The 1147102-nt window shown below is 41.7% G+C and overlaps 10 protein-coding genes and 1 non-coding gene across 28 annotated transcripts; 6 read left to right on the top strand and 5 right to left on the bottom strand.

Moving 5' to 3' along the window:
• Window positions 1-6490: 6490 nt before the first annotated feature.
• RUNX2 (RUNX family transcription factor 2) lies at window positions 6491-288918 on the bottom strand. 6 transcript variants are annotated; one of them, XM_036869860.1, is made up of 10 exons: window positions 288781-288918; window positions 288457-288580; window positions 200612-200976; window positions 191793-191949; window positions 185923-186027; window positions 146925-147020; window positions 132047-132220; window positions 112378-112539; window positions 83244-83309; window positions 77359-81638 (listed from the first exon to the last, which is right to left on the bottom strand). In XM_036869860.1, exons 1-10 carry the CDS (start codon window positions 288916-288918, stop codon window positions 81160-81162), a joined length of 1866 nt encoding a protein of 621 aa, XP_036725755.1. In that variant the 3' UTR covers window positions 77359-81159. The 6 variants fall into 6 exon arrangements, with proteins under 6 accessions (XP_036725760.1, XP_036725755.1, XP_036725756.1 ...); XM_036869865.1 differs by lacking the exons at window positions 77359-81638; window positions 83244-83309 and adding an exon at window positions 6491-6560; XM_036869861.1 differs by lacking the exon at window positions 83244-83309.
• Window positions 238847-662619, top strand: SUPT3H (SPT3 homolog, SAGA and STAGA complex component). The gene is given in 13 exon segments (XM_036869866.1): window positions 238847-239066; window positions 248739-248839; window positions 459490-459574; window positions 514792-514831; window positions 514834-514877; window positions 517877-517967; window positions 522866-523005; window positions 556919-556994; window positions 562321-562433; window positions 563962-564069; window positions 567612-567779; window positions 577205-577315; window positions 661270-662619. Coding segments are annotated over 12 exon segments (1119 nt in total). The 5' UTR covers window positions 238847-239066; the 3' UTR covers window positions 661312-662619.
• A 305972-nt stretch (window positions 662620-968591) lies between these two features.
• Window positions 968592-1014573, bottom strand: CDC5L (cell division cycle 5 like). Its single transcript, XM_036868799.1, has 16 exons — window positions 1014410-1014573; window positions 1010995-1011098; window positions 1009419-1009580; window positions 1008481-1008608; window positions 1006987-1007086; window positions 1001233-1001451; window positions 999555-999699; window positions 998257-998445; window positions 995007-995155; window positions 992905-993067; window positions 992223-992387; window positions 990914-990994; window positions 989532-989774; window positions 986720-986917; window positions 973409-973621; window positions 968592-972636 (listed from the first exon to the last, which is right to left on the bottom strand). Exons 1-16 carry the CDS (start codon window positions 1014452-1014454, stop codon window positions 972532-972534), a joined length of 2409 nt encoding a protein of 802 aa, XP_036724694.1. The 5' UTR covers window positions 1014455-1014573; the 3' UTR covers window positions 968592-972531.
• A 5680-nt stretch (window positions 1014574-1020253) lies between these two features.
• Window positions 1020254-1044154, bottom strand: SPATS1 (spermatogenesis associated serine rich 1). Its single transcript, XM_036870118.1, has 9 exons — window positions 1044008-1044154; window positions 1036665-1036812; window positions 1032508-1032632; window positions 1030652-1030813; window positions 1025749-1025772; window positions 1025151-1025271; window positions 1023909-1023971; window positions 1020592-1020707; window positions 1020254-1020352 (listed from the first exon to the last, which is right to left on the bottom strand). The coding sequence occupies exons 1-9, from the start codon at window positions 1044147-1044149 to the stop codon at window positions 1020324-1020326; spliced, it is 930 nt and encodes a 309-aa protein (XP_036726013.1). The 5' UTR covers window positions 1044150-1044154; the 3' UTR covers window positions 1020254-1020323.
• Window positions 1044155-1062529: 18375 nt separating this feature from the next.
• LOC118904568 lies at window positions 1062530-1062634 on the top strand. Its single transcript, XR_005022022.1, has one exon. It is a non-coding gene; the product is annotated as a U6 spliceosomal RNA (small nuclear RNA).
• Window positions 1062635-1073646: 11012 nt separating this feature from the next.
• Window positions 1073647-1085640, top strand: AARS2 (alanyl-tRNA synthetase 2, mitochondrial). 10 transcript variants are annotated; one of them, XM_036870110.1, is made up of 22 exons: window positions 1073648-1073924; window positions 1074559-1074750; window positions 1075279-1075424; window positions 1075629-1075796; window positions 1076356-1076500; window positions 1078636-1078781; window positions 1078981-1079089; window positions 1079465-1079503; window positions 1079580-1079691; window positions 1080147-1080280; window positions 1080735-1080879; window positions 1081115-1081287; window positions 1081415-1081528; window positions 1081627-1081767; window positions 1082458-1082595; window positions 1082700-1082809; window positions 1082962-1083070; window positions 1083354-1083476; window positions 1083726-1083836; window positions 1084414-1084497; window positions 1084611-1084721; window positions 1085188-1085640. In XM_036870110.1, exons 1-22 carry the CDS (start codon window positions 1073682-1073684, stop codon window positions 1085350-1085352), a joined length of 2958 nt encoding a protein of 985 aa, XP_036726005.1. In that variant the 5' UTR covers window positions 1073648-1073681; the 3' UTR covers window positions 1085353-1085640. The 10 variants fall into 10 exon arrangements, 7 of the variants coding, with proteins under 7 accessions (XP_036726009.1, XP_036726010.1, XP_036726012.1 ...); XM_036870113.1 differs by lacking the exon at window positions 1085188-1085640 and adding an exon at window positions 1084992-1085179; XM_036870114.1 differs by lacking the exons at window positions 1084414-1084497; window positions 1085188-1085640 and adding an exon at window positions 1084992-1085179 and having other exon boundaries at window positions 1073647-1073924.
• A 1984-nt stretch (window positions 1085641-1087624) lies between these two features.
• TCTE1 (t-complex-associated-testis-expressed 1) lies at window positions 1087625-1104320 on the top strand. Its single transcript, XM_036870119.1, has 5 exons — window positions 1087625-1087638; window positions 1096524-1096918; window positions 1097924-1098492; window positions 1102056-1102505; window positions 1104111-1104320. Exons 2-5 carry the CDS (start codon window positions 1096618-1096620, stop codon window positions 1104318-1104320), a joined length of 1530 nt encoding a protein of 509 aa, XP_036726014.1. The 5' UTR covers window positions 1087625-1087638; window positions 1096524-1096617.
• A 338-nt stretch (window positions 1104321-1104658) lies between these two features.
• Window positions 1104659-1112958, bottom strand: TMEM151B (transmembrane protein 151B). Of its 2 annotated transcripts, XM_036870786.1 has the most exons (3): window positions 1112807-1112958; window positions 1110248-1110688; window positions 1104659-1109014 (listed from the first exon to the last, which is right to left on the bottom strand). In XM_036870786.1, the coding sequence occupies exons 1-3, from the start codon at window positions 1112927-1112929 to the stop codon at window positions 1107881-1107883; spliced, it is 1698 nt and encodes a 565-aa protein (XP_036726681.1). In that variant the 5' UTR covers window positions 1112930-1112958; the 3' UTR covers window positions 1104659-1107880. The 2 variants fall into 2 exon arrangements, with proteins under 2 accessions (XP_036726681.1, XP_036726680.1); XM_036870785.1 differs by lacking the exon at window positions 1112807-1112958 and having other exon boundaries at window positions 1110248-1112545.
• A 5277-nt stretch (window positions 1112959-1118235) lies between these two features.
• NFKBIE (NFKB inhibitor epsilon) lies at window positions 1118236-1125915 on the top strand. Of its 2 annotated transcripts, none has more exons than XM_036870689.1 (6): window positions 1118236-1118833; window positions 1121163-1121265; window positions 1121959-1122181; window positions 1123731-1123819; window positions 1123914-1124090; window positions 1124842-1125915. In XM_036870689.1, the coding sequence occupies exons 1-6, from the start codon at window positions 1118466-1118468 to the stop codon at window positions 1124905-1124907; spliced, it is 1026 nt and encodes a 341-aa protein (XP_036726584.1). In that variant the 5' UTR covers window positions 1118236-1118465; the 3' UTR covers window positions 1124908-1125915. The 2 variants fall into 2 exon arrangements, with proteins under 2 accessions (XP_036726584.1, XP_036726583.1); XM_036870688.1 differs by having other exon boundaries at window positions 1123914-1124153; window positions 1124842-1125412.
• A 580-nt stretch (window positions 1125916-1126495) lies between these two features.
• Window positions 1126496-1129944, top strand: SLC35B2 (solute carrier family 35 member B2). The gene is made up of 4 exons (XM_036868240.1): window positions 1126496-1126665; window positions 1127161-1127354; window positions 1127514-1127668; window positions 1128381-1129944. Exons 1-4 carry the CDS (start codon window positions 1126655-1126657, stop codon window positions 1129317-1129319), a joined length of 1299 nt encoding a protein of 432 aa, XP_036724135.1. The 5' UTR covers window positions 1126496-1126654; the 3' UTR covers window positions 1129320-1129944.
• A 1786-nt stretch (window positions 1129945-1131730) lies between these two features.
• On the bottom strand, window positions 1131731-1137715 carry HSP90AB1 (heat shock protein 90 alpha family class B member 1). 2 transcript variants are annotated; one of them, XM_036868237.1, is made up of 12 exons: window positions 1137480-1137715; window positions 1135974-1136120; window positions 1135451-1135657; window positions 1135190-1135349; window positions 1134909-1135042; window positions 1134495-1134803; window positions 1133911-1134076; window positions 1133505-1133695; window positions 1133246-1133393; window positions 1132845-1133113; window positions 1132226-1132559; window positions 1131731-1132110 (listed from the first exon to the last, which is right to left on the bottom strand). In XM_036868237.1, the coding sequence occupies exons 2-12, from the start codon at window positions 1136118-1136120 to the stop codon at window positions 1132001-1132003; spliced, it is 2175 nt and encodes a 724-aa protein (XP_036724132.1). In that variant the 5' UTR covers window positions 1137480-1137715; the 3' UTR covers window positions 1131731-1132000. The 2 variants fall into 2 exon arrangements, with proteins under 2 accessions (XP_036724132.1, XP_036724133.1); XM_036868238.1 differs by lacking the exons at window positions 1135974-1136120; window positions 1137480-1137715 and adding an exon at window positions 1137431-1137435 and having other exon boundaries at window positions 1135451-1135483.
• Window positions 1137716-1147102: the final 9387 nt, after the last annotated feature.

Raw genomic sequence — 1147102 nt, forward strand, 5'->3', positions numbered from 1 at the left:
GGACGTGGAGAGGCCACTCCACCGTTTTACTTCCAACGCTAACTTGAGTCAGAGTTTTATGCCAGTCAAGCCATCTCCCCTGTGGAAGATAACACCCAACACCGAGCCCTTAGAGGACCCTCAGTAAATACTTGTTGAACAGAATTTGCAGCCTCCCAGAGTGGTTTTCAATAAACAAATGCATTCTGCTTTCTAAAGTCGATTTGAATCCTTCCTTCAGAAGTCTGAGCCTCAACCCCAGCTTTGAGAGCAGGAAAACACAGGAAAATAAGTAATACCCGCCCATACAGTTTCTGGATTTTGCTTCAAGAACAAGGAAGAATATTTTCTCAGTGAAAAATCTTCCTTTTCTTGCAGCTCCCTGGGCTGTGTTACCACTTCTAGCCTCAGCTGGAACTAGCAACCCAAAAGCAGCCCCAGAAAAGAGAAGGAAAAAGAATTAACTCACACCACCCACAAGGGATCAGGAGTTTACAATATAGTTTCCCCGTGGTTGGCTGCGAACACCGTCTGGAGGTGGTCTCTCCCTCCATCGCTGGTCCCCGCGTCCTCCCTGCGCGCCAGGGGTATATATTACCTTTCCCTCTGTTAAATGCCAACATGCAAACTCCTGGAAATGGTCCATCAGCAATTCCAAGACAGGATCCCCCACATAAGGCAGGAGGATCCTGAGTTCCAGCTTCCTGTCTCCATTCATAATGTACCTTCCAAACGGAGAGAGAGACTGGGTCCTGAGGGGCCATAAAGCATAACAGTCAAGAACCAGGATTCCAGACCTGGGAATTCTGCCACTTCCTGGTTATATAATGCTGGCATTTTATCCAATCTCCATAAAACTCACTCTCTGCATTGCTCAAATTGGGAAATAAATGAGATAACCCATGTAAAAGTGCAAGCTTGCCACAGAGCAAGCCTCGAAAAAACTTCAGATATTTTTATCCAGGCTCAACCAGACCCACACTTACCTATTAAACCATGCTTCGGGAGTTGTTAAATGGCCTTCAAGATTTTTCTTCCCGATTGGCCAGTTCCCCCAGCCCTCTCTGGTCCTGCCTATGTTGCCTCTGAGAGCACCCGCCTCTCCTAGCCTCACTCTCTAAACGGGCTACTCCAGCTTGAGAGGTGCCTTTTACAGCCTTTGTGGAGCCTGGAAATGGCTATCTCGGTGAATACCTTAGTCACCCTGAATTTTGCTCTCCAGTTCTCTGCCAGGCAAGTTATCTCCCCTCAGCTTGTTTGCATCCTCTGAACATCAGGGGTAATAATTGCTCACTTGCAGGATTGGTATAAGGTAGAAAAATTAAATAATATTTGCAAAGTGCCAGGCACATCCTGGGCACTTAAATTGTACTTAATATTGCTAGTATTAATACGAATATCATCATCATCAATATTATTATTCAAGCTAATAATTCAACAATATTATTCAATAATAATATTGATATCATTGATATAATATTGATATCATTCATAACAATATTGATATTCAATGATAGTATTAATATTCAATAATATTATATGTTCATTATTATTATTCATATCATTATCATTATTAATATTGTTATTCAGGATTCAAGTTAGCATATGCCTGAGTTAACCAAAACGAACAAACAGACACACAAACAAACCAGAAGTAAGGGCAAAAAAAATTTTTTTTTTCTTAAAGCCGAGATGCAACTTGGCAGTCGGCTGGGGTCTGGAAAGGGAGCAGGCCAGCCACCCAGCGTGCTGCTGCTTCCTGGGAAGATACTGCTTTAAAACCGAAGCCCCATGGGCAGGGTCCAAAGATGCCTGGCCCATAATGGCACCACCACACAAACAAAGAAGAATGTGTGCTTGCAGATACCTGTACAGATTTGGATGAAATAAAGTCCCCAGATGGACCCCACCAAGCTTATATTTTAGAAGGATTTCTTTCTCTCTCTATCCCTCCATGTGTGTGTCTGTCTCTCTCTGGCAATATTCTGGACTCCTGAAAATAGAGGTTTATTATGGAAATGCTGACAGACCCTTAAATAGAGCACTGTATTTGCAACACTGTAATTATGCCTCCATTGAAAAGCTCCAAAGAAAACATGATTTCCTTGAGCAAATAAATCACGCATGGCTCTAAAGGCCCAGGTTTAAATCATTTGAACCATAAAGAACAGTCGTCTTCCATATATAAAGGGAATATAAATAATAATGACTGAAAAAAAAAAAAAAACAACTAGGCCTATACCAGGGAAACGTAGACAAAGTTTTACGGTCTTCATAAAATTGGACCCACGTCTCACTACCATCCTACTGCATAAGTAGGCACCAGATTAGCCTTAGGACAGTGCTGATTTGATTGGCCTAGAAACTGCCCCTGAATAAATAAGAGATCCATATCTTCTCCCATGCACACCCGGCACAGGACTCCCGTTTCTCTCTCTTTGTCTCCCTCCCTCTCTCCCCACTCTCTTATCCTGACCACACCCTACCTCTCCACCGCCCCCCCACCCCCCTCCCTCCCCATCCCACCACTAACATTTGCTCTGAGACATTCCTCAGCGATATGATCTAAGGTTAGACCCTGCAATTAACAGCCTCAAGGCGATGCAGTAGCTCAGATGTGTCCGGTCACTACAGACAGGCTCTCACTCCCCGTGGAAAATGACTTGTGCATTTCTCTGTGCTCTCAACACACATCTCATTGAAGAAATGAGGCCACCGATCCTTGAGACCAGCACCTTGACAAGCAGCGTGTGTTTGACATGTAACCTGTGTCTGCAGCCTGGGCAAAATTCGCTCCAGATTTCACAGTCACCATAGCAAGCACTGAAAAAGGGGCCCTTCTGTGACTCTGCAGCAGCTCCCAGCAGTAATCAGAGAAGCCCAACACGGTACTGGAGGACAGGCTTTTTTTTTTCTTTTCCAGCCAGATTGTGGTTTGCTTATTTTCAAACAGTTATTGATACTTCCAAATGGCAGTCACTAAATGACAGGTTTCATTTAGATGATTATCAAAAATGAAACTCGTAAAGTTTGAGGCTATAATTCCTTTTCTTAATAGCAAAAGAAAACCTGCGTTATAACTATATAGACCTCATGTGCTTATCCATACTTATTTATACCTACAAAAACCAAAAGTGTTCTATGGCTTAGTTTTTTTCAACAACATAACTATATCCAGATATTTTTCAGATGTAATTTTCATATTTGGGGGTGAATTCACTCCTACGAGGCCTTTCAAATTACAAATGAGAGATTCAATTATGTTCCTTCTGATTTTCTTATCAAGTTTGTTTTATTATATTCTGATCCTTTGAAAATTGGGTAACAGAGAGTAGCCTAAAGCTACATACAACCCCTATAAACTCAGGGCCCCTGTGACCCCCGGCTTGGTACAGGGCTATACTAAAAGCAATTCAATAGAAAACAAATATACTTGAAAGCAATTTAAATCACTTTTGCTTCTTTTTAGAAAAACTAAATTGGGGATGGTGGGGGGAGACACATGTTTAATATAATAAAACAACTTTAAAACCCTTGTATGGACTAAATTGTGTTCCCCCTAAAAATCATATGTTGAAGCCCTAACCCCCAATGTGACTGTATTTGGGGATGGGGCCTTTAAAGAGGTAATTAAGGTTAAATGAGGTAATAAGGGTGGGCTCTAATCCGATATGACTGGTGTCCTCATAAGAAGAGGAAGAGACACCAGGGATGCACGCACACAAAGAAAAGGCCGTGTGAGGACACAGCAAGGAGACGGCCACGTGCAAGCCAAGGAGAGAGGCCTCAAGAGAAACCAACCCTGCCAACACCTTGATCTTGGATGTCCAGCCTCCAGAGTTATGAGAAAGTAAATTTTGTTATGGCAACCATGGCAAACAAATACAAGGCTCTTTAGATGTCTTTCATGCTTATTCTCTCTCATACCTGTCATTGCTTCCCCAACAAAAAAAAATCCACTTCCTCTCTCTCTATGGCCCTCAAACTCTCCCAAATGCCCATTTCACACCTGCTTTCACTTCTCCCTTCCTGCTCCCCTCTGGGGCTCAGCTCTCTATTATCAACTAGGTCACCCCGGCCGTCTTAGCCTTAACCCATCTTATCCTGTCCAATATCAAAGATCCCAGAAAATTAAAAGCCTTCCTCCGAGAGATGGATGGGGAGAGAGGCTATGAATATGATCACAATCTGCTGTCCTTGTTACAGACTTTAAGATGATAACGTAGGAGCAACTAGGACAAGAAAGAAAGGGATGAAGGTCGAAAGGACAGAAGTACGAACAGGGCGGCAGCACTGCCTACACGATGTCAAACGTTCAGTAGAAAAGACCAATTATTTCTCACCATTAAAAAAAAAAGAATCCAAACGTTTGACTAATATGTTTGCCATCCTGACAAACTGGACTGAAAGCTTTGACATCCTAGCCACCTAGGTATGAAGGTAGCCTGCTTGAAAAGGGTGTGTTCAAGTCTTATCACCAGGCTGGCTCTCTCCAGGTGGAGGCGGAAATGAAGCCAGCCTCATCTGGCCACCCCTAACAGAAGAAAAACGCGGGAGAAAGAAGGGAGCCGTAAATGCTCAATGGAATAAGGACCATTTAAAAAGCACCAACAGAAAGTCTGATTTTTGTTTTGGGATGGGCTTGTTTACAATTGACAACCAAAATATTCAGAAATGTCGCGGGGAGAAAAGGTCACCACCAACTCTGACAAATTCTACTGTTAGCAGAGTGCCTGTAAATCTGGATTCAGGCATCTGGGTGCAATTAGGACAGCATTTCCGACACACCCTTCACCTTTAAAGCCCTTTCGCCAGCATTAACTAATGAATCCTCCCAACACCCTGGGAGGGGAGGTGTGATTATTTCTGTCTTGGAGAGAGAGGTAAGGTGGCCCAAAGAGGGCTCCACCTTCCCCAGGCCTGAGAGAGAGGTGACACCTCTGTTGTAGGAGCCACCCAGAGAGGAGGCCACCAGCTTACAGCTGCTGGTCCCCAAGGACAGACACAGTTCCCCTCTCTTTCGGGGTGAGGAAAGCTCATTTCTGCACCCACATGGGGACCTCTCCTCCAACCATTAGTTTGCAGAGTCTTCTTGCAACACGTGCCGGCTTTGTCTAGTGTCAACTCAGCTAAGCTGTGACTGGGATTCCCAGAATTCCCTTCCCTCTATGGTTCCAGATTAGGGTTGGGCCACCAAAGAACTTGGAGTGGGATTCGGGGGGTGGAAGGCAAGCAACCTCCATCACGTGGGGAAGGTGGTGTAGAGCACCAAGCACCTTGGTGGCCTGCACCTGTTGTCACTGGTCCGCTAGCCCACTCTGTTGGAGGAGAGCCTGCAAGATCACCTCCTTCAGCCTCTCTGGGTCCTGGGCCAGGCGTGCAAGCAGTTCCACGGAGAGGCGGGCACCTGCTTCTGTAGGGCATCCGTATGGTTAAGGTTAGAGGTGACGAGTGATGCACACGGGTCCCAGGATGTCTTCATGGGCTTCTTGAAGGTACGTTCCAGTTTGTCCTTGGCTCTCCCCCGCTTCAAATCCAAGCTTTTCTTCCCAACTGTCGACACTGACCTGCAGTGACTTCAGGCCACCATCAGACGGAGGCAACAGCCTTCCATAGATTTCTTCACCAGTGGCAGATGGGTAAGCTATAATCCTTACAGAAAATCTCTCATTGACCATATCGCTCATAGTGGTTTGGCTTCCTTGATCAAACCCTAACTGACACAGAGCATTTGACTAATTATGCGATCATAGAACCTCCAGACAAAGTGGGGGCCCCCACCAGGAATCTCATCCCCAGGGAGCCTACAAGGCATGTACGATGTGGTACACAGGCTGGATGGACTTCCCAGTTTCCTCCATTTCTCTCTCGTAGGTAGTCTGCTTGGCCTCCTCCCCTGTGAACCAGGATCAGAAGACCTGTGAATCGGAATTCTAACCCAAAAGCACATTCGCACTGCTCTCTTCTCCCTCATACTCCCTCCCAACACAGTGACCCCAGCCCGTACTCTTACAGGTCAAGTGTTTATTTAATGAGGTGCTGCCTAAAAGATACTCCACCCACGTACATTTCCAGTGTCAAGGGTGAAGCTAATTTGGGGTGCAGTGGATTCACTAAGCAGTTTACATATTTTCCAAGAAAGGCCAAATCGGGAAGAAAGAGAGAAAAGGTTCAGTACAATCCTCCCAAGGGGCCACCATTTATCTAAGATGAGTGCGGCCATATTGCCTCAAATCCACACCATAAGGAGCATTGGGGGCGTCTATGGATGAATGCTGGTCACTTGCCTATTTGCCCTCAGTCCCCACCATTTCCTTGTTCTCTGTATTCAAAGTGGGAGACCCCAGGAAGCTACCAAGGCTACCTCACCCACTGCCACCTGCTTGGTTTGGCCAAAGGGAAGCACAGGCAAGAGATTGGAGGGTGGATTGGAAAGAGAAGCCAGGTGTTCATTTTCACCCCATCCTGTACTTCAGGCTGAGTCTTCCCCATGCAGCACAACTGTTGAACTTCCCATGGAACCAGATTCCAACAGATAGCCCAGGCTCTTGAGCTCAGGTAATGCCTCTACTCCTCCAGCCCTAGAAAGGAAGAGTAAGCTGTAATTGCTAATATTGGGGTTGCCTTACCTTCCAAGCTTGCTCTTGCAATTCTTCTAAAAATTCTTTGTAACTAATTTCCCATATTAAATTTCTTCTATGATATTACTCTGCATGAGTTTTGTTTTTTCTTGAGAGACCCAGGCTGATGCATTTGCTTTCAACCCTGAGGAATAGAATTTGCCAAAGCTGACTTCATTCCAAGATTTCTAAGCTCCCTGGATAAGTATCATTTTGTAAAATTATTGTAGATAACAACACACAAAGTGTTGCAGAAGAGGAAAACTGAATGATAACTCTGCACCCAGCCTTTCTGGGTGGGGGTGTGCAGAGTTGACTCAAGTCTCCCATCTAACCCAACTAGAACAGACATGTACTAGAGGAGTTTCTCAAGGGATGGCAATGGGTTTCTACTCATGGTAAGTAATGGGTTTCCACACTGTCTTACCTGAAGTTCACAGCTTTCATATAATCACCAGCATATGACCTGCTAGGCCCTAGAGAGTTGTGATGGACAACAATGGCTACTGACCTCAAGAAACGTCCAGTCAAGTAGTCAAGCGTGATCATGTGTGTGCTGATTCTAGGATCAGCCCTTACCAGTAAAACAAAGGGAAGTCAACTGGCCCCGCTGGAAGGAGTCTGTGGTTGTGGCTTAGAATGACCTGCTCCAATCAAGCCAACCAGATCAGCTCATTGTAGACTAAAACCTTTGAAGTCACTTGGGTAGGGCTGCTCATAAACAGAAAGCTGGACTCTTCAAGTTCAACCTCACAGCAATGCCCATCGCTAAGGTCATTCAGATAGAAAGGGCAGCGACATGCACCCCCAGGGAGGAAACCATATTCTTCCTCTCAAAGTTCAGAGCCCAGTCTCTTCCAGGATTGGACATTCCGGCCCCTCCTTTCACTGCCCTGTGTGCTCTGATCATGCATCAGTCTAATCAACTAAACCTTCAAGGCTTGCCTTGTATTACATGTTCAAAAGAGCTTATCTTCCCTCTTTCTCCTTCCCTAAGCCAGATACTGACCCCGCCACTCTTCAAGTCCCTTAGGATCATGCCTCCATCTCTTCCTTCTCAATCAGCTCTGTGTCTTTCCTCAGCACCTGGTAGGCTCTGACACACTGAAGTCCTTTAATGAGTCTTTGCTTTTTGAATGAATGATTGCATGGGTGCACGGATGATTGGTTTGGAGTGGGAAGCAACCACGGATGGATTCCCTAGGAGTTGTCTGCAAAGCACTGGTCTAGAAATCCAGCTTTAAATATGGTAACACATCCACCCTTGATCACCATTAGAGCTGAACGGCGGAAATAAGACTTACAAGGAGGAATGCGGAGTAACGCTGAAACTCCATCCCTGGGCACAGACCAGAACCAGGGTGTGCAGAGGTGACCAGACCTGCAAAACTGTGACCAGACCTGCAAAACTAGTTTCGTCCTAAAATTCAGCCAATTCTAGAAAATCAAGATGTCTACGGAAAGGTCTGAAGCATTCATTTCGCAGAGTCCCCCCACGAAGCTGGTTCGGTGTGGATCCAATATTTTAAAATCTTCCACTGGCAGTTCCAGTTGTAGAAAATACAGATCACAACAGACTACAGGCAAATGGCTCCTCCATTTTCCTTTGCCAAAGTGGCCTGCAATTCCAACACCCACAGACAATGCCCTCTCTCTGCAGAGGATAAGGTAGACCCCAGGGAGGTGTCTGTTAGTAGCTGTAAGACTCTCCCTTTTCCCAGACTTTAAACTTTGGCCTCTAGCTTGTTAAAGATAGAAGGTAGACTCCCGTGGGGCCCAGACTTGTGCCCAGCCTACTAGAAATAATCAGGAAGCCAGAGATGACTCAGCGTCTACTTTAGACCCAGGATGACTTTTCTACCAGCCAGCGCTATTGTTCTGAGGTACCCAACCCTCGGGGTTCCTGACCTTGCTTGCCTTGACCTCCAAGACTTGTTTGCCCTGTCCTGCCATGACAAATCTACTAGTTGGGCCTCAGGCCTGACCGCTGAAGACATCAAGTTCATCATTCTTGGCCTGCAGCCCCCTAGTCTCGATTCCTGATCCATCTCTGCATGTCCGGCCCTGACAGGAACCACCCACACCTCAAACTGTGAGTACCTCTCCCTCAGGAGACAAACAAAACAAGACATAAACCAGCAAAAACCCTAGATAAAGATTAGATGGCAGATTTGCAGTGGCGTGGGCGCCATGCAGAATTAACACGGAACGCCTCGTGCCGTAAGATGAGACCACAGCCCCCAAACAAGCCACCTCCAAACGTCCCCCACTTTGCTGAGACAGGGTGGCAAAGGCCTGCCCTCTCTCTGCCTTCTAGGCAGGAAGTCTTATATGGCTCTTGCATTCCATCCAAAAGACAAAAGAGGGGGTGGATTTCTCTGAACCCTCGCCAGGTCGCATTGAGGTGGGTGTTGGGTCTTTTGAAACCGTCAGAATGAGTATGCTTCTGATTATGGGGTTCCCAAGACTCTGAGCCAGTTTTTTTTAAAAGCACATACATTTTCTTTCTGGACCACAGCCACGTTGCTCTGGCTATGTTAATCCCCCCAGTAGCCACGGTGCTTCCCAGGACATCCAGGGAGTTGCTTGTTTTAGGGAAATCCTGTTAGATTGAACTCTGTTCAAGAATGTGCCCAGTGTGCTTCAGCCCAGAAGCAAAGTGAATTTTGCCTGGAGAGTTCAAAGCACTTGGGTAATTGGGGGCCGGGCAGGGATGTGCATCTGAGGGGTCAGTTAGCTCAGCCCTGCAGCATCCTGACCTGCGATCTTGGGGATGAACTAGCTACTGGAAGATTCTCAAGATGACCCAATTAATGAAAGAGCCAGTTAGTACTGATGTGGTGTGGGCAGCTGTCAAGTGGGCCTTACTCCACCTTGTGTTCCAAGACCTTCCTCTCCCACCGGGTTCTCTGGGCCCTCTCTGCGCCCGGGAATTTTCAGTGCAATCACTTTGCTGATAGGGGAGTATGTTGACCTTTCCAAACGTTTACCAGAACTTGCCTGACCTGGGTCCCTACGCTGATAAGAGGGTATGATCATTAATCCCCATTAATGTACTTTTAAGGGTAACCTTAAAAATAACTGGAAAAGGACATTTCCTTTATGATGGGAATTTAACCACACCAGTTGTTTGCCTCCTTCATCCCAAGAACTCTCCACTTCTGATTCAAGACCACGTAGAGGTTCACCATGATGGATATGAAAAAGCAAATCGGAGAGGCCGTATGCTATAGTGGGGAGAACGACACCGCTAGGAATCAGGGACTTCTGTCTCCCGGCTCTGCCATTAGCGAGTTATGAGATCCTGGGCACCCACTTCATCTCTCTCGTCCCTTATGTACATGAAGTCCACGAAGGTCCCAGGAATAATGGCAATTTGGTGGTTCAATAAAGTCACACAGCCCCGAGGACTGCCTGTAAGCGGGCGCTCTCTAAATATTTGATGAACAGATGTGCACCGACCATAGACTAGCCTGCAAGAGAGTTAAGACCTTATGACCACTTACGTATACTTGTATGTTTATCAGATTCTTTCCCAAGATTGGGTTTTCTTTAGTTGAGGGAGGGAGAGGGAGAAAATATAAGAAAGGGGGAGAGACAGAGAAAAAAATGAGCTGGAACATAAAACAGGCCATCAAGAAAAGAGAAAGAAAGCAGAAAGGGAGAGCAAAGGTAGCAGCACTGAGGAAGAAATGAGCTTCCTTCATAACTTCATTCAACCCTGCTTCCCTTTCTCATCACCAGTTCAAATATACCACACAGCATGTGGCCCTGGAGTTAATCAAGCTGCGAGACAATGTTCTGAATTGGAATTAGACTCTGCCTCTCCTTTTAGAAGAGGTATTTAACCATGATTACTTTCAAGGAAGAGGTTCTGGGAATATTATGTTGTGCTCTTTAGAAAATACGATTTTATGAAATGTGAACACTGGGAAATTTTAGGCATGATCAGGTTTTACTGAATAAATTGCTGCATTTATAAAAGTTAATAAATTTAATAAAAACACACTACTGATATGCATGAGGCTCAAATTTGCCAATAGCCTTTTTTTGTTATTAAAAATCTATCCTCCATCTGTGACACTACGAGTGAATTATATATGTAATATAACATAACATAAAAATGAATTGTATATATAGGAAGTACATAAGCTATCTCTACATGGCACAGACAATATTACTTATTAAAATACTGGAGCATACTAAAAAAGACAAACAACAAACAAAAAAACAAAGGTATTTAGCTTTTCTATGCCCTGACTTCCTCCTTTATAAAAGGAGGTCAACATTAGTACCTAACTCCATGGGTCATTTGGAGGACTAAGAGGGTAATGCATGTTAATCTCTGCCCTGCTAATGGATGTTTAGTCTTCCTCACTGAAGACTCGCTATTTGTAAGTTCTTGTTAGTATTTGGGAGGAACACGATGCCCTGAACTCCAGAGAGGCATCGAGAGGAAGACGTATTCCTTAAACAGGAGAACAAGGGCGGTGAGCATTGCAAGGCCTCTTGGGTTGAACCCTGTGAAATGGGAAAATGAGCTGTACATGATGAGCTCCTTGAAGGACATGCATGAGGTCGATTGATAAACCCCAAGTAATCTGCAGGCGCCACGTTACCCTGTGTGCTAAGTGCATCCCCCTCTAAAGGTCAGGTCAGACTGATCAGACCTTGAGATTCACCCCTGCATTGAGGTGAGATCTCCAGGCTGCATTGTGAAATGTGATGGTTCTTGACCAGTGAGTTATTTTTAGCTGAGAATGAACAGATAGACTAAAGCTCTTCACAACTTAAAAGGTTATCTAGAGATCAGGTCAGCTGAGGCCTGGGGCCACCATCTTGCTCCAAGGGAGTGAGGATGGGATCCTGGGGGTGTTTTCTTCTCAAAGTACGACTTGGGATTTTTCTCACCGATGATAATGTTGTAGACTCACAGCTAGGACAACACACTGAGCTACCAGGGCCTAAAGAAGTTTGAGTGTAAAAGAAAAATTATCTAACAACGTGGTTTTTAAAAAAAAAAAAAAATTCTATAGAGTTCTTTTTTGAGGAACTAATTAAATAAAATCCATAGTCCTCACAATGGCTTCAGTCTTCTACATGACGCAGCCCCTTTTCTGATTCATTAGTGGTCATGAAATCAATGTAATAGATTGAAACAAAATTTTTATGCGACAAATGAGAAAAGGATAGAAAATATCAGTATTTTATAAAACTTGTACTTCCATTTTGTGGAGGTGTTTGTAATGTCACGATCTAAAATAAATTTTTCACTCTGGGTCACCGTTAAAAGGATTGAAAAGTACTGATTTAGAAGAATTTATTACAGTCCTGATTTGGGGTGATTAAGACCTGAATTGAAGTGGAAGCTATGAGAGAAAGAATAACAAAAACAATAATAACTATTATTATTATTTTATGTAATCCTCACAATAACCCTGCTGGGTAGGGTTTATTGTGTTATCCTGATTTTTCAGAGACGGAATAGTAGAGAGTAAGTCACAGCAAATAAGTGGAAGAGCCTGCCTGGAGCACAATTTGTGTTCTTGGTTTCTCTGTTTACTCCAGATCCTACGGTCCTACGACTAGGCTATCTGCTTCTTCTCAAAGGGGACTGAGGGAGGCAGAAAGCTAAGAAAATTCAGAGTCAGTATTGACACTAAGACTTCAGTCCTGAGTGGCTAAGAGAATGCTTGTACAAATGTCCAATATGGACACGTCAGCAGAGACGACTGGTTTGGGAGGAGAGTGGGATAAGCGTGATTTTAAAGTGATGGAGGGACATTCAAGTGTCTAAGTTTCAAGTCAAAAGCGAACTTCAAGCCCTTGGGAGAGATCACTGGGATTTGGGTTTGCACATCTCTGGGTCAGAGCCAGCACCTGTCCCCTCCGTGCAGAGGAACACCTCCTATACCCTAGAAGGGCTGGCTGGCCCTTGTGAACTATGTGCTGGCCTCATCACGGTGCCAGTATCCTACCGACACCTTCAAATTCTGAGGAACCATCAGTCTTTCCCTGTGAGCACACCTCCTCACCCCCTCTAAACTGCAGTCCTCCACTTAGAGGTCATAGAACATGCTAGAGTCGCTTCCTGTTCTGCAGCTTCAGTCTCTGAGGGCCTCTCAGACCTCCTCTAACTCCATCCCCCATCACAAGGAGAAGCATTCATCAAACCTCCCCCTGGCCTCCGTGATCAGCCGTCCTGCACAGCTCAGCCAGTCTCTCTTGCTGCCACGTGAACTGGTTGTTCTCAGAAGATGTGGGCACCAGACAGGCTGTAGCCTTCTGCAAAAAGCAATGACCCAGGGCAACCATATGCTAAGCTCACTGAAAGTCAACCTCACGCCAAAGGCAAAAACTAAGGCTCACATATGGACCAGGGGTCAACAACATAAAACAAACACAGTTTTAAAAATTCTTGCACCAACATCAGTGTGAAGCAAATTCAGCTGGTGGATGACTCCTCTCCCTCCTCAGCCCGAGGGGACCTCAGAGGTAAGGCATAGAACTAATGATTAAGGGGCTCTGGAGTTAGAAAAATAAACTACGACAACGAAATATATAAATGGCTAAGCTGTTCACCTAGGCCATTCCTAACATTTATGGTTAGGCTGTGCGGTCAGCCGAATAACGGTCCTCCTAGAGATATCTATGTCCTAGTTCCCAGGACCTGGGAATGTTACCTTATACGGCAAAATTGCCTTTGCAAATGTTAAAGATTCTTGAGATGAAGAAATTATCCTGAGTTACCCAAGTGGGTCCTAAATCTAATCACAAGTGTTCTTATAAAGAGAGAGGTTGAGAGAGATTTGACACGTGAAGAGAAGAAGGCAATGTGACCACAGAGCAGAGTTTGGAGGGATGTGGTTAAAGCCAAGGAATGTTGGCAGCCGGCAGCAGCTGAAGAGGCAAGAAACAGGTTCTCTCCTCGAGCCTCCAGAGAGAGTATGGCCCTGCTCACACCTTAATTTCAGCCCGGCAATATTGATTACAGACTCCTGGCCTCCAGAACTGTGACAGAATACATTTCTGTTGTTTAAGCCACTAAGTTTGTGATAATTCTTTACAGCAGCCATAGGAAACTAACACAGTCTGGAACACGAAGAGATGTGAAAATGCCTGGTGCAACAAATGGTACATAAAAGACACTCCATAAAGGTTTGTTTCTTATTTGCAAGTCTTTCTCCATCCCTTCCTTCCTTCATGTGATTTCTATGTTCTTATCCTCCTTTTAAAAAATATATCCAGTCTCTAGGACATATAAAAAGGAACACAGGGTTTGGAACCTTAGCTCAAATTCCACCACTACTCATTAGCTGAGCTTAGGCTAGTCATGTAACCTTCCTCAGTTCTCACATCTGCAAAATGGGGATAACCCCACTTGCTATGCAGGGTTCTTGTGAAAAGCAAGGGAGATAATACACATCAATCTTTATGCAGTTTGTTTGCATCATGTACCCATTTATTATATCTTGCTGTTTCAACTTTCCACATTTGGGGGAAAAAGAAAATGAGAGAAAGATCATAATAGCAGAAAATAACTATTTAAATTGTGTTAGTAATTAAGCCTGGTGTTTTTCTCTATAGTCGTTTTCTACAAAGAGCATATAAGATGAAGGATATGAATCTACTCTTCCTTCTGGGACATCCAACCTCAGGTGATTCTGCTGAGTGCATGTTCTGAGTACAAACTCAACATTTAAAGACATATTTTGTTATAGAACATGGTCCCTGAACACAGGTGCACTTCTTCATCTGGTGCCCAGCCCCAAAACAGCAGCATGATCCAACATAGAGGAAAAATCACCGGGATGCCTGACACTCTCCAGTGTGTGCCTTTCTATGGGATTTAAACCAACATTATTAAGCATGCATGGTATACACCTTATGGCTGACTTCAGAACGTGGACCCAGGGAAGATGTGATTCCACTGTACTGACTACTTAATAACCTCCCACACATATATGCACTTGGCTGGCCGGCCCTCTCCTTCCATCCCCCAAGTAAACCATCCCTCACTGAACTCCTATAGGCACCAAAGGCTATTAGCTTTCTGGTCTTCTGGCCACACTGTAATTCTGGAACAATTATCCTGCTTGTCTCTTATCTCCATCACATAATTTCAATGCAAAGTTGCAAAGAGGCATAAAGATTCCCAAAAGTTGGGGAAATGCAGAAAGCACTAAAAAGTCATGAAACTCATCAAACACCAAGTTACTGCTCCTTGCCCTCAGCAATTTCCTCAAAGAAGACAAACGTATTTATAGAACATTGGTCTTCCTACAGCATCTCCCACTTCAAACATGATTTCTTTTAATTACCGCAGAACTTATTGCTAAACAACCATGTCTGTATCCGATAGCTTTTTGGGAGGTTATAACACAGATAAGCAGCTCTACTGGAGCCATAGCATAGCAAAAACCTAGTCACACCACTGAAAAAAGAAAACCTGAAATGTGCCCTACCCGCCTTAAAATGGGAGTCTCTCAGGGGAAAAAAAAAATGTCTCTGGCTTCTTTAAATATCTCTCTGTATTTAATTTCACTGAAAACCACGCTTCTGGTCCCACGGTGCCGGCAGCCTTCTCATTACCTCCAGCAATTTACATTGCATCTTTTTTGAACTCTGAGTTCCCGGACAGAGTGTGGTGCAGCAAATTAGTGAATCATAAAAACTAGAGTCGGGAAAGGCCTCTGGGGTCATAGGGTTATCCTCTGCCAATTCTAGATGGTTCTCTGTGGTTTATTCCTGAGTGCTTTGTTCAAACTGGTTTGAAGTCAACAGTACATCCCACAGGGAGGGGAAAAAAGAACAACAATATATCTCTTGCCTATCCATTCCCTTAGCCAGCCCAACCCAGGAGAGGGAAGCCTGGGGCCACCAGGAAAGGAGGGATGAATCATGGGATGTGAGGGCTGGAAACGACTTTGGAGGGCATCTCATCCAACACCAAATTTCACAAATAAGGAAAATGAGGTTCAGGGAGTTTAATGCAGAAGCCTCAAGGATAACATGAGACCCATGACAAGGATAGCACATCAAAGGTACTCAACAAATATTGGTTCCATTTCCTTCATCAGTTCATCCTGTGCCTTCTATTTGAGTTGGTTGTATGCACACATTAGACTGCGGCTTGTGAACTCCTTGTGGGTGGAGCCCCTATTTTATTTATTTTTATATCTCCCAGAGTGCCTAAATCACTGCCTTGCACATAAAGGATGGCTTAGTGAGTGCTGGTCCTGTTGCATTAAGTTACTACAGAAATAGTTTTTCTTATACAGATCTCACTAGCTTGCATCCATGTGTGTCCCTGCCCCCATCTTGTAGACCTAGGAACAACAATCCTACATTATAGGATCAACGTGAGCCGAACTTTCTATGGATGCCACCCAAAATGGACTGCACTGTCGTGGGAGGTGTGTCAGGCAAAGAAGGGAACTGGACATAGACATAAAGAGGGGACTCAGGAACCCAATCTAGGTTTAGAGTATTGACCTCCGGGGTGCCATCCCACCTTCAAGCTTTTATGATATAAAAGAGCTTTATTTCCAACTGCACATAAGGTTTCAACTAGTTGAATCCCTTAAAAGTCAAAGCCCTCTCAAGACAGATCCCTCTAGCCTCTCACCCTTATAAATCAAAGACATCAGAATATGGCTCCAACCATGGGTATAGGGGGAAAGAGTTGTCCCCAAAGTTTTCTCCCAAATGCACCTCTTGATCTAGCTGAGAGACTTCAAAAGTTATCCTCTGATACACTTTTTAAAACCTCATTTAACATAGTCGAAAGTGGAATTCGTTCTGTGAGTTGGTTTGGCAGAGAGATGAAGTCACATCAAATCCATATTCATTATCGACATCCCATATGTCATCTGTGCAGATGAATGGGGGCTCTCGTGTGGGAGAAAGGGTACTTCAACGGAAACACTCCAGGGCTCACAGACACCTGTCTAGAGTCTTCCTGTTTGGCCTCCTTTTTTTTTTTTTTTTTAAGAATTTCTTTTTTTATATATATATTATTTAGTTAGTTAGTTAGTTAGTTGTGCGGGGTCTTAGTTGTGGCAGGTGGGGTCCTTACTTGCAGCTTGCAGGTTCCTTAGTTGTGGCATGAGAACTCTTAGTTGCGGCATGCATATGGGATCCAGTTCCCCGACCAGGGATTGAACCTGGGTCCCCTGCATTGGGAGCGTGGAGTCAACCACTGAGCCACCAGGGGAGTCCCTGGCCTCCTTTTAATTGATTTATCTCAAATACTGGCCAGCCAGGGAGACTCATCCAGTTCAGCTGAAACTCTCATGTTTAATACTTCTCTTCCCACTCTTAGCACCTAAATAGGCCTTTGAAGACATTTAAACCTTCTTATGTGTTGTTTTTAAAATCAACTTAGTTAAAACTGGGAATGTTATTGTAGAAAAATTAGAAAATGCAGGTAAACAAAAGAAAAACTCTCACCTCTTGGAGAAAATTGCTATGAATATCTAGTAGGTAGGCTTTCAAGCCTTCTTTCTCTGTCTTAGTCTTTTAGAGCGATGGGAATGAGGGTACTTAGAGAATAACTTTATTACCAAGGCTCCACTGAGAGTCAGCTGTAACTTCTAGGTCAACCTCACTCTTGGACACTTGGGAAAGCCAACAGTAGGCGTGTGTGGAAAAAACTTACAGAAATGATACAGGCTGTTTCAAACCAAACATCCTCTCCCTCTTGGAAATTATTCAGATTTCCAATCATTATCAATAGAGCTACTCCACATGTAGCTTACTGAACATGTATAATGTGCCAAGCATCCTTCATCTCATTGAGTTGACATCTTCTAGAGCTTTCCCAGGGGCGTGATGGTAAAGTTTTAACAACTGGCAAATTTGGGGGTAGAGCCCCGACTTGTAACATTTGTCATTTTCTGTGGTGTAAATACTCCTACGGATTTCAAGTTATGACTCAGAGTTGGAAAGAGGAGCACGGCATCCTATAGTGTTTCTGCCACTCAGATGTCATAGTCATAAGAGATGATAGCAAAGTAGAGTCACGTAATTAGGAAGTGGTGAGTGTTGCGTGTTGTATATTTATTACTTATGTTTTTAATATATTCAATGGAAAGTTTATATAGCTTAATTTTCATTAATGGCTGTGTTTAACAACTGGCTTGCAAAATTCCTGAAAAGTAATAGATTGGTTCTCGTGAGCCTGCACACCATGGAGGCTTCCTCACCAACTCTTCTTCACCAACTCATCAGGTGTAAATAAAACCTGATTCAAGAGCTTTTGTTTGACCTGGATTTAGGTTTTCTTTCTGTATTTTCCATCCTCAAGATATTCTTCTCCTCCCCCTCCTCTTCTGATCTTGTCTTTCGGCAACAGGAGATACTGGGATGGGAAATGGAAGCTAAACTCCAGAGGGAAGAGCTTTTTCTATGGAACAAAGATTTGAAGAAAGGGAGAGCGTTAAAGCCAGAAACGTAAGGCAAGTTCAAAAGCCATGCTGTCCAACATGGTAGCCACCGGCTGCACGTGGCTACTGAGCTTTGAAATGTGCATAGTTTGAATTGAGTTGTGCTATAATTGTAAAATACGCACCGGATTTTGAAGACTTAGTTCAAAACAATATAAAATATCTCATTGATGATTTCATATTGATTGTATGTCGGATGATGCTTTGTATCTGTTGAGTTAAATTATGTTATAAAATTGGTTTTACCTGTTTCTTTTCACTTTTTAAAAGACATCCACTAGAAAATGTTAAGTTACATCTGTGGCTTGCTTTATCTTTCTATTGGACACCACTGCTCTAGACAGTTACCAGGAATCAAGGATAACCTTTGCTGAAGGTTACTTTGGGTTATTCAGCCCTAAGTTTCACAAGCTGGGGGCATGGTCTCTGAAACCTGCTGGCTTGGTGAGAAGGCAAACCCCAACCCTAATCCGTAGCATCTTTCAGGAACTCAGGCCGACCCTGACTTATTTAGTGCCAACTCTTAGGGACAGTGTGAGCAGGAACCAGCACCAATAACACACTGCTGTTGTCATACCACCTGACTTCCTTACTGCGTTCCTCTCCCCAAGCCCAGCGACATTCACCTGGATCTAATGAGAAAGCCCTGAAAACACCTGCAATCAAGTTATAGCCCCCCCCCAGCAGTTATTAAACACCTATCATGTGCTAGCCCTGAGCAGGGGCTATGACAGAGTGGGGGTCAGGAGTATTAAAAGAAGTAGACCCACAGGTATACGGCCAATTGACTTCTGACATAGGCGCAAAGGCATTTCAGGAGAGAAAGGAAATTCTCTTCAATAAATGTTGCTGGAATACATAGATACTCATATGCCCAAAAAATGAACCTTGAGCCTTACTTCACACTCCATACAAAAACTAACTCAAAATGGATCCTAGCCCTAAAGCCTAAAACTATAAAACTTCTGAAGAAAACATGGGGGAAAATATTTGTAACCTTGAGTTAGGCAAGGTTAACTGTTGCTGCAGTTAATTCTTTGCTAAGAATCCTAGCAAGTAGACCAGATCGATTCCTTTTAAGATCTGGACCCATATGGCCCCGGTCCAGGGCCAGCAGCCAGCAGCCCTCCCACCTCTCTCTAGAACCTTCTCCCCTCTCCCACCTGTACTCCCTCCTGCCAGCTGTTCTGAGCGCCCTGTGGGGAGCACGGTTCTCAGTCACTCCCACCCACGGAGGAATTAGTGCCTGAAAAATGTTTGTGTTGTTTCTCTCAATGGGACCTGCATTTTTACAGATCTGTGGAGCAAAAAGACTCAAAAGGATTCATTTCTAGAGGGGACATTTCAGACTCTATTGGGACTTGGGGGACCTTTCCATCACCTGGGCAATGGGCACACAATCTCCTCTCATCTTCTGCAATCACAAGTCAAGAGACCCTTACTCGGGACTTCCCTGGTGGCGCAGTCATTAAGAATCCGCCTGCCAATGCAGGGGACACAGGTTCTATCCCTGGTCCGGGAAGATCCCACGTGCCGCGGAGCAACTAAGTCCGTGCGCCACAACTGCTGAGCCTGCACTCTAGAGCCCATGAGCTACAACTACTGAGCCCATGTGCCACAACTACTGAAGCCCGCACGCCTAGAGCCCGTGCTCCGCAACAAGAGAAGCCACCACATTGAGAAGCCCGCGCACCGCATGGAAGAGTAGCCCCCACTTGCCGCAGCTAGAGAAAGCCCGCACAGCAATGAAGACCCAACACAGCCAAAAATAAATAAATAAAAAAAATTAAAAAAAAAAAAAGAGACCCTCACTCTCCAGTTGTGGGAGGTGCTGGCAGAGGGAAGTCGAGCTCATCTCTTGCTTCCTTTCGAACTGACCGCTCAGGAAAGAGCAGGTGGAAGAGAAGCCCTGGGGCTTTGGCTGCCTGTTGGGAACGCAGTCATGCTGGCCACCACCTAAGTTCCACCTGAGACGGTGAGTTGCAGGCTGAGAAGTGGGGAACAAACCCAAAGTCCTACTGAGACAGGCTGGGACCTGGGACCCTTTGCTGCAGCGCCTGCACCTGGACAAATGTCTCCTCAAGTAACAAAATACACAGAAACTATAAGGGACTAAAAATAACTGCATGCATGCGCAGTTGGGGCGAAGTATGGACAACAAGATACAAAAACGAACAAACAAACAAAAACCAACTACCACTTCTGAAGAGCTGAGAGCAAAAACAGGGTGTCAGGAGCAAAAGCAGGGTGCTGTGCATGCACCCCGCACACAACAGCAGCAAAGGGGCTGGCAGACCACCTATGTCACCCTTCCGTCCTGACCCCCGAACACGCCGCTGCCCTCACCCCATGTAAGAAACCAGCTCACCACCCTTGCTGGGGAGCGAGCAGGGGTAACTGTTACCTGTTTTTGCTCCCACCCTGCTGCGGCAGGGGCCCCAATAAAGCCTTGACTGAATTTCTTATCTGGCCTCTTATCAGTTTCTATTGACTGGGGAAGGCCAAGAACCCTGATAGGTATCACTCTGGAGGACACTCCCCGGTGAGGCTATGCCTGCCAAAGAGTGGCTTGGAATCTACTGGAATGGAATCCTTCTTCCCTCTAGGTAATAATGACGGGCCAGGTTAGCTCCCGATGGGGCTAGATGATGAGCCAGGACCTTGACTCAGAACCTCCTGCGTTTTGACATGGCCCAGGTCAGCCCTGCAAGCCAGCCCTCTGGAGTCTGAACCACCCAGGGCTGGCTGAGCCCCAAGTCAGAGCGAGACAGAAAACAACAATGTTGTTTCTGGAGTTTTTTAAACTGCTCTTTAATCTTTGGACAACTTAACACAGGATCAGGCAATCTCAGTTGGAGGAACAGTAGAAGTATTCTAGCCTGACTACTTCGCTGACACATAATCTCAGCTCCATCATCCCTGTCTGTTCTTTGCCTGAATGCTCCCAGTGACAGAGTTCTATTTTCAAACAAGCCCTAATTGTTAGAAAGTTCTTCCTTATATGCAGCTGTGAAAAAGAATGAGGAAGTTCTCTTTGTACTGATGTGGAAAAATCTCCAAGATATACTATCAAGTGAAAGGAAAGAAAAAAAACACAACCCAAAAAAACTGGTGTTGAACAATGTGTACCACATACTAACTTTGGAATTTTTAAAAATGAGAAAAACGAGAAATGACATTCATATCTGCTTATATTATGTGCATTAAGAAATTCTGAAACAATATACAAGAAACTTGAAAAATAAAGGTTACTTGAGGGGGAATGGGGAGAATGAAGCCAAGGGTAATGAGAGGAATGAGAGCTAACATGTATTGTGCAATTTACTGCGAGCCAGGAGCTACTCTAAATGCTTCACATGTATGAACCCATTTAATCTTCTCTACAATCCCGCATCATTATTCCTATTTTTCAGATGAGGACGCTGAGGCTCAGAGAGGTTAAGTAACTTGCCTAAGGTCACACAGCTAGTAAGCAGCATGGATGGGATGCAAATCCACGCAGCATAGCTTCAGAGATCCAGCTCTAAGGACCCTGCCAAACTGTTCCTTCCAGAATACAAGGGTGAGAAGGAGGCTTTTCCCTGTGTCTGTATTTGTTTTTATACTTTTGTTAGTTTGGTTGTTTGGTTAGTTGGTTAGTTGGTTGGCTGGTTAGCTTTTTTAACCACATGACTATATTAACCACGTACTAAATAAAATTTTCTCTGGTTGCTATGAGGAAGCAATGTTACAAGCTGGGTGGTGGTGGTGGGGAGTTGGAAAAGAAAGGAAAAAAGAGAAAAAAGAAATGAAAGTTCTTCCTTGAGCTGAGAAAAACAAAAATAAAAACCTGAAGCTTTTTGCTTTTTTGTCCTGGGTTGGTTCTCTGGGCAACTACCAGCTCCTGCTAAATGGACCCTTTCCCAGAAATGGAAAAGGACATTCTCAGTTCTTTCTGCTGATTCCTAGATGCCCTAGACTTTCATACCCTTCACCATGCTGGTCCGTCTTCCCCAAATACACTCCAGGATATCACTGTCCTCTTAAGGGTGAGGTCCCAAACTTGAACCCAGGTCTCCAACACTGGTCTGGCCAATATGATACTCTCTTGTTTTGAGAACTATATTTCTACTAATGCAGCTTATGTTTACACTTGCCTTTTTGGACTCCTCATGTTTCCATTGCAATTAACTAAAATGTCCAACAACTATTCCCACGTGCTTCTGCTTATTCAGCTCTTCTCTGTTCCTGCCTGGCTGAGTTGTTTTCTGAGCCCGTGTCTAGGATGTTAAATCTCTTCCCATTAAACGTTCTCTTGTTAGTCTGTTTGACCCATTGGTCCAGCCTGCCTCAGTTGGCTCCTGAAATAGTCAAGATACTTCTCAGACAGACAGGTTTCCATTTGGCAGGTAAGGAGACTTAGTCCCAGAGAGGGGTCTTGCCTAAGATCTCACAAATTGTTGGTGCCAGTGGGGAGGAATGAATCAAGGGCCTTGACCTCCATTCAGTGCCCTTTCCAGGAAGCCCTGCTGTCACAGGCCGGTGTCTTCAGAAGACTCCGTCCTACAGGCATGACATAGGCCGCCTCTGACAGGAACCAGGAAAGAGCGCACCGAGGTAGCCCCGCCGGTTGAGTGTTGCAGTTAAGAAGGGAAGGCCGGCATGTGCGTGGCACATGTTCATAGTTGGCTGGTGATTATAGCAGCTTAAAACATCATGTTCTAGATTAGCTGCTTGGGGTTTTCTGAAGCTTGTGCCGAAATCAGAGATGCCGTGGGGATGAGATCTTCCTTATCTGTGAAGTGATGCGATGTGGAGTTATTCAACAAGCAATCCCCAGAGACCACAGACCAAGGAACCGGTCCAGGAATTCCACTCTCATCTGCCCGCCCGCCTGCCAGATGTGCAGGTTGAAGTGTGTTTCGATGTTCCGCCTGTCTTCTCTCCAAGAGATGGGATCAGACAGCTATTTCGAGGATGAGTCCAAAAAAGGAGGGGGTGCCTACCTAATCCTTATGCTGGTACAATATCCGATTTGGCAAAGTGGGTAGAAAAAGTGAAAACCGGAAAATTCCCTAAGATAAATGAATCCGTGGTCATGAAGACCCCAGGAGACAGGGTAAGGGAGACAGAGGAACCTCACTTGGGCTGATCCAAGTGCTCCAGGACAATCACCCATGGGAAAAGTCAGGAAAGTACAAGTAGCAATGAGTGAAAATGCCTTGCAGATGAGATGACTCCAATCAGACTCGGAGGCCAGCCCTCTGCAAAGGTCATGGAGGGTTTGTCTGAGATGTGAGACACACCTCAATGTCTCGAATTAAGTCTCAGATGCCATCAGGAAATTTAGCTTTACTGGATCAGGTGGAACTTAAAATGAAAACTTACTAACCTAGACCCCAAGATTGTAGTCTCCAATTCTGACCCTGCCTTACTGGAGGGGCTTTTGAACATTACGTAACCAATGAGCACCTCCATTTCCCCCCTTTGGTGGTGACTCTTGGGAAGGTAAGAGGCCGAATAAGAGAGATGATTAATCATCCCCAGTCTGCCTGCCTAACTGATGTCCTATAAATACAGAGACAATAACGTCAGGAAATTCTTCTGAACTACTTCAAGAATGACAGAGAATAAATAGGAGACTTTGTTACTGCCATTAACCACGAAACTCATAAAACTGCCTATGGGGGTATGTTTTCTGAAATCCCAAAACACAACTTTTTCTCAAGTAAGTAACCGACTTCACAATGTCAAAACAACTTAACAAAAAGTCCCCGGGACTCCATCATGGGAAATTAAATCTCTGGAAAAGTAGAAAGTCCTCGAAAATATGCCCTTCTGACCCCAAACCAGGAGCAGGTTAGTGCGAGAAGCTGTCTCAAGTATGTTCAGTTGTGAACTGGGTGCAGCTGGCATCTCTTAACGGATAAAACTGGTTCCAAGAATGAGTCATCCTGATTATACCCTTGGGACATCATTCATAAATATCATCTGTCCCCAAAGACTTCCAAAACACAGGAGTAACGGCAAAACACACACACATATATACATGTAAGCAAGGTTTCTAACAATCGGACCATTGTCCAGTACAGAGAAACCGTGCACACCCTTTACCTAAGATAAAAAGAAAATGCGAAAGCAATCAAATGAAATCTGTCTTGTCCAACCTGAAAAACGGCAGTTGGATTAGAACATTGTCTATGATCCATTTTCAGCGAGCCACCTTTCTGGGAGCATTTCAGCGAGTAGAACAACTTTTTGGGGGCCAGCCCTCCCCGCCTAATGAAGAAGCGTTCCTGTACCCAGGTTCCCTTCCATGACTGTCCTCCCCAAATCGGTCCCAGCCTCACTCAAGGAGCCCAACACCTGGTTAACTAAACTTTCTTCTTTCCTATAAAATGCGGTCTCAGAAAAATAGCTCTCTTTTTTTCATAGGGAATAAAACTTCAGAAATGTTCATTTCAGCCTTTCGGGCTCCTGTAAGCTCTTAGAGATGGGGCGAGGGAAGGCGAAGGGGATGTGTACACTATCCTCTCCATCTCCTCGAGGAAGAACCTGCGGTTCATCACCGTGAGGGAGTCTCTCCCACCTCCCCCTTCAATCCTGCACAAACAGAAAGTCGGCAGAGGACCAGCCCTACGCAATGGCCACTTGACCCCGCTGCAGCATCTTACCCAGAACAAAGCTCCCCAAGGATGCCTTTCCACAGAAAGACCTGAGAAGAGTCAGCAGGCCACACAGTACAAGGCCAGGTGTAGAATGTATTCATCCTTGCGGAGCCTGCAGCCCTGGGGTAGAGGCTGGGGGGCTTCAGACTCTCTCTACCCCCTTGGTGTCCCCGGTAGGGTTCAGGAGCCTTCTGTGTGGTCCCCATAGAGAGACGCACATAGAACTCTGTCTCCACAGCCTTTCCCTCTACTCCTCTCCCCACTGCATCTCAGGAGTTGGGAACTAACTGGAGTCCTACCCTCTCACGTGCAAACCCAAGTGTGGCCATGACCCCTATACCCACATGCTGCTAGAGCACCAATTTTAACATAGAAATGACGCCCCCACCGCCCCCCGCCATGCCTACCCTTTCGAGGGCATTAGACAACCAACTTCCCACTGGACACACATTTTCTAATTTGCCCCCCCAGGAGTTTTCGCCCCAAGTAGAAAGAATTCTAGCATTATTCTGCATATTCAAAACACTCAGGCAAAGAGAGAGGCAGAGAGAGGGAGGGAGAGTCTCACAGGCCACCAGGGCTGGGAGACACCTCCTTAGAATAAGCCAGACGCAGCCACTAATTTTTTTTTAATTTCTTCAATGGTTATAGATCTATTCATTTCTTAAAATTTATTCTGAGTCAGTTTTGGTAATTTAATAGGAAGTTATCCATTTAAATGTTCAAATTTATGGCATAAAATTATTCAAGATAGCCTTGTATGTACAGTTATGTCCCTTTTTTTCATGGTTTGCTCATGCTTTCTGTTCTTTCTTGCTTAATTTTGCCACAGACTTGTCTTTTCAAAGGACCAGCTTTTGGCTTTGTCAGTCCCCTCTTGAATCTTTGTTTCTGTTCCTTTAATCCCTGCTCATGCTAGTATTTTTCCCTTCCTTCCACCTCACCTTTATGCTTGCTTTTCTTCTAACTTCCTAAGTTGGACACTTAGCTCATTAATGTAAGGATTCTTCTGTTTTCTAGTTGTAATGCCCACTCTCACTCAGGTGGTAATTTGTGTCTTCTCTCCCTTCATTTCTTGGCCCGTCTAGCTACATGTTTGTCAATTTTACTGATCTTTTCAAAGAACCAACCTTTTGTTTCATTGAATTTCTTTATTGCTTTTCTGTTTTCTCTTTCATTCATTTCCACTCTATTCTTTATTATTTTCTTCCCTCTGTTTGTTTTGAGCTTAGTTTACTCTTAATTTTCTAGTTTCTTAAGGTATAAGCTAAGGTTATTAATTTGAGGTCTTTCCTGTTTTCAAATATAGACACTTAAAGGTATAAATTCCCTCTAGAAACATTTATGGAATGATGGAGTAAGAACCTCTGAAAATCAACTCCTCCATAAAAGCAACAAGAACATTGGCAAAAATGTTACAAGCAATTTTTTTTTTGAATTCATAACAATCCAAGGAGCATTATGACTTTTAAAATCAACTTTTCCATTTCTGCAAGAAAGGCAATTGGGATTTTGAAAGGGATTGCACTGAATCTGTAGATCAATTTGGGAAATATTACAGACATAACAATATTAAGTTTTCCAGTCCACAAACACAGGATATCTTTCCATTTATTTGAGTCTTCTTTAATTTCCTTCAACAATGTTTTGTAGTTTTCAATAGATAAGTCTTGCATTTCCTTGGTTAAATTTATTCCTAAGTACTTTCTTCTTTTTGATTCCATTATAAATGGAATTATCTTCTTGGACTGTTCATGGCTAGTGTTTAGAAATATAATTAATTTTTGCATATTGATATTTTTCCTACAACCTTGTTGGACTAGTTTATTAGCTCTAAAAGGTTTTCTGTGGATTCCTTAGGATTTTTTATATATAAGAGCATGTCATCTGCAAACAGAGTTTTATTTCTTCCTTTCCAACTTGGTTGCCTTTTATTTCTTTTTCTTGCCTAATTGTCCTGGCTAGAACTTCCAGTACAACAATGATTAGAAGCGGTGAGAGCAGACATCCGCGTCTCCTTCCTGACTTTAGGGGTAAAGCTTTCAGTCTTTCACCAATATGATTTATTTTAGCTCTGGGTTTTCCATAGATGCCCTTTATCACTGGTGGGAATATAAAATGGTAAAGCTGCTTTGGAATACTGTTTGATGACTCCTAAAAAATTTAAACATAGATCTACTGTATAACCCAACTTCCCACTTTGGTATATACCCAAAATAATGGAAAACACATGTCCACACTAAAAAACCTGTACATGAATTTTTGTAGCAGGGTTATTCATCATAGCCAAAAAGTGGAAACATCCCAATGTCCATTAAGCGATGAATGGATAAACTAAATGTGGTATATCCATACAATGCATTATTCATTCATAAAAAGGCATAAAATACTGATACAAGCTACAACATGGGTGAATCTTAAAAACATGCAAAGTGAAAAAAGGCAAACACAAAAGATCACATAGCATATAATTCTATTTATAAGAAACGTCCAAAATAGGCAGTCCATAGAGATAGAAATTGCATTAGTGTTTGCCAGGGAATGGGGGAAGGGAATAAAACCGATTGGTAATGGGTATGGGGTTTCTCTCTGGGATGATGAAATGTTCTGAAATTTGTGGTGAGGGTTGCAAATCTCTCAGAGTTATACTGAAAACCACTGAACTGTACACCTTAAAGGGGCAAGTTTTATGGTATATGAAGTTTATCTCAGTAAAGCTGTTATTTAAACAAATTTCCTTCTAAGCACATTAGCTGCTTCATATAAATTTGGATGATGTATTTTGGTTTTCATTCAGCTAAAAATATTTTCTAACTTCCCTTGTGATTTCTCATTTGACCCATGGGTTATCGAGACATGTGTCATTTAATTTTCAAATATTTGGAGGTTACCCATATTTATTTCTGTTGTTAACTTCTAATGTAACTCCATTGTGTCCAGAAAAATACTTTGTATCATTTAAATGCTTTTAAATTTATTGACAGTTTGCTTTATGACCTGGCATATAACCTGTCCTGGAGAATGTTCCATGTATGCTTGAAAAGAATGCATTCTGCTGATGTTGACTGGAATGTTCTATAGATCAGGTCAAGTTGGTTGGTAGTGTTGTTCAAGTCTTCTTATACCATTGCCAGTTTTCTGTCTAGTTACCTATCAATTATTGGGAGTGGAGTATTAAAGCCTCCAAATATTTTTGTTGAATTATCTATTTCTCCCTTCGATTTTGTCAGTTTTTATTCAAACATTTGGGACCTTGTTCTTAGGTGTGCATAAGTTTATAACTTTTATATCTTCTTGATAAATTGACCAGTTATCACTATGAAATGTCCCTCCATGTCCCTTAATAACATTTTTTGTCTTACAGTCTATTTTGTTCGACATTACAGCTCTCTTATGTTTACTTTTTATATGGTATATCTTTTTCCCATCCTTTTATTTTCAACCTATCTGTGTCTTTGAATCTAAACTGCATCTCTTTGTAGATAGCACATGGTTGGATCTTGTTTTTTATCGAATCTGACAAGCGGCCTTTTGATTGGAGTGTTTAATTCATTTACCCTTAATGCAATTATTGAAATCTTAGATTTATGTCTGCCATGTTCTTTTTCTTTTCTGTATGTCTCATGCTCTTTTTAGTTTATTTGTTCCTCCTTTACTACCTTATTTTGTGTCAAATAGATATTTTCTACTGTGCCATTTTAATTCCTTCGTTGGATTTTTAAATTATTTTCTTAGTGGTTAGTCTAGGGATTATAGTTTATATCTTAATGTATCACAGCCCACTTTGGATTAATACTAACTTAATTCCAGTACAATGTTGAGTTTACTTCAATATAACTCTGTTACGTAACTCCTTTTTGCTATTTTTGACGTATCTATTACATCTTTCTGTAAGCCCCAAAATACAGTTTTAGAAATTTTGTTTTATGCACTTTTAAACCTGACATGAGAAGAAAAGAGAAAAATATATAATACAGTCTTTTATATTTACCTATGTAATTACCTTTTCCAATGGTCTTTATTTCTTCATGTGGATTCAAGTTACTCTTCGATGTCATTTCTTGTAAGGTAGTTCTGCTAGCAATGAACATTCTCCGTATTTGTTTGTCTGGTAAAATGTTTCATCACCGTCACTTCTGAAGGACAGTTTTTTGGATATAGTATTCTTGGTTGATTTTTTTTTCTTTCAGTGCTTTGAATACGTCATCCATTGCTTTCTGACTTTCAGTGTTTCTAATAGAAATTCAACTTTAATCATGTTGTTCCTGAGTATGTATTGCATTATTTTCTCTTACTACTTTTAAGGTTTCTCTTTGTCTCTGTCTTTCAATAGTTGTACTATGATGTGTCTAGATGTCACTACAGTCTTGGTAGTTCAGGTAACTTCACCTATTTTGGTCTTGATCATACAAGATGCAGATACAAATTGTTTTTATTATGTTCAACCCATGGTCCAGGAGCCAAGCAATGTGCTATCATATTTCAAATTGAATCTTCATAGCAATGCTGGCAGGGAGGGAAGCCTAGTCATGCCCATTCTGAAGATGTGGAAGCTGAGGCTTAGAAACATCTCAGTTTTTAAGTGGTAGAGATAGGATTTAAACACTGACTTTAGACTCTACGGCTTAGTGTTGAACATAGTTCAATGTTCTCCTTCAATTGGGATGTCATCCAGCTGAAATAAAGTGGGGAACATGGGACGAGCCTTGAGAAAATCGATAAGAATAATGCAAGATTTAGGAAAAGAAAACTTAAATATTGGGGATTACTTGGTCTAGAAAGGAGCTGAAATAACAATATTTAATATCTGAAGTGATATCAAGGTTTGCTGGTAAGCACTAGATAATTATTTTCACTGAAGGGGAAAAAGCAAAACAAAACAATAGAAAGTGCATTTCTAGTGAATATTTCATCGGGAAAATTTTACTCCTTTCAAGAATTCATGAGATGTTAAACTTTGTTGCCTGAAAGTTTATGTGATCGCATTCTGCAGTAACTCATTGCTTTTCATGTCTCCTTCATATATAGCTTAGGTGAAGGCAAAAGTGGCTTCCCAAGACTCTTTCAGCCCTGCCTGCACTTCTCAAGTTAGAATGACAGGCTCCCCATCCAAGACCACCAGCGTCTGAGCTCCATATGCCGCTCACCTCTGGTCCTCCACATTGCTCTCTGGTTCACGGAACTAATTAAAGCAAGATTCCTGTATGAAACACCCCTCCAGGCAGGGCCAACCCTCTCTTGAAGAAATAGGCCACCATATGAGTTCTAATACAGAGACGTATAAAAGCCCCACTTGCTCCAGCTAATCTCTCTGACCGAAAATCCACTATTTGATTTAATACTTTGAGGTAAGGAATGTGCATCACCTTGGGCACATCTATTTAAGTACATGTGTACCTCCAACTGGCTAACCATCTCTTGGAAAGGAGTGATTCTCAGATAGTACCAGCTTAGATCAGGAGAAATTCAATTTGTGGACAAAAAAAGAAGATAGAGAGGCTGAGATTTTGCCTGGATGGAGAAATGAGTCAATGGGGGCTGAGAAAGGAAAAACCGATAAGAGAGGAGGGCTAGTTGACATTCAGAAAACACCACTGTAGACCAGGGATGTGATACTTGTCCTTCACAATTGTCCTTCAGCCCAGCATGGACTCAGATCACGCAACATCTATGCCTTGGGGCCAAGAGTCTGAAGCGAAGACCTAAATGCTGTGCAACTTTGATTGCACCTCAACCAACCAGCTGGAATCGTAAGCATATGTTTTTACATTCACTTTTCTATGAACTTCATTTTGCTAGAGATTTCATTAAAACCCACTTCCAGTCTTGATATGTGCAACATGAAATCCTCCAGATGAATTGGGTCTGTAGATGGTGACAACACTCTCGCCACACTCCATGGACCAAATTGCTCTGTATCCACTTAACTTGGCCGGAATGTAAAGGCAAACGCTGAGCAAATGCTATGAAATCAATAGCTACAGAGTGTTGGTTTCTGGGGTTTTTTTTTTTCCCCCCTAGACAGACCCCAGAGGAGACTGACACACAGATTAGACAAATCACTTTTCATAATCCTAAGGACTGCAGCATGACACATCCAGAGTATTAATCAAAGGCTAGGACCGAGCAAAATGTGAATTAAATTTCCTAATGGGGAGAGACGTGAACTTTCTATTCTCAGATCTCTGGCTGTGGACGTCTCTAAGGCAATGAAAAATTCAGCTACCCAGTTTATAATATTCTGAGAGATATATCACCAAAGTGACACAACTTATCATGGTTACATTTTCTGTTTAGAGAACTTGGTTTCCGATGTGCTCGAAAGGAGCTCGGGGGCTGTTGGCAGAGAAATTGAGGGTAACCCGTGAAACACAAGGTCTTATATATTTGGGGTCATTTAAAGATTCCTTTCACCAGTGTCTGGGGGCCTGTCCTGGGGTCTCAACCAGACTCCAGGGTCTTAATACTTTTTATTTAGTCCATGGAATTGCAAAGAAGTGAAATCTTTTGCTTTCTAAGCCAGCAGAGCGAAGATGAGCCTCAAAGAAATTAGACTGAAAGCAAATGAGATTTAATACTAAAATTGAAAATAAGCCTGCATCATGGCCTTTTTTAAAGGTCAAACTCACACCACCTAAAGTCCCTGCTAGGACCCTGGTTAAGTTAGGGATAAACAGCAAGAAAAAAAAAGTCAGTCATTGTGTTTGTGAAACAAAGGGCTTTTTCCTCAGCCCTCACAAAGATATATTTTGGGGTATGTGGCAGCGCAAAGTCTATCCAGGACAACTGTCTATCTTAGAAGGCGTGGGCACAGCAGCAGACACACCGGATTCCTCCTCATCCGGGACTGTCTCCTGCTCCTTGTGGATGGACGGGGCTACAAACACACATGGAATTTTTATAGGACGCAGTGTTTGTCGTGGACAACTTTCTCCTGGGGGGTTAAAAGCCTTTTATGGGCATTATCTGACTTATCCCCTGCAACCTCCTGGTAGATGGAGGGAGGAGAGTGGAAGCCAGCCGTATAGATTGGAACACCAATCAGAAATCCACAAAGCCTGTTTTAAGAAGTATCAGTGACTTGCCCAGGAAAAAGCAAGCTGGTGGAAAAAGAAATCAGAGGCATTCAGCTTTCCCAAGGAGACAGGGGCTGCAGGATTGCACACCTCACACACACACACACACACACACACACAAAATCTGGGCCTCCCTGGGACTCAAGATTACAGTGTACACCTTGCAGGATTTTGATGAAGACTCAGGGAGATGACCTAAGTAAAAAAATAAATAAATAAAATAAAAATAACTGATCCATAATAAAAGGCAATTCCCTCCTAAACCCTTCCCTTTCCCTCCTCACTGCCATATCCCTCTAGAAATGGGCCACAGAAGGGGGCAGAACATATGAGGCAGCCAGATTGGCAGCGGGAGGAGTGAAGCTTCTAACAACCCCTCAAACAAACTGATTATAGATTCTGTATATTCTGGGCTATACATTGCCCGTATCCATTAAAGCTCATCTCAAATGTATTTTTGCATTTTGTCAGCCTAAGCGTGCACTGAATCACCGGCTGAACCTTTGGCTTCTTCTGCCATGCCCGTCTGCTCCTCTTCGCCTGTGGTGGGTGGAGGTAGATTTCACCCCCTCCTCACCCTCCCCAGCTTGGAGACCCAGGGATTTTATCAGCATATGTGCAGTAAATCTTGAAGATCTATCCCCACTTGAACGCAGCGTGCTGTAGCACACCGGGTTACAAGATGCATAATTAGAACTCATTCGGCTGACAGATTGATGGGGATGTAGCGGAGGCCAGATGGCAGTAAATTAGGCAGCTAAACACAGCAAACTCTGGCATAACATCGGCACCAAGCTGCATGTCTTTTGCAAAGCTTCTTCAAAGTGTATCTGTTTTAGGAGGTGTTTTCAAGGTACCTCAGCATAAATACTTTTATGGGGAGTTTGTCCTCCTGGTGTTCACCATTCCACTGCCCCAACTACTTCAGAATCACCTACTTAATACATCTAATATATCACTACGGCCTATTATTGGATGAATGGTCACAGGTATACGTGACAACAGTGACTTCTTAGTAGGACTCAGAAATACTCTCCCTAATGAACTGAAAAAACCACCCTAACAAACTCATGATTTTTGTACACGTGTTCTGATGACCTCATTCTCTGAAAGTCAAATTGGTTAAGAAGAAAGTTAAATTCCAGAGTGTTCTGAGGGATAAATAAATAAACCTGAGTGCTACGGGTGTTCTCATTCTAGATAGGACAGCTCGCCAAGATCTCACATAAGACAGACAAATTCATGCCTAAGTACAGGCAGCAGGATCTTCTCCCCCAGGGTCTCCTAATCTTTTTCACCTTTTTTCCATCTCTGCTTAGCTTTCTGCAATTTTGAGAGCATTTTTCGAATCCCGGGTTCCTTTCTATTAATAAGTTTTCCTCCTTGCCTGTGTCTCTCAACTTTCTCTAAACCAGGGGTCTTCAGGAGATTTTGTGTGTGTGTACCCGCAAAAGAAATTTTTAAAACTACATTTTTCAGATAACATCTACATTTCATCATCGTACATGTAGTTATAAAGGATGTACCGTCTGGCAATTGGTGCTCTCTACTTACTTGTACTTTAGCTCTATTCCATCAAACCCTTATTGCGACAGATTCAGGTGATTCCATTTATGGGAAATGTCTGCCATAGCACTTAAATGACTAAGCAGTTCTCACTGCCAATCCAATTAGCCAAATCAGACTCACTTTCTCACAGAGAAAGTCGAACTTCATTTTTCATTTCAAATAAGTGTGTTAATATGTGTCCCCATGGCAACTAACTCATTTCTGAATTGTCATTCTAATAGACAGACGAGTGGGTAGATACTGATGGCAGATACAGACATACGTAAGTGGAGACATGCCATGAATTTGTTATGGGGTAGAATAAAGCTCTGTCCCCTTTCAGTATTTCTCCCCAAAGCTCTCTTTGCTTTGTTCTCCTGGGACTTTTCCTGGGGTGAAATGTCTTCACAAATTATCCCTTCATTTAGAGACCCAGAGGATATTTAGACCCTGGGGCAATGCTCTACAGTGACACTGGGATGGGTGAGAGGATGCCTTTTTTTGTAACATCACTGTAAAGGAATGATGTTCTCAGGCTGTTGAGCTATAGAAAAGATGGGAGTGAAGGATCTCAAAACCCATGCCTTGGGCTTCCCTGGTGGCGCAGTGGTTAAGAATCCGCCTGCCAATGCAGGGGACACGAGTTTGAGCCCTGGTCTGGGAAAATCCCACATGCCGTGGAGCAACTGAGCCTGCGCGCCACAACTACTGAGCCTGCGCTCTAGAGCCCGCGAGCCACAGCTACTGAGCCCGAGTGCCACAACTACTGAAGCCCGCGCGCCTAGAGCCCGTGCTCTGCAACAAGAGAAGCCACCCAATGAGAAGCCTGCGCACCGCAACAAAGACCCAACGCGGCCAAAAATAAAAATAAATAAATAAATTTACTTAAAAACAAAAACAAAAACCCATGCCTTTGGGCTTCCCTGATGGCGCAGTGGTTAAGAATCTGCCTGCCAATGCAGGGGACACGGGTTCGAGCCCTGGTCTGGGAAGATCCCACATGCCGCGGAGCAACTGGGCCCGTGAGCCACAACGACTGAGCCTGCGCGTCTGGAGCCTGTGCTCCGCAACAAGAGAGGCCACGACAGTGAGAGGCCCGCGCACCGTGATGAAGAGTGGCCCCGCTCGCCGCAACTAGAGAAAGCCCTCGCACAGAAATGAAGACCCAACACAGCCAAAAATAAAAATAAATACATAAATAAAATTAAAAAAAAAAAAAAACAAACCCATGCCTTTAAAGCCATGTGCATCTGCATAAGCCCTGGAGAATCCAGGTACCCCCAGAAGGATGCATACTGCACTGAAGATGCTGTTCTTGATCAAGCACACAAGATGGGGGTCATTCGGGGGCCAGCAGCGAGAAGCACCTGCTGTACCACCATCTGCCTCCGTTATTCCATCCGTCACGAGCAAGAGGTGTCCCCTCTTCACTCGCTCATTAATTCATTCAACAAACACCTGCTTTGTATGAACCACAGTGCTCTGTAGGCTCCCTTGACATTGTGTCCCAGGGATCCTCTTGAATGATCGTTGTCAACAAAATCTGGAGACTCCCCATCAGCCCTCATTAGTGATAACTTCAGATGGTAACAAAACCAGGGTGTGTGTAGAGACAGCCACTGGTTACTTGGGTAGAAAAACCTGCTTTCGGTATTTCCAGGCACTTGAGCCATCTAGAATTCCAGATCCCAAATAAAATAAAATATAAAATAAAATAAAAAGGGTGGAAGGGGTGCCTGAGGGAAAAAGTCATATCCTAAACTTATTGTTAAATTGCTAGGAAGTGTGAGTGATGAAAATGGCCAGAAAATATGATCCTTTAGTGAATTGGGATCTCACTCATGTTTAATTAGGTCTCCTGTGAGACATTTAAATCTATGGGCAGCTATCAAGGGTGAGAAGTCTGCTCCAGGGGTCCCCAAATGATTTCACCTTCACTTTCATTTTAGTGGTGGAGGAAAGCCAGGACGTTTGCTAAAATATCTGAACAGTGGGTGTGTGTTTTAAGGCCTGTATGCGTGTGGCATTCGCCATGGAGGAAATTCAGAGTCCCACGATCACTTTCAGCGTGTTGCTTACCAAAAGCCAGGGCAGCTATGCTGGAGGTACAATCACCTTGTACATGCCCTGGATTTCTCAGTTTCCCAAAACAAGGTTTTCGTAAGAAGTATGGCTTAGAAACGACTGTACTCAAAATTCCTTCAAGTACTTCCAAACCTCCTTCAGGCTGAAATCTAGGTGCTTCCAAATAAACAAAAATAGTTTGCAAAGCACTCCCTAGCTACTTCACCCCAAACCCGTTCAGAATAAACAATAAACGTTGTTTTTTTTTTGTTTTTTTTTTCCTTTTAAATTCTACCTCATCATCACAGGTTTGGGGACTAGAGACAGGGAGGAAAAGCAGTGGACCAGAAGGCAGAAGACTGAAGGTTTAGTCTCAGCTCTGTGCAGGGACTAAGGAGGCTCTGCACAGAGGTGGTGAATCTCCACCCTACACTTCCTCGCCAAGTGATCTTGGATAAGTTACTTAACTACTCTCTGCCTTGGTTTCCTTATCTGTAGAGTGAGAAGCTTCTGAGTGGGCTGTCAAGAACTAAAGGAGATACGGCATGGGAGTGCTTAGCCTGGTGCCAGCACGTACCACGAGCTCTGTCATGTTTGCCATTACTGTTGGTGGCATCGGGCAAGTCACTTAGTTTCTCTTCTCCTGCCAATGTGGGGAGGAAGAAAAGCACATTTTATGGTTTTACCACAATAAAGTTTTACTGCAAGGTAAATGGATCAAAAAGCAGTTCCTCCCTCCATTAAATTGCAAATGTCTTGAGATCTAAGACCAGAATCTTGCTTTTATATTCTACCCCAAGCTCCCCTGCCCCCTCCATTGCCCATCAGTACCTTGTACATGGTGGGCATCCATCAATACACGTTCGTGGACCTGAAGTATCTCTAAGTTTAACTTTGCCATAAGGGAGTGAATGAGTGAGGCCGATTTTTGGGGGGTGTTAAAGTGTGTCTGGGAGAGTCTGTCTGAGTGAGAGTGGGTGTGTTTATCTGTGATTGAGAGAGGGATGGGGGAGGGGTGGCCACACATGGGTATAAACATTAATGTAATTGCTGAGCCTGCTTTCACTGACCCAAAGACTGAATCCACAGTAACATAAATCTCCAGCCGGCTGATAGAGATGCTGTTATTAAAATTCTAAAATAATAATAATAATAAAGAGGCACATTTTAGATCTCAAATGAATCAGATTTTTGACATTGATCTTCCAAAGATAAGTCCGTGTGGGGAGAAAATGAGTTGCATGTTTTCCATCTTTGCCCTTCCTTGCCTTGTTTTATTGAAAAACTACCACCTAGGAGAGAGCTTTTTCACTTCAAAACACAACAAAAATCAACCCCTGCTTCTCCACAGGCCTCCCCCTCCACCTTCCCTGTGAATAATACCAAGTGCAGATGAAGCCCTTTGGAACAAGCCTGGGTATCTAAGACTATCTCAGAAACCTGAGGTTAAAAAACACCTCTAAACAGCGGATGTCCATTTCTATGCCTTTTTATTTTGAAATAAAGGAAAGATAAAACAAAACCACAACACCCAGTGTTTTACCTGGCATGTGTGTTTGTGCTGACTCACTTCAAGAACATCCGGTGAGGGGAGAAAAACCCACTTCACTTTTACCTCTAGAAAGTTCCCTTTTCATGGGAATGAAAATCCCGGCTCCCACGCGCTCAGATCTGGGGATGTGGGGACGTGGGTCGGTCTTCCTGCCCTGAAGCTACGAGCCCTGGGGCAAGGCAGTACTTTCTCTCTAACCAGATCATATTTTTCCATCTGAACGGTTTTATGATGGGGGCTTAAGCAACTTCCTACAGCCCCGTTGTTGTTCTTAATTTCTTCGACTTGGAGTGAAACCCCTACAGGGAAACTGTAAAGAAAATAAAAGAAAGAAAGGAGGAAGGGAATGTTCCTCTTCTCTTTCCTCCCTAGCCCCCCCTCATAAACATCCCACCCCATGTCGCAAAATGTATGGCGAGCGTTAAGCCTTGGCAGTATTTTGACACGATGCGCGGTCCCTCACTCCCCCTCTATTCCTTTGAGGTTCATCTTGCAGCCCAGGGCTCTGTTCCACTGCCAACTTGGTGGGAGTGTTTAGTGACTAGAAGGTTGTGGCTTGCTCTCCCCAGAACTTCACACTTCATTTTTCCATATCCCTGGGAGCAGCAGCAAATATTTCACCAGCCTGGTTTGCTGGCTACCAACATAAATCAGACTTAGGCCTCAAAAAAATATCCAGGCCTGTCAAGGCATTAAGCTTTTATTTTCTGACTCCATCCAGTGGTAAATGAGAGCTTGTATTTTCCTTGAAAACTGTAAAGGGATTTTTAAGGATTGTCGCTGGATGGCTGCCAGGTCTGAAAGATACAATACGTAGTGTAACTGCTTAGGAAAGATTTGAAAAAGTCTTAAGTATGAAAAATGGCTTTTCTGAAAGGTTTTTCAATGAAATGAGAAACGGGGCTTAAATTTCATATAGATTTTTTTTTTTTTTTTTCTGGAAAGACCTGAACTATTCATGAGAAAAGCATTAGGAAGAGACGCGTTCTCAGAGAACAGAGTTATATTAGTGAGGCGTGCTTCTCTCCCTTGCCCCCGTTCTTCCTCTCTTTCTCTGTGTACACAGACACTTGGGCCGCTTCATTAGGTCAGTTCCTGCCATCATTACTGATGATATGACAGCAAGAACAAACAGACTGGACAGTTTTATGTGCTGTGTATTAATTGTTTCATAATTGAGGCCAGCAAACCAAGTCCGCTTTGAAAACCCTGGCTTAAAATTCTAAGCAAGTTTGCAAGGTGCAGACCATGTCTCTGAGATCGCTTCTTCATACCTCCCCTGGGTGAGGAATCCAATCTCACACTCCGAATGTCGAGAGCTTTCTTGCACTGGGAAGGGCAATGGAGTTAAACAGGCAGGCATTTGCACCAAAACACCATGCAGGTCCAGGAAGTCTGGGAAAAGGTGCAAGGAACCGGGCTGAGATCACAGGACCTTGGGGTAGAAAAACAACCCCACTTAGATTTTGTGATGTGTCATGTTTCATCGAGGTACATGTTGAATTTCAGTGGAGTGGGATGAAATGAGAATAAACGTAATCTGCCCCCGGTTTCGTCCAGGTCATTGTACAGACTTGCCACCTGGGGTAGCAAGGAGGTGAGGGAAGGCAAGGAAGAAATAACTAAGGAAATAGTGAGCCTCTAGCTTGAAGGTTTCCATGTAGCATTTAAAGCAGGATGAGACCGATCAGGAAGGTAACAGGCCATGTGGACGATGCGATTTGATTTTTGAATCAGGGACCTGGGGATGAGGTGAGTGAGACTGATGGAAACACAGTAGCCATGGACCCAAGAGGAGGAAATGGCAGGTGTGTAGCAGAGTGTCATAAGGAGAAGAGCGGGGAAGACATACCCCGGGCTGACTTTGCAGGGACCCACAGCCCATCCGCCCTGCTTGTGCAGTGATTGAAGTACACGGCTCCCATCCAACCCCAAGTCATTAGTTGTATTAAATCTTGGGTGTTCCCAAGGTGGGACATTGTTTCCCCGGGTGCTTTGTCTTCTTGAGAGAGTACAGAAGAATCTGAAAGCAGACCTTCTGGACCAAAGCACTTTGAGCCATGGTTCAAACCTCAGTGCCAGCCCAGAATGAACCCACTTCCACGTTCCTTCCAGCTGATCTGGCTCCACACCTTCAACCCCTTTGGTGGCACCTGGTGCCAAGTTTCCAGCGGCTGAAGCCTCTGCAGCCACAGAACTCACCTCCGGCTCCCACTCAGTGGCCTGTGACCACCTTCCGTTAGTTCTTTCGATTTGCTGAGCTCTCACCTGCCTCTAGTATTTTCCCTCTGAAAACTGTGAAAAGTGTGTGAGATTCAGAATGGCTTCAGATGTATGGACATGGATGTCCATAAACCAAGTTTTACTGGGACACAGCCGTGTTCATCTGTTCATCTCACATACTGTCTCTGGCTGCTTTCACGGTAGAACAGCGCAGTTGGGTCGTTGTGACAGAGATCGCGTGACCCACCGATATTTACACCTGGCTTTTTACAGATCAAGCTTGCTGACCCCTGCACCACTTCCCTTCGTCAGCCATGCACACCCACGCTGAGTTTGGCCAGCCCCTTCCTCTTCCTTCAGAGCTGCCTGCAGACTAGCCCTCAGGCTGGTGGTTCCCGTCGCCTACACTCTGAGCTTAGCCTTGCAGAGCGAATATGTTGTAAATTGAATTCATTTCTAAATGCTTTGCCATTCAAACTACCAAATGGCAAAACTACTAGATGAAAAAATTTAAAAGTCATCCAGCGACCATAAAAAAAATACCCTACTTGAAAACTGGAATCACACACCCAAAATGTTCATATTGGTTATCCATAAACAGTGATGTTCTGGATGAGTTTAATACACTTTTGACTTACTGGCAATTTCTAAATTTTCATAATATGCATCTTCTAAATTTTCTCTGTAACGCACATGTTCTAAGTTTTTGAGAACGTATATTCTATAATGTTTAAATATGACTTTTAATGGGACTTTTACGAAAATATATACTGAGCACCTTTTATATGCAAGGCACTGCGTTAAGTGTCATGGAAATAATCCATGCCCTCAAGGAAGTCTAAAGTCTGGTAGTTTACAAAAAATGGACATGCATAGTGGTGCTGACAATATGCCGACTTTGCCTATTTTGTTTGAATATTCAAGAGAGCATCTATCATTTGCTGAGGAAATAGGTTTAAGTGTTATGAAACAATGTATATGTGTCTATGTCTGTCATCCCCTATTTTATCCACCCCCCTCCCCCCACCCCCCACCCCCGCTGCACCCCGCCCCCCCCCACCCCCCCACCCGCCTAGGGGCATCCACTTATTTACCAGAAGTCCTTGAGTATGTCTCTACCCTTTTTTAAAATGGAGTGTATGTGTTTTCTTTTACAGTAAAGATATTCTGCTATAATATCATGCTTTAATTTTTACATTCTTTAAAAGAGTTATTAAAATTTCCCAAAAAGGTTTTGAGCAGTCTTCTGTTAGGTTGATTCCCAGATTTGTGGTGGGTTTAGCTGCTACTGTGAATGGGATCTCATTTTCTCTCATCTTTTCTAGTCGGTTATTGCCGGTGGGCCATGAATCTTGAATATGGGCCACATTGCTGGGGAAGGGGAAAAGTCAGTAAAACACAGAGCAGCCTCCTACAGATCACCGAGCCACAAACTACGGAGTTGAGTCTGCACCTGAGGTCTAAGAGCCTGGGGTAGGGTGGGGCGGGGCAGGGGAGCTGTCTCTATCTGTGTCACCCATCAGACTCTTCACAGCTGAGACCCCTGTAGGCCTGCTGCGTGCACCTGGCATTTCTTGACACCACACCACGACCACTCTGACTATCCAACCTCACCACCTACACACGCCCACCAAGAAACCCATCCTTCCCTTAAAAAAATCCCCTGCAGTCTCACTGAGGCTCTAAGCCTGTCCTCTCTGCTATAACTCTGTGGGCAAGAAGCAGCACCGACAGAGCCCTTTTTCTCTTTATACCCTCCCAGCTATCCTGGTAGATCGAATGGCCTCTAGTATCCAGCAGACCCCACTGGATGGATCTCATGATTCTGAGGGCGCTCCTACCGGTTTAATACGATCTGGAGAACCCTGGAATGATCTGAGCACCCGAGGTTTCCGGTCTTGGCCGGTCCCTGTTACCACCACCACTACCTGGGCTGAATCTTTTCATGGGTATCATAATGTCCTAGTTCTCTCAGGGGTTTGCTGAGAACAAGCACCATTTTGGCAGGAGTCACACAAGCTGGACAAACAGATACTCTTTGTCCACATCCATGAAATGTTGGGAAGAAGCTTTTGAAAGGCTTGTCAAAGGGCTCTAGATTATCAGACCATCCTTAGCTGATATTTATGCAGGAATAAGCAATGCTACTTCTTACTAGGGCCAGGCCCAACTTTTCCCAGTGATTTGCCCTCTAAGTACAGTTAGTCATCCCAGTTCTTTCAATAACTAGACCAGAGGCTCTCAATCACCTGGGAGCTTTTAGCAAATACCAATACTTAGGCCCTACCCCAGAGAAACTGAATCAGAATTTCCCCATCTGCTGGGCCAACGGTACCATGTCGGGTCTCTGAGCCCAAGCAGGACACTTCTGTCTGTCTGGAGAGATGGAGGAGTGGGGTGGAGGGCCTGTCCTCTGACCCCACCTCTCTCTAACCACATCTAAGTTAAAAACCACAAAACCAAGTACACAGGCAAATGAGGGTGATGCCATGATTCGAAGGAAGGGGGCGTGGTGGGGTGGGGAGGATGGATAAGGAAGAGAGGCCGTGTGTGATGGAGAGAGTCCTCTTCAAGGTCAGAACAGACACTTCACGGCGGAAGTGATCTTTGAGGGTCAGGGGAAGGATGGTGCCACCAGTGCCCAGGCTGGAGAGGGCCGAATCTCAGCTAAGTCCAGGCCAACTCCAGGAGTTCCTGCCCCTTCCTCCCTGCAGACCCAGGCCACCCTTCGGCTCCTCCTCCGTGCCCCCTGCCTGGCTCACACTCACTTCATCTCCGCCTATATACTTCTTGGGTGTCCCACCCGCCTCTGGCTGCCGTGTGAGGGAATTCACTTCCTAAAATGCCACAGCAGCCTCGCGGGCGGGTTAGGGAACAGCCAGCAGGGTTGGCCACGTGGCTCAGGAGGCCATGTCTCCACCAACTAGAAGTGCCAGAGACTCATTCTGGGGGCCCTTGGGGCGCGACGGTTTGCTCACCAGAGGTGTTTACTAGAAAGGAGGAAATAGCTCTCCCAGGCCTCCTCTGATACTTTCACCAAAGTTACAAAGAAACAGAAAGAACTCTACTTCCATCTCTGTTTTCCTGCTCCAGCGACCTCTCGTTCCCGGCCAGGTCCTCTTTGCTTCCTGTCTGTAATAATAAATACCTTCGATTGCATGCTAGCTAGCATTGGTGGCAGCGCGCTGAGGGATTTCTGTGTGCACTCTTCTGTAACGTTCCACGCCTAGATGAAGAAATTGGGGCCCAGGGAAATTAGGCGGCTTGCCTCACATCACATGGCCAGTAGCTAGCAGAGGACGATTTGGACTCAGGCCCGTCTGAGACCAAAGCCAAAGCAACCACCACACCACGCCGAGAGCTTTGTAGGCCAGAAACCGGGGTCATCAGTAAAGTCAGAGCTGGTGCTCAAAGAGCCCGACTATCTTGCACCAAACTCACCAGAACTCAGAGCCACTTGGCGGCTCTGGAGGGTAACAGTATAAGCTAGAGTTGAAAGCACCCACAGGCTTTGGAGTCAAACACTTACTTGACTAGCCAAGCTTCAATTTCCTCATCTGTAAACTAGGACAATAGTACTTACTTCATAGAGTTGCTGCAGAAATAAAATAAGATAATCCAGGGGAAAGGTTTACTACAGTATCAGGCACAGTGTAAGAGCTCCATGATGTAGCCGTTTTATTATCAATGGTATTATCGTTAGAAATATAATAACCACCAAACATTTTCTCACTCGTTCGTTGAATATTTACAGAGGGTCCTGCACCAGTCACTGAGGTACACAGTGAAGCAAAGACAGAACAGTGCGGTCATTGGTCAGTTCATGCTCTCCCCAGTTGGAAAGTCCACTCTGCAAAGCAAGTTGCCATCAGAAGGCTTCCTGCAAGTTGTGGATCCTCAGAGAAAGACGGCAAGTGTCTTTTAAGTTGTGACAACTTGAAGTGGCCCCTTCCCTTCAAACATCTTTGGAGCTAGGGTTCAGGATGGCCTATTGCATGGAGGAGAATTGGGGAAAGAGGGAACTAAGCCTTACGGAGCGCTTCCTGGGTGTCAGGTGCAACGCTCCTTGCTTTCATGCAGGGCAATGTCTCCCTATAATTCATGATGCAGGAAATGCTTTTAGGCAGCACCTGACATGCTCTGGGCATCATGAAGTCAGAGCATTAAATAACATTGACCCCGCTGTGCACAAGAAGAAATAGACCCATGGTGACAACAGCTCTGGAGACAAATCACTTTGATTCTCTCTGTGTCTGTACCCCTAACTAGCTGTGTGCTTTGAGCAAGTGATTTATTCTCTCTCAGCCTTGGTGCCTTTAGCTGGAAAAGGGATAGAAATAACAGGAGTAGCTGTCTCATATGATGGTGGAGTACATGCAAAGAGGGGCTCAACAAACTTGATCCATTACTGTTGCCTTCTGTCAGTCTTCTTTACTACACCAAGGAGAGAGTCTCGGTTGGCTGTGCTGGTAAGTCTAACACTTGTTAATCTGACCTCTAACAAAAAGAAAGCAAGCCTCAGGCCCACAGAGTTCCACAGACAATAGTACCTAGCTAGGACTTAACAAGCTGACTTTTTTCATCATTGTGGGGTGTGTGTGTGTGTGTGTGTGTGTGTGTGTGTGAGAGAGAGAGAGAGAGAGAGAGAGAGGGAGGGAGAGAGAAAGATTAACTTCTAATTGTGGTAAGTGATACTGGTTTTTCATTTCTGCTAGTAACAGAACGCTTCCTTTTAAAATAAGCATCTTTTAATTAAAAGAAGAAATCAACTTAAATGCAAATATTGAGGAAATAAAAGGACAGGTAGCAGGTGGATATGACAAACATCTTGACTGTGACATTTGAATGATGGAAGTTTGGCAAACAAGGATAGGGCAGCCCCCATGTCACGCCTTCCAATCTTCCAATCTCGTTAGAGATGAGACCCCAAAAGCTTAAGAGCAGTGGAGCAAAATGAAGCTTGGAGGGAGGGGTTGTGCCTCTCTCTAGCACCTCTGCCCTTTCCCAGTATGTGCTAGCAACAGACCTATGTCTTTGCTTTCCAGCCACCCATTTTTCAGACCCCAAAGAGACCACTGCCCGTCAGCCATCCCCTTCTTCTAAGAGATCAACACCATGACTGTGGTTTCATCCCCTGGAGTTGCCTCCCAGGCTGAGGGATACGGCCCCATCCCCTTGGCAGGATCAAGCAGGTTTTCAAGTCTTCTTAGAAACACAACTACAAACCGTCTCTAGGTGTGGCCTACTTTTGCACGTGGCTCACCTCACCCACAGGCCATCGGGTCCAACTGCTTCCTTCCTTAGATGGCAATGGGGGCCCCTGGCTGGAGTTCCTCACGTTCCAACCACACATCTGAGATAAACGAGCATCTCATAAAATGGGACACACCAAAGCCCCATGAAGGATTCTGTGTCTATTGTGGCTCTGATTTCTGTCTCTCACGTTAGAGAAAGGGGAACTCTGGGTAGATATTGCTGGATAAACAGTGGTCTTTGGCAAAGCTGTGATGGTGGGTCTTAGAAGTCAGTGAACTAGGGGCCCCAGGGGGCGTGTGTTGGGAGAGATAAGAGTCATAGTATTTGAGATGTCAACATTCCCTAAAACTACAGCCCCACGATTCTGCTTCACACACAAGGGGAATGAGGCTGAGAGGTTACTCGACCTGCCCAAGGTCATAGGCATCCCAGTCAGAACACTGCCATGTTTCCCTTTGGGCCTCTGAACCCAGTTTGACCCTGGGCCTCATTAAAAATTCTTGCCATGTCTTCTTTCTTCAATGGATAATTTAAAATAGGAATAATAAATATAACACCTCGTTGTATATGTGTAGCACCTTTCTTCCAATAAATGGTGTTCTTTCAGCTTGCCCACCCATGCTGCACGGAGCGGAAGTGTTTCCACTGTGGACTCTGACACTGGTTATTGACTGAACCTCGCCTCAAGCCCACACACATACCCCTATCAAAGGTATAGCTCACGGGACAGGGCCCAAGTCCTACAGGGAGCTCTGTGATTCGCTACTTCAGGGTGGTGTTAAAAAAAAAAAAAAAAAAAACCCAGCTCTCACACATCATATACATGAGAGACATATTTAGAAAGCTAAAGTTTTAACTGTTTTTCTTCTATCTAATTCTTTGATTCTCCATGGAATAACAGGCCCTTTTGTGTTTTTAGTAGTTTTTGCTGTAGCACTTGTAGTAGAATAGTAGTGATAACCATCATTTATTAAATGTAATAGTGATTACCACCATTTATTAAACTTCGACATTGTAGACATTTATATCCAGTATCTTATTTAATCTTCACAAAAATCTTAATGATATAGGTATTATGCTGCCTTACGAATGAAACAAACTAAAGCTCAGAGAAGTAATTGCCTGATACAAAAAAGTAAAGTCTTCTATTTTTGACAATAGGGTCAACTAGATTTTCAAGGAATTCCTAAGAGCACTACATAAAATATAAAATCTTTTTTTTTAATGCATGACAGATTTGGCAAGAAAGTGAAGTAATTCTTTGTGTTGCAGAAATGACCAGAAAGCCCAAATCCAAAGGAGTCATTAGGTGCTGGGCTTAGCATTTCCCACACGTGAGGGACAAATCCTGAAGCCCAAGCTGAGTGAAAGGTCAGAGCAGAGACCAAGAATACTGAAGGGAACCGTCTCAGTAAGTGAACCGGCGAAACCCTGATCCCACAGAACAGGAAGGAGGAGATCTGTGACCACTTGTCCTCAGCTCTGTGTGGAGCAGAGAAAGAAAAAGAAAAAAATCCCCCCCCCCCCGCCACCTTATTTCTAATTACAGACCTGGACTTTCATGAGTTTGGGGCCTGAATATACACAACCACTGCGGCTGGAAGAAAACGTTGAAATGTTAGTTTAAACTGGTTTCAACTTGGTGATACCCCCAGGCACCTGACAGAAGCAAATTCCAATTTTCTGTGGAAGAAAATACTCTTAAATGGGGCCTCAATGAATTCCTACACGTTAAGTTACAAGGAAAATGACTTTTTTTTTTTTTTGGTCACTAAACACACAAGGAAAAAAGCCACACTGAGAGTCAGCTGGAAAAAGAAACTCTAGAATCAGACCTTCAGAGACCACAGATACTGGAACTAATCAAACACAGAATATAAAATTAGTATGATTAACATGTTCAAAAATATGAAAGGAGATTGAAAGTATAGCAAAGGAAAAAAGAGACTATCATAACTGGCCAGATTTGATAAAAGATCAGATAGAAATTCTAGAAATGAAAAATGTGATCACTAAAATTAGAATTTTAATGACTGGGCTAAAACAGAAACTAGATGAACTAAAATACTGAAGAGATTACACATACTCTAGTAGTAGAGGGGGAAAAAGCAATGGGAAATATGAAAATGTTTAAGAACCTTAGAGAGTAGTGTGAGGCTATTCTATAGGAAACAATAAAAAGAATGGGAAAAAGCAATATTAAAAGAGATAACGACTGAGAATTCTCCAGAATTAATGGAAAGGTGCCAGTGCATAGACTAAGAAAGCCCAGAGGATCCCAAGCAGGATAAATAAAAAGAAATCCATTCCTACACATATCACAATGAACACAACAATAAAAACAAACAGAAGATCTTACAGCAATCAGAGAGAAGAAGCAGATAATCTGGAAAAGAATGACAAGCTGACAGCTGAATTCTTAAGAACAGCAGGGAAAATTAGATGCATTAATATCAACCAATTAGTATCAAATAACCAACAATTTAGAATTCTAAACAAGGAAAGCTATTTCCCAAAGGTGGGGGGAGGAGCAAACATTTTCAAAGCATCACAAACTGAAAGAATTTACTACCAGAACACTCTCACTGTAGGAACTTCTAAAGGAAATGCATTTTAGAAAGAAGGAAATTGATCCTAGAGTGTAGGTCTAAAATGCATGCAATTCAGTTAGCAAAGTAAAAGGTTGAAATGTGGCTAAATCTTAATAAACATTGATGGTATAAAACAACAATAATGTCTAATTTATGAGTTTTTTAAAATTAAGAGAGAATTAAAATCCTGGACAACTGGGTATAAAATTGGAGGAGAGCAATTAGAATTCAAGGGTTCTTTGCTTCTTTTATCTTCTGGAAAGAGCTTAAGTATATTAATTTTCAACTTTATTATGTTAAATATCCATATTGAAATGTCTAGGGTAACCTCTGAAAGAACTGGAATATGGAGAAAAATGAAATTGGGGGGGTGAATGAAACCAATCAATTCAAAACAAGGAAGCAAAGGAGGAAAAAGAAAAAAATACAGAAAAAGCAGGAAAAAGATTACTAGAAAGTGCAACATAAGATGATAGAAATGAATACAAAGAGTTCAGTTACTACAAATGATTTAAATGGACTAAACTCTCTAGTTGAAAGACAAAGACTATCAGACTAGAGACTGACCTGGAAGGAGTAGTTGGTCCAAGTTGAGGAAGGGCAGAAATAAGTTTGAGAAGGTGATGCAAGCAGTACCATGTCACACAGGGATATAAAAGCTTAGCATTTGACTTTGATTTAACAGGGCTTGCTAGTGTGAAGCATGGGACAGAAGACTGTTGTTTTCCATTATAAGACTTTTTCTATTATTATTTGAATAAATTTTTGTTTAACATTTGCATGAATTATATGGATAAATATTTTAAAATTAAAAAAGACTAAAAGAAAGAATCTCAAAAGACCAATCCTTTGGTTTGATGATAGATAGAAAGATAGATGATGATGATGATAGATAGATAGATAGATAGATAGATAGATAGATAGATAGATAGATAGATAGATAGATAGGAGATATTTTCCTTTATACACTTCTGTTTGTATTATTTGAATTTGGGAAAGTAAGTGTTATTTTTGTGATTTAAAAAAAACTCAAAAATAGGCAATGGGGTACTGTAGAATTTTGAGTCAGGGGGACTTGAGAATGGGTTATTATTCGGGGAGTAGACTAGAAGATGGATTGAGAGATCAAGAGACAAAACCTAGAATCAGAGAAATAAGTTGGAACAACTAAAACGATTGTCTGGACCCGTGTGATCAATGTGGCATGGAAAGAAAGGAAAAATCTAAAAGGAAAGAAGTGATGGTCTTTGTTGACTGTTCTTGTTCCTGCAGGTCAGGGGTAGTGAGAGCAACTGAGTTCTTGAAGATGAAGGAAGAGGCAAAAATTACTTAATGAATGATGAGGACAATGCTTGTTCTAGTCTGCCCCTGCAGGAGTCACTCCTACCCTAAGCCAGCTTCAGACTCTCTGTTTGGAGAGCAAAAGATTTACTTATTGGACATTCTGGAGTGTTTGCAGTGACCCCCAGCTGTACTGTAAACCCCTCCTTGGTATCTTTCCTGGAAATAATTTGGCATAACAGAGGACCAAACACTACTGTAGCCTTCAGAGCCTCCAAAACACAAGCCAATTGGATGAGAATGGAAAAAAAAAAAATGCTCATTTGCTATTCTTCTGGAAGCTCCCCTAATCCCAGTCCACAACACTGGAGGATCTGGAAGGATCTTGGAATTCCGGATAAATTGTCGAAAATGAGAGGACAGTACCTCAACAATGCCACAGGCCCTGGCATAGGACGGGCAGGTCCGCTCTCCATGCCCTAGACCAGGTTCTTCCTGGAGCCACGTTATCCCGTGGTTGGATAGGAGACTCTAAGCCCCAAAAGGCAAGGAACCAATTACCTGAAAATGGAAGCACCTTTATCATCATTTCTGGTGCCTCCAGAATGGTATCCAAACTGGCCATTCCCCAGGCCTTCTAGAACTTCACTTGTGTGACCTGAGAAAGTCACTGAGTGTCTCTGAGCCCGAGTTTCCTCATCTGTAAATGAGGATGGCAGTAATAGACATCTAAAGGTTTGTTATAAGGGTTAAATGGGACAATGATATAGAAATCCGGTGGCAGAGGTTTGGGCAAGGTATTAACTTAACTCTTATTTTTTTAATTAGTGGTTTAAAAAGAGATGATAAAGAGAGCCCTTCTATTTCTGGAGAAATGCCAGGAGAAACATAAAGGGAAGAGGAGACAGGAAAAATAAAGGGTAGAATCAATAGGACTGAAATAGCGGGAATGAAAGAAACAGAATCTTCATGAATTCAGAAAATATACGCCTGGGCTATTATGTAAAGTGTGTTATCAGTGATCAAAATAAAGATGTCAGGAGGGGAAGTCTTGTCTCTGCAATGGGATCGTAAGATGTTTGAGGCAAGAAACTGTGATTCTTCACCACGGCATTGAGCACAGGTCAAACCTTATTTTAGTTCTAAAGAACTCAAAGTATCTGTTGAATAAATAATGAATAAGGGAAAGAGTGAATGAATGAGAGGGGAAAGGGGGTCGAGGGAGGGAAGGAAAGAGCACAAACTCTAACACAAGGCAGGTGCCCTCTCCTAGGGTTGGGATAGCAGCTCTCGCATGCCAAGGAGGGTGCCACCATGTTATCTATTCCAAAACAAGAAGGGATGCTGAACCTTGAGGCGATTTGGACATTATTAACCAGAATCCTTTCCGAGAGGCTAACGCTGTCCCTGAGCTTCGTCCCCTGCTCCTTCATAGCATGTCCAGAGGTCTGAGCCTTAAGAAATGACCCAAGGGCTAGCGATGCGCTCAGAGAAGCGTGGCCATCATTGGCCTCGCTGGTCACAGGTACAGAGGCACGAGCTAGGCTGAAGCTTTGGCGCCCGCACTGCTCCAGATCTGGCTCCCACCCCAAAGCCAGTGTCCCCCAGAGGCTGAAGCCCGCCCTGGCTCTCATCACTGGTAAGTAAAGTGGTTTCAGACAACCTTGTGCACGGAGTCAGGACGTGGAAGGAGTTATTTCTTTTCCCTGCAGAGAGTTGGTTCTTCTGATAAACTACAGTTTGATTTTATTTTATTAATGCCAATAGTGGAGTGTGATTTCTCATGATTAAGCTTCTTTTCCTCCCGCCTCTTTAGACTTTGGCTATAAATAGGAGCTTCTTTGTTCTGTCTCCTCTGGGCAATAATTGGAAACATAAAGTGGGGGAGACACCCTCGTGTCCTTCCGCATCTCTTGGTTGTTTCTCCACAAGTAGGCAGTCGCGCAAACAAACAGGCTGCTGTGTTTGTATTTTCTCTGAAGTCACCATTTCTTCCACTAAATGTTTACACATTCCAGCATTTCGGGGACTTGAGGACCAAGACTGATGGTATTTTAATATTTGTTTGAACACGCGCACTTAATGTGCTTGGTTAATTGGAGTAATTAGTAGTCTTTTCATTCCAAAGCCGTTGCTGAAATTAAATCAGGGTTGTTATTTCTTTTAACAGACTACCTGAAGAATTTTTACTTTGAAAATGAATCAGGACTGACAGACATGAAGTTCAGCTCTGCCTCAGAGGAGGAAGGGACAAGGATTCTAGGAACCTGGGGGTCTTTGGGGAGAGTTCCCAGCCTCATTTAGTCCCTCCAGATTTCCATTGTCAGTAATTACAATGCCCAGGGTGATAATGACTTATCACCCAAACCAAGACACTTCTGAGAATGAAATGCGGTCCCATTACTGATTTGAACAGGACCACAGTCCTAAACGGTCACAGGCAAGCCAGGACTGTGGTCTCCCTACCCCACAATGCATAGCTCTTTACACAGGACATTCACTATTTGATCTCATCATCCCACGAGGGAGGGATCATTCCCATTTAACAGATGAAGCAACTGAGGCTGCAAAGTTAATAACCCGCTTGCCCCAGGCCCACCAGGCAGTGGATAAAACCACGCTCAACCACAGCTCTTCTTCAGAGCCATATTCTTCGTCCACCATCCTGACCCACATTCCTTCTGGTCAGCCAGGAATGGCCACAGGGTTGAGTGGTAGCATGTAAACATCTGTGGCAGAACCGGAAGCTGGATGGGAAGGTGGCAGAAGGAAGAGCCGCATTAAGGAGCCGGCAGGAGGTCCCAGCCAGGAAGGCGGGGGGACAGCCAGGCTGGGTTTCTGAAAGAGGTTGACCTCCCTCAGGGGCCACGGAGATAGCTACTCTTGTGTTCTGGCCCCAGATGCCACCCCCCAGGCATGCATGCGGCTCAGCTCCAGGGCTCCTGTGTGGCCAAGGGAGCTCTAATTATAAAGGCAATGGCTGTCGTGACAGAATTTTCCAGGAGATAATTTTTTGGCAAACTCCCTGGACTGAGAGGGCCGGCCATACACAGCTGGGGGCTGTTGCGGTGACTCTCTGTGTGTCACCCTCCTCTGTGACTCATCGGCCAGACAGCACTGCTTCTCTCATGTCTACCTGTTTCTCTCCACCTCCCATCTCTCCTGCTCCCCTCATCCTTCCCACTTGGTGAAGGCAAATGTCCTCTGCTCAGTTTAACTAATTCCCTCTGATATCAGCGTTTCTATCTTTACAGTTTGGCGTCCCTGTGAAGTTTCCCTTTGTACATTTCCCCGTTCCTGTATTCCCATCATTCAGGTATCATCACTCAATAACCATTCGACAGCAGTAATGCTTTTCATATGGAAAGAATTGGTTTTTTATTGATGGCAAATGTTGTGATGAACGTTCACGCCCACTTGGAGCCAAAGGAGCTTTTTATTGGATGAACCGCACTAAGATGTGGTTCCAAGAAATGTCTTTGGAGTGTGGACTGAGATGTACTTTTGGGAACAGGTCTTGTGGCGGGGGGCGGGGGAAGGAGGGCAGCCTTTCCGTTTATCAAAATCTCATCCATCAAAATGTATAATAGCAACAGTATTAATAACCCCATAGTTGCATAGCACTTGGTATTTTTCCAAGCACTTCCCTGGAATATTATCATTTCCATGTTACAAGTTAAGCAACATTGTAACAGGATGGACTGCCCTCATGAGCAAGGAGTAAGCTGATAAGTGGGTCAGTGTCCCACGAGAAGGATAATTTTCAGCATGTGTGAAAACCCATCTTTGGGTGTCTCTGAAGATCAGAAGTCCTTCCCAAGCTAAACTCTTCTCAAGGTCCCCTTTGTCCGGTCAAAATATAAAACGATGGCCGCCATGTCCAGGCACAGGACTCATCTCAATGCCACCTCTGATGCAGTTAAGCATCCTGACACGTAACCCAGATGCAGTGGGAAACCAAGGTTTAATTAGCAACATATGCCATTGGCATAGGGTGTGGCCAACAGAATGTGAATGCCATGTACTGACTGTCCCAGACTAGAGCCCTTCTCCATTGGAACTAACAAGAGAATGGCAAGCATTGGATGATGGAGGTGGTGATGCTAGTGTAGCCCATCCACATTAGCCAATTGTCCAGTTTGGACTCCAACCCACCTCTGCATTCCTCAGAAGCTAGCCTTAGCACTGGCCTTGGTAAAACAGGGGAATTAGGGGACTAGATAGATAGGAACTTGGAAGTCATATGGGGCTACCACCATCACCATTTTATTAATATAGAAGCTAAAGCCTCAAGACTGTGGAGGGACTTGCCCTAGTTAGCAAGGCGAGCCAGGGCATAGCAGTACCAAGAACCCAGCACTCTGATGGAGGATGTGTCTCTCTTCACTCAGCCTCCCACATCGAACCAGAGAATTCCCTAACTCACCCTGCCTGGCTTTTCTTCTTCCTTCTTAACCCGTTGGCTTTCCCTTATTACTGGTCTGCAGCTGGGACTCAGGGACTCGCCAGTCTATCTGAGTTAAGAAGAGGGTATCGTTCTACACATTCGGTTTCCCCACGCTCCACCGCCCATCCCACACCACGTCCACATCCTTCATTATAAGGGAGCAAAGCTCCCGGAGCAGCAGGTTGTAGTAGAGGCACTTGGAGGCGATGTGAACCAGCAGGATGCTGAACTCAACAGGGTGCGTGGGTAGCATCCAGCTGCCACGCCTGGAGGGGTGACCTCGGGGATGTGTCCTGAGATCTGGTCCCAGACACACTAGATCACGCAGGGATGCACTGGGAGGAAAGGTGCTTTTGTTTCTGCACCTGCTTCCATTATTCATGGGTGTCCCTCACCAGCTCGGCAGCCTTGTTGCTTGTGTTACTAATTGGCTCCTAACAGAACATTCAGACTTTCTGGGGCTCAGATTTTCTGTCCTTTCAGACCTAACCCTCCCTGGCTCGTGTTTCAAGGGATGTTTTCCTGCCTACCCTTTTGGCTTTCTCTAGTTCTTCGTCTGCTCTTTCTGTTTTGCTTGGCTTACGAAATGTCATATTTCATTCTAAGCCAGCAAGCTGCTCCAATAGCAATTCCATTTCAGTCCCAGAGCATCGAAGAGGGGGCCTAGACCACGATTAGCTTCTCTAGACTCTAAGATCGTAGGAAATTCCATCCACTGCGTCCGCAGCTAATTACCCGTGCCATATGCAGGGCTCTTCATTTATATTTTGCTTGGCAAACAGAGCAACTTATGGGGATCTTCCTCCTCAATGTCCCCTCAGAAATCAACCATCTAATGCTACTACCACCACCACTGAGTTAAGGAGGAAGGCAAGGCCACCAGCTGGAGCAGTGGTGACTAATAAGGCCCTGGCTTCATGGCTGTTATGGTCTCTCTGCTCGGTTCCATCTAGTCCTCTGTCCTCCCAGCATCTGTCAGGCCGGGCCTTCCTCAATCCATCTTTTCCAGTCTGGTTCCTCTCAGGTTCCTGGTTGAGGACAACTTAGGGGTTGCTTCCTCATACATACGTGGCCATTGCTCCTTACATTGGGGGTATCAAGAATGAAGTACCTATTCTGGGCCAGAGACACTGTGCTAGGCACCTTGTATACATTATGTACCTTATCTCACGTGATCTGCACCATGATCTTACATGGGAGATGTGAGAACCGAACTCAAAGAGAGTCACGATTACCCAAGGTCCAGGAAAGATTTAAATCATAACTGCCTAATTTCAAAGCCTGTGCACGCTCCAATATTCCCCCAGGTTTTTTCAGGAAGATGATTTGTGCAAGTGGCCCTTCACCAAGAAGGAGAACTTTGACCATCATCCAGCTTTTCTCCTTCACCTTTGTATTTAGCTAATTCTCATCGTATTGCTGAAGCTGACAACCAGGGCTCTCCCTTCAGGAACGCAGACCCAGTAACCATTTACGATGGCGATCAGCACACACATTCCAATGAATAGATACAGCTGGAGGTGGGATCTCCAAATCGAAAACAGGAAGCCCTCCAACTTCAGCAACGTAGTCCCAAAGCACAAGCCATTCCCAGGTGTAGCCTAGAAGATTCATCTGTGGTTTCTATGTGTGCTCAAACATGATAAGAGGCTCCAGGATCTCCAGGGATGCCCTAAAGAAAAGGTTCCCAGGTACTTTGCAGAGGCAGAACGAAAAGGTGCGCTGGGCCAGTTCACACCAGCTGGTGAGAGTCAGCTGTGCCCATCACTTCTCAGTTCTGGTTGTAGTGACGTCGCATTGGTAGTTTGAACTTGGCCAAGGAGGGAGTATTTACACCACAGAAATTGGCAAACCACACATAAGGGCTTTTGTTTTTGTTTTTGTTCTGGCGAGCGAGTGATGAAACATTTACCAACTTTTGGAAGGACGGGTGGCATAATGAGAAACATCTGAGTAGCCAGTTTACATGGGGGGCTTTGAGGGGCTCCCACAAAGCCCCACCTGCTCAAGACCCATTAGCCGTGTTGTCCCTCCACCAACGAGGGCTATACTCCCAGCCTGGATCACTTCTCGGGACCGGACCACAGAGGCAGGGGCTCTCCTGGAAGTCCTGGTCACCGTGCCTACCTAGGACCCCACTTGTAGGCCAGGCTTTCTCTCCTGCCCTGCCCTCAAATGCAGTGGCTGCTCTCAAATGCAGTGGCCAGCACCCCTTGACCCCATAAGGAAACTGCTACTTGGAAGCACAGGCATGGCTGGCAAGGACCCAGGAGGACCACGGGTCCATGCTGAGGAGGACAGCATCTAAGTCTGAAGCTTTCTTGCTCTCTAGATCCCTGGTTGTGGGAAGGAGCTACAGGAACAGTTGGGGAAAGGAAGGAAGGACTTTGCAGAGGCAGGAAGCTGGGTTAAAACTGCAAACTCCTGTGTTTGGGATTTCCCTTTTCACCCTCCAAGTTCTGGGAAAGAACTGTTCTAATTTGAGGAAATCCAGGCCAGGTGTGCCCCTCCCCCATCGTACCATGAAGCCTCCTCCTTCCTGACAAGGACCCCAAGTGCCCCTGCACTCAGCTCCACAATTTAGGTGAAGCATCTGAAGGCAAGAGTGGCAGAGGGAAGTCAGAAAGGAGGACGGAAGAGGAAGAGAAACAGAGGATAGAGGTAAAGCCAGAAGGAGAGGAAGAGAGTCAGAGACAGCACCTTTGCTTTGGAAACCAGAGTAAGGAAGGAGGAGAGGGTGGCGCTAAGAGAGGACGAGGATGAGAGCAAATGCCACCATCTTGCTCGTTTCTACCATGAGGGCTTTCTCAGTGCAAATCCATTCTGCAGCCAGCAGCTGGATGAACCATCCTAAAATACTGCTTTCAGTAGGTCACTGCCACAAACTTTCAATGGCTCCCTTTGGCCCCAGATCACTAGCTTTGCGCCTCAAGTCTCCCTTATCTGGCCCCAATCTCCCTTCTCAAACACACCTCCCACTGAGCTGTTTACAGAGGACAATTCTAAATCAGAAGAGAAGCAGAGGCAGGGCTGCTAATGCAAGATGAAACCCTTGATTGAATCCTAGAATTTTTTTTTTAAGTAGCTGTAAAGAATATCATTGGGACAATTTGAGAAATTTAATATATTACTATTTGTGACATAGTAATATATTTAAATAATATATTTTAATATTTAAATACTCATACATAATATGATATAATATATCAACATTTCCTGGGTGGGATCATCGTATTTTGGAATATATGATGAAATATTTAGGTGTAAAGTGTCATGATGTCTGCAACTGACTTTAAAATGGTTGAGAGGGCTTCCCTGGTGGCGCAGTGGTTGAGAATCTGCCTGCCAATGCAGGGGACACGGGTTCGAGCCCTGGTCTGGGAAGATCCCACATGCCGCGGAGCAACTGGGCCCGTGAGCCACAACTACTGAGCCTGCGCGTCTGGAGCCTGTGCTCCACAACAAGAGAGGCCGCGATAGTGAGAGGCCCGCACACCGCGATGAAGAGTGGCCCCCGCTTGCCACAACTAGAGAAAGCCCTCGCACAGAAACGAAGACCCAACACAGCCATAAATAAATAAATTTTTTTTAAAAATGGTTGAGAAAAAAAAGAAAAAGGGAGTAAATGTGGTGAAATATTAATGAGTGAACAAGCTAGGTGAAGAGTATTTATTTTAAAAAGTCTTTCAACTTTTCTAAAGATGTGAAAATGTTCAAAATTAAAAGTTGGGTTAAAAATAAAATAACAAAGCCTAAAGTAGCTCATGCCCTCCATCCACCATCACCACCAGCTTCCCCAGTCATCTCAGAATAAAATCCAAAGTCCATCACAGCCTATGACTGGCAGTCCATGAACTGGTCCTGGCACCATCTCCTACCATCTCCCAGCTCTCTCACTACCCCCCAAGCTCATGAGCCTCCCCGCTGTTTCTAGAACCAAGCATGGGCATTGTAACTAGAGAAACAGACAATAACATATAATCTGATAAAGATCGATTATGTGTGAGTGAAAGAAGAAAAACAAAGCATATGCCTGCCTCAGGGCCTTTGCACTTAATAGCTCCTGTTGCTTGCAACAGTTTCCCCAGGGGTTATAGCTTACTGGCTCACTTTATTCAGGTTTCTATTCAAGTATGACCTCTTCAGAAAGATCATTCCTGGCAACCCTACCTGAAACAAAATCCCTGCCTACTCCATTATTCTCTATCCCCTTTCTTTGTTTTTTGTTTATGCAAAGCACTTAGCACAACTTGACCTTATGTTATTTGTTTTATTATAGGTTTACTGTTTATCTGCCCTTGTTATAATTTGCAGTGTCTAGAAAAGCAGATGGCATGTATTTTATATTATATAAATAAATGAGTGAAAAACTGAACTGCTCTTTATATATTAATTTGATACATATCATGCATGACTATGTATTGTTGTTACCTTGTCCATGTACCTTCCCTCACACCTAGTTCTGGAAAGCTACTTTTTTTGTTAATTGATTCTTTTTTATTTACCACTTGTCTAAGTGACAGTAAGCATAATCATTCTCATTATAAACTAATTTGAAAAGGTAATTTTCTAATTAATAAATATATACCAGTGTAAACTGCGTTCTTATAATAAAATAATTATAAAAGCTGCTGACAACTTTGGAAAGAAAACAAAGGTATTTGTTAGTGGCGAGACCTCATGAAAAATCTGATGGTCTAAATAAGAAAAATGCACAAGCACAATTCCCCCTACAAGGACACTGGTAAATTACTTTTGATTTAATAATTTTGCCTAAGGATCATTGCAGGCATCATATACCCAGATTCTCTCTGTGGAAAGTGCACAGTAAGAGAACTTCTGCTGACGGCCTAGGTCGACCATTTACTGTTTATAGAAACTTGGCCAAGTTGCTTAACCTCTCTGAACCTTTGTTACATTGCCTGTACAATCATTACCTACCATATTTTGCAGATCTATTGCATTAAATAAGATCAAGTATACACATGCTATTTGTAAACTTTAAAGCACTGTAAAAACATAGTCTATTATTTTATCTCTGAGAAAGATCTGGAGAAAATAAACACGTCGAGTACCATTAAACATATTAATAAAACTAACAATAGTGCTAGTTATAAAAATGTGAATCTTTCTACACTTATTCTCCAAAGAAGCACTGTCCAGTAGAACTTTCTACAATAATGCAAATATTCTATACCTGCACTATCTAATACAGTAGCTATTAGCCACATGTGGCTACTGAGCACTTGAAATGTGGCTGGCGTGACTGGGGAACTGCATGTAAAATTTTAAACTAACTGTATTAATTTTATTCAGACTTAAACAGTCATGTGGCTGGAGGCTCCTGTATCAGACAGCACGGCTCTAAAGCATCATTGCTTCAAATATGTTTTGCAGAAAACTCCTACTTGGCCCTAACCATAAAGGGATTAGGTTTTGCAAGCATCAAGACGCCTGGTGATGGAAATCTTGTGGTTTGGAGTAAAAGAAAAAGTGTGGAATGAAGTGAAGACGGGAAGAGAAGGAAAGGAGAGGATGGCTTCTCTGCCCTGTGGCCTTGCTGATTTTGAAAAAGCAAACAGAATCTACCCCTTTGGAATTCCAGCATCCCTTCTTATGTGCTGTGTGACCTTAGAAAAGATATTTAACCTCTCTGAGCTTCAGTCTTTTAACTATAAAATAGGAATCATGATGCCTACTTCAGAGGCATAAATAAGCTTCATAGGAGTAAGTGAAACAGATAAATGATACAAAGTGCCTAACACAGTGCCCTGTACAAAGCAAACTGTGAGCTCTCTAATCCTCCCTTCACTCCGGGAACACAGGAGATGGGGGGCAGCACATCAAGTCTCTTGCCCTGGACCACACGGCTGCTGGGCAGCCTGGCCATGAGTGGGCATCCCTCTAGCTGCATCCAGCCTCAAAGCAGCCCGGTTGGCACACACCCAGCCTCCCACCCTCCCTCCATTCACGCCTCCTGAATGCCCTGACCTCACCCAGCACTTTGCTCTGAAGATCTCTGAGGGCTTCAAAGACTCCTCTTTGGATTCAATACAAACGATGTTCCTTCTGGGTATGTACACAGGTTGGGGGAAGGCTAGCGGGTGAGGTCCAATCACCCCTCAAAATGAAGCCACAACTCTCTCTGTTCCCTGCGCTGCCGTTTCCTCTGCTGTCGGTGGAAAAAAAGCAAAGTCCGTTTCATCCCCGTGAGGGCCTGGGGGTCCACTGGGACAGTCTCACTCCCTAAAAAGCAGGTGGTGGTGGTGACCCCACTTTTCACAGGTGTGGCAAATGAATATTTCCAGCAAACTGCTTAAAAACCATACTTTCCTCCGGATTGCCCAAGGTAGTCCCATTTTCAATTATTGTCCCGTAAGCCTTCAAAATAGCCCAGAGTTCAAATGTCCAAGTCTCATCTCTTAGATTGCCTTTCTACCCTGGAAGCAGCACCAAAATCTTTGTTAGATGGTGGGCTTTCAGTGTTCAGAAAGCATAATCACCATATGTCCGTGACGGTTTAACCCCACGAGTGCCAGCTCTCTGACACTCCTCCCTTGAGAGACAGGGTCCCTTCTCCTTGAATCTGGGTGGGCTTGTGACCGCTTGGACCAATAGATATGGTAGGGCTTCCCCGGTGGCGCAGTGGTTGAGAATCTGCCTGCCAATGCAGGGGACACGGGTTCGAGCCCTGGTCTGGGAAGATCCCACATGCCGCGGAGCAACTAGGCCCGTGAGCCACAACTACTGAGCCTGCGCGTCTGGAGCCTGTGCTCCGCAACAAGAGAGGCCGCGATAGTGAGAGGCCCACGCACCGCGATGAAGAGTGGCCCCCGCTTGCCACAACTAGAGAAAGCCCTCGCACAGAAACGAAGACCCAACACAGCCAAAAATAAATAAATAAATTTATTTTTAAAAAAAATAATAACTTTGCTTTCCCTTCCCTCTCTTTAAAAAAAAAAAAACAAAAACTAGATATGGTGAAAGTGACACCATGTGATTCTGAGGCTCCGGCATTAAAGGCCATGCAGCTCCCCCGAGGACGGCTGGGACACTTGTTCTCAGAGCTCGAGCAAGTACAGGAGAAACCCAGCGACCCTGAGGCACCACACGGGGCAGGCCATGCAGAGGGCCCCCAGAAGGCAGTCCCAGCTCAGACTACCCTTTGTCCAGCGCAATCCAGGCACCCAACACACGCGTGAAGACGCCCCCAGCCTTTCAAGTCTTCCCAGCTGAGGCCACTTGTTTACAGTGGAGACAAGCCTGTTCCAATTCCTGACCCACAGAAGCTGTGAGAGTAATTAAATGTCGTCCTCCTGCACCACTATATTTTGGGGTGATTTATTGTTCAGTAACAGATGACGGGGCCCAAGTACCATGTCTCATAGAACCCAGGAGTCTGGAAAACTGAATTCCACAGACTGAATGCCCTGACTGTCAGGGGTAGGGTGGGATGGGGGACCTATGCAGTTCCCACTGGGACTTGTTGATTGAAGAAGAGGCAAAGCCGGACCTACATAAGACTTGTCTGGAGTAGAATTGGTTGGGGAGGGGAAGCAGGCAGAAGAAGACATTTTCTTTTTTGCTTTAGTAGAATTCTGGACCCTTTGATCCGTCAAATAATTTTCTTAAATAGAGAAATCGATAGCAGAACAAAGACTTACTAATGTGATTTCGGTGGATGGCTTTACTCAAAGATTTTCATGTTGAAATTTGCTGGTGGTGGAGACGGTTTTTTATCTTATGTTTCGTTAGCATTTTCTCTTCTGGTCACCCCCGTGTTTTTCGGGGTCCTATGGAGCACGCTACTCGAGAATGAAGGCCAAAAGTGGCCATTCTGAGTTGCAATGTGTCCTTGCAACTCAAATACTTTGTGTCCTTAGAGCGACTCAAACATCTATGGCACAGAAGGAAGAGCCCTGGGCTGAGAGGAGGAAGTCACCAATATGATGCTTAACCTTGGGCAGCTCATGTTAACAAGCCCAGGCCTCAGTTTGGTTGTTCACAAATTGGACTCAGTGATTTCCAAGGTCCGTTTTCTAACATGTTGGAGAGAAAGCAGTTAATATTTATTAAGTGCTTGCCCTGTGGCAAGCACCATGCTAGGCCCTCTATCTAGATTATTTTATTTACTCCTCAAAAAAAGAAAAAACAAAAGCCTAAGAACCAGTGTCCCCATTTTGCCTGTGAGGAAACCAAGGCCCAGTGGGATGGAGGTTTCAGCCGCTGGGAGGTGGAGGGATGGAATTCTAGAATCAACAGGGCCACCCTCAGGGGACGCTCCCTCCCCTCTCTGCCCCACAGTGGTTCCCACACCTTGTGCCCAGAGGCTTTGAGAGTCTGGCTCTTCAGTCAGTTCTAATCCTCCATAGTTAAGAGGGAAGGTTCTAACTACATTCCTTTGTACTATCATCAGCTACTTAAAGTGGCAAGAAACAATAGACTCTTTCTCTGCTTTCCTGGAAGGGTGGCTCTTGGACCCTTGCTGAGTCTCTGAGTGACAACCAGGGCAGCCGTTCCAGCCTGACTGCCCCCAGGTGCCCTGGGCAAGTCTAGAGGAATCCTGCCACCCAGCTCTTGCCTGCAGAACTGTTAAGTGGCGTGAGCTTCTATCTTCCCCTTAACAAGAGTCCCCCAACCCTAGGTTATTTGGCATATACTCGGTCCATCACAGGACTCACCAAAGCATATAATGACCGTTTGTCCAAAATACCGGGGACTCCTCTTTCCCTGACAAACACACACCTTCTCCATTGCCAGGATGTTACTTATCCTTGTGTTTTGCTGAAGAGGGTTCTAACTGTGCAGGTTGCCTCACACCCGAGATCTCTTCTCACACACCTGTTACTGATGTCTGAATCCTGAAAAAATCACCCAGTGCTGACCAAGTCCCACTGCAATGGGCACTGAGAGGGGTCATTGAGAACTGTGATATCTGAGGATGTGGCTGCAGAGTGGCTTTGCCTCTCCTCCCATGAAGATTTGTGGGTCTACTTCCCCTCCCCTTGACTCTGGGCTGGCCTCTGTGACTGCTTTTGACCGACAGAACACAGTGGAAGTGGCCTTGCCCATCTCCTCTTCCAAGGTGGACCTTAAAAGATGTGCAGCTTCCACTTCTGTGCCTCTTAGAAGCCTGGGCTGTGGAAGAATTCTGACTACCCTGGGACCGCCATGCCGTGAGGAAGCCCAAGGTAGCCCTACAGAACTGCCCGGCTGAGCCCTGCCTGCATTCCTGACCCACGGAATCATGAGCAATAAAAGAGCTGTTGTTCTAAAGCACTAAATTATGGTGTAGTTGGTTAAGCAGAAACACAGCTAACCGAAACAGAGTATAAGAGGATTAGAGCACCAAACTCACAGTACAGATGACATAATGGTGTCATTGAGCAATTGGGTCAATGAATGGTAAGGAAGAATGGTAAGGAAGTCTTCATAACGGAGGGGGACCTGAAGGTTTGTAGGAGGGGATGGAGTTGGATGAGTGCAAGGACAGGATGTGGGGAGAGGAAATTCCACAAGATCCAGCTCCTCCACAGGCCTCTGGGAAAATGCCCTGAACACCCACCGGACTCCTCGTTTATTTCTACTGCAGCCACCTGACTGCAGAGAGCAAACCCGTAACTCTGGGACATCAGCCTGAGTTTGGCCCAAAGTAACCCATTACAAATAGAAGATTTCTCCAGAGTCCTGTTTTATCTCTCCAACTCCCATGAATTCTATATTGCATTCCATACTTTATTCATCCATATCTTAATATAAAAAATGTTTGAAATCACTTACCAGTTAGACTACTTAACTTCACCCTACCCAAACCAGTTCAAGGAAAATAGATACTCCAGGAAGAGGGGTCAAAATGAGACGTGAGCCTGTGTAGCCCCAGAACACACGTGCACCCCGAGGCAGGCGTCATAATCACACATCTTCAGTAGACAAATCTAGCCTCTGGCCTCCCCCTTCCTGTCTCATTCCCAGCTTTAAACTACCCCTAGGTTCACAAGGGGCCCAAATCAGGAGACACCCGGAGGACTCCCTCCAGATGTGGATTAAAAATTAAAGTCACCTGATGCTTTAGCTCTTCTATCTCCGATCCACCCTCCAGGTCAGCCACCCGTAGAGTGTTTGGAAAGCAACCTAGGGTGATTCTCAGCCTTTCCAACACACTGGAATGCTCCCCAAACTTCTTTTTCTTAGACAGTTCACACACACACACACACACACACACACTCTCTCTCTCTCTCTCTCTCTCTCTCTCACATCTATAGCCTGTGTAGATACGTTGACACTTGGAAGCAAAAGAGAGGAAAGCTTTTATTATTGTTTGCCATTTGAAAATGATTATCTAGCAGGATGATGTGTATTGAAGGAGACGGCCTGCAGTTAGCGTCCCAGGGAGAGCTCCCTTCCTAGACCTGGGTGAGCCTGCACTACCTCCCGGCTTCTCGACTGGGGACTACCTGGTGCCAGACTTGGATGCCGACCAACACAAATTAAAGGAATATACTGCCTCCTAGACAGGACGGGGACGCGGGAGAGTGAGAATGCTGAGAATTTTAAAGGGATCATCACCTCAGCAGGAGACCAAAAATCAGCCTCAGAAAGAGCAGCTATCCCAACAGATGGTCACCTCTAGTTCAGAAAGTCTTTGGTTCTGGGTTACCGTGTGATTCCAGATGCTGTCTCTCTTGCACCCCACCACCCCCCCATCCCAGCCCAGGGCCTCCACCCCTCCCCCCAACAACTAGTCTCTCCTCTCAGTCCTTTCTGGAAATACAGCCGTGCCTTATTTAAAATCGCGAAGCCCTCGCACTGTTGGTGGGAATGTAAATTGTTACAGCCACTATGGAGAACACTATGGAGGTTCCCTAAAAAAACTAAAAATAGAACTACCATATGACCCAGCAATCCCACTGCTGGACATATATCCTGAGAAAACCATAATTCAAAAAGACACATGCACCCCATTGTTCACTGCAGCACTATTTACAGTAGCCAGGACATGGAAACAACCTAAACGTCCATCAACAGATGAATGCATAAAGAAAATGTGGTACATATATACAATGGAATATTACTCAGCCATAAAAACGAATGAAATTGGGTCATTTGTAGAGATGTGGATGGACCTAGAGTCTGTCATACAGAGTGAAATAAGTCAGAAAGAGAAAAACAAATATCGTATATTAACACATATATGCGGAACCTAGAAAAATGGTACAGATGAACCTATTTGCAGGGCAGGAACAGAGACTCAGATGTGGAGAACAGACATGTGGACGCAGCAGGGGAAGGGGAGGGTGGGAGGAATTGGGAGATTAGGATTGACATATATACACTACCATAGATAGCTAGTAAGAACCTGCTGTATAGCACAGGGAGCTCAGCTCGGTGCTCTGTGATGATCTAGACATGTAGGATGCGGGGGTGGGAGGGAGGTCCAAGAGGGAGGGTATATATGTGTACATAGAGCTGATTCACTTCGTTGTACAACAGAAACTAACACAACATTGTAAAGCAACTATACTCCAATTCAAAAAAAAATTTTTTTTTAAGGAAAATGAGAAAGGAAAGAAGAAAAGGAAGTAAGTAAGGCATGCAGGCAGGAAGGAAGAAAGGATTCCTTTCAAGAATTGGACCTCTTTTCCCTGGGTTCCATGTTGTCATTTATCTTCATATTTTCTCTCATTTTGCTAAAGCTCATTCTGCAGTAACTAATGTATATGTATATTAAATCATCACATTGCACACCTTAAAAAAATCACATTGTACAACCTAAATATGTATAACTTTTATTTGTCAATCATACCTCTATAAAGTTGGAGAAAAAATAAAATAAAATAAAATCGTGAAGCCCTAAAACGACACTCTGTGGGAAGGCAGTTAACCAACTTGTACTCAAAAATGAATCTAGAGGGACTTCCCTGGTGGCGCAGTGGTTAAGAATCCGCCTGCTAGTGCAGGGGACACGGGTTCAAGCCCTAGTCCGCTAAGATCCCACACGCCGCGGACCATTTAAGCCCGTGCGCCGCAACTACTGAGCCTGCGCTCTAGAGCCCGTGAGCCACAACTACTGAAGTCCGCACGCCTAGAGCCCGTGCTCCGCAGCAAGAGAAGCCACCACAATGACAAGCCCGCGCACTGCAACGAAGAGTAGCCCCCGCTCGCGGAAACTAGAGAAAGCCCGCGCGCAGCAGCAAAGACCCAACTCAGCCAAAAATAAATAAATAAATAAATAAAATTAAAAAAAAAAGAATCTAGAGGTGGGAACAGGGAGTCAGGGCTTAATGGGTGCAAGGTGTCTGTTTGGGAGTGACAAGAATGCAGTGGTCATACAACGTGGAGAGTGTAGTAAACGCTACTGGATTGTTCACTTTAAAAAATGGTTAATTTCATGCCATGTGAATTTCACCTCAATTTTTCTTTTAAAAAAAAGGATCTTCCAAGAAAGAGTAAATCCTTCTAGAATCCTATTAACCAGCCCACATTTGACTGGACCTCAGTCCCCTGAGGTGCTCATGGGAGGCTGTGGGGACGAAGCGGGACCCACATTATCCGATGGTTTCACGTCCTGGCAGGACAAGAGCTTCAGAGGCTCCCAGGACAGAGAGAAAATGAAATCAGCAAGCTAGCCCATAGGCTAAAATTAACTGACCCTATCTATGACCTGGACTTGGCAAGGGACTGAACTTCTCTCTTGTTCCTCCTCTGTGAGCCCAAACGTGTCTTATGAGACTACCAAGAGGGGCCCATAAAAGTGATGATAAACTCAGGCCAAATCTGGGGGGGGGCTATATATTTGGCTCCTATAACTTCATTTCTTTCTCTGCTACCAGCAAGCAGTCTCCAGGAAGTCCCCATGTCAGGCGATGCAGAATTTTTCTTAATATATGATGTTCATCTTCAACAGCCCTGGCCAGTTCAAAATAAAGAGAAGAGAGGATGCTGGGAGCATGTCCCCTACAAATTTTAAAAAGAAAATGAAAGAGGTCTTGTACTCCAACAAGCCGATGTGATACTTAGAAAAGAATCCTTTTGGCCGAAGAATATTTTTACTTCGTGTGTCTATATAAGTAGGCTTTTTTTTTTTTTTAATAGAAAGCACATCACTAGTGTCTAAAACCAAACGTGGTTTTGATTGAACCAGACTTACGTTTATATCTGAAGCTCATTGGCTAACAATAGAACTGGCTTTCCCATTTGCCAACATCAATGTTGACCTGTTTTCACCTAAATTTTATAGTTGTCAGAAAAAGAAACTGTGCGCTAGTCAGTGGCATACCCTGGCCTTTCTCAGCCACACTTGCTTGCATTTTTTGCAGCTCCTTTAAATTCCCCTTGTCACAAATACTAACAATAAGGTCAAGTATTTCAGTAAGAAATATTGAATTATTATCCAACTTTGTCAAACAGCCAAGAGCCTACGAAAGCTAACCACGAACTGTAGAAGGGCGGATTAACCTCAGGCCTCCCCACCCTGCCTCCATGGCTCGAGGAAGGATTTTTGGAACCAGGGGGGCACCGGGAGGGTTGGGGGGAATGGGAAAGGGATGGCTCACAATCACGTCCCAGCCCCCATCCCTCGGGAGTGTCTTGTTGCTCTCGTTTGCTGCTGCAAAGAGCCAGCTTTGATTTTTCTTGGAGAGGGTTCCAGGCACCCTAACATCTCAGTCACGCCAACAGCACGAGGCTGCCCAGCTCTCCTGATCCCCTGGCCGTATCCCTGTCCATCAAGGTTAATTTCTATGACAACATAAACTTCATTGCGTAGCCAATAAACTCAAACCTGATGGAACTTGATGTGGCCAGGACGGAGAATGACGAACGGGCAAGATGTCAGGGCTGGAAATAGAACTCGCTTCGCCAGCCAGTGGTTTGGGAGGCATAGAGATGGATTTATGTGTGTGTGCATGTGTTTTATTTGCTCTAATAACTGTAATAGATTTCCATTAATCAATAAACTGCCTCTTGCAGAGACAGGAATAAAATGCAAGGCCCCTGACATAAGCTTCAGGTAGAACCAGGACCCTCTCCCTCATTTTCACTCTAGCCCGTAGCAGCTAAGAGCACGGATCTCCTATCACCTCAAGGAATCTGGGCAGGGCAGGTTTCTTGGGCGAGAGAGAGAGAGAGAGAGAGAGAGAGAGAGAGAGAGAGAGAGAAGAATGAGGATTGGCTTTCAACTGGACAAGAAAGAGATTAGCCTGCAGGAAGGCAGCAGCCCCAGGACGAGATGTCAAAAAAATCATCCCAAGGAAATTTCCTGCTCTTTGAGCAGGGTGTGTGGCTTTGGAAGGAAGGTTGTAGTGGTTCCAAAAAACTTTCCTTGAAATGCAAATACACTGACTCCTCAAAGGTGAGGGTCGGGAAAGTTTTGTTTTATAAAAGAGGATGTCCACAGCGCAGGGGTAACTGGTGTGGGCTCGGAGAGAGATGCGGGGTCCATGGGAGGTCCTTCAGGGGCATGGCAGGCCTCCAAAAGAGGGGTCTGGAGGATTGGGTAGAGAAGACCCCAAAATACGGTTTTAAAGTTTTATGCAGGGTCGGTCATGAGCATAACTCTCGTGAAGTTCTTTGACTGTGTCTTATCCAGAGCGTCAACATCTCCCAACCATTTATACTTGTCACGCTACTGCATGCTGAAGGGTCCGACGTGCCAAATCATCCCTCCCTTTCTCATCAAGACTCCGGTCCACTTGGTAGTAGAGGTTGAACAAGCAATCGGATAAAATATATCTATACTTTGTCCTGAAAATTTGATATTTTGTGCTGTCATCCCTCGACATTTTTATAGTGGTACTTTCTTTTGTTAAACATTAAGATCGCACGTTTTTTTCTTCATGTTGTATATTTTGATAACATAGGTATTTCCTCTGGTTTTTGATGATCTGATATTGAATCTGGTTTCTGAAGTGGGACTCGTCTCCCACAGAGGTTCTGATACTGCTCATCCCACCCCCCTCACTCTAACACCTGTGAGAATCCCTCTTGCCCATCCTATCGGTGGAAGTGTGATTTGGAATGCTACCGAAGGCCACGAGCTGGGGGCAGCCGTCTCACCCTCTTTTTCTCTCTGGAGAGCTGTCCATGGGATCTCCATGGTGGGGATCCATCTGCTGCCAGGTACCACACTGCAGGGTGGACGTGGGGCTGACACGAGCTCAGCTGCAGACCCAGAATGGCGAGGAATTACTCAGCCTTCCAGATCCAGCTCAAGTGTCATCTTCCTGCTGTGCCCAGGAGCTGCTGCCTGAATGGGGCTCCTCTACCCTTGGTTCACATCACTGTTGTGGCACTGCTATGCCATGTTGTCACTTACAGCTTTATTTTTCTGTCTCTCTGAGCAGATGGTGAGTTTCTTGAGGGCATGGGGTATGTTTCATTCACTGCCATTCCCATCATTTCTAAGAAGTGTTTTTACATCAGTGTTTACTGAATGAATAAAAATGCAGCCCTTCCCTCAAGGTCAGATGAGAATTGGGGATTGTGAAGCAAACAATGACAGCTATTCTCTCAAGCAAGGGATAGGGTAAAGCTACAAATTCTTCCTCTTCTTAGCCCTCCACCTCCTTCCACCCTGTAAATGGCTTTGCACTTGTGTCTAATAATCAAGGGGAACAATAAGTCTGTGTCTATGATTAAACAGGCATCAGATGATTAATCACGTTCTAAGTTTTGTGTGATAGCACTACACCTAGTACCTGTGTCTTCCATCCTCGCCCCACTAGCACGGTTTTCTTCTTGCATCTTTAAAATTGAAGAGATCTTGGTGATAGGTAACTCAGTAAGTAGATAAAAGGTAAAATTGAGACGGAAAATCTTTTTTCAAGATTAGCTGTCATGTACCATTTGTTTAGATGGCTAGGATGTCGTGTTAATGAAGTCCAGAGTGTGGCCTCGTCTCTATAGCCAGAGCATGAAAGAGCGAATAGAAAGACCTTGGACCACGACAAGGTCATGACATCTACCCTTAGCACTGAGGACAAGGGGGCCTACGGACATCGGCTTGAACCATGTTGCCAACAGATAGATCATCTTTATCCAGGAAGGAATGACACTGATACTCTTAGACTGACGTTCTCACTAAGTCAGACCTGGGAGCTTTATCTATGATTTTAATGATGTCATACATAGCAGGTCTTTTTCAATAAGGTGAGCTGGAGTATGGTATGTTGGAAATTCGTATGTTGGAAATTAATTCACATGAGTAGAAGAAATTTTTAACAGAATCAGTATGAGTTTATAAAAAATGGAAATAGGTTCATAAAAAGTACAAAAGTAAATAAGTGCTTAATGAAAAGACAACACAGAAGAAGCTACTCTTATAAAGGAAGGAAATGTCTCTTCCAGTGAATGAGTATGAGAACGGCTTGGAAGTAGATTCCAACCCTTCACGTCCCCTCATCTGTCTACAGGGTGATCCTGCATAAGTGATTTGACCTCTCTGGGGTTTCATTTACTAATCCTCTACAAACTGGCCATTTTTGCCAATTCTGTGAGAAACAATGGACCTCGTTCTCTCTCTTAATGCTAGGCAGACTATACCTGCCTCTTAAAACTCCCCATAATTTCTCCATTCTAAAAGCTACTCCAAATCTATAGGTAAGAGTTGCTGCATGGAACCTTAGCATACCATCTAGAAGGTAATATATCACTGCCCACATTTAAGGAGAAGGTCAAGAGAGGTTAAGTGGCTTGTTCAAGGTCACACATTTAGTTGGTAGGGATCTGGAACCCAGATCACTTTGCCACTAACTGCTTTCCCCCTTTCTTTCTTCTTTTTTTTTTTTTTGAATTAATTAATTTATTTTTTGGCCATGACGCATGACATATGGGATCTTAGTTCCCCGACCAGGGATTGAACCCATGCCCCCTGCAGTGGAAGCGCGGAGTCCTAACCACTGGACCGCCAGGGAATTCCCTCTGCTTCCCTCTTTCAATATACCACTCAACCCCTTAATGCAGAGTTGGCTGCATGACTGTGACAACAAGAAAGAGAAAATAGAAGACCAGCTTTCCCCCTTTGATTATATGAAAATCATCCACTTTTTCAACACCAAGCCTCCCATATACTGTGGTAGAAATGAAAGGCTTGTATGACTAAATATAGATGCCAAGTATCTCACAAATACTTGAGTGTTTCAGGAAATGAAAAATAGAAAATGAAATTGGCTATAAGCAGAAATCAAAACTATCCAAATTGTCTCTAGAAACTAATCACTAACTTTTTAATCTCTGTTTTGGGCAACCTGAAACATTCATGAATTCGCTTAAATAAAGAATGGCATGACAAACACCTCTTATTGGGATGGATTAAGTTGAATAGAGACGCTTTCCAAGGTGCTTTGTAATGGTGCTTTTTTAAGCCTTCCACCATACTGCTCTGCCTAGAGTAGGTGTTCAATAAATATTTTCAGAAAGAAGAAAGAAAAGAAGGCAGAGAGAGTGAGAGGGAGAGAGGTCATTTCTGTTCTCTTGGGATTTCAGGAAAATGGGATATTAATTCCATATAAAGTAGATGTAAGGAAATAGTCCATAAAATGCTTTAAAACAGTTGGAGAGAAGCCTACTTGTTCAGTTAAAGAGATTTAAATGATTTAGGGCAGAGAACACCGGTGCCCCATTCCCAGGCTCCTCCAGGCCGCTGCACAAGTACACAAAGCCATGCACACACCAGGTATCCCATCTCAGGCCTGGGGCCTCCAGGATCAGCTCTCTCCAGTACACAGCACTGCCTCTTAGTGATGCATTTCAGAAATGCGGGATATGGGTGCAGCCCCTTCATCAGGTGGTAAGAAGGATCCCAGAGCCACTCTTGGAAACGAAAGAGCTGAAGTTGACAGGAATTTCTTGGCTTGGGCCTTTCTCTTCTAAGATGAGGTCAATGCTGCCAAATTAGGTTCATTAATACCTTTTGCAGTAACAAAATTAACATGAAACTCAACACACCTAAATGGAAAACCTTGGAAGAGATTACAGACTGGGGACTGAGGCTGGGGTAGGGTCAACATTTCTGTTCTGAATGTGCCTGTGTGTTTTAAGTTTATAGTTATGTGATGTGATGTCTCTGAGTTCCTACAGGGAAGAACCCATGGTAAACCAATTGCCAAACTTAGCCATGACGTTCGGTAGAAATTAGTTTATAAAATATGTAGAAAAATATTACTTTCAAAGAGCAACATTTTTTTAAATGTTAAAAGAATATTTTTTAAAAAGCATTCCACTTGGGGCTCCAGCTCTATTGTGATTCAAACTATTTGGAAACCTTATTGACTCATTTTAAGAGAATCATCTTAGTTATTATGAGTAACGATAATAGGTCCCATCAGTTTTATACTTACTATGCTGTAGACACTTTGCTAGGCTTCCTCATATCTCATTAACTCATTTACTTTCTCCATTATACAGATGATAAAGGAGATTGTGTCTAAAGTTTTAGCTTAGGAATATAGTCTCTGGAATCAGGCAGATCTAGGCTTGAGTCTTAATGGCTGTGTAACTTGGGCAAGTCTGAGCCTCAGTTTCTTCATCAGTAAAATGGGGATAAAACCAATACTACCTTCTTCATAGGTTGCTGAGAAGATTGAGATAAGTCACGTGAAACATTCAGCCAAGTGCCAAGGGCATAGTCCAGTGTGCCATGAAAATTAAATGTTGTTAAGTATTATTATTATTATTATTTGATCACATTACCAGTACCAAATACAACTTTTCCCCAAGAGGAAATTAAAACAATGGCCATCAGTGCCATCCCAAGAGGGGAAGGAGGTAAATCATCTTCTGTCTCCACTCCTTTCTCCCCGGGATGTTCGTATTAGCGAGATGAGGGCCAAGCAAACTTCAAGGACAGCTACAGAGGACGAGAATTGTGAGAAAATAGTTGCTGGGGTGTCCTTTGTGCATTGCAGGGGAGGGAGTGGCAAGCAGGAAAAGGAAGGACCAGGGTTTAGGAGGATGATGGGAAGAAGAAAGGCCATAAGGAGGACTTTTTGGACCTGATTACCGGTACGAGCCTCTCTACCTGCTCCTAACGTCCCTTCCTTCTCTCACTCCTGCAAGCCCCAAGGAGAGACAGTCAGGGAGTACCAGGCACCCCTGCTCTCTGGGAAGCAACTTCTGGGTGGCATGAGCCGGCAGCAGTGTGCAGCCTTGCCCCACAGAGCCCCACAGCGGCTCTGGCAGCTCCCTGGGAAAGAAGAAAGCAGCGTCTTACATGTGTGGCGTATTCTAAAACAAAATAAGAACTGCGAGATTTGATGGACTCTGACAGGGGGAAGAAGGGAGTGAAAAAGATGGAACAAAGATGCCATTTTAAAATTATTGGCTTGGGTTCAGGATTTCACTATTTTCTATGGCAAGGAGCAAGTAAAAAAATCCCTCCTATTGATGAGTATTTTTTTATAGTCGGTGAAAGCCAAAGGGCTCGGGGCTTCCGACTATTCCCTCCTGGGGCACCTGGGAGCCGGTCCTCTGGATAACTCAGAAAAGAGCTGGACGGACAGCAGGCAGGAGACTCAGAGGCCCCCAGCAAGCAGCATGAAGGAGGCACGGGTGCAGGAGGACAGACTGTGTTTTCAGCTAGGATTCTGTGATCTTCCTGCCAAACGGGGGTTTACAAAGCAAAAACCTCCAGAGAATTCTCATACTTTCTGGCTTATTCTCCTGGTGTTCATCTTAACAGGAATCAGCTGTTTGCCTTCTCACTTCTCCAGCATGTTGCCGAGGAGAATTTAGCATCTGGTCTGGCTATTATTAAAAACAAGAACATCCTGCTCCGTTGGGAGAACAGCACCACTGGCAAGAAAAGGACAGAGATATTTGCATTCAGGATTCCAAAGATGGGTTTCGGTTCAATATCTGCTCTCCCTCCTCCCCACCCCCCCTCCCCACCCAAGCTTTCATTTTAAATTTCCCAATACATCTGTCATTTGCATCGTGGTCTCCTCTTTCTGAAACAGAGAGATGGAGTGTACTTTTTCCTTTCACTGGGAGGCAGGAATCACTGGAGTTGTTCAAACACTGACCCGCTCCCGCTGTGTGATAAAGTTGAACTACCAGAGGAAATTTTTTTTTTTTTTTTTTTTTTATTTCGGAAATGAAAAAGTAAACAAGACTGGGGCTGCATCGGTATTCAGGCTCCAGCTTTTTTGTTGTTGTTTTTGTCTTTTGCTTTTTTTAAGCATTGGGCTAGGAGCCTGAAGGAACCGTATAATATGAAAAACCCTGAGAGGTTTTATTAGCCAATAAAAAAAAAAAACTGAGTTCCCATTAACCACTTAACTCCTTGCTGAAGTTCCGCCCTTTCTTCCCTCCTGGATCCTTCTCTCCCTCTGATGCCGGTGAAGAATAGAAATTTGGCCCATTGGTCTCTCCCCGCACAATCTGAGTTCCCAGTGTGTCCCAGAAGTTGTGGTGGAGAAGTACATTCAGTAATTATCTCTGCATTTCTCATCTGTAAAACCACTAATAAGATCTTGATAAGGAGTCAGATTTTCTATGCCCCCAAATCCACACCCAGAAAGACTCCCTGAGCACACTGCTAAAAGGAGAAAGGTCATCGTGATTTTCAAGATTTCAATACTAAATGACTGTTAGAGAAAAACAGAATCGGGCTAAGACATTGCTGGAATATGTCATGATTCTCACAAAAGGCTCCTCTCGTTTCAGGGCAGAAGAATAGAGAGAAACTCACAGAGAAACAGAAAGTGAAACTGGCCAGAGTTGTTACACTGTCAGAGATGGATGCAGTTATAAAAAAAATAAATGACCTAATTTAGGAAGGAAAGGATGTCCAAGGAGATTTAAATCATAAAACCGTTGTATTAAGGCTCCCGCGATTACGCATGTCATGCGGTTTTGTGTGTTTGCTTTTGCTGTTTTTAAATAAGACATTTGCACATTTACATCAATCCATCATCCGATTGCATTTTGGGAGTTCCTGGTACCCTCAGCTCTCAAAGACCCCCTTCAGCTCTGCCACTGTATCCTGTATCTCCTAACTCCACTGATCCCACTCTATCTTCCTTCCATCCCCGCATCTGGGCTACCTCTGGTACTTTGGGTTCTCCAGTAGAAATGTCCCAAGGCAGAAGGAGTACAGGGCCACATGAGACCTCGTTGCAATTTTGTGTTCTGGTCTCATTTAGTGTTGTGAAGACAAAACTAGTTCTTGAAGGGCTTATGTGGAAGAACTTTTGCTCATCCCCATCCCTCCCCACTCCTATTTTTTTAGCATTTTGCTAGATGGTCTTGGTTTCTCCATAAGGATGACAGGTTGGGGGGTGGGGGGCAGGGGTGGGATTCTTTCCATCCTATCGGCTGTGGAGTGGCACAGAAAGACCTGGGACAAAAAGACAGCAATCATGACGTGAGCTACCTTTGCAATGCTAAAACATAAAGCAGGTTTTCCAGAAAACCCCACTGAGCGGTCAGACATCATTGCAACAAGATAATAAGCAAATGAAATTAAAATAAATTTTAGTAAAAGTTCAGTGAGTTTCCAGAAACTTGATCCTTCTGCTTTCCAACTGGTTGAGCATGTCCGTCCAGGACAGCAGGGCCGGTTGAATCACAAAACGCTTGTGAATAAATGTGTTACAAAAATGAATAATAACCCTTCTTAGATGTTCATGTCACCGTGCTCCTGACATCTCAGGGAGGCGTCCAGTGTCCCCTGTCCCTTCTAAATAACCTATTTGAAGAAGAGTAATTGCTTGTGGGATGGTGTGTTTTTTTGCAGAATTTGAGGCAAATAAATGCTGTGTCAAGGGGTATCTGTGTGTGTGCTGAGCTTCGTCTTTCCCTGAAGGTTGCTCTGGCACCTCTTCCCATCCCTCCACCCTCCTCCCTCCCCGCCTCCCTCCCTTCAGGTGTGCGTGCACCCATCACACACACACACATACATACACACACACACACACACACACAAACGCCCCTTAGTATACTGCCCTTTACATCTTCAGTGGATCCTTTGCCAAATTTTGATGAATTACTTTTTAAAAAATGTCATTTCCAAGGCCTCCCGACTGAATGCTGTGAAGCCCCAGGGGAGCCACACAGAAGCTGGAGGAGGAGGGAGATGCCCTCGCCTTTGCTCAGAGCTCATAATTTAAATGAGAGCCATCCATGTATTGGTTACTAGCTGGCCTTACTTAAGCATCTTCTGCAGACCCAAGGAGAGAGCCCAGGAAGGAAGAGCAGAGGTGGTGGAGCAGGGATTGGAGTAGCCCGGTGCCCCCAGCACCAGTGAGCAACCAGCTGTCACCCACATGTCCTCTGCACCAACACCCGGACAGCTCAGGCATCCTTCGAAGGATCCTTCCCAAGCCCTTCGGACCCGATTCGAGGAGCAAATGCGTGTGTTTGCCTGGGGTCTCACAGGAGAGCTGGCCTGAGCTCACTGAAATGGAGGAAGTCAGTTGTCCCCAGAAAAACTTAGAGCCTGTAAGATAGCGATCTTATCATACCACCCGCCCCCCCCCTCCCCCCCCCCACCACCAAAAAAACCCTGTTTCCTAGGACAGGTCTCTAAAATGGCTTTAAGTGATTGGGTCAGAGATTGAAACTGGATTGCCCACTGTTAACCTGATCATCTAGGTAGGGTTGTTTGCTTACATCAGACCAGCCGGTACCTGCATTTGCACCCTGGCTCTTGGCTGGGTCAGTGCAATGAACCACCCGCTTCCAGAGGGGATGAAAAATCAACACGTGCAGATCTGTGGGCCCTGCCCTCCCTGTGAACAAGGGCTTCCTCTACCTCCTCCCTGGCCTTTTCAGACTGTTCTCAAATCCCATAAACATAAACATGTGGCTCTTCAACCGCATCTGTAGATAATAACTTCAGGGGGCTTCCTGTTTACACGGCAATACCCATTTCCCAGCCAAATAAACTCTGCGACAGAGAGCTGAGGTGTTTATGGGGCCAGTCTCGGCCGGGATCGAGTTAACAGGAAACACCCACTCTCCAAGAAATGTCTGATGATTAAATATTTGTGGGGCAGGGGGCACAAAGGGTCAAAAACACTGGAGAAATTGCTTTCTTCTTCCGCCTGTCGTTTCCAGTGAGAAACAGAAGCGGCCATGATAAATACAGCCCAGCCGGCCAGGCCTAGCAAAGCCCCACAGCCGTGCTGTTTGCTGGCTGCAGGGCCCGTGAAGCGGGGAAGATGGAGGAAGTGCAGACTGGAGAGTCAGGGGCCTCTGTCCCAACACATACAGCCCTCAGGGTGCCATCAGGTGGAGGGACGGGGCAGGCAGATGGGCATTCAGCCCCGGGAAGTCCCTCAGTCTCCTATCGGGCCGTCCTGTTTCAGTGAGCAACGTATTCTCGCACCAGCTCTGTCCAGAAAGCCCCTGGCAACGTCTGGAGACATTTTTCATTGTCGCGACTGGGCAGACGCTACAGGCATGTAGCAGGTAGAAGCCAGGCACGCTGCTAAACACCCTCCAATGCACAGGACAGTCCTCCCTGCACACACGCCGAAGAATTATCCAGCCTGAAACGTCAGTAGCGCCAAGGTCTAGCCCAGTGCCTTTCCGTAAACCAAGAAACTGAGACCCCGAGGAGGAGAGTGATTTGCTGCTGCGGGATAAAGCTGGAGAGGCCGAGAAGGCCACCATGCCCACCTCCCGTGTAGTGCCTTTTAAAGCCACACAGATGTTTAATTTAAAAGGATAAATAAATATACATCCTCAAAGAGTTGCAAACAAGTTCCCTGGCCTAAGTTCACCCAAGTGCTTTTAGGATGTCTCCCAGGCTTAGAAATGAGCTGTTTCCAAGATCTCTCAGAAAACAGTGCCAAAGGGGTAAGAATGAGCAGATCTAAAAGGCAGCCTCTAACTCCTAGCGTGATGTGGGCCCCCCCGCCAGTGACTGTGCTTGTCGGCACCGAGGTCTCCCCATCCCTCTCTAGAACTGTGATAAGCCAAGGCATACGGACAGCACGGGACGGGACGGAAAGAAAGCAACCGCTCTACCCCAGGCCCTCGACCTTCTCGCAGGGGAGGGACTTACCAAAAATAAACAGTGGCCCAGAAAAAACGTCTCCAAACTAGAGTTAACCTCACTAGTAGTAGAATTTTTCTGAGGCTAGAGCTCTCCAGGCCAAGGTCCGTTTTCACTCATCCTTGTCTTTGGTTGACTTTCTGCTTAAGAACCCAAAAGAGATGTCAGAAGGAAAACAGACTACCCCCTACGGCTGGGCTGCTTGAGCTCTTGTGACTACAGTCAAGGGTTCACTTGTCGGCCCCGTTCATGTGCCCAGAGATTCGCATCATGGAACCATCGAGGCTGCTGTCTTTCTACCCTGACTCGTCCCCTGGTTGGAATAAGGGGCTTTACCCAAGGATGGGGTGAGCACTCCTTCCTTCAGACAACAGGCTGATAAGGAAGTGAGCACACTGCTAGATTCTTCACCCACCCCTCTCTAGGGGTAGGACAAAACAAGAACCCAGCGCTTACCAAGACGGTTTTCCTCTCACCAGTAACATAGGATCTCTGCTCTCATCCAGCCCTGGCAAGTCCTACGACCAATAAGTGCCCAGGTGTAGGCAGGAGTAGGCGTCAGACTAGAGAAGAAACCGCGGATGAGAAAAGACCCAGTGTACACACATAACAAAACCAAAAAAGCCATTTTATTGAAAATTAAATTCAAACTTCAAATTAATATTACAATCATGAGAAAAATGCCAAATAATTCAATTTACAGTTGCAACATACAATACAAATAGTCCCTTTGAAGTTAAGAGTAAACTCATCCACAATCATGACCTGTGGCACAAAGCAGAATTTGTACAATATGTGCACGGAAAGCAAATCTTGGGCAACAGCGACTGGAAAAAAATAAAAATGAAAAGCTTGTATTTACACAAAATGCTACAAATATTTTTGTTCCACAGAAATCTAAGAATGGTAAAGCATATCCAAAAAAAATGGAATTTTATTCAAAATACCTAAGAAATTACTGTAAGTTATGGTTTTGGCTGATATACTCCAAAGTACTGCATGAAGAAGCAAACAGTTATTTGTAAACATGAAGTAAACAAACATCTAAAAAATTCTCACATAGAAAATATGTTTCAAATGTGTTATCTTTTTAAGAACAACAAATTCAAGGTTTGGAAGAGTCGTCTTTTATTTATTTTATTTATTATGGTTCTTTCGAATGTCATAGGTATAATTATTGTTTTTGCTAATGCTTTGTGTTTCCATGTATTCACCTAGACTCTGAGTCAGTCCCTTTCCTGGGAATGGAGGGAACTCTTTCAGCCAGCACACACATCTCTTCCCCTGTGAATCTGCAATGGACGGGCCCCAATGGTGTACAGTTCTCTGCTCACTTTTAAAAGGCCCTGGTGGGGGTAAGACGGCCTGAAGAGCGAACCACAGCTGATACTGTTGAGTCTTTCAGTTCCAACCTGGATGTCATTTCACACAAAAAAAACCTAAAGCTTCGGTACCTGTTCTGGAACTCTGACATAGGTTAGAACAGGTTAAAAAAGTGGCTGTATTGGTCACACTGTAAACCATGCCTTTTTAATCTGAAGGAAGTAGAGTGCTGGCTAGTTCATGGTTCCACAGTAGCAGTAAGGCTTTGCTTTGGTCTTGAAATCACAAATCATACACGTGACCCAGTGCAAATTAAGGATTTGGTTAAAAAAAAAAAAAAAAAAAAGATAGAAAAATTTAACCCCCCGGGCTAAAAAAGGGCTGAATTTGATCTAAGAAATGTAAATTACCCCATTGGAATGGTTTGAGTGAGGGGAGAAGGAAGAAGTGCTTGAATTTTTCCCAAGGAAAAAAAAGAAAACTTTTAAAGTGTTTCTGGGTTGCTGCCTGCAGCCACTATACTAACATTTCAACACAAAAGCATCCCTCAAGTCACTTAGTATGTGTACTGTAAACTTAAAAAAGCCCTTTCAACATTAAAAAAAAGAATGTACAGATATAGTACCTTTTTTATTAAATAGGGTACAGCTGGCACTGGCAGTGACATTTTTTCTGTCAATTAATTAAGATTGAAATGTGTAACCAGACACTGGCTTTTTTAAGTGCTACTGAAACAAACACACATATTTTACACTTACAAATAAATGGACAGTGGCTTGCTTCAAGCTACCACACACAAATAATAAATAGTATCAATTACTACTTCCATCTTCAGTAATAGAAAAGTGGCTTATTTATCTAAGCATACTTGGTATACAACCTTTAGAAGGCAAAGTGTTTTGTTTTGGTTGGGCTTGGTTTTCCCCTCGATCTTTATTAGGAGGAGTCAGGGTGAATTCCCAGGCGAGGAGCACAGGTCCAATGCCCCACGAGCCGTCCCAAGATGCTTGGTGCTCTATGAGGTGGGCTGGACGATGGATGACGGGGGAGCAAGGGGCCTCTGGGGCTGGAGGCAAATCTCTATAAGGTTCTGCCTGGGGGCGGGCACAAGCTTTAAATGAAAGGGCCCTGACCTGTGGGGGAGGTGGGTGGGGATCTGCCTGGTGGGGTCGTGAAGTGGTCCTGGCTTGGATCAAGGATCCACACTTGAGAATCTGCCACGTGGCCGCCAGGAGTGGTCAAAGTGCATCCGACAGGAGGGCTTCGGCTCAAATTCATACGCAGTAGTAGACACCAAATTCCACCTAGCTTTGCCTTCCCTTCGCCCCCCCATGGTGAGAAATATGAATATCAGAGGCTGTATTCTGGGTCCCCACTGCCTGTATGTTCTCAGATCAGCTGCCTGCTGGAACCTGCCTACTCCTTCAGACGACCCTGCTCCCGGAAGACAAGGACTTAACTCTGCTCCTTTAAATGCAAATTCTGTGGGAAGCTGCCAGTGGGCCCCGGGCTAAGGCAGATTTGGGTTCCCCTGACTTACTGTTTGGTAAGGCGTTTTGGGTAACGCTCCCTGGGGCAGTTTTGCTTTCCTGTACCGTGTGTATCACGACTGATCCTTCAGCCACATGTGTGGCTTTAAGCTGACTACGTCTTCACTGGTGATGTCGAGTTTTGCTTTAACTATGAAACCACAGAACATTGTTCTGCAGTTCAAGGATTCACTTGTGCTTGTCTTTTTAATATGACAAGAGTCATCATTATTTCAAAGAAATTAGGAAACCACATCACTCCAGCATTTCATGCCGACAAAGCGCAACGTAAGTGATAAAGGACTAAGGGTTGCTTTTTTTAAATCTCTGATTATTGCTTTTTAAAAGGCAAAGCTGTGTTAGAGGCAATCAAAGATCTGAAAAGAACTAAACATAACATTTCCTTCATACATCACAAAAACAAGCTACATCTAAAATATTTGGAGATGGAAGTATTTTTAAAAATCACATTGTGTCTGGATGAACTGAAATTGCTTAGCAATATTTCAGATATGGCTCTAGCCCACTGAAGAAATTTGTTATTTAATAAAGAGCACTTTTAGAGACCGAAGTCAACATATCAATACACTAAGAAATGTTTCAAGGGTCCAAATGTCATTAAATAATTATAAATATATCTTTAAAGTTATATGACCATTCACGTTAGCAAGTTACCTCAGATTTTACACATATTCATAATTTAAAAAAAAAAAAGAAGACAAATAACACACAGCCAAACGCAAACACTATCTCTACCATTATGGCTATAATAAGGTATTGCCATTTTCAGTTTTGCATAAAAGAAGAAGGGGTTAGGTGGGAAGGGGGCAGTCCGGGATCGGATTTCTTTTTGGTTAAATGGGAAAAGGAAAAAAAAAAAAAAAGTATAAAAAGCTAAAATAAAGTAATCTATCCTGATCGGTACTTTCTGAAGTCACTTTCTTAAAGTAGGAAAAAATTAAAATAAAAAACAACTGAACCAAACAGTTCAAATGAGTACTTGCAGCAAGTGTGAAAGCCAACGTTTGGAACAGTTACTCTGAATGGATGGCACGGGGATGGAAGCGTTCTTTCTGCCCCTCTTCCCTTCGTGGGCACCTGGCCCGGCTGTGTCAGCGGGTCTGCCGAGGGCACTGGTCCACACACAGCGGCACCGCGGGGGTGTGTGGTGTCAAAGCACAGGGGACAAGCGTCTCTGCTCTTCCTCCTGAACTTGGGAGTCCCCCTCTCTGAACTGGCATCTGAACAGGTTACTGAGGATAACAGACCAAATGACCACAGCAACAGAAGTACCTTTTCTCCTTTGTTTGCTCGCAAAGGCACATGTTTAAATAGAGAATGATCTGAAATCTGATTAGGATTGTCTCTCTCGGGCCTCTTGCTTCTCAAGAGCTACCCTCTGAGGGTTGCAAGATCATGACAGACTGAGTGAATGCAAAAAAAAAAAAACCTTCTAAAAAATAGGCACTTTGTAGATAGGCTAGTTGATATACATATATATGCACTCTCTATACATGTATATGTCGATACATTTGGGACGTGGCTCCCAGAGACCGCTGGGCCACTGCTGAGGAAGTTTCAATAGGGCCGCCAAACAGATTCATCCATTCTGCCACTAGAATTCAAAACGGTGGGGGAACTGCTGTGGCTTCCGTCGGCGTCAACGCCATCGCTCTGGTTAGGCAGGTTTGGGTTTAAGAGCGTGCTGCCGTTCGAGGTGGTGGTGCACGGCGGTAGCATTCTGGAAGGAGACCGGTCCCCCCCGGGCACCACGGGGAACTGATAGGATCCTGACGAGGTGCCATAGTAGAGATATGGAGTGCTGCTGGTCTGGAAGGGTCCGCTCTGGCTTTGGGAGGAGCCGGGGTAGGGTGGTGGCAGGTAGGTGTGGTAGTGAGTGGTGGCAGACATACCGAGGGACATGCCTGAGGTGACTGGCGGGGTATAAGTAAAGGTGGCTGGATAGTGCATTCGTGGGTTGGAGAAGCGGCTCTCAGTGAGGGATGAAATGCTTGAGAACTGCCTGGGGTCTGAAAAAGGGCCCAGTTCTGAAGCACCTAAAAATTACAACAGAAGATGGGGGGGGGGGGGAAACATCTGTAAATAGCAGTTAAAATCATGAAAGAATTTATTTTTTTACAAGGAAAAAAAAAAAGAAAACTTTAGCTTTCCCCCAAAGGAACAGCAAGCCACAAACAGACTTTCAAATGCACCGGTCACTACACAGACTTCTGGGGTTTTTCTGTTTGTTTGTTTTTTCACTTTACAGTCTTAGCGGCATTTAGCCTCAAGTTCTTCACCCCCAGAGAATCCCAAAGGGCTTTAAAAACCCAAATGTGTGCTAGGTCGTGTGTGTAAACCAACCCAACACTCTCATCAGACAGATTCACTCACCAGACTGTAAGACTGAATCCTCATTGATTTTTTTTCCCTGTCTTTTTGTTCCTTGTTGTACCTCAGATGTTTGAAAGTGACCTTTTTACTAAGTCGGACACGTTTCTTTTCCTCAACCCAATATAAAGAAAATTCCAAAGTGATCCGTTTTGTTATTGGTACTCTTAGCAGGGCCCCTTCGTCAATGAGGGAACGTCAAAAAGATACCCTAGCATGGGCCTATCACTTCAACTCTTAAAATAATGTGAAATCCTGTTTTATTCCTCATCTTGGTAACAGATTTCAAAAAAAATCAAACTAGATCTCAATGTTTTCTGGAACTATCTTACTTATCTGGGGGTGTATAGGGAGTGTCTGACCCTTAGAAATTCTCCCAAGGGTCATAAACTAGCAGGTTTTGAAAGTGAGTGGGGGGAAGGCTTGGTACCTGGGAATCACTGCATTTCAAATCTTGATGGGAGAAGTAGGACCTGATTAAGGCCATGTGCCAACAGCAGCTTTGGGGAAAGGCTCGCTGGTAGAGGAGATAAAACAGGAGGGCACCTCACCATCCACCTTCCGGACCCCTGTACCACATCCTACAGAGTTAGCTTCAGGCCAGTTTGAACTGGGAACCTGAAGCAAAGACAGTTTTCCTCTAAAATGTGAAGTCCTTTAACTTCTAAAGCTAACAGGATGCCTCCTTAATAGGTATTTCTCGCACTTAACTTATGAAACCACAGTTAGAAACTACTTCATGTGGAAATTAGTTTTCGGAAATGCCAAAAACTTATAGTTGTGATCTTTAAAGACAGGGTTATGAATTTCTAACACTGACAGAATTGTGACAAGCCGTTTTATAATACCAGTGTTCTTAAGATTTTGTTCACACCTAAAATCTTCCAATCCTTTGGATCTCATACATTTGCTTTTCCTACCGCTTTTATCTGTGAGGGAAAGCACTCAGTAATTCTTGAAGGCCTTAGTGAGCAGGTACTTCTTCAGCTTCAATTTTATCTAGTCACGTTCTTGGATACTACAATACTTATTAAACGAATCATCCCAATATTTTTCTTTCAAGGTGCTGATCGAGAGTTGTTCATATTTGTTAAAATGCACACTGCCTGTGTTCTTTATAAAATGCTCGGGGCAAGTGCCGTGGTGTGCACTGATAGCGAGAAGTGACTACTTCAAAGCAATATATCGTTAACAAGGTGTTTCTCACTCATCGGACAGTCCCAATCAGACAGCCCCACCCAGCCCAGCCCAGCAATTGTGAAAAGTCTCACCTGCCTGGCTCTTCTTACTGAGAGTGGAAGGCCAGAGGCAGAAGTCAGAGGTGGCAGTGTCATCATCTGTAAAACGAGGGGATGAGCTCTAAGTTCCCTTCCGGCTCTAACGTTCTATCACCGTGAATCCCAAGACAGGAGGAGAAGCAACTGCCTTGGTGGGGGGGGAGGGAGGGAGGGGGGGAGGCAGAGAAGGTCCCACCCCTCACAGTACCTTCCCAGAATCCACAGGCCCATAAGCAGAGAGTAAAAAGCTGGTGAGCAGCTTCTAAGACCAGAAGCAAACACTTTCAAGATGACAAACCAAAACTAGCACAGTCTGGGCAGTTACTCTCTGCTTTTTATAAATTCTTCCATCCTCCACTGGCCTCTCCCTAACGCCTCCCAAATATGAAATTCTGACAAGCTCAGGTGTGAAAAGGTACAAGAAGTGATTAGGACAGAATCGCCAACGGGGCCAGATGAGATTTGCCATCTCCCTGCCCTGTGCTTCTGTAGTGCCTGACACGAAACAGGCCCTGCACGGAGACCACAGATGTTCTCGGCCAGCCTGATTTTTCACTGCAGGGCATCTAGGTGAACTTGAGTTGGCAGAGTTAAAAGGGTATAGGCAGGCCACCTCTGTACGCTTTAAGTTCAACGCTCGGCCCGTGAGAGAAACCAGAGTAATGTGAGCCATTTCAAATGGAAAGATGTCACCCTTAAAGCATCAGCGTTTGCCCCCCACAGGAGCACAGAGCTTACACAGGTAGGCTCATCAATGTAAAAAATGCTTCTCGTGGGTATTTATACTTAAAATATACTGTCGTCATAATTAAAATTCCAGGTGGTTTCCCTGATGTTGATGCAGAAGCCTCATTAAAACCCTTTATGTGGGACCCTGCCAGTAAACTCCAGTGTGGTTTTGAATTTCTCTCTCCACCTCCCACCCCCAACTTCTCGATTTTACCTGATCCACTTGTCTGATGTTTTTATTATCCATCACATGCCAGGATCACTCTACCTTTTTGGTTTCTAAATGCCAGCTAATGCGAATTGACATTCATTTTTCAATTAATGAGCTCTGGCTGTGGTTTATAGGAAACAATGCAACACACTTCCGCTGGCTTTACAGAATTTTGACCAATGACTTCTAGTCATTTGAGACTGTCATGTCTTGAGGATTAACTCCTTCTGGGCAAAGAGAGCTCATGAGGACTTTAAAGGGATTATATGGTAATTTTTATGAGTTACAAAAAATAAAATTTTCTGGAACTTAGTTATTTCGTGTTACACTGCAATGTGTTCTGTAGGAAGAAATTTTAACAACTTGCTGCAGTATCATGTGAGATCTCTTATATAATAATCAATGATGGGGAGATGGAAGGAATTCTAAACTTAAAAAGAAAGAACTTAAACCCCTTCCTAACCTTCGATTATTTATAATAGTTATTACAGAAGCAAAGGATATAACTAAATTTTCTTTCATTGAATGGGGTTGTACCTGTACTTCTAATCTCCGTTCTGTACAAGAACTCAGTTTTTCTTTTAGACCATCTTCTCAGGTTATTTCGACCTTGTGTCCTAAACTATTCATACCCATGTCACCAGCCACATTACGTCCAGCTACCAACTATCTATAGACCTAGATATTATATCAACTAAAGTAAAGAAAATATAATATCTACTTATTAAGAGGATCAGGATGAAAGCCTGGAGAGTTCTAAAAGTACTCTTACCCCAATCTAATTTTAGAAATGTAAAGCCAAAGCTCAGTAACGGCCCCAGTGATCTGCCTTGTAGCCTCAGAGCCAGTTTAAAACTCCAGATTACAACCTACCGATTAAATAAAGCCAGCATTGCCAGGAGTTACTTGAAGCCCAAGATAAACATGGTGCATCTTCCTGATAGGCTTGTTTTTACCCAGCATGGAGACAAGGGTATGCTGTACAGTAAACACGTACATGATATGGAGTAGAATGCAACACTTGGGTGAATTTTCAGACAAACAAAAAATGACTGCAACAAACTTTTGCACTTGTGAAGCTTTAAACTATGCCCCCAGATTCCCTAAGGTACCCATTTATCCTCCTCTGCTAGTTTGGGGTACACTCTGGTGAAAAAAAAAAATCCAAACCCCTCGTTTACTGTTTAGATGATCCTAATCTAACCCGCTGACAAATAGGGAAGCTCGGTGGAGAAGGGAACCAAAAATGTGCTCTGCAAAAATCACAGAGCTCCAGAGAGGCAGAACCACAGCTAGACAAGACCTCTTCGACCTCTAACCACTCTGCAGTCTTAGTCACCCTTAAGGAATTCGGTGGACACAACCACAGATATATTATTTGCTGTCTTACAAGCCTATCTGCCGAAATAAATTTGCCTAGAAATATTTAAGTAGGTTCTTCTGGTGCCCATGTGTTGCCCAATGAGAGCGACTGTCCTTGGGACACTATTTAAAAACTCTTTCGGGACTTGTTGATCTAATCTGCTGAACAGTGAGCAACTAATTCAGTTGTTCGTGGCATAATGTGAAGGAGACCAAGGTCAAGGGCTTGATTCCCTTAGGACCTGCTGGTTCCCTACAGATGCATTTCATTCCACCACTGCTCACTGCACCCTTAGCCAGTCAGACAGCTGCAGATTTATGTAGTTATCATAAATAGAGCTGCAAGAACCTTGCTCATTGAAACGGCAGCAGCGGCAGTTTTTCACCACCTAGTGTACCTGGGGAAGAATATATTAATAAAATGCCCGTGAAGCTCAAATAAAAATAAAATCGATGTTAAAAGTAAAAATTTCTTGCTCCTCTCCGCCAAAGTCTATGGGGAAAAAGGAAATGGCCTCCCTTTACCCAACCAGGTCTCTTGGGTCTCCCAAGCAAGTGGAAAGTGTAGGGGAGAGGAGTGAAACCAAGATAAGGGAGAATAAAAGAGAAGCTCTGATCTTTTATTCTTGCAGCCTGCAAGCCTCCACTCAGCGCCTTCCACACTCCGATGGCTAAGGAGAGTTATCTTGGGTCATGCTTGACTCCTCACTAGAGTGAGCTTCGGAGGGCAGTGATAGTCTAATCCTTGTTCGTCTTCCCCTTTGGGGCTTAATAACAATGATACTTGATGTTTCTAGGCCTTTACAAGTACTTTCACATGCATTTTCTTATTCAGTAGACCGTCAAGACATAATGGTTGGTTGAAAATGGGCCAGGAGAGCTCTCAAAAGAATGGAAATAGGAGTTTGAAAAGAATAGCAGACTGGGGTACTTGCCATTCTGGGCTGTCAGCTAGGAAACATCGTACCCATGTATCACCCCCTCTCAGCGGTGGAATTTACACACCCCAGCCAAGGAGGGCAGGTCGGGGCGGAGAAAAGGACAAGGGGCCTTGAATCCAGGTGGAACACAGATGGGCAAATGCAGAGTGCTCTGCCCTTTTTTAATGCAAGGGCAAAAATATACAGAATGAAAAGCCATCATACTTCTCGGCAATGAGGCGTCAACTTCAAAGCTTCATCGAGGCCTTTTAAATGGTAGGAGTTGTTGCCACACCAAATCTCAAATAACGTCCGGGTACTTTTTATTAACCCCCTCGCAGCATCCTTTCTATTGGAACATATAATACACGAGATCTCCACAGAGCCGCTCTCCTCTAACAATCTTCTTCCCCTTCTACATTTTGGCTGCCACCTTCCCAACTGCTCTATTATATAATTTCCTATTTCACTCCTGTTCGAAATAGCATTTATTTTCCATGTCACTCTTTCGGGCCCTCAGCCACTACTTTACTGAATTATTAGCTGTTTCGTAGCCTGTGCTCTCCAACTACAAAGTAAGCTTTGGATGGTAAGGATGATTTATTTTCCTTTCATATCCCTCAGAACCGTCTACATTATAAGAGCTTAAATTTTTTTAAATGTAAGTGTATGAATGGATGGATAAATCAACAAATAAGTAAATTAGCTGGGGGATCAAGAACTCTGCACAACAGCTGGTACATTTTTGACACATCAAGAAAACAGATATTATAATAAACATTAAGCAATGCTGACATCCAACCTAAAATGTAACTCAAATATGATTCCATACCTATAAAACCTCGTAAAACTCTCTTTAAAGGGTGTTCAAAGCTCTCCCCAAGCATTGTTACATCCGTTGACCTCACGTTTCAGACAGGGGCCCGCAAATGGCAGTTGCCACTAGTGAAAGGATTCCTCTGTTTTGCCACCGTGCTGTTCCCAATATCCTGAGAGCCCGTATCTGTGTGTAAGTCTACACTGGGGAGCCACGGGGAGAAGAGAGGAAGGAGAAAGAGGGCCAGGCCAGAAATGTACAGCCTGCGGGAAGGCGAGTCAGCAAAATCCTCTCCCTCTGGACCCCAAGGTAACTGCTGCCACTAAGGTCACGGGGTTGATTTGTAGCGGGTTGGAAAGCTTGCTTCCTGTCTGAATTTCTAGATAGTACATAGAGCCAGTAAGTCAGCATCATCCAGAATTGCGGATGACCTTTATAGATGAAGAGATGGCAGCCTGGAGGCACGTGGATCCGCGTGACATCCCGAGATGAAAACGTGGTCCTCCTGTCTCAGGCCCGAGTGTGCTACTCCCTGTCTGCATCCCTGACAGTGCGTGCCGGCGGGGAAACGGAGAGCTTCGGCCTTGAGCTTCCTTAGATCTGCGTTCTACGAAAACACACACAGAAGGGGAAAATCTTCCACCTTTTCAGGCCACACAGGGGCAGAGCCTTGAAACCAGAGGGTGTCATCCCGACCCGGCACAGGTCACAGCCGCCCTTCACCAGGCGTGACTGAGCAGCTCTGCAAAGGGGGCGCGGAAAATAAGGGTGAGGCTCTTGGCATAGTCAGAGCCCTCTGTTCTACTCTTCCACGGTCACGTCCCACTACTGCTGGGTATGAACCTTCCTCTTTGTGGCGGGACAGGTACTCAGGACCCGCACTACAGCTTTGCTCATCCCCAGACTCACGGCCACCTCTCTTTTCTCTGCCAGACCCGGGTACGTAAGCACTGCCTTCAAAGCTCACCACTACACAAGGACTTCCCAGGTATACAAATCCCTATCACCTTTTCTTTACCCTATACATCTGGAACGTTTACAGATGTAAGTTTTACCACGCCATGCATTTTAAAGTATCATCACTGGTTTTAGAGAAGCATTTTCATTTTCCAGCTAAAGGGAAAGCAAATGAAGAAGAAGAACCATGTACCCTTTGAGATCCTACCTAGTAGGGGCTTCCCTGGCGGTCCAGTGGTTAAGACTCCTCGCTTTTACCGCAGGGGGCGCGGGTTCGATCCCTGGTCAGGGAACTAAGAACCCCGCATGCTGTGCAGCCAAAAAAAAAAAAAGCACCACCCCTACCTAGTTCACAGTATGGTACCGAAAAAAGACGAGTACTTCCAAAACATCTACTAAACGAATCAGTTACTAGCATAGACCCAAGCAAGCAACATGACAGAAGCAGAAATGCTATGTAAACATTACCTAAAAATCAACTTTCGACTCTACGCAGAACATTACTTTGCATTTTCCACATTGAGGTTTGGAGAGATTTTTACGTCAGTTTTCTTACTTTCCCTGAATTTGTCCCCTCACACTAAAATGATCAAGTATCAATCACTAAATTAGTTTTACTTTTAATTTCATTAGATAATAGGTGGAAAAATATACCCCACGTGGGAGAAATGTAATGGATCACATTGATGGAGAAGAAAGCAGCAAAATGAGAATTTGAAATCGATTTTTTGAAGATAATGAGAGGTCAGACTACCAAGCTCCATAGTTTTGCAAAAGAGAGGAAAAGTGCCTCGACTATCCAGTATAAATATTTATTTTCCGTGTTGTAATGAATTGTACTTTTCCACTGCACGCTCACAAATTCTGAAAGACCAGCTGATCCCAAGGCTAAGAAAGTATGCTATGCTGAAGGAAAGAGAGAGAAAAAGGAAGAATAAAAATAAAGCAAAAAACGCACAACCTGGCAATTTTCAGAAACTTCAACCATCCCTTAAACCCACCCAAATTTTGAGGATATGGTTGGAATAATACATTTCCTCTTGGTGAGAAGGAGGGAGGCCATAGATGTGCAGTGCGTGTGTGTGTGTGTGTGTGTGTGTGTGTGTGTGTTCGTGTGTGCATGGGGAGGGAGGGTAAGAGAGAAGGAAGAAACCAAAGGGTGAAGGGGGGAGAGAAACGGAGGAAAAACGAGAGAGATCTTCTTGCTGGGCCTTGATTAAGAACTTTTTAAAGGCTAGGAAGGGTGGATAGTCTTTGAAACCAGATCCGCCACAGGAAGGAGGCCAGCACCCAGGACACCGTGTCTTTCAGAAGGGGCCACCCACAGAGCCGCGGTGGTCATATGACTGCTCTGTCACATCCCGAAGCCATTTCCAGCCCATGCACACGTCTGTGCTCCCATTTAGAGAGGATGGGATATATTGGGAACACACATATGGAAACACTTTCAGAGAATCAGTTTCCATGAAATTCATAATGAGCCAAGTGGCTTCAGATGTGGTTGCGTTCCTCCGATTAGCCAGAAAAAAAAAGAAGGAAGAAAAGGAGGAAAAAGGGACAAATCCACCCTTTCAGACCTTATTTCAGTTTCAGAGAAATTAAAAACCACTAATGACTTATGGCTACCAAAACATAGAGCCACAATTAAGACAGGAGGAACTAGGAAAAAGAGGGACAGAGGTTTAGAAGCAATAGCCTTTCCCTCCTAAAAATAACAGCTTCAATATCAGTAATCTTGTCTTAAATCAGGGGGAGGCTTTCCTGTGATGGTATCTGCCTAGGGTGGCATAATTAATTTTCTGACATCCTGGCAACATGCAGTGCGCATGCGCACTGTGGGGTGGGACCACGCGGACAGAGGCAGAGGCTAGAAGACCGGCTTTTATTCGATAACATATGTGGCCAATTAAGATTATTTTAAAAATTGCAACTAAATGATAAATTGTTCCTAAGTAAATCTTTCCAAAAAGCCTGAATGCAGAAGGGACAGCCTGGTATTTTCCTGTGGCCTGTGCTAATGGTAACTCAGACTATATTAAAAGCAGAAATTTATGAACTGGTTGAGATGTTATATATTAGACAATCAAGCTTAGCTGATAGGAAGGCATGAAATACAAGAAGGGAACAACTGGGGGAGGGACTTTAAAAAGGGACATTGAACTGATATTAGTAAGTTAAGACGTTATTTTTATATTAAAACCAAAGCAGATATACCATGGAGGAAAATTCACATTTATTTTAAGGTATAACAGGAGACAAGAAAATGCTCTCCAGGCAAGAGTTGGGGTTGTTTTGGGTTACGTCAGCAGATCGGGGGGCGCAGAGTGGGGAAGGAGCCAAGTTCCCTCTGCCCTTTGGGGTGCTTCAGTGGGAAAGTCTTTCAAGCTTGGTACGTTGTTTAGGAATGCCCTGAGGATGGGCTGGGAACCATCACTGGCTGGTGCTTAACAGACCAGTCTTTGCTCCAAGCATAGGAATCCTCCAAGTGATTTTGTAGTCACAGCATCCCATGGTGTCACAGGTTTTACTAAGGGGAAAGAGATTCGAAGGTTCCCACCTGCAGAGGATCTGTACTCCATGGGAGATGTCTACTCACATTACGGTGAGTCTACTCACATTAAATCCTCACCCCAGCCCTGGGAGGGAGACAGTATCACTGACCCCACATTATGGATGACAAACTGAAGCCCAAAGAAGCAAAGTGATTTCCTCAAGGTTACAGACCAGTAAATGGTGGCCTGGGACCTGGCCCCAGACCTAGGGGGCTCAGCTGCCACAGTCCCATCCAGGGTTCAGGGATTCTGTGTCACTTTCATGCGAGTTCTAACATACTGGTGGCCATGCCTACCTGGAGGGCAATGATGGAAAGGGTTCTGATCAATTGTCAGTGACAGGCCTGGGGATGGAGGTGGGGATGGGATGTGGAACTGGTGGCGGGGCGGGTGGGGCTGATCCCTGCCACCTATTTTCCGTGCTCGACTCAGCCCCAGAATTCTCATACGGTCCTTACCGTTGATGTTCTGAGTGATCGTAAGCAAGTCACGTTTTATTATTCCCCAGGTTCCCTCATTGGGTAAGACTCTTGTAAGTGAGAACGGGCAAAAGTACACAGCAAATAATAAACATCTCCATCTCAAAAGGGTATTCCTTCATACGGTATTATTTGAATTAGTAGAGCCAGAGATGAAGGAAAATTTAAAAATTGGCTCCAAGCTAGGAAAGACGTGAGTTGAGAATTAGAATCCTGAAACTCCTGATTCACTCCACACACCCAGCTCCAGGCCCAACCAAACTCTTCTGTTAAAAAAAAAAAAAGCCTCTTGCAGTGGGAAAAGGAGGCTAGGAGAGCAAATAATCACCATAGCAACCACATTCCACCATCCCCTAAATGCGCAGACTGTTTTCAGATCCAGCTCGATTCTCCCCTTCTTAAAGTAGGTACGGATAGACTAAATCCAGCACCAATGCAGTTTCAGACTCTCCCTGTGACTGACTCTAGCGCTGACCCAGGAAGGCTCCAGGCAGCGGCTGCCTTGGAGGTAGCATCGCTCAAAATGTGACAAGCTCGGGGCACCGTTTTTTTCAAATAAAATTCCCTTCCAAGGGCTTAGCACCCTGGTGTGGTCCCACAGCCCTGAAGCCACCCTGAACCTTAATGCCTGTGTCTCGAACCACCCGATGTCCCAAGACCCAGAATGTGAACCAGATGACCAAAGGGCTCTGGTTCAGGCTCGAAGTCAGCTCCACAAGGTACAGCTCTCCCAAGCCTGATATGACCCTCGTTAATCTGGGATCAAAGCCGCAGGCTTCAGCCTCAAGCTGTGTCCTGCCGGGACCTGTCCTTACCCGTGCCCTCTTTCCCTCTCCAATCAGATGCACCCACTTACCGGCTCCCTCTGCCCATGCCCTGGGATGGGTTCCTGTCCCAGGGAGACCATGTAAGAGGCTTCCTGGTTGTGCCTTAGAACCAAGGTCCACTTGTGTGTGTGTGTTGTATCTGCTGCCCAGATGGCTTAGCAATCCTTGTCTCATCCAACTTGCTGGTTCCTCAAGCTTTCCTACCCGTTCCGTGACTTCATGTCACGCTTTTTACTCGGGTTTGTGTGTATGTTTCTAGATCTCTCTATTAGGCACACAGCAAACATTTTCTGGAGTGACAATCCTGTCCCAACTTACCTTTCCAGTCTCGTTTCTCACTCTCCTTCTTCGGGAGCTCTACAGTCCATTCAGACTGGACCCCTGTCCGTGTTCTGTCCTGTCCACCTTCCATTTTCCCTCCTTCAGGCGCCGGTTTTACGTTATTCCCCTCAGCCCTCAGTGTCCGCACCTCCACTCTCTCTCAATCCCTTGAAATTCTAAGCATCCTGTAAAATCTACCTCACAATCCACCTCCGCTTCCAAGAGTCTTCTCATGTTCTTGTTTTAGCCCAGAGCGACCCCTCCTTCCTCTGCACCTTGTTCTTCACTTATATTTCTCTTCTAGGCAGGCATGCACATGCAGAGGACCTACAATCGCCTCACCACTTCTACCAGCCTGTAAATTCCTTGAGAACGACAACTCTGTCCTATATATCTTCAAACGCACCGTAGCTCCTCTCAGAGTGACATTCGGAAAGTTTTTAAATGTGTGCGAGAGGAAAAAGAGATGGCGATGCCAGGTTTGACCTAAAGCCTTGTCTCTAACTGCATTTTGCCTGTGCCTTCTGATTTCTGCCTGTCTATCTATCTGCAGCCAACGGCTTTTCCTGACCTACTACACCTGTGGTTTACTTGCACCGAAAGGGCTCAGGTTAGTTCCAGACCCACGGCACTGCTCTGCCCACCGGTTTTGGGGTGCATCTCTCGTTCTAACCTGTCCCCTGGGTTTGCTCCCTTACACTAAGAGCAAAAATTTGTTCCGGCTTTTTCAGTCCCAAGCAAACTTTCCTGTCCCACGTCAACACTGACTCTCAACACTGACTCTCAAAAATAATAGTTCAATTAAAAAATCATGTCGCAAATGTGTACATTGCTTTTTAGGTTGTCACTGTTTTTACATACATCTGGTTTTACCTTCACAAAAAGCCCAACTGGCGTGGAAGCTGAGTCAAGGAAAGAAGGCACCAACTCAAGGACGCAGCCAATTAGTGGCAGAGCCAGGATGGAATTATTGGGTTTCCTAATTTGTCCCTTTTCCCCACTCAACTTGTCCCTTCAGCATCTACTACTTTTCATCCTAAGAGAAGTCCTGACAGGGAGAAAGATGGTATTTCTTTAACAACAGGGATCATCTCGATTGAATTTTTTTTTTTTAAGTGATGACCGGCATGCCTTCTCACATTGAAGGTTTATATCCAATAATATCAGAAACCAAACTACTACCTTTCATTTAACTGAAAAACTGACTCACTTTGAAAAGAATTTCTTTTTCTTTGTTGCTAGGATTCAGCCTAAAACCATGTACAAGTCTTCATACTGTCCTGAGACAATGCTCCTTATGTAACTTCCGAATCCAAACACAGTGTTGCAGTAACTCGTTCCTCTGACATTCTGAGTTTTTCCACTCAGGCCCTGCACACGGAATTAACTCAAAACTTCTGCAAGAAAAACGTCCCTTTTAGAGTTTGATTTGGCATCCATTTCAAAGAGCTGTTTGTATATTTTAGAATATGGAGAATTTTCCTTTGATTGAAACCTCTCTTTTCACAATGGACAAGAGATGATTTCTCTTCTGAGTGATTTAAACAAAAACAAACACATCTTAGTTACATAGAACCTTGTTCTCAAAGTGGGTTTTTTGACACAAATCAAACCCTACAGATTGTAAAGCATTTGGCAAAAGCCTTCAAACAGCCAAAGCCAAATAGTGAAATTTTCCTTGTTGTAGGAGATAAACAAATACTAAGGCAAATCGGAAAAAAAAAAGAAAAAGAGGACCTCCTTTCACTTTCTACTCTGCTCGATAACGTTGCCCTCTCAACACACACACCCACCCCTGCAGAGGGGTTTCATCCTCAATGTTTATTCCTGGTGCTATCGTAATAAACCTGCCGCAAATGGACAATTTCAACATCTGTTTGTGGCTGCTCCCAGACTCCTTGTACTCCTTTAGGACATGAAGACGGCTGTCTCCCAAGTGTAAACAGACACACCTAATTATGTATTAAGGTGTCTGAGAGGAGCTACTTGTTTCGATGACCAAAAAAAAAAAAAAGAGGGCCTGGTCAGCTCCATATCCTTGAGAGAAACACACAAAAACACAACAAATAGTCCAACAGTAGCTCCTCCAACAGTGGAAGTTCTCTGCCTGCCCAAAACCTGAGCCCTATTTTTCCCCAGCCTGGGAATACCGTCCACTGAGTGCACTCTAGATGTGGCCCAAAACAGCTGATGACCGGCCAGGAGAGATGGTGCTGTCACAGATGTGGAGCAGCGTCTACTCGGTCTATTCATAAGGATTTAATTCGAGGGTGAAAAGAGGAAAGGGGCAAAGGAGATAATTCAGGGATAGCTTCTTTTTTTCCTTCAGATCACAATGGCTGTGTGCAGCAATAGCAAAAAAATGTCAGTGGTCTATTAGATATGTAGCAGGAGAATAGGATTCTAGAGCCTTGGGCTAGCAGTCAGGGTGGGGGAGGGTTCTGGTCACAGCAGTGTCCCTAATGGGAAGGGTGATCATGGTGGAGCCCCCTCCCCCCACCATTCTTCGTCAGTAAAATGATGGAACTTGACTCAATCATCTTTATGGGTTTCCAACTCTAAAATTCTAATTCAGCTACATATTACAAAACCTTGAGGATTCCAAAAGTACCTTTAAAATTCTATTAGAAGTGCTGTTCCTCTAAACAAAGGTGCCCATTCATTAAAAAACAGTATTACAGTCTTTTTTAAAATGAAGTATATAAATCCACTGTGCGAAAAATACCAGGTTTCCCTCGATATACAAAATGCCGATTAGAAAATTAAGTTCTTCCACAAAATAAAAAAAGTATAATTGTTAACAACAGTTTGCAAGGAGGCCAAAGGAAAATGGGAACACTATTAGCTTTTTAAGAAAGTTTTTCGTCATTAAATTTAGCAGTAAAGGGGGTTAAAATTTGCTTTAGGCTCACACATTCAGTGAGAGATACGATGTGAGCTATTTCTCTTTCTTCTTTGTTCTAGACTTTTCCAGCAAATTGTTTTGATCTGACCTATCTGAAATTAAAATAAATATTTATATCCACCTTTCCAACTCTTGCAGGATAGGATATATTGTTATGCATAATTTAAGTAGCTTAAGTTTCCTTGCCCCACACATAAAAATATATACTTTCAGGTTGTAAGATTTCATTAATATGTACACTTTTCATCTAAGAATAATAAAATTCAGGTTTACAAAAATCAGAAGGTGGATTATTTCCACTGTTGTTTCTGGTAGGAATCTGGTGAATTTTACTTTATTTTGGGTTCTCTGACCTGTAAGCATGAACACTGGCTACTTAGGAAGTATTACTGGTGTTATGTCCCCCAAAGATAGCCTGAAAAGACCAATGCGATAAAAATCCCTCTTAGGATGACACCCAACAGGTTTTGTAGCAAAATCTGGCTCTGATGTGGAGACCCCATGACAACGCATGGTGGGGAAAGCACACTTGGAGCCCAAAGATGTGGGGTTGAGTCTTTCCCTCCCCCCTCTCCCCATGTGACCTAGAGGTCAAGTCTCTGAATGTCCCAGAGCCCAAACTCCTACTGGCAAAACAGGGACTATAATAACATCTATACCGATGAGCTTCTGTGAGGTTAAATGAGAATGTCTGTGCAAGTCTTTTCTACATATTTAAAACACTATCTAAATATTATCATCATTATTAATACTGAGTTTTGCTATGCACTTAATTTTACTATCACCTTTGGATATGGTTGCTATTGTATAATCCTTCCCGTTTTCCTCTGCACCTAATCTGTTGTAACACGGTGTTCTTCTTCTGTAGGCTTTAAGTAACTTCTGCCATCGGAAAAGCCACTGTTATCGATGACGTGAGCGTCCTGGGTCTTTCCAGTTTCCTCTTGGGAGTTGCTGAATTAGAGCAGCAGAAGAGCTCCAGCTTCCCCACCACGAGGACGATTCCGCCTCCCCGGTGGTGTCTTCAGTTTTTCTTCGCACGTTCAGGGGCGCCTGCCCGAATCTCCGCGTCTCCTGGCGAACCAGCCTTCAGACCAGCATCCTCTGAGCCTGACGTGCTGCTGGAGGCCCTTCGTCCTCAAACTGCACGGGGCCATGGTCCTCGTCACACCCAGTGTGATGCCACCGGAATCCACAGTCCCGAGCCGCAGGTTGTATTTGTACAAATCTCTTTATTCGTCCCCTGTTTCCCTTAAGGCGAACTTGCCTATTTGTTCTATTTGTTAGAGCTCACTTGCCACGTTTTTCAGTAACTGCAGAGTTTTACCTCAGTGTGAATGGCTCCAATTTGCCTTCTACATCATCTCAAGTGGTACTTGCTTATTCGATTTTTACAAACTTTCAGAAAGATTTTTTTTCCAACTTCCAAGCGGAAGTTCTGTTATTTACCATTTGAAATGTTACCTTTGTATTAAAATGTTAGCAGGAAGACCCTTGGGTGGGGTTCACTTTGGTGAAATAGTTTTTCTCTTAATTTAGGCACCAGGGAACATGGCAAAGAGCAGGGCAATGCCACGAAGACACCTGCAGGGACCCAGGGCGTAAGCTGTGGCTTCAAGCTGACACTTCAAATACTAGCTTGGAAGGTCTGCACAGGGGCTGAAACACAACCACGTCGCCAGTTTTCTAGTTCCAAGGTCCCTAAATAGAGGCCTGGTTATCCATCTCCTTGCCCACTTTTGTAGTGATTTCCACTATAATACTGCAAAGTTGTAGCAAAAAAGAACAGGATCAAAGCCTTAAAACTGGAGGGGACCATGAGTCTGATCAAGACCACCCCTCGTTTGAGGAAGAAGCAAGCCTGATCATCAGGATTCAGACCTGGCTCCTGGGGAGAAAATAGCCCTCCTTCTCAAGCTTGTTGTCTTTAAGTTTTATTCCTTTTAAAAAGTGACTATTTTTTTTCCCCAGTGGCCTGTTATTTGGTGTTTCTCAATCTGGTTTTGCATCCTCCTTACACTGAGTCTTTTGGTTTCAATCTTCCTTGACTGCTCTATTCTAAATGACAAAGCCAGAGAGAAAGGTTAAGAACGAGCTTCCACAGAAAAAGAAATGTCCCACCTGTTATCCGGAATTCCAATCCATCAAGTTTTCAGAGCCCCTGGAATTATTCCACGTGTCCCATCCTAGGAGATGCTGACGCCCTTTGAATCGTACCTTATTTCAGGTCCTTTGGGCTTCCAAAGCTCAATATAAATCCATCAAATAAAATTTAAGCGGATCAGGTCACCGAGAAATATGCTCCCCAGACTCTGATTTTACTGCTCTCCTTCTTTCCTTTAAAACAAGCTAACAAATGGTGGTAACGGTTTTCAGGACACACCTCCCTCTGCACCTTGGCACTGCAGCAAGAAGAGGATGCTGGTGTCCATGGAGAGCAGGACTTCTGTTACTTTTCAAACAGGAAATGTCAGAAGTGCTCATATCTTCGTAAGATCTGGAAGCTAATTACCAGAACCACAGATGGAAGGTTTGGGGATGGGGGGAGGGAAGACTCCCTCTTGAAGGCCCGGTTAAAGGATGTGAGAAGGGAGTGATCACTGACTACAACAGTGACTCTACACGAGAGTCTCAGCTGTTTGAAGATTCCTCCTTTAACCCTAGTTTGCGCTTATGAGATTCTGCTTAGAACAAGTCCCTCGTCCCTTATCAACTCAAGTTCTTCCCAATGTAAGCCATGTCCCCATTTCTCAGTCCTCTGGGAGGCAGCTGTCTGGGGTTGTCGACTCCACTCCCAGTGAAGACAAGTACTGGTGTCTCACCCAGCTTTCCTTGTCTCAAATGCAGGAGATGAGCTAGCAAGCCTGATGTAAGGAACCCCCAGCCCCTCGCCCGGGGGTCTCCTCCCTTCAGGGCTGTTGCCACACACGCTTCCCTTGTGATCATCTAATAGCCCCGGCACAGCATTTCACTCCATCTTAAAAGCAGTGTATAGCATATAGTATATAAAGGCCATGAAAGACATAAAAACACAATACCTACATTTTAAGAGGAGGACATACAATGCGGGTCAGTCCCCCTAACTAATCTCATCAGTGCACTTCACTTCACTGCACTGTAGTCGGGGTTTGCACGGTGCCAAGGAAGGGGAGCTACTGGAAATAATCAGATTAATGTGTCAATGAAAACAACCAAATCAAACATTTCAGCTCTCAAAATGGATTGCTGGCCTGAATTTTCCAGGTGGGTGGTTCTGTATTCACCTAATAAATCAAGCAATTCCTGAATTACCACTTCACTCTGGGGTGTATGAACAGCGTCTAAACATTAACTACGGTTTTATAAGATGCAGTGTTATTCCTTTTAAAGTAAACTAATGACTGGGGCGGAGGGAGCATTACTGAAGCATTTGGATGATACAGGGGTGTTTGCAAATACCCCCTCCGATCCGCAGTCTCTCCATCCCCATCCCTTCCAGGTAAGCACAAACCACCGTCCTGTCACCAGCATGACTGCCACAGCCTCCCAGCCACACCCTTGCTTCCTCCCTCATCCTCCTACACAATTCTCCCCCAAACAGCCAGAGTGACCTTTGGAAGATAGAAATCCGTTTTTATCGTGACCTTGCTTAAAATCTGCCAGTGGCTCATCACTGCAGGTACCTGCAAATCCGAACCTCTAATCCTGACCAGCGAGGCCCTGCATGACCTGGAGTCCATCCCTCTGACGGCATCTCACCTTCTACACACTCCAGCCACTGGGCATTCTTCTTGCCCACTGCCTGGGGTGATGGGGCAGGGCTACACCTCCTGGCTATTTGGATCTCAGCTTAAATGCTTCTTCCTCATCACATCACCCTGTTTTATTTTTTTCACAGCACATATCCCTAGATAATATTTTCTTATTTTCAATTGCCTACCCTCCCCCAGGAATAGCTAACATGTATGGAGTGCCAGGCATTATTCTAAGGGCTTTACATATATTAACTACCTCTGAGTCCTCATAACAACCTTTCAACATTGGTGATATTATTATTACTATTATTAGCCCATTTTACAGATAGAAAAATTGTGGTATGGACAAGCTAAGTAACAACCCCAAGATCACACAGCTAGTGAGTGAAGAGGCCTGTATTTAAACCCAGGGAGTCTGGCTCCAAAGACTGAATGTTTAATCACCACGTCATACGCCATTAGAAAAAGCTCCCTGAGCTTTTATTAATCACCGTATTAATAAAGATTTTTATCACGTGGACATAAAACACTATGATAGCAATGCATCACTAAAAGGAAATTTGTTATAATTCTCATCATATTTTCTCTAAATATATCTAATTTCTTTAATATAGAAAGTCTGGTCTCTGATCCCATTTACTCTGTTATTTACAAAATTCACCTGCCCTTTTGTTTTAATAACCTTTAGCTTACAAGATACTCACTTCTCCAGTGAGATAAAGTACACTTCATTATAACCATCCTCTGGTAAAGAGTGTGTAACACAGATAAGTTGCATAAAGCCATGCAAGGGTGTGTAAAATGTCAATGAAATTAAGTTCCTTAATTTTAAATTAAAGCTGGGGTTTCAAAATCTGTCTGCAGACCCTGACACACATGCACATATATGAGGCTTCACCATGTACAGAAGCTCAGCTGTGGTCAAGTGTCAAGTTCTTTGGCATTAATTAACCTGATCTTAGGTTGCGTCTCATCAGAATCAACTGAAGCACAAGACAAAGCTTTCCTTGACATCTGTAGTAGTTATTCCTATAAATTTAGTTCATAAATCAAATACTATACTAGGCTTTATTCTTATTATGGGTGGCAGTATCCAGTTTTCTGATGTGCTTTCAGGCCTTAATTTAGAATCACAGACATTCAAAGCTTTACGAATATCTAGCCCAACTAACTCATTTCACACCTGAGGAAACTAAGACCCATGGAAGTTAAGTGACTTGCTCAAGAACTCAGAGGCACATCCAAAATTAGATGCCAGGTTCCTCAATTCCTAGCCAAGTGCTGTTTCCAACACAAGTCCAATGATGTTATGAGAGTTTAATCACTGTGCCATATGCCTGGGCCTTAGAAGAAATGTTTTTCTGATAAACCAAGTCAATTCAGCACAATTTTATTGAACAACTGCTATTTTATCACTGTTGGGTTCTATTCTCTTTGGGGATGTGTGTCCCAAATTTAAATGCTTCAATCATTTGCTGGATTAAAAAGATTATTTAAGACTTTACTAACCCTTCAAAGAGATACTAATCCAATTATATCAATAATCACATTGAATGTCAATGGTCTAAATGCACCATTAAGACAGAGACTGTTAGAGTGGATCAAAAAAAAAGACCCAATTGTATGTTATCTACAAGAAAGGCACTTTAAATATAAAGGCACACAGAGATTATGTAGAGCAATGGAAAATCTCATTCATTGCTGGTGGGAATGCAAAATGTACAGCCACTTTGGGAGACAGTGTGGCCGTTCCTTACAAAACTAAGCATACATTTACCATGCGATGCGGCAACTGAACTCCTCGGCATTTACCCAAAGGAGTTGAAAACTTACATCCACACAAAACCTACACACAGATGTTTATATATTGTGAGGTACTCACAATACCCATGAAGTGGTATGGTGTTATTGAAAGACTTGGAGTAGTCATAAATGTACATTGCAAACTCTAGGGCAGCCACTAAAAAAAGGTTAAAAAAGAAGTAGAACTGATATGCTAAGAAAGGAGAGAAAAGAGGATCATATAAAACACTCAATTAAAACCACAAAAGGCAGAAAAGAGTGGAAGGCAAAAATCAGATAAAGAACAAGGGCAATAAAAAGAAAAGAGTAACAAATATGGTAGATGTTAATCCAACTCTACCAATAATCACTTTAAATGTCAATGGTCTAAATGCGCCAGTTAAAAGAGAGAGTGGATCGAAAACCAAGACCCAGCTAATGCTTCCAAGGTATGCTACTCTTGACAACCTATAAACTTCTAAGGTCAGAAAAAATGGAACTTGTTCTATTAACTGCCCAGGGAGTCAAACTCTTTCCTTTTTGGAATCTTTAAGGCCAATTCTCCACCACACCTTTAAGCAATACTGAGACTCACTGTTTTCCCAAGGTGTAGGTTGGGAGCTTACAGGTTTGTTATTTTTAATGATGAGTACCACAACAGTATTATCAGACTTTTCCAAGCCTGTTTTTATTTCCTCTGTAGTTGTTATTTAGAAAGGGTTCTTCTTAATTACATGTGGATTTATTGTAGCCACATCAATGGGTTCATTATTGATTTATTATGAATCACTGCTCTCCTTGGCATAGGGTGGAGCGTTTATAACCCTCCTTATACTTGTTATTATTATTCCATTAATGATAACATGATTATTAATTACAACAGGGAACTGGAATGGTGACCATTGGGGTTGGAGACAGCTGTAGCCAATGTTTGGATACAGAAACATTGGTCTTATCCCAGTCTACCATGCTTGGCTGTTTCTAAGCTGGTCACTTAAGGTGAAAGTCTCTCTGGAAAAGATAAGACACCTTCCTGCTGAAGAAATCCTTTGAGATATTCAGGGACAATGTTGCCTGAGCAGTATTTTAATTTACATGATGTTCACAGACTTGACATTCATGAATTTCTTGAGAGTCACATCAAAAAAATAATAATTTAAAAAAATAATAATAATAATAATTTAGACAGTTTAGTCAAATGCGATCCTAGATTTACCTCAGACCAAGTCACTTATATTCCGACCCAATTTAATAATATATGCCTTCCTATTTGTTTTCGGAAAATGAACTGTTTGAAATAAAATACTACTCAAAAATGACTTTGAACAATTCAAATTTAAGTGCTGTAATCTACATTTTATCATATAGAATTTAAATTATTGAAAAGCTTTTTACTTGTTTAGTCATATTTTTCTACGTTCTCCCTTATAACTATTTCTACATATTAACAAACCTAAAAACTAACTTAATATAATCATGCAGTTTCTCTTTCCCTTTTTCTACCAGCACTGATCAATTAATATTTCCTGAGAAAGCAGTGCGCAGTTAAGTAACAAAATAATACTAATAATGTATTTTTCCTGAAAAAAAGTAAGTAGTAGCTTGGTTGATATTTAGGAATATCCCAAGTAAGAGATCTGTCAAGAATATTCACATGTATATTCATTCTAAATGTAGTGAATAGGTAAATACATGCACATATGCATGTATATGTTAGAGCACGTATCTAACAGCGTTCCTTCACTTTAAAAGAGACAGTGGAAAATTCTATAACATAACCATGTGCTAGGACCATATCTGTGTATACGGAATATGAAATTAAGGTAAATGACAATTATCCTTAGTCTCCTATACAGCCCCACTTCTAGATCTATTAGCCAATTCCTAATGGTCAAAGCATAGTTAACCCTGAGGCATGCAGCCTGGACTATTGGGTAGACTTTTCTTCTTCAGGCACGGACTTCCCATGAGCATCTACATGCAGAGCAGAGAGAGAGTAACAGAGGTAGCAAAGGATTAGAAGGCCAGGTCCTTGGCCTAAGGGGAGCTTTCAATCTAGCTGGGAAAAGACAAGATCTTATATATTCTTGTCGTATCTTAAGAAACATTATGAAACCACACATGTCAATAAGTGTAATTTTTTTTTCAGCTGAAAATGTAATTGTTGAAGCAATTCAGAGTAAAAATATAATCTGAGCAGAATGGAATTGAATTTTAATTTCCTAAAGGAGAAGACTTTAAGTTTATGCAGGGGCAAAAGAGATTTCCTTTCACTAAAATCCTGAGCATTTTTTGCATATTCTGGCATCCATACGGGCTGGTATCATAATGTAACCATGTCATATTCCCATCATGTCTTCTGAATGAGACTGAAACCTTCCTGAAGCCAGAGATGATGTCTTCTATTTTGCTTTTATTCACTGCCTGCCTAAGCACATTTTAAGTCACATACCAAGTATTTGTTGAGCCGACTTGAAATGGCTGAAATGAATTGAGGAAAGACACCTGAGGTAGGAAAGAAAGCAAGAGACTACTAATATATTGGGTGACATTAATAAAAATCCAAAGTTCTTGACAGGTAGAAACTATTACCTGAATTAAATAAGATAAAACCTAACAGGAATAACTGTAAATTTCTATACTTGGATCTAAAAAAAAAAAAAAAAAAAACTGCAGAAGTTAGAAATGGGAGAATCGCAGCTTGACAGAAAGCGGCAAATATGAGAAAACAGTGTAACGTGGTCACCAAAGAACCAAGACCACTTTAGCTGGCACCAGCAGGGACCAAGAATAAAGAAGTTTGGTTCTGGATGCCAGGCATTAAGAGGACCACTGAGAAAGTGTAGTTTGCCCAGAGACCACTGACCAGGACAGTGAGGTGATGTGTCACAAAACCCCATCATACGGCAAGAGTTTAAAAAGGGGGGGAAGAATAGGTGAAAACAGGAAAAATTCAGAAGACTTTGTGAGAAATGATAGTTGTCCAAACCAGAACTCTTGCTTTGTTTTAGAGGAATAATTTTGCTTCACTTTATGGCTTAGTTAATATAATTTCTATCGTTTTCTCAGAAAAGATTTTGACACTTTATTACATGATGGCTATAATTAATGTCAGACTCTAAATTAGAAATCAAAAACTCTATTTGATCATTTGGTTTCAAGCTGGATCTAAAGTATGTTTTGGCATGATTACTAACTGTTAGCAGCAAGTACTGGAAACAGATGCAGTCTTGATATGTGTTCTAAATGTGAAACACATTGCAAAGAGACTTGGAAATAAAAATATACACTGCTCATGCACACTCTTACTGTGCTATTTCCTGTCCTTATCAGTCATAAAAGTTTCTCTTGTTTTGCCCTTTACTTGTTTTCCCAGGTGAATAAAATCTTCGTTCTCCTTTTTCCCTTTCTTCTTCCATTTTTCCCTAAATGCCAATCTTCCTTTTTTTTTCTATTGTCTTTTCCACTAACAGTTTTTCCATTAAACATTCACTGAGCACCTACTATGCACCAATATCCTGTGCAAGGATATGTAAGACACAGTCCTGTCCTTGGAGAAGCCTATCTCCTACGAAAGGGGAAAGGCACATAATGAAATTATTACTAAAGGAAAATACATACACATTAGAGGTGTGTCCAAAGTACAGAGACGAGAAATGGAGGAGAGAGTGATTCACTTGGAGGAAAGTGGTGGTTGGGAAAAGGATGCCTGAGTAGGATCAGTCGGGCCCTGTCCAGCTAATGCAGAGAAGTGGGCTGGCCCGGAAGTATGAAGCAGCACAGCATACTTGAGGAATGCCAGGCATTCTTAGGAGAAAAGGAGCATCCTTTACTTAGGAGAGTTGAGTATTTGCGGAGGCAGCTATCAATCCATAACATAAATGGATTGGTATTTTTTAGCTTGGGTCTGTGCTGTACTTGAATTGATGGGAACAACCACCTAAAGGTAAATGTTTCTATGGGCAAAAACCAAAGGAAAAAATTTTAATTAAAATACGGGCCAGGGACTTTCCTGGTGGTCCAGTGGTAAAGAATCCACCTTACAATGCAGGGCACGTGGGTTTGATCCCTGGTCGGGGAACTAAGATCCCACATGCCGCGGGGCAACTAAGCCCGCGCGCCTCAACTAGAGAGCTCACGTGCCCTGGAGCCCGTGTGCCACAACTAGAGAGAGAAAATACGCATGCCACAACTAGAGAGAAGCCCGCGTGCCACAACGAAGAGCCTGAGAAACATGCCGCAACTAAGACCCGATGCAGCCAAAAAAATAAATAAATAAAATGAATAAGTATTTTTTTAAAAAATGGGCCAAAGATAAGGAAAACCATAATCTGGACCATTTGGGGACAGTTGCTGAGACAGAGGACTTGTTCCCCCAGGCAGGAATGCATGAAATGCTTTCTAAAAAGAAATATCACTAAGTCAGTAACAAAAGGAAATGGGGTGGTAGTATTCAGAGGTGCAGGGAGAACAGTCTGGATGTTTTTTTAAAATTTAATAACATCCTTACAATGGAATATCATTCAGTGGTAAAAAGAAATGAGCTATCTAGCCATGAAAAGATACAGAGGAATCTTAAATGCACATTGCTAAGTGAAAGAATCCAGTCTGAAAAGGCTACATACTGAAAAGGCCAATTATATGATATTCTGGAAAAGGCAAAAATATAGAGAGAGGAGAAAGATCAGTGGTTGCCAGGGGTTGGGGGGCAGTTGGGGAAGGAGAAGTAGGTGGAGCACAGGAGATTTTTTCGGGCAATGAAACTATTCTCTGTGATTCTGTAATGGTGGCTACATGGCACTATGCATCTGGCAAAATCCACAGGAGTACACAACACTGAGAGTGAACCCTAATGTAAACTATGGACTTTAGTTAATAATAATATATCAATATTGGTTCATCAATTGTACCACACAAATGCAAGATGTTAATAATAAGAAAAAGTGGCCAGTGGGGATGGTGCGGGGGAGAGATAATAGGAACTCTGCACCTTATGCTCAATTTTTCTGTAAATCTAAAACTGCTCTAAAAAATAGAGCATTAATTTAAAAACAAATATATATGATAGTATGTTTCTACTCTTTTGAAGCTAATGACATAACTTAGTTCTTCCACTAGCATTTATCAGGTCAGGCAAGCGTTCTTTACCAAAAGTCCCAAGAACAACAAATCCCTGGACAGACATGATCGTACTCCCTGCACAACCTCTGAGACACGTAGATGGGCAACTGTGAGTAATTCACTTACACAGGACCATTGAGGCACAATAAATTAGCTGACATATCTGAGAACAGTGCAAAGAGTCTTTAGTGACAATGAAACTAAAACTCAGGTTTCCTTAGTTCAACTGTCTCCACCCTCTTCTTAGATCACAGTGAACCACAGAAAGCCACTGTGTCATTCAAAAATTAACTTTAATACTTCTGGTGAAGTTAGGTTCAAGCTCCCAAGCTTTCGTCTATGAAAAGAAAAGGATTAGAGCAAATCTTTCAGTAAAATGTGTAACCATGTCTTTGCCATCCCTGCATAAGTATGATTGCTTTCATTACTGAGTCTTTTCTCCATATGTGGGTGGTTGTACATGTATCAAAAATAAATCGTCACAGAAACAACTGACAAGAACCACGTATAAAGTCAGAGTCGAACCGTGTGCACAGGTTTCATTCTGTGCTTTGGTAGCTCAGTCTAGCTACAAGTAGCAGTAACTAGTCATACAACCAAATTTAGTCAACTTTGTGAGCTGGGCCAACTATCCCCAACTGATCTCGTAGGAACGGAAACCTCTTCTTGCGTCCTCAGCACCAGTAACTCAAAAGTTATGCTCAACTGAGGTCCAGGGATGCCCTGGAAAACTGGGCCTACAGCAGTAAGATAAAAATATCCTCTGCTCGCGTCAGAAAATAGCCCATTTCTAAAGAAAGCAAGATGAATTTCAACTTACGGAATGCAAAAATAACCCAACCAATCACAGTCAATATTATAGGGAAGAATATTGAATGTTCAATTGGTAACACAGGGCTTGCCTTTGTTTAGGGTCCATTAAATTTAATAACTTCCCCCTCTGTGGCTTTAAACAGAGAACTTCTTCAAAATAAAGAGTGGCTCCTATTAAACTTAATTACTTGCCCGTGGCTGCGACGGCAGAGGTGTGTCTACCAAATAGGTGGGTCTTAAGAAAGGAATGGTTCTGTAGTAAAAAAGTAGATGGTCTAGTGTTTTATTATAGTTGCTTTAACTTTCTGGTTTATTAGTATTAATTGCTGGAGTTTTCCTTTTTACCTCTCTTAAGGCACCACTCCCTCCTGTGAGTTGAGTGGCCCTGCTAAAATTAATGTCCACATATACTTGACACATTACTGAAGCTGCTGGTTCTAAACCCTCAACCAGGGGAACTGACAGAAACTCGGCTATAAGGGACATTTAAAAAATGAACTACATCAAACACCGCTGGCTTTGAAATGACATGAAACAATCCTCCCGATAGACTTTGAGTGATCAAATGGAGTTTTTCCACTGCAGTTTCTAGATTTTGTGGTAGTAATAAAATAATTTTTAGGAACTTTGTTTATTAGACTAATCTCTATTCTGCTGACCTTTGGAAATATTATAGTTTAGCGACTAAGAGTCATAAAAATGGAGACATCTTTAACAGTCCTGTACAGTTGATTAAGTGGAATTTGTCGATATTTAAATATCTTGAAAGAAGGAATTCAAGACTATTTGCTTAAACAGGAAAAAACAAATCTTCAAAAAGATTACAGTTCTTAACTCCGTCTCATGTAAAATAATCCTACAATTGCAGAGAAAAATCATCCACACAACCTGTATTGGCCTCTCCCAGGGTACCTGAGGCAGACAATGTGTATGACCTTGCATCTCTAATTCATGTATACTACCACTCTAAGAGAACTCCAGAAAGGATCAGAGAGGTCCATGGGCACAATGACCAAGACTGCAGAAAAATGCCTGTATAAACCCCTTCCACCTCGTGTATGCCGAAGAGTGGTACAGACTTAGGTTAATCTAAGATACTTCACTCAGATGGGTGGGACGGGGAGGAGTTATCTGCAGTGAATAACCCAAGGTACAGTCTCCGTTAGGAGGCTAACAATAGCTCATACTCTGACCCACCAGTCAAAGAATAAGACTCAATAAAGAGTTGTGCTTCTTTTCCTAAGAGTATAATTACATAAACTACATTTTGAAAGTCAGTAATTATTTATCTATGTACTATCTTTTAATGGGCTCCAGAAAAGTAATTATAATCTTTGTGTTAAGCCTCACAAGTGCTTTGAACATCAAAACTGCCATGGGTGATAACATTACAACGATGAAGCCGTGCAATGGTTTGGTTTGTTGTCAAGGTTCCTTGCTTGTCTTGCCACACACCTTGCTCTTTAAGAGAATCAGTGAGAAATAACTTTGGCTACTTCCGTGTAGTGAATATTCTTTTAGGATCATATAAGATGAAATGAGATAATGTATAAAATCTCTGGGGATTGGGGGGGGGGTACCACTTAAATACAGATTATTATGTGATAAGGCCATACTTATCATAGTAAGTATGGTGGGGAGGGGAACCAACCCCTAACAGGGCTTCTTCTGCACTAGGTATCTCTAGACTGGTTTCTGCTTGATTTTTATAATTCGGCTGGATATGGACTAAACTCAATACAATAAGGTAGACCCTATTAGTCAACTCCACGACAATAATTTACTGTTCAGCCATAACTTATAACTGCTGCTATTGTTCTTGTTATAATATTGAAGGCTTCTCAAGGTTAAGGAAAATATTTTCTGAATCTTTGTACTGCCCCTGTGAACTTCAAGATATCTGGGTTTGTATCTTTCTTTGCAATAAAGTAGGGAATGTTAGTAATATATCTTTATCATCTTATTTTATTTACTCCTTGCTTCCATAAAGAATTTGAGGGAGACTGCAGGAGCTTTGTGGTGTAAGATCATTGTCCTTATCGTAATTCATTAAGTTCGAGCATTTGTAGCCACACTTGAAAAATTACGCAGAAGAAAGGATAACAAAAAAAGAAGTTGTAAAATTGGATTCTCTGAAGGTCTTTAAACAGATTAAATCATGGTCTTTCTTTGCAATGGTCTTGTAGGATGAAATGGAATTTCTTTAGGAATATTTCTTTCTTAAAGATCTTTCTGGCCCCCTTTATTCCTATGATCCCTTGGAAAAGAACCTTAGCATGCTTAGTTACATGTAAGTGTAATTTAACATCTTCTATTTTCTGACACTATAACTGAATAGTTATTTTCTCTTAGTGCTTTACTGAGTTTTTGTGAATGGCTCCCAACTGCTTTTAGCTCTATAAAAATTTATAAGTCTATGGAATAATAATAATAATGACAAACATTTATTGAGTACTTCTATGTGTTAGGCACTGTGTTAAGTGCTTTATGAATGCCATATGAGTATTAACTTGTTTAAATATTTAAATATTTCATGGTGTTTTTTTGTTTTAAATATACTCTGTAGCCATCCATTTTAGAAAGCAAATAATCCCTTTAAAAGTTTCGATTTTTACCTACTGATTCATTTAAACCAGGGCTTGCCTGCAAATTATATACAGACATACAATTTTTACAAAACAATGTTAGCTTCATAATCTCAGCTACCATCTGTTTAGCACATATTGTGTGTCAGGCCTGCCCTAAGCACTTTACACTAAGCATCTCATTTAATCCTCACAGTAACCCCAAGAGATAAATATTATATCCCTGTTTGACAAATAATAAAACTAAGTTTCTGAGAAGTAAGAAACTTGCCTGATATATGTGTGAGTTAGAATTCAAACCTGGGTCTGAACCTCCAACCCTACTGTATAAGTGAGGAATTTTATTCTTTCTCACCCAAGATCACAGGAGAATGTTTTGGGTATCCCTTCATATAGCAAGATGAGAACTGATTTCTCTACACAGAAAAACAGGAACTGTTCTGGAAAGCATCTCAAAAAGTGAACACAGGACTGCTTGGAGATGGAGACAGAGGTTAATATTTTAGCTGTCCGTGTTGCAGAGACATAGCATCCTGGAACTTAGGGATACCTTTAGATATTGAGGGGAATAAGAAGAAGAAAGTATGCAACTTGGTACCTGAGAACTTATGAGATAGGCTCCTCTCCAACAAGTGTCCTAGGACCGGTCCCCAGGGAACTGAAAATGGGGCTCACTCCAGATGATTTGGTCCCCTAGTCCACCAGGCAGCGCTCTGGGGTGCAGACACAGCCCCACACCCAAGAGCAAGGTCAGAGAAAGCAAGGCTCCTCCAGTTCCCTTACAGTCCACTTCTAGTTCTTTCTTCCTGATTCCCTACTGCTGACAAGAGGGATTTTCTGTTCTCTTCGCTTTAATGTTTATACAGAACCTCCCACCCTGGCACCATGTTAGTTTGCCAGGAACAACTCATAGACATGTTTGGGGTGGGAGGAAAAAAACTGGACTAAACTCAGTCTCAAACTAGTTTAAAGCAGAGGCCCGTTCCCACCACTGGCCTCAGATCAATATACGGCTGGATAATTAACCAGTTTCTGTCTCCTCTGTGAAATGAGAAAAGCTGTGTTGTGTTCGTTTATGGAAATGTTTTAAGTAATTATCAGTAAATTGCCTCCAAATAATCTGGCTGTTCCGTATTACACATGTAAATGATAAAATGCCATTTTCAGTGTTATTTTCAATGGTTTTCTCATTGAATTCACATACGAATACACCTCAGCGAGAAAATGCTGGAGATAAGTGTCTCTAAGGCTGTGATCACTCCCTGAGGTTTTTTTTTTTTCCTCCAGGTACTGCCAGAGGACAAACAGCAAAATCTGCTTCAGCCACAGAGGGTTGGACAGGTGGAAGCCCCAGAGGACCCTAAACAGAAACAAGTTTGCACAAATCTGTCCCGGCAAAGTGTCACCTTGGCCCCATGTAAGACAAAACGGACTCAGTCTAAAATACAGAAGAAATGACCAGAACTAACTCAACACCACCCAACACTATACCTCCGATCCCGCGTCAGCCCTGGTTATCCCCCGTGCCTTCCTCATCCTTTCCTGTGTCGTTAACTGATGTTTGCCAGTAGAAGGGAGTCATTCCAGTCGAGGGAAATGATCACTAAAATTCTATACTCTGCACACTTCCCCAACAAATACCATGTGATTCATGACAATAAGAACAGCGGTCGTAATGAAAAGTGGTCACGTGGTTTTCCAAAAAATCTTGAGGTTTCCCTCCCCCACCCCTTCTTTCCCTACTCACCCCTATGGGAGTCCGTCTGTGGCAGAAAATGTGAAGGCATTAGGACCAGAGAGCCCTTTCCTGCTATTTGCTTGAGAAACAAAGCCTTCCCTCCTCCCAAGTTGAAAGAAATAAAGGAGTCTGAGCTAGTCACAACCTGCAAGCCTGCTGGCGGCCCGTCAGCTTGCCAGTGGCGCAACTCAGCGGAGTGAGTACCGGCTTCGAGCTTTGCAGAAAATGAGAGAGGGAGAGAAAACAGAGACAGAAACACAAAGAGAAAGAAAGAAAGGCATTAACCTGGCCAGGAGTCAAACAGGTGCTTGGAGCCCGAACGCGGAGAAGAGTGCCTGACAAATGGAGGATCCGACTGTGTGTGCCTCTAGGGGGCTGCTTCTGTACTGATGGGGCCAGGGCTGCAGTCTGGATGGCAAGGGGTGGATGACAGATTTCTTTTCGTATTCACAGGACTCATATGGTTGGCCAAGAGCCTTTAACTTTCCTCCACTTGTCAGTCTGACATCTTCGTGGATACTCTCTGGCTCCCTGGGATGAATTCCCCATGAGAGAGAGGGGCAGCAAGATGCTGATCACATACGCTGCCACCATGAGTCACAGAATTTCGTGGTGCCTTTGGAAGAGGGGATGTGTGAGCCCCGGGGGCTGCCACGTTGACAGCAACAGCAGTGAGCTGTGTGATTCGTGGAGCGGCTGCCTCGGTCTTGAGCTGTCCGCTCAGAGGCCATACGTGGCCTTTTAAGACTCTTACAGCCCCACTGCACTTGGAGTGACACGTGTCTGGCAAGGATCTGAAGTTTGCAGGCGCCCTCTCTCAGAACTGGCTACCTGGGACTCCTGGGATTTAAGAGCCTCTAGAAACGGAGGGCTGTGCCCTCAGGCTGTAATTGGGCTTTCAGGCAGATGTTAGGCACAGAAAGGAACGCAAGCAGAGGAAGGCCTGGTACAAGACCCTCAGGAGAAGGCCCCAGTTAGGAGACAGAGCCAACCAAAGGGCGTGCAATTCAGTGGGACTGAAACTGGGAGGGCACTGAGTGTCATCTTAGACAAGGATGCCATCTCTGGCGGACTTTCCGTCTCTTGACTTCAATTTAAGTTCAAGCACTCAATAGCCCCATAATTCAGAAGACCTGGTTTGCAGCTGTCAGACCCTTGTCCACATGCCTCTGATGGAGAGTTACTGTGAGTGTAGCTGAGACAGCTGGGCTCATCCCGCAGTCCCAACCCCACCCCTGCACCGGAGTGGGTTTTGAGTTCAAGTGTGGTCTTTACCTGAAATGCGCCTGGGCACGTCGGTGATGGCAGGCAGCCCGGTGCCCCGGGTGGAGGACAGCGGGGTGGTGGAGTGAATGGACGGGGGCGTCATCTGGCTCAGGTACGAGGGGTAGGACTGGTCGTAGGACCACGGCGGGGAAGACTGCGTCTGCCTGGGATCTGGGCAAAGAAGAAACATCTTTAGCACACCAGCCGCTGTGTACTTCGAACACACAACCCCAAACTCAGAAAGGAGAAAGCAGGGGAAAATCAGAATATACAAGGACGGTTTATTTCCCACAACTCCACCCTTGCAGGCCCCCTTGGGCACAGAGCTTCCTAGACTTCGAGTCTCTACGAAAGTAACAAAATGGATCGTGTGTAAGGACTATTTGTTTCTCTCACACGTAAATATTTCTGTTTGGAAAGCTTAACTGTCATTTAAGAAAACAATCTGCTTTGGTTATCGTCACAAAGTTGAATTCCATTTTATTTATTTTCTGTATTTCCTGTATGTTTTTTAATATTACTCCAATGAATATGTATTACTTATTTCTTTTTTAAAAAGTTAGAATATTCGGGAACAATTTATTTGTTTAAAGAGCAGGCAGACCGTGCCCTTTACTGCTACACATGCAGCCACTATCTTCCAGCCGTGCTTTTCGGTTTGCAAATACTTCCATGATTTTAGCATGGTTCGCTTTCTTTCCAGGCAGGTCAATGGGGTGGCCCCTTTCCAGCCTGGGGGTTAGGAGGCTGGGGTAGAGATGAGCACAGAAGGGGCAGCATGTAAGGAGAAGAGGAAAGAGGGGAGCCAGTTATGTTATTCTCATGCTAAAGCTATGCCAGAAAATAACCTTTAAGAAAAAAACAAAACTTAATTTCAAAGCCAACTAAGAACTGAAAAGCTTCATCACCATCCAGTTTCAATGTTAAGCACATGAGTTTCTGACAGTAAGAAAATGATCCAAAGCACAACAGGGAAATGTCTTCAGTCCTATTGGAATCTGTTTAAAAGATGTCACGTGTTTGGAATGTGGCCTAGTGTTACCTACAGTCACTATAACGATAAAAATAATGGGCTACCAACTGGTTAGAGTGAACTGCTGAGAATTAGCAATATCTTTTGATTTATCTCTATGGAGTTTCTTGGAGGTACAAACAGAATCATAAGCAAATTTCTCTTATCATTTTTTTTTTTCTAACTTCACATTTTTAAAATTTTAAACACTCTAACATACCAGGTTGTTCTCAAGACAGCTTTGTATATTAGAATAGCCATGGACTTTGGAATGTGCAGAATGAGGTTCAAGTTCTGAGACTTCTATTTTCTAGCTGTGCGATCTTGGGTTAATTACTCAGTGACTCTGAACCTCAGTTTCCTAATCTGTAAAAGGGGGTGGGGGAGTAATAATATATGAATCACAGGGATGTGGGAATTGCATGAGAAAACTATGTGGAGAGGGCTAGCATAGGAAGCACTCAGTAAGTATTAATTCTTGTCTTTTAGAAGAACTCTTGGTGACACGAGGATAGTTCCATGGTTAAAACACATCTGAACTGGAGTAAATACATTTGGAATAGGTCTAATTTTAAATTATTCCTCTATCACCTATCAGCCTCTGAAAACGAAAAGCTCAATTTTTAAAAACTATAAATATATTTAAGTCAATTCAGGTTTATTGCTACAAATAAAAGTGAGAGTAACAAAACATGGGTTTTCCTGAGATGATTCCTCTTTTAAAGCCTCTCAGTTTTTCTGTACAAAGCCATTTAGTTTCACCTATTTCTTGTTTATTTGTTCCATTCAGAAATATTTTATTTAAAGACTATCTAAATAGGACATACTTTTCTTGAGTCAAAATAATTAAATACATCTGGGTATTTATCTAATGTTACTGTATCAACAGATGTATAGGAAAATTTCATCCAACTCAATTTTAAGGACTATTTACCTGAGTTTGCAATTTGAATAAAAGCATAGTACTGTAAATGGTTAACAGAAAATTTTCCTTCAGAAATCTAAAGGATACTTGATCATTAAAGTAATGAACTTTTGTGCTTAAAAATGTTCAAGGCTGACAGTGTATAGATTGGCAACATTTCAAATCTGAGTGAGTGGTCCTTGTTATATATCTGATACAGCTATACTTCCTTGCTTTAACCATTAATGTAATTCACTATTCAGATAAACGGTAAATGATCTTCAGATGGAAAAAGATGCATTCCTTACAGCACCAGAAAGCAATCTCACAAAGGTAAGGCCTTCTCTCAAGCACTATTTTTAATAGACAAAAAGGACAGGAACCACACAGCAAAATGAGCAGGGCACATGGGACTCAAATTTGGATTTGAGTTCTAATCTAACATCACCAGATGACTCCCTGAGCAAGCAGTCTAACCTCTATCTCCATCCCTCTACTATAACATGTTACCAGCAGTATTGGGCTCTCTGCCTGCAAGTGGGGGAAAAATACAAAGAAATCTAAAGAATGACTAAAATCATTGACACTTAGACATATCACGAAGGAATTAGGGAACTTAGTTTGGATGTAAGATACAGCCTTTTATTTCTCCTTAAGCGGAGAGGCAGGCCAGTACAGGGGGAAAGAAAGGGGTTTTCTGATGAGAAGATCCGAGTTGGAGCCCCAGCTCTGCTATCTGTGAGCTGGATGACCTCAGCTGTATTAGCTAACTCTCTGAACCTCAAGTTTCCTCATCTGGAAAATGAAGCAGCATAACATGGTAAAGTGAACATAGCAAGGTGCTCACGTGTGCTGGCTGGACAGACAAGCCTAGGCTTGAATCACAGCTCCCCACTTTGCTGAGCAAGTCACTTAAACTTTGGGGGCCTCAATGGCTCATCTGTAAAATGGGAATCATGACACTTATTAGGGGTCTTGTGAGCATTGCACGAACTAGGCCTTCTTTAAGGCCTAGTTCTTCTAAGGCCTAACTTCTAAGTTATCTGACACTCTTGGCACATACTAAGTATATAATAAATAGATATGATTATTGCTATCGGTAAAGCGAGTATAATTATAACTACTATCATTTTTGTTTACAGAATTAGGTGAAATAATACAAGTAAAAGAATTTTGTAAAGTACTATATGAAAATGATTATTCTTCTCTCTAGGAGCTCATATCACGTGGCCAAGGCCCTACTGTGTTTCATGGGGTGTTTCTTAATGTTGCTGAGCTTTAATTTCCTCATCTGTAAAATGGGATACTATCTCAGAGCGTGTCGTAAGGATTAAATAACATACAGCCAGTGGCTAATTAGCATTATTCAAAAAAATTAAAAATCTGACTCTAAACTATCCAGGGTGGTTGGGTTGTCTAGTGTTAAGTCTTGACGATTTCCAAGATCAGACTCAGCACAATTCAGTATAATGCCTGGCACATAGTAGGTGCTCAATAAATAACCATTGCATGAGCCTCCCAGGGTGGCTGGAGTGAATAATAGAATTTTATAATGAAGTAGTAATTAGTCCTTCTCTAACTTCCCCTTAGGCTACAAAAGAACTTGTTACTGGTGACATTTTAGCTTTGACATAAATTTCCTGACTGCTGGAATATATACTAGAACAGTCTATCAAAGGATAGCTTTCCTTTGAGTGGAGGTCCTTCCTGAAGATATCTAAGATTAGCAAGAAGAACTTCTCACTAGCCCTAAACAAGTGAGAAGTTCTCGATCTCTCTCTCTCTCTCTTTTTTTTTTTTTTTTTCTTTCTCAGAGGACAGGCTGCAGGCCAGCCAATCTCTCTTCCAAGTTCACTGTCCTAAGATTCTATGATAATGACCTACTTAAGGAGAGAGAGTTACTAAAGAAAAATAAAACACAAGAACTGTCATATAGGGCTCACTAGATCTAGTCTAAGGAATTTTAAAAGGGAACAGTAATCTTTAAAACATAATAATAATAATGGTCTCCAAGCACCCCAGGGCTTCTCAAATACCCTGTGAATGAGGCCTCAACAATCCCAGCTCCCCAACATCTGGCCTGTGTGATCTTGGACAAATTACATAACCTATCTAACTTCAAGGTGCTTAATGTGTATAATGGGAATAAATAAGAAGAGCTCCCTCTTAAAGTTGTTTTAGCGATTAAATGAGGTAATGTAGGAAAGAGCTTAGCACGTGGAAGGAACCCAATAAATGTTCACCACTGTTAAAGCATCTACTTTACTGAGCCTTCATTCTGTATTTATGTTTCCAGCCCATAACCTCTTATTCTAGCAAAGGGCCATTTTTAGAAAGCTTCCTGTAGTTCTGAAGTCTGCCATTTGGAGACCATATCTGCACCGGTTGCTTTGATACACTTTACAATCATTTAACCTGAATCGTGTTCCTTCTTAGCCTTAGCTTCTCCCAGACCAAGAAATCCTAATCTGCTTAGTGTGTTTTCTAATACTGTATGCTTCAACTTTTTTCAAACTTTTAGTGGGGGAAAAAAAAAAAAAAAAGGCTATAAAATAGCCATAAAATGTCCAATCACTAAGAAAATGTAGTCCTATCATAAATATATGATTACATCATATTTGCTTTGTTGTGGACAATTATTAATGCTTACAATAGAGAAAAGTCACCTTAAACTGATCTCATAAACGATTTCTGAACTCAACTTCCTGAAGAAACCTGAGACTTCTGAGATTCACTCTGAACTTGGATGAGTCAGAGCAGGTGACAGATGTTTTTAGGCACCGCCGGTCAATCCTAAGGTTACTGATAGGGAAGAGTGAGTACAGGGCCTAGCTCTGAGACAAACCTACTGATTAACCATTAACAAACAAGAAACTGTCTTCATCAACCTCAGGCCCCACAGGGCTAGTAGAACGTATTCCTTTCCTATACCCCATGCAGAGTTGTACTGAATGTTTCGTCCTTTTGAGTCTGCAGAAACGTGGAGGGAAGTACCCTGTCCTTCCACTCCAACGTAAATAAGAATATCCTTGATTTTTTGGGTCTCAGAGACTAGAGGTGCCAATCATCGCCTTGATATTACATCCTGGGTGACCTGAGATTACCTACGAGCACCCACAAGTTTTCAGAAAATAACTGAACTCTATTTCACAGACGTTCCCAAAAGACAAGAAAACTGCTGTTGAACTTTAAATAGTTTTAGGGTGCTTTAAGAATGATAATTCATTATTTTCCTATGGCAATCTTCGGAAACAGCATCAGTATTATTTTTATTACTATATTCTAGAAATTCAAAGCATTGACAGAAGTTTTTATATAGATATGACAATTTAAAAACAAGACCCTGGGTGTTGGCTTTTTTATGGGCACATACTCTTTTGTGCTTGGGAAACCTGAAATACTAAATAGCACAGGAGCATTTTAATAGGACTCCACCCCTATTTCTCCCCAAACTTCTCTCCTATCACCTAACAAAGGGGAGGGGGGAGTTTAAAGGGAAGTCGTAATCAAGTATGACCTGTAACATAAACTTGAGAGAGAAGATCAGGTCTTCCCTATACAATGGGCTGCTGTGCTCACAGCAGGATGTGACTAATCACAATGACTAAATGGGAGAGAAGAGAAAGAAGCAGAAGACCTAGGGCAGGGCGGAGCTCCTGGAGGCACTGGGGACGACACCAAGGAGAAAACAGTCCCCAGTCTAACTGGGAACGCATGCTAGGAACCGCCACCAGGCTTCGGAGGTCAGGCTAGCGATTGGACACGTCAGACCTACAGCTGTACACTTCCACAAGAAACGGTAGACCAAATCTAGCTACTAAGAGCTCAGGTTAAATAAAGAGGAGCCAGTCACTTGACAAAAAGAATCCCTTCAGCATTTGTTCCAACTGAGGCAATGTCAGTTGGACGAATTTTAAAAAGACACCAGAGAGGCACAAACTATTGGGTGTAAGACAGGCTCAAGGATGTTTTGTACCACAAGGGGAATATAGCCAATATTCTGTAATAACCGGAAATGGAAAGTAACCTTTAAATATTGTATAAAAGCTTAAAAAAAATTTTTTTTAATTAAAAAAAAAAAAAAAAGACACCAGAAGTCCGGGGGCCCACATACACTTTGCACTTTCTCTCCCAACTCACTAAAGTTGAGGGCAAGGTTCTTATTTAGCTATCCCTTTTTCACCTACAAAGTACCAATCGTCATTACTGCCACCTTAACAGGGCTTTGGGGGGGGGCAGTTTTTACATGCTATTCTGGTGAGTCAGCCAACTATCCTTTTTTTTTTTTTTTTAATTTATTTATTTATTTATTTATAACTATCCATTTTTATTGTGACGAACAGCTTCTGTACGCCTACATGGCCGTGCGATGGTCTAAGGGATAGATAATCAACAAAAGACATTTCTTGCCACGCAAAAGCTTATACATGCAGGTGGGGAAAGTAAGACTAACAGACATAAAACAACAAGTAACTTAAAAATGTTCAAAGCATGTACCTGTGTTTTTCAAAAAGCTCCACAGGGCACCAATATCAGTGTGAATTTTATAAGATCTCCTTCTAGGGTGGTGTTCCTTCAGCTTAGGCTACTTGGAGATTGGGCCATCTGCTTTCCATTCTATAGACCCCAAAACATAAAAGTACAGGAGACAACATTCCCAGGAGATGCTCAAAAATTGGATGTTACTTGGGGGGAGAAGTGGTTCACACGTCTCAAGTGGCCTTTGCATCAGGCAAAAAATGGAGACAACCATTTATTTAAACGGTGATATGGAAAGCAAGCCCTCTCCTTTGAGTTGGACCACAAGCTCTGAAGTTCAATAACGGATATGGGGAAAAGGAAGCAGGGCCATGCATTTCCTAAAATGATTTGTTAAAGAGTCATGGCTCTAAGAGTATCCAGGCTTTCAAATGACTGAGAAGCTAAATTTCATGTCTGCTTACTTGAACTCTGAACACTTGGGGTCATAATAATAGAGGAATGAAGAGACAGATGTTAGAAAAAAGGCACCGTGGAAAAAGAACTGACTCCAGGAGAACAGGTAGAAGGTTTCTTAACGAAGAAGTTTTGAGTGGGGAGAGCAGAGTGGGCAGAGAGCTGTAGAAAAGCCCAGGGAAAGGTACACGTGGAAACTCAGCGGTTGCTATTAATGAGCCCCCTTTGGTAAACACTCTGGTTAGACACCTGTGGGTGTGAATGAAGGGCTGCTTTCCTAAGAACCGCTCGCAACGGGGCACACCTTGGACACAGTGCTGAACTTCACGCAGAGACGGGAGGAAACAAGTCAACAGGGGCCAAGCCTCAACCAGCGCACAAGCGGCTCCTTCCTGTGGGCGCTGCCGGTGGGCTGCTGTGTAACGTGGCAGGACAGTGGCCGGTGGTTTCTGCCATGTGCGCCCCAGTGAGCACCTGCTATATCTGGGGGCCCGGTCCATTCAGAGAGCAGCACATTCCCACCCCTTCTCCTCCACCCACTTCCCCCTCCCCAGCACTCAACTCGGGCTGTGCAAACCTCCAATATTTCGTGAGAAAACTGGGGGACTTAAAATGAACTGCACAGATAGTTCTCCTAGTTGAAGATTGTGCCTCTCCATTGAAACCAGGGTCAAAGTCAATCATCTCAATGGAGAGAGGCAGCTTTACAATTTCCTACCCTAGACGATTTCCGTCATATTACTGTCATTCATAAGACAAATATACTCACATTCTTACCTCCGTGAATTCCCATTTCCAAACATTTACGCTAAATGCTAAATCTTAAATTCTATGTCTTCTCTAATAACCCTGCTACCTAGACTGGAGTTTTAGAATGAGCTTTCCCACTCACTTCCCGTTCTCCTGACCAAGAGGGAACACCGTCTGAAAACAAACAGGCACTTCCAAGTGCAGGAGGAGCGCTGGATGGGGGGCTCTGGCACTAACTGTGCAGCTGAGCACCAATAATTCACCTTCTCTGAGTATCGCTGTCGTCAGCTGTAAGATGAGAATGGATGGGTTATCTCTAAGATGTTCTCCAGCAATGAAATGCTATGATTCTAACTATTCGGAAAATTGTGCTCCCAACCCTCAGTCCTTTCTGGAGTCGGTAGTTGCAACAGCAAGGACCGAAGCCGCCCTGAGCTGATCTGGGGTGGCTGGGAGAGGCAGCTGATGGGGGCTGACACTCGTGGCGTGTCCCATCACAGAGCGTTGTGGCCCACCTCGGCAGAGAAGGCACCGAGAGCAGAATTTTGACTCCCCTCCTGTCCCCAACCAGGCTGTCTCCAGCCGACTAAGGTGGCCACCAGAATCGCTCGGCAGAAGACCAGCCCAGCCGATTCCAGAGCTTAAGGCTGAAATCTGAGAAAAAAGCAGCAACCTGTTCGGATAGAACTGGATGCCACGCAGGGTGCACCAGGCATGACGAGTTATGTGTCAGTACAAACAATGGGAGGAGGGGCACTTAGTGAATCCTAGGGGAGCATGGTGGGGAAGAGAATGAGAAATGACAGGTACAGCCTGAGACGTCACAGCCCCTAACAAAATGCCAAAAGAAAAACCAGAAGGAAGTTTAGACAAGATAATGAGAAGTGCCTTTTTTCAGTACCACCAATTTGGGGCTGAATGGAACTCATCACTGTCTTACAGAAAATGAGGGAATTTTCTTATTTTCTTTTTAGTTAGGGCTTCTCGTTGACAGAGCAGAGTCTGCAGAGTTCTTCCTTATATTAAGGAAAACATGTCTCCCTGGAACTCCACTCACTCCTCATCACTGCTGCCTGGGATTCCTCGTGCACATGACAGTTATTACATTATTTGAAGATAATGCCTTTAAAGCTTACTACATGATAGACAGTACTTTTACATTCTCTTGCCCCATTTACCTAGAAAAACCTAATAGAAGAAACAAGAGGCTATACCATACGTCACACCTAACCTGGCCTCAGCCTCGGCACATCCGGGACCGCAGTGTAAAGGTAGCAGAGGGAAGGGAACTAGCTACAAATAGGTAGAACCAGAATTTGAGAAATAACTGGGACGTGGTGCTGGCCAGGGGAAGTGACCTTAGTTCAAAATCACAGTATTGAAGTGGATGCAGGAAATTCAAGTTCAAATCAGGCTATTAACATCTAGTGGGTGAGATTATAGCAGTCGGGGTGTTACAGAATGTCCCCAGACATGGTGAATCCTGTTGTTGGATGGATGATGGTATTGTCCATGGTTCCAAGAACTGGCTCCCCACTCCTTCATTCAAAAACTATCTATTGAGTACCTCCTCTGGTACTCTGCTAGGTTCTAGAGATATTAATGGTGAATAAAGAGTCTGCCTGCCCTCATAGAGTTTACAGTTTGGTGGGAGAGGCTGACATTAATCAACTAATCATATAACTGTGATAAGTGCTAAAAAGGAGATGTCCTTGGCATCATAAGAATGTACAGTGGGGGACTCCAGCCAAGCCTGGGGAAGGCTTCTCTAATGATGTGATGGTTAGAGAAGGGCAAGCAGAAGTCCAGTGGATACGTAGGTGGGGTTAAGAGGGCTTTAGGTAAAGCAAACAGCATATATCAAGTTCCTGGGACGGAGGCAGTATAGCTTTTTAGAAGAGCTGAGAAAGCCAGTGTGGTTGGACGACTGACAAAAGGTTCAAGACAGTGTGAGAAGAGACTGGAAAACAGGCAGGGAGGACCCAGGCTATGCAGAACCTGCTGGGCCACGCGAGAGGTTTTGGTCTTTATCCTAAGTGCAATGGAAGGTCACGGGGGTGTTTTTAAGTATGGGGTGACATCATCAGATTCACATTTTTAAAATCTCCCTCTGACAGCATCATAATAGAAACAGGGCACAAGTCCAGCCCAGGACACACACAGGGAAGGGTGTGTAGGGAAAACAGCAGCTGAAACAGATGCAAGGGTGGAGTCCAGGAGCTGCACTCAGGGAACCAGGAAGCAGCCTGAGGCACTCAGCTGCCTCTGCACATGGTCCAACCAGGGGGATGAGGTCATGAGATGCCTCAGCTGGATCAGATTGGCTCTGGGTGGGCAAGGGGAGCCCGCGATCAACAGCCTTGGGCCTGCAGCTGTGATCTGGGCAGGCTCCACCTCATACATTCTGGTTCAGGGGTAAAGCCTGGGCATCTGTACGTGTAACAAGCTCCCCAGGTGATGCTAATACACGCCAAAGTTTGAGAACAACGGGCATCATTTTTACTCATGTTTGTTAGAAAGGAAAATTACCCAACAGTACTCTGAATTAATCTTCCCTATCAGGAAGAATGATCTTCAAATAGAATGAGCAGAGCAAACATGCTTAAGAGGAAATTAAGGTCCAAGAGACGTGAGGAGATAAGAGAGAGCAACCTACTGCTTTAAATGAATTCAAGTTCCTGCTCCAAGATGAATTACGCCCCACAATATTGCAAGAATGTATGGAGACTGGCAGACAAAGGGCTTCTCTTGGACAGAGCAGGGTCTGCAAAGTCCTTCCTTGTATTAAGGAAAACGTGTCTCCCTGGAACTCCACGCACTCCTCATTGTAGCTTCGCTGCCTGGGATTCCTCGTCCACATGACAGTTATTATTTGAAGATAATGACTTTAAAGTTTACTACATGATAAGACAGTACTTTTACATTCTCTTTCCCCATTTACCTTTCCTGAGAATGGCATTGCCATGGGTAAAAATCTAAATTGCAACTAGTTTTTTGGAGCCATTGCTTGCAGACCACTAAAAACACTTGAGTCCCTTTTGAAAGCCTGTGTATAATCAACACTTCACACTTGATGCCCAAAGTGACTATCAGAAAGCAGAATGGGTTCACTAAAAACTTGTTCCCTAGGATTACGAGAGCAATAGGTTAAAAGAAAGCTCCTCTGTCTGTTGTGCATCTTGACCTCAGCAAGATACACACCTTACCTCTAAAGGGATGTACAGGTAGTTAAAAGGCCCACCAGAAAGTGGTTGTTGATACGGGTCACGGTCAGCTTCGAGAGAGGAACACAGTGGCATATTCAAGGGCATGATAATCCTACTTACGTCCTGCATCTTCAGCAAAGTCTTTAAGAATGAAAAGCAACCTTCCTAAGCTTCAAGATGAGACAAAATTGGGAGAAACAGTCAACATACTGGATGAGGAGCCAGAACTATAAAATAACCCTACAAGATGGAAGGGGGAGATGAAAGTGACACAATGAAATCGACAAAGAACAAGAGTACAGTGCTGCATTTGGTCAACTCCAAGACGGGACGGGGGAAGCCTGCCCTAAGAGCAGAGTTTTTCATGGACTGCAAGCCACAGTGTGATGGGATGACAAAAAGTCAGCACAATCTTGAGATGGATTAACAGAACACGAGTGGACCCCTACCCCACTGGTCAGTGCTGGAGGGTTGTGTTTTCTCGAGGTAGGGTCAGCCCAGAGCCCTGGAGAAGACAGAACAAGGCATGGGACCTCCATCTGTCACACGAGGAATGGTTAAGGAATGGCCAAGAGCTCCCATCTACCCTCAGCCTTTCCATGGGACACCTACTTCCCACCTGAACTGAAGCTTGGATTTCCCCAGATCCTTCCTCCTAACCTTTCCACTTGGCTGTTGCTCATTCTCCAAGGCCACAAGATGAGCCAACTCCTCTTCAGAAGTTCTTCTGTCTTTACCCTAACCTACCAACCTCCAGAACATTCTTCCACATTGGTAAGTGGCTCAACATCTTCCTCGTTTCCCTGACTTGCACCGAGTCCTACTGAGTCCTAGAGAAACTGTCATTCCCACTGACCATCAACCACTGCACAGCCCACTTCTGTTCACAAGCTGCAACCACTTCAGGAGACAATCACTGCTGACTGGCTCTTCCCAGCATCTCTGTCCTTACCTGGGTCCTCAGTGATGCTCAAAGTCATTTTCCTTTCCCCCCACTCACCTTGCTGACAGCCCCAAAGGTGTACTGTTCTTCTAACCCTTTCCCCTACACCCTCCCCACCTAAAACCACCTTGTCAGACTTCACCTTCCCGGGACACTGATTTCTAATTTCAGCCCTGAGAGTTCCAGAATCTCCTGGTGCCTAAGTTTTCTTATTCGCTAAACAGGGTTCACAATACTGACTCTTCTGTGAAATCTGTCCTCTTACTGACTCTTCTGTGAAATCTGTTACAACCAACTGTTTTTAAACAGTTAAAAAGCAAGTCCTTATCAAAATAAACAAAGCCCTGGAAAGAATCTGATGGTCTTAACTGGGAATAGTGCCATACAATTTTATTCCTGGAATACTTCTGCATATATTAAAATGAAAAAAAATGGAATGAAAATACTTTTCAAACTGATAACATCTGTAATATAATGTTGCTGCTATTAATACCACATAGTACAATAAACTCCAGCTCTCTGTTTGAAGGCCTGGGTGCCCATCCACAATTCAACATCAAAATACACCATTAGAGCATCCATTATATCAAACCGCATGCCTGACTCGCCCCTCTCCTGGAATAGCCCTGGAGGTTGAATATTTCATTCAAAGTTAGACTCCTATTCTGATCATTCTTCCCAGAATCCATAGCAAAAGATAAAAAGGGGCAAGAAGGGTCCCTAGGCAACTAGTAAAGACACGCATACATGTGTGTACACATATACACATATACATATATGTAAAGCTCAAACTAAATATAAAACTAAAAAGAGAAAGGTGATGCTTTGGAAAAGAATGAGAGAACGAAACCCAGACTTCCTCTGGGCAGAGTCCTGAAGTCAGGCTAGAAATGGAACAGTCTTGGGGAAGGACAAGGAAAGGCATCATGAAGGAGATCGATTCTCCTTATCATGATTCGACATTAACTGAGCATCTTGTATTCCAGACAGGAGAACATTACGATGACAAGATTTTGGAACTCAAGAAATTGATTTTTCTTGGAACATTACCCGTCTTGTGTTTTTCTAAAAGTACAGTAAAGTCAGAGCATCTTCAGTTAATAGGGAATTCCAACCGACAGAAGTCCAGAGACCTTTAAGGAGCTCATCTACGACTGATGCCAACAGTTTCAGTGACCACACAGCACATTGACAGCCAGCCCTTCACAGGGTCGTACTGAGCTTTATCCTTCAAAGCCAGCCCAGGCCGGACCTGAACTCCACTCTTCCTTAGTAGGCGGCTGCCAGAGTTGAAGAGATGCGAAATCGTGTTCACACACAGGATTTGTGCTATTTCTTCATAAGAACTGGAACCAGCAACCTCCTCTGAAGAGCTTTCCCGCTCACACGTGTGCGTGGCAGCAGCACATTTTCCTGACTATTCTGCCCAAAAGATCTCAAAGGAAGAAGGCAGGACAGGACTCTGCAGTAACTTCAGAAATGGAAACACAGCACCACCCAACTGAAACAACAGAACTTCCAATCACCTGCCTTGAGTGTGGTGATTTCAGTTCCTTAAGACACAAGATGCCTATAGGTGAGTAGGACCACAGTGATCGTAAGGCAGGGGACCTCATTTGACTCCCACTCCCCACATCCTACAATTCTTCTCACGCTGAAGGCACCCGCAGTCATCCTTCCTGCTCAGTAACAGTCACTGTGCCCCTCGTGGGTTCATCCTCTTCACGCTCACAGCCACTGCCACCCACCCTCGCCCGCTTCACCTCCCAACTTGTTTCACCCGAAAGAATCGCGGGGTCACTCGGCACTTGAATAGGACGGTAGTTTGGGACACGGCTGCTCAGCTGTGCTTTCCTATTTCTAAAAGGCTTTGCTAGTAAATGTTTCAGTGCAAGCACAGCGGCCTGAGGGCTAAAACAGCCAAACACATACACAGCTGAAGCCCAGCTGGCCAGGATCCTCTTAATGCTTAAAGGAGCATGTTTGCCAAGGGGACACAGCAGCGGACTGAAGTTGGGCGGAAACGAGTTCGCTTCAGGCAAGGTAACTGCTGTTAAGATCATCATCATCCTACATGATGCCTGGCAAGTTGATTTTCAAGATATCCCTAAAAAGGTTACCTTGAATATAGGCTCATATATAACTGTCCTTTAATTAGCAAAAGCAATTATATTGCATTTTAAAGCTTAATTCAGATACTCCTAATGCATCCCTTTTATGAACATTTCGTCTGTGAGGATCCTAAATAATATCTGATGGAGAAAGAAAAAGACATAGGTCCATGAGGACACGTGCCACTTAGACAGTCAGCAACATGGCCGACTCAATGGCCATGAGGCTGGTTGCCCGCTAAGAGTCTGGAACTCACAGTCAACTACAGTAGCTCAAGAGGCCTTTAGCAGCTCATTTCTCGAAGAGTCCATTTCCTCCACCTATAAAATATGTACTTTACAGAATTGTTTTAAGGCTTTAACAAGAACTTTATGTAAAACTAGTTTGTAAATGGTAAAGAGCTGCACAAATGAAAGTCTGAAATGGGAGGAAACTGGGCCAAGAGAGACGTACGCTTCAGCTTCCTGAGGGTGCCTGGTGGTTGAGTGCACAGGACCCTCCAGCTACATAAATCTGGCCTTAATTCCTGTATTTATGACTCACTGGTGTGTAAGTGGGACCTTGAGCAAGTTATTAGCCTCTCGGACCCTCAGTTTTCACAACAATGCTACCCATCTTATAGAACCGTTGTGAGAAATGCCTGCTATACGATACACAGTCAATAAATGGCAGCTAAGAGTAATCCAATCAAATAGGTACTAGAAAAATATTCAGGGTAGGATAATAATGGGTCACACTTCCTGAAGAAGTCAAACACCTGTTCATTCGTTCATCACCAAACCGAAAGTCACCAAGCAGTGGGCACCATAGAAGACAACGGGGACACAGAGGTCAGTAAAACATGGCCCTAGACTTTGAAAGTTCAAACTCTGACGGAGGAGACAGACGTGTACACAAATAATTGTCACCATGTGCAACGGTGGTGTGGGAGCCTTAGACTCAGCTTGGGTGGGTTGGAAGAGGCCTGACAGAGGTGCCAGCGTTTGACCTGAGTCCTGAATGCGACCATCCTTAATTCCCTCTGGGGCTAGTGCAGTCACTTCCTAAAGGAAGACCCTGCTCCTACCACTGCCCCCTTATGATCCATGCTTCACACAGCAGCCAAAGGAGTTCTTAAAAGCATGTGAATTAGATAATGTCATTCTCTTGCTTCACATCCTTCAATAGCGCCCCACTGCGGTCTGGACAAAACCCACACTCACCAGGGCCTTGAAGACTCTCCTTAATCAAGCCCCTGGCCGCTCCCCTTTTTCACTCCGCTCTACCTACCCTGACCTTCCTGTCCCCTGCACACACCGCATCACCGCTCCCTGAGAGCCTTTGCCTGAGTTTCCCCTCGGCCAGAAATGCTGTTCCTCAGAGATCTTCAAAGCTCTTCAAACTTTCCAATCAAAATTAGCTTCTTCCCTCCCTACACTGCTGTCTCTCCCATTACTCTATTTCATTTCCCCAAAGCTTCTATTATTATCTGAAATTATCTTGCATGTATGCTTATTGACCCAATCGCTGACTATATGTCACTAAAATGTGAGCCCCTGGTGAAGAGAAACTATACTATCTCGTTCTCTTACATTAATGCCTGGCAAAAAATAAGCACTCAATAAATATGTTTTTAGGAATGAATAACAGAATCGCAGAATGCCCACCCCCAAGGTTACATGAATTTCCCAATCCGCCAAGGGTCTGAGTCAGCTTTTTGTTCCTGTAGATGCGGCTCACCCATCCAGAGAGTACTGAGTTCAAAACAGTGCTTATCTTGAGCAACATCTCCTAACATAGTCTCCCTACTCCACTGCCACCACCATGTTCTGAATCAAAAGGTGGACATTTGTGACAAGCTAGGTGTTTCCTAGCACCCAGAGACAGGCAACTGATGTCTGAAAGATGAAAAAAAAAAAAAAAAAAAAAGAGGTGCAGAGGAAGCAACTTCCTCAGGAAGCCGTGGGGAGGCCCTGGGCCCTCAGGCAGAACGTCAGCCATTAAAGACCTCAACAGAGTGACAGGTCAGACCGGCACTGCAAAGAAGCCAGCCTACCACATGGCCAGGACCTTGAGCCCTAGGAACTGCAAGACACACTAATATGAAACACTAAAGGCTTAGGACTTCTTCACTTTACAACTCCTAATTTCATTTCACGCTTCTGGGAGTTCGATTTGCCTTTTATGCTGGCATGTGGGAGAACTCATAGTGACTATACAACCATGATCATTGTATGTAGTTTGGGGGTAAGAGCTTGAGATATCAAGAGAGCCAAGCCGATCGATGAGAGATAACTGGGCCCTTTCTGTTACAAATACCTTTATCCAAAGGATTACGTGAACTAAAATGCAGGAGTGGCATATTGCAAAGAAGTTACAAAATCCAGTCTCTTAAGGAGAATTTAAATTTAATCATGTGAAAATGTAGACCCTAAACTGAAATGATACCAAATGGTTTAACCATGTACGTGTTCAACTGAAATGTGATTTCTGCTGTTATTGTTCATCGGAAGGGAACAAAGGCACCCTGGGGTGGGAAATCAGAAAGAACGGTCAACACGAACCAGGCATGATAGTCCAACCCTTCTTGCAATGATTTCTTCTTATCTAAACTTTCATTCATTCAACATTTAATGAGACGCTAGCTACCACTGTGCTAGGCACAAAAGAAAATAAATGCCTGGAATAAATCCCTCAGAGAATTTCTAATCTAGAGGGGAGATACACAGAAGCCATAAAATAAGGCTATCTCAACTGAAGCTTAGAGGATGGAGAGGCAGCCTCTAGATGAAGGTTCCAAGACTTTCATGAAGAAGATAACAGTGACCTTGAAGGATGGGTGGATCTTGTCAACAGAAAGAGACCGCCATAGATAGAACAGTGTAAGTCAGGGGGTACAGAGGGAAGACGTGTACATTATAGCCTTGGGATAGAATGTGGCTGTGCATGGGCTGGGAAAGATAACTCTTCACTTAGATTTTAACTCAAGGACAGAACTTTTCTGCTCTCCCCCGTGTTCCCTAAGACCCAATTCTCTACATGTGGTTCACTCTAACTCACACTTATTAAATAAATAAGAAAATTAATCCAGGGAGAAAAAAATGATCTATTCAATTCACTTTGAAGTTGCTGCTGCTACGGATGTTTCTGGGTTGTCCTAATAATCCAGGTCATTGTAGAACTCCGCACATCCTTGGTTATGGGTAGATACTTGTCTCACTAATGACATGCGGGGGTTTAAAGGAAGGGCATGTGGCCAACAGTGGGTAGGGGCGGCATGAATATGTGTGTGTAAGTCCGCAAATTTGGAAAGTTCAAGGAAGTTTTAGGGCCCAATACCTTGTGGATGCTTAAAAAAATGAGGAGACTCATCTATGAATCAATTCTACTGATGCCATCATCCCAAAATGCAGAGCTAATACTCTTGTACTATAATTCCAGAAAGTGATATTTTCATTTTTAAGAATACATCCAGTGAATATTGAAATACTGTTTTTAAATGATCATGATGGAACTGCAGCATGATATTGTATAAGACCAAACATACTGCCTTAGGAGTCAAGAGACCGAATTCTGCTCTGTCACTAACGTGCTGTAAAACTGCCGACAAGGAGCTTAACCTCCGTGAGCCTCCCGACGGGGAGGAGGCTGATGCCCGGAGGTGAGCAGGGTCGGTGCAGGTGGCCAGGCTTTTGCTCGGCTCACACGCTCACCTGGCAGCAACGTGCCCTGGGCCTCCTCGGAGCCTCCCTCTCTGCACTCGTACGTGGGGTCAGGGGTGCTGCTAAAATGTAGATCCTCTTCACAACGTTTACCTAGCTTTTGGTTAATGATATCTAAGGGGGCCTTTGGATTCTAAAATGTCCTCTGGGTCCTCTTTTCTGGTGTCATCTTTAGGTTTGAGGACAAAGCCTTGAGAAAAGCATCTTCTTAAATGAATCTAGCAGCACCCAGGTTCCGAAGGCCATTTTAAAGGCTTTAGCCATCAGCAAAATATAATTAGTAAACAGTTAAGGATTAAAATATAGAAATCACACATTTAAAGAACCCAGGGGTTGCCAAATCATAGAACATATATTTTTCTTATATATATCTTATTAGCCATCATAAGTCCCTTACAAATCATATATAAACACTTTTATATATGTATACACATACTTCTACACACATTTACACACACACACACACACACAGAATCTAAGGATTACTATAAAGACAAAAGGACAGCTATTATGAACCTTAATCAATGATCTAAAATCCATCACTTTAACAAACTACTGTATGTAAAATAAATAAGCCATAAGGATGTATTGTATAACATGGCGAATACAGCCAATATTTTATAATAACTATAAACAGAGTATAATCAATAAAAATTTTGAATCACTACGTTGTACATCTGAAACTAATATAATATTGTAAAAACTATATGTCAATAAAAAAATAAAAAATAAAAATTTAAGTCCATTACTTTAAATGTAGTAGCACGCATAGCGACAAGCTTCAAATTCACAAGTTGGTGTGAATTTCACCCTGGCATTTTCATCGAGGACCCATGTCTAGTGAATACACTAACCTGACTCCTACATTTCAATAACTGGAGATTTATTTAAACCTAACACATGGCTATTCTTCACAGAGTTCTAAGTTTCTTCTCTCATGCAGGTATCTGGTTCTCTTCAGTTTTTAGATATTTTATTTTTATAGTTCTATATTATTTTAAAAATACATATTCAGGCGTATCCATATATTCAGACTAATATACATAGACCCACAGAAACCTAAGTAAATATCCAAAAAGACATAACACCTAATAAGGGCAGGACAGAAGGAGAGGTAGGTCATTTCGTTTATAAACAATTATGCTTATAAACTGTTAAAGGCACTCAAAACCTAACGGCTACAGACAAAAACCTAACCATTAGAAAAGATCCAAGTTGAGAGTTTATTGTACATTTTGAGTTATTTTCCTTCCCGTCTAGTCGCTCTGCCAACAATAGTAACTAGATGACATGTTGAGTTCCTTGCTGCTCTCAGTACTGTGATCTGCAAATTAAAGACCTATGACGATTAGCGCACTCTCTTGTCACCATGGCATAAAAGCAAGCAGACTAGTCCTACAGGAAGATCTGCTTTTGCCCAAGTGGGGCAGGAAAAAAAAAAAGGGTTGGGAGTCTTAACGCACCAAATGTGAATGATTAATCTGTAATGCGATGCTGATATTCATTTTTAAGAAGAAAGGTAAAGCAAGCAGCACACTGGAATGCATAAAGAGAAATGTCACATGAAGAACGGGAGCTCAATGTGAATCAGAGGGGACATCTGTCTGCCCGATGGGCCGCTCCTTGGTCTTGCCTTATAACCACCAATTAAGGCTACCTGTTAGCCCAGGGCAATTTTCCAGCCAACTTAATGAAACAGTTATACATGTAAGAAACATTAGCCCAGATCTGAGACGGTAATGCTAATTTTCTAATAGTGAGGGTGTGATGTTATCCCCTGTGCCACCTGGACACAATACAGAAACTGACAACAAACATTCTCCCAGACAGCATGGTATTACCGTCCCACCAGTGTGCAGACTGACATCGCCACAGAGGACAGCATCAGTAGAAACTTCCTCCAAAATTTATCCCAAAGTCAGTGAATACTGGTATTTGGTTTTTATTAAAAAGAAAAAAAAAAAGAAGGCCAGTGTCTTCAAGTGTTGATTTCTTTCATCATAAGCCATTTCCCAGCTCCAGAAGCTTTGAAGTGAACGCGTCTCATCTGTCAGGCAGCCCCTCACCCCCAGCCTGCCGGAGTCTGCGAAAGTGAGACCTATGAGTCTGTCTTACCTGTAATCTGACTCTGTCCTTGTGGATTAAAAGGACTTGGTGCAGAGTTCAGGGAGGGCCGTGGGTTCTGAGGCGGGACACCTACTCTCATACTGGGATGAGGGATGCGCCCTAAATCACTGAGGCGGTCAGAGAACAAACTAGGTTTAGAGTCATCAAGCTTCTGTCTGTGCCCTGGAAACAGCAAATCATAAAATAAAAGCATATTAATTAGCTGAACAATTGACCATGCTAAATAGATACGTGAACATACATACTAGGGGTTTAAGCCAAGGAATTGTCAATACTGATCTTTATAATGATGCGTCTATATAATGCCTTCCATTTCAAAGGGCTTTTTAATAAGCATCGTCCGGTGGCAAGCGTCCCTAGTTCTGTTCTAGGAATGGAGAGCGGAGGGGCCCAGAGGGTGACTCGGGGCCAAGCATCAGCGGTGAGGCCCAGACACCAGAGCCCAAGAGGGACTCTCTGGGCGCCCCCTCTGGCCTCTCGGGGAGGCTGGGAAAGGTGACTGTGTCCTGGGCTGTGTTTGCTCATTTCATGAAGGAGGAAACCTCCCCTGAAACTTCAGAATCTGTGCATGGGACACACAGTGGGCCATACTTGGGGCAGAAACAGAGACAAACACATCTGTTAAAGGGACATTTCCATGATGACCATAAGTGACTTTTTCTTTTTTATGTTACCACTGTACCTTATGGAGACTCCTTTCTGAAAAATTAAAACTCAAACCGAGAACCCCTTTAAGAGGAAAACAGAAATACAGGCAAGGAAACTCAAATCCTCTAGAGGAATGTGGATATTTTGTGATACGCCAAAGCCTGAAAGCGTATAATAAACTATGTTAAATCAGAGAGAATGCTTTTTTTATTTTAAATCTAGTACTGTGGTTCTGTAAGAGAAACTGAAAAATACCCTTTGGGTTACCATGTGAATGTGAGAATCCACTATTTAAAAAAAAAAAAAACCAAAAACCTCACTTTGTCTCTCTTCTAGTTTATTCAAGTGTAAAATCCACAGAAATTCTAGATATTAAAGAACTATGTAAGTTGAAATATAACCAAAGTACTAAGACTTTTTAAAAATCATCCAATCATTCTTAGCAAAGAGCATGGTATTGCCTTGGTGCAGGTATAACTGGAAAACACCTGAATCTTGATGCGACATTAGTTAAGTGTAAATCCGTAGAGTGGGACTGTGGTGAACAAGTACACTAATGCTTACTGCCTAAACAGAAATATATTCCATATTCTGTACCAGTGAAGCCCTGGTATGTTGCCCCAACAGTTTAGTAAAATGTTAAGTAACTGAAGCTGATTCAAAGAAGAGCCATTTAAGATGATGGCTAGAAGAAGAATTTGCAGGAAAAATTAAGGGCATTAGGAGTAGTATCTATAACAGAAGAAAACCTTGAAGGAGGATTAAGAGCCTTCGAGAAGGGGAAGGTAGATTCTACAAGTAGCAAGAACACCTGGTCTCCCACTTAGTACAGGACAAGAGGAATATATCAGGACAGGGTTAAGCTGAACATTAGAATTTCCCAACTATAAGCTGTCTTCCTAAGACAAATTCCTTATTTTACTTGCCCCCAAATGTATTTTCCTGTCTCCTTTTTCATTGCCTATCCAGCCCAAAGAAAACAGACAGGAAGCCAAGGCTTGGTAATAGGAGTGTAGCTGTCTCCCCAGCCAAACATGTTCCAACTAAGGCCCATTAACTGAAATGCACCCACCACCCTATTTCCCGCCAGTGTTAAGTCTGGGGCATGTGCTACAACTGAGGGGCTAAGATTGGGAGAAAAATGATCAGGAAAAACTAGGGAAACTCATTGCTTACTGATAGTTGTTTTCCCCACCATTTATGACTTTTTATCCAGATTACACATAGATATTCGAAATCTAAAGGACCTTCAGGGATTACCCAAAACAGCTCCCAGACCCCAGGAAGTGAGGTGTTCATAGATGAAGTGACCAAGGCCTGCAGAGATAAGACAACTAGCCCATGGGTCTTAGCTATTGACTAGCTCAGCCTGGACCAGGATGCAGTCCGGGTCCTAGTGGACTCAGCCTTCCACACATCATGTGGCTCCATCCATGCTGGATCCCAGCTTCTCCCTTCCTCTCCCAGCTGCTACGAAGGACTGAAAATATCCAGATCGCCAGAGTGAGGCACCTGAGGACTAAGCCCTGGGAGGTGTCAGGCTGGTTTTCAAGGCAGGCAGAAGCAGCAGCAAGGATTCAGTTACAAAGTTAATAGCTCACCCATTACCCTAAACAAACTTCCATCAGTACACCTCACTGTGTCTTACAAGGTTCACGATTAGAGAATCATACAGTACTTGTCACACTTAGATCCATGGATTCTGTTCCTCATACACATATCAAAAAAAAAAAAAAAGGATTGCTGTGGTGTTGATACAGCTGTAAACATTAACAAGAAAGCTTATGGAATTGTCCCTGGAAGTTATTTAATAGGCCATATTTTTGGAATGGCAGATTCCCTGAGGGCTGGGGGGGGAAGGGCTACACGATCTTGCATGGTTCCTTTATATACTGGGGCTTTATGTGGGCCATGGGTCACAAGAAAATTTAATAAGCTTTGCCTCTGCTTTCTACAGCCCTTTCGTTAGGTTTTCATGGAGACCGTATGAGATGTGAACTCAGTACACAAATGTGCGAGGACACGTTTATTTTCTCTTAGTCCGGTGCTTCGGGGCAGTAATAGGAGGTCGTAGGCAAGAATAAAGGACTTGGAGGAGCACGGATGTGTGTGAGAAATTTAAGGGCAGGTGAAATTTGAAAAGCCTCCATCACCTTTTGGAAATGATCTTCGAAGGCAAGCTACCGAGTATCTACACACACCCTAGAGTAATTCGGGGAACATCTATCTGCAGCTGCATCTATACAAAAAACATACCCATTTTTCTTCCTAGAACGTCTGCCCCTTCACAGCCACCACCACAACCACAACAAAATTCTTACAGGAGAATGAAGAGCAAAAGCCGAACGGGTTCTTCATCTTTCAACCATGACAAATAACTGCTACCGCTAAACCACATCAGGGTGACACAGGAATGACGGGCTGAAAGAAGAGGTACTTAAATCCTCAGCACCCAAGCCGTCCCTTCGGAAACTGGGGACTCGGAAGACAAAGGGCACACCGACTTAAATCAAGGACAGGGTACTCTGCCACGGTACAGGGAGAACCAAACCTCATCCAAAGGGCCAAAGAGTGGATCTTCCAAGCAGGAGGAAGCTATAAAGAATGGAGAACTGCTGTCTCCATGTTGCACAGTCTTGCATATCTAAGACTATGCAAAAGCTCGGTCCGGGATCTCCTTTTCTAGTTGCACTGCCTGCCTTGATCAGTGGCTCTCCCATCCAAGCTGAATAAAAATATCCTCTACGGAGCTTTGAAAAATATAGATGTCCATCAGCTCAATTAAATCGGGAGCTCTGGAAGAGGGTCCTGGGGAAAGTTATTCTTTAAAAGCTCACAACATAGTCCAACGTGCAGCTGAGGTAGAGAGCCACAGCCCAGGACGATCCCACAACCCCACTCGCTCAAGGCCACCGACTCACGTCCATGCCTCCCCCATCACTAGGGTGAGCCCTGACCTCTGTCCTGAGTTCCAGGTTTGTGTGTCCCTCGGCCTACTTGACTTTGACTCTCCCCTGGGACATCTCAAAGGTATCTTAAATTCAGCATATTTAAGACACAATTCTTGCTTCTCTCCAAGAAACCCCGTTCCTCCCTAAGAGTCCCCCATCTCAGTAAATGGCACCAGCCACTCAATCCCTTAAGCCAAAAACCTTAACACTTCCCTTGATTTCCCCTTACATTCAATCCATTAACAGATTTTGTCATTTCCATCTTGAAAGTCTATCTCAAATCTGTTCAGTTCCACCAGCACAACCCTCACCCAGGACCCCATCATGTCTCTCTGGGCCTCTGCCATTGTCTCCCTTAGTGTCCCATTCCAGGACTTTTCCATTTTCCTGAAATGCTCTCCCCGGGATTCTTTGTACAGCCCACTCCTTCTCATCCCTTAGACCTCAGGGTGAACACCACCTCCTATGAGAGGTGCCTGCCTACTAGACCCAGAGTAGGTGCCCTCCCCTCGAGCACACCCTGTTTATTTCCTTGATGGCTGTAACCACAATCTGTAATTATCTCATGCATTGATTTGTCTCCCCTGCAAGACTATGAGTCCAACAAGAACGACTGCTCTGGCATGTTTACAGCTCTAATTCTCACAACCCAGTTCAGTCCCTGCTGTACAGTAGGTGCTCAATAAATGTTTATACAATAAATGAATGAATGTTCTCCTCTTTTAGATAAATGTCTTGGTTGAGAGAAATTTTTCTGGCCCAGGATATCATATTATAGCGCTATCTTTCCCAGAAAAACTCTTTCCTTCTTATTTGGCAGTCTTGTGAATCCAGCAGGGAAACCCCTTTTTTAGAGACCAGCCTTTATTGATGTTTCCTGAGAAATTTCCCTGAAGAACATTCATTTAAGTGAAAGCTTGTTTGCTTGCTTGCTTTCTGAAAAAGCCACATTTGCTCTTACTATAATTCTTAAGCATTGCTGCAAGCCATTTAGAATCATAGTGCTGAAAAGGACAAGAGAAATCATTTTGACTCTCAGTTTTAGAGCAGGGTACTTCTTTAATGGAGAGGACTCTGAGTCCCTGAGAGGGGAAGTGACTTGCCCAAAGTCACATAGCTAGTGGCAGGACGAGAACTCAGGTCTTCTGACTGCTGGTCTGGGGCTCTTTTCCCTCCCATTTGGCAACCAGCTTGTTTTAGATTAAAACAGCACATCATCAGTCATTCAGAAAAAAATCACAGTCAAAAGTGAATTTCAAGTGGAAAAAGAAGTAGTTTTCAGAACAAATTTCATTCAAAAAGTTCAGTGTGTTTGGCTGAATATGACTTTTGTTGCAACAAATTCAGGGGCACAAGAAGAAAGTGTGATGGAAAAGGTCACAGCATTCACACATCCCTAGAGCAAAGACACATGAGGAACGGTTAAGTCACCAACCAATAGTCTAATGGTCCCATTCTTCCCCACCCGGCTTTCAGTCCAAGGGCAAGTCACCCATGGTGAAAGTTGGTAATGTTGCCTTTAGAACTTCTGCTTAAAAAATCACGCTTCTGAAACTGGTCCGTGAAGACTCTGAAACCGTGGTATGTGAACTACGAAAACAAACGTGCCACTCTGATGTAACCCATTTTGCCCATTTTTATAAAAGTCGATTGAGCACCGCTTCACAACTCTGGAGAGGCGGGTGGGCGCCCAGCCAGAACCTCACGCTCTGTGCCCTGTATTCAGTGCACAGAGTGATGCACTACGCCAATTAGTGAGCCCTCTTGAAGGATGCCCAAGTGCACTTACAGAAGAGTATGCCTTTCACAATGGGCAGGGCGTGTCACAGCCCCTCCGCTCTCACGTGGCACAGAAGGGTCATTTTGCTGGTCACTAGGGCATGACGTTTGACAGCTCTTCTCTTTACAGTAGTATTTTAAATCAGTTTTAAACACTCACTTGTTTTGTTAGGTATCTATCTACTTGTATCCTGGGTATCAGGAAGATACAACGTTTAAATAAAATAAAGTTAAAAGGCAGATCTGCAATAAAACATCAATCAGGAATCAGTATGGCATCCATATTCAGGTCAGTTAGTCTAGCTAGTGTGTGCTGGGCATCTACCATGTGAGCCTCACTAGGCATTGTAAGGAGGAGCGGGGAGAAAATATATAAGATAACGTCCTTGCCCTCAAGCAGTGCACAGTCTAGTAAGGAAGAAAGGCAAGCAGTTAAGTCTAACTGCAAAGGACTGTGTGAGACAATCACTGAAATGCTACAGTTTGGGGATCAATTGAAAAAATATAAATATGGACTATTTCAAAATATTAAGGAAGAGGTGCTTTTGGTGATTATGTAAGAGTATGCCCTTAGGTTTTAGAACGGGTAACTAGAGGTTAAATGTCCTGATGTCTGGTATTTGCTCTAAAATATTTCAGCAAAATAACAAATGAAGCAAATACAGCAAAATGCTATTAATTATAAAACAAGGCGATGGGTACCTGGGGTTTTATGAAATATAATCTCTTTGAATGTATGTTTGAAATTTTTCACAATAAAAAAAACTTTAAAAAGTAATAAAATGCCGTTGGAAGAACAGGGGAACAACTGATGCTGACTAAACGGGAAGAGGAAACCCTCACCGATGAGATCATTACGTCCTTGAGGGTGGAGGAGGATCCTGATAGCCAGAGAAGGAAGGAGAAAAGCTAGTTGGAGGACAAATGACAGAACCATGATAACAGACGTCCTGTGAGACAAGATGGTGCTGAACATATATGTGATATTAACCTAACCAGAGGCAAACCATCTTCAAATCACTTGACACTTCTCATTTGACAACATTAATTCTTTTCAACGATGCAATATATATGGAAGTCTGTCTTTTAAGACAGATCTTTTCATCCCCTGACCAATAAAACAACACTTTGGCAGCCCCTGAGCCTCCTGTGTCATGCCATCAGGCCTCCCTGGAGGAGAGGGGCGTCTGGGAAGAGATGAGCTAATTTTGCTGCCAGCAAGTCAAGTGATAGAATGAGATCTGGTCCAATACCCCAGGGCTCAAGCCACAGGGTAGAACCATCTAAGAATGTTGTGACAATGACTTAGAGAGTAAAAAGGAACAGGGGAGAGGACTTGAACCAGAATTACCATTTTTCAGAGTAAATTGGTTATATGCAACAGAGATGCTATTCCACAGCAGTTCTGGGGGGACAAAAATGATGCCTTCAATTCTAATCTCTCTACCTTGAAAGTGGCACATGAAAGAGTGTTTGCAGGGAGGGGTTAGGGAACAGGGTGACTAATTTTAAAGTCATAACTCAATTCCAAATGAAATTACTTGGAATTTTACCTCTAAGGATGAGCGTTACTACATTCCCGCAAAAATGGAAGATGACACAGACTCAAGTGAGTTCTTAGGGAAGCCATGCAAAGTTTGGATCCAAATACTTTATTGAGGCTCTAGGTTAAAAACCTTGATTTTCTGCATTCCTACATATGCGTGAAAATGAAAATACTATTGAGAAAAGTGAAACTCTTATCTGTTTACATTCAGATGACTACATTTCACTGGTGGTTTGTGAAAGTCTAAAAATCGAAGACCTGTACCCTGACACACCTCCCCACGCCACTACAAACAGTCCCAACCAGCTTCTCCTCTAATTTCCCTGTTTCCATTAATATAACTATTTTCTAGTCTCCCAGGCTCAAAATCCAGCCTAGGTCTTTTCCACCTCCCTTTCCTAGACCCCAGCATCTGGTCAAGCCCATGCCTGTAGTTTCTGCAGGTCTAGCCCATCTACAGGGATGAGCCCCTAGTTTCCATTCCCACTAGGACCACTCCTAACCTCTCACTTGTGGTGAAGATACCAGAGCAGCAGGCTGGCATATATGAAAGGGCACCAACCAGCTGTATGACCACAGGAAGGGTTTAATGGAACTCTCTGAGACCTAGCAAAAACGAAGAGTTCGTTTCCGTAATTTCTAAAGTCCTTTCAGTCCCTAAATCCTAACATTAACGTTATGTACCTGCTCCAACCCTTTCAGTCGTCTTACAGTGTCTATCAAATTAAACAGAGCCCCCTGAGCCCAGTAAACAAGGACCTGGAAAAGATGGTCTCAATGTACCTTATTACGCTTTCTTCCAATGGCTCCAACCATACTGCTCCCGGCCTAGGCTTCACTCACACTGGACACCCCACAGTTCTTCAGAGTCCCTGTGCCTTTGCCCAAGCTGCCTCCTCCACTAGAACTGCCTCTCCCCAGTACCTCCATTTGGCCGAATCCCTTCCCAGTCTCAACCTGGTCACCACATTTGTTCTGGTCTTTTCTGTCTGTAGGGCCTCTGGTTTCTATCACAGCAAACTGAGAGCAGCTACAACTGCTTTTCGTCCACTACATGTGGTTATACTTAAGTGTAGTAGGCATTCAGTAAGTATTAACTTTCTGTGAATTGATATAAAATATTTATATAAAATTTCAAACCCTAATATCTTAGCTTCTCCTGGACTTGGCTGTGAACTCCCTGAGGATGGGTGTCACGTCCTACATCTAACACGTAAATTTGAGTCTAGGTACAGAGAAGGCACACAACAAATACTTGTTAAATTAATAAATAAGAACATTGTTACATTTAGAATTATCTCTCCTTTTGTCCAGTAAAAGTCAGAGAGGAGGGGCGGGCGGGGGGGGGGGGGAAGGCTGGTTATTGGGCAACATTTCCCACAGTTAAATTGATGAGTCTCTAATCTTTGCTGGGAAAGGCTGCTGAGTCATCCTTTTTCCTAAGACTACGCTGTCTGGTTCAGGTCAAAAACTATTTCGGGACTAGAATAATGAAATGGACTAAGAAACTGTCTTCATGCTTAAGGAAGGCCTGGAGCCCCTCCGAGCCACTGGAAATTAGCAGCCGTGGAATATGATGTGTGCACGGGGCCCCAGAGCTCACACAGGACGGCCCGTGAGACAAGACAGCCCTAGACCACTGTTAGTGTGTGGCTTCAGACAGAGGACCACAGATCATAAACAAATCCCCTTCCAGGAGATTCTTCTCTGATGGCATTTCAAAAATGAACTAACAGATCTTCCCTCTAAGGGCCTTCTTAATATATAAACCAATTTCTAAAGGAAAAAAAAAATGATAATCACTACCACATATCTTCAAGAGCTCTCTTTCGAGCCCTTGAACAGAGTCAGGCATGTAGAATTCAGAGTTTATCAGGAAAGAAGAGAAGAAGAACAATTTCACCCAAGAGAGGTCTGAAGCCTTCCAAGTCTCTTGGGTAAAAACATAATTATGGGAAGAAAAACATAATCTACTCAAGAGACATAATTACATAGTTAAGCCATAGACTCCATAGAAATATTCTAGGAACTCCAGTTCATAGAAAAAAATGTTAAAAGCTTGAATTTGCTTTCTTTTAATAATAAGAGGCGCCAGTTTAGATCAGTGAGTAAAAAGTTCACTCTCCCAAACTCGTATGGAGTCATTTTTTAAATATAATTAGATGCATGAGAGAGATCATTGAAGGACAGCCTCTTTCAAAATGTAGGCTTGTAAAGGTTAAAGAATTCAAGATCTTTCGATAAATACACAAATGAAAGAATTGTGAGATATTAATTCGCATGTATATAAATGCAAGTTACTCTATAACTTTTAGATTTTAGGCTGTGGCAGAGCCCGACAATCAAAGAATAAGTATCTGGAAGAAAGGACAGTCGCTCACCAGGGAATAACCCCTGAAAAACATATGCTTTGAGTACAATCCTTTTTCTTGAAATAATGGAGTCAAGCAACCTGAAATATCTAAAGAAAGAGAAATTCATGGGAGGTAAGGAGAAAAAAGGATTTTAAAAATGTAAAGAAAGACCCGATGAAAGCGTAATGGAAATATACAGGAGGAGATGTAATATTTTTGCAGGCGGTGGAAAAAGAACTAAACCGGGAACCTGGCTGACTTCAGCTCAGCCCCTCTCCTCTGTCCTAATACGTCTCTAATCTACTCTGCCTCTTTACCTCTAAATTCTCTGGCACTTTCTTTCTAGTTCCAATCCTGCTACCCTTGACTTTGCCTGCCTGTTGTTTCCAAGGGATGCTTCTTTCCATCTTTACTCGCATTCAAAATAAGATTACATGAATTCGAATTTTTCAGAGCTGGAGGAGAATGTGGACTTCACCAGACCATGTTTTATTTTAGAAAAGGAATTGATGCCCAGAAAACCTCTGTGACTTGCTTGAAGTCACGGAAGTAGGCAGTGACACTGGACACTAGCCCCTGACCAGCCTCTGTCCTCTTTTTCATATGCCAGGCTGCCATACAAGGAAAGAAGGCTAAGGAAAAGAGACCTAAAAAGAACAAAATAAGAAAAAGCAGAGAAGCTTAATTCAGAGATTTTGTTACATTATACCCAGTCTTACCGACTCCGTTTTATCACAACACATCTTGTTCTACTAATTACAACCCAACATCCACAACTGTCCTGGGCCATCAGAATCCGCATCTCTCCCTTCAGTTTCTGGGAAATGAACAAAAGATCTCTTTCTCTATGTCTACACTTTACTCACAAAACTTAGTAAAACTCGAGTGTGTTAGTTCTGAAAACATTTCCTTTGCCTTCTTTGACTATAATATATTCCTACACACCACAGTTTTGTGTTACTGGCCTTTACAGAGACCCCACTGAGAGATGTAAAGATTTTTTTTTCTTAACGGTAACGTTTTAGGCAATGGAAATGGTAGTTTCCATAGTTGAACAAAAAGCATCACTGTTTATTTGCCAATAATCCAGCTAAACATGGATGGCATTATTCTTCAAAGAGTCTAGTGACAACTAGCCTACAGACTGTCACGCAATTCCTGGATCCTGGCTGAGTTTCCTTAGCATGCGATCTTCTCTGTTTCTCTTTCATTATTACGGTTTGGGGCATGTGCTGTGTGACTGTGTGTGTGTTTCGAGCAAAGAAAAAAAAGCACTACATCGAAGCAATTAAAAAGTGCAAAGGGCTCCTCTCTTGACATTTGCTGCTACAGCCGAGGAACATCATTTTCAATTTTCCCCTTTCTGTTAACAGGAAGAAAATGTTAAAAAGTAATAACCAAGGAAAAAGTCAGCCAGCTCCCGCAGCCTGGTCTTGCTGTGCTGAATGGCAGTGAAGATCATAGAAGAAGAAAAAAGAAAAAGACAGGGGAGAAAAAAGAGGGGGAGGGGGAGAATGTCTTGCTTAAACTGGACCTAGTCCAGCTGGCAAGAAGAGGTGGTTTTCTTAACGCTTGCAAAACCTGATTACTTTTTTTAAAGGAATGAAGAAGAAGGAGAGGTAAACACAGCCATTAAGACAGATTTAAGGTACTTAGTTTTAATCTGGTCTAAGGCCTCTCCAATTGTCTGCCGCTCTGCAATTCTCTGCTCGCTAGACAGGAATACGGGGTATGTCAGTGTCTTCCGAGCGGCCAATGCTGTCAGCTGAGCTCTGTGGTTACCCTCTCAGGTCAGGCATGGAAGGAACAGCGGCTTAAACAATAATGGATGGATGTCTGTTATGTGCTGTGTCTGTCAGAAGTCTGTTCTACTACATTAAAGGACTGTTGTGTTTATATCTACACAACAGGTCTCAAACAGATTGTTTAAACGTGCTTAAACAGGAGATGTCTTTGAAATAACCCCCCCTAATAAAAGTCAGATGGGTAAGGAACTGAAAAATGCCATCAACAACATTAAAAAAATAACAACCTCATTTCTCTCTAAACTGCAAGGGTAACATGATATAAATTCCAAAATAAAACAGTTTACAAGTTAAACTCAGAAAAATTCCCTCGTGCATCAGCAGCCTTTTCCAATGGAACAGCGCTTATCCACCCATCCATACACCCTTCCTAAACGCTGTTGCACAAGGTACTATAGTCTTGATAGACAGATAATTGCTTTGTTCAGCCATGTGTAATGAAGGTAGTCTATTGTGTTAATCCCGGTACTCTTATCTTCTGCGAACTCTGAATAAAGAACTGAAAACTCTACCCTCTTCATTCCAAAACAACCAGCATTTACTCACTTTCAGATCTGCTAAAGTGTTCTTACATTCCACTCTGTCACTAAAGGTGCCAAGTATTTTGAGTAGGATCAAGTTATTGTTATATAAAAGGGAATCTAAAGTAGTGTTAAATGGAGTTAGAAGATAGCAAGTTTTACTTTTTTTTTTTTTCTCGGCACAACAGACTAGAAAAGTGCATTCTTGTCAAACCCAAGGAAGTGGGTTGGTGGCCATTTTTTCAGAGCTCATCATCAGCGCCCCCTCAGTGAAAGAACATGATAGAGACACCAGCTCAATATTTTTTTAAATATTAAAAAAAAAGAACCTGCAGGTGTTTAAAATTAAACCTTTTTTTCCAAAAGCAGATGTAAAGTTTTAAAGATTTTTGTCTGCTGGCTTCGTGCTGAATTATCTAATCAGTAATGACAGTTGAAGATTTTTCTTTTGTCTGCGTAAAATGTATAAAGTATTGGCTTTTCCACATACACGTGTATATGGTTATAAATTTACATGATCTCTATTACATGCATACATATATATGTACAGAGAGGGAGAGCCCAGCGGCAGGGACAGAGATACCACCGATGTCAGTTCCATGTCTCTTTCCAGGTAACTGGGATGTTGTCCTCTTGAGGCCCAACATGCTATATACTCTACTTACAACAAGACACCACAATCCTTCTGACTACTGAACACACCATCAGCCTAATTAGATGCCTTGGTTTTATTTCAAAATGGCACATGCTCAAGAATCCAGGAAGCCCACTGGAAAAGAAGGAATATGGTCTGGAAAGTGGGGTAACCAACGAAACAACGTCATCATTTGATTCTTTCCCTTCTGGGCTCTATCACTTTCATGGACCTTAATGGTCACAGAAATGATATGCTTTCTGCTCCAAAGGTAGGCTCTTCCCAAGAATTCACTGGCCTAATGGCTCAACAAGTCCTGCTAACAACCCATGAGATTCAACCATAAAACTCTGTCCAATAGAACTGAGGATTGCCCAACATGTAGTAAGAAGGATAACACGTGACTAATCGTCAGGAGATTTGGGTTCTGCCACTAATAGTAGCTTGTGAACTTCTCGGGTACAGAATTTTCTCATCTGTAAGATAACAAACTGCCTAACTTACAATTCTAAGAATCAGTGACGCCATGGATGCCTCACCTGTCACCATGGGCTACACACACACACACACGCACACACACACACACGCACACACAATTAGTGAACTTAATGGAATAGTTAAAAGACCAAACCACCATCTGACTAAAAGCAGAATCCCATATCTAAATCTGGGCCTGATTTTACAAGGATCAGAAAATCTGGAGTCTGTTCCTGGCTTTGCCACCAACTTGGCTGTGGAGCTATAGGCAAATAATCTAACATCTCTATGACTCAATTTCCTCCTATGACTCAACTTCCTCATCTATCAAACGAGGATCAAAGTATTTGCATCACAGGGACACCATCAGGATGAAATGTAATAGAGGTGAAAATGTCCTACACGGGGGAAACCACGATGCAAATACAATATTCATTTCTCAATTAAAATTTCCTAAGCACTTATTATGTACCATGAACTATGCTACACCAGGGGGCCCAGCATATACTTGGGGAGGCATCGTATAAACAAATAATGACAGCAATGTGACAAATAGCATAACTGAGGTCTGAACAGGCAAAGGGGAACCGAAGAATAAATGCTTAACTTCCAAGAGCAGACAGGAAGGGCTCACAGAGGAGATGGCATTTGAGTAAACTTAAAGGATGAGTAGAATTCAGTCAAGCAAATGCAGAAGAAAAAGACATTCCAAGCAGAAGGAACAGCAGGTGCAAAGACAGAGAGGTTAAAAAAGCATAGAGGGAACAATTTGGCGTGGCTGGGGGTGTGGGAGGGAGGGGGTCGGGCAGGTCAGATGCTGAAAGGCCTTGTCCACAATGTCACAGCATCAGAACTTCACCTTGTAAATAACAGGGGATCACTGAGTTATTGTAGGCAAGGGTGTGCCATGGGCTGATTTATAGTTTCAGAGGACCACTTTGCTTAAAGGGGAAAACAGATCTAAAAAGCAGTGCAGTTTGAGGCATGAAACCAGTTAGGGGATTATTTTTTATATTACAGACCAAGAGACAAACACTGAGAGTGTGAACTCAGCTACAGCCAGGCTAATGGGTATGCAGGAAAGCATTTCAGACACAGAACGGAGACAGACAAGACAGTAGAACAAGAAGATATAAGAGGTAAGGTGAAGAGGATGTTTCTGGTTTGGTCAAATAGGTGACTGTGGGGCGTTCAAAACTGGTGAAACTAGAGGGGGTTCCTATTTGGGTGGAGAAGTTTGGTTAAAGTGAAGGTGGGGGGGGATCCCGAATACTGTAGGGGACATCAGTTGGAAGTACCTATGGGACATACTCAGGTGGAGATGCCCAGGAAGCAAACCAGAATTAAGAGTCTGAGATTCCGAAGAGGACGGAGGTGCATTTTCAGTGGTCACAGGAACGTGAAGCCATCGGTGTAAATGACTCGGTCCCTCGGGGAATGGATACAGAGAATGAGTGGAGGAGAGTATCTTAAAAGGAGTCTAAAAAGCACAAACACTTAAGGGGTCGGCAAGCAAGAGGAGCCAGAAAAGAGATGGAGGAAGAGGAGGAGGAGGGGCCAGTGGTGCCATGGAAACCAAGGAGCAGGAAGCTCTCCTCCTGAAAGGACACAAACCAGGAACCACCGCCCCACTGCTACTTCAGGGGCCCGAGGAAGCCTGGGAGAAAGCATCCTCTCCTTCTACTCCGGGACCAAGGGCAAAAAGTTAATTCAGCCACAATGGTAAAAAAGATAACTCAACTCCACTCCCTCTGTACCCATTCCCCAAGTGACCTCATCCACATCTATGGCTTCAAATGCATCTCCAGCCTCTCCTGAACTTGAGACTCACATTTCTAGTTGCCTCTGGGCATCTTTTTAATAAGAATACCTTCACCAGTGACTGCAAGTGTGCACAGGGTCTTCTGAGTTCAATCTTGGTCATGTGACTTTAAAGGAATATTTTAAAGCCTCCCAACTGCAAAGCTATCAGCCCTCTTTGGGCCAAGCCACAAGTCAGACTGTGACTCTGTACCTGTCACTGGCACAGGTCAGAGGGTAACCAAAATGTGTTCTGCTCTAAATATTACACTGGGAATACCTAAACCAGTGTCCAAGAGGAGGGGAAGCAAAAGAAAACATGAGGTGACAGCAAAAATCTCTAAAACTAACCATCTTTCGCAGTATCACTTCGGAAAAAAATCCTCCAGAATCCTGTGCAGCAGTATATTTGACCACTTCTTAGCCTGCCATTTGCACTCCAATAAGCTTAAGAGAAATACAGAAACAAAATCAAATAAACCCAATCCCTCTTCTGCACCCTCCCCCTTTCTGCAGTCTCACTCCCAGTGTCAATCAGAAAGTAACCAACCCTGAAGAATGTATATGGGGATGGAAGGAAAGAATCCATCTGCTATGGATGGAGACGTGGCAGGGGTCCAATGCAAATAGTAGGAGTGATAGCATTTAGAGAACTGCAAACTTAACTAATAAACACATATCAAAGGACTTTGAAAAGAAAGTCTGAGCCACCAAGTTGGCCTGAAGATCTTTAGACCTTTTCCTTTCCCCTCCATGAACGCTGAAGTCCAGAGGTTGCTAAAGTCCAGACCAATTTACAATTTCCCTTGAAAAAACATGATTATCACCTCTACTGATTCTGCAATGGGCTTTTTTTTTTTTTTTTTCCTGTTAATTCAAAATGAGGTCCTAGGCTGGTCAATAATTTTAGGTACCAGGTCACAGCATAAATTTGTATTCCTTAATACTAATCTGAAAAAACAAATTTCAGTGTGTGTTTTAAAAGTTAATTCAATTACCTGATCTACTTTGTTCCACTGAATTACCCTCAACTGAGTATCTACAAGGGGCAAAATGCTATTTGAACTTAGCCCTGAATGTCTAGGAGGCCCCAGATGAATAGAGAGGAACGCAGAAGAGAGTTAAATCCGAAAAATACCACCCCAGCCAAAGCACCAGGTCATAACTTCCATCAATGGTCTGCAAAGAGTCAAGATGGAGAGGTTTCTGCTTTTTGGGTTTTTAGGGGGTCTTTTTGGCAGGGGGTGGTAGGCGTTAATCATAAAAATAAAAGAGATTTAGTGTTAGTCTTCTGAAAGTCACCATCTATCTACCTAGAATTTCATATTCAAGAATTTCTGCCAGTAAGTTTAACTGCTGATATTCGAGATCCAGCTCACAGGCCTTCACATCCATAAAACCTTCCCTCCACCCCCCAAACTGAAGTAAAGCTGCTCCCAAACTTCCCTGTCACTTCCACTGCCACTATCTTATGCCCCTTCTCTTTTCCTATCACTTTATGTTACACAGGCACGGGCATTAATACCCGTGCTTTCTCCCCTTATCTGAGCTGCCTTCCGGGCAATCTATACGACTAAGTCATCTCTGCATCCCCACAGCCCTCTTTAAAGTACATATAGGTACCCAACAAGTGACTGTTGAATAAATAAATGGGCCAGTGACTGACAGAATCTATATACTAACAACATTCTCTCTAGTAAAAAACAGTTCTCATTACAAAAACACCGAACGCAACAGGAAAGCCTCGTAACCATACCTATCTTGCCTTCTTTTTCTAGGATAAGAAATGAAAAGTTGGACTTAATATCTATGAAGTGCTCCCTGGGAGTGTGACACTTAAGGAGACACTCTAACTTCCTAGTATTTTCAACAGCCAGACGAAGCTCTACAGATTCTGATCATATTTCAGGCTTATTAACAGAAATGAACAAATATCAACTTATATTCCTTCTACAGCAAACACTAGACAGGAAGACTATCCCCCCCAAAAAAATATGAAATGCACAATGATTCATCACAAGGTACACATTGTACTGTGTCCTTAAAGACTTAAATACATATACATGTATAATATGAAAATACTGTATCCTTTAATATATTTACCAAACCTAATTCTCCCTCAAACATTCCCTTAGCCATTATACAAACTGAACTCTTATTCACTTTACCCTTCCCTCTAAGATAGCTATATCTAGAGCACACCAGTACTGTGACAAGTAGTTCAGAGGAAAATATTACAGCCACTGATGCTGGACAAGGGGAAAAAATAGCAAAGCAACTGAATCTGCATTAAGGGTTTGGGCAGGCAGAATATAATTATCCTGACCTTAAAATGTGCTTTCGGTGTTGACAAATCACATGTTTCACTGGATTAAGGGCAATTTTTCTTTGCTTTTAAGAACAAAATCGCTTGGCCCAGATAATAATTCAAAGTGTGTATAGCTGAGATGGCTGGACCACTGCAGCTCCGCCAGCCCCGTCCCAAGACTTTATACGTGTTGCCCGAGGTGGCATTTGTGAAAAAGGCAAGAGAACGAACATCTGACTTTCACAACTAAGCAGGAGGCAGAAAATGTTCTCAGACATATGTGACTCCTTTCAAGAACTCCTGACTCAAAATTTTAGAGGGAAGTGGCCCTGTAATAACATCTCTTCTGAGAATAGTGCCATATGGTTTTAACAGAGGTTTATTTCCTGAACCCAAAGAGGGCTGCTGATTCTCAATCCAAGGAAAATAATTATGCAGACAATTTCACTCTATTACTCTCAGTGAAACCCATTCTGTGTGGTCCACACATGCCTGCTGACACCTTCAAAGAGACATGAAGCCATTTTTATGTACCGTACCCTTAATGGGTAGAAAGCAAGGGAAATTTCCCTTTAGATTAGCACCTGTCGCCACGCATAAGGGTCCCCCACTTTGACTCTCACATGTTAACGTTGTGAGGTCAGGAAAGAGGAGGGAGATGAACAGAGCTTGCAAGTAACAAGTAATTATCAGTCAGATAGTAGGGCAAACACACACACACACACACACACACACACACACACACACACACGCTGAAAACCTGAAATACTGCATCTCCCAAAGTCAACAGCACTGCTGCGAAATTACTTCAGACACAATTGGCAGGTAGGAGGGCTGGGGGAGGGCAGTGGGGGGGGGGGGATGGGGGAGGGTAATGGAGAACCACTCCCTTATGTAAATTTTAGCAACATTCAACTGCTAACCTTAAAAAAAAAATCAAGAGAATAGGAAAATAAAATCCCTCCAGTGCCAAAGCCGAACAACACAAATGCTGTAAAAATAAAGATTTCAACCAAAGAACACAACCATTAAATAGCGCTTTCAAAGAAGACCACCCTTTAAGCCTAAGAATATTCCCTTAAGAGCAGAATACGCTGAACCACGCCAGGTTGCCCCTGAATCTGAATTTTATTATAGTAGTTGGCTAGGAAATGAACTAGTTTCTCCCTTTCAGACGATTAAAGATCACCGAGTTTGAACATGAACCCAGGAAAACTAATTTTTATTTTGCTAGCGTTACTTGGCACCTTGCAGAAAGAGTCTCTTTTCCCCGCATGAGACCTTTGCCTTCCAATACCTACCCACCTCTCTTTGAATCAGCAGAGAAACAACCAAAAAAAAAAAAAAGTAAAGTTTCTGGAGATGTCCACAGGAATTTCACAAAATCGAACCAAAATCACAAATATTCCCTGAGAGAGAGAGACAGAGAGACAGACAGCCTTGTAGGGCAAGCAGTGTCCAGGCCCAGGGAGCAGGAACCAGATACAAGCGGTACAGTATTCACTACAAGGCAGGCCAGGACTGTTTTCTTTAGACTGCCTCAAAGTCTTGCCAAGAAACAGACGGATGCTGCTGAAAGAATATCTTCCACAGCTGGGCATCTGGGTTCTGTGACAGACAGCCCTGCTCCTGTGTGTGTGGCCTGTAGAACGTCTCAAAAGCTTGGGAGGGAGCTCTTAGCACAACAGGAGAAAACCCAAGGATGTTCTTTTTGGGGAGAGAGGGAATGAAATTCCAACATCATACACATCGGAGTGAAACTTTGCCTCTGTTGCCGACACCCCAGACTTAAACTTTGTTTCTCACTTGCGACCCTGTGTCTGCTGTCTGCTGACTGATCGGGCGGAGAAATCTCTCTGCTCACTTTCATTTCCAGTAAGACTTTTACATCTCGTTATTGTGCCAGCCAACACTAAGGCATTTTTGTTTGGAACAATCCAGGAGAATGTTTAAATAAAAAACAAACTGGAAATCTGGAAATTTCTTAAAAACAGAAACAACTGGAAACGGCCTAGCCATACCTGAGAACTATGCTGCCAAACAGGTTTCGGTTGAATTTTCTTAAATTAAAAAAAAATGCGACTTACCTTCCTTGATCAGATTTCTCAAAACACTTAGCAGTACCGAAGTTTTACTTTGACAGTATACTGGCTAAAACAGTAAAACAAAAACAGAGCCCTGACAAATAAAAAAAGTCAGCCTCTATTGTGTGTCCTTCAGAGTAAAAAGTCAGAGCTCAATAGAGAAAAGGAAGGCAAGCCTGGAAAATTAACTGTTAATAGAGGGTAGCAGGCAGCTTCCAATCTCAATGGAATAATAGGACACCACCTTCTTGCTTATTCCATTCAATTTAAATAGCTTTGAAGATGCCTGGGGTGAGGCATACAGGTATCGCTTGAGCTCCTCAGAGAAAAAAAACACGTGCACAGAACACAGACCCTGCTTTTTAGAAATTTTAAAATAGAACAATTCTCTGATTTATATCCATAAGCATCACCCAAACAGTAGCATTCTGTACGAAAGCCATACATCCTCCTTATAGTCAGGAATTCCTCTGGTCTGGACCTGCTTTTTGATATAACAAATCTGGTGAAGCCAATGACTGGGAACCACTCTACCCAATTTAAAAGTTGAGGCACTTTTGCTAAAAAGAACAGGAAGACACGCAGTAATCTGCCACCTCCACTCCCGACAGCCCAGCGTCGCCCCTTCTTAAGACGGCTCCTGGGTTGGTTTTCTATTTTCCATGGTTCTAACTGGCAAGACTGAACAGCTATACCGTTTTAATTACCGCAATACATTATGTAAGTTTTTGTTAAATCTCAAATTTGGGGACTTGAATCCACAAAACCTGCAAAAATTTCCCTGGGTGGTGGAGGGAGGAAAGTTAAAATGAATCCATTTCATTCCTATGGAAACTTTTTGCCTTCCCAGAAGCCACAGTACCTGCCAGAGTCCTGAGCTAACAAACGTAAGAACTACAGACAGTTTGGGGCATGTCTTCAAAGAGGTGTATTATGAAAAGGAACAGGCCTGGGAGTGACCGACCCATTTTTAATGCCCTACATCGGTGTTACAGAAGACACAGTGACTGAGCCCCAATGGAAGCTCACAGTCACCAAGAGAAGTATTCCAGGTATCAAAGGAGGACAATCTGATCTAAGAACCACTGTCGACTCAGAAAGAGGCCACGATGCTTTTTCTGAGTATCGGGGTCCACAATGATCTTGTCCCAGTAATCTGCAGAACTCTGGTCTGTATCACTCCTCTGACATGTATCATATACTTCTTTTCTTTGTAATCTCCCCTGGCGAGTATTTCTCAACTTCCCAGCTCTACATGAGGTCCCTGAAAACAGAGCCCATCTTTATTCTCCATTATATCTCCCAAACTACATGAAGAGCTGGTTTTTAATTGACTCATTTGGCCGGAGTCTGAGCTTTTTCTAACGAGATGGGGTCTGAACAAGGCTCAAATGCATATGAGTCAAGAGAAGGAAAGAAAATAATGAAAATTGATGATGTCATTTGGCTGTATCACTTTCTTAGATCACTTTACATGGCCTTTACATTCAAAGACAAATACCTCCTACTTCAAAAAAATTATGTAAACAAAGAGCTGTTAATTTTCTCGTCATCCTCAACAGTAACAATGCCTTTGTTGATGAGCACCTATGGCCTGACTCATTATTTAATACATGAAAACACAACCATCAAAACTACAATTTGCCAGAGTGCTGCAGTTGGATTGACAGAAAAAATAATATCTACTTTTCCAGTGGCAGTGGTGGTGTGCAGTAGCTTAAATGTGGTTTTCATTGTCGAAGGGGTCTGATTTCTTTCATACGGATATTGTTAGGAAGCTGAGGATTGGTGATGGAGTTAAGATGACAGAAAATGAAGCCGTGGCAGGAGAGACTGCACAAATGCTTCATGCGCCTCTAGTTAGAGATGAAAGGTGTGTGTGGAGTGAGCCCTGGGCTCATGTCCTTGGAGAGAGATGCTCAAAACTGGAGTACAAAGTGGAAAAGTTGAAAGCATTGAGTTCTTGGAAATCTTGCTTATGCCTTAGACCCTATGTGTTAGAAGTAGATCTTGAGGGAATTACCCATAGTGGTTTTGAGGTTTCTGAGTAAAGAGGGAAAACAAGGGAAATTGCACGGGCAGCCTGATTGACTTCAAAAGTTGATTTTATCTGTACATTTCAGAACTGAATGAAAAAGAAGCACTTTATCCACATTTTCCCTACAATGTTTGAATGCTGGTTTAATTCTGCTCCAAACTCTTGCTCTGGATAAAGAACTGCCTTATCTTTAATAATAATTCCAACAAACACATATCATAAAATATCATAAATATTTAGACAGACCAAACCTATAGACCCATAGACTTGTTATATGCTTTTCCGATATTAATTTGTACTATAAAAAATTTGTGACGTGAAGGTAAAATGTAAATATCACTTAAAAAGTAAGTTTTAAATGCTAAAATCAGAACCAATCTTTCCTTTTGTTTTTCTCTACAATATTCTTTACAAACTGTCCATTCATTTACCTAATAAACATTAATTGGGTATATACTATGTATAAGGTCCTTTGCTACAAACACTGAAGAAATAACCTCCCATAATAGATGGTCTATATCCTCAAGGATCTTATAAGCTGGTGAGATAATACCTATACATAAGTAACTAACACAAAGCAATATGTTTTAAGAATGGTAAAGTGTTGCAGTCAAGAATGCTGCCAAGATTTTAGATGCCAGGCATTCCTCCTAAAGGAAAGCTTAATGGATTATGTACCATTTGAGCTAGAGAGGTGGGTGAGGTTTCAAAAGATGGAAATGGAAGAAGCATATTCAAAGCAAAAGGCACAGCATGAAAAGAAACCTGTGACTGGGGAAGGGCAAGGCACATTCAGGGAGCAGTGAGAACAGTTTGGCTACAGCCGTGGTTCTCAACACGGAGAGTGCCAGCCCCTGGGGGAGCTTCAGAAATTCGTGGAGGTGGTTTTGATTGTCACATGGCTGAAGATGCACTACTGGATTTTGGTGGGCAGAGGCCAAAGATGCTAGTTGTCCTGCAACGCATGGGACAGTCCTACACAAAGTAGTTTTCCCACATCCCTCAGGACTTTTGGAAAACCCATCATGCATTCAAGTAGGTGGAAAAAATCTGGTTATAATTACCTGACCCTACAACCTAACTCTACTTAAATATAAAGGTTTTTTTTTCCCCTAAAGTTTTAACACACTGGATTTTCTGGGAATAAAACTACCTAGAAGTCAAAGGAAGAGCATACTTTTCGGTTAGGAATTTTACCTAGAGTTGTACAACATTTCAGAAAATCTTCACCAACAGTAATGTCATTCTGGGTGTCTGAGCCCCTAACACACACCTGGATCAATCTCAATTTGTAGCTGTCCCACGTGAGATGGTTCTACACACGTTCAAGCAGCTGGTTCGTTCATTATGTTTTCTAGCCTATTCTTCTCCAAGTATTTAGATACTAAAATATATAAATATAATTTTAGTTTAAATTAAGTTCCTTGATTTTTCCTTTATACTGCAATCCTGGTATTATGTTGCTCTTTTGGAAATTACTATCTAGATAGATATAGAAAACCTATGATTTCTTTTCAGGATAAGTAAAGGAAGACTATTGAGTTTTTGTTATAGAAAGAGGGCGCTGGCTCTAATACATTTGAGAACTACTGGACTAGAAAGTGTGTAGGAAAGTGATGGGAGATGTAAAGGTAAGACAGGGCCAGGTGATTGTGGCTTTGAGAAGCCTGTAGGTGACTGGGTAACAACTAGAGCCCCACGAGGGTGACACAATAGAAAGCCCTCACGTTGACATGCTCAAAGCTGAGCCTTAGGAGGACTGAGCTGCAACTCTGGGTAAAGAGAACTTTAAGAGGAAAGAGTCTGGTGGCGACAAGAACAGTTAGTGACCCTGGCTTGTCCCTACAGTTCTCCATGTTAAGGTAAGGAAGGGATAGTTTTCACAGGGATATATTATTTAAAGATCATAGGTCAAAAGGACTTAAAGATCAAAGATCAAAAGGATTTTGTGGCATTCGTTTTAGGGATGAGGGAAATGGAGCAATTGAAGATGGTTAGGATGAAAGATAAAGATTTGGAGGGGTGTTCATAAAATCAAGGTGATTGGGCTTCCCTGGTGGCGCAGCGGTTGAGAATCTGCCTGTCAATGCAGGGGACACGGGTTCGAGCCCTGGTCTGGGAGGATCCCACATGCCGCGGAGCAACTAGGCCCGTGAGCCACAACTACTGAGCCTGCGCGTCTGGAGCCTGTGCTCCGCAACGAGAGGCCGCGATAGTGAGAGGCCCGCGCGCCGCGATGAAGAGTGGCCCCCGCTTGCCGCAACTAGAGAAAGCCCTCGCACGGAAACGAAGACCCAACACAGCCAAAAATAAATAAATTAATTAATTAATTAAAAGAAAAAATCAAGGTGATTGTTCATGTGACAGTGCCTTAAATGAGCAGGCAAGGAAACAGAGAGAGGAGAGCCAAGTTCAGAACTCTGGGTGACGTCCACTTGTAGGAGGAGGTGGGAGTTTAAAAGCCATAGCAAAAAGAGACAGAGGAGAGCAGTCAGACAGGCAGGAGGAAAGCGGAGTCCGATCCAGCAGAAGCCAAGGACAGAGGCGGAGGACGTAATCGGCAGGGTTAGTGCGCAGAGAGGTCGAGGCTGGAGACCAGGAGGACGGCTGCCAGAGGCTCAGGCCTTCCTAGCAGCCGTCCGGACAGTCTCAGTGCAGCCCAGGGAGCGGAAGCCAGCCTGCAGGAGGTCAGGGGCGAGTGGGCGTGAGGAAGCGGAGGCGACAAGTCTAAGTGACTCTTTCCAGAAGTTTGGTGGTTAGAAAGAAGAGAAATAAGATATTAGCTCAAAGGAGGAGGAAAGACAAGGGACGTCTTAGGATGGTAAATCTGACCAGATAAACAACAAAATGTGGCAGGGACTGGTTTTCAGTTTCTTTATCTGTCAAGTAAATGAACTGAGCTCCAGGGGCCTTGGGTACAACCCTAAGATTCTCTGATGAGTGGCTCGGGATAAATCACATTGGTTAGGAAATAAAGCATCGTAACAAAAGTCTTGGGTCATGGAAACAGGGTTTATTTCTCCATGAGATTTAAAGAGGGAAAAACAAATGTCCCACTCCTATGAGGCTCCTTCTATAGATTACAAAGCATTATAATACTTGAAGGGCTCACCACGCCCACCATTGAAGAGGTGTCAAAAGCCAGACCACCTCCCTGCTTGGGGACCCGAGAGCCCACTGTGCGACCACATCCCAGCCTGGCAGGAGCTCAGGCCCTGACTTCGGTGCTGGATTCCAATTGTGGCTTTGCAACCCACTGGGTCTGAGGACTTGGACGTGTTCCTTAACTTCTCCAAGCCCCTTCCTTTCCTTTCACATTTAAAGTGAGATCCTACCAGCATCTAGTCGTAGGGCTGTCATGTATATTATATAATGTAAGGTATTATTATTGGTATTCTTAACATCTCAAGATTAGAGTTACTGCTGCAGTTTAACAGGTACGGAACTGAGGCATGGAAAGATGAAGTGGCTTTCCTAAGTTGCCACAGATGCAGAACGGAAGGCAAATTTCTAAGCTAGCATCACAGTGACCATACCAGCTAGCCCAGGCTCCTTCTTAATTGACTGAATAGTTTGTACCAGCTCAGATCAACAAAGTATTGATAGTGATCCACAAGGTAAGCGTGGTACCAAAATTAGAGTCCTTGAAAAATAAGACTCTTGTGACCAGCGATGTTTACCTCTTTCTAAATGCATCAGGCAAAACCCCCAAATGCTATATAATTAACCATGAGAGATGAATATTTCAAAAGAATGGATTCAAAGCTGTAATGTTTCGATTCCACCGCCCTCTTCTGATCTCGGAAGCCCGACCCACCTTACCCACAGGTCAGAGCAGGGTACGGGAGAGAAGGACATCTGGGATCCGGTGACCAGGGGAGCCCAACTGGCTGGTACTACGCCCACCTGAAGGTGTCCCGGACGTTTGGCTAGTGTGTTCTTCTCAGGACTAAGACCCCCTGGGATCACTATAGGAACCTGCAGTTTTCAGAGTATCTATGGAATGCCCACAAAGAGCGGCCTGGCCAAGGCTTGTAAATATGTCACAATACAGGTGACCTGATTTCAGAAACAGGCCCCAAAGCCACTGGGTGAATTACAAGAAACTACAGTCGAGACAAAAGAAAGAGGGTCACAGGTAAACTCTAAAACATTTCCCTTGGTTTATAAACATGATTTGCTATAAAAGATAGCAAATCATGTCCACGCAGGTATCAGTGAAGCTCTCCTTAGAGTTCCCTTGTGTTTGAAAGAAGTGATGCAGCCACATTACAGACAAATGTCCCAGATACATAAGACGCTGCCATGGTCTCACTGTGCAGTGAGAGAGATTGTGATCCACACCCAGCAGATGCCTTGTCCAGACAACTTAAAAATTGTAAATCCAACTGAGACACAGTCAGGTGCCTATAGCTATCAAAACGACAATGTCTGCTATAACTAATGATGAGAGGATATTCATTAGGGTAAAATGAGCAAAGTGAATGAACAGGCTATATAGATCTGCTCAATCCTATACAGATTCTAAAGGAGGAAACCCCTCCATTTCCTGTAAGAAAGCAAGTATTGGATAATGCCGTGACACGGGTCTCAGCTGGTTTTTCCAGCTCTGTAAAGAGCAAAGAAAAGGACACAGTAATCTGGTTTGAGGCAGCTCATGCCAACCAAGGACCACTGAAGATGCAGCTTCGGAAGGCTGACACTGCTCAAAATGAAATGAAGGATTTGCATTTCATTTTACATTATTCTCGTGTCATCATCTTAGTCCGCTAAAGAGACAAAAAAACATGCTTATATTTAGGGTGCTTTCTTGGGTTTAGCCATCACTTAACAGTTCATTTACTCATTCTAAACACTAGAGTTAACTAGTACCTGATGTACTGAGCCGGGTACCTGTACATTAGGATAAAAAGAGACATGGTCCCTGACAAAGAACCTATAAATGTTTGTTTAGGAGCTCAACTATCTCAGTTGTTGAGACATTTTTCTAATTTTCAACACAATCTACAGTGAGTCCAACTCATTGTCTAGTTGGTCTTATCCCACAAATTAATAAAGGTAAAAACATTTCCGTTAATTAATTTATTTCCAGGATAAAATAAAGACCTGGATGCAAATATTTCCCTGTATTCTTCTAGTTAAAGAAGAAAAACAAATAAACTGAGCTACCCTCTTCTTGCCAGGGAAAGCTAAACTGAAAGAAAAAAAAGGAACAAAAGTAAGAGAAGAATTAATGTTTTAATGAAAAGCACTTAAATATATGTGAGCATCATTGTATCAATTTCTTTGGTTTATGACTATGACACTTATGCTGAAGGAATCCATCAGTTTTAACTCTACTGGCAAGACAAAAGGAAAAAAAAATACCCAACATGTACCAAATGAAATGAAGACTAATGTGGGAAAGATTTTTCTTCTCCCCAGCTAAAAAGGAAATATCTCCATCCTTTTGGAATAATAAGGGAACTTAAAATGCCTTAATGTCAATCTGTTTAGCATATAACCCATCTTATAGTGTTTACTATTTACTTAGTCAATTCACTCAATTTTTAATATGCCTGAGGATGATATAAATGCTTCCTTGTATAGACTTTTCCTCTTGCTTCTGTATGGAAAGATTTTATTTCTATTGGAGAACAATGGCATGAGTTTTATTTCCATTAGAAGGTATCAGAATGTCTTGTTTCCTGTACTCATAAAACCAAAAGGGAAGACAAAGAAGTGACCAGGAACAAAACCTATTGGTAAAGACTCCTCCCCTTTAAAAAATCACTGATCAATATTTGCTGGAAAGAGAAACTGGCTGTGACACGCTCCTGTTTCAGCTCAGACACACAGTGGCTGCGGTTCTGAGAGGCTGCCTGCTTCAGTGCGTCATTCACGCAGGTCCAGATGGGGATAACTTCAGCCTCGGGTTCTGGCCTGTCTGTACAAGCCTGGGCTCAAGCAAGTAACTTGTCTTTCCTGACATGAGTACAGAGAGACAATATTACACTATGGCTCATAAAAAGCATGCGAATTGGTGATGCTTTCCGGACATCAGTGTCAAAATTAACTTGTAGTTGATGCCTACTTGCTTACGTTTCCTTCGTCTGAGTTCAAATTCTTTTGCTCCGAAAGGGAAATGTTTACTCTTGTACACACTTTGGTTTCAACCTCTGAAACCATTGCTAGCAATTAATCTGAACCACTGAACATCTGCTGTAAAACCCAAACCCAAATCCATCATTTTAATGACATCAATTACAAGTATACTGTTTATAAAATTCTACTGTGAATAGTTGTGCATTGTCACCACACAAGCCATTAAAGCCAGCACCTTAGTCCTGATGAATTACTCAAAACTGTAGTTCACAAATTAGTGAGTGCTCATTATCTCATGCTGGAAGCTAGCTTTTAGCCAGTAAAGAGTTCTCTTATTCATGTATATGTCCATTCTCACCTAAATCTCCAGGTGCATTGTCATGTGGTCTTCTTCTACATATATACACAGACCTATCAGCTCACCAATATCAAGGAAGAACAATGACAGAACTGCCACACCCCGTCAGCTTAACACTGAAGGAGGGACAGTGGATCAGCCCCCACCCCCCATTCCTATTCCCTTCGTAAGGATCAAACCAGCACTTCCCACCAGATTAGAAATAGAAAACAGCTTACTTCACTGATATAAATAACTCTGCAGTGCCCTTCATTGAGTCTAAAACCTTTCATATATTTAAACCAATTTCCTTAAGAGAGACTGTCAGAAATGGAAGCTTTTTTTTCCCCTTTATTCTGAATCAATGTTTCTCTGTATGTTTTCTGAATCTTAGTTAATATCTTCTATTTTTAGTGTTTACTTGTGTGAGTGTCAAATGAATGGTGACGGGGTGGGGGGGGCTTGAATTTGATAGTATTCTAGGTGGACAAGCCAACTGTGGTCATGCGTCCTAACCACAGCTGCCCTGGAACATTTTTAAGGCTAGTAATTAATGTCTACTGACAAATCATGTTTTTTAAAAAACTGCGGCAGCAGATTAACATGGCTAATTCATTTAACAGGTATTACATATTCATGTAGCAAACTGTGTGATAGGCACAGAAAAATATACAGAATCCCGGTAAGATGTAATCCCTCACAAAACAAAAAGACGAAAAGAAAAGGAAACTTAAGCTCATTTTTGTCACAGTTTGGCTTCCTCCCACACATTTCCTGCCATCAAGGGTATGTAGTCCATGCTCAGATGGCGCTGGGAAGAGGACCCAGAGGAGGGCCAAGAACTGCAATGGCACATAGTAGGTGCTCAATAAATACCTGTTGACTGTATGGAGACACACCTTCCTTCTGCACTGTCCTCTCCACGGTGTTAACACTGATTTCAATGGCACAGAAACTCCCAAACAATAAGGTTCAATCAACCCTGATTCTCACCACACTTGGGTCGTGGAAGAACCTTTCCAGCTGGCCTCCTTGCCGCCGTACGCTCCTTACCTCCTGTTTCCTCCTTGTTTTTGGTTCCTCCTGCTTCCCCCACCAAATTAAAACATTCCAGTCACAACCCACCGCTGGAGCTCTTCCACAGACGGAGGCCGAATTCGCTGCAGTTCCTGCAATTCCACATGATGTAGAAATCCAAAGCCTTCCACTCCCACCTCTCCTGCTGGCAAACCCACTGAGCCGCCCTCCGGCTGCCCCATCAACTCAGGCTCTTCTGTACAGCCTTGCAGCCCTGCATCCTTCGCCCAGTTCTACCATCAGCTGGACTTTCCTCTTCTCCCCTCCATGCATGCTCTGCCCCACTCTGGCCTTGCTGCTGACTCCCTCTTCACATCGCACGGTCCCTCCCTTCCCTGTGCCTTTAATGAGTGTCTTCAGCTCACCCAGTAATTCATACCCACTTTCTTCGGGACTCGGCTTCCTCCAAATGATCACATCTTTCTTTAGAATTTCTACCACACGTTAAAGATGCTAAGACTTTGACATTTATGTTGCAGTTTACAACTGACAAACTTATTACACATGATCCCCTATGATCACCATTAGAGGTAGGTTTCAACATTCCCATTTTTCCATTGACGATACCAAGGCCCCAAGAGACAGACAGAGCAGTTTGTCAAGGACACTCCCTCCTGAAGGATCGGCCCTGGGGCTCCAGGCGTGTAACAAAGTCCAAATGGTCCTCCTGTTGTGCCACTTCCCCCTCCAGGTCCTCTCCGCTTCCGTAATCCCCTTACAGTGAACACTCTCAAAGGCTGTAAACTTTCTAAATTTCTTTCCCACTTCCTGTCCTCCGTCTCCTCTTAAACTTTACCAAACCATCTTCTGAACCTGTCCTTCCATGGACATTTCCTGGCCAAGATCACCAATAGCTTTTGTATGGCCAAACCCAATCAGCTGAATCTGACACGGTTGGTGACCTTATTCTGGAACTGAGTCCCTGGCTTTCTGGCCACCACACTCCTTGGGGCCCCACCTACTCACTGACTGTACCCTCTCGGTTTCCCTCACTGGTCCCTTCTCCCAATTCCATTTTCAAATGTTGGGAACCACCCCAGGGCTTTGTCCTTGGCCCTCTTCCCTTCTCTATGTAAAAATATTTCGGGACTTCCCTGGTGGCACAGTGGTTAAGGATCCACCTGCCAATGCAGGGGACACGGGTTCGAGCCCTGGTCTAGGAAGATCCCACATGCCATGGAGCAACTAAAAGCGCATGTACCACAACTACTGAGCCTGCGCTCTGGAGCCCGCGAGCCACAACTACTGAGCCCGCGTGCCACAACTACTGAAGCCCACGTGCCTAGAGCCCGTGCTCCGCAACAAGAGAAGCCACCGCAATGAGAAGCCTGCGCACCGCAACAAAGAGTAGTCCCCGCTCGCCGCAACTAGAGAAAGTCCGCACACAGCAACCCAACGCAGCCAAAAATAAATAAATACATACATACATTAAAAGTAAGTAAATAAAAAATAAATAAAAATACTTTTCAGTCCCATGGTTCTAAACACCACTCCAGACCTGTTCTGTAGCCTGAACTCCAGCCCCACAGTCTAAATCTATTGGGTTGGCCAAAATGTTCGTTTGGGCTTTTCCGTAGTTAAACCAATGAACAAACATTTTGGCCAAACCGTATATGATCTAGCCTTCCAGCACCGGCCTCTGCCCCCGACTCACTCTGCGGCCTCCTCGCCTACCACTTCCCCCTTCACTCTGCTACACATGGGCCTCCTTGCCACTCCTTGAACATGTCAAGGAGCTTAGCCTCAACGCCTTTGCTCTTGACATTCCACTGCCTGTATCCTTCCCCAGATATGTAATTTAATTCAGGTCTCTGCTCAAATGCCACCCCATCAGCAAGGCATGCCTGACCTACATGAAAGAGCACCCACCTCCCGTCCGTGACCTCTATCCCTTTACCATACCTCCTTTTCCTTTAAACCACTTATCACCACCCTGCATATTTGCATATTATATATGTATGTGTTTGCTTATGCCTCTTCCAATAGAATGCAAGCTCCATGAGGGAAAGAAATTTGTCTCTTTTGTTAAAGACTATCTCCCTAACACCTAGAAAAGTGTCTGACATATTGTAGGACCCAATAAATACTAGTTGAAGGAATGAACATATGATAACATCACACAAATGAATAAGTATGTATCATCTAATTGTTTAGTAATTGTAAATGCTATCACCTGAACCATGTTTTAATTCCTTAAGGGGAGAACCTTGTGCCTTACATTCCAAATGTGTATGTAGTTGGCATAGTTGTGGGCACGCAGTAGGTGTTCAATAAAGACTGTGGCTGCCTGACTGATTTGAGCAACGCAGAGAAAAGCAGGACCAGAATTTCAAGGATATTCAGCAAGTCGTTATTTTTAGGTAATTCTATGTGTGCAGGTTTTTACAAAGAAAATGAACTGACAAGAGTCCCTGCCCTGTGGGAATATAGTTGTATGATATTGAAAATGGAAAATCATAACGTATGTGGAATTTTAAAAAGTATATAAATAACTAAAAATAGGTCAAACACTTACGGCAAGAACCCAAGCTGAAAGAAATTCAACTAAAAGATAGAATAGGGGTTAAGGCTAAAGGGGGAATATGGGATTTTAACTCAAGAAATCTAGATAAAAATAAGAACTGAAGAATGTTCCATACAAAGAGGAGAGGGGAATTAATCCGGAGAGAGGAAGGAAGAAGGTAGCAGTCCAAAGCTACAGGTGCCTGTCAGGGTTTAGGACCAAAGAACACAGCCCCACATCCCTGTGGACAAGTTTGTTCTGAGAGGAAGGAATGTGAGGTTTTGCATCAGTGGCACCACTGACTTGAGAATCAGAATCATTAATAAAAGAGCAGCAGCTCTGGAATTTCAGGGCGCTGGGAGGTTCTGTAATGTTTCCAGATCATGCTTCAAATCAGTCCCTCTGTCCTGCCACAGATCACTCCCAATCAGTTTTATTTACAAAATGAATAAGTGAAACTTGACAGGTTCGTTGAGCTAACTACTAGATGATTCCTTTAGCAGTCGGCTATTCACATACTTTTAATAGAATTTTTTATACCCGAGAGGAAAAATAATCAAGAAATTATTTTTGTTGACTTAGTTTTCACGGCAAAAAGGATTAGAAACTGAAGAAGGGCATACTGTATTTGCCATTGAACACATTGTTGGCACTGAATAAAGGTATAATTTGTGGAGGTTATCATAGCTGGTTCCCTAGTAACCCGGTATTTCTTTGTGATTTTTCAAGGTTACAGAAGTGAAATAAGAACTCTAGGTAGTTCCATCAAGAATTTAAGGTGCTTAACAAATACTCTGCATTGCCTCTGAGTTAGCACTGGCTTGTTTTTATTGTTTTTTGTTTGTTTTGTTTTGTTTTGTTTTGTTTTTGGTTGCCCACGCCACGTGGGACCCTAGTTCCCTGACCAGGGATCAAACCCGCACCCCGTGCCTTGGAAGTTCGGAGTCTTAACCACTGGACCTCCAGGGAAGTCCTTGGATTATTTTTAATTTCCTATCCCAGAACACATCATTGCCTCTGTCATAGGATCAGAGCACCTTTATTCGTCCTAGTCCAGGCCCATAAGCTTCCTTGTCTTATTAACAGGGAAAACGACTTTAGAACGACCTCTGCAAACTTTTCCCAGAGCTTTGGACCATGAAGGTTGACTGAGCCTCTCCTTTTTTCCCCTCAGTCACAGGCCCTCCTCAGCCAAGTCATCATCGTCCTGGCTTACTTCTTCCACCTGGTTCTGTGGGGCAGACTCCCCAACTCAGCCTCCCGACGTAAGAAGTCTGACACTAGAAGGGCTGGTTTCGTTTTCACAAGCTTTGAATAAAAAATAATAATAATTCAAATGACATTTCCAGGTAGATGAAGTAGCTTAACACAAAGCATCTGCCAAACAGGATGCTTCTTTCTTTTCCAGATATCTTTATGAACTGAGCAAGTTTTAGATTTTAGGGATTTCTAAGAAGTTTGAATATTCGTTGTATCATCTTTCACGCTTCTAGAACTTCAGAAATAGGTAAAGCCACTGTCTGACATTGGATCTTCCTTTCACTTGCCCTTCACCAGACACCCTCGCTCCCAAGGAGATAGGCCAGGAGAGAACGAACAACTGGTCCACCCACTGACTCTCCCTATAGCCTTCTGTTGGGAAAGATGAACCACTATCTTTCCCTTCCATTCCTGATAACGTGTGAGCTGCTACACTGAAGAGACCATCTCTTTTCCTATATCTATTTTCCTCCATGAATTGATTTAAATTGTTTTTTTTTTCACTTGTATTTGATCCCTACTTACTTTTGAAAAAAAACAGCATACAAAAAGGATTAATTTTTCTGGTTAGAATAACCTAAAGTCATTCTGACTGTAGTAATGTTTTCCGCACTTTGCTTTAAATTCTCAGCAGGAAACTTTTCTTGAATTTGTTTTGAGTCATACTAAACTGTTTTTAAACATTAAATGTTCAATCAAGATGTGTGACCCTGGGCAGGCCCCTTAACTTCTCAAGGCTTCTTCCTCACCTGCAAAACGACATCTTCTCTGCCTACTTCACAGGGTTATTGTGAAATCAAAAGAGTTAACATAAACTTTGGAAACTACACAAATATAGCATATGATATCCTAAGTGAAGGCACACAGGACCACTCCAAAAGAGGACGTATGGAGATGGAGCCTCTGAGAGGCTTGAGAAGAGACCCTCAAAGCATGATTATGGCACCCAGCATAGCATATTCTTGGTCATTTAGCATACCGGACATCACGTGAGCACCTATAAGACAGAATAAAGGTGAAAGGAAAAAGAGACAAGAAAAGCAAGGAGGAGAAAGTACAATTAATGTAAGTTATATTCTGAGACAGGCAACTATATCAGGAACTAAATAATCCCAGGAGCTATAATATTTTTAAAGGAACCAAAATAGGAAATTTTTTATGCCAATTTTTATAAGCTAATTTTCACAATGTTTATCTTTACCAAACAGAAGATTTACCATTTTGAGATTAAGAATCAGGATGCAGCCCAATTCCTTCCAATAAGTAAAAAATAAAATCAGCTTGGAAGATATGAGCAAAATTTTGTCAAATAAAATGTGTGAACATATATGCATACACACAAATATGCACTTAGGAAATATATACATATATGTATATACACAAATATGCATTAGGAAAAATATTAAAAGTAAATACATCAAAATACTAACTGGGGTTATATTCGGTGTTGAATTTCAAGTGACTTCTACTTTCTTCTTCATATTGCCTGCATTTTCTGAAATTTCACAGCAAATGTTTTTCTTATGTAGTAATTAAATTAAAACAAATGTTATTGTGAGTGGATAAATAAGCTGTGGTATATCCAGACAATGGAATTCAGTGTTATAAGAAATGAGCTATCAAGCCATGAAAATGCAGGGAGGAATCTTAAATGCATATTACTAAGTGAAAGAAGCCAATCTGAAAAGGTTACATACTGCATGATTCCAACTATATGACATTATGAAAAAGGCAAAACTATGGAGACGGTGAAAAGATCAGGGATTTTCCAGGGTTTGAAGTGGGGTGGGGAGGAATGAATAGGCAGAGCACAGATGATTTTTAGGGCAGTGAAACTACTCGGTATGATACTATAATGGTGGACACGTGTCATTATACATTTGTGAAAACCTACAGAATGAACAATACCAAGAGCGATCCCTAATGTAAAATAAGGATTTTGGGTGATAACGATGTGTTAATCAATGTAGGTTGATCAATTGTATCGAGTACCACTCTGGCGGGGGGTGTTGATGATGGGGGAGCTGTGCGTGTGTGGGGCAGGGGGTATACAGGAAGTCTCCGTATCTTCCTCTCAATTTCGCTGTGAACCTAAAACTGCTCTAAAAAATTAAACCTTAAAAATAAACATTATTTGAGTTGGGGGTTTTTGAGCACAAGCCACCTGTTCTCCTTGCTTGGCCCTGCAATAAACCTTTCCATAATTAAAAAAAAAAAAAAAAATTCTACTTAAAATATAAGAAGAAACAAGTGGGCAGCACTGAACGTCATATATGTTTTTGTTACTATTCCCACAAATGTTGTATTTTCACCAAAACAACATATTTTCCACATAATCTAAACTACCGAAAAATAAAAATACTATTACTTCTCTACCATGGCAGAGCATTTATCCACGATGGCATTAAAGACTAACAGGAAAAAACAAATCCTGTTTAGTAGGTGAGATTATTCGTCTCCTGTGACTAATAACAATTCTAATTTCGCTAAGAAGAAAAGATGGCTACATAAAGTTAAGCAAGGCTCAGAGGAGTCCAAAGTGGTATCGCTGGTTGTCACACGAGACTCTTTACCCTGGTCCCCCACCTTCCACCCTAGTCCTTTACAGTTCACACTGAACAAAGGACAAATCAAACGACTACAAAAAAATATGTGAGTCTAAGTTAGCTTTGTCTTAACCCCTGATAGAAATCTCTATAAAGTTTCCCCCTCAAAATACTCACAGATATTCAAAGTCTTTGTTATCAAACAGCAGAAAAGGGGAATTCCCTGGCGGTCCAGTGGTTAGGACTCGGTGCTTTCACTGCTGGGGCCTGGGTTCAGTCCCTGGTCAGGGAACTAAGATCCAGTAAGCCACATGGCTTGGCCAAAAAAAAAAAAAAAAAGCAAAGCAGCAGAAAAAGTACGGACCTGAAGTGAGAAAACGGAGTCGACTTTCTTAGTGTGAAGAACTAGGAGATGCAACCCCATGAGGTCTCAGTTTCCTCATTTGTAAAAGAGAAGTTAATAGACATAAGGCATCCAGCCCGGAGCCTCGTGAATGAATGAACATTAATTTTTGTCCTCCCCAAGCCACCCCCCAGCACAGACACACTTTAAATTGGATAAATTTTGTTACACTCCATTCAGCTTTGGAACCCTTTCTTAGAGTCAAAATGTACTTGGAAGGCCGTTTTGTAAGGCGGAACCCCGCTCCCGTGGAAGGGAGTGGTGAAGCTCAAAGGTGCCAGGAAGGAAGCGGGTCTGGTGAGGGACAAAGAAGTGAAGAGAATGGAGCGACAGGATAAACTGAGATAAAGTGGGAGGTGGTGGGACTGAGTTCTCAATGAGGGCACTGAAGGCTGTAAGGAAATGCGGATGTGGCCAAAGAGGGGACAGCTGACTATAAAGCATGACAGGTAAACCGTAAAGTTCTAAGTTACTAAAATAAAAGCTGGGACCCCGCTTGTTCTCCCTACAAATTTAGCGCTTTACATCCTGATGTGTTCAAAATAATACTGTGCACTACCCTTGGCTCTTTCAAGTTAGATTCTCAGTTATTCCATCAGCACCCAGCATTCAGAGGCTCTGACACAGAGCAGCCTTGCTAGAAATGTTTACCCAATTAATATAGATACAGGCTGACTTTTCTTCCTAAGGTTATTTTAACTACCAAAGTCATCATGACCTAAAGGGTCGAAGTATCAACATTGGGATTTCACTGCATTGCTACAGGTTCTTTGTAAGTGTGTAGAGGTCTTGGGATTTCAGATCCTAATGTACAAATAAGAATATTTTTTAAAGCAGTTATTTTTAATAATTTACAAACCATGAGTCACCCAATAGTCTGGCTAAATGTGGAAGAGACTAGTATGACTACATTTTCCTGAGGTGAAAACTATCAAAATCCATTCCCAGAACTGGCCAAATAGTACCAGGGATAGAACTAGGAACAGAGCTCAGCTATGGTTCGCCTTCAGAAGCTCTTTGTAGTAGCAAAAATTTTTTTTTAAAGTTGTCTTCCAATAGATTTTTTTAGTGCAATTTATTCCTGTTTTGAAAAGAATGAAAGGAGACATATATAAATGAGCCAGAAATGCCACCTACTCCTTCCAACACAAGGATCTCCCCATTCCCCCATAAAAGCCTTTATTTACAGCTGAATTTGGCTCATCCTGTTGAATGCCCAGCCTAGAGGCACACAACAAAAGTGGTAACAACCAGACGCATCTAACTAGATCATCAGATTTCCTTCCTCTGGTCAGTGTGTGCCACAAATCTCACGCTGCAAAAGCTACAACTCATCCTTCACTGTCAGATTTCTTCCAATTCAGTTGCAAATTTTTATTTACTTTTATTTCAGTTCCCCCAACAACGGAGAATGCAGAAGTGGTCGCCTCCACACCACATAAGGGCTTCTCCTGAGCCGATGGTGGAAGGTGGACCCGCAGAAAGAACAGGTGGCCGGTGCTGCTATATCTCGTCCCGTTCTATCAGTAACTTCAATTCGCATGCCACCACTGGGCCAGTATGTGACAGACAAACTACAATCAAACTGAATCCTCAGTACAACTCCTAGACAGCCTGGATGAAAGCAAAGGGAAAAGGCACGTGTCCGGCTTGGGTTATTCCAGCTACTTGGCTCCACCAAGGAGCTGTGGAATCGGAGCTTACAATATATAGAACCAACATAGAACAGATTAAAAAGGGGCCAAAATATTTCTGTAAATAATAAAATGGGTATATATCCTACATTTTGGTCCATCTATGCTTTCCTAATTATAGACTCCAAAAACTCCTATATCCCTGGCCCCAGCAAATTTCCTTGCTATGTCTGATCTGTGCCAGCAATGTAGAGTTCTAAAAATACCCACGGAGACCCCACGTGGGAACCCCCTGAGAGGTGATCAAAGCACAGGACCTTCCGCCAACACGCTATCCAAATCATCCACCTTTGCTCCCTTTGGACCTTTATAAAAACCTTCGTCCTTCGTGATTGTGCTTTAGACATTACCACGGCCATGTGTCCAACCTTCTGTGAAGTCCTGACCACTGAAAGCTCTCACTCTGTCTCTATCACAGTTTTCCTAAAGGAATGGGAGGTTGGTTCACAAGTCTTAAGTCCTCAGGGAAGAAAGGAGCTCAGAGAAGAACAGACAACCGGACAGTTTCTGTGGACACACCAGTGGGTTTTCTGTTGCTTCAGATAAACCAATACATGATCAGTTTCATGGCTCATTCCTCGGGGAAATATAGCCAGCCTCGGTTCACAGTATTTCAAAAGTATCACAGAAAATAAGGAATAAATTCCCTTCCACTGCCCACATATGTATAATGAAGAGACTTTTCCCATAACAAAGAAGGATTCAGAAGAGGGCTCCTTTTTATAATAGGAGTAAACCACATCTCTTGTCAGTTGTTCTTCCTTCCCACTATCAATCGCTTGGCCTCAAGAGCAGAAAAGAAGGGCCACTGATCCCCTTTAGGTCACCTTTTCCAGTGGAAAAGGCAGCTGTAGGTTTTAAGAATCCTTAGGATGGGGTTTTGAAAATAAATTATCTGGGGGTGAGGGATACCCAAATGTAGAAATCACAAAAATAACTCAATAAAGTGCCAAGGCCACTAAGAAAATACCACAGTCAAGGAAGAAAGGAGGCCCGTAAAAGGAAGCAGGTTGTGACTTCTGACCCAACCGCGGGCTGTGGGTGGCTCTCCAATGGTCAGCGATGCCTTGGAAAGGTCAAGTGTAGTGGCTCAAGGGTCTAAATGTGCTTAATGAACCAAGGAGCCCAAGCTATTTTGGGAGGAAAGAAAAATATGTTTTCTGAGTATTTTTCCTTTCCCCTAGCTTAGCACCACACCCACCTAGCCTTTCCAGTCGTGTCACCTGTTTCAAAGTCTGTTTCTTTGGTCTCTTTGATTATTTCTTTTCCTTTAGAGAAAATTATATCCACTTAGTTCAAAACAAAGAACCCATCTGAGAACACTGCATATGTGTGTGCTTTGTTTTTCACAGTGCTTCAAGCAAACCATCTGCAGGCGTGCTAATTTATGATTACAAAAGTTGCTCAGACAGGTATTTAATCAGTGAACGAGTGGATTAAGGCATAAATTTTAAAATAGAAACTCTGACACTTGGCTTCACGAGAAAGGTTAACCTAGGAAGCTGGGCTCTTTGCTTCCCTGCGGCGCCAGCTCCATGGTGGAAAGGAACAGTGTATAATGTCAGCCCTTCTCAGATTCGCTCTGCTCAACTTCTCCCCTGCTCTGCCAGCTTTTAAATGCATGAAGGTTTGTTTTCAGAAATAAATCCTGCCTATTTCCCCTCTCCTTCCTTCTCCATGCCGATAAATTCCTTGAGGGTGATTTTTGGATTGCGTCTCTCAAGCTCCAGGTTATATGAACTTTGGTGTCACCTGGAAATGTTTTTAATTTCTCCCAGTATGGAGGGAACAGAGAAAAATGAATCGACTTCCTAAAACTTTACCTTCTGAATATGGCATACCCAAATCAAATAAACCTGAGTTTTTCTAAGGATAAAACGGTCTCGCCCTCACTCGGCCCCAAATTCTTAATAATGCATCTCTTCTGATTATCAGTAACAATTTTTTTTGACCGTGTGGCAGATCCGTTTCTCTTGTTCGTCATATTTTTTCTCAATTAAAGATTCTAATGGCCATTGAAGCAAGACAAATTACCCTCATCATTTATGCCTACAAACCTCTGTGACTCTGAGCTTCAGAATTATAATGGGAAACAGAAATCGTGCCTTTGATTTTAAAAGCAGAAAGGTGGCACTTTGTTGCACTTCATAAACACACAGAGAATCGAGAAAACGAAAGAGATTCGAATGAAAAGCCCTCCAGTCAAAACCTCAGCCTTCAGCCACCCGTTCTATTTAACAATTCTTAGAGTCAAGAAGTTCTTCTTTAAATCTAACCTACATCTATCATGCTTCAGTGAAAACCTACTCTGTCTGTGCCAGAAACAAAACAGCTGGTCACCATACACAGCTTAATAACTCCTCATAATTTTGAAGTCTGTTATTAAGTCATTTTTTAGTCTCCTCTTCTTGAAGCTAAATAATCCCAAGTCTTTCAACTTATCCTTATAGGTTCAATTTTACAATCCTTTAATCATCATCAATGCTCTTTGCTAAACATTCTTAAGTTTTCCACATTGCTCTTATGTTTTGAAACCCAGCTCACCTTTGGAATTGCTTCTCGTCCTCTATAAAAACCCAGGACTTTAGTGCATTACACACAACCCACAGAATGTACTCGAATAGGAAACCTACTGCTTTGTTTGGGTTCTTTTTGGTACAAACCTACTCCGGTGGCTCCTTCTCTAAGGAAAACATGTTCTTTGGGAACCAGTGTTCTCACTCCCATGCGTTCTTCCCCACCAGAGCTCTTCACGGCCTTTCTCAACTCACTTCCCCCAAACGATCCTGTTATACAATGAGTATCTAGCTAATCTGATCCACTTATTTAAACCAAGTTGTTAACCAAAAAAAGTCTTAAAATATGCTATGCCTTGGGCTTCCCTGGTGGCGCAGTGGTTAAGAATCCGCCTGCCAATGCAGGGGACACGGGTTCGAGCCCTGGTCTGGGAAGATCCCACATGCCACGGAGCAACTAGGCCCGTGAGCCACAACTACTGAGCCTGCGTGTCTGGAGCCTGTGCTCCGCAACAAGAAAAAGCCCGCAATAGTGAGAGGCCCACGCACCATGATGAAGAGTGGCCCCCGCTCGCTGCAGCTAGAGAAAGCCCTCGCACGGAAACGAAGACCCAACACAGCCATAAATAAATAAATTAATTTAAAATATATATATATATATGCTATGCCTTGCAGATAACATCTATGAAGGTCCTGCCCTCAAAGCCTTAACTCAAAGAAGAATCTCCGGCACCTTCTCTGGTGAGAATCACAGGAGGGAGGTTGGGGCCAGTCGGGATGGACGTGGAGACCCCTCCTGTGCTGCTCAAACTGTACCACACCAGCCGTGGGTAGAACTGATTCTAGTCAACTCTCTCTGCAACCTTCTCCAACCACTTAGGCATTCCCTATGGCCTCTCTTCTATCTAATGAAATATTAGATGCTGACACTGACTGTGCCCTTCGCCTTGAAGCCTCTTCCCCACTCTTCCTAGAGCTGGCTCTGTCTCACCCTCAGGTCTCTGCTCTAATGGAATCTCCTTCCCTTCACACTCTAGAATAGGTTCCTAGCTGTCCCCCAATGCCCCATCCTTCTTTATTACTACATCAGTTTCCTTTACAACACTTGTCACAACTTGCAGTTAGATGCAATTATAGATAAAGGTTCGTTTGCCCACTTCTTGACTGTCTTGCCCACCGAATGGCTCCTCAAAGGTGGGGTCATGTCTGCTCTGCTTTGTATGACTGGCACTGGCTAACAGCACACACTCAATTTTTGAAGGAATAAATGTCTCCACTGCTGGAAATATTTACATTTTAAAACATATCTCGGGGGCCGGTGGGGAGGGGGAATGGGATGAAGGCCATCAAAAGGTAGAGACTTCCGGTTATAAGATAAATAAGTACTAGGGATGTCATATACAACATGAGTGATCTAATTAACACTGCTATCTATGATATATGAAAGCGGTTAAGAGTAAATCCTAAGAGTTCTCATCACAAGGAAAAAATATTTTTCCTATTTCTTTAATGTTGTACCTATAGGAGATGATGGATGTTGCCTAAACTTCCTGCGGTGATCATTTCATGATGTAGGGAAGCCAAACCATTATGCTGTACACCTTCAACGCATTCAGTGCTACGAGTCCATGATATCTCAATAAAACTGGAAGGAAAAAAACATCTCTAACTGTCTTTTAAAGGGCTCTGTCAGCTATTACAAACGGGGGTGGTATTTTGGGGGGGTGGTATTTTTAGCAGTGGGACAGGGGGGTGTGATCGGACAGGGTGGTGGGAGGGATCCCACTCAGATCCGTCTGGTTTAATCATTCAGACATGGCCAGGGCCACGTCCCGCCCTACCCACCCCCCATCACAGAGACAGCTGCTGCCTCTTCCAAAGCTTTAACTGGAAACTGTGGTCAGTCCCATCGTCTTGCTTCTGCTCCTTAAAACAATTAATCTCATGTCCAGTTATTCTCTCTCCTTTCAGCTTCAACATAGTCACCCCTCTTGTAGCATTCCCATCATCTTCCTGATGCTATGTCCTCATGGCTGAGCCCATCACAGAGAGCCGGCATTTAATTTCTATGATAATTTAATGAGTAATGAATATTATTTGTTAATATCCAGGATGTATCATTGGCAGTGGAAATCTTTGGAGATGCGATTATGGACCTTTTTAAAATTTTCTTCTTTTGATTAAATTTTATTCTCTAGTTTTTCCACCATGTACTTGGTCTGCATTTTCTACTTGAGTGATTTTTTTTTTAAGGTTAACTAGCTTTATTTCAATGGTATTCAAAGTGAGATTCTACTGAGGGTTAACTTACAAAACTTGTGTTCGTCACACAAAATTCAGTGTTTTCAGCTCTGTTCAACTTTCATCTTAATGAATTCAAGACTTCAACAAACAAGACTTCAATTCAACAAACATATAGATATTCACACACACACATACACACACACACACACACATATTTACCTATATATATATGTCTTCTGTGTGTGAGGCCTTATACCTTGGGACTTGTTTACTATACAGCAAGGCTACCACATCATCAGGCTTGCCTCTCAGGTAATACTACTTCATAACATCAACCAAGAATACCCCGGGCACGATACCAGGAGCTCCCACAACTTTAATGACGAAGCATCAGGGAGTCTGAGCAGTGAATAACTGAACAGAAAGAGACCTGGGCTCCTTGCCTACCTCCATAAATCATCTGCTGACTTGCAGACCAACATGCAGCAGATGAGTTTTCAAGTGCCCGTGCCTCAGTTTACCCGCCCATAAAATGCACAATGCATCCCTCAAAGGGATGTAAACAGAATCAGTGAGGTAACATCTAAGCCTTTGGAACTCCTTGGTAGGAAGGTGCTACATAATTACTATTTGGTATTTAAGTTGCCCTTCATGTGTGCCAAGTACTTTATGATCATTCCTTAGGAGTTACTCCCAGCTATTCTGAAGTTGTCTTCATGTCTATTTCCTCTAAAAGGATGAAGAAATTGAACTGGAGAGAAGTGTAGTGATTTGCTCAGGGTCACTAAGATGGCATTGAGGTCTCAGAAGAGGACTTTCCAGGTCCTCCAATTCCCTCAACCATATTGAACCCACATCTTCAACACAAACTACCAATATAGATGAAATCCTCGTTAAACTGCTCTGAAATAGCCCTCATGGTACAAAAAAAATTGTAACTTGTTTTTGTAGAATAGAGTGAATGGCAAGGAGGTGAAACAGAAACCAAAGCTCTAGAATTAGTAACCCAGACTTCACAATCAGCCTTTTTTTTTTTTTTAACACATCTATATTTCTCCTCACTTCCGGTATAACAGTGTTTCAGTACCTTCATAATCTCTCTGAAGGGCCCATATTTTTCTACAAATAATTTCCAAGACCAGCCCTAAGGAGGCATAGAGCCCAGGTTAAATCACCCTGAGTTTTGCCCAGCAAAATACGTACTGGCATTTTCACCCAAGTTGTAGCTCATGAAAATTAGTGTCAAGAAGGTAAAGAATGAGAAGATGCACGTCACACAGGGTGCATATACAGTCCGAGGAGCCATGAAAAGGTGGAAAGTACTAGCTTGCTTGAGTGTCAGCTGACCTGTTCCCACCAGCCACTTCCTGCATAACTCCAAGGAGGTGTGCACAGAGCCAACACTGGAGTCACCCCATCTACTTTGCTTCCAGACAGTCCTACCCAAGGTCATGGTTCTGGTTCTCCTGAACCATGCTCCTCTAGCCCACACACCTGTTTTTTCCCCCTGCTTCATTCAAGGACTCATTTACCTTCTTTTGCTAAATGAAGCATCTTTTGGCTCTGAATCCTGTACTCTCACCAAAATGACAGAAGACCTGTGGACACAACATCTAAGAAGTGCTGCTCTGGTTGTTCAATGAGCAGCAGCCAGATGACCTCAGAGAGTCAAGTGCAGTGACGGAGTTCTTTACCATAAATTTGGATAGAAAGTTCCAGAGCACCACGGGCCCTGCCCAAGGCAAAACAGTGAAGTTGGGGGTTGAATTTCCTCTCCCTAAATGTCCCTTCCTTTGACTCTGTCTGTGGGAACATTCCCTCCCACCACCTCTCCACCCACTGGCTCTGGACTTTTCAGAGCCCCTATTTCCCTTCATCCATCGTTCATGAAAGTATAGCTGTCCTGGATTCCATTCCCTTAACTACTACTCCACTAACCTGATCATAATGGCCTGAAAGTCTCAGCCTAGACAATGGCTAGGAGTGAGGCTCCTGGACTCCCCGTAGGGCGCCTCTCACACCATGTCACGCTGGCAGCCAGCAGCCACAACTGCTAACGTTTTCAGGAAAAAAAAACGGAGTTTACGACAAACAGGTTCTCGCTGAAGGAGCTACCAAAGGACCTACATCAAGAAAACTGAATCCAGAAGGAAGAACTGAGGTGCAAGAAGGAATGGTGAGCGAATAGATCGATAAACGTACAGGTAAATATGAAATAAACAATTTAAATCCTGATGATGACTAATTCGGGGAGTATAAAACAAAGATAAAAATATCAGACAGGGACTTCCCTGGTGGTCCAGTGGTTAAGACTCCACGCTTCCACTGCAGGGGGCACAGGTTCGATCTTTGGTTGGAGAACTAGGATCCCGCATGCCACGCCGCGTGGCCACAGGGAAAAAGAATCAGACAGCGACATTAGGAGAGACAGAGTCAAACTTACAGTTACCAAAGGGGAAAGGGGGGGATAAATTAGGAGTTTGGGATTAACTTATACACACTACTATATATAAAATAGATTACACAGCAAGGACCCACTGTATAGCACAGGGAACTATACTCAGTATCTTGTACCTGTAATGGAAAAGAATCTGAAAAAGAATATATATACACATAACTGAATCACTTTGCTGTACACCAGAAACACTGTAAATCAACTATACTTCAATGAAAAAGGGAGAAAAATAAAACAAGATCTCTCTAACTCCAAAAAAAAAAAAAAAAGAGAGAGAGTGACTGCAGTTAAAAGTATGCTAAGGTTCTTCTATTATCCAAGAGGTAGACAGAGATTATGATGAGTTTTATTAAGACAGATATACACTTTAGAATAGTAATGATAATTACTAAAAGAAAAGAAAGAAATTGAATGATAATTTGCAAACCAGGAGAGGAAAAAAGCCGGCACATATCTAGAACAAAACTAGATGAGAAATACTCTTATTAAAGGGAAATGTTTGCAAAAGGGGGAAATATGGAAATATAAAAACCCAAACTCACAGCTTGAAATTATAAAATCCTGCTCTCTTAGTAATACACCAGACCTGAAAAGCATCAGGAATCCACACTGCAACAGCTGACCTGCAGCAAAATTGCAACACTTGAACTTGGCAATGACTGCCTTCCAGGCTGGCCAAGGCCCTGCCTGCCCACTTGACTCTCTGTTTACTTCTAGTACCCAGGACTCGGCTGATTATTCGCCCTTTATCTCCCCAAGACCGCTCCCAATAAAGGATTCAAGATGACTTGTTTTTTATCTTAATATGAATTTAAGTCTGAGTTACCTTTCTCAGAGGTGTCTGGATATAAACCGTAATCCTGAATTTTAATGAAGTCCTTTTGTCTGCTAGCAAAGAGTCTCACCGCCAGTGCATAGCAGCAGGGAAATTTGGAAGGGAACGGGGAGCCCTTCCTTTGCTACTTAAGTACCACATCCCAAATACAGTCTCCTGCATATGACCTTGAATTAATAATTTCAATTTATGTGCTTTTTTATGAACTCCCTTAATTTCCAAGAGTTTCTCGAAAAACATGAGCAATTATTTTCAATGCCTGCCTAAATAAAAACTTCCGAGATTTTATGTGAAGACCAAAGATAGACTTTAGTTGACATCATAAAGGTACGCTATAACATGCGAGGTAGGGACAAGTATGAATATGAAGAGCAATATAACGAATCTTTTTTCTCTGTTATTTTTAAGTATTTCCTATTCTCCTCTGGTCCATCCCTTCCTGAAGCAAACGCTAGAGTACAAACAAAATAGAAGTAAAGTAGTTCAGTGATCTATTGGGAATTCTCTCTCTTGGGAAGAAAAATTTATTTTTTATAAAATAAATAAAGCCAAAAAATTTTTTCCTCTCTCTCAAGCCCCTAACACTGTTTTAAGAATGAATGATTTCTGACTTACAGTGAGATATAAACCGGTGACACACTTGGATCCAGTCTGTGTGTGTTTTGAGAGCATATATCGCTTGAAAACCTGCCACGCTATATTTAGTTAGAAGTAAATACATCAACTGGAACTGTGTCTGTGGACAAGGTGTTCTTACTGGGAAAGCCACACTCCTTGTGAACACATGTCCGATACACTGAGAAAGCACATTTGGAACTGGGAAGCCAGGGGAGAGTGCAAAGGAGGGACACAAGCGTGTTTTAACGGCTGCGACAATTTGCCATGAAAGGATGTGAAGGCCCGGCTCCTTGCTGCAGCATGCCATGTGCTGCTGAATTCAATTATTGCCATGCCGTCTGTGAGCAAAGGAATGTGTAAACAGGCCATATAGCCTTGCATCAGTTCCACAGAATGTTGCACAACCCAAAATGCCTCTCGATGTGTCATTTCCTTCTTGGCCATCTTCCCAGCTCCTGACAGTCAGTCAACAGAAAAAAATAGTACTGAAAGGGATTTAAAAATGCTCTTGTCAAGAGTACATTCCACCAACCACCAGACTTAACCTCCACCAGCGCTTCTGACTCTCCCTCACCATCCTCCTTAAGGAAAGGGGGAAAGGGAACAGTTTTTTAAAACTGTGATTATTCTCTTAAGTCAAAGATGTTCAACAAGACTTCCCTGGTGGCGCAGTGGTTAAGAATCCACCTGCCAATGCAGAGGACACGGGTTTGAGCCCTGATCCGGGAAGATCCCACATGCTGCAGAGCAACTAAGCCCGTGTGCCACAACTACTGAGCCTGTGCTCTAGAGCCCGCGAGCCACAACTACTGAACCTACGTGCCACAACTACTGAAGCCCACGCACCTAGAGCCCATGCTCCGCAACAAGAGAAGCCACTGCAGCAAGAAGCCCACGCACCCCAATGAAGAGTAGCCCCCGCTCGATGCAACCAGAGAAAGCCCGCGTGCAGCAACAAAGATCCAACACAGCCAAAAATAAATAAATAAATAAATAAATTTATTTTAAAAAAAATGTTCAGCGATGTTTTGTATACTAGTGACTAAAGGATGAATATTTATGACCATGAAACTGCTGCTTGTGTTGCTGACTTGTAAATATCAAAACATGACATGTGGGCTTCCCTGGTGGCGCAGTGGTTGAGAATCTGCCTGCCAATGCAGGGGACACGGGTTCGAGCCCTGGTCTGGGAAGATCCCACATGCCGCGGAGCAGCTAGGCCCGTGAGCCACAACTACTGAGCCTGTGCGTCTGGAGCCTGTGCTCCGCAACAAGAGAGGCCGCGACAGTGAGAGGCCCGCGCACCGCGATGAAGAGTGGCCCCCACTCACCGCAATTAGAGAAAGCCCTCGCACAGAAACGAAGACCCAACACAGCCAAAAATTAATTAATTAATTAATTAATTTTTTTAAAAAATTGGATGTATGGATGAATGGTCCAGGAGCCCATCCCTCTCATTTAAAAAAAAAAAAAACATGACATGTACCCATCACGTCCATTCCTTGGGCACTTCAGAGACAGGGAAGAACCACGGGAAGTCTGCAAGTCAAGAAGTGAAGGGCTTTTTTGCAGCAACATGGATGAACTCGGAGGGCATTATGCAAAGTGAAGTAAGTCAGACAGAGAAAGACAAATACTGTATGATATCACTTATATGTGGAATCTAAAAAATACAACAAACTAGTGAATAAAACAAAAAAGAAGCATACTCACAGATATACAAAACAAACCAGTGGTTACCGGTGGGAAGAGGGAAGTGGGGAGGGACAATATAGGGGTAGGGGAAAAAGAAAAGGGTTATTATGGGATTCTATGAAATCATGTGTGTGAAACTTTTGAAAACTGTGAAGCACTATAGAATTTAAAGAATCTTTCATTAAAAAAAAAATTTTCCCATTAAAAAAGAGTTAAAGGCTTTTCTACTAATACTTTCCGCCAAAGACTAAAATTCAGGTCTGTGGCCTCAGGAGTATGGTACGAGGCTTAGCAATAGCAAGGGTATCTCAAATTGTCTTCACAGACAGCAAGAATGTGAACGCAAGAACTGTGTCCAGATGTATCAAATAGCTTTAAAACTAATTCTGCTGTCCCTCCATCCAACACACTTTACATGTCCCCCATCTTCTTTCACAGGTGACCAAGCTTTATAACAGCATCCGCCATGGATAAATAAGGAAAGGTCATGGGCCAGCCATCATCAGAAGCCTATTCCTTCACCCAACTAGGATGAAGAGCAGTGAAGGATAAAAGCCAGCTGCTGCTGACACCATCGGCAATAAGGCAGAGAAAATGCCAAGCTCGCCATTCTCGCCACCCTTCACGGGACTGCAGGTGACCCAGTCTCAGAACTGGGTGGAACCGCATAGGAGAAAAATGAGACGATTCTGTGCCCAGACCACTCTGTTTTGATTAAATCTGTCACCTTCAGTTTATAAGGTAAAATGTCTGCAACTGGAAGTGCCCAAGAATATGGAAAAACAAAATGTTCTCTAAAGAATTAAAAATGTGCTGATGAACTGGACCACAGGTGAGAAGGAGCAAGCGGGAAAAGAAAACAGTTTGGCTGCAGGACACAAGCCTGACAAGCTGGGTGAAGCAGGGTGCTGAGGCAGCTCTAGAAACACACACGTACCCTGCACGTCCAGAGAAGCTGTCACTCACCTAAGCACCAGCCCTACTGAAGTCGCAAACGGAGCCAAGAAGAGCACTGCTGCAGCCATGCGCTCCAAGCCTACAGGAAAGGAGCCGGATGGCGGGACAGAAAAGGCGGGGCTTCCCCCTTCTCCCACCAGGTCAGGACAGGTAGCTGGCTGGCAGTGACCGGGAGTGTCCCAGCAGTAAGGACACAGGTGATGGCTCTGGTCTCTCCCTGAGAGTAACTATTAACTATGATTTACTTCCCTGGGGCACAATACACAAAAGCTATTAGAAACTCATCCATGTGTGTTAGGTATCAGGTTTGCAGGTGTGCTGGCGAGTGAGACTTTTCAGTGCTGGGTGATGTAGAATACAAAGCCTCCAGGCTTGCTCATTTGAAGAGTCATAAGATACTTTGGCTACAGACTTGCCATGTTGCCAAGCAAGGCTAATAACCTCTTTATGTTGAAAGATCTAATGTTCTTCTCAAATAAGAGTATTGATCTGGCTTGGCTTGCTGTTGACCTGTTAATACCAAGCACCACAAGGTAACACCCACCCTTAATTCATCTGGTAATTACCAAATTGGTCCAATTCAGAGTGAAGCTACTATCACCGAAACTGGGAGGCACCTTGTAGAACTTTAAATGTCTCCCAGATTAAAAAGTCAAGAGATCTTTTCAGGAGATGGTACCTCAAAAAATTATTTCTCCTGTTGCAACAATGACATTTCCCATCTAAGCACTGATGGAAGTTGGTGATATTGGTGGTCCAGTGAACCACTGCCCCCATCATTAATATCTTTGTGGGGTTCCCCCCACCCCCTTGAGGCTAGGCTGCACCTGTATCTTGCTTTAACCAACAGAGTATGGAAGAAGTAACTCCATACTAGTTCTGAGCCTTAAGAAGCCTTACAAAGACCTGAAAGCTCCCACTTTTGCACCTGAGGGAGACCTGAGCTGCCATATAGGAAGTCAGACTCTGCTGGAGAAGCCGCATGGAGAGGGGGAGGCTCTGGGACTACAGGAGAGAGAGAAAGGCCCAGCTGTCCCCTTATTCCACCGAGCCCAACCTTCCAGCCATCCCACCAAGGCACCAGACATAGCAATGAGGCCATCATGCATGTTCCAGCTCTAGCCACCGTGTTACTGCAGACACAAGAAAGACACCAAGCAAGACCACAGAAAACCCATCCAGATGAACCCCAGTCAACCCATAGAGTCGTGAGAAATAATAAACTGGTTGCTGTTTTAAGCCATTATGGGTACTTCCCTGGCGGTCCAGTGGTTAGGACTCCGTGCTTTCACTGCCGAGGGCCCAGGTTCAGTCCCTGATCGGGGAACTAAGACCCCACAAGCCGTACGGTGCAGCCAAAAAAAAAACATAAGAGCCATTATGTTTGGGGATGGTTTGTTATTTAGCAATAGATAACTGACAAAGCAGCAAGAGAATGAAAAGGCTTCTGACTGTGTAAAGTGATTTACTTTTTCCATCCTCTGCACAGCCAGTAATACCCTTCCCATCAGTCCTCTTCCCTAACTCGGAACCACTGCAATAGAACATGACACTGCTGAGCAAGATTTCACCTTCCTGGAGAAATTCTTTCAATCAGACTGCAGCTGGAACAAGTGCATACAAGGAACAAAGGATCCTAATAGAAACTGATGTTTAAAAGAGGTATCCAAACGCATTACTGTTGCTGCTGCCCCGCTGACTTCTGCTGGCGAACATACGGCAGTACCTCTTCAGAGCTAACTTGCCAACAGGAGGTCAAAACGCCTTGCCTAAACACAAGACTTACAAATTTGGGATCTTAAGTATGATGTCATGTCTTAAAATGATAAGCTGGCAAAGAAAATAAATGGCATTCTGTAAAGATGTGCACCTTCTCATGTTTACGCTACTTAAGATGAAGGTTCTAATAAGTCATCGGCTATGTTCCTTTAAAGGGAAGTTTTATAACTGAGATGAATCACAACTGCAAAAGATCAAAGTTAAAAAACATCAATGATGCCATGGGGTACTTTTTAATCTTGTAATGAGTGATGATCATGTGCTCTTATGAAGTTAGTCCAACTGCCAACGCCAGATGTGTATATTAAGAAAAGGAGTTGTTTGTGATGTGACAGCACCAGTTCAGCTGCCAGAGACAGAAAACATAGAAGGATGAAACCTTTCTGATTTTTGAGTGAAAAGCAAGTCTTGGCAGATGTGCTGATAAGCAGGGCCTCCAAGGAGGGGTACTAGTGCATCCAAGCACCCTCTCTTGGACTTTGCTGCAAATAAATTGTTTATCATCAGTTCTGTACAGCTGTCCCCAGGCAGCATGAATACCTGCTCAAGCACAATTTATAGCACTTATTAGTGTTATTTACTGATGAGCAGAAATTAGTAAAGCCATCTGCAAGAAAAAAAAATATTACCCTAGAGAACAGAATCTAGATGGTATCTATTTCCTGGAAGCGTACTCTAAGCAAAACTACAGCAAACTTCTGACACTGAAATTGATGTAATAATAGCTCACGCTTAATTAGCACTTACTACACGATAGTCACTGTGTTGTGCATTTTACATACATGACATCACTGAACATCTTTGCAGCAACTGATGAGAAAGATACTATTATTCTTCTTCTCACTAACTATTATTATTATTCTCACTTTAACAGAGGAAACTGAAGCAAAGAGAACTTAGGTAACTTGCCTACCACCACACAACTGGTAAACAGCGGAGCCGGGCTTTCAGTCCAGACAGCCTGACACAAAAGCCCACACCCTTAATCACTACGTTATTGCTGAGTAAAGACCCAACCAGTTAACGCAGAACTCGTCCTTGTTCAAATAGCTCATCTACCAGAAGTAGCCTGTTCAATATATACTATAGTCTTCCAAAGAAGGACTGAAATTCCATTAACAGAAATCAAGAGCACGAAACACTCAACCCCTTCAAATCACTGCAGCAATAAACAGGCGTACATTCTTTCGATGACAACCACTACTTAAAGAATTAAAATTCTGTGGGAGAAGATGCTCAAACAATTGCATTCATTGTCTTTTTTTCTCCCCTCAGGAAAGCCTTTTTCTGAAGTCCTTCTCTGTTAACGGTCGAGAAAATAAGCCACTTTGAAGTCTAGAGCAGTGATTGGCAAACCACAACTTGTGTGTCAAGTCTCACCCACCACCTGCTTTTGTAAATAAAGTTTTATTGAAACACAGCCATAACCATCCATTTATGTATTGGTGAAGGCTGCTTTTGAGTTACACTGGCAGAGCTGAGTACCTGTGACAGAGATCGTATGGCCCAAAGGGTTGAAATCATTTACTATCTGGCACTTTACAGAAAAAGTTTGCCAACCCATGTTCTAGAGGATTCTCCATTTACCATCACGTACACGAAAATCAGTCAAAATCCTGTCATACTCACAGTTGAAGGAAGTTGAAAATCCTGGGCATTTTCCACACCTGGGAGTCTCAAAATTAAAGAACAATATTGAGATGAGAGCTATACTTACAAACATTCAGTGCCCAGATGGCCAAGAGCAGGGCAGAAGGAAATAATCCAGTACAGAGAACCCAGGTTGTAGGATTAAAATGTTACCGATACCAGACCCTTCGTTACATCCGGACACTGAGTTTGACCAGTCACCTCGTGATGTCAGACAAATGTCATCACATTTCCACAGATATTTTTGGATCATGAGCAACGTTACTCAGGCTGATCTAGGGCGGTGGTCTGCCACTCGACTTCTGTATCTGCTTCCCCCTCCCACCCTCAGCAGCACCCAAAGCCTGAACTCAGGTCACACAAGTACCAGCCGCCCCCTCTACCCCTAACCCTCATTGCTTTCAGAGCACTTCTCTGCCTTCGCAGGGCAGTGAACCTAGCAACTATTAATTCTGCCAACAACCTCTTGGGAATGAGGTAATACTACCCTCGCTTGAAAGAGAAGTGACTTTCCCAAAGCTACTGTACCTCCTCCCTTTTGTCACCACTTTCAGAATGAGGCAGCACCCACCTTTCCCCGCTTCCTCTCCCAACCATCAACTCTGAGCATCAACCCGTGAACATCTGGAGACACACACACACACACACACACACACAAACATATACACACACACAATGATGGTTTTTCCAAGAACTGAGAAAAGCAGCTGAGATCAGCAGGAAACATCTTTACAAGACAAGTATTAGTCGTGTTAAATGTTAAAAGACTACCATCCTGCTTTATGCATTACTAAGAGGGACGTCCCTGCCTTTCCAGGAACGCAGGGGCTAATTAGATTAAATGCTAGAAGATGTCTTCCATCCTAAGGCATCGTCCCAGATGGATGGCAGTCCAGAAAAGTCAGACAAAACCCCAAACCAGGCCAGACGGCCCTGCGCTGATCGATTCACCTGCACTGCGTGACCACTAGCCCTGACAGCCGGAGACTTGGGGCGACCAGAGACGTGTGTGTGGCCACAGCCTAATAGGACATTCTCAAACTGAGCAGACAGGTCCAGCACTCCCAACGTTGGAAAACCTAGAAGAACGCCATACACATGAAAGGCGGAGAAAAGAAAAACCTCAAAGACTGGCCTTTGAGGCAGGAAACCTCCCTAGTTCAGACAAGCAGTCAGCCTTCGTGAGAAGAAACAGCGGCCAGAGGAGCGGAAGGCAACACGTGTTCCCACCGCTCAGGGACAGGCTGCCAGGGGTAGAGGCAAAACTTCACCAGCCCTTTGCTCTCGGTTTTAGGGGAAGAAGAGCTATGCCACTCTCACTGTCTAGGCAGGTGTACTGTTATATAACAAATATTTCTGCCAGCTGTCCCTCCACCACAAACCAAATTAAACTCTCCAAACACAATGAATGCCTAGGCCTCCAATGAATTCACTCATCAAAGGCAGAGTTCTGTATGATGTTTCCACTGGCACAGAATTTTTAATGTTGTATATATCAAATAATCTTTAATCCTTAAATATATTTAAATACTGCTCTGGTGAGTATGTTGAAATTAGTTTTGGGGGCGGGGCAGGGAAGGCAAACCTGTTTTAATTTAGGTTTAGGAGGAAAATGATATTAGCTCAAATGGATTATGTGCCCTGCCTTAAAATGATGCTGGTTCAACCTTCTAGATGTCTCAGGAGACAAATAAATCAAGGTGGATTTAAACCTGGCTTGACTCTGTTAAAGAAACTATCTATGGCAATTACTAGAACAAGACCAAACAACAGTGTTGTAACAATCAAGCAATTTATCGTTTGCAAATAAATTCTTTGTAATTAAGCAGTGTGCTCTTTATAAAGGGAACTGAGTGGGCGAGTTAAAAAGTTAAAACACATTCTTAGACCATGGGAAACACACACACAAATGCTTTTTGACTAAGCTCAGGATTTTTCAATTTATTGTTTTCTTCCTCAGCTCTCGTGGGTCTGTTCTGCCTTGTCTATTGTGCCCAGTGGATGAACAGAATTTTTAGGAAAAAGTTACAGCAACGGAAAGTCACAAAGTTGTGTAGGGCTTAGCAATTTTGCGGCAAAGGTGAAAAGTGTAATTTGATTTTCTACTAACTGTGAAGTTCTCCTAATTGTCCCTCATAAAAATATATGCAGATAGCAAACTTGGCAAAGAAACTATGTGAAAGTAGCACTAACTTATTTGGGATAAATTCCTCACAGGGTCTCTGCAAACTCTATTCCCATTTCCAGTAGGAAGGCAAGCACTTACTTCTGGGTTCCCGGGGTCCATCCACTGTAACTTTAATAGCTCTGTGATAGGTGGCGACTTGAGGAGGATTTGTGAAGACAGTTATGGTCAAGGTGAAACTCTTGCCTGCAGATAGAAAAGGGGAAAGAAAATCCACAGTGAATATAAAAAGACAGTATTGATGATAAAAATAGCAGTACAGATGTCCAAACTGCATTTAAGCATCGCTGAAGAGGGAACAAAACAGCAAGGGTCAGGACTCCTTATTCTAATGAGAAACCCTCTGACGGCCACCTTAGGGAGTTGCTAAGCTCACTGAGTGCTAAGATCATCATCTTCATGGCAGTTCTGTGCAAGGAGGCTCCAATTCCAAAAAAGAATTGCTCAGTAGCAAGAGCCGTAATGAAAACAAAAACTGGACCTCTTGAAGAGGGTTCTCTTTCCCTTCAGTTTTCTCCAACATCAGGAACACATCCAAGCAGAAAATTTTAGAAGTCTTTATTTAGGATTAGGTCATGACCCCGTGAGAGAACAATAGTAAATCACTGTTGATTATGCTATTGACTTCACATGGTTTTAGCATTTCATTTGCTTAACTGCACTACAGTGAGAAGATGAAAGAGGAAGGTTCTTATGGGAATCATTTTAACAGGAGCCAGTGTCTCCCGTCCTGGCCTTAATGTGCCTGTGGTATGATGATTTCATCATTACTGGAACAAAGTTTTTCTCCTCCCTGCCCACCCCGTCCCTAACATACATCCTCGCTCAGCAGCAATCTTGAAATGACTCCCTGACAGTGACTTATTTTTGGCTAAATGTACATGACATCTCCCAATGTAAACATGAATACTTGCTTTTAGCAGAGGGTGTACTTCATCGAAATATTACATCTGATGTTTCAAATTAATGAGCTAAAGGTGATGAACAGAGGTGGAGGGGAAGACGGGGGGCGGCGGGGGGGGGGAGTTTAGGAGCAGATTCGGACGTTTGCTTTCTCCAGAAGAAGATACCAGACTCTGTTACCCAGACTCACTGACAGTTGTAATCAGTTAGATTTGCGACGGTTAGTCATGTCAGATAGTCAAAACTGCAAACTGTTACAAGACAGGAAGAGGTGGGCGTGAAGCAGTGACTCAATAAAACATTCAGCAATCTCAGGCCAGAGCATTCATTTAGCCTGCTCCTGGGACAGATCTTTAAAAAGCTCATTTCATTTTGCTTTGTTTTTTGGTCAGAGACTGTTTTTCCCTTTACTGAAAGCAGAGGGTATGAAATCAAAACACAAATCTTAAACAATATGTAGCAATGCAAAGTTTAATGCAATCTTTTCAAAGCTTAATATGGAACAGGTTACATACAGGGCTTAATGTGGAACAGGTCTTTGGCTGTCAAGTCTAGTGAATGGGTTTTCTTTTCAACCCAGACCACGTAAGTTCCTAAAATATGTTTAAGACACATATCATTTGTTACTCTGTATATATAGTTTTAAGTCTCTTTGGCTATACTTTGGCCAAGAAAAAGAAAAAAATAGGAAAGAGGGAGATGCAGGGGGAGGGGGTACAGGGAAAATGAATATTGATTAGAAACCTATTAAGTGCCAGTCACTTCATACACATTATCTCATTTAATACTACCCAGTCAGGTTTATCACCCCCATGTCACAAATGAGGAAACCGAAGCCCAGAGAGTATTGGGAATTTAACCACACAACTAATAAGTGGAAAACATCAGGACCTGAATCCAGGTCTTCCAGACCCTAAAATTAATGCTCTTCCTTTTAACTTTATCAGAGAACATTTTTAGAAATTAATAGGTAATTTATTACTACATGTGTCCCAAACAGCTCTATCAGACCAAGAAGCAAATGTAAATCTACTAATGTAGTATGTCAGTCAGAATGATGAAATCATCTATTCTTAAAGTGTCACTGACATATCGTATTTCATCCATTATATATTGAATGTTACATGGATTTAAGTAATTTAATTGTCTGGTTGGGGAACAGAGGATTTATTATAAACATTAAGACTAACCAGAAGAATAAGGCAGCCAGGAGTCTAAACTAGTCACAGAAAACTGAAAGTCTACAGAAATGGAGATTAGAAAGTTGAATAGGAAGCCACTGGATCCAGATCAGGACCTTAAAACAATGGGAAGTTCTGGAGGAGTGAATGGGCTGAACCCCTAGATTGAAAGTTAATTTGCATTAAACCGTAAAAAGATCCATTCTGGGTTGGATCAATGGTCTGTGAGTCAGGATCGCATTTCTAACAGTGGCTTTGAGGGCAGTGCTTGGAAGACAGCTGTCATCTGTGGCACAAATCTTCATAAATCAAGGATGTACACATCTCAGTTGTCCTTAATGACTCTAAATAACCTGCTAGAGACACTGCCCATGAGTTTATATAAACCGGTTCTAAGAGTATTGCTGTTTGAGACTTTTACAACTCACTTAGGATATTAAAAGGCATCGATGCTTCTCCCAAATTCAGAGGAACACCTTAGGTAGAAACAAAAGCCAAATATAAAATTCACCCTCCAAGATAAAGCATCTAAATGTTCAAAACAGAACCAGTTTTCTACAAAGACCTCTTAAAAAGAGGTGGGTTTGGGGGAAAGGAAACAAGTATTTGAGTCCGACGGCGGTCTTCTAAAATCAAATCCTAAGGATCAAGATGTACTTTAACAACTAAAACAAAAACCAAGGAGGTTCCTTCCACTTCTCATTGCCCCTTCAGAAGGAACATGAACGTAATGTTCAAGAAACTTCCACCCAACTAGGTAATTTGTTCTTCCCCCTATAAATAGTGACACATTTCCTAAGTCAAATGTTTATATGCATATTCATGACTTCCTTAAATTTAAAAAAAAATTTCCAAATCCCATTGTTTATTACTTTCCATAATAAGCGATAAAAATGCAGGCTCTTAAGGAGCCAGCGTTCATTAGACAACTAATTGTAGCATCCTTGGCTTCATCTAGGAACTAGTTCTGCAATGTGTCCTCAAGTCATATATTTTCTGAGATACACATAGGAACTGTCATTGAAAGACAATTCCAACCTAGCCCGAGGGGCTGTCAGAAATTGTCGGGAAAGTTAAGACTATAAGCACGGATTGTATCCTAAATTGACAAAGTACCATGCTCTGTACACTGCAGGTGCTTAGAAGTGCTTGTAAATTAAAAGCAACATGCTTGATGTCAAAAGTGAGGAAACACACCAGAAAACTTAAGAACCAAAGTCACTTTAAATACTCCTGTTTCAAATATAAAGGAGAAAAAAGGAAAAGACAATTTAAAAATATAAGCCACTCCTCACTTAATGCAAGTTTCACCGATGCTCTACTTTTATTCCAAAGTACTTCATAAAAGTTGTGGTCACTGGATAACCCATAATGCCAGAGTAAATAGTGATGTGACTCCCTTATAAATCAAAAACTGTTTTGCAATTTCTGAGAGTTTATATTTCTACCAGTGAAAAAAACTGTACCGTTTGAGGAACTTGGTGTTTTTTATTTTTTAATGCTACTGAAATAGAAAATTTAAATAGCTGGGGAAAAAAATACAATGGTAGCAGCATGTTGACCCAGACTTAAAAACCTGAGAGAAATGTAGAAGTGTGAAAATCAAAGAGGAAGCTGGAAAGAGTCTGTTAGAAAGCAGGTCAGGTACACAGGCAGGTTAAAGGGTTTCCTGCCACTGAAGAACTGACCCATTTTTTTTTTTTTCAAAGAGTGGTATCTCTTGTCAGTATTCTCTGTCCTTTTTTCCTCTTCATTTCAGCTTGATATTACTGTTTCCTTTCATATAATGTTAATGTCATGATATAAAAATCTATTATTAGTGATAAATCAATTTTTCTTTCTCTCTCCACCCGCTCCCCCCACCCCCAATCTAAGTCTCGAAGACAAGTCTGGACCAATTTCTCCATCCTGCCTCTGGCAGCAAACTGTAGCATTTCAGATCCTCCACCAAGTCCCGGCTGCTTCAAAGGAAAAATCCTACTTTCTTCAGTTAAGATCATAAGAAATATAGGGGGAGGGGGTCAGCTCTGTTTGGACATAATTACACTTCATCAAAAGAAGCTTTCTTCATCTTCCATGCGTGAAAAGTCTGCAAGCAGTTAAGTCTGTCTTTTTTTTTTAAATATAAAAATTGCTATTTGGGAAACCAGCCAAAACTCAGAAAGCCAATATAGTAAAACAGTGCACACCCTTTGTTTCTCTTTGAAGTTTCTTAAATAAATATGTTGAGGGTTTACAAAGTACACTATCACTTTGCCATAGTTTCTACTCAAATTGATCAGAGAAAAGTTATGGAGCATCTATATAATACAAAAGCAAGATAAATGAAAACACTAGTTTGTATCTGTAAAGTAAAATGAAGTATAGCGCCCGGTCTTTTAAATACTAAAATTCATTACTCTAGTTCAAAACAAAGTAATATTACATAAGGAGAAAGATGCAACTCAGAGCATACAGGTAAATCATCGTGTTCAAATTTTTCTTGATTCTTACTAGAAAAAAGAAATTGTAATTGTACTGTGGACCTGCACCAGTAACTGAGAAAAAAAAAATGAATACACACACATACACACTTCACACCTAATCAGTCAACAGTGAGACAGAATGTGTCTTTTTTTTTTCTTTTAATGAAAGTGAACTAAACCTGATGCTGAGATAACCCCTTGAGTTTTGATTCTACCAGAGGCTCTGAGCCTCATTTTATTTCAAACCTTTCAGTAACAGTATCTCATTAGCATGCATCATTTTTTTTTAAGTTAAAAAGTACAACTTCTTGGCCGTGTTCCTAGAAAGTACACTAAAACTACTCATCGGAAACAGCCTTGCCTGAACTTCCCTTATCAAGTTTTTACAATGGTAATAATTTGACATCTGATCCAAACTAAAGGGCAATTATTGGACATGGTTTAAAAATTGATGCTTCTTATTTCCTAATTCAAACCTGGGTTGAAGTCACCCCATAGGTCTTTATAATTTAATTCACCCCAGTCCTAAAGTGGTCTATTTTCTCTCTTCTCATCGAAATACTTAACATGGAAATATTAGATTCAATCAATAAATAAATGAACATAATACTTCTAATGAATGATGATTAAAAGTCTCTCTATAGAATAAGTAAATAAAAGCCAAATATTGGTTTTCTTTGAGACTTTTTAAAAAACATTAACCCCATTTATGAAACAGCTATAAAAACCCTAAAGGGGATTATTTTCTGTTTTATGATCTTTTGATGGATTCCTAAGATTTGAATGGGGGTGTGGATGGTGGAAACTCTTTAATAATGTAGAAATATTTAGAGTTCTGATCATTCATCTACATAGTCATACTAACATAAGTAACATCTTATTCACTTATGCAAATGAAAAGCCTTCTGTAAAAAACCATGATTTTTAAATAGGTTCTTATAGAAGTAAATTAAATCCTATAGAGGTAACATATGTGACAAGTGAAGAGCGTTATACTTGCTGTCCTTGCTACAACTTAGAGCAAAATTGATATTACCAGGAAATTGATCCAATGCATTCCCTTTTCTTTGCCCTTTGCCACTGAATGCACTCAGTTACTTGGCTCCTCGTAACTCAGAACTTGAACCTCCAACTGTTCTTCCCTCCACCTTATATGCTCACACCCAGTGAAATTAGGAACTGATTCTTCGGAAAACACTGTTTGAATTTTCAATATCATAAAACAAATGAAAAAGGCCTGAGTACTCACTAAAACACTCAACCTCATCTGGACGTATTTAAAGAAAACCTTTAGTAATTCTATTCGGTAGAAGGTACTGATTTGAATACAGACAGGCCTACATTTCATCAGAGGATCCTAATGTGTTTATTCCATTATCCATATTAAAAATCAGAGACCTACCTCGTCCACTCCGGCCCACAAATCTCAGATCGTTGAACCTTGCTACTTGGTTTTTCATAACAGCAGAGGCATTTCGGAGCTCAGCAGAATAATTTTCATCATTACCCGCCATGACGGTAACCACAGTCCCATCTGGTACCTCTCCGAGGGCTACCACCTACATAAAACAGGAAACACAGCAACAATAATGGCACATCAGAAAAGCTTAAACACTGAGAATATAGTCTCATGGTAAATGATGCATCTTATCAGGACTTAGTGCTCTAGTCCAGTAATGGCAGACAGGAATGAGGCATCTGCATGTGGGTTCAGATGCCACTTCAAAGAGACCAGTGTTTCAGGGTCCACCCATTCCAAAGGCAGGCAAAAGTTTCCTTCATTTGTTGTTGGATTCTTCACAGAATGCATGTACATTTTTATTAAATCCCCATGTTAAGTTGTCCATAGGAATTATGCCACAGAAGGAAAGCTGATGCCCCATCTGCAGATTGCATCGTACATATTAAGGCACCGCCTGTCTGCAGCCTGGAGCGCCCTGAGGTGTGGTCTCATCCAGATCACAGGCCAAAAAAAAAAAAAAGGAAGTCTGGTCAGCTCTATGGGAGATGATATTTAGGGGAAACCTTACAGTTCCTGACTATAGGGAAGACTAAATATAGTGTGGTATCCAGAACTACATTTCATCTCCTTACTTTGAGCTAGATATCCAGCTTTCAATCACACTGCAAAGAACTACTGAATGCCCACTCTGCAGTGGGACCCATGGAATATACAAAGCCATCAAGAAGCCTAAAGTCTAGGTACAGGATAAAGATATATAAGAGGCTGAAAATGACCACCGACAAATGAGTGGTATAGGCAGAAAATACACCCTTAGCCAAACTTCTGTCTTGTCCCATCTGCCATCTTGGAATGACACACTTGCCTCCTTAATCTTCAGTAATTAACCTGCAGCCGATTAACTTGGGCAAGTCAGGATCCAGGATAATCAGTCTTTGAGTCTAATAAACATTTTCACTGCTGCAAGGCAAGGATCACACTCCAGGGTTGGCTAACTTGCAAATTGGTGCCTCTGATTAACATGGAGCCCGGAAGGGAATGTCGGTGCAGAGTCTTTGTTGTCATATATAAAACACACTATTCTTAATCCATGAATTAAGGCCTTGCCCCTTGATAACATCCTTTCTCTCAACTAACTTCCAGGATCCTATAATATTCAGATGAGTTCCATCTCTTGCTCGTTCGGCTTCCAGATGCCCATGTGGTGACTAAGCCACAGCTCTGGCTACAGTAGCCCCACTACCCTCCCATGACAATATCCACGTGTGCTTGCCTGTCTGGCAAATATTACCCTCATCCTTCTGCTACTCCCTCTTTTGTCAAGATGTCCATAAGGCAAACCAAAGCATTTAATTCCATGCTCCCAATACAATTTGTATGTAACTCTCATTAAAGCAGATTTCCTACAATGTGATGAAACAGACATTATCACTACACTTGAGAGCTGCATTTCCCTCACCCTTGAACCCTACCCCTAACACGCCTCCACTATACCCTCTGCTCAAGCCAGGGAAACAACCAAACAAACAAACTTGTCAGTATTTCTTTCACCCTTCCTGTTCTCTTAGGCTGTTCCATTCCTGCTTCAGCACTTTGTTATTCAGTTTAAAATCTTAAAGCTGTCCTTAAATTACAGAAACCACTTCCTGAGCATCCCACTGGACTCAAATGATCCTCATTTCAATGTACATATAGGAATGACCCATCTACTCCTTTTGATATGCTAGTCCAAAGCTATGAGACTCCCTCTTAGGAGCCCAGATTATATTCGACTAGAAATTACACAAGGCAAGGGCCTTCATCTGTCTTGTTCACCGCTATACACCCAGCTCCCAAAACAGTGCCTGGCACAGAGTAAGTGTTTGATAAATATTTTTGAAATAAATAAATGAAAGAGCTCCACAAAGAGCACCACTTCCCACTGCCAATAGTCTATGAGAGACCCAGTTAAAGGTTGAGTCAGCATCCCCAGCTAGCGGCAATATGCCCTTGCTCCAAACTAGTTTTCTGACAACTTTTTCCATCCCAGAAGAGAGGGAATCCTGCCCACTATCCTTTACCCGGAATGTACGGTTACTCTATTCAATCTGAGAAGTCTCCCAGGTCAAGGGTAAATCCCTTGAGAACATGGCTTCCTTCCTGCATACTTGACCTAGTGCCTCAAGCGGCTGCTGAACACAGGTAACGCTGTACCCCTGATGGGGGCAATGTACTTTTCAACTTCTTGAATTCACAATGCCAAAAATGTGCACATTTGAAAAATACTGAAATACTGAAAAAACTGACTGTTTGCCAGTATTCATCTGAATGCTTGACATTTTTTACACTCAGAATATTGTGTTTTAACACCTGCTGTGAGGCTTTCTATGTCAAAGTAAATATGGAACCAGTAAGTGCACTAATGAAGGTAGAAAAGTTGTACTGTTTAGAAGAGAATTAATGCACCAAAAATCAAGAGGCCCCACTTCTCCCCCACCTCTGTTACACATCTGCTATGATCTCAAGTAACTTCATCTCCTGAAACTACCGTTTTCCAATATAAATTGGAAATCGTTTTTTTAAAGTCTGTAAAATGTAGAAGAGACTATGTAAGTATAGAGTACAATTATAATCATGTACTTTTTGTAAGATGAGCAGGATAACTTCTGTTCCAAGTCAGCTGTGTGCTAAACACAGGCTTTCACTTATAAGCTTCCTTAAAGGGTTCAATTGAATATGTAATTTTTTACTTCATGTCCTGAGATATTTTTTGGTGTTGTTGAGAGATACAGGAGGACTGCTGATGGGTTTCACTCCAGGCTGGCTAAATTTCATTTAAAAAAAAGCGAAGAAATGTGCCCCAATATAAAGATTTTTAAGAGCTCTGGGACATTATTATTTTACTGCATATTTTTAACATAATGGATTTTTTTTTAGTTAGAAGAAAAGGAAAATTGATTCAATATGGGAAAATACAAAAGAAAAGATCCCTAAGCGTGAAATACATAAATCCATTTTTCTTTGCTTAAGCAGTATAATTAAATATTAAATATTGGTATGTTTTATGCATTACATTTAATAACAAAACAAATAGGTCACCACAAAGTGTGTGAGTCTTCTATGAGGCTTACAACTTGGCCCGGAAAAAAAAAATTGCTAACTAACAAGATATAGTGACAACTTTTCCTGTTATGGCTGAATTCTATTTTAATGGCTAAATATATTGGTTCTTTCTGCTATTCACTCTACCAAAGCAGACTGCCTAATGTTTTTCTGAGGAAAAAAGGGGGGATAAGAAGTAATGTATGTGCCTTTATATCAATCAGAAGTGTAATTATATGTTTGAGGGTTTAAACAAAAAGTAGATCTCTGAAGCTAAAAAGTTTCCCTTGGAGATTCTCGACTGTGTTTATCTAAAAGAAAACCAAAAGAATCAAGAAGTTTTTACACATTTCATCTGTACCAAACCCAAGCAATGGAAAACACTTTAAGGGGTAGAGAGCAGTCAAAAATCGCCCTTTAACTAGTTAGGAGTTAGCACGCATTAAAATTTGTTTCCACACTACCCAATACAAAAAGTTGTTCTGCAAAGAATAATTTGTGACGAAAACTTAACAGTTACTTTTCTAGGTGCTTTTAACATATAAAATCTACAAATTCAAGAAACTTCATGGGGAAGAGGGAAGTAATTTTGTGTCCTGACATTTTAGAATAGAGAAAGAAGTTCCTTTATTTAGCGCACCTCATTATAACTAGCATTTAAATCACATGATACGGAGCTTGTGCAAAATAAAGTAAAAGAATATTTAACTCTAGAAACGCTATTGAAAATTTTTATGAGACTCCCTACGACTAAATCTGTGAGTTACTCTGAAAGAGGAACAATGGAGAATTAACTCAGGCCCTTAAAATTGTTTCTGTGGTCTTATTATATGGAAATTTAAATTGCCTATGACATTTTCACGTACAGAAGTCTAGTCTTCGCTAATCAATTACTCTTACAGACCAATATCACTGGGCACATTGCACTTGCAGCAAAATTGAAATATAATTATTTTTCAAGATAGAATCTTATCAAATCTTTCTTTGGAATACACAGAGAGGTAAGGGAGTAATTGCAAAAAGGAAAAGTTTTATTTCTACGATAATTATTTAAAGATAACTTTAACTATCAAAAAGTTTCACAAATATTACAGTTATTTCTTAGAATCTAACTTAGAATTTAGAAAAACCTGGTTGAATTGTAGAGAAAAGAGTAAATACAATATAAAATATCATTTCATAATTTTTAAAATACATGTCAAAGAGAAATTTGATGGAAATTATTTCAATTTAAGCCAGAAATTTATGAGCCATGTATCAAGCTGGTTTAGATCATCTAACAATGGATATTCTGGAATTTTGAAAGGATACAAACAGCAATGCCAATGGGGAGAAAATAATGAATAATATTTTACCATGCCTGTTTTCAAATATAAGTTTTCTAAAATTTTTGAGTATTTATTTTCCATCTAAAATTATTTGTTTCCATTACCTTACCAGTAAGTTTTATATACTCAATCCTAAAATTTTTAACTTTAAATAATTTTTATTGCATTTAAAGGCATAACACAAAAATGTGTCTGTCTTTACATAACTTGAGATCTATTACGATTTACATAATTTTGCACAGCAACTCATAGTGGTTTTAGCAAAGTTTTAACAGGTTTAATAACCTGTTTTTCTTTGTTTAGGTATAATTACATTCAAAAAGACACAAACATAAAATCTGATCATTAAATATGTAAGGAAACTACAACTCATTATGTCAAATAGTTATTAGCTGCATACTTGCTTATGAAGAGAAAAATGGCCAATGATGTTGAAAAATTATTTTCAAATAGAAATTGCTCCATCATTTTGAAACCCTACTTATGACAAATACTGAAAGGTATCATTAAACATGCAGAATTAACTATGAGCAATAGATGATATATCTAAAACTGTGTTTTTTTTCTTTAACATTGCCAGAAAAACATATGATATTGGTAAATATATAGTCCAGCGTTTGCTAACTTAAAACAGTGCAATAGTCTTACACTACTTTTAGCTTTAAAATATACATCTGGACTTAAATTTTCTGCATAGTGTTTCAGCTTGAAGCTATTTAAAGCAGCTGAGTTATGAACCCTGAACACCAGGCTTCAGGGTGGAAATGCTGACAGACCCCTAACTTACAAGGGTGCTACTGGATACAGGGCTAACATGTTTTCTCCACTATTTCTACCTGACCATTAACTAATGAGCTGAATTTGCGTATTGCTTTTTCATCACTACAATTACCTAGGACAGAAAGGGCCTGGGATCTTCTAATAGTATGCCTTAACTATTTTAAGCTTTCAGTGAGATACACCTGAGAGAAAGGTTAAAAATATTTATTTCCATTTCCTTGACACCTGGGAGCACTGAACATTTCAAAACTGCAGAACTTTGTTAAAAATATAACGCTAATAAACAGCTTGGTGTATTTTAAAGTATACAGGTTGTTTTTGCACTTTTACATGTCAGAGTGTAAATGAATTAACTACTTTCGTATAATCCTAAAACAAGATCAGATGAACAACTCTAATACGTGACATGTCTTAATACAATACATCGCCAATATCATTCTGAAGTGCTGTTTTAAGTTAACGTATCGCAACACAGTCTACTGAATTCATTTCTGATTCTCTACCTTGCCGAGCTCAGTGTCACGGACATAAAATATGAGCTCAATAAATATTATATTGATTTGAATACCAGACTTCTCAACAATTAAGTTCTGTATTAAACATATTTACCTGTCTGCTATCTACCCAACAACACTATAATTTACTTTGTACATAGCTCTAAATATGACAGCCAAATTGCTGTCACCACTTTTAAAACTGAGACTTCTTCATATTACTTCTTCTTTGCACATGTATTTGATTATGTTGCAAGAGTCTAGAAAGTCTACAGCTCACAGGCTTTTATCTCGAAAGTAAGGTAAAAAGAGGTTGTTTTTACTAACATTCAGATGAAAACAAAAAAATTATTGTCAAAATCTGGATGTTCCAAATATCTACACATGTTTTCAACAGAGACAAAACTTCTATACTGAGTGGATCTCAGCTGTCGCCCGCTATTTGAATTTTGTTAAACACAGGTAGGGGGGTGGGAAAACATGAAAGTCAAGTTTTTGGTTAACTCAATTTAACTTTTAATTAATATGAATTAAAACATTCAATTTAATATGGCCATGTGTTATCTATGGTTTTGTTTACTGGTTAAAAGTAAACTTAATCTGTAATTAAAAATAAGTATGATGAATAGCAGGGAAGCAATTTATTTTTAAAATAATTTTAAAAGGGTGGTAGTGAGAAAACCTGAAGATAGCCAAATTATCTGAGAATAGCTTTAACTAAATTGTATTCTGTCTTTATGCCAAAAACATCCTTTCTATCCAAAATATTAATGCTCAGTATCAATTCAGCACCATATATGTAAGAATATAGTTCAAGACAGTTATACCTTAAACATGTTTAGCAGGACAAACGGAATGTAGAACATCAGACATCTAAATGACATCTTTTAAAAATGTGGGCACCCATCCTTAACTTTTTCATACCCTAACTTGTGGCATTTTATATATAAAATATCTGTTTATTTGTATTATTTGCTGTTTTCATCCAGTGTTGTTTTTTTGTTTGTGTCTTGAGGGGCTTGTGGGGGGGGGCGTGGAAACAAATTTCCGTTCTCACATAAGGCCAATTAGAAAATTCTGGGCCCTTGGAGGATGAACTGTAAAAGATATATCTTATGTGAAAATCCAAATTTCTACGATTCGCCTATACTCTGAGCTTTTCATATTTCAAGGAAGAAAAGCTTAACCTACAAAATGGGTGGTTTATAAAAGGAGAAATGGGACGGTTAAAACACACACACATTTCTTGAGCCAACTGCAAAATGAAACTTGCCCCAGAGTGCAACATCCCCTTTCCATAACAATTCATTCGATTTCTGTTCTGATACAAGACATAGCGAGATAACCAGCTCTAATTGACCTGGACTCCTCTTTCTTTCCACGCCACCCACGCACGGAATCTGAATTGGTGCGCGTGGGGAGGGGGTGGTCAACAACCGGGAACTGCCAGTGGCCCGTGGGAGTTTGGCCCCAGGGTCCACAAGGGAGGAACTGGCAGGATTCCTCCCTTCCCCCCCTCCCCCCAAGGCCTGGCTTACCCTGCTCTCCACAATCCCAGAACCCAGGGGACCCAGGCCCACCTTCGCGGGTTCAGAGGCTAAACAGGGCCGGAAGCATCTTCCTGGGAGCGCTCTCGTCCCTGTCTGGCTCACCGCCCCCTCCATCCCAGGCGCCTAGTCCCGAGAGGGAGCTCGGCCCGGGACCCCATCTCCCCAGCAACCTGGGACGCTCCCGGCCCTGCGGGCTCCGCGAGGGGACGAGGGCTGCCAGAGGGATCCCGATAGCCTTACGGAGAGACTCCGGACCCTACACCCTCAACCTGCGGAGCCGCTGCCCGCGACTCCGGCTGCTGAGACCCGCCCTCAAACTAACGGGCCGGGAGGGCGGAGGAGGCCGCGGGGCGCGCGCAAGGCGCTCTCCAGCCCGGGAGTCACTCCCTCGGCTCCCAGGCCACGGGCCCGAGCCTCCCACGACCTCTCAGAAGCGGGAGGGACCTCTGGGGTCTGAGTCCTTAAAAGTAAGAATAAGGCGAATCGCACAATGTCACCTCAGTTTTCAAGGCGGGCGAGCCGAAGGCATTTCACAGGTTTCCCTTCTCCCTCCCGGGCGCGGCGAGGCGGGGAGCGGGTCCGGGTGGAAGAGGCGGCCCGAGCCCCCGCCCCCTCCACTGGCCCGCGCCGCCTTGCACTTGAGGGTCCGGCGCCGGGGACTCCCGGACTCCCCCGCCTCCGGGCGCGCGGCGACCCCTGCAGCCCCGCCTTCCTCCCGGTAGCGGGAAGGGGCGCGGGTCTGCAGACGGAGAAAACGCCCCCGTCCTGTCTGCCCCTCACTCGCTCCCTGAGTCCCTAGGTTCGCCCGTGACCCTCTCGGATACTGATAATGCGGCCCACGCGCCGCAGCCAGCAGCCGGCACGCGGCGCCCCGCCCCGGGCGCAAACGCCCGGCGCCGGCACCCCACCAACACCGGCCCCCGAGTCCAGGAGGGGCCGGAGCCGCCGAGGCGCAAGCGGGTCAGAGAAGGGGGCGCCGAGACGGGCGGAGGGCGTTCGGTTGGGAAGGGAAGAGCGCGGAATCCCGGGGAGGGGCGGCGCGGCGGCCCGCGGTGCGGGCCCGGCCGGGATGCCGGGTAAGGGGACGCGGGAGTCTCGGGGGAGAACGCCGGGGATCCTCGCTTCTGGGGAGTGGGGGCGGGGTGGAGCACGTCCCGGCGGCGCCGCCGAGAGTGGGCACCTGGGGGCTCCTGGGGGAGGGGAGACCGCTCAGAGGAGTGGGTCGGGACGTTGGCCGGGAGGATCCAGGGGTGATGAACAGATAAAGGGGACAAGGGCTGAAGTGGTGGCTACGGGCACAGGTGGGAGAAGGAAGGATCTGTGCGGGGTCACTAAGCCCCGAGCCCGCTGTGGCATCCGGAGGAAGAGGGCCAGACGGGGGTCCCTCGGGTCAGAGCCACCGAGGTAGGAGCCATGGAGGCCGTCCGGGTCAGGGGCCCGGCCCCCGTGAGCTTGGAAACGCCGGCGGGCAGGTCCCGCGGCGCCCGGCCGGGGGCGGGGAGCGGGGGGCGGCCGCAGCTTCTTACCTTGAAGGCCACGGGCAGGGTCTTGTTGCAACGCCAGTGCGAGGGCAGCACGGAGCACAGGAAGTTGGGGCTGTCGGTGCGGACGAGTTCAGCCGGGTGGTCAGCGATGATCTCCACCATGGTGCGGTTGTCGTGCGGCGGCCGCAACCGGGGCACCGCAGCCGCCGCGGCCGCCGCCGCCGCCGCTGCCGCCGCCGCCGCCGCCTCCTGCTGCTGCTGCTGCTGCTGTTGCTGCTGCTGTTGCTGCTGCTGCTGTTGCTGCTGCTGCTGCTGCTGTTGCGCAGCCACCACCGGGCTCACGTCGCTCATCTTGCCGGGCTGCAGGCTGCTGGAGGGGGGGCTGAAGCGCCGGCTGGTGCTCGGATCTACGGGAATACGCATCACAACAGCCACAAGTTAGCGAAGTGGCCGGGGGAGGGGGAGGAGGGTGGAAATGAGGGGCGAGGAGGAGGAAATTGGGGGGGTGGAGGCGAGACGGGGGAAAGGGGCTGGAGGTGATGGGGCTGAGGAGGTGAGAAATCAAGTTCGATGAAGCCGACTGCCGGGCGGAGTCTGACGGGAGCCAGAGGTGGCGGTGCGGAGCAATCGGGTTGGCGGGTGGGGAGACCCGGGAGGCGCAGATCTTGCCGGAGCCTTTGGAACACCCGGGATGGCAGCTGCGAACGGGCACCGGGATGTGTTTGGCCCGGGGAGGCGGGAGGCTTCAGTTTGCAGCAGCTTGTAGTGGGGTTCCCGTGGGGCACCGCGTCCTGGGTGCGCTGGCGCCCCCTCCCAGTTCGAGTCCGGCGGTGGAGCCGAGTGGGTTCAGCAGTCCAGCCCCGAGGCCAGCATCGCCGCGCGCTGCCCGCCACCGCCGCTCCGCGCCGCGCGCTGCTGCCCAGCTGCAGGCGTCCGCGCCGCCGCCCGCCCGCCCGCGCCGCTGCCGCCGCCGCCGCCTCCTCCGCGGCGGCCGCCGCTCCCCCCGCGCCGGCTGCACACTCAGATTCCTCCCGCGGCGGCTGCCAGCCCGGCTCCCCGGCTCGGCTCCTTCCTTTCCCTTCTCCTCTTCTCGCCCTCTCACCGCCACCTCCTCGCATCCACTCTCTCCTGCTCTTTGCAAAGCTCTCTGACCCTCGTGCTTCGAGGTGCCAGGAGGTAAGTCGCGGGCAGCGGATCTCGGGGCAACGGATCTCGAGCCTGCGAATCGCAGCCGCTGCCGCCGCCCGCCGGCCGCGAGAAGGAGCCCCCGGGGCGCCGCGCGCAGCTTCGGAAGCCGAGAGAGGCGGCCCCGGTCTACGGGGATCTCGCCTGGTCGCGTCCTCTTGCTTCTCGCCTCCTCCCCCCAAGACAAGGAACCCCCTCTTGGTCGGAGGAGGTTGAAGTTGAGACGCCAGAGAGCCGCCGGCTGATCTGACTGTCGTTATTTTTCGTTGTAACTTCAGGAGAGGAGGAAGGAAAATTCTTGAGCGTCTGTGCTGACTTCTCAGCTCTCTTCACCCTTCCCCCACCCTACCCCCCCGCTCCACCTCTGCCGGAGCGGCTCCCGAGGGAAGAAAAGATTTTGCAGGGTTTGGGTGTGTTTTTTTTTGTTTTGTTTTGTTTTTGTTTTTTACTTAAGTGACAGAAAAACTTGGGATGGAGGGGACACTTGTCAAAATACTTCTTAGAAACTCAAGTGGGTGGCTAGACACTTTTTTCTTCTATATTCAAACTAGTCGTTCCTAGAGAACAAGGATGAGTTTTTTAAGGACTGGAAAACTGTCAGCTTGATGATTAAAATAAGTTGCAAAAACCCTCGCTGGGGGAAAACCCCAGCAGTTTTCCATGAATCTCAATCTTTTATTGTCTATTTTGCATCTAAAACTAGGTCTAATGTCTTAACTTTCTCCCCCACCACTCCCGGGGAAAAAAATAAAACTACAAAATAAAATATTCAAAATGCTTCAATGGCTATTTATTTATGTATTTATTTCCCAATGTGGGTTTAAAAAGCGACTTTGGATCCCCCAAAAAGTTGTGGTCGAGAGGATGAAGGAGCGCAGAAAAAAAACCCGGCAGTTTTACCTAAAATGTGGTTTTTGGAGGCTGGGATTTCTAATGATTAGGTTTTTGTGGTTTATATAGACACGACTCTGGCTAAGGCGATCATTACGCTGATGAGAGTCAGAAGCACGTGGGTGTCTCCGACCAGCCTCAAACTCTGAGCCTTCAAAACAAATAAAACAATGTGGGGCGCCCGCAGAAGCCGGGAAATCCGCTTGAGGCTATTGCACCCCTAAGAAGGGGACACTGGGCCGTTTCCCCTCCTCGTAGTGTACTGCTACGTTCCTTGCTGTCAATCTCCCTTAAACCTCGCAAAGCTTGAAAACTTGTCTGCAAAAAGAATCATCAGTTGCCAGAGTTTCAAAGATTCCTAACAGCGTAGCTGACACTACACAGTAATACGTGATTTTATAAAAGAAATGAAGTTATAGTGCCTCCTCTTCGGAGTATTCAGGAAGAAACATAGTTGAGTCATCACTCATCGGGCCCCCCCCCCATCTTACTTAAATCAATCCACGTACCCATTAATCGGCATTTTTATTGCTCAGCGCAAACGCCTCTCTCACCCTGGTAGCGACCTGCCACGACTCTCTCTCCCGCTTTTTAAAGCGTCGCTTCCACTAGCCCAGCGGGCGCTTGGGGGTCTGCGCCTTTGAAGGGGCCTGGAGAGCGTGGGGGGCGCGGCAGAAGGGACCTGGTGTCTGTCGAGGTCTCTGGAGCCTATTTCAAGCGCAAGATGAACTTGGAGAGCTGTAGTTGAGTGGCTTGGGGACCAGGATTGCTCTCTCGACTGAGGGGCCTCCAGCCGTGGGAGCGGAGGTGGGGCGGGGGTGGCTCGGCGAGCGCCCTCGCGGGGGTAAGGATGCGGCCCAGGGGACACTGCTCTTTCCTCTTTGGGGCTTTAGTTTTACCTTCCCTTTCCCCATCCACAACTCCACGCGTCCCTCGTCTGGCTTTCCCTTCCCCAGTTTTCTCCCCGACGTTCCTGCCTCTCCCTAAAAATCCCCCCGCAGACGCGAGCCTCCTCGCCGCGCCCCTCCCGCCTCCTCGGCCTTCCCACGGCCGCCTGCCACCCTGGGTGACTCATTCTGCATCACCCGCTGGGACACCCCCTGCCCAACCTACTCCTCGCCGCGGCCCACTGGCCTCGGAGCCCGGGCGCCCCCGGCATGCGAGGACCCACTCATCCCGACGGACTTGATGCGCAGCGAGGAACGGAGCTGTCTCCTGCGCCTGTGATTTTTAATTATCTTTTCGGTCACAGGGGAGAGCTCTAACCCCGGGCACTGCCGCGCTGCCGGCGCGCGCCAGGGTCGGGTCTTCCCAGCCTCACGCGGCCGACCAGCGAAGGGAAGCCAGGCTTACCCTTCCAAAAAAAAAAAAAAACAGAGAGACCAGACTGCCTGCGTTAGTTTCCTACCTTACACCCCCGCCCCACCACTTAGTCACATGCACCGGAGCACACACGCCTCACACATCCCCACACTGACACATAAATACACATACACAACTCACACACAAGACTTTTTTTTTTTTTTTTTGCCTTTTAGCGGGACAGTTTTATTTCGGGCGCGTTGCACCTCAGTCTATCAAAGATCTCTGACTTTTTTTGTTGCGTTTTTGAATGTGTAGGGGCTGCAAAGGAGGAAAGAAGTTACCGGAAGCTGATTATTTCTGTGGTCAAAGGGAGATAAAAATTCAGTAACTACCGTAGTCGGTGTTATGCCGCCTTCTTTGGAGTTGTCCTTCTCCCTGGAAATCCACAGGACCGGGAACTACCAGAAAATGTGGTGCTCAGTAACAGTCAATATTTCAAATATGGGCGACCAGACGGGCTTTTTTGAATAAGAACTTCTAGGGCAGTTGAACTTAAGTAATCGTCATGGGGGCTTTTCCTCCTCTTTCTTTCTCCATTGCTGTTTTGTCCGTTCTTTGTTTTACTTGGTGGATAGCAAAATATGCAGGCCTCAATGTTTGGGTGCTTTGACTGGGGATTTTAAGGGCTATTTAATCAATGGTGAATTATTTATTTTAATTAATCATATCCGGTAATTCAGCTTTATAGCCGTCCTTGGACATCCTCCCTCCATTTCACATTTCAGTGGAGCTAATATAAGCAACTCTTGGAAGTTACTAGTCTTGGATCCCTTAAAATATCCTACAGTTATTTATAATGGGGAAATGAAATTTTCCACCGAATACCCTAACAACGTTTCAGGTATCTGGCACAGCGGATTTTCAGTCTCCTTTCAAAAATATCCTCTTGCTGAACATTCACACTTTCAACTGGAGCTGACTGAGCCTGGAACAGATGATGTCTTGGCTCAGAGTGTTATACTTAAAGGAAGAAAACATTTTTACAGACCCCTAAACTGAACCTCTCCTGGTAATAGTAGGCACAGAGGGAAACTGTGAAATTTTACATGTGTGTATTTTGTGCTATAGTTGGTATGATCTCACTCTTGGGCTTAGATTTTTTTTTCTACCCTGAAATGTTCAGAACAAATCACCCAAAAGATTTCTCTTCAGAAGCATGCCTCTTTTCTGTTGTATGTTATGGCATAAAAACATGCACACGCACACACACATGTTTTTCTGAACATGTGCCTATTCCGGAAAATATAAGCATAATTTTTCCCTCCATCTCCTTTAACGTTTAATATAACTGTTTAGTAACAACACCTGGAAATTCTGACTTTCCAGACAAAGAAAATGAGATGTGAAACGGTCAAGTTATTTATCTAGTCAAAGAACTGAACTCCCAAACCAGGACAAGAATCCATGCTTCTTTCATTCAGGTTTCATCTTCTAACCACTAAATTATTTTATATATACTTTTTTCTTGATGAAAAGTGAAAAAGTCACTGTGAAATTGTAAAACAGTTTTCATTGGGCCAGCTAATAAAGTGGGACAAACTTTCAGATGTGCAGTAAAAAATAATGGACATATCGATGATTGCTAAAGTTTTGAATGGTTGTATGGGAAAACTTTATAAATAGAACCATCTTTAGAGAGTTTTCCTTTGAACCGTAATTGAGTGAAAGTCACCCAGCCCTTGTAGAAGTAGCACTGCCAGTAGACCAGGTGTTGTCACACTACAGCCCACAGGCCAAATCTCACCTGATGCCTATTTTTGTAAAACCCACAAGTTAAGGATGGTTTTTGCATTTGCAAATAGTTGGTAAAAAATTAAGAGAAGAATAATATTCATGACACATGAATCTGATGTAAATTCAAATGTCAGTGTCCACAAAGTTCTATTGGAACACGGCTTTATTCATTTAATTGTGTATTGTCTGTAGCTGCCTTTGCCTAAAACAGCAGAATTGTGTAGTTGTGAAAAGGACTGCATGGTCTGCAAAGCCAAAAATATTTAATATCTGTTTTTTTTTTAAACAGAAAAAGTTTGCCAATCCCTGCCCTGAAGAGAAAATGATGCAGGATTCTGGTGGAATGGGACAGCAGAAAGAAGTAGCTATTTCAGAAGATGGAAGGATGGAGTGTGTATAAGGTCCAAATTGGTTCTTGAAAAGTGAAAATGTTTTCATTTAACTTATTCTTTTCTGTATAAAATGTTAATCAGTTAGATTAATATTTTTCACTTAATCATTTTAGATGGGCCAAAGTGAAAATCAGAGAATGAGAAGTTAGTGCGTTTGCATGAGGTCTTTAAGCACCATTGTCTTACACATCTCTATATGTCAGCATCTTCCATTATCCTTCACAGTGAGAGCACATTAACTGCATAGAGAGACAAGAGTAAAGAAACTTCCATGTAGTCCGAACGTGAAAAAAAATATGTATGGCTTGTACAGGTTTATTCCATGTGTTCTACAAATGATTACACAAGAAACGTAAATGAGCTTACCAAGAATTTTCTGCTATACAAGATTTTCACAAGTCCTATATATACTTTTAAGATAGCTTAATAACTTAAGTGATCCCAAAACTTTCTGACATATTTTTTTTCATTTTAATTTTTTATACAGTTCAATACTGTATGATTTGTTGTATGCTCGCTCAATTTTTCCCTTTGTCAATGGACCTGTAATAATTTGCATGGCTGTAACAAGAGATGAATGTTTGTAGTTAAAGGGCTTAGCATCATAAACCTTTCCTTGTTGTTCCATTTAGCATTCCCATGGACCATTTTCAGGTATTTAAAAGAGAGTACAGCATTGTCATAAAAAGGCTGATGCTTGCCATATCATTACCACATTTATGGAGCACCTGTCTAATTGTACTTCAGGAACAACGCTGACTAGAGTGGCACATGTGTTTGACGATAGTATCAACTTACTAAATGACACCCTTTTTACCTCAGGCGACCAATATAATTTCTAAAAATCTCATTTATTACCCAGGAGTCAGAGAAATAAAACTCATCTTCTTAAATCAGCCCTTTGGTATTTTGGTGGTGGTAACTGTCCTACGTTGGTGGCAGTGATCTCCGAGAAGTAGTGGAATATTATATGTAAAAGTTGACAAATGTCTGTGATGAAGCATCTAAGAACACCCTAAAATGAAGTAATAATTTAACTTCCATAGTAATTTAACGTAGTAATTTAACCATTCTTTATTGATGTGCTTGCATTTTACTTTCAAGGCACCAAGGCAGGTTGCTATCCAATTCTAATCCCACTGCCCACGGTTCTACAGTTTCACTCTAGACTTTGGGATGGTGGCCTGAACCATTTGTCCCCTCTCTCCAACTTGCCTTCAGGGTGAGAAACATAAATCGTAGTAGTCTTAGTCCAAATAACAAAGTACAAAATCAGCATTTGCGCAGTCTGAGAAATTTGAATTACCAACTAGAAAGGTAGGAAAAATGGAAGAGGAAAAAAAGAAGAGAATAGCAATAATCCAACTTGGTTCTCTTAGCTGCAATCCTAGGGGATGCCAGTTCTGGGTCACCATCCTAAGTGTTTTATTCCTCTGTATTTCTTATTCAGAAACTCTTCCTCCAGTGTTTTCCCCCAGGATTTCCTGAACTAGACTTTTCTCAGAGAAAGCACTTTCTTTTTCCCATCTAGCCATAATCAAGTTCTATACGCAATGCTTCTTTTATCTTTTTTAACTTCAGATGAATTATTTTTTTTGTCGGGAGGGATCTGTTAATCACACTCCTATAAGTCACATTTTTTCCCCAGATCATTTTTCTTCCCTAGAGGAGCCAGTTATCAACTTATTACCTCTCAGGTCCAAATTCATCTTTTTACCTGCTCTGTGAAAATGGATCTGGGCCCTTTAAATATTTCTCCTTACCAGCTGGCATTGACATTTTGTCAGTAGGGGGCATTGGAGAAACATTACAGAGGGAAAAGGGTTTGCTTCCTGGTTCCCTTGTGCTCAACAGGGCAGGTTGCTACAGCCCTTCAAGTGTAGCTTCTCTAGCTCCTAGCTTTTCCAGCACACACTCCAGCAGTTTCCCCAGGGCCCAGCTGCTGCAGCAAAGTTGGTTTCTCCAGTGCCAGGCTCCTGCTGTGCACAACCAGCTGCCAGCAGCACCCAGCATTTTCCCCCAGCACCCTCCACCTTTGACTGTTTTGTAGCAATGTGTCTCTGGTAAGTCACCTACTTGGGAACAGCTTTCCCTAGCAGCCTAGAGGACAGATTGCCAGCAAGTTCCACCAGTGCGACTTCTCTGCCATCCAGGGAGTCAAGGCTGTGCTCTCCCAATAAGATCTGTATCTCAGCCCAGGGGGAGGAAAGAAGAGGACTCTTTCTTGGTTGCTCTGTTTCAGTCCTGAGGACAGTGGATGCTCTTATTCCTATAGTCTAGAGTTCTCTTGACTTCTTTCTAGCCAATTCTTTGTTACTCCAATCCATTTTTATAGTCCACAATTATATTAAACTTTCCTTGTTCAAATTACTGTGTGGTCTCTCTTTCCTCATTGTTCCCAGACTGATGTTACAAGGGTTTAAAATTTTCTGGCCCCCATGATGTACTTGCTCACAGTGTTTTCCATTTGCGGTCACACCTTTTGGGTCATTATAAGATGAGCATTTCCAATGTTACATCACATCTATTTGACTTATCTCCACCTGAGAAGTGTGATAAATATATACTTAGAAGACATTGGGAATTCCCCTGGCGGTCCAGTGGTTAGGACTCAAGGCACTTTCATTGCCGGGTCCTGGGTTCGATCCCTGGTCAGGAAACTAAGATCCCACAAGCCGCATGGCACAGCCAAAAAATAAAAAAAGAGGACAGAGAGTAGAGGTAAAATGGGTCAATATTCTCCCCCTCAGAGTCTCTTGACATCTGTCATGAAATCCCATAGTCCACACTTCAATTAAAATATACATAAATAAAATCACACACAAAAAATTCCAGAGCTGCTCCATGCCTAGATCCAATAAAAAGCCAGAATCAGGGAAGGTGGATAGATATCTTGCAGGATCTGGAGAGCAAAATGCTACTGCCCAGGAAAGACAGGGAGCCGGATTAAATGATGCTGCCTTATCGTACTTGAAGTCAGAGACTAGGCGATGCTATGTTTCTACAGTAAAATAAACCAGAGAAACACTGAATGAAACAAAATAAATAGACTTAGTACTGCCAATTTTCTCCCAGCTTTTAATATGCTATAGGTATCTTGAACCACCATGGAAGAAACTAGAATATAGCATTTCCCAAATTTACTTAATTATTTCTTCTGAGCAGATTTAAAGTTCTTTGAAGTGTTTTTAGAAAACCCATAGCTAAATCAAAGTGGAAAAAAATTGTTGAAACATTAAAGGGACTATCCTGTCTAAGGGAATATTGTAATGTAGTGGGGAAATAAAGTTGGCTAAGCTACTTATAGCTAGGTCACGGGGACCCTGGTACCATGATTCCTACCTTTGTACACATTTACAGGAGGGACAATGTTTAGGCTGCTTCTAGAAGCCTTGCTCTTGGTCCTCATCCCACTATCCCAACCCATTTACCCTTCTTGATCTGAACAGAAGAGTTGAATGGAAGCTTTTCTGGGCAGGGCCAGTAGGAGGGTGAGGCAGAAGAGCCTGCAAGGGCGGGGTCCCATCCTATCTTATTTTATTTTATTTTTTATTTTTTGGCCGCACTACCAGGGCATGTGGGATCTTAGTTCCCTGACCAGGGATCGAACCTGTGCCCCCTGCAGTGGGAGCATAGACTCTTAACCACTGGACCGCCAGGGAAGTCCCCATCCTATCTTTATTTAAAGTTTTGATACTTTGCTAATCGTGGATCTTTTGGTATTAAATTTGATTTTTAAGAATACTGCATGAAAATATTATCTTGAATAGTGGGTTTCTTGGAACGCCCTTAAATTTTGCACTCAAGGCCAATGCCTCAATTCATTTCATCCTAATCCTGGCCCAGCTCTGTGGGGATGCGGAACTTACAGAGCAATTCCTGACCTCCCTGCTTTGTCACCATCTTTCCTTTTTTAATATATTACTAAATGTAAATACAAATTGCAATAATTCCATATTCTCCCAAAAAAGAACATACCTTATAACTTTCAGTACCTAACTGAGGTTTCAATAGCAGATATAACAGAAGAGTTTGACCTTCAATAATACAAAAAATAATATGTAAGGGTAACTCTGTGTGTGTGTTTACCTGGTTATCACTCTTTGGCAACAAAAATACAAATTATCTGCTTTTAATTATGCAATTTTTTTGGCCACTTGGTTGTGGGATCTTAGTTCCCCGACCAGGGATTGAACCTGGGGCCTCGGCAGTGAAAGCGCAGAGTTCAACCACTGGACTGATAGGGAATTCCCTATTATGCAATTTACAAAAGGCGAAAATGTGTCTTCTTTGTAGTTTAACTCTGTTTTAGGAGAACTATCTTCAATTTTATTTAAATTAAATACATTGCAAACACGATACACTTAGAGCCTGTTATTTTTCATTTCTGTAAGTGCAGTATTGGTGTTAAATTCATTAGATTCTTTTAATAAGTTAAATGGATTCCATTATCAAATCTTTATAGGAGTTTTACAAGAGACAATTCCTACTGGTGTCAATGTGGTGGAAATAAACTTTCACCAGAATGGGGAAAAAAAAGTAAGATATTTAAAAAAAAAAAAAAGCTTACTTGGCCACTGTTCTTTCCTCTGTCAATACAGTTCTTTTTCTGTTAATTCACACCTTTGCCCAGAGAATATATTTATTTCTCTTTCCTAAGTAAAATCTCTAACTTTCTATAGTTTTTGATGACCAGGTTTGAGGCTTAACCGTGACGTGTTGATTCTTAGGCATTCTGAAATATGGATTTTTCACATGCCTTAAAATCAAACTTTTTACTTGACTCTTCCTAGCAGGTCTTAATTAGGATTTTGACTTCAACATTTAGGTCAGACTTATATGTATATGGCTAATGAACAAATCTAAAATCTTATTTGACGCTATTCTCATTATTGTCAAGTAAAAAAGAAACTGATGAAATGTTCCAGATCTTCTTCTGATTTACTTAGTTTAAAGCTTATTCTTCTCTAACATTGCTGAAAATGTGGGTTGCATCTAGTAGTTTCATTGAACATAGCTGTTTTTTCCTGTTTTTAACTTGCTTCACTATTTATCCTTATTGAAGGGTATTATTATGGTGTGCCCATAACTGTAAACATGGAAACTAGTTGAAGTGTTACAATTTATTACATATTGTCATTCAAGATTTAATCATGGCTTCTTTGATCCTGACAGTATTGTTGACACAAAAATAAATATCTTTTTTCAAAGGTATCTGTGATAAAACTTGAACTATGGAAAATATATTAATAAGCAGAGAATTACTAGAAGTATGATACATAGAGCCATAACTTAGAGTCAGCTTTGCAATTTGAAAGTTTTTCAATTCTCAACTTTGTTTTACAAACTTTTATAAACTCAACAATAAAATTTCCCTCTGGCAAGAATATATCCATTCAGAACTAAACTTTCTATAGAAGATTTCCTATTGTCAGTGTTACAAATTTAAAAACTGGAAGAAAAATAGTTGGAAAGTTGCTTTGCACTTGTCACTGAAAAAAGGGGGGGAGATGACTTATATCTAAATAAATTAAAGTCTAAACAGTCCATCAGAGATTTTTATTACACATGTATGAAAAGAAAAAGAAATTCGCTTTAATTCATTCACTTCACCCTTGAAATCATTGTATTATGTGAAAGTCTTATGTGGCCTTGATAATTTTAATACAAGTTGCTCAACTTTCTTTTCTTCTCTGTCAGAGAGCATGCAATTTGAAGCCACTGAAAGAAAAAAAAACTTTCAGAAGGTTTATATTGGAGTGGAGACTTGGTCTCTTCCCTCTGAACTCCCTTCCAGGAGCACAGCAACATGACCACATGTGAGCTATAGCTCTTCTCGGCACATTTTAGAAGAGAGGGTAGAGGTGCAAAATGGGAAGTGTACTGGCACATCTTTTTAACTAACTCCCCGTAAAACCTGGAACAAGGTCTCCAGACCAACATGTCCTATGACCTCACAGAAATTTCCATCTGAAGATTCATTCCATAAACCAATCAAGGTCAATATGTCCAATATACCTAGCTCATTGTTCCAAGCAGAAGGGGAAACAAGGGACAACATTTATACTGCAAAGGCCCACTGTACACAGTCCTTATTTCCCCCCATCTTTATTAATACTCCTACTGAACACAGGATTGTGAACTCTGTAATGGTAGGGACTATATTTGTTTGGCTCACAAATAATCTGGAACCATACCACTGAAGAAGTCCAGGGAATTCCATTCCTACTATGTTCCACATGTACACAATGTGAATAATGTTCCCTGGAGTGGTGTAACATGGTAGCCCTAGATAGCCCTGGCAGCTAGCGTAAGGCCTGGCTTATAGTATGTGACCAATATATATTAGTTGACTGAATGAATGAATATTCCCTGTTAGGCAGAAACTTGGGTATCAAGATAAACTAAGAAACTTGAGTATTAAGATAAACTAGTCTTCTCCATCATTTTCCACTTCTAGTCTATCACCTAATTCTATTAATGCTACTTCCTGAATATCATTCATATCTATTTTCTTTCCATCTCCATTACCACTGCATTAGTTCAAGCCTCTATCATCTTGAATCTCAACTGCAAGAGACTTCTAGCTTATCTCCCTGACACCATTCATGCCTGCCTCAATCCCAAATCATCCTCCATGTTACCATCAGGGGTCTCTTTATAACACAATTTCAACCATGTCATTGCATGGCTTGAAACTCTTCAGTGGTCTATATCATCTATCACATGGGACAGGGGATAAAACCCTTCACGATCCGGCCTTCTCAAGTTATCATCACAGAACCACAAGTACAGGGGTTAAAAGGTGAAACCCAAATTTGAAAACAAACATATCTTATGAAAAACCCCAACCTACACATCTCCTACTATCCCTTGCCCCCAAATCAGCCACATTTTCTCTCTCTCTTTCATCAATGCTATTGCAATTTGCATTTACTTCCATTATTGCACTCATCACCTGAATTCTCTGTTCACATACATGTCTCTCAAAGAGAGTGTAAATTCCTTGAGGGCAGGGATTGGTTTTATTCATTTTTCATCCTCAGCACTTAGCATAATGTCTAGACTACAATAAGTGCCTATAAATATTTGTTTAAATGAGTCAATGTATAAATAAACTTACTTAAAATTCTGTTTCGACCTGAATTTTCTGTCCTTTAAAATAGGAACTTTTCGTGTTGTTGAATCCTATGGTTCTGTCTGAAATGATCAAATACTGATGAGGATGTGGAGCAATGGGAAGTTTCTTACATTTTGTTGAGACTGTAAATTGCTGGGAAAGACTTGGGATCACAGCTTGGTAATATCTAGTAAAGGTGAAGCTGCACATATACTCTGTGACTTTGCAATTCCACACCTAAGTATCTACCCTGGATGGGGAACACATAGAAAATGACAATAGGTTACACGTTTTACTGGAGTAAAGAAATGAGAGGCTTGTGCTTGCAGGCAAGGAAGTGCGGCTTCCACTACTTCAGCCCACCCTGTGTCCTGAGTGCTCAGGGATCAATACTTTTTGCTGTATCAGTGGTCTTCAAACCCGGTGTAATGTGGTTTGCTGTATTATTTAAGAATACTCACTCTGCTTTAGAAAATCAGAGAAGCAAATGAGGATAAATGAAACTAAATACAGAAGCTAGTCGTTTGTAAGACACATTAGACATAAAGGAAATAGAGCGTATGTGTACTTAACGTCAATTGGAAGGGATAGAAGGACCAAGAGCATCAAATAATCACGACACACTAAGTAAATATGAGGCACTCAATATTCCCAGGGTCTTGAATGGGCATCCCATTGATGACATCCATTCTGGCCCATGTGTCCTCTGCCCAATAAACTCAATAGCTCCTCATCAATCTAATGGGTAAGCTACAACTATGACCAGGTGTACCATAAGCAAGTGTGTACTGGTTCTAGGTACCTTCCTTCTGCAGAACACTGTTGCATAAACCTCCACTCTGGCTTGTAACCACACCATCAGGAGAATGTTAAAGCATCAGAGAAAGAAATGAAATATACAAACTTTGCATAATTTGGAAATATGCACCCTATCCTAAGTGTATCAATCTATACCATCTCTATCCTCTTGCTTCTTCCTCTGATTTCAATTAATTCAATCAATTGCATGATTCAAGATTCTTAATGTGGTCTGTACGCCTTTAGTTCAGTGACAAATAGGTTGCCTTAGTGTTCTTAGAGGCTACCATTGATTGCATCAAGATAATTTCCCACATAATGCTGGGTTACATGTACCCCTACAGGACATGAGAACTTTCCAGGAACACAAATTGTTTTAAGAATTAATTTTAAAATCCTCAAAGTCATATATACTTAAAAGTGATCTTCCTGGGAACTTGCCTGTGCTTCACATTTTCTCTCTTTATATTTCCCTTTTCCCACTTCACAAAGAAAGGATACCTCCTGGCCACCTTCCCTTCCTATTGAGCATTGCCCCAGGGCAAATTAAAAATCTCCTGGCTGCCACACAGAATGTCCATTAATCAAGACACCAAAAGCACCATTTCACTCTACTCCTTAAGAGATGCATTTCCAAAACAAGTTTGACTTTCATGTTCAGTAATTATTTATAAAAGAATATAATGTATTTATGTTGTTTTCATCAATTGTATACTATGGGAACACTAATAATACAATAACTCAAACCAGAAGAAGTATTTTAACAATTAGAAACGTATGGACCTAGGAAGCTAACAATTTCTAATTTACGTACCTGTTAATTTATGTACCTATTTTTGCTGCTGAAAAATAGTCCAGCATTACTGGTTGAAGATTTTAAAGCATAAAAATATATTACATTAAGACACTTTCGTGCAGGATGTATGATAGAAGTGGGATGAAAGGAAACAATGTAAAACTTTTGACTGACAAGGATCTTGTTCATATATTTTTACATAATGGTCTCACATCACTATGATATTTATCTTGCACTGAATACTCCTGAAAGAATGATATATAGGTTTTATTTTTAAAGTAAAAATTTACAATACACTGGAAATAGCATCCTTGGCAGATATTTAAGCCTATAATGAAAAATGTTAGATGTTTTATCAGTCAAGTTCAATGAAGAAAACAGAAACATTCCCATGTATTTTTTTTAATAGAGGGTATTTAATAAAGGTATTTACAAGCCATGGAAGAGCCGAGAAGTCGACAGAGAATATGAAGCAGTCCAGAAGTTAGCACCAGTTGGAGTTCCTCCCAGGACTAGAGGAACAACGAGAGTAGGTTTTGTTACCAGAACTCACAAAGCAGGGCCACCTAGGAGCCAGAAGCATGGTGGGACCACACTGAGGATATGGGAACCACAAAGGGAAGAGTTATTTAGTGTACTACGGAGTCACAGAGGCAATACAGCAACTGCTAGAGATACTACCTGAGGCTGAATGAGAAGGAGAGAAATTCTCTGGCTTTCCCCCTCCTATCTGTTCTCTAATCTTCTACTAGTACCTCCAGTGGTTGACCTTACCTGGGAGCCAGCTGCTAAGGGAGGCTGGGAAAACTAATTCCCTGAAATACACAGCAGAACATGGGAAAGAAAGACAAGTTCCCAGCATAGGTGTGAACCTAAAACTGAGTAAGCAGTATGCAAAAGAATGAAGTTAGATCCCTACCTCACATTGTATACAAAAAGTAACTCAAAATTGATCAAAGGCTTAAGTGTCAAAGCTAAAACTGTAAATTTCTTAGAATAAAATGTAGGTATAAATCTTTGTGACTATGGATTACAGTGGTTTCTTAGGCAGTGGTTTGTTAGATATGACACCCAAAAGACAAATAACCAAAGAAAAACTAGATAAATTGGACTTGATCAAAATTAAAAACTTTTGTGCCTCAAAGAACACTATTAAGAAAATACTGTACAAAGATAACTAACAAAATGAGAGCAAATATTTGCAAATCATGTATCTGATAAGGGCCTAGAATCTAGAACATACAGAGAACTCTTATAACTCCACAACAAAGCAACAAAAAAGGCCAAACAACTCAATTTAAAAATAGGCAAAACATCTTGAAAGACATTTCTCCAAAGAAGAAATGCAAATGGCCAATAAGCACATGAAAAGATGCTTAACATCATTAATCATTAGAGAAATGCAAATCCAAACCACAATGAGATACTGCTTCATATCCACTAGGATGGCTATAACAAAAAAGATGAACAATAAGTGTTGGAGAAGATGTGGAGAGATTAGAACATTAATGGTGGGAGCGTAAAATAGTGTAGCCACTGTGGAAAATAGCTTGGCAGTTTCTTAAAAAGTTAAACATAAAATTACCATAAAACACAGCAATTATACCCAAGGGAAAAGAAAACATACATTCACACGAAAACTTGTACACAGGTATTCATAGCAGCATTGGTCATAATAGCCAAAATGTGGAAACTACTTAAATGTCTATTGACTGGTGAATGAATAAATAAATATGGTATATCCATTCAATGGAATATTATTCAGTCATAAAAAGGAATGAAGTACTGATCCATGCTCCAGCATGGATGAACATTGAAAACATTATGCTAAGTGAAAGAAGCCAAACACAAAAGACCACATATTGTGTGCTTCTGTTTATAGGAAACGTCCAGAATACAGAAAGTACATTAGTGGTTGCCAGGGGCTGGTGGGAAGGAGTAAAGGGAAGTGACTGTTAATGAGTATGACATTTCTTTATGGAGTGATAAAAATATTCCGGAATTAGATAGTAGTGATCATGGCACAACCTCGTAAATATATTTTAAAACTACTGAATTGTGTGCTTCAAAGGGTGAATTTTATATAATGGGAATGATATCTCAATTTTTAATTAAATTAAATTTTTAAAAAAATGAATGATTGGGACTAGAAATATATTGGGGGAAAGGAGCCATAGCACTTCAGCTGGGAAATTATTCCCGAAAGAAACCTGTACATATGTGCTCTAGGAGAATATATGAATATTCATAGCAGCACTAGAAACATCAACAGTAAAGGATAAACATACAGTGGAATACTTACGCCATAGAACTATCTACAGTGAAAATGAATAGACAACAGCTACACACAGTATCATAGATGAATCTCAGGAAACCAATATTGAACTAAAACAACAAATTGCTTCAGTATAAAGACATAGAGGAGAATGATCATAGCCATGCTCTTCATAATAACCAGAAAGGAAACTACCCAACCAACATCCACAGTAGAATGGATAAATTACGATATATTGACACAATGGAATACTATGAGCAATGAGAATGAATTAAGTTCAATCTACATGTAACAATAAGGATGAATCTCATAAAAATAATATTGAATGGGAAAACCAGAAGTGACAGAGTGCATACTGTATGTTTCTCTTTATAAAAAACTCAAAACCAGGCAAAACTAATCTACAAGGTTAAAAGTCAGGATACTGCATACCCCAGGCAGAAAGGAGGGTAGTGACTGTCAGGGGGCCAACAGGGGCTTCTGGGATGCTGATAATGCTGTTTCTCTATCTCAGTGAAGGTTAAATGGGTATATTCACTTGCAGAAATTCATCAAGCAGCACACATATGAGGTGTACACTTTTCTGTATGTATGTCATGTATCAAATGAAAGTTCAAAAAGAAAACAACAATCACTTGCTAAAGAATTATTAGTTAAATATGATACCATTTATGTGAAATTCAAAAACATATAAAATTAAATAATATATTGGAGAAACTGATATTTGGTAAAATTATAAAGATAAGAAAATAATAAACCCCAAACTCAAGCTTGTGGTTACCTCCAAAGTGGATCAGAGACCAGATCAGGGTTTCACAGATATAAGTAATATTTTATCTCATATGCGGGGTGGTAGGTACACAACTTTTCATTGTATTGCTATTCCTTACACTCAACAATATTTTATAAAATCCTCTTGATACTACTCAATATTTAATAAAAGCTGTTTTTAAAAACTCTATGGTTCTGAGAGCCAAAGTCTATAACTTAAAGCACATATGCTTCCCAGTTTGGGGTTGGGCTGGAGATTGGTTTGGAAAATCTGTCATTATTTTTCCTGTCTTTACATACTGTTAATTATTCTATTGGTTGATTCAAGATCTTAGGGAAGAAAAAGTTTTTAGTCAAATCCTGTGTGAATCAGTTAACCCAGAATAGTCAACCTATTCGTTAATTTCCAAGTATACAATTCAGAAGAACTGTATTGTTAAATTTTGTTTGCAAAAGGATTTTGGGGAGTTGGGAATACTTTTTCCCATAAAACTGTATTATAAATATTGGTCAAATTCCCATCTGGCCCAGGAAAGCCTATTTAATCTGCAGTATAACTAAATATAATACCAAGTCTTATATTCTTCCATTGATTCTGTGGAAAATGAGGCTTAACTTTTGCCTGTGAAGTCAGGATGCTAGAACATACCAGCTACTGCTATAGCCCCAGTCTCTCAGCCAGTGATCCTTCTCCTGTAAATATCTAGAGAGAGAGATTTTCATCCTGTGGTCAGCTTCCCTTATCGTAGGGGTAGGTGAAGAAGAATTCACTGAGGCAGCAGAGAATGTGTCCTACTCTATACAGCAGAGGCATTGTGGGAGATGATGTTGCAAAAATCAAGCATGGTTATATTGCGGACTTCCTTGAAAGCTTCACAGAGCAGCTGAGAATTTATGAGATAGGTAGATGGATGATCTAATAAAAATTAAGCTATCAGTTATTGAATATTTACTATGTACCATGGATTTTTTCCAAGTAGTGTACATGCACAAACTCATATACTCCTCACAACAACTTTATGAAATATGTAGATAATTCAATATCCTTATTTTCAGATGAAGAAACTGAGAGGCAGAGTAGTATCAGATGACTAAGAAGCAGAGTGATATTTCAACTGATGTCACACAACTAGTAAATGGTAAAGCCATATGCAAACCCAGGCCATTGATTTGTAGCATCTGCCAATTTCTATGGTGTAAATACTTCCATCACAATTGACCTTAAGCTACCAACATGATGTCACCAACACTGGGTTGGAAAGGGATATGCACAATTGGCTCTAGCAAAATGATATGAGCCAGCTCTAGTGCAAAATTGAACGATGATTTATCAGTGCTTATTGTATACAAGAAGTACTATGCTAAAGCAAAACAATTGTTCAGGCTCCAATTCCTGTCCTTCTGGTAGTGACAGGATGAATGGAGAGACAATATTTACATTAATGAAATATTGAATAAAACATACATATGTAACTTTATAAGAGGTATGAGAGTTCACATTTAATTGTCAAATAAATGTTGTAGTTTAGAGGTGGAAAAAAATAGCAGTGGCCTCTATGGACAAGTAAGGTTTTATGGAGAATTAATGTTATTAAATCATGGCAGAATTTGCGTGGGTGAAGAGGAAAGCATTCTAAACAGGGGTAAGAACATGAACAAAAAGCGCTATTTAAGTGAATTAATGTTTTTTGAAATCAGTTCAGTTCACTAAATCAGACTACAAAAGGAAATTGTAGAACCTCTCTTAATGGAAATTTTTTTCAGTGACCTAGATCAGCTTCAACATTGATTTGCCGAGAGGCAGGGGGATGAACCGGATGACATTTTGAAATCTTTTCCAAGTTTTCTAATTCTTATAGCTGTAACTCTTTAGCCTTTCTGATCTTAAAATACGTTAATGTAGAGAGCATTTAAATCTAATCTTTCAAAATGCGATGTTCTGGTTCTGGAATGCTGAGAATCTTCCTCTGGCTAAAATACGAATTTCACATCCTTTTTTTGGTTAAACTGTGAGTAATCAATCAAGTTGGTCTGTTATGTTGATGTCTAGTGTGTTGTTGACAGATATCCTAAGAATTGGAAATTCTATTCAATTGCATGAATATTTTAAAGAATGAATTAATAAATGTCAATTGACAACAACACTATCAAAAAGAATGAATGAGCGCTTATAGGGAGAGGAGCAGAAACCGGTTTCCACACAGGCTGTTTTTCTAAGCAGGGAGAAGGAGAAACACCACGGAAGGGAGCAGAGGGGGTAGAGAGGCAGGGATTGAGGATGGAGACCTCTCAGAGTAAGAGACCATCTCAAGAAGGTGGGTCCTTTGCACTTGCACTTCTTATGCCTGGAGCACTTTTCTCCAGGATATCTATATAGTTCACTCCCTCATCCTTTGTTTTGTTTTTTTTTTTTGGCCTTGCCAGGCAGCTTGCAGGATCTTCGTTCCCTGACCAGGGATTGAACCCACGCCCTTGGCAGTGAAAGTACAGAGTCCTAACCACTGGACAGCCAGGGAATTCCCTCCCTCATCCTTTAAATGTCACCTTCTCTGAGAGGCCTCCCTAGACTGTATATGTTAAATAGCGATTCTGGCCCCGCCCCACATCTCACCAGCTGGCTCCCTTATGTCCCTTCCCCTGTGTTGTTTTTATCCATGTCTCTAATAGTTCACCATTTGGTATACCTGTTTATTTCCTTATAATCTGTCTTCCCTCTTCTGCCAACTCACACATGTATTAGAACCTCAGCTCCATGACAGTGTCTCTGTTTTTGTTTACAGCTGAATCCACAACATCTGTTACAGTGCCTTAAGACACACGATACACAACACGTACCCAATAAATACTCATGTGAATACAAGTAAATGAAGATGGGGCGATCAAATGAGCCAGAGATATTCTGGTTCCTCAAATAGACTACATCTCTAACACTGGTCAGCTAGATTAAACACACCTCTATCGATTATAAGGAAAATCAAAATGATTAAGTATGGAAGAAGACAGCTTGAGCCCACTGCCAACCGCTGAAGATAAAACAAAAGAAATCCTTCAATCCTATTTTTGTGTTACACAGGTAGTACAGTGAACTTGGATCCTTACTACAAGGTTGTTGTGATTATATCCTTGTAAGTGTTTTATAATCCTAAGAAGAAAAATGTCCTGTGAGTGTGGGTTACTTTTTTAAATCACATAGTTCTGCCAAAATGTTTTGCAGACATCGTGGTAAAGGTACTTTAAAAAAACAATCTATGTTTCTGCTTTTCCAAAAAAACCTCTTGAATAGATACTTAAGTATTGATTTTTAGGTCCAAGATTTTTGAAACATGCTCTATATAACTGATTATTATCTTTTGGCATTTTATAAGAAGCTTTATAATTCCTAAAATATTCACTAAGAAATGTAGAAAATACTAATATGTATTTAACTAACTTGGGTGAAACCATTTCAGGGCCCTTTAAAATCTTTTGTATTCTTCTTTTTAAATGTTGGTTTCAGATGACTTTCTCTGGGAAGACATCCTGATATAGACTGGTCTTTCATAATTCCGCTTGTGATATATAATTTTGGCAACTCCAAGATCTGTAAGAGGCCATTTGCAAAATTTGCCAGTTGCTGAGGGAACAATTATTTTTAAATTCCCATTAATACAATCTTCAGCTAAGGAAGTAGACAAGTTAGAAGAGGATAAGGGATGCTTACACTGTTTTCACTTTAACCAGCACCTTGCATTATCTAATTTATTTCTCATAGTGTTTGAAAAGGTTGAATCGGACATTTTTTGATGCTGCAGAAATAACTATTAGAACCCAAGGCACTAGGACCTAAAGCTAAAAACAAAGAGAAGTTGGGTATCCCCATTACCACCTGTTTGGATTGACATGGATGCATGAGATTTGTTTGTGCCAAGTGGGCACTGCAGACAGTAACAGTACTAGAACCATCTGGGCAGTAGCTCATGGAAGAGGGCTGCCACTAGTCTTAGAAACGGGAAAGGGAGAAGGAATGCCACTGGAAGAGGCTGAGCTGCCACATGAGGAAAATGTACTGGCTTTTGAATTCCTGTTGTTCATTAGCCAGAAAGGCAGGGACACCCAACAGTCAGTCACATAAACAGGTTCTGCCCTCTTTTCATTATCCAATAGTTCAATTACTGGTTCTAGTTTTTAAAAGCCCACATTATCCAATTTAATTCTTAGGGCAATTCTGTGAGGTAGGCATTTTAAAAAAAATCATACCTCTTTTTCAGATTAGGAAACTTGGAAATGCACTCAGAGAAGTTATACAGCGAGTCCAAGGTCACACAGTTAGTGAGAGAGCCAGGACTTAAACCGACTTTTTTAGGCTTTGCCCTCATTTAATGTATTCAGTATCTCTTTTGGACAAGGCACCATTAAATGCATTAAAGATTATATAAATATCTAAGATGGTTCTTGCTCTTAAAGAATTCTTAAGGAATTGTTGAGGAGAAGATCTTAAGTAGCTTGGGTGAAAAGACAATAAAAGTACGATTAGTAGGAGATAAAGCAACAAAGAAAGCTGAACTGCTTTCCATTAAAAATGAACAGAAATTTTGGCAGGGTTTCCCCACTATAGAGACAATCCAGAATTGGAGAGAGAGAGAGTAGGATGAATGGCTGAATGACTTGGCAAAGAGACAGAAGGGATTTTTTTGGTTTTGTTTTTTGTTTTTTCCAATCTTTTATTATGAAAAAATTTTAAACAAACAGCAAAGTTGAAAGAATTTTTACAGCCAACACCCATTTGCTTACCCACCTATATTCTACATTAATATTTTATTACATGTGTTTTATCACACATCTGTACATCTATCATCCCTCTATCTCTCCAGCAATTCATCTTTCTAAAAAAAAAAAAGATTTCAAAGTAAATCGTGGACATTAGTACAGCTGCAGGCATTTTAAAAACAGGGATGTATTGTATTCCATTTAAAGTTATCTGTGTTGCTGCACTGTAATTCTTCATGTCTCCTTACCTTCAGTAAAGCTCACTCTACACAAAGAGGCCTTGTAAGAATGGTGTTTTTAAATAATAGAAGTCAAGGAAAGTGGCTGACTTTCAAGTGTAAGTAGATGTAGAATTTGAGATAAAAGAATATACAAGACAAAGGGGAGAAGCCAAATTTAGTGGAATCAGGAAGTCAGAACTAGAGGTGAACACAAGATTATCAACTCCCTGTACTGTGGAGGAGTCTTGGGGAGAGCATTCGACTTTGCACAAGGCGGAATTAGGGATCTGAGGCTGTCTTACACAGATCCTTGAAAGGCCAAGCAAATATCATTTGACAAGTAGACTACCACCTCTTTCTCAGTTACCGTTAACTAGAACTAGAGGTGTTCCATCACTGGAGGCAACAACACCTGTGATTAGAAGGAAGGGGCAAGGCAGAGACGAAAGAAAACCTTGACTTGAACCCTAAGACCCAGCCACTGCCCTGGGTCTCCCCTGTTTTCCCTACGCACCCCCTACACCTCCTAATTTTTCTTCCTTCCTTTCCTCCTTCCTTCCTTCCTCTCTCCCTGTCTCTCCTTGTCTCTCTCTCTCTCTCCTTCCCTCTCTACTTCTTTTACTCCTTCCTTTCTCTGGAGGGTGAAAGAAAGAGAGAAATAGGGGAAGAGAGAAGAAAGAAAAAATTAGGAAGAAGAGAAAGGGAAAAAGAAAAGAAAAGAAAAAAGGAAGTCACTTTGGAATCTGGGCCCTTCTTTCTGCCTCCAATCTGACCAGGCTCAATTTCTGCTCCTACTTTAGGCCATTGATTAGTGCAGATAAGACAAAGAGAGGAGGAAACAGACTACTCCTGGTGGGGGGATGAGGTGTGGAGCCAGCAGAAAAATGGGAGAGAAGAAGAGGAAAAACTTGTGTGAGAGAAATCACTAATTCTTCTAAGCATTATTCCTACCCACATAAACCCAAACTCAGTCCCAGAAAGTCAGTCTTACAGTCACAGGTACCTCAGTGACTTTTTATCCCTAGAAATTTCTTTACAGTTTGCTTTTGTTAGCAAAACTTCAAACACCTCAAGTCACATGAGAGTCACACAAACACTGGATTAAATACAAGCTCTTTATTTACTTATTATGTGCCTGAAGAAAATTATATCACTGCCTTGAGTCTCAATTTCCTTGCACCTAAAATAGGGCCAATAATACCTCCTTTCCTAGGTGGTTGTGAGAATTAGAGATAAAGGGGCATTAAAGTACATGCCACACAGCAAGCCCTCAATAAAAGACAGCTGTTACTGTTAAAAGGCGGTAAGCCCTAAATTGGAACTCTAGGTGACAAACTGGTGTTCAGGTTTGAGGAGCTCTTTTGAGGGACTGCCTGATTTCAAAATAAAGATTTAAGGTGAATTAGAAAAGAAAATGTTTTATATAAACCCGGGGAATGATGATAGACTGTGGTAAAGTAATATTTGCTAATATTTAAGGTTTAGTAATAAAGCTACCATATTGTATCTAGTTGCCAATCTCTTTGAAACTTTGCTGTTCACATGTCACCTTTTGAATATTGAGACTGTTGTTATGTGCTTTGGTTTCAAACGAAAGGATACACATATAAGTATATTTTAGGGGAAAATTGAGGGGGAAAAGCAGCTGACCTACCTCTCTGTTAATCAAACCTATAGCTGAAGTCTGGCTGTTCCGACTCTAACAACCAGTTAGAGTAATAACAGCTAGTCTTTATTGAGCACTTATTTTGACCAGGCATCGTGCTAAGAGCTTTACGTGGGTAGCCTCATCTCCTTCTCACTACAACTCTATTCAGCAAGTATAGTTAATAGGTGACGAGCCTGGGGACTGATAAAAGAGACTAAGTCACTTTCCCAAGTGTACACAGAAAGTCGCAACACCAGGCAATCTGACTCTATAGCTTGCACGCTTAACTACTGCATTATACTGCCATGTGTCCAAGAGCCAAGGAGGCAGCTCAGTGGAACCCCTGACAAAGTTCCACGGAGAAAAATAACTTCACACGTTCTGAATTTCCAAACCTAAGTGTAAACTATTTAATAACCATCCACTGAACCCACAGAATGTTTTAGGCACAGTGCTAGGTTCAATGTTAGATGCAGGAAATACTAAGATGAGACAGGATTCCTGCCTTTGAGGACTTCAGCAGGTCAATATTGATATTCTGTAGTGTTGTTCTTATTTAATGTTATAAGGTTAAAGATAATTAATTGTACTACAATTATATTTATGTATATGTGTAATTCCTGAATAAAAAAATCAAATTGAATCTAAATGGTGTATCTGTAATTCTTTAATTTGGGTTCCTTAGAATATTATGTAACTAGCAAAAGATTTGGATATACATTTCACTAGAGAAGGTATACAAATGGCCAATATGCCTTTCTTGGAATATTAAGAAGTATCACAAATCTGGCACCATTAGTCATTGGGGAGATGCAAATTAAATCTACTATGAGATACAATTTCACACCTACTAGAATGCCTATAATCAGAAAGACAGTAACAAATGGTGGCAAGGATGTGGAGAAATCAGAACCCTCAAACATTGCTTGTAGGAAAATGTTAAATGGTGCAGCCACTTTGGAAAATAGTTGGACTATCTCTTAAAAAGTTAAACATAAGAGTTACCATAAAACGCAACAACTCTTATCCTAGGTTTATCCCTACGAGTAGAATTGAGAAATGAAAATATACTCTACACAAAAAAATTGTACTCAAGTATGTATAAGTATTATTCATAGCATTATTTGTAATAGCCAAAAAATAGAAATGACCCAAATGGCCATCAACTGGTAGATGGATAAACAAAATACGGTACATCTATTCAATGATTTCTGTTATTCAGCAATAAAAAGGAATGAAATACTGATACATGTTACAAATGGATGAACCCTGAAAACATTATGCTAAATGAAAGAAGCCAGACACAAATGGTCACATATTATATGATTCTATTTTTATGAAATGTCCAGAAAAAGCAAATCTGTAGAGACAGAAAATATATTAGCTGCTGTCTAGGGCTGGGAATGAAAGCAAGGATTAACTGTAAATGCACGTAAAGGATTTTACTGGGGTGATGAAATGTTCTAAAATTGGATTATGGTGATAGTTGCAGAACTTGGTAAACTTACTTAAAACTATTGAATTATACAATAAACAAGTGTATTTTATGATATGCAAATTATGCCTCAATAAAGCTTATTTTTAAATCTTAGACAAAATAAAACAAAAAAACAAACAAAAATTTTTTTAAAACATTAAAGAAAATCCTAAGCAAGTATGGAATCGAAACTCTGCAGTATTTTAGTTATTAATAGGAACTATTTTTGTTTTATATAATATTTATTTTAACAAATATATTCAATAATATATATAATAATTATATATATTTAAAATATATAATATTATTATATATTATATATAATTACATAATAGAATAGAATATGGGGGTTTTCTGTACTAAAGCTTTATAATTGCCTGTCACTTGATCATGTATATTCAGGTTTAAACTCTATCTCAATTTTAAAGCAATTACTCAATTAAGAAATAGTTTCATAAAGCAAATAATCCTTTTATAATTAATATAGTGGTTTAAAAATGTCTTGGATTAAATAGTGCGTGACTTTTGAAATGTTTACTTTTACAGGCTATAGTATAAAGTAAAGAACCATAGAAATTGCCTCCTTTTTCATTGAATTTTTGTGACATTTCTTTCTTGTCCAAATGTTTTCTTATATAGTCTTAGTTTACCCTCCAGTAAGCCTATGATTTAGGAAGAAGAATGGATATTACCCCCATTTTACAGTTGAGTAAATATGGGCTCAAGTGGGTTGGGTGACTCAGCATCCAGGAGGGTTAACAATTATATCTGAGCAAAAAACAGTGTGTCCTTCAACGGCTGGATACTAGAGTGGCTTCGACTGATAGAAATTAGGATTCTAATATTCACAGATTATTTCTATATATGAAATTAGAGTGGACCTCCGGTCTCCAGTCCGACATAAAAAGAGCTTGGAAGTTGTCGCTCTCCCATCCTCACAACAACAGAAAAAAGCTGAACATATTGAAAATCAACCATTCTTCTTAGATCTATCAGAGAACTGAGGTTGCAGGGCAAACCACTGCCCCAAACACTGGAGAGACAGATGTCGTTGCTTGCCCTCAAGATAAACTATTTTATCAGAGTCTAACTGACCTGAGGGAAAGGAAATACCTAATTCCAGCCCCCTCTAGCCTTATACCTGGAGGAAGAGAAATACCAAATTCCAAACCCCTCTAGCCTTCCTCTCCTACTTAATAGCAGGGAGTTGGGGAGGAAAAGATGAGCTCTCAGGAAGGTCACAGCCCAGGGACACAGGCTGACTGAAAACCTGAAACGTAATCATAGGCTATAGAACACTCCTCCTGTCCCATACTTCACCACCATGTCACTCAGATTCCTGTATAAAAACAAACGATTACAGCTAAAAGAACTGCAAGCCTCAGACCCTACTAAAGAAGGACTCTCTCAGGGAGACAAAAATAAGGACATTAGAGGAATTTTAGCCTCTGACACTATGGCTGCAGCAACAGTAAACACAACCTAACTCCTCGCCAGATAAACACAAAACTTCACATTGAATGCCCTCACTTACTTTTACCCAATACATCATGTCCGGCTTTCAACAAAAAATTCCAAGGAGTGCTAAAAGTCTAAAAACTCAATCTGAAGAGGCAAAGCAAGGATCAGAACGAGACTAAGATATGGCAGAGTTTTTGGAATTATCAGACTGGGAATTTAAAATAACTATGATTAATATGTAAAGGGCCCTAATGGAAAACGTGGACTACAGTGCAAGAGCAGATGGGTAATGTAAGCAGGAAGATGGAAATGCTAAGAAAGAATCAAAAAGAAATGCTAGAGATTAAAAAAAAACACTGTTATCAAAATGAAAAATGCCTTTAATGGGCTCATCAGCAGAAATGATACAGACAAAGAACAATTTCAGTGAGCTTGAAAATATGTCAATAGAAACTTCCAAAACTGAAAAACAAAAAGAAAAAAGAGGGAAAAAATCAGGACAGAGTACTCAAGAACCGTGGGACAATGAGAAAAGGTGTAACATAACTGTAATGGGAATACCAGAAAAAGAGGGAAGAGACAATAGAACTATTTGAATAATGACTGAGCATTTTCCAAAATTAATGACAAACACCAAACCACAGACTGGGAATCCCAGAGGACACCAAGCAGAAGAAATACCAAAAAAAAATCTACACCTAGGCATGTGGTATTCAAACTGCAGAAAATCAAAGGGAAATTGGAGCATGGATCCAAAGTGTAAAGGGTTTTTTGTTTTGTTTTTTCCAATTAATATGACAACTAGGGCTTCCCTGGTGGCGCAGTGGTTAAGAATCCGCCTGCCAATGCAAGGGACATGGGTTCGAGCCCTGGCCCGGGAAGATCCCACATGCCGCGGAGCAACTAAGCCCTTGCACCACAACTACTGAGCCTGAGCTCTAGAGCCCGCGAGGCACAACTACTGAGCCCACGTGCTACAACTACTGAAGCCCACGCACCTAGAGCCCGTGCTCCGCAATAAGAGAAGTCACTGCAATGAGAAGCCCGCGCACCACAACAAAGAGTAGCCCCCGCTCACCGCAACTAGAGAAAGCCCACGCACAGCAACGAAGACCTAACGCAGACAAAAATAAATAAATAAATAAATTTATATAAAAAAAAAATGACAACTACTTGGTCTCCTTTCTTTTTCTTCTGACTTCCCCCCACCACCTAAAGTCTCTCTGTCTGGGGAATATGGTAGAATTGTTACGGGGGCTGTATAACTTAATTATTTCCCTCTTTAATAAGGAAAATATTTAAATATAAAGAACAAAAAATAGAATGTTCTATTAGCTTTATCTCTCCAAATGAACTGCAGATTTCTTGAAGGCAGGTATTATATACTGCATAATTCTGAATCCCTTAGAGTGTGTAGTGCCATCTATAGTGTTGAAGCAAATGACATCCTGTTGTTTTAACTGGTTGGAAGTAACTGTAAATGCCTAACTACACTGGGACCTGCAGGTTGGGCCTGGAGCCTGGTGAAGAGGAAAGCCACTAATCAAGCGGATTAAATAGTTTTGAAGTATTCTTTAAATATTTAAAAAGTAAAACTCATTCTCTCTATGGTCCCATAGTATGCTGTGCCTTTATAAGATCTGCAATGATTTGTTTACAAGTCCATTTAGCCTCTTAGAGTGTCAGCTCCTCTAGGATGGGGTCACATTTTTTTCCTCTTTTAGTTGTGAGAGGCACTTAATTCACATTTGGTAAATAAAAAGTTGAGAGATAACTGATGAGAGGAAAGAGAGTCTAAAGCCATTCTATAGTAATAAAGCTATGCATTTAAAAGAAGTACCTTCATGTTATATTTCAGAGGAATTTTGAAGGAGTTTTTCCCAGAGAAGCGATGTGACCCCTTTGCCCCAAAAACCCAGTCTTCTTAGGGAGCCTGGATTCCACTCAGCCCCTCTTCTTCTACCCAGTGACTTTCATATCTGTTTCTATTGGCTCCTTCTCTCTTTTTTCCTGATCTAATATCCTTTTCATGGGGGTGGGGGGAGAACCCAACAACAAAAGAACCAAACCTCTTTCCATTTGCACCATTACCCTTTCCACCTCCCACCTTGCTTCCTTCCTTTCTTTAACGGCTAAACCTCTCAAACGCGGGATCTTCAAGACATTCACATTTCCAACCCCACCACAGCATCAAGACTAGTTATGTTAAGGTTAAAGGATTTCTGACTGAACCCAGAAGTCGTTTCTCAGTTTCTCATCCACTTTTAAGTTCCCTGTGCTTCAAAATACTTCCATAAAGTAAATGATCCTTTTACGAAGTGAATAATCACATGCTCGTTTATCTGTTTCCTGGAGTTGTTCAGAAAGGAAGGCAGGTTTCCAGGTTGGGGTGTTGCCAAGGAGGGCTGTCTTAGTTGCTCCCAGTGGAGCTGGCGTTTGGGCTTTGGCTCCCCAGCCCTCAACAGGCAATATTATCCCTGTTTCAGAGCTGACTCACCCTGACTCATAAGAGACCCAGCATAAAAACCGAAATGCTGAGTTATTGATTGGTAATGAGGAAATATAACTGTTGGGTGGAACGAACCGTCCTATCAGCCTGGTCATCCTATTTCTTGGAAAGCTTCATGGAAGCCAAAATAGCTAAAGATTTCTGGTCACAACAGAATCCGGATAAGAAGAGTTAGCTACCTCATTTGAATTCTTGAATATTAGGACTCTGATAGCCTGACTCATTTATCATTTCCCACTGGTCTCCACCATACAGGAATGTGCTATGCCAATTTGTTCTAATTCTGCTTTTTCTGTGCTTTGTAACTAACTAACCTCTCTTCTTATTTACATACTATTTTAATCAGGTCATAATTAAGGCTCGTTGTGTTGATCTATATCCCTTCTGCGATCCATTTCTTGTTTATTGTACAAATTGACTTTCAGAGGTTGGTCTTATTGGTAATTAGAAAAATGTCTCACTGTCATCTGCACCTATAGATTGTAAATATGGATTTCCGCATATTATGTCATATTTCTTTTTTTTTTTTTTTTTTTTTAGAATTTCACTTTATTTATTTATTTATTGGCTGTGTTGGGTCTTCGTTTCTGTGCGAGGGCTTTCTCTAGTTGCGGCGAGCGGGGGCCACTCTTCATCGCGATGCGTGGGCCTCTCACTATCGCGGCCTCTCTTGTTGCGGGGCACAGGCTCCAGACGCGCAGGCTCAGTAGTTGTGGCTCACGGGCCCAGTTGCCCCGCGGCATGTGGGATCTTCCCAGACCAGGGCTCGAACCCGTGTCGCCTGCATTGGCAGGCGGATTCTCAACCACTGCGCCACCAGGGAAGCCCTATGTCATATTTCTTAAAGCAAGGTACACCAGGAAAAATCAGCCTGATCACCCACCTGCCTACTGGCTGTAAAATAAGTCTTTACGATTCTTCTAGATTTTGACTGTTGGCTTTTCCATTGTTTAAGGTATTCAAAAGAACATCCCCCCCCCCAGATCCTGAAAGTAGTTCTAAGTTAGGTTCCAAATATTTGAGCAAAGGCAACATTGTTGGAACAATGGTAGTAGAAACTGACTATATTTTTGGTATGTAGTATAAAAATCACAGTCACAAACATGTGTCCAATTATAGAGAAAATACTGAACTAAGTATGACTGGCTAACTTCAAGTTTCATTACTGTTCGTTCACTTATTTTGTAATCTATTAGCATTTTGTTGTGCAAGATAAGCAGTTACAAGGGCCTAAAGTTTAAGAAAAATTTATGGGAGAATAACTTAAAATTGAGAAAATTCAATTCATAAACTTTCTTCCCATGAATTGAGAAGTGATCACTATTATTTATTAGAATGGGATGATACTAATGCAGGAGCATAATTTGAGAACTGCTACTATATGGTGAGTTATTGAATACTTTTGATGGAGTAAATAACAATTTTATTATTTCTATTATAAATGTAGAAATTGAGTAGAGAGGCAAAAATGTTTTACAGTATTTGCTTGGTAGAACTTAGAAGAAAGGATTCTCTTGGTTCAGATTTTTAATCTTATATGACATCCATTTCCAGAGAGAAACCAGCAGAGTTTTTTAAATCCTTAAGGATGTTGTTCTGAATAAATATATTTTACTATGATATGAAAAATGTTACTAAAAAATAACTAGAATATGGTCGAGTAGCCTAGTTTGTGCTTTATTATTTGCTTGCTAGTTGGGGGAAGTCACAAGTTCTGTAGAAGTTATTTTCAAACATTAGGGAACCTCAAAATCCTTTGGAGGGCTTGTGAAAGCAGATTGTTGAGCTCTATCTCAGAGTTCCTGATTCTGTAGGTGTAGGGTGGGCCCCAAATTTGTATTTCCAACAAGATGTACCAGATTTTAGGACCACTGCTCTATATACCCTGCTCCATTTAACAAGCTCTTGTTTATCTTTCTCCCATTCCTCACAGTGGTTTAACCAAACTTTATCACCTCACACCCATTTTACTCTATCTTCCCCACTTTTTCAGCATCCCTACTTTCCTACATTTCAGGGAGAAATTGGGGTCATTGGGTATGAACTGCCTCAAGTTCTTATTCTTTTCTTCCAGTTAGTCCTTTTCCATTTTAAGGTTCATCCCACTTCCTGGACTCTTGATCAAAAACCTTCCCATTTCTTCCAGGATCTAATTCCATCTTTATGTCCTAAAGATTTTGCCATTGGCCCTCCTCTATATCAAGTGTTCAACCTCTTTACCAGCTTCTTCTCCAAAGCTCATGGACAAGCTCAAGGCCATGATCTTAAAAAATCTATCCTGTGACCTTGAATATTTCTCTAGCTACTCTCTTTCTTCTTCACAGACCAAGTTCTTGGAAAGAATAACACACTTGATTTCTCAACTTCCTTATCTACTCTTCCTTTTTCAAGTTACTACAACCAAGTTTCTAATCCTACCACTTTATGCTGCTTTGGAAAAGGTCATTTTGAACTGGCTAAATCCAATTAACTCTGATTCTTACTTTAGTACCTTTAATTTCTCTTTGAAACTCCTTGCTCTCCTGGTTTCCATGACAACACTGCTTCCTCAGTGTCCTTCATAGGCTCTTCCTCTCCCTCTCCTACTGAATGTGGGCATCTAGAATTCAATCTTTTACTCACTTCTCTTTGTTCTATGCGTGCTCTCTTGGCCATTTCATTGTCTCTCTTGGCTTCAGTTGTGCCCACAGATCCTCATGAGAATGTTTTCTGGCCAAAGCTGGGAACAGGGCTGAATTCTACATCCAAGTGATGTGTGTGGAATGCTGTACGCTACTGGTTCCCAAACCTAAATGTCCATCTACTCTCTTGAACTCCAGACTTTATTCTGTCTTCTATCACCACAATTCTGTCTGGATAGTCCAGTTGGCTACTGGTTTATAGCCACGTGCAATTTCGTTATGGTCAACTTAAACTTACCAAGACTAACTTGCCTCTCAGTAAGTTGAGAAAACTTGGAATCATCCTATTTCCTCTTTGCCTTACGTCCACCCTGATATCTTACCAGTTAGTTACTGGTCCTATAAATTCCACTCCCTTAGTATTTCTTCCATCTGTCATCTTCTATCATTTCCTAGTCCATTGATGTAGCTCAAGCCCATATCAGCTCTTTCCTGAATTGTTAACTTCTTCCAGTTTTTCACCCTTCCAGTATTTCTTGCACATTACTGCCAACTTACTAACAGGCAAATTTAATTATGTCATTAAAAAAACATATTTCCAAGTTTCCCCATTTTTTATTAGATAAAGTCCAAATTCCATAAAGTAATGCACAAGACTTTCTATGATCTGGCCCTTCCCAAGTTTCTGGCTTCCTTTCTTACACCCTGTGATCCCATCATACTGGACAGCTTGCAATGCCCTCTAACACACTGTGGCTTTGCTCATGTTACTCCCTCTGCCTAAATAATCCTTCCTCATTTTGTTCCACTATTACTCACTTTTCAAGACTGAGTTTTGAGTCATTTTCTCAATAGTAATAATGCTAATAAAAAACAAGATGTATTAAGTGCATGTTATGTACCAGACACTTTACATACATTCTCACTTTACATGCAATCCTCACAACAAAACTCTGAAGTTTATAATAGCCTTGTCATAAATTATGCTAAAAAGTGGCATGAAAGCCCATATTTTTGGGGTTAATGAAGTTGTTTTAAGTATATTCTGGAAAGAGAAAATATACCTTATGCTGCATCTATGAAATACTAAAAATAAAGTAACTTGGTCAAAATTTTTGGTATAAATCCCTGATCACTAGCAATTGATCTGAGCATTCCTTAGTCAATACAGGTTTATTGCATCCAACTTCAGAGTATAAACTAGGAATAGCAGGCTGCATTAGCTATACTCTGGTTTATTTCACTCACGGTACTGATTCATTTTGGGCCCTGTTTCCATGTATCATAGAAAAATAAATGTACATGCATAATATAAAATGGAGGCAGTTATTCAAATAATTCACTGAATTAGATCCAGCTTTACATCTAAATGTTTCATTGAAAGTACTTTTGGGAACTGAATGTTTCTGTATATTTGTCTCAACTGAACTCTCTACTTTATTTTCAGGTATTGATAGACCCCCCGCCAAAAAAAAACCAAAAACAGTTATTGTTTTCTTTTCTTTTCTTTCTTTTTTTCTTTTTTCTTTTTAAACAAGGGAATGTTTAGCTTTCCTCACCTCTTCTTAAAGCAAAAATAAAATATTCCTTGACATATGTTAAGTCTAGATGGACCTCTATTATGTGAGCAGGATTAGAAATTAAATTATTATTAAAAGAGTTACAAATACAAACTTTCCTTCATTTCCATAAGAACTTACTTATGATGGCAAAAACATTAAAGATAATACAAACACTGTACTTAATTACTTATTTATGCCTAAAACTGGATTCTTGATCTCTTACACTTGGATTTTTTTTTTTTTTTTGGCCGCGGCCACATGGCATACGGGATCTTAGTTCCCTGACCAGGGATGGTACCAGCGCTCCTTGCATTGGAAGTGCAGAGTCTTAACCACTGGACTGCCAGGGAAGTCTCTGGATTCTTGATCTCTTATACCCACCCAACATACTCCATCCCCAGTCCTTTCCATCTCAGTTCATGGCAAATTCATTTTTCCACTTTCTCAGAACCCTTGAGAGTCATCCTTAATTCCTCTTGTTCTCTAGAATCCCAAATCCAATCCGTCAGTAAATCACAATGAGTTTCAAACTATATCCAGAATCCAACCACGTCTCATGGCATCTACTGTAACAACCCTAATCCAAGCTACCGTCATCTCTTGCCTGGTTACTGTCTGTGCTTCCACAGACTATTTCCAGCCCAGCAGCCAGAGTAATCATTTTAAACCCTTAACCACATCATGTCAATTCTCTGCTAATAGCCTCCTAGTCCCAGGCACACAGACCTTCCACCATCTGGTCTCCTAGTTCTTCTGTGACCTCATATTACACTATCTTCTTTCTGGGTCACTATTCTTCAGCTAAAATGGCCCCTTGGCCACTCCTGCAACTTACCAGCCCCGTTCCCACCACAGGGCTTTGGCGCGGGTTGTTCTCACTGTCTGGAAGGCTCTTTCTTTAGATATCTACAACTACCTTCTTCACCTTCTTCCTCAAGTCATTATTCAAATGCCACTTCCTCAGTGAGCCCTACCCTGCTTGCCCAATACAAATACCGCAGTTCTCCTATTCCTCCTGTGCTTTTTCTCATTCCATAATCCCTTCCCTGTTGTATAAAATTGTCCCCCTCTAACACTCATAGCCTTTTAACATATCACACAATTTGGGTATTTATTTTATTGTCCAACTCCTCCTTCTAGAATGGGAGTTTGATGATGGCATGGAGTTTTGTTTTGTTCACTGCTATATCTGCAGCTCCTAGAATAGTGTCAGGCACATGGTAGGCCCATCATAATAATTGTTGAATGAATGAAATAATTAGCACCTATCACTAACACTCAGCAAATAGACCTTATTTTCAAGGGGAGAAATGTAAAAGTTGTTCGTTTCCAGTACAAGAGGTATTATATATTGGATTCTATGGGAATGGGAGCAACTAAGTTTCCATATGTCTAGAGAGTTCAGGGGCCCCATGAAACCCTGATGTTCTATGATTCCCTTCCCATCTAAGTCTCAAAAATGATCATTTTCTAGCAGCCAAGCACTAATTTTAAAAGATCCTGGAGTGTTAAACCTGCAATGAGAGATTCCTAAGAGGATGGTTCATGATTATAGTTCTACAAGCTGCTCAGTACTGCAATTCTTAGCATTTCTTCTCTCATCACTGCGTTGCTCTTCCTACTTCAAAACATATGAATATAATTGGAAGGTATGGGAAGCCAATTTGATTACACTCTGAACAGTTATGTGATGCACCCTCCCTCCAGTGTGTCAATAAATTTGATTAATATATATCTTTTCATGTTGGGCTTTCTTTTGAAATACATAACATCAGTTGATCCAAGTTGGCCTAAAGCAAGAGTCCTGCATAGTCACATAATCTTTGGTAGCATAAATATAAATGCTGAAATTATTCTGTACACCTTTAAGATTCATCTTTTGGTTATTCCTACTTTAAAGAAGCATAGAGTTTTAGGACTACAGGTTTTATGTCATTTGGTTAGATCACCTCATCTTACCGATATGAAAACTGAGGACCCATGATATAAAATGACTTGCCCAGGTACCACAGAGCTGAATAATTGTTTTGGTCAGAACTCCTCGTTCTAAAGATAAAACAAGGTACCTTTGAGATTGCAATTGAAAAAGAGTTCTTAATATCAGGAAATTAACTGAATATAGCAACAATTTCAACATGCAATTCTAAACAATATTCAGTTCTACCTGGTTTATTTCCATGGTGACTACATAAACATTAGAATAGCAAATATAGCAAAGGGTAAAATAATTGATAAATAGGAAAAGAAAAAGCCTCCACAAGCATCCTAATACATGACAGTCATGGGTCACAAAAGAGTAAGAATTTGCAGGTCACCTGGAGTAAACTGTCCACATGGCATCCACAGGAGAAGAAACCACTTTATTACAGAGATGGCACCATACTAGGCATGGCTTCTGCTATTATTTGGAGGATTAAGCCTTCTTTTATTATCTAATCTAGTCATCTTCTAAGATGCCAGGAGGCATTTTTGCTTAGATATGTAACCTTTCTGTTTTCATTAGTCAGTCTATATGAAGGTTATTATACCAGAGGAATGTAAAAATCTACAGTAACAAAGCTTCATTTTCCTTTAATGGCTTTGTTCAAGGGATGAAGACATTTTTGTGGTGTGATGAATTCACTTGGTCTCCTGATGTGTTTTTTCCACATGCTTTGGAAATCACGTGTTTTTCTGAGGGGTGGTAGTCATCAATGTCTTAATTTCAGCACCATTGTTTTAGCTTTGTTATAATGAAGATACCTTAGTAGCATTGATAATTTAGGATCTTTGATACTAATCGAATGGAGAATATTTTTGACCCATTGCGGGCAGGAGTGCTCTCAAACTACAAACAAAATTATGATTAAATTAAATTCTTAAAATAGATTTTAACAGATTCCAGGAGGTAGGAACACTAGGGTAACTCATGTGACTGCAAAGCTAAGATCTCCGCCAACAGCAAAAGTCACAATTTCCTAAGAGTGAAATTTTGAGCTCCCTCTACCAGGGCCTGTTTAACTCGGTTTCCCTTCTCCATGGCACACTTTCATTAACTCCTGTTGTGTGCGATTATATGTAGGTTAGACACCAGTGGCTTGAGAGTAAGGTCTGGGTTCTGTCCCGAAAAACTAGGTCAAATCTGGCCTCCATGTGATGCAGGTAAAACTCCCATGAAAATATCAGTACGGCAACACTGACTGAACATAATTTTACTTGAAAGGATCTCCTTCCGGTTATATTTCCCTAGATGTACTATTAATATTTTTCTTAATTTTCTTCTATTTTCTTGCTAATGTACTTGAAAGGGCTTTTCAACTATTGTATAAACCAGTCTTCCTTCATAAGAAATTATGACGATTCTCTCTCACTGTTACTTTCTTCCCCTATACACTTTGCCCATCAGTGGATTGAGCCCTGATTTACACATTATGGTGAGCTTTTACATCTTAAACAAATTTATTCTTTTGGAACTTTATTTAGCAAGTATTTATGTGTTGGGGAGATTAAAGGAGAGCTAAAAACAAAATTAACAAGAGACTCAACTACAATCCACAGACGAAATAACCAAATAAGTTGCTATTTTAAACAATGTAAGCGAATAGGAGGAAGGGATTATTTCAGAACACAAATATTCATAGGCAAGAAAATAACTGAAGTAGTAATGCTTAAAAAAGACTTGATGAGGGTTAGTAGTTGAATCTCTGAAATATAATATTTGACGTCATAGGCATGGACTTAAGTGGGTAATAGTTTTCTTTCCGGAGCAGCTGAAAAGAATGTTAAAAATATAAATAACAAGACCACGTAAAATAAAGCAACTGAAATCACTGTCTTATGACTGTATTATTTAAAGAAATACATCTGTATCAATCAATTCTGAGAGGACAGGATGTACAGCTCAAAAGTGGGAGTGCAAGATTTTAAAATAAGGAGAAGCAGGCTAAAATTCTAAGGAAAAATAAATATAGGATCATCCATTCAGAAGCCTTGAAATAGCAAATAGTTTTCAATAAAAACGTGGTCATTAAATGCTTGAGCTTGGTAACATGAATAGGAGGGAAAAAGTCGCTGCAGACTATCATCTCCCACTGCCTCTGGAATGACTTTGCGCAGGGGAAGGAAGGATGGGGAGCAGTGATGTGCGAAGGCCGGCGTAAGGGGGGAGGGGTTTCACGGTCCCAGAAAGGGTCGCATATCCACACCCCGGCACCGCGGTCCTTTGGGGGAGGAGGGCCTTTCTGATGTCTCCGTTTCCTTGCATCGTCCCGGTAAGATCCCGGTTCACCCCAACTGCGCACAAGACTGTTACAGAGGCCAATCTCCGCCCTGAAGCTGAAAACAAACTTCCAGCTTCGATCACTAAGTCCCTCGAAAACCCTAGTCCTCGCAGCTCATTCTTAAGGAGTCCAAGACTGGCCTTGAACACCCTCCGATTCTCAGCTCATCCCCACTCATCTCCCAGCAGCCCCCGCTCTAAGGGCCGCCGCGTGGCTCAGTGTCTCCCGCCCCCGGCCCCGCGCAGCCAGCTCCGCGCAGCCCGCACCGCCCGCACCAACGCAGCATGGAAAGCGGCGGCCGGCGCGCTCCGCGACGCCCCGCCCCCAGCGAGCGTGGCGGAAGTGGCTGCCTAGAGAAAGGAGACCGCGCGCCACCTGGCCGAGCGCGCATGCGCCAGCGCCCGCGTTGAGAGTGGAGGGGGTGTTTGTAGCCCTCCCTCCTCCACCTCCGCCACCCCCGCCCCACAGAGAGAGTCGGGCTCACGCCATCTTGCTGCCCCCCCCAGTCCGCGCCCAGCCACCCTTTCCCTTTAGACACTCTCAGCCCCCTACCCCGCCCCTTTCCAAGCGTGTCCCGGGCCGCCGCCGCAGAAACCGCACCATCTCTATCCCCACATTCTCCACGCGGGACGCGCAGCCGGGTCTACAAGTGTTCTTAGAACAGAGGTTGTAGGGGGACCGGGGGAGGCGCGGGGGCGGGTGGGGGAGAGGGCTGGGGGCCGGGAGAGGCGCCGAGCCCAGCGTGTCTGGGCCCCGCCCCCCTACCCCCGGGAGCTGCCGCGGGGGGTCCCGGTCGTTCGCGCGGGAGGCTGAGGGACGCACAGAAGCAGCGTCTCCCGAGGCGCTGGCCCCGCGAGTCGGCCGGGTTCTCCCGCGGCGTGTGGAGTTGGCCTTGACTCCTCCCCGTAGGCGGGTGGGCGTGGGGCCAGGGGAGCTGGGCGGGCGAGCGGTAGCGGGCGTCGCTGGGTGTGTTCAGAAGCACCTTCCGCGTGTCATCTAGGTCGTGTTTTGGGGGGAAGAATTCTTAAACAAGGAAATTGTAGCTTTATGGGCGAGGTGGAAGAAGAGTTAGGTAGCGTTAGTAGAAGTGTAGCATCCAGGAAAAGGAAAAGATCGACTCCCTTCTCTCTGGGGTGAGCCCACATCTGTGACCCCTGGGGAAATTATTTAGCGTGTCTTTGGCTGGGTGTTCTGGTCTGTAAAATGGGGATAGTAATAACCTAGCTTAGAATTGTGAGGATTAAATGAGGTAATACAGGTTAATGCTTATAACAAGCTCCAGGCACTGATCAATTACCTGTCATTTTTATCTCCCTGTTTAAGGAATTCAGAATGACTGTGACCTGGCTTTCTAAGTGGAAAAATCAAGAAACTGGTGTGGATTTTTATAGGGGCAGTGGAATGTAATATCTGACACTCAGAGGCGATCCTGGAAATGTGTTGTTAACGTACACGTGGATAAATGAGCTTAACTCCGTGAGGCTATAGAAACTTTAAACTCTTTCGTTCCAGAGAAATGAGGATGTATTTATCTGGGAGGAGAGGACGTAGGGTTTTAGTATATGTGAGGACAGAACTTTGGAAACAGAATTAAATTACCTCTGTAAAGATTTACTTGAAGACCAAATTGAGGATGGAACTTGTGGAATTTCTGGTGGATGTTTTAGAGAGGCTGGATTTCACTGAATGTTACGAATAATTTCCTGATAGTTACTACTTTGCAAAAATGAAGTGCACTTCATTGTGTTATTGCAAGTTTCTCATCTCTGGGAATATTCAAGAAAAGATCTAGAGCAGCCTAGGTCTAGAGCAGCCCTGTCCAATGGAACTTTCTATCGTTGTGGAAATATTCTGTAATCTGTGCTGTCCTAATATGGTATCCACTAGACACAAGTGGCTCTTGAGCCCTTGAAGTGTGGCTAGTAGTGCACTGAGGTATTTAATTTTTAATTTTATTTTAATTAACTTAAATATAAATAGCCACATGTGGCTAGTGGCTGCCTTATTGGACAGCATAGGTCTAGAATCTAGCCTTTGAGACCTTTTCCATTTCTTGATTTTGTTGAGTTTTAAGTCAGAGAAGCCAACTCTTAGAACATTTGTTGCTTTAGGGAATTATAATTATATTCAAATAATGCCTTTCATTCAAATACTGTAGTTCAAAGCTTGGGTCTGTTAATACTTACTTACAGCTTGAAAATTAAAGCAAAGCATTCTTTTGACTCCTAGGTTGTACGGCTAACGGCAGATTTGTTTGGAGAGTCATAATAATACTAAGTGGAGTTTCCTTTAATCATTGTACTGTTTCGTGACTGTGGGTTTCCACTATCTTTTATCACTTTAGTTAGTTTTCAGTGAAAACCTTTCAACTCTTTTACTCCTGAGTTTTTTCAGTTTGAAAGATGGTGCTTTTTCCTTAACTTTTTGTATAAAAAACAATTTGATAAATTATAGTAGTAAACTGAGCGTTGGGCCATTTCAGAAGTAGTTTTGTGGTTATTGGTATTCAAAACTTTTGAAGAGATAAGTCTGAAATTTGGCGATATTTTGCAAGATTGCTTTCTTTGAAATACATAGAGTGGTTTTTTTTCAAGCAAATGTTTATAAAGTTAAGTTTGAAAGAAAAACATAAAAAAAAAAACCCACTTTGTTTATAGATAACACACCCTTAACTCTGGCCTGATGTTTGTGAAGTGGTACCCTTGGTCTCAAGGCTGATGATAATCCTTGGATCTGCAACAAAAACTTAAAGCTCACGAATTAAGCATATACAAAGAGTAGTCCATAACACACAAATCAAAATGGGTTGCTCTTATGTATACCCTGCTTTTTCTGGGGCAGTCATGGTTTAGAGTCTGTTTGTCTCAGGATAATTATTAATAGAACTCCTTTCATTTTCAAAAATGTTCCAGTTGGGTCTACTTAATAATATGGTGACCCTCCTTTCAGGCTTGTTGAAATTTGGAATATATGATTTTAGGAGGATTAAGTGTACCGCAACCTCAGAAATGTACTTGCTTTAAAGTAGTGACAACTTTATTACTTATGTGCTTAAATAACAGATGAGCTATCTGGAATAAGGCCAGCAAGTGACCTGTCCATTTAAGCCACAGGTAATTAAAATTTTCTACTTTTCTCCATATAATTGGATAGAAATCTTGGGCAGCTTGATTTTTGGTTCTCTCTTGATTTTTGGTGTAGGAATCTGCAAAGAAAGTTAGGCCATGCCAGTTAAATCAGAACATTGAGTATTCTTGTTGAAAATAATACCTGTTTTACTTTATGGTGAGGTTGAATAGTGAAATTAGTTAGACATCTACTTATTATATTAAAGACTGGTTTTGCTGATGGCTCACCTAAATAGTAAAGAAAAATAATTCTACTTAATGTTTTATTGTATTAATTGAATTTATACTGTAGTGGATAAAATATTTTATTGAGAGTCAAACACATTTGGTTTGATTCCTTACTGCTGAGGGTTAAATGAAGTAACCCATGTGATGTGTGTTGGGTGCAGCGAAGCACATAAGAAGTGTATACTCAATATATATTGGCTGGCTGCTCTAGCCTTAAGTTTATTGAATAATGTATCGGGAGAGAGATTAATGTTCTGAGATGCATTGTGGATAGGTGCAAAGAGCACTTAAAACTAATTCCAGAATCTAGATGTAGCCCTTTTCTGCCCTCATTCTCTCTGTGTGATTTCAATTAAGGTATTTAACTTTTTTGAGTCTCAATTTCCTCATCAGTAAAACGGAATTAGTACCTAACCTTATCCCACCTCCTCCCAGGATCGCTGGAGGCTTCAGATGAGGATTACGTAAATTGTTGTATTGTTTTACAGACGTTTAACTATTTAACTGGTTTCCTCTCAGCTTGTCTACCGACTACCTCCAGTAAATCTGCAAAAACTGTTTACACATATTTTAATTTGTGAAACAGCATAGAGTGTAATAGACACTGTTACCTAAGATCATTCTCTTTGACAAATAATACTGTACGCCCCAGTAATGGTGCTATATTGATCTGGTTACAGTATATTCCCTGTACAGAACAACTCCATACTACTGCTAAGGGAGAACCAGCGTTTTCATGGGCACTTGATGTGTTCCAGACTAATGCTCCGTCTCATTTATTTATCCAAACATGTCATTCCCACTTAATAGGTGATACTGATGAGTCTCTTACTTTCTGGAACGGATCTGTAAGTTTTTTTTGCATTATACTACTGCCTCTGATAGAATCTGACTGATAGTGGATACTGAAGGTTAAATAAGGTTATGAATATTAAAATAACATGCTAACTGGCTTATAGTATATACTAGTTGCTGAAAAACTGTATTCATTGAATTCATAGAGCAGTAAATATAAAATATTATACAAATATAAACTATTTAAAAATCTTGAAGTGTACTTCTGCTATTTCAAATGCTATAGCAGTTTTATGACTGAATCCTTTATATTTTACTTTATTCATATTATTTGTTTCTGAATCTTTAAAAGACTATTCCTAATCATAATATTCTTCCCCTGAGAATATACGTGTTTAATAATACTTTGTGATATGTTTTCAAGAAGCTATACTTTTGCTTGGATTCTTCATCATCATCGTCATCATCATGAACTGAGTGCTTTCTAGGTACCAGGCCCTGTCCTAAGTGCTTTGTATACATTACTTGATGTCACCTGTGAGAGGAGTATTTTTAATCTCCTTTTTAAAGATGAGGGAACTGAGGCAGGGAGGTGATGTGACTTGCCCAAGGTCACCTGGTAAGTGTTAGAGCCTGTGTTTGAATTCCAGAGCCCAGCTCTTTACAGCTAAACTGTGAGTCGGCATAGACAGATACTTCACAACAAAGTTCACTATGACAGACACATTGTGGAGGTCTTGTGAGTTAATTATAATCAACTTTTATTTGTGTGTTCCTTGTGGGATAGTAGAAAGAACTCTGGACCAGGAGTCAGGGGACCTCAGTTTTAGTCCCAGCTGTATCACTAAATAGTGATGTGTCCTTGGGCAGTTCAAGAAACCCCTCTGGACTTCAGTATCCTCACCTGAAAAATGAGGGATTTGGATGAAATTAGTGATTTTCAAACTGTAGTTCTGAACGTCAGCTGTCTTTGGCCCCCCCTCCCGCCAATTTCCATAGTTATACTTTGCCTGTTATAGTTGTTTATCCATCTGCCTAAGATTTACTTTTAAGCAAAGAATTCCTGAACTTAACTTTTAAAGTCATCAGTCTCCAAGAAAACTTAATGACAAGTCCCCTGGCTACTATGTGTACAACTTCTCAGTAATTCCATATTATTTTAGTGTGTTAAAACTAAGGCACTAAAATGGTAGGGGATTGGTAAATTTTAAAAAAATATGTATGTAGATGGACTGAATATTTCAGGTTACCTGGGATCAAAGCCTGTTTTTTGTGTTAGATTTGTTACCTTCACCCAGTGTTTTTACTCTTAGCTTCTTCATGAAGAGGGGGGAGATACATGCCTAAGAGGGTGGTTGTGAAATATGTGAGCTAATACAGGCGAAAGACCCCTTATAAACTCCGAAATGCTTATACAAATTCACTTCTTTTTTACATGCCTCCTCCAGTAAATCTCCCACTCCTTTTTAGTCACATGAACTGTGTTTTTAACCACATGAGATCTTTTATTGAATTGTTTATATTTAATATGGACTTCTCATAAGGTTTAATATTTCTAAAATGTGAATCTGGACTGGAAGAGAATCTTGACATTTAAGAGAGCTCCTTTTTTGACATCCTTGTCAAATACACTTACTTCTTACTATTAGAAGTATAATTGATTCCAAATTTTTGCATATATCTGGAACGTTAACCATTGTCACTCAATTATATAATATTTTATGGAAAAACAACAGTGTTTTCAATATTGGAAAAATAAGCTTGCCATTTTTTCAGGGTTTGGATGTCACGTATTTTAGGATGATCTGATAGGCCCGTTGGCAGTGCACTTTAAGAACCATTTTTGCAAAGAATAAAATTTATTTTGAAACTCAGTATTTCTTTGAGAGTACTGGATATGAAAGCACATGGAGTAGAAACCTACATTAATATCAGACTAAAGAAGAAAAATATAATAATAGAACTTCACGTGTCTCTGAGCAGCGTGTCACGGCTTCTGTGTCTGTAGGTTTAAAAAAATTATCGCTCATGTAGCCAACTGAGATAAGTAAACTCAGTTTACAATCCGTCTGTCTATAGGGAATTTTCATAATTTACAGGTGTTTTGATGTTTTCAATTCACGTATATTTTTTGAGCGCCCATTATGTTGCAGCCACTCTTCTTTACAACACTCCTCTGAGACAGGTAGAAACTATTCTTGACGGATGGAGTAACTGAACTTGAGAGATTAGTTGATCGTTATTACCAGGTTCTACTGTGTTGATTAACTTGAATTGGGGCATATATAAATATATTGGAATTACCATTGTGTTATTCCAAAACTAGGTATAGAAGTTTTAAAATTTTGCACATTTTAATTTGTTTTTTTTATTTTTTGCATTCTCAGTCATTGAATGATCGTTTGGTGTTATTTTTGCACAGCAGGAGAAATTTAGATCATGATGTAACTTGAGTTTTTTTTTTAACAACAAAACTAAAATATAGTGTCTAATAGTGTTGGCTTAACCATAATCGCTGCCTGCCTTTGGAGTTCTATGAAAATGAAAATGTTCTGATTATAATAGTTTTCTATTAATTTATATTATGTGGGATGCTCAGATTATGAGTGACTGAAATTGAGACTGTAGATGCTCAGAATCAGTACATAGTTCTGCTGAATTAATATTTCTCAGGAGTGAAACAATTTAAAAATTCCACTGTCTTTTAGTAAATGGGTAGACTGATCGATTTCACAATCCAGATTTTTGACACTGTTTTGAGGGTGTTGTAACTAGTTGTAACTAGTAATAACGTTTTCAACTCTGAGGTATTTTAAGCTGAAGGTGTTTCATGGTATTTCTTCTTTGGTCATTTAGTCACTAAAAATATGAGCTATAAATAGAAATGCAGTAACATGTTCATTACATTTTTGTTTAATTCACATTTGTGATGTATAACTTTACTACAGTTAAAATTTTTTTGTCGTGGTATTTTCTGAGAAAAGGGGCATATCCTTAAATTCCATTATTGTTATTAAAAGATGTCAGTTTTTCTACTCTGGAACAGAATTTTACAGGTGTGACATAGTATTGGCTACTGGCTTAATAATCAGGTTTAAATATAAGTATTAATCAGAGATGAACTTATTCCTTGAGTTCACATTTAAACTGTGGCATGTTGAAATAATCTGGGTCTCCATCTGCACATCTGAATTCATTTTGTAAAATATGGCAAACAGCTGCATTTCAATTGAAAGCTAAAACAACTGCAGGACATTAACCCATTGAGAAGATTACAGTAGGTTTTCAGTTCCATGTTAACTGTATTTATTAGAGAAAATTGACTTGAGTGCTTCTGCTTTTAACCGACATTTTTTTTTTAAATGTCCGGGAGATGGGAAATAAAGCATTGGAATGATAGGACTTTGATGTGTAAAGAAGTTAATGTCTAAAGAAGTTAATTATCTAAAACATCAAACAAAATGTGTGCACAGGAAATAATTATTTTAAAGATTCTAATGCACTATCAGCTCATGATGTCAAGAAAAATGTTATTCACCTGTTTGATTTAAGAAGTAAATAACTTGACTATGAAAGGATGATCGTGGTTATAATAAACTAAGATTGGGATCTTTTCACTCTTACCAATACTCTTGATACGAAACATTTGCAGTAGGGGCACAACCTAAGAAAGCTGGGGTTTTAGTATGAATTTGCTTTCTGAAATGTCTCTTCTTCAGAGAGTGTTAAAGCGAGGTGACTGGATTTGCAGAATGAAAGGGGTCAGTAACTCCAGCAATGTCTCAGGATAATCCCAAGAATGGCATGCCTTCAAATCTGACATGAGTCAACTTAAATCATAGACGGGTTAATACATAATCTTTGAGTTTAACATCTTCTCCAGGATGTCATATCTCTGTCAGTCTTCTCTTGGGACAAGTGAACCATTTTCTAAGGTCACTGGAAAGTCAAGTTCCTTTTTGAACTTGCTTTCCTGTCTTATTATTCCCCAGTCTTGGACTGATGATGCGATTTTTTTTTTTTTTTAACCTGAGTTCCAAATGGTGTTGCTTCTTTTCCTCTATTATTTGTAGAAAAAAGTACTTATTCCAAAAAAGTCTTTGTGAACAAATAGGACAAATTTACGCTTAAAAAGACTGATGGTCTTTCATAGCACTAGCTTCTTTATGTGTTTTAGAACTTTGGTTTTCAGGTTCAGTTTGAGTGAAACTTTCTTCCTTCTCTTTCTCTGCTCTCGCAGTCTCTGTCTAGTGGTTTTCGCCTGGCTCCTAGGGACCTTAGGTTAGACCAGGGCTTACATTGGCAGAGAGTTGGTCCTGCCGCAGAATGATACTGGGACATTCCAGATCTAGCCACCCAGCTACTGTGCTGCTTGTCTTAGGTCTCTGTCCTTTTGCCTTCTCAAAAGCTTCATATGTGGCCCATCTCAGGCGGTGGTTTGTAGTAGTTAATTGTTTCAGCTTTCATTCATGGGACCCAGCCTTTCCATCTCAGCCATCAGTGAATGACCCTGGTTCAAGTTTCCTTTATCAATTTTAAGCCTCCGTTGCCCACAGAAGTGGTCAGATTAGAGGATGTATTAAGGAGATAGATTTGATAGCAGCGTGGGGAATGAACTGAGCTGCAAAGAGAGAAGCTATAAATAGAGCTCAACAAGAAAGGGAGGAGGTTAAAAACATAAAGTAGAATTTACTTGGCTTCTTACAAATTACAGGGTGCAGGAGAAGGAGTCAAAGATGATGACTGAGATTTTAAGCCAGGCTGACTAGTAGCAGTAGTGATGTCAGTGTGAAAACAGAACTTATTTTATAAGGAAACTTAATTAATATTTGTTGAATTGTATTGAGGTCTTTTAGTGAAAATATTCACGTTTCTTAAAGTTTGTGATTATGAAATAAGGATAATCTAAATTTGTCACAAAGAAGCTTTTAGCAGATCAAGAAAGGGAAAATTCTTGAGTTCTTTCTGTTTATAATAGTTAACATTGTGTACTGACTGTGTGCTAAGAACTATTCTGAATGCTTTGTTTATGTTCATTTAATCCTCACAACAACCCTAAGAGTGTGCGATTATCATTCCTGTTTTACAGATGAGGAAACTGAGGCACAGAGACGTTAAGGAACTTGCCCCGAGCCCTAGTAAAGTAGTAGAGCTGGGATTCTAACCTAGGCAGTCTGACTTCTGACTCCTAATTATTTTACTGTACTTAAAGTTCTCAGTACTGCTTTACTTTATTATATATTTTAAATCTGTTAATTCTTCTTTAATCAGCAAAGTATTTTTTAAAGAAAATCATAGTATTGCAAAATTTATATAAACATGAAATAATAACTAACATTTATTGAGCACTTACTGTGTCCTTGAGGTAAAAGCCTGAGGCTTTTATCTACTTCTACTACCTTAACGTTATTTTCACTAATTCTTGTTTGTGGGACTGCCACATGTAATAAATAAAATGACGTATATTAGGATTAGCATCTAGTTTTCCCATTATGCATCAGCTTAATTTTATTGGGAAAAAAGTCACATTTTATTTTATTTTATTTTTTATTTTTTTAAAAGTCACATTTTAAATTGATGAGTAATTTAACCATAAGATTATAAAATATCACAATGCTTACTTGTAATCTACTGATTGGCTTTATTTGTATTATTTGTATTTTAGGCTGTGGTTCAAATGGGAATTAGATTATGTTTTGGTTTTCTAATTTTGTATCTTACAGCTGTGCAACTCTTTCTTTAAATGAAATCTTACTTGGGACCCCAATATATGAAATAGAAAAATCAGAATTCTTGTGTTCTGGGTGGAACTGCTTGGGGGCCACTGGGAGCTCACTGAAATATTGCTGGGGAATCTTTGGGCTCCGTGGAATGGAGTTTGAAAACCACTGAACTTTATTAAAATATTTTAATGAGTATTTTTCTTCCAATACTTATTACAAAATATGTAATGAAAAGTTTATCACCCAAGTGAGTAATTTTTTTACATCATATTTGACTAAGCAGTTTTCTACCTTACTATTTCATTTTAATAAAGAACAAGTATGGACAAATCAGATTTACGTAAAACAAATCAGAATTTTAAAAATTTCTATACTTTTTGAAGTAACTTATAATTGCTTCCGTTTTCCATGCATTTACTTATAGCTAAATACATTTTGTAAGCTGAGTTCTCTTTTTTATTTAGATGAATAACACTGCAGCCAGCCCAATGTCTACTGCCACTTCAAGTAGTGGAAGAAGTACAGGGAAGTCTATAAGCTTTGCAGCAGAATTGCAGAGTATGATGTAAGTATGGCTCTGTATCTCAGTTATTACTATTTTAAGTTTATTCATGTTGATAAAAGACAATAGAAATAACGAGATTTATAAAAATTAACTTGGAAATTTGTACTTAAGTACAAATGAAACAGTCTGATAACATTTTAAATAGCCGTATATGGAAGGGACAAATTGGTTAAAAATGCTACAGTGATACTGTATTCAAAAAGTAAGTATTGGTTCATCTTCATAAAAGAATGAATACTCATGTAGACATTTGTGCTCTGATTATTATCTGCCCAAATCTGTGTTATGGATTGCTTATTGCTATTTTAGTTTTAGATTTAGAAAATTTTGACATTGATTATATTCTTGGATAGTTGGAAATATTTTCACAGAGTTCTCAGTTTTTCTCACGTGTCAGTCATAATCATTCTGTGAGCCTAATTTAGTTTTCAGTTTTGATAATATTTGAAATCACTGTGTTTCAGAACTTGAGAAAAAACTTAGGACATTTAAAAAACACATTTATTTAGTTTTTGAGAAATTGCATAGTCATTAACATTTCTTTCCTAAAGCTCTTTTCAGCTTGATTTCTGGCTTCTTTCATTGAGTGAGACTGCATATCTTGATTTGATGAGAGGTGGCGTATTTATCAGAAATGTCTGCTGGCGCATATTAGTTTATCTTTATTATTGGTCCAGGAGACAATTTTCTGCATAAGGGGGACAACACATTAGAGCTCTTCTTTTCCTATGGATACATTATTCATGACATACCCAGCAATTTTAAAAGAATGTTTCTGTTGAAGGTTTAAATGGGTGTATATTGATAGCCTTCATAGTGGATTAACTGCACTTTGTGATGATTATTGTTCAAAGGAAAAATGAGTTCGAGCATATATCTAATGGTTGCTTGGTAAACATACTTTAAACAGCATCAAAAATGTTCAGGTCACAGGTTCTCAAACTTTGGCCTCGGGATCCCTTTATACTCTTAATTATTGAAGACCTTAAACAGGGTTTGTTTATGTGAATTGTTTCTATTCATATTTATTGCTTAGAGTTTAAAACTGAGAAATAAAAATTATTTACTAATTTATTTGAAAAAATAATAAACCTATGATATGTTAAGTGATATATGCCCTATAAAATAGTTATATTCTAAAACCAAGAATTGGTAACACATTTTGTTAGCTAAGATGAGACTAATAAAATGTGTTAATTTAGGAGTTGTATGAGGTGAGGCTGTCTGTTAAATTATGGAAAATGTTAAGAGTTTATGCTTGTATATACTTTTGTATGTTTAAATTTTTTAGCTATGGTTTAGTAACTTTATGTTAAACTTTTATGTTGTACTATGTTGATTATATTTAAAAATACTAGACATGTTTTAGAATGTTTATAGTAAAGTGAGGAAATTAATTTTCCTGTAGAGCCAATTCATTGATCTGCTTTGTATTTTTAAAAACTTTTAATTTTGAAAATTTCAAACTCATAAAGTTATTGTAATAGTATAATGAACTCCATGCATCCATCATCAGACTAACGCTAATTGTGTTTTGCCAGTCTTCTTCTTTTTTTTTAAAATTAATTAATTTTATTTTATTTTATTTTTGGCTGCGTTGGGTCTTCGTTGCTGCTCGCGGGCTTTCTCTAGTTGCGTTGAGCAGGGGCTACTCTTCGTAGCAGTGTGTGGGCTTCTCATTGCGGTGGCTTCTCTTGTTGGGAGCACGGGCTCTAGGTGCACAGGCTTCAGTAGTTGTGGTGAGCGGGCTTCAGTAGTTGTGGCCCGCGGGCTCTAGAGCGCAGGCTCAGTAGTTGTGGTGCATGGGCTTAGTTGCTCCGCGGCATGTGGGATCTTCCTGGACCAGGGCTCGAACCTGTGTCCCCTGCATTGACTGTCCCACCAGGGAAGCCCCTTGCCAGTCTTCTTTAACCTTTCTCTCTACTCTTCACTTTTTTTTTAATGAGATATTTTAAAGCAAATCCCAGACATCATATTTCAAATTTGGTGTTATTTATTAAAACAATGTATTTGTTAGTAGGTAAAAAAACATGCTTTATAGTAGAGGTCAGCAAACTGTGGCCATAGACTGGCTGCTTGTTTCTGAAAATAAGATTTTATTGGACCACAGTCACACTCATTATTTATCTGTTATCTATTGCTGCTTTCATGCTACATGGCAGAATTGAGTATTTGTGACTGACACCATATGGCCTGTAAAGCTGAAAATATTTACTATATGGCCCTTTACAGAAAGTTTGATGACCCCTGATCTATAGAAGAAAGCCGGGTTTCCTTTTGTCATTTATACTTAGGAGAGGTTCTACTTAGCGCATTGGATAGACTGCAGGCCACTTAAGAAAACAGAAAAAAATAAAATAAAAGCTAAATTCAGCACTTTCTTATGAAATACTTTTGCAAACATCTTCCCAACTAATGTGCTTAAGCTAGATTCAGAATGCGAAAGTTATTGTTGGCCACAGCTTTGGAAGAAATGTACATTTTCCTTCTATTTCAGACCTCATAGAGAGGCCACTCCTAATAGTTATACATTCATCATTTATAGTCTGAAGTTATTTTTTCTTCTTATGAATTGCTTCATAGAACAGGAAAATAGGGCCAAGATTAGGGGAGTCCTTTTTTTATTTACCAATATTTTCTATTGGCATGAGGTTTTCAGGCTTTTGATTATGTAAAATTAGAATCAATATGCATTTGATCCTTGCTTATGTGATTTTAAATGAGAAAGTGCAGACTTAAGTCTCTGTGTTAATTTTGTGTTGTAGGAATTTCATTCTGTGGATCTCTACTTTTTTCCCCCTGCATTTTCACAGTTCTTCTAAGCCTGTTTGTGTTGAATATTGCTGTTTTTTAATCCTCTGGCTGCTGTCTTCCCTGCCCATTCACTGCTGATGAGCTGGTTTTTCTTGGCTCCATGCCCTCTAAATAAGTAACAGGATTGTAGTGTCATTTCCAGGGAATGGCTTCACTGAAAGGCATCTAGTTGTCAGGCACAAATGTGATTGTCAGGATCTGCTATTAAATATAGAACTGGCAGCCGGTTTGTTCTCCTATTAGAGCCTTGATGGGACTGACCACATTTTAAGTTGGGGTGAGAAATACTACGACTGCAGCATTCTCTAGGAAATGCTTCTACAGATTTTAAACTAGAGGATTGGTGGTCAGACAGTTGCTGGTGGGTTGTGGATGACAGCAGCTTTCCCTTACCTAGTGCATGTAACTGAGCACGTTTGCTATATGCTCCTTATCACAGCTCTTAGAATAACATGTGCTGGAAGGGTCCAGAGGCTTTTCATTTTTAAGTTATTGAACTCAAGTAGCCTGTAAATTAGAAAGTGAAATCTTTTCAATCTACATTGTAGGTATTTTGACAGACTTCTTAAGAATTTAAATTAATTTAAACTCACTTGAAGGAATCTTCATTGGACTTTCTTTTCCTTATTTTACTCATTTATAAATTTCTTTGCCTTGTTATATTGTACTTTTGCAGGTTTGTAGGCCTGGTAATAACGTCAGGTTTCACTGCTTGGTAGCGTTTAGTAATTCTCATGTGACCAAATTTAAAAAAAAAAAAAAAGGATTTTGTTTGTATGCTACTTACATTTTATAAGAATACTTCCAAATGAAAATTTCATCCTTATTTAAAATCCACAGATTGAAAAGAAAATTTCTAAATCAGAGTTTATTATAAACAATAAAATTCACTCTCTTAGTTGCATTATTCTGCAAGTTTTGCATTTTTTAAAAAAAAATCAACATTATTAAGCCCCTATATAGCAGGACGTAAATGCCTTCAAGATAGTCTAGCAGTAGAGAAGGGTTGTGGAGACTAAAAATTGTCATGTAATAGGATGTGAAAAAATCCAGGGTAATACAAAGGAGGGAATGATCAACTTCTGAGTGTAAGCTTCCTAACTTTAGGTCTGTACTTTTGACTGCTTCCTGAACGTCCATTAAGTATTCTGTTAGCACCTCAAACTTAGTATATCCAAAACTGAACTAATAATTTTTCTCAGTAAGATTCGCTTCTCTTGGGAATTTTTGAGATAAATAGCAACAACCATTTTTTCGTTGCTACACTAGAGTAGGACATAGTTGTATATGTGAAATGGTATCATTTGGCTGTTACTTAACATTATGAAGTTATGTGCTGTGAAAGAATGTATTCCCAGTTCTATCCTTACCTTAATCTGACTTTAAAGGGACCTAATATATAAATGAATCAATTAGTAATAGATGTTTATTAAACTGCCACAGGGTTCCTTCAAACATTGAGTTTCCCTTGTGCATTTAAGGTTTTCAGGAAACTGGAGGAAAGAAATTCTTAATGGTAAAAAGTGCCAACATTAATATATTATAGTTTCAGAGATGTTTTAATAATGCCAGTGATAATAGCGAATGCTCTTATGTGTACCAGGCATTCTCCTGAGTACTTCCACATACCATTTCATTTACTCCTCCCACAGCCCTATGAGGATACTGTTAGTCCCTTTTATAGATGGGGAAACTGAGACCCAGAGGTTCCTAACACCAAAAATTGCCATTACAGCAAGTGGTAAAACCTTGATTTGAACCAGGAAGCCTAACTCCAGAGTCCATGCTCTTGACAAATTACGCTAAACTACATTTCAACCAATAAAACTTATTTTGATTTATAAAATTTAGTTTACAAATGAACTTTTACCAACTTATGTATGACTAGTGTGGTGTAATGAGGTAATAATGGGAAAGATGAATAATTGTTCAGTTAATTACTGTTATTTGTGATGAGGTGTAATTTTTATAATAAATATTGGATTAAGTTGCTATTTTCATATTATCATAGCATTTATTTCAATTTCCTATTCCTAACCACCAAATCTTTTTAAGCAAGGCTATATCGGTAACCAAGAGAAAGTATAATTTTTCATAGAAATTGAATACTAATATACTCCTTATTGAATGCTTATATTTGTGATGGTTCATAATTTTGGATATAAACATGGCCATATTGTTGAATATTTAAATGTCTATCCTACTTTTATATTTTGTCACTATTAAATAATAATTTATCTTAATTCCTGACATTTAAATTCATTAAAATATGTGGATAAACTTATCCTTGTACTTTTTGTGAACTGTATCTATTTGGAATGTTTTAAGATATGCACTGGTTTATAAGCATAATAATAATGAAGATTTCCAAATTATAAAATTGGTCACAATCTTTCCTGAAAGTGAGAAAATGTGCAAAAGTTAATTGGGAACATAAAAGCACTGTGTAACTGAAGGTTGTTGATACTTTTTTCCCTTTCGGAAATGAAACAAGGTAACGTTTAAGTTGCTAGATCCAACTGAATTAAGTGCTTGCATTGAAAGAATGTATCATTTTATAAATGTGACAAAATACAATTTTGAATTTATATTAAATATCTCTATCAATTGTTTCATGAAAAGAAAATACCTAGGCCTTTTATTTTAGGATACATAATTACAAGAGGGAAGAACATTTTGTTCAGTCTTAGAAATGAATTCTTGAAATTCAGGGAGAGTCATTTTAATAATTCTGTGTTGAAAATCCTTAGTTATGTGGGGAAAAATAGGTAAAAATTCATGGATTTGTCATTCTAAAATTCTGGTATTGTATAAATGCAAGTTATTACACTGGTTAATGGGAATAACTGTTCTGAACTAGTTTGATGGCAGAACCAGGACCTAACTGATATGTGGTTATTTATTGACTTCACTTATCTTTGGTGTTAATATTCGTACATTCTTCTGTGTTCCTGAGTGCTTCCCTAGACCCTGCTAAGGGTGTTATGTAGCATATGGTTTTTGTGTAGTATTAACTTTCTTTTTTTTTTTTTATAAGTTTATTTATTTATTTATGGCTGTGTTGGGTCTTCGTTGCTGTGCACAGGCTTTCTCTAGTTGTGGTGAATGGGGGCTACTCTTCGCTGCAGTGCGTGGGCTTCTCATTGGGTGGCTTCTCTTGCTGTGGAGCACAGGCTCTAGGCACATGGGCTACAGTAGTTGTGGCACACAGGCTCAGTAGTTGTGGCACACGGGCTTAGTTGCTCCACGGCATGTGGGATCTTCCCGGACCACGGCTCGAACCCACGTCCCCAGCATTGGCAGGCAGATTCTTAACCACTGCGCCACCAGGGAAGTTCCTAGTATTAACTTTCTAAATCTGAAAACTTCCGAATTGTGAAATACACGTTTCAGATAAGGCATTGTGGACTTGTATCTACCTCATAGGGTTTATATGAAGATTAAGTGAGGTATTGAGTCAAAGCACATAGTATTGTTCCTGGCACATAGTAAACACTGTCCTGTTAGCATTTATCATTGTGTTTAAAAGAATAATTATAATCATCAACATACTGATTTAGGAAGTTATAAAAATATTTCAGGTGCAGGGGGAAATGTGTGCAGTTTTATGGGAAGAATTTTTATAATTATAGAGAAAAAATTGATTTGTCTATTACAGCATGCTGCCCGGTAGAACTTTCTATAGTGATGGAAATTTCTATTTCTGTGCTCTCCAGTGTGATAGCCACGAACCACATGTACCTTTTGAGTACATTAAATGAGCTCGGTAACTGAGCAACTGAATTTTGCATTTTATTTTAATCAATGTAAATAGCTGCATGTAGCAAATGGCTACCATATTGGACAGCACAGAAGAAATATGGAAAGTACACAGAATACTTCTTTTCTGGTACACTTCTATTTTTATTGAAATTGGGAAAATACATTTTACATGTTACATGATTTTAGTTTGTATTTACTCTTTTTTTTAAAAATAAATTTATTTATTTATTTATTTATTTTTGAGTGTGTTGGGTCTTCGTTTCTGTGCGAGGGCTTTCTCTAGTTGTGGCAAGCGGGGACCACTCTTCATCGCGGTGCGCAGGCCTCTCACTGTCGCAGCCTCTCTTGTTGCGGAGCACAGGCTCCAGACGCGCAGGCTCAGTAGTTGTGGCTCACGGGCCTAGTTGTTCCACGGCATGTGGGATCTTCCCAGACCAGGGCTCGAACCCGTGTCCCCTGCATTGGCAGGCAGATTCTCAACCACTGCGCCACCAGGAAAGCCCCCTGTATTTACTCTTAACACTGTCATCCATTTACTTTTTACTTCTTCCTCTTATTTTGGATTGTCATTGCCTCGCAGTTCTTTAGTGATTGGGGCTGTTAATTTTTGGTTACTTTGGCAGGTCAGATTTGATTGGTAGGTTTAATATTACATTCGTGTTCCATTTTGTAGGCAGTCTGGATAATATTGAAGTGTGTTTCTTAAAAATGTTCTTTTGTGAATTTACTTAATATATTTATACTTAGTCCTTCTGAAAATCCTTTGACTATAGCTCTGGGTATATTGTATTGCACTTGATTATCATGCCAGTTGTGTAACTGAATATGTAACAGCGTTGTAAGTTTTGGGCACTCGTTTTCATGTAGCTAGATTTGCAAAATTTACTGGTAGCTATAAGTTAGCAGTATGTTACATAGCATTTTGTCAATTCATTGTTTTTATTTTTATTTTTAATATGCTGAGATTTTGAAAACTTATTTTTAAATGTATATAGGTCAGAATTAATCTTTGAAAAAGTTACTCGATAAAAATGGATTCTTCAGGGCTTCCCTGGTGGCGCAGTGGTTGAGAGTCTGCCTGCCAATGCGGGGGACACGGGTTCCAGCCCTGGTCTGGGAAGATCCCACATGCCGCGAGCAAATAGGCCCGTGAGCCACAATTACTGAGCCTGCGCGTCTGGAGCCTGTGCTCCACAACAGGAGAGGCCGCGATAGTGAGAGGCCCGCGCACCGCGATGAAGAGTGGCCCCCACTTGCCGCAATTGGAGAAAGCCCTCGCACAGAAACGAAGACCCAACACAGCCATAAATAAATAAATAAAAAACATTAAAAAAAAAAAATTAAAAAAAAAAAAAAATGGATTCTTCAGTACTGAAAATATATCAGAAAGTGGTTAGTAATTTTGGGTAGGAAATTAAAATTCGTTATCTATGATTATGTGCTTTCCTCCTTACAATAAATTCTATTGATACAGAATGTAAACTCTTAAAATTAAAAAGGTGTGATTTTATAAAAGAATAATAGATTCTTAATATAGAGTAATGGATCTTTTTGATCTTGACTCTGCTGAGTCAGAGGATCCATGGCTGTTTTTAAGTTTACAGAGGCACAGTTCTGATTCTCTCTAGATGTGAGACGTGCAGTTTTATATTACCTCCAAAGAAATGGGAATTGACTTATTCTGTGGTGTGTTTTAATATGTCAACATACCTATGAATATGTGTGTGCATATTTTTAGCATATTTAAAATACATCACAAAAGTATATATTGGTATATATATTCGTATGAGTATGTCACCTTTTGCAAATGTTTCTTTTTTTTGTTTGACATCTCTGCATAGACATTTAAACAATCTCAAGTAAAACACCATACACCTTTTTAAAAATACTGTAGTAATTAGGTTTTCTAACTGGCATAACATTTTTTCCCAGGACAGAATAAATAGAGTTTACAAACCCCGGTTCTGGGGAAGAGTAGTGAGAACTAATCCTTAACCTGTTATCTTTGAATAACTGCTTTCTTCCTGTTTCTCTGTCTTGAAAGAACCAGGTTATGACCAGTTTTTGAGTGTTAGTAACCTTTTGTGGCTGTCTACCTATTCCTAGATTACGTGGGTTGGTAATGTGTGTTTAATAGGGATAACAATATACTAGTAATATGTTTCTGCCAATTGCGGGTTAAACTTTTTGGGCTGGCCTGGCAGTCAATTAATACTTATTTCTACAACAAAAATAACATTCTTTTTGTGTGGAATTACTTCCAAACAGTTGAACTTGGAGTACAACCCATTTCTAAGTCAAATACTGTTTGTATTTTAAAATTTTGCCTCTTCCAACCTAGAATTTGGGATTATCAGCATCCTTTGTGTCTCTAATCCTTTAGAAGGATGTGAGCAGAGATAACATTTGTTTTAAATATACAATAAAACTTCACTTATCTGGAATTTGTAATAAAATATAAATGTTTTAAAGGGTAAATTAACATTAAGGACAGTAATGCCACATATAAGTGAGTGATTAAGGTAACATGGTACAATGGAAAGGATTGTAGATTTGGAGCCAGAAGATTTGGTTCACTTTTGTATTGGTGGATTTCATAATGTTAAGAACAAAATATCAGGCTTCCCTGGTGGCACAGTGGTTAAGAATCCACCTGCCAATGCGGGGGACCTGGGTTCAAGCCCTGGTCTGGGAAGATCCCACATGCCACAGAGCAACTAAGCACATGCACCACAACTACTGAGCCCGCGTGTCACAACTACTGAAGCCTGCACCTAGAGCCCGTGCTCTGCAACAAGAGAAGCCACCACAGCGAGAAGCCTGCGCACTGCAACGAAGAGTAGCCCCCGCTCGCCGCAACTAGAGAAAGCCCGTGTGCAGCAACAAAGGCCCAATGCAGCCAAAAAAAAAAAACCACACAAACCATGCAAATGTTGTGGGTAGGGGAATTATTATATAAATATTTTTTTCAAAATGAAATATTTTTTTATATTTTAGAAGCAGTTCATGTTATTTTCTGAAAAGAAAATACAGAAAGATAATAAAGAACACTTAAAACTCACTGAATTAAAGCACTGTTAATGCTTTGCTATTGATCTTTCCACTTCCTTTCTAATGCACATAAAAAATAAATGCCAAAATCCCATATTATAGCTGCTGTTGTGTAACTTGGGTTTTTACTTATTATATAATATCATAGGCCCTTTCCATGTTGATAAATATATGGCATTATCTTCGTAGCTGCAATAGTTTGTATTCCATTATGATGTCTTTAAACAGTCTTGTTAAGTATTGATACATTAGGTTATTTCTAATTTTTCAGTTTTATAGATAGGATTGTAATGAACTTCCTTTACTTAACAGGTATAGATCTCTCTCCTTCCTTCCTTCCCCTTCTCTTTCCTTCCTGCCCTCCTCCCCGCCCCCCCTTTCTCTTCCTCTGTATCTATATCTTTGAGCATGTGACTGGATATTTCATTAGGAATAATTCCTTTAAGTTTCTTTTTTTTAAAAAATATTTATTTATTTATTTTATTTTTGGCTGCGTTGGGTCTTAGTCCCGGCACGTGGGATCTTTGTTGCGGCACATGGGATCCTCTGCAGCTGCTCGCGGGCTTAGTTGCCCCTCTGCATGTGGGATCTTAGTTCCCCGACCAGGGATCGAACCCAAGTCCCCTGCATGGGAAGGCGGATTTTTAACCACTGGACCACCAGGGAAGTCCCTCCTTTAAGGTTTTTGGTGACCTTCCATAAAGGCTTTAATGAATTATAATCCCACCAATAGTGTATGTATGCCTTGCCAATATTGAGTAATGTGACATGTATATGATATGTATTATTTATATATAAATAAATTTATATTTGTATATAATCTTTTAATTTATACATATTTAAAATATATATTATCATGAAAGAATTGTTTTAGTTTAGTTTTTAATTGGTAGTAATTTAAGAATAGTTATACAGTAAAAAGTTTTCCTATTCCTGTTGCCTGATTTCTTCCCTTTAAGTAACAACTTTTATTCTTTCTTGGGTATTCTTTCTGACTTTCTTTATCCACATTATAAGCATATAATGAATATACGCTTATTTTTTCCTTTTTTAAAAATTTTTTTTTATTTATTTATGACTGTGTTGGGTCTTCGTTTCTGTGCGAGGGCTTTCTCCAGCTGTGGCAAGCGGGGGCCACTCTTCATCGCGGTGCGCGGGCCTCTCACTATCGCGGCCTCTCTTGTTGCAGAGCACAGGCTCCAGACGCGCAGGCTCAGAAATTGTGGCTCACGGGCCCAGCTGCTCCGTGGCACGCGGGATCCTCCCAGACCAGGGCCCGAACCCATGTCCCCTGCACCGGCAGGCAGACTCCCAACCACTGCGCCACCAGGGAAGCCCCTTATTTTTTCCTTTTTACACATGGAGTACCATTCTGTAGACATTCTTTTATGTTTGGTGTAAAAAAAAAATGCACCAGGAGATCTCTGCATAGCAACATGGTGGGGGGGAGGGAAGGAGGAAGGGAGGGAGGATGTATTTAATTTAAAGTTTTTCTAGCATTTTTTTTTTTGGGGGGGGGGTTCACTTTTTTTTTTTTAATTTTTTTTTTTTTTATTTTGGTAAAAGTCACATAATATAAAGCATACTATTTTAAGCATATTTAACTGTATAGTTTGGTGGCACTAAGTACATTCGCATTGTTGTGCAACACTCACCATCATCCATCTCCCAAATTTTTCACCTTCCTAAACTGAAACTCTGTCCCCTTTAAACACTAACTCCACATTCCCCCCACTCCCCCGACCCCCGGCCCCTGGCATCTACCAGTGTACTTTCTGACTATGAATTTGACTATTCTAGGTACCTCGTACAAGTGGAATCAAACCGTATTTCTCTATACCCAAGAATATGAATGACTAGTTTTTTAAAGCCTTTATCAGGAATAGATATTTTATCAAGTGCCATTTTAGCATCAACTTTTTCTAGCATTTTGTAGATGAGTTACTGTTTGATGAACTCTGGAGCCTAAATAAACAAGGGAGACCTTTATTTTTCAAGGAAACTGAGGCAACTTCTAAATAAGTTACTTAAGTCAGAAGAGGTAATAAGGTCCTCACACAGATAAGCAAAAAGAAGAAAATAAAAGTTATCTGTAATCTTTTACCAAGAGATGCTTATATTTTGGGTGTGTGTGTATGTGACTTACTGAAGTCTGAAAGTCTAAAAGCTTTTTTGATAGTAACTTCCTAATTTTTCCTCCAAGAAAGTTGGATTTTTTACATTTCTATCAATAGTTATGAGAGTACCCCCATCCATCTCTCTCTGACATTTTAACAGTAGAAACATTCTGCTTTTCTCTAACTATTTTACATTACAGCTTTCCTTTGACTAATGAGTTTGAAAATATTTTGGCCATTTATATTTCTTCATATGTGGGTGTATGTTCGTATTCTTAGCACAATTTTACTGAGTTCTTGTTTTTTCCCGTTGTTTATTAAGGGCTTTTAATATATTAAAGACACTGAGCCTTTATTGATCATATATGGTAGTCTCCTCACAATCCCCCATACCCTTCATCATTTGGTTTCCTTAAGGTTTATTTCTTTTTAATATGTTTGTTTTCATTTTTAATGTAGCTAAATCAGCCTTGTACTTTATTACTTCCACTTTGACAAAGTCCTACCCTCAACTTTTGTACAAATTATCATGCACTTCTTATATTTCAGGCTTTTAGGCTTTTCAGGCTTCTTATATTTCTGGCACAGGGAGGGTTCTAAGTTAAAACAGTTTTACTTTAAGTTGGTTTGCCAGTGGTCTCACCACCACAAATTATATAAACCTCCCTTTTCTCTCAGAATTGAAATGCTACCTTTATCAGATAATAAATTATTATTTTTGAGTTTTCTGCTTTGTCCACTGAATTGTCTATTCCTTTGCCAGTACTACATTACTTTAGTTATTATAGCTTCTTAATATGTTTTAATATTTGGTATTACAGTTCAGGGTCACCTGCATAACTTTTCTTTTTAAAATATTTCTTGTCTCTTTTCCTATTTTTATTCTTCCAGATGAATTTTAAGGAATCATTTTATCAAGTTCCAAAGCAAATTCTAAGTGCAAATTTTAAGCAGTTTCATTTTTCTTTTCTTTTTATGCTTTCTGCTGTATACTCAAATTTCAGACATTGGTCTGTGTGATTCATTTTACTTTTAAAGTTGATTAATAAAATAATTTTACTTTTAGAAAGTTTATTTGAAACAACACTGGATAGAAACTGACTAATGAGTGACTTGGTTAACTAGTATGTGATTAGAGATGCTGAAGAACTTCTCAGTTTTCTTTAGTATTTGTTTTTCTTGCTTGAATGTAGAATTGTGCTGTGCCTGCAGTATGTAAAAATCAGCCAAACTATCTCCTCAGTTTTTAAATCGTGCAGTTATTGTCTTATTTTTGAATGGAGAGCATGACTAGAAACAAAAGACTAGCTTAATTTTTTTATAGGGATATAAATCTGTATTCTGACTAATAGAATTAAATACAAGGGCATCCATGCCATATGTATCATAGAGAATAAACATTTAATATATTTATTTTATAAATACATGAGTTAATCTAAGTGATGAAATGGATCTTATTTTGACCATTTTAATGAAAATATTTCTATAGTAAGTTTATTATAGCACATTTATGACTATGTATAAATGGAATACCAGGTACAGTTTAATTTTTTTTTAACTGAAATTTCATTGTAAATATCAGGTGTTGCAATCTACTTGTACTATAGTGACGCCCTAGGGTACCATAGAGGCATAAAGTGTAGTTTGCTCCTATGATAAATAGTCCTACTTTGCTGTGCTCTTTGAATTTATAATTTTTTGGGGTAGAGTTTTATGTTTTCTCTCTTGTTTGCATCTGCTAATTTTGTTGCTGTTCTTGTGCCATACTCTGGCAGTGTTTCACCTCCCCCACCTTTTGCATGCTGCTTCCAGCCTACTATAGACTAGAAATTAAATTTATTAGATTTGTATCTAAAATAAGAAGTCATACTCTAGGAAAGCCTGATACACTTTCTCTTCTGAGAAAAGTTACTTGATCTTTGGTGCATAAACTTAATATCAATTTTGAGAGTTGAGTTTACTTATTACTTTTGGTTTTTGGCTGTATTTTTAGTAGCTGAAATTGTCAGGTAGCAGGTCAGAGTTTATTTTTAAGTCCTTTGTTTGGGACTGAATCTGTTTTCACAGTGAAACCATCTTAAGCATGTTAGGTTTCTGGGTTAGTTCAGTACACACAAATTTTTTTTTTACCCATTAAAAAATAGTCTGAAGTAATATTTTCAGCTATGCGTAATTATCATTCATACCATTTTGAAGAAGCAGGCAAGGCCACTGGCTGGGGTTGGCAAGGATGGGAGGGAGGGAAGCTTGAGAGTGGTGAAGGTTTGTAATGGCAACAGTGGAGTTAGGGAGAGAAGGCTAATTAGCAATATGCTTAGTGTTACCTAATTTGTCAAGGGCTCTGCAGAGCTTATGAAAGGGCTCTAATAGCAAGGTTGTATAATTTTCTATAGCAGTGCTCAACGGCTGGGCATAGGTCTGGAAAACAAAGATGATTGGATTGATTTAGGGATTTGAAGGGCAGATGTAACAGAAGAATATTGAAATTCGAGGTGTTTGAGTCTCTGATCACTGAGCCTAGGCTGGTGGGGAGGGATGGAATAGAAAGGTATGAAGGAGTTGATCAATTTGTAGAAAAATGGGAGAAGGAGAAGGGTTTGGAGAGTTCAGTGAAATATGACATTAAGTAAAATAGAAGATTAATTAAGAGAACCGGAGGTATAGAAAATACAACAAAATGGAAAACATCAGCTTGGATGTTTCATCTTCCAAGAAGACGTCCTTGGCCTGTCCAATCTTGTTAATTCCTTTCTGTGTGCCGTGGCACCTTGTAGTATACTCTTAAAAAAGTCCTTATTTTACTGTATTCCAGGGATCTATTTACTTGTCTATTTCTATCCCCCACTGTAAGCTTCATGAGTATAGAGCTTGTTTTAATTTTCCTGTTTTACAGTACATGGTACCTGTTAGGTACCTAGTAGGTGTTGAATTTAATAGAATGAATAGGAAGTTGTGTTCAGAGTGGGATAGTATAATTTAGGAGGATAATCTCCATGGGAGTTGCTAAAGCTGAAAAGAGGTTAGAACATTTTTATGTCACTCATCACCTATCTATTTTGCTTTCTTTCTTTTTTAAAATTTATTTATTTATGGCTGCGTTGGGTCTTCGTTGCTGCGCGCGGGCTTTCTCTAGTTGCGGCGAGTGAGGGCTATTCTTTCGTTGCGGTGCACAGGCTTCTCATTGCAGTGGCTTCTCGTTGTGGAGCACGGGCTCTAGGATCGCGGGCTGCAGTAGTTGTGGCATACGGGCTCAGTAGTTGTGGCATACGGGCTCAGTAGTTGTGGCACACGGGCTTAGTTGCTCCGTGGCATGTGGGATCTTCCCGGACCAGGGCTCGAACCCGTGTCCCCTGCATTAGCAGGCGGATTCCTAACCCCTGCGCCACCAGGGAAGTCCCTAACATTCTATATTTTGAGTGTCTTTGATTTACTTGAAACCTCTACTGCTTCCTTAGAAAATTGTAGCTATATGTCATGTCTGGTTTGTAGAAAGAAGGATGGTCTTGTGGAGTCATACAAATCTGAGTGAGTGCCATTAGTTCTCTTTTTTATATTGCTGGGGATTCTATTTGTAAAATTCAGATAAACATATACATCTCTCAGATTTCTTATGTGGATTGAATCAGATTGTGTAAATCATTTATATAGAAAATAGAAAGGTGTTCATTGTACATCTCTATATAAATGTCTATACCTTTTAATTAGTTTGACTTTACAGGGTTATAGATAGAATTGAACCTCAGCATATTTTTGTAGGACCACCTATCTGCCTTTATTCAGAAACAAAGGAATCCGGGTAGTATCAATTACTTTGACTGAATAGAAAATCTGAGAGTCTTTTTATTAACTCCTGAGGAAACTGAAGAACAGTGAGATGAGGTGATTTGCCCTAGAATGTTAGTTTTGGGTTAGTTTTGGGTTCAGGGCTATATACCTGGTCTTCTGAATATCAGCCCAGTTTACTTTCACAGAGCCTGTCTGCTATAAATTACTGTTAATTTGACTATTCCTCACTTGTTCCTCATTTTTTAAACCGCCAGCACTGGCTCAGTTCTTTGTTTTACTTTTATATTTGAGATGACACTACGGTATTGGACTCACTTAAAAGTAAAGAATGAAGTATACACTTGAAGTGTTTATGTTAACTTAGAGCATAACTTCTTTACGTGCCTTAATTCCTGTGATCATCTATTATAAACTGCTCTGAAAGTATAAAGACTTCATTCATTTAGACACTACTGGGATGTCTGAATTTCCTGATTAGAACCTGCCATTGGGTTGACAAAAAGAATTTATCCTTAAATTTTTTGTTGCTTTCATGTTTCATAAGCTTCCTTTAAAAGACACAGTGACCTAATTATGACCACATTTCAGCAGCCAGACATTATTTTTACAAATTATTCCTTGTTTTGAAGTTAGTTTTTTTTTTCCTCTCATTTCAGCTCCCAACATTTAGTCTAAAGAGGTGCCACCCAGTGTAGCCAGTATGTGAACTGTTTCTCATTGTCTTTTGTGAGATAAGTAGCTTGAGCCGGATTGTAAAAGTCCTCTGCTTCCTTCGTTGAGATAGTTTTCCTGTGTTACAAGAGGAATTAAATGATGTGCACAGTGATGCACATTCTGGTGCAAACTCTTTAACTCATTGTGGACTTGTAATAGACAGTCCGAGACTGTCACTTGTCAGCAGACCACATTTGACATAAAGGATTATTAAATGCTAGTGCTTTTCATTTATTCATTCAACAAATGCCTGTTGAGTGCCTACTGTTTGCTAGGTGATATAGCAGTGAATAAAACAACACAAACCCCCCAGATCTCATGAAGTTTACATTCTAGTTCTGTTAGAAATACCATTATTATTTCTCTTTTCTTAGAAGTTCTGTTGTTTTTGTATTAAAGCTGTATTTTTGCAGTTTACAGTCTTATGCATTTGAAGCTGTGACTTAATTCTGTATATGTTTACATATAGTGGTAATACTACTATAAAAAATTAAATTTTAAAAATTTAATCGGCTTAATTTTTTAGTGGGTTCTCCTGAGCTTTCTAGGTAGAGAATTGTATTATCCACAAATAATGCTTCTCTTTTAAGTCAGAACTTCCAGAACATTAATAACTAGGAGTGAGGATAATGGATCTTTTTATTCCTGATTTTAATGGAAATGTTTTTCATATTCACTAGTAAGCATGATGTTGACTTTTGGTTTAAAATGGTTTAAATCACTTTGAGGAAGTAGTTTTATATTTCTGGATTTAAAAAAGAAAATGAAGGGGAGTTGAATTTTATCAAATGCCAAAAAGGGTATCTTTGAGACGATTGCTTTTTTCACACCTGACCTACTGATGTGTTATATTATGTTAATAAGTTTCCTATCATTAAACCACGTTTGCAATCTTGTTGTGGAAGTTTACTATCATTTATTAATGAATTATATCTCTGAAGTAGAGATTAACCTAGAACCCTTTTATGTCTCTAAATATTAATCTGGAACCCACTTGAATCTTTGACTTAATTGTGTATATCTTTACATGTAGTGGTAATACTTTTAATTACGTTTTTGGCTTAGATCATTTTCTCTTTCCTGTGACTTATAAAACCTTTGAAAACAGTATTTGTATTTTTGTCACCTTCTAGCTTTACTCGAAGTTAGTGGTTCTGAAGCAAGGACCTTTTTAGGAGGAGATGTAGAGGGAGTTAATTTATAATAAAAGGAAACAGTGACATCATGAATTGACTACACAGCATATCTGGATAGAACAGTGTATTAAACAGTCATTCTTTGGTTGTCTGTCTTATGTTTCTGACACATGTCCTGTTTCTGATTTTAGAGTATTTTAGAGATTATACTCCAATATTAGAAGTTTAATGATGAACTATAAAGCCTGGCAAATTGATGAAAACCGATGAAACAGCCTATTGCTTATAAAGACTAAATCCGCTAATGTGATGGTTCTCAAACTTCAATGTGCATTAGAATCACCCCAGAGCCTTGCTAAACCCTAAGACTGCTGGACTTCACCTCCAGGCTTTTGATTCAGTAAATCTAGGGTGAGCCCAATAATTTGCATTTCTAGTAAATGCTCAGATGATTCTGGTATTGATGGTCCAGGGACCACACTTTGAGAGCCAGCACACTAATGTTATCTACCAGCGCTCCCTGACTTATCAGTAAATAGCTGATTTAATCATAGTTCTAGCAGGTGGTGATTAAAAGAAAACTCAGTGGGTAAACTAAAAGCCAACAAAGAAACTTGAAATTTTTTTTAACCTTTATTTTTAGTAGACTCATTAATGGAAGATCAAAGGACAGAATGTAGTTACTGTGATTCTGTCATTGTGACTAAGTACGTAGAGGTAGACTGAAGTACCGGTGATGGGATGTTCTTTTCTTTCCCTCTTGCAGTTGCCCCCAGAAGTACTAAACTCAAATTTAGATAGCCCATTCATATCACAGTCAATAACATTTATAATCAAGAGCCCACTGATTATATGGAGACAAAATTTTAGTGATATCAGTGGGAAGATTACAAATTTAAACATCTTTATTCATAAATTAATTAATTTATAATTTACTAAGTATATATGGTATGCTATGCACTGTGGATGCATTTGTATAAATAAATAATTATAAATTCTGATGATTATTAAAGGAAATGTACAGGCCACTCTGAAATAGTGGAATATAGGAACTTAATTTAGGGAAAGCCTCTCTAAGGAAGTTCATTTAAGCTGCAGCCTGAAGGATAGGTAGGAATTTTGGCTCCACAGAGAGTTACAGGAAGAGAAAATACTACTACCATCACTAAATAGGCATTATGCACTAACATCTTTCCATGATTTCATTTGCTAGCCCTGTTAGTTGGATAATATTATTCCCAAATTTTAGATGACGAAACTGAAGATTAAAGAAGTTAAATAACTTTTCCAAAGTTACCCAGCTATTAAGTGGTGGAGCTGGGATTTCATTAGGTCTGCCTGACTCTACAGCCAAACTTTTAACTGCCATGTTACATTAGGGAGATTTGAGAATATTTTCTAAATTATCAAATTATATGAGCTAACTTCATATTTTACTTTTTCTCATTTTTACACCAGGGCCCTGCTGTTTCTATAAATTAGACTAGAGTAGGCCATTTACAAACATACATATTCAGATATACACATCTATACATACATACATACGTATTTATATTTCTGTAACGTTAACTTTTTCTCATTGTAAAGGTAACACTTTTGAGAGATTTTGAAATCTCTAGAAGAAAAAAGAAGGAAATAATTTCATCATTCAGAGATAATCATTTTGACATTTTGTTATGTTTGATTATTTCAGTATTTAGGCATTCGTTATTTTAAAAAAATTGTAATCATACCTTGTATACAAAATTATTTACTGATAAATAGACCTACAATGTTCACATGAGATATACATCTGGTTTTGGAATGCTAGTAATTTTGTAATAGTTTCATTTCATAATGTATTGACTTTAGCCTTCATGTAGTTAGTGAGAAGGGGAAGGGGTTTCACATATTTCATGAAGTCAGATTAAAAGCATTCTGTTATAGTCATCTTTAGGAGTCAAATTTGGTAAATCATTCTTTAACCTTGTTGCTCTGATGGAGTGAAGTTTTTAAAAGAGATATTTGTAATCTAGTTTCTGGGCTGTTTTTCTCATTTTTAAAGGAGTATAAATAACTTTAAGAATAAGATATAATCTTGACTTGTAGTTTACCATTCAAGAGTATTGTGCTAATAGTGTCACTGATTTTTTTATGCTGTTACTTTTCTTTTATTGATTTTTATCCATTGCATGAAGTTTTGTGTGTTTGTTTTGTGAGTACAGAAAAATCATTTAGATTTCAGCCTTCTATTTAAACCACAGTCCAATGGGATTATGTTTATTTGACTTTTTTTTTTTTGTCTCTAGCATGTATATACTCCTTTGCTTTTGTAGACAGACCCCCAAGGATGCCAGAAGAGTTTAAAAATCTGTGGACTGTACGCCTTGCCACATTTTATGTTTATTAACCAATTTTCAAAAATATTAAAGGTCAGATTTTGTTTTATCAAACTTAACATCTTGCCTTTAGTGATATATGCCTATTCCTTTTGGGTTCATTATATGTCTTAGTGATTTGTGTTGAGGTATTTCTTTTGTGTACATCTACCTCCAAAAGAGTTTAAATACAGTTGCAGAACTTTACATTTGTAACTTGAGAAACAAGGAAACACATTTTAAAAAGAAAATCAGAACACCATTCCATAACAGTCATACATAAATCAGTGAAATAAAATTCATTTAAAAAAGCATGCTGATCGTTCACTATAGTTTAATTTAGTATAACTCTTATTTTTAAGCTGTTGGATGTAAATTGAGTTTAGATATTAGCCAGATAATCATATTATTCACACATAAGCCTTAAAATGATGTGTGTAAATAATTCTTTCATGTTAGCTTCTTTCTTTTGTAGTAAATTTTTACTGAAAAGTCTCCAGTTTTTAAATATATAAAGTACCACTTTTTTTCTTTTCTAACCATAAAAGTTATGTGTAAGGTATTTTCCTTTTTTCTAATATAGTATTTCTCTAGCATGTCTTTTTTCTGTACTTGTTATCAAATCCCTTTTCTAAGTCTTTTTATGTTTTGTTTAGACAACTGTTCATTCAGCTGTTCATCCACTTATTAATTCATTCAAGAAATGATTATTAATTCCTATTATATGCTAGGCATTTGACTACATGATGTGGAAAGAAAGTACGGGGAGGAAAAAGGGAATGGGAATTCTTTTGTACTGATGCATGTCTTAGGTATGAAGTATGACTTTTATGTGTCTTATCTCATGTGGTCATCACATGAGATAGATTTAACATTTCCACTTTACAGATGAGGATTTAGGTTCAGAGAGATTAAGGGTTTGCATAGAGAACATAGTTTATAAACAGCAGAGCTATGATTTGACCCCAGGACTATCTGATTTTACACAATGTTGCCTTCCTACATGGGAGATAGGTGAATAAAGTGAGTATACTGCTTGTCTTCACAGAGCGTGTGGTTTGGTGTGCTGTATCTCTGTGCTTTGTGAAGATGTCTGCAGAGAGCGTGAAGTTCTAGCTATCTTCTCAGCCCTTCTCCCTTGCAACCAGAAAAGCTCCTTTAAAAGTCCATTTTCCTTATTGGGCTTTCTCATAGCATCTTATGTGAAAAATGGATTTTAAAAATAAAAAAAAAAAAAGGGCTTCAGAGTCACTGGTCTAGGAGAATTGTATATGTTTACACATATGTATAAGTAGAGAGATAAATAGTCTTATACACAGATAGAAACAGAAAGAGAATGATAGGAGATGAATATGTGAAAAATTAGATATACTGGTTTTGGAATACAGAGGTAGGTTAATGGGATTTTCAATTTGGAGTTTGAAAGCTTGTTAAAATAATGCCATTTGAGCTCTGTCTTCAAGGATGGCTAACATTTGGCATTGTAGAAATCTGGAGGTAGTGTGGCAGTGAGGATAGGTAGGGGACACTGCAAGTAAGGGAAACGGCATGATCCAAGACCCAGAGGCAGAGATGAGGCATATGCGACAGAAAGTTTAATGTATCCAGAGAGAAACTTGATTGTAGGAAAAAACAGGCAAAACTGTTGATTGGTATCAGAATGTGGCAAGCTTTGAATGCCAGACTAAGGAGTGTAGTCTTTTCTGTAGGTAGTGGGAAACCTTTAATAGGTGTTTGAGAAGATAAAGGTGTGATATGTGGTGATACTGATTAAGAAAGATTGATTGTAAGCAGCATGTAAAATGGATTGGCTGTGGGAAGACCTGTTGTACTATAATAGTCGAGGTGAGTGGTAATGGCAGTGGGAATGAAGAATAGGAAATGATTATAAGTGATAAAGCAGAGGCTAGATTGTTAGGTATTGGGGCCTCATGGAATTAGTGCATTAGTTACCAAAGCTAATTCCGACGTTTCCCTCCTGGAGGGAATGGGAAACTGATGGTGCCAAGTGGCAAGTTTGAGTTGTTGAGTTTTATCATTTGTATCTTAACTGATTCCAAAAAGACTTGAGGAGTTTGTCATAATTGTTTATAATAGAATAGGATAGAAAAAATGAGAATCAAAATTAAACCTAAAAGGAGTGGAGGTGCAAAATTAATACAGGTGGTAAAAATGCACTGAGATGCATGTAATGAAGTCCCTCTCTGATTGCTGAGTTGGGACAAAAGTTTTACTGTTAAGCTTCCTAGAATATAGGAAAGATAACATTGTATACAATACTGTCTCAAAAGAAACTAGATTCACAGTCCATAATATAACACATAGTTATTAGGAGTTTAACATTTATTGGTACTGAGGCCTGAGAAAATTTTCTTCCCTGGAAGCCTGCAGAGGGACACTTTATTATATAGTCAACAGTATCCTTAACTGTGTATCGGCAGTAAATATAGTCCTGAGTATTCAGCTGATTCTTATAACATCTTTGACTTCCAGCTAAGGAAACAGCACTATTGAGTAAAAGCACATTTATTTATTTATTTATTTTTTGTACGTTTTTAAAAAATTTTTGAACTTTATTTTATTTATTTTTTTATACAGCAGATTCTTATTAGTCATCCATTTTATACACATCAGTGTATACATGTCAATCCCAATCTCCCAATTCATCACCCCCCCCACCCCCCACCCCCGCCGCTTTCCCCCCTTGGTGTCCATACGTTTGTTCTCTGCATCTGTGTCTCTATTTCTGCCCTGCAAACCGGTTCATCTGTACCATTTTTCTAGGTTCCACATATATGCATTAATATATGATATTTGTTTTTCTCTTTCTGACCTACTTCACTCTGTATGACAGTCTCTAGATCCATCCACGTCTCCACACTTATTTATTTTTAAAGAGGTTAATGGAAAGTCTGATCTCAAGATTAGTTGTTTCAAATTGTGCTTTCTGGAACCATAGGTGTTTCATCACGGACCTCCAGGTTCTGGTTCCCTTATTCCCACTTTAATCAGAGCAGCTCTGCCTTTATTTGTTTTATAGATTTGGTTTGCATTTTAAAATTTGGTGTTGGAACAGAGAGTTCCATAGCTTAAAAAAGTTTAAACCACTGGCTTATAGCAGTGGTGTCAAAGTAGAGTTCAGGGAAAAAATATTAATACTTCTATTTATATATTTTTTCATGCCTTAAATTTTCTGTTTTCATGAATAATTTATAAGGTAAATAATGTGTTAGAAAGGTAATATATATATATATATATAATTTATAAACAAATGTACAGTGGTGGTCATTACATGTATATTTTATTGATGAGTTACATTATAAAAAAGAGGAGACCCACTGAGCTAGAGGAATGTATAGACAAAGTAACTCTGAGATAATTTTTAATGAATATTATATCACAAAGTTTAGTCTTCAAAACTGCTTGGTTTGCTGAAAATTTTAAAGTTTTATTCTTTGGTAAAAAACTGGCCGGCCCATATCCCCTATTGCCATTTAAAGGCACAAGCATTTTTTTTTGGCGTATTCAAGTTTGAACTTTTTTTTTTTTTTTTTAACAGCACTAAATTGTAATGACTTCATATGATATACATGAGATGTTTTTTTGAGCTTTGACGTATTTTATCTCATTTAAATCTCAAAACATCCATGCAAGGCAGGGCAGGTAGGTGGATTTTTCCTCCTATTTCACAGATGGGGAAACTAAGGCATGAGGAGGTGGTTATTTTTCTAGAAGCCATGCAGGAAAGTAAAAGGGCTCTAGAATGAAGTTCTTGCATCTATCTATCTTTTTCATTACCTTTCTGCTTCTAATCACTGCCCTGCTAATGCCTCCTTAAAACATGCATCTAGGGCTGCAGAAGCAAAAACTCAAAATAAAAGATTGATGTCAGGATTCAGTAGAAATGAGCATGGTTAGATGAAAGTCAGGAAGAAGAAACTGAATTTTAAATGGAAGGATAAACCCTCAGGCATGTAATGGTAAAAAACTTCTGCAAATTCCTATTGTTTATTAGTGGCTCCCTGAAGACCAGAATTGAGAAGGATTGTGGTTATGCAGGGTCTCAGTGGGAAAAAATGCCTTCTACCATGATATCTGCTATGGATGGCCTTCTGCTAGCCAGGAAGTACTATTAGAAATAATCTGTCCTTAATGTAATAAGTATGGCAGAGACAGAGAATTTGGAAAAGCCATAGAGAGTTTTATATAGTTCAATACTGGTAAGCGATGAAACTGAAGCTCAGAAAAACTGTTTTGTCTTATATCATTGTAACTCTGTAACTAGATCTTAATTCTCTGACTTGCAGCTTAGTCCTTTAAAAATCCTATCATACTAAAAAAGTTGGGATGAGGTGGGAAGCTTGGAAAAAAACAAGAAAACTAAACCATGTAAAGAAATCAAAAGGAATAATTTATTAAGACTATGTCCTGTGACTGTAATTAATCTTTCACTTTGACTTTCTGATATCCTGGCTGGCTATCATACTTTGTCTTTTTAAGTTTGTTTCCTTTGTAGGGCTACCTATTAGATATTCAGGTGTGCTGAGCAAGCAGATACTGGTCATGAGGAACATTTTAATATACAGCCCTTTTGTTAGCATAAATCAGTTTGTTTGATTTTGATTCAATTAGGTTCAATGGAGACATTTCTAGACTCATAAGAGTGAAGCCTGCTTTAGAGAATAGTATATAGCAACTACTAAACCACGCTGCTTATAAATAGTCCCTTACACATCAGATTTAAAAATTCTCAACTTCCACTTGTTTTATTGTCTCCCTTGTCTAACTCATCACATTCTTTATTTCTTAAATGAGCTTCCTTTCTCCATCCACTAAGTATATTCCTCTTGTTGTCTTTAAGGCCAATTCACCTTTCATATTCAGGTTTCTTTTTCTCTAAGTCTTCCTAGCCAAGAGTAAAATGCTGATTCATACACAACTTCCTTACCCAAAAAGTTGACATGCTTTTATCTGTTCTTAATTTTTAATGAATTTTAAATTTGTGGTAAGCCTTTCTGTGGGCTTTTAATCATTATAGGTGTGCCCATCCTAAATTTTACTATTCTAGGTAATTTTCAAAGGGAAACCTACACATATGGACCCTTCCCTGGAAGTTTGGAATCTAAGGCCATGCTCATGTGGACATGAATGAAAAGAAAGTTCAGGTAGGAGAACGGAAAGAAGAAGGCAGTACCTGAAGGGGCAACTAAGGGTATGTCCTTTATAAGGGTAGAGAGCAAGAATAAGTATATAGGTAAGGGGAAATTTAGGCTGAGTAAGTGAGGGAATTCTCAACTGTACAAGAAATAAAAGAAAGTTGAAAGTTCTGTTCAAAGCAGTCTAAGAAATAGAGGAGATCAACTTCTAGGAGCTCTGTAATAGTCTAAATCATATTAGTGTACTGCTGAATCTAGTAGATGTTCTTTTTCTTTGTGATACTACTTCATGCCACTTTTTATTACTCTAAGTTAGGAAATTTGAATTGCTGTTTTGTCTGACAATTTTTCATATACACAGTTGTCTTCTGTGTTTCCTGTTTCATTCAGTTAGTTGTCATGGAATGGAAAAAAGACAAGACTGGGCACCTGCAATTGTAAAATACTTAACAGTAAATAGTATAAAATATCAAAGAGAGGAATTAGTTTTCAGAATCAAAGTCTGAATACCTCTCAGCTTGAGGCCTCTGAGATTCTAGAATAGGTTCTTAAAGACATGATTTGTGAGCCACCTAGAAGGTGAGTACTAGAAGCCGAAAGGTTGTACTCAGCAGTAGCCATGCCTCACAAGCTCTGTGCTGTCAGGGGTACTGGGTAGCCATCTCAGGAACATGGGCCAGATAGAGTGTTTTTAACTTTCGGTAAGGAATTGAGAAGTTTGCGTTGAGACTTCGTGGACAACATGGGTAAATATAGCCTGGTACCTAGTTAATACGGTTGTGCAGCTTAATCATTTTTAAAGTGTAATTATCAAATTTTAAAAAAAATTTGAATTTATTGAATTCTTAAAGACATTGTTTCACAAGAGAGAGTTATGTACCACAGGACCTGCTCGGTGGATTAATTGAGGGGTGAACATGAGAGTTCTCTTTAGGTTTGAAAAGTATGTTTTGGAAGTGGAAGTAGATTAGACTTTCCATTGGTTTGTTGCAAGTCTCTCAGAATTAGGAATTAAGAGTAAACCACGAGGTACTCTTCACTCAGCATCAGAAAGAACTCGGGGACAGAGATGGAGTGGAAAAGTTCAGGGAGCTGGTAACTCCTTAATTGAGTGTTATTTGGAACAGGGCTTCTCAAATTTTGTTTTTCCCGGGGATCTTGTGAAAATACAGATTCTGATTCAGAAAGTTTGGGGTGGAGCCTGAGGTTGTACATTTTTATACAAACTTTCAGGTGATGCCGTTGCTGCTGGTCTGTGGACCACATTCTGCGAAGTCACATTTAGTCTTTTAAGAGGATTTAAGAATTGGAAAGTTGATTATGTGTAATAACTGCAGTGATTTTTTTCTGACTGGGTATGGGTGCTTTACATGTGTTATCTTACTTTTCACAGAAAACATTCAAGGTAGGTGGTAATATTTTTATGGATGAAGAAATTGAGACACAGGGAGCTTAAGTAGCTTGCTCACGGTTTGTAATTGGTGTGACTGGGTTTTCAACTTAAAAGACACCAAACCCCTTCCTAGGTCTGTCATATTTCCATGAGATTCTGTGGTTTTTGTGAAACTGATTTTCACACTTAAAAATAGTTTCTAATTGTGGGAATTTACTCTATTTCATGCATGGGGGGAAAAAAAACAACCCAACCTTGTTTCCAGTACCAAATTTGTTGTATGGGTTCAGGAAAAATAAGCTTTTTAAACATTAAAGCATACTGTCAACTAAATTTTAAAAATTGTAGAATTTATTCATTCTTTAGTGGAAAAACATTGGCAAGTATAAAAAAAGTTTTTCATAATTCTTCTGAATTATCTAAACATAATGATTGCCACTGTTTTGAGTTTTTCTGATACACATGCATACCCCTGTATAATTTTTTAAAAATTAAAATTGTGTTGTGTACACCTATTTTTTCCCAGTAAGCACAACTTTAATAATGACATAACAAAACTCTACTTTACCCTTTCCTGTTTTTCTCTTAATCATTGGCAACCTCACCATTCTCTGCTAGGCTGCAATCAAATTTTCCTTATTCTTCGTCTCTCCCAGTAATTGCTGCCAAATTCTGCTATTTCTTTGTATTATCTTTGTAGCTTGCTTGTGTTTTTCACATTCAGGCTAGATTTTTTTTCTACTAGTTAATGATGACTAAATCACCATATAATTCTTAAATTCATTCTCTGCTTCATTGGTTGACTATTTTGGCTGCACACAAAACCTTTAGTCTTTCTTTTCTCACATCTTTTTAGTGACTTTGATGAAATCAGTGTGAATACTTGTGGAGTTTAAAGCCAGTGAAGTATCTGACCCTATTAGCTTTTATTTCTATCCAAAAATTTTTTTTAACTTCTTGCCTCCATTACCAGATAGGGCACCGGTTTGCATGTTTCCTTTTCTAAAATGTAGTATCTGTGGTTTTATACTTGCATGTGTGTTTATTTAATTTTAATAAATAACTCTACCTTGTTTAGGCTTTCTCAGGTTGTTGGTTTGATCATTAAAACTTTACGTATCAAATTAAATATGGGTGCAGAATGACTGGAGAAGTCTGTTGATGTTTGTAGATGCTCAAACAGTTTTCTCTTCTCCTCAGTTCTTTATTCTTTGCAAAAATGTCTCATCTACTTATCATCACCTATGGCTTCCGGTCAGTGCATCTTCTCTCAGTGGATCCATGTAGATTGAGAAATGTAATCTCACAGCTTTAATCCTACCCTCTGCCAGAAAAAAAAAAGCATCTAGAGCTCTTTTGTGGCTTGTCTAAGATTTTTTTGTTTTGAATAATAATGGAGAAATGGTTGTGGATGAAATTAGGATGAACAGTGCATGTCAAAAGATATACTTCCTAAAATCATGTATATAATCTCTTCGGTAGGTAAAGAAATGTACCCTTATCCATGGATCTTTGAGAACATCAAAGATTTAAGTGAATAAGAATTTAGGAAAGTATACTTAGAAATTAATATTTAAAGTTGTCTCGGTTACTTAGCATAAGTGTGTGCATATAGGCTTTAAATTTTAGGTAGGACAGTGAGACCGTGGTAAAGGGAATATTGTGGGTAATTACAGGAACTAGGATTTGACTCCAGATCTGACTGATACCAAAGCCTGTGATTGAAATGATTATCGTTTTAATTTTATAAATAAGGAGGATTATAAATTCCTTATGTTCAATTTAAGAGCTTAATTTTTAACTCCTAAAATGGTATTTTCATCTCATGTTAAGTATATACTGTGTGGTGTGGACATTAAATAAGATTATTGATTATAATGATTGGTTAAGAATTATTTATTTCCTTGGAACTTTCATTTTCTGATTAAACCTGACCCAAATCTTATCCCTTGGTATCTTCTTGTTTCATTTTTTCTTAATCTTTTTGATTCTCACTGATCAGTATTACTAAAAGTTATACTTTGGGAGTCTTTGGAGATGCAAAGATTCTCTTTTTTTGTATTTTGTCAGTTTAATAAAACTAATTATGTTTCCGAGAACTAATACTTTTACAGATGAAATTGGGGATTAGGAAGTAACTTCTTTAAGGTTAGGTTTAGCACTATAAGGTAGTAATTAAGAGTGAGAAGGCTTGGGTTTGAATCCCAGCTCTTTAACTGTGTGACCTTGGGCAGATTTTATTACCTCATTTTCAGTTTCCTCATCTGTAAATAATTATAATGCCCATCTCATATAAGAGAGTTGTGAGAATTAAAGGAAATAATGTTTATAAAGGGTTTAGTGTAGTGCCTGGCACAATAAACAGTCAAGAAAGAAAAGCTAACATAAAAACAAAGTACAGTTTCAAGGTATTTTAGGCACATATATTTTCTTAAGATATGTTACTGTGAACTTAATTAAATGAATTTAAAGTTTAAAATACTAGGTTAGTAGAATAGATTGAGATGATATACTTAGAATAGCTACTTAAACCTAAAATAAAAATATTAATTTGGGCAGCTCTGTTCATCTCATTGAATTGTCTATGCTTCTGATTTTATTTTCCTTATTAATATTACTTGTTGGACACATCACCATTGACTAACCTCTACTTGAAGAAGGGGAAGTAAAGTAACAAACTGAAATTTTAATGGTTTCTATTTTGTGAACAAGCTTTATAAATGTTTAGGGAGGAGACAGTTTGGAAATTTATATAATTAATATGTATAACTTGTCTTAATAAGCTTATTATAAGTTGACTATGGGCTCTCAAACTTGGCTGATTTACCTGGAGAGCTTTGCTTAAAAAAATTCCGAAGACCGCCTCTTCTCCCTTCCCCTCCCCAAGACCTATTCCTCAAGTGAGTCTGTTGATCACTCAGATCTGGATGTCACTGGGCTACAACAACTCAAGTGTAGCTCTGTGAACCCTATAATGGAACATACTCAATACTTTTTTTTTTTAAAACAATAAGGCAACTTAGTTTACTTTGAAAGATATTTATGGCAAATATAAGTCTCCTTTAAAGAAAATTTGTGCAGTCTCAGAACTCTTAACTACTCATTATAATATACAATGATTATTTAAAAAATATTTACATTTAAGTTGGAGTGGTTCCTTTTTTCTTTTTTTAGAAAAATATAAATCATATAAAGATAGAAACTTACTTTTAAATTATCATGTTTCTGTTTATGATACCTTGCTTAGAATATGTCTCATGAAATGCTTTACGCTAATGTGCCTCCAGAGGAGAACCTGGGCCTAGAGTGAGGCAAGCAGAGTGTCCAGGGCACAGCGTTTAAGGAGGCACTCACTGTCAGGGCTGTGCCTGAGGCTCTCCTTAAATTTTGAACCATAGGCGCCTGCTTGCTTGCCTCACTCTTCTTCCAGCCTTGCTCCAGAGAAGTAGGCTGCATATAAATTATTTTAATTTTAGTTTAGCATAATCTTATGCATGCTTGTATGTTTCATAAAAAAGAATGACGATGAAAATAATGTAGCCGAACCCAAATTTATATTACCCAGAAAAAAATAGGTTAACTATTTGAAAAAGATAATATTATGATTTTATTCTTGCATGTTCAGTAATTGTCAGAGTGTCAGAAATTCCAGTTCAGTAGAATCTTGTCTCACACTGAAATGTGCTTGTTTTATCTACTGGCAGCTATATGAAATCATTAGTGCTCTATCATAAGTTTCTTAATTTGATAAATAGTACATTCAGCTCTTAAACTTATGGATGATCATTGAAGCAATAAGTGGTAACTCCAGTTTTACCATATTTTTATTAATAATTCTAGAATTCTTTGAGAATTTGCCTATGATTTTTCTTTTTTTTTGAGTGCCACATCTGGAAATGCTCAAAACTTGTTTGCCTTTTTAAGAGAACAGTTTGCAGTGAAAGTATAACTTCTTTAGAGGTGAGGTTCAAGTTAACGAATGATGAACCATAATGTGAGGAAGCATAATATTGTGAATTATTATTTGGCAAACATAACTAATGCAGGCATTAGCTGCCGAAGCCATTAATAAAGTACCACTTGCAGAAAGCTAGAGAGATAGGCAACACAGAACTTTCTCTGTAAACTCTCAGAATGTAAACTACAGTACAACCTAGTTTATTCAATAAGGACTAAATTCTTTAAGTTTGATATGTTTGTAGGTTCCATGATTAATGTGTAACTAGAGTATAAAAGGAGTATTTAGAATCTGTTAAAATTTGTAGATGTGACATCATTGTCAAGTCAGGCATTTTGTTTCTTAAAGTTAGAATTTATTTAAATGCACTTTTATTTTTCCAAAATAAATTTTTAATTTCTACTTCCAGTGGTGCCAAAGTAAGTTTTCCTAAATAAAATTATTTAATATTTAGGTCTGTTGATAGTGTTTAAAGTAAACAAAAGTAAACCCATAACAACCAAGAGTGGAGGAGTATCTAGATTTGTTTTTAGCTTTCTTTTTCATGGTTTCTCAGAAGTGTATCATATTATAAATACATTCAAAATGTTTTGCTCTGAGGATATGTAGCATTCCTATAAAGGTTAAATCAATAAAAATGATTTGGACACATTCCTAAGCATGGCTAGAACAGGTAGCCCGTTGTTTTAGGTACCCTTGAGTTTTTGGAGCAGATCATTATGGCGTAGCAAAAGAACTTACTAAAAGTTGCTTTCTATGTGTAGATGCGTCAGCTTAAAAAAAGCAAGATTTTCTGGCCTTCTAGAAATGAATATTTTTACAGTAGCCTGTGAATATTGGTTTAATGATATGTTTTAAACTTTGTTAAAGTTCGAAGCTTTTTTTTTCTCTTCTCCGAATGCTGAAGATACACCATAATTGATAAGGAAGAGGTACGTACAGGAAAAATGAAATGGGCAAGCCTTTGCAGCCAGTTTAGAATAAATGGTAGTCTTATGATTAAAGAAAGTATCAGACATTATAATTGCAAAATTAGGAATTAGATGTGATTCTTTTTAGTCTTGCCAGTTTAGAAGAAAATTCTGTAATCACTGGAATGTTATCTGTTCAAAATGTTCAAATGCAAGTTTGCATTTGAACGTTTATTTAAAAAAGCGTATGTGTTTCTCCTATGCTCAGGGTTGACTTCTTAGTGTGGTATTGTTGCTAGGTAGAGTTTTTATTTTATGCCATTTGTTTGCTGTTTTCTTGTTCATTTCATATGTTTGAGTATGTAAGTTTTAAGTTCATATGTAAGTTTTCAGATCACACACTTTTCACAGCTACTTTTCAAAAAATTCCTTTCTGTCAGCTTACAATAATAAGATAATTTTTCTTAAGGTTTCCTTTAAAACAGCATTCAGGGTATTAGATGTTTTTTGATCATGGAAACACAATGAATTGACCGTGTATTTGGCTGAATAAGGTTTAAATCAAAGTGGAGAATTTGAGTTACATATATTAGTTTCATTATAGAAAATCGCTTATCATTTTGTACATGTAATATATATTTACTTTGTACATAAATACTTTATCAAAAATACTATGTTATTTGTTGGAGCACATGATTTCATTTCATAGCCAAGAAAATAGTTTGAACATGTCTGAGTAAAAATGACTTTTACACATATAAACATATATAGAATGGTTTAACCATTTAATAATGAAATAATGTAGCAATTTAAGCCAAATATTTTGCTCTCTTAAAAAATAGTTATAGTATCTCTTGATATATTCCGATTTATCATTACATTGAAAAGTAAGAACATTTATAAAAATAAAAATAAGCTAAAAATCAGCATATGTCTCAATTTTCTTTCTAGATACTTGTGAATGATAATTAAAAATAAATCTCCGTATGTGTTTTCTTTGGTCCTGTTGGTGCACTAAAATATTCTGCAATTTGCCTATACATAGTATATGGGAAATATATTGTTAAATCTTTATTACTAAATCAAGAGTGATGTTCTGACAATACCGATTGTCTTGATCTAGCTTAGATAATAGTATTTTTAAAATAAATTGGATACTTGTGGTAGAAAGTTTTAAAAATGTTATATTTTCCTCCTAAAATAGAATATATTATGTGTGTTTAGTTTTAACAACTGAGGGAATGTAAAGAATTCTGTTTAACACTGGAGTTTTAATAATATGAAAAAGAGGAGTTTCTCCTATGAAGAGAAGGTTGGATTAATGATCAAAGGTTTGGATTACATTGACTTTCATGTTTATATTGCTTTACGAACATACTGTAGTACATTGTCTTTGTAACTAAGTATATCTGTTTTATGGATTATCTTCTTAAATATTTTAATTTTTGTTTTGAACTCTGTAAGAGCAGTAGCGGTTTTTTCTGCATTTTGTCAAAAGACGAATTACCTAAAAGCTTAACAAGTTTCATGAGAAGTAAAAATTAATCTTGCTAGATTACCTTTTGTAACCAGTTATCTTGCCTGATATTAGGATGGTACTGTCTTGATGGAAGCTTTCTCATAGATATCTTCTTATAGTGTCTTAATATTTTTGAATCGGGTGCTAAGGTCCTTAGTATGAAATGCTTGTATATTTTTACATTTATACATTTTATGGAAAACACAGTGATTGATAATAATGTAGACTATTAGCATAAAGAAGTTTTCTTTCTGTGGTAGTATAATATTGCAGATTTCTGTAATCTGACAGAAGTTTATAAAACAAAGTGAGAATTCACTTTTCTTCAAAAAATAGGTTTTCTTTAAGGTGTGTTTACAAAACTTATAATAAAGTTATTATTGATTAAAGGGAACACGTACCCTGTAACTTTTGCATACTCTTGTGTCTAATTCTGGCATCAAATTACACTACTACTGTGAAACCAATGAGATAAATATTAATTGTAAAATACAGCACTTTTTTCTTTTCAGGTTCATAGTGAATTCACTTTGTTTAGATCCATTTAAGTAATTCTTAATCATTTGGTAGAAATGATGATACCTTTCCACTTAAAGATTATCTGGCAATTTGAAGTTTAAATTGGGAACTTCAGTAGAAAACTTTAAAAATAAAATTAATTATAATTATTACTATCAAAATGAAATAACCGAATTAAAAATCACAATGCCTCATTTAACTTGTTTACCTAGGTTATATGGGCAATGAGTAAATATACAGAAAATACACCTGTTTAGCTTCAAGCCAGAGTTGTTCTTTGAGATAATGTATGTAAATAGGTATCTGTTAGCAGATTAATTACATTCGTATTTTCCCTTGTGAACTGTAATAATTTGTTTAACTGATACCAGTTTTTAATTTAAGTTTATAACTGGAAAATAATGTCCTTGTGTTTTACAAGTACAGTTTTTGATTATTTTAATCTTGTATACCCTAACAGATGCCTAATCTCTGTTGTTGGTTTTACAGATTAACAGTTCTCTGTTAGTATACATGCAAAAAGTAATTGATTATCTTTCCAATAGAACTGCAAACGATGCCTCAGTTAACTAATTTACAATTGTTTTCTTCCTGGTTTACAGTTATTATCCCAAGTTTCTCTAGTCACTTGTGTGTATGCATTCATATGCACAGGTAAATTCATATACTACATATTAAAATTTTCATAATTGAAAGAAATTGAAGTTGTATTTACGTGGCAAATATTTAGCTTCTGTATAAAAATATGTCCATGTCCATAGACAGTTCTGTGGAATACCGCAACTTCATTATTCGAATTTTTCCAAAGAAAGACTGCATATACATGCCTTAGAACCTTACTGATTGTTATTGTGATTTGGCTAGCATTTTTCCTTTATTTCCCTTTTTTTGGGGGGGGTTTTGCTTTTAACTGAACCACAAAACGGATTTAGTTGTAAGATACCTGACTACAAGGAATATCTAACAATAAGGAATGTATAAACAAAGTCTGGCACACTCATGGTTCATATGATTTTCGTGAACCTGAAAATGTGTATTTAAATGTTTGAGTTTTTAGCTAAGTCTTTTATGTAAATATATTTTTATAGTTGAGGGTATAATGATTTCAGTAGACACCATTGATATGAAGACTGAAAAGTATAAAATAAAATTAATTTTTTTGATTTTGTGGTAAAAATTATTGGCCTTGCACAGGGTACTTGGATGTACCTTGTTAGAGTCTCACTTCTCTAATGTAACTCTTATGTATAATTTCTTAAGGGATGGCAGTAGAAGTAGTGCAGATAACAGTCTTTAAACTAATTGCCACCATAATCTTAAATACATGTCTGAGAATAATGTAACTTGGTAAATTTTCTGACATCAATATAATAATTTTAAAATATCTTAAACATCATTAAAATTGCATTCACTTAATATATGTCTATATGGTGCAGAATTCCTTGTTTTGTGGGCAGTTGATTTAAAAATTGAAAATCACTTAATTAGAGGCAAAATCGCACTCGGTATGATTTTTAGTCCTGGACTACATATTGGATGTTGGATTTATGAGTATTAACAAGAATAAAGAGTACTTATAGGAGGTGTATCAATAATGAATTTCTTTTTCACTGCAAGTATTAAATGCTTATCTGGACTCAATTCTACAGCTCATTTTATTTGGGAATTATCTTAACATATAATGGTGAATGATGAGGTTTTTATTCGTATAAGACAGCATATTTATGAAAAAATATGCTTTAGAGTTAACATCCTGTTCAACAACAACGATAAACACCCGAAATGATTGATTTGGTATTGCTTACATTCAGCACTGTCCAAAGTTGAATCCTACATCCTTAGTAAATAATACAAAGGGGAGAAATTCCTAAGAATTCAACATAAGATGAAGATTTTGTATACAATGTAATAAAAGAGCATTTAATCTCAGCTGCTATACAGATCTTTAAAAAATTATGTGGGAATGTATGTGTGCTTGCTGTTAAATGGACAAAAGCTTGTGGTCAACTGTGGTTAAAATTGTAAGTAAACTCCCTTTGAATAAGGTATAGAATTTCCCCATTATTTTTTTGAATTGTAATACATTAATCAAAATACATATCCACTGAATTCCATAAACTTTGAAATGGCAATAGATGGTATCAAGGTGTATATTTTCATTATGTGAGACTTCCTTTCCTAAAGATTTGTTTTGAAACATTAAATATTTCCTATTTCATGAAGAATTTCCATATACTTTAGACAGCTTAGAATATTTTGCTCTTTAGAAAATACTGAATATGGAGTTTATTGTTATCCTTATTATGGGAAGCTAATGACAGGTTTTTTTTTTTTTTGGATGAAGTTTTATCTTCAGTGGAATTCATTGGTATAGGAGAAAAAGGTAGTGCATTTGGGTAACCTAGTGGGAAGACTGCTTAAATTAGCATTGGTTTTGTTAGCACCCATTTACTAATAAATCTTGCATGGCAGAGAACTAGAAAAAATAGTTACGCTTTGTCACATTTACAGGTTTATTGTTTGTAGGAAGGATTCTTTCATATTGAAGGTATTTGTCTGTTTGACCATATGTGTATTATTTTTACAGAGACACACTGTAGAGGTAGACTGTTCCAGTGAATCCCTTATGTAAAAATATCTCTGTAGACTTTTGTTAGGTAATTAATTGCATTTGCAATGAATGCTTTTGAGGAGATTTGCATGACCTCACTATTGACTTAGAGTTGTCACATTTTAGTATCTTGCAACAGGGGTTAGAACAGCATCGAAGGTTGGTATTTGTATGCTTTGGAGAGGAGTTTGAGATGTTACCCTGTTTTGCCATCAGTTTTCGAGTATGCATGGGTGCATCATTAATCATAGGAAATGCAAAAATAAATAATCCAGTCCCATTGGATTTTTTTATATGAATACTTACCTTTTCCCTTTTTCGTATATACAGTTGAGGTATTTAGGTAACCCCTAACCTTTTGCTTCAACAAAGAAGTACAGTATAAAAATATTACCACAGTTTTCATGTGAGCAGCTCTTGAGAGGAAAAAAAAAAGCCCTCTAGATGAATATTTGTTGAAAAAAAAAGTTGTGATACAGAATGTCTTAACTCAGCCCCAATACAGTACTTGAGGACCACCAGTGTATAAAATTGAAAGCACATGAGTTTTGAAGCACTAGAAAAGGTTTGTAATTGATTAGCGCTGCTTAAAAGTACTGAAGTACAGTGAGTTTTGATTTGTGAATGGTTCTATTCAATAAAGATTAATTCTGTGTGTTTGATAAAATCTTAGTGCCTTCAATGAGTTAGTTTTTTCCCCCCTCTGCAGTTTATTTAACCATCAAATATTTCAGTGTTCTTTTAACAAACTGGAACATTTCTATCTTACTGAATTTAACTTTAGCATGACTGATTTAAACAAGTCAAACTATCAGTGATTAGTTTGAAGGGTGTAATTGAAGAGATTAATTTTTTCTTCTTTTAAAATAACTAAAGTATATCATAATGTAACCATGTATATTTCATGCTTTCTTGTGATTTAGAGACTATCAAGAGATTTATATAGACTAACGATATTTTTCTGTGATTTGTTTTAAATCTTCTACATTCTAAAATATTTTTAATGTTTAAAAGTGAAATCTTTACCAGTTTTCATGTAAAATTATGATTATTTACTATAATGTTAAATAATACATAATAAGAGTCTTTGGAAATTGCATCGACATTGTTAGCTTTTAATGGGAGTGGTCTTCTATGTATGCTCTTTTTAAATCATCTCCCTGGATTTTGGAATTTAGCTCTCTTATTTTAGAAGCAAGTTGTGACACTTTGTCGCTGTTAAATCTTAAAACTATAAAATCACTATCATTGATATGGACCACAAGTATTGTTTTGGAAATCAGTCTTCACACATCACGTTCAGTCGGGCACTACGGTCAGTTACAAAGGTTTTATGTAGAAATTTAGTCTGTCAGCTGATATATTTTCGTAAATAAGTTCTTAATGGTAAGATACTCCATGAGTTACATCTATTCATTTTAACAGACTTCATTTATGATAAATAATGGACAGATTTTGAGTAGTGCATATTGAAAATTCACACACAGACACACACACACACACACACTCTTTTCACTCATTATTTTGAGGTGAGGCAGTTGGTCAGCGTGTGCTTTTGTCCCTTACCTAGAAGAGCCTGAACTTTTAAAACTATTTTACAAAATTGGAGCAAATACTTTTGACATTTCATTAGGTTGTTTTGATAATCAATTACTTAAGAATTTAAAGCCTGAAGTGAGGTTTCAGACTTCAGATAGATTCCAGAAGGGGGAAATGTGTGATGATAACCTATACATTATGTCCACCACCCACCTGTAATTAGTCCCATGTAGTGGGTTCATCTTATGTTCTCTATCCAGGCTCTCAAATACTATTTGGGAGTGGGAGAGGGTAAATTCCACTTTTCAGAAGAGGAAGACTTAGTTATGATGTATAAAAATATGTGATGTGATAGAAGATTATTTAATTCATTATCATGCCTCTTTGAAACTGGGTCAAGTTTTGAAAATTTTACTGTAGAAATAGTTACTAAGGATGTCACAGAAATGTAACACTCCCTCATATGACAGAATAAAGAACATTTTAACATATTCTTTGTGACTATATTAGTAACTTTACATCTAATGCTGAAATAGTCCTTGAAATTTGTGTTCCCAATCTGGTTTGAAAAATTATTATTCTTTTAAAAATAGAGTGACATTGTGAAGAGTAACTTAACTGCTTGAGATGCTGTTTCAAGTTATCCCTCCATATAACAATAGTTTTAAGCATTTTTTTCCCCTCTTCTCTTGGGTGGGAACAGCAAAAGTTTCCATGTATGAGCTATAATTATAATAGGGGTTGTTAATGCAGTCTAGTTGTGTATGTTCTGCTTCCTTAATGCAGAAATTTTTACAGTAATGCTTATTACCTTCCATTAAATTAAAAAAATAATCTGTGATTACTGTATTGTATGTGTTATAACTGAGGGGGCCCACTTAGAACTATTGAGGGAGTCACTACAGCAATTTTACATTTTTTTTTGTAAAATACATAGTATATTTCCTCACCCTTTTAAGAGAAACCTTTTTTCTCCTTCAGGTTTAATTATTTCTCTTTGACTGAAACTAAGACTGATCCTCTGGTAGCCAGTTAAAATGTGTGAAGTAGGAGGAGTAAAAGAAACTCCAATCGTTAGTTGTAAGTTATAAAGCAAAGTTAATACAGGTATACACAGCAAAAGGATTTATTTTAAAGGATAAAAGAAAATTTTATAAACTTGCCTTGTAGAACATGTTGGACAGCATAAAGAAAATCTTGTGAGTGTTAAGATATTTTACTATAATACCATCTTAGCTGATGAATGTTGAAGTAGTTTACTTTTGTGTATTAACACTAACTTGAAATTAAATATTAATACTATATTATGCCTTATTATGCCTGTTTTCTTTTAAAGTCCAGCATGACTTAATTGGTATGGCTCTTTTAAATCATGCAGAGTATCCTCACAGAGTTTTCTTTTTTATGAGACTAAACGATACTCATTTTGGTAGGTCAAAGAATATGATTAAAAGAATCCTAGACGTTTTAATGTTTGCTATGTTTATAACAATTTCTACTTATGGATAATAGTGTGTAGATGTAAACTAAAATTGTATAGAAAGTTATGATTGCATGTAAGTTTTTGACGACTTCTGTGAGCTTTATAATATCCTGGATATCCTGGGCAACTATAAAGATCTTTTAAAAATGGCTATTACATACTTATCATAATTTTATTTCAGTTGAATATATGCTTCAGTTATGTAAAGTTGTTTAGAAACAAACTTGTGCAGATATCTTATGATGCAGTCTAAAATTATAAGTAGATTTCTTGTAGTTGAGCTGGTTAAAATGTAAGTTATACTGCAGGTTTATTTCTCTGTTTTACATAGTAGAGTATAATGTCAAGATAATTCTGTGGTCTGTTATTTTGTAAAATTGCTTCCTTTTAAAAGTTTGCTCAAATATTGGGAGCTGCCGGAGTGAATACTTCACAATACTTTGATTAATTTAGTCTCTAATTTTATTGCAGTGAAGGTTAATGAGAATATTAAACTTTCCTTTACTGTTTCAACTACCTCATTTCTATAGCTCTAGAAAACATTTAGACTAATGTGAGATAATTTAATTTTTTCTATTTCAAGTCATTAGTCCGAGAAGTAGATAAGTTACAGATGCCAAAAGCAAATTTGTACAGCAATTTCATTTTTCAACTTTTAGTGCAACAAAATAGCATCATTATGATCTTTAATATAATGTTAGCTGGCAAAGCTAGCAAGTTTATCCGAGAAACATACCTTTATGTTTAACAGGTTCATCTCTTATAGGATTTTAAAATATGATAACACTTACCCCAAAAGAAGTTTTGCTGACATGGTGTCACTGTGCTGAAGAGGCTGTTTGATGCCATAGTCCCTCCTTTTATTTTCAGATAGAACTTGTACCCTCTGTTGTAAATTCTGCTTGCAGCCTTAAACTGAAAACACAAACCATACCCAAACCTTGTTTTAGTTTTACAGTATGCCTGCAGTACATAGACTTGATATTTATTTTTTTCTGTCAAGAAATTATGTAGCTGGTAACATGTGAAAAGCAAGGAAACAAAACAAAAAGAGAATGAGCAAATATTGGAAGGACCTACTATTACTGCATAGACTGTGGTTAGAGAGCACTCACTGACTCTGTTGGTCTCGGTGGCTGGTAGTGACCTGCGGAGATTAACCATTTAAAAACCAGAGACTTCTTGCTGTCCTCCTGGAGAAAGTTTGCACCGCACTTGTGGTTCTGTGGTTGTTTGTGAGGCGAATGAAGCATTCACACAATCCAAAAAAGCAAAAGCTTTCAAACTCCTTTTTTTTGCAAGCACTATTACTGGAGAGACAGAATCATGTGGTTTGTGACCTCATAGTACTCACAGTCAAGTGGGACTGCCTACCACTGTGGCTTTCCCCCCTTGCTCATGCTCTCTCTCTCTCTCTCTCTCTGACAAAAGGCTTGTGGTAAGGCCCTTCCTGGCATCCAGAAGGATATAGCTTTTTAATTTTTGTGACTCATGAGGATTTGGATAGAATACAAATGCTGAAGGAGCCCAAACTCCTGTAAGGTTAAGCGTTTGTAGAGCAGAACTCTGCTGTTGTGGGCTTTCCTTTCTATCCCCCCACCCCTACTTTTTGTGCCTCCTCCTTTTATTTAGTTCATTATTGTGTCTGTGGAAAAGTGAGCAAAATTGGCTCAAGAGGCTGTGTGTGAAATCCTGAACAACAGTGATGATTTACAATAATTTACATCTTTGGATTGTATCACATTCTGGGGTCTGCTTCATATTTGCTGGGTGATTGGAGTCCTTCTGTTTTTCTTTTTCTTGTCTTCTTAAACTCATGAATCTGTAACTCATTGTAAAAAAGTTTACCTTTCTTAAGGTCTGGTTGCAAACTGCTTGCTGGGCTTGACTGTAATTGGCTGTCATGAAAGTGTTAGTCTGGGGATTCCTTTACAAATATTAAATCATGTCTGTCTAGTTTATGTATGATCAATATTAGGTGCCGGCTCCTACAATAAAGATTAAATATAATTAGTATCTTTTGTGTTATGTTTACCTTTATCTCATGGCTAGTTTGAGTATCTTATAAAAATGAATAGCAAAAATTGTAGCATAGTTTATTGGATGAATCTTAGTTTTCTTTATGTTTGTAATAATTTTTATTTTTCAAGGAAATATACTCATTTTGTATACTCTTTGTATAGTTTACTTGGATATTAACTTTAACAGAGTCTTTGATAGCAAGTCTTATACAAATATAAAGTAAAATTCTTATGTTGTAACTTAGATTGTTCAGTGTTATTGATTTTTCTAAGCTCAGAATGGAGTGGGTTAACAGAAGCTGTATTTTTTGTTTATAATAGAAGCTTTTGAAATAAATTACAAAATGCTGTGTGTAGTAAGGAATAATGCACACAGAGTATGTTAGTCGTCTCGATTTGCTAATTCTGATTCAGAAGAAAATTGGAAACATCTTTGGGAAACTATCTCCTTTTTTGCCCCTTTGGACATGTATGTATAGAACTCATTTTCTTATTAGGATGATTATATATCATAGGCAGAGAATTTCATATTTATGAATAGAGCTTCCTGTTTTCATCAGTTGAGAGCGATGGGGTATTTTTCAGCAAAAATTATAAAGCTGAACAGACCAATTTTCTAGGCATTTTTTTGCCATTTATCCACGCCACTCTGAATTTGCATGTTAGACTTCTTCCTAGTGTGATAGTAACCAGGAGTGGCATGAAGTAAATGAGTGGGAGGGTGGGCGGAGACAGTGAATTACAAAACATTATTTGGGGTGTATAATGGGGTAAGGACTGGGAAATACTGAGGAGGATGTAAGAGCCAAAATACCCCTTCGTATGGTCATCCTAGCACAGTTCATTATCTGCTTTTGGTTTACATTCGATAAAGATAAATGTACTAATGTGTTCATAAGTTTCTTACAAAAAAATAATTTGCCCAAAATACACTGGGAGGACATGGGAATGACTTTAATCCTTTATTATTCAAATATCTAGAACTTTTCCATAATAAATTTTTAGTGATAAAAAACCAGAAATACGTTTTAGTGTTTTATTTAAAATACAGATTTATCGTGCCTCATTGTGTATGTAAACAGGTTTTACATTGAAAAGTAAAAGCTTTCATTTAACATGCAGTTATTCATGCAAAAGGGAAAATTTATTCATTGATTCTTTTTCATAAATAAGGCGTACAGTGGGATCTGTAGCTCTAATTAATATCTAAAAGTAAGTTAAAGGAGGGCTTTGTCTATATAATTTGTGGAATTTTCAAACATAGTTCCATATGCACATACAATAGCAGCAGAATCAGGCAATTGAAAAAATTTAGTAGTCTGCTAAGTAAATGCTTTTCTTTTTTCAGAGTGAGTTTTCAGTTTCTGCGTTTGGATTTGCTGACATCTTATAACTTTTTGCTAAATATTTTCTCCCTTAAAATTTTTTGTTTTTATTAAGTGTACTTTGGCCCTCCAAATTAACTGTATGTGTATTTGAATAAGTTTTAACATCTATGTGTCTCTTAACTGCTTGTTCTGTTTTTGCAGGTAACCCTCCTGCACATAATTTTTGGGTCAGGGTAATCACTCTTATTGCTTAAGAGTTTAATAGATATTGTTGAATATGCCCTTTCTGTTCTGTGTGAGGCCCATCGAATTCTGGCAGGAGAAAGTAGTGAAGTCATGCGCTTTAAAGTTTGTATATTCACTATCCACACACACACAAACACATGCATACGTACATACATACATATACTTCTTTTCTTTTTAAAAATTGAAAATCTATCCTCTTTGGAGCAAATATTACTTTGTGGTAAAAATTTAAAAACAACAGTGATAACTGGTACATATTTGATAATTGACAGTCTGTTTCATTAGAAATAGCTTACCACATGTGTTGAAGAGAGACTGACTCAGAAAAGTCACTGCAGATGAAGCTCTTAATTATGCTTAAAATCAGAAATGCAAACCACAGGGTTTTTTTGGTTTTTTAAAGACCCTCAAAACTTCATTCTTTTAGGGGATATATTAGTATTTGCTATGTTGAAGTAAGTATCGAGTTTAAGTCTGCTGTATAAATTATGTATTATAATGCCATGGAAATGAAATATAGCTTTGAACTTGCAAACAATTTCACAAAAAGTAAAGAAGTTAGTTATTTGCTTTCCCATTGCCTTGTATTTAATAAGTTTGTCAACATTGGTCGAATTTTTTATATTGTATATTGTTATATGGTATAAGACTATAATGTTTTAAATGCTACATATATATCTTCATTGTTACCTTTTGAATCATTTTTTAATTTTCTGAATTAATGATCCTATTATAATACAGTAGTTTTATCAATATCAGTCTTGTGCCCATTTCTATTTTTTTTTGATTGTTTTAAACTTATATTTGTTGCTGTTCTGTTTTTCTTTTAATTGAAAACAATAGAAGCAAAATAGGTTTGATGTAGGGATTTTATAAATTGTAGAAATCCTACTTTGGCTTAAAATGTTCTCATTGATTATGAGGTTTTAGCAAGGAATTTTCTTAATTTATTGTTTCAACTTGGTATGTGACAATTTTTTTTGGATTTGATGTATAGCTATTGAGACTTACGTAGCATTTATTGGGCCTTGTATTGATGCTTTGAAAAATTTTTACAATAGTAAAATATGTATAATTTTATTGCTATTTTAAATTAGGATGACTATGAGAGATTTAATTCCACTTCCTTATTTTAATGAGGTATATATCCATGTTCACAGCTGCGCACACGTGTGGTTGTATGTGTGTACAAGGTATTATTTTGTGGTACTTTAAAAAATTTACATATATATGTGTGTGTGTATGTATATATATACTAAAAAAAGTGGTATTTTTTGTAATCAGAGTATTCTTTGTTTTTCTCCTCAGTTTCTTTAAATTTTGTAAAAACCCAAAGCACTACCATATCCATGATTGTTTGAACAACTTCATTTGGTTATTATTAGCAGCTCTCTGTCTAATGTGAGATAATGTGGAAGTTGGATGCCAAAAGAGAAAGTAGTTAACTTTTGTGTCTCCCTCTCTCCCCTACTCTCTCCCCTTCCACTCCTCCCCCTTTCTTCCCTCTCTCCTCCAGGCTTTTTTGGTTTCTCTTTCTCTGTTTTGACATTTCTATAAAATCTCAAAGTAGATTCTTAAGGTTCTAGTAGGGGATATTGACATTAATCTTCACTAATGAATACGTAACAGGTTTGAAGCTTCTAACATTCAAGGCAAATCATTGTTATATCTTGTTATAGTACACCTCATTTGTTAGATGGTATTGGCATCTGATTACAGAGATTTTTTCTTTTAACATTTTTTAATTCCTTCCTCTGTGTTAATTTACTTTAACATTGTTTCACATGAATTTAGCCCTTTAATTATGAGGATTACTTTTTTCTCCCTTTGACTGTTTTTCAAAGTACACAGTGATCCATACTTGTTTAATGTAACTGTATAAATAATTCATGTTTCTTATAATTATTAGAACAATTCATCTTCTACTGCTGTCATTTTTCTAAGAAGAAAAAAAAGTCGAGAACTTGCAGAAAATATGGGAAACATGCTCATATGACAGCTGAGGATGTGGCTAGGGTAAAGCAGGAAACTACTACCCACAATGCAATGTTACATATACTGCCACTTAATAAAATTTATATCAGACATGCTACTGACAAAACCAAAGGAAAATAATATCCCAGCTATACTAGTTAACATACTAAATATATCTAGGGAAAAGTGAAACTAATCTTTTTGGAACCTTTGTACTTAGAGTATATAGTAAATGGAAGTGTGGGACATCATAGTACATTGGAGCCTTTGTGCTATGGGACTTGTTTGTAGGTGAAACTCTCTTATAATGAGAACTTTTTGGATATTCACTTTCCTGGAAAAGGCACAAAAGGGCACCCTTTTTCTTTTTTGATTGAATTGTTGCAGTATTATATAGGGTTCGAGGACATTGTCATCTAGTAGGAAAAATAAGTTAAATTATGGGATGTTTATCACGATTATTTAAACTTTTCACCCAGCCAGGTATATTTCTTTACATTTTGCTTTAAGTTGTTTTTTATTGCCAGGTTTGAGATGGGGCTTGAATTGTTCACTGAAGCATTTTTCTTTTCAAAGTAATTGTTTTTCTTGCTCTTTCTTTTTATTTATCTTAACCTACCTATAGCTTACCTGACCAGTTTATATGCTTTACTAAAAGGGGGGTTAATCTAAAGCAGAAAACTGCTTTTATAATGTGGTTGAAAAAGATACAAAGATATCTTCTAAAAAATAAATCAGGTTTTAATATATTTAGGTTTCTGTTTTTAAGTCTTAATCTTTTGTGCTCTTAACTGTCAGACTTTAGTAATTTTGATGAATTTAGTACCTTAGTAATTTAGATGAATTTTGAGGTTTTATAAGGGAGGTTTTTAAATATTTAAATAAGGGAAACAATAGTTTTTTGAATTGGTAAATAATGTATAGAAATTGTATTAGATAAAGGATAGAAAAGACTATTAAGTTAGTGTTACTTATGAAAGATTCCTTAGTATTCCAATATATAAGTTGTCACTGTTTCCGACCTGGCATGGTATTTGTCATCTCACCATTTAAACATTAATATATTGTCTATCTGTCTATATCTCTATTAAGGATGATTTGCTTAATTGTTTGAAGTATTTTCTCCTTAAGAGACTGCTTATCAATAACAGCTGTAGCACTGTGGCTTTTCTCCATGGACTCATGGTGGTCTTTGGAACAACGTTCTTCAACTTTGACAGGTGAGACAGAGGCTCTCCAGTGCCACTGCATTTGGATGAATCTAGCTGTGGTTGGAGAAAATGCATCTTGCCAAAATATATGGGTGAGACCACACACAGCCTTTAAAATAGTTATTGTAGGCTTATTTTTAGGGATACATGTCTTGACAGTTCTTTTATTTGCATGCCAATTTCATTGCTGTGTATAGATTTTTCATTGGTTTCTGTGAAGGCAATTGCAGATTTAGGTCACTATTTGTTAAGCCTTGTGTATAATTTACACTGGAAAATACTCTGAGTTCAGCCATAATTAACAATATAGAGAATATATTGGAAATGAATCACTAGAATACTGATCTTTTTGTTTTTATAAATTTGACAGTATTCCCATTGGAAATCTCAATTTCCCAGGCAGCTTAGTAGTCAAAAATTGCTCCAATTTGAACTTTAAGATTAAATAAATTATGAAAGAATTTGAAAATATTTATATACTTTAATTATATTAATAATAAAAAATTTGTGGTTCATGTTATTCAGAAGTACATATTTTTATAATGGTATAATAAAGCATTGTTCAAAATATAAGTTTTGCACTTTAGTAAAAGCCTGAAAATTTTGAAACAAATTGCCAAAGATGTCGGTTTCTTAGTGCATGGGCATAATATGCAAGCTATTCAGTCTTTTTATGGGATGATTAAAACTTTATTTAACTTAGTGAACTATAAAAATTGACTACAATTTTTTAAAAAAGTATGTTTTGTCTTCTAAAACTGGCTTTTTTCAGTGACCAGTAAAGAGCACGCTTTAGACTTTTAGAAAATATTGTTTCTTTTTATAAGATATAGTATTTGGATAGTTATTCATGATTCTTATTAAGTTATTAGTGATAACAGTATTAAAGCTTAATTTCTTAAGTCCTGGCATGTCTTAGTCACAAGACTTTTCACTTGATGATCAATGAATGTTGGCTAGGTATATATTTATAAAAAATGAAATCAGCTGTGATAAAATTGCAGTTTCATTCTAGATATTTTCATAGCGAAAACAGAATCTACTGAGATAATTGGAAATTCAGTTTCCTCCCCACCATCATCCCAATACCTTTCCATTGCTGAATGGTTCTGGCAGGAAAGTACTGGGGAAATTGTGTTCCTACAGCTTTTCCAGAGAACAAGTTTTCGGAAAGAAGAGAGAAGATAGTATACACAAAAAGACTGTTTAAAGAAAAATTTGGCCCTTGTCTCTCAGAAATTGGTCATGTATGTGAACCTTGACTGGATGCTGGATTTTTTAAAAAGCTTCATAAGTCATTTTTAGGATATTTGAGGAAACTTGAATATGGACTTGATATTGATGATACTATGGAATATTTATTAAGTGTGATAATGCTGTTCCACGTATATAGGAAAATATCCTTACTCTTAAAGGAGGTGCATGATGAATTATTTTCATGAAGTCAGTACTATACTTAAATTCATACATAAAACAGATGTGGCAAAATGTTAACTATTGGTGAGTCCAGGTGAAGGGACTTTTTTTTTTTTTTTTTTTTACTATTTATTTTAGGCATTTATTCTGCTATTTTTCATCTTAAACAATAACTTTTTTTTTTAACATCTTTATTGGAGTATAATTGCTTTACAATGGTGTGTTAGTTTCTGCTTTATAACAAAGTGAATCAGCTATACATATACATATAACAATAACTTCTTAAAGGTGAAACATGTTTTGGAAAAGGTGTATGGGGATTTGATTTCAAAATGAAATCAGATAGATGGGGAAAATTCATTTATTTTTATAAATAGTGAGTTTTTTTTTTTTAAAGAAGTGAATATGGATAGCCTGGGCTATACATAGCAATTTTAGGTTTTAGTTTATAGTTTTATTTTTTACATTGAAATTCCATTCACATTAAAACAACTAATTTTCACAAATTTATACGTGGCAAATATAAATTGAAAATGGTAAAATATTTTTGAAAATAGCAATATAAAAATTTTACCTTTTTATTATAGTAACTCAAGTCTAGACCAATAAGCTAGAGGTTTTTAGAGGATCAAAATAAGCATTTGTTATTACTATGTCCTTGTTTATTAATTGGATGCTTCTAAGATATGTAAAAATGCCTTTAAAAGTTCATTCACATTAAATAAATACTACTGAATTGTACTACTGCTACTAAATTGTTTATACTATTAAATTATACTCTTTGAAGAAGTATTTTAATGAGCAGAAGCCTATATTTCTGTATTTAAATTATTCTGAATTTGTGTTTTTTTAGTTAACACCCTACCAGAGATGTTTACATTTTTTCTGTAGAGGGCTAGATAGTAAAGATTTTTGGCTTTGTGTGCTGTAAGGTCGCTGTTTACTACTCAACTCTGCCATTGTAGTCTGAAAGAGAGACCGTAAGTAAATTAGACAATAGGTGAATGAATGGGCATGACTGTGTTTCAGTAAAACCATATATGCATGAATAGGCAGCTGGTGTGCCATAGTTTGCCCACTCCTGCTACCTCTATACTTTTATATATAGAACTTGTGGCCTGGTAGATAGCCTCTTTTATAGAAGAGGCGAGAACAGTTTGAAATAATGATCAAACTTTTAATTTACTTATTATAATGAAAATCTTTTCTTAAAGTATTTTAAAAATCTGGGTTTTTTTTTTTGGTTTTTGTTTTAATTGATTGTTATGTGAAAGATCATATCTGTGGGGCTTTATAACTGTCTTTTGAATTGAGTAGTGTGATTTCATCTTGATCATATAATTATATTGTGAATAGTTTTATAAGGCACCCTAAAATTCTTTTAGGAATAGGGTTGGAATCCAAATAAATAATCTTGATTATAATGTATCCCCAAATTATCATAAATCTCAGTATTTATATTAGTCGTTCATTATTACTAGTAAGAAGGATGGTAAGATTCCTATGCCTTTTATCCACAGAAATGTTTTCTTTTCAGAATTCACGGGATTTAATGCCCAAGCATAAAATATTTAACAGAAATCTTATCAGAGATTATGAGCTATTTTCTCTCTTTTTCATTTATATTTGAATTTAAATCTGAGTAAAGGAATTAATTATTCTTGGTATTACTTAATCTCTAAAACATTCATTGCACCCATCACTGTACATATTATCCAAAGTAAACTAGCTTTCTGAGGATTCACCTACATTAGCTAGACTGACTATTACTTATTGGGTGATGATGATGATTACAACAACTGAGCAGGAAAAGAACACATTTTTTTCAATTGGTAAAGAGCAAATGAACCCATATTTTGATCTGAATTTGAGACCTTTAGTGTATTATTACTACTATATAAATCTCATAAAATTTCATCATAAAGTCTTCCTCCCTTCTTTCTCTCCTGCAAGCTCTGGTCATTGCCTGCCTGCCCTCATTTATGATAAAGTTCTAACATGATTGTTTTTACGCCACACCCCTTTCCCCAATATTTAATTATAAAACAGACACATAAATCATTGCAAGTAATGAGAATAGCCTGTCTGGGGACTAAACACACAAAAGTACTAATAAACAAAACCTCAGAAAGCATCCTCCAAGGTCATTTAATGTGGATTCAGACTACCCTATCTACCTTAATAGATTTTTTTAAAAGGTGGCACTGTGCTGAAAGCAGTTTAACAAACAGGAAGAACATTTTATTAAACATACTTTGTTTAAAAAGTTAAGGAAATATTTAATATGTAGGCAAGATTTTTATAAATTAATTCAAAAGAGTTTTGGCATTTAAAGTTATAATGTTCATTTAGTAGGAAGATTAACCTTTGATGAATAAAACCTGGCCTAAAAATTAATGGTTAAATACAGATTTATTTATTATGTTTTGCCTTCTCTTTGTACAATTTTAAATTTCCAGGGTTCTTGTCCTTTTAGCTATCAGTTCAGTTTTTAAAAAATTAAGAATCCTAAAGTTTGCATATTTCTGGAAGAGCTTATGGATTATTCCATATAATTGATATATATGACAGCACTGCTCTGTAGTTATTTACTGTCTGAAATCTTTATAAAGCTTAATACTGGAAATGTAAAAAAGAACCATTTAAAAACTTAATAGGTTTTATTTTTTAGAGCCATTTTAATTTTACAGAAATTTGAGCAGGAAGTACTGACTTCTATATACTTCCCCCAGCCCTCAGTTTCCCCTACTATTAACATCTTCCATTGGGGCCTGTGTTTGCTACAATTGATGAACCAATATTGGTATGTTATCTCCTAAAGTCAGTAGTTTATATTAGGCATCATTCTTTGTTGTGCAGTTCTGTAGGCTTGATCAAATGCATAATGTTATTATATACCCATTATTATAGTATCATACAGAATATTTTTTTCTAGAAATCGCCATAAAATTTTGGTTCAATGCGCGTAACAAAATTCAGCGTCTTAACCATTTTAGCAACTGGTGTTTTTACTCTCTCTATAGTACTGTCTATTTCAGAATGTCATATAGCTGGAATCATACAAAATGTAGCCTTTTCAGACTGAATTCTTTCATTCAGCAGTGTTCATTTAAGGTTCTTCGTGTGTCTTTTTTGTGGCTTAAAAGCTGATTTCTTTTTACTGCTGAAAAATATTTCATTATATGGATGTACCACAGTTCGTTTATCCATTCACCTACTGAAGGAAATCTTGGTTGTTTCCAGTTTCTGGCAATTATGAATAAAGCTGCTATAAATATGAGTGCTGGTTTTAGTGTGGACATAAGTTTTCAACTCATTTGGGTAAATATCAGTACTTAGGAGTGCGATTTCTAGATTGTTTGTTAAGACCGTGTTTAACTTTGTAAGAAACTGCCAAACTGTCGTCCAAAGTAGCTTTTACCATTTTGTATTCAGAGCAGTAAAGAATGAGAGCTCCCATTGCTCCACCCTTGTCAGCTTTTGCTGTTCTCAGTGTTTTGGATTTTAGCTATTCTGATAGGTGTGTAATGATACCTCATCATTGTTTTAATTTGTAATTCCTTAATGGCAAATGGTGTTGAGCAACTTTTCATATGCTTATTTGCCATCTGTATATCTTAGGGAGGTATCTGTTCAGATCTATCCCCCGTTTTAAATTAAAATTTTTTAAATTGAGTTTTAAGAGTTCTTTGTACATACCACATTTGGTTTGTACATTCATTTGTTGATGGACACTTGAATTATTTCCACCTTTTGGTTATTGTGAATAACGCTGTAATTGAACATTGATGTTTAAGTATCTGTTCAAGTTCCTGTGTTCAGTTCTTTTGAGTGTATACCTAGGAGTGGAATTGCTGGGTCATACAGTACTTCTGTGTTTAGCTTTTTGAGGAGCTGCCAAATCAGATGTGTGTTTTGCAAATATTTTCTCCCAATCTGTGGCTTGTCTTTTCATTCTCTTTACGTTATCTTTCACACAGTGGAAGTTTTTCATTTTAATGAAGTCTAGCTTATCAGTTTTTTCTCTCATGAATCATACTTTTGATGTTTGTATCTAAAAAGTCTTTCCAAGTTCAAGTCATCTAGATTTTCTCCTATCTTCTCTTCTAGAAATTACATAGTTTTGAATTTTACATTTGGTTTGTGGACCATTTTGAGTTAATCTTTGTGAAAGATGTAGGGTCAGTGTCTAGGTTCATTTCTTTTACATTTGGATGTTTAGTTATTCCAGCACCATTTGCTGAAAAGAGTATCTGTTGGATTGCCCTGCTCATTTGTGTGCATCTGTTTCTGGGCTCCCTATTCTGTTCCATTGATTTAGATGTCTCTTCTTTTGCCAATACTGTGCTGTCTTGATTACTGTAGCTTTATTATGGTGCAGTGGCATATCAGTTTGTTGATATTCGCCAAGTAACTTGCTGGGATTTTCTTTGGGATTGCATTGAATCTATAGATCCAGTTGGAAAAAACTGATATCTTAACAGTTTTGAGCAGGAAAACTGTGTCAGTGAGCACAGAATGTCTTTCCATTTTATTTCAGTCTTCGTTGATCTCTTTAATTAGAGTTTTGTAGTTTACCTCATATAGATCTACATAGTTTATTAGATTAATATTATATATAAGTATTCATTTTTTTAATGTCAAGGTAAATGGTACATATTTTTAAAATTTCAAATTCCAATGATTGATTCCTGGTATGTAGGCAAGTAATTGGCTTTCATATATTTACCTTATATTTTACAACCTTGCTATTATTAATTGCCTATTGTTTCTAGGAGTTCTTTTATTGATTCTTTGTAATTTTATACATAGACAGTCACGTCATCTGTGAACAAAGATAGTTTTATTTCTTCATTTCCAATCTTTATACCTTTTATGTCCTTTCCTTAGCTTATTGCATTAGCTAGAACTTCTAGTATGATGTTAAATAGTAGTGGTGAAAAGGGAATATCCTTGCCTTGTTAACTGATCTTAGAGAGGAAAGCATCTAGTTTCTCACCATCAAGTATGACATTAGCTGTAGGGTTTTTGCGTATGTTCATTATCAAGTTGAAGAATTTTAATTTGCTGAGAATTTTTTATTATGAAGGGGTGTTGGATCTTGTCAAATTTCGTCTGTTGATAGGAGCATATGGTTTTTCTTTTTTAGCCTGTTGGTATGATGGATTAGATCAGTTGATTTTCAAATAAATCCCACTTGGTTGTGGTGAACACTTCTTTTTATACAATATTGGATTTTATTTGCTAATATTTTGTGGAGGATTTTTTTGCATCTGTGTTCATGGCAGATATTGTTCTGTATCTTTCCTTATTTACAGTGTCTTTGTCTGGTAATAGAGGAATGGTAACCTTATAGAATGAGTTAGGAAGTGTTCCCTCTGGATCAGATTGTAGAGAATTGCAGATAATTGCTTCCTTATATTTGCTAGGATTCACCAACGAAGCCATCTGGGCCTGGCGCTTTCTGTTTTAGAAGATTATTATCTATTGACTCAATTTTTAAAATAGATATAGGCCTATTCAGATGATCTATTTGTCATTGTGTGAGTTTTGGTAGCCTGTGTCTTTCAAGGAATTGGTCCATTTTATCTGAGTTATCAAATTTGTGGGCATAGAGTTGTTCACAGTATTCCTTTATTATCTTTTAAATGTCCATGGGATAAGTAGTAATATTCCCTCTGTCTCATATTAGTAATTTGTGTCTTTTTTTCTGAAACTGGCTAGAGGTTTATAAATTTCATTCTTTTTCAAAGAGTCAGCTTTTGGTTTCATCAGTTTTCTCTATAGATTTTGTTTTCAATATCTTTAATTTCAGCTCTAAATTTTATTATTTCTTTTGCCTACCTTGGTTTTAATTTGTCTCTTTTCTGTTTTCCTAAGGTGGAAGCTTAAATTACTGGTTTTAGAGCTTCTTTTCTAATATTAATATATGCATATAATGCTATAAATCTCTCTCTAAGCACTTCTTTTTCTGAATCCACAAGTTTTGGTGTGTTGTATATTTTACTTTTCATTTAGTTTGAAATATTTTGAAATATTTTCAAACTTATCTTGGGACTCTTTCTTTGACCCTTGTGTTTATTGATATAGTTGGTTTAATATCTACATATTTGTAACTCTTGTCTATCACTGTTCTTGTTGTTTGTTTCTCTCTCTCTCTCTCTTTCTCTTCTTGGCTTCCACTCTTTTTATGCCTTTCCTGGTTGGTGTTAATTGAGCATTTTATATGATTCCATTTTCTTTCCTCTCTTAATATATCAATTATACTTTCCTTTCTTTAAAAAGATTTTTGGGGTTATTCTGCAGTTTGAAATATATGCTTAAAACTATTCTGAGTCCACCGTGAAATAACGCTATATGGCTTTGTGGGTAGTGCAAGTACCATTTTTTTTTTTTTTAAATAAATAAATTTATTTATTTATCTATCTATCTATGTATCTATCTATCTATCTGTTTTTGGCTGCGTTGGGTTTTCGTTGCTGCACGCGGGCTTTCTCTAGTTGTGGCGAGCGGGGGCTACTCTTCGTTGTGGTGAGCGGGCTTCTCATTGTGGTGGCTTCTCTTGTTGTAGAGCACGAGCTGTAGGCGTGCGGGCTTCAGTAATTGTGGCATGCGGGCTCTAGAGCTTAGGCTCAGTAGTTATGGTGCACAGGCTTAGTTGCTCTGTGGCATGTGGGATCTTCTTGGACCAGGGCTCGAACCCGTGTCCCCTGCATTGACAGGCAGATTCTTAACTACTGTGCCACCAGGGAAATCCAGTGCAAGTACCTTATAAAAGAGTATTCCCTCCTTTATAGCATTGTTGTCATTCATTTCCCTTCTCTATAAGCTATAATCACGGAATACATTGTTGCTATTATTATTTTGAGCAAACTAATATTTGTTAGATCAATTAAGTATAAATAAAATTTAAAAAAGTTTTATTTTACCTTTTTTATTCCCTGTATAATGCTGTTTCTTTCTCTATATAGATTTATGTTTCTGACTTAATCATTTTCTTTCTCTTTGAAGGATGTCTTTTAGCATTTCTTGCAAGGCAGGTTTGCTGGTAATGAACTCCCTTAAGTTTTTCTTTGTGTGTGTGAGAAAATCTTTATTTCTTTTTCAGTTTTGAAGAATAATTTTGATGGACACAGAATTCTAAGTTGGTGGCTTCTTTCTTTCAGCATTTTAAATATTTCATTCACCTCTCTTCTTACTTGCATAGTTTCTGAAGAGAAGTCCAATATAATTATTATCCAGTATTATTCTTGACCTCTTTAGGTAAGGTCCCCCCCCCGACCCCTCTCCCCCAACCCCCCGTGAAATGGCTGCTTTCACCAAAATTTGCCATTGTTAGGCTTTGTTGCAAATCATGTTTATATACCAATTTAGAAAAATGGCAAAATGTTACATAATATAAAGAACAAAAAGCACTCATAATTCTTTTTCCTAGAGATAAAAATTTTAAATCAGTGTTTTTCCTTTTTGTATGTATTTGAGACATCTATATTTATACATATATATGTGACTTTTTAAACTTAATTTTTAAGTTAACATTATGGTATGTTTTCTAAATATATTAAGAATCTCTATAATACCATTTTAGTTACTGAATAGTATTCCTCCTTGTGGGTATTATAGCATTTTCACATGGTTGAACTTTTAGTTCTCTGTTTTTCCCTAATGTGCATGTGTATATTTAAAACCTGTTTTTGTATTTGGGATCTTCAATTATTTTAAGATTTCTTTTGTTTCAGAGGCTGCTTGTTTTAGAGCCTGTTACTGCTTTTGTTTTTAAATAGTCATCAGTTTAACATCATTGCTTCATGTAATTCTATTGAATACAAAACATTTTTACTTATTTTGATACTTTTTAAGCTTTCAACTTCTGTGGTTTTATGGCTTTGTGCCAGGGATAATCAAAAGCCACAAGATTAAAATGACCCATATTTTTGAAGCATCAATTTTAATTTCTGGTAAGTAATTTTTAAAATATAATTATAAACATGGATGTATTGTGAGATCAAGGTAAAGTTAACAGGAAATTTAAATATAAAACTGGAGATTTCAAAAAGTTTTGATAAATTCTAGTATTTTGGTGGAGAGTTTTGAGAAATAAATTGGTTTAATTTGCGACGTGATATTTTCAAATTTTATCACTTAGTTCATGGAATAGTGGTTATGTTGCTCATCATCAGTCATTTATTTTTCTCATTTGAGTAGACCTAGTAGCTATGTATGTTTTACAATGTACTGTTATGGACTTTTGAGTTATTTGTCATTAAGAATTAGGTAACATTTTAATAAATATTCTTTACGTTTGTTAGACATATCTTGTAAGATTTGTTCCTGGTTTTTGTAAATGATTGTTTTGATATGTTTCAGGTAGATCAAGACACAGATGTCTGGGAATTAACTGTGAAATATCTTTAATTCTCTTCTACAATCCCTTCTTTTCCCTTCATTTAAGCAATTAAATTAAAATTAAATGAAAAAGAATATTATCAGTAGTTTTTCCTGTTACGAAGTTTATACCTGTATTTTGTTGAAATGTAGAAAACAAAATTTCTTAATGGCACCATCATTCTTCCAGTCACTGGGTTTGCTATTTTGTTCTTTGACTCCTTTATTTTAGTTGATTCTTATCACTTGTTTCCTTATAGCCTTTCTTTCCCTTCTGTTTTTCCAACTTGGTTTATACTCTAAACTTCCTGACCCTTGCCTTATGAATTATGACCTCATTTCTCTGTCTCGAAATTTATCCACTCTAGTACTTTTTTGTTTTTACTTTTGTTACTACAAACCTCTTATATACTTATGTATAGTTAGGTAGGTTAAATGCTTGTTCTAGATAATGGTGCCAAACATCATTTTCCCAACTTGTTTCTTGCTGTCTTCACTTCTCTTTATTCCTGTGTTTGTAATGGCTTGCTTGTCTCCACTTTCTGAAGTCCTGGTCATCCTCCAAGTTATCACAAGCCCTGCCTTTCCTTAAAACTTTTTAGTGAACTTCAGAGTGAGAACAACATGAGGTTCTAGAAAGAAAACAGCTCCGGAGTTTGTCAAAACTGTGTTCCATCCCTGGCTCTGCAAATGATCGACTCTGTGATTCAACCTCTGGAATTTTCTGCTTCTTCATCTCTAAAGTGGGCGTAATCATTTTATGAATATTATGAAAATTAGATAATGTTTGTAAAGTGCCTAATACGAGGAGCTGATAAGCATATTATGTTGAATCATTCATTCAGTACATATGGGATGTCTACTCTGTGCTGGGTTTTCTCTAGGTGATGAGCTGCACAGGGAAGTAGATGTTGAAGTTTTAAAATTTTACCCACCATTAGTAATTTAGGGGAGGGGAATTATGAAGGTGAGAGAAAGTAAGATTGTCTTTTATGTTTTCAGTAACAAAAGCAAAAGTCCCTATGATTGAATGTCAGAAAGGCCTACTCCTACTGCAGCTTAAGAGACTATGTACAGAATGTTGATCAACATATCTTTAGGTCTTTTGGAACCAGGGCAGCTTTAGGATGGTGTGGTTTTGGGTAAACCTCAACCTCAGTGTTTTCATCTGTAAGATAGGGTTAAGAGTGTGCTCCCCCTGACCCTTGGACTTCTGTAAGGATGTGATTAGATAATGTATGTAAACAAATTAGCACAGGGCTACAGTGCTGTTGTAAGTCCTCACAGTAACACTATGAGAGATGAGGAAATGGAAGTACATGAATTCTAAGTGACTTATCCACAGTCTTGCAGTTAATAGTAATGGCAGCAAAGGCAGCTGCCATTGCCACCTACCTCTCTCACTGCCTTCTGTGAGTTTGTAGTTTCTGGTCTCACCAGTTTTGTCCATGTTGTTTTTAATGCAGATCTGTGTTACACAGGGGAATAGGCAAGGGGAGAGAATCACAGTGGCTTTTCCTTGGCAGTTTTGGTTGACAGGAAGTTGCATATCAGTGATATTTGCTGATGGTCAAGAGTCTAGAGAGTCTGGAGAAATACTGTATGTCCAGAATTACTTTTAGATTGCTGAAAGGTCATAAGATTGATAACCTCATTGTGGTTCAGATTAACTTCTAAGAGAACTCTTTGTTCTACTTGGTGATACCATTGATATAAGAGGAAAGCTGTGTTATCTTTGAATTTTGAAGGGTATAATTAAAATTTTTCTTCTGTCACTTAATAACTGTGACTTTGGATAAACCACATAACCTCTGAAATGCTATCCTAAATCATTAAAACTGATGATAATGCATCTTGAAAGATTATTGTAAGGCTAAAATGAGATAAAGTTTAACTCCCTCTGACATAATGCTTAGCTCATAGTAGATGTGGCATTCATGAGTTATTTCATTCCTTTGTCAGCTGTGAAGATTCTTTTTATCTCCGTTTTGCAAATGAGGAAGCAGAAGCTTAGAGAAAGGTTGTGTGAATTGACCAAGGTCACACAGCCAATAGGTAGTGGATCTAAGATTGGAACCCAGATCTGTCTGCCCCTGTTGCTAACTAGAATTCTGTATAGAAGAGTTATGTTTTAGGTGGGGTTTAGACCGGAAAATGTTTGTGAGATCTCTGTTAGATTTTATTTTCTCAAGGGCAGCCTTCGCAGTTTCTCTCTTTTGCTTGCAGTGTAGTGGTTGAGGCAGACTTCTTGGGGAGACTTGGCTTTCCCATTTATTTGCTGTGTGACTGGATGCGAGGTGCTTCACTTCCCTGACCTTCTGGTTCCTCATTTGTCAACTGGGAGTAGCAAGGTATCTCTCTCAATGGGATTTGTGATGTCATACTGTGGAATGCTTCAGTATATAGAATAAACCCTCAGTTGGTGTTAGCTGCTGTTATTATTTGACATTAGAATCAATAGTGTGGAAAGAGTTTGGAATTGGATAGACCTGGAATCTGGTATAACTCTTCACACTTTTTAGCTTTGAGTGAGTTAATTGTTTGGAAACTTAATTTTTTTCTTATCTTTAAAAAGAGATAATAAGACCTACCATACAGGATTTTTGTTGATGTTTAAAGGATAACATATTTAAAACAGTGCCCAGAAGAGTATATACAAAATAAATGTTAGCTTTTTCTCCCATTCTACTCCCCACTCCTGCCTTTTTTTGAAATCTTCAGCGTCCTGGTCCTTCTCCAGAAGGGATTCATTTGGTCCTAGGACAGCGCGGTTCAGAACTGACTGCAGCACTGCAGATGTAGTGCAGCCTGTGCCTGGCAGACAGTCTCAGTCTCAGGTCTTCTGGGATAATTATAGGCCACATTAGCTTAGTAGTTGTCTTCCTTTTTGTCTCCAAGTGAAAGCAAGAGACCTTTTTACTTCACAAATAATTTTAAAATTTAGACTGAGTTTGTCCAAAGAAAGATAATTGTATTTTAATATTTAAATAAGAAGTTGTTACTGTTAAAAAAAAATTCATACTTCAGTCTTCTCTGTACTGGTGTTAACAGCTGACTATTATGATTTTTCTTTAAAGTCTTTCAGCAAGCATATTTAGTAATTATCTCACCCTTAGCTGTCAGACTCACCACACATGACATAATGCAGGTATTACTGATGGATATTTTCTTATAGTTACCTCTTTTTTAGGAACTGAGGATAAGAAAGGTAATTATGCATAAATATTTTCTAAAAAGTCTATACATTAGTCTACCAGTTAATATATTATCTGACTTCTCAATAAATTATTATGATATCTTTTGAATATAATACCACTAATGATTAGATAGTATTTCACAGATTACTTTCTTAAAATATACATGGTCATTGTGAGAGTAAAATTTTACATTTGATGAGACCCTTGAGGCTCACCCCCTTTGACTAAGTGACTCAAGTCCCATTGTGTATGTAATTCCCAGAGCCAGGACCAGATCTCAGATTTTAGTTGATATTTTCATGAAAATGTCATTATTTATTTATAACCTTCCTTGTTCCAAAAAGAACTTAAAATGACTTTTAAAAGTGGGAACAGCATTGTAAGATAGAATACATTAAGAATGAGTTATAAAATGAGGCAAAAGGAATATAAAGTCGGAAAATAAGATGGTGTTCAGGAGTCAGGTTTGTATGTGAAATGCATACAGAACATAAAAGTTTAACTCTTGTTAAAGTTTGAAGCAGCAATAAACCTGAGAACCTCTCACATAGGACCGGAAACTGAGCACAAATAAATATGTATAAAGTATTCATTGCAGCATTGCTTGTAAAATCAAAAATAAAAACCAATCCAAATATCAAATAGGGGAATGGATTAGTAAGGAGAAACAAATACATAGCATGGTTGTTGCTGGACAGTTTAAATGAACTAAGTCAATAGGTACTAACATGAATGGATACATTTTAAAAGCAAAGGAGTGCGAAAAGTAGACTGTAGAGGGACATGTACAATAATGACATTACTGATGCAGATTTTTAAAACAACACCATACCATGTTTTATGCATAAGAATAGTATTCCAAAACATGGTGAGAAGGATACATACCAACTATAGAATGGTGGTTGTTTCTGAGAAGGGAAGGAGAGAGAGTGAGGAAAGATAGTATAAAATGGATATCAGTTATATCAAGCAATGTATTTAAAAAAACTGGTGGTGACTTCTTAGTATATTCTCAGTAATGTCCTATCTTTAAAGTAATTCATAATTTAAAAAATGTTAGCATGAGAAGTTTTAACAAAAAGCAGGTAGCAGTGTATCATTAGAATTTAATAACATGTTCTTATTTTTACAGTTGTCTTTACAGTAAATGATTCTGGATTTTTATTTATGGTAGTGAGTAAAAAGATTCCTGTTAAAATTGAAGTAAAAAAAAAAGGGTTGATATTTGAAGAAATTATTAAGTAAATAAGAATGTAATAGTATGTTGGTATGCAGAATTGTTGAAGATGGAATATGAAAAACACATTGGGAAACACCAAGTTTTAAGATTCAGTTTCTTACAAGGTTAAAAGAAGTATGTTACTCATTCTTTCCTGATGCTGAGACTAGAAATTTTCCTATGGCTCCTATAGGGAGGACAGTGTATAATTTAATGTGTGTGACTTGTATCCTAAATGCAGGACGCACTCGTAGGTACGCGTCTCCTACAGTGCCTTGCTATTGACTGACGTTATCACTCCAAAGTGCGGTTAAGTGGAGGAGAGGAATGTTAGTTAGGTGGGAAGATGGGTTGATGGACAGCGAATGGGCAAAAAGTTGTGTTCTTTCTAATGATTTGTCTTTATCAAGGGATGGGTTTTAAGAGTATCTTAAAGTAGCCCATAGCTCGATTATTGCAAGGAATAGTTGGATTTATAAATAGTACTCAGAGAGTATTGAATGTAGACTTTAATATGTTATGCCAAATATGCATGCTACTGTATCTCTGTTACATGTAAAATTTTTGTGACTAGTAAAGTACAAATACGTTTTAAAACATTACTGGATGTGTAGTAGCTTTTGTCATCCGTATTCTTCATCAGTGTGACATAGCTATTATGTTTGAACATGTGACTTTTTTAATGTTAAAAAAGCAATATGCTGACTTAAAATGGTTGGAAATCACTATTGTTGAATTGCCAAACTGCATATGCTTAAGTCTCTTTTTAAATATTGTTACTTTCAGTTCTCAGTGATGATTCTTGAAAGGTACATAGATTGCAGCCCTTCTTGGTTGCTGATCAAGTAGTGACTTATGCCTCGAGGTTAAGGTGGAACAGATTTGACATCATATTGTGAAAGTTAAGGAGCTGAAGTTAGATGTGCCAGATAAGGGAGGTGAGCTCAGGAATTACCTGATGGCAGCACTGGGGTTTTCTTTAGAAAATAGTATTAGGTAAATTTTAGTAGGAAGTGAGTACTTGAGGCCCCACAATTTCGTATAATAAAAGTATGACCATAGTAATGTTAACCTGGAAACTTTTTAAGGCAAATAGAACAATTAGCCTTTCTCAGCCATAAAAAGATGAAATTATAGGAAAGCAGTGTGCAGCATATCTAACTCTGAATAATGTATTATTTTAGTATACAAAATTAATGCTTAATATTTTTAAAAAGTTACAAGATACACAAGTAATAACTAAGTGTGGTGGTTTGCCACAAGTAATAGGGTAAATCAGTTAAAGTTGGGAAGATGCAGTTTAGTTTTGGAAATAGAAAAATTTGATTTAAATTTATTAATGTTCATACACATTTAAAAATTGTGGTAACAGACATCTATGTGTATATACATAAATTTTGCCATTTTTACCATTTAAAAATGTACAGTACAGTGGTCTTAAGTATATGGAATGGTTGTCTAACCATCACTACCATCTATCTCCAGAACTTTTTCATCTTCTCAAATTGAAACACAGTACCCATTAAACAATAACTTCTCATTCTTCCCTTCCCCGGCCCTGGCAACCACCGTTCTGTTTTCTCTCTCTATGAATTTGGCTGTTCTAGATACTTTATATAAGTATAATCATACAATATTTGCCCGTTTGTGACTGGCTTTTATTTCCCTTAGCATCATGTCTTCAAGATTCATTCATGTTGTAGTGTGTTTCAGAATTTCTCTTTTTTTTTTAAAGCTGAATTCTATTGTATGTATATACTACATTTTGTGTATCTATTCATCCTTTCTGTGAATTAGGATAGGTGTCCTTTCTGGGCAAATCAATTAGAGTTCCATTCTGGGCTAAAAACCCTTGACGATACAGACTGGTGAGAAGATGACACCTTTGGATTAAAAAGCAAAAACCAACAACCACTCCCTTCTTCTGGTGTGCTTTGCCTTGCACCAGGGTGCACCCCTGGATGGTTCAGCTTGTACCTACTCTCTCAGCCAGGTGCTTTTGTGCAGGGTGTAAATCCTCTAACCATGCTTGATAGTTCTGCTCGTTTATGTATTTCATATCTTTAAAACCATGTGCCTTATCCTTTACTACTTCATTTTTTTTTTCATTCATTCCTTGTTCTGGTTAAGTATATATAGTACGTGTGCTTAGTGCTGGAGATATAGAATGGATAAAGGACATTAGAGTGTATTAGGTGGTGAATGGATGAGCAAAACAACATTGTAAGGATGACAGAGGAGGGGTACATAACTTAGCCTCAGGGGATAACGGTTGGGCTGGATGTGATACTTAAACTGAATTTTAAGAGAGTAATTATAGCTAACACTTGAAGTGTATCTTGCATGGCTTATACTCGTTACGGCTTTATATGCATTAACTCATTTACATCTCAACCTTATATGATAGCTACCATTATTGTCAAGGTTTACATATAAAGAAGCTGTGACACAGAGAGATAAGGACTTTGCCAAGATGATACAGGATTTAGTTCAATTTGGAATAAGGATTCAAATTCAGGTAGTTAGCCCCAAAATCTGTGCTCTTAAACATTTTGCTGCACTGTATCTCAGGACTCGTGGAGTCCCAGGGTTGGGATAAGAGAGAGGGTTGTGACACAAGTGGTGGTCATTGTGGGGTCTTTAAAGGAGATAAGTTTGGGAATTCCAAAGAGATGGACTATCTAGATGGAACATCATATGCAATGTCATAGAGGCTTGAGAGAGCACAACCATTCTGAGGGAACTGCAGGTTCTATGCTTGGCCCTTGGCTGATATATGTGAAGGGTTGGTGGGCGATGAGACTGGGAAGTAGATGGATTTAGATAATGAAGGACTTTGTATACCATGTTGACAGTATCCTGAAATCCTCCACTGCTTTGAGGATGTTAGTCTGTATGTTAGTTCCCTCGGTCTATGTTTAAGTCAAAATTTATCCCCACGTCTACCTTCATTTATTAATACATCTCTCTGAGTGGAGGGAGTAGAGGTGGGGCAGGGCATGTCGTGGAAGATGAGATTACAGACATATTAGGGGCTCCATTATGACGGGCTTTTGAATAATATAAGTGAAGAACAGGATTCCACAGAATTTTAATTAGTGATAGTTTTCTCATTGTACTTGGCATCTGGAAGTTTTAAATTTCATGAATTATTTGAATATTTTTTTCCAGAAAGATTATTCAAATATTCATCTTGTTTTACTTGTGAAATAAGCTAGTTATCAAAAATTTATATCACAACTCCTCTGTCAGTTAAATTATTTTTATATTGCTTAAAGGTCAAAATAAGCGCTTTCTGTGTTTACTGTCTTATTCATGAATGATTTATAGTTCTCCTCAATATGTCTGCTTTTTGCCCAAGAATGCCACAGTCAAGTGTTTTTTAACTGATTGTTCTGTCATTCTTTATAATCATCTTTATTGAACAAGTCACAGACTTATCATTGTACTCTCCTCAGTGTAATTCTTGCTCATAAATTGTAGTGCTTTGAAGAAATCGTTCAGTTCTTTTGAAATGACATTTAAAATGAAATCAACTTTTAGTTGTTAGAAAAAGTAACAGCTGTGACTTTGTAAGCTACTGTTAGTGGCTTTGGAAGCTAGTTGGTTAGCTAGTTGTCATAATGAGGTCATTTTCCAAAAGAAGATGAAGTCATTTGCCATCTTGTTTTAGTCATACTGGGCTTTTTCTTTGACCAAATATTTTCAAATTACACACTCCCACCCACTTATTTTCATAGTTACTAATACCTTCATGGAATAAGATAATGATGGAACTTTTAAAAGGCAACAGTTTATACTTAACATGGTCAGTATGTGATTTGTGTTTTATATCAGAGTTAGAAAAAGACCTCTATAGACTTGAAATATTATTAATTTATATTTCCTAATGGGAGAGCCAAGTAGTGTGCGGTATTGTGTGCATAAATCTCAGCACACAGAATTTGAATTCTACCAAGAATTTTGTTCTCCCAAGTCCCTGTAAGTTGATGATCTAATCAGATCCATGTAATCTCTACCTGCTTGAATTCCTGGTTTTTTTTTAAATTAGCAATGGTAAACTTTTTAATTAATTAATTAATTGATTAATTTTATTTTTGGCTGCGTTGAGTCTTCGTTGCTGCACGCGGGCTTTCTCTAGTTGCGGCGAGTGGGGGCTACTCTTCATTGCGGTGCGCCGGCTTCTCTTTGCGGTGGCTTCTCCTGTTGTGGAGCATGGGCTCTAGGCGTGCAGTCTTCAGTAGTTGCAGCACGTGGGCTCAGTAGTTGTGGCTCGTGAGCTCTAGAGCGCAGACTCAGCAGTTGTGGCATACCAGCTTAGTTGCTCCGTGGCATGTGGGATCTTCCCGGACCAGGGATCGAACCCATGTCCCCTGCATTGGTAGGCGGATTCTCAACCACTGTGCCCCCAGGGAAGCCCTTGAATTCCTATTGCTTCACCATATGTCACTCTAAATTCTTTTCTGGTCTCTGGCCCTCCAGATCCACTTGTGATGGAAAATTAACAGGTAGTAGAGATAAGATGCAACTATCCCAGTTATTCCTATCTGTTTTTTACTGGTGCCTGAATTATCTTTTCTTCAGGGTTGTAGCCCATATAAACCTGTACGTTTATTTTAGCCTCATGATTCCAGATGTATCAGAAGGGCTGATTCTAGATACTTGATGATTGTCTGATCCAAGTGTCCTTTTCTTTGTGAAAGAAGAATAATTAGTATATGGTTGTTATTCAATAATATAAAAATAGTTATATATAATTTAGAAAGATACTTCTGTAGTGAAAACTCTGAGGTATTAGAATTTATCTTTAATAATAATTAATCTGTGATCTGGCATAAACGGAGAGCCCCAAACTAGATTCAGTTGCAATTAAAAATTTACTGTAAGAACCATAAAACAAGAATAAGTAATTATTAAATAATGTCACATTGGATTACAGAGTTTAATATAAAGATAATATAAGAAAAACTTATGGAAAACAGAAATGCATTCTGTCTTTAGAGGTATTGTAATGAAGAAGTAATTTCCTGACAACCGAAGTACTAATGTTAAAGTAGTAAATAGGTATCTTGTGTAAGTTATCTATTGTCACAATAATGCTGTACCGCAAACCACTCCAAACTCTGATTGTTGTCATACAACAACCATCAGTCTTTATTGCTCATGTGCCTAGGATGGTCAGTTAGGCAGCTCTGCTGAACTAGCGTGGCTTTGGCTGGAATAACTGGTTGATTCAGTTTTACTTTGTTTCATCATTCAACTGGCTGTCCTCGTATGTTCTCATGATGATGGCAGAAGTGTAATAAAGAGCAAAAAATGCAATGCGTTTTGAAGCCTGATGTTGTAGGGGGCGTACCAACACTTCCACTCTAATCTGTTGGCCAAAGTAAATCTCCAGGCCAGCTAATGTTCCAGGGATAGGAAATAGACACCATACCATCTCTTTAGTGAGAGGAACTGCAAAATCACGTGGAAAAAGGTCTAGCTATGGGGAAGAGTGAAGAATTGGGGCCCATTGCAGCCAACCTAAAACATAAAAAGACCAAAACAAATGAACAGTGATTATTTCAGTGCATAGCTTTCTTCTCTTTACATGTCATTTGATCTTCTTATATGTGGTTTTATAGCTGGGGTTCCTTTTTTTCTCTTTTTTAAACACTACGAATTTGTTTTCAGTCGTAGTAAATATGTCTCTATATTATAATTTTTAAAAGCTGGAATTTTTTAAATACTGATTTTTGCATGTTAAATGATCCTTGCGTTTCTGGAATAAACTTTACTTAGTTTTGCGTTATCACCCTGTGTATATGTCTGGATAGCATTTTGATGGATGTTTAGTCCAGTTTTTATTCACCTTTTAGTCTGTTTTTTTTTTTTTTTTTTTTTTTTTTAGTCTGTTTTATTTGTGTATGTTTGTTTGAACTTTTTGTATAGTAAACAGTGATGCTGCAAATATTCCTGCAGCAAAATCTTTAAGCTCACTCTTTGCATAAATTCTGTGACTGGAATTACTGTATGAAAAAGCTATTTCTGGGAGAAAATAAAATGCATACCTATCCATTTATGTATTTGCTTGCATATACATTAAAAAAATCTCTAGAAGGGTATACAAAAAACCAGATAATATTGGTTGCCCCTCAGTTAGGGAACTGGATAGATGGCAAATGATTGTAGGAGGGAGATTTTTCAGTCTGTGTAACTTTTAATTTTTTAACTCATTGAATATTGAGTCACGTAAATGCATTTAATCCCAAAATAAAATTTTAAACTTTTATTTTGAATTAATTTAAGCTTTTCAGAAAAGTCTCAAAAATAGTACAATGAATTCATGTATACTCTTAACCCATCGTCCCCTAATGTAGCAACTTATCTATCCATAGTACAATTATTAAAACCAGGGAATGAATTTTTATAAAGCTATTAACTAAATTACAGACTTTATTTAAATTTCACCAGTTTTCCCTTACTCGCCTTTTTCTGTTCCAGGAATCAGTCTAGCATCCCGCATTGCATTTAGACGTTCTGTCTTTCCTTTTGTCTTAGTTTCTCCCAGTCAGTGACAGTTCTTAATCTTTCTGTGTCTTTCATGACCATGATACTTTTGATGAGTACTAGCAACCATTCTGTAGACTGTCTAAGAGATAACTTTTTAAAAGGACTTTTTATAAGAACAAATTTAAAGATATGTCAGTGATTTTTCCCTTTTTCTAAAAAATTGATGACATAAAACACACATAGAAAAGAACACAAATCATAAGAGTACAGCTCAGTGAATTTTCTCAAACTGAACACACCCATGAAACCAGCATGCAGATCAAGAAATAGAAGATTGTCTTTGTCTCAGAAGTATCCCCCTTCATGCTCCCTTACAACCACTAAGCCCTTCACTACCTTGCTTCTCAGTTCAGTTTATGAAGCTAGTATTTTCTTGATAGCAAAACCAGAAATCACAAGGAAACCATAGACTATATATATTATCTCTTACAAATGTAGGCACAAAAATCCTCCAAATTGCTAGCAAACTAACATATAAAAAAGATTACAACCAAGACCAAGTTGGATTTATCCTAGGAGTGTAAGGTTGGTTCAACATCAAAAAAATCAGTTAATGTAATAATGCTATATCAATAAGGGACAAAACCACATGATCATCTCAGTAGACACGGAGATAGCATTTGACAAAATTCGACATATTTTTCCAAATAAAAACACAATAAAGTAGGAATAGAAGAGAACTTCCTCAACTTGATAAAGAACATCTACAGAAACCCACAGCCTACATCATACTTGATGGTGGAAAACTGAAAGCTTTCTGTTTAAGATCAGGAAAAAGAGAAGGATGTCTTCTCTCACCATTTTCTTTTTCTTTCTTTTTCTTTTTAAATTTATTTCACTTATTTATTTTTGGCTGCATTGGGTCTGCGTTGCTGCATGCAGGCTTTTCTCTAGTTGTGGCGAGTGGGGGCTACTCTTCGTTGCCGTGCGCAGGCTTCTCATTGCGGTGGCTTCTCTTGTTGCGGAGCACGGGCTCTAGGTGCGCGGGCTTCAGTAGTTGTGGCTCATGGGCTCTAGATTGCAGGCTCAGTAGTTGTGGCGCACGGGCTTAGTTGCTCCGCGGCATGTGGGATCTTCCTGGACCAGGGCTCGAACCCGTGTCCCCTGCATTGGCAGGCGGATTCTTAACCACTGCACCACCAGGGAAGCCCTTCTCTCACCATTTTTATCAAGCATTATACTGGAGGTTCTAGCCAGAACAATGAGGCAAGAAAGAAGGAGAAGAAAGAGAAAGACGTAAAACTCTTTCAGTTCTTTCAGGTGACATGACCTCCTAGAAAGAAGATCCTAAGACATCCACAAAACAACTGTTAAATCTAATAAATGAGCTCAGCAAGGTTGCAGGATACAAGATTAATATACAAAAATCAGTTGTATTTCTGTGCACTAGATTGAATAATCTGAAAATGAAATTAAGAAAATAATGCCATTTATGATAGCATCAAAAAGAGTAAAATACTCAGGAATAAATGTAACCAAAGACCTGTAAGACTTGTACCCTGAAAACTACAAAACACTGTTGAAAAAACCAAGACTCAAATAAATGGGAAGACATCCTGTGCTCCTAGTTTGGAAAACTCACTGAGGTGGCAGTATACTCCCCAACCTGATCTATAGATTCAATGCAGTTGCTATCAAAATTCTACCTGCTTTTTTTTAATAGAAATGGACAGGCTGATTCTGGAATTTTTATGTTAATGCTAGATTCTAGCATGGAAATGGCCCATATTCTGGGTCATATGGGGCACAGATTAGCCAAGACAGTCTTGACAATAAAAGAGTTGGAGAGCTCATGCTTATCGATTTGAAAACTTAGTATAAAGCTGTTAGTAATCAAGGCAGTGTGGTATTGGCATAAGGACAGACATTTAGTTTAGGCCAGTGGAATAGAATTGAGAATCCAGAAATAAAGCCCTCACATTTATGACCAATTGATTATTGACAAGAGTTCTGAAACAGTTCAGTAAGGAAAGAAGTGCCGTTTCAATGAATGATACTGAGACAATATGCAGGTGGAAGAATTTAGACCGCTTATTACACCATATACAAAAATTAATTGAAAATGGAGTATATAGATCTAAATGTAACAACTCAAGCTATAAACTTCTTAGAAATCAATATAAAAATAAATGTTTTTGACCTTGGGTTAGGCGAAGCTTTCTTAGATATGACACCAAAATCACAAGCAACCAAAAAAATAACTTAAAAAACCCCCAAACTCAGCCCAATTAAAAAATGGGCTAAGGATCTGAATACATGGCTCTCCAAAGAAGATTCACAAATCACCAATATACACATGAAAAGCTACCAGTCAGTATTGCTGGCTATCAGGAAAATGTAAATCAAAACCACAGTGATAGGCTACTCCACACCCAGTAAGTTGTCTGTGACTAAAAACACAACAACATTGATGATTTGGAGAAATTGGGAAATGGAACCATTTTGTGTTGTTGATGAGAATGTGAAATGGTGTAGCTGCTTTGGAAAACATTTTAGCATTTCCTCAAAAGGATAAACAATTTTACCATGTGACCCATCAGTTTACTCCCAGTGAAGGGGGGAATGAAGAGAAATGAAGACCATACAAAAATTTGTACACACATGTTCATAACAGCATTGTTCATAATTGTAAAAAACAACAAAAATGTCCATAAACTGATGAATTGATAGATAAATGTGGATTATTCATATAATGGAATGTTATTTGGCAATAAAAACAATGAATTACTGATATTTGCTAAAACACGGATGAACCTTGAAAGTGTTAAGCTAAGTTAAAGACGCTAATTACCAAAGACCACATATTGTATGATTCCCATATCGTCTAGATACTTCTATTCTGAAGTGTCTAGATTAGGTAAATCAATAGGAACAAAATACATTGGTGGTTGCCCAGGGCTGTAGGCAAGGATCAAAATAGGGTTGGGATGGGGGAGTAACTGCTAATGGGTACAGAGTTTATTTTGGGGTAATGAAAATGTTCTAGATTTAGATTGTGGTGATGGTCGCAAAATTATAAATTACTAAAAACCATTGAATGGTGCAATTTAAATATGTGAGGTGTATGGTTTATGAATTATATCTCTATAAAATTGTTAAAAATGATCAATAGCCTTTGCCCTTTAAACATCTGTCTTGTATGGGAAACAAATGTGTAAAGCAATTAAATTTATAATGTGATGAGTTAAATAAAGTGAAGGTATTGCGAAGCTTGAAGTTTGACTAGTTGCCTATCTGAGAGACCTGGGAAAGTGTTTCCTGTAGACAGAATTGTCTCTGCTAAGCATACAAGTGTGAGAGGAGACGATACTTTTAGGGATTGACAGATAGTCCTGTTTAAGTAGGAATAATGTATGTGAATAATATTCAGCACTTAGTGACTCTCAAATTGTAGCTGTCATGATAGTTATGATGAGACAACAATATTAGTGATGTTAATAATTTTTTTTAACATCTTTATTGTAGTATAATTGCTTTACAATGGTGTGTTAGTTTCTGCTTTATAACAAAGTGATGACGTTAATAATTAAAGTGGCATAGTCTGCAGAACTAGTCCTTCCTCAACATTAGCCTTTTCTTTAATGCCCTGAGTCGGGCATCCCTTTAGGTGCTTCTTGAAGAAAAGCTGCTAAGGTTAAATAAGTTTGAGGAAAGTGGTATTTTTGGTGCTTAACACTATATGTACTCTATTAAAGGCTCTGAGTAGTCCTGCAGTAAAGAAACTATTGTTTTAACTCTAGGTTTCCCAAACTTAGTTTATCCACCGTTCTTTTGTTTTCACCACACCTATTAACATGTTTCGCAGTTTGCGTTCCCTGAAACACATTTTAGTAAATGCTGCTCTGATTTCTTTATCTTTTTCCCAGTTATGTTGATGGTAGTATGACATACCCAGGCTTTACTTATTTGGGTCCTTAGATGAGTGACTTTACAGAACAATACCTTCAGTTACAACGCTCCCGTTTCTCTATCAAAAAGCCCTGCATGACACTGTCCTTTTGAAGATTTGAAAAAAAGTTATATTTTCCTGACAGACGCTTGTGCTTCATTTTATTAGGTAAAACAGTGGGAGCCATATAACCAATATGCTTTTCTTTTAACTTTAATTGGCATGATGTTCAAAACAAAGATCTGTGTTCAGTTTATTAACTCAGACTAGGCTGTCTGAAATAATTTTCCTTCCGAAACTATCACAACTATCTTCTTAGTTATCTAGCCTTTTAGTTTTTAATTTTATTTTATTTTTATTTATTTATGGCTGTGTTGGGTCTTCGTTTCTGTGCGGGGGCTTTCTCTAGTTGCGGCGAGCGGGGGCCACTCTTCATCGCGGTGCACGGGCCTCTCACTATTGCGGCCTCTCTAGCTGCGGAGCACAGGCTCCAGACGCGCAGGCTCAGTAATTGTGGCTCACGGGCCCAGTTGCTCCGCGGTATGTGGGATCTTCCCAGACCAGGGCTCGAACCCGTGTCCCCTGCATTGGCAGGCAGATTCTCAACCACTGCGCCACCAGGGAAGCCCCCTAGCCTTTTAGTTTTGTTGAATAGTGTCGGGTTTTGTTTATCTGTTCCTTTCTTATAGTTTACTTTAAATACTTTTTTGGAAGCAGGTGAACTATACATTTGTATAATAGCTCAGAATGAGAAAAAATTCATATGTTGATTTATACAAGAAAGTGTTGTGGGTATGTTTGGGAGATTATATTTTAAATGACCTCCAGTTTACCTTAATCATTCATTTAAAAATATTCTAAGGCATTTCAACTGTACTTTTACGTTGGATGAGGTGTCTTTTTCTTTATCGTGTTAGGAGGTATACAAACCATGTGTTTACTTAGATGCTAAGCAATGGAAAAACATTTATCATTAAAATTTGTTTGAATTTTCATAGTTTGGATGATTTACAGTTATTAATTGTAGTGTTCCTCACATGCCTCTGATTTTTTTTCTAAATGTGTTTGTTGGAGTTATAAGATATAAATTATTTGGGTTTCTGAGTCTGTCATTTGTCACAGCAGCAGGATTATGACTTCATACAATTATGGAGATAGTGAAAGGAAAGGTCTAATTTTTTTCAGTGGTGTGTTTACTTTAACAATTTTTTTCCCATTTGGTTGTATGTTTGGAAATCAAGGTATTTGATTCTATGGAAAGAGAATAATTTTATATTGTTGATGTTTCAGTTGGCGCCAAAGAGAATAGTCTACCTATAACTCATTTTGCTATTGCAACAATGTCCCAAAACACAGCCTATTTGTTTATCAGTTGACTGGGCTTACTCAGTCAGCTCTGCTTCTGACTGCACACGTGTGGGTAGGCGGGGGTGGCTCTACTCCCCTTGACTTTCCTCTTTATTTTATGGGGTACCTAGGGAATGTTCTTGTTTTGGTGATGGCAGAGTCTCAGGAGGGCCTCTTCAGGCCTTGGTTTATAACTGGCACATTTTGTCACTTCTGCCCATTTGTCATTCGCAAAAAAATTTCACATGGCCAATTTGAAGTCAAGAGGCAGAGAAGTACATTCCACCCGCAGTGAGGCCATGGCAGTGTTGTGGCTGGAGACATGGAGCCCATTATGTAAACTACCACAGTTTGAGAGTTCAAAGGAGATAAATTAATTAGACACTTAAGTGATTTGAATATTAACTAAATTCTCCTAATCACCATCCCCTAATATCTTTTTTTTAATTTATATTTTTTAAATTGAATAAATATCAATTAACTGCCCTGACATACTCTAATGTTAGGATCATTTTAAAGCTTAAAATAAAAACAGTACACTTAATGCATGTGCAAGAGTGTGTGCATATATGTATTTATGTATGAATGTGGTAGAGAGAGAATTAAATATTTTGTTTTCACTCTAGACCTATTTTGTAAATTAGAATCTGAGATATGTGTGGCATAGTCAGCCTTTTTAAAAAAAATTATTTATTTTTGGCTGCGTTGGGTCTTTGTTGCTGCACGTGGGCTTTCTCTAGTTGTGGCGAGCCGGGGCTACTCTTCGTTGCGGTGCGCGGGCTTCTCATTGCTGTGGCTTCTCTTGTTGCCAAGCACGGGCTCTAGGCACACGGGCTTCAGTAGTTGTGGCTCACGGGCTCTAGAGCGCAGGCTCGGTAGTTGTGGCACACGGGCTTAGTTGCTCTGTGGCATGTGGGATCTTCCCAGACCAGGTCTCGAACCCGTGTCCCCTGCATTGGCAGGCGAATTCTTAACCACTGAGCCACCAGGGAAGCCTTAGTCAGCCTTTTCATTAATACTATTGTATTAACTTTGTCAACAGTTTTAGTAAAGAAGAATTTCCATGATGGCTATCTCTGTTAATGTTTGAAAATATAGTTTTCATCTTATGCTTTTAAGTTGGTATATATACCTGAGTACAGTGTCCCTGAATGTAAGGCAAATTCCTTTGTACTGGATGAGAAGATTGAAGAGTTTTTACCAACTTGAGTGTGAAAACTATGAGGGATATAGATGTCCTAAAATTTCTGTGAGCGATAATTTCATTGTACACATTTAAATTATTATATAAATAAAAGTAATTTAGAAATGTGATTTTCCCGTTTAAATTTTATGAATCTTCAAATTGTTCACATGCACCTGACTTTAATATCTTCATCTGTGCTAGAGCTGTGTTTAAGATTCTTGATTGAGGTACAGCATAATTTAATGTAATAATTAGAAATTTTTACCAAGTCCTAAGTAACTATTTATTCTTTGTGGTATCTACATGATAAGTACTTTGGTCTATTTCTTTTTTAGCATTAAAAAATTTTTTTTACAGTAACATCTAGCATTTCTAATTTTAAAGTAATTCTCCCAGGAATAACAATTAAACTTGTATTGAATTCCCTTGTTGCTTCTCTCTCTCTCTCTCTCTCTCTCTCTCTCTCTCTATTTTTTAAATCTTAATTTTGTTAGGTGACTTTTATAAGCTTCCAGAACTAGTATTGAGTGAGGTTGATTCAGGCTCCTGTATGTTTCCCAAATTATACTTTTTGATTCTAAATAAAATATCGTGGTAGAGTGCCCTGTAACAGGAGAACCTTTGTTAGGATTCTAAGATGAGACAACTCTTTTCCTGAAAGATAATTTTGTGAAGAAAAGAAGTTTGATTTATATTTGGGCAAAAGGCATACAAAAGTTCATTTTTGATCACCTTAAGAAGACAAATTTTAACATATTGATATTTCTATCTTCACATATGCATTGTTTTTTTCCTTTAGTGTAGTCTTGTTTTTAACTGTTTTCAAGAGATTAATTGATCAAACGTAACATTCTTGCATGCATAATATATTCAGAACCTCCACTAAAAGAAATGGTGTCATTTTCATTGGATTGCTGCAAGGACCACACAAATTTTATGTGGTTTTTCATGGCCATGTGACATCGTTTGTACTTTTTCTGAAGAATTATTTCCAAAGACAGGCAGTAGAAACCCTAATTTGGTGTGCTTTGCATATTTAAGGATTTTAAAAAATTACTTGACTTTAACCTTAATATGTTTAAAGGTATTATCAGTGTTGCTCAATGTGTGCAGTCCTTTCTTGCTAACTTGAAAGCTGTGATTGCTAAGAAGACTTATATCCTAGGAGATATAAAGGTTAAAAAATTATTAAAAATATTTTAAGACCTCATCTACTGAAGTCATGCTAGATGTTACTAAATTAGCCACAACAATTGTTAGTTGCTTATATTCGACAGGACAAAGTTCAGTTTAAGCATTCTCTGTCCATCAACAATTTTAAAAAACTCTACGTAAACAATGGAATACACATGTTTATTTTTGTGACACCATAAAATGGAATTGAAATTTAATATGGAATGAAACAGATATAAAGTCTTAAGAAAATCTCTAAATATAATTAGTCATTTAGTATAGTTTTATTAAAATTTATGATCATTTACAATAAACTGATAATGTTAGGTGTCTATTGTGTGCTTTTTTATACTGTATGTATTCAATTCACTTTAAAAAATACTGCATTAATCAAAAGAATAAAAATTATCTTGAGGAAATATACTGGTCTTGAAATAATTGTATGTATGCCAAGGAGAACTTTAATTATAGCTATTGTCTTCTCAGCCAGACACTTCATAGGGGAAATTTCAATTCAAATTAATGTAATTAAGATGATTTTTTTTCTTTCAGTAAGTAAGTTTGCCCTATTTACATTTATTGTTCTGATATAAATGTATCAGGTCTTCTCTCACTTAAAAATACTTTTTCTTCTCTTTTTTTTAAAACTGGTTCCTGTATTTTCTAAGTTCCCCCCCTTTTTTCTTTTCTTCCTTTTTAAATTTTGCCTGGAGAACATTTCTTGCAGGGTAGTCTGCTGGTGATGAAATTTCTTAGTTTTTCTTTGTCTGTGAAAGTCTTTAGTATTCCTTCTTTACTTTTAAAGGATAATTTCTCCAGATATAGAATTCTAGGTTGGTTGGTTTTTTCCTTTCAACACTTTAAATATTTCACTTCTTTCTCTTCTTGCTTGCATGGTTTCTGATAAGAAAACTGTTAATTCCTATCCTTGTACCTCTATCGGTATGGTATTTTTTTCTTCTTGCTTTTTTCAAGATTTTCTCTTTGTTTTTTGTTGTTTTGATTTTTGTGTTGTTTTGGTGTGATACACACACACACACCCCCCTCTAGGTGTATTTTATTCTTCTAGATACCCTCTGAGCTTCCTGGATCTGTAGCTTGTCTGTTACTAGTTTGGGAAGATTTTGGCCATTATTATTTGAAATATTTCTCTATTCTCTCTCCACCTTCTGGTGTTCCAATAATGTGTGTGTTATACCTTTTGATTTTATTTCACATTTCTTGGATGAACTGTTTGTTTTTGTTTTGTTTTCATGCTTTTTTTTGCTCCTTGCATATCAATTTAGGAAATTTCCATAGACCAATCTTCAATTTCACTGATTCCTTTTTTGTCTCTGTTGAGTCTACTGATGAGAGCCCATCAGAGGATTCTTCATGTCCTTTACCGTGATTTCAGTTTCCTTCTTTATCATTTCATTTTGATTCTTTCTTAGAATTTACAGGTCTGCTTATATTACCCTTCTGTTCTTACAAGTTGTCTACTTTTTCCATTCGTCATAGTTATTTTAAATTCCCTTTTTGATAATTCCATTATCTATGTCATATACAAGTTTGTTTCTGATGATTGCTTTGTTTCCTCTGTGTTTGTTTTTACCTTTCGGCATAGCTTGTAATTTTTTCTTGACATCAAGACGTCATATTTGGTAACAGTTACTGAGATAAATACATCTTTATGGATTTGTACCAGTCTGGCTGAGAGTTTGCCTTTGTTTGCTTTATCAGTAGGTGCCAGAGACTTCAAATTCTTCTGCTGTTCATGATTTTGTCTCATCTTGAACTTGGGCCTCTCGTAGTGCTACCCCTGATAAAATGTCTGTTTCTTGGAGCTGTTTCACCTGTAATCCACTGTTGTGATACTGGTTAATGATTTGAGATCTTTCTTCCTTTTTAATGTAAGTATTTACAGCTGTGAATTTCTCTCTGAGCATTGCTTTTGCTTTATCTCATAAGTTTTAATATTGAGTTTTCAGTTTTATTCATATCGAGGTATTTTCTAATTTCTCTTGTAGTTTCTTCTTTGACCAAATGGCCGCTTAGGGGCGTGTTGATTAGTTTTGACATATTTGTAAATTTTCCAAATTTCCATCTTTTATTAATTTTATTGACTTCTAATTTTACTTCATTGTGGTTGTGTATGATGTCACCTGTTTAAAATTTATTTACACTTGTTTTGTGTGGTTGCTAGGATATTGTCTCTTTTGGAGAATGTTCTATGCAGTCTTGAGAAGAACAAAGTGCATTCTCTTGTTGGTTGGATTGGTCTATAGATGTCTGTAGGTCTAGTTGGTTTATAATGTTGTTAAAGTCTTATATTTTCTTCTTTCTAATTGTTCTATCCACTATTGTAAGAGGAATTTTTTAAGCCATTTTTTTAATTGAAGTATAGTTAATTTACAGTGTTGTGTTAGCTTCACGTGTACAGCAAAGTGATTCAGTTACATATATATATATTCTTTTTCAGATTCTTTTTCATTATAGATTATTACAAGACATTAAATATAGTTCCCTGTGTTATGCAGTAGGTCCTGGTTGTTTATCTATTTTATACATAGTAGGGTATATATGGAGAAAGTAAAAATGTCTTGGATCATTACAAGTTTGCAGCAGTTATATTGAATTTTCGCTGAAATTTAGACATTTCTAGGCCCCTGGTTTAGACTTAATAATGTCTTAATAATTTGAGCTTAATAATAAAATTTTAGTTATCAAATGTAATGTTAATATAGTGGGAAGCTTTTCCAGTAAAAGGATCGTGCAATGATTTTGAAGAAACTGTTTAGTCCCACTTATTACTATTCTTATGTCATTTATTGAGAAGGTAATTTGTTTTTCCTTCCTTAACATAGGCTTAATTTTCTTGAGAAAGTTAGCAAATGAAAGAAAAAATGTTGGCTGATGAACTTTTCCCCCTTTTCCTTCACCACAACAGTTTAAAAATGTGTATAAATACACTTTAAATAAAAGCCGGCTCACTTAGTGATGCAGGTAATATAATGGTGGATAATTTCATTTGTTTAGATGAGGAATTTATTGCAAAGAATTGGACTAGGACTGACATGGCTGGGTCAAGTCTTTCCCTCTAATTCTTATCTTGGTGACTTCCCTTGTAGCCCAGTTAAGCCTTTCACGTATTTCTTACTGGGAGAGCAGGTGTCTGATTGTGATGTTTTGTTTGGCTATTTAGTCAGCTTGGTAAGAAATTCTTCTGTTGTTCAGATGATCTTTTATATAGGTAATCGACGTAAGGATTTTCAGGGGTTTTCTGTTTTTCATAAAATAGTGAGGTTTCTATGAACATCTTTGTACCACTGCTCCCCAAGAAGTTGGCAAAAGCTATTACATATTCTTATGCAGTTAATGTTAATTCATTGTTTTATTGGTTCAATTAAAATGTAGGGATAAAAGACAAATGATCTGTATTATGAAAGACCTAAATAATAATAAAAATCGACTTATCGTTCAATATACTTACAGGTTTTATAATGATATATTGCCATTCAGTCAACAATACTACTAGAATGCTGTCACTTAGCTTAACTTTTTTCTAAATAGGTTAAGTTTTTTTTTTTTAATACATTTGTTTATTTATTTTATTTTTATTTTTGGCTGTGGTGGGTCTTCGTTTCTACGTGTGGGCTTTCCCCAGTTGCGGCGAGTGGGGGCCACCCTTTGTTGTGGTGGGCGGGCTTCTCACTGGTGGCTTCTCTTGTGGAGCACAGGCTCTAGGCACGTGGGCTCCGTAGTTGTGGCTTGCGGGCTCTAGAGCGCAGGCTCAGTATTTGTGGCCCACGGGCTTAGTTGCTCCGCGGCATGTGGGATCTTCCCCGACCAGGGATCAAACCCGTGTCCCTTGCATTGGCAGGCGGATTCTTAATCACTGTGCCACCAGGGAAGTCCCTAGGTTAAGTTTTTTTTTAAGACACATTGATTTCTGATAGGAATAAATTGAACGTGCAGTGACTGTGGTGGCTCTGGCCATAATTTTTTTAGGTAAACCACAACTAATTCATAAAGGGCTGTGGACCCTTTAATACCTACCAGAAGTGGGCAGGCTGTCAATTTGGAAGATTCCATCTAAAACGTATTCCTTTACTTGGCCCTTGAAAAACTCTCCTGCAGTACACTGCATAGAATGTAGTTTATTTATTGAGAAGGAGGAATGGTTGAGTCAACTCACAGGAGATAGATCTGTGGTAGGTGTTACAGGCTGATTTTTAAGCCACACACCATCTCCCTCTTTTAGTTTATTTTACTTGCTAATATGTAAATTTTATTAACGAAGCCAGGAGGGCTCATTCAGAGATATTTTAGACTTCTTTTCAGTGAAGGAAAACGGTGCTTTTGTTAGGCATGACAAATTAGTTTTGTCACTGAGTAAGTGCAGAGCTTTTAGGAGGGGATTAAGTTCTTTATATAATCTCTATTAAAACAGGAGAAAAGTAACTATCCAGTGTTAATTTATATTTTTAATAGTTAATTTACAGTGTCAAATGGTTATATCCAGTGTTACCTTCCTTTAGATTAACCAGTAGAAATGAACCTGTTATTTTCAATATCAGTTTTGAGCATCAGTATTAAGCTGCCTTCAATGGAGGGGATCATTGTGTATAACAACATCTAGGTTCCAGCCAAGGCCCAGACCAGGCACCAGAGTAACTAGTTTTTACATGGCTTGATTAAAAAAGAGGAGGCTCCTATGCACTGAAATCTTCTCTTTTAAAATGGGCACATTTCCCAGCATAAATATGATACTTCTATACTAATCAGGATGGAGTCTTATCCTGCAATGGGACTTACATTTTGGGCTTTTCACCACATCATTGCTGTTTTCTATGTGGTCAAAAATAGATATAGAGTAAACCAACCCCAAAAGTCAATTACAGGGTTTTATAGTGATGTACTGTGAAAAATTTGGTCGTGTTTTTCATTATACAGAATGTTCTTTCCAAAGACATAAACAGAAAAAGCACATATGTTTGATTTTAAAAATAACTCTGCTTAGCTCTTTAAAATGCTGGAGACATTTTGGATACTTTTAAATGATCAGCATTATAATTACATGATAAACCCTCTTTCTAAAGGCAGGCCTGGCTTGTAATTATTTATTCAATTTCTCCCCCAACCTTAATTTTTTTTTTTGTGAGGGATCAACATAGATGCTTCGAAAGTATTTCCAGTATATATTTGAATGATCTGGTAAACTCATCTTATTTTCTAATCTCTTCCCAAGAAGCAAATAAATGCTTATATGTATTATATCATTTTTGGAGCATATATGCTAATTTACAAGTAATATACTATAAAATGTATGCAAAATGAAAACCATTTGTTGATTATGAATTAGTACTTTATTTAAAATATGATTTATGAAATCTATTTGCTAATATAGTTGCTAAAGTAATATAAAATAGTACTTAAAGTTGTTTTAAGTTAAACTGTACATTCTTAAGGAAAGCTTATCTAAGCCTCACAGAACCTTAAAGTGAATGAAAAATTTTGTTATAATGGTATTTTATTGGAAGAGAGACTTTGAAGCCTTATAATTTAAAATGTTATTTTTTTATTAATGATTATTTGTCACTTTCCAGCTTTAAACTGCAGTTAATTTGTATTTCGGCTGTTTGAAAATGTACAAATAAATGTTTCATATTTAATGCTTTGGTTCTATAGTTAAGGCTTAATTTTCCATAGCCAGATTTCAGCCTAATGCAAGTCTTGGTTTCTTTGCTTTATTGAAATGGTTGCTTTCTTTGTTATCTAAGTCTTTTACTCACTGACTGCCATTATAATTATCCATTTACTCATACAAGTAACACTAACACAGTAGTAACTGAGTGGTAACTCTTTTTAAACCCGTTAAATTCACTCATTTCTGAGATGGTATAAACAAAGAAAATCAGAAGTTTTGTTTCTTTACATATATATCTGTAGTAGACATTTTTGATTTGACTGATAAAGAGCCATTCTTACCTTCTTTCTTTCTGGAAGAGTCCTGATTTTACAAAAAAAATCCTGAATAATCTAAACCAATAATGATGACCCTATTCTTATCAGTAATTGGTTTAGGAAGAGTCATGTGACCCAAACATGGTCTATGAGATATGAGAAGTCTGAATGGCTCCTTGGGAAGGTTCCCTCACTGTTAAAACAAATTACCTGGAAAAGGCTGCCCCTCTTCCCCTGGGTGGAAAACATTGGAACTGCTGCACCATTATAATGTAAGACATTGTGCTGTGAAACCACCCTGCCTGTGTTAGAACCATAGCTTTTCCCTTACTAGCTTTGTGACCGTGGGAGGTTTATTTAATCTCTCTGTATCTCAGTTTTTCTTATTGTAAAAATGGGGCTAATACAGTTGGAACATCAGTCATTAGAGAAAAATCATTATCATCACTAGTAATTAGAGAAATCAAAACCACAGTGAGATGCCACTTCATTACCCACTAGGATGGCTGGAGTCAGAAAGTCAGACAACAGCAAGTATTGGTGAAGATGTAGAGAAACCAGAACCCTCATACACTGCGGGTGGGAATGTAAAATGGGTCAGATGCTTTGGGAAACAGTATGGTAATTCCTTACATGATTAAACATAGAGTTAACCATATGACTTAGCATTTCCACTCCTAGGTATATACCCAAGAGTACTGAAAACATATGTCAACATAGAAACCTGTACACAAATGTTTATAGTAGCATTATTCATAATGGCAAAAAGGTAGAAACAACTTGAATGTCCTATCAGTGGATGAATGGATAAATGAAACACGGTGTATCAATACAATTTATTATTTGGCCACAAAAAGGACCTAAGTACCTTTGATACATGCTGCAACATAGATGAACCTTGAAAACATTATGGTAAGTGAAAGAAGCTAGTCACCGAAGACCACATACTGCATTATTCCACTCATATGAAGATCTGGAGTAGGGAAATTTACAGAGATGGGAAATAGATTAGTGGTTGCTTAGAGTTGTGGGTGGCAGTAGGACAGGGGATGGGAAGTGATAGCTAAAGGTTACAGGGTTTCTTTTTCAGGTGATAAAAATGTTCTAAAATTGACTATAATGATGGTTGCCATTGAATTGTACACATTAAATCAGTGAATTAAGTGATATGTGAGTTATATTTCAATAAAGCTGTTAAACATGGGGCTACCTTATAGGCTGTTGTAAGAAATAAGTTAATGAGCATAAAGTTCTTTGAATAGTGCTTGGCTCATAGCAATAACTCAAATAATGATAAGTATGCTAAAAATTAATTAAAGCCCCGAGAAGAGCTAGTCAGGAAACAGTATACAGAAGAGAGAAGGTCCTAGAGTTGGAAAGGACTCAGGCTGCCTTGCTTTGGGGCTACTTATGTGATAAAATAAGTTGTGTGATTCAGGTCTGTTTCTTGAAGCTGAAGGCATCTTACTGATATAACACCTTCATTTACTCTATCTCAGTGCATGTTAGCGGTCCCCTTCTCGTTATACTTAGAGGCTTTACCACCTTTGGCCTTTGTATATGCTAATATCTGTATTTTTATTTTGAGTTTGTATGTCATCAATGAATTAAAAATTCTTTGCTTATAGCATGGGCTATGTTTTAAATTTTAATGTCCTTTGCTGAGCACAAGACTGTGGTTGCTAATAGTTTGTGGTTAATCATTTGTTAGTAAGAGAGAAAAGGAAGTGACTTCTGGGTTTTCTTGGCATAATCTTAACTGACTTTTTATTTTTGTAGAGTAATATACTTTATTATGAAAGCCATCTTTCTCATTATATTTTTTAATTAGTGGAAAATAATCAGTTTCAGTTGCAACAGAATGACCCATATTTAAATTAAGCAGTAAATCAGCATCAAAAAACTGTATATAACAGCTTATAGACACCAAATCATGATTCTTCTCTAGGATGTATCTGTTTGTAGTCATGATTTTATGGTTAATATGCAACTACAATAACAGCCATAAAATTGACTTATTTTTGGATGCTCATTTCCTCTGCTTCTGTCTTGCTCTTGTCACCGCTTCATGATTGAAGCCTCTCTTTGCAGTTTTAATACAACCTGAGTTCCCATTTAGATTATGATTGAAGTAGAAAAATGTTTAAAATGCTAGTAGTTACCTGCCCCAGCCCTTTACCTCAGTTGCTATATAGAGAGGAAGTTGTTGTTGTTGGTTCCTGATTATAAAAGTAGTACATACTCATTTACAGAAAAAATGCAGGTGTAAAGTATTTTTTAAAGGTACAAAATACTAGTAAACTCAGCATTTCAAAATAATTTCTGTTGTTTGGTATATATTGCTCAAATATTGATATAGGTATAAGTATAAATGTGTGTGTGTGCATGTATGTGTGTGTGTGTGTGTGTATACAGAGAGAGAGAAAGGGAGAGAGAGTTTCAGTGCTTACATTTAGTTTTGATTGTGAGTTGGGGATGGCATGGGGGCAGATGAAGAAGTGGATTAACTAAAATTTAAAACTGGACTTCTCATTTGTGCTCTTTTCTAGGAGTTTACTTCAAACTGGCCAGTAGTGCTTGGTAATTAGGTAGTCAGCAAATTATCCCCGAGTACAAAATGTTTGTGACTTCTAGATCCCGACACTTGCTTCAAACAGACTAATTTCTTTGTGAATTATTTGTTATTTCTTACTCATTTAAAAAAGATATAGATGTTTATATTCCCTTATTGAGTTATAAGAACTCCATGTATTAAGGGAAGTTCTTTAAACCTTCATAGTTTGTAATTCAAAGCTTTATTAGTTTATTATTTGAAATAATAAATTTGCATGTTTATCGTATGATTTTCATTCAGAAGTTTTAAAATCTATATGTCAATATAACATTTTTTTTTTAATTAATTAATTTATTTTTGGCTGCACTGTGTCTTTGTTGCTGCATGTGCGGGCTTTCTCCAGTTTATGCGAGCGGGGGCCACTCTTTGTTGCGGTACGCAGGCTTCTCACTGCGGTGGCTTCTCTTGTTGTGGAGCACAGGCTCTAGGTGTGCGGGCTTCAGTAGTTGTGGCACGCGGGCTCTAGAGCGCAGGCTCAGTAGTTGTGGCGCACGGGCTTAGTTGCTCCGCGGCACGTGGGATCTTCCCGGACCAGGGCTCGAGCCCGTGTCCCCTGAATTAGCAGGCGGATTCTTAACCACTGTGCCACCAGGGAATCCCCACATATAACATTCTTATCTGTGGTTTTCTGACTTTGGTTCATGGTTGGTGAATACTCTCGATAGCATTAGTATTTAAAGTCACCTCATAGCTGATACGAATATCTCATTGAAGATGGTAGGCTTACATGTTGGCATTTTTGGTCTTTTTTAATGCTCACTATACCTTGAACCAGTTCTCCCGGGAGTAATCTGTAGGATTTAGAATATTTGGTTTCTTGGCTTGTTTTCCTGTGTTCTGATACATTATCCCTGATTTTCTTCTCTTCTTCATAACCCCAATCCTAGTTACTTACTAATGTCCATCTTGTTACTTGCCACTAAATATGACTGGCATATAATAGGATGGTAGGAAATATTTTTGAATGGAGAAATAAACTTCCTGAACTGGTTTAAGAGTCACCTCTTCTGGTATACCTTTTCTGAGAGCACCTCCCTTTTTTGGTGCCTATTTGTATTATACCTTAGAACTTTTAATTCTTTCTAATTTATATGTTTAAGTGTCTACTCTGCCATTTCCAGATCTGAAATTCCACTGGAGAGAACTTTGAGCACCAGAACAGTGCTTGCCATATAGTAGAAAATGACAAATATTGAACTGAACTGATAAGCAAATTGAGCAGAAAGACAGCATAGAGACAACTGGCAAATACCATTTTTCCTTGAATCTGTGTTATTTCATTATTTCAGTAGAAGTATTATGGGCTTCACAGCATCATAAACACATATTCAGATGAAAGTATAAAATTTCATTTTAAAATTGTGTGTAAATGAGTTTTGGACCAGAACAACATCAACTGTAGAATTAAATCAGAAGCTTCTTCTCCGTATTAACTGTGATCTTGGACAGGTTAATCTGTCTCATCATAATTTCCTGTCTAAAATAGAACTAACACCTGTTGATGAGGATTGAGCGAGATTTCTATAGTACAATATATGGCACACAGTTGAGAATAAGTAAATATTTGCATGTTGTTGTGATCCAGTTTCCTTTTGGACCTAGAGCTAAATTTGGGCATGTCCCTTCATCTTCCAGTCAGTTGGCGTTTTTTTATTTTCTTCATTTCCACTCCCTACCCCCCTCCCCCATATGATATTTCTTTATTTAAACATAATTTATTGAAATAGAATATTTGAGATAATGGTCTGATTATGTTCTCTTTTAGATAATCTTTATTACCTCAAAGCCCTGTCTTTTACACTTAAGAAAAGTTAATATCTAAACCTTTGCAGACCAATATAGCCTAGTGGAAGTAACACTATAGTTTATCATCATGGTAATTCATTCAATTAACCTGGCTTTTGTCAGTGGTAAAATGAAGTCTTCTGGCTTGACATACCTGTGTGAGGTATGTGGAAGTACTTTGAACTTCTTAGAGAAATAATTATTACGTTTTATGAATATCAGATGGTGATATTTTATTGAAGCATATCATTTTCTACTTGAAAAGTTCATCATTTCTATCAAATCTATCCATTTAAATTTCCCAATTTCAGTGTACTCTATTATAAAGAGGATTTTTTGGGACTTGAAAATTCTGTCACTGGCTTGCTGTTCTGATGGAAACTGACAGGCATAAATTTCTGTATAGTGAACTGTACATGGGGATTACCCACAGCAAATTTTTAATCTTACTCTGGCTTTCTGCTGGCATTGAGCACTTTTCTTGGCAGCTTTCCTTCATAGTCATTTAGTATCCACTTAAAGAAGAGACTAATTTCAGCATTCGTTTTAGAAAAACATAATTTAGATGTTAACTATTGTTGAAAGATAAACATGAATTCTAAAGCCAAGTGAGAATGGAATACATACCGTACATTTCAGATCATTTGTGTATACTTTTCAAATCATTTGACATAGGTTTTGAGTTGCAAATCATTCTCTCTTAAAAGTCTGAGGCCTTTCTCCCACTATTTTCTAGCTATTATTGTTGCTATTGACAAGTCTTATGTCATTCTGCTCTAGGAGCCTTTATATGTGACCATTTTCCCCCTTACTCTTGACACTTTTAGGATCTTTTCTTTATCTTTTGTATTCTGATATTTTATGATAATTTTGGTATGATATGGGTCTTTTTTCATCCACTTTGCTGAGTACTGTTATCTTTCAGGTTTTAGAAATTTTCTTGAATTATTTTGCTAATTTGTCTCTCTCTCCCTCTCCCTGTGTATTTCTGTCTCTGTCTCTCTGTGTCTCTGTATCCGTTTCTCTTTCTTCATTCCTTCCTTCCTTCTCTCCATCTGTCCGTCCATCTTTCTGTCTTTATTTCTCTCTCTCTCTCTTTCTCTCTTGAAGCTATTATTCAACTGTCAGATCTCTTAAACTGGTTCTTCAACTTTCTTACCTTTTCTATCCCATTTACATTTTTGGTCTCCTTTCTAGGAGATTATCCTTAACTTCATCTTCTAAATTTTTTATTATATTAGTATTTTTTCTAGTCATAATTTTAGTTTCCAAGAGTTCTTTTTTGATTCTCTGAATGTTTCTTTTACTTACTTATTTTAAAAAAAAGTCCTCCTTTGTCTTTTCATGAGTGTAATATTGTATCTCAAGAATATTTACGATTATATGAAGTTTTCTTTTAGAGCTTTTATTTTCTCTGCTTCATTTGATTTCCTTTTTATTCTCTTTGTTCTGGTTACCATCTTTTATGTTAGAGGCTTTTCTTATTTTTGAGTTTGGAGGGTTAGTTATATATTCTGGATACCAGTCCTTCAGAAGTCTTTTGCCCAATATGTGATTTGAAAATATTTTCTCTGAGTTTGAGCTTGTCTTTAATTCCTTCTACAGTAAGTTCTACAGAGCAAAAGTTTCTTATTTCGATTAAGTCCAATTTATCAATTTTTCCTTTTATGTATTATGCCTTTGGTATTGTATCCAAGAACTCTGCCTATCTGAAGATCACAAACATTTTTTCCTGTTTTGTTCTAAGAGTTTGATAGAGTTCTTGTGTTACGTTTAAGTGTATTTTGAATTAATTTTATATGAGTTGCGAAGTATGGGTTAAGATTGACTTTTCCTGCTTACGGACATTCAGTTGTTCTAACACTATTTGTTGACAAGTCTGTCATTTCTCTATCGGATTGCCTTTACACCTTTCTGAGTAATCAATTGACCATGCTTGTGTGGGTCTATTTCTGGACCCTTTTTTCTGTTTCATTGATATTTGAGCCTAGTAGCCTTTCTTCATTACTGTACCATCTTGATTACCACAGCTTTATAATAAGTTCAAAAATCGCTTAAGATGAATTCTCCAGTGTTCTTCTTTTACAAATTTTTTTTGGCTATTCTAGTTTCCTTACCTTTCTCTATGACATTTAAAAGTGGCTTGTCTATGTCTATAAAAATTCCTGCTGAGATTTTGATTGAGTTTGCCTTAAAGCTATAGATCAATTTGGTGATAATTGTTATCTTAACTGTAGTGAATCTTCCAACCCCAACTGATACTTAAATGTTGAACCAGCCTTGCATTCCTGGGATGAATCATACTTGGTTGTGATGTACTGTTGTTTTTATATATTGCTTGCTGGATTCAATTTGCTAATATGTTGTTGAGGATTTTTGATCTATGTTCATGAGGGATATTGATCTGTAATTTTCTTTTTTGTATTGCTCTTTTCTGGTTTTGGTATCAGGGTAATGCTGGCTCCATAAATGAATTGGGAAATGTTTCTCCTCTTTTGTTATTTGGGAGAAATTGTGTGGAGTCAATGTTATGTCTTCCTTACGTGTTGGGTAGAGTTCCCCATTGAAACTATGGCATGTGAGATCTTCCCGGACCAGGGCTCAAACCCGTGTCCCCTCCATTGGCAGGCGGATTCTTAACCACTGCGCCACCAGGAAAGCCCTAATATATGCATTTAATGCTATACATTTCTCTCTTAGTAGTGCTTTGTTGTGTCCCGCAAATTTTGTTTTATTTACATTTTCATTTAGGTAAAAGAATTTATTAATTTCCTTAAGACATCATTTTTGACCCATGAATTGTTTAGAAGTTTGTTTCATAATATCTGATTATTTGGGAAGATTTTCCAGTTATCTTTCTTTTATTGATTTCTAGTTTAGTTTACTTGTGGTCAGAGAATATATGTTGTAAGATTCAATTCTTTTATATCTGTTAATATTTGTTTTATGACCTTGAATATGGTCTGTATGGGTGAGTTTCCATGTGCATTTGAAAAAAAAATGTGTATTTTAGGTCATGTTGTTTGGTGGTGGTCTTCAGGTCATACATATCCTGCTAATTTTCTATCATCTTGTTTTATTGGCTACTTGAGAAGAGTGTGTTGAATTGCTCATCTGTATGAATGGATTTGTCTATTTCTCCTGTGAGTTTAATCAGTATTTGCTTTATGTGTTTTAATGCTCTGTTATTAGGTGCATACATATTTAGGATTGTTATGTCTTTATGATGAAGTACTGTTCTTATTTATTCCTTGTAATTTTTCTTGTTTTGAAGTCTATTTTGTATGATATTAATTCAGTCACTCATTTCTCTTGATTAGTGTTTACATTTTAGGTCTTTTTTCATCCTTTTACTTTAACCTATCCATGTCACTTTATTCAAGCTGGGTTAAGCCTTCCTTTTTTCTTTTTGATGGCTTTATCTGTTTAATGGATTAGGAAGAAACTTGTCTTTTTGTACCCATAAATGAAGTAAAAGAGATGTTTGGGGATTGACCAGGAATTGAGGTTATTACTGGATTTTTATTTTAGGATGTGGTTGTAATTAGATTGCACCACTGGACCACAGTCCAGTAAAGTAGTAAAAAGAATGAGAAAGTTCCTTCTAAGAGCAGTTACCAGGTTTTCTATTCTGAGGCTTTGTTACAGGCTTTTTAGCACTCTCCATCCCTAGGATCCCTAAGCACAATAAGCAGTGTCAGTTCTCACTGACAATTTGAAGTGCAGGCAGAGGGCTAAGAGCATTATGAGTAATATCTAGATATTTTGGGCATATGGTTTTGGTGTTAAATAAAGTTTGCAGGAAATCCATAACCTTTTCTTTCTCTCTTGGTGCTCTGTAATTTCTTTTACGTTAGCATTAAAATAATCACATTAGGTTCAGCTTAGAGCCTGTGTCTGCCTTTATATCTGTTCTCTTTCATCTGCACTCCCATATATTCTGTACAGCTTTGTGGAATTAATTTTTCTGGGAATATACACACAAATCACAAAAATATGTTATAATAAAATATTCCTCTGTGTTTTTGGAAGTGGAACTTTAGATTTTCAAATGCAAATCTCAGTACTTGTATACTAATTGTATAGGGAAATAATTTCCCTGGTCTTTACTTTGTCTAGAATCTTTATCAAGGGTATCTACAAAGTAAATTATCCATAATCTTTCTCTAGATTATTTCATCTTTTCAATGTAATTAATACCATTGATATTCTCATGACAAATTTATGTCTTTGCTGTATGCTTCTTTCCTGATTTACAGATTGTTATATCTAACTGCCTACTTGATATCTTCATTTGGATGTTTAATAGTTTAAAACAACATCCTTGATTCTTTCTACCAGACATTTTTCTTTTCTACTTTTTTCATCTCAGTTTGATGTCAAACTCCTTAGCATAATTCTTGATTGTTCTCTTTCCCTTATTCTCTAAATCTACTTAAAAACAAGTCCTCTCACCTGTATCTTCAAGATATGTTTAAATCAGGCTACTATTCCCTAACTCTAGAACTTTCTACATATAAATATTTCCACTTCTTTTAAGATTCAGCAGAGGATATTGGTTAAGATCATAGGCAAGGGAGTCAGACTACCTGCGGTTGCAGTTCTAGTTTTACAATATCCTAGTTGTGATCTTTGGCATGTTTTTTTAACCTCTGTGTGTCTCAGTTTCCTCACCTCAAAATAGAGATGCAGTACTTATCCCGTAGAGTTGCCATTAGAATTAAAGGATTAATATTTATAATCTTAGAACAGCACTACATATTTGTTAGTTAAAGTATATGCTTATCCCCCTCAATCTGTTTTTCTAACCAGTAGCCGTGTTTTCCTTAAAAAATGTAAATGATTCATTATTGTTCCTATGCTCAAAAACATTTTAGTGTTTTCCTATCCCAATCAGTGTAAAACTCAAACTTCTTACAGTATTTTTTAATATCCTACATGAATTAGTTCTAGTTATCTCTCAGATCTGTCTCCTGTGCATATACCATTCTAGTCACACTTTCTTACTATTTCTTAAACATAACAATCACATTTCTCCCTCACCATCTAAAACATTTTCCCTTCTCCTCACAACTCTTTATTCTCATACCCTTTTATTTTTCTTCACAGCAGCTATCATTATTTGGAATGATATTTAGTATCATTATATATTACATTATAATATATTACATATTTTTTTTGTTTGTTTATTTGTCCTTTTGTTTGTTTCATATCTTATCCACAAGGATGTAATCTCTCTGAAAACAGAGACTTTGTATGTCTTTGTCTGTAATCCTTAGTGCTTAGAACAGTGTTGGCACATAGTAGAAGTGAAATTAATTAAATATTTTTTGAACGATTGATTCAGTGAATGAAACAAAATAAAACAAATTCTGTACAGTCATTCTCTAGACAGTACAGGCTTGGAGTCTGGGAAGTTTTTACTCATTGTTTCCTTAAATATATTTATAATTGGAGGGGAAATGTGAGACTCTCACATTTTATTACTTTCTCTTAAAATTAAAGAGAATGAATGAAGGCAGAGTTAGGAAAAGAACTCACATCTATGACTGTTTGTTCTTTTCACTATTACACATTTCTTTCCTGAAGTATGTGGTGATGGTGGTGGTGGAGGCTGAGATCCCAGTACAGTGTTTTGGTTTCATACAACATAATAGCATCATGTTTTCCTATTTTATTTTATTTTTGGCCACACCGCACGGCTTGTGGGAGTTTAGTTCCCCGACCAGGGATCTAACGTGGGCCCTCGGCACTGAGAGTGTGGAATCCTAACCACTGGACCGCCAGGGGATTCCCATGTTTTCCTATTTTAAATTCACATTACTTTTTATTTTTACATCCTGGTAGGAGTTAAAGTAAATATTTTTTCTTTATTCTAAAGAGTAAATGCTTTTTATAATTTGGAGAAAATTAACCAGGGAACTGATAACTTTAACTTAGTTGCAGAGTTATGCTCTATTTTCTGTTTTGATCATATATATATATAACTTATTTAGATAATATTTTCATGTCAACTTAATCACTGTAAAACATTGCCCTTTCCTTCGTGATAAAATAGTTATCTTTTTGGAAAAGATTTTTGAATTTCTCAAACAGAAAAGTTTACATTTTTGCTGAATGTTATATATTGAAAATCTGTCTTACCCTATCTTAGTTGTCATACTTCATGATCAGGAGAAGTCACGATGCGAGTACCATGCTTTTGGACCTCCCATATAGGATGGTGCTTTGGAGTCATTGTACTATACAGATTGACGGTTGATGAGAAGCATAAATTTAGATTTTGTCATGACCTGTATTCTTGCCTGATCCTTATCCTTATTGTTTTCCGAAGGGTTAATATCTCCTTTTTCTAGCCTTGGCCTCACAATGAAATACTTTATGCTATAATAAAGTCTATTATAATGGGGTTCAGTGTAAATCACTGTATAGTTAAGGTTAACGTAAAAACTCTTCATTAGTTTGGAATTTAATGATAGTTTTCTACTTTTGAGTAGTTATATTTCAGAAGTTCACTTGTAATGATCAGGGACTTAAATGTAAGAGCTAAAACTATTAAGACTGTTAGAAGAAACCACAGGGGAGCACCCTCATGACACTGAATTTGGCAGTGATTTCTCGGATATGACACCAAAAGCAACAAAAGAAAAAATAGGCAAGGTGGGCTTCATCAAAATTAAAACCTTTTGTACACCAAGGGACACTATCAAGAGAGTGAAAAGGCAACCCACAGAGTGGAAGAAAATATTTGCAAGTCATATATTTGATAAGAAGTAAATATGCAGAATATATCAAGAATTCCTAGAACTCAACAACATAGAAACAACCCAATTAAAAAAGGGCAAAGGACTTGAATAGACATTTCTCTCAAGAAGATATACAGATGACCAACAAGAATATGAAAAAATGCTCAACATCACTAATCATCAGAGAAATGTAAATCAAAACCACAACGAGATACCACCTCACAGCCATTAGGACGGCTATTAACAACAACAACAGCAACCAGAAAAAGAGAGAGAGAGAAAAGAAAAGAAGCCTTGGCAAGGCTGTGAAGCATTTGGAATGCTTGTGCACTGCTGGTAGGAGTGTAAAATGGTACAGTTGCTGTGGAAAACAGCATGGTGGTTCCTCAAAAACTAAAAATAAATTACTGTTTCTAAGAAGTTACTTCTTTTCCCTAATAATATTTGGATTAGTATCTACAAACTTTTTTCTCAGAAGTGATGCTCCTTGAACCTTGCAGGTTTCAGAAGAGTTTATTCTGGATTTTGGTAATGTTGGGTGAAAAGACATATTTATATAGAGGATGTGATGTAGTTTGTCCTTTACCAGTAATTTAAACTTTTCAGACATTACTACTGTTGATAAGTATTTATAAGGAGAAATTTTTAGTTTTTAGCCATTTAGTTGATCTCTGTTATGGTTTTTTTCCTAGGGTCTTTCTTTCCTTTCTGTCTTGCTGATCTAATTTCTGTGTCCTTTTTTAAAATCTGAAAAAAATTCCCAAGGGAGATATTTTCCTGTTGGGGAGGTTAGGGCAGAATTTTGCAAGATGTCTGGTTTATTTGGCTGTTATATTTTATTGAGAAGGCCTTTGTATTATATTGAACTGTTTTTAGGGGTTTTAAGAACATGAAACTATTCAGTTTTATACAGATCTCTTGTAACCTAGAGAAGCCTCTGATCAGCAGAGATCTCCTTGGAAAACTTATCATTTAAATGAAGAATATTATAAATTGGCTAGAAAGGTAGTAACTTGATATCTAGCTATAGTTTGTTTATACTTTCAAAGTCTTTAAGTATAATAATTTTAAATTGTTATGCTGTAGGGGTAGTGATTAAGCTAGGTAAACAAAGAGAACAAAATATATAGTATTTCTACCAAAGATTAAGAAAGTCTCAGTAATTGTTTAATTTGAAAATAAGTATTCAGTCCAGTAAAAAAGTAAGAAACTTGAAGTAATATACCTGCACAACATCAACAACTTTGATGTGGCTTACCAAAAGATTAAAGTATTTTAAACAATTGAACAAAACATCACCATTTACTCAATAATGTATTTTATGCAAGAGTTGAGTATACATAGGTAACATTTTAAAAGAAAATGTTTGGAGTTTTTATTGGTTCACGAAGAGAATACTTGCTATAACTTCATAGCTTTTTTAGAATTTGGTACATATGTAGTGAATATCTTTCAAGGAGTGCCCTACCATTTTTTTAAACAATAAGAAATATTTGAGATTATGTTTTTTTTTTTTTTTTTAAATTGTCACTTTTTTTTTTTTTTAATTTTATAGCTACTTTATTTATTTATTATTTATTTTTGGCTGTGTTGGGTCCTCGGTTCGTGCGAGGGCCTTCTCCAGTCGCGGCAAGCGGGGGCCACTCCCCATCGCGGTGCGGGGACCGCTCCTCATCGCGGTGCGCGGGCCCCTCACCACCGCGGCCCCTCCCGCCGCGGGGCACAGGCTCCAGACGCGCAGGCTCAGCAGCTGTGGCCCATGGGCCCAGCCGCTCCGCGGCATGCGGGATCCTCCCAGACCAGGGCTCGAACCCGCGTCCCCCGCACCAGCAGGCAGACTCCCAACCACTGCGCCACCAGGGAAGCCCATGTCTCCTTTTTTTTTTTTTTTTTTTTTTTTTAAGTGATGTCTCTGAGTCTCAGAATAAAGGGCAACTATTTTGAATGTAACTTATGGTTTCAGCCATACTGTTCTAAAAGATTTACTGGAAAGTAACACATTTCTCCCTAGGGTAACTTGGTATAGTGTAGTGTGAAGAATGTGGGCTTAGAGTCAATCTGGAATTTGAATGACGTTTTAGCCAGTTACTAGTTGTGTATTTTTGGAATAGTTGAGGTGTTTGGCTTCAGTTTTTTCATATTCGAAGTGTGGCTGATGATGTTATCAAGGTTGGAGGCCATTTAGGAAGAATAAATGACATAATACGGATGAAGTATTTAGAACACCATCTATGTCTGGAACATAGTAAGTGCTCAGTACATGTCAAATATTGTTATTTTGTTGTAACCAAATACATGGCTCATATTTATATATTTCTCATTCTATGTATTATCTGATTAGGAGGCCATATCACCTCTCAGAATGAAAAATTCACCTAAGTCAGAAAACTGCTCGTTCAGTGTAAGTTGATTTATACTTCTCCTAGGAGAAATAATGATTTCTAAAGGCTTTTAGCCCGTCCTCTGATACATACAGAGTCCCAAGAAGTTCATTAAATAAGTAGTTACTTCAGTGAAAATACTTATTACAATAATAATAAATAAAAGTTAAAAAAAATAAACAAAATCAGTAATATTTTTTAAAACTTACTCTTTTTAAAATTCATGACTTTCATACAACAGGATGCTATAATTTTGATTTTACATATTGTTTAAAATGTTAGTATTCATCCTAATACATTTTAGAGTGTTTGTTAATTCACTGATTCAAATAAAATACTTTTGTGCAGGATTATTTCTTTTCAGTGTCATAAGCTTCAATAATCCTGTTGATAAATTGATTGTAAAGAATTTATTTTTGGAAGATGTATTAGTCAGGGTTCTCTAGAGAAATGGAACCAATAGGTTGTGTGTGTGTGTGTGTGTATGTATGAAGAGATTCATTGTAAGGAATTGGCTCATGCAATTATGGAGGCTGACAAGTAAGGCTGGAAGCTTCCGGACAGCTAGGAACAGCTGATGTTTCAGTTTGAAGGCTGTCTGGCATGAAGAGCCTATGTCCCAGTCGAAGGCCATCTGGTGGGAGAATTTTTTGTTATTTGTAGGAGGGTCAGCCATTTGTTCTGTTGAGACCTTCACCTGATTGCATGAAGCCCACCCGCATTATGGAGGACATTCTGCTTTTTATAGTCTACCGATTTAAATGTTAATCTCATCACAGTACCCTCATAGAAACACCCAGAATAATGTTTAATTAAATATCTGGGCACCCCCAGTACATTCAAATTGACACATAAAATTAACCATCATAGAAGATAAGCAGAAAATAATAAAAGCGAACTCCATTTACTTGACTTACTGATTTTACTTGAGGAACAGCTGGAAGGTGATTTAGTTGTAGAGGTCACTCCTTCATATGTGCTTTTGCCATGGCATTGCTCTTACTGTGTGTTTTCAAATTGTCAAAGGCTTAATATGCACTTTGAGTGTAGATATTTTGTTTTGCTGTAGCTTTTCTTCCCCATCCATCTTATTTTGATAAAAAAAAAATAGAAAAGATCTTTTATTTTTATTTTTTGGAATATATTCTTTACACCCACCAAGTCTCCACCATCTTGTCTGAAAACATTAGCCATTCTAAAGCGCTCTATAACTTCTGTGTGTTTTTAAAAAATTTATCCTGGCAGACAAAATGGTAAATTAAGGAATAGTTACTGTTGAGTTGCTTGGTGACTTACCCAGTACCTGTATCTTTGTCTTTCTTTTATTTCTTACCTTTGTCTCTCACTGTTCGTAGCATAAATCTACCAGGTGGCTCTTGGTATCTTATCTCTCTAGAAAACCAGTTGTGATCTGGGAATGCAACAGGTGTCTGGTCCATCTTTCCATTACTTAATGTTATATATAAGTCTCAAATCTGAAAGACAAAATGGAAACTGAAAGCAAAATATAAATATTCTTTTTCTTGGAATCAGTCTAAAACCAGCAGAAAAACCTAGTAACTGAAATTCCATAAATTTTATTTTTTTAATGAGTAATATCTTGTTTTCTGGTAATCATTTGTGTATTTTAAAGGCTGAGATCTAGAACTGAGTTAAATAACTTAAGCATAGTTCTGAAGGGATAAGCACATGAACTTCATAGGGTTAAGGAATTCATCAAATTAACATCTTACAAATACTGACTTTCTGAGAGGAAAGAGAATTTTTTTCCTAGGATATCTAATACAAGTAATTTTTTGTAACTATTTTCTAGAAATTCTTCTGCCATGAAGACATCATTGTAGTCTCCTTCAATCACTGAATTGCCTTTTAAATGTGACTAGAATATGAACCTATTTTTATGATGTAAGAATTTTGGCTTCTTGGAATAACTGTATGGATATAGAATGTGGAACTGTCCTTGGATTGCTTTACTTTGAATGGATATTTTCTTTCACTATTCCTTTTTCAGTTAATTAAATAGGCTTTATGATAGTGTAGGTGGAGAGAATTTTCAGTATTCTTTAATTTCATAGACTACAAATCATTAAAGAGATCAAAAATTTGAAGATGTATTAAGCCTCTTTTACCATCACATTGAATCATTATGCACACTTTCTTCTTTTTTCCTGTATATTAGTAAACAAAGTTTTATATATATATAAAACATATATATATAAGTCATAGTGTATCCTTGATGGCAGAAAACTAAAACAATTTAGCTGCCTTAAAACAGGAACATTTTCTGCAACAAAATTTACAGTTTTAATACACTCAACTCAAAGATGTCATTATTTCCTGGATTTGATATGTCTGTTGTGAAATTGTAGCAGTAGTGTGTAGGACTATTGAGAGGATAAGGTTAGTTAATACGTGTAAAAGGCATGGTTCTTGGTAGTTTTAAGTGCTCAGTAAATCTAGTACTTACTCTCACATATCTGAAGATTACTTTGATATATTGAAGTCTTATGAGGATGATAGTATTTAGGTTAGTTTTTTTTCCTGTAATGGATTTATGCTCCCTCTCCAATTGTGCTAAACAGTTTGCTTCTCGCTAGTCACCTATTTATGTAAAATAGGGAGTTTTTTAGTTGTGCATTTTAGTTTCACTAATAAACCACTATAGCCATGTGGAAAGGGGGAGGGAAAGCTGTATGTCTGTGTGTCTTTTGGGAATGTGTCTGATTTGTGGTATAGTAAGGTTTTCATACATATTTAAAAGTATGATGAGGATCAAATATATTAAAATTGTTGCAGTTTCTGTGAAAAAGTGGAGTTGTATTATGCATTCTTAATGAATGACCTGAGACAAACTTTCAAGATATTATCAGGGTTGGAAAAAAATATACTAGCTAACCACCTATTTAGTGATGAGGAAGAGGATGGTAGGGGAAAAAAGATAGTGGTAAATTCCAACCAGCTAATCTCTCTTCATATTTGAAATGGATACAAACATTTTTTTTTTTTTAAGAAATTCACGTTCATTCATTCATTCATTCATTCATTCATTCATTCATTTATTTATTTATTTATTTATTTATTTATTTATGAATGACTGTGTTGCGTCTTCGTTTCTGTGCGAGGGCTTTCTCCAGTTGCGGTGAGCGGGGGCCACTCTTCATCGCGGTGCGCGGGCCTCTCATTATCGCGGCCTCTCTTGTTGCGGAGCACAAGCTCCAGACACGCAGGCTCAGTAATTGCGGCTCACGGGCCCAGTTGCTCCGTGGCATGTGGGATCTTCCCAGACCAGGGCTCGAACCCGTGTCCCCTGCATTGGCAGGCAGATTCTCAACCACTGCGCCACCAGGGAAGCCGAATACAAACATTTTTACGTTTTAATTTTAATAAATGGTAAAACACTTAGTGACTGCAGCTGGGGTTGGTATTGACAATATGATTGAATAGGTCTTAGTGTGCATTGGTGTTGAACCTCAGCCTTGAAAATTAAGGAAATAAGAAATTCCATAATATGTAGATTAAATCAGTTTGCTATTTTTGCCTAAATGTCCTTTTGGCTTTGTAGTAAAGAACATAAAAATCCCTTTTCAGTTGATTATTAAAAAGTGTTTAAAAATAAACTAAACAGTTGGGAAGTTGTACATGTTCAAAAAGATACATAATTATGAATAACTTTTTGCTCTTTCCTCATTCAAAATTTATTGTAATGTTAATGATAGACATTATAGTAAGTAAATTTTGTTGCCTGTATTAATACTCTGTAGAATTTGGTATAGTTTTAATTAACTGTTATATCCCTATTTGTCCTTTCGTGAAATGATGATAACATATAGAGATTTAATTTTTTTGAGATTAATTGGCGCCAAGATGCTATATAGTGTGAAGTGTCAGTACTTTTTTCTTTTTTTGATAGTAAACTCTGTATGTGGGTGGTGGCAGAACCACACAGGGAGAAACATTTTTTTCACTGTGTCATAGTTGGTTCTGCTCAAACCATGAGGTACTGTAGATCCTTTAATAATCCCATTGAGAGAATTTCATGCTATTTAGGGGGAGTACTTACATATGGGTAATGACAACATTTTTAATTAGGCTATACAATGGGAACGGGAAAGCTTCAGAAATAGTGGATGATAAGAATGATGTTGATTAATTTTAAGAGGACGTATTTACATTTTATATGACTACTATGTTTGATTTTGAATCCTGTAATGAATTTTAACTGAAAAGATACTACCTTTGATTTTTTGTGGAATTTGGTTCAAGATATGTGTTTTTGGTGGATTATCAGTTATATGTCCTAAACTTAGTATATACATATTATATATTTTTCAACTCAGATATTTAGGCATATTTTATTATGATTTTTTCATGTAACTTAATCTTGATAAGTATATCATATTTATAAGATTGTAACTTGTAATTTAACATCATTAAATTAAAGTTATGGGGACTTCCCTGGCAGTCCAGTGTTTAAGACTCCGTGCTTCCAATGCAGGGGGCGCGGGTTCCATCCCTGGTCAGGAAAGTAAGATCCGACAAGCTGCACAGTGCAGCCAAAAAACTAAAAAAAAAAAAAAATATATATATATATATATATATGTGTGTGTGTGTGTGTGTTTGTGTGTGTGTGTGTATATATAAATTAAGTTACAGTAATGTTTTTGATTCAGAAATTTAAAATAAACTTGGAATTTTGAGCTTCACAGTAAGTTCTTAAATAGAATTCTAAATTTGATTTTATTAATGTTTGTGCAGTAAGTATAGTAAATGCATTCTTAAAGTTAAGCTTAAAATATTTGCTACTTTGAGACTTCATTGATTCAGAATTTCCTGGAATTTGATATAGCATACAGCTTAGCTTCAGTTTATTTGTTATAACAAGGTTCTTTTTCTTTTGTTTGTTTTTTAAATTATCTTTTAACCTTGAGATGATTGTAGATTCAAATTTAGTTGTAAAAAATAGTACAGAGAGATGCTGTTTATACTTTACCCAGTTTCTCTCAGTAGCTACATCTTGCAAAAGTGTAGTACACTGTCACAATCAGAATATTGACATTGATAAAATCCACTTATCTTATTCAGATTTCTGCAGTTTTACTTGTACTCATTTGTGTGTGTGTATTTTTATTGCATATAGTTCACTTGTGTATGCATTTTCATTACGCATAGTTCCGTATATCTAATACTACAGTCAAGATACAGAACAGTTCCATTACCACATGATTCCTTTTATTACCTTTCTATAGCTGCTTCCCATGTCTGCCATCACCACCCTTATCTCCTGGCAACCACGAATCTGTTCTTTATTTCTTTAATTTTACCATTTTAAGAAAGTTAAGTGGATTTCTACAGTATGTTATCTTTGGTATCAGGTTTTTCATGCAGCATAATTCCATGGACATTCATTCAAGTTGTCCCATGTATCAATAATTCATAGCTCTTTATTGCTGAGTAGTATTCCATGGTATGGCTGTACCACAGTTTAATATTCACCCATTGAAGGATATCTGGTTTTTTGGTTTTGTTTTTGTTTTTGTTTTTGTTTTGCAGTTTTTGGCTATTACAAATAAAGCTTCTGTGAACATTTTTTTTATAGGATTTTGTGTGAAAATTAGTTTTAAATTTCTCTGGAATAAATACCCAAAAGCATGATTGCTAGATCATATGGTAACTGCATATTTAGCTTTTTAAGAAACTGCTAAGCTATTTTCCAGAGTATCTGTACTATTTTACATTACCATCAACAGTGTGTGAGTGACCTATTTTCTCTGTATCCTTGCCAGCCTTTGGTATTGCCACTGTTTTTTATTTTAGTGATTCTGATAGGCACTTAGTGATAATTTGGGGGTTTTCATTTGTGTTTTCCTAATGGTTAATGTGTTGGACATCTTTTCGTGTGCTGATTTGCCATCTGTATATCCTCTGCTGTGGTTTTACTGTTGAGCTTTGAGAGTTCCTTTTAGATGTACGTACTAGTCCTTTGTCAGATATGTGGTTCACAAATATTTTCCTCCCATTTTTTTTTTTTTTGTTGCTTGTCTTTTCATCCTGTTAACAGGGTCTTTTATAGAGCAAAAGATCTAATTTTTATGAAGTCCAATTTATAATGTTTCCTTTTGTGGATCATACTTTTGGTATCAAGTCTAGCCTTTACATCCCAAAGATTTTCTCCTGTTTTTTTTTCCCTAAAATTTTGATGTTCTCCATTTAGTACTGTGATCCATTTTGAGTTAATTTTTGTATAAGGCATGAAGTTTAGGTTGAGGTATATATTTCTTTGCCTATCGTGTGCAAATGCTCCCTCACCATTTGTCGAACTGACTATAATTTCTCCATTGTACTGATTTGTATTTGTGAATTAGTAGACTATATTTGTGTCTATATCTGTGTTCTCTGTTTCATTCCATTCCACTGTTCTGTGTCTCTATCCATGCAGCAGTACCACAGTGTCTTGATTACTGTACCTAAATATAGTCCTTGATATCATGTAGAGTGAGTCTTCCTACAATTTGTTTCTTCTTCTTTTTTTCTTTAATAAATTTATTTATTTATGGCTGTGTTGGGTCTTTGTTGCTGTGCGCGGGCTTTCCCTAGTTGCGGCGAGCAGGGGTTACTCTTCGTTGCGGTGCACGGGCTTCTCACTGTGGTGGCTCCTCTTGTTGCAGAGCACGGGCTCTAGGCATGTGGGCTTCAGTAGTTGTGGCATGTGGGCTCAGTAGTTGTGGCTCGCGGGCTCTAGGGCGCAGGCTCAATAATTGTGGCACACAGGCTTAGTTGCTCCACGGCATATGGGATCTTCCTGGACCAGGGCTTGAACCTGTGTTCCCTGCACTGGCAGGCGGATTCCCAACCACTGCGCCACCAGGGAAGTCCTGTTTCTTCTTTTTAAAGATCATTTTATCTATTCTAGAGCTACAGTGTGGAATAAGATTCCTCATGTCTACAAACAGCCTTGCTTTGATTTCAATAGGTATTGCATTAAACCTGAAATTTTGGGATAGCTGGCATTTTTTATTATGTTTATTATCTTTCAGTCCATGAAAACAGTGTCTCTCCATTTATCTGGGTCTTCCTTGGTTTCATTCATCAACATTTTATACTTTTCAGTATATAGCTCCTGTTCATATTTTGTTAAATTTATATCTAAGTATTTCATTTTCTTTGGAATTATTATAATTTGGAGTATTTAAAATTATTTTCACATGTTCATTTTTAGTGGTTAGAAAGAACTTGATATTTGTGTGTTGATCTTGTATTTTGTAACCTTAGTGAACTCATTTATTAGTTCTAGGAGGTTTTTTGGTAGACGCTGTGGAATTTTCTTTGTAGAAAATAATATTTTCTAAAAACAGTTACATTTCTTCCTTTTCAATCAATTGACTGATTGATTTTCAGTCAATTCAATGCCGCTTGTTTCTTTTTCTTGCCTTATTGCAGTATGTAGAAGTTCTAGTAGTATGTTGAGTAAGAGTGATGAAATGGACATCTTTGCCTTGTTCCCAGTCTTTGGGAGAAAGAATTTAGTCTTTTACCATTAGGTCCAACGTTAGCTCTAAGTTTTGTGCAGATACTCTCTTATCATGTTGAGGAAGCTTCCCTGTATTCCTAACTTGCTGAGAGTTTTTAATCATGAAATGATGTTGGATTTTGTCAAATGTCTTTTTCTGCCTCAATTGATAGGATCATATTATTTTTCTTTTTTAGCCTGTTAGTATGATGGATTACATTAGTTTCTTAAAATGATGAACCATCCTTGCATACCTGGAATAAATCTCACTTGACCATGACGTATATGTAGTTAGGTTTGATTTACTAATATTTTGTTGTGTTGTTTTTTTTTAACATCTACATTCATGAGAGAAAATGAACTGTGGTTATCTTTTTCTGTTAATATTTTGTCTGGTTTTAGTATCAGGATAATATTAGTCTTACAAAATGAGAATCATTTTCTCTATTCTTTTTCTTGAACAGATTGTGAAAATTGATGTTATTTCTTTTCCATATGTTTGCTTGAATTCTCTACTGAAAACATTTAGGCCTGGTGATTTTGGGGATAGCTTTTAAATTATGAGTTACATTTTTTTAGTTATTATAAGACAATTCATATTATCTATTTCATCTTGGTTATGTTTTGGTAGTGTTTGATTTTTAAGGAATTAGTTTCTTTCTAAATTGTCAAATTTATAGCATAAAGTTGTCTGTAGTATTCCCTTATTATCCTTTTAATGGCTGCATTGTCCGTAGTGATGTCCTCCTTTTCATTCCAGATGTTTGTGATTTGTCTTTTATCTATTTTGTCAGTCTTCCTAGAAGTTTATCAATTTCATGCATTTTTTTCCCCTAAGAACCAGCTCTTTTATTGATTTTCTCTATTTTCTTACTTTCAATTTTTTGTCTTTATTTTTTCCTTTCTTTTGCCTGCTTTGGGTTTATTTCCTCTTCTTTTTTCTAGTTTTTTGAGATAAGAACTTAGATCATTCACTTTATACTTTTTTCTGATACTATTAGCATGTAATGTGCTCAGTTTCTTTCTCTACACTGCTTTAGTCACATCGAACAAAAATAGATGTGTTCTGTTTTTATGTTGTTTCAGTTTTATGTATTTTAAAATTTTTGTTGTGACTTCCTCTTTGACCCATGGATTATTTGGAAGTGTCCTATTTAATTTCTACATGTTTAGAGATTTTTTTTTTTCATTATCTTTCTGTTATTGAATACCAGTTTGATCCCATTATGTTTAGATGACATGATCTGTATGTTTAGATGACATGATCTGTATGACCTTTAAATATATTGAGATTTACTTTATAGCCTTGGGTATAGTCTGTTTTGGTGGATGTTCCACAGGCACCATTGTTGGGTGGAGAATTGTATATGTTTCAGTTTGATCCTGTTGGTTGTGCTGTTCAAATTTTCTATATCCTTTATAATTTTCTGATGAATACTTCTGTCATTTGCTGAGAAGGGGTTGTTGAGCCCCCAGTCATAATTGTGAATTTGTCTCTTTCTTTTTGCAGCTCTATTTTTCCCTTATGTATTTGGAGACTCTTGTTTATTGATGTGTGAACTTTTGTAGGATTGTTATGTCTTCCTTGCGGATTGGTCCTTTCATCATTATGTAGTATCTTCCTTTTCCTCTTGCAGTTTTCTTTGTTCTGGAATCTAGTTTATCTGATATTAATATAGTCACTCCTGCTTTTTATTAACTAATGTCTACTTGGTATGTCTTTCTTCAAGCTTTTGCTTTCAAAGAATTATTTTCATGTGTTTTTAGCCACTCTGCCAAACTGTGCTATTTTAATTGGTGAATTGTTACCATTTCCATTTAAGTTACTTATTAATATGTGCTAGCTTGTCTTTCATTTTATTTTTTGTTGTTTGTTATTTTCCTTCTTCTCATTTCTCTGTTTCTCTTTTCTGGCTTTCCTATGTGTACTTGAATATTTTTGGGGATTAAATCTTGGTTTTTTTATAGTGTTTTTGAGTGTATTTTCTATAATTCTGTATAATTTTTATAGTGGTTGGTTGCTTTGAGTATTATAATATACATATATGAGCTATCTTAATTTACTGGTATCAGCTTTTTTTTACTTCAAGTGACGTGTAGAAGCCTTATTTCTATTTAGGTCCCTTTACCTTCCTCCCTTTTACATATCATCTTTAGTATCAGATGGTGTTATAGATTTTGTTCTAATCATCAAATACGATTTATAAAACTTGGGGGAGTGATAGTCTACTGTACATACCCATAGTTCTGCTGTTTCCTTGCTTGCGCTCTGAGGTTCCTTCTTTTTCATTTCTTTTATTTTTGACAGACTTTTTTTAGCCAGTTATCAAGAACAAACTCTTTCATTTTGTTTTTAAATACAAGATTATGTTTTCAAAGTAAATGTAAATGTACTGTATACTAAAGACATTGTATGTTTTAGTGGTATGAGGAACATTAAAACATTTTCTTATACAAATGAGATATTTTGTACTTGGTGAGAATGAATAAAAATATTTTTGGACTGTAAGAAAATGCTGTAAGAACATGTCTGATTACACTGTCCTAGCTTTGAAATAATGATGATAAGAATGAGTAAGAGCTATTTTCCATACTTTTTTTTTTTTAACGTTAAGGGAAGATCAAAGTGTTGTAATTAGGCTGCAGATTAGCATGTTCATCTGTGCTGATTTCTACTCTACTAATAGTGTCCTATTAATAATACACACAGTTTGTACTTGGTCTCTAATGTTCCCCACCAATTCATATTATAAGTGAAAGAGAGTAAGATTTTCAAGTTGAGATGTCAAAAAATAGTGTGATTTTTAAAGGTCTTTCTTGTTTTGGGGTTTCTTAAATTAACTGGAGCTCTGTTTCTTTGACAGTATATCTATATAAGGTGATGGCTGTTAACTTTGTAAATAGTTACATGTGAATTTTGGTACCTTGTAGTAAGTTATGATTATAAAAATTGTTGATACTTATGTTTTATGTGAAAGCATTTGACTTCTGTTCAGTTGTATAAACAGATGCTATTGACTGTCCTTAATGTTTTCACAAATGTGTTTTTTCTGAATTTTCACAAATGTCTGGAATGGGATAACATTTATTCTCTATTTCAAAACAGTCTATACTTTATGATCAAAATTTATGTATTTTTAGTGTTTTAAATTAATAAATTCATCTCTAGACAAAAATTTCTGTATTTCTTTCAGATAATGATGATTTCCTTTTATTAGCTTTTTATTATTGTCCGTTTTTTGATTGCTGTCCATCAACTCACTCTCGCATTTGGCATAATTTATAGTTTTCTTCATTTTTATATCATTTTTCCTGTTATTTTTTTCCTCTTATTTTCGCTCCACTGTAACTACATGGATTGGGAATGTGTGTGGTCAGATATTTAAATTTTTTTTCATAACGTGTTGTAGAAAACCCATTTCTTTCTTCTGAGCTGTTATGTACTTGGGTGGTCACTGAATCGTTTGATACCATAGCTGTGAGCTGTGTTTGCTCATTTATACATTGCTTTATTGTTTAAAATCTCTTCCTGGAGTTAATTGCTTTCAGTCTGTTGACTTGTTTTTTTTTTTGTTTTTTTAAGTTTCCCAATTTCAAAAGTCTTTTGAATGCTATTGTGTTGGCATAGTTGTTCACATTATTGATGTGGATTTTTATCTTTGAGGGGTAAATTTTGTAAATTTACACAAATTTTAGAAACTTCGAAATAAATCCTGTTTAGTACCAACTTTCAAGATTCTCCATAGTATAGTAATTCCTGTATGAGAATTTAAGAGATCTTTAGGTTAAAATGATAGTGCTTTTGTGCTAAAGACTATTATCTTAATTCTCAATTTGGAGTAATTTTTTATGACTTAGACTAAAAATCTTCCTAGTGACGCAAGAAGATTATTTGCTAAACAAATTCAGGATGATTTTTTTCTTTTGATCTTTTCTGTATTACATACATATTCAATATGATTTCAAAATTATGTTTATAATCAGAAAGATGAATAAAACTTTTAATTTTGGAAGCAAAGACATACAACCTTTTTAAACCTTGTGATAGGTTGTAGACATCTTTCCTTGTCATTATTTACAAGTCTCCTTTGTTATTTTTATATCTGCATAGTTATCTATTCTTGGCAGTCTCTATTGGACATTTGGATTGTTTCCAGCTTTTAAATATTTTAGCCAACACTTAATGGACTTCTTTGTTCCTGATAATTTGTTCAACTTATTATTACAGGATATATACCTGGAAGTGAAACCACTGTTTCAACAAGATTGGTCATTTAAAGTTGTGATTAATTTTACCAAATTGCTTTATGAATGTATTGATTTATACTCTTATTAAAACAGTGGCTATGAAAACTTGTTTCTCCAACAGCTTTACCAACACTAGTGTTTATCTGTTTTATTATTACCAATATAGAATAATAGCGTATTTAATTTACAATCTTTTTTAGTAAACATAAACTTTTTTTCAAAGGTTTTGGCTATTTATAGTTGCTCTTCTGTGAGTTACAAACAGTTCATTCTTCTTTTGAGGCATTGATCTTTTTCATATTAAATTTAAATGGCTTTTTATGTGTTATAGATAGTAATCCACTTTGTAATATGAATTTGTCATATTCTTCATCCAGCAGTTTGCTTTAGATTCAGTTGAACACCAGAATGCTTGTGTTGAGGGGTCCTGTTGTTTCAAAATCATACTCAGTCTCTCTAGACACATTGTGTGGTGATGTGCTCAAGCTAAGTGAGACATGAGGGGACTGAATCTGAACATACACTGACAGGGCATATACATAGTTGAATTGTGTGGCAAACAATTGTTTTCTCTTTCTGACTCTTGTTTTGCAGTATTGAGGAGAATGGCACTTGTATGGCTAAACTGGTTTGTGTGTGTGTTTGTGTGTGTGTGTTTGTGTGTGTGTGTGTATTTTTTGAAAAATTTTTCTCCAGTTTTTTTATTGTGACAAAATACACATAGCATAAAATTTCATCATAATCATCTTTAAGTGTACAGTTCAGTGTTATTAAATACATTCATAATGTTTCTCAACTATCGCTACCATCTATCTTCCTAACTCTGTCTTGTAAAACTGAAACTCAATAGCCATTAAACAATAATTCCCAATCCCCTCCCTCCTTTAGCACGTGGCAGCCACCGTTCTATTTTCTGTCTCTATGATTTTGACTTCTTTAAGTACTTTATATAAGTGAAGTCATACAGCATTTGTCTTTTTGTGACTGAATTATTTAACTTAGCATAATGGACTGCAAGTTCATCTCTGTTGTAGCATGTGTCAAAATTTCTTTCCTTTTTAAGTTTGAATGATATTCCATTGTTATATTCCACACTTTGCTTATCCATTCATCCTTAGATGGATACTTGGGTTGCTTCCATGATTTATCTATTACAAACAATGCAGCTATGAACGTGGGTGTACAGATATCTCTTTGAGACTCTGCTTTCCGTCATTTTGCCTATATACCCAGAAGTGAATTGCTGGGTCATATGATAATTCTATTTTAAATTTTTAGGAACTGCCATACTGTTTTCCACAGCACTGTACCACAGGAAGCTTTAGAATCTGTAAAAGGCACCTCAAGCCTCTAGAAGGAATGCAGGCCTATTGACACTTTGTTTTTAGCCCACTGAAACCCATTTCCAACTTCTGATCTCTAGAGCTATAAGATAGTACATTTGTGTTGTTTTAAGCCTCCTAGTTTGTGTCATCAGCAGTAGGAAAATAATATAGCCATTAAGCCAATATCAGCAATCACCTACCTCTGGGCTTCTCATTATATGAAAACAAACCAACCAAAACCCTTATGTGTTTAAGTCTTCCTTATAAACAGCCATGAACAATTCTAGCAGAGAGGAGAAGTTTCCCCATTTAATGCCTCTTTAGAACCATTGATATCAGGTTAAGATTATGTGTTTGCAGACGGTTTTATTTAACTCAGCTATGAAACTGTCTAGGCCTGTTGTGTGTGTGTCTGTATGTTTGTGTGTTTTTAGAGGGGTAAGGGTTTGGTTTGCTTTTTTACCTGCAGATTGAGTTTCTTTAACAGCCATGGGTCATTTAGGTTTACTATTTCTTTTTTATTCATTTTATTAAATTACAATTTTCTAGGAAACTGTCCAGTTCATCTTGTTTTCAGATATATCTTACTAAAGGTATATATAGTATTTTCTCTGTGTATGGTAGTGTTGTCCTTTTCATTCCTAATATTGTGTCTTCCTTTTCCTTGATCAATCTTGTGTAAACTGTTTTCAAAGAAGTAACTTTTAGTTTTGATGATACTAATTTTTTTCATTGTTTTCTATTTCATTGTTTTTGCCCTCATAGCTGTTTCTTTTCTTTGCCTTTCTTTGGACTCACTCTCTACCTCTGCAGCATCTTGAGTTAAAACACAGAGCACATCGATATTTCATCTTCTAAAGTATGCTTTTTTGCCTTTTTTCTATAGTTTTAGTTGTAGCCCACATTTTGGTATGATTCTGACATCAATTCCAATGTGTGTGTTTTTTTCCACACCACGAAGCCATATCCCACAGGTTAATGGCTCAGTCCTACAAGACTCCCCACTCCCTCCACTTCACATGTCAGTCGCAAGTCCAGGTTGTTACCAGTGTTTCTGACTCACCAGCTACACATCGTGCCGTTAGTCCCCTCTCTTGAGTTCGATTAATTTGCTTGAGTGGCTCACAGAACTCAGAGAAACATTTTACTTACTAGATCACCAGTTTATTATAAAAGGATATAACTCAGGAACAGCCAGGTGCATAGGGCCCGGTATGTGGGAAGGGGCACAAGAACTCCATGTTCTCTGAGCGCACCACTCACCTGGAATCTCCATGTGTTCAGAGCTCTGAAGCTCTCTGAGTCCTCTTGGGTTTTTATGGAGGCATCAATACATAGGTATGATTGATTAAATCATTAGCCATTGGTGATAGAACTCAATTTCCGGGCCTCTCCCCTCCCCAGAGGAGGTAGGGAGATAGGAGTGCTGGACTGAAAGTTCTGACCTTGGCAACCAGCCTCATCTTTAGGTTACCTAGGGGCTTTCCAAGTCACCTCTTTAACACAACAAAAGAAACCTTTGTTACTCTAAACACTTAGGATGTTACAGAGTTTTAGGAGGTCTGCCAGGAACTGGGGTGAAGATCAAATACATATTTTTTATTATAAATCACAGTATCACATTTGGTACATGAGCTTTCATTGTCAGCCAATTCTAAATATTTTCTAATACCTATTATAATTTCTTTTTTGAGATATTTATTTGACATCATATTTTTAAATTTCTCAACATTTGAGAGTTTGGGTTACATTTTTATTTGTTTCAAATTTAATTGCATTTTAATGGGAGAATGAGATCATTATATTATCCTCTTACATCTGTGACCTTATCAAATTACCTAACTTCCCTGAACTTTACCTTCTCTACTCATAAGATAATAATTATTCCCTTTTGGGTTTTAAAGTCTTGTGAGGTTAAAATCTCTGTAGAGTTGATTAATATGTAAATGGCTATGTGTAGTAATGGATACTTTCTGGATCCAAACATCTTGTCTTTCACCTTACTTTAGTTACTAATTTCCCTGGTCCCATTTTTAATCTTGTTATTATCAATATTGGCAACGATTTTATAAATTCAGTTTCAAGACTTCTACTCTTTGATCACTTCTGTTTCTCTTTATAGCATACCTCTTTACTATTCCAATTTAACAAACCCATTGATTTGGCCACTTTTTTATTCTCTTGTCCTTCTTGAATTCTTACCTTCCTCCTTTACCTATCTATAGACTATAGTTTGTCATTATAATCATCACAGTGCAGATGCTCTCAACTCTTCAGTCTCTTTGGCTCTTTCTCCTTCCTCCCTCCTCAATTGTTTTGCTCCTCTCTCCCTCCTTCCTTGGATTAAATTCACTTTTCTGCCTTCTCTGTGCTTACATAGCGCAAGTCAATGTGTCTAAAGAAAACACACAATACTGATGTTCTGATTTAAATCATGACCACTAATCCAACTTGTACTTCTTTGCAAACTTTCATTCTCCTAGTCCATTCCCTATTCCATTTTTTTAAAATAACCATTTCATACATTCTCCTTTCTTCTTAAACCTTCAACACCTCTTCCCTTATCCTTACTCTCAGTTGCTAACTTTGCTCTCTATTTCATTGAGAGGATGAAACTATTTACTAGAAAATTTAAGTAAGTTCACAGCACCAAATATACATACCCATTTGTATCTGTCTATGCCCACTTCCTAGCTCTTACTGTGGATGAACTATCTGTACTCCTATCTAAGGCCAACCCCTGCACATATGCATTTGATTCTATTTTCTCTCACCTCCTCAAAGACATTACACCAGCATTTCTTTTTGTTTCTTATTTTACTGATCAACAGCATACGAAGTTGCATAAGTTTCCTCTTAAACAGTAAACAGCAGCAACAACCACAGCATACTGATCGTACATCACTCTTACCATCCCCATTACTCTGCTCCCTTTTTAACGGAACTCTTCAAAAGAGTTGTCTGTTCTCGCGGTCTCCAGTTACCTTCCCTTTCCCTTGAATCCACTTCATTCAGATTTTTGCTTCCATCACTCCACCAAAAGTGCACTGCTCAGGGTCACCAGTGACCTCTGTATTGCTAAATCTAGTGGTCATTTTTCAGTGCTTACCTTCCTTGACCTATTAATAGCATTTGACACAGTTGATCACCTTTCTTGTTGAAAGACATTATTCATTTGCATTTGAGAATCTCACTCTTCTGTTTACCTATTTAGTCACTTCTACTCATCTCTTGGATGTTGGTTGCTTCTCATCTCCTCCTGGTCCTCTGAACAATGGGGTGTACCCTTCCCTACCTTATTTCTCGCCTAATTTGTCTTATTTATCACTGTTTGACACTGTAAATATTTAACTTATTCATTCATTCATTCATTTATTCTTTCATATTTTATCACTTTCCCCTACTAAAGTGTTTTTTTCATGAAGGTGGATATTTTAGTCAGTTTTGTTCCCTGCTCTATCCCTGGCGCTCAGTAAATATTTGTTAAGTGAATGTTACCATTCTGCACAGGTAGGAAGACAAATAGCTAAAAATTACTGTAACCAGGTTTTTATTTTTCCAGTAAGCTTTATGACCTATATTCAAACTCCTGCAGTCTGAGTCTAGAGCCCTGTCATACGCCCTTTTACACTATAAGGTCTCCTCTGAAGGTAGTTGGAATAGAGCTGGACTAGAAGGAAAAGGGGTATGCTGAGCTGCTAGTGGTCTAGTTCCTGGCCTACCATTAACTTTGATGTGTGACCTTGAACAAGTTGCTTACTTTTTTGAGTTTCATTTCCTCATCTGTAAAATGCAGGTTGTAGGGTATATGTTATCTAATGTCTTTCATAACCTCAGTAATTTTATGTTGTGTAGTTGTGAGATTTTATGCCAAGATTTAATGTACCTAAGAAGTACAGAGAATGCGTCAGAGATAAAGATGGCTCCTATAGTTTACACTTGTCAAACTAAGAACACGAAGTTCTACTCTACTGTGTCTGATGTGCCTCGGGAACTGAGGCCATGCAGCTTTGGATCTCTGGTTTAGATAGGCAGAGAGGAGAGGTGTAGAGCATCCTGCTTGAAAGATGATGTACTTTTGAGAAAACTGATCAAAGAAGAAGGAAGTCAAGTAGGTTGAATAGGTGTTTTGGGCAGGTTGTAGAAGGAGGATTTTAAAAACCAGGGAGGGTAATTTGGTTTTGTTATGATATTAAACTGGAATCCATCAAAGATTTCTGTTACGGATACAACAAAAGTACTACGTGAAAGAGAGTTCAACGTGGGTGTTTTTAAGGAAGGGGAGATTGGAGTTAAGTAAGCTGCATAGGATTAATTACAGTAGTAGTAGTAATTACTACAGTACCTGCTGTAGTAATTCCAGGAACAAAAAGGATCTAGATCTGTTTTAGCCTGGCAGGAGTGGAAATGGGGATAAGGGAGGGAGGAATACCAGGATCTGGTGACTGATTAGATGTGGAGGAAAAAAGGAAGCAGAGAAATAAGATGATTTGAGGTTTTAGCCAGGGTTACCAGGGTGGTTTCTATTAGTATGTTAGGATGTTAGAAGTGATGGCTGGAGGAAGGGATCCAATATGAATGGATGGCCTACAGGTCAGAATTTGGAAATTATTTAGCACCTTGAGGCACCTTGTTGAATCTGAGGGCTCTGATGAGTATAGTCAGAAACTACTGAAGTAAATCACCTGTAAATGCTCCTCTAGATTGAATATTTGGTGACCTGAGAGTCTGTTATATCCTCTGAGTTTTCTGGGTGACAACATCTTCTTGTGTCTTCTTGCCTTAGCATTTAGCAAATATTTATTATTTCAGACTCTTGTCTAGGCCCTGGGGAATGGTAGAATACAAAAAAGATATAGTCCCTCCCCAATAGAACTTACAGTTTATTATTATAGAAAGCCACCACTTAAAAGATCATGAAAGGCCATCAAATAACTATAATCCGTAAAGTGCTGTGACAGTGAAGTAGCAGTTGATCTGAGCTTTTAAGAACACCTTGCTTAGTCTGAGGGATTGAGGAGAGGGATGATCAAGGAGGACTTCTTTGTGAGTGTTACAGTTGGGCTTGTTGGAGATAAGAGGTACAGAGAGCAGGTTGTATCTGCTGCTAGTGTATAAGACTTTATGAAGTTAGCTATTAAGAAAGGCTTATGGACAAAATTGTTCAAGCAGTCTTCCTAAACTGGACATTTGACTGCTTTATGCAAGAGATTATTGGTTAAAACCAATCCATTAATGTTGTAAATGCTTTTGAATTTACTGTTAGATAAATAGTAACCTTAAATTTTCATTATTGTAGATTTTTACTTTTTAAATATGTATCATCAAGAAGTGCATAAGGCCTTTACTCTTTTCCTTTCTTCTCTTTGTCCTCTCTTTATCCTTTCTCTTATAATAATTACTTTGATTTTAATACACCCTCAATCTGAAACTTCTTTGAACTCATTCATAATTATCTGAAATATAATTTTGTAGATATTCCATTGAGAGTATCATTGTTAATTCAGAGATTCCTACGTCATATTTTAATACTGCATATTTATTTTTAATTTATAATTCTTGAGTAGATCAAAATAAAAGTAAAATTTTGAAAATTGATAGGATTCATTTTAGCATCTGAATTTGCAAACTTTGTATTGGAGAAGATATATTCAAAGTGAAATTAAAAGTGAATTCACATTGATTCTAAAATATAATGTAGGGCTTCCCTGGTGGCGCAGTGGTTGAGAATCTGCCTGCTAATGCAGGGGACACGGGTTCGAGCCCTGGTCTGGGAAGATCCCACATGCCACGGAGCAGCTGGGCCCGTGAGCCACAACTACTGAGCCTGCGCGTCTGGAGCCTGTGCTCCGCAACAAGAGAGGCCGCGATAGTGAAAGGCCCGCGCACTGCGATGAAGAGCGGTCCCCGCACCGCGATGAAGAGTGGCCCCCACTTGCCGTAACTGGAGAAAGCCCTCGCACGAACCGAAGACCCAACACAGCCAAAAATAAATAAATAAATAAATAAAGTAGCTATTAAAAAAAATAAAAATAAAAAAAAAAATAAAATATAATGTATCCCATTTTAGGAAGTTGCCTGAAGGTCAGTTAAAATCAAGTGGAGTTTCAGAAACGTTGGAAATAACTGATGTAAAATGTTGATTAGGTATGCATATGATACTATTTTTTTACCATGTTAACATAATTTGAAAATTTGAACTATATTTTATGAGCTTAACTAGTTGTAAATTAAAACAAAATAAAACTACAATATTTTAAAAACTAAGCATAAGGCATTTTGGTAAAGTTTAAGAACATGAATGTTTTAGTTGGAACAGATGTGAAAGACATATTATTTTAAAGGAAAATGAGGTCCACAGCTATCTGTTTGGAAATGTCTTTCAATTACAGTGGCGTCCATGAATGTTGGATTTGAATGAAGATTTGGCTAGAACTTTTCTATATCCTATTCTGTATTTCCTTTTGAATAAGAAATAGCATGTGTGAAATACATTTACTATAATCCATTCCATACTGTGTAATAAAAATTTTGTGAAGAATGATTATGCACGGTATGAAATTATCCCGATTGTATGTTCTTTTCACTTTTAGCTAGGTAGTATTTTAAAGTTTATATAAATGTTATAGAGTGTGTTGATATATTAATTTATTTTTCAAAATGGGAATATGGAATAATGTACTCTCATTATAGATAATCACATTCCATTGGTGGTGTAACTTCCTATATTTAGCCAAACATGAAACATTGTTCACTGCAAAAGAATTAAGAGATTTACCTGAGTGAACAACAACCCAGCAATTAGAAATGAATTCTTGCTGAATGAGACATTCAGGGGAATTGCTGAACAATATTATTTGCATTTAACAATACTTGTATTAAATTCTAGAAACAATATTATTTGCATTTAACAATTCTTGTATTAAATTCTTATATTAAATGGCCTTCAGTTTTTTAAAATGCAGGATAATTGAGTCAGTTGAACAGGGTAACTTTTAGTTCACAGAAAAGTAAAGTGAATGATTGCTATATTATCTATATTATTATTCATTTAAACTTACATATTAAAATTTCAGTAAATAAAATGTGGTTTAATATATATTGAATTATTTTATTATTTAGGTTACTAATCATCAGGAAATATTTTTATGCTTGATTTTAATAAGTTTAGTTATATTGAAATCCTCATGTTGTTCCCATAAGGAAGTTGTATACATGTGCTTGTGTGTATATGTGCACATATGACTGTTTAATTTAGATCAAGTCTATTCAAACTTTAGAATAGGTAAACATTTGATTTTATTCCTTTGAATGTAGAAGATACATAATATATAGAATGGCCATTTGTTACAAGTACTGTACCATAATTTTATATAAGGCTTAAGATATGTATGTATGCTCATATAATAATCTTTTACATATTTGATCCAGGCATTATGTTAATGAATATCACATTTTTCTTCAAATTTTAAAAAGTCATGTTTTACTATGATGCTTACTTACAAGGACAGACCTCAAGAGCATGGACTTAGGAACCAAACAGTCTGCTGATTAATAACTGTGTGACCTTTAGTAAGTTACTCACTTCTAGTAAGTTACTTTCCATCATCTATAAAGTGAAGGGGTGCTTTGACTATTAAGTTCAAAAATATAAAGTCTTTAACATCTGTACTTGCATGTAATAAGTGCCATCAGCATAAAATATATGTGAGATTATTATACTAGCTGCACTTAAATATGTGATTTTGGAATCTTGAAAGTCTGCTAATTTTAAAAAATGTGAGTCAAAATTAGATCTGCTTTAGCTATTTTACTGGACATTTTGATTGTGGGCTCGTTTTTCATTAATATATTAATTTATACTTGTTTTCATTTAACATTGGGCAATTTAACTGTCATTTAATATTGGTAACTTTTTAGAAGTAGACAATAAAATATGCATGACAATTATATGGACAATATTTTCTACAGTAATCCAATTAGAGAACAAATTTCAAGATGCTTACTATGGAGACCCATAGCATTTGATCAAACATGGAACTCATTATGTTCACATATTAGAGTTTCATTAATATTTGCTGAGTTAAATAGAAAATGTTACATAAATGTATTATATAAATGTATAGGTGTGTTATTGCTAATTAATTTTTTAAATTATAAATACTTTATTTCCTCCATCAATTTGCTTTTCTTTTCTCTCTTATCTGTTGCATAGAGTAATGTTTGTTACAATCTATGATTTCATTGAAGGGGGATGCAGCATTTGATTGTCTTCCTTTGCACATATCTATATGGATTGAAGCTAGATGGTGTTTAAGATGCAAACTGACTGACTTTCCTTGGAACAGAAAAATTTTTGTCAGTTAAGCCACAGACTCACATAAATAAGGCTCTGGTCTTAAAGAAACATAATTTTTTTTTTTTTAATGTTTAACTGATCTTTGTGAAATCTTGAGTTTAAAGTCATGCATTGCAAAAAAGGAAAACATTTCTGAATTATGAATGCTTTTTGTACTGTAGACAGATAAAAGATATTCCTTTTAGAGTTTAAGATAGAAAAAAAGCACCCATAGCGAAACAGAAAATGTGTTATAGGTTTAACAGTGGTTTCAAGTAATGTGAAAAATTATGCTACTGTGAAACTACTGAAGAATCATCATCTAACTATTGAATTACCTACAAATGTCAATCTTCAATATTTGGTGGGGTTTGTTGCCTGACCATAATGTAGGAAAAATAGTCTATTGGATTACCAAGTATTTTGGGTATATACTTTGTTCCAAAACAAGTGACTTTTTTCACTATAAGCCCATGAAATGTTTTTCATGTGGTTAAAGAGTAAATGTGCAAATAATATTTTTTTTTGTAAAATTATTTAAAGTGCTGCTGAACTGTGAAGATTCATGCTTTAATTGGTAATTTCTCAGATGATCAGAGTAGGTCTCAGGTTACATTATTTGTACATGATTTAAGTTTGTAATGGTGTGATAAAATATTTTAAAATTAAGCTGAATTTTTTTCTGGCAAGGAAAAATAGACTTAACTCTGTATTAGAGGTATTCATTAACTATATACATACTTTACTCCAACATAACAACATTTAAAATAGTTTTTTAAAATAGATCCATCTTATTATCCTTGGGTAAATAAATTTTGAAATATAAAATTATTTGTATTTCTAATCTTAAGGAGACTCCATCCCTAAAGATGACAGCACTCTTAATAGGCACTTAATATTTCTTTTCTTACGATTTTAACGTGTTATAAAATAGCACAAATATTTGTAAAAGAAGTAACAGTACAGGAAATAAAGTGTTATAATCAGTCTGTTTGTTGTGCTTTTCTCACATTTTCTATGATTGAATTCCATATTTTTCAGAGCTTAGAATAAAAGATATGATTAGAAATTAATGTGTCTACTCAAAAAGAATAGGTAACTGTTTCAATAACTAAGACATTAGTGTTCCAAATGTTATAATTTCAGGTAGTGTGACTTAACTCGGAGTAACTCAAGGACTATGTATATAGAATTAACAAGTTATATCTCTTTACATGGTCAAAAACTATTCATGTAGGCTATTGTAATTAACTTAGGATCAAACGAATTTTCTTCAAAATCTAAGTTATTTTATAACTTAAGAATGAAAGTTCTTTTCAGTATATCACTGTTATTAGAGATGACACATTGATTCATTGTATGGTTATTCCCAAGTTCTGAAATTTGATTCACAAATGGAATATTCAGCAAATTATTGTAATGTATTAAAGACTGATTCTTTTTTTCTCTCCATTTACTTATGGTTAATTTTTTAAAGTGTATTTTAATCAAAAGCTGTTATATTAGGAGACTTTATACTTTTAAATTGCAAGGTTTGTATGTTCCAAAAGCTGCTAGTGTTTAATTCTTAACTTCTTTCCACCTCAGAACTTGTGATTATAGCAAATGAGGTAGACATTTATACTTTTACTCTCTTTTTTCTACTGTTGATGAATAAAAAATGACATTCGATTTTTGTGAAAGTGATCCTATTTCAAATCAGAAAACTGCATCACTAGAATATATATTGCTATTTTGAAAAGCTATTTTTAAAAATATTATTTTCTTTGTAGCTTTCATATTGATTCGACCATCTCTTACTTTAGGAAAATATGATTAAGTATCATTAATGGGCAATTCAAAGCAGCTAACCTTTCAAATGATATCTTGTTCAGCAGAAAAGATAAAAGGTAAGTTGAGAACTTTGAGAGGTTTCTAGATAATTCCTAGAAATGTAATGGTGCAGGATTATCAAGTTCGTATTAAACAGCATTCAAAGTAAGAAATTAAGTCTGTATGCTTTTAAAAGTTCACAATCTGAATAGATGCTGACTGTAGATGAGAAAAATATATTGTTTCTTAATTTGTGATGTAATTTGGGTGTTTTTTAGATTTTGGTTAACAGTTAGGTTCACTTTCCAGTGTGTAAATTCAAAGAAAAGCAATTGTCTCGCAAAAATCAGATGCCTCTTACAAGACATGGGGAAAGAGCAATGTTTACATAACATATAGGGACTTAAAAATACAAAGCATAATAGTCTTATAGTCTTGACTTTATTTTTTTTTCAGTAAACTAAAAATTATAACTAGTTTCTTTTTCTGCAAGTACCCCAGAACTTTTGTCTTTCTCATTCAGTGTGTAATTTTCTTACATTGCATATTTTAATCTGAATTTTTCCTTATATATATTTTTTACTTTATAAAACATATAAGGGAGATATAAAAGTTTTCATTGAATCTAATAAGCATGTACTTAGTGAATCTTTGAAAATATTTCATAGGTAAGTATTTTTGGTAAAAACGCATATAAAGAGGAACCACCATGAAAATTAGGAGCCGTTTAAAAATTCCTTGGTAGTTTTATTTTCCTTTCAAATCTTTTAAGTAATTAGAATGAAGTGTAGACTAATTGTTCATCAACTTCTGAATTATTCATTTAAAAAAATCTCATTAAAAGCAAAAATTATCTGAAATAACCAAGTGCCATTTTCTTCCCCATTTAATCATTTGTTCACTCAGTATTTATTCAGCTTTTTAAAAATTTTATCAAAAGATTAACAAATAATCCTTCAATATTCCTGGCACTGGTATTTGAAAACCAGTTTAAATATGTAGCGGCAGGAATTTTAATGCTGTGAGGAGAAATAAAGTATTGAAGAATTATTCCTAATAACAAAACTCTTTCTCCACTGTTAAGTTTAACAGTAAATATTATTTATTTCAATTTTGGTACCAGCTTGTTTTTCTTTTCTTTCTCTGTCTCAGAGGCTGAGGATATTTTATGTTAGATAAACCGTATCAGGGAAGAGACACTGAATCCATGTTGTTCTTTTTTTACATATTTTCTAAAACAGGCTTTTTTCTCTTGTGCTTTATAACATCACAGTAGATCAGTCCTCTCTATGTTTCCCTGAATCACTTTCATATTCTCATCGTTTAGCAGTAGTTTTCACAATATTTTTCTGGGACCAAATGCCTAATAATTGTAACACACACGTAATCTTATAAGAAGTTATGAAAATACAATTCTTCTGCTTAATGATATCCAGAAAGCATAATATTCTGAAAAAAGAAATCCCCTTTAGTCAATTTAAAATTAAACACCCTAATGCAAAAGGATATCTAAGGTGAAAGATGTTTGTGTAATGCTAAACATAACCAAAGAAACTGTGGTTTTAGCAAAGGTACTATTGCTCTATTTTATCAAGTGCCAGAAGTTGCATAATGAAAGTCTTTCAGTTAGTGAAAATATAAGTAAAAAAACATAAAAATACCACCCAGCTGGTAGAGATCTTCCTAATTTTTACCTGATTGTATTTCTGAAGAAATATGGCAGGGCTGTCATAAATTTTCAACATGAACTGCATTTTTGTTGCCAATTTCCATATCCTTTAAAAAGTGCTGAAGCGTGCATTTGCTATTTATGTTTGCAGTAGACTGAGTACACTTTTACTATTTGTGGTTTTAGAAATTGGAAACAACCAAACAGTGGTGCTATGGTCTAAAAAAATAAATTTTAAACAGCTGTGGGGACAGTATTTTTAGAATGGTAGGAGTCCTTCTAAAGCAGTATTACTGTCCCCCACCCCCTTTAAAGATGGAATATGGTCACATATATAAAGTCAGGGTTCCATTGTATTTTATCTAGGATAGATAAATGAAATGAAAAGTATGCTTTTGTTATATGTGAAACATACTTTTAGCATCCTAGAGTCAACTGTCTTTGCTAACCAGCAGATGTTTGTTAATATACCAGGCTAATCACTTTATAGACTTGAATCCTCACAAAACACCCTTCTGTGGATAAGAATTATTATCCCTATCTTACAAATGGGGAAACCAAAGCTTAAAGAGAAGGTAAGTAACTTGCCCAGAATCACAAAGTTTGTAAGTGGTAGACCTGAGCTTCAAGCGAGTACTTTTCAACTCCAGACGCACTAATCCAAGTGCTTTTCAACCTTGTGTTTTGTCCAGATCCCATTAAAAGGGGAAAAGAAATCCTCATCGACCCCAGTATTAACATAAAATATTTTTGTGCTAACATTACTAAAATATGTACAAACATAAAAATATAGATAGCATCTTCTTATTGCATTTAAATCTAATGAAACTATAAATTTAAAAGAAATTTAGAAATTAAAACTAAATTCATAATACCAATAACAATCAAATTAATGGTCTTAATTGAATGTGACAGACTTTTCACTTCTGGATAAATCCCCTTCCTCAGTGTGACTGCTGTGGAGTAAGAGTTATGTTTTATCAGTAGTTTACAGTGTTTTTTGCACATGATGGCACAAGTAAAAATGATAGTAGTGTTCATAAGGCCATGGAATGTAAAAGCACAAGGTTGCTCCTGACAGGAGACAGCAGGCCAGGGGAATCTTGGGTACCCCTGGCCCCAGCCAACCATTCCACAGGCTGAGGGGATTGAAATCTATGCACCTATACCCAGTTGCACAGGAGATGCAAAGGACCTGGGTTGGAAAGCTCTGATCATCGCTGTCTTTTCCCTTGTGATAACTCAATTTCCTGTGACTTTATTCTTGTTATTATGAAATCTGTCTGTAGTGTATCCTCACATTATTTCACCACTATTTGCATATTAAGGTAGCATCATTCCATGTTCTCTTTTCCCTGACTCCTCATTGTTGTGCCACAATTAAAGAGGCTTTGCCTGCCACTTCATTATTTTTTATTGACATAAAAATTTAATCATGCAGGAAAATTACTGGAAACTTGCAAATTCCCAAGAATTAGGTCCACAGTCTTCAATTAAGAGACACTATTCTTCTATTTACAGGTCTTTTCACAGTAGTTTAAACATTTTAATGTGTATCTTTTGTGACTTGGTATCATGGACACATAAATTTGCTAAATGAGTAGTCAACCTCTTTTGGAGTAAAAATTACTAAGCAGTGTGAGATTACATGAATACTACTTGGGATGAGATTGGGTTTAAATGGGATTGATTTAAGTCACTGTAATAAAAACATCACAGCAGATTCAGCTTAGCTTTCTACTGCAAAACTCATTAGTTTCGTTGCATACAGCCATAGTATATTTTCTCTAGAACCAAATATGTATTTATAGTAGCTTTGATGCCAATTTGGAGAGCTGATTTTGATTGTGTATATATGTGTGTATTTAACTAAAATGTTTTGCTGCATGTACCTATAAAGGCATTAGAAAATAAACCAATTTTACTGTAACAATTTAATTATAGAGATTTGAATAAAAATTTTATTCTTTTTTTGGTGATAAACAGTCATCACCAATACAATAAGCACTTGGATCATTTTCTTTAAACTTATGATTTTTAAATAAACAATTGGTTAAGTAAAATAAGTACATTTATATATATGGTTGAATACATAATAGAGGTGTGTTTTTTTCCTCCCTGCACCACTGACAAAACTTTTAGATACCATTCGGAGTGTTGATTTTTTTTCTTGTTAAGCAAGGCCATAAAGCATTGTTCTCCTGGAGAGAGGGGCATATGTGTATGTAGTTTGCAAAATATAGTTAATATCAGAAGGTGGTTTGTTTATTTGGGAGATGGAAAACTTGTATATATTATATTTGTAATACAAACTACAAAATATAAAGTTTGACAGTATATTTTTGATCATTAAGTCATGTCAGTTGTGAAACACTAACACAGACTATGTAAAGACTTACAAATGATCAGTAAGAATTTGTTCTTAATTTCTAATGCATGAATGAACTGGTAAAGGAAGGTGAAGACCCTGATGCATGACCTGGTATTTTAAGTTTCTGATGTGAAACAGATAGATGATCTGCTCAATGTCTGTATAAACAAAGACCTATCTTATATAACACAAAATAATTAAAATTTCAAAAGCCATGTATAATTAGTTCTTATAGAACTGAAGTTAATTTCTTTGTTGTTTGTCAAGGTCTTTTAGTCTGTATGAGGGCTCACTTTCTCGAAGAATTCTATATAATAATCTTTGGATTGAATTCCTGGTATAGATTATGACCTTCTGTAGCCATAGACCTTTTCTATGAAAGCTAATAGGAATACATTATCTTATTCAGTTTTGTTCAGCAATCAAATATTTATTGAATTCATACTCTTAGCTAGGCCCTGGATATAAGAAAATGAATTTGGTACAGTGTCTTAATATTTAACTTGATATTACAGGTCTTGTTTTTTATGATACAGTCTTGAAATATTAAAATATCTTTGATAAAAATACCCAAGATTCTTAATAAAAACAACCCATTTTAAAATTTGGAGCTGCGTGTTAAAGCATCATATTTTATTTAGGACTTCACACAATTTCTGATCATGGCCTATTTACAGACATTACATTTTTATATTAAGGACCAATGAGCATTTTTTTTTTTCAGGTCATGTGAATTCTAAGAATTTATTTGCCAAGTTAAAAAAGTTTGATTTCTGTTTGTTACAAAATGATGAGATTTTTATCTCATTTGGAAACCTTATAATTTACAATTTAGATTCTTTGTAAATAGTAGACTTTGTGTGTGTGCATGTGTGTAAATAGAGCAAGGAAGAGATAGGTGCAAGAGAAAAGAAAGAATCTGCGAAACCATGCTGTCATGGTTTCTTCTGACCTTCATAAAGTACGAGAGATACTTGCAAGTTCATTTGTACTCTAAACAGTGCCTGTTAATTTGGCTTTAGGAATGCTCCATAAAATGCTTTTTCTTAAATAAGAATTTCCCATTGTAATATTGTCATCAGTAGCTTATAAAAATTCACTTGAGTTTTGCTTGCATTATTTTTTATACCATATGTACATAAATGATCTCTCTACAGAGTAAATTACACTTTTATTGGGCAATAAGAATTTTGACCCCCCCCCCCCCCCGCCGCCCCGCAATTTTTCAGCTAAAGACCGTTTTATTGAATTTTTTGCTTAGGATTTTACTTATTTATCTTTGACTCTTTTCACCCATTCCTCTGACTCCCTCTTCCCACCTCTGGAAACCAGCAATCTGTTCTCTGTATTTATGAGCTTAGGTGGTGTTGTTGTTTTTTTTTTTTTTTTAAAGATTCCACATGTGAGAGAGATCATACGGTTTTTGTCTTTCTCTGTCAGACTTAATTTATTTAGCATAATGCCCTTGAGGTCCATCCATGTTGTTGCAAATGGCAACATTTCATTTTTTTGTAGGGCTGGATAATATTCCATTGTGTATATATGTACCACAATTTCTTTATCCATCTATCAATGGACACTTAGGTTGTTTTCATACCTTGGCTATTGTAAATAGTACTGCAGTGAACGTGGGGGTGTGGATGTCTTTTCCAGTCAGTGTTTTCATTTTCCTTGGATAAATACCTCTAAGTGGAATTGTTGGATCATATAGTAGTTCTCTTTTTGATTTTTGGAGGAACCTCCATACTGTGTACTGTAGTGGCTGCACCAATTTACATTCCCACCAGAGTTGCACTAGAGTTTCCTTTTCTTCACATCCTTGCTAACATTTGTTGTTTTTTGTCTTTTTGATAATAGTCATTCCAACAGGTATGAGGTGATACCATATTACAGTTTTGATTTTCATTCCCCTGGTAATTATTGATATTGAACATCTTTTCATGTACTTTTGTCCATCTGTATGTCTTTTTTGGAAAAATGTCTATTCAGGTCTACTGCCTATTTTTAAATCACAGGTTTTGTTGGTTTTGTTTTGCTATTAAGTTGTATGAGTTCTTTATATATTTTGGATACTAACCCCTTATCAGATATATGATTACATATATTTTCTCCCATTCAGTAGGTTGCCTTTTCATTTTGTTAATGGTTTCCTTTGTTGTGCAAAAACTTTTTAGTTTGATGTAGTCCCACTTTTTTATTTTTGCTCGTGTTGTTTTTACATTTGGCATCAGATTCAAAAAATATCTTCAAAACCTATGTCAGAGAGCTTATTGCCTTTGTTTTCTTCTAGGAGTTTTATGGTTTCAGGTCTTATGTTTAGGTTTTTAACCCATTTTGAGTTAATTTTCTTTTTTATGGTGTAGGATAGTGGTCCAGTTTCATTCTTTTGCATATGGCTATCCAGTTTTCCCAACAATTTTTATTAGATAGACTGTTCTTTTCCCATTGTACATTCTTGGCTCCTTTGTTGTAAATTAATTGACCATATAAGCATGGGTATGTTTCTAGGCTCTCTATTCTGTTACATTGATCTGTGTGTCTGTTTTAATGCCAGTACCATACTGATTAAATTACTACAGATTTGTAATATAGTTTGAAATCAGAGAGCGTGTTGCCTCCAGCTTTGTTCTTTCTCAAGATTGCTTTGGCTACTCAGGGTCTTTTGTGGTTCTATACAAAGTTTAGGATCATTTTTTCTATTTCTGTGAAAAATGCCATTGGAAATTTGATAGGGATTGCATTGAATCTGTAGATTTCTTTGGGTTGTATGGACATTTTAATTCTATTATCCTAATCCATTAACATAGACTCTTTCTCAATTTTTTTTTTGGTGTCTTCTTCAGTTTCTTTCCTTAAGGTCTTGTAGTTTTTAGTGTACAGTTTTTTCACCTCCCTTGTTGAATTTTTTCTTAGATATTTTATTTGTTGTGATGCAATTGTAAATGGGATTGTGTTCTGATAGTTGGTTATTAATGTATAGAAATACAATTGGTAAAAACAACCAACCCAATCCAAAGATGGGCAGAAGACCTAAATAAACATTTCTCCAAAGAAGATATACAGATTGCCAACAAACACGTGAAAGAATGCTCAACATCATTCATCATTAGAGAAATGCAAATCAAAACTACAGTGAGATATCATCTCACAGCAGTCAGAGTGGCCATCATCAAAAAATCTACAAACAATAAATGCTGGAGAGGGTGTGGAGAAAAGGGAACCCTCTTGCACTGTTGGTGGGAATGTAAATTGATACAGCCACTATGGAGAACAGTATGGAGGTTCCTTAAAAAATTAAAAATAGAACTACCATACGACCCAGCAGTCCCACTACTGGGCATATACCCTGAGAAAACCATAATTCACAAAGAGTCATGTACCACAATGTTCATTGCAGCTCTATTTACAAAAGCCAGGACATGGAAGCAACCTAAGTGTCCATCAACAGATGAATGGATAAAGAAGATGTGGCACATATATACAGTGGACTATTAGCCATAAAAAGAAACGAAATTGAGTTATTTGTAGTGAGGTGGATGGCCCTAGAATCTGTCATACAGAGTGAAGTAAGTCAGAAAGAGAAAAACAAATACCGTATGCTAACACATACATATGGAATCTAAAAAAAAAAAAAAAGGTCATGAAGAACCTAGGGGCAGGACGGGAATAAAGACACAGACCTACTATAGAATGGACTTGAGGACACGGGGAGGGGGAAGGGTAAGCTGGGACAAAGTGAGAGAGTGGCATGGACACATATACACTACCAAATGTAAAATAGCTAGCTAGTGGGAAGCAGCCGCATAGCACAGGGATATCAGCTCAGTGCTTTGTGACCACCTAGAGGGGTGGGATAGGGAGGGTGGGAGGGAGGGAGACACAAGAGGGAAGAGATATGGGGATATATATATGTTTAGCTGATTCACTTTGTTATAAAGCAGAAACTAACACACCGTTGTAAAACAATTATACTCCAATAAAGATGTTAAAAAAATGCAATTGTTTTTTTAATATTGATTTTCTATCCTGCAACATTACTGAATTTATTAGTTGTAACTGTGTTTTGTTGGATTCTTTAGGGTTTTCTATATATGATATCATTTCATCTGCAAATAATGACAGTTTTACTTCTACCATTCCAATTTCGATGCCTTTTACTTCTTTCTCTTGCCAGATTGCTCTTGCTAGGATTTCTAATACTATGTTGAATAAAAGTGATAAGAATGGTTATACTGTCTTGTTTTAATCTTAGATGAAAAGCTTTCAGCTTTTCACCTTAATGTTAGCTGTGGGCTTGTCATATATGGCCTTTATTATGTTGAGATAGATTTCCTCTATACGTGCTTTGTTGAGAGTTTCTATCATAAATGGATGCTAAATTTTTCGATTTTGAATTATTTCAAATTATTTTTCTGCATCTGTTGGGGTGACTATATTATTTTTATCCTAAATTTTGTTCATGTGATATCACATTGGCTGAATTGTGGCTGTTGAACCATCTGTGCATTCCTGTAATAAGTTCCAGTTGATCATGGTGTATGATTCTTCTAATATATTATTGAATTCAGTTTGCTAATATTTTGTTGAGGATTTTTTTTTCATCTCTGTTCATCTGGGATATTTGCCTGTAATTTTTTTTTTCTTGTGGCATCCTTGACTGTTTTTGGTATCATGGTAATGCTGACCTCATAAATTGAGTTTGGAAGAGTTCCCTCCTCTTGTATTTTTTGCAAAAGTTTGAGAAGGATTAGTATTAATTCTTCTTTGAATGTTTGGTAGAATTCACCAGTGAAACCATCTGGTCATGGACTTTTGTTTATTGTGAAGTTTTTGATTACTACTTCAATCTCCTTAATAATAATCAGTCTATTCAGATTTTCTGTTTCATGATTCAGTCTTGGTAGGTTGTTATGTTTCCAGGTATTTATCCATTTCACATAGGTTATCCAATTTGTGGGTGTTGTAATTGTACATAGTGGTCTCTTACTAATTGTACATAGTGGTCTCTTATGATCCTTTTTATTTTTGTGTTATCAGTTGTAATATCTCCTCTTTTATTTCTGATTTTATTTATTAGAGTCCTCTCTCTTTTTTTCTTGGTGAGTCAAGCTAAAGGTTTGTCAACTTCATTTATCCTTTCAAAGAACCAGGTCTTACTTTTCTTCTTCTTTTCTATTGTCTTTTTATTCGCTCTTTCACTTCTACGCTAATCTTTGTTGTTTTCTTCCTTCTATTGACTTTGGGCTTAGTTCTTCTTTTTCTAGTTCCTTCATGTGTAACGATATGTTGTTTGAGATGTTTCTTGTGTCTTGTTTCTTGAAGTAGACATCTGTTAACAATCAAATTCCCTCTTTGAACTGCTTTAGCTACATCCCATTAATTCTGGTAGTTTATGTTTCCATTTTCATTTGTCTTAAGGTTAATTTTTGATTTCTCTTTTGATTTTTGTTTTGATCCATTGGTTGTACAGTTTTATGTTGTTTTTAATCTCCACATTTTTAAATTTTCCAGTGTGCTTTGTGTAATTGATTTTTTGTTCCATGTTGTTTTGGTTAGAAAAGGTGCTTGATAAGATTTCAGTCCTCTTAAATTCATTAATATTTGTTTTGTGGCCTAATATATGATCTATCCTAAAGAATATTCCATGTGCACTTGAGAAGAATGTGTGTTCTGTTGCTTTTGGATTAAATGTTCTTTACATATCTTTTTAATCTATCTGGTCTAACATGTTGTTTAAGGCCAATGTTTCCTTATTGATTTTCTTCTCTGGATGATCTATCCATTGATGTAAGTGGGATATTATAGCTCCCTCCTATTATTGTATTGCTGTCTGTTTCTCCCTTTATGTCTGTTACTATTTGTTTTATATATTTAGGTGCTCCTATATTGGGTGCATAATATTTACAAATGTTATATCCTCTTGGTGGATTGATCCCTTTATCATTATATAACACTGTTCTTTGTCTCTTAATACATTCTTTTTTAAAGTTGATTTGTCTGGTATAAGTAGCACTGTCCCAGCTTTCTTTTGGTTTCCATTTGCATGGAATATCTTTTTCCATCCCTATACTTTCAGTGTGTGTGTGTCCTTGTATCTAAAATGAGTTCTCTTGTAGGCAGCATATAGATGAGTCTTGTTTTTTAATCCATTTAGTTTATTAGGGACCAGTGTTCATATATTTATACATAAATGTGTGTAGGTATCTTTCTGATGTGTTTTTGTGTGTGTGTGTTTATGAATTTGAATCAAAAGTTTCAAAGAGCAACACTTATTCTTAACTACGCATACATTGAACTTGATATTTCACTTTTGAAAAACTGATGATCATGATCCCCTAATGATTCATAACCTGCAGTGTTTGAGAAACACTGTCAAAGAGTATTCTTTGGAACCCTATCAGTATTATTTCTGTTTTTGTCCTGATTTGTACAGTAAATACCCTCATCAAATCTAGAATATTTGAACTGGTCACAACGTCTTTTTATATGGCTTAAAGAGTAAAAGAGTGGTATACATTTTCTCAGAATTTTACATTGCTCATGTTTGCCTATATTCTAGAATACTGGAAGTTAGAGTTTGTATTTTTTTGTCTGTTTTAAACTTTATGAAATTTTATATTTCAGAGTTAACATGTACATTTTAGCTAAAATTTCTCTAGTAGATATCTAACATAGTGTGAAGTGGTGAGTCATAATCAACAAGCTATTAAGTGCATTGTACCTTTTATTCTCAGGGATAGAAAACCATTTTGCTCTGATTAGAAATTATTAATTCAGAAACATTTTGAATTTTGCTTTCTTATGTGATCAATCTTATAAAATGTGTAAAATATTTCTTTCCTGAGACTCAGGATTAAGAACACTTATTTAAGCAGTTTTAACTTATTAATAGCTATCTATATGAGAAACAAAAATATTGCCTATTCACCATCGTTAGGCTGACTTATTTGAGATATAGTTAAATATACTCCTTTAAAATTAAAGATCAAATAAATTTAAACTTACTCTTTGAAGTAATTAAAACTGACTCAGTTTTAATTTTAAAATGATCTCAGTTCCCCATTCTTATTTCAAAGCACATACTTCTTACATTTAGTCAGAGTTTTGCTTTTCAAACCCTTTTGTATTAATAAAAATGCTATGTAAATGAGGAGGGTTTTTTCCCCCTAAAACCCTGATTTTTTTTCTCACAAAATTAATATTAGAACCAGGATTTATTATGCCATAATTAGAACATTGACTTTTCCTTTTATCAGAAAACTAAGAGAATTCAATTGACTAATTTAAATTGAGTAAGAGTTCAAATGTCTGCTGCAAAAGTTATTAGAAATGTCCTGGGAATAACATTTCTAAAAAATCTAAATAGAAGACATTTAGAGAATGGGAGTGCTGGACTAAGATAGGTGATGTTATTACTGTGTCGTAGCTTTCCTGTGAACTAATGTTACCCTTTTGGATGCAGTAGTCTCTCTGACATCAGTTTACTCCATAAATTAAGTGAATATGAGGGGACTGCGATAAAAAGTGTCAGACACATAGAGCAGGTGTAAAATTTGATGACATCAATTAAGACACTAGGTTTTAAAACATTTTTTTACTCTCATGACCTGAGTTGTTTTAAGCCTTGGACACTGGGAGTCCTGGGATAATATTCTTTCCTATTCTGCTAGAGTAGATAACAGAAATATTTAAAAATTAGCCTTATTGTGAAATTTGTGATTTATTAAAAATAATTATTTCATAAAATTTGAGTGTAGATAACGTTTTTCTTCCTTGAAATGCTTGCTTTTACTTTATTGTGTTATTTAAAATTTTAGTCTATTTTTTAAGAGCAGTTTTTGTTTTAGAGAAAAATTGAGCTGAAAGTACAGTTCGCATATACTCCTTCTGCCACCACTGCTTTCCCACATTTCAATTAAAATTGAATGGCCAATATTGATACATTATTTTTTTTATAGATGTATTTATTTTATTTATTTATTTTTGGCTGCGTTGGGTCTTTGTTTCTGCGTGCGGGCTTTCCCTAGTTGTGGCGAGCAGGGGCTACTCTTCATTGAGGTGTGTAGGCTTCTCACTGTGGTGGCTTCTCTTGTTGCAGATCACGAGCTCTAGGCGCGCAGACTTCAGTAGTTGTGGCACACAGGCTCAGTAGTTATGGCTCACGGGCTCTAGAGCACAGGCTCAGTAGTTGTGGTGCAAGGGCTTAGTTGCTCTGCAGCATGTGGGATCATCCCAGACCAGGGCTGGAACCTGTGTCCCCTGCCTTGGCAGGCGGATACTTAACATTGTGCCGCCTGGGAAGTCCCGATACATTATTTTTAACTAAAGTCCTTGACTTACATTAGCCGCTAATTCTTGGTGCTGTATATTCTATGGGTATTGACAAATGTATAATGACAGGTATCTACCATTGTAGTATCATGCAGAGTAGTTTCACTGCCCTAAAAATCTTCTGTGTTCTAACTGTTCATCCCTTCACTTCTCCTGAACCCCTGGAAACCACTGACCTTTTTGCTGTTTCCATAGTTTTAACCTTTTCCAAGATATCATATAGTTGGAATTATATAGTATATAGCCTTTCTGGTTGGCTTCCTTCACTTAGTAATATGCATTTAAGGTTCTTCCTTGTGTTTTTGTGGCTCCATAACTCATCCTTTTTATTTTGTTGAATAATATCCCATTCTCTGGATGTACCACAGTTTGTTTATCCAGTCACTTAACGAAGAACACTTTAGTTGCCTTGAAGTTTTGACAATTATGAATAAAGCTTCTATAAGCATTCATGTGTGGGTTTTTGTGTGGATATAAGTATTCAACTCATTGGTTAAATACTAAGAAACATGATTGCTAGAACATATGGTAGGAGTATTTTAGTTTCATGAGAAACTGTCAAATTGTCATCCAATGTGGCTGTGTCATTTTGCATTCCCACCAGCAACGAATGAGAATTCTCATTGCTCCTCATCCTCAACAGCATGTGGTGTTTGACAACACTAATGTGTTGGGATTTGGGCCATTCTAGTAGGTGTATAGTGGTATCTCGTTTTAATTTGCGTTTCCCTGATAACATATGCTAATTTGACATCTAGATGTCTTTTTTGTTGAGTTCTCTGTTTAGATCTTTTTGTTCATTTTTAAATTGAATTCTTTGTTTTCTTATTGTTGAGTTTTAAGAATTCTTTGTATAGTGTGTTTACCAGTCCTTTATCACATATGTGTTTTTTCAAAGATTTTCTCCCAGTGTGGCTTGTCTGTTTGTTGTCTTTAAACATTTATTTTAAAAATTTTCACTCATAGACTCTCCATATTTTTTAAATCTCTATTTTCTTTCTTACCTAAAGTATCTACTCTTAATTTATTGAAAGTCTACCAAGAAAGTCTACTACTTAACTAAATAGTGAAGTATATTTTCACAAAGTTTAGCACAAATAATTGGCCTGTTTACAGAGTTTATATATGTAAAAACATTCATAAAAGTTTAACATCTGATTTGAAAGCACAGGGCATTTGTTGTGTCTTGCTTTGGGAAGCTTTGCATTGAACCCAGTTATTTCTGTGGGCCAGTTAGAATTTTTCATCCATCTTAGTTTGCACTTCTAATAGCATTTCTCAAACTATATTCCATGGAATTTGAATATTTTTCAAGGTGTATATAGATTTTTACACACTAAGTTTTTATTCCTTAGTCATATATTTTGGGAAATATTCGTACTTTATCTCAGCAGTTGAAGATTTGCAATGCATATTAAATCTTTAAAAGCAAGTCTTTATAGTAAAGAATTGTATTTTATTTGTTTAATGCAATGGTCCCAGAAGTCTTTGATGATGGAACCTTTTTGGGGTGAACACTAACTGTAGCTTTCACAATGCTGTTCTGTAGAAAAGTAGTGAGGAAAATGATTCCCTGAAGTTGCATCCACTGGGAAATTCCCTTCACCTAGTGCCAAAGGGAAGATAAAAAGTTAAAATATGTAATTTTCAGTATGAGAATAAAGGGATTTTAAAAATTCTGTTCCTATTGATAGTGTCCAGTTGTGTTACACATAGCTTTTGATATCAAGGAACATGGAGTTACTACTTAATGGCTTTCCAATCAAAATAAAATCATTTTGCTCTTCTTGTGTAAAAAAGGGGTTTGAAACTTAAGGGTTTTGATTTGTCTCACAAATAAATTCTCCTTGAAGGAGTATTGTTTTCTTTGGTGGTGAGGACTTCCTCTTTGATTTTATTAGATTTGTCCAGTGAAAATGTCTTTGGGTGGTCTTTTAGGCTGGGGGGTTGATACAAAATATTAATTTACCTTTTCTGATAAGTAGTTACTGCAGTTCTCTTATTTAAACCCCATCTTATGGTTTCCTCTATAGATCTGGTGAAATGAGTAGAAATGACAGATGTGCTTTTCTGAGGGTTGCTTTTGAAAAAGGTAACCATGTTTCTCTGAAGTCTTGGATTGATGAGAACCTTAACATTTTTCATTAGTTGAACTGAAATGAACCTGAACTATAATTGCACTAAAATTTGTATTTGTCACTTTAGAGACTGATATTTCAAAGGTTTTCTTTCTGATTGAAGACTCTGAGCCTTTAATGCCAAGTTATGATTTATCAACATGGCATGGAAAAAATAGAACATCTTCCTTTTGGTTTTTCATTATTCCTTAAAGTGTTTTATGCTTTTGAAACTTACAGATTAAATTTATACCTAGTGTTCTTTGTGTTTCCTCGTATGCTTATTCTCTTTCTTTGAATATTTTGCTTTTGCTGCATCGTTAAATTTTTTCAGTACATACATTATGTGGTTAATTATTTTCATGTTGTAGGAGATAGTTGAGGATGGTTTGTAACTGATTGGCTTTTAAAAATGATTTCTTAAAAAAAGGAGGAAATGGGGAAAACTGTTTATTTCAACCTTTTATCAAATAATGGGTATTAGAATAACTAGGTAAGAGCCCTGAGTGATACAGTAATTATCTAAAGGATTTTATTTTTCTTCCCAGTGTTTTTAACATACAAACTTTGCTTTTGCTTAATATAATTTATTTTGTTTGGGAAATAAGGCAAATTAAATGACCTTTGACCTTTTTTTTTCAAGTTCTTTCTAAGAAAGTGCCAACGTTATTAGCCACTTTAAAGAGGATTTATTATACAATGAATGATTTTTTTCCACCCATAAAACAGAATAAAAAGACTGCTGTAAGGTGAATTCAAACTACTTGTAAGAATGAGTAACATGGTTTAATGGTGGTAAGCTCTGAGGTATATGCTGTGCTACAGTGGAAAAGGGATATGAACCAGAATGCAAGGAAACTGGTTTTTAGATCCTGAAATACATCTAGCGTACGCCCCCCAAAGACCTTTGTACTTGCTGCTTCCTTCTCCTGGAATTCTCTTCTTAGTTGACCCCTCCCAATGTATGCAGTATTTTACTCAGGTTTCTCCTAATGTTTCCCCTTCTGAGATTACTACACGAGCCACTACCTTATTTAATATAATACTCATCACTTTTTATTCTCATTTTAACTCTATTTTATTTTACTTCATTGCTCTTACTCCTGTCATTATATTATACATTTATTTGTTTTTCACTTTTTTTGTTATCTCTGTTAAAATGTAAGCTAAGAGTGCAGGGCCAGCGCTTTTGTTCTTTGCTTTATCTCTTAATCGTTTTTGTATCTACCATAGGTTTTTGCTTACAGATTAAAGACTTAAATATAAGACCTGAAACCATAAAACTCCTATAAGAATAGGTGGTAAGCTCCTTGACATCATTCTTGCCAGTCTGTTAAAAAGAACTCACAAGAGAAGATATTCTAGAGCATTTAATAGAACTTAGACACTAAGAATATATTCTAGGAAATACTTTAAGACATTGGTTCAACCATTTTAAAGATGTACCTTTAAAAGTATTTATTTCATACAAAAAATTTTTCCATTGGACTCTAGGAGTTAAGAGCCTTGGGTTCTAATTTCTAATTGATTTGTGATTGTGACTGGGCAGATTGCCTAACCTATTTGAGACTTGTGTTTCACATTTGACTAGAATAAAGAACACTATAATTTTTTTAAGCCCCACAATTACAGGATTCTGTGAAATATCATATGTCCTTGATTCTAAGATATGTGTTTTAACTTACTGAAGGTAGTATGCCTCTTAAATTGACAAGTATCTTTAAAGTGATATTTGTTCTTATTTTACATATGTAGCTTTTATTAATCAATGGTTTCATATTTATAATCAGCAGTGTCTCAGATTTAAGGAGAAATGCCAGTTATCTATTTTAGTGGTGTGTATTTAAAAGTAACATTTAATAATCTCAGATTAAAATTTAGTTGCAGAGTTCCACATTTTGCATGCACATATATTTTCTGTAATGTTTATAAATGTCTCTGCATAGAGAACATGATGGTAATACAAATCATACACTTTTTTTAAAATGAATTAACTATTAACAGAATATAAACTTGAAACTGTATTTTATGGAACCATACCATCCCTGAATTATGACTAAGAAATTGAGGTGGTAGAAAAAAATACTAGAAATAGACTTGTTTGTAAACTTTGAATCTAATTTTCCCTTTGCTACCAAATTGTTTTGTTATGTTGGCCAAGTTGCTTAACTTTTCTGTTAATTTTTTTGATTAGAATTAAATTATCTGCCCTCTAATTTTAAGACCCAAATGTTGTAATAAAGCTCTTCAAAGATTATATGTTTTCAAGACCTTTGAAAATTTTGAAGCCTTATACAAATGCATGATTTGGCCCTGTTTGTAGCTCTAAAGTTTTCTCTGTTTTTTCCCTCCTTCTCTTAGTGAAAAAGAAAAAAAAGAATAAGAATACTCTCTTACCTGAAATAACACTGAACTTCCCTTTTCATGAATATCTTCTAACAAAGCTAAGGAAAAAAATATTGGAACATTATATGTTAAGATCTTATGGCTTTAAAACTTATACTGGATTTTTAAAATTAAACTTTTACTTTTGAGATAATAGATTCACGTGCAGTTTTAAGAAATAATACAGAGAGATCCTTGGCACCCTTTGCTTATTTTCCCCACTGGTAAATCTTACAAAATTATACTTCAGCATCACAGTCAGCATATTGACATTAATAAAGTCAAGGTCCAGAACAATTTGTTTACTACAAAGAGCCCTCTAGTTACCCTTTCATAGGCATACCCACTGCCTCTGCCCCCAACCCCCATCTGCTCTTACACCCAGCAACCACTAGTCTCTTCCATTTCTACAGTTTTGTCAATTCAAGAATTTTATATAAAGGGAAACATACAATATGTGACCTTTGGGGATTTTTTTTTTCTCTCATGGTAATTTCCTAGTGTAGTTGCATGTATCAGTATTTGTTCATTTTAATTGCAGAGTAGTATTTCATTGTACTGTACCAGTTAATTTAATCACTCCTCTGATGAAAAACATCTGGGTTGCTTCCAGTTTGGGGCTGTTATATAAAGCTGCTATGAATATTTGTGTACAGATTTTTGTGTGTGAACATACGTTTTCATTTCTCTGAGGTAAATGCCTAAGAGTGCAGTTGCTGAGTCATATGATAATTGAATGATTAGTTTTATTAGGTACTGCCAAATTGTTTTCCGGAGTGGTTGTACCACTCTACACTCCAATCAGTAATATATGAGTGATCCAGACATTGATGAGTGATCTAGTTTCTCAGCCTCTTTTCCTGCATTTGGTGCTGCTATCGTTTTGTTTGTTTGTTTGAGGCATTCTAATAGGTGTGTAATGGCATCTCTTTATGACTTCCATTTGCATTTCACTAATGACTGATGATGCAGAACATTTTTCATGTGCTTGTTTTCCATGTATTTCCTCTTTGGTGAAATGGTTGTTCATGCCTTTGCCCATTTTATCATTAGATTATTTATTGTTTACTGTTGAATTTTAAGAGTTCTTTATAGATACTCATCCTTTATTAGATATGTGCTTCACAAATATTTTTCTCACAGTAGTGTAACTTGTCTTTTCATCCTTTCACTAGGGTCTTTTGCAGAAAAAAGTTTTAAATTTTGAACGAAGTCCAGTTTATCAAAATTTCCCTTTATGGATTGTGCTTTTGGTGTGAAGTTTAAGAACTCTTTGACTAGCCCTTTATTCTGAAGATTTTCTCCTATATTTATTTTTCTAAAAGTTTCATAGTTTTAGGTTTTACACTAAGGTCCATGGCCCATTTTGAGTTAAGTTTTGTGTAGGGTATGAGGTTTAGTTTGAAATTCTTTTTTTTGTTTTTTGCCAATGGATTCTCTATTGCTCCTGTACCATTTGTTGACAGTGCTGTTTGTCCTTCCTCCATTAGATTGTATTTGCAACATTTTCAGAAATTCGTTGGGCATTTTTTTGTGTGTATACTTCTGGGTTTAGATTCTGTTCCATTGCCCAATGTGTGTACTTCTTTGCCAATTCCAAACTGTTTTGTTCATGTAGTAGGCCTGAAGAGTAGAGAGATTGATTTTTTCCACTTTATTATTTTTTTAAGATTGTTTATTCTAGGGCCTGTTCCTTTCTATATAGATTTTAGAATTAGCTTATATGTCTACAGATAACATTGCTGGGATTTTGAAGGAAATTGCATTGAACTTAAAGATTGATTTGGGAATTGACATCTTTACTGCATTGTGCCTTATAATACATGAAAATGAGGTGTTTCTCCATTTCATTTAAGTATTCTTTGATTTCTTTCCTCAGCATTTTCTAATTTTCTGCATATAGATGCTGTACTTGTTTTGTTAACTTTATAGCTAAATAGTTCATTTTCTTTGTGTGATTATACATAATATTTTAATTTTGGTTTCCACATGTTCCTTTTTGGCATATAGAAATTTAATTTTGTGTGTTAGTCTTGTATCCTGTGACTTTGCTAAACTAACTGAAAAGTTTTAAGAGTTTTTTTGGCAAATCTGTTGGAATTTTCCATGTAGAGAAGCATTCATCTCCAAATAGAGATACTTTTATTTCTTTTTACTGTCCTATTGCAGTGGCTAGAACTTTCAGTGCTATGTTGAATAAGAGTAGTAAGAGCAGACAGCCTTGCCTTGTTCACATCTTAGGAGGAAAGCATTTGATGAGAATTTTTATCATGAAATGATGTTGGATTATGTCAGGTGATTTGTCTACATCAATTTACATGATCTTATGATTTCTCTTATTTAGTCTGTTGATATGGTAGATTACATTGATTGATTTATAAATATTGAACCAGCCTTGTGTACCTGGAATAAATTCCAGTGGTTATTGTATATAATTCTTTTTATATTGATATACTGCTGGATTTGATTTGCTAATATTTTGTTGAGAATTTTTACATCTAAATTTATGAGAGGTACTGGTCTATAGTTCCTCCCCCCTTTGTTATACTGTGTTGTGGTTTTGTTGTGCTTTGGACTCCTTTTGTTTTGGTATCAGAGTAATAGTCCTGAAATAAGTGGGCACATTTTTCCTCCTTTTTGATTTTCTGGAACAGATTGTGTAAAATCTATATTAATTCTGCTTTCAGTGTTTGATAGAATTCTCCTGTGAAACCATCTGGGCTTGAAGATTTTCTCTGTCATCTTAACTATAGCATTGAGTTCATCCAGTGAGTTTATTTCTTTTATAATATTTTTTCAGTTCTATGCTTTCTATTTGATTATTTTAAAAAACTTATTAATTTGTGTTAACAGAACTTTAATGGCTTGTTGAAGCATGTGTTGCAGCTGCTTTAAAATCCTTGTCATCTGATTCATCTGATTCACCTTGGCTTGACATTTGTTGGTTTTTTTCTCATTCATGTTGTGCTTTCCTGGTTCTTGGTATGGCAGTGATTTTTTCAATTATATCCTGATATTACGAGACTCTTGATCCCATTGAATTTCATATATATATATATTTAAATCAGCTAGGCCTCCTGTTGAAGTGTAACACGAGGGTTGGGTGTTTGTGTATGTTCAGAGTCTCACTAGGTTCCTCCCCAACCCATACTCCAGGACCCCTGTAGCAAAAGTAGGACACTGACTCCCACTGCCTTGTTGCAGATGGTAGGTTGGATATTCACCTTCCCCTCTTGGGGTTTTGGGTTACAGTGTCAGTTTCCTGCTGAGCCTGCCACCATCAGGGTCCGGATGGAAGGAGTGGAGTGCCAACTAGCTCTGCATCCCACTACCTCCTTTGGCCTTGTGAATTCAGAGTTGGGACTCTGCTTCCCGCTGAGCACTGCTGACACCAGGGGAGTGGGGAATAGGAGTGTTGACCAGCCCTGCTTGGCACTGCAGGGTGGGTATGGAGATTCAGCTCCCCACTGGGCCTCAGCGACACTAAGGGAAGAGGGAAAGTGAAGCAGGGGCTAGTCTCCCCTTGTGCAGTCTTGGTCAGTCTCATTGATTGTGAGGGAGGTGAGGCTCAGCTCCTTCGTGGACTGCACTGACAGTAGGAATCATGGTGACTCGCTCTGCCTTGGACTGCCTTCTTAGTACATCTCATTGCTGCTGGGTAGGGGAGGAGGCTCAGCTTTTTGCTCTGCCTTACAGATGCTGCTTCACTGGGGGCATTCTAGCGACTGAGGAGAATGAGCAACAGAGGGGAATCTAAGATCAGCTTCCCCTCAGCCCACTGACAGTTTCCCAGCGGGGAGTTAGTGCATCCCTTGGTTTTCCCTGGTGGAGGATGGAAGATCAGCCTGCCCGCCCAACTTCCTGATTGATTGCTGGTGGGTGAATGAGGCTGACTGCTTCTGTGTGTGAAGGATAGGGTGGGGAGGGGGTTGAGGCTGGAACTTTAACTTCTCATTTGGCCTGCTGAAAGTGGAGCATGGTTTTTCCATTAGTGATCGGCTGGAGGGAGATAAGTATTGCCAAAAATATTTTCTGTTGTTGGTCTACCCTTTTCCTGGTCCTTGGCTGGGGGCGGGCGGAGGCTTTTCTTGGAGGTCCTGCAATCAGTCTTCTGCAGAGTACCCTGCCTGGGACACATGGGGGGCAGTAGGAAACCCAGGGCACGCACTGCCATGTTATTCCTCCAGAGGTGAGGTCTCTAGGCAGCCAGCCTTCTTTTTCTGCCTTTCAGAAACTTCCTATGCTTCTTTGTTGTGTTACATCTAGGGTTTTTTAGTTGTGAGCAGAAAGACTTGGGAGGTATGGGGCTTTCCATCATGACAGAACCAGAAGTCCCTCAAGAAACTGCTTTTGTCAACATGGAGCACTTAAAAGTAAAATTAAATATTCTTATTATAGTGGAATAGTATCTCATGAAAATTTTTTCCATGAAGATTTTCACTGATTTCTACATTGGATTGTGATTCATTATTAGCATTTTTTCCCTAGAATCACAGAATTATTTTCTTATCAAACAAGGAGTGTCTCAGATCCTTTTTATTGTGGTAAAATATATGTAACATAAAATTTGCCATTTTAGCCATTTTTAAGTGTACAATTTGGTGGCATTAATTATATTCACAGTGTTGCACAACCATCACCATTATCTATTTCCAAAACTGTTTTTTCTTAATTAATAGACTTTTAAAAAACTGTTTTAGGTTTATAGGAACACGAGTGGAAAGTACAGAAAGTTCTCAAGTACCCTCTTCCTTCTCCCCTCTCCCCGACCTTTCCTCTATTATTAGCTTCTTGCGTTAGTGTGCTACATCTGTTACAACTAATGATGTGACATATACATTCTCTGGGTTTTGACAAATGTATAATAACATGTGTCCACCTTTACAGTGTCATACAGAATAGTTTCACTGTCCTAAATATGCCCCGGGCACTACTTATTCATCCTTCCTCCTTCCCTGCCCCACATTTCCTAGGAGCCACTTATCTTTTTACTGTACCTAATTCAGTACCCTAAAATATCCATATATATTTTTAAAGTTAGTTCATCAAAACATTTGGAGAATATAATTCAGTTTCAGAACATTAAGAAGGTGAAATATAATGTAAAAACCATTTTTATAAATGTTCATTTTAAACAGAGTCTGTTACTCCGAACTATTCATGTGTTGTTCTGTTAGTGTTTTGCAAAGGTGATATTTTGATTGATAGCTCATAAAAGTGAAAGCCCATTTAAGCAGTTAGCATTATGCACCATTATGGCAGTCGATGTTAATGTTTGCTCAGTTTTCCACTTACTCACCTCACTGTTTATGCCTGGTGATTCTTAAAATGCCTCATGGTCTGTATCTTCTTAGGTTTGGAGCATGTGTTATAGATTAGCAAGAAAGGGGTCAGACTCTGAGATAATATGATTAAAATATCCTTATGTTATAAAGGAGGACCCAAACTCCAAAGATGTAAAAGGTCAATTTTTTATTTTATTCATTTAGGGAAAAGCAAAACCTAACATATATTAGACACTTATTTTGTGACTGTAATATGTTTTCATGTATTTCGTGTATTGACAAACCTGAGGATTAGAAAAATGGGTAATCTTGCCCACGATGGTGCAGGGAATTCATGAGCAATTAAAACTGTGGGCTCTCAACGACTGTCTGATAATTCAGCCAGGAAGGTCTGATACAGATGTTCTATTTTCTAGTAAATTGTGAGGGTATGGGAGGCACAAAGATAAAAAGGCAGAAGGCAGTAGGTTGAGTAGAACAATAAAGTAGATAGTGACAGTACAATGCGATTAGCGCTGTGATAGAATTACTTTTGGGTATACAAGGTAGGACATCAGGGATATCGTCCCCTAAAAAAGAGACAGCCAAGCTGAATTTTGCTCTGGGCATCGTTAAAGACATGTTACTGTCTCTGAAGCATCTATCTGTAGGACTTTTGAAATGTATTTGTGGTCCTTTCTGGCTCTGTGCTGACAACAGTCCTCCCCAACCTGCTAAGATTCTAAGCCCCAATTGAGAAAGCAGGGTTTGCAGTTGTTGGTTTAGAACCATTAAAAAGAATCATACACTACAGGAGAAAGATGTTTGTGACAGTGCCATTTAATGAAAAATAGCTTGTTTTGTGGTAGTAAGAGTTCAGCTCTGGAGTTAAGTAGAGCTGATCTGATCGAATCTGGATCCTGCAATTATGTGACCATGGATAAAGTGGATAACCTTTGTAAAACAGGGACACTACTGTTTTGTAGATTAAATGAGATTATGCTTATAAAGCTCTTAGCACAGTGCTGGCGTATACTGAGTACTGCGTTAGCTGCTTTTATTAATAAATGAGCCTTACCTAACTGTGTTTGTAATTATAAAAATATAATATTAGTACATGTTACTTCGGTGCTAAATTTGTGCTTAAAATAGTTGGGAAAATGTTTTATTTAAGTTTATGTAGACTTATAATAATATTTCCAGTAGTAACCGTAAATATAAACACGTGTGAAGGAATGAGAATTAAGAGCAGTCCTATTTTGGTAAATAGATATTATACAGTGTTTTTCTAAGAAAACCACAAAGAATTTACCCGTAGAGTTCTTCAGTGTGTGGCATCAGGATGTTTAACACGTGATTGTTTACGTGTGCCCTCTCCAATAGTTGGAAGTCTGTATGCTTTGTGTACATTTTTATTTCATCACATCTTTGGACCCAGAAGTTTTTGATAAAGAAACTTATTCTTTCATTTCTTCTTTTATCAGGGTTGAAGGATTCCCAGTACAATTGCTCAACAACTAAATTTTTTAATGTCTTCAGACTTGTTTTTCTTTTTTTTTTTGAGTATATTGGGTCCATTGTTAATCATAAGAAAGTTTTGATTCCCGGCTTAAAAGAGTTTGAAATCTGAGATGAAGAAGATTGATACAAATATACACAGAGTAACTTAAGGATAATATTTTACAAATAATACGAATAAGAAAATAAATAAATGACCATATTCTACTGGAATCCCATCCCATCACTTTAAAAAAAAGCAAGTGGAATTTTTGTGAATGCCTTACTAGAAAAGGATAATTTCAAAGAGCTGTCTACACTTTAAAAGAGCAATGTGTTGGTCTTACCCTAGATTGTGATCTTACTTTTATCAATCTTGAAGTGACTCACTGTTCGAGTTGGGGGCACTGGTTTGAAAGGTCCTCTTCAGTTATAAGCCGTAAAAATGCCATGGTGGTTTGGGGTTTTGATTAAAAATAGAGTGTACTGATTTCTGTGTAGGCGTGCTTGCCATATTTGTTTACATTTATTCCGTGTTGGTATTGCTTTTATTTCTAGCAAATATTTCTGAAGTGTATTTTTGTCTTGTTTGTGTTAAAAACAGAAAAAGCAAAACTAAAGGTGTAAATTCATACACATTTTGTAACATGTTAAATAAAGTATTTGTTTTTGCAGATAACATCAGAGAAGTTGCCCTTTTTTTTTTTTTTGCCTCTTTTCGTACTTTTGATTAATAGAGCCCTGAGTTTAATTAAAATCTGTTGCAGTTTTGATGATTTTAAAGCTGATGCTTAAAACTAGTATAGGCACAAAAACTGACTGTTTTTTAGAAATTTAGTTATTATGCACATGAACTGTTCTGCTGGAGAGCACAATACTCAGGATTCATAATCAGTGAAATCAGATGTGACAGAAGTGGGCTTATTTGGGTGTCTTTGTGATTTGAAGCAAGTCTGTAAGAACCTTTTGTTGATAGTCTTCATTGGCCAGAGACAGAGACTTTTACAGATTCACTTCAAAGTGCAAATTAAGAAACACCAGCAGCTAACATGTATGTAATAGTTTACTATTTATAGAGCCTTGTATGTACAGGATGTCCTCTTGATCCTACCATCAATTTGATGAAGGGGTATTATTATCTCAGTTAAATTGATTTGCCCACGATCATAACACCTAGTAAGTGACACCACCAAGATGTTAGGCTAGAAATTCCATGTTCTTTTCTACATTCTCCAAGAATATGTCTTGATTTTAAAATTAATCTTACTGAATATTGGACTCATGATATCTCAGAATGATTTTGTTTGATCTTCCATTGCATTTTGGAAAAAAAAATTAACGAAAGGTACCCCGGCATTCTTCTGTTACTAGTCAGAAGTGACAACTATAGAGGTGCTGGGGAAGTGTTAGGCCCTATGGAAATCTAAGTAATTGTAGCATCCAAGTTAAGTAAAAGAAAATTATTTTTACATTCTCAACACAGAAGCAAGCGAGAATTTCAAATTCAGTATTTTAAAGGAAAATAAAATAAAAACAAAAAGAAAACTAACCAAAACACCAGTTTTCCGTGTAGTGATGCTGTACTAATATGCCTTTTAAAGGTAGTGATGATGTACTAATACATCTTTTAAAGATGATGATAAACTGCACAGATGTACTTTAATTCCCTTAAACAGGATTTCCTTGAACTCATTTCACCTACAAGGGAATTGTGGACTTAGTCAACAGTCAGTGAACATAAACATTTCATTTGGGTGGAGAGGTCAGAAAGGTTTTTCTGTAGGAGAGAGAGGAGAAATGCTCTACATATGGAGACTGAGGAGAATTTCATATGCTATGATTTTGTTTTAGTCAGAAAAAACTTTAAGGAAACACAGGTCCTACCTAAAGTCCTCCATTGGTATTCCATAAGGCTCACATCTGTGCCCAGTGTAGGACTACTCTTACAGAATTGTTCAAAAATGATTTTTTTCTTTTTCCACCAACCCACGAATAATAATTCCATCTCTGTAGCAAATATAAGTTATTGCCAGTATGCCCTTTAAAAGGGTAGATTTCTTCCCTAGAAGTCTACCAAGAGTTGTTTTCCAAATCATAGCCTTTCCTAAATCAAAGTGAGGCAACTTGGTAATACTTCCTGTGTTGAAAGATAGGAGTGGGAAGTATCAAAGCAAGCTGCAGGGGGCAGTTTCCTATTCCACCTCCTGGCACGGTGCCCTAGGGATCTATTTTGAGTTGCCAGACTCAAGGTAAATAATTTTATTTAGCATCTTCTTTATATAGTGGCTTGTAGCTTAGCTTTATAAATTAAAAATATATTACATTGCAGGGCGATTATCCTTCTTAAATGATTTTTGTCACTTTTCATATATTTTGACTGCAGTTCTTGAAATACTAGGATGAGAGATTTTAAATATATTATTGTTCTGGCTAGAAAATATTAAAACTACATTTCACAGACTGAGTCTTTTAGAGGTTAGAAAGAACCATAGATCACTGACCAGGGAGCCATAGAAGAAGAATCTGAAGAACTTTTCCACAGATTTCCCCAGGTCATTTGATTGAATGGTTTTGAGGTGGCTCCTGTACATGGCACATTTTTATAAAGCTTCTGAGGAGATGATTCTGATTAACATTCACAGTGAAGAGCTACTTCATTTTACTGTTTCAAGAGATGCCCAAAGACGTGAACTGGTTTGCCTGGAGACTGCTGATGGCGGAGCCCAGGACAGATTCTGGTCCTGCCTCAGGTCCCATGTGTTGTTTTTTTTTTTCCACTTTATAAAGTCACTTCCCAATTTGGATGTTTACACTAATACTGGAAAATCCTCTTTTCTTTTCTCACTTGTTTCAAACTTGTGAGATTGTGGTTATGTGAAACACATTTTTTTTTTTAATATAAATTTATTTATTTATTTTTATTTATTTATTTTTGGTTGAGTTGGGTTTTCGTTGCTGCACGTGGGCTTCCTCTAGTTGCAACGAGCAGGGGTTACTCTTCGTTGCGGTGCACAGGCTTCTCATTGCAGTGGCTTCTCTTGTTGCGGAGCACGGGCTCTAGGCGCGCAGGCTTCAGTAGTTGTGGTATGTGGGCTCAGTAGTTGTGGCTCGCGGGCTCCAGAGCACAGGCTCTGTGCTGTGCTGTGAGTAGCTGTGGCACACAGGCTTAGTTGCTCTGCGGCATGTGGGATCTTCCTGGACCAGGGCTTGAACCTGTGTCCCCTGCATTGGCAGGTCGATTCTTAACCACTGCACCACCAGGGAAGTCCCAAGATTCTAACTCTGATATCAAACTTTAAGTAACTTCAAGATAAGGGCTGAAGGTAGCAACTTCTTTTTTTTGACCTCTGACCAATGTTTTACATAGTTCTTATATTGTAAGCACTTGATAAGTGCCTATTCAATGAGTAGTGATTCCTTTAATTAATTATAAATGAGTAGTCTTTGGAATAATGTAACATCTAGTGCAATACACATTTGGTTCTTGGCCGGTGTTCAAGAATATTTATTGAATAAAAATCAGTCTTCAGGGAGTCTTGTACAATATTAGCTATAAATGTCCTTTTCCACATAATTTCTGCATAATTTAGAATACTTTTTATGATTTAGAATGATGTTTATCTTCCCAGAATAATTGCTTTGTTTTGCTTTTTGTGTAACAGTAGCATAGTTGTTGCTTCTGATAATAAGATCACATTTGAGTAGTTAAAAGAGTAATGGATTTAATGTTAGATCAAATTACATTACTATCTTGGGCTTAATTTTTCCCTATCTGTAAATGAATGAATTAGGCTAGATTTCAGGTCTAAAATTATGTAAATATATTTTGTTGGCTCTGTTTCTCTCTCTATATATGAAGACATATCCTGCTGTCTCTGTTTCTCCAGAGAACCCTGGCTAATATGATCTCTGTCTTTCTTTTTTGTAATATGTGTAATGTAAATGGTGGTAATCCTAAGCACTTTGAAGGACTAAAACAGGAGATAGGGGACCAGAGCGTGATGGGAAGTGCCATTTCAAATAGATAGTCAGAGAAGACCTTTCTGAACAGATGACATTAGAGCAGAGTCTTGAGAAAAAGTAAAGGAGTGAGACATAAGGATATCCTAGGGGTAGAGGGAAGTGTATGTTTGTAACAGCTTCATTCATAATTTGTCAAAACCGGAAACAGTTCAATGTTCATCAACTGGTAAATGAATAAACAACTTATGGTACCTCTATACAATGGAATCTAGCCAGCAATAAATAGCAACAAATTATGGATAACCACAGCATGAATAGATCTCAAAAAGTATTATACTACATGAAAAAATTAAGCCATAAAAGAATACATACTGTCTGATTTTATTATTACATACTGTCTGATTTTATTATTACAACATGCCTGAAAAGGCAAAACTATAGGAACAGAGAACAGATCAGTGGTTGGCAGAGATGGGGGCAAGAATTTTCTATAAAAGACACAAGACTTCTGGGAGTGATGGAAATATTTTATCTTGCTTGTGGTGGCAGTTACACATCTATATTCATTTGTCAAAACTTAAACTATACATTCAAAAAGGGTGAATTTTACTGCATGGAAATTATATCTCACTAAATCTGCCTTTAAAAAATCATTTGTAAATTACATAATATGAAGTAAACCTGATGCCCACTGAAGGCATGCCATTTGTGTTTTATGACTTTCTATTGTCCTTGGAGATGGAAATATACCTGGTTCCAGTTTGGGAAGCATGGGGCTAAGAAAATTCTCACAGATAGTTAATCATGCTACTTATGATAGCTAATTTATGAACAATTTCTGCTGTAATGAAGTACTTCTTAGCATAAATTGTGGAAGTCTCAGAAAGCAATACTTTCTTGAGGAACCCAGGTAAACAATGCTCTAATCACAAACTAAGACCAAAAGATATTGTTAACAGCATGATCAGGGATACGGTTTCACATGATTTGAGAAGGGAGCTTTAATTGCCAGTGTCAGAATCAAGACCTGAATCAGGCTATTGCCATGTTTCATCAAAAGTTCAGTAAATATTTCTCTCAGTGTTTTCATCATCTTCTAAATTTTCCTTATTCCAGGCAGAAAGGAAAAAAATCAGCCAAAATCACCAGTCTCTTCCTTCCTAGGGTTTTAAATTATATGCCAAAATCCTTAAAGTAATAAATGTTGAGTCTAACCAAAAGATGCAGATGATTAAGACTTGAGAAATATAAAGCAGCTAATTTAGCACTTGAGCAAAGGTAGAAAAGATTAGTAAAACAGAATTCATCAAGCCACCCCCCACTCCCCACCCCCCACTTTTGTTGGTCACACTAACAAAACTTACCCTTAAGAAGTTTCTTAACATGACCGCTTCCCAGTCACTCAGAGTTATGGATTCTAGCAGCTTTACAGGAAAGGCAAATGCTTAGTTATCACTTAGCAAGCCCGTTGAGAGCAATGGGGCCAGATGTAAAGGTCCAAGGGAAATTCCAAGAGAGCATCAGACTTTGATATACCTGAAATACACACTTTTTGTTGTCATCACTTCTTTCCCTCTTCCTTCTAGCCATAGCATTAGTTTAAATGTGGAAGGAAAATAATGACTTTGGCTAGGCTTCAGAGTGCCTATAATTTCTATTCATTCAAAGCATTTAACCCATTTGGGGAATCCTGCCCAGGAGCAGTCTTAGGCGACAGGGTTTTATCGTCTCAGAGATCCTAATATACTCCTGACAGTTCAAATTTAAGGCTATTTTTTTTTTTAACCATTTGGTTACCCTATTGGGTAAATAACCTAGGAGTGGAATGGCTTGGTCATATAGCATGTGTTCAGCTATATAAAAAAATCTGCCAACGTAGTTTCCAGAGGGGTCGTGCAATTTGACTTCCCCACCAGCAGTGCATGAGAGTTCTTGTTACTTCACATCCTTGCCAACGCTTGGTATTGTGTCTTTTAAATTTTAGCCATTCTAGTGGGTATGTAGTGGTATGTAAGTGTGGTTTTCATTTGCATTTCCCTAATGACTAATGATGATGTGCATTGTTTCATGTGCTTATTAGCCATTTGAATATCTTTTTTTGTGAAGTGTCTATTCAAATCCTTTGCTCAGTTTTTATTGGTTTTCTTTTTATTTGTGTGTGTGTGTTTGGGGAGGTGGTCTTTTTTATTATTGAGTTGCGAGATTTCTTTATATATTCCAGATACAAGTGTTTTATCATGTATCTGTTTTACAGCTATTTCCCCCCAGTATCAGACTTTCTTCTCCTTCTGACATTCTAATTTTATGTATGTTAGACCATTTAATATTATCCCACTGCTCTTGGATCCTCTGTTCTCTTTCTTTCGGGTTTTTTTTCCCTTTGTATTCCAGCTTGAATAATTTCTGTTCACCTTTTCAAGTTTACTGATTCTTCCCTTAGCTGTGTCCTTACTGCTGATGAGCCCATCTAAGGAATTAATCTGTGATATTCTATTTTTTATTTTTTAGCTCTTCCATTTGACATTTTTTGTAGGTTCCATCTCTCTGCTGCAATTCCCCATCTGTTCATGCATGTTGTGCCTTTTTCCACTAGACCTTTAATATATTGCTGATAGTTATTTTAAATTTCCTATATAGTATTTCCCACATCTGGATCATCTCTGATCCTGGATTTGTTGTCTGCTTTATCTTTTGACAATTGGTTGCTGTTTAATTGCTTTTATTGTGTATTTCATAACTGTGATTGAATGCTGTATGTTGCTTGTAGAAGAACAGTATGTATTTTGCTAAATAGTATTTACTCCTGGAAATGAGCACACCTCTTCTACTGTTAAGCATGGGTGATTGAGTCAACCAGCAGTTGAGCAGAGTTTGGATTTTTTTTGTTGCTGCAGTCACCTTTAGGGCACCAGACTTCGATTTTCTCCAGTGGGAGCTGATGTTACCTTGTGCTTATTGTGGGGTCTGTGGTGCTGGTGGGTTTTTCTTTCAGCACAGAGATGCCTGCATCACAGAGAGGGCATCTCTCTCTGTGCTCTTGCTTTTCTCCTGGCAGTACAATGCTGTTTCTTGTTACTGGATGTGGGGCTTGTGGTGAGGACAGGATGGAAGTTTCTCAGTTCTTCTTGTGCAGCCTTAATCTTCAGTGGCCCTGTGCACATGGGCCTTGGGATTGTGGCCTTCTCTGTGTACTGGTTCATCCTCCTGTGGAAGCAAACTTTGCCTTGTATCTGTGGGGTCTTGGGCTTTAGCAGACTTACACCAAATCTGGGCAAGAGGGTTTTCTGCTTCTCCCCTAGTAGCATAAGCTTTTGTTTAGTATAAGATAATGTTCTGAGGAGGTGGATGGGGTTTTATATATGTGCCACTGAGGCCCATGCTCACCCTTTAAAATTCATTAAAATTTTACCTGTTTTCTTCTTACCCACTTTTATAGGGGCCACCTCTTTCTCCATTGCTCCATCAGTGGTGAGATAGTTTGTGTATCCAGTCTCTCCTGAGAGGCTTTTGTTACTCTGGAATTTCTGTACTTGGTGCCTTGTAACCCCAGCTCTCTGATGGGCTCAAGAAAAGTTATGATTTTATAGGTTATCTGGAGTTTTCTCATTCTTCAGTTTGGAGCAACATTCTCTTGTGGTTTTCTACATCCTAAAGCAGAAGCAGAACTCCAAAATAATTTTTATATATTGGGATGAGTTTTTATGATAAAATATGAGTCTGTAAAGGAATAATCTGTTTATGGCACGCTGTTTTGTGGCACATTCCTCAAACTGTCTGGCACACATGTTCTTCTCCTCTGACATTGGGGGAACTTTTGTGGAAAGTTTGAGAAGCACTGAATCTTAGGCCAAGCAAACAAAGGCAGAAAAATTCACCTTAAAGCATTGGTGCGTCATCAGTGACGTAGACACTTGTAGGTTGGCCACTCATTTCCAAACCCCTTCCATGTCTACCTCTATAGAGAGATGCCTGGAAAAGGTAAATGTGGTTGATTCTTGTTATTGGCAAAAGGTAGGTTCTGTAAAGTTGCCAGGAATCCTGAACCATTGCTCCTATGGGAACTATGTGCGCGTGCGCACACCACCCCCCCCCCGCCCCCGCTCACACAGACTGTAAATCCTAAAAACAACTCATCTTAGTAGAGTCTAATTTCTTTATTTTATAAAAGAGAAAACGAGGCTCAGAGTGTTAACTCACTCACTGAGGCCTCCCCACTGACAGGTCCCAGACTTGAGATTCAAACCCCATCCAGCTGATCCTGGAGTAGGAGCTTCTTGCAGTACATTCCTCTGCCTCCTCCGTCCCCATCCTCTGGTCACCTCTGTATGAGAGCTGAAAAGAGAAGGCACACTGTCACCTTGTTAGACCTCAGCTGGGATTTCGTATATCAGCAACTCAGATTTTTCTGCACATGTCCGTGAATGATTGTGGAAACACTGCAAGTATTGATTTGGGGATTATAAACAGATTTTAGTGAGTAGATGAATTTGCAAATATGGAATCCGTGAAATAGGATTAATTGTATCTTTTCCAATCACCCTAATAGTTAGAGGTGGGTAAGCTGATGAGTAGTAAGTAAAAGACTGCTGTAGGGCTTTTGCTTTTTTTGATAACGGTTGCAGAGTGACTGGTACTGCATCACCCTTTTCCTTCTGAGATGACTGTTGATACAAGTTGCAGAGTGTGGCAGTAGTCCTCTGACATCTAGGGGACAAGCATGAGGATGAAGAGCAGAGTTGTAAGGTGGAAAGATCATGATCCTTGGTTGTATCTGGTGAGCAGCTAACGCCATTCTCACAATGGAGAGATTTCACTGGTGTCTGTGCTCTTAGAAACTTCTCTTATAGAAAAGTATCGCCCTGAATAGGAGTCAGGTCTCCCGAGGTGAGTGGAGTCAACCCAAAACTTAGAATGTGGCTATGAACTAGTGTTCCTTATTCTGTGGCCCAAGAGTCATGTTTATAACCAGGCCCAGGTAAAGCTTCCTTCTAAACACCATCATTTATCAGTTAAACAGGGTAATGTTTCAGAGGCAGGAAAATTTGTGGACTGCTTAAAAGATTTTGTAGAAGGAGTTTCTTATCAAGACCTAGAGTAGAATCTTTGGATATCTAGATTTTTCCTTGTATAACAAAAGCATTGTATCTCCTACAAAGTACACCTCCTTTGCTTCTATGAGTAGTCTTACTGTGTTCTTTTTTTTTTTCCTTTGTACTTACTTTAATTTCTTATTGTACTCTTCTCATTTAAACATACAAATTTTACAGAATTTTTTTTTTGTTTCAATTCAGTATTCATTTCAAGCAGTTAGGAAACTCACCATAATTCACTTACATGTAAAAAATGTTTTTACCAGCTAAAACAATATTTTTAGTTTCAGATTTTGCTATGCTTGCAGAATCTGTGTGTTGTGCTCATTCATTTTTATGGAAAATCTTTATATCTCTAGACTGTAGACATAGTACTTATATTTTTGGTCATCTAATTTTAGACTAATTTTCAAGAAAACATTTGGTCATGCATTTAAAATGTTTTCTCTTCTACTGCAAAGCCCTACTCTTGTGCTACTCCTCCAAATACTTGCAATAGATCTTTTTGTAAAGGCCCTTTTAACATTCCAGAAAGTTTTAACTGCCTTGTTTGGAGACCTACCTCATACTAACAATTTTTCAAAATAAACAATTAGTGAGTTTGTATCTTAATTGAGAAGAACATAAATGACTTACATCTCTGCCTGCCAAATGGCTGTTTAAGAGAAACACATTGGTATCTTCGTTAATGATCTTGGTTTTAACCATTTGAGAAGTACATGCCATGCTTTATAATAGCCGTTATGGTCCCTACATTTCAAATGATATTTTCAAGTTCTATTTCATTTCTCTGATGACTAGACCATAAAGGACCCAAATTTCTTTTGTTATTTATAACCTATAACTAATTTGGGGGATGTTGGGACCATCTTGTTGTTACTTTTGTGTTTTTAAATTGTGGCTTCTGTTTCTACTTCAGGAAACAGGCTTAGACTAATAATTGTTTTTGAAAAATTCCTGACATTACTGAACTGAGCTGAAATGTATTAATATTTCAATCTTACATTTCTGAAACCAACAGAAAATAAAATAGTTCAAGAGCAAGACCCACCAACCAACAAAACATGTAATAGGGAGAAGCTAACTAAATATGGATCTCAGTGTTAATAGCTAAACAAAGAAAATTATTAAAATACTTTAATTTAAAGATCATAAATTTATGAAAGAGTTGTGTAGAAACTAAAAATTTGTAATCTATTTAAACTAACATGGAATTGCTGACTGTTCAGAAACAGTGAAGTTGAATTGTGGGTTATGGGAGAATCTGCATGGTTCTAGCTAGTCTCCGTGACAACTGTCTCTGAAGAAAGGTTGATGTTTAGGTATTGAGTGAGGCTGTAGATGACAGTAGATCCAATGTTGGTAACTGCCTATCAGTAGATCCTTTCCCTGGGATGCCAATTTTGATCTGCACCTCAGATAATCTGAAAGGTCTCACTGACTGTGAACTTTTAGATGCCCCGCTGGCAGCCAGTTAAGTATTTGGGTTGTGATCTCATGAGAAGTAATCTGAGCAGGTACATTCAAACATGCCCAATAATCTTTCACCAGAAGGAAAGGTGGCTTTACCAAATTCAGTATTGCCATGCATCATAGGAAAATGGGCCTGTTGCATTGCCAAAAAGCTTGAGCAAATCTGGCATACTGTCGTATTTGATGGCAAACTGACCATGAATTGTAGAGGCTTGGCCACCTGCAAAGATGACTGGAGAACTGGATAGCTTGGCCATGCCCTTCAGTGGGAGTGGGAGGGTAGGGATGTGAGGCAGGACTTCAACACAGTTGCATAGATTTTTTGACGTACTCCATTATGGTTTGTGGAATGCAGCAATGAGATGGATACTCAGTCAAATCGAGAGCCATATTCGTTACCACTTGGATTTGAAGCCCTTTGCTGTCTGTTATTTCTTTGATATTGCAACCACTTTCCCCAGTGAGAGACCCCCAGTGCCTAGCAGGGACCATGTGCCTCAGGGTGCCTGGTAGTGGTGGGGTGTGTGTTGTTGTTTTCCCACTGTCTACATATTCTGGGTGCCAGGAGCTCTACCATGTGTTTCTATCACGGTATGCCTTCTGGCTTTGCCCCTTCATAGCATAAAATAGATGAGTCAATACAGTGGGAAATAGGACTATTTCTGGAAGCCATTCCTATATGCTGACAACTGGCAATAACCATACAAGGACTGTTAACCACTAAATATATCACACTAACCCCAAACAAAAGGTATCCCCATTTCATCCTTCCCTTAGCTGGATTCTAAAACTGCCCGTGACCACTTCAAAGTCACCTAGCAAGAGGAAACTGTGATGGATGGAAGTTAGTATGGAAAGAGCTTTCTTAACTGACTGTAGTGAAAATACTTTATTTTAGTTGATTTTTTAAATAAAATCATATGACCATGTATCTTAGATCTCACCAGGCCCAGGGAAAGAGTTGATAGAAACGAGGAGACCTGAAGCTTAATTTTGTTAACTTCATGGTAAATCTACTCATGTATGTTTGTTAAGTGTGTGTGTAAGATAAACTTGAAAATTATTACGGGATCAAGAAGACACAATGCAGATAGACAAAACAATATGAGTTTATTAATATGGTATTGTGAAGTAGTAAGAGCTTTTTTTCACTATTTACACATATATATGTATAGTTTGCTGAATAAGCTATGTTAAGACCTCTGACTTGATTTTTTAATTTAAATCAAGTATTTATTTTAGGTCTAGTCTTTACTCAGCCTTATGTTGGGGTTCTGTGGGATTACAAATGTAATTCTTGTCTTTAGGGAGTTTATAAGTCCTATTGGACTAATATACTCATGTGGAATAATTTAAGAGTAATTTACAACATTATGATAATTATACCTAATAACTGTGTGTGTTGTTTATGAGACTCATGTTATCCTCACAACTCTCTGAGCTACCCTGAGAAGAGAAAGTTGTATTATAGCTGCAGAAACAGAATCAACAAGTAAATCTTGGAGCTAGGATCAGGATCCATATTATTTGCCTCTTTGTCTTTTTTTCTTAATTAAAAAAAAATCTTTTCCCTTTTTTTGTAAATAATGAAACACATCTTATAGTAAGTACTCTGTTTCATAAAGTATAATTGTACTGTGTTCTTTCCTAGGGCTGCTGGCAACAAAGTATCACAAACTGGGTGGTTTAAAAGAAGATACATTTATTGTGTCATAGTTCTGGAGGCTAGAAGTCTTAAATCAAGGTGTCAGTAGGCTTGGTTTTTTTCTGAAAGCTCTGAGGGAGAATCTGTCCCATGCTTCTCTTCTGGATTCTGGTGATTCTAGCTGGCGACCGTTGGGACTGGTAGGTTTTAGATGAATCACATCATCTCTGCCTCCATCTTCACATGGTGTTCTCTCCATGTCTCTGTGTCTTCACGTGGTCATTGTTTTATTAGGACAATAGTCATATTGGATTTGGGGCCCACCCTACTGCAGTATGACCTCATCTTCACTAATAACATGGATAATGACCCTATTTCCAAATAAGGTCACATTACACGGTACAGGGGATTAGGACTTCAGCTTATCTTTGCACAATGCAATATACCTGGACAGATTATTTTTGTTTGAAAAATCTCATTTCCCTGTTTGAAATTCTGTCGATAGAAAATTAAAACAATTCTGAATTTGGCCACAGAAGCCACATTACTTTAAGTGAACCCTTAACCTCTTGCTGTACAGGGATAAAACCCTGTTGTGTCTGACTTACAGTGTGCCTTTGAGAATCAAGTGAGATGATACTTTAAAAGTGATACTTGGGCTTCCCTGGTGGCGCAGTGGTTGAGAATCTGCCTGCCAATGCAGGGGACACGGGTTCGAGCCCTGGTCTGGGAAGATCCCACATGCCGCGGAGCAACTGGGCCCGTGAGCCACAGCTACTGAGCCTGCGCGTCTGGAGCCTGTGCTCTGCAACAAGAGAGGCCGCGATAGTGAGAGGCCCGCGCACCGTGATGAAGAGTGGCCCCCACTTGCCACAACTGGAGAAAGCCCTCGCACAGAAATGAAGACCCAACACAGCTAAAATAAATAAATAAATAAATTTAAAAAAAAAAAAAAAAAAAAAGAATAGCTGATAAAAAAAAAAAAAAAAAAAAGTGATACTACTTGAGGGCTTCCCTGGTGGCGCAGTGGTTAAGAATCCACCTGCCAATGCAGGAGACACAGGTTCCAGCCCTGGTCCGGAAAGATCCCACATGCCGTGGAGCAGCTAAGCCCGTGTGCCACATCTACTGAGCCTGCGCTCTAGAGCCCGCGAGCCACAACTACTGAGCCTGCGTGCCACAACTACTGAAGCCTGCGGGCCTAGAGTCTGTGCTTCGCAACCAGAGAAGCCACCACAGTGAGAAACCGGCACCACAACGAAGAGTAGCCCCAGCTCGCCACAACTAGAGAAAGCCCGTGCGCAGCAATAAACATCCAACACAGCCAAAAATAAATAAATAAATAAATTTATTTTTAAAAAATGATACTACTTGATTTTTCCAAGGAAATATTAAGCACCTTTTATTTTATTGAGGCTTTAGCTTTAAACATTGATCCGTAGTTAGCAAAAAGCTAATTTCTACATAAAGCCCTTTTCAAAGTGTTCCTTGTAGGTTAGGATTAGAATTATTAATGAGGAACATTGGGGTGCATGTATCTTTTTGAATTAGTTTTCATCTTTTCTGGATGTATGCCTAGGAGTGGGATTGCTGGATAATATGGTAGTTCTATTTTTAGTTTTTTAAGGAACCTCCATACTCTTCTCCATAGTGGCTGCACCAATTTACATTCCCACCAACAGTGCAAGAGGGTTCCCTTTTCTCCACACCCTCTCCAGCATTTATTGTTTGTAGACTTTTTAATGATGGCCATTCTTACTGGTGTGAAGTGATACCTCATTGTGGTCTTGATTTGCATTTCTCTAATAATTAGTGATGCTGAGCATCTTTTCATGTGCCTTTTGGCCATCTGTGTGTCTCCTTTGGAAAAATATCTATTTAGGTCTTTTGCCACTATTTATAATAGCCAAGACATGGAAACAATGGAAGTCCAACAACAGACAATTGGTTTAAGAAGTTGTGAGATACACACACACACACACACACAATGGACTGTTATTCAGCCATAAAAAAGAATGAAATATTGCCATTTGCAGGAACATGGATGGACTTAGAAAATATCATACTAAGTAAGAAAATATCATACTAAGTAAGTCAGACAGAGAAATACAAATGTTATAGTTCTTACAGGTGGAATCTAAAAAATAATACAAATGAATTTACATACAAAACAGAAATAGTCTCACAGATATAGAAAACACACTTATTGTTACCAAAGGGGAAGGGAGGGGGGAGAGCTAAATTAGGAGTATGGGATTAACAAACTACTATACATAAAATAGATAAGCAACAAGGATTTACTGTATAGCACAGGGAAATATATTCAACATCTTATAATTACCTATAATGGAAAATAATCTGAAAATAAATATATTTATAACTGAATCGCTTTGCTGTACACCTGAGACTAAGTCAACTATACTTCAATTTTAAAAGGAAGACTTACTAATGAAGAAAGTTTTAGTGGTATTATGACTTGACAGTTTTTGAAAGAATTTTGCATGACAGTTGTGGAACCACTTTAGATACATAAATGTGTACACTGTATAAAGTAATCAAAAAAGTATGTTTGGAGGATTCCTTATTAAATAATCCATTTTATTTTATTTGATAAAGAAGAATGCAGAGGTTAGAAAATTAATGTAGATCAGAGTTTTGGAAAAGTGACTGTGTTAGGGCTTGAAATTATAAAATAATTATATTAAATAGTTCTCAAAAGTTATAATTTTAGATATCTAAGTTGTAGAATGCTGGTCTTGACCTAGAACAGTGATTCTCATCCTTGGCTAAATATTAGATTCACCTAAAAAGCTTTTTAAAAATATCGATGCCTGGGCTCTACCCAGACCAACTGAATCAGAACATCCTGGGGGTGGAGTTCTGGTATTGGTATGTTTTTCAGATCTTTAGGTGATTCTAATGTGCAGCCAGGTTTGAGAATGACTAATCTGGAATGAGGGAATTTCACTTATAATACATTATAAGTAAAATGTTAAATTGTATATTTATTTTTGGAAACTGATTTTAATTACTGCATTTTAAAATAATATGACATTTTAAAATATAAAAATTGACATTACTTTTTCTGAGTCATATGTTGTTAAGCCTTTTAAATTATTACGACATGACTAAAACTCCTTTCTGAAAACAATGTTATATATAAACAAAATAGAATTGAATAATAATCCTTTGAAGGTGAAAGAAGGAAAAATGAAGGTTTCATCATTGTTTATAGCAGAAAAAATTTTTTACTTTTGCCAGCTAATTTCATTTTCATTGAAAATTATTAGAAGTGGAATTCCATTTACTTATTAGTGTTCTCTGATGAAATCAGCAGAGATCAAGGATATATGGTGATGGCTGTTAAATTCTTTGCACTTGTATCTTGATTTTAACATATTTTTCAGAATCCTGTGTTCTTTTTTCACTAGTACTGTAGAAATTATGGTATTAAAAAGTCACAGAGGGGCGTTCCCTGGCAGTCCAGTGGTTAGGACTCGGTGCTTTCACTGCCGTGGGCCAGGGTTCAGTCCCTGACATCTTGCAAGCTGTGTGGAACGGTCAAAACAAAGTCACAGAATTACTCATTACATTTTTTAATCAAAAAAATTACAAATTTTTCTTTCAAGTTAGTTATTCCAAAAATCTTTCTGATCAAAAGTCAAAAAATTCATTGATCTAATATATATAGTAGAGAAGTCCTAGATACTTTTTTATGATATGTATTTTTTTTTTCCTCACACTTGTTTATAATCCTGTCATGGAATTGGAGCAGTAAAAAAAAAAAAATTGGCTTCTTGTCATGCTCATAAAATTGTTAATATTTTATTTGGATTGATGAATGGATACTGCAAAGCTGCATTGATTTAAACATTTTTAAAAGCAGACATCCCAGAAACTTTTTTTTTTTTTAATAAATTTATTTATTTTATTTACTTTATTTTTGGCTGCGTTGGGTCTTCGTTGCTGCACGCGGGCTTTCTCTAGTTGTGGTGAGCGGGGGCTGCTGTTTGTTGTGCTGTGCGGGCTTCTCATTGCAGTGGCTTCTCTTGTTGTGGAGCACAGGCTCTAGCCACGCAGGCTCAGTAGTTGTGGCTCGCGGGCTTCAGTAGTTGTGGCTCACGGGCTCTAGAGCGCAGGCTCAGTAGTTGTGGCATACGGGCTTAGTTGCTCCGTGGCATTGTGGGATCTTCCCGGACCAGGGCTCGAACCCGTGTCCCCTGCATTGGCAGGCGGATTCCTAACCACTGCACCGCCAGGGAAGCCCCCAGAAACTTTTTGAAATCAATCTTTATCACGTGAGTAGCAGAACAGAAAAGGGAAAAGAAAGGGAGATAGCGTTTTGAAATGTGTGTCAGTCATTGAACCTGTGCCTTTAAATGTAATAAAGGTTGTCCAGAGAAGTGTTTGCATTGAGCCTTTTGACCATTCTTGAACTCAGGAAGGATGCAACAGTTTTGTTAGTTAAAAAACACTATACAAATGTTGAGGATGTCTGCATGACATTAGGGGATTGAAATCATTTTGTCATCCTGTGATAAGAACAAGACCAGGTGGCTCTATTCTGTGGCTTAGGATGTGGGTTTCTTTGGCTGTGCTAGTCTCAGACACTGAGGGAAACAAGTTACATATGCAAAAGGAGCTGTTTTTTTATGGTCCATGTAGCTTGGTAATATAATTATTGGCTATGGGATCTGTTTTATTGACCATTTCGTGACAAGCTATGTTCTATTTTGCTCTTTTGGCTACAGTGTAGATAGGTCATGCTGAGGAATTACGAATATATTGTTTAAGATAGAAGAACTGAGTTTGGCTTTATTCTTACTGTATTTGAAAGTCAGATGAATTATTTGCTGTAATGTATATTTTGAAAATGAAAATTGCCCAGTTGAGGGTAGAATGGCCTCTGATGTTTAAGGCAACTTTTTTTGAAGCTCTTCAGCAGAATGCCTCATACTGGCCTCTAGCTGACTTCATTGCCCCAATTCATAGTGACCCTAGGAGCTCAGTCTTGTCCCTTAGTCTTTCTTTTGTTTTAATTTGCTTTTATTCATTGAAAAACAACATTCTCAATCACTCATTTGTAATGCAAAATCTCCTTACTATTTATGAGAAATTTATGGTTCTACCTATATATTAACTCCTGCAGTCATCTTTGAACCTCCATTTCCTTATCTTACTATAAACTAGCACGTGGACTGAAAGAGGCATTTTCCCCTTTGGAGTAAGTGAGATGGATATTGAATCCGAGGGGAATAAACAGTCAAGCTTTCAAAGTCCCTCTTCTTTCCAGACTCATCCTTTTCCCTCCATCCCCGTGCCTAAAATATATCCATTTAAATTTTACCTATTGGGCTTTGATGTAAGATTTCAGTTAAGGACAAGATTCCAGCTGCTTAAAAAAGAAAAGTAGTTTTAAGTCACTGGGCTTGGTCTTTTCTTTTCCTCCCTTCTTCACTATTTCCTCAAAATAAGTCTGTTTTTCTAAGATTATTCTAAATATGAGGACGAAATCAAATTGAATTTTCTAGAAATTTAAATTATGTGATAGATACACTCTTCCATATCGTGTTAACAACAAGTAGATGAATTATATAAAGGATTTTTATGTTTACGAGTCATTGTCTGAGTACATTTTGTATGGTGAAGGATGATTCATGGAAATACATGGTTAGACAGGGTGGGGTTATAGAAAAATCCCCATCTCATGTTAGTACGAAAAAACTAAACCTAATGGAGTGAGTGAACTTTTAAAACCTATTTTAATTATGGAACTATGGACTTGGCAAGTCAAACAATATAGTACTTCGTGAATGTTTAGCAATAATTTTTGACCTGTCTCTGGTGACACAAATATACACAGTCATTTTCCATTTAATACTGAATAATGTATTACAGTTCCTACGAAGGTTTAGTCATCAGTTTTCTCTTTATTATTCCATTACTTATTATACTTTATTATCTAAAGTTGTTTAATGAACAACTTTAATGAGAAATATAGTCTAGTGTCTATCTCTTGTCCTTATTAAAGTGACTAATTCTTTTGTCCCGATTAATGTCCTTATTAAGAGGTAATTCATTCAACAAATTTTATTGTATACCTACCATGCCTGAGACAGTGTTCTAGCCACTGGGGCTGCAGTTGTGAACAAGATGAAGTTTCTGTTTTCATGAAGCTCACATTCTAGTTGCAGAGATAGACAGCAAGTAAGTAGATATATGATATATCTGATACTGATAACTCCTAGGAAGAATAATTAAAGCAGGCTAAGGGAATACAATATAATAGAAGTGAATATTTTCAATATGATGGCCAAGAAAGGCCAATCTAAAAGATGATATTTGAGCAGAGATATATATGAATGGAGTTATGCCAATATTTGGGGAAGGAGCAATTCCCATCTTAGGGAATAGTGAAGGGAAAAGCTTTTAAGTGGGAACATATTTTGACTCTTCAAGGAACAGTGAGAGGGCTGTTTGGTAAGGGAAGAAGGAATTTGGTGGATAAGGGCAAAGAAGCCAGACCTTGCAGGCCATAGCCAGGAGTAATGATTTTATTTAAATATATGTTTTTTAATTGGAGGACTTTGATTAGGGGAGGGATGTGTTTGTTTTTAAAAGGCTCACTCTAGCTGTGGAGGAAGGACATTAGGTGGGAAAAGGTGTAAACAGAAAAGCCAGGTAGGAGGCTATTGTAGTAGCCCAGGCTGGAGATGATGGTAGCTTGGAATAGGGCAGTAGCATTTGGAGATGTGAAAAGTGGTCAATTTCTAGAAATATTTTGAAGGTAGTTGGCAAGATATACTAATAGATCAGATGTGGGACGTAAGAAAAAAAAGAGTTGATTCTAAGGCTGAAGAATTGGGTGAATGAATATCTATAGTCACAGTAGTACCTGTGAAAGAGAATTGGAAGTTTAAGATGTTCAGAAAGCACATCGTGTGCTAACAGTTTGGGGTGAGTACATAAATAAAGGTGGGAGATCCCTTTAACTTAAGAGCATTGACTCTGATATGGGCAAACTCAGATATCACTCCAAAAGAGTTAGTTCTGCTATAATGCAACATAACATATATGTTGCTAAAAAAATCATCATGCTATGCAAAATCACACAGCGAAAGCCACAGGACTTATGAGAAAATGAGATTATGGCACAATATTCAAAACCTTGTCAGTGATATATTTAAAAAATTTTAAATGTTAAATGGTTAACAACTAACTAGTGCAATACATTTGACACTTTACATTGCAAAACATGTTATTCCCTCGTGGGAGTGGCTGTGGAAAGGGTTGCAAGATGGTGAGTTTCTTGGAGTGATGGAAGGAAGCTTACTGAAATCTAAAGGGAAGTTGTGACACCAGATGTGAACGGATGTGATTCACACCTCACATGGTGAACTGGTAGCTGGTAGATAAATGTTTGAGGCATGTGCTTTTGGCGTATTCCTAGGTGGCCTTGTGTAATGGGGTGCAGTTTTCTGCATTTACCTTATGTTTCTTGTGGATGAACTTGCTCATAAGCAAACACGAAATGTGAGTTATATTCATACTGTTCCCTACTATATCAATTGCATTGGAATCAATTTACATTTTCAAAATTAAGTGTTAACAGCAGAACTAACTGTACCATCTAGTGACCTTTGACACTTTGCATAACCTCTCAGAGCCTTGATTTCCTCATATGTAAAACAGGGATAATAGTATTGAACTTTTGTAGGGTTTGGGAGAGGGTTAAATGAACGTAGACATGTAAGTTTAGAATAGAATATGGTATATATTTGTTAAAAATGAAGCACTTTCCTATAACCTCTGTGTAGAAATTGCACTATCTGAGGAAACTAAAAATGTAAAAAGATATGTTTTTGTGATTTTTATTTCTCTAGTTAGGCATAGATGTAGGAGTATAGATTTAGCTATTTATAGGTGGTTTAAGCCTATGCCAGTAATTCAGTTGCTATCAATAATAATGCCATGCTTTACTATGGGACTACATGGTAGAAAGTTAGTGTGTGATCATTGCTTAATTTTCTCTATACTGATAAATTTCTTCATTAAAATAGCGTATTTGTTTAACTGCTAACTAATTGACACGATTTCTTTCATCTTCTTTTCTTTTTCCCTTTACTTCCAGTGTCTCAGTTGAGGCCTTAATCTTTCATCTTTAGTGTTACCATAGTGGAATTGGATTCTTCTGTCTTCTGCCTCTTTCCCTGTCCCTGGTACTAAGATGTACTTTCTTCCTCCATTGCCCCAATTCATCCATCCTCCATACTGCTGACAAAGTGACAAAATGATAAGGCCACTGCCTTGCTCAGAATTCTCTCCTCACCTTCAAGCCATCTCTTCCTATGACACCGTACACTGCAGCCATCCTGGATGATCTAGTTCTTGGCCTGTGTTGCTGGAGATGTCTGGAGTGTATCTGTCTGTTCCAGTCCCATCCACCCTTATGTACATCCCTCATACAACAATTACACTATATAATAATTCTTTTCCAATTTATGGCCTCATAGAAGTCTAAGCCTTTTGTTTTCAGAGATTTTGATTTCTTGTTATTTCTTGTGTCTAGCACATAGTATATGTTTGATAAATATTAGGGAATTAAGTGAAGGAAAGAAGGAACAAACATGTAGCCAAATGTAAATTAAGATTTTAATAGTTGAACACCTGGGTTCAATGTTAGTAAGTTATTCACTTCAGCTTCTATTGTTCATTGTCTAACTTAACTTCAGATTCCTTTATTTTCTACAACCACGACAAAGTATTTTAAATATCTTAGCAGTATAATGTCGTGGTTAAGAACACAGTCTCTGGCCAGACTGCCTTGGGTAGATTCCTAGCTCAGCCACTTATTAGCTTGATGACCTTAGGCAATTTACCAAACTTCTCGGTGCCATAGTTTCTTGATCTGTAAAATGAGAATAATAATAGCATTTACCTCATAGCTTATTGTGATGGTTAAATGAACTGCGAGTTGAAAAGCGTTTAGAATTGTAGCTGTTTAGAATGTAAGTCATTCCTACTGTTCTCAGTTATTATGAACTGTCCTGAGAACAGATGCTCCTTTGCCTTTCCTCTTTAGGTACTAGGTTCCTCAAGACATGTGATTTTCTGGCTTTTCCAAGGCTTCAAGGCAAGCTCTGGCAGGCTTTTCACCAGCTCTTGTCTCAGCCAAGGGTTCCAGATGGTATAATTTGCTGTTAAGATTCAAGGACTTTTTCCCTTCTTTCACTGGAGAGCATCTTTCCTCCTGCCCTTCTTTTGATTTGATACATTTATATGTTGGAATTTGATCATCACTGTAGTGTTGGCTAACACCTCTATCTCCTTGAATAATTATTATTATTTTGTGTGTGTGGTGAGAACAGTTAAGGCCTAATTTCTTAGCAAGTTTGAGGTCTGTAATACAGTATTGTTGCCTGTAATCACTACGCTGTGCATTTGATGCTATCTACTAATTGGCAAGTTTGTACCCTTAAACAGTATCTCCCCAGTTCCCCTACCCTATAGTCAAAGTACAGCTCCCCAGTTCCCCCACCCGAAGCCCCTGGGAATCACCTTCTATTTTTACAAGTATAGCTTTTTTATATTCCACATATTGATAATATTATGTAATATTTGTCTCTGTGTCAGACTTACTTTACTTAGCCTAATACCCTCAAGGTCCATCCAGAACCACCAACGACAGGAATTCTTTCTTTCTCACAGCTGGATAATATTCCACTGTAATATATGCACCACATCTTCTTTATTCATTCATCCATTGAAAGACACTTGGTTTGTTTCCATATCTTGGCTATTGTGAATAATACTGCAGTAAACACAGGAGAGCAGATACCTCTTCAAGATCCTGTTTTTGTTTTCTTTAGATACATATCTAAAAATGGGATTACTGGATCATATGGTTCTATTTTTAATTTTTGGAGGAACCTCTATACTATATTCCATAGTGGCTCCACCAGTTTACATTCTCACCCAGCAGTGTACTAGGATTCCCTTTACTCTACACCCTTGCCAACACTTTTTATGTCTTCTCGATGATGCCATTCTAACAGGTGTGAGGTGCTATCTCATTTTGGTTTTGATTTGCATTTCTATGATGATTACTAATGTGGAGCATCTTTGCATGTACCTGTTGGCCATTTGCATGTCTTCTTTGGGACTAAATGTTTATTAAGTTTCTTTGTTCTTTTAAAAATCAGATTGTTTTTATTTGTTATTGGATTGTACACATTCTTTGTATATTTGGATATTAACCCCTTATCTGATATGTGATTTGTAAATATTTTCTCCCATTCTGTAGGTTGCCTTTTCATTTTCTTGCTTTTAGTATTTCTTATAAGGCAGATCTGCTAGCAACACATTCTCTCAGTCTTTGTTTATCTGGAGACGTCTTTATGAAAAATAGTTTTACTGGCTATAGAGTTCATGGTTGATGATTTTTTTTCTTTTAGCACTTTGAACATGGCATTCCATTGCTTCTTGGCTTCATTGTTTTTTTATGAGAAGTCAGCTGTTAATATTGTATGGAACTACTCATTTCTCTTTTGGTACTTCTAAGATTTTCTCTGTCTTTGGCATATAAAATGTATAGCTATGAATCTCTCTGAGTTTATTCTGTGTGGAGTTTGTTGAGATTGGATGTATTGGTTAATGTTTTTTATCAAATTTGGTTTTCAGGCATTATTATTTTAAATGTTTTTGTCTTCTGCGTTTTCTCTAACAACTTATGGTACTCTTTTTATAGTTATATTGGTATACTTAATGTTCTCTGAGGTTCTGTTAATTTTTTTTTTCAATCATTTGTTCCTGTGTTTTTCAGAATGGATAGTTTCTGTAGGTCTAATTCAGATTCACTGAATCTTTCTTTTGAGAGCTCAGATCTGCTGTTGAATCCCTCTGGTGAATTATTCATTTCAATTATTGTACTTATCAACACCAGAATTTCCACTGTTTATTAAGTAATATTGCCTTATAATATTTTATTTAGTAGATCATTGTTGTCATACTTTTCTTTAGTTCTTTAAACATGGTGAAGCATGGTTAGTTCTTTGAATGTATTTATAATAGGTGTCTTGACGTCTTTATCTGTTAAATCCAACATTCAGAGGTAGCTTCACCTGATTACTTTTTTCCTGAGTCAGTAGGTTACACTTCCTTGTTTCTTTGTATGTCTCATAATTTCTTTTTGTTGAATACTGGACATTTTAGATAATATTTCATAGCAATTTTAGATTCTGAGTTTTTTCCCCTGAGGTTTGTTGTTATTGTTGTTCTCTTTGTTTCTGTGTTTGGTAATTATCTAGACTAAATCTTCACCCAAACTGTGTGGCCATGATCTCTCTGTTTAACTTTTTTTTTTTTTTAACTCTCTTTATTTTCAAACCTGGCTCCCTAGGTGTTTTCCTCTGTTTCTACTTAGCTTCATCATCTTCAGTCAGCTATTGGTCAGAGATTGTGATCAAATAGTTTGAGCTAGTAAGGCTTCCTCTATCTAGTTATTGATCTTTTTGTGGTTTAGGGGGTACAAATTTCATGCTGTTTTAAAGTTTCTCCTGGCTCTTACTTTCTGTTGGGCTCTCTTGTGTCTCCTCTGTGTGTTAGCTCAGGTTCTGTCTTCTAAGGATGTATGAGTGGCTTGCACCACTCCATTTTCTGCTGTGCATATATCACCCTCATTCAGTGTAACATACTTGTTGATCTCATCTAGCCCCATGGCTGTCTCACCTTCCAGAATTACCTATTAAATTCCTTGTTTGCCTGACAGTCTGTTGCTTGCCTGAAAAAGAACAATACTTCAAACTAGTGGAGGCAGTGGCCTTCCCTCTTCATGTACCACTAAAATCACCATTTTCACTGACAACATTTTAAATCAAGTGAGCTCCACTTCAACAGCAGCACGTGAACTTCCAGTTATTCATCTTGTCTTGCCCTAATTGAACTACTGCGTATACAGAGCTGAGAGCTTGTCAGAACCCTCAGGAAAATCACCACAGGCTTGTGCTTTTCTTACTCATAGTTCAGTGATTTTTATGAACAACCACTTCTCAGTTTGTTGTAAGCCTATGGTCAATGTTCTGCGTGCTGAAATGGTTGTTTTTGACACTTCTGTTAAGCTGTATGGTTTTTTGGGAATGGCAGAAGACTTGTCCTCCCATCATGCAGGAGTGAATCTGCATTAGCTTTTTAACCAAGTATGTGGTGCAATTTATTTTCAGACCTAAAATGATTCAAATATGATAGATAATCAGAAATTCAGGTTTGTGTGTCTGTCCTCTCCTGCTCTCTGAATATTCTATATTGGAAAGAAAATTTCCACTAGGGAAGAAAAGAGTCTATTAATTCACATTTCAAAACACTTTTTGAAGTTAGGACTGCAAGAGACTAAATATCTGGGTTGAAGATCTGAACAAGTTGTATGGAGTATTAGCAAGAAGAAAAGATGTTTGTGTCAAATCATTTGTTCCTCAAATTTAGAACGTTTATACTGCCTCCTCAATATAAGTGAGTCCTGTAGGCTGAGCAGTTAAGTACACTTGGGCTGAAAGTAAACAGATGAAGATTATAACTACTAATTGGGTATGTGTGTTTACTTTTTATTTTAACATCTTTATTGGAGTATAATTGCTTTACAATGGTGTGTTAGTTTCTAATATATAACAAAGTGAATCAGCTATACATAAACATATATCCCCATTTCCTCTCCCTCTTTCGTCTCCCTCCCACCCTCTCTATCCCACCCCTCGAGGTGGTCACAAAGCACTGAGCTGATCTCCCTGTGCTATGCGGCTGCTTCCCACTAGCTATCTATTTTACATTTGGTAGTGTATATATATATATCCATGCCACTCTCTCACTTCATCCCAGCTTACCCTTCCCCCTCCCCGTGTCCTCAAGTCCATTCTCTACATCTGTGTCTTTATTCCTGTCCTGCCCCTAGGTTCTTCAGAACCTTTTTTTTTTTTTTTTTAGATTCCATATATATGTGTTAGCCTGCAGTATTTGTTTTTCTCTTTCTGACTTACTTCACTCTGTATGACAGTTTCTAGGTCCATCCACTTCACTACAAATAACTCAATTTCGTTTCTTTTTATGGCTGAGTAATATTCCATTGTATATATGTGCCACATCTTCTTTATCCATTCATTTGTTGATGGACACTTAGGTCGCTTCTGTGTCCTGGCTGTTGTAAATAGAGCTGCAGTGAACGTTGTGGTACATGACTCGTTCTGAATTATGGTTTTCTCAGGGTATATGCCCAGTACTGGGATTGCTGGGTTGTATGGTAGTCCTATTTTTAGTTTTTTAAGGAACCTCCATACTGTTCTCCATAGTGGCTGTATCAATTTACATTCCCAACAACAGTGCAAGAGAGTTCCCTTTTCTCCACACCCTCTCCAGCATTTATTGTTTGTAGATTTTTTGATGATGGCCATTCTGACCTGTGTGAGGTGATACCTCACTGTAGTTTTTTTGTTTTTTTGTTTTTAACATCTTTATTGGAGTATAATTGCTTTACAATGGCGTGTTAGTTTCTGCTTTATAACAAAGTGAATCAGTTATACATATACATATGTTCCCATATCTCTTCCCTCTTGCATCTCCCTCCCTATCCCACCCCTCTAGGTGGTCACAAAGCACCGAGGTGATCTCCCTGTGCTATGTAGCTGCTTCCCACTAGCTATCTATTTTACATTTGGTAGTGTATATATGTCCATGACACTCTCTCACCCTGTCACATCTTACCCCTCCCCCTCCCCATATCCTCAAGTCCATTCTCTAGTATGTCTGCATCTTTATTCCCGTCTTGCCACTAGGTTCTTCATGTCCTTTTTTTTTTTTCCTTAGATTCCATATATATGTGTTAGCATACTGTATTTGTTTTTCTCTTTCTGACTTACTTCACTCTGTATGACAGACTCTAACTCCATCCACCTCACTACAAATACCTCCATTTCATTTCTTTTTATGGCTGAGTAATATTCCATTGTATATATGTGCCACATCTTCTTTATCCATTCATCCGATGATGGACACTTAGGTTGCTTCCATGTCCTGGCTATTGTAAATAGAGCTGTAATGAATATTTTGGTACATGACTCTTTTTGAATTATGGTTTTCTCAGGGTATATGCCCAGTAGTGGGATTGCTGGGTCGTATGGTAGTTCTATTTTTAGTTTTTTAAGGAACCTCCATGCTGTTCTTCATAGTGGCTGTATCAATTTACATTCCCACCAACAGTGCAAGAGGGTTCCCTTTTCTCCACACCCTCTCCAGCATTTATTGTTTCTAGATTTTTTGATGATGGCCATTCTGACCGGTGTGAGATGATATCTCATTGTAGTTTTGATTTGCATTTCTCTAATGATTAATGATGTTGAGCATTCTTTCATGTGTCTGTTGGCAATCTGTATATCTTCTTTGGAGAAATGTCTATTTAGGTCTTCTGCCCATTTTTGGATTGGGTTGTTTGTTTTTTTGTTATTGAGCTGCTTGTAAATCTTGGAGATTAATCCTTCGTCAGTTGCTTCATTTGCAAATATTTTCTCCCATTCTGAGGGTTGTCTTTTGGTTTTGTTTATAGTTTCATTTGCTGTGCAAAAGCTTTCAAGTTTCATTAGGTCCCATTTGTTTATTTGTGTTTTTATTTCCATTTCTCTAGGAGGTGGGTCAAAAAGGATCTTGCTGCGATTTATGTCATAGAGTGTTCTGCCTATGTTTTCCTCTAAGAGTTTGATAGTGTCTGGCCTTACATTTAGGTCTTTAATCCATTTTGAGTTTATTTTTGTGTATGGTGTTAGGGAGTGTTCTAATTTCATACTTTTACATGTACCTGTCCAGTTTTCCCAGCACCACTTATTGAAGAGGCTGTCTTTTCTCCACTGTATATGCTTGCCTCCTTTATCAAAGATAAGGTGACCACATGTGCGTGGGTTTATCTCTGGGCTTTCTATCCTGTTCCATTGATCTATGTTTCTGTTTTTGTGCCAGCACCAAACTGTCTTGATTACTGTAGCTTTGTAATATAGTCTTAAGTCAGGGAGCCTGATTCCTCCAGCTCCATTTTTTGTTCTCAAGATTGCTTTGGCTATTCGGGGTCTTTTGTGCTTCCATACAAATTGTGAAATTTTTTGTTCTAGTTCTGTGAAAAATGCCAGTGGTAGTTTGATAGGGATTGCATTGAATCTATAGATTGCTTTGGGTAGTAGAGTCATTTTCACAATGTTGATTCTTCCAACCCAAGAACATGGTATATGTCTCCATCTATTTGTATCATCTTTAATTTCTTTCATCAGTGCCTTATAATTTTCTGCATACAGGTCTTTTGTCTCCTTAGGTAGGTTTATTCCTAGATATTTTATTCTTTTTGTTGCAATGGTAAACGGGAGTGTTTTCTTAATTTCACTTTCAGATTTTTCATCATTAGTGTATAGGAATGCAAGAGATTTCTGTGCATTAATTTTGTATCCTGCTACTTTACCAAATTCATTGATTAGTTCTAGTAGTTTTCTGGTAGCATCTTTAGGATTCTCTATGTATAGTATCATGTCATCTGCAAACAGTGACAGCTTTACTTCTTCTTTTCCGATTTGGATTCCTTTTATTTCTTTGTCTTCTCTGATTGCTGTGGCTAACACTTCCAAAACTATGTTGAATAATAGTGGTGAGAGTGGGCAACCTTGTCTTGTTCCTGATCTTAGTGGAAATGGTTTCAGGTTTTCACCATTGAGGACAATGTTGGCTGTGGGTTTGTCATATATGGCCTTTATTATGTTGAGGAAAGTTCCCTCTGTGCCTACTTTCTGCAGGGCTTTTATCATAAATGGGTGTTGAATTTTGTCGAAAGCTTTCTCTGCATCTATTGAGATGATCATATGGTTTTTCTCCTTCAGTTTGTTAATATGATGTATCACGTTGATTGATTTGCGTATACTGAAGAATCCTTGCATTCCTGGAATAAACCCCACTTGATCGTGGTGTATGATCCTTTTAGTGTGCTGTTGGATTCTGTTTGCTAGTATTTTGTTGAGGATTTTTGCATCTATGTTCATCAGTGATATTGGCCTGTAATTTTCTTTCTTTGTGACATCTTTGTCTGGTTTTGGTATCAGGGTGATGGTGGCCTCGTAGAATGAGTTGGGGAGTGTTCCTCCCTCTGCTATATTTTGGAAGAGTTTGAGAAGGATAGGTGTTAGCTCTTCTCTAAATGTTTGATAGAATTCGCCTGTGAAGCCATCAGGTCCTGGGGTTTTGTTTGTTGGAAGATTTTTAATCACAGTTTCAATTTCTGTGCTTGTGATTGGTCTGTTCTTATTTTCTATTTCTTCCTGGTTCAGTCTCGGCAGGTTGTGCATTTCTAAGAATCTGTCCATTTCTTCCAGGTTGTCCATTTTATTGGCATAGAGTTGCTTGTAGTAATCTCTCATGATCATTTGTATTTCTGCAGTGTCAGTTGTTACTTCTATTTCATTTCTAATTCTATTGATTTGAGTCTTCTCCCTTTTTCTCTTGATGAGTCTGGCTAACGGTTTATCAATTTTGTTTATCTTCTCAAAGAACCAGCTTTTAGTTTTATTGATCTTTGCTCTTGTCTCCTTCATTTCTTTTTCATTTATTTCTGATCTGATCTTTATGATTTCTTTCCTTCTGCTTGCTTTGGGGTTTTTTTGTTCTTCTTTCTCTAATTGCTTTAAGTGCAAGGTTAGGTTGTTTATTCAAGATGTTTCCTGTTTCTTGATGTAGGCTTGTATTGCTATAAACTTCCCTCTTAGAACTGCTTTTGCTGCATCCCATAGGTTTTGGGTCGTTGTGTTTCCATTGTCATTTGTTTCTAGGTATTTTTTGATTTCCCGTTTGATTTCTTCAGTGATCACTTCGTTATTAAGTAGTGTATTGTGTAGCCTTCATGTGTTTGTATTTTTTACAGATCTTTTCCTGTAATTGATATCTAGTCTCATAGCGGTGTGGTCGGAAAAGATACTTGATACGATTTCAATTTTCTTAAATTTACCAAGGCTTGATTTGTGACCCAAGATATGATCTATCCTGGAGAATGTTCCATGAGCAAAATGTGTATTCTGTTGTTTTTGGATGGAATGTTCTATAAATATCAATTAAGTCCATCTTGTTTAATGTATCATTTAAAGCTTGTGTTTCCTTATTTATTTTCATTTTGGATGATCTGTCCATTGGTGAAAGTGGGGTGTTAAAGTACCCTACTATGATTGTGTTACTGTCGATTTCCCCTTTAATGGCTGTTAGTATTTGCCTTATGTATTGAGGTGCTCCTATGTTGGGTGCATAAATATTTACAATTGTTATATCTTCTTCTTGGATTGATCCCTTGATCATTATGTAGTGTCCTTCTTTGTCTCTTGTAATAGTCTTTATTTTAAAGTCTATTTTGTCTGATATGAGAATTGCTACTCCAGCTTTCTTTTGATTTCCATTTGCATGGAATATCTTTTTTCATCCCCTCACTTTCAGTCCCTATGTGTCCCTAGGTCTGAAATGGGTCTGTTGTAGACAGCCTGTATACGCGTCTTGTTTTTGTATCCATTCAGCCAGTCTATGTCTTTTGGTTGGAGCATTTAATCCATTTACATTTATGGTAGTTATCAATATACGTGTTCCTATTACCATTTTCTTAATTGTTTTGGGTTTGTTATTGTAGGTTTTTTCCTTCTATTGTGTTTCCTGCCTAGAGAAATTCTTTTAGGATTTGTTGTAAAGCTGGTTTGGTGGTGCTGAATTTTCTTAGCTTTTAATTTCTCTGTCGAATCTGAATGAGATCCTTGCTGGGTAGAGTAATCTTGGTTGTAGGGGTTTCTCTTCCATCACTTTAAGTATGTCCTGCCACTCCCTTCTGGCTTGCAGAGTTTCTGCTGAAAGATCAGCTGTTAACCTTATGGGGATTCCCTTGTACATTATTCGTTGCTTTTCCCTTGCTGCTTTTAATATTTTTTCTTTTTATTTAATTTTTTATAGTTTGATTACTATGTGTCTCAGCGTGTTTCTCCTTGGATTTATCCTGTATGGGACTCTCTATGCTTTCTGGACTTGATTGACTCTTTCCTTTCCCATATTAGGGGAGTTTTCAACTATAATCTCTTCAAATATTTTTCAGTCCCTTTCTGTTTCTCTTCTTCTTCTGGGACCCCTAATTCGAATGTTGGTGCGTTTAATGTTTTCCCAGAGGTCTCTGAGACTGTCGTCAGTTCTTTTCATTCTTTTTTCTTTATTCTTTTCTGCAGTAGTTATTTCCACTATTTTATCTTCCAGGTCACTTATCCATTCTTCTGCCTCAGTTATTCTGCTGTTAATTCCTTCTAGAGAATTTTTAATTTCATTTATTGTGTTGTTCATCATTGTTTGTTTGCTCTTTAGTTCTTCTAGGTCCTTGTTAAATGTTTCTTGTATTTTCTCCATTGTATTCCCAATATTTTGTATCATCTTACTATCATTACTCTGAGTTCTGTTTCAGGTAGACTGCCTATTTCCTCTTCATTTGTTTGGTCTGGTGGGTTTTTACCTTGCTCCTTCATCTGCTGTGTTTTTTTCTGTCTTCTCATTTTGCTTAACTTACTGTGTTTGTGGTCTCCTTTCTGCAGGCTCTACGTTCATAGTTCCCATTGTTTTTGGTGTCTGTCCCCAGTGATTAAGGTTGGTTCAGTGCGTTGTGTGGGCTTCCTGGTGGAGGGGACTGGTGCCTGTGTTCTGGTGGGTGAGGCTGGATCTTGTCATTCTGGTGGGCAGGACCGCGTCCGGTGTTGTGTTTTGGGGTGTCTGTGAACTTATTATGATTTTAGGCAGCCTCTCTGCTAATGGATGGGGCTGTGTTCCTGTCTTGCTAGTTGTCTGGCATAGGGTGTCCAACACTGTAGCTTGTTGGTTGTTGAGTGAAGCTGGGTCTTAGCGTTGACATGTAGATCTCTGAGAGAGCTTTTGCCATTTGATATTACGTGGGGCCAGGAGGTCTCTGGTGGACCAGTGTCCTGAACTCGGCTCTCCCACCTCAGAGGCTCAGGCCTGACACACGGCTGGAGCACCAGGACTATGATTGTGGAGGCTTGGTGAATCCAAAATCTGATGTAGTAGACCAGCAGGCCGGAGACTCTGGGAAGAGTTGCAGCCCAAACGAAGGCTGCTGGCAGAATCCCCTGTGTATTTACTTTTAAGAGACTACTCTCCCTCACCCCTTTATTATCCATGAGACTTTTAAGTCTCATTTTCTTTTTTGTAAAGGGATGATAATAGTAATATCATTTTCATATTCTCTGAGGATTGAAGTACATTGTTTCTAATATTGTTATAGTTTTATCAATTTCTAGGCTGACACTTCTCTAGGCAAAGTGTTGAATAATTTTGAAAAGCAAAGAAAATTTCTGTAAGAAAATAATTACTTCCTAAATTTACTTTTATCAATTCAGGTGCCTTGTTTTACATTCTATCTGAAAATTTATTTTTGTGAATTCAGATGGGTCATTCTCCATTAGGTTGTTCCAAAGCATAGTGTGCTAGTATATTTGGATTTGGGTTTTTTTCCCTATGAACAATCACCAATGAAAAATGAAATGCTAATCTGATAAATCTTTTGTAGAATTATAACAATTCAGTCAATGTTTAACACACTTTATTTCAGATAATTTAATATGTAAAATGCATTGGTCTCAGGAGAGGTCCAAAGGTCAAAGAGAAATGTAAGAAAGTGAAAAAAAAAAAAAAAAGGAGGATTCTTTTTCTATTCTGTTCTGTCCTTTATTTCCTTGGCTGGACTTTGGAGTAGGCTATCAGGTATACGTTTAAAGTAGGTGAAATCCGTGGCTTTATTTTCTGCTTTTGTTATTGGTTTAATATGGAGACAGACATGGAGCCGTTTGAAGTCATCTTTTGCAGCAATTTTGAATGGGAAAATAGGATTGAAAAAGGCCTTACTATTATCTGACAGCCTGTTTGTATATCAAAGTTAATGAGAGGTTTGCAAATAGTCTGAAGAGGCAAAACTTCCTACCTCTCAGTTTGGACTGCTTCCACAGAATACAGTGATCCAATTTTAGAGGAGATTTGGAATTGCCAGTACTTAGGACTGGAAAATAAATCCAACATTGGTCCAACCAGCCTGAAATGTCTGGTCACTATAATTACACTGAAATAATACTTAACTAAAGGTGTAATTTACTTGTTCTTCTCTATTTCACATTGCTTCTTGGGAATAATATTTATTCTGTATGCTTAGCTAAATTACAATTGTTAAAAAGTAATGAGTTAAGAATGGTATTTGATTTTGTTCTTTGCCCATATTTTTACATTGATATTTAGATCTTCCAGCAATCTGATAATATTTTTATAAATGATGTAAGGTTATAGGCTAAGTTTTTTTTCTCCCAGATTGCTAGTCAGTTTATTAGTAACACTAACTGAATAATCCATTCTTTCCTCATTGACTTGAGAATACATGTATTGTTCTTACATATAAATGGTGATATTACTGCATTCTGTTTTGTTTCATTTATTTATTCATTCATTAAGCGAATAGGTCTTGAGTACCTACTGTGTATCAGGTGATATGTTACAGAGTAGGAATACATTAGTAGTTGAGATAGCCATTCAGTAAATGTTTTATATATAATGTAAAATCGCTAAAAAGTGCCACAAAGGAGAAAGGTGTTTAATGCTATGAGAGCTTACTACAAAACATTTATCTATTTCTGAATATTACACTGTTTTAAGTATACTGTATTTTGATATAAGATAGTACCTTCCTCATTAATCTATTTCAAAGTCTTTTAGGTAGTTTTATGTATTTTACTTAGATTAGTTTTAAAGTTTATATTAATTCCGTTTGAAATTGTATTGAATTTATGGACTAACTTTGTGAAAACCAACATCTTTATAATAGTGAGCCTTTATATCCAAAAGTATATGTTTTCCATTTCTTCTATTTTCCTATATATGTATCTTTAAAATAATTTTTTACTGTGGTAAAATACATATAACATAAAGTTTACCATCTTAACCATTTTTAAGTATACAGTTCAGTGGTATTAAATACATTCACATTATTGTGTAACTGTCTCCACCATCTACCCGCATAACTCTTTTCATCTTGTAAAACTGAAATTCTGTACCCATGAAGTGATGTCTCCATTCTCCCCTCCCCTAGCCCTGCCATCCACCATTATACTTTGTGTCTTTATGATGATTTTGACTACTCTAAGTTCCTCATATAAGTGGAATCATACAGTATTTGTCTTTTTATAACTGGCTTATTTCATTTAGCGTAATATCCTCAAAGTTCATTCATGTTAGCATCTTGTAGAATTTCCTGTCTCTTTAAAGTTGAATAACATTCCATTGTATCTATATACCATATTTCGCTTACCCATTGATCATATAGTAATTTTATGTTTAATTTTTTGAGGAACATGATACTGTTTTCCGTAGTGGCTGTACCATTTTACATTTCCACCAGTGGAGCACAGGGTTCAGTTTTTCTACATCTTCACCAGCACTTGGTGTGTGTGTGTATGTTTGATTTTTGGATAGTAGCCATCCTAATTGGTATGAAGTAGTGTCTTTTCATACTTTTGATTTGCATTTTCCTAATAATTAGTGATATTGAGCATCCTTTCATGTGCTTACTACTCATTTGTATGTCTTTTTTGGAGAAATGTCAATTTAAGTCTTCTGCACATTTCTTAATTGGTTCATTTCCTTTTTGTTGTTAAGCGTTAGGAGTTTTCTGTATACTCTGGATGTTAATCTTTTATCAGATATATGACTTACAAATATTTGGTCTTATACTGTGGGTTGCCTTTTTATTCTGTTGGTAGTGTCCTTGAATGCACAGCATTTAAAAATTTTTATGAAATCCTATTTTTCTGTGTTTCCTTTTTGTTATTTGCACATTTCCTGTCATATCCAAGAAATCATTGCCAAATCCAATTTTGTGAATCTTATGGCCTGTTTCTTCTTGTAAGTGTATAATTGTTTTAGATCTTATATTTAGGTTCTTAATCCATTTTTGACTTAATTTTTGTATATGGTTTCAGGTAATGATCCACCTTCATGCTTTTGCATGTGACTATCTAGCTTTTCCAGTATCATTTGTTGAAAAGACTGCTTTTCTCCCGTGGAGTGGCCTTGGTACCCTTGCTGAATTGACCGTATATGTAAGGGTTTATTTCTGGGCTCTGTAGTCTATTCCATTGGTCTAATGAGTTTTTTTCTCATGCCCATACCACACAGTTTTGATTACTGTAGCTTTGTAATAAGTTTTGAAATCAGGAGTCCTCCACTTTTGTTCTTTTTCAAGATTGTTTTGGCTGTTCAGGGTCCCTTGAGATTCCATATGATTTTTAGAATGGGTTTTTCTGTTTCTACATGAAACAATATTAGAATTTTGATAGGGATTGCATTTGAAGTAGATCACTTTAGGTAGTATTGACATTTTAATAATGTTAAGTCTTCCTATCCATGAACATGGGATATGAGTCCGTTTATTTGTATCTTTTAAAATTTCTTTCAGTAACGTTTTGTAGTTCTCATTGTGTAAGTCTTTAACTTGTTTGGTTGAGATAATTCCTAAGTATTTTATTCTTTTTGATGCTTTTATAAATGGAAATGATTTTATAATTTCCTTTTCAGATTATTTTTCTGTGTGTATAGAAATGCACCTGATTTTTGTACATTGACTTCATGTCTTGCTACTTCACTGAATTCATTTATTAGTTCTAACAGGTTCTTTTTGGAATCTTTAGTGTTTTCTACACATTTGATCGTATCATTTGCAAAAAAGATAATTTTACTTCTTCTTTTCCAGTTTGGATGCCTTTTGTGTCTTTTTCTTGCATAGTAGCTCTGGCTAGAACTTTTAGTACTATGTTGAATAAAAATGATGAAAGTGGGCATCCTTGCCTTGTTCTTGATCTTTGATTAAATGTTTTCAGTCTTTCACCATTGAGTATGATGCTCGCTGTCTGTTTTTTGTATTGGATTTTATTATGTTGAGGTGTTTTCTTTCTATTCCTGTTAAGTGTTTTTATCATGTAAGCGTGTTGAATTTGTCAAATGCTTTTTTTCTTGTTTGCATCAATTGAGATAGTGATGTGGTTTGATTTTTTTTTCTTTCATGCTGTTGATGTGGCATATACACTGATTGATTTTTCTTTGTTGAACTTTCTTGCATTCCAGGAATAAATCCCACTTGGTCATGATGCATAATCCTGTATATGCTGCTGAAATCTGTTTGCTACTATTTTTTTTTTTTGAGGATTTTTGTAACAATGTTCATAAGGAATATTGGTCTGTAGTTTCCTTTTTTTATAGTATCTTTGTATGGCTTTGGTATCAGGGTAATGCTGGCCTCATAAAACAAGTTAGGAAGTATTTCTTTCTCTTTAAAGTTTTGGAAAAGTTTACTAAGGTTTGGTATTAGGTCTTCTTTGTATGTTTAGTAGAATTCATCAGGGCTTTTCTTTGTTGGGAGATTTTTGATTAGTTATTCAATGTCCTTACTAGTTATAGGTCTATTCATATTTTCTTTTTCACTATGATTTACTCTTGATATGTTTTATGTTTTTAGAAATTTTTCCATTTCATCTACGTTATCTAATTTATTGGCATACTATTCTTTTAGTACTTTCTTGTAATCCTTTTTACTTCCTTTGAATTTGTAGCAATGTCCCCCCTTTTCTTTCTGATGGTAGTAATTTCAGTCTTCTCTCTCTCTCTCTCTCTCTCTCTTTTCTGAGTCTGTGTAGCTACAGGGCTTTGAATTTTCTTGATTTTATTTTAAGAAACAACTTTTGGTTTTATTGACTTTTTAAAATTGCTTTTATATTGTCTTTTTTGTTTATCTCTGCTTTAATTTTTATGGTTTCCCTCTTTCAGGTAGTTTTAGGTTTAGTTTGGTCTTCTTTTTCTAGTTACTTAAGTTGTAAAGGGAGGTTGTTGATTTGAGATCTTTCTTATTTTTAGTATAAGCATTTATAGCTATAAGTTACCCTCTCAGTATTGTTTTTGTTGCATACCCCATTATTCTGATACTAAAACCAAAATATTTTAGGAAAACAACAAATCATTGTCTCTCGTGAACATAATATGCAAAAATTCTTAGGTAAATCTCAGCAGATCTAATCCAGCAATATATATAAAGACTATGAAGAATTTATCCCAGCAATGCAGATTTGTTGCAACATTAAGAAAATCCATCAGTATGTTTCTCCACTTTAACAGTATCTAGGGTAAAAACCATAATCATCTTAATAGATATACAAAAGATACTATACATGGAAATATGCTTAACTGATTAGGATCATGTATGAAAACCTGCGTATAATATCATAATTAATATATTAGATAGAACATTTTCCCTGTAAGATCAAGAACAAGGCGTGATGTTTGCTCTTACCACTTCTATTTGATATAATACTGAAAGTCTTAGTGCAGGAAGGCAACTGAAGAGAAAAGAAACATTCTAATTGAGAAGGAAGTAGAATTGTCTTTATTCACAAATTATATAATCTTGTATACAGAAAATGCTAAAAAATGATTGAAACAATAATAGTTTAAAGACTACCGGACCTGGGACTTCCCTGGCAGTCCAGTGGTTAAGGCTCCACGTTTCCATTGCAGGGGGCACATGTCTGATCCCTGGTCAGGGAACTAAGATCTCACATGCTGCATGGTGCGGCCAAGAAAAATAAAGACTACTGGACCTAATAAAAGAATGTACTAAGATCACAGGATATAAAGTTAATAAACAAAAATTCATGTATTTCTATAACTAAGCAGTGAAGAATTAGTAAATGAAATTTATTATTCACAGTAGGCAAAACATGGAAGCAACCTGAATGACCATCGATGGGTGAATGGATAAAGAAAATGAGGTACATACATACGGTGATACTATTATTCAGTCTTAAAATAAAGGAAATCCTGCCATTTGTGACAATAAGGATGAACCTGGAGGACATTATGCTAAGTGAAATAATTCAGGCACAGAAGGACAAATACTACATGATACTACTTACATGAAGAATCTAAAACAGTCAAACTCGTAGACGTAGAAAGTAGAATGGTGATTGCCAGGGACTGGCAGGAGGGAAAAACAGGGAGGTATTATCAGAGGGTACAAAATTTCAGTTATAAATCATTTCTAGAGATGTATATAGCATAGCACCTATGGTTAATAATACTGCATTGTATACTTTAAATTTTTCTAAGAGGGTAGTTTTTTAAAAATGTTTTTTAGGGAGTATGATTTTATTTCCTTCTCGTTTATATTCAGATGCTTTTAACAGAAGTTTGAAATTGTCTTTCTCTGATTTCATCTCAATAGTTTCTAGTGATCTTAGTGCCACTGTAAATACATATACACATGCATATATATGTATGTTTCTAATAAACATACCTCATAATTATTTCTCTATACATGCATTTGTACATTTTTGATTGTACTAGATGGTCATATGAAAATGAAAAATTCTTTCAAAAACTACCAAATTCAAGCATCTGCTTGGATTGTTCAATATTAAAATTTGGGACTTAACCCGTGGCCTAGAGCTCTGTATTTAGTACCTTTGACTCAGTCAACTGAACAAGTTCTTGCTGCACATTTTGTGGCTTTTTTCTTAGGCCAGCTGCAAGTGCCTGTTTGCTTTGATATTGGTCTTTTACAGTTGGTGCCTTCTAAATATCACAAAATTGGCTGGTATGGATAAGGATAAAATAGCCCAATCATTTAAAATAAACATACATGAGATCCATTATGATGCTCATTTGGGAATTTTGTCTGCACTTTAGTTAAAGTTAATAGATCTGAGGCTTCCTTATTCATGGTTCCTAAAGTAAATCTGCAAGTCAGATCCGCAAATCATTAAATGTAATTTAAGTGGGCTTTATTTTAAATTATATTTGTTTTTTAAACCACTTTATTGAGGTATGACTGATATAAAAAAATCTATATGTATTTAATGCATACAACTTGATGAATTTGGAGATGAGTATATATCCATTTCAGTGAAACCATCCCCACAATCTTTGCCATAAACATACACATCATCTTCAAAAGTTTCCTCCTGTCCTCTTTATTTACTTCTTTTGTGTGTGATAGGAACACTTAAAATAAGATCTAGCCACTATGGGTTTAAAAAACAAGTGTAATTAAAATAATAACAAGGGGCTTCCCTGGTGGCACTGTGGTTAAGAATCTGCCTGCCAATGCAGGGGACACGGGTTCGAGCCCTGGTCTGGGAAGATCCCACATGCCGAGGAGCAACTAAGCCCGTGTGCCACAACTACTGAAGCCCGCGTGCCTAGAGCCCGTGCTCCGCAACAAGAGAAGCCACCGCAATGAGAAGCCCGCACACCACAACGAAGAGTAACCCCCACTCACCACAACTAGAGAAAGCCCGTGCGCAGCAACGAAGACCTAATGCAGCCAAAAATAAAATAAATAAAATAAATAAATTTATTAAAAAAATAATAACAATTATAATTAAATGATAACAAGTATAATAAATAATAAGTATAATTAAAATAAAAACAAGTATAATTTAAAATAAAGCCCATTTATAATAGCATTAAAAATCATACAGTAGGAATAAACTTAAAATATGACAGATCTATACAGTTAAAATTACAAAATATTTCTGAGAAAAAACAAAAATAAATGGAGACTTATACCACTTGAATTTATGTCAGTTCTCTCCAAATTGATTTACAGTTGAATGTTATCCCAATCAAAATCACAGTAGGCTTTGTTAAAAATAGACATTGACATGGCTATTCTAAAATTTATATGTATGCAGAAAATAGCCAGAATAATTTTTAAAAAGAATAATGTTGGAGGCTTTACACTATCCAATTTCAAGACTCATTAAAAAGTAAAATGCTACAGTAATCCAGACATTGTGTAGTGGCAGAAAGATAGACATATATATCAGTGGAACAGAATGGAGAGTCCAGAGATAGAGGCACATAGACGGCCAATTGATTTTCTACAAAGATACCAGGGTAATTCAACCGTGAAAGGATACCCTTTTAACAAATTGTGCTGGATCTACTGAAAACTCATATTGAAGAAAATGAATAGGTAGGCCACAGACTGGGAGAAAGTGTTTGCAGTACCTGTGTCTGACAAACAAATTGTATCCAGAGAATCTATGTAACTCACACTTCAGTAAAAAGTTAAGCAAACCAATAAAAAAATTGGAGAAAGACTTGGCATTTTACAATGGAAGGCATACGAAATGCAAATTAGCACATGAAAACTACTGAACATCATTAGTCTTCAGGAAAATGTAAATTAAAACTATAATGTGATACCATTACATACACCCTGTAGCAGTTTACTATTCTTGAGATTCTTATCTCTCTGGTTCTCTATGTACTTGTTGTGGCTTCTTTCTCTTTTGCTGTATTCCTCTCTTTACTGTCCACTTTTCTGTCTTGCAGTTTTTGATTACTTGGGCTGCTTTCCTTCTTGTGTTTCCTTAGTTTGCCTATTCTACTTCCTGTTGACTTGTCAGTTTTCCAAGAGAATAAATATAATCGGGTAATACTTTATTGTATGGCACAACTAATATGTTTGTCCACCTCATTATCCGCTGGCTTGTCGGTAGATACGTGCCTTTAAGGTTAAGCATTCGTCCCAATTAGGTACAACCTGAGTACTCTTGAGATTATCAGTGTAAGTGCCTATTTCATTCCTTGCTTTATGCCCAGTGCCCAGACCAATAGTTGTCCCTAATAGGATGTTCAATAAATAATTTGTTGAATGAATGAGCTACCTCTGAGGATGAGGTTGAATGTGGCTCCTTCCCTTGTAAGGGGACATGATATGTCATGTTCAGAATATAATTCTTCCAAAATGATACTTTCAAGGAACTATGCAACTTCTTGTTCTTTTTGAAGATCTGGAATAGCCTAATACTTAGGAGCACTGACCCTGGAACCCGAGTCTCAGTTTGAATCATAACAGGCAGTTTTACTATGTTTGTGACTTTGAGCAAATTACTTAATCTCTTCGTGTTTCACTTCCCTTATGTGTCAATGGAGATAACAGTATCAACCTCATAGCATGTATTGTTGTAGGGGTCAAATAATTTAATGATATCAGGTGCCTAGGAAGAGTACTTGGCGCTTAGTATGATGGGAGGGTTCATAGTTATTATTATTACCATTATTATTATTATTATTGATTTGGAGGGGAAAAGCATTACTAAAAACAGGTACAGAATGTAAGTCAGAGTCTTCAGAGCCCACAACTTCTTTTATCAATGTAATTTTTTTTCAGGCAAGCCTTTTCTCTTTTTCTCCTCTCACTCCCCCTTTTAAGAGAAGAAGTTAAATTACAGAGGTATTTAAACATTAGAAATCACTGTGGAATCTTACAAAAACACTTTGAAGTCAGTAGAGAAAAGATACACAATAAAGCTTTGCTCCATGTCTATTTCATCCTAATTTCCCTTTGTGGCAACTACTGTGTATTTTTTTATTCTAAATTCCAGGCCCCTCCCTTAGAGGACAGGCATGCTCAGTGCCTTAACCCTCACATCTCTGATGCTGTCATTCATATCTTTTTCGGGGAACCTTTAATTATCAACCCTAGAACATCCTATAAATCTTCATTAGGAAATTCCTTCTGAACTTTTGCTGAAAAGTAGTTACTGTGCGCTGTATGTGTAGCAGCTGTTTGCCTAAGTTAAAAAAAAGTTGACCGTTTTAATTTGCTTTAAAAATATCCACTGGCACTGGTTCTCATTACAGATGTGTGGTTGTAACATTTCATTTTTAAAATGTGTATCCATCTTTTTTCAGTTCTAAAGGAGTCCAAAGAAACCATCTAAAACCTTAAAAATAACCACTAAACCTACAGTGTTTTTGGTTTTTAAAAATTCTCAAGGGAGGACATTTTTTATCTTGGACTTAAGCTTCATACAGGGTGGCCCATTTAAAAGAGGCCCCTGTACACAGCCACATTATTAAATAGGAACTGTTTTAAATGGGCCACCCTGTAAATCAGGATTTTTTTTCCAATGGATATTTACTTCTTTGCACACTTGTGAGTTCAGTTCGAGTTTTCAGTTACTCTGCTTGATAAGCATCCCTGAAATTTAAATTTGGGCACCTAAGTGACATTGAAATGCACAAATCTGAGTTCAGAGACATTAAGAAACTTGTAAATTCATGTTTTGAGAGATCATGTTTGGATCTCTTTGAAAATTTGGCCAACATTCTATGCGAATCTCCTTTTTCAAAACATTTTTTTAAATGGATGAAACACAAATAAACTGAAAATGGAAACTTTAACATAAACAGTAATACAGCTTTGGACTTTCTTTTACTGGAAATCTTTAAAAACAGGAAAGATGTCCACTTTTTTTGGAATAGGTTAGGGTCAGTAGTTCTTAATATTTTTAATCCAGAATTTCTCAACATACTCTATTCTTTTTACTTACGAAAAGTTAAATCTGTGCTAGAAATGAGATAGAAATAATACCTTATTTGAACCATAATGTATCTGATTCGGGTTTTGCTCAAACCTGCTCCCCAGAATGTGTAGGGCAAAGAGTAAGAATTTAAATGAAGGCACACGTACCATGTGTCATCATAAATATACCTGAAATCACAAATCAGAACAGGAAGAGAGGCAAGAAAATGAATCCTTGGCACTATTTGAAAATGGTGCTTTGTAATGCAAGAATCTTTTGCATTCATGCTATCGCAGAGAAAGATTTGAGAACTTCAGCATTTCTACCACTTAATCCTCTCAACTCCCCAGAGCAGTGTGCATTTCCCATGTCAGTAGTAACACAACCCACAAACTTTCGTGGCATTCTGATGCAGTAGACTTTTGTTTTGAGAAATGTGGAGAAATTTTTCCCTAGGGGCTGAACGGTGTCATTCATGAGAATGGATGATTTTGGTTATGTGCCAGTGATGAGTATTGATGTAGTTGTGTTTGTGACATTCAGTCTCAGGTAGAGTTCTCACTTATCACATCTTAAGGTAATACTGTTAAACTCAAGTATGAGTTTTATTGATTGATTGTAGAAAGCTTAACTTTTACTTTAAATATAAATAGAATCTGTGTCTCCAAATTTGTATGCCTCTACTAATTTACTACCACAAGGGTCTTTCTGTATATTTCCCCGACTCTAATATTTGCCCAAAGAAGTTTTTCTTATCTTAGTACATTATAGGTCATTATCATCTTGGGACCATGGTTAATGGCTTGGATGGAACCTACCACCTTGTTTTAATTCTACACATTATAGAAAATAGTACATTGGGAAAACAGATTAGAAAAAATTCCAGATAAGGTGTTTGTATAAAGTGGAAACCTGAGAAGGAAAAACAAAATGAGTTATAACAGCTAAATCTGGCCTAGATCCATCAGCTTTCTCTTTAACATTCCTAGTAAACTCACATTTTCAGAGATGTTCTGTTAAAACATAGGACGAAGATAACAAGTGGTATCTTATAATTTGAGTTCTTCTTAACTCTTAAAATATTCTACATTGTACAAGCCAAAGTTAAATGATTGATGTATACTCTTAAAATAACAAAAAGGCAATCTGACAACTCTGTGGTAGCCTTGATGTTGCTGACTGACTTTATTTTTACTGAGTGGCCTCAATCCAAGACAATGTCCTGATTATTATTTTTTTTCCTAAAGAAGTATGGCTTGTGCTCAGATTTAAAGCATTAACAGACCATTTAAAGAAAATGTTATAGCATAACTACTGCAAGAAAGAGCTCCTGGGCAAGGTAGCTATGCTTTTATTTGCTTGAGGAAAAGGTTTCTTTTATTCTTTAATGTGAAGCTCCATCTTGAAAAAAAAGTATTGACGTGGATCCAAATGAATTTCCTGGTTGCTCATGTTACCCCCATTGGGAAAGAAGGTGGTCTTGGTGGTCATTTCTTGGATTACTCAGGAGCACACTATGCCTGATGAGCAGAAATGTGCCATTTGGACATTGAGGACACCTGGGCCCCTAATTGCAGCAACTTAATTACTCAGCTGCTTCCTTCAGGAAGCTTTCACCTGACATCAAGAGGCAACAAGATAAATAAGTATGACTCTGATTTTCTGTCTGCTTGTTAGATGTCCAGCTTAGCCAAAGAACATCTGGTTTGAGGTATTGCGGAAAAAAACAAAAACAAAAAAACAAGGAATGACTTGTTTGGTAGCCGTATCATGCAAAGAAAGTCCATTTAATTTTCACAGGACAATTTTAATGCACAGTTTATTTTACTTCAGACTTAATATTTTATTTGTTCATTAAATGATGATGTGTTACTTGAGTACTGTAATGATAGTCTTACAAAGTGAAAAATGGCCTTAATACTTTGTTATGTTTGTGTATTAGTTTCCTAGAGCTTCTATAACAAAGTTTCAAAAACTGGGTGGCCGAAAACCACAGAAACTCATTGTTTCACGGTTCTGGAGGCTAAAATTCCAAAATGAAGGTGTCAACCGGACCATGCTCTCTCTCTGAAGGTTCTAAGGGAGAATCCTTCCTTGTCCCTTCTAGCTTCTGCTGTTTGCCAGCAGTCCTTGACACTCCTTAGGATGTAGGTGCATCACTCCGGTCACATTGCTGTCTTTTCCCTTTGTGTCTGCACCTGGTCCTCCCTCTGTGTGTCTGTCTCTGTGTCCAAACACCTCTTTTTTATAAGCATATTGAATTAGGGCCCACCCTATTGAACTTGCTTTAACTTCATTACCTCTGTAAAGACCCTATTTCCAAATAAGGTCATATTCTGAGGTACTGGGATTCAGGACTTACACATATCTTTTTTATTTTTTATTTTTGTTTATTTTCTTTTTTTCCACATATCTTTTTTGATAATCCATGACCGTTTGTTTTTTATTATTTTAAATGTGACTATACAATATTTCAAAAATTGGTAAGCTGTACATACAGCTTAAACAACAGTATGATGCTTAATCGCTTGTTGTTTACTACATGTTTTGACAAAATAATGATTTTTTTCCACAGAGTGGAACAACTTTCTCGCGTAGACTAACTAGATAGAAGCTGCAATAAATGAGTTCTCATTGTCCTTAGATCAACCTAGGCTCTAGCTCAAGTTCTTCTTACTCAAAGAAGTATTTCTTGATTGTTTGATCTTATTCCTTTCTCCTCTCTGAACACCAGTAGCAGTTATGGTCAGTACCTTCTAGAATCACTGTAAATTCATGTATTATTTGGTATTGGTGCTTGATCACACCAAGAGTTGGCAAACTATGGCCCAAGGGCCAAATCTTGACAGCTGCTTGTTTTTGTACATCATGTGTAACTAAGAATGCTTTCTACCTTTTTAAATGGTTGGAAAAAAATCAGAGGAATAATAATATTTTGTGACATGTAACAATTAAGTGAAATTCAAATTTTACCGATCATTAATAAAGTTTTACTGGAATATAGCCATGCTCCTTCATTCATTAATGGATTGTCAGTGGCTGCTTTGTTGCTACAGTGGCAGTTGTGTAATTGCGAGACAGACCTCATGGCTCACAAAGGTGAAAATATTTACAGTCTGGCCTTCTATAGAAAAAGTTTGCTGGCCCTGGATTTACCAATAATTTATTCCCAACCTGTTAGTCTACCTCACATATGAAAAAAAAAAAAAAGTAGGTAATCAATATAATTTTATGTTCGACTATAAAAAGGACAGTTGTACTGGTTTATTTGTATGCTTGTTTACCAGTTGCTACATATTATTTTTAGAGTTCACAAGGACTTGGTGTTATTCATGTTTGTGTTTCTCAGCCTTTAGTGGAGAACTGGTTATGGTTCAATGGATATTGTTAAACAATTACATTTATATGTAAATTAAGATGCATATGTGTGTTGGACAACTAAGTAGCATACCTAGAATATTTAGCTGATGTAAAGAAATTTACCCCAGGTCCTCCAACATATTGATGATAAAGCTGAAAGTAGAGCACATATAGACTCTTAAATTTCCACCTTTTATCTATAATATACAATCCAAAATGAAAGAATTTAGTGAGTTGCAGATGATTATTATTCTTGTTAACTGGATCTGGGAGTTTAGTATTCAATGTGATTTAATCTTAGAAAGAAAATACACACAAAGCGCTCTTCCTTGTTTAATTTGAAAAACACCTCCTCTGATGTGACTCCTCTCCAACAGTACTCCCATTTTGTTTCCTTTTCACAAAAATTTAAAAAAAAACTCTTTTATGGGGATAAGAGCAACCCTCTCTTCTATCTTTGCTCTTTTAATTATCTGTGTGGTGATTTAGCCTTAAGACATTAGGATGAAGTTAGTTGCCAGAATAAAATTAATGATGGTTGGTTTAGTACCCTTTCAAAATCTACTGTTTTGTTTTCTTAGCAAATAGATTAAAAAGAGACATTTTAAATATCGATATTTTATACATTTAAAAATATAAATATTTTTATAAATATAAATATTATTTTCATTCCAGAGGTGCCGCCAAATTGTTCTTAAATTAAGTTTTTTAGAGAGAAAATGTATAAGGGCTTTAACTATAAAGCGTATGTGAGTTTAAGAAAATTGAGGTAGTTATACTAAATTGAACCATGGTTTTTCTGTTATGTGTTATTCCTATAACATTTACTAAAAGTGCTACAGACAACCTTGTTAGTTTTCTACTTCCTCACCAATCCCCTTCTCTCACCCCAATCTGGAATAGATTGTTGTAGACTATTGCATTTTAACAGCATAATAAAGCTGTGAAATATAGCAAATATACCATGTGAAAATATAATAAGGGGTAAACAGATTAATTTGGCACTTTCTTTTTTAAAGTTAAAGCTTATGTATATAGAAAATTCGTGTTTCCTCACTCTGGCACTCTTTATTTTCCTCTTTCGTTTTTAAAAAATGAAACATCTCTTTCACTTAACTTTTTTCACTTAGGGTTTTAAGAACACATCTATAGTAGAAACAAACTCTCTGAACTTAATGAGGAATTGAATAGTACAATATGAACAATATAATTTGAAATGTTAAATGTTATTTCGATTCATCCACATGTGAAAGATATATTTTGACAATCACCTGAACATAATTTCTTAGCCTTGTGAATCTTTCAAATGAGGAGGAGCTCCCTGAAGCTGAGAGAACTCGGATTGTGTTATCTCATATTCTGCTTCCTTATTAATACTGAGGGAGACAAAATTGTTACACTTGTTTGAATCTTGGGAACCTCTGGGCTCCAGGGCATGGAGCATTACACTTTCCCCTTTTCCCTCTCAGAGTGGCCTAAGGATTCTGTCTATAAAGGCTAAGCAGAAATTCGTGAAGGGGTTTGAGATACGAAATTTGTTCACGACAAAAGAAGGTCGAATTCTTCTGTGGGAACGTGGAGTTATTTGGGGAAGTCAAATTCTTACGGGCTGAGCTTTTTCTGGGATTTTTCTCTGCTTATCAAACACTCTGTGTTTGTTATATGAATGGTATTGGTATCTTTAAGCTACAAGGAAAATTTCACTATGAATATAATAATAATCACATACCTAATTAATCAACCTGTCTCTAAGTATCAATTTTAATCTCTGTGTAATCTTTATTATAACACATCTAGTATGATGAAATTAACCCTACACTTACTGTTTTAGTATTTCTGCATTAAATCATAATTTTTACCAAGTTTTAGTTTGGGAAAATTTTATATTAATTAGTAGAGTGATTTCTGAACTTTGTTCCAGAACCCCAGTGATTTATGCATATGCATCTGTGATTTATGCATAAGGGTGCCATGGATTTTCCCAGTTATGCATTTTTAATATTTACAATAATTCTTGAGACTTAAAAGATGAATTTCATGTCATAAGCGATTTGAATAAATAGAGAGGAAGCCATTGATTTGCATTTGACTTGGAAGATTTTTTTGTTTAACCTTCCAGTAGATTTCTTTTTCTGGGTCCTGATATGAAAAGCATTTGATGTTCCAATTCTCCATGTTTTTTCCTCTTAATCCTATAAACTTAACTATTGTAGCCTGTTACACATTTGTTTATTTTTCCATGTGTTCCACACTTAATTGTCAAAAAGTCATTCATAATTTATCTAAGTGTCATCCAACAACCTAGTGCAAGCACCCTAATTGGATATATGCTTACATCATTTTAAATTTTTTATTTTATTTTTTATTGTTTCAGAAGCGGAAATAAATGACGTATGAGGTCCCTTCAGTTCCTATGAAAGACAGTATTACAGAGTAGTCAGGGGGTTGATTTTTAAAGTTTGCGGTTAGACTGGTGAGAGTTGGAATCCTATTTCTGCCACTCATTAAATGTGTGACCTTGGATAATCTAGTTAAATTCTTCAAGCCTAGAAATGGAAATAATAGTACCTACCTTATGGGCTGTTTTGACATTTATATCAGTTCAATAGTGTCTAGCAAATAGTAAATTCTCAATATGTATTATAAATATCATTTGCTGTTACTTTCCTCATTGCTGTTATTATGGTGACTATAAATCTTATGTCCTTTCAGATTCATTGATTTTTTTTCTTTTCTTTTTTTATATACGCTGCTGTGAAAAAATTATATCATAATCTGACACTTTTTTGAATAATTTTTACCTGTTCCCCAAAACATACCAACTATAATAAAATTTTTAACATTTTTTTCCTTGTGCTGTTGTTTTATTCAGTAAACATTTATTGAGTTTCCACTATGTGCTGTTTCATTTCATGATGAAAAAGATCAAGTCTCTACCATCATGCAATTAGCACTAATGTAGTATTCTTATGCCATAAATATGTGTGTACAGATTTCAAAGGGTATAATTAGTTCTTCTTTGGATAGGTGTTAGAGATGATTTCATAGAAGGGGAAACATTTGATCAAGACCTTAAAAGATATAATGGTATTAAACAGGTGATAAAAGGTGGTGGCATGTTGAGGGAGTACAGTAAGGCCTTCTAGGTAGAGGCAAAGTTGTAGAAACAGTGGTATATGTGTATGGGTTTACAGGGGCTCTTTTCCTTTGGCATCTTTGCAGTTCTGCTTGCTACCTCTACATGTGAAAATGTTAAGATTTTGAACATACACCCTTTGATTCTCTGCCCTGGTATCTTCTACTGCATAATGTAATGCCATCCCATGCTGTTGGCCAGAGTACTACAGTTACTGGCTCTTTCCTGCTAACACCGTATTCACAAGTCACATGAATTGTAGGTATTTTTTCTAATCTAAGAGGCAGCTATCTATGTGCTTTAAGGTTTTGATCTACTCTACCAGTATTTAGTGTGTGTGCCCCATAGGGCAGAAGACTCCTTGGAACCTGAGATCCCAGTGAAATCAGATGGGAGGTAAATCCCATCGAAATAGCTGTCCTTCATCACCTGTATGTTTTTCCGTAAGAATGTTTTCTTCTTCAACACAACAGTCCTTTTGATTCTTTCTTTCTCGTTCTCACCTCTTTCCCTCCCTCTTTCCTTCTTTACTTCCTTCCCTCCCTCCACCTTTCCCCCCTTATTTTCACAAACATATATTTCATGCCTACGTGCAACTGGCATTGTGTTAGATGCTGAGAATACAAATTTAAATAAGACATGCTCTCTCCTCTACAGTCTAGGGGAGAAGAGATAAATGAGTCACTATAAACATGTGATGTAATATGTGCTATAAGTGCTGTGGAAGCATCTAGGAGGGTGGATCTGTTATTTACTACCACAATAGTGCTGCATAACAAAAAGCCATAAAACGTCAGTGGTAAAACCTCAGCATTTGTGTTTATGTGTCTGGGATAGTAGATTAGGCAGCTCTACCAGTCTTGACTGGGTTCTGTCATCTGACTGATCTAGGGTGTCTCGACTGAGAGAACTGGAGGCTCATCTCTACTTCGTGTGTCTTTAGTCGGCCAGTATACTAGCCTGGGCACATTTTCATGGCAGTGGCAGAGTGCAGGATCATAACTTGAAATGCTTCAGTGCTTCTTAGCCTCTCCTCTGCTTGCTAACATCCTATTGGCCAAAGCATGCAACATGATTGAGTTCAGAGTTATAGCTTGAAAACACTTGAAGTTACTTAGCAATGGGAATGGATATAGTGTGTGGTAAAGAGTTAGGGCTATCAATGCAATATACCACAGAGAAGCATCTAAATTAAACTGGGGATTAGGGAAAACTTTGCAAGGGTGGTACCCCTTGAACTAAATTTTGGAGGAATTAGTTGAATGAAAGAAGAAACAAAGGCCAGAGAGAACATCACATACAAAGGCCAGAAGATGTGAAGCTCATTGTATCGTCAGCTATCTTCAGGTAGTTTTTGATATGTCAAATGGGAACAAAGGATGCATGGCTGGAAATAAGGCCAGAACTGAAGGCAGAAGCCAGATTTCAAAGGTTTTTATATACAGAGCAAAGGAGTTTGAAAGTTGTAGGATTCTATGATGGTTCTAAGCCTAGGTGTTAACTTCTATTTTATTGATATTAATTATTATTACTATTTTTATTTGCTACTATGGAGCTAGTCCTTATGAAGATAATATATAGACTGGTAGTTGGTACATGACATATGTTTTAATATTTTTAACACGTTTAGAAGACTGCACGTTATTCATTGTAAGCAACTAGAAATACAGACTAAGAATTTCATAATGTTATTAATTTAAAGATTAACTCATGACTTTCACTGATAATGTGTATAAATATCTATGAAAGAGTCTTATTTATACATGCCAAAATTTTAAAGTAAAACCAAGAGATCATTTATTATATCCTATATGTTTATTCTCAGTAGAATTGTTATATATAATTGTCCAAACTTCTTTCTCTTTTATCACTTTTTTATCCATGTTCTTGAGAAAGACTTAAAATGCATTTTTTCTGGGCATACTAAATTTTATTTTGATTTGAGGAAAATTGTGGAAACTAGAGATAAACTTTTTCATAGTTTTCTCAGATGGAAGTGACCGATAATTGTCCAGTTTACATATTCTAGAAAGATAATTGTCTTGTACACCTCCTGATTGAAACTGAAGCCCTTTGTGAAGGAGCAAATGGGATGTATTATGTACTGCAACTGGAATATATTATGTATTTTCCTGTTGGCAGTCATGAATATTTGTACAATTAATTTCTGAGTTGCTTAATTGGTAATATAACAGTTTTGTACTGTTTTCCATATATTTTAATTTACAGATTTATTTAGTCAGTATTATAGTATATGAGACTGAAACCATTGTTTTGGGTGATAAATTAAATCCTGGAAATAAAAGTACATTAGGAGAGAGATTATTTACAACAGTGGTATTAATTATTACCAGGTGGTTTTTCTAGAATGCTATTTAAGGAAGTGTAATTAAGTTATAATTTTGGCACAAGTTTGCTTCAATTAAAAAAATGACAGGGGAGAGGAGGTTTCTAGTCATTACACCCTTGTGAATTTGACATCAATCTCAATAAAAATTCTGGGATCTGTAATGAATGAGTAGGAACCTACATGAATTCACAGTTCATACTTGAGTAAAATAATTTCCCTTCCTGATAAGAGTATGGCAGTAGAGTACAAAATTTCAACAAGATCTTCTTATAGATGAGATGGAGAATTATAGTCCAGACAAAGGCAGCTTGATAGTTGGTTCAACTCTTCCCGGCCCACAAAGCGTTGATTAGTGAATCTTTTGTCTAAAGGATATCTCTTAGCTTACAGGATTTTATATTTGGCTTATGACTTGTTAAACACTTAAATTATAGGTTTTCATTTCTTTTGTTTATTTAAAAATTTTGGAACTTTTTTTTATCAAATGAAATCTTGGGCAGGACCCCAATATCTAGGCCAAGTAAATGCCGAACTGCTCTGATTCAAGCGAGGATTGGAAATGGTGGTAATTGGAAAAGGATACGCCCCTTTAGAGAGAGGGTGCATGGTTTCTTCAAGTAGATTAATGGTTGCCTGGGGATAGGGGTGAGAATGGGAATTAACTGGAAATGGGCATGAGGCATCTTTTTAGAACGATGGAAGTGTTTCTAAAACTGGATTATGGTGATGGTGGTACAATTCTTTAAATTTACTAAAAATCATTGCATTGTACACTTTAAACCTGAATTTTATGGTATATAAATATCTCAAACTGTTTAAAAAAGATCCTATTTACCCGAAAAAAAATTTAAGAAAACTTTTTTCATATTTTTGAAGACCCATCATGTAAAAGATAGATTTGATATTTTATCTAGTTCTAGGCGGCAAAACTAAGCCCAGTGTATGGAAGTTAGCAAACAGAACTTCACTTACTGTAAGGAATGTCTCTCCAAGAGGGGGAGGGATAGGCATAGTGATAATGGGTTATGGGGTCTTTAAGAGGTTTAAATGACATAATTCATGTCAGGCACATGTAAAGAACTCAATAGACATTTACTGTTCAAAGAAAAATAGAGATGAAGATCCAAGTATATATGTATGTAGTGTGTAATATGTTTTTGTATGCATTTATATAAATATGTGTGAGAAAGCAAACGTGCTAAAATGTTAACAGTTGGTGATATTAGCTGAAGGATATATAGGTGTTCATTGTGCCATAATTTCAATTTTTCTGTTGATTTGAAATCTTTCAAAATAAAAAGTGGGAGAAAAGAGAGGAGGAGGGGTTAGGCTGACAGGGTTGTGAAAGCGGTCTTTCTCAAACACTGTGTGAAAGTGTAATAAGACCATCATTCAACATTCAATATCTGAAATAGAGAAAACTAGGTTTATTTTTTATTACCATAAAGGAAAGGTATATGCTGGTCAAGCACGATCTCGCAGCAGGGAAGACTGCTGATCTTACATAGAGTTTTCGGGAAGCATGGAGTTCAGGGATTGATTGGTGTTTTCTGGAGGCTGACGTCATCTGTAGATGAGAGGTTACTCAGATGAGACTGACGTGTATTGGTTGATACTCAGAGGCAAGTTGAGTCCGTTCCTAACTGGCTTTCAGAAGTGAGGAGCTGCCACTGTTAGGTGATCCAGATGAGCTTTAGGCAGGTTCTGGCGGCTGCTGACCGGAGCTACAGAAAAATCCTTAGTTTGTAATAACATTAAAAATTCTCAGCTGGTGTAAATTTCTTTTAAATAAATTTATTTATTTTATTTATTTATTCTTGGCTGTGTTCCGTCTTCGTTGCTGTGCAGGGGCTTTCTCTAGTTGCATCAAGCAGGGGCTACTCTCCGTTGCGGTGCGCAGTCTTCTCATTGCAGTGGCTTCTCTTGTTGCAGAGCACGGACTCTAGGCGCGTGGGCTTCAGTAGTTGTGGCACGCGGGCTCAGTAGTTGTGGCACACGGGCTTAGTTGCTCTGCGGCATGTGGGATCTTCCCGGAGCAGGGCTCAAATCCGTGTCCCCTGCATTGTCAGGCGGATTCTCAACCACTGCGCCACCAGGGAAGCCCCAGCTGGTGTACATTTCAGTGCCTAATGTATAGAACCACAATGAGTATCTATAGAATGAGTAAGGAAGAAATCAGGCAAACCAACTGCTTGTTATTATCACCACCATCATCTCATTGTTTAAAACTGAAGAACCTTGGGGGGGCTTCCCTGGTGGCGCAGTGGTTGAGAATCTGCCTGCCAATGCAGGGGACGCAGGTTCGAGCCCTGGTCTGGGAGGATCCCACATGCCACGGAGCAACTAAGCCCGTGCGCCACAACTACTGAGCCTGCGCGTCTGGAGCTTGTGCTCCGCAACAAGAGAGGCCGCGACAGTGAGAGGCCCGCGCACCGTGATGAAGAGTGGCCCCCGCTTGCCGCAACTAGAGAAAGCCCTCGCACAGAAACGAAGACCCAACACAGCCATAAATAAAATAAATAAATAAAATTTAAAAAGAAACAAACAAAAAATCCTGAAGAACCTTGGGACTTCTCTGGCAGTCCAGTGGTTAAGACTCCGTACTTCCACTGCAGGGGGCATAGGTTTGATCCCTGGTCGGGGAATTAAGATCCCACATGCCACGTGGTGTGGCCAAAATAAATCAAAAACAAAAAACTGAAGAACCTTGACCTTCTAGCACCTTAGGCTGCAGTGTATTTGGAATCCTATTACTAAAGTTTTTAAGTCATATTGGACTCTTTATGCTTATGTCAGTGTTGCCTAAATTGATTTTCAGTGCTTCATAACTAAGTGGGCTTAGAAAAATGATTATATACACAGTAAATACCTTGAAAACCAGAAGTTTCTTTCCTCTAGAACTTTTCAGAGTGTCTAAAATAGTAACATGCATTGCAAATCTAGAGAATAAAATATATTTCCTAAATTTATTTAACTACGGAGTAGTATTTTTCTGGGTAACAGTTTGGGAAGTGCTGGTATAGTATGCTCACAGTTATCCATTTTGCTAATTTTCTAAATATCTGTATAGTGCAAAATTCTCCTATCTCTAAGTGACCATCTCACAGCATGTAATTCTGAAGTTTACTATGGCTAACGCCATGGGCAAATCTCTTTAACTTTCTTGAATCTCTGATTCCCAGTCCATGAAATGTGCTTGAAAATTTGGGTTAAATTTGTGATTATACTGTGTCTATATCCAATGTTATAGAAAGTTAATTTTTGACTGTTAAATTTCAGCAATAATAAGATAGTTAAATCCTTGTGTTATTTAATGTTTTGAGGGCCTAAGGGACTAAAAATAACTTTCTTGAAGTTATTATGTATCTCTCTACAAGCTTTAAAAGATTATTTAGTTATACAAATTGAACCGAGTTTCCTTTATATTATTTTGTTAATCGTAATCATAGATAAATGAGCATTTAAGGTTAATTTGTCTAATTTGTTACAGTTTTTGCACATTTAACATGGTATTGCAGAAAAAGAATTCTGGACGAAATAACTTCTGATTTGTGACCCTGAGATGGTTATTTAACCTCTCCGACCTTTATTTTCATTCTCTTTAAAGCAAGATGGACTAAATCTTTTAGGTCCTTCCCTGACCTAACAAGCAGTGATTGGTATACTTCTCATTCATTCTTTTTTCTGTCCTCAAATAAGGAGTGCTTATAACCATTTGCTTTATGCTGCTGTTCATTAGAGTTTGAATATGGGGCTATTTGCTTCTTAGGAATAGCCCCATATTCTGAGGAATGTAGGATATGTGAGAAAAATTGCCCTAGAATTGTTAGAAGAAATTCATATACATATTAGACTAATTTTGTAAACTTCCTCAGATGCATATTTCCATGCCTTGTGCTCTGTTAATTCTCAATGAGCTTTCCTAGGTGAGTATTTGGTTTTTACCAAGTTTTCTGATTTTTTTCTCTTTCCTATTTGTTAAACGCCATTTCTTTCACACATAAAAATTAATAAATGTCCATTTTAATATTCACACTGCCTCCCTTCCCCTATCCCACACTTCCCATTTCCTGATCCTGTTCTATGTTTTCTTTTTTCCTCTGTCATCTTTTTTATCATATAAATCATTTATTTAGTAATTTATCATGTATATTGTTTGTTTTATCCTTTCCTCATTGGAATGCAAACTCCACTCATTTTTTTTAACCTGTTTTGTTCATTGATGTATCCTAAGCAACTAGAGCAGCACCTGTTGCATACAAGGTACTCAGTAAATATTTGTTGACTGAGTATTAATACCTATAGTAATGAATACTTATAGGTTATATAAATGCTTACTTTTTCAAAGTGTTAACTTTTGTTTTACTTTAAACAAGTGTATTTATTAATATATCTCTTTTTTCCCCATCAGTATTGTAAATTTTGCATTGTGATGATAATTTCATAATCTTGCTTTTCTTTTTTTTTAACCTTTTTTTTTAACATCTCTTTGGAGTATAATTGCTTTACAATGATGTGTTAGTTTCTGCTTTATAACAAAGTGAATCAGTTATACATATGTCCCCATATCTCTTCCCTCTTGCATGTCCCTCCCTCCCACCCTCCCTATCCCGCCCCTCTAGGTGGTCACAAAGCACCGAGCTGATCTCCCTGTGCTATGTGGCTGCTTCCCACTAGCTATCTATTTTACGTTTCGTAGTGTATATATGTCCATGCCACTGTCTCACTTTGTCCCAGCTTACCCTTTCCCCTCCCCGTATCCTCAAGTCCATTCTCTAGTAGGTCTGCATCTTTATTCCTGTCTTGCCCCTAGGTTCTTCCGATCATTTCTTTTTCTTTTTCTTTTTTTTTTTTTAGATTCCATATATATGTGTTAGCATACAGTATTTGTTTTTCTCTTTCTGACTTACTTCACTCTGTATGACAGTCTCTAGGTCCATCCACCTCACTACAAATAACTCAGTTTCGTTCCTTTTTATTGCTGAGTAATATTCCATTGTATATCTGTGCCACATCTTCTTTATCCATTCATCTGTTGATGGACACTTAGGTTGCTTCCATGTCCTGGCTATTGTAAAAAGAGCTGCAGTGAACATTTTGGTACATGACTCTTATTGAATTATGGTTTTCTCAGGGTATATGCCCAGTAGTGGGATTGCTGGGTCGTATGGTAGTCCTATTTTTAGTTTTTTAAGGAACCTCCATACTGTTCTCCATAGTGGCTGTATCAATTTACATTCCCACCAACAGTGCAAGAGAGTTCCCTTTTCTCCACACCCTCTCCAGCATTTACTGTTTCTAGATTTTTTGATGATGGCCATTCTGACCGGTGTGAGATGATATCTCATTGTAGTTTTGATTTGCACTTCTCTAATGATTAACAATATTGAGCATTCTTTCATGTGTCTGTTGGCAATCTGTATATCTTCTTTGGAGAAATGTCTATTTAGGTCTTCTGCCCATTTTTGGATTGGGCTGTTTGTTTTTTTGATATTGAGCTTCATGAGTTGTTTGTATGTTTTGGAGATTAATCCTTTGTCAGTTGCTTCATTTGCAAATATTTTCTCCCATTCTGAGGGTTGTCTTTTCGTCTTGTTTCTGGTTTCCTTTGCTGTGCAAAAGCCTTTAAGTTTCATTAGGTCCCATTTGTTTATTTTTGTTTTTATTTCCATTTCTCTAGGAGGTGGGTCAAAAAGGATCTTGCTGTGATTCATGTCATAGAAAGTTCTGCCTATGTTTTCCTCTAAGAGTTTTAGAGTGTCCGGTCTTACATTTAGGTCCTTAATCCATTTTGAGTTTATTTTTGTGTATGGTGTTAGGAAGTGTTCTAATTTCATTCTTTTACATGTAGCTGGCCAGTTTTCCCAGCACCACTTTTTTTTTTTTTTTAACATCTTTGTTGGAGTATAATTGTTTTACAATGGTGTGTTAGTTTCTGCTTTATAATAAAGTGAATCAGTTATACATATACATATGTTCCCATATCTCTTCCCTCTTGCATCTCCCTCCCTCCCATCCTCCCTACCCCACCTCTCTAGGTGGTCACAAAGCACCGAGCTGATCTCCCTGTGCTATGTGGCTGCTTCCCACTAGCTATCTATTTTACGTTTGGTAGTGTATATATGTCCATGCCACCCTCTCACTTTGTCACAGCTTACCCTTCCCCCTCCCCATATCCTCAAGTTCATTCTCTAGTAGGTCTGTGTCTTTATTCCCGTCTTACCACTAGGTTCTTCATGACCTTTTTTTTTTTCCCCTTAGATTCCATATATATGTGTTAGCATACTGTATTTGTTTTTCTCTTTCTGACTTACTTCACTCTGTGTGACAGACTCTAGGTCCATCCACCTCACTACAAATAACTCAATTTTGTTTCTTTTTATGGCTGAGTAATATACCATTGTATATATGTGCCACATCTTCTTTATCCATTCATCCGATGATGGACACTTAGGTTGCTTCCATGTCCTGGCTATTGTAAATAGACACAGCATCACTTATTGAAGAGGCTGTCTTTTCTCCACTGTATATTCTTGCCTCCTTTATCAAAGATAAGGTGACCAAATGTGCATGGGTTTATCTCTGGGCTTTCTGTCCTGTTCCATTGACCTATATTTCTGTTTTTGTGCCAGTACCATACTGTCTTGATTACTGTAGCTTTGTAGTATAGTCTGAAGTCCAGGAGCCTGATTCCTCCAGCTCCGTTTTTCTTTCTCAAGATTGCTTTGGATTTGCGGAATCTTTTGTGTTTCCATACAAATTGTGAATTTTTTTGTTCTATTTCTGTGAAAAATGCCAGTGGTAGTTTGATAGGGATTGCATTGAATCTGTAGACTGCTTTGGGTAGTAGAGTCATTTTCACAATGTTGATTCTTCCAATCCAAGAACATGGTATATCTCTCCATCTATTTGTATCATCTTTAATTTCTTTCATCAGTGTCTTATAATTTTCTGCATACAGGTCTTTTGTCTCCTTAGGTAGGTTTATTCCTAGGTATTTTATTCTTTTTGTTGCAATGGTAAATGGGAGTGTTTTCTTAATTTCACTTTCAGATTTTTCATCATTAGTGTATAGGAATCATAATCTTGCTTTTCTTATGTCTTAAGATATTTATACTTATTTCATGAAGAGTTATAAAATTCTAAAAATATTGTCAAATTTCATTTTAATAAGATATGAATATATACTAAAGTAAAGGATGGGGATGGATGTTGAAAAATCAAGCAAGCAATGAGATAAATGATCATATCTAGAAAAACTGTTGGCTTAGGTATTTTTTAAACATCTTTATTGGAGTATAATTGCTTTACAATGTTGTGTTAGTTTCTGCTGTATAACAAAGTGAATCAGCTATATGCATACGTATATCCCCATATCCCCTCCCTCTTTCATCTCCCTCCCACCCTCCCTATCCCACCCCTCTAGGTGGTCACAAAGCAGCAAGCTGATCTCCCTGTGCTATGCAGCTGCTTCCCACTTGCTATCTATTTTACATTTGGTAGTGTATATATGTCAGTGCTACTCTCTCACTTCGTCCCAGCTTACTCTTCCCCTTCCCTATGTCCTCAAGTCCATTCTCTACGTCTGTGTCTTTATTCCTGTCCTGCCCCTAGGTTCATCAGAACCATTTTTTTTTAGATACCATATATATGTTAGCATATGGTATTTGTTTTTCTCTTTTTGACTTACTTCACTCTGTATGACAGACTCTAGATCCATCCACCTCACTATAAATAACTCAATTTCGGTTTTTTTTTATGGCTGAGCAATATTCCATTGTATATATGTGCCACATCTTCTTTATCCATTCATCTGTCGATGGACACTTAGGTTGTTTCCATGTCCTGGCTATTGTCTTAGGTATTTATTTAATTATTTTAAGTTACTTGTCACTTTGGCTTTCTCAGAGCCATTGCTAATTGAATTCATTTCTTCCTTTGGTAAACAGGTAGATAAAATCATAGAGTTACAAAGGTTAGTGGTATTAAAAATTGAAGAGTAAGGAGAATTTGCATGTGTTTATGACTGTCTGATTGCCTTAAATGACTGCTCATGGTCAAACTTCTGTACTTTTTTTCCCCTTTGGACAGAGGGTAAATCAGTCTCAACAAATATTGGGTAAGAATGACATAAACAGTATGATGTCTGTGTTTGCGTGTGCTGTCTAGTACCAGGTTAGCTGACTGGAGTGTATGCTAGGGCTCCAGCCTGCTATTCACTCTAATTCCAGTTAGGAGAAATTCCTGGGTATTATAGTAATACCTAGCCTATAAAAGTATAATCAAATAAGTGGTTTTAAGAGAAAAAGGAAACTTTCTTTTGGGGACAGAAAGTCACCCAGGGCCTTCTTACATCAAGCAGTAGTCACAGTGTCCATTCCAAAGTAATATCAATTACCTGAGGTAGAAAATGTTCAAAAAACCAGAAGTAAAAAGAAAAAAAAAAAAGCAGTTACTAGCTCCCAAGACCACAGCAATTACTTAACCACAGTATCCAGAATAATTTAACCACATTAGAGTTTATAGCCAGTGGTAAGTACTGAAAGCAACTCAGCATCCAAGAAGACGCACACAAGGTAGTAAAGAAATGTCTCTTTGTCCTTTTATGTTTAGTTCCTGGATCTTTATGAGCAGATCTGCTTGTGGGCCTTGTGTTCTTCAGGACTGTTCTAGCAGGCTCTCTGTCATGGATTTTTACTAAACTGACATCCTTGGCTTCTTTTTCAGACTCTCTCCCCACACCCCAGCTTTAGTGAAGTATTATTGACAAATTGTAAGTTATTTAAAGTGTACAATGTGATGCCTTGATATACATATACATTGTGAAAGGATCTCTTTAATTGAAAAATCTCTTTAATTAAAACGTATTCAGTCCTTCCACTCTGTTCTTAATCAGGGCTTGAAAATTTGAAAACAAGTATTTTAGACTCAAAAGCTGACCCTGTCAGATATACTAAAGAAGAATAATATAGAATTCCGCAATACTTTCCCCAAGTACAGGCACTATCTTGTTTTGTTTTGTTTTGTTTTTAATGTCTTTTAGGGGGCAATGGAATGTTTCTTGGAAATTATTTCCACATATAGGACAGGAATAAATTTAGCTTTATTGCTCTTCCTCTAATTGTTTTTATTTGTTTATTTCATTCTGTGTTACCTGTTAAAATTTTTTTTTCTTAATTTCATGATTGTTGCCCAATTTACTCAGTTTAGTAAGATTTAATTTTCTTACAAGAGTTATAAAAGTGATTTTCTTAAAATATAATTTTCTTATAATTCTTGAAGACAAAAGTTTTTGGGATTTAAGGATTATAGCTGCTTGCGTACCCAGAATAAATATCTGAAAACACATCTTTAAAATCATTGAATCCAGTCCCCTCCTTTCATTGTGGAGGAACTGAGGTACCCAGAAATGCTACTTGCCCGAGGTTACAGTACTACTTAGTCACAGAGTAGGAACCAGAACCAGGTCATCTAACTTTCAGTCTAATTTCTTTTCATCATAACTGATTGCCTCTTCTTTGTAGCTGATGGCCAGGATGCAGTGAGACTTTGAGCTGCATTATTGTAATCTTCCTAATTGGATACTGGCCATATGAATTGTATCTGTTTATTCTCAGCTCACATCCCTTATTCAGCTGGTGCTGTTTCTTCTTTGAGTAGAGGAGGCAGTGACTACAACAAGACTCAGCTGGGTTGCTACTCCTGCACGGAGTACCCTGCCTTAGTCCTCAACTGAACAGCGTGGAAAGGCATTATCTCCAAATGAAGGGACAAACTCCCCAGGTGCTTTTTTGGGACTCTAGAACAAAAATAATAGGGTAATTGTTTGAAAGTAAATAGTATACACATTTTATGTATTATTCATTCATTCCCTTAAAAAAAGAAAATTTTCTGGCTTTTTTTTTTTTTTGATAAAAAATATGTCATGACCTTTTAGTATTAATTAGGCTGATTTCTTTGGTAGAAAATAATTTGGAAAATCCCTTTCTCAGGCAAACTGGGAGTGTCGGTAATGCTAATCATTTATATATATGTAATTAATCAGAGCAAAAAAGTTTTCTCATTTCAATAAAGAAAATAATGCTTATTTAAAAATATTGTTTGATACATTTTTACCTCCTTTGAAATTTCTCTTTTGTTTTATACTGTGTTTTTGTACTAATATCACATGTATGTCTGTATGGCTTAAAAAGAGATAAATATACACGTATTGTATATGCTTACTGGAAAAGTTTGTTTTTCTTACAGTTACAGCCATTAAAAGAATTTGGGGTTGACGCTCAACATCATACATCGTTAAGGAGTTAATTGCAACTTAAAACAACAATGAAATACCACTACACAGCCATTAGAATGACTAAAATCCCAAACACCCAGTGTTGGAGAGGATGTGGAGCAACAGCAACTCTCCTTCATTGCTGATGGGAATGCAGAATGGCGCAGACACTTTGGAAGGCAGCTTGGCAGTTTCTTACAAAACTAAACACACTCTTATTATATGATCCAATAAACACACTCTTTGGTAGTTACCCACATGACTTGAAAAGTTACATCCACACAAAACTTGCATGAATGTTTATAGTCACTTTATTCAGAATTGCTAAAACTGGGAAGCAACTAGTATGTCCTTCAGTAGGCAAATGGAAAAACAAACCATGGTATATCCATACAATGAAATATTATTTAGTAATAAAAAAGAGTTATCAGGCCATGAAGACACGAAGGAATCTTAAATGCATAATGCTAAGTGAAAGAAGCCAATCTGAAGAGGCTACATACCATATGTTTGCAACTCTATGACATTTTGGAAAAGACAAAACTATGGAGACAGTAAAGAGATCAGTTATTGCCAGGGATTGCAAAGGAGGAAGGGATGAATAGGCAGATGCACAGAGGATTTGTAGTGAAACCATTTGTATGATACTATAATAGTGTATACATATCATTATACATCTATCAAAACCAATAGAGAAACTCATGCAGAGTTACCCTTAATGTAAACTCTGGACTTTAGTTAATAATAACGTATCAATCAATACTGCCTCGCTAATACAAAATGTTAATAATAGAGGAAACTGGGCATGGAGGGAGATGAGGGGATATATGAAAACTCTCTGTACTTTCCACTCACTTTTTCTACAACTGCTTTAAAAAATGAAGTCTATGATAATTATTTTAAAAAATAGAATTTGGGGTTGATTTCTTTTCAACAGTTGGTGATAAGTGGATGTAAGAAGAATGGGTCTGTGGGTAGGTACATCATCAGATATATACATTTACATAGGATCTGGAGGTTAGCAAAAGATTCTGATAAAGAATAATGTGTCAGAATTTCCAGAGACATTGAAAGTGTATCACCATACTCAGGAAGCATCTAGGCATAAATTACTGACTAAAGATGTCAAATAGGGGTTCAACAGAGAGCAAGATAGCAGATATCTAGCATCTTCCTTCCTTTTTTTTTAAACTTTTTTTTTTTTTAACTGAGGTTAGAAACTATTGAAATGAAGTTTTGTTTTTTAGAAACACGTAGTGACTGTAGTAATATTCAGTGTGTAGTTTTAAAAATTTGTTTTCTGTGTTTTGGAAATGTTTCTGTAACTAGTTCTTACTCTGTTTTACTCTGTAGTTTCTATTAACAGATTTTTCTTTTTACTTTAATAGATGTCTAGGTAAAGGCTATCTCCCAATTTTAGACTGTGTTAGGCTTACACATAGCATACAAAATACTGAAAGGCTTAGTGGTAAGTTCTGCAGAATTTTTGGAACAGTATCCCATGGTTTCATTCAGCATACATCCTCTTCTAAGTGTACGGAATAAGAAGTATAACTTCACCTCATGAATAGTCTTGTTTATTTCATACTTTCATTATGCACTTGACAAGGGAATTGCAGAGTCAGCTGCCCTAGTGATCACTGAAACATTTGATCCTGGAATTGAATAAAACCAATCCTGTTTGGGTGAGAGGATAGGGTATAAGTGGCTGTGCCACTGTCTTGATTAAGTGGAGTCCAGCAAGAATGCTCTGGACTTACTTGTTGTGACCATGGTTATCAAAGTTACATGATAACTAAAATAGAGTCTTGTGAGTTATAGCAATGAAGCTACTGCAGAAGACCAGGGGAGGGACAACTTTTTCAGGAACGTTTCCTAAAAGACCTTTAGTGGAAGCTGGTCCAGCAGTACTGACGTTGTTTTAGGCATCTAGGCAGTATGTGAAGGAATTGAGCATCAGACCTTTTTGGTTGGGAATAGACCCAAGACAAGTCAGTCAAGGCATCAGTGAGTAGTAAGATAGGTGTTTAATGGGGGGGGGGGAATCAAAAGATATGTATAAGTACCAATTACTTGGATTTTGTCTTTAAGTGACTTAAAAATATTATAAACATTGCAGAGCAAAAAGAGGTGACTATGGCTAGGTACAGTGGCTTTCATTTCTATTTTCCAGAAACCATTAAGACAGTATCTAGCTTTCTGCATGTGGGAAAAAAAACTTAGCAGAAGTAATATGAGAAAAAATGCAAATTAAAGCTGAAGAACTAACAACCCTGAAAATTAAAATAATATACTCATCACAATCCCATCCCTATTTATATCTTTAGCTGGTTTTAAGTACTCTACATGTTTATGTTAATGATGATTATTTTTAGTAGAAAAGTATATAAAAGCTTGAGGTAAAACTTGGTAATTATTTGTACGTTTTATTAATATAAGAAGTATTTTAAAATATTCTTTTTACTAGAGATGTGAATTGCATTCATTATTTTATCTTTGAGTCAATTATTTCCCTTTGATAACTTTGTACTTTTTCTTTGGTGTGATTTAAATTAACTTAAAATAATGGAAGAGAAACTTTGTTCCAGCAGTCCAAAGAATTAAATATTGAATATGTCAGTGAACATAACAGAAGATTTTTGCCATTGTGGAGTTTAATCTCTAATGGGGACTTTTTATTCTCTTTCTGTTCTGTTGGTTTATTTGTTTGTCCTTGCACCAGTAGCACACTACCTTAATTACTATGGCTTTATAATAAGTCTTGTAGGAAATCTCCTTCTACTTTGTACTTCAAAAGTGTCTTGAGTATTCTTGGCTCTTGACTCTCTCACATAAAGTTTAGAGCCAATTTATATATTTTTAATTGCATTTTCTATCTTTGTGTGCTGTTTTCCCCAACTTTATTGAGATATGATTGATATTGTATAAGTTTAAGGAGTACATATGTTGATTTGATTTACTTGTTTATTACAAAATGATTACCACCATAGCTTTAGCTCACACCTTCATCACGTCACACAGTTACCATTTCATTTTTGCGGTGAGAATATTTATGACTTACTCTCTTATCAACTTTTAAGTGTATAATATAGTACTGTTAACTATGATCACTGTGCTGTATGTAACATTCCCAGAACTTATTCATCTTCTAACTGGAAGTTTGTACCCTTTAAGCATCATCTCCCTGTTTCCCCCACTCCCAGCCCCTGGTAACCACCACTCTGCTGTCTGTTTCAGTGAGTTCTGCCTTTGTGTTGATGATATTTAGATTGCTCTTATAGTTGAAAAACTTGCTGGCTTCCTTTATTAATTGAAATAATTTGTCTCCCCATTATTTTGAGTTTTCTGTGTAGATACTCAGATTATATGTGAATAAGAACAGTTTAGTTTTTTCTTTTCAATACTTATATAGTTTAAACCTTTTCTTGCCTTATGTTGTTGCTGTAATCTTAAGTATTGTATTGACTAAAAGTGGTGATAGTGGGAATCCTTATATTGGTCTGAATTTCAAAAGGTTTGAATGCTTCTGAGTATGTTGTTCCCTATATGGTTTTTGGTAGATTCTCTTCATCAGATTAAAGAAAATCTTTTTAATCGTACTTTGCTAAAATTTTTGTCGTGAATGGTTGTTTAGTGATTTTCCTACGTCTATGGATATGATCATATAGTTTTTCTATTTTAATATTTTATGTAGTTAATTATATTAATAGATTTATGTTTTACTCTTGCTTTCCTGGCAGCCAAAAAAAGTATACCCAGCAAAGTTATCCTTCAGAATTGAAAGAGAGATAAAGAATTTTCCAGACAAGTGAAAGTTGAAGGAGTTCATAACCACTAGACTAGCCTATAAGAAATGTTAAAGGGACTTCTTTGAACTGAAATGAAAGGATGCTAGTCAGTAATAGTAAAATGTATAAAAGTACAAATTCCACTGCTTAAATTCAGAATACACAAATGTTTTAATGGTGGGTAAATCAGTTATACGTCTAGTATGAAGGTTATAAGACCAGAGTAGTAAAAATAATCACAACTACAATAATTTGTTAATGATACACAAGGTAAAAGATGTACATTGTGAAATCAACAACATAAAATGTGATGGGGGGAGGGTAAAACTACAGTATGGAAATCTGAGAAGCAGTAGAGCTGATGGTGTCCCAAAATGAGTTCAAAGGCAGTCAAAGACCCATGTCCCACCTTGAAGATAGGCATAGGGTGAATTCTCCCTTACTCCTCCTCTTGTTCTGTTCAGGCCTTCAATAGATTGGATGAGGCACACCCACATTGGAGAGGGTAATCTGCCTTACCCAGTTTACGGATTCAAATGTTAACTTCACGCATAAATACCTTCAAATACATATCAAACTAATGTTAACCACCCCATGGCCCAGTCAAACTGAGCCATAAAATTAACCATCACCCATATCAACTTGGGCACCCATATCTCCTTAAACTATACTTAGTCTCCAAATAAAGACAATAACAAGGTCATAGTTCTGCCTAACGTGATACAGTTATCCAGCACACAACTGAAAATGCGCTAACCCCTTCCCCAGAAGATGAGGTTAAGTCCTTGCGTGACGTTTATACTTCTCCTTGGTGTTCCTAGCTTAAATACTATGATATAAAATGAATAACAATTAAATACTGTAAGGCCAATACATTTTATGTTACATGATGAGGGAATAAGAGAGGGAAGGAAACAGATATTTCCCCAACACTCACATTCACACACACACACACAAACGTATTCATAACAAAATAAGGGAATACTCATGACCGTTAACAATCCTCTTTCTATAACTGGTCATGTGGTTGTAGCTGGTATTAATAACTACCTTCTTCCACTACCTAATCTGTATTCCCCTGCCTTCAGCAAGCACCTCAGCTGGTTGTGTTTCTTTAACTGGTGGAGTGACCCAGACCTTCATTCTTGAAGGATCTGAGCTATTAGTAGTCCTTCCTGGATTGGGTTGTAGTTTTCCATTGACCTTAATCACAGGGCATGGTAATACTATGAGACGTCCTAAGGGATCTCCTATATTCCAGAAATACTCTTTCTTACCTCCACTGTGGAGCACCAGTCTATTTTCCACTGGGTAGTCAGTATCACTCACCCCAGCCAACACAGTAACTCCTTCTTTGCTTGTTGATTCAGAAGCATGTGGAATCCACAGTGACTCAGCTGCAGTCTTAAGTTTCATTTCAATGGAATAATTGTGTCAATGGCATAAATGTGAAAGCATTCCTCCCTCTGGAATTAAGACCTCTAGGCCAGCAAATCATAAGGCCATGGGAACAGAAAGCAACAATTTTGCTATTGGGTCTCTAGGAGTAATAATGAGTGGTGCCTCTCCCATTCTATCCCTTGATTCCTAGACCTGTGAATTCTATGTGTGGGAGAAGCAGCACCATATATTGGATGCTGGTTCTAGACTGTATAGTCTTCTGGAAAACCTTGCCCCAGATCTACAAGGTATTACCAACTTGCTGGCACTGTAACTCAGTCTTCAAAAGGCCATTTCATCATTCCGTCAAACCAGCTGCTTCATGATGGTGGGGAACATGTTAAGAATAGTGAATTCCATAAGTGTGGGCCCAGTGTAGCCCTTCTCTTGCTGTTAAGTGAGTTTCTTGATCAGAATCAATGCTGTATAGAATATTATGACAGTGGATAGGCATTCTTTAAGTCCACAGATGGTAATTTTTGCAGAAGCATTGCATGCAGGGATGCCAGTTCCATATCCAGAGTGTCTATTCCAGTAAGAATAATACACTTCCACTGCCATGATGGAAGTGGTCTAATGGCATCAACCTGTTACCAGGTAGCTGACTGATCACCCTGGGGAATGGTACCATATAGGGAACTCAGTGTTGATCTCTGCTGCTGACAGATGGACACTCAGCAGTGGCCTTGGTGAGTGGCAGTCCATCCTTCCCACCACGGCCACCTTGTTCATAAGCCCATTGGGCAGTGATGGGGTGATTCGGGAAAAGCTGATGGTATCCACTTGATTGTTAAAATCTTCCTTTGCTGAGGTCACCTATGAGCATTCACACAAGACACAGATATCTTCATTTTTTTTTTAGTTTTTTTTAAATTGAAATATAGTTGACGTCTTCAAGTTGTTGTTTTTCCTATTTAGAGACATCTGTCTACCTCTTCCCCAAATTTACCAATTTCCCAAACATACTCCTTCCATGTCCCTTTCCATTAGCCACTCATTGCTCATAGCCCATGAATCAGTATAAAATTACACATCTAACTATTTCTTCCTTCAAGTAAACAACTAAGTGCACTGCTGTAAGTTCTGTGCACTGGGAGGATTTCCCTTTACCACTGTCTTTCAGGGATGTTCCAGAAGGGGACTATAGCACTACAGCTGTTCAGTTTCGGGTGGTGTCTACATATCATGCACATTTCCACGGTGGCTGCACCATTTTGCATTCCCACCAGCAATGTACAGCATTTTCAATTTCTCCATATCCTAGCCAACACTTACTATTTTCCATTTTGTTGATAATAGCCATTCTTATGGGTTTGAAGTGGTATCTCCATGTTTTTTTTCATTTGCATTTCCCTAATGGCTAATGATTTTGAGCATCTTTTCATTTGAAATTTGCCATTTGTTTATTTTCATTGGAGAAATATCTATTCAAGTCTATAGCCCATTTTTAAGTTGGGTTTTTTTTTTTTTTGCGTTGTGGGCGTTCTTTGTATATGCTGGTTATTTATCTGATATATGAGTTTCAAACATTTTTTTTCCCATTCTGTGGGTTATCTTTTCTCTCAATAGTGTTCTTTGATTTATAAAAGGTTTTAATTTTGATGAAGTCCAATTTATTTTTTTCTTTTGTTGCCTGTGCTTTTGGTGTCACACTTAAGAAACCTTTGCCAAATCCAAGGTCATGAAGATCTCCTCTTCTGTTTTATTCTAAGAGTTTTATAGTTTTAGGTCTTTGATCTATTTTGAGTTTATTTTAATATATGGTACAAGGTAAGAGTCCAACTTCATTCTTTTGCATGTGGACATCTTGTTTCCCTGCACCAATTGTTGAAAAGACTGTCCAGATTGGGTGCTCTTGCCACCCTTATTGAAAATCAGTTGACCATTATATGTTTATTACTAGACTCTCTGTTCTTTTCCTATAGTCTGTTTGTGCCAGTACCACATTTTTTTCTCTTTCACTCAGCCTGGGGTAAGACAGGCAAAGTGCCTTCCTTGGAGTGGTATTTTCCTAGCTCACACACTGAAAGTATCACCATCTGGGTGTTGCTCTTCTCAACTTCAGAGTAGTTTCCTCAAACTGACCTCATACCTCTCTTGAGGTCCCAGCCCTCTTTCCTATACCTTGAAAACTGTGCTGGTTGAAATCCAGGCTATAGGCTACTATAAAGAAGTAGATGCTTTCAGAATAAATTTTGGCTCCAGGGCTCTCTTATCCTGTGAAACTGTGTTTTCTCATTTTCTCTGACTTCTTTTTTGTTTTCTCTCCTGCTGGTTAAAGCATGCTTTAAATATAAGTCTTTAATATATTACTGTATATTTTCAAATGTTCTTTACCAGGACCATCTAGTCCACAATATGAAAATTGAGAAGAGGACTTTTAAGATCAGCTTTGTCATCCATTCTTGATAATCTGCTTGTATATAATTTGAAATAATAGTTTACACCATTTACATGCATTTTTCTTAGCAGTTTTCATTTTAATTACATCACATGCTTTTTTAGTTTTCTATGTGGCTATTATTGTGTTACTGTACAGTTGTCCCTCAGTGTCTGAGGGAGATTGGTTCTAAGAACCTCCTGCAGATACCCAAATCGTCAGATGCTCAAGCCCCTTATATAAAATGACATAGCATTTACTATATAACCTATGCACATCTTTCCATATACTTTTTTTTAATTTAATAAACAGAATTATTATTTGTAGTATTTACACACATAGTCTTCCATGGTAATGTTAAAGTTACCATTTTCTTCAAATGCCTCTCAAAATAACACACTTTGCCTTCCTAAGTGAATCTTGGACAAGGAAATTCAGTGAAAGTGATCTACTCATGACTGTGTCCCATGTCTCTTCTTTTTTCTTTTTTGTTTTTAACACCTTTATTGGAGTATAATGCTTTACAATGGTGTGTTAGTTTCTGCTGTATGACAAAGTGAATCAGCTTTATGTGTACATATATCCCCATATCTCCTCCCTCTTGTGTCTCCCTCCCACCCTCCCTATCCCACCCCTCTAGGTGGACACAAAGCACGGAGCTGATCTCCCTGTGCTATGTGGCTGCTTCCCACTAGCTATCTATTTTACATTTGGCAGTGTATATGTGTCCATGCCACTCTCTCACTTCGTCCCAGCTTACCCTTCCCCCTCCCTGTGTCCTCAAGTCCATTCTCTACGTCTGCATCTTTATTCCTGTCCTGCCCCTAGGTTCTTCAGAACCATTTTATTTTTTTTCTAGATTCCATATATATGTGTTAGCATGCGGTATTTGTTTTTCTCTTTCTGACTTACTTCACTCTGTATGACAGTTTCTAGGTCCATCCACTTCACTACAAATAACTCAGTTTCATTTCTTTTTATGGCTGAGTAATATTCCATTGTATATATGTGCCACATCTTCTTTATCCATTCATTTGTTGATGACACTTAGGTTGCTTCCATGTCCTGGCTATTGTAAATAGGGCTGCAATGAACATTGGGGTGCATGTGTCTTTTTGAATTATGGTTTTCTCAGAGTATATGCCCAGCAGTGGAATTGCTGGGTCATATGGTAGTTCTATTTTTAGTTTTTTAAGGAACCTCCATACTGTTCTCCATAGTGGCTGTATCAATTTACGTTCCCACCAACAATGCAAGAGGGTTCCCTTTTCTCCACACCCTCTCCAGCATTTATTGTTTGTAGATTTTTTGATGATGGCCATTCTGACCGGTGTGAGGTGATACCTAATTGTAGTTTTGATTTGCATTTCTCTAATGATTAGTGATGTTGAGCATCCTTTCATGTGTTTATTGTCAATCTGTACATCTTCTTTGGGGAAATTTCCATATACTTTAAATTGTCCCTAGATTACTTATAATACCTCATACAAAGTAAATGCCATGTAAATAATTATAAATACAATGTAAATGATATGTGAATTGTTGCTACCACATGGCAAAATCAAGTTTTGCTATTCAGAACTTTCTGGTCTTTTTTTTAATTTCGAATATTTTCAATTGGTGGTTGGTTGAATCAGAGGAACCTGCAGAACCTGAAGATATGAAGGGCCAGCTGTATTGGTTATTTGGATATGGTAACAGTTTTCTGGTTGCCAATATTATGAAGTGGTTGTCTTTAAAATTTTGCATTTTGAAATAGTAAATGCCCTCAAAAATGCCTACACAAATCAAGAAATAACATTGATGACACTGCACTTTTCTCTGGAAGTTTCAGCTTATGTAGGAAAGATGCAATTCTTTGTCCATAGAAAATTGTATACGTACTCTGTCATTTGAGAGGACAATTTGTACTTTATTAAACAGTATTATGATAAATATTTTTCACTTTTGCCTTTCTTAGTTTTACAGTCCTTAATATTGGTATGTTTGATTTTCTTTGCAGGTTTTCTCTAGGTGATTCTAGGAGGCCTCTTCATGAAACAGCAGTTTTGGTAGAAGATGTAGTACACACTCAGTTAATTAACCTGGTAAGAACATATAATCTTATTTGGTATCTCTCCTCTGCATTCCGCTTATATTGGCATCACAACCCAAGATATTTTTAAGAATTTTTTTTTTTTACATTTTTTTACATTTGGAATTCTTTTTTTGTCAGCTCTATTGAAGTATAATTTTCATGTAACAAAATTTCACCAGTGCATGACTTCTGACAGATGAATATTGTCATGTGACTAGCAACGCAATCATTATATAGAAATATTTCCATCATCCAAAAACATCCCTTTGTACCCTGTGTAATCAGTCTTTTCTCCAGCTCCTGACCTTGGTTAACACTGATCTGTTTTTTATCATTATATCAGTATAGTTTTTTCAGAACGTTTAAAAAAAACTTTTATTCTGAATTTTAGATGTCTGGAAAGAGAATTGCACAAATATCACAGAGAATTCTCATATACAATTCACATTCCTCTGTTAACATCTTGCATAACCATAGTACAATTGTCAAAACCAGGAATAACATTGGTACAATACTGTTAATAAAATTACCAACCTTATATGTATTTCATCAGTTTTCCCATTAATGTCCCTTTTCTGTTCCAGGAGCTAATCCAGGATAACACACTGTAGTGAGCTGTCATGTCTTTGTGGTCTTCTATCTGTGGTAGTTCCTCAGTCTTGCTTTAAAGTCTTTCATGACCTTGACATTTTTGAAAAGTACTAGACAATTATTCTGTAAAATGCTCTTCTTTGTCAATTGGTCTAATGTTTTCTTATGGTTAGAATGTGGCTATGCCTTTTTGGCAAGAATACCACAGAAGTGATGGGCTTTTCTCACTGTATCATATCAGTGGGTTCATGTTGTTGATGTGTTGTTTGTGATCTTAAATTAACCTTGATAACTTGGGTAAAGTGGTATATGCTAAATTTTTCCACTATAATGAAGTTTTTTTTTTTTTTTCATTTTGTTGTTAATAAATGTCTTGTGGGAGATATTTTGTGACTATGCAAATACTGTTTCTCTGCAAAATTTTGCCTATTAATTTTAACATTCATCAGTGGGTGTAGTCTGAGACAGTTATTACTGTGGTATTTGCATAGTAATGATTTTCTATTTTCTTCTTTCCTTTTATCTTTTTTAATTGCAGTTATTCTGAAAGGAATAGATATTCTTTATCACCATTTATTTATTAAATTTTTAATGTACATATGTACGGACTAATGTGTATTTAAATTTTATTCTTTGGTTCATTATGCAGTAATATTATTATTTATTTTTATTTCTCAAGTTGTTTCAGTGTTGGCCGCTAGGAACGCTTTCGTGTCCTTTCCTCATTTTTCTCTCAAGTTTTTGGTCCTGTGTCTCATAAATATTAGGTATATCAGTCCTTTGTTTGTGGCATATGATACAAATATATTCTTCTTCTGTGTCAGTTACAGTTATCTTTTGACTTTGTTTTTATGAGCTTTTGGGGGGCATACAAGTATTTTTATTTTAATGTAGTCAAATGCATCAATCTTTTATTTCCTTTGGATTTTGAGTTATAGTTAGGAACACTTTTCTTATACTGAGTTTAAAGAGAAATTCATCCATATTGTCTTCTAGTATCTGTATGGTTTCATTTTTAACATTTAGAGTCCTAACCATTTGTGGTTTATTCTTGTTATTGTGTGAGATATGGATCTAACTATAGATTTTTCCAAATGACTACCCAATTATACCATCATCATTTATTAAAAAGTATCTACTTTCCCTAATGATTTGAGATGCCTCCTTTATCATTACTAAATTAGCATATGTATTGGGGTCTATTTCTGATTTTATATTCTATACCAGTGGTTTATTTGTCTACACATGTGCTAATACAACATTTTTAATTATATAGGTTTTATGGTATATCTTAAAGATTGTTACAGCTAGACGCCCCTTCTAATTTTTCTCAGTGTGTTCCTGATTATTCTTATATGTTTATTTTTCCATGTGAACATTAGTATTGAATTTTCTAGCTCCATAAAATAACTTGCTGGTATTTTTATGGGGATTGTGTGAATTTATAAATCAATTTAAAGAGAACTGCATCTTAATGTTGAGTCAGTCTAAGAAAAAGGAATGTCTACATTTTTTCAAGACTATTTTTGTGTCTTTCATGAGTGTTTTAACATTTCTTTTTATAGGCTTCATGTATTTCTTGTTAGATATATTCCTAAGTATTTAACCTTCCTATTTGCTATTGCAAATAGGCTTTCTGTATAATTACATAATGGCTGAAAACGTCTGGAATTTACTAAAATACGTAAATCTATAGATATAAGTAGCTGAGCAAACTCCAAAAAGGATAAGCCCAAAGAAATGCATGTTCAAACTGCTGACTATGAACGGCATAATATAAATTTTAAAAGCACCCAGATTTATTACCATAGGGGAACAATGATTTGAAAGACAGCAGAATTTTCATGAAAATATGGAGACTAGAAGGAAATAGCACAACAGTTTTAAAGTACTGGATTCCCTTTTCTCCACATCCTCACCAGCACTTGTTATCTCATGTCTTTTTCATAATAGCCATTCTAACAAGTGTTGGCCTAAAACATACATGTAGATCAGTGGAACAGAATAAGAGCCCTGAAATAACCCACATATATGGTCAATTAATTTACGAGAAAGCAGTCAAAATTGGAGAGCCACATGCAACAGAATGAAACTAGATGCTCTTTTACACTGTACACAAAAATTAACTCAAAGTGGATTAAAGACTTAAATGTAAGACCTACAACCATGAAATGCCTAGAAGAAAACATAAGCACTAAGCTCCTTGACATAGGTCTTGGCAATGATTTTTTGAATCTGACCCCAAAAACAAAAGCAAAAATAAACAAGTGAGACTACATCAAACTAAAAAGCTTGTGCACAGCAAAGGAAACCATCAACAAAATGAAAAGGTAACCTACTGAATGGAGGAAAATGTTTGCAAATCATATATCTGATAAGGGGCTAATATTCAAAATATATGAAGAAGTCATACAACTCAATAGCAAAAAATAAACAATTAATAAATGGGCAGATGATCTGAATAGACACTTTTCCAAAGAAGACAGACAGCTGGCCAACATGTACCTGAAAAGATACTCACCATCATTAACCATCAGGGAAATGCAAATCAAAACCAAATGAGATATCACCTCACACTTGTCAGAATGACTGTTATCAAAAAGACTAAAAATAACAAGTGTTGGTGAGGATGTGGAATAAGGGAACCCTTGTGCGTTGTTGGATTGTGCATTCGTGCAGCCACTGTGGAAAGCAGTATGGAGGTTTCTCAGAAAATTAAAAACAGAACTGCCATATCATCCAGCAGTTCCAATTCTGGGTATTTATCCAAAGAAATGAAAATACTAACTCAAAAAGATGTGTGCATGCCCATGTTCGTGGCAGCATTATTTGTAGTAGCCAAGATATGGAAACAACCTAAGTGTCCATCTATGGATGAATGGGTAAAGAAATTGTGGTATAACTATGCAATGGAATATTATTGAGCCATAAGAAATAATGAAACCTTGCCATTTGCAATACCATGAATGGACCTCAAGGATATTATGCCAAGTGAAGTAAGACAGACATAGAAAGACAAATACCGTATGAGCCCTTTTATATGTGGAATCTAAAAGAAAAACAAATCAACTTCGTAGAAACAGAGAAACAGATTGGTGGTTGCCAGAGGCAGGAGGTGGAGTGGGATGAACTGTTTTTTTAGTTTAAATAAATTGAATTAAAAAATTTTTTTAAATAAATTAATTTTTAAACATTATGATAACTGGTAATGCTGATATTCACAGGGAGAGATGGGGGTTTTGACAAGAGGTATCTAGCCTGGAATTCTTCTTGTTTTTGTATATACATGTCTATATAAAAATATATGTTAAATCTTTCATAGGATTCAACATATATTTATTAAATTTAATTGAGGAAAGTAAGCATCAGAATAGAGGTAAAAAACTCTTGACCTATGCATAGATGTAGCATAGAATCTGGTTTTACTTGTACTATATTAAGATACAAATTTAGTTGCCAACATTTTAAAATTAGATCACTTTTACATAAAAACTTAGGATTTCTGGCTATTCTTGAAAGATTAAAATTGGAATGTTTGACAGCATAGGTATGACTTTTAAAATGGAAATCTGAGCTCAGGAGCCACTTCTACCTGGTTTTTACCAGGTCGACTTCATTTGCTTAACCAGGAAGGTATTCAGTGTTAATGGATTTATATAGCACATTGTTGCCATATTTCCCATATCCGTCTTCAATTTCAATTTTTCAAGAAAACATACTTTTTAATTTTGGAAGGAAATGATGTTTTTTAAAGGAATTTTAGTTTTCCTCAAAAGCTGTGGAAACAGTGTTATGTATGTCACAGAAGTTCGTAGACAAATATAATAAGGAAGTTGTTTTTATGTGATATACTTTTTCCCCCTATGACTTTGCTCTGTTAATGCTAGAGTGATCTGTCAAAGTGCTTTGATAGTGTACTATCAAAGGGAATACATAACTTATAGAAGAAATAAGAAGCATTTAGATTCTTGCTACAGCCTATTTAGAAGAGAAGAATGTGATTCCACTCTTACAAGCTCTGTGGTGCTGTGTCTCCTGTTCAAAAAGCACCTTTAAGTACTGGGGTAGTGAGCTAGAACTTCAGTTGAGTCATTCTTTCCTCAACTGCCGGCCCTTAATACCTTAATCTAAAACTTTAAAGGGGAAGAAAATCCATTCTTCAGTCTCTTGGATCATTTTGGCAGCGGTTGCGTGTTGTTTCATTTGGGAAGAGGTTTTCTTTAAATCTTTTCTTTTGTCTCTTGTTTCTTGGACCTATGATTCCCATTTGAGACCTGTGCCCTCTCATCCTACCCCTGATTCTTTCTCAGTTCTTCAGCCAGGCCTGCCCTGCAGTCTGAGTGATTCCACCTAACTCTACTCTGTTCCACTTGCTAGGTTGTGACCAGCTCAGGCCCCAGTTAACTGTTCTTCACTGGAGTTCTGCGTGAAGATTATAGAATATGTTAAATCATGAAAACATATAGTTTAAAATCTATATAAAGCTTTTGACTTTATTCAAGAACAAGTTAGAATATTAAAGTCATAGGACTTTAAAGTTGAATTATACTTCAGAAATTATTTGTTATATAATAGTTTGAACCAAATGAAATTGCCTTTTTTATAAGTCATGAATGGTTAAATATCAGCAATTTTATGATTCAGTGCAATACTAATTAGTTGTCACTAGAGAGAGTTTTCAAAACTTTTAATTTTCTTATTTTGTAAAATAACAATACTAATATTTACTTTTTACAGTGGTTATAGAGGGTCATAAAAATTAGATATATTGTATATTAAAGGACTTAGTGAAGTTTCTGGGGCATAGTATCCTTTCTCTAAGTTAGTAGTAGTAAATGGTTACTATCGTGATTAATTCTAAGATAACAGGGCTATTTAATGGCACGATTTAGGTTAGAATTGGATTGAAAAATCCATTGAAATGCTCTTTCAAATTTTCCGGAAAGATGCAAACATTTTCATATCCTAGGCTTCCCTCTTCTCCCACTCCACAGGGGGAGCTACATCTGTTTGAAGTAGGTAAAGATTTATGCCAACTTGAAATTGTGTGATAGAGTTGCTATTATGATGCTGTCAATAATAATATCCTTTCAAGTTCCAAAACTGTCATGACATCTGATGGCTATATAGCTGCTTTCATTTTTTTATTCATTCAAAGTTAAATATCAGAGGACCCTCTTCATTGTATGCACAAAGTATAACTATCTACATTCCATTTCAAAACATATTGGATTTTCACTATATAATCTACCAGGCAACTAGTAAGCTCCTCAATTTGTTGTACTGTTTTCACATCAGAACCACTTTCTCAGGGTTATTCTAATAGTCTTTAGTTATGAAAATTAATAACAAATTTATATGTGTCAAAAGTGATTGCTTAAGTCTCCCATCTAGATTAGCATACACTGAGTCATCGCTTCCTCCACCCCACTTACTTGTAATGCTTTTTAATTTGACAGTTTATCTTCCTGGTAGAAGGAGCTCCTGCAAGGCAATGTTCAGTCCTCATCACCACTTCTGTGGGGCTGTCACTTATGTCACCTCCGTAATGGTTTATGAGTATGTTTTAAAATAGCGATAGAATTTCCTGTGCAGAACTTCAGTTATAAGGGTTATAAAAATAGGACAAACTAATATAATTTGTGATTGCATAAAATAAAGGAAGTAGAGGTACCATGGGGACCTAATGAATCACAGAATGGAAACAGTCTTTTAGCTGACTAAACATTCAGACTTTGTACTAAGTCAGAGCGTGGATATGTAACTCAGCAAACCGGAACACACCACTCTGTGTTTACATGGATGGGATAGAGAAATTCACAAATACCATCTGGGAAAAAATTCTTGGCTTATTTGTCTGTTTCTACTGTAGAGTAAATGAAGTACCACATATTTAGCATAAACAGACTGAAAGCACACCTGCTTTGTGGAATATACACACACATGTGCACACATACACACACAGCATTGTTCAAAATATAGAACATTGTATGTCATGAAAAGTGTTTCCTTTCCTTCTTTTTTGCTTCTTTTTAAATAATGTATTGTAGAAAATGTACTAATTGTTTTCAATGGCACTTGTTTCTGATCGATTGCTCTTAATATTTTCTATTACTTAGCTGGATTTTCTCTCATATAACTACCTCATACCTCAAGAAATAGTATTGTATCTTCTCTTTTTTAAGAAATAATGTTTGTTTTGCAGATGACAGATATTTAGTTTTTAGTCTGTGACACAAAATGGGCATATTCTAAGTAGATTGCCTCTTTAGCTACGTTTTCCCCGCCAATTCCCCTGGGTAATTTGCTACAGGCATAACCTAGAGGACCAACCAGGAAAGAATTTCCAGTCCTTTCCCAACTCTCAGCATGTCTTCTTTTTCTTCCTGTAGTATATTCTACTAATAGTCAATTGTTCAACTTTTCAAGGTAAGAGAATCTCAGAGTACAAATTGTTCATAGTTCCAAGTAAGTTAAAAGCACCATTTCATATTATTATACATGGTTTTCTTCGCAGAGGTATAAAACTGTGTCTTCCCTCCTTTCCACGTGTGTCAAGGCTTTTCCTTCAGTGTTCTTCATTTATTCCTGCTGGTCAGCTAGGATCCTGTTACCTAACTTAAGCTAAGCTCTGCTAGCTACTTGGATCCTATGCCAAGTTTGGATTTCTGACCTGTGCTGAAACTCAGTTCTGGCTGCAGCTCCTATTAAATGCCTAATGTGTAGTTTCCAAGAATTTCAGATTTGCCAAAGACATGCAGACCGTTCATAAAATACCCTCTCTCCAGACTGAGTTGCATCAGTTAATTAAAATAGGTGCAGATTTGTGCCAACTGGAAATTGTGTGACTGAATTGATATTATATGCTGTCAATAATATGCTTTTGATAATACCCATTTTTGCAGTTCAAAAAATACCATAATTTTTGATGGCTGTATAGCTACTTTTATTTCTCTATTTACTCACAGTTAAATATCAGAAAAATCGCTTTGTTTTATACACAGAATATAATTATCTACCATTCTACTTAAAAGTCATACTGGGTTTTCACTATATGAATTTATCAGCCAAGTAGTAAACCATGCAATCTGTTAAATTCTGTGTTCATATATGAATTGGTTTTCAAAGTTATTCTAATAATCTTTATGAAAACTAGTAAAGAATAAACTTAACATGTGTGAGGAGTAACTAACCTCCCATCTGGATTAGCAGGCACTGAGTTTCTCCTCCCCTATCTGTTTGTTCTTCTAATGCCTTTTACTTTGGCAAGTATCTCCCAACTACTGTATTCTCCTTCATCACATTTTGTGTTCTGTTCTGTATCTGAACCAAGAGACTTGTTTTCAGACTCCTGTTCTTCAGTACCTTTTCCAAGGTCTTTGAAAGTCTTTTATTTATTCATAACCCTGTATCTTCTTTTCCCAGAGTTGCTGTTTCTCTTGATTAGTGTGGAGATTATGCAGAGAAGAAGGAAATAAAAGTTAGTTCATATCTACTTTGTGCCAACCAGTTTCCTAAACATTTTTTATATATTATTTTATTGTAGATACATAGGCCATTTTCCAGGTTTAAAAAAATAACAACTATTATTTCTATGTAGCTTTCTAACGTAGTTTAACCCAATTTGACATTGCCTTATGTGTTATATAGATATCATTAGACAACTTTATTTATTTCCCAGATCCAAGTATTATATATTAGTCTACACTTGAAGAATATGTAACAGTTCTTTTTTTAAATATGTTTTTTATCCCTTCAGATATTCACATTCATCCTGATGTTTTATTAGGGGTTTTATTTTACTGATTGTGATAGGGAGCAATTTGTTTATGCTTATAATTTCAAACGTTTCTAGTCATTTTTATATCTCTCGATGAATTTATAAATCACATTCTGTTTCCTAAGAATGCACTATCCTTAGATACTTCTCTAGAGTAAGTGGTTCTGAAATTCTAAGTGATGTAGATAATCTGAAATTCAAAAGATACTATTTATGTTTGAAGACTGATATAAAATTGACTTCAGATTTTTAAAGTGAATAGAAAGAGAAATAAGGTCCATCAAATAAATGTGTCAATTAGAAAAGACTTAAGAGAACATGTTAAGAATGTTTTGAGACTAAATTTGAAAGTAATGTTTTATTATCAGTAGAATCTTACTGACTTTGTGCTTCTAATCCAGCTAAGGATCTGACAGTTAATGACAGAAAGGCAATAGACACTACCGTAATCATGCTCATTACTCAGAGTGGGTTTAATCTAATAGTTTATATATTTTTCTTTTTCACAGTAGAGTAGATGCAGCAGAATGGTGAGGAGGCAAGTGCTGATAAGAAGCAGCAAGAAGTTGGGAGAGTGTAGGAGCTAAGAGCGAAATGATTGCTAAAAAACAGAACTACACAAAATTATAGGTATCTAATTGGTCTAGGAGTACAACTTATAAACTATGTTCCATAAAGTATGCATTGAAATAACTAACGTCTCCTAATACATTTCTTTGGTTGTAGAGACCATCACTCTTATATACAACAAGTATATTGATTGATATTCATATTGAAGGCTTGAAACAATTAGAAAAAATTGATACATTCAGGATACTCTTTGATAGTAAAGATAGTGTGTGATACACTTAGAAAGATGTCTCTCAATAATAAAGTTTATTTTTTTTAATCTGGAAATTTAATCATATATAATATAGCATATATTTCTTAAAAGATCAAAAAACTTTTTTCCCTAAAACTTTGTATAAAGATTCCTTGATTTAGTAATGTCCTTAAGAAAATTTTAAAAGTATATTTTCTTTTTAAACTTTCAATTGTGCATACTTTGAGAATGACATCTCTTATAATAAACATTTTACTTAATATTTGCGATAAACCTGGAGAGTTAGAAAATATTTTGTAGGTGTGGAAACTGAAGAACAGAAAGATTAAGCAACTTGGCAAAAGTCGCACAGTTTATAAAGTAGGAGATGTGAAATTCAAGTAATTTCTTTTTCAGAGAGTTTGAGGAGTCTTTAGGATGAAAAATTCTGATTCTTTTATTCTGGTACTTACTGACTGAATTTACTATGTATCTCTAAGGTCCCTTCTACTTTTGAATATTCTGTGGTTCTCTGTAGTGAAAAGTATTGATTTCAGAATAGATTCATATTTTGCAGAGGGTTTATGGAGAATAGTGAACAAAAAGAAATGGTTAGAAAAGAGAAGCCCCAAGAAAAGTAAGTAGAACCTTCTTTTGGTGTGGAAAATACAAATTCAATATCAAGTATCTGTTAAAGATATCCTGTATTTTAAGTCTGTAAAGAGAAAAAGTAACATTCTTCAACATGAGAAATGGTCGTAATAGCCAGCAAAACATTTTGGGCATAATGAATAACTTTATAACATTAAAGTAGGCAACATTTGATAGATCTCTGGACAAAGGTAATTAAATGTTAAGAAAGAAGAGATTAAAACATACTCAAAAAAGATAATTTAAGATATTGTGAGCTTTTCTGGAAATTTACCATTTGCTGCTTGCGTTGGTCATTGGCTTCAAGAAGAAAAGTTTTAGATGTTGTCAGGAGTAGAATTCCTATTTTTAAATGTCACATAAATTGCCCAGAGCTTGCATTTTATGCCAAGAAATCAAATTTAGCCATTGGTTTATATGAAATCACCTTGATCAAGCCATGTGGATTTCCCACTGGAATATAATTGTTTCTTAAATGCATTCTGTAGAAAGGGATGAAAAAGAAGGTTGGGACTAGATATTCAAGGTCATTGAATTTCAAACTGAGGAATTTTTATGTAATTCTATAGATTGCTGGGGATATTGAAAATTTTAGAAAGTGGCATAGTCAGGAAAGTGGATAAAATAACCTGGCTGTTTTATATAAGGTAGTGAAAGACTCAAGATGCCACTTCCAGAGAGGTCTGTTTGAAGAAGGATGTTGAAGTATTTAGGTGAGAGATATTACTACCTCTGAGTTGGATGGTGACAGGTTTCTGAACTATATTTGCCATCTGTAAACAGTAATCCACTATGGCGGTAAATTAAATCCTGTATCTGTAAGAATAAACAAATTCAAAACAATATATCAATCAAATCCATTATGATGGACATCAGTGTTTATCTGAGTAAAAAACAGGTAGAAGTTCTGAGTTCTAAGTACATTTAGATGTACCAATTTGGCATATTCTCACTTACTAGTCATTGTTCGAAATGTGACTCTCCTGGTTACTTTTGCAAAACCCACAAGAGCTTTTGAACCTTCAGCTGGGAAATGCTGGTAGAGTGGAAAGCTTTTGGAGACAGACATCCCTGGGTTTGAATTTTGGCTTCCTTCATAACTTGCTAGTTACGCATTATTGAGCGTTATTTCTTAATCCCTTTGAGTCCTGGTTTACTCATCTGTAGGAATTTACCTGCCTTGTAGGCATTATATAAGATGATGTGCATAAATGGCTTAGCACTCATCGACACTGTTGATGAAAACATGATTTCATTAATGCCAGCCAAAAATTTTAATCAAAAAACTATACAATTGGAGTAACACAGTGTTAAGGGCAAAGACACTAAAGAGCCAAAAGAGAGCTTGAAGAATCATATGCTATATGTATTTCTGGGGCCACTTTCCTGGCTTTGAATGTCACACTATATACAGTTCTGTCTTGATTTCTCCTACTTCTACTTCTCACTCCTGGTATGCTTTAGATATCTTAACATTCTTAGATACCAGTTTAAATAATTTGTTATATGTGAATTTCCCTGTTCTTCCTTGTCTGTTCCCATCTAACTTTATGTCCCTGAGAAGAAACCGTCAGATACAGAGTGGCTTAAATTGCCTTTGTTTGAATCCTGGGACTTGGAAGGCTTTTCCATAAGCTTCATGCTTTCTCCTCTTATGACTGCAGTTCAAATAGAACTTAACTGTCAGTGAAACAAGAGTTTCTCCATTGAATACTTGAATGTTCTCCTAAATGATTTTTTGAGTCCCAACATGTTGTATTTTAGTGACGACTGCTATGTTTAGTTTTTTCCTTTCCCCCAAATGAATGACTTTCAGAATATTGTATGAAAAAGTTTCCCAACATGCTTGAAAAACACATGGAAAGATTTACTAAGTCGATAGTAATGTCGACTTTGAGAGATAAAACAGAGAAATGGATAAATGGGTAGGTGAGAGAGGGTTCAGAGGACAGAAAGTTCAAGCCCCCAAAATGACCACTGTGCTAATGAGTATAGATTTATTGTATAATTATTTGGGGGCCTAAATCAGGTATTTATGAATATAAATGAATATACTTTATAAAATATGAGGCACTATATTTTATTATTATTGCTAATAATAATATTTTCAAAACCTATTTTGAAAATCTTTACCCTGAAGAGTCTATAGAGAAAGCTTTTTATCTGAAATATTGTTATAGTTAATAGATGCAGTTTTTATTATCAGTATTAGCATTCATAGTTAAGTTACAACCTCTAGGTACCAAAATTTGGGGAGAGTCAATCATCCTTCCTGTGTTCATGTGTTCTTTTCTCTGTGAATTGACCCTTTAAGCATCTTAACTTCTAATACCTTGGTATTTATGTAGGAGACTTCGGAGAAAAAGTTAAAATTCAGTGTTTTCAAATTAATCATCCAGCATTATTTTTTTAAATAATTGTTTTCTACCAACTAAAGTCATGCAACATAATACTTCCATACTTATACCTGTATTTAACACCATTCTTCAAAATATGTATTCTTAAAAGTAAAAGTACTTGCTGTGCTTTATGTAACTGAAGTTACAAAAGACTTGTAACTTCTAATAATCAGCTTAATCTGATCTTAAACTCTTGATGGTTTTGGAACAGGAATTTTTGTTTGAAAGAGCTTGTTAAATGAATTATGCAATTATAAGTAAATGTGGTCACAGCTGTTTTTGATTTCTTTGTTATACACCTGATTGGAAACAAGTTTTAAAAAATATTTTTCCATTTCTTACACTGACACCTAGTGTTCACTATTCCTGATATCTTGAATATCGAAATTTAGTTATTAATAACTCTGGAACTAGAATTACATTAAAACTTTTTTTTTTTAGCAGTGCACCTGTTCACAGACCAATAACTCCTATTTTCAACATCAGTGAGACAGAATTTTTCCTAGTTATGTGTATGACACCGTTATGAATCAATTGCTGAGGCTATTTTGAACACAGCAAAACTCAAAGAAGCATAGAGTTTTAGAGGTGAAAGGAGCTTGAGGACATTTTTAAAACCAAGATTCTTAAGACCCCAGTGCTTTGTTATGTACACAATTCCTTCAAAGGGTCCAAGTGGATGGTTTTGTTTATGTGAGTTTGGTTCCTGAGCGATAGAGGTAACAAATCACATTTAATCATGTAAGCATTTAAGATTTGATATTAGTAGTTGGCCAGGAAGTAAGACTGAGTTGTTTCTGATTTTTTTTTTATTGAGGTATAATTGACATAGAACATTATATTAGTTTCAGGTGTACAACATAATGATTCAATATTTGTATATATAGCAAAATGATCACCACAGTAAGTCTAGCTAACATTCGTCACCATACATAGTTAAAAAAATTTTTTTTTCTTGTGATGAGGACTTTTAAGATCTACTCTCTTAGCAACTTTCCAATTTGCAATACAGTATTATTAACTATGGTCACCATGCTGTACAGTTTCTAATTTTTGCAATGGGTGACCTTGTGATGTTACGTGTTTACTATTTCCTGTGACTTCCTAAGGATGATTTAAGTACTCCAGCCTTTCTGGTAATACACTTTAAAGATCTAGAAGGTTAGTATCAGATTATCTGCAATTAAGTGAAAATGTATATATAAGTTGGAGAAAATTTATTTATGCAGTAAGCAATTGTTAAACCAGAAATCCAGGTGGCCAGTGCACATAGTGAAATTTGTTCATTTCATTTTTTATATTTTTTGTTAAAGTAGGGGATGATATTATCGGTAAGATGAAAATTTTAAAGAAGCTTGAACATTTAATTTGCTTAAGTATTTACAAAGTCAGTGACAGAGTAAATTTCAAGTCATTTCTAATTTAATTTGCTACAAACTTCAGAGTATTTGAATATAGAAATGTATCTTTCAATGGAGTATAGTTTTCTCATAAGTAAAAATCAAACATTTTAAATATAGGAGATAATCATAATTGAATTAGATTTATTGTTAGTAATAGTTATGATGTTTCTAGGTAATCTAAGAACTTTGAGAGGGGAACTCTGTCACATAAGCTGTTGTTTTATATATAATTTATAATTTATATTTATGTAATTAATATTTATAATTTATATTTAGCATCTGCTATTTGATAGACACTGTTTTTGATGCTTGAGATAAGTGTCTAATGAGGTCTTCATTCATATTGTTTTGGTTAACAGAAATGATAAGAATAAAGAAATGTAGAAAGAAATTACAAAAGAATTTTGATTACCATTTCTTCATTTTTAATAATTTCCAATATATTTCTCACATTATTTGGGGGGTTGGATTTCAATACATTTCTGAATTAGTGTTTTCAGGATTATCAAGTTCACCCCCAAATCAACCAAGTTCTTGGAAAAGAGGTGCCCGGTCCCTTTAACTATGTGACATGAAAGGACCTTGTCAGATATAACAAAAATGAGTAATGAAGTAGGCAGCAGTTGTGGAGTACATAGTTTTTCCTTGGCATAAATGTGTTGAAGTTTTTAATTTGGAATATCAGCATCCATTAATGTTGAATGAAGATTGAAGCAGTAGTAGATAATGTACATAAATACAGTGATTCTCTGTGTATAGATACTTCAGAATATTTAGTCAAATATTTAAGTCTTTCTGTTGTAAGTCAGGGCAGTAGGATTACAAATCACATTTTTCCCAGGCACTTAATTAAAATGCGTAATGTGGCACTTTTTAAATTTATAAGTTCATTGGCTCCCATTTTATTCAAATTGCTTATTTCATTTAGAAGCCCAAATAAAATTAAAGAAAGGCATCACACTCACATATAAGTGAGTAAAAGTTCACCTGGCTTTTTCCCCTTTCTGTTCCAGGTGCAAAAATTGGTCGAAACTGCTGGGACAGGCAGTTATTTTAGAATAGTTTCTGGTTTAATGTTTTATCAGGCCCAATAGTAAAATATTCTGCAACTACGGCAATTTTATATTGCTACTCTCAAGGCAGAACTCTGTTAAAAATAGTGTATAATTATGTGGATTCTGATATAAGTAAAATCCTGTCTCCTCAATATACTGTGTATACAAGAGGTAGAGTTAGACTGGGTGGGATTGTTAGCCTCACATGGGTTCCATCATTCATTGGTTCATCAAAGATTTACTGATGAATGTGCCAAAGCGTTGTTTCAGGCATTGGGGATGTCATGGTACATAAAGCCCCTGCCCCCATAGAGCTTATCTTTTGGTGTGCAAGAAAGATAATAAATAAATGAATAAGTAATATCAGATAATGTTAACTGCTATGAAGAAAATAATGCAGGGTAAGGAAAGGGAGAGGTAAAGTTAGATTACTTCAGAGGAGATGGTATTTGAGTAAAAAATTGAATAATGTTGAATAGAATACCATACAAAGGTCTAGGGGAAGAGCATTCCAGACTGAGTGACAGGAGGTATAAAGGTCCTGAGACTGGAATGTGCTTCAACAACAGAAATATCAGGGTATTTGGAGTGAAGTGAGTGGGGTCAAATGGTAGGAGATGACGTGTAAAAGGGAGACAGGGGCCAGATGATGCATGCATTGTGTTTCTCTGTGTCACTTTCACTGTTTGACTTTGTACGGACAGAAGTTTTTAAAAGGTTTGATTTACATTGATAAATCTTGCTAAGGAGTTGCATTTTGTTCAAAGTCTGATAGGAAACTACTAAAGTTTATAAGTAGGGGAGTGATTTGTGCTCTCATTTAAGGGTATTTTATTTATCGTTTTTTAGAATTTATTTGACTTTGAAACAAAAGCACTTGAGTTTCAAAAATATTTTTGTCCAAGTGAAGTAAATTCACTAATTCTTTTTTCACCATTCCAGCAATTTCTAAATGTGCAGTACAGTATTTTCAACATGTACATTGTTGTGCAACAGATCCCCAGAACCCTCTGGATGATTTAAGATTTTTAAAAGATCACTCCAGCTGGCTGTAGGTGTTTCGGAGTGGAAGCAGGGAGACTAACTAGTTAAGAGACTTCAGTAGTGGTTTCTGGTAGCTCACTCACTGTAGTGGTGAGAAGTGGTCAATCTGGCTTTATTTTGAAGGTGGTATCAACAGGACTTGCTAATAACAGAGTGGATATTAGATGTGAAGATAGGGAAGAAATCAAGGATGACCTCTAGAATGTTTATCTGAGCAGCTAGATGAATAGCGGTTTGGGGCCAAAATTTAGCATTTATGTGTTAAATGCATTTATCATATTAAAGTTGAGAAGCCTGTAAGACAGCTAAGTGGAGGAGTAGAGTAGGCAGTTTAATATATGACGTGAATTCATGAGAGAGGTTGGTGCTAAAGATAAAAATTTTGTAGTCATTGGCATATTAATGGGATTTAAAGTCATATAAGGTAGTATGAGGTCTCTTAGGAAGAGAAGAGAGAAGACTGGAGAGCAGCCCCAGGAGGTATCCCAACACACACAGGTTGAAGAAATGAAGACCCAGGCCAGGAGATGAGTGACACCAACTGTATGGTATCCTGGTAGCCAAATGAAGAGAATGTTTCAGATCCTGTTGAGAAGTTGACTAAAATGAGGACAGCGAGTTGATTATTGCATTTGATAAGTTGTGGCAAGAATAGTTCCAATTCAGCGGTGGGAACAAAAAGTCTTCAGAATTAATTACCAAGAGCACTGGAGACGAGAAAGTGAAGGCAGAAGTAATAGTCAACCTTGAAGGGATTTTTGCTCTAAAAGTAGTATAAACGCATCCTGGCTTGCTCAGGGAGTCCTGCTTAGTGCCCATCATCCTAGCATAATTATTATCAGCACTCCGTTTACTGTCAAAGACTGCGAGGGAACGTGGTATCAAGGGAGGATTTTAGTGAACCTGATTATTATTCTAATGGATCTAATAATATAAATGAAATCTTACAGTGTATATTCTTCTGAATCTAGCTTCTTTTACTCAACATCATGTTCGTGAGATTGATCACGTTGTTATTCTCGTGCAAGGTGGCATTCCATTGTATAAATTTGACACAATTTATTTATCAGTTTTACTTTTGATAAATACTTGGGTTAATCCAATTTAGAGCTATTATTAAAAGTGCTCCCATGAATATTCTTGTACAGGTATTTTGATGAACACATTTTTGTTGGTTATACTTAGGGGAAGAATTTTAATATAGTAGGATTTGCTTTTCTAATACTCATATAATGTAAGGTAGGTTGGTATTCTACAAAATGATTAAGGTATTATTTTATTTTATAATTTAGACATTCTCAAAAAACAAAGCAAGACCTGATTTTAAGTCATTCCTTTGGCTCAACTGTATTGAGGTCTTCTGAATGTCTTATATTGTACTTTAGGGGTCCAATGAGGGCTAAAACCTTCAAAAAGTACCATATAGGATGACTTCTATGGATACCTTACCAGAGAGGTTATATATGGTCCAGCAGAGGATATGATAAATTATTAAATGAATATACTACTAATGAAGATGTAATATATGAGATGTTACAGTGGTTCAGTGAGAGAGAAATTAGTTCTTCCTCTAAGAATCAGGAAAAACCTTATGAAGGAAATAATTTTTGTGCTGGGCTTAGGAATTAATGTTATCTGATCTCGTAGAGACTAGAAATAATCTTGGAGTTAGATAGTGGAAGGTATAGATAGGAGAATAGTTCGAGAAAAAGGAGTAGTTCATTATGAGGGGAGTATAGCATCCATGAAGAGAAATGAAAGGAAATAGAAATTTTAAAACTCTGAGACCATATTTAATAGAAACTGAGAGTCTCTTGAAGTTTTGACCTTATTTTTCAGTTGCTGTTTTTAGATGACAACCTAATATCAGTACATGGAATAATTTGGGACAGAGAGACTCTTGTTGGGGGCCCTGTTAGGATACTGGGCATTTAGACTCCCCAGGGCTTGACCTTAAGTTAGATGGTTATAAGATATGGTGTGGGAGCGTGGCGTATGCAGTGGAGAGCGAACCTTTTGTTCTGAGCTGATTGTAAGAAAACATTAATGTTACTCAATAGGCTGCAACTTAATCATTTTGACAGGAAGGAAGAGCTAATAATTAAAAGTGTTCATGTAAATTTTTTAAATGTTTGGCCATGTATGCTGATTGTAACCTTATTTCACTCTATTATAAAAGTACAAAAGCATTCTGATGCTAAAGAATCTTTGACTTTGCTGGCCAGTGTTAGGTGGGAAGGGCCTATTTGTACCACAGAAAATATCCGAATTTCTGCCCAAGTTGTTTTTTTCCCTTCTTATAGCGTATGCTCTATGATGTCAGACATAGTAACAGGAAGAACATCTCCATCTGGTAATCATTACCTGTAGCTTGTATGTGTCTTCTGGAAGTTAACTTCTAATGTTAAACAAAGGAAGCTGATCAAAACCAGCTGTAAAACCTTTACATAGTTCATATTTTATACAGTCAGCATTAGGTTACCATTCACATAACTGCATGTCTGAAGTTTAAAAAAAATAATAAGGTAAATCTTTTCCTTTTATTAAAATAAATGTAATCCTGATTTTATAGTTGACACAACTTTAATTGTTTTCCTGTTTGGCAGGAAAATTTAATGCATTTGGCATCATTATGTATGTATTTTACACACCTTGGAGAAATAATGGCTCATTTATTAACTATATGTGCCACAATTAATATATTTTGGATGTAGTCAAAATAAAAACGGTAGGTTGAAATAGAATTTTCTAATATAAAATTATGGGGTTAGTAAATGTAGAAACTCGCCAGCTAAACACGTAACAGGCCATTAAATGTATTATGTGAACTAGTTCTATAGATAATGAAAATTACTCTAGTAATACCTCCTTTGACACATGGCATTTATTATAATTCTAGATACATGCAAACACAGTAATTTTAGATCATTATTGGTTATGATAAGAAATGACTCAGAATTTTAAATCAAGATGACTTTTTTTCTTTAATTGAATTTAGAAGAACTAAAGAATTTGGAAAAATCAGAACATTCTGGGCCATGTTTTGCCTACTGTTGGTACATTGTGTATGTTTAATAATAGTTTCTTCTGCCTGGAACTTGGAGTTGTTAATATATATAGAAATTTTGAAATCACAAAGAAGCACATGAATTTGTAATAGCACATACTTTTGAAATATCTGTAACAGCAGTATTGAGGATTTGCTATCATGAAATGGAATTTCCTATCAAGAAAATGCAGCAGATAATGTAATGACTCAGGCATAACAATCTAGGCAGAAGACAGTAAGCATTTCTCTACCAAAGAAATATTTTGAAATTCAGTGGTTCTTTTGCAAGTGATTAGCAGTGTTTTGTTGGAAATGTTCTAGTCTGTAGCAACCTAAGTATTGCTCACAAATACCATTTAGGCAGAGAAGCCAAGGACAGTTCTGACCATCCAAGTACAGCGCCATATCAAGTGTGACCAAGATTTGACAATCTGTTGTGTAGGTGCTCTTCTCAGGCCTTGGTTAACTATCTAGCTTTAGAAAGGTATTCTAAAATGTATAAGCACATAAATAGAAAGTAATTGACAGCAAACATTAATAATTATTAAATAATGTAATTGTAGTTTTCATTTCTGCAAATAGGGGCGTATTCTGTTTTTAAAAGATATGGGATATCTTGTATGCAGAAAAAGTACTGAACAATGTTACCATCAGAGAATTGACAAGTTACCATTCCTTAGGAGGGAGATTTAAAGAGTGTTTTACTTTAATCATAGTATTTGTATTGGAACATTTTTTTTTTAATTTATTTTTATTTATTTTTGGGTGTGTTGGGTCTTCGTTTCTGTGTGAGGGCTTTCTCTAGTTGCGGCGAGCGGGGGCCACTCTTCATCGCGGTGCGCGGGCCTCTCACTGTCACGGCCTCTCTTGTTGTGGAGCACAGGCTCCAGACGCGCAGGCTCAGTAGTTGTGGCTCACGGGCCTAGTTGCTCCGCGGCATGTGGGATCTTCCCAGACCAGGGCTCGAACCCGTGTCCCCTGCATTGGCAGGCAGATTCTCAACCACTGCGCCACCAGGGAAGCCCTGTATTGGAACATTTAAGTCAATTTAAGATATGTTCATTTCTAACACAAAAACAAGTAATTTAGCACATGCTAGGAACTCAGTATATGTATGTCTATTAAGTTACTCATTGTGTAAAGAAGGCTTAGCTAAACTCAGTACTTTTTCTTAGACTACATATATATATATATATATATGTTTTATATATAGAGAAAGAATATATATAAATATGTACATGTATGTAATATAAGTAAATATACAAATTTGTACATTTAAAATTAGCACAAGAAAATGCACATTTTAGTTGCTCAGTTCAGGGAGCTTTTACAATTCTATATTACTGTGTAATCATCACCCCAAGCTAGGACTAACATTTCCATTCCTTAAGGAAATTCTCCTTTCCAGTCACAACCTGCCTGCTGCCCCCAGGTGATTGCTCTCACCATAGATTAGCTTGTCTGCTCTTAGATTTCATGAAAATGAAATTGTATAGAATGTACTTTCTTGTATCTAGCTTCCTTGGGTTTGTTAGTCTTTTTATTTCATACATTCTAGTGGGTATGTAGTGTTATCTCAGTGTGATATTTCCTTAATGATGAATGCCATTCAGTACCTTTATTTCTATTTCCTTAATGGTGAATTATATTCAGTACCTTTTAATATGTTTATTGGCCATTCATACATCTCACCTTGTGATATATCTGTTCAGTTTTTTTGCCTGTTTTTTTCATGTTATTTGTACTTCCCATGCTTCGTCCAATGAATCTTTGTGTACACCAAGATCATGAAAATTCTCTCTCAGGTTTTTTTCTGGTATTTTTATCGTTATCGATTTTATGCTTAGGTCTGTGATCTACATTGAATTAATTTTTACTTGTGGAATAAGATAAATATTGGAGCTTATTTTTCCCATCCAGTACTTACAGCCACATTTGTTACCCCTGTTTCAGCAACATTTTGGATAAAAGACCATATGACTTTTAAATTATTTGTACAGTTCATCAACATTTCAATTCTCTTAGCTCCTTTTAATTTAATTACAGTTTGTCCACTAGTGAATTCACTAAACAATACCTGCCCACAACATTTCAACGAGTTGGTGTCATCATGCATTCTAGTTCTCTGTTCTCTTCCATTTGTATACTCATAGACCAATTACTTCTATTTGTCAGTATGGAGTGACTTTTGGTGAATTTGTATCTAACTTCTATCTTAAAGTTCTCCTCAGAATCTCAGTTAATCTGTTTTTCCTGCTCTTCTCAAAGCTAAGTGTAAAGACCAACCCCACAAGCCATAAGATCTTAAGTATTTTCTAAAACTATTCAGCTGAATTTTTAGAACATGATGTCCCTAACGTGTTTTAGGTGTGGTAGTGTAATGTAATGGTTGAAGCCCAGTTGCTCATCTATATAAGATTTCTTAAGTTTCTGTGTTCATTTTAGAAACATTTTGATGACTCCCATAAGTGAAGTTATCAAAACACTGATTTGCAGTTTTTCAAATTAAATAATCTTATTTAATTGAGTAGTCTATTTTCACCCTAGACTTAATTTATAAACTGATTATAATTAATTTGATCTTTGGATTAAGGCTGATTTTTATCTTTATTATTCTTCTCTGTAGTTTCCAAGCTTTCCTTGATAAACATGTATTGCTTTTATAACCAGGAAAGAAAGAGTAGCCATTAACAACGTCCACGAGTGCAGTATGTTCTCTAAACTTCTGGCAATGCCTAATTAACTAACAGGACATATTTAGATATCAGAGTATTTTGGCTAATGAATTTTCAAACCAATATAGATAGGAGATGGAGAAAATTGGGCTTCTAGAATGCTTTGAGTTGGTGTGTTTAATTATATTGTTTGGGCTATATAGATCTGTATATTTCAATAATACTGCTTGTGGACTACCCATCCATCTTCTATGTAGATAATGAAGACTGCTGAAGTATCAGCCAAAATGTTGTTTATGAGGGACGAAAAACAGACTACAGGGGGAAAAGTAGTTTTTTTCAGACTTTTATTTGGGTAAATAAACAGTTGAGAGCATGAAGAAATTTTAGAAATGACAGGGGAACAAATGATACCATTGTTTTATGAACTCTGAGCTGATTTCTTTTTTACCCTGGAACTTTCTGATGTTTGAATGTGTAGTGACACAGCTCTCATTGCCTGAGTCCTTCTTGTAAGATAAAGAGGGGATCCAAGTTTGAAGAGTGCTTGTCCCTGTCTGTGATTAAAACCCAGGAGCTGACTGTGGAACAGCCTTGGTAACAGAGGAACATGAGTACAGATGGCGCTGCATCAGAAACAGATTCAGAAGAGTCAAAATTCTAAGTCAGTGCTTCTTAAACTATTTGAAGTAAAAGTCCAGTTTTTATTGTTATTGTTGGTATTTTTTACCTTTACCACATTTATAAAATATAATAAAAAATCATAGTGATGTCAAAATATTATAAAAGTTTCTAAACATGCATTTTCTGTTCTTGTCTTGCTGAAGACTGACAACAGTTTGTGGTGTGGTGCTAGTCAGGGCCCGTATTTTGAGTGGCGCTGATAAGAAAGCATTGTATCAGTTTAATTGGCAGTGTATTTTTTTTCTTAGTGCTAAAATAATGGTGATCTTAACACTTGATGGTATTAGAGGTTTGATGAAATATTTGGTATATGTGGCTTAATTTCTCTGAAACCAGAGTTTCTGGGGTCAGACTGCCTCATTAATTTGGGGGCAAGTCCTGTATCCTTAATCTCCTTGTTGTAAAGTGGGGATATTATCATTCCTAACCTCATTGCATTGTTTTGATGATTAAATAAGAAAATTCATGGCAGTTGCTTGGCATGACATAGTAGGAGTGTTATATATATTAAGCCATATTGTCACTCTCACCCAGACGTTTTTATCCTAGGAACTCAATGACAGACCACTTTAGAGAAGTGATTAGCATGCTAGGTCCCGTTGGGAAAAGTCACAGGAGATTACCTCTCTTTGTAGAGCTGGCTATCAAGCACCAATAAACTCAGGTTTAATTCAGGGAATACCAACAGCCTGTGAGTTTCTTCTGGTAGGTCTGGGCATCAGGTATCTGTGTCAGATTTAAGGAGGGATATCTATACGGGCTGAAGCAGGTCTTTAGGAAGCAATTAATACAAAGTCAAAATCTGCCTTTCCAGGGGAAGGGATCCAATAAAAGCTAAGATGGGTCACCAGGACTCAGTTTCAAGAGACTGATGTTCATGACAAGACTCTAGCCCTAGAATAAAACTGGAGTGCATGCTAATAACCAGAAGAGGTACCTGGTCAGGTGGTATGGTATACATGACAGAGTTCTGGGAAAGCTGTGTCTTGGTTGACATGTGAACATACAAGAACTTATTGTGCATACTGGATAGCAAGCTAAAACAAGAGACTCTCTTTTGCCTTTTTTTGGCTGATGACTCGTTCTCATTGGCTCCATACCTAGGAAGATGTGAGTTTGCAGGTTAATGGTCTTTAATAGATATAATGGGGCAAGGCAAAGATAGGCAAATAATGAAGAGTTATTTGGTTAGGTAGGTTCCTCACCTGTGACTTTTGCAGCTTTTTCTAAATGTTTTCTGAACAATAATTTTAAAATGTAGATTGGAGCTTCTTGATGTTGACCTTAAGGAATCCTCAGTTCACTGTCCTACGGAATGAATAAAAATGTGGATTTCCCAGATATCTTTTAACCATGGCTTCGTTATTCCTGTCACTCAATAAACTTGAAACTCTTGCCAAATAGGAACCTGCCTGAAAAGAAGATACATATCTTTCTATTACTTTATCCATTTTTCTTCATCTTACATTTTCCAGAAGGGTGGACAGAAAGAAAATACTGAAAAACTTCTTTTTCAATCAAGGGTTTATTACTCTTTATCATATTTATTTTAATTTAAATATAGTGAACATACTGATTATGTTAAGAATAAATGGCAAGAGAAGACATAAAGGAATAGGAAGTTTGTTTTGTGGCTCAGATGTTTGTTGTTTATTCATCTGCTTCATTTCCTGTGATTTCATTGGTGGTTTTGAACTCGTGGGCGTCTTGCTGTATACTGGTAGTGACAGTTGCTTCCACGTCATCACTCCGGTTTGTAAAAAGAAATTGCTTCCATTTTGAGATGAAAGGATTTCGTTTTCCCAGCTGTTGTCCGTGCATGCAGCCCCTTCAGCAGAAACTTAGGTCTCTGAACACTGAATAAGAATAGATTGATCCTACAGTTTACAGACCGGCTTTGGGGTGGTCTGAAAAAATCAGAAATCTACCTTTTGATCTAAAAGCTCTATAAATTTTCATAAATTTCAACATGTTTTAACTCCCGTCTAGATAGTTAAGCTATCTAGACTGTTCCTTGGATAACATGGGTTTGTTGGATAAGCAATGATCTTTTTCCCCTTAAATTTCCAGATTATATGAAATAAATAATGATATGCTATTTACTAGATTCATAGCCAATGAAAATGAGCAGATTTTCTTCAGTGCATTCGGTAACTTCAGAGCAGGCTCTGTTAGGAGTCCTTTCTTGGAAACAGCTGGCCAAATGTAGTGTTTTGATACATGGCATTGATCTGAGGTCTCTTCTACATGTGGCCACTTTGTTGCATAACTTTGCTGAAGTGAGCGGAGCCATTTCCCTCTCCCAGCAGTTAACAAATGCTGCTACCAGTAGCTACTGGTGGTCTCCTCTCTAGGCATAATTGAAGAGGTGGAATGGAGTTACTGTGTTTTTCCTTTGTGTCAGAGTAGTTACCTAAGACCTGCAGAGGAGAAGGTAGCTCAATATTACCAAATATTTTTCAAAAAATAAAACCAATTCAGTTACTTTAAGGGTTCTCTACAAAATATAATTTTGTTAAACTGTGGATTTTTTGGTGGTTTCCTCCCACTCTACTCATGTATCTCAGATTCTTTTGGTATAGTGCTGAAGCAGTTACTCTCTAAAAAAAAATCTCTTAACAGGAACTTTCTAGGAAATATGGAGGCGACTATGAGTATACTGTTTCCTTCCATTAGTTTACATGTACTTATATGAATCATACGTACATTTTTTCCCTCCCAAACTTCCTAAACCAGGCCAAATATGCTGTGCCAATTTATAAGGGCCTATAAATCTAAGCAGTATTAGGACCGCAGATCCATCCTTTTTTCTCACTCTTCCTACAACTGTAAAATTAGTCCATGTGGTGATCTCTGGATTTCAGTTCTAGCTTCCCTTCTGACACATGCTGTTAGTCCGTAAACACAACTTTTATCATGTCACCGCCCCCCACCTCCCACTCAGAACGCTATACTGTTGTTTAACACCTCCTGCTTTTGTTCATTTAATACCTTTGTTTGTATTGATACTATCATTGTGGTATTCACAATTTGCTGCCTTGTTTTACTATCTTTGTAATGTTTTTGGTGGCAGGATCCATAATTCTCTTTATCTCCCCAACTTCTAATTCAGCATTTTATAGTCACATATTCTATATTTATTGACCCTCTGCTGTGCTCTGGGCACTGTAAAGTACATTGAGGAATCACAGACGAAAGCTGTAAAATACACTCCTAAGAAGCTTGAACTACTTTGATGCTCCATGTAATGTTTGTTGGCTGTAATGTTGGTGAGTATCTCATAATGCTAAGGAATTTGTCTAAGAATAATAATTGTATAACATTTACCAGCATGCTCTGCTTTATGCTTTTAAAAATTGAATTTATTACAGTATACTAATTTTTATTATTTTAATTTTTGCAGTGTTGTATGTGTTACTTTATTTCGTAAGTACTTTATAAATTACTTTGTAAGATACATGGTTCAACTTTTGAAAAAAGTGCTACAACAGCCTTGTGCTTATCATGGGCTGGATTGAATGATTAGCTTAAAAGACGCATCTGTATCCTTTACCCTATCAGACTCCAGTGTAAACACTAGGTAAGGTGTATATTCATATGAAAATTTGTGTACTCTCTATTGGGAAGTAGATTGACTCTGGGTACTGCTTAAATTGTTTAAGAAAATTTGGTATGGAATAACTCTTTCATTTTAACAGTGTGTAGATGTTCATACAACACATTATCACTCAGTTGAATCCCCTTCAGTTAGAATTTGGGCTCTTGCCAAAAAAGCACCTCAAGGATAAAAAGCTTACTGTACCACAATTGGTTTTGGAACAGAACTCTGAATTTAACAGCTCAGAACAGTGGGTGCCTCTTTCAACAGTGGATAGCATGGCTAGAATTCTTTTAGACATGAATGTTATTTAAAATGTATTAGTCTAATGTTGATTTATATACTCATATATAATGGATTTTTAAGCTATTATACACATATAACATTGCAAAAGTTTAAAATAATAAAAATTATGGATATACATTGTAATAAGTTCTAGTTTTAAAAGTATCAACAATTGATCATTTCTGAATAGGATATGTTCCAATGCAGTCTACCAAAAATTGTGCTAAATGTTGAAGGAAAGCAAAGCACAGATGAGCAAAACACAGATCCTACCCTCCTGATGCTTCCTGTCTCATTTCTATGAAACATTATAAGTACCATAGAAGAATACAAGGCGCTTAGATATTCAACCAAGGGAGAGATCAGATCTACTTAAAAGATCAAAAACATCTTTATAATGCATAGGGAATTTTGGGGTGAGTTTTGAATCGGATTTCAAGTGGAAAGATGGATAAATGAAGAGGGCAGACATTCAAGGCCAAGAGGAATAGATAAGTGTGAACATGTGCATTTGAACAACTTCACTAATTAGTAAATAGTGAATAATGAGTTTGGCTAGAGCTAAGAACGATGAGGGGAAAAGGGTAATGAAACTGGAGAGTAGCTGGAGTCATACTATAGACTTCTCAGTGTTTCTCAATGACAATTATGCCCTCCTTTTAGTGGGAAGGGTTAGAACCTTAGGATAAAAGAAAATCAATGTGTATGTGAGGTTTTAAAGAGCCCCACAGGTACATCTAATATGGCCTTTCAGGTATGTGTGCTCCCTAAAATTGAAAATCACTCTGTAGACTCTAACGCTTCATGTCAGACACTACTCTAAGTACTTTGCTCACGTTGTTAATACCATCTGTATTACGATGGGCCTGAGCCTGTCTCCCTAGTCTTAGACACTTATGAGCCCTTCACATATTCATCTGAAACAAAATTCCTTAGCTTACCTTCAGATTCCTCTTTGCCAGCAAATATTTAATTTCTCATGTGGGGATACTGCCTTTTACCGAGTTAATAAAACTAAAAACCATAAAGTCATCCTTGACTTCTTATTTTCTCTCCTTCTCTCTCCTCACTCTCTCCCCTCTCTCCCTCCTACTCCCCACTCTCTCTGCCTGCGCCTCACTCACTCACTCACACACACACACACACACACACACACACACACACACACACACACACACATATACCTTTTTCTTGCCTTCTGCCTTGCTGATACTTTCTAATGCCTAGAGCACTCTTTTTCTTTTTCATACTCTTCTCCCATCCCTCCTTTTCTGGTCTGTCTTGCCCATCAAAGTATGACCTCCCTGAGGATGAGGACCACATTTTAGTCATCTTTGCATTCCCAGCCTCTTGTGTAGCGTCCAGCACACTGGAGATCCTCTCAGGAGCATGAGGTAAGGTACAGTCAGTCTGTGGATTTGTTTCTCCTGACAGTAGGACTAAGGTAATGTCTGTTAGTAATAATGGGGCATTTTCTAAGAGCTGTATTTATGTAGAGGTTTTGTTTTGCTATGGCTTTAAACTTGGTTTAATAAGAGTGTCTGCATCAAAGGTGTTTAATTATATTGACAATCATCATCTACTGAGAAATGCAGTCTGTACAAAATTCTACCATTGGTATGACTGAATTTTTGCAAAGCTATTGAAATATACTCATGCCATAATTTGGAAATTATATTCAGCACATTCCTAGAGAACCTTTGAGTGAAATTTGGTATGAATGTGTATCTGTTTAACAATCTTTCTGAGCTCTTAACACCTCTGAGAAACAACATCTTATGCCCTTCTGTAATGTTAATTTAAATTTCTGAATGAATCAAATACAGCAAAACAAACCGTAACAATCTTATTTTAAATATGCTTTTTCAAACTTACAACTCCATAATGGCATAATTCTTCCACCCCATTAATTATCCCATTTCAGAAAATGTGTTTTAAGTCTTCTATCACTGACTCATCTCAAAAAACCTTTTTGTTCACCTCCCTATTATAACTAAAAATATTATTCCATCAATAATACCTAGATCATTCCCTCTGATTTCTTAAAAGATCTGGTTCATTTTCCTGTCCATCATACTCCTCTTGGTCAGTTCAGTAGTTACATACATGATCTTTCCAATACCCCGGTCTTTCACTTTCATTTCCTCTTCTCCAGTGATACGGTCATCCAGCCTGCTTCAGCCAGAATTCCCATGGTCATACCTGGGACCTTGTCAACAATAACTGCACTCCCTCTACAATTTCACTTTAAAGTGTTCTGCTCTCCAGTCACCACCTCCCCTTATCTTTATACTATTGAGTCATCCTATCTATAAATAGGGACTGTTTTTTTCATATGTTCAAGTCTATAACAGTTTCTAGGAGTTTTAAAAATGTTTTCCTCCTATAAGTTTTGCACATTTTTTTATGATGTTTAGTCCTAAAGTTTTTTTTTTTTTTCCACCGAAAAAGGGTGTTTTCTTCCATTATCTCTTTATAGTTATTGTTTGTGCATCACAGAGCTATTGATTTTTGTATTTTAATGTTATATATCTGTGTTGCCTTATTGAATCATTTTGTTTTTGAATCCAATTTTATTAGACTCTCTCAGTCGGATTTCACCCTCCCCCACCTCCTCTGAAACTGCTCTTATTGAGACAAGAGACCTCCATGCTGCTGAGGCTGGTGGTGATTCTCAGTCCTCATCTTACTCATCAGTCATATTTGATACAGTTATACATTCTCTCCTCTGTGAAACAGTTTTTAAATTTGCTTCTGGGGCACCACACTCTTTTATTTCCTTTGCCTCACTTTCCTCAGGCTCCTTTGCTGGCTGTTCTTCTCAGTCTGGAGTTTCCCGGATATCGGTCTTAGCACTTTTTTGCTTTGTCTTTACTCTCCCTCCTGGCTGTTCTTTTCTAGGATACTGCTTTAAATACCAGATATATGCTGGTAAGTCCCAAATTTGTATCTCTAGCCCAGACCTCTTAACCGGTCTCCAGACTTGTATATCCAGTTTACAGTAGGCTTTACAACTAGTCCCTCTGCTTCTCATGTGTCCTCCCTAGAGTTTACTCTCAACAGAGCAGACAGAATGATCGTTTTTAGATGTACATCAGATAGTGTCACTCTTCTGCTCAAAACCCTCCACTGTTTTCTCATCTCACTCAGTATAAAAACCAGAATCTCACAGTCACCTGTGAGGCCCTACAAGATCTAGTTTCCCGCCACGTTTCCTCATCCTTTACGACTTTTACTCTGTGCATTCCTGCCTCGTGGGCCTCCTTGCTGTTCCTTGCCTTTGGACCTTTGTATTCGCTACCCTCCTTGCCTAGAACATTCTTTCCCTAGGTACTTGCCTGTCTTGTTCCCTCACTTCCTACAAATCACCTTCTCAGTGAATTCTTCTGACTACTCTGTTACCAGTAACAGTATCCCTCTTCCTTCCCAGTGGCACTTCTTATGATCACCTGTCATACTTCTGTCTTTTCCTTATTTATTTACCTCTTTCTCCTTACTAGAATATAAGTTCTAAGGTGAGAAAATGATTTTAGACTGTTTTCTTTTCTCTTCCCACTGTTGTATCCTCGGCTCCTTAAATATTCCTGGCACATAACCAGTGACTGATAAATATTTGGGTTCTTACTGCAGAGTATCAAGACTACTTTTCTGTGGCTCATAAACCTTTAGAGAAGGCAGTGCTCTCAGTGATGATAGCCTTATAGACTAAGAATGTAACCATCTAGACAGGCAGCTTTAAGTGACACACTGGTTTGGTTTTATTTTGTTTGGATACTGACATTAGGAATATCTGATAAAATTCATTTATTAAGTCCTATTTTTCCAGAATGACTGGTGGTTCCACTGCTAAAACAGAAAGAAATTTAAAAAGCTAAATAAGAGCTGCGTTTTTGTGTACATATTCTGTACAGATATCCATGTTCACACATATTAGAAGTTCAGTGCCTTATTAATTACAACTGTATAACTACATCCCATAAACAAGGTAGTTTGGGGTTATGACAGTATTTTAGAAGAATTTAGAGGTCTTTAATACTTTGGTATTTTTGGCTTAAGAGGACAGTGTGTTCCCCCAAGGGGGTGGGGAATTGAGTTCCTGAGTTACTGAGGAGGAAGCAGTTTCATTTCTTGTAACAGTGGTTCTCAAAGTGTGGTCCCCACAGACCGCTGATGGGCTCCTCGGAGTCTCTGGGTGGTCTCCCAGCTGGTTTCTTCTAAGGTTTATAATATGACAGTTGTCTGTAGTCTGTTTTATGGCCTGGATTAATAATTTAATGACATTTCTAAAGTATTTTCTCAGATGCCATTCTTCCCATGAGTAATGATGAGGTTTCTTTTCAGTAGCAAGTGAGTATAGATGGGGTTGGTGGTCCACTCATTCTTTTTTCGTCTCATGAAATAATCCACAGGGTGAAACTGAGAACGGCTACCTTAGAGATAGCAAACTGTTTATATGATTATTAAAGCTTTGAGAAGTCCTTCACTGGCAATTTGAAACACTAAAATAATTTTTTTCTAAGTGAAATGCCAGTTTGCATGATTTAAAATGACTCTTCATCTGGCTAGAGGGTGGTGGCTCTATTTTCATACTGGAAGAAATCATGTCTAAGAATCTAAGATTATACTTTCAGTTGGCAGCATAGGGTCACCTGGCCTGAAACCCAGCAGGCCTAGATTTATTCCTGATTCCATCACCTAGTAACTATGAGACCTTAATCAAGTTATTTTCCATCTCTGAAATTACTCATAAAATGTTGAAGTATTTATTATGCCAAATTGAAATTCCTAGAATAGTGCCTGACACATTCATTCATTCAACAAAAATATATTGAATGTGTATTCTAATGCTAGATGCTGGATAAGATGTGATTCCTGACCTCAAGGAATTTTGCAGATAAGTGGTACAGATAGAAAAGGAAATCTACCCTTCTGGTTCAGAGCCATCATTTATTCAGCAGTGCTCCAGGCATTCTGAGAACAGGGGATTAGGAGGGGTTTCCTAGAGGACATGAAGTCTGAGCTGAGTTTTGAAGATTGAGTAGGAGTCAGCTAGACACAATTGGAAAGGTTATTCAAGCCTGATGGAACAAGAGATTCAAAGGCATAGCAGCAGGACTTATGTGGAGAGCTTTTGGCTTGGTAGCAGTGAACAATGGCTGGGGAGAGGGGTAGGCGATGAAGATAGAGATTGGATTTGGACAGGGGCTTCAGAAATCAATAACTAGATACTACACTGCCACTACTATTTTACTATTATCATTTCAGATGGCTAGATGAATGAGAGGGAACTGTAGCAGCTCCACTTGAATGAAATCATTTAGCTCACTTTGTTGCAATTACAAGTAGAGGAAAAAATGTCTTTTCCTTGACTCACATACCTGATAATCGTTAGATTCTCTTCCTAAGTTACATATTTCTGAGTTTCTCATTTTTTAGAAAGGCAATGAATGAGTGGTTCCTGAAAGCCCTTCCACCTTGGAAGGCTGACTTGTTTGTAACTTCAATACATTTAGTAGTCAGTTCTCTTCAGTGAGTAAAAGCTGAATTTCCATGACCAGCGTGTCCCAACAGTTACAAATTTGAAATTAGTGAAAGCTAAATTAATGTGATTTTATCAAATAATAGTTATGCAGAGCTATAATCAGGTCATATTTATTTATGAATTTCTGTATGTTTATTTTCAGCTTCTGAGATGTATGTATGGGCTCCCACACTGGGATAGGTTCCCTAAAGGCAGGCTGGGGCTTTATGCTTTATAGTTTTCCACTCTCTTTTATTCTTGTTTTATTCTTAACTCTAAATAGCATGTGTAACATAGTGCTGTGCAAGGAGAATAAAGCAAATGTTCAGAATTTTGTCAGAAAGGCTTTTTTAACTTAACGTATTATAAGTCTGATTATTGCTCCCTGTGGGAATTTTGCCTAAGGAGGAGAGGGGCTTTTTTAAAAGAACTAACAACATTAAAATACTTATTTCCACTTGTGTGTGTGTGTGCTTATGTGTATGGGTGTTGTTGTTTATCTTATTTTCATGGATGGAGAATAAAAGGCAATTAAATGGGGATTAATTAAGGATTTTAAATTCTCTTTATAGTCAGTCTTGGTTTTTTGTTTGTTTGTTTTTTAGATATGTCTCCCAGAACAGAATGCATTTTACATGATAGTCCAAATAACCAAGGAGACAGAAAAGATCCTTTTAATATATGTAGGCCAGATACTACACTGTTTTAAATATTTAGAAAAGGAAGGTAATGCCATTTTGTAAAGTCCTTTTTAGGACAAAATGTTAAGAAAGGGATACTTCTTTAATAAAAATAATTCCATGTATATAACTTAGTACTAGTAGTTTCTTAAGCACTAAGGTAGTTTTCCCTAATAATACCTTACCTGGTGTGTCCTCCCTGTTCTAGGCAGATAGTAAGCAGTCTTAAACCATGTTCTAGGCATTTTGCATACATTTACCACTATAAGGGGGAATTAGACTAAATGGGTTTTTAAGGAGGTTTGACTCTTTAAACGTCTTTTAATAATGAAATTTAATTCTGTACCATAATGTAATGTATTCTATACTTACTATCTAATACAGTTGACACTTCTGGAAGATGTGCTGCATGTTTCTTAATCTTTAGCTTTTTTTACCTTATTGCATAGGTCTCTGGAGTATCTTTGTACCCTTATAGGAGAAGCCCATAATCGTCTTATAATAACCTAAGGAGAAGTAATTATTATTATCTCACGTTTCAAATGAGGAAACTGAGGCCCAGAAAGACAAAGTCACTGAGTCCTAAGAATATACAGATACCTTTGTAATGTCCTATTGGCACAAGACAGTTTTACCTGGTTTCAGGACTTGTGACTAGTAGTGAGGAGGAGATGTTTAGACTTCTATTTTATCAATCAATGCAGGATAAGAATAAGGGCACATTCTCTCTTTTCATTTTGTGTTCCTTGAAATTTCCGTTTCATAAGCAATTTTCTGATTTGGAAAGTTTGCCATTTACAATTTATTAATTTTGAAGGTTTATAAAGAAATGCATCTGAGTTAAACTTTGAACTTATAGACTTGTAAATTAATGAAATATTGCAAATCTATGAAAACCTTATCTGTTATTGATTATATTGGTCTTTGTAAACTAAGGAAGTAGATATCCAGAAATCTGAGTTTAGCTTTACATATCTACTCCTTGAAGGCAGAGACCATGGCTATTTTTTTCAATATGGTAACCTAGCTCCTAGCACAGTGTGTAGTGTATAGTAGGCACTCAATAAATACTTGTTGAATAAATGAATGAATGAAGACAAATTGAAAGCCAAAGCTTGCTTTAGTCTTGCTTCTATAAGACATGACACAAAATTGCCACCTGTTCTCAGTTGAAATTTCTTGGCTAAAATCAATACTAACTCACTTTTGAAATGGAAGAAATAAATGACACATCAAGATCTTGACATCCAACTTTTTGACCGCACATACAAAGGAGGAAAAAATCTCTCAAGAGAGAGGAGATTGGGACTTCCCTGGAGGTCCAGTGGTTAAGTCTTCGCCTTCCAATGCAGGGGGTGCGAGCTCGATCCCTGGTCGGGGAGCTAAGATCCCACATGCCTCGCGGCCAAAAAACCAAAACATAAAACAGAGGCAATATTGTAACAAATTCAGTAAAGACTTAAAAAATGGTCCACATCAAAAAAATTTAAAAATCTTTAAAGAAAAAAAAGAGAGAGAGGGGGGATAATTAATTTAAATGTAACAAACCCAAAGCTATTGGCTCATTGTGGGTTTGTATTCTGGATTCCTTATCACTGGCAATATATTTAATCAATTATACATCTTAATGTTGTGGTGATTCTCTATCATTCAGCAGAATTATTGATAATCAGTATCAGGAGAATATAGTAGAAATACAATATTTAGTGTGTTGCTCAAGAGTACAAATTTCTATTTGAAAAAGGTTTTTGTTTCTGTTTTTGGTGCTATAGTCTGTGTAAGAGTAAAAGCATTCAGAGAAGATAGGACTTGGCAAGTGTACACTTTTCAAATAAAGTTCAGAAGTTCTGAATGCTATTTTAATAAAATAGTTTATAAGATCATATCAAAACTTCTGAACAGCTAATATAACTAATCATGTGTTTTTCCGACTATTCTGTATCTGCATGTACATACATGGATTACATATTTAAACTCTTATGTTTGTGTTGGGTTTTGAGTGCTTTTTTTAAATTTTGTTTTACTTTACAGAATAGCATTGTTTTTCTAACACAGTAGATTTTTATATTTTCCCCATGATACTTTAGACCAGGGGCCAGCAAACTATGGCCCGTGGGCCAAATCTGGCCCTTTGCCTATTTTTGTAAATAGAGTTTTACTGGAACACAGCCATGCTCATTCATTTGTATATTGTGCATGGCTAGATGTGTGCTACAGTGGCAGAGTTGAGTAGATGTGACAGAGAGTATGGCCTGCAAAGCTGAAAATATTTACTCTTCGGCCCTTTACACAAAGAGCTCGCTGGTCTCTGCTGCAGATCATATGAAGGCTGTGACCGCGTCTCCTCTGCCCATCACTGCTCATCTGCTTAGTGCCCTGCTAGAGTCTGGCCAACTCCAAAATCCTCTTGCAGGTTAAAAAAGCTGAAAGCCTTTATTCTTATTTCCATAACCATTGTCCTGAGCTTGGTACATCTTGTAAATTTTATCCAAGCATGGCAAAGATAAATCCTACTTGTCTAATAAAATTTTCTTAGCTGTGTTATGTCAGAGTTTTTTTGTTTGTTTGTTTTTTGTTTTTTAAGTAAACTGATGGAAACACTTCAGAGCAAAACCTAAATTCTTTAATACTACAGAAATACTCATAAATCACTCCTAACAAGCAGTTTTTTATTTCTTCCTTCAGTTTTGACATTGCTATTTTATGGTTGATTTTTGTTGAAAGCCTTTCACACCTTAGGAAAGTAGATTTGAAATGTTTAGGCAATGCCTATCCACATAGTAAAACACTTTTCTTCCCAGAGGAGGTATAGTAATTTATTCTTTTAGGGGTGTTGTGACTAAAATGCATCTTTTTCTTCCTGTTTCTTGATCCAATGTAATTAAATAATAGATTTTATTTCATAACTATTCAGAAGGAATAAAGGGGAAATTATGTTCAGCAGACTTGTTTATTTTTTTCTGTGCCCTTCTAAAGTTTAAATGGGATCCTTTCTCTCTATACTAAAGGGAAGTAAAATAGCCCTTTCAAATCAGTGTTCCTGGAAAATGAATGTTAATTAAAATACACTTTAAGAACAGAAACGTAATTTTTTTCTGGAAATATCTAATGGTTAAATCTAAGTTAAATGCTACACTGAAAATAATGCTAAGATTTTTAATAACATTTAAAAATCAGTGCCATAATATACACACAGTGAGGTGTAATTTAACTAGTTGCCAACTTAATCCTTATCAAGTAAGTCTTAGTTTTTATACCAAGAGAAGCAGGTACTTAAACCTTCTAAAAATCATGCCTTCTCTTCAAATTGTATTTTTTATTTAATATGCTACATTCACTTATTTGTGTTATTATGTATAATATAACATAATATACTTAGGTTATGTATGTATAAATATACAGAAACATCAACATATATAAGGTTTTTCCCCCATTGTTACTTTTTTATATAAAAATGGGACTATATTATATACACTTTTCTGCATCTTGTTTTTCTTGCTAAAAAATTCTTCATGGCAATTCCTTTCAGTCAACTAGTGAAACTCTATTTCATTGTTTTTTAATGACTGCAGGATGTGCCATGACATAGGGACACCATAATTTATTTACCTTTCCTCTGTTGATAAGCATTCTTTTTTCATCATTAGTTTATTTGATTAATCTTAATATATAGTCAGATTCTTTTCCTCATATTCCTGTTAGCAATAGAAGTTGTAACTCCTTTTCATTTTTGCCTGAATACTGACTGGAAGAAATAGCTCGTTTTACTTGAATTTGCAATCTGATTACTGGTAACTCTGAGCGTCTTTGTGTTGGTTGACATTTGGATTTGATCCTCTTTAAATTGCCTGTTCCTATTCTTTGTCCATTTATCTATTGGATTATTTTCTTATAAATTTCTAAAAACTTTTATTAGGTATATTACATCTCTTTAATTTACACTGCAAATTTTTTTCAAATATTCCATGAAAATATTTTAAATTTTTATATAATCAATTGTGTTTATATTTTCCTTTTTGAACTTCCAGCTTTCAGTAAGGATGTCTCTCTAAAACTTAGATTGTATACATTGTGTCCTAGACCATCTTGTAAGATTTTTATTGTTTTGTTTCTTGCTGTGTAACAAACCACCTCAAACATGGTGGATTAAAATCAGAACTTATTTTATTGTTTCTCATGGTTCAATGACTTGCCTTGACTGGGTGTTCCACTCGTCTTGCTTGTGGTCTCTCACATGGTTGTGCTCTGGTGGCACCTGGAGCTAAGCCATCTGGAGTCCTGGCCAGGATCCTTAGGAAGGCTGGACCTCTCTGCTTCACTGTGTAGACTCACAGCCTCTCCTCTCCATCTGGTCTGGTCTGGTCTGGTCTCTTTATATGGTCTGTCAAAAGAGTCTTACATGGTATCACCAAACTCCCAAAAGTTTGAAAGTAGAAGCTTCCGCAGCTACCCGCTTACCTAGGCAGGTAAGTCCTGGAGCATCGCTGCCTCTACACTCTGTCCATTAGTACGAGTTGCAGGCAGCCCAGATTCAGTGCTGGAGAGAAGTACATGAGGGCATGTGGCCATGAGGGACTTCTTTGGAGACCAGCCACCACAATATCTACATTTTCTATGTGAGCTTCTAGCCACGCCTACAAATGTCTTCCGTACTCTTGGATTGTATATATAGTTCCCTAGATAATCTTTCATGATTTTTATCATTTTGTCTTTTACATTTTAAGTTTTTCTTTTTTTTTTTTAAGGTAGTAATTAAAACTGCCCAAGCAGCAAAATTTATTGGTATTGCACTACTAAGAGTAAATTTAACATGGTAATGTTTTTACAGAAAGCCAATATTTGAACAATCAACTGTAAAAATGTTTTAAAATACAAAGGAAACCTTCCATCATTCAAACCGTATTTAAGGTAAAAGGTTTCTCATTTCTCAACTGGTGTTACTTACATCAAAAGCTTTCAAAAAGAGCATAACTGTTAAGACACAGGACTTTGTTCATTTTCTCAGTGGAGAGTGCAGCTGGCATTCTAGTCGACTTGGAAGTTCAGTAATCCTGCAAATATTTGAGCTCCTGATTCATAACATGAGTCACTGGAAATCCTTACTTATGATAGACACACTCAATATAAGTGAAAATCAATATAAGTAAAATCCTTATCCTTTCATTAACACTGAGGGGAAAGAGAAAACTATTCAGTCAGAATGTAATAAACCCTGAAACACAATAAGTAATACCACTCTAAAGATTATCAATTCATTTAACTATAAGGTGCACCAACAAGGTTGGTTTTGGGGTTCCTTTCTGCTTTTCCTAGATGTTTGACAATCAAAACAAGCACCAAAAACTTCATTACTAGCATAGACAGAATCCTCCAATGGTTTACTTACACCGTCTTTCTCTAAACATTAAAATGCCCTAGAAGGTAAAGTAATAAAACGCTGCTATAGTTAAGGTAAAAATTAAATGTTAAATCATTTTACACAAGACAAAAGTCATTACTGAATAAAGTTTACAAACCTATTTAGTTATCACATTTACTCTAAAGTTCAGTTTTCTCAAGTGGAATATCATGTTTAGTGAAACCATTTCATTAATTTTTTTCTACCAGATTTTGTACATCCCAAATTACTTGTTTAACATGACTCAGCATAAATATCTTCACCTTTTTCAGACTAAAACCTACTCCCAAGAAAACTGTTTTAAGACTACGTATCTTCCATGAACATCACCTAGTCTCCACAGCATCAAAGACACTTCAAATCTTGTTTTGGAAATAGGTGGGAAACATAAGGAAATCAATTCTTATTCCCTTTCCCATCCAGACTAAACTGTATGCCCTTATTTTGATGGTCACTTAAGTTAGTTAATACATGAACCATGATTCCATTTGATTAATCATTTTAGTCTGAAATAAGACTTTTAAATTTTCATTAAACAGGTAAAATTAAAAATCTGAGTTGTATGAATCAATAGATAGCAAAGACAAATTTTTTATAAAGTATTAAGCTAATAAGCAAACTTCAAAAACAATTAGAAAAAATATGTATATTGTGTGTATATATATATACACAAATATATGTATATGCAAAATAGTTCATGGTTTTATTTTCCTTCCCTATTTATTACTGAAGAAAAACAGTTTATAATATTTATAAAATGGAAGTCAGGTTAGCTGTCTCCTGTCCTAACTTTGGAATGAAATTAGCAAAAATGTAAAATTAAAGAATCAGTTCTTTGGGCTCTCACATTTGAAATTAAAAGGTACTTGTACAAGATCCAAACACAAACCTAAAATGACCACTAGAGACAGCAGTGCCCTGGGACAGTAGTGAAATGCACAAAGAAACTCTGCCGATATGTCTTTTGTGCTTTTCTATCAGTGCATGTCGTATGTGTTAAGACATGAAGAGTACTGCTACTCTTTTGTTCCAAAAGTATTCAATATTAACACATCTAACTAATCAAACTGCTGAGGAATAGTTACTACCTTTCTCAATTTCATTCACAGTTGAGAACCTTTGCTTCCATTTCCTGCCATTTTAAGTTTTTAGTTCATCTGAAATTTATTTTTATATATTGAAAAAGATGAAATCTTTTTTCTCTTCAGATAGTTAGCTGTTTTTCAAACCATTGATGAAAAATTCTGTTTTCTCACTGAAATAAACTGTCCCTTTCCTTCTGTCTTAAATCCTCATCTATTTCTCATTCTGTTCTACTTTCACACATAACCTCTTCCTTCCTTTCTATTCCTTTGCCTTTCCTTTTCTCCCTCCATCCATCACCCCCTTTCACTGCAGCCACTTCGACTCCAAGTGGGAGGTGTTCTCCTCCAAATAAACTGTGATCCAGCGATAGAAATTGTAATTACAGATTACAGTTATAAGTTCAGTAAGTTTTTTAGTCATTGTTTACATTGTTTTGACTCTCAGATCACCTGACTTTCTTAGCTGAGTTGTGTAGTATACCATATTTGCATTTCTTACTTGTAATTTTGTTTTAGTTTCCTTGAAACAATCGTCTTAACTTCTTTTTAGTTTTATATTTATCTACCAGTAATTCATACCCAGATCTCCTCAAGTGTGTATCTCCTTTCAGTATAAATAAAAAGGTATGTCCCATAATTCCATCTTTTTAAGGAACACCTCTCCCAGCCCCCTCCAGTCTGGAGAGGTTGCTCTTTCGGCTCGTTAACATCTGCCATCCTGGGTAGATCTACCTTCACATCATGGGACTTCCTTCATTCTCTGTGGGATCACTTATGTCTTACATTACTTCCTACAAGGCAGTAAATCAAAGAAAATTCTTCTTGTTTCTTGGTTTATTCCTGTGTTTTTGTTGGAACACATTGTCCCTTAGCTTCCTAAGAAAGAGTCCACGGAAGGTGAATGTTTTATATAGTTTGCGTGTCTTAAATTACTTTATTCTACCTTCACAGATTTTTGACGGTTTGCCTATGTGTGAAAACTTATAGGTTAGAAATTATTTTACCTCAGGATTTTGAAGGCATTTCTCCATTACTTTCTGGTGTTAAAAGTTGTTGTTGTAATGACATTCTAATTATTTAACCTTTACATGTAACCTCGTTTTTTCCTTTCTTCTGTAAGTTTTTAATATCTACTGTTTGTCCTCAGAATTCTGAAATTTCATAATGATACATCTAGAATGTTTTACATGACATGCACCACTCCCCCCTTGGCCGCTTCTCTGATTTTAACCCTGACTGTTCTCCTCTCCACAGCCAGACTAGCCTCCTTTCTCTTCCTCCAGCATGATCATGCATGGTCTTGTCTCAGAGCCTCTGTGCTTCCGGTTCCCCCTGCATGGAAAGTTCTCCCAGATATCCGTGTGGCTCACCCCCTTATTTCTGCTCAAATGTTACACTAATAATGAGTCCTTCTCTGATCACCCTGATAAAATAACAACCCACAGGCACCTCTCCAGTACACCTTATCCTACTCACTCTTTTTATTTTGGCAAAGGGATTATTATGACATCTTAATTTGTTTATTATTCGTCTCCTGACCACTAAAATATAAGCTCCATGACAGTGTGGACTTTGTCTATTTTGTTCAGTGTTGTATTGCTTAGAATCATGCCTGGTTCTCAGTAGAAATTTGTGAATGAATAAGTGAATGTGACTTGGTGTGCCCTTTTACTAAAATCCATCGTGTTGAGCAATTAGTAGATTCAGTTTGGAATCTTATGTTCTTCAGTTCTGGGAAGTTCTCTTGAATTATTTCTTCACCTCCTTTTGTCTTCTAGACTTCTGTTTCAGGATGGTAGACCTGGATTAATCCTCTAATTTTTCATTTCTTGTCTTAGTTAATTACTTATACTATATACTAGGTTAAGTGTGTTGGAGAAGTAAAAATGCAAAGTGAGTTTTCTACTTAACGATTATTTTTTAATCTGTAGTAATTACTTATTTATTTACCAACTGGCATTATCACAGAAGTAAATCGTTTGGGGTGGTTTTTCGTTTCTAATTCATAGCTATGACTGTGGCAATACATATGTAAAAAAATTATTTAAACAAATACATGTCATAAATATTGATAAGGGCAGGGGAAACACCAGAATCTATAAGTATATGACACCTGAATCCAATTAGTTGGTGAAAATTCCCCTTCCAACCTCCACCCTTACCTATAAGGGGGCAGAGAGAAGAGCTTCTAGTCAGGTTATGTGCTAGTAGTTTTCACATTAACTCCTACATACATCCTTTTGGGAAGAAAATGACTAAGGTACAGTAGGAATGAATATTTCTTGAGAATTTGATATGAGAAATGGTACCAGCCACTTTGCATATATAATTTAATATGGTCCTTACACAATCCTGAAACACAAATGTCATCACATCCATATTAAAAATGGGAAATTGCAGGTAAAACACATTAATGACTTAGCAGAAGGTCACACAATCAGTATCAGATCTGAAACATCAACTGGTAACTTTGAGTTTAAAGTTTTTTATTTTATTGAAGTATAGTTGACTTACAATATTATTAGTTTTAGGTATACAACATAGTAATTTGATATTTTTATAAATTATATACCATACAAAGTTATTATAAAATATTGACTATATTCCCTGTGCTGTACATTACATTCTTGTAACTTTGAATTTTATATCTAGTAGTTTGTATCACTTAATCCCCTTCACCTATTTTGTCCCTCCCCCTAACACTCTCCCCTCTGGTAACCACTAGTTTGACCTCTGTATTTGTGAGTCTGTTTCTGTTTTGTTATAATTGTCTAAATAGCATGTTAAGACTTCTAAAATAATTGCTATGTGTCTAAGAGTAGATCTGTATGGGCCATATGAAAAATTCTTTTCCTACTCCAAAAAACAAAACACGCTTACTCAAAAATATTTACAGAAACGTACCAGAGACTTTAAAAACTCCATTAAATCTATACTGAACTGCTAATTCTAAGTCCTGGAAAGTGCTACATGTTGACTGGTCGAGTTTACTGAATTTATGTATTTAAATATTATTTTATATAAGGATACTATTAAGTATAGTTTACATGAGGAAAATGGAAAAGTTAGCTGTCAACTAGCTGTGGAACACAGTGGAAACAGAGAGATATTGTCTGACAGACTTGGTCTAATCCCATCTTAGTCATTTAAATGCTCTGAGCTGCTGATTCCTTATCTATAACAAATCTATAAAAAACTAATATCGCTTAACCTGTAAGATTTTTGTGAAGATTAGAAAAACTAACAATTTTTAAAATATGTAAAAAATGTCAGACATCTTGTAGTGTATTCAATAAATGCTAGTTTATGTTCTTGTTACTCTTAGTATTGGTGCTATCCTTTCTAAAATTAAGTATTGAAATCTGTAGTTACAGTTTCTATCGCTGGATCACATAGTTTATTTGGAGGAGAACACCTCCCACCCATTTCTATATTTAAATTGTCTGAACAGAAATATTTTTGGCATGGGATGAAAAACATTCTGCTTTAGGTGTTTGGGGGAAAAGTGGCCCTAGTAAGGTTATCCTTGATAAATCTGAAGACTCACGTGATAGTGGATATCTCATATTTGTCCCTCCAGATCCACTATTCACCCTTCCTCCTTTTCTGTAACCTGGGAGGCTCACCTCTTTTAATCTGCTTGCCCTCTCACTTCTGGTTCAGTGTGGCCAGTGGGAGACGCCAGCAGGAGACCTGAGAGTGGTATGAATGTAAGGCCAAGGTTGCTTGTGTCCCTGTCAGGTGACTTTTCCAGCTTCTAGGTTCATAGGACAACTGCCTTTCCCTTAACCCTCTAAGCCTAATTTAACAGTGGTTTCCTGTTGTTGTTAGATCCAGGAGGATACCACACTATCCCTAACCCTCCCCTCATCTTTGTAAATAGTTTCTGTTTCAGCTCTTCCTCCAGCTACCGGGTTTAACTATGCTTTTTCCTTCCAAGCCCCTGACTGATAAACATCAAATAACTATCAAGGATCCCATGTGGGTCATCCCCAAAGATACCCCAGACACACATACATTAGCTGAGACTCGGCCAGATAAATTCTAAAAATTGAGGTTTTCTCTAAATCCTGATTAGAGACTAGGAGGCACAATTTGATTTGCCTTTAGGCTGGAAATTAATCATGGCTGATATCTTAACTGAACTAACTCCAGTGGAGTCAGGATATGTTTTTAAGGCATTTTAGATAATGTGAAGCAATGTTTTGGGTCTCTTTTCAGATTAATAACCTTAATGTAGTGTGTGGCTTCCTTGTGGAACATTTGCAAAGGTGTTAGCTGATTGTACTCTTCAACACAGTATACAAGTTATGGTACTTATTTCCCAGTTCTTTGAATTTCAGCATTAACTTGTTTAACTTATTTTAAATAAAAATTTTGTAATGTATGCTATTATTTATTATGCATCTTTACTAAAAAATAAGCACAGTCTATAAAATCTATGAGATTAGGAAACATGTTTTAATTTTTTTTTCTTGTTGTTTGCTTGCTTGCTTTGCTTCTGACCAGTTCCAAGCCCAGTGGTTGGCCTATACTAGGTGCTCAATAAATATGTATTGAACAAACCAAGGGCCAGTGTTCAATTAAAAGTGATAGATTTTTAACCTCCATGCTTACTTACTTCATTTTCGCCTCATCTACAAGACTACAGTTTGAAAGGCTGCCCTTCCGTGGCTTCTCTTTTTGTAATATCACTGCCCTGCAAATCCACAGAAGGAAATAAAAGACTAATATTTGGGGGGCAGATAATTATGTTTTAGGCATTATCTTTTCTGTGTTCATTTTTTCTTCCTCACTTGTTCTTTTTAACATTCCTGTTACAGGATGTTAAAAGATAACTGTTATTATTCCTGGATTTGTTTGTTTGTTTCGGCTAACACAGTCTCAGTTATGTTTACTTACTGGCCGCGTTCACACAGAGCTCACACGAGGACCAGCAGCCCTCAGCCTTCTCCCTCTAGTCTCTGCGCCAGTTTCCACGCGCCAGTCATGCCGCTTCTTGTTTTACGTGGCTTTTGCCAAATTGCTTAACTACCATTTCACTTTTTTCTAACACGTTTTAATGGAGAGTTTGCATTCTGGAAGGGAAGCCTTTATCTCGTAAAAAGATCTTTACAAAATAGGGTGATGATAGTAAGCTGACTGAAGTCATACAAGGTCCCCAGGAAGCACAATGGAAAGGGGATGATTAGGTCTGTGCTTGAGTTAGAGGAGATCTCAGAGGCTGTGGCACCTACCTTGCATTTTTTTTTTTAACATCTTTATTGGAGTGTAATTGCTTTACGGTGGTGTGTTAGTTTCTGCTTTATAACAAAGTGAATCAGCTATACATATACACATATCCCCATATCTCCTTCCTCTTGTGTCTCCCTCCCTCCCACCCTATCCCACCCCTCTAGGTGGTCACAAAGCACCTGCTGCTGCTTCCCACTAGCTATCTATTTTACGTTTGGTAGTGTATATATGTCCATGCCACTCTCTCACTTCATCCCAGCTTACCCTTCCCCCTCCCCGTGTCCTCAAGTCCATTCTCTACGTCTGCGTCTTTATTCCTGTCCTGCCCCTAGGTTCTTCATAACCTTTTTTTTTTTTTTTTTTTAGATTCCATATATATGTGTTAGCATACGGTATTTGTTTTTCCCTTTCTGACTAACTTCACTGTGTATGACAGACTCTAGGTCCATCCACCTCGCTACGAATAACTCAATTTCGTTTCTTTTTATGGCTGAGTAATATTCCATTGTATATATGTGCCACATCTTCTTTATCCATTCATCTGTCGATGGACACTTAGGTTGCTTCCATGTCCTGGCTACTGTAAATTGAGCTGCAGTGAACATTGTGGTACATGACTCTTTTTGAATTATGGTTTTCTCAGGGTATATGCCCAGTAGTGGGATTGCTGGGTCGTATCTACCTTGCATTTTTGAAGGACATAGGGTTCTATCTTCTCTATGCTGTCTGCTTTCTTAGGATGTGACTGTATGAATATTGTTGGAAAGTTGTACCCTTTTATGTCTGATGTGAATGAATCTTTTAAGAATATCCTGGTTTGGGTTTTAATAGCAAATCTAAAGTTTTCTCTGCCTACCAAATTATTGGTAAATTTTGTTTCTTTTCTTACGTCGACTGCTATTCCACCTTATTCATCCCCATGCAGTATCTTATGCTGGCAGAGTGCTTGGTAGCTCTCCAAGTGCCTGCCCCACATCATTTCATCTCATCTTCACAGTGACCTATGAGTGTAACAAGATCTGTACTATGTCACCTTCTTGAGCCCATTTTAATAAATAACCTTTTTAATTCTTGAGTGGAATATGGGACTGACGTCTGAGCCTCGGAAACCTGATTCTCATTTAGTTTTACATATACTACAGCTAATTTGATAAACTACTATATACAACATTGATTGGTTTGCCTATGTAAGCAGTGTTTAGATACAAAATTTGAATAAGGGCTACTTTCTCTGACAGACTAAGGGGGAAGTATATACAAATTACCTCTGCTCATCATATGATAAAAGCATAGGGCACAGTGGAAATGGATAGAGATCAGTCTCTTCTATGCATTAGTAACTGCATTGCTTTAATCCCATTTTGCAACTGTCTTTGGCTTTCAAATGTATCTGGAACTATTGGCTAGGATACTGGAATAGTTAACTATATCACCTGTGCCACACTCATACAGATAGTTGGATTGGTTGCCATTTCCACTGGTATAACTAAGAGGATTTTCCTTTGAAAACTGACTCCCATCTGCCTCTCACCAAGTTGTACTATTTCTCCTTGCATTCTTCTTTTTTATTTCTTCTCTCATTGATGCAAGTGCTTAATTATGGAGCCAAAAGTAAAGTACTCCTAGGTTTAAATACTAGAATCAGAAAGGGAAAGCCAAAAGGCTTTTCATCATTCACATCTGTTCAGTTCCCACTTGAAGAACTTGAGGATCAGAAAGATCAGCTGTTCTGTTCAAAAGTATAGCTTCAAAAATGTATGCACACGAACACATGCATTGTACTTCATGGTGAGTTGATTCCACAAGAGAATTTATTAGAGAAGCTATTAGTTCTCTATCAAAAGAAGTCCATATAGTTTTCCCCATTAAATTTAGGTAGAGTTACTTTCTTAAAACTTGTAAGAAAGTGGTTCTAGTGATATATACACATGTGTATATGAGTGTGTATATACATACAAATAATATATGTGTGTGTGTGTGTGTGTGTGTGTGTATATATACACATACATATAACTTATCCACACAAATTATTTACATTCTAAATTTGTTTATGGTAAAATCATAAGTGCTAAGTAAGAGTCCAATAGTAGCCTAGAAGTTATAAACTTTTTTATGATGACCCTGAAATTTAATTTCTCATTTCTAAATAAATGTAGATAGCCTTTATTCAGGGCTTACTATATGCCGCATGATATAATCTCCCTTAAACATCAAACCGTAGGCATTTTTAAAAATTTTATGAGAGGAAAGAAGTTAAGATGGTTTTGGAAACTTTTTTAAAGTAATGATTTTTTAAAGCTTCTTTATTAAACTACTTGTGAAATCAATTTCTATAGTGCCTTACATGGAGATAATCTGTTGAGTTAGTTAGATCTTAAAATGGAGGCAATAATCTAAATTCTCTGGAACTCTCTTCAGGATACACAGTACTGACAGAGAAAACCAAACTTTGAGTTTCATAGCAGACCCTTGCCCTCCTTGTGCATGTATGAGGTTCTGAGACCCAGCATGGGTGCAGTGCTAAAATTCTAAAGTTGGCACTTTATCCATGTATTTTCTCAACAAAAAGACAAAATTATATAATTGCTTTTGTCAAAATAAGGGTGATAGTAACAGAGATAAGAAATCAGTTTTCCTCATTCCTCATGATTATTCTTTAACATTATTCTTTCCATTTGGTAATTTTACCAGTCATTACATTGGTCTGTGTGTGGTCTGGTGTAATTCAGTGCTTTTAATACCCTGATCTAAACATGAAGATTTAGGACAAGACCTGTGTTTATTCCTAAACACTCTAGGGTGAAATGAAACCAGGTTATCATGTGAAAAATTAGGTAGCATTCTGAAGAAAAGTAATTAACTGAATCTTTGTTATTTTTTTGTCCTTTGGAGAAATAAGTAATGGCTACAGTTCTTTTGGTAGATGCCTTTTTAAAAGTGTGAACAGACGGGAACATGGAGGGAGGCACAAAGATGCCAAGAAATAAGCAGAGAAAAAAAAGAGACATTATTAATTGTAGATAAGGAAAGTATACATTTTGTAGGCTACCAGAAATTATGCTTCTAAAATTTTAAGAAATACAAATGAAATGTACATATTTGTACATGTAAACGCTATCGTTTTTCAGTTATTGACTAACGGAAAGATAGCTGTATATAACATTGAACAAATTGAAGATCTGCTACCATCTGTGTACAATTTTAATTGTATTTTAGTTTAAGTAGTTAAGTAGTAGTTTAGTTTTAATAGTTAAATAGTAAATAAATTTTAAATAGTATTAACTGTAGTTAATAGCATAGTATTTAAACTATAGTATAGTATAGTATTTAAGGTATAGTATAATATTTAAATTATAGTCTAGTTTATTATTTTAATTTCAACCTTAAAAAATTTTCAAAATATCCTTTTGCTTTCAAAACCTGATGTGTTTAGACTTGAAAATTGCTTATGAATAACTTATATGCAAAATAGTTTAAAAGAAAACTTTCAAATGGTTGTTGTTCTCCCACTTTCACATTTAAATAAGAATAACCAAAGAATTAGTTTCTTGTCAGGGTTGCTGTTCTCATTGGACATTTTTTAAGCATTGCAGGCTTATATTGATTGTGTCTTGGTCATTCTTTAAAATGCATATATAAATAAATATGAATTATTTGAGTCATGAGATACTGATAATTATAGCCTTATCATATTTTTAAAAACTTGACTAACTGTGTTTGACTTACTATTCTAAAAAGAAGAGTTAAAATGGAATTCTAAAAAGTTAGGCACATCTTTTATCAATTTATATACTTGTTTATGTTTCAAATGTCTAAGACAGTGGAAGACTAGTCACCAAAAAGAATAAGGAGATCATATGATAGGAAAAGACTAAGTCAAATATCTTACATTTATAGTATTCTGAATGTTGACTGTATTTAGTTACAAATCCCTTTCCTTTCAAACATTTGCTGAGTTCTCAATCCTTAAGCTGTGTCTGCATGAAGCAACTGACTTGAATGTTTTGATCCAAACCTTCTTTTTTGGCAACCATTTATTTGCCAGCAATGAAAATGTTTTGAAAGGCAAATAAATGTTTTTGTGGGTAGAGTTTCTATGCAATGTAAAACTTCATTAAGCCTTACATACCTTCCTGTATTCCGAATAAGAAATTAATCTTGGAGAGAAAGATGAATGGCTTGATGTTAAGCATTTATTAATTAGTACCAGTTTTGTGTACCTGGACATCTCTCACAGGTTTGTTGTGAGGGTTAAATGAGATGATATATAGAAGGCAGGAAGCATAGGATAGTACATTCAGTAAATGTCAGCACACAAAAAGGAGCAACAGCTTCTGTTTAAACATAGGTGATACATTGCGTATCTCCAAACCTTCTCAAAACCCTACTAAATGACAGCAAAATAATTTTTAAAAGCATAAATCTATGAAGATCAAGAAAATGGGAGATTAAATAGCAGATGAGACATATCAAATAATCATGGACGTTTAAAAGTGGATAGAAATGCTTAAAGGTTTAACAGATTTGAGAAAAATGAAACCTTGGAACCTAGAAAAAAACCAGCATTCAAGATACCTCTGAAGAAACAGGAGCACTGGTAGAAAGTAAAGGAGCAGTTTTATTCCAGTGCCCTATCACAACCACATAGGCAGTCAACTGCCTCTTTGCCATTCTGACAAAACAATGTAGGTTTACCTCTGGAGAGGTTGACTAGAAAGAACTCCGGTATTAGAGATCCCAGGCACAAAGACAACTGGCATTTGATTAATAGATATTCTGAAAAAAATCCAGGAAACAGAAGGAAGGAAATTTTCAGAGTAATCCCAGAAAATTTCCCAGACTTGCAGGACAAGAATATATAGGTTACAGTATCCGTGTGAGTACCAGGAAAATATATGAAGAAAGAGCCTCACCAAGGCATAGCACTGTGAAATTTTAAAATTTCAGGTATAAAGAGAACAGTAGTAAAAGTTTCTCATTGGTGGGGGAGGGGGGCGGTGCAGGGGAAGTCACCTAAAGGCTTAGGAATAAAAAAAAAAAGACACCTGACTTCTCAACAGCAACATTTTAAGCTAGAAGACAATGGAGCAATGTGTTTAAATTTCTGAAGGAAAATGATTTTTAATCTCAAATCCTATATCTAGGTAGATTATAAATTGAATATAAGGGTGGCCTAAATGAATTTGCAGACATACAGGATCTTTAAAACTTTATTTTCCATGCACCCTTTCTCAGGAACCTATCAGAGGTATTTTTCAGCTGCAGCCCACCACTGGAGGAAGGAGATAGATACTGCGGTTTGAATTCATTTTACTTATCTGCCTGTTTAAAAAAATTGATCAGTATTCTTCAGAGGAGCATAGCAGAATCCAGAGTCCTTACAATGTATCATTTATAATATCTCAGATAAAATCACAGATTATCCTTAAAATATGAAGTAGCAGGGAAGCATGACTCATAGCCAAGAGAAAAGACAAAATAGTGACTGACTCTAAGATGACCCAGGTATTGAAATAGCAGACAGGGATTTTACAAAGCAGCTATTATAGCTATGCTCGAAAACAAAAAAGAGAAACCTCCAGGGAATGTGCTCTACCAAAATAAAGGAAGTAAATTAAGAACAAAATGGGATCAAGAAAACAAAAATCCAAAATGTAATTGTTGAAGAGAGTCTGGCAGACTCCGGAGGAGTCTCTGAGGAAAAACAAAAAACAATGAAATTGAAAGAAATCCTTACATGTTTCAAATCTTTTAAATAATGTAGATGAAATAGTGTTAGATTCACAATAAATTAAGCAAAAAAAGAAAAGGAAATTCGGAACTACAAAAAAAATTTTTTTTAATTTATAAAAAGAAATTTGATCATGGTGGCCAAGCTGTAACAGTGTCTATGCAGTCATAATAATATAAACACTAGATATTAATTTAAACAAAAAATTACATTTTAAAATAATATCAAGAGGGGAGGGAGAGATGTAAATATGAGACATCTGTGAACACTAAATCTTCATCTTCCATAGTAAAAAGTCAATCGATAGTATTTAAAGCTGAAAAATAAAACAGCCTTGTAAGCATATTTGAAATGTGGAGGTAAATAACAGAAGAACAAGCTACAAAAGTTGAAAGTGTTTTCCTTCGGAAGTAGAATTACAGATTGGAAAGAAGTATGGCTAGGTATTTCTGTCATTATAAAACTTAGAGTATTATTTGACTTTTAATGTTATATACATTTTAACTTAGATAATAATTTTAAAATTAGAATTAAGTATTTATAATGCACATAGCACAGTTCCTGTACTGCCTAAGAACAAATTAGGTACTTAATAAATTATTACTACTAAGGTTTTTTATTAACTCTCCTTCTAGTCATTAAAATCATGGCTTATCCATTTCAAATGAAAAAGAATACATAAGCCTACAAATCTAGGGAAGTTATCTGAAGTATCTGAAGTTGTGTAGTTACTTAGTGGCCAGAACTGGAGTCCAGATTTCCTATCTCTTAGTTCTTTCAGTCACAACGTGGAGGATTCAGAGAGGATCTTCGAGGTTATCCGTGGCTGACAAATATGGTTGCAAGCAGAGCTGTTCTTTCCTAGCCTAATCTCGTATCTGGCCCAATAACTAGTGTGTGATAGACAAATGGATAGAAAGACAAATAAACCCTAGGCCAAGTGATAACCTACCCTAAGATTTTACCTCTTCATCACATAGCTTTTAACAATTCCTATATGTACTATGTATTCGTTTACTGTTTATTCTCAGAAAGGAAGGATCCAGAGATTTAGCCAGAATCCAAAAGAAAGAGGTGCAATAGAAGTGTAGTTAAAATGAAACACCTTCAGGATGCTAATGATGTGAAATCATTGAATTGATTTTGCCTGTACTTTTGAAACCTTTTAAACTTCAGAGAAATCTTTCTGCTGAATTTACAATGGGCCCCAGCCAATTGCGGGGTTATTGACGTCATCTAGCTCAATTTATTTATATTATAGATGGGGAAAACTGAAACAGTCAAGGGGAAATGGATTGCCAACATTTACCCAACATTTATAAAACTGCCTGTTGGGGGAATGGTGGTCCTGGACCTAGAGATATTATTCAGAAGGAAGTTGGGAGGTGAGAGCATTAGGTAACTAACTGGTTGAGGAAGATAAAGAAGAAACTTGTTCACAAGTACAATTAAGATACTGTAAACTGAGCATTGTAAGTTCCATGCCTAGGTTAGGTAATAAACACTATTGTATGATGATAATCATAGATCTTTTATTTTTTTGGAAAATTATTTTGAAGTCTGTGTTTTAAAGGAGAAAGTGCTGCATCCCATAAAGAATCAAGAATTTCTCATAATTCGAGTATAGTACTATATTAGGATTCTCCAGAAAAACAGAACCAATAGGATACGTGTGTGTGTGTGTGTGTGTGTGTGTGTGTGTGTGTGTGTGTGTGTACACAGATAGATAGATTTATTATAAGGAATTGGCTCGCATGGCTTTGGAGGCTGAGAATCCCAAGTTCTGTAGTTGGCATGCCAGAGACTCAGGAGAGACAGAATGTAGTTCGAGCCCAAATCCAAAAACCTGAGAACCAAGAGACGGTTTAGTCCAAGTCAAAAGGCTGGAAAGGTCTATGTCCCAGTTCAAGGCAGTCAGGCAGAAGGACTTCCCTCTTATTCAGACTTTTTGTTCCATTCACCTCTTCAACTGATTGGTTGAGGCCCACTAACATTAGCAGGGGCTGGTGGTGGGGAGCGGCAATCTGCTTTACTCAGCCTAGGGATTCAAATCGTAATCTCATCCAGAAATACCTTCACAGTCACACTCAGAATTAACATTTGACCAAATGTCTGGGCACCCTGTAACCCAGTCAAGTTGACATATAAAATGAACTGTCACAAGTACACAAAGGCTTAAGATAGAACTGAAATTATTAGAGCTTAAATGTAGAATAACGACAGAAAAACAAGAACTATAATGAAGAGAATGAAGGTATACGGAAAAAAATCTGTCAGTCAGTCAGTCTTTAAAGACCGCACTGAAGTCAGTAACACTGAATTATCATAGATCCTGGAACAAGAATTGTGGACATTATATTTGAAGAAGATCATGTTAACACTTAATATAGGAGACATTGGAGACATTGAAATTTAGAAAGCAGTAAGCAAAAAGCCCCAGAGGCCTACATTCAGATGAATACTGTGGAAGTAGAGAGCAAATTCAAGACCCTGAGCCAATTAAAACAACAAAATCAACAGAAGTTGGTGAAAATAAAATAGAGAAAAAAAAATTGTTCGATTGTTAGTGTCATTGATAGAAATGAGAAATTGAGAAGAGATTTATTTGTGGTCTCAAAGATGTAAAGTTTAAAGTGTACCTTTTATGCTCAACCTGCAAATACAGTATCATAAAGTATTTAAAATGCAAACATGATGAGTATTAATATGCTAGGGGAAATTATTTTCTTTGAAACAGTTGTTACAAGTATAATATTATTTTTAATTTACTTTGAAAAATAGAAATAATATTTATCAGAAATAAATAAATGCTGTGAAAGAGTTCCTGTTGTAGAATAATGCTTTTAGCAAAATATTTTACTAAGTTACAAATAAATCTATAAAGTTACTATCACCATACCTTTATCCATATAGTTAAAAAAATTTGTATACCCATTCAACCAGTAATTGGTCTTAAAGGATTCCTCTGCTCTGTCAATTCTTGCGTATTTTATAAATGCAATTAAATGTATACTACTTTCATTGTAATAAAAAAATCATAAAATATACTATCATTTCATGTCATTTTAGTTACTGCCAGAAATACTTGACTTGCTGCAGTGAATAATGAAGTACAACTTCCATTTATTTTCAGGGATTAAAAAAATTGAGGGGTTTCTTACAATATATTGATAGAATCAACTTTTTTTTTTTTTTGAACACTGAAGGTATTAGAAATATTTCTTGATTTTGGTTTCCTGGTTCTAGTATTGTTTTCACGCTGAGTGCACCCACCGGTCCTGAGCTCAGCCTCCTGTGGAACTGGACTGCCAAGCTGCTAACTTGCTTTTTAAGCTTACGTTGTTAAAGAGAAGTTTCTTTAGTCTTTTTGGTAATTGTAGACAAAAGTTCTAGAAGTTAGCAAGTGGGCAATACACACTTTAGTGTGATCACTGAATTAGGTTAAGGAGCTTGCCCTCCTCACTTGTAGAGAAGAGGAGGTGAGAGTATGGAGGAGGTGATTTTGGAGTGTGGGACACGTCGGGGCCAGATGGGCTTGCGGTGCAGTTACACAATGATAACTTTCAGCCCTGAGGACTCACTGCATGGGAGTCCAAGGCATACTGGAGAGTGCCAGCAGTGCCAGTGCTAGTGAGGCTACTAGGTTGGGTGAGGGAAATTAGTAAATAAGGTAGATGAAATGAAAGATAAAGTTTTTTCCTGCTAATTATGACACATAACCTGTGACATAAATTCCAGATCTCTACAATAGTTGTGTACTGGTTTCGAAAAGGTGTTTTAAAATGGCTAACTCTTCTATGGTTTATTTTCCATTTTCTTCTTTTTTTTTCCTACTGAATGTGTTTATACACTGACATTTTGGAGAGTGTTATAAATACAGATTATTTACATGTATTGTGGATAAACAGTTGATTTATTGGGAAGACAATTGAGGGAGGTATACTTATCCTGGTCCTTTCTTAACATGAGTAAAATTACTTATATCTGTATAGTATTTTAGAGTTTTCAACTCATCACCATCCTGCATTTAAGAAAATAAAAAGTTACTTGACAGTGCGGCCTCCTGGTTCTCTGTGTCCAGACAAATGGATACTGAGCCCATATTCTTCTCCACATTGATTATGTGTATTTATTCTGTCATAGAAATGTTTTGTTTGAAAAAACACCTGTACACATATTTCCCTGACATTCTTTCCGTTTTTAGAAAAATACGTTCACATTTTTCCCACTGAAAACTTAGTTTCTTTCTGGGTAGATATATCATCTTTTTAAAAACCTTTCCCCCAAGATTTCTTTTTAAATGGTTCACAGTTAAATTTAAATTTCTATATTTAGGTAGAATTATGTTTATATACCAACCACCAGTATCCAGGAAATTCAGTGGTAAGGCTGACACATAGGGAGTTTATAGTCTATTTTGTAGTCTGTGTATTTAGACAAGGTTTGAAGCTTACTTAGCAAAATCTCTTGACCATTCAGAATTTCTTTAGTACAAATGCACTATTTGATTTCTTATACTTGTTAAGATAACAGTGTGTCATTTTTTAAAGATTAGTTCTTAGGAATATGTGTTAGATTTATTCCTTTCAAAGAAAGATGCATTCAGGAACAGCTTTTATATGTAAATATTTTTATAATATTGGATAGAGTTGGTTTGGTGCAATCACCATGGTTTGATCAAATTTGGAAGAAGTTACAGGCACATTTTTGCAGTGTTTTCTCCAGCATCTTTATTTTTTTCAGCTGGATGTATTTTATGTTCCTTCTAACTAATCAAAATAAGAAACTGATTTTGCCTGTGCCAAAAAATAGAACTATCATTTTTCACATTCTTTTATTTTCCAGGTCATTTTCAAGTAAGATTGTGTTTCTAGGACTTCTGAATCCCAGAAAACTCTCAACTTTGTAGATATAAGCGCCCAGATGAACATTTCAGGGGGAATCTAACTTTTCATGCAGTATGTTTTTGTTGTGCATTCCAGATACAGTTAACTTTTTGTGTGTATATGATTAGTGTGGAAAGAAATTAATGCAGTCCAGTATTATGATTTATGGACTGAATCCTTTGCCCACTGAAGACTTGCCAAAACTAAAACTATTTTTTTTTCCTTTGGATATTAGAAACAGCTACTGTTTTTGTTGATCTTTTAAAGTTCTGAATGGGCCTATTTCAAATCATACCAGCATGGGAGCTCAGATTAATAATATACTTATTCAACTAGTGATACTGAGCGAAACCATTGCTCACATGGATATGAGGATAAAATTTCATAAAATTATTTTCAGGTGCATTAATGCATTTCTGGAAGCTGCATATGATTTTTCTTTGCATGAAAGAAGTCAAGGATTTCTCTTTATTGTATCAGTTACAGGTGGGCGTATAAGTTAATTAATTGCATTTTGTATACCTTAAACATAAGACATTTTGCTTTTAAAAGCAGTACTGTGATTGCTGGATTATTCCCAAAGGTTTTTAACTCTTAGAATGTTTATCTCTCTTGAGACATCATGACTGTAGTATATTTAATTTAGATTATTGAGAAAAATTTCCTTGTTGTTAGTTACAGCAAGCTGCTGAAGTTTCTCAGCTTCGGGGAGCAAGGTAATCTCTGCTGAAGATCTTCTGTTTTTGATACGCAAAGATAAGGAATATAAAATCATTTCATCTCGTATTGAAATGCCAGCTTGGTGATAATTACACTTATGTAAGGAAGCTACCCTTGTTTTCTAGCTTTCACATTGGAATCATAACCGTTGAACTGATATTTGAGTCCTCATAGTTTGCACAACTAAATGGTTTACTACAAAAGATTTATTTTTATTTTTAACATGGACAAGGGCACTTATGTAAAAGTATGCTGACAACTAATTCTCACTTATCCTTAAATATATATTTAGACCTTTTCATTGCTACATAATGTGCACTCGATATTGACCAGGTGCTTTGTTCTGGTAACTGGATATAAATAAGTGTCATATTATTTTTCTTCTAATTTTATACAGGCTTTCTTTCATAGAATAGTTTTTTTCACTTGAAATACAAAGTTTTTCTGTGACACTGGTTTAAAGGAAAAAAAGCAAATCAATCAAGATGAATATTGTATAAGATAAATATTACCATAATACTAGGTTTTTTAATAGTTAAAGATCTATCTTTCTTACTCTTTGAACTCTGGCATTAAAATATTTATGCTGGTATTTACATGTATAATTTTGTCATAACTATCTTCCAAGAGTAGCTAGTTTGAAAATATTTTGTGACATTTTGCATGTTTTTAATAAAATTTTCATCTAAAAGTTACATGTGGAAAAACTAACTGAATAACCACAGCATGTTATGGTAGACTCTAACCCAAGTGAGCACGCAGTGCTTAGTTCCTAATGTTCCATCTTTCATTCTCTCCATTGTTTTCCCCTGGCATTTAATTACATTTACCCATTTTTGTATGTTTGTGGCTCTGGTTTTATCAGAAGGCATCCATCTGACCTTCTGGATATCCTGGTTAACATCCTGTCTGTGATACCCAGTTACTTTATATCTGTGAAACCTGTCCTTCTGACTGACTGAAGATTGACTAAACTTGGATGACTAAAACTTCTCTTCCTTCTGCAGTGGGATTCAGAGATCTACAAACTGCAACCTTGACCAGTCTACCATTAAATTTTATAAGTTTTAGTTCATTAACTCTTATATGGTATGAGGACTATAAAGAGAAAAGAAATGTCTTCACTATCAAGAAGCTATAATCTGGTTTAGGAAATCTGTATGATTTAGTTGAAGAAGCATTTTGAGACTCACAGCATTTTAAGGTTGTGTGATTAGATTGGAGAGGCTGTAGGATTTGTTGAAGTGGAGGTTTCTGCCTAGGGTGAGACGCATGCAGCTATATGCAGCTATATGTAGAATGGAACTAACCAGGATGCAGGCTCAGTATCAAGGCAAACTGTGATTAGTATGATGGCTCTGAAAGCGGATGGGAAGGAAGATTCAGAGAGATGGTGAAGAGTAAGAATGTTGAGGATTTAGTGATTTCATTAGGAAGACGGAGAAGTAGGCACCATATAGCTGTGGTGCTGTGAGGAAAGAGCTGAAGGTGCCGTTGGCAGGAGCAGGGACCTTGAGCCAAGATCCTTTACGAAGGCAGCTGGAGGGCAGTGGAGTTCGCATCAGTACTTTACAGAATATGTCCAGTCGGTTTTTCTTTTCATCGACAGAGGTAAACAAGCCAGCACAAAAAATCGTCACATTGACACTTTTTCCTGCCTTTCGGGGAAGTCAGAGTTTTAAATCCTATGGAAACTTCAGGAATACACACTGATTGTCAAAAACCCTTCTATTGTCTAGAAGGACTGTTATCAGAACCTTTTAGCAAACCAAGAGCCTAGCTGTAATATGATAGTTGCCAGTATTCTCATCTTTCTCCTCAAAATAATAATTTTATTTATATGCTGGTGTGTTCCAAACAGAATTTAAAGTAGTTTACATGACTGTAATATAAGACAAAATAAAATCTAAAGAACTGAATTTTCAGGAATCAGAGGAAAGAGAACAAAGGATAGCAAACACCTATATACAGGTATATGTTTTTTCTCTTAATAATTCTGGTTTATATTCAAGCAGAAGTCATTGACTGCCTACTATGTTTTTACATACTGCACTAGGCAGCTTCACTCATTTTCCATTTATTCCTCACAATAGTCCTCTAAGGTAAGTACTTACTTACTTTGTAAATAAGGAAACTGGGGTTCAGAAGTCATGTTCTACTTCTGGTCCTGCTATAAGCTCCAGTTTGTGAGGCTATCTTACCCTCGGTTTCCCTATATATAAAAGATGATTATATTGTCTGTATCTCAGGGCTATTGAAAATTTCAATAGAATGCATGTAAAAGAGCTTTGTAAAATACAATTTATTTCAGCTGTCATTAGGAATCTTAAACATGAAGACCAGGAACCAGTAATAATCCATTCTAAGTGTAAGCATACAACAGATGACAAAGTATTATCAGTTACTTTTAAAGTTAAACAGTATTATAGTCTTCTAATAAACCTAAAGAAAGCCATCATTAAGACTCAACTATCATTCATCAGCTTTGAGTTTCATAAAAATATGTTTCTCAGATTACAGAATGTTTTCCAGAAATATAAAATGTAAACCAACTCTTCTAAATAAAAGCTTCTCAGAGAATAAAAAAACAATAAAAAGGAGAGTGCTTGGCTTTTTAAAGCAGTTGTTACAAACTCCTTGTCTAGCTGTTTGTAAATCATTTTAAAAAATAAAATTGGTTCTGAATGTGTACAGAATTCCATAAGTCAGTATTTCAGCATAGTGTGGAGAGTTTATCACAATCTTCAGAAGGAATTTAACCAAAAAAAAACCAAAAAAAACAAAAAATCATTGTGATTCTGGAGTATCTGGATACTTGCAAATGAAAAGTGCTTTTTAAAAATGCTAGTGTTGTAGCTTTTATGTTTAATTTGATGACTAAATTTTGTATTCACAGTACTATGCTGAGAATTGCTATACCCCCCCCCCTGCAGTGATCCTGGGGTACACATTATTAAATTTAGTTATCATAATAGTCTTTAATCAGTAAAGCGAATGTATGTGTAAGGTTTTTTATTTACTTATTTCATATTTTTAATAGAAAAAACTTAGAAGACTGCTAAAATACATGTTTTTCCGAGACTACAAATCAAAGATTGTCAAAGGCATCGATGAGGATGATCTTCTGGAAGGTAACTTAAAGCACTAAACGAAAACCAATATAACACATGTATGCTGATGGCACATTTATACAATGTCAGTGTAGATATTCCCATCACAGTAGAATATATGTACTTCTGTTAAATAATGTAGTTTAGAAGCTGTCCAAATATTTATATAGTTGGCAGTTAAATCTTGTATTTTCCAGTTATGTGACTTCAGAGTAATCTGGTATTTTAATTCTTTTTTTAATAAAATGACCTGCTTTACACCAGAATATCATGAAACTAAGAAAATTGTGTTGATTTAAAACATAATTGATTTTAGCAAGCATAATTTTTCTGTCCTGAATGGAGGGAGCTAGAACTATTATATCTTTGAAATTGGCATGTATGGTTTTTTGTTAATTTATTACAGAAAGTATCTGATATGTTTTATAATGTAAAGTCACCTCATTTTAATGTGTTATTTCTGTGCTGTTTGAAATCTAACAAAAAGTCTGACACAGAGTGGGAAATTTTCCTTAGCTGATTTTCCAACTCAATTCCCCATTTTAGGATATTTAAAGAAAATATTTATGTTGCAAAATCAAACAGTGATAAGCTGAAAATGTATAATTATTAAATAATACTTATTAATCAAAATAAATATGTTGTATTTTTAAAGTAATTCATCTATTTTGTATTGAATATAGTCACTGCATAGTAGTATCCTTTGCTAGTAGATACACTGATAAAGTAGCTAAACAAACTCTACTGTATTCAGAAGAATTCCAGAAAATTGCTCAAAACCAACTGAAGAGTTAACTGAATTTGAAAGAGAACCAGTTACTTTCATTGATCCTCAGTAAGTCAGCAAGTGTAATGACGATGCCAAAAAAAATTCTGATCAAATGTCTAATCAGTGTTGTCTATTTAATATTCCTGTAGTTCTCATAGAATTTAACTCCAAATGAATTTAAATGCTTCCCTTTATGGAGAGCATAAAGAATACAGACTTGGAGCAAAACAGACCTAAATTCCTATTAATCCCAGTTCTCTGCTTTCTTTCTATGTGTCCTTGAGGGTCAGTTTTCTCATTTGTAAGTCATAAATTATACTACTGACCATGAGAGTTCAACATAATGTATGAAAAGCACCTGATACATTCCCGCCACTGAATAAGTGATAGCTGTTAATACTATGCTTCGAATACCAAGAAGCTCAGAGTAGTGAGACTAGTATTCAGTTTTACTAACACTGTCATATCAGTTTGATGCCTTCTCCTCCTTATTATTTCCAGCCTCTCCTCTTTATCATTTAAATTTTCTAATCTTGTGTGTCTCATATAAAGTTTTAAAATACAGTTGACCCTTGAACAATGCAGGGGTTTAGGGTGCCAACTGTCTGTACAGTCAGATCTGCCGATAACTTTACAGTTGGCCCTCCATGTATGCAGTTCCATGTCCCCAGATTCAACCAACCTCATAGAGTCACGTAGTACTATAGTACGTATTTAATGAAAAAATTCATGTGTAAGTGGATACACACGGTTCAAACCTGTGTTCTTCAAGGGTTCACTATAGTTGATATAATTTGTAAGATAAAATACTCAGGTAAAATACATCTAATACTGAGATGGGAGTTCTAGAGTGGCCTTTTGAGGAACATGGTAGACTCTTTTCCCAGTGAAACACATTTAACTGGTGAACATTTAAAAAATAATAGTTTAAAATCTTTAGAAATTGTCCTAAGGGTAGACAGCAAATGGAGAAACATATTCAAAAAATCTACTAAATCTAATTAAGAACAGTGAAAGTCTGTTGTGTTTGAGCCACAATATACTCCCCTCATTTCTCTCCTCCCCTCCTACCCTGCTGCCCCAGATCAAAATGATAGAAGCTTTACTCTGGGCAAATGTGTCCAAGAACCATGGGCACCTGCTTCTCTACCTCCCAATCTAGGGTGACAGGTTCACCCCAAGAGAGGCAGGAGATCAGCATCTCTCATCTCCTTCATCTCTGTGTTGCAGAACCTCTGTGCTAGGCAAGCACAGCTAAAAGGACTGGACCTTCCTCTCATCTTCTAGTCATAGGGAAGCTCTACCCCAGATGGACCCTGCTTGCCACATCCTGGCTTGCTCACAGGGAATAAGCTTCACACCAGAAGAGACAAGCCTTGAAGACAAGGGGCTACCATCTCTGTCCAGATCCTCACTCTTAGATCCAGGAGAGTCTTTCAGGGAGAAGCTGCTTGCTATTCCCAACCCCAGCTCTAGTACTGAAGTACAAAGATTCAGCCTGTAAGAGAGAGCCAGCCCTTAATAACAGAGAGCTCTGCAGCTCTCCCTGTAGGGACTGACTATTTGGAAAAGAACACTTGAAGTTCATGGCTAAGGGTGTTTTAAAACAATGGAGATCCTGGTGGTGAACAATTAAGGGGAAGCTGGTCACTCTGTGATACTAGTAACAACAAACAAAACAGTGCACTGGCTAAAAGTTTAACAAAGGAAAGAGATAGCTAAAAAGAGTCTTCCTGGGGTCAGAGCAAAACTTAAAGGCTGGCCAACCTTGACTCTGCAGAGTGACCTGAAATTATTTAGATTAATCTGTGGAGCAATTTATGCCCAAGAGTATTATCAAAACAATAGAACTATCAGCCAGCAGTTAGTGGAAGATAACAGCTGTGTATGATACCAATAGAGTCACACCAGCCAGAAACTTAGTGGAGAGATCAGGAAAAGTGACAGGTAAAGAGAACTTGACTAAAACCACAGTCATCCCTGGTGATTGAGGAGACTGTTCACATGCTCAAGGCTGTACCCTCTGAGGAGCAACATCCAAGGCTGCACACCGAGAGGGAAAGAGACTTTACTGAATTAGCCCAGCCAAGTCACTAAGCAAATAAACAACCAAACAAGCAAACAATAACAACAAGCCCCAGGAAGGAGAGGGAATAATTATCTAGAGTTGCTCCAATATATTACCTAAAATGTCCATTTTCAACAACAACAACAAAATACTAGACGTTCAAAGAAACAGATATGTATGATCCATGAAAACAGGAAGAATAAGCAGACAACACAAACTGCCTTTGAGGGGGTCCAGATGTTAGGCTTAGCAGACAAAAACTTTAAATAGCTATTATAAATGGTGTTCAGAGAACTAAAAGAAACCATGTGTAAATAACAAAAGGAAGGTATGGTTACTGTGTCTCACAAAATAGAGAATATCAATTAAGAGATAGAAATTATAGAAACAAGTGGAAATTCTGGGGTTGAAAAGTACAATGGCTGACATGAAAAATTCAGTAGAGGGACTCAATAGTAACTTTGAACTAACAGAAGGAAGAATCAGTGAACTTGAAGACAGATTGTTAAACATTATACAGTCTAAAGAACAAATAGAAAAAAGAATGAAGAAAAATTAATAGTGCTTCAGAAAAATATGAGACACCATTAAGTGAGCCAGCATGTGCAATGGGACTACAAAAGGGAAGGAAAGAAAAAAAGGAGCAGAAAAAATATTCAAAGAAATAACAATGGAAAACTTCTCAACTTTGGTGAAAATTATTAATCACATCCAAACAGCTCAGCAAGCTCCAAGTAGGATAAACATATAACGATCCACACTCAGACACATTCTAGTAGAAATGCTGAAAGACAAAGACAAAAAGAAAATCGTGAAAGATGAGAAAATCACCTCATCAAATACAGTGGAACCTCAACAATATTAACAGCCGACTTCTCATTAACAATGCAGGTCAGATAGCAGTGGGATGACATATTCCAAGTGCTGAAAAGAAAAACTGTCAACAACAAATATGTCAAGAAACATGTTCAGCAAAACTGTGTTTCAAAAATGAAGGCAAAATAAAGGTATTCTCAGATACACAAAAACTGGAGAATTTTTTTGCTACCAGACCCATATAAAAAATACTAAAGGAAGTTATTCTGGCTGAAAGCAAGTTGTACCAGACAACAATTTGAATCCACACCTACACACACCACACACACACACACACACACACACACAACAAAGAGTGTCTATAAAGATAATTATGTAGGTAAATATAAGAGAATATATAATTGTGTTATTTATTTTCCTTTTTTCTCTTAATAGATTTAAAAGCAATTGTATAAAGCAAGATATATAATTGTAATATTGGGTCTATAATATATAGATGTATAATATATTTGATAGTAGCAACATGAGTGAGGTGGGTGGTAACAAAGCTGTATTGGAGTAGGGAGTGGCAGTTTTTTTTTCACCCTGAGATGTTTGGGTTGTCTTTATTTGGTATAGGAGCACGTAATTTGTCACATTAAAAAATAATCTAGCTCTTCCTCACTAATTCACACTGATACTTTTTGTGTATTAAACTGTATTAATTACCTTTTGCAATATTACATTCTTCCTGACTTTTGCAGTAACTTTCTCAGAGTTATGTTTTGCTTTTAAATAAGTACGGTAGTTTTATCTCTTATGAGAAAAAGAGTAAGATCTCATCCCATAGGTTTCAAATATATTGCCACAGTAGTGTATCTAGTATTTTCTTCTTTTAATTTCATGTCTCAATCCTGATGTTTTTTATTTATGTCTTTGTTTTTATTTATTTTCTTAATTAGGCTTGCTGTAGCAGGATTCTTTTTCCAAATCTGAGAGCCTTTCCTTTTTCTTTTTTTTGTAAGGAACTTTATTCAATCCATTCACACTTATTGTGCTAATTGATCATTTGGTTTTATTCTCTCAATCTTATTCATGACATAAATGATGATTTAATTCTGCATGACATATGCTTTTGTTTTGGATGCAAGGATTCTCCTTATGAAGATTATTTTGAGAGAATTCCAGTTCTGAATTTTATATGCAGTATTCAATACATATGATGATTGGGGCTGATGTAAACCTATTTAAGAACATTTCTTTTTTCCTTCCCTTATCTTCATGAAGACAAATTGAGTGGCAGTAATAATGCGAACAAAAGACAAAAAATCGCTCAAGACTTTCTCAACTCTATAGACCAAACAGGAGAACTCTTGGCAATGTTTGAAGATGATGAAATTGATGAAGTTAAACAAGAAAGAATGGAGGTATAGTACATGCTTCCCTTTTTAGGGTAATAGAATAACTGCAGTGCATATACTATTTGGTTCTATTCTTATGTTCTTTAAATGCGGTCTGAAATGTCCAAATCAGTGGTTTCATGTCTGAAGGCAGCATTGTACAGTGGAGTAACCCTGGAAAGGATGTCAAACTCTGCCTTCATAGCTGACTTTGGGAAACAACTTCAGTTTTCTGTTTCTTTGTTTCCTCCTTTGAATATGAGTAGGTTTCCCTAAGCTTCCTTCTGGATCTTACTTTTACTGATATTATTTTATTCCATAAAAGCTAGTTTATAATTAAATATTTACTTAGTTTTTGTACCAAACCATCCAGTTATCTTTGTGGACGAAGGTAATCCTTACTGATTTTGTGTTGGCATATAGTGTGAAGAGCTATTTTTCCAGCTGTAGTTGCAGCCTCTGGTTGGACTCACCAGATAAGGTAGGATCCAGGGCAATTCCATGCTTTATATCACTATAAAACACAGTTAGTGACATGTGTTTGGATTCCCTGGGTATGTTTTAACAATGAATATGAAAATTGTATGCCTTCTATTTACCCTAGCTTTCTATTCATAAAATGGTTTCCTTAAATACTTGTGGAAAAATAAAAGTAGTGATTGATTTCATCTGAGTGCCTTCCAAAATATAAGGCATTATTCTTATCATTCTTATTCTTATAATACTTTTACATGTAAAAAAACAAATCTCCATTTTTCCCCTTCTCTTTAAATTGGTCAAGAGAGGTAATTCCAGAGCTCCGAAAGATCGTGCTAAGTGCTGACTTTATCATAGTCTCTGTGCATGCTAAAAATATAATTATTTCATGTTAAATTTTGGAGGAAGTCCAATAGACATATATGCTTTATAAAATTTAACCACCTTCTTTAAAGAATTAGTATGCTTAGATCATGAACTGTGATCTAAAGGCAATGTTCTTCTTAGGTATCAATTACCTTAGAAATGTGTGGTTATCTTGGTTTGAGGCAACTGCAAATGATTTTAGTTCGCCTTGGGCCAAAAACATGCTAAGTTGTCCAACGCAGATGATAAACATGTATTTCTGATGTCATTATGGCCTAAACAGGATATGATTGTTTCGTGGCATGGTTTCACTTACGATGCATTACACAGAGAGCAAATATTGTTTATGCTTTATTTTTTAAACATTTTTATATTATACAAATGGGCATTAAGAAAAATTTATTAAGGAAGGACTCTACAGAAAACATTAGTAAAATTGAACAAGTAGCTTTTCAGTTTTGAAGGGAAGATCTCTGTCAACCAAGCCTGTTGCCCGGAAGGGCATTTCACAGTCAAGGAGAAGAGAAGAAATGGAGCATGTTGTAACACTGAGCTCATAATAGCAGGCTACTGTAGGCCTGGAGGAGTGATGAGCCAGTAAGGTACAAGTTCAAGTGAATAAAATATTTGGAAGTGCAGGATAGAAAAAGCTTGGGAGCTTATGTGGTTTATATTTCTCTCCCCTGTAGTTATATTGTATATTACATAGTGGTAACCAGGATAATAAAATATCAGTAGTTGATAAAAATAGTTACAAGAAAGTCAGCTTCACCTATACAATAAAAATTAAAGATTGGCAGTTTCTCTAAGCTTTGTATCATAACTAAGATCTCTAACCAAGATAACAAAGAGTAGTTTTGAGATTCTGTTCATCCAAATAATAGAGTTTAAACTGGATAAAAAATGCTGAACTTGTAGACATAACTATAGACAGTAAAAAGTGGAACCGTTAAGAGCATAGGCCTTGCCTGCTTCTAATTTGACAGGTTATAGTTTCAAGCGTAAACCACAACTGTGGCAGTCCATATGAAACCACTTTGGACTCACAGACTGCAATCCCTTGCTTTTAAAGTGCAGTAGAATAATCAGTCCTGGCATCACTCAGTGATTTAATTTTCCTCTAAGCATCACTTACAGTTGTAGAAACTTTGTTTACTACCTTCTCCCCTAGAATGTATGAAAGTGGTATGGACCTACCAACAAAGCTTGTTATTGGTTTTTTTTTTTTTTTTTTTTTCATTTAAATGTAATTTAGAAGACAAAAAAAATTTATAGACACAAGCTCACTTGGGACCCTAGATTTTTCTCAAAATATTGAGCAAGCATATGAAAAACTGAGTTCTTTCCCATTGTTTTCAGCTGATTTCTTTGTGTGCCTGGCTTTGTGTTTTACTCATAATTTACTTCATTAAGTATTGTGTGATTTGAAATATAAAAAATGTCTGAATTTTTATATCCATTTCTACTTGCTAGTCCATTATCATATTAACTAATGCTTGCCCCATTTATTTTTCTCCAGCACCAAATTTTTAACACTTTGGTGTGTGTGTAGTAGAGATCTGTGATCCATGACCTCTGAAGACCCTTCTAAATTATCAAATAAAGATTAAATAATGTTCAGAATTGCTTTAGTGTATTTGAGGGACTGGGAAAGAGAAGCAGGGAAATGTTAAGCATAATACATATAAATACTCACAACTCCCCTCCAACCACCCCTCAGACCCCCTAAACCCACCCCAGAATGACCCACGTGTGTTTGGCCGTTGATCCTGTTTCTTACATTCTAAGTTTTTGAGATTTAATCAACTAAATGTGACTGTGTCAACCGAAGGCCAAGGAAGGGTCACTAAAGCCTGCAGATAGCTTTGTGTTTTCTTACCAGAGGACCTGTGGTCACTCACAGAAGAGCTTGCCTAAAACCCCACTGCTCTACTGTGAAGGAACTTGGAGAAGCCCAAGTTTGTCATTAATCAAGTAAAATATCTGGTCTACTGAACCTGCTAGGTTTTGTGAAGAAGATGTAAATAAGGAACGCCTAAAAAATTGGGTGAACTCTCTACCTTCTGACTAACCCTCAAACTGGTAAAATAAACAGGAGAACAAAGATTAGAGCTCACCAAAGAGCAGCCTTTAAACAGCTTAGGGGGCTGAAAATCCCAAGTGACTGTTTATCTTGTATTTTTAAGTTAGAGGCCTAATCCTGGAATCTAGAGAAAAAGCAGAATGGAATACATAAAATGTAAGGCAGTTTAAAAATTGTTTAATTGACTGAAAGTTGAGTAAGATCCCAGGTGGTCATCTGAATTTAACCTGAAGTGACTAGTCATAGATTTTTTTTTTTTTATATACCCCTTTTTAATTATTTATTTATTTATTTATTTATTTTGGCTGTGTTGGGTCTTCGTTTCTGTGCGAGGGCTTTCTCCAGTTGCGGCGAGCGGGGGGCCACCCCTCATCGCTGTGCGCGGGCCTCCCACTATCGCGGCCTCTCTTGTTGCGGAGCACAGGCTCCAGACGCGCAGGCTCAGTAGTTGTGGCTCATGGGCCCAGCTGCTCCGCGGCATGTGGGATCCTCCCAGACCAGGGCTCGAACCCGTGTCCCCCGCATTGGCAGGCAGACTCTCAACCACTGCGCCACCAGGGAAGCCCTAGTCATAGATTTTTTAAATACAAAGTTTCTCATAAAGGTTGAATGATCACAGAAATCAGGTATACCATTCAGTTATGCTCCAAGTGTAATACGCTTATGATCCCTGGGGGTTTTGAGTCCCAGTGTTATAGTTTTTGGAGCTAAGTAGACTGGAAACCTCGGTGAGAGAGGTGGATGACTATAGAAGTTCTCCATCTTCTCCTGTTTATGAAATGTGATAGTTCAACACTTCCCCTTTTCTATCTGTCATGGATTTTTTAGTTATAAAGGAAAGTAAAATAAAATGCCTTCAAGACTGAGTTCAAATATAATATCTTAGATAAGATTTATCATAAAAAGGCTAATCCCAATAAGATAAATGTTTACAAATACCAAAAAAATTGAAAAGATTGAGTTAAAAAACTGAAACCCAGAACAAAGTTTAAAATATACATATATATGGGATTAAGAAATGCAGAATTTATATACTAGAGAGATATAGTTTATATACATATATACATTCATGATATATATAAATATGCATATATATTTACACACATGCATATACTATGCCTACATGTGTGTATGTATGTATCTTCCAAAACCCCTCCCACCCACAGCAGCTGATAGGGTGACATGCCCTGATTGGCTTAGCCTAAGTCATATGCTCCATCTCCAAAGAGGGTGCAGTTAACCTCTATAAAAGCATGGATCCCTGAAGCTTTAGGAAGAAGGAATGGATGCTGGAAAGGCAGCCACGAAGGTTCTTAAGTGTAAAGGCCCTCTACGTTATGTGTAAGAATTGAGAGTGGCGCATCACAATCTTGACTCTCTGCTCAGATCTCTGGGAAGTCTTCCCTAAGAGACAGAATGTTAGAATGAATGGAAATCATTTTCTTTGGATTCAGGCAAACCATCGATCCATCCTTTCACTCTTTAATTCATTCAGCATTTATTTGAGCTTCTTTTGTAAATCAGTCACTATTTCTAGGTCCTGAGCTTATGACTATGAAAAAGACAAAATATGGTTTCTGCCCTCACAATCCTTTAGTAGTAACTGGCAAATCAAAAGGTAACTAAGTACTCTGGTGAGGGGAATACAAGCCCAATAAATGGTCGCCATTTTTATTATTATTACTATATTTGATCTTGAATTTTGAACCCTCTAGGTGGATTATTGGTTGTGTGATGGAGCCATGTATATTCTATTTCACTTGCTATTTTATTTGAAACTTTGTTTATCCTGAAGTAAAGCACATTACATCTTCAAGAAATTTTTTATTATTAACTTCAGACAGGTCCATAGAATTAACTTCAGTGTGGTTTGCTGAAGAGGACACAGAACAGAAAAATTAGAGGTAGACTCCATTTTAAAACATGAAATAGTGTAATATGTCAGGATTAGTTTCTGAAAGAGATTCAAGAGAACACATCAGTATGTCTTTTTTATTCTTTTGAAAGTAACTTCTGTTCAGATAATTTAAAAATACTGTATGAAATCATTCTTCAGGGAATATTAATAGAAATACCACCCAAAACCTTTGGTAATTCTAGCTACACAGAGCAGAGTTAATGTAATTTAGTATATGTTTTTCTGGCCTAGAAACTGCAGAACAGGGAGTATTACGTGACTTTAGGAGAACCCAAAGTTTGGTGTAATGTGTAGCTCTGAAACTGATTTCCAACTCTATCAAACTACTTTTTATCCACACCTTCTGATTATGTAATGGTAGAGATCTGTATATTCATTGCCATAAAACATCTGGAGAAGACATTTTTCAATTAATGACATGAAAAGTAAGTTACAGATCTTATAAAAATAGAACATTCCCTAACTCTTACCCAGGTACTTATCCTTCTGTAGCTTAACACATCAGATTTGACAGATGGTTCTCAAGGGATTCTTTTAGGCTTTTCTTAACCATGTGAACTGAGGGTAGAGTCAGACTTCTGCTTTGCTCAGAGTGCCCCACATACCAGGTGTGAAGCTAGAAGTGGTTGGGTGGTGGTGGTAGTAGTTTAATCATTCTCTTACATTCAAGATGTTTAATCTGTTGGGTTATGCTTTGCTATAGAAAAATTTTAGAGCAAGATCAGTCAAATAACTGCCATCTTTATGATAAAAAATTTAGTATCACTTCATTTATGTCTTCCACCCTCAGACCCATTTAGAATTTTTACTATTTAGTGTGGGTGAAATTTGAAAGATTCTTCTCCCTGCCCTTTCCCTAGTCTATTGAGGAGTAAAATACATGGTAACAGCATTGAAGCAGTACTCATAGTAGTCATATTTCCTTTAATGCAAATCAGGGCTTATGATCTGATGTCCACAAGTATCTTTTGTTATGGAGACAGCATATTTTAAGTCAGGCCTTGGTAGTAAAATATAGGAACAGTGATTGCCATTCACTTCCACCTTCCCCACCGAGGAGTTTCAGCTTCAGTAAAGTAGAGAATCATTTCTAGGGTGAAGATATGCCCCAGTACTGCAAACTGATCATCCGTGTCTCCCAGCGCTGATGTGCCGGCGCGGGCCTTACTGCGCTGCACTGTTCAGTCTTGCTAAGTGGATATTCGACTAACACATCTGAATATACTGTCCAGTTAAGTTTTTAATAGAATCAATCAATATTTTCTTTCTCAAATAATTTCAATTTGTCCTTTTGAAAATGAAACCCTTCTCTTTTAAAAGATACATTTCAAGGGTTTTCTCAGAGATCACTCCACCAGCTTGTTTATAAAACACCTTGGCAGGGAAGAGTTTTAAAATATCATCGAATTTCAGAACGCCACAGGATTTACCACTAATTTACATTTAATGTTTGTAGTTCTCAAGTTGTGGCTGTTGTAATAACCAAAATGTTTTTTCCCTGAATATTTTGTAGATTATGTTTCCCGATTCTTTCTCCTTCACCCACATTCCCCACAGTAGGCGGGCAGATTGTTGTTACATAGTCTGGCCTTTTTTTATCTTATTGGTTTAATCTCAACAAGTTAGTCCTTCTAAATATGAAAATAAATTTATTCTGTGGAAAGAGTTTTGTCTTTTTAATGCTATCACTTCTTTAGTGGCATTAACAGATCATTAATTGTTTGGTATAGATAATTTCCCTCTATCCCTTAATTTATTTGCTGCCTTAAGATCAGCTCTTATTATTCACCACTTTATGGTAAATCATGCAAATCAAGCTGCTTAATGCAATTAGACTTATTCTTAGCTCATTGTATTCCTCATTTAGAATTCTGGAGTAAGCTGTAAATATTTAGTGACCCGTGTAATCTGTTGCATGTGGATGTCTGTTGGGAACTCTCCTTTTCATAAGCATTGGTCCAAAGGACAGATCAGGTGCTGCCAGGCTTCTGCTTTTCATGACTCTCCATTTTCTACAGTAGAAACTTAAGTCCTTAGCACGTTATTCATGCATCTTTCATGATCTGGCCCCAACAGACCTTTTCATCTTCATCTCCCACCATTCCTGCTCCCCCCCCTTTTCCCATATTACCTCCCCAAACACACATGTATACACACACACACAACAACCACCACCACCACACACGATTTAAGGAACCCCCTCAGACTTATAGTTCCCTAAATAGGCATTCAGCTTTTCTTCCCTTCCCCTGAGCTTTCTCCATCTGGCAACATCTCAGTTCTGATATTTTAGTATGTGATAGATTGTAACTAGTAGTTTTTTCTTAGTTGGACTTACTGAATAAGGTCCTTGAAAGCATGGACTTATTTTATTTACTTTCATATCTTCTGTACCCAGCACAGTGCCTTGAACATTATAAACTTTCATTAAATATTTGTCCAAATATGGTGAATAAAATAGGTGATATATGCAAATATTATTCATCTATCCTTTGGATGATCTGAATTTTTTTTCTCTTTTGCTTAAAGAATGCAGTTTCTGGGTATATAAAGTTAGTCTTTTCTTCTGATTCACGTAGGATTACAAAGAAAGCTATAGATCTTTATGAAATTTTTGTGTCAGGAGCTCTTCAACACATCTTTTACAGGTGCTTTCCAGTTGCTAATGGTTTTCATTGCTTGGATAACTTCCTGTTCAAATTAGACTAGTGGCTTTTCCACAGTTCTAGCTGTAGAAGTTCTCCTAACCACACTGCTTCAGTATTGACCTGCAGTGTTCCAGATCTGTCTACAGGCTGATACTGAGCATCAGTTCTAATTTCAATTAACAGACTTTTTTTTCAAATGGACCAATACCATATGTGACTATTGGTTCATTCTCTCTAGTTACCAATTCAGAACATTTGGCAGTAAATGTTATACACTTTTCCTTGTGTATTTGCTATTATAAGATTTTATGATTTAGCATCTTCAAATAATAACATATGCTTATTCACTTCTCTGATCCATTAAATATCTCCTCTGGACAATTCTTTTAGTTATTGGTTGATTTCTACTTAGAAAATATCAATAGTTTGAATTTGCATATGCCTTAGGTTACTGTTGAATTTTTTGTGGCATGGAAATTTTGCATTTCCATTCATTCTACTTCATACAATAGGAAACTGTTGTTTCACTCAGTCCTTCTAACACTAAGGAACAATTGACCAACAAATCACCAGATTCACAAAAGTTACTTTTGCATTTATCTGCCTCATCTACTATATTGATAAGACTGTGGGCTTGAATTTAATATTCAATTCAAATTAATATTACATTCATCATTAATTTTTACCATCACTACTTTGGCTATTATATTCAGTTACAAAGGGAAGTGTTTGCCACACTCCCACAGTTAATAACATAGCCATGTAATGAACTTTTTAAAGTGTGGTATTTAATTTTAAAGTGACCAAGTAATAAGTATTAACAATTTGGGCATTTTATCCTACTCTTTAAAAATATTTATTAAATCTTATTTTAAACGCCCTTACTTTTTAAAATTTTTTATTCTTTTGGTTTCCATTCTTTTGAAAATTTTAATATATCTTAGACACTCATCATTGTACAAATCAATCAACAGATTATGTTAATTCTATTAAAATTTTATAAAAAATCTCAACCAGAATAGGTCTTTATCATTTCTCATGTTGAGTATGGTTAGCTGCTGCATCTCTCAGATGAGTCTAATATCATTTGCTTAGATCAGTGGTTCCCAATCACATGGGGAGTTTTGTTTTTTTTTTTTAATTGGAGTGTAGTTGATTTACAATGTTGTGTTAGTTTCAGGAGTACAGCAAAGTAGATATGTTATACATATACATATATCCACTCTTTTGGGATTGACATATACACACTACTGTATATAAAATAGATAACTAATAAGGACCTACTGTATAGCACAGGGTACTCTTTGCAATACTTTGTAATGGCCTATATGGGAAAAGAATTTAAATTTTAAAAGTCCTTTTAAAAGTCCTTGAAGAAAAGACATCTATTTCTTGTAGTAATTCTGCACCTTAAATAGAAGACAGCCATTAATAGTGGGTTTATTGACCTCTCAAATATGGAGAAGCTGTACATACAGAAGTGACCACCTTTGGGAAGACACACTGTGGAAAAATCCAGAATCACTGAGGTAATTGTTTTAATTTTGAAAAAATATCTTATTATATAAAAGCTCTATCAGAGCTTTTAAATAATTTAAAATTAGACTTTATTTACCAAAATTCAGTAAGTACACAAATATCTCAAAATACTGCTGTATTCCTTTGTTATATCTGTGGAAATTATCCAAGTGAGGGAGAGATTGAAAGAGGAGTAAGAAGAGAGGGAGGGAAGGAGGGAAAGAGGGAGATGGAGATGATGGAGATGGAGACAGAGAGAAAGAGAGAGAGAGAGTGAGAGAGAGAGAAGGAAAGAGGAAGAAAGAAAGAATTGAAACCATTTTCCCTAGACAGTAGCTCTGTGTAAAGTTCTATTATCCATCTGGGTTTAGCAGGGAAGATATTTGAATCTTGGAAGACTTGTTCCTTGTAGCCCTACAATAAGTTTATTACAATCAATAAAATAAAATAGCCTAATGTAAGACAGTTATCACTCTTTGTTTAAAAAAAAAAAGCTTCAAGTGAAATTTTTGGGAATTTCCCCCATCCTCTTAAGCAGTTCTTTTTTTTTTTTTTTTTTTTTTTTGGCTGTGAATGTGGGTTCTTAGTTCTCCAACCAGGGATCGAACCCGTGCCCCCTGCATTGAGAGCACAGAGTCTTAACCACTGGACTGCCAGGGAACTCCCTTAAGCACTTAAGCAGTTCTTATTGATAATCCATCATATGTTTTTTGTTTGTTTGTTTGTTTTTTATTTATTTATTTTGGCTGCGTTGGGTCTTCGTTGCTGCGTGCTGGCTTTCTCTAGTTGCAGCGAGCAGGGGCTACTCTTCGTTGCGGTGTGCAGGCTTCTCATTGCGGTGGCTTCTTTTGTTGCGGAGCACGGGCTCTAGGGCACGCAGGCTTCAGTAAGTTGTGGCGCGCGGGCTCCAGAGGACAGGCTCAGTAGTTGTGGCACACGGGCTTAGTTGCTCCGTGGCATGTGGGATCTTCCCGGACCAGGTCTCAAACCCGTGTCCCCTGCATTGGCAGGCGGATTCTTAACCACTGCGCCACCAGGGAAGCCCCATCATATGGTTTTGAAGTAGACACTGTAGTACATCATTTGTATAATTAAATATTGCTTAAACTTTTCCTGTGACTCATAGAAACTCATCATTTAATTTATTGTAATCAAAGAGTGATGAGGTATCTTGATGGCCTGGATATTATTTCTTTGGGCTATCGGTCATCTCAAACTCATCAACTCTTCTAAAAAATTCTTCTACTAGTACCCCTTGGTATTATTTTAAATCCTTCCATCCACTTGTGTGGGACTTGGGTACTTTCATATATAATGACTATAGGCCAGCTGGTTATATTCAGGAGTTATTCAAAGAATTGTGGATTCTCTGAGGCAAGAAAATTTATAACTCATTTTAATACACTTTAATAATAATGAACCTCATCTCTCAATCTACCCCCTTCCTTCCCAGAAACCAAACCAAAGCTGGGGTGTGGGGGTGGGAATCACATTTTATTTAAGCTAGAAAATGTTTTTGTTTAAATTGTACCTAGGATTATTTAATGTTCACTTGGGTGTGGAGAAATAGACTGTATTAGTGGGAACATTGATATATAAGTTGATATATAGCTTTCTGGAGAAAAGTGTAGCAATATCTATCAAACACATTAATAAAAAAAAACCTATATGCCTTTGGTCCAGAAATTGCCTTTCTAGGTACTATATTAAGGATATAATTGAACAGAGACTTTTTTGAAAAATCAAATGTATTCATTGTCTTTTTATAGCAAAATTTTTGTTTAACAATGGAAATATTAAAGTTGTAAAGTTTCTTCTTAGCATAGCTTTTGCTATAGCCCATAGATTTTAACAATATATAATACTTCTATGATTTAAATACTATTTTCTAAATATTCTCTAGAATTGCCCTTTAGCCTAATTTATGTAGGAGAATATTTGACATATATAGGTATATATTTTCCAGGCTGGATGTTTTGTCTGTTTCAGCCTCTATTGGGTGTTTTAGTAGCTTTATTGCATAGTAGTCAGATTGTTAGCTATATTATTTTTAGTGTTAGGAATTCATTAGAACTTAGTAGGTATCCTAATATGTTGCGACTTTTTATAAATGACTCATGGACAGGGTAGGGAGATGTTTATGTATCTATTATATCATTATTATTAATAGTATTCACTTGCTTTTCATCTTCTTTCTTAAAAGTAAGCCTTTTATTGCTGTGATGTATTTGTAAATATCTCCTTTAATGTCCCACCATTTTTCTTGTATATAGTCCAGTTCTCCTACATTAGGAGGGAGAAGTTCAAGAGTTTTTCTTCATTGTTGATAGACTCTTCATCAGTAGAAACTGGTTCTCTTGGTCCAGTGAATACCAGGCTTGTTATATCTTTGCCTGTCTTTACTGTTAATCTTTCTGAACCAATTAGTTTGGGTGTAACTGTCATTAATAGTATATTAAGATTATTTCCTTTAATTTCTTTCAATTGATGACATTACCCTATTTACCTTTATTTACGTAGCACATACGGTTTTTTTTCTTTTTATTATTTTTTTAATTTAACTTTTATTTTATATTGGAGTATAGTTGATTTACAGTGTTGTGTTAGTTTCAGGTGTACAGCAAAGTGATTCAGTTATACATATACATATAACCATTCTTTTTCAGATTCTTTTTCTTTACTTCTTTTTCTTTTCCCTATAATTTTTTTTTCACACACACACACTGTATTTTATTTTTACAAGAGATAAATAAACTGACACCAAGCATTGTAAATGGATGACCACAACAAAAGCAACAATGATTGCAATTACCAAACACGAAACACACTCATACTATGTCATAATATTGACATTCAGTCCCGTAATCCTCCACTGTAACAGCTCCTTTACTTTGCAGTGAAAATTGATTTGTATATTTTTTGCCTCTGAGTCCTTGTGGGATTTTTTTTTTTTATTCAAACAGAAAGTCACAAAAATTATAATCATCCTCATCAGTTCACTCAGTCCCATGTAATTAATTTTTTTTTCATCTTGATCTTTTGTTAGCACTTTTATGAATTCATGTTTTCCATTAGAGTTCTGAAAATGCTTATTCATTCAGTTCAGCAGTATAGTCAGTTACCAGAAACCTGTACTTGTCAGAGTCTTTTCCATGAATTCCTTGAAAATGAAACCCTTTTATAGGAACATTTTTGCGAAAGCATCAGAGTACACCCAGAACTGTCTGTAACTGACAAAAGACTTAAAAATGACCATAGTTAAAGGTTTGATGAAAGTTCATAATAATGCAATTGAGAAGGAAATTTAGTTATTTCTGAGATATACATTTTAAAGTAATAACTAGAATTATGACTTATAACATTATACCAAAACATATAAGATTTTTAGAAATTTCATGTAATGTCTGAAACATTTGTATTAACATATTTCCAGACAAATAACCCAAAGAAAGTTCAGTATTAGTTGTTTTGTTTGTTTGTTTGTTTGTATTGCAGGTTCTTATCAGTCATCAATTTTATACACATGAGTGTATACATGTCATTACCAATCGCCCAATTCAGCACACCACCATCCCCACCCCACCGCGGTTTTCCCCCCTTGGTGTCCATACGTTTGTTCTCTACATCTGTGTCTCAACTTCTGCCCTGCAAACAGGTTCATCTGTACCATTTTTCTAGGTTCCACATACATGCGTTAATATACGATATTTGTTTTTCTCTTTCTGACTTACTTCACTCTGTATGACAGTCTCTAGATCCATCCACGTCTCAACAAATGACTCAATTTCGTTCCTTTTTATGGCTGAGTAATATTCCATTGTATATATGTACCACAGCTTCTTTATCCATTCGTCTGTCGATGGGCATTTAGGTTGCTTCCATGACCTGGCTATTGTAAATAGTGCTGCAATGAACATTGGGGTGCACGTGTCTTTTTGAATTATGGTTTTCTCTGGGTATATGCCTAGTAGTGGGATTGCTGGATCATATGGTAATTCTATTTTTAGTTCTATTTTTAGTTTATGTTTTTATCTTACTGTATTCCTCTGCTTTTTTTGCTTCCTTGCCCGTTTCCTTTAATTTTTTTTAAACTGTAGTTTCAGAATTAACTTGCAGTTAAATCTTTCAATGGTTATTTTTAAATTCTGAGGAATCATAAATCTATATGTCTTAGTTTATGAACCTTAAAAATGAATTCGGTTTTTGTTTTGTTTTATTTAGTTTGGCCATACTGCGCTGCATGTGGGATCTTAGTTCCCTGACCAGCGATCAAACCCATGCCCCCTGCAGTGGGAGTGTGGCGTCTTAGCCACTGGACCGCCAGGGAAGTCCCTATTTTATTTTTTTATGCCAGCTACTGTACTAGATCGTGGGGACATAAAGTAGTGTTCACAATACAGTTGTTTTCTTGACAGAACTTGTAATATACCAGAGAAGTAGACATAGTAGTAATAACAACAGAGTCCTATGCGGTACATGCCACACAGTGCCAGACACTGTTCTAAATCCTAACATAGACATCAGCTCACGTCACAGTCTACTCATGAGGTCGATTCTGTTATTATTCCCCTTTTGCAATGAGGACCCTAAAGCACTTGCCGAAGATCACAGTTACAAAGCAGAAGTGCTGGGAAGGAAAACTCATGGGTACCAGCACTATCTGGAAAAAGGAAAATAGCAGGAAAGTGTCCTGTTTCTTCCAACCTGGAAAAATGTATCTGGAAGACATTGAGTTATATTGTATATGATTACTAACCTCCCTAGCTTCAAGGCAAAGAAAGTTATTTTGTTTTACTTTTGCTTTTCTTTGGCCATTTCAGGTAACGTCTGAACAGAATCACACATTTTAAAAGATAACAGATTTTTTCATATTTGTTTTAAAAATGTGAAACCTCATTATCTTAAATCCACAATTTTCAAAGCCATAGTTGATAAGAGATTACTGTTTCTTCTTTCAAAATTTTTAAAAACACATGCAGGGCCAAGGACACTCGGTTATTTACATACTGATGTGAATCAGATTGCTTACCTCTTAATCATTAGCTGAAAGGGTCTTTCTTTAAAGACTTTTAAAGGTCAGCAAAGAGAATAGGTAAAGTAGTTTTGAACTTTAGAGAAATTTAAAGGGTAGAAAACATTAAGCAATGTGCTATATTGTATGTTTGCAGGAAAGAGAAAATTCAAGAGAGGTATGCTAGGAAGTTGAGATTTCAGAAATAAAGTGAGAAGACGTCAAACACCAACTTTGTGTTTTTATAATTTTGCATGATACTGGACATGGACAAAATTCTCAATTAATTTTGCCTCTTCTGATCCTTACATAAACTGGATATAGTCCAGATGCATGTGGGTGTTAAAGAGGTTTTTGTAAGATTACTTGGGAATCTACCCACCATTTAAGATAATATTTCTATGAGAAGATACAGTCCGAATTTAAAACAAACTTTCAGGATATAAGTTGGAGGATTTTGTATTTTAGTTTTAAAAGTGAATTTTTACATGTTCCAAATTTTCAGTGCAACAGGACTGCTTATCATCTCTAGAAACTGTGTTTTCCGGCTTGTTTTCTCTGGAAGCAGAAGACTACTGGTATTAGAGACCAGTAAAAAAAATTGGCACCGCCACCTGATATTTTGTAATGTTACTTAGGATGATCATATTTCCTACTGAGTGAAGGACTTCATGATTGCATTTAGGACTTTATATAATTTATGTCCAAGCTACTGGCAATGTCCTGATGGTAAATTAAAGAGGTGTATTAATTCAGTGTGCTATTAAATTTAAAAAGTGTTGGTTACATATAGGAAAGAGGTCAGTGTTTTTCAGGGTGATGATGCAAAGTTGTCATGGGAGTTAACACTTCAATGAGAGTTACCGCCATTCTTTCTGTGATTGGTGTACAGACTGTACAAACACCATGGATTCATTTGGAGGCTAGGGATGACAAGCTAACTTTGTTCATTCACTTATAACCCATTTGATATGTTGTTTAGAAAAATATTTAGCTCTGCACATAGACAAATTTACTGTGTAAGGATCTATATCTTCTAAGCAACCCAAAAACGGAAATACAGATGAGCCTCACGAACTGCAACTCAGACACCAATGAAATCAATGTTTTGTTCACTGTTTCTGATCTCTTGCCTCTCTCTCTCTGCATAGACTTAATTTTTCTCTTCCTGTCAACTTGCTGCTTGGATAATATTCCACCAGCAGGTGCTCCCAACTTAGCTTCCTCCCCTAGAGAGAGGCAGACCCAGCTCTCTGGGATAACAATCTCAAATCTCAGCAAATGACATCTGATTGACCCGGTTTGTGTTGGGTGTCCAGGCTGGGGCCTGGCAGCGTGGCTGGAAGCCAGGGCCATGCTGTAACCACTCTGCTGTGGAGGTTTGTAGGGCAGCCTTACAGTGATGGAGGCAGCAACACTTGGCAGCCGGTACGTTAGGTGCTTACTGCACCCAGCCATCCCTCCATTCATCCGCTCATCATTTATAGCGTGCCCACACATATGGTGGAGTTGACCTTGAGACTGTGAGTGTCTTACTTCAAAAATGATTATCTTAATCTAAATCTAATTTCATTTTAAAAGCTACAGGGGATACTATCCAGTTATCTTAGACTTAAAAGAAAATGGCTAATGAAAGAGTAAATATAAAAATCCCGCTGAAGTTCACAGAACGACAAAGAAAGTAAAATATTCTTCAGTCAAGCCTTTTCTCATAAAAAATACCCTCACTTAAAACTGTAAAACATTTCAACAAAAACATTTCTTCAAATATGTTATTTTAAATACTATATTACTTAAGCAAATATTTAAATACTATATTAGTTTCTCTGAATACTTGAATTTAATTCTACCTGTCTGCCAAATATGTTGAAACTCCAAATCCATTTTCATTTGCCAGGTTAAATGTTTATTTTGTTTTCCCGCATAATATGTTCTTTAAAGTGTCACAGGCATACCAAATCTGATTTCTTTTTAATGGGGACTTGGTAGGGATTTTTTTCTTTCTTCAGTTAATGGTAAAGGATATGCTTCTCTTAAGGAATATGCAAAGGTATATTCACATTTCCTACCTACAGAGGGTGTCTACTACGTTAGCTGTTGGAAAATAGACATTAGCTTTCTTAAAGGAAGTTTAAAACGTGTCCATTGCGTTTGCCTACATTTTTGAAGCCTCACTGTTATTTCCTTACAATCAAAATACCAAAGACTTTTCTCGTATTGTAGAGTGTCTAGTTTTATCTAACAAGTGACTCTGTATAGACTAGTACAATGAAAAAGTATTAGGCTACAGTAATTTATTTGATTACGAGGTTTCTCTTTCCTTCTGCTAATCTATGTTTATGTGATCAAACATCCATTTGAAAATTTTGTTCTTATTTTCAAAGAACATTTGTATACCTTTGAATATTGTAGTCTCTTAGATATACTTCTCTAAAAAGAACTAATAACTTTCAATGTATATCTTATTTATTTTAAAAAGATAGATTTACTATTTAGCCTTCATATGAATTGCATAGTGGTTTGTACTTTTTGCAAAGCTTATTAGTACATCTTAGGTTTCTTATATTGGACCTAACTCACTACAGTAAGAGCATCTTGAGGGGGAAGTATTTGAAACCATGGTGGTAGTGATCTCCCTAACCTTTAACTTGCCGGAAAAAGTGTACCTAGAATTCCTTTTCCTTTCTCCATCTATAATGAAAGTACAGATTCTTATGAATGCCACAGTCTCTCTTCAATTATCAGTATTACAAGGCCTCCTGATTTCCTAAATCCAGTGCCCTTCTGTGTGAGAGAAGGGAAGCATAACAAAAGTTGATGCAGTAGTTAAATAGCTGTCTGATTGCTACAGGTGAAGTGGTTCACACACGTTTTCAGTTTTGAAATATGTAGCTGTTTCCCAGAAGTTAGGAACCTGATGGCTTCTCCCAGTGATATTTCTTCTATATAAGAATCACTGCAAATAGACTGAGGCTGTTTTCCAGTGTGGACTTGAATAGGTTGTCTGATCTCTTAAATCTTAGGAACTCTGGCTCTGAAGTATTTCTAAAGATTTCAGGACTTCCCTAAGTACAGGGTACACATAGAACCACAGAACATCAGCGCTATACAAAGAAGAGAGAACTCAGTCACAGTGAGATGAAGCAACTTAACCTAGAGATTCCCATTTTGTGTTAGAGGCAAAACAAGACCTAAAGTACAGCTCTTCTGATTCCCAGGTCAGCATTCTCTTCAGTGGTCACTTTAGTATTTTTCTGATGGAATAGAATGAATCTCAGTATTACATAAGAATGTATATCAGAGCCTTAGATTATGATTAAAACTCAGTAGTTACTATTAAGAACTGTTGATTTAGAATATATAGAGCTTGAATTGGAATTGTATTAACCCTATAATGTACCCTATCCATTCCTTTTCAAATATATCTTGAATGCCATCTTATTTGCTTTCTGTTTGTATCTTTTATCATCAAAATAAAACAGTGCATAAAAGGAGAACTTCTTGAGAAGTATGCAGTGTTCACCCTTTTTTTTTTTGGCAATTTTAAGTTTTTCATTAAGAAGCGAAGCAGTATTTTTCAGTTATTATGGCCTGCATCTTCATTAAAATCCATCCTGCATTTATTTATATCCATCTCTCAAGATATCCTTTATTACTTTCAAGTTCTGTTGTTCTCAGGATCACTTCAGCCCTCACCACCCCCAGTCTGCTTCAGTCATCTTTTCTCTCATTGATGAAGTTTGAGATGGGTGGCTTTTCATTGGCTGTATCTAGGATCCCACTATAAAGCATTAAAATAGGACAGGTCAAAAGCAGTGTCCCCATCCTGCCAGCCAACATTTATGTAAAATGCGCAGATTAAAAATGGTAAGCATTTAAGCACCCCTTGGAGTGAATTGTTTGTCAAGCCCCTTGTCAAGTCACTCACCTTTGTTGAATTGTTTTATGCTATCCCTAATTGTGAATAGGTAAATGCAAGTAAATCTATTTCTTTTTAAACTAGAGCATCTCAGTCTTTCTGGAGTTAGGATAACATTATTGGTTATTTGTTTGACTTAATGTTGTCCTATCCTTATCCCCTGAACGCACTCCCTGAAGTTAAAAAATATATAAAATAAGTTGCATTTTTTAAAAATGTTGGTGAGTGTTGTGAGGAGAGGGAATCCTCACTCTTAAGCTCATTCACCATCCCTCTGACTACTAAAAATCAGGTCTAGAAATCAATATAATAGATCACATAAATGTGTAATGACTTTTATACTTCAGTCTTACACCAACATGATAGAGACAGCTGCTTGTCACCCAATATCCATCCTCTCCATCTTTCTTTGTAGCAAAACTCGGATTTGTAGCTGGATATATTGCCATCCAAAGTATCACACCCCTCTTCTTACCTTGCAGCTAGGTTTAATCGTACCACTGAGTTGTGGCCAGTGAAATGTAAGCATAAATATTCTACTGGACTTCTGTTAGTTTTCTTAAAAGGGAAGGGGTACACCTTTTTTCTTATCTTTCTACATTTGATTACTTTATACAGATGTGATACCTGGAGCTTTAGAAGCCATTCTGCATAATGAAAAGAAAGCTACAGCCTACACAATTTTATACATCAAATGTATCTCAGTATAGCAGGGGAGGGGGTGACGGGGAATGAATGAATGAATGCATAAATACATAAATAAATAAAAGGTGAAAAAAAAGCCACAGCTTAGAAATGACAGAACAGACGCTGGAACTGACTGAGGTTCTCGCGGTGTCAGCAAGCAGTTATGTTAAGCCTGAACTACTTGCCTCCAGAATTCATATATATGAGGAAAAATAAACTTCTGTCTTGCTTAAGAAACTATAATTTGTAATCATATTGTATTCAGCCAAAAATATTTAACTAGTAAAACCTGTGAATGAGACCCCTAGGTTGATAAAATTGAGAATATACTTCTAGAAAGTAATTAGTTTCTTAGGGTAGGCCTGGTCTGGGTCTTTTACTTAGGGCATTGATTTTTTTCCCCTTTGGTAATTCCAAGATAATTGACAAATTAAGTCTATTTTTCATATTGAAGGAATATTCTGTCATGTGGCCTGTGATTTTCAAAGAACTGTCATAGCCACAGGACAAGTGTTAATATCTTAATGTGTTTCAGCCTAAGTCTCGTATTAATTAAAAGAGTTTTGTTTATCAAAACTTACCAACATCAAAAGGTTGAAGAAATCACTCACCATTTATTAATATGTTTCCTGCTAAAATTCCAGAGGAAAATACAGGAAAGGATTTGATTTTAGATTTTTTGTTTGTTATTCAAAATATCCATCCTGCTACTTAAGAAATTAAAATACCTGGCTGTAGAAAATAAGTACCATCTGGCCTGTGTGTTTTTCTACCTCCTCTAAAGAATACTATGCAAAGGAGGGTGTGCATCGTAACAAGGCATGCTTCATTTAACTATACTTATGGGATACCTGATGTGGTAAATAGGAGTATTACTTAAAAATTGTATATAAATTTATAAATAGCAAGGTTTTGTTGTATAGCACCAGGAACTATATTCAGTATCCTGTGACAAACCATAATGGAAAAGAGTATGTAAAAGAATATATATGTGTGTGTGTGTGTGTGTGTGTGTGTGTGTGTGTGTATGTGTGTGTGTGTATATATATATGTTTGAGTCATTTTGCTGTACAGAAGGAATTAATACAACATTGTAAATCAACTATACTTCAATAAAATTAAAAAAGAAAAAAGTTGTATATAAATCAAATTGTTGTTTATTTCATCATATTGTAAATGTACCAGGAAAGCACCAATATAAAACAACTCTAGAGGATTGCTTTTGTGCTATGAAGAATCTTAATGTGTTATTTTGTTAAGGTCATCATTAACAAATGTCATCATTCATTTCAATGTTGTCTGTGGTTGTTTTTTTTTAAATTCACCTCTAACATTTGGGCAATCTGGTTATGAAACCTGTAATATGAAACCCCAGTAATCATCAGCGTTATTGGACTTCTCTAACTGCCTAATTAAATTCTGCTCTCCCCACCTCACTTTCACCCTGATCCTCCCACGTGGAGCCTTCTTGTTGCTTCTTACTCTTTGGAAGAGAATCATCCAAGACAGATGAGAACATGTTTATGTTACTACAGTGCATTCCCCACTTAAAACCTACAAACTGGACTTCCTTGGTGGCGCAATGGTTAGGAATCCGCCTGCCAATGCAGGGGACATGGGTTCGAGCCCTGGTCTGGGAAGATCCCACATGCCGCAGAGCAACTAAGCCCATGCGTTACAACTACTGAGCCTGCACTCTAGAGCCCATGAGCCACAACTGCTGAGCCCGCGTGCCACGTGCCACAACTACTGAAGCCCACGCACCTAGAGCCCGTGCTCTGCAACGAGAGAAGCCACCGCAGTGAGAAGCCCGCGCACTGCAATGAAGAGTAGCCCCCCGCTCGCCGCAAGTAGAGAAAAGCCTGTGTGCAGCAATGAAGACCCAACGCAGCCAAAAATTCAATAAGTAAATAAATAAATTTATTAAAACAAAAAAAACCCCTACAAACAAACAACACACACACACACACACACACACACACACACACACACGTTCTCAAAGTATTTAGCCAATGTATTTGTTTCCTTGGCATCACTTTCTTAAGGATGTCAGTCATCACAAAAGAGTACAAAGTCTTTATTATAGAATGACAGTTTTTTAAAATCTTTTACCAAGCTATTACCAAGCATGGTATTATGATCAGAGCATCAGCTTTGGGGTCAGACAGACCTAGGTACTCAAATCATGGTTCCATCCCTTATCTTGTCCAGGGTATCCTTGTTAGTACCCTAGACAAGTTACTTAATGTTTCTGACTCTCAGATTCTTTAACTGGAGCCACATCTTAGAACTATTGGGAAGGATTTGTGAAAACGTATGTAATGTACCTAGCTCAGTGCCCGGCACATGTGAGTTTAAGAAACAGTATCTGTCTTCGACAAAATCTTCTTTATAAAAATGTACAATAAGGCTGCATTCCCGTGGATATACATACAAATGGAATATAGTTTAGGTACCGTCTTCCTTTCATAGTGGCTACAATCAGAACCAGTCAAAGAATTTACAACATATATGAAAGATCAGGCTACTGGGATATCTTTCTAACTTTGACTGCTATCTCTCATTAAAATGACTCAGAAAATGTACAGTGTATCTTCAGAAGGCACTATAAATATCTTACTCATGTTAGAATGCATTTCTAAATCTTATCAAAGCCACACATAGCTCAAGTTTTAGGGTTTTCGGAGCCACTAAAGTGCATTTCATGTAGAATTTTTTAGATTATTGCACATCCATCTTATAGGTGTCTAGAGTTATAACATGTAGTAGCAATCCCCAGTTGAATTCTTTGGATAATTTTACTTGGGCAAAATTTACTTGGATAATTCTATCTATATTCAGGCAGAAAATTTTATATCTGAGCAAGGAATTTTGTTCTAGAAGTCAGAGATATAGTGGAAAGAGCACCGGTTTTGAAGAAGGAGCCTTAACTCTTTCTAGCAATATGCCTTACCTTAAGGAAAAGCCACAGAAACTCATCCAAGAACTGAACACACCAGTCTTTGGGCTGGTGAGGCTGGGGGAAGAGTACACAGGAACTCTCTGTACTGTTTTTGTAAATTGTCTGTAAATTAAAATTATTTCAAAATTAGAAGTTGTTTTTTAAAAGCCACAGAGGGTCAGTGACATCAGCGTCTTCATCTGTAAAATGGAGATGATAGTAATAGCTGACCTTACCTCACACAGTTGAAAGAATCAACAAGTAAAGCAATACATAAAACTCAACAATGCTGCTCTTCTGTGCTGAGTCTTCCTCACTTGACCTCACCCGTTTTACCACCTCCGATCTTCCATTTTTCTTGCTGCCAAAGTTGTCTTTGTTTCTTTAAAACTTTTGTAGTTACTTTATGTAAGGTGAAGCACTGCCTAACATCACCAGTTACTAAAACAATTCTCCTTTCTTCCTCTCTTTGTAATCCATTCCACACCCTCTGTGGCATGGCTTCTTTAAGCCTTCTTACTGAAAAACCCAACCTAATGGCCACTGACATTTAATCAAATAACAGTTATGATACATTTACTCATGAGTAAAGGCTGATTTAAATTTGGGCACCGACATCTGAGGATGGGAATTTCATCATCAAATATCTTAATAGAAACCATTTTGTTAAATAACCATAATTATAGGTTTTACATTTATGATTCTAGGGGATTTTGCTGTTCTGCATTCTTTGAAGCCCAAGAGGCTGTCATAGCATTCAGGCTGCTTGAAATACTGAATCTAAGTACATCCAGGGCTTCTTCAGGAGATAAGGCCCTACAGGATTTCATCTTTCCAAGGTTTTGTACCCACAATTATCTTAAAGATGATTTCTGGTTTTGTTTTTTTTTTAATTAGGTACAGTTTTTTAAGGTAAGAAGTAAAAATAGACATCAATTTTTTTAATGTGTAGACATTTCTGCTTTTTCCTGTTAATAATTTAGGAATTTTCATTTATTACATTTGAAACAAAAGCAGTTTGTATAGCTATGATTTGTCTTGTATTCTCATTATAGTCATATTTGGTCAAGTCTGTTTCTGGGTTTTTTTCAGTGATCACATCTTGGCATAGTCAGGAAATCCTTTTCTTTCTGTTTGGGGCTAACTCATGCTTGCAGCTACATCAGTCTCTGTGGCAGGTTTCTGTTGATGAACTTGCTCATTTCTGACTCATGAAAACAGCTCAGCCAGTTATGAGAAAAGAAACGTCAGCTTTAAAATGATTAAGAGCATTCTCTTCAGGGGAATAAACAATTTAATCTGGTTTGTTTCTAATTCTAACTCAGATGGTGTCCAGTTATAAAAGCATATTTTTCCTCTATAACATATTTCCTTGAGAATTTTTCCTAGATTGGTGACTTTGTTTCTTCACTGGTGCATAATGTAATAGACTTCATTATTCCTCTTTTCATAATTTCTTCTTTCTTCTTTTTTAATTTTTAAAGCATGTGTGATTCAAATTTATTGTTAAACATGGTTTTTTGTATCCCTATTTATCTCACAGTTTGTTTACAGCAGTATTTTCCTTCAGTTGAAAATTCCTAAATGAAAAATTTAACCATCTTACTAGAATACCTTCTTACCTAGAGTACTTAAGGTTTACTATATGAAGTGCCAATGTTCTTTTCTGGCTGCATTGGGTCTTCGTTGCTGCGCGCGGGCTTTCTCTAGTTGCGGCGAGCGGGGGCTACTCTTCGTTGCGTTGCGCGGGCTTCTCATTGCGGTGGCTTCTCTTGTTGCGGAGCACGGGCTCTAGGCGCGTGGGCTTCGGTAGTTGTGGCTCGCGGGCTCTAGAGCGCAGGCTCAGTAGTTGTGGTGCACAGGTTTAGTTGTTCCACGGCATGTGGGATCTTCCCAGACCAGGGCTTGAACCCGTGTGCCCTGCATTGGCAGGCGCATTCTTAACCACTGTGCCACCAGGGAAGTCCTGAAGTGCCAATTTTTTAATTGTTTTATAAACTAAGAGATTAAACTATCAACATAAATTATAGGAAGCAGAGACTGTGAACTGGTTATTCTAATCCGTCACTGAGCCAGTTATCTCTGCTACTTCTCCACTTTTCTGGCAGCAGTAGTGTAGCTTTGAGATAGGGAGTAGGATTCTGATGAGAGGCGAGGGCAGGTCCTGGTGTATTGGTTCAGGAGGGTTGAAAGGAGCAGCGTTTGTTCTGGTCCCTGTTTTAGGAGCTCTCTTTCGTCCGTGCTCCACAGATAAGCCTGTCGTTTTTGCAACAGACCATGATGTGAGAACCAAGGAGGGATTTTGATAGAAATGACACATGACTGCATTTTTGAAAGGTAGAGGCACAGTGCTTGTTCCTTGAAGGGCAGGCAGCATAGGATAGCGCAGTGCTTTTCAGGTTCTGCCCTGCAATTTTTGGAGTTTCACTGAGAAATACCTTGCAGAGGAGAGGGAAAATTGGAGGGCTCTAAGACTCTTTCCCTCCCTTCTATCACCTCTGCTTTAACAGTTTCATTAATGAGGATTCACAGTAAAAAAAAGCATAGACTTTCGAGTGAGACAGACCTGGTTTCAGAATGCACATGCCTTACCTGCTTAGCAAACTTAGATCTAAGTTACCTAACGTATCTGAGCCATAGATGCTTCATTTTAAAAACAGGGATTGTATCTGCCCATTGAGATTATTGGAAGAATTGAAAGAGATAATGAAAGGATGAAGTGTGGCACCCACACATAGTAGTGAGTCAGCCGGTGTTAGTCCCCTTCCCCCTAGACTAGCGGTTCTTAACTGGGTGTGATTTTGCCCCCAGTGGGACATTTGGCGATGTTTAGAGACATTTTGTTTTTCACAGCCCACGAAGTGGTGGGCAGATGCTATTGGCATCTAGTGGGTAGAGGTCAGGGATGCTGCTTAAACATCCTACAGGGCACAGGACAGCCCCACAACAAAGAATTATTCAGCGCAGAATGTCAGTAGTGCCAAGATTGAGAAACCCTGCCTTAGAGGTATTAATTTTTATATATAAAAAATATAGAAAAAAAGTATTTATGGGTTTGTTCCACCAGTATTTATGAAACACTACTATGTGTCAAGCTCTGTAGAGGCTGTGAGGATTTAGCACTGAACAAAATAGACATAGTCTGTGCTGTCAGGGAACTTACATTCTAGTTGAGGAGAAATAGACAATAAACAAATAAGTATATAATGTTATTGTGGCAGATGGTAGTAAGAGCTATGAAGAAAAATGAAGCAAAGTAATGGATAGAGGGTGACCTGGGGGAGCTGCTATTTTATATTAAGTGGCCATAAACTGCTTCTCTGGTAAGGTGACTTTTGAACAGAGACCTGATGGAAGTGAGGGAGCAAGCCAGACAGTGATGTGGGGCTAAGATATTCTGGACAGAGTGTGATAAATGCAAAGGCCCTGGTGTGGGAATGTATTTGGCATTTTCTAGAAAGTTCAGGATAGGCCAGTGTGGCTAGAGTGGAGTGAGAAGGGGAGTGGTAGGAGGTGAGATCTGAGAGTAATAGGGAACCAGATGACGTTGGGATTTATAGGCCATTCTGAGGATCTGGGCTTTTCTTCTATGTGTGATGAGAAGCTGTTGGAAGTTATTGTTTTAATTTTTATTTTATATTGGAGGGAATAGATACATGGAAGTTTTGATCATAAATAGCATGATCTGATTTTCATTTTTTAAAAGATCACTCTGGCCATTGCTTGGTGAATAGATGGTCAGGGGTGGGGATAGGAGAGGAGGAAGAGTGGAAGCAGGAAGACCCATTAGGAGATTATCGCAGTAATCCAAGGGAGAGATGATGATGATGATGGCTTGGACCAGAGAAGTAGCAATGACAGTGGAAGGGCATGAAAAGTAGTTTATTCCAGATACATTTTTAAAGGTAGAGCTCATGGAAAACCATAATTCAAAAAGAGTCATGTACCACAATGTTCATTGCAGCACTATTTACAATGGCCAGGACATGGAAGCAACCAAAGTGTCCAAAGTGAATGGATAAAGAAGATGTGGCACATATGTACAATGGAATATTACTCAGCCATAAAAAGAAACGAAATTGAGTTATTTGTAGTGAGGTGGATGGACCTAGAGTCTGTCACACAGAGTGAAGTAAGTCAGAAGGAGAAAAACAAATACCGTATGTTAATACATATATATGGAATCTAAAAAAAAAGAAAATGGTTATGAAGAACCTAGGGGCAGGACAGGAATAAAGACGCAGACATAGAGAATGGACTTGAGGACACGGGGAGGGGGAAGGGTAAGCTGGGACGAAGTGAGAATGGCATGGACATATATACACTACCAAATGTAAAATAGATAGCTAGTGGGAAGCAGCTGCATAGCACAGGGAGATCAGCTCCGCGCTTTGTGTCCACCTAGAGGGGTGGGATAGCGAGGGTGGGAGAAAGGAGATGCAAGAGGGAGGAGATATGGGGATATATGTATACGTATAGTTGATTCACTTTGTTATAAAGCAGAAACTAACACACCATTGTAAAGCAATTATACTCCAATAAAGATGTTAAAAAATAATAATATAAATAAATAAATAAAAATAAAGGTAGAGCTCATGGAACTTGCTTAGAGGGAATTAATCAATGAAGTGAACTAAGATAAAAAATGTTATTTTCACATATAAAAAAAAAAATCCTTGGTGAAAACACTCAGATGTATCACATAGTAGCAACAAAGGGAAATTCCAAGAGGGACTCTCCCTTGTTCTGTGCAGAGTTCCATGGATCCTTGAAGAGGATGGTGAGGGCCATGCTGTACTGACAAGCTCCCTGCTTCACAGGATTTTATTTTAAAGGTGCCAGACTTTCCCACTGTATAAGTGAAGCCAGCCTGCGTTCAGTATGCGTGTTGGACTGCTTGAGAATTTGCTCTTGACTAAATCAAAGTGGAAGGGTCTGCAGCTCTCACTCAAGGTTAAAGAGAAAGTATGAATTAAATTTTGTGCAATAGTTGCTTTATATACATATTTTCCAGTTGTAAAGTTTGACCCTAAATGACCAAAATATTTAACCGTATCCTTGTACATTTGCTAGGCTCTAAAGTTATGTCGACTCATCTGGATATTACATAAACCTATGAGAATTTTTAGGAATATTATTCAGAATACCTAAAGAGCCTACATATATTAACCTGATATGTTCACTTTTGGATATACAGCCAAATAGAAACCACAAAAAAGGGTTATAGCGCCCTCAATCAGGAACATAAAAAAGAAGTCAGTCTTCTATCACTTTAAAGAACTAGTTTGGGCAGAAACTCACATAGCTTTTTATATTATTTGCCAACTTAGTTATTACAGAGCATGTTTACAATTTCAGGAAAACATCAGTAAAAATTAGTACTAATACTACATGAGGGTTTACAACTAAACATGGGATTAGGTTGTTTGGTACTAAGTTATTGAAAAAAAGTGATACTTTTCTTAGCACACATTTTATCCCAAGACAGGAAATATTTTATTGGGAACAATTCTCCCCACTACTAGCTTAATAAATTCAGATTAAAAACTTTGAAGCAGGCATTACCCCAATTTAAAGTGTAGTATTTTGATTTTTAATAATAACTGTATTTTCCTTATATAACCAATCATGCTCATTCTTCATAGTTTAAAATATATAGAAAAGAAAAAAACTCCTATATTAACATTAATATATTTAGACCCAAAGAGTATAGACCCAAAAAAATCCAATATTTTGAAACAACTCTATTATGAACTAATGTCACAAATATCCTTTTGTGTATTTCTCAATCACTGATGCTTTGTACTTGCTGAGAATTACTCACTTATTTTTAGCACAAAATTCCTTTTAAATCCCTTGAATGTTCTCCTAGAGTCTACAGCTATTTCCTTGGGAAACTTCATATAGCTATTACAATACATTCTTAATACCTTGGACACATAAAACTGGTGGATTATAAAAATCACTCTGGGGGAGCAAATCAACACCAACGGAAACCTTTATTTTTAGGCTAGGAAATGTATTGTATTTTTATTCAGTTAGAAAATTCTGGGTCAAACTTAAATGAACTTTTGATTTCAAGATTACATCAGTCAGAATTCCGAGTTGGCTCCCTTAACATTGCAGTAACATTCTCCTTTCTCTCCCTCTTTCACTCTATCTCACTGAGAACATATATCCAAGCCTCTGCTATCTCTCTGTGATTTTCTGCCTCTTGAGTAACCACTTTGATTATTTTACTGCATATGGACATTTATTTAATGACCTTCTGTAAGTCAAACAAGATTTCTTTACTTTCAAAAATCTTTTCTTTCCTGATTGTAATTCAGTTAAGAAAAAAAATTTTAATTACTGCAATGTGTACCTGAAAAAGTAAGAGTTCCCTATAATGTTATCCCTGAGATTAATACTATTAAAAGCATAATGTATATACCTCCAGATGTTTGCATACGTGTATGTATGTCTCATGTGCACGCTTGTGTGTTTAAACGTAAATGGGATCAAGGTACATACATTCTGATTCTCAACTTGCTTTTTTCAGTTAATAATACATTCTCGCAGCTATAATCTCTGAGGGGAGACAGAAGGAGGACACACAGAAAAGTGCAGGGGTATAATATTATCTAGAAGAACATGTATGATTCGGAAGAGAGGAATCAATGTGACCTGGAATCTTGAGGGAAAAGTTGCTAGAGGAAGTGGTACTTATGCTGAAAGGGAAGGAGTTAAATTACCATGGGGATGGAAGAGGGGGTGTCCAGCACAATCATGAGGGCGGGGTAGGGGACAGCAAAACAGGGCAGATGTACCAAAGAGTAACCTTTGTGCCAAGGTCTTTTCTCTTTGTTTTTACTTAAAGTAATTGTACCCAGGTGGGTTGGGAGAGTTAAAATATTTGGAAGGAACCAGCAGAAACCTGTTGCAGTACTCCAGGCCCAAAATGATGGGCACTGCAGTGGGCGTTAAAAGCAGGGGAATCTACCAGATGTTTTGAGGGAGACTCAGCTAACTCTTGGGTAGGGGAATCTAGTAAATCACAAACTGACCCAGCAGGCAGAGCCAGCACTCACCTGCGTACCGGGGTGCATCTGCAATGATCCAGATAAACCCTAAAACCTTTCTGGACCTCAGCTTCCTCATCTACAGTGCGTTGGGGGGTGTATGAGGTTTCCAAGGTGCTTCAGCATTCTATCGCGTTTACTGATCTGTGGATATCCTTCTGCTGTGTACCACAGCATACATGAACATGCATAAACATTCCACAGTTCACATGTTGTCACATTGCTGGATGCTGCTGCAACCACTCTGTATGAAGTTTTCAAGTTCAGCAACCAGTTCCTGCCTAACATGAGGTATTTGGTAGATTACCATCGACATTTGGCCTTTTCCATGCAGAAAGGACTTTGCATTTCAATTGTAAGACTTCTAAGTGTAATCAAAATAAGATTTTTTTAAAAATTCAAGGTGGAAGTGAAAGCAGATGAAAACTTTCATCTTGGTTTAAAAGTTATGTTCTGTGATTCTGTGTTGCTGAAGAAAGTCATGTGTCTTGAGAAGCTGCCAAGAGATACGCCAGCACATAGTTTCTATAACCTTTACGTATGCTTCAGTGAAAGCATGCAGAGAATTTAAATGAAACTGCATGCTGCAGAAGTAATCCAGCCTCATACCTCAAACTGATATAGGCAGGGGCAAATGGTGATTGTCATTGCTGTCCTTGAAAGTATTTTTCAAAGACACAGCAATTTCACATCCACTGACATAAAAACTTTTCACTAAAAATTTAAATTAACAACTATATACTGACAGACTGTTGTGTTCAGGTATTGAACAAGCAAATTATACTACATACTGCATTTGTAGGGATATTTGCTCCCCTGTTTTCATTTAGGTAAGACCCAGAAAGTAAGTTTATCTGACATGGAATTGTGCCATCTGTTTTGCAATAACCAGAAAGACCTGTAACCTTGATAATGAGATGAATGACTATAGCATAACTATTCTCTTTTACCTTTTTTTTGAACCTATTTCAATTAAATTTTGAAATATTGTTGGGTATTTGGAAAATGTTAGGAATAATTCTTTCAAAGGTAATGCATCCATGTACGCCCCTACATGGTAATACTTTGCTATGTTGTAGTACTAGTAAGGTTCAATTTCAGAGAAGCCTCTGAGTTATTAGCATATTTTTATGAGCGTTCAGAAGCACTGCTGATACCTAAAGAAAGCAACGAGTGGGTAGAAGCGCCAGATTAAGCAGAAGACGAACTGGACTTGTAGATGCAAAAGCATGAGTAATCCAGAGATGACCTTGCATTTATGTGGCAGTCTGAGATCATCCTCATGTGAGGATGTTCAGGAAGAATAAAAGCTGTGATTACCCTGATATGATTATTTAGTGATATACCTCAGAATAGGTCATTCAAGACCAACCCAAGTTTTACTTCTCACTTTGCCTCTTTATTAACTATATACTTTAAATTTCTTTTTTCTTTTTTTTACTTCTCTACATCTGAGTGTGCTCCAGCTCATCTTGTAAAATAGAGCTATGAAAACTGTTTATCTTAAAGGTTATTGTGCTGCTGTATGTAAAGAGTAGGCGTTGTTATTCTGGTCATGCTATTTTATTAGGCTTATGATTTTTTTCCCGCTTGAATCTTTTTCCAGAGATTTCTTGAAGTTCCAGGAATAGAAAAGGACGGCCACTGTGTACATTAGTGTGAATTACAGAGGGTGATCTGAAGAGAGGCAGAAGGGAGGTGGATTTAGGACAACACAGAAAATAAGAGCCAGCCTTAGTTAATTGTTGGCCAGTGTCGTGTTTTTTATGGGTCTTTGGCTTAAAAAACTGTCTTCCCTCTCTGGAATTTGTACAATTTGATTACAAATATTACAGTTCCTGTTTTGAGATCACCCATCAAGGATTTATATGCATTTCTTTTGCCTCAATCTACCCATCCATCTGCCCAGTCATTCAGCCAGCCAGCAAATGTTTACCGAGGCCCAGGTAAATCCAAGCTAAGAAATCTCAGCCAACACTGAGATTATAGAAGCAAAATATAGTTACTATCTTTGAAGAATGCATAGTCCATGAAGATTCGGTATTTTCTGACTTTCTCAGTATTTAAGGTGATAGTGTAAGATCAGGAGATAATGTAATCAGATGCTGAATGACTTGGATGCTTTTATGAGACCAAATTTGTCCCATTTTTTTGGTTATTTGAAACAAGTCCTGGGGAAGAGAGAGGAGTAAACAGAAATTAGCATGAGGAGTGGATCTGAACCATCCTCATCAGCATCAGGTCCCAGTTAGTGTCTCTGATTTCCTGTTGAGCACGCTTGACCGTGCTGTGAATAGCATGCATGCCCGGTGACATGCAGTGTATATTCTGAGGACATTAGTAGGAGTGCTTCCCAACCTCTTTTATGTCATGGCACACATAGAAAATGATAACATTTTTATGCCAAGGTAAATGCACAAGGCAGCTGGTAGCCAGATACCAGCCTGGGGTTTCTGCTGCCTCAGCCTTGTGAGGCATCCAGAAGGTTGAGGGGAAACAGTATCCCTCCACACCTGTGACGTGTTTGCAGCACCCCCATGTACTGTCAGGTACATTACAGTTTGTGCACTCTGTACTAGGCTATCCCCAGATCTGCCTTCTTTGCTGACCCAGGGCCTCACTAATTTCATTTTCTCGTGAACAGTTTGGACATGTCAATTACAGTGGCTCCATAATACCTTTTAATAAGATAATGTATAGAGTTTAGAGGATCCCAAAGAAAAATATTGGAGTAAAAAATTACTGTATGTTAGAGACAGCTCTTTATAATGAAAATAGGCTTCCTCAAGGAATTGAGAGTCCTGGGCTTCAGTTCTAACTTGGTCACCTTTCACAAATCATTTCCCTCCGAACCTTAATTTCCTTATCTTTAAAAGAGAGAGATTGAACAAGATGAACTTTATGCTGCTCTCTAGCCATGATTTTATACTGCCCATAAATCTTTGCTGTTGAGTGAACTGCTTCACACTGTGTGTTTGCTGTATGCTAGGCGCTTGGTGAATAATTTCTACGCATACCCTAGTAGCTTCACGGGGCTCCCGAGATCAAAGGTTACTGCATAGATGCTAGAGGACTTAAAATACATCAACTTACCATAACGATGGATACATGTCATATATTTGTCCAAACTCGTAGAATGTACAACACCAAGGGTGAACCATAATGTAACCTGTGGATTTGGGGTGATAATGATGTGGCAGTGTAGGTTCATCAGTTGTAACAAGCGCACCACTCTGCTGGGGGTGTTGATGGTGGGGAGGCTGTGCGCGTGGGGGAGCACGGGGTATTTGGGAGCTGTCTGTACCTCCTTCTTAATTTTACTGTGAACCTAAAGCTACTCTAAAAATTAAATCTTTAAATATGAAAAAATAAATAAAATAAAATACATCACCATCTAAGCTATCTAAGAATGTATACAGAAGCCAAATCTTGAATGTCCAATTTTTGGAGGAAAGTTAGTATTAAGAATCTCCTTAGGAACTTTCTTTTTCCGTAGTCATCTGATTCCCTTCTGTCTAGCATGTGTTTGGTGGGTGAGGCTGCCTAGCTGGAGAGTAGCAGAGAAGACCTGGAGGAACGCATGGATAATGAAGGATTGGCTGCATTATAGCCATTTGCCTGCATCATAGACCAAGACGGTAGCATTTGTTTATTCCACAAATGTTTTATTGCTCATTTACCATGTGTCAGATATTTTTTAGGAGCTAGAATTCATAGTCAGACACAGACAGTCAGATGCACATACAGACATGCATACATAATATGTACATACATTAAAGATATCAGTCTCAGAGGTTTTTTGTTTTAATAAACACATTAGATTTGTCATGTTCAAAACACATAAATTATCCCTTCCTTCCTTCCTGTTTTCCATTAGCAAACATTTATTGAGTCATGTATCAGATACATTAAAAAGGACAAAACTAAATCATGCTTTCATATATCAAAAAATACTTCTGAGTACATAAAAATTTATCCAGTAATATACCCTTAAGGAAACATGATGTTTCAGATACACACACAACAGGATACATGTACACATACAGCACATACATATACCTGCACGTGTGTGGGAGTAATATTTACTTGTACGTGTTCAAAAAGGATACTTGAACCTAGAGAATAAATAAACAAGAGAAGTCTGGGTTTGTGTCAACACACATATGTGTTTGTGAATATGTGTGGAGGAGGTTAGGAAGGAAAAGGTGGAGGGGAGAGAAGGAAGGGAAAAAGTAATCAGTGGTCTTAGAAGGCACCACAGTAGTTAGTAAATTTTGCCTTAATTCCCACCCCCCATCTATCTTTTCTCTATGAAACTGCAGCTAGTGTGCCATTATTCATTCCATCAACTGATAGATCATTGGAATTAAATTGTCTACTCACCCAAATCAAACAAGATGAAAAAGAATAATTTCAGTTTTAAAAAAATGTAAAAATATCCACAGACGTTAGAAGTGGTACTTACGTATTCCACCAACTGTGATAAAGAAAACTTGCTGAAAGTCCTTCCAAAGCAGAAAAAAATTTTAAATCTCAGGGAATTTTTTTTCCTTTACTGGCCAGAAATTCATTCCAAGAAGTACCAGCCTGTCTCATTTCAAAATGCTTCCCTTGCCAAGGAAGCGGAAGCGGTCATATTCTTTCCCACCGAACTATGGGTGAATTATAATTATCCTACCTCTTGTGGGACAATGAAGCAGCAAACATCTGCTATACTGAATCCAAAAACCCACGAATGAAACTATACCAAACTGTGAATCATACCTGGACTCAGATTAAAGGATTTGTGTTGTGTTTACCTTTTTCTTTATTTTCTTTGCAATTTAAAATATGGATTTGTTAGCTCTGGCTGTATGTTCTAACTGAGGGGAAATATATGGATTCCATTTGTTGACTCCTATTTTAACATTGAAAAATCCCAGCTTTAAGGCAGATAGGCAATAAGAGTTCATAACAAATTTTCTGTTTGATTTGTTAACACCTCACAGTTTTCTTTTTCTTCAAGAGTGTGGTACAGTTAAAGAAAATTTAGAAGTGCAGAGTCTTAAGAAGTGAGGTCCTTTAGTTTTTTCTTCCACTGCAATAAAAATAACAGAGGACTGGAAAATGGTTTTTAAACTTTATTTCCAAGAGAAACAAGCTTCAAAACTACTGTTATCATAATTTTATGTATCATGGTATTTATGGTGGTACTAAACTATTCACCTAGAGTAAGAAAAGGAAATGGAACTTCAGTTCTGGGTTTTAGCTGTGAAAACATAAAAGTCTACTTGCTTTAAAAATTGTGTGTCTTTTTATTTTTATCTACTAGAGAGCAGAAAGACAAACTCGAATTATGGATTCAGCTCAATATGCAGAATTCTGTGAAAGTCGACAATTAAGTTTCTGTAAGTAAGCATTTAACTTTGCTTCATTATACGTTTGAGATTATGTGTTACAGATACACTAAAGTACAGCACCATCTGTGTTCCTTAGAAATTGGTGAGTTTAATACATATATGCATAGTTATAACTATTATGGAAACAGCCTCTGCGTTGTAGGGGAGCCTATACAAGGTTTTACCCCACTCTGCTGTTTTGCAGTTAATAGTATTAAGAGGTTTTTAAGGGTACTGGTAATACACAGAGAGCCATGTTAATTATTCACATTACTTTTAGTCAGAAAAATTCCATTTTTTGTAATATTCCCATTTAAATTTCTTTTTTGGTTTCTTAGTCATTTTTACACTAGCATTGCTGATTGTACTTGACCCATAATGGACTGTAGTAGTACAGTCATGACATTTAAAAGCCCCTAATAGTAATAAATACCAAACTTTCCCTTCGTGCGTGCATTCTCATATTACCACAATAGAACATATCAACATAAACAGTCTCTTGCATCTTTGTCTGTAAGCTCCCGCTGTGGCGTGCATTCCACGTTAGCAAATTCATTAGTCCACGCTCTTGTACCTATGGCAAAATTAGTGCTGTCCCACCCCTGCACACAGCTTACTAAGAATAGATAAAGGCTCTTGATAAATAGTGGGCTGGATTGTGTACAAAACATCCTTACAGCAACAGTTCAGTGATGACTAAGACTCTCGGGGTGAAGGTCGAAGAGTAAGTGTGATGAAAAGTCCAGTTAAAAATATGACAAAGTAGCACATGACCCTAATCTGAGGGATCATGGACACAATGGTGTCTTTAAACGAAAAGCTATTATGTGGTCACAATAACAATGTATTTGATTTGGAAAAAGAAAATGAGAGCTTCATTTATAGATCATAAAGTGCAAATAAATGACACATTTCAAATAGTGCCTCATGTAAATGTCAGTAAAATATAGGAAAACATGTTTGGGAAGATTTTTTTTTTCCTAACTAAATATACTTTGCAGCCTGACTAACAATTTGGCATCATACATCTGTGAAGCATTAAGTAAATGACACTTCAGATCATGGCAATTTCAGCAAATGAGAGGTTTTTGTATTGTAAATTTTAGGTTTAAAAATGGCATTCAAGTCTTTTTTATAAGTATAAATCTCCATTTTATAAAGTAACATTTAGTGCTATTGAACTATTTTTTAAATCATATTTTAAATTTAATTTATTTAAAGGAACAGAAGTGCTATTTCACACTAAAACATGTAGTCATTGACGCGTCCTAATACATCTTTTGTTTAAAAATCTGATTTTTCATAACAATTTTTTGATTCGTAACTTAGTAGTAAACTTAGTAGATTAAAAATTAATACATTCTATTTCTGTATAAAATAATTGTAGTATAAAGAGTATCTTATGCTTAGTTGTTTTTTCTTTAAAGAAGAGGGATTTGGGCATTTAAAAATATTTCTTGATATGGTACCCATAAGTGCTTCATCATGAAACCTTCGTGGGAGAATCTGTTTTATTATATGCCACAATACTGTCGTTGGGAATGCTCAGTCCAAGGGGGTCAGCAATTCCAGAACCAGACTCTTTACATTCCGTGCCTGATAGATTACCAAGATATAGGAATTGTGATCCAGCCATTTGTGTCTTTTTAAATATCTGATCATAGCACTCACTAGTTGAGACTACTGGTGCGTTTTAAAATAACATGTCTATAACTTTATAGGCTGAGGGTAAGTTGTAAAACCAGGACACTGATCATTGTTCACCAGTGTTTTGTTGTTACATTTATGTAAGTCAGATAGTCATTTCCCTTAAAGTCTTTTAAAATCTGATATTAATTCACAAAGCTTTAATTTAGTTATAATTTGATAAACCTGTTTCCAGTCCCTTCAACCTGTTGTTTTATGTGTGGATTTTGTAAACAAATACCTAAATTTTCTTTTTAGTTAATCTGAGAGTCTCTTTGTATTTTAATTGATGAGCTTAATTTATATGTATTTAATTACTTATACACTTGGGTTTATATATGCTGTCTTATTTTGTGTTTTCAACTTACTGTGCTTTTTTATTTGGTTTTCCTCCTTTTCTTTGGATTGATTGGGTTTTCTTCATTCCATTTTTCATCAACCAGTTTGTATATTATATATTCTGTTGCTGTTATTTTAGTTGCTATCCTTAATTTTTCTAAAGTACACCCCTGACTTAAAATTTTTTAAGTTGGTAACTACAGGCATACCTCGTTTTATTGCTCTTTGCTTTATTGTGCTTCACAGATGATGTGTTTTTTTAGGAATTGAAGGTTTGTGGCAACCCTGCATCAAGCAAGTCTATTGGTGCCATTTTTCAAACAGGATTTTTTTTTTTTTCCAAACAGGATTATTTTTAATTAAGCTATTTTTTTAGACATATTGTTATTTTACACTTAGTAGACTACAGTATAGTGTATATATAGCTTTTATATACACTGGAAAACCAAAAAATATGTGTAACTCACTTTATTGCAATATTTGATTTATTGTGGTGGTCTGGAACCAAACCCACAATATCTCTGAGGTATGCCTGTATCTAAACTTCCCTTCTCAGCCTAATTTTGTTTTTCCCAAGCATCCGTAAGTGCTTAAAGCACTCATTTTTGTCTTAAAAATGGCTTTATTTTGCCCTCATACTTAAATGATAGTTTAGTTAAGTAGGAAATTGTAGACTAATAGTTATTGGTTAAAACATGATTCCATTGTCTTTTAGCCTCTGTCGTTGGTTAGAAATCTGATGTCTACTTGTTTTATGTTTTCCCTGTGGGAGAAAGAAAGAGAATGAAGATATACCCTCGGGTATATGGGGAAATGAACAGGCTGGCAATCAGTAGCCGATCAATAAATATGTATAAAAGGAAAGAAAGAAGGAACCCCTACTATAGAAGTTTCCAGGGAAAACCATGCCCTCTGAGGAAGGTTATTTTCAATTTATTCAAAGAACAGTGATTTTGAAGAGATAGAAGTTGCAGAAGGTTTTCTTCAGAGTGGAATGAGCATTACAGAGGGCTCTGCGGGAAGGATCAGGAATGGAAAGGCTGGTGAGAAGGGATGTGGTAGAAATAATGAAATAGTGTGCAGGGGTGAGAGAATGGAATATTGAGAGGAACTTGAATTTTGCCATTGATCACTGATGAGAAAGATAAAGTGTATGAGATTTGATAACCTTAAATTTCCATATGAAATTACTAAGTAAAGTAGTTTTATTTCCAGCACAGGCTGAAAACTCAGGTTGTGTCAGAAAGAGGATAATCCCAGGAATTTTTGACCTTTGGTCAAGGTTCTATTTAGACTGTTGATCAATTTCCAGGATTACCCTTTCTCCTGATATATTGAGAAGAGGGGTGAAGGAAAAGGAACTCATTCAGTTTCATGCCCTCTTACTTCTGGTGAAAACAAACTATCATGACTAAGAGTATCTGTGCCTCTTTTTTTTGGAACCAGCATCACCCTGGAAAGGTCCATCTCTGAAACAGTCCTCCAGGTGACAGGGAGGGAATTAGCTCAGAGAACCTTCACCTGGAAGATTGCTGGCATAGTAGTAACCCAAGTGGTCTTATGCATCTTTTTTGATGTATGGAAAAGTTTGGACCCTACCCTTTTATTAAAGGAATATCTTTCATTTGTTCATTCATTCATTCATTCATTTCTTCCTTCTAGAAATATTTATGGTGAGTGTGCTAATGTCAGGCACTATTCTGGGTGCTGGGATACCACGGTGGACCCATGGGCCTCACCTCTGCATTCTCAGTACGTAAGATCTAGTGGGAAAGCTGACGATTCTGTTGCTTAGGTAGGCAGATCTGACAGAATACCAAGAACTCTTCTTTCCCTTACTTTTAAAATAAAGTGTTTAGAGCACAGTCACAAAATACCTGTTTCCATGTTACTGTCTGTCAAAGGGAGAAGTGAATAGGGTACATTTTATTGATCTTGCCAAATTGCTGCCTGTTGACTTGAACTTCAGAAGTATTCCACAGATGTTAACCAAGTGTTTGTGAGCTATTGCAGCTTACTAGTTAGATGGAATGTTGCATGTCAGAGAGCATTGGGAAGATTGGTTACTTTAGGGAGATAGCTTTAAGCAGGATTATCATAATTCTGCCACAGTTGACAGCTTTGGATATGTGCTTCGATAGCAGGACTTAATGTCTCCTGTGATTTATTTCACAGAAAACTCTTCTGTATGTGGAATCCATGAAGACTTTATCTATAAGGATCAAAACATCATGCTTGGAGTTACTGTTAAGTGTTTTATAGACCTGTGAGACCAGATTAATCAAAAGAATAATCATTGGATTTTTTAAAAGATGATTATGTTATAGATATGATAAAATCTTCACTATCAATCTTTTCCCTCTGGGTTACTAGTTAAATTAGTAATATCTAATGAAGGATCTATGTCAAGTTAGATTCTGCTTAGCACTGTGGTGGTTTAGAGATATTTAACAGAAGGTTCCACATGTGCTTAGTACTGGTAGGTATGCAGAGAGACGTGACGCGTGGTGTTGGTCCACAAAAAACTTGTAATGTGGCTTGAGAAATTATAAGCAGATACAAAAGGATCTCTGATGATATAAGAGTTCAGTAAATGACTAGAGTTGAGGATGTATACCTTTGGCTTGCATGGGCAGGATTCATATGAATGGAACAGAGTGATAGAGTATCCCATGCAGGGGTGAACACAGAGGATTATACTCAAGGCCAGTGACATTTTAATAGGGAATAATATAAAGGCAGGTTGGAATCAGCCTGGGTGGTTTTGAGAGTCAGGCTTGAGAATTTGGACATCTTTGCAATCAGGAAAATGTAACCACAGATTTAGATCAGGCCAGATATCAGTTTATTCTATTTAATTCTAAATTCACAACTTTGAGCCTATTCAAGTAATAGACACATTTTGAAAGGTATTAAAAATACAATTTCTATATGTTCCTTTTTTATCACTGGTTCTTTCTTGCAGGATTTTCTTTCCACAAGAATAAATTAAAGTTACATCAAGCAAGTTAATTCTCTGACTACTGTTATAACATAAGCTATGACCAATGATAACTTATTCTGACACATTGTAAGAAGTGCTAAACATTAAGTGGTTTAGTATACAGTGTTATGTAGCAGAGATACTAAAGACGCAAATGTATAAGGGATTTCTTGGGACTAGAATATAAATTCAAAAATGTTGCATATTATATGCATTGTTTTTCCTATGCAATTTTCAATAGAAATGTTTTTCATTTTGTGATAGTAATATGCAGTATTAAAACACTTCCAAAGCTAAATTTTCTATACTTTTTTTTTTAATGGCTAGCCAAAAAAGCCTCCAAATTTCGAGACTGGTTGGACTGCAGCAGTTTGGAGATAAAGCCCAATGTCATCGCTATGGAAATTTTAGCATATTTAGCGTACGAAACTGTGGCACAGGTAAGAATTGTAACGTGTCATTTCAGGCCATACATAGCTGCTTTCTCCCTGTCCCTGTCCATCATCAATTCTTCTTCCACCTGCTGCTCTACCAGGAATGAGAACAGCCATGAGTTCTCTCCTATGATGATCTCATCATTTTCTAAAATTTAGTTCAGTTATGTTTCTTTGCATCCTCAGCCCCGGTGGGTGTTAGGCTAAAAGTGACTGTTTCTTGCAACTTTAGCCAAACCAGAAATGGAATACTTGCATACTTTTCCTCAACACTGAATTCTAAGTACACATCTCTCTTGTTTAGAGAATATTTTTGAGCTTTGAAAAACAGCTTTCTAGAAATGTACAGTCTACTGAGTGCTTACCAAAATCTGAGTCTGGAATCACTGCCCTCTAGTTTCTCAGAGCGTGGTTCTTAGACTACAAGCGTCAGCATCTCCTTGGTTCTTGTTTAAAATGTAAATTTCTCAGCTACACCCCAGAGCAGACCTACTGAATTAGAATCTCGGAGCTTGGAACCCAGAAATATGTATTTTAAAATGTTTCCCAGGGGCTTCCCTGGTGGCGCAGTGGTTGAGAATCTGCCTGCCAATGCAGGGGACACGGGTTCGAGCCCTGGTCTGGGAAGATCCCACATGCCGCGGAGGGACTAGGCCCGTGAGCCACAACTACTGAGCCTGCGCGTCTGGAGCCTGTGCTCCACAACAAGAGAGGCCACGATAGTGAGAGGCCCGCGCACCGCAATGAAGAGTGGCCCCTGCTTGCCGCAACTAGAGGAAGCCCTCGCAGAGAAACGAAGACCCAACACAGCCCAAAAAATAAATAAATAAATAAATAAATAAATAATTAAAATGTTTCCCAGGTTTTCCCTGGTGGTCCAGTGGTTAAGAATCTGCCTTCCAGCGCAGGGGACACAGGTTCGATCCCTGGTTGGGGAACTAAGATACCACATGCCACGGGACAGCTAAGCCCCTGTGCCACAGCTACAGAGCCCATGCACTCTGGAGCCCACACACCACAACTAGAGAGCCCTAGCACCACAACTAGAGAGCCTGCGTGCCGCAACTACTGAGCCTGTGCACTCTGGAGCCCACACGCCACAACTAGAGAGCCCTAGCGCCACAACTAGAGAGCCTGCGTGCCGCAACTACTGAGCCTGTGCACTCTGGAGCCCATGCACCACAACTAGAGAGAAGCCCCCGCCGCAGTGAAACATCCCGCGGGCTGCAACTAAGACCTGACTAAGCCAAAAATAAATTAATTAATTAATTTTAAAAATTAAATAAAATGTTTCCCTAGTGATTACAAACTTTGAGAACCTCTCCACTAGGAGGTCAGACTATATCATTTATGTTCATGGGTAGGTCCATTTACCAGCCAATGAAAGCATATGCTCATGTCCACAATGCAGATTTTTAGGCAGACAATATTATCAATAACATTTGGGATATATTGCTTTTAGCTTTACCATCTCAGTGACACTGATGATTATTTCCATTTGTGTGACTTTAGTTTCATTGCTCTGATCTTCTAGTTAGTGGATCTGGCTCTTCTTGTGAGGCAGGACATGGTAACCAAGGCAGGAGACCCCTTCAGCCATGCCATTTCTGCCACCTTCATTCAGTATCACAGCTCTGCTGAGGTAAGTATTAAAAAAAATCTGTCTTTGACCCATCTGTGGATTTTTTTCTCATGGCTGGTATTTACATGTAGTTCTAAGAAAAAGATTGTGTAGGAATATATAGCCTTCAGTCAAAGAATCTTAATACATTCAACATTCAAACAAATACCTACTATGCCCTAACAATCCACTTAATACAATGATTTTTTTTCACCTTCTCCCGGCCTTATTTAGCTTTCCTGGCCCTTCGGTGAAAGCACACCTCTCATTTCCATGGGAGATAAACACCTGGTTTAGGTAATTGAATAACATTGAGAAAAGTTATTTCTTTTTGCTTCAAAGATGAGAGAATTATTATTATTCGTGTAATAATAATTCCTGGCATTTATTGATAGTTTTACTTTCCAGTTATTGATTTATCTCTAAACATGATTTAAAGAAGCATGGCCCCATTTATCCTTTGTGTTTCAATTGGCCCTATCATATGATAATCACATCCTTTCTGATTCCATTTATGTTGCTGGCATCCCCACCTGTGGAGACTATAAAGTCATCTTGCCAACTTTAAGACTTTGTGTAATAACTGTGTATCATTTTTGGCATAAAAAATATTCTCTGTAAGCAGCATGTGCCTAAAAACCAGAAATATAATATCTATTTAATGAATTTGCCAATAATTTGACTTTTTTTTACTAACATAAACATCAGTTTCATATAATTCAACCTAATAACCATAGAGAAGGCAGCAAGGAGCTTAGGTTAACATCTGCATGTATAATTGTGAAGTGAACTTTGGATCAAGTTGGGTGAAACATATAAACTGAAAATGGTTAAGCCATTCAAAGAATCTGAAGAAAACTGTAAATCCTTTCTCCATAAAGACATTTGCAAATTTTGTACACAATTTCAGGGTGTTGAGAGACCGTCTGAAACCATTCTGCAGATATAAGGGATCTGTGAACCCAGTGAACTCCAAATTTAGGTATATCTCTGCTCTAGGATACTTACAAAATATATAAAGATATCTGCCTATATCTTATTACATGCCAAAAGTTTGACATCTTTTTATGCCCCTTGTAGAACCAGATTGGCTTAGAACTAAAGTAGGAATTAAAATGTTTATGCTCATTAAAAATCCATTTTTGTCTTGGAAAAGGTCATACGTTATTATCAGCGAATATACTTTAAAAGTCCCTAAAGCTTACCCAGTTGATTAAACACTATTTGTTTTCTTTATGTTACAAACCCAAATTATGATGTCAAAGAACACCCTTTAAACTGTCTTTGATACATGTTCACTTTATGAATATGTGTATAAGTATGCTTTTCATTAACGTCAGACAAATTCGTTGTAACATTTCTAATTGAAGAAATTTACGGTGAACATAACAAGCCTAGTTTTCCCTTAACATTCAAGGGATTGCTTACGTGGCTAGGAAAACTCTTTATGTCCCTCCCACTTTCTCAGTTCTCCAGGGTGGCCAAGCTGCCCTGGGCAACTGCTCAACAACCACAGCTGCTATTCCCAGCTACCCAGCCGTTAAGAAAGATGGCTTATGTGTGCTGAATTTCCTGGGCTCTCTGGGAGGTGGGAGCATGAACGTCAGGAAGTATCCTGGCTAAATATGTTAGTACAAGCCTCAAGCTTTTCCCTGACTCGCCAGACACCTCTCCTCCGACGTGACTGGTGGTCAGAATGAACATTCGGAGAGACTGGAAGTCTTTCTGCCCTTTATTACCTGACGCGACACAAAAAGAATGGCCGCTCTAGAGTAGGAATCTTACACATCAACACTGCAAAGCAGCAACCACTATCAAGGGCCTGCTTTAAGGACTTTACCAAATTAGGTACAAATGGGGGCTCTGGAGACTAATGTGATCTGTATTTAGGGAGATAGAACATTCTCTAAAACAACCAAGGAAGTAAATTAACAAGCAAACAAACGAACAATTCAAGATTGTGTGTACTAATTTCCAAATGAGTGGCATAGACAGAAATTTCAGAGATTAAAGACAACTCCCTAATTACCATGAAAGAAGACTTCAGAGAGGAAGTTGGGTGTTGAAGGAAAAATAAGACTTTTATGAGATGGTAAAAGTGGGGAAAATACTCTAGGCCTCAGAGGCAGCATAAGTGTAATTGTACTGGGGGGAGAAAAACTGTGATTAAAATATTCAAGCCAAGAATTCATCGAGAAGGGGTAGTGGGGAGTTAGGTTAGAAAATAAAGACCTTAGACGCTTAGAGTTATTAAGGAAGAATTGAAAGTTTCTTGGCTAAAGGTTGATGAGTTCAAAAGGGTATTTTAAGAAGATCCAGATGGAGGTGCTATGTACAGTAGCTTGGAATTGGAAACTCAAGGCATGGAGTTAACACAGTGCATTCTATTTTAATAATTATCGTTCTTGAACACTAACTATATAAGGAACTGAGCTAGTTAAGCTTGGGTTTCTCAGATTACCAAGGTTAATTTCAATATGAGTTAATTTTCTAGATTTTGTTTTCTAATATATGGTTTATATACTGAAAGCAATGATCTCTAGGAGTCACCTTGTTTTTTCTAAGAACAACTCATGCCACATTAGGTTTATTCCTTCTTGTTTGATGTTTCTAGGCAAGCAGATCAAAGAAATACTATTGAAAACAATATCTGAATTTCAGCAAAACATTTTACAAAGCCTAGCATAAGTTTTAAAATACAATGTAAATTGTAGGCCAGTAGATAGTATGAGGATAATGTAGAATTAACAATACCATACATGAGAAAGACTTAGAAACTTTTATTTGCCTATACATTTCTAAGGAGCCAATATTGTGATGTTACTGAAAAGAAAATGTTTTTTGTTTTGTTTCAGTGTTTAGGCACCATCCTATAGGATGAACACTGACAAAGTGAAGGATGTCTAAAGGGGAGTAATGGGCGGGAGGAGGAACCTGAAAGCATGTCTCATAATAAGTGGTGGAAGGAACTTGAGGTGTTTGACCTATAGAAGAGAAGAGGCTGTGAAATAAACAGTCTTCAAATATTTGAAGTGCTTCCACATGGAAGAGAGAACAGACTTACAGTCATAACCAAAGAAAGCAGATAGATATGAGGCATATTCTGAATGAAGGAAGGAACTAGGTGTTGGAGGAGCTAGAGATATATCTACAGTGACCCTAAAGCACTGAGTTTGAGTTACTAGGCGAAGGCTGGTCACCATGTTACAAAGAATGTCTGGAAGGCATCCTGTTTGGGGGGAAAGTTTAGAACTTCCTTTTGAGTAAATTTGAAACACTGAGAAAACTTCTCAGTAAAAATATCTCTATTTGACAAAATCAGCAGAAATTTTGGAGGCTGTATCTGAGGAATCCTGATTTTTATCTAAATGATCAGACAGATTAAAAATTAATATATTTAGACCCTTAGGGGTAAGATGGTGACATCATTTCTGTGGACTGGATAATAATAAACTGTGTTTTTATAACTTTCAAATATTACTGAATTCATGAGATGTTAAACAAACTCAAATGTTAGTAGAAGTTCTGGTTGCTTGATTTCAAAGCCACATCTCTTTGGACAGGGGTCTTGCCTAAGGTCCTACCCAGAGTCTCCTGAGAACACACCTCCTCCTACACCGAGCGCTCCGTCATCTGGATCACAGCTCTCAGGGAGAACCACATCAGGATCCCTAGGGAATGGGAGTGCTGGACAAGACTCAGCTAAAACCAAACAAAGGAAAAGAAAAAAGGTCAGTGATATTTTTTCTTTTTCTTTTTTTTTTTCTTTCTTTTTTCTTTTTGGTGCAGGGTGGAGAGGTCTTGTTGAGTATGGAAAATGTGTTCTATTTTTCTCATAAATCTGATTTTTAGAAGCAGCCAGTTTACAGCAAGATAATTGATTTTCTCTAATATAAAAATTTTCAAACACAAAAAAGTTAAAAGAATTGTAGAGCAAATACCATATATCTGCCATCTAGATTCTACAATTAACATTTTTTTAAAGATTTTTTTTTTAGAGTAGTGGTATCTCAATGTGGTTTTTTTGTTTTGTTTTGTTTGTTTTTTTATTTATTTTTGGCTGCATTGGGTCTTCGCTGCTGCACTCGGGCTTCCTCTAGTTGCGGTGAATGGGGGGCTACTCTTTGTTGCAGCGCGCGGGCTTCTCATTGTGGTGTCTTCTCTTATTGTGGAGCACGGGCTCTAGGCGTGCAGGCTTCAGTAGTTGTGGCTCGCGGGCTCTAGAGCACAGGCTCAGTAGTTGTGGCGCACGGGCTTAGTTGCTCCGTGGCATGTGGGATTTTCCCAGACCATGGCTCAAACCCGTGTCCCCTGCATTGGCAGGCGGATTCTTAATCCCTGTGCCACCAGGGAAGCCTACAATTAACATTTTACTATATTTAATATATTAACTATATATTTACTATATTTGCATTTACTATATATATGCATCCAGTTGTTCTTTAATCCATCCATCTGTTCATTTTTTTTTAGTACATTGAAAAGTAAGCTGCATACATCAGCTTACTTTTCATTCCTAAACACTTCATTATGTATAATTTGTTTATGGTTCCTTTTTTTTAAAGGTAACATTTATATTCAGTATACCACTCAATTCTTAAGTATACCATTTGATGAATTTTGACAAATGTATAAATTTGTTGTTTTCTAATCCCTTCTCAAGATAAAAAACATTACCATCAGTTCAGAAAGTTCCTTCATACCTCCTCCAGACAATCCTGTCACCATCCTCAGAAAGGCAAACAGTGTTCTGTTTTTTTCATCATACATTAGTTTTTTCCATTCTAGAACCTCACATAAAGAGAATATAATATGTATACTCTTTTGTGTGAAATTTCTTTCAGGACATTTTTGAAGTTTATGTTTTTCAGTATAAGTATAATTTATTCTTCTTTATTGATGAGTAAGTTGCTTGTATATATCTGTTTACTCATTCTCATTTTTGGTGGACACCTAGGCTATTTCCAGTTTTTGAGGTATTATGAATAAACCTGTTATGAGCATTATTGTACAAGTCTTTATGGACAAATGCTTTCATTTCTCTTAGGTAGATAGCTAGGAATTAAATTACTGGGTCATAGAGTAGCTGTGTGTTCAGTTTTTAAAGAAACTGCAAGAATTTTTTTTCCCAAATGGTTGTATCATTTTATACTTTCTTAGCAATATATGAGAATTTCAGTTGCTCCACATGCTCATCAACATTTGATGTTGTCATTGTTTTTACTTTTAACCATTCTGATGGATATTTAATAATAATTCACTATAGTTTGAGTTTGTATTTTCCTGGTGACGGATAATGCTGAGCATTTTTTCATGTGCTGATTGGCCATTCATATATCTTCCTCAAGGAGGAGTCTCTTCAAATATTTTACACAATATTTTTGAGGTAGGGTTGTCTCTTGTTAGAATTTGTAGGAGTTCTTTATATATTCTGTATAACAATCCTATGTCAAATATATGTTTTTCACATATCTTCTCTCTGTAGTTCACCTGTTCATTGTCTTAATGGTGTATTTTGTTGAGCAGAAGTTTTGAACTTCTAATGAAGTCTGATTTATCCAATGTTTTCTTTTGTTTATTGTTTTCTGTGTTCTGTCTTAAGAAAGCTTTGGCTACTCCCAATTCATGATGATGTTCTCCTGTGTTTTCTTCTGGAAGCTTTTTAGCTTTACCTTTTATGTTAAGTTCCATTAACCAAGTCAGATTAAGTTTTGTGTCTTTTATGAGTTGAGGCCATGTTCACTTTTTTACATATATCTAGTTATTGCAGAACCATTTGTTGAAGACTCTTTTCTCCCATTGGATTGCTTTGGTGGCTTTGTGAAAATCAAATGACCATATAACTGTGTCGATGTATTTCTGGGATTTCAATTTTGTTTTATTGACTTGTCAGTTCTTTTGTCATTGTCATCTGCCTTGATTACTGTAGCTTATAGGAGGTCTCAAAGTCAGGTAGTGTAGGTCCTCAAACTTTTATTTTTCGGGTTTAATATGGATATGTTGTATCCTTGCATTTCTATGTAAATTTTAGAATTAAAATTTAGTTTCTACCCAAAAAAAGAAAGAAAGAGAGGGAGATATAGAAAGAGAGAAAGAAAAAGGAAAAGCCTAGTGGGATTCTGAAGGGGATTGGATTGAAATCTTACATCAATTTGAGGATATAAATGTCTTCACAGTACCAAGTCTTATAATACATGAACATGGCATATCTCTCCATTTACTTATCTTTATGAAATCTCTCTTTTCATCACTGGCAATACTATCCGTCTTGAACTGTTTTATCTGATTAATATAGCTATTCCAGCCTTCTTATGCTATTTAAATGATATATGGTTTTCTCTCCATTTCCTTTCAGTATATCTGTATCTTTAATATTTAAAGTACATCTCTTTTAAACAAAAAATTGTTGACTCTTGCTTCTTTTTCCTTTCTTTCTGTATCTTTTAATTTTAGTCTTTAAATCTGTGATGCTTAATGTATGTATTGACATGGTTCGGATATAGGTCAGCTAGTTTGCTGCTTGTTTTCTCTATTTTTTTTTTTCTGTTTTTCTTTCCTAGCTTCTTTTGGGTTTAATTATACACTCCTTTAGAAATCCATTTTAATGTATCTACTGATTTCTTAGTGATATCTGTTTGCATCATTTTTTAGTGGTTATGCTAAGGACTACAATATAGATCCTTAAATTTTCAATGTACTTAGAGTTGTTATTGTACTGTTTTACTCACATGAAATGTAAGACTTCTATATTTATATAGGTTTATCTACTTTAGTCTTGTTCTTTATGCTATAGTTGATATACATCTTACGTTGACATGTTATAAACCATAACACTATTTTTGCCTTAAATAATCAAATGACTTTAACATTTACCATTTCTACTGTCCCTCTATTTTTGATGATCAGACTTTCCTTCTGGTATCATTTTCCTTTTTTGTTCTACTAAATTTTATTTAGCACTTGTTATAGCACTTGCTGGCTGGTGATGATTTCTCTTAATTTTCATTTTTCTGAAAATATCTTTACTTTTCCTTCATTTCTGGAAGATACTTTCTCTGGCTATAGAATTCTGGATTGGCAGTTTCATTTTCAATACTTTAATTATATAATTCCACTGTTTTCTAGCATCCTTTTTCTTTTAATCATGTCAGTAGATTTTGTAGTTTTGTTTCTGTGTATGTAATGTGTTATTTTTCTCTGGTTGCTTTCAAAATTGTATCTTTATTTTTGGTTTTCAGCAGTTTGACCATGATATCCATAGAAATGGTTTTCTTTTATATTTATTCTGCTTAGGGTTCACTGAGCTTCTTGAAAATGAAATATTTTTAAATTTGGGGGGAATTATCAGCAATTATTTCTTAAGATATTTTGTCTGCCTCATGCTCCCTCTTCTCCCCTTCTGAGACTCCAAGTACATATTCATTAGTTACTCGGATATTGTCCCACATATCCCTGAAGCTTTGTTTAATTTCTCTTTCAATCTTTTCTCTCTGTTCTTCAGACTGGATAACTTCTGTTGATCTTCCTTTATGTTCCAAACTCTATCTACTGTCAGCTTCAATCTTAACATTCTTCCAGTAATGTCTTAGTTCTGATATTTTATTTTATAGTTGTATAATTTCCTTTTGGTTTCTTTTTGTAGTTTATATTTTCCTACTATTATTTTTTATCATTTATTACAAGTTTATTTTATTTCATAATAGCTGCTTTAAAATCCTTGTATGATAAATTAAATACCTGGATTATTTTAGTCTCCATTGAGTATAAGTCACAGTTTCTTGTATTGTTGCATGTCTAGTAATTTTAAATTATATCCTGGACATTGTGAGTAATATATTATAGAGATTTCAGATTCTGTTATATTCCTATGAAGAGAGTTGGTGGTGGTGGTGGTGGTGTGTTCATATGTGTGTTAAGCAGGCAGTTTACTTTTCTAGATTGAACTCTAAAGGCCAAACTCAAATTCCTCTTCAGCAGCTAGATTCTCTTCGCTTCAGTTAACTTTACCTGATTACCAGGGTTTTTTGGATTTGGTACCACAAAGGAACAGTTAAGAAGTTAGTCAAAGACTGGGTAAAATTTATACACTGAATTTGGAACTTCCCTTCTTTGATTCTGTCCTTTTTGGGATTTTCTTTTTCACTTTACACATACTATGGTTGCCCTGAACTCTGGCCTATAGTTCTTCACGCCTCTAAGGTCATGTCCTCCCTATACTGACTGGAGCCTACCCTTGGGCTAAAACAGTAAAAACAGAAAACTCAACCCACAGCCATTCCCTTCTTCTAAATATGGGTACGCCCCCTTTCAGTTTCTGCCTGGGTTAGATCAGTCTCTTTTGCTTTCAGGTACTTGTTTTTTATAATTTGTCCAAAGTTTATACTTTTATCTACAAGTTCGTTGGCACAATAGGAACCATTTGCCATTACTAGTAGTGGAGCTATGCCAAGGTATAATTTTATAACTGATAGTAAGCAGATTTAAATTTCATCCTCACATCTGAACTCCCCCTTTTGTTTTCAAAATGACAGAGCTCACTGATTATTTATAAAGGGAAGCTCTGAACTATAAGGAACTTCTATATTATAAAGTAGTTTTAAAGATTTTCATCTGTAGTGCTCTCCAACTCATTCAATAAATAAAACTAGGCTAATAAAATGTTACCTAAAAGACCTCTTCAGTGGATTTGCTTTACAAAGTATGTAGGACGTTGTAATTAACCTGGTTATTATGCATACATAAAATAATTAATTTTTTCTCTATTTACTCATCCACATCTTTCTACATTCAAGCTCTTGCTATATTTTGATTTTTACTCACTGGAAACCTCAGCTATGTTGGTAACATGGTACAGTTCATTCTACATAAAATAATAAAACCTCTATTATATACTAGCTATGTGTACTAGAAGCCAAGGGATTTGATGTATAACCATATCTTAATACTATCATTTTAATCTTGGGAGTGTCCCTTATCTTCACTCTCTCATCTATAACGTAAGGAAGGAGCTGCGGAAGTTTAGAATAGATAATATTGTGTGTTTTTTCTAAATTTTATAATTATGAATCCTTGAATTTGGTGATTCTTTCTTGTCTTCTCTTCAATACCTTTTTTAGTTTTAATTTCCTTAGTTTAAAAAAAAATCTCTTCCTAGTTATATAGAATGACAAATTTAACATCTCAATTAAATTTTGAAATGAGAAAATTAACTGTAATATACTATAGCCTTTGGCCAAAGAATGGCCCAACTTCATCTGAAAAGAAATCCTCTATACACACAAAGCACTGAGAGAGCTCTATGTACAAGAGTGAGGAGAAAGAAGACACTTGCCTGCCCACTCAGGTCATACATCAACCCATGTGGTCGGTGAGTGACAGAAGTCAGTAATAGTGCTACTAACCTTTCACTTGCTCTAACCTGAGATATGTATTACTCCTCTGTAAAATCTAATGTTTCAAGTTTAACGAAAGATCTAGTCCACCATTATGGATGTGAAAAGAATAAGAGGCAATTATCTGAGATTCCAGGTCCTTCTTAAATATCAGATTACCCGGCAAGGGGAAGGCTGAGAAAGGATAAAATTTCTTTAAAAGCTGTTTCTTCCCAACAACTCTTAAGTTCAGAAGAAAAGAGTCAGGAGAGGTACAGACTTTTGTAAGAGATCCTGGGGCAACCGAAGTTTCAATGTAACTTCTTGTACCACAGTTGAGAGTTCAAGCCGTTGGGGAATTTTATTCAATCCAAGCCAGCAAGTACAAGCAGAGGGACAATACTCAAATGTGGGAAGCATGGAGGGCTCTATATGATACTTCAGCTTCCAATACCCAGCAGCAGTTTCTGAATAAAAAGACATAAATAAAAATGAAATGGAAGAATACAAGAATGGAGTATGAATGCAGCCAAGAGGAAGAGTACCTGACATATGAAGAACTTTACGAAGCACCTTGTACTTTACTTTAGGAAATAAAGAGTTTAGTCCCCACAGAGATTTTGACAAACACACTATAGACAACAGCACTCAGTATTCTATCAAACATGTGGGTTTCATTTTTGAAAATTTAAAGAATATTCTGTAATGTGGGCACAAGCAGAATGAGAAAGCTGAATTGGTACATAAATGTAACATTCTTTATATGTATTTATAACATATAATATTTTTATATTAGGTAGCAAATACACAAATTTAATGCTAATCCTGTAACAATTTTGAAGACTATTACAAGATTTATGAAGTCACTGCTGAAGTAAAAATTCTAAAGTTAATATGAATTTTGAATTTAAACAGATTTCGAGTACCTTGGTGAGGGACTAGATATTTACAGAAATGAGAAGATACTTATTGCGGTAGAAACAATGCTGCAAATACAACATTTTAGATTTAAAGGTTTCCTTCCAAAGAACTCAATGGGCAAATCAGGAAAGTGCAGAAGTGCACATAGTAACTTATGCTGATGTTTGCAGTTGCTTAATTATAGCAGGTAAACCTGAAACTGGCAAGATAGAAATTTTAATGACATTTTTCACAAAAATGAATATTTTTATTTTTATGTAAGTTAGCAGCGATAACATGATTCAAACAGGCCTGGCTTACGTGTTACCACATCTTACAAATAGCAACCACAAGTAGTTTCTAACTTATGCTTCCTACCTCAGTGTTCTCAAGTCCCATTGGATCGCCATGCCAGAGGTTCTGAGAGATTTTGACCAAAATGTTCTATACCAGAACCAAATTTATTTGGGAAAGTAGAGGAAGAGTAGACTCTCCATTGGCCATGGAGAAAAGAAATGAAAAATAAATCCAGTTTTCAGGGAGAAAGGAGCTTCCACAGAGGAATGCGCTGGAAGGACTCCCCACCCACTTAGTCTGCAGGATATTGACCCTCTTGATGTCCCCCTTTTGTGTTTCCACTTGCGTTTCCACTGGAAAACTTAACTTTAGATTCCAAATCCAGCTAATTATTTGCATTCATTTCCACAAATGAGTAGAATGCCTCAACTTACTTCACAAGTATTTGTTATCCCTAGCAGATAATGAGTCTGTATTAGTCATATTCACATCTTGGAGCCAAGTGGACTTAACAGAAGAGTCTTTAGCCTTACTGGGTACCTGATAATTGCATTTATTTTAATATATTCCAACTGAAATAAAGTATTTGGAATGAGAATCAAGAAAGCACAATTTAAAAAAAAGAAAGAAAAAGAAAAAACTCTGTGTGTGCACTTCTATATGAGTGCCAAAGTGAGGGGTTAAGATAACTTAATCCTTGTTATTGTGGGCATAGCTGATGTGTTATTTAGGGTATTGTTGGAATGAAATTGAGAAAGATACCCTAGAGTAAATTCCTATCTGGCTTATTTCAAATCTTGTTAAAATAATAAAAATAATCAAGATCTGTTTTGTTTTAAGTCTTATTTCAGGTTCAGCTTGTATAATTAGCTGATGCTCTTCATAGGAATTTTTATAATTATTTTACTAGTTTATAATAGAAGAAGCACAAAAAGTATATTTAAAAGGTACAGAAGGATATACAGTGAAAAATATTTCCTCTAACCCATGTCCTCCAGACACCCACCTATACTATAAGAGATAAACACTGTTACTGATTTTTGGGGTACCTTTGTGGAAATGTTCTAAGCTTAAATGAGCATATAATGTTCAGCTTTTTTCTTTTAAACAGCTGGTTAACATAGTTTTCCAGTTGGTCACCTAGTATTTTTTCAAACAATGTATCTTAGAGATAGCTCCATAAGAATATGTATGGAACTGCTTCATTCTTTTTGGTGTTGCTGTGGTTTCTGTTGCATTGAATGAATGTATCATAATTGATTTCATGTTCTCTCGTTGATGAACATTTGCTTCATGAATTCAGATAGTACAGCGGTGAATATCTACCTATCTCTCTGTCTATCTATATTATTTTGTACCACGTAATGTGTCTGTAGGATAAATTCTTAGAGGTGAAATTATTGGGTCAAAAAGGGCTGTGTTTTTTCATTTTGATAAGATTTGCCAAATTGCTGTCCATAGAGGTTGTACTAGATATACTCCTATAAGGAATTCTGAGAGTGGTACCTCTAGACCAGAGTTATAGTAACACACAGGCTACTATTTCTTTCTCTTGATTCTTTAATGTTGATGACCTGGCATCTGGTATCCACTGCACTTTTAAGTAAATTAGCTTATCATTTCAAGAACATGGAGGTTCCATTTTTAATGTAAATAATAGCCTAATGCTGTTAATAGCTAACATGTGTCAGGCACCGTTCTAAGTGGTTTACACATATCAACTCATTTAATTTTCACAGCAACCCTATAGAGCAATTATAATTATTATCCAGTTTACAGATGAGGAAACTAAAGTGCAGAGATACTACATAACTTGACAGAACTGGTAACTGATATGGCTGGGATCTGGACCCAGGTATTTGGGAAGCCAGAGCCTACAACTGAATCATGAGACTATAATGCCCCTATTTTACTTTTTTAAAATCATGTTCCATACATTTCTTGAGTTGATACCCATAGTCTTATGGCAAATAATCTTTCTGTTTCTTGTGTTTCTTTGTACTTTCAAACCTGCCTTTTACAGATGAGGCAGATTAAAATAGAAAGTTTTTGTTTTATTTTGTTTTTGCATGGAGGATACCTTGAAAACTAGGAACCAAGTTGAAATGATCTTTTATGACAGTCCACAGTATTATAAATATATAGCAATTTTACATTTTTTATTTTAAAATTGATGACCCTCAAGTTATTTCAGAAATACGTCCAACAGGCTCCCAAGAAACATTTATAATAATAAATGTTTAAATGGTTTTTAAAAAATAGTTTCTGTGGTTCTTTCAGCAAGCCCCTATGACACTTTTCATCTGCACGCAAGTGGCTGTATTCTTCTGTACCTTGACATGTAGGCCTAGGTGAAATATTGGGGGCATAAAAATTGCATTTGGTTGGTCTGCTAGGAAGGGGTCATGTAAAAGTCATCTTTGATTTGTTAATGGAATTTTTTTTTAGATGTAGTATATGGCCGCAATGATGTGCATCCTAAGGGAAAAAACCGTCCATTTTATGAAAGTTTATTTTCATATTTTATACACTGTAGTTCTGTTGTGTGTTTTTGATTTAGTAACAATTTATGTGTTTTTCTGTCGCAGAGCACTGCGGCCTGTGGTGTTGAGGCTCACAGCGATGCCATCCAGCCCTGCCACATCAGAGAGGCCGTTCGACGCTACGGCCACAAGATTGGCCCCCTTTCCCCATTCACAGTACGTAATAACAGAGTTATAAAAAGTTATATTTATAATCTGAAAGAATTTTGATTTTCAAGTGGTCAAATGAAGCAGCAGTGGAATTGTTGAAAGCAATTTGTGGTGACTGTAATTTTGTTGTATAAAAGTGGCATAATTCTCTTGGGAAATAAAAGTTAGTCATTTTTGTCTCTTTTTGGAAGGACAACTTTTTTTCTACAAAATATTATTTTCTTTCAATTACAAATTATGCTTTTTTTGTTGGGGCTTATATTTTCTATTTTTTAAAGCTTAGGTTTATAAAACTTTTTTTTTGTCAAATTATATGTATCCAAATATTGCTAGAAGCACTTTATATTTTAAAATTGGTTAGACTGGCAATACCACTTCTATCAGATGTTCTGCTCCTAAACCTACTTTGAGTTGGAAGAAGAAGAAATGATTTCTTTACTGGCTTTGAAGTAGGCTGAAAGGCAGACAGTCTTCCACATCTTCAAATGGTTTTAAAGCTTATAATCAAGGTTTGTTTTGTTTTTTTTTAATGGAGAATTAAAGACTTTATATTTCAACAGCCTAAAGAAAGTGTGTGTGTCCATGTGTGTGTGTCTGTGTGTGTTTTTTAATTAAATGCTCATCTTGTGGCCCTTTTTAAAAAAATCTTTATTCATGTCAGTATAACTTTCTCCAAGTCCTTCTCTGTTTATAAGGAATTGATTTGATTTTCAGAAAGTTAGGTTTGATTTATGACTAAGGAACAGTAGAATTTACCACTTGTTTGTTGTTGTTTTTGTTTTTTAATTAATTTATTTATTTTTGGCTACATTGGGTCTCAGTTGCTGCGCGCGGGCTTTCTCTAGTTGCAGCGAGCGGGGGCTACTCTTCGTTGTGGTGCGCGGGCTTCTCATTGTGGTGGCTTCTCTTGTTGCAGAGCATGGGCTCTAGGCGCACGGGCTTCAGTAGTTGTGGCTCACAGGCTCTAGAGCGCAGGCTCAGTAGTTGTGGCGCACGGGCTTAGTTGCTCCGTGGCATGTGGGATCTTCCCGGACCAGGGCTCGAACCCATGTCCCCTGCGTTGGCAGACGGATTCTCAACCACTGCGCCACCAGGGAAGCCCTGTTTGGTTTTTTTTTGGATTCACATCTGCTTTAACATACTAAAGCAGAATATATATGTATAACATTACACATACATATGTACATAAAATAGTATGTTTTTTCCTAAGAGTGGATTTTACTATTATCTGTTGCTAGAAGTCGTGATATCTTATAAATTATATCATCTCCTTTTTTCTTCTGTTTCAGTTAAAGAGAATGCTTTCTTACCATTCTTTGTTTTCATTGTTATTGTTAATTGTATGCATTCTCCGTGTGACAGCAAGAATGTGTCAGAGCTTTTTATATATGTCTCTAGAAGCTTTTTGTAATGGTGACAATTATTTTTACTTCTGATTAATATCTTAAATTCGTCATATATTGTAAGAACGTGATTTATCATATTTATATTAATCATATGTTGCTGATTAAGCAATATATCGTTTTGCATGAGTGGTTTTAGATTATTACAATTGAAAACAATGAAATCAATATCTCCTGTTTCATTTTTTCCTACATGACAGGTGAGGCTATTTAAAGCAATAAGCCAAAAGAGATGAAATTTAGAAAAATATGAGATGATTGGAAGAATTTAAGAACCAACTGAAGTTGAAAGAACCAATTTATAACAGGATTAAAGATATCAAACCCATAGATACGAGCCAAATAGTGACTAATAGGCTGAGGCAGTGGAGCAGAGAGAGAAGAAAAAGGCAGAGTCGATAATACCTAGAAGTAATTAAAGGGTAGCAAGGGGAAACAGGATTTTTGAGAAATAACCTAAAATGGTAACTAAAAGTAATGGATAAAATTAGATAAAGGAAAATATATCTAATGTAAGGGGGAAATCTCCTAATCATGAAGTCTGTGATGTTTCCTCAAAAGGAAGCGGTGGCAGTGGTAACTGCTTAATTCTTCAAGTTTTTTTATTTTTAAAAAGACTGGACAGATCACTTGAGAATCATCTTGGTTGATGACATTTGTGTGTGTGTGTGTGTGTGTGTACATGTGTATTCATTCTTCCATGTCTAACCTGATGCTCTATTACTCATGTATTATTGCTTTTATAATCTAAGATTGTAGTATGTGGTCAGGAAATATACTTGAAATATTCAGAATATATATATTCAGATATAGTTTAAGCTAATTTTTGTCTAACAAACATATAACCAATATGGTTTTTAAAACTAATAATGCAATTTTAAAATGCTTAGTTTAAATAGATCTGGAAAATAGAACAAATAAGCCATGGTCTTGAAGGTTCACTTAGCTGCTACCAGAGCAGACGAGCAAAATCAACAGCAGATGAGAAAGAACTCCACCACAGAAGGACCCTGAGTTTTCATCACTCCTCGGAAAGGACCCACCTTGAAAGGTCTACTCCATTACCTGGAGTTATAAGAATTTGCCCAGCCTACAGGACTGAATATACCTACTCCATTTTATGTCATGAGTAGTAGGATCAGGCAGACACAGTTTCTTGGTATATATTACAATACTTAAATCTGCCTTTTAAAGTTAAAAATTCTCTTTAAAGTAGAATAGATTTGCAGACTGTGTATGTTAACAGTGTGAACACCTGTCCTGGCTCCCTCGTACCGTCAGTGCTAAAAGGAGGTGCTCCTGATGCGGGGGAGAAGCTGATGCTGAGTTCCCTGGTGCCCGCTCCCTGAGATGCTACTTTATGCTGCACTGGGGACACTTTGCTTCCTAGGCTTTGAGCTCCGGCTCCTGAGAGGAGGCATGTGGGCTGTGTCTATAGCAATCATAGACTGAGACTGAATTTTTATACAGAAAGGCTGAGCTAACTTACCTCCAGTATAAAATTTCCTTTGTAAACTAAAATGGCCACAAACAACTAGTTTACATTTTTGAAACATAGAGGTTTTGTCTTTGCAGCATTTCATTCTAAATCTCAAGTGCTTGTCTAATGTATATATATAAATGAGATATCTAATTTAGAATATCCGTAACTTGATTGATATATAGCTAATTCCCAATAACTTGAAATTGATTTGGAGAATTAAAATGACCGAACCAGTAGGTTACATGGAAACTGAATTCCAACATCAATCAATAAACCAAGAAAAATTTGTTTTTGGTGAGGCATCATTCTGTCTTCTACTGTATGACTTCTGATGATCAATTTCAGGAATACAATTCATTGTATAAAGAATTGTAAGTGAGTTCTTCCCCTTGGGAATTAGTTGAAATGATAGAAGACAGGAATAATTAAAGCCACATTAGGTGGAGGGGAGAAAAGAGTACAAACAATGCTTTGCACTGAGTAGCTGCTGGAGTGGAGAGAGAAGGGGCCTCATGGCGGAAACATCAGTTTCCTGCCACTCACATGAGGGCTATGGAGACACTTATAAACTACCCATCCCCACTCAATGAATTATAACTATGCTGTCTTTGGCATGTTGGTTTTAATCAATGACTTCTTTCTTTTCTGTGTTCTTATTTATTCTTAATCCTATGCAGAAGATCAGAAGAGAGTATCATACCTAGAAGATTAAAGTAATTGTCCTGACATTAAGCTATTCATTAGATTTTTTTGCAACTGTTCCCACCCCTGTGTACCTGATCTTCCATATACACATGCTAAAGAACATTTAAAGAGACTAGTTTACCTTTTGCTTATTATTTATTTTTTCCTAAATAATTCTGAAAATCGCTTCAGTCTGTGATGTGTAGTCATTACTTTAGAGTACTTATGCAAACTGGGGGTGTCCTAAGTCATTTTGATGCTTGTCATCTTATCTTATCCTTTTACTCATCGTAGTTGCCATTATGTGAAGTTATACTGTGTGGTGGTAAAGACTGTTGATTCTAGAGCCAAATTGCCCAGATTCAGATCCCAGCTCTGCACCTATTAGCAAAGTAGTGTAAGGAAGTTTCTTAAGCTCTCTCTGGTAGAATAGAACGTATCTCATGATAGAATCCAACGAGTACTATGAACTTGAGTGGTAAGCTCTTAATGTATTATATTAATAATAGTGGAAGTCATCATAGCACTAGTAGCTGTAGTATATTTTCTAAAAGGTTTCAGATAAGGATACAAACGGACTAAAGTAGAAACCGTTCCCCCCACCACCAACCACACAGACATACAAACAAACACAGAGACCTCACTTTGTAATGCTGGAAGAAACTAAAACTGGAGTTATAATGTGATTTCTTTACAGACTTAAAATTTATACCATTAAAACTTAAATACTATTTAAAGATTATTGTTCCTGAGAATAAATTAATGTTCATTTTCACTTTTTGAATTAATCGTGGTTGAAGAACTTTAATGGATTTTTTTTATCACCACTGTCACATTAAAAAATAAGGTCTCAGTAACTGAGTGTACATAGTTTCCACTCGATTTTTGCATACTAGCTCCTGTGAAATAGAAACCTAAGGAACAAACAGCACAGCCTCAGATTTATAAAGCTGCATCAAATTCAGTTTATATGAGTTTATATATTTGTGTAAGTTACTAAAAAAGGTTTTCAAAGACTGATGTGTATATCAAAGTTGGTGGTAATTTTTTAAACATTAATTATTACTAGCCTCATTTTTCTCAGTTTTTAAAATTTCCTCATTTTACTGATTATGAAAGTAATGCTAGTATGTTAGAAAATAAAGAAAATATAGAAAAATAAAGGATAAAATAAAAACTTACATTAAAAAGAGCTTCAGGGCCCAAAAAAAAGTTTAGCGAAAGCTTTAAATGAATTGTCCTATCAGACAGTTAACTGATATTTAATTGTTTTAATTGAATTTAATTATTTAACTGAAGAGTATTTTCTTGCAGCCTAAAAATTCAAATGCTTTTGGTAATGGTTTTTTAAAAAAATTCTTATAATTATGTGGGTCTAGAAGGAAAAAAGCATTTAAAAATTTTGAGAATGAAGTAGACTTTTATAGTTAGAGCATTTTGTTTTTTCTCTCAGAGAAAATACCCCCAAAGAGTAACCCAGTGGACTGTGCTGTCTATCATGAAAAAGTTGGTCAGACATGTGTTTTATCTGGATCCTTGCTGTGTACAAGCAGTGGGTGGTGCCCATGGTTACCTACTCTGAAGCCCAATCCCAGCACTCAGCGAGAAGTGCTGGAAATGGCTGATAAAAAACCAGGTCTATAATTTTGAAAGCCAGAGAAAGCAAACTATGTACACCAAATGGGATGACATAATCCCGTGTGTAATGCCTAAATATATTTTAGTTTCTCCTGAGTGAGATTCACAGTAGAAAAATATCTCACCGCCCCCCCCCCAAGCTTACATATTATCAGGTATCTCTCTATTGAAGTAGAATAGCAAAACAATAAAATTTCTCATTTAAGCATGGTCATTCATCTAAATGTTACCTTAAATGCATCCCTAAAAGTGAGTGGCTTTAAAATCCACTCAACTGTATTAAATTGTGAGACAGCTGGCTAAGTATTTTAAAACTGGCTAAAACTTGAGAAAATCAGTTAAACTCAGTCTCAGAGATGCTTCGCCTTGTACCCAGTGGCACCTTGTAAGTGAATCCCGGGGCTGACCCTGGAATCCAGCCTCCTGACTCTCAGCTGACTGCTCTTCCACTGTGGCCATTTAGCTTGATGGATATATGTCTATTAGGGGTGCTAGGGATGCTCTCATATCATTGGTCCTTCAGAAATGTTCACAATAGACAAATAAGGGTCAAAATTAAAAATTTCCTTTAAGAATCCCTCACATTAAACTTTTTTTTTTTTTTTAAGAAATTCACGTTCTTTTATTTATTTATGACTGTGTTGAGTCTTCGTTTCTGTGCGAGGGCTTTCTCTAGTTGCGGCAAGTGGGGACCACTCTTCATCGCGGTGCGCGGGCCTCTCACCATCGCGGCCTCTCTTGTTGCGGAGCACGGGCTCCAGACGCGCAGGCTCAGCAATTGTGGCTCACGGGCCCAGTTGCTCCGCGGCATGTGGGATCTTCCCAGACCAGGGCTCGAACCCGTGTCCCCTGCACCGGCAGGCAGACTCTCAACCACTGCACCACCAGGGAAGCCCCCACATTAAACTTTTAAAAACAAAAGTGGCATAGCAGATTGCTTTGACTATTTTGATCTAGAATTTCACATTCATGAATAATTCTTATGTCTTGAGTGCATTAGATTTTGTCTGCATTTTATGTGTTCAACCTGGAAAATTAAATGTCACAAAATATTAGAGTAATTTTCAAATGTAAATACCAAGTAGAAACTGGGTACAAATTCTTAAATATTTTTTAAGAATTTTGTTTTTTACTGGAAGTAAGAATTTCTCAATAACTTTTTTGGAAGTACTAAGTCTATCGTTATAGGTTGGAACCGAGTACTTTTTCATAGTTATGGGCCACTGGTTCTCAGAAAAAAAATTAACATGTTGTATATTTATCATATAAGAATAACCTAAAAGTGGGCCTTCTCTAGAAAAAAATGTAAATATTTTAATTTAGTTTTTCATTTTAAAATAAGGTGGGGCGGAAATTACAGTTACAAAACTTATTCTGTCAAATTATATAAAATAACAGTTTCCCTAGGTCATAAACAGTTGAGTATCAGAAATTTTATATGGTTCAACTAACACAGTGTTCAATTTAGAATTAGTTAGGGAGAGAATGTTTGAAATGTGGTAATAAAAACATTAGAAGAATTTGGGAGAGAAAATCATTAGAATCCGAGAAAAGTGTTGGGTGATCAAATAATAACTTATATGATATTTTTAAAGAAACTTTTCACCTGCATTGTGTTATTCTTATAACACAGCAGGATGAGTGTTGTTATCCCCACTTTGTAGATGAGAAAACGGATATTTAGAGAAAAATCAAGTAACCAACTTAAGGTTACATTGTAAGTACCAGAGCTCTTATCTGTGGACAGGAGCTAAGTACCCTGTGGTTCACTGGGACCACAGGCTCCAATGAATTCTCATGAATCCTCCTCATTAAACTCCGTCTTTGCAGACTGGCCTCTATTCTTAACTGTTTAAGCAGTCTTATCCTGAAAATGTGAGATAGCATTTCCTAAACTACATTGCGTAGAAGACAAGTGTTGCAAGAGGCATTAAACCTCCATAAGAGAAGGGTTTCTTTATCAAATATTCCAGCAACTCTGTACGTAGAAGATCCACGCTTAAAATCTCATTCAATAAGAATAGTGAAGGTGTTTGAAAATCAAAGTTATGATGTAACGTTATATTCATCACAGTATCCACTTTATTTCCATATTTTATTTTATTTACACACTTCTCTTTATTTGAGAAGTTTTCATTCACAGATATAGCAGTTTTTAATAACGATCTACACAGACCTCCAATAGTCTTGGCTCAAAAGAGAAATAGTAAGAATTTTTTGCTCAACAGTTGTTTCACTAACAGTATCTAACAAGTGCTCACATTTTTAAACTGATAATGTTTAAAGGGAATCAATATATGGATTTCTTATCCAGTATGTAACTCTTCATGGTTTTCTGGAAATATTTTTAAGGTATCTTAAAAACACTATAAGCTATTCAAAGATGTCATAAAGAAAATCTCAGTCACCTGAAAATCCTTCCCTGAAAAATACTTGTTTAAAGTTTCAGGGTCATATTTATTTTGCTTTGCCTGTGGAATCCAAATTTGCTGAATTCATTACTGATACTTTTTCTGCTGTTGTAAGCACAGCATCATAATTCTGGGTTGGCATAATCATGTTACATTGTAAAACTGTTTAGTTAATGTTTTTTAATCATCAGGCAGAATGCAGGGAGAAGGGAAGAGAGATCTTAAGTCATTTGAACTTTCTGCAGCAACACCTTAAATTGGGACAGACAGTGAATTTGTTTACAAAGAGTTATCCAGTTCCATTTTTAAAAACTATGATGTTATTAACAGCTGGTTTGTCTCTTCAGTAAACAGTGACTATTCAAACACATTTTGCTTTTTTCTGCCTTCCCTTTTATATCAGCAGTAAAGACCTCACATTCAGTTCAGCATGGGCTATACACTCTTAGGTGACGTACTCACTTGCACAGTTTTATGTAGAGGATTTATTTGGGCTGCTTTAAATACCAAAAACCAAAACTAACAGGCCAGAATTCCAAGACATAATTTCCTAAACAACAAAACATTTACAGGAAGTTCAATATAAAACACAAGATGACAGAACCTTTATTTCGAGTAGCACAAAAAATTGGAAATGGACATTCTCGTCAAACATCTATGAGGCCCCTGAAAGTCCTGCAGAGAATCCTAAAATTTCAGGAATATAATTTGAAAAGGAGACAATCAGTGTTCTCTAATGTGGGACATGGATTTGAAGTCGTTCAAGAAGGTAACATATCTCTATTCATTGTAAACGGAAGGCTGTATCGTGGAGAATAGAGGAATTTGAACATGAGTACAAGGAAAGGAGTAGTTGACAACTAAGAGAAACTTTTTGAGCAGAATATTCTAAAAGGACCACATCTTGAGATTTGAATGTGTTATTATGGTTTCTAGGTTTTTGCAGTCTTCTGAGGGAATGAAGATAGAATAGAAAAATATTTTGAGTGACTCCCGAAAGGAAATTGTTTTTTCTTTAAAAAAAAAAAAATCACAGGACTCTTTTAACTCACAAATTCATGAAAGCAGCAAGAAGATTAGTTGGGAGGAACTAAACTAAGCTGCGATATTTCTAAACTTAAAAATTATGCTCTGCAAATGGCAAGAAATTTTCCTTTTAAGTCTATAAATAAGATTGTAAACACTGAGTTAGACATAAACTCAATACATTACATTGGTCAGGTTCACCTAGCAAAAATACCATTTAAATTTTTCAGTTAACATTTTATATCTAAACTAGATGAATATTAGAAAAGAACACAATGGTTCTTTCTAATATTGGGATAGATTCTTTATAGATCTATTGGGATAGATTCTTTATTAAACCATTGCCAGAAACATCTAACAGTCATAAGCATGTTTTGTTTAAGTGAAACATTTGCGTCCTGTTTTATTGATAGTGTGACAAAAATTCCCTCCAAACAGCCATGATGAGAGCCTGTTGAACTGGAGATGATTTACTTTTTGATGATTTCTTAAATAGTGTTATACACTTTAGTCACACAAATATAATCATTGAACTGTCATTTAATTTACTGATGTAGTTGCAGAGTTAATCCTACAACATAATAAGTGGATTGTTCTAAGTGGAAAGTTTACACCTTCCAAAAACGAAACTGATACCTAGCTGTTATTGTGCCCAACATATATTTAAGGCTGTATCCAAGGTAGGAAAAAAAACGCAGGAAAAAAATAATTATGCCTTGTTTTCCTGACTGGTGTTTTAATTATGATTTGATTTAAACCAAATCCCCTAGGCTATGTATGTGCAGATCAAATATTCCACTCCCACACACCACCTCTGCATGACCCCAAGCTGTGAGAAGAGAAAATTCATAGCCCATATGTCAGTCAGATGTTAATTCTTGCCCTGGCACCTGGATAGGCTCTCCCACCTGATTGGAGTGCATTTGCAGTTCTGGGCATATACCCAAAATGTGGAGTAGGCGCTCCAGATCTGGAAATATTTTGGCTGATTAGTTGGCAGAGGTCACGAGGGCAGAGCCCAGTGTCGGTCTCTGAATTTGCCCAGGTGCATTCAAGGTGACAGTTGGGCAGCTGTGCCCCTGCTGGAAATACCAGGAAAGGAGTATTTGAGTTGCCTCTCTGGCTCCAGAAGCTCACAGCCTGGCCTACAGGTTCCTGTCAATTCCAATTCAAACACTTGTGCAGATTTTATAGTTTCCAGGAGAGAAGTTAGAGACTATATTTCTGGCTCTGATTTAATTCTACATTCCTGATCTAACCTAAAACACTCACTCCCGTATTCTGGACTAATTAGGTAAGAGCCTAATAAGTAAATAAGTTATAGTTGACAACATTGCTCATTGAAGCAAACTTTTGGTGTTTAAAAAAAAAGGCGGGGTGGTGGGGGGGAAGGTGGGGGAGAAGAGGAGAAAAAAGAGAGGAGAGGAGAGGAGGAAGAAAACCAGCCTAGGCTCCACACTGTGCTTTTCTCCGAAGCCACTGTCTAAAGAAGACAGCATTAGGGATTGATCCTCATGTGGGTAAACTAACTACACTTCCGTTTTTGGTGGCAGCAATATCTTTCACCCACACAACCAGCTCACAAATGATGAAGAGAAAAAATGAATAAGGAGGCAAGGCAAGACTATACTGCTCCAAGTCAATCTGTCACCTGCAACTGCCGAAAAACAAGTCAAAGTGCATGCCTTCCTGAGAGGATGGAGGCACCCTTCACATATAAAGGATAGCACTTGCTTTCTCAGTTTGGACTAGGTAATGACAGTCCATTTGGCAGAATCCTCATTGGTAAGATTGAAGTAGACATGATTTAGAAGTGGAAGGACCAGTGGTGACATCCCTACGTGGCCTAAGATCCTTATAGCTCTGGTATCTCCGTTTATTAATTCAATGAACAATTGCCAAACGCTGTTTTAGAAATCTGTTGGAAGGGGGCTATGGGATATGGAGATGAGTAGCTGGGTGCTCCAGTATAGTGAAGGAGATGCGTACGTAAGCCCTGCCGTGTGGTTGGCACCGTAACTGCGGGGGGCGGGACGCAGTGCCTCTGGCGCAGAGGAGACCGAGATCTGCCTGAGGAAGTCAAGGAAGCTTCCTCAGATCACTAACATTCGAACTGAGTTTATGAGACAGAGGTGAGGGAAATGAGTGAGAATTGCGAAAAAATAATTCAGGCAGAAAGAAGAGCAGGAATAAAATCGGAGGGGAAAGCAGAATGGCTGTCTGGGCCAAGGTGAGGAACTGAGGAGTCCATCAAGAGGAGGTGAAGCATCAAAGGGAGGCTGATGACAACTTGAGAGGGACTCTGAGTCACATGGCCTTCATGACGCAGGCCAGCAGTTACCTAACCACGCTCTGCAGGAACCCTGACTTATTTTACAGGTATTCTGCAAAATAATAAAGTGTTTTCCCTAATCAATACAGATCAATTTTTATCTCTGATAAATATTGAGTTTTCAGTAAGATTTAGTTTGGAAAATTTCTTTTTAAACAACGGATACAGTCATCAAGGAGCGATTTGAGAGTTTTTGAGCAAGGGATTGATATGAACAAATTTGTATTCTAAAAAAATAACTCAGCTGATGGGATGGAGGAGGGACTGGAGTTAGGAGATGTAATTGGAAGAGCGATCAATCGGGTGGCCGATGCAGTATTGCAGGCGAGAGGGCAGAAAAGCCTCTGCTGAGGCAGTGACGTTGAGACCAGAGAAGATGGAACGTATTCAAGAGATATTTGGCATAAAGAATAAGTAGAACAAGATCCTGAACGAAAGACGAATAATAGATGACAAGTTGGTAATTTGGGTCAATGCATAAAACAGATAATTAGAAGTAGTCTCAAGAATAAATTTATTACCCAGATGCTTACAGAGAATTTGCATGAAGTTTAAAGATTCAACAAGAAAACTGATTTCAAGGGGATTTCCTTGGGGGAAGGGGGGAAAGCTCAATGCATAGCTCACCTGAACCTAGAAAAGGAAACAAACACAAACATTCTACCTTTCTGTTTGAACTTCTGGGAGTGTTTAGATATATGACCAGAAAGTCCCACAAATTATTATGCTGTTGGGATGAGCAAATTGACTTTCTAATCCATTAATGAATTTGGTCACGCATTCCTGAAAGATGACTATAATCTAGCCAGATTTTGAAAATATTTTCATCATTAAAGCCATGCCTCCAATAGCTTTGTGCTGGTGTAAGTTCCAAAGCATGGTTTTTCCAAACTTTGATTAGTGGCTTTCATCTCTGTGTGAACCCAGTATCCCTTCCCCACCCCACCCCCCCAGAAAAGAAACTCTAAGGGAAGTAATGGGAGCAACGCTGGCTCAGTCACCAGATTCTGGAGGACTGATGGAATGATATGTCATTAGCATTTTTCCCTTGTTTTAACAGACATCCAGTCTTACTGATGGTAGCGATGCTTCTAAATGGAGACGCGCTACACGCAGTTCATCCTCACCCTACACTCCCTCCTCAACAACACGTCCATCTGTAAGAAGCTCAGTCTCGCTTTCAGACTTTCTGCCCTTCCCTGCTATGACTCCCTCCTTCAGATTTATGAAAGAAAACATTTCTTTCTGTGAAAGGTTTTTGTACACCCGCATCTGGAAGTGTTTATTTCAGTGGCATGTAAGCTATCTGTGGATTTAGTTAGCACCAGACCCCCTTTTGTGTACTCCTGCCTTAAAAATTTTATAAATGATCTTATTGAATTTGTGCCAGTGTGCACATGGTTTGGCTGACTGCTGCATATATCCTTTACCTGCCAGTCACCTTTGATTTATGTTCCTTCTGCTAAGCTTTTACTTTCCAAAAATGGTGCCACTGAACTGTCCTCTAAATCATCTTATTGGTTAAATTACTCCAAGACGAGTTGGTATGTTTTGGGTTGCCTACAGACAGATGAATTTGTGTTTTTCTGCCCTTACCCACTTCTAGTAAAGCCACTTATAGAGGAGGATTGGGCATGTTATGTCATCGATCTCTTTATTCCAAATGAATACCATCTGAAACACTGTGCCAAGACCAAAGTGACAAAGAAGTGTTCTTTAGCATCCCCTTCTGTTCTGAGACCTTCTTTTACACATAAGTCTGTGCCTTGAACTGAATCTGATGTGAGGACTTTTCATTGCTCAGAAAAGGGGAAATAAAGTCTCTCAAACAAAATAAGTAAACTTCATCAGAAAGACTGAGACTTTGTGAAGTCTTTTGTTAACTTGTGAGTTTTATGATGTTTCCTGGAGAAAAGCAGGTGGCTTGGCAGTTATTTTAAATGTTGGCTATTTGTGGTAGTGGTTTCGAGGGGTTTCATGTTTCTGAAGAGACATCCTGAAAAGCTAATTCTTAAGAGTGTTTGACAAAATGATGCATCATTTTGAACTAATTTTCCAGGAGTTCTTTGGTCACTGAACATGCCGTTTAACTTGATCTTGCAGGTTACCAGCTATCACCACAGGGAGTAACCTTAATACTTAGGGTGAATTTGCTGACTAGGAAGCCAGTACTGTGCTGACAGAGCAAAGCAATACTGATAGAATTTTAAAAATAGCTTTTAGACATGCAAATATCTCACTTAAAAAAGCTTTGCAAAGAACTGCTCTTTTTCTGTTCTATGTGGTGATAGGGGAGTATTTTTAAATTTCATGATTGTACTTGAAATGATGTGGAAGCATTTCAAATACTTGGATTACACAGATCTCAGTGTCATAGTTCACAAACTACTGGAAGCAAAGGATAGAGCTTCTAGGCTACTTTGCTGTGGTCCCACCAAGCCTGGAGGTATTTATTCCTAAACACTCAGGAGGCTTCATTTATACTTCTAAAACTTTGTGCAGGGCTCCCTGTGTTCTGCCAAGGTGAAAGATGTCTCAGGAGTATGTCAGTCACATTTGCACAGCTCAGTCAGTCATCCTCCTGACGTGCTTTTCAGAGACGTGGGGGACTGCGGTTGTTAGGAAATCAGCACCAGATATGTGAGCAATGTATTTCCATTAACATGTCACTTTGATTAAAAAATACATATGTGTGTATATAGTGTTTTAGATAGGTGTAATTTATATATGTATGTGTATGTATACACATACACATATATATAGTCTCATTTAAAAAGATTGTTTTGGGACTTCCCTGGTGGTGCAGTGGTTAAGATTCACCCTGCCAGTGCAGGGGACACGGGTTCGAGCCCTAGTCCGGGAAGATCCCACATGCCGCAGAGCAACTTAAGCCTGTGCACCACAACTACTGAGCCTGCGCTCTAGAGCCCGCGAGCCACAACTACTGAAGCCCGCGCGCCTAGAGCCTGTGCTCTGCAACAAGAGAAGCCACCGCAATGAGAAGCCCGCCGCACTGCAACGAAGAGTAGCCCCCGCTCGCCGCAACTAGAGAAAGCCCGCGCGCAGCAACGAAGACCCAACACAGCCAAAAGTAAATAAATAAGTTTATTTTTAAAATATAAATAAATAAATAAAAAGATTGTCTTCTAAGGGTTTTAAATGTATGATATCATTTAATCATTACAACAACCTAGAAGATAGTATGATTATTAGTATCCTAAATAAATAAATATTAAAAGATTGTTTTAAATGAACCGAAAATTTCACTGATACTGTTTCATGTAAATCACTGTTTAACATTCTACTGTCTTTGATGGTTGGAGTCAGATGACTTGCCTGAGCCTCAGTTTAATCATTTGTAAAAAATAAGCGATTTTTAGCAAATATCAATATTTAGTAATAACACTTGAAAGCTCCTAGCACTGTGCCTAAAATATAGAACATGATCCACAAATGCAAACACAGTGTTTTCTTTTAAAATGATTATCATCTGAATAAAACTCGAGTAGAGATGACAAGGCTAGTTTCCCAACAGTGCCCTTCTGAGAACTGCAGAGGGAGGCCCAGTCTGATATGTGAGTGTGGGGTGGAGACCCACACCCACTGATTGGCTTTCTTTGTAGCCTTCAGAGAATTCCTACTGTTTTTGTGTCCATTTTCACATGTATAAAATGGGTAAGAACGTGTTCTTTATAGTTTCAGAGTACCTTGAGATTCATGACCGCTGGACTCCTTTCCTGCCCCATATTTCTGCCCTTGTGTGGGCAAACAGGCCCATGCTGAGGACCATTTTACTTCCGGTGGTGGTGGCATTACTGACCACATATGGGAAGTGAGGCTTAGATGCAGAAAGAGTATGGTAAAAAGATGAAAAGCTACAGAAATTGTGGGTTGCACAAAGTGACTGCCAAAAGCTTTTCCAGGAATGAGAGCTTAGAGAGGTTGGAAGATTTAGATTGAAAGGAAAGAATCAAAGATATAGTACATTGCAAACTGACTTTAATTATAAGTTTCCAACTTGAGGATCAGGGAAGGACCCTTACCTAGAAAAGTTCCTACTCCTGCTTTCACTGATTTCCTAAACTTCTACGAGGAGAGTCATTGACTTCTCTTAAAAATATATTTTGTACCCATGTGAAGATTTAACTTCAGATATCTAGGTAAAAGGATTCATAATTCAACAAAATTGTTTGGTGATGATACTTCAGTAACTAGTATGGTCTTGGTGCGTTCTCTCAGTCCATTTCAGTAGGATCTTACTTAAGTTATTCAAGATAAATGAGAATTTATACTGTTTCCAAAAACCTTCTAAATGTTTAGCTGTGAAATCTCTATTCCCAGGTTATTCCAGTATCTAATCCTTACACACTTTTTTTCCAACTTAAATTGAAAATTTTTCTTTATTTCTCCTTCGTGGAAAGAGAGATACTATAATATTATATGAACAAACTCTCTGAGGCCCTTTCTAATTTTGGTAGCAGTATTTCTCACACTTGCTTGGAAGAATTTTGTCCTGTCTCCACTTTAGTCTCGAGACAGCTTCTGTACACCCATACTTTTAGGGGTTGGGGTTTAGAGGAGGAAACCTTTCCAGACTTGGAAAGATCTAAGCCCAGGGAGCTCCTGGTGATTCAGGGCATGGTAGAAAGAGTCAAGTCCCATCTCTTTCTCATTTCCTTGACTCTCTCTGAAATGTTTTCTCCTTTAGAGCAAAATTCTAAACTTTGACCCACTTTCCTCTAAGATACTTTGTATTTCCCAGTCTGATCAAAACCTACTGAGGACCTATCCCCACTAGACCAAGGGACCATGTTTTAACCATCTTGTATCTCCCTCAGTAAAGTACAATGCTTTTTGCTTAATTGGAGCTGAACATAAAAGAAGGATGAATGGATGGACAGATGGACGAAATGATGGTCTGAAGAGAGAACAACCTTCCAATGGACAAAGTCCAGTCTTAATCTCCCTGATCAGTTTTAGGCCCCCTGAACTTGGTATACCCTATAAATGTGGATACTCCACTACCTTTGATTAAACAGTTTATAGATCACTGCAGGGCAGTAAAAAGAATGATATGGTTGCTTCATTATTACTATCCAGCATTAATCATTGATTCCTCTGGAATCTAAGGCAAAATAATGCCCAAGTTATCTCATCAGCAATATCTATTTTTAAATTAATTTGTTCAATGGGTAGTTATGTACCAATCATATTGAAGAATTCTTAGCTATTGGGAAAGTATGAAGCTCAGCTCCTAGCATCATGTCGGAGCCATAATCAGAGCTAACATATACCTGTTTAATTGATTGACCTTTGCACTCTGCACCTCGATCAGCGATGAGGAACAAAGCTCCACATACTCAACCAGTAAGAAGGAATTTTGCTATCGGTTGTAAGGCTGCAAGGATTATCTTTTAACATCACTCTTCAATCATTTTGCAGACTGGTTTTAGGAAATTAGATAATATATATAAAGCATCCAATCCTCACAGTTGTTATTTTTTATCACAGAAACTAATCTTGTTTACGTAATTGTTATTTTTTTATATTAATTTATTTATCATTTTTGGCTGCGTTGGGTCTCCATTGCTACACGCGTGCTTTCTCTAGTTGTGGAGAGCGGGGGCTGCTCTTTGGTGCGGTGCGCGGGCTTCTCATTGCGGTGGCTTCTCTTTGTTGCAGAGCACGGGCTCTAGAGCACAGGCTCAGCAGCCGTGGCGCACAGGCCCAGTCGCCCCGTGGCATGTGGGATCCTCCCGGACCAGGGCTCAAACCCGTGTCCCCTGCATTGGCAGGCGGATTCTTAAGCACTGCGCCACCAGGGAAACCCTACATAATTGTTCTTGATGGCAAGATTTATATATATATATATATATATTTATCCAGGAAAGCAATGCCCAATTATTGGGCTCTAGAAGTGGCCTTGTTATAGAGAATTCTTCTTTGTAGATGAAGTCAGATTTTACTGGTATGGCTATTTTATGAGCTATTAAACTGATAACATTTAAGGAGGACTAAAGTTGATAGTTAATAGGTTGGTTTTTTTTAATGACAACAATTATAAATATGAAACTATACCCTGGTAGAGGTGGCACTGAAACATCGTTGTCCATTCAGGAAGCTTGTGGCTGAAAAATTATAGGCACCAGAAATAACCACTCAGAAAATAAGATGTGAAGAACCCTAAATAACAGAATTATTTGGATATTAAGATACGTCTATTTGTTAGATGATTATGAATTCCCATAGACACAACCTAACGTTTTTGATAAAAGTGCCTTTGTTAGTGGTATGCTCCTGTACAGTTTCAGACACATTTTTATGATACATTTTTATGCATGGCCATCAATTAGGAAAAGAGTCTAGACATCTTGTTTTCAAATTTGGAAGAACAGTTTTCTCATTGGATAACAGCTTCGCATGCTACCATGAAATATGTCAGGTTCCCACACAGACCGTAGTTGTCTGCATTCTTAGTGAGCAGCTTTTCTCTCGCCCCATTAAGAAATACATTCCCAGCAGATAATATTTTGTGCTAGGAAACTAAAGAAAATCACTGGACAGCTACAGTTTGAAGATGAAGCTTCACGTTTCCTCACTGGAGGAGAATTCATCTTTCTTTTTATGCCAAAGAAAAGCAGACATCCACAGGGATGCTGCGATTCTGCTTTGGGAGAAATAGAATTCTCAGGATTGTAACAAAGTAAGAATAGTGCAAAGGAGTATGTCCTGATGTACACTGTCAGCTGGAAGGATGGTGATTCTGTTCCAAAGGCAGATGGAGATAAGACTTGGGAAGGAAAAGAAATCACCCCTCCCACATATAATTAGGACACCCAGTTCTCTGCACCCTCTGTCTTTTTCCTGGTGGGTATGTTTGTTCAACTCTTCTCACCCGGCAGGGAAATCAGTTCCCCTGATGGGCAGGGAAGAATAAAGGTCATGAGTAATTCACATATTTTGTTAGGAAGAAATCATTTTCCATTTAATTGATTAATCAGCTATAGTTTTGAATTCCTGGTAATGTGGTTAGTGCCATGTTAGACACTGGTGAAGAGAGGAAGGAAAAAAATGAACATCTCCTGAGTGCCGTCACCTAGTGCGGGAACTGGCAGGCTGAGAGCCAGTCTTCATTTCCTTCTCTGTTAACTACCAGCACCAACGCCTGGGAATAGAAAGAGAGCTTGAAGTTCAGTTGGGGGTGGGGAGGGGCAACAGTAACTCTGTAGATAAATATTACACTTTACTTCATTGATTGCAGGTGCTTTAGGAATTCAGAGGGAAATATACAGCTCGATTAATCAAGAATCTCCATCAGTGATTTTTGTGGGGTAGCAGTACCCTCCTAAACCCTGGTGGGAAGGCCTCCTGCCTTAGAGCCCACATTGTGTGGAGAACCTCCTATCACAAACACTGCTCAGGGCCCCTTCTCCATACCATGCCCTTAATCAACAGGCAAGCACTAATGGATGAGTAAACAAATGTGGTCTATGCATACAGTGGACTATCATTCTGCCGTGTAAAGGAATGAAGTGCTGATCCGTGCTACCACATGGATGGATGAACCTTGGAAACATGCTAAGTGAAATAAACCAGACACAAAAGGACATATATTATATGGTTTCATTTATGTGAGATATCTAGAAAAGGCAAATTCGTGGAGACAGAAAGTAGATTAGAAGTTTCCAGGGGTGGGGGAGAGGGAGAATTATTGTTTAATGGGTACAGAGCTTTTGTTTGGAGTGATGAAAAATTTGGGGAAATAGTGGTGATAGTTGTACAATGTTGTAAATATAATTAATGCCACTGAATTATGAACTTAAAACTGGTTAAAAAGGCAAGATTTTTTGCTATATATATATTTCACTCTCCCCACCCCCAAAAACGGCAGCTGCTGCCGAATGCCATGAAGGTCTGTGGATTGTGCTGCTGCCAGAGTCTTGGGGGGATATTGCTTAAGTCAGAGTAAGAGGAGGATTTGAGCTGCAGAAGCTTTTAATAAGAGAAAAGGCAAATTAACTCATCAAATCCTTCTCCTCTTCATGTTCTAGTTCAAGATTCAGTATATACTCATAAAACAGTATCCACAATGGTTGCGTGTGTTGGCTGAAAAACAGTATGACTCATATTACTCTTAAATTTGTTGTTATATTTGTAGGTCTAGATAATAAGTGCATGAAGTTTAGTAGTCATTCTTTAGATTGGCAACTAGATGGGCATTAAACATTCAAATTGCAAATATATCTTAATAACAATATATAATGATTCCATTAAATTTTCAAAACATTAAAATAGAAATTTTAATTTTATTTAAATAATTTTAAAACATATCAAGGGCAAGGCCATCATAATGGTATTAACACAGCTAGTAAAGGAAAAAGGTATACATGACAGAATTTTGGAAAAATGCCCATAGTATTTTTTTATGCTTTGCGCAATGCATAGTCTTTTGAATTTGTTACTGGAAGTTGTGGTCACGACTCTGCAAATAACAGTGACATTCTTGGGAACAATTTGAAGGTTACTTATGATATTTTCTGGATCTACCCAAAGAAAGGACATCTTGATGAAACAGATATCAAATTTGACCTTGCAATCACCGTCAAACACATGGTGGGAATGCTGACTAAAAACAGTTAAAGTGATTCTATTTAATGATCGAATGATAATGAGAAGATACAAGATGAACCAAAAAGAGAATGACAGAAGTTTCTCAAATCAAGAATAAACCAAGGTCTTTGGAGGAAAAAGAAATCAATTTTAAATTGTGCTATCCACAAGTTACTTGGTATGAACTATTGATTATTGTGAATAATGGTAGCAAAAGCTTACCAAAAAATTATATCTAAGTTTGGCTAATTCACTTATAAAAGAAGTTAACTTTTTTTTTAATTTAAAAGAAAATAGTTTGCTAAATCAAAGGTAAATTCAAACAAGGAAATGAAAATATTTGCCTAATTATGAAGGAGAATTTTCACAATCTTAAAACTAATTTCTGTAGAAAATATTTTCTGTTAATTATAGATCAAGGTATATTATTCTAAGAAAATCATTTCAATGAATCTCTTATCACTTTATTTGTTTTGTTGTTATTTCTGGAAAAGTTACTTAAATTCTATGGGGTGAGTAAGGGGATAGGCATCGTTTGAAAAAGTTTATCATTTAATTTTAATTTGGAGTACAATATTAATTTTGAAGTATAAACTATATGAAATAAACAGTTGTCTCCAGCAGAATATGTGGTGGAGAAGCTTTGGAAGATAACCAGATTGGGAAAGGGGGAGAGGCACGTAAGAATGGGAAGCTAATGCGAAAGGTTGGGAAACAGGGGAGGTGGGAATTCCGTGAGGCCTTCACAGCCTTAGGATTCAGAGTCTGAGGGAAAAGAGGCAGGAAGGAGAAGGAAAAGGCAGGGAGATTCTGCACATGGGGGAGAGATGAGCCATGGCTACAGGCACTCAGAAGACAGGGAGGAAACAGGCCCAACTGCAGTAAAGGATCTCAGGTCACAGTGGAGGAAGTGTAGCCTGTGGCCCAGAAATCCCAGTAGCAGTTTTCTTTTTCCTCTAAAACATTTTAAGACCTCTGGTATGTATCGCCCAAATGCATTCTAAAAGGGCTATGCCAGTTTACTCTCCCACCAGCAATTTGTGAGAGTTCAAATTTCGCTGTGTTCATGCCAGTATTATTATAAGTTTTAAACTTCATTAAAAGTTTAATAATTTGATAGTCTGCCAACATTTCTAAAATGTAGCGTGACACTAAAACTAAAACCATCCCTGTTTGTAAAATGTTCCTTGGAGAATCACAGTGCTCACTGCCTTTGGTATGGGGGGAAGAACCCTCGCTCCCCAGCCATGAGGACAAGTCCACGAGCCTCTCTCTCCATCTGTAATGTGAGTCATAATATAGGTCCTGCTGAGTCCCAGAGTCGTTAAGAAGATTAAAGGACATGATAAAAGTGAATATTCGTAAATAGTAAAATGCTAGGTAAATGTAAATTTTAAGATAATTGGTATATATTATATTAGCATAGCATATGGTAAAACTTAACCTGAGTACCTACTTTATAGGATTGTGTGAGACATAAATAAAGATACATCACTTCTGACCCCAATTTTTAAAATCCAAGTTTGAAGTGGGGGATGGACTAAATAGGCAATCCTAAAGTTCATATAGAAAATCAAGTATGTAAGAATAGCTGGGAAAATTCTCAAAAAATATAATCGGGGGAGGGAGTATTAATTAGCCAGGCCAAATATTAAAACATAGTACAAAGCTGTAGTAATTCAAAGGTTGATGTTGGTGCATATATAGATTAATTGAGAAGCCTGGAAAGACCAAAAATATACCCAAATATGGATGGTGAATTTAACACATGATAAAGATAGAAAAATTATCTCCAAAAATATGTTTGTAACTGAACCAAAACAACCACCAAAAAAACCTAAGATATAAAGCAACAGAAAGGTATATTCTGTTATTATTTATATTAAGAGGGGTAATTGAGAATATCTGTCTATACGAATATGTCTTTGTCTATACACATATGCTTGTATATGCAAAGAATTATCTGGAAGGTAAATGTGGTTGTCGATGAGTGAGTTCAGAGATGAGAGGGAAGCGTACTATTTAATGTTACCCTTTGCTATAGTTTGAAGTTTTTGATCCAATTTCAAGTATTACCTATTTTTAAATATTTTAAAGAAAATAGTAGCTCAGAGTAAGGTAGAGCCAGTGGGAAATTTTACAAAGGAAATATCTTGATGATTTTTTAACTTTTCCTCAGGTATTTTAGTGTACTGGTATTAAATGTATCAGGAGTTGTATAAACCGACCTTTCTGCAATTCTTTGCATAGTCCCGGGCACAGAGTTGGCTTGTAGTGAAGAGTTTCTGGAGTGTGAAGGTAACTTTCCTTTACTATGGAATGGGTCTAATTTAAGAAGCAGGGTTGCAGAGTTGGCAGTCCTCTTAAATACTTTCCCCATAGTACCAGTGTGAAATATCAAACTTTTGGCAGCCAGGCGAGTTCCATGAATCCATGTGTAGCATTTCTTTTCTGTTTAGAATTGAGATCCAGTGCCCAGTGCTTAGTTTTTAAATTATCTTTCTGAAAACCTTGCTACATTTTTGCACTGGTTGAAATGAAGCCCTTTGAACACATGGGAAGTTGTTAAAATTTCTTCCTTTGGGAAGTCACTTCTGACTGGATTTCTGCGGAGAGAGTCGTTTCTTGCTGCTCTTTCAAATTCTCCTTGTTGTTTTTGGTCCTTCCTCACTCCCCTACAGTCAGAGCCACGACATCACAACTTATCTTCAAAAAGTAAACTCAGCATTTTCTCTTTTTTAAAACTTAACATTGGAGAAAATACAGATAAACATATATTACCAGTAATTGTATCAAATCGGGAATTTTGCAAGCCCATGAAGTCAGCATCTCAGAAAACGGAGACAGCCATGTTGTATATATGATCATCTTGAAAAATATCACTTCCCAAAATAATAATGCCTATAACAACCAAATATAAATCAGGATGTAATGATGTAACTGCTGACTTCTTGGCCAACTGTGATCATTAATAGTAGTAGGGTCTGTAATAACTGAAGGAATGATGGTGGTTTATGGGCGATAAGAGAATCACAGTAAGCTGTTGCATGCTCTCAAGGTTGGCAACGGTATTCATTATCTACCGTATCATATCTGTAATATCTGTAACAACCCCAGAACTTAGTGTCTTGAAACGACAGTAATCATTTAATATCGCATAATTATTGTGGGCTAGGAATTTGGGAGCAGCGTGGTTGAGCAGTTCTGGCTTGTGGTTTCCCGTGAGATTGCAGTCAGGTGTCAGTCAGGTGCTTGCTGAGGCCCGACCGTCCACTTCTAAGGTGACTCACTTACATGGCTAACATGGTTAGTGCTGCCCATTGGCTGAGATCTCGGTTCTCCATGAGACTAATTAAGTGTCCTCATTGCATAGCAGCTGGCTTATTCAAGAGCTGGCAACCCAAGGGAGCATGGTGGGAATCACAGGGCCTTCTGCGACCTAGTCCAAAGGTCACATACTGTTACTTTCACCAACCCTGATTCAGTGTGGGAGGGAGCTACACAAGGGCAGGAATGCCAGGGGGCAAGAATTACCCAGGGCTGTCTTGGAAGCTGGCTACCACAGCAACCCAAGCAGGATATAGTCTTTAGGAAAAGAGCAATTTGGGCTCAGTTTAAAAAACAACGACAACAACAACAAATGCGACACAAAGTCAGAAGCTTCATCTCATCTCCAGAAGTACAAGTGCTGCAGATTAGGCCATATTACATCCAATAACTGGTGATTTTAAAGGAGGACATTTCTATTGAGTAAAGGATCACAGCCAAGAATTGCTGAATGGGTTCAGTTTTCCCCCCACTAAATCTTAAGTGAACATTTTTCTATCATTAGATTTCTGTAGGATGACTAATGGACTGTAGGGTAATTCAGCCATTGTTTTTAAAAATCCATCTTGGCAAAGAAAGCTGACATTCTGCTGAAAGAGTTGAGGCTAACCCCCACTCTTTGAAAAGTACTGAAGGGCCTGTGTGTCTTCTCCACAGAGAAAAGGCTCCGTTCTCCATGACTAGCCCAAACCCCGCACTACCTAATCTGCCTGGCCTTCAGTTTCTCCTGTTTCATAGGACCTTGGGCTGAGTCAACACAACTGGGATTTGGAATCTTGACGCCAGAAAGTCTGCATTTTTTTAAACCTCAGGCTCAGCCATTCTCTGATTTTAAAGCTAATAACATTTTAAGTTCTATATTCTAAGGTAGATTTAGCATTAAATGAGATAGTGTACATAAGATGCTCTGGCACAGTGACCTAAAGAGAATCAGGTTGCGATAAATGAGGTGGTATCAGAGTCATCCTAATTGTGTTGTCATTATCACTATCATACACTTGACCTTGACCTTCTGTCCAGCTGTACTACATGCTGACTTCGAGGTATCCTGAGTTTTCTAACCTGTTTTTTAAAAAGTAGAAGACAACTCTTCGGACTTTTCTACCCTAGAGAAATGTAAGTGAAAGACTATTATGAAAATTACTTAGAGAAAAGCAAAATAGGAAAGAGGTGCTTTTAAAAGGCCACTAGAATAAGATCTAGGACGGTTCAGTGGTTTCAGTTAACAAGCTCTTTTGTGAACCTTAGATGCCTCATATTTACAGTCAGAGTTTAAGACTAGATGATCATAAAGATCCCTTTCATCCCTCATCATCTGATTGATTTTGTATTTGATCTCACAGCAACCCTATGGAATAAGAGTTATCTTTGGGCAGATTACTCCATGACTCAGTTTCCTCATGTAGAAAATGTGACTAATAATAGTACCTTCTCATGGGCTTGTTAAGGATTAAGTGAGTTAAAATGTGTAAAGCCCTTAGAACAGTGCCTGGAATGTAGTAAGAACTCCATAAGTCTTAGCAATGGTGCTGATGATGATGTTATGATGATGATTTTGCAGATGAGGAAGCTGAGATTCATGAAAGTTAATAATTTTTTCTGAGCTCACACAGTAGTAGAGCTGGATCTTGAATTCAGGTCTTCTTTTAAACCACATTACTTGTGCGTGTATCTTTCAGACCTTGTTGTCTATTTTTTAAATATAGAATTGATTCTCACAGCATCTAAACAGCTCCGCCAAGATTGTCTTACAGAAGAAGGTAAGGAATGAGAAGATGGGGTGTTTTTTGTCCCTAGGATTCTGAGTCTGTGGGACATATGGCCATGCTGCCTTCAAAACTAAGTCCCCCCAGGGCATCGCCACCTAGGAAGGTAGAAGAGAATCCTACTTAGTTCCCAAGGACTATTTGAGCTGCCTCAGTTGCGCTAACACTGCCTGTGAGGTAATCACTCATTTTACCCTACCTCGGTTACGTCTTCACATTTCTCACTTATTTGGATAAGGAGGATGAATTTCATTTTAGACTGTACAGCCTATTAAAGCAGTAAATAATGGTTTGGTTTTAAAATAGATTCTTTGTTCTCCAATTTTCCAGTCTTTTCCACTAACCGTGATTCTGCTTTGGGTGAATGCTCGAAAAGCAAGATCTCATTGTCTTCAATGCAGTTATTGCATTAGGAGTGGACCACAGCCCCAGACAATGCAAACATCATTTTAGCCACGTTAAAAAGACAGGGGAAGCTAGAAGCAATCTGACTAGTTTTATTATTCTTGTTTGTTTTGTTTTCAAATGTAACCAGAGCATTATTGCTGGAGGCTGTGTCTTTCAAAACTAAATGTCCTTGAATAGCTCTCAGTTCCAAACAGTGCTGCCTTTACTCAAAATAGTTTTGAAATTACTCTTTGGTAATTATCTTCAGAGTGTGCAACACATTCTTTTGAAAAGATTCAGTGGTGACGAATCAATTATTTTATTAGCACACCATATAGTTGTGGATTTGAACTACTGCTGACATAAATATGAAAAGAAAAATTATGGAATGGATTGTCTTGTGGCTCAATTCAGTAGCTGTGTATAGCGAAACTAAGTTGATGCAGAAAATTAAAGAAATGTTAAAGAAAAAATTTTAAATATCGACTGGTAATAATAGATTATTACCATTTCTGGACGTCACTGGCATATTTCCACTGTATCCACATCATTAAGAGTATTTATCTTCACACACTTCAGTTTACCTAGTGGAAAAGCTAAATAAAATGTTCTGTAAGAACTTTTTAAAAAAAAATAATGTTCAATTATACTGTTCAATTTTTATATTTTATATTATTTTTAAATGTTATAAAAATGTATTATTTTATTGCTCTATAAAACACACAGCTCATTAACCTGGTTTTCTTGGTCTGTTTATGAGAGTGTTTTATCAAATGGATATTTTAAAGGTTGTAAAGATGTAATACTGTGCTAAATTAGACTATAAATGATTAATTTGGAAAACAAATACATTGTTATTATTTTTCTAGAATGCCTTTATATGTTATAATAGGCGACTATTGGGAAGTAAGATGCCTTCCGATGTACACGTGTGCTATCTTTGGGCACACAGGCCTCTGCTGTAAATGAATAATTGAGTCACCATTTGTCCAAATTTAAATGTTTTTGCGTGTATACTTATCTTTTGTGTACTCACACACGTTTTTTATTTGTTCAGAAGACTTTGCTCTAGTTTTTATTCTGTGTGAGTAAATTGATTTGTAATAAAAAAAATAAGAGTAGAGAGAAAAGTACAAAGTCAGAAAAATGGAGCTAAATTCTTGAAATAGATTTCAGTAAAAGGAAAGAAATTAGATTTTTGGCTGCTAACACTTGGCTCAAGGGGTTTGATTTACTGAAGCTGTGTGGTGTGGTGAAAAGAGCAGAAGTCAAGAGGCTTGGGCTTAAAATCCTTGGCTCTGCCACTAATCTTTCAGAAGGATCTCAGATGAATCACTTGACCTCTTTGAGCTTCTGTTTCCTCGTCTGTAAAATGAGAGTTTTGACGACATGGTTGCTGAAACCTCTTCCAGCTACAACATTCCATCATTCTAATTCTGAATGTACTGATTCAGATCTTCTCCCTCTGTGTTAATTGCATGCAGACTACTAAAGTATCCACAGACGGTTAACTTCCAGGCTTTGTATTAGTCAGCTCAGGCTGCCATTACAGAATACCGTAGACTGAGTGGCTTAAACAACAGATGTTTGTTTTCTTACAGTTCTGGAGTCCAAGATCCAGGTGCTGGCCAATTTGGTCCCTGGTGAGAGCTCTCTTTCTGGCTTGCAAATGGCCAGTTTCTTGTTATCACCTCACATGGTCTTTCCTCAGTGGGAGAAATCCCCCTCTTCCTCTTATAAAGCCACCAATCCTGTGAGGTTAGGACCCCACCCTTCTGACTTCATTTAACCTTAATTACTTCCTAAAAGTTCTGCCTCTAAGTAGAGTCACACTGGGCTTAGGGCTTCAACATAGGAATTTTGAGGGGGAAACAGTTTAATCAATAGCAGTTCCTCAAGATATTTCCCTCTAGACCTTCTCTGCATTCCTGGTGGTTTGTACTCACCATCCTCCTTTTTAGGTTAAGAAGAAAAAACATAAAATTTCATGAGCTTCCAAAATCAGAGAAATAATAAATATACCATCAACAAATGTGTAAAAGAAATAGAAGTGGAAATGACTTTTTGATGAACCTTTTCCCCAACATTGCTATGGAAACTTTGTAACATAAAACACACAGGCTAACAGAAAAGTTGATAGAATTTTATGGTGAGCACCCATATACCCACCACCTGTATCCACAGTTAATATTTTGCTCTTCTTGTTTTGTTGCAAATCTGTCCATCCTCCATTCATTCATCAACCATCTCTTTTTATTTTAAGCATTTCAAAGTAAGTTCCAGGCATCAGTACTTAAGCACGCATATTATTTGCTAACGTTCAATTTTTTTTCTTTTAGATCACCATTTTAAATCACGCTATGCTGTATATACATTTTAACTGAAAGAGTTACGTTATGAGAAAAGAGACACTGCTCCATTAGTAGAAGCTATTTATAACTTATACTAGTTTTTGAAAGCATCATTATTTCAATCACCAAAAAGGACCGAGCTGGGAAGTAGGAGAATGAAAAATGTCAAAATTATTTTTTTAAAAATGGCAAATTTGGCAGATGATTAGGAAAAAACAGGTTACAGGCATTTGAGTACTTTTTACAAAGATATATAAATAATATGCTTTCTACCTTTGCTTTGATTTGTAAATGTGAGGATAGGGAAATGGAAAAAAGATGTTGTTTCTCCTTGTACTCTTATCCCTAGAAATTCTTTCTCAACCAAGAGAGAATCTCAAGTGTTTCCTAACACGTGGTTGTCACCTTGTAAACATGGATAGATGAATGAGTGAATGAGTGAAAATGAATGAGTGACTGTCGTTAGCAGTCAGAGAGTCCTTTCTAGGGACTCCTTAACTGATGGCTATGAGGTAATTATGATTATCTTCTGATGGATCATTCACTGCCCTCTCTAAAACTGTGAGAGTAAGGGATTCCAGGCAGGTTAGAAAAGGGCTTTATCATTCATAGGCATGCATAATTGGCTTAGTTTTGTTGCTTTTATATACAGTAATACATATAACATAATTACATAATACAGCTGTATGTAACATATATAGACTTGTAGTTATATACAGACACACGTTGTCTGAGCATACAAGGAGTAGTCATCAACGGGCCTCTTTTGCTAGTCCCTGAATTAGTTGTAGATTCCTCAGAACAGTTGCAATGTAAAGTCTGTCTGAATCTGCTGGAGTCTTAGTTGCTCTTAGCGGTTTATATCTCAGCTCTTTGTTCACCACTCAGAGCTCACCACTGTCTTAATGAGTCATCCCAGCATTTAGCAGCATCCAGGGCTATTTTTTTGCCAAGTCACTTGAAGTGAACTCCCAAGCACTGGAAGGAGTTGTTCGTACAGGCGACAGTTGGTAAAGCACTTTCTTGGAATTGCCACAGTCCTTGGGGTGTGATATGCTATTCCAAGCAGGCGCTCTTAGAGGGGGGGAAAAAAGACAAACCAACCTATTCTCAATGCGGAGAATTGTTTACGTCTGATGTTTGGACAAGAGCTGGCACTGCTAGAGAGGGTCTGCCTTTTCAAGCACTGCTCACGCCATCCACAAGGGCACGAAGTCTCATCAGCACTCTCATCCTACTGCTGATGGCTTCACATTGTGCAAGTAGGTAATGGAAACGTCGGTGAGATTTGGTCCTTTTATTCAGAGCAATCCAGAGTGACAGAGAGGAGCCAGAGTCAGCAAGTAGGTCCACCATCTGGGGTGGTATAGACAGTTACCAAGGACGTTGTCATCACAGAAGCCCTGCCTTGAGGCCAAAGCATGGGGATCAAGGATTGCACCAATTGGTCTGCAGTTGTGGACCTCAGACAAAAAGCAGCACTGGGGATCTATGACTGGGTGACAAGGAATCTATCCTATCAGGAGGTTGGGGCACAGGAAGCTGTGGCTGGGGTGAAGTGCAAGAACTAAGGCGCTCCAAAAGATAGGGAGACAGGCAGGAGTCAGCAGGTATGGGAATGCCCGTGGGCAGAAAGGACAGCTGACAGGATGCCAGCAGCGGAGTCCCAGTGGGAATGGTGGAGCAGGATGGGTGACCCAGCAGCTGCACAGTCAGTGGAGTGGCAAAGTGCACAGGGCAGGGGCCGAGCAGAGGAAGTCACCTACTCACAAATGATTTTCGTGTCATCCTGCAAGACAGAAGCATTGTGAGACGCAGCCTCATCTAGGCAGGCAGGTGGTGACATCATCCTTAAAAGGCTGAAATGGATGGTTCCATGCTTAAGAGTTTTTTCTTTAAAAAGTATAATTACTGGGGCAAGAAAAAAACGTTTTGAACTTGGTTTTTTAAATTTTACTTTACATTTTCTTGGGGTTTAGTTCTATTTGCTTCCAGCATGATCCAAATACCTACTTCAAAGCAAGCATTCTAACAAGAACTTGTTAAAAGGAAAGGAAACCAGCTCCTGTGGCTTCTTGTACACCAGCTATAGAGGCGCTCACAGAACCACGTTTGTGAGTTGAGTGTAAATGAATCCGAAACCTACAAATTAGATTTCCCTTGAAATACACATGGGTTTAAAACCTTAACGGGAAAAGAACTTGGCAAGTCAAACCTGACCATATTCAGTGAAACCTCACTAATTTGCACTAATGACCAGGAGACCCATTGAGAATTACTGATTTTTTGTATGTTAGCATGGGAACAAATACCAAAACAAGGGTGCGGGGATGAGGGGGTATGGAGCAAGCGTGGGAGGGGGAGAGTCAAAGTTGCAGCATCAAACAAACACACTGTCTGGTACAATGAAGAATGTATTTGAACAGTTCCTGGAATGAAACTCACTAGCTTAATGAGGGCCTGGCTGTGGCCGCCTGCCAGCTGCGGGGGCAGCTGCGTCATCTAGGCTGCCTGAGCCAGCAGTTAACGTGCACTTAGCTTAAGAGGCTTCTGCCTTCTCACAAGTCGGGGGGTTGTGGTTTTTGCAGGGGTGTGAACCAATGAGATTCTGCCACGTGTCGCACACGTGTGCGACGCGGGCTTGCACAGACAAGCTGTGATTGCAAATCGGCATTGGGGTGGGATTGCTTATCACCACTTAAAAGCAAAACAAAACAAAACAAAACACTGAGAAGTTGCCAGAAGAGATAGCAAGGGTGGTTGGAATTCTGACTAGCTGAATCTTCCTTAGATGTTAGTGAACCATACTTGTAGTGGAAGATATTTAATTTAAATTGTTCTGAGTTGAAGATTGACTATTTAGCAGACGTTTATCTTGATGTGTTTTTATTTCACTCAAAATAAAAGTTGTGTCTTCCTTTATAAGCAACTATCTAAAAAGTTCTTTGAAGATTTAATTATCTGTGGCCCGAATTTCAGTAATTATAGTGACTTTTTAATTCATTTCATTTGAGAAATAGAATACTTTATTCCAGTTGTTACTATTTAACAATTACAGTTAAAGGACAGTGATGCTTCCTTTGACTTTTCCTCTGCATAATATCTAAGAATATCTAGGGTTTGGATATTCTTTGCAACTGAGGAATTTCTCTTAACTAAATGTTCTATTCCTCTGCCTTAAGAGCAGCCCAGGTAATGATTTGTGTTTGTACTGATTTCAATCGCTCCTTCCTACTTGCCTGACTGGGAGCTAATGTTTTACCAGCTGAAGAATAATTTAGAACTTCCACTCAAGCAGCCATGGAAGGCTGTGGGGAATAATAAATACATGTAGCCAGAGCTTTCTTTAGGACCTAAGTCGAGCAAATAGTTTCAAGTCTTCTCGTGCTTCCCCTGGACCAGAAAAGGAGTTGTCACCCCAGCTGGTACAGAAAAAGACTGAACCTCACTTGACTCACACTAAAACCTTCTGCTTTCATCATTTTTAATCTTTTCCTTCTTCCCAGCTACCCAGTTCAACAATAAAACACGATTCATGCAGACCTTTTGTGCCATCTCCCCTTAAGTCAGGGGCGGGGAGGTGTGGACACGTGAAGGGTTTGTATGTCATTAGCATCCCCAGTAGGAACTATACCAAACTGACAGCTCTTCCCAAGCCCCCAGGTTTGCCCCCATGACTCTCAGGCAGGTGATCTGCTTTGCTTTAACAAAAAAAAAAGGAAACCCAAGGCCAAATGTAGGCTTTCTAAATTACTTTCTTCTCCACCTCAAAATTTCTGTACTTTAATTCCTTTTTTCTTTCTTGGACCTGTTTCTGAGGAGGAAGGACTCATTGCTTTGTCAAGCAGGAAGCCTGAACTCCCCTCCCCCTGTCTTGAGTTCTGTTTTTGACATTTCAGTTTACTATTACTGTCCTTTTCCAACAGAACTCCTTAGAAGGTTGGAGAACATTCTACTTGGTGTGTGTGATGTGCTCCAAGTCTTTCCCTCTAATGCCCTACATGATCTTGCCCCTGACAACCTCTCCTCACTCATCTCCCATCCCCACCCTCCTGCTCATTCTGCTGCAGCCACGCCGGCCTGTCTCCTGTGCCTCAGATGCTCCACTTTGTCTCTTACCTCAGGGTCTTTTCACCAGTAATTCTCTCTACCTAGATTGCTCTTTTGTCCTATATGTGCATGGCTTACTCCCTCATTTCCTTTTGGTCTCCGATCAAATGTTAGCTGAGCTGACAGGCCTTCCCCTCCTCACATGTAAGAGTAACTCCATCCCCTCTTCAGGGTTCCCATTGCCTTTTCCCAGCTTAACATTTTCCCATAGCACTTATCACCCTATCATACCTTGTGTGTATTCTTTGTGTGTTGTGTATTTCTCCCACTGTAATATGTTGCATAAGGGCATGGACTTTGCCTATATTACTCACAGATGCATTCCCAACACCTAGAAGAGTGCTGATGACAAGTGGGTACTTGATAAATAATTAACAAATGGTTGGCTAAAAGATATAATATAGATACGTTATAAATACTCTACAAATACATATTGGCTAAAAGATATAATACAGATACATTATAAATAGTCTACAAATACATACTGACCCTTTCTCTGGTTAACTTTGTTATTTTGGTTTTGGTTTTGAATTAATGATTTTTTTTCCAGTGTTTTTCTTTGAGGAAAGATTTTTAAAACAGTTTTTAAGTAGAGTGCTGTTCTCTCTGACTGAACCTTCCTACTGCTTCATAACAAACAGATAAAATATCAGTCAAATCCTTGCCGAGACTCATTTCTTCATTAGCTTGGAAATAGGATTTTCACAACAAGAGAATAAGCTGTACATTTTCAAGGGCTTTTTCAGAATTTTTTTTTTTTTTTTGGCTGCGTTGGGTCTTCTTTGCTGCACGGGAGCTTTCTTTTTTTAGTTGCGGGGAGCAGGGGCTACTCTTTTTTTATTTTAATTTTATTTATTTTTTTATACAGCAGGTTCTTATTAGTCATCCATTTTATACATATCAGTGTATACATGTTAATCCCAATCGCCCAATTCATCACACCACCATCTCCCACCCACCGTGGCTTTCCTCCCCTGGTGTCCATACATTTGTTCTCTACATCTGTGTCTCAATTTCTGCCCTGCAAACCGGTTCATCTGTACCATTTTTCTAGGTTCCACATACATGCGTTAATATATGTTATTTGTTTTTCTCTTTCTGACTTACTTCACTCTATATGACAGTCTCTAGATGCATCCAGGTCTCTACAAATGACCCAACTTCGTTCCTTTTTATGGCTGAGTAATATTCCATTGTATATATGTACCACATCTTCTTTATCCATTTGTCTGTCGATGGGCACTTAGGTTGCTTCCATGACCTGGCTATTGTAAATAGTGCTGCAGTGAACATTGGGGTGCCATGTGTCTCTTTGAATCCTGGTTTTCTCTGGGTATATGCCCAGTAGTGGGATTGTTGAGTCATATGGTAATTCTATTTTTAGTTTTTTAAGGAACCTCCATACTGTTCTCCATAGCGGCTGTATCAATTTATATTCCCACCAACAGGGCAAGAGGGTTCCCTTTTCTCCACACCCTCTCCAGCATTTGTTGTTTGTACATTTTCTGATGATACCCATTCTACCCAGTGTGAGGTGATACCTCATTGTAGTTTTGATTTCCATTTCTCTATTAGTGATGTTGAACAGCTTTTCATGTGCCTCTTGGCCATCTGTATGTCTGCTTTGGAGAAATGTCTATTTAGGTCTTCTGCCCATTTTTGGATTGGGTTGTTTTTTTAATATTGAGCTGCATGAGCTGTTTATATATTTTGGAGATTAATCCTTTGTCCGTTGATTCGTTTGCAAATATTTTCTCCCATTTTGAGGGTTGTCTTCTCGTCTTGTTTATGTTTTCCTTTGCTGTACAAAAGCTTTTAAGTTTCATTAGGTCCCATTTGTTTATTTTTGTTTTTATTTCCATTACTCTAGGAGATGGATCAAAAAAGATCTTGCTGTGATTTATGTCAAAGAGTGTTCTTCCTATGTTTTCCTCTAAGAGTTTTATAGTGTCCGGTCTTACATTTAGGTCTCTAATCCATTTTGAGTTTATTTTTGTGTATGGTGTTAGGGAGTGTGCTAACTTCATTCTTTTACATGAAGCTGTCTAGTTTTCCCAGCACCAGTTACTGAAGAGACTGTCTTTTCTCCATTGTATATCCTTGGCTCCTTTGTCATAGATTAGTTGACCATAGGTGCATGGGTTTATCTCTGGGCTTTCTATCCTGTTCCATTGTTCTAGATTTCTGTTTTTGTGCCAGTACCGTATTGTCTTGATTACTTTAGCTTTCTAGTATAGTCTGAAGTCAGGGAGTCTGATTCCTCCAGCTCCGTTTTTTTCCCTCAAGACTGCTTTGGCTATTCGGGGTCTTTTGTGTCTCCATACAAATTTTAAGATTTTTTGTTCTAGTTCTGTAAAAAATGCCATTGGTAGTTTGATAGGGATTGCATTGAATCTGTAGATTGCTTTGGGTAGTATAGTCATTTTCACAATATTGATTCTTCCAATCCAAGAACATGGTATATCTCTCCATCTGTTGGTATCATCTTTAATTTCTTTCATCAGTGTCTTATAGTTTTCTGCATACAGGTCTTTTGTCTCCCTAGATAGGTTTATTCCTAGGTATTTTATTCTTTTTGTTGCAGTGGTAAATGGGAGTGTTTCCTTAATTCCTCTTTCACATTTTTCATCATTAGTGTATAGGAATGCAAGAGAATTCTGTGCATTAATTTTGTATCCTGCAACTTTACCAGATTCATTGATTGGCTCTAGTAGTTTTCTGGTGGCATCTTTAGGATTCTCTATGTATAGTATCATGTCACCTGCAAACAGTGACAGTTTTACTTCTTCTTTTCCAGTTTGTATTCCTTTTATTTCTTTTTCTTCTCTGATTGCCATGGCTAGGCCTTCCAAAACTATGTTGAATAATAGTGGGGAGAGTGGACATCCTTGTCTTGTTCCTGATCTTAGAGGAAATGCTTACAGTTTTTCACCATTGAGAACGATGTTGGCTGTGGGTTTGTCGTATATGGCCTTTATTATGTTGAGGTAGGTTCCTGCTGTGCCCACTTTCTGGAGAGTTTTTATCATAAATGGGTGTTATATGTTGTCCAAAGCTTTTTCTGCATCTATGGAGATGATCATGTGGTTTTTATTCTTCAATTTGTTAATATGGTGTATCACATTGATTGATTTGTGTCTATTGAAGAATCCTTGCATCCCTGGGGTAAATCCCGCTTGATCATGGTGTATGATCCTTTTAATGTGTTGTTGGATTCTATTTGCTAGTATTTTGTTGAGGATTTTTGCATCTATGTTCATCAGTGATATTGGTCTGTAATTTTCTTTTTTTGTAGTATCTTTGTCTGGTTTTGGTATCAGGATGATGGTGGCCTCATAGAATGAGTTTGGGAGTGTTCCTTCCTCTGCAGTTTTTTGGAAGAGTTTGAGAAGGATGGGTGTTAGCTCTTCTCTAAATGTTTGGTAGAATTCACCTGTGAAGCCATCTGGTCCTGGACTTTTGTTTGTTGGAAGATTTTTATCACAGTTTCAATTTCAGTGCTTGTGATTGGTCTGTTTATATTTTCTATTTCTTCCTGGTTCAGTCTTGGAAGGTTATACCTTTCTAAGAATTTGTCCATTTCTTCCAGGTTGTCCATTTTATTGGCATAGAGTTGCTTGTAGTAGTCTCTTAGGATGCTTTGTATTTCTGTGGTGTCTGTTGTAACTTCTCCTTTTTAATTTCTAATTTTATTGATTTGAGTTCTCTCCCTCTTTTTCTTGACCAGTCTAGCTAATGGTTTATCAATTTTGTTTATCTTCTCAAAGAACCAGCTTTTAGTTTTATTGATCTTTGCTATTGTTTTCTTTGTTTCTATTTCATTTATTTCTGCTCTGATCTTGATGATTTCTTTCCTTCTGCTAACTTTGGGTTTTGTTTGTTCTTCTTTCTCTAGTTCCTTTAGTTGTAACGTTAGATTGTTTGTTTTAGAGTTTCCTTGTTTCTTGAGGTAGGCTTGTATAGCTATAAACTTCCTTCTTATAACTGCTTTTGCTGCATCCCATAGGTTTTGGATCATTGTGTTTTCATTGTCATTTGTCTCTAGGTATTTTTTGATTTCCTCTTTGATTTCTTTAGTGATCTCTTGGTTATTTAGTAACATATTGTTTAGCCTCCATGTGTTTGTGTTTTTTACATTTTTTTCCCTGTAATTGATTTCTAATCTCATAGCACTGTGGTCACAAAAGATGCTTGACATGATTTCAATTTTCTTAAATTTACTGAGGCTTGATTTGTGACCCAAGATATGATCTATCCTGCAGAATGTTCCATGCGCACATGAGAAGAAAGCGTAATCTGCTGTTTTTGTATGGAATGTCCTATAAATATCAATTAAATCTATCTGTTCTATTGTGTCATTTAAAGCTTGTGTTTCCTTATTAATTTTCTGTTTGGATCATCTGTCCATTGGTGTAAGTGAGGTGTTAAAGCCCCCCACTTTTATTGTCTTACTGTCGATCTCCTCTTTTAGAGCTGTTAACAGTTGCCTTAGGCATTGAGGTGCTCCTATGTTGGGTGCATATATATTTATAATTGTTATATCTTCTCTTTGGATTGATCCCTTGATCATTATGTAGTGTCCTTCCTTGTCTCTTGTAACATTCTTTAAAGTCTGTTTTGTCTGATATGAGTATTGCTACTCCAGCTTTCTTTTGATTTCCATTTGTATGGAATATCTTTTTCCATCCCCTCACTTTCAGTCTGTATGTGTCCCTAGGTCTGAAGTGGGTCTCTTGTAGGCAGCATATACATGAGTCTTGTTTTTGTATCCATTCAGTAAGCCTGTGTCTTTTGGTTAGAGCATTTAATCCATTCACATTTAAGGTAATTATCGATATGTATGTTCCTATTACCATTTTATTAATTGTTTTGGGTTTGTTTTTGTAGGTCCTTTTCTTCTCTTGTATTTCCCACTTAGAGAAGTTCCTTTAGCATCGGTTGTAGAGCTGGTTTGGTGGTGCTGAATTCTCTTAGCTTTTGCTTGTCTGTAAAGCTTTTGATTTCTCCATTGAATCTGATTGAGATCCTTGCTGGGTAGAGTAATCTTGGTTGTAGGTTCTTCCCTTTCATCACTTTAAGTATATCATGCCACTCCCTTCTGGCTTATAGACTTTCTGCTGAGAAATCAACTGTTAACCTTATGGGAGTTCCCTTGTATGTTATTTTTCATTTTTCCCTTGCTGCTTTCAATAATTTTTCTTTGTCTTTAATTTTTGCCAATTTGATTACTATGTGTCTTGGCGTGTTTCTCCTTGGGTTTATCCTGTATGCGACTCTCTGCGCTTCCTGGACTTGGGTGGCTATTTCCTTTCCCATGTTAGGGAAGTTTTTGACTATAATCTCTTCAGATATTTTCTCGGGGCCTTTCTCTCTCTCTTATCCTTCTGGGACCCCTATAACGCGAATGTTGTTGCGTTTAATGTTGTCCCAGAGGTCTCTTAGGCTGTCTTCATTTCTTTTCATTCTTTTTTCTTCATTCTGTTCTGTGGCAGTGAATTCCACCATTCTGTCTTCCAGGCCACTTATCCGTTCTTCTGCCTCAGTTATTCTGCTATTGATTCCATCTAGTGTATTTTTCATTTTAGTTATTGTGCTGTTAATCTCTGTTTGTTTGTTCTTTAATTCTCCTAGATCTTTGTTAAACATTTCTTGCATCTTCTCAATCTTTGCCTCCATTCTTTTTCCAAGGTCCTGGATCATCTTCACTATCATTATTCTGAATTCTTTTTCTGGAAGATTGCCTATCTCTGTTTCATTTAGTTGTTTTTCTGGGGTTTTATCTTGTTCCTTCATAGCCCTCTCCCTTTTCATCTTGTCTATCTTTATGTGAATGTGGTTTTTGTTCCACTGGCTGCAAGATTGTAGTTCTTCTTGCTTCTGCTCAAGCAGGGGCTACTCTTCGTTGTGGTGTGCAGGCTTCTCATTGCGGTGGCTTCTCTTGTTGCGGAGCACAGGCTCTAGGCACGCAGGCTTCAGTAGCTGTGGTGCATGGGCTTCAGTAGTTGTGGCTCACGGGCTCTAGAGCACAGACTCAGTAGTTTTGGTGCATGGGCTTAGTTGCTCTGTGGCATGTGGGATCTTCCCAGACCAGGGTTTGAACCCGTGTCCTGTGCATTGGTAGGCAGATTCTCAACCACTGCGCCACCAGGGAAGCCCGAGCATTTTTGAAATTAAAATGTTTTGGTCAAGTTCAAGATTTATTTTTTTATTCCCTTTCAACGTCTTTATTGAACTTTTAGGCACAAATATTTTAACAAATGTAGAAGAGAAAGGTTTTGCTCAGAAGATGTTTATAGCCCAGTTGAAAGAGACAGTGTAGAATTACATGATTTCATTATAATGTTTAGTTACTGTGATAATCCGTCACGGGACCAAATGGGAGCAAGTCTGGGGGTTCAGAGAAGGCTTCATAGAGGAAGGATTGCCTGAGCTGAAGTTTGAAGGGTAAGAGGAGTTTAGCCAAGCAGAGGGACGAGATGCAGAGGGAACATGAGCAAAAGTAGAGATCCAAGGAGGTGTGAAACAGCATTGCATGGTCAGGAAGTGACCAACAGTTTGAAAATATTAGCGCATGGAACACATGGTGGGAATGGCTGGAGATGAGGAAAAGAGGGGAGATGGGGGCTGAGGCATGGAGAATGCTGTATTTAGGAGCAAGCTCCTAAATCCTTGATGCGGTGTAGTTGCAGGACCTTTAAGCTGGGGAGTGAATATCAAAGTTAGAAGGAATATTGTGCTTTAACTTTTTGGTGGTTTTGAAACTTTACCACATAACTTGTTTTTCAAACAAAATCTTACATATTAACTTAATATCAAAATCAGATCAAAGCAGAGCTGCCCAGTTGAGGTTGGGGTAGAAAACTCGGAACTTCCTAGCTTGGTCCCCCCTCACTCTTCTCCTGGCCCCTTTGTCAGCTCCTAGGGCACCGTCATAGAACCTCCATGGCTTTTCTGAGCACACTTAAAAAAAAAAACAAAAAACCTTTCAGTTTATAGACTAGAAAACTGGGACTCAGGATGTTAGAGTATCTAAACTATTGATAATTCATGGAAGAGCCCAGAATAGAACCATGTCTCTTGATTCCAAATTTAGTGGGGGTTTTTTCAGTATAACATACTATCATTGGAGAAAAATTTACTATTTCATATAACAGAAATTCCTCGCTCCTGTTATGCAGATGCAATATATGAGACAAAGAAAAATATAAATAATTGTCCAAGTTACAGTTAATTTTCTACATTTAGTACATGCTTATTAATTTTATGCAGGTTTTTTTAAAACATTTTAGATTGTTTTAGAACTGAATCCAGTTTATACAGTTCCCTTTGCCTTTTCATGCTGAGAAAGTACCAAGTTATCCCTCAACTTGAATTTGTAGGAATTAGATACAGGGAGTTTACTGTTAAGGCCTCTTGTTATTGGAATCCCTTCCCATTAAGTGTTGATAGTGCCTGGGTTTACCGACCTTGTCTAAATAGTATATCATGGCTGAAGCCTGTTCTAATGGCAAAAGCAGTGGAATAAGAGTCAGGAGACCTGGTTCTACTCCCAGTCCAGCCATTAACTGGCTGAATAACATTTGGAAAAGTCACTCAAGCTCAACTGTACAATGGGAAGATTGAACTAAATTACCTCAAAGGCCCACTGCAGCTCCTACAGTCTGTGATTCTAATTACAGCACATGTTGTGTTTTATCTTTGAGAGTGCTGACGTTTTATAGACTGCCATAAGCTGTCATTTTTGGTGGTCCTAAAGACTCAAGATAGTTGGGTACAATGAAGCAGCTGATTATGAATATCTTGAAAAAGAAGTGGGCATCTACTCATTTACTCATCAGGCAAAGGATATACGCTAATGAAATGAGTTAATTTTTTTTGCAACTATATTCCCAATCTGGGAATTTGAGTGGCTTCACTGAAATTCTAGTAATACATTCCCCATGACCTTATCAATGGACAACTCAGCCTTGGACAGCCCACATAGCAGATAGGAGGATGTTTACGAAAAGCTCTGCTTATCCCTGTGAAAATCATTGTATATAAACTCTTTCAAGGCTCAGAATTGTGGAAGTCCTTCAGAGTCCTTCTCTGAACTCCCCCTTCTGTTTTTGATTCCCCAATCTCATTTTTCTCCACGAGCCCTTCCTCAGTGTGCTATTTAAAGTCCTTTCACATCAAGCCCTACTACTTTAAGAATAAGTGTGATGTAACAAACAATGACATTATTATAGTGTAAGGACAAGAAATAGGGGGTGAGTTATAAAGCAGAACATTTTTATTTACACAGCAGTGTTTTAATAACCAGTAAAATTTTGGAAGAGAACTAGAAAAATAGTTAAAAGATAAATGGACTTATGTTTCAATGTTATGATTTTTCACATACACTAAAGTTCATTTTTACTTTCTTTTTTTAAATCCCTGAATTTCGGACAGGACCCTGGGAGAGTTGTTGGCATCCTTTGGTCAACATATTTGTCAGGGTATTTTTTTTCAATGTCCTTCTATGGTTCTATTAAGCAATAACCTCATTAGCAACACATTCTGAGTGGTATAGTGTGATAGCTTTACTACAGAGGGGTTCTGTATTTCAGTTGCCAGGATATAACACTCTTATGACAGGGGAGAAAAAGAAAACTTGCTATGAAGGGGAAGCTTAGACATTATTTACTCTAAATATCGGAGCTTTCCATTTGAAAGTTTACAGAGGCTGAAGAATTGTTGAATTTGGAGATTTCGAAATAAAAATCTCCAGCGAACTTTAAAAATGTTTCCACCTTGAAAACAAATTCTGTTCCCTCCTGTGGGCATTTGCCTTACAGAGTTTGGGATTAGCCTATAAATTATTTTCATCACAAATACCTTTCACTAAGAGACACAGTATCACCCTCTTCTGGAGTGAAACAAATAAAACATTCCGATTCAGGGCGGGGCAACTTGAGAACAGACTGTCAGTTGTGCTGAGTTACACAGAACTCAAAAAAAGGTAGACTTTTTTTTTTTTTTTTTTTAACCTCTTTATATCAAGTCTATTTTTTAGGCCACACCAGGTTGGAGCAATGCAGGCTCCACAAGGCCCAATCCAAATTAACCCTGGCAATATTCCAGAAGTGCTGGAAACTAGCAAATTTAAATCATTTTCAACTCCAAATTCTTTTTGTTCTTTTACCTTTGGCTTTATGTCATGGTATATGAGTTAAAACTATGGAAAAACATGTTGTGACTGATTTTACGCCTTTTTGGGCCCTTGGCTTGGTCTACATAGGCAGAGTGTATTATGACCAATGTCATTGTTCACAGAGGGTTATATAGGGCAAAGAGATCATTAAGTCTCAGACAACCGCAGAAACAAGGCTCTGTTGACACAGTTTAAAAGAATCCTATGCATAAATGCTCTCTGTGGTCCCTATCATGTACCTGTCACTCTCCAGCACGACAGTATGTAGGACTGTGGTGTTTTTCCCAGCTGTGGGTGCATGGGGTGGCGCACACGGATGAAGACTAAGCTATAGCTGAACTCCATACGTGAGGTCAGAGCATATGAAATTGCCATATTTGTAAGTCAAAACCAATTGAATGTCAACAGTTTCATATGGTTCAACCTAATAATTATTTTGATCTGTTTCAATTCAACTTTGTTCCCAGCATATTAGCTAATAAATTCACCTAAATTGACAAGGATTTCCAAAACAAAGCAACTCAGAAAGATGCAGAAGGTTCTCAGTTTCTTCATCTATAAAATGGGGATGGTCATGGTGCCTGCCTTGTAGGATTACTGTGAACATTAAATGTAAAGGGCTTAGGAGAATAGTGCTTGGCACATGATAAGCACTCAATAAATTTAGCCTTTATAAAGCATTGTCGTCATTATCAGCATCTTACTAATTTATCTGTTCAACAGATATTTATTGGTATTTGACTACATGGGAGGCTGAGTGTCTGGTGCTGGGACCAAATTTCTGAAGAGGCTGTATTCCCTACCCTAAGGAGCTTACAAGCATGTCTGTGGCAATTATAATGGAGTGTGGTAAATGCCTACTGTAGGGTCAGCAGGTGCTGGGGACACACGTAGGTGAATCCTATCTCTGTCGTAACGGTCAGGGAAGATTCTGAAACCCAAAGGACTAGTGGAAATTAGTCAAGGAAAACCAGAAAGATCAGTCTCATCAGCATGAGTAAAAAGTATAGAGGCCTGAGGAAGTGGAAGCATCATGTGTTCCGAGACCTGCAAGTCGTTAAATGTGGCCCGAGCAGGGAACAAAAGTTGAAGTCACTAATTCCCTCCTGCTTTGCTCTCGTTGCTCCATCCATCAGCAGGTTTCATCTGTTGCCACCGCAACAGAAACGTATATGATTTCTACCCATCTGATCAAGAGCTTATTGCCAGTTGCCAATTCGGATAGCTTGAGAGCTCTTACCAAGGGATTTTAACTATAATGTTTTTGTCCTGTACAGAAGGGGCTACGTGTATACAGGTGTTTTTATATAGCAAAGGTCCTAGGTAGGAAAAATAGACTTAAAAAAACTGACCTCTGGAATAAAAAAAGGACTTTGAAAGAAAATCTGTTCAGAATGCCACATCATAATAGCAATAGTAGTATGATTGTAGACGCTGGATCACCCATTTATCTGAATAATCAACAGGCACATTTTTTTAAAAACAAAGCCAGTTAACATTGAGCTAAACATGGCCTTTAAAAACATGCACATCAACCTGACTGATCTGGATTTTTTTCTTCTCTTGAACAGAGTAAACCAGTGAATGCAAAAGATTGCTGTAGTCGGGTCCCTTCCAGCGAGGCTGTTCCCCCAAACAGAACATCCCTTCTTTACCAAACCCATCTGTGTTCAGAGGATATGTTTTTCTTTCTGCTTTTGTCCTCTTACTGAGGTAGAACTTGCATGTGCATTATGGTACTTTATGTTTGATACTGATATTATAAGTGATGTCTTACTTTTCTATTGTATTTTCAGAATATCTATTTTAGAAAGATTAAAAAAGTAAGTAGTATGGAAGAAGCAAAACATAGACAATAAAAATGAAAAAGGTAATTTACCCATCAGTATTCCATTGAGCACCTGAATATTTAAGAAAGGGATGTATTTCTTTCAATCTAAAAAGACTGCTTACTGTTCAGCCTAAATGTTTTAGGTTAGTTTATGATATAGAAAATTGATTGAATTGAAATGTATATCTTTCTCCCATATAATAACATACCTAACTCTATACTCATAAATGCTACAGTCCCCAAGATTTCTTTATTACAGATTTTATTCTCATTCATGAGTTCCATGTTAAACTGTTAAATTAACGGAATCGTCACCTTAGCCTTAAATTAGCATAGCACATCATTAGGGAAAGCAATGCTATACATTTAATTGCTGTTTTTAAAAGTTAAATCATGTTGTCATGCCCTGCATTTGTGTTCATATGTTACCGTGTTTAATTTACAAGGAGTTTGTTTAATTTACAACAAGCTTCTGGGCTGCTTCCTGTTGTTCGCTAGCTCCCTCCAAGTGCCGCTATTTGGTAATAACTGTGGCTATTGCTACGTGAATATTTGAAATATAGTGAAAACTCAAGTGATATAGGATAAGAGGACACATGTTAGAGAATTAGAAAAATAGAAAAACAGTGCAGCATGAAATGTTAAACCACATTTTAGGGCACTTTTACTCTGTTTCCATAAATGCATGCGGGAATTGTGTTGCAAATACTTGAAACTGTTTGTTTTCATTTTTGGCCTGATTTTCTAGCATTGAAGAAACCATGTCTAATGATCTTGAGTGTTCTTAAAGAAAAAGAAATTATATTTTACATAATGGTTTGCATGTGTGAGTTCCCTCTGGCAGCAGCACTATAATTAGGGTGTCGTCTCTCCGAGGAGAGACTCTCTGTCTTAAAGATGCCATGGCCACATCTGACTGCCGGAGCTGAGTGCAGAACATCATGATTTTGTTAAAAGATAAACACCGTCTCTTTTCGCTTATTCATTCCTTCTCCTTCCTGCTTCTTTGGCTCAAGCCGAAGAAGCAAAGGACAGCTGAGTACAAACCGTTTTCTTCCTTCCTCATTCAGCAAACCATGGAGAAAGATCTTGGCTTCTTGACATTAATAACTTTGCTTCAACTCTACTTGGAACTATTTGGGCAGCTTTTCAAAAATGAAAAAGGTACAATAAAAGAGGACTGAACTTCCTGTTTTACTCCTAAAGTAGCAGATTCAGCGAAGTCTCACTGTCTTAAGGGAATGACCATATTCTTCCCTGGGGACCCACGATTGTAGAATACTATTTCCTTGCACAACTTTCATTGAAACTATTAAAAGGCAATCAGCTTGAGTAGGCCTAGTGGCAGACAGTAGGAAGCTTTTCAGTCTTGTTATTAAATAAGTGTAACGGTCATATAAATGTTTGACTGCCTTTTAGACAGTCAGAAATGTCCCTGCTCAGAGGAAGGAGGGGGAAACCTAAAGGCTGTTCTTGAACCTAAATAGAAAAAAAAATGCCAACACTTATATAAGGGGTGTATATAATGTATGAATATATTTGACATCTATCTGCCTTATATACACATGCTCACAAAATCATACACACACCATCTCTGTCTTAGTGACCATTGCTGTATATTAATTTTTGATTCCCTGCAGTATTTGAGAAACTGGAAATGTCCAAGGGTCAAATACAGCACATTTCAGGTCAATACCTGTGGCTGCACAGTAGGAGGAATGGCAAGATGTGAAGAAACCATTCTATGACTAAAAATGACAGTTTCATTAGGAGAGCAAAATAAGAAAAAGCGTGCCTCCTGATTCTGTTTTGCATTAGTTTGCATTTGTTTCTGAGCGCCCTAGAGACAGGATGTCTGCTACCCCTTATCTGTTACAGTGTGGGCCATCAAGCCCGGGAGATGAAGAACTGCCGTCTCAGTAGAAGCATCCGCCAGTCAAAACTGGCCAACCCAAGAGAGGGGGCTCAAGCCCATCAGCAGCTCCCTCCTCCACGGTAGAGAGGTCCAGGTGGAGGCGGGCAGAGCTCAGCGTGCAGCGTCCTGTGACCCTCTCAGGAAAGCGCAACATGTTTAGATGCAATTCCGTGTGATGGAAAGAGCCTAAGCTCTGAAATCAGAAAACATGAGTTCCTCCTTCAGGCCTGACTGTCCTGTGATAACCCAAGAACTGCAAGTTGCAGAACAGAGCGGAAAAGAACGAACTCTACGGTTGTTTTCATTCTAACATGTACCTCATCGGGAATACATTCTGTGCTTCCTCCTTTTCATTTTTATCTTTCAGATAAGGAAATACTGTTTTTATCTCTGGGGGGTTTCTTGAAACTTAAGGAATACAGCTAATCCTGTTTCATAAGCTAGATCTTCAGGTATTTGAAGACAGCTATCCTGTTCCCAGATTCTGTTCGAAAATCTTTAGAAGATAAAAGAATTATCTAAATGGTAAATGAGTTTCTTTTTATCTTTTCTATGAATAATATTTTTAAATCACCCTTTAGATATATTTTAAATGCTTGCACTTTTGCTTTAGTGTGTTTTTGGTCATGAGCAGAGACAGGAACAGGGCGCAGAGAGAGGCTGGCAAAAGCAGGTTGGAGCTGGGTCTACAGAGGCATAAAGAGAAGAAAGGGGGCTCTGGCTGGGGGTGCGTAGCATATGGGGACAGGGGAGGAACCTCTGCAGAGGGAAGCTGTTCAGTGGTGTCGACCCCACTACGCAGTCCCACCACGTAGGAACTAGGTTCAACCAAGGAGCAGAATGGCTCACAGTATCTACTGTTTGGTATTCGTTTTTCCTGATTGATTGCTTCTTTTCAAAGTAGATGATACAGGGTCACTGACTGCTGTGAAGAGAGTGTCCCATAGGCCAGAAGAAAAGCAGGGAGACGAGTTCAGAGGTTATTGTAAGAGTCCACAGAGAGTTGTTGGTACAGTGTATTTTGCTTTGGGAAAGTTGATTTCAGCCAGTTATTTTTTTGCCTGTTACTGTCATTTCTGCATTCACTTTTATTCCCCTACTTGGGGCCACCTCTGTCTTTACTTTTGTAATTTGCCCTGCGTGCATTTCCCAGCCCCAGGCATTGTGTAACTATTCATTTGTTGAAATGACCACATGCCATGCCAGTGATGTCTGTGCCTGGTTCATTCTTCTATCTCTAGTGCACAGCCCAAGGTTAGGGATAGATTCAACACTCAGCATGCGTTTATTACATGCGTGCATTCAGTGAGTGCGTGTTGCTGTGATGATTTTAGAGCTTCCTGAGGGTATCAGTGATTCAAGGCCAGTATGAAATACAGCTTGAGAACATGGGCTCTGGAGCAACCGCCTAGGTTCACATCATGGCTCCACCACTTAGTGGCTATGGGACCTTGGGCACGTTATATAGCCTTCCTAATAGCACCCACCTCATAGAGTTGTTGCCAGAATTACGTGTGTTAATATGACTAAAGTACTTAGGACAGTGCCTGGCACAAAGGAGACACAGTATATTAGCCTTTATAATTATCATAAGGAAACAAAAGCTTATTTCTCTTTTATCTCCAGAAGAGCAAGGCAGCCACTAGGTGAAATACTTCTACAGCCACTAGGACATTGTTTAGAAATGTTTAAGATATCAATTTAAACCTTTCTGTTTAGAATAGTTTTGAACTGGGTCGTGGAATGGAAGCTCCCTGAGACAAAGGGTGAAACTCCATTGTTGGGCAGTGAGATGATGCTCCAGCAGCCCTTCCCTCTGCCTCTCGTAAGGTCAGCTCGCAAAGAAAAATACTTACGACGCAGCATTCACTTTACGCAAATTAACTACGAGTTTTGTGGGGGAACAGGACTATTTGTGTGCTGATAGTCTTTCTGTTTAATGAAACACTAAAAGGTAAAAAATAGAGAGAATTTATCATAACCGTTCTTCTATGAAAATAATCTCCAAATTAGAAGAATAGGTAAACATAGCATAACTTTTAAAATGTTTTCATTCTGTTCTGATGTTCATGAATACTGTTTATTGTGGAGTGGTTGGAAGGGGGCATAGTGAGAGGAAGAGGCATAAGAGAAGAGAGGGTTCCTTCTCCACTCTGTTTTTCAAAAGATTCAGTCCTTCAGTAGCCTTACAATCAGAAGCTTAAGTAAAAATGCAACATTGAAGCCTTGCTAAAACTCGACCTCTAAAGCTGTTTTAAGGTGGGTGCCATATTATAGGCTCCATGGTGTAGCTTTCAGGATAGTTAATAAGCTGACCAAAGTCTAAGCATGTCACAGCCAAGCATAGTACATAATTAGGGGAAAAACAGAAGAGTGGAATTAGTTGAAAGGTGAAAGAAAGCAAAATGGAAAAAGTGACTGTAGTGGGGAGTTTGTCTAGTGTCACCAATAATTACTTTTCCTCAAGTGCCCATTTTCCTATTCTGGATTAACGACTTCTAAATAGTTGATTCTGAGCCTCTTCCTTCCTCACTAGAATACAATAAAAATTAGAAGCAAAGGTCTTTTGAGTTTCCCTAGGCTGGAAAATAGGAGATATGGTATCATTACCATGAATTGGTCTTCAGATGTCAGAGGATGATGGATTTTCCATTTCCTTTGGCATCCAAATTTATAGGAAATGCCTGTGGGCCCCTCTTCTTTAAACAAGGAGTCAATCTTCATCCCTTTGGCAGGTTAAGTTCCTGGAAAAGACCTGACAAGTCAAAATGGTATGAGTCAATCTTAAATTTTCCCATAGAAAATGTTCAGTAGGAGTTTATACTCTTCACCAAGGGCTTGATGCCCAGCTTTTTATAGAAATAGCTCCAGACACCAAGATTTCATCAACTAAATCAATTAAAGAAGGGGCTCTGGTGTTTTAAAACTTAAGACTTTTATGTATTTTTACTATAAGGTCATAGTAGACCATATGGAATCTTTTAAAAAATTATTTCTATCACATTTTTATTTTAAGGAACTAGAAGGCGACAATATGTCTACCTTAGTATGGAAATTTAAAAGGCTGTTTGGAGAATATTTTGACAAGTTTCTTCAAGGAGATGTAGGGCCACTCAATGATGGCTCTTTGATAAAGAAATCACACTCTTCTCATTGCTAATTCCATTATAACCAGCACAAGTTTTAGAAAACGAGTGCTTTGGTAGAGGAGTTTGAGGTCCAATTCATTTCCTCATAATTGCCTTATAAGTCTATCTCTACTGCCAGCCGTAACTGCTGCGGATACTAACACAGGCCTGCTCATTGCCCTGAGTCACATCTGTGTCCCTCCAAGACTTCCTGTTTACCAATGAAAGAGAATCTCTTGTATCCCCACGTTCCACTCATCCCAGCCAGTTTGGGAAACTCTCTTTATTCCTTAGATATTAGTGTGGCTTTATCCTACTCTTGTATGTAGGTAAATTTTATATATAAATTCTTCAAAAAAATATATCTATTGGTAAAAAGCCTCATGGAAAGATGTCATTCAGAATGATTGGAACCATTCCAATGAGGAGAGCTAACAGCTATTCCCTTCCTATGGTCTCTGCACATGGACAAGTCTTCACGTCTTGATGCTCATATCTAGAATTCCATCCCATAACCAACATTCGGGGTTCATTTTATATCACCTGCCAGTGGTCACAGACTCCTCATTAAATCTTGATCTCCCGAAAAGGGGAAGACTTATTCTATGGGTGTGATCCCTTCATTAGCAAATCTTGAACATAATCTGAATCTGTACCTCTAGATGAGTCAGTAGCTAATTATGAATATGTGATTATTCAAGAGGTAACTGAAAACCATAAGTGGTGACTCCACAGCACCTGTACATGTGTTGTATATACACACAAATACAGATGCATTTAGGTAGATAGATGGATAGTATATTAAACCAGTAACAAAATAAGCCCAGCTTCCCCAGCCTCTGACAAAGAACAAGATAATTGAAAAAAGAGAGTTCAGTATTTCAGTCATAAATTTCCAAGACTCATTTCTATTTGAGAATGTTTTTGTCTTATTAACCACAGAGAACAGTTGGAGCGAGTGGGTTATTTTCTTTCGATTGCTTCTCCAGCACTGACCCTGGCGGGACAGATTTGATGATCTAATAGGTCATTTCCACCCCTAATATCTATAATTTTGGCTACTCTGTGGTAGCTTCTTATTGCTTTAAATAAGCCATCTTAATTCAAAAAACATACATCTGGATTTGACCTGCCTAATATATGTCAAGAAGTGTGTGTCCCACCAAAGCCCCACCAGGAACTCTCTGAGAGACTAAAGAAGCTGAAAAGAAGCAAGAAAAATGAGCAGGGAGAAGTGGGGAGACTGTGAGTCAAACAATTTTCTGTTTATTTTATTTTTCAAGAATGAGATCGACCCTTAGGCCTCTTTAAATCTTTTTTTGTTCTGTTAAAATCTAATCTAAACATTCATACATCTTATTTTAGTAATTTTTAAAAACAGTTGATTCATTTTCTTAGAAGTTGTCCTATCATAAACTAGCATTTTGATTCTCAGATCATCTCTGGCCAATTCTTGGCCTTATATCCACTTTGCAACTTCTCAGATTGAAATGCCTGAAGAGGAAGTGGCATCTGTGCCTGGCTCCAAATGTCAGCCAGTTGTGGTCCTCTGGCCAGGTATGTTGGGAGCTTTATCACAAATACATAATAACTATCCTCTCCCCAGCTAAATACATCACCAACACTATGAATTAGCTTTTATGAATGTATGAATACGCAGCCTCTATAGTTGTACTTCAGGTCATAGATCTGGTTGACCGGCTGGAATAGCTATCCTTTATTCTTCCTGCACAGTGATTTTCATTTAATATGTAGTTTTTTATAAGCTGTTGTCAGTTAATATTTTCTTCTGCACACATTTAGTTACTTCCTGTAGAGAACCATGTCTGTGTGTCTTATTGTCCATTAGTCTGCCTCTGTCTTCCTGCAAGACTAATCCAGCCTCAGTGCTGAATTACTTTTTCTGACCCTTTCTCCAGATCATTAGCGTTATAGGCAGATCAAACCAAGATGAAAATTGGGATTCATTTGGAGTGCTTATCTCTACAGATGTTCTCTATAGAAAGGTCATATCCATTGCCAGATGTAAGTAGGATTTTGCACATTTATTCACCCAACAAATATTTGTTGACCACATACTATATTCCAGGAACCTCATTAAATTACATTAAACTGATTCCATATATGGCACCCAGTGCTTCAGCTGTCACCTATCCTCTAATATCCCATTTGAAATGAAATGAGGCACAAGATAACAAAGTCACCTCTCACTCACCTCTATTCTCCTTCAGAGGAAGGTCGGGTGGAACGAAATCACGGAATTTGTGCTGGGTTGGGAGTTAAATGTCCTGCCTTCAAGTCCTGCCTGTGTGTGTGCCCTAGTCCTTCCTGAACTCTGAGATTTAGACAAGTCATTTAATTTCCCTGAGCCAGTTTTCTGATGTAAAATGGGCAGAATAATCCCGGCTGCTTTCCAGAATTATGGTGAGGTGCACATGAGCTAATGCTTATAGAAGGACCTTGTCAACCATAAACCATTGTGCAAACATGCACATAAAACTTTGGTGCCAGCTAAGACTAAATGATGAAGATAAATCAAGGAAAATGTCTCAAAAGCAAGCAGTTTGGACTTCTTTAATATCTAATGGAAAAAGTTCTCTTATAAGCTAACCGACAGGAAAACCCTGATGAGAAGAGGCCAGTTGCAGATATTCACACAACAGTGTACACGGAATACAACTGTAATATTATTTGTGTTTAATCACAAGGAATTCAGGCAGCAGGGAATTAAAACTCAGAATGAACCTGAAAGACAAAAGAGGGTTTAATTGTTTTTCCCCTCTGTCAGTGGTTCTCTACCCTGACTGAATGTTGGAATTGATGCCCTGGCCCCACTTCCAGAAATCCATGATCTGGGGGTGCCGTCTGGGCCTTAGGATTTTGTAAGATTCCAAGATGGTTCTAATGTAGAGTCAGCTGGTAGTGAGAAAAATCACTGTGCTAGAGAGATTTAAAAAAAAAAAAAAAAAAAAACTCAAAGTCTAGTTATAAAGATGAAATTTATGGACACTAAGAGATAACTGTCAGCAGTAGAAGAATATATGTGTCTAATGACTGTAGAGAAAATTGCTGGGACCCATAGGCCTCCAACAGTAGTCTTACAGGAGCTTAGCTGACATCTCACCAGCTGGAAATAAGGGCAGGAGAAGAAAAGACAGAGGGGGTTATAAAAATCTTCTCAGAATTGTTCAAGTTTCCATTTGAAAAATGAGTTTCCAGCCAGTAATATGATAGCTATAGAGTAAGTCAAGTGGCAATAGGTATACGTAAACATGAGCATTAAGTGTTCTTTTCACAATTCTTGTTTCCTCTAGTAAATATTTATGTAACGGCTAATCTGAGTTGTTATAACTAATCATGGCCGGTTCCCTTTAATGCGCAGACACTTTGATTGTGACCAGACTTGTAGTCTCAGGTCATTTACAGAAATGCCAAAAAAAAAAATCTTTCCGCAAGAAAGACAGTGGCATTTTATGCTTAGCAAAATAACTGTATCAGCATTTGGAAAAGTATATAGTAGTTAGCACAGTCCCAAAATAAAATGCAAGAAACAAAGCATTAGCCTTTCATTGTGGTGCACGCAGTCCAGTTCCCAGAGCATTGTCCTGATTTATGCCCAAGGGTTCAATCTGATCCTTAAGGTCAGTTACCAGGAAAAAGTTACATTTATGTGTTTTCAAGTTCTGTTTTTAAACACAGAAAAAGCCAATAAAGTCAAATTGTAATGCTTAAAACTCCATTCCTTTAAAAAATATTTTCAATTGGGAAAAGACAAAAATATTCGGAAGGGCCAGGCTTCCCATGTTCTCTGCAAAGACCCTTCTCAGTTTCCCTGTAGTATATACACGCCTGTCTCCATCTTACCTCCTTTCCCCAGTTTTCCCGAATTCTAAAAGCTCTCTTTGTTTCTTTTGCTGTCTGCTCCACGTGGTTTATTGTTGGGCTCTGAAGTTCCTCCCTAAGGCTTTTTGGTGTCTGTACTACTCCGGAGCCTCTTGTCACTGTCATCTGTGGTTCACTTGTTGGGATATTTGGAAGTCTAGCTCTGGAAGAGATCAGAGAACCCAACTGCTTGTATTTTTAACTAGCCTTTTGCATTAAGTTGAGGAAAAGCTCATGATTGTCAAGTCAAAAATTATAGTGCAGAAAGGAGCAAAGTTAGAGAGCAAATTGGTGAAAAGCACCAAGGGTCAGAGATGGTCCAAAACAATTTTTCAAAGCCTGCTGCTTCATACACTTTCTATCAAAGGACAGTTCTCCAGAATTAGATTTCAGGCACTCTACCAAGCAGTATCATTTCAGGGCTTTTTACTGATTGCTAATAATTTCCACTGATAGGGTGTGAATGGATGGCTTAGATCTGCTACATGTGAGTCCCTGGAGATGCTTTTTATGCCTCATCTGTTTCCTCCACATGGTGCCTCAGCCAGTGCCTGATAGGTAGTAGGCATTTAACAAAGTAATTGTAGCCACATATTTTTTCTATTCAACTAGACCTTTCTAATGAAAACATAGAATGCTGCCTTGGAAATTTACTAAGTGTTGTCTTTCATTTCCTAACACTGTTCAAGTCTAAATATTCTTCCTGCCTGTGATGTAGATATCCTGACCATCCCCAGTAAAGCATATTTATTTGTTTTTTGTTGTTATTGTTTTACTGAAATATAATTTACATACAATAAAAGTCACTCTTTAAAAGTATATAGTTTGATGTGTTTTGACAACTGTATATGGTCATATAACCACCATCACAATTAAGATACAAAGAATTTTCATTGCTGGAAAAAAAAAAAAAATCTTCATGCCCCTTTAAAATCAGTCTTCTCCCCTCCCATCCCTAGCCTTGTCAACTACTGATCTGTTTTCTGACCCTATAGTTTTGCCTTTAGAATGTCGTATAAATATGGAATCATACATTTGTACCCATTTGAGTCTGACTTCTTTCATTTAGCATAATGCATTCAAAACCCATCCATTCTTTACCTATGTATTAATAGACATTTTGAGTTATTTCCAGTTTGAGGCAATTATGAATAAAGTTTACATTAAAATATGTAAACATTCACATATAAGTCTTTATGTGGGCATGTTTTCATTTCTCTTGAATCTGTAAGTTTTGAAGAAGTCCAAGTTGTCAGTTTTTCTCTTTGTGTATAAGTATTAGCTGAGAAATCTTTGCTTATCATAAGGTCACTAAGATTTTCCCCTTTGTTCTTCTAGAAATTTTATAGTTTCTAATGTTTGGGTCTGTGATTCATTTCTAGTTAATACAGTTGACCTTTGAACAATAGGGTTTTGAACTGTGTGGGTCCATTTATATGCAGTTTTTTCAATAAATATACAGTTGGCCCTCTGTATTTTCCAGTTTCGCATCTGAGGACTCAACACACCAAAGATCGAAATTTCCATCTGAGGTTGGTTGAATCCACTGATGTGGAACCCGTGGATACAAAGGGTCAACTATGGAACTTGGGTGTCCTCGGATTTTGGTATACTCAGGGGCTCCTGGTACAATCCCCAACAAATACCAAGGAATGACTATTTGTATAGGGTGTGAGGTAAGGATCAACGGTTTGTCGGGGGGGGCTGCATATGGATGTTCAGTTGTTTGAGTTTTATCTTTTGAAAAGATTATTCTTTCCTCCACTGAATTATCTTAGCACCTTTGTTGAAAATAAGTGCACCATATACATGTGGCTCTGACACTCTTGCATCTGTTCCATCTACATCTTTATGTGTATGCTGTTACTACGCTGACTTGATTACTTTAGCTTTCTACTAAGTTTTGAGATCAGGTAGTGTATGTCCTCCAACTTCATTCTTTTTCAGGGTTTTTTGACTGTTTAAAGTCCTTTGCCTTTTCATTTAGAATCAGCTTGTCACTTTCTACAGAAAAGCCTGGTGGGATTTAGAAAGGAATTGCACTGAATCTATAGATAAGTTTGTGGAGAATATCTTAGCAATACTGCTTTGTGATCCACGAACATGGTATAACTCTTCATTTATTTAGATCTTTTTAAATTTTTCTTATTAACATTTGGTAATTTTCATTGTACAGGTCTTGGATGTATTTTGTTAAAATTTTCGCTAAGTATATCATGTTTTTTCATGCTTTTGTAATTTCTTAATTTCATTTTCTACTTGTTCATAGCTAGAATACGTAAATAAAATTGATTTTTACATTGACCTCATATTCTGAAACCTTGCTAAACTCATTAGTTCTACTATCTATTTTTTAGGTTCTTTGTTGTTTTCTGTGTAGACAATTGTGTTGTCTGTAAATAGAGGCAGTTTTATTGCAGTGTTTCTAATTTGTTTATTTCTGTTTTCTTGACTTATTTCACTGGTATTGATGGTGAATAGGAATGGTGAGAGTAGATACCTTGCTTTATTTCTGATCTTATGGGGAATGTGTTCAAATTTTCACAATTAAAATTGATGTTAGCTGTGGATTTTTCATAGATGTTCTTTATCAGATTAAGAAACACTGTTGTTTTTAGTCTGTCTTTTTCTGTGTATGTGTGTATGCCTCATTTGGAATTTCTAAGTCTTTTTTATGTATGTCATTAGGGTACTAATGCAAAACAGCTTGTAATTCTACCACCAAGGAGTCTTTTGTTATCATGCCAAAGTGTATCTGTCCTGAAACTAGACTTTTAGTTGTTAATATTTCTAAAACGTCTGTCAGTATTGGATACTTTCTTATCTAATCCATCTTGTTATCTAGGTGGCCACAGTGTGCCCAGGTAACAATATCCTTCCACATAGCAATATGTTTCTTTTCAAAAGTTAGTGGACTTGAGTCTTTTTCATTGAGCAATGTCTCTTTGTTCCCACCAAAAGCAAGTGACATCATTGAACATTTGAAATGATTCATTCTGATGTCAGCATTTATTCACAGCCACTACCATAACCTTTGCTGCTATATGGTAATATGATACATGGTCCCCTCGTATCTTACAGGAAACTGGATAAGCAAGCCTGTCTGTTACCACACAGTAATCATATCTCCTTGTGTGAAAGCACTGACCATCAAACTGCTCTTATTATATCACTATCATTTAAAAAATTCTTTTCTTATCTTTGTATATCTTCTTATATATATTTTTAATATATAGATATATATATATGATTTTAAAATAGGTATATGAAAGCATGGGAAGCCTTTGAATGATTTATGGCTGGTAATATCTCTCTCTCTTTCTAGTCATTTCCTAATATTGAAATAATCCCAATTGGGCAGCACTGAGCAGCCTCATGATCTCGTGTTCTCACAGATTTCTTTTTTTTTTTTTTTTTAACATCTTTATTGGAGTATAATTGCTTTACAATGTGTGTTAGTTTCTGCTTTATAACAAAGTGAATCAGTTATACATATACATATGTTCCCATATCTCTTCCCTCCTGCATCTCCCTCCCTCCCACCCTCCCTATCCCACCCCTCTAGGTGGTCACAAAGCACCGAGCTGATCTCCCTGTGCTATGCGGCTGCTTCCCACAGATTTCTTATTAAACTGATTCCAGTTACCCATTTCTCTATAGGAAGCAGAACTTCCACATTTATTTCTAAACCCAAGGTACTTTAGATAGGACTTCAACTATCCATGCCCTAGCATTCTCAACAGTTACTAAAACCCCCAGTGTCTCCTATTGAAAGAGTTTGTATTAGTTGCTGTGGATCAGTGAGCTCTCTATGAGACCTCAAAATTAAAGAAGTGGCAGGACATGCATAATGTATGATGTACTTTGAGATCCTCGTAAAAGTGATATTTGTAGGCTGGTCTATCTGAGTCAGAGTTGCAAATAAGTGCCCCAGATATACACCATCTCTTCCTCCCAGATGACTTGACAGTGGAGATGAGATCAGGGCACATTTTCCTTCTTGGCATGTTGATGTTCCCATGCTGTGTGACACTGGTTGCTTTAAAGGACTTTGTGAGGGAAAGATATCACTAAAAATCTAACCTTCTCTGGGGAAAGATATGTTAACTGCTTGAATTGTATTGAGAGATTTTTTTCATTAAAAATTATTTGGAAGGTGGTTTCTTTCTCATTTGCAAATATGTTACTAGAGAGCTCACACTCAGCGCTTGCCAATGAGCATTAGAACAAACTCCTGAAAAACAGCCAGGTTTTTTTTTGTTTTTGTTTTTTTTTATTTGAACCTATGACTCTGTCACTCACATGGGACTGAGCCAGGCTGTAACCAACCTTCTAGAAAAGGTTGTGTTTCATAGTTTATTTGCACGTGAGTGCATGTGCATACACACACAGGCATACACGTATACATCTAAGTGACTTCCCCCCTCTCCTTTCCCCCTGACCCAGAACAGGAGCCTAGTAAGAAGAGCCATGATTGGATCACTGCTTCAAATCCCCAGAGCCTACCAGGTGCCTTTCACGCAGGATATACACAAGAAAATGCTGAAAGGAAGATATTTTCAGCATTACCATTGTCATACCAAGGTTTCCCTTTCAAATATGATTTCTCTTATGCCCCACACACACTGCTGCTATGATTCATAGGCCATCTGCGCTTTGGAGTCTGCACGGCTTCCCTCCCTTACTTCATTCGGGCCTCTGAATGTCACCTTATCAAAGAGGCAACACTCCCACCCCATCTCTGTCTGTCCCCTCCCCCTACCTTATTTGTTTTCATAGCACTTATCACCACTGTCATAGTATGTATGTATGTATGTATGTATTTATTTATTTATTGACTGTCTTACCTACTAGTAAGTCAGATTTAGTGTATTCATGACGTGCCCCCCAGCACTTAGAACACTACATGACATGTCGCAGGCACTCAGTAAATACATGTAAATGAATAAATAAACAAATGTAAGCTGGGGGGGCCATTTTCAAACCTGTGAACCTGAGTTCCCCAAGAGCCTTATAGTTAGAATGGGACATCCCCAGACCCAAAGACACATAAGTGCTGTCTATAAAGAGGATAACTGATATGTCTTGATGTGTTTTCAACCGTGTGTAGGTACTGTTGTGATTAATAACATTCATCTAAACCCATCATTGCAGGATTTTGATCATTTACCTATTTTCTCAGTCAGTGGCTACCAGAAATACAACTCCCATATGTGTTTTAAATTTTTTTAAATATTTCCCCATACACAAATTTTTTCACCATAATGTATGTGTTTAATATTCTCTTATACGTTATAAAGATGGGAATTACTGATCCTAGGCTTCACTAGGTCAAAAATAAAGTAACTTGATCTTAGTTATTAGGTTAGCCTTAAAGCAGAGGACTATGGCGCAATAGCCATTATCAGGAACTTAGCTTTAAAAATATCTCAGACTTCTTCCTTTAAAGGCCAATACCTTGATATTCTCTTTTCTTATACTTTTACACAGTGTTTGAGATGAAAATGCCACAGTTTTGAAGATACCACTTTAAGTTCTTTCCCCCCTAGATTTATCATTTAGGAAAGACTTGCTTAAAAATACATTTTGTTTCAAGTGGCCATGGCACCCCTTTACCTGCTGTGAAAGCCAAAGGTAAAAGTCTGGCCAAGTGGAAGCAGAGCTGATCTCATTTGACCCTCTCAGCCCAGAAAAGTAGTGGTTTGTTTTTTTTTTCTTGCAAAAGCAGCTGTTTCTACTTCTTAGACTGAAAGGATTTCAGCAATGGCCTTAGTTTCCAGACTATTTGTTTAAAACCATACTGATCTATAAAAGAAAATAGTGAATGTACATGAGTTACCTTAGTTTTTTAAGACTGCTGTATAACAAAGTACTACAAACTGGGTGGCTTGAAACAACAGAAATTTATCATCTCAGAGCTCTAGAGGCTAGAAGTCCGAAATCAAGGTGTCAGCAGGGCTGGTTCCTTCTGAGGGCTCTGAGGGAGAATCTGTTCTGGGCCCCTCCTAGCTTTTGGTGATGACCAGTAATTCTTGGTGTTTTTTGGTTTGTAGATGCACCTCTCCAATCTCTGCTTCTGTCTTCACATGGTGTCCTCTCTGTGTGTCTATCTCTTCTTTAAAGGTCACCATATTGGATTAAGGAACACCTTAATGATCTCTTCTTAACCTGATTACATCTGCAAAGACCCTATTTCAAGTAAGGTCACAGTCACTGCTGCTGGGAGTTAGGACTTCAACTTTTCTTTTTAGAGATGCAACCTAACCAGTAACACCTTCTCCTTACCATTATATCAAGATAGTAATTGTAAACAAAATTAGTCTCAGCATAAAAGCCATAGAAATGGCTTTGCTGATTTTATTATGGTGAAACAAATAATGAGAAGGAGAAGGAGAAGAAATTTAACATGGAACATTAAAATGAGGGGTAAACAAATTTACCATCATTACCTCTCCATTGTTAATAAGAATTTTCAAAATGACTGAAAAAAATATCAGTACAACCTAACTCTAGAACAATGCAATCATGGAATACCTTCCCTCCACCTGCTCATTTATAGTCGAGAATGGTCTTTGATATTGATATCCTCTCATCACACCTTTCTGCCTCAGCACAGAGCGCACTCAGGTGGCCTTAGGAGCTGAGTCCAGATTGGAGGTTTTAGGAGCTGGTCACTCAGCCTACTCAAGGAACCAGCTCTCCCAAGTTCCCTCTGCCCTTGAATGCCAGGACCCTGCCATTTCTTGCCATACCCTGCCTGGATGGCCCATCCATGCTCTGGGGCAAGGCCACTGATTCCCAACTATTCGTAGTATTAGGACTTCACATAAATATATTTTATGGATACCTACCTCCTTCCCCATAATAGCAGTTATACAACCCTTTATTTAGGAAAATTTACTCTGCCTTTTGTTTTATTAATCACAAATATAAAGTAGTATATGTTTGAGAAGTTAAAATTCTCAATTTATGAAATAAATCATTTTGCAAATACAAGTGTCCACCTATATTGGTTTTCTTTACATGAGGACTACCCAAGTTTAAATAGGCTTTTTCTTATTTACCAAATATTTATTGAGCATCCAAATGTAAGGCATTATGGGATCTATAATAATGGCCAAAATAGAGCTTGAAAGGTAGAAGTTATTAATTAATTAATATATTGAATTATATTAACATTTTCAAGTAGAAATGTGTATTATTAGAGAATTATAATCAAAGTGCTTCCAGAGTTGAGAATATGCATTTCAGTGAATATGCATTTGTTTAAAAAATTCTCCAAGCATATGATTTGATTATATATCATTAAAACTATAACTGAGATAATAATACATACTATATACAAATCCAAACACCCTACCCTTATACAGGGCTTCGCATTTTACCGAATACTTTCATGTGCATTATCATAGCCAAAACTTCCAAATCTCTCTTCTCCAAAGTTAGATTGCAACATCATATTTTAAGGCATTACAACCTTACTTGACTTTTTTTCATTATAAGTTTGACTCTTTAATATCACCATATAATTATGTTTACATGAAGAATTGGAAAGAAGGCATAGAGTCTCCATATGTTCATTTCAGCCTGGGTGGCTAAATGGCTTATAACAGTCAATGCATGAAAATGGTCTAGATTGAATAAATTAGCAAAATCACAAAAGGAAACCACTGTAGGAAATAGTTTTACACATGTAATTGCTCAAATCCTCTAGTGAATGTGTCAATCTGTACTAACTAAATAAATTTGTTTATAGACATGTTCTGTATTAGCTTCCACTCTTTCACAGCCCTTTGCCAAACAAAATCCCACTAGAAGTAGGATGTTCACACCCGAGTAGGAGTTTCTTGGATAAATATTTTTACTATATTGAGACCAAAACCACTTCTACAAATTTCAGACTTTGATTGAAATACTATATTTCTTTAGCTTTTTTTTCCCTTCCATCTTTTCTCCTGGCAGCTATTCATGCATTAGCTTACCTCCCCTCACCTCCCACGGCTGTGGTGTACAAGAAGAGGCGGACTGCATGCACAGGGGGCCAGTGGACCCTGGAAATGACTGGACCTGCCCATTCAATCGCTCCTACCACCACATGGACTAGACAGACAGAGAGAGACTCGTGTACAAAAGAGCTTTCCCTTCCCTTTCCTAAAACCTGGTTGAAATGATTCATTGAATTAATTTCAAAGTAAAGATTACACACCCTGAGGCTGTGCTTTATAGAATGCCTGCTTACATTCCATTTGAGTTCTCCATGAATAGAATATATAAAGGTAGAATTCACGCAGCCCTTCCTAAAGAAATCAGGGTAAGAGTTCTTGAAATATAACAGCCACATTCTTTCGGAAGGATGTCTCTGATCTCAACTTTCACCAAGAAGAATCTCAACTGATTTCTTAGTTCCCTGGTCCATGATTGGTGCTGAATTTTTCATAGGCCTTTTGAAGATCTATTTTTTAATTTTTCTGGTGGCTAATAAAATATTTCAAAAGAAAGTATTTTTAATAGTAATAACTCTGTTAAAAGTGAAATTAAGAACATTGCTTTTTAACGTGTTAAGTCTAAACCTTCTCAATGTTTTTGAGAGACAGAATAACCAGTAAACAGTAGACTTAAACAACAGTGGAATAGGGGTGATCTGAGCCAGTGCAGTATCCTAGTTACCATGACCCTAATAGCCCACCTTTTAGGGTTAATTAGCATAATGCCCAATAACATGAGCACTGTCACTGCTGTAGAAATAATATATCTGACGTGGAATGATTTCATACTTCAGGAGATTTAGTCATTTAATATGATAGCTCTGTTCAAATTAATCTTTCACACTGGAGAACACACTTTGGTTATTTACGATACTTGCAGGTAAATATTTTAAATGGCTAAGGCAGATTGTAAATGTCTGTGGCAAATTCCATTAACACAACTCTGTTATAGAAATAGAGGTGTATAATATGTACAAAAATATGTTCATAGTGCCTCAAAAACACTTAATTAGGGAAAGAGACACAAAGGCATGGAGGAGGCGTGCCTGTCATTGTCAGTCAGTACACAGCAGTTTAGTTTTTTTATACGTTTTTAATTGACGTATAGTTGATTTACAGTGTTTTTCAGGTACACAGCAAAGTGATCCAGTTATATTCGTTTTCAGATTCTTTTGCGTTATAGGTTATTGCAAGATATTGAATATAGTTCCCTGTACTATACAGTAAATCCTTGTTGTTTATCTATTTTATATATAGTGGTGTGTATCTGTTAATCTCAGATTCCTAATTTAACTCTACTCTCTTTCCCCTTTGGTAACCATAAGTTTGTTTTCTATGTCTGTGAGTCTAGTTCTGTTTTGTAAATAAGTTCATTTGTATCTTTTTTTTTTTAGGTTCCACATATAAGTGATATCATATGACAGTTGTCTTTCTCTGTCTGACTGACTTCACTTAGTATGATAATCTCTAGGTCCATCCATGTTGCTGCAAATGACATTATTTCATTCTTTTTTATGGCTGAGTAGTATTCCATTATATATATGTGCCACATCTTATTTATCCATTCATCTGTCAGTGGACCTTTAGGTTGCTTCCATGTCTTGGCTACTGTAAATAGTGCTGCTGTGAACATTGGGGTGCATGTATCTTTTCCAATTAGAGTTTTCTCCTTTTCCAGATGTATACCCAGGAGTGGGATTTCTGGATCATATGGCAACTCTATTTTTAGTTTTTTAAGGAACCTCTATACTGTTCTCCATGGTGGCTGCACCAATTTACATTCCCGCCAACAGTGTAGGAGGATTTCCTTTTCTCCACACCCCTTCCAGCATTTATCATTTGTAGACTTTTTGATGATGGCCATTCTGACTGGTGTAAGTTTTGATTGTAGTTTTGATTTGCATTTCTCTAGTAATTAGCAGTGTTGAGCATCTTTTCATGTGCCTATTGGCCATCTGTATGTCTTCTTTGGAAAAATATCTATTTACATCTGCCCATTTTTTGACTGGGTTATTTGTTTTTTTGATATTGAGCTGTATAAGCTGTTTGTATATTTTGGAAATTAATCCCTTGTTGGTCACATCATTCGCAAATATTTTCTCTCATTCCATAGGTTGTCTTTTCATTTTGTGTATGGTTTCCTTTGCTGTGCAAAAGCTTTTAAGTTTAATTAGGTCCCATTTGTTTATTTTTGCCTTTGTTTCCATTACTCTAGGAGATGAATCCAAAAAAAAATGTTGCTGCAATTTATGTCAGAGTGTTTTGCCTTTGTTTTCTTCTAGGAGTATCCAGTCTTACATTTAGGTCTTTAATCCATTTTGAGTTTGTTTCTGTATATGGTGTTAAAGAATGTTCTAATTTCATTCTTTTACATGTAGCTGTCCAGTTTTCCCAGCACCACTCACTGAAGAGACTGTCTTTTCTCCATTGCATATTCTTGCCTCCTTTGGCATAGCTTAATTGACCATAAGTGCGTGGATTTATTTCTGGGCTTTCTATCCTGTTCCATTGATCTGTGTCTGTTTTTGTGCCAGTACCATACTGTTTTGATTATGGTAGCTTTGTAGTATAGTGTGAAGTCAGGGAGCATGATTCCTCCAGCTCTGTTCTTTCTCAAGATTGTTTTGGCTATTCAGGGTCTTTTGTGTTTCCGTACAAATTTTAAATTTTTTAGTTCCTGTTCTGTGAAAAATGCCATTGGTAATTTGATAGGGATTGCATTGAATCTGTAGATTGCCTTGGGTGGTATGGTCATTTTAACAATATTTAGTCTTCCAATCCAAGAACACAGGATATCTTTCCATCTGTTTTGGTGGTCTTCGGTTTCTTTCATCAGTGTCTTGTAGTTTTCGGAGTACAAGTCTTTTGACTCCTTAGGTAAGGTTATTCCTAGGTATTTTATCCTCTTTGATGTGATAGTAAATGGGATTGTTTCCTTAATTTCTCTTTCTGATATTTTGTTGTTAGTGTATAGAAATGCAACAGATTTCTGTATATTAATTTTGTATCCTGCAACTTTACCAAATTCATTGGTGAGCTCTACTAGTTTTCTGTTGGAGTCTTTAGGAGTTTCTCTGTATAGTATCATGTCACCTGCAAACAGTGACAGTTTTACTACTTCCTTTCCAATTTGGATTCCTTTTATTTCTTTTTCTTCTCTGATTGCTGTGGCTAAGACTTCCAAAACTATGTTGAATAAAAGTGGCGAGAGTGGGTATCCTTGTCTTGTTCCTGATCTTAGAGGGAATGCTTTCAGCTTTTCAATGTTGAGTATGATGTTACCTGTGGGTTTGTCACATATGGTCTTTATTATGTTGAGGTATGTTCCCTGTATGCCCATTTTCTGGAGAGTTTTTATCATAAATGGATGTGGAATTTTATCAAAAGCTTTTCCTGCATCTATTGAGATGATGATATGGTTTTTATTCTTCAATTTGTTAATGTGATGAATCACACTGATTGATATGCAGATACTGAAAAATCCTTCTATCCCTGGGATAAATCCCACTTGATCATGGTGTAATGATGTATTTTAATGTATTGTTGGATTCAGTTTGCTAGTATTTTATTGAGGTTTTCTGCATCTTATTATTTCTATTCTTAATTTGCTCCTTTTTTTCTTGTTTCCTAATGTGGAAGCTTAAATGAATGACTTTAGATCTTTCTTATTTTCTAATATGTGCATTCAGTGCTTTAAATTTCCTTTTAGAAATTGCTTTTGCTGCATCCCACAATGTTATGAGATGTTATGTTTTCAGTTTTATTTAGTTCAAAATATTTTAAAATTTCTCTTAATATTGCTTCTTTGACCCATATGTTGTTTAGAAGTGTGTTGTTTAACTTACAGATATCTTGGGATTTTCCAGCTATCTTTCCATTATTGATTTCTGGTTTAATTCCATTATGGTCTGACATTGTATGATTTTCACTCTTTTAAATTTGTTAGGATATGTCTTATGCCCTCAAATGTGGTGTATTTTGATGAATGTCCCATGTGAGCTTGAGAAGAACTTATAATCTATGATTGTTGGATGAATAGTCTAAAGATGTCCATTATGTCCACTTAATTGGTGATTTTGTAGAGTTCCACGTCTTTAGTGATTTTGTGCCTGCTGGATCTGTTTGTTTCTCAGAGGGGTGTTGAAGTCTCCAGCTACAATAATGGGTTCATCTATTTCTCCTTGAAGTCCTGTCAGTTCTTGCTTCATGTATTTTGATGCTGTATTGTTAGCCGTGTATCTGTTGAGAATTGTTACATCATCTTGGGAAGTTGACCTCTTATCATTATGTGATGGCCTTCTGTCTCTGATAACTTTCTTGCTATAAAGTTGGCTCTGTCTGAGATTAATATAGCTACTCCTGCTTTCTTTTGATTAGTGTTAGCATGGCACATCTTTCTTCATTTGCTTTTAATCTATATGTGTCTTTATATTTAAAGTGGGTTTCTTTTTTTTTATACAGCAGGTTCTTATTAGTTATCCATTTTATACATATTAGTGTATATATGTCAATCCCAATCTCCCAATTCATCACAGCACCACCACCACCACCACCACCCCCCGCTTTCCCCCCTTGGTGTCCATACATTTGTTCTCTGAATCTGTGTCTCAGTTTCTGTCCTTCAAACTGGTTCATCTGTACCATTTTTCTAGGTTCCACATATATGCGTTAATATATGATATTTGTTTTTCTCTTTCTGACTTACTTCACTCTGTATGACAGTCTCTAGATTCATCCACGTCTCTACAAATGACCCAATTTCGTTCCTTTTTGTGGCTGAGTAATATTCCATTGTATATATGTACCACATCTTCTTTATCCATTCATCTGTCATTGGACACTTAGGTTGCTTCCATGACCTGGCTATTGTAAATAGTGCTGCAATGAACATTGGGGTGCATGTGTCTTTTTGAATTATAGTTTTCTCTGGGTATATGCCCAGTAGATGGATTGCTGGGTCATCTGGTAATGCTATTTTTAGTTTTGTTTTGTTTTTTTAAATGAGTTTGGTCTTTTTTTTTTTTAATTTATTCATTTATTTATTTATTTTTGGCTGCATTGGGTCTTCGTTGCTGTGCGCAGGCTTTCTCTAGTTGCAGCGAGCAGGGGCTACTCTTCATTTTGGTGCGCAGGCTTCTCCCTGAGGTGGCTTCTCTTGTTGCAGAGCACGGGCTCTAGGCGCACGGGCTTCAGTTGTAGCTCACAGGCTCTAGAGTGCAGGCTTAGTAGTTGTGGCGCACGGGCTTAGTTGCTCCGCAGCATGTGGGATCTTCCCGGACCAGGGCTCAAACCCGTGTCCCCTGCATTGGCAGGCGGATTCTTAACCACTGTGCCACCACGGAAGCCCCTACTTGTAGTTTTTTAAGGAACCTCCATACTGTTCTCCATAGTGGCTGGATCAGTTTACATTCCCACCAACAGTGCAAGAGGGTTCCCTTTTCTCCACAACCTCTCCAGCATTTGTTGTTTGTAGATTTTCTAGCCCATTCTAGCTGGTGTGAGGTGATACCTCACTGTAGTTTTGATTTGCATTTCTCTAATAATTAGTGATGTTGAGCAGCTTTTCATGTGCTTCTTGGCCATCTGTATGTCTTCTTTGGAGAAATGTCTATTTAGGTCTTCTGCCCTTTTTTGGATTGGGTTGTTTGTTTTTTTAATATTGAGCTGCATGAGCTGTTACTGTATTTTGGAGATTAATCCTTTGCCCATTGATTCATTTACAAATACTTTCTCCCATTCTGAGGGTTGTCTTTTCGTCTTGTTTGTAGTTTCCTTTGCTTGCAAAAGCTTTTAAGTTTCATTAGGTCCCATTTGTTTATTTTTGTTTTTATTTCCATTACTCTAGGAGGTGGATCAAAAAAGATCTTGCTGTGATTTATGTCAGAGGTGTTCTTCCTATGTTTTCCTCTAAGAGTTTTATAGTGTCTGGTCTTACATTTAGGTCTCTAATCCATTTTGAGTTTATTTTTGTGTATGGTGTTAGGGAGTGTTCTAACTTCATTCTTTTACATGTAGCTGTCTAGTTTTCCCAGCGCCACTTATTGAAGAGACTGTCTTTTCTCCATTGTATATCTTTGCCTCCTTTGTCATAAATTAGTTGACCATAGGTGCGTGGGTTTATCTCTGGGCTTTCTATCTTGTTCCATTGATCTATGTTTCTGTTTTTGTGCCAGTACCATATTGTCTTGATTACTGTAGCTTTGTAGTATAGTCTGAAGTCAGGGAGTCTGATTCCTCCAGCTCCGTTTTTTTCCCTCAAGCCTGCTTTGGCTATTCGGGGTCTTTTGTGTCTCCATACAAATTTTAACATTATTTGTTCTAGTTCTGTAAAAAATGCCATTGGTAATTTGATAGGGATTGCATTGAATCTGTAGATTGCTTTGGGTAGTATAGTCATTTTCACAATATTGATTCTTCCAATCCAAGAACATGGTATATCTCTCCATCTGTTGGTATCATCTTTAATTTCTTTCATCAGTGTCTTATAGTTTTCTGCATACAGGTCTTTCATCTCCCTAGGTAGATTTATTCCTAAGTATTTATTCTTTTTGTTGCAGTGGTAAATGGGAGTGTTTCCTTAATTTCTCTTTCAGAGTTTTCATCATTAGTGTATAGGAATGCAAGAGATTTCTGTGCATTAATTTTGTATCCTGCAACTTTACCAAATTCATTGATTAGCTCTAGTGGTTTTCTGGTGGCATCTTTAGGATTCTCTATGTATAGTATCATGTCACCTGCAAACAGTGACAGTTTTACTTCTTCTTTTCCAGTTTGTATTCCTTTTGTTTCTTATTCTTCTCTGATTGCCGTGGCTAAGACTTCCAAAACTATGTTGAATAATAGTGGCGAGAGTGGACATCCTTGTCTTGTTCCTGATCTTAGAGGAAATGCTTTCAGTTTTTCACCTTTGAGAACAATGTTGGCTGTGGGTTTGTCATATATGGCCTTTATTATGTTGAGGTAGGTCCCCTCTATGCCCACTTTCTGGAGAGTTTTTATCATAAATGGGTGTTGAATTCTGTCAAAAGCTTTTTCTTCATCTACTGAGATGATCAGATGGTTTTTATTCTTCAGTTTTTTAATATGGTGTATCACATTGATTGATTTGTGTCTGTTGAAGAATCCTTGCATCCCTGGGGTAAATCCCGCTTGATCATGGTGTATGATCCTTTTAATGTGTTGTTGGATTCTATTTGCTAGTATTTTGTTGAGGATTTTTGCATCTATGTTCATCAGTGATATTGGTCTGTAATTTTCTTTTTTTGTAGTATCTTTGTCTGGTTTTGGTATCAGGATGATGGTGGTCTCATAGAATGAGTTTGGGAGTTTTCCTTCCTCTGTAGTTTTTTGGATGAGTTTGAAAAGGATGGGTGTTAGCTCTTCTCTAAATGTTTGATAGAATTCACCTGTGAAGCCATCCGGTCCTGGACTTTTGTTTGTTGGAAGATTTTTATCACATTTTCAATTTCAGTGCTTGTGATTGGTCTGTTTATATTTTCTATTTCTTCCTGGTTCAGTCTTGGAAGGTTATACCTTTCTAAGAATTTGTCCATTTCTTCCAGGTTGTCCATTTTATTGGCATAGAGTTGCTTGTAGTAGTCTCTTAGGATGCTTTGTATTTCTGCGGTGTCTGTTGTAACTTCTCCTTCTTCATTTCTAATTTTATTGATTTGAGTTCTCTCCCTCTTTTTCTTGATGAGTCTGACTAATGGATAATCAGTTTTGTTTATCTTCTCAAAGAACCAGCTCTTAGTTTTATTGATCTTTGCTGTTGTTGTCTTTGTTTCTATTTCATTTACTTCTTCTCTGATCTTTATGATTTCTTTCCTTCTACTAACTTTGGGTTTTGTTTGTTCTTCTTTCTCTAGTTCCTTTAGGTGTAAGGTTAGATTGTTTATTTGAGATTTTTCTTGTTTCTTGAGGTAGACTTGTGTTGCTATAAAATTCCCTCTTAAAACTGCTTCTGCTGCATCCCATAGGTTTTGGATCATCGTGTTTTCATTGTCATTTGTCTCTAGGTATTTTTTGATTTCCTCTTTGATTTCTTTAGTGATCTCTTGGTTATTTAGTAACATATTGTTTAGCCTCCATGTGTTTGTGTGTTTTACATTTTTTTCCCTGTAATTGATTTCTAATCTCATGGCGTTGTGGTCAGAAAAGTTGCTTGATATGATTTCAATTTTCTTAAATTTACTGAGGCTTGATTTGTGATCCAAGATGTGATCTATCCTGAGGAATGTTCCATGCGCACTTGAGAAGAATGCGTAATCTGCTGTTTTTGTATGGAATGTCCTATAAATATCAATTAAATCTATCTGGTCTATTGTGTCATTTAAAGCTTGTGTTTCCTTAGTAATTGTCAGTTTGAATGATCTGTCCATTGGTGTAAATGAGGTGTTAAAGGCCCCACTATTATTGTGTTACTGTCAATTTCCTCTTTTATAGCTGTTAGCAGTTGCCTTATGTATTGAGGTGGTCCTATGTTGGGAGCATATATATTTATAATTGTTATATCTTCTTCTTGGATTGATCCCTTGATCATTCTGTAGTGTCCTTCCTTGTCTCTTGTAACATTCTTTATTTTAAAGTCATTTTATCTGATATGAGTATTGCTACTCCAGCTTTCTTCTAATTTCCATTTGCATGGAATATCTTTTTCCATCCCCTCACTTTCAGTCTGTATGTGTCCCTAGGTCTGAAGTGGGTCTCTTGTAGGCAGCATATACATGAGTCTTGTTTTTGTATCCATTCAGCAAGCCTGTGTCTTTTGGTTAGAGCATTTAATCCATTCACATTTAAGGTAATTATCGATATGTATGTTCCTATTACCATTTTCTTAATTGTTTTGGGTTTGTTTTTGAAGGTCCTTTTCTTCTCTTGTGTTTCCCACTTAGAGAAGTTCCCTTAGCATTTGTTGCAGAGCTGGTTGGTGGTGCTGAATTCTCTTAGCTTTTGCTTGTGTGTAAAGCTTTTGATTTCTCCATCGAATCTGAATGAGATCCTTGCTGGGTAGAGTAATCTTGGTTGTACGTTCTTCCCTTTCTTCACTTTAAATATGTCATGCCACTTCTTCTGGCTTGTAGAGTTTCTGCTGAGAAAACAACTGTTAACCTTATGGGAGTTCCCTTGTATGTTATTTGTCGTTTTTCCCTTGCTGCTTTCAGTAATTTTTCTTTGTCTTTAATTTTTGCCAATTTGATTACTATGTGTCTTGGTGTGTTTCTCCTTGGGTTTATCCTGTATGGGACTCTCTGTGCTTCATGGAATTGGATGGCTATTTCATTTCCCATGTTAGAGAAGTTTTCGACTATAATCTCTTCAAATATTTTCTCAGGTCCTTTCTCTCTCTTTTCTCCTTCTGGGACCCCTATAATGTGAACATTGTTATGTTTAATGTTGTCCCAGAGGTCTCTTAGGCTGTCTTCATTTCTTTTCATTCTTTTTTCTTTATTCTCTTCCACATCAGTGAATTCCACCATTCTGTCTTCCAGGTCACTTATCCGTTCTTCTGCCTCAGTTATTCTGCTATTGATTCCTTCTAGTGTATTTTTCATTTCGGTTATTGTATTGGTCATCTCTGTTTGTTTGTTCATTAATTCTTCTAGGTCTTTGTTAAACATTTCTTGCATCTTCTCGATCCTTGCCGCCATTCTTTTTCCAAGGTCCTGGATCATCTTCGCTATCATTATTCTGAATTCTTTTTCTGGAAGGTTGCCTATCTCCAGTTCATTTAGTAATTTTTCTGGGGTTTTATCTTGTTCCTTCATCTGGTACATAGCCGTCTGCCTTTTCATCTTGTCTGTCTTTCTGTGAATGTGGTTTTTTTCCACAGGCTGCAGGATTGTAGTTCTTCTTGCTTCTGCTGTCTGCCCTCTGAAGTGGGTTTCTTATAGACAACATATAGTGGGGTCTTATTTTTTGATCCACTCTGATAATCCCTGTCTTTTGATTGGTGTGTTAAGACCACTGACATTCCAAGTGATTATTGATATAGTTGGATTAATATCTACCATATTCATTACTGTTTTCTATGTGCTGCCCTTGTTCTTTGTCCCCATTTTTGTCTTCCACTCTTTTTCCATCTTTTGTGGTATTAACTGAGCATTTTATATGATTCCATCTTCTTTCCTTTCTTAGCATGTCAGTTATACTCCTTTTTTTTTAATTTTACTTTTTTAAGTGGCTGCCCTAGTGTTTGTAATAACACATTGACATCTAATCAAAGTCCACTTTCCAATAACACTTTACCACTTCACAGGTACTATTAGTACCTTATAAGAACAAAATAATATTGATTCCTTCCTCCTGTCCCTTGTATTGTTACTGCAATTCATTTCACTTATACATAAATATACAGAAACATGGGTATATATGCAATGTAACTTAATACATTATTGCTACTATTTTGAACAAACCATTATCTATTAGATCAATTAAGAATAAACGTTTTTATTTTACCTTCACTTATTCCTTCTCCAATGTTCTTCCTTTTTTTATGCATATCCAGGTTTCTGAACTATATCTAAAGAACTTCCTTTAACATTTTCCTGCAAGCAGGGCTACTAGCAAAAAAAAAACTTCCCTCAATTTTTGTTTGTCTGAGAAAATCTTTATTTCTCCTTCACCTTTAAAGGATTACATCACAGAGTACAGAATTCTGGGTTGGTGGATTTTTTCTCTCAACACTTTAAATATTTCACTCCACTTTTTTCTTGCTTACATGGTTTCAGAGAAGTTAGGTGTGATTCTTCTCTTTGCTCCTTTATAGGTAAGGTGTTATTTTTCTCTGGCATCTTTTAACTTCTTTCATTTTTCTGTAGTTTGATATGCCTAGGTGTAGTTTGGTTTTTGTATTTATTCTGCTTGGTGTTCTCGGAGCTCCCTGGATCTGTGGTTTGGTGTCTGACATTAATTTGGGAAAATTCTCAGTCGTCGTTTTTTAAAATATTTCTTCTGTTCCTTTCTCTTTTTCTTCTGGTATTCCCATTATACATATGTTATACTATTTGTAGCTCTCTCACAGTTTTTGGATATTTTATTCCATCTTTTCTGGTTTTTTCACTCTTTGCTTTTCAGTTTTGGAGGTTCCTAGAGAACAGTTCTTGGATATTCTGTTCTTTTTTTCCAGTCTTTTTACTCTTTGCTCTTCAGTTTTGGAGGTTTCTAGTGCAGTATCCTCAAGCTCAGAGTTTATTTCCTCAGTCATATCCAGTCTACTAACAAACCCATCAGAGGCATTCTTTACTTCTGTTACAGTGGTTTTTTATCTCTAGCGTTTCTTTTTGATTTTTTCTTAAAATTTCCATCTGTTTGCTTACATTGCCCATCTGTTCTTGCATGCTGTCTACTGTATCCATTAGAGCCTTTAGCATCCTAATCATAGTTGTTATAAATTCCCAGTCTATTAATTCCAACATACCTGTCATAAATGGGTCTGGTTCTGATGCTTGCTGTGTCTTTTCAAACTGTTTTTTGCCTTATAATATACCTTGTAATTTTGTCTTAATACCCAGACCTGATATACTGGGTAAAAGGAACAACTATAAATAGGTCTTTATTAATATGGTGGTAAGATGTGGGAGGAGGGGGCGCATTCTATACAGCTATGATTAGGTCTTAGTCTTTTAGTGAGCCTGTGCCTCTGAACTGTGACCTTCACAAGTGCTTCTTAGTGTCCCACCCACCAACCTATTAGTCAAGGTGGCTCCAGTGGACTGAAGTTGGGTATTTGCCTTTTCCCAGGTCAGTTAGGCTCTTATAAAACCTCTGCAGGTTAAGCTCTGGTTAAATAGTTCCTCCTGTAGGTAGACCTTGTTAAGAAGAACAGTATGCTTTGGTGTATTTCAAAATGCCTTTGACCCCTCTCCCTGCCTGAAGCATGAGGAGAGTTTTCTGTGATACTCACTTTGAGAACCTGGTAGAGCTCCAGGAGGTAAAACTCAGAAGAGTGTGGTCCCCTTCCCCATCCCCCATGATTGAGTCCCCCCTGGAGTTTTATCTCCCAGGTTTGTCCACACTACACACCTAGCAGTTTGTCAGTTACAGTTCAGTTTTCTCTACCCCAGCACTGGTCCCCACAGAGGTTTTTGCTTATAGATTTGTGCTCCATTAAGTTGTGACTCTCTGTATTTGCCTGTCTGTCTCTCTGATTTTAAGGGCATTGGCTTTCCCTGTCACTTCACTTCTCCTTTGGATGTAAGAAGAATTGTTGATTTTTCTGTTTGTTCAACTTTTACTTGTTGTTAGGACAGAGTGGCACCTTCCAAGCCTCTTCCGTGCTACCTCAGAAACGAGAAGTCCTCCAGTTATTCTAATTTAATATAAGGAGTTTATATCAGGCTCTAAAGTAATGATTCAAAAGAATTGGTTGAATGTTTATATAACATGAGCATTTCTTGCCTGAATTTTGATAAACCCTTCAGTGGTAGGTGGTGTGGGTTGGTGTCTTGGATTTAATATTTATTGTGACAAGCATAGCCTGTAGACTGGCATTTGGGAATAAGATAAGTCAGGCTCTCTCTCCTCTGGATCTTACCTAGAACATTTTTCTGTCCTGCTACGCATTCCCCTCCCATCCCCAACTCAGGCCTCAGCTGAGTGTCTTTTCCTTCAAGAAGCCTCCTTGATCACCACCACCCACCTCTACTATCCTCTTATATGGTCCCATTACACTGTATTCTCACTTTGTAATTCCCATTACTTTTGTCATTTCTCATTCGATATGTCTCCCCCCACTAGACTGTTCAACATATGAAGGGTAGGAACCACTTCTGTGATCACTGCTGTGATCACCACTGCACCTCACAGCCTATATTATTAAATAAATGAATGAATGAATGAATGACAGTAGCTTCATACAGAAATATACCTTCTCAGGTGGCTACCTCAGTGATTGATATTAACTACTGTGTCCTGATAGTTCTGTGTCATAATTTTATTATTCACTGTCTTCCAAAAATTCTTGAATATCTTAATTATAATTTATTTACTCTTCTAAATTGGTGTCTTGACCATGGGTAAACAGCTGTTGCTATTCGTGTTCTTATTCCTCATGTTGTATTTTTTGACGTGGCAAAGGCCATTGAGGCAGTATTTTCTTTTAATTTTTATTGTATCATTGTTGACAACTTTGAAAATAGGAAATACAATTGAGCAACACTGCCACCCAACCACGATTGTTAAAAAATTATTTTATACTACTATAAACTTTTCAGTAACAGAATATTGGAACTTAAAATGTTTAGATGCCACAAAACAATTTAACAGTGTTGTTTTAGATGACTTGGATTTTTTTTTTCTGGCAAACAATTCAGTTGGCTCCATAGATACAGAAGTTTTTACTCCTGGCAGAAAACAGTAATGAGAAGCCCAGAAATGCTCCCACTGGGAGCTGTGAACTAACATCAGAGTAACCCTTTGCTTTGTTGCATTGCTTATGATTGAATTATTAAGGTCACTAATTTATTTTTCTTAACAATTGCTGCTGACGGTTATCTGGTGAAATGATAAGTGTGTGGTCTAAACCTAATTTTTCAGAGCTGAGAATACCCCAGCTCCTGCTGTCATGGTGAACACATGTTAGCATTTCTCGTTGTCCGGAGGAAACTAAGGTACTTGCAAGTCAAATGCATTCATTCATTCGATGATTGTTTATTGAGCACCTACTTATGTGCCGTACATTGGGTTGCACCCTGGACATACAGAGATAAATAAAATAGCAACTTCCTGCCTTCTGGAGAGCTTTGGGTCAAACAAGAAAAATGAGAATTAACTGTTGTTATACTAAACTGCCCCCCCAGAAATGGAGATTTTGATTACTAACTCCTGCCAGTTTGGCACTGTTTATACATATATGTGTTTGCAGCTTGGAACAATTCGGACATCTGTGTTTTGTTTACAGTATAGGTAGCTGAAGAAAAGTTTAATATTATTGCCATTAAATTATTATTACCGTAGATGTATTTAAGTGCATACAATATCATGGAAAGAATAGTTTAAACATAGAAATGGCACACTTTTAGTTAGACTCATGTAAAGTTGCTAAAAACGACATTCACAAAAAACTTTTCTCTAAAATGCAATGCTATTTGTATCAACCACATAATTATTTTTCTCAGCAACAACAAGAAGTTAACACATCTCTCATATAATTTGATTGCAATGACTTGGGCAACTAGAAATGGTAATTTTTAATAATTAAATTTTAATTTAGAGATGTTTATATTCAGAATCCTGAAATAACTTATAAGAAGAATATGATATAGACTTAGAGAAAAACATGCATAAAATGACACGTTCCTCAAGATTTATAGGCTCCAGTTACTTGGAATAGAATGGGAGTTAATGCTATGTCTTTTTCCTATTCTGCCAGCCAGAGAAGACCTCTTATTTAGAGGGCAGGGCTCCCTCCACTGTCTTAAATCAAGGCTCTGCTGTCTGACAAACTGCCCTCCATGATTTTCACTGGATATTTATAACATGGGGAAGTACACAAAAAAGGAAAATGTTTAATGAAGAGCTTTGCATGTTACAATGCTATACATCATATGGTTCAATTTAGATTCTCTGAAATATCAGCGTTAGAATGAAATTATCAAAAAGGGGAAAGTCACATGGCATTGGTACAAACAAGATGTGCCTATTTGTATTTATGTTTGCTAATGAATTTCAGCCATGATCCCCACTTTGATTTTAAGAGTCTCAGACCACCATTCGGTTTTATTCATTGTAATTAAATCTCTTGCCCACACGCAGACACAAGGGCAGCAAGAAAAGGGGGGCATATTTTATCTTTTCAAAAGCTATTACGTAGCTTTGATATGAAGCTCCAGAGGTCCAAAGATTTATAGTATTAAAGCAAAACAGTATGTCTCTCAGGGCACTGTCACCTCCTTCAGCAAATGGAGGAGCCGAGAGAGGGCTTGGACTCTGAATCCAGTGACCCCACGGAGGGCAGGGCTGAATTTGTGCTTAACAGGAGCAGTGGAATTTGAGGCAACTTGGTATAGTCTCTGATGTTGCTACTAGAAGAGAGGTAGAAAAAGGCCAGATAAAAGCACAACTGGTTTCACAGTAACTTGGGAGTGAGTTGGGGCAGAGAGGAGGGCTAATTCAGCTGTCGTGTGGAACAGCATTTATACGTGAAATGCAGAGATGTACATACCTTCCCAACCCCAGCCAACCAAGTGTTCCAATAAATAGAACACTTAGGCTAACTTAATTAGTAAGGACTAGGGAAAGACTGTTGCTTTCAGTTACTCTCCAACCTCCCTCACCTTTTCCTTCCAGCAAAGCCAAGCCAGTAGCTGTAGAACCTCTGCCCTCTGTGCCCTCTTCATCCTTGTGGAGTGGAAAAGAGCTTTTGGGAAACCACCAGGCCCTTGGTAACCAGGGCGGCTCCTGTGGCCCACAAATCATCCAAAATGCAGAGAGTCTACCCTACACTTAGTTAATTGGGAGTTAACGGTAGTTTGGGACAGGGTGAATGTATGCTCCAAATCTTTTCCTTGTCCTTCTTCTACTGGATTTAACCCAAATTCGCCAACTCCAGACAGACCTAGGCAGGCCACATTACTTGCTTGGCCCTAAATCAGACACTGAGCACAGCCTTAGTAAGACTTCAGCATGAACAAATGGTACGTCTTTCCCTTGAAGGTTCTAAAGGTGCATACTTTTGCCACAGAACCTTTCAGCCAAGTTTATCTTAATTATTTTGCTATTTCATCCATTTATCAAAATTATAATTTGGGGCACTCAGGGATATTAGGTGATTCTCTAACGGAGAGCTAATCATGTAGCAGAAGAGGCAGAAGTAGAACTAAAAGCTCATGATGGCTGCCTTGTTCTAACTACTCAGCTGTCCTGTTTTGGACGTCATGAAGTCCCTCCCTTCGCCCAGTCTCTTCACTTTTGTTCTGCTCCCAAGGGTACTTTATCTGGAAAAATGAATTTTTCCCCTACATCTGTTTTCCCCATTAAGGTCAGAGAAGCTGAACACACAGCTTTGGGCAGAATGAGAACCATCCTGGGTTCTCCCCACATGCCCATGGATGTGTCTCTCTTTCTCTCTGGGCAATGGTTTTTTCATCTGTTAAATTAGGAATTGGGCTAGAGGAGTTCACAAAGATACTTTCCAATTCCAAAATTTTACTGTTCCTTGATTTTAGATGTAAGCAAAAGATTTGTTCAACTTGGTTTAGTAGGCTTAATTTCCAAATCCCTTTGCCATTGTGGAATTAAACGTGGTGGGGCGGTCTGAAGGACTGTGCTGCCTGACAGCGGCATCCCAGCATCTGGGAAGGAGAAAAACAATGACTAGTGTACAGATGACCCGCCAAGTACGAAGTGCGAGAGATACCAGGTAACCCGTCTGCTGTCTGCGTGGAAGGCATGGTCCGAAAACCTAATTTCTGTTTCTTCTGTATGAAATTAAATGCTAAGATTAGGATTTCCATTATGAAATATTGTTTACTGTAGAATCATGACTGACTCTGAGAGGGTTCCATTTATTGACCAAACCATTTTGGGGTCCTGTTAATGGTGTACTCACCTATTCCACCACCATTCTCAGCCCTCACCTGCATCCAGGTCACTGGGATTGCTTCTCAAACATTCCAAACTCGAACTCCACTCAGACCAATTGACTTTAAAGAAGTGAAGCCAGAGTATCTGTTATTTTTGTAAAGCTCCCCAAGTTATTTGGATGCACAATGTTTTTTATTATATACTGTTCTTTAAATTAGTCTGGAAAATAAGCGCCAGTTGAGAGTGCCTCCAAACTGAAGATGATTTAGATTCAGGTCCCATCTTTGCACTCTGAGGGATTGTGCCAGACTAATCTAGTTAATTTTAATTTACTTTAAGTGATCTTTAGCAAGAATTGAGTTTATTAGGACTAGGAGAATATGTATATCTATAGTAATCTGGATGGAATAAATTAGGCCAGATTTCAGGGGTTTTTTTGTTTTCTTTTGTTTAATGTAAGACGGTGTTGTGTAATGAAAAGAATACCGGCCCTGGGTTTTGAATCCTAAATCTACTCATCACCCACTAGACATGTCACTTTAAAAAGGAGAATAACAAGACCTTTTTTTTTTTGCTAGTTGTGGTAAGGCTATATTAGATATGGAGATGAAAGTATTGTACTTCATAAACCATTTTTTTTAAAGTGTAGTATTTTTTAATATTTGCCCCCCTGCTTTAAGAAATATACAATCTCATGCCCTTTCAAGTGTTATTTGAAATTAAATATTATGATTAAAAGTAAAAGAGAAAACAAAAAGGCTGCCTTGTCTTTTCTCTTTCCCACCCTTGAAAATGACCTCTCAATGCATTTTACTGGTGGTGGTTAAACCATTAGCATTAAGTTGGAAGCTTTAGGGACTGCAGGGACTGTGTTACTTATCCTTGTGTCCTTTGCACCTCCAAGCACAAGTGGCGGTGCAAGCAAGCACCACCAAGCACCAAGCTGGAACTCTAAATAAAGAGTTGCTAAAATCCAATTCTGCAAATTTATAGGAATTCAGATAATAGAACCAAAATCTTTTGTCTTAGGCCTTTGAGGAATGAAGTATTTGTAAGTGAATTTGAGGCCTGCTATAATGAAATTTTACCCCTTTTTTTCCAGCTTTATTGAGGGATAATTGAAATATATAAGGTTATACAATATATAAGGTTCGGTTTATTTAAAGTCTTCCCTTTTTAAAAAAATTTTTATTGGCGTATATTTGATTTACAATTTTGTGTTAGTTTCAGGTGTACAGCACAGTGGTTCAGTTATACATATACATATATCCACTCTTTTTTTTTCTAAGATTCTTTTCCCATATAGGCCATTACAGTGTAGTATTGAGTAGAGTTACCTGTGCTATACAGCACGTTCTTATTAGTTACCTATTTTAGTAGTAGTGTGTATATATGTGTGTATATGCCAGTCCCAGTCTCCCAATTTATCCCTCCCTCCGCTTATCCCCTGGTAACCATAAGTTTGTTTTCTACATCCATGACTCTATTACTGTTCTGTAAATAAGTTCATTTGTACCCTTTTTTTTTAGATTCCACATATAAGTGATATCATATGATATTTGTCTTTCTGTGTCTGACTTACTTCACTCAGTATACAATCGCTAGGTCCATCCATGTTGCTGCAAATGGCATTATTTTCTTCTTTTTTATGGCTGAGCAATCTTCCATTGTATATATGTACCACATCTTCTTTATCCATTCCTCTGTTGATGGACATTTAGGCTGCTTCCATGTCCTGGCTATTGTAAATAGTGCTGCAATGAACACTGGGGTGTATGTATCTTTTTGAATTATGGTTTTCTCCAGGTGTATGCCCAGGAGCAGGATTGCTGGGTCATATGGTAGTTCTACTTTTAGTTTTTTAAGGAGCCTCCATACTGTTCTCCATAGTGGCTGTACCAATTTACATTCCCACCAACAGTGTAGGAGGGTTCCCTTTTCTCCACACCCTCTCCAGCATTTATTGTTTATAGATTTTTTTGGTGATGGTCATTCTGACCAGTGTGAGATGATACCACATTGTAGTTTTATTTTGCATTTCTCTAATAATTATTGATGTTGAGCATCTTTTCGTGTGCTTTTTGGCTATGTGCATGTCTTCTTTGGAGAAATGTCTATTTAGATCTTCCGCCCATTTTTTGATTGGGTTGTTTGGGGTTTTTTTTATATTGAGCTGCATGAGCTGTTTTGTATATTATGGAAATTAATCCCTTGTCAGTTGCTTCGTTTGCGAATATTTTCTCCCATACTGAGGTGAGGGTTGTCTTTTTGTTTTGTTCATGGTTTCCTTTGCTGTGCAAAAGCTTTTAAGTTTAATTAGGTCCCATTTGTTTATTTTTGTTTTTATTTTCATTACTCTAAGAGGTGGATCAAAAAAGATCTTGCTGGGATTTATGTCAAAGAGTGTTCTGCCTATGTTTTCCTCTAAGAGTTTTATAGTGTCCAGCCTTACAATTAGGTCTTTAATCTGGTTTGAATTTATTTTTGTGTATGGTGTTAGGGAGTGTTCTAATTTCATTCTTTTACATGTAGCTGTCCAGTTTTCCCAGCACCACTTATTGAAGAGACTGTCTTTTCACCATTGTATATTCTTGCCTCCTTTGTCTTAGGTTAGGTGACCATAGGTGCGTAAAATCTTCGTTTTTTCTTAATGTAGGCATTTATCACTATAAACTTGCCTCTTAGAACTGCTTTTGCTGCATCCTTTTGTTTCATCTTGAAGAACTCCCGTTAGCATTTCTTCTAAGGCAGGTCTAGTGGTGATAAATTCCCTCAGCTTCTGTTTGTCTGGAAAAGTCTTTATCTCTACCCGGGAACTACTTTCCTGGGTAAAGTGTTCTTGACTGGCAGGTTTTTTTCTTTGAGCACTTTGAATATATCATCCCTTTCTCTCCTGGCCTACAAGGTTTCTTCTGAGAAATCTGCTGATAACCTTATCTGGGTTTGCTTGTATGTGATGACTCTTTTTAAACTCTTGCTGCTTTCAAAATTCTCTTTTTGTCAGTGATTTTTAAGAGTTTGACTATAATATGTCTCAGTGAATAGCTCTTTGGGCTAAATCTATATGGGAATTCCTGAGCTTCATGTTTCTGGATGGTCATATCTCTCCCCAGATATCAGAACTTATTTCTTTACATGAGTTTTCTGACCCTTTCTCTCTCTTCTCCTTCTAGGACTCCCATAAATCAAATACAGTCATCCCTCAGTATCTGTGGGGGATTAGTTCCAGGACCCGCCATGGATACCAAAATTTGCAGATGTTCAAGTCTCTTATATAAAATGACATAGTTTTTGCATGTGACCTCTGTAAATCCTCCCATATATACTTTAAATCATCTCTAGTTTACTTATAATAACTAATTCAATGTAAATGCTATGTAAATAGTTGTAAATACAATGTAAATGCTATGTAAATAGTTGCCGGCTCACAGCAAATTCAAGTTTTGCTTTTTGGAACTTTCTGGAATTTTTTTTCCAGATATTTTTGGTTGGTTGAATCTGCAGATGTGGAATCCATAGATACAGAGGACTGACTGCATTATTTCACTTAGTGGTGTCCCCTAATTTACACAGACTTCTTTCACCCTTTTTTCATTCTTATTGCTTTTCTCCTCTTAATGGATAATATCAAGAAATCTGTCTTCAAGTTTGCACATTCTTTCTTCTGCTTGATTCTGTTTTGGAAGCTCTCTCTTGCATTTTAGTTCCAAAATTTTTGTTTAGTTCTTTTTTATGATTTCTATCTCTTTGTTGAATTTCTCATTTTGTTCATGCATTGTTTTCTTGAGTTCATTGAGTTGTCTATCAGTTCTCTTAATCTCACTGTGCTTTCTTAAAATAATTATTTTGAATTCTTTTTCAGGTAACTCACAGATATCCATTTCTTTATGGTCAGTTACTGGAAAATTATTGAGTTCCTTTGGTGGTGATATGTTTCCTTGCTTTTCCACGTTTCTAGTAGCTTTGCATCGATGTTTGCCCATCTGAGGGAGCAGTCAACTCTTCCAGCCTTTTCAGACTGACTCTGGAGGGGAAAGACTTTCACCTGAAGGTGTCTGTGAGGGCTCTGGCGGGATGGGGTTCAGCAGCTCTGATTCTGGGGAAAGCACAGTGGCATAATCTCTGTGCAGCTCCATCAGCTGAGGTCAACTTGGGCAAAGACTGCAGGGGCCCAGACTGCAGAGGTCCTGCAAGTGGCAGTGATATCTAGGGCTCTTGGGGTCCTTGATGGCAGAGGCTGCTGCTGGGGTCTTTCTTTTTTGCCTGTGAAAGGAAGTTCTAGCCAAGGGGATCCATTTTGGTACAAGGTTTAGTGAGCTGGCACTCAGTGGCAGTGGAGCCGGTGTTCTAGGATCAGGCACATGTGGAACTACCTTGGTCCTGGGGCACAGGTGCACTTGCAGTGATGGCAGTGCCAGTGTCTGAGGTGCAGGCCTGTGTCTATCTTCCAAGGACCCAGGGTCTGAGTCCTTGGGGCTCACCACAGTGATTTGGGCCCCAGGGTGGGGAGATACAGCAGTGGCACCAGCTGTGGGGTGACAGGGTACAGTAGTGGCTTGGGCTTAGGGTGCAGCAACAGCACATCCTGGGGATGGTGGGTCAGAGTCGTAACTCTGGCCCCACGGGACAGGGTGCGGAGCAGCAACAGCTCCGCCTCAGTGATGCCAAAACTGATCAGGAAATGTAGTAGTAAGAATAAAATACAGGTCTGAACTGAGGGGCGTGGTTTTAGCTATAATTAAAGCCTTACTAATTAGGCTAATGGCATAAATAACACACACATACAATCACATTCAAACTGCAGGATATGTTTTAGAGCATATTTATCTTCTTTTGCTTAAGATAAATATTAACCTTTTGCTTTTTAATATTAATTGGCATTCATTAAAATGTGTAATTTATGATGAACCATAAAAAAGCAGAAGTAAACCAGTTTGGGATTTAAATGTTTTCTCTAGCTTGTTCATCGTCCATACGATTTTTTTTAAGCCATATTTTTAAAGTACACCCTTAATTAGTTCATTTCCCCACCAGTGCCCAGTGCAGCAAGTAGAATCTATGTCTGTTTATCCAGGTAGATTGAGATTCCAGTAAAAGGTCATAATTTGGAGCCGAATGAATAAAAGAATGTCAAAAATGGGGAGCTAGCTTGATACTCAATTTAAAAAAAAAAGCCTAAGAACTACAATTGGTCCTTTAAAATATATATATATCATCTTTGCTGGTGACTTTGGGAGATGCTAAAATATCTGAGCTGTTCAGTGCGTTTACACAGGAGCCAACAGTAGTTGAGAACAGAGCTCTATTAAGTAAGAAGTAAAGCTTAAGTGGTATATAGCAGTAAGAGCTGGTTTGCGGGGGGCGAGGTCTGTGTTATTGATTAATTTATACTTTTCAGTAGTTGGGGAGGTCCTGGCTTTTTCTGGTCAAGGTCTGGGTTTTACTAACTAAGGATGTCTGTGAATCGTTCATAGGATCTGACAGTAGAGAGTGAGTGGGATACAGAGTGTTTCATGAGAATGTGGCCTCTGGAAGGCCCTCACACCAAGCAATGTTTAAATTTAGTTTCAGCATTCCCAACACAAATAGAGAGAAATTCACAGTTGACACAAAGATGAGTTGTCTTCATCCATCTTCCTTTCAAGTTGCTCACTCTGGAATGGATGCCAAATTTGGGACATTCCCATAATTACCCTACACAGACAGACAACATACATCCTTTATACATCAAAAGGAAAAAGCAGTGACTCAGGGTGGAGGACCCTAGGGGATTGGTTTGCTGAAATTGCTCTTCACTAATTACACATGCTCGTTTGTTTCTTCTTTATTTTAGAATTAGAACAGGAAGAACTTATTCCAGAAATCTGGGTCAGCTCTAAACTTTCGTTTTCTCATAAAACTTGGCTACTTGAGTGTCTATGTTATTAAATAAGCCTGTCATCTTTTACTTGTTTGCAAACAATAGTAATCAATTATCTGTGAAGGTGACTTGATTTTTGAAAAGTGACCTTTTCAGTACTGGAGCGAACCATTTCATATCGCCCACCCTGGAAAGATTTAATGTGGTAATTTCTCAGGTGAGCTCAGCCAAGACTTAGTCTTCTCCCGAGCCAAGACTGCTTTTTCAAGGAAGGCTCACCTCAACCGTTTACCTTTAAGAGGAACCCAGCTTTATTCCCAGGTCCATTTATCTCCATGTAAACCATCCCTGTGCTTTCAATATTATGTTATGTTAAAGGTTGTCACTGTGGTTGTAAACTGTAAAATATCAAGGTTAAGAAGCTGAAAGTATTACTTTGGCGTGAGCCTCTCGAAGGCGGCTGTGGCGGAAGGGGCTGTTTCAAGGCCTGAGGCTCCCCTGCCTGTAGTTGTGGGAAGACACCTTATCCGTTCCTGCAGTTTATTTGTGGCTCTCCAAGGAGCTCACTTAACCACTGTTCTCTGGTGCACAGTCTTAGGAGCTAGAGCTGGAATTTTCTAGTCTTTGTTAGAATGTTTGCTTCAATCTGAAAGTGCCCTGTGGCACAAAAAGTCCAATGGTAGGATGGAGCTCCCAGAGATCCCTGACAAAGGAAACTTAGAATCTGCCACTGTTTTCTTATCCTTGATATGCTGATCTGGAGTGAACTGTGTGACAGCATAACCCACCGATGAAATTTCAGCCAGGGCGCCAAAGCCTGACAACCATAGTAAATCCTGTGTAAGCAGGAGATTTGGAGGGAAGGTTTTGAAGTTAATTGAATTTTATGATTAACAGAAAGTTATCTGGAAAACCATTTTTGTTTCACCTCATATTGGTAGAAGTCTTTCTAAAAACCTTGGGTCCACTTTCCTTTTTTTTTTTTTTTTTGTATAATTAAAAATAATCATGTTTTTAGAATTAAACTCTCAGCACCTTCATAACATTATCTTAACCATAAAAGCTTATTCTGTATTTCCTATAATATGGCTACTGAAGGTAAATTTATTGGACCGAAAGTTTACAGACTCCAGAACAGCCCAGAGTTACTAGCTTAAAGGAAAAAAAAAAAATCCCTGATATGAGATTTTGTCATTTTTTCCATTTTTCTGAAAACAGATTATAGAAAAACTCCATTTAATTGAGGGTTATGAATTCTCTGAACGTTGCTGTTCCTAGTTTAAATAATGAAAACTATGGTGGTGAAAAGGGGTATTTTATTCCTAAATCCCGGATTTTAATTCTGCTTCACTCTGGGTCTCATTGTGAGAATCAGGACGAGTCACAGAGGCCCTGTATGGCCCAACTCTTCCAACTCTGAAATGCAGAATATATCTCTTGGGGTGAGAAATCACGCCATTTTACTTTCTTTACTGGAATATATTGCATTATTGCAATTAGTATCTATTTTCCCATTTTTCTTTTATGGGAGTATTTTTATCCCATCATGAATATCCATTTATACATCTATATGTACATGAATGTATATAAAATTATGTAGGATTCAAGTTTTCTGTAATGTCTATAATGTACAGAACTCCTTAGAGATCACCATATTTGTGGTGGTGGGGGGGGGGCTCTGTTAGTATCTGTTCCCATAGCTTTTCGCTGAGACTGTAAATTAGGCCTGGGAAGGATATAATGAGTCAGTAATTTACAGACTATTAAGAGACTTAGTTAGAAGTGATTCTTGGGCATGTCCAATAGAGAGCACATGTTTATAAAGGACAAACAGATTCAACACAACATGTCTTTGGCCTAACCAAGCCCAATCAATTAACAGAACGGGATGTCTTATTTTAGGTATCTCCCACTCCCCCAAAATAGAATCACTAACCACTTGTTAACCACACTGACTTTTTAACAGAGTGGCTGCTAAAGCTTTGCCACCAGAAATGTTCAGATTAAGCACCCTATTAGATTGTAGCCAGCAGAGTCTACAAAACAGGAAGAAAGTTCTGTTTGCTCTTTTGCTTCCTTTCCTGGTTTGACTTGATGTGATAATTCACTGCAGATTTCTTTTGCTTTGACAGAGTGCCTACCGCAGGAATGGGATGGCTTTTCTGGCCTGCTGATGTGACTGTGAGTGCGACAACAGGAAAGGCAATGTTATATTAAGGTGATTTCTGTTCCCCTCCTTGGGCAAAATAAAATACAAGTTTACCTTCTCCGCATCCTTGGGAATTGGGTTGGTTTGTTGTGACTATCAACTGGCTGACTCCAGCCCTTTTCCAGCCCCCTCAACACTTAGTCTTGTTTACTGGATGGGCCATTTAGCCAATTAATGGCAGGATGTTTGGGATGGTGTGTAGGTGGACAAGAATGCACATCACACAATTTTGAAATTTTAATTTGGAATAGATTTACTGCTCTCAACTCACATAACTTAAAAGCAGTGACTTTTTTTTTCTCAGTGTTTAGTCTGTGTTTTATTTGATGCATTTTGTAATCCAGGTTTCGGACAAAGGAAACAAAAGAACAGTCAGTCCTCCCCTTGCACTGTCCCACCAACTCTACCTTCTGACATTTGATGTCTAGATCTACATGTATTTTACAGACAAATGTCCATCTTATAAACTCACACTAATCAAAGACCTAATTGGCCTGATGAACTGTCTGTTCCCATCTTCTCTTCCCTTCACCCCACGTGTAGTATATGTGTCATTTTCATGGCTTCTTCCCAACTTTCTGAGTATCTGCCTATCATGTGTTTTTCCCCTCGTAGACCCTCTTCCCCATCTTCATTTTTCTCCTTCCCCTGTCCCTCCGATCCCCAGGCCCAGCCCTCACACACACGCTGTACCCATTTAGAAGCAAAGCGGTTAGAATCAATGGATGGGGAGCCAAGTGATCTGCTTTCTCCCTCCAAAGCACTAACACCTAGACTGCAATGTGGGCTGGGCAGTTTCTTGCTGGTAGCAGCTGAGTTATCCTTCTGGCATCTATACTTTCTCCAGTAAACGAGGAACTGTAATGAAGCAAACCAAAATATAGCAGTTATATACAGTTCTTGATTGAACTCAAATTGCAAAGAAGGAAGTTGTTTCTTTAATTCTTTATGAGTTTTGTATAATTTTACTTTTATCGTGGTTTCTACACACACTGAGATAACCTTTGTAAAGAATTAATAAAAACAGAAATGAGAAGCATGAAAGATTTTCCTCCTGTGACCAAATCATAGTGAGGCTCGGTTAATGTGATTGTGCCATATTATTCACATTTGTTAACTATCACTTACCTGTTCTATGTTAGTCCTTCTGGAAAAAATCTTCATGTCAAGAACAAAAAAATGCAGATATATAATATCAAAAAATTGCCAAAGGGTTTTGATGTTCCATCTGTGCTTGGTGAAATGTATGATTAAACTTTTCTTTTTATCATCATTCTTATTTTTCTTGGCGTCCCTAATCATGGAAAATTATAAGCTTGCAGTAAACATCCTAACTTTTAAAACGACAGCATTTATTGTATTTGGTTTCTATGCCAGGCTTATAGATGTATAAAATTTTCAGGAGCCGATTTTTCACATCAAAATTCCTCCTCTCCCACATTATACATTTTAAAGTATGCACAAGGCAGAAAATATAGGGTTTAGATTTTTTTTCCCTTCATTTTATTCTACCTGATCTCCTTATAGTCCCAGAGAAGGAAGACTCAACGTACATTTCTCTCAGAAATATGACAGGTCTGTGTTTTTGTTGGTCTGGCGTATGTTTGTCTATCTTGAACAGTCTGACAGGTAATTATTTATAAAATCTGGTTTTGCCCAGTAAGTCCATATAATAACCTTTCACTTTTCATCATAAGCCAGTGAGCTGAATTTAGAATAAAACAAGGTCATTTATGTCTGTCCCGAACCAGCCTAGATGTCCCCGTAATGGCTCAATATTAATATTTGTAATTCTATTTTTTTCTTTTCTACACTTAGATTCTTTTTCTGACTCTTTCCACAACACTAAATTTGAAGTGAAATAAAATTTCCTTAAGCAGTGAGTATAGGGGGGAAAAAAAACTTATAAAGGGAAAGTTTCAGAAAATGTGACTTAAATAAATTTCTTTAAAGATCGAATTGTTATGTAGAATCATAAACTGTCAGAGTGGAAGATGGTCTTAAAGATCATTGAAAACAACCACTCATTTTACAGATGGAAAATGATGGCCTGGAGAGGGAAACTGACTTTACCAACGTCACTCAGCAATGCCATGACAGACCAGAGACCAGAACATGGTCCCTAATGATCAGTCTATCTAGTCTTATACTCCACCATACTGGGTTTGCATTAGATATTACCAAGACACGTCAGGGTTTTATGGCATGTTTATCTTAGACAATAACCTAGATTTATTTTTTAAATGATTCTAATTATGGACACATCCTAAAGCATAAGCGTTATATTAAAATCTTCTTCAGAGGGACTGTGATATTAATTAAATAATGTGTTATATGCCAGTTATACATCAATTTTAAACAAGAGGTCTGTAAGCAGGGGAGAGGGGAATTAACATACTTTGAGCACCTACTTTGTGTCAGGAACCTTACCTTTGGTAGTTCACTGATCTTCCCAATGACTTCGTGATGTTGATGCTAGAATAATGAAAATAAAAACAAAAATAAACAAATGGGACCTAATTAAACTTAAAAGCTTTTGCACAGCAAAGGAAACCATAAACAAAACGGAAATGCAACCCACAGAATGGGAGAAAATGTTTGTTTGCAAACGAAGCAACCGACAAGGAATTAATCTCCAAAATATACAAACAGCTCATGCAGCTCAATATAAAAAAAAACCCCAAATAACCTAATCAAAAAATGGACAGAAGCTCTAAATAGACATTTCTCCAAAGAAGACATACAGATGGCCAAAAAGCACGTGAAAAGATGCTCAACATCAATAATTATTAGAGAAATGCAAATCAAAACTACAATCACCTCACACCGGTCAGAATGGCCATCATCAAAAAGTCTATGAACAATAAATGCTAGAGGGGGTGTGGAGAAAAGGGAACCCTCCTACACTGTTGGTGGGAATGTAAATTGGTACAACCACTCTGGAGAACAGTATGGAGGTTCCTTAAAAAACTAAAAGTAGGGACCTCCCTGGAGGTCCAGTGGTTAAGACCCCGCACTGCCAATGCAGGGGGCACAGTTTTGATCCTTGATGGGGGAGCTAAGATCCCACAAGCTGCACAGCGCAGCCAAAAATTGAAAAAAAATCAAAAAATTTTTAAAAATTAAAAATAGAGCTATCATATGATCCAGCAATCCCACTCCAGGGCATATATCTGGAGAAAACCATACTTCGAAAAGATACATGCAACCCCAGTGTTCATTGCAGCACTATTTACAATAGCCAAGACATGGAAGCATCCTAAATGTCCATCGATACACGAATGGATAAAGAAGATGTGGTACTTATATACCACATAAAAATATATGGAATATTACTCAGCCATAAAAAACAATGAAATAATGCCATTTGCGGCAACATGGATGGACCTAGAGATTATCACACTAAGTGAAGTCAAAGACAAATATCATATGATATCACTTATATGTGGAATCTAAAAAATGATACAAATGAACTTATTTACAAAACAGAACAGACTCACAGGCTTAGAAAACAAACTTATGATTACCAAAGGGGAAAGGTGGGGGAGGAGTGGTAAATTAGGAGGATGGGATTAACATACACACATTACTGTATATAAAATCAACAAGGACCTACTGCATAGCACAGGGAACTCTACCCAATACTCTGTGATAACCTATATGGGAAAAGAATCTGAAAGAGAATAGGTATATGTGTAGTTATAACTAAATCACTTTGCCGTACACCTGAAACCAACACAACATTGTAAATCAACTATACTCCAATAGAAAATTAAAATTTTAAATAAATAAACAAAACAAAAATAAACCAAAAGTCAGGCTTAATTATAAATCAAATGTGAATGCACAAAATAGTTTCTATTTCTGTAGGCCTGTGTTTGGGAGATGGAATTTGAAAATAAATAAATAAGTAAATAAATAAATAACTTCTCTTATGGGAAATTGGCACTGCCTTATAGACTTGAGGATAAAGGAAACAAATATATTTCTCCCTTCACCTGAATTTGGAAATGCAACTTTCTGAACATGCCATTTTGAGGCTGTGTCATTAACCTTCTGCCTTCACGTATTGCAATAGTTGAGATTCAAAAATAATGTTCCAGTTTTAGAACCAAGAGTTGTTATTTAAAAACCATCAGAAGCACAAATATTTTTTAATGGTGTATATACTTCCTGTATCTGGGGAGGATTCTTCATTTATTACTGCATGTTCTTTGTTCCTATAGAATAATAAACAATCCACGTTTAATGCTTTTACCATGTAGAAGACAAATAAACATAACTGGTGATTCTTGGTCTGAAGGAAAACAATTTTACTTGTCTATAAATTATAAAATTTAATTTTATGAAAAAAGATTTTGTATAGTTCCCAAATCAGGTATTTCTTCCCAGTTCATATAATCCCTTATGTAAAACTGAGTCACTACAGAGAAAGTATTTTCTCATCTGCCCTCCTGGAATTTAGATAGAACCTTCCCAAGTTGCATTTAAAATTCTACCATCAACCATGTATACATCTCATAAAATATTTTATAGTTTCCTGTATGCTCTGGCTGAACATTTCGTAGTACATAAAACACTTCTGCAAATAATATAAGGGCATCAAGCTGAATATGTCATAGCAGTGGTAGCCACATAAAGCTGATTCTGCCTCAATTTATTTTCTTAGTTTGATCTTCTTATTTGAAATGCAAGGTGAAACTTTCTGTGCTCTTCTTGTACAGTTGGTTGGGGGTGGGGAAGGGGGGCAGACCAGGGGACCCTAGCAGTTTCTGTGGGGTTGTGTTTATTAAAGCAAAGGCTTTTTGCAGAGGGCATCAAGCCAGGCTTAAACAACAGAACCGTGCCTGCAGAAATTGGATGTAATGTGATGGTTAAATAAGGGCCAGATGCCTTTAAAAACTCAAATATCAAAAAGTCATATCTCCTAAAGCTTCTAGTGTCGTGACTAGGATAGTGATACTATAGCACTTTAAAAAAAGAAGAAGAAGAAGAAGAAACAAAGAAAGAGACTTACATTTGTCTTCTGGAAGAAAATATCAAATATTCAGCCTGTCATAAGTCATGGGGATTTTGGCAATTGAAGCATATTTTAAAACAATCAATTCCTACAAAGTCATGAGAAACCCAGATAGAGTATTTCATTGTTGGAAACCGCTGTTAACTCTGTATACAGTATTATATTCACGTTCCCTTTTCTGCTCATCACCACCACTCATTCACTACTCCCTTTTATTCAAAGGAAGATAAAAATAGAAAAAGATATAGGAAAAATAAAGAAGCAAGAGGATTACTTATATAACTGTTTAAATAACAATTTACTTGCTATCAAAAATGATGATTTATTGTATCAGTATTTTAATAATAAGTTTTACATAATAATTGTAGGACACCGTGTGCCACCCTGTATCCTAAGCACTTTGTGTGGCTGTCTCTTTAAATCCTCACAACCCCACTATGAGACATGCATTGTCATTCTCTCTGTTGCCCAGAGGTGACAGAACACAAATTTAAGAACAGAAGCTTCACTGCCTTATGCAGAAGTGCCCAAGATGGCGCTAGCATTTGTACCCAGCACTTTGACCCCAGCGTTCATGCTCTTCACCACTGTTGTACAGCACGGATTGTACGAAAGAGTTCTGATAACGTAGTAAAGAGAATTGCTGCCCTGAACCTAGAAGCACTTCTCTACTAAAAAAACTTGATTACAAGAAAATTTCATTTTAACTTAACATTCCTTCCCTAAGGCCAAGTATTATGTATATAATAGAATATCATGTAATGTATAATAGACTATAATTATATACAATGATGCCAAGTCCTCTGTAATGTCTTAAACCTTAAGATAAATACATATGATCAATGCACATACTGAGAATCCCTGTACGACTTATGAGAAAAACTTCCTCAAAAATCCATGTGTACAAAGCCTCTCCTTTGTGGAGACCAGATTTCTCCAGAAGGCTCTTATTACATAGGCTACTATTTTATGCTTTCAAACAAGGTATTTATCTCATGTTATAAAGTAATCCCCATCTTGTGTACATGTGTTTGCAGTGGCAGATACAGAAGTACGTATGGCAACCCCTTGCGACTTTATACAAATGTCCCTTTTAGATGTTTGCTTGTTAGTTGTGACATAGTCATTGTTTCTCCTAGCCCAGGATGTGTGTGGACAGAGAAAGGAAGAAAGTGGGAAGAAAGTTGCTGAAAACAATTTGAATTAGAAATGATGGTTTTCGTAATTCAAAAAGACACACGCACCCCAGTGTTCATTGCAGCACTCTTTACAACAGCCAGGTCATGAAAGCAACCTAAATGCCCATCGACAGACAAATGGATAAAGAAGATGTGGTACATATATACGATGGAATATTACTCAGCCATAAAAAGGAACGAAACTGGGTCATTTGTAGAGATGTGGATGGACCTTGAGACTGTCATACAGAGTGAAGTAAGTCAGAAAGAGAAAAACAGATATCGTGTATTAACGCATATATGTGGAATGTAGAAAAATGGTACAGATGAACCGGTTTGCAAGACAGAAATAGAGACACAGATGTAGAGGACAAACGTATGGACACCAAGGGGGGAGGGGAGGTGGGATAAATTGGGAGATTGGGATTGACATATATACACTAATATGTATGAAATAGATAACTAATGAGAACCTGCTGTATAGCACAGGGAACTCTACTTCACTTTGCTGTACAGTAGAAACTAACACAACATTGTAAAACAACTATACCCCAATAAAAAAAAAGAAAGAAAGAAAGAAATGATGGTTTTCCTCCCTCACCAAGTGATTAGCAGCTTCTTTAATTCAATCCTAGGTCTGTTCTTCCTCAGAACAAGTCGCTTTCTGATTTTTGTTTGTTAAGATGCCAACTAGCAGTACAGCAGCCTGTGGTACTACGTACCTGCAGCTTTCTTCTCTGAATGGCGTTGATTTACTTCTTCCAACCACTTTACTTGGGAAAAGTTAATCACTCCTTCCAGACCTGTATGTGCCAATCCATCAAGCAGTCTCTAAGCAGCAGTGACTCCTGCAGGTTGGCCGGCCACACTTCCATAGGTTTGGCCTGGGAGGAGACAATGAGCCCAGATGGTGCAGGACGTTTGTGACTTACAGGGCAGCCTAAGCAAGATCAGCATGGTGTCAACTTTCCATGGTCCTAATCCCACAGGAATATACCAAATCTAGGGTCCAGATGACAGAAGACCAGAGTGATGGGTCACTGTGTCATGGAGGCACCAACTCTAAACCACAGCCAAGCAGTTTTCCAGCTTTCATCCATACCTAAAAGGAGGGCGAGGTGGCAAATCCCATGTCTCTCCAGAACCAGGGAGGCAGATGATTCCTTGTGGCAGCTCCTCCCAAGACTGGCTGTCTTGCTGCATCCCTGGGATGATCACAGAGTGAAGTGGAACCTTGCCTACGTGATCCAGATGGAGACATTCTAGGTCACTCAGGGTGCCTTTCCCCTGCAATATAGAGTCATGTGTCTCTGGGAACCATATGAAAAATCCATCTGCCTCCTCCTCCCTAGGTTTTCAAGGTGCTCTCCTTCTCTAGCTCTTTCCCATAAAGCTTCCTGCCTGCCTCAGGGCACAGTGCCTTCTGCATCCTCTGAATTTTTATGCCCCTGTTGGTCTCTATACTTCCTATTTTCTGTCCCTAATCATCTCTCCGTGTGCTTTGTAGCCTGCCTCAAGAAATTAAGAATTTCTTGAGGGCAAATCTTAAATCTATACCTCTTTGTAATCGCCACATGCACATATTAGGTATTCAATAAATATTTTTTGGTTGTTTAACAAACATGAGCACAAAATTCTTTCTTTTTCTTTCTTTTTTTTGGTTAAGTCTTTGTTTAATCTCTTATTGATGCTTGTTTGACTTATTTGGCTGCAAATCTCAAGAACTATAGATGATCACAGCCTTTTTCTTAAAGACAATAATACAGTGTCTCAGAGAAAGCAATTCAAAGCAGGCCATGAGTCAGGTTTCTTGTGGCCTTTATGAGTAGGTCACTCTGACTACAGTCTTATTTGAAGGGGTTAATGACCTCAGAGAGGGAGGTAACCTTAGTCACATTTATATACTACTAAAGACCTAAGAACCTTTGTGTCCTACTTGAATCTATACACACTTGAAAAAGACTTACAGACGTACTCCATTTTTGTTTATAGCAGCATCTTTGAAAACCTGCTAGGCCTCCCACTAGTTTACTTTAAAGACAACAAGCTATTTTAGGATGCGATTTCCCTAAAGGTAATGGAAATAACATGTTCTCTGAACTTAGAGCAAATATGAAGATCTGTTTAGACTGAAAATAATGAGATTTTGTGAACAGGAAGCAACAGTTTTTCACCCAACAGCTTGCAGTTAAAACGTCTGCTTTATCTCTGTTCATTCATTCATTCATTCAAAAAAAATTTTCTTAGCACCTATGACAGCCAAACAATCAACATGGTGTCGACAATTCCCAAACAGTGAAGCAAGGACCTAGGGGGAACCGTAGAGTTCCAGAAAAGGGCTCAAGAAGCCACGTACATTAAATTATCTATAGATTAAATATGTTACATGTTTTGCCCATATGGGTGCCACTCTAAATATTTACATACGTGCCATTGTGATTTATGAAATACAAACATAAATTTATTTAAAAATGACACTGAAATCCTTGTAGCTTTTTGACATTACATTTCTTTTTTCATTCAAGAGGTAGCAAAAGTACAAGTTATAGAATGCATGAGTCGGGGAATTTGTTAAGGTTAAAAAGTGATTCCCAAGCTCAAAAAACAAAAAAGGTACCTATTGCCTTCTGTGCTTTTAGAGTAACTGCCATTGTCTCCGCAGCGCTTCAGTGGTGAGTAAGTTGTGCCCTCTGAAGGTTTTAAGCTTCTTTAGCTTAAATTTAAGGGTATTTTTTTCTTTTGACATTAAGTATCACCCGAACTTTTTTCATATGTCTTATTTTGGGGAAAATTTATGATCTTTTTAACATTAGGAAGTTTTGCTTTTCCTGACATTTTATTGCTTTGCATATTTGAAACATTTCAATCCCAGACAATAAATATTATGTGATTATTATTTTCATATGGATAGGCTATTTCCTCCTGTTTTTTCTAACCCCCTTTCCTAGCTAATACTCAAAAATTTATTAATATTAAACTGTGCCATTCAGCTTTTTCAGAATCATGTATAATGAAAATTGAAAGAGGGGCAGGTTTGAGAGAGGAGAGTTAGTAGTAGTTGAAAATAAATTCAAGTGTGTGGTTTTCTTTCAGTTGGATTTCTAATATTTCTTGTTTGGTTGAAATGAAGATTATATTTGTTCTGTAAATCATTTTTATAAATTGACATAACCAGTTATCACATTAAGTGGTATCTTTTTATATCGTTATTATGGAAGCTAAATGGGTCTCAACAAAGTGGACGGATGTTAACTGAATACACCGTGAGAACTCAGTGTTAAAAGCACCCACCTTTAAAAGCTCTCCTCATGGCTCCCTCACCTGCATCAGTTCTTTTCTCAAGTACCTGTTCTTCAATAAGGCCTTCTCTAACTCCCCTTTAAAATATTGAAGCCCCAGCCTCTGCCTTACATACGATATCCCACTTCCTTGTTTTCTTTTTTTTCACTAACACTTCCGTACCATTTCTTAGACTTATTTATTTTGTTTATTATCTCCTCCCTCTAGAATGTAGACTGAGATTCAGGATTATGGTCTGTTTTGTCCACTGTTGTGTCCCCAGCACTTAGAGCAGAGCCTGACACTAGTGCATGTTCCATCAGTATTTTCCAACATAAATGAATGATTGATCAGTCCTTAATTCTGCAAATTCTTGCAACACTATACCCATGTCATTGTCCTCTGGTTCTTCTCCAGCCTTTAACTGTTTCTTCTCACTTCTGTCCTGGCTTGTTGTCTGACTCCATGCCTCAACTATTTGCTTTCCCTTGACTTTCCAAAGTCCTCTGAATTTCTTCAACTGTGTTCTTCAACATAACTCTTTTTTTACATTTTAGTACTTCCAAATTCACAATACATCTTCAACAGAATAAGAAATTTGGCCACCACAAGCAAGAGTTATTATGATATACTTAGTTTTTCATTAACATTATTTCAAAGTTTTTGATATATTTCACTACTTATTGAATTTTTTTCACAACTCCAAGTTAGCAATTTTTTTTTGGCTGCACCGCGCGGCTTGCAGGATCTTAGTTCCCCGACCAGAGATCAAACCTAGGCCCCAACCGTGAAAGAGCCGAGTCCTAACCACTGGACCACCAGGGAATTCCTGGGTTAGCAGTTTTTTAAGTGTATTTATTTATTACCTCTTATGTTACAGTAGTTTTTTTTAGACACAGCACATATATTTATTTCTTTTTTAAAAATTAGCTTAATGTGGTATAGTTTACATATAGTAATAACCCCTTTTTAGATGTATGGTTCAATTCAGTGACTTCTGACAAATAAGCACAGTTGTGTAACTGCCACCATAATGAAGATACATGAATGCCAGGAAGTTCTCTCATGTTTCTTTGTAATTGATCTGCCACTCATCACTAACCCCTGGCAACCACTGATCTGATTTCTGTCTCTGTAATTTTACCTTTTCCAGAATATCACATAAAATGGAATAATTCTATATAAATTTAGATTTAAAGTTTTTGTGTCTTCTTTCACTGAGTGTAATGCTTTTGAGATTCATCCATGTGGTCATGTGTATCTGTAGTTCATTTCCTTTTCTTGCTGAGTAATATTCCTTTGTGTGGATGCACCACAGTTTGTTTATCTATTCATTATTAAGTGTACCTTTCGATCGTTTCTGGCTATTAAGAATAAAGCTTCTATGAACATGGATGGACAGAGCTTTGTGTAGATTTATGTGTTCACTTGTAATGGGTAAACACTTAGGATTGGGATCACTGAGTCATATGGTAAGTGAATATTTAATTTTATAAGAAACAGACAGTGTTTTCCCAAAGTGCTGTACCATTTGGCACTACCATCAGAAATATGAGATTTCTAGTTGCTCCATATCTTTGCTAGCATTTGGTATGATCTATTCTGTTGTTTGTTTTGTCTTGTTTTAATCTTAGCCATCCTGATAGGCAAATAGTGGTATCTCACTGGGGTTTTACTTTGCTTTTCTCTGGTGACTAATGATACTAAGCACTTGCATGTATTGGTTTACCATCCATATATTTTCTTTGTTGGTTCAAATCTTTTGTCTATTTTAAAAAATCGGTTGTTTGTCTTCTTATTACAATATAAGAGTTCTTCATATATTCTAGATACAGAAATGTGTTTTTCACATATTTTCTCTGAGTCTGGGACTTGACTTAAAGAGTCTTTGGAAGAGCTGAAGGTTTTAATTTTGAAGAAGTTTGATTTATCAATTTTTATTCTTTTATGGATCATACTTTTTTGTGTCTTATCTGAGAAATCTTGATCTAACCCAAGCTCACAAAGGTTTTCTCCAATGTTTTCTTCTTGATATTTTAAGTTTCAACTTTTACTTTTAGGTATTTGATTCATTTTGAGTTTACTTTTGTATATGGTGCAAAGTAAGGTTTAAGATCCCTTTTTTTTTCTTCCCCTGCACATGGATGTCTGTTCCAACACCATTTTTTTGAGGATTATTCTTTCCTCATTGAGTTACCTTGACACCTTTGTCTAAAACCAATTGACCGTATATGTGTGGGTCCATTTTGGATTCTGTTTTGTTCCATTGATCTATATGCTTATCCTTAGACAGCACCTCACTGTCTTGATTACTAAGTCATGAAATCAGGTCTTATGAATCCTTCAGCTTTTCCTTTTCAAAATCTTTTTTTATTCTAGGTTCTTTGATTTTCCATATTTCTACAAAACACTTGCTGGGATTTTGACTGGAATTGCTTTGAATCTATAGCTCAATTTAGGGAGAATTGATACCTTAACTGTATTAGGCCTTCTAATCAATGAATATGGAATAGCTTTTCATTTACTTAGGTCTTTTCTGATTTCCTTCATCAATGTTTTATAGTTTTCAGAATGTAAATCCAGTACATATTTTATTAGATTTATCCATAGATATTTCAATCTCTGGTTCATTGCTAATATATAGAAATAAAATCAATATTTGTATATGAACCTTTTTTCCTGTAACCTTGCTGATCTCACTTATTAGCTATAATAGTTCTCAGGGTTTTTTGTTTTGTTTTCTTTTTGTGTATTCTTTGGAATTTTCTACATAGATGATTTTTATTTGCAAGTAAAGACAGTTTTTTTTCTCTTTCTAATCTGTATACTTTTTATTTCTTCTTCTTGCCTTATTGCAGTGACTAGCATCTCCAGTACACTACTGAATAGTCATGGTGAAAACAGACATCCTTGCCTTTTTCCTGAATTTATGGGGAAAACATTCAGTCTTTCATCATTAAATTAGCTGCAAGATTTTCTTAGATGCTCTTTATCATATTGAGGGAAGTTCCTTTCTTTTTTTTTTTAATAAGTTTATTTATTTATTTATTTTTGACTACATTGGGTCTTCATTGCTGCACGCAGGCTTTTTCTAGTTGCGGCAAGTGGGGGCTACTCTTTGTTGTGGTGTACGGGCTTCTCATTGCACTGGCTTCTCGTTGCAGGGCATGGGCTCTAGGAGTGCAGGCTTCAGTAGTTGTGGCACACGAGCTTCAGTAGTGGTGGCTCACAGGCTCTAGAGCGCAGGCTCAGTAGTTGTGGTGCACAGGCTTAGTTGCTCCGCGGCATGTGGGATCTTCCCAGACCAGGGCTCAAACCCGTGTCCCCTGCATTGGCAGGCAGATTCTTAACCACTGTGCCACCAGGGAAGTCCCAGGGAAGTTCCTTTCTATTCTTAGTTTGCTGAGTGTTTTTATAATGAATGGATGTTGAATTTTATCAAACGGTTTTTCTGCGTCCTTGGAGACGATAATATAGTTTCTCTTTTTTTGGTGGTACATTGCATTGATTGATTTTTTTATTTAAGTATAAATGACTTACAACATTATATTAGTTTCAGGTGTACAACATAGTTATTTGATATTTATTTACATTACAAAATGATCATTGGGATGCATGTATCTTTTTGAATTAGCATTTTCATTTCCTTCAGATATATCTTATTTATCTTTCTTGGAGTTTATAGAATTTCTTGAATCTGAGGCTCGATGTCTTTCATCAATTTTTTTTAACATTCTCAGCCACTATTCTTCAAATATTCTTCTACGATTTTAATTACATGTATGTCAGACTTTTCACCATGTGCAAGATGTCTCCTATGCTCTTTTTGGAATTTCCCATCTCTTTTTCTCTCTTCTTTATTAATCTGGATATTTTCTACTGACTGACCCATCTTTGTTAATCTTCTCTTTTGCTGCATCCAAAATTCTATTAAGCCCATCTAGTGAACTCTTAATTTCAGGGTGTTTTTTTTTTCCAGTTATGCAATCACCATTTGATTCTTTTTTTTTTTTTTTTTTTTTTTTTAATTTTGGCTACGTTGGGTCTTCGTTGCTGCATGTGGGCTTTCTCTAGTTGCGGCAAGTGGGGACTACTCTTCTCGTTGTGGCACACGGGCTTCTCATTGATGTGGCTTCTCCTGTGGAGCACAGGCTCTAGGCACGCAGGCTTCCATAGTTGTGGAGTGTGGGCTTTGATAGTTGTGGCTCCCGGGCTCTGGAGCGCAGGCTCAGTAGTTGTGGTGCACGGGCTTAGTTGCTCCATGGCATGTGGGATCTTCCCGGACCAGGGATTGAACCTGTGTGCCCTGCATTGGCAGGCAGATTCTTAACCACTGCACCACCAAGGAAGTCCCCATTTGATTCTTTTTTTAAAATTTCGTTTTAAAGTCCCTTTCTGATTACCCCAGTGTGTGGGTTGCTTATAGACCTGCTTCTGTACTCTGGGATTTTTTCCTCTTAGTTTTCAATCACTTTGTTCTGTATCCCACTATGCCTAGGATTTTTTTGCTGAATACCAGACCTTGTATGTGAAAAAATGTAGAAGCTCTGGATGATGATTTCTTCCAGAGAGGGTTTAATTTTCTGGCAAGCGGACAGGGATGTTGTCAGATCAAGGTTGAGCTTTTTCTACTTTGCCCTTATTCATAGAAGGTATACCTAGGGTCTCAGCTGAGAGCCTGTGGTGTTTACCAGACCCTTCAGCCTTGGTGAGCACTGAAATCCAGCCCCTGACTCCCTGGACCCACAAGATGGATGAAATTTCTGCTCACCTCATTCGTCTCCCAGCTTCTACTCTCACCCCACACATGTGCAGCTTTGGAGTTGACATATATTTCAAGGAGAAATTTCATGTAGAATTATAGGCTCACTTCTCTGCAGTTACCTCCTGTCTGAGATTGTGGTCCCTCATTACCTCTGTACCTCAGCCCCAAGCTCCAACCTCTGCCTCTCCAGCCCAGTGAGACTGCCGCAAGCCCTAGACCACTGCTTCCCATGCAGCTTCTCTTACTCTCACATTTAATTGGCAAATTCCCTGAAGGAAAAAATGAACTTTCCTCTTCTTCAATTTCTAGTCCCTCAAACCCTGACTGCCTTGGTTTTTTACTGATGCCTCAAATAAAGTGTGCTTCCCAAAGATGTCCACATTCACATCCCTAGAACCTGTGAAGATGTCACATAACAAAAGGGAATTAAAGTTGCAGGACTGTAATTAAGGTTGCTGATCAACTGATATTCAAGGGAGATTATCCTAGGTGATCCAGGTAGGCCCAATCTAATCACATGAGCTCTTAAAAACAGAAGAGGGAGGCAGAAAAGTGGGGAAGATAGTGTGACATCAGAAGGACTTGACACTGCTGGCTTTGAAGATGGAGTAAGGGTGTCATGAGCCAATGAATGTGGTGGGCTCTAAAATGGCTCTTGTAGCCAGTAAGAAAACCAGGACTTTGGTCCTACAGCCAAGAACTGAAAACTCCCAACAATCTGAGCAGGAAGTGGTTCTCTCCTACAACCTCCAGAAAGTAACATACCTACCAACACCTTGATTTTAGTCCACGAGACCCATAGCAGACTTCTGACCTATAGAACTGTAAGGTAATGCATTTGTGTTTAAGCCACTAAATGTGTGGTAATTTGTAACAGCAGCATAGAAAACTATTACACAATTGTTTTGCATTTTGTCCAGCTTTTCTAATTGTTCTCAGGTCAACGATTAGTCTCGATGTATCAGTCAGAGTACAGTCAGAGTCAGAACCACTGTGCTTATGGGATAAAGGTTTTATTATAGGAATCAAATCTTCCAGACCTGTGGGAGGATTTGGGAAAGTGAAACCCTAGGAAGGAAGTTGGAGGATCAGAGAAAAAGTCCACAACCCATCAATTTGGGAAGCAAAGCACAACCACCTGACAAAGTAGCTGCAAAGTGACAGCTCACAGGAAGGTCTGTAGGAAGCGATGCTTCTGTAGAACTGCTACCTCTGTGAGTCTGCCACCAAGTGTCTGGTAGTGAGCTTGGAGCCTCTGTTGGGAAATAGGATCCTCAGTCAGGAAGAAGAGCTGGATGGAGAGTGGAGGAAAGGGAGGGTAAGCTAGAACCACCAGCACTTCTGTGGCGGTAACTGCATCTAACCACAGTGAACTTCAAAGGTTAATAACTGCTTCACTGCCATCTTCCAAATCTTGCATAAATTTCTCTTTTGGCCAACTCTACTCAGAACCATATAGGGAAGGGATATCTGGAAATGTAGTTTCAGTTTCACCAAGTTGACACAGTACCAAATAGTCTACCCTTTGTCAACTTGGTATCCATACACCATACACTTTTAACCGTATTATTAAATCCTCCAAATAAAGGCAATAGCAAAATGCTTCCCCCTAGCATGATGCATGCTAACCCTCTCCTCCAAAGAGGATATGAATACCTTTGTGGTCTTCCTCCTGAAAATCTATAACCTCAATCTAATCATGAGAAAAGCATCGAACAAATCTCAGTTGAGGGTTATTCTACAAAACACCTGACTGTACTCAAAACCGTCAAAGTCGTCAAAAACAAGGAAAGTCTGAGAAACTATCACAGCCAAGAGGAACCTAAGGAGACATGTCATAAGTAAATGTAATGTGGTGTCCTAGGTGTGATTCTGGAACAGAAAAAGGACGTTAGGTAAAAACTAAGGAAATCTGAATATAAGTATGGGCTTTAGTGAATGATAACATATCAAAATTGGTTCATTAATTGTAACAAATATACCATACTAATGTAAAATATTAATAATAGGAGAAACTGGGTGTGGGGTATATAGGAACTTTGTATTATCTGTGTAATTCTTTTAATAAATATAAAACTATTCTAAAATTAAAAGTTTATTTTTTTAAAAAAGGATATAGTCCCATATGACGCATCCATTTGGGGTGATGTTTGTTCTTTTCTATGAGTTAGGATATACCCCTTTGATATCCTGCAACTTAAATACTGAGATATATGGCTAACCACTATTAATACCTGATAATAGGGGAAAGGGAGAGGGGGAAATAATAAAGAATTGTTTAATACCTAAACAAATACGCTGTATTCACATTAAAGTAAGGAAGAGACACTCGTAACCACTCCTGTCATCGTTTCTGTAACAGGTCCAGTGGTCATAGCTAGTGCTTATGACTTCCTTCTTCCACTAGCCAGTTCATACTCCCTTAGCCCTCAATAAACACCTCAGCTGGTATAGTTCCTTGCTAGATGGCGTGAGCCTGCCTCTTTCTGTTTCAGTTATATTTTGCTGTATAACAAATCACCCCAAAACTTAGTGGCTTAAAACAACAATGATTTATCATTTCTCACGATCCTGGGGAGTCAGAGATTCAGGCAAGTCTTGACTAGGTAGTTCTGCTCCGTGTGGCATCATCTGGTACTTATCAGCTGCATTCAGCGGGCAGCTGAGCTGGACCAGAAGGATCGAAAAGGCTTTGCTCATCAATTTGGAGATTTGGAGCCTCAGAGCTCCACATGATCTGTCCTTTTGCTTCTGACAACCTTTGGCTTCCTCACACATGATAGTTTCAGAGTAGTTGCATTTAAAAGACAACTGGCTTCACACAGATGGCCAACAGGCACGTGAAAAGATGTTCAACATTGCTAATTATCAGAGAGATACTAATCAAAACCACAATGAGCTATTACCTCATACTGGTCAGAACGGCCATCATCAAAAAGTCTACAAACAATCAATGCTGGAGAGGATGTGGGGAAAGGGAGCCCTCCTGCACTGCTGGTGGGGATGTAAATTGGTGCAGCCACTATGGAGAACAGTATGGAGGTTCCTTAAAAAACTAAAAATAGAGTTGCCATCTGATCCAGCAATTCCATCCCTGGGTATATATCTGGAAAAAAACGAAAGCACTAATTTGAAAAGATAATGTGCACCCCAGTATTCATAGCAGCACTATTTACAATATTCCAAGACATGGAAGCAACCCAAGAGCCTATCAACAGATGATTGGTTTAAGAAGATGTGGTATATACATACAATGGAACATTAATCATCCATAAAAAAGAATGAAATAGGGCTTCCCTGGTGGTGCAGTGGTTGAGAATCTGCCTGCCAATGCAGGGGACACGGGTTCGAGCCCTGGTCTGGGAAGATCCCACATGCCGCGGAGCAACTAGGCCCGTGAGCCACAATTACTGAGCCTGCGCGTCTGGAGCCTGTGCTCCCCAACAAGAGAGGCCGCGACAGTGAAAGGCCCGCGCACCGCGATGAAGAGTGGTCCCCACTTGCCACAACTAGAGAAAGCCCTCGCACAATAAAATAAATAAATAATTAAAAAAAAAAAAGAATGAAATATTGCCATTTGCAGCAACATGAATGGACCTAAAGAATATCATACTAAGCGGGTGTAGGCATTGCTTCTCCTACTCCCAGGGTCCTCCCGTGTGAGGAGGGGTCCTCACTGCCCCTAGAGGCACTCCATCTGTGGCCCAGGAAGCAGTAACTTCAGGGCAAGAATGTTCTGGGCATTTGTCCAAATGCCCAGCTGGTCAGGTGTGATGCTGGTGGTGTTCCCTCTGCACCACGGCTCTCACACTTTTATGACCACGATCATTTATAAACCACGTGGGAAAGCGTGTGTGTGTGTGTGTGTGTCTCTAGGCTCATCCCTCAGAGATTCACATCCAGTAGTTGGGAGAGACCAGAAATGTACATTTTTTAAAAATGAGTCCTTCCAAGCAACATGGATAGACCTAGAGATTAACACACTAAGCGAAGTAAGTCAGAGAAAGACAAATGTCATATGATATCACTTATATGTGGAATCTAAAAAGTAATACACATGAACTTACTTACAAAACAGAAACAGACTCAAAGACATAAAAAACAAACTTATGGTTACCAAAATGAAAGGGAGGGAGGGGATGGATAAATTCGGAGTTTGGGATTAACAGATACAAACTACTATACATTAAAAAAGCAACAAGGATTTTTTTGTATAGCACAGGGAACTATATTCAATATCTTATAATAACCTATAATGGAAAATAATCTGAAATATATTAATAAATATATATATAACTGAATCACTTTGCTGAACACCTGAAACTAACACAATATTGTTAATCAACTATACTTCAATTAAAAAAAAAAAAAAAGGCAGTCGTCTTCGAAGAGGGATGCAATGAAAACTGTGATTCTTCTTCAGGGCTCTGAAGTTCCAGAGCGTCACTTCTATATTTTGCAGTCAAAGCTGGTCACAAACCCAGTCCAGGTTAGAGGGGAAGGGCAATAGGCTCTATCTCTTGGTAAGAGGAGCAGCAAAGAACTTGTGCCCGGTTGTAATCCACTAGACTGGTTGTGGAAATCTCTGTTTATCTCCTTTAAGGCAAATTCTCAGAATTGGAATTGCTCCATGGAAGGTATTCCTCATTTTAAAAGCTTGAGACTTATCCAAATGGCCCTCCACTTGGGTTTTTCCAGTTTTCATTCTCATTAACAATGTTTGAAAGTCAGTTTCCCTGTGCCTTCACCAACACTAGATATCATTACCTTTTTTAATCTTTTCCAGTTTAAAGAAGGGGAAGGCCTGACCACTGCATTTATTTGCATTTTTGCATACCATTGAGGTTGAACATTTTGAATGTGTTTATGGCCATGTGTTGCCATTCTTTTTTTGAATTGCCTAATCTTGTACTTTGTCCATTCCTCTCTTGGGCTATTCCTGGGTTGAGTGCTGATGTTGGTCCGAAAACTGGGTTACTAAAGTTTAATTGACCTCAGACAACCCAACTAGGTTTTTAAATATTATGAATTACTCTTACCCAAAAAAAAATCTATCTCCATTTCCATTTGTTTATTCTCTACTTCCCTAGATCATATCACCTTTTTCAGTTCTTTCTTTTCTCAGATTCACAATATTAGAACTGCAGAATCACCTCATTTTTCAGTTGAGGCTTTTGACAACAAAAGAGGAAAGGGTCTTGTCCTTTCTAAAGGTGGGGAGTCTATTCAGTTTGAATGCATGGAACCTCTCTTTTGGCTTCTGGTCAAAACTACACCAACAATGCATTTAGCCCCTTTACCAAAAGGGTTGTGTCCTTGTGTCTGGCACTAAGAAATTCAGTCTATCCATAACTTTTGCCTCATGAATAACTCAGATCCTAAATTCCCCCTGCCCCTACTTGGCTGTGTGACATTTTATAAATTGCTTTAACTTTGGGGCCTTGGATTACCCATCTGTTAAGTGGGAGCACTGAACTTCTACTCAGTGATTCTGAGACATACTTTTTACTCTTGAAGTCTGTTGTTTAAGAGGGCATTAGAGAGAATGGATTAGGGGAAACCAGCATAGGTGGAAGTTGACCTTTAAGAAATTTATTTCAGCCTACAATGTCTATTTTTGAAGGTAACCTAATCAAAGCTTTTTAAAAATAGTTTTTAATTATAGGTTTGAAACTTTGTGTTATTTGTAATACCTTTTTAGAAGCATGAAAATAGCATTTCTCTCTGTACCAGCTTTGTGCTTTCCCATTTGGTAAACACTGATTTTATTTCTATCTGTTGCCTGTAGGAGTAGACCAGGCCAACTCAGTACTTCCTGTTTACCTCCTGGTCTTACATATGGTAGATTGCCACAGACCTGCTCTCAAAATAAGCTTCCTTGGTTTAATTCTGCATTTTCTGGTTAGGCAACTGGCCTGTCAATACTTGAACAATGAAACAATTTGGCTACTGAAGACTTGTTCTGACATTCCCCCTTCAAATTGTCAGTGGAAAGGAAAGTCACTTAATGTAATGGCAGGGATAATATAATAGTAGGATTTACATTTAAATGGGGGCATCACACAGTACCTTTCATTTGAGAATATCAAAGCATTTCCAACTCTTAAACTTGGAGTGTGTGACATGGGCAAACACAAAGATAGTAAATAACCTGATTTCCTCTGGAGATTCTCAGTGCTCTAAATATCTATTTTTTAAGGAGGGAGACTGAATGTTATGTGTATTGAGTGAATAGAGTGTAAGCTTAGAAATATTTTATGTTCCCATCATAGTTTATTCTGCTTAGCATAAATCATCAGTGCCAACCATAACTTACCATTTACTGGAGCTTTTTCGGTTGTATTACACTTTTCAGTTATATTACACTCATGTCAGACACACCTTCGTACAAGTCCCTCCAAGGTCAATAGTTTAGAAATTCTGACTCTTCCATCCCCTTTTCCACTCAACACTTATGGAAATATATGCTAATTGGAACAGAAGCAGCCTACCCAACTAACAGGGTTAGACCACTCTTAACACAAGATTAATGAAATAGAAGTTTAGGCTAAAAATAACATTTTTCAAGCCCTAAGAGTGTAGATGCCAAGTAAAAGCCAGCAGTTCTCCAGGATCAGTCAAATCCCACGCTTTGCCCTCCTTCAACTTCGCTCAATGGAGTTGAAGAAAAGAGGAAATCCTGTACGCCCACCGTTGTTCTGGCCACTGTTGCCACCCTCTGGCCCTCCCACCTTCCCTGAAGCCACAGCTCAGCAGTCACCACTGTGGAAAACAGGACCGCAGACTCAAGGTGCAGAATGAGACTCTACACATTGTTTACTGAGGTGACACGCAAGCAGGAATGATGAGGCACTTGTGCACAGGTAGCTACCTGTACTACTCGTGGCCGGCCTTTGTAGGTGTGAGATTCATGTCCATAAGGGGGCATTTAGAGACCACAGATATTTAAAGTGACAAATATTCGCAAGAAGTTGAGTTTGTGAAGTATTCTACATTGCTGATTTGTGACTGACCCATGGGTTAAGAGACATCTAGAGCTATCAGAGGCTTAGAGAACAGTATTTGCTCAGAGGGAGAAAAGCCTAAGGATCTTATCAGTTTGCTGAGACTGGAATTGGCATCCTGTGTGACAGATCTGTAATACTGGTGGTGAGGGGGCTGATTTCCTTTTAGATTTCCAGGATCTTTCAGGATCCAAAGGCAGCCTTCACCTCTGGATACTCAGCTCTTTATAGACACCCTGAATTCTTCCAAACTGACCAATCACACTGGAAATAAATTTTACACACTTAAAAAGTGATACTCTTTCGCATCTAGTACCCAGATCTTAGTTTCTAAGTATTCTCCACTGATATTCAGGCTCCTTGGAAAAACAGCTGATTCCAGGACTGGGGCAGGGAAAGAGGCCTTGAAAAATTAGCCTGGAACATCCTCATTCACCAGAAAATAAAGAGTTGCTCAAAGAACCACAGGGAAATATCAAAAATGGGAGCTTGAAGAGGCTCCCACTGGCTAAATCTGGGAAAATTTGATTATAGTAATGGGTTATCATGCATAGAATAAGATAAATAATTTTGAGTTCATACAATATAAACAAGTAAATACATAAGGGAGAAAGTGAAAGCTCTTCTTTGCCATAGAAGGCCAGCTAATAAATATAGCTAGAGTTATGGCATTAAAAGATCATCAGTGGGGGAGAAAGACTGATAAGGAGTAGAAATTTACATAGTCTCAAATTATCTCCCCACAAATTACCTATTAGTTACAAAGGAAAACTAGTAACTACAACAACAACAAATCTGATGTTCTTTCAGTTGTTCCTTGTAAATATTGTTAATTAATTTTTTTTATTGTTTTGGTTCACAAATGTTAAGCATTTCTTTTGCTTGAATTTTGTCTTTCTTGAGGTCACGCCATTAAATAAGAAATACAGACAGAAATTCATGTATAGCAGTTCAAAGAATACCTCCAATGATGACAAATCCTTTGATAAGATACACTTTGGGTAAATGCCTAATCCCGCTCTTTTTGTTCAGACCTATTGAAATTGTTCTCCCCTCCAAAAGCCAGATCAGGCTAACCCCACAGCACAGCAGAGACATAAAGGAGCAGAACCCACCCCCCCTCATCCCCCGCACTTGCATTAGAGGGAGCCCCAGAGCTACAGCACTGGGTGGGCAGAGAGGTGGCTGTTCCAGGCTGGCCACTGAACTACATCTGGTCCCTCCCCTAGGGAGGGTTCTGACCTTCTTTACTTCTCCTTTTGTTGTCTGTATAAGACCAGAAACACTGTTTCCAGTTACTGTGATGGTTAGGTGTCTGTGGCAGGCAGGATGCTGGTGTCCAGAGAGGGCAGGTGGGGTAAACAGAACCCCTAGATATTGCTGGCCCAGCTGGGCTCCTGGCTACCTGGTTATGTGATGAACTGCACGAGCATTCCAGGGAGATGGGACAGGCACCTCGAAGACTACATTCAGACACCGAAAAACACACCCACCAAACAGCCATCCCAGACCTCTAATCTTACTTGATGACCAAACTATAATTACATTACAGCAATTACTTGAATATTACATTTTTATTACTGTTATGTCATTATGTCTACTAGGAAAAAATATGCCTACTTGAAGCAGCAAAATTCTTAATGACTCATTTAAGCTCATTTAAGCTCATTTAAGCTACCTGAAACCCCTGACTTAAACATTTTGGCCAAAATAATTTTTAGAGCCTGGGGGGAAGAAGAGTGTTAATCTCCATCTACAGTGTTGCAAGAAAACTTTCACTGGTGGATATACTTCTAGAGATTAAAAAGTTCCAGCTAAGGCTGATCAGAAAGTTCTGATAGTTACATTTAAGAGCTCTGTTTATAAAGCCATCAATTCTTTATCATCTATTGATCAGTTCCAACTACTGGCAAAAAGTAGAGAACTCAGGAAACATCCATGTCTCCATCCTCCAAATGTGTGGAGGCATATTTCCCATACTTCCAAAATGTCAAGCAGGAAGATTCTTTAGAGGCCAGCTTAGCCCATTTTTCAGCCCTTTCTGTGGAAGCCAGTGGTTTATTTGGCACTCACAAAGGACACTCCTCAAATACTTACTAATGTAAGTTACATTTTCTAATCATTATATTTTACTTCATTACCTCTTTTTAGGTAGTTTCTCATTAGACCTGATCTTGCTGAAAGATTCCAAGCCATCAGACTCAGTATATTTTCTCAGCAGGGGGCCCTTTGACCCTAACCACTTTGCAACTTAACCCAAACCGTGTCCCTTTCCCAAGCAGTGCAGGCACAGACAAGCATATGATGCCTCTTGTCTCAAAAATAAATTCTATACTTTGAGAGCCAGGATTCAGACCCTTGAATTTGGGGAACTTACCATATGAGCTGATGAGTCAAAATATCCAGTTTTAACCACTTTTGAATTTTTTTACACATACATTTACCCGTAAATACTCTCTGCATTGAACAAGCACTTCCCTACAAGAAAATGAAGCAGCTAACAGGTTTTGCTTCCCTTAGGTAAACCAAGCCCAAGGTTTGCTTTTTGCTTCATTTTTTAAAAAGTCCTTTTGGCAAATATATGTCCTCTATGTTACTGTGTAAAATTCAGTGCCTAATTCTAAAGTTATGTACATCTGCCGGACATATACGCTGTAAAACATTCATGGCTGCCTACCAATGTGAAAGGTATTACCAGGTCTATTTTTAACATTGTTTTGGCAAGGCTGTTGCTGTGGGAAAAAAAAGAAAAATTCCTATAGAATTCTTAATGAGAAAACTGAATGATTCTTTGAAATGTGGTTGTGATTCCCTGACTTATTCGGCGGTGATGTCACAGGTGGTGAGAAGCAAGAAACGGTAGACTCGCTCGTTTGCCAGCGCGCTCTCAAGATGCACCAGAGGGGAAATGAAACTCATCTCGCGTGTGGTTTGTGCTGAGCTGTGCTTCCCACCACTGCTCCGGGGGTCACACAGGCCCCTGCTCGGGACATGTCTCACACACTCGGTTTGTCATCCCCATGAGCCTGTGTCATGGAAGGGTGCACTGCTTGCATGTGTTTCTTATAGAACTTGATCGGCCCACTGGCCTTTCTTCTGTTCATTACCCACATTTGTCTTAGAAAACAGCCACCTTGTTCTAGCTGTTGGAGAAAGACAGGGCTTTCCTCCAGCTCACCTGAGTCCCCTCGGTCGCTTAATTAGCAAGTGGCAAGAAGTTCAGAGAAGTCTGTCAGGACAGGAGAATGTGCTCCGGCCTCCTTGTCACCTAATTCGAATCCTGGGCCACACTCTTGGGCAGAGGACACAATGGCACATCAGGTGGTGTCCTGGTCAGGTCTCAGGTGGGTTTGTAATATTAAAAGAATAATATAATATTAGTGAATGCGAGGCGGTATCTGAAAGGAAAGCCAACGTTCCCTTGATGTTTATAAAACATTATTGTAACACGTGAATTCTTTCTGTGGAATCTGTTAAACTAATATACAGTAAATATAATGATTCAAAGTCAAAATCCCATACTTGATTTATGGATTTACCAAATTAACCTGCCAGACTGTCATCCTTCTTGCAAAGGCAAAACTACAGAACCTTTCCACAGTCACACTTCAGTCTCCGGCTACACATTCCAATCCCAGACCTGTCGCTGGCACCACGAATGTTTTCCCCCTTCTCCTGATGTTGTCTCAACATCTCAGGGTCGTTGACGTTTTCTCAAGACTGTAGCCCTTATGCAGTCGTTTATGGGACCAGCTGGTGACCTCCCCAACTGTGCTGCAGACCATTTCAACACAACCCCTTGCCTCGGAGTTTTGATAACTTGACCTGGAGCTCCTGGGTCTGTAGCAACTTGGGGGCAGCTCAGTACCTGCTAAGGTATTGCTTCCCCCACCCCCGGCCCCCCAAAAGGGCTGTAAAAGGTTAGGGTTCTGAGAGGTGGGCAGAGGCTGTGGCACACACGCTCCTGGGCCCACAGAGGAAGGCCTCCTTCCTCCTCCTCCCTGGCACATGTTCGTTCTGACGCCTCCTTCGCTAAGGGCCATGTGCTCCAGACCAGCAGCCACAGCAAGAGGGGCCAGGTCTGGGGTGAAGAAAAGAGATGCCGAGGCATCCTCAGAAGGACGTTGTCCTTCCCCTCACACATCATCCGCTGCCCGCAGCCCAGGTCCCCTGAAGCCCTGGAGGGGCGGCCACGGGCAGAGTGAGGCTGACTCAGAAATGTCCCCTTTGTGCCTCTTTTGCCCGTAGCAGAACTTCAGTAGCAGAACTTGATCTTTCAGGAGTCTCTTTGGGAATCGCTGGGTCTTCTGCTTTTAACAGCTAAGTGAAGCAGTATCCCCTTATAAAAGGAAAAATGCCGCTTCAAGATTTGCTGAAGACAGAATGATGACACTTGGCAAGTCCAAAAAGAAGAATACTTCACTGCCCAGTCTCTGCTCCCAGATGTTCGGATCACTGAGAAATGGTACAGCCAGGGTGAGGGGGTGCGAACTGCTTGTTTATTTGGCGTCTCCTTGGGGGGTTATAAAAAACAAACAACAGAAACACACACACAAAAGCTCGACACAATAAATAAACCATTGACAGTAACCTAAGACGAAGCGCTCCTGCGAGTTTCTGAGCCTGTCTGTTTGTTGCTGTTCTGCAGTTAGCCGAGGATGCTTGTGGATTGTGCTAACGCAGCACTGAGCCCCGGGCCAAACACCTTCTCAGGTTTTTTTCCCCTCTGCGTTTTGCTAATCCCTGGATGAAACATAATCGCAGAGCAATGTTCAAGGTTGGACGCAACAGGGAGGAACTCGGCGTTGGCTCCCACCCAGTGGAAATAACATGCCATTGGACTTGACAAGGCAGGAGGAAGGATGTTAAACAAATACACTCCCTCCAGCCTCCCTAGCAATGGCTCGCTGCTCTCCACAGAAGCCCCAAGTTTACCCAGGCTGCTCACTCCTCTCCCAGGTTTCATCACCTGAGATATGTTGTATAAGATAAATAGGCAGGGAGGCCAACGAGCAAAACTTCCAATCAGGAAAAGAATGGAAAGAGAATTAAGTCATTTATTCCCCTCTAGGGCAAAATTAAAGTTACAAAAGTATTTGTATATAATAAATATATAATTATACATAATAATTAAACTCCAGCCACTTGCAGTCATCATTCTTTTTCCCTTTCTTTCAAACCAGAGGAAAACATTTCTCCTTATTGTGGCTTCAGGTGTAGACTTCTGAATCAGAAGTTCCAGGTACCACCTGACTCCTTGTCATCTTGTGTTCTGATGACAGTATGGGAAAGGGAATCAGAGAATGGGACAGAATTTTCTCCAGTGAACAGAGAGGGAAGGCTGTCTAAAAGTACTCATCTGTTCCACATAAGTTTATCTAAAATATACACACACGCAAGTGTATGTATTTGTAACTCATTTCATCTTTTTTTTAATAAATTTATTTTATTTATTTTATTTTTGGCTGCATTGGGTCTTTGTTGCTCCTCGTGGGCTTTCTCTAGTTGCAGCGAGCGGGGGCTACTCTTCGTTGCGGTGCACGGGCTTCTCATTGCGGTGACTTCTCTTGTTGCGGAGCATGGGCTCTAGGCACAGGCGTCAGTAGTTGCGACGTGTGGGCTCAGTAGTGCCTCGCAGGCCCTGTAGTTGTGGTGCACAGGCTTAGTTGCTCCACAGCACGTGGGATCTTCCCAGACCAGGGCTCGAACCCGTGTCCTGTGTTGGCAGGTGGATTCGTAACCACTGCCCCACCAGGGAAGCCCTCTCAGTTAAGCTTTACAACAACGCTCTGAGATTGATACTGTTATTCTTATTTTACAGATGGAAGTCTGGGGTGCAGAAGGGTTTAAGACCACACAGATTCAACCATGGAATGAACTGGAGATCTCCATGTGGTTCTAGACAGAAAAGCGGGCTCTGAGGAGTCAGGGAGGCAAAGCTAGAGGTTAAAAACAGTAACAAACAGCAAATCCCCCCTACTGTCAGGAGACTAACAAGCAAATAAATAATAAATAATAGAACCTGGCCTCAGTGCTCGACCTTTTCCTGAGGAGCTTAGAAAGTGCTCACAGGTGATCTTGCGTCTTGTCCAGTTATAGTTGAGTTGCGTTGTAGGTTTGCCTGAGGGCATTGTCATAAATCTGTGCTGAAACCAAACCTGGAGCAGGTCTCCCCTCTCCTGTTGGTCCAGCTCTCATGAGATCAGATGTGATGGAACCAGGAGGAGGATCATCAGCATTTTTACCTGATCCTAGGATGGAGAAGCTAAAAGGGTGGCCTTTGTTACCGCACCTCCCAGAGTGGATCCACGTGGCCTTTCACTGACTCCCTCTGGGCTTCTCTCCTTCCCTCTGAAACCATGAATCCTCTTTGACCTCAAGGCCATGAAGCCAAATATGACTGCTGGCCCCGGACGAGCTCCTATGGCTGTTACCAGTGTCTGCAAGCATGGCTATCACTCCGTCTTCCTGCAGATCATCCAGGACCCTCTGAAACAGCCTTTTCTCTTTTATTCCGCGAGCCCTCAATGTGTCAAGCACTGTGCCACGTGGCACAGGAAGGACGCAGCTTCTGCAGTGTTTGCTCAGCCAAGTAAAGTGAAGCTCGTCTCAGTGTAGACTATTCACTCTGTGATTCTCTCAGCCCTACTGCCTACCAGAGTTTGCTGAACTTTCCTGGACATGGAGACAAGGTGAAGTAGTGAGAGCTTCCCTCCAGGCTTTGAGTTCTGGCTCTGGTCCTGGTCAGCTCTCCACCCTTGGGCATGTCTCCTGACCTCTTGGAGCTTCAGTTTCCTCATCCATAAAAAGGAGGAGATAATTCCTACCTCACAGGAGTTGAGGTGGTGCCACTGTGACCCCACATCCAGCTTTCATCAGCATCTCTCTAACTTTCTGGTTTATTCTGAAGATTCTTTTAAGTAATCACCAAAAGCCAAATGTTCCATCCACTCCCTGTTTTTTGTTTGTTTTTTGTTTTTCGTTTGATGATTTCCTTCAGAAAAGTGTTTTGCCTGTCTCCTGGGTGAATGTATCCCTTGCCAACTTCTTTGAAAGCCTTTGACAGAGGGGAACACGCTTCTACTAAATGCCACCGGGGAAGAGAATGGAGGGAGGGACAATACCCCCCTTCTACCTAGAGAGCCTTTCATAGACGCAGTACTTCCTCACCTGCAGCCTCAGCTCATCCCACAGCAGCCCTGGGAAGTGGTCAGAGCTGAGACCATCAGCCCATCTTACAAATGAGGAAACCGAGGTTCGCAGAGATTGCGTGGCTTGTCTGGGGTACACAGCTGACACGTGAAGCCAGATCTCTAAAGCAGGTCTCCGACTCCACATCAGTGCTCCTTCCACCACAAAGAACCTCTCTGGGGAGAAGTCCTTTTTCTGGTTGCAAATCCAAGAGGGAAAGTTTTTGACTATGGCCTAGGTTATGAGAGTGGGGCGGCAAGGTGACCCAGGCCTGCCTTGCCTCCTGCATCTGCTGGAAGACTCTTGCTATAGCTTCCTTTTCCAGGAACACAGAGAGTTAGGGCCTCTGTTTCTGTAAGTGGTGGAATTAATCCAAATCTGGAATCACTGTAAGTCCAGGATCTCATCCACCAGCCCAACCTCACCCAAGTCTCCACTTGTTACTTCATGTGAGGGCTTGCATGAGTAATTATTCTCTTTGAGCCTTAATTTCCTCATCTTTTAATTGGGGATAATAATACCTAATTCTCATGGTTGGGATGACGTATTCTCATATGTCAACAATTACCATATTGTAGGCATCTTATGTGGGTGTGTTATGTGCCAGGAATTATTCTAGGTACTGCAGGTAAACAGTGAACAAGATAGAAAGGGACCTTCCTCTTGTGCAGCTTACCTGCTAAAGGGGGAAGGTCAATAATAACCTAACAATGAACAAGATAAGTCCCAAAGAGTAATAACTGCTGAGGGGATGTATGATTGAACATATAAATGAACATGTAAAAGTACTCAAACTGAAAGAAATAATCTTAATTGAATATTGTATGGTGAAACAGCCACACAGAGAAAACAATATTTCAGGTCATTTTTTAAATACAGTATTCTGATTATACATCCCTAGTAAGATATATTCCCAGGACAAAAAGAACCGTAAAGAAATCTTAATGTTTATTCAGTAGCCTTCTAATAATTTAAAGTTACATTGGAAAGTTAATATGAGTTCATAATTCTTTTTTCTCTTAAAAAATAACATATTTCCTAGCTCTCTCTAACCATTGAAAAGGCTTAGAAGGTGACAACCCAGTAGCAATAAGTTCCTAGTTTTGTGGCCTCTAAATCTGATTTAGTGAGCACAATAAAGGAGCCAAAGATTCATGGTGAAATGGTTGATTCCAGGTCTAAGGCAAGAGATATACAAGATGAGCCTTGGATATCTTGCACAAGATAGCAAGGAAACAACCAAAGACTAATTTTAATGCATCTATTCAATAGAACAGAGGACATAAAAGAGTCTTCTTGAAGGGGCTTCTCTTGGCCTAAGGATAATTTGAACATTGAAAAGATCAAAACACATCAAATATATATATACATTTTAGCCACAAGCTTAAAACAATTCTAAAACAAAAAGTCACATGTTACCTCTCTGCAGGTTAGTGAGCCACCAACTCTGAAATTTGCTTTTAAATTTGCTTTTAAAAATTGGGACCTAATGAAACTTAAAAGCTTTTGCACAGCAAAGGAAACCATAAACAAGACCAAAAGACAACCCTCAGAATGGGAGAAAATATTTGCAAATGAAGCAACTGACAAAGGATTAATCTCCAAGATTTACAAGCAGCTCATGCAGCTCAATAACAAAAAAACAAACAACCCAATCCAAAAATGGGCAGAAGACCTAAATAGACATTTCTCCAAAGAAGATATACAGATTGCCAACAGACACATGAAAGAATCCTCAACACCATTAATCATTAGAGAAATGCAAATCAAAACTACAATCTCACACCGGTCAGAATGGCCATCATCAAAAAATCTAGAAACAATAAATGCTGGAGAGGGTGTGGAGAAAAGGGAACACTCTTGCACTGTTGGTGGGAATGTAAATTGATACAGCCACTATGGAGAACAGTATGGAGGTTCCTTAAAAAACTAAAAATAGAACTACCATATGACCCAGCAATCCCACTACTGGGCATATACCCTGAGAAAACCATAATTCAAAAAGAGTCATGTACCAAAATGTTCATTGCAGCTCTATTTACAATAGCCAGAACATGGAAGCAACCTAAGTGTCCATCATCGGATGAATGGATAAAGAAGATGTGGCACATATATACAATGGAATATTAGCCATAAAAAGAAACAAAATGGAGGTATTTGTAGTGAGGTGGATGGAGTTAGAGTCTGTCATACAGAGTGAAGTAAGTCAGAAAGAGAAAAACAAATACAGTATGCTAACACATACATATGGAATCTAAGAAAAAAAAAAAAAAGGTCATGAAGAACCTAGTGGCAAGATGGGAATAAAGACACAGACCTACTAGAGAATGGACTTGAGGATATGGGGAGGGGGAGGGATAAGATGAGACAGGGTGAGAGAGTGGTATGGACATATATACACTACCAAAAAAAAAAATTGGGAGGAATTAACCATTTATCCCATCTTTGCTGCATTTTGGTATAACCAAATTGTTGTTAGGGGAAAGTTTTTCTTTGTAGAAGAATTCCAGGTAATAAATGCAAGACTTATAGAAGTATAAAAATCACCATTTTGAAACTCAGTGAAATAATGTATCTAGCAACAATCATTGAAGGCTGCCAAAATCATTGGGTAAAACGTTGATGGGGAGCTTTATGATGGAAGAGTCAGGCTGGCACCACCTCAACCCCCCAGTCAATCTTAGCATCACTAAAGGTGGGACAGCTGAACATGGTGTGTTTCATGATGTGATGTACCCCTATGAAGTATCACCAAACAAACTTGAACCTGAGTCTGTAGATCTAACTACCGGTGTACAGGAAGTCCAACAGACAGAGGAAAAAATCAGGGAAAACAACCAAATTGAAAATGTGGGACCTCCTTCAGGTCAAATAACCTGATTTCTCCACCAAATAGATGACGCTAAAAAAGTAGGGAAGGAAACAACCAAAGTGTCCATCGATGAACGAATGGATAAAGAAACCGTGGTGTGTAGAGAGAGAACGGAATATTAGTCAGCCATAAAAAATACAAAATCTTGCCACTTGCAACAACATGGATGGACCTCAAGGGCATTTATACTAAGTGAAATAAGCACAATAATAAGTCAGACAGAGAAAGACAAATAATAAAAATACCATATGATCTCTCTTCTATCTATATGGAATCTTTAAAATAAAAAAGCTTATAGAGGGACTTCCCTGGTGGTCCAGTGGTTAAGACTCTGCGCTTCCACTGAGGGGGCACGAGTTCAATCCCTGGTCAGGGAACTAAGATGCCACGTGCAGTGTGGCATGGCCAAAAAAAAAAAAAGTTTACAGATATCAAAGATACAGACGACAAATTTGTGGTTGCCAGAGGTGGGGTGGGGGGCTGGGAGAAAGAGGGGAACTGTTTTTGTTTTCATTTTTCAGTTTAAATAAATTGAATCAAAATAGAAAGAAAGAAAATGAAGAGGTGAATAGAATATCCATGGACTGGGGGACAACTTCAAGAGGTGTAACATATGCATAATTGGAATACAAGAAGGAGAATAAAGCAAGAACAGAACAGAAATATGTTTGAAGTAATAACAGCCAAAGTTTTTGAAAAATCAATGACAACACAAAACCACGGATCCAGGAAGCTCAGAGAATACAGTTCAAGGTAAATACCAAAAATTCTACACCTAGTATGTCATGTGTGTATTATTAGTCAGGGTTGTCCAGAGAAACAAAATCAATAGGATACATTGGATTGGCCGAAAAGTTCGTGCCATAGGATCTTACGGAAAAATCTGAATGAACTTTTTGGTCAACCCAGTATATGTAGCTATGTAAGAGGAAATTTATTATGAGAATTGGCTCACATGGTTATGGGTGAAGTCCCACCCATAATTATATTAATAATTATAAAAAATAAAATTAAAAAGGTCGGGGGTGGTAGGTAGGGGAGGTTTCAAAGAATGGAAAAAAAGAAACTTGGGCGATATAAAAACCAAGTGCCATGTGTCGATCTTGGTTGGATTAGAACAAACCAACTGTAACAAATCAGGAAGCTTTGAACATGGGCTGGCTATTACTGATTTTAAAGATACAATTTTAAACTTTTAAAATATGATGTCACAGAGATATACCTTAAGCATTAGAGATGGACACTGAATTATTCAGGGTGAAATTAAATGATGTCCCTGTGTGACAGGCAGAATAATAGCCCCCCAAAATGTCCGCATTCTAATCCCTGGAGCCTGTGAATATGTTACTTTACAAGGCGAAGGGGATTTTGCAGATATGACTGAGTTAAGGATCTTTAGATGGAAGGATAGCCTGAATGGGTCCAGTCTAATCACATTAAGTGTTGGAGGAAGGAGGCCAGAACTCAAGAATATGGGAAGCTTCTAGGAGCTGGAAAAGGCAAGGAAACAGATTTCCCCCGAGAGCCTCCAGAAAGAAACACAGCCCTGCCAACACCTATAAAATAATTAATTTGTATTGTTTTAAGCCACTAAGGTTTTGGTAATTTGTTACAGCAGTAAATGAAAACAATGCATATGGGATCTGTTTTAAAATGCTTTAGAAAAAAAAAAGTGAAAAATAGATGAAAGATTAGAAAAATATCAATAACTGTTGAAATTGGAAGATGGGTACTTTGAGATTCATTATACTATTCTGCCTACTTCTACATTTGAAAATTTCCACAATAAAAGGGTTTTGAAAAGGGTTTGACTGGAGGGTGGGGAGTAGTTGAGGAGAGAAGGAGAGGGTTTGAAGGACAGGATGCTTTCATGGTACAGCATGAGATTAGAGGTCTCAGACCAAAGACCACCAAGAGTGACACGTTACGTGGATTAGAGAGCTGGCTCCTGGTCACCAGTGTGATGCTGAATGCTCTCTGTATGGACCAAACCCGGAGTAAAGGACTCTCTCCAGAAAGGACAATAAATCACTCATTTACTGAACATTTCTTGAGCATCTACTGTGGCATTGATCACTAGACGTAGCCCTTGTGCTCTAAGATCTTGACCTCATGAAAGAAACAGAAATGTAAACCAGAAAGATGGCGGAATTCAAGGCCTGCTCATTGAAATCACACGTGCCTTTGGCGGAAGAGGTAGGAGTGAGGTCTCATTTGTCTCTGAGAGGGAGAATAATTTGTGTCCATCCAGCCCTGGCCACACCCCACCCATGAAAAGTATTTGTGTGCTCACCAGCCTGGTTGGCACCCATTCCAGCCAAATGAGCTCCTGGACCCTTCACACTACCTCAGGTGGGAAAAAAGTAAACATTCTCTCAAACTGGCTGAAGGAAAAGGGGGTTTGGTAATGAGGAGTCAGGGCAGTAGCTAGGGCAGACCTTACGGGGGACGGCCACTGGGACCGAGTTGGCTGTAGAAACACAACAACTTCTCTCTGCCAGCTCTGCCCACCAGTGCTCTCTCCCTTGTATGGTGGGATAACATGCTGAACAATTTGCTTTCCTTGGACCGGATCCTATTCAGTCAGTGACATCCATTGTCTCGGAGTATTGGGGCTGTTAAGTTAAGCTAAAAGGAAGGGAAACAGACAGAAACCATCAATGCCCGTTTTTGGAAAACAGACTTCTGACATTAATAGCAAAAACATTAGTGCTGAAAGCCAGGGTTTTTGATTGGCAAGAGCCAAGCTATTGTGGGAGCAAAAGAGTCTGTTGCACTCTAAAAACCAGATTTAGGAAACACAAAAGGCAAAATCCTGAAGAGCTCTTATGCCATGGGCTAGACTGATGGCCTTGACGATTAGGAGAGGAAAGAGACCACCAGGTCCCAGAGATTAACTGATCTACAGGCTGGGAAACAGATGGGACAAAGGGAAATCGGCAGGGTCCAGGGTAAGAGGATGGAAGTGGGCTCATTACCTAGAGGCAGCCAAGCCAGCACCTGAAGACTCCTGGGTCCTATCGCCTGCCTGGAATCCCAGTGGGGAGTCTCATTATAAGTCAAGTATCTCCATTGGTAGCAGCCTTCCAGCCCGCGTAATGCCCCAAGACACTGCTCAGCCCATCCTAATTGCATCTACTGTAATGGGGCAGGACACACATGAGCTCCCCAAACGGAAGTGACACACAGAAGGGGGTAGAGTATGGAAGTGAAGGCTCCCAGCACCTTCCTTTACATGGGACTGAACAGCCCAGGATCCTTCCCTAAGCGAAGAGAATGGTGAAACACTGCCCTCTTAGACAAAACCAGCCACTCCGGACCCAGAGGCACCAACCCATCAGCTGGAGTCACTGCATTGAATCCTCAGGCTCCGGATGGACAATCCAATTGGCTCAACTTGGGTCAAGAGCCTCCTGTACCTCCCATCTGTGGTTGGCCTACAGCTTCCTCCCCAACGGCATGCGCTCTGGTTCCCCCCATGTCAAAACCTGTTCTCCAAGTCTCACCCCTTGCCGTTGTGGTCATCAGTGACCCCACACTGCCAAGTTCAGTGCCACTCCTCTCCTTAGCCTCTCAGCAGCTAGCGGCCCAGCTGACCACTCCCCCCTTTTCCATACTCTCTTCTCTTGACGTCAGCGATGCCATCCTTGCCTGGCTTTCCCCCGACCCCCGGGAGCTATTCCTTCTCAGTCTCCTGGCTGGTTTCTCCTCCTCTGATCACACATTTACTGTTGGCAAGCCCAAAACTTGGTCCTTGATCTTTTCCATCCACAGTGTCTCCCTAGAGATCACACCTACAGATCTTGCTAGACTTACGATGGGGTTACATCCCAATAAACCCATTATTAAGTTGAAAATACTGTAAGTGAAAAATGCATTTAATACACCTAACCTACCAAACACCATAGCTTAGCCTAACGTACCTTAAACGTGCTCAGAATGCTTATGTTAGCCCACAGTTGAGCAGACTCATCTAACACAAAGCCAGTGTTATAATAAAGGGTCGAGGGCTTCCCTGGTGGCGCAGTGGTTGGGAGTCCGCCTGCCGATGCGGGGGGCACGGGTTCGAGCCCTGGTCTGGGAGGATCGCACATGCCACGGGGCAACTGGGCCTGTGAGCCACAATTACTGAGCCTGCGAGCCACAATTACTGAGCCTGCGCGTCTGGAGCCTGTGCTCTGCAACAAGAGAGGCCGCGATAGTGAGAGGCCCGCGCACCGTGATGAAGAGTGGCCCCCGCTTGCCACAACTAGAGAAAGCCCTCGCACAGAAATGAAGACACAACACAGCCATAAATAAATTAATTAATAAATTTAAAAAAGTAAAAAATAAAAAATAAAGGGTCGAATATCTCATGTAATGTATTGAATACGGTACTGAAAGTGAAAAACAGCATGGTTGTCTGGGTATAGAGTGGTTGTATCGGTTGTTTACCCGTGTGACTGCGAGGCTGACTGGGAGCTGTGGCTCGAAGCGGCTGCCCAGCATCACCAGAGAGGATGGTACGGCATACCCCTGGCCTGGGAAAAGATCGAAGTTCAAAGTACAGGTTCTACTGGATGTGTATTGCTTTCGCACCATCCTAAAGTCAAGCCATCATAAGTCGAGCCATCGTAAGTCGAGGACCATCTGTGGTCTTATGGCTTTGAACACCATATCTTTGCCAGCAACTCCCACATTGATATCCCCAGCCCTGGCTTCTCCTATGAGCATCAAACTGATATATCCACTGCCTACATGACATCTTCATTTGGATATCCGATTCAAACTCCACGTGGTCCGTGATAACTCTTTACCAAATTTATGCCAGAAACTTGTTCTTCCCAGTTTCAGCAAAGGGCCCCAACGTCCACCCGGGTGCTTGAATTCAAAATGTAAGGCGTCATCCTCAATCATCCTCTATCCCCAAACCTCATAGCCAATACATCAAGCCAAAAAATGTCCCCTTATTCATCTACTTCTCTCCATCTCCACAGCAACATCCCTAATCCAAGACCCCATTACTTCTGAACTGAGCTTCTGGAATCTTCTCAGTAACTTCCTGCTGCCACGCCTACCTGCCTACAGACAGCACGTGGTTGCTCCCTCCTGTCTTCATATCTCAGCTCAGTGTCCCCTCCTCGGCGTCCCTCCCTGACTGCCCGAAGCTCCCCTCCACTCAGCCTCTGCCACATCACACTATTTTACTTTCTTTATATCATTCAACTACTATCTTGTTAATTGACTATTTTATAGTCTCCTCTCACCAAAAACGACTTTTATGAAAGCAGGGACCTTGTGTCCCCAACACCAGGCATTCAACAAATATTTATGGAATGAAGGAATCCACAAACTCATATGTAGCTGGAGTCAGTCTTTCTTTTCTCAATGAAAGTCTGGTTTACGAGTACAAGACAAGAATGTGTGGAGGTCAGAGGGAACCTAGTCCAGGCTGGGTATACATAGAAGGAAAACTGGCTGTGAGGATCTGGGAGAGATGACAGAAGCAACAGTGCCTTCCATTTCGTAGCACTTTCCCAGGTGTCATCTTATTTGGCTGTCACAAACCGCCTCCCAAGGGAGAACAAGGGTCATCCCTCATTTTCTTCTTTTTTTTCACTAATGAGGGGATCAGGAGGGGTGAAGTGATTCCTAAGGTCACACAGCCAGTTGATAGGACGGGGGTCTGGAGCCCAGATCTTCAGACTCCCAGTTCAGTGCTCCGTCATGACCACATACACCACGTGTCCTACTCGTGGGCCTCTGGGAAGGCTGAGCAATAAACCACCTGAGTGCTGTGAGTTCTGTCCTCCATCCCCTGGGAAGCTCCCCAGTTTGATGACCTGGGCAGGACAGAAAGGTGCCAGATGCTTCTTTGCTGCAGACGGCCCTCTGCACAGACCCCCTTCCTCGGTCCCACTGGACACCTGCTCGGGATCTCATCACATAATTACCCCCAAGCTTCCATCAGGCCTTTGAGCCACAAAAGGGACATTAGATGATTTGGTCCAAACCTCTCATTCTACAAATGAGGCACCCAAGACCCAAAGAGGGGCGTGACTTGCCCCAAGTCACATGGGGAATTAGTCACAGAGCTGGGGGACACCCAGGTGACCTGCAGACAGAAAAGTATAGTGAATAATACACCTGCGTCCCAGCTCTGTTGAATTCTTACATTTTGCAAAAATTGGCTCCAGTTTCTGTTTTTAAATAAAACACTGTGACACAGTAGAAGGTCCCTGGGTGCCCTCCCCAATTCCATTCCTCTCTCCTCTTGCCAGAGGTTACCACCATCCTGAATTTGGTGGTTCTCATTCCCACATGTTTTTATACTTTTGCAACACATGTATAGATCTCTAAACAGTATGTAGAATCATTCTGTATGCTTTTAAACTTGATATAAACAGCATTACACTGCACAGGTTCTTCTGCAACTTGCTATTATGGTCTTGAGATTGAACCATGGTGAGAAATGCAGGGCTGGTTCAATCATTTTAACTACTCAGATACCATGATTTATTTATCTTCCTGTTGATGGACATTTAAGCGCTATTTCTTCACCATTACAAATAATGTTGCAATAAGCATTCGGGGGACAAAATTTTTCCATTCTCCTGTCCATGGATGCTCTTTTCCCAATGTGTTGCTACCCCCGCCAGTGCTGTAGTATCTCCTGGACATGTGGCCCCAAGATTCTCCCGGGACTTCTGAGAGGAATCGCCGGGCTCTGGGACAGGCATGGCTTCAGCTCTACTAGCTATTGCCAGTTTGCTCCCCAAAAGTGGTTGTACCACTTTACACTCAGCTCAGCAGTCTTTCCATTATGCCAAGCTGCTGCCTTATTCTGCTTTCAATTCTTTCTAATTTATGAAAGGAAAATATAAAAGAGGTGCTATTACCTTATTAAAAAATCCAGCTTCCTTTCCCTGCAGAAAGGAGAGGAGGAGAGATGGGGAATTGCTTGTTGGATGAGGGCCTGGCACGCATTCATCAACTTTATAGTAGCGCCGGCTTGGAATTCAGGTCTCCTGAGGGGGGAGAGCGGGGCCACTGGAAACAAGAGATACTTTCACCGTGGCCTCCTCCAGGAACGCAGATAGAATTTACTCTAAGGTACAAAAACGTTTGCACTTACAGCCTCCCTGGTTCCAATCAGGACATGAAGGGAAAGTGCCAAGACACCAGAGAATAAGCCAGTTCTCATAAACTTTCCAGCCAAATGGCAGACTCTGGAAGGTAGAACTGAGACTGGTAATGAACTCGAGCGCTCAGCCCAGGGCAGCTCTGGGCAAGGGTCCTCACTTCTCCCCCCGAACCATGCCACCCTAATGCCCCACCAACCTCCCTGACTCCAGCTGTGTGTCTGCCCCAGGCCAGCACCCTCTACCCCTAAAGGAAACCGCTGGGCTCTTGGTCTCCTTCGAATCCTTCTCACCCCCACCCCCCACCCCCGTGCTCATCTCTGTCACGGTGGTTAGAGCTTCGTTGACTGCCTTGATCCAGACTTGTGAGTGGATCTGTGGTCCCCAAAGCCTGTGGTGCCCTGAAGGCAGGGATTGCGTCTTCCTCACCCTGGTACCCTGCCTGGTGAGCACCCACAGGTTTGCTGTGGGAGGGAAAAAGGAAAAGAAAGACAAACTAAACCACCAAATAACAGTTAATGGGCCCTCTTCCCGCTCCCTCTGTTCCTTTCCATCCTGCACTGTCGCTCTAATCACTCCACGTTGCAATTATCTGCTACAGTTTTTTGTAGCAAATAAAAAAGGACAGTCGAGTTTCCCTACTAGGCTGTGCGTCACTGGAGAGCAGGGGCCTTGCTGTGGGTAAGTGTCAAGTGGGGACCAAATGGCACTTAGTAGGTGTGCATTGAACTGGGCGGCGCTGACGTGTCAGTTTTAGATTCGACCCCGTTCCCCCGTGTCTGATTAGGCACAGGTACCTCTTTACTGGTGGAAAGAGAACGGAAGACTGCGTTCATTAGAGTTTGGGGTAGAAGGAAAGAAATACGAGCCCTGATGATGCCCTGAGCGAGACCGAAGATGAGAGAGCGCCTGAGGGGAGGGAGGGAGAGACCCCTTTTAATTGGAAAGCTCTTTCTCATTTTCCTTTTCTTCTTCTTGTTTTTAAGTTCCAGTCTTGGATCCTAGAAATTACAGGCTCTTTCAGCATTGCCTCTGTGGTTGGAAAAAATGCTCATTTCACTTTTAAAACAAACAATGGAAAGTTCCTTTCAAAGGAAAAATCTTATTAGCCCAAGTCCAAGGAAATCTGCGAGAGTTTCACTCAGATGTGCAGGGCTGGTCCGCAGGGCAGGGGTGGCCCCCCAGGAGGCAGCCCCAGGGAGGGTCTGTCTGACCTCCTCGCCCTCGAGGGCTCCCTTCTCCGGAGAAGCACCCATCCAGCCCTCCCTGCAGGGCCAGGAGTACAGAAGACCTCACAAGGAACACAAGCAGGAGGAAACCACTCAGACATGAAAGGGCGGAGAATATCCTTTACCCAAATAAACAGCCAGACGAAGATGCAGAGGGAAGCAAATCCCATCAGACAAAGCCACAAATTAAGATCACAGAGACTGGGCTTGGGAGTCGGGCTCTGTCTTTAAAACATCTTCCAGGAAGCTGCCCCTGGGGCGGCCCTGTCATCCTGCCTGTCCCTCTGCTCATGCCAGGCCTCTAGTGGTCCTACAGTGGGTATCTGGGCATGTGCTGAGTCATCAGTGATGTTGGGAAGTTGGAGGGGGCCTGAGTGGGGTGGGGGTGAGATGGGTCAGTCTAGGTCAGTGATGCATAAGGGGGTCGGTGGTTGGGGGGGATACGGCCCTTCACAAAACCCTGGGTGGTGCCAGACAAGAGGAAGGTGGCCTGGGCCCTGAGCTCCCTCTCTGCTCCTGACAAGCCCTCCCCACCCACAAGCAAGGCTGCAGGCATCTGCAGAGACTCACATGTGGCCACACACCTGGATTCACCATTTTGAAACTGGCTCTGCTCAAGCTGCTCATCCCTTCCCCCATCACAGCCTTGGACGTGGGCCAGCCGTCAACTGTGGGGCAAGTCCCAGGATCAGCCTGTCTCCGCTGAGAGGCAACCACTTGTGTAGTGGAAAGAGTGTGAAGGCATTCTGATGCCACCTGACGGCTCACTGGTCTTGTGTAAGAAGGAAAAATAGAACATACCTGCAGATACCGTAGAGGTTAAACAGATAAGAGGATATCAGGAACAACTTTATGTCAGTAAATTTAAAAATTCAGATGAAATAGATAAATTTTAGAAAAATGCAACTTACCAAAAGTGACTTTTAAGCACAAATAAAGAATCTGGGTAAACCTATAACTATTAAAGAAATGGAATCGCTAGTTTAATTTTCAAAAAGGAAACATCAGTCCAGAAGGCTTTATGGTGAGTTCAATAAGTCATTTAAAGAATCAATCATTCCAATACAAACCAAGGAATAAAGTAAGAGAAAATTATCCCCTCCTCTCCAATTTATTGAGGAGGCTAAGAGGATGAATTCCTTACAAAGCATTAGGTAAAATTCAAAAATTCATGAGAAAACAACGGTTCTTAAGAATAGAACTAAGAATAGAACTCTTAAGTCTGACAAAGAACATCTACAAAGAATTTGCAGAAATCCCAGGTGCCCTTTGAAATTCCAGAAGCCCTCCCTTTCAGATCAGAAAGACAAACAAATTTAAGGATATTCATCCAACTCATTAGAGTGAGTACCAATTGGAAATAAATGAGAATGTGAGTCAAAGAAAACGTGGACATGGAATAAAATAGAATGAGAGAAGGGTCTTGCTGGGGCTGGTGAAGATGGTGCACCGTGAGGTAGGGCACACGATTATCTCTATCCCGCTCCTAAGGTCTAACAGGGAAAACAAAACAAACAAACAAAAGCTGCCAATGTTACCTCAATGAGAAATCCCTGAACTTGACATTCAAGGCTGTTTCATTCTTCTTGTTCTTGGTATCCATGATGATTTTGCGAAATGTCCCAAAATCCCATTATAGAGTGAACATATCTTGAATGAGCACCATTTTATAATTATTAGGTATTTTAGGTTGGCTTTCCTAGAAGCGAAACCTGAGACAAGGATTCTATGTGTAAGTGTTTTCTTGAGGGAGTGAAGAATACAGGATAGGACAGGGGATGCAATTCGGCAAAAGATAGGTTCAGGGCTTCCCTGGTGGCGCAGTGGTTGAGAATCTGCCTGCTAATGCAGGGGACACGGGTTCGAGCCCTGGTTTGGGAAGATCCCACATGCCGCGGAGCAACTGGGCCCGTGAGCCACAACTACTGAGCCTGCGCGTCTGGAGCCTGTGCTCCGCAACAAGAGAGGCCGCGATAGCGAAGAGGCCCGCGCACCGCAATGAAGAGTGGCCCCCGCTCGCCGCAACTAGAGAAAGCCGTCGCACAAGAAACGAAGACCCAACACAGCCATAAATAAATAAATAAAATTTAAAAAAAAAAGATAGGTTCAGCTGAAGTCTAGCCTTCCTCTGATCCCGTGGGGGTGCTCTGGAGTATAGGTGATACCAAAAGTTTATTTATGCCTCTTACAGGCAAAGAGATCATCTTTCTGTATCCCAGTATCAGCCAGGTGTACTGCGAGTCACACCAGGGGCAGGTGTAACATCCCAGGTATTTCCAGACAAGGTGACTCCTAATGGAGGTCATCTATGAGACCGGCTACCACAGTCTTCCCTTTGCCCTCCCCTAGATCCATATCCCCTCCACATGCAAAACACTCTCACCCCCTCCCAAGATTCCCAAATGTCTCGCCCCAGTACAGCATCAGCTCAAAGTCCAGAATCTCATCATCTAAGTGAGGTCTAGGTATAAACATAGTTCCTTAGGTAAGCGCCTTGAATACAGTACCTTTCTATTTTAAGACCTCCAAACAAGACAGACAACTTATTCCCCCAACAGATCATGTGGGAACATGGTAGGATAACTATAGGTGTTCCAGTTCAATAAGGGGGGGAATGGGAGGTACAAAGGAGTCACTGGCCCATAGCAGTTCTGAAATCCATTAGAGAAAATGTTGAAAGTTCCTTGATAAGGACTCAGTCCTATTTCTTCCAGGAAATAATTCCCCATGCCTCTTAACTCTACCTTCTGGGCTCTTAGTTCTACTCTCTGGAGCTCTCGGCTTCATCCTTGAGTCATCCTTTACCTTTTTTTTTTTCTTTCTTGCCGGTAGAACTTTAGAGGTTCAAACCTCTATTTTGTATTGTCTCTGTCCCTTTCAGTCCAACCTGAAGATATTTTTGTGAATATAATTATCTTTAAAAATGTGTGGTTTTCCTATGAATGATCTTGGGGTTTTCTCCATTAGACAAAAGCCACACACACAAATCTCTTTGAGATAAGCTCTTCTCTACCTTGGGCTTCTACTTCAATGACTAAGCTTACCTGTAAGCTTCTTAGAAGCCCTATGTTTGATTGAGAGGATCTGAATCAAACGTCAGAGCACCTTTTGTCTAGCTGAATGGTACTCTAAGGCACTCTCTTCAGTCTTTCTGAGGTCTTAACAAAGGATTTAATAGCCACATCCACAGCTTTATTTTTCGACCATGTTTTTCTGGCATAATTTGCTCTTTGGTTGAAAGATATTTCTTAATCTTACAACCATTTGGCTGCTGGAGTTTCTTGGAAATTTCGAAATCAGCAAGTCTTTGTTCCCTTTTGTTTAGTTAATCTTTCCTTTAGTGCATCTGCCTCCTGTTGCATTTTAGTACAAGGAGCAAGAATCAGGGAAACTTTTATCACTTTGGCTAGAAATATCTTAGCTAGCTCACCCAGCTCATTGGGTGCATCTTCTATTTCCGCATAACTACAGGTGACACTGTTGCTAAACTTTCTGCCACTACATACCAGGGATTCTCCTTTACCCCGTTTCTAATAGTATGCTCCTCATTTCCTGTTAAGCCCGCACCAGAAGCCTCCTCAACACCCAGACTGTTCAAGGCACTTGAGGCTTTCGTTTACACTCTCATCAATGTCCTTCTAGCTTCTACTCACTTCCTGGTTCCAGAGCCACTCCCAGATTTGTAGGTATTTGTTATGGCAGACCCCCCCACCCCTTCCAGGTACCAAAAATCTGTATTAGTTATGGATTACTGTGCAACACTTATTACCACACATTTTCTGGGGTTCGGGAATTCAGGAGCAGTTTAGCTGAGAGGTTCTGGCTCAGGACCTCTCACAGAGTTATTGTCAGGATATTAGCAGAAGTCAAAGTCATTAGAAGGTTTGCCTGGGACTGGAGGACCTGTTTCCAAGATGACTCACCCACACGGGTGTTGGCAGGCAGCCTCCATTCCTCACTGCATGGCCCTTGCCTAAGGCTGCTTAAGTGTCAGCACGACATGGCAGCTGGCTTCCCCCAGAGCAAGTGATACAAGAGAGAGTCTAACTTTACATTTTAACAGGGGTCATTCTCGCCATTGTGTGGGGAGCCAAGGGCAGAAATGGGAGACTTATTAAGAAGCTAATAAAATGATGCAAGCAAGCGACGATAGTGGCTTGGACCGGAAAGGAAGCAGTGGACACGCTGGAGAATGCTCAGATCCTGGCTATATTTGGATATTTTGCAGGCAGAGCTGATCGGATGTGCCGATAAATTGGATAAGGAATCTGAGAGAAGGGTCAAGAAGATCAATAAGGTTTTGATCTAAGCAAACTGGAGGAATGAAATTACCCACTGACCAACATGGCCACCCTGCATATAATTTGAGAATCTTTATTATCCATGTTTTACGAGTGAGCAAAGTGAGATTTTGAAAGTTCAAGTCCCTTGCTGAAAGGCTCCCAGGTAGTAAGTGATGTAGCTCGTTCTTAACTAGTGTACACTATTGTCCACTGAGCCAGGAATATTACTAGATGGAATCACTTGTCAACATCCTTCAGTAAAAGCAGCTGGCAGGTGCCTGTGTGGCTTCCAGGTGGCCGGCTCAGCCGTCGGGCGGGGGCAGAGAGGGAGAGTCACTGCTCCATTAACACGCCTGTGCCCCTGCTATCCTGGGACCCTGCAGGGTCCGGTGCTGCATGTGAGTCATACTGACGGGGAAGCTTCCAAAGAGGCACCAAATGCCCCAGAGAGAAGGCGAAGGTCAAGGGAGACCTGTCCCTGTCGTGCCACCGGGCTGCCTGCTTTCCAGCTGGAGGATGTTAGCACCACTTTAGGAATCCACCACCAGGGCCAGCTCTGCCCTAGAAGACACCGAGGGCAGGAGCCTGAACCATTCAGCCAGGGCCCCTGAGACTGTCACTCCTGCAGCTGCCCACAGCGGGCACCGCCAGGGGAGGCGGAGTCTAGCATTTCCTGCTCAAACTCAGTTTCCACCCTCACCTCCTAAGCCACAGTCCAGTTCCTGAGGAGGAGCGGGAGGAGGAAAATTCCGAGTGGGCTCCCTAGGGAGTAAGGGATCTTGTTTCTGAAGGTTCCCCGTTCACTTTGTTCGTGCTTGAGAATCCCTTACAGTTTTAGGAGTGAAATGTTTTCCCTTTTCTTTCTTTTCCTCATCCTTCCCTACAGGAGAGTATGTAATGGATGCTTTATATACCTGATGAAATTTGTGGATAAGCCCCAAAACAAACAGTGGATTTGTTTCATCCTGTATTAAAGAAAAAAAAAAAAACCTCAAAGGGGCCAAGCAAAGAACATTTCAGTGGTTCCACCTGGGGCCTAATTAGGAGAGTTTCCTGGGGGCATCTAGAGTGCAGGGACCTCGGAGTCTCCTGTTGACCCGGGAAGGGGTCTGGTGTCACCACTTTTTCATTTCCAGTAGAAAACACAGAGACTCAGGGGGAGACCAGCAGTGAGGACCACAGGTCTCTGGGACCCTGTCCAGCCTCATTGGGAGTGGAAGAGGCACAGTTAAAAACAATTAACCACTTTTCACCCATCAAATCAGCGAGGATGTTGTAAGACAGCTGTTCCTGCGGCTAACTCTCGGTAGGCAGTTTGGCAGTTTGTATCAAAAGTCTTTAAAACACACCTGCCCCTTGAACCCTTAATTCCTAAGCTACAGGTGTGCTGTAAACAAATTGTCCTGGATGTGCCCAGGGCTTTGGCTAAAGGAGTGTCTGCAGCAGCTTCACTTACATGAGAAAATAGTTGGAAACAATTACAGGAAATTGGTTAATAAATCATGCATCCAAATGCTGACATTAAAACTTGTGTGGTCGAAGAATATTTACTGATACGGGAAAATAGACATCTTGTATTGTCAAATGAGAAAGCAAGACACAAAAAAGGGGACACATAAGATAGTCATATACTGCTCATAGATCTACATCATATCTGACCAACAACAGCCTATCAAAATGACTAAGGACTCAAAGTCCATAGTCACATAACCTGGGCAGTCTAACTGACTCTCTCCAAGCCTCAGCTTCCCCACCTTTGAAATGGGGATCAAAGGCCCTTCCTCATGCCCGAGCTCAGAGGGCTTCAGGCCGCCCACCCTTGGCCATAGCTCCGGTCAGCAGTGGGTCGGGAGATCACGTCCCCTCGGTTCCCATTCTAACTGTACAGTGCCAGGCCCGGTCCCCTCCATGCACACCGTTAATTCAGGCAGTGCTAGAGCACCCATGGGCAGTGCCGGGCTGTCACCGCAGAGATAGTAAGTGCCCACCGGAACCGGAAGTTTCGCACTGAGCCAGGACCACCACCTTCACCCGCTGGGCTCCCCTGCCCTGAGCATCACTCCCCTTCCTCTTCTCCCCCACCCCCCGCCCTGACCCTCCCCAGCCTTCCAGGCCACACTCCAGCCTCACCGCCTTCAGGAAGTCTCCTGGGGCCGCCTTAGGCCCCAGTGTGTCCTCCACTGAACACAACCCCACCCCTCCCTTAGTATGCTCTTCCACCCCTCAGCCTTCATCCCCAGAAACGGAGCTGGCTGCCGGCGTCCTACATGTGTGCCCACAACAGGTCACCTGATCCCGCCGGGGCTCCATTTCTCATCTGTAAATTGGGTATAATCCCGCCACCTCACCAGTGCATCAGGCATGAGAAACAGAACCTGCAAAGCAGTACCGCTGGGTGCAGTCACTCGGTGAAGGGTAGCTCTTGCGATTCGAAGCCCAAGGTTCCTCTCCTGGTGGCATTTGCTCTCCCGTCTACAGAAGAGTGAGCAGGCTGTGGCTGGAGGCCTGAGGGGCTCAACCGCGGGAGGGAGGCGCACGGACCTCTTGGCGGCTTGGGTTTTCTGCCTCCTTCCCAGGTCTCAGCTGAGAGTAGTTGAGGGGGTTCCCAGCTTGTTGCGTGATTTAACCATTTTGTACAGGTTTCTGTTCCCCTTTGGAAAGTGTGTTTCACCTCCAATGCCACATGCCCTGAATTTGAGTAAAACTCTCCAGGACTTTCCAGGTTTTGAAAAAACTGCTCTGTGACAGAATTTCCCACCCTGGTGAGTCAGTTGAGGAAGCAGCATTGGCTGAGACCACCTGTATTTCAGACATAAATAAGGAGCTGGCGTGTGTCTTGGAAGGATTCACCTAGGAGACCACAGGCATGCAAACCACCATCCAAGCCACAGTCCGAGGGGTGGCAGGGCACCACTCCAGCGGGAGGAGAGGGTAGTCACAGGTGGCTTCCAAGGTCGGGGCCTGGTGACACAAGGAACATAGGCTGAGCTAAGAGAGTATGCAGTGGGGTCCACTTGGAGGCCTAATGGTCTCCCAAGCTGGGTTTCACCACGTCTGAAATTCCCCCAGAAGAGCTTCATTCCCCTGGGTTCCTCTCTCTCTTTGCCATGAACATAGCCTGGGTGAGGAATCACTCAGCTACCCATGCTTACCTGCACTGAGATGTTGCCAAGAAGGACCAAAACCTCAGCTGAAACATGGCCAAAGGGTATGAACAGTGAATTCACAGAAAGGAGAATATAAAGGACCCCTACGTATATAAAGAAGTAGTCAGTGTCACTCAGCGTTAAGAGAAATGTCCACTGAAGTACCAGTTCTCACCTATCAGGTTGGCAAAAATGCAAACGTTAGACAAAACACATTGAGGTGTGCCAGTTATTAAGTTATTCGCTCAGCTCCAAACTCCCCCTCTCTCTTCGGCTTTGTGAAGCTGAGGCTGAGACTCTGCAAACCACACCTCGGCTTTGCCGGCAGCTCTCTCTCAAGCTCTGCCATTAGGGGGCGCTAGAAGGGGCCTGCAAGGTCAGAGGAGGGAGGAGGAACTTGCTCCTTCCTACCTACTTTGCTTCCTGCCTGCTTCCTGCTTGTTTACTGTTCTTGAGAGGATCACCCTGGCCCTTGACTGATAAAATTGGTAAAGCTGGTGAAAGCACAAAATGGTACAACCCAATTTAACAATATCTAAATTATAATCCAGTGACCGTTTGGCCCAGTAATCAACCCTTCTTCATTCTAAATGGCACATGTTCAAGATAATCAATTGAAGCATGTTTTGAAATAGCAAAAAAATGTCCATTTATAGGGGACTGGCTAAATAATATTCACACAATGGCTACTCTACAGCAGTAAAAAAGAATGAGAAAAACTTAGATTACTAACTAAAAAGAGCAAAATGCATAATGATGAGTGCAGGTTCTGCTTTTATGCAACAACAGGTTAAGATTCGAAAACATATTTATATTTGCTTACAGTTGCCTATAGAAACCCTGGGCAGATACTCCAGAAACTAGGAAAAGCCGTTACCCGGATGATTGGAGTCGGGGTGTTGGGAGACAAATCTCTGCATATCTTCTGAGCAGAGGCCCAACACTGTTTTGTTGTGAATTATCTTTTCAAAGACGTTTGTGTAGAAACAGCCTTAGAAGATATAGTGTCTCCCTCCAGAGCAGAAAACAAGTTTGTTTGCTATCTGATAAAATTAAGCTAATATCTCCCTGCAGGGCAAAGATTGGGCAGGTTTGTTGTTCTCAGCCCAACGTCAGAGATTGGGGGTTCCTAAGCTCGGGGTTCCTCAGCTGTGAGGCAAAACCACTGCGTGTGCAACATCTACCTGGGCACCTCCATGTGGCCCCCATGGAACCTGGGGGGTGTAGAGGACCAATGTGAGCAGGAGGTTTGCTGCCTGCTGGACCATGGGTAATGAAATTCCTGTCTCTCCCTAATTGTCACATGTCTCCTGCCATGAAAAAGTGGCAGCGTTACTTGTTAGCTCACAAGTAGGGTAAAATCTAAGACCCTCCACAGTTCTAGATGGGGAAGAGGGGAATGTGATATTTGGGGATGGAGTCGGATGGGACTTCTTATGGTATATCTTTTCATATTATTCTGTTTTGAACCACATGATTGTATTACCTGCTCAATCGTAAGTAACATTTAATTTGAACTAAAAACACTACTGTTATATGAGTCACAAAACTTTAGACTTCTGGACCTGCCCATGAGAGGGCATCAGTTATGACCCTGGACTCCCACAGAGGAGGAGGACAAGGTTAAGGGTCACGACGTGACACCCAGCTTGTTGCTGGCGGATCCTGGAGGAACCGACTCCTTGACCTCCCATCCAGTGTCCTTTCTAGCATCCAGGCTGGATCGGGGAGACCATCAGATATAAGTGAGATAAGGATGTGGAAAATAGGGATGAAGACCATGATTATGACTTCACAATTTAGCCCAGAACCAGTCCCACCTGAAATTATCCTACCAGCCTCTCAAAAAGCTCTCAACATTTTGTTCTTACTGTAACATCTACTGCAGAACATGCTCTTATAGTGAATGGCCTCGAACTGTGTTCAGAAGCAAACAAAACATTTAAAAGTTGCATGCTGATGTGCTAGTCCGACCTAAAAGACTCACCCATCCTGTCATAAGCAACTATGGAGAGAAGACAGATTCAAGGCTTCCTGGAATTGCCCCAAATTCCTAAAAGTCAGTGGTGGCATGAAATGGAAAAGATAAATGTGGGATATAGGGGTTTGGGGGGTGGGAGTTCTTGTAGGAAGAAGTTCAGAGGCCAAGAATGAGGTCCATCTGTTCAAGAATCATTCCTGGCCCTTCAAAGGCACAGTGGCTATAGAATGTGCCTAATAAAGGTCTGTCGAATGAGTAAGTGAGAGAAGTAAGTATTGCTATCACTCGGGTAAATTTCTAGAATCAATAATATCAGGCTTGCTAATATCTGAGAGCCCGAGAAGGACCACACCATTGTTCCTATTGCCGTGGAGCTTGATATAGTGTAGAGAAAGGATGCAGGATGGGCCCTGGGAAGATGCCTCTTCAATCAGACCAGCTCCACCTGATTCCATCCACCCATAGAGCCATCCATCCATGTATCCATCCATCATCTATCTATACATCCTCTAACCAATCCTGGTCCTCCAGGAGCTTCGAGTCTGGGTGGAGGGGAGATGTGCAGATATCACTAGAATACAGTCAGAAAAGTGCCGAAGAGTGCTAATACCTAATGCAGATATGTATGAGGTAGAAGGATAATGGAAAATGTTTGTCTATTGCCCTGTCTGTCTTCTTTGCCAAATGGTGAGCTCCTGAAAGGCAGTAGACTGAGCTTTATTCATTTCTGTCTCCTCTGGGTTCAGGATGGCACATAGTAAGTCAACACTTGTTCAATAAAACAATGCATGTACGTGTTAGTATTAGTCAGAATGGATTAGGTCATCCTGTGGTAACCAATAAAACCAAACTCCCAGTGGCTTAGAACAAACACAAAAGGTTGACTTCTTGCTCATGAAACATGTCCTTCAATGGACCAGGAGCTCTAAACTGCCATCACCCTGGACTCGGGTGGATGGAGCAACCATCATCTGGACCAGTGCCTGCCGTCATGGCCGAGGGAGAGCTGGAGAATGGTGAGCTGTCCATTGCCCAGAAGTGCCCCTCCTTACCTCTGTTCACACGTCATTGACGAAAGCAAGTCACCAGGCTGCACTACCAGGAGAGAACTATCCCCTGTGTGCTCAGAGGGAGGTCAGGAAGTACTCATCATGGGATCATCTGCCCTTCTGTTCACAGAATATTTGACTCACCCTCCTCATGTCATGAGAAATCAAGTCCCCTCCTCCCTGGGGAGACAGTTGGAAAGTCCCCTCAGATGTCTGGTGGAGGTCCAGCGGCTCTGGGTGATGCACAGTAGCTCCTTACCAGGTCTATGCGTGGCTCTTCCTGGTAACTTGATGTCAGTTATCTGCCCCACAGCCCCAAGGTACCAGGGGGCCTGGGGCAGAATGACTCTGCAACCCTGATCGGGAGCAAAGGGAGACCTGTGCAGATGCTGAGGTCCCAGCTTAAGGACGCCCATCCTCCGACGAATTGTTTCCTCTTTAGGCCCTGATTTCACTCTCTGGAGAAGCTCCCGTTGCTTTCTGAGACCTCTGGATCAGCTCTCTGGAAGATTCTTTGTCTCTCCTTATCCTCTTTGACCAAGTCAGGAGTGAGCTTTGGAGACTATGTCCCCCTGGGGGGCTGAGAGCTTTCCCGAGCCTCCACTCTCATGGCAGAGGGGACACTCGGGCATGGAAGTCACATGCTGGCTCTTAACGCTTCCACCACGAAGTGACACGTGCTTCTTGGGTTCACATATTTCTGGTCAGAGCATGTCACCTGGCCAAGCCTGGCTCCAAGGGGGTGAGAAATGTAATCCTCCCAGGTGCCTGGAAGGAGAATTGGGAATCCCGGCGAGTGAGTAACCTTTGTGCTGAGTAACTTTCATCTGCTTCCGGAGGTCAGGCCAGCCCTCCAAGAACTGGCCTGTGGTTAATTTAGAGACGGTGCAGAGAAGGGCAGCTTTGAGCATAAAGAAGTGAGAGGAGAGGAAAGGAAGCCTGAGCCTGGGGCCCGTTCCCTCAGGACCTGAAGCTGAGAGGGGTGAGGTCCAAGGAGAGCTGACAGGCACCCGCATCCGCCCCACCCCGACCCCGTGAGTCTAATATGAAAGGTTCTGCTTTGGGGGCCACGGAGCTGAGTTCCAGAAAATCAAAGGAAGGTCATGTCCTCCATGGGGAAGTGGGGACCGTGTTCTCCCAGCTGGGGATTCACGGAAGACCCTCATCATCTCTTAGGTGACACATGGGGGCCCGAGAGTCAGGAAGCTATATATGCTCGGAAATGTCCCTCACCTCTTGAAGGCGGTGTCACCACATCTTCCAGCCACGTCCCCCTCACCCTGCCTCTGGCACTGGAAATCAGAGGGGACCTGGGGACAGCTGGATGGCAATCATTATAGGCCTACTGCCTGTGAACTCGCTGGAAATAAATGGACTTCATAAAAACTCTCAATTACAGACTGTTCTTAAGGCAATCAAACAGTGTCGAAAGAAATACAGCTTATTCTTTCTAGGGACAGAAAGTAGCCTGACACAGGCTGTTGGCCAGGAGAGAGCCGTGGTGCCGCCTTGGGTGCAACAGTGAAGAATGAAGTGGAATTAGCACCTCAATTGGTCACGCGTATAGACAACGTGTCTCAAGTACTTAAAAGCTGTTTGTTCTCTTAAGGGCGTTAAACGGCTCTCCTCCATCTTTCTTTTTTCCCCCTTACGTCTTTCTGCAGTCAGTGAAACAGGCAGCCCTGGCCCAATCTCGCCCCTTCCCTGCCACCCCTGGGTTCTCACCAGCTGTGATGTTACCCTGCTAACAAACATCATTTTCTCTAGGCTGGCTTCTGCACCTTGCCCAGAACTGTCTTAAATCGTAGACTATTTCTCTAATCAGTAGCAAACACAGGTGTCTGAGGTTCCTGGTCTTGATTTTGAGTAACTTTAGCACCGTGTCCATGTGGAGGAAACCCTTCCGGTCAGGAAGGGTGCAGGGAGTGAGCAAACACCATTTGCAAGTGGAGGCGCTCAGGGAGGAGGCTGGGGTCCCCTGAGGTTACATTTTTGCAGCTAAGGGCCTTCTCTAAGCCCTGGGTTCAAGGAGCTGTGCTCCCAGAGGTCCCAGGAAAACCCTTCTTGTGGCAACACAAACTTGCAGCCGCCCTCCTACGTCTGAGCCATTTGAAGCGATTTACTGGGGGAGAAGCCACTGAGACATTCACGTGTGCTGTGTTTGTCCCTCTCTGTGGCACATAGGCAGCCTCTGTGCTCCTGCCCCTCTGGAGAGGCTGGCAGTGCAGGCTGGGGGGTAGAGGCTGCTTGGGGACAATCCATCTTCCAGGCCTTTGCCTTCCAGAAACCGGAGAAGCTTAAGGGGATCAGGCAGTGGGAGGGAGGGCAAGAAGCAGGGAGGCGAGGTGGCCTGTGCACTCCCCCTAGTCAGTAGGACCTGCAGCCTCCCACCTCCCACCTCCCACCCCACGGAGGTGACAGGACGTCCCAGAGAAATGGCCACCCAGGGCACCTGGGTGACGGAGGGGGGCAGAGGGTGACCCACCATTCCAGTTTGCCCAGAACTGAAGGGGTTCCCTGGACAAAGGACTTTCATCTCTAAAACTGGGAGAGTCTTGGGCAAACCAGGACCAGTTGGTCACCCTGGGTGGGGCAGGTGTCCCCGCTTACCCTAATGTAAAGGCCTCCAACTCTGAGCCACAACCAAGAGGAGCTAAAAGTGACCCTGCCTCAGTTTTCTGCCCCACAGACTCCCTGATTCCTGTGTCAGCCCAATAGAGGAGCTCCCCAAGTGGCAATGGGGACTCAAGGTCAGACTTAATTTGATTTACAGCAAATAATGAAGTTTGACCTTCCTTCTACGCCAAGAGCTGTCTGCTTATCTCTCTGTCTCTATGTCAAGCCTTCCTCCCCTCTCTCCTGTCCCCACGTTAGACCAAATGAGCTCTCCCGTTGGTTCAGGACCACCAGGGTGACCAAGCATGGGCCTGAGCATCTGGCTTCCCTCTTAGCCCCAAGCCTAGGACCAAGAGTTTTCTGTCAAAGAGATGCTGCCCCCCAACTTCCCCAGCCCATGCTCGAGGGCAAGGGGGAGCCCCACACAGCAGCTGGGGGTGCAGGACTCAGCTCGCTCTCAGAAGTTGGCTGCATCTCCCCCTCTGAGGGGCCCTGCCTCACAAACGCTCGGACAGGAGGGAATTCCTTGGCAGCTGTTGCTGCTCAGATAACCGGCAGGTCCCGGAGCGTGCCAGCCCTCAGCAGAAATGAGCAGAAATCACTTCAGTGTGTGCCATTTGTTCTCCAAGGCTCGGCCTGACACTCACAGGCTGCAGCGGGGGCCCTGAGCTGTCAGGAGGCATTAAGGCGCCAGCCAGCATCAGCACGCTCCGGGGAAGCTGCCGACACAGCTCTCGCTCGCAGAAATCGCCAGAACCCCACCAGCCGGCAGAGGCCAGGTGAGGGAGACCACGATGGGGCTCCAGCCCCAGAATCCCAGCTGGGACAATGGCTGTGCAGTTAAATACAAATTCCCATAGAAGCCATCAAATCCCCCCCCCCCAAGACTTGCAAGGTGACATAACCCTGCTGTCACCTAGGGCCACCTGCCCCTTATGATACAGACCTGACAGGCTTGTCCAGGGCCGCCCCCCCCACCCCAAGCCTTTGGGAATTCTTGGAGATTCACATTTATTCTGGCCTCCTCTGGCTCTGATTCCAGGCTTCTGCTGCAATGTCCCTCTCTCTGGGTTTTGTCACTCTTCCTGTGAGGCCTCCCCAGCACTGACCCAGAAATGGGAGGACACTTTTCCCCGAACCCCAAGCCTCTGCATACAATCAGGCATGGAAGTTGGGTGTAGAGATTTTTCTGAAGATTCAGGGGCAACAGCAAGAAGCATCCGCCTCACTCCAAGCTGCAGAGAAAATAAACAGTGGAATTTGAAGTTCTTAAGAAGTCCCTGGAATTCTTTCCTTCCTCTCAGCTTCAGGTCCACACTGCTCCAGCCCTCTCTCCCCTACGCCCATGATCACCTCCTGGTCCTTTCTTGTGTAGACTGGGATGTTCTCTGTTCTTCCTCTTCCTCCAGCCTCCCTTGCGGAGCCCCCTGCCACCCCTAAATATCCTGTCTGTGCATTTTCCTAAATTAAGATTGTTCCTTTCCTAAGTGAAACTGATGCAGGTTGTGGTGAAATGGTCATTGTCTTCCTCTCAGAGTACCATTCTTTAGGGATAAGCACATCTGGGCTCAGACAGGCTAAGTAACTTAGTCAAGGTCACACTGCAGGTAAGGAGCAGAGCTGGGACCCCCTGGGATCTGTCTTCACACAAAGTTGCATTTCCTCCTGGGCTGACCCTGGGCCTGGCTGAGGCCTTGACCTGTAGGAGGGGGTGGCAGCAGGAGGAGCCGGTGGTTCCGAGAGGGGGTCTGCACGGCCCAAGCAGGAAGCAGAGGTGCCTGGAGTCCCAAGGGAACAGGCAATCCTGAGATCTAGAGAGCCCATTGTAGGCGCTGGGCCAAGACCACCAGGCCAGGGCCTGGGGCGAGAGGCTGGCAGAAGGCAAGGCCGTGGCCCCCAGGCAACAGGATTCAGGGTGGAGGGAGTCAGGGAGGAGGAAAGCAGGCAGGCCTGGGAGGGTTGGGGGGAGCTCTTAGCTCTACACAAGCTATCCATCCCCTGGGCTCCTTTACCTGCCCTGCAGGGAGGCGGGGGATCGATGAAAATACAAAATTGGAAGCACTTGTGCATCTCAGATGAAAGGCGCCCCGGTCAGAGAGACAGTCACAGCCGCATTGCTGTCCCCTGCAGGTCACATTGCTTTGGGCGATTTCTATGTGGGTGTGAGGTTTAGGGTTTGAAGGGAAAACGCAGCCCATTTCATAGAGCTATTATGGGATTTTCTCTGTAGGAGCAGACGGTCTCTGCGCAGCCCTGAAATGTTTTGACAGCTCAGGCAAATCCTCAGGGAAACCCGAGGCCAGAGCATGCCAAGCAGATGCTTATCACTCGCTCTCCGCTGCCCCAGCGTGGTCCCAGCGTGGTCCAACATGGTCCCGGGAGCCGCCCCTGCCGGCGCCCCGCCCACACAGTCGCCACCCTGCCCGCTGGGACCCACGCACGACGCCCCGTTATGAATCAAGCTTGTCCTCCCGTTCCGATGCGGGAAAATGGGATCATGAATTCATTTCCATCACCACGCTGCCCATAAGTCACAGCTCCAAAGGCTTTTTTTTTTTTCTTTCGGAGTTTCCAATGACAAAGATTTCATTATCCGAAGCAATAATTTTTAACCAGAGCAATGCAAGGCTTCGCTCTACCTGAATTAGGCCCATATGTGAGAGGGAAGCCCAAACGTCCGTGTCTGGAGGAGCAGAGGAAGGGGCGGGGGAGGGTTAAGCCTCCTTCTGGGTTCTCGCTCCTCCCCCCCCATTCCCTTCCTTTTTCTCTCCCTGTGTCCTGCACCCTCCATGGTCTTCTCCCCCAGGCCATAACCCCCTGTCCCAGTGACAGCCCCATTCCCCAGGTCCACCTTCTCTGTCCCCTCTGCCTGCCGGCTCTCTCCTCCCCCACTCCAAACCCCTTCCCCTCAACATCAGAGCCAAAGAAGGACAGAGTTGGATGTCTTAACCTAAACTGGCACTGTTTGCAGATGACATGATACATAGAAAATCCTAAAAATGCCACCAGAAAACTACTAGAGCTAATCAGCGAATTTAGTAAAGTCACAGGATACAAAATTAATGTGCAGAAATCTGTTGCATTCCTATACACTAACAACGAAAAATCGGAAAGAGAAATTAAGGAAACAATCCCATTTACCATTGCAACAAAAAGAATAAAATGCATAGGAATAAACCTACCTAAGGAGGCAAAAGACCTGTACTCAGAAAACTATAAGACACTGATGAAAGAAATCAAAGACGATACAAACAGATGGAGAGATATACCATGTTCTTGGATTGGAAGAATCAACATTGTGAAAATGACTATACTACCCAAAGCAATCTACAGATTCAATGCCATCCCTGTTAAATTACCAATGGCATTTTTCACAGAACTAGAACAAAAAATTTTGCAATTTGTGTGGAAACACAAAAGACCCCAAATAGCCAAAGCAACCTGGAGAAAGAAAAACGGAGCTGGAGGAATCAGGCTCCCTGACTTCAGACAATACTACAAAGCTACAGTAATCAAGACAGTATGCTACTGGCACAAAAACAGAAATATAGATCAATGGAACAGGATAGAAAACCCAGAGATAAACCCACGCACCTATGGTCACCTTATCTTTGACAAAGGAGGCAAGAATATACAACGGAGAAAAGACAACCTCTTCAATAAGCGGTGTTGGGAAAACTGGACAGCTGCATGTAAAAGAATGAAATTAGAACACTTCCTAACACCATACACAAAAATAAACTCAAAATGGATTAAGGACCTAAATGTAAGACCGGACACTATAAAACTCTTAGAGAAAAACATAGGCAGAACACTCTATGACATAAATCACAGCAAGATCCTTTTTGACCCACCTCCTAGAGAAATGAAAATAAAAACAAAAATAAATAAATGGGACCTAATGAAACTCCCCACGAGATGAATCCTCTGCATTATTTTCAAATGGAGCCAAAGGACTTTTTCCTTCTAAATGGAAAACCAATTTCAAAACCACTACAAGAGAGAAGATAGCCAAGGGGCTGGCTCTTTCTAAAGCTCTGGGTGTGCCACCTTCTGCCAGGCCCCATCTGCCTCCTTGTTCATTTTCACACTGAGGTCTTCTTTTTCCAAATCCAAAGTCTGACGTCATAGAAAGGATAACTAGGAATCTAAAGAGGGAAATATGGGGACCTTCCACAGCAGCTCAGGAGGAGCTAGGACACCGCCCTCTGCCCTCAGCCCTCCTGGGAAACACTACTTTTCTTCTGGGGTTTCTTTTGGGGAGACTGGGAGCCCTGCCAAGAGGGGCTCACCCTTGGGTGGGATTGGGGTGCCTCTGGCATCCCCCACTGTCCACATCCCCAGCCCCACGGAGCCTCCCTGCTCCATCTTTCTTGCCATCATGGCCCTGCAGGGAAATGCTTTCCTCCTAAAGATGTTGCCTCCACCAGTCCAGGGACGGGCCCAGGTCACATCACCCATTTGAGAAGCCCAACCTGAAACCCTGGTGTCAGAGGAGGGAGCCACAAGCTGCAGGTCTGCATTTAAACAGCAACTATTGGTACTGAATACCGACCAAGCGCCAAAGAAATAATAAATGCATAACATGCAGTTCACTTTCTCAAAGACCAAATGCAAAGCATGTTTGATGCTGGAGTTTTTTAACCAGGTGACCAACCTCCATCCACACCTGGGTAGAGTAAATACCAAGGAGGAGGTCCAGACAGTTACCTCACAGGCTGGAGGGAGGTCTTCCTGAAAGAGGTGGTGCTATGTAAAACAGGGAACGGACCTGCTGGGGGCGCCCGTGGGAGCCTAGGTGTGGCAGTAGTAACGACCCTGGGAAGTTCAGGAGAGGTACAGTGTGTCCTCCTGAAGGAGGTGGGTGATATTAGGGAGTTATGGGACACAGTAGTTGAGCTTGGAAGCCCAAGCCGAAGATTTGGCCTCAAATATTTCCCAGTGAGCCACAGCGTATGTGCCTCAGGACTTCTCTGTTCCCCCAGTTCTCAGCCACACTATTACATATGCTAACTCCCCCCCTCAAAACGCAGTGCCAGTGTGCCTGGGGACAAGGAGAGAAGAGAAGCTGGGAGGGGTGGGGCCTGCCCTGGGCCGGCTTCTGTGCCCTCATTGGCTAAGAGCAGCCCTTGTGGGCCCTCCCCCTGCCTCCTGCTGGCCCTGTTACCGGCCGGTCCCAAACTCCTGCCTTGACAACCTCCCAACCACCTCCTGTCACGAATCTGGAGTTCTGGGTGAGTAGTTGGAGGTATGAACGACGTATGTGTATGCCAAGGTACGTGAGATTTGTAGGCAGTGGGAAAAGTTTTTTGATTAAAAATTTCTTAAGGTGAAATTCACATAACATAAAATTAACCATTTTAAAATGTACAGTTCAGTGGCACTTAGTACATTCACAATGTTCTGCATCTACTACTTCTATCTCGTTCCAAAACGTTTTCGTCACCAGAAAGGAAACCCCGCACACCGGTTAAGCAGTCACTGTGTATCCCCCTCCCCCCAGCCCCTGGCAATCACTGATCTGCTTTCTGTCTCTATGGATTTACGTATTCTGGACGTTTCATATAAATGTAATCCTACAATATGTGGCCTTTAGTGTCTGGCTTCTTTCACTTAGCGTAATGTTTTTGAGGTTCGTCCGTGTGGTAGCACGTGTCAGTACTTCATTCCTTTTTATGGCTGAATCATATTCCATTGTATGTAGATACCACCTTTTGTTTATCCATTCGTCTGCTGGACATTTTTTTTCCACCTTTGGCTGCTGTGAATTATGCTGCGATGAGTATGCCTGTACAAGTATTTGTCTGTCTCTGCTTTCAATTCTTATATACCTAGGAGAGGAATTGCTGGGTGATATAATAATTCTATGTTTAACTTTTTGAGCAAGTGCTGAAACGTTTTCCACAGGGGCTGAGTCATGTATGTTCCCACCGTGGAAATGTTCTGAGAATCCTCAGACAGGTAGCAAGTGGTGGAGGGTTCCTCTGGGGGTTTTGTGTGATGCGGGGGAGATTGAGATGGGGCCCCTACCTGGTGTTCCCGGGGCCCCCAAGTTCCCTGCCTTCGGTGCCCAGAACAGTGTGGGCTCAGAGGCCCTCAGAGTCCGAAGTGAGAAGGAAGAGGAGGCGGGAGGGGGGCTCTAGGGAGGCAGTCATGACAGAGGTTCTGGGACACAGAGTTTTGAGACACGACAGAGCCACACTGAACGTCAAGGCCAAGTGCCCGAGACTGGGCAGACTTCCCCACTTGGGCTCCTCCCGCAGGCAGTGGTCTGGGGAGCCGGACGCCTCTGCAGATCCCATTACTGGAGATCGGGCTGCAACATGAAATGATGAAAATGTAAAACATGAGGGAACAGGCTGTAAATCACTTATTGGCAGCCCGCTCTCCTCCCAGCTACGCCCGATCCGAGGGCAATGCTGCGGCCGCTGAGGGTTTCCTAGCCGCCTGGACCAGGCTCTCCCCTCGGCCGCCAAGATCCCGACCTGAGAACTGAAACCATGTGAGGAAAGCACCTCGGGGCCTGACTCATCCCGCCCTCCAGCCGGGACCATCACCCCCCAGGCTCCTCCCGGCAGGAAGGCCGCCAGCCCCAAGCCTCGAGAAAACCCTGCCCTTCCACGCCTGTACTTCCCCGGCTTGTGACATGGTGACGCTTGGCTTGACAGCCTCCCAGGCCCTCCAGCATATTCCAGATGTGTCTTGGGTTCACAGGATTTCCCGCAATCCTGGCTCTCCTCACTTGGTCCCAGGGAGGAAATTGGGAAACAGAGAAAAGAAGTGACCGGTTCAGGGAGGACGTGTGGGGCCAGTGTCTGCAGTGAGGTCCCCGAGGCCAGGTGTCCGCCACCCCTGCTGTGCTTGGCTTGGCCAGGTGGGAAACGGGGCCGCCCGGGAACACGTAGGAGTCCGCGCACAATGCACATTTCCTCACATGTGTGCTGAAGGCATGGCTCCCTGGAAGCCACACCCAGATTAAAAATCAACTAAGAAGGAGAGTAAAGGACGGGTTGCCTGCTTTCTGAAAGGACTCCTCTCACTGTCCATGGTTTGCTGCAAGTGGGATTGTATGTCCACACTCACGCAGCATCCTGTGCATCGTCTGAAGCAGAGATTCGTGTATAAAGCATTGCTTCAACTGGGTGCACTTCTCCAGTCCTGCTCGGAGCTCTCCCCTTCCATCCAGCTTGGCTTGGCCACCAAAGCAACCCTGAGCTGGAGCCGGGGACAGGAAGAGAGCAAGGTGGGAGCTGGGGCCGAGAGGCCCTCGGACCACAGCTGAGCTGAGTGATGGAGGCGTTTGGAAACCCACGTGCCCTCCAGTGAGCCCTTCTCGGCTCTGGGCCTCAGAGTCCTTCCCTCTACAGTGAGGACATCAGCCCCAGGAATCTCTGGTCTCTCAGCTCCACGTTCTAGGCTGTGGGTCTTCAAGGAGCCGCCGAGTATTCATGAAACTCTGGGCAGGCCAGTCCCAGCCAGAGCCACGAAGCACCAGCAAGTCCCCCTCCCGCCCCCTAAAGAATGAGGACGGTGTCGCAGTCCGCACACAGCTGAGCAATCTGCTCAGTCCCCCATCTCATCTGCTCTCTTTGTTCTGAGGGCCCATGTAAATGGTTCCCTTTTAAGCTCACGGGGAATCAAGTGTCCTGCCACCTGAATATCATTTAGCAAAGCGGGTGTGTGGCTAAATGAAGTAACAGGTCGATGTGTCCAACCTCTCCATCCTTGTTTACCAAACATATCAGCTAGAACAGCTTTGCTGTGCGGTGACATGTTGGGGAAATCAGCTGTCTTTCCTCCCCGTGCGGTGAGTTTACTGTGATGCTTCTTCAGTCTTAACTGCGCGCAGCCGTCTCGGCTCCCCGGATTCATCCTTCCTCATCGGAGTCCTTTCATTATCAGCCCCTAGTGCTGGGCACATAGCGGGTGCTTAATAAATGCGTGTGGATTCGTTTCCAAGAGCTGTCCCGGAAAGGAAGATAGTATTTCAGTTACCTGTGGCTGCTAAACAAACCACCCACAACTTAGTGGCTTAAAACAACTAGGATTTATTCTTTCTCATGAATCTGTGGGTTGGCTGGGCTCCCTCAGCAGCTGCATTCACCTAGGAGCTGAATTGGGTCTCTGTGGTCTCATCTGGACTTCCTAACAACATGGTGGCGCGGTTCCCAGAGGGATCATCCTGAGAAGACAAGTCCCACGTACAAGCCCTTATTAAGCCCCTGCTTGCTTCACATTCGCCCATGTCCCTTTGGCCAAAGCAAGCCAGATGGCCAACCCCAGGGTCTACCTGGGAGAGACCACACAAAAGTGTGAATTCTGGGAGACATGGTCCATTGGAGGCCACCAATGCAATCATCCACCACAGCTGGTGAGTCCCCCCTGGTGGGGGCACAGTCATGATACCCTGCCCCATCCTCCCCTCTTCCCAAGGAGGCAGAGCACAGGGCAGGTTTCTCAGCAGACAGAGACAGTCCCTAGAGTCACCTGCTCTCGAGGTGGGGGAAGGTTCTTCCGGTCTTTATCACGGTCATGCTCAAATCCTGCAAAAGGCATGCCAGGATTTCTTTTCGGATCCTAGAGAATAAGCGGGGCCTGTCACTTGCGTGCATGCCTCCATTCTTTACTTATTTCATTCATTCACTGAATACAGTGCCGCCTGAGCACTGCTGTCACAGGGCACTCAGGGGATCAAGGTGTCACAAGGCCACGCCTGCTACCACTAGCAGCCCATGCTGGTCCTCCCACGCCCTGTGGTCCATGGGGAACAAGAGTGTCATGCAGAGGTTAAGAGCATGGACCCCGCTGTCTGATGGCTTGGCTTCACTCTCCAGCTCTGCCACACACCAGCTCTGTGAACTTGGGCCACCTGCCCAACCTTCCTGAGTCTCATGTCCCCCGTCTGAATTCTCTTGAGGGTTCAACCCCCGTACAGCACTCAGAACAGCACTGGCAGGAAATAAGCACCAGACAAGCGTCTGTTAATATTACTCCTGATGAATCCTCACAGAAAGAACTTTTTTCCAACTTACAAAAAATATATAGACTAGATGTAAAAAAGAAACAAACCAACCTTGCAATTATCTGAAAAAGAGAAAAAGAAAAAAGGCGCCCTCACTATCCCAGCATCCAAAGAGAAGCCCAGTAACCTGGCAAGGGCGCTGAAATACCACACGTGTCCATTCTCTTCTTTACAAAAAATTGTCTCAAGCTATTCATACTGTTCGCAGCCTGTCAAATAAAACTCAGTGATATGTCGAAAGGCTACATGTATGTGTTTCCTTGTTTGACGGATCCCTTATTGTGAGACATTTATACGATCTGGGATTTTTCATGCACGTATTCTGTTGTGTTGAATATCCTCACCGCGTGTCCCTGGTTATGTCCTCTGAACGAACTCCTAGAAGTGGAAATGCCAGGTTCAGCAGGCAGGCCCAGCTTTAGGGTTGTGTGGTTCAGGTATTGCTGGACTGGCCTGGGAAGAATGAGTAGCCCTCGAAGGCACAGCGGCAGAGGGGCAGGTGCGCGTCCTCCCATGTCTTTGTGGGCCATGGGGATCGCCTTTTCCTTACTGCAGAGCGATCGTGTCAGCCTTGAGAGCCGTGACACCCTGAGCAGGGCCATCCTCAGGGCGTGGCCTCCTCCTCTCCCCCCGGAAGCGAGCAAGGCCAAAGCCACCTTCAAAGCCCCAGGAGCCTCTGCCTGCCCGTGACCGCTGATGTGCCCCAGGTTCCCACCTGACCCTCCAGCAGCCCTCTCTACACACCGGATTTCCCCGGCTTTGATAGCCACTCTCCGGCAGGTAACCCCAAACCCACACACCCTGCTCTGATGCCTACCTCCCGCCTGGACCTTTATCTCTGCCAGACCGTCCCGCAGGGGCCTCGCACTCACCGGTCTAACCTGACCTCCTCACCTTTCCCATGCCCTGCTCCTGCAGGCTGCGTGAGCCGAGGCCCAGGCGTCGGGGTCAGGCCGCCTGGGTTTGACTCCTGGCTCTGCCATTTTCCAGTTAGGTGACTGTGGGAAGGTGACTTCCAGTTTTTCCCAGCTACAGAATAGGGATTGTAATCCCGGCCCCTCAGGGCTGTGAGGATTCAGTGAGGTGACTTCAGATCCTAATGCAGAGTCAATGCTTAACACGTGGTAACAGGAGCAAGGTTTATTATTATTCTTGTCACTACTACCCACTGCTCCAGTTGGAAACCTCCTGGTCACTCTCCCTCCTCCCAGGGTCTCTGCTCCTCCACAAACCTCGGAAGTAAACTCAGAAATAGTCCTGCTGGGGACTTCCCTGGTGGCGCAGTGGTTAAGAATCCACCTGCCAATGCAGGGGACATGGGTTCGAGCCCGGGTCCGGGAAGATCCCACATGCTGCAGAGCAACTAAGCCCATGCACCACAACTACTGAGCCCGTGCGCCACAACTACTGAACCCGTGCGCCTAGAGCCTGTGCTCCGAAACAAGAGAAGCCACCGCAATGAGCAGCCAGTGCACCGCAACAAAGAGCAGCCCCACTCGCTGCAATCAGAGAAAGCCCGTGCACAGCAACGAAGACCCAACACAACCAAAAATAAATCAATAAAATAAATAAATTTATTAAAAAAAGAAATAGCCCTGCAGCCCTGCTCCGTGCACGTGCATTCAGAGGGCTCCCTGACAGCACACAGCAGATGCCTGGAAAGCTGCTTGAGGGAAGTCCTCTGGTCCCAGCTCTAATGAACCGTGTGACTCGGCAGATCCCTCCCTCCACATCTCTCTCTGGACACTGCTTCCTCGTTTGTAAAGTTATCTCCCAGGGCTCCGGCCCCAGGGAACTCGGGAACCTGGTCCCATCACTCAGGCAGGCAGATTCTGACCGGGAGTGGACGAGATGACAGCTGCGGAGATAACTCCTCCTTTCATCTCCTAAACCATCAACCCTCCCCAAGATTTCTGGACTACTGTCCCTTGGCTGGCTCAGACATTTATGAGCTCCACCGATATTTTCTTTTGTAGTTCTGTAAAGCAAGCTCAAACTCGGTGAGCGCTGCCTATGCAAAGACCTTAAACCGCATGTTTATTTTCCTAAGCTATAAAACGTTTATAGGGGGAGCTGGACTCCTTGTCTGACACCAGGCTCAGAATCGCTACTGCATTCCACAGGAAGACAGAGGGCTCTGTGTCAGCCCCGGGGGCAGTGGGAAGGGCTGGAGGAAGGCTGTCCACCCCCCGTGGAAAGTGCACAGGGCGTGGGGCTGGACAAGGGAGTTGCAAACTCGTGTGGTGGAGGGGGCGGTAGGGAGGGAGGAGGGGAGAGGATGGAGTGTGGACCAGCGTGCTGCGAGCTGACGCAGTCAGAATGCAGAAGGCGTGCTTTCTCCCAGTGTCTTTCTCCTGTCCAGGCAGCTTTGGGGACACTGAGTCAGCAGAACATGGGGCTGGCCCTGGCGGAAGCTCACCTTCTGACATAGTCCCTTTATCCTAGAATATGGAGTCGGAGATGCTTGACTCTGGAATAAACCACCAAGAGTAGACACCTTCGCTCAGTTGCTCTCCAGCTGGCACTGACCTCAGCCCGTCTGTTTACTCATCTCCACCCAGCCCAGTGCTTCCTGAGAATCAGACGCCCGGTGTCACTCGGAACTCAGGAACCAGGACCTGTGCTGAGACAGTGTTTTTATCCACCAGCTTGGATTTCTGGGATCCCTGATATGGACTGAGCTTTTGAGGGTAGAGTATTTCCACTTGGCAGGCAGGCCTGGGTTTTGCCACTGAGATGGTGCCTGGAGCTTTCAGTGGACATCTTAAGTGGCTCTTGGATCCCAACATCTATAACACCTCCTGCTGAGACCCGTAAGACTCGTGGAGTTTGAGTCCTTGGTCCTCCGGGTTCATCTCGGGCTCTGCCCCATCCTGGCTGCATCACAGGGGTCGCATCACAGGAGAAAGGAAGCAGATGAGGGTGTGAAGACCCCCAGTCCTCACTACTACAGCACGGATTTGAGCCCTGGACGGAGGCAGGGGCACGACCGGGTGCCCTTCAAGGTCTCGTCCAACCCTGAAATCCTATGATTCTTAGGGAAAGAAGGCAACTGCCATTTACTCAGAGGAGGGATTCTCAGCCTTCTGAAATGCAATGCCTCTCCTCTATTATGAATAGTTCATAATGCTCCTTTACTTCCCAGAAAGGAAAAGAAAAGGTAATAGGCCTCTACATACAAAATTTCAAAAGGACAACATCTTGACTCTATAAAAAAGAAAGCAATTTATGATAAATTAATATGCATTGCCACATGCGAATGCCCAGGCATGACTCTTCTGGAAGCCCCAGTGAAGCTTGGTGGCACCTGGGACTGATTCCCCCTCCCCACCCCCCCCACCGAACCAGCTACACCACTGATGCACAGCGATGCAGGTGGGTCAGCCTGGGATTCAACAACTACCAGCTGCATTTCTATCAGGGAAAAAATTTAACTAAATCCTGAACCTTGTTGAAGTACAATTTTGTGTACTGGTTGCATTCCCGGGATGTACTCTAAAACCATGCGAAAATAATTTCTTGGGTTCTGGTATAAGATGAGAAAAGCAGGCTTTCCACCTCCCGGAATGACTGTCCAAGGTGGGCATTTGACAGTTGTTCAGGCCAAGGGACAGTTCCTTCTGTGGGACAGTCTCAGGAATGGCAGGCGTCAGGCATCCTTTGGCCACCTGCTAAATGCCAGTCCTGGCCCGCTGGCTGGTGGTACCATCCTGTTCAGAACGGCCGAAGTGGAGTCTCCTCTGTGCCCTTGAATTAAGAGGCAGGAGGTGGGGACACGGGGCAGCACAGGGTTAAGGACCTGCAGGATGTGCCAGGACATCACTCTGATTTGCTGAAGCAGACATGGTGGTACCCAACCACGCCCCTGCCCCCTGCTTTGTCTCTCAGGTGGTCCTCCGCCTCTACCCCAGCACCACAACATCTCAGGTCTCATGTAGCTTTAGACCCATTTATAAACCAGGCTGATGCCACGAGTGGCCTTCTCTTCTATGGGATGCTTTCAGAAGAAACTGGACACCCTCACTTTTACACCAGACAGTCCTCAGGGGTGTAATATACAGCCTAGTGACTATAGTTAATAATACTATATTGCATATTTGAAAGTTGCTAAGAGAGCAGATCTTAAAAGTTCTCATTCACAAGGAAAACAATTTTGCATCTGTGTGTGGTGATGGTTGTTAACTAGTCTTATTGTGGCGATCATTTCGTTATATGTACAAATATGGAATTATCATGTTGTACACCTGAAACTAATATAACGTTAAGTGTCAATTACATCTCAATTTTTTAAAAAAGGAGTGCTAAATTTCAATTTGAGGAGAGAAAAATAAAAATGTACTTTGCTTCTTATCCAAATTGGGGGCGCCTTGAAATCTCAACCCCTGATTAGGAAGACCTGTGCTGGAGAGACATCCCTGGGGGAGAATCTTAGAAATTTGACAGGTTGAAGCTAAAGGAAAAGGTCTGACAGACGTGTGAGTCCACCTTCCAACCATGCTGGTGACAAGGCAGAGTGACCCGGCAGGTAAATGTCCTCCCCGTTACCCCAAGTCCATCCTTGGTCATTGGATGAACTCAAGTCATGATGAAAGACACTGGCCAGGATTTGCAGAAAGTTCACGCACACTGCCCTCTGCAGTGCCTTGCTGCCTATCCCACCTCGCTGAGCTTTGACCTCCAAGTGCTCTGGAGAACATCACCCCCCAGGTCACATGGTCCTTTCTGGGAACCCCTCACTGCAGAGGAGGCGAGGGATTGCTCTTCCAGAGGCCCAACCATGGGTACCACACCACGGTAAGAAATGAGGCTGAGACCAGGAAGGGCCTTTCGAAGCCCCAGAAGTCAACGACTCAGTCCTCTCGGCCACATCTTGAAGCATTTTTACTATCAAGAAGGATCTGCATGCAAATTTCAGAACCTGTCTGCCGGTTCCCTTAGCAAAGAGTGTGGGAACCGTGGCATGAAAGGAAATCCAGAGAGACAGGGTAATGGGTGTGGGTGACTGCTAATGGGACCCTCAAGCCACTGGGCTGTCAGCCCTGTCTCCCTTAAGCATACATTTGGAGTTCAAGTTCAGCAAGGTGGAGGTGTGCTCTGATTTGTTGAGTTTGGGGGGTGGGGAAAGAAGAGAAAAATCACTCATCTTATTGGAGTCTTTGTTTTTAAAAAATGGAATATTTTAACCATTCATGTATCCATTGAGGGCAAGAGCTTATTTTCAAACATTAGGTCGTGGGACTATTATGAACAATTTTCCTCATATGCTAAAAATTATTTCTTTGTGTTCTGCTCCACACACTATGTATTTGGGAAGAAAGAGTCACATTGCTCGTGAACGGGGGGATATTTCTTTATAACTTCTGTTACTGGTGTTTATTTTCTTTTTCCCAACAGCTTTTTCCTCCTCAAGATGAAATATCTGAAGATGGAAAATTAACCTGAAAATTGTCATAGGAATACACTTGGGATGTCTAATTTCACAGTTTGGGAGTCAAAATATAACCCCCCAGGATTGCCTCAAAGGCAGTGCTTGAAACTGTGGTGTGTTAAGTCCCTCTCTCAAGCCCGTCCCTCTCTTCACCCTCTTTCCCTGTATGTCAAGGAACCTCCAAAATGTCAGTCTGGCTGTGCCCAGTGGATCCTAGCTATGTAGGGAATGAGAGACTCCCTCTCTGCTTACGGCCACTGCCTTAGTGTAGGAAGCACTGTGGCCATTAATGAGGGTCCTGAGCCCTGATCACAGCTTCCTCACTGGTTTTATTTCAGGAGGTTATGCACTCCCGCATCCCTGGATCATAGCCTGGGGTTTAGCTCCATCCTGACTAATGTCCACAACTTGACCTCTCTGGGAAGAGGGACTGAGGTTACATTCTGGTTTCTCCCAGCAGGGTCCTGAGTTCCTTATGCAAATTTAGTCACATCTTCCCAGTAAGTTTCAAGTTAAGTCATAGGCAAGCTGCCAGGGCAATCAGCCTGCTATAGACGGTGTATCAGTTATCTTTTGCTACGTAACAAGCCACCCCGTAACTTAGTGGCTTAAAACAAGAACCACTTATTTGCTCATGATTCTACAGTCTGGAGGCTGCACTGAGGCTGGATAAATCAAGAAAGCCTCACTCGCATGCCTGGCCCTTCAGTTGCTGCGGCTGGAACAGCCCAGGGCTGATGGAACCTTTCTCTCTGGAGGGCAGTCTGACTTACATGCGGTGGCTCAGAGTTTCAGACAGCAGAAGCCGCCAGGCTTCTTAAAGCCTCGGCTCAGAAGTCCCAGAATGTCACTTCCACAAGGTCAGCCCAGATTCAAGGAAGAAGGAATAGACCCTCCTCCTCAATGCCCATAGGGATGGGAAGAGTTGTTATTGATTGTATTTGCAGACAATCTACTCCAATAAGAATAAGTCTTTTTTAAGAGAAGAAATACAGAGGGAAAAGAAATCTAATATTCAAATACTTGCAGATCCCATACGCATTAGCTTTCATATCCTCATACTAATCTGCTTCAGGACCGTCTGATGATTATAGTCTTACAAGACCACGTGTGCCTCAGGACCAGATTCATTCATAACTCAGGCTGACACATAGACATGCTTTGTAATCATTTTCAATTGAAAATTTCGAAGTTCTTGTAAAACAAATACGTATTTAAATATCTGTATTAGGGGCTTCCCTGGTGGCGCAGTGGTTGAGAATCTGCCTGCCAATGCAGTGGACACGGGTTCGAGCCCTGGTCTGGGAAGATTCCACATGCCGCGGAGCAACTAGGCCCGTGAGCCACAACTACTGAGCCTGCGCGTCTGGAGCCCGTGCTACGCAACAAGAGAGGCCGCGACAGTGAGAGGTTCGCGCACCGCGATGAAGAGTGGCCCCCGCTTGCCACAACTAGAGAAAGCCCTCGCACAGAAACGAAGACCTAACACAGTCAAAAATAAAAATAAATAAATAAATAAAAATTAAAAAAAATATATATCGGTATTAGTATTTTCTTATGCAATTAAACAGCTGAAAAAATAAAAACAAAGAATAAGCCTTACCCCTGGACAATTTTCCAGAAATGACAAGTGCACTCCAAACTGGCAGGATCCGTGACGGTGTGGGAGACTTTGAAGGCTGCACCCAGGTGTGTGTGAGGGCGAGACACAGGCACAGTCGCGGGGCAAGATGCGGCAGGGGAGGACACCCCTGCTGTCCTGAAAGGCGGGATCTCTGGAACCCCTCTCCCATAGGCCAGCTCAGAAAACCTTAGCAAAACTAGAAGTGAAAGCAAGAAAAAACCCTCAAAGCCTGCGGAAACCATTTCACGCGATGTTCGTTACTGACAACATAATAAGTAGTTAATAGAAACACAATTTTGGTTAGTAGGGAATTCAGCCTGATCAAAGGCAGGAGGGGCCACAGATCCTCCCACACCTTCCAAATGAGGACTGCAGGGAGATGGGAAACACTGGCAAGCAGAGTACGCGGCAACTGATTTTTGGCCCATCAGTCTTTTATTGGCAGAGCGCTTGAAGTTTACCGTGTGCTTGGCCATTACTTGTTTAATATGGCTGATTTAAATCCATCTCAGAAGCTGACAGCTCAGGCTCTAAGTTCATGATATTTTTATTTACCCACAACCCCTGTTTATCTTCATCAGGACACACAGAAGAGGCCTCAGATGCAATTTGGAGTCACCTGGGAAGCTCATGGGCAGGGTCACGAGAAGCAGATGTGACCAGAGGAACAGGCAACACCTGAAGGAACACAGCCCAAGAAACAAGGCAGCTACGTGGAACCAACTTGACCCAGTTAAGAAAACACCCACCGGAGTCAGAGGGAAGCCAGGGTTCTGAAGAGTTTGTGCTTAAAATCTGTGACTCTTGTTTGTCACCTCTGAAACACACATCGATTCGTTTTGGGGACCTAAGAAGATAGAAGGCTGAGGGCAAACAAAAGATGTTTCACTAACAAAATCTGGAAGCAGAACAGCAGGGAGAGGCTTCGACAATCCCAAATAAGAGGGGGCCACTGCCCCACAGCCCACAGGCTGTATCTATGGGGACAACTCCCAGAAATACTCGGGGGGTGGGGGCAGGGCAGAGGGATCCTTCCTGAGCAAACAGAGGTGACAGCCAGTGAGAGAGATGTGGGTTCTTACCATTTATGGGCCTCCCTCCCTCCGTGCTTATAGCCTGGGGACACGGGGATCCCTGGGGGAAAGAATTAGCCCTGGAAGAGTGATGTAAATAAAATCACAAGATGTTCAATTACTAATGGTTGTTCTGTTAGGGACCTAAATCTCTGTTCAGTTTTTGAGATACGCTAAAGGAAAGTTCGAAAACACACTCCTGGGTGATGGATCACCAGGGACTTACCAGGGAACTAAGGGATCCTATTAAGACATGTATCCACCCTCCTGAAGACAAGGAAATGGTGGAGGTTGGAGCAGGACACCAGACAGCAGGCATCCCGTTGGTATTTCTCGTGCCCTCACGTGACGTGGGGTGACTTGGAAATTCACTTAACCTCTCTGGTTCAAAGTAGTTGGGAAAATATGTCTAAATGGAATTTTTTAGTGGATGGTGCCAACATTTTCTATTAATTCAGCAGTTTTCACATAGGGTGAGGCTGGAAATTAAAATACATCAATGGGCATGAATTTAGAGCGAATATCTGCTGAACTTTCAGGTTAAGACCTGGTTCTGCCGCAGACTCTTCCAGGTGCCTGTGGGTTTGGAGGTAAAGCTCTTACGCTGCTTATTACAAAAAAAAAAAAAAAAGACAAAACCAAAACTGTCTCTGCTGCGGTCCTTCCATGTGGGAGACACATGGTTCTGAGGCCTCTAAGGCTGTCATGTTTCGAGATGCACGGGAGCCGTGCTTTTCAAGGAACTTTCTGATGAAAAGCCTGGGACCCCGGAACTTGCAGGCTCGCAGGTGCGCTGACCTCTCGCTAGAGCCTCACTTGGCTCTCTTCGTGGGCATGCTCTGGTGAGCAGCAGAGAAACAGCACCAAGATCCCCATCGGGCTTTAAGCCGAGCCAAGCTGTGCGCCCCCCAAATCAGCCCAAGCTTCTCCCTTCAGCTAAAAGCCAAACCAAACCCAAAGGCTAGTTTGCAAAGTTTGCCATTCACCGAACCAAAGATTTTCCAACAGCCCAGCAAACCTACTTTGAAAAAAACAATTGGACCTGTCTACATTTTAAAAAATGAAAATAAAAACCTGAACTGGAACAGAAACAAAGCCTAAAAGTGTTCTCCAAATCAGACAGTTATTTTACTTGGTTCAGGTGTCTGGTAAGTATAAGGTCATAGTCTGTGTTAAGCTGTAGAATTCAGTCAGAGAGAGCCTGTTTCTTATAATAAGTAAGAGTTGTCTTCCTGGGAGTTAGGTGACTTCTCATGATTTTATTCATTCAATTTCCCTAATATCTATGAGACAGTTTCCATTTTTGTCCCCATCTTTCAGAAGAGGAAACTAGGACACAGGGAGGTGAGGAAGTCGCCCTTGACTAGCTGAGCCACCAGAGCTGCATTTGACAGCTTTGCTGTACCTCCCGGGTGACAGAGGCGGCCCGTGAAACTGTACAAGTGGGACAGAGCAAGAGGCTCCTTAGGGGAAACATTGGCGCTGAGGAAGCTTTCATCATATGTGGAATATGAAATGATATTTTTATTACCCAGTCATTGATGTGGGTTTTTAAATGAGACAGCTCAGGAAATAGCAGCTTATAATTTTGTGGCACATGTTTAAACAGATTTGACACCTTGGAAGACCCCTCAGCTCCCATGGGCAAGGCCCCAGGCCCCGCTCTGGAGCTCCTGGGAATCTCGAGGATGCTGCCCTTCCTCCTTCCTCTGTTCATCCTGTTCCCTCTGCTGCGGTCTCGGGCTGCTCGTTGCCTCCCCTCACCCACCTCTCAGTAAGGAGGCTCAAGGCGGCCTAGCGTTTGGTCATCCTTGCCTTTGCTTTGGGCAACGCCATTCAGAACTTCCCTGGCTCCATCCAGCAGCCTATGGGTCCTTCCTGGGCCCATGGAGCCCCTCCCAGGGGACAGCTCAGGGGAGGGGGCCTAAACTTTTGGCCAAGTGGAGGCTCCAACAGTACTCAACCCTGAGGAACTCAAAGCATGTCCCTAACTCTCTCGACTCCAAGGCCACACACACCCCTGGGTGGTCGATAACAGCCGTGCTTTATCCACCTTGCAGAAGGAGAGAGGATTTCTTGGATGAGGATGAGCAGAGCCGTTCCTGTGCCTGAGCCCAGGACCTCCAGAAATACCTGGGTGAGGGGGATAAGGTCCTCCACTCGTGCTAATAGGGATGTGGAGCCATTGAATGTTGGATATTGATGTTGGCGGGGCTTCACTTGCACCCTGTATTTGTGAGTGTGGGCTAAAGTGTTGTGACAAACAGACCCAAACCATCCTGTCTCAGCACAATACAAGCTTATTTCTTGCTCACATAGACAGTTCTGGACAGCTGCTCAGAAAGGTAGGGTGATTCTCTTCCATGTCATTCAGGGACCCAGCCTCCTTCTGTCTCATGGAAGGAGAAAACTATCATACATGGTGGATCATACATGGGAGACTTCATGATCAGGCCTGGAAGTGGGGCGCCTCACTTCCTCTGAATTCCCTTGGCTAAAACTCAACCACGTGACACGTCTTCCCAGCGAGGGAAGCTGGGAAATGGGGCTGGTCATGTCCCAGGAAGAAGGAGAGAAAGGATTTTGCTGAGCAGCTACAGATCTCTGAGACCTCCTAAAACCATTTGGAAGTCACTTTATAAAGAATTTAAGGGAAAAGAAAGGAAATCAAGAGAGAAAGAGACATAAACATGATTACTGACTACAATGAACTAAATAAATGCGAAGTTACAGGTTAAAATAACTAGCCCAACCTAAAGAATCCATCTATCCTGAGAAAGTCATTCTAAATCTTTTATGCAAAATATGTTAATCACTGTTTTACTGTTTTATGTGTAATAATTGACTATGAGACATAAAGTAAATTCCCATTCACAGGGGAAAGATAAACTGAATCTTGGGTATATCCATCCCTTTAATAATGATATATATATATATTTTTTTTTTTTTTTTTTTTTTGGCTGCGCGCCGGGCATGTGGGATCTTAGCTCCCCGACCAGGGATGGAACCTGTACCCCCTGCATTGCAAGCTCGGAGTCTTAACCACTGGACCACCAGGGAAGTCCCAATACTGATATTCTTGGTGACAAAGTAATAACCTAAAAAATGTTTAGGTTTAAGTGAAAAAAGCAGGACAGAAAGTTATATATACAATATGATGTCTGCTGTGTAACACTTTCAAAAACCTGCACAGAGAAAAGGCTGGAATAAATGCATCAAAATAATAGCAATTGTTGTCTTTGGGTAAGGGCTCTAGGAGATTTATTCCCCACAGATCTTAATTTTCTGTAATGTTTACAAGTTTCCAAGAGAGCATGCATTGTTTTGTAACGGGGAGAGGGTATAGAAGAAAAAGTCAAATGCCCTGAGAGGCACTCCCGCCCCTCGTCTGTCCCAGGTCAGCCTTCCTCCCACCCTCTCTTTCTCCCCTTCATGCTCCAGAGTGTTGATCTGGATTAGACAACACTGTCCTGTTTCCCCCTGTGCAATGGAATGTTCATGCTTCCCAATTCATTTACCAGTGACAGCCGGTGTCCCAGCATCCCATCTTCCACTGTCAGGAAAGAGGAGAGAGACCCTTGCTCACAGGACCACCATGGCCAGGGGTTCCTGAGCTGGGAGGGTCCAGGGTTACAGTTGGTGTTTTCATTGTGAGTATTTGTTCATGGACCCCAACACTGTTCCCGTCAGCCCCTCTTCACCAGTGCAGTCCTCACGGGGGTCAGGAGTTAATGTACGTGTCATGTGTTGATGTTGTGTGTTTGTGTATGTGTACATGCAGGCAAACGTACATCTGTGTGCTAACAAGTATCAAAGGCTAAACAGAAATTAAGATTGGTGCCAGAAAACTTTTCTATTTTCAACTCTTATCAATAGTTGACTTCCATAAGAGGTCTTGGGGCTTTGGGTCATTATTATTAACTATGAACAAATAGGAGAAGGTTTTTAAGCTGAGACTTGAAGGAAGCAGGAGGAGGAACCAGTGATGTGTGTCTGTGAAGGGCTTGAGATGGAAGGACGGGGCGTAGGTGATCCCAGGGAAGCCGGGATGGAGTGCAGAGGAAGACAAGCAGGGGTTGGGTGGTGCAAGGTTTAACCGTCACAGTGAGAAGTTTGGATTTAATTCTAACTACAGTGGGAAGCCACTAAGCAGTTTTATTCAGAGAAAAGCATAAAATGCATCATGATCTGAATTATGTTTTGAGAAGAAAGACAGCCCCTGGGGCAGTTTTGTGGAGAATGAATTGGCAGAAAGGCAGGCAGAACAGCAGGTGGAGACGGTGGAGGCCATCTTGGAGGGGACTGAGGTTGTCCAGGCAGAAGACGCTGGTGGCCTGGAGGATTCAAGAATATTGGGGGCCTGGGAGTTACACTTCCGGGACTTCCTGATAGACTGGATCTGAGGAATGAGCAAGAGAGAACAATCAAGGAGGAATCTGCGATAAAATGTAAGACAGTAACAGAAACAAAGAGTCCCAGTTTAGATGTGTTCAGTGGGAACTAATCAATTAATGAATGTTTTTGACTTTCATGGAAGGACCACAGTTAGGCCTGCAGTGGAGTGTCTAAAATTTTCAGTAGAAGGGTAAATTCAGGACAGACTCTGAGTGATCCCCAAGCACTTTTCATTCTGCTGTCCTTTGCAAAATATCATGTCCCAAACTGGAAGGCAGGCTTGTCCTTTGATGTATGAAGAAAGCTGTGTGGAGGTGGTAATCACAGACTTGGGTCAGTTTTAGAGAGAGTCACCCCGCAGAGCAGACTGGAGAACCAGGTGGGCAGTAGCTTCTCTTGAGAACCCTGCAGATATGGAACAAGTGTGGCCACGTGTGTAGGAAGAGCAAAGACGAGCCCAGGGGCCACTGCTGGGACGAGTCATGGTGTCCAACTCCACTCCCACTTTTGAGCTCAACAGAACCCCATATGCATTTGGGCCCCAAACGCCCTTTCTTCTGCACAGAAGTCCCTACATATTTCAGGCAAATCTGTAACCGATTTGTGAGCAATCTGCCTACCCTGGAGCAACTTTGTCACAAAATATAGTATTTTCGCATTCTTGTTGAAACCACTGATGTGTCCGCCCCCGCCCCCGCTCCCCCAGCGCACTCCCAACCCCACCAATCAGGGCCTCTTTCCACACATGTAACGGTTGCAGATCGGATGCCAAACCCAGCAACTGGCTATCTCCAAAATGCTTTCCATCTCCCATGGGGCCATGTACTGCAGGGGCGTCGTTAAGAGAAGGTATACTGTAAATTAGAACAGCTTATTTTCAGAAGCCACGTTTTAGAAACTTGATAGCAGCTCTGGTTCTTGATAAACACGCTTCTGGAGGGCCGCGCACATGTCCCCTGCGGACGCTGGGCTGGAGACTCCCGGATGAGCTGGTCTCATCAGTCAAGTGGCTCAAGCCCCTTGTCCTGTATTTGGGCTCATGGAAACCCCAAACACTCCCCCTCCCCACCCCCTCCCTCTGGGTTGAAATTCTGTGTATTTCAGATAAATTTTATCCATCTGTTTCTGATTCGTTTACCCCAACTCATCATGATATTTGTTTTGCAAGAGATATTCAACAACTAAAAAGTTACTTTCAGATTCTTCATAGGCAAAGAAGGGTGTCTGATCTTGTCAAAGTACCCGAATCCCTAAAGCAGAGTCAGCAGAGGAGCTGAGATGGTGAGAACAGACGTCCATGCCTAACCCCCATTTTTGCCAAGTCCCAGTTGTGGACGAATCAGAAGGGGACCAGCTCACGTGGGGTTCCAGGCTTCATTCCTGGGACGCAGGTTCAGGGAGGGGGGAGCAGACACGTCCCAAATGATCACCCTGGAGTCACGTGCTAAAGCCAGCAGTGGTGCAGGGGGTGGCAGCATGGGGTGAGGGGCTCCTAGTGGATGGGGCAGCGGTGCCAGCTGAGGGCAATCCGTGGAGACCCCCAGCTCTGACCCCACAGGACCAAAGATGATATGGGATGGTTCCTCTAATTATGACAAACACCCTGCCTTATTTCAGAAAGGGTTTGAGGCTGCTTATAATAACGGGTCCAGAGGCCACAATACAGGCAGTACGCTGGAAGGGCAGAGTCCTCCCGAGTCAGGAGAGGACCTCTGCACGGCCAGGCCCCTCCTCGGTGGCCGGACTTGGTGGGCCCCAAGAGCATGGCCATGAGCAAGTGAGGAAGGTGACCCTCAGAGGGAGGAGGCACATAGCCCCTCGGAGGGCCAGACGCAGGAGCCCAGCGCTCTTAAGGGCACTGGCTTGGTGGCTGGCCATTTCCATGATGGCAGTGGGGTTTTTGCGTCCATCCGCCCCTCTTGCCAATGGCCTCGACCTTCTGCTGCCCCTGTGCATCTGGCTGCGGCCACAGCCAAGGGGACGAGGGTCCGGCTCCTGTCACCACCAGCATGTCTGCCAGGCTGGGGCTGAGGCTCAGGGAAACACCGAAGCCCGGGCAGAGGCAGGCGCCATCTGGGAACAATTAGAATCTGACTTTTATCCCGAGGCCTCTATAAACCATCCATCAGGGAGGCCAGGAGAAAAAAAAAAAACACAAGCTTCTTTCCTTTTTTATTTATTTATTCTCTGTTTTGTTTATAGTGACAGTGGTCAGTTTCCCTGAAAGGAAATCACTGAAAATTACAGGGTGTTTGGTTGGACTTTTTAAAAATTAATTTCCTCTATTTTTGCATGAATTTGATTTGCTCTCATTCCCTTCCCCTAACTCACGCTTAGTGAAAAATCTCTTTTGATTTGTTCTTAATGTGGAAAACGTTGGCAGTCCCACATGGCAATTGGAAAAAAATCCGAGGAGCACAAACCAGGTAGAGCTTTCGGCTGGCTTCCCAGGGCGAGGAGACGGTCTCCCCGAGACCTTTGCCCAGCTCAACCCGCAGGTCCTCCCGGGTCCAGCCTCTTTCCCAAAGGCCTGCTGTGTTTCTCCCGCTCTCACGGCTCCCTTCTCTTTCCAAAAGAATTTACCCTGTTAAAGACCCACTTCTCCTGCAAGGTGTCCCCAGACTGGAAATTCACTCTTCTGAATTTAGCTCAAGATGCTGCCTCCTGAGCTGGGATGGCTGCTATAAGCCCAAAGTAAAAGGTCTTCAGGATTCAAAACAGGTCCTGCATCTTACTCCATCACAAAGATGAAAGTCCCAGACACTGGGCATCGAAGGACGCAGCGGCCTCCAAGGCAAGTGCCAGGATTGGGGCAAGAGCTCCCGAGGGAGATTCAGAAAACCTGGTTCCAGACCCAGTTCTACCATTTCCTGACTGAGTGACCTTGGACGGGTCACTTTACCTCCCAAAGCTTCAGTTTCCTTAAGAATCGTCATCGTTGTTATTACTGTACCTTCTGTGCACGCAGGCCGTCCTGTGCCAACTCAGAGCTGAGCTCTTTACTCACCTTGTCTGCCTTCATCCTCGTAACAACCCCAAGGGGTAGGCGTTTTTAATCCCCATTTTACAGATGAGGAAAAACGGAGGGTCTGAGAGATTAGATTGTTTTTTGAGGATTAAAACCTGGGACTCAAACCCAGATGGCCTGATTCTAAAGCAAATGCTCATAACCATCACTGTTTTCTTCTGCCTACCTTCTGATAATAAAAGTGAATAGTTCTTGGGCATGTACCCCATTCTATGTGTCTTCTGTGGCTTAAGTCCGTTAGCCCTCACCAAGCCTTTTGAGATAGACCACCAGGAGGGGATGGGGCCTGGACCCGAATGTGAGCGGTGAGTCCAGGATGAGCACACCAACCACAGCACAGGGAGGGACGGATGGAAAATGTGTCACTCGGATTGTTATTTGAAAAACAAGGATGGTCAAGCCTGAGCAGCACCCAAGGGTCCAATTCTGCAGGCACCAAAGGGCCCTGTAAAAGGCTCTCCTGCAGAGGGCAGTTTAAACGAGGTGCTTACGTGACCCCAGTTCTCAACTCCTGCGTGGAAGCTCCATTCTTGGTACCCACACCACGGTACCATGCACACCATGACCCCCGCTGTCCAGCCCAGGGGTAGATCTTGTTTAGGTCCCAGGTTTTACTAGGGTGTCTGGATCATGTCCCTAAAATTGACCAGAGTTCCAAGCAAGCTAGATAAAAATAAATTCACCACCCAGAACACCAAAGACAATGAAAATATAACAAAAGCAACTAGAAAGGAAATACCTTTAAAAGAATAACAGACTGATGGTAGACTTCCTTAAGCAATAATAAAGGCGGGAGTTCCCTGGCGGTCCAGTGGTTACAACTGCATGTTCTCACTGCCGAGGGCCTGGGTTCAATCCCTGGTCAGGGAACTAAGATCCCACAAGCCGCGTGGTGGCCAAATAAATAAATAAAGGCCAGTAAACATGCAATAATATCCTAAACGTGTTGATGGGCAATAACTCCATCTAAAATTCTATGTGTAGAAAAACTATCATTCAAGGAAGTAAAATAGAGATTTTTTTCCAGTAATACAGAGATTAAGAGAATTTATAACTCACAGACCCTCACTCCAAGATCAAAAGAACAAAAATATTTCTGGAATTTATTAGAGACCCCAAGTGCAGAGCATCATGCCCAGTTCACAGCACCTGTCACCGGCCGATCTGCAAGGTCTAGCCCTTGGTCCACTGAGTCCCCATGGCGTGCTCCCAGCCCGCTGTCCCCATAGGCAACCCTCTAGTGTGTTTCATAGGCATCCTTGAATTTGTATACACACTTTTAAATGTGCAATGTTGTATTTAAACATGCAAATATTTACTTTGTATAAATGATATGGTCCCATGAACCTCATTCTGTTTCTCAGCTTTCACCCCCACTAAACGCCATGTTGTTAAGACATACGTCAGGCCACGCTTCCCTGCTATGCCGTACTCCGTAGCGTGCGTTCACCAATTTTACTCGTTTACATCAAGGTTACCTCCACCTCCTGCTTCCACAACGATCTGACGTGGACATGCTCGTACGCATTCCCTTATGGGCCTGGAGGATGCATTCACTGGGCGACCTGTGCAGGAGTGGGGCAGCTGAGACATAGCACGTAAACACACCTCACTGACTGTTTCCGGTTGTTTTCCAGCATGAGTGCACCTATCTGCACTTCTACCAGGAGTCCACAAATTTCCTAGTTCCCCAGATCCATGCAACTTTGGCATCATCCAGCTCTTCAATTTTGACATCCCAGGGTGTGTGAAGTGTTACACTATTGCTGATTCAATTTGAATTTCTCTGATTTCTAATGTGTTCGGGCCCTCCCCACCTGCCATGCTTCTTTAGCCATTTGGGTCTCCCTTTTCTGTAAATTGCCTGTTCACATCCTTTGCCTATTGTTTTTTCTATTTGGGTTTCCTTTGTAATACATATTAATGTCAGGTAAGGTAAGTCTCTCCTTTTTGCTCATCTTTTGTTGATATAATTATCTGTGGACTTCTCTGTCTCCATAAAAATTTTAGAATAAATATATTGAGTTTCTCAAAAAATACAACAGATTTTTATACATTAAGGTCATATTGAATTTGTAGATCATTTGGGAGAGACATTTCAACCTTATAAGGTTATGCCATCCCAACTAAGTGTATGGAGTATCTTTCCCAGTTATTTAGATTTTCTTTGGTATCCCTTAAAAGAACTTTAACTTTATTCCATAGTGTGTTCTTTAAATTAAGTACTGGATACATCAGTTTTTCTGTTATTAACAATCATATTTAATCTTCTCTTACATTTTACTTGTCTATTGGCAGGAAAAAGAAAACCCTATTAGTTGATGTTTTTTTTTTTTTTGTAAGTTAAACTTATCTAGCAACCTTGCTAATCATACTTATTAGTTTTGAGTTTGCTGATTTTTTTTTTCTTTTTTGCAAGTAAGGATAGCTATTTCTCCTCTGCTAATCTTTATGCCTTTTCTTATTGTTGACTTGTTCCATTGTGGATACTGGCGGGGGAAGGGGAAGGGAGGGTACTTACAGTTTTGTTTCCAGGACTAGTACTTTGCTAAGTCACAGCAGCAATAGTGAAATCCCTGTTTTGTTCCAATATTAAAAGGGGATGTCTAAAGTTTCTCCATTAAATATGTTGTTTACTATAGCTTTTTGACATATATGACCTTTACCAGGTTGAGGGAGTACCCATCTATTTCTAGTTTATAAAGAGGTTGTCTTCATCCTTTCAGGCTGCTATAACCAAAGAGCATAGACTGGGTGGCTTGTAAACAACAGAAATGTATTTCTCACGGTTCTGGAGGCTGGAAGTTCAGCATCAGGAGGCACACGTGATCGGTTCCGGTGAAGGTCTTCTTCTGGGTTGCAGACTTTGTCCTCAAATGGTGGAAGGGGCAGGTGGTCTCCACCGTGTCCTGTACCCGTCCTGATCTTCGATGCCCCTCGGACCTGTTGAACCCTCTCTGGTCCCCGGTCAGTTGGAGAAGATGAAGAGAGCACAGCAGGAAGCTTTCCTTTCTCGTGAAAGCAGCGCTTTTCCCTGGAGGAGGGAAGACCTCCGGGGCCACTGCCTGCTGCTCTACACAGTATATCCTCGAGCCGGTGGGGGAGAGACGCAAACTGCTTCTTCCGAGAGGCCAAGGACCTTGAACAGGAGGTGAGCACATTATCCTGCACAACTACGCTACTATAAAGAAAAGGGAGGCCCCTAAGTCTAAGGTCTTGTTTTCATTGGAATATAAATGAGACCTTCAGGAGTTCCCTGGTGGTCCAGTGGTTAGGACTCGGTGCTTTCACTGCCTTGGGCCCAGGTTCAATCCCTGGTCAGGGAACTAAGATCCCGCAAGCTACATGGCATGGCCAAAAAAATAATAAATTTTAAAAAAATAATTAAAAAAATAAATAAATAAAAATTAAAAATAAATAAATAAATAAATAAATGAGACCTTCATAACCTCTTGGTGGAAGATAACATATTTTTTCTCCTGAATTTCTTTGATCCCCCCGTGTCCCCAGCTTTCCCAGGCCTGGGTTCCTTGACCCTGTGGAGGAGACCACTTCTCAGAAATGATGGGAAGCACTTCGGAAGCTGGAGGGGGTCACGGCATGAAAACAAACTTGCAGTGCATCCCCTCCCACGTGGAGAATCTGCAGAGTCTCCCTCAGCAAAAGCAGCCACATATAGTGACACTTGTAATAGGTCCACTGAGCACTGTCGGGGGCCACTAAGTGTCATGAGCTCACGTAATTAACTGACCCACCTGATAGGCCGGCCTATGATCCCCATTTTATAGATGGTGCAAGCACGGTTCATCGAGGTTAAATAACTCGCCGAGGGTCGTACTGCTTGCGGTGCATGGAAGGGCCTGGATGTAAACCAGCCTGTTTTACTGCCTCCCTGAAGCTTTTAAGTGACATGACAGAACTGTGCAGACATCTCAGAAGAGAGAGCACGATAAAGGAAGTCCAGAAACCCAGTCTCCTCCCACCTCTGCCCCCTACCAGGTGTGGGCCTCTCTGAACCGCTGTTTCTTCATCTATCCAGTAAGCAGGCTGAGGAGATGACTTTTAAAGGCCCTTCCAGCCACGCTTTCAGGGCCAAGAAAACATCACACGCTATTTCACACTAAATTCCACTAAATTCCTCACGCCCAGAACCAAGCGGCTCACATGGAAGAGCCTCCAATTAACAGCTTTGTGGGTCTGGGGTGTGGACGAGCGACCTCTCAAGCAAACAAGCCAAAACCATCCCACAGGCAGAGACCACCAACGTGCTTTCCAAACCTGTGTTCTGAGCGGCTGGCCCTGATGGAAATCTGCAATTAGCTGTTTTAATGCCTAAAATAGCTTTGCTACTGTTGCACATAGTCACATAAGAAAAGGAAAAACCAGGGGCCACCACGGTCAGGTCAGGGGGAGTTGGAGGCTCAGGGCTCCGAGAGCCAACCTTCTATTGGAGTCGTGTGTGGTTGCAGATAATGTTCTGATTTCCAGCGAGCTGACAGCTGGGATGAACGGCTGTTCAACCCGATTAGATATGCCTCGGCCACAGACTCTGGGGCCACAGACAACTGCTCATTTGAAATGCATGCCACTGGCACCCGACGGAAAGAATAAAGGCCGGCCTCCAACAGACAACACATTCTTGGATGCAAACCTTATGGTTTCAACACAGCTAAAAGGGTTTATAACCGCCTGGGGTTCCTTTTCACTGAATATTCTTTGTCGAATAGTGTTTAGATCAACTTGTAACTTTAGCACTTTCCTGTAATTGTAGCTTGTCATTTAGGAGCTGGTGGTATGTGAGGAACCCAGGAGGCGAGGGGGTCGGTGGGGGGAGCCAAGAGCTACTGAGTTCGCACGTTTAATCCTCTCTGTGTCCCCTCAGACCCTGGAGGTAGCTCCTGACCTTCCCCATCAGGACCCTGGTGGAGCCGAGCAGCCCTGCTGTCTTCCTGCTGTTGTCAGGATGGCACGGCATCGATTTTACCGCCAACTGGAATCGCTGCCCAGAGGATAGCTCCACCTTGATGCGCCGGCCCCCTGCTCTGTCCTGGTTCTTAGAAGCACAAGCCTCTGGAGGCATCTCCGGGAGCTGTTGCAGCATCCAAGGTAGCCCTGTGGATGGTGGGAGGGGTCGGAGGGACTTCTTTGAGTATTTTTACGGTCCATTTGAATGCAAGCACAAGACATTATGGTCTGAGCACACACTATCGGCCTGGTGTCGAGGACTACACCTCTCTAGAGCTCCCCCTGGAAGGACCAGCTTTTCCTTCTGCCCGTCTCTCCAGGGAGCCCTGGGGCCCATGTGTACAATGGAGGCGCACATCACACCTACAGGAGCAGCAGGGAATCCGCTCCTTCACAAACCACATGTCAGAGCCAAGTATACACACTGAGGCATATCAGTCATCCTTCTACACTTTGAAATGTTTTTTTCAAAAACTGGAGCCTGCTCGAATACTAACTGTAAACTATGAATCTTAAATCCTCCCGTTTGCTTGTCTCCAAACGATGGACTTCTGCAAAAGTCCTTTAATAGGACCTCCCTGCCTTCCCTCTCACCATAGTAGTTTGAATCTACCTCTACCTTGGGTTTGAATCTCTCTCAGTCTGAGCCTCCGTTTCCTCATCAGTTAATTGGAGATAATATGAGTATCTGCTCACAGGATTGTTGTGTGTGCAAAGCAGGTGGCAGAGGACCTGACTCACACGATAGGCTGAGTGAACCTGAACTATCATTATTGTCATCAATAATCCATCCTCCACCCAATCATCAACTTTGACTTTGCTTGAACCCCCCTTTGACTACTTTCCTAACTTAAGTTGCCCCCAGGGGGGCAGTATTCTGCCCTGTCCGGTCATTGTTTGGGTACTTGTCTTATTCACTTCATTAGAGTCATAAGCTCCTGGCTGGCAGGAATTGGGTCTAATTCATCTGTGCATTCTGTGCCGGGCTTCTCACACAGCGGGCTAGTTATAAGTCAGCCCTGGCTCCAAAACCCTCCAAGGTGCTCCAGAGCTGTCTGAGAGAGGTCCAGGCTCCTATCTTGATGTCTGAGGGTCTTCACTTAGAGCTCCAACCATGCCTTGAATTCCTACCCCCTCACACATTTGCTCATGCTGTTCATGTTGCTTAGAACCCCCTTCCCACCTCTACTTCTTGAACTCTTATTCATCCCTCAAAGCCCAGATTAAATCACACACTCTCAGGACAAAAGTCAGATGGGCTTCCTTCTGCCTCTCATCTCAGATAAAATTTGACGCTAGTCCAAGGGTCAGCAAATTGCTTCTGTAAAGGGCCAGATAATAAATATCTTTGGCTGTGTGTGTTACAGTTATACAACTTTGCAAAAGCAGCCATAAAGAATATAGGCATAGGGGCTTCCCTGGTGGCGCAGTGGTTGAGAATCTGCCTGCCAATGCAGGGGACACGGGTTCGAGCCCTGGTCTGGGAAGATCCCACGTGCCGTGGAGCAGCTGGGCCCGTGAGCCACAATTGCTGAGCCTGCGCGTCTGGAGCCTGTGCTCCGCAACAAGAGAGGCCGTGACAGTGAGAGGCCCGTGCACTGCGATGAAGAGTGGCCCCCACTTGCCGCAACTAGAGAAAGCCCTCGCACAGAAACAAAGACCCAACACAGCCATAAATAAATAAATAAACAAATACTTAAAAAAAAAAAAAAGAATATATGCATAAATGGGCATGGCTGTGTTTCAGTGAAAATTTATAAAAACAGGTAGCAGACCAAATTTGGCCTTCAGGATGAAGTTTGCTGATCTCTGCCCTAGTCTTTTATGGTGTTCATCACAGGCTGCCTTTATATTATGCTTATTTGAGGTCACATTTCCTCTCAACATCTAGAATAAAAATTCCTTGAGGGCAAGAACAGTATTTTTCTGTTGCCATCACTCATAATAAGCACATAGAAATTACTTATCAGATTTTTGAAAACAGGCTAGAGAGCCCCCAGCAGAATCTTCCCAGTGTAAAGGTATAGAGAGATTAAGAACAGAGTATTGGGACTTCCCTGGTGGTCCAGTGGTTAAGACTTCACCTTACAATGCAGGTTCGATCCCTGGTCGGGGAGCTAAGATCCTACATGCCTCATGGCCAAAAAATCCTCAAAACATAAAACAGAAGCGATATTTTAACAAATTCAATAAAGACTTTAAAAATGGTCCACATCAAAAAAAAAATCTTAAAAAAAAAAGAACAGAGTATTACCGGCTGAATCGTGTCCCCCCGAGTTCACGTGCTGAAGTCCTAACCCCCAGTGCCTCAGACTGTGACTATATTTGAAGATGGGACCTTTAAAGAAGTAATTAAGTTAAAATGAGGCTGTTAGGATGGGCCCTAGTCCAATCTGACTGGTGTCGTTATAAGAAGAGGAAATTTGGACACACAAAGAAACTCCAGGGATGAGGGTACACAGAAAGATGACCAGGTGTGAACACAGGAAGAAGGCAGCTGTCTGCAAGCCAAGGAGAGAGGCCTCAGGAGAAACCAGACCTGCCAACACCTTGATCTTGGACTTCCGGCCTCCAGAACTGTGAGAAAATAAATAAATTTCTGTTGTTTAAGCCGCCCCAGTCTGTAGTATTTTGTGATGGCAAACCTGGCAAACGACACAGAGAAAGGCCAATTAGAAAAACAGAGAGGGAAAGCCCCAGTAAATGTTAATGATTTCAAATATTTTGCCTGTTATTTCTCAACAATTATAGCTTTCTGAGGACATTGGGATTTTATTCTGTTGGGAGGTGAGGATAGGGGGTAGTTAAGAATGGATTCAGTTTCCAAGTCCTGGGTTTCAAGTTTGTAGCTCCAGGCTTGCATTTCTAATACTGTCAAACCCTGATGATTCTGACGAGGGCTGTCCCGGCCCGCTTCCCCACAGTTTTCCAGAAACATTTCTTACATATCCACTCAAACTTAATCACCGAAATACCTGCCATTTCTCATGGACTTTTGAAGGGTCGTGTTTGCTTTGTGGAGTTTAAGGAAAGCATTTGATTTTTCTTCCCTTGTAAAAACTCCAGTTGGAAGAAATCATTTTATTTTCCCCTCTAGGTTTATTTTGTTTAGCTAAAGCCATTAGAAATAGCTTCAGTTTTACATTTTTCTTGTCTGCTTGCAAAGTGCGTTGCCACGGTGGTTGAATTTCAATGGTTTGGATTGTTTTGAATGACTTCTGTGTTTTTGTTCCCAGTTCCTCAAATACTGGTTGCTATCTAGGTGACCAGGTGAATGAGTTAATTAGTAATAGGCATTTTCACTAAGTATAGGTGTATATGTGTATTTTGTAAGTTGAAAATCTGATGTTCCCATAGATGAGACAATTTGTGTACCAAGAGACCCAGACAGAGGCCAGTATTTCCTCTCCGGACCCATTGACTCTGAGACCTCACAAAGACAAATCTTTGGGGCGCGGGGCTGTGGCCTCCATCCCTGGGGGGCACATCCTCTGCTAGGTCAATATAGGTCAGTAACCAAAACCACCTGGAAGGTTATGCTTCCCTGGATCCCATTTTCTGGAAAACGGTGCCATAGGAAGTTTCCACTTGACTAATATAACGTTGAGGTGCTCATGCAGATTTCCGGACTTCATTACATTTTCTTGACAATCCTCTGGAGTTAGGTCCTGTTTTTTTTATCATCATCCCCATTCTATAGATAAAGAAACTAAGGATCAAAGAGGTTGTCAAAGCTGCCTTAGATGTCAGTTCTCTTTTGTGACTGTGCCTTGCCAATCAAAAGCTTGCTGGTGGGGGGCCAGAACCTGGTTTCTTTCACTCCTCGGTGTCCCCTCTTGGTACCTTGTAATATTAGAAACAGCATTGCGTGTTACGATTTTCACTAGTACTTGCAATTTACCAAAGTTAACAAAATCTTAGGCTGAGGGATTTCAGGGATCCGTGAAAAAAGGCAGTATGGGAGAAATTTTTTTGACCTTAAACTTTCCTAAAGGCATTCCTAAAATCACACTACAATGGTGGCAGCTAATCCTGCCCCCCCCCCAACCCATCCCATAAACCTGTTTCTTTGTCAGACAAACATGCCCTGAGGTGCACTCACTTCCCTAATAAAATTCTGTCTGAGATGGATGAGGAGGGAGGGTCCCCAGAGGGAGGCCCTCCTTCCCAAGTGGAGATGCTCTCTCCCTTGGGCGAACAAGAAGGCTGTCTCCTGAAGTGGGTGTGCAGGAAACGGCAGTTGGGATTGATCCCTACGAGGAAGGTTAAGTTTTGAAGGATGAACGTCAGGCCTGGGAGAAGTATGAACTCCTACCCACCAGGAGGTTTTTTTCCCCCTTTCTGCCAGTTTTGGGGTATCGGGAGTTCAATTTTGCTGAAGAAACCAAGCATTTATGCACACACATCAGATTAAGAGAACAGCCTCTGAGTTCTTGCCGTGAAAAGAGACTTCTGCCTTAAGCATTCATTCTGAATTGGCACTGTTCCCTTATCAACTTGGAAAGCTGCCCCATCCTGACAAGGTCCCTCAACTGACAGCGCCCCAGTGCTCTGGCCCAGATTACAGCCCTCGCCCCCAGCGGCCTTCACACCTGCGGCTCCCTGATTTAATGAGGGCTGTCGGGGATTATCAAGTCATGAACTCGCTTGCATCCGCCAGACTCTCATGAATGAGGCATTTTGTTCGGCTACCTCTCATTTCGTGTTTCTTGGAGCCAACGCAAAAGGAAAAGGCAGTAAGTGAGCAGCTATTTTGGGCCAGCGTCTAATAGTTGAATATTGCATGATGAAACAGTGGACCTATCAAGTCTGTTATTTTCGTGACTTTCTTTTCTCTCTTCCTCCCACCCTCAGCCCGGCCTTCTTAGCCCTGCGATGCCCTTTGCTGGGGGACTGGTAACTCTGCAGCCAGTGAGTCCCAGCTCGGGTAACTGAAATGGAGAACACCTGCCCTGCAAATCCCGTGATGAACGGTCACCGGAAGTGGACCTATGAAGAGGAGGCCGTGGGCCAACATCTGAGCTCCCAGAGGTGGGCGGGTTTCAAGTCCGACCCACACCGAATCCTTCCTGATCCAAGTTAATTTTCTGCGGGAAATCCGACGGGGAAAGGCTTTCTAATTTAGTGGTGTTTTGAGACTTAAGCAACACTGGTCAATAACAGAAGGAGAAAATGGTGGTTTGGATATTCAATGGCTTTTGGTTGACAATATTTTGATCACGAGGAGTTAGGGGAATTTTCAGAGTGAGGCCCTCCTCCCGGGAGAAGGCCGAGAGCACAGCAGGGCCAGCCTTTGGCCTCAGGCAGGATTCTCCTTATTACAGTAATAATTGCCGTTATTAACAATTATAAGCAATTATTCTTCGCCTGTTTTCTAGCCACCAACCCTCGGCTGCCATTGGAGGAGAGATCACGGTGGTGGTTCTCATTACCCTTCAACACCTCCTTGCTGCCAGCCTGAAACTGCCTTGGGTGGGAATTTACAGTTCATAGGATTCTTTCCCCTATATTCCAGGCAGAAGAAAAATCCTATCTTGGTTTCAAATTTTTCTCCAGCTTTAACATTATTTTTCCATCTACACTGAGGAAGTAGTTCTTTCTTAAAATACACCAGCCTCTGGAACCTCAGAGAGTCTGTAGGCAGAAAGACGAAGATGGAAAACAAAAGGTAATGTGCCTGGAGGTTCATAGGTGAGAGGTCAGGGGGCAAGGAACCACTGTGGAGTTTGTGATTATTAACACAGGATGGGAGCAAGAAAGTAGCTCTTTGTGGCTATTGGACTGGCTCTGCCACAAACCATTGGAACACTCAGCTTTGAAGGATGAAAACACCAGCCCTGGACTTTGGTGCCGTCCTCCGACCGGCAGAGGCTGTTGGCTAGACGAGTGTCACGTCACGTCTGACGCTTGATGGGCACAAGGGAGCTGCCCCACCCCCTTGCCCGCTCTCCATCCAGTGGGGACCTTGGCACTTGGCTCCATGGCCGGGGCAGTACGGCCGGGGTAAGGATGAGTGCGGCCGTGCACAGCTGCGCATTGTGGCTGAGGCTTCTTGTGATTGCTGTGGACGGAGTGGCGTTGACTGTGGTATCCTGTAACCAAGATTAGTCGGCAATTCCGGAAATCGGAGGGTAAAAATAACTGCAGAGCCGCCAGCCCCCGGCCGGTGCCACCACTGGAGAGAGGAATGGTGTCTGGAAAGTGCTGAGTGTCATGATCTTTGCTTCCTTCCGGTGGTGGGAGGTTCTCAGAATAAGATCTGGGCTTTGGATTTCCCCCAAAGGGTTTCTCAGTGCTCCACGGCCTGCTGAGTCAGTGGAGTCGAGCTCGGGTGAACTTTCAAGGAGGGATGTTGGGTTTTGAGAGAGGGGGCGAACGGAGCGGCCAACCGGGGCTGAGCCCGGGGAGGTAACCGCTGAGGGCGCCCACTGGTCGTGTGGACCTCCTGTGGCTCCAGCATCTGTCACCGAGGGTTCGTGGCCTCCCAACCACCCTCCGAAGTAGATGCCTCAGACCCAAAGCCTCTTCCTGCTCCGTTGTTCTTGCCTCTTGGCCAACTCTGCCTCCAGACATTGACATCTATTGACTAACATCCTCACCCAGGTTCTTCCTCTTCTGTTGCCCCAGGAAATCTGGTTAAATGCCAAGTTCATGGTCCTGTTCCCATCCCTTTGGTACCATCACACGTGCTCTGCATTTGGTCTTAACCCTGAACCCCTCTGTACCATATTCTCCATGTTTTTCTGGGAAATGTTCATTGCAAAAAACCACTCTGGGACCCCCTGAGAAATAGAAAACAGAAGCTTTCTACTCATGGCCCACAGAGAAGCTGGACTAACTTGGACTGAGGGGAATGTGCATTTGAACTGAATGTGCATCTAAATTCTAGAACATCCCGAGGAGGGGGCAAGTCTTACTATTTAAAAGCTCACATAATAATTTCAACTAGGCTTACTAAAGTTGAGGTGGTATCAGCCTTTTGATCTCTTGCTTTGATATCCAACTTGATGGGAATAATTCTAATCACTAAGCTAATCTCTCAAATTAAAAGTGTTTCTGAAGGAAATGTGTTTCTAAAATTGGTGATTGCGGCTTAAGCTTTTTTGGACCTTGCCAAACCCAATTCATTCCTCTGGTCACTGTGCTCATGCAGAACTTGATTTTTTTAATTAAAAAATTTAAACGTTGTGTGTGTGTGTACACTTAGATGCTTGTCTCTGGGCTGGATTGTGAACTCCCTTTGAAAGGGAAAGATTCATTCAGTTCTGTATCTCCAACGCACTTATGAAATGTTTATTGAATTGTAAAGGATTACATGGATTAAAGGTTCTTCTGGGAAATCCTGTTTACATTATTAATTTGCTGGGCAAGTTCTTTCTTTCTAGATAGCAGCAAGACACAATTCATTACCAGCCTCTGTCCAAATTTAAAATTCCACCTTAGTGAAGCGCCATCATCTTTCCGTGGGTCTGTGGCTGGATGTCGCCAGTCAGGTCTTTATTTCTTCGCCAAGTGTTCCTGGGAAGAATCCAGCCTGCAGTCTGGCTCCATTGCCTGGAGCGTGAGGTCCATGTGGCCAGAATCAGGTGTTTGGCCTGCTGTGTCCGCTCAAACCCATAGGCCCCATCCTGTGCCCTTGGCCCAAGTCGGCCACTGTACACTTGGTCTCAGAGGATGGAGTGAAGTTGGAAGGGCCCATCTGGTACCCATGGGGGTGGGGGATGGTGTTCTGTGGGCTTTGGCACCAGACCCAACTGGTACAAATCTTGGCTCCCGCACTTTCTCTGTGCGTGGCCTTGGTCAGTTCAATTATTCTCACTGAGTCTCAGTCTCCTTTTCTGTAAAACAAAGAAACTAATGCCTTACCTGTGAGAATGCTGAAAGAATTGGAAATAAGGATGCAAAGTGGCTATTGCAGTGCTGGGTAGCTATTGATGGGAGGGAAATCTTTTAAAGATGTGTGACACCATCTTTACCAAGGTCAACACTGAGCTTCAGAGTCAGAGGCCAAGGAGATGCTGAAGAATCCAGAGGCCAGGTCTGGTTGGCAGGAAGCAGTCTTGGCCCATGAAGAAGTCAGAAAAAATAGCAGCGGTAGTGCTCAACCAAGCACTACGCTATGCATATTATGCGGAACATGCTATTTAATTCTCACAACTCCCATTTTTTCAGCTTTACTGAGGTATAATTGACTAATAAAATCGTGAAGTATTTAAAGTGTGCATCATGATGATTTGATATATGTATACATTTTGAAAGGATTCCTCCCATCTAGTTAATTAACACATTCATCACTACCTTTTTTTTTTGTTAATTTAGTGGGATGAGAACATTTAAGTTCCACTTTCTTAGCAAATTTCGATTATGTAATCAGTGTTATGAACTATAGTCACCATGTTACACACTAAATACTCAGGCCTTATTCATTGTATAGCTGAAAGTTTGACCAGCCTCTCCCTATTTCCCTCACCCCCATCCCCTGGCAATCACTTTTCTATTTTCTGTTTCTATGAGTTTGATTTTTTTTTTTAATTCCACATGTAAGTGACCCCTTGCAGTATTTGTCTTTCTCTGCCTGACTTATTTCACTTAGCATGATACCCTCAAGGTCCATCCACATTGCTCTAAATGTTAATATTCACAACTCCCATTTTACAGATTAAACAACTAAAGCTCAGAGAAGCTCAGTAACATGTCCAAGTTCACCCAGCCAGATGAGGTCAGGTCAGCTCCAGATAAGAGCCAGGTGTTGCTCATGCAGCTTTTGGTCTCATAGCCTCAGTGGCACCCCTGACCTCTTGAGATCGTCCCTTCTGTGGGCCCCGTAGCTGGGGTCCAGCTCAGGGCAGGCACACAGGTAAAAGGAAAAACAAGCCAACAGGGATGGTAAGAGGTGAATGGAACCACCCTTTCCATGAGGAGGCAGAGGCCTACCGAAGTGAAAGGAAACCTTTGTCCCTTCCTGTGACTGGTTAGGGCAGAGCGAGGACCAACCCAGCCCTTCCGTGTGGGGATCAGCTAAGCGGGGGTGACCCAGCCCATTTCCGTAGATCCTCGGCATCCCCTTCCTGACTCACGCCTTACACGCCTGCGGGGCGGGGGCGGGAGGAGGAAAACTGACAAAACGAGTGATAGAAAAAACCCGGATTGGAACATTTAGCTTCGTTCGGGACCAACTCTAACCGCACCTCTGCCTGCCAAGCCCTAATCGTCATCCCATGTCAGAGTCCCTTCTTAGTCACTGTCTGCCCCTCCAGAGGGACTTGTAAGACAATTACAAGAATTCAGCGATAATCTCTGTCTATTTACATCTTTCAGTTTTTATTTCCCGGCTTTTCCAGAATTTGCTCTCATTAAACATCCAAACCCAAAGCCAGCCGAAAAGGCTTTTCAGCGTATGTTACTGTCTCCCTCTGCCTGATTCTGTTACTCAGATCGAAGTCCCATCACAGTCCTGGGGTTTTGTGTCAACTTCAGAAAGATCACAAAGGGAAGAATAGGCCCTTGGAAGGGAACAGGTGGGAGGACCTGTGAGCAAGCTGGGCTACAAGTTCCGTGGCCTTGTATGTTGGTGCTGGAGGTGGAAGGTCCAAGCCAAGAAGGGGCTGCCTGCTAGGCACAGGGGACCTGCACCCTGAGGGGCATAACCCAGTGATGCTGTCTCCTGAGGTCTGGGGAAACAGCCAAGTCTGGTGTGAGAGCCACAATCCATCACAGCTGGGCAATGGACACAGAGAATGAAAGTTAGAGCATGGCTTCCATGGGGGGCCCTGCTTAGATCCTGCACCTCAGCCCTCTCTAGCTAGCCCTCACAGCACCACCCATGCACACACACACTCTCCCTCTCTCTGCATCAAGAGGGAATGTTTGGAAATGCTTTCAGAGGGGAGTCCTGGGACAACAAGGACTTACAGACACTGCTTCTTTGAAAGGCTGCCCCCACCCTTCTGAGGTTAGAACTTGGTTGCGACTGAGGGGAGTGGTCAGAGCTATAGGTTATGGAAGGCCCGTGAGACCCCCGCAGTATCATTCCTCCAAATCCCTGAGAACCACCCCTTCTTCTGCTGGTGTCTCATCACCTTGGTCCTTTCTACACATCCCTGAAAGTTTGGATCCTGGAGAGAGGGATCTAACTTTTCCTCTTGGATTCCACATACCACACCCTGACCTTGACCTTTTATAGTTTTAGCAAAATACACCCTCTGCAAAAAGTAATTGAGGAGTACCTCCCAGGCTGGGGTAGTAGTTACCACGGAGGCTGTGTAAGCTGCTGAAACCAAGAGCCCAATTAGACTGAAGACTGTTTCTCTGTCTCATGACAGCCTGGAGGTGAGGGGCCCAGGCCAGCTGAGAAGCTCTGCTCCACATGGTCACTCGGCCCCCTGGCTCCTTCTGTCTCGTTGCTCTGCCATCCTCCAGAGAGTTGTCTTCATCCATACTGGCAGAGCTTTTGTTCATGGGAAACAAGGCAATTTTTATTTATTTATTTATTTATTTTTTCCACACACACACACACACACACACACACACACACACACACACACACACACTGTATTTTATTTTTACAAGAGATAAATAGACTGACACCAAGCATTGCACATGGATGACCACAACAAAGGCAATTTATTTTCATAGTAGAAGTGGAGAGCAATTTATTTTCATGTACAAGTGATGCAGAATTTACACACCTCAGTTCTGCTCATATTCCACCAGAGAACTTAGTAACGTGGCCACACCTAGCTGCAAGGGAGGCTGAGCAATGTGGTTCTAGTAAGGTGACGGTCTGTCCCTGCAGGAGTTAAGGTTTTGTATAAAAATGTGGATGTGAGCTCTTCACTGACAGCACTAGACAATGAGAGTTCATTCTTCCAAGGATGACTCTGAGACACTCCTAGATCCCTATCTATCTATCATCATTCATCTATCTATCTATCATCAATCAATCATCTCTCATCTATCTATCTACCTATCATCTATCAATCTACCTATCATCTGTTTATCTATCAATCAATTATCTATCTATCTATCTGTCTGTCTACCATCTATCTATATCATCATTTTCACTGAGAATATGGTGGAAAGTTGGGCAGAAAGATAGACTCAAGTTTAAAACATCAAGTAAACTGACCATCATCTGTTCATTCATTCAACAAACATTTATCAGGTTCCAGGTGCCGTGCTGGGCACTGAGAGATACAGATGTGGAAAGCATGTTCATGACTCTGAGTAACCTCGTCTGTGGTTTCTAAACTTGCCAGTCCACCCAAACTCCCAAAGGGACAGGCGAATTTGTTTTTAAACAGACCTCAAATGATGCTTCTTAGCTATCTCTGTTTAATTGAAGGGTAACCTAAGATTGAAGCTAATTAAAAACAATTACCATTTGCAGCTGCTTACCTTCTTAATGACCTGCAACGACAGCAGTTGCAGATTAAATTGAATGCTGATGTCCATGGGATTATAACCGTCAGCCCTAATCCCGAATTTTCCATTTTGAGGTCCATCAGAACAGCACCCCTGTGCTCATTTATGGGCTCTATGATACACCAATGTTATAAGATTGAACTTTAAAAAGTTTAATCACTTTTGGTGATTTCACTTTCTTTTGACAAAACTACTGGAAAGATTTAAAGACCAGTGGAATCAAGCTTCTAGATTCTTCCAGTGCAGAGGCTCTGTGGCCCCCTGATTCTCTGTGACGCCCTGTGGGGTTGGGATGTGATGTGGGACTACTGAGAGGCAAAACAGCATGAAACAGCAGGGAGAGGTCGGAAAGATGGGTAACTTGGTGGTTTGTCAAGAGCCCCAATCGAGAACTGCGAGTGGGTGAATCAGAAGGTTGCCCTCACTGCACCTCTGGTGCAGAAACACACTGGGTAGGAGTCAGAAGTCTGACCAGGCTTGGAAAACCCCTGGGCCAGGGACCTACATCTCCTGCAGCTGCCAGACTTTGTGCTGAAGGACAATTATGTTCCTCTCAAATAGGTGCTTGCAACCTCCACTGGTGCCTCGCATGTGGGCTGCAGCAAGCGCCTGGGCAGCCCTCCCCAGACACCCCAGGGCGACCGCCAAGAAAGGCTGGCCTAAAGCAACCAACGAGTGTGATACCAACAGATTGTCACTCTCCAAAGCGTCTAGAGCTGAAGTCGATTTGGAGGGTTTCAACATCGTCAACCTCCAAATCCCAGAGGGACATGACGATGACCTGGCACAGCCTCTGGGTTCCAAGAGCAGGAGAGGAGATGCCCAAGGGCACATGGCGAGTTAGTAGCTGTGTCAACATCCCGTCCCCTGTTCTCTCCAACATGTCAGCCGTCTTGGTCAGCACAAACGTGCAAGTGGTTTAATAAGGAGCAATAACGATCACAGTGACAGCCCCCACTGACAAAGCTCTGTGAGCCCTCTGTGTCATTTTAATCGTGCGTATACGATGCTCTGTTCTCTCCCGGCAGCCTTACAGAGTAGACGGGGCAGGGATTATGCACAGCTTCAGAGGAGGCAGGGGTGGATGTTGAGAGTGTAAAAGCCCGAGCACCAGCACACTTGCGATCCACGTAGTATCTGTGATTTGCACCAGATCTCCCACCCCGTCCAGCATGCTCCCTGCTCCACTGCTTGGCAAGTTGCCACCTCCTTGGGTCCTGATTGGCTCGTCTGCTAACAAAAGGGAGAAGAAGAAAACAAAGAAACAGTGACAGTGTCTAAAGACATCTACCGTCCTAAGGCTCATAACCAGGGCTGCAAGGTGCAGCGAGATCCCCCAGCACAAGGCACACGGATGATTCCTCTGTCCCAACTCATTACCAGGCAACGTCTGGATCTCACCCAATCTCTGCGGGGTGCTCTCTGCGTGCTAGGTGCTGCCGGTACTTAGGGACGCACAGTAAGGCCTCTACCTTCGAGGAAGGGAAAGAGAACTGAGGAAGAAAAGTTAGAGTAGTTGCCAACTGTGCTAAGAACCCCACGAGTATCATTTCACTTAATTCTCCCAACTGCATCCTAAGGCATGTGTGATTGTCCCCCTTTTACGAAATTAGAGGCTCAGGGAAGTTAGGCAACGCCTGAGGGTCATACAACTAGTAAGTGGCCAAACTGGAATCTGGACCTAAATCCACCTGAATTCATGAGCTTTCCAGGCTTAGCGCTGGGTCTGGTATGCAGTAGGTGCTCAATAAGTGTGTCAAATAAATGAGTGGGTGGAGTGAGAGCAGGCCAGACCGAGGAGGGAGACGTGAATTGGTGGTTCCTGGTGCAGTGGATGGAGGCTGTGGTCCTCACTACCAGGAAAAGGATACTGTGGTCCCAGGGAAGATGGGGGGTGGTGACAGCACAGCCACTGCTAGGGGGGCCAGCCTTCCCGAACAGAGGACACAGCTGAGGAAGGCGGCTGTTTTTCTCTGCTCCTGTCCTCCATGCCCACTGGGCCAGGCAGCCACATTCATGTGCACGGTTGTCCCCCAGGAGTGGAGGTGGTGCCCGCCTTGTCCCCGCTACCTTCCCTCCCCTGAGAGAGAGGAGTCACGCGTGCCCGGCCGAGTCACGCCCGGGAGCTCACTGCCTCTCTGCCCACGCCTTTCTTTCCAGAGGTGATGTAAGAATTAGCAGCCTGAGAAGAGGAGCTCCAGGGCCCAGGCCCACCTCCGAGATAGTTTGATGCTCAGGGCTGGGTGCCAACAGCCGGCTCAGCCGAGACACATCTCCAAACCGCGGGCGTGGCCCGCCCTGCGTGAACTGTCTCTGAGCCTCCTCGTGGGGCATCGTGGCCTGACACTGTGGTTCCTAAAGAGCTGACAGATTCTTCTGTGCGCTCTGAGAGTCACAGGAAGATTGTGACTGTCTGCCCCATCCTATTACCCCCTCCAGCTGCCTGGGCCCCTGAAGAATCCCTTTCCAGTGTGTAAGGATGTCACCATCACAGCCACATTAAAACCATTTGTAAGTGACATTCTCAAAATGGGAGCGTGACTGATGTGTGTGTGTGTGTGTGTGTGTGCACGCGTGCACCACTCTAAGCCGTGAATATTTGAAATACATCCCTCTGGCCTCCCGGGGTAAGAGAAAGGGGTGAAGCAATACATGAACTGTCCTTAGGGTCCTGTCCAGGTCTTGGTCCTGACTGTGATGAGCTTTTCCTCTCTCAAGACCCCCTGTCCCCAGTCCTCCAGCATGAAGGGAATCCACGGTCCGGGAGGGGCCCTCTGGAAAGGCACATCTGGAGACCAGCCTCGCAGGCACAGCACAGCAGCACGCCGGCCTCCCCTCCTGCTCTGCACCCCAGCACGCCGCCCTCCCTGCCCTTGAGCCCCCTCCCCAGCCCACACCTCCTGCACTGGATGTGTGTCAGAAGTTTCCATGGGAGCCCCCCCTCACTCAGGAACTTCATCAGACCTGGCAGGTCTGGTTGAGCCTCATGCAGTCGCTGCAGACGAGACTCTGGTGTGCGCCGTGCCCGGCGAGGCCAGAACAGGCCTGTGTCCGTGTTGGTCCCGCTGCAGGATTGTGGGATGTCCCCCGTGAGCTGGCGGGGCTCGGAGCCAACAAGAAGCTGGAGGGGGACTCCTGTCTGAATGGAGCAGGGAGCGTCCCCACGACGGGTGACACCCCACGTCGCTGGAGAAGAGCCTGCACCTTCCAGACTTGGAGCTCGGGTCTCCCAGGAGCAGCAAGGTGGTGAAGCAGATTATCGCCGATCTGGAGCAGTTTTCTTTTGCGGAGACCTAGGGAGAGGCTCTCTCTGGGGGTCCTGTCTCTGCCATCCCAGGAGGCCTGCTGTCCCTACAACTGTGCACAGCATCCTGGGCTTGAAGTCAGGGGTCTCCGTTCCCAGCGAAGATGGGGAGTCCCTTTCTATCCCCTGAGACCCATGCCTGGAAACAATCACGGATCCTGTTCCCTCGACTATTTCCTAAGTTTTATGAAAAACTGTGGTTATGATTCAACCCCAGACAATGACCAAAAGAAATCGGAATATTGCTTTGTTGAAAAAAAATAAAGTGTGGGTTGTGTTATTTTAAGTTCTCCTGTACTTAAATTGGTTTCTACCATCTATCATTTATTATTATATTAGGAGTACCCTCTGTTATGGTAGATGCATGGGCACTAATAAAAATATACAACCACTCATTATATATTATACATTTAATACTGTTATACACTCTACATCTCCATTATTGAAGGAGTCATACAAAATCATTTATTGGAATGTCATATTTAATTAATCAGCCTCACTTTATTAACTTTGTTCACTTTTAACCCAAATTTTATTTAGTCATACTTCAGAATTCAATAAATCAAAAGAACATAAACATTCGTTATATTTTTCATTTTTTTGTTGTCAAACAATAGATATTTTTCTTCCTCAAGAAAAAAAGTCTAATAGTTTTTCTTAAAAAAAAAATCTAACACAAATAACAAATGTTGGCAAGGATGTGGAGAAAAGGGAACCCCTATACTCTACCAGTGGGAATGTAAATTGGTACAGCCACTGTGGAAAACAGTATGCAGGTTTTTCAAAAAACTAAAAATAGACCTACCAAATGACCCAGCAATTTCACTCCTGAGTATGTATCTGAAAGAAACAAAAACACTAATTGGAAAAGATACATGTACGCTGTTGTTCATAGCAACATTATTTACAATTGCCAAGATATGGAAACAACCTAAGTGTCCGTCAACAGATGAATAGATAAAGATGTGGTGTATATATATATATATACATACACACACACACACACACACACACACACAATGGAATACTACTCAGACATGAAAAAGAATGAAATCTTGCCATTTGCAGCAACATGGATGGATTCAGAGGGCATTTTGCTAAGTGTAATAAGTCAGACAGAGAAAGGCAAATACAGTATGCTGTCATTTATATGTGGAATCTAAAAAAATACAGCAAACTAAAAAATACAACAAACTAGAGAATATAACTAAAAAGAAGCAGACTCACAGAGAACAAACTAGTGGTTATCGGTGGTGGTGGGGAGCAATATAGGAGTAGGGGAGTAGGAGGTACAAAGTATGGGGTATAAGATAGGCTCAAGGATGTATTGTACATTATGGAGAATAGAGCCAATACTTGGTAATAACTATAAAAGGAAAGTAACCTTTCAAATGGTATAAAAAATAAAAATTTTAATAAATAAATAATTTTTAAAAATCTAATAGTTTTTCTTCCCCCCTTGGAATAGATACTCTTTTTTTGTTGTTTCAAATGGATATAAATCAGTCAGGGTCTCAGCAGGAAACAGACCGCACACTCAAACTGGGTGATTGGAGTAGCATTTAGCAAAGGAACTCAGAAGGGTGGCCAGGAAGCGTGTGGCACCCAACAGCCGGTAGCAGCGGGGAGACCTCACTCAGCCCAGGCCTGAGGGAGAGTGAGCTGGGTGGGAAGGGCTGCCTCTGGCCCTTAGTCAGACTCCCCCAGGGAGGGAACCGGCTATGATCACTCTGACTTCAGACCTCTTCCTTTCTCAGACCTCTTGCTGATCCTCCAATTTGCCAAATCCCATGGGCAGGCTGAGAGCCTGGGAGCCCGATGAGCCCCATCAGGTCAGCTTTGCCAGGACAGAGAGCAGAGCAGAGAAGAAAGGAGAGAGGATCTTTGGGGACAAATAAGAGGGTCACCTGCTTTGTCTCTGTGACATCTTCTGCTTCTCTTTCCTAGGTTCCCGTATTTACCTGTGTATACTGTCCCCAAATTAACCATCACAGAAACTTTTTTTTTTTTTATAAAACTCAAGAAAGAATTGGTATTTTTGTTAGGATACCATTTATTAAAGCTGAATCTCTAAAAAATTATTTTCAAAATGTTTAACTATTGCTATCCATGATTTCTCTTTAAAAATATCCAAATGTTGACACAATTTTCAACCTGATTTTGTAGCTCTTACACTGTAAGAGGCCTCTCAAGGTCTCAATATTCTTCCAGCTTTTATTGTTTAAATTCTGAGCTCTTCGTATTATTCAACCCCTAATCATGTTTTATTTGTAGAATAAAAGTTTATGGGAGAAACATTTAAAGTGATTTACTTTATTTACATCTTCCATTGCATCTTTCAAAGATATCTGAACACAGTGACTTACCAAGTTAAAACAGACTGGAAATTTTTCTAAAATCTTGGTTGAAATCTCAGATATTCTCCATAGCATTATACTGGTACTCTGTACAAAATCCAATGAAATTTTCATATAATTATTGCTCAGTGAAAAATTATTCTTCTTAAGCACTGATGATGTTTAGATATATTATTTCAAATGATACTACTTCCAGTTCCATAAGATAAACAAAATCTATTAAACTAATCTCAAAGTCTTAAATTTCACATATCAGTAAATTTTTAACAACACTTCAATGTGAAATAGCTGAAGCTTTGTCAACGATGACTGACATTTTATTGCTTTGATATATGTTTTCCAAAAAGCAATTTCATGTTTTAGTAGGTAAATGTTTTATAACAATCAGGACCATAAATCTAGACTATGATAATATGCCCATATTGAAATTACTGTTTTTTGAAGTCTATTAGATATTTTATATCCGAAAATACTTTTGTTTTAACTAACCACTTGATATTGTTACAAAGCCTAATTAATCGTAATTTCCAAATTTTTTATTTCTTTATTGACAGTCACTGATAAACTTTTTTTCACAAATTTTGATGATTTCAAATGCTGTTTTGTATAAAATTGACTCCTGGTAATCTTTTACTTCCTTCTTCCCTGATGATTGCAAACTTTCTTTATTGGGACCGTGAGCTTCACTGGAAGAGAATTACCATTCTGATTATAAAGCGTTTAGCACTTTCAACTTTTAATGGTGCAGTTTTTGAGTACTGTTTGCATCCCACATTTCCACTACCAGCAAAATAAGCTAGTCACATTTTTGTTGAAATAAGTTGTAAATTGTTTTTCATTCTAGCAATATAAATGATCTGGTTTATTTTGTACCAATACTTTGACAATATTCACAAGACATTCTGTTTGGGTTTGTGGCATGGTGTTGGGAGATGTTCCAGGCTACAGTTGATGATTAATATCCTATCTTCTTTGTTTTCCTGCAGAGTCAGAAGATTCGCGTGTATGATATTTTCAAAGGAACGTTAAGAAACTTATCGCAAATTTGATGTGTTTTCATTCTGAGTGTTCAGGGTGTTGTTTGCTTTTAAGTGAACACGTATCATTAGTGGAACCAGCAAGATGGTAAGACTGATTCAAAGAAAACGGGAGTGAGCCAACTATTTATACTGACTAATTTAGAAACATAACTGGTTAATATTCCACAGAGCAAAAATACTGTAATCTTTGGAGTTATCTTTTCTACCAGACAGAAGTAGTTGTATCTCCTCTGAACCAGATTCGTTTACATTGTTATTGGACAAAAGCCATTTGTGTCACTCTTAGTTTTCTAAGGGTTAACACTTAACTTTATGGATCTATAAAATATCCTAAATCTAAAGTAAGTAGTCTTTTTCCTATTGCCTTGCTCTATTTCCCGTAAAACCTTAGCCAGCTTTGGCAAAATTTTACATTTTACATTTCATTGCCTTTTTTGAGACATTATTTGTAGGTATTATAATTCAAGGCAAATAAAATTCTCTTTTCACAAACCTTCTACTACTTCCTCTGTTCATAGCAGTTTTTTTCTGTAAGAAACCTTAGCTGTGATTATAACTTGCTATTAGTTTTATGAGTTCTAGCAAACCAGCAAACTTGAAGATAGTCTTGAGAACTTAGCTCTTTTCGAAAATAAGAAAGTCTTGTAGTTTGCTATGTTAAAAACAATCAAAAGCATGAAAACAATAGCACTAAGTACAGAAAGTCATTCTGAAATATGGAATCTCTGCCATCTAGGTAAAGAAAAACCTTTTACTACCACTTGTTAAGGGCAGACTGGGTACTCCAAGACCAATTTGTCACCGTAGTAGAAAGAAAACAAAATTCTGACTTTTGCATTAATATTTGGCAGTATATGCATAACAGGTTTCTGGGGGGTTTTTTAAACTTATGAATAAACCCATAAAACCTTAGCCAGCTTTGGCAAAATTTTACATTTTACATTTCATTGCCTTTTTTGAAACATTATTTGTAGATATTATAATTCAAGGCAAATAAAATTCTCTTTTCACAAAGCTTCTACTACTTCCCCTGTTCATAGAGGTTTTATCCCTCCCAAAGCAAGAAGTCCAGAAGAGGAAGTTCCTAGTATTAGTTCAGGAGTTAAGGATTCCAAGGTTGAGGTCTCAGCAATTCCGTTGGCCTTTCCCTCCTGGTCACAACATGGCTGCTGAACCTCCAGCCACTAAGTCCAAATTCTAACCAGAAAGTAGAAAATAGGAATAAAGAACAAGGAAAAGGGGGCAATACTGGTATCAGAAAAGCAAAATGTTTCCCCAAAATCTCCAGTAGACTTTTGCTGTGGTTTATCGGTCAGAATAGTACTTGGACATGGCTGCCCTGCTAAAATCAGGATTCTATTCATAAGGAAGAAGGTATGAAGGGTATTGAATATGTGTATCTGTCAGAAAACTAGAACCCAGTTTATGTAGTTCAAGGAGAAAGAGAATTGTTACAGGGAATTGAGTGTTTACAAGACTGTTGAAAGGACTAAAGGAGGGAAAGGAAGGCTGGTGTTGGCTCTTACATCCACTGCTAGCTTTCAGGACATCAGGAAGTTACTACCACAGGAAACCACTACTAATTCTAGAGCTCCAGCTACTAGAACTACCCATAGCACTGAGGCAGGTGATTCACAGGGGAAAAACCAGAGGTGGCTGCAAAACCCCACATCTGCCCAAACCAATTTGTCTGCCCACCACTTCTGGAAGAAAAATGTGGTCAGTGTCTCCCCTCTGCCTTCCAGTTCTCAGATGAGTGTCCTTCACTGGGGAATCTAAACAGGAAGCCTGATGGCAATGGGTTCTGGGAAATGTAGTTCCCAGGCTCCCAGGCCCTGTCTTCCAGAGGAGATGAGGGCCCGAATGGTGCTGAGTACCAAGAGTCCATTTGGCACGGAGGCAATAGCAGTGTTACCTACACCCATGCAGAGTGCAGGCGTCAGACTCTGTGCAAGCGTGGAAGGGTTGGAAATCCCCCCTGGTGCTCCTACTACAGGATCACTTTTGAGAATCACTTCTCCAACGGAAGTGAGGTACAAATGCATATGCTTGGTGCAAGGACAATGGGTTATGTCCAGAGGAGCAGGGAAATTCTTAAAATAATTCGAACTTGTGTAACTCAGATCATCCTCTCTTTTTCATGCTCCTTTACCCAAAGCCTTCCAACATGAGTTACCTGGACCTGGGCCAGAGTTCCACAGAAAGGAGGTTGGGAGAGAAAAAGGATTGTGTCACAGGGTCACAGCTGATCACCTTGGGGCTGTCAAGGGGTTGAAGCATGCTTGTTCACTGTAGTCCATCGGCACTCAGAACAGAGACAGGGCTGGAACAGAGGTAGCAATCTGGGAGCTCCCGGCCAGTGTCAGGGGGAGAAGAACCCTGAGTGAAAGAGCCACTGAGTCACCCAAGTCTCTATGTAGAGCAGCAGCCTTGGAGCCAGAGACCCACAAGGCTAAGACACAGGAAGATGTCACAGAATGGCCAGGATGACTGTGATTGCGGAGCTGGGGGAGGACCTGAGACAGGGTTGTCACAGTTCTGAGCCACAGAAATACTGTTTTATTACTGTTACTGTGGCCTTACTGGCCCCCTCCCCAAAGATAAGGATCAAACCTCACCATCCAAGTACCCGATCTTATGAAGCTTATTACGCGACCTGCAATGAGCGGCTCCGGGCAGAAAACTAGATCCTGCAATAGGAGGGATGAAAGTGGTGAGGCGTGAGTTCTGCCTCTCTCCTCCTGGTGTGGCCTGCGAGCAGCCAAGCTCCTCTGTTGCTTTCTATGTTTTGAAAATACGAACATATTTAAAGGGGATTTGAGAAATCCTTGGTTGGTGGTTGCAGGGATTTCCGCAGAAGGGCTCCAAGGAGCCAAAAGCATCACGGGCCTCTGTCCTTTCCCTCAGAACGTTGGAATGGTCGTTACATGAGCTGCAGTTGACCTCAGCGGCTGGGGAGGTTTGCAGAACTTAAGTAGCTCTTTTTAGGTAATATGGAGTAAGTAAGACCAGCGGCTTTGGAGCCAAACCCTAAAGTGGATGTGAACTCGTCAGCGGAGCCAAAGCGGAGGTTTCTAGAACAAGGGTGATGTCACAACTGACTGGAGTTCACCTCAGTTGCTTGGCCCTCCGGTCACAAGTCTGAGTTATGGCTGGAATCCAGCCTCAGCTTTGCAAGCCAGAGGGTGGGAGGGAGGGAGGGAGGGAGCGACAAGAAAGCAGAGGGGAAGGAAGTGACACACAGGAGCCTGGATAGAGCTTGGGACTGACGTCTGGCCTTCCATCCCTGGAGCCACTACTGGGGGGCTTAGAGGGGTGACGACCGTCCCATGGAGAGGAAAGCCCAGATCCTCAGTGAGTCCGAAGACTGTGGGTCGGGGGGGCTTGCTGACTTCTGGCCGAGGAGCTCTGGCGGTCATCTCCCTAGGATGGACAGAGCTGGCGGTCGCCACTAAGGAGGCTGCCGTGGAGTTTGTGAGGAAAGGACCTACCTCCGCCGATGGCTCCCCTTTCCCTTCTGGGGAACCAGAAGGTGCCCCCTATGACTCTTTCCGGAAAGACGTGGGACCCCCAGTGGATCCAGGTCTGCTGGCCCAGACTCCCTCTCCTGAGTCACGATATCGGCTGGTACACAGTTGAGCTGAAGCATAAGAAATAAGAGGAGAGGGACCCCTTCCACACTGGGTGCCTCTTGGGTATGTGGGTGGAGTGGGGTGGGCCCCAGTTGGAGGAAGGAACCAGCGCTCCGGGCGGGACCCAGCACCGGTGTCCTTCGCCAGGACTCTCAGCTGGTAGCATTTGGATTCTGCTTAAGAAAATGTAGACTCCTCCAGGGTTGACCTTCAGCAAACCACAGCGTGACCCAGCGACCACAGGGCTGGGATCAGAGCACAGGGGCAAGCTGGGTCAGAGAATGTGCATGGACTTAAAAAAGCAGCCTGCCCGGTGGAGCGGGGCGGCAGGCAGGGGGCGCTTAAATCGCGGCCAGGGATGCCCAGGCGCTCCTGGGGCATGGGGGTCAGAGCCCACACTGGAGAATGAATGAGGGGCCCCGGCAGGATGAGCGGCCGCAGGTGCAGGGAGGGAGTGGAACAGGCCCCCAGAAAGCTCTCCGCTTGTGTGAAAGGAAGTAACTGCTCTCTGACAGCTGGATGTACCGTGGGTCTCTCCATTCAACAAATATTAAGCACCTACTGTATGCAGAGCTTGGTCTCGATGTTGGGGAAACAACCATGAGCAAAACAAAGTCTAAGAACAAACAATGCAACATCGTGTGGAGGCGAGGAGACACGGCCACAGGCACAGCCACGGAGCAGCCGTGTGCCTCTCGTGTGTCACCCCTGTGTGCTCTCATTTAATTGAAGTGGGCTCAGTGTCCTTATCTGGGGATGAGAAAAGCAAGGCTCAGAGAAAGAGAGAGGCAGATTAGGATAAAATTCCCAAGGCCACACAGCAGCAGGTCAGTGGAAGACCTGGGAAGCCAGTGCTTGACCTGAGTTTAATAACTCCATCCCCAGCGTCCTCACTTTGGATAGGGAAGTAAAAAAAAAACAGCTTCACACCACCCCTCTTCTGTCTTCTCACCTCCTTTCTAGAACTCACTGTCACATCTTTACAATAATTGACTAAGGATTTGGGTCTTGTCACCAAGTGCCCAGCCTCATTTTAGCCTTTTTAGGAGCTACAAATAATAATGATAATAATAATGGTAATATTGAGATGTACTCTCTGACCTTGAGGAGCTTATACTGTACTGGCAAGTCTGATTGCACACCTCTGAATTAGCCTGAGGCTGCTTACAGAGCAACCAACACCACAAGTGGAAAACAAAAAGCCCCTCTGCTAATGGACACCAAATAATAGGGCATCAGGGTAGAGCTGGGGCAATAGGGAAGGCTTCCTGGAGGAGGTGGGGTTTAAAAGGGCATTTTAGCAGATACAATATACCTAATTGTTAAAGAAGCGAGAAGCCTGCGTTCTGAGAAGGTGTGAACTAATCACAAAAGTAGGAAGGGTCTGGGGAGCAGGGGAACAGGACTTTGGCCCTTATGACCTTCACTCTTGATGTTAACACATGTGAATATGTTATGTTACGTGGCAAAAGGAACCTTGCAGATGGAATTAACGGTCAGGGATCTTAAAACAGAGAGATGAGTCTGGATTATCAGGGTGGACCTATTCTAGTCACGAGTCCTCAAAAGCAGAGGACTTTCTCTGGCTGGAGTCAGAGAAATGAAGCAGAAGAGGAAGGCAGAGATTCCAAGCATGAAGAGAACTTGACCCACTTTTGCCACTTGCAGGTGGAGGGAACACGATGACGGGGAATGTGGTGGCTTTAAGAAGCTGAGAGAGGCTCCCAGCTGGCATCCGACGAGGAACCGGATTCTGCCAACGACCTGAATGATCCCGGAGGTGAACCTGCCCCAGAGCGTCCAGATAAGAGCCTAGACCAATGGACACCTTGACTTTAGCCTTGTGAGACCCTCGGCTGAGCCACACCATGCCAGACCTCTGCCCTGGGGAACTGGAGGTAACAAATGGTGTTGCTTCAAGCCACAGAGTTGGTGGTGCTTTGTCACAGCAGCCATGGGGACTGATACCTCCTCCCAGCTGGCTGTGCAGGCCCCTGATGGCAGCTAATGCCTTGGCTAGTTCCGTAACCGTATAGGAGAAATACACTACCTGCTCTCCGTTCTGTGCTTCTATGGCCTGGGAGTCATAAACTAATGCCTACTCTTCTGCAAATGGCAGTGACACAGGTGTCTTCTGGCTGAGGCTTTAGAGCAGATTGAGTAGGAGACTTGCTGGCGTTTGCAGGAATCAGGGCGTGGTGCAAGCCAAGCCATCCGAGCTGACCCCTGTCCCAACCCCACCTCTGCTTATAGATCTCACACCTGCATCACTTCTGAGAGATCCAGTCACCGGAAATCGCCTGCAGGCTGAGTGAAGCACCCTTTCCGCTGACTCAGCTGGGTCTTATGGGATTTGAACCCCAGGCTCCGGGGTGTTTAGGACTGGGACAGGAGACCACAAAGACAGCATCCCCACCGGATCCAGCCAGGGCTGACCTGCCAGTAAATGCCTCCTTATGCTAAGTGGTGACTGCCTTTGTTTCCCGGAAGTTTTCTCATCAAAGCTTCTAATCATCTCCTCCTCCAGGGAGACAACCAACTTGAAAGACAAAGATCTACACGGCCCACTGGCTCTCCATCTGGCCTCTCCTGGCTCATAGGCACAGCCACGCCACCTCATCCAAGCCACTAACGAAAATGCTCATTGGGACAGAGTCGAGGACAGCTTTGCCGGAATGCTTGGTTCCAACGTTCTAGAACGTGGTTTTCCTCTAGAAAGTGCCCTCCAGGTTGACACCCATCCAGTCTCTGCATCCCCATACAGCTGTTCAACCCGTTACCCTCCCCCCCAACTGCAGCACGTGGGCAGAGTTCTCAGTCTTGGCCAGAAACATAAGAGATTTCTACTCTTACTGATGTGCTCGTCCTGAAACCCAGTCGAGGAAGGCAATGTAGATGGACTGACATACTTGCTCCTAGAGGGTCAAGCTCCTCTCCAAGAGGCACTCACGGGGAAGAAAGTGTGGTGCAGTGGTTAGGGCCCAGGCCCTGCCGCTGAGCCCCCTCGATGTGAGTCGGGCTGTGTGTTCTAACTGCTCACCGGGCAAGCTGTTTTACCACCCTCTGCCTCACTACCCTCATCTGCAGAGTCGAGGTAATCACGGTACCCATTTCATAGGGTGGCTGTGAGGATTGAAGGAGCATAGAAAGCCCAAGTATTAGCGATTATTTCTACTACTTGCTTCTGTAGGTATAGGCAAAGCTCTCCCTCAATAGTCCATTCTAGAAACCTGGCCACAGGGTCTTGAGTTCAAGGTTGATATCTTCTTTGTCTGCATATTCCAAGAGCGTCCCTTATTCCTGCTGGGTGGCTATTGTTATACTCAAGGACAGTACTGCTCACTTTAAACATAAAAAGGCACCTTTCCTCAAGGCTGGGAACAGTGACAGGGGCACATCTGACCAGCACGCGGAAGTTTTCAGACCTTGGGCAGAGAGGCTGTTTGGTTTCAACGTACTAGGATGCAAATCCACGGGGGTGACAATCCTGCTGTCTTCATTTTCCCATTGTCTCCAGCATGCTGCCCAGCAGATGCTTGGTGCTCGATTGATGTTTTCTGAATGATTGAGTGAATGAATGAGCAAATAAATGAACTGAGAAATACCACACAATAAAAGGCAAGTGTTTTGGACTCTTTCAATGGAAAGCCTACATCTTACTGTCATTCTTTTCGAGAGATTGAACTTGTTGGTAAAGTGTGGCTCTGACAACTGGAGCTTTTTTTCCCCAGATGTGGCAGAGTGCAGGCCATTTTGGAAATATCATCCATTGGGTTATCTAGTATCCAGAAGGCCCCTCACCCCTGAGCCCAGCTTTTAGGCTTGAGTCTGCATCTCCACAGACGAGCTTTGGAGAGAGAGGTGCTCAGAGGTCCAGCCATCATCCAGGAGAAGGTGGCCTGTTTGCCTGGGTCCCAGGCAGTGGTTCTCCATCAAAGCTTGTGGTGGAGAAGCGGAGCGGTTGATCTGCGTGGGACCTTTGTCCTCAGAGGTGCCAGCTCCACCCTGGGTCATTTCTGTGAAGCAGAACTACATTTGGAAGCCAGGAGACACGGGTGACTAATGGCCCCAAGGTGAAGGGTGGAGACTTGCATACAGGTAGGGTGCACCTCTGTGGGCTGGATTAAGGCCAATTTAGGAGTCTAATAATAGGCTTTCCAACAGGTAAACTCCTGAGGCTGGTTCAATCCTCCCAGACTCTGGTGCCTGGGATTGACTCATCTTTCCAGTGCCCTGGGCAGGTTTCTATAAAGGCTCCTTCCTTTGGGGAATTCAGATGCTGGGTTTGCTATCACCTGTGGGTGAGGATCACTGCTCAGTTTGAGGCTGTCAGCACAGCTCATGACAGAGGCATGACCTTGACCTCACTGAGATCATAGCATCTTTCCGAGCAGGGCTGTTGGGCTGGGGTTCTGCCCCCGAGCCTCCTTCCCTACCCTGTCCAGTCTGTTCCCCCGTTAGAGCTCAGCTCTTACAGCTGCATGGAAATATAAGGATCACCGTAAAGGCCTTCACAGATGCGTATTAGGAAGTCTGGAGCATTCATGGGCTTCCTCCCAGGTTCCTTCTCTCAGGAAAACTCACCAGCCTCCATTGAGTCCTCTCTCTCTCCACCCCAGCACTTAACTCTTGAATTTGTCCCTCCTTTCTGTTTTTCCTGCCACCCTAGTCTGAGCCATGACCATTTCTCTCCCATAAAAGCCTCACGAAGGATTCTATTTCTGCACTTTCCCCTATAATCCATTCTTTCCATGGCAGCCAGTGGGTATTTTTAAAATGCAAATCTGATCGTGTTGCTTCCCTTTAAAAATCCTCCAGTGGTTTCTCATTGCTTCAGGAATAAAAACTCAAATCTTTAACCCTGCCGATAAGGTCCTGCATGGTTTGGCCCTCACTCCAAGCCCTCCTTTGATAAAAATCTCATCGTACTCCTTACTTTTTCTTCATTGCATGAATCTGAGTTTTCAATTACATAATGGTGGGTGTTTTGAGTAGAGAGTGTGTAGACCACTTTGTGTGGCTGTACAAGTTGTGCTAGGGGGTCATTTACTTAGATTAGGATGTGACTGGACACCTGGAATGGTGCAGTGCACAACCTGTACAACCATACATGGCAGCTCATGGTGTTTTCAGCTCCTGCCAAAGTACCTGGCACTTGCTAGGTGCTCAGAAAATATTGGTTGAATGAATACATGTTGATGCAACTTCAACAACCTGAGAGGATGGTATGAATATCCTATAAATCTTAGTGAACCCCATATATAAAAAAAAAAGATCTTAGAATATTATAGCTGTAATGAAGAGAGGCCCTTCAAATACAAAATATTTTGTTGGCATTTGACCATAATAAAAATAATATTTATCTATAATCCTTTACTCCTTGACACAGTCCTAGGTTGATTGCATGCTTTATTGTACTCAGTCTTCACAACAAACCCATGAAGTGAGCCCCATTATTATTTCCTTATTGCGAATGAAGAAATTATTCCTAGGGCAAAACCACGCAGCTCTTAAATGGCAGCACAGGAATTGGAACCAGGGCTGTCTGACCCCAAAGCCCATCTCATCCCCTGAAGCACGATATCCATGTCCGGGATCAGCACTGCTCCTTTATTTCTTCCCAGAATCTCGCTTGGTACTTTGGAAGCAAACAAGGCTTTCAAAGCCTCGTGCCTGCCAGTTCTGAGTGTGTCACCTGGAACAACCTCTCCCAGGATGCCCTGGGGTAGCGGATGTGGGGATCAGCTGTATCTCCATGGTCCCTGACTCACCAAATGCCAGAAGGGCTGGAAAAGGCTCAACAGGTCACCTGAGGCTTTTGAACTGGCCTCTGGCTCAGATGCAACCCAAAGGGCTTTTTCCTTCCAGTAGGGGGCAGTGGTGGGGTGGGCAAGGGACAGACAGAACCTGCCACTGAGCTCAGGAGTTTAAAACTTTTCATATCACAATTACTGCTACCACCTATCAGGTGCCCTTGGTGTCCAGGCATCACACAGATCTGCATGTATTACTTCTCTGGAAGGCAGATAGAATTATGCCCATTTTACAGCTGAAAAAACTGAGGCTCATTGAGTTTAAGTGACTTTTTAAAGCTTCCTTAACCTGAGAGTAACTGACCAACTGTTTCAAGCTCCAATGATTTGAGCTCCAAATCGGGTCTGTCAGGACCTATAGCCCATGCCCTCCAGCTCAGATTACATCTAAGACCAAAGACCAGCTCCCTGGGGAGGTGGACAGTGTGGTGGCCTTCCAGCCCCCCCTCCAGCCCTCTCCCACACGGGACAGCCATGTTTGTTTGGGGAAACTAATCCCTCTCCCAGATCCATAAACCAATCAGCACAGTCTCATCCTTCTCGCCACAGTGATTTGTTCAGGGATGGGAAGGAACCCAGGCCTAAGCCAATGAGACCTCAACGTTCTCCAGGCCACAGTGACTGGCTCAGGCTGGCCCGATCAGAGTGAAGTATGGGACTCTTGTTGAATATCTGGGGGTGAGGTGGGGCAGGAGAGCTCTCTCTCTTGCTCTCTGTGGTGTGGTATGAGGATGTGAAGCCTGGAACTGTTGTAGCTGTTTTGCCACCATCTGGGAAATCAGGCTTCAATGAATCCAAGCCATCCAAAAGGGCAGAGTCAAGAGGATCACAGAGAAAAGGAGACATAGCCCTGATAAAGCCACGCCTGAAGGTTGAACCACTCCTGGACTTCCATTCCTTAATGTACTATTTCTTCACTGTTCAGGTCATTTTTGAGCTGGGTTTTCTAATAATTGCGGTAGAAATTATCACACCCAGAATCTCCAAGAAGTTGGCTGGGTTTGTCGCTTCTAACAGAAGATCGCAGGTGGAGGGGAGAAGGAGTCCTATGGAGGACCCAAGGTACAGGGAAAGAAAGGGAGCTGGTGTGAGCAGGTGAGGGATGAGGGAGGTGATGGGTGAGGGATGAGGGAGGTGATGGGTGAGGGATGAGAGAAGGCAGTGAAGGGTGAGGAGGCTGAGGCGGTGAGGGGTGAGAAGCAAGGGGGTAGGAGCCATGAGAAGGGTAAGGGATATGATGGGGTGAGAGCGTTTGGGAGGGAAGGACAAGAGCGTGGAGCTAAAGAGTTGCAGAAAGTGAGGGGTGAGAGAATAAGGGGGTGAGGAAGGTAAAGCCCACGAAGGAGGCGAGGGGGCAAGGGAGTGAAGGGGGTGAGGAATTGAAGTAGGTGAGGAATTGGGGGAGGTGGCCTCCCAAGGGCTGCCCCAAGCCAGCCGACTGCGGGAAGTGCCCCTCTGGCTGCCGGCCAACCCCACACCTGCTGGGCAGGAGCTCTTGTCGGGGGGTGGGGGGTGGACCGGGAGTGAGAACACGGAGACTTTGACGTAAATCTTTGCCTTCCATATTTTCAGTTCCTCTTTGCTTAATCAGAGGAAGCAAGCCCTGGGTTTTCAAGACCCTTGTTCCAGAAACGTAAGAATTCACCTGCTTCAGGGAGAAGGCAAGTTTTGGAATGAAAATGCTCCCACACCTCCTGCCTCAGCCTTTTGTCCAGAGAGCGAAGGGAAGAGCTTGAGTGAGACTCCATTGGACGAAAGGGGCCCCATGTACATAGACGCTGGCTGTGAAAGTCTGGAATTACAAAGGAGAACTGAGGGACCAGCATGATTACAGAAGGCTTTCTGTGACAAAGACAGGTTGTATAGTTGTCCTGTGAATAATGAGCTATCCAAGGGTCTTTAAAATAGGTCTCAGTTTACAGGAATCTGGTCCCCTTTTTGACAAAATCGATCGCTGATTAGAAAGCAAGGCACACCCAAAGATAGAACACATCTAATGACAACCCCAGGAGAATGGCCTCAAATAGCCTCCTCTCCACTCCCTCCCTCAGCAGCTCAGCCTCTAATCCTTCTAAAAGTTGTGCAGCCAGGGTCCCTCAAATGCCACCAGTATGCCCCCAGACTGGCATACTGGACCTCTTCTCTCTAAAAGACACATATACCTCCATCCCTTCACCAGTCCACCCTTCTTTCAAAACTACCCTGCAAGTTTTAGGTCATGGAGTGGTAGGCAAATTAAAAATCTTGTCCACATCTAGCTGTGTGACCTGAGTTATGTTTCTTAACCTCTCTGAGCTTCAGTTTGTTTCTCTCTAAGTGGGAGTAATTATGTCACAAGGCACTTGTCATATTAAATAAGAAAAATGTGCATCAAAGCACAAATTCTGACACCAGTAGATGCTGAATAAATTGTTTGAAGAAAAGAATCTATCTGGGCCATGAACAGATATATTGACCTGAGTCAATGGATGGTTTGACCTGAGTTGGTCTTAGTTGCAGACAACAGAGTCCACTTTAAATGGTTCACAGAAAAAGGATTTATTAGAGAGTATTGGGGAGTCTGTAAAATGTCTTTGAAGGCCAAGGAATCAAGCTAAGAACAATTCAGACTGAGGAAACACCCAACCACACCGCAGGACAGTTTCAGTAGAAACTCCACACCTGTGATGTTGGGGACCAGTCAGGACGGTTGCAGAAAAAGCAAATGCCTCCTCCAGGGAATCTGACGTCCCCACACCCAGCAGTCACCTCGTCTTGCTCACTGCTGCCTTCCATGCCTTATGTGGGACCACCATTTGGCATACCTGGGCCATCATTAGAACTCTGGTTACAACAGGTCAGATTCTAGGATTCAGGAGGGCTGGTGGGGCAGATGTTTAGTGAGCCAGCCTGTGGGGTTGGCATCCAGGTCCAGATGAAAGAGGTTAGGCTACAGGACCTGCATGGTCCCCAGCGCTGGTCTATAGCCAGTAGCTACAGCGTCAGTGTCGGCCATGCTCATTGATCTGCTCCAAAGGCCTCCCAGAAGCCAGCCCAACCCGCTCCCTCGGCCTGGCCTTCTACCTCTTCTCTGTAGGAATCCTCTCCTCCAGGCAGCCGAGCCGACTAGCTTCTGCCTCCTGAGATGCTGTGGGAGATAGGGGAACGGTGGGTGCTGTGCACGCAGGGACACAAAGCCTTGATTTCAAGTCCCGACTCTGTTATTCATTTGCTAGCTGTGTAGCTAGGACACATGATTTCCTTTGGGATTTAAATTCCTCATCTATAATCGGGTGATCATCATGACACCTGCCCTGGTTGTGAGACTCCAAAGAAAGAATAGGTGGGAAAAGCACTTGGTAAATTGTATGAGGGCTTGTATCATCATTCAGAGCTTTCCTGCCCTTCGAGGCTCAGCTCAGTGCTGGCCTCGCCCTCCAACCCCACCGGGATCTCAATTCTTCTGGAATGGCTCCCAGAGCCTGCTCAGCATTCTTGGAAATGTCCTCCAAAGATTGCTAGTTCTCATTATTTGAGGGTTGATCTGATATTTAGAAGCAATTGAAAGCCATTTGAGTCCAATCCCGGGGAATTAGGTGAGTAATCAAACTGGGTAATAGAATTTTTCGGTCAATAACGAGGTGAGGCAGAGTGGTTTATTTTTTTTCCACGTGGCCCACACAAATGGACTCTGAAGGCAATTCCAAAAGAGATGCCACACGGTACTTGAGCAATGGCAACCTCCCTGGAATAGGATGGAGCTTTCCAGTGGAATGTCTTTGGAGTCCTAGTCTGTTTGCTGAAAAAACACAGTCATTATTTTATAATCACAGCTTGCATAAACATCAGCTTTTCTCTCCTGGCTCTGAAACTGGCATATATAAACAGTGCTCCCTCAATTTATTTTGAGCAAATGACCATACTCAACAAGCAAGAACCTATAAAAACAGAATAGATGTACGTAGAACTGCAGTGTTGTAACTAAATCAAACTTACAGTGCAGTGAATCTGATACATATTTAATCATTTACATAGTTGTTGCTAGGCGGCTTGGTAATAAGGCATAAATGTTCTTCGTAAATATTGGGCATAACAACTTGAAGCGTTTTGGACATCGGCTGGGATAGGGTGGGGGCCGGGGGTGGGGGGAGGGTTTGGGGTCTCCCGGAGCCCTCTCCCCTGACATCCCTCCCCAGCGGGTCTGCTCCTGGCACGGGAGGCTGCCTCGCCTTAAGCTAAGATTGAAACTGAGCAGGACCCTGCGGGGATCTCTTCTACTTCACCCAAAACTCTGTCTCTGACATTCGATTCGGTACCGGTGTATGGAGGCCGAATTTCGGCTCCAAGATGTGCTTCTGGTACTGAGTCTGTGGGCCGGGCCTCCGAGGACAGTGGGCCCTGATGTCCAGTCCTGTCTTCTGAAGAAGAAAAATGAGTCAGAGCTTGGGAAGATGGTTCTGAGGCCTCAGGAGACAGGCGGTTCCTGCCCTGTAGGCTGATGAGGCCAGGTGTGGACCAGGCACGTGACCTCGAGCACCCTAGCAACCTCCACAGGGCTCAGGGGCCCCCGTGATGCAATCTCAGGATCTGTGGGGCATAAAGATATAAATCTGGGCGCACAGTAGGTGCTCCATAGAATAAGTCTGTCGTCCCCTCTCCCTTCTCTCCCTAGAGAAGCTAAGAGGCCACAGAAGCCCAGCAGCAAGGTCAGGGGCACCAGACGGGAGGCAGGCCCAGGATGTCATCAGCAGAAACTACACAGGGCTTTGGGGAATCTCTGCTGAGGAGTCCTCTATGGGGGTGTTCAGATGTGAGACCTGCCTCTTCCCCTCCCGTTATTTATCAGAGTAATTCCTAACACCAGCAGTAAGGGAAGAGGTGTTTTTATGGGGGAAGAAGAAAGAAGAGGCTCCCTCAAGAAATAATTATGGAATGTGGAGTACTTCTGAAGTGCCCAATGGCTGAGTGATGCCTGGGGGCAGGGGGGCAGGCCTGGTAGCAGGGAGAAGGGGCCTGGAGAGTGGGCTCGGATGGGGCGGTGGGAGAGTGGTCTTTAAGGTATGGGAGGGAGACTGGGGGAAGGCTCCAGAAGCAAGACGGAGGTCTTCTGCACTTTCTAGAAGCTAAGGGATTGTTCTTTAACCTTCTGATGGAGTAGGACCAGTCCTCCTCCCCCAAAGGGGGTGCCCTTGGTTTGGGGAGCTGATAGAAGGCAGACGCTAGGGGATAAATCAGAGGTGGTGGTGAGAATCCGGACTCCAGCAAGACCCTCCGCAGTGAGGTATGGGGTTGGCCTGGCCTCCCAGATTCTGGGAGAAGCCGGCTACACATCCCTGTAACTTGGCTGGATGTTATCCAAGGTGGGCGGTCTTGTCCTGGGGCCGGGAGGAGGGAGGAGAAAGGTACTCAAGTCGTGTTGCTTATTAATGGGAAAGAGCCCTTCTCAGGAGACAGAGACAAAGAGGAAGAGAGAAACAGCAGTGGGTCTGAAGAGTCAGAGAAGCCAGAGAAAATGAGATCGTCAGCTCTCTAGCCCTCCCCAACTCTCCTTTCTGGAGCATTTTAAAGGCCGAAAGACGACCGTGACTCATTCATTAATTTGAAGAGAAAACAAGAGAAGAAAACAACAGAATAGTCCAGACACAAGCATTCTTTTAATGCCTTCCATTCCCCAAACACACATTTTCAACCAGATTCCTTTGGCTTCCCAGAATGTCTTAATTTTATGCTTTCATGAGTCATTAGAGAGAAGAATTGTGAACCCTATAGAAGGGGCAGCAGTCAGCAGTTAGTGATATTTAAGGACTGAGGCTTGGAGGCTTGCAGGAAAGAGGCTCAGCCAGTGGGCCTATCCTTCAGGCAGGGGGCCTGAGACCTGCGCCCACTCTCACCCTTGCCCCTTCCTCCTTTACCTTCCCCTCTGCTTCTCTTCCCTCCCTCCCTCCTTCCCTCCCTCCCAGTACTTCCCTTACACTCTCTCTTGCCATTTCTCTCCCTCTGGATGTCCCTTAAGGGACAGGTCACCTTGGGTCACCGGATACAGCCCCTTCCCTTGTCCTACAAAGCTCTGGTTCCCAAAACCCCAACCATGCCAAGAAGAATGGTCTGCCCAGGCTCCTTTGCAATGCAGAACAGACTTACCTGGCTTTATGCACGGCTTAACCAATTATTTTAAAAAGAAACAGCCAACTTGGAACACTATGTGAAGGGACTTTTCTTTCTGCTTTTGCCTTTTCCTTTTTTTTCTTTTTTTTTTTAACCAGCATCTTCTCTTACCGTCCCTAGCTCCTTCTGGACCTCTCCTCCCCCAAACGCTTGCTTTGGCTTGGGGAAAAGGTTTTCGATATCTGACACCTCTTGAAAGTGCAGTTTGGCAAAGGAGAATAGAAATCCACTCCAGCCGGCCAGGCCTGCACTGGGGGCTGCATGAAAACACCTGGGTACCTCCTCACGCCCAACGAAAACCAGGCCTCCTGTCTACAAACACAGCACCCTGGTCTTTCCACCGTCCCGGCCCGCTCCATGCTCAGCTGAAGCCCTGCTCTCTGGAAACTGAAATGAATTGAAAACAAAAACAGGTGGTAGAAGCCAGCCAGAGGAGGCCTGGGCAGATCTGGGGGGTGGCAGGGGTGGGGGGCATCTTGCAAGGGGTCAGACAGGGGATGTTTGAGGCTGGGCCACTGGGTTTGTTCCCTCCCCTCCCCCTCCTCCTCCTCCCCACCCCCCCCTCCCCAGGGTCCAGCCTCCCCCCAGACCCTGCCACAACCATCCTCAAAGCCTGGCAGATGTTCAGACTGATTTAAGACATTCCTGGAAATGACAGGGGAAATTGTCAAGGTGTCTTTAGCAGGCCTCACCAGAGAAGCCCCGCTCCCCCCTGACCGCTGGGAGGGCTGTTACAGCAGCTCCACCTTCCTCTCCCTGGGAACCAAAACTATTTTCCAAGGCCTAGATGTGGGCTGGTGTCGACTGCCCTATATAGAATAGCAAACAGCCCGTCTGAAGAAAACAGTTTTTAAGGTTCAGCAGAACACACCATAACGGAGAAAATTCTGGACAGGCAAGCCATGGAGGGGCAGGTGGAGACACGTGCTAGAGGTGTGAACTGTCAAACCAACAGGAGGGTTCACACGTCGTAGTGCTGGGCGGAAGGGGGACCCACTTGCAGACACACACACACACACACACACACACACACACACACAACGTGCGCGCGTGCACATGCAAACATTCCTCTGCCATGACAACAAAGGAATTTTGCATCGTGCGACCTGTACTTTTATTGTACCCATTATATACCTCATATTTAAAATCTTTTTCTTCTGGGTGTAAATGACTAGGGGAGAAAAAGAGCATGAATTCCAGTTTCTCATTTGAAGTGTGTTCCCAGAACAGAGTCATGTTGCCGAGAACCGTGGTCCTGCAGAGGCACCAGGACTGGGGCCCCCGGCGCCTGGGTTCTGTCTCAGCTTCCCCACCAGCCAGCTGGGTGGCCTGAGAAAGTCCATTGTCTCTGGACCTCAGTTTCCTGCTCTGCTATAAAGTGAAATTTTAAAGCTCTTTCAGCATCGGGTGGTGGTTTAAAACCATAAAATGCAAGCTTCAGCTCCTTTGCAATTTACACTTTTGCCCCCATGCCCTTCCAGCCCAGCCCACTGCCTTTGCTTACTAGGCTTGAAGCCATTCCGTTTGGGACAGGCTGTGAGCATTTCTCTGGGGAGGTCTGTCCTGGTGGCTCTGGAAGCGAGCGGGAGAGGGGTGTCTAGGCAGCCCCGGGGGCGCTGCAGCCTGTGTGAGGACCACGCCGGGCCAAGCGCCAGAGCCCCTCAGTCCCCTGGGCCACTGGGCAGGCGCAGGCTACATTCTCAGAGCCAAACTGTTCATCTGGACAGCTTCAAGGCCAGACCATCTAGACTGTACCTGGGATTTCTTATTTATCTAACTCAAATATCTCCATGTACAGGGCTGGGGGAAAAAAAAAAAAAAAACCAAACCGTGAGCTCAGCTCAGTCCCTCTCGGGCTAGGCGCTTAACTTTGCTTTGGCCCCAGACGCGTGTTCCAAATGCGAGGGTTTACATGTAGACATATCTATTTGCAGATCATTTGTCTGAGCCCTTATTATCCTGTAATTGGGTTAAATACTGCTGTGCAGGCAGCAGCATACCAAAGCCATTGCCGAATCCTTGCAAGGCATCAGACCTGCCCCCCTCGTCCCCCTTTCCTTCTGCAGGCCTATTGGAAGGAAAAGGTAGAAACATAAATTAAGGCAAGGAGAGCATATTTCTTTCTTGGAATGAGCTATTTAAAGAACAAGCCAGATGGTGCAAAGAGACATTTTCCCTTTGCTCTTTACATTTTCAAAGATTGTGTGTGCGTGTGTGTGTGTGTGTGTGTGTGTGTGTGTGTGTGTGAGGCTGAAATATACCATTCTTCTCTGCCCATGGCACCACCGTGCTTTCCAATAAGCGCCCCTTGGGTGGTGAGTCTGATGGCGGCAGTTTCGGCCAGGAAGCCCCTTGCTGCAGCAGTAGCACCGGGTCTGTGCTCTCCACAAAGGCCACCCACACAGGCCTTCTCTCCCAAAGACTTTTCTGCTTTCCATGAGTCTCTAGGTCAGACACAGGCCTTCCAGGGGAATCAGCTCACCACCCTGGCAACTCCCCTCCTCCTGCCAGGAATGACAGGGCCTCTCCGGGGGCCCGTACTCCCAGGGGCTGGAATACAGCTTTTACTGTCCCCACTGAGCCTGGGAACACCAGCTCCTGAGTGACCAGGTTTTCCCCAGACAATGCGCTTGGATACTTTGCTTTATGGAAATCTTTCTAAAACATATTGTGCCCTTCTGCCTTATTTCCTGCATATTGATTGTGTTGAGCATAATTTAACTGAAGACGTAAAATGAAGGATGGCCCTGGTGGTCTGGAGCAGGCTTAGGGCTGGGAGTCAGAGCTGGGTTCAGATCCAGACGGCATCACTTACTATCTATGACCTTGACAGTTCCAGGAGTCTGTCTCCTCACAAAGAGAAGGTTTTGACCCGCAAGGGTGTGGGGAGGATTAAACGACATAATCCTGTCATCCCCTTTCCCTCCTCTGTGTCTCCTCTGCCTGCACACACACTCTCCCTTGCTTGCCTGGATCACCGCCAACAGCTCAGTTAACCTCTGCTTTCGTCCCTCTCCTCTCCCTGATGCTTTCATCCAAAATAACCTTTCCAAAGTGTAAATCACACTATGTCTCTCCCCTGCTTAAAATCTTCAGAATTCCCGCTAGCTCTGAGAACAAGTTTTGAATGCTTGGTGTGTTGCACAGAGCATCCTAGCTTGGCGCCCCACCCCCTCTCTCCCTCCACCCCACCCCTCCAGCCTGTGTGCAGGACTCCAGACCACACTCCTTGCTGGTCAGAGTGGCTGGGTCCTTTTGTCCCCCTTCTACTTGGCTACTCCTCTTCAACCTCCTCCAGGAAGCTTTCCAAGATTGCATTTTGTCCACCTGGTTTGGGGGCTTCCTCAGGGAATTCATCTCACCCCACTAAAATCCTGCCTGTGTGCCCACTCGAACCTCTCAAGGGCTGGGGCTGTCCTTTCCCTGTGCTCCTCAGCGCTCAGAGCAGTGAGGACCAACCAGTCAGCCCTCTATCCTCTCAGCGCCATCTTCCTTCCTTTCTTCCTCTTATGCCTTAGACAGCGCCCTCAGTTCTGATGACTGCAGTGGTAATTACAGCCCTGGGGCTACATGAGTAAGGCTATTTATCACCACCCTAAATAGGCTCAGATCACTGGGGTTTTAAAATAGTCCTGTTTGTTCTTCTGCTGTCAATTCTCACCTCTCGCTGTTGACCGTGTGTCTTATTTCACGCCCAGTTATTGGACGAGAGCCTCTCCTGTCTTAAAAACTAAATTGCAGAGCCCTGAGCTGTTTTCCTCCCAATGCAGGAGACTTGTTCTCTACCTTTGTCTCTGTGGCTTTGTCCTCAATCGTTGGAGTGGCAGGAATCTGGCTTTTGGACAACTGGTGGGGGACGCTGGGTGGGGGTGTGTGTGAAATACCTCCTGTAGATCTGGGGACAGACAGCGTGCCCACTGCAGAAACCAGAGCTTCCAGGTTGTTCTAAGGGCTAATTTGATTAAGAATAACTTTAATTCCTGGAACCTGCTTTGAAAGCCTGCATCTGTGTAAATGTCAAGTTTCTTAGTGTCAAATTCAAAACCACAGAAGGACAGATGTTTTGCTTAAGTTGGAGGATGACTCGCCCTCTTGGGAGAAGGATGCTCAGGGAGGCCAAATGGGGCCACCGGGAGAGTCCGTGCCCCCCGCCAGTGCCTCTCCTGTGACCGGAGGGCTCCCGCGGCAGTTCCCGCAGGCGGGCCCCGACTGCAAGGCAGGTCAGCCAACAGCACGGGGACCCAGCTGAAGGCGAGCAGGGGGTGCAACCACTGAGGACCATGCCCGTGTGTGTGAGGGGCCCAGGCACAGGATCCACCTTGAGGAAACATGGGGCGATTGAATCACCAAGTTGCAGAACATTCAGAGTTCAGAAGGATGTGTTGAACTACATCACAGAGGTACAAGGAGCACATCCAGAGCAGGGGGACTCTGGAGGCCCTCCACAAACTGGTTTCCTCAACCAAGAAACTGCAAGAAAAAAAGAGAGAGAGGTGGAACCTCCAGGTCAGGGTTTCTCAATGTCAGCACTCTTGACGTGGGGGTAGGATAATTCTTTGTCGTGAGGGCTGTCCTGAGCAATGTAGGATGTAAGCTGCATCCCTGGCCCCCATCCACGAGATGCCAGTAGCACCCCCCCAACCAAACCAATGGCAACAACCAAAAATGTCTCCAGACGTTGCCAAGTGCCCCTTGGAAGCGAAATTGTCCTTAGTTAAGAACTACTGCTATAAACTAAAAGAGACTTAAAAAACATACTGACTTATCACAATGCATGGATCTTATTTGGATACTGAGTCAAGCAAGTAAAAATTCAACTGTTTAAAAATAAAAAGGAAACATTCATGAGACTATACAGAACTATATATTTGAGTTTATTAAGGAATTGTCATTAATTTTTACATGTAATGGCATTACGGGTATCTTTAATAGTCCTTTTCTTTTATCAATACACATTGAAACATATGAATGAAATGCTATGGTGTCTAGGCCTTGCTTCAAAATAATCCAGAACGGGGGACAGAGAATGAGACAAAGATGAAATAGGATTGGTCAAGAGTTAAAGATCATTCATGTCTGGTGAGGTCATGGGGTTCATTACACCCTTCTCTCTACTCTTGTGTGTGTGTGCAAAATTTTTCACACAAAAATATGTAAAAGAAAGAAAAAGAATAAAAGAAGGGAAATAGTAGCTGGGATTCTGAAGCTGGAGATACCTTTTTCTCCTCAAAGAACTGCTGTCACTTCTCCCCAGCTTTTCCAAATCTGCCCTTTAATCAGATCCCTCTGGGCTCCTGTGTTGATGCGCTCACCACCCTGAAAGGCATCAAGCTGCGCAAAGAAAAATCACATTCCGCTGAGTCCTTGCCTCATGAGAATTTTAACAGTCAACGGTATCTGCATGGCCCATCTCATCCCAGCAGTTCTTTCCATAATGAGTCCTGGCAGTGTAAGGTAGACACTCCACAGATGGTTTTTGCATGCGGGCATCCGTGAATGAATGAACTCGTGAATGGGCAGAGTTCAAGGTAGTCTGCTGGGCTGTGGGAGAGACATGGTAATAAATAAGTCAAGGTCCCTGCCCTTGAGAAGTTCACCGTCCACTTGGGGCCAGAGATGTTTAGACAACTATTGTGAAAATAGTTCAGAATGAAGTCAATGCTAAGTAGACTCTAGGCAATGGCTGATTTTGAGGAATGAAGAGAGCAAAGTCCCAGCTAAAACCTTGGGGTCTGATCTCAGTAAAAGCATCACAAATTCTTATGACATCTAGTTGCTTTTTTTTCACGTCTTTGAGTTGTGAAGTCATAAAAGCCGCCATACTCGAATAGAGATTCACTGAGGGCACTTGGCTGGCTGCAGAGGGGAAAGTCTGTTTACACTAAAAAGAAAAAAATATCAGTTCAACTACTGTAAGAAAACCAAAAATCAGAAAAAGCTGTCGATGCTTAATATGCTCTTTAGCGGCTTCAGAAGATCTGAGTCATGCCTTTTCCTAATATGTCTTCCCGTGTCAAAATCCACCACCTCAAAGGGGAGCGGAAGATAGTCTTATGGAGACCGCGCTCAAGACAGCCGCATGTGAATGGTGCCAATGTGTTAGCTCATCGCCCGGAACGCAAAGTCCTTTTAGGAAATTGATTTTCCTTGGATAAAGTCACTTCCCCTCTCTGCACCTCCGTCTCTTCCACTGTAAGATGAAGCAGTTGGATGAGATCAAGCATGGCAAATTTGTGGCATACTTGCTACTCCCTACCACTCTGCGCCCACAGCAGACATTGCTAATTGATCTCAGCATCCTCCCCCACCGAGCCCAGCCACACTGGGTGTACTCAACAGAGGGTTCCAGGCCCCCACAATCCATCAGAGGGAACTCAAACCTCCTTACTATCTCTGGCCTTCAGTTTCCTGGAATGCTGAATTTAAAAGCCCTGATCAAAAATATATCACTGGAGAAAACCCAAGCACACCATTATTTCACACTGTCGTTATCAACAACTCTGCGGCTTGCTGAGGGCTGTGATAGGAGCTGAGATACTGGCAAAAGATGTGGCCCACTCACCCCCCTCCTCCTCCTACTTAAGGGGATTATGATTTGGGTAGGGAGAAAGGAAATACAGAGGAAAGACAAACCACAGTGCAACTGCAAGGGCCCGGTGAGTGACCATGGATAGCCAGGCTGCAGGAGGTGGAGGTGACACAGAGGGAGGGGGCAGTTGGAGCAGGTTTCCTAGGAAACAGAGACGATTTAAACCTTGAAGGATGAGCAGAGTAGACAAAACAGCGAGCAGAGCCAAGGTCACCAAGAAATCGGGCCCTGCTCTGGGCTCTCCCTCTTCTCTCAGGAGTGATAAGATGTAATGTCCACAGGGATGTTAGGTGGTGAGGTCATCCTACAGCATCCATAATGGGAAAGGAAATTAAGGTTGAGAAATCTACACTCAAAGTCATCTTTGCTCCCCACAAAGGGAATAACACCTGGAAGAAGTTTTCTGGTCGGTGGGCATTTAATCTACTTCCCCATGTAGACTGGGTTTAGCACAGAGGATGGAAGTGAAAGGGCTGGGGAGTCCCTGATCTTAACTGCATAGACACAGGAGGTGAAGAGTCTGGGTGTCTGCAGGCTGGAATTCTTTCACCTGGATCTTTTGTTTGTTTTCAAAGCAGCTGCCCCAAACCTTCATTCCGGAAATAGGACTGGCCAAGGCATAATCTGCAGATGAAAAGTCTGCTTTAGCTGTGCGGCTAACGGGACAGACCGTGTAACAGGAAAAGGCACAATTTAATATGTGTAAAGAGAAGTATATTTTGATATACTACTGATTTCTAAAGTGGGATAATTTGAGAACACACCTCAGCCAAACTGTAAAGGGACGTATGGAGGTTGCCTTCTGTGTCTCCCTGGGTCTGGCCAAGGCCAAATGGACAACAGACTCACAGCATGTCTTCTCTGCACGGTGGCCAGGTTTGGGTGAGAGCTGAAGCTTACCACATCCTAGGACTGTGAGCCCTGGGCAAACCAAGATTCATAACACACTGCCTTGAGCAGCCCCCAGACCACCAATTATCCACTTGGTCAGACCTCCTCTCCACTGTGCGCTGAGCTCTCCATCCCTTAGCATGACTTAGATTACAGAGGACAGGACGGCCGCGTGGGCCTGGAGGTGTGCCCTTGTGGGCAGAGGAAGCAGCTGTCCGTTTGGGGTCCAAAATGGCCGAGAGAACAGGTGACTGAAACTTGGGAGCTGGTCTGGGCTTTTCTAACTCCGTGACCCTTTACCTGTAAAGGTCTCCAGTTCATTTAGGAAGAGGATGCTCAAAGGTGCCTTGCTTCTCTCACTGTGCGTCAGATCATAGTGTGTCTGAGCCATGGAAATTTCAGGGATCATTTAGTCCAGCCTCCTCCACCAACATGTCCCCACCCCCTCTATTTCGATGCTTTTCATCTGCTATTGTCTGAGAAATCCACTCAACACGTTTTTGGACTTGAATGTCAATTAAAAATACATAGCTTGGAAGCTGGAAAGTACCCAAATGTTCATCAGCAGTTGAATGGATCTATAAATCCTGGTGTAGGCACACAGTGGAATACTACACAGTCATGAAGATGGACAAGCTACAACCACACACAACAGTGCGAAAACAGGTAAGAGTAATCCAGGACACAGAAGTCAGGAGGGTGGTTCTTTATGAGGAGCAGGGCTGAGAGGTAGAATGAAGGGCTTCTGGCGGGTGGTAATGTTCTGTTTCTTGATTTGTGTGCGGGTTAGTTGGGGGTGGTCTATATATGAAAATTTGTCAAGCTATACAGTTAGGATCCGTGACTGTATGCATCTTATACATCAATAAAAGTTTTTTAAATCTGTATCTTACATAAGAAGTTACACAGTGTATGATTCCATTTGTATGAAACATCCAGAATAGGTCAATCCAAAAAGACAGAAAGCAGACCAGAAGTTGTCAGGGGCTGGGGCAGGGTGGTGGGAGGGAGTAACTGCTTAATGGGTAAGAGGTTTCCTTTTGGCGTGATGAAAATGTCTTGGAACTAGACAGAGGTGATGGCTGCACAACATTTTGAATGTACTAAATGCCACTGAATTGTTCACTTTAAAATGGTTAATGATTAATTTTATGCTATGTGAATTTTAGCTCAAAAAAATAATCTCTATCTAGGATGGGCCATCTGATAAAAGCCATCTTTGTTGCTGTAATTCCTGCAGCTTGACAGTTTCTCCATCTCTCCCAGCTCTTGCTGTGATCACAGATGGCCGAGCTCAAGGGGGCTCTGATCTGAGCTCCAAATAGCTGGGGGTTCCAGGGTAATGCCTGGGCATTACAGTGAACAGGCTCACAAGACTTCAAAAGCCCATCACACCTTCAGGGGGCCCTTGGGTGATGGAGCCTGGGCTCGCAGAGGGCCAAGCTTCATCCTACTGTCGTGTCAACGCCACTCCAAGGCCAAGGACTTCCCAGGTGGTCAGCGGCATCCTCGCCCCTGTCCTGAGCCAAGCTGGGTCTGGTGGGTTCCCTTCAGCCTCGCATGGAAACTCACAAATGCAGCAGTGAGCGAGCCCCGGCTGGAGAGCGATGGCCGCTCACACTATTATCCCTTTCTCAGCAATAATGTTTAGGTTCGGGAAAGAGTTCCAAGATATATATAATTCCTCGTGCTGAGTAAGGGCTCCAGCCCTGACGCCACCGCTGCCCCGGCTACTGCTCTATCCAGGAATGTTATTACACCAGCCATTGGCCCCGGTGCTATGGATGGGTGTCTCTCAATGTCCTCATTATGTGCTCCGTATTTCAGGTCATGTAATTCAGCTGTAAAAATTTGCCCCTGGCTACACCTGGCATAGGAGTGGCACAGAGGGGTGTGTTTATTTTTTTAAGGTGCTGTTAAAAATAAATTTAATAAGAGAAAGAGCGAGGAAGAGAGCAAGCAAGGGATGGAGACCGTGTTTAATTTGAACGATGGAGGAAAAGACATGAACAGAAGGTCTGAGATTCTCGTGCTTTGGGCGTGTGTGTGTGTGTGTGAGAGAGAGAGAAAGAGAGAGAGAGAGAGAGAGAGCAGGCGCGGGTGTTTCTCCTAACTCAAAGCCAGCTTTGTTTATTAAACCGAGATTTTCCAGATCGTTAGGTTGGGATGTGGTTTAGTTTATACTGTGCAACATCCCATCTTAAATACACACAGGTAGGTAAGTGAAAACCAACAGAGCTACTTCAATTAGTAAGAGTATGGGCAGCAATGAGCGTTAAATGAACATTTTCGTGAGTTTTTTTCCTTCCCCTTCTTTCCCTTGGCCATGTAATTAATGAGTCTCTGAATGAACTCAGTCTCTATCTATGAGACTAGAAGATTTTTGGCTCTGGAATCCACAACATGAAGATGGAGAGGAACGTAAGGGTCTCCAGGCTGAAAGATTAGGTGGCAGGCGGCCTGTCCTTCTGGGCACGCCATGGGTGAAAGAGTGCCACCTCCCCTGCCCCACAGCTCCCAGCCCTTAGGAAGATAAGATGCACCTTGGGTGACCTTATCATCTAAACCAAACCCCAGAACATTTAGGCTGATGGAGGAGTTCTATTCTACTTCTGACTGAGAGAAGTTGTTTGGGAACTACCATGTTGAATATTGGGCTTTCTAGACTATTTTCAGTGATTTATGAGAAAAGCTGGGACGTCTGAAATTAACATGTCCTGGAAGGGCTGAGGTAGTGCCAGTAATGGGATGATAGGGGAGGGAGGGGGGATATTGACACATCAAGTTCTCCTTTCTCCACTTGAGCTACGTTGCTACGTTATGGGGGCTGTCGTGTTCCCTGGACCCGAGATGTCCATGTTTGCACCCAAACGTGGTACCACACTGAAATCAAGAATCAAGGCTCCGTGGACAGTGGGAGAGGGGAGGGGACCATGGATGGAAAAGCCTCGCTTCTGAGGGGCAGCCCCCGTGTCAGAGTCCTCTCCTGCCCTCCCTGGGCTGAGATTAGAAGCTTGGGGTCTAAGGAGGACCTCTCGGATGTAACTGCATGCATCTGCTGGTATCCAACAAGGGCACCGTGGAGGGCCACCCGGAGCCAAGGAAGGGCTGGGAACGGGGCGTCCCAGATAAACCGAAGGAGACCTCCCCCTCACACACACCTTCCGCGTCCTGTCCCCCTCACCTGCCTGGCGGGACCCTGCGGCCACAACCCCTGCCTGGTCACTCTGCCTGGGGCAGCCGGAGAGTGGCCTCGGGGGCTTAAGGCTGAGATAGGGCACCCTCACGTAGTTGCTCACCGAAGTGTCACCCGACCGGAACTGGGACACCTCTCTTTGGCTGTCGGTCACCTTAATCCACTCCATCTGACAGTGTGTAGGTTGTTCTTTCCCATCAGAAGGAGCCTCTCCTGAAGCTCCCCATTTGGCCTTACTTGGCCGCCACCTGGTGTCCAAGAGTGTCACTGCCGGTGGGTTCCGGCCAAGTGGAAAGAACAGGAGGTTTTCGCTTTTGTCTTTGTTTTTCCTGCTCTTCTTTTAGGCTCTGTGGTGAAAGGTGGGGCTGGTCTGGATTACAGTCGGGAAGCAGGCACAGCTAACTTGGGACATTCCCTGCCCCAAAGGACACGCTGTGCTCTGGATTGGTTCTCACACGGCACAAGGAGCTTTCAGAGGCCCCCAGTCAGTGTTTTATTTTGTTTTGTTTTTATTAAACAGACATATATATATATATATATATATATATATATATACACACACATATATATATATATATATAGAGAGAGAGAGAGAGAGAGAGGAAATTTGGGGCTAAAGGATCAGTTAGGAGCCAGGCTGGGTTTATGTCTTATCTCAGCCACTTATGAGCTACGTGATCGTGGGCAAGTTACTTTCATCGCTCTGAACCTCAGTTTCTTTCTCTGAGAAAAAGGAACCATACCCACTTCAGAGGGTCCATGAGATTTAAAATGAGAAGTCCTGCCAAGTTCTTGACCACTGAGGGTGTTCAATAATTGTTAGTTCCTCCTTTCCTCAGCAGATGTAGGGAGCTGGAGATAATGACCCAGGTAATAATTAAATTTTAGTGACCCAGTGAAAGTAGGATTTGTTTTTCTTGGTGTGTGTGAGGGGGATGGGCAGAGAATGGGGGTGGGGTGGGTAATGGAGGGAATGTCTTCATTCTCACTTCCTCCAAGCTTCTCAGTCTTTGCAGGTCTGGGAACAGGAGTCTGGACTGTGTGCGGTGACTCTGATCACACCTCCATTGGAGAGATTAAAGGCACACGTCACTCCAAACTTTACACCGACTGGTTAATAAGTAATAAGGCAAGTCATTGAGGACTAAGCTTTGTTTGGAAAGTTCTCCAGAGACTAGTGTGCCCAGCTCAGATCAGCTTTCACCCCATAATGCTCATCGCTATTTACTGAGCCCCTATATAGGGGGGATACAGTTAAGAATGTGACAAGCATTGCTCCTGTACTGTTGTGACAAGTATTGCTCCTGTACTGTTGTGACAAGCATTGCTGCTGTACTCTTGTGACAAGCATTCCCAGGTCAATATTACTGTCCCCATTACATAGATGAGGAAATTGGGGCTTGGGGTGATCAAGTCACTTGCCAAAGTTCACGCATCTAGGAAGCAGTGAGGTCCACACAGCTCTAGATCCAGTTTGTCCCCTTCCTGCTTCTCCCAATGTCCCTCGGAGTCCAGGGGTCTTCTGGAGCAGCAGCCTGTCTCTGAACCAACCAGCAGCAGCTTTCTGCCCCAGCCCCTGGCATAAATCACGTCTTGGTTCCTGCCCATGGGTCATTGGTTGGGCTCCCAGCTGTCTTCCGCCTAGTTCCAGGCGTGCGGCTATATTAAGAATGTGAACCGTAACATTAACACTTTAAAAAAATCCCAAAGAGAAAGGCAGAAAGAAAGAAATACCCCTAAAGAGTCTAATGTCAGGTCCAGCCAAGGGTCATAAATCAATGTCGGTAAATTTATAAACAGTTCATAAATGTAAGTGCTTTTTACAGGGCTGTTTGTTATTGTGGCGGGGCTGGGCTGGGGTGGGGCCGTCCATCCATCTGTTTTCCAGTCGGGAGCCACTCGGGTGGCTCCCGCACCTCCAGCAGCAGGAGCAATAGAAACTGGCCAGCACGGCCAGGTGATCTCGGCACGACGGAAACTTGCCGGAAGGTGGGAGAACCAGCCTGGATGATGCGTGAGCTGAGCCCTGGACTTGAACTGAGGTTTTGAGGACATTTATAGCAACAACATCACAAAGATGAATTTTTCTCCCGGTTCTCCTTTTGATTTTTCTAAGTCTTCTGCTCTTAGAAGCTCTGGTGTGTCCTGAGCTGAGGTGCATGGCCAAAAGGAAACACTCCAAAGCAGAGAACCAGATTCTTCACACGGAGTTCCCCCTGCGCACCTTAGTGGCATCCCACCTCACCTTCACTCGGCTCATTCCAGGACCCAAAACCCAGGGACTGGGTTTAAAGACAGGCTTGGCCGGGACATACCCTCTGCCACCGCAGGAGAGGTTCTGGCTAGAAATTCCTGGTTTTTTAAATGAAAGGGGGGAACGGTGACCCCCGCCTCCTCCCATTCTGTCGCCGTGTTGAGAAGCAGCAGTGCTTGGGCCCTGGGAGTCCACAGAGCAGGTCTTAAAAAGAGCTTCTTGGCTTCTCTCCATCAAGACTAGGAAACACACAATATTCCCTCCACCATCTTTATTTTTCTCTCCTCCTTTGACGTGATCACAATCTACTTCGCCATCAGCCCCAAACCAAGACCCTATGCAAATGAGCTCTTGCCAGTGGGTCCTGGGGGTGGAGGACAGAGAGTGGGGTTGCCTCCCTCTTCTCCCCAAAAGCTCCAGTTTCTAGAGCTCCGGCGCTGGCCCAGCCCAAACACCCTGTGGTACGTCTACCTTGACACCTGCTAGCCAGGTAGCCGGTTGGTAAAGGTGGAATGCGTGTGGGTGTTGACCTCTAGCCTCGGCCGCCCACTTCCAAGCCCTGGTCCCCTGAGCTAAGTCACTGATGATCAGCTCAGAACAGTCATGAAGACCTGAAGGATCAATCCAAGCTGAGCCAATATGACTTTACTATTATACTCCACAAACTCAAGATCTTGTCTCTGTGGATCTTGAAGGCAGGTGATAATGAAAGGAGGTGCATAGATCCAGTGCCTTCTAGAATCTTCTCCCACAGCAATTCTGAAACACATACATTTCTATTTAGCGATGATATTTCTGACACAAAGCAGCTCTTCTTTTTTTTTTTTTTGTTACTCTTTTTTTTTTTTTTTTTTTTAATTTATTTATTTTTGGCTGTGTTGGGTCTTCGTTTCTGTGCGAGGGCTTTCTCTAGTTGTGGCAAGCAGGGGCCACTCTTCATCGCGGTGCGCAGGCCTCTCACTATCGCGGCCTCTCTTGTTGCAGAGCACAGGCTCCAGATGTGCAGGCTCAGTAATTGTGGCTCACGGGCCTAGTTGCTCTGCAGCATGTGGGATCTTCCCAGACCAGGGCTCGAACCCGTGCCCCCTGCATTAGCAGGCAGATTCCCAACCACTGCGCCACCAGGGAAGCCCACCAGCTCTTCTTATAGTGAGACTTTTAAAAAATGCATTTGCCCATAAAAGTTGTTTCATTACTCTATAACCTTGTCCCCCAATTTCCAGGAGACTCTGGTCACTCTTCAAGAGGCCTCTGGGTCTGGGAGAACCATCTCGTACGGCCAGAACCGCCCATGAAAAATCCCTTAACCAACTGTACCTTTCCAGGCCAGTGCTAAACAGGGATTTCATTTATTTGAAAAGTAGGTATTAAATATGTCAGAGATAGGAAGTTAAATGTAATGGGCCCAATTCCACACTCGGTTCCATATGCGTAAATCCCACTGATGGAGAACAGAGTGTGGCTGGCGCGGCAAAAGCGAGGTCCCTGGTCTGTGGGAGGAAATTGCGCTCTGGATGGATCTTAGCTGACATTCTCATGGACTTGGAGCCGAGGCTCTTAAAACTGGAAGGGGCCCTGAAGTTCCTGGTTGGGTTGCTTGGTTTTTGTTTTTGTTTTTGTTTTTTTTAATCTTTAGGAGTTGTCACATTCCTGCTTTATTCCTCGGTTTTATTTTCCAACTCTCGGTAAACATTTGCCATTTCTCCTCAGTTTTGTTCCAGTTCAGCTGTGCTTGAGTGCAGTTTTCCAAGAGGGTGGCCAGGTGCTCGGCCAAGGAACAAGCAAACGTTTCAGAGCCTAAGTTTGGGGAGCAGTCTGAAGGCCCCCAGCCACTGAAACTACATGTAAAATCTTGCTACTCAAAGTGTGGGCCCCGGACCAGCAACATCAGCATCCCCTGGGGACTTGTTAGAAATGCAGGGTCTCGGGACTTCCCTGGTGGTCCAGTGGGTAAGACTGCGGGCTCCCAATGCAGGGGGCCAGGTTCGATCCCTGGTCGGGGAACTAGATCCCCGATGCATGCCACAACTAAGAAGTCCACATGCCGCAAATAAGAAGCCTGCATGCTGCAACTAAAGGATCCCGCATGCCTCGGCTAAAGATCCCATGTGCCGCAACTAAGACCCGGTACAGCCTAAATAAATAAATAAATATTAAAAAAAAGAAGAAGAAATGCAGGGTCTCAGGCCCCACCCCAGACCTACTAAATCCAAGTCTGCATTTTAACACAATACCAAGTGATTCATGGGCAGATTACAATTTGAGAAGTCCTGGATTAGAGAACAGAAACTGGGCATGACCCCTTCTTTGACACGAATTTATCACCAGGCATTATCTTAAGCACTGCAAGAATCCGGTTCAGATGTTTGTGATAACTCTGCAGTGGTGACTCACCAGCCCAGTGGCTCTCTTCAGTGGCTGTGCCTTAGAATCACCAAGGGAACTTTTTAAAAATGGGGATGTGCAGGGGGCTTCCCTGGTGGTGCAGCGGTTGAGAATCTGCCTGCCAATGCAGGGGACGCGGGTTCGAGCCCTGGTCTGGGGGGATCCCACATGCCGCGGAGCAGCTGGGCCCGTGCGCCACGACTGCCGAGCCTGCGCGTCTGGAGCCTGTGCTCCGCAACAAGAGGGGCCGCGATAGTGAGAGGCCCGCGCACCGCGATGAGGAGTGGCCCCTGCTCGCCGCAACTAGGGAAAGCCCTTGCGCAGAGACGAAGACCCAACACAGCCAAAAATAAATATAAATAAATAAATAAGTTTAAAATGGGGGATGTGCAGACCCAACCCAAGAGATGGTGATTCAACTGGTGGCTGGGAAGGGGCTTGGACATCTGTATTTACTTAGAGCTCGAGGTGATTCTACTGTGGAGTCAGGGCTGGGAGGTCCTGGGATAAAATATCACCTTGCATAGTGAGACTTCTTTAGGAAGGGGAGTGATGTAATTTTCTGATTCTCCCAACATTCATAGCACGCTGGACCCCATGCATGATACAGAAATGGATACCGTGACTGCTCTCCAAGAGCTTGCAGTTCAGTTGAGGATAAAGTGAGATGCATAGCAAGAGGTTCGTGGTTTTGAGAAGCGCCAATGTTCTGTGAGGAGGGTTGAGGGGGTGAGTTTATGGCAGGAAAGGATGGAACAGGACGGAGCAGAAAGAGCTGGAGTGCTAGATCTCAGAGGAGATGCATTCACACGGCACGTGAGAGCTGGGAGGACCTTAGGAATCTTCAGGTTTTGCCACAGAATACCATAGAGCAGGGGTTTTCAACCTCAGCACCATCAACATTTGGGGCCCGATAATTCTGGACCAAAATAACAATGTGGGGATGGTCCTGTGCATTACAGGATGTTCAACAGCATCCCTGGCCTCTACATGCCAGGAGCATCCATGCCCCAAAATCTCTCCAGACTTTGCCAGGTGAGCCCTGGGGGCAAAATTGCCCCTGGCTGAAAAGCACTCCCGTAGAGCAATCAGGGAAGATGGTGGTAGGTCCAGACACTGACTCGGAAGGTGCGCTGGGATGTGTTGTTAAGAATAAAAAGTAAGTTGCCCACAATATGGATGTTAGTCCTAATAACAAGGCGTGTGTTTGTGTGTGTGTGTGCACGCTTGTGTGTATGTCCAAGGGTTGGGTGCAAACAGTGGAAGTGGTATCTCCTCTCTAAGTGGTTAAAGCATGGATGCTGGCACTCAATTACCAGGGCTCCAATCCCAGCTCTATCACCTATTACCTACCCTAACCAATGTCCTTAATTTCCATGTGCCTCAGTTTCTCCATCTTTAAAATGGGACTAGCAGTGCCTGCCTCAATGGATTTGTTATAAAGATTAAGTTCAATCGGTCCGTGGAGATAAAGTACGCGGTAAAGCAGTTCCCAGGTTTGAGCCCTGACTGACAGCATGATCTCTGAAGACACGAGTGAAAGACAGGGACAGAGGACACAGGGAGACTTTCAAGTTTTGCTCTGTAAACTTCTGTCTGTTTGAATCCTGTCTAATGAGATTTCTATACTAATTGTGTAATAAAGCACACACACAAAAGAAAGAAATGTTCTTGTTCAGCCCACCTCGTCTTTCTAAATAAACTTTTTATTTTGGAATTTTTTTAGATTTACCCAAAAAGTTGCAAAATAGCACAGAGTGTTCCCTCACGCTTCTCACCCGGTGTCGGTTTCCCCTCATGTTATCATCTTACATTTCCATGGCACAATTGTCAAAACTGAGAAATATTGGTACATCACTATTAACCAAATTCCAGACTTCACTTGGATTTCACCAGATATTTTACGAATGTCCTCCTTCTGTTCCAGGCGCCCATCCAAGACACCACAGTGCATTTAGTCATCCTGTCTCCTTAGACTCATCTGGGCTGTGCCGGTTGCTCTATCTTTTCTGTATGTTTCGTGACCTTCACACTTTTGAAGAGTGCTGGCAGAGCATTTTGTAGAACGCCCCCCAATTTAGGTTTGTCTATTGTTTTCTCATGGCTAGACTGGGGCTATGGGTTTGGGAGAAAACCACAGAGGTGAGGTGGCCTCCTCGTCCCATCATGCTGGGGCCACAGGCTGCCACCACGACTGTCACTGATGAGGTGGACCTTGACCTCACCTTGACCACCGTGGTGTCTGCCAGGTTCCTCTACCGTAAAGTTGCCCCCTCCCCCTTCCCACACTGTACTCTCTGGAATCCAGTCACTGTGCAGTCTACACTCCAGGAGGGGACAGCTTAAGCTGAGGAGGGAGTGTCTAGGTTTTATTTGGAGTTCTTCTGTAGGAAGATTTGTCTCTCCTCCCCCATTTATTTACTTACTCAGTCATTTATTTATACAAGTATGGACTCATGGATATTTATTTTAGACTTGGGTTTATAATCCAATACAGTGATATTTATTTTGTTGTTCAAATACCCACTTCATTTTCATCAGTGGAGAAGCCCTGAATTGGGTTGGGGGTTGGGATGGGGGGCAGCTGATTTGTAGATCAGGGTCTCCAACAGGGAGATGGATCACGAGTTACAGACACAGAGCGGGGTCTTTGGTTTGGGTTGGTCTCCGTGAAGGCCACGGCCAGCGGGGAAGCAGAAAGGACCAAGTGCATATGGCCTGTGGCGAAGCTGCTGTCAGTGTGGCTGGGGGATGGGGGGAGCTTCAAGGGTGAGCGGTGTAGACCAGGGGACCTAAATGTGCCATTTCAAGGCATGTCCCATCTGTAAAATCCTGGGCGGAGCCAAGGCCATGGTGCGGTTGAGAAAGAGACGCTGTGGAAACCCAGGACTTTCTCAAGGATCAAAGAACAAAGTCTGTCAGAGCTGTAGGCTCTGTGTTCTGTGGAGGAAGGGGACGCAGGCCTGCTGGAATCCCCAGGGTGGGAGTGGGGAACACAATGTGGTGTGACAAACACGGAATCACGGGCTCTGACATTCAAGGGGGTGTATCAGCCTTGCTGCCATTAGTCAAGATTGAACAGAGAGCCCCACTGGACCCAAAAGTCTTGACTCCAAGGTTGAGTCTTATCTCCTGCCCCATCAAGAGTCCACAGAGATGTGGGAGGCCCTCTTTCCTCCCCCTGCGGCTTCCCAGTGTCTGGACCTTTTGCTCCCTCCCCCAGGGTCCCGCCTCTCCCTTCTCCTGGCCTCCCATGTGGGCTCTCAGGCCCCCTCTGGTCATTCTGGCCCCACTGGTCTGAGAGCAAGGCAAAGGAGGGGGGAGGAGGGAGAAGCGCTCGGATCCTGCGAGCTGACCTCGTGCCAGAGCTCGGCCTTTCAGAGCCAAGCTGGCCTCTTCCAGCGCAGCCCTGGGGGCCTAAGGTTCTGGGGCTCCTCCCTGCCTGGAGTCCCCTCTCCCAGGACTCTCTCCCCACCAACTCCTCCGTGCATTTCTCCAGGAGGGAGAGAGGACCACCCGTTCTCTCTCAAATTCTTGTCAGACATCCTATGGGAAGAGTCAGAGACGCTATTGTTTTCACAAAGGAAGAGACAGAAAGGGCAGCTCTACAGTCTCTTCTTGGCTGGTTGGCCTGTGCCTAGAGGGAACCCACCTGCAGGCTCAAAGGAAGCACTGTATGTAAAATAATCACCATTCTTAACTGGAGCCATCACACTATCCTTTGGTGGTAGGGGGAGAAGTCGTGGGGTTTTAACATTTATCAGAAGGAGAAATGCGTCACAGATCAAGTGTGGAAGCTCAGGCCTAGCCCCAGCCCCGGGTTTGGGCAGGTGAGTGGACAGGCCTGGGATGGAGGGAGTCTTGAGGGGTCCCCTTGAGGGGTCTTTTCAGCTGACTGGAAGCCGTGGGTTTCTTCAAGACTTCGTCCCATGGGGTCTGGCTGGTCAAGGCAAATATAAGTCACGCTGGAAGGAGAGGTGAGTCAAAGAGGACGGCTCCCAGGAGAGGGGAGAGCAGACTGACCACAGACAGGCCCCCCAGGCAGCTTTACGACTCCCACACATCATGGGAGAGCCTTCCTGGAAGCCGGAATCCTCTGGCCAGGAAATGGTTTTTTTCAATACCAAAGTGAACCATATGTGGGTCCTGGGACCATCGAAGAGGAAGAGGAGGAGGGATGAGAAAGCCCTCGAAGAGGATGGGATGCAATTGCACGGTCCACAGATGGGCTCCCAGAAACCACCAAGGAGGTGCCATGGAAACGGGAGGACGCCCCTGAGTGCAGGAGGGGGCTTAGCGTGGCTCAGCCAGGCGTGGCCACCTCTCCTGACCACTGCCCTCCAGGAAGGAACCCAGCCTGGCCGCCCCCAGCTGCAGGGGCTCCCACTGCCCAGCAGCCTTATTTCTAGAAGGAGCAGGTTTCTGTGAAGGTGGAGAGGCTGCCGGCCATCCTCTCTGGCAGGAGCACAGGAAACACACGTGGCTGATTCTGTTTCCAACAGGAGGTGGTAACGGGGCTGCACAGGACATGGGAGACACAGTCCCTGCCCTCAAGGAACTGACCGTCTTCTTGAAGAGACAAGTCTGGTCTGGGAAATAGCACAGCCTGGGGGTCCAAGTGTGAATTGGAGCCTCAGTGAGGCCCTGGGGGTTAGCACCTGCATAGATGGTGTCATGATTATCTTCCTTATGTTACAGATTAAGAAACAGACCAAAAGCGATGCACATTACATGTCAAGAGAATCAACTGAGGGTCTTGGAGGTGGGCGGGACATGAGGGATGGAAAGAGGACAAAGACAACCCCATGAATAACTTCCTAGAAGGACTGCAGAGGGCCAGCTCGCCATGGACACAAATCTGGTTGTGACATCACAGATTCCTTCTGCAAAGCAAGCAGTTATCGGCCCCTTGGTAACACGCCCTGGTAGTCCCTTCAGCCTGAGGGCAGGTGTCCTGGCATTCCCGCTCACCTCTGCTTTTCAGGCCATCATTGCCCTAGGACACCTGCAGTCAGTGTCTGGGTGGGAGATTTGATTACCCAGGAAGCCTACAGTCTCACTGCCACCATTCCTCCAGAAAGTGCCCTGAGGCTGGATCTGTCATGGTGCCTGTAGCTTCAGCCCCAGGCCCACATCACCTTCCTTCTCTCCTGTCCCAGGGAGGAGAAACAGACCCTCTTCAGGACCTGCAGCTCCTGCCCAGCTTCTCATCCAACCTCTCCTGACACCAGGAAGCCTGGCTTGGAAGACCCTATGTGACTCCCACTGCCTCCAGACTCAGCCCAGGGAGGAGAGTGACCTTCAGGGTTCCTCCAGTGTCTCTGAAACAGGAACGTGCTGGAAGCCCCGGAGGCCCCAGGAGCAGCAGGCTTGGGCAGAAATGTCTCCACAAATACTTCCCAGGGGGTTTGATCTGACGTTGCTACACCAATCTTGGAAGCCCTGGGACAATCCGTAACTGAGAGATTCAGGGAAACCGTGTCCCATGTTTCTGCGCAACTCCATCTTTTTCTCTTTCATGCTTAATTTTTTTGACTCTGGCCCTGGTGGAAGTTTGGGTAGAATTCTCCAGCAGTAGTAACCACATCAATGATGATGGCTACTGCACTAAACACTGGCCTGTATGAACCAACTCCTGGGCTAAGTGCTTTATAGGTATTATTTCTTTTCTTTTTTTTTATTTTTTGGCCCCTCCACGCAGCATGCGGAATCTTAGTTCCCCAACCAGGGATCGAACCCATGCCCCCTGCAGTGGAAGCGTGGAGTCTTAACCACTGGATCAGCAGGGGAGTCCCTACAGGTATTATTTCTAATCCTTATAAGAAACATGCAAAATAGGTGATAGTCCCATTTTACAGATGTGGAAATTGAGGCCAAGAAAAGCTAAATAACTTGCTCAAGCTCACACAGTACATCGGTGGCTGAGCAGGGACGGAACCTAAGTCTATATGACACAGAATTCTTATTTTTTTCACTAGATCATTCTGCCAATCTCGACCAAATCCTATGGTACAGATGCTCCAACTCAGGACCTCCCAATCTTTGTCACGTGATGGCACACATAGGAAGCACAACATTTGTATGGCACAGGGCAGGAAATAGGTGAGGCTGCTTGTTGAGGCAGTGACACACTTGGGGGCTCTGGCGGTCGCACACCTGGCTCCGCAGTGAGGGTGAGTGGACGAGGAATGTGCACTCTGTGACCCATTCCCAGGACCCGTTCTTGGAAATTCTGTCCTAAATTATTGATTCAAGTAGTAGTTTCCGTCTTTGGCTAGTCACTAGAATCACCTGGGGAGCTTTAAAAATTGCCTAAGCCTGGGCCACCCATACTCTCTGGAAGTGGGACCTGGTTTAGGTATTTTTGAGAAGGCATTGGCTCTGCGCTGTTCTTGCTGATGACTCAGCCACACTCCCCCACCCAGCCCCTACCCTTGTCCAGTCTCATGTTCCAACTCCCTTCATGTACACATGCACATACACTGCGTGCCCTACAAGAGCGAAGACCATTTCTGTTTTGTTCACCACTGGGCCCCGTGACTAACATAGTGTCTGGCACGTAGTAGGTGCACAATGGATTCTTTTTTAATGAATAAATGTTGAAGATCTTGGAGAGATTTCAGGCAAGGGTCTTCCATGTTTCTAATTGAATGGCAACTTTTTACATAACACAGTAGTTCATGTCACATAGAGAGCTAAGATTCGTTCAGTTAACTTTTCTTTCTCCACATTTAGAATTTGAAACATCGGTTTGTACTTTAACACAGATGTCTACATACTGATCACAATTCTCATCACGTGTGTATCTAAATATACTACCCACATTGATTGACTTGCAGATATTGAACCATCCTTGCATCCCTGGGATAAATTCCACTTGATCATGTTGTATGATCCTTGTAATGTACTGTTGGATTCAGTTTGCTAGTATTTTGTTGAGAATTTTTGCATCTATGTTCATCAGTGATATTGGCCTGTAATTTTTGTGTGTGTGATATCTCTGTCTGGTTTTGGTACCAGGGTGATGTTGGCCTCATAGAATGAGTTTGGAAGTGTTCCTTCCTCTGCAATATTTTGGAATAATTTCAGAAGGATAAGTGTTAACTCTTCTTTCAATGTTTGGTGACAAGAATGTATTGTACAACATGCGAAATATAGCTATTATTTTGTAATAACTGCAAATGGAGTGTAACCTTTAAAAATTGTATTAAGAATTTCAAAATAAAAAGTAAAAATAAATAAATATACTTCCCAGACCAAGTGTTTTTATTCAGTTAAGAAAAATGAGCTTTTCTTCTCCCCTGGCTCATGAGAAAGTATTTTGTTGACATTCAAATAAAGTAGAGGGAGTGACGTTTGCCCAGTGATAGTCATAATGTTGTTCACTTACTTAGGAGGAGAGAAAACAGGGAGGAACCAAAGTAATAGGGGGAATGTAAAATATGGCACATGAGGAAAAAGGGAGAGCAGGAAGCTTACCATCCTATGTAAATGGGTCAGCTCCGGGTCTTGGATAGGGTAGAAAGTAAAAAAAAAAAAAAAAACCCAGGCTCAGATGGTCTCCCAACTGGGGCCATCCATCAATCACTGATTAAGACTCAGCTGACTCCAATGCCAAATGACTAACTTGGTTAAATCCAGTTGAGGCTCTGAGGAGGAAGAAACCCTATAGGCTGAAGAGGTTGTGGAATGCTTCCTAGAAAAGGTAGGATTTAAACTGAGATCTCTGCTTCTAGCAATAAGGTAGACCAGGTGTCCAGGCTAGACTTCCTGCTCAAAATACTAAAGATGCAGGGGAAAATACTGGGGATTTTTCACTATTTTCAAACGCCTCCATGAGTTAGCAAGAGAGTATGGAATACTCTGGCTAAAAAACTAAGTAAATAAATGAAGGCAGAACGCAGAAGTTGAGAAGGGGACTGAAGCCGGCATCTGCCTTCAAGGAATTTTCTGGATCTAGTGAACTTGAAAATTGATGTTTGGAGCCTTATGAGGTTTGATGGACAGGAGACCAAACCCAGGTCTGCCCAAGGTAGATGGTCTAATAGGAGATGTCCCATAGAATTAGAACTTCCAAGGGCCATACATTTAGTGTAAGGAAGGACTGGAAATAAACCCAATCTCCTTCCCAGATTTGGGGAGCAGGTAATACCTGCAAGGAAAATTGCTTATCTTGAATCGTGGCACTGGAGCAAAGGGGGAAATATCTGTCCTGAGAACTACAAGCCAGAAGTCTTGTGTATTTGTAGCCTGAATTCACTATACATGGGTCATCTGAAAAAAAACAAAACAAACAAACAAAAAAAACAACAACAAAAAACAGGCAGAATGTTTAAAGTGATCCCAGACTAGACAACTAAGGAAAAAGCAAACAGAAATTTTATTTGAAGGTGTTCACCTTTTCCCTAGGCCTCCAAGAATTCCCAGCAATTTCTAAGGAAGATGAGAAGCTTGCAGCTAAAAATCACTACAAATATAAGGAAACAAGGCACCAAGATCAAGAGCCAGCAGAAATGACAGCAGAATCAGCCTGCAAAGACTTCTGGTTTGGGAATTATCAAATGGAATATAACCTAATTTCAATAAATGGCAGGGAATCTTTTAAATATGAGTGAAAGGTCCTCAGATTTATAAATGAATAAAAAAGAACTTCTGTAAAATAAAAGTCTGGAAATAAAATAAAATAGAAATTAAAAACTCAATGGAGACAATTAAACAGCAAACCAGCACACAAAGAGAGACTTTGTGACCTGGAAGATAGTACTGGAGAAATTATACAGAAGGCAGCCCTATGAGATAAAGAGGTGGACAATGTAAAAGAAATTAAAGGCCATAGAAGACAGAGAGAAAAGGTCCAAGATATGTCTAATCAGAGTTTCAAAAGTTAAGGAAGAAATAGGGCAGAGGCATAATAGCTGAGAGTGTCCCAGAACTCAGGACTGACCCCAAGCCACAGATTCAGGATTTGAGCTGAGCTACAAAGATAGAAAGGGTGGAATTTGGATGCTTGGAGATGAAGCACGTGAAAAGCAGCAGGACCTCAGAGTGTGCCGATGGGGCCAGCACCCTGGGCACTAGCCTCCTGGGACCGACAGAAGGTTCGGAGCCTCGGCGAGGTGTTGAAGCACGGAACCTCGCCATTCCTCCCGATGGAGAATCAATGGGAAATATGCCCTGCTCCCAGATGACATAGCAAAAACAGCAGGGGTAGCTCTGTTTTGTCCTTGGGGGTCAATATCCTTCTGAGAAAGGGAGAGAAGAGACAGTATTGCTCCTGATCCATTGTTTGGATTGGGGAACTGAAGCACAGAAAACAGAGATTCTGAAAACAGAGTTCTAAAAAAGTTAAGTGGCAGCCCCGGGATCAGAGCTCTTTCTGTTCATCCCTGGGGCAGTCACCTCTGGGTAACTCACCCAGACACTCTGATTCACTATGTGTTTGGTAGATCAGCTGCAGAGTTGGATGGAGCCACTGGCATCCTTTTCAGCCCTGATGAGACTTTCAAAAGCAAAAGTAAAGCAAAAAGCACTCCAGGACCCAGGTCTGGATGCCTTCCCTACAGATAAAGTCCTAATTACCCATGACTGCCTACACCTGATGACTTGGACCCGGCCGATTGTGACGCAGTGTTGACATCTATGTGAGTGACGTGCACACGAGTACATCTGGACCTAACAGCTGTCACTGGGATCTGAAAATGGGTCTGATACATATGGTTCTACATGCAACGTGGTGGAACAGCAGACAGAAACTCAGCAGTGCCGAATTGCGTGGGTGTGTCTGGTTCCTCCTCCACCTCTATCTTAACTTTCTCCTTGGTCATTCCAAGATGATTTTGTTTGTGTTGCTAGTGGTTATGTTCTCCAGTTCATCTGAACTCTAATTCCAAGCCTATGACTGTCACAAGTTACTTAACACCTTTAAGCCTCAGTTTTCTCCCCTGTACAATGGGCTCTGTACTATGTCTTGGAATTAAGCCAGACTACATACATTTTGGTACATTTATCAATAAATAATATCAGGCTTATTTCCCATATTATGATTAAGTTAAACAGCCAAAGGATTCAATTCGCCTGTAATTAGACATGGTTAATTTTGGGTTAAAGTTTAGAAGGAAGACTTAGAAAAATGTCGTTGAATTTCAAAATGAAGTAGCAAGAATGTCAAAAGAAAGAATAAAAATGCCTAAGGGGGAAAATTAAGTGAGCTAGAGTTTCACTTTCTTTAGGTTCATATTTGACAGTGATTCTTAGCTGGGACAGCCTAACCTTTTTCTGGGTCTCAAAGACATTCTTCCTGTTTTGCCACATTCTGCATTTTCTTACTCCACCATGCTAAATTTGACTCAGAGATTGAGAGTAGGGCTGTGGGACCCTGGCACAAAGAGGTAATGTTTGTATGTGTACATATTAGAGAATCAACAGTGTGGTCAGACAGATGGCTGTACCTGGAGCATGTCTGAGTCTAAGGGATGGGACGGACCCCAGTGCCACAGACATAACTGCTGACAATTCAAAAAATGTGTCAGAGACCAAATAATGTTGGGAAATTCCAGTCTACGCGTTTGAAGAGCAGGCATAGTGGGTGGTCCTAAGGGATCCAGCAAGCACATGACAGTAGGAAAAGAAGGAAAGGAAAATTAGATTCAATCAAAGGGAAAAAAAAAATTCCAAATGTTAAGTTCGTTCTATTTGGCTACGGTATAACCCCTCCAGGGAACATGGTGGAACTTGAGTCATTGAAACCTTGGCTGGGAAAAGTCATGGAGGATGTACAATAGACAAAGCTGGAGTTTGGATTAGTCTGGTGGTGAGAGCAAGAGACCCAATAGGTGATTTGCATCCGCATTGCTCTGATTCAGCAGACATGCCCCCTGCCGACAGAGTCTGCTGAGAGGCTGAGCTGGGCCAGGAGGATGGGCTGAGCCTGGACGCGTGTGAATGGCTGTGTGTGTAAAGGGAAGTGTGTTCCAAGTCATCATTGCCTCGTTTCCTCAGGCTGACTAGGATGTTTGGAGAGTTAGCATGTTCCCTCTCATAATAAATTTCACATTTCTTGCAGAGAGTTTGTTTCACAGAAAAAAAAAAAAAATAGAAGCAGGGGAAGGATATTCCATCTGAGTTTGCAGGAAATAATCTTTTTAATTAGAAAGCTGCCATACATTTCGGATTTTCCAATAGTGCTTAAGTTCACTGCCGTCATGTGTATGTGTTTTTTAGAAAAGCACACTACGTATTAACTATTTGTTTTTCCTAGAAAGTACTGGTGGAGGTGTGATTTCTCTGAAATTAGACCATTTGGGGTGATCCGTGTGATCAATACAGAATAGCATGTTCTGTGGAGTTGGGTTCATAAAGTTATTTGAAGCCAGGAACCATCACTGTAAATATGGTATAAACCAAGATTTTACATCCAATATCATCCATACCTAGCACCAAGCTGAGTCAACAGACAGCGGTCAATAATTACATGTTGATTGATTGATTGATTGATTTGGTAAGTTGCCCAAAGTAATATTTCCTCCAGGGTCTCTGTAGAAAGCAAATCAATGATAACTAGCTTTTTCAAAACCAGTTTGCTTTTCATTTCAGAAATACACAGGAGGGCTTCCCTGGTGGCGCAGTGGTTGAGAGTCTGCCTGCCAATGCAGGGGACGCGGGTTCGAGCCCTGGTCTGGGAGGATCCCACATGCCGTGGAGCGACTGGGCCCGTGAGCCACAACTACTGAGCCTGAGCGTCTGGAGCCTCTGCTCTGCAACAAGAGAGGCCGCGATAGTGACAGGCCCGCGCACCGCGATGAAGAGTGGCCCCCGCTCACCGCAACTGGAGAAAGCCCTCGCACAGAAACGAAGACCCAACACAGCCAAAAATAAACATAATAAATAAATAATAAATAAAAATTAAAAAAAAAAAAAAAGAAATACACAGGAATCCAAATGGGGGGTGGGATCTAGATTTTACATTGAGACCTGGATTTGAATGCCAGCCTTTTCATGATTCATCAAAGGACTTAAGTGGCAAGACGGGAATAAAGACACAGACCTACTAGAGAATGGACTTGAGGATATGGGGAGGGGGTGGGGTGAGATGTGACAGGGTGAGAGAGTGTCATGGACATATATACACTACCAAATGTAAAATAGATAGCTAGTGGGAAGCAGCCGCATAGCACAGGGAGATCAGCTCGGTGCTTTGTGACCACCTAGAGGGGTGGGATGGGGAGGGTGGGAGGGAGGGAGATGTAAGAGGGAAGAGATATGGGAACATATTGTATATGTATAACTGATTCACTTTGTTATAAAGCAGAAGCTAACACACCATTGTAAGGCAATTATACTTCAATAAAGATGTTTAAAAAAAAAAAAAAAAAAAAAAAAAGGACTTAAGCAATAGCCCACCAGCCCACCCTGTCTCGGTTTCTGAATCTATGAGATCAGGGAGCTAGTTCCCGTGCTTTCTGCTGTTCCCCTAACCTTGCGACGCTTTGCCCTGCCTGGCAACAGCCAGAGCCATGCTGCCGGTCATTATCCAGTCTGCAGCTGCCCAGGAGTCAGCGATGGGTACCACAGCTGCTATTTCGAGGAAAGACGCAATGAGAATATTCTCATAAAGTAGTAGACAGGTTACCCTGGGGGGTTGCCAACACAGCAAAGCAAACAGAAATCAACAATAAAATTAAAAAAAAAAAAAAAAGAATAAGGACCCCCAGGTTCTGGCTCTAATTCTGTTTTTGACCTGACTTGCTATCCAATCTTAAACAAGCCAGTCAGTGTAGGTCTAGACCAAGTGTTACACAAATATAAAGGGGCATGATCACAATTATTACTAGCAGTGATTCATTAAGGGTATGTTTGTCTGCTGTCTTGTTTGTTTGTTTAAGCAGCTTAAAAATGAGGTAACACCCTAAAGAAAATCCAAATCAGACCCCCTTATCTGGCTCTCTCTCAGTACTTTAATGCTGGTTGTTAAAAAGACAATGGGCCACTGGTTGTCCTGTTCCTATCCAGGTCCCGCTCACTGACCCATTAGTCATGTAACTAGGGGAAATCACTTCACTTTCTGGAACTTGGAGTCTGCGGTGGTTCTAAAACATATCCTCAAATTCTTTACTCCCTTCCCATAAAGATATGATGCCTCACTCACCTCCGTTTGAATACAGCCAGCTCAGTAACTCACTTCTAACTCACTAAAGTACAAAGTGCGGTGGAGGTGACGTTACGTGACTCTAAGGCTAGGACTGGCGCGCTCTCACAGAACACACACCTTTAGACCCCTGAGCCGCCCTAAAGCCACCTTGCTGGAAAAACTGCAAAGAGACAGAGATAGAGAGAGATGCCTGTGCCCCCAGCCATTTCAGTTTCCCAGTTGAGAACCAGGCATATTCATAAAGGAGGCTTCAAGATGATCCCAGCCACTGGCATCCTGTGACTGCCCCCAAAATCCTGACCCACAGAAACTGTGAGATAATAAATGCCCAGGGTTGTTTTAAAACACAAGCTTTGGAGAGATGTGTTAGCAGCAATGGGTACCTACTACGGGGACTTTCTATCCTCCCCTCTCCAAGGAACGCCTAAGGACTCAGCATTATTCAGGGGGTGGGTCTCAGGTGGCAGTCTCAAACGCATCTTGGGTTTCCATTACCAGAACCCACATCCTATGGTTTTCCTGAAACAGACCTGGGAATCCAAGGAGCTGGAGACTCCTAACTCTGATACTGATCTTGGGCAAATCAGTTCCTTCAGACCTCAGTTTTCCCTGCTGTAAACAGAAGAGGCTTTCTCTTCTTTGTACTTCCCAGGAGTATAAATTATACAATCTGGAACTCACAGGTCCACGAAGCATTTTGAACTCCTCCGAAGGTCCTGTTTAAATTCAAGTACTGTCATGACGCGTCTTCCCCACAAATTCCCTACGCGGGCTCAGCATCCTTCCAGGAGGCAACAGGAGAAAAGGCCTGGCTCTAGTTCTCCTGTTCCTGCTCTTTCCAGCCCTTGGCAAGTCACTCCACTGGTCACTGCTCTGAGCCCCATCTTGCCTGTAAGATGGGTGGATTGGCCAACATCCTCTCAATCCCTTTCTGGCTATGAGATGCTGCAAACGAGACAATTGAAAAGATAGGCTCACTGCTTCTAGATGTTTCCAACCAGTGAAGAGGCAGCCCAACTATTGCAAACACCAGGAAACGATAGGCAATTTAATATGAGATGGGGTGGCATTGAAGACAGGCACATCTGCAGAATCCAAGGCTCCAGACAGGGTCGTAGAAGTTTCTTCAGCTGCTCTTGAAGGACGGTGCTATGGATGGAATGTTTGTGTCCCCCCCCAAAATTCATAGGTTGCAGTCTATTCCCCAATGTGATGGCATTAGACGGCGGGCCTTTGGCCAGTGATTAGGTTAGAGGGTGGGGACCTCATGAATGGCATTAGTGCCCTTACGAGAAGAGAGATGATACCCCTCTCCACCATGTGAGGATACAAGGAGAAGATGGCCATCTGCAAGCCAGGAAGAGGGCCCTCCCCAACACCAGATCTGCTGGCACCCTGATCTTGGACTTCCCAGCCTCCAGAACTGCGAGAAATAAATATCTGTTGTTTACACCACCCGGTCTGTGGTATCATGTTATAGCCGCCCCAAATGACTAAGACAGATGGAGTAATAGCCACAACCCTTAGTTGCAAACAACAGAATCCATTCTTGTTCATTTAAGGGAAAAAAGGAGTTTAATCAAGACGATCAGGGAGCTGGCAAAATGTCCAGGAGGGCCTGACTCTGAAGCCATCAGCCACAAAGTACCCAACCACAAAAAGGAGTTTCTTAGAGAAGACCCCACAGCCACTCTGGGCCTAGGACCCTCTGCCCTGGAAACCAGGAGCTCAACCCTACACCCTCCAGAATCAAGGGTCTCTGCTGCCCCCTTGTGGTTCCCCTGATGGGGGCACCACCTCAAACCCAATTCTCATGTGGACGCGTCAGGTACAATTCAAGGCACAGAGGTCTAGAGATGTTTTCTAGCTTCTTCCTTGATAACGCAGGATTTGTAATGTGGGAGATATCCCAAATGTAGGGAGGGTGTGCAGAGATGTGCCCCAGGCGACAAATGCCCGCAAAGATGGGTAGAGTGTGAGTCAGGAGAGGATGGAAGAGAGGGAGCCCTTTTGAGGGAGGGGCCGGGCCAGAAATAATGCGGGGACAGGACGCCTCCTGAGCTGGTGTGGAAAGGCAGGCCGAGTGGCTGAGGGCACAGCCGAATGGAGTGGGGCTGACAAGCCACGAGCCCCACATCTCGAGATGCCTGTCGCCCGGCTGTCTGCACCCCTTCCTCCTGGCTCGCCCCAGTCCCGCCCGGTCGTTTGGAAGCAGCCGTTCTTCCCAGAGCTGGCGTTTGGCAGTTGGCAAGAAGCACCCCACCTTCTCTCAGCAGCCGTCCGCCTTCTTGTCTTCCCCTTTCCATCGGGGTGAATACATTTCTCTTCTGCCGCACATGCCAACATACCTCGAATTTGCTGGCAGCAGGCACTTCTCATGTGTTGGTTTTGGAACCTTTTTAGCAGTTTGTCCTATTTCTCTTCCATCTGGGCTAGAAACATGCCAACCAGGATTTCTCTGGATTTTTTTCTTAATCCCAGGCTGCAACCCAAGGGAGTGAGCATCCAGGACCCCCTGGGTCTCAGGGTCCATCACCGCCTGGTACCTGCCTCCCCTCCCCAGCTGTCGCTGGGCACCATGACCCTCGGTCCCCCAGGCGTAGTCCCAACTTGTGGTGACCTCTCAAACTTAGTGCCTGGAGGCCAGGTTATTACAAAGGGACATTTGAGCTTCCACTGGAAATTGGTAATATATATTCTTGGCAGCAGTAAGGACAGGCTGTGAAAATTCTTTTACTGTTGGACTTCTTTTAAGGAGTAGAGTTTGGTTTTAGCATACTCCCAGGCAGTGAAATGGGAAAACCAGGCTAAAGATGGAGATGTACGAGGGTGGCAGGTGGAACCCAGAGCCCCGGGTCCGGAGAACATCAGTGCCCGCCACCTGGTAGGGGCTCAATAATCATCTGCCGCTTGGATGACTGGATGAGGTGTAGCAGCAAGCAACACATGGTGACATTTCAGCTTCACTGTATTAGACCGACTGAGTCCCATCAGGTCTACCTCCTAACCTTCTAGGTCTGTATCGCCCCTCGCCGCTCCCCTTCTGCAACAGCTGGAATGCCTGACCTCAACCCCTCCCACCAGGCTCCTGCCCCACTTCGTCCCGGGTCCCCTGGCCTCCAGACCCCGGGCTCTCCAGTCCACTCTGCAGACCACGGCTACTGTTTATCTTCCTAAAAACAGAACTGCTAAATGTGGGATCCTGGATGGGACCCTGGAACAGAAGAAGAGCATCAGTAGAAAAACTGGGGAAATCTGAACAGAGCCTGAAATTTAGTTAAAGTAATGTATCGATGTGAATCTCCTAGTGTTGACAAATGTATCTAAGACATTAGCAATAGGAGGAACTGGGGCGATGGGTAAACTGAACTCTCTGTACTATCTTTGCAACTTTCCTCTGAATCTAAAATTAGTCTTACAACAAAAAGTTATACCAAAAAAGCAAATCTGACCATATCACTCTTCTGCTTAAAATTAGGGTGACCAATAAGCTTATCTACGAAACAGAAACAGACTCACAGACATAGAGAAGAGACTTGTGGTTGCCAAGGGGGAGGGGCGTGGGGGAGGGATGGACTGGGAGTTCCAATTCTAGAATCCTACTCCATAGAAATACATATGCCTCAAGATGTATGCACAAGGATATTCTGCTATAGTGAAATATTGGGAATAATCTGCATGTCCATCGATAAGGAAATAGCTATATAAATTGAGGTAAATTCATACAATGGAATACTGAGTAGCCATTAAAACAATGAGGTAGATCTCCATGTATTAACAGGAAGAGATCTCCAACATATAATCTACGTCAGGGGTCAGTAAACTAAGTGCCATAAGCCAAATCCAACCCCTGTCTGTGAATGTACTGCCCACGAGCTAAGAATCATTTTTACATTTTTAAATGGTTGAAATGCAATCAAAAGAAGAGTAGTATTTTGCAATACTGAAAATTATATGAAATTCAAACTTCAGTTTCCATAAATAAAGTTTTATTGGAACATAGCCACGCCCATTCATTTACATATTGTCTATGGCTGATTTTTTAAAAAATAAATTTATATATTTATTTATTTTTGGCTGCGTTGGGCCTTTGTTGCTGCACACTGGCTTTCTCTAGTTGCGGCAAGCGGGGGCTACTCTTCGTTGCGGTGTGCGGGCTTCTCATTGCCGTGGCTTCTCTTGATGCAGAGCACGGGCTCTAGGCGCGTGGGCTCCAGTAGTTGTGGCACGCGGGCTCGGTAGTTGTGGCTCGTGGGCTTTAGAGTGCAGGCTCAGTAGTTGTGGTGCACGGGCTTAGTTGCTCCGCGGCACATGGGATTTTCCCAGACCAGGGATCGAACCTGTGACCCCTGCATTGGCAGGCGGATTCTTAACCACTGCGCCACCAGGGAAGTCCCTATGGCTGATTTCTTGATGCGGCGGCAGAATTGAGTAGAGGTGACAGGGACCATATGGTTCACAAAGCCAAAAATATTTATTATCTGGCCTTTTACAGAAAAAAAATTGCTGACCCTAATCTAAGTGATAAAGGGCAAATCACATATTGTATATGTATAAAATTCCCTTCATAAAATATGCTCATAAAAATTATATATATACATATATGTATTTAAGTATGTAAATTAATAGAAGAAGGTATGGGGAGACCCACCCTAAATGGTTAACAATGGTTCCTTATGAAAGAGGAGCAGGATTAGAGAAGGAAAATGGATAAAGGGAGATTACGTGTTTTAGTACTTCATATTTATATATGTATTTATAGTCTTTCAATTTTATACTGAAAAAGTATATATATATCTCCAGTCAATTCTTGTTATTTGCAGTAGTTACATTCTATAAAGTCAATGAAAACACTGAAATACAGAACACTGAGCCGTTGCTTCTAGTGGAAATATGGGGTCAGGTTCCTGGGAGTCTCTGGTCACAATATTTTCATCAGCCAATCAATCCATAACTTTGTTTTATGTGTGATTCTGTATAAAGACACCTGATTTAACATATTTTGTTGATCCATTAACACTGAACTCACAGCCAACAGCTCTGTAACTCAGACCTGAATGAAGCTTACCTAACACATGTATTTTTTCTGTAAGGCACATCACAGCCTTCTTTGATTTAGCAACACTAGACAGATTTTTCAGCACTATGCTTGGGGGCCATTTTAAACAACAAAATCACCAACAAAAAGCACAAAAATGCAAACAACGTGGCACTCGTGAGATGGGGGAAAGGATCTTTGTTGACAGTATGAGAGCTGAAACAGCATCACTTTGTTTGACCTCAGCTGGGGCTGCGCTCATGGGTGACTCAAATCTTTTGTCCCTCTGCCCATGTCCACAAATGGTTGTGAAAGCACCATGTCTATTGATCTGTGGGTCACAAATAAGTTTTAGTGAGTAGAAAAATCCACAAAATGGAACTGGTGAATAAGGAAGACTGGATATATATATATATAAATACATATGCATTGCTTTTGTAGTTAATCAACAAAAAATATGTTTACTATTTGCCCTTGACCAGAGTTGTCTGCAAAGTCTTTCTTTTGGGCAGCAAGCAGAGGGTCCCGAGCCATGCCTCTGATGGGTACAGATGTTTTTTTTTTTTTTTTTTTTTTAATTTATTTATTTTCGGATGTGTTGGGTCTTCGTTTCTGTGCGAGGACTTTCTCCAGTTGCGGCGAGCGGGGACCACTCTTCATCGCGGCGCGCGGGCCTCTCACTGTCGCGGCCTCTCCCGTTGCGGAGCACAGGCTCCAGACGCGCAGGCTCAGTAGTTGTGGCTCAAGGGCCTAGTTGCTCCGCGGCATGTGGGATCCTCCCAGACCAGGACTCGAATCCGTGTCCCCTGCATTGGCAGGCAGACTCCCAACCACTGCGCCACCAGGGAAGCCCCAGATGTTCATTTTTACATTAAGACAGCCCATCTTTCACCAGCACCCCCAACAGGGCACAGACAGCACAAAGCAGAGGATGTGTTAAGGCTTCCTCATGGCTGTTTCCCAAGTTGCAGGGTTGACTTCTTGGGTATCTGTGAACAGCTGTGTCCTGGACACACACGGTTGGGCCAGCCAGAGGCGTGCAGTGAGGGGTTTGCCTCTCCTCACCCAACTTCCATTTCTTCATTCATCATTCATTCATTTACTCACACCATTCATTCATGCAGTCAATCAACACATTCATGAAAGACAAAGTATCATATGACATCCCTTATATGCAGAATCTTTCAAAAATGATACAAATGAACTTATTTACAAAACAGAAACAGACTCACAGGCTTAGAAAACAGACTTATGGTTACCAGAAGGAAGAGTGAGAGGGAGGGATAGATTGGGAGTTTGGGATTGACATGTACACACTGCTATATTTAAAACAGATAACCAACAAGGACCTACTGTACAGCACAGGGAACTCTGCTCAATACTCTGCAATAACTTAAATGGGAAAAGAATTTGAAAAAGAATAGATATATGTGTATGTATAACTGAATCACTTTGCTGTACACCTGAAACTAACACAACATTGTTAATCAACTACACTCCAATATAACATAAAAATTAAAAAAATAAACTAATAACTAGTAAAAAAAAAAAAAGAGCACAGGGGCAAAAGGGTGCTGCTGTAGAGAAGGTGCACGAGTCAAGTAATATTGTTTCCAGGTGGAAAAGCTACTTTCAACTCTTCTCCTAAAATGAAAAATGTAACTTCAGCACCGCACAGGGCACTAACTTACATGTATTCATCTATTGTCTAATGGGGTTTTGATCTCTGGCTCACCTTCCCACTGGCCTTTTTGGAGTCCCGTGAGTAGAACTGTGTCCTTCTGTCCTCCACACTTCCGCAGAGCTTATGGAAGAGCTGAAGGGAGGGGGGGAAATCAGAGCTGGTCAGCAGATGCAAGTCAGACCGAGTTAAGGCAATCAGACAGGAAAGCGAGGCACACCCGGGCCCACATGAAACGAAGTCTCAGCCTGACCTGAAGACGTTGAAGGAATACTAGACCATCAGGGCTCGGGAGGTGAGGTCCGGAGGTCCTTAGCGCTGGACACCACCCCTCAAGCTGGGGCTCCTACAAAGCGCTGTTGCCACCTTGTGGTGAGCAGAGATGGGCCTCGGAGCTTGCTGACTTCTCCTGCAGGTTCCTCTCAGGTAACAAGCTCCGGAGGCTGACACACATTCCTGGAAACGCATCCCTCCCTAGGGCTTCGGCTACCCTACATCCCACCCCCCACACTGTGCCCCGGACCAGGCTCCAGGGGATGAGCCACGTGGCCAGAGGTGACTCCTCTCTGGGCCCCTCCTCTGTGAAGCTGCAAGTAGTCCTGGCATCACGAGCCCCCAGGATCCCTTCTAGTTTGTAGCGTGAGGACCCGGAAGCTCTAGGAGCTGCCCCTCGAAGCACTCAGCCTCGGGCTGGGGTTGCCCAGAGACTGTGCCCTGAACCAGCCTGAGGCGTAAGGGCCTTACTGCTCTTCCTTTGAGCATTTCCACAGTCAGTGTCTCTCTGTAAGTAGGGAAGGTGAACGTGTCTCTTTTGTGTCTGCACTCCACGCCCAAAGTGGAATGCACTCTCTCCACATGTGGTGGCCAGAGGGACAGAGCAGGTAAGACCTGGGAGAGGGCGTGCAGGTGTGTGTGTGTGTGTTTCTGTGTGTGTGTGTGTTCCGGTGACTGTTCCCCTATGAGAAGAGACCAGACCTGGAGGAAGAGGGAGGTTACAGAGGAGCTGGCCTGCTGGCATCTGGGGAATCGAAAAAAGCCTGCTGGCTTTTCTCCCATGAAAATCGAGGCTGCGCCTGGGGAAGCAAACAGTTCCAGTTCCCAGGGGCGGCCCTCAGGACTGGAAACTGCAGCCTTTGTGGCCATTGTTTCAGCTGCGGGTGAGACTTGTATTGCTTGTGACAACAGTAGCAGAGTGTCCTACTGCAGGGCAGGGACCCCAACCGGCGTCTTCCCGGTCCCCCCAGCAGATCCCGCGCCTCACGCTCTAGAACGCCCCTCCTCCGTCCCTCTGTCTGTCACCTGCGCTGCTCCGTCCTGGGACCCAGCCGGTGGGCTCCACCCCCGTCCCGTCCACGCCATCTCGGGCTCACAGCCAGGTTCCATCTCTGTCACGGTCCCTGAGCAGCCCTGCCAGAATTCCTGGGAAGAGGTGGGTCCTCCCTGTGAATCCAAGAGCGGTGACTGGAAACTCTGGGAAGTTTGGTTTTCATACGTTCCAGAGGGAATGTTGCTGAACCCTGCCCGGGTTGGGTGGAATGGGGAGACAGGGAGAGAGTACCAAGGGGCTGGAGTGGTCACCATTCCACTGTGAGGGAAAACAAGCCCGGGTCTGGGGAGTCTCACAGGTCCCTAGGAGCACTGGAATTAATACATGAAACTTCTATACCCTTTGCAAAAGACGATAAATCAGTATTACTGTGTCCATTTTACAGGAGAGAAAACTGAGGTGTGAGTCCATTCATCCATGAGGTTCATGGTTTCAGTAGTAATACTATTTATATACATATATTTTATGCTTTACTATATTATATCTATCTATATATACACACACACACGCACACTTTTTACCTCTATTTCACATTTTTACTTTCCCATCATCATTCTTGATCCCGACAGCTCTGTGAGACAGAAAGTTCAGACTAACAGTCTCTCAGCCCATGACAGAGCTCTGCTAGAACAGGTCCCCTGCATTTCTGGTTGGGAACACAGTTGATTGCTTAACTGCTTTCATTTCCAACTCACCGTCCCCCTGCCTTCCTTACAGAGTCCAGTTAAAGCCTCCCCCTGTCCCCCACCCCCGCCCTCATGTCATGCCTGGGTCCCAGGGGAATCTGATCCCAGCAGTTAGGGTGACTCAAGTCTCTTTGCTTGTGTTGGGTTCAGAAGCCTGGGTTAGGCCAGTCAACCCAGGATATCAGCCTAGTGGCTGCTATTATCCAGGTAGTGGCTTAAACTGACCAGTTCAAACTGAAAGGAAAAGGTTTCCTCTCCTTCTCTCTGGATGTAACCAAAGAAGCAAGAGCCAGAGCTGCTGCTGGCAGCCATCTTGCAGCCATGAGGCGAGTCAGCCTAAGGAAAAGAATTAGAAGAGGGCAGAGTAAACAGGATTACAGGAAAACAGAATTAGCACCCTGATAAAACCCTACCTGAGGCCCTAGCTCTGGGCTACTTGTTAGATCCTATAGTAAACTCCTTATTGTTTAAGTCAGTTTGCATTGACTTTTCTCTTCCTTGTATCCAAAACCACCTTAATGGACAGGTCTGGACGGACACACTTTCTCCCACTTCTGCTGTCAGACTTCTCCTTGCTTTCCTCTGGCTCCTGTCAGAGCCAAGTCAGCACACATTTGAAAGGGCCAGGGCGGACTAAATGCGTCTCCTGGACACCACAAATGTCTTTGTGGTATCTTAAGACTTTAAAAACTGTGCAGGGAGCTGCGGCCTAGCTCGGTCCTGCTTCCCATTAGGATAAACACATCCCTCAGCAGAGCGACCCATGCCCAGCTCCAGAAATAGCCTGCCCACCAGAGAAAATGCACTTTATCTGACAGGCTTCCACAGCCATATCATTATCATATAATCTCTTTTATCCACCCCTTTCCCCTGCCCTGGAACTCAAATTGCATCTTTAAAATGTCTAAATAGCAGTTTGGTGATCTTCAGTGATGCTATACTTGATACTGAACTGGGAAAATCAATGTCAAATGCCCAACTTCAGAGAAGTCTGGGTGAGGGGTGAGAGGGATGGTTTACATCCAATTACTTTTCTGTGAAGAAATATGGGTTGAAAATACTTGACAAGGGACTAAGTTTCAACGTCCACAAGTCCAGCTTTTGACTTCCTAATCATCAACATCAACCCCACAGACCTCGCCTGAGCGCCTGTGGGCGACTTTCCACCCTCATTTCCTCCTACAAAAGTAGGAGTAGGTGGGGACTCCTTCTTTTGGCTTCCTCCTTCCAGGCTAGCACAGCCCTGCATGGGTGCCGATGCCCCAGGGGCTCCAGGAGAAGTCAGGCAAGACGCAAAGAGGCAGCCCCAGCAGCAAATAGTGACGGTATCCAAAAATGCCCACTGGTAAAGGGACAGCGTCAGGACTGTCCCCGTAGGGGCCACTCAGGGCAGTCACAGCATCAGAGTGAAACAAAGGAAGCTCTCCAGAGGAAGAGGGAGTCTGCCCGGGGGTGTGGAGGGCTGAGGACGCCTGTTTTGGGAGGTGGGTGAACTCCATTTACCCAGGGCCGGCTCTGAGCTGCATTGGGAAGTGGGCGGGAGCCTGTCTCCGAGCCGGCCCATCACTCTGGGCCGCAGGGCCCCGCCAGGTGGAGCTTTCACATTCCTCTTCCTGTTACTGAACACCTACTCCAGTTCCTTCCTGGACCTGAGTGACAGACTCCAGCTCCCAGGGCTGAGCGAAAGGCCAGGGAGGCAGCCAGGATATAGGGGGGTGGCTTCCCAGAAGGGAATTAAGCCTTCCTTCTGCCAAATCCATTTCCAGCAGCAGCCTGGAGGACTTGGTGGGAGAGGAGAATGTGGGGCTTCTAATCCCCCGAGCACCCACTCCGTACCCGACACTGTGCTTACAAGAATTGCATATCAAAAAAATAAAAAATAATAAATAAATAAATAAATAAATAAAAAGAATTGCATATCATGGAGATCATCAGGCCAATTTACAGATGAGAAAACTGAGGCTGAGAGAGGTCAAGGAACTTTCCCAGGATCACACTAGCAAGTAAAGTGGCCGGTGAGATTCAGGTCTAGGTCTTTCTGCCCCTTGAGGCCTGGCTTGTTGTACTACCTACCCTGCTTGCCTGCTTAGGTGAGGTGAGCTCTGACTTTCCTAACTGCCTCTTAAACTGACCTGGGGAAGCAAATAACAACTCCCTTCATTGGAGCCCACAGTATGCAGAATGGGGCAGGGGCTGGTAGTTACAGACCTAAAAACCAACCCTTTCCTCTTCCTGCAAGTTGCTCCTGATCAACACTGGGCACCCCTGGCCATCGCAGGAGAAAGGGCAATATGGAACTTCCTGGAAGTTCTCAGGATCCCCACCGTCCCAACGCACACACATACACACACATACACACGCCTGCACACACAGAGATGCACACACAGACATACACACACAATGAGCAATTTCTCTTGAGACCAAAATAAATGAGCTATATAATCATATTTTCTTCAAGATTTCTGGAGTATCAAAAAAAAAAAAAAAGACCATTATCCCTACACTTTTGGTTGAGGAAAAATTCAATCATCAAAATGAAGTACAGAGAAGCAGAGCAGGTCTGTTTCTCATGAAGAAGGTTTGGGGAGAGGCAGCTCTGCTGCAGGCACGCGTGTGTCCCAAATGCCTTCCATTGGTGCACGTGCTGCGGGTAGGGTGTTGTCCTGTTTGATCGTGACCCCTCGTGCAACTCCATGCGCCTGAGCGTGTGTGCCGAAAGATCCAGAAGCACCAGAGCCCCTCGTCCGGTCAGAATCAGGCAGCAGAAAATCTGCATTTAATTGCAAATGTTGTAAAAATAATCATGCAGAAGACCGAGCTAGCACTGCAACTATGTGGCCTTGACTTAGTGCCTGAGTGTGGGACGTCTTTCTGCGGAAATGCTTATAGAGCTGTAAACTCTAAGCCGAGATTTCTTCAAGAACATGTCTTCTCTCGTTAGGATGATTTTACTTTGGAGGGTGTTCCCAGCCTTTTCCAGGAAAAGAAGATGGTGGGGGGTGGACGTGGGGGACTTGTAGGGTGAAGAAGGGGGACAGGGAGGCCGACTCAGATGTGTCTTAAAGATGTCTTTGTTTTTAATTATCCGTGTCCTGGGCTACGGCGCAATCAGCCTCTCTCCAGAGTTTCAACTCAGATCAAATGCTCTGTGCTGCAGTCTTACTCTCCACCTCCCAGACGGCGGCCTTTCCCCATTTGAAGATTATTTATTGCTTCTCAACCACCTTTCATGCTGCTAAATGTTTCTCCATGCTCAGTGAAGAAAACAGCCCAGCGGGATTTTATTTTATTTCCCTGAGTGCCGGCCTGTCCTCCCACTTCATCCCAGGGAGCATTTTAGGCTCGACAGTCTGCACACACCCCCTCCCCTCCTAGGGCAGCTCCTCGGCCTGGGCCTGGCCAGGGGAAAGGTCCCCAGGGTCCACTGGTCACACGGCTGCCTCTGGGCCTGCACGACTCTGCTTTCAAAAGAGGGGGAGGGGCTTCCCTGGTGGCGCAGTGGTTGAGAATCTGCCTGCCAATGCAGGGGACACGGGTTCGAGCCCTGGTCTGGGAAGATCCCACATGCTGCGGAACAGCTGGGCCCGTGAGCCACAATTACTGAGCCTGCGCGTCTGGAGCCTGTGCTCCGCAACAAGAGGGGCCGCGATAGTGAGAGGCCCGCGCACCGCGATGAAGAGTGGCCCCCGCTTGCCACAAGTAGAGAAAGCCCTTGCACAGAAACGAAGACCCAACACAGCCATAAAATAAAAAAAGTAAAAAATTAAAAAATAAAAAAATAAAAAAAAATAAAAAACAGAGGGGGAGAAAGCAAACTGCTTCTAGAAGCTTGCTGAGAAGGAGCTCAGTCCAAAATGCTTCCCTTCCAACTCCTCCATCCCCCAGGATATCCAGGGCACCCCTCCTGGACTTGAAAATGCAGATTTAGCCTAAGTGGGGTGATGCCAGCCACCTACCCCGACTCCCCACCCGGGTCCGAAATAAATTCACACCCCCTCATTTCTGTCCTATTAATCAGTCAGTCTGAGGAAGAACAAGCCAGCCAAGCTGGGCCAGTTGGACAAGTCACAGAATACATGTTTTCAGATATTTTAAAATTAATTCTATTTCCTGCTCATATTTAAAATTTTGCTTCCATTACCAGAATGCAACTGTGCTGGACCTCTGGTAAGGAAAACTGCAAATTCTATAGTTAGATTTCCCCACCCACCCCCTGAGACTCCGTGCTGTTCATCCTCATAGGCTGTAACCCTGGGGGCTGGGCGGATCCCAGCCCCTTCCTCCTTCAGGTTCTGATTTTCAGCTCTGGACCCCTCCCTTGCTGGGCCTTAACTCTCACTTCCTGGCCCAGCTTGGATGGCATCCAGGGGGCCCTGAGAGCACCACCCACTCCCTGGCCTTGGGGGTCGAGGTGCCCCCATGTCAGCCTTGTCCCCCAGCTGCCCTGCTCTCCCCACCTTGCTCCTCGTCTTTGCAGCCCTTGCCCTTGAATGGTCCTTCTTCCACTCCTGGGTCTCTTTAAAAAAACAAGAAGCCTAAAGAGCCAGTGGAAAAATTTTTTTAAATATATATTCTTTTAATATATGAATACACACAAAGAACAACTACCTTCAAAAGTATCTTTTCTGTAAATTAGTCTATCCCAATTTTTAAGTACAGAAAATGCTGGCATATGTCACAATATGCTAGGAAGAAATGATTCTTGTTTTATGAATTTAAGTTTGTTTTTCTTAATTTTGTTTGTTATCTATTTTAAATATAGCAGTGTGTACATGTCAATCCCAAACTTCCAGTTTATCCTGCCCCCCCACCCTTCCCCACTGGTAACCCTAAGTTTGTTGTCTAAGTCTGTGAGTCTGTTTCTGTGTTGTAAATAAGTTCATTTGTATCTTTTTTTTTTTTAGATTCTGCATATAAGCCATATCGTATATCTGTCTTTCTCTGTCTGACTTACTTCATTTAGCACAGTAATCTCCAGGTCCATCCATGTTGCTGCAAATGGCATTATTTCATTCTTTTTAATGTCTGAGTAATATTCCATTGTACATATGTACCACATCTTTTGCGTCCACTCATCTGTCGATGGACATTTAGGTTGCTTCCATGCCTTGGCTATTGTAAACAGTGCTACAATGAACACTGGGATTAAAGACCTAAAGGTAAGACCAGAAATGTTTACAAGAAACTTTAAAATGCTCTCTACAGGCAGAGACCATAATAATAGCAAACACTCACTAGAGTTTACCGAGCTCCAGGCATTCTCCTAAGCACCTTACATGGATTAGTTCATTTACCACCCAGATGCCGTTATCATCCCATATGAGGGGGGCCGAGGAACAGAGAAACCAAAACTTGCTTGAGGTCACCCAGCCAGGATGCGGGAGGGCCGGGCTTTGGACACAGGCAGCTCTTAACAATTGCATTATTCTATCTCTCTAAGGAGAAATTTTCTCTAAAGGGGGAAAGGCTGATTTTAGCCTTCTTACGAGTACAGTGATATTCCATTTGTAAATTGGTCAATTACTTGATAATCTCAACCATACAGGCCTCGATCAAGAACTGAAAACGTAAGTAAAGGAGACCTTTGAGAAACTAAAGAAATGTGTCACAAAATTCAAATCCAAAGTTTCCTGAGGAGAGCCTCTCAGGCCTTCACACAGGATCTCCAGATGACAACTCTTACCTTACAGACAGTCCTAACAGGCGTGGAGGGTGTTTGCCCAGCCACAGCCTATTAGAAACAACGAATTAGAAAGAAGGTAAAATCAACCTTAAAGGGAAGCATGTTAAACCATAGCATGGTGCCCAGTCAATTGGCTGTATTTATAGCCAATAGAGATGACGTTTGTGATGAATTTTAAATTAATACAGGGAAATGCTTATATTATAATTGTATCTAAAAATAAGCTGGAGGCAAAATTACATTTACAGTATGACTTCAACACGTAAAACAAGCAAACAAAACTCAAAACGATGAAAAAAGAGAAAGTAGGAATATACCAAAATGCATTTTTCTCTGGATGCCATGGGTGATTTTTTTTTTTTAATTTCTACTTTTTTTGATGTTTTTGTTTCAAATTCTGTGTAGTGTGTGTGTAGTCTTTTAAGAATGCAAAAACTCCCAATAAACTTTAAGAAAGAGAAATAAGGAAAGAGGAAGAGAGAAAGTCAAGGGAGGTTGGGGGGAGGACGGAGGGGAGAAGGCCACCCCAGTCAGGTGCAAGCCCTACCACGGGTGATAAACCAGAGGAAGAGAAACTACTGAATTCACGTCCAAGAAATCAGAATGCCTGACGGTCTAGGCGCCACTTCCTGGAAGGGCAAATTGCTCTCTATAAATCGATCACCTTGAAAATATCACGATATAATCAACTGGCAATTAGAATAATAATTACTGTTGGCTAAGCACTTACCTATTTCCATGCAAGCGCTTTACTTACAAAACCACTGGGCCTCAAATAGGCCTTGTGAGGGAGCTATGCCTTTCCTCAATTTATCCCTGAAAACCTGAGGCATGACAGTTAATATCCATTAGAGTCAAGGTTTGATTCTGTTCATGAGATCCAGCTAAGAAGGCCTAGAGGCAAGAAACCAAAAGTAGACAGATTCTCATTTAAAATATCAAAAATGAATGAGAGCCTTTTATTCGTTAAAGGGTGAGTTTCAAGTGTGAGAACCACTTACCTAGCACACCTTGTGGTGCTAGGTCGTGGATACCTGGGGATTCCAGGTGAAGTTCGCTAGAAACCCTCCAGCCCCTACACCCTGCGGGATCACAGCAGGACAAGGAGGGCTACTCCTTGTCCTGCTGGAAGTGGGTCCTGCCTTCTAGCACCTTGAAGGGGTGCATTCCCTTCTGCAAGGGTTATACCTAATACTGCCCTAACACTGGGCTTCGTGCAAAGGAAGCTCTCAACACAAGGGTCACTGAAAGGAAAGAAGGGGCAAGGGAGGGAGGGAAGAGGGGAGAGAGGAGAGAGAAAGGTTCTGTGACCCGGGGGCCTGCCTGCAACTCTATTGCACAGCCCCAGCTACTCAGGGAGCCTCGGGTAATGACATCCAAGTAATCCGTTAAAATAGAAATGGGATCCAGGAAGGCTGCTTAAGCCATTAGGTCAGCTCTCTAATGAGCATCGTGTTAGGGAGCAGAACATGAGAGGGATCAATTTTGATGAAGGAAGAACTTGGTGGGGGCTTCCCTGGTGGCGCAGTGGTTGAGAATCTGCCTGCCAATGCAGGGGACATGGGTTCGAGCCCTGGTCTGGGAAGATCCCACATGCCGCAGAGCAACTAGGCATGTGAGCCACAACTACTGAGCCTGCGCGTCTGGAGCCTGTGCTCCGCAACAAGAGAGGCCGCGACAGTTAGAGGCCCGTGCACCACGATGAAGAGTGGCCCCCGCTCGCCGCAACTAGAGAAAGCCCTCGCACAGAAACGAAGACCCAACACAGCCATAAATAAAAATAAATAAATAAATTAAATTAAAAAAAAAAAGAACTCGGTGTGCCTGGGGAAGGGAGATTTTGAGTCTTTTCCTTAGAGTCATAGTTAACTTAAAATAAAGTTGTTTTCATAGCACCATAAATTTTAGCTCTGAAAGATACCTTAGCCATCATCTGGTTTCTAGTCCAATTTCCTTCTTTTACACATAAGGAAACTGAGTCCCAGAGAGGGGACTTGATCTACCCAGGGGCACACTGCGAATCTGTGGCCAAGCCTGAAGCAGAAATCACTTTCTTAACTTCTTGCTACATCAAACTCATTTTGACGGTGGGAACCTGAAACTGTAGTTTCTCTTCAAGGCCAGCTTGCTGCTGCTCTGTTCTTTCAAATTCTCTGTGAAGTGGGTTCCCTGGCCACATCCTCCTGCCCTTTCCATCTGGGATGGCTTGAGATAAGGGTCTTGCAAATGACCACCCTGTAAAACCCAAACCAGAAGGGGCCTCCACCCTGGCCTAACCCTAACCTGCACCCAACCCAAATACCAAACTTTTTGCTGAACCACAAAAGGAACTAAAGTCTTTCAGAGAAACTCCTAGGGAAGCGTTATGAACCAGAACCAAATGGATATGCTTTCAACGCAGCTAAAGCAGAACAGAACCTGGCATGTCAAAATGTTCTCTGACACTGAGAAGTTCCAGCTCTGGGCCATTAGTGGGATGTGGATAAAGAAGAGAGGAGGCAGGGGTAGGAAGAAAATTCTCTCCCGGTAGAGAGAAACGGAAGGTAGTGGTCAGCTACCCGCCGACATGCTCTTCCCAGGTCCAAGCCCTCTTAGGGCATCTGAGACTCCTGTTTATGGGGAGGAACAGAAAGCTGAGCTCTGTGCCTCCGTGGCATTGATCCTGGGGGGTCAGTCACCAGACACTCCCTCCTGACAGAGGTGAAGCCTGAAGACAGAAGGAACATCAATGTTGTGTGTGTTTTGTGCAAGTGGTTGACCTGTGCTCTTGCTTATAGAGGTGATACTGAGTTAGAAGACCGTATTCAAAGAACCCAACGTGAATTGTATCTGGCTTCCCATCAGAGGGGCAGCTTTTTAGGAATCTACCAACTCGTTACATTGAGGTGAAAGCAAACAACGCATGTGCACTTCTGTGAACCGCTGGAGCGTGTACCTCGGGAATGCCAACGTATCATTTGAGGCCCAAACTCTCATTCTTCTTTCACTTTCCAAATCAGTGTCCTTCCCTCCACTGAATGCACTTGATTATTCCACACACCCCCACGGTGGAAACAAATCCTCTCCTCTGAACACTCACATAAGTATAGCTATACTTCTCCTACAAGGGTGAATCGCTTCTACTTCTGATTATGGTTCTAGACGCCTGTGAGCAGCTTGGGGAGAGGTCCCCTGCCTGCCCTTTCTCCCCTCACACAGCACCCAGTGTGTGACAGCCGCACGGGGAATGTTTACCGAATGAACAAATGGATTTTTAAGGTTGCTACCTCTTGAGTGTGGATTCTTAGCCTCCAAAGATGGGCTAAAGAGGAGTCATAAACCCCCTGAAATCATATGCAAATTTATGCAGACAGTCCATGCATATGTGCTGTTTGGGGAAGAGAGTCCAGAGCTTTCATCAGATTCTCAGGGGCATCCAGTTTCCAAAAAGGTAAGAATCATAGCTCCGGGATTGCTGTGAGGACAGACCAAATGACATGGTGCCTGTGAGAGAGCTTGGAATTCCACCTGGGGAATGTCTCGTGTTGAGCTCCTGGAAGTCGGCAGACAGGCCAAGCTTCCACTCTCTCCCTCTCTCCACACCTCACTCAACAGTAATAACGTTAATAACCACCACCATTTTTCAAGGGCCTATTGGGCGCCAGGCTCTGCTCTAGTGCTTGCTGCATTACAAATGAAGAAACCAAGGCTCAAAGAGGAAGAGGTCACTGAGGGTCACAGCTGGTGAGTGCAGGGCTGTGTTCTGAACCCGAACCTTACTCCTGTGAGGTTGCTAAGAGGACACATGCAAACAGGACTCCAAATAGTGCTCCTGGGATGACAGGGAACTCCAATTAGAAACTCCCAAAGTCCCAGCTATATAAAGTGTGTGTGTGTGTGTGTGTGTGTGTGTGTGTGTTCTGTGTAACAAGAGATGGATAGATGGATGGGTGTGTGGATGAATGGATGGATGGATGGATGGATGGATGGATGGATGGATGACTGGATGGATGGATGGATGGATAGATCACTGGATGGATGGAAGGATGGATGGATGGATGGATGGATGGATGGATGGTTGGATGGATGGACTGGAGAGAGAAAGGAACCCACCTTTAGTTTCTTCTAGATGTTTATCATCCAAATTCATAGGTGTGGCACAGACTCAATCAAATTGACACACCTTGATTTGGAGAACAATAAAGTCAAACAAGAATACAGTAGTCTCTGTTATGGGTTGAACTGTACCCTCCCCACCAAAAAAATTCATGTGTGAAGTCCTAACCCCCATACCTCAGAATGTGACTTTATTTGGAAATAGGCTTACCATAGACATGATCAGTTAAGATGAGCTCATAGTAGGCTAAGGTGGGCCTCTAATCCAATATGACTGGTGTCCTTATAAAAAGGGGAAATGTGGACACAAACAAGGAGGACATCACATGAAGGTGAATGTGCCCTGCAAGCCAAGAAACACCAAAGATCACCAACAAACCTCCAGAAGCGAGAGGAGAGGCAGGGGACGGATGTTCCCTCCCAGCCCTCAGAAGTACCCCACCCTGCGGACACCTGGATCCGACTCCAAGCCTCCAGGACTGTAAGACAATAGGTTTCTGTTGCTGAAGCCCCGCCCCCGCCCCCACTCCCACTTTGTGCTGCTTTGTGATGGCAGCCCTAGGAAACACATACCCTCTCTTTCTTCAAAAGCAGAGTGAAGGTGTGAAAAGGTCCATGTGCGCTGAACTCTAGTCCTGCCCCACATGCCAAATTCTAACCTTTGAGTCCTCTACCCCCCACAAAACGGAGACAAACAAGTCAGCCAGCACCAGCGTGGCAGGACTGAGGGAAAGCTTTTCTGAATGGATTGCATTTTAGCTTGGTTTTCATCAAACTTGTGTTAGATTGTGTAAACTTCTTCTTCATTCAAAACACTGTTCTCCAGAGGTTGGCATTGCTTATGTACTTGTACGCCTTCAATGAATTAACTAACCAAGGTTCTGGAAATCTGGTTGGAGCACACCTTCTCCCGGTGTCTAGCTTTACGATGGGAAAACCCTCCAGCCTTAATTGGGACCCCAATGTGCTGGACCCTGGGCACGTTTCACCGAGGGGGAAGGAAAGAGGCCTGAGGACAGCCCCTGCCCACAGGGGTCTGCAGCCCAGCCAAGGGGACAAGACTGAAGGGTGACACACAGCACAAGGTCTGAGTCATGACAACAGGCAATAATTCGAGAGAAGTCACAGCAACAGCCAAATGGAAGATGCAATAACCAAGGTGATGAGTTTGGAAAAGGGAGCAAGAAGTTTAGGGACATCAAGAAAATGAGAACAGATAAATTAAAATGTGCAATAGCTTGAAATTCAGGCTTTGCCCAATGCAAGGGGAACTTGAAACTCAAGTTTCCAGATCACATCTAAATTTAGAGCCAGAGTTTTCAGTGGGTTTGAAACCTGGCCAGATTGCCTATCTTTCAGGTTCTCTTGATATATTTGAAGCCACAGACGTGGCATTTCTAAACAGAGGAACTAAAAGTTAAAGGGAGTCAGCTGGGGTGGGTCCCTTAAGTATCATTAGTGTCCCCGAGTCCCAAAGGAACAAGTCCTTCACCCATTGTAGGGGAAAGACCAGGCCTATTGTGTTTCAGATGGGTTTTCGACCCGCTATCACTCCCCTGGGCTGGGGGTTATTGAGCACTTACTGTGTGCCTAACAGGGCTTACCAGCCATCAGCTGAGGAGCTTTGTTCTTCCACAGGCTTCCCAATCACCCCAACAGGTAAGCCACAAATCACTTGAGAGGACCAATGACTTCATTCAAACCTCGTCCTAGAAAACTGTGAAATGCTATTGGTATGAGAAGGGCTGATGGGAGCATCCTGCAAAGAGGAAAGGCACAGGCCACAGAGCAAAGAACCCAAGATAAGAGAACATCTGTATTTTTCTGATCAGCTACTGGCTGTTGAGGCAGCGGTGGGCTTCCATGACCCCCCAAGAAGTAGGGGCTCCCAACTTTCAAGTAGGAGGGCCTCTTTCTAGTGTAGAAGTTGAAAGTAGTTATGTTTTTTCCATCTGTGGTAGAGAAAATTCCTACCGATGAAAAACTACTAAAATTCAGTAACATTTTTCAACTGATTTGCGTCTGGCTCCTTTCAAAGGACCCACATCTGTAATGTACTTATGTGCAATGTCAATGATTCTCTAAGACTAGATCAAGACATTGGCTTGCTTACTGCATGGACTTATTTGGTGAACTCACTGGCACAGCTTTATAGCTTTTGTCAATTTGAAGTTTGGTTGAAAGAATGAAAGTTTCTACCCTAATCTGGCCACACATCCAGCGTGTTTTAGAATTTAAAGTTTGGTGCCATGTGTTTAAAACAAGAGCGTCGCTTTACAATGGGAAGCCCAGCAGAACCTCAGAAATGCCCAAATGGTACAGAACAGGTGGGCTATCTCATTGCAGAGACAAAAGAGAAAAGTCATCATTTCATTTCCAAAAGCCAGAAAAGAAATTGCTTCCATCAGGCACAAATGAAGTACTAACAATAAAAAATAAAAAAAAAAAAAACCACCAAATCTATTATTCATGTGTGTCAGTTGGGAAGCAGGAGCAGTTAAACATTCAGATTTGGAGATAGACCTTAGTTGGAATACCTCCCCTGCCTCTTATTAGCACTCTGACCTTGGCAAGTTTCTTCGAGTCTCTGAGCTTTGGTTCTCGCAAATTGAGATGTGTTCATTCTATATGGGTGCATAACGAATTACCACAAACAGTGGTCTTAAACAAACACTCCTTATCTCACAGTTTCTGCAGGTCAGAATCCAGGGGAAGTCCTCTGCTAGGGAGTCTCAAGACTGGAATCAAGGTGTTGGCCAGTCTGCGCTCTCCTCTGGAGGCTCTGAGGGAGAATGTTCTTCCAAGCTCATTCAGGAGTTGGCAGACCCAGCTCCTAGCAGCTCTGTGCTTGAGGTCCCCGTGTTCTTGCTGGCTCTTGGGCCTGACCTCTCTTGGCTCCTGGAAGATGCCCTCAGCTCCTGGCCATGTGGCCTCCCCCACTGGCCCTTCACAACATGGCAGCTCACTGTTTCAAAGCCAGCAAGAGAGTCTCTCTCCCTGCCTGTTAAAATAAAGTCTTATATAACCTAATCATGGCATCAACAATCCCATCCCCTTGGTCTTATTATGTGACCTAATCAGGAGTGACATTCTGTCATGTTCACAGTTCTGCCCACACCTAAGAAGAGGGAATTAAGCAGGATGTGTACACCAGGAGGCAGATCTCTGGGGCCATCTTAGAATTCTACCTACCAAAGCGTTGTGGGTTTAAATAAGACACTTTATGTAAAGTGCTTAGCTCTGCACCTGGCCCACAGAAAGCTTCCCCAAGTGGTAGCTGTAGTCACCACCATCAATATGTATAGTAGGCAAAATAATGACCCCCCCCCCCCCCGCAAAAGATGTCCTTGGAGACTGTGAATATATTATGCTACATGGTAAAAAGAATGAAGGTTGCAGACAGAATCAAGGTTGCTAATCAGCTGACCTTAAAATGGGAAGATTATCCTGGATTAGCTCCTTATGTTATCACAAGGGTCCTTCCAGGCAGAGAGAGAGGCAGAAGAGTCAGAACCAGAGAGATGGCAGCATGAAAAGACTTGGCCCAATGTTGCTGGCTTTGAAGATGGAAGAAGACCACAAGCCAAGGAATGTCGGCGGCAAGGGATGTGGCCAAAGCTGGAAGGGGCAAGGAATAGATTTTCCCCTGGAACCTCCAGAACACAGTCCTGCTGTCACCTTGATCTTAGCCCAGTGAGACCCATGTCAGACTTCAAACCTCCAGACCTGTAAGAGCATAAATCTGTGTTGTTTTAAGCCACATTTATAGTAATTTGTTACAGCATCCATAGAAAACTAATACAATGTTATATATTTTATTGGGGCTAAAGAGAAAGATTAAAATGATAGCTTTCAGGGTGCATATTGATTCGCTGACCATTTATAAAAGCTGGTTGGGAAACTGTGAAATGGAGAATCGAAAGTGGGATAGGTGACAGTCTCCCTGGGTCCACCCTGCTTAGCCTGAGTGTATGTGTTGTGCAGCATATGGGGCATGAAACCAGCAAAGTGCTTCCAAAGGAGACTGATGTGTCCCAGAGATAACAGTGAAGAAACTAGGGCTGAAAAGACAGCAGTGATGTGGGGATTGGATGGGGCTGCTGGGAAAGATTTGATGAACTGTCTTTTGGAAGAGAACTTAGAAATGTCATGTACATCCCAAGGGGAGATCTACCGGATGGAAGATACCAGAACTCAGCACTCAGCTCAGTCTGAGTAATTGTTTCCTGGAAGTCAATGATCAGTAGTTACAGAGACCAGAACTAACAATGGCTTAAACAAAAGAGAAGTGTCTTTCTGTTATGGTAAATGCCTTCTGGAGGTGAGTGGTCCAGGACTGGTTTGATGGTTCCATGATGTCATGGATCCAGGCTCCCTGATGCACTGCTTCCCCAAGGTTGATGCTCTCACCCACAAGGTCCAAGATGGAGAAGCACATTCACATTCCCAGCAGCAGGAAGGGGGAAGACCACAGCCTTTAAGTTCACATCCCAGAAGTTGCATACCTCACTTTTACTCTCATTCCAATGTCAACAACGTAGTCATATGCCCTCCCCTGGCTGCAAAGGAAACTGGGAAACTCATCCTTATTCCGGGTGGCCACGCAACCTGCTGAAAAATTGGAGATTCTATGACCATGGGAGAAGAGGAGAGAACTGATATTGGGGGAAGGGGAACCAGCTAGCTCTGCACAATGATGACAGGGTTATTTTGGATTATCCTCCCTGTGATATGGCCCCTCACTGGTTTGGCACTCCAGTAGCATCCTGATTCCCTTTTTGGAAATGAACTTCTCTCCCATGGAACTGTGTGAAGGGACTATTAACAGAGGTGCTTCCCTGCCATAGCCAAGAGCTCCATCACTCACTCTACCTCCAGCCTCAGGGAGAGACTGATTCCTGGTACTCCTGCCCCGAACTGCCTAGTACCTGCCCTAACTCAGACCAGGTCTCAAACCTTTCCTTGCCTGTCCAAAAAATATCCTTCCAGCTTTGATCAGTTAGAGGGGGTTTCTGTTGCTTGCCACCTACAACTTCTCACAGATAACACCCGTTCCTGGGTTTTCCAGCAGAAGCTTGCAACATCTTGGCAGATCCGGAAGCAATCCTGTGGGAGGGCAGTGCACTTTCTCCTATTGCATCAGAGAGTCAGAAAGCAAAATACCCACTAAATTAAATGATTCATGCAGGGATTTATATTGCCATCAGTAAGACACTCAGGGATAAGCAATCCAGAGTTGGCACAAGTTTAATCCCCTGTTGGCCATTAAAGAGGGGTCGGCAAACTTTTTCTGAAAAAGTCAGACCATAAATAGTTTAGGCTTTGCTGGCCACACAGACTCTGTCACCACTACTCCATTCTGCCACTGTAATGTGAAAGCAGCCACAGATAATACACAAAGGAATGGGCATGGCAGTGTTTCAATAAAGCTTTATTGACAAAAACAGATGGCAGGTCAGGTTTGACCTATGGGTCCTACTTGGCCAACTCTGCTGTTAAGGACCCAATTCCTTCTCTCTCTTCCTGCTCTGCTTTAGCATGTGGCTTTTGTCATCATGCTTGTCCCATCATTGTCACAGGTGGCTACTCCACCTCTAGCATCATCTCCTTTTAAAGAATCTTGCTAGATCCCACCCAGTGACTCCCACCTACATCTCACATGACCACCTCTAGCAGCCGATAAAAAAATTGAAACATAGTGGTTTTTAGAGGGACACTTTCCACCCTGAATAAACCAGGGTCCATCATGGAAGGAAGAAAGGGAGGGAGGAAGGGAGAGGGGAGGGAGGGAGGAAGGCAGAGGGCAGAGAAGGAGAGAAGAGAGAAAGGGAGAAAGATTGGATAAAGAGTAGGCACTGAGCAGTGTTTTCCGCACATCCTGTTCACCCTGGTGCCTCCACCTTCCGCACAGCGCCGGGGACACGGCGGCGAGGAGGAAGAGGATGGTAACCGCTATAGAATCAGGTGCTGGGCTAACCCATTTCCACTCATTTGTTTGTTTAGCCCTAAAACCAACCCTGCAGCATAGGTGTCATTATTCTTTCAGGAGCTGGAAGTTAAGCATCCTGCCCAAGGTCACAGTTAGGAAGTAGCACAGCCAGGATGCAACCCTGCCTCTGCCTGACTTTGAGCCAGCGCTCAAAGCCACCAGGACATGTTTATGGAAAGACTGAGGCTGAACCAGACGACCTTGATGTTGACAGCCCCTCCACCCTGATAGGCTGTGATAGCTACCGTTGCTTAAGCAAACTGAAACAGAGACTCTCTGTGGTTTCCACCTCATGCCCAGGACCAGCCTCCAATTACTGTTCTTTCCAATTTCTCTCTCCCCAGTTATGCTGACCATATTTTCTGAAACAAAAATCAGGACACATTCATCTGGCCCCGGCCTGACACGTGGCCTCCCAACACGGCAGACTGTTTGAAATCAAGACTTCTTGGAAATTCTGGGACACAGAGTGGCTGCCCCGGGGTCCCTCTGAACCGGGAATGAAGGCTTCATCCAGCCAAGACACAAGGACCAGAGCCACCACCTGTGACTTCATTTTCATTTAGGAAAGATGGAGGGTGGCTGTGGACATTTGGAAAATGATGGAACCCAAAGGTTTTTTTTGCCTCAGCGCAGAGATCAGGCGATCAGAAATCTGCTGGAAATTTTGGGTCTCTGGAGTATGAGATTCTGCTTCACTGAGGCAAATATTCTCAGAGAATTGGAAGGTAAGAGCATCGTAATGACCATGCGGGTTCTCCCTGGAGAGCCAGGAAGGAAACCACAGAGGTGAGTTCAGACAGAGTTAGCCGGATGGACTCACTCAACTTATGGACTCTCAGAGCAGGAGTGAAGGGGGACCCGTGACCACCTGCATTTGTCTACCGGCATCCTCCTCCCCTTCAGAGACAAGCCCTCTTCTGCCTCTGCGTGTCTCCAGGCACCTCCATGCTGCCCCCCAGGCAGCCCAGCCTCCTCCTGGAAGGTATCTGGATATAACACCCCCTCCCAAGAAGCCCTTCCCCTACCTCAGCTGCCTGCTCATCAAACAGGTACATCTACCTTCACGCCCTCACCTATGTTATAGCTGAGGACACAGTGTCACTAGAGATTGAGCGACATCTCACTGTAGTCCAGAAGAGGGGCTGGAAGATAAGGCCTAGAAACCCCCATCCCGACACATGGGCTTGCTGGTCTCTCTAACCCACCCTGAATGCAGACCCAGAGGTGAATGGGAAGACTTTGTAAGCAGGGCAGGTGCGTGGGAAGCTGGTGTGAGGACTGACAGGGGTCACCACAACCCTCCGGGCTTGAGCTGAGCAAAGAGCCCCGGCCAGGCCAAGTGTCTCCCCTAGACCTCCTCTGACCATGCGCCAACGACACGACACTTGCAGATTCCCCAAAGGGCCAGGATGCCTCAGAGCTTCTATCCACACTGCTCTCTGACCTGGACTATTCTCCCCCGCGAACCCCCTGCCAGAAAACAGGACCCTTGAGGAAGGGAGGCCGCGTTGTGTGATCCAAAAAACACTACTGTAGAGCACGGGGAGCTCTGCTCAATGTTATGTGGCAGCCTGGATGGGAGGGGAGTCTGGGGGAGAATGGATACATGTATATGTATGGCTGAGTCACTCTGCTGTGCACCTGAAACTATCACAATATTGTCCATCGGCTGTACTCCAATATAAAATAAAAAGGTAAAAGAAAAAAAAAAACCCGAAAAACCAAAAGCACTATCTCCCATCTCTAAATTGAGAGAGGAGGGTCACCGTCATGAGCTACCAGGAAGATCTGATAAGAGGATGTAATCAGAGTACCTTGAACCACACCAGCCATAGTGGAGCCAAGGGCAGAAACATGGAGAAGTGAAGGGTTCTGGGTATCTGGACCATCACAAAAGGAAAGGGACAGCCCAGGGGGAGAGGACGGGGACTCCACAGCAAACTGTGTCAATGTCACAAGTTGTCCTAGGACAAGGGGCGACAAGGTTCTTTTCTAGCCTTGATATAAACTGTATCTTCAGACAGAGGCAAAGCGTGGACCTTGGAGCATGCCGGCCTGCGTTCAAATCCCAGCTGTGCCACACTACCACTTGAAGAGAGCAATACACACACATCCCACCCATCCCTTCTCCAGAGCAGAGGCCCTGCGCCCCTCATCAGCAGCTCCTAGCATCACAGCCTGCCCCAACAGAAGCCCTACAGCCTGGATTTATTCTCTGTACCAGAGTCAGCACCTCAGAAGAGAAACAGCAAATAGGCTGTGAGAGCCACCAGTGGGGAGCTGGCCCTCAGGAGGTTCTGACCTCCCGTGACCACCCTACATCAGGACCTCGCACATGCCAGCCCTCACCACCCAGTTGCTGATACCATACACCTGTGAGGGGCTCAGACACACGCATCTTTTTTTAATTGAAGTATAGCTAATTTATAATATTATATCAGTTTCAGATGTACAACATAGTGATTCAATATTTTTTTTCTTTTTTTTTTAACATCTTTATTGGAGTATAATTGCTTTACAATGGTGTGTTAGTTTCTGCTGTATGACAAAGTGAATCAGCTATACGTATACATATGTCCCCATATCCCCTCCCTCTTGCGTCTCCCTCCCACCCTCCCTATCCCACCCCTCTAGGTGGTCACAAAGCACTGAGCTGATCTCCCTGTGCTATGCGGCTGCTTCCCACTAGCTATCTATTTACCTTTGGTAGTGTATATATGTCAATGCTACTCTCTCACATCGTCCCAGCTTACCCTTCCCCCTCCCCGTGTCCTCAAGTCCATTCTCTACGTCTGCGTCTTTATTCCTGTCCTGCCCCTAGGTTCTTCAGAACCATTTTTTTTTTTAGTTTCCATGTATATGTGTTAGCATACAGTATTTGTTTTTCTCATATTTTTATAGATTATACTCTGTTTAAGGTTATTATAAAATATAGGCTATATTCCCTGTGCTGTACAGTATGTCCTCATAGCTTATTTATTTTACATGCAGTAGTTTGTGCCTCTTACTCCCCTACCCCTATCTTGCCCCTCCCCATTTCCTTCTTCCCACTGGTAATCACTAGTTTGTTCTCTCTATCTCTAAGTCTGCTTCTGTTTTGTTATATTCATTTGTTTGTTGTATTTTTTAGATTCCACATATAAGTGGCAACATACAGTATTTGTCTTTCTCTGTTTGACTTATTTCACTAAGCATAATATTCTCTAGGTCCATCCATGTTGTTGCAAATGGCAAGATTTCATTCTTTTTTATGGCTGAGTAGTATTCCATTGTAGATGATAGATAGATAGATAAATAGATAGATAGATATAGATAGATAGATATCACATCTGCAAATGATATGACCAAAAAGGGGTTAATATCCAAAATATATAAACAGCTCATATAACTCAATATAAAAATAAAAGGCACATGAGTCATCTTAATGTCTCCCCAGCCATGGTTGAGAACCATTGGGTCAGACCACCTTCAGTGAAGGTCTTTGAAGGGCTCATGTTAGGGGTTGATGATGGTTAAATATGGCTCCATTCAACCCTCATTTCTTGGAGAACTGCTCTGTTGCATGAACTTGTGCCAGGACCTATGAAGATGCACAAGGCAGGCTCCCAGCTGAGAGTGAACAGCTGGAACAAGACGACGACCTCTAAGCATCTTCTAAACCCAAGATCCAGGGCGCCGTGATGCACAACTCTAGGGGGCACCCTTCACACCATAGACATTAGAGATGTCTCCAGAGGGTGCTCCCAACATGGAATGGATGCTTATAATGCCCGGCAGCTGTGCTACCTGGAGCTCCCGCAGGAACCTGAGTAGCTAATGAAGGCAGAATGCTGGTTCCCTCTTTGGACACACATGGATCCCAGTAAGGCACTCGCCACCTGCAGTCCAGCTTTGTCTCACTTCACTCATTCCAGAAACATGAGCGCACTACACTGTGAGCTCCTGGCAGCATTTTTATACTGAAGATGAACATATAATGTATGGTGCATATAATGTAAGAATTATATGCATATAAGAATTACATCAGATTCTATTACATGTTTTTCTCCTTTTCCTGTTCACTTCCTGTATTAGTTATCTACTGCTATATGACAGATTATCCCAAAACACAGAGGCTTAGAACAGAAAAAAAAAAAAAAAATTACATCAGAACAACAGGTATAAGCTAGGACCGCCCCAAGCAATGGAAAGTGTGCCCCTCCCACCCCCTCCCACTCACAACTTCTATTCCTCCTGTATCCCCCTCGGGGCTGGCAGAGAACTTTGCATATAGGAAATATTGAGAATATTGAATATTCCTTGCTTGATGGATTTATTTCCCTCTTAGGCAGCTGACCCAAGTACAATCTTCGTTTTGAGACTGTCCTGCTTTATAGCACCAAAGAAGCAGTAGCCTGCTCAGGGTCTCTGCGTTGAATTAACTTCCCTGGTAGACAGAGCAAAACCAGGTTGCAGGTTGCTTCCACACCCAGAGAGCACGACGAAAGGGCACACATCCAACTCGCCCCAACCCTCAGGGGTGGACAAGAGGCAAAGTCACGGCCCCGCCCTCCAACATGGAGCCTTGAGAGGGGATTAGTTCCTGATGTTTAGGTCGAACTGGGGGAGACGGGAGGGGGAGTTCCACTTCCCTTGCAGAACATAGTAGAATAATAGGAGAGCATTGGCAGAGTCGCCAATTAATTTCTAGTTCCATGAACTTTTGGACCAACGCGTGGCCCTGAATTCACAGTCGTCGACCAAGACAGTGAAGCCCGTGAAATCGAGACTTCTTACCTCTCTGTACTTCTCAATACAATTTTGCTAGTTGCCAGGTCCCCAAGCGGCTCCTCCAACTAGAAACTTCCTCCACTGGCCGCAGGGCTTTTCCCGCACTCGTCCCCGTATCAAAAGGCGCCTGTCCTATGTACGTTAATGCCCTTTACCGTGGACCCTCCCCCTTCAAAATATAAAAGCCTGCTCGGATGTTGATGCCTGCTTACGATAAAGCAGGCTGCCCCTCTCTGGTTAGCTGTTTCTTTTTGATGGGAGCCTTCTTGACCTGAAGGCATGTCTCCCAGGAGGAGAATTTCTATTTCAGGCCAAAGGGTAGTTGGACATCTTTGAGCTCTTTAAAATTACATCCTATGTAAGTGGACACTTCTCGCCCGACCCACAAAAACACGGAGGACCGAGGCCAAACCCATCAGTAGCTGGAAAGTGGTGCTCTGGGGCGATGGGCCCTGTTCTCTGGTTTTGTTTGTGACTTGCTCACAGCCCAATCTCTTGAAAACAGACCCGCTGCCATCTCTGTGGCTCACGTCTGTGTGACTGGTCCGGCCACAAAGCCCATTTGAAATGACAGACACTCGTACAGAGCAATGCAGGGGATCGGCCCCAATTGGGAACACAGAGGGCTTCTTGGGGGTCAGGGGATGAGAGCACAGGTCTGTTGGCAGGTATTATGTTCCCTGGCAAGTCTAGAAGAGAAGTGAGGAGAGGGCAAGAAGCCCAAATGGCCAAGTGTCTCCAAAAGCCGGAGGGTTGAAAGGCAAGGAAGAGAGCTCTCGTGTCTTTTTTTTCCTGGCTCTCCTCACATCTGTTTTTATTTTGCCAAATGTACTGAAATTAAAATGCTGATTAGAATTAGAGTCTCAGTTTGAGGCTTCAAACAGGACTCTCTCTCTCTAATTAGGGGACTGCATCTCATCAGCTACTCAGCAAGGAACACATGGTCCCCACTTGTGGGAACTGCAGCGCCCCTCACCCGTTGCAATTGCATCCAGGGACTCCGCCTATCTGCCCCAAGTTGATGCTTCCGGGGACCAGGAAATAACTGTCCCCTGCACCCCCCGAGAGCCCCGATTCCCTGAACTGTTGAAGACCGCCCCGTCACCCCCGGCACAAGACACCCTCAGCCCATCTTTCAGCGCCTCCTCGTCCCTGCCTCAGTGCCCTCCCCCAGGGCCTCCCTGGACACTGTCCCTCCCTCAGACCTTTTAGGGAGAAGGAACATTTGTTGAGTAGCAGGTACTGCACTCAGCACCTAACACTCACCATCACATTTCCTCTCCATGACCCAGACGCAAAAAGACAGAAGTATCTTTCTGATCACCCAGATGTCCTTGTGGGAGTGAAAATCTGAAATAATCTTGATAGCTCCAAAGCCCATGTTCATCTTAAATCCCTATTTCCTACTCCCCCCGCCACTCAAAACTTAACTGTCAGTCTTTCTAAACCCTTGGCATCTAGCTTTCTGATAAATAAAAGGCAGTAAGTGCTCAATTGTTCGTAGCTGCTAATGGTTTCAAATGGTTTAAACACCTGCCCCTTTCTTCCTAGCTTTGTCCAAGATTGCTGACTTTCAGTTCTGGATACCCAGGTGGTGCCTCTCTCCCCACCTCCATCGCCCCCTCCCTTGTCTCTCTATCTGTTGGTGACAGACCCTCCCCTCTTCCCCAAAACCCAAACCCAACACCACATGAGGGAGAAGCCAGTGAACTTCGGTCCAGAGGGAGATGAGTGGAGACCAAGCAGGGCCCTTAGCTATTGCTGTCATGATGAACAGATCAAACATACTGTGGATTCAGGGATGTTTCCATCTCCCAAAGGCCTTCCCTCTGTAAAGAGCAGTCTGACCTGTGGGTTACGGGCCCTTGGTGCCCTCAGACTTATTGCAAACAGTTTGTGAATCCATATATATGTCCAGCAGTGTTGGTATGTCACATAAATGGATATAAACAGAGAATATAACATACTACTTCTCAAATGTACATAGATTAATAAAGCACAAATTCATTTAAAAGCACTTTGTACTTTCCAAGTATAGCTACTATTATACATGTATCTGTGAAATGTTTTGAGCTTAAAAGAAGCCTACTGAAAAAGGTTAGGAGTCGTGGATTAAAATATTACACAAGCTTCATCCCAACCTCAGCATCCTCAGTTTATCGACCTTCAGTTCATTCAGCAGAGGTTTGCTGGGTGCCCACTGTATGCCAAATACCTTTCTAGGTGCTGGGGTGGTATCCATGAACATGGTAGACAAAAACCTCTGCCTTCGTGGAGCATACATTCTGGTAGGAGGAGATAGAAAATAATAAACAGGCAAAGGGTATTGTATGTTAGGTAAAAGTGCATAAAAACAAAATAGGGCAGGATAAGGGGAATTGGAACTTTAGGGTGGCAGGACCGCAGTTTTGAACGTGGCAGTCAGGTGGACCTCATTGAGATGTGGCTTTGAGTACGGGACTGATTGTTTACGGGCTTTTCAGCAACACTGTCAAGCCAAAGACTTCACTTTGGGTAGGCATTTCCAGATATCAAAAGGGTGCTAGGGAGATGTTAAGGGGCCCAGTGGGGGCTTTTAGAACCCCACAAAGATTCCTCACAGACCACCACATAGGCATAGTCTGTCCTCAGTGCCTGGCCTCACAGAACATGAAGGGACTAAATGACTTTGGTCTTTCCATTACCTGAAAGAAAACAACAGAGCTCCTTCCTAAATACCCTCGTGGAGGAGAGCATAGGCCCCAACCTTATTCCTTGTGGTTCCTTTAGGCCAAGAGGCCAGACCCCTCACCATGGGGCCAGCAACACACAGGCAGGCCACCTACCCCAGCACACTCTTGTTCCAGAACCACCTGCCCATCCCCCACTCCATTCTCAGCATCCTCAGTCTGTCTGTATTGCCTTGACCTTGACCAGCCTGGCACCACTTCCCAGCTTCCCACTGCTCTAAGTCTAATGTGGGCCACACCCCTTTTTGCTCTTGACTGGTCAAGGGCAGATGCAAATACTCCAACTCCAAAAAGCAAAGGTGCCTTTACAGGCCCCAGGCATTGAGAATCATGAGTTTTCTGCACCTATTTTCCACTCCCAGGTCACCACCTTGTAGATTACCAGTAATGCTTTCTCTTTGGAAGGTCTTCCTCCACCAAGAAACAAAGTCCCGAGGTGCACCCATGAGAGGAGAACAGGGGTGCTGGCTGTCATGTGACCCCCTCCCCCATGCTCCCCACGGCAGCAGCGATTCAAACTGAGCCTCAGTAAATTTCCCAGTTACCTCCTGGGACCAATCAAACTCTGGAACTACCGATGCTCTGTCCACAAACACCAGGGGCCAGCCTCTTGCGTTATGCCCTTCGTGTCAGATAATTTGCCAAAAGCGCTACTCATGGTCCCTTCCTCATGAGTCAGGTGGGCTCTCTGGGCCCAGGGGCACCTCTCAGTGGCCCGGGGTGGGACTCATGTAGGGGGAGCTCTCAGATTTCTCCCTTTGGGGAAGGGAGCCAAGGCATGGAGTGCATAAGGGATCAGGAGCTCGAAAAAGTCCTGGAACAGAAACAGCGTCCCTTCTTAGCCTAGGTTCCAATCCCCTCTCTGGCACATTTCAGTCCTGGTCTTGAATTTTTCAACGTTTTTTTCCTTTATGATAATAACTGTCGTCTTCTGGTCATAAAACATCAGGACAGTGGTCACCTCTGGGAGACACAAAATAAGGAGGTTTGGGGTGCTGGTGAACATTCTGTTTCTTGACCTTGTGGTGGTTGAAAGGAAGTTGACTTCATAACCATTCAGTAAACAGAGCATATATGTTTTATACTTTTATATAATTATATTTATTACATATAAAAAAGATGTTGACATGAAGACATCACCTGGTCCTTGAAGGGCTGTGGTCTCCTTAGGGCCTCACTGGCATGTGCTCCTGACCAGACGCCCTCTCCTCCCTCTCCTCCTCCTCCTCCTCCTCACCCATCCTTTGCTGTTGCCTGCCCTTCTGGTTTCTCTTCCTCCCCACCTTCCTGCAGACATCACTGGTAGCCCACAGTCCTCCACGCCTGCCCTTTCCTTCTATCTTTGTCTGAGATTGCTGACTTTCAGTTCTGGGTACCCAGATGGTGTCTCTCTCCCCACCTCCATGGCCCCCTCTCTCGTCTCTTTTTCTATCTGTTGGTGACACACCCTCCCCTCTCCTCCCAAACCCCAAACCAACACCACATAAGGGAGAAGCAAGTAAGCTTTGGTCCAGAGGGAGATGAGTGGAGACCAAGCTGGGCCCTTACCTATTGCTGTCATGATGAACAGATCAAACCTACTCATGGACTTGAAAATGTTTCCATCTCCCAAAAGCTGTACCTCTGTAAACAAGACTAGAACTGATAGAGAGGCAAAAGGAAGACTCAAACAAATGAAAGTCACAGCACAATCTTGGAGAGGAAGATTCAATGTCAAAATAAAATGTCAATCTCTCCTCAATTACTGTTTTAATTAAATGAATTCCAAAAAAAATACTAGCATGTATCTTTCGAACCAGATTATATGGTTCTAAATTTCATGTGGAGAAAAAAACAAGTAAGAATAACAGACAACACTGAAAAGGAAGAGAAATGAGAAGGTCTTACTCTACCAGATATTAAAACATGTTCAGTGTTTTAAAGAACTGAGATACTGGCACATAAATAGATACACTGATGGAAAAGAATAGAAAGACCAGAAATGGGTCCAAATAACGTTAAGATTTGTTATGATAAAGGTGGCATTTCAAATCATTGGTAAAGAAACTAGATTATTCAATAAATGGCATTGGAATATCTTGCTAGCAAGCTAGACAAAAATAAACTTGGACTCACTCAATTAGAAAATTCAAAATTGATCGAGGACTTAAAAGATAATAAAACTATAAAAGTGCAAGAAAAAGACATGGGAGAATTCTTTAAAAACCTTGGAGTAGAGAAAGCCTTTCTAACTCTATCAGAATATCCATATTATAAAGAGAAAGTTTGATTTGATTATGTGAAAATCAAAGCTTCTGCATGGCAAAAAAAAAAAAAAAAAAAAAACTAATCCTAAGCAAAAAAAAAAATTTTTTTTAAGTCAAACCAGGAAGAAACATTCACAACTTATCTCATTGACAAACAGCTAATGTCCATAATAAATAAAGAGCTCCTGCAAATTAATAAGAAAAAGACCAACGGGGGGGTGGTGGTGTGATTAATTGGGAGATTGGGATTGACATACATACACTAATATGTATAACATGGATAACTAATAAGAACCTGCTCTATAAATAAATAAATAAAATAAAATTCAAAAGAAAAAAAAAGAAAAAGACCAACAACACAGCACAAAAACAAGTAAAGGAGAGAAACATAACTTTTTTTAAAAAAAAGAACTACAAATCTCTCTTAAGCATTTGAAAATACATTATAACCTCACCCATAATAAGAGAAATGTAAATTAACACTATTTCACTTTTTTCCTGTCAGAATGACAAAAGTCTGAAAGTTTGAACACACATTCTGTTGGTGGAACTGTGCAGAAAATGGCACTCTCACATACTGCTGATAGGAATAAAAATTGTCACAATAAACCCCTATAGAGGGCAATTTCGTATCTATCAAAATATAAAATACATATATCCTTTGACACAGCAATTCCTCTTTTAGGGATTTACCCTTCAGGTATATTGAATACCTACAAAATGGCATATGTGGAAGATATTCACTGCATGATGATTTTTAATAGCAAAAGGTTAGAAAAAACCTAAATGTATATCAGTGGGGAACTAGTTAAACAAATCGTGGCATTCTTACAATCTATACATCTGTTGAAAAGAGAGAGAGCGATCTTTACGCTCTTTATTATTGTATGGAAATACTTCCAAGATGTGGTAAGTGAAAAAAGCAGGATGCAGTATAGTGTCACACTATTCACAAGAAAAGCAAGGATAAAAATAATGCGTATTTCAATTAACTCATAAATTTACAAAATAAAATCTGCATGGGAATAATGAACTAACAACAACAGTTACCTGTCAGATGGAAGGGTGGGGACATGGGTGGACGAGTGCCTTTTTATGCTATACTTTTAAATATTTTTTAATGTTTGAACCCTATATATGTTATCTATTCAAAAAATAAACTTAAAACAGTACAGAAAGAGAAAAACAGAACCAGCACTTACGTGGCTTAGCTATAAAGGATGTGGCCGGCAAACAGGCACACCCCAAAGAGGGCCCCCAAAGCAGGTTGAGCAATGACAGTCTGGTTAGAACGAGGGGCAGCTTTGGGGCAGAGGGTTCATTGGACACCTCATTCTGCCATGTTTAATTTTTTGCAAAGTCTCAGTGGTTTTATCGCCACTCACCTTCCTATCCAGAGCACACCTAGAACCAGGCGCATGAGTCCCCAGAGACACATTTCCATGGTCCTACCTCCCTGGTGCTGGGTGTCTTACCCAGGGCCCCCCCTTGCCTTCCAAGGGTCCAAAGTTGGCCATGAGGCTAAGGATATGGAAGAAGGAGCCAAGATTCTCCTTGAGACTCTCCCTTCTTTCCTTCCTTCTACCCCACTGTCAGCCTGGCCCCCTACCTGGGTCTCTAAACCAGGTGGGCGGTCTCTTCATTTAGCTCTTATCGCCCTCTCTGTGCTTCCCCTTAACTTTCAAACATCCTGCTGCTTATTTTCTAGCGGCATGACCTTGGGCAGTTCACTACTACAGTTTGCTTATCTGTAAAATGCGAAGAATGGAAACCAAACCACTTCCTAGGGTTGTTATGAAAAGCAAGTGATAGTATATAACTGAAGGGGCTATTCTGATGTAAAGGGTTACATTCAACAAAGCAATTAATGCTATCAACCAACTAGTAAACCTCCAAATCTCGGTGACTTAGCACAATAAAGGCTTATTTCTCACTCAGGAAAATTCCAGTACCAGTTGGGCAGCCTTTCTCCATCTCGCAGTTAGCCCACCTGGACCACGTGGTCTCCAGGGTTGCCGTAGCCTTTGGAGAAGCCCAAAGAAATCTCATCTTTGTCCTATTCGATAACCCGCAGGATGTCAACACATCATCTGTTTTCCCTCCACCCCCTCCCACACAGGAGCCGGGCAGCCTTGCTGGGCGAGGAGGGAGGGGGCAGCAGCCGAGATTCCCACCTTAGCGTGGCGCCAGGTGAGCCCCTTAATTGGCTCTACCTGGGGTAAGGCACTGCCGGGGAGGACAGCAAAGCGGACAGCTGCGTGGCACCAAGAACCAGATCAGCAGGGGCAATGCTGTAGGGACCAGAGCGAAATGGAGCCACTGGGTCTCTTTGCCTTTTGCCCCTGACTCCTCGGCTGCCATCGAGCCCAGCTCCCCGGGTGACTGCACCAGGCGTCCAGCTGTTGGAGATACCTTGCCACTTGGCATTTGTGTAGGACCGTGGGGTCCACGAGGGGCTGTCACACATCTCATTCTCTTTGCCTCAAAACTCCCGTTGTAGGTGGCCTCCTGCAGCCTTTAGTGAGAACCCAGCCAGAGGAGCCAGGAGAGGTTTGGGGGTCAGGGAGTCTTTCTTTGGGGTGTCCCTGCCTTTCTCTGGGAAGGTCACTTTTCCATTTTGAGGCCAACATGGCAGTGAGGGTGAAAAGCAGGAAGACAGCACATCAGGGAGATGGAGCAGAGAAAACCAAAGCAAATTCCGTCCCCACCCCCAGCTCCAGTCCTCACATCCCTTCCTTCCCAGAAGAGCCTTGCGGAGGAGGCAAGACATGGGCAGAGAAGGGCGTCCTCCCCGGGGCTCCGTGCAGCTGCCGGCCGGCCGCCCCCTACCCAGCCAGCTGCGAGGGCTGCTTCCTCTCCTGTGGGCACGTCCTCGCCATGCTTCCCGGGAGGGTGGTACTTTCAGTCAGCCACGCTGGGGAGGAGCCCCCTCCCCATGCCAGGTGGCCCTCGCCAACTTCCTGGGGCCTGGACCGCCCGGGCCTTCCCCTAACAGCCAAACAGAGGGCTCCAGTCTCATCCCGTGTGAATGTCGGAGAGCAGCTCTCACCCCGGACCCAGACACTCCTGGGAGGTGTCCATCCCCAGGGTCGCCCCTCCCGTGGCTGCCGTCCTCCTTCTGTGCCCCGACATGACCCCCACGGCTTGTCCTCCCTTCCTCAGGGTACCACGAATTCACACCTGCTCTTGTGGAAAAGATCAGGCCAGGAACCCACATAACAGCCAGGGTGAGACCTCATTGCTCTGGAGGGCCCGGTGCCCAGCCAGCCACCAACACAGACACACTCACATACTCACACTCACACACTCACGCACACTCAAAGCAGACTCTTGGGAGCCATCTTCCTCCTCGGGCCTGGCCCCATCTGTCCTCCCTCTTGGCAGAGCCCTGTCTCTGTGGCCAAATCTTCTCTCCTTTCTAGGACCCCTAACACACCTCCCCCACCTGCCAAGGACAGGTTGCAAATTCGTGGTTTCTTTATCACCCGGAGTGTTTTCTCTTGCAAACATCACAAGGAGGCAGAATCATGGGGTGGTGAGGAGCAGGAAAAGCCTGGGCCACCCTCTGGGTTTCATACGCCAGCTCCGCCACCGGATGGCCGTAGAACTCTGACAGTTACAGACCTCTCTCAGCCTCCTCATCTGTAAAACCAGGACAATGCTATTACTTACCCCACAGGGTAACCACCGTTTGAGGATTGAATGGTGTAATGCATGTAAACCACTGCAATGGTTTGAATGGTGGCCCCCAGAAGATGTGCCTACATACTAATCCCCAGAATCTGTAAACACGGATTTATTTAGAAAATGGGTCTTTGCAGATGAAATTAAGTTAAGGATCTCGAAACAAGATCATCCTGAATTACCCGAGTAGACCCTAAATCCAATGACAAGTGTGGATTTACAGCTGGTTCTCTTACAGGCAATTTTTAACGCTCCTGGGATCGGTGTTTTCATGGGTGGTGGTGCTGTAACTGCCTCAACCCTGCATAGTCCCAGGAGAATAAGAGAGACAGAAACCTGAGCTTTCATTCCACAGGGAATGAGCACTGGGCCTCTGAGCAAGTCTGTTTTCTCATCTCTAAAATGGGAATTTAACCTCTCCTATTCACTTCATAGAGTATTGTGTGGTTGGGTGGAAATGAGCCCATGTCTGTAACTATGACTCATTAAACTCGTTTGAACAACGATTTAAAAAAAAAAAAAAAAAAAGACAAAGGGCATCTACTGTAATGACATCACTCTTTCTACCTCTGCTGCCATAAGAGGGTCCAAGGATGAATTTGCTTCCTACAAAGCCTTCAAGATTCAGATGTCCCAGCCCCCAGGGAGAGCAGGAACTGGCTCCAGGAGCTGGAGGAGGGACCAGGGTGGAGCAGCGAGGTTTGCATGTGGCTTTGATTTCAAGAAGTTTGCAGCCGAGAAGATGATCCTTGCAAAGGCAGTGGCCTTACGAAAGGCTTAAGGGGCAGGATGCTGGGACTCGAGATGGAATTCAGCATTCCTGAAGTTCTGAAGCCTGACACTTTTTATGTTTTAAACCCTCTCCCTTATTTCCTGTTACTCTTTTCTTCCTGGCTGTAATCTTACCTATTAACTTGGGAGCAACGTGATTTAAAGACGACACGGGGTTTCAAATAGTTTCAAGGTGCTCAGAGTTTTAAATAAACCACTCAATTCTCTCTCCTTTTTTTAAACTTTTATTTTGCAGCTCAGAAAAAAATCTGTTTTTTTTTTTCCTTTCAGCACTTTTTGATCAAAGTCAGATTGATAGAGTTTTTTAAAGTAATCTTTTAAAAGACAGGCTGAATGGACTTCCCTGGTGGCACAGTGGTTAAGAATCCGCCTGCCAATGCAGGGGACACAGGTTCGAGCCCTGGTCCGGGAAGATCCCACATGCCGTGGAGCAACTAAGCCCGTGAGCCACAACTACTGAGCCTGTGCTCTAGAGCCTGCAAGCCACGACTACTGAGCCCGCATGCCACAACTACTGAAGCCCTCACGCCTAGAGCCCGTGCTCCGCAACAAGAGAAGCCACCGCAATGAGAAGCCCGCTCAACATAACCAAGAGTGGCCCCCGCTCGCCACAACTAGAGAAAGCCCACACACAGCAACAAAGACCCAACGCAGCCAAAAATTAATTAATTAACTAATTTAAAAAATAAAGCTATAAAAGACAGGCGGAATAATATAGTTGAAATTTATTTTTCCAAAACTGATGTACAGATTATTTTCTGTGTTTCCTGTGTCTAATGGTTACAGCCATCATTTAATGTTGTTTTGCTAACAATAATTGTACCCAACATTTGGTAAGGACTTTCACCTTCATTACTCAATTATTTTTCACTACCACATCATTCCCATTTTACAAATAAGGAAACTAAGACTCAGAGCCCAGGGCTTCACAGCCAGTAGAGTCACATGTCAAACTCGTAAGTTGCTGTTCAGAGGTAGCTCTCAGTCCCTCAGAGTTCCAAGGCGTGCCCTTGGATTGTATTTCTGGAACCTGGAATGCAGCCAAACAGGGCTGGCTTGAAAAGACCAGATAGAGGAGCCAAGAGGTTGAGTTCCCATGACACAGGTAAGCCCCCTGGGCTGGAAAGATCATGAAGGTGAAGGTGCAATCCAAAGGAAGCCAACTGAGGCAAATGGAGCAGAGTACTGTATCCTCCAAGGGCTGACAGAGAAAAAATGAGTGTGCCCTGGTCCAATGCTCTCATCTGGCTCCTAAGAGGTCACATATGTAAGATTCAGGCTAGGGTACGACTTAAGAGCATAAATTAATGGGCCTGTACCAATGGGGTATTTATTGAGCACTTACTATATCAAGCACTGAGCTAAGTGTCATGGGAACACAAATGGCACATAAGACAGGTTCACCGTCCTCAAGGGACTTCTGGTCTAGTTAGGCAGGCAAGACTAAAACATGCAATGGCAGAAGAAATGATGTCGGTATTCAGTTTCATAGCATAAACTAGAAGTTGCGTAGGAATCTAGAGCAGAGGAAGACCTATGGGGACCAGAGGCCATTAAGAGACCTGGAGGATAGAATGAAGAGGGCTAACATTTCTAATCAGAGTTCCAGAAGGAAAGGAAAAGGAAGCTGGAGAAGAGGAAATTGTCAAAGAGATATATGGCCCTGAATGGGATGTCAGGACCCTTTTCTATTTAGTTTCTCTAAAGGAAGTTCTTTTCGGTGGGTATTTGGGGTTCAGGTGGCCACTGCAGTATATTCAGCTGGTAATTCTCCTGAATGCCACATCCTCTAATGCAACCAAGCGTAGGGTGTCAGGGAGAAGGCCATGCCAGAGGAGGCTGAGTTTATCAGTACAGCTTTAAAGCTGGTCTTGGTCATGTCTACACCTGGCTTTTGCCTTCTTAGTTCTCCGGCAACCCACTCGAAATTCTCTCCACCTCCACCATTCCAACTCTTCAATATAATAAAACCTCGAGTAGCCAAAAATCAAGATGATACGACAACTACACTCTTAAGAGAAATGGTCTGCATTTTCTTTGAAAGCTCAGCTTCCAGAATAAACCCTGGGATCAGTTCACATTCAGCCCAAATTCAACAATTCCTTTAAGTGATTATTTATGCTCATAATTCTATCTCTGAGTAACTCTGTCATTAAACAAAGACTCGATTGTATTCACTATGAGAGGCTACACCCTCTGCAAGGTGACAAGGCAACCGCAGACCTCAGGCCTCGGTAAACCAGGTCCCAGCTCTCCCAGCACAAGGATGGGGACTGCCCCACCATCACATGCATCAACCTCCACGTCATTCACAAAGGGCAGTTTGCACGGACTACACAATCTAGGTATCCTTTATATTTTTGTCTTCTTTCAAGGAGAGACATTGTGTCTTGGGGAATGTCCAAGTGCAGAATCTATTGAACCAGACATTTTTGGCTATGTGCTTAGAACAATTTTAAAAGCTTCTCTACGCTATGTAAAAGATAAATTAAATGCAGCTTTACTTCCCTTCTGGAGCTGTTGCCCAACAATGCGCTGCCTTGAATGTGTGAGGCTGACAGACATTTGCCCCATCAGGTCACAGCCAGATTTCAGCCAATCAGGATTCAGCAGAGCCTGGCCCTCTCGCTCTTCACTTCACTCCTCCCCACAGAGCCACTCCTCATTAGTCAGCCATGAAAATAAACCCAGAGCAAAGCTAGAGCAAGAGCAGACGTAGCCCTTTAGAAGCATCATGGATCCACTGAAAAAGCGAACTCATTGCGTCTAGTAACTAATGATAATAAAGTTTTACCTTTTACAAAAATGTCAAGAAGTAGTAGAGAAGATGACAAAGGTGGACCTTATTGGACCAGGTTGTGTAAAAAATAGACAAAAGATGAATTTCAGAAAGAGCCAACAGCTTTATACCTGATTTCTGCCTAAGACCTTGCTGCTTCCAGAGCTGCCTCTCCGTCGAAGTCCTCTTACAAGATGGGGAAAGGGGCTGATAAATTCTGCTGAGATTTTCAGCCCTAAGATTTAAAAAAAAAAAAAGATTGCTTGTTAGTCAATCAGCTATTCAGAAGATTCAGTCAAACAAAGCCGTTTCCTGGACTTCCCTGGTGGTGCAGGGGTTAAGAATCCGCCTGCCATTGGGGACAGGGGTTCGATCCCTGTTCTGGGAAGATCCCACATGCCGCGGAGCAACTAAGCCCGTGCGCCACAACTACTGAGCCTGCACTCTAGAGCCCATGTGCCACACTACTGAGCCCACATGCCACAACTACTGAAGCCCTCGTGCTCTAGGGCCCTTGAGCCGCAACTACTGAGCCCGCATGCTGCAACTACTGAAGCCCGCACACATAGAGTCTGTGCTCCGCAACAAGAGAAGCCACTGCAAAGAGAAGCCCGTGCGCCGCAATGAAGACTGGCCCCCACTCGCTGCAATGAGAGAGAGCCCGTGCACAGCAATGAAGACCCAACCCAGCCAAAGATAAATAAATTTTTTTTAAAGTCTACTGTAAAAAAAACAAAAAGAAGCTCAACTATATATTAAAAAAAAAAAAAAAGCCCTTTCCTTAAGCCTGGAAGGGACTCAACAATTAGGTCTACAGGAGTGCAAAAAAATCACTTTCAGGTCCTGAAGCTATGTTTTCATTAGCAAGCTTTAAATACTAACAGTAATAATAACAACAGTAACAACAACAAGCGTGGGCCAACGTCTGAGGCTCACAGTTTAGACAACAATGCTGTTATTTTCTAAAAGAGACTGTCATCAAGCTAGAACTTCCAATTTAATGAGCCTGAGTTTTTTTTTTGTTTTTTGTTTTTTGTTTTTTTTTTTTTTAAAGGTTGACTTGCACATTTTATTTTATTTATTTATTTATGGCTGTGTTGGGTCTTCGTTTCTGTGTGAGGGCTTTCTCTAGTTGTGGCAAGTGGGGGCCACTCTTCATCGCGGTGCGCGGGCCTCTCATTATCACGGCCTCTCTTGTTGTGGAGCACAGGCTCCAGACGCGCAGGCTCAGTAATTGTGGCTCATGGGCCTCGTTGCTCCGCGGCATGTGGGATCTTCCCAGACCAGGGCTCGAACCCGTGTCCCCTGCATTGGCAGGCAGATTCTCAACCACTGCGCCACCAGGGAAGCCCGAGCCTGAGTTTTAAGGACCAGGAAGTGGACTTGGGTTTCTGCTCTTTTCCAGGTGACAAGTATGAATTGGCCCCTCTCCATGGGACAATGGGTATTAAAGTGTTCTTCCTCCTAGGAAACACATGTAGGGGGACTTCTCTTCAAGCAAATCCTGTTTGTTCCACTTCGGACCTATTTTTCTTCCATATTACCACACAGGAGGGATAAGAAGATAAAACCTGGAGAGAGAGAGTAGAGGCCACACAAATCATTTGCGGCCTGGCCCACAGTGACTTGCCGTGGTTATGTCTATGCTCCCCACTGGCTTTTTCGAAGGCCCTGCCCCTCCTTTCTCACCCTTCACACCTTCAAGACTCCAAAGCCCCCGGACATGGTAGTTTATCAACCTCAGCCAATCACAGTTGACAGGCTTCAGTGATTGGCCCAAAGGGTGGATCACATGACCAAAGACCTTTCCTGGTGCTTTTAAAGCTAGAGCTAAAGAGAGAAGCCCTTCCCTTTTCAGTGATAAATCTGGGGAAAGTGAGTCAAGAGCAGGCAGCAGTTATGACTCCACTGTGTAGAGAAATCCCATCTGAGGTAGGTGAAAGTAGAGGAAGGCCACAGAGAGACTTCTAGCAACTCCAAGTTCCTGGTTGCCACCTCCCCCAGCCCCACCCCTTCCTTTCCAGATTGCATGAGTGATTGAAGTCCCTTCTTGCCAAGGTTAGTTAGTTGGGTTTCTGTCACTTATAGCCTGGAGTCCTAACTAGTGCAGGAAGTGCCCTGTCGAGGGTCCTCAGCTTGTTGGTGGCTGGGCTGAAATAAGAATCCAGAGCTCCTGATTCCTCCTCATCAGGTCACAAGGGGCTTCAGCTGGCTGAGTGACCTCAGACAAAACATAGCCCCACTCTGGGCTGGATACGGGGTTCAACTCCATGATCTCAAAGTTATCTCAAGAAATAAAATTCTGTGGGTTTTTTTTTTTTTTTTTTTTGGTTTTAAAGCATTGAAGAAGGAGAAAGAAAAAGAGTAAGAGATAGTAGACCTGTGTGTGTGTGTGTGTGTGTGTGTGTGTGTGTGTGTGTGTGTGTGTGTCTGGAGAGAAAGAGAGAGAGAGAGAGAAAGAAAGCAGCTGCTTGGAAAAAAACAAAAAAAGGCGCAATCAATCCTTATCCCTATTAGAGGGTGGAGAAGTGAGAGGATTATTAGGTGCTCTAAGACAAGCTACATCAATCAGTTGTATAGAAAAATTGATTTTTTTCATTAGAGGATGTGCCACCCCAAACCAAGCTTGTGGAGAATCAAATGACCTAGCTTAAGAAGAGCCAACATTGGTAGCTCAAGTTGGTGTGGCAGAAATAGCAGGGGGCTTTTAGGTCTTTATAACTTGATGAACAAAATGTTGTCTAGAATAAATGGGTCACCAGCCAAGTGCAGAAACTTCTGTGGCTCAGGGATTTCCACTGTTACTGGTGTGAGTGATGGCAGAAGTGAAGTAATTCCAGGTCACCTGTGAGGGAAGAAGCTTCCAGATAGGGCCAGTTCTACAGCACAGTTCTCGGGAGTGTTCCTGGAAGCTTACTCTTGAGTGTGTTTCTCCAGTTCTCCCAACGAGTCTCAGAGTCAGTCAATATCTCTTAATCCAATCCTTTTCTGGTTAAACTAGCCAGAGTAGATTCTGTTGCTTGCAACTGAGAACCATAATATGCATGTATCTGTATGGTAGAATGGAGCTTGGTGAGGAAGGGAGTACCAACCATATGCTGGGAATTGTAGATAGCACAAACATGACTGCGTGTATCATCTCCTAAGAAGCCCATGAGATAGGTACTGCTGCCTTCATTGTACGAGTGAGAGAAACTCCAATCAGAGAAGTTAGGTAGGCTGCCCAAAGTTACCCAGCAATTAGCAGAGTCCAGATTCAAATTCAAGACTGAATCTAAAGCCTGTGCTCTTTCTTCTGCTCCAAATATTTCTCATATATGTCCAATAATTCACTTCATTAAAAAGCCAATTTTCATTATATTTAAAACTGACTTAAGAATTCCATCTGATAGATTCAAAAAACAACCATGGGATACCCCAACCTCACATGGCCTCCCGCAGCCATGTCTCTCTGTGTTCCACTTTTTTTTAGGGCAGTGGGTTGGCAAATTGACCTCTTGGGCTACCTAGACCTTGCATGACCTGAACCCTGCCTACCTTTCCAGTCTTGTCCTGTACCAATCTCCCTCCTCACATTGTTTTTTCTGTGATCTGAATGTCACTGTCTCCCAAAATTCATGTGTTGAAACCTTAATGCCCAATATGATGGTATTAGGAGGTGGAGCCTTTGGAAGGTGAAACTCTCATGAATGGGATTAGTGCTCTTATGAAAAAGACCCCACAGAGCTCCCTAGTCCTTCCATCGTGTGAGGACACAATGTGCAGTCTGTGACCTCGAAGAGGGCCCTTCCTTGAACATGCTGGCACCCTGATATACTTTGAGCCTCTAAAAGCTTGTTGTTTATAAGCCACCTAGTCTGTGGTATTTTGTTGTAGAAGCCCAAACAAATGGACTAATATAATCCTCACACTGGCCTTCTTTCATCTCCTAGAATATTCTAAGACCCTCCCTGGCCATTGGTTCAGCATTGTATCTCCAGGGATAGCACCAAACTTGGCACTTAGTAAGTAAATGTTCAATAAATATTTATTGACTGAATGAATGGATGATTCCTGTAAGGGGGTTGCTATGTTGAGTCTTACCATATGGCAGAAGGGGTTTGGAAGAACTCAAGTTCTACTCCCCAGAGCCCCATGACTGAAGTGCTATGAGGTATAAGATCTGGGCCATTTCCCCTTAGTTCTGGGGAAAGAGACAGAGGAATGCAAAAAAACAAAGATCCTCTGGGATTTTTCTAAAGGATCTCAATGATCCTATCCATTGGGTTCATTCCTTTCCACTCTCCAGTGGACTCAAGCTGGGGGCATGGTTGGGGAGCTTGGAATTGCTGGAGAAGGGGGTCTCAAGACACCCTCACTGGAGAAATTCATTAGAAGAACATTCAACTCTACCCAACAACTATGTATACACATGTGTGCATGTGAATATACAACTTGCGTAGTTGATCCACAAATCTGGGTAGATGACACACCGTCAGGAAAGGAAAGAAGAGATGAACAGGTAGAGAACTATCTACTGGAAAGATGAGTACAAGTTACATAACATTTCTCTAGGAAACTTCGATGGAGCCTTGTCCCCAACCAGCAAACATTTGTGTCTGGTCCCAGAGACCTGGGTTGGGTATCCCAGGCTGGTCTCTCTGGATCCATCCTTATGCCTTTTCACTCCCATACTTCCTGGCAGTGGTGATGTGAAACAAGCATCATCATAATCATATAACCCATCTTGGTTCTTTTGTGGTCACTGCATCTAAAAAATCACAGATTCTTTGGAAGTTAACAAATGATTTATTTGCTTTCTTCTTAAGTAATAGAACAAATCAGTCTAAAACTCACAAAATACCTTGGAGACCACTGAATGTGGTCCCTCCTAATTTTAAAGCATGGGAAAACTATATCCCAGAGAAGGGAAATGGTCTGCCCTGAGTCACACTGCTGGCAGAAGCAAGCCTCAAGCCCAGGTCTCCCAACACCCAATCTAGGTCTCTTGTCACAGCACCACATGTCCAGCCACCCAGGACCACAGGCTTGATTTACACCACAACCTGTGAGCTCTTACAGTCTCTAGCTGGGGCTCCCCACCACGCCATGGGGGTCTGGATATGCCTCTGACCTCACACGTTGACTTCAGCAACACCACCCGATTGGTTGCTCTGCCATACAGCCCAAATCTCCCATTGTTAATCATCTTTTAAAAGAGTTTAACATCTGCTGCAGGGAAATTTACTGGCCTCAAGTTACCGGCTATAATTTTGGTCATTTGGGGGAAATAATGATGCTATAGTCGTCACTTTCCAAATGTTGCAGGAACCTGACCCAGATCAAGAAACCTCTCAATAAATCAGCTCAAAAACGGCATCAATTTCTAGCCCTGCTATTTAGAATTTTGCAGCTCTGAATCAGTGTCTGGGCTGAAGAAAGCATCCAACTCAAAGCCTCTAGATTTTAATAATAGCTGCCATTGTTCAAAGAGGGATTCATAACTCTCAATGGATTCCAGCCAAAAATCTGGAGCCAGACTCTGTATTTATGTATGTTTGGATGTACTGAGTGCTCTACAAGTTTCATGAGTGGCTCTTTCAACATGGGACATACCCAGATCTCCAAGCCTTGGTCCTGCTTGTGGACATCACCCTGGACTGAGCCCTTCCTGCTGACAAGTCTTCTTTGGCTCTTGATTTATGTACAGATGACCAGCATCATTGTACATAAGGACATAGGTCATTAATAATAAAAATAACAGCTAACCCTTACGGAGTGCTTGCTCTGAGCCAGGAGTCATTGCATTAATTCATGTAACCCTCACAACCCTATCAGGCAGGTACTACTATTACCTTCATTTTACACATGAGGAAAGTGAGGCACAGAATGGGTAAACGGTCATACATATGGTAATCAGAGGAGCTAGGGTTTGAACTCAAGCAGTCTGGCTACAGACACCTCTCCCCTCTCTCTTTCCTAAACAGCTTTACTGAAATACAATCTACATACCATAAAATTAACCCTCTTACAGTGTATAATTCAGTGTTTTTTAGTATATTCACAGAGTTGTCTAATTATCATCAATATCTATTTCTAGAACATTTTTATCACCCCAAAAGAAACCTTAGACTCATTAGCAGACATTTCCCAATTTCTTTCATCTTCCACCCCTTGCAATCATTAATCTACTTTGTGTCTCAATGGATTTGCCTGTTCTGGACATTTTATTTAAATGGAAGCATGAAATATGACCTTTTATGACTGGCTTTTTTCACTTAGCATGTTTTCAAGATTCATCCATGTTTTAGCATGTATCAGTACTTTGTTCCTTTTTTATGACCAAATAATATCCCCTTGTATAGATATACCATTTTTGTTTATCAATTCACCAGTTGATGGACTTTTGGATTGTTTCCATTTGGGGGCTGTTATGAATAATGTTGCTATAAACATTTGTGTACAGGTTTTTGTGTGGACCTATGTTTTCTTTTCTCTTGGGTATACCTAGGAATGGAATCAGAGTCACATGTTAACTCTGTGTTAGGTTTCTTGGTGTTTTTTTTGAGGAACTGCAAAACTGTTTTCCAAAGTATCTACACCATTTTACATTTTTACTAGCAATGTATCAAGAGTACAATTTCTCCATATCCTCACCAACACTTATTGTTTTCCATTGTTTTGATTATAGCCCTCATAGTGGATGTGAAATGGTGTATCATTGTGGTTTTGATTTGAATTTCCCTAATGACTAATGATGTTGAGCATCTTTTCCTGTGCTTATTGGTCATTTATATATATTTTTTTCCTTTGGAGAAATGTCTATTCAAATTCTTTGCCCACTAAAAAATGGTTATGTGTCTCATTGTTGTAAGAGTTCCCTGTACATTCTGGATACAAGTCCCTTATCAGATAATGATTTGAAAATATTTTCTCCCATTCTGTGGGTTTTCTTTTTACTTTCTTGATGGTGTGCTTTGAAGTTTTAGTTTTCACAAGGTCCAATTTATCTATTGTTTTCTTTTGTTGCTTGTGTACATTACAGAGTATCTAAGAAGGCTTTGCCCAAGCCAAGTTCATAAAGATTTGCTTTTACCTTTTTGTTCAAGAGTTTTAAAGTTTTAGGTTTTATATTTAGGTCTTGATATGGTGTGAGGTAGAGGTCCAACTTTATTCTTTGCACGTGGATATCCAGTTGTCCCAGCATCATTTGTTTAAAAGACTATTTCTTCTCCCATTGAATGGTTATAGCATCCCAGAGGGCTCTCTTGACTACTACACTCAACTGTCTTGAAAGCTTTTGGAGGATGAACACCCGTGTGTGTGTGTGTAACAAAAAGCAGCTGGAACTAACTAAAGCAGTAACCTAAAATGCTAGCCTATCCTGAACGTAAATCATCTAATGGCTGAAAGTGTAAAGGGTAAGGATGATGAAATAAGACCAAGACCAGAGTATCCATCTGTCCTCCAAAAGCTGAAACATCATCGGAAAGGAGATAGGGTCTTAGTAAAAGTCTGAAAAATGAAACTCCCCCAAGGAAGGAAGAAGGAAGACAACTCCATGAGAAGATGCTGCCTAAACTAGCAGACATCCTCTCACCTCTTAAGTGGACTCTAGTGTTCTCTGCCCAACACAGCTGAATAAGCATATAGAGTCAGATGATGAGACTGGAGTTTCAGATCTGTGATGATTTCTATCAGTCCTTCTTCTGAGATCTTAGCATTATTCCCTTCTTTGTCACAATTCTTAATATAATAACTTCCTAACTGAGTCACTCTGCTGTATAGCAGAGATTGGCACAACATTGTAAATCAACTACACTTCAATTAAAAAAAGATGGAAAAAATATGTATAGTAACTTCCTGCCCATCATTCGGGCCAAATTCTGCCTCATCAGTGACTTAGGGTCCCCAACTCTTAGCCACTCCTAGAGTGGAGAGGTTATGATTTTATTACCCTGCCCCTTTTACAAACATCTCTTCAGCCTCAGAAGGAGCCCTGACATTATCCAGTTAGTGATTCATTACCTCTTCTCTAAAGACAGCACCTCATACATAAGGGGCGTTCAGATAACTCAGAAAGCCATGACTTTCAGAAGTGATTCCTTTGGGGTAGGGGTGATACTATATTGAGAAAGACATCATACTACATGGGACTTAGAAGTGGTCAAGGCCCAATCATTTTGCCTTTGAAGAACTTTTGCAGGGTTTGCTTTCCTTTCCTCCACTTTCATCATGAGCCACTTCCTCACTCCCTGAAGTGTTATTTAAGTCAGGGTAAATAACACTAGTTACTGTAACAAATAATCCCCCAAAGTAAAGTGGTTTGACTCAATAAAAGATCAGTTCTCTCTCCCACAAAGTCCAATGCAAATGTTCCTAGCCAGTGGGAAGCCTTCTATGCAGCTACCCAGTACTCCAGGGTCCTTCCATCTTATGTCTCTGCCACACTCTAAGTCCTCTGCTGGACCCTTTCCATCCAGCCAGCCGATGGGAAACAGAGGATATGGAATCACTCAATGGTGTTTATGGGCTAGGCCTGAGTGACATGCTTTAGCCACATTCCATTGGCCAGAACTCAGTCACAGGGACACACCTAACTCAAAAGAGGCTGGAGGAACAAGATCTCCTGTGGCCAGGAGACAAAGGAAATGTTTTTGGTGAACACCTGGTAGTCTCTGTTGGCAACTATGAAGATGCAGAAATCAGCTGCCACGATGACAAAATCTTTATGCGGCATCCTGGCTGTCCTAGTGTGTTCCTTCCTCTGAGCTCAGAAAGGTCTCCCTGGCCACCTGCCTTCATTAAGTGTGACCAGATCCATGTGAAGAAGGCTCACAGGCAAATCTGCAAGCCAGACAGTGAGATGAGTCTGGTCAGAAGCCTTCCTTTCCCTAATAGTTCAAGGCTATCAAACAAGAATTTTACAAATACCTAAAAATGGTCAAAAGTCAAAAAGAGCTTCTAAAAGCCTGAGCTTAGATTCCATCTAAGAATGACCAGAGGATGTCTGCCAGTTTAGATAGCATCTTCTCCTCATAGAGTTGTCTTCCTTCCTTCTTCCTTGGGGAAGTTTCATTTCTCAGACTTTTCCTGACCTGGACTGGGTCTCCTGGACAGGAGACTAAGGTTGGACATATAGGCTGAAAGGGCATGGCTTAGGGAGATCAGGAAAAGCCATGTCACTCCAGAGGGCTGAGCACAGAGGCAAAGCCAGATGCAAGGCCATGGAGCAGAGCCTGGACATCAGAACAAAGCATGAATGAACCAATCAGTCTAGGCATTGAGAATCCACAGCTACTAACATCACAAAAAGAGAGACGACCAGGCATTTTGAGGCTCCTGATGAAAGAGCACATGACCACCTGTCATCTAGGGAGAAAATCAAACCAGAATGTGATCAAGCCTCTAGGTCCAATTACTAATTTGCCAGAAATGCACAGGGTGGAAGAACATGCTAAATGACACCATGAGCATGCAACCAACAAGATCCAGGCTGTGCATAAAAAAGAACAAGATAATGCCATTTGCAGTGACATGGGTGGACCTAGAGATCGTCATACTGAGTGAAGTCAAAGACAAATATCGTACGATATCACTTATATGTGGAATCTTAAAAAATGGTACAAATGAACTTATTTTCAAAACAGAAATAGAGTCACAGATGTAGAAAACAAAGTTATGGTTACCAAGGGGGAAATGTAGGGAGGGATAAATTGGGAGATTGGGATTAGCAGATACACACTACTATATATAAAATAGATAACTAATAAGAACCTACTGTATAGCACAGGGAACTCTACTCAGTACTCTGTAATGACCTATATGGGAAAAGAATCTGAAAAAAGAATGGATATATGTATACGTATAACTGATTCACTTTGCTGTACAGCAGAAACTAACACAACATAATAAATCAACTATACTCCAATAAAAGTTAATTAAAAAAAAAAAAAAGATCCAGGCTGTGGGAAGCCCTACAGAGCAAATGACTCTGGTTCTTCAACAAATATATGACGAGGAACAAAAAGGGGATCATGGAGGAATGTTTAAATTAAAAGAGACTTAAAAAGATATATCAAAGATGTAGGTAAAACTAAGCCTTAGTGCTTAGGGATGCAGGCTTGTGTGATAAACTATAAAAAAATTGTTTACCACAAAAGCCTGCCACCTTCACATAGGAGGACAGTCTCTGTGTCCCATAGTAGCTGAGGAAGTGACCTGAGCTCGAGAGAATCGGGTTCAGTTCCCTGTCCTATTTCTGGTTATCTGTCTCTCTCTAAAGCTCCTTTTCTTCAATAACAAAAATGAGGTCACCTATTCCAATTCTGCCAAACTTCCAGGACTGTCCTGAGAACAAAGTGATCCTGTGCCGCCCACCTACTCCTTGTCCCCCAGTGAGCCGATCACCCTTCAACGTCTGCATTCAACCCCACCTGATCCAAGAGATGCAAACCCTCCCTTCCTGCAGCCATCGGCTCATCACTCTGCCATTACAGCAGCAGTGTCGCCAGCACCCAGCAAGGAGCTTGGACACAGCAGATAAAGTCTGTTGTAGACAAAGTCAATAAAGTCTGGTGAATGAATCAGATGAAGAAAAGTCTCTGTAATGATTTAAGTGTAGTTACAAATGTAAATTATTATAGTTACTTGTTACCTTCACTAAGCTGTAGGATTAGGACACTAGAGGGAAAATGTCATATTATTAAGACTGGGTGTTTTGTCAACCTGTTTCCTTTCAGGTAAAGGAGACATTTTGATTTAAAAAAAGGGGGAGGGGGTACTTCCTTGGTGGCACAGTGGTTAAGAATCCACCTGCCAATGCAGGGGACAAGGCTGTGCTACCAGCCCTTACAGTGAGCTCGAACCTTCGGTGCTTTCCCCCTGGGCTAGTGGGCTTCACTGGCATGAGTCAAAATCACATGGGGCCCTGGGCCAAATGGTGCCAAGTAGGTCCAACCAACCATTAGCCTTTCTAGAAGCTCATCCTCAAGACCTGTATGTCCAGTAGGCTATATGGGGAACCCCAATATTAAAGGATATTTAACAGTGATAAAGGGAAAGGGTTGAAGTCTGAGAAACACTAGATTAAATAGAATGAAGTATATTCCTTCATTGCAGAACATCTCAGAGCCTTGAATAGTTTTAAATGTGTTGTCAGTCTCCAAGAAAGTAGGCAGCATTCCTCAACTTGGGGGGACCTAAGAGCCCTTTTTAATGAAGTATCTTATAGGCTTTATGTTCCAGAGAGTGGTTTTCAGGAAAGGCTGGTCCAGACAGATGCCAGAGTTGGGGGCTGGAATGTTATTCAACCTTAAATATGGGCTTGCAGGGCTGGATCTCATGCAGTGACATAACTGACATTCACACGAGCCACCTCCTTTGTTCTCTGGGGACTTGTGTCCACTCACCTTCACCTTCTTGCCCAGCACCTTGAATGGATACTTTAGTTGGAGCATCTTCTGGGCTCTCAATTCCGGCTTTCCTCCAGGTGCCACAGGGAGGCTCTTTGACAAGACAGGTTTTAGGACAACAGTTATTTCCTCTTCCTAAACGAGGAACTCGAGCGTACTGCAATGGCCCAGTGATTCCCAGACAGCCAGGCAGTGTAATAGGCCCGCCCACTCCAAGGTTAGACCCCAGAGGTATCTCAGACACATGTGGGAGCTGTACAACCCAGGAGTGGCAAGAATTGTTCTGGGGTAATTTCTCAACCCAATGGCATCACTTTCCAGAGGCCAAAAGGCACATATAAGAGAAGTAGCATTTCAGATGCATCCCCACCAGCAAACCCTCTTGCCTGTGAGGCAGGCTGTCTGTGGCAGTGTCTGCAAGATGATATCAGAATTTCCTGAGACTCCTCCGCTGTGTCCCCCAAGACTTAAGAATAACATCCCAGGGACTTCCCTGGTGGCGCAGTCATTAAGAACCCGCCTGCCAATGCAGGGAACATGGGTTCGAGCCTTGGTCCAGGAAGATCCCACATGCCGCGGAGCAACAAAGCCCGTGCACCACAACTACTGAGCCCGAGCGCCACAAGTACTGAAGCCCATGCGCCTAGAGCCCGTGCTCCGCAACAAGAGAAGCCACCGCAGTGAGAAGCTCGCGCACTGCAACGAAGAGTAGCCCCGCTCGCCGCGACTAGAGAGAGCCCGCACACAGCAATGAAGACGCAGCACAGCCAAAAATAAATAAATTAAATAAATAAAAAATAAATTTAATTTAATTTAAAAAAAAGAATAACATCGCAGCCCTCTCCCTGTGACAAGCTTCGGAAAAAGTGAACTGAGAGTGGGCTGGAAGGAGGTCCGTGAGCCACGTCCCAAGGCCAGGTCTGCGAGGGAGCGGGAACAGCCAGTGCCAGCTCCTCCGCCTGCCGTTGCCGGGCTCCTGTTTTCCCAGTCACCGCCAGCAGTCCCTCCTTTCAGCTGTGGCCTGAGTGAGAATTATGGGGTTGCTATTATTACCCCAGCCCGGTGTCCAGGGTTTGATGGTTGCTGCCCTGGCAGCTCCCACCCAGAGGGGAGCCAACTGCAGGGACAATAAAACAAAGTCCTTGGCAGTTGAAGCCCTCTCCTCTGTGTAGCCGGGGCTGATGAACGGGATGGGGAGCCAACCCCGACTCGCTCCTTGGGAAGTCTTGGAGCTGGAGTCTTGCTCCCCGACATCTGATTCCAAAGGCATTTTCCAGCCCAGCTGGGAAGGCTGTGACACTCTCAACAAGGCTCCCTCTATCAGCCTTGAGAAATGAGCATCTGCCAGCCTCGGCTATCTGTCCAGGGCCTCTTCTAGAAGAGGAGATGGATTTGCTCCGACTTGGCTGGCTTTATCAATCAACCCACCACCCAACCAAATGCACAGCATTTAGAGAGCACCGCTGCGTGCAAGGGACCACTCAAGATTCATTCATCCAACACGTCTTCCTGCGGCACCTACTTCGTGTGAGGTATGGTGCCAGGTCCTGGGGTTACATCCAAGCACAGAGGAGGTGGAAAGCCCCACCCTCCTGGGAGCTTATACACGATTGTCAGGAAAGAGAGGAGGGACAGAATAAATGTGTGATTTAGTAACCCGGAAGGTAGTAAGTGCTATGCGGGAATTTGAGCAGAGTCAGTGAGATCGGGTGTGTAGGATGCAGGCATGAGGTTAAATGTGTGGCTAGGGAAGGCCTCGCTGAGAAGGTGACATTTGAACCAAGACTTGAAGGAGGTAAAGGGTTAAAAATTAAACCCCCAACTGATCTGCCTTCCAGGAGTTTACCAGCTCTGCGGGAGAGCAGACTATTTCATAAACGCCATACAGCAGAAGCCTCGTGAAGCACCAGACAGAGGGGTGGTGGGCATTCAGAGGAGGAGATGATTATTACCCACTGTCACCCAAGGAGGAGAGTGACTCCACCCTTGGAACTGCTCCCTAAAAGCACTTCATTGCTTGAAACTTGGGTGAGATGCCTAAGACTGGCGGGTGTGACCAGAAATATGAGGAAAGGATGTGAGTGGAGCACAAGAGAGCAGAGTAGGGGACGCCCAAGGGAAACGGCAGGGCCAGAGGCCCATCCCAAGGCTGAGGCAGTCCAGGGAAGAGAAATAGCCAGGCAGGTTTAGCAAGCTGAGCCCGTGGGACATGTGTCTTTTTCCCACTCAGAACAATCTGATTATTGTTCTCCTAAAACCAAATCCACTACACCAGAGGGCCTCAAACCTGCCTACCTGTCAGTATTACCTGGTTTTTAATAATACAGGTTCTTGGGCTCCATTTTGGACCCATAAATCAGAATCTGAGTTTTTAAATTTTTTAATTTTTTTGGCTGCGTTGGGTCTTCATTGCTGCACACAGGCTTTCTCTAGTGGCGGCGAGCGGGGGCTACTCTTCGTTGTGGTGTGCGGGCTTCTCATTGTGGTGGCTTTTCTTGTTGCAGAGCACGGGCTCTAGGGAGCTTGGGCTTCACTAGTTGAGGCGCGCAGGCTCAGTAGTTGTGGCTCATGGGCTCTAGAGCACAGGCGCAGTAGTTGTGGCGCATGGGCTTAGTTGCTCCACGGCATGTGGGATCTTCCTGGGCCAGGGATCGAACCCGTGTTCCCTGCATTGGCAGGCAGATTCTTAACCACTGTGCCACCAGGGAAGTCCAGAATCTGAGTTTTTTAAAAGCTCTCCAGATCGTTCCAAAGATCCATCAGGTTTGAGGTCCACTACTCTGGCCTGACACTGTCTGTTTTTACTGCCTGAATCCCGTCAGAGGCAGCTCATGGGATAAGAAAAGGGTATCAGGGGATTTCCCCACTGAGAGGGAATGATCTGTTCAAGCATCAGTCTCCACCATGAGACTGTGAGCCCCTGAGGGCAAAGACTTCTTACTTCTCGGTGTGAAAACTCAGGCCCTGAACCATGATAAATCTGCTCTGAACTGAACTAAGCCCGGTTCCACTAGCCACCTGGCTGTGGCCATGACACTTAACCTCCCTGGGCCTCAGTCTGCATCTATAAAATGGGTACAATGATTCCTGACCTTCCTGTCTCACAGGATTTCTGAGAGGCAACAGATATACTTGCAAGAACAGCTGAACAGTTTCCCAATGGAGGGGAAGCTAGGCACAGATGATTTAAAATAGATCACCTTAAAGCCTTATTTGACCTTGGAATCCATCCTATGAGTAGGTTGACCTTCCTGAACTTTTTCTTTTGCTTTACCTAAAACTCACTCATTCATACTGAACAAAGAGTTAAATAAGAATTGACTATGTGTCACACACCGTATTTGGCAATAACTCACAAATGAATAAGACATAATCTGACTGCTGCAGAGCAAAAATTTGAACTGGAAGGAGCAAACACATGGACAAAGAATGCTGATATAAGCAAGTGGGAGGGAGGATTATGTTCAAAATCTTTACTTCTGGGCATGAAGTAATGAGCAGAAGAAATCTCCCAGAGTCCAAGGCAGAAAGTGCACAGTGGCCAAACGCAATGAGATAGGAAACAGCGAAAACAGCCCTTTTAGGACCAGCAAGTCAGGTGACACAACCAGAATAAGGAGTGTGTGTGGAAGATGCAGGGCAGTGGCGGAGAGGGGTACACAGCCTGAAAGACAGCACCTGCTGATCCCTGCCTCCTGGTGTTCATGCCTTTGTATAATCCCCTCCCCTGGAGTGTGGACTGGATCTAGTGACTCACGTCTAACAAGTAGCATATGGCAAACATGATGAGATGTCAATTCCAAGACAGGCTGCAAAAGAGACTATGGCTTCCTTTGTGGGTGCTATATCTTGCTCTCTAGCTGGCTTGCTCTGAGGGCTGCCCTATGGAGAGACCCATGTAGCAAAGAATGGATGTCTCTGGCCAACAGTCAGCAAGGAGCTGAATCCTGCCAATGACCACATGAGTGAGCTCGGTCCTCCTCCATTTGAGCCTTCAGATGAGACCACAACCTGGCTGCCACCTTGATGGCAGACTTATGTTACCCTAAGATGGAGACCCAACTGAGCTGCACCCAGATTCCTGCTCCATGGACACAGGGAGACAATAACCAATTGTTGTTTTAAGCTGCTAGGTTTGGGGGCCATTTTTTACACAGCAGGAGATAACTCATACAGGAGGGTCTCGGACATTTCAAGCAAGAAGGTGAACTAATCAAACCTGGTCTTTAACCATTGGGTTGACTGGCAGTGAGGGGCCTCTACAGGAGCCCCAGAGAGGAGTGATGTGGCAGAGGGAACAGAGAGAGACGAAGGAGAGATCTGATGAGGTAGGGTTTGGTTCCAGGAGGCCACACTGCCCACTCATCTGGTTACTCAGACTGAAAGACCCAAAGCCGTCACTGATTGCTCCTTTCCTCACAGCCCATGCTCAACCACCAGTAAATTCCATCTTTACCTTTCCCTCCCTCTCCCAGGACTGCGCTCCCCATGGCAGCCAGATCATGCCACATTCCCGCTCAAAAGCCACCGATGACTCCTAACTGTGCTTAGAATAAAACCCAAAGTCCTCCCCACGGTCCAGAGCCCCTATGCGGCCCAGCCTGCGGCCACTCACTAAGATATCTCCTCATTCTCCCACTCACTCAGCCCCAGCCAGACAGTCCCTCGCTAGCCTCTCTGTCTGGAATTCTCTTCCTGCAGTTGCTCTGTTTGCTCCACTCTCTCCTTCAGTCTCTTCAGAAAAGGCTTCCTGATGAGAAGGGATTAACGCTGAGATCCTAAAGAAAAACCATGGAACCTGCCATCTTGGATGGCTTCGGGAAGTTAGCCTCATTGCTTTTGAATCATGTCGCCTGTGGCAGGATTAGCAGTGTTAGATGGAGCAAAAGCTTTCCTGGATGACGCCAGGACTGTGGGGCTGGGGGCCTGATGACCAGAGAGAATGGGAGGTCATTGCCCGTGTGGGACGTCTCAGCAGGAGCCCCTCTGTTCTAACTGCCTCAGACCCTTCCCCTTGGCCGATGGGCCTGATCCACAGACCAGGCTGCAGGTGTGGCTGCGCGGTCGGGCGACAGAGGCACAGGGAGGTGAAGTGACTCCTCCAAGGCTTTCTTGTTCCCAGTTCAAGTGCACTCATCATCCTTGGGTGTTTAAAACAAGGAGCACTGGACAGGAAAAAGTAAATAAATCTTAATAAGAAATGACATGTACACAGTGCTTTGTCGATTGCTATTCATTTATAACTACTTGGGTGGGTGGGTTTGAAGCAGTCATTCATTAAGTGGACCTTCACTGGCCACCTACAAACCATGCGGTCAGGCGCCGTGCTAGGCAGCAGCTACTCACTGTGCGTGCTCAGGATGTGCCCGGGCATGACCCGTGGGGCTCAGGGTGGGGCTTCTCAGTCTGCAGGGCTGGGGTGGTGGGGCAGTGGGCCTGGAGAAAGGAGGGCTTTCTGGGCTAGCTGCCTGGAGCTGGTGAGAACCACAGCCCCTGTGGAGCTCTTCATCATCTGCTAGATGAAGGGTCTTCACACCCCGTCTCCATCCACTCACAGCCAGCATCGCACTGAGCTCTCGGGAGGCCTCCTGCAGGATGCTGGACCCAGCCAGCTGGCAGCCAGGCCGCAGCAAGTATGGCGACAGTCTCTTGGCAGTGGGCAGGGCCGTGGTGATGTAAAACAGGTCCACGGAGCAACCTGTGAGCCACCAGTGTGCCCCACCCCCACCCCCAAGTCTTCCACCTCATCATCTCCCTTACAGGCCACCCACGATGTCCTAGAAATGCCAGCTCTTCTATTTTCACTTTTTCCCTAAAGACAGAAGAAAAAAGACAAGAAGTTGGAAAAGCAAAGGGTCAGGTAGTAAGCAGGGAGGCGCCATTGGGAGGAGCCAGACAGGGTGGAAGCAGAAGGCTTCAGGGACAAGGGACCTTCAGCCCCACCTGTGCTGACAGGAACCCCCCAGAACCCCCAGGCCAGACCCAGAAGGGGCTGTAAACACCACCTCACCCAACCTTGGTTTTGAGTCAACTGATGTTCAAAGAGGTTAAACAAATTGTCCGTGTTGGTAATTAAGTCAGATTTGTTCTGGCCTTAGAGAATGGAAGAGAAAGTTGAAAAAATAGTTACCTTGGACAGAAAGCCTGCGTTTTAAGGCACTCAACCATATAATGACACCTAATCATTTACCTATGATCGGTCTCCGTCTGGTTTCCTCTAAGCAAGTCTAAGTGCCTTAAGGGCAGGCTGTTTCCAAGAACCTCTTGTGTCACAGACACCCAGGAAGCACTGGCTCACACAGGTGAACAGAGGGAAAAAAGAACAGAAGAGGAAGCCCAACCAATGAACAGAATAAATGATGAGCAAAGAGACACCTCCTAAGGTGCCTGCAGCTCACTCCTGCTGAGAAGTCAAAGCAAAATAAAAAAGCAGTGTGGTTTACAGATAGAGAGAACAAACTAGTGGTTACCAGTGGGGAGAGAGAAGCAGGGAGGGGGTCATATAGGGGTAGGGGATTAAGAGGTACAAACTCTTAGGTATAAAATAAGCTACAAGGACATATTGTGCAACACGGGGAATATAGTCAATATTTTACAATAACTATAAATGGAATATAACCTGTAAAAATTGTGAATCACTATATTGTACACCTGTAACATATATGATATTGTACATCAACTATACTTCAATACAATTTTTTAAAAACAATTTAAAAAATTGTTTTAAAAAGCAGCATGGTTTAGTGGAAAAACACAGAATCATAAAGATAGTCACATTATTAATAATATCAAGAAATGTACACACACAGTTTAGTCACAGAGCCTCTCCATCACGACCAAGGACTGCCGGCCAGGGCAAGTTGCAGGCAATGCCCAGCAAACTCAATTTCCACACCTGCCTTGAATGAAAAATAGCATTTTTCAGTGCCTGCTTCGTGTTCATCAGACTCTCCACGGGACGTGAGAAGCTTGGAAAAAGCAGGATCTAAAATTACCACTGATTTTTTTTTTCTGAAGTCCCTATTTCATTTATTCTGAAATTTCAAGAGAGGGCACAAGACTCTTTTAACACTCATCAGGAGGGGGTCCAAGTTGGAAAGGCTGAGACATCCCACAAATGTGTCTGCTTCTGCTGGGGGCACGCTCCCCACTCCCTCGTGTCCCCGAAAAGAATGCAGAAGGGGTGAGCTGGGGTTTCCTTTCCTCACCGTTCTCCTTGCGAGGGCAACAAATAGTCCTCCAGCTGTGTGAGAAAATCACTTTCATCTTCCTCATTTTATTTGATCCTTGTAAGATCTCTGTGAGCCAGGCAGGAGCCCAACTTAATTCTACAAATACTCCTTGAGGGTGACCATGAGAGGCATGGCACTCAACAGACAAGAAAACTGGGCCCTAAGAGTTTAACAGTCCTAACTCTGAGTCTGAAAGGTGTTACTGAGGCCACTCCCTTCCCAGATGAAGAAATGAGGCCCAGACAGGGAAACAGGTTGTCCTCTGTCACCCAGTTGATGCTGAAGCTGAGACCAGAACCCAGGTCCCCCAAAGCTTCACAATCCAGTATTCTGTCACCACATCACACGGCCCCTCCGGGGGTCCCCTGCCCTAGAGGGGAAGAGAGAGGAGGAACAAAGGAGGAAACTAACACGGACTGAGCACTGGATCTGCCATTTACTGGAGACGGTTTCTAACCCCATTCTTTGCACTTCTGTACTGACTCGGAACTTCCCTGTCTGTGAATCATTTCACCCCACCTCCTAAGCACTGTGAGTCTCGGAACCCCAGGATGTCCTGGCTCTTCATCTGTAAATGGCCATAACCCCACGTGCTGCCCAGGGTTGTAGCGAGGATCAGTGACCTCAGGTCTTAAACACCCAACCTCCCCTTTTGGGCTGCAAGATGTCTCCTTGCCCTTATCTTGCATCCGAATTACAGAGATGGGGCGTGCCACTGCTGGTGGTGACATCAAGGTCCCTGACTCCCAGCGGAGGGCCCTCGCCCCAAGCTGCTGGGGGACCAGACTGCAGTGAGCCGGGTTTTCCCTGTGTGAGAGCACAGGGGAATTCTAACAAGAAACAGAGCCCCACTGTCCCCACACAAGCCAACTTGGAAAGCAACCACTGCCCAATTAGGCCAGGCATTTTATTTTCAACATCAGATTTTATTTGTGAGGTTTGCTTCTTTCTCCATCGTCGAGGTCTGTCTCAGGCGCTTGCGACTGCTTTTAGGGTTTGGGATTTCTGCTGAGGCCCCAGAATAACAGGAGCAAGCATCCTGCGGGCACAGCAGTTCAGGCTCTGATACCAGCTCTGGGGCCATTTCTCACTTGTGCACCTCCTTTCTCACCCCACTGATACAAGAATGTTCCCCGGCTTGCTGGTTTGGAGTTCGTATTCTTTCCTTAAACCACCCTCTTTACGCTTCCTTCTAGATCTGCTGGGTGGGAACTTGGTGCAGTTCATTGCAAACAGGAAGTTTCCAGACGTCAAAAAATTGTTCTCACTTCACTGTCTTCTTAGAATATGGGTGAGGGGGATCCAGATGGCCATAGGGCAGCTGGGCAGTACAGCCGGGAGGGTACTGGCCATGGGGTCTGGCCGTTGGGCTCTAATCCCAGCCTTGCCACTCTGCTGTGTGGCCTCGGGCAAGTTACTTCTCCTCTCTGGGCTTCAGTTTCCTCGTTTATAGCCTAACCTGCTTGTCGGAGGTGAAGTCTGGGGGGCCTGTTTGCTCCGAGTTTGTAAGACTCCAGGGTCCCCGAGAGCCAGGACTCAGGAACCAGGGACATCTTGGGCGAGCCACTTAACCTCTCAGTGTCTGGGTAACACTGAAATGGTGATAATAAAATGCCTGCTTCTTTGGGGGTTGAGAGGAGTAAGTGAATTAATCCATGCAAAGTGCTTAGAACAGTGCTTGGCAGACAAGAGGCACTAAGGATTAGCTTGTACTTTGGTGACTTTGACAAGGGTTGTGTCTAACTCATCTTTGTGCCCTCAGCACCTGGTGAAAGGAGCACTGAACGAGAGAAGAAACCAAATATATGAAAGGGGAAGGGAGGTTCAAGGGGGGGCAGCTGTTCTGTGGAGCGGCAAACAGATTCCCTGCCCCTGGCCCTTTGAAGTGTCTGTGTCCGCATGGTTGGGGTGGAATGTGATGTCCGCAGCCCCTCCCCACTTCTGGAGCCCCAGGAAAGCCTGGCCCCTCACTCCCGGTCTGTGGTGGCCACCGCACAAGCCCGCCCCCCCAACTCAGCCCACCTCAGTTGCCCCTCCATCTCCTTTCATCCCATACATAGTTCATCTTCAAACTCAAGGGAAACAGTAGTCAAAAAAGAAACAGCCCTCCGCCCCTCAGCCCCCGGCCAGTAATCTGAGCTGCAGAAGGAAAGGGGCAATTATGGTTTGGGATTTCTCCCCCTCCTTTTCCAGCTGCTTGACTCAACTTTTCATCTTTCTTCTGCCTCTGGAGAGCTCAGCATTGAGCTCGAAGGGGCTGCATTCTAGGGGTGGCTGGAGGTGGGGACACGGCAAGGCCCTCCATCCACCTCCTCCTGCAAAGATGGGGCGCCAGAGCGGCAGCCCTGGGGGCCCTAGTGCCCCTCTGCCGATCCACCGCCGGACCACTCTCGCCAAGCACCTGGCAGGCTCAGCCCTCTCGCAGAAGGAAATTTATTAGCCGAGGCTGCAGGGAGGGCTGGGGTTACTGAGACTTCATTACTCTTACAAAATATACTATGGGACGTTTACTAGTGTCCCGTGAAGTGTGCCCATAAATCAGGGGCTCCGCGGCGTTTGTCAGAAGAAATGAGGAAAGTGCGTTTGCTCACGCTCACCGTGGCCTTGTCGTTGACCCCGGCCCTGAGCAAGGCCGCGGCATTGGGTACAGCCCCGCCACTGGCCGCCCTCAAGGGCATCCTCCCGGCCTCAGGCCCGGACACAGGTCTGTCCCAGCTTGCACGGTCTGAATGAAAATGTCGTCCAGTTTCAAATCCACACATATCACACGTTGAATCTCTCCTGGAAATAATATTTCCTCTGCCAATTTTATTCCCCCGGCCCTAGGGACCTACAAAACTTCTGTGCAGCTTGATCCTGTTTCTAATATATACATATATGAAGGAAATACACCCGAAGGTTAACAGTGATTCTCTCTGGACAGAACAATTGTGGGTGATTTTTATTAACTTCTTTATACTTTCCCGGATTTTCCACATTTAAAAGAAATAAATATGTGTGACTTTCATGATCAGAAAAATGTTACTTTTTTAAAAAGTAAATTTAAGAACAAATCATGGGGAAATATGAATATGTTCATGTTATTTACCAAAAAATAAGGTAAAATTATAAACAACCTACATGTATAACTATTATTTCACATTACCAGGACAGACATCACACAGCCACTTAAAATACTGGTTTTGAAGAAGTGAGGAAATGCTTATGATTTAATGCTTAGAGGGGGAAAAAAAGGCAAAACACAGGCCATTTGTGTATGCATGTGCTGATGAGTAGTATATAAAAATTGTACGTAAGAAAAATGCCTAGAAAAAAATATTACTGTTGTATTAAGGTGTGGGCTTCTGAAATATTTTCTTTTTCTCTTCTCTGTTTTCCAAATTTTGTGTAACGTGGTTATACTTCTTCTGTAATTTGTAAGTGTTTGAAAAGAGAAAAGAAAATGCAGTTTGGGTCTGGGGCCCCTGCTCCCCCCTCCCCCCATGGCTCAGTACCACACACGTGTTCTCACCCCACATTAAAACTTGAGGCCCGGGGTGCCGTGGTGGGTTCAGTTCCGTTGAGACAATCTGGGACGGTCAGCTCCACCAATGAACTTTTTATGGAGTTTCTGACTTTGAAGCTAAGTAATGAGACTTGGCCCCTGACCAGGCCTTGACATGTTCAAAGTGGTCTCCCCCCATCAATTAGCTAATCCAAGACACCCGAAGTGGGCAGGCAGGCAGGGCAGGCGGGCAGCACAGTGAGACCCCGGTTTCTGGTAGGTGTCCTGCCAGAGGCCGGGCCAGGAGTTTGAGGGTCCCACTCTAGCCTAAGGCCAGGCCCCCTCCCCCAGCTCAGCAGCCTGAGTGCACAGACCCCTTCCTCCTGTCTTACATTAGGGGGCAACTCCAGAGAGGGAGGGAATTCTCAAGGCTCTGAGCTGGTCTCTATCAGAGAAGTGCTTCGTTTGGAAAGGAAACGTCTGTTTGAAGGAAACAGGCTGGTCTCGAGCGCCCCCTGGCTGCCCGGGATGTCCACTGTGGCAAACCACCATCCCACACCTTAGCACAGGCAAGAGGTGCCAGCACTGGTCTCTCCTCAAAGTCCCTGGGAGTTTTCTAGATGCTGGGTACCAAGGAGTTCTCCTTCACCCCCACCCCAAGTATTTAAAAGTAAATCGACCTTCTTCAGTGAAGAGATTCCTCGACCCCAAGAGAGGGGTGCGTTTTGCTAGGTCTGGCTTTTTGGTGGTCGTCCCCACCTTAATTCTTTATAAGTAGTCACTCTCTCCTGACCTGATGGGCGTGGGGCAGGTGAACCTCTGGCCCACCCCGGTCATCTCCCTTCACTCCACATTTTGAATGGATCTCACAGCATTTGGAATCTCAATGGCATTTGGTTTTGATTTTTAACAGGAGGGGAAAAAAAAAAAAAACAGTTTGCCTTGAAGCAATGCGTTCTCTTGGCAGCTCCACGGAGCCTGGCAATGTTGAGACCTTTCCTGGCAGCGCTAAGAAGATGAGCTGGTTGGTTGTGGTGTGTTTAGAAGTTTAGAAGCAAAAAGAGCACGGGTTTGCGGGAGGTGGGTCTGGACTGGAGGGGGCGGGGGGTGACAGGACCTCCAGATCGGTTCTCTTCTCTACTGTAAATTACAAGCCTGCTTTTTTTAATTTCCTTTCCCAGAACAATGTTATTCATTCAATTCCAAAGTAAACATTGGGCTTAGATACTCAACAGTTTGGGAGAACAAACTGTCCTCGTTGTTAAGGTCTTTACCTGTCAGGGGCTGATTAAACCCATATATCTTCATGGCAGCCATCGGCAGCCGTCGGGGGCTGTGAGGAAGGACCGGGCACCAGCACCCCCGTTCCCCCACGGGCGAGGGCAGCCCCTCGGTGCCAGCCCTGGGCTCGGGGCTTCCCCTTTCTCCCGGGCGGCTACAGTAGGGTGTCTGTTCAGGGCTCCAGCCTGACCCTGAACCTCTGGGATAAGGGGACAGATCAGAGGAAGTGCTGAGGCCCAGAGGGCACCGGGAAAGAGAGAGGAGGAGGGGAAAGTGGTGTTTGAACCGCCTTCAAAGTGATAGATGTTTGTACTATAGAAAAGCTGATTTGGGGAGAAATGCAAGCCTTGGGTAGTAAATCATGCGATGCGACGTCGGAGCTAAGAATATGGAAGCCCATTTCCTTTCTCCTAGGGGAAGGCTGCTTAATTAAGAGATCTCCGGGTACTCGACTTCCTCATAAATTTTAGAGAGCTGTAAAACTCAGAGTGTGTGTGTGTGTATGCTCGCGTGTACGCAGGGTAGGCAAAGAAGAGCACGTTTGGAGCTCTGTTCGGAATGGCAGGCACACCACTGCTCGCCCTTTGGTGCCTCAGTTTCCCCACGTGGGGAATGACAGTCACATGCTGCGTCTCACACCCCAGCTCTCAGTAAGCATCAAGGTACTAGGCTGGAAAGCTCCTGGCGCTCTGATTGCTGAGTGAATGGACGGGAGGGGGCCGGGCGCCCACAGGGAGAGAAGGGAAGGAGGGTTTGACCCCACTGCCTGTGTTGGGTGGGGTGGACCCCGAGCCTGGCCCCAGGCCCCAGATGACAGTTTCAGATGACAGGGAGCAAGGCTTCCCTCCTCCCCAGCCCTGATCCCAGGGATGCCGCCGGCCCTCGGGTGAGCCTTCCTCGGAAACACGTGGCTGGAATCTTAGGTTTCCTGCTCTCCTCTAAGGTTAATTTCCCAAGTACAGTCCGTTTCTCTTCCAGAAGAACTTGCTTCCCCCCTTGGCTTATCTGATGGTGGGAATCTCAGGGAGTAGCTTGTCACCTGTCATTTTCCGAAGTGAAGGTTAACAGTTGGGGAGCTGCAAGGGGGGATCCTGAGGACCCAGTGATGCCACCCGTGGTAGGGGTGATGCACGGGAGATACAGGAAGCCAAGGAAGGGCAGAAAAGCCATCTCTCCTTGAACGACTCAAGCTGAGTCAAGCTTGTGCTGGCATGGAAAGAAAATCCTCTTATGTGGCATGTTCCCTCCATAGCGCACTTCAACTCTCATTACCTTGGATCCCACAGCGTCGCAGAGGACGGGACACGGAAGGCCAGAGTATTGTCCCACGTTGCAGAGGGGCAGCTCAGCTGAGGAAACGGAAAGTAGCAGCCTGTTGTAGGTCACGCTGACAAGTTGGCAAATCCAGTCCCCTGACCCACTCCCGCCAGGCCCTTGTCACACGTTGGGTCAGCCAGTGTCAGCACAGTGTCAGCTTGCAAGGGCTGGGGTGATGCTTTGTTTCCGGACCGCTCATGAATGGCACTGTAAGACAGGATGTGACAAATGCGTGGAAGCTGCTGACTTCGTGGCTCCGATGCCCTTGACGTAGGGCGGATCCCTGGCAGTGATTCCCAGTGTCTGGGATGGTTTGGGTGCCCCCTGGACTCCCAGCCGACCTGCTTCGTTCCTTTAAGCCCTAGATTCCATTTAGTGGGGAGCGCTGGTGAGGATCAAATTAGGCATGTCTGTGAGCATGCCAGGCGGGGTTGGTCTCCCAAGACACACTGGTTTCACTCTTCCAGAAAATGGGAACACAGATCTGAGCCGAACAGCTGGCACGGTGCAGCCCTACCCTAAGCCTTACTTGTTGAGGAAACAGGATAAGAATGCTGGCACTTGGTTTGTTCATGGGGCTCCTTCCTTCAAAGAAAATAATGCCAAGGAGACAGAGAATGGGGATCCGAACACTGAAGTGAGGTCTGGTGCCACAGGAAGAGGGTTGAGGTTTCCAGAATATTCCAGCCCGAAGCGTGCTCTCCTTAGGTCCACAGTCCCATCACATTATTGTTGATTTTTTTTTTTTTTTTGCTTATTTGGATTTTTTCTACAATAAATATGCATCATATTTATATACATACAAATATGTATAATGCATGAAACAATAAAATGTTTTTAAAAGAAAACTCACATATAGAGCACATAAGACCCCTAGTTCTTTTCCTTTCCTTGCACTCAGGTGCCTTATAAAGTAGGTTGAAGTTATGAAAACTTTGTTTAGACAGACCTTTTGGAAGCATTACACGGTTTAATTGATGAACGTATACTTAGCATCTCGCCTGCGTTGAGCACTGCACCATCTCGTGGTGACACGGAGGTGAATAACGCACCCTCCCTGATCAACACCACACCACTTAAAACAAAGCCCTGCATGTTCTTTACACCTTCTACCTCTAGAACGTGTGGGAGACCTAAAGACCCACCGCAGACTTCTGCCTGGCCAGTGAAATGTGCTGGATATAGGCCTGGACCAGGAGTCAGACAGGAAAACTACAGTCCTGGCTGCGTAACTCTCTGTGTGACTCTGGGCAAATCCCTTCCCCGCTCTGGGCTTCAGTTTCCCCATCTGCACCAGAACAGGTTGGCCTATAGGATTCCCAAGCTTCCCTCCAGCTGTGTGGTCCTGGGATCTGAACCCCTTCTGGCCCAGGTCTGTCCTGGAGTCCCCCATCCCCTGTCGTGTGCTGTCTGGGCCTAGGGCTCGCCTCAATGTACCCCCCATCCCCCGCTTGTCCGCGCCAGGGGCTCAGGTGGTGTGGCTGGCTTTTCTGCTGCTCTGCGTCCAGAGCACACAGCCTTTCCAGAAGGTGAGGGATGGCCTGTCCTCCTCGCCTGGCCTCCTTGCTGTCTCCAGCCCTTCGTGCAGAACGACGGAGGTGAAAAGCATTACAAAGAAGACCCAAAACACACACATTTGAAGGAAACATGCATCAGAGGCAGAGGAAGATGGGTGCCCAACTACAACACACTTTGCTGAATTACGGGCCAAAGTTTCAACTAGACATAGGCCCCCATTTTCCATGACCAACTGGTGACTTTGAGCCCATCACCACCACTCTCAGGGCCTCAGATTCTCCTTTACACACTGGAGGAGCCCCACTGCATCCTCCCTACGTGGATCTCCAAGGCCCTTCCAGCCCTGACTGCTGGGATATACAGGGCTGCAGGTGAGCCTGGCTCTGGTGGCACCACAGCCCCAGGGCATGGAGCAATGGCCCCAGCTGGCCTCCGAGGTAGTGACCAGTCACCGCTGGGTGGCATGGTGACATGATTCAGGGCTCTGCTGTTTTCTGTTCTGCGTATTTTGGAGGCCTCCCTGAAGACCTTTGGGGTAGCCAGCATCGTCCCATACCTTCCTCTGATCCCTGTGGAAACAACGTGGCCACATGGAAAGGCCTCTGAGAGAGATTTAAGGCTCCACGTGGGCCCAGCCAGTACCCCAGAGGCCCCGCTGACCTCCCACAGCTCGATTTGCCACAGACGAGCCCAGGGTATGCCTTCTGTTTCCACGCAACTATTAGCACTGCCTCAGCTCACACTGAAGTGTGATCCACTTTGGAAGATAAATATCTGGTGACCCTGCCCTTGAGGTAGAGTGGCCTTCCCAGAAACAAGAGTCTGGATCTCACCTCACCACGTATGGGGGTACAGACCCACCCTAGGCCAAAATGTGAGGAGCACTATAGGGGTTAGGGTCTTCTCGTGTCCCCCACCTAATTTGCAGTCTGAGGCATTGTTTCATACCCTTCCCAGTCATCGGTATCTCAGATTTACGCATTCTCCTAGAACCGGTTCTCAAAGTATGGTTCCCGGACCAGCATCATCAGCATCACCTGGGAACTTGCTAGAAATTCAGGGTCCCCAGATCTATCAGACGAGGAACTCAGGGGGTGGGGCCCAGCAATCTGTGTTTCAACAGACCCTCCAGGGGATGCAGACGCCTATAGGAGAATGAGAACTGCTGCCCTAGACAATGTGAGAACTGACCTCGAAATTCCCCAGGCCTGTGCTCCCTCCGCTTCCCGTTACAGATGGAGATGCTGGGAGCAGTGGAAGCGACGCTGCAGCCTGAATTCCCACACAATGCTCCCTACACCTCACCTGGCTTGCATCCGACCACCTGTGTTTCAGTCCTGCAGGAATAAGGTGTCAGGTTGGTCAGTGGGGCTGTCACCCTAGCAGGATCCTTTCTCCTCTGGGCCTCAGATTCCTCATCAAAACAACTGAGGGATTTGCTCAGATGATCTTTAAGGTCCCTTCCAGGTGTGACATTCTTTCTTTGTTCATACATCCTCCTCCAGATGATGTCCACACTTCATGGGAGCCTCAGGGCTCAGGCTGTGACGAGATGATTCCAGATAATATTTCAAGGCAGAGGGGCTTCTGGTGACCCTCAAATCCATCTTAGAATCAGATGGATTTCAGAAACTTGAAAGAGGCTCAAGGGCAGACCCTCAACCTTGGCGCTACTGGAAATTTTGCACCGATAATTGTTGAGGGACCATCCTGTGTAGGATATTTCGAAGCATCCCTGGCCTCCACCCACTAGATGCCAGTAGCGCCCCCAAGTTGTGACAGCTGAAGCTGTCTTCAGGCATTGCCGCATGTGCCCCGGTTGGGGGATGTGGTGCGGGGGCAGTCACTCTCGGATGAGAATCCTGCCCCATAGGCTCTCTGGGCTGCGAGCACTCCTACTCTGCTCCTCAGATTTCCCCCCATCCTCTCCCAGCGCAGGAATCTCCCACAGTGCTGGCTCAGCCTACAGGTGTCGGCAGGGATGCTAAATGCCTTGGGAGCCCTACCAGTGCTGCTTCCACGCCAGCCCTACCCAGGCAAGAACGTTCATCAGGTCCATTCACAGCAGAGGGCTGCATTCTCCTGTCATCACCACTTCCTGCTTATGCAACCTTGTACAAGTTCCCCAGCCTCTCAGAGGCCCACTTTTCTCATCTGCAAAATAGGAACAATCCTCTCTACCTAGTTGGTACTATGATATGGCTTAAATGGGATGTACACAGAGCACCTGTCTGCTTGGACTCAACGATGGTATTATAGATGAGAAATGGGAGTCAGTCTTTCTTTCTGCATCCAAATTACAATTTTGTCTTCAATCCACAAAGGTAGATTTGCCCCAGGAGAGCTTCTGTTTGTTTTGTTTGGATTTTCTTCCCCAGCGATCGTAACTGCCTGCCACCATTGACAGATAAAGCTGGAAGGACACTTCTCAGCAGCTTTGGGGGATGAAGAGAGCTTAGTTATGTGGATCTACGCCCGGCCCAGCCTGAGGGAACAGAAGAACCCAGACCATAGACTCGAGGCCTCAGGGCCAGACAGAACGTGAAGGAAGGATGGGATGGGAGGGCCTGGGGACCTGGGCAGGCACCGGGCATCCTTTTTAAGGGGAACCACCTCTAATCAGCTCGAGATAGTTGTTCCAGATGGGAACGTGGACAGAGGTTGTCATGGCTTCCTCTTATTCATAGGAAACTGAAACTGCGTTTTTATATGAAATTTCCAGATTTTTTTAAAAAAACAATGTGTCAATTTAAAGCCTCTGGTCGAGAGAGATCCTAAAATAACTCAGTAACTTAATAGTCACTCGAAACAATCCTATGAAATATGTGCTGTGATTATCCCAATTTTATATTGAGGAAACTGAGGCACAGAAAGGTTAACTCACTGGCCCGAGGTCACACAGTTAGAAGTGGGTCGGGGGGGCTTCCCTGGTGGCGCAGTAGTTGAGACTCTGCCTGCCAATGCAGGGGACACGGGTTCAAGCCCTGGTCTGGGGGGATCCCACGTGCCGCGGAGCAACTGGGCCCGTGAGCCACAACTACTGAGCCTGTGCGTCTGGAGCCTGTGCTCCGCAACAAGAGAGGCTGCGATAGTGAGAGGCCCGTGCACCGCGATGAAGAGTGGCCCCCGCTCGCCGCAACTAGAGAAAGCCCTCGCACAGAAACGAAGACCCAACACATCCAAAAATAAATCAATCAATCAATAAATTAAAAAAAAAAAAAGAAGTGGGTCGGGGGAGAGCCCTGCACAGGAGAGGTGAAGGGAGGCCCTGTGTTGAATAAAAGGAGACAGAGCCAATTTTTCTACCATAACAGTAAATTGGCCCCAAATTAAGCCAATACCCAGTTCTTATTGCTTCTGCAAGGAATTAATAAACCATGACATCTCCTGAAATGGGGGAAGGCCAGCTGCTCAGAGAATGTCAGAAAGCCCTTTACGGGCCTGGAGCTGTTCTGTCTTAGCAAGTAAAACGATTATGCCACAAACATGCAGAGAGGGGAACACAGCGGGGCCTGCTGACGCCTGTGCCCGCTCCTGGCTCGGCTCAAAAGCGTGCCCACCGCTAGGAGACAAGGCTTTGCAGTAGCCAGCTCCCGGGCGTTAATGGCTGCGGCCTCCCAGAGAACATTCTGGAATATGTTAGGTTTATATTTTGCAGATAGTGTGCCAAGTCATTCCCTTATTCTGCCTATTAGATGGTTAGTTTCCTTTTTCTAGTTAAAGGATTAACTAGAATTACCAGTAATCATGAGCTTCCCCCAAGGACAGGTCAAAGGAAATTAATGGAAACTGCAGGAGTGGGGACATGGGTTTGCTCCACAAGAGGAATTCCTGACTGGGAGGATTGTCCCTGGCATGGGTTACCAGGGGGTGGAATTAGAACCCATCATGGAATCCGGGCAGAGCTGGAAATTCCTACAGGCCCTGGCTTGGAGAGGAAGTTATAGGCAAATAAGAGAGCGGAAGGGAGGCTGGTTCAAAACTTTACTGTGAAAAGTTCTAGAAACTTGGAGCTGAAGGGAGCCTTTGAAATATTCCAGCCTGACCCCATAACCTATAGAGGAGAAAACTGTGTCCAGAGTTGGGCAGGGACTTGCTAAGGATCACACATGTAAGTAACCAGTAAAGCTGGAACTCGGGGCCCTGGTCCAGCCATAGTTTCCCAACTTTGAGCTGGTAAAGTTCACCAGAGATGAGACTACAGGCTCCCAAGATCCTCAGTTTGTCCATCTATATAATGGAGTGTTAGACTTAGCACATCATAATGCAATTGTCTCCTTACATGTCTCTTCCCTCTCTAGGCTGGAGATGAATGCTTCAAGGATGGAGACCAAGACTTCCTCACCTAAAAAGGATGGGTGGCCTCCACGTGGCCCGGCATACAGTGGGCCCTCAGTAAGTCTTGCGGACTTGGGTGAATAGTCACACTCGAAGGTGCTGAGGCTTATCTCACGTGTGTACACAGTCTCTCCGAGGTGCTGGACAAGACGGATCATTGCTGCCATTGGAGCAGATAGGAGACCTGGGTTCTGGGAGCTACATCAAACAGAGCAAATGCTATTGACATTTGTTAAATCTAGGCAATGGGTATAGGAGCGTTCATTACACTGTTCATTATATTCAAAAGGATTCATTTTACTTTTCTGTTAGTTTGAACATTTTCCTAAAAATAGTCAAAAAGAATTAAGAGCAACCTAAAGCTTATTCCTAAAAAAGCACACGCCCATGAAGCTTGGTTCTAGAAAATAGCTACCTCATTCATTCAGTAGATGTCTATTGTTGCTAGTGGGATGAATGTTCCTGATTTTTTTTCTTTCTTTTTTTTTTTTCTTTTTTTTTTTTTTTTTTTTTTTGCTGCACTGCACAGCCTGCAGGATCTTAGTTCCCCAACCAGGGATTGAACCCACGCACCCTGCAGTGGAAGCATGGAGTCTTAACTACTGCACGGCCAGGAAGTCCTGTTCCTGATTCTTTGGTGGTGCAAAAGTGAAGTAGACGCAGTCTCTGCCCTCCAGGAATCTGACAGGAAATGAGACTCAGGCAACAAGGCAGATGTGAGTGAAGGGGAGACATGTGGAGAGCTGGGTCAGCCAAGGTCCAGCCACGGACCCACCCCCTGACCAGCACCACTGACTCTAACCCATCGCACATGCACAGTCACACCACAAGCAGGTGTGGAGGCAACCAAAGGCTGACCAGGATCCCCCCCAACGAGGAGAGCTTGGGCCCCTTCACCACCACCACCCTCATTTCCTGCTCTAGAATATTTGCACAGATGATCCATGAGGTTTAAGTGAAACAAAGAGGGCAATGAGCCCCAAAATGGCACACGCGTGTGGATGGGGGAGAGCAGGGTCACTGCTGAGGGGTCGTGTTTTGGAAGGGGGAGGGGAGCCGTGTTTACGGGTTGATGATATGGTTAAGAATGCCATTGCCACAGCAGGGCACCCCAGGTCCAGGGTCATGATGGATGGGCATATTTGTAAGCTCTGGGCTGCAGCATGAGAGCATAGAAAAGCATCAGATTTAGAGTCAGGCGGCACTAGATTCAAATGTGAGCTCTACCACTTACTGGCAGTGTCCAGCAAGTTGCTTAGCCTCACTTTTCCCACCTGTAAAATGGGGTTAACAATGAGTATCTGCTTCACAAGGCTTGGGCAGGTGGCTGCCTAACTCAGCCTCGCATAGAGTGGGTGCTCGGTAAACATTCCCTAACCCACCCTCTCTTGCCCCTCGACAAGGGCACCTTTTGGTTTCTTCAACTATAATATCAAGAGAGTTGCAATGATGGCCTCAGAGTTCCCGCTCCATGATTTTTATGCTGTCTGCTACCATCCCGAGCCCCTGGCAGGCATTCCCAGAGGTTGATGGACTAAACAGACATGCACTGCCCCAAGCCAGAAGCTGTATCCACTCTTCTGTCTGGTGGAACAAGAGACCCAGCTGTCCTCCCAGAGCAGCCGAGGACTAGAGGGCAAGGTGGCAGCCAGCAGAAGCTTAACGGCAGAGAATGGAACTCGGGGGAAGGAAGCTGAGGGCAGAAATGGCAAAGCCAGATCTGTGTGGACAGAACCCCCAGAGATCACAAAATCCATCCCACTTAAGACCGCATTATGCCCTTCAGAGAACACAGGCTACTTTTAAAGACCTACAAAAACTAGACAACCCCTGACCCTGTCACTGTAAATTACCAACCATGCGGTCCTGAAAAGTCAGAGACAGAGAGAGGGAAAAAAAAGTAATTGGTCTATAGTTTCAAGCTAAAATATCCAAGCCTCAGGTAAATGGACAGCTCAGGGTTTCAGCCAGGACCCTCCAGGAGCTGCCTGCCCTCCCCATGAAGGGCCACAAGTTGCTCAGAGGACCCTTTGCTTAGTCTCCCTCCTCTGGCTCCAGGCTCACTAGAGATGGTGAACAGCTGTTTGCTATTCTGAGTGGAGAAGCCTTTTATATACTTGACGACATATTAAATCATATCTTAATGATGACTGGGAAGACTTCTTGTTACAGCTACCGCATGGATAAAACGTGATGGGCCGTCCAGCACTGATGTTAATTTCATCTGGGCTGTGGACATGCGGGCACATGGCAGAAATTGAACAAGTAAAATCGTTTGGTTTTTAACACTTTGTCTTCAGGCAGAGAGACTGTTGAAAAAAAATGTGCATTTCTTGAAAAGACTAAAATATTAGAAGCAGCCTAGTTTGGGGTGGTGGAAAGGTAGGTGGATTTCATTTCTACGTATTTTCTAAATTATCTACCATTGAGCGTGAATAATTTTTACAACCTGGAAAAGAGAAATGATGTATTCTTCCAAACACATGTGGGTTTTTTGAGCAGGCCGCTAGTTTATACCTGCTGAGATTTTAATTCAGGGCTGTTTTTGAGGTGGTGGTGAGACAGAAGTAGCAGAGAAGCTAAAGGAGAAAAGTCCCGAAGGAAAGGTAGCAAATTCCCCAGCAAGCACATAGTGGGCACACAACAATGATTTGCAGGAAGCTATTACTTGCCCAGTATGTCTTAAACTCAAAAAGCTTCCCTTTATCTCAAGAAAATAGTAGTTGGCAGACAGACACAGCATCTCCTGAGGAAGCTTTAGAAGGAGCGATGTGTGTTAGAAGGCCTCTGACTATTCTTTTTATTTATTTATTTATTTATTTAGTTCCATGGGGTCTTAGTTGTGGCAGGCAGGCTCCTTAGTTGTGGCACGTGGGCTCCTTAGTTGTGGCATGCGAACTCTTAGCTGCGGCATGGGAACTCTTAGTTGCGGCATGTGAACTCTCAGTTATGGCATGCGTGTGGGATCTAGTTCCCTAACCAGGGATCAAACCCGGGCCCCCTGCATTGGGAGCGTGGAGTCTTATCCACTGCTCCACCAGGGAAGTCCCAAGGCCTCTGACTATTCTTACCATTGAGTTAAAAATTGTCTTTAGCTTCTGGAGTATGACTCAGGTTTATGGGGATACCCACATTTGCATGGGATAGAGGAATTCCCCAAACATGAATGCACTCTCCAAAAAAACATGAGCTAGAGAAATGTTGATAATAAAATGTTAAATGAAGAAAGCAAGTCATAAAATTCTATGTATACTATGATCACAACTATGGAAACAATATATTTATAGAGAAAAGTTCTCAAAAAAGTCAAAATAGTTGCTGTTTGGGGGTAGTTGAATAATAGGTAAGATTTTTTTTAAGTTCTTAATGTAACTGTTAGCCTTTCAGGGGTTTTAGCCAACACTTTATGAAAAATTTCAAGCTTACAGCAAAGTTGAGAGAATTTTACAGTGACTCCCCATTTACCTGCCACATAGATTCTGCCTTTAATGCTGCTTAGTTTTTAAACTATTTAAATTGTTTTAAATTGTTTTCCATTGTGTGATATTTGGCACTTACATTAACATGTGTAAATTATAAAGCCTAATTATAAAATGAACACCTACGAACCCATCACCCGGCTTAGGAACCAAAACATCACCTTCTGTTTTGCATCTCCCCGTGTGCTCCTTCCTGTTCCCAATCCATTTGAATTCCCCTAGGAGCAGACATATCCTCAACTGTGGGTTGATCGTTATCCTTGCCTTTCTCACAGCTGTTGCGTGTGTCTGCGCTGGCCAGGGCAGGCCAGGTCACGCTGCAGTAACAAAGCAGGCTAACATCTCAACTGCTTAACTTGTCAGCCAAGGTTTGTTTCTGGCTCAAGCAGAATCCACTGCAGGTACAGCTGGCTCTCCAGGACAACTGTCCCGCATCCTTCACAGTCCAGGATGCTTTAATTTACAGTGCCACCATCTAAATAGGAGGCTCCCCCAGGATCAACTCAGCAGCAAGTAAAATGCTTCAGCCCAGGAGGGCATGTGCCTCTTTGACTCACAGCCTATTGACAGAACTAGTCACATGGGCTGAGTCCACTGCAAGGGGATGTTCCCATGTGCCTGGGAGGAGAGGATAACAGGACAGGGGTCAGCTCTAGAAATCTCCATAGTACCCCCGAGCAACATATGGTTTACTTTTTGCTTGGGTTCTCTTAGTTTTGAGCTTTACCCTTCAAAAAAAGAAAAAAAGAAAAAAATATATATATTTACATTTATATTTATATATAATAAATTATATATATTTATATATATATGGTATACAGTGCTCTGCAATCTGCTTTTCTCATTCACTACCATGTCTCTAAGATTTCTCCATGTTATTGCTGGTAGCTATATTGTCATTCATTTTCATTGGTGTATAATATTCCACGGTGTGAATACTACATCTCAATGTTTTGTCCATCCTCCTATAGGAACACTGGAGTTTCCAGTCTTTTGCTATTACAACAATACTGTCAGGGACAGGGTTTCCGGTGCTCATCATGCTCAGGAGTTTCTCTGGGGCACAGGTTTTTGGGTTTTTTACAGCTAAATTTTTTAACATGAAGGAAAAGAAAACGAAGAAGCAAAAGGTGGGACATGTTGCATTGGCATTTTTCCATTTTGCAAAGGGAGGTTGCGACACAGGATTATTTAAAAGAAAAAAAAAAGGAAAGGCAGACAAATGCCAGGGTGCAGAAAGATCACAGCTTTTTATGCTCCTCTTTAACAAGGCACACAGGTTGGACTGAGGAAGAGTAAGTCAGAGATTAAATACATGTCTGCATAAAACTGCAATTTACAAAGAAGAAATAAATGATGAACCCACGCAGCTTTCTTTCACACAATTTGCAATTTTTAAGGCAGTGTTTCTCAATGTCAGGATGTCACCATTTCAAGAGACAACCTGAGTTCTCAGAAGATTTCAACGTGAAGTTAATTTTCATTTGCTTCCATTTTGAAAATAAATGCCGTACTGTGATTTTTTTTTTCCCTTTTTTTTACTGGAGGGAGTCATGTCTTGGAATCAAAGAAATAATGACAAGGTATTTCAGCTCCCCAAAGATTGGTAATCACCAGCATATGGCCCTGGAAGGAAATAAATGAAGCAGGGGAAATAAGGCTATTGGTGACTGATTTTGACATGGGCTAAGGAACAACGCTAATCACATAAATTATCCTACCAGTTTCCTAGTAGGATCCCTCATGTTGGCAAGAGACTATGCCCTTGATGAAATTTGTTTTATGTTCAATTCTGGGGGGTAGCAGGAAGAATCTGGCAACCCACCTCTTGACAAGTCAAGAAAGAAATTGAGAGTAGTCCTAAACAGCTTTGGAGTAGATGGCCAATGGGCAAACTGGATGAATGTTAGCAGAAGTCTGGGAATCCGTCACCCTTGGTTTTGCTGAAAAGAAAGAAGATGGGCTGGGTCTTAGCACTAACCTTAGAAGACCAGGACACAGAGTTGGCCTCTGACCAAGGGCAGAGGAAGAGCTTCCAGAGAGCTTTCCATGGGAAAGGAAGGATGATCAGCTGCCTGTGAATTAGTAGGAGCCATAGCTTGTAATGCGATGATCAAGAAATGGGGCTCGGGGCTTCCCTGGTGGCGCAGTGGTTGAGAATCTGCCTGCCAATGCAGGGGACACGGGTTCGAGCCCTGGTCTGGGAAGATCCCACATGCCGCGGAGCAACTAGGCCCATGAGCCACAACTACTGAGCCTGCGCGTCTGGAGCCTGTGCTCCGCAACAAGAGAGGCCGCGATAGTGAGAGGCCCACGCACCGCGATGAAGAGTGGTCCCCACTTGCCGCAACTAGAGAAAGCCCTCGCACAGAAACTAAGATCCAACACAGCCATAAATAAATAAATAAATAAATAAATAAATAAATAAATAAATAAATAAATAAAAATAAAGGAATTCCTTTAAAAAAAGAAGTAAAATAAATATCCTTCTTTAAAAAAAAAAAAAGAAATGGGGCTCTATCAAGATGAAACAAAAGTAGATATATTGTTCATTGTTGCTGCTACTAATGGGGCATTTCTAAGTGTCATCCACTGTGCACTGTTTCCTCATTTCTCAGGGCAAGCCAGTAAGGTAAGTGGAGTTATCACTCAGGCTTCTTGGTAGCAAGTGACAGAAACCAGCTCCGGGTGGTTTCAGCAGAAAAAGCAGTTTACCGAGAGGATATTGGGCATCTCAGACAATTTCAGGGAATGTTCGGAAAACAGGAAGGAGCCAGCAGAAGCCAGGAGCTGAGTTCAAATCATGAGCAGCTAATGCCATTGCTGGATGGGTGTGCCTGGTGCTGCAGCCCTACCCCCATCCGGAATAGTAAATGTGGCCGCTGCCACCGTCTCTGCAGCTGATGCTGCTAAATCATCCTCCACCATCCCCGCCTCTGCCTCACGTGTCCCAGATTCAGAGTTCTGGGGGGAAGGGTGGGCTTAGCTGAGCCTGGGGTATGTGCCGATGTCCTGAGCCAGCAGGTGGAGGCGGAGGCTGGTAGCCAGCAGGGAGAGGCAAGGGGCTGCCTTTTAAGCTTTCTTTCTTTGAAGCCCCCTCCTTCCCACCCAGACCCATATGGGGAGAAATTCCCCAATTGTAGGAAGGATGTTCAGATGCTGGGCAAAGGCAAAAACCTGGCAAGGGTCCCCCAAAGTAGGAGTTATCGTTATCCCCATTTACAGAGGAGGTGTCCTGACATTTCCTGTTGATGCATCATGACTGTGGTGATTCCTCACATCTGTATCTGCATCAGGCAAAGGAAGAAGTAAGATGCCCCAAAATTAAAATGAGGCAGTGTGTAAACTGTAATGGCCAGCATTTTATGGTGCTTTACAAAGTGCATTCATCTATTTGGTTCACTTAATCTTTATCCCCCAAAATCCTTGCGTCGACCCTGATAGGTGCAGAGGGCGGGCGTGCTGGTCCTCCCGTTTGGTACATCAACACCGAGGCCAGGTGAACTCAATGACTTAACTGTGAGTAGAGGCTAAAACTAGATATTTTGACCACAGTCTTGATGCATGTGATTATTTAAGTACTTGGTTGATTTTTGTTTGGTATCTTGCTCCATTTAATGTTTTTAATGGTTATGAAAGCAGGACTTCTCAAACTTTAACGTGCACAGGAATCACCCAGGGATCCTTTTAAGATGCAGATTCTGATTCAGTAGGTCTGAAGTGGAGCAGAATATGCATTTCTGACCAGCTTCCAGAGAATGCTGATGATGTTGGTCCAAGGACCACATTTTGAATAGTGAAGACTTTTAGAGGGTTAGTAATAAGGATGACAAGGAATACGCGTTTAAATCTGTATCATACAACTGCTATATTCTAATAACTTAATGAAGAATTGTTTGTGGTGTAGTTGAGAATTTTATTTCTTCCAGGTTTTGATCTTTTGTGTTATTTCTTTTTTTTATATTTTTATTTATTTATTTATTATTATTTTTTTTTGGCTGTGTTGGGTCTTCGTTTCTATGCGAGGGCTTTCTCCAGTTGTGGCAAGCGGGGGCCACTCTTCATCGCGGTGCACGGGCCTCTCACTGTCGCGGCCTCTCTTGTTGCGGGGCACAGGCTCCAGACGCGCAGGCTCAGCATTTGTGGCTCACGGGTCCAGCCGCTCCGCGGCATGTGGGATCTTCCCAGACCAGGGCTCGAACCTGCGTCCCCTGCATTGGCAGGCAGATTCTCAACCACTGTGCCACCAGGGAAGCCCCTATGTTATTTCTTGATTAATTTTAAAAATGGAGGTTTGACAGTGCAAGGTATTGCACAGATGAAGTGTTTCTTGTTTCATTAATGTTCTGGTCTAGAAAGAGGCACAAGCAGAGGGTGACACAACAGCTGGTGGGGCCGGCCAGGTTTGGAAATGCAGCGCTACTGCTCAGAAATCTGCCGGTCATCAGAGCGGGAATTTCACAGATAATGTAACTCAGCATGCAGCCCGAGAAATTCAGAAGCAATTCTCTCATCTCAAATGTAAAATAGATAGCTAGTGGGAAGCAGCCGCATAGCACAGGGAGATCAGCTCGGTGCTTTGTGACCACCTAGAGGGGTGGGATGGGGAGGGTGGGAGGGAGGGAGATGCAAGAGGGAAGAGAAATGGGAACATATTGTATATGTATAACTGATTCACTTTGTTATAAAGCAGAAGCTAACACACTATTGTAAGGCAATTATACTTCAATAAAGATGTTTAAAAAAAAAAAAAAAAAAGTAAGCACTCCTGAAAAGTTTATAAACACCCAATATCCCTGCATGGAGAAACACAAATAGAAGAGAGGAATAACAAAACAAATTAAAAAACCTTCACAGGGAGAAACAAAAGCCACACGACTCTGAGGGCCTCCATCAAGCTTGAAGAAACAGCTGGACAAAACCCAGCTGCCTTATTGGAACCAGGTAGGTCACTGATAGCCTCGCAGAATGAAGGTAAGTGAACGGACGGAGACAGTTGAACAGGAGATGAAAACAATGCAGAACTAAGGAAAGCAGAGGAGGGTTAATAAAAGCAACCGTCTCCTCGTGAAAGTAAACAAAGACAAAAAGAGAAAGAAGAAAAGAGCAACCAGATGCAAGGTTTGCCTGAAACCCCAGCAGCGGTGGCAGAGCCAGGAACATCAGCTGGGGGCAGGAGGAAGGGCTGCAGATTAGGAAAGGGGAGTTGACACCACCCAACCCTCAACAGCTGTGTTTGGGGACAGGGGACAATTATTAGAAAGTTATTTTTGTGTTTTCCTTTGTCTCTTGGAGCCACCAGCCAAAGCTCCACATATGTTCATCTGTTTGGGGGCCTGAGAAAACAATGCTGATTTCACCATAACCCTTGAGTTTTTAAAAATAAGAAAAGAAAACACCCTTCTAAAGCTTCCACGAGTTTCAGTCCTTTTCCAAAATACATATTTCTTTGCAAAAGGATATTACTCCGCAGTGTGGTTTGTTTTTCTCCTCTCTCTGACTAGATTGCCCCGTGTTTACACATCGAAGTAAGAAAACACGGGTGGAATATTTTTACATCCTTAAGTTGTAGCCTCTGAGGGTGGGGAGCATGCCAGGTCTCACCGTTCAGAACAGTGCTGTCCATCACAGAAAGGCTATGCTTCCCCCACAGACTCCAGCCTCCTCAAAGCGCCCCTTCCCACTGCATGACCCACACCCTCCCCGACCCTGCGAAGTGTGACCCGGGCTCTCTGGATGGCCCTGCACTCAGTCCTAGAGAACCAGCCGCCTTCCCTCTCACCCTGGGCCATTCTCTTCCCTCCCATTCCCCGTCCTCCTTCTGTGATGTTCTCATCACCCTTCTTGGTCCGCATTTAGAAACGGTAGATTTTTGCCCCTACCAACTCATCCGCAAGTCCTGTAAACCCCACTCATGTTCTTCTGTTTTTTTTTTTTTTTTTTTTTTGGCTACATTGGGTCTTCATTTGCTGCACGGGGGCTTTCTCTAGTTGTGGTGAGCAGGGGCTACTCTTTGTTGCGGTGCATGAGCTTCTCATTGCAGTGGCTTCCCTAGTTGCGGAGCACAGGCTCTAGGCATGGGCTTCAGTAGTTGCAGCACGCAGGCTCAGTAGTTGCACTGCGCAGGCTCTAGGGCACGTGGGCTTCAGTGTTTGTGGCTCGTGGGCTCAGTAGTTGCGGTGCACAGGCTTAGTTGTTCCGCAGCATGTGGGATCTTCCCGGACCAGGGCTCGGACCCATGTCCTCTGCATTAGAAGGCAGATTCTTAACCACTGTGCCACGAGGGAAGTCCCCCCCACTGATGTTCTTCAGATTTAATTGCTCCCAGTCTCTGCCTGTAGGTCAATACTGATGGGTGTTATTGTCTAGATACTTCCTCATGGGAAACTTCAGGCTCTTGTCCCAAGGTGTCGGGGGGAAGAGCTCCCCAGTGTAGCATATGAGGGTGTCATCCATGAGCATCCTATGGGGTGTCATCCTATGCAGTGTCATCCTAGGGGGATGTCCTCACACACTGTGGGGGGTCCCCTCCAAGTCTCTGCTCATAGCATTATTCCCACCTGCCCTTGCTTACCTTCCTCTTATTCAAATCCTACCCATCCTCAAGGTCCCCCTTAGGAGGTAGCTCTCTGAGCCAGCCATCAAAGCTTAGTCTCCCCAAGACACTATCCCCCGAAGGTGAGTTCCAGAAGCTTCTAACTCTGGGAAAGTCCAGAGCTCACCTCATGCAAGATCTATGTGTAACTCGACACTGTGGCGTCAACACTCTGAATTGAAGAGTCTCACGTCTGTACTGCTGGGGCTGCCTGCTCTGTGCTAGACCCACCTTTGGCCCTCCAGGTAGGAGGCAGACCTGGGAGGGAGTCTTTCTGTGTGTGGCCCCTGGATATTTCATCTTTTCTTGGCTGATCACTGGGGAGTGGGAGAAAAGGGACTACAGAATCGGCTTGATCTCCAGGGAGATGGTCAGGTGTGGTTATGTTATACACTCTGGGTTTTCCTTTCTGAAATCCCATCAGACTGTAGAAGAGCATGGTCTACTGCTGACCCATGTCCACTCTGTCTATCCAGCACCCACATCCTCCACGAATCATCCCATGACCCCAATCCCTACAGATGTCTCCTGTCTATGAACCCCTAGAGCAGGGGTAGGCAAACCGTAGCCCACAGGCCAAACATGGCCTGCCATCTGTTCTTTTAAATAAAGTTTTATTGTAACACAGCTACACTCATTCATAGCCATTGCCTGTGGCTGCTTTTGTGCAACAGTGGCAGAGCTGAGTAGTCACAGCAGAGCCCATATGGCCCACGAAGATCAAAATATTTTCTATCTGACCTTTACGGGAAGAGTTGTCCAAGCCCTGCCTGGGAGTATCTTCCATCACAATTTAACACTGAATACTTCGTGGTTTTCTGTGTAGTTATCTCATGTCTCCAATAAATACTTAAGAGCTCTGAAAAGCAGGGATGACATATACCATGTGCTCCGTTGTTTCTCTATCCTAAGAGCTTGGCATAGTGATGGTAATAACAAATACGCAATTATTAAATAGCTGTGTCAGAATGCTTTCCCCTTCAGGTCATAGAAACACTCTCTCAGACTCACTTAAATTAATCATGGTACTTCAGAACCATTTTTTTTTTAGATTCCATATATATGTGTTAGCATACGGTATTTGTTTTTCTCTTTCTGACTTACTTCACTCTGTATGACAGTAAAGCAATTATACTCCAATAAAGATGTTAAAAATAATAATAATAATCATGGTATTTATTGTTTCACAGAACAAGAAGTCAGAGGGAGGGAAGAGGTCAGTGGTGACAGATTCAGCCCCTCAACCCAAGTTCTTTTCATTTCTCTGCTCTTTCAGCGGCAGTGCTGGCTGCCTCCCAATACTATTTCCCCTCATGGTCTCAAAATGGTTGCCAACAGCACCTGGAGCAACATGCTTCCCTGTTCACATCCAGTAAGGTGGAAGGAGAGGGCCTGTGGGACAGGCTGCTATTCCCCAGAAGCCCAGAGCTTCTCCCCTGGAGTCTCACTGACCCAAATTCACTCACACTTGCCAAGTGGAGTGGAATTAGCATGACTGACTTAGGCTGCCTAATCATCTGGGTGCAGTGGATGTTGGGGAGTCAACCACAGGGTTCCTACAACTGAAACGACAAAAATCGTCTTGTCACATCTTCACGTCCCAGTATACAATGTTTTGAAATATTTCAAAACCAAAGCCAGATTGGAATTTAATCACTAAAATGGTGGTGTATTTTGTGTGTCACCTGTTCCTCACGGCATCATTAAAACTGTTGTGTGGGCTTCCCTGGTGGCGCAGTGGTTGAGAATCTGCCTGCCAATGCAGGGGACACGGGTTCGAGCCCTGGTCTGGGAAGATCCCACATGCCGTGGAGCAACTAAGCCTGTGCGCCACAACTACTGAGCCTGCGCGTCTGGAGCTTGTGCTCCGCAGCAAGAGAGGCCGCGACAGTGAGAGGGCCGCGCACCGCGATGAAGAGTGGCCCCCGCTCGCCGCAACTAGAGAGAGCCCGCGCACAGAAACGAAGACCTAACACAGCCAAAAATAAATTAATTAATTAATTAAAAAAAAAAAAAACCTGTTGTGAACATTCACTTAGTCCTGTGATTCCCCGACACACACAGGCTTTGCCTTCTGGAATTTCACCTAAGATGACCCCAAAACATATACTCTCCACATATTACACATTTATATTTCAAACCAAAAGCACCTAATGCCAATATATTCTAGAACTTTTAATTTACTAAGCCACAGAGATTTCCCCCCAAGACTTTCATTTCTAGAACATTGAAACAGGAGCCTTTTCCACACCCCAACCGTGCAGCTAACTGGGATTCCAAAGGACCCTGACAACCATATAAGGTCAAAGGAATATACCTGATACATCTACGAATGAAATGTTCAGCCTGCTTTAACATTCTGCTAACTAGCTCAGATGTTTTCCAGAAGTTGCTGGAATGTTATTTCATTATACAGAGAAAAAAAGGAAAGAAACAAACAAAAAATAAAATAAAATTAATAATTCCTTCCAGAAAAGAGCAAACAGGGCAAGCCCACTATCACTTTGCCCCCCTGCATAAAAACACGAAGAAACATGGGGCAATGGCTTTAATTACACTGCTGCCCTGATTTCATCAGATTCATGCCAAGGAGGCTGTGGATTGGATGACTGCGAATATTCTATCCATAAATGGTCAGTGAGGCCATGACCAAGCATTCATTCCCCTCAAGGAAGAACAAGGACCCACAAATAACAAGCCTGCAGTAAGTAAATGGGCAGCCCTTGCCAGAATGTGTTACACAAGATGCTAAAAATCTACCTAGAGGCAGCTGTCTTGCCATCAGACACAGGCCCAGACTGAGCTTGAATTTTCTCCTTAAAATCAGGCAGAGCTGACATGTGCAAAAAGAGGGGAGCAGAGCTGTTCTGCTACACGTAGTAACATGTCAGTGGCTGGGCCGGATGAATTACAGGCTGGGGACCTGACAGTGGTCTTCTCACAGGGGAAGGGCATGAACCTACCTCTGAGAGTCGTTCCCCCTCTCCCAGGGAAGCCGTATGTCTACCACCCCCAGTGAGGCCCCACTCTGATGAGGGGGGAGAGTGCTATTAAATTATGTCACTTTGATATAAGGGTCTCTGTCTAGAAATTCAGTGTTGAATCATGGCGGGCTTGGCTTGAACAGTATTGAGGGGGGCCGCCCAAGTCCCCTGGGTAGGTCAGCCCAGGTCTGGACTCCCGTGCAATGATGACATTGCTGCTGACGTGAATAATAAGTGTGATTTATTTGTTCAAGTTCCCTATTCCAGGCGGGAATGGCTTGTGGGGCTGACAACCTGCAAATTGCAAAGCAGAAAGTTCAGGGGCTGATTTATGGAGAAAGTGAAGGGCCACCTTTCTACACAGAAAACAACCAAGTGCCTCCAAGGCAAGGTCTTGCTCTTATCAGGCCAGCTTGCATCTCCCAGAGCCTGTCCTACCTGTAAAGGAAGGAGGCAGGTGACCACAGAATCTCTTTAGACTCTTACTGGTGCACAGCGCTCGCCATGATTCCCCCAGAACTGGTGCTAATATTCCCACTGGGGACATCCCCATCGCTGTCACCATCACCCACCGCCATCATTGCCTCTGGCACTCCTGTCACCACTCTGATGACCACCAGCATTGTCCTCACCTTCACCATGACCCTGCCACCGCCATCATCCTTACTGTCCATCTCCCATGACCACTGGCAATACCACTGTCTTTTCAAAACCTCCACCACAGCTTCACCGCCACCTTCACAATTCCCTCAGTCCCTTTGGAGGGTCGTAAATCATCTGACTTTCTCCAGTATGACTGAGCTGAGAACAGGCCATTCCAAAGAACACAGCCCAGAAGAAGCAAATACATGTGTTTCCACTTCATTTCTTAATGGGTTCACAAGCCTTCATAGCATTCCCTACTATGCTACAACTCACCATAGCAGGAATCGTATGGTTGTGGAAATGATACTCTTTTTATTACATTCATGTTGATAGAGGCTCCAGGAAACAAGACTATACACCCTCCGTGGGTCTCTCATGTTGCTAAGGCCTTCTATTGGCTCTGGGCCCATCGACCTCCCTGGGTTGTAGAGATGGAGTCCTGACCTTTTCCAGTACCATCTCCTTCTGCTAGCTCAGGTCATTAACTCTGCAAAGCCTAATGGTGTCATTCATATACAGAAGACCTCTCTGAGTTGGGAGCCCTTTCTCCCTAGGGATTTACTAAAGTTATACCTAACTACCCACCCTCATTACCAATGTCCTTCCCACTATATCCATGACTGGTATCCTCATCTTCACCACCGTCACCATCAACACTGATATCACCCTGACCAACAGCATCAGCAGGAAGGTTAAGCTTGAAGCTGCACAAGGCACTCCGCTAGGTACTTCATGGAAAACTTGAGAATCCTAGTTTCTAGAAGAGTGGTCCCCAAAGAGTAGTCTTCAGAAAATAATCCCAGGAGACAGGCCATATCTAAGACAGAAAAAAATTGCAGTACCATTTGAATTTGGGAAACACTGCATATTGACAATGGACTTTTGCATATTAAAGGCTCTGAAAAGTCCTTCAAGACAGATATCTATTTAAGGCTGTTTGACCCAATATTTCTCAAGTATATTTTACCACTAAATCATGTTTTCCACCTAATGTCTATTAACGTCACAAGGAACCTTTGCTCCACCAAACACACTTTGAGAAGTGCAGCTCTAAAAGCTTAAAACTGGGGACTTCCCTGGTAGCGCAGTGGGGACATGGGTTCAATCCCTGGTCCGGGAAGATCCCACGTGCCACGGAGCAACTAAGCCCGTGTGCCACAACTACGGAGCCTGCGCTCTAGAGCCCGTGCTCCACAGCAAGATAAGCCACCGCAATGAGAAGCCCACGCACCGCAACGAAGAGTAACCCCCGCTCGCCACAACTAGAGAAAGCCCGCGCGCAGCAACAAAGACCCAATGCAGCCTAAATAAATAAATAACTTTTTTAAAAAAAGCTTAAAACTGTGCAGGCACTGGTGACATGGACACGGATGTACTCATGGGCCACCGGTGTGAATCCTTCTCAGGTGCACATTCTAGCACCCAATCACAAAACCTACTCTTCCATCCTATTCCAAAAGGGTAACCTTCCCTTAGACCCTGGGAGATGGGGGTCGTTGTCGTCTCGGCCTCCACAATATTCACTGTGTCCTCTGAGTCTCTTATGGGTACAAGCATTATTCATCTGTCCTCAATACATCCAATTTCCCCTCCCAGATTTAGGACATCCCATACCTCTGTATGTGCATTTTCTGGGGCAAGAAGTAACTAAGCAACATTTCACTGACAGCTGAACCTCCACACAGTCATCCCCAAGTGCAGATCCCCCCAGCCTCCAAGTCAGGAGGGACCGAGGAGAGTTCACAGTCCAACCCTCAAGGACCTAGAGGCCCAAAGAGGGGTGAGGACCCCCAGGGGTCACAGTGGCTGCCACCCTCCCCCATGCCCTTCTGGCACAGCAGTGGCCCCCCCAGCCCCAGTCCAGAGTAGGGGCTAGTCTGGGATGGTTTTCCATTGGCCCAGGATGAAAAGGAGAGAAAAATGCCCCTTTAGTAGATCTGGCATAAAGTTACATGCATTCAACGCAAAGGGTGTCTTGAGATTGTCCGTCCTACTTTGAGGGTTAAAACATCCGTAAATAAGGGAGATATTAGATGATGGGTATATTAGTTTCCCAGGGCTGCCATAACAAAGTACCACAAACTGGGCGGCTTAAACTACAGAAACTTATCGTCTCACCGTTCTGGAGGCCAGGAGTCCAAAATCAAGGTGCCGGTAGGGCCAGGCTCCCTCTGAGGCTCTGGGTAGAACCCTTCCTTGCCTCTTCCCAGCCTCTGCTGGAGGCCGGCAATCCTTGGCGATCTTAACTTGCAACTGCATCAGGCCAGTCTCTGCTCTGTCCTCACATGTCCTTCTCCTCTGTGTCTCTGTCTTCACATGGCCTTTCCTTTCCTCTGAGTCCAAATTTCCCCTTTTTAGAAGGACACCAGTCATATTGGATTAGGGGCCCATTCCAGCATGACCTCATCTTACACTTAAACCACTTACATCTGCAATGACCCTATTTCCAAAAACGGTCATATTTGCAGGTACCAAGAGTTAAGACTTCAACATATTGGGGGCGGGGTGGAGGGGGGGGTCACAATTCAATCCATAACAGTGGGGTTTTTTCCTAGTGTCCTTACTGGGCAAAAGAAAACGTTGGCAGTCCTTAAACTGAATCAAGATGTTTGTTTGCTTTCTGTTTATTTTCCTTGTCTTACAGGTGAGTGAAATCCCACCACCTGGAAGATATAGGAGGGGACATTGTCCTCAGTATCCACTCTCCCACCTCCTCACCCCACCTTGGCTGGGCCCCCGCCCAGGCCTCACCCTGAGGGCTCCTCATAGGAGCGAGGGCTGATCTCAGCCTCAGCCTGTTCTCCCCAGGAACCCAAAGGGCACAAGAGGCCCCTCACCCTCCCCTGGCAGGTGAAGAGGGTTGGCACTGAGTATGGAATGGCCGTCCTCGGCATCCCTGCCAAGGCCCCTTTCCTGAAGGAGAAGGAGGCTGTACTTGGACTCAGGCAAGCTGACCTCACCAGGCTTCCTGCAGGGACCCCCCGCAGGCAGGGTCACGTGCCACAACTGGCCTGGGCCTCTTGGCTCCAAAGCACAGAGGGTAGGTTGATGCTTGAGGCCTTTTCGGCCAGGTGAGGGCGAGAGCCCTCTCGTCCACTCTGAGCCTCTCTGGGCTGACAGCTGCCTGGCATATTGTAGGTGCTCAAGAAAACCTTGTGGAATTGAACGGAATGGAGCTGAATTTCATTTTCCCCATTTGCATTTCATTTATTTGAGAGGGCCTCCTGCTCCCTCACACTGAGCCGCTCTGCCCACTTTCCCTGTGAGGCCTCCTCAGCTCCAGCTCCCATCACTTCGCTCATTGTACCTGGTGCTTAGAACCTTTTCCCTTCCTCTGTTTGGGCAAATTCCAGGCACATCTGAAAAGATCAGTGTAATGCCTATACCTCCTCCACAACCCTGCCAGCCTCCAGAGTCGAGAAGCTCCGTCCCAGGCTTTTGGGTCCAGTCCTTGGCTTGTGCTGGCAGCTATCTGCTTATCAGAACAAAGGATCTCTCCCCTTCGCATAGGAAACACGCCGATGGACAACTCTAGAAACAAATGTTAGCAGCATCATGGATGCAACTAGAGATTATCATACTAAGTGAAGTAAGTCAGTAAGAGAAAGACAAATACCATATGATATCACTTATATGTGGAATCTAAAATATGGCACAAATGAACTTATCTACAAAACAGAAACAGAGTCACAGACATAGAGATCAGACTTTTGTTTGCCAAAGGGGAGGGGAGGTGGGGGAGGGATGGACTGGGAGTTTGGAGTTAGCAGATGCAAGCTATTACATATAGGATGGATAAACAACAAGGTCTTACTGTATAGCACAACTATATTCAATATCCGGAGATAAACCATAATGGAAAAGAATATAAAAAAGAATGTGTATATTTGTATAACTGAGTCACTTTGCTGTACAGCAGAAATTAACACAACATTGTAAATCAACTATACTTCAAAAAAAATAATAAATTTAAAAAAAGAAACAAATGTCAAACACCACTATATTCTCCTTACTCCTCCCCCAGGCCCTGGGGCACAATATCATGGGAAAAAGCAGGAGGCGCGGCTTCAAACAGCCTTGAGCTCAAATCCAGCCTCTGGTTCTGACTAGCTGTGTGATCTTGGTGAATGTCATGCCCTCTGTGAGCCTTATTTGTAAAATAAGGGTATGAAGACTGCCTTGTACATTGCAGACACAAAGATGCAACTCTCAGCTCCCCCATCAAGGACACGTTACTGCCCCTGGTTCTGGGAGTGCAATTAGCAGACAGCCCCTAGCTGTTGGCACCTCAGAATCTGGCTCCCTAGAGAGCTCTCCCCCTTCCCCAAGGTCACAGCCTTCCCAGGACAGCCGGCATCCGATTACAAAGCCAGATGGGGAGATACAGGACCAGCCACTTCCGCCCAGTGCTGGACACTCTTAGGGGGCAAATCTTGCTCTGTGCTCCCACCAGGCCTGTGTCATAATTCACCTACTTCTTCTGCACATCCTGCTTCCCTGCCCCTTAATCCTAATCCCTCACAAACATCTTGTTCCCCAAACTCCATCTCTGCATCCGCTTCTGAGAAACCAACCTGTTACAGAGTTTGTGAACTACAATTTATAATCCAAAAGCGCCCATCACCATGCCTGACACATAGTTGGTGCTCAGAAACATCACTCCCCTCCTTGCCCACCCCCCATCCCCCCAGTCCCCACCCCCACCAGTGAAGAAGAAACAGAAGGCTCTCCGGAGGCAGTTTGAGTTGAATGTCTCTAGCGGAATAGGAGAGCCTCAAGAACACCACATGCCAAGTTCCCGGGGAGGCTGGGCAGGCAGGGCCCAAAGACATGCAGGGCCCTGTGATTAAAGAGACAGAAGTGGATTCAGATGGCCAGGAAATATCGAAACTCACCACCACAAGGAGTAGCCAGGGAGAAGTGGAAATCTATACGCGGAGTTAATGTTTTCCAGCTCCTGCAGACACTGCTGCCCTGCAGACTTCTGCTGTCTGCCCGGGAGTGGAGGGCTGCTCCACTTTGAGGAGTTTTTCCTATAAAAAGAGCCCCCTGGCTATTATTCTTTGCAGTGTGAAATGGAAAATTAACTGGATGGGGTTTCACGTGAAGCAGCAAGTTGTTAGAAACAGTTGGAGGAACATCTGAGCTGAGAACAAGGTATGAAGCAAGTTCTTGGGGCTGCAGAACTAAAGGAAAGAGAGGAAAAAAAGGAGGGGCATGTGGATCTGACCTCATGTGCCTGGTGCCCGAGTCTCCTTGGCATGAGAAGCTGAGATCTGATTGGTAACAAGCCCTTCTGCCCCACTTTTAAGATTCCCTTTGTCTGCCCTCACATCAACTCTCCAACCTGAACAACGTGTAGGGTGGTTTCTATCAGAGACCCAAAGGAGTATGAGTGACCCAGGCAGAAGGCACAGCTGATATGAGCACAGTCTTCAGAGCCAGGCAGCCCCAATCCAGCCTCGGCTCTGCCACTTTGTAGCTGTGTGACCTTAAGCAAGTTATTTAACCTCTCTGGGCCTCAGCTAGCTATTATTGTCTTTATTATCATGGTATTCTTGCATCAAGAGTTACAATGTCTGGGCAAAAGGATGAACATGGCTGGAAACAAGGGCAAATAGTGTGCTCTGCCAAAACCAGTACAGGCCAGGCTGCAGCAGTCTAGGTGGACTTCATGAAGGAGGTGGCATTTGAGTGGGACCTTGAAGGGCAGGCTTTGGATGGACCTGGGAAACAGAGAGGAGGCAGGGAGCATAAAATATTCAGATGAAACCATAAAGGCAGGAATGGGTGTGAGACTCTTGTGAGACAGAGAAGATCCTGGGGAACCACAGATGCAGCATCTTCTCACTGGCTCTGAGGATTCAAAAGCGAGTGATACAAGTCTGGAGGGGCAAGAGAAGTGAACCTCCTAGGTGAATCAAGGTCCAGTCAGGGAAACAGAGACCTGCAGAGGACAGAGAGGTAACCTGGATTAGCAACATCCAGGAACCAGAGTCAGCCAGCGGAGGCCGAGGCCATGGAGGAAAGGCAGACCCTGCCAAAGGCTCCACCAGAAGAGAGTAAGAAATACCCCGACTTCCTCCCTCCTCGTCCTCCAACCTCCTGCCATTGCCTCCCATCGATGAGACCTGACAGAAGCCATAACTAGGGAGGGAGCCTGGGAAACGTGGTTTGCAGAGGTCAACCCCCTGTGGTGTGGAGCTGAGCAGATGAAGGCACAGACAATGTGGTGATGACCCTGATAGAAACATTCACAATTGCCACGAGAGTGCTTGGCAGGGTGACCACCCAGGGCTGAGGGCTTCTCGGAGGAGGCAACACCTGAGACCAAGCTGCCAGAGAAGACGTCAACAAGGAGAAGACAGGGAGCCTCTGTGTCGGGCCAAGGAGCAGCAAGTGGACAGCCTAGAGCTGAGCAGCCATGGCGCCCAACATGCCAGGTGGGGCATGGTCCCAGGGAGGCAGGGAGGTGGGTGGAGGCCAGAGGCCAGAGATCTTCCTGCGGCAACTGGGCCCAACCCTGAAACCTCCTGGGAGCCCTAGAAGGTCTGAAGCAAGAGTGGCCCAGTCGTGCCTGTGTGAACATCACACGCTGGCCACACTGAGAGGCCGGGGAGTGAAAGGCTGGGGGCCCAGGGCTGCACTAAGATGCTGAGGTGGGCATGGAAGGGAAAGGAGCTCTCGGAGATATTGCCGAGGTGAGAGCGCCAGGGCTTCAGGGGCAACTGGATGGCGGGTGAGGCAAGGCTTCAAGTCAGGGTGACACCCAGGTTTCCTACCTGAGCATCCAGAAGCCAGGGTCTCTTCACACAGCACCTCACCTAACCTTCACATGACTCTGAGTTGGTCGGTATTGTGACTCCCCACGTCCCAGGTGAGAAAATGAGACTCAGAAGGGGGGATTTACCTGTTGGGTTCACCAGCCAGTAACATACATGAGTTCCTAGAACAGGGGCTCTGAACCTGGGCTCCGCGCATGTGGAAAAGTACGCCTTTCTTCTAATTTCCACCCGAAGTTTAGCATTTCCTTCCACTACGGATGTGACCACAGACACTGAACGGCACCTGGACTTCGTCGCCGTAGCCGTCTTCCTGTTTGCACACCACACAACAGTCCTCACAGACTCTCAGACACTGTTCATGCCCCTCACGTCTTCAAAACTCAGTCCTTACGACCTGCCGCTGCATCTGGCCATTTGATGATGACGAAGCACAGACTGTTTCAGCACCATGTTTATAGCTATTTCAATACAATTGGTTTCCTTTGTAATCCTTTGCTTTTATCTTACGCTTTTGAAAATAGTGTTCTGAGAAGCATCGATAGGATCCTTGCTTCACCAAACAACCAAACAGAAACCTGACCTAAAAAATGGGCTCTTTGCAGAACTCCACCGTTCCTCAGCTAACGGCCCATCAAGGTACCTAGAGGGTTAATGTATGGGGGAGAGGGCTGCCCTAATGCCCGTAAGGCGCTCAGGAAAGAATGGAGAACTTTCTTCTTTTATTTCAATTAACACCATGTGGGTATGTCAGCTTCATCCCCTGATTTTTCAGCACGGCCCATATTTGTCTTTGTCAGGCCCTGGGTCCCAGACCGGGCCTTAGACGCCAGGGCCACAGAACCCAGGAACCCCTCAGGTGTATGGCCAACCTCCTACAGCAGCCGGTGGGCAGGGGAGGCAGAGGAAACGGGAGGCCGGAGAGACTTTGAAACCCAGAGCCTGGGGGACCCCATCCCAGAGCTCTGCCAGCAAGTGGGGAGCAGGTCAATCTGGGCTCCCCCTGACTTAGGGTACTCAGGTCACCACCCGGTGCTTCCACAGCTGCCCACGAGGACCCAGTGCCTCTCCAGGTGCCCGCCCTGAACTGCCTGCACCCGCCACGGCTCTCACTGTCGCTCTTCAGGACCAAATGCATCCCACGTGGCAGCTAGCTCGCGCTTTCCCCTGGCAGAGGCCAAGGGGCTGCGAAGGGACCCTTTGCCTCACGTCTGACTCCCCCAGAACAATGCATCTCTGTCCACAGCACGCTTCCCTGCAGAGGGGAACACTGATGAAGGCTGAGCCCCCCACCTTGTCACCACGACTCCAGCCCCCTGTGGCCCGGTGCCACCCAGCCCCATCCTCCTTCTCCAGATCACTTCCAGAGCCCGGAGGGGTTCCCTGGGATCCAAGACCCAGCAAAGGGGCCCAGAAAGGAAAATGATCTTGAAATTGCAGGGTCAGAGGCCCAAACGAAGGCAGACAAAATGTGAGTGCCCAGTGGAGAGTGGCCCTGGGCAGGAACCTGAGGAGAAAGCCGGAGTCCGTGGGTGTGATGGGGCAGCCCCGGGGGTTCACGAGGGCTGCGGGCACCTGGATAGACCATGCTGCATCTACCGACCCTCTTCTGTGCTCCATGCTAGAGGTACTCACATCACTGTGTCATCACCATCTCTGTCCCAGCAATGGCTGCAGGCCCCCAACCCCATGCCACGCATGCTTTCATCCAAGCCCGTGAAAAGGATGGAGGAGCAGAGAGTGGTTCACGCTCCTGGGGGAGCTGGGACACTGTCATGTACCATCCAGATCCCCCTTTGAGGAAAGACTTGCATCCTCAGCTGCTGGGAGCTGTCTCCTCAAGGTTGTGCCCTTTCCAGGCAGCCCACATCCATGACTGATCCATCTGGGGTCCTGGGAAGAGCGACTTCAGCCAAAAGCAGGTCTACTGCAACCAGGCCATGCCGGCTGCAGAGCCCCCCAAGGGGTCACTTGCTTTCTCCCTCTGCCCATGCCTGCTTCCCCCTTCTGCCCGATCCCAGGCACCCAGGGTCCTCCTTACTCAACATCCTGCACACAAACTTCTTCTCAGAGTCTGCTTCCCAGGGAACGCAACCTGTAGCATCTTTCCCCAAAGAGGTGGCAGCAATCTGCATGGCATGCAGGGACCAAGGCAGGAAATATACACCTTGGTGGCTGCTTCCATTAGCAGCTGGCATCCCCCTGCTGAACGAGAAGTGGTCCCCGCTTTCTCAAAGCTGTGTTTAGTGGGCAGCCAGTGTTTAAAGGGCAACAGTAGGCCTGTTCTGGGGAGCACCAAGGGGTGGCTTCCATAGGAGCTGACGTTGAACTCGGCCTTGAAGGAGGAGAAGAGTCCACAGGCAGAGCAGAGAGGGAGGCACAGGGTGGGGTCTCCCACCCCAAATATTTGCATCATCACAGATACATAGAGAAAGGAGGCCTGTTCGGGAAATTGTGAGATGATCAGGGAGATGCTTCCAGAAAGGCAGGCAGAGACCTGACCATGAGGGTCTTATTCAGACTTGAGTTTCTGGACACTAGGGAGGCTTTTAGAAGTTTCAGGCAGCGGAACATCAACATCAGGTTTGTCCTCAGGGAGAATAACGAAGGTGGCAGAGACACCTGGAAGGTGAGAACCCCATCATCAGAGGACTTGAGGGAGAACCAAGGTGGCTGAACTCAGCAGTGGGGGAGGGGTGTGGGGTTTCGGAGTGACTGCTGATTGGCAGAGTTTAGAAACGGGAAGCCTGGGTAGGAGCCCTGCCCCTTTTTACTAGTTCTGTGAACTTTGACATCTTATGACCACATTGATTTCTACATTCTTTCCCTCCTCAGTGAATACCCACCTCGCAGCACTGCGGTAAGAAGCAAACTCAATAATATATGCAATAATAATATATGCGATAATACATGGCTTGCAGGAAATCCTCAATGCCTTTCATTTTCTATTTATTTACTTTCCAAACAGGATTTTTTTCATCCCAGGCTACTGATGAGGAAACTGAGATGAGTTTATAATCTAGAGACCGAGTAACCAGGCTCCTGGCCTGCCCACGCCTGCCATGCCCCACTCTGCCCACTGGGCCCCCATCCTCACTGCCCAGGCCAGAGGTTAGGGTCCAGCAGGCTCAGAACACACTCAGTTCAGTTAGGAAACAGTCACACCCCAGGACTTGCCTTCTGGTCTGGTCTGTAGCCCCAGAGGGTGCAAAGATGGGAGGGTTTATGGGCGCAGGTATTCAGAGGGTGGAGGGGGAAGTAGGGGAGGGCAGCTCCTGCCACTGCCCATCACCAAGTCTGGGAGTTAAGGGACAGGAAGGCCCCACAATGAGAAAGAAAAAGGGGAGAAATTAGAGGCAAAATGTGAAGTTAATAAAAATACTTTATTCAATCAAACTCCAAAAGCAGCTGCAACCCTGTAACGGCAGCCAAAGCCGGGCACTCTTATTTTTCACTTTGGTTAATTACCTAATGGTTTGCAGGGCTCCCTGCTACTTTATGACTCCCACATTTTTCTCTTTCTTCTCTCCTCCCACCCCCACCTTCCTGCTCTGTTCTTCCTTCTCCGGAGTCTACCTTCCCTGGAAACCAGCTTTACCCCGTCTCCTCTTTGTCAAGGGGATGCTGAGTCATCAATGGGAATTTTCTGGACCTCAATCTGTTCTGATTGAGCAGGTGCCTCCGGGGAGCACAGAGAATTACGGATCTGGGCCCTGTCTCTCCAGAGCTGGTGTCAAGGTGGAGACAGTCTCTCACGCGCACACCAGGTACAGAGAGTGAATACATCTCCGTAACCAGCAATTCGGTGAGGGCTCAATGCATTCTGAGGGGCAAAAGGGCATCTTCAACTCTGACTGCAGCAATGGACACCATCCTGGAAGAGCTGCTGGCTGTGCTGGGTGCTGTGGGATGTGCTGGCCAATGGAGGAGAGGGCGGGGGTAATGTTGTTCTGGGAGGACCAAGCAGCTCTCGTAAAGAGGCCAGGGAACAAGATTGAATGGTGATGGGGGCAAGTGGGAGACGGCACTAATTACAGGCTGTTGGTCAGAGGGGAGGCCAGAGCAAAGAGATCTTTAGCCAGTTCACCCTTGCAAAAGGAGCCAAACCACCAGGCTGGAAATGGAGCTGTGCCATGCAAAGCATTTGGGTCTCGATCTTATGGGCAACAAGAATAAGATATTGTCTTGGGCTGGGTTCTTCTAGAAGCAGAGCTTGAGATGAGGATTTTGGTGCAAGTGGTTTACTTGGGAAGTGACCCCAGGAAGCATCGGTAAGGGAGTAGGGAAGTAAGACAGGGACGGGAAGGGGTATAGTAATGAGCAGGTGGCCGCGGAGGGTATCTGGGGCTCAGTGCCACTGGGACCTCTGAGATGCTGAGTAGGACATGTCTCAGAGTTGTCCCACCTGAGGGGCAAGGGAGCTGGGGTATTTATACACCACTGGCATCAATGGAGGGCTGCTCCCTGGAGTACAAATACCCCAGCGTTTCCAGCCCAACCCTCAAGCAGCAAGTCACGAGTGAGTGCTGCAGCTTGCCGCCACCAGCACGTGGGAATGGTGAGTGCCAGGTGCTGTGGGCAGGGCACCAACTGTGTCCCTACAGATGCAACCAGAGGGAGATTCAGCTCTCTTTAAGGCCCATGATACCCACACGGTCCTGTGAGAGGGCTGGGGGGTGGGGGCCGGGAATCTGAGCTGAATGGAGAAATGCAGACTCCAGAGATATGGGAAGGAAGAGAGGAAATTCCTAAACAAGAGTGACAGTCGTTTTTTAAAAGGCCTGAGCCAATGGTGGAATGTGCAAGATTGTCATGGAAAAGACAATTTGTGCTCGGTTCAAAGAGCTGTGGTTCACCCCTCCCGTTTCTACTCAGTGGGTAAACTGAGGTTCCCCCTTCTATGTACCAGGTGCCATAATGAATACAGAGGTGCAGTCCCAGGATGCAGAGCAGGAAGGGGGAGAAGACAAGCTGCCACCAAACCAGAGAGGACTCATGTGAGGGACCACGAAGCTTCCTGGAGCTTCCCCGCCGATGAGCTAGGAGGGTGGTCCACACCCAGCACATGCAGCTCAGACATGGGAGTAGTGGGCGTGGTGGTAGGAGCAGGGCTAAGGCACATTCAGGAATCAGCAAGGGGTCTCGAAGCTGTGGCGGGAGCAGAGGCCACATGGAAGGGTGGAGGAGGGAGAGGTTGGTGGAGTAGGTGGGACCAGCTTGCAAAGAGTCTGGAATTCCAGACCGAGCATCGTGCATTTAATTCCTCAGAAAACAGGAAGAAGTTGAAGGTCAATTTTGGGGGGTTCTGTTAAAACAGAGAAGAGACAGGCTCAGCTAGAGACATAGGGAATTGCTTAGGGAGTTCTAGACTGCAAATGGCTTCACCTCCCACTCATCTGGTCAATGTGGGTAAGTAGGGATTTATCTCCAGTGGAAGCCAGGCCAGGGCAGGGAGGAGGGCATGAGCAGAGACGGAGATGGCCACGCTCTGGGGCCACACGCCAGGGAGGGTTGACCTACAGGGGAAGGTCTTTGCCCCCCCCATGGAAAGTCCAGGTGGGAGCGGACACCATGGTAGCAGAGAATGAGGGCAGGGGGTGGGGTGGGGGGCGTGGCGTGCTGGGGAGAGGGCGGGGAGCGGCCGCCAGGGAGAGCTCATCAGGCCCACAGTGTAAGGAAGTCAAAGTGTGCACGACCTAGCGAAGGGTTTCAGGAGCAAGGACACCAGACCGGGCAGGAAGGACGGACTGAACCAGCCCGGGAGAGATGTGTGAGTGACACCTCCCGCTCCCTGGAGGGAACTGTTTCTCTAAATCCAGCTGTCAGCCTGAATACCAGCTCCCTCCAGCCCTCCCCATCACGCACCTCTGGGCAAGGCCTGCCCCAGGGGCTCTGGCTGGGCCAACAGCCAGGCTCCGACCAGCACATCAAAAACCCACCAAAGATGATTAGAATCTGGATTTCACATGACATTCCTCCCCATTTACTCCTTCAGGTAACCCTAAACCTTAAGATGTCTGCATTATTATGCTGAAAGCGAAATCCAGTCCTTTCTAGCAGCAGGCGGATGCTTCCCAGGGAGCGCACAGGCCGGGCGAGCAAGGTAATGGTTACCAGATGCAGGTACAAACCCTCCACCTACCCAGGTCAGCAGCCCCCAGACCCCATCTGCACTGACGTCCACCTGCACATACCTAGAGGCGCTTAATTCACATGAGGAAAGCTGGGGCCTAAGGAGCACCCAGTTTAGTACATGATGAAGTCATGTTTAGCTGTTGCTATAATCCTTCAAGGCCCTGATGTGGCTAGAGGAGCCACAAATGTGACCTCTGGAAAAAACTACCTCTAAAGTATACAGTGTCACCCACTGGTTTGAAGAGTCTTGTTTTAAAAAAAAAAAAAAAAAATTAATATTATTTCCAGACCCCAGGTATAAGACAGAAGGGGAGGCCCGCTTCAGGAAGGGCAGAGGTACGCTCCACGCCCACTCAGCAGGCCCAGAGGCAACCACCAAGGAGACTCTGTGCCACAATTCCCTGCATGGCTCAGAGAGAAGAGTGAGTTGGTTGTGATCGCATAGCCGGTTAACAGCAGCACGAGAACTCAGACCCAGGACTCCGTGCTCCTAGTGCCAAACTTTCTTGTTTCTACCACCCAGCCCTACCCAACCTCCAAACCAGGCCACTGAAAAGTCACATCACGCTGCTTTCTTCCTTGGGGTCTGAGGGACTGCAGAGCATCCAGGAAGAACCAGCTGTAAACGCAACGGATGTGACAAATGGCAGGTACAGAAATGTACACACACCGTGCCTCCAAAATCAGAAATGGCAATCATTTCTTAACCACACCACTGATCGATCACTGTGGTTTGCTGTTTTGCTCTTTCTTTACTATTATTATTATTTTTAACAGTAGTAAAATTCATGAACCTTCCTCAGTCTTTCCAGGAAACCACCTTATCTCAAAACTGATGTCACTTCACTGATTCTCACTGTCTTTCACTTCCTGTGTCCAGCTGGTCACCAAATTCAGACAGATCTTTAAAAACAGCTTTCCCCCCATCCCCTACCGCCATCCTGGTTGCTGCCCCGGCTCAGCTCCTCATGTCCCCTAGGAACTCGCTCCAGCCTCCTCCGTGGCTCCCCACCCTGCCTGTCCTGTGCCCAAGATTGGTGGCTGTCCCTTGAGGCATACAGCAGTGTCTGAGTACCAACAGGGACTTATGCCTCCCGCCCTCCCTCAAACTCTGGGTGGCTCTCGGCACTCCTAGGATGAGGCTGTGCTCTGCAGGGGGAGCTGGGGAGGGACTCCACTAGGTGAGGTAGGGTCTCCCTCCAGGATGTTAATTCAAAAGGTGTCGGCACCATCCTGCCCAGAGCTCCCCTTGATACCCCTTTATAGCCCATTCATGGTTATCTCAACCAAGCCTTCTTGGAACTATCTCCTGCGTCCAGCCTAAATGTCTTGTCCAAGTAGTAAGTTCTCAACATTTACTCTCACATCTGTGTTAAAAATTGTCCAGAAGTCATAAACAAAAGAAAATAAAACCACAGAATGTTTTGTGAACAAGCACCAACAAGAGATTAATCTCCAAAATATACAAACAGCTCATGCAGCTCAATATAAAAAAAAAAAAAACAACCCAATCAAAAAAATGGGCAGAAAGAATCTAAATAAGATTGTTTCTCAAAGAAGACATACAAATGGCCAAAAAGCACATGGAAAGATGCTCCACATCACTATTATTAGAGAAATGCAAATCAAAACTACAGTGAGGTATCACTTCACCACCAGTCAGAATCAAAAAATCTACAAACAATAAATGCTGGAGAGGGTGTGGAGAAAGGGAACCCTCCTACACTGTTAGTGGGAATGTAAATTGGTACAACCATTATGGAGACAGTATGGAGGTTCCTTAAAAAAACTAAAAATAGAGATACCATATGATCCTGCAATCCCACTCCTGGGCATACATCCAAAGAAAACCATAATTTGAAAAGATTCATGCACCCCAATGTTCACTGCAGCACTGTTAACAATAACCAGGACATGGAAGCAACCTAAATGTTCATTGACAGAGGAATGGATAAAGAAGATGTGGTACATAGATACAATGGAATATTACTCAGCCATAAAAAAAGAATGAAATAATGTCATTTGCAGCAACATGGATGGACCTAGACATTGTCATACTGAGTGAAGTAAGTCAGACTAAGACAAATATCATATGATATCACTTATATGTGGAATCTAAAAAAAATGGTACAAATGAACTTATTTACAAAACAGAAATAGAGTCACAGATGTAGAAAACAAACTTATGGTTACCAGGGGGGAAAGGGGGTGGAGGAATAAATTGGAAGATTGGGATTGACATATACACACTACTATATATAAAATATAACTCATAAGGACTTACTGTATAGCACAGGGATCCCTTCTCAATTCTCTGTAATGACCTATATGGGAAAAGAATCTAAAAGAGAGTGGACATATGTATATGTATAACTGATTCACTTTGCTGTACAGCAGAAACTAACACAACATTTTAAATCAACTATACTCCAATAAAAATCTAAAAATAAAGAAAAAAAAATTTTTAATTGTCCAAACCCACCTTCTCTGAGGTTTAGGCAATGCAGGGTCTGGGTGTAGTTGAAGGTCCTTAACTCCAGTGAACAAGTTCATAGCCCCTTATCCATTCCCTTCATGATTGTTTCCACATCTGTAAAATGGAGATAAATAGTAGCTACCTCTTAGGATGATTGTGGGTCTAAATGAGAGTAGGCATTCTAAGCACCAAGCACAATGCCTGGCTCAGGGCGAGTGCTCAATAAATGTTAGCTTAAAGAAACAGCACTCTGGATGCCTGTAAGACCAAAAAGGAAAGAGTATTAATATTTCTTGAGCTTCCCTACTGGCAAGGCATGGTGGCAAGTGTTCTCATAAGTTATGTCAGTTCATCTGCTCAGCTACCCCTACTAACATTTTCATCCCAATTTTTACCATTTCATAAACCAGGAAACTGAAGAACTGTGAGGTTTCCTGCTCAGAATTTCTAAATGAGTCAGACTTCTTTGGGTTGCAAATGATTAAAGCCAATTTGGCCAACCTTACACACAAATGGACTCAATGTTTCCGAAAATACAGCTTCCCCCCACTGTCTGAAAGTAGTGCTAAAACAAAGAGGCAATTACCTTAGGACTCATCTTGCTAAGGGATGCACAAAATAAATCAAGATAAAACACAGATGCTCACAGACACAGTTCAAAGTTATGGCGGCTTGATGCTTAGGTGCTGAGTGTAGTTCCCGGGGCAGGAGCTTGGTAGTGCCACTACCACTGCTTGGGGTGCACGCCGCCTCTACAATGCTGGCAGCAAAACAAACACTGTACGCTATTTCTGCTTTTCCCTTTTTTCATAATAGCAAAAATCCTCTTCAGATTTCTCTCGGTTAGCAAAAACAGGTACTAATGCTTTGCTTTCATAAAAGCAAAGTCGTGTAAAGTGAACTTTCAAAAAGCAAGGGATACCTATACAATCAAGTGTTTAAGAAGCGAACCACACATGGAGTGGCAAGGGGCAGCAGCCTGAGAGCAACCAGAAGCAGTGGCTCAGATACCCCAGGCTTCTCTCCCCACCTCTGGTCTTTGCTCTCACTGCACGTGGCAGGAAGTGTGTCTGCCTACATTCCCTCATGGCTGTCAACCACAGCCTTGGCCAGCAGAGGACTGACTCCATTCCTCAGTTCCAGTTTCAGAAATCCCAGGGAAAGACTCTGATTGGCTCAGCTTGGGCTAGATTCCCGCCCCTTAACCAATCAGCTGTGGCCAGGCAGGGTGTGGTCATGTGAGATGTGCCGCTTCCCCAGAACCACCTGGTCAGCCTCCAGAAAGGGAGTGTGGAGCTCCCAAAGGACAGGGGTGTGGGGCGGGCCACAAAATAGTAACGCATTCTAGTTTCATCGCCAGTAAGTAGAAGAATCTGGATTTATGCCCAGGTTTGTTGGGCTCCAAAGCCTATGTTCATTCTCTGACACATGCCGCCTCTCTGAGACTCTAAATGTCTACTCCTGTATTAGGAAATCAGAGTTGGTCAGTCAGCCTCTCAAGGAAGTTAAAACAAATTTACCAACTAGGCAATAATAGCCATGGATACTTCTGGCATCCAAAGTCAGATGAAGGATGGCACTAGACTGGGAGCCATATCGTCCATCTTCTATTTCATAGTCATTGTTATCACCACCTATATGACCACTTTTTTTTTATCATTTTTTTACTCAACTCTGTCCTCAGCCTGGCTGGAAAGTGCGGGTTTCTGGCTAATAGAGAATTTATTTAGGTATTATATGTAGGTTCCCAGTTTTCTAAGTATGGACATCATAGATTGCTAGTGATAAGAAGAGATCTCAAAACTATTGAATATCTCCTTCCTTCTCATTTTACAGATGAAGGAATGATGACCAGTGAGGGAAAACAATGTTCCCACAGCTAGTTGGTGGAGAGCTGGACTGCCACCCAGGTCTCCTCGTTCCTGGTCCAGTGCCCAGCCCCTCTCCCACTCTGTCTTTTTTGGAGCACACTACAACACAATGTTGTATTGTATTATAATTTTGTAACATAATTTTGGTACAAAATTTTATTTTTAATGATCCAATAAGCACTTCTGTTTTTAATGGTGGAACAAATCCCATAAATTCCTAAATTTCTCGTAGAAGTTCATAACATTCTTCACCTCCTAGCCTTACCTGAAATCCTGCTGGCCTCTGAAAACATCACTTCCTTTGAGCCCTGTCAAGTAAAAACCATTCATCCTCATACCTGGTGGACCGGAGGCTTGTAAGTGTTGACAGTTCTCCATGGGTCCTTCATCTTATAGCATGTCTTGCCAGCAGAGGCATTGACTCCCTTTATTCTGGACTTTCTTTTCAAGATGTTTGTATAGCGACCAAGCTTGGAAGATATAGATAGTGTCTCCCTCCAGAGCAGAGGGCAGGCCAACTTAGTGCTCTTTATAAAAGAGTCATTCTTTAAGCTCAGGGTTCCCATAACCCACTTCATGTGCATGTATCACTTGACCCTCTTTGCATCACCCTGTAGGAACTGGGGCTCAAAGAATCAATGCAAGTGATAATCCTCTGGCTACTGATATTGCTGTGAGTAATAAACTGTCCTTTGGCTCTGACCCAGGAGTTTCAAGTCTTCTGCCAGCATCCATGAAGCTGTGTCAGTCCAACTTAGCTTGTAGGGGTGTAAAATCCCAGACCCTACATAGTTCTTGACACAGAGGTGAAATCCATCTCCTCACTCCCCAGTGCCACTTCCAGATCACTTCTTCTCCGCTCCTGTTAGAATTCCTTGCTCCATTATGTATCCATCTCATTTGGCAAGACTACTCTAACTCTCTTCACCTCTTGTCATCTAACAACCTTCCTCTCATCCAGTGGCCTCCCCACCCCAAGTCCTGCCATAATTCTGGATGAGTTCACAGGTCACATGAACAACCTACCCAACCTCCAGGCCTCTCAGTTCCTTCATCACCTCAGCTCCTTTGAATGACTCCTGCACTCCACCTGAGCCACATGCTCCCACTGGCTACACTCTGGACAATGTCAACACTAGTAACTGCTCTGCCTCAGAAGGTAGATCATTCTCTAGTTTGATTATTCTCTATTTTGATCAAACAGATCATTCTCTAATTTGATTACTGTATTTTTTAATTCTAAGAATTCTATTTGATTTTCAAATCTGTGTCATTTTTATGGTTTCCTGTTCCCTGCAGATATTTTTCAGCTAATTTTTTTTATTTCTTTAAACAAAATAAGCGTACTTTTAATCATCTGTGTCTGATAGTGATAATATCTGAAATCTGTGGGTCTGTTACAGCTATGGGTTGCTCATGGTATCTTATTTTTATGTTATTTAGTTATCTTTGACTGTGTGCTAGTCATTATATTTGAAAAATTATTTATAGAGAATATATATCTGGTAACCTTAGTCTAGAACCAACATTTAATCCAAAGTCAAGGTTTGAGTTTCCCTGGACCACCCGTGTAGTACAAATCTGAGCTGCAAGACCATGTAAGAGTTGGTTTAATTCAGTTCACCAGCTTTAAGTCTTCTTAGGAGGCCCAGCTCATAATGGAGAAAGATTCCTACTAGACTCTGCACTTTGTGCTGCGTCTGACTTCAATTTTGTCAGATAAAACAAAGGTTCAGATTTGCTAAAGTGTCAAATTCCCTCAGGAATTTGAGCAGATTCTGTGCTCACCTCTCTGGCTTCTTATTTTCCTTAAATGTTGGCCTGGTAATTCCTTACAATCTTGTCTTTTCTTGTTACTTTTAAGAAGATGTTTTTATATTTTATCCAGCATTCTGGGTTGTTTTCAGCAGGCAGGATAGTCCAAAAAACCTAACTCACTGTTACCTGGAACCAAAGTTCTAATAGCCATTCTCTATCAACAATCACCTATTTCTTCTAGTACTTTTCCTCCACTAATTTTGTAGCATCTGTTTTTAACTTCATTGAGACCTCTAGACCTTTGGCTACTTCATTTCTTCTAATATATCAGACCCTCTGTCTCCATTCCCTTCTTTATACCATGATTCATCACTTCAGCCTCTGTCTTACAAAAACTGTTAATCCCTTTGCCCCATTTTCCTTCCTTTAGATCTACCTGGAAAAAACTAATCCCAGATTGAGGCAAGCTTCTCTGCGTTTATACTCATGCTGCTGAATACTTCTGGGGAAACCCACCCAACCACTCGTTTTGTTGCTACTCTTCTCTCCTGGTCCCTGACAACAGCTGGGCCCCCATCACCGCCCAGTAGACATCCTCTATGACACAGTCGGCCACCATACCCAGCAGCTTTGTTAAACTTTCCCCTCTCAGAAAGCCCTTCACCTTCTCCTCACCCCCCACACTCTCAGAAGATGCTCACACCTCCTGGTTCACCCAAAGCAGTCGCATCTTCCCAATCCTCCACCTCTGATTTCTTGTCTGCCAGCTCATCTGCATCTGTGTCCACCCTTGTCTCTTTCTCATCTGCTTCACAGGCAAGATTCTCCTTCCTCCTAAGGCTCTTCCTTCCACCTGGCTCCATCCCCTTCCACCTTCTAAGGAACCTCAGACCAATAACTGCTCTCAATCCTTTCTCTTTTCCAGTGGCTCCTTCCCACCATCTTGTAAACACTCTCAACTTCTTCCTATTTTAAAAAGGAGCTCTTTCCTTCAACTCTACAGTCTGTCCAAGGATGTATTCTTGGCTCTGCTCCCCCAATATAGAGTAGTTACTCCTCCTACCAGTTCCCACTGCACCCCAGGATTATAGTCTGTTTCCTTGTATTGCAATTTCTCCCTGAAAGATGAGTTCCTTGAGGGCTGGGACTCTGTCTTAACCACTGTTGAATCCCCAACATCTAGCATAGAATTTGTGGGAGGAGCTGAAGAATAAGCTGGGGTCATTGTTAGGCCCAGCAGCCCACATTAATCTCTGTGTACTAGTTACCAGGGAATTCTGCTTTGATGGGAGGCCAATTGGCCGAGTGGTAAATTTATAGCATTATGTAATTATGTAATTCTTTTCAGTCTATGGAAATTCTGGCTTTATTTAGTTAGTATCTAATTTGCGGGTTAATAAGTCTTTGTCTGAAGGTCTTGGTGCACAGTGCAGGGCTAGGATCACCTTTCTCAGACTCCCCTGGGGCTTGGGGTGGGGGGATAAACGTGTTTTGAGGCACTGACTCTTTGTATAACTTACAGGATCTCAGTCTGGGTATATTACTCATTAGGGTTTATTTACCTTTTGTGGTGGCCTAGAAAAAGCCAAGCTTAATGAAGTGGTTAACAAAAGCCTTTAACATCATATTTTCCATAGAGTTCATAAAAATATTGACAGTGGACTTTGCTGGCACATTGGGTCTTTCAAAGAGATGAATAAAAATGATAGTAAGTATACCGATTTGGTTTTTTATAAAGCCTTCATAGCAAGAAGGCTGGTGGGCTTTATTCTCCATGACAGCAAGTAAGCCCTTCCAATGGATGATGAGTAAGTTGGCCACATGGCCTTGGCTGTGCCACTGTCCCTCTCTGGGTCTCAGTTTCCTCACTATAAAATAAGAATCTTGGATAAAATGAGCTTTAAGGTTGTGTGTGTTTCAGAATGGAATGATACTATTCTTTCTAAATTCATTCCTAGGACAACAACTGCCTTCGCTTTAAAGGGAGGGACAATGAGGAATATTATTTTTATCTCTAAGATGCCCCACAATCAGCAGAGATGGCCATAAAGTTGAGGGAAATGGTGATGGTCCTCAAGACCAAAGTCCCATGCTCTCAGTAGGCTTTCTTGGCTCCAGCCTTCCTGGTTTACAGCCTGGCTTGCCCCAGGGCTGGCTTACATTGAACCTTTTCAGATCCCCTCACTTCCTGCTAAGGTATCCTTGAGAGCCTTCCCTATAGACTCCTTGGTAGGGAGAAGAGAGAATGATCAGAGATGCCTTAAACCTCAGTGCTGGGTAAACCTTAGTGATCATCTGGACTGTGGTTTTCAAAATCACCTGAATAAAAGGTCCTCAGATGATGATGATGATGATGATAATGATGATGATGATGATGATGATAATGATGGAGAAGGAGGAGAAGGGAAAGGAAGAAAAGGAGAAGTAAGAGGAAGAAGAAAAGAAGGAGGAGGAGACAAAGAAGCTGGTGTCAGTGATGATAATGTTGGTGATGATGATGACGATGATGATGAAGGAGGAGGAGGAGGGGAAATGGTAAGATGATGTCAGTGATTATGATGATTTGGATAATGATGATGTTGGTGATGACAAAGATAGTGATGTTGATGCTGATGCTGACGATGGTGATAAAGACAGACCACTACGAAATGACATAAAATGTAATAGCTGTTAGGCATGTGTATCAATTAGGATGCATTTGGCTGCAAGTAATAGAAGTCCTAATTGTTGGTGGTTTAAATAATAAAGATTTTAATGATCTCACATCATAATAGCAAACCTTTATGCAGTACTTACTGCCTGCCAGCCTTTGTTCTATGTTTTCTTCAAGGGAAGTGCTGTATGGTCTCCATATTACATATGAGGAAACTGAGCCTCAGAAAAGTTAAGCGCCTTGCCCAAGGTCAAGTGAGTGGTAGAGCCAGGACTTGACTGGTTCCAAGGTGGTGTGGCCTCGGGGTCTACTGTCTCCTGCTGCTTTGTCATGGCAGGGCTTGAGGTATGGGTTCTTGGTTAGATAGGAGCTCGGTGACGTCAGGGTGCTGAGTCAGTGTCTCTGTGATTCCCTTGGCCTTCCCCTCAAGGCTACCATAGCTCCATGCCTCCCCCCACTACACGACAGCTTCAAGAGCAGAAAGCTTGGGGTGGAGGACACAAGACTTTTCCTCACACTACCCTCACCTTTTTCCAAGAAGAAAAATCTCTTCCCAAATCACCCAGAGAGTTCCTCTTACATCTCATTAACCAGAATGGGGTCTCACGGCAGTGCCACACCAACCCTGGCAAGGGGAAATGGGGCAGCCATGTATAGCTGGTTTCAACTGAACCATTTTTGTCTCTGAGGACTAAACATGCTGTCACCTGAATAAAACTGGGCTCTGTCTTCTGGAGGAAATGGGGATGGATGGTGGGTAGATCCCACTAGGACTGGCACAGCATGGGAAAAATGGTAAAATAATAGCAAATTGCACTGAGTGCTATGGAGGACCCATACAGGATGGTGTGGTAGATACTTTAAGAAGGGATCCCATTTGGAAGAGTCAAGGAAGACCACCATGAGGAGGTCACATTTAAACTGAGACCTGGAAGGTGAGAAGGAATTAGCCGATGACCAAGTGGGGAGAATATTGCAGGCACAAGGGACCGTTTGTGTAAAGGTTCTGAAGCAGGAAAAAAGATTCAATTATTTAAAGAATCCAGAGAAAGCCAGTGTGCCTGGAGCATAGGGAAGAAGGGAGAAAGCTGAGGGCCAGAGCAGGCAGGCCCTGTGGGCCATGGTGAGGAGTTTAGCTTTTCTCACAGGAGCAGTAAGAATCTACTAGTGGGCTTACAAGGGTGGTAACAGCCAGTCCTTGGGTAGAAAGGGGAAGAGGTTGCCTTTCAGAAGGCAAAGGTGCCAAGGAAGAAAACAAAGGCTGAAAGTCTACGTGGGATGGTGTCTGAATGCTAACCAAGGAATTATTCACAACGTGCTTAAACCCTCCCAAGGACACAGGAACTGTCATGTGGGCTATTTTAAAGCTCTGTGTGTGTGTGTGTGTGTGTGTGTGTGTGTGTGTGTGTGTCTGTTCCACAAAATCCTTGGAAATTTTAAGCACTAATAAAAAGAAAAGATACTGAGGAATTTTAGGAGACTTTAAACAGCTTTCACAATTAAAAACCACCCTCAAATCCAACACCCACACGCCTCCTGATAAATGTCAGCTGCAAAGCAATTCATACTGAAGCCACACCCAGGTAAGAGGAGGGGGGTCAGTTGAGCTTGCATAGCCATTCACAGACACCCGGACAAGGCAAGTGACAGGGGCTGGGTGCCCAGAGAGTAGCACAGGAAAGAGACTGCCTCTCCCCAGCAAACAAGAGCACAAAGTCCTCCACCCCATTACGTATGAAAAGTTCAGTGAGAGTTTGATGGTATTACGCCAGGATTTCTGGAAGCCAAGTGAAAACGACCTTGAAAATAAACCACATGCTGCTGCTAATTAATCTTAGTTCCTGGCTCTTTCCAATCAGACCCTGAACTATAATCCATCTTCATTACACTTCTTTTAAAGCAAAAATGGTGCATTTCCGAAAGTCTAATTAAGGAAGGAACATTATAAGGCCTTGGGTCATAACTCTCTTTCTGTCACATGTGCACACGTCTGCTACACACACACACACACAAACACACACACACAAATAAATGTTTTTTAAAACCCTATATGGCCTGTTTATTTCAGTCACAAGCAGGCCACTCCAGAGCTGAGGGATGAATGAGATAGCCAAGCTGGGTGCCATCACAGTCGTGTCAGCCAGTGGCCCTCCCTACTCATGTCCCCACCTTGCACACATCTACCACCATATTGCTGCATACACACCTAGTGGGCAGCCATGGGCTCAGGAAAGGAATGCCTGCCCTCAGCCCCAGGGGATGAAGCAGGGTTAGTCTGAGCTGGGAGTGGCAATCCAGTGCTCTTTGACAGTGGTTGGTTTTAAGGTGACATTTGATCAACTTCTTCTGACAAAAGGAAAGGTCTTTTGGAGGTTTCTGGGAAAGATTCTCCTCCATGAGAAAAATGATGAACCCTGAATGTGGTTGGGTGTATGAGGGTGAGATGCTTGTCTCTGTAGCAGCCAATATAGTGAAAAACTAGTGACCACAGAGAGGAAAGTTTCCTACTTGTGTGGACCTCCCGAAGACATGACTTTGGGAGTTTGGAGAACTTGGGGGAAAAGTGTTGGGATCAAGTCATGCTGTCTTTGAGGATTTGTCTGGTTATCATTGTCTAAATCCAAGATTTTGACTTGGGATCCCAAGGAAAGGTTAGAATGGTTCAAGACTCATCTTTGGGTTGGACTTCACATCGTGGGTGGGGACCAAGGTCATGTTTGAGAGTCTAGTGATAGGTGTTTCCCAGCTTGGGATGGGTCCTTTCCACTGACATATTCCTCACCCCCATTTCCATCATCACCCTCACAACCCTAGAAGAATCATAAGGTAGATTTGCATTTTCCCAATTGTTTATGATTAGAGGGTTCCTACAAGCCTCTCACGGATTTTATTCATCTAAGCCCACGTACCTATTGACCCTTAAGGAGCCTCTGAGATTTACTGAAATCTGACTCTCATTCACTCATGCCCTCTCCCCCTGAAACCCAACTACCCCTTCCTATCCCCTACTTATTGCTGCAGTTCCTGTCCGTCAAACCCTGGAAGAACCCCCAATTCCATTCCTAGCGTAAATTACACCAACAATTACACATCATGAAGAGAGATACACCAACCCTTGAATTTCCTGCCTGGAAAATTTAACAATCCATCCAGATGATTCCCCCTCATCACATGACCAGCTCAGCCCAGAGCTGGTTCATTCACATTAAAAGAATATATGCGGGGCTTCCCTGGTGGTGCAGTGGTTGAGACTCTGCCTGCCAATGCAGGGGACACGGGTTCGAGCCCTGGTCTGGGAAGATCCCATGTGCCGCGGAGCAACTAGGCCCGTGAGCCACAATTACTGAGCCTGCGCGTCTGGAGCCTGTGCTCCGCAACAAGAGAGGCCGCGATAGTGAGAGGCCCGCGCACCGCGATGAAGAGTGGCCCCCACTTGCCGCAACTAGAGAAAGCCCTCGCACAGAAACAAAGACCCAACACAGCCATTAATTAATTATTTAATTAATTATTTTTTAAAAAGAAAAAAACTTTAAAAAAAAAAAAGAATATACGCCATGGCAGTTTAGAAGGTGTCGAAGATATCTTCTTAGAGACCATATTCACTCACATATATTTGTGTGTATTCACATGCATAGTGTGGGAATCTTCAAAGCCAGGCAGGAGAAGGGGGCTGTTGAGCTGCCAGCAGGTTATATTATAACTTAAAGGAACAACCCTTCACTATACAGATGAGAAGCTAAACCCCTCACTATACAGCTGAGAAGCTAAATCCCAAGAAGGAAAAAGTCTTGGCCAGCATTCCAAAGCCCCATGCTTAAAATAAGTGAAAACAAGTGAGTTAATAGTGGTGTTAAGGATGCTGGTTTCCTGTGTAATAAAGTGGTAGGAATGACTTTGTACACTACCCAAGGTCAAGCCTGGCTGTTGTGGTGGAACTTCCCAGAGCACCATAGACACCTCTTGGGTGGCTCCCTGGAATGCCCCCTTCAGTAGTGGACACAGCCAGACATTTCAAGGTGGTGCCCAAAGGTCATGCTGTGTTACATGATCTGGCCACAGCTGACTGCCCATGGGAGGATGCATGACCCATAGCGGATCAGAGACATTCTGCTTCCCAAGAATTTGACATCTGTATCAGCACACATGGGCTGACGATCTTTGGGACTGAGTGGTGTTAATGGGAGCCCACCAACAGGATCCAGGAACTCCAGCTGCTGAGCCACTGGGGGCAGCCGCATTTCGTTCCAGATCTTAGTTGTTCAAGTCTTCCTTTGATTTGTGAGGTATCCCATAGTCCCTCTAACAAATTATTGTTTTTCTTTGCTTAAGCTAGTCAGAGGGGATTTCTGTGGCATGCAACCAAAACAGAAAACAAAACAAGAGGAAAAAAAAGCTTAACTAACAGAACGACAAGCCTGGTGTTCCACAGGTGTCCCAGTTTGCTGCTCCATGGACAGCATGTCTTGAGAGTTCCATGAAGCTGAACTAAATAGAGTCACATGGCTTTAAATCCCCCAGAGCTATTTACTGGGGCAAAATTAATTAATTAAATGAATAAGGCTACAAAGCATCACCAACCCAATGTTTTAAAGAATATGTTGGGTTTTATTGAGAATATTTAACTCTGTACATAAACATTGTCCCAAATGGATGACATTTTTGTCTAGACAATGATTAAGCTTAGGAGGCAGACACTGGGGAATGGGTCATCTATTCAGAGACCTCAGGCCAAATGTCTGGACTCCAAATCCAGGGTTCTGTCCCTGTCCCAAGCACTGCAGACCCCCGAGTTAGGAGACTGGATCTTTGATCTTTATTCCATCACAAACTCACTCTCTAGCCAGCAACAAGCCATTTTGTCTCTCTGGAAAAAATTTCCTCCTCTGTAAAATGGGAGTGTAGAAATCAATTACTTCTAAGTTCCCTCATAACTACAAAATCCCCCAGTTCTATTAAACCAGTCATCAGAAATCTGTTTATTCATATTTAGGCACTGATTCCAAAAGTGGTCCTTCTAGAGCTCATTGAATGGGTTATGTCTCAAAATATAATGATCTTAGGTTAGGTCTTTGTGGTCACCAGCCTCCAAGATGGCCCACAGTGATCTTTGCCTCCTACTGTTCATGCCCTGTGTGGTTTCCTCCCTCACTGAATCACTGTGATGTGTATGACTATGGCATATTGTGGAGGGGATGGGGTGTGACTTCTGAAGCTAGGTTATCCAAGGCATTGTGGTTTCCTCGTTGGCCTCTTAGATTGCTCATGCTGAAGAAAGTCTGCCGCCATTTTGTGAGGGTGTTCAAGCAGCCCTGTGGAAAGGCTTCTGTGGAGAACTGAGACCTCGTGCCAACAGCCAGCACCAAACTGTCAACTGTGTGAGTGAGCCACCCTATAAACAGATTCTTCAGGTGGCTGCAGCCCGATCAACACCCTGAGTGCAGCCTCATGAGAGACTCCAAGTCAGAACCAGCCAGCTCAACCACTCTCACTTTCTTGACCCACAGAAACGATAGGAGATAATAAATGTTTATTGTCAGTTTAAGCCACTTAGCTTTGGGGTAATTTGTTGCCCAGCCAAAGTAACTAATTTCATCTCTAAAAATTTATATCTGATTCATTTGATGTGAAAATAAGAAATTCTGATAAAGGTAACAATAATGATTGGATGGTTATGGTATTTTTTTTCTTCTAAAGGTCTGAAATGTTTACAAATACCTGTCACAATTTTCCCTGAGAGATTGTGTGAGGCAGTAGGTACCCTCCTTCTTGCTACCTGAGAAATATGTATATTGCTTTTAAATTGTAGTAGGTTTGATCAAACATCGATAAGCTGATAGGTACCTCGGGGTTCATTATGTTACTCTCTTTACCTTTGCATACAATGAAAGAATGCTACGCTCAGAAAGATTGTTAAACCTTTACTAAAGTGAGTGGGAGAGGGAGAAGCCCCTGGTGGTAGGCCTTGCCTGCCTCCCCATCTTCATCTTCTCCCCTCTCTGCTCCAGTCTCACTCTTCTCCAGCTGCACTGGCTTCCTCACTATTCCTTGAACACACCAAACTCACTCCCTGATCTTTGCACTGACTGTTCCCCCGCCTCTGGCAGAGACCACTAGCTGTCCACCAAAATCCACCATCCCCTCATTCCAGGGCACATGACTACATTTCCTAGGCTCCCTTGCAGTTGGGGTGACCATGTGACCAAACTCGCTGTAGTGGAACATGAGCAAAAGTGATGTCTGTCATGGTCAGATTGGCCCATAGAGATATCCCACGATGTTCCTCCAAGCTCTTTGACCTTCCAGCCAATCAGGATGGTGATGCCTTAGAAGTCAAAATTTGTAGCTGATAGAGCAGTCTGGGTCCCTGAATGACTCTATAGAGGAGAGCCATCCCATCAGCCTGAACACTGCAGAGTTATGTGAGAAATAAAGAAACTTATTCTTTAAACTGTTTGACTTTGAGGGTCTATTTGTTATATCAGCTCAACCTATAAATAACATTATACGATTATAATTATATAGTTATTATTACAATATTATGTAACTAACATTATAACTATCCACATTGCTCATTCATTTACATCATTCAGACCTGCTCAAATGCACTTGCTCAGGAAGCCTTCCCTCTCAACCCATCTAAATTGGCCCCTCTCTAAACCTAAAAATAGAGCTACCCTATGATCCAGCAATCCCACTCCTGGGCATATATCCAGAGAAAACCATGGTTTGAAAGGACACATGCACCCCAATGTTCATTGCAGCACTGTTTACAATAGCCAAGACATGGAAGCAACCTAAATGTTCATCGACAGATGAACAGATAAAGGAGATATGGTACATAGATACAATGGAATATTACTCAGCCATTAAAAAGAGTGAAATAATGTCATTTGTAGCAACATGGATGAACCTAGAGATTATCATACTAAGTGAAGTAAGTCAGACAGAGAAAGACAAATAACATATGTTATCGCTTATATGTGGAATCTAAAAAAAAATGATACAAATGAACTTATTTACAAAATAGAAACAGACTCACAGACTTAGAAAACAAACTTACGGTTACCAAAAGGGAAAGGTGGGGGGAGGGATAAACTGGGAGTTTGGGATCGACATATGCACACTACTATATATAAAATAGATAACTAACAAGGACCTACTGTATAGCACAGGGAACACTGCTCAATATTCGGTAATAACCTAAATGGAAAAGAATTTGAAAGAGAATAGATACATATATATGTACAACTGAGTCACTTTGCTGTACACATGAAACTAACACAGCATTGCTAATCAACTACACCCCAATAAAAAATTAAGATTTTAAAAAATAGAAAATAAAATAAACTGGCCCCTCTCCAGCCTCTATCACGTTACCCGGTTTTCTTTTGCTAAACAGCATGTACCCCTACCTGAAATTACACATGTATGTGTTTAGCAGTTCATTGTCTGTCTGCTCTACTAGAAGGTAAGCTCCCTGAAGGCAGAGACTCTGCCTGTCTCCCCACAGGGCCCAGCACAGAACAGGTGCTTGCTCAGTAAATATCTGTTGAATAAATACAGTGGGCCACGTTGGGAACCTAAGCTGGGAGGTCCTGAAGCATAAATAAACTTAACCAGTTGGTTTCCAAATCTTGGGGCCATGTCACCATGTGCTTATTAAAAGCACAGTTCCTGGGTCCCATGCCCAAAGGCTCTAACCTCTCGGCTTCAGGCATGGGGTAGGGACCAAACCTCTGTGTGTTAATGTGTGACCAGGTCTGAGAGTCGCTGCTCTGGCTCTGGTCAGGATCTGGACGTGCCGATCAGAAAGGAACTCGGAGCATCCACACGGTGGAAAGGAGACAACCTCCATCGGACCTCCAACGCCTGGGGGAGATTGAAGATGACCAGCTCCCAGGAAAAAGTGCTCCTCATGGGCAAGAGGGCATGTTATTTAGGATACAGACTTGGCTATGATGGACAGAGGCCTCGCCTAGCAGCGCTAAACATCATGCTCGATGATGACACCACTTCTCTCTGAAGGAGAAGGCTGAGCTGGGATGGCGGCCGTACTCATCAGGGCCCAGCCTCCTCTCACCTTGTTGTTCTGCCATCTATAGAGTGTGGCTACCACTCACAGGGTCAAGAAAGCCCTCCACCATGCCCACCGTGTCCATCGGAAAGGCGGAGGGGTATGCCCTCCCTTCCGTCTAAGGACATGATCCAGAAATTGCTTTTCCCATATTGCATTGGCCAAAACCTGGTATATGGATGCACCTGGCAGGGAAACATCATCTCTGTTCTGGGCACCACAAGCCCAGCCAAAACTTCTCTAACAGGAGAAGGCGGGAGTGGAGATTAGGGAGCAATTAGCCTTCTCTGCCACAGAAGCCATGTGGCTGCTAGAGGGAAGCCAAGCGAAGGCAGGTGCACAATTACAGGCCTAGGAGTCAGACTGCCCGTCCAGCCTTAAGCCTCTGCCCTCGGGCCTCAGAGCCCATCGGGGTGACAGACAAGCAAACAGTGAAACTACTGAGTGTACCATAAATGAACTGAAAGGCCTCTGGAAGCACAGAGGACAGTAGACTGACTTACACTGGGGGTTGGGAAGGCTGTTCCCAAAAAAGACGTTTCTACTGGTCCCAAACGGATGAGTGGAAATTTGTAGGGGAGGGAGCCAAACAAGCAAGAACCCCACAGGGGAGAGGCCAAAACAGGCAAATGTCAAGAAGTCTAGAAAAGCCTGGGGTCTTCAGAAAAGAGAAAGAAATTCTGGGTTTAGATTCTAGGGAGCTTAGGGGAACAGGAGATGAGGCTGAAAAAGTAGGTGGTCCCAAACTTGACAGAGGCCACATTCAGGTGCTGGGCTTCCTGGGTTCAAATCCCGGCTCCCCATTTACTAGCTGTGTGATCTTGGCCGTGTTGACATAACCTCTCTGAGCCTCAGTTTCCTCGTCTACAAAATGGAAATAAATAATAGTCCTTCATCCTAGGCTTTCATGAAGATTCAATGAGTTAATACTGGTGGAAAGCTTAGGAGAATGTCTGCAGCTGCTGGGGGCTTTTATTACCGCCCTACAAAGGGATCTGCTTCATCCTCAGTTTCTTAGTAAATTCCTTTAGGCGAGTCTCAGAGCTTTTGGCTGAACTGGGAAGAAAACAGAAAAGGGACTTTTTCCTCATGCTTATGTCCAGAGCATTAAAGAGGGTGGTCAACAGTATGACTCAGAGAGAGGACATTTGGAGAAACCCAAAAGGAGGGGAGTGGGGAGAGTCTCCTCCTTTGTCCCCGGAGAGCTGGGTGACTTCTTGGAGGGGGCTTTCCTCACCACCTCAAGCTGCTTGTGCCTATTTTATGAAAGAAAGAATATCGGCCCAAACAGAGTGTGGCCCCAACACCCAGCAAGAGGAATTCTGGAGGGTTCTGCTGCTATTTGTACAACGTGAGGAAGACTCCACAAGGACGAACAGTGGGTGTCTCTTCACTTGTCTGCTTGATTTTCCTGCTCACACTTGACCAAACCTGAAAGGCTGGGAGCCCTGGCTTTTGGTACCTTTGCAGGGAGAGAGACAAACCGGACAAACTGGCGGCTCTGAGGTGGGCGTGGCGGAGGGCAGTGCCCTCCCCGCTTCCCGGTGCAGAAAAGAGCCGGCTCTGAATCCCACCTCCCTAATGCACAAATATTGACTGAGCCCACGCAGTGAGCGGGCGCCGTGCTTCAGGGCCTCATGGGTTCTCGTTAGGGACAGAATGGGACGAGGCAGCCAGCAGGTCATCAGGGAAGGGAAGCTGTTTCGCGTTCAGCACCCAGCAAGGCGATTGTCCCATTACTCAGAAAAAGGGAGCTGTAGCTGGACACATCTTCTTCTGCTGAGATGGTCGTCCTGGTCACCTGTCCACGGGGAACCAGCCCCCTAACCCACGAGTCGGCCTGACCAGAGACAGCCTCAAAGGCCATTTCCTGCAGAGGCCAGCCTGAATGGCACAGAGGATGGGCAGTCCCAGGGCACACACATCCCCACCAAGGCCATCGAGTGCCAGCTCCAGCACTTTTCAGAAAGACCTCCCGCTTGCTCCAGGGTGGGCAAGGGTTCATCCCCCCGAGAGATCGTAGCACTCCATTGCACTCCATTACCGAGTTTTACAACAGGCCAGGGAGCAGGCCTTCCACGTGTAGCTCTCCCTGATGAGCAATAAAAAACGTCCAAACACAAGAGTCAGATGTGCTGTGTGTTAGGAGTTTTCTGTCTGCCCTCAGCCTCTGAGTGTCCGCCAAGTCCCATAAATTAGGCAAATGTCTCCGAGCTCAGGAGCCACAGAAGGAGACTTACCAGCAGCCAGAGCAGCAAATCCAGGGAACAGGAAGAATAAAAGCAACGTCAGCCTGGCCTCGGGGGAGGAGAGTTGCCCACCCCTGAATTTCCCGAGCCTCCCTCAAGAGGATTTGGTGCCACTTCAAAATTCTCCAGGAATGGTCACCTTATCTTTGATAAAGGAGGCAAGCATATACAGTGGAGAAAAGACAGCCTCTTCAATAAGTGGTGCTGGGAAAATTGGACAGATACATGTAAAAGTATGAAATTAGAACACTCCCTGACACCATGCACAAAAATAAACTCAAAATGGATTAAAGACCTAAGTGTAAGACCAGACACTATCAAACTCTTAGAGGAAAACATAGGCAGAACACTCTATGACATACATCACAGCAAGATTCTTTTTGACCCAGCTCCCAGAGAAATGGAAATAAGAACACAAATAAACAAATGGGACCTAATGAAACTTAAAAGCTTTTGCACAGCAAAGGAAACCATAAACAAGACCAAAAGACAACCATCAGAATGGGAGAAAATATTTGCAAATGAAGCAACTGACAAAGGATTAATCTCCAAGATTTACAAGCAGCTCATGCAGCTCAATAACGAAAAAACGAACAACCCAATCCAAAAATGGGCAGAAGACCTAAATAGACATTTCTCCAAAGAAGATATACAGATGGCCTACAGACACATGAAAGAATGCTCAACATCATTAATCATTAGAGAAATACAAATCAAAACTACAATGAGATATCATCTCACACCGGTCAGAATGGCCATCATCAAAAAATCTAGAAACAATAAATGCTGGAGAGGGTGTGGAGGAAAGGGAACTCTCTTGCACTGTTGGTGGGAATGTAAATTGATACAGCCACTATGGAGAACAGTATGGAGGTTCCTTAAAAAACTGCAAATAGAACTACCATATGACCCAGCAATCCCACTACTGGGCATATACCCTGAGAAAACCATAGTTCAAAAAGAGTCATGTACCAAAATGTTCATTGCAGCTCTATTTACAATAGCCAGGACATGGAAGCAACCTAAATGTCCATCGACAGATGAATGGATAAAGAAGATGTGGCACATATATACAATGGAATATTACTCAGCCATAAAAAGAAATGAAATGGAGGTATTTGTAATGAGGTGGATGGAGTTAGAGTCTGTCATACAGAGTGAAGTAAGTCAGAAAGAGAAAAACAAATACAGTATGCTAACACATATATACAGAATCTAAGGGGAAAAAAAGCCATGAAGAACCTAGTGGCAAGATGGGAATAAAGACACAGACCTACTAGAGAATGGACTTGAGGATATGGGGAGGGGGTGGGGTGAGATGTGACAGGGTGAGAGAGTGTCATGGACATATATACACTACCAAATGTAAAATAGATAGCTAGTGGGAAGCAGCCGCATAGCACAGGGAGATCAGCTCGGTGCTTTGTGACCACCTAGAGGGGTGGGATGGGGAGGGTGGGAGGGAGGGAGATGCAAGAGGGAAGAGATATGGGAACATATTGTATATGTATAACTGATTAACTTTGTTATAAAGCAGAAGCTAACACACCATTGTAAGGCAATTATACTTCAATAAAGATGTTTAAAAAAAAAAAAAATTCTCCAGGAGAGTGATTCTCAAAGTGTGGTCCCTGGACCAGCAGCTAGAAATGCACATTCCCAGGCCTCCTGCATCAGTGACTCTGGGGCTCAGACTGGCAATGTATGTTTAACAAGCCCCCTTAACCAGCCCTCCAGGTGACTCTGACGCCCAAGCGAGTTTGAGAAGCAGCGCTTCAGAGGTTTTCCTGTGTAACTGAAATCAGCATGAGGCCAGGAGGAGCTCCTTTTTAAGGCCCTGATAGCGAGCGTGTCATCATCCCGGCTCTGGGTGGCGATGGTATATGGATGGCCAGAGCTTGTAGGGATGGTCGCCGGAGCTGAGTGGGGGCATTTGGAGCCCGGGAGAGGTGGTGATCTCTGGAACCAGACTGCTCACAGCCCGGAAAAGTGGGGAGGCTGAGTGGGAAGGTTACTACATAGGGACGGCTGGTGAGGCCGGGAGCAGGGAGGCCACCTGGAGAAGGTCAGGGACCCGGCGGGGCAAAGACTCATCACCTGTGAGCATCCACGGGGTAGCCTACCCGGGCCAGGCACTTCGTCCGTTCTCCCACTGGATGACCAGTGGGGAGGACAGCAAACCATCGCCCCACTTAGCCAAGGAGGAACCCAAGGCCCTCAGAGGCCCGTCATTCACCTAAACTCATCCAGAGGTGAGTGGTATTGCCAGTTCTCCATCATCACTGCCCACTGCCCCCGGGTGACGGCTGTGGGGAAAGGGCGGAGAGAGAGTGCCTGTGCCGGGCAGAGAGGAGGTGCAGGAAGGAAAGAGGGAGCCTCCCAGGCTGTCATTAAGGCAGAAACTTCAGGTCTTTCTCCTGATGGTTTTCAAGAGCCTTTCCTTCTCTCCACAAAACCCTGCCAGCAAATCTCACGTTATGGCTTTTACAACTATTGTTTCAGACATCGAACGCCTGCACAACAACTGTTTCCCTTCCCTTTGCTTCCTACTCAATCAGTCCTCATCCCCACAAGGCCATGGGGACTCCACTGAGGCCCTGGGGGAAGGAAGCACAGAGCTGGAAGGCACCTTAGCAACGACCCTGTCTAACCCCCTCATTTTATACACAGAGAGGGAAAGTGACTAGCTCAGGGTCACACAGCAGATTGGTGACTGAACTTGGGCTGGAGTCTGGACCAAGCTCTGTCCTGCAGTGAGAGACACATCCGACCTGGCACTGCTGCCCGTGGCTGTCTCCATGGACCAGATGGGGTTTAGCACTCCTCTTCTGGGTCTTTTTATTATTTTTTCTCTTATCTCACTTGTGTTGCATTGTTGTCAACATCTTTTCTTCTGAAACATGAGCTATAAACTATGTATTAGTCAGCATGGGCTTATTCTGTGGTACCAAGTAGCCCCAGAATCTCAGGGCCTTCACTCATACATACAAGCTTGTCCCTCCCTTCGCCATCCCTCCCCAGTGGGAAGTGGGTGTTTCATCAGCCCAGAAGGAGAGAAGAACCAGACACGATTGAGTCCTATTAACTGAACCAGAAATCACTCACTCACTGCTGGAATGTGTGAATGAATGAACAAATGAGACAAAATAAGAAAGGGACTGAGAGGACAAGGGAAGGATGGGCCTGACTCTCCTCTGCCTCTGATGTCATTTAGACCCTTGGCAGCAGGGAGGAGTAGAGAGAGCTTTGGGCACAGGGTCAGGAAGGCTGCAGAGATGTCCCAGCTCTGCCATCAGCCTGGCTGTGTGGCTTTGGACAGGTGGGAAATAATAAAAATATATATATATATATTGGTCTCTGCTCCTGGTTCCTGGCACAGAGCTCCTAAAACCCTGGTAATTTTCTGAGTGATAGGAGCATCTTTTGTTCTCATGGGGTGACTCTCAGGGCTCTCCTGGATGCAGGCTGAACCAGAAGGACCAAGCTGTTCGAAGCTTGGAAATTTCAGCCCCACTCCTCATCGTCTGGAGTGGGGAGAGGGGCTGGAAATTGAGTTAATAATCAATCATGCCAATGTGATAAAGCCTCCATTAAAATCCCAAAAGTACAGGATTCAGAGAGCTTCCGGGTTGCTGAACGCATGAAGGTGCGGGAGGGTGGCACACCTGCCTGGAGAGGGCACGGAAGCTCCGAGCCCCTCCGCTACCTCGCCCTGCGTATCTCTTCATCTGGAGCCTTTATCATATCCTCTATTACATGATAAACTGAGAAACATAACTAAGTGTTTCCCTGAGTTCTGGGAGCTGTTCTAGCAAATAAATGACTGAACCCAAGGAGGGGCCGTAGGAACCCTGATTTACAGTGGATTGGTCAGAAGTACAGATGACAACCTGCACTCCTGACTGGCATCTGAAGTGAGGGCAGTCCTGTGGGACTGAGCCCTTGCTTGTGGGATTGGATGCTAACTTCAGGTAGATGGTATCAGACCTGAACTGAACGATGGGACACCCAGCTGGTGCCAGAGAACTGGAGGGTGGGGAGACACATACGGTGAGCAGAAGTGTGAGTACGGCAGTAGCAGAGAGTAAGGGAAGAAGCCTTTTTCTTTGCAATAGGTCACTTCCCTTCCCGGGGCTTCCATTTTCTTACCAGTAGACTGATACAGCCGGACCATCAGAAAACAAGCCCTAACGCTCTGAAGGTCCACAACCGTCCATGACCAGGAAGAAGCCGCGGGGCGGACTCCTGCCAGGTGAGTGTGCAGTTGGGTTTTTAGAGGAGCAAGTAGAAGGATCTGCATTGGGGGAAATGACCCAAACTCTGTGTATTGTGGATTCTGTATTAATCATCAGTTATGATTCAAGAATTCCTAATGATAATGGCCAATATATACTTTGCCCCAAAAGGCAGAGGTTATTTGAAGGGGTGCCAGAAATTGGAGCCTCTCCTGGCCCAAGGCCCCAGGGCAGTCGGGTCTGGAATGCCTACTGTGCATGGAGAGAGCTGGAGAGAGTGCAGGGGAGGGCACCGTGCCTTCATTTACTGCTGAACGAAGGGCACTCTCTGCCCTTCCCCCTGCTCCAGGACCCAGGGAGCCACCCGTGGGCTACGTCCATGCCCACGTGTCCTCTGGCCTCTGGTTGGGTTCAGCCCGTGCGAGGCCCCAGCAGGAGCTCAGAGGACAAGAGAGAGTGAGGCTTGGTCCCTGTTCAGTTTCCCTCCCCGGGCCATTGCCCTGGGCTGGTGATGTCACGCTGCTTCTCCAGACAGCTCTTCTTCCCGGTACCAGTAACTGCTCCTCCCCCTCCCCCTTGGGCCTCAGAGTGGTAACAGCTGGCCTGTACTCACACAATCCCTATGGCTCCTCTACACCCACACCTTTGCACAGAAACCCTCCTCCAATGTCCTATTTTTAGCATGCCACCGGTTTCCTGTGGGAATGTAGGGAAAGGTCACTGATGATGCAGGTGTACTAAAGAGTGGGCCTGCCAGCCTGGAGGGGGAAGGGGTGAGGAGACAGCATGAGGGTCTGCCGAACTAGAAGGGGCTGATCCTGGGGCTCACAGACTTGCTCCCCAGACCCTGGACCAGGAGATCAGGGGGAAGGCTCCCATCAGCACACAGTCCTGTGACAAATATGAGAAGGTATCATGCAGATAGCCCCCTTCCCTCAGAGTTGCCCCTCCCCATAACATCAGCTACAGATGGTCTAAGGGGGCATGTCTGGCCGTACAACCCAGCCCTCTCAACCTCACGGCCACCCCTGGACCAGGCACGGGCAACTGGCACAAGGGGGCCAATCATATTTACTCCATCTCAAACTAGGAATTACAGACCCAGTCACTGAGCCAGGCAGTAACCGACAGGTCTGATAGGATACACTCTATCACCTGGCTTGTAAACTTATAAAAGTGATCACTCTAGAAGGTGATAAAGACCAAAACCATAGAGGAAGGGATGCATTTAGAGTTTGGGATGAGCAGATGCAAACTATTATATAGAGAATGGATAAACAACAAGGTCCTACTGTTTAGCACAGGGAACTATATTCAATATCCTGTGGTAAACCATAATGGAAAATGATATGAAAAAGAATGTATATATATGTATAACTGAATCACTTTGCTGTACAGCAAAAATTAACACAACATTGTAAATCAACTATACTTCAATAAAATACATTTTTAAAACTAAAAATATAAATAAATAAATAACTTTTAAAAAAAAAGACGAAAAACATAATGCAAGACAAAACGTTAGATATATCCAGGACCATTTACTAGAAACAGATTTGGATTTCACCCATGTCCTTTTATATACACAATAAAAATATACATATAATATTTTAATATTATTTTGTATATTAATATAATTCTATTAATGTATATAACTACATATATAATCTATATAATTTCTCCTCAGCCTTTCCAGAATAGATTCTTCAAGCAGCCGGTTGTTGGAAGTGAATGGGAGTGTGGGAACAGGCCCTCAGGTTTACCAAGCACTGTTCTGCACCAGGTTCAATGCCATGTGCTGTACATAAATGTTATTATTTAGTCCTCACAACCCCCCTGAAAGTGACAATAATCTCCCTCATTCTGGAGTTCAGAGACTGAGGCTCAGGCCCTGGGCAAATGGTTTTTGAGCTCCTACTATGTGCCCAGCACAGGTCCATGTGTCTGTGAACAAAGCTGACCAAGTCCCACCCCCACGGAGCCCACATTGCAATGAAAGAGGGACAAGAGCTAAATACCTGGACCGTGTGGCCCCTCGGCTGACACGTGTCATGAGAAAGCACTTGGAGTGGCAGAGAAGGGGCGTGGGGTGTCTGTGATGGGGGGGCGGGCGCAGCAAGAGAAGGGCTTCAGAGGCGCCAAATGAATCTGGATTGTACGGAGGTGAGCGTGTGAGACACACAGTCCTCTGGGCAAGACTGTCCCAGCAAAAAGGAGCTGTAAATGCAGGGCCTGAGGCCGGTGGAGGAGCAACAGGGAGGCCAGTGCATCTGGGCCAGAGCGAGCGAGGGAGGGAACTAGGAAACGATGTCAGAGGTACAGGGGCCAGAGGGAAGTGGGTGCCATTGGAGGATACCTAGCAGAGGAGCGACAAGGTCTAACAAGGTCTAGGTTGGGTTTTGCAGGATCCCTGGGGTGGCTGTGTAGACAGTAGACTGAAGGGGGCAGTTAGGAGGCTGCTGCAATAACCCAGGGGAGAAATGAAGGTGCTGGCTTGGACTAGAGTGACGGCAGCGGAAGTAATGAAAAGCGGTCAGATGCTGGATGTAGTTTGAAGACAGATGCAACAAGATTTGCATACAGGGCTTCCCTGGTGGCGCAGTGGTTGAGAATCTGCCTGCCAATGCAGGGAATACGGGTTCAAGCCCTGGTCTGGGAAGATCCCACATGCCGTGGAGCAACAAAGCCCGTGCGCCACAACTACTGAGCCTGCGCGTCTGGAGCCTGTGCTCCGCAGCAAGAGAGGCCACGATAGTGAGAGGCCCGCTCACCGCAATGAAGAGTGGCCCCCGCTCGCCACAACTAGAGAAAGCCCTCGCACAGAAACGAAGACCCAACACAGCTAAAAATAAATAAATAAATAAATAAATTTTTTAAAAAAAGAAAAAAAAAGATTTGCATATAGACTGGATGTAACTGTGAGAGAAAGAGAAAACTCAAGAATGACTCTCAGGAGGTTTTGGTATGGCAATTGGGAAGAGCGTGGTGCCTCAGCTACCCACTGCTATGTAACAAACTACCCCAAATCTTAGTGGCATGAAACAACCATTTGTGTTGCTCATGATTTTGTGAGTCAGGAGTTAGGAAAAAGCTGGCTGGGTAGTTTGTCTCTGCTCCACGAGGTCCACTGCGAGGCTGGGGAAGCGGCTCCACCACTCAGACGGCTTCCTCACTCATGCTGACCGCTGTTTGGTCTGTTTGTCTGTCTGTCTGTCTCTCTTTCACACACACACACACACACACACACACACACACACACACACAGAGCATGCTAGTCCCTGGGGAGGCACACTTCCTACATGGCAGCTGCCTTCCAAGAGCTGTGAACTAGACTAGGCTAGTAAAGGGGTATGCCCCAAACTGACACAGTGTCACTCCCACCCTATTCTATTACTCAAAGTGGTCACAGGGCCTGGTCCATTTCAAGGGGGTGAAAAATTAACTCTACTTCTTGATGAAGGTCACGTTGCAGAAGAGCGCATGGGATGGTAGATATTATTGTGACCATCTTTGGAAAATACGATCTGGCACGGATGGCATTAGCATTTTCTAAGATGGGGAGGGCAGCACGGATGGATGGAGCCCCTGTTGCCCTCCCCAAACCTGCCTTTATCCATCCACCGGCCCATCCATCTGCAAGTCCTTTAGGGAACAACCAGGACTCGGCAGTTGGCCTTTCAGTGGCTGAGCAGTTTCACAGAACTTTCATAGCTTTCTGTTGGGGAGGACAGGAGACAGAGATGAGGAGGGAGACCAAGACTGCTTCCTCCCAGGCAATGTCAGGCGCTTTGTGCTATAGTTATAATAGACCCTTCTGCTGGCTCCATCCAAGGCCCCAGCACCAAGGTGTTGTAAAAAAAAAAGGCTCTGAGTCAATGAGAGGCAGCTGGCTGAAGCATTTCCCAGTTTCTCATATGACTCATAAACTTGTTACACGGTGAGGAAATTCCCTGAAAGCTTTTTGGCAGTCTCATCCAGTCTGACCAGTAGCTAAGAAACACATAACCTTCCAGTTGAGAAAAGGAAAGAAAACACACAAGGCTTTGACACAGGGCTTAAATGGAGGGTCACTTTTAAAAGCTTTCCTTCCACCGAGTTCACAACACCTTTCTGGGAGAGATCGGAGATTTATTAGGAAGTTTGCAGTTAAAACCAGACTTGAAGCAGTAGATGGATCATGGGGAGAGGCATGTGAGTGTGTGTATAAGTATCCACATGCCTTAAAGACTAAGGCCTGGCTGAGGTAGATAAAAAGAGAATTAGTCCCCTGAAAGGCCTTCTCCATTTGCTGAGAATGCATGACCTTCGCCCCAGACACGCAGATGTCCAGCCTACCCCTCGTAAAGTCAGGGCTGGGACAGAGCCAGATTATGAAGTCAGCCCCACCTTTCCTGTCGCTGCCCTCACAGGAACACTGCCCACTCTGGGGGCTCCTATTCCAGCTGCTAGAGAAGGCACCAGTCCCTTTACCCAGGGCATAACTTCAGGCAAATTGCCTCACCTATTTGTTAGAAACCAGGATGATGGTTACCTTGGAGAAGGAGGGTAGTGCCCAGGAGGGACACAAGGGGGCGTTCCTGGGGCACTGGTGATGTTCTACGTCTTGTTCTGGGTGGTGGTCATCAGATGTGTTCACTTTGTGCTAATCCATCAAGATTTTCAATCAAACCTAGTGACTCTTTTAATCGTTTTTTTAGGCAAGTCGCATGCTACTTGACATCTTGACAGCAGGTGAGTCTGTCAACCAATCTCTTCTCCCAGCTTCTGGGACAGAGCTTTCTCCATAGAATGTGTTCTCTATGTGTATACTTCCAATAAAAGTTTATTTTTTTCAATTACCTTTTCTACCTGCTCCTCAATTTCCTCATCTGTAAACTAGAGATAGTCATAAACACCTCTTGCCTCATGGGGGTGTGGCGAGGATTAGAGATGGAAAGTGTCCAGCACAATACCATCACATAGTAGACACTCAGTGCCTGGTGAAGCTACAGGTGACAAAAGGTGTTCAGGTGTTGATCTCCCGTGATAGGACAGGATTGTCACAATAAACCATGGCGTCCACTGCCCTACCCTCTCATCCACTCCCAACCATTAACCCCAAGGTGTCTGTTGGTTGTTTGGCATTGGTATTATTTTCAGGGTTAGATTTTCAGAGTTAAAATTAGTAGGCCAATTAGTAGGAATGAAGAAAAATTAAGGGTTTGAATATATTGGCTACTTAAATTGTATTAAAAAAACAGGAACCATTGAAAACCCAGTGGGTGTTGCTAATGTTGAATAAGAAGCAGTGAGGATATTCTAGTGGAAAGAATTCCTTGTACAAAGGCTTGGAGATAAGGAGGCAAGGAAGGGCCTGGAACACACACAGACAGAGGGAGAACATTAGTCAGAGCATCAGTTGATGGGCACGAGGGTAGACAGGTAACCCTACCTTTCCTGGTACAGAATTGGATTTCCCCTGAAGGCAGTGGGAGAGACTCTGGGTTTTAAAATAAGTGTCAGCATTGGAGTTGCACCTCAGAAAGAAAGCAGGGTGGTGGGTGAAGATTGCGAGGAAGGGGCAGGATCAGGAGATGCTTAAATCACTTTGTTTAAATTGTGATAACATAGGCATATAAAATTTACTATCAAGTGTGCAGTTCAGTAGTATTAGGTATATTCACATTGTTGTACAACCCATCTTTAGAACCTTTTCATCTTGCAAAACCAAAACTCTATACCCATGGAACAACAACTCCCCATTCCTCCCTCAGATCACTTTGATAGGACTTGTTGACTTACCGGATGTGGGGATAAGGAGGAGGGAGGAGCGAGGGCTGACTCCCAGATATGGGGGTTAGAAGACTGGTGAAGTGGTGGTGCCATTAACCACTTCCGGGGATACAGGATACTTCAGTTACCTATTGCTCATAAACCACCCCAAAACTCAGTGACTTAAAACAACAAAGATTTATTATTGCTCAGGATTTGGAGGGTTAGCTGGATGCTTCCTTTGCTGGCTTGTTCTGGGCTCACTCACTGGGCTGCATTCAGCTGGAGGGTCAGCTAGACTGGCAGGTCCAAGCTGGCCTCACTCGTGAGCCTGGCAGTTGGCACTGGCTGTCAGTTAGGGCACCTCAGTTCTCATCCCCCTCTCATCCTCCAACAGGCTAGACTGGCTTCCTTGCATGGCAGCTGGATTCTCTTAAAGCCTAGGCTTCAGAATTCTCACGTGCCACTTCTATCACATTCTATCCATCAAAGCAAGTCACAAAGCCAGCTCAGATTCAGGCGGAAGGGAGCTAGGTTCCACTTTTGGGTAAGAGAAGCTGCAAAGAAGGTGTGGCCATATTTAATCTGCCATATAAGAGGAGGACCAAGTTTAGCAAAGAAAATAAGTTTATGGTCATAGGGATAGAAGAGAAAGTTAAAATTAACTCAAATGAAGAGATTTCCCAACCCAAAGGGAACCATAACACTTAAAGGAATTTAAAAGATAGATGGAAAAGATGGACCCAAGGAGACGCGACGAGATGGCCAGAAGAGTAGAAAGAACCATGGGAAAGCTCTGCCCTAGAAGCTGAGAGGAGAGAGTTGTTGACAGAATCATATGCTACCAAGACATTAAGTTGCATGCAGTTTGCCTTTTAAAAAAGAAAAAAGAATTATTAGACATGGTGATTGCAAAGACCCTAATGATCATGTTGAGAGACTTTGGGCAGAGTGTGAAGAACAGACACGAAACTGCTCTGGCTGGTGAGTCTGAAGGCGCCGAACTGTTCTTTGTATAAGTACCCAGGACACATCACACCCGTAAGTGGAGATGCTGAGCTAGAATCTTCTGGTAATAGGATTCTTCTTCTTCACCCCATTGACATCAGGCTTGTGACCAGCTTTGGCCAATAGGATGTAAAGAGTCATGTGTGCCACATCTATGCAGAAGTGTGAAGAACCACATGGGGTGCCCCCATTGCTCTTTCTCCCCCCACCTTGAGAACAGCAGGTCCCAGATGGAGGCTGCTCCTTCAGCCTGGATCCCAGAAGGAACAGGCAGTGTCACAACCAGCCTGACATAGAGGTTATTACTGTAAACCACCAAGATGGTGGGAGCGTTTGTTAACAGAGTATAACCCAGCATAACCCAGCAAAAGCTGACTGATACGATACTCAGTAAATGTTCATGGAATCCTGTCAACTCAAGACAAATTGATGAGAGCCCAGAACTGGGGGTACTTAAGTAGAACTGAGGTGATGATCAGAGAGGGACCCCAGAGAAGGGAACATTTGTTCCAAACCTTGAGGTCTGGCCAGAATTTAAAGAAGAGGCACGGGGGATGTGGTGTGATAATGTCCTAATAATCAAGACCACGGATGCCTGGTTGATTTTTTTTAATGTTGTAACTCCTGCAGAAAAATTTTCTAGTTCCTACGATTCCTTGTTTTATAGCATGCTTTGGTTCTCTCTTGAAATACGCTTCAAAAACCTGTCACAGCAAACAGGGGCTGCGTAAGAAAGGCTTGGCCCAGCCACTCAGGAAAAGGAGGTCCAAGTAAAAGTGGAGTTTCAGAGCAGAGAACATAAAGAGGGATCTGAAAAGAGCTCCAGATTGTTGCCTGAAAAACTATTCTCCTTTTAAAAAAACAGACATCTGACACCCACAAGACACTCATCCACAGAAGCTGAGCCCCCTTCAGAATGTGGGCAATTAGGACCATGGGGGGATGGGAGGGTTGGTTGACAGGGCTTCCCATGGCCCGGCTGACAGTTCCCCTCTCCCTCCTCAGAGCCTAGATGGCTTCAAAACGTAGCAGGAAAAGGCAAGCTGTGCACAGGTTGGGGATAAACCGTCTGGAATTCTGAGGCTGAACCAAACCCTTGGAACAGAGTATGTTCCAAGGCCTTGGGTGAGCAGACTTGGTGGGGGTGACTGTGAACGTGCATATGTGTGTGTGTGTGTGTGTGTGTGTGTGTGTCCGTGCTCACATGCACACACATTCAATTTAGCAGAGGAAGTCAAGGCAAATAGTTTAATCATGACCATCCCTCGAGGCAATTTGGAATAATTTTCTCATTAGAGAATATAACGTGCAGCATGACTAATGTTCAATCAGACAGTAGCTTCCAGCCCCCTCGCTCACTGCCATTACGCGGTCGGCTCTGATTAATGGGGGAGGGGTGTCTGTCTTTCCTCTTCGGGGCTGGGATGGTGGCTAGAGTCCAGTGATGGGGAGGGGAGAGGGGAGGGAAGGGGAGATCTTTTTTCAAATATAAACATGAGAAATAAAATAATGGGACCTCTCAGGGCTTGAAGCAGACCTGATTAAAGCTGGAAGCAGCGTCACCCCTGGGGGACCAGGATGCTGGGGCAGGGCTGCCATCTGCAAACTCCGCCCCGATGGAAGCAGAGCTGGGAGCCTCCCCTTCTCCCTTTGCCCCCGCTCTTCCTCTCCCCTGCCCCCGCTCTCCCCGGCCGTCTCCCTGCCTCCCTCACTGTTCCCAGGCCTCTCCTCCTGTCTTTTTCCTATCCACAGCATCCCTTGCAATGTCTACTCCTGGCCACATGGTGCCCACTGTCTGTTTTCCAGTCTTTCTTTCTGTCTCTGCCTACCCTGGTGGGGTGTGTATATGTGTGTGTGTGTGTGTGTGTGTGTGTGTGCGCGCGCGCAAGCACGCGCACGCGTGTGTGTGACCTCTGGGCCCAGGGCTGTTTGTTTGAGGAAGCCCAGCTTCTGTGCTCTCACTTCAAAACTGCAGCCCAGGACATTCTCATTAAAAGAGCTCTTGGGGATTTTCTAGAGCTTTGCTCCCCCAGGTGTGGTCTGTGAACCAGCAGCATTGGTATCACCTGTTGCTGGTCAGAAAAGCAGATGCTGGAACCCCTCCTCAGATCTAGTGAATCAGAACGGGCAGTTTGTCAAGACCCCCCGGGGAATTCGTGTACACAGTAAATCTGAGATGTGCCAGCCTCACTGCCTCACTTCACAGGAGATGCCTGAGGCCCAGAGTGACACAGCCCACTGGAGTTAAAGACTGTCACAGCCCCAAACCCAGGACGCCTGATTCACTGTAGTCCACGCCTCCACCGCCACAAAATAAGAAGCTCTGTTATTGTCGAGGTGCCTCTCATTTTAAGATGACCAGTTTTCAAGTGTCTCCTTCAGAGAGAAGGTTTACCCCCTAATACAAAAGGGTCCCTCACTTTGCAGGGGCGCCTCGGAGGTCTGGAGTTGGGGAGAGTCTCTAAAATATTTACACTCTGCAAACATCCCTGTTCTCCAAAAGCACTAAGTTCTGGGCATTCAGAAAACCAAATAATGCACACATGTTTTGATGCACCTATGGGGTACAGCAAATGCACCCATTTTTAGGCCATGACAGAGACTCACAGAAAAACTCAGAGCTTGGTTCTTGCCCCGAAGAAACATTCATTCCCAAGGCCTATCACCTGCCCCAAGGTACACCGATGCCTCAAGTCAGGTGGGGGATTCCCCAGGTGCCACACACACTTGTGTGCATAATTAAGCCCATTTACACACACACACACACACACACACACACACACGTCAAATAAATCAAATAGAGCCAGAATGGAATTCCTGGGGCAGATACACAGTTAGTCAGGCAAGACTTCCATGAAGCTAGAACTTCTCAAAATCTGGAAGTTGCTTTGGGGCAAATTGCCTCCTTCCAGCCCCAGTTTTCCCAGTGTAAAAAGACAGCAGGAGGGAGTCACTCACGATAGTGTCCTCTTTTCTTCCTCCCAGGAGTAGGAGGTTTGCCGAAGCACCGGTGAGACAGCAGCAGAGACGGATCCCAGCCACCCCATCTCGGCTTTTCCCCTTCTCCCCTCCTTGGCCCAAATGATTGACAGGTGATGGAATCTCAATTTATACCAAACAGCTGCCAAGACCAGCACAGAGCCAGGCCCAACGTCTAACCTAAATCTTGCAAATTCAAAGCGGAGGAAGCCGAGCTCTGGGGTCAGGCAGACCTGCTGGATCCCCGTCGGCCTCTTCCAACATGGAACCGCGTGTGTTCCTTGGCCTCCCCTGGCCTCACCAGCCTCATCTGTGAAACAGGAGCATCAAAGGGTGGGTGAAGGCCGTAGTACGTGCGTGTGTGCATGGACCCCAGGAGGTGCTCCCAAGGGGTTGTTGGCAAAGCAGAAATACTTCAGAGCCCCTCTACAGCTCCAGGACCCCAAGGCACCAGGCCCAGAGGTGCGGGTAAACGCTGGGGTCTGCTGAGTGTTGATTTTCGTTAAATAATGTATGAGGCCTCAAAGGTCCGCCAGGCCCCCCCGCAGAGAGCAGGAGCCAACTGGGTTACGCCAGGACCCTGGAGCCTCACCTCGCAAGAGTCAGGGGCACACGGGAACTATCAGCGCCACCCCAGCTCCTGCAGGTTGGGGTGGGAGGTGGGGCATCAACACCAGTGAAACCGCTCCTGCCAACTGGCTCCCACCGAAGCCGCTGGACAAGGCCCCAAGTTCAAGGTGCAAAGGTCATGGGGAGCACCCATGAGGTGAGTGAGGTTGGCTCTGGTGCTCCCACTCCCTTCACGTCCACATCTTCTGGGCAGACACCACCCACTGCCAACACCTTCCACTCTATCTGCAGCTGCCCTCCCCTCAACATCCCCATCCAGAGCCTCCAGGCCCCCCAGATGTCCAGACACCCACCTGCACTTCACAGGGTGCTCAGTAGCCCTCAAAAATCATCAGCGACTAGAGTAACCCCCAGCTTAGTGAGGGACTGACCTTTTACCTGCCTCATTTAAGATTATTACCCCGAAGTCACAACTTAAAAGAGCAGTTCAGCCCTAAATCGAGAGCAGGTGCAGTGGGAGGCCAGCAGGAAAGGCGGGCGGAGCAGGCAGGGTCCATCAGGGACGTCAAGTCCGCAGCTGGAGGTCGCTACTCAGGCTCTGAACAGGGCAGGGAAACGGCCCTCAGGGAGGAGTGGGCCCCAGCCCCAGCCCTGCCCCCACTGGCGGCATGACTCTGAGCAAATCCCTCCCCAGTGTGAGCCTTGGGCTCCTTTCCTTGCCCCGGGGAGGGACTAGCAGGTCACTGAGAGGCCACTCCCCCACCAGCCCCTCACTCCTCGCATCCTGAGTCAGCTGGGCTGTGAGCTTCCCCCCACGGGAGCTCTGATGTGGCTTCCAGGGTCCCTTTGTCCCTCCTCCCTCTGACGTCCCCATCCACTCAGTGCCTTCAGCATCTCCCCTCACAGACCGCTCCCAGGAAGTGATGGTGGGGAGCACAGCTGTCACCTGGACGTGGGTGGCTTGGTTCAACCACCATCTGTCCCAAGGGTCCAATCTCTGATTTTGAAGACTAGATGAAGTGGACGATGTGAGCGTGACTGGCATCCTGAGTTACCTCCCCTTCTTCAGGGCAAGGACCCTGATTCCTTCATCTTTGCATCCCCCTACAGCTTCTAGGACCATTCCTGGCACATGATAGGAGAGCAAAAGACATTTGTTGGCTGGATGGCTGGATGGCTGGCTGGCTGGCTGGATGGATGGATGGGTGGGTGGGTAAGTGGGTGGATGGATGGATGGGTGGATGGATGGATGTGTGGTCCCATGGCTGGGAAGCTGCAGCAGGCAGGCTGGCAGGCAGAAGACAAAGCATTGGCTGCCAAACCCAGTGAGTGGTCAGCCCCCCTGCGGACAAGACCTGGCAGTTGTGCCCAGTTAAAAGCTTTGAACAGCATTCTGTTCGGAAACCAATATGGAATACTTGCCATTAAATCCATATCAATCTTTTTTTACAAGGCCTCTTTGCACAGTAAGGGGCACCTTTGCTGTCTGAGGCCCTAGCCATCTTCCCTGGTTCAGCTCTTCAAATCAAGCTCTGCAGGCACAACGGTGAGACACAGGAAGACATAGGAAGAAGGAACTCGGACAGGGGATGGGGACCGGGGTCCAGCAGCCACCGGCCTCCTGGGCCCACCCACGTGGAGAGGCCCGAGTGGGATGCAGAGTTGTGGCATCTGGCTCAGCCCTGGTTCCCCACCCTGAGCCTCAGTGTTCTGAGCTTGCTGGCCTCTTGGGTCCCTCCTAGCTCTGACGCTGGGTGTGCCATGGGTGGGGTGTGTCTGCTCTTTGGCGCTTACGGTGATTATGGTCAAAGTGCCCACCAGCCTGGAGGTCGATGACGGCCCACACACCACAACCGTGTCCCCTCGACTCCCCCTTTCCCCCTTCAAAAGCCTCTGGACACTTGTGATGCTAACTAAACAAAGCCTTGCTGCTCAGGTGTGGTCCAGACCACAGCATGGGCACCACCTGGGAGCTCGTTAGAAATGCAGACTCTCAGGCCCCCACCCCAGACCAACTGGATCGGACTCCCCATTTTAACACAATCCCCGCGGCATGCACGCACACAGAGAAGCGGGGCTCTAAGGCTCTCTGAGCCCGGGAGGAGGTGGCCACGAGGACGTTTATTTGAAATACAAATTTAGGGGCTTCCCTGGTGCCCAGCGGTTAAGACTCCGCGCTTCCACTGAAGGGGACGCGGGTTCAGTCCCTGGTCGGGGAACTGACATCCCACATGCCGTGTGGCACGTCCAAAAAAAAAAAAAAGAAATACAAATTTAACTAGGCATCCTGCTTGGTTTCATGTTATTTTGTTGTTTTGTTTGTCTCCTTGCTAAATCTGGCTTATCTAATCCCAGAACAATCTTTGGATGAGCAGGTAGTGAATATGTCATTATCCCTACACCGCCGAGAGGAAAGAGAGGTGCAGGACTGGCCACTGTGCTCACACTCTCACAGCTGGTGAGTGGTGGGGCTGGGATGGGACCTCAGGTTTCAGATTCCAGCCTGTCCTTTCCCCACGCCGATAGCTCCCCATCTGCCCCTGCACAGAACTTACTAAAAGTAAGAATGAGACGGAAGAGAAAGGGATGCACCCAAACTGATGGTGGGTCCTTGAAGGGAAACAGGAAGGCTGTGCTTTTGTCTCACACACCTTCATAGGAGATTGGTTCTCCTTGGGCACGCGCTGCTTTTGTGATTCTTAAAACGAAGGAAAAAAACGAGCAAATGCGCTCCATATTGGTCAGGGGCAGGAGGTGGGTGCGTTGGGGGAATGGAACCCAGCACAAGGGAATGAGCTAAGTATTTCAAAGTCTCCTCTGGAGCTTTCTCACACACCCGGGAACTCAGCTCAAGGAAGCAATCAGACATGCAGACAAAGATTCCTTTATGCGCAGCCTGTACAAACCACGCTTTCAAAAAATATTGAATGTCACGGGAAAATACTCATGATGTTCAAAAGGAAAAGGACACCGAAGTGAGTGCGTGGTACTCCAGATAGAAATGTATATATAATGCTAAAGACTGGAAGTTTGCAGAAATGTTCAATGTGATTTTTGGAGGGAGGAACCGTTACGGTGATATTTTCTTAATTCTCTAAATGTTCTGAATGAACATAGAGCCTTCAAGATATTTTGAAATAAAAATAAAGATACTTGAGTCCCACCTCAGATAGACTAAACCAGAATCGCTGAAGGCTGTGAATCCTAGAAATCCGGACTTTTAAAGCATTTGGGTGTCCTCCATGCCTCCACCACGCCAGTGCTTTAACTCATCACTAACAATCAAAGGCCGGAAGAGGTCCAGCTCCTGCCTGTGCAAGATTCAGGCCACCCGACTCATTCTGCCCCTCCAGGTGGTTCTAAGGAAGGAATAGCTGGGTGTAGAGGGGAGCCCATGGGTGGGGAAGGTCATCTCCCAAGCAAATGCTCACCAGCAGGTGACTTCCTCTGACTTGAAAGAAAACAGAGCTCTTTGGCCCTATGGAAATCACTCTGCAAATGAAATGGAAAACAGGGCCTTGGAGACTGCCGGCCACACAGCACACCCCTAGAGTCCCTCGTTTGGAAACACAGTTAGAGCCAAACAGGTGGCACCACCCCGTGTAACTCAGAGTCTTCTCTACGATTCACACATCGCTCTGCCACGGGGCCGCCATTCTGGATTTTCAGTCCAGGAGGCCCTTGTGCTTCAAAAGAGGAAAGGCATTTGCACACCTTCAAACTGAGTCAATGATTAGATGGTCTGGAATCACTTGAGCCAGGGGTCTAGCGGCACCTGGACAGAAGGGGAGGCGGAACAGGCCAGCTTGGATGGCTGAGAGCAGGTTGACCTCAGAGGTCTCCTCCCACCTTGGCATCTCTTCCCCCTCCCCCACCCCAAAGTGCCCAGAACACCCTCCTGCCAGTTCCATCACACCTCGGTCCCACTGAAGGTCTGTTTAGCCAAAATTCCCCCCCCTTTTTTTTTTTTTTTTTCCTTTTTGGCCATGCTGCGAGGCTTGCAGGATCTTAGTTCCCTGACAAGGGATTGAACCCAGGCCCTCAGCAGTGAAAACGCAGAGTCCTAACCACTAGACCCCCGAATTCCCTCTTCCTTAATCAATCTTGTCATCCAAACTTCCAGCCCCTCAACAGGCAGGACTCAACTACCTACTGAACAGAAAGAAAATGATCAGATCAATTCACTTGAAGGTGACATGGACTGACCCCTGTGAGCCACAGGAAATGGACGATCCACGGAGAGAGGCTTGGTTCCCGACCCTCGGGGACGCCTGTGTCCCCCCGAGAGGTTGGGAAGAGAGCAAGGTTCTTCAGGATAACTTCCGCCATCTAGAAAGGATGCTTCTTCCCTGGCCGCCTCTGTGAGCATCAGCAGACCTGGAGCCCTGAGGAGAGACTCATGGGGCAATTACATCAGCACAGGACGCCTTTGTTTTGAGCTGAGGCTGGTTTTCCCACAAGCGACTGAAATAAATTAGAGCGTTTTCAACGAGGGCGGTTGAAAGCGGCACTCTTGGAAAAATCTCAGCAGCTGCTCTTTATTGGATTATAACTAGGAGCAAAACACCCCAAACCACACAATCGCCTGCGAAGGGGGGAAAAATCAAATCAAATGCAACATTGTTGTAGGCTCTGGAAAATGTTTCCCCAGGAAAACCAGCTTGGGAACCTGGTCAATGTTCTCTAGCTGGGCTGCTTGGGGAGACAGACACTGCTCCTCGGGGGTCAGACGCAGTTTGTCTACACGTAGGCGGCCAGAGACACCGACACACAGCCACACACAGGCGGGCTGGAGACGGCGGACAGGCGCCCCAGTGCAGGCTGCCACCACTGGGTGCACAGAGGCCCCAGGAGAGGGTCCCCCCTGCAGGGGCGGCCCAGCCCGAGACCCAGACACACCCTCTTTGCCAAGAGGTCTTTAAAAATAGGTGCAACCACCCTGCTTGTGGGGTGAGCAAATCCCATCGGGCCCTGGGAGCCAGAGGTGGGTACATTCCCTATGAAAGCCCATGGAGGCATTAAATCCATTGTTGAACAGATGGCTGGAGATGGAAAGAGGGAGCACTCGTCTGGAAGACCAGAAAGCTGGGTCGTTCTAACCCTGCGACTGCCTAGCTCTATGAGTTCAAGGAAGTCATTTGCGTTTCTCTGATCCTCAGTTTTCTCATCCATAAGATGCGTATTATCATATTTGTCCTCCTTCTTCCAGGGTCAGGGAGGAGGGTTGTTCATAGCCTCAAACAAGAAGCAAAAGGGGATAGAAATGAGAACAGTGGTTGTCTGGGGGCGGGGCGGGGGAGGAGGGGATGAGCTGGGGTGGGACGGAGGGAACTCGAGGGGCTGAGACAAATGTGCTGTATCTTAACGGGTTGGGGGGGGCGTTCCTTGAGTACATGCATTTGTTAAAATTGGTCAAAGTGTACATTTAAGATCTGTGCATCCCACTACACGTAAATTATACCCCAATTTTTGAAGATGAGAAGTAAAATTGAACACACGAAAGCTACCATAAAGGAAGCTCTATTGGCCTGCTGTGAATAGGACAATCTCAAGCAAATAAAGTCTCACTTCGCCCTCGGATAGGAGATTATTTTGAAGTTCAGGTTCAATAGTTTCAGAAAACACATGTGTTTGTGTCTAGTTCCAACTGGCTTGGTTGGTATTTAAGAAAAAAACATTAGCTCAATTCAGAGTTCAGTCGAAAAATAATAATATTTGGATTCGGTTTTGGGTTCGGTGAATCAGGGCAGTGTTTTTCCAATTTGGGGGTCATGGTTCGGTTCAGTTCAAGTTCTTGTTAGAACAGCCCAGCATGGGGCTCGGCCCCTGGGACACGGCCAGCCTGGCCCCCTAGCCATTGTCCGCACAATTTCAGCCTTTCCAGATCAGCATCAGTCAAGTGAGTCCTTTCCAGTCTCCTCCCCGAGTCTTCCAAAAAGTGAAACCAGAACTGAAGAGGAAAAGAAAATAGCTAAATTTCTTGGCTATGTAAAATCAAACTTGGTCCACACTCTGGCACACATGCACACGTGGGCAAGAGGCGGGAGCTGGCCCCTGAAATGCTGCCACCCACCAGGAAAAAGAACAAGTAATCAGGACATCCGGGCAGTTTATGCCCTGGCCACTAGCTGGGCGGGAGCTGCTGTGCCTTTTTGCAGGTGGCAGAAGAACCTGGGGGAGGGGTGTGTGACTCCTGCAGTGCCCTAGGCAGGTCTACACAAGCAGTGGGCAGGCATGAGAAATCTGTCCAGATCATCCCAACCACGGGGACCAGCTCCTTCCAAACCCCCATTGCACCCTCTGTCCCCTGTAAGTCCCAGCAGGCACACATGCGGGGCCAGGAGTTTCTTCTTCAGACTTGACATTTCTGCTTGAGAGGAAGGCTCCCAACATCTATTTCCAAGACTCCCAGCAGGAACAGACACGATAGGCAGAAGACAGAGCTCAGGACATTGGCAGAGGTCTCTCGGGATGCCTTGTATGTGGTATGGGAATAAATATCAGGGGAGCCTACAAAGGGCTGCCTCCCCACCTGGCCTCCCTTGCTGTCCCCTTCTCTCCAGCCCGGCTCATCCCATCCAGGTCTCAACCACAGAACAATGCCCAGAAGCCCAGGCCCCTGCCCACCTCGTCCCCCACTGTCTCCACCTTGCTCCCTACTCTCCAGGCAGCCCGGAGATTTCATGCCTCCGTGCGGTATTCCTTTGTCCAGGAGACCCTTCCTCCTCATCTTCCCGAATAACTTCTCCTGAGTGCTTCCCAGGTGGAGTTGACCACTTTGTGCACAGAGGGGAGACAGGTGGGGAGAGCATCGCCCAGTTCTCAGACAACTCCAGCTTCACTCCTATGCCCACTCATGCCCGGCACTCTCCTCCTTTCTGATGAATTCTCTCCCAAAGGGCTTTTCAGTCCCTGACACAAACAGGCTTCTGTCAGCAGGACTGCCATGTACAGTTGTGCAGTTTGTGCACTGCACAAAGGCATCCAGCGGCGGGGGCTAGTGGGGACTGAACTCCCCTTGCAAACTGTGCTGCTGAGAGCTGTGCCCACCCAGAGGGGACCCTTTTCTCTAATTCTCGCCTGCGAAGGCAGTAAGTAGCAGCCCTGCTCAGCAGACACGTGCAGATTCCAGGAGCAGAGGGTTGACACCTTGGCCAGCTACCTTGATAAGCTTGTCACTCATCCTGGCTGCGGTGACTTGCTGAGGGGACAGGAGAGCTAGGGCTTATCTCTGTAACACTAGTCCTGAGCACCGCACCCAGCCTGGGCAACTGCCGGCTGACAGGAGTTGGTTCTCGGAATGAATCCAGGACCGTGTGAATCACTTCATTTGGGTTTTCATACTCAGGTTGAGTGTTTTTCCAGCTTCTCTGTCAGAACCTGATACCATTTCATGACAAGCTGTGAAGGTGGCCGGTGCTGCCCCTGCCTGCCCGCAAGGGAGACCACAGTGAGCTTCCATCAGGATCTGCTCCTTCCTGCCCACTCCAACGCCACCCAGCTCAGCCAGACAAACCCTCTTCCCTGTGCTCCCACACCCGGGGCCTGAGCTCACTGGGCTTGGGGCTTTTATTCTTGTACTAGAAGGTACTCTAGATAAATGTCTGGGCTCTAGGGAAGGTAGATGAAGTCACCAGGGCCTTCTTGGTGGTGTGGTCTGGCCTTTCTCCAACTGGTGGTATCAAGCCTGTCAGCCCAAACGTGCTCCCTTGGCCTGGCCTCCTGTGTGCTTTTCTGCTGCCTGTGCCCTGACTGCCAGATCTACCCAAGTCCCATCTCCCGTCAGTTGCCAACGGGCTGCTTCCCCCAGAACTCCAAACCCTTGAGGAGCTCCTGGGCTGCTGCCTCCGCTCAGGCAACCACCACCGCATGCGTTGTAATTATCTGTGCCCACGACCCACAGCTGCCTACCGTCTGGGCCTCACGGAGTGGCCTGTGAAAGTCGCTGCTCAGCTCCCAAACTCAGAGGCATCAGGAGACAGCGGCAGGGGGGCGGGCGGTGCAGCAGACAAACACACATCAAGTGGACCTGCGTTCAAACGTCAGTTCCTCCCTCCCCGTCTGAGGCTTTGGGCAGCTTGTTTGGCCCCTTTGACACTCAGTTTCTTCTTCTGTACAATGGGAATGATAATACAACCACCGATGTGGAGTAAAAGAGATAACGCCTGAAAAGCGGCTGGTACCCAATTAGGATGACCAAGTTTTTCCTGCTGCCCTGGGGTTTCTGGGGTTTAGCACCGAAGTCTTGCATCCTAGGAACCCCTGAAGTGCTGGGCAAATGGGACAAGTGGTCACCCTATAACCCTATTCAGGTGAGCTGCTTCCTTTTCTCCTAATATTCAGAGGAATGGTTGAAAACCTGAGCAAGACCCTTGGTACAGCCTCTGGAGTAAAGAAAACCAGGCTGTGGAGGAGATGGACTCAGTTCACTAGGCCTAGGCTGGGCCCCCTCTTTGTTACACTTGCTAACTCCCCTTCAAGTTATCCCACCTGCCTGCTGGATTATCAAGTTATCCCACCTGCCTGCTGGACTATCAAGTTATCCCACCTGCCTGCTGGACTATCAAGTTATCCCACCTGCCTGCTGGACTATCAAGTTATCCCACCTGCCTGCTGGATTATCAAGTTATCCTATCTTGCCTGCTGGATTATCAAGTTATCCTATCTTGCCTGCTGGATTATCAAGTTATCCCATCTGCCTGCTGGATTATCAAGTTATCCCACCTGCCTGCTGGATTATCAAGTTATCCCACTTGCCTGCTGGACTATCAAGTTATCCCACCTGCCTGCTGGATTATCAAGTTATCCTATCTTGCCTGCTGGATTATCAAGTTATCCTATCTTGCCTGCTGGATTATCAAGTTATCCCATCTGCCTGCTGGATTATCAAGTTATCCCACCTGCCTGCTGGATTATCAAGTTATCCCACCTGCCTGCTGGACTATCAAGTTATCCCATCTGCCTGCTGGATCATCAAGTCCAGAAGAGTGGTGCCCCCCACGGCCCTTCATCCGTGCACCCCAACGGCTCCCCAGGGCAGAGCAGGCATTGGTGCCCTGGGGAGCCAACTCCTGAGTGATGATGCCACACACGCTGGCCAGCCTGAGTGAAGTCCTCCTCCACCTGCACCTTCCCAGCCTTTTGGGGGAAGGAGGAGAGAGCGTTTCACTCTTTTTCTTAGGCAGAAATTGTGGGGAGTGGGGTTGGGAATGGTGGGGACAGGTTTCTAACTCTGTCATTTTAGAAGCAAACCCTTCAAGGCTGGCACAGAGCAGCTTGATCCTGCGCGCCCGGCCCTCCGCTGGGGCGGCAGCGACACCTGCTGGCCGGGGCCGCGGTGGCTGCGGGCTCCGTTGGCCTAATGCAGCCGCTCGGCAATTCCTGGGAGCCACCGTTCGCTGCCCCAGTGAGCCTCCCCTGGACCCTCGCTGGCCACAGAGGGGAGGCCGGGCCTGCCTGTCCCCCAGCCCTGTGGCAGAAGCGGGGCCGCAGGCCCTGGGATGAGGGTGCCCCAGCCAGGCAACTGGGCCGGAGATGCTCGCACAGCCATGGCCTCATGGCCTTGGGGAGGGAAGAACCAGTGGCCGAGAGGTCCAGCTCTAGGGGGCGGGGCCTCCCACAGCCTTGAAGAGAGGCTGAAGCAGCGGACCCACCTGCCAGCCTTGCAGCCACAAACACCCACCCCCCCAGTTCACCCATTTCCTCTTCAAAGCTCCCCCAGTGCCCCTAGAGCACACCATTTCTCCCAGGACACTTCTTCGTTATGATAAAGAATCTGCACTGTCTCCGAATTTTCATTTTCGCTTTGTCTCAGTTCTAGCACTCATAGCTGGTTTTCTCTTCAGGGCTTCCTCCAGAAATTAATATTTTGGCCTATCATGAGCACGCTGGGAGGGTGTCTCCCCGGGTGCAACCACAAAACCATGTGGAGGTGGGGACACCCACCATCCGCTGCCTCCTGGGTGGCTAGGTGACCACTGCCCACACTCCAGCCCCCCGACAGCAGCTGTTCAAAGATGAGGCCTCAGCAAAATCACAAGCCATCCCATGTCTCCGGGGTGAATGATCAATACAGTATGCTGTTCCCATTGGACAGATGGGGGAACTGAGGCTTGGGGCAGTGAAGTGCCTGGCCCAGCATCTCACAGCTCACTTCCACTGCTCTAGGCCAGGCTTCAGGCTCCTGGAAGAAGTCATAGACGTGTCTGGGAACGCCATGATATCAAAAAGAAAAACTGAACACAACCTTAAATGTTTATCAGTAGGGGGATTGGTTACATAAATAATGCGTATCCACTCAATGGGATACTGTAGAATACTATGCTCATCTTAAAAAGTAGATCTAGGGAATTCCCTGGTGGACCAGTGGTTAGGACTCGGCACTTTCACTGTTGTGGCCGGGGTTCAATCCCTGGTTGGGGAACTAAGATCCCACAAGTAGATTTATATATACATTTATGCTACTTTCTACACACACACACACACACACATATACATATATATATGCAGATTACAAAACAATATATTATCAGTCAAGGTCCTGCAAAAGGAGGGGGGTGATTTGAGGAGAGTTTAATAAAAGGGTTTCTTTATGGGGTTTAAGGGATGAGGAAGCACACAGGGGCCAGCAGCCATCCCTCGGGATGAAGGGTGAGGGAGGAAGCAGTTATGGGGATCCCTGGCTGACCTGGCAGAGAGGGGCCTGGCCAGGGAGTAAATATCCCAGCGGCCATGCCCGTCCCCTGCAGAGGCAGAGCAGGGGGGCAGGGCGGGTGGGCCTGGAGGAGTGCCCAGGAAGAGACCCACGCGGGTTGGATACATGTGAAAATGACCAAAAGGATACCCACCAATGAGATAAAGTGTTAAGAGTGTTCATCGTCGGGGGAGGGGGCGGAATTGCAGGAAGTAGGGGAAGTGACACTTTGACCTTTTACTTCCTATGTCGCTGTATTTGAATTTATAATAACTGCCATATATGAAATGTATAATCGCCAACGATAATGAAAATATTGCATTTGGGGAAGAGCGTATAGACCTATGGGAGAAGGAGGGTAGAGGTCCCACCTGTCTTCCCACTCCGACCACCCTCATCCCTCCCTGCTCAGGGCTCCAGTAGGGAGGACTGGAGCTCAGGTTGGGCTGTTCTGGACGGTTCCACTTCAACCAGGCGCCTGTATCCACGGCCAGAGAGCAGCCGCCTCAACGTCCTTGCCAATAGCCCAGCGCTGGGCACAAAGGGGTGCCTGGTAAATACGTAGTCATGACAGACGGAACGTGCCAGCTCTCTGTCACCATAGGAGTGACCTGGGCTGTGTGTCATTAACTTCCGAGCCCTCCTCTCTCAGGTGCAAAGATTGATGGAGGCCTTGCTCACCTCCTGGGGCTGCCGTGAATTGGAAACATTCTGAAAAGGCAAAAGCACATGTAAACCCAAGGTGTCAGGAGTAACACACTTGGATTCATGCACCTTTGCGAATGCTTTTCTTTTCATTATTTTTTTTAAAGTGTGTTTAAGAAGAGTGATCACCTCTCCTCATTTCCTGCCCTCTCCCCTTCACAGGGGCAGAGACGTTTCATTCAGGGTTGCAGATTCTGTTTCCGTCTGGGGGAGGCAGGCCTCCGGGGAATGACCCCCTTTAGGAATTTATACCGGCTGGGAAATATAATCCAGTGTTTTCCAGCCATCATTTAGCAAATAGTTGTCATCGGAGTGGTTCCCTCCTGCCTTCCCCGCCCTCCCACCTTACCCCCTCCCAGCCCCCGAAGGACCGACTTGGTGACTTCGTAGTTATGAACAAGCAAATCTGCGAAAACTTAGGAGGCCTCGGCTGAACCGAAACGTTTTTCAAAGAAACACTTTCCAGCCCAAGAAAGGTAATATCCTGGAGGGCTGCCCGCCTTCCTGCAATTAACTAGAATACCACCCAACGGCGCTTTTGTTGGCTACCATTTCCCATGGAAATACCTCAAATGCTTTTCCTCCTGGTGGTTGAGCAACTAGAGACATGGAAACAGACAGCGGCCCTAAAATGGGACCTTTGTCTCTTTCCTGTTCAAGCCGCAGAAGGGCAGCCGGGACCAGCAAGCCCTTCTTCCACCACCCGCCGCAGCCCAGGCGCCTGGGCAAGGGGCGAGGGGCCTGGCTCCCGGGTGGGCTCTGGAGGCCAGGGGCACCTGGGAGGGGAGGGAGGGGAGGGGAAGGGGCGCTGTCTTAAGAAAAGGCCGAGGGTTGAGACTCTACCCAATGTGCATTCAAGTGCAGCCCCACCAGAGAGCTACCAGCTCTGTGACCTTGACCAAGTAACTGCACCTTCTAAGCCCCCAAACCTCCACTTCTCCATCTGTTAGTTAAGTGGGGTTGTTATGGAGATTAAATGAGGTGACGCTTTGCAAGTTCCTGACACGCTGTAGGTGCTCATTACACCCTAGTTTTTATTGCATTCTCTGGGTTAGAGCGTTGCCCTCTCCTGCTGCCCTACTGTCTCCTTTGAAAATACAAATGCTCCAGGAAGGGATAACCTTGGAGGGTTTCCAGCAGCCTATCAGGAAGAGTAAAGGAGGTGGTGGTGCCAGTCAGGGGAGTCAAAGGCGACGACATGTAAGGGAAACAAGCTGCAAAGCAGCCTATCTCCTGCATTAGGGCCAGTGGCGGAGAGGTCCCCTGGGCAAGCTTTGGGGCACCTGAGCCCCCTGGACACCTACAAAATGCCCACTCTGGTGCAAGGGCTGCAGGAGCCTCCTTGTCCCTTGGCCCAGGTGTCTGCACGTGCCATCGGAGTTCCACCAGTAATGAGGTCCAGAAGGGGAGCTGGTGTGAAGGTCATGTCCCTTCAACTTCACACCTGCCCTGCACTTCCTTCCAGGACCCCAACACCTGCCCACTGCCTCCCTCCCAGACTGTCCCCTCCACTGGTCTGCAGCAGCCCTGACGCTGGGTTACGGGCTCCAGGCCTCTCACTTCCACCAGGCCAGCCTTTGTTCACCCAGTGCAGTCTGACCAGTCCAGTGAGGAGCCCTGCCCAAGTGATCTAACTGCAACGTCCGTACCTGAAATGACAGCACTAGCTGTTTATTTCCTTAAGCAGGAAATACACAATTTTTTTGAAGGATAGTAGATTTACAGTATTATATTAGTTTCAGGTATACAGCAAAGTAATTCAGTATTTTTACAGATTATACTCCATTAAAAGTTATTACCAGATAATGACTATAATTCCCTGTGCTGTACAATACGTCCTTGTTGCTTATTTATTTCGTACGTAGTAGTTTGTACCTCTTAATCCCCTATCCTATCTTACCCCTCCCCACTGCCCTCTCCCCACTGGTAACCACTAGTTTATTTTCTGTATCTGTGAGTCTGTTTCTGTTTTGCTATATACATTCATTTGCATTATTTTTTAGATTCCACATATAAGTGATATCACATAGTATTTGTCTTTCTCTGACTTATTTCACTAAGCATAATATTCTCTAGGTTCATCCATGTTGCTGCAAATGGCAGAATTTCATTCTTCTTTATGGCTGAGTAATATTCCATTGTGTATATATACCACAACTTCTTTATCCATTTGTCTGTTTCAGGTACACATAATAGTGATTCTATATTTATATACATTACAAAATGATCACCATGATAAGTCTAGTTACCATCTGGCACCATACAAAGTTATTATAATATTATTGACTATATTCCCTATGCTGTATATTACATCCCTGCAACTTATTTATTTTATAACTGGAAGTTTGTACCTCTTAATCCCTTCACCTATTTCACCCAACCCCCTACCCGTCTCCCCTCTGGCAACCACTAGTTTTTTTTCTGTATCCATGAATCTGTTTCTGTTTTTAAAAGTACAATTTGGTCAGAAAATAACAGATTTACTAACTGAACTGCATTTTTTATTCTGTGTGTGTGTGAAACCAGGCTATAAACTGCTAACCTTTATAAATCCAGCATCTGGACTTTTGTCAGTTTCTGAAAAGCAAGTTAAAATTGGAATAAAAGAAGAAATTTTTGCTATTACAAAGCAAAACTTTGGATATTCATGTCCTTCGGACATCTTCAAGGAAGGAACAATTCTGAGCCCCAAAGAGAAAATAAAACAGCTGGGGGCTGAATGAAAAAGGGAGAACATCGCACACCCGTCAATCACCTGTCTCGTTGTACAGAAAGTCAAGCATAGTCAAGTTCAGACAATGGGGAGCAGAAGCGCCCACAGAGATAGTGGTAACAAGGGAGTTGGGGGACACAGGAAACAGAAACTGGAGTGAGGAATTTTGAAGATAAAATTACCTAATTTGCAATTTTAGCAAATTGGTTAAGAATGCTGCCGGTGCCAAATGACACCTTAGTAGATTTATTTGTTTATGGTGATTTTTGTTTAAAGATGTTGCACAATTGAGGCTTTCAAAACTGGTTTGGATGACCCAAGTTTTCTCTTTCTGGGAATTTTTTAACTCAATACAAACAAGTACGTATAAAGAATAATAACAATCACTCAAATTCACACCACCCTGAATTAAGAGTTGTTCATTTTCACAGGGAAAATAAATATGAGGTATGATCATGCCTGCTCTGCTTTTATTATGGATCCATGACAAGGGAGCTGTATTTAATAGTGCCCAGCTATACTGGTTGGAGAAAAGTTGAAGTTCTTACATACCGGTTGGTGAATAGCCCTCACCCTGGGCCCTTCCCTAAAACTCCTGCACCTGTCTACAACCCAGCACCTAAAGGGTTAGCACCTGGCACAGCCCGGGGCCCCAGGACCTAGGTTACTGTCCCATTGGCCCTCTGAAGCTCCTGAGTGTAAGATTCCGTCCCTACATACCTCCTTGGCCACAGCAGCCTGGACTCCTTAGCAGTGATGTTGACATCCTGCGTGGAAAAGACCATCCTTCCACCCCAACTCCCAAAGGCTGTAGAGGTCCCTGCCCACTGCCCCTCCCCTGGAGTCGCCCTCACGTGGCCACATGTAGGCACTGCAGCCTCTGCAGGACTGACACTCAAGAGTCAGGAAAAGAGGTGGGCAGCCAGCAACAGGGACCATTGGTCAAATGCTGCCATTTCCAAGATGGGTCACCTATGTGACAGGAGGAAGGGATACAGGATGGCCCGGACCTGTAGGGGCAGTTCAGGGCCAGAAGCCACCCGGAGTATAGGTCCCCCTTTCTGTAATCCCTGTTGAAGTTCACCTCTTTTTAATGGGACAGCTGTTCATCCACTGGCATTAACAATCTTAATTTAATTAATAAAAATGAGAGCTGACACTTACATAGTACTATTTCACTGACAGGCACCATATTAAATGTATTGTACTTTATTGAGAACAATCCACATCATCGTTATCATCATCCTATTTTTACAGATGAGGAATCTGATGACAGAGATAAGTGGCAGAGCGCAGGAATCAAAACCAGGCAATCTAGCAACAGAGCCCATGCACCAGGCGAGCATGCACCCCCTCTCAGCCACCTGAGAGATTAGACTTGACCTAACTAGACATGATGTTTCAAGGACCGACTTTCAGTGATTTAGTCAACAATAGAGATACGGAATGTGTGGAAAGCTCGGATAGCTTTATAAGGCCTAGAAGATGTTTAATTTAATTGCTGTTAGTTTAGCAGAATCTGAGAAGAGATCAACGCCATTTATAATATCGTGGACAGTCGGAAAAATTTTCCACTTACTGAGGCTACAAGTTACCTAATGACTATAATTTAAGAGGGAAATTGTTGGAAGAGTTTGATGCCATTTCCTGTATCAAATCATGGCCCAGACACTTGCATCATTTCAGTAGGTCAACCACACCAAACAAAATTTTGCTCACACCAACAATTCCTATACATGAACAAATCATTTAGAAATTATCTGATTTATTTGACGAATCACCATTTGTGCTACCACTTAGAGAATAAAAGAGAATATATTTTTAACTTTTGATGTGTGTGTGTATATATGTATGCCTGGTTTACATTATCATTCCAGTTAAATATTTGTGTATCAGCTCCTAGTCCTACCCAATGAACAAGTGGGTTAGATTTTCACAAATGCTGTCTTGCTAAGTGTATGACTCTGCATCCCATTTTTCTCGGTAACTTCTTTCAATTGCTGCACAGCAATTCCTCTTGAGACCTTTCCACATCCCATGTATCCTTTCCCCACTCATGGATGTTCAGGTTACTTCCAACCCTGTACACTTCTCCCTGTGCACAAGCTGAAGAGCTTCTCTTGGGTATAAATGCTGACATAGAATTGTTGGGCCACAAGATACACACGTTTTCTATTTTACCACGTTCTGTGGAGTCACTCTCTCCCACCTTCAGTGTCTGGAAACTACCATTTTTCTTTTTATCCTCATCAATACTTGATATTGTTAGACTTTAACTTTTTCAGTCTGATGAGTGAAAATGGTATCCCAATGTTGTTTTAATTTTAATTTCCCTGATTACTGGTTGGGCACCTTTCCTGTGTATTAGCCACTGAGATGTCCTCTTCTATAAATTGCCCGTTCATATTTTTTCCCATTGAGTCATTTGTCTTTTTCTTTAATTTAATTGGAGGAGTTCTTTATGAAGTCTGGTTACCCATCCTTTGCCTTCTATATATTGTAGATTACAAATTTGTTCCTTGTCTTTTCATTTTTATGTGATATCTCTGGCCATTCTGAAAATGACATCAAATTGTTCTTTCCCTTCGTGGTTGCAGAGTGGGGTGGTAATCTTATTTAACAGCACCTTCCCTTCCTAAGGTCTTAAAGATAGTTTTCTATTTTTTTCTAATAGTTTCAGAACTTATTTTTCATGTTAATTTCTTATGGCATCTGGAATTTATTTTTGTGTATGGTGCGGGGTAGGGAGATAAGGCAAGGAGACCCAGAGGGAATTTTGGAGACAAGATGGCAGCCACAAAAAATAATAGTACAGAAAGAAAAAGTAATGACATGAATAGATTTACCATATTATACATTTTTTAAGTCAATTACAAAACTGCATGTATATTATTGCACTTTTATTAAACTATACGCATTTTTTTTAAGCAGTGTGATTTTTTTTTAATTAATTAATTTATTTATTTTTGTCTGTGTTGGGTCCTCGTTTCTGTGTGAGGGCTTTCTCCAGTTGCGGTGAGTGGGGGTCACTCTTCATCGCGGTGCACGGGCCTTTCACTGTCGCGGCCTCTCCCCTTGCGGAGCACAGGCTCCAGATGCGCAGGCTCAGTAGTTGTGGCTCACGGGCTTAGTTGCTCCGCAGCATGTGGGATCTTCCCAGACCAGGGCTCGAACCCGTGTCCCCTGCATTGGCAGGCAGATTCTCAGCCACTGCGCCACCAGGGAAGCCCTATACGCATATTTTTGAAGGATACATCAGGTCATCCTTGGACTCCTCCTCCCTCCTGGTGGTCCTCATCTCCCATCAGTGTTTCCTCTCCTGCAACCTTCTCCCAGGATTGGTCTTTTCTAGTCTCTGTGAAAAGAAGAACTGCTCCCCTAAGAATCACCCTTTGACCTTCTGAATAATGGGATAGCCAGTTTGCCTGGGACAGTCAATTTTCCCCTGATTTCTCAACTGTTGCAAGCACCCCTCCTCACTCAGCATATTTGATACCCACAGTCATCATATTTTAACACATCTCACTTTTTACATATTAAAACATTGATTGATCTAAAATTTGCACTTATCAAACAAAAATATTACAACTCACCATTTGCACTGTTTGACTGTTTAATTTTTGAATACAAATAAAAATTCCAAGTGGTCACAGTGTCAGAACTGAGCTGGATTGTAGGACACCCAGTGGGTGTCAGGAGAATTGGAGAACAGGCTGGCGTCGGGGAGCAAACTACACATTTGGTGCCAGAAATGCAAGAAAAACAGTGCAGAAAGAGGGAAGGGCACCCCCTCTCATTTTAAGAACACATCTCTGATATTTCTGCTTCCGCCCCTCTGGCCAGAACGGAGACGCACAACTTTTTTTTATATGGGCTTGGAAAACCGGCTGTTAAAAGAGTGCCGAGAATGTTCGCTGAGAGAGCGGTAGTTATTTTGGAAAAATACAAACCAGGCTTAGAGGCTAGGCCATGTGTAGGAAGTTTGGGGCTTGTAACTTTGGATTCCTTTCCTAAGAGACGTGGAGAATTTATTCGTAAAGCAAGCGCATTAGCCAGGATTAAGTTCAGCTGTAACAGAAAACCCCAAAGTAACAGTGGTTTGGTTCTGTATCCCGTTCCTGACTGTATGAAAGTGATAGTTAAACCTCCCTTGACTGGAGGCCCACTGTGTACCGGGCGAGGTCCCAGATGCTTTACATTTAATCTTCACAAGACCCTATAAAGGAGCACCCCACTTTACAGGTGAGAGACTGAAGCTCAGAGAAGGTAGGTAACTTGCCCAAGGTCACACAGCTCCTTTGTGGTCAAGCCTTCATGAATCCAGAGCTCTTTCCACTCAGGGGACAACAGGTGCCACCCTCACGTCTCCCCCATTAGCGCTAAGGAGGGAGGGACAACACCCAGCTTCTGTGCCGTTGACAAAAGCGCATTTTCCCAGACTGGCTTTTAGAACATATGTGTTAATGATTGAAAACTAAAACTGAAATGTGTTTCCACACTCATTACCACACTGCTCTGTTCATTTTTTTAAATCCCACAGAGCAACATATTTTGGTTGTGTCTCTGGTTCACCAAGTACAACTAATCAGCACATCCACTCATTCAGACAGAAACCAATGCCAAGGACATGGCGGGTCAAGACACCAGGGATGGTGAGCCTGCAGGCGCTCCCAGCCTCCCCAGCCAGCCCCCTCCTCCTCCACAGACCACGCTGCGGCTCCGAATCTGGTGTGAGGCTCTCTCTAGGTTCTTGCTCTGTGGGCTCCAGTCAAGAGGTCATGAAGAGGGGCTTCCCTGGTGGCGCAGTGGTTGAGAATCTGCCTGCCAATGCAGAGGACACGGGTTCGAGCCCTGGTCTGGGAAGATCCCACATGCTGCGGAGCAGCTGGGCCCGTGAGCCACAACTGCTGAGCCACAACTGCTGAGCCTGTGCGTCTGGAGCCTGTGCTCCGCAACAAGAGAGGCCGCGACAGTGAGAGGCCCGTGCACTGCGATGAAGAGTGGCCCCCGCTCGCCGCAACTAGAGAAAGCCCTCGCACAGAAACGAAGACCCAGCACAGCCATAAATAAATAAATAAATAAATAATTTTTTTTAAAAAAAAGAGATACACCTGTAATGCCTAAAAAAAAAAAAAAAAAAAAAGAGGTCATGAAGAGCCCAGGAGGTAGGGAAGTCTTGCAGGTGTGGGCACTCGGTGGCTCACCAACCACACCAACCTGACTCTTTTTTTTTTTTTTTTTTTTTTTTTATAAATTTATTTATTTATTTATTTATTTATTTATTTCTGTGTTGGGTCTTCGTTTCCGTGCGAGGGCTCCCCCCAGCTGCGGCAAGTGGGGACCACTCTTCATCGCGGCGCGCGGGCCTCTCACCATCGCGGCCTCCCCTGCCGCGGAGCACAAGCTCCTAGACGCGCAGGCCCAGTAGCCGTGGCCCACAGGCCCAGCCGCTCCACGGCACGTGGGATCTTCCCAGACCAGGGCTCGAATCCATGCCCCCTGCATTGGCAGGCAGACTCCCAACCACTGCGCCACCAGGGAAGCCCACCAACCTGACTCTTGAAACGGTCCTTCAGGAGAGCAGGCACAGCCGCATTTCACACAGAGAAGTTCAGAGACATCATGTAACCTGCCCTAAGTCACACAGCCTAAAAATAACAGAGGCAGGACTCAAACCCAGGACTTCTGACTCTGAGAACAGAGCTTGATCCTGTTCCCAGGAAGTTCCTCCTCAGTGCTTCCACTTTTCCCACTCCCTGTTGTCAACTGGTAATTTCCAGAGTGAAGGCTCATCCTGCTGGTATGGGTGCCAGAGGTGGCGATCTGGTATTTGTGTACCAGAGGCACCTAGAGACAAGAAGAGGAAGAGAGAAACACACAGAGACACACAGAGAGAAGCAGAGACAGAGAGACAGATTGAGGGAGCAGTCTTCATTCTGGACAGAAGACATGGTTTAAGAAGCTTATGATCTAGCTAAAGAGCAAAGACGCAACACAGGAAGGAGGACTAAAATACAAGAGACCAAGCACATGTTGGCACCATGGGTGACAGAGGAGGGCTGAGTGGGGAAGGGTGGGCTGGAACTGGCCTGGCTGGGTTTGGACAGAGCCCAGTAGGAGGATGGAGGGAAGACCAGCCCGGAGCAGGGTGAGCAGGGGAGGCCCCTCCGCCCGAGGGTGCAGGGCTGCACAGTACTCCTCAGCATGGGTGTTGCCAGGATGCATGGAATCAACTGATGGACATCTAGGTGTTCCCAGCTTTTCACTTACACAATGTGTAATGGATTTCCCTTATGTTATAGCATAAATCCCCCAGGAAGACAGGGATTTTCCTGTAGGAAGACAGCCCCAGGGCTGCTCTTCTGCTTCTTTCCATCTCAGGGACATGGTAATTTGTGCCCTGACCACGTATTTGAGGAAATGTAGGGAAATTAAGGTTTACAAACATATTCTAACCTTTTCAAATGTACCGAGTCTGTAAACTCCACATTGACTCAAATATAGTGGACAATCACTCTGTCTTTTATGTGGTTTGGGAAAATGTCCAAGTTTTCAGATGGATCAGTATTTGCAGGGCTTGTTTAAAAGGGTGTGGGGAGGACATTGTCCTCTCGCAGTGACTTCCACGACCCCAGGCACAAGATGGTGAAGCAGGTGCAAGACTGGGAACTCAGTGGTCACAGATCAGGGCTGGACCGTGTCGGCCTCTTAGACTGTGTCACAATCCTAACCTTGTCTTTCACCATCGATCCTGACTTGGACATCCCTTCTCTCATCCACTTCAGTGTCACTTAGAAGTGTGTACCTGTTTTCACAGCATCTACAAGATGTGATCTCAGGTGAGTTTGAAATATGTTGAGATATGCTATGAAAGACCAATGTACATTAATTTAAAAAATGACCAGATGTAAGGCACAAAAACAAACAAACAAAAATACATTTCAAAAAGCAGGATGAGTACAGATAACTCTCTAATCACAATGCACAAAACTAGAAAGTAACAGTGGAAACGGGAAACTGAAAAGCAATACAAAGTTCAAAATTAAACAAAAAGAAACAAACAAAAAACTATACCTGGATGGAATATTATTCAGCCTTGAAAAACGAAGGAAATTCTGACACGTTATGACATGCATGAACCTTGAAGACATTATGCAAAGTGAAATAAGCCAGTCACAAAAAGGCAAATACTATATGATTCCACTTACATGAGGCATCTAAGTGGTCAGATTAATAGAGACAGAATGTGGAATCATTGTTTCCAGGGGCTGGGAGGAGTAGGGGATGGGGAGTTGTTTAATGGGTTTAGAGTTTCAATTTTGCAAAATGAAAAAGTCCATCCTGCATACTGCACAACAACGTGAATATACTAAATACTACTGAACTGTACACTTGAAATGGTTGAAATGATAAATTTTGTGTTATGTGTATTACAAAAAAAAAAAAAGATCAGAACACAGACATAGGATTATCTCTTAGACGCTGTTTTACTTATACACAGGGAGAAAAGAAAAAAAGCTTCCCCTTAGTGACAGAGAAAAAAATGCAGGACAAGGTGCCCTGAATTTTAGGCAGGAAATGTATAGACACATTTTACATGAACAAACTCTTACCTAAAACGTTGAGCTGTATAAGAATGCAAATACCTTTGTGTTTTACAATATCATTTTGCTGAACTGCCAAACTAAGATTTTGTTATGCAAAACAGCCAGCATCAGGGTTTGGTTCAGACCTGTTAAAATTGAATCACAAAAGCAACACTAAACTTCTACAATGTCATATTTTAATACAGTTTAAGAAGCTCACTGATGCCATGTTCACCCCTGAGTTTTCTTCTAGAGAGAATAATATGCACATTATGGGAAGTGCAGGGAGACAGGAGTGTATTTTTTGTTGTTGCTGCTTTCTTTAACTAAATGAGGATTCATGAAGGTTTTCATCTTCTCAGCCCATGTGCAATTCAGAATTGCACAGTCGCTCTCTCCAGCACACAAGCACACGGCCAGTCAGGGACAGACACCGTCCTTGTATAAGGAGATCACTAGTGTTACCAACTGTCCAGTGTGACACAAGGCAGACAGCAACACCGGTCTTCTGGCTCTGGGCTCCGTATGTGGCCCGCAGCTCCTTGTCACTCCAAGAGGAAATGGGCACAGATGCCCGTTTTACTTCCTGCCTTCAAAGCACCAGAGTCAAAAGGCACACTTACCCACCCAGGCCTAGTGAAAACCATGCAGACTTTCAGGCCCCTTCTCATGCAGTTCAATTCTGCATTAGAAATAAATTACTACATCTTAGCAGCCAACATGCCTTACCACCCGACATGACTTTCTAGAATAGCACTGCCCGACAGAACTTCCTTGAGGGTGGAAATGTGGCCTACTGAACACTTGATATGCAGGTAGGGTGAGTGAATGTAAATTTGTTTAGACTTATGTAAATTTGATTAATTAAAATGTTCATTGTAACAGCTGTATGCAGCTAGTGTCCATATCGGACAGCACAGTTCTAGAAGAAGTAGCACCTTTCTGAACCTTTATTTTTCCTTGGATTTGTCTGCGTCTTTGTCAAAGTACAAACATAGGAACTACGGATACAGCAAGAGCCCTTGTCCTCCCCATCCTCACCCCCAACTCTCCCTGCCCTTTCTACCATTCCCCCTTCCACCCAAGTTCTCTAGAGGTTTCCAGGACCAAATATTATTTCTAATAACAGAGTTTTCTCACTCCAGTTATAATCACAAATCCCTCTGGGGAGAAAGTCTTATAGCGAAACAAACGGCCTATCCAAAGGTTTCAGAAAATTACTTTTTAAAAACTCTTTGGAGTGGACTATGCAGGGAAATGAAATAAGTATCAGGTTGGTTTGAGTAAGTTATCACATATGCCCCATGAGCTTCAGGGCATGTTTTGAGAAGGTTTTTCTCCCTGCTCCCAAATAACGGACAAATTGTTGATGTAACGAGTGATCGAAGGAAGGGCCGGTTGGCAGCCTTTGGAGCAGGAAGGCCTCTGCAGGGAGGAGAATATTAATCAAGGTTTCCCGAGCACGGGGGCAACCAGGAGAAAAACAAGCTTCTCCTTCATGTACAAGGCAGCTCCTGGGGACAGTTCCAACAGAGCTTCCCAACTTTAATGTGCATGCACGCCACCCGGAGAGTCGTGTTACAACGCAGATTCGCATTCAGCAGGGCCGGGTGGTGCCAAAGATGTGGGTGCAGAGACCACACTTTACATAGTGAGCCTCTAGGCCTTGATGCTCCTGAAGTCCACTCAGGACATCTGGCAGGCGGCTGCCAGGGCCCTGACTCCCAGCCCACCCCTGCCTGCCAAGGGCTAGTTTCTCTTGAAACCATCATCTTGGAGCCTGTCTCCTAGGAATTCAGCTCCGCTTTATAAACTCACCTGCTGCAACTAGAAATCAACAGACCTTTTCAAAGTTGACCAAACATATAGGACCAAAGCCCTGAGAGACCAGTGGGAGGCAGCAGTCTGAGTGAATGCATCTGCTCCACAAATTCAGACTAACCCACAGGGGGTCTGCTCTGAGGCCTGAGGGTCAGGGGGGTACCTGTTAGCACAAATCTAAGCTCCATCCTCCATTCTAGTTTCATTGATAATAACATTGGTGTTTTCACTTATTTCTTCTTGTTCTCTACTACTGCTCACTTAATTCAGCCTTAGTTCGGGATGAAATTGGTATAATCTGCCCTTTCAAACCATTTTATCTCCATTTACAAAATGAGGAAAATAGGGCACCTGTACCTCTCAATTTTGTGAGGATTAACTTAGTGCACAGAGGGGTTTAGCACTGTCCAAGTACGACAGATGCTTACTAAATGCAAGGTGTTATTATAGGTATTTTATGATGTTTGTTCCATGAATAAGCACAGATTGGTGGGCTTCCCTGGTGGCGCAGTGGTTAAGACTCCACCTGCCAATGCAGGGGACACGGGTTCCAGCCCTGGTCCGAGAAGATCCCACATGCCACGGAGCAACTAAGCCCATGCGCCACAACTACTGAGCCTGCGCTCTAGAGCCCGCGAGCCACAACTACTGAGCCCGTGTGCCGCAACTACTGAAGCCCGCGTCCCCTAGGGCCCACGTGCCGCAACTACTGAGCCCACGTGCTGCAACTACTGAAGTCCACATGCCTAGAGCCCGTGTTCCGCAACAAGAGAAGCCACTACAATGAGAAGCCCACGCAGCACAACAAAGAGTAGGCCCTGCTTGCTGCAACTAGAGAAAGCCCGTGCGCAGCAATGAAGACCCAACACAGCCATAAATAAATAAATAAATAAATTTTTTTTAATTATAAAAAAAAAAAAAAGTACAGATCGGTCTCCAATAACAATCTCCCTCTTCACCTCCAGACCCAATGCCCGCTCGGTATTTCCACCAGAAGCAAACGTTTCATCTTTCTCCAAAAATCAGTCTCCCTCGCCACCCTGTCAGAGGTGCCATCACTGTCCCTCTCAGAGGCAACTAACCCACAGCCATCTTCTGCCTCCATATCCAAGTACAACACTTCTCAGTTCTGCCTTCACAAAGCCTCTTGAATCCACCCTCTTCTGTCTCCACTGCTCACACCTTGTGACCCGTTCTTGGACTCCTGCAATCAATACCTTCTCACCAGTCTTCCTGCCTTTGCCTCTCTCCTTTCCAGCCCCATTACAGGAACTGCCTCCAGGTCAATCTTTCCCAAGCACCACTGGAGGTTTCAAAACAATCCCGATACGTAGTTCCAAAGACTTTTTTTTTTTTTTTAAAGCAATGGAAGCATAGTTGCAGTAAGTGCCTGACTTCCTAGGGGACTACTTGGGAAAGGGCCACACACGTGTCCTGATGCTTATGAAATTGCTCCACAATCACTGTGGTACCTTACAGCCACGTCGCAGGTACAGTTAGAGAGACGCAGGTCTTCACTGCCGCACCCATACTCAGGGAGCTCCCTATAGTAGCTCAGTCTATTGAGGGAGACTTAAGTCTCAGGTTGGATGAAGCTGTTTCTCAGAGAGCACTGGTTTTGTTTGGGTTTTTCCCTTTACATATCTGCTGTGGTTTTGTCATCAAGCAAAATCATTGCTATTATTTCCTCATTAACTGCTAGGGATTTTAGGACCTAGTATTATTTTGGAATTCATCTAGTTCGAAATCAGTATTTCCAAAAGAGCAAGTTCACTTGAAGATAGTGATGACATTTGAGAATGAACATGCTCTATTTTTCAAATTTGAAGGGCCAGTTGTTGGTCCCTCAGTTAAAAGCAACTCCTCCACTCAACCACTAGATGGCATTTGAGCCCTGGTGACAGAGGAGTCAGTGGGAATTTGGAAGAGGTAGGCCACGACTTCCTTAACCAACCATAACAGGCTTGTCACTTCAGAACTAATTCTTATTAAAGGCCAGAACAAAATACTTGATTACCATCAAAGCAAGAGCGGAAAATAAAACCAGACAGGTGACTGGGAAAATAATTCCACACAAGAGTCTGTAAGTCATGATGCTCCCTAGTCCCACCCTCTAGTTCCATTCCCCCTCCTTCTGAAAAATGACAGATTCTGCAGGGTAAATGCCCCCAAATCCCTCTAGTTTAGTGCCTACTCCCATCTGCAGCCTCATCACTGCTAAGATCCCCACCTTCCCTCTGAGCTCAGTTCTCCAAAGTGCAATCCTGTAAGTACTCAAAGGCAGTTCATTCACATGGACTCCTCCTAACTCACCAAGCGGAGAAGCAGCTTGCTCCTGCCACCCCAATGCCAAATTAAACATGGCTGTCATTCCCCTTCCACAAGATCTTATGACCCAAGCCTGAACTCTGGGGGCAGACACTGGACACGTCTATGGAGATTAAAAACTCCTAGATTTCTCAAGAAAGCACGCAAATCCTAAATCTGAACAGGTTTTCTTGACCTCTCCTTCCTCAGGTAGAGGTTTGTTTTGTTTTGTTTTGTTTTGTTTTTTTAATTCGGCCACGCAGCTTTCGGGATCTTAGTTCCCCAACCAGGGATCAAACCCGGGGCCCAGCAGTGAAAGCAACGAGTACTAACCACTGGACCGCCAGGGAATTCCCTCAGGTAAAGAGTTTTAAACACAAAACTACAGTTGGCAAACCTGACCTTTTTTATGGGTGAGCAGGAAGTTCTCCTTGGAGTAATCAAATAACCATCACCCACATATTTTGAACAGTTCTGCTCTCAGTCAGATATTAAGTTTCTTTGCAAGGGCTACTCTGGAAGCAGAGAGTAAATTATACGTTTAATCTTCCAATTAACCCATCATACACCTCCTAGAGGCAAGCCACATGCAGCGTTTTTAAAATCTGGTCCAACTTCTGTTTTTTAGCCACTTCATTACAGCAGGACAATCTTTGAGTACATTCAGCCAAATGTTCTCAGTGGAAGAGAGGGGCAGGGGCAGAACATCAAGTGACGTTTGGTGGAAAGCAGGATGACAACTGCTTTTCCATGAATTCAGTTTCAAAGGTTACCAGTACAAGATATACTCCCAAGATGTAGAAAGAACCTCCATAATTATTCATGAATCAAAAAGGTGGATTCATGTGTTCCAATAAAATTTTGTTTACAAAACCAGGTATGGGCCATAGTCTGCTTTAAATCAAGCCTCAAAGGATTAAATTGATCTGCAAGTAAATTAACTACCTGCTAGAATAAAGCCCAATATGAAGAAAACAAAAGCCAGCAATGTAACATTAACAATGTATACCATCCTTTGTAGGTACTAGACCTACAAAGAACTGGAAAATGACATTCTGAGAGAAAAATCAGTCAATAGAAACAGACCCAGAAATGACAAATGATGGAATTAGCAGATAAGGACATTTAAAAAGCTATTATAGCAAACTATTACATATAAAATGGATGGACAAGGTCCTACTGTATGGCACAGGGAACTATATTCAATGTCTTCAGATAAACCATAATGGAAAAGAATTTTTAAAAAAAAAGTGTGTATATATATATATATATATATATGTACATGTATAACTGAGTCACTTTGCTGTACAGCAGAAATCAACATTGTAAATCAACTATACTCCAATAAAAAAATAAAAATAATAAATTAATGATGCATTTTCCAATCCAAAAAAAAAGCTATTATAAACTTTAAATGGAGTATAAACTACAATAATATTGAATCACTATGCTGTACACCTGAAACTAATATTGTAAATCAACTATACTTTAATAAGAATTATATATATTAAAAAATTAAAAATAAAAAGCTATTGTAAACATGCTCTTTATGCTCAAGAATGTAAAGGAAAATACGAATACTGTTAGAGAAATGATGTAAAAAAGAACACACTGGAACTGCTAAAGACAAATGAAATATCTGAAATGAAAATTTCACTGGAAAGGAATAATAAAAAATAGATACTGCAGAAAAAAAAGATCAGTGAACTTGAAAGACTGCAGTAGGATTTATGCAAGATGTGGAACAGAGGAGAAAAGGAATAATACGTTTTTAAAAGAACAGAGCCTCAGTGACATGTGGAATATCAAGCAGTCTTAAGAGACATGCCTACCACAACATGATAAAACCCACCGTAACTGTAAGGATAGAGAGGTCAAAAGTAAAAGGACAGAAAAAGATGCATACTGACATAGTATCAGATAAAGCAGGCTTCAGGACAGAAAATGTTGCCAGATATAAAGGACATTTCACAATGACAAAAGGGACAATTCAACAAGACACAATAATCCTAAACGTGAGTGCAGACAATAACAAAACTCCTAAACGGAAAAAGCAAAAACTGACAGAACCTTTTAAAAGGAGACATATATGCAAATCCACAACTATAGTTGGTGATTTCACCGTATCTCTCTCAGCAACTTACAGAACAAGTGGAGAGAAAAAAGCAACTAAGTATATAGGAAACTTGAGCTCTACCAATCAATGTGACCTAACTGGCATTTATAGAACATTACAGCCTGCAGAATACACATTATTTTCAAGTGAACAAGGAGCATTCACCCAAACAGACCATATGGTAGACCATAAAACAAATTTCAATAAACCTAAAAGGACTGAAATCATCCAGAGTATATTCTCAAACCACAATGGAATTAAATTATGAATCAATAACAAAAAAATTAGAACAGTGTTTGGCAGTAGAAATATAATGCAAGCCACACACGTAATTTTAAATTTTCTACTAGCCACATTTTAAAAAGTAAAAACAGGTGAACTAATTCCAATAATGTTTTATTTAACCCACTGTATCAAAAATATTCTCATTTCAACATGTAAGCAATATTTAAAAATTGAGATATTTTACATTTTTTCCATACTAAGTCTTCAAAATCCAGAAAGTTACTTAGAGCACAACTCGATTTAAACCAGGCACATCTCAAGTACTCAACAGTCACATGTGGCTAGTGGCTACTAGACAGTGCAACTCTACATACTAGTTTAACAAATATGTTAGAGCTGGTAATTTTAACACCCATCTATAAGTTATTGCATTTTTCCCCCTGAAAGGAAAAAATCTTGCCTTGAGACAGACTTCTGAAATATTTAGACCTATCTTAAAAAATGTTAACACATCAATCATCAAGGTTATCAATTTGTCTTCAGACTTTTACTCCCTTTTTTCACTCACCCACTATCCCAGTGGGCAAAACACTTCCCAATTTTATCCATCGTTCTCAAATTTAGCTACCACTCATTCCATGAATACCTGTTGGCTACTTTGGGGTTCTCCTGTTCTTACACAGATGCCCCATTGCCTCCTTGTTATTTTTCCTGCACAGACACGAAAGCACACAGGTCCTGTGCCTGTTTGTGGTTTATCCCCACCCCCTCATATTTCGGAGTCCATGGGGACAGCTTGTCGTCTAGTTCTTATAAGTGCTGTCCAGGGGTTTTTAGTTGCTACATTTTTATGTAGGGAGTAAGAAAATTCAAAAATCTAAAAGATATTCCAGCCATCACCATCATTCCAGAATTTGATTTTCTAAACATATGCATGTATGACTGATAAAACTAAAAATTTTAAAGAGAGAATATTGTCTGCACTCCCCTCCTTGGCTTTATTTCTGACTCTAAATGTGGAATAAAGGGGACACAAACGATACTGCCGTGTGATACTAGAGTTGTGACCTATAAACATTCCTCCTTTACCAGTGACACATTATTAGGCGTTCTCAGCAGAAGGGCACTGGAGGGGCACTACAAGTGGAAGGGGCTTCACTCCCGGTTCCGGTGCTTTTCCTTCTTGCTCCTAATGCATCCTTGTCAGCATGTGGCTTTCTTGCCAGCGGGAGGTTCTCTGCCAGCAGCACACTCTCTCCGGAATTTTGCTGGCACCTCATGAAGCACCTTTCCTCCAAGGGTCACAGGCACCCCAGCAAGTGACTTCCTAGCGAGTTTCCCTGACACCCTGCCTGCCACCTTAAACTGTGGCACCTCAGCAAACTTCTCCATCCAGTGGGCCACACCACACTGTCTTCAATGAGACCTGAATATCAGCCTTGGGGGAGGAGAGAAAGGGCTCTTTCAAGTTTGTTCCTTCCTTGGGGACTCTCTCAGTCTACAAGCAGTGGCTGCTCCCTACATCTGCTATGCAGGTGTTTAGAGATGTCTGCCCCTCTTAGTGGTTAATCCCTTGCTACCTAGTTAATAATTCTTCATATTGAACCTTCCCTGTTCAAATTACTGGTATTTCTTTCTCCTGAATGGATCCTGAACCTTAAATGATAACACAAATCATTTGTAAAATTTACAAGAGGATTTTTTTTTTTGAGGATGTGTATTTTCTAAATCACTAAGAAAATTAAAACCAGGAAATTACAGTCCATTTAGGAAATGAGAGAAGTCGGTGAGAAAGCATAAAACAAAATCACAGAAGACCAAAGTGAGTAATTAACATAAAAGCAAATGGATTAGACTCCCTATTAAAATGCAAAGACCCTCCAAATGGGTTGAAATATAAAATCCAACATGACACACTGTTTAAGAGACAACTAGAAATTATATGAAAGTTAAAAATAAGAGGATAGTTTATCAAGCAAATACAAACAAAAAAGAGGAGAAATATTCTAATATCAAAAACAGTAAAATTCGAGGCAAAAAGCATAAATAGGAGATAAAGAATAACTTTAGACTAGTAAGTCTTCCTTATGAATTGTACCTAACAGACACAAGTATTTATATACTAAGTAACAGCATCAAAATATACAAAGCAAATCTAGACGGACAAGATGAAATTGAGAGAAATAACTATAATAGGAGACTCTAAGACAATACTATTACTCTATGGTAGTTTATTAAAAAAAAAGAAAACAAAAATTGAATTAAAGTGGTTGAATAGATACACATTGACCTCTATCCCACACAAATTGAATAAACTTTCATTTAAAACACCCATAGAACACTCTTAAAAAATGCTAGGCCCCCAAACCGCAATAAAGTCTTAAAAACAGAAACCACATAAGCCATATTTTCTTTCAAGGTAAAAATGCTACAAGTACCAAAAAATGAAAAAAAAAATTTAAAAAAAAGTCCAACCACACAGGAATTCTTAAATACTCTTAGTTACTGAACCAAAAACTTACGACACAAAAATAAACTACTAAAACAAGACACATTAACATAGCTGGGATGTGAACATATTTGAAATTAGAGATAACCAAAAACCTTCAATGTATTCAACTGTATACAAACAAAAAGTATCAGACTCAAAAAGGTACAGGGAAAAAAATCTAGAGCAAACAAAGGAAATAATAAACATAAAATGAGAAAGTAATACATTTTAAAACAAAATCACAATTGATAAACCCACAGTTTTCTTTTTTTTAAGGGAAAAAAAGATACCTTTAGCAAGTCTAATCAAGGGGGGAAAAAATGGTAGAACTAAGATAAATTTCTTACAACTCAGAAGTAGCAAGCTTAATAGAAAAGAGACTTTTTTATTCTCTATTAAAATTATACAATGTTAAATTTCAACAAAATGAGAAGTTTTCTGGAAAAGTATAAATTTAGTAAATAATAAACACAAAAGGAGATATACATTTCAAAACAAAAAATTTTAAAGTTACTTAAACTTAAAAAAACATAACATACTAATAGCACAAAAGAGACTGGTAGTTATCAAAAATTTATTTCCTAAAAGGAGTCTGAACTCAAAAGTTTTATAAGCATGGTCCTTCAATTCTTCATGGAACAAATCACTCCCATGCTATAATATAACTGCTATATTAACTGTTATATATAACTACAGAAAAATATATACAGTTATTCTATTCACTTTATAGAGCTAGCAAAACCCTTATGTCAAAACTTGGACGATAGCCCAAAAGACCAAACACACTCGTGTAAAAAAGCAATTTTCCTAAATAAAATATTAGCAAATCAAATTCTATAGTAGCAATAGGGCAGTCACATTTTAGGAGAAATGGATTCCAAAGGACATCCCATATTTCAAAACTAATTTTCCCAGGAAAATAAATGTAAAGATAGAGGATGCATGGTTGGAGAGCGTTAAGTCTACAATCACTGTAGTGTATTTTTTTCTTTGAGGCTACTTTTTCTTATCTCACCATTATTTCTAATATTGATAATCTCAAAGAGAGCTCTCACTCATAGTGGTGGTTTCTTTTGGCTCTTTATCACATTTAATTTCTGCCCCAAATTTACTGAAACTTGAACGAGCTTTTGAACACTAGTTTGTATACCACCACTTAATGAACGCCTGTAAGAGAATACAATAAAGGTGAATGTTAAAACAGCCACCCAAATTGCTCTCAGAGGGTGTTGGTAAAGAACCCCGAGGCACTACAGGACACTGACAAAGGATGGCACATCTGTTTATCAGTTAAAGCTGCACTGCTAAAAGGCAAAATCATGAGCAGTTTACAATTGCAGAAAGATTGCCGGTTTCAAAATGATGAAATTCTTGGTCATTTTTTAGGATATGGGTATGTGCATTACTTCAAATTTCAAAAACAAAGTGACTCTTTATTAATATTATTTGATCGGCTATTTTTAAACTTTATAACTCAAGTCTACATACAAAGCAAGTAAACTGTACATCTTTAAAAGAAAATTTTTTTAACTAACTGACCTGATTCCAGGAGTTCAAAGATGGTTTGATGTTGGAAAATCTATTAAAGCATCATCAACAAATCAAATGAAAAAAAAAGAAAAAACCAAAAAAAATACGATCATCTCAATGGATACCCAAAAAGTGTATGTGACAAAGTTCCAGAGCCACTTCTAATTCAAATTCTTTAAAATCTAAAAATAGAGGGTATTTCCTTTCTAGATAAAGAAAAGTATACCTGATTCAAAACAGCCAACCTATAGGTAAAACACTATTGACACACCCATTAAAATGAGAAATAAAACAAGAATGTCCACTATCACCATCGTCATTATTTAACATTTCAGCCAACAAAACATGCAATAAAAATTAAATAAAACTATTAGAAGAAACATTATCATTAACCATAGATCAAAGTATTTCCTAAAAATACATGTGAGATTACTGAAAAAAGTACTAGAATTAAGTGACTAGATACCTGGAAAACATAAATTTATTTATAAAGACTACAGATGAGACTACAGAATTATTACTGCTCAAATTCTTCCAACCTGTCTCCATCAGGACTGGCTCTATCCTAGTTTGAGTCGCTATTGTTGTTTGCCTGGATTACTGCATCAGGCTCCTACATTAACTGGCTTCCCTACCTTCAGCCTGGTGAGACATAACAGTATAGCCACAGGATAAATCTGATAATGTCATTCCTTTGCTAAAATCTTCTCACAGCTTCCCATCATAGTTAGAATAAGACCCAAATTCCTTACGACAGCTTCCTATATGGCCCTATCCAACCAGGACTCATACAAATGCCATTGCTGACGCTCTAATCACACTGTCTTCCTTTCTGCTCCTCAAATACACCGAAGCGGCTTTGTGCTAGTTCTTCACTCTGTCGGCACTGCTCTTCCCTGAACCTCACAAGGACGGCTCCTTCTAAGATGCCAACTACATCTCCTCAGAGAGCTCTTTGATCATCCAACCTACAGCAGCCACCCAGGTACTATCTCTCATCACCCTATTTTAATTCCCTCCACTAAATCTAAAGTTCACGATCTGATACTTTTCCCTGTATGTTTGGTATTCCTCCCACTAATGTCACCTACATGGGAGCAAGAACTTTGTCTTAATAACTGTTCATCTCCAAAACTTAAATAAGCGCCTGGTGCATAAGAAGAGTCGCTCTTCTTCCCTGAATTTTCATTGTCTATCATTCTCAATAGACTGTAAACTCCACAAAACAGGAACCCTGCCTATTTTAGTCACTGTTCTATCTCCAGGACTCAGACACTGGCTATACAGTCAATAAACATCTGACGAATGAATGAGCCCCTCCATCCCCTCCCTTTAATTCCTAGCAGTCTAAGATTAAGCAAACTTTCTGGTGAGTCCAACATATTACTGGCTTACACTGAACTGTAGCCAACTAACGATTCCATACGAATTGTTATAAAGTTAGATCTTCCCACCTCTATGCATTCCCCAAATTCTACACTTGTGTGACTGACTTGTTTAGATAAACAAGGAGCTTTAATAAAGTTTGATAGTACTGTTGAAATTAATCTTTAAAATGCCTTCGTCAAAAAAATGTTTACAAGAAAATAACAGGTCAAGAAAAGTTAAATCTTTTGAGTCCTAATCCATGAACTGTGTAAGTAGCTGGGCAGAGAAGAGACCTTCCTAAAGTTAAACTGAAAAAAACACTGAGGTATTAAAAAGTTAATCTATCTTGTCAACGTATAGAGAAATGACCATCCTATGCAAAAACAGTCAAAACTAACAAAGCCACAGAAGGATTGCCTCTTAAGGATTTAAATTAAGATACTGGATCGCCATTTTGATCACCCGAGAGTTACTCATTAAATATGACACAGAGTACATATTTGCTGGTTTGTGGGCACTCTAAGTATCTAATTACTTCAAACAAAAGGCTACATTCTCAATTTTTTATATTTTGTTTTTATTCGAGAGTTTACTCCAGGCAGTTTAAAATCAGGCTTTTAAAATTAAAGGCCAAAATTAAAAAAAATCTGCAAATATGACACTTCTAAAAGAATGATCGTCTTAATAATTTAAACCCTAAAATGTCCTGTGGAGTTACAAAGTCTTTATACATAAATGTGTAAGATCGATATCATTTAAAATAAACAACTGAAAAACCACAGATGGTGGGCAAATTTGTCAATGAAGATAAACATCAGTATCAGCCTTCCAGGGTATGAACACCAGCAATTAATTCATCTTGTGAGAGAATATGCTTCAGAATTTGGCCTTTAAAGTCTCTTTCTCCAGCAGCAAATCAGCGTATCTATGCTGAAGTTCCTTTTCTCTTTCCTGTTGTCGTTGAACATCTTCTTTTAGACACTTGAAGAAACAAAACCATTAAATAATTTTTTCATATGTAAGCACACTGAACATTAAAAATATCTTATGGTACTTTATCATCTTACAAACGGCTGAGTTAAGTCAACACTTTCAAGAGGTAAGTATTCCCCAAAGAGAAACAAAAATAGTAACTACTTCTGCTATAAAACCAGTCCTGTGGCCATTCTTTGATATGGTCATACAACTACCATCTTGTTATAAAACCTCTGCTGCTATCTCAAATAAACAAGCCATTATTGTCCTATCGATACCCACAAATGCACTTAAATAAGCCCTGGCTGCCCTTTATCTGGGCAGGGGCTATCATGCACACTTGGCAAATAAAGTTAAACCAAATCTGGCCAAAGGAACTTGATGCTCTGGGATGACTAGCTACTGATATATTCCCAGCATCCTAAATTACAAAACAAAAAGACACTGGTTTAATGTACCTCAGAGAGCTATATGAATGGGACGCAATTAAGTTTCAGGGGAAAAAATCACAAGGGTTACTTATTCCATTTCACAGTGCATCTATATACAAAACAAAAAATTAGTACAGGAAATGCCTGTGTATCCAAAACTGGCCTGGTCTATCCACCTACACACAGGCAATTCTAGACTAGAAAGTCAAAAATTTTAGGCTCTCACTGAAAAAAAGCCAGTCAATGTCAACTGCAAAAGATAGCCTGAACAGGAAAGGAAAAGAAGAAAGCCCTGATTATTCTTTGGAGCTCTCTTTCTAAGCAATGCTGCAAGCCAATAATGTTACCTCTAGCCTCCGGGGAATAGCAGAATCTTCATGTTTCTTGAGTTCTTCAAAAGTGCGTAACTCCAAGTAAGCCTGCTCAATTTGGTCCCATAAGTCATTCAACTGTTTCATGAGCCCCATTGCACGAGACTGGTAACCCCCAAGCAAAATTTTCATCTTCTTTTCCATCTTTGCAGCTCTCTTGGCTTCTGTTGTCATGTGACCCCTGTTTATCTGGGGGTCGGGGAAGATCACATCAGCACACATGAGAAAAGCAGGCTAAATAACAGGACTAAAAAGGCACAACTGGTCATCTACTACCTCAAAGCAAAAGTACATTAGATGCAATCTCTATCAAATTACCCATGACATTTTTCACAGAACTAGAACAAATAATCCTAAAATTTATATGGAACCATAAAAGACCCAAAATTGCCAAAGCAACCCTCAGGAAAAAGAACAAAGCAGGAGGCATAACCCTCTCAGACTTCGGACAATACTACAAAGCTACAGTAATCAAAACAGCATGGGGGCTTCCCTGGTGGCGTAGTGGTTAAGAATCCACCTGCCAATGCAGGGGACATGGGTTCAAGCCCTGATCTGGGAAGATTCCCACATGCCACAGAGCAACTAAGCCTGTGCGCCACAACTACTGAGCCTGCACTCTAGAGCCCACAAGCCACAGCTACTGAAGCCCACATGCCTAGAGCCCGTGCTCCGCAACAAAGAGTAGCCTCCACTCGCAGCAACTAGAGAAAAGCCTGCGTGCAGCAACAAAGACCCAATGCAGCCAAAAATAAATAAATAAATAAATTTTAAAAAAACAGCATGGTATTGGCACAAAAAACACACATATGGATCAATGGAACAGAACAGAGAGCCCAGAAATAAACCCACACACTCACAGTCAATTACTCTTTGACAAAGGAGGCAAGAACATACAATGGGGAAAAGATAGTCTCTTCAGCAAGTGGCGTGGGGAAAAGATAGTCTCTTCAGCAAGTGGCGTTGGGAAAGTTGGACAGCCGCATGTAAATGAATGAAGTTAGAACACGCCCTCACACCATAATAAACTCAAAATGGCTTAAAGACTTAAATATAAGACATGACACCATAAAACTCATAGAAGAGAACATAGGCAAAACATTCTCTGACATAAATTATACCAATGTTTTCTTAGGTCAGTCTCCCAAGGCAATAGAAACAAAAGCAAAAATAAACAAATGGGACCAAATCAAACTTATAAGCTTTTGCTCAGCAAAGGAAACCATAAACAAAACGAAAAGACAACCTACTTGCAAATGATGCGACTGACAAGGGCTTAATTTCCAAAATATACAAACAGCTCATATAACTCAATAACAAAAAAACAAACAACCCAATCAAAACATGGGCAGAAGACCTAAATAGACATTTCTCCAAAGAAGACATAGAGATGGCCAATAGGCACATGAAAAGATGCTCATCATCACTAATTATCAGAGAAATGCAAATCAAAACTCTACCTCACACCGGTCAAAATGGCCATCATTAAAAAGTCTACAAATAACAAATGCTGAAGAGGGTGTAGAGAAAAGAGAACCCTCCTACACTGTTGGCGGGAATATAAACTGGTGCAGGCACTATGGAAAACAGTATGGAGATTCTTCAAAAATCTAAAAATAGTTTCCATATGATCCAGCAATCCCACTCATGGGCATATATCTGGACAAAACTATAATTCAAAAAGATGCATGCAGCCCTATGTTCACAGCAGCACAATCCACAATAGCTAAGACATGCAAACGACCTAAATGTCCACTGACAGATGAATGGATTAAGAAGATGTGGTACATATATACAATGGAATACTACTCAGCCATAAAAAAGAGTGAAATAATGCCATCTGCAGCAACATGGATGGACCTAGAGATTATCATATTAAGTGAAGTAAGTCAGAAAGAGAAAGACAGATACCATATGAGATCACGTACATATATGTGGAATCTAAAATATGACACAAGTGAACTTACCTACAAAACAGACACACAGACATAGAGAACAGACTTGTGGTTGCCAAGGGTGGGCAGCGGGGGAGGGAGGGATGGACTGCAAGTTTGGGATTAGCAGATGCAAACTATTATATATAGAATGGATAAACAACAATGTCCTACTGTATATCACAAGGAACTATATTCAGTATCTTATGATAAATCATAATGGGAAAGAAAAAAAAATACATTAGAGTTTCTTATACTTCAACTACCTTAATACAAAATTAGGTTTAAGGGCTTCCCTGGTGGTACAGTGGTTAAGAGTCTGCCTGCCAATGCAGGGGACACGGGTTCGAGCGCTGGTTGGGGAAGATCCCACATGTCACGGAGCAACTAAGCCCGTGCGCCACAACTACTGAGCCTGAGCTCTAGAGCCCGGGAGCCACAACTACTGAAGCCCATGTGCCACAACTACTGAAGCCCATGTGCCACAACTACTGAAGCCCGTGTGCCTAGAGCTCCACAACAAGAGAAGCCACCACAATGAGAAGCCCGCGCACCGCAAGGAAGAGTAGCCCCCGCTCACTGCAACTACAGAAGGCCCACGCGCAGCAACAAAGACCCAACACAGCCAAAAATAAATAAATAAATAAATTTTTAAAAAACAAAACAAAACAAAATTAGGCTTAAGAAGGGCTTCTCCTGCACTTGAACAGTTTTACAGGTTAGTCCCAAATAAATTATTCATAATAACGTCAACCCATGATTCAATCTCAAAGAAGGCTTGAATTTCACAGTATGGGGAAAACTAACCTTTACCTCCAAAAATAACGTTTGCCATCATTAATCTGCAACAACTTTGACTGACAGCAATGCATCTTCACCATCTATATCTCAAAAATGCACTTCTATATATTATACATCGAGCACATTTTTAATAACTGAATAATATCCAATCAATGTACCAAAGCTGTGATCAAAACATAACCCCTTCAAAGTACAAAATTACTAGATTATTTTTATAAGGTTATAATCCTAAATTTGGCATAAAACCAAATAAATGAAAGAGAATATCACATTTGGTAACAAAAAAAAAGTTGTAATTTTTGAGGAGCAAAAAGACACCATAAAATTAAGATAAATGACAGTTTTCCTATTAAATATGTATACTGAGCACAAGTGGGCTGCCTCCTCAGATGAGTCTAAAATTAGGTGAAAAGAATTTTAAATGTATAAACTCACAAGAGAACTGGAGAGGGACAATTAGCAGAAGGTTTCAACAAAACTTTAGAGCTGATGCAGAAAGGCAGAGAAAGCCCCAGCTTAGAGGGTCCAAGGAGAGACGGCTGAGAAGGGAGGAGATGTGGGATGCAGAATCCCATTAGCATAACGCCTTCTCTAGGTGTACATTCTACGTCCCACAATGTTATCACTTCATCGTGACCTGCAAATGCTTGTTTCCAACATACAACACTTAAAATTGTGAGGTCAAAGCCTTAGGGATAATTATTAAATCTGTGTTAATTTCTTTGTGTCGATCTGTTCCTCCCCCACCCCCCTCCAAACTGATTCCATCAAGTGACTTTTATAAACAATCAAAACTAAGTAGTTTCAGGATAATATATACCCAAATGATACTCTGTAATTCATAATAATGTAACTGAGAGCACCCTGTAACAAGGGAGACAGTGTGACAATTTTTTTCCTGAAATACTCAATGTGGCGGTGGGGGGGGAGATAAGCACAAATGGTCCCATGGGAAAATATTGTCAAATACAAAATATTGATAAGAAAGCTGTTCACAGGATGTTTTTTTAAATATTTAGGAACAACATAATCACCAAAAGACATATATAGCTTTCCAAGATAACAACTTTGAAACATGCACTTCAATGCATTACGTCTGATTTAAAAACAAACATGTCAATCTCAATGCCTTTTTTTTTTTAGAGTATGTAAGAACACCAAGAAACACAGTGTTCCCCAAAATATAAAGTACACTTCTACTAGAAAAGTAGTACTTCATACCTACCCATCTCCAGCTTACTTTACTGAAGTCAAAGTCAAATAAGTCTAGGGCAGAGGGGATGGCAGGGAAGGGACACGTTGCATGTGCGCCTTAAGAACATGAGATGGATCTAAAATTAATTTACATAAAGCTCTTTTAAAACAATTCCTATCTTCAGCATTTTATAAAAGTTAATAAGCTTTTATTCCTCTGCAAAGCACTTGAAGACTAAATCCATGAATAAATAATGTCCTTTATAAAAGAGCCATTTTCCTCTAACAGATAACAAATCAAAGTGAGTTCCACAGCAATGATCTGTCTTCTAAGAGTCAGGAAATACTGGGCCAAGTCAGCAGCACAGTGGAGTGGAGAAGTGAGTCACTCTTTCTACACAGCACGGCCACCCAGCTGTTTTGAGTTGATGTAGGTTATTTAACCTCTGCATTTCCTTTTCTCCATCAGTAAAATGGCAGTCATTGCTAAAAGTTACTATGAACCCTAAGATAATGTACAGAAAAGCCCTTAGCCACCCAGTAAGTGACATAAAGTTAAGCAGTCAACAAATGTTAGCTCTGATTACAATTATTATAGGTACTACGAGTTTAACCATTTTGCTCTCCTCTCTAACGGACCAAGGGACTATGGATGACACTTTAAAACCCTCCTTTAAATTCCGACTTCAATTTTAAAAATGATGGAGATCCCCTTCCTGGGACTAAAGCAAGGAAAAACAGCTGTTCCTTCTTGTAAGTGAGCAGTTTGCCTCTTGAGGACCACCACACCAAGTAACCGGTGCTGGAGCACATTTTTTTAAGCCAATGCTGTTCAACCCCAGCTAACCTTTAGAATTAACCGTACAGCTTTTAAAGTCTACCAGTGCTGTAAACCCAGAGACCCTTATTTCAATGGTCTCAGACGACTGTATTTTTAAAGCCCCCAGATGATTCTAATAGGCAATAAGGATGGAGAATCCTGTTTCAGCCACTGTCATTACAGAAGCTAGATGTCAGCTGTTTTCTTTTAACTAGACCTACCAAAAAGTCCTCATTCCCAATAAAAAGTGAACTAAATCCATAAGTTAGTTGCATCAAGTTCCTTATACTATAATTCAGCATGTTCCAAGAATACCAACATTAGATATTCTAATCACATGTGGATTCGAATACACGTTCCAAAAACCTTAACAGCACAGAATTTCAAATTAATACATACTTTTTTAAATTAGTCATACAAATTATCATCTTTATTGGTTAAGATAATTCAGTTAGGTATACACTGCACTCCATGGAAATCCAATTTCCAGTTTGGTATAACATCATAATACGCTCAGAAAGTGTTTAATTAGTCATCAAGGCACATTTAGTATGACTGGTACCTTGTATCTGGGAGTTACCTCACACAGTTGAGTCATTTATTATTCCCAAAACACCAAAGATTTAAAAACTGCAAAGTTGCTAATGCCAACAATTTTATTAATGCCAACAATTTTATTTAATTTAGCTCAAGCTTTATTAACATCTTCTGGCTCAAATATTGTGCTAAGATTCCAAGCAAATATGGTAATAAATTATACCAAAAAATTAAAGTACAGAAAAAAATCAAATAGCTATATAAGTTAGTATAAAAATATAAAGAAGAAATGGAATCCAGCTTTTAATATTCAATTTTAGTTTACTTATCTTACATCTGCCATCTGATCGTTAAAACGTAAAGGAAGATATCTGCACACAGTACTTTGTAAAATGCTCAACCTATGACTGCTCGATACATTTTAGGAGGAAAATAAACTAACCTATAACGTCTGGCCTTTTCCTAGCCAATAAATCTCAAGCATGAAACGCACATGCATGTATGGAACAGAACCACCTTAAATCAGCCCCAACTCCCCCGCCCCACATTCATACACAGAAACAACATTAAAGTCCAACAGAGTATAAAAACTTATTGTTTAAAATATGCAGAATTGAGAAGAACCAGACTCAGGTTTAATCAGATTAATATTTCTAAGCCCTTTTAAAAACTACAATTAAGCATCAGCAACTGCCCTGCAGGACAACTTATTTTGAACAAAACAGTATTGGCTTAAGGAGCTTGCACTGCCTCTTACAGCTGATTTACCAAAAGTTCTTCGAAAAAATGATTTTCAAACCACTGCATTTATAGCTGATTTACCAAAAGTTGTCAAAATCATTTTTTTCAAATCCTTAACTGCACTTAGAGATATACTTTAAAGTCTTCTTAAAACATCTAACAAAGTTAGTAATGGAATTAGGATTAAATACTTTGTTCACGTGTCACCAGACAAGCCTCCCAAATATGATTATAATGGAAGTTTGTGCTTAAATATGTATCAGCACAAAATTTCTAATAACCTTAAATGAAGTTCACTATAACTATTAGGATTTTAAAGCAGGGCAACACTTGATATAATTAAAGCTGACTACATCCAAAATAAAAGCATAAAGTTCAAGAGGAGATGAATGAGAATATATCTAATACAAATGTGTAGGGGGACCAAGCTGACGAATTTCATGCATCATAATTCTGTTTTACGATACGATGTCTGGAATTTGTTTCAAACAGTGGGAGAGGGAGAATAACATGAAATAAGAGTGGCTGTCATAGCTGGGTGATAACACGTGAAGACTCATTACACTAGTCGACTTTGGCTTGTATTTGAAAATTCCCATAATAAAAGGTTTTTTAAAATTCAAATTCAGGGCTTCCCTGGTGGCGCAGTGGTTGAGAATCTGCCTGCCAATGCAGGGGACACGGGTTTGAGCCCTGGTCTGGGAAGATCCCACATGCCACGGAGCAACTGGGCCCGTGAGCCACAATTACTGAGCCTGCGCGTCTGGAGCTTGTGCTCCGCAACAAGAGAGGCCGCGACAGTGAGAGGCCCGCGCACCGCGATGAAGAGTGGCCCCCGCTTGCCGCAACTGGAGAAAGCCCTCGCACAGAAACGAAGACCCAACACAGCCATAAATAAATAAAGTAATTAATTAGTTTTTAAAAAAAAAATTCAAATTCAATATCTACTCTAAAGGATAACTATTTTGTTAAGACCATACACCACAAACTATGAAACATCAGTACAATGAAACATAATGGAGACATTAAAATTTATAAGTATGTCAACTACTTCAACATACCAAAATGTACAATATGAAATGTTAAAATCCACAATTATGTAAAATTCATTTATATTAAACAAAATCTGAGCCTTTAAGTATTACTCAAACCTCTCTCCTAAAATTGACCCATGTCTCATATTTCAGACATTCATCAAAATTCAGAGAACAAAAAACTTACCCAGCCTGTTATTCAAGGTGAATAACTTGATAAATATCAATTTAATCTAATTTAGCTAACACTAAGAATGATATGAATCTAAGAAACATGGGAGAGAACTCCTACTCACTAAAACTTGCCAACTGCCAGGCACACAGTATCTCATTTAATCTTACATTATCTCAAACTCTCACTTCCATGAGACTAAAAAACTATTACACACCCAAATTTTACAGGTAAGAAAATTTGAGACCCAGAGAGGTAAGTAACTTGCTCTAGGCCACAGAGTCACTAAGAGATGAAGCTATGCAGTTGTGTCCCACTTGAAAGTCCAACACATTAGGCTACACCACAGCTAATAAACCAGATGTCCTCCCTGCCTCAGCCCCTGAAATGCAAACATGCCTGAAGAAAGTCAAGCTGTGGGGCTAAATGGCTTAATGTCACCAGACAGTTCACTGAAAAACAAATTATTCTAGACACACATAAACAAGATCTCAATTAATGAATTTGCCCATCGTTCCTTCCCTGATTTAGACATTAACCTGTACATAGGCCACTTATAAGAATTTTGTTTGACACTGGAGAAAAGCATTTCCCCCGCTTATATTTTTTAATTCCTAATTCTTTTATTCTTTAAATTTTATTTATTTATTTATTTATTTATGGCTGTGTTGGGTCTTCGTTTCTGTGCGAGGGCTTTCTCTAGTTGCGGCAAGTGGGGGCCACTCTTCATCGCGGTGCGCAGGCCTCTCACTATCGTGGCCTCTCCCGTTGCGGAGCACAGGCTCCAGACGCGCAGGCTCAGCAATTGTGGCTCACGGGCTTAGTCGCTCCGCGGCATGTGGGATCTTCCCAGACCAGGGCTCGAACCCGTGTCCCCTGCATTGGCAGGCAGATTCTCAACCACTGCGCCACCAGGGAAGCCCTAATTCTTTTATTCTTAACAAGCTATAAAACTACAGGAAAACAAACATCTCAGAAATTTTTATGGGCAAAAAAGGTTATTTGACAACTTTTTAAGAAGTTGGGCAGAATGTAACTAGAATAATTATTTACAGATTTCACCAAAGCTAATCCTTTGCAACAGACTTTAAAAAGAGAGCAAGTGATGTTTTTTTTTTTTTAATGATACTTACAATATTATACTATTAAATGATCCCAATTTAGTTTTAAAGGCCTTCCTCCTTTCACTCACACATAAATATGTGTAGATGCTCATATATTCATCTTTTTCTATCATATTTAATCTTATACATACACACACCGCAAGATGTTTAAGGTGATTACATTTGAATGGTAGGCTTTTCTCTTTATTTTTTTTTTTATTTAAAATTTTCTACAAAGTACAGGTATTATTTTTAGGAAAAAAAAAAAAGCCTACAAATGTTATTTTTTAAATGCATAGAAGAGAAACTGTCTAAAAAAGACTGGCCAGAGACCAATGGAAAACTGATGGTCCCCAGGAGATGAATCAGTGGAACCATAAGTGTTTCCTCGGGTCATTACAAAAGGGGGCTGTATGGGACTTATAAAAGTGTAATTGTTACTTTCAAACTCACTAAGTTTGTTAAGGTTACTAAGCTTAAGTAATTCCAAAGTAAACACATAATCCTTGGGTCTCCAATACTGTCTTCAGTTAAAGTCTGTTACACTGAGGTTCAGAAACATTAAGAGCATCCCTTACTGAAATTCTTGCTTGGGGACCCAGAATATAACCTTATACCACTAGAAAAACAGGTTTCAGGATACCTAAAATAAATATAGTTAATGGCAGCTCCACTTCCTAGTCCATCATTCCACAATATGATCCTATAGCAGTAAAGATGTGGTTCAGCCACCAAAATGTTTGCAAACAAGAGACCACGAGTGACTCTCCTTTAATCTCTATACTGTTCACTAGCATTAAGTTTTAGCAGTGAACCATCTCTATATTGATGAGATGCAGGTCCAATTTAGTGATTATTGTCAGCATCTATCAGTTAGCAACCATCAGATTGCATCCCTGCAAAGCAAGCTAAGCAATAAGGCAAAACCTTACTAAACACATCTCCAAGAACAGTAATGTACCAATAAAGCAATGCCGAGAGCATTTCACATTTGCGTAAGTTAGGAAATGAAACTCATAAACTGCACGAAACAAATTCAACTCAACGTTGAGGCATAACAAAAGCAACACAGTTTTATCATAGGAGATCTCTGGTCCAGCTCCCAGAGTTCTTGCTAGAAACAACCAAGAAATCTGTTAATGCCTTTAAGGGTCATGGCAGAGAGCAGAACTTAAGAATGAGAGCATTCCAGAGTACTGGGGACTTGTCTCCTGCCACCGCATGCCACCCCACACACACCCACAAGGGAACATAAGCGCAAACCTGCTGAGATACAACATCTAATCCCTCCACCCGAACTGCCCACCAACTTAATCCCTACCCTAAGTTTTCACTCTTTAAAGTATTAAGGGAAATTTTTTTCCTGTGTAAAAATATCTAACTTTATAATGAAAGTCACTGAGAAAATGAGATCCATTGTGCAGCCAATTTTGCTGAAATATAACCATTCAGTAAAGTCTGGGGTCCCCAAAAGAGTTCTACAAATACACTGAGAAGGATTTTAAATGTGTTATCTGTGTTCTTTAAGTTACTTTATTTCCAAGAAGTCAATGTTACATAGTATTTCTTGACTAAATTGACTGTGCCAGTAAAATACAGGGAGAAGTATTACCCCTGGACCTAGTTTCCACCTCTAAGGAAAGCCTTTCCATTTTTACAGCTAACATGACAAAATCTGCTTTTCAGCCAAACTTCCTCAACACAGCAGTTTAGATACTATTTCAAATACTATTAAATTTAATGGCAGGCCTAAATTCAGACTTCTCATTTCACTTTTGCACCTACTGGAAATTATTTCACTCAAAATAATTATGTCTTCAGACGATTTCCTATTTCCACTTAAAGTGGAAACAAATTAGAACACTTCAAATTCTATTTGCACTTCCCAAATACAGTAATGACTCATTTATCTGGCATCGGAAAATGAGGTTCTTCTCCATTTATCTGGAAAACCCTTAACGTGAAGTCCACAAGAGCAAAGAGCTCATCTGCCTCGTTCCCTGCTATATCCCCAGGGCCTAGTACAGGGGCTGGCACAGAGTAGATGCTCAGTAACATTCACTAAATGTGTGATTAAATAAAGTACTAAAGCTTTTTACTTTTAACCACTTGATGAAAATTTTTCTAGTTATAGCCATCCCTCTTTTTCTGTTTTTTTAAAAAACATAACACTGAACAGAAGTTAAGCTTTTCTTATTAACTGCGGTATCACTATAAAGAGCAATCACTCTACCCCCCTACCATATACCCATAATGCCCTAAAAGCTATTCAAATAACAGGGCTTTTTGCTGCCATATTTAAATGGCCTCAACATGCTATGTTTTTATAACTTTTCCTTTTCTGATATTAGGTGTCATTTCTGTTTGCAGCTGCTGCCTTATTTTACACACAAATGTCTGGTAAGGTCCTGAAATTAATTCTACCTCCTAAGCAGAATAAAATACATGGACTTGGTTACAATTCAGAAGTCTTTCCCACTTACTTCTGACCTGCAACTACACTGATTCTATTTATTTAACAGATTCCTTGTACCACCCACAACATTCTACATAAAATCTGAGATGGTTCTACTAGTTTTAAATGAGTATCTTAAGGATTTTCGGTTAAGTTCTAAGTTTCAAATATTAATCAGGAGTAATGGCTCAAAGACTAGCTCCAATATAAACCTCGGGGCATATTTTTTTAATCCATTTAGGAGACACCAACCACGACAAAGCTGGATTTCATCTTGCTTGATACGCTGTGATAGGGCCATAATTTAGATTCACTGTTCCAGAGTTCATGGCAGCAAAACTCAAACACACTGGCAGCCATGGTGTACTGTGCTTGCACAGCAAGGCATATCTCCCTGAACCTAAGAGTGGAAGGATAATTTAAGTACAGCCTTTAGTTTATATAATACAACTGGAGTTCCTTCCCCACAACAAACTTTGAATAATGTTTATAATTTAGCAATCAACTGAAATGATGAAAGAATTACAATTGAAATAAAATATTTATGTATTTCAAACCAGGAGAATTGTGTCTTCAAAAACTAAAATAAGCTAAGACAAACTTAGTTCTGAATTAGGGAATGAATACAAATAAAATGGGGGACTTGTTTATTTGGGTTTTTGAGTCTCTTTTCTTCTTTTTAAAGATTTAATAACTTTCGTTTGAAATAAGCATAGTTTACTAAATTAAAGGATTTGATTACGTGTTCTTTAAAAGTAACTAGTTGGGTAAACATTAAAGCAAGTTATCCAGGAGTCAAGAAAAGAAAAATTCCTTCAGACCGTTTTATGAATATTCTTCCAAAATCACCAATCCTTCAGCAAAAATAGTTCAACGGAAGATTTCAGTTCCTGGTACTGAACTGAACAAAGAGAACCACATGTTTTTAATGGTTGCTTATAAACGACCCAAATAAATCTCCAAAAGAACAGCAGTGGTTCTCTCTGTATTTTTCCCTTCAAAACTCACAAGACCAATTCAACACAGAAATAAAAATTACTGTGCTTTATGGCACCACTCACTTTGTGACACATTTATTTGCTGTCATGAAAGTTAGTGCCTCAACAAAGTAAATGAGATTTAGGGAAAAACTTTTTTTTATATTTTAAGCAGCACAAAATGTCCTTACCACTTGAGGAAGAAAGAGTTTACCCACCTCAAATGAGATTTTCAAACTAAGTGAGAGACCTAAGTATTTATGTATAAGTGTTACAGGAAGCTTTCCAAATAGCTTTCCAATCAATTATGATGCTGACCTTAGATCAGAATTACACTGCTAACTACCACTTTTAAGAAATGAAGCCTACATAACAGAAAATATAACTTAAATTTAACCACTGATGTTCTTTTTACTTTCCCTGACTTTGTGAATTAAAACACAGAGCAACAGCACACCCTGCTGGAAGTTAGTAACACAGCTAGAGTAACCAGCAGCACTGGATTGCTAAAATTTCACCCCAGATGAGAATTACTTCAGAAAGTCTGATTTCCCACTAAATGATAAAAGATGTGCACAGGCATTACCATTAGGGTCTATACATGTGACCTTAAAGGTAAAATCAAAAATGTTAATTTTAATAGGATATCGCTTTTTCCAGTTCATTTCCCTAGCCCCACGCAGCCCCAAACACCCCTAAGTGATTTTACTATTTTTTTATTTTAACCCCAAATAAAAATATTTCCAAATCTACTTTCTGCAGAGAAATTGGTAATCACATAAGCGGAATTTGAGGCCACTTTGATTGCCTGAAGCACCCCTTGCTCCTTCCCATCCCAAGATATCCTGGCCTCAGAAACATCCCTGAAGACCACCATTAAGAATTCACAAGGCAGCCTAGCGGTCTGTGAACCACAATTTACATACCATTGGCAAAATGCATACACAGATTCTGGAATTCAAAACATGCAGACTATATTAAGAGACCACATGCCATGAAACTCCCATCTAGTACGTTTCAACATTTTCATAGACATGAAAAATCACGGAAGCCATTGTCTGGATAATCCAGCTCAGTGCTCTCTCTGTAACAAACTGACAGGAATCCGAGGATGAGCAGAAAGGTACCAAAGTTCTGTAAGTGTGCCCTTCTGGCTACAGAAAGAAAGCTCCCTGGTACACTGAGATCCCCCCTAGAGAAAACTGCATTGCTCTTCTAGCACTGCTCTACACTCTTCTGAGTGACCAGTGTTCACTTCTTGGCTCTTTGCCCCCACATCTAAAAGGTTCTGATTGACCTGTGGTCAACTTGGAGGGCACTCTTCATCACGAAGGCCAGCAGTTCTGAAAAACCAATGACGAAGGCCAAGGAAGATCAAACACTTCAGTGTAGTTTTTCCTCAAGAAATTCGAAAACAATTACCTTAGATCTATTTTTCTGAAGTTGTCTCCAGTGGTATTATCTGGTTCATTATTTCAATCAAAGTACATTTAAATTAGAATTTTAAAAGGATACCAACCTCAAGCCTCTTTTCCAGTGACTCAATTCTGTCCTTTTTGCTAGCTAGGTTGGCCCGTGTGTAGCGACTCTGCCCAGGAAGATATAAAACTTGACTGTAGCATTCTTCCCACACCTGGTTATAAGCTTCACTTGAGAGTTCTCCGTGGCTCATACCTTGTTTTACCACTTCCATCTCCTGTACCAGAACATCCTGGGCCTGTTCACAATAATAGTAACAATAAGCTTGAGTACTAGAGATACTTGCCATCAACAAAAAGCTTTAAAAGACGAGTTTTTACTCCTCTGGGCAAAGACAATGAGCTCTGGTTAACTGTTTTTTTGGGAAGGGGGTTATAATACCTAAGCAAAATGAATTAAGAAGCCTAGAAGTCAATGCGGGTTGATCTGAAAAGCCAAGCATCCATTATCATCCCTGATAATGTAAACGTCCTTTGCCTTCACTCATTATAATAGCAGCTACCATTTCTCAGATACCTACTATGTGCCAGGAACTGAATTGAGAAGTTTTACCTACTTTATCTCCAAACAGCACACCACCCTTACAAAGCAGTCAACGTTAACCTCACTTTAAAGTTGATGAAACTAAGGCTTAGCGAGGTTAAACCACTTGTTCAAAAATACAACACTAGTAAGCGGACAAGGCAAGGTCACACCCAAGCCAATGCTTGGGCACCAACGTGTGCGGGTGCTCCTCCCACTCTACCATCCCCCGCTACACTCTGGACTTCCCAGTATGGTGAAGGGGAAGTAGGCGTTTTTTTGACACCTGCCTTTTTTCTCATCTGAAAGAATGTCCCTGCCATTGCCAGAGAATAAGACTGGAGGCACAAATCAAATAATGATGGGTCATAAACCAGCTTCTGTTCACTAGAAAAGATACGGTTTAAGATGACAGAATGAGGATGGAGTTGGACAAGCCTGGGCTCCAATCACAGATTTAGCATTTAAGTAGCTATCTGAACTTGCTGAACTTCTGTGAGCCCATTTCTCATCTGTAGAGTGGAGATAATACCTAACATGTTTGTTATGAGAATTAAGTGATACAGTATACACAAAGAGCCAGCCCAACACCAGACACACAGACTCCATGAACATACCACATGAACTTTTTCCAGCCCTTTGCTTCATGGCTCATGAAAAACTGACAATTACTTTTTGTGCTTTATAGAAAGCTTTCAATCACTCCAGGAACATCAGAAAATAAACACAGGCCAAAATACATAAAGTCAAGATAAATAACCAGCATATGAAAAAATTTAAACAAAAAAATGGAAAATCAAGTCTCTAGAAGATAAGGAATAGATACTTTTAAACAATACCTCTTAGGGGAAATAATGGAAACAAACCAATTTTAACACACTTAATGAAAATCAGGCACTGTATCATCAGAGAAATGGTATTTCACTCTGAAACTGTACACAGTAAAAATTTACAAATTCAGCTCTTATAATAATTAGGAGAGAGTACAGCTAAGTTCTATTTAAACCGTCCCTAAAGAATCTGCTAAGTAAATAGCTGCTTCAAATTCTTCGGAACAAAGGGGACTATAGATAGATAAATAAAATATGGGAGGATATTTAAACTACTGTGTAATCGTTTCAAATAATTCCAAAGCACTACTTACATTATTATCAAAAAATTTATTAGAATTTGTCCCTTATAGAATCTCTATTAGCAACAACGTGATCTTTATTTCAGGTTTCCATATATACAATAAATTTAGGAAAATTTATTTCCTAAATTCCATCTTCCCCTCATATTTTCACTCTAAAAAGAGGAAACTGTTCAAGCATCAAGTTCATTGTCTAATTCTCACCCGGTTCGGTGACTGAATGTGCCTGCCAAAGCGCAGGCACTCAACAGAAGACAGCTTCCATGGCACTTACTAAAAGGCAGCAAGTCAAAATTACTCATGAATCAGGGGCAAACAAACACAAATCTAAACCCTCCTTCCTTTCTCTATTTTCTTTTTAAAAGTCCTATAATACACATGTATCACGTATGCAATAAGAAAAAGAGAAAGTAAGAAAAAGAGAGGAGAGAGGGAAAGTGCAGGAGAGAAGCCAGACAAAGGAACCTTACTGGTTTTCTCCCAAGTTAGCCCATTCTAATGGATGGGTCCATCACTGCCCCTCAGGGCGAAAGACTGAAGAAAAAAGACTTTTAAGCTAATGACCACTCTGCTTCCAACCATGAAACTAACTCTATTATCTTATGCCACTGTACAGATTTCTAGTCAAAATCACAGCTGTTTGCTCTGTCAAAGCAGAAAGAATAAAATGCATATGGAGGAAGAGGCAGGACAGACTTTAGACAAAACATTTCTTTATTTCCTTATCCAAAAGGGTAGGGGGAAATCATGTCAGGGGAATGAATTCAGTGAATATTTCCTTTCTGTGAATAGGTGAAAGATTTAATCTGTAAATATTTTTAATATATTCTTGTTTTTTCATAGTATTCTAAATAAGTGAGGTTTAAGTATTAAAGGCATTCCACCCTATTCAGAGACAGCAGAGTTAAACACAGAAAATAGCAACTGTAGCAACTATCAATCAGGCATACACCCATGAGACAACAACACTCTGCCTTCAAAGCCAGTGTTTATCTGATAAAGGCCTGCCACTGAACATGGGAAGGGGTGGGGGGGGGGTGGTATGTCCTTTGCATAACACTTAATATGAATATTTATCTCTTAACCATATATTTCAGTTGCTTATGAACATCAATAAGGGAAAATATGTTAATGTTTGTCCATGATACATGGTATCTAACAAATACTTAAATCTTGAGACAGAAATATTCAATGATACCTTTTTCAGCTCTTCTTTGGAAAACTTTTCATAAGTGTTATGTTCCAGATAGGAAATGTGCTCTGCATTATTGGTACCAAATCCTACAGTTTTTCCTTTTTTATTTCCAGATGGTTCATAAGGGTGATGTAGAAGGTCATAATGAAGCATTGTGATCATTTCTTTTTTGATTAGTTCTTCACTTTTCTGTAAATCTGTCAGAGGTGGTTCTACATTTAAGGGTCTTAGAATAGTTTCATTTACCTAAAATTTTAAAACAAGTACAATTATTAAACATGTCACTGCAACATACTAACGTTATTAGTTCTACTAGCATGAATTAAATACAGGCACACCTTATTTTACTGGGCTTCACTTTACTGTGATTTGCAGGTAGTGTGTTTTTTTACAAACTCAAAGTCTGTGGCAACCCTGCGTTGAGCAAGTCTACTGGCACCATTCTTCCAACAGCATTTGCTCATTTTGTGTCTGTGTCACATTTTGGTAATTCTTGCAATATTTCAAACTTTTTCATTACTATTCTATTTGTTATGGTGAGCTGTGATCTTTAATGTTACTACTGGAAAAAGATTACGACTCAGGCTCAGAAACTTAGATGATAATTAGCGTTTTTTAGCTATCAAGTAGTTTTTAATTAAGTTACGTACTTTTTTTTTTAGACATACTACTACTACACACTTAAAAGACTACAGTTTAGTGTAAACATAACTTTTACATGCACAAGGAAACCAAACAATTCGTGTGACTCACTTTATTGCGTGACATTCTCTTTACTACAGTGGCCTGGAACCAAACCTGCAATATCTCCGATGTATGCCTAAAGCAGTTTTACATTTTCAAAAGAAATTATTTTCTTTTTTTCTTCAAAATTCTTATTTGGGGACTTCCCTGGTGGCTCAGTGGTTAAGAATCCGCCTGCCAATGCAGGGGACACGGGTTTGAGCCCTGGTCCAGGAAGATCCCACAGGCCACAGAGCAACTAAGCCCATGCACCACAACTCCTGAGCCTGTGCTCTAGAGCCTGCAAGCCACAACTACTGAAGCCCGTGCACCTAGAGCCCGTGCTCCGCAACAAGAGAAGCCACCACAATGAGAAGCCGGCGCAGCACAACGAAGAGTAACCCCCGCTAGCTGCAGCTAGAAAAAGCCCGCATGCAGCAGCGAAGACCCAATGCAGCCAATCAATCAATCAATCATCAATCAATTTATTTTTAAAATTCGTATTTGTACCAGTGAAGCATTTCAAAGACTGGATCTGGGAACTGCTTTACTATATTCCAGAAAGTAGATGAAATGTCGTTTTATAGACTTTATAATATAAAAAACATCAATCACATAAAAAGAAACTTAAAACTTCCTAAGCCAGAAATTCTAATACTTACTTCTGATGGTCTTGGCAGATCTTTCTGGACAGCTTTGTGCATTCGTTTCATTTCCTTTACACGCTCTGCATCTCGTATGGCCTAAAAAATTATTTTTAAAACCATTTTTGCAGCTAAACAGTATTTGACACATTTCAGTAAAGCTGAAAACACTTTAGTCTATAAGAATGTGTATGTTCAAGAGCTAAAGCTGTAGGAATCTGTGTTAAGTGTGTAGAAAGGCAATATAAGGCCACTAAAATTAATCAGCCTATTCTTTCTCCTGTTACAGTAGAAACTAAGAACTTCCAACGTCTACCAGGAGCATTCTCCAGATTTACATGGCTCCCTCCATCAGATAATCATTCTTTTCTTGTCTAAATCAAATCCTAAATGTAGAGGGGATGCTTCCAATTATCCCTCGTGCAACACAACCTTTCCCTTCCACCTCAAAAGCTACTGATTTTTAATTTAAAAAGCCAGCCAATGAATGTGTTGTTTCCTGATTCTTGAATTATGAATAATGTGGGTTAACACATTAGAACTGCAAACCAGTTCTGAGAGTAAATGTAACTCAAAATAGCTAAGAGAACTAAACACATAAAGTATTATCATCTATTCCCCACCAAAAAGCACATTCATGTGGTTTCCCTCTAAAACGATTTCCATTGATGCCATTCTCAATCCAACCCCGGGAAATTATTCAATTTCTAAAACCATCCTGAAATGGACTGCAGCAAGAATGCCTGAAGTGGGTCACATGATCTCAGTTTTAGTTCAAGTTTCACCAGTTTCCAGCCACAAGACCTGAGGAAGTTAACTTAATTCACCTGAGCCTGTTTCCTCATTTCTAAAACGAAGCTGACACTTATCCTACTTACATCACCTGGTTGTTATGCGCAAATGAGAAAGTAATTAACTAGAAGATGTATTAGTAGAAGGTGTTACTAATTTTATTCTGACGCTCGCTACATATCCAAAGCCACATTTTTTATTAGTTTACACTGACGAAAAACCATTTACTCAACCAATCCAAGATGTACTTGTTTTTAAGACTGATAATAACATCTTTTCTGGCTAGAGTGAAAGCAATGTCTATAAGACTACTTATATGTATTTTAAAGAAGCATAATGAATTTGACAGGATATTTAAATGGCTATCCATATAATTATACATTTTAAGAATACCTATCAAGATATTCTAAGTATATAATGAACTATGTGAGTGAATATTATTAATGATGTAAGTAATTTTCTTCAGTGTAATTTTTTTTAATACTGAAAGAACTTTTAAGTAGAGATCTTGAGACATGTAACAGTCATCACCCACCTGCTTCCGTGCATCCACATCAGCAGCATCTTCAATGTAAGTATCATCTATTTCACGGTCTTCCAGTTCCTTCTCGGCATTTTCTGGTAGAACAATTTCAAAGTCATTCTTAGGGGCAGGAAGGCCCAACAACCCTAAACGGAGGTGTTCACGAGATTCTCTTTCCTGTAGAAAAAAATTGGTCCTTCTCAATTCATACACATTAAAATATGCAACTAATATTGTGTAAGAGTTTCTAAAAAGTAATTAGCCTAATTTTAATTCTAGAAAAATGACCCCTAACTTCAGATTTGAAACAAGATTTTGTTTAATTTCTATCTCCATTTCTTCCCTACCTTAAGACCAACCATAGGGCTTCCCTGGTGGCGCAGTGGTTGAGAATCTGCCTGCCAATGCAGGGGACACGGGTTCGAGCCCTGGTCTGGGAAGATCCCACATGCCATGGAGCAACTAGGCACGTGAGCCACAACTACTAAGCCTGCGCGTCTGGAGCCTGTGCTCCGCAACAGGAGAGGCCGCGATGGTGAGAGGCCCACACACCACGATGAAGAGTGGCCCCCACTTGCCACAACTAGAGAAAGCCCTCGCACAGAAACGAAGACCCAACACAGCCAAAACTAAATAATAAATAAATAATTAAAAAAAAAAAAAAAAAGAATACTAAAAGGGAATTGACATGTACCATCTGCTTCACATAAGAGGGATCACTGTAATCTGCCATTCCATCCTCGGGATTAATGTTTAACTTGTCTCGAAGAGGCGTTCTACCCGGGGTGGAGTTAATAACTGGTTTGGGAGTTGTCCCACTCCGGGGAGTCAGCCCTTCAGATCCATGAGAAGGAGTTCTAGAAAGACAGAAATTCCAATTAATGAAAGTGCCAATTTTATTTGGATCGTGCTTTCAAATGTTTTTCACATAAATTATTTTACAAGGAAAACAGAAAAGAAATAAAGATTCCAGAAATTCCATCTCCCTACCTGGTTTTTAGTTAGACCTCTAGGTTAAAATAAAGGTTTGGTTCAGCTACTCAGTATTTACACACAGTATATTTATTCTAATAACTTCAAATAAAGTCATTACATCTGATATTTTCTTACCTTACTAATAACTAGGTCCACCAAACATTTTTCAACCTTTTTTTTTTAATAAATGTATTTATTTTTATTTATTTATTTTTGGTTGCATTGGGTCTTCGTTGCTGTGTGCAAGCTTTCTCTAGTTGCGGTGGCTTCTCTTGTAGAGCACGGGCTCTAGGCACGCAGGCTTCAGTAGTTCTGGCACGTGGGCTCAGTAGTTATGGCTCGCGGGCTCTAGAGCGCAGGCTCAGTAGTTGTGGCACACGGGCTTAGTTGCTCCGCGGCTTGTGGGATCTTCCTGGACCAGGGATCGAATCCGTGTCCCCTGCACTGGCAGGCGGATCCTTAACCACTGTGCCACCAGGGAAGTCCCACAACCTTTTCTTGACACATCAGGGTGGCTGAGAACACACAGTGGGCAGAGAGGTTGGCCACCACAATCAAGATCCCAAATGACTCCTTTTGAGTTCAGTATCTTCAACTTATCATTTGTCTCCTCCCTGCCTGTAGCTGTTGGCTATCACATCATCATCATCATAGATGTGCATACTTGAAATACTTCCTCCCTCTACATTTTGTTTGGAAACCAAACACCAGGCTTTTAGAATCACATCTAAATATGAATAGCTCTGAATTACGGCTAAGAAACTCTCTTAGGAATAAAAGCCATAGACTTTGCACCTTACAGTTTAATTGTTCAAAGCCTTTTTTTTTTTTTTTGGTTGATTACTTCCTGTATCTTGGCTGTGTTCCAGAAAGGTGGTGCTGCCAGAGAGCTGTTCCCAGAGGTGAGGTGAGGTGTTACCATATAAGACATGGTCCCTGCCCACAATGAGCTTACAATCTAGTTGAGAAATGAGACACCCACGGGGAAAGAGGGATTAGGCTCTCTTGCAAGCTTTGCAATTAAATATTATATAAGGTTTTGGGTGCCAATGTTTCTTGATCCTGCTGTCATGTGCAATTGTTAACAGTCTTCATATACTTAACAACCAGTAGGAGGACATATTTTAAAATTAAAAGTAAACCCTCAATATTTCTAACCTTAAAAGCTCAAATTCCATTTTAATACAAATTGCTTCTATAATGTTTGTATCTTAAAAATTCTTCTTTAAAAACAGTAGCTTAAAACAAAAGAAGTATAAACAAATACTGAACTCTGAACTCTAGCTAATGATATACACAACGAGGAAGTGTTCAGGGTGAAATGGACTAATACCTGCAACTTACTTGGAAATGTATTAAAAATAAGATAGATTGATGGACGGATATGTGATTACAGCAAACACTGTGAAATATTAACTGGAGAATTGGGTGGTGAGTATATGGATGCTTGCTTTACCATTCTTTCAACCTCTCTGAATGTTAGAAATTTTCACAATAAAATGTTGGGGGAAAAGCAACAGTAATACATACATAAAAAGGCTTAGAATTTTTATAAAATTCGCCAAATCATTATTAACAATGGATTGATCTGCTCTTTTAAATCAGATTAAAAGTATTCAGAAACGAGGTGATAGCACCAGAAACCCTGAAAAAGAAAGGAAGCTCCATTTGGTATTTGACTATTTCCTGGATACTATAATGTTATTTGCTACTATGAGTGAGGAGAAATCAAAAAGCAAGTTAAACACTTATTTCCATTCTCTGCCAAGTCCTCGGATTCAAGTTTTTCTAAAACAGAAAACAGTTATTTATTTACAGTACCTGAATGGGGTAGAAAGAACTGTGTTTGGAGTCTGTACAACCTGCCGCTGTGGAGTCACACCTGAGAAGTCGCTCTCGTGCAAAGGGGTGTTAAGTCCACCTTTTAATGGGGTGTCCACGTTGGTCAGAGCCATGAGGTTTTGGGCTTCCTGATTAACAAGAAGATAAAGAAGCATGTTTTAACAGTTTAGACAGAAGACCAAATTCCTCTCTTCTGGTCCTACTACACAAATCTTGAAACAGGCCGAATTCTTATACATTTTTCTCAATGAAAACCAAGAGAGAAAATGAATACTGAGCTGTGGCAGAATTCAATACTTCCATTCCTTCTGTCAACCTAACATTAGCATGTCAGAAGTTCTGGAATAGGGTTTCCCTGGTAGTGCAGCGGTTAAGAATCTGCCTGCCAATGCAGGGGACATGGGTTCGAGCCCTGGCCCGGGAAGATCCCACATGCCACGGAGCAACTAAGCCCATGCGCCACAACTACTGAGCCCACGTGCCACAACTACTGGAGCCTGCATGCCTAGAACCCGTGCTCCACAACAAGAGAAGCCACCGCAATGAGAAGCCCGCGCACCGCAGTGAAGAGCAGCCCCCCACTCGCTGCAACTAGAGAAAGCCTGCAAGCAGCAACAAAGACCCAACGCAGCCAATAAATAAATAAATAAATAAATGAGAATTCCCTAATAAATAAGTTATAGGGATGTAATGTATAGCACCGGGAATATAGCCAACATTTTACAGCAACTTTATATGGAATATAATCTATAAAAAGATCAAATCACTATGTTGTACACCTGAAACTTATTCAGTATTGTAAGTCAGCTATACTTCAATAAATAAATAAATATATTTTAAAAGTAAAACAATTTTAAAAGAAATCTCCCTAATAAAACATCCCAGCCAGTTCAGCCCACAGGAAAGTCTGGAGTCAAGGGGTCCTACCCACACCCAAGGAGTGTCTAGTCAGCTTTTAATTGCCCTACCTTTATTCCCTAGATATAGGCAAAGAACAAGATCAAAAGATATTTGAGGAAATATCTAATATGAAAGACAGAGAACAAAACAAATAAATGAAACTTAAACACTGAGCAGGAAAAAGAAAACTTATAAAAACAAAGCAAAACCATCATTAACAGCCTCAGAGTACTGAATAAAAAGATATTAATTAAATGAGACGTTTAAAAACTGAATACATTTAAAAAAGAGCTCTTAGAAATTAAAAATATGACAGTAGAAATTTTAAAAAAAGATAAAATTCGGAAAATCTCCTAGCAATGAAATTAAAGTCAATTAAGACAGAAAACCAGAGTGATAAGTAGCAAAATAAATTAATGAAAGGGAGGAAATTTTTTAATTTTCAAAATAACTTCCCAGAATTGAAGGCCGTGAGTCTACAGAATTAAAAGAACCACCAAGTACCTAGCACAGTGGTTAAAAATAGACCCACATCAAGAAACACGCATGTGAAAAAGAGAAGATCATATAAGCTTCCAGAGAAAGAAAAAAACCAGCTTTCTTATTAACAACCTGAATGGCACAGGACGTATCAACAGCAACAATGAAAGCCAGAAGACACTGGAGCACTGCCTTCAAAACTGTGAACAGGGCTTCCCTGGTGGCGCAGTGGTTGAGAATCTGCCTGCCAATGCAGGGGACACGGGTTCGAGCCCTGGTCTGGGAAGATCCCACATGCCACGGAGCAACTAGGCCCGTGAGCCAGAGCTACTGAGCCTGCGCGTCTGGAGCCTGTGCTCCGCAATGGGAGAGGCCGTGATAGTGAGAGGCCCGCGCACCGCGATGAAGAGTGGCCCCCGCTCGCCACAACTAGAGAAAGCCCTTGCGCAGAAACGAAGACCCAACACAGCCAAAAATAAATAAATAAATAAATAATAAAAATAAAAGGAATTCCTTTAAAAAAAAAAAAAAAAAAAAAAAACTGTGAACAAAAACCCTTTCAATCTGGAATTCTATACCCTGTTGTACTATCAATCAGATAAGAGGATAGGACAGTAATTTACAGATATTCAAGGTCTTAAAAATTCCATCTCCCATGAAACCTTCCTCAGAAAGCTACTGACAGATACACTTCACCAACAAGGGAGTCAACCAAAAAAGCCAGAGACATGGGAGCCAAGAAAGAGGAGACCCAAGGGACTTTCTAGGGCGACAGTGAAGGGAAAGCAAGAGAACAAGCTGTAACAAGATCTAAAGAGTAATCAGTCTAGACTAGAACATTCAGAAGTTCTGGGAACGACTTCAAGTCATTGAAAAAGGTAAGAATACCTAAAATGTGACCAGATTACAGGAGATTTACAGTTGGTATAAAGTCCAGAACTGAATGTGTGCTAAGTAATCAGAAAATTTAGCACCTAAATAAAACAAGTATTAATTCAAAGAAAAACAAAATACTGCACAGTAATTATAAGGCATTTTGTGGGTCAAGTGCAGTTTGACCCACAGTTTACGTAGTGAATGAATGCAGTTTACGTAGTCATAACATAAACCATAAATATGGAGCTAACCAAAATTATGATTAACTATAATGGAAGATGGGAAAATGGAAAGAGTGTGTATGCACAGTAGAGGCAGAAGGTGTGAGAGAGCCAGATGTTCAAATCCTTGGTGGAAAGGTGCCTAAAACTGAAAATAAAACCAAAATGTAACAAGTGTCTTAGCAGTAAGGTGGTAAAAACAAAGAGCTATCACTGGTGCCTGTAGAGAGCAAGCAATGAGGGGCACTGTTTTTCTTACGAAGTCTTGCAGGACTATTTGACTCCTGCATCAGTACCTTAAAATTATATTTGACTATTAGAAAATTGAGATGTAAGAGTGTTAAAAGACTCAGTAGTATTCTGTTAGGTTTGTCTATTCTCTGGCATGCAGACACCCTAAAGAACACACAGAGCTGTACACCCTATGTGCTAAGGAGAGAGAGGGAAATAGTACTGAAGGCAGTCTATGCCAAGCTAAGTACAGAATCACAAGAAAGTTTTAAAAGTTACTGACTACACGTGTTTGATTTTTTTTCCAGGACTGCTAGGCAATATGAAATTTTTAAATGCTATGCTTTACTGACAGGATTTAGCTTCCCTACTACAGAAATCTCTAGCAGCTATGCACTCAGGACTGTTTCAAACTGCTTACCCTAAAACACACAAAACCAAACCATTTAGTGTTCTCCTTTAAAATACTTCTAAGGACAATAAACAAAGTGAAAGGTTCACTCTACCATATGGCAGCCTACCTGCAGAATTCTGTCCTGGGAAGCTGGTGTTCGTGGTGTTCTCAGAGCGATGCTGTTGTTGGTGACATTGTACTCAGACAAGAGAGTACTGGAAGCCGAGTTTGTTATGCCAGATTCCTCAGCAGTCTGACGTGCAATTTCACTTGCTTGGCCTACTTTTACAACTTCCTGGAGTTCTGCATCTGAAATCTAAAGACACAGTTATCACAGTAGCAATATTTTAACCGAGAATAACACAGCTGAAAACTTCCACATTCCAGAAAATGAATTGCTGAAGCTGTGTGATGAGTACACAGGGGCTCGTTGTAGCACTCTCTTTACTTTTTGTGGGTTTGAAAATTTCCATAATAAAGTTTTTAAAAGTCTTCCCTATTTAATGTGGGGGCGGGGGGGGGAATCCCATATGTGACATGGAATCAAGCTGCAAATACTTAAATTCCTTTTCAGTATTTCCATACTGAAATTCTTTCAAACCAAAATATTTATAAATCAAGAACATAAAATAATAGTGTTTATACAAAACCATTTATCAATTGGGGGGAGGGTGGGTACTAAAAACCAATTAAAATATCACACAGAGTCCACAGAGCCACAATATCCCTAAGAAAATCAAAAAGTGTTATCCCTGTAATTTTACCAAACTAAATATCCTAAGAACTAAAAAAAAATTACAGGCAAAATCTCAGTTTAAGAAATATCACTACTACGAATAACAGCATCTAACAAAATTCTTTTATGTTTATGCCCAAGAATTTTGTACTGACGCAGCCAGGGCACTCATTTGCAGAACGAAGCTGTTCAAGCCTCCTAAATCCACCCCTCTGCTCCATTTAACTGTCCAATTATACAGAGCTGTACTCGTCAAAACAAAACACGAGCTTATTCAAAACCCCCATGTTTCTGACCAACTATAATTCAAAGGAACAGAGCCTATGATGAGCTAAATGAATTTTCTCTTCTCCACAACTCCCATGTTGATTTTCACAGCTATTGTCTCAAAAAGAGAAGGAGGTGTGACACAACAAAACCTTCCCTAAAAGAAAGTGGCCTGAAGTCCACAAGGCCAAATACCACCTTTATCAGCTACAAAAAAGAGGTCTGGAGCCCTAGCCTACTGAAAAATTGCTAAGAGCTGACAATTACTTACTAAAGCATCATATGAGCAGTTCAAGGCCTGATATTTTCTTAAAGGTACCAAGCACCCAGCAAAAGCCTGGCACATAGGCCTGCAAACATTTGCTGGATAAATGGTAAGCATATGAGTTCATACAATGAAAAACCTGCTTTTATCAGATTACCTGAGGGGCAGGTAGTACTAGTTTGCTTCTCTTTTTAGTAAATTCAGAAACACCACTAGTTTGAAGAATTGCTGACGGTAAATCAGATTCTTTTTTCCTTTTCAAATGCTGCTTGTCTTTTTTTCTATCTCGTCCTTCTTTTTCACTGTCATGGATCAAGGTGGAGAACAGATTTTTTAAAGTTACATATAGGCAACAACATTAAACGCCATATAAATAGTCATATGCTCTGAACGAAATAATCCCATTCCTAATAAAATTATGATGAAAAGACAAAACAATATACATTAAGTTGTTCCCTACACCATTACCTACCCACTATACTCAAGAGGAATGCAGACTTAGAATATCAATAGAATTATTAAGAAAATAAGATATACTAAGTAATTTAAGTAATAAATATTAAAACTATGTAACTATAAAGACTATGATAAGCAAAATGTTACATATAACATGGAAAGAAAAACATAAAACTACTCCTACACTGTGACTATGTGCATGTAAAAATATGTGTGTGCACATAGGAAAATGATGAAGTATACAAAAACGGAAACAATTAAATGAAGGGAACAGAATTAAAACGTGAGTTTTAAAGTTTTCCTTTAAAACTATTCTTCAATTGTTTGCTATGATTTTTTTTAATTCATAAATTTTTTTAAAGGATATTTAAGTCCTGACAAATGACACCAGAAAGTTGTTAGGGTCTAAAGCCAGGCTCAAGGCCATCTTTTAAAGGACCAGGAATGCCTTCTCCCCCTCTGCATGTCATCCTCTACTTCCATCTAGTCTACTCCTTCCAAATGACTGTTTTTTCTTCAATCTCTTTATTTGTAGGGACTACCTAAAGCAAGGTCCTAATTTGAAAAATAAATACAACAGAGTACATCCAAGAAAATCCTGTTTCACAGTGACTGACATCTGTTGTTTACTAACAATTCATGTCAACAGAAATGGAAGGCCACTGGGGGAGTAGAAAACTAAAAATCTTTGATAATCCTAAAAGGTTCTCCCCACAACATTCAGATATAACAATTTAAAAACTCTAAAAATCCCTAGAAATAAACAAAATCCTCTGTATTCTAAGACATTTTACAAATATACCTACTAATCGCCATTAAGTGAAAAGATTTTAAAATGCATTGGTAATGTTTTTCCTTTTAATTTCATTTTAAGAAAAACAAGAGGGAATTCCCTGGTGGTCCAGTGGTTAGAACTCGGCACTTTCACTGCCGGGGCCCAGGTGTGATCCCTGGTCAGGGAACTAAGATCCCGCAAAGCCTCATGGCGCGGCCAAAAAACCCCAGAAAAACAAGATAAAATTTTCACTAGAAAAAAACCTAAGAAGCAGCAGAACAGATTTTGACAGATTCCTTCAGGCCATTAGTAAAATAACTAACCTCTTCCCAAAGGTACGTAAATGTTAAGACTGTGATTCTGAGTAGACAGTTAAGTAAGAGCCAAGCGCTGACATTTCGAGAGCTTCGAACAGTGTTCTGTGCTAAAAACGTTACAGCCAGGGTCACTGGTTTGCTCAGAAAGGTGATTCCATTAAATAAGTACAAGCATTATGTAAACCACGTTGTGCTAAGAAATATCTGGCTCTGACAAGGATAATACTTGGCCCTCCATAAAATTACTACTATACTTTTCCACTTATAAAAACAGAAAGGCAACTTACGATCTCAGCTCCCCATCAAGATCCTGTTGTCTTAACTTTCTGAAATCAGCATCAAGAGCCTGGTAGTTTTCCTCAGAAGTATCATAGAAACCAAGAGCAGGCTTTTTTTCAAATGGGATTTCAGCGTTATAATCAACTCCTCTCTTCTTTTTTCTTTTCTTCTGAATTTCTATGCCAGCTGCTCGAAGTTCTCTTCTCTTTTGGAGGGCAGCAAGACGCCTGAAGAAAGAGAACGCAAATCACCTTCAAAATCATACACCACTGGGAAAGGATGGATCGGCCATCAGAGTTAAGAAAACTACCCGGTCACTTGGGGAAGAAATACTTATTTAAATCCTCACCTCACACCGTTCACCAAAATCAATGCCAGTTTTGATTTAAAGGTACACACATACACTAGAGCAAAGAGAAAAGCCAGAAGGAACTATAAGTAAATAGGTATCTAATCTCTGGATGGGAATATACTCACTTAATATAAATTAAATAAAGGGTGAAAAAAACGATCAACAGCTTTGACTTTTAAAATTTATATCCCTGTAGCACCATTTTTTAAAAATCATAAAACAATATTAAAAGGCAAATAATAGGAAAAAATTTCGCACTTAGTATTAAGAATGGTTAGATATAAAGAATCTAAGCAAGTTTTTAAAAAACGTACCCAAGGGAAAGGAAGAACAAAAGGAAATAAACAGTTCACTAAGGAAAAAAATGCAAATAGCTAAAATGACAGAGTGTACTTTAATAATTAAAGAATCACAAATTAAATCAAGTACCATTTTTACATATCTAATCAACAGCATTCAATTTTTGCTTTGTTTTAATGGCAAGGGTGCAAAAAGTGGACAGTCTCTCACAATGGTAATGAGAAAGTACAGTGGTATAGCTTTCCCCAAAGAGAATTTGGAAATACACATTAATACCCCTAACTTTTTTACATTTTTAACCCAGCAATTTCACTCTTCAGCCTTTAGCCTAAGGAAATAAATAGGGACATGTACAAGGCCTTAGCTACAAGACTGGTTACCAAGCACTGTTCAGAAAAGCAGATAAATAGACACAACCTAAACGTCCAACAATAAGAAATTAGTTAAAATAATTTATAACATAGCTATAAGACAGGGTATTATACGGCCATCTAAATAACCTTTAAGAAATCTGTAGGGCCTTACCTGGTGGCACAGTGGTTAAGAATCCGCCTGCCAATGCAGGGGACACAGGTTCGAGCCATGAGCCAGGAAGATCCCACATGCCGTGGAGCAACTAAGCCCGTGTACCACAACTACTGAGCCTGCGCTCTAGAGTCCGCGAGCCACAACTACTGAGCCCACGTGCCACAACTACTGAAGCCCGCACGCCTAGAGCCCGTGCTCTGCAGCAAGAGAAGCCACTGCAATGAGAAGCCCGTGCACTGCAACGAAGAGTAGCCCCCCGCTCACCGCAACTAGAGAAAGCCCACGTGCAGCAACGAAGACCCAACGCAGCCAAAAATAATAAATAAATAAATAGATAGAGAGATAGATAGATAAAAAGAAAGAAATCTATAGATAGATAGATAAATAGATAGAAAGAAATCTGTAAATCTACTCTGACATGGAAAGATGCTCAAGACACACTGCTGTTTAAAACAATGTTACAAAGTTTACATGTTATGGAGCAACATGTAAAATTATATGCATATCTATCAGTGAATACGTGCATGGGGAGATGTGAAGGATGTTCACCCGCACAGTAACAGTGATAATCATCGGAGGTTGGAATTTCATTTTTTACTTTTTCCTTTGTACCTTCCCAAGATGCTATAATGTTAATGATTCAATGATTAGAAAAGCTATTCAGAATATTAAAGAGGAGAAAAATCAAATTATAAAACAGTATACAGGAGCAATTCCACAAACCCACTCCCCAGCAAAAACTGACAAAAATTATTAAAAAAAAAAAAAGTTAAGTCTCTGGAAGGATCCTAAAGGAGATACAGCAAATAAAGAAACGTTTATTCAAGAAAATCTACAAAAATTCAGTAAGAAAAGTGAGAGACTGTAGTATTCAAATCAAGACCCACTCCCTCTTCTCTTCCCCCGTCCCAGCTCAGGGAGACAGAAACTCCACTCCACACTTGGTGCAGCAAAGAACACAGAGTTCTCTCTCCCCTCCAGCTCCCTGGCTTTCATTCCAGGAGGCGCAGGACAGCAGCATTTCTCATCCTGCCTCCTGGAAGCCACTGCAGAGGCTAAGTTCAGACAAGAGTGACTGAGAAGGAGGGGCTTTCTTCTTCTGCCCAGGGGCTCTACGTTGGGCACAGTGCTACTGAGAATACTGGAGCCCAACGATCCTTGCCTGGGCCTGTGGGATGAGGGTCAGGGTCAGGGTTAGGGGACCTGGGGCTGCTGCCTACCCCCACCCCCGACACTGAACACGCAGCTCCTAAAGTGGGGGTGCCACTCAAAGACAAGTACATCAGCACCCCTGGATAGAACAGAGAATTCCAAACTCTCCCCAAAGAAACTGACTTCATTTGCAACAGGAAATGGAGACGTTCAGGCCTCAGGGCACTCTCAAAAACAGTGGAAGTCCTGGTGAAAGGCAACTGCGAAGAAACTGACAGATTCTTTGGAGGTGCAGCTAAACTGCAGGCCCACTAGTTTGCCAGAGAGAATCAATCTCTTTCAAAAAGTGGGAGAAGCCCTCCTGGGATGAGAACAACTACCAAACACTGACCTCAGAAACTATCCCTTCAAAGGAGCCGAAGTTTGATTGGAACACTTTGTGGAGCAATTAATGCCTCAAGCCATCCTTGAAAACAATACAGCAATAAGCTGGCAATTAGTAGAGTTTAACAGCTGGGTGTAGCCAGGGAACAAGATGTCAAAGGAAGTCCCCTCAAAACCACCTCATCCCAAGGCGACTGTGGGCCCACCCAAGACTGTGTCCCCATGAGGAGCAACATCAGAAGCTTCACATTTCTAGGTGGGGGATGGGGAGAAGAGACTTCACTAAAGCAATCCAGCTAGTCACTAAAGGAGTAAGCAAGCAAGTAACAGGAACAAGGAGTGGATGGGGGCAACACAGTACACAGAACTGCTACAGTATATCATCCAAAGTGTCCAGTTCTTAACAAAAAAAGGTGAGACGTGCAAAGAAACAGGAAAGCATGACCCACACCAGAAAATAAGCAGGCAACAGAAACTGCCTGTGAGGGCACCCAGATGTCAGCTTTGACAGACTTCAAAGGAGACATTACAAATATGTTCAAAGAACAAAAGGTAAGCACGATGAAAGAAGGAAGGTAGGATGAAAATGTTCATCAAATAGAGAAAATTAACAAAAAGAAATGATTAAAAAGAACCAAATGGAAATTCTGGAATTGAAAAGTGTAAAGCTGAAATGAAAACTTCACTAGAACAGATTCGAAGTAAAGAATTAGCCAAGATGAAGACAGATGGATAAAGATTATGCAATCCAAAGAAAAGGGGGGAAAAAAAAGAATGAAGAAATACGAACAGAGCCTCACAGAAAGGTGGAACACCGTTAAGTGCACCAACATATGCACAGTAGGAATATCAAAAGGAAAGAGAAAAAGGAGAATAAAACATTAGAAAAAGGAGAATAAAACATTGGCTGAAAATTTCCCAAATTTATTGAAAACCATTAACCTACACATCCAGGAAGCTCAACGAACTGCAAGTAAGATAAACATTAAGAAATGCACAAACAGAAACATTACATTAAAAATGCTGAAAGCCAAAGACAAGGAGAAAATCTTGAAAACAGAGAGAGAAAAACGATTCATCACTTACAAGGGAACCCCAGTAAGATTAAGAGCTAACTTCTCATCGAAACAGTCTATACAGTATGATCTAATTTTACACAAATGTTACTGTATGTGTAGTACACATAAATGTATGTCTATATTGAGAAGAGAAAGGTTTGAAGGGGCACATTTCATAAGTAATTTTATTCTTTAAATAAAGACTTCAAACGACATTAGAAAACCTTTACAATATAATGCTAAGTGAATATAACCAAGCTATACAGCATTGTATCGACCATGCCCCCAAAAGAAAATAGTACAATACTAGTATTTTGTAGGAAAAGTGTTATTACTTTTATAATCAATAAAAAGCTTTAAGTTATAAAACAGATCTGTAATTTAACATTTAAAGTACAGAGTCCTGCAGTACATTCTGCATACACACCAATCTAGTTAATTATAAGATATATGCACAAGGATTTCCCTGGTGGCGCAGTGGTTGAGAATCTCCCTGCCAATGCAGGGGACACGGGTTCAAGCCCTGGTCTGGGAGGATCCCACATGCCGCAGAGCAACTGGGCCCGTGAGCCACAGTTGCTGAGCCTGCGCGTCTGGAGCCTGTGCTCCGCAACAGGAGAGGCCGCGATGACGAGTGGCCCCCACTTGCCACAACTAGAGAAAGTCCTCACACAGAAACGAAGACCCAGCGCAGCCATAAATTAATTAATTAATTAATTTTAAAAAAATAGTTGTTAAAAAAAAAAAAGATACATGCACAAGTTATAAAGATGTTCTACAAGAACATCTACAAGAAAGTGTAGGGTAAATTTAAATCTGGCAAAATGTATTTGTTAAAGCAAGCAATACCAACCATACTTGGAGATTTTCATATATATATACACCTGTCATATCCCTGGGCCAATCCACATGGTTAAAAGGCTCAAACAATTTGGTCCCCAAACAACCATGGACAAAAACGGAAAAGTGAATTTTTTTACCTTACTCACATTACTTAACCCTAAATAGTATACGGAACAGAAAGATGACTAAAACTCAGCAGAAAATTTAGAACCTCCTCTTAGCTTCTGTTTACTGTCCCAGGCCTGTCATACTCCCATCATAAGTAACTATTCTGGGCTAGTGGTTGGCCAGCTATGCCAAAAAGCATCCTCTGGCATAGAAGAATCCTCCATCCCAGGATCTGGCACTTCACAGCCATTATTGGGGAAACCATCAACACAATGCTAGTTATTAGGTCAGGAAGTATCAATACTTCCCAGCTTAGGGACCATAAAAGGTAGTTGTGGAGGCTGGGGAGGCTATTCCAATGCCTGAATTCCAAAAGCTAATAAGCTCTTATAAAGTTCAAGTTTTCCCTTTATCCACTTCATCTGGGTTTCTAGGCCATTAGAAATGATGTCAACTATGGATCTAACCAAAAGGGAGGGGAAAGTGGAGAAAACCTTGAGTAGAGGGCAATACTTAATTCCACTCACTTTTTAAATACAAATTTCTATGACAGCCTAAAATGTGGTTCAAGGCTCATTGACTCCCTCCATGTTCAGCTGAGTCTCCTATTTCACAGCTGGTGCCTGCCCAACACTAATCAAGGAGAGTAACTATTGGCAGTCACACCACAGTCCCAGAGCCCCGTGTGTCCTCCAGCCATCTGACGCCAAGATGGCTACAACAAATGAAGCCCCCCCATGCTAACAGAACAAATCCAACACACCTAGACATACATGTATGTCTATACCCGGGCATTACTTCTGCCATGTCTTACAAAACTTTTTTTAAATATGTATTTTTCCTATAACTACTCTTGAAATGGTTAGGAAAATATATATAAGACTTTTCCAAAGTAATAAACTAAGGACTATTAGCAAAATTGGAATTAGACAACTCTAGTTATCATTCACCCAACAGGGTTGATAAATCACACAGTTTTATTGGGCCTAAGGATGCACAGACTAATTTGTTCAACTACAGATGGAAAACAACCATACCTTGCTTCTTCCAACTGTTTCTCCCTCGCTTTCCTCTTGGCTTTCTTTCCCTGAGTATTAGCCAGGCGGGCTCTAGCTTCAGAAAGCATCTCCAATTCATCTGCAAAAATAAAGAGAACAAAAACTAACTTCTCCAACAGAAGCAAGGTGAGAGACATACCCTAGTGCTTAAGATGAGAAAACCCATCAATATAATCATTATATGCTGCAGCATAAAGGAAATAGCTTGGGTTTTGAAGTCAGAGAAACCTAAGTTAAAAATCATGCCCACCACTGGATAGTTATGTGATTCTGGATAGTAACGGTTCACCATTTATAAAATGGGAATAACAATTCCTACTTCACAGGGATGTTGAGAAGAACTAAGGAAAAAGAAATAGGTAAAGCATCTAGCAAACACTCATTAAACAGTGGCTATAATTATCATATCCTTCATTATCATCAACTATCTGGCACAGCACAAATTGTGAAATATTGTAAAAACTACTGTTTAATTATAAGGGGACTGACCATCTTCATTATCATTTTTCCTTCATTTTTTTCCTCAGAACTATTTCTCTCCTCCAGTACATTTTCCATAGCTCCCCAGAGTAAAACAAATTTCATTACTAATACCTTAGAGCAATTCCTACACAAGGGTGTCCAATGAAATCACAAGGGAACTTCAAAAAACAAAAAAACCCTCAGATTCCAGGATTACCCTCCATTCCCCCCGCCAATTTACTGACGCAGACCTCCTGGGGAAGCCCTGGTACCTTTATTTTTTAAAGTTTGCCATGTGACAGTGACGCAGCCAGCCTAGCCACAGTCTGCCTTTGGGAACAACTACCTTCAAACTTTTAAATTAAAAACTCAACAAATATTCACTGAATGCTTCACCACAACCCTGTGAAGTAAGATAGATATTATTACTCTCCATCTGACAGGAAAGAGAACCAAAGTTCAGAGAGATTATATGACTCATGTAAAGTCAAATAGCTAATAAGTGGCAGACACGGCACTAAACTAGATTAAAATCTAGTTCCTCTGATTCCTGATTCAATGTCTCAAAAAGGCATCGTAAGTCTCCCTCATGGTATTGTAGTGTTGCCCTTTCAAGAAGATCAAACTTCCTGTCTGAAGTCAAAAAAGTAGTTAATAGGAGCACTGGATCCCCAAATCCTGACTTGTTGCCTCTCTCCTCGGAATAGGAATGAGAACACAGAATCCTGAAGAGCTTACCTCTAGCCACCAGGAAATATCCAGTAATATCACACTGCTTAACTTACTAAATGAATTGAAACATCAAAAGATAAAGGGACATTATCCAAAAAGAGCAATTACTCTACGATAGAAGGTTGGACACACTTGGAAAGATACTTAGAGTAACAACTACAGACAGAACCACAATTCGAAAAAGTCAGAGGAGTTTAGATAAGAACTAAGAGAGTTAAAAGAAGGCCTGAGAAGTCTATGGTTACCAAAGAAATAAATTCCTCACAAAAATACACTTACCCTCATCCATATCAATCGGATCAGGCCGTGCTGGTTTTGTTTCTGGATTTGGATCTATTTCTCCAGGTTTAAGTTTTCGTGGATCATCTGTTGTTTCCTCTTCATTGTCTCTCTGGGCAGCTTTATCCCTAGGAATGAACCCAGAGTAATCAGTCACACTACCACCCATTTAGTCTTAGAAATACCAGGTTCCCTAGTGCTGGCACCCTTTTCTTTGAAAAACCCAACAGACGGGCATTAACAAAAATAAAGCATTTCTACTATTGCTTCACCTGAAAGAGATGGTTTTAAATTTCTCTCTAATTTCAGTGTTTCCATTCACCATGAAACAGGATCCAAGCAGCTCCCTAAATCACAAATGCAGCAGAGCCACACAAAAAAGCTTTTAGTGAGGAACCAAGATGTTCCAATGGTTAACTCTCAGCAGTATGACTATGGGTGATTTTTATTTGCTTTTTCACTATTTTTTTCCCAGATTTTCTATGATGAACATGTATGGTTTGTATAATTTTTTTTAAATATTTACTTATTTATTTGACTGCGCTGGGTCTTAGTTGGGGCACGCAGGATCTTCATTGCAGCATGCGGGATCTTTCAGTTGCAGTATGTGGCCTCTCAATTGCAACATGCAGGATCTAGTTCCCTGACCAGGGATCAAACCCAGGCCCCCTACACTGGGAGCGTGGAGTTTTAACCACTGGACCACCAGGGAAGTCCCTGTATAATATTTTTTAATTATTCCTTTAAAAAGTATATAACAGGAGACATAATCTTGATCAACCACATGAGACTTGGAATGTACAATCCAATAGCTTTAGCTCCTCTGGCTTTATTCAGATCTGTAACTAATGTTTAAGGACAGAAAATGCTAAAAGTGTATTCAGCCTCATTCAGAAGATACACACACATTTTAACACTGCTTTTGGAGATTCACTTACAGAAGAAATTCATAGTGTTCCAAACACTGGGCAGCTGTTCTTCCAATGATTGGAGCAATGGTCCTCCACTGAGTTGGCATCAACTTGGCCAAGTGCAAGAGTTTTTCTTCTTCTTCTCTGGACCATTCTGTTTTCTTAATGCTGGGATCCAGCCACTCATACCTATTAAAAAGACATCATTTTATACCTTAATCAGTCACCCAGCATGAATATCCTCCTTACGTAATAGACATACTGGCTTCTAGTATCTGAAAAATGCAAGCTAACTCTCATCCTTCAATCACAAAAGCTGTTTTTTTTTTTACAACAGAATATTCCCTATTTGGTTAAACTTACCCCATTCCAAATACCTTATCTCACTAAATTCTACTGTATTTTAATTATGCAAGGTTAGTAATGTTTAAGAAAGGTAACATGACTGAAATATGATCATATGCCTTCCTTCTCAACTACCAATTGTCTTCATTCATCTTACACTTTATTAGACATTTTGCATTTATAAATAAGACAAAAACCACCTCATATTTTCAGTGTTTCTAGTTTTCATAGTACTTTCTGGTGCTTTGATTTGATTCTTACAACACCTTGGCTTACTTCTTTAAGCATTTGACTTACACTCACTAAATGCTTTTCAAAATTGTATTTGTTTGGTGAGTTTTTTAATTTAAGTAAAACTACTATGTCAGCTCTGTCTTTCCTCATGCTCCACCTGACCCACCTTTTCCATCCAGTCTACTTAGCTGGATGAGAGGCCTGCAAACAATATATAAGCCTTACCAAACACAGCGGTAGGAGCTTAGCTCCACTAACAGAAGCAGAAATCAGAACCACTTATGTGGGCTGAGGACCGTCTTCCTCTTTGTGGGCCAATCTCTACATTCTGATCCTTTCCCCTACCCAGGTGCCCAGGAAATTAGGTCACTCTTATACAATCCAAAATATGATCCTAGTACCACATGGGTCAGGGCTGGGGCCACATCACTCATGCCAAAAATACATGTAAAAAACTTAATATGTCCACTACCCTGTGACTTCAAAGGGGACACCACAGATGTAATGTTGGGTTATGTTATGTTCTGGGGAAGCAAATATACAATGTTTCAACCATTCATGAGGCAACTCAACTACTGTAAGCTAGCCTAGAAAATTAACCATTATTTATCATTTATTTCTTTGGGAAAGTAAGTTCTAAAACAATCCACTTATAAACTTTTGGAATACAATCCATTTATAAGCTAGGATCCATCTGTACCTAAAAGTAGTTTTATTTCATGCTTCACAAAGCACTCTCAATCAACATTAACTCATTTGAGCCTCACATCTCCATCAGTTAGGGCCAAGTATTATCCCCAGTTGGGAGAAAATAGTGGCAGGAAAGAGGGACTAGAAAATGGCTTGCCTAAGATCACATAGGAAGCAAATGACGGCTAATTCTTAAATCTAAGTTCCCATCTCCCACTCCATACTTTCTGTTATATCACAATGCCTGCTTTCTTTGGTAAGGTTCAAAGAAATGACATTTGCCTCATCATAATTAAGGTCGTTTTGTGTTTTCCACTCATTAACTGGTACATACCATCTGGCTTTGCACTGTTTTGCTGATTTTCTATGCAGCAGTGAGGCAATCCTAGACCACTGGTTTTTCCCATATTTCATTACCGCTGCCTTCAGAATTTCATCCTAAAAATTGTTGAAGAAAAACAGTGTATTCAATCACAAAACTCCAAGTGAGAAAAGACAAAATTAAAATTAACTCTAACAGAGTTGTGCTATGGAGAAAGAGAGATATCAACACACACATATATCCTAGATTTAAAAAGAAAGTACAAAACTTCATTACAATAATAAAAAAACAGCAAGCCAGAATCAGTGAAATGCAAGAAGTTAAGAACTGCCTTAGAGGGACTTCCCCAGTGGTGCAGTGGTTAGGAATCCACCTGCCAATGCAGGGGACACGGGTTCGAGCCCTTGTCTGGGAAGATCCCACATGCCATGGAGCAACTAAGCCCGTGCACCACAAGTACTGAGCCTGCGAGCCACAACTACTGAGCCCGTGTGCCGCAACTACTGAAGCCCGTGCGCCTAGAGCCCGTGCTCTGCAACAAGAGAAGCCACCGCAATGAGAAGCCCGCGCAATGCAGTGAAGAGTAGCCCCCGCTCGCCGCAGCTAGAGAAAGCCTGCGCGCAGCAACGAAGACCCAATGCAGCCAAAATAAATAAATAAAATTAATTAATTAAAAAAAAAAGAACTCCCTTAGAAGGACATCCTACCCTCCCTTACACACAACCCCTTCACTATCCCATCCAATAATTGGGAGTGGGTACAGGGTGTGGCTGTTACTCTCTTCAAAAAAATATGGCTCATTCATTCATTCATTCAAAAAACATTCCCTGAATACCAACCTTGTACCAGGTCTTGTGTACTTAGGGAAAGAGAATCAAAGAGCACATATCCAGCCCTCAAGAAGCAAGTCAAGACTCAGGTGAGGGCTTCCCCGGTGGCGCAGTGGTTGAGAATCCGCCTGCCAATGCAGGGGACACGGGTTCGATCCCTGGTCCGGGAAGATCCCACATGCCGCGGAGCAACTAAGCTCGTGTGCCACAACTACTGAGCCTGTGCTCTAGAGCCCGTGAGCCACAACTACTGAAGCCCACGTGCCGCAACTACTGAAGCCCGCGCGCCTAGAGCCCGTGCTCCACAATGAGAGAAGCCACTGCAATGAGAAAGCCCGCGCACCTCAATGAAGAGTAGCCCCCGCTTGCCGCAACTAGAGAAAGCCCGCACACAGCAACGAAGACCCAACACAGCCAAAAATAAATAAATAAAATAAAATTAAAAAAAAAAAAAAAGACTCAGGTGAATCCACTCTCTAACCCAGGCTTCCTGCCTCCAGCTTACGAACAGCATTTTCTCTTCAGTCCCATAACCCCAACTCTGACCCAAGAATCCACATCTCAGGTCTAACCTAAGAATTAAGTATCTCCCCCTAACTCACCAGTCAACTCTGTCTCCAGACTCCCCCAGTCTCTAGATACTATTTCACCAGGGCACCCATTCCAATATGGAATTCACCAATCCCAGGAGAGCCCGGCAAGCTAAATCACAGACACCAGGGATATTAGAAGAATGCACTTGGGGCATTTTACTTTTAGGCTTTTTTCCACATTGAACTTGGGCTACATGCCTCATACATAAGCCACTCCACACCACTCCACACCCCTATCATCAGAGACTCAAAGACTGCAGGGCTTGGGCCACATCATAGGAATCCTGCTGTTACTTGATTTTTGTACACCTGTCTCTCCCACAGAAGTCGTCTCTTCTCCAACTTAAACAGGCTGGTTCCCTCTGTGCAAGCTGAGGCAAGGTTCTCACTGACTTTATGTGTAACTTTGTTGCAGTACTGCTATACTTAATCACATCTTCAAGGAAGTATATACAACAGTTATCTACCCTACTAGATCCATTCAGCAAAATTTCCCAAGCAAATTTTGTTTGGTACTGTCCTAGGTTCTAAAGATACCAAGATCTGGTCCTGCCCTCTTGCAGTGCTGTCTACTGGGGAAAAGAAACAGCAACTAGCACTTACTAAAAGATTACTATGTGACAGACCCTGTTCTAAATGTTCCAAATGTAGTGACTCATTTAGTCCCCAAGACAGGTAGGTATTATTATCATCCCCATTAGAAAACTGAGGCTCTGAGAGGTTAAGAAACCCTCCCAGCATCACACAGAAGGATGTGATGCTTGCAAGAAGACAAAGCAAACTATAACAAGTGGATGAAAGAGTTGTCATAGGACCACTGGGAGTGCAACTACTTTTTACAGGATGAATAGGCAAAAATTCCAGAGGAGTTTCTGGACTTGTTTTTTTTTTTTTTTAATTTATTTATTTTTGGCTGTGTTGGGTCTTCGTTTCTGTGCGAGGGCTTTCTCTAGTTGCGGCAAGCGGGGACCACTCTTCATCGCGGTGCGCAGGCCTCTCCCTGTCGCGGCCTCTCCCGTTGCGGAGCACAGGCTCCAGACACGCAGGCTCAGTAGTTGTGGCTCACGGGCGTAGTTGCTCCGCGGCATGTGGGATCTTCCCAGACCAGGGCTCGAACCCGTGTCCCCTGCATTGGCAGGCAGATTCTCAACCACTGCGCCACCAGGGAAGCCCTCTGGACTGGTTTTTGAAGGAAGGTCAGAAAGATGCCAAGCAGTAGGAGGATATTTCAAGAAGGCATAAGATGTAAAAACACACAGAGCATGAAAAAATATGGTGTTCTCGGGAAACTGACAAATTCAGTGCACTATTAACACCAACTCCACTAAAACCTCGTTTCTTTTTACTCATTCTCTACTGTTCTCTGGCTCACCAATGGCATGATCCACTACATTTCTGGAAGCAAAGAGACTACTGTAGGCCTATCTGGCTTCTATCCAAGCTGAAGCGGAATGACAGGAAGACACAGGCCTTGGGATCTGACGGGAGGGCGGACAAGTTATGCCTTGATAACAGATGACCGCAGGGATGCGGGCATAAACGGGCACTTTGAACCTGGCACTCAAACTGCTTCCCGTCTGCAAGGAAGTCAAGAAAAAAACAAAGTTGTCGCCACAGCACTTCTTCATTTTTGAATATCAGAGAGAGGCACGATGCCTGGGCTGAGGAACCGGGGTGCCCCAAAGACCGACTCTAGCGGTTATCCTAGCTCTCCCTCCACACTGAGTTCCACCAGGGCAGAGGGCGCGTCCTCAATTCAACAAATGTTCACTGAGGGCCTAACGAGTGCCCGGCAGGTAATCAAGTGGTTAAATCACAGTCCCCGTCCTTGAGGTGCTCAGATAACATGGGACCGGGCACAAGGTAAAGGCCCCGAGGGTCGGCCCCGCACCGCCCCCCACGCAGACCCCGCAGGCAACCTCCCCGCCTCCCCGACCTCCGGGCGCCTGCGCACCAGCAGCTGGAGGGGCGGAGGGCAGCGGACGGCGGGAAAAGGGGACTTACCTCAGTATTCCTCCACACGCCCCCCTTTATCATAATTCGAGGCATCTTGGCGGCGGGGTGTCTCGGCAAGCGGCCGATTGAAGCGTCTGAGAAGTAGTAACGGCGCTACGGCCACGGCACCCAAAGCCGTCACTTCCTCCAAGCGCAACCTTCTGCTTTGAACAGCTCTGCGCAGGCGCAAGGCGGGGTTGGGGGGGTGGGGAGAAGCTTGAGTAGCAAGTCTCGCGAGAACTCGAGTGACTGAAAGGAAATAAGTGCTTTGTTGTTAAAGCTCTACTCTAGGAAGACTGACAGAAAATCATCAAACGACTCTAAGCCAAAGCGCCCTACGCCGCACGCATGCCCAAAATAGATTGGAAGAAGCCATGGCTCTCGCGAGATATCGGCGGTGGCTCTTGGCAGAGAATGTAGTGCTGCGGTTGGTTGTGACGTCACCTAGTGGCAGAGAATAGGAACGTGACGCGTGTAGAGTTTAAGCCCAGCTGGTCTAAAAAGAACTTTGTTAATTTATTAACTTAGCACTTTATTAGGCATTTAACTGATAGGAATTTATTCACAGAATACTCAGGAAAAGGCAACAGCTTATTTAAGCCTAAATTTCCTAACCTGGAGGTAATAATAGTACCAACTTCGTAGGGTCGTCCTAAGGATTAAATGAGATCGTAAACCTAGCATAGTATCTGATACATAATTAGTGATCACAAAAGTGGCAACTGTTATTACAAGAAGCGCAACCCCAAGTGATCAGTGGTTGTCCCAGAAATCCACAGAAATGTCATGTCCGAGTTTTTCATTCATTGCTATTCAGTCTGTGTGGATTAATAGTAGAGAGTTACCATCGATAGGTACTGGTATTAGACACACTCGGTCTGGGTTGAAATCTTGGCTCTCTCATCCGCTTGGGTAGTAACCTTGCTGAATCTCAGTATCCTCATCTGAAAAGTGGAGTTAACAATTCATACCTCATAAATTTGAGGGACAAATTAGTTGAAAGATACCTAAAACCAAGTGAGGTAGGGATTGCCAAACTGCCATTCCACCTCCCCATTACTCACTTGGTCTCCTTCACCATTCAAAAACATCTCTTTGGAGCCAGCCCTGGAAGGCATGAAAATGTTTAGTGGACTGGGAAACACCCTAAGAATTTAAATAATGCCTTTCTCTTTATAGTTCTTCATTTCTCCATTTGCCTCTTCTGAGAGAACTACAGAACTTTCTGGTAATATATATATACATATATACTGTTTTTCCTTGAAATGGGAAATTGTAGCAATAAAATCACTAGTTTGTTGAGAGGACAGTGTTAGATTATGAAGAACACACAGAGGTGTGTGTTCTGGTGACAAGCCATTTTCTGTCTCTGGACGGAGGTCCAGAGATAATGCTTCTCTGTAGGATGTGTGACCATTACTTCCTGCCAACCCCACCAACATGCACTCAGCTGCAGTGGTTACAAGTGTCTCTCTCTCTCACACACACACACACACACACACACTGGCCATGTGATTGATCTGATCAAAGTTGAACCAGTTAAGTCTCCTCCCCAGGAATTTTGACACTGAAACCTAGAAGCCAGTCTCTCTGCTGGCCAATGAATCTCTAACATGTGACACCCAGGAGTTGCCTGCCACCATGTTTTGTACAACGTAGACTAAGAAGGGAAGAAAGCAGGTCCCAGGTGCATTGAGAGGAGCAGAGAGGAGAGTACAGAAAGACAGAGGTAGGTCTTGGCTGCACCACTGTCCCTGGATCCAATATGTTCCTCTGTCCTTGGTGCATCCCTGTCCTTGAGTTGTTTTTTTTTTAATATTATTTTACAATCTACTGTTTTTTTAATTTTTAAAATTTATTTATTTATTTTTGGTGCATTGGGTCTTCGTTGCTGCATGCAGACTTTCTCTAGTTACGACGAGTGGGGGCTAATTTTTTTTTTTTTGGCTGCGTTGGGTCTTCATTGCTGCACGTGGGCTTTCTCTAGTTGCGGGGAGCAGGGGCTACTCTTCGTCGCGGTGCGCTGGCTTCTCATTGCGGTGGCTTCTCTCGTTGTGGAGCATGGGCTCTAGAGCGCAGGCTCAGTAGTTGTGGCGCACGGGCTTAGTTGCTCCGTGGCATGTGGGCTCTTCCTGGACCAGGGCTCGAACCTGTGTCCCCTGCATTGGCAGGAGGATTCTTAACCACTGTGCCACCAGGGAAGCCCCCTGTCCTTGAGTTCCAATGATTAGTTCCCCTTTTGGCTTTAGTCAGTTGGAATTGGGTATCTGTTATTTGTAAGCCAGATTCCTAACACATCCGGAGTTGAACCGGTCCTCTCTCAAGAGCCATTTCAGATCTAATATTCCAAGAGCTCATGATGATGGCTTCTCCTTCCCACTCAGCACCACCTTTACACCCCCTCCATGTCACCTTTTCACTAAATAGAAAAAGTGCCCCTTCCTCAAGACACTTTATTGACACCTGCTGGAAAATTGTCACAAAATACTGATGTTTTGAGAACAAGACACTTACTACAAGAAAATTAGATCTCCCATGCCTATGATACAAATTGCACCCCCTTAGGGGCATGCGTTTTACAACCTGCCCATTGGGACAGAGCAGCCCTGTCAAAAGTCCCCCAAGGCACCCTTGAACATGCAGACTGCATGTCTAATCGAAATTCTAGTTTCCATCTTGTCCAGTTTTTTACCATCAAGAAACTGTGCAGGGGACTTCCCTGGTAGTCCAGTGGTTAAGAATCCGCCTTCCAATGCAGGGAATGCGGGTTTGATCCCTAGTCGGGGAACTAAGATCCCACGTGCCATGGGGCAACTAAGCCCATGCACTGCAACTCAGCCCGCGCACTCTAAAGCCCGTGTGCCACAACTAGACAGAAGCCCTTGTGCTGCAACTAAGACCTGACACGGCCAAATAAATAAATAAAAAGAAACTGTGCAAGGGCTAAAATTAGGGTCAAAAGCCTGTGACAACACCAAGGGATGGCAAGGAGCTGGGGCTAGCCACCCTCATCATCTTCATCATGTCCCCAAATAAGGATATGGAATTTAAGTAGAAATATTGCGCTGCTTTGCAAATACAATTTCAAGACAGGTCCTCCAGCCCTGCCCGCATCCACCAGATTGCCACCTGTAAGGCCCTCTCCCATTTAGAAACTCCTCAGCTAGTGTTGGGAAAAACAAATATCTGGGTGTCCAGTTACTACAAAATGGAATTCCATGCACCCTAAATGCTGGTAATTCATACCGTAATGCTAACCATGGTTAATCATCTAAATTGGCTTGAGTTTCACCTAATGATACTCCCTTGTGGTGAGTCCAGTTGTAGCTTGTAATTTTTTTCTCAGGTTTTTCTTGTTATTTCTGGGGATTCCCTTCTGCCCTGGGGTGGGGAAGTGTTCCCAAAGAGACTATGCTTATTCTCAGGCTCCAGAGATTCAAGAGTCTTTGTGAGCTCATTTCTCAGTTTAGGATCAATAGTCCAATCAGGTAATTTACAACTAACCCTGCCTCCACAGGGCACAGGCTTGGGTTTTACATTTCTCACAGGAGACTTTTTTTTTCCACACTCATATACCAGACCCCAGACTCACAAGCCCAGTTGCATCCTGGACAGTTCCACCTGGGTGTGTCACAGGTTTCTCAAATTCATCTTCCAAAAATTGAGCCCCCAGGAATTCCCTGGCGGTCCAGTGGTTAGGACTCCATGCTTTCACTGCCCAGGGCCCGGGTTCAATCCCTGGTTGGGGAACTAAGATTCCACAAGCCTCGCAGTGCTGCCCCCCCCCAAAAAAAGAAGAGCTCCCCCTAGAAAAACCTACACTTCTCCAGCATTCCTTATTTCAAGGGATAGCACAGGACTGGCGTGTATGGTTGTGTAAAGGGTTCATTGCATAAGGGAAAAGTGGGGCCACTTTTCACAAGCTAGTGAAATCTAGCTTGCACACTGCTCACCAGGTGATGCGTCCACGGGACTGTGTCCACCAAGAAAGCATATTTCTCTAGGTGTATGAAGCCACCACATGGGCTAGACACTACATGTTGCCCTGGCAACAGCACCACCATCCACCTATTGCCACTTTTCCTTCCCCCATACCTTCCTCCCACCCACATCCAAGTCATTCCAGAGTCTTGCCAATTTTATCTCCTAGGTAGCCCTCCAATCCATCTCCTTTGTCCACCTCTGCTGTAAGTTTCCAGACCTAGCAAATTAAAATACCAGTTAAATCCCAGTTAAATTTGAATTTCAAATAAACAGCAAGTGAATTTTAGCATAATTGTGACTTAGGCATTCCTTCTGTCCTCCCTTTCCTAGAGAACCCTGGTTTTTCCTCCAGCCCACACTGCGCTCAGCCAATAGAACACATTTCTAGCCAGATGATCGCTCCCATGCTCACACCATCACCACTGGAAGGTGCCCTCACACCCTCTCCGTACTTGGTAGAAACACACATTTCCTCAGAAAATAAGCCATTGGGATTTTTGACTTCTTTTTTGATATGAGGCAGGGTTCCTCCATGTGCACCAAGAAATGTTTAATTTGTATGTATTTCTTACAAAGTCCAGGTTTGGGAGCCTCAGTGTTGACTCTTCAAGTCAGTAGTGGCTGCCCCACCCCCCAGGGAGGCTCAGGCCACAACCCCTCCTGGAGTTCCCCAGCGTTGGAAGGACAGAAGGCATCTCAAATGGGCTCCCAGTCCTTCCCCAGAGTCCACTGGGAATTTGGCCAGTAGATGTGCTAAATCAGGGTCAGAGCTCCTTACTGCAAGGGATGGGGGTCTTCAGTGCGTTTCAGGCCCAGACGGGAAGAAAAGTTGCAGGGCATAAAGATGTGAGAGGGGCCAAGGCAGGGGGCAATGTGTGGCCAAACCAGCCAAAGGCTGGTCAAGGGAGAGAGAATGAGTCCAAAGACCCCGTGGAGGCGGCAGCCCTGGTCTCATCAGGGGCTGGGCAGGACCAAGTGGTGCCCTGCACTCAGATGGGCACTCTTAGATGTCTCAGCTGTCAGCCCCACACAGCTATCAGGTTCTCAGTGAACCACAAGATTAACCTTGACCTTAGGAGATACCTACTGAAGTGTATAGGTATGTAGGAGTAAAGGGTTATGATGTCTGCCACTCATTCTCTAATAATTGAGAAGGGACTTCCCTGGTAGCGCAGTGGTTAAGAATCCGCCTGCCAATGCAGGGGACACGGGTTTGAGCCCTGGTCTGGGAAGATCCCACATGCCGCAGAGCAACTAAGCCCGTGCGCCACAACTACTGAGCCTGCACTCTAGAGCCCATGAGCCACAACTACTGAGCCCACGTGACACAACTACTGAAGCCCATGAGCCTAGAGCCTGTGCTCCACAACAAGAGAAGCCACCGCAATGAGAAGCCCAGGCACCGCGACAAAGAGTAGCCCCCGCTCCACACAACTAGAGAAAGCCCGTGCGCAGCAACGAAGACCCAACGCAGCCAAAAATAAATAAATAAATAAATTTATCAAAAATGATAGCAATAATTGAGCAAAATAATAATAGTAATAATATGAGAAAAAGAGAATGTGTACAACTTTGGACAAATGTTAGTTGTAGACCCTAGGTGAAGAATATGTAGGTGTCTGTTTGTTGTACGATTCTCGCAACTTTTCTATCAGTTTGAAAGTTTTCAAAATATAAACTTAAGGGAATTCCCTGGCGGTCCAGTGGTAAGGACTCAGCACTTTCACTGCGGAGGGCCCGGGTTCAATCCCTGGTCGGGGAACTAAGATCCCACAAGCCGTGCAGCGCGGCCAAAAAAAAAAAGTTAAAAGAGGCAAAACACAGTGATTCTGCATCCAAGTCAAACATTTGATTTAGAACAGTCGCACTAACAGAATCAATTAACAGGAAAAGGCTCTCCAGAGGACAGTCAGTGCCTGCTTCCTGGACCTGTTTCTGTTCAAGATTCTCTTGGAAAGTCCAAAGAACCTGTGGACAGAGGCACGGAGTTAAAGGCTGTGCTCCATTACAAGACTAACAGTTCTCAACCACACACGGTGACACACGACCATGGCATCTGCCCAAGGGCCATCTCAGGGCAAAGGGCACCATCCACTCTGGGAGAGGCTCTCTGCCTCTCTCGTCTCCATTGTGAAGCCTCTCAAAAGCCTGCTCTTCTGGGCTTGCCTCCAGTTTTTATGCTACTTTTTGAAGGTTCTTTGACCCACCAGCAGGTAGCAAACTCTGTAGCAAGGGGACCGCTGGCTGCCAACTGTCAAGCTCTTCAACTTCTCTTATCTCATTCTTCAGCTCGTTGGCCTTCTCCTTCACCCAGAAAGGCAAGCTGTGGGAAGAAAACAATACCCTGAGTTGAGTTCATCTGATGCAAAATTTTCAAACACCTTCAGCAGACAAGGCACTACATCCTCCAAAAGTAAGAAGGCCTCCCATGTTGGAGACAAAGTATCGAAATCAAACACCGTGTTAGTCTTCACCATTTGCCCCTGCCCCAAACCCAGATCTCTTTTGTGTCCCTCTCTACCCAAGAAGTTGACCCCAGTAGCCTGCATCACCTTGACTCCTCCCTGCCCCCACCTTTGAGCTGGGCTTGGCTAATGGGAGGCACCAACAGGAAATCAGAAGGTGGAAAGACAGAGGTTGGGGTATGTCTTATTGAGCTCCTCGGCTCCCGCCCTATCTCCTGAGGTACCCCAGTTCTGGAGCCGCTGTATTCTCCTCTGCCGCAGGTCCTTTCAGACAGCCCTTCTCCATCTCCTGCTGCTCTGTGAACCATGGGCCCTCCTCCTGCTGTTCAGACCAGGAGTAGTAAGAGCTTCCCACTGGTGGGAGCCCCTGGGTGCTTCACCCTCCCATGTGAGTTTCCCCAATCTGCCCACACACTGGTAAACAGTCCTTTCATTAAACTGTCTTCAGAATCCCACCCGAGTGTGCTTTCTGCTTTCTGCTGGGACCTCAGCTAATACAGACACCCAGCGTCCTCCCAGGTCTGTTGAGATTTGAAAGGGCATATGCTGGGCTGCAGTGTGTGGGTTCCGAGAGGTACCAGGAAATGAGGTTCCTGGGATGAGTCAGAGCAGGAAGACGAAGAATGTTTTCATCTTTTGGCAGCTAAAATTTTCATATTTTTAGGGAGAAATGCATCATGATTGAGAAAATACCCTGATAAACCTGCTGAAGTTTCCTGTAAGAAGGAAGAGGAGGATTACCACACATAGTAATAGGTGGGAGTAATGGTTATCATTTAAAGCTGACAACCCAATAGTAGAAGCCCAAGTAAGAAAAGCAGGATGACAGACTTCCCTGGCAGTCTAGTGATTAAGACTCTGTGCTTTTACTGCAGGGGGCACAGGTTCAATCCCTGGTCAGGGAACTAAGGATCCCGCATGCCGTGAGGCAGTGGCCAAAAAGAAAAAACAGAAAAGCAGGATGAAGAGCAATATAGAAAGATATTAGCATAAAGAACCAGCAGGATAAGAACACAAGCATTCCTAAACATCAGAAGAAATAATTTTTTAACTTTTGTTGAAATAATCAAAGAAAACAGTGAAAGACTCCAGGTAAATATAATACACATAATACATGTAACATAAACTATTATGATAGAATGGAAATCAAATCTGTCAAATCAATAAATGCAAATGGCCCTAATTCACCCCTTAAAGAAAGATTTTCAAGTTGGCTCACAAAGCAAAATCCAATTCTTTGTCTGAGAGAAAGACCTAAAACAAGGTGATTCGAAAGTCTAAGAATGGGCAAAGGCATATTAGTCAAATGCAAACAAAACAAATTAAGAGTTGTAATCTTAATATCTGGCTAGGTATAACATAGGACAAATGCATTAAATGAGAAAAAGAAAGATATTTTTATAATGCTAATGGCTACAATTAACAATAAAGATAGGGCTTCCCTGGTGGCGCAGCGTTTGGGAGTTCGCCTGCCAATGCAGGGGACACGGGTTCGAGCCCTGTTCTGAGAAGATTCCACATGCCGCGGAGAAGCTAAGCCGGTGCACCACAACTAGTGAGTCTGCACTCTTGAGCCCGCAAGCCACAACTACTGAAGCCCGCGCACCTAGGCCCGTGCTCTGCAACAAGAGAAGCCACCGCAACAAGAAGCCTGCGCACTGCAACAAAGAGTAGCCTCCGCTCTCTGCAACTAGAGGAAGCCCGCGTGCAGCAACGAAGACCCAGCGCAGCCAAAAATAAATAAATAAATAAATTTTAAAAAAAAAGAAATCTATAAAAAAAATAAAGATAGAAACACACTAATATTTGGACATTATAACACACCAACTCTTGGTCCGAGTGGACAAAATGAGTGGACAAAAATGAGTAAGAAAATATAAGGACTAAACAGAATAATCAATAAGATAAATCTTCTGGGTATGTATCTAACTTCGCATCCTGATGAAATAGAATGTACTTTCAAATGCATGTGGAGAGAGTCCCAAAATCGAACGTATATTACATCACAGGGAAAATTTTGATAAGTTCCATAAAATAAAAATAATAAAAACAATATTTTCTGATCACGAGGTGATAAAAGTAAAAATGAATTACAAAATAAAAACCAAAAAGCTCTCCTACCTGGAAATTCAAAATCTCTCTATTAAGGAATTCTTTAGTCAAAAGGAAACTACCAATGTGAACTGCAGAATTCTTCAAAAAATAAGGATAACCTACATATCAAAATGTATAAGGTTCAGAATGGAGCTGAGCTAACATATAAGATCAGAGGAATGATACTTCCCTCAAATTCAGAAATACTCCAATAGCTTGCTCTCTGCCTCTTCAAACTCTAACCGTCCTCCCTGGCTGCACTCATTTAAGCATATGTCTTTCTTTTCTTTTCTTTTCTTTTTTTAATAAATTTATTTATTTATTTACTTATTTTTGGCTGCATTAGGTCTTCATTGCTGTGCGCGGGCTTTCTCTCATTGCGGTGAGAAGGGGCTACTCTTCGTTGCGGTGTGCAGGCTTCTCATTGCGGTGGCTTCTCTTGTTGCAGAGCACGGGCTCTAGGTGCGCGGGCTTCAGTAGTTGTGGCTCTCGGGCTCTAGAGCGCAGGCTCAGTAGTTGTGGCACACGGGCTTAGTTGCTCCGTGGCATGTGGGATCTTCCCGGACCAGAGCTCGAACCCATGTCCCCTGCATTGGCAGGCGGACTCTCAACCACTGCCCCACCAAGGAAAGCCCTGTCTTTTCTAACAAACTCTTATGTTTTGGAAAGCAGGGACCCTGACTTTTTGCTACACATAAAACCCCTCACAGTGCACACCTAGGACTACACATGGCATCTGGTATTTGTCAATCATATCTGTTGAAGATGTGAGCAGCCCAGGTGCCAGACTCCACAGACACTTGACCTTCAAAACCAAAAACCCTCCATTCAAACTGCCTCACCCACCTGCTGGGATTCAAAAGGTCCCTATGTGTTAGGTGTCTATGAGCTCCTCCATAGGAGAAAATAAACAATAGATATTTTCATAAAGATAGGATAATATGAAACATGCTGAGAGAACTCACTTGGGAATTTGTGGAAGAGGCTCAAGTGGAATAAATGTATCAAATTTCTTTTCGTAAGGCATTCTGAAAAACAGAAAAGGCAACCATAAGATTGGCATGGTTTCTATGGCAAAGAGATCAATACATCATTGTGTTCAATAAAATGTCTTATTTTCTGGTTTTAATTGTTACGTATGGGCTTCAAAACTGTTAAGGGCCATAATTCTTTTTACTTTTTTACCCTTTTTAGTAAACATCATTAAAACAAACATGATTAATTTTTACTGAGGTATAGTTGATTTATAATATGTTTAAGGTGTATACATAGTGATTCACAATTTTTAACGGTTATACTCCATTTGTAGTTCTTATTAAATGTCAGTTATATTCCCTGTACTGTACAATATGTCCTTGTAGCTTATTTATTTTATACATAGTAGTTTGTACCTCTTAACCCCCACCTCTGTGTTGCCCCTCCCCCTCCCACTAGTAACTACTAGTTTTTTCTCTATATCTGTGAGTCTGTTTCTGTTTTGTTATATTTACTAGTTTGTTTTACTTTTTAGATTCCACATATAAGTGATATCATACAGTATTTGTCTTTCTCTGTCTGACTTATTTCACTAAGCATAATACCCTCCAAGTTCATCCATGTTGTTGCAAATGGCAATAATTTCGTTCTTTTTTATGGCTGAGTAATATTCCATTGTATACATACACCACATCTTCTTTATCCATTCATCTGCTGATGGACACTTAGGTTGCTTCCATATCTTGGCTATTGTAAATAATGCTGCTATGAACATTGGGGTGCACGTATCTTTTCAAATTAGTGGTTTTGTTTTCTTTGGAACATGATTGATTTTTTAAAATATTTTTAATGTACTATACCAACTGTTTTTTCTTTTAATTTAATGACCCTCCCTTTCTCCTCAATGCTTAGTTGCAAGTACAAGTCAATCCAAATAGTAGTCACTAACCAACAATCTGATTCAGTATGAAAATTGAAGTCTTCATATTTGTTGATAATAACAGGAACAAAATTAACAACCACCTTTTTGTAGTCAAGATCCTGTGTATGATTTCAATTACATACATGTACATGTGCATACACTAAGGAACTAGGTACAGATTTTTTTAGAAATTCTCACCAAATATGTCTTGTTGAGATTCACCCCTTGTAAAATATAATTTATATGTAGTAGAAAGAAATACAATTCCTTTAAAGTTAACTAAATAACCCTAGTATTAACATACACTTACAGTGAAAAATTCCCTGGTGGGAGAGTTGATCCTGCTTTGTGGAAGCCTTTACTCTGTTCTGGATACATATATGGATTATCTCCTGGAGTTACCTTTGGGATTCCATTCCTGGGGTCAATAACTGTGAATGGTGTTTGAAAACAAAATCATTAAAAAGGGCTGAAGGTGATCCACAGATTTGCTGTAAGAATTGACATGACGGGCTTCCCTGGTGGCGCAGTGGTTAGGAATCTGCCTGCCAATGCAGGGGACACGGGTTCGAGCCCTGGTCTGGGAGGATCCCACATGCCGCGGAGCAACTAGGCCCGTGAGCCACAACTACTGAGCCTGCGCATCTGGAGCCTGTGCTCCGCAACAAGAGAGGCCGCGACAGTGAGAAGCCCGCGCACTGCGATGAAAAGCGGCCTCTGCTTGCCGCAACTAGAGAAAGCCGTCGCACAGAAACGAAGACCCAACACAGACAAAAATAAATTAAATAAATAAATAAATTTATAAAAAAAAAAAAAAAGAATTGACATGACGATAGAAACAGGATAATTTAGTGTTTTATTATGAGGTGCATATAGGTATCTTAATGTTCTGTTTGTGATTGTTTCACCTTGAGGAGATGAAAAGTGTGAGCCTAAAATAAAATAAAATAAAAATTAAAAATAAATTTTAATAAAACAGATTAAGAAAAACAAATGAAGTGCGAGCCTATGTTTGAAACGTTTTTTAAAAGGTGTTGTTATGATTACCTCACCCTGGGAGAGAAGAATAGCTTAGGTTTGGATGGGATGCATTGGTTTAAAATGAATGGTGAATCAAAAGTATCTGAAATGATCAGCATGAACTCTGACTTGAAATCTTTTCATTCCTGAACATTAGTGCACTTTGAATCCCTGAATCCCTCCGGGATTAGAGGCAGCTCTAATTGGGGCTCTGCCTCTCCGACTGGGTCTCAGGAGGAAATCAACTAATAAGGGTTCTGCTACTCCTTCTGACTCAAAGACTAGGGTAGTGTAGCAGTAGGAGGTGGCCTTCCTGGTGAAGAGGAGTCACGAAAAAGTCTGCTGATGCTGAGCAAACACCGCTTCCTCAGCCCATGCTCTGACACCCAACCCAGCCGCTTCCAATGCCCCAGGAACAAGTAACTAACCACATGGAGTCAGCCTGGTACAGGATGGTCGTTTAAACCTGCACCTCTTACACCAGATGCATCTCCTAAGGGAATAATCCTGGACTGCAAGACTAACCACCTTGGGATCAGAAGCAAGGACGCATGGCTGGAAGCACAACCTCCTTCTTTGCTCACACACCCAATGAACAGGACCCTCTTTCTAATTTTTAAATGCTTGTTTTGATATTGCTCCATTCACCTGTACCCACAAGATGCAAGCCAAAGGGAGAGCTGGGGAAGATTTTTAATAAGCTGTTTCCTACCTGCCCAAATTTCTCTAGCTAACTCAGAAAAGCCATCTGCACAATTGGTGGAAGTACTTGAGTTACTGGAGTACTTGATTTTTTAATTTTCCATTTTTTACTCTTTCAAAACCCTTTTCAATAGCTAAGACTCTTCGGCTAAACTTTTTATTAGCTCTTAAGTGCAGGGAAATAACATCAACTACATCTGTGCATTGAGCGCTTCCTGAGGATGAAATGCTGAGGATTCAAAGCAAGGACGGTGGAGTGACCCTATCTTTGGAAACCCAAACCAGGGTACTGACAAGTAAAGGTCAGGTGACAGCAAGAAGGGGTGAGAAGGGCTTGAACTGTGAAATCAGTCACGCCTGAGTCCAAATTCAGCTCTGCAATTTCTAGTTCTGTGCCCTTAAGCAGTTTAACTTCCCTAAGCCTTAGAATCCTCATTTATAAACTGTTTATTTCAAATGTCTACTTTGCATAGCTATCATGAGTACTGAATGAGAATAATCTGGACACATAATCAGCACTCAAGAAATGGTAGCACCCTGTTTGGGGAAAGTATCCTAGGAACTTGTTTGGAAAACCGGGGCTTTTTGAAGAATGCACTAACCATTCTGTCTCTAGACTGCTCTTCTAATCTACAGATCCTGGACTTGAGCTGCAGCATTTCCAGCATCCAGCCAACCCTTCAGACTGGTCCCCACAATCTGAATTAGCAAGAGCCAATTCCTTAATATCTACCCAGTTGCTACCGTTTCTCCTGAATTCAGTGGTTTTTGTATATTGACAGACTCCTTGGTTTGTCTCAAGTCTGAAGTCAAGGGGAGATTCTGTCAGCAACCAAGGACCTCTCTGTTCAGTCCTGAACAAGTTTTTCCTTCAATTGCATGGCTTATCCCTATACTTGTGCTACTAAATGTATAAAGGTATAATCTAAGTTGTTTAATATATATTGTGCAATGTTTAGTATGTTGCACCCCTAAAGCTATCTGTCCATTTATCTTTATTTCAAAAATCTGAACATAGGGCCAGCATATACTTCTGTTCCATGTTTAATGGTGAAATTTAAACGTCAATAAATAAAAATAGTATACCCACGTAATGCTTAAAAAAAAGAAATGGGGACTTCCCTGGCGGTCCAGTGGTTAAGACTCTGCGTTTCCACTGCAGGGGGCTTGGGTTCGATCCCTGGTCAGGTAACTAAGATCCCACATGCCACACGGCGTGGCCAAAAAAAAAAAAAAAGAAATGGTAGCAGTTGTTATTATTATTTGAAATCAGGACTAGGCTAATATCACCCGCATCCCAATTTTTTTTTTTAATCTGGAAAATTCAAGGTTAGAGAATAGGGAATCTTATCTAGTTGGGGAGACAAGAAAATAAAAACAGTAAAGGGAAGGAAGGAAGGGAGGGAGGGAGGGAGGAAGGAAGGAAGGAAGGAAGGAAGGAGGGAAGGAAGGAAGGAAAGAAGGGAGGGAGGGAGGGAGGGTGGGAGGAAGGAAAAGGAATAATAAACACAAAATTCAGGACAATGTTTACTTTCGAGTTAGGAGGGAAGTGATGGGTTAGGGTTAGGATTCGGATTATCATGATAATCTCATTTACTTTTGATACGTACTTGCAGTTGGCCCAGTTCTGGCCAGTGAGACACGAGTGGAAGGAAGTCTCCCAAGTACCATATGGGAAAACTTTTCCTTCCTTCTAAAAGGGGAAGGCAACAAGAGATTTTCCTCTTTTTCATGTCTTGAATATAAAAATGATTCTTGGAACTGCAACAGTTATTTTGTGACCATAAGGTGACAAGCATCAAGACAAGAAAATCCAACACTACAAAGAATGGTAACACACACACAAAAAAAAAAACGAAACGAGCCTACATCTTTGATGACATCACTGGGCAACCAGACTATATAGGTCACCTAGATGTCAAAGCTTCTTGTTAATTACATAATAAATATCTTATGATTTAAGTCTCTGATAATTTGATTTTTCTCTTACTTGTAGCCAAGAGCATGCCTAAGCAATAGAAAGCTAAACTTAATCCCTTCTTGATTTTTCTCAGTTGTTTTCAGACATAAACCAGTTAAATAAATCCTTCCTGGGAATTCCCTGGCGGTCCGGTGGTTAGGACTCTGTGCTTTCACTGCTGTGGCCCGGGTTCAATCCCCAGCTGGGGAACTAAGATCCCACAAGCCGCGCAGTGTGGCCAAAATAAATAAATTAATTAAAATTAAAATTAAAAAATAAATCCTTCCTGTTCTACCCTATGGCTGCATCTCAATTAGGAGTGGGAAGTCGGGGTGTGCACAACAGGCTTACATGACATCAAGGCTTTAGTGGAAGGCTTTGGGTTCCTGGGTCACTGTCTGCAAAACACATGGGTATCTGCTACTCTCTGAGAGTTGGCATCTATTTCTGTTGTCTGCTAAAATGGGTCATCTAGTCTGATCCTTCAGAAGCCATCCCCCTCCACAATGCATCAGGTGAGGCACACATTTATTCTCAGATGACCCCTGGCTTGATGGTCGAAAGTGCACCGTACAGTGGCCTCCGGGATTCCAGCTGTAAGACCAGCTCTCCTAGCTTGCTCTCTCTCTCTCTCTCTCTCTCTCTCTCTCTGTCCTAACCTCCACAGTCTTTACAAGGCACAGAAATGCTGTTATTCTTCCACATCTCCTGGCTGGATGAGACCCTGAGGCTGGCTTTCCACCCAAACATTGCCCATAGCTATCACCACTCTCCTGCTCAGAGTCAGGCCAGATGCCACTTCACCTTGAAGCTCGAGGTCTTCCCATAGCCACCCTGTGAGGCAGAAGCCCCAGCTAGATTCACATCCGATCACCCACTAGCTTTTGATCTCAGGAGTTGGGCAGGACACAGGACTCCTAGAAGTCCCCATATCAGTGACTACTTTAGTCTGGCTTTTGGTGTATTCTCTATCCAAACAGAAGCCTTGGTCTTTTGTCTCTGCTACGAGTTTAAAAGTCTACTTTAAAACTCAAAAATGAGAGCTTTCCATTTCTTTCTCTTTGTATTCCTACTACAGCAATCTTATTCTTCCCTGAAGCAATGGCTGAATCCTGTAGGGGTATTTCTAAAGAAGCGTGTGCCATAAATGGTCCCTTAGTATTCAGAAACTCTTTAGGGTCTTTCAGTAAATCCACGATGGCTAGGTTGGGACAGAGGACTCACCAAGTTAAAGCTGAGGAGAGATGTATATAACTCCTCATCTCAACTACCTTTTATTAAATCAGCTGCTAAATAACAACACGTGCTTCAGGCTAAGGTTTACAGGATGTTTTCCTTGTAAAGAATCTAAAGTATGGGGACTTCCCAGGTGGCGCAGTGGTGAAGAATCTGCCTGCCAATGCAGGGGACATGGGTTCAAGCCCTGGTACGGGAAGATCCCGCATGCCGCGGAGCAACTAAGCCCGTGTGCCACAACTACTGAGCCTGCGCTCTAAAGCCTGCGAGCCACAACTACTGAGCCCACGTGCCACAACTACTGAGCCCACGTGCTGCAACTACTGAAGCCCGGGCACCCGGTGCCCATGCTCCGCAACAAGAGAAGCCACCGCAATGAGAAGCCCGCACACCGCAACGAAGAGTAGCCCCCGCTCGCTGCAACTAGAGAAAGCGCACGCACAGCAACGAAGACCCAACGCAGCCGAAATATAAATTAACTAATTAATTTTTTTAAAAAAGAATGCACTTTTAAAAAAAAGAGAATCTAAAGTACGATTTAAATGCATATGACAGGCAGCATTTAATTAAAACATGAATTATTTTCCTCGGACTTCAGTGGAGGTTTCTATTAATAAGTATCTGAGAGAACTTATCTGATGACTTAAATGTCACATTAGCATTTTATGAAATCCAGAGAAAAACAAAAATGTAGATCAGCATATGTTGTGAGTTCTATGCCAAAAAGTGCAGTCTGCCAACCATCCCTTCGCTTTCCTATCTTCCTGGCTGCACTTGGGCGACCTGGTGACCCCACAGGGCTGCCCCCAGCCACGTGATGCTGGGCCTGCAGAGTCATGACTCAGGAGTATTTCTGAACATTGCACAGTTAAGGTCCAGGAGGAAAACGTTACCATATTTCTTCCTCCCAAAGCACTTGTCCATCGTCCTCTCTGATAGAGACCTCCTGTTGCCGAGGAAGACCCCGTTAAAGAAACACTGCTTTCCAACATGGTAGGTGTGGATGTTGCTGCTAAGCCTTGGGTAAAATGTCCACTCAGGACGCTGCCCATCTTCTGCAAGACATCAGAATTCCTTCCATCAGCACTGCTCCCAGCGTCACAATGTAGCTGGAGGACAAAACACTGTGAAAACCCCCCCAGGCACTATCTGGCTATACAGCCTTTATTAACGTGTATAATTCCTTGGTTCCACATCGAGGGCAGTGTCAGACTCTGTGGAACTAGGCACAAAAGGCAGGGAAGTAGGAAGAAAGCTATCTAAGAGGGCTTTCTTTTTTTCCCTTTATACCCTCCCCTTCAAAAATAAAGCCAGTTTTATGGTTGGAAGTGATGTATGGGTTAGGAAGCTCAGAGACAGTTTTACAAGCACCTACAATCCAACCTTTCTCTTCTAAGTGTGCAGGAAGAACAGAATGCCCATCAACCAGGGAAGGGCTGGAACACCCGTGGCATCTTAACCAGATGATACCTGGTGTTGGCAGCGACAGTGGCACATGCATGCACTACAGTGACACGGGGAAATGTGTACATACGATTATGACCAAGGAGAAAGGCTGCTGTGAGACCTTAGGCTAGTTACTGGACCTCTCAGTGTCTCTGTTTCCTCATTTGACCCTTTTCCTGTAAAATGGCTAGAGTGATTTTAAACAATAAAAGATCTCCTGACAGCTCTAGGATTGCTTAAGAAACTCTTGTGCTCTTTGGTGGCCGAGAAGGAACACAGGCTTTGGAGGCAAGCAAGTTTGGGTTCTAATCCCATCCCTCCATTTCCTAGGTTCGTGTACTTGTATGGGTGACTGAATCTCTCCAAGCCTCAGTTTCCTTCTGTGTAAAATGGGTAGGTCTGTATTAGCCACATAGGTCTATATGTATTGACAAAGAAAGAGGTCCATGATCTATTTACTTTGAGTGAAAATAATTTGTGTACTATTTTCTACCAGTGAAAATATGGTGGTATATTACAAGCAATAAATATATATATACAAACATACATATATATAAATGTATACATACATATACATTTCAAAATTCTCAAAGAATATATATCAAACTCTTCACAGCTATGGGGCAGAATGGGAAGATTCCTGGAGAATATTGGGGTATGGGTTTTTATACTCTACATACTTCTTTATTGTTTTAGTATTTTGCTACAGTACATTTATGGTTTTTACATAAAAGCCTTTTATTTTTGCAAAACACATAAAAATAGTTGCCTAGGGCTTCCCTGGTGGCGCAGTGGTTGAGAATCTGCCTGCTAATGCAGGGGACACGGGTTCAAGCCCTGGTCTGGGAAGATCCCACATGCCACGGAGCAACTAGGCCCGTGAGCCACAACTGCTGAGCCCGCGCGTCTGGAGCCTGTGCTCTGCAACAAGAGAGGCCGCGATAGTGAGAGGCCCGCGCACCGCGATGAAGAGTGACCCCCGCTTGCCACAACTAGAGAAAGCCCTCGCACAGAAACGAAGACCCAACACAGCCAAAAATAAAAATAAAATAAATAAATTAAAAGTTAAGTACATTGGAAATTGGAAGTAATGTTAATTCCAATTATCTGAGTGGAGTGATTATGAATGAAATCTAAAAAAAAAAAAAAAAAAAAATAGTTGCCTAGCAGAGTTGTTGTGAGAATTAGAGATGAAGTGTGTTGAATGCCTGGCACCTAATGGGCCTTCAGTGAATGGCACCCAACAGTATGGCAGCCTTCTGCAAAGACCCTGAGAGTGGAGGAGGACCTATGACTTACTCACTTGTCTGCAACTTAAGCAGGCTGAATTCCTGGGGATATTTATCCTTTTGGGCTTCAGGCAGTGAGGTTTCAGAGGACTGATCAGAATGTGAGGAGGAGGATTTCAGATCCAAATCTGCAGCAGGGCTGGAAAGGAAGCAGAAGGGTTAGATTCTTCAATGTGCTTAAACTGGAAGTTAGAAGCTGATCTTACCCTAGAATTCCCCTCATGTATGAGAACTAAGACTACTCCTCGATAAAAGTCCATGAGCATATAATTTATATATTCACAATTTGAGGGAACTGAAATATATTCAAAAGGTGCATGCTTACAAAGTTTAGTGTCCAAAAGTTAAATACAGAATTATCGGAGACTTCCCTGGTGGTCCAGTGGTTAAAAATCCACCTTCCAATGCAGAGGACGTGGGTTTGATCCCTGATGAGAGAATTAAGATCCCACATGCTGTGGGGCAACTAAGCCCGTGCGGACTAGAGAAGCGCATGTGCCGCAACAAAGAGCCCATGCGCTGCAACGAAAAAAAAGATCCTGCATGCTGCAACAAAGATCCCATGTGCTGCAACTAAGACCCAATGCAGCCAAATAAATAAATATTTTTAAAAAGTTATCATATAACCCAGCAATTCCACTCCTGGCATATACCCAAAAGAACTGAAAACAGACCCTCAAACAGATACTTATACAAGAATGTCCATTGCACCATTACTCAAAATAGCCAAAAGGTGGAAACAACCCAAATGTCCATTGATAGATGAATGGATAAATAAAATGTAGCATATACATGCAATGGAATATTATTCAGACATAAAAAGGAATGAAGTTCTGATATATTCTACGACATGGAAGAATCTTGAAAACATTATGCTAAGTGAAATAAGCCAAACACAAAAGGACAAATATTGTATTATTCCACTTATATGAAATATCTAGAATAGGTAATTCATAGGGACAGAAAGTAGATTAGATTAGAGTAGAGTACCAGGAAATGGGGAGAGGGGAGAATGGAGAATCATTGCTTAATGGGCACAGAATTTCTGTTTGGGGTGATGAAAATGTTCTGAAAATAGATAGTAGTGACAGTTGCACAACAGTGTGAGTATAACTTAATGCCACTGAATTGTACACTTAAAGTGGATAAAATGGCAAACGTTCTGTTACATATTTTTTACCACAATTTTTAAAAAAATGAATGATGCGAATTCCCTGGCAGTCCAGTGGTTCGGACTCTGTGCTCTCACTGCCGAGGGCCCGGGTTCGATCTCTGGTCAGGGAACTAAGATCCCACAAGCCATGCGGTGTGGCCAAATAAACAAATATAAAAATTAAAATTAAAAATGCATGATATACTGATACATGTTACAACATGAATGAACCTTGAAAACATTAGGCTGAATAAAAGAAGCCAGACACCAAAGACCAGATACTGGTGATTCCATTTACATGAAACATCCAGAACAGGTAAATCCATAGAGATAAAATATAGATTAGTGGTTTCCAGGGCTGGGGGGATAGGGGACATGGGGGTGACTGCTAAAGGGTACAGGATTCTTTTGGGGGGTGACAAAAATGTTCTAAAATTGACTGTGGTAATGATTGCACAACCCTGTGAATACACTAAAAACCACTGACTTGTACACTTTAAACCGGTAAATTATATGGTATGTGAATTATGCTTCAAATAAAACTGTTGCCAAAAAAGATACGTGTTCAATTAAACCATTGACTGGAAAGAAAAAAATCAGTCAGTATAAAGAGAAGAGGCAGAAATAATCAAAAACAAACCTAGACTGAAATGGCTGTAATAACAGAGCATTATGTTTAATAACGAACTTCTTGGCAGTCAGAAAGGCCTACAGCAAACTGTTGTGAGTGTCAACAGAAAAAGCAATCACTTCTGGTCTAAGTGGCCTTGCATTTGATAGATGGCCTTGGACAATGCTTTCAGATGTAGTTATCTGTTATCAAGTCACAGGATCTTTTTTCATAATATTACATCACCCTGATATTTGAATTGTTTCAAACCAACTTCATACTGGTAGTCTTGTTTGCTCCCTGCAAACATCCTGTGATATAGGTGGGGTAAATAGAATCATTTCCATTTGCAAAGGAAATGCATGCGCCCTCAAGGCAGCTAACGATAAAACACACCCTAGACAGAGGCAGAGCTGGATCTCCAGGTTAACTCCAGACTATGTTGCCTGCAAGTCATAAAGAACCTCACAAGTCTTGTATAGCTTGATCTCTAGTTTGTTTGTTTTTTTTAATTTATTTATTTTATTATTATCATTACTATTTTTAATTTATTTTTGGCTGCGTTGGGTCTTCGTTGCTGCGCATGGGCTTTCTCTAGTTGCGGCAAGCGGGCGCTACTCTTCGTTGCGGTGCGCGGGCTTCTCATTGCAGTGGCTTCTCTTGCTGCGAAGCACGGGCTCTAGGCACGCCGGCTTCAGTAGTTGTGGCGCGCGGGCTCAGTAGTTGCAGCTCGCCGGCTCTAGAGCACAGGCTCAGTAGTTGTGGCACACAGGCTTAGCTGCTCCGCGACATGTGGGATCTTCCCGGACCAGGACTCGAACCCGTGTCTCCTGCATTGGCAGGCTGATTCTCTTTTTTTTTTTTAACATCTTTATTGGAGTCTAATTGCTTTACAATGGTGTGTTAGTTTCTGCTTTATAACAAAGTGAATCAGCTATACATATACATATATCCCATATCTCCTCCCTCTTGCGTCTCCCTCCCACCCTCCCTAACCCACCCCTCTAGGTGGTCACAAAGCACAGAGCTGATCTCCCTGCGCTATGTGGGGCTGCTTTCCACTAGCTATCTATTTTACATTTGGTAGTATATATAAGTCCATGCAGGGGGATTCTTAACCACTGCACCACGAGGGAAGTCCTCGATCTCTAGTTTTTAATAAACATATCTACACTAATAACTTTGAACTTTTGCAGTGTGCAGATAGAGCAAAAATGCAACAACTCAAGAGTCCCCCTCCCAGTTCAAAACGTATGATAATTTTGACACTGGGGTGAAATATGTCTCTTCTAAATATTTTTTATATATTTGTGTTTGCCGAACAAACTGTGTAGAAAAGATTGCAAGGATAAAGGGAACTTTCCAAAAGAACTTTAGAAATGTCCATCTACTTTGTTTTACTCAACAAACATTTATCTGAGTACATTTTGTGGCAGGCATTGCTCTAGACACTGGGGATCCAAACAGTCCCTACTCTCAGGAGCTTAGGATCAAGGGGAGGAGGACATGGACAGATAAACAGATGATTGTGGAAGAGTGGGTAAATGCAGAGTTGGAGAAAGCAGGTTTTGCAAAAAAAGTAGTATAATATGATATTAATTGTGAAAAATAAATACATATTTCTATGCATAAGAAAGAAATCGATTTTTTCTCATGCATATAAAAAAATTAAATGTTAACACTGATTCTCTAAGAGATAAGATTATTGTGATTGTTATTTTTAATACTGTTTTTTATATTTTCAAAATTTCTACAACCAATTTAAATTACTTTCTTTATAACAAAAATTGTTAGAAAAAGGTTTTCAAAACATTTGACCATAAAAGAAATATAAACAGAGCAAAGTACAGAATACTTTTTTTCTAAACACAGTTTTACAAATAATTTTAAAGCCAACATCCAGGAGAAGAAATAAAGCATGGCCAGCCCTTTCCTCCAATTCCCCAAAAACCATCTGTGTGTCCCTTTCCCAGAGAGGTAACCACTATCCTGACTCTGACTGTTATGGTAATCATTTCTTTGATTTTCTTTAAGATTTACCACCTGTGTATGTATGTATGTATTCCCAAAAAATATGTAGTTTAATTTCACCTTCATAACAGCCAGCACTTGCACAGCCTGTATTGTATGCCAGGAGTCCTCTAATCTCTTTACAGTATATGTATTACCTCATTTAATCCTCACAACTGTGAAGTATTACCCCCATTTTTCAGATAAGAAAGCTTCACCAGGGAGGTGAAGTATTTGCCCAAATTCACTCAGATGCTAAGTGACAGAGTAAGATTTGAACCCAGTCTGGCTCCAGAATCCATGCTTTTGCCAAATATGTCACACTACCTCTCAGACTGTTGGCTGCCTGGTCAGAATTGACCCCAACGTTTACAGCACTTCCCTGGACCCTTACTTACTCTGGGTGAACAGACCCTCTGCCGGGGCTGAAAGGCCCACTGACGCTTAGACCTGTTTCAATAGAAGATGAGGGGCTGACACTTCTGCCAGAGGACATTATGTTGGCAAAGCATCCCTTAGATTCCAGCAAATCATTGAGTTTAGTACCTGCAACACATAGATATCACCATTTGATTACATTCATGAAAATACCTCCCACTTTATCTTGTTCCCTAGATGATAAATAATTTCTTTATAAAAAATAACATTTGTGGGAATTCCCTGGCGGTCCAGTGGTTAGGACTCAGCACTTTTACTGCCATGGCCCGGGGTCAATCCCTAGTCAGGGAACTAAGATCCCACAGGCTGCATGGCGTAGCCAAAAAAAAAGTTTGAGCATTTACTGTATACTTGAGATTGTGTTAACATCTTCACACATTATCTCATTTAATTCTCATAACAATGCACAGACAGAAGTATTACTTATCCTTCCATTTTACAGATGAGAAAACTGAGGCTCAGAATGTTGAGCAACCAAAACCACATAGAGAATAAACATGTTGGCCCAGGTTGGATCACAGCTCCTGTAACACTAAAGTCTAAAAATGCTAACTTCTGTGTTAGATTGCTTGCCCCCCGGCCACATAGTTCACCTACTCTAAACTAAGTGGAAGAAAGAAGGTCTGAATTGAGCTATATATCACCGTACATTGTATTGAGCATCTCAAGAAAATTCCCCAAAGGATTTATTCATAGAAAGACTAGCGAGTATAGCTGGTGATCACAATCCAAAGAACTGTCTTCAGAACTTCTATGGGTTCCCCTCCTACTGCAGTGTCATCATTCTTTTATATCACATCTTCCCCACCAGACTGTGTCTTATTCATCTTAGTAGCACTCGGAACAGTGCTTGGCACAAATAGATATTCAATAAATGTTTGAGTGAATAAATGGCAAAGCATTATAACTCCCCAACCACCCACCATTACAAGTCCTGAAATCCAAGGACAGTCAGATAGAGAAGCACACCCACTGTCTTCACTCTGCTGTACAATGACTCCTGTGCGAAAGTCAGTCTGTTCTCTCATCATTTTATATAGGTGTGTGCGTTGTCCAGTCACTTAAAAAAAAATCAGATGACTGGATATTGCACTTCTTTATGCACACCTTCAGAGAGCACAGATGCTCCACAGATAAAATGTAAGCTCTCAGTTATAGGAAAATTTTAAGAAACAAGAGTCGGACTTCTCTGACTCTGGAGTACATTTTTAGACTGACTGCTGTTCCACCTACACAGTATCATGATTCACATGTATGTGGCATATGCCAGGCACCTGGGCAAATTCCCACCATCTGTCAGAGGAACTGACCCTTAGCCAATTCTTTATTCGTTTCCTATCAACTCCCTCTCAAATTCATCCACCAAGTGAATCATATTTTTTCCACCTTTGTCAAGTCCCAACCCTACCACCAAACCCTTTACTCTTAAGAGGACTTTGCCTGTGACTCTACAAAGTTTAAAGGCCAGCTGAGCTACTTCCTCCCCTCACAATACCCCCATCCTGGGGTTTCTCAGGGTAAGGACTGTTGCATACAGAGTTAACAAAAAAAAAGAGGGGGGTGGGGGAAGGAAGATAAAAACAAAAACAAAATAACAAAAAATATAATAAATAATTTAAAAATACAGATTCCCAAATCCTATTACAGACCCATCAAACTGGAATCTCACGTGGTGAAGCCTGGGAACCCACATTTTTAATAAGTCTCCCTCTACCTCTTAGGCCCATGCTTGGCAGTGAACTTCCTCCTCTTCAAGCCCAGCTCCATCACTGCCCTGCATTCTATCCTGTCCCTCTTCCTGACTCCCTATATGTGTCCAGTCATGAAAATCACCTTGAGGCACTTGTTCAACATGCAGATTCCAGGGCTCTGACCCAGACCTACAGGGAACAACCCGAGAATCAGTATGTTTAAGAAGCACCTCAGGGGACTTCCCTGGTGGCACAGTGGATAAGACTCTGCGCTCCCAATGCAGGGGGTCCAGGTTCAATCCCTGGTCAGGGAACTAGATCCCACATGCATCCCGCAACTAAGAGTTAGCATGCCACAACTAAGGAGCCTGCGTGGCCCAACCAAGACCCGGTGCAACCAAATAAATATTTTTAAAAATAAAAAGAAGCACCTCAGGTGATTCTCAGAGCCAGCCAAGTGTGGGAAGAGCTGCTCTGGAACATGGCACAGAGCCTAGAGCAGCCCTCGGTACATGAGGGCCAACTGGTTGCTTGAGGGGTGAGTAGCTGGGTTGCAGTGGGGCCCAGTGGAGGGCAAAGCTGTGAAGAGAGAGCACAGGTCCGCCGCAGCCCCAGACACGGAACCACAAATGTGGTGTCAACAAATATAATACAGACCACACTCTCTGACCACAATGCAATACTATTAGAAATCCATAATAAAAAGACAGCCAGAATACATCTATAAGCTTGGAAACTCAAACCACACCTCTAAATATTTCATATGATAGAAGAAAACATAATGGAACTCATGAGGTACTTAATGATCAGTGACATGTGTACAATATATCAAAACCGTGGGATTCAACTAAAGCAGTAATCAGAACCTAGAACCTTAAATGCATAAACTGTATTTTACTGAATGTAAGACATTGTAATAATATTACTATTCTACGTACCACAAAGAACAGAGGCTGCCAATTAAATTACGGCACATGCTTTATCACTTAGGACTTTTATTTCATACTTATTGAAATACTTATTTCAGACTTACTTAGATATAGATTTTAATCACATATCACTCGTGTGCATATTTAAAGAAGGAAAATATAAGCAAAATAAATTGGTTAAGGCATTCTTAAACCTTACATTCAAAAGTCTGATTACTGAATCACTTTTCAACTCAACCCCTAACGGTCAGATTTTCCACCTAAATTGACCTCACACCTGCATTATTCAGTGCTCATCCAGCAAAGTTTATGACAACTACTTCACATGGGCTACTAGGCCCACAGCACTGGTAAGACCAATCCAATTTCAGAGACACAAACTGTGAAAAATATCCATCTTACAAGTAACAGGTTATAGTGTTAAAAAACAAAGATTCTAAAATTAATGACCTAAGCTTTCAATTCAAGGAATAAGGGGGAAAAAGGCAAACATCTCAAAATGATAAGGAAAGAAATCATAAAATAAAAGCAGAAATGAATGAAATAAAGAAGATTATCAGAATTATGGCTTCATGGAAAAACTAATAATGTAGATAAAGTTCAAGAAAAAAATCTGAATACAAGTAAACAGTATAAGAAATGAAAAAGAAGCCATAATTACAAATAAAATAGAAATAACTTTACCCATAAAGAAATTGAGTACCAGAAATATCAAATAACTTGCTCAAGGTTACAGAGCAATGGAGTATAATTTATAAAATGTAGTTTAATGTTACTGACACAAACCCTGACAGATAAATCAATAGAACAAATAGCAAATGTAGATAGAATAAAATTTTATGTGATAACAGTGGCATCTTATCTCAGTGAAGAAAGGATAGATCATTCAGAAAAGATTGCTGGAACAACTAATTAATCATTTGGCATGAAAATAAAATTAAATCTCTCTTATCCCAAAATAAATTCCAAATGAATTATAAATTTGAATGTAAAAATTAAAAGATATACCTGAAAAATGATAAGTGAATGTTTACATAATGTCAGAGTGGGGAAGTTATTTCTAAGAAAGATATCAAATACAGGCAAAATAAAAGAAAGATGCATAGATTTAAATACATATACATTTAAAACTTCCATAGCAAACTCTAAACTGGGAGGAAATTTATAACATACACGATAAGAAAAAGAGTTAATAATCATGACAAAGTATGAGTTTTTTAAAATTTGTAAGATGAAAATAAATACCCAAGAGAAAAAAATGGGCAAAAGACATGATTAGGTAATTCATTAAACACACACACACAAATAGCCTACACACGTTTGGAAAAAAAGTTCATCCTTATATTAGTAAAAGAGCTGAACTTAAAATGAGATACTATTATTCACTATCACTTTGCAAATACCCACAGCTGGCACAGCTTGGAGAAATGGCATTCTTGTACATTGTTGCTGAAAATATCTCCATCTCACTGAAGAGCAATTTGGCCATTTATGTCCTCCAAAGCCTATGAGAAGTGCCCTTTTCATCCAAGGTTCTACTTCTAGAAACACATCTATGAAAAAGGTGTGAAATGTATGTATAAGGATGCAGAAGGGACCCACACATGTAGAGAAAAAATAAGATCAAGGGCAGAGATGTCTTCTAGGTTGAGACTTGTATGTCAGTTCTGAGTTACTTATCATAGCATTTACTTATGACAGTATTTGCCCAGAGGTTTTAAGAGGAGCTGCCTTTTCATAGCCTGGAAATATTTTACATTGTATATTGTATCGGCCACTAGAGGACAGGAGAGCTCACCAAAGCAGGGATTGGCTGCTAGGGATGGTATCAGAGGGGGCCCCTCATAAGATTTTTGGGTTTGTTTTTTTAATTTGAGGGGCAAAATGTAAATGTATTATGCAACCTTGAGTAGCACGCAGTGAAATCACATCTACAAATGTAGCCTATTTCTTTGTTTGCTTAAGAAGTTTCGTGCTGGCAACACTCTAGAAAGTGGCCTGTGGTTGCTATAAGAGAAGACTTGTCTGACTGGCCAGGGTGGGAAGAGCAGTCTCTCTGCTCAAATGGCACATTCTCCAGACCCAGCTGACTTCCGGGCCTTCCTAGTAGTAATTCAGCCTCATACACGACCTAGAGACACTTAAGCATGACCTCAGGCTGCCCCTCCACATCTCCTCAGGTAGGAGAAGAGGACTGGAAAAGCAAGTCTGAACCCACCCATTCTGATACTGATGTTCCCACTGCGTAGAGTAACATTGAGTTACTTTCAGCAAGTCAATGACCTGTTGTGCCCAGCTCCCAATGTGTATCCCACCTCTCTATCTAGCACTGTAGGCTGGGGTGAGGCACTGTAAGCTAAGGAACGTCCTTCTCGAAAGGGTCACCATTCATCTTGATAATTGTTACTCAAATGCAATAAAAATCCAGTGAGCCATAAGATAGAATATCCTAACAAGTCGCTAAAACTCTATGAAATATGAAAAGATGGTCCAACCTTAAGGACCAAGAGAAGGTTCTGATGACTAGAAAGGAATCAGAAAAGAAAAAGAAGAAAAAGAAGAAGTTTAGAAGAAAGTCTGTTTCTGGGACTTCCCTGGTGGCGCAGTGGTTAAGAATCCACCTGCCAATGCAGGGGACACAGGTTCAAGCCCTGCTCCGGGAAGATCCCACATGCCGTGGAGCAACTAAGCCTGTGTGCCACATCTACTGAAGCCCGCGTGCCTAGAGCCCGTGCTCCGCAACAAGAGAAGCTACTGCAATGAGAAGCCCGCGCACCGCAACAGAGAGTAGCCCCCGCGCACCGCAACAGAGAGTAGTCCCCGCTCACCGCAACTAGAGAAAGCCCGCGCGCAGCAACGAAGACCCAACATAGCCAAAAATTAATTAATTAATTTTTTTAAAAAAGATAGAAAGTCTGTTTCTTCGTAACATCTGTGGAATTCACGATAATTATTTCCATTTCCTTAGGCAGGAATAACATCTTACATAACCAAGGCACTTTCACACAATTGTCATCTCAGCAGATTTACACCATAGCACTGTCTGGTGGGGAGAAAATAATACAGCAAGCCAAGTTAGTTTCCCATCCCTGCTTATCTGCTCAACAAACAAACTAAAGATCTAGGATGGTGGTTTTTAACCCTTTTTTTGGATCACAGACTCCCCCAAGAATTAATCAAAGCAGTGGGCCCTCTCTGCTGGATAAAGGCATATATCCCCACAGTTATGCATTCATTCTCGGCTGGTTCATGGAGCCCCTTTCCTTCCTGAAACCCGTGGGCTCCATGTGAAGCTGAGCTCAGATGTGGTCTCCTGAGTAGACACACCTACCCAGCAGAAAAAGAAGCCATGGATCTTTGGTTAATGTGGTCTGGAGATCTCAGATGCTGGTGCCCTTCCAGTACCCCTAACTCAGAAACCTGAAGCCCCTCCACCCACCCTTAAAACAGCAGGTCCCTCCTTTATCCCTGGTCAACCTGAAAACTGCAGAAAGGTCTGGAGCTTAAAGCTAGAATCCCAGAACCTTTTTCTCCTTGCTGAACTAGCCACGTTGGACAGTGAATGGCTCAAACTCCTACTGCTCTACTGGCGCCCGCTTGTAGGTGGGTAGTAAATCATACCTCCATCCTCTCCCGGCACTTACAAATTAAGAGATCACAGACCTGGAATACAGGAGACCAGAGACCAAGCTCAGATCTGATGGGGCAGAGACAGAGCATTCTACAATCCCTTTTTGCAGCATGAAGGCCACCCACCTATATGTACTCAGAGGTTTTCTGAGAGACTGGGGCTGTTCTGCTCCATGGCACTGTTCTCTGAAGGCAAATGCGCTCCCAAACATCCTCCTCAGCCTTAAGAACCAATCATGCCATCCATTATTTAATTTAAACCTTTCACTAAAGTGTTCATAATTTCCACCTGAGTTGTCCCATCCAATAAACAATGCCACAAATCTAATATATGAGCAAAGATTAAAAAACAAGAAGAAGAAGAAAGGCCCTGGGCTTTGTAGACCGTAAGACTCATGTCAAATCCCAGTTTCATCGTTTATTGACTGAAGCACTGGGCAGTTCAAACCTCTGGCCCCCATTACTCTTTGTAATGTACCTCTTTGCTGTTAGGAGATCTGGGGAGGTCATTTATGAAAGCTCTACTTTGATGCTGCTCTCTGCCTTATCAGATCTTGGGTTAATACAGACAGTATTAATACAAGTAGTTCTTTTTACATGCTCCCAAACTAGCCTCCTTTTAAACTTCAACAATGCCTTCTTGGGCTTCCCTGGTGGCGCAGTGGTTAGGAATCCACCTGCCAATGCAGGTGACATGGGTTCAAGCCCTGGCCCGGGAAGATCCCATATGCCGCAGAGCAACTAAGCCTGTGCGCCACAACTACTGAGCCTGTACTCTAGAGCCCACGAGCCACAACTACTGAAGCCCGCGGGCCTAGAGCCTGTGCTCCGCAACAAGAGAAGCCACCGCAATGAGAAGCCCGCACAACGCAATGAAGAGGAGGTCCCGCTCACCACAACTAGAGAAAGCCCACGCAGCAACAAAGACCCAACGCAGCCAAATATCAATAAATAAAATTAATTAATTAATTTTTTTAAAATGCCTTCTCACTCTAGTGTACTTGGATAGGGCAACCAACTCCCACCCAGCCCTCCTGATTTCTTAAACTCAACTGTATCTCCTCTCTCCTTTGGTCATGCCAGAGTCTCCTTTCTCTTGAACCTTCTCCAGCTCACTGCTGCAGATCGCTGTGTAGATGGGGGGAGATGACAGCCCCGTGGACAGTTTCCAGTGTCCATGGACGCAGCTATGCATGTGTCGGTTTTAAATATTAAAAGCAACCTGGAGACAAAGAAAAGACCTTTTCAAGAAAGGCATCAGGGCTTCCCTGGTGGCGCAGTGGTTGAGAATCCGCCTGCCAATGCGGGGGACATGGGTTCGAGCCCTGGTCTGGGAAGATCCCACATGCCGCGGAGCAACTGGGCCCGTGAGCCACAGCTACTGAGCCTGCGCGTCTGGAGCCTGTGCTCCACAACAAGAGAGGCCGCGATAGTGAGAGGCCCGCGCACCGCGATGAAGAGTGGCCCCCGCTTGCCGCCAACTAGAGAAAGCCCTCGCACAGAAACGAAGACCCAACACAGCCAAAAATAAATAAATAAATTAATTAATTAAAAAAAAAAAAAAGAAAGGCATCAGTCAAAGCAAACAGAAACTCCACGGGCCATTGAAAGTCAAGAGGGCAAGGTTGGCCTCTTAATAAGAGCTTCCCTCCCACCCTCTGATTGGGCGTTTCCCGGTTTGGATGCCCTCCGAGCTCCCCTGGGCTCTCGCCCCGCCCACCGAGATGCGCCTTCCACCCCTTCCCCCAGGGGAGGCTTGGCTCTACGCTCGGAGACCTCCAAGGAGGATGCAGCCGACATTAACGCACCAACCCCAACCGGCAGCCGAACTGTCGAACGACAGGCCGAGGAACCAAGAACCAAGGGCAAGAGGGACGCCGCCGCCACCTGCTCCTCCAGCGGCGGCGCGTTCCGGGGTTGCCAGGACACCTGCCCAGCAACGAGCGGCAGCCGCCTCCGGCCAGGCGGGGCTTCCCGGGCCTCCTGCCTCTGTACCCCGGGGCTCTTTGGGCCTCCGCACGTGATGGAGTCATTTGAAGGGGCAGAACTAGAGTCTCCAGCCTTGGTGGGGCGTCGTGGGCAAGGACCGCTGGAAAAACGGCTTAGCGTTTCTGGATTTTTTTTCTTTTCTTTTTAAGAGTTGTGGTTCTTCTCCAGGCAATTTTCATTATCGGGACTGTAGCCTCTGGTGGCAGTGAAGGATAAGCCCTCCACAGAGCTTGCAGATGCCCGCTTATAATTGGCATGGATTAGACAAGATCACCTGCCACTTCAGAGTGCCTTTTCTGGGCCAGGCTCCCTGGTGGATGTTATCTTCCTTAAGCTGCCAGCTGCATTTTTCAAAATAGAAAGCTGAATTTGAGCAAGGGCTTGCTCAAGGTCACCCAGAAAACTGAGTTTCATTTCCAAGTTTTCTTATTCCAAATCTACCACTCTCTCCATCATACCAACTTAAACTTATCTTACTAATACTTACCAGCATGTAATCAATCGTGCAAGCAAAGCTTTTCTCCAAGTCTGGTTTAAGTCCCTCAATTCAAATTCTGGCCTAATTCCTCCCTTGGTGAAGTGGAAAAAAAAAAAAATTAGACTGTGTTTTTATTTTTAATAATCTTTTTAGTGACTATAAAAATTTTTTTTTACTGATTATTACAAAAAAGTGGTCATTGTAGAAATCTTGAAAGATATTTTTAAATATTGTTAATACTCATAATCCCACAATCTAGATAAAACACTTATTTCTGGATATCTATTTCTGTATAACAAATTGCCCCCAAATTGCTTTAAACAACAACAATCATTATTATCTCCTGATTCTGGGGGTTGGCTAGGCTAAGCTAGGCTATTTCCATTTGGGGTCATGTGGTTGCAGTCAGAAGGTGGCTGGACCTTTCTCACTCATATGTCTGGTGACTTGTGTTGACCATAAACTGGGACCTCAGCTGGGGCTTTAGCCATATCACCTACGCATGGCTTTTCCATGTACTTCTTCGAAGCATGGTGTCTGGGTTCCAAATAGGAGCATCCCAGGAGAATCAGGCAGAAGCATCCATAGGCATGGATGTAAGGAGAGGGAACTTTGACTACACCTCTCACTGGGAGAATCCAGGTCACATTGTATGAAGAGCCTAGGGGGTGGGGGACCTTGTTGTAACCATCTTAGAAAATACAACCTGCCACACCACTACTAATATTTAGGAGTTCTTTTCTCCCTGTCCTTTTTTCTATGCACATAAGTGTTTCTGTTTTCGTTTTTGTTGGGGTTTTTTGTTTGTTTGTTTTTGGCTACGACATGTGGCTTGCAAGATCTTAACTCCCCGACCTGGGCTGGAACCCGGGCTGGGGCAGTGAAAGCTCAAGAGTCCTACTGGACCGCCAGGGAATTCCCAACATATATGTTAACATAAGTGGAATTTAACTACATATACAACTTTCTAGCATGCTTTTTAAAATTTCACATTATATCCTGATCATTTCCTCTTATTAAAGTTTTTTTTAAAACCACACTTTATCTGTTTAATTATCCCATGGTAGAAGAGGTAACATTTCTAATAGAAATGTTAGCTGGGCAACAGCGTAGTTATTAAAATGCTGTAATGCCAAGAAGGCAGAGATTTTTGTCTGTTTTCTTCACTGCTACATACCAAGCACCTAGCACAGTGCCTAGCACATATAGACACTCAATAACCATGTTTAATGAATGCATAAATGGGTGGATGGATTGTTGATTTAAATGGCCTGAGCTGAGCCCCTCTCCTATTTGCATCCTCCTGGAAAGAAAGAGACCAGGCCTCTAACCTGCATCACCAGGTTTCAAAACATCAAGACCTGTTGGTCCGGAGATTGTGGGGCAGGCGGGTAGATCGCAGAGCTGAAACTCTCTCTCATCCTAGGTGTCCTGCGTACTGCGGGCTCGTAAACCTTCCGTTACTCTGCAGATTTAAAGCCGCCCGGGCCACTATGCATTCATCCCTTGGGCAAGTTTTAGATGCTTCCTGCGCCTGGCCGAGGTCTGGCAGGGCACGGGAGTCACCTAAGGGGTTCTCCGGGCGGCGGAGCCCCGGAAGCCTCCCACGTGCGCAGCTGGGCTGCCCGGGTTCAGCAGCAAAGGTGAGGGTTTGGGGTGCTCGATGCGTCCAGAAGCCCGAGACCTCCTGAAGCTCCCGGAAAAGCCTGCTGGGCCCTGGAGGGCTAGCACCATCCGGCAAGACGGGCTTCTCCAGGGTCTCCCACTGGCGTCTCCTCTTTTGGCTGCGCGCCCCAAACCAAGCACGGCGTGGAGGTCACCGCGGACCCGCGTGGGAACAGAGGGTTGACGCAGGAAGTGGGGCCGATCCCGGGCCCCCGAAATCAACTCGACCTTCTTTCGGGCTGTAGGGCCCTCCTTGCTGCTCTGCAGTCTGGGATCCTTCCGTGCCGTGAGCTGGGTCTGAATGAGACGGGGGAACTTGGGACTCCGCGGCCACCACTAGCAGAAGTAGGGTTTACGTGTCTAAGCATGATGTTTTTCTGTTCTTGTTTTTGTTTCTGTTTTGAAATTGCTGTTTTTGAGGGTCACAAGTGGTTGCATATCGGCAGTTTCAGGATCCAACCTAATCGTAAAAGGCAAACGCTTCTAGCAGGTTCCATGGCGAGGTGAGAGGAAGGTGAGCTGGACCTTAGCCCCACCAACCCCTCTGCCCTGCGGAACCCCCCTTCGCGTTTACTGATTGGGGGCTCAGCTCTGAGAAGGGACAGCAGAGTGAGGCAGGTGGTGGAAGCAGGTGGACCCCGCGGGTGTTGCAGGCACCGATCGGGAGGGTCCGTTCTCGTTCTTGCTTGGCCTGCTGCGATCCCAGACCCTTTAGAGCACAGGGTGAGGCAGCTGTAAGAACTAGGTGTCCGGGGATTAGAGGAAACCAGGCAGCAGAGGGAGAGTGATATCAAATAAACTCTACTCCTGTTCCTTTCGGGTCTTAACGGAACAGTGGCGAGAAACTTTGAGCCTAGAAGGATGGCATCGTTTGATAGCCAGCAGTCAGGGACACCGGTAAAAAGCCTCTTGTGTCTGGTAAACCTCAAGAGTTTCAACCTAAATTGGGGGGGGGGGGGTCTTAAACATTACCTCTCCCCCCAGCTGCACTGCTAACAGCTCAAGTATGGGAGCCTCTCTTCCCCAAAGTCAAGAAAGAGTCACCACAAACCCTCATTTGACATGCTGTCCCATAAGCACACACCAGAGGGCAGTGTAATCCAGGACATGGGAAATAAAATGTGATGGGAGATTCTCTACTGATGCCTTCAGGCGGAGGCATCACAAGCCTCCTACAAACAGGGTGCTGGGGAAATGGGCGTTGAGTGGATTACTGATGCACCATCGTCTTTGAAAACCTTCAGTGGTAGGCAGAGGGGGCCTGGCAACGATGGACGAGAGGGAGCATTAGTACCTCAGAACCTGTTACCACCACCAGTTCCCAAATGCTCAAAGGGCCGCACCATCAGTTCAGGTCAGGAAACAGTTACCAAGCACCTCCTATGTGCCAGGCACTGCGCTAGGGGCAGGGATTCAAAGGTGAGTAAAACCCAGTCCCTTCCCCAGTTGAGCGCCTATGATGTGCCAATCTCTTTACATTCATTATCCCATTTAACTCTTACAATGGTAAAGTGTTGTAAGAATCATCCCCATTTTACAGATGATGAAAAACAGACTCAGAGGGGTAAAGTACTAGTCCCATTAGTAACTGGCAAAGATGGAGTTTAAACCAGCTGTCTCTAGATTCAGAGCCAGGGCCCTCACTACTGTGAGCATTCTTAGTATGTGGTCTCGCAAGGTTATTGCGAGGATTAATGAATAAACATATGTAAAGCGCTTAGCATGACATGCACGCGTTAAGAAGCCACTAAGTATGCTCTTTTGTTAAGAGCATTTCCTTCTATAACTGATTTCTCTAACTATGAAGTACCAGCTCAAATCAGATGCAAGAGGAGCTGAACAGCATCTGGCCTGTTCTGTTGTCCCCGGGAAGGGGTGAGGAGAGAAAACAGTAGATGCAATTTTCACTTTTGCAAGTTGTTGAAGAGCCAGAGGCCTTTGGGAAGGGGTCAGGTCATCCCCCCTACCCTGCTCACCCTGCACTCTGTGAGGAGGGCTGCTAAACCCCCTCATGTCCCACTCCCACTCAGGTGTTGAGCCAGGACCAGGGACAAAGAGCCTTCTGAAGGACCAGCTTTAGGACGCAAATGGGGAAGACTTCCTCCTGGGGTGGATGGGCTCCGCCACACAAACTCAAAGAAAAATGTAAAAATGGCTGGGTTAGGGAATCCAGGCAAATCTAGGAAATTCTCCCCAGGAAAAGGAGGGTGCAAGACAGAACTGGAGCAAATGTACACAGTAAACTCGGAAAATAAATTCAAGTTAGCGTTCAGAGGGACTTCCCTGGTGGTCCAGTGGTAAAGAATCCACCTTCCAATGCAGGGGACGCAGGTTCGATCCCTGGTTGGGGAACTACGATCCCACATGCTGCGGGGCAACTAAGCCCGCGTACCACAACTACTGAGCTTGCACGCCTCAACGAGAGAGCCCACGTGCTGCAAACTACGGAGCCCACGCGCCACAACTAGAGAGAGAAAACCTGCACGCCACAACTAGAGAGAAGCCCGCGTGGGGCAACAAAGAGACCACGTGCCTCAATAAAGACCCGACCCAGCCAAAAACAAAATAAAGATAAAAATAAATAAAATAAATATTTTTTAAAAAGAATTTAGAAGAGAAAAATCTTAAAAAAAAAAGTTAGTGTTCAGAGACCAGCGTGAGGAAAAATACCCCAGCTGATGTTGTGATAAAGGTCATGTGATCCATTTTATAAAACATAGGTGTGACAGACAGGTCACCTAGCTCATGGTGGAAAAGCCAGCTATAAAATAGTACAACCACAGCCCAAGCTGGTGGTGAGATGGGGTGTCCTGCCCACCTCTGCCCTCTGCTCCTTCAGGTCCACCTTTTTTTCCCTACAAGCGTAAGAATAAACAGACTTCCCTGAGAAAAAGAGAAAAAAATGAAAACAAAAGCTGGGAGATGGGGCTGACATGGTCTGAGGAAGAAGGTACCCAAAGGTGGGAGGGTTGCTTTCTGCTTAGAGGATTGCCAGGGAGAGTCCAGAGCTTGGTCAGGTATCATCCATTTGGCAGGACTCCTACCTTTACTAAATATCTGGGCTCAAGGAAAACAAGATATGTCCATTTCTTACTCAACACCAGATACCCGTTCTCCTTTCAAAATGGCAGTAAGGTTATTGGTATTGATTTATGGAGGGCTTACCCTGGGCCAGGCATTGTGTCAGATGTTCACTCTCGCTTACCCACATGACAGTCCCGTGGGATGGGTAATATTCTTCTTTCCATTATCTCCAAATCTCAGCCCAGAGAGGTTAATTAACTTCCTCAAGGTCATAAGACCTTACAGAACCCAGCTCACACCAGGTGTCTGCGTTTTGGAGGGCTGGTTCCCTGTGTTAATAACTGGTTAGAGTTAGGGAGCATTCCAGCTAATAGAGCCAAGACACACTCAGCAGAGTTCTGTCCTTAGAGCACTCATTTTTTTCTTATTCTTTTTTTTTTTTTTTGCTGGTTTTATTTTTATTTTTTATACAATTTTTAAAGGTTACACTCCATTTACAGTTATTACAAAATATTGGCTATATTCCCCATGTTGTACAATATGTCCTTGTAGCCTATCTTACACCCAATAGTTTGTACTTCTCACTCCCCTATCCCTATATTGCCCCCGCACACTGATAACCACTAGTTTGTTCTCTGTATCTGTGAGTCTGCTTCTTTTTTGTTGTATTCACTATTGTCATATTTTTTAGATTCTTTTATTGCTCCATTGACACAATGTGACCATAAGCCCAGGTAGACCCCAAAACTGGACATCTAGACCCTGTTAGGAATCAAACTTATACTCCCAGGAAACCTCTCAGACATTGGCAACACTGAACAAAGACAGCAGAAAGGCCCAGTGCTCACCAGAGGCATAGGGGATGTGTGTGTGTGCGCACGCACGTGTGCGTGCACTGCTCCTTTCCCACCACCCGTCTGAGGGAGCTGCAGCTGCAGTATTCCTTTCCTCTCATCCACCTCATTCTTCTTCTTGGAGGCCTTTCCCTACTTGCTCTATCCTCAGATCCCACCACCACTTCCTTCCTTACTCGTATGTCAGCCACCTACTTCACTAACCCTTTTTCTCTCTGCTTCTGCATTTTGGTCTTTGTATGAGTCAGCTATTGCCACAATAATGCTCTGTAACAAACTTCTCCCAAACTCAGTGACCTACAACAAGCATATATTCTTATCACTCATGGGTCTAGAAGTCAGCTAAGATCAATCTGCTTCAGGTTCACGTCAGCCTGGCTCCAGGGTGTCCCTTAGATTCAGCTTCACTCCACAGGATTTGGCTCATTCTCCTGAAATCAGCAGGAGGCATCCTGCTGAACATCCCCAAGGCATGTTCTTCTCATGTCAAATGGCATAAGCACAAGACAGGTTGAGTGAATTGGCACACCGTCCTTTCCACCCATATTGTTGGCCAAAGCAAATTATAATACATGGGAAAACTCAAAACCATTGAAGTGAGGACATGTACTCCATCCACACCAGTGGGGGATAATACAAAGTCCCATGGTACAGGGTGTGGATGTATAATTCAAGTACAGGGAGGGTCTGATGAATTGAGAATGATCATTTCATCCAGTGAATTTCACGTCCATCCTCAAGAGTTCCACCAAAACAGCCATGGGGTTAGGAGGCTGTTGGTCCTTGTTACCGTATAAGTGAAGGGAAAAACATCTTCCTCTCCAGTCATCTCCAACGCCTATAACAAACTGTGGTCCAGTTTTCTGACACCTGTACTGCTCACTGGTTCACTCTATGGGGCTTTGGAAAGAGTAAGGCCTTGGCTGCAGGACTGCCCACTTCCTCCAAACCAACATGCTCGTGATGTTCACGCTCTGAAGTAAGGAATGGACATGTCCTCTCATCACACTTCCATCTTCTCAAATTCCTATTCTGCTTTTTCGTTTTCCAGAAACATTCTAAACCAGATGTGCCTTTCTCCCGGATGAAATAGGCCTTGAAGAGTTCCAGATGTTCCTTCCTCAGCTAAACAGGATTCAGATTTAGGGAAGGGGTCAGGGCAGGAAAGAGGTAGAGCTGCATACTTAACACATTTTTCTTTTAAACAGACACTCTTGGATACAAAGCCCTCAGATTCAGAAAGCAAGTCTTTCCGAGCAGAGGAAGATACATTCAGAAATCATCATTATTGGAAGGCAGCATCCTTCAAACATGACTTAGATTTATTCTAAAAGATGGCGTTCGTATCACCGATGAGCACATAACCGAATCCACTTATTACTGAGGCGGGCAAGGGAAATTAACTGTGAAGTTGGCAGCTCCTATTACACTGGAGGCCGTGATCTGACACTGAGACATCAGCTGCATAGCAGTTTCTCACGGTGATGACAGAAAATCAGAGAAAAATCCATGAGAACAGTCTTCGAGGCACCATTGCTGGCTGGGGACTGTCATCACACAGGTGGACATTAATAAACTTACACCAAATGAAAAGAAATGGGAGACACATGGTGTCTGGTCTCAGGGCCACAGCCAGTCCACTTCATATTGAAAGTCCACGGACATATAGGAGGTCCCTGGAGTGGTCAAATTTATAGAGACAGAAAGTAGAATGGTGGTAATGGGGGCTGGGGGTCGGGGGATGGGGTGCTGTTCTTTAATGGGTATAGAGTTTCAGCGTGGGATGGTGAAAAAGTTCTGGAGACAGATGGTGGTGATGGTTGCACAACAATGTAACTGTATTTGAGAATGGTTAAAATGGTAGATGTTATGTAATGTATATTTTACAATAAAAATAAATGCTTTTAAAGTCCACGACCACTGGAAAATCCATCTAGCAGTTCACCTAAGTGCACATTTCTGCACCTATGTTATACTTTGGTGACTTTTAAATATTTTTTAATTTTTTACAAAATTTTTAAAGGTTACTTTACAGTTACTACAAAATATTGGCTATATTCTCCGTGTTGTACAGTGCATGCTTGAGCCTATCTTATACCCAATAGTTTGTATCTTCCACTGCCCCACCCCTATATTGCCCCCCCCCACCTCCCCACTGCTAACCACCAGTTTATGGTCTATATCTTCAATGACTTTTATATATATGTATATGTGTGTATGTGTATATGTATATATGTATTTTATATATATATATATGTATATGTGTGTGTGTATATATGTATATGTATTTTATATATATATATATATATATATATTTTTTTTTTTTTTTTTTTTTTTAATTTTGGCCACACCACCCGGCTTGTGGGATCTTAGTTCCCTGACCAGGGATCGCACCCGAGCCACGGCAGTGAAACCGCCAAGTCCTAACCACCAGACCACCAGGGAATTCCCTTCAATGACTTTTTTAAACAGCACAGAAATATGAGAATGAGAGATAGAAATAAGCGCAGTGAAGACAATGAAATCAGGTAAAACAACAGAGAATGAAGAAGAGAGAGGCAGGGCTCAGGACACAGGGCTTGCTAAGGCTATGAGATGGATTTCATTCTCTCTCCTAAGAACATCAGGAAGCAATTTTATACTTCTTTTTTTTTTCTGGGAGAAATTAGATTAAAATTCAAGTACTTAGTGCAGCATGCCAAATAGTTACCGCTCAATATATTTATCTATTATTTCAAAGAGGACAATATTAACTCATCCAGGATAAACCAAAGCCTTCTCATTTATAATTGAAATTCCATTTCAGCAAAATTCAAGGGCTTTTTGCTTAGGTATTTTATTTATTCCATTTTTAGTATCTTTTTAAAAAATCTGGGTTTTTTTGTTTGTTTGTTTTTTGCGGGTGACGGTTTGGCCACACCACTTGGCTTGCGGGATCCCAACCAGGGATCGAACCCAGGCCCTTGGCAGTGAAAGCGCTGAGTCCTAACCACTGGTCTGCCAGGGAGAGAATTCCCTAAAAAAATCTGGTCACAAAGTTTTGCATGAAAAACAAATGTGATCAATCCTTGTTAAAAGTTAAATAAAAATATTGATATATATATATGTGTCTACAGATGTGTGTATATACATTTATACATGTCTATGTATGTGTATGTACGTGTGTGTGTGAAAGAAAACAATTTTCCTTAAAATAAAATTATAGGCAATTTTTTTTAAGTTCATGAGCATAAACTGCTGGATTTTGGCTTTGACTTAGGGCTCAGCTAAAATCAGGCCCAGGTCTTAACTTTGGAGACTGGAAAGGTCAGCAAAAAGTTTGGAGTGAGACCCCAAGGAAGCCAGCCTTGAACCACCATTCAGGGAAAGACAGTTCACATGACCGCCCTTGCTTCTCCTCTGTGTTCTGCAACTCACCCCTCTGCCCTAACTATCATAATCTGGACTCTTTTCCGGAGTTAATACTGTCTGGGGAAAAGAAAACATCAAGTGTCTCTCAGGCATCAATATTTCTGCAAGACTGCTCTGAAGTCATTAATTACTGACTTTCTTTCTCCCAGTCTGCCAAGTGCCTTCTAATACCTTTAATTTATCATCCCCAAAGTCCCCTGCTCGGGGAAGGGTAACATCATCATCCACAGAACTGACAGCCAGACTGAGATAATTGGTCCATCGTCTATCAGCCTGTCATTGAGGACAAGAAGGAGACACAGACAGAGAGAGAGAGAGAGAGAGAGAGAGAGCGCTGACCATGCTTCTGTGGACACTGTTTTAATTCCTCAGGCTCCTGGCTGCTCCTTCCACTTTTACCACTATTCAAAGATGAAAGAAAAGATACTCAGCTGAAGACCCTTCTGATTCCTGGAAGGTATATCCTAGGGAGTATCTTTTAACCCACATCCCAAGAGGGCACCATAACACCCTAAAGTTTGCTAGAATCTGGGAGGGATAAATTAGGAATTTGGGATTAACAGATACACACTACTATATATAAAATAAACAAGGACCTACCATATAGCACAGGGAACTATATTCAATATCTTGTGATAACCTATAATGGAAAAGAATCTGAAAAAGAATAGATCGATATATGTACATATGTAACTGAATCGCTTTGTTGCACACCTGAAACATTGTAAATCAACCGTACTTTAATAAATAATAATAAAGTAGAATTTAAAAGTTTGCTGGAATCTATCCCATGGATGAGGGGAGCTTGGAAGAAGAAGGAAAGAAGAAAGGGGGAAACTCAAGGTGTCAGTTTCATGGGTCACATTTCTCAAGGCCTCTGAATGAGCTTTTCAGCCCTAACTTCCATAAAACACAAGTACTTGTCTCTTTAAGGAAAACCTAACCCTGCCAAGAGGTGGAACAGTGGCCAGCAAAGCTTCCGAATGAAGAGTCTTCCTTGATGTCCCAACTCAGGGCAGGGTGTGTGCCCACCAGCGTTGATCACTTTTTATATCCATGTGCTCATCTGTCTGTGTTCCTGCACCCCCCAACCCCCAACCCCCAACCCTGACTGTCAGCTCCCTGAGGACGAGGACTCTGTTGGCCTTGCCTGGCATGAAGTAGCTGTTCCATAAATATTTGTGGAACTGAACTGAATTTACATATTCTGCTTATCACATCAACCAAGTAGAGTATGCTCTTTTTTTGCCAGCATTTCGAAAGTTTCTGGGGATGTTTCCAAATAATTAAAGTTGCTCCCATTAGGCCTCAAAACTTGTTATCGTAACACTTTCTAAAATGCTTTGAATATTTCCTTGACTTGTTAACAAAATACAGCAAACGTAACGTAACCTTTCCTTGATGCCCTGGGTGTATCCATCGGCTTGTGAGTTTGGCTGCTCTAAGAGAGACTTCAAACAGCTTCAACAAGAGAGCTAGTTTCTCTCGCATGTAACAATGCAGGAATGAACAGTCCAGGGCACCCGTGGTGACTCCAGAGTTGGAGACCCAAGCTCTTTACATCTTTTGCTATAATCCCTGGGTGCTTCCCTGTCCCCTGAGACCGCATCCCAGCCCATGGAGAGGAAAGGCAGAAGGGCAGAGCTTGTATGACCTGGTACATCTCACGTCTGCTCCTGGTCCAAGGGCTACACAGCCACACCTAGCAGTATAAGATCCAGCAGCATGGTCCATGGAATAGCTGAGGGTTCTATTACTAAGATAGAGAAGGGGAAATTGAATAGCAGGGACAGCTTAGAGTGTCTGCCACAGTCATCTTTATAAATTGAATCATGCTACTCTACTGTGTTTGGTGGTTCCTGCAAGGACAGTTGAAGTGTGCAGGACTGCCTCCTAGTAAGGACCAGACTGCTTGAGGTTACTGGTTCTCTGTTCCTCAGTCACCACCAGCCCACCAGTCTGCCTCCTGAGATTATGCACGTGCTTGCTTCTAGTGGCCCCGCTCCCTAATCTGCCAAGAATTAGAAAACCAAATATCAGAGCTTTTTAGAATTATATGTGCTAAACACACCCACACACACACTCAGATGGGAGGTGAGTAGAGGTGGTTAATAAGCTAGGCCCTGGAGCCTGGTTGCATGGGTTCACATTTCTGCTCTACCACTCACTGTCTGTGTGACCTTAACCAAGTCACTTAACCTCTCTCAGTTTCTTCATCTGCAAAATGGGAATACTAATACTTACTTATTTCGCTGGGTTGTTATGAGGATTAAATAAGTTACTACATAGAAAGCATGTTACCTGGCATACAGTAAATGCCCAGTAAGGGAGAGCTACCATTATTAATATAAAATAAGTTACTGATTCCACAGACCAAGTGAGTGTGGCAAAGACCCTCCTTTGAATTGAGCCTTTTGAGCTTTATGGCAGCACCTTCACTGCTCAGAGGCTCTCTCCCCTCACTCCCAGGCTCCGGCCTGTGTCCCAGATGGCTAAAGCCGCTGGAAGCCAGAGGACCAGAGAAATGGAGTGTCAATGTGAATTGGAATCAGCTTGAATTTTGATATGTTTTATCTCACTCACATCCTGCATGCATTTTTAATGGCGTCTCAAAGACGAGGGCAGTAAGCTGATAGCAAGTGCAAATTGCATTAATGTTGGGATTCCTAATTCTGTGTTTACTTTTCCACTCTCCAGACATCCTTACAGACAGACAGTGGCCCCATTTCAGGAAGGGATAATGGAAATCTGTGTTAATTTATTAAATACTTATTGCGGAAAGGGCTTCTCATCATATGTCTGTAGACCAAAGCCAGAGTGACTATCTCCATCCCTAAAAGCCCAAAAGACAAGAAAGAAGGAAGCCGCAGGGAATTCGGATGCTCTCACGAGTAAGCTGATTTGATTCCCAGGAGGCACAGCCATCACAGGATGCCGGCCTTTGCAGCATGTGTTCTAGAAGCCAACACACTTTTGCATCTCCAAATCGCACATATAGGCAGGGGTCTGTCCCTATACCTTTGCGAAAGGGGAAGGGGGTGATGACAAACTTACCTGTAGAATACACGCACAAAATACCAAACAAAGCAAAGAGGGGAGTTTCCTGGTGATCTAGTGTCTAGGGCTCCGTGCTTTCACTGCCGAGGCCTCTGTTCAATCCCTGGTCGGGGAACTGAGATGCTGCAAGCCACGTGGCGCGGCCAAAATAAAAAAATAAAAATAAAAATAAATAAAAAAGCAAAGAGAAGTAAAACCAATATCAAAATAATGTACCTTGATGGCAGAGCCATGTGCACAATACTTAGTAAGACACAGAGTCCCTGATTCTCACAGTGCAGTGCTGGTCTTTGTAACAGAAATTCTGATTAATCAGGGAATGCCAAAGTCTTAACATTTCCCATTTTGATGTGTTCCAAGGCACTGGAGAGCACTGTCTCATGTTATCCTATTTCCTCTCTTTTTACATTTTATTTATTCATTTTTCAATAGGAAATGCATTTACATAGCTTGCAAAATCAAAAACTCTAAAAAAGTATACAAGGAAAGCCTCCCTCCCACTGCATCCCTGGTTGGGACAGACCCCACCTCCACCCACTCCTGGCAGAAACCACTGTTCTTCCTTACGTATATCCCTTCCAGAGCACTACAAGCAAATATGGATGTGTGGTTTTTTTCCATCCTTTGTACACAGTAGTAGCATACAATCACACTATTCTTTTCACTTTTGGAGATCTTTTCATAGCATTACATACAGAATTTCTTTAGTCCAGACTCTCTCAAGGAAGGAAAAAACACTCCACAGGAACCACTGCCCTTGGTCAACTCTAATAGGAGAATGGATTCTTTTTCTTTTTAATTGAAGGATAGTTGACTTACAATATTGTGTTAGTTTCAGGTATACAGCAAAGTGCTTCAGTTATACATATATTTTTTCAGATTATTTTCCATTATAGATTATTACAAGATATTGAATAGAGTTCCCTGTGCTATACAGTAAATCCTTGTTGCTTATCTATTTTAGGTATAGTAGTTTGTTAATCCCATACTCCTAATTTATCCCTCCCCCCCCTTTCCCCTTTGGTAACCATAAGTTTGTTTTCTATGTCTGTGAGTCTGTTTCTGTTTTGTATATAGACTAATTTGTATTATTTTTTGGATTCCACATATAAGTGGTATCATATAATATTTGTCTTTCTCTGTCTGACTTACTTCACCAAGTATAATATTCTCTAGGTCCATCCATGTTGCTGCAAATGGCAATGTTTCATTCTTTTTTATGGCAGAGTAATATTCCATTGTCTACATACCACATCTTCTAAAAGACAAAAACTCTAATTCAAAAAGATACATGCACCCCAATGTTAATAGCAGCAGTATTTACAATAGCCAAGACATGGAAGCAACCCAAGTGCCCATCAACAGATGATTGGCTTGAGAATGGATTCTTAATTGTGCAGCCCCTGGGAAAGCTACCCAGACACTTCCCCCAGTGAGCACTGTTGGCTAGTCAAGCGCACTGCCAAGCCACAGGGCTGGGCTCCTTGACACACTCTCCATATGTCTTACCTGCCCTTCCCTCCCCTCACAGCACCAAAGCATCTCAGGCCCACGACACAACCCCATCACTCACAACCACGCTTAAATGAAGCTACTTAATCTTCAGCTTTTTTACAATACACATGCTCTTCTTCTGAAATTAGAAAAATGTGTAATAAATACTACTTTTAAAAAGATCAGTATCTAAGTGATGGTGCTCTGTTATACATGGTCTGCAAGCTTTGAGTCCTTTTCCCCACTGTCTAAAATGAATACCTCTAAATTCATCCTATTTCTGATGCATTTCACAGCCAGTTGCAAATATCAGAACGCTTTACCCCTAAACAGTTCAGCATGCATATCATCAACTAGATTCAATATTGCTTTAGTTTTTTTTAAAATTATACACCATAAAATGTTTTTAATTGAAGTATAATTGATTTACAATGTTGTGTTAATTTCTGCTATACAGCAAGGTGATTCAATGATTCAATTATACATATTATACTCTTTTTCATATTCTTTTCCATTATGGTTTACTACAGGATATTGAATACAGTTCCCTGTGCTATACAGTAGGACTTTGTTGTTTATCCATTCTACATATACTAGTTTGCATCTGCTAATCCCAAGCTCCCAATCTATCCCTCCCCCACTCCCCTCCCCCTTGGCAACCACAAGTCTGTTTTCTATGTCTGTGAGTCTGTTTCTGTTCACCATGAAATGTTTTGACATGAGTTTTGACAAACACCTACAATACCTCGGTTAGCCAAGGTAGTGATGTTGTACACTTTCCTATCTGCCAGTCAGGTAAAGAATGCTCTGCTAGGGGCTGCAGCTGAGATGATGAGAGAAGATCCCATCAGATTCAACATTAGTGGTAAGTAGAGTCTTGCTTTAGCTGAAACCAAAAATGCATTTGTAGGAACAGAGTGCACAGAAAAATGCCACTCGCCAAGGTATCAAAAATGGTTCCAGGACTTCCCTGGTGGCACAGTTGTTAAGAATCCGCCTGCCAATGCAGGGGACACGGGTTCGAGCCCTGGTCCAGGAAGATCCCACATGCCGCAGAGCAACTAAGCCCGTGCACCACAACTCCTGAGCCTGCGCTCTAGAGCCTGCGAGTCACAACTGCTGAGCCCACTTGCCACAACTCCTGAAGCCCACGTGCCTAGAGCCCATGCTCTGCAACAAGAGAAGCCACCGCAATGAGAAGCCCACGCACCGCAACAAAGAGTAGCCCCCGCTTGACGCAACTAGAGAAAAGCCTGCGCGCAGCAACAAAGACCCAATGCATTGAAATCAATCAATCAATAAATAAATTTATTTTAAAAATTAAAAAATAAAATGAAGGGGAAGGAGGAGGAAGCATTCTTTAAAAAAAAAAAAAAAAAGGTTCCATGTACCAGCTGGGAAGGGTAAGTGAGAGGCATGAAAAACTCATAGGATTAAAATCCAAACAGAACCCATAGAGATCAGAAATCCTGAAAAGGGTCTGACTTAAATAGTCTGGGGTACTTAACAGGTTATTTATCTCTACCATCACCTTTTCTACTTTCTTAGCACCTCCTGCCCCCCAACCACAGGTTATTTTATGTACCTCTGACTCTTGCTACAGGTGGCATGCAAAGGTGTGGTTAAGAAGTCATGGAAGGACTTCCCTGGTGGCGCAGTGGTTAAGAATCCGCCTGCCAATGCAGGGGACACTGGTTCGAGCCTGGTCCAGGAAGATCCCACATGCCACGGAGCAACTAAGCCTGTGCACCACAGGCTTAGTGGTGCACAGGCTGTGCACCACAACTACTGAGCCCGTGTGCCACAACTACTGAAGCCTGCATGCCTAGAGCCTGTGCTCCGCAACAAGAGAAGCCACCACAATGAGAAGCCCGCGCACTGCAACGAAGAGTAGTCCCAGCTTGCTGCAACTAGAGAAAGCCCGCATGCAGCAACAAAGACCCAACGCAGCCAAAAATAAAATAAACAAATATAAATTTTAAAAAAAGTCATGGAAAATAGCCATGGGATAATTACTTGAGATGTCACAACCTAATCCATTGTGTCATATGAAGAAAAGATCTGTTAACAGAAGATGCATGGAGTCTAGAAGCATAGGGTCTAGAAAGGAGAAGACCAAGGGTCAAGAATGCAAGAGTTGGGACTTTCCTGGTGGTCCAGTAGTTAAGACTTCACCTTCCAATGCAGGGAGTGTGGGTTTGATCCCTGGTCAGGGAGCTAAGATCCCACATGCCTCGCAGCCAAAAAAACAAAAACATAAAACAGAAGCAGTATTGTAACAAATTCAATAAAAAAAAAAAAATTGAAAGAAAGAATGCAAGAGTGTGTCTCCAGCCCTGTCCAGGGGATAGTATATGCTAAGTTTGGCCCAAGTGAACATTCCAGTTGGATTTGCAGGCATGCATCTGGCCACCCTAGGTCAGTGAGGTCAGCCACTAAGCCATCATCCTACTCACTCCCCTTGCTACCTTGTTCTGCTCACCAAGGACGCTTCTAAGACATTTGTTCTCATGCCCACAGGAGACAGAATGCAATGGCCATCTGCCTCAAGTGTCTGACCCACTTGGCAGTTCCATGTCTCCTCATTCTGGCTTGTGTAGTAATCGCCTGTGAAGTGGGCTAGCATGATCTGGGCACACTGGGGCACTCAGTTTGGTTTTTTTTTTTTTGGCCGTGCCACATGCCTTGCAGAATCGCAGTTCCCCAACCAGGGATTGAACCCGGGCCTCCACAGTGAAAGCCTTGAATCCTAACCACTAGGCCACCAGGGAACTACCCAGATATTATAGTTTCTGGATTTGCAATCCTGAGAACCAAACTGTAAGCCCTGGTACTACCATGTCATTTGGAAATCCTGCCCAATCGGCCAGCTGACTTCCGCCAGCTCACATTGCTATCTTGACTCTCTATAGCTTTAAGTGCCTAAAACAACAGGAAAACCAGTAATATATGTAATCTCCTTGTCCAGATGGAAATTCAAAGGTGGATTCTAATTGCCCTCCCTCTTTCCCACTCTCCATACCTGGTCCCCTTGATCCTTTTACTCTCTCCCCCTCCCACCCCAAAACACATATATACCTCCAGGGTCCGAATTCCAGGCCAGTTGGTTCTACACAGTTTCCCCTTGAGGGCTCGGCATTACTGAAGGGGGTCCTTTCAGCCCTTCGTGTCCCACATTCACTAAAGGAATCTCAGTCCTTCAGAGCAAAACTTATCCAAGACAAAGAAAATTTCATCCCCCAAAAAAGATTTATTACAAAAATTTCAAATATAAAGAAAAGTTCAAAGAATTTTACAGTAAGCACTCATATACACACCACTTAGATTCTACAATTGTTAACATTTTCCTATATTTGCCTTATCACCTTATCACACATCTATCCCATCGATCAATCCAGTCCATCCAATTTTTGGTGCATTTCAAAGTAAGGTGCAAATATCAGGACACTTCACCCCTAAATATTTCAGTATGCATATCATCAACTAGACTCTGTATTTGTTTAGGGTTTTTTTTTCCCTAGCATTTTCTACCCTTACTCTTGTTAACAAAAATAGTTCAACTCTTCTTGCACGTTTAGTTGTTGTTGTTGTTGTTTGTAAAATATATCTTTAGCAGCATATATACTAAAACTGGGATGAAACAGAGAAAATTAGCACGGCCACTGCACAAGGACAACATGCAAATTCTGTGAAATGCTCCATGTTAAAAAAAAAAAAATACTGTGATAACACCTCACACCCACTAGGATGGCTACTATCAGAAAAACAGAAAATAACAAGTATTGACAAGGATATGGGGACCTTGGTGGGAATGTAAAATGGTACAGCCATACTATGGAGAACAGTATGGTCGTTCCTCAAAAAATTAAAAATAGCACTACCATATGATCCAGCAATTCCACTTCTGGATATATACCCAAAAGAAGTGAAAACAGGGTCACAAAGAGATATTTGTATGCCCATGTTCATAGCAGCATTATTCACAATAATTAAAACGTGGAAGCAACCCAAGCATCCATCAACAGATGAATGGAGAAGCAAAATGTGGTCTATACGTACAATGTAATATTACTCAGCCCTTAAAAGGAAGGAAATTCTGACCTATGCTACAACGTGGATGAACCTTGAGGACATTATGCTACAGTGTGGATGAATCTGGAGGACATTATGCTAAGTGAAATCAACCAATCACAAAAAGACAAATACTGTATGATTCTACTTATATGTGCTACTTAGAGTAGCCAAAATCATAGAGATGGAAAATAGAATGGTGGTTGCCAGGGGCTGGAGGGAATGGGGGAACAGGGAATTATTGTTTAACAGGTACAGAGTTTCAGTTTTGTAAGAGGAAGAGTTTTGAATATGGATGGTGGTGATGGTTGCACAACATGAATGTACTTAATACCACTGAACCGTACATGTAAAAATGGTTAAGATGGAATTTTTATGTGTTTTTTAACCACATTAAAAAAAACTGGAAAAATTACATACTGGGAAATGTTTTGACATGAATTTTGACAAATGCATACAATAGCATAACCCAACTCCTATGAGGAAAGAACATTTCCATCATGCCAGAAAGTTCCCTCAAGTCCTTCCTAAGTCTATGTCTGCCCCTACCCTCAGAGGCAACCACTTTTTTAAAAATCAGATTTAAAAAATCAGATTAGGGAATTCCCTGGCGGTCCAGTGGTCAGGACTCGGTGCTTTCACTGCCAGGGGCCGGGTTCCATCCCTGGTCAGGGAACTAAGATCCCACAAGCCTCATAGCACCACCAAAAAAAAAAAAAAAAAAAAAAAAATCAGGTTAAAAAATTATTTTGCCTGTTCTAAAACTTTGTAAAAATGGATTCATGAAGTACGTATTCTGTGGAAGTCTTCTTTTCTTTTCTTCTTTTTTTTAAATATCTTGATCTAATGTATTTTATTTATTTTTTTTTAAATTTATTTTATTTATTTATTTTTGGCTGCTTTCGGTCTTCGTTGCTGCGCGCAGGCTTTCTCTAGTTGCAGTGAGCAGGGGCTACTCTTCGTTGTGGTGCGCGGGCTTCTCATTGCGGTGGTTTCTCTTGTTGAGGAGCATGGGCTCTAGGCACACAGGCTTCAGTAGTTGTGGCACGAGGGCTCAGTAGTTGTGGCTCACAGGCTCTAGAGCACAGGCTCAGGAGTTGTGGCGCACGGGCTTAGTTGCTCCGTGGCATGTGGGATCTTCCCGGACCAGGGCTCGAACCTGTGTCCGCTGCCTTGGCAGGCAGATTCTTAACCACCGCGCCACCAGGGAAGCCCTGTGGAAGGTTTCTTTCATTCAGCATGTTTTTGAGATTTATCCATGTTGCATATATCAGTAGTTTGTTCTTTTACTGTGCTAAGTTGTATTTCATCACGTGACCATACCACAATTCTCCTGTTGATGGACACCCAGACGGTTTCAAGTTCTTGGCTAATCCAAGTAAAGTTGTTATGAACATCTATGTACAAGTCTTTTTGAAAATACATGTTTTAGGGCTTCCCTGGTGGCGCAGTGGTTGAGAGTCTGCCTGCCAATGCAGGGGATGCGGGTTCGGGCCCTGGCCTGGGAGGATCCCACATGTCGCAGAGCAACTAGGCCCGTGAGCCACAACTACTGAGCCTGCGCATCTGGAGCCTGTGCTACGCAACAGGAGAGGCCGCGATAGTGAGAGGCCCGCGCACCGCATTGAAGAGTGGCCCCCGCTTGCCACAACTAGAGAAAGCCCTCGCACAGAAACGAAGACCCAACACAGTCAAAAATAAAAATAAATAAATAAATTTTAAAAAAAGAAAATACATGTTTTCATTTCTTTTGTTTAAATATCTAGAAGAGGAATTGCTAGGTCATGGGATGATGTGATTTTTTTAAAAAATATTTATTTATTTATTTGGTTGCACTGGGTCTTAGTTGCGGCAGGCAGGCTCGTTAGTTGTGGTATGCGAACACTAAGTTGCAGCATGCATGTGGGATCTAGTTCCCTGACCAGGGATCAAAACTGGGCCCCCTGCATTGGGAGCGTGGAGTCTTAACCACTGTGCCACCAGAGAAGTCCTGATGATGTAACTCTTGATAAGGTTGGATTTAGGTCTACCATTCTGCTATTTGTTTTCTCTCTGTCTCATATGTTTTTTGTTCCTCTATTCCTCCTTTCCTATCTTCTTTTTCCATTTTAACTTCTCTATTGGCTTTTTAACTATACTTTGTTCCCTTTTTTTTGAGGTAAAATGTACATAACAAAATTAACTGTTTTAAAATGTTCAATTTGGTGGCATTTAGTACATTCACAATGTTGTGCAACCATCACCTCTGTCTACTTCTAAAACATTTCCATCATCCCAAAATAAAACTCCATACTCATTAAGCAGTCACTACCTATTCTCCCCTCCCTCAGTGCCTGGCTACTGCCAATCTACACCACCTCTATGGATTGACCTATTCTGGACATTGTATATAAATGGAATCATACAACATGTGGCCTTTTGGTTTAGCTTCTTTCAGTTAACAGAATGTTTTCGAGGTTCATCCACATTGTAGCATGTATCAGTACTTCATTCATTTTTAAGCCTGAGTAATATTCCATTGGAATATTTTGTTGATCCATATTTTGTTTATCCATTCTTCTGTTGATGGACATTTGGGTTGTTTTCACTTTTTGGCTATTGTGAATAGTGCTTCTCATTGCATTATTTTTGAGTGTTTGCTCTACAGCAGCTATTTTCAAGTGTTTTGGTTTCAGGACCCCTTTACACTCCTAAAAAGTATTGAAGACGCCCCCAAAGAGGGGTCTTTTATGTGGGAGATATAGATAGATAAAATTAAACTAAAAATTTTATTTATTTTTAATTAAAATAAACATGAAAACATTACATGTTTGCATAAACAACATATTTTTATGAAAAATTTATTTTCAAAAATATATTGAGAAGAGAGGCAATGTTTTACATTTTTGCAACTCTTTAACAGCTGGCTTAATAAAAGACAGATGGATGCTCAAATCTACTTCTGAGTTCAATCTGCTGTGATACGTTGTTTGGGTTGGCATATATGAAGAAAATACACCTTACAAACATACGTAGTTGGGAAAAGGAGGACCTTGCAGACCTCCTGAATGTGTTTTGGGGACCCTCAAAGTCTTTGTACCACACTTTAAGAACCACTACTCTAGGCATTATGACATATATCCTTAACTTCCCAGAGTCTACCTAGAGTAAATATTATACCACCTCATGTAAAATATAAGAACTTTGCAACTGTAAAATTCTTAGTCATATATATTACATAACATAAAGGACAGGAGCAATTAAAAAAACTATACAATTGCAAAATTCCTTTGCTTTGAACAGTTAAGCGTGTTTTAAATAAACTGAGGGAAAAAGATATTTATTCACAGTCACCATCCCCAGTGTTCTCCATTCACCTAAAGACTCGACTTTCCGTCTGGTAGTACAGCCCTTCAGCCTGAAGAATTTCCTTGTGGTGCAGTTGGCTGACAATAAACTCTCTTAGTTTTTTGTTTTTGTTTTTGTTTTGTTTGTTTGTTTTTTGGCCCCGACGCACGGCTTGCAGGATCTTAGTTCTCCGACCAAGGATCAAACCCAAGCCCGGCAGTGAAATCGTTAAGTCCTAACAACTGGACATCCAGGGAATTCCCACACTCTCATTTTTGTCTTTATCCTTAAAAGATATTCATCTGGGCTTTTCTGGTGGCGCAGTGGTTGAGAGTCTGCTTGCCAGTGCAGGGGACATGGGTTCGAGCCCTGGTCTGGGAAGAACCCACATGCCGCGGAGCAACTGGGTCCGTGAGCCACAACTACTGAGCCTGCGCGTCTGGAGCCTGTGCTCCGCAACAAGAGAGGCCGCGATAGTGAGAGGCCCGTGCACCGCGATGAAGAGTGGCCCCCGCTCGCCGCAACTAGAGAAAGCCCTCACACAGAAACGAAGACCCAACACAGCCAAAAATAAAAAATAAATAAATAATTTTTTAAAAAAAAGATATTCATCTGAAGTAAACCATTGTTCCATCAAAAAACAAAAACAAAAACAAAAGGGCCTCCCTGGTGGCGCAGTGGTTAATAATCCTCCTGCCAATTCAGGGGACATGGGTTCGAGCCCTGGTCCAGGAAGATCCCACATGCCACAGAGCAACTAAGCCCGTGTACCACAACTACTAAGCCTGTGCTCTACAGCCCGCAAGCCACAACTACTGAGCCTGCACGCCACAACTACTGAAGCCTGCGCGCCTAGAGCCTGTGCTCCACAACAAGAGAAGCCACCGCAATAAGATGCCTGCACATCACAATGAACAGTAGCCCCCTCGCTGCAACTAGAGAAAGCCCGCGTGCAGCAAAAAAGACCCAACACAGTCAAAAATAAATAAAATAATTTTTTTAAAAAAAGTAAACACAACAGGGAAAAAAAAGATATTTATGCTGGATATGGCATTCTGGGTTGATAGGTTTTTTCTTTCAGCACTTTAAAGATGACTTTCCAGTGTCTTCTGGCCTCTATTGTGACTATCTCTTTAACATAATTTTTAAATGTTATAGGCTAACACTCTCTTGTCTCTTTCTCCACCTTAAACAACAAAGCTTCCGAAGGAGGGAGGGTGGGAGGAGCCATATATACATACATATATTTATCATTATGTTTTTGTTTAAGGTTTGAGTTTTAAGATTTGAGCCATGATACTAACTAAGGCTGTTAGATGAGATGAGGGCCTGTATGGATAGTGCTTAGCATTCAAATACGGGCCAAGGTTCAGGACTTCAAACATTTCCCTGCAAACACCCTTACTCATGCCTGCCCCCCTCCCTCCATCACACTCAGATGGCAGCACTGCAGCCCTAATTACACCCGATAATCCATCTGCTCTGTGCTTGCACCTGAGCAGCTAAGCATGGATGGAGAAAATCCCATTGTGCTGATCAGTCTCAGTTTAAATCGAAGACCTCAAATCTTAAATGAGCAGCCAATGCTTCCAGCTAATCCTACCGCACTTCCCTAGTAAATCTTCTCTCTTTTAAGATAGCAATTTCACCTCTTCACCTCACTGCATATTCATTAAGGAAACAGATGCTTGAAGGTGAGTCCTCCTTGCCTTCCCAGCCCTAGATCCACAGACCTATTGCATTTGTATCCAGATTTCCTCCTCTTATTGTAATGGAAGGAGTGTCTTTGCTTGTGGCTGCAGACTATCCCTCCACTTTGTACTGAATTTTTCAATCCCTTCAAGTACTTAAAAACTTGGCTACTGAAATGATCCTCTCATTCTCTTGCTTTGTCAGTTTCTTCTCCATACTGGATCATACCCATCTGCATACAAACAAGACTTAATGTTGCAGTTCTTAAAATAATATGCTGGGGACTTCCCTGGTGCTCTAGTGGGTAAGACTCTGTGCTGCCAATGCAGGGGGCCCGGGTTCATTCCCTCGTCAGGGAACTAGACCTCACATGCATGTTGCAACTAAGAGTTCACAGCTAAGAGCCCACATGCCGCAACTAAGAAGTCCTCATGCCGCAACTAAGAAGCTTGCATGCCGCAACTGAGACCCGGCACAGCCTAAAAAAACAAACATGCTCCCTAGAGCCCATAGCCCCTTCCAGACTCTTTTTTTTTTTCTGCTTCTGTTTTTCTGCAAAATCCCCCCAAAGTTGTCTCTATTTCCTGTCTCCACCTTCTCACCTCCCCTTCTCACTCCAGTTGGGCTTTCCGTCCAACCATCCCACTGAAACTTCTCCCACTTTGCCCAATCCATTCATTAGGTCTCTGCTCTTATCTTGTTCAGCCCTCAGCAGCACTTGATACAGCTACTCCCTCCTACCTGAACATCATCTTCTCTTCCAGTTTTCCTCCTGACCCTCATGGCTTTCTCAGGCTTCCCTGCAGGGGTCTCCTCTTCCAGCTCCCCAGAATACAGGCCAGGACATGACTCTCCTCTCTTCTCCTCCATCCTGCTCTTCCACTAGGTGCTCTCATCCAGGACCACCAATGTACCAGTGACTCCCAAATCTATAGCTATAACCCTGATCTTGCTTCTGCACTCCTGACTTTTATATCCAACACTGAGTGACATCTCCACTTGGATGTCTAAACTTAATGTGTCCAAAACAAACTCTTGATTTCCCTTCCACGGACCTGCTTCCCCAGGCTTTCTGAGGTCAGTGAATGGAAACACCACCTACCTAGTTTCAGGTCAGAACTTAGAAATTGGTCTTTTCTCTTTCCCTGCATCCTATCCATCAGCTACATACATATATATATGCATGTATGTGTGTATGTATGTATATATATATATATAAATGGTAGCTCTATCTCCACATATAGCCTGAATCCAACCACTTCTTGTCTCCACTGCTGCTGTCCTATCACTTCTTTCTTGGAAAACAACATCCTAATATGCATTCCTGCTTCCCCTCTTGTCCCTGTAGTTCATTCTCTCCCAGGGGAAAGATCTTTCAAAAGCGTAAATCAGATCATGGTGCTCCCTTACTTAAAACCCTCTAATGAAAAAAAAAAAAAAAAAAAAACCCACTAATGAAACATTTTATCTGTAAATATATATTCTCCCTGTCTGTGTCCTCTATAAAAACCTAGAAACAATGATTAAACCAGTAGCAATGAGCATCCCCAGCACCCAGTTTGTAGTTCTGAACTATGGTTTCCCACTAAAAGTAACCAGGATTTTTGGAAATGGCTGATTCCAAGTCTGGGGTAAGAAATGTCTGGGGTTGGCAAACTTTTTTCAAAGGGCCAGACAGTATATTAGATTTTGCAGGCCAAGAAGCAAAATCAAGGATATTATGTAGGTACTTATATAACCATTTAAATGTAACCATTTAAAAATGCATAAGGACAAACCCAAGCATTGCGACCCTCGAAGGTCCACTAATCCTTGAATTTCCGATCCCAGGAGGCTCCGACCCTTCCAGCCCCGCCATTTGCTCTCCCAGCTCTAGCTGGGTTCCCGAGAGCGCCGGGCGCCGCTCCCCTCCCCCGCCACTGGTCCTCACCACCTTCGCGTCTCTTAGCAACAGGCAGACGCAACCTCCACCCTCCCTAGACTCCGGGTGGGGAGGAGGGCAGCGAGCACGCATGCGCCCAAGGAGCTCCCGGCTCCACTCACCGTCTCCGGGAGAAAGAGGAGATCACTGGAGCACCGAAGCCCAAGGGCCTGGTCCCAAGCCATAGTCTGTGTCCACACTCTTCCCACAATTGCTCTACCACACCCTTGGTCTGGTAGAGGAGAGGCAGCAACAGCACCACCATGGAGCCTGGTAGAAATACAGAATTTCAACCTCACCCAGACCTACTGAATCAATGTCTGCATTTTTAACAAGATCCCGGGAGATTCCTATGCATATTAACGTTTGACAAGCGTCGCTTTCACAATAAAGCATTGCTTTATTTATGGCAAAGCCATAAATAAATACATCGGGGGGCTTCCCTGGCGGCACAGTGGTTAAGAATCTGCCTGCCAATTCAGGGGACATCCCTGAAGCCGATCCCTGGTCTGGAAAGATCCCACATGCCGTGGAGCAACTAAGCCCATGTGCCACAACTACCGAAACCCACGCACCTAGAGCCCGTGCACCACAACAAAGAGTACCCCCCCACAACTAGGGAGAAGCCCGCGCACAGCAATGAAGACCCAAAGTAGACAAAAATAAATTTATTAAAAAATTAATACTAAATACATCAAAATAGGAACACCTCTTGTAGGTTGAACTTTTAACCTAGACCCTAAAAAACAGCCTTTACGATTTACAAGCAGAAGTTCCCACAGCCGAGTTCCTTATGCTTAGCAAGGGTGAAAATCCCCTCGTGTCTCCTCTGACCATCCGTCCAGGATGGAATGCATCACTGACCTCAGGTTCCTGCTCTCAAAGTCAATGGGGAAATCAGGAAGGCCAATTTCCATTCCCAGTGTAAAGGCATTACTTCTTATGAATAAGGTGGAAAGAGAAGGCTCAAAGAATGGGTTCCTTGGACTTGCCAAGATAAGTAAGTCAGACAGCAATATAAGGGCAATTCCAGCCCCAGGGAAGGCAGTACCCAAACCCTGCTGAACAGCTCCCAGGAGACAGACCCCATTTCCATTTTAAACCCCCAAACGAAATTTCTATGATTATTAAGACATATGAGAACTCCTAAGAGAAGTTCTGAGGTCAGTAACTTCCCACTCTGGTGAGTTGTCTCCATATTCATCTATCTTGGGAAACTGCAGAACTTAAATTTAACTTCCTCATCAGATGACAGTGGCAAATCAGAATAAGCACATCCCAATCCTAGAAGAACCACTTTGCTTCACTGGGGAATATCAAAAAGAAGAGACTGACTCACCAGAGGACACCACATTCCAAAAAAAAATCATTTTTAATGGCAAGGACAAAATAACAAGATGGGGGGTGAAAAAAACGTTCTTCAAACAGAAAACAACCCAAAATACCCATTTCTAAAAATCCATGATACATACTACAACATGGATAAGCCTTGAAAACATTATGCTAAGTGAAAGGAGCCAGTCACATAGGACCATATATTGTATGATTCAATTTATATGAAATGTTCAGAATAGGCAAATCTTTAGAGATAGAAAGTAATTAGTGATTGCCTAGGGCTGGGAGGGATGCGGGAATTGGGGGTTAATAGCTAAAGGGTATGGGGTTTCTTTTGGAGGTGATGAAAATGATCTCAATTTTCTAAAAGTTAGATAACAACTCTGTGAATGTACTAAAAGCCATTTGAATTGTGCACTTTAAGTGGGTGAATTGTATGGTATGTGAATCATATTTCATTAAAGCTGTTTGGAAAAAAAAAATCCATGGCTCCACTCTAGATCCACAATAGTCTAAAAACATGGAGTTCCTCCTATAATGCAAAGACTTTCTGGGCAAAATCTGAAGGGGAAAAAAAAAAGGTGACGTCAGTACTGGGTAGAGGCCCTTACTAGATTTCTCTAGCAAAACACTCCCATCTCAATTTGGGGAAGAATTCCACAGTCTTGTCTCAAGATCATGAATCTCACAGAAATCCCCATCTGGCTTTAGGTTCCTCTTCCAAAAATACTGGAAAAACCAACAGGCAAAACACACTTTCAAAACAACACCTTTAATCTACGTGGGCAAGGGAAGAAACAGAGGATCACAGGATAGATGCCATGGGTTCTGTCAGAATACAAACTCGAAAATTCATTATCACTATAGAAACTCAAGTCCAAAAAAAGACTACACATTTCCCAAGGAAACTGTCTTCAAAGTCCCTGAAAAACATAACTCACAAAGAATGGTGGCCAAAAGAGTTCAGCTGGATGGCTGAAGCCTTAGAAGTGATCACACTGACCTCAGCTCTGCTGCCCCTATTGGGCTTTAACCTTATCAAATTCTCTTCTCTACCTGCTTAATTTCCCACACCAAGAGCAGAGGGTATCAAGAGAAGCCCGTGAAGAATCTGGCTCCACCCACAAACGCTTGTGTTGGCCTCATGGTCACAGCTGTTACCATGGAGAGTAAGACAGAAAGGGAGGTGGAACAGGTATCTCTCTTACCCTAAAGCAAAACACACAAAACCCTAGGGCATTGGGAGGCTGAGAAAGAGAGAGAGAGAGAGAGAGAGAGAAATCTCTTCAGCTATCATCCAACAGCTTCGACCTGCCCTGACGACCTGGAGTCTCTCTAATCCCCAGGCACATTAAAAGACTAAATGTTATTAAGCAATTAATAATGGAACAGATGCTGCTTGGCTTCTGTGTCTCCGCTAAACTCCTGCTCCAAAGGGCCTGCTTCACTCCCTAAGAACAAAATGGCCATTTCCAATGCCAAGGGCAAAAAGAACCCAGAAGTACCCAGCACACTGTCTGGCACATAGTAGGTATCAATAAATATTAGTTGAATGACTCTTGAATGAATGCTGATATCACCTCCCTTGGCCATCTCTGCCTTCTTCCCTCAGCCTGGAAACACACACACACACACACACATACATACACCACACAGAGTTGAATCCACACCTTTTCACTGCAACTGTATTTGTAAACTTGCAAAATTAATAAACATAATTGGATAAACAACAAGGTCCTACTGTATAGCACAGGGAACTATATTCAGTATCCTGTGATAAACCATAATGGAAAAGAATATGAAAAAGAATGTATACATATGTATAACTGAGTCACTTTGCTATACAGCAGTAATTAACACAACACTGTAATTCAACTATACTTCAATAAAAAATAAAGAAAAATAAAAGTAACATGTAAATGAAAAAATTAAACATAATTATCACTGCTATAATATAGATTTCTGGAGGGCAGGGACTTTTGTCAATTTTTTTTTTTTTTTCTCTCTGTGCCTTGTGGCTTGCGGGATCTTAAGTTTCCCCACCAGGGATCCAACCCACCCCAGCAGTGAAAGCTCCAGAATCCTAACCACTGGACCACCAGGGAATTCCCTGTCAGTTTTGTTACTAATGTACCTTAAGCGCCTAAAATAATGCCTGGCACACAGTAGCCTCTCAATGAATATTTGTTGAATGCCAAATGAATTAAGGGCCTACTGTGTTCCAGGCCGCTTGTGTTAGATGGACTCTGGCAGGCGCCTCCTTCCCAATCACCTCCACCCGGAGGCAGAAGCTGCTTTGACTCCTCCTGTCGCCAGGGGTCGCTGTAGGAAACGCCTGGCCTCCTTCTCAAGTTACCTTCTATCTCCGCACTGCCCTTTGACCCCGTGAAGTCACTGCCCCGAGTTAAGATGGCGGCGTCGGTGGCAGCTGTAGCCGGGCGACTTCGGCGGGCCATTCGAAGGTCGCCGCAATGGCGGGGCCCCAGCCGTCGGGCGCTCTCATCCGAGGCCCCTCCAACCCAGGCCGCGGCCGTGCGGGACGCCTTCCTGAGCTTCTTTCGGGACCGCCATGGCCACCGCCTGGTGCCATCCTCTTCCGTGAGGCCCCGCGGCGACCCCAGCTTGCTTTTCGTCAACGCGGGCATGAACCAGGTAGGGGCTGAGCCACGCTGATCTGGGCGGAGTTTGTGATTTTTTTCCTGAGAGAAAGGCGTTGCGGGATTGGGCAAAAGAAGCGAAGGGCGGAGCTCCTAGCTTTTGGGGGAAAGAGGGCTGTGCGTGGTTAGGCTTAGAGTTTGGGGCACAAATTAGGGTTTGGAGAGGGCTCCACCGGGCAACTTCTGAGTTGAGGTTGAGTTTTAGGTCCAGGAATGGCGGGTGTGGAGTCCCGTGGGGGAAGTCTGGCTTCATTTATTAGTTCTTTAAATAAAGATAAGTCATTCATTAAAATAAATGTTGAGCACATGCTATGTGCTAGACTGTGTTCTCTAAGCTTTTGACTTTGAGCACCACTTACCCTCTCTAGACTTGCTCTGTTTCCAGCCACCAACACATTCCTCCTTTTACCTTGCTTATTTTACTAGCAGAGTCTCTGTTTCATGATTTATTTACCCCTTGTCTGCCCAGACACACCAGAGATGGGTGCCCCCACGCTCCCAATCTGCCCCCCTGGCCTCTCAGGGGCACGGTCAGTCTTCACTCTGAACTACCATCTCTCTCCACACCCTCCACATTTCCCTTCTGCTGAGGGTCTGGGATCTCTCTCTCGCCCTTCATGTGTTTCCAGTTCAAGCCAATCTTCCTGGGCACTGTGGATCCACGAAGCGAGATGGCAGGCTTCCGACGTGTGGCCAACAGCCAGAAATGTGTGAGGGCTGGAGGACGCCACAGCGACCTGGAGGATGTGGGCCGAGACCTTTCCCATCATACATTCTTTGAGATGCTCGGCAATTGGGCCTTTCGGGGGGTATATTTTAAGGTGAGTCTCCAGGAAGCCCTGGAGTTAGGAAAGGGTCAGTGGTCAGCCAAGAAAGGGGTCAAGGTTAGTCCTGTCTCCACTCTTAGAGCCTGCTTAGGGAGGGCTTCAGACCAGACACAGAGGCAAAGTGCTAGATGAACACTTATAATAGGAATGTGTCTCGCTTCCCTGATTGGGTTGTAAACTCCTTGAGGGCCAGGACTATGCCTCCTGCCTAATGGCTGGTCAATAATTATTGTATGAATAAATGGTGAGACAGCAATACTAAAGTGCAGGAGTTAAAAATCATCCCAGGCTAGGGTGGATAGAGGATTTCATGGAGAATGTGGGACTTGAAAGAAAGTAGGATTCAGAAGAGGGAGGAAGCTTTCTATGCAGGAAAAACTCTCATGGCTTGTTCTGGAAACAACGTGGGCAGTGGAAATGGTTTTGTCTTAAGCCGAGGGCTGAACTCATGTGGCTTGATTGGAACTTCAGTGGGGCCTTCTTCTCACCCATTTTCCTCTTCCCAATGGGTTTGCACTGCAGGAGGAGGCTTGCAGCATGGCCTGGGAACTGCTGACTCAGGTCTATGGGATCCCTGAGGACAGGCTCTGGGTCTCCTACTTTGGTGGTGACCCCAAGGCTGGGCTGGGCCCGGACCTGGAGAGCAGGGACATCTGGCTCAACTTAGGGTGAGTCCGCCCCCACTTATGTCCACTCCTGGAGCACAAGAGGACTGGAAAATAGAGGCTACCAGAGAGTCTCAGCATATCCCGGGATACTGTAGGGTCAGCCCTGTTCCTCCTCCTGCTGAGCTTAATGGAAGGGTTCTCCTGGCAGAGGGGATCCCAGATTCTGCCTTTGTCTCCCCACCACCCATCTGGCTTCCTTCCCAGGGTGCCTGCCAGCCGCATGCTCTCCTTTGGACCACAGGAGAACTTCTGGGAGATGGGGGATACTGGCCCTTGTGGGCCCTGTACTGAGATCCACTATGACCTGGCTGGTGGGGTGGGAGCCCCTCAGCTGGTGGAGCTTTGGAATCTGGTCTTCATGCAGCACAACAGGTAATGGGGTGCGAAAGCAGGAGGGAAATCCCTGACTGGAAGTGAAAAAGTTGGCAGTCAGGACACTTTGATCCATTTCTTATAAAAACAAACACTTAAACGGCGTTTACAATGTGCCAGGCATATTTCTAAACACTTTTCAGATAGTAATTGATTTAATCCTCGTCTTTGCCCATGACAGTTGAAACTAGTCACTGCTGCTCTCCAGACTCTGCTCTCTTATATGATGGAGTTGAACTTGATGATCTCTTAAGATTTTCTACCAGCCTTGACATGTCTCTTTCTAAAGCAAAGAATTGTGTCCCAGAAAGGGGATGCCTGGGTCCAGGCAAGGGCCCAAGCAGAGGGTGAAGGTGGAGATCACTCTTTATGAGAAAGGACGGCACCCAGGGCCATCGTCGTCTGCTTTTGGGGGTGGGGTGGGGAGATGATACTGCCCTCTGGTTCCTCCCATTGTCAGCCCCCCAGGACCCTCCCCCATCCCTTTATGCCACTTGAGCGTCTGCCTCATACCTGTAATCCTGTGGGGGGCCTCACCTTGCACACCTTTCCTGGCCAGAGAGGCAGATGGAAGCCTGCAGCCCCTGCCCCAGCGGCACGTGGACACGGGAATGGGCCTGGAAAGGCTGCTGGCCGTGTTGCAAGGCAGACGCTCCACCTACGACACCGACCTCTTTTCCCCACTGCTCAATGCCATACACCAGGTGAGCCCGCCTCTTCCCTTCCAGAAGCCCCTCTGACCTGCTCTCACCAGTGCTCACTGCCATTGCTTTCCATCTTTGTTGAGAACTCAGAATATTTTCTTGCCTGTGGGGACAGTGGCCAGCCAAGGATACGGAGGTGTCAGACGTGAGGCTCCGATTCATATTTACTGCCTGATATTGCTCCTGGCTCCTTCCTTCCTTCATTTACTCAAAAAATATGTGTTGAGTGCCTACTTTGTGTTAAATCTTTGTGCTTGGTTCAGGAGATACAGCAGTAAAGAGAAAAGAGATCATGGAGATTACATTCTAGCCTAAGAAATAGGTAATAAATAAATGTATTAAAGAACAAGATAGCAGTTTCCAGATTGTGAATAGGCAGTAAACCTGGGTGATAGTAATTGGCAGGGGACAGGGGGTAGAGAAGAATCTTAGATGACATGTTTGGGGAAGGCTCATCAAGGAGATATCTCTGAGCTGAAACCTGAAAGAGGAATCAGCCACAGGAAGCTCACTCCAGGCAGAGGCAACAGCGAATACCAAGGCCCTGATGCAGGAGAGGAACAGAGTGGCCAGCCAGCTGAAGTAGAATCACGTGGGTTACAGTTGGAGTGTGTGTGGGTTCGCTCTTGCTGTATAATAAACCACCTAACATTTTGTGGCTGAAAGCAACAACCATTTATATAGCGTATGAGAATGTGGACAAGCAATGTAGGCTGGGCTCAGCTGGGTCACTCTTGGTCCTGTATGAGCTCACTCATACATCTGTGGTCAGCTGCTAGGCAGCTCTACTTCTGGGAGTTGGCTGGCTGTCAGCTTGGGGCTATGGCAATGACCGGGTTGTATGTCTGTCATCAGCAGGCTAGCTCGGGCCTGTTCACATGACAGCTTGGCAAGGTTCCAAGAAGGAGAGTGGAAGCACATGAGGCCTCTTGAGGCCTGGGCTCAGAACAGTGTCATTTCCACCACATTCTGTTGGCCAAAGCAAGTCACAAGTCTAGCCCAGATCCAAGGGATGGAGAAATAAATTCTATTCCTTGATAGGAAGCACCTGTAAAGTCACATTGCAAAGTGGCATGCACACAGGAAAGGGAAGGATTGTGGCCAATTTTGCAAACAATCTACCACAGAGAGGAAGGCAGGAGTCAGATCTTGTGGGGCCTTGAAGTCCAAAGTGAGTCTTTTATTCTAAATGTGGTGAGATGGGCTCCAAGGCAGTAGGGGCACCATCTGATTGACACTTTTAAAAGGCCACTCCTGTTGCTGTGTGAAGGATAGGCTGGAAGGAGACCAGAGTAGAAGCTGAGAAACCAATCGGGAGCCTATTTCATAGTTCAGGAAAGATAATAGGGTGTGGCTTAGGTTGGTAGCAGTGGAAGTGGAGAAAAGTAGGTTGATTTGAGAGATCTCATAGAGGTAGACACAAAAGGCCCCACTGATGGATTGGATGGGGAGAGGAAAGAAGGTCAAGGCTGGCTCCCAAGTTTTTGACTTGAGTAATGTGGTGAATGGCAGGACTGTTTATTGAGAGGGTGAAGCTTGGGGAAGAGACAGGTTTGGAGCTGGATGAATCAAGCACTCCGCTTTGGAGCACAGCTTAATGTATTCACAGCTCACACACTCCTTCCTTGCGCCCATAGAGGCTGTAGAGGCGGGTGTGGGGAATGAAGAGCACCTGGGTGGGACGGGCCTGGTTCAAATCTCGGATCTACTCTTCAATTGTGTGCCCTTGTAGAACTTAGCTCCTCTCAGTCTCACGTTCCTCTTTTTCTGTTTGTTTTTATTTTTTTCCACTTTTTTTTGGTCTTGTCTTTTTTTTTTTCTTCTCCACTTTCCACTTTAACACCTCCCAGAACAGGAAGTTTCAGGGATTAGACACCATATCATTCAAGTACCCACCCGGTTCTGTTAATAGAAATTCAGTAAATGATCACAGCTGTGCTCGTTGTCTGTGCTGAATGTGGGCCCCAGGAGGCAGGGACTGGCTATCTTTCACCTTTGAAGCTTCTCTGGCCCAGGCCATTCCAGATGCGGTCAGCTTTAGGGGTGAGGGCAGATGCTCCAGGAGTGATGGAGAGTGTCCCTCCTGGGCCAGGGCAGACAGGGTGGGCAGCCATGTCTCCTCTCCTGCTCCCCAGGGTTGCGGGGCCCCCCCTTACTCGGGCCGGGTCGGGGCAGCAGACGAGGGGCACACAGACACAGCGTACCGTGTGGTGGCTGACCACATCCGCACGCTCAGCGTCTGCATCGCCGACGGCGTCTCTCCTGGGATGTCTGGTGCACCGTGAGTCTGCAAGGGCTACAGCAGGGGCAGGGGCTGCTGGGGGTTGCAGGGGAGAGAAGGGAGGAGATGGAGAGGTGGGTCGGGTTGAGATGGCAGGAGGAGGGGGAAGCGAGCACACACCCTGGACCTTGCCCTCCCCTCTCCCCTCCCTGCTGACCAGGGGCTGCTGGGGTCTCACCTGGGCTCTGAATCCTTCTAGGCTGGTGCTTCGTCAGATCCTCCGTCGAGCCGTGCGGTTCTCTACAGAGTTGTTGCGGGCACCACCTGGCTTCCTGGGCAGCCTGGTGCCTGTAGTGGTGGAGACGCTGGTAAGGGCAGAGCTTCCTCACTTCCCTGGGCCTCCCTGGGGTCTCGCGGAGCCTGTCGCTGAGCCCATACAGTGCCCCGGCCTGGGTTCCCCACCCTAAATGTCCAGCCCAACGTCCTCTCAGTGGGCTTACAAGAAGCAGGGAGCCTTCAGGAGGCCTTCTGGCCCAGGCTGCTGAGCCTTTGACCTCGGGACCCCCTTCTGCCCGTATCAGTCCCCCTCCCCCCAGAGAAACTGATTCCCCATTTGGATCCCTCCCCCCGTCCATCAGCCTCTCTGAGTCTCCAAGGCAGGTGTCCCCAGGGAGGCCCAGGGTGGAGGTGCAGAGTGGGCTGGTTGCTTTTGACACCTCCTCAGCCCTGTCCGCCGCCCCCAGGGAGGTGCTTATCCGGAACTGCAGAGGAACTCAGCCCAGGTACTGGATTTGGATGGGGGAGGGAGGGGCTCCCTCTCAGGAGACCGAGCTCCAGCCCTGCCCTGCCCCCATTCAGATAGCCAGCCTGGTGTCAGAGGGTGAGGCGGCCTTCCTGGCCTCCCTGCAGCGGGGTCGGCGGATCATCGAGCGGACGCTGAGGCGCCTGGGGCCTTCCGATGTGTTCCCTGGTGAGCAGGGCACCTGGCCGAGGTGTGAGGGACCCACTTAGGCGAGCCAGGCCCAGGCCTCACATCCCCCCTCCTCCCCCACGCCCCTCTCCCCGTACTCTCTCTCCAGCACCTCCCTGCTTCTCCTCACTTCCGTGCTGCCCAGCTGGCCCTGCCTGTGGTCTCTGCTTTCCAAGGCTGGCTTCATGCTGAGAATGAGCTTCTCACCTCCTTTGAAATGACATATGCCAAGGGGAGGACCCTGGGCTACCCCCAGCTCTGGCTTTGGGGCCTGAAGGTGACCCCTTTCCCGGGCCTGCCCGGTGTGGGGAGGGGGCACTTGTGCTTGGCACCCAGTGGCTTCTGTGTGGTCAGAAAAACCCTGGCCCTTACTTCTCCCTCACTTCTTCTCCCTCCCTCCATCCTGCCCCTCCTCCCTCAACACCCCTTACGTCCCTCATCTTCCTTTCTCATAGCCGAAGTGGCCTGGTCCTTGTCACTGTCTGGGAACCTGGGGCTCCCCCTGGACCTGGTGGAACTGATGCTGGAGGAGAAAGGGGTGCAGCTGGACTCTGCTGGACTGGAGCGGCTGGCTCAGGAGGAGGCCCAGGTACCGGCTGGGGCACTCCCACACAGGGCTCTGTTGGGACGCGTCGACCCCTTCCCCAGCCCTGAGTTCTTGTGGGAGGAGCTGCAGCTATTGAGGGAAACAGGAGTCTGAGGTAGGGTCTGTCCCCTCACTCAGGCCCCGCCCACAGTCCTTGGAGGGGAACGCTAGTTCAGTGGGCCACACAGAGTAGCAGAAGGGGAGAGGCCAGCACAAGGGCCTAGAGAGGGGCCGTCGGGGGCAGCAGTGGGTGAGGGAGGCCTGGTCCTGAGACCCCTGCACGAGGGGTGGTTCACCAGCCAGCCCAGGGTCTCTAGCAGCCAGCCCAGCCTGAGGGCTTATTCCAGATGGGGTGCAGTGTTCACACAACTGTGTGGCAGGGACAGGGCTCTCTGGAGACTCAAGTCTCATTGCACTCTCCGTGCACCCCTTCCGTGCACACACGCCTGTCCCGCAGCACCGGGCACGGCAGGCCGAGCCAGTTCAGGAGCAGGGACGGCAGCTTGACATCCACGCGCTGGGGGAGCTACAGCGCCAAGGGGTGCCCCCAACCGATGACAGCCCCAAGTACAACTACTCCCTGCGACCCAGTGGCGGTTATGGTGAGACCCTGGACTGAGGTGGGTGGCCACGGGCTTGCCTGACCATGATTGGGAAGGACGTCAGAGACCAGCTACCAGTCCTGTGCCTTCCCCGGGGTAGCCACCGGGGCTCTCTGGGGGCCCCGGCTGGAAGTGCCCCCCAGCCCCGTGCCTGTTGACTTCAAGGAAGGCACAGACCCACATCCTGCATCCCAAGCCCCTGCCTAGCACTGATAACCATTCTTGGCCCTGGCAGAGTTCAGCACCTGTGAGGCCCAGGTGCTCCAGCTGTATACAGAGGACGGAACAGCCGTGGCCTCCGTGGGGGAAGGCCAGCGCTGTGGCCTTCTCCTGGACAAAACCAACTTCTACGCCGAACAGGGAGGTCAGGCTTCCGACCGAGGCTACCTGGTGCGGGTGGGACTGCAGGTGAGCCCCCCCAGCCCCCCCCAACACACACACAGAGGCTCCTGCAGGAGGCAGACCTGAGCCAGAAGGGAACCAAGGGGAGGGAGAGGCTGCAAGCACTCAGTGCCTTGGCCCTGCCCTCCCCCAGGACGTGCTGTTCCCAGTGGCCCGGGCCCAGGTCTGCGGAGGCTTCATCCTGCATGAGGTGGTGGCCCCTGAGTGCCTAAAGGTGGGGGACCAGGTACAGCTGCACGTGGATGAGGTGAGGACCCCACCCCTGCTGTTCGTGCCGTCCTGCAGCCCCTTTTCTCTCCCCACCCCCACCTACACCCAGGACCCTGGGTGACAGAAGTGTTTCAGGCCTGGCGTCTGAGCTGCATGGAGAAGCACACAGCCGTCCACCTACTAAACTGGGCGCTGCGGCAGGCCCTGGGCCCCGGCACAGAGCAGCGGGGGTCCCATCTCAATCCTGAGGGGCTGCGCTTCGACGTGGCCACGCAGGTGAGCAGGGCATAGAGGGGCAGCCTTCAAGTGAGGCGACGGGCTTAGAGGGAGTCTGGTAGTGTGGGAGTTTGGCCAGTAAGGGGGCCTGGGCTGCCTCTCGTTCAGTCACTGGGGGGCCTTGGGCGGGGGCTTCCCATCAGGCTCCTCCTGCACCAGTGAGGGTTAGGCTAGCCAGTGTGTGGAGCCATCCCTTCACCTCCAGCCACCCAGCTTCCTTGTCCCTGCTGTCACCCAGGCCATTCTTGCTCAAGCTGAGCTGCCCTCTCCCTTTACTGCCATCCTGTCTCCTTGTACCTCTGGCTCAAATCCTCTGGGAAGTGCTCACTGACTAAATCTCGTTCCACCTGATTACTCCTTGCTCCTGCGTCTCCCCCATCCTGTATTTCTCTTCCACTGGCTGACCTTTGTTGTAAGCTCCCTGAGTCCAGAGCCTCCATTTTCTGTCTCTTCATCAACTTTCAGTGCCTAGTGAAAGGCCTGCAGCTTCCGATAGGCCCAACCCCCAGGCAGCTTTCTAAAGAAGAGAATTGTTAGCTCCACAAATGTGTACTGAGCACATGTTATGTACTAACCCCTGTTCTAGAACCTGGGGGTAGTTCAGTGAACACTGACTGCTTCTTCATGCGTCACTCCCAGGCATGGGGCTGACTGCCTGTTGGTCTGTCTGTTTCCCCCCAACGCCCCCAGGCCCTATTGACCCCAGAGCAGCTCCGGGCAGTGGAGGGCACTGTGCAGAAGGCCGTGGGGCAGGATGAGGCCGTGTACATGGAGGAGGTGGCCCTGGCACGCACTGCCCACGTCCCCGGCCTGCGCTCTCTGGATGAGGTGTGCTGGGGGAGCCCACGGGGTGGAGGTTGCCTGTCCGCCCCCCCACCCTCCCCTCCCCTCCCCTCCGGCCCCTTAACAGACCTGTGCCCTCTCACTGTCAGGTATACCCAGACCCTGTGCGGGTGGTGTCTGTGGGTGTGCCTGTGGCCCAGGCGCTGAACCCGGCCTCCCAGGCCGCACTGCAGACTTCTGTGGAGCTGTGCTGTGGGACGTGAGTCACTCCTCTCTGCCTGCTCTGGCCTGGGGCCCTGGACCTTCTCCCCTCCCTGGTCTTTGGAGCCACCAGCCCCTGGTTTGGAGCTCAGGCTGCTCTTTTCTCTCCCATCGTCACCCGGGCTTCCTCCTCCCTCCCTCTGCCCACAGGCACCTGCTACGCACAGGGGCTATAGGGGACCTGGTCATCATCGGGGAGCGCCAGCTCACCAAGGGCACCACCCGCCTGCTGGCCATCACTGGGGAGCAGGCCCAGCAGGTCAGCACGCCAGCAGGGCCTGGGAGGCTTCTGGGTGTGGGTGGGGGCCAGAGAACACACAGCTGATGCTCTCAGGCCGGGGGATGCCCAGCAGCAGAACCAGTGTTCGTACCTGAGCACCGGCTGCTGGCAACTGGCATCTGTTGTGATTATTTGGTACTTTGATGGGTCCCGATTGTTCAGTGTTTCTAACTTGGCCTTGCCCAGCAATGGGTTGAGAGTGCCTGTCTTGGAGAGGGAAAGTAAGCCAAGCAGTCCTGACCATCCGGTTCCCTCCCTGCAGGCCCGCGAGGTGGGCCAGAGCCTGGCCCAGGAGGTAGAAGCAGCCGCAGCGCGGCTGAGTCAGGGCAGCCGGGATGTGGTGGAGGCTCAGCGGCTGTCCAAGGACATGGGACGACTCACTGATGTGAGGGCCACCCCCAGCATGGAGCTGTCCCGTCCCTCTCCTGGCCATGTTCCCTTCCCCGTGCATTCCTGGACCCTGCCCGTCTCTCCCCAGCATTCCTGTTAGACTTCAGCTGGCCCAGATGTTTGTCGGTTGTCTGCAGGGTGGGATGTGGTGGGTGTGGTCTCTTCCCTGGCCTTGCTGGTGGTCCCTGCCTCAGAGACCATGGCTCAGGGAGGGCAGGGATTGTTGTACTGCTTCTGACCATAGGCCGTGGACACTGCCGTGATGCCCCAGTGGCAGCGGCGGGAGCTTCAGGCCACACTGAAGGCGCTACAGCGGCGTGCCAACACTGCCGTCCGGAAACTGGAAATGGGGCAGGTAAGAGGAGGTCCAGCTGCACCCAGGAGGGCCGATACCAGGCACACCCAGCAAGGGTCAGAGATGCTCTAGCACGCACGCTGAGAAGCCTCAAGGCCTGGCAGGGGCGTGGGGGTGGGTGGCAGCTCCTCCCTCTCCTGCCAGCTGAGTGCCATCATCAGGCCATTTCCCCACTTCTCTCTCTGCCAAACTGGGTCTCTCCCCCCAACTCCCAAGTCTGGCTCAGACTCTCCCTCCAGGAAGCTGACTTGATTGCGCCATTCAGCCCTAATTGCTCCTTGACTGTGGATCCTCCCCCCTCCGCCCCCGCTCACCCATCTGTGCTCCAGCCTTAGTCCTTTCACCTTCAGCGGCCTATTTGTAGGGGCCTGGAGCTATGATGAAAGGGAGGAGGTGAGGGGGGAGAGGAAGGACACAGGGGGGACCCAAAAGAAGGAGGCCATTCTAGGCAGAACCCCTGGCACCTTTGCTGGGGGAAGGGGGCCGTGGGAGGGGATTTCTGGACTGGGGCTCAGTTCAGAAGTGGGGGCTGATTGCCTCCCAGCCCGACCCCCGTGCTGTCCTTCCTGCCTCACAGGCTGCACAGAAAACCCAGGAGCTGCTACAGCAGCACTCGGAGGGGCCCCTGATTGTGGACACAGTTTATGCTGAGTCCCTCTCAGTAAGTGTTGCAATTGGGGGTGGCCCCAGGGTCTGGGGAAGGGAAAGTCCTGGCAGGGAGGAAGCTGGGAGTCCGGGGAGCTGTTAAGTCGCCATCTCCCCTCCCATGTGCAGGTGCTGGTGAAGGTGGTCCGGCAGCTGTGTAAGCAGGCGCCCAGCACGTCCGTGCTGCTACTCAGCCCCCAGCCTCTGGGGCAGGTGCTGTGTGCCTGTCAGGTGGCCCAGGTAAGGAAAGAAGGAGGGCAGCTCCCACCCCGCCCGTCTCCTGGTCCAGCTCTCTGATTCCACACCTTTTATTCCTCCCACACGAGGGAGCCACAGCTGGGTAGAGGCCATCTCTGCAGATACCCCAGGGTGGGGATAGGACCACCTCCTTCTCCCTAACCCACCCCCTTCTCCCTAACCCACCCCCTCCCCCACCCCACCCACGAAGGCACCGAAAGATTCCCTAATTCCCACCACGCCACCTCCAGGCTGCACATTTCTTGCAAACAGGTAGCAGCCATTCATCAACCTCCACTCACGCATTCCTAGCCCGTCCCTCTCCTGTCTCCTCGCCTGATTACCCCCACCGTGTGCCCGGCTCGGGAGAGGGTTCTAATCACCGTGACTCCACTCTCAAAGGTACGTTGAGTGGATGGTGGCAGGGAGGGCTGCTCTGCATCACTGCCCCTTCTGTTTCTGTCCCCAGAGTGCCATGCCGGCCTTCACAGCAGAGGCCTGGGCGCTGGCTGTGTGCAGCCACATGGGGGGCAAGGCCTGGGGCTCTCGAGTGGTGGCCCAGGGCACCGGAAGCACTGCTGACCTGGAAGCTGCCCTCAGTACAGCCCGAGCCTATGCCCTCAACAAGCTCTGATCCAGGCTCACTCAGGGACTCACAGAGACTAAAGAGACAACAGACAGGCCAGTGCCTGGAGCCCTGAAGGAGCCAGCAGAACCTCCCCGGAAGCTAAGCAGAGGACTGGAGCCTGGAGGCCAAGCAGCTGAGCCGAAGAGGACCGCCCTGGGCTCGGCTCTGAGTGGACACAAGAAGATGTGGGCTGGGGAAGGCAGAAGTGGGCACGGCAAAAGGCCCCCGCTAGTTGAATGTGAAGACATGGCTGTCCTGGCTGTGATTGTTGATTAAAAAGTATTTCACAGAGGATAGGAAGCTCCAGAAGGTTCTTTCGCCTAAAAAAGAGCAGCCTTTCCCCTCCCAGCAACCTGGAATGGGTGCCCCATGACTAGTCTGACCCCTCACACTGGGCTGAAAGGCCACCCGGCATCCAGATCAGAACTCTCCTCATCGCCACAAGTGCTTGGACAGGCCCTCTATGCCAGCCTGTTCTGGGCACCCACAAAGGCCTCCCTGGCCACCAAGATCCATTAACTGTCACATAAAAGTCATGAGAGCCAGGTAGATCCTCTCTGGTGTCACTTATTTCATTAACAACAACTTCTCATTTTAATGAAGTCTCTGGTGATTTGTTGATAAAATGAGCTAACAGGTACTGGTCAGTTGCTGAGAATGTGGCAAGAACCAACCAGACATCCTGCCCTTGTGGAGTCTGCTTCCAGTGGGGAAACAGCAATGAAGAGAAAGAAGAGGGTGTCAGATGGGGATGAGGTCTGCAGAGAGAGCGGAACTGGGGAGTGGGAGGGTGGGGGTGGCGTCTGGGGGAGGGTGTGAGCCACGTGGACCTCCAAGGGAAGAGCCAGTGCAGGGGCCTGAGTGGGTAGTGAACAGGCAGGTGGCAGGCCTTGGGGTCAGAAGGGAGCGGAGCCAGAGCAAGCCTACTCTTTTAAAACAAGTTGCACAGCACCTGCCCCAAGCCTGAGGTGAAGCTGAAGCTGAAATTGGCAGCTCAGAGCCGGAGGAAGCCAAGGGATGGAGGGCAGCCCTCCTCCCCTACTAAAATGAATCCACCCAGGACCAAGCCAGACACGGGAGCGCCACGTCTGTTCGCAGATCTCTGTTGCTGGATGAAAGAAGGGACCTCAGGGGACCCATCTCCAAGTCAGAGGCTCCCTGGCTGCGAAGTTCTGTGGCCATTTAGTCAAAATTATTAGAGCAGAGCCTAAAAAAGAGCAGCCTCCTGACATCATTTCCTGCATGATTTCTTATTCTAAGTGAAGCACCAGTGATTCGTTGGTAAATCACTGATGAGGGCTCGAAAGGAACGTGAATTCTTGGCCCCTGGCTGCTTGCAGCCCTGAGGAGTTGCAAAGCTTTCCCTTGGGTTTTTGGCAACTGGAGCAGTGGCCACTGTTCACTGGTGCTCAGCAAAGGCCTATCTCTTTACATGTGGACACCAAGGTGAGGAGTTGGGGGTACCCATTTTATTAATGAGTTAACTGAACTTCTAAGGTGCTAACTTGTCCAGGGTAACCAACTAGTAATCATCAGCAGAGCTGAAATTAAAGCTAAGCTCTGTCTCCAGTGAAACTTCCCACCACTCTTGGTTGCTCTTCCCCTCTTGAAGTACAATTTCCTTTTCTAACTAGCCAGCCCCCATGAAGTTGGTCATTCCTGGTGTCAGGCTTGGGGCTGTGGGAGGGAGCACTGTGGAGGCCTGGGCCTTCCTGCCTGGTGCCACTCTTCAGCCTTGCTGACACCCTGAAGAAAGGCCAAGGGCACCTCTGCAGGGATGCCGCAGCCCACTGCTCCCCTGCAGGGCCTGGCGTCAACCGGGGGCCTCAGGGGAGTTCAGGAACGCCTACAGGTGCCCTTCCACCCTTCTCCTCTTCCAGAAAAGACTGGCTGCTGATGCTTTTCCGAGACCCTCTTTCCATTCGTCATGCCCACCTCCCATTTCCACACAAAAGGCTCCGAGAAGGAAGAGCACTGTAGCGGTCCAGGAGCCCTGCCGCCATCCCCCACTCCCCACCTTCCCCCTCAAAAGCCCACCCGTTCCTAAACATGTCCACAAGACGCACAAAGCGTGCCGCACCGCCAGGGTTCCCACTGCCTGCTTGGCGGCCCCACAGAGCGCCTCAGACGGACACTAATTTGCGTCGACCCTGGGCCAAGGCACGCTGCGACAGCCTTCCAAGAGTAGAGCCCGGCTTGCACAAGCGCGCACGCGCACCCGTCGTCTAGGACCCGCCCCCTAGCGACACAGGGCGTCCCTAACGACCTGAGCCGCGAGGGACCTGCTGGAAGGTGAGCGCCCAGGTCTGGGAAGCGGTGAGGCGACCTCGACCCCGGTCTACCCTAGCGGGCTGAGCTCTCCCTGCCCCGACTCCCACCCACGGGGCGCGGGAACCCCTCCAGTGTCCTCCCACCCGGCCGAAGTCTGCAGGCTGCCGCAGCCTTGGCTCCACATTTCGCGTGGGGAGGAAGGGCCGGTCTGTACCTACGAGAGGCCCCCAACCCCACCCCCATTTGAAGTGGGATCCGTGCCTGCTAACCCGCTACAGCCACTGCAAACTGGCCCAGGGTCTGCGAGTCAGGGGAGGGGGTCCGTGAGATGGAGAAAGGGGAAAGTGGAGCAAGAATAGGTCGTGGGGGAAAGCAGTCCCAAGCCCCTGGGCCCCAGTCTTCCCATAAAGGCTGATCCCTATTCCCAGCTCCTGCTGGCTGAAGTCCCTCAAGACAACAGACATAAGTGGGCCTGGCCCAGGGGTGTGATAAGTGTGCAAACTGTTTCACCGGCCAGAGACCAAGGGTGGTGGGCCAGAGCCGTCAGAGAAACTTTTGTGCCCCTCTTTTGTGATTCTGCAAACTGTGAATTCCCAAATGCGAATGTGCCAGTGACTTGGCCTGAGGTAGGGTCTGATACAGTACGCATGAAAGGGATCGGGGGAAATATAGACAAAAGCCCAGGGCCCTGAGGAGAAGCTGGCTGAGAAGGCAGAGGAAGCACCATCAGAGAAGGTAGGGGAGTGAGGGAGCATCAAAGCCCAGCCAGCCCAGAGGGGGTGTGCAAGGCCACAGAGGTGTTCACGGGCCTAAAGAAGGCCAGGTGCTTCTGCCTCTCAGTTCTGAGGGAGGGAGGTGAGGACCAGGGATGTGGTGAGCAGGAAGGGGAGAGGGCACCCCCTCCCCTAGCATCTTCAACTTTCCCATTTGGGCAGGCAGGAGGAGCCTCTGCACACAGTGGTTGGACTTAACCGGGGACTTGAGAAGGATGGAGAAGGTCTGAGAACTTTCTGAGAAGAGGGAATGTGCTGGAGAGTCGAGCATTGAATCCTAGGTGTGGGAGGAGCATGGAGGGTCCGGTGTGGACCATGGGGCAGGAGAGCACAGCTCTGCAGTATCTCTTGGGTCCTCGTGGGGCCTCAGAAGCTTAAGGATACAGGTGATAATCCAGTTTTGCAGAAGGACCCTGTGCCTGGAAGTGACTTAGGGGGTGAGGGAGCCTGGGCTGTTTAGGTCAGCAGCAACGAGGGTAACCCTGGCCTCCACGCTGGAGAGAGTGGAAGGCCCACTGGAAAAGTGCTGTGACGACTGAGTCTAGGGCAATTTAGGAAGCAATCCCAACATCTCATGATTTGTCTCTGCTTTTGTGCAGAGAAGTAAGGGAGAGCTTTGGACAGACATCAGCTCAAAGCTCAGCTTCTCCACTTACTCGCTGTGTGATGCTTAGCAAGTTACTTAAGTTCTCTAAGCCTCTGTTTTCTTTGTTTTCCTGTTTGTGAAATGAGGATAATAGAGTTATCATAATAATAATCCTCAATAATAAAATTGAAGATTTCATAGGCTTACGTAGGTACAACATCTAACATCTTCGTCGTAATATCTAACACAACTACTGAAGCCCGTGAGCCACAACGAATGAAACCCGCACGCCTAGAGCCCATGCTCCGCAACAAGAGAAGCCACCGCAATGAGAAGCCCGCGCATCTCAACAAAGAGTAGCCCCTGCTCGCCACAACTATGGGAAGCCCGAGCACAGCAATGAAGACCCAACGCAGCCAAAAATAAATAATGAGGACACTCCTGGCCAAACTGAGGCATCTCATCACTTTTTTTTTAAATTTATTATTTTTTTGGCTGTGTTGGGTCTTTGTTGCACGCAGGCTTTCTTTTTAGCTGCTGTGAGCGGGGGCTACTCTTTGTCGTGGTGCTCGGGCTTCTCATTGCAGTGGCTTCTCTTTGCTGCGGAGCACGGGCTCTAGGTGTGCGGGCTTCAGTAGTTGTGGCTCGCAAGCTCTAGAGTGCAGGCTCAGTAGTTGTGGTGCACGGGCTTAGTTGCTCTGCGGCATGTGGGATCTTCCCGGACCAGGGCTTGAACCCATGTCCCCTGCATTGGCAGGTGGATTCTCAACCACTGCACCACCAAGGAAGCCCCTCATCACTTTCTGTTGTCTGTGCTTGGACATGTAGAGAGCAGACCTTAACACCTAACCCTTTGAGTTATGGGTTGAATGTGATTTCAGGACCCTGGACGCTGGTCCTGAGGACACAGGGTTGGGACCAGGGAAGGAGGAGGAGGATTTACCTTTCTTCAGGGATTGTGGCCCTGGGTTGGCAGGGTTGATGTTGGAGACATAGCATGTGAGGCCCCACAGGCCCATGAGACAGGTGTCAGGAGATGAAAGATCACTGGCTTGTCCCCACTTTCCCATCTGAGGGCAGGGTGTGCCCTTAGAGTGGGACACACATGGTGGCACAGGAGGCACTCACTCTCGGTGGCACTCACCTTTCTGGAACGTCAAGAGGATTCCTGCCCCAGAGGACAGAGTCTTGGACACCCTTCCGGTCTTCAAACTCTGGGATTCTCTGACAGCCCCACTGGCTCCCCAGGGAGAGAAGGCTCCAGAAGGGAAGGTACCCACTCTGCCACTTCTGGGGCTGTCCTCTATGGGCCCTTGAGTGCTGTGGGAGGCTGGCTAATGGGTGTCTACCCATCCACAGGCTTCTAGGGAAGATAGTGTCACTAGAACCACCCCCAGCAGCAGACTGGTGATGCCCAGGCCAGACTAAGGCTGCCCTGGGAAGTAGGAGGAGTTACCTCAGTTCTCCTGGCTTCTCATTCTCCTGTGAGCCCTCCCCACTCCCCCCCCACTCAGCGGCGCATTCTCCTTGACTCCTTCCCAACTTTGCTTTTTGGACCTGAAACTCATTCACACTGAGGTGTGGACGACTGATAAGAGGGGAGATATATCTATATCCCCTTTCTGACTTAAACTGTCAGATAGGATAATATATTGCATGACCTACATTTTTTTAAAGTTTGCTACATTAATATCAGTATATATTTCATAATTTACTATGCTTTTGTTTGACCTAAAACGATGAGTTCAGTGAATACCCTGACGGTCCAGTGGTTAGGACTCAGCGCTTTCACTGCCGTGGCCCAGGTTCAATCCCTGGTCGGGGAACTAAGATTACGCAAGCGGCATGGCCCGGCCAAAAAATAAAATAAATAAATAAGTAAGTAAATAGCAGTTCAAGGTTAACATAGGGATATATACACACGCATGTATGGACTGTTAAGATTTCATTTCATTAGGGAGGAAATGCATCTTAATATAACAGGGATGAAAGCCTTATGTTAGGGACCTGAAATTCCCATAGTGGGAATTTCCAGCCAACACCCAGCCTGGGGAGACCCTCCCTGACAGATTCCTGGGATGCCTGCTTCCTGGGGGAACAAGAACAGGCTTTTTCTTTCCTAGTGGAGGGGGGGGAAGTGACTGGAAGAGCAGGGCACTGTGGATAGAGGCAGCCAAGCCCCTGACCCTGGCCCCAGCCCTCCTAGATATCCGGGGGCCCATTACTTCCTGGTCTGGTCTTCAGTTTCTTCATCCATAAAATGGGGGTGAGAAGCCTGCCCTGACTCCAGTGTAGAGTGGTTGGTTGTAAGATTCCAATGAGAGAAGCGTTCTGAAAGAAACTTGTAACTGTTAAGTGCTGATACTGTCCTGTGGCTGGAGAGATGGGAGATGAGGTCGGAGGCTCGGGTGGTTGGGAGAGGAACAGGCCTCCGGAGTTAGACATCAGGCCAGGTGAGTAATAACCTGGCGGCCCCTGGCCAACCCATTGAACTAGTTCATCTACCGATTTAGGATTTTTCCTGTAATTTCATTCACCAAATGCTGAGCCACCCAAATGGTCAGGACCCTTTGGTCACAAAGGGGCAGAAACCCAACTCTTAGCTTCAGCAAAAGGGACTTGTCAGAAGGCTGTCGAGTTAGGTCTCAGAACTGAAGGAAGCCCTCAGAGGGCCCTCGGGGACGAGGCCTGGGGACCAGAGGTGCCACCTCCCATTCCTACTGGTCTCCACCAGACAGCATTTCCTCCTGCCTCAGACAGGCCTTTTCCGTGTGAAGGGAAACAGCTTCCAGCAGCAGGGGATCCGTATCCTTCAAGGACATATGTCCTTTTGTCTACCTCCACTTGGACAAATCCCAAGAAGGACTCTGATTGGCTTACATCAGGTGCACCCCTGAACCAATCACTCTGACCATTACAGGGCACTCCTATTGGCCAGAATCTATGATCAGAAGGAGGTGGGGCAGCCCCAAACACCAGCTGCCTCCCCAGCAGACCTGACACTGGGTTAGGGGTTAGAGATGAAAATGAGTAAGAAATTGTCCCCACACCTGGAGGAACCCACAGTCTAGTGTGGGTGTGGGGAGAGGGAGGTCAGTCACCACCGAAGTGACACAGGTACTGGGGTGGGGGTGGGGGTCTGACAAAGGGAAGGTGGGGCGCAAGAGAAGCTAAAAGCCTCCAGAGGGAAAATGGTGCTTGAGCTCAGGCTCACAAGACCAGTGAGGGTCCGTTTCCCAGGCCGAGACCGTGGGAAAGGCATTCCAGGAAGAAGGAGCAGCTTGAGCAAAGGCTGGGTGGCATAGACTAGTCTGCGGTGTTCCAGATGCAGAGAGGAGTTTATTTCAAACAGAGCGTCCGGTCACGGAGGGCCTTCTACACGGAGCTGAGGAAGCTGGCCTGCCACGGCAGCTGTGGGAAGGCTAGATGCTGGATGACACACCCAGTGCTGGGCAGCTGCAGCTACAATCCAGGTGGACAACGAGGCCCTGAGCTAAGGCTGCAGCAGGAAGGGAGCGGAGGGACCCTGGGGCGGGAGAAGCAGAACTGAGGGGAAACAGCAGTAACCAGGTGGGGGGCCTGAAGGAGAGAGGTGGTTCCCAGCTTCGGGCTTCAGGCACCTGGAGGCCTCCCGGTACCCCTGGCCGAGATAGGGAGCCCGGAGGAGCGGCAGCTCGCAGGAGGCACTGAGTTCTCTTGGGAGGCAGATTGAATCCGCGGGAGCCGGGAGGCAGGCCGGTGGCCCTGAGTCTGGAGCTCAGAGGAGACGGGAGAGCTGCAGCCCAGCAAGAGGACGAAGTGAGGCCGGGCAGCCGCAGCTAAACCCTGAGGGGTGGGCGGAGTCAGAGGAGCCTTCGACGGAGGCTTCTGGAGAATGAGCCAGAGGCCCGGAGGAGAGTTGAGAGTGGCAGCCGCATAGTGGTTGAGAAGGGTCGGGCATGCGACTTGATATCATCTTTGTAACATTAGTAACTGAGAGGCAAGGAGTTCATCTTGCTCATTATCCTTTGAAACATATTTTGTTTTATATTTGATTGGTTCTTTTAAGTTTTTTTTTTTTTTAAGTTATACAATTTTTATTTATTTATTTATTTATTTATTTATTTATTTATTTATTTATGGCTCTGCTGGGTCTTCGTTTCTGTGCGAGGGCTTTCTCTAGTTGTGGCAAGTGGGGGCCACTCCTCATCGCGGTGCGCGGGCCTCTCATTATCAGGGCCTCTCTTGTTGCGGAGCACAGGCTCCAAACGCGCAGGCTCAGCAACTGTGGCTCACGGGCCCAGCCGCCCCGCGGCATGCGGGATCCTCCCAGACCAGGGCTCGAACCCGCGTCCCCCGCACTAGCAGGCAGACTCCCAACCACTGCGCCACCAGGGAAGCCCCTAAGTATTTTTTTTAAAGCAACTTTTGGAACTAAAATCCTTCTTAGAAGAATCCTCTGTCTGGTAACAATTTGCTTGCCAAAAATATTTTTGTAATGCCGACTTTTAAAAAAAAATCAGGAAGTGATGAGTGAAAACTATCAACTCTGACCTTATTATGAGGTTAATGTTGTCAATATTTGCCTTAACAAATGACATCAGACATCATGTATGGAGGTCTCTGTAAACGTTGCAGGACAATAGGGGCTCTTTTTTTCTACCAGTGAAGCATGCTGAGCACATGGAGGGCCGCCCTGCCCCTTCTTTCTGAGGAGGTGGCTCAGGGCCCTGGACCAGCCCTGGGGGGTGTCCTGCAGCATCCTGCCCGGAGAAGGCTGCAGGCTCCAAACAGCAGCCAGAGCGGTTAGGACCAGACCCTAGGAAGGGCTGCCAGGTCCTAATGCCTAAGGCAATAGGCAGTGAGAGCAGAGCCACCCCGTTCCAGAGAGCACCCCACCAGGCCCCAGGTGGGGTCTCCCAACATGTGGCTTCCTGAGAGGAAGAAGGGACCACCAACCAGGATGGTGAGGCCCGGCAGTGCTGTGAGAAATGCCTGGAGAGCCAGCTCCCCCGGCCAAGCTGGGTTCTGCTCCCTTGGGCATGGCCTGCAGGGTGTCCTGGGATGCATCTGGGACCAAGGGGAGTACTGGCATGTCTTAGGCCAGAACTGTGGAGGGAGCCCCAGGCGTCCAGGTGCGGAGCTGGCAGGAGCAGGGCTGGCCTGTTGTCCCTTTCCTCCTCCTCTTGCCCAGACTGCCAGGCCCCTCGTCCTTCTACCCAGACCCGAACACCACCACCACCTTGCCCTTCACGTGTCCCCTGGAGACAGGGAAGGGCCTCACTCAAAGACACCATCTGAGGTCGGCACTCAAGAAGCAGGTCTCCAGGGCTTTCCCTCCCCAGCCCAAGACCCCTGTCCCTCAGAACGCCTTTATCTCCACGCACCCCCTCCAGTACTCTTGTCAAATATTATCAGTATGATTCAAATACCTCGGGGGAATCTCCACCACAGCCTGTATAGGAAGATATCACTATCCCCTTTTACAGATAAGGAAACTGGAGCTCAGATAAACTAAGTAACTTGGCCGAGGTCACACAGCAAGACACTGGCAAAGCCAGAAATGCAAAGTCATCTGGTGCCTCCAAGCAGCACCCCCTCCCAGCCACACCCTCTGAAGGACCATTAGTCAAAAAGCACCAGCTGCTTATTCCACAATTCTGGACCCAATCTGTTTGTCAATTTGCATTTGATTTGCATAAGTGTGCCACAAAAATACATAGATATCTTCCTTACACTGCCCCCTCCTGCCTCTCTCTCTCCCTCCTCTCTCTCCCTCTCTCTCTCTCTCTCTCTCTCACACACACACACACACACACACACACACACACAGAGCCAGGCTCTTCCTCCTTGAGATGCCTGGAGGACCAGGGAGCACCATCTGGTCCCCTCCATCTGCCAAGGACACCTTTGCTGGTTCAGATTGTTCCTTCCCACCGGCCACTACACAGTGCATCGAGTCAGGGAGCAAACCCAGAGCACGAGCTGTGTGCCGGGCCGAGCAGCCCCTGTTCCGCCTGCAGTCTCGGGGCAGGGACACCTGCAGCAAGGGTGCAGGAATGGACAAATGGAGGGGCGGGGGCAGCCCCGGACACATTCTCTGTCTTCTGACTTCAGCCCCAGATTTAGCTGCCTTGTCGCCTCCCACTCCTTCCCGCTGCCGCCTGGAATGCCCGGAGGCTGGGAGAACTAGGAAGACTGGGATGGGGAGATTGAAGGGAGGGGGCCGAGCTGGAGCCCTCAGAGGGAAGAGGAAAAGGTGCTGGCACCCTGGGCAGGGCATGAGTCCAGTTCCCCTTCTCCTTCCCCTCTCTCCTGTACCACCCAGAACGGTAGCCACTAGCCATCAGATTTTGAAAGCTTAATATAAATATATATATAATATCTCATTAATAATTTTTATATTGATTACATATTTAAATGATAATATTTTGTTCATATTGGGTTAAACATAAAACTAATTTCACTTGTTTTCTCTTTCCTTTTTTTTTTTTTTATATAACTAACAAATGGGAACTTTTTTTTTTTTTAATTATTTATTTATTTATTTATTTATTTTTGGCTGTGTTGGGTCTTCGTTTCTGTGCGAGGGCTTTCTCCAGTTGCGGCAAGTGGGGGCCACTCTTCATCGCGGTACGCGGGCCTCTCACTATCGCGGCCTCTCTTGTTGCGGAGCACAGGCTCCAGACGCGCAGGCTCAGTAGTTGTGGCTCACGGGGCCAGTTGCTCCGCGGAATGTGGGATCTTCCCAGACCAGGGCTTGAACCCGTGTCCCCTGCATTGGCAGGCAGATTCTCAACCACTGCGCCACCAGGGAAGCCCTTCCTTTTTTAATGTCTGTACGAGAATTTTTTAAATAGTATATGCGGCTTGCATTTTGGCATTCATTATATTTCTATTTCTATGTTTCTCTTGGCCAGTGCTGTTCTTGACCCCATCCTCCTGGTCAGGCAGTTGCTGTTCTGTAAAATACTTAGTGCAGGGAGCTGTTTTGAACTAAATGGTTCTTTATCATACCTCAGTCTTTTGGCCAAACTTGATAGACTGAGTTTAAATCCACCTGTGTTATTTATAAGCTTTGTGACATTGGGCAAGTCAGTTAACCTCTCTGTGCTTCAGTTTCACATCAGAAAAATGAGTCTATCAGTGCCTATTTCAAAAAGGCTTTTGTGAGAATCAAATGAGCTGATATGCATAAAAAACTAAAAAAAGGGTCCAGCATACAGCAATTGCTCGTAATTGCTGTGTAGCTATTACTGTCTAAAATGTGGGGCTGTTGCTTGCTACAGTTTTGTGTGTCACGGTATGCTATGCCTCCTTGGATGCATTATTTTTATTCACTCCTCCCAATCATCTTATTGGTAATGGTTATCCTCATTTCACAGAGGAAGCGTCTGAAACTCAGAAAGTTTCAGTAACTGGCCCAAGGCTGCCCAGCTAGTGAGATTTGCACCTGGATTTGCTCTAATCCAGAGATTGACCCTTAAGAACCACCCCTACTACGTCTCTTGGTAAAAGCCCACCGAGACCCTCCAAAGTAACAACTCCATCCCTTCCTCTTGCTCCAGGTTCCCACCGGCATCCAGGACCCGCCTGTCTGAGAAACTCCCTGTCACGAGGCCATCCAAGAGGCCACTTGTCCCTGTGTTGTCAGCCCCCAGCATGGAGGAAACCCAGATAACACCCTCACTATCGGTCCGCAGCTGGTCCTCAATCTCCACCCAGGACCAGTCCTCCATCTCCACCCAGGACCAGTCCTCCACTGCCGGCCAAGCTTCGAGCACAGGCCCACAGCCCTCAAAGCCCTCTGTCATCCCACCCCCAGTGAAGTCCAAGGGCCCAAGTTCCGGGGCTGGGGTACGTCGGATGCGCAGGATCATCGCTGAGGATGCTGAGTGGTCAGTGGCCATTGTGCCCCTCCTCACAGAACTCTGCATTCAGCACATTGTCAAGAACTTCCAGAGTGAGTCTGTCCCTGCCTCGGTCGGGAGAGAAGGCCAGGAGTGGGGCCCAGTGGGCAGGGACTGCCTGGAGGTGAGGCCTCAGAGCTGGGTCCTGGGGCAGCCCCTGCCCTCCCACACAGCATCCTCATGCCCACTCATCACTTCCCTCCCCCTGCCCCAGAGGCCAGGACAGTTTCTCTGGCCATCCCCACTTCCAGGTCCCACCAGGCTCCCACACACACTGTGCCCTCCATGCCTATGCCTGTTCCTCACCTTTCCCACTCTCTCCAACAAAGCCCAGCCCAAGCCAGATCTACCTCCTCCTCCAGAAAGCCCTCCCTGATTGACCGTCCTCCACTCTCTCAGAGTCTTCCATGGCGTGTATATGTTCTTGGTTTGTTCTGTACTTTAGTCTCTGTAAATGTTCATCCTTTTCAAAGATGAGTTGCCAACCTCTCTTACCAGATGGGGAGCTCTCTGAGGACAGGGCCATCATTTTGTCTACAGCACTTGTCACCACCAGACCTACAATATATTCATTTGACTTGTTTATAGTCTGCCTCTGCTCATAAGACGGAGCAGCTTCCTCTGTTTTGTTCACTCTTGTATCCTCAGCACTTAGAACAGTGTGTGGTGCATAATAGGTGCTCAGAAAAACATTTTGTTTTGAAATGGATGAATCAAATCAAACTGGAAGCCTCTGAAGTCAGGGATTGTCGCCTCTACTAGATTAAGGAATAACTGAGGGCTGGACCTGAGATTCTGCCTCAGACTGGGAGCTCCCTGAGACCAGATGCTAAGACATCTACCTTCAACCAGGAACAACCCAGAGTCAGGGGTGATGTCTCCCTCCTCAGATTGAGCCTCTCTGAGAATTAAGTCTGCCTCCTCTCTCAAACTGGGCTTCCCTAAAGGCAGGGGAGGGTCTTCCCTTTCCTGGGTGCCCCCAGACAGGCTCAGCTCAGGGTATCATGTGCAGCGTCCCCAACACTGTGACTCCTACTTTCCTATTTCTGTTCCCAAAGACAACCCTATCCTGAAGCAGCTGCCCCAGAGCATCAGGAAGAAGGTCCTGAACCACCTGTCCCCCGACCTGCCGCTGGCTGTGACCGCCAACCTGATAGAGGATGAGAACTACTGGCGCCGCTGCTGCACGCAACGCTGGCCCGTGTGCCACGTGGACGAGCACGGCGGCAGCTGGAAGCGCATGTTCTTCGAGCTGCACCTGGAGAACCTGCTGAAGCACTTCATCCCAAGCACCACGGACCCCGAGGTGATCCTCAACCTGCTGCCGCTCTGCAGGAACTACGTGCACACGATCCGGGTGGATCAGTTCCTTCCGCCCGTGCAGCTCCCGCCCCCACTTCGGGGCGGGGATCAGTCCGACTCCGGCAGCGAAGGAGAGATGGAGGAGCCGGCCACGGACCACTACCAACTGGGCGACCTGGTGGCTGGCCTGAGCCACCTGGAGGAGCTGGACCTGGTGTACGGTGTCAAGGACTGTGGCATGAACTTCGAGTGGAACCTCTTCCTCTTCACCTACCGCGACTGCCACTCCCTGGCGGCCGCAGTCAAGGCATGCCACACCCTCAAGGTACCACCTGCCATTCTCAGCATCTCTCTGATTCCCTCTTCCCTTCCCTTCCTCTTGTATCCCCACCTTCTTCTCCTATTTCCTCCTTGCTCATTGACCAAATGTCCTTTTTCTTCTTCTTTTTTCTTTTTGGCTGCGTGGGGTCTTCGTCGCTGGGCGCGGGCTTTCTCTAGTTGCAGTGAGCGGAGGCTACTCTTCGTTGCGGTGCGTGGGCTTCTCATTGCGGTGGCTTTTTTTGTTGCGGAGCACAGGCTCTAGGCACGCAGGCTTCAGTAGTTGCAGCACTCCGGCTCAGTAATTGTGACACGCGGGCCCTAGTGCACAGGCTCAGCAGTTGTGGCGCACGGGCTTAGTTGTTCCGTGGCATGTGGGATCTTCCCAGACCAGGGCTCAAACCCGTGTCCCCTGCATTGGCAGGCGGATTCTTAACCACTGAGCCACCAGGGAAGTCCCTGACCAAGTGTCCTTTTATGCACTCTGCACCAAGCTGGGTTCTGGGGATGCAGAGATGCACAAGGCACTGCCCTGCCCATTCACCAGCCATTTAGTCATCTAACACACATCTGCACTCCAGGCCCTGTCCTAGGTGCTGAAGATTCAATCATGAGCACAATTATACCATTTGTGCCCTCCAGCTAACAGTCTGGTGGGGATAAAAGGCAGTAATCAGCAATCATATAAATGTAAAATTGCAACTCGAACAGAGTTGCCAGATTTACCAAATAAAAATATAGGACATCCAGTTAAATTTGAATTTCAGATACACAATGAATATTTTTTTAGTTTAAGTATGTCCCAAATATTCTGGTTGGAAGAGGGAGAGCCTGCCAAGAAATCAGAGGTGGGAGAGAAGAAGGACACAGCACTGTGTCACAGAGCCGAGGGAGGGATGCTTTTCAAGAAGAGGGGTGAGCAGAAGGGAAGTGGGATGGAGCTGAGGACCAGATTTAGCAAACTTGGAGGTCACTGGGCAGAAGCTGTGTCAATGGAGTGCCAGGAGCAGGGGCCAGATTGGAGTGGTTTATGGAGAGAGTGGGAAGTGAGGAAATGGAATGACCATGATCAGCTTTTTCAAGAACTTGGTTGTGAATGGGGGAGAAAGGTAGAGCAGTAACAGATGAGGGGGCTAGGTTTTCTTAAGAAGAAATTTGCACGTGTTTAAAACTAATGTATAAAAACAAAAATAAACAAATGGAACCTAATGAAACGTATAAGCTTTTGAACAGCAAAGGAAACCATAAACAAAATGAAAAGACAACCTACAGACTGGGAGAAAATATTTGCAAATGACGCAGCCAACAAGGGCTTGATTTCCAAAATATACAAACAGCTCATACAACTTAATAACCAAAAAACAACCCAATCAAAAAATGGGCAGAAGACCTAAAAAGACATTTCTCCAAAGAAGACATACAGATGGCCAACAGACAAATGAAAATATGCTCAACTTTGCTAATTATTAGAGAAATGAAATCAAAACTACAGTGAGGTGTCACCTCACACCAGTCAACATGGCCATCATTTAAAAGTCTACAAATAATAAATGCTGGAGAGGGTATGAAGAAAAGGGAACCCTCCTACATTCATTGCTGGTGGGAATGTAAATTGGTACAGCCACGGTGGAGAACAGTATGGAGGTTCCTTTAAAAACTAAAAATACAGTTACCATATGATTCAGCAATCCCACTCTTGGGCATATATCCAGAGAAAACTCTAATTCGAAAAGATATATGCACCCCAGTGTTCACAGTTGCATTATCTACAATAGCCAAGACATGGAAGCAACCTAGATGAATGAATAAAGAAGATGTGGTATATATAAACAATGGAATACTACTTAGCCATAAAAAAGAATAAAATAATGCCATTTGCAGCTACATGGATGGACCTAGAGATTATCATGCTAAGTGAAGTAAGTCAAACAAAGACAAATACCATACGATATCACTTATATGTGGAATCTAAAATATGATACAAGATATTTACAAGACAGAACTAGACTCACAGACATTGAAAACAAACTTATGGTTACCAAAGGAGAAGGGGTGGGGGAGGGATAAATTAGGAGTTTGGGATTAACAGATACACACTATTATATATAAAATAAGTAAGGTCCTACTGTATAGCTCAGGGAACTGTATTCAATATCCTGTAACAAACCATAATGGAAAAGAATATGAAAAAGAATTACTTTGCTGTACACCAGAAACTAACACAACACTGTAAATCAACTATACTTCAATAAAATAATGAAAAATTAAAAATAAAAAAAACAAAAGTAAAAAATGAAACCAATGTAAAGCTCCACCCAATTGCAAGAAAGGAGCTGAGTACAGGAGAGAGGCACAGGTTCACTGACCAAGGAAGGTTCCTGAGAAGACAGGAAGAATGGGGTCTAGGGATGAGGTAGGGCGGTTGGCTCCAGGCAGAGGGGAGAGTGGATGTGGTGGGTTGCAGTGGATTTATGTTTGGGATTAGGAAAAGGAAGGGTTCCTACTCAATGGCTGAGGAGACCCACCTCAGGCTGTAGGGTGAGGGGCTGGAGAAGGTTGAAATCGTTGTTGTTGTAGATTATAAGAGAGTATATTGTCCAGAGAAGCAGAGTTGAGTTGGCACTCAGCACTGAGGGCCTATTGGTGGTTCCAGTGATACCAGCCAGTCCCGTGATGTGACATTTTCCATCATGTCAGTTGCTTGGGCCCAGACATACAGAAAATAAAGAGTGGGGTTGATCCACAGTTGGAGCTTTGCCAGATACAGGCAATAAAAAAGAGGGACAAAAGATTCTGAGCTGGCTAAGAGGGATGTAGAGAGAGGAGAGGACTGAAGGATGGGGAGGCCAGCCACTCAGAGGTCTCAAGGCAGAGGGAGCAGCGGGCCAAGCCAGTGAGAAGGAAAGGGACAGGGGTCCCACCTCCGATATTCATAATGCTAGTCCCACCCCCTTTCTTTTATCCTTTTTCTTCATCCCATCCATTTACTGTTTCTCAACGTTTCCCACTTTCTCCCTGGTTCTTACCCTGGCGCTCTCCTTCAAAGAGTTCCTCTCCTTGCCACGGTGGAGCTTAGCTGGCTGAGGAGGGTGCAGTGAGGGGCTGGCGCATCCAACAGACCTGGATTCAAAACCTGCCTCCGCAGCTTAATCGTTGTGTGACTTTGGGCAAATGATGTATCTGCTCAAAGCCTCCATTTTCTACTGTAAAATGGAGAGAACTTGTTCCATTTCACTGGGATGCTGAGGGTTAGAGATATGGCTATGGAATGTTCTAGCAGCATGCCCAGCACATAGTCATTTCTCAATAAGTGGTAGTCTTTTCCCCCTACTAGCTGCCACCAATTCTGCACCACTGTGTCATGCTGGGTAGGCCTGCCCTGCCCAAGAACCAGCCAGGTGGCCAAACCCCTCATCCATTACCGCTCTACCTTTCTCCCCCTTCCCAGCCAAGTTCCTCAAAGAGCAGAACTCCTCCTCCCTGGGGCTCCCTCCTCTACCTGCAGGAGGTAGGTAGGCAGGCAGATTATTCCTGGTTGCCGGGTGCTGTGGCCCCTCTACCTGCCCACAGATCTTCAGGCTGACCCGAAGCAAGGTGGACGACGACAAGGCCCGCATCCTAATCTGCAGCCTCCTGGACCACGCGGCCCTAGAGGAGCTGGACCTGTCACACAACCTCATTGGAGACCGGGGCGCGCGCGCTGCCGCCAAGCTGCTGGGCCACAGCCGCCTGCGCGTGCTCAACCTCGCCAACAACCAGGTGCGCGCGCCCGGCGCCCAGTCGCTGGCTCACGCCCTGGCGCACAACAGCGACCTCGTCTCCCTCAACCTGCGCCTCAACTGCATCGAGGATGAGGGCGGCCAGGCGCTCGCCCACGCCCTGCAGACCAACAAGTGCCTCACCACACTGCACCTCGGGGGCAACGAGCTGTCCGAGCCCACAGCCACACTCCTCTCCCAGGTCCTGTCCATCAACACCACGCTCACTAGCATCAACCTGTCCTGCAACCGCATCGGGCCGGTGAGCCACCGCTTCTGGGACAGGCAGGGCCAAGGGGAGGCCCTGGGGCCTTGGGAGGCGGGAGTGGAATCCAATTGCTGCGCGGTACTTAGGGGATAATTGGGGTACGTAGGAGATATTGTTAGGATCACAGCCTTTACCTGGTTCTCACCCTAGCTCTGCCATTTAGCACTTGGTTAAGTTACTTCAACTTTTGGGGCCTCCATCTCCTCCTCTGTAAAATGGGAATAATAATAGCATCTACTTCTAAGTGTTGTTACTGAGAGGATTAAATGAGTTATGCTTGTAAAGCAGTTATCCATTGCAGGCACTGGCTAGGTCCTCAGTAATTGCTAGCTGTTACTATTACTCGGGGTTCTATAGTATGGATACTGGGTGCCTATGCTAGGCACCCAGTATCCATTCGTTATTCTTTAACCCTCGCAGTTATCTAGTAAAATGTGTATTCTTAACCCCACTTTACAGATGGAAAACTGGACCTCAGAGAGGTTAGTGAGTTGCCCGAGAGCATCCAGTCAGGTTGAAATCCTGGATCCTTTCCAGTAGACAATGTCTTTCAAATCTTGACCAAGTCTCAGAGTAAGAAATGCAATTTTCATGAACACCTAGTGAACATATACATCAATATAACATAATTGAAAGTTACTTGTACTGCTTGTGATATATACTGATGATTTCCTTTATAATGTACACGGCTTCATTAAAAAAAAAATGCTTCTGTGACCCACTGAATTGACTTTGCAACACGCTGTTGGATCACAACCTTAGAACAGCAGCATTCTGCCTCCCAATGTGGCATTTTTCACATTAGGCCTGGCCCACCCAACCCAGAAGGGGCTGGAGCTGTAGGAACTAGCAAGGACAGCCCTCCATGTACTCCAGTTAGGGCCCTGCACCCTACCAAACCTCCCCAGAGGACAGTCTTGCTCACATAGACACTGTCTCCAGAGGGGGTGCTCTTGGCTACAAGTAACAGAAAGCTTAACCAGGAAATGGCTTAAACAAGAGGAATATTCATTGTGTCCCATAATCAGGAGCCCAGGGGAAGGGGGTTCTGTGGTTGGTGAGGTCCTTGGCTCAGCGCCATCCTCTGCTCTGCCCACCCAGCCACACAGCCACGTCCTCTCTTGTGCGACTCTCATGAGCCCAAGATGGTGGCTGCATTTTCCATTGGGCCACGCTCAGAGGCAGAAAAAGGGAGACCACTACTCTCTTTTGTTCTCTTTTATGAGGAGAAACTTCCCAGAAGTCACTCCCTCCAAACTTCCTCCTCATATCTCACGAGCCAGATTTGTCTCACATGCTCATGGCTGAACCAGAGGAGAGGAATCACCATCACTGACATAGCGCCATGTTTTTCAAACCATTGGGGTTGAAAAATCAATTTAGTGAACTTTGAGCACCATTTTTCTCAGGGAATAGGATGGAACAGGATAGAATAGGATAGAAAATGTCAGTGCCACACAAATAGGTTAAGAATTGTTTTGTGAAACTGTTGTTTCAGTCACATCTATATAAATATGTGTATGTGTGTACACACCCACCTGTGTGTGTGATCCTGGGTAGTGGCGGAAAGTGACGCTTTCCTTTGTATTCCTGACCCAGGATGGCGGGAAGCAGCTTCTAGAAGGCATGTCAGACAACAAGACCCTCCTGGAGTTTGATTTGCGCCTGTCAGATATCGCCCAGGAGAGCGAGTATCTCATCGGCCAGGCCCTCTGTGCCAACCGCGAAGCAGCCCGCCAGCGGGCCCTGAGTCCCAGCCACTTCATGTCACCAGCCACTGCCAAGGGCCCTGAGAACCCTGCGGGATAAGATGGGGACAGGGCTGGGGCAGTGACCAGACCTGGGTCACTGCCCTAGCCCCATCCCTCATTTCATGCCCCTGCCATGCCTGCTGCAGAGTGTCACACTGGTCTGGAGGGAGGGGGGAGGGAGACCAAGAATATCTTTGGGATGAGTGATCAAGGGTTGTGCAGATAAAGATGTGAGGAGAGGAAGGGGCCTGGGATAGGGGTAGGAAATGGGACTTAGCCGTGGTACCCAGGGAGAGGATATTACCGGACTTACTGAAATGACTACTTCTCCCAAGAATAGGGAAGGCAAAGCAGACTCTAAGGGACTGTGCCTGCCCAGACTCTCCCACGGGGGTCACACATCTCCCTGACCACCCTCCGCCCCACCATTTTTCTCTCTACCAAACAGATCCTTGACCTCTTGACCTTCAAACACACTCACTCTCTCTCCACCCCCCGCCCCCCCCCCAGGCTACAGCATAGCTTTGCCTGGCTCTTCCACCATCACCCCTGCGGATGCCACCTCCCTCTTACTTAACTCCGCTTAAGTCATCCAGTTCTACAAGCCACGCGCCATCCCTAATCCATTCCCCCCAACCTGGGAAGGGGGAAACAGAGGTGACAGGAGGGGCTCAGACCCATCGGCCTCCCCAGATTGCTGCTCACGGACGGGGAGATGGCGAGAGAGGTGCGACACTGGGAAGGGAAGTCAGTGAGTCATCTGCAACTTTATTATCCACCAGTTTGATGTATACAATCTTTGCGCTTGGAAATCCACGACAGAAAGGCCACAGTGTGATGCACCCAGTTGACAGAGACCTGTCTTCTCCCCAGCCAGGCCCAGCCCACCCCACAAGCCCTTGTCCCCAGGACACATGAAACCTTCCAGGCATTCTCCATGAGTCCCCCTCACTCTGTGGCCGCCCGCCTTGGGGCCACACCCACGGGAATCACATCTACCCACAGGGCCACAAGAGGGCCTGACGATGGATTCAGGCTGAGCCCCATCTCCCATCCTCCTCGGGCTGAAACTCCAGCCCTGTGTTTCCAAAGGGTGTGTCATGGGCTGCACCCACAGCCTTGGGGCGCTTTCCAGGGACTCCTTCCAACAAGCAGAGCACCAAAGGGGGCTTGGGAGTGACCACAGGTGTGTGCCTGTCTGGGCAACCTTGAGTCTGTCTGTGCCTGACACCCTCTGACAGTTCCGAGTGCAAACGTGTAGGTGTGAGGGTGTGTGTGAGTGTGTGAGTGTACATAGCCACAGCTGCTAGCAGAGGGTCTAATTAGAGAAACAAGAACATTCAGTGTAAAGTTTAATTTTAGAGATTAGTTAATTTTCTGGTTTTGTTTTCCCTGGCAGTCAATAAACCTACCAAGAAAACAGACCAAAGAATTGGTTTCTCTCTAAGTCTGTGCATATGTGGGAGGCGTGAGGCTGTCTGTGTGAGAAGACCTAGGCAGAAATGGTCAATACAGGCAAAAATAATAACAGCCCCTCCCCTTTCCCCCTCTTCCCAGCTCAGGTTCTGTCTCAGGAATGGGCCTGAGGCAGGAGGAGCTGAGTTCCTCCCTCCTTGGAGCCATGAGGTGGCCAGGGTGCCCCACACAAGGGCGTGACATCCGGGTGCCAGCTGGCCAAGAACTGGGTCCTGAGGCCACAGCTCACCACCTGTACCTTGAAGATGTCCGTTCAGAGGAAAGGGGTGCTCCAACCCCCAGGCCCCTGGAGAGCATAGTGCTGGCGGGTAGGTGGCACTGCTGCCCAGGGAAACCTAGTGAGCAGCTGTTCCCTCCTCCCCAAGCCTCCTCTCTCTTCCCACTCAGCCATCTCCACCTGAAAGTTAGGCTCAACCCTGATGGGCCACAGGCCGTGGTGTCCCCACAATCTGTGCCCCCCAGTCCCCCAGGAAAGGAGGTTAGGGGAGCCAGAGGAGATGTTGCATAGGTGGAGGCCATGCCCTTGGGGGGTGCAGGCCTGGCTAGGCTGGAGGAAGAGGGGAGAGGCTGGAGGAGGGAAAGGAGCAGCTCTGATGGCTCAGGTGACATGAGAAGCATCAGGGGTGAGACATGTCAGAGGCCTGAGGGTTTTCCTCTCCAGCTGGAAATGTGAGCTCAATCCCTGGGCACTATGTCAGCTGGGAAAACATTAGCCAGGGGATTTGAGAGGGCAGGGGGTTTGTACACAGACATGCACGTGGAAGCACATCAGGGTAGGAGTAGTGGGGGAACAGGACACAGGGCCAGCGCCCTGGGGTGGTGGCAGTTTGCCCCTTTGAAGACCCTGGGACACACAGCAGGGCTTCAGCTAATGGGCTAGGGGAGGACAGAGGGGTCGGGCAAGAGTTAGAGAATTCCTGCCTCTGACCCTGCCGCTGGAAATGAGTCTTTCTCCAGCTGGGGCTCGTGACAAGGTCCTCAGCCCTGCAGAGGCTCTGCTTGCAGAAGACCACTCTCCACTCCTCCCCACAAGTTCAGGGGAGGCAAGGGCCGTCCCCCACAGACACCCCGACCTTTGGGGGGTCTTTTCACGACCCTCTCCTCTTTGACTCCCACTAGCTTCCTGAGTTCCCCCTTGTCACCCAGGCCTATCTCCTGCTCTCCCCACTTAGTAATTCACCTTGGTCAGCTTGAAGGAATGCTGCCTGGGTGGTCTCCCACCCTCTCTGAAGGGAGTGCCCTCCCAGAACCCAGGTGAGGAGGTTGAGGCTGCAGTTTAAAGGACTGAGGTGCACTGCCCTCCACAGTCTGCCTTGCCCCTCACCCCTGGCAACAGCTCTTCAGAGCCAGGGAGCAGGAGGGGAGGGAGAGGTGTGAAATCTGCGTGGTGAGTACAGTCCCCCCCCAGGACCCAGCCTCCCAGGGCCCAGTGAGATAAACAACAGCAGAGGGAGTGGCAGAAAGGAAACCCCGATCTTTGGATCTTCGGGGCCAGCGCCAAGAAGAGGAGAGCAACATTTCCACGGCTTTGAGGCTTGGAGACGGAGTATAGCAGCTGACACCTGCCCCGGCCTCAGACCCACTGAATTCATTAGCTTGGATGGAAGCCAGCCCTGCTGTTCTCCAAACCACTGCCCCCGCGGTAGAGAGAGGCCCCAGTGGGGCCAGGCTGCGGAGGAAGGAAAGCCCCAATTGCCCTTCCCCTGGCCTGTAAACCTCCCCAGCTGCATAGCGAGGGCCTCTCCCTTGAGGCGAGGCCCAACGCAGGTCCCACGGCACAGTCGCCACATAACAGTCATTAGATCCGTTGAAAGGCGGGACTGGAAATTCTGAGTGTGCGTGTGGGAAGTGGAGGTGTCCCCCTAGGAACTCAGGGGTGGGACTGGAAGAGACGACTCTGCCGGGGTGGGATTCTCTCCCTTCCCCACAGCTGTCTCTTTATGTACAGGAAAGGCGGGGGGAGGGGGGTGCTCGAATCGGCCCCTTCGGGGTCTGTCCCTTGCCCCCTCGCCTCCCTCCACCCCACCCGCACCGTGCCCAGCACAGCCTCGGCCACATTCTTGACTCCCCCTGCTACACGCAGGGAGCATCATCCGGCAAGGGGCAGGGAGGAGGCCAGCGGGCCGGTCCAGGGCCCCGGGGTCACAGTGAGGTCTCTACGCAGGAGCCGTGGCGGTGCAGCGGCCGGTGGCCGTGGCCCAGACATCCCTCCTGCCGGTGTACGATGAGCACCGGGAAGTAGAGGGCGTCGTGGTAGGGCGGCGGCGGCCCGGCCTCCTCCTCATCTTCGTCGTCCTCGTCGTCCCCCATGCTGGCCTGGCTGGACAGCCGCGTCTGCTCGGTGGGGCAGCTCGCCTCGTTGACACTCCCGCTCCGGCTGCGCCACAGGCAGCTGCGCCGGGAGCCGTAGAGGCGGCCTAGGGAGAAGCGGCTGCCCCCGCAGCCCGCCCCGCCGCCGGGCCCCGGTCCGGCACGAGGGCTGGCGCAGACGCTCAGAGCGCTGCGGGAGAAGATGGACGAGCTGCTGACGGCGCGCTGGCAGTGCTCGCAGCTGCGCCGGTACGGGGCCAGGCCCGCTGCGCCTGGGCCACCCACCCCACCGTAGCGGCACGTGGGCGCGTAGCCGCCCGCCGCGCCCCCAGCACAGCGCGCGCCCAGCCCCGCCAGGTCCATGAGCACCGCCTCCGAGTAGCTGGGCACCAGCTGCTGGTTGGAGCGGATGTGCCACTCGAGCTCCGTGCTGTCCACCGTGTTGACCCGCGGCAGGCGGTGCGTGAGCGGGGGCAGCAGCTCGTCGCTGGGGCTGAGGCCGCCGCCCGCGCTGCCGCCGGCCGAGCTCGGGCCCTCCATGCCGAAAAGCTTCTCCACGTGGTAGTGCGCGTAGGCCGTGCGGTACTCGGCCAGCACGCGCAGCGGCCACGACAGCGTGAGCAGCGCCGCAGCCCAGAAGGCGGATGAGCAGGCGTACCAGGGCGGCCTGGCCGGGTCGGGGAAGGCCACCATGAATTCGCGGAAGTCCACGTTCTTGAGGTGCATGCCCTCGCGCGCCTCCATGTAGTCATCCAGGCCCTCGTTCTCGGCGAAGAAGCGCGCGCGCTGGCACAGGTACGCGTTCTCGGCCTCCACGCTGGCGAAGCTGAAGCACTTGGTGAAGCGCAGCCGCGTGGCCGGCGCGCCCTCCAGCCCCACCAGCGCCTTGGACACGTCGCGGACGCCACAGCGCTCGTAGTCGAACTCGGCCTCGGCCACGTGCGTGTTGACGCGCTCATGGTAGACCTGTGGCGCCGGAGAAGGCGGCGGGAGTCTCTTCTGTCAGCTTACCCTCCTCCGCCCCATCACTGCTCTTGGCGCCTGATCAAACCCTCAGCCTGTCCTGGTTTAGCTCTCGGTTGGAGCCAGGTAAGATCTTATCATTGGGTTTATAGAGACATTGAGGCCCTCAGCTTCATCAGTGAGTTAGAGATGAGGGCGGGGCTAGGAACTCATCCCTACTTATGTGCCTTCTCATTTTAACTAAGCCCTGCTCCGTCTAGGGGTCAGTCCCAGGCCCTGAATTGTCCCTCTGGCTTGCCTGATCCTTTTGCCACTCATCCTTTGTCCCACGCTGCCCCCTCATCACCCCAAACAGCCTACCTGTCTTCCCTTTTACAAGTGTGTTTCCAAATGGGCCCCCCAGAGGAGCTCCCTGTGGACCCCCTTTGTCTCTGGTCTCCCTGCTGCCACCTTAGCTAGTACCCGGCCTCCTTCCTGATCCTAACAGGGCCCAAGCTTTGTTTACCCAGCCCAATACTGAGACAGTGGAGAGGTCCCCCTTATCTGGGAAAATCTCCTCTTCCACCAGGGCTCTAATATGCCTAATCCCAGCAGGTATACAGAGTGCTGCTTGACACCCCCTCTGTGCCTCCCAGGCCTACCTCCACCTTTTTGCCAGCTGACTCCCACCTCTGGGAGCCTCACACTTGGGATCCACAGCCCTGGGTTTGAGTCTAGCACTACCACTTAGAAGCTGCAGAACTTGGGCAAGTCACTGAGCTCAGGTCTCTTTACCTGTGAAAGAGGACTCGGTAGCAGGCACCTCACTGATCAGCCTGTGAGGCTGTGCATGTGAAACACCTCCAACCATTAAGCACTAAACCATATAGACCCTGGAGCCAGGCTGCCGGGGTTCAAATCCCAGCTCCACCACACACTAGCTGTTTGACCTTAGGTAAGTTACTGAACCTCTCCAAGCCTCAGTTTCCTCATCTGTAAAATGGGGGTAATAGTTACCTACCTCATAGGGTTATCATGAGGGTTAAATAAATAATTTGATATTTGTAAAGTAGTTACAGCAGACCCTGGCTGCTAGTAAGTGTTTGCTGTTATAATTATGCTGGGTGTTATTGTCCTCCTGTTGCAGTGCCCACAAGAGCTCACTGCTGTCTGTGCTCCTCCCCCTGAGGACAGTCGGGCAGGGTCCCAGCGCCCCCTCCCATCTGGACTGGCCTGTGCTCCCCTCCAGCTCCTCACCTGGGTGGTGGTGTAGGCGTCTCCATTGCGGTATCGGGTGACCTGGCGGGTGCGGCGGACATAGTGGTAGCTGATGGCCTTCCACCAGATACAGGGCGTGGCCTGCTGCATGCGGCCAACGCGCTCCCGCACGCTGCTCACATCCACGCGGTGCTGCAGCTCGTGGCGGGCTTGGCAATGCCAGCACTCCACCAGGTAGACAGCGTACAGCATGAGCAGGAAGGCCAGGGGGATGTAGACATAGCCGTTGGAGCAGGGGCTGTCGTGGTACATGAGGCTGTTGCCCTGGTAGGCGCTGCTGAAGGTGAGGCGGGTCACCGTGGTGACGTGGCACCAGGCCACGGCCCCCAGGCAGCCGTACATGAGCAGCGAGAGCAGCAGGCACTTCCAGTGGGACTCACGGCAGAGGGACTTGGTGAAAGAGGGCTGGATGGGACGCTGCTGCTCAGATGGGCAGGCAAAGGGGCCAAGATGAGTGGGGAGTGAGACGGAGTGGCAAGGCCCAGCACAGAGATGGATGGCGGCCAGAGGCCGACACCGGAGATGACAGGCAGAGACAGACAGGAATGTGAAGAGAAGAGTCAGACCAAGATGGGAGGCCAGGGCCAGAGATAAACACAGAAGTAACCCAGAGTGAGACATGAGGACAGGAAAGAGGGACGGAATGCCAATATAGGGAAGTGCAGAGGCAGAGGGATCAGAGCCAGAGATGGAGGGAGAAGGCCCAGGTGGCAGAGAAGACACAGATGGATAGGATGGCACCCAGAGAAACAGAGTCCAAAGACAGACACGGAGATGGCAATGAAACAGGAGAAGGTGTGCACAGGGAAGACAGGGAGGACAGATAGGCATCAGAGAAGGCAAGTCCCCAGCCCGGACCCCTTCCAGGTATTCCAGGAAAGGGGAGAGGGGCCCACTGATATCACCTTCCCACTTCACAGGTGGGGCCCTCCCTTCTTCCAGAACCTAGGAGGAGCCACTTCCTCTGACCCATCCACCTCCCTGTCCCTCACAGACAATTAGCCTCATACCTCCCAGGAAACCCCAAGCCCTGTCTCTTTTCCCATACTCTGGACCCCAGGTCCCCTGTGAGTCTCCCTAACATCTACCCCTGTTCTAAGATAAAAGGCAGGGGGGTTTGTGTCCCTGAGCAGCAAGTGGTCCAGGAGGATATATCCAGAAGGGCAGAGGCATGTGGCTGGGGAGAGGGGATGTGGGACGGGGGTTGCGGGGCAGGGAGGGAGATGTTCACAGCCCAGCCATTTGTCAAGAGAAAACGATTTTTGGTACAGGGGCCTATTAAAGCACTTATCACGTTCTAGCCCACAGTTGTCCCGGCGAGTTGTTTACATGTGTGGCTCCTCCACTAGACTGGGTGCTCCTGAGGGCAGGGCCTCATTCCCTTTGCATCCTGGGTGCTGGCACCCACAGCCGCTCAATGATGAGTACTGAGTAGGATTTCTGTTGGCAGCCTGGGCTTTCCCTCTCCTCCCCCCACTGTCTAGCTTTAGGAACCCTCCACACGCCCTCCTGCTGAGATCCTGACTTATTCTTTCAATTTCCCAGGCCGGACCTGGAGGCTAGCCAAGGGAAGGGAGAGAAAGGTGGAGAGGAAGGGCACAGTAACAGACAGCAGGCCCTGGACCCGGTGTGAAATCCGAGGAAAGATCTGGAAGTACAGATAGGTAGGTGGGCTGGGAAATAGTACTCAGCATATGCAAACAAGATTAGGGTACATGTGCCTTTCAGGGAGCCTTGTCCTGCGAGGGGAGCATATGTGCCCCTTGGTGTGCCTGAGTGTGCACTTGTCCCAGTGAGAGGGCGTGTGGAAGGGGCTCTGCCTGCGGGTCCTGCCTGTGTGGTTCTGCCCCAGCGCCGTGTGCAACGTGTGCACGAGTGTGCATGGGAGATGGAGGAGCCCCTGGTACTTTCCTCCGTTTCTTTTGTCTCCAGGTTCAGAGGACTGAAGAGTAGGACCCCTAACAAGGGATGTGCTGGGTACCAAAACTGGGAAGGATTCCTGGGCTCAGGGCCCCCTGGAGGGGGGCCTGCATGGATATGGGGAGAGAGAGGCGCACATCCCCCACGCACACACTCCCAGTGACTCCAGGGGGGATCGCCTCTGCACACATTCGACCTTTTTAGGACCCCAACTCACGTTAACACTACCATTTCCCCCGTGGAACTGGCAGGTGCTCTCCTGCCTCCGCAGCTCCTACAAGTCACCCTGCCTGGCCTTAAAGATAGCATCCCCTCCGCGAGATGGGATCCCGGACACCATCCCCACCCCCACCAGCCCGGGATGCGCGAGGCTCCGCCCCTAGGCCCCTCCCCCTGCCCGGGACCCCCGAGCCCCGCCCCCGGCGCGGCCCCTTCCCTGCCACCGCGGACAGCTCCAGCCGCCGGGTTGGGGCAGCGAGGCGGGACTGCGGCTGCGGCGGCCGGCTCGGGGTGCGGGGCGCCGGCCGCGCTGCGGCGGAACCGGCGGGGGCCGCGCGCGGCGGGGGATGGGGGCCAGGCTGCGGCCGCGCCCGGGGAAGGGGTGCCGCCGGCTCTCACCTCCTCTCGGGCGGGGCCCTCGTCCGCCGCTGCCGCCGCCGTGGGCTCCTCCGGGACCCCGGGACCGCCACCGCCGCCGCCGCCGCCGCCGCTCTCTCCCGCGGCCGAGCCAGGGGGGGACATGGCGTAGAGGGGGCGCTTCGAGCTCAGGGCCTCCCGGGGGGCTGCCGGGGGCCGGGGGCATCCTGTGCCGGCTCTGGGGAAGGGGCGGGAGGGGGCGGGGCCCTCGCTGCTCCCCACCCCCCGCCGGGGGGAGGGGGGCCTGGAAAGGGCACCACGGGTAAGGGGTTGGGGGATGGGGATGGGGAGGCGGGCTGGGGGGCCGGGCCGGGGGGGCCGGGGCCGGGGGTGGGTGTCACCTTGAGGCCCTCGCGGCGCCGCTCCGCCTCCCGCCCGCTCCCGCCGCCGCCTTTTGTCTGAGCCGAGCTAGAGCCAGCGCGCCCCCCCTCTTCCTCCCAGCGCAGGAGCCCCGCCCCCGGCCCCCCAAACTCCGCCTTCCCCAAGCCTACCTAATGGCCACCCCAAAGGGGAAAAGCAACAGGGGCTCCCCGCACCCCTTCCCCACTCCCAGCCCTGCTCACCACACGCACCCGCACCATCCCAGGAAGATCTAAGGCGAAACTCCTCTCGGTCAATTTGTGGAGGGGGCGCCAGCGGTTCAACCAACATCCCTCCCCATCTTTGGTTCCCGCAAGTTCCCGGGGCTGAGAGTGGGGAAAGGAAATTGAGTCTTGGAACCCTAGCGAAGAGCCTTATTCCCAGTTGGATGGTAAAGGGTTAAGGCAGGAGCCAGACTTCAGAGGCCAGACCCATCTGAACAAGGATGGGATAGGGTGAAAAGGAAAGGATTAGAGCTAGATGTGAGAAAGGACTAACACAGGGCAGAAGAGGGGACATTGAAACCAGCCTTCACTGAATCATCTTTCTACCCTAGGACAACAGCCCCAGAGAAGCAATGAAGTGTGTACATAGCCCTAGGCTGGAGATCAGGAAACCTGAGTACAGATTCTTAATTCTGGCTCTCTCATTAGCTGTGTGACCTTGGGCAAGTGCCTTCCCCTCTCTGAGCCTTAGTTTCCTCATCTGGGCAGTGAGAAAGTTGACTGGACAATCTCTAAGGCTCTGACTTTCTTCTGTGGGTGTAGGAGGCAAAGTCACAGGCCACAGGCCAGGCTGAGTGACTGCAGGTCACCTGTCCCTTCATGCCATCCACCCACAGTGCTTTTCCCTGTCCTGCTTAGGGGCAGAAAGGAAACTGCCATTCATTCATTCCTGAATGCATCCATTCAATAAACAGGTATTAAGGGAATTCCCCAGTAGTCCAATGGGTAAGACTCCATGCTCCCAATGCAGGGGGTCTGGGTTCGATCCCTAGTCTGGGAACTAGATCCCACATGCATGCCACAACTAATAGTCCACATGCCTCAACTAAAGATCCTGTATGCCCTGACGAAGACCCGGCGCAGCCTCAATTAATAAAATAAATTTTTTTAAAAAAAATCACATTTAACTTAAAAAAAAAAAGGTATTAAATACCTACTGTGTGCCCTGTACAGAAATGCAAAAATACAATTTCCTGTCCTCAAGGAGCACAAAGTCTAATGGGGAAGGAGGACATGGAAACCAATCATTATGATAGAATAGGATAAAGGCTACACTTGATCAATCTGTGTGTGCACAGTCACTGCGGAATCCTGTTGTGTGTCATATGTTACATTAGAGTCTTTGACATATAGTGACTTTCCCCATTTACCCACAAGAAACCAAGGCAGAGGGAGGGTTAGTGACTTATTCAAGGTCACTTGCTAGTACTCACAGAGTGGTCCTAGAATCCAGACCTTTCCATGGGGATCTTTGGGGGTCAGAAGTCAGCTTGAGGCAAAGCCTGGATATCTGATCTTTGGGAATAGAGGAAAAGCCCGCTGATGGTCCTGCCCCTCATCTGGGACAGAAGAGCCTCTGCCTCCACCCACACACCCACCTCCCACTCCTGGTCCTGCCTCCATTTTCCTACTCTTCCCTTTCCAGGGAAGGTGAAGGGGGCTCTCAGCCTGCCTGTCACTTCAGAACTATCCAGCCTACGTGATCCTCCCCAGGTCAGTGAGTCCATCCTCCCTGCCAAAACAGAGGAAGGGTGTGGTCCCAAAAGGCATGGTTCTCCTTCATCCCCATGACAGAGGAAGAATCTCACTTGGTGGCTCATTCCAGTGTCTCTCTCCTACCCATGATTTTTGGGAAGTCCTGCCTACAGCTAACTCCAACCCTTCTTCTTCTGGTACCAGTTCACTCCACCTAGTTCAGTGCTTACTGCAGATGGAGAGCAGAGGTCCTAACCCTGGCCTTTCCTAACCCAGATAGGATCTTCACTTTCCCCATGTAGTTGTTCTAATCTTCCTCCTGTCCCCCAGCCCCACTGCCTTCCTGACTCCATTTCAGGGGGCTTTGGAAGAGAGGTAGCCCAACTTCTTTTGGCCAACCCCAGAGCTCCCAAGAGATAAAAGACCACCTCCCCTTTCTCCATACACACGCATGCCCCCTCCTTGGAAGCCCAGAGAAAAGAGGGGTGAAAGGAGGGGGCTGTGGAAGGAGCCAGCTAACCGGCTGGTCACCTTGGCAACTGGGCCTGTTTCCTGAAGATGAGCCTGGCTGGAGTGGGCCTAGAAGGGAAGTGGGAGAACAACAGAGGGAAGCAGAAAACAGAGAAGAGGACTGGAGGGGCCCAGCCTTGAAGATTGGAGCTGAGGGAGTGAAGTCAGGACCCTGACCATGCTGTGACCTGAGTCAAAGTCCCCAGGTCATCTTTCCAGATGACACTGCCATGGTCCCTGTTCCCATTCCTAAATTTTCCCCAGAAGGGCTTCCTGTCCGAGTGCAGGCTAGATTCTGGAAGTAGTCAGTGACTCAATGCTGACCTCATGTGGCCAGAAAAGGGGCTGCCACACACCTGTTACGGTTTAGAGCCAGACACTGGACTGGATTGGGGTAGGTTTTTCCTTAAAATCAGCCTCTGTACGTATGAGAGAGGCGGTCCCTGCACACTCCTGAGTTCTTGTGTCCTTGCAGAGAGCTCAGATGTCCCCAACCCCTTAGACCTTCAAAAAGGAAAGAAAGTTTCACTGAAAACATTTTTAAAGTTTTGGATTAGGAACAGGAAAACGCAGCTCTACACTTTCAGATTGTTTGACCTTGGGCAAGCCAACTCACCTCTCTGGGACTCAGCTTGCAACTTTAAAATGGAGGTGATTTTGAACCCAAGTGGTTAGGGTTTGTACTTTTTGCTCCAGCCTTTGAGGTTGGGAGAGGAACAGGTCAGGGGAGGAAGTTGAGAACATCTGAAGTCACACTGACTCCAAGGGAAGGAGATGCCTCAGTTTCCTTCGGCTTTCCCCTCATGGCTCCTCACTGCCTCATGCTCAACACATCCTCCCCACTCTGGTCGCCAGTGGGGATGGAGAGCAGTGGGTCATCTCCTCCCTTCTTCCCTTCCCCCTCTCTTCTCCATCCACTCACCCCCTCCCCAAACAGAGACTAGGTACTTCTCCCAGCCCTCTTCCCTTCCCATCTCCAGTTCAAATGGAACCTCCCCTTCCTCTCACCCCACTGGGTAGTTGGCCCCGTGCTGTGCCTCTCTAGCACCCTGTTTTCACTCCTATCTTAGCCCAATCACTCTGTGTTGTAACTTTGAGGGGGCTTTTTGAAGGCTGGAACCATGGGACAATTTTTTTGTGGAGGAGGGTGGTTGTTGGTTATTACTGTTACTGTGATACTCGGTTTTGCTTCCAGCAGAGAGAACAATGTCAGGCATTTAGGAGAATCTCCATACATGTTTTTCAAATGAATGAATAAAATGAGGTTTCCTGGGGATGGTGGTAGGGAAGCTGCTTAGTAGGTGCCTGTGCACACCCCAGCTTCCTTCCCCCAATGCCAGAGATGGAAAAGGGAGATGTTTTCTTGAGGATGACCTTCTAAGCGCATTGCTGGAACTTGGGGTAGGGGATAAATCATGGGGCAATGATTTGGGGCTCACCACGTGAGTGGGGTTTGCCTACAGCCTCCTTAGCCCCAGGGAAGGTAGGGATGGGGAAGGAGGAAAGATGTGCTGGGGCTGGGGCTGCCGAGGGAACCTCAGCAGAGTGCTGCCCAGCATATCTCGGGCCTCCCCATCCTGGTCCCACCATGAGGAACTAAACTTCCCTAACCAGATGTCACCACCCGAGGCCACTGTTTCATCCCTGTGAGGAATGACCCCTCTGCTTTTTTAGACAACAGTCTTCCTGAGAAAAACCACTTTCAAAAAGCACATCCTGGGGTTTCCTGGTGGCGCAGTGGTTAAGAATCCGCCTGCCAATGCAGGGGACACGGGTTCGAGCCCTGGTCGGGGAAGATCCCACATGCCCCGGCGCAACTAAGCCCGTGCACCACAACTACTGAGCCTGCGCTCTAGAGCCCAGTGCTCCACAAGAGAAGCCACCGCAATGAGAGGCCTGCGCACCGCACCACAACGAAGAGTAACCCCTGCTCGCTGCAACTAAAAAGAAAGCCTGCGTGCAACAACCAAGACACAACGCAGCCAAAAATAAATAAGTAATTTAAAAAAAAAAAAGCACATCCTCATGTCCAATTCTATGTGATCTGGGAAGTTGACACAGGAGACTCTCTATCCAGGACCCAAAGGGAGAAGTTCTCCTTTAAAGACATGGGTGTCCCCTTTGGCTCCTGGAAAAGCAAGAGAAATTGAGAGCAACGGTCAGCAGACAGGTAGCAACGCTTCCCCTTCCCACCTCCCACGTGCCCTCCCCAGAAGACGCCCAGCTTGTGCAGACGATTAATAAATATTCCTTTAAAAACAAACTAATGGGGACTTCCCTGGTGGTCCAGTGGGTAAGACTATGTGCTCCTAATACAGGGGGCCCAGTTCGATCCCTGCTCGGGCAACTAGGTCCCGCATACATGTCTCAACTAAGAAGCCCACATGGAGTCGGCATGCCCCAACTAAGAGTCCGCATGTTGCAACTAAGAGTCTGCATGCTGCAACTAAAGACCCCGAGTGCCACAACGAAGATCCCGCGCACCGCAACTAAGATCCGGTGCAGCCTAAATAAATAATTAATTAATTTTTTAAAAAAAGATCCTAGGAAGCATTAAAAAAAAAAATGAATGGGAAAAATGAATGAAGAAACAGGAAGTGAAGGAAAGAAAGAATGCACGGAATTAATAAATGGAATGAAGAAGGAAGGGGGAAAGAATGAATGGATGGTTGGATGAATGAATGAATGAATGAATGGGTGAGTTAACGCACCAGTGAGTCAGGACCGGGGAACCCCTGACTCGGAGCCAACGCAGAGGGCGGGGTAAGGGGGATTCCGAAGGGCTGGGCCTCGGTCCGGAAGCGCGGCGCCTGCCGGGGGCGGGGCCTGAGGGCGGGGCGAGCGAGCGCATCAGACTGGGCTACCCAGCTGCCCGGAGTAGCGGATGCCTAGGACCCCGCCAGCGTTCCGAGCCTCTCTACGCGTCTCGCCGACCCCTCGGGCCCCCGAAGCCGGGGAAGGAGGCCACTCCGGGCCCAGCACCCGCTCTACAAGGCGGACCTGCAACCCGGAAAGGCGGCGCGGAGTCGGATCCTGCTCGGACCGGGCCCCGGCGGGCCGGCGCCGCGGGGATGTCGGAGGCGCGGAAGGGGCCGGACGAGACGGATGAGAGCCAGTATGACTCGGGCATCGAGTCTCTGCGCTCTCTGCGCTCCCTGCCCGAGCCCACCCCGGCCCCAGCCTCTGGGCCCTCAGACGGAGGGGGCCCCCAGCCCTGGACTCATCCTCCGGGAACCGCCAAGGAGCCAGAGGAGAAGGAAGACACAGACGGGGAGCGGGCTGACTCTACCTATGGCTCCTCATCGCTCACTGAGCCCCTGTCCTTGTTGGGGGACCCCAAGACCGAGGACCCAGCCCCAGACTCGCCGCTTCCCGCCGCGGGGGCGCTGAGCCCTCAGCAGCTGGAAGCACTCACTTACATCTCCGAGGACGGAGACACGTGAGTATGGGGGCTAGGCTAAGACAGGATCCCTTCCTCCCTCCCAATGCTAACTCGGGGCCTCCCCCAGGAGCCGCAACCCCCTATGTGAGAATCCCTCAAGGCACCAGCTCTGGAAGGGGCCGTCCCCACTCTCTCTTTCAAACTTAACTCTCAACCCACTTTTGAGCTGTAGCCAGGACCAGTCCAGAGGACCTGGCATCATCTGCCTGCCCCACCTTTTGGCAGGGCCCTTACCAGGCACCTGGAAACCCAGCTAACATCTTGGAAATCTACCAGTAACCCATCCCTAGGAAGAGAAAATTCCCCTGACCAGCCCAGTTTTGTTTTGTTTTTTCCTTGCTGGGGGACAGGGCATCCTTGTTTGCTCAATATCTGGGATTCCCGGCCTCTGACCTCAGAATGCCCTGTCTCAAGGAACAAGAGGGGCCAGTTACAGGCTGCCAGTGGGCCCAGGAAGCTGGGGTTGGGGGTGCTGCCAGGGTGCATTGCTGAGACTGGCCCTAAGGAGGAGGAGGTGAGCCAGGCTGGGGCACTCTTGCCCCAGCAGACAGTCAGGCGACTGGCTGCCCCAGCTAACTTCCTCCTCTGCTGAGAAAGGGGAAGTGAGGGCTAGAGTCAGCCTTACCGACACTCTCCACCTCCTGAGCCCCACAAGTCCCCCTCACTGTCCTATGTGACCCCTTCACTTCATCCTTCCTCCCCAGGCCCAGGTGGAGCTTGGTGGAGACTGGGCTGGGGGGCAGTTGAAGTAAGAGACAGTTATGTGGCAGGGACTGGCCAGTTAAGGATTTGCCCCTCGGGAAGAAGAAAACACCGACAGGAGAGGGGGTGGCTGGGATTTGTGGGGTGAGAAAGAGTGGAGGGGGGCTGGGGTCGCAGATCTGGGATGCTGGAATGAACGGGGCTGAGGAGGCAGGAGATATCTGTCTTGACCTGCTTTTTTGGAGATGCAAGGGTCCTGGGTGGCCTTTGACAAAGATAGTCTCTGGACCCAGTGGGTGACCTGACCCTAGGCCTTTTTGTACTCTGTGCCCAGATCACCAGCCCTCAGGCCCACAACCAAGATTGTGCGGGCTCCGTGCAGAATACCTATGGCTGACCTTTGACCCAGGGAGTGGTGGCTTCTGAGCCTGCCCTCCTTTGTTAAACTCCCAGCCCCTGCCTTGACCATCTCTAGTTAGAGACAGATGTGGTGTCTAGACCCAAGAGGGGTTGGGGGGAGAGGTGTCAAGACTCCCCTGGGGGTTCCCTGAGAGGAGGGGGCACCTTCTTCCCTCCGGAGGTGTCTGGGCTGTGGGACATATGGAAATGGGAAGAGGAAGTGGGAGGAGGGGAGACTGAGGGAGAGAGGGAGGTGGCTGCAGGAATGTGACCAGAGAGCAGGCCCTGGCCGAGGGGATTTCCAGCGCGGTTCCTCCCTCCCTCCGTCACTCTCTCCTGGGCCTCGCCTGCCACCAAAGCCAGCGCCCCTCCCGCCCGAGTAGCCCCCTCCCCAGCCCAGACGGGCCTTTCAGCCAAGCTACCCGCCTGTCGAATGCCCCGAGGCAGCTGTCCCTGGCCTAGACCCTCCAGCTCTGGCTTTCATTTTCCCCACCTGATGTGGGGAAACCCCAGGGCTGGAACTTCCCCTCCTAGCCACCCCCTGCCCCCCAGGTTACGGCTCTTTATCTCCCACCAAGCACACATTTTCTGCACTGCCAGACCTCCCCTCGGAGGCGCGCAGGCAGCGGGGGCCCTAGGTCAGGCCCCTCCCACGCCCTGCTGTCTGAAGAGTGGCCCTCTGGCCGCCCCGTGGAGGGCAGCAGGACAGGGTGCTGCCCTGCTTCCTGCTCCTCTTCCAAGGGCTTCTGTCTCCTCTCTCTCGGAATGTGTTTCTGAGGGGGGAGGGGAGTGATCCCACCCCTGCCCTCTCTGTCCTCCCCGCTGAGGCGGGCAGAGATGGGGAGCCCAGCCCTGGAAACCACCTCTGCACTACCCCAGCAGCTTTCAGTTTGGCTTTGAGCCTGCAGCTGCCTGGCAGGGCCCTGGGGCCAGAGGGGAGCGGGGTGTGGGCAGGCTGGACAGGAAGGACCTTGTCCCGTCAGCACCCTGCCCGCACTCTCTCTCAGCCAAGGCCCTCCTGAAGGCCAGAGATGGGAACTTGGAGCTCCCACCCCCAGGATCCTGGCTTCCCGCACCAACCCTCACTTCCTGGCCCAAACTCTCACTTCCCGCACCTACCGTACGGGTGGCAGCTTAGACGTTCATGTGTTCCTTCTAACCCCAGGACCCCAGCCCACTCTCTCTGGCCTGGGCCCTGACCCCAAACCTTGCCTCTTCCTCCCAGGCTGATCCACCTGGCGGTGATTCATGAGGCCCCGGCTGTGCTGCTCTATTGCCTGGTTTTGCTGCCTCAGGAGGTCCTGGACATTCAGAACAACCTTTACCAGGTGGGTGGAGAGAGTGGGCTGAGCCCAGATACCTATGTCTGTCCCAGCAGCCATCCCCAGCAGCAGCACAGCATTCTCAGGCTGCTCCCTCAGGAAATCATATGCCAGACACTGGGCTAGAAGCTGAGGATGCAGAGAGGAGTAAGAAACAGCCTCTGCCCACAAGGTGCTCAAGCCTGGGCTAGGGGACTCGTGTCAATACCTAATTACACAGCATGGTGACAAGAGTTGTGACGGAGATGCATGCCAGCTGCTGTGGGAACCAGTGTCTGTGGGAAGCAGCCAGGGAAGGCTTAATACGGGAGGTGACTCTGCATGGAGCATTCAAGGAGGAGTTTGCCAGGTGGAGACTGCCTGGTGCCTCTGTCTCCTCCCCCCAACCTCTCCCCATCACCTAAGGTAACAGAGGTCTCCCCAGAAGGTGAGATGCTAGACCCTGCCCCCACTCCATCCTTTCTCCAGGGGCTTAGGCGACCTAAAAGGAGAGCAGGGGCCACTTCCCTCACCTTGCCTCCAGAATTGGGGTCCCGAGAACTTGGTGGGGGATAACAGAAGGAAGACCAGGACCATAGCCTTTATAAGCAGTCCTCAAAGAAGGTGCTGGCCTCTGGCAATTTCTGTGCCCACGCTAGCATGTTCCTGGAAGTGGGAGCACGCTGCAGTGGCCCTGTGACCCCCTCTTTGTGCCTGCAGACAGCACTCCATCTGGCCGTACATCTGGACCAGCCAGGTGCAGTTCGGGCCCTGGTGCTGAAGGGGGCCAGCCGGGTGCTACAGGACCGACACGGTGACACGGCCCTGCATGTGGCCTGCCAGCGCCAGCACCTGGCCTGCGCCCGCTGCCTGCTGGAAGGGCAGCCAGAGCCAGGCAGAGGACCGCCTCACTCCCTGGACCTCCAGCTGCAAAACTGGCAAGGTGCGGGCAGCCTCAGGGCCCATGAGATGAGGAGGGGACAGGAGACAGGGACCCCGCTCTTAGGGAAGGGAGGGTCACCGCTTTTCCACTGATGATGCATCTCCAGTTCTAAGCACAGAGGTACTCAGAATACCTTTGCTTAAAGAAAGAATGAATGGACAAATGAATGAATGAATGGGTTCTATTTAGAATTTATTGAGAACTTACTGTATGCTAAGCAGAGAGCTAAACTTTTCCCTCAAGATATTCAGTTTAATAGAGATTAGATGAACTCATTAATTCATTCAACAAAAATATACTGAGGGCTTTCTATGTGCCAGACACTGTTGTAGGAGCCAGGCTTGCATCTGTGAGCAAAACAGAGAATGTGTGAGGCAAACAATAAACATAGGAAGTGAGTCCTCTAGGAGGTGAACGGGCAGTCACTGCTGTGGAGACAGCAGAGCCGAGTGAGAGGACTGGAGTGTGTGTGGGGGGAGGTGATGTGATTTTTAAACAGGGTGGTCAGGGAAACCCTCGTGGAGCCCAGACATTTGAGCAGAGATTTGAAAGAGGTGAGGGGAATTTGAATCTAGTTCTCTAAGCAGAGAGGGGCAGAGAGGGGCCCAGGCCAGAAAGGAGCTAGCAACAAGGCTAGGGGAGCTCATGGGAGGAGGTGACCCCTGGGGAGGGCTGGGGTCCTGAGGATCCAGAGAGCTCTGAAGAAGGTGGCTTTTGGATGGGGCCTGAAGGCAGGTAGAGTTTTAGAAAAAGAGTGAGTGTGTGTGTGTGTGTGTGTGTGTGCGTGCATGGGGGAGGGGGTGTGTTGGGGGAGGGGGTGTGTTGGGGGAGGGGAGTATGTGTTGGGGGAGTGTGTGTGTGTGTATGGGGCAGGGGGGAGTGTGTTGGAGTGTGTGTGTGTGTATGGGGGAGGGGGTGTGTGTATGGGGGAGGGGGTGTGTTGGGGGAGGGGAGTGTGTGTTGGGGAGGGGGTGTGTGTTGGGGGAGTGTGTATGTGTGTATGGGGGAGGGGTGTGTGTATGGGGGAGGGGGTGTGTGTTGGGAGAGGGGAGTGTGTGTTGGGGGAGGGGGTGTGTGTTGGGGGAGTGTGTATGTGTGTATGGGGGAGGGTGTGTGTGCATGGGGGAGGGTGTGTGTGTTGGGAGAGGGGAGTGTGTGTTGGGGGAGGGTGTGTGTGTTGGGAGAGGGGAGTGTGTGTTGGGGGAGGGTGTGTGTGTTGGGGGAGGGTGTGTGTGTGCATGGGGGAGGGTGTGTGTGCATGGGGGAGGGTGTGTGTGTTGGGGGAGGGTGTGTGTGTGGGGGGTGTCACTCAGCAACCTGACCCCTGAAGCGTGAAAGTTTCAATAACATGACTCTGAAAAGGTGGAAACTTTGAGTTCCTTTCCCCCCAGACTTTTGAGGGGGTTTTTGGGTTTGTGTTTTAACAGTCCTGTGATCAGAGGCACTGAGTGGGCAGGGGGTCCCTTGGGACTGAGGGGTAAGGGAGGCCCCTGAAAAAAGGGAGAGAGAGCGAGCTGGTGGATGCAGCCCCATCCTCACCCCGTCCCAGGTCTGGCCTGTCTCCACATCGCCACCCTGCAGAGGAACTGGCCACTCATGGAACTGCTGCTGCAGAACGGAGCTGACATCAACGCACAGGTGAGGCAGCCAATCAAGGTGCTGCCCAGCCCAGGGCCCAGGCCCGGGATGCTTTCTCTTGAGGGCCTCGGCTGACACCCTTCTTCCCCCGCAGGAGGGCACGAGCGGGAAGACAGCGCTGCATCTGGCCGTGGAGACCCACGAGCGGGGTCTGGTGCAGTTCCTCCTCCAGGCTGGGGCCCGGGTGGACGCCCGCATGCTCAACGGGTGCACACCCCTGCACCTCGCCGCCGGCCGGGGTCTCAGCAGCATCTCGTCCACCCTGTGCGAGGCAGGTGCCGACTCCCTGCTGAGAAACGTGGAGGACGAGACTCCCCAGGACCTGGCCGAGGATGTAAGAGGCGGACACTCAGCTCTGCTGTCCAGGACCTCCCTCGTGGAGACAGGCGCTTTAATAGCTGAAAGGGCCAAGGAGTTAGGAGCCCAGGGTGTAAACCACGACTCTGCCGCTCACCAGCTGTGGGACCTTGGGCAAGCCTCTGCCCCTCTCGCAGCCTGTGTTCTTAGCTGGTCAGGACCAGGGGCCCAAACTTGGACTCCTACAGGAGCCGTGCAGCTAAAGCGCATCAGAGAAGCAGGCTGGGTGTAAGAGAGCCAGGTGATGGGGCCTGCGGGAGACCAGACAGTCTTTTGTCTGAAGGTCACTCTACTCAGCTTCAGCAGATACTTGCAGAGGAGGAATGTGGGCCCAGTATTCCCAGGTCTTGGAATTTTTTAAGAGAGTTGAAACCTAGATTTTCTGTAGACTCTTTCCCATTTTTAAATGTTTGATGTAAAAAAATATTCAAAATGTTTTGTGAGTACCCTTTCCCAACACCCTCCTCCCAAAACAAAAACAAAAACAGGCCCTAGAAGCCCTGGGGGACCACTGTTTTGGGGGTTAGTAGGAAGATTTGTTCCCTGACGTCCTTCAACGACACTTGGTGGGGAGGAAAGGGCCCGATAGGTCTCCCAGCCCCCTTCCCCCACCGCTGCCTTTGTCCACGGGCCCTGATCTTGCTTCTCTCCATCCTCTTCCTCAGCCCTTTGCCCTTTTGCCCTTTGATGACCTGAAGATCTCCGGGAAGCCACTGCTGTGTGCTGACTGAAGCCGGGACAGACTCTAAGGCCCCGGACGCTCCACCTCTTCCCATCTGAAAGCTGGAGCCACAGCTGCTACAGTCTGGGCCCAGGCCATGTGCCCTGGGGACTGCTGAGGCCAGAGCCTGGGGCCAGCACAGTCCTGAGCTGAGAGGAGGGACCGCAAATACGAGAGCCAGTCTGGAAGGAAGAGCTTCCAGGTGGATGGAAGGACCCCCAAAGCCCCAGGCAGCCTGGGCGAAGCCTGTTTACCTCTGTTGAAGATGGCGGGGCTCTTGTCTCTACCCACGTGGGGTCAGCCTGAAGCTGCCAGCCGGTAGGCAACGTGGACTCTCCTGAGTGAGGAGAGACACTGAACTGTGAGTGAGCAGGGCCCTGAAGGGTTCCATCTCACTGCTGAGGAGGACTTTGAAACACTGTTGTTTAAGGACTTCACACAGAAGGCCCTGAACTGAGCCTTTTGGGGATGGGGAAGTTTCAATAACATGACACTAAAACAGCAAAGACTTTTAAACACCCCCCACCCCACTCCCGCCCCGAGTTGTTTTGTGCGTGTGCCTGTTTGTGTGCATTGGGGATTTTGAGACAGGCCTGCCCTCTGACCTTGTGGTGGAGGCAGAGAGAAGGAAATTGTCACTTGAGCAGGGTAGGGCCTTGTAGGGAGAGTAGGGAGGCTAATGGTCCTCAGGCCTCTCTGTCCAGCACAGACCCTTGCCCTTTCTGTGGAAATGCAGATGGATGGAGGAAGAGAAAGAGGAGTGAGAAGATGCAAGTGGGAGGCCTCACCACGGCCCTGGAGGAGCCTGGAGAGAAGGGCTAGCCTGTGGAGGGTGATACGAGGGAGCGTGGCTTTGTATGTTGTTTTCTCTCATTCCACATATGTTTGAGGCACCTATTAGGTCAGGCCTATGCTGGGATAGAATATGTGGGAATAAAACAGTTTCTGGCCACTTGGAGACTTAGTCTAGTGAGGCAGCCATTAAAATCATAAACATCCAAATAAATATGTAATTGCATGTCGCGATGGAAGGAAAAGAATCGTGGGAGGGAGAGCAGTGGAGTGGGTGTAGGGCCATACTTTGGGTGGTCAGGGGAGGCCTGAGTAGGGGCTAGGGGGAGAGCTTTCAGGGGAAGGCTTTTGGTGAATTAGAAGAACTGAGAGCAGGCCAGGGGGGCTCTGCAGGGGGGTGGGTGAGTGGGCGAGGTAGACGGGGGCCAGGTCACGCAGAACCTCCGAAGGTCATGAGGATGCGGGGACAGAACTGTTGGTCCAGCCCCCGAAGGAAGGAGACATCTTCCTGCCAGAAAACGGGGAAATGGTAACATAAGGGGATGTGCCTGGGATGCAGAACTTCAGTGTCCCCGTCCCTAGGATGGCAGTGGTCACCACCACCTCCGGGCCGGTGGTGAGGGCTAAGGGCGATGACGAAGCGGGGGCGGCACCGGGCTGGAGCTCCCGCTCCCCACCCTCGGCCCCACCCCACCCGCCCACAGGGGCAGCCAGCCTCCCGCGCGCCGAGCCGCGTCTCCCGCCGGGCCGCGAGGGGGCGCTGTGGCCCGGCGGCGGCCCGGGGCGCTGCGTGGTCGCGGCCGGGGGCGGAGGGGCGGCCGCGGGGAGGGAGGCGGGAAGAGTGCGGCACTTCCGCTAGCCGGCCCCTCGGCTGCTGCTCCTGGAGGCGACAGCGGGAGTGGTGGGAGCGCGCGGCCCGGGGACCCGCATTCCCCGGCCCCGCTCCGCCCCACGCGGCCGGGACCATGGACGCCAGGTGGGGGACTAGGGGGAACGGTGAGCCCACGTGACCGAGCCCCGCGCCACGTGACCCCCGCTCCTCAGCGCGAGGGGACGGGTGGGGTCCCATCTGCCCGGCTGGAGGCCAGCCTGGCGCTGCCCGGAGCCGGCGGGGGGGGGGGGGTGGGTAGGCGGGCGCCGTAGCGTTGTGCTCCTCGGGGGCTCCGGGAGTGTCGGGCGGAGAAGTCGGGGAACCCTGGCGCTCCGGGAGCCCCGAGGGCGGGGTCAGGGAGCGCTGGAGGGAACAGAGAGAACCTATGTGGTCGGAGGGGCGGGTCCGCTCTCGGGGATGGAGGGAGCCCTGCCTGGCCCGCGCCGGCCACCCCAGGAGAGAGAGAGGCTCTTTGTCCGCGCTGGGCTGCAGCTGAGGGGGGCGGGGAGGAACTCCGGGCCCTTCTCCAGTGTCGTCCCCGCCGGAGGGCCCAGAGGGTGAGGAGCTGGACCCTGATCCTTCTGCCCGCGGTCCCCGCAGGTGGTGGGCAGTGGTGCTGCTGGCTGCGCTCCCCTCCCTCGGGGCAGGTGGAGAGAACCCCGAAGGCCCTCTGGAGTCATGGACCCACCTATGGTTCTTCCGCTTTTTGGTGAACGCGGCTGGCTATGCGAGCTTTATGGTACCTGGTTACCTGCTGGTGCAGTACTTCAGGCGGAAGAACTACCTGGAGACAGGTGTGTGGGGAAAGGGTGGGGAAGTTTGCTCAGTCTGTATTACGAGTGTTGGCCAGCAGTGCAAAGGGGAGGTGGCGGCCAGCAGGGCGGGCTGGCAGCTGTAGGGGAGATGAGGTGCTACGGAGAAGTTTGGGGTTTCACCTTGTGTACTTTCTCCAGGCAGGGGTCTCTGCTTCCCCCTGGTGAAAACTTGTGTATTTGGCAACGAGCCCAAGGCCCCGGATGAGGTTCCTCTGGCTCCCCGGGCAGAGCCGGCAGAGACCAGTCCCACTTGGCAAGCCCTGAAGCTGCTCTTCTGTGCTGCGGGGCTGCAGGTAAGTAGGCAGGCTCTGCGGCTCTTCCTGGGTCGGTCCCCGCGGACAGGGGCTCTGTGGAACCAGAGCTTTCACCCCACCGGTCCCAACAGTTTGCTGGTGGTTGTGTTGTGTGTCTTCCTCCTCCCAGAGGCACACCATCTTCTTGGGGGTGGTTGGAGGAAACGCTGTCTTTCCTGTCCTCCTGTCTCTACCCTCTGTGATTTCTCCCATCCCCTTGTGATGATGTCTCATATACCGTAAACCCACTGTTAAAAGTTTCAGCCTTACCCACTACTGTGTGTGAGAGGGGTGCTGAGATGCTGACCTCATGGCATTTTGGAGTGGGCACTTGTGGTTCCACCTAGTATACCATGTTGAACTAACAGGTGTGCAGTCTTCTTTAAGAACTCTTCCTCCCACAGTTGGTTGAAAATAGAGAAGAAAATACTTGGGATGGAGTCGGCGCTAACATACCCTACTGTGGGGACAAACAGGGTCTGGTCAGTCCTAAAGCATTTGTTGTTGTGTTTCACACACTTGATTGCCTGCAAGGTGAATCCAGATTTGGGAGAGAAGAAGAGGAAAGTAACTGCTAGTTACTGCAGATATTTATGTTGTCCCTCCTCATCATTTTCGGTATCATCCTGAGGAAGGAGGAGATTGTTGCGCTCTCTGGCCTGCCTTTTCCTTCTCTTGCTTATCTCCTCTCCCTCCGCCCTTCCCCATCCAGGTGTCTTATCTGACATGGGGAGTGCTGCAGGAAAGAGTGATGACCCGCAGCTACGGGGCCACAGCCACATTGCCAGGTGAGCGCTTCTCGGACTCACAGTTCCTGGTGCTAATGAACCGCGTCCTGGCACTGATGGTGGCTGGCTTCTACTGCATCTTATGCAAGCAGCCCCGGCACGGGGCACCCATGTACCGGTACTCCTTTGCCAGCCTGTCGAATGTGCTCAGCAGCTGGTGCCAATATGAAGCTCTCAAGTTCGTCAGCTTCCCCACCCAGGTGCTGGCCAAGGCCTCCAAGGTGATCCCTGTTATGCTGATGGGAAAATTGGTGTCTCGGCGCAGCTATGAGCACTGGGAATATCTGACCGCCGGCCTCATCTCCATCGGGGTCAGCATGTTTCTGCTGTCCAGCGGACCGGAGCCCCACAGCTCCCCGGCCACCACGCTCTCAGGCCTCATCCTGTTGGCAGGTTACATTGCCTTTGACAGCTTCACCTCCAACTGGCAGGATGCCCTGTTTGCCTATAAGATGTCATCGGTGCAGATGATGTTTGGGGTCAACTTCTTCTCCTGCCTCTTCACAGTGGGCTCCCTGCTAGAGCAGGGGGCTCTCCTGGAGGGCATCCGCTTCATGGGGCGACACAGTGAGTTTGCTGCCCACACGCTGCTGCTGTCCATCTGCTCTGCGTGTGGCCAGCTCTTCATCTTCTACACCATTGGGCAGTTTGGGGCTGCTGTCTTCACCATCATCATGACCCTCCGCCAGGCTTTTGCCATCCTCCTCTCCTGCCTTCTCTACGGCCACACTGTCACTGTGGTGGGGGGCCTGGGGGTGGCTGTGGTCTTTGCTGCCCTCCTGCTCCGAGTCTACGCCCGGGGCCGTCTAAAGCAGCGGGGAAAGAAGGTCGTGCCAGTCGAGTCATCTGTGCAGAAGGTTTGAGAGGCCTGAGCGATGAAGTGAATAGGACCCTCTCACTGTACCAGTTTTCCTGTCCTACTGTAACTTCTCGGAGGCGGCAGGCTCCAGGGCAAAATGCAGGTTTCTCAGTATCACAGACTAGCTCTGCAGTTGGGGGTAGGGAGCCCAGGAGGCAGCCTTCCCCTTTGCCTTAAGTCCCCCATCCTCTAGTGGGCAGGATTCTCCCCAGGGTGGAAATGGCAGTGGGAAGGGGCAGGGGGCAGTGTTGAGAAGGCAGAGGCACCTTCCAGAGCCCCTCCCTCCTCCAGTTCCCTGAAGTCTTGCCCTGTAGGCTCTGCCAACGCCTCACCTGTGCTTGTCCCCTACCTTGAATACCCACCCTATCAGACTCCGAGAGACCTGCATTTCTTACTCTGGCGAGAGAAGCACAAGTGTTGTAGGCTCCAAATGCTGCTTTCCCAGGAGAGTAAGTGAAAGACGGTGCTGTGCTGCGGGAGGGTGTTGGGAGTCCCGCCCAGCACCACCACCCGCTCTGCTCCTGGATCCCTAGGCTCTGCTCCATGAGCCAGTTGCAGGTTTTGGTACTTTGGAAATGTAACTTTTGCTCTTATAATTTTATTTTATTAAATTAAATTGCTGCAGCGGGCTCGGTCCTGTGTTTTGGTTGACTGAAGTACAGACTTTCAACTTCAGATAGGTTATGTCCGATAAACCCATCAGAAGTTGAAAATGTGTTTAATACACCTGACATAGCTTACCCTACCTAAAAGTTCCATCAGCTCAAAACATCCTACAGTTGCTGTTTTACAGATGTCAAATATCTCACTTAACTTGTTTAATACTGAAAATGAAAAGACAGTGGTGGTTACGTGTACCACTTGTTTGTGGCCAGGTGGCTGGGAACTGCAGCTCAGTGCCCAGCAACACCAGTGAAGGTACCTCTTACTGTCAGCCCAGGAAAAGATCAAAACTCAAAAGTAGTTCCTACTGCCTGTGTGTGCTTTTGTATCAGCACAGTAAAGTCAAAAAATTTTGAGTAGAAGACCCTCTGTATGTGCTTTAGGAAAGGGACTTTTTAAAGTGTTATATGGTAGTTCAAACATACCATTTATACCTTCAGTGTTTTTCTTTTAATCATTATTTTTTAAAATTGAAGTATAGTTGATTTACAGTGTTAATTTCTGCTGTACAGCAAAGTGATTGTTACATATTTTTTTAAGTACTGTTTTCCATTATGGTTTATCATAAGATACTGAATATAATTATGTGCTATACAGTAGGACCTTGTTGTTCATCCATTCTTGTTCATATAAAAGCTTCCATCTGCTAACCCCAACCCCTACCTCCCATTCCATCCCTCCCCCATCCCCCTCGGCAACCACCCGTCTGTTCTGTCCATGTTTGACTCAGTTTCGTGTCATATTTTACATTCCACATGTGATATCATATAGTATTTTTTCTTTCTCTTTTACTTAGCATGGTAGTCTCTAATTACATCCATGTCGCTGCAAACGGCATTTCATTCTTTTTTATGGCTGAGTAGTATTCCCTTGTATATATGTACCACATCTTCCTTATCATCTGTCAACAGACGTTTGTTTCCATGTCTTGGCTATTGTGAGTTAGTGCTGCTGCAGACATAGGGGTGCATGTTTGAATTAGTTTTGTCTGGATATATGCCCAGGAGTGGATTACTGGATATGGTCATTCTACTCTGAAGTTTTCTGAGGACCCTCCGTACTGTTCTCCATGGTGGCCGCACCAGCCTACATTCCCACCAACAGTGTAGGAGGGTTCCCTCTTCCCCACACCCTTTCCAGCTTCTGTTATTTGCAGACTTTTTTGTTTGGTTTTTTTTTGACCACACAGCATGCAAGGATCTTAGTTCCTGAACCTGCGCCCACTGCAGTGGAAGCAGTCTTAATCACTGGACCGCCAGGGAAGTCCTGTTATTTGCTTACTTTTTAACGTGAGGTGGTACCTCATCATTTTGATTTGCATTTCTCTAGTAGTAAGTATGTTGAACATCTTTTCATGTGCCTATTGGCCATGTGTATGTCTTCTTTGGAGAGATGTCTATTTAGGTCTTCTGCCCATTTAATTGGATTGTTTTTTTTGTTATTAACTTGTATGAGCTGTTGGTATCATTTTGGAAATTAAGCCCTTGTCAGTTGCATCATTTGCAAATATTTTCTCCCATTCTGTAGTTTTTCTTTTTGTTTTATGGTTTCAAGTTTGATTAGATCCCATTTTTGTGACTTCTAAACTTATCAGTGACCTTTTAAAAACTTTTAAAGTCCTACTGTGTATCACGTTATGTATACTCAGGACGATGGCAGGTTAAGACTTGGGAAACTAGGGAAACTCCAAAGGCAGCATTGTACATACTCGGTGGGTGGGGGGGGGGTCCACATGATTTGAGAGAGCAGAAGTGTATAAAAAACCTGCATCATCTTTATTTTGCATACTTTAATTTCAGAACAAAACAAACAAAAACACACAATACACAACATTCAAACCCCATGTCAAATGTGGAAAGGAATAGGGCTTGAGGCCCTTATATCCTGCCTTGGACAGAGGGACAGAAATAAAACCACTAGACATCAGCAGAAGGAACCAAGTGCGCCAAGGCCACTGGGGCTGCTGCTGGGGGAGCCACGGGGACACTATACAGAGGGAACAGAGTCTGCAGGTAGAAATTCCTAATCTACTTCTTCCATGCGAGAGGCATCCTCATCACCCTCAAGGGGGGGGATCTCATCAGGAACAGCAGTACTGGGCTCCTCTGCTGTCACTTCATCTTCATCAATGCCTAAAAGTAGGAAAGAATGCCACTTGAGATCTGACCCAAAAAGCACTCAGTCCAATCTGCCCACCAGACCAGTTCCTCACCTCCTCGCCACACTCAAGAGGACAAGAGTACTCACCCAAGCCTAGCTTGATCATGCGGTAGATGCGGTTGGAGTGGGTCTGGGGATCCTCAAGCGAGAAGCCGGAAGAGAGCAGTGCAGTTTCGAACAGCAGCACCACCAGGTCCTTGACAGCCTTGTCATTCTTGTCTGCCTCTGCCTTCTGCCGCAGGGTCTCCACAATGGGGTGGTCAGGATTGATCTCCAGGTGCTTTTTGGCCATCATGTAGCCCATGGTCGAGTTGTCCCGAAGTGCCTGGGCTTTCATGATGCGCTCCATGTTGGCAGTCCAGCCATAGGTGCTCGTCACGATGCAGCAGGGTGAAGACACAAGCCTATTGGAGATTGTCACCTGTGGACAGTCACAAAAACCTTGGGTTCATATTAAATCAAATTGCCACCTCGAGGCAAACGTGATACTTGAAGTTCTGTTCTCGGGGGGAAAAAAATACCTCATCTTTGGTAAGTTTAATAGAAACAGCAACCTTAAAATCTGCCTAGTTAAGAAAACAAAAGGGTAGGATTGGCGCTGAACAAATTAGGCTGCCCCAAACCACTAATTGTATAGCAACCAGAGACTGAGGGAAATAGCCCTGAAGGCATCTGTTACAAATAACTTAGCTCCAGAGTTGCCTACCTTCTCCACCTTCTTATCCAAGATCTCTTTCATGAGTTTGCAGAGGTTCTCAAACTTAGCCTTGCTCTCCTCCATCTTCTTCTTCTCCTCCTCATCCTCAGGCAGCTCCAGGCCCTCCTTGGTAACCGAGACCAGACTCTTCCCATCAAACTCCTTGAGCTGCTGCACACAGTACTCATCGATCGGCTCTGTCATGTACACCACCTCGAAGCCCCGCTTCCGCACTCGCTCCACAAATGCAGAGTTGGCAACCTGCTCTTTGCTCTCACCTGCGGGATTACTCAGTGTGACTCAAGGGCCAGAATGCCTCAACCTGCCAGTTCCCAGGTACCCTTGGGTGTCCTCCCCTTCTCCCCACACCTCTAAGGAGAGGCTTTGATCAGACCCAGGCTCCAACGCACCAGTGATGTAATAGATAGACTTCTGGGTCTCCTTCATGCGAGACACGTATTCTGAGAGAGAAGTCATCTCATCTCCAGACTGGGAGGTGTGATAGCGCAGCAGCTCAGACAGGCGTCGCCGGTTAGTGGAGTCCTCATGGATTCCAAGCTTTAAGGGTGGAAAGAAAAAAACAATCTTGCTAAGAAATAATTTATCCTCTATGAGTAAGAAATAATCCATCATAATTATTAAGCAAGAAAGTACTTGCTGCCTCTTTACCTTTAGATTTTTAGAGAACGCCTCATAGAATTTCTTGTAGTTCTCCTTGTCTTCTGCCAGCTCCGAGAAGAGCTCAAGGCACTTCTTAACAATGTTTTTGCGAATGACCTTCAAGATTTTGCTCTGCTGGAGCATTTCTCGGGAGATGTTCAGGGGAAGGTCTTCAGAGTCAACCACACCACGGATGAAGTCTGAAATCAAGTACGTAAGCTCAGTTAAAAAAAGGTAGGGGAGTGAAGAGGATAAAAATAAAGGTATACACAGGGTTATCTGGATTCAACAGGACCAATTTTCTCACTGAACCTTCACTTGTTATGTTGCAGAGGATCCTTAATCTAACATAATGACTTCAGTCAGTCCCCTGAGAATGCTGAACGCAAGTACCTTAGGCCAAAAAGATACTCACTGAGATATTCTGGTATTAATTCATCACAGCTGTCCATGATGAACACACGGCGGACATAGAGTTTAATGTTGTTCTTCTTCTTTTTGTTCTCAAAGAGGTCAAAAGGAGCCCGACGAGGAATGAACAGCAATGCTCTGAATTCCAACTGACCTTCCACAGAGAAGTGCTGAAAGAAATCCAAGATAATCCCACTGTGTATTTCAAAATAAGAGTGGCTTTTTGTCCCAACCCCAAATTACCCAATATTTGGAACTAAAATCTTCCCCCTAAGCACTAGGAATAGAGTAGACGCTAAGGCAACTGTTGAGAAAATTTAAGCTCTAACGCCCTAAATGAACCCAACATGGTACAAGCGGTGTATAATCCTTGGGTCAATGAGGAAATCGTCAAATCAGGACCCCGGATGGGTAAAGCTGCCACAGAACAAGTGAGGTAACTGGGGAAAATGTCATTTCTCCACCCTGGAAGAGTCCATTAGCAAGTGAACTCATGGCATTCACAGCTCCCAGCTACCAACCAGTTGGGTAAGTTCCATTTGCCCGTTATCGGCTCCTCCTATTAAGCCAACAAGTAAGGCTTCTTACCTTCACTGCCAAGTGATCTTCCCAGTCATTGGTAAGGCTCTTATAGAACTCTCCGTATTCCTCCTGGGTGATGTCATCAGGGTTTCTGGTCCAAATGGGCTTGGTCTTGTTCAGTTCTTCCTGATCAATGTATTTCTCCTTGATCTTCTTTGTTTTCTTTTTCTTATCTTTGCCACTATCATCCTCCTCATCTGAGCCCACATCTTCAATCTTAGGCTTCTCCTCATCATCTTTATCTTCCTCTTCTTTCTCACCTTTCTCTTCCTCTGCCTCATCATCACTGATTTCCTTCTCGCGTTCCTTCTCCAGCTAAAAGTATCAAAGACGATAAATGCAGAATACAGAAAGCAAAAAACCAAAGGTCCATTTAGATTCTCTAAAGCATCTTCACTTGAGTTACTAGTCCATACTTACATAGAGTGTGATGGGATAACCTATGAACTGTGAGTGCTTCTTCACCACTTCTTTGACCCGCCTTTCTTCTAAGTACTCTGTCTGGTCTTCCTTAAGGTGGAGAATCACTTTGGTACCCCGCCCAATGGGCTCACCTAGAAAAAGTCAATCAAAATGGAGTAAAAAATGAAACTAAATGCAAAACTGTAAATATAACTGCTTTACAGATAAAATGCTCAAGATCTTTATTACTGTTTCCCCAGAATTCTCACCCAGACATCTTAAGAGGAAAGCCAACTTACCATGGTCAGCACGTACAGTGAAGGAACCCCCAGCAGAAGACTCCCAGGCATACTGTTCATCATCATTGTGTTTTGTGATCACAACCACTTTCTCTGCCACTAGGTAGGCAGAATAGAAGCCAACACCAAATTGCCCAATCATGGAAATGTCTGCACCAGCCTGCCAAAAAGTTTAAGGAAGTCGAACGCAAGTTTCAAAGAAACAGCAAACCAAACACCAAAAAATACGAATGGTGTGTGCCTAGCTAAAATACCACATACCTGAAGAGCCTCCATAAATGCTTTAGTACCAGACTTGGCAATGGTTCCCAAATTATTTACAAGATCAGCTTTGGTCATGCCAATGCCTGTGTCTACCAGAGTCAGGGTGCGCTCCTGGGGGTTGGGGATGATGTCAATTTTCAGCTCTTTACCACTGTCCAATTTGGAAGGGTCTGTCAGGCTCTCATAACGAATCTTGTCCAAGGCCTGGAAATACAAATTGCAATTTTACAATTCTGCTTCCTTAAAGCCCATCTCACCCCCCAAAAAACTTTTTTTTTAATTCCCAAATACCCTCAATTCTGATTACCCGTTCAACGTGTAGTTTGAGAACCACATCCAACTGTAGTCTCTATCCACATCTATCCACCTACCCACCATGAAATAAAGCAAACCTTTTTGTAACTGCAAGTTTATATCCCCTTCAACACTGAACACCACAAAATGCCAAACCACCCCTTCCCCCTTTTTTTGAAGTACTTGAAAAACAAAAAACGCCAATGAAAACACCCAAGGCACTCACATCAGAAGCATTACTGATCAACTCCCGAAGAAAAATTTCCTTGTTGGAATAGAAAGTATTGATAATAAGAGACATGAGTTGGGCAATTTCTGCCTGGAAAGCAAAAGTCTCCACCTCCTCCTCTCCATGGTGCACTTCCTCAGGCATCTAAAATAAGAAAACTCAAGAATTTAAGACTACTAGAGTTCACCCCGGTTACAATAAAGACATTATGAGATTCAATTCAAACTGTTTTGAGCTGTGTACTGAGACAAAATCCTTTCCTGTAAAAATTTCAGGCTGCATCCTTAGACAGAAAACAATGGGGAGAGGGGGTGCGCCTAACATACTCAATGAAACGCGTTAAGGTTTCTTGTACTTTGGAACCAAACTACTGTTACAATGATCCATCGATCAGCATCACCTGGTAATTTGTTAGGCACGCAGAGTATCGCCCCTAACCCAGGTATCTCGAATGGAAGTAATAACCCCGGTTAATTCACACACATTTAAATATGTAAATCACTACAATTCCACCATTTTGGGTGGGGGGACCTCCAATATGACTAGTTTTACGTTAAAGGGCAATGACTTTAAACTGCTCTCCCATGAGGCATCTCCAAGCACATGTGGGATTACTGCCTCACGTGGTAGGGGAAGCTGACTCGAGAGATCGGTGGGATGCCCTCCCAGGATGGCTATTAAGACAAAGAACCGATAAAGCAAGAGCTCCACCGTGACCTCTGAGCACACGTGACTGAGATGCAGGTCCAAACCAAACACAACTAAGATGGTGGCCGTAGTCTGCTGGGCCGACTCTCGTCCTTGCCGGACATGCGTCGGCCAGGACCACGAGAGAAGGGGGCGCCACCGCGCAGCCTCCCTTCGCCCCAGCATCCGGGAACCAGGGCGGGGCACCGGGCTCCAGAAGCTTCCAGAACAATCTCAGCTCTCAAGAAGGGGCGGGGGAGGAATAAACCCATGAATCCCAGAGCCTGCCCCCTCCCCTCTCCCGTTCCTCCTCCTGCACCAAGACGGCAGGCCAGAGGCGACCGAAAGCATCCCTCGCCGCAGACCCTTCCGGAAAACACCCGGAAAAATTTAAAAACCGCGGTCAATAGAAAAGATGGCAAAACCTTATCAGGACCGGGCTGTGCTGAGTCACACCGAGCGCGCACACCCACAACCCTTGGGGACCCTCCGGCGCCCCGTAGCCGCGTCCGGAAGTGGAGAGGCAAACATGGCAGCGTCCCGGGCCGGCGCGGCCACCACGTGCAGCTACCCACTAGCCCAGACCCACTCCGCGGCCCACCTCGCCCATGGCTAATAGCTGCCTAGAAGCAGCCCCGCCACGAAGCACAGAAAAGAGGCTGAACTCAAGAGCTCCCTCCCACCCCCAACAGAAAATGGGAGCGTTATCCCAAAAGCCGCCCCAACACAACAAAATATGGGAGTCGGACGCGAGAGACGAAAACAACTCGGAAGAGCAATCTAACCTGAAAAACCCGCAGAAGACTGCAGCCTTACCTTAAAGAATAAGAAACGCAGATACTAGAGAGCTGAGCGGGCAAGGACTGCCTCAATCTCACTCGCCGCAACAGGGGTGCACAGGGGTGACTCAAGAGAACGGCTGTGCGCCCCCAGTCGCCTTATATAAGACGAAGCACAGCCTAGCTGCCCGCCCCCGGATCCCTCCGCCTTAAAGGAGGATGCCTGTCAGCACCGCACCTGCCGCCGCCCGCCCACCTTGACGTCATGGTCCAAAATAGGGGAGGGGGCGGTGAAGAACTGGAGCAGCCGGCCTCAGTCTGCACCGGGAGCGCACGTATTTACTCGTTTTCATAGCCCCGTCTCTGCGCTTCCAAGACAGGACACCATCAGAAATAGATGTTGGGAATGCTCTCATGACGTAAGCGGCGGATCAGGGGCGAGGATCCCCATTGACCTCCGTAGAAACCTCTAGGGCAGGCGTCTCCACACCCAAGAGTCCCGGCCTCGAAGGACGCCTAAAAAGTGGCCAACCGCTCCCACCTACGCTCCCAGGCTCGATCTCCCTTTAGAATCTTCGCTACACATTCCAACAGCCCGATAAGGGGAAGGGGTCTTTTCCGCGGGCGGTGCGGAATCTGAACCCCAACTCTGGGCAGCCCGGGGAATCCCGGCCCTCCCGGGGGGAGGGCCAGCGTTTCGCCGCGAGGCGTGGCTCCGGCTGCGGGAAGGGTGCCGGCTCCGGCTGGCGGGGGACTCTTTGCCTGCATGCGGCGGAAGGAGCCACGGCGGCGGTACTGCGATGCTTCCAGCAGGTTCCAGGCCCGCCTAGGCGGTCCCGCCCCACCCCCTTCCCTCGAGGCTCCGCCCCGCCCTCTGCGGCCTGGGCTGTGCCTCTGCGGCGGCTCCGCCCCGCGACCGTTCTGCTAGGATCCTGGGGTTGAAGTGGGCTGCCCTAATCCCGTTTACTGTAGGAAACTGCAGGGGGCACTCTTTACCCCACCTGCCAGGCTCAGCTAGCCCAGCACTGCGTCTGGGGTTGGGATTGACCCCACTTCTCCCCCATCAATCACACGGGCTGTTGGGGCAGCTCTAAGGGCGCCGCCTTCAGAGAGCGGAAACTGGGCATGGGGGTCGCGACGCGATGGACCCTCCCCAGCTTCTGCAGCCTCCCACAGGTGTGGAGCGCAGAGACATGCACATGGAGTTGTTTCTCAGTCTGGTTTCTTTTTTTTTTTTTCCACCCTCTTCTCTCTTTCTGCAGCTGTCTAGATCTGGGGAGGGTCGGGTCTCCAAGGACCCCTGCAGGGTGGCAGAAGTTCTTGAGGACTCTGGCCAGAGTGTAGCCCGCTCCAGGCGGCTGGAACCACGTCGTTCCCCTTCAGCGGTGGCGCCGGAGGCTCCAAGCCATGGGCCTGCCCAGCGAGCTGCGGGACGCCGTGCCTCTTCTGGCTTTGTCCCTTTTGCGTGCCCTACGGCTGGTGAGCTGTCCTTGCCTTTCCAAGGCCTCATCTTGGAAGCCTACTGGACCCACAGACGCTCCAGGAGAGAATGGCCACTCCCTACGCTGTGACCTTGTGGATGTCCAGCAACTCCCTTCGTGGCCCACTTTGTCGGCCCCTGGCGTGCTGGGGAGGGCTTCCCCCACCACCACCCGCGGACCTCCCTCAGCAGCCCTGGTGCCCAGTCTTATTCTTTCATATCTTCTTGGTTTATGTGTTCAGTTTCAAGGAACAAAGGAGCCTTGCTTTCCTTTTCCTCGCCCCACACTCCAGACCTCATCAACCCTGCCATCACTACCTCAATTTCATCTCTCCTTACACTTCCACTCACTCCCCTTCTTTATGGTCTCGGAGTCAGTGAGTGGGGGAAGGGCCGTGGTGCTGCTGTTAGGAGGCCCCCCGGATGCTGTGTTCCTGATGGAAACCTCAAACCAGGAGCGTCACCCCCCAACACACCCTCCCTCCCCCTGGGCAGAAGGGGCCTAGTTAATTAAACACCTGCTCCCTGGTTCACAAAGAGAATTCACAACATCTCACAGTCCTGTGAAGAGGAGGGAGTGAATCTGCACATTCTAGAAACTGGGCGAGGAAGGCTTCAGTGAGTACCCCAGGGTGGGTCAGCTCAGAGCCTTTGCTCCGCTAACTCCCTTGCTCCCTGCCCCAGAAATGGAGTGGGGATGCTGTTTCTTCTCCCAGGACTCAAGCCCAAAGCAGAGCAAGAATCACTCCTGTGGACCAGTGTCAGGACCAGAGATTCCTCGGGGGTTGCCTAATGGGAAAATCTCAAATCTCGCACCAGCACAGAAATTCTGCTTTCTCTTCCAGAAATCTTCAGGATGACTTCTCCAGCTCATTGACACTCACTAATCCCCTGTGAGCCTTGTCTGAGGATACAGAGATGCATAAACAGGACAAGGAGCCCTTAGCCCACTAGGGGGAGCTGCAGCAGACCAAGTGTGAATCAGAGCAGCTGGCAGCAAGGGAGAAGCCTCAGTTTCCCAGCTCAGCCTGGGTAAGTGGGCAGGCTCAGGGCTACGTGGCACAGGTTTACTCCCCAGCAAAGGGAAAGCATGGGAAAGGCACAGCCCTGCCAGAGGGACCACAGCCCAGGAACCCTCGAGGGAGGCAGGAGTCACTGAAAGTGGCCCTGCAGGCAGGGGTTAGGTCACAGAGGGCCACAATGCCATGCTAAGTAGTTCTGACCTTAACTTAGGGTCAGGGAAGCCACTGAAGGCTATTAAAGATGACTTAACCCCCCCTGGATCCCCAGAAGCCTATTCCCAGCAGCATTTGCAACCCCTGATGTTCCCAAGATACCCTTTATTCCCGACCAGGCCTCAAAGACCCAGCCCAACCTTCTGCTGTTTGGAGGGCAGCCAGATGAAGCAAGGACTGATAAACTATGGCCTGCAGTTGGTGGGCTTATCACTTGTTTTTGTATGCCCTGTGGATAAGGATGGTTTTTACATTGTTTAATGGTTGAAAAAAAATCAAAGGGAAGATAATATTTTGGCATGTGAAAAGTATAGGAAATTTGAATTTATGTCCATAAAGTTTTACTGAAACAAGCTCTACGTATTTGTTTACATGTTGTCTTTGGCTAGTTTCACACTGTAATGAGGGAGTTGATAGTTGTGACAGAGACCGTATAGCTTGCAAAGTCTAAAATATTTACCCCCTTACCTTTTACAGAAAAGCTTTGCAGACCCCTGATCTAGCTAAAGCCAAGTAGGGCCTCGGAGGGAGCACAGACTCAGCCTGGGCAGAGGCCTCCGGCTGCTGCTCGGACTGGGACTTCTCCTAGTTAGGAAGCACCACTGGCCTTTCAAGGAGGTCAGGGGGCCACTGAGGGGAGCTTAAATAAGGGACCATGGATGAATCAAGCAACCGGAGGCATCAGGACGTCAGGGACTATTTAAGCATGGGGAGTAGCTCTGGCTCCTTAACCCCCAGAACAAGCAGCCTCCCAAGCTCAGCGCCTGCCAGGCGTGCCCTGTCAGTTCTGGTCTTCCCAGTTCCACCAGGCTTACATCTCTGAATTCCTGAGCTGACATCCTCCTGGGCCAACAGACCTGACATTCAGATATGTTGGACAGCTGAGCAGGTCTGCATGGCCAGCCAGGGCTCCATCTCTTTGCCTCAGTTTCCATGTTCTGCGGGGACATGTCTCTTTGCACCACTTTTGCTCATTTGATTGTTAGTATGTTATTTTTTGATGCAATGGCAAATGGAAATTTGCCTTCATTTTCTGTTTCCTGGAGAGTTTGAAAAACGATTGTTGTGTATTGATCCCACAACTTGGTAAGTTACCTTATTAATTTGTAATTTGTCTGTCAGTCTTTTGTTGTTTTCTAGTACAACCCTAGCTATCATCTGAGAACAATGATAGTTTGGTTTCTGCCTTTCTAACCCTTGTATCTCATATTTCTTGTTACAATGCACCAGCTAGGACCAGCAGAACAATGATGTGTGGAAACAGTGATTCTGGGCATCCCTGTCTCCTTTCTGATTAGAAAAGGAACACTTCATCATTGAGCATATTTTCTCTTTCTGTTCCTAACTTGTTATACATCTTAATCTGAATGGGTATCAAAATCATTTTTCTGCATCTATTGAGAATATTGTTTTTAAAATTTCCTTAATCTATTTATATGTTTAATTTGTTAATAGACTTACTAACATTAGACTGAAATTATCCATTTAAAGTTTTGTAGAACTCACCTATAAAGATGCCTGTTGTTTCTATTGTTTCCTATATGAAAATATTTTAACTAGGAACTCAAATTTTTTAATGGCATAGGTCTATTCAGGTTTTCTACTACTCCTTGAGTGAATTTTGTTTAATAATTTTTCTGGATGTTTCTTGAAAGCTTTAAAGATTATGGCATACTATTTCCTTTGACTATCTTTTTAGTCTCTGTTCTATCTCAAGTATGTCCCTTTTTTTCACTCCTAAAATTGTTTTTCATGTCTTTTCCCTTTTTTTCATGATCAGTTTCACCAGTGATTTATCTATTTTATTTACATAATTTGTTTTCTGCTTCTTTAATTCTTTAATTTCTTTACTTTATTCCTTTATTTTTTTAAATTTCTGCTAAACTTTTTCTCATTCTTTCTAGTTTTTGAGGGTCAGGTCTGTTGTTCTTTTTCTATTTTCTTAACTTTAATACTTAGCACATTAAATTTCATCCTCTCCCCTTTTCAGACATAAGAATTTAAGACTATAAATTTCTTTTCAAGTACTATTTTAGCTATATCCCACAAGTTTCAATATGTAGAATTTTTTATTATAATTCAGTTTTAAGGATTTTGATTCCCCTTATGGTATCTCTGTTGATCAGAGATCAGTGGTATCTGTTTAAAATGTTCAATTATTTTTATATTATCTTTTCATTATGTTGTAGACATACAATGGTGTGTATAATACTGAACTTTTGTATTTGAGACTTCCTTTGTAATCTAGGATGTGGTTAATATTTATAAACACTCCATGTGTGCTTGAGAAAAATATCTATTGATATTACCTAGTAGTTGGATAAGTCTAAATATGTTAAATCTATTAAATCAAGCCAGTTAATTGTGTTGTTCCAAACAAACAAAAATTCCACTTTGAGACTCCCCGGGACATAGCTTGCAGAAGGGAGAGGCTGGAGTGTGGAGCTCACACAGGGGTGGGGGGGAGGCACGGTGTACACCTTCTCTGAGGTAGGATGATAAAAGTGGGGCTGAGGGGAGGGGAGGACCACTCTGGGCTGGAGGGGTCAAGAAGTCTGTTTTAGGCATTGTGGGGCACCGAGGAGAGATGTCCAGGAGGCAGAGGCTGATGGCTGAAGCCATGGGCAAGAACAAAATCTCTTGGGGGAGTGGGGCGAGAAAGCCAGAGATTGTGGTCTAAGCCACTCTGGAATTGTGAATGGAGCATCTCTGGTAACCTCCTCTTTAATACCCATATCAGCGTGTCTTGACTCTCTAAGGGCATAGTATCTGTGGCCTGGGGGTGTGACTGAGTCCTGCCTACCTGCCGTTGTCAGCCCAGCCCAAAAATGTCTGTCCTCCTCCTGCCGTCACACCCACCAGGCATCGCTTTCTGTCTTGGGTGTTATTTAGTGTTCCAGGCCCCCTTTGACTAAAGCTAAAACGTAACCCTAAATTGGTTCAGCCCAGAGCAGATTATAGGCAGAGAAAGGTGCAGGGGGGCGGGTGACACCACGAACAACCCTGACCTACTTAACTGTTCTGCCTGCCACCTGTCCTGCCCGAGGCACAAGTCACTGCTCAATGTGCAGGTCTCAACTGGCTGGATTTCTAGGTCATCCACTGGGCCCAGTGCCTGCCTGGCCCACCTGCACCAGATAAAGGACCGGTAGGGCTGTGGTACTGCTGGTGGGTGGTGAGGAACTCACAAACAGGAGGGACTGAGGTTACACATCAGGAAGGACCTTGCTGGTTTCAGCTGGGAAGGATGTCATGCGAGTTCAGGATCCTAGGAGGCTTAGTATCCCTGGGATGTGAAAAGAGAAGATGCCTTTCTGGAATGTTTTGGAGGCTGGGAGGAAGGTGCACCAAGCCTGCATTACATGCCACCCTATCTCATGAGGCCGTGTACCTTTCCATGCTCTTCACTGCCTGGGAAGGGGTGTGTGTGTGTGTGTGTGTGTGTGTGTGTGTGTGTGTGTGTGTGTGAGAGGGAGGGAGGGAGGGAGGGAGGGAGGGAGAGGGAGAGGGAGAGGGAGAGAGATGAGGACTGAGAGACACAGAGATAGAGAAACAGAGACTTAAACTTACCTGGTGCTTTGCAGTTTACAAAATATTTTTCCATCCTTTAAACTTTTCAGCCTCGGTTTTCTGGCGTAAAACAGGCATGGCAATAGTCAGCACTCCATAGGATTATTATATCATCGGAGTCAATATACGTACGAGGAGCGGCAGGTGAACGTTATTCATTAACTCAGTGGAGTTTCACAACCGGGAGAGGTAGGCAAGGCAACTAGTATTACCCCTGCTTTACAGTTGAGCGGCTCCGAGGTGGAAAGTGCCTGGCTCAAGGTCACCCAGACTTAAGGGGCAGTAGAGTCTGGACCCCCATCTGCCAGGGGTCAGATGAGAGGGGCTGCGTGGATAGAGGCCGCGCTCCCGCCAGGGGGCGCGCGCGTCACGGGTGACGTCACTTCCCCCTCTAGCGGCGGGCGGGGCTGAGCAGAGTCCAGGTTCCCCTCGTTCGCGCCCCGGCCCTGCGGTTCTCGGCTGTCTCGCCCGAAGGCAGTGGCCGTTCGCACTTGGCTGGGGTGAAGGAAATGAGGCCTGGTTCTCGAAGCTTCGGGGGCTGAAGATGCGGGGGAGGGGGCCGAACGGCATGCAGGGGGAGCAGCGAGCCCACCAGGCTGAGGTCATGCTAATGACTCTTGGCACCACGTGTCTCTAGGGTCCTCACCTCCTGCACCCAGGCTCTGCCGCAGACCCCCTTAATTTCCTTAGCAAGCCGTACATGTTACCCCGTTTAAAGAACAAGGGATCTGGGCCACAGAGGATAGGTGGCTTGTGCACGGTGACACAACTGGTACTTGGCAGGCCCAAAACGGAACCCTAGGCTCTGAATCTGAACCATCACCCAACCCGTAGGAAGGCATGGGAGGGGGTAGCTGTCAGGAGCAGAAGCCCCTGCTTTGTGGGGTCTTCCTGACTCATTCAGCACTTGCCCTGCTGTCCGGAGCCGGAACGCCAGGGGCTGACTGGCAGGGAGCACCAGGACCGCCGAGGCTGTGAGGGGCTCTAGTGAGCACATGCTCTCCCAGAGGGGGACCCGTGCAGGAAGCCAGGTCGGGCGGAGATGAGCTGGAGGAGCCAAGCTGCGACAAAGGCCCCTGATGCGCGGGGGGGCGGAGCGGGGGAACGCCGGCTCTGCCCATCTCCACACTCACTGCCGACCTGCCCCAAGAACCAGCCTAGCCCCTCTCCCTCAGACTGCCACTCTTCCAGTGTGTCAGGACTTGGGTTTCAGGCGGGGCCTGCTGGCCACAGCCAGGCTATCTCTTTAAGGTGACTCTGCACTTCTCTGCTCACATCCATTTTGAATCCCTATTAGAGTTTAACATCCTGAGGATAATTTTCCCAATAATTGGGGGTTTCCTGTCAAGCACCTGCCCCCATCATACTGCCCCCCCCACCATACTCTTTCCATGTTCACCCCAAAGAATACAAACACAGGTATGTTGCAATTCATCCGTTATACCCGACGCTTCACTTCTATATTTAAGGACTGCTAATTTTACTGGGGCTCTTAGCTTTTCAAAAGTTTGAAGCCGCAACAATTCACCATGTAAGATTAAACAAGAGGGCAAGTTCTGTGTTGCAGTGGCAGCCACCCCAGGGAATACAGCAGCCTAATACACAGACCACCGCTTGGGGCAGAAATGTCGCAGGGAAGGAAAGTGACGACCAGCACAATCTCAGCCCTCGCCCACCTTACAGGAAGCAAAGTGCTAGGAGGAAAGGTGATGAGGCCCCAGAGCGGCCTGCCTCCCACAGGCGGTGTTGTCTGCAGCGCACCCACCTGTGGCCGGGGGCTATCACTGCAGTTGGGTCGGCAGGAGCTACCTTTCCTAACCCCCCGGAGCTCCCCATTCTCAGGTGAGGACACTGAGGACATGAGTGAAACGAGTGAGACTCATATTTTTTGGCATTTGCATTAGAAAAAGTTTTGGAAAAAAGAGTCTAGTCATTTTCTTCATCAATTCCAGTTCAGAAAGATGTGACTGGAATCTAAATGTTTGTGCTTCAAGTCATTGCTGGAGCTCTGAGAAACCTACTTAACACCCATCTCTATCTCATGGGAACAGGCATTGAAATGAGTGCTACCACACAGCTGGAGTCTGGCCTGTGAAGACGGCGAGGCTGGACAAGCAGATGCAAGGAAGCAAACATTTTGGAGTACCTCTGGGAGCTCAAAGAGTGAAAACAGAGAATGTAGACCCAAACCTGAAAAACATGACAGTCTGTAACTGGAGTAAGAGCATAGTCACAGTTAGAAAAGTTCTGAGGTGCACAGGGAGAAGGAATTGCAGAAAACTGGCTGTTGCTGGTGGTGGTAATCAGGAAATGTTTGGCGTGCCCAGGGAGAGACCGGCCTGTGACTAAATGTGTTTTCAGATTATTCTGCGGCTGTTGTGTGGGATGGGCTGCAGGAGACCTGGCAGGAGTCCTGAAAGGCCAGGCAGGAGGCAAGAAGGGACCCAGGGAAGAAGCACAGGGTCCCTGAGGGGCTGTGGTGCTGAGGAAGGAACCCAGTAGGACTCTCGGAAGTTGAGATGGAGTGAGAGGGAGCCAGAGCAAGGGTGCAGTTTTCTCTTGGCCTCGTGGCCAAAGGGCACCGCAGGGACGAGAGAACACTCAGGGCACCCTTTGCTTTTGAAACTGATAGGAAAGGAACACCTTGTTTCCCACCAACCTCAGATTCTGTACCCTGGTTTGGCGTGTACCCTGGGGTATTTCTGTGGACTCCAGTTCCCCCTGTGATGACATATTTAACTCCCCCTGTTAGGACTTCAGAGCTCATCAAAAGCCCTTAAAAATGTGCTAACAGCCCTTAATGAAGCCTGAAGCCTTCAATTAAATTAAACTGTCAGAGATAAAGCCCTGACAGCAGTGCCAAGGGCGTGGAGGGTGGGGGCAGTGGCAGCTCAGAGGCCAGGGCTCTGGTTTCACTTCCTATCTGGAAGAGTCCTTTTTGAGAAGGGAGACCCAGCAGTATGGCCCCCTCCACCGACGCCTCTCATGGTCCCGAGCCACCGCACGCCTCCCTTGGCCAAAGTTTGGGAAGAGAAAGGGGGCCCAGCTTCATTGAGGACACACAGGCCCCTTGTTTGCCAAGAAGTCTGCCTTGACTTCGGTGTCAGGGCCGAGCGCCAGGCAGGGCAGAACCCTTGGGCTGCAGCCTCTTCCTGCTGGGAGGGTGGGAGTGCAGCCAGGAGCGTGGGGGGACAGGGTGGTGGAGCTGGTGATTTTGAGAGAACTCAGTCCCCGGGCTGCAGGGTGAGGACAGAGTGGAGGGGATGACAGTGAAGACAAAAGATGGGGCACTGTCTCCACCCCCAGGCCTATGAAAGAAGGGATGAAACGGCAAAGGAAAATGGCCTTTCTCCGTCTCGGCCAACAGTCTGGGTG

This window comes from Balaenoptera musculus, chromosome 11 (assembly GCF_009873245.2).
Source record: "Balaenoptera musculus isolate JJ_BM4_2016_0621 chromosome 11, mBalMus1.pri.v3, whole genome shotgun sequence".
NCBI classification, from domain to species: Eukaryota; Metazoa; Chordata; class Mammalia; order Artiodactyla; family Balaenopteridae; genus Balaenoptera; species Balaenoptera musculus.

Bases quoted from the DNA above. Each gene is read 5' to 3' on its own strand.
- HSP90AB1 (XM_036868237.1), bottom strand. From the start codon at position 1,136,120: ATGCCTGAGGAAGTGCACCATGGAGAGGAGGAGGTGGAGACTTTTGCT. The intron at 1,133,394-1,133,504 runs GTAAAGAGGCAG...CCACCCTTAAAG, and splicing joins CGTTCTCTAAAAATCTAAAG to CTTGGAATCCATGAGGACTC. The intron at 1,133,114-1,133,245 runs GTGCGTTGGAGC...GTAATCCCGCAG, and splicing joins GTCTATCTATTACATCACTG to GTGAGAGCAAAGAGCAGGTT.
- TMEM151B (XM_036870785.1), bottom strand. From the start codon at position 1,111,099: ATGCCTATCTGTCCTCCCTGTCTTCCCTGTGCACACCTTCTCCTGTTT. The intron at 1,109,015-1,110,247 runs GTGAGGAGCTGG...CCGGCGCCACAG, and splicing joins ACGCCTACACCACCACCCAG to GTCTACCATGAGCGCGTCAA.
- CDC5L (XM_036868799.1), bottom strand. From the start codon at position 1,014,454: ATGCCTCGAATTATGATAAAGGGGGGCGTGTGGAGGAATACTGAG. The intron at 992,388-992,904 runs GTACATGTCAAT...TTTTTTCTACAG, and splicing joins CCTCTTATGTGAAGCAGATG to GAAAGAGAATCTCGTGAACA. The intron at 972,637-973,408 runs GTAACATTATTG...TGTTTCTTCAAG, and splicing joins CTATTCCCCGGAGGCTAGAG to TGTCTAAAAGAAGATGTTCA.
- RUNX2 (XM_036869860.1), bottom strand. From the start codon at position 288,918: ATGCTTCATTCGCCTCACAAACAACCACAGAACCACAAGTGCGGTGCA. The intron at 132,221-146,924 runs GTTAGTTTTAGA...TGCTGTTTCCAG, and splicing joins AAGTGATACTGCGAAAGATG to GGCACAGACAGAAGCTTGAT. The intron at 81,639-83,243 runs GTGAGACTTTTC...TGTAATTTTTAG, and splicing joins CAGTAAGAAGAGCCAGGCAG to GTGCTTCAGAACTGGGCCCT.
- TCTE1 (XM_036870119.1), top strand. From the start codon at position 1,096,618: ATGGAGGAAACCCAGATAACACCCTCACTATCGGTCCGCAGCTGGTCC. The intron at 1,096,919-1,097,923 runs GTGAGTCTGTCC...CTGTTCCCAAAG, and splicing joins CATTGTCAAGAACTTCCAGA to ACAACCCTATCCTGAAGCAG. The intron at 1,102,506-1,104,110 runs GTGAGCCACCGC...TTCCTGACCCAG, and splicing joins CCTGCAACCGCATCGGGCCG to GATGGCGGGAAGCAGCTTCT.
- AARS2 (XM_036870110.1), top strand. From the start codon at position 1,073,682: ATGGCGGCGTCGGTGGCAGCTGTAGCCGGGCGACTTCGGCGGGCCATT. The intron at 1,081,529-1,081,626 runs GTGAGGACCCCA...GAAGTGTTTCAG, and splicing joins TACAGCTGCACGTGGATGAG to GCCTGGCGTCTGAGCTGCAT. The intron at 1,083,837-1,084,413 runs GTAAGAGGAGGT...CCTGCCTCACAG, and splicing joins GGAAACTGGAAATGGGGCAG to GCTGCACAGAAAACCCAGGA.
- SPATS1 (XM_036870118.1), bottom strand. From the start codon at position 1,044,149: ATGCATAGCTGCGTCCATGGACACTGGAAACTGTCCACGGGGCTGTCA. The intron at 1,036,813-1,044,007 runs GTTGAGTTTAAG...TATGTGTTGCAG, and splicing joins CAAAGGAGAGAGGAGATACA to GTACTAAACTCAATGATTTG. The intron at 1,020,353-1,020,591 runs GTGGGTCAAAGA...CTCTGTCCACAG, and splicing joins ACAGAGTTTGCTACCTGCTG to GTTCTTTGGACTTTCCAAGA.
- SLC35B2 (XM_036868240.1), top strand. The intron at 1,127,355-1,127,513 runs GTGTGTGGGGAA...TACTTTCTCCAG, and splicing joins GAAGAACTACCTGGAGACAG to GCAGGGGTCTCTGCTTCCCC. The intron at 1,127,669-1,128,380 runs GTAAGTAGGCAG...TTCCCCATCCAG, and splicing joins TCTGTGCTGCGGGGCTGCAG to GTGTCTTATCTGACATGGGG.
- NFKBIE (XM_036870688.1), top strand. From the start codon at position 1,118,466: ATGTCGGAGGCGCGGAAGGGGCCGGACGAGACGGATGAGAGCCAGTAT. The intron at 1,121,266-1,121,958 runs GTGGGTGGAGAG...TTGTGCCTGCAG, and splicing joins TTCAGAACAACCTTTACCAG to ACAGCACTCCATCTGGCCGT. The intron at 1,123,820-1,123,913 runs GTGAGGCAGCCA...CTTCCCCCGCAG, and splicing joins GAGCTGACATCAACGCACAG to GAGGGCACGAGCGGGAAGAC.